General features: G+C 42.5%; 5 protein-coding genes and 1 pseudogene across 6 annotated transcripts; 3 read left to right on the forward strand and 3 right to left on the reverse strand.

Annotated features, from left to right (window-relative positions):
• Positions 1-637: 637 nt before the first annotated feature.
• On the forward strand, positions 638-106,999 carry LOC126481481 (V-type proton ATPase subunit E 1-like). The gene is made up of 4 exons (XM_050105300.1): positions 638-792; positions 50,979-51,147; positions 59,042-59,293; positions 106,862-106,999. Exons 1-4 carry the CDS (start codon positions 638-640, stop codon positions 106,997-106,999), a joined length of 714 nt encoding a protein of 237 aa, XP_049961257.1.
• Positions 107,000-151,449: 44,450 nt separating this feature from the next.
• LOC126481550 (homeobox protein Hox-B4-like) lies at positions 151,450-185,594 on the reverse strand. Its single transcript, XM_050105426.1, has 2 exons — positions 185,430-185,594; positions 151,450-151,695 (listed from the first exon to the last, which is right to left on the reverse strand). The coding sequence occupies exons 1-2, from the start codon at positions 185,592-185,594 to the stop codon at positions 151,450-151,452; spliced, it is 411 nt and encodes a 136-aa protein (XP_049961383.1).
• A 70,876-nt stretch (positions 185,595-256,470) lies between these two features.
• LOC126481620 (synaptotagmin-14) lies at positions 256,471-858,807 on the reverse strand. The gene is made up of 11 exons (XM_050105545.1): positions 858,635-858,807; positions 389,174-389,341; positions 368,551-368,664; positions 353,278-353,387; positions 353,062-353,160; positions 348,272-348,490; positions 327,002-327,110; positions 317,384-317,541; positions 297,650-297,813; positions 274,187-274,355; positions 256,471-257,871 (listed from the first exon to the last, which is right to left on the reverse strand). The coding sequence occupies exons 1-11, from the start codon at positions 858,663-858,665 to the stop codon at positions 257,674-257,676; spliced, it is 1,539 nt and encodes a 512-aa protein (XP_049961502.1). The 5' UTR covers positions 858,666-858,807; the 3' UTR covers positions 256,471-257,673.
• On the forward strand, positions 422,032-473,281 carry LOC126472580 (transcription factor Ken-like). 2 transcript variants are annotated; one of them, XM_050099943.1, is made up of 3 exons: positions 422,032-422,592; positions 424,387-425,158; positions 472,786-473,281. In XM_050099943.1, the coding sequence occupies exons 1-3, from the start codon at positions 422,106-422,108 to the stop codon at positions 472,907-472,909; spliced, it is 1,383 nt and encodes a 460-aa protein (XP_049955900.1). In that variant the 5' UTR covers positions 422,032-422,105; the 3' UTR covers positions 472,910-473,281. The 2 variants fall into 2 exon arrangements, with proteins under 2 accessions (XP_049955900.1, XP_049955901.1); XM_050099944.1 differs by lacking the exon at positions 472,786-473,281 and adding an exon at positions 428,580-428,839.
• On the reverse strand, positions 569,935-570,052 carry LOC126429029 (5S ribosomal RNA; annotated as a pseudogene).
• An 84,929-nt stretch (positions 858,808-943,736) lies between the features above and the next one.
• On the forward strand, positions 943,737-959,490 carry LOC126472606 (putative OPA3-like protein CG13603). The gene is made up of 3 exons (XM_050099945.1): positions 943,737-943,927; positions 944,337-944,578; positions 958,587-959,490. The coding sequence occupies exons 1-3, from the start codon at positions 943,786-943,788 to the stop codon at positions 958,884-958,886; spliced, it is 684 nt and encodes a 227-aa protein (XP_049955902.1). The 5' UTR covers positions 943,737-943,785; the 3' UTR covers positions 958,887-959,490.
• The last annotated feature ends 29,444 nt before the right edge of the window (positions 959,491-988,934 follow it).

Raw genomic sequence — 988,934 nt, forward strand, 5'->3', positions numbered from 1 at the left:
AAATAAAAGTTCAGTTTCATTGTACGTTAGCTTGGTCAGATTATAAAAATGCACGTGTTGGCACATCCTGCTCAGATCAAGAAAAAAAGTCAGAATTACCAAGTGCAATCTGACCATTACGAACCCGTGAATTGACAAGCAGTGGAGTATTTATGGTATAAAAATATGTTAATTTAAATGCCATGAGGTATGTCATTCTTGTATTTAAAATAAAAATCGTAACTGAAAATCAAGCTTGGTGAATAGCTGACGAAAGAATTTAGAAGAAACGGCGTCATCGACATCTATACAAACGCGACTGCAAACTGTAACATCATTCACCAAAGATAGACACCCCTCCCAAATCCTAAAAATATCAAACTACTTAAACTAAAACAAATGAAAATCACATAGTACTCGCACAACGCGGTCTATTTCTTAATGCAGCGTTCGCATAGTAGAGTCTAAGTAAGATACTGTGAATTGTATCAACAGAACATGGAGGCACAACCCGTTCGAGACATTACTTCGATATTAAGCAGAGAGAACTTAAACAAGGCTGTAAGTGATATATTGTTGCCCTGTAGATTGCAAACAGCAGACGACAGTGCCATTAAAATGAAGGTCTCTGTTTCAGATTGCCAACATATTAGCTTTTATGGAGAAAGATCTGGAGGAGACGCTAGAGGACCTCGAGGATGACATTGACGAGTCATATACACTGACGAAGAACAGCATTATATGGACTGAAGTGAATCAAATATCGCGCAGCTACACCAAGCAGGAGAAGAAAATGAAATCCAAGTTCAAACTGTGAGTACCGTTTGGATCTTCTCACAGTCGCCAAATAAATATTCCAAAAGAGATCACCGCTACAGATGAAGTTTTGTAATATCTTTGGTTAAATCGTGTCCATTACAAAATGTCATATTTATACGATGGGTTTGGGACAGATATTTACCGGTACATACATTTTTCTCCATGGAACGGTGTGAGAGAATTTAGAGCTGCGACCCAGGATGGTAAGTTACACGAAAAAAAAAAACAAAAAACAAAATACAGCTGAAGGTGCAGCCTTAAGTTGGTAGTTGGTTTAAAGGGGAAGGGACCAAACTGCTTGGTCATCGGTCCCACAGCGTTCAGTCCAGGAATGATGGCAGATCAACAAAAAATTTAAATAAGCCTCCGAAAGTTAGCGAAACGTTGAATTCAACATTTCATCAAAGAAGTTACAATTAGTTTTCACTTCTTTTGTACAGTTAGTTTAAGGTCCAAAATTTTGAATGTACATATAATTGTGCTGGAGTATCTCAAAGTGTTTGTGCGATGTTGTTGCTGTATTTTCATGATAAGCCCTGTATCAGCAGCAGAAAATGCTAGACATGTGAAAAACATTTGCGTAGATGAGCTATTTAGCGCAATGCATTCATACAAAGAGTACTAGGAAAGTTTTGCAATACAGCTTTCTTTATTTAATTTTTTCGAAGTAATTTCCGCTACACTGGATACACCTCTCCATCTTCTGAAACAAGTCCCTAAACCAGATCTTCCATACTTCTGCAGGGAGTAAGGCACACTCATAGTCCCAAGCCCCCCGCCCTCATCACTTGAAAACTGCACTCCTATCAGCTTCATTTTCACACGCAGGAACAGTGCAAAGTCACATGGAGCAAGGTCTGGACTGCACGGAGTGTGCTCAAAAAGTTTCAATCCTGTATGCCGCAAATATTCGGTGCATGCTTTGGTGTCGTGAACTTGAGCATTGTCGTGATGGAGGAACCAAGTGTCCATTCTTGACTTCAGTAGCACATTCTTCAACGATTAGATGACTGTGGCCAGGCACTGCTCAGTGTACCACTTAGCTGTGACTGTCTTCTGGGGTCAACAGAAGCGTCCGATCTTACCCGTCGGCTTTGACCCGTGACGTAAGCGTGTTGTGGTGTGTGACGTCATTACGGCGCGGAGTTTGATTTGCGATTGTGGCGTGTTTGTAGACGTCTTGTTTTTGTTTGTCGTGCTCTCTGGTGGTGTGTTCATGGTTTTCGTTTGTTTCGTTTGTTTCGTGTGGTGGGGTCAGTTTTCTGTTGCTCAGGTGTTGGATTTGAAGCGGAATTTCTATTAGTGAGTTAATGGTTAATTTAATGCTCATTGCTGTACGTCGGGTGAGTTTGTTATTGAGTGTATTTGGTTGTGGTTTTTTGTTCAGGAATGGATATGAAAGACCGCCTTAACAGTGTTCGGTTGAGGGCGATGATGGGGGAGACAGCTTTAGAGCTGATTAAATTTCTTCAGCTATTTGGCTTAATTGCCGAGGTCGTGAAGTGCGGTGTGTGCCGTAAACCTATGAAATTGGTTAAAGTTCCGGACTCTCGGACCAGGGACGGATACATGTGGTGTTGCCGGAAAGATGGCGTATGGCGTTCTGTAAGGCGTGGTACCTGGTTCGAGAAGTCTGGATTGGCCATGCGTGAGATTGTGCTTATTACGTATTATTTTTGTTATAGTTGCGGGCAGAGTTTTTGCGCGTTTGAGACTGGTGTGAGTGAGAGGACTGTTTTAGACTGGTATTCCTTTTGTCGTGAGGTGTGTTCCGAATTTATTAAGTACAGGGGTAAGTTGGGTGGGCATGGGGTGCTTGTGGAGGTGGATGAGTCGCAGTTTGGTAAAAGGAAGTATGGGAGGGGGAAGTCTGTGGCTGGTCTTTGGGTGTGGGGGGCTGTTGTTCAGGGGGGTGGGGGTACTGAATGTGTTTTTAGGGTTGTGGAGGGGAGGTCGAAGCCTGAATTAGTGGGGTTAATTGAGGAGTATGTAGAGCCGGGGTCCACAGTAGTTTCAGATGCGTTTTCTTCATATAGGGGGTTGGGTGAGAGGGGATTTAATCATTTAGTAGTGAACCACAGTCTAGAGTTTAAGAATTATGATACTGGGGCTTGCACTAACACAATTGAGGGGATGTGGGGAGCGGTTAAGTCAGTTCTTGGGAGGGGGAAGAGGCGCTCTTCCAACCTTCAGTCTCATTTAGATGAGTACTGTTGGCGGAAGAGTGTCCCAGAGGGCTATTGCATTCTTCGGGTTTTTTTAAGGGCTGTGGGTAAAATGTATAGACCGAAAGTGGTTAGTTAGGGTGGGCTGGGTAGGTGGGTGGGTGGTTTATTTTGTTGTATAGTGTTTGTGTGTTGTATTTTGGAGTTGTGGGGGAGGGGGTTGACGTTTGGGTGGGTTGGGTTTTTATTTTAGTTCAGTATTTTTTCGTTGGTGTGTGTGTGTGTGTTTTTGTATGTGTGTGTGTGTGTGTGTGTGTGTGCGTGCGTGCGTGTGTGCATTTGTGTGTGATTGTGGTGGCCAATCTAGTTTGTGGAGCTGGAACTTTTTTGAGGTAAGTTCCGTTTTTTTTTTTTTTTGGTTATTTATGTATGTTTTGTGTATTGGGTATAGGTTGGAAACATCCGATCTCACGCGTCGGCTTTGACCCGTGACGTAAGGGACCTACACACTGATCTGTAGCGTAGCCCTGAATACGAGGTTAGGTTGGGAGTTTTTTTTTGGAATGCGGCCGCGGCAGCGGCCGCCTATGATTCGAAAATATTGATTTGACACTAATGAACATGTATACGTAATATGAAGCAATTTGATGAACATATTGATCTGTAGCGTAGCCCACTTGAGGTTAGGTTGGGAGTTTTTTTTTGGAATGCGGCCGCGGCAGCGGCCGCCTATGATTCGAAAATATTGATTTGACACTAATGAAGCCTGTGGGGGGATGGGGGGGCACTGCAGACTCCCCCCACCGCATAACGACACATGATGATCAAATTTTGAAAAAAAATGAAAAATTTTTTCCGTACCTGCTAAACTGCATAAGTGCCGATGTATGTAGGTGTAAGGGAAGCTTTGGTTTCTTAGTTTTCTATTGGGGGATGTGATCGGTAGGTTCTGTTGAGCTATATAGGTTAAGGGAAGTGTCCGATTATGGATAGGAATGTGTTTTTTGGTATTTGGTCAGTTTTGTGATGTTGATTTATTTCGTTGTTTTGCGTGGTTTTGAATGGCGGTCGGTGGCTACATTTCTGTATATTTAGTTTCTCCGCACCCAAAAACCCCTAATTTCCCACGCTTGTCCCGTTACAGTCATTAGGCTTTTTGTGAAACTTGTGTATTTCAGTGTTTACAATACGTATGCGATGTTTTTATATCCGCCATATTGGAATTGTTTATAGTCGTTTCCGCGGTATTTGTGACGTCATGGGTCAAAGCCGACGGGTAAGATCGGACGCTTCTGTATTTCCGTCTTCTGTGTGTCCAAAGCAGCATACTCCACAATTCCACTCGATTAAAAAAAAAAAAGCAGCTATTATTTTTTCTTTGCTGATCGGGATTTTCTGGCAGCTACGTGTCTATCGTCATCTTCGAAGACGCAAAGGTTATTTTGAGTCTGGGTGGCAAGCACCAAAGTAGTATAAATTACTCTTGTAGTAACTTTCACTCCTTTAGTCTGAACTACTTCAGTAAATTACTTCTGTAGTAATATGCTCTTTTAGTAACTGTTGGAGAGCTCAATTTCTGTTTACTTCTTTAGTACTGATGCCTTTTTACTAAAGAAGTAAACCATTACTGCACACTGCTGGCACGTGCGTTATGTTCTCTCTCGAAGAATAGTGCCTATTGATTGTCGGCAGACATTATTGCGTCACCTTTTGCGTAATTTATGTTCATTGATATAATTTTAGAAGCCAGAAAGGTTTATTAAATTGAATTATTGTAACTGGAAAATCAAAATGCTATTGTACTAACTAATGACAAGATCTGTGTATTATGAAAAAGAAACGTGCCATTAATGGATGAATCTATTGTTAACACCGCCATCTATAGCAACCAATGCCCATTGTTGGTTGGTGAAACGTATTAATTTAAACGCCAGTTTGAGTTACAAGCTAGCAGCAACATGAAGGTAGCCAAGAAACGTTCAAAAAACATACCAGAAAATGAAAAGGGCGTTTTCCTGAAATAATGAAAAAGTACATAACTACTTTTGAATGTAAAAAGCATGATGTCAACATGCTAAAAAGGAAAAAGGATGCTTGGAAAAAAATACACGTTGAATGCAACGCAGAAGCTCTTACATAAAGATCACAAGAGCAACTGAAGGTAATTTGGAAGGACATGAAAGTAAAAACAAAGCAAATGCAAGCTAAGGGAAATCGAAAACAATTTCAAACTGTCGGTGGAGTAGGTGAGACCAAGATCGACGATATAAGCCAAATGGTTGTTGATATGATTCCACAAGTTTTCTAGAGGATAGGTGGGATTAACAACAACGACACACCTGAAGATAATGTGATACTTTCAAGCAACTTCGATGATGATAACTGCTCTGAAGGTAGCAATGAAACTGCTGAAGGTGGAACTTTATCCCATAGTCATGAACCTCTGCTTGCTTTCTCTGGTCGGAGCTTGTCAGAAGATGTGCCCAGAGAGAGAGAACATGCGGTTGTAGTGAAAAACCGAGAGTTGTCGAAAAAAAGCAGACGAGCTTCATTCCTTAAAAATGTGTTGAATACGAGAGGAATACAATGCAAAAATATTATTAATAGGAAGACAAAGAGAAATCATGGAAGAAAAGCATAACCTCGAAATGGAAATTATGAGTAAGTTCAAGAACGTAATGGGGCAAACTTCAGCTTCCAGTTCTTCAGCCAATGTGCTCGTGAAATATGTTTTTTTTTGAATGAATAAGAAAATATTCATATGCATAAAACATCTTCTATTTCCTTGATATTTTTTGAAATGGTTAATAAGTCCTTGTTTCTTGTATGGCATAATATTTGTGTTTATCATTTCAGCATTGGTACTAATTTTTGTTAAAACCATATTTTAATATGTATCTGAATTTGTTATATTATAAAAGAAGTTGTTTTAGAAATAATCGAAACATTGTATGACTTTGCATACTTAATTAAGAAATAAAATCAGAATGTTAATCTCCTAGAAAAAACATAACTATAAAATTATACATAAATAAAATAAGTAAATTTTCACTGCAGTAGTGAAAATCCGGTGGCTTTCATTTAAGAAGGATAGGTCTTTACACAAACTTCTAATTTTACTAGCAAACTAGGTACGGTTTCAATTAAAGTAACGAAGTATAATAGATCTTCTGACAGCTTGACCTGCAACATATGCATCTGGCTGAAATGCATATTGTTTGATGTCATTCACCTCCACCGCATCAGGGTGAAACACACCTCCAACTTCTATTCCAGAGTTTTCTAGAACTGTAGCAGCCAAATAATATTCCCACACTTGTTTGGTTTAAATGGCATTGATTTAGTGAGAATTTGGAAACGTTTCTTCCAAACACAGTACGCTCACTCTATTACACACCTGGTAGCAATATGGGCTACTGTAGCGCTGTTCGGCTTCTGTGTGGGCTCGGAACACAGGCATCATGAGATGTTTGGAGAGAGCATATCCACTATCTCCAACAAGCAACCCATCGTATTGTCCATTTCAAAATTCTGCAGCAACTCTACTATTGTCCCAACTGCGTGTATCATGCATGGAACCTGGCCAATGGCTTACCACGTTCAAAATCTTCATATTGGCATCACAGATCATTTGTGTATTGATAGCAAAGAAATTCTTGCGATTTCGTATAGTTGCGCTTATGCTCTGGACGGACAAAGTACCAGTATATAGGCACAATCTATGGCCCCTATGACATTTTGGAATCCACCAGTTCGATAGAATTCCCTTTTGTTCTTTGACATATTTTCTTGGCTCTGTGACATGGACACATACAGTGGCTTTAAGGCAGTTAAACTGTTTATCACACCGTTAAAAGCTCTTCAAGCACCAGTAGGATGGATATTAATGGGACCCCTCATACGATTTGATAAGTACCTGTGCGAAAGATTCGCAGTCCACAGAGAAGTTGCAGCCTAGGAGACAAAGCACAGTTCCCGACAGGATTATGGTGCAGTAATGGCTTGTTGTGACTGTAGAAACTTTTAATTTTTATTCTTGCTTTTGTGACCATAATAAGAGTCCAGGCTTCATAGGCAAACAGCCAGCCGACATTAAGAAATAGTCCACCAGGACGTAGGGACAAGATAAGCGGCGGAGGCTGCCAAGTATGGCTTGTTGATCAAATAACTTAGTGTTTGACTTCCTGCCAGAGGAAGCAGCATGAATCAAACTTGCGCAATGGAAGACGCAAACACCAGGGCGATAATACAGCAAGAGAGATTGTCAGTCATGTTGCGGAAAAGACTCGTGTGGAACCAAATTAAGTTGTGTGCAGCTAGAAACGAAAGTGTCATGTGGAACTAAGGGCATTCTCGCACAAGCCGACCAATTAGAAACGAGAGTGTTGTGTGGAACGATAGGCATTCTTGTGCAATCTGATCACTTAGAAATGAAAGGTTCATGTAAAACAAATTACCTCGTGTGCACGCAAGTACATGAGAAACGAAATAAAAGGCCAGGCAGCGGAATAGCTAGAGGCAGAGATTCAGATGCAGATTCAGAGCCAGTGCCGGCAGTTTGGAGATTCTGCAGCGAGATGCCAGCGGGGCCTAGTAGGCCCATAGCAGCCGATACAGCTGATAAAGACTTCAACTACGAGAAGACGGTGATAGACTCTGGTGGACAATCAGGAACTGCAGGTCAAGTAGGATCTTTAGAGTTTCATTGGAATAGTATTGAACAGAGGCTGTCAGTCTTTGTCTCAATTACTTAGAGAGATTTCAGTGCTAACCAATAACAAGTGATTGCTTTGTACTTGTTTCTTATATGTATCGGCAATTAGCTTTGAAGTAGCAAGTCCGAATAAATAGACTAAGTCTTACTAAGGGATTTATGGTCCAGCACCTCACATAAGTATATGTGAGAATAAACTTGATAGAAACTAACCAATCTTTTGTGCCTATTGCAATTCTGTAACCTATTTTCAGGAAACTAATTTGCTTCAAACCAAGGAGATTCTCTCCCTCTCATCTCCGATATATAGAGGTTGACAGCAACTTATAATTGACCCATTGTCATTAACGTCCCGATTGCACTACGCAGTTCGCACTTACTTCATTCTGGTATAGTGAGGCTGTGCCGGGATGCGACAGGGTCCAACATACCGAACAGCAACTCAAAATATTCCTTGCGTATCCCAAACCGCTCTTTGAAATCACTGTCGCTATACATCACAAATGGATCTCTTCTCTCCATTACAACCCTCGTTTTTGGGATGTTCACCTCTTCATCCATCTCCATATATTCTTTGTAGTCCAGGTAATCCATAGAATTCGACACATAAAACACAAAACTCAAAGATCGCACCTTACTCTTTTACTTTACTCCTGCTACTGCCTAGGAATAAATTTTGACCTTATTTCCCCCTTAAGTTACTAACGCAGTAGCGTACTCTTCAATGGTGCTCTCCGCCAGTAATACTTTGGAAGATAATGAAAACTTCATTCCCGGAGTAATGTACTCCTTTGGTTCAGTAATATTGACTGGAAGTCGCCGATTTCCTTCCCTCTTAGTAACTTACTACTGTGAGTTAACGACCATTTCGCTCTCATTTAAGTATATGACCGAAAGAGACAGCCTTGTAGGAATTGTGAAACGAATCCTGTCGTCCAGGACCATGCGTCACAAAGAGCGCAGATTCGCTACGAGATGGGGAAATTCACAGGCGTCTTTTGTGCTTAATGAGCCAGGCTGCCGCGCGGAGGGACTTGTGGTTTGGGGCGCCATGTCACGGACTGCGCGGCCCCTCCCGCCGGGGGTTCAAGTCCTCTCTTGGGCATGGGTGTGTGTGTTGTTCTTAGCATAAGTTGCTTTAAGTTAGTTTAAGTAGTGTGTAAGCCTAGGGACCGATGACCTGGGCAATTTAGTCCCTTAGGAATTCGCACACATTTGAACATTTGAGGCCAGGCTGATCAGGCCTAAGTGCTGTAGTGTGCGAGTGAGACAGACGAGAACCTACGTCGTAGGGAACCGTGTAGGAGCTGTTTGTGCTCAGGGAGGCGTAGCAATGTTAAATATAGCGGACCGAAGATCGGCCATAAAGGGAAACATTTATGAAAACTATTTAATTCTGAAGGAATTCTGGGAGTGAAGCCACAGTAAATTTAATCTTCCATCTTTTTTTAAATTTTCACGTGGTCCCAATAAAACTTGAATATTGATCATATCTATAATAGTTTAGGATTTACTGTTGAAGTGAAATTAACAAGTTTTGTAGCAAAGACCTGAATGCTAAAATATGAACGCTTTGATCGATCTTAACGATCGACATTTCACATAAAAGTGCATCATTAAAATGACAAATGTCGTAAATATCAACTCTGTAACTTTATTTGTTTAAAAGATATAGTAAATTTAAATTATCAGTATTTTCAGTTAAGCATCAAATTATCATTTTTTCCACACAAAAACATTGAACGATGACAGCTTGACTGACACCTTATTGAATTGTTAGGTAATAGAATATTTGTTGTTAAGTTTAGTGCATAATGATTACTTTTGTTCTTTATTTATTTATCAGAAAGCACACTGATGTAAGGCTACTGGCCGTGACATTCAAAATTAAGAAGGAAATTGTATTGGTTTTATGTAAAAGAATTTAACGTTTATTATATAATGGATATTATTGTTATTTTATTTAGAACGTGAAAGTGGTCAAGCCTTGATTATTTCAATACGTTGAAACATAAAATAATGTAGAATAAGATGTAGTCAATCAGACGGACGGCTTCAGGGAAGGGAACTGCACTAGTCAGTTGAGCGATGAAGCTCGGCCCGCGGGATACGTGGCCGGAGACGGGCAGAGGGACAGTGCTGGTGCAGACACGAAAGCGAACAGTTCGGCTTGAGTAGTGATGGGCTAAACTGCGATTTTCAGTATCTGTTATTCTTAACTGTGTTTTGTCGCAGTTAATAATCGCAGTTAACGAATCCAGGTCTTGTACCCATCCGCACTCTACAGCTGCTATTTCTGCGATTCCTGCGACTTCTGCTACTTCTACGATTTCTGCGATTTAGCCCCGTATGAAAAAGTTACACTTGTGCACACAGAAAATTGCATCTCAACAAAACTATTAGTAAGTATGTTTTACATTTGTTCTTCCATTGGCTTTAATTTGTATTAAAGAAACAATTGTGAAAATATTAATAGTGTAATTAATATGTAAGTATCCATACGGTACCATAGTAGTTCGTGTTTAGAAAACGAATTCTAACGTATTGTTATGTTCACTGGTATCCGAACTACATTTCAGTCACTCATATAGTGATAATTCAAAATATCATTGTCAACAAATCCGGAGAAATTGCCACTTTATCTTTAGACTGTCTTCTCAGACGAGAGGTTAGTTTCTAAGTGTTTCAATGAACTTCATTACTTAAAGTGAGATCGTTCTTGCAAATGTGAACATCCCCCATTGAGTGGCTTTCATTACAAGAAATATTAGCAATACAGCTCTGTCAATTACATTGCTTGTAATTAGTGACAGCAAAAATGTTTAATAATCCTTGTGATTTTGCAGATGCTGTTCCAACTCTGATCACTGGTTGCTGTACGTATCTATCCACATCAAGGCTCTTGAGAGAGAATAGTGAAGATTCAAGACAACTCTTACAGGATTTGCAGTTTAAAAGTACCATAATTATGAAATAGGTGTGCAGAATGAGTGATTGAACTGTGTTTAATTGAATTTATTATACGATTTTAAAGGAATGATAAGTAAATGTTAAATACAGTGAGTGAATAATGAATATCTTACTGATATAATAATTCAGTCACCGCAGTTTCTGACCAACCATTACTGGTGCTGAATGCGCATGTCATCATATAATATGCGCACACAGTACATCGATCTCATGAGGCACAAGGTTCGTATAATGAAGTACAAACGTTGGCCAACAGATGGCACTAGCAAAGAATGTTAACTGTGCTTTTTAGTTGCTACTTGCGACCTTTAGTCGCTACTTGTCACAGAAATCGCAGTTCGACTCAATAGCGAATAGCAGAGAAAGAGCGTTGTACGAACTTTGGCCAACAGATGGCACTGTTAACTGCGCTTTTTAGTTGCTACTTGCGATTTTTAGTTGCGACTTGTCACAGAAATCTCAGTTGGACTTGATAACGAATCGCAGAGAAAGAGCATAGTACGAACTTTGGCCAACCGATGGCAATGTTATCTGCGCTTTTTAGTTGCTACTTGCGACTTCTGGCCGCGACTTGTCACTGAAATCACAGTTAGACTAAATAGTGTCTCACAGTGATAAAGTGTAGTACGAATGTTGGCCAACAGATGGCACTGTTAATTGCGCTTTTTAGTTGTTACTTGCGACCTGTAGCCGCGACTTGTCACTGAAATCGCAGCTTATTCCATAGCACGACACCAGGTTTACAGAAAGCAGTACGAGATTCGGCCAACAAATGGCAGGCGGCATTGAATGTGAAATGCTACTTGCGACTGAAATCACAATTACATTCTGTAAAGTTGTTATTGTGATATCTGTGCCTTCTCAATCACAATGATTTCTAACAGATATGCGATTTCCTGCCCACCACCAGGCTGAAGACACCAAAGTGGACAGTTCTGGTCTAGACACCAAAGGGTACAGTGCTGGTGGAGATGTGAAAGCGGACGGTCAGTCTTTAGGTAGCTAAGAAGTGAAACGACTTAGAAAATTTCACGTTGTCTGGTATTGTGGGACTCAGTCTCTGAGTGGTGAGAGCTGCGCATCTGGTGTGACCTCTAACTTTTCGCACAGATAACAATGTGGAGTACTGGACTTGTATTTTGCAATGAGATTGTGAATGATCGAACTCTGTCAAATGGATATGCACTTGGGTATAACTAACTCTAAATATGGCCACTTTCGCTATTAGTTTGCTTTGTGAATAAATATTATTCTAACCAAATCGCAACTGTGTGCCCTACATCATTCATGGGTCGTTAATTTAGCTCCCGATGATATTATTACTGTTATTATATGTTATATTAGCTTCATATGTTTAATAGAATTTCGAAAATTTGTCATCAACCATACAATTTAACCAAAAGGTCACAAGTGTCTAACTTAGGGTATGTAATGCGACATGTGTGGTTCAACCCCTAGACAAGTTTTAGCCAAGACATGTCACCGAAGAGGAACTGAATGTGAGCCCGAACATCCTTGGGATGTTGGCACGCATCTTCAATGCTGCTCTCTACTTCGGAAGTAAATGAAAAATTTACTCCTGGAGTAATTTACTCCTTTAGTTCAGTAATATTGACTGGAAGTTGCCGATTTCCTTCTCTCTTAATAACTTATTACTTTATTTTCACTTACCCCTGGTTGGTGCTCGCCACCGTTGGTCGGCATGTCATAATAGCACAGCCAAGTCTCGTCACCTGTCACTATGTTATTTACATACTGAAACTGTCCATTAGATAACTTCCTTAACATTTCGCAGCACCAAGTCAAACGTCATGTCATCTGCTCTTCCATCAGTCTATGCAGCAACCAGAGAAGACAAAACCGGCCATTGTGGCTGAGCGGTTCTAGGCACTTCAGTCTGGAACCGCGCTGCTGCTACGGTCACAGGTTCGAATCCTGCTTTGGACATGGATGAGTGTGATGTCCTTAGGTTAGTTAGGTTTAAGTAGTTCTAAGTCTGGGGGACTGATGACCTCAGATGTTAAGTCCCATAGTGCTAAGAGCCATTTGAACCATTTGAGAAAACAAAGATTCTTACTTGCAAATGATCATGCAGAATCGAGCGTATTGCTGGTGCATTTAGCCCTAAGGTATCCTCTATCTGCTTATACATCACTCGCCTGTCTTAATCTAGTATTTTCCTTACAGCATCAATGTTTTCCTCTGTAACTGATGATTGTAGCCTTTCCATCCTCTCGGCGTCCTCCAGAGTGAAATTTTCTCTTTGTAGTTATCTGTACCACCTGAATGTAGGTGACCACGATGTCATAGCAAGGACTTTGAACTAAACTTGCTATCCGGAGCTACAATGCTGCGTCCACAGACATGGCATAGTGGCTACAATGCAGGTATGAAGTATTCTCAGAATACAGCGACAATCAGCCTCTTGCGACTTCCAGTCAAGTCTTATGGCAGGACTTTCCTAGTAGCCTTTGCACATCGCGATAACGATGCACAGGCAAACGGTGTAATCGACACAGGGCTTAAATTGTGTGATGGTCAGGATTCACTCCTTGGAGTGCACTGCATGGAGTTGTAGGGATATGCTTACGATTTATACTTTATGTAAGTGTAATTCTAATAATCCGCCTCTTAACTGCCCAAGATAAACCTCATGGCTATAAATATATGCTACTATGGCGCAAAACATTTGCACTGTATCGGAATCTACATACCAACCAAAATACGGTAATAGTAGTCAGATATGTAATTCCGCTGCCAAATTAATCTGAAGACAGAATTGGCCCAGTTTGACCCTTCGATATTACTGACTTTGAACCGTCATGTAATGGAGCTGTGGCATTTCTTTTATTGGACGACGGGGATGAGCGGGGGGAGTTCTGTTTCGTGCATGTCATTGATTTTTTCAAATTTTTTGTTTATTCTTTTGAAGCTGATTGTTAGTTTTTTCGTTGGAAGATTTTTTACAGTTTGTTTTTCTTTATGTTTGTGTCTCGGTCTCTCTTTCGTTGCATAATTTGTGTATGGTATGTTGGATATTCTGTTTTGTTAAACTCGATTTTATTGCGTAAGTCATTATTTTTATAGCACCCACCAGGAGGTGATAGTTTCAGCTATATTTTTATGATTGCTGGGTTTTTGTTGTTTTGTGTTGTACAGGTATACATAGTTAATGCTAAGCTTAATAATTTCCACGATTTTGGCTTTCTGTATTGGCATTGTGCCACGCGGTAATAGTGGAACAAAGCTGCTAAGAGCCCAAATAATTTATTCAAAATGGTGGTGGTCCCCCCAGCCGTCATGACATCACGCACCCCTCTTCACCCTGTGAAAATGTCGAGAAGGTCAGTTGGGCTACCTCCACCAACCTAACTTCCCTTCCCCCACCCATCCTACGACGTCACCTTGGAAAACGTCAATGGTACTAAGCTAACTTGTGGAAATGGTGGGAAACGGTAATTCCATGAGCCTTTGAGGCAGGGTATTATGTTTTTGATTTTTTATAGCTCAACTGGGCTACCTCCAGTTACCTAAATGGGATACATTCACCTTGATGTGCAGGGACTAACTGAGGTAGTTCATACAGCATCCATCAGAGGGTGCTGTTGGCGTCCCCCCTCCTCCCTCACTCCCCACTCTCCTACCCCACTTCTCCCCCCGCCCCCCTCCACTCTTCCACTTGAGTAGAAGCTTCAGGCTGTGCTGAACTCCATGATAACACAATATAAGCCTTTGCGATGTGTTCAATGGAAGATATGTTGTTGTCAGGCAAGGAGGAGTTTAAAAGCTGTATCACCTGTAAACATGCAGTTGAGGGCTATGCCCATGGCTCCCTGCATGAGAGTTAGAAGGCGAAGGAAATGGTGGAGTGTAAGAAGAATACGCTTCATTAGATAATGATAATGCAGCTGGATGGGTTGAAGTAGCATTTCACTGTTCATGCTGATAGAAACTTGCACTGGAACTGTGTACCACGAGGTAATTTATTGACCCCCTTGGGATAATCCATTCCTCTGAGAAAACACCTCACCCCTACCCCTACCTCTCCTCCTCCCCCACCCATCTCGAAAAAGAGATACTTATTCAGTTCAGAACCACTTTTCCCAATGCTGGGAAATCTCTCAGCCCTCCCCTCCTCCACTTCACCCCTCCTCTTTCCCACCTAGAAATTGGCAGAAAAAAACTCAGCTGTGGTGGAGTGGAAGGACCCCATGACACAAAATTCAAATCAATGTCGACAATATATTGCTGCACGTTCTTTATTTAATCAGTTTGTCGGAGACAAGGCTCCTCCCTGGTGGGAAATAACTCAATTGCAGTACCTCTACCCTTATGACGGCACCTCGCATTCTATTGGTATGCAGTTAGGTCAAAATCCTTACTGCACTGATCCCATGACCTATCAATTGCCCGGAAATACTGAGGCACATCTGATTGATTACTTGCATATTTGATGGGAAATATCTCATGAAATTGATTGACTGTGCAGAATATTGCAATTTGTGGTAAAAATACTTGTCATATATCAGAGATCTTGCATGTACTGACGTATGGTTACACAAGACTCTCCTCCACCACCAAAAGCTATATCCAGTGAAAAAAACCTTCTGATTGCATCTTCACAAGAACCGCCATGCCAGGAGCTGCATCCATGCTGGGCACCTCATGTATTCCTGTGTGCGAAGCTCAGGAGAGAGACCTGCACACAGAACTGACGTACGTGGCATGCGGAATAGAAGTTGCGCTAATCCCCGAACAAAGAGTCAGGTGAAGGCAACCCTTTTCATAGTTGTGCTGACGCGTAAGATGAGGTAGGAAGCATTGGCTTTCTGTTGCCACAAACATCAGGTGTGATGTCGTTTAAGATGATAAAACTGCGACCTTTTACATCGAAGGAAAAAAGAAAACATAGTTTCTTTGTGATGCATGCACTATGTAGCTTTCCGGAGGTGCATAGGGCCACTGTTCACATCTGATTATGGTTAGGAAATTATGCTATGCTTGCATCAGTGGCAGGATTTTCGAGAGAATTAGGAGAGGTCTGTGACTCGCCTGGGAGAGTTAATTCTGTCTGCTCTGGCAAACGCCAACTATTGTGCAGAAAGGTACGTACCATAAATAAAAGACGTGAGGGCCTTGTAATTGTAATTATGCCCTTTGTTTCTCAATGAATATGAGATAACTGCGGCGTAGCGGAATGGTTTTGCTACTGGGAAGGTAGGCCCTGCGAAATGATACCCATGTAGTGTGAGTGTGGAGATACCGTAATTTTTCGGACGCTATAAACTATAAATAATAATCACGCTACTTATCGGGAATGTTACGCTGTTGGAACATAAAGTTACTGTGGTTAGTGTTCCTACATATTATCAGATGTATGTGTGATGTGATCAGATTACTATTCCTGTAAAAAAAAAAAAAATGTATTTCTAGCTGTAAGCTGGGAACAGATTTGACATGGTGAGTTGTTATTTCAAGGCATTGACGGGTATATCTGACCACAGGGGGTGATAAATTCGTTTCGTAAACAGCTGCAGAATATAGCAATGCTAGGGTTCAGCTGGATCTGCTACAGTTAAAAACAGGACCTGCAATGCAACTACCACGTAATGGATGTCCAGAACGTCCTCTCATCGACTCCCCTAAGCTGATTCTCACATGTTCTTTGTCGCACTATCAACTGTGATGTCTTTCCAAAGATTTTGTCTGTGGGAGCGCTGTTCATTATCACATAGTGCTGGATGCCTGTGCTTTACAACACATGACTGAGAGAATCTTGGCGGGATGCAACTCCTTCCAGGATTGAAAATACCTGCAGTCTGTTCTCGAATCTGATTGGCTGGAAGACCTAAATGTCAAATAAATTCCTAGAGCTCAGGGCAATCGAGACAGTAGCCACTGTGAGCGTGGACATACATAAGTTTTTCGGATGCTCCACACATATCACACATATAAACGATAATTGCACTGCTTTTCTGAAATTTGTATGTGCTGGAGTATAAAGTTACTGTGGCCAGTTTCCTGACGTGTGCACGGAAAATTATGTGGGTGGGACTATGTCCAGTCATAAGGGAGGTATAGAGTTGTCATTGAAAATTGCTATTTCAATGCATCAGCAGCCGTAATGGGTATGATAGATTTTAAGTAGAAAATCAAAAGGAGAATATAGATTTCCACGGGACATTGATATTTCCAGGGCCACAGTCATCATGAGGATGTATTTCTGATTTCTTTACTCATTGTCGATTGTCACCAGATTGGTGCTGCAGTCACAATATTTAATTGTAATTAACCAGTAAATATGTGGCTGATTTCTTAGACCGACTCTGCTCGATATCTGAGTGCATGACAGAGGTAGTCAGTGGCTGGAATGAATGGATATTTCTGGCTTAAGGTGCGAGCCAACTCTTGAGTCTCCTGAAGTGGGCATGCCATGTACGAGGACACAGTTGACTTAACTGTGAGAGAGTGAATACCGAACTGTTACTCAGTATCTACTTCTTTCTACAGCTACATCTATACTCTGCAAACCATTATGAGGTGCATGGCAGAGGGTACATCCCATTGTACCAGTTATAAGTGTTTCTTCCTGTACCATTCAGGTATAGAGTGTGGGAAGAATGATTCTTTGAAAGCTTCTGTGCTTGCAGTAATTATTCTAATCTTATTCTCACAATTCCTATGTGAGCCATACATAGGAGGTTGTGGCGTATTCCTACAATAAAAATTCAAAGCTGGTTCTTGAAACGTTGTTAATAGACTTTCTCAGGATAGTTTACGTCCATCTTCAAGAGTCTGCCAATTCAGTTCCCGCAGTATGTCTGTGACACTCTCCCATGGATTAAACAAACCAGCGACAGTTTGTGCTGCCTTTCTCTGTATACATTCAATATCCCCTGTTGGTCCTATCTGGTATGGGTCCCGCACACTTGAGCAATATTCTAGTACTGGTCGCACAAGTGATCTGTAAGCAATCTCCTTTGTAGACTGATTGCACTTCCCCAGTATTCTACAAATAAACCGAAGTCTGCCCCGTCCTTTACCCACGGCTGAACCTATGTGATCATTCCATTTCATATCCCCACAAATTGTTACATCCAGTTATTTGTATGAGTGGGCCGATTCCATCAGTGTCTCACTATTAGAGTTGTAGGATACTACCTTTTTTCGTTTGGCAAGTGCAAAATTCTATATTTGTGAACATTTAGAGCAAGTTTCGAATATCTGCACCAAGTTGAATTCTTATCAACATCTGAGTGAATATTTATGCAGCTTCTTTCAGATAGTACTTCATTATAGATAACTGCATCTTCTGCAAAAAGTCTGATTCTACTATTAATGTTGTTTGAAAGGTCATTAATATACAACATGAACAGCAAGGGTCCTAACACACTTCTCTGGGACACACCCAAAGTTACTTCTACATCTGACAATGACTCTCCAACCAAGATAACAGCTCTGTCCTCTCTACAGAAAAGTCCTCAATCCAGTCACAAATTTCGCTTGATACCTCTTATGATCGTACTTTTGACAATAAGCGTAGGTCTGGTACTGAGTCAAATGCTTTTCAGAAATCAAGAAATACTGCATCTATCTGGTTGTATTGATCCAAGGCTTTCAGTATCTCATATAAGAGAAGTGCGAGTTGGGTTTCACACGATCGATGTTTTCGAAATCGACGCTGGTTGGCATTGAGGTGATCATCTTTTCAGTGGCACAAGGATTAAATTGAGGCAATCTCCTGGGATTTTCTTTGTAAAGGGACCCTTGAAAAGAGAGCTGAGCAAATCAGTTTTTGCTTTGCTACCGTCATTTTCAGTTCCTGTCTCTTTCGCTACCGATTTGACACTAACTTTGGTGACATTAACACCTTTTACACACGACCAGAATTTCTTCGTGTTCTGTGTAAGACCAATTGACAATATTCTGCTACAGTAGTCAGTGAAGGCATCATGCATTGCTCTCTAGACAGCCAAACGTGTTTCATTCAGCATCTCTATATCTATAGCACTACAACTTGTTTTACACATATGCAGTAATCTCTATTTCTTTAGAAGGTTCATTACAGTAATTGTACACAATGGGTTGGGCAGGCCTCGCGATCATGTGTGTTGTGAGTGTTGTCCGATTTTTGTGTGGGAGTTTGAGAAGATTCAATATGGCGAGTGGTTGCACTGGATTACGCGGATTATTCCCCCCTGTAAATTGACCGGTTGACTGCTCGGCGATCGCGGAAACAGCCTCTCCAGCCTCTGAGCAAGTGGTACGGCTGGAAATGTGCATGCAAGTGCCGCCATGACAGATGCCTGTGCCCACGTCTCCCGACCAGCGCGCACGTGAAGACACGATGTCATAGCCAGCGCCGCTGCGGCTCTTTGGCAGTTGGTGGACGGTGCATGATTTCGCAACCGTGAGAGTGGGCGATTGCGTTCTTTTCGCTAGATATGTCTAGTGGGAGGGTGCTTGTGTTATATAACATCGGTGCATATAACACACACAGGTATACAGGGTGTTACAAAAAGGTACGGCCAAACTTTCAGGAAACATTCCTCACACACACAAAGAAAGAAAATATGTTATGTGGACATGTGTCCGGAAACGCTTACTTTCCATGTTAGAGCTCATTTTATTACTTATCTTCAAATCACATTAATTATGGAATGGAAACACACAGCAACAGAACGTACCAGCGTGACTTCAAACACTTCGTTGCAGGAAATGTTCAAAATGTCCTCCGTTAGCGAGAATACATGCATCCACCCTCCGTCGCATGGAATCCCTGATGCGCTGATGTAGCCCTGGAGAATGGCGTATTGTATCACAGCCGTCCACAATACGAGCACGAAGAGTCTCTACATTTGGTACCGGGGTTGCGTAGACAAGAGCTTTCAAATGCCCCCATAAATGAAAGTCAAGAGGGTTGAGGAGAGCGTGGAGGCCATGGAATTCGTCCGCCTCTACCAATCGATCGGTCACCGAATCTGTTGTTGAGAAGCGTACGAACACTTCGACTGAAATGTGCAGGAGCTCCATCGTGCATGAACCACATGTTGTGTCGTACCTGTAAAGGCACATGTCCTAGCAGCACAGGTAGAGTATCCCGTATGAAATCATGATAACGTGCTCCATTGAGCGTAGGTGGAAGAACAGGGGGCCCAATCAAGACATCACCAACAATGCCTGCCCAAACGTTCACAGAAAATCTGTGTTGATGACGTGATTGCACAATTGCGTGTGGATTCTCGTCAGCCCACACATGTTGATTCAACTGGTGGTGAATCGAGGAAGTACAGTACATACTGACGAAACTAAAATGAGCTCTAACATGTAAATTAAGCGTTTCCGGACACATGTCCACATAACATCTTTTCTTTATTTGTGTGTGAGGAATGTTTCCTGAAAGTTTGGCCGTACCTTTTTGTAACACCCTGTATATTGTGCAACGATTTATTTGTGGCAGAAAATCCACAGAACAAATCTACATTTGCATAACAACAGAAGCCCTATGTCAGTTGTACCCATTTCTTCTCTGAAGACTTCCATCAGCAATCACAACAGGGATGACAGCGGATGCAGTCAATACATCTGCAATTGCCAGTCTGCGTATCATCTTAATATAAATCCAAAAATGATTAAGTAAATGAAAAATTACGATAGTGAATGCAAAATTACACTGAAAATTTAAATTTAAAACTTATAATTGAAACATTCTCGGAAGTCTTGGAATGCTCAAGCTCAATACCTCGCCAGTATCAATATTGATAACAGGTAAAATTGTCTAGATTCTCTGTTCCTGGGAAAGATGAACTATCTATATACATTAAGTTTCTGCGGAAACATCACAGTCTGAGATCTACTAGTATTTGTCTGGCTCTTCTTTTTCGTTTTAAGACGGGTATTTTTTCGGTGTCTGTAATCGTCTGTACCTATGATTTAATTACTTTTAATGTCGACCCCCTTAGCTGAGCGGTCGGCACATCTGACTGCTATGCAGCAGGCCTGGATTTGATTCCAAGCTGTGTGGGAGATTTTCTCCACTCGGGAACTCGGTCTTGTGTTGTCCTCATCACCATAAACATGAAAGTCGCCCAGTGTGTCGTCAGCTGAAAAGACTTGCAGCTCCGCACCTGAACTTCTTCCTGTGGGGACTCAGGGCCATCGAATCGATTGAACATTTCGTATGATTTTAAATTATTTCAGAGTACATTTAGTTTGGCTTTATTGTTTTGTTTCTTAACTACCAATTTTTAAGTTAATTATACACTTAGCATAGGTTCCCGATGGCAGTCAGTTGAGTACTTCTCGCAGATGATCCTTTTACCTAGTTTATTTAGAGCTCTTTTTAGCCAGCAGTGATTAATCTCAAACAATGTTGCGTGTATCACTTTTTGCAAGTGTCTTTGTTCTCACTAACAGTTCGACTGGTAATTATAATGGATCGCAATCGCAGTCGTGCTCTTTCTCAAGCTAAAGTTATAAAACCTCTTCACATATCTCCAACTCGAACCCAAACAGAAGAGTTTCAGACAGAGGACATCGAGCAATGAACACAAAACTCCTGTGCATTCAAGTAGTGATTCATCACAAAGCAGTAATGATAATGGCCAACCAAGGCTTTCTTCCAACCACAATGCCGGCCAGATGGCCGAGCGGTTCTAGGCGCTACAGTCTGGAACCGCGCGACCGCTCCGGTCGCAGGTTCGAATCCTGCCTCGGGCATGGATGTGTGTAATGTCCTTAGGTTAGTTAGGTTTAAGTAGTTCTAAGTTCTAGGGGACTGATGACCTTAGAAGTTAAGTCCCATAGTGCTCAGAGCCATTTGAACCATTTGAACCAACCACAATAATGCGGTAACTTGCGGCCCGCAAGCATTGGTACTAGTCGTAAAAGGAGAGTAAGAAGTGAGTAAAATGTTACAATTAGTATAATTGAAGATATAAATTTTGTTTTTATATTATTGACGATTATTTCTCGTCTAATCTACATTTATATAAAATTTATTTTTGAATTATTTATGTCGTTTTTTTCATAATATCTAAGTATTGCAGATGCTACCGTACAAAATGCTGAAAGGAGAGCTGGTACTGGTCATCAAGAGTTTGTTGTTGTTGTAGTCTTCATCCAGATACTGATTTGCCGCAGCTCTCCATGCTACTCTATCTAGTTTTGCTTTTGTTGATGTTCATCTTATGTCCTCCTTTCAAGACAGTGCCCATTCCGTCCAACTGCTTTTCCATTTCATCGGCAAACAGACGTTTTATTTCTTCTCCCTGGACTTTAATCCATAATCCAAATTTTTCTTTTGTTTCCTTTAACGCTTACTAAATGTACGAATTGAATAACATGGGGAATAGGCAACAACCCTGTCTCACTCCCTTCTCCACCACTGCTTCCCTTTTCTGCCCCTCGATTCTTATAACTGCCCTCTGATTTCTGTACAAATTTTAACTATCCTTCCGCTCCCTGTATTTTACCGCTGCCACCTTCAGAATTTGAAAGAGAGTATTCCAGTCAACATTATTGAAAGCTTTCTCTAAGTCTACAAATGCTATAAACGTAGGTTTGCCTTTCCTTAACCTACCCTCTGTGAGAAGTCGTAGGATCAGTATTGCTGGCGTGTTGCTATAACCAAACTGCTCTTCCCCGAGGTCGGCTTCTACCAGTTTTTCCACTCCTCTGTAGAGAATTCGTGTTAGTATTTTGCAGCCGTGACTTATTAAACTGATACTTCGATAATATTCACACCTGTCAGCACTTGCTTTCTTTGGGATTGGAATTATTATATTCTTCTTGAAGCCTGAGGCTATTTCTGCTGTCTTATACATCTTGCTCACCAGATGATAGAGTTTTGTCATGGCTGGCTCTCCCAAGGCTATTTGCAGTGTAATGCAATGTTGTCTACTCCCGGGACCTTGTTGCTCTGTCAAATTCTTCACGCTATCATATCTCCTATTTCATCTTCATTTACATTCTCTTCCATTTGTATAATATTGTCCTCAAGTATTCATACAAGTAGTTCTGTTTTATCGAAAGGTCCCTTTAATTTCCCTGTAGGCAGTTCAAATGGTTCAAATGGCTCTGAGCACAATGGGACTTAACAGCTGTGGTCATCAGTCCCCTAGAACTTAGAACTACTTAAACCTAACTAACCTAAGGACATCACACACATCCATGCCCGAGGCAGGTTCAAATGGTTCAAATGGCTCTGAGCACTATGGGACTTAACATCTGTGGTCATCAGTTCCCTAGAACTTAGAACTACTTAAACCTAACTAACCGAAGGACATCACACACATCCATGCCCGAGGCAGGATTCGAACCTGCGACCGTAGTAGTCGCGCGGTTCCGGACTGAGCGCCTGAACCGCTAGACCACCGCGGCCGGCCCCGAGGCAGGATTCGAACCTGTAGGCAGTATCTATCTTATATGCTTCTACATCCTTACATTTTTCCTCTAGCCATCCCTGCTTAGATATTTAGCACCTTCTGTCGAATTCTTTTTGGAGACGGTTGTATTCCTTTTCATCTACTTCATTTACGGTATTTTCATATTTTCTCCTTTCATCAGTTACATTCAATATCTCTTCTATTACCCAATGATTCTACTAGCCTTCGTCTTTTTACCTAGTTGATCCTTTGCTGCCTTCACTATTTCATATCTCAAAGTTACCTATTCTTCTCCTACTTTATTTCTTCATCCCGTTATTATCAATCGTTCCCTAATGATCTCTCTGAAGCTCTCTACAACCTCTTGTTCTTTCAATTTATCCTGGTCCCATATCCAGAAATTCCTACCTTTGTGCAATTTCTTCAGTTTTAGTCTACAGTTCATAACCGATACATTGTGGTCAGAGTCTACATCTGTCCCTGGAAATGTCTTACAATTTAAAACCTTGTTCCTAAACCTCTGGTTTACCATTATATAATCTATCTGAAATCTTCCAGCGTCTCCGGCCTCTTCCACGTTGTTAGCTAAGATTAAATTATGCTTTGCGCAAAATTCTACCAGGCGGCTTCCTCTTTCATTCCTTATTCCCAGTCCATATTCACCTACTACTTTTCCTTCTCTTCCTTTTCCTACTATCGAATTCCAGTCCCATATGACTATTAAATTTTCATCTCCCTTAACTATCTGAATAATTTCCTTTATTGCATCATACATTTCTTCATTCTTTTCATCGTTTGAGGAGCTAGTTGGCATACAAACTTGTTCTACTGCGGTAGGTGTGGGCTTCGTGTCTGTCTTGACTACAATAATGCGTTCACTGTGCTGTTTGTAACAGCTTATTCACGTTCTTACTTTTTATTAATTATTAAACCTACTCCTGGATTACCCCTTTTGATTTCGTATTTATAAGCCTGTATTCACCTGACCAGAGGTCCTGTTCCTCCTGCCACCGAACTTCACTAAAACCAACTATATCTAACTTTCACCTACTCATTTCCCTTTTCAAATTTTCTAACCTTCCTGATCGATTAAGGGATCTGACGTTGCACGCTCCGAACCATAGAACGCCAGTTTTGTTTCTCCTGATAACGACGTCCTCCTAAATAGTCCCCGCTCCGTGATCTGAATGGGGGACTGTTTTGCCCCCGCAATATTTTACCCAAGAGGATGCCATTATCATTGAACCATACAGTAGAGCTGTATGCTATCATGAAAAATTACGTCTGTAGTTTCCCCTTGCTTTCAGCCGTTCACAGTACTAGTACAGCGAGGCCATTTTGGTTGATGTTACAAGTCCAGATCAGTCAATTATCCAGACAGTTGCATGTAACTTCTGAAAAGGCTGCTGCCCCTCTTCAGGAACCACACGTTTGTCTGGCCTCTCACCAAATACCCCTCCGTTGTGATTGCACCTATGGTACAGCTATTTGTATCGCGAGGCACGCTAGTCTCCCCACAAGTGGTAAGGTCCATGGTTCAGGGGGGTGGGGGTGGGAGTGGGGGGAGAGGCACCAAGAATTTAGGACTGCTGAAACAGCATTGACACACATCGCACCTACAAACTTGGCAGGAAGGAAGAGTCAGAAAAATACTATTCGAGAGACTGCTGAACATACTGGTCATGGAAAATGTATCATTAGGGGGCAACATTCATTACCGCACTTCGCCCATTACTTAGTGAAAATACGTCGAACCTGGTGAGAAAATGCACTGAAACAGAAGCACATATTCTGTTCGATGATAAACTGTGGAATTCGAGTTTTGAATCTGGACTAGCTGGAAGCGTTATTACACATGAATAAAGTAATGTTAAAGATAGTAAATACGAAATATCTTTACGTTTTGTAAAAAAAGGCGTAAAATGCAATAAAATTTTCAGCAATTGTCTCCATTGGGTGTTAGGGGGGAGGCAAGGTCCATGGTTCACGGGTGATGAATTGATAATTATGTCACATAAAAAATACTTTTTTGCTATTACAAACTTAAATTACATTCTCAATCCGTAAATAAACCACAGGAACTACTGTAGGGATTTCGAGCTGATTTTTAGAAATAGTGTGGACGCACGAAGAATGTTTGTGTATATAATTCATAAATATCTCTTGTTTACTGGTTGAGCTACAATGAAGTGAAGTAGCCTGCTGGTGTGAAAACGATGCCTTTGCCATCCAGCGGTCCTAGGTAGAAGGCCACATGTCTACCGCAGCACACCAGCACTAGCATCGCACGTCCTTTACAAAGTGCTCATTTATTCTACACACAAACATTCCCTGGCAGTCTATCCCTATGACATATCCAGCAGCTGTAATGTTTCAGTACAAAGTGATACTTGTAATTCACACATTGTATGGGATGAGGTGCCGATATACTATAAAATAGTCATTGAAGTATTCCATAGAACAGTTCTACATTTCTATAACATCACAAGCCATATGGCCAACTAAAACATCTGGTTCTCTGCAGATTTCCATCAGCAATCACAACAGGGATGACAGCAGAAGCCAGTATCAATTTCCACAACAGGCAAAAATAGCCGAGATTCTCGATTCCTGCGATAGATGAAGTATCATTGTAATAGTCCATACCTCCAATTAAATGATTTTTAATTTGCACTCCCTTAGCTGAGCGGTCAGGACATGTGACAGCCATGGAGCAGCCCTGGGCTTGATTCCCGGCTGTGTGGGAGATTTTCCCCACTCGAGAACTGGGCGTTGTTCTTCCACATCATCATCATGAAAATCGCCCAGTGCGGCGTCGACTGAAAAGACTTGTAACTCGGCAGCCGAACTTCCTCCGGATGGGGATTACTGCCCATCGATGCCATTGATCATTTCATATGACTTTTATTTGTTTCAGAGGAGATTTTGTTTTTGTTTATTGTTTTGTTTCTTAACTACAAATTATTAAGGTAATTATACATTTAGCACATGTTCCCAATGGTAGTCAATTGACTATTTGTCACAAATAATCACATGACGTGATTTATTTGGTGCTCTTGTTAGCCAACAATGATTAATCTCATACAATGTTGCGTGTATCACATTTTGCACGTCTCTTTGTTCTCACTAACAGTTCGACTGGTAATTATAATGGATCACAATCGCAGTTGTGCCCTTTCTCAAGCTAAAATTGTAGAACCTCTTCACATACCTCCAATGGGAGTAGACGAGTTTCAGAGAGAGCACATCAGACAATAAACAGAAAGCTCTTTTGCATTCAAGCAGTGCTTCATCAGAAAGCAGTAATGGTAATGACTACCCAAGGCTTTCTTCCAGCCACAATAATGCTGTAACTTCGGTCTGCAAGTATTCCTACTAGCCGTAAACGGAGAGGAAGAAGTGAGTAAAATGTTACAATTAGTGTAATTGAAAATATAAAATTTATTTTATGTTGTGCTACTGTATAAAATGCTGTAAGGAGAGCTGATATTGGTCACCAAGAGTTTAGCAATGGTGAAACAGCGTTGACACATATCGCACCTACAAACTTTGCAGGAAAGAAGAGTCAGAAAAATGCTATTCGAGACACTGCGGAACATACTGGTCATGCAAAATGTATCGCTAGGGAGGCAAATCCAATGATGCATTTCACCTATTCCTTAGTGAAAATATGTTGTATTGGGTGAGAAAATGCACTGCAACAGAAGCCATATTCTATTCGATGATAATTTGTAGAACTTGGGTTTTGAATTTCGGCGAGCTGTAACCTTTATTACACATGAAAAAAAGTAGTAAAAGTAATATTAAAGATAGCAAATACGAAATATCTTTACGTTTTGTTGAAAAAGGCATAAAATTCAATAAAACCTTGGGCAATTGACCTCCATTGGGTGTTATAGGGGATAGTGAAAGCTGGGCGTTCAAGTGTTATAGGTTCTTGGGTGTTGCGTCAGACGTTGTCGTTCCTACAATACCACTCCACGCTACTCATGAGAAAATTTCAAGGATTCCGCAAAGTCTCGAACAACACAAGGTTAAGCAGTCGACTCCCGATGACTGGAATAATGAAGTATCTGGTTTAAGAAAAATTCGAATGTTCGAGGCAGAGTCAGGAAAAAGTCGAAGTAAGAGTATTCCCTACAAAAATAAATGTGATATATAGTACTGTAGTTTAAACAACACTCGTATCCATTTCCTTAGGGAAGCGGAAAGTAACAACTAGAACTTCAGTTATAAAATAGTTCATTTTGTACTTTGTTTCAATTTTTATTTGTTTTAACATTTTGTCACTCACACTTTTTTGTTGAAGTGATAGGACAATGGAAATTATATAATAGTACTCAAACATCCATGGTTAGCATCTTGCGGTATCAGAAGAGGTTTTTATTTCTGAGACCCATCCACGTTCGCTGCAAGCAACGGCATTACTCTTTTTAATTACGACTTTTTTCGTTTTCAAAAGTTAATGTCCGTCAGCAACACATTTGGAAAAACGGTCTCATTTCGTCATTTTTGAACAGGTCACGTGTATCATCATTTTTCAACAATCTTCTTAGTTCATTTTCCCACGCCGGCAGAAATGGGTCATCAATGTTTGGACTCTCTCCAAAGATATTCTAAAAAACGATTTCATTTCATTTTCAAGGTGCTCAAAAATGGTTCAAATGGCTTTAAGCACTATCGGACTTAACATCTGAGGTCATCAGTCCCCTAGACTTAGAACTACTTAAACCTAACTAACGTAAGGACATCACACACAACCCTGCCCGAGGTAGGTTTCGAACCTGTGACCTTAGCAGCATCACGGTTCCGGACTGAAGCGCCTAGAACCGCTCGGCCACAAGGTGCTAAACCCCACCTCACTAACGTCAAACGTTTCGGTGCCCAGACTAACGGCGAATGACCTGGCCACTTCGTTAAGCATATTACATCTGACATTAAGTTTCGTCCCCTGCACTGAATAAACCATTTCTGTAATCAATTCTCAAGACGTGGGAGCTGACCTTGCCGGATTTTCAGCAGTCTGATTAGTCTGCTTCACGATTGTTGATAATGTGGACGACAAAATCCCAAATTTTTTCACTGCATTATTTTCATTTATTTCTTCATTCCACAGTCCAATACAAATCAATGCAATAACCTGTTTATTTTCTCCGACAGTGAGATACTTGCACTTCTTTTGAGTAATTTTTACAGTTGATGTATACGCATTGTTGAGAGGATAAAAGGTGACGCGAAGGTTTAAATGGCGAAACATCGAGTGTTGGCCATAAGCTTTGAATCATGTGACATGAAATCGCTTTCATTAATCGACAGTACCAAAGCACATAGGATTCCTTCTATTTATCGGAGTTTTTCCAAGGGAGTAGACTACTACTTCAAATTATTGAGAAATTCGATTTATCGAGTTCCGAATTTGGAAGAATTACTATACTTTATAAAGATGAGCTCATAAGGAAAAACAAAAGCGGTTAGCCGTAATGTTTTAATTCCTGCTTCAAAGAAAATTACGCTCCGATATTAGTTTTTTTTTTCCAAAGTATGAGGGATAGTCAAATGAAAACCATTCACTCGCCACAACGGGAGCATGGAATGGTTCCATTCAAAAGTAATCACCACTTGCATTAAGAGATTTATGCACTGGGAGACGAGACGATCAATTTCTGTTTCGCAGAACACGGTCAGCTCCTAACGAATCCACCACTACACCCACTCTTGTACTTCCTCGTCCATCTGAAACCGACGTCCACCCATGTCTTTCTTCAGGTCGCCAAAGACGTGAAAATCACATTGTGCAAGATGTGGAGTGTATGGAGGATTTGGAGAGTTTCCCAACCAGATCGCCTTAGTCTGCTTGGCATTGTGCGGGTGTTCGTTATTGTGCAAAAGGATGATTCGACCGTCACCATTCCTGGGAGTTTTGACTTTATGGTGCATTGCGTCTTCTGCAAAGTTTCTTCGTAGCACTGTGCACTGATTGTGGTTCCACACACGACTAACTCGACGAGCAGAGGACCTCTGCAGTCGAACAAGGAGGTCACGATTATCTTACTGGAACTTGTATGAACAGCTCTGGGGAGATGTGGCACGTATGCACAGTTGACTTCGCAGTTTGCCATCAGGCACGAGATGGTGGAATCAATTTCCGTCCCCTGTGATGATACAGGCCGGTAATGCATGCCCTTCCTCGTGCTACTGCAGCAGATGACTCAGACTTGATGCCATTCTGCCCATTTGTATCCCTCCATCAGGTGATGGGCACCCGCGGGTCGCAAATTTCGCGGTAATGCAAGTGGTCCTTGATGATGGCATGCACAAAGCTATGGCTAATAACCTGAACACTAATTTTTGTGATTCTTTGCGCATATCAGAAGGGCCATAAATCCGTCCCATCACATCAGGGGTAACGGCTCCGTAGGCTTTTCCTAGGCGCGAATCATCTCGCAGTGATGTGTACCCTTCCTGGAATCTCCTTCCCCACTCGTGCAAACGCGTCAAACCTACAATGTTCATCATACATAGCGGACATTTGGCGCATTTCGCGTATTCTAGCACCCTTAGCCACAAGAAAGCAAACCACACCTCTCTGCTCGTCTTTATTTGCTTCCTTGCCCAACAACTGCGTCCACCTGTGCTGTGGCACTGCTCCGTCCCCCTTCCGCAGCGGTAACAGTATCGAAATGTAACAACACTGAGGTCTCCTGTCTCTCGGGCTGTGTGTTACTGCGGGTGTCCAGTTTTCATTTGACTGCCCCTCCTACATGTTTCCAGTCCTGGTTCATAGTGACATACCGTGCCATATGGTATGCGATCGTTCTTTTTTTTTTCAAATTGTCCTGTAGCTAACTAGAAAGAAGAACTGAAATGAAGTAAGAATAAATGAGTGTCTATAAACTAGTCTCCTTCAGAAAATGAAACATGAATCCGTACCAGGACTCCCAATACTTAACTATATGAATTATATTTTTCTGTGTTGACTAGCATGTTCTCAATAAGAAACCACTGGGAAAGAAGGTTGCACTTGGCTTTGGACAAGGAGACGCTGTCTGTTTGTGACCGGGGGATGTGTGCTGTTTTTGGCGGAGTCCCAGAAGAGCTGCTATTCTGGAAAGAACTGCAGAAAGTCAGAATTCGCAAAAAGAAATAAAAATGCAGGATGTTAAGATAACATCTTAGACGATGGAATGGAAACAGTAAGTTCATGGCTCCTTTGAAGATCATACGACACTGACGCTGCGATCAGACCGACCAAAACCGAATGTTTAAGGCAATGTAACAATGGATGCCTTTGGTGAAGATAAACAATATAGAAGTGGGAATATGGAGTATGGCTGTGCTTACAGAGACGTAAATTGTTGGCCAACAACAAATACAGACAAAGATAGAGGATGCATAGAACACTTTTTGGAGTGTTAAGTCTAGCGTACTTTGTAACTGGTTAACCACCTCACATATTAGTAGTTGAAGGAGACCAGTATCTTGTAAGGCAACGTCTTGCTGTTCAGCACTCACAATATTTATCATTCAGACAGCGACGCCAGGAAAACGCAGAGAATAGAGTCGACCTCCTTGGATGTGTGTTGCAGAAAGTCACTTCTTACTTCAGTGTTCTGAAGGTCATTCTTCACTTCTAGACAACGTCTCAAGGCTCGTCGGGGAAAAGAGGCTCTTATTCGGCTGAGTTGAACATAGATGCAATTTTTGGTACAGATCCAATGACTGACTTTGCAGCCACTTCAGGAATCATTTGCAGTTGTGGGTATGGTGAGATTCAGCCACAATAGCGAGATGAATTGTAGAGAAAGTCGAATAATTTTTTATGGTGTTGGGTACTACCTGTCTGCAGGCTGAGGACCTCTTTGTTGTCAGTGGTTTAACATGCTTTCAACTTCAGCAATAGATGCACATGCATATCCTTCTGTAGTTTTTCTATCTCTGTGACGTAACCTTCAGCAATCATGGTACGACTTCCGAAGTGTAGTTGTTTTATCCAGATACATGTTAATTTGAACCACATTCCAGATCCCTTCGCCAGGTTTGCCAAGGAATTTGCTTATTATTTTTAATTATTGTTAAATAATTTCTTTTGAGTTCGCATGGAATAAACTGCTTTGAGATCCTTGAATAATTTTGTAGTCAGTACTCCTTTATCATTGATAAAATGGGGTGTATCGCAGTAGGTCCTTTTCTGCAGCATTAATCCATGCTGAGTTTGAGGAACTGTACAGCAATAATGTACGATCGTATGACACAGAAATTACATTGCACAGATGCCTCCAGTAACGCAAGATAAGTGGAGGCTTTGGTGTTCTAAGATCGGCCTATCACAATCGAAGTGGTGGCGCAAAAAGTGGAAGTCAGCCATGAATCGGTTTTCAACATCTTGCATGACATGTGAACAAGGCTTGCCACCTCATCGCTTCTGAATCTGCTGACATCCAACAAAAAGCCTGCCTAACCGAAGCAGCAGCGGAAATGTTGCTTTTATCAAGTCAATCCAAATGACTTCTTTTACTTCTTTAGTCATCTCATCATCACGGGCGAGCGCTGGATCTAACGCAGTAACCACGAGACACAAGAATACAGCAAGCAGCAGTAGTATTGATTCAGCGTACACAAAAAAGATGAAGACATAACTGTCACAGGGCAAGGTGATGCTGATTGTTTTTTTGACTACCATTGCGTGGTCCTATCGGGTTATGCTCCGAAGGGGCAAACCATCTGAAGGGCATACTATCTAAATCTTCTGAGTGGGTTACAGGAGACTCTCAAGACGAAGCATCGTGGGAGGCTACGAAGGGGTTGTTTTTGCTCCACAAAACGACCCAGCTCGTTCTGCACAGGACACAATCATACATTCTAGTTCTTTGAGGTGTAAAATTTTGTCTCACATACCCATATTCTCATGACAGCAGTAAGGTGGCTCGACTTGGAAACGTGACACAATGGCAGGAAGGTGTTATTGTGTTTGGACCTGCCTATGACCATACCACCAATGACGTTACCTCGACTTGTTGAACCAGTGTGGACTGTGCAACGTGTCTCAAGGAATGGTGTGTCTCTCACAGCTATGTAACAAAGCGTAAGAACAGTAGCTGTAAAAAGATCCGAACTGATAGGGACAGGAGAGGAATGTTACACCTATTCCATGACAATCGGTTTCAAACCCGACAGGAATTGCTACTGTTAGTGTCTGTAGGTCAATCTCAATTAATTTTTGACCGAACCTTGCAGGGAATTACATGTAGTGAACTTTTAAAGTCTGGTAGCTGCAAAAGGCCATTGCTCATAGCTGTAAATAAAGCTGTATGTCTTCAATGGGAAAACATCTTCGAAACTGGACAGTAGTTGACTTGATGTTTTTGTAGTGATTTGACAAGTCGTTATTTTATTCTTTTATAATGATGCAAGGCGTCAAGTGCAGTAACGGCCCAATGGGACATTAACCCATAGAGTGTGGAGGATGTCGTTGAGCGCTGAAGTGGGTCTGTTATATTTTAGGGTGTTTCTCATACCGCGACTTGAGCCCACTTATTTAGGTTGCCAGGTACATGAACCACGTACACTTGTTTCAGTACTGTCAGTGACCAAGAGTTGCCCTTTCTTCTACATTCCAGTCTTCCAAACTGATAACAGCTGTGTTGAGAGGGATGCATACAAACATTTCTATTTTGGCAAACTCACGCACCCAGGAGGACCTTGACTATCCTGCTGAAGCACCTAATCTCATAGAACACTTTTTAGATTACATTTTCTGACAAAAACCTGAAGCACTCAAAGACGTGGTTGTATGGCAATGCAACTTTGTACAGATACACACTGTTGGTGGTTATGTAAGTAGGGTTGCTGCCAGGTCTGGTAGGTTATATAAATGGCGTTAACCGTATGAGATGTTGAGTCAGGTCAATCCTGCAATCGGCTCATCATGGAACTAGGCCACTGACCACACCAAAGGCTGACAACACATTGGTGTTACCTGCTGCGAGAATAATTTTCTCTGGAGCAACCTAAGGTAAACTCACTTCCACATCAAGAGAGGCCAATCTGGCTGTGAGAAAAATTTTCTCTGCAGCAACATAAGGCTAATCACCTCCACAATTACCAGAGATCAATTCATCTAATCAGGCAAAACATAACACTACCCTGAGAGACTCAGCATTAAAAACACTTTAATATTTAACCTGCACATATGCTGATCAAGGAATGTTCAACAGATGTAGCGACTAATGACTAATGACTAGTGACTAGTCGGATGTTGAGTGGTCATTGTGAAGGAGATGGAGATGTCACATACTCATGTGAGACTATGTTATCGATGTCTGACAGAGTCTGAAAGTGTCCTCTTTATGGGCCTCCATTTGGCCAGTTGGTCGAATCATGCAATATCCAGACTTTCGTGACATTCAAATGTGACAGTACTCTGACGGATCCAATGTTGGACTGCATAGGAATGTGATGGCAAACATGTTCATTGTCAAAGTTCCATCCAGGAGACGTGCACCAAGCACATCATAACCCCTAATCTACCATCAGAGAACAAGTAGCGGACTCCGAGCAACATTCTTTGTTGTCCGCCACCATTGGTTCGAGACTACCATCAGCTGGACTATGGAATTACCATCACCTGAGTAGGCGGCCGTCAATACCACAGCACAAATGGTTGCGTTTGCAATGGTGGTGTGATTGGCAAGGAAGGACAGCTGATGAATGGTGTCACATTGTGTTCAGAAGTGAATGGCTGTTCTGCACGATCCTGGATGACCGTCGTTGGCGAGCATGGCGGTCACCAGGGGAGAGGTATCATTCTTTCAACGTTTTGAAGAGGCATAGAGATGTTACTCCTGGCGACCTGGTGTAGAGAGCCATCAGGTATGACTTTGAGTCACAGCTGGTAGTGACTGAGAGAAACCTGATGGCATAATGGTACATCATGAACATCTTGCACATGTTACCTCTCAAGTGACAGTATCGTGATGCCATTTTTGAACAGGACATGATCGTCCATACATGGTACGTGTCTCCATGAACTGTCTGCATGACACTTAAGTACTCTTGTAGCCAGAAAGAGTCCCAGATCTGTATCCTATAGAAGATCTAAGGGACCTGCTGGGATGTCGAATCCATCCCATGCCAGTATTCAGGATATCAAGTACCAGTTACAACAGTTGTGGCCAAGTTGCCTCAGGAATGGATAGCATGGCATTATTACACCTTCCCAATCGAATCAGTGCATGCATCCAGGCCACATGGGTTGCAACGTTGTTCTGATAAATGGGCTCTTACTGGCAAGTTCTTTGTCACTTTGACTCGATTTTGTAATCACTGAAATAACATCATATACTATTTCAGCCCCTAAAGTTTCATTTCGTTTCCTTCTCCCATTATGGGTGCTTCAGTTAATTTGTCAGGCTGTGTATTTGGGACAATGCGTGAAACATAGTAATCATCATCCCTCTCAATTTGGTAGCTCTAGAGAAGTGGCTCCAGCTGGATAGGGCATACGTGGAGAAACTCGTGGGACTTCCATCCATGATCAAATCTACAGGCAGTGTAACGTCTTCTGGGGTATGACTAATTTTTTGTTCATTGTGCTTGTATAAAATATAGACCTGTTCTCACCTAAGCGAATGGTCACCAAGACTCAAGAAACAATGACCAGTGGGGTTATGCGATTTCATTAATCACCCAGAAGCAGGTACAGAATTTTTGCCGCACCTCAGAGCTTCAACTGGTGAGCGGGAACCAGTAGTATTTAAATTTAATTTATCAATAAGTGAAGTAGAGGGATCGGTCGACAAGGTGGTGAAATGGGTATGGTACAGAAAAGGGAGAAGAGAGTTGTTAGGCGCCAGATGGTTTTGAAATTCGGAAAATTTATCTACGTTTAACTGCACAACTGGAGAAAAACTCCGCCATGCTGAAGGTATGGATGAGGGTTGTTGAAACGGCAAAGCACACACGGAAACGGCCAAGTCTGGTTTAATGCCAAGCAATGCCTTTCCAGAACTGCCCGGAACAAGGGAGCGGGCCTGCTACCGGAACAAGGGGACCCGACGTCCTGCTGCCCCTGCAGTACATAGAAGGGGCTCGGCGCCAAGTTCCGTACAAAGCAAAATTCCCCGTTCTTGAAGTTCAAACGACCACCAGAAACTAGGCTGGATGTTGGCTGAAATCCCTCACCTCGTCCCAACCCAGCTCGGAGGCGGGCACGCTACCAAAGCGGGCATGCTATGGTGGCACCCGTCGATAACGTATGGGGTTGGTATGGAGTGGATCAAGGAAGCTGGGTTAGTCGTTCATATGATTTCCTGCACCTACGGCAAAGATATGCATTGTTAACCGCTCCAAGTGGAAGACATGCGTTTTTGTGCTCCATATTTTTACATCATTTTCGTGAGACATACCGACGCTGCACTGTTCATCTTTGGGACACTGGTAAAATGGAAATGTCGTGTGGCTAGGGCCTCCCGTCGGGTAGACCGTTCGCCTGGTGCAGGTCTTTCGATTTGACGCCACTTCGGCGACCTGCGCGTCGATGGGGATGAAATGATGATGATTAGGACAACACAACACCCAGTCCCTGAGCGGAGAAAATTTCCGACTCAGCCGGGAATCGAACCCGGGTCCTTAGGATTGTCAGTCTGTCACGCTGACCACTCAGCTACCAGAGCGGACTAGGGACACAGGTGGAAAAGGCGTCACGAAATCAGGTAAGTGTAAAATATGTGCAATTCCCACTTCTATTTGCTTACATTTACGTATGTAAGTCGACTTCTGGTATTTCCTTTGTGTGCCTTGTTTCAGATAAAATAGCCCCAAAAACGCAGGTCCAAGCATATGACGAAAATTTTGAGCATGTTTGTGTGTTGATTGTATAAAAACTCGTGCTCATGTCATGGTTAATTTATTATTCTAGTATGCTGTGTCGAGAGAAAACGTGCTATAGCATCAGTTATAATCAGTATTTGTGTTTTATACAATTTTAGCAGTAGTATCCCCGTTCCGAGAATTGTTCACCCTGAATTTCAGCGTATTCAATGTGAATAAACCTACATTTCGGAAATTACGAGTGTTGTTTTCAGACTCTTGCAAACGAATATTTTCGAGAATCTGTGTTACGTTACAAGTGTCGTGCATAGCCTATTATGTAGTAAATCCGCCTTTGTGATATACAGTTACTGTAAATAGCTATTAAGCTATGTCACATTAGTTTTTTCTTTTGACTGGTGTGTATATTGTCTGCATTCTACGTAAATTAACGTCACTGTTGGGTTTGTTAGCGATCACAACATGAAAACCGTTTCAGAGAAACTATAAGATTAATACCAAGTTTTTCTGTTGTAATAGATATCGCTTTTTGGCTGTAAATCACTTTAGTTCTGAAATACTACTGGTAATGCTTGGAGCAATCAGTCCTATAAATTTAAAGAGACTCAGCAGGCTTAGTTTAAAGTTATATGTTTATTGTTCTGAGAAATATTGCACCAGGCACAAGGCTGCCGAACTGTGTATGCTGTTCACAGGATGAGTTAGTTACTGTTCGTAACCAGCTAGAATCACCATGACCAATGTCAAGTAATTGACAGCTGCTGCAAACGGATGTGTTCAGAGGGCTACCAACAATCATGTACTAGATACAGCAAAGGTGCCTCAAGTACTGTCCTCTCTTGTGCATACTTTATGTTCTGCAGGAAATAGAGAATAACCAGTTACAAAATATGTTAGAGTCAACACTCCAAAAAGTGTTCTATGCATCTTCTTTCGTTGTCTATACAGGGCTATTACAAATGATTGAAGCGATTTCATAAATTCACTGTAGCTCCATTCATTGACATATGGTCACGACACACTACAGATACGTAGAAAAACTCATAAAGTTTTGTTCGGCTGAAGGCGCACATCAGGTTTCTGCTCGAGAGCGCAGTGAGACAAAATGGCGACAGGAGCCGAGAAAGCGTATGTCGTGCTTGAAATGCACTCTATCAGTCAGTCATAACAGTGCAACGACACTTCAGGACGAAGTTCAACAAAGATCCACCAACTGCTAACTCCATTCGGCGATAGTATGCGCAGTTTAAAGCTTCTGGATGCTTCTGTAAGGGGAAATCAACGGGTCGGCCTGCAATGAGCGAAGAAACGGTTGAACGCGTGCGGGCATGTCTCACGCGTAGCCCGCGGAAGTCGACGAATAAAGCAAGCAAGGAGCTAAACGTACCACAGCCGACGGTTTGGAAAATCTTACGGAAAAGGCTAAAGCAGAAGCCTTACCGTTTACAATTGCTACAAGCCCTGACACCCGATGACAAAGTCAAACGCTTTGAATTTTCGGCGCGGTTGCAACAGCTCATGGAAGAGGATGCGTTCAGTGCGAAACTTGTTTTCAGTGATGAAGCAACATTTTTTCTTAATGGTGAAGTGAACAGACACAATGTGCGAATCTGGGCGGTAGAGAATCCTCACGCATTCGTGTAGCAAATTCGCAATTCACCAAAAGTTAACGTGTTTTGTGCAATCTCACGGTTTAAAGTTTACGGTCCCTTTTTCTTCTGCGAAAAAAACGTTACAGGACACGTGTATCTGGACATGCTGGAAAATTGGCTCGTGCCACAACTGGAGACCGACAGCGCCGACTTCATCTTTCAACAGGATGGTGCTCCACCGCACTTCCATCATGATGTTCGGCATTTCTTAAACAGGAGATTGGAAAACCGATGGATCGGTCGTGGTGATCATGATCAGCAATTCGTGTCATGGCCTCCACGCTCTCCCGACTTAACCCCATGCGATTTCTTTCTGTGGGGTTATGTGAAAGATTCAGTGTTTAAACCTCCTCTACCAAGAAACGTGCCAGAACTGCGAGCTCGCATCAACGATGCTTTCGAACTCATTGATGGAGACATGCTGCGCCGAGTGTGGGAGGAACTTGATTATCGGCTTGATGTCTGCCGAATCACTAAAGGGGCACATATCAAACATTTGTGAATGCCTAAAAAAACTTTTTGAGTTTTTGTATGTCTGCGCAAAGCATTGTGAAAATATCTCAAATAATAAAGTTATTCTAGAGCTGTGAAATCGCTTCAATCATTTGTAATAACCCTGTATTTGTTGTTGGCCAACAATTTACGTCTCTGTAAGCACAGCCATACTCCATATTCCCACTTCTATACTGTTTATGTTCGCAAAAGGTAGCCATTGTTACGTTGCCTTAAACATTTAGTTTTGGTGGGTCTGAGCGAAGCGTCGGTGTCGTACAATCTTCAAAGGAGCCCTGAACTTTCTGTTTCCATTTCACCGTCTAAGATGTTATCTTAACATCCTGCTTTTTTTTTGCGAATTCTGACTTTCTGCAGTTCTTTCCAGAATAGCAGTTCTTCTGGGTCTCTGCCAAAAACAGCACACATCCCCAGATCACACACAGGTAGTTAAAAACAGCCTGTGTTGTCCCCACACATCCTGGTGATGATGTAGTCTGTGTTGTGTGACATTGGCTGACGGGAGCCCATGCGGGTCTTTTCCAAAGCAGTGACTAGACTGACTCTAATGTGGGCCTTCACACGTCTGTAGGCGACAATTCCATGAATGCCGCAGGGAACTGATTTCCTGTTCATTTTATTGCCCTATAGCGCGTCACCTTGTCCACAGCCATGTGCAACCTGCTTTCCCAGCGGTTACTTATTGAGATGAACATGCTAGTCAACACAGAAAAAAGAAATCTATATAATTAAGTATTGGTTGGGTGAAACTGGTACTGATTCATGTTTCATTTTTTGATGGATACTAGTTTATGGAGACTAATTTATTCCTACTTCATTTGAGTTCTTCTTTCTAGTTAGCTACAGGACAATTTGAAAAAAAAAGAAAAACGATCGCATACCATATGGCATGGTATGTCAATATGAATCAGGACTGGAAACATGTAGGAGGGGCAGCCAAATGAAAACTGAACACCCGTAGTAACACACAGTCATAGAGACAGGTGACCTCAGTGTTGTTACATTTCGATACTGTTACCGCTGTAGAGGGGGAATGGAGCAGTGCCACAGCACAGGTGGGCGCAGTTGTCGGGCAAGGAAGCAGATAAAGACGAGCAGAGAGGTGTGGTTTGTTTTCTTGTGGCTAAGGGTGCTAGAATACACGAAATGTGTCACATGTCCGCTGTGTATGATGAACATTGTAGGTTTGACGCGTTTGCACGAGTGGCGAAGAAGATTCCAGGAAGGATACACATCACTGCGAGATGATTCGCGCCTAGGAAAAGCCTACGGAGCCGTTACCCCTGATGTGATGGGACGGATTTATGGCCCTTCTGGAGACCGCAAAGATTTAGAAAATTTAGAAAATCTTTGGAGAGAGTCCAAACACTGATGGCACATTTCGATCGGCATGGGAAAATGAACTAAGAAGATTGTTGAAAAATGATGGTACACGTGACCTGTTCAATACTGACTAAATGGGACCGTTTTTCCAAATGTGTTGCTGACGGAACATTAACTTTTGAAGTCGAAAAAGTCATAATGAAAAAGAGTAACGCGGTTGCTTGCAGTGAACCTGGATGGTTCAAAATGGCTCTGAGCACTACGGGACTTAACATCTGAGGTCATCAGTTTCCTAGAACTTAGAACTACTTAAACCTAACTAACCTAAGGACATCACACACTTCCATGCCCGAAGCAGGATTCGAACCTGCGACTGTAGCAGTCGCGCGGTTCCGGAGAACCTGGATGGGTCTCAGAAATAAAAACCTCTTTTGATATCGAAAGATGCAAACCATGGATGTTTGAGTAGTATTGTATAATTTCCATTTCCCTATCACTTCAACAAAAAAATATGAGTGCAAAATGTTAAATAAAAATTTAAACAAAGTGCAAAATGAGCTATTATATAACTGAAGCTGTAGTTGTTATTTCCCACTTCCCTAAGGAAATAGAAACGAGTGTTGTTTAAACTGCAGTACTATATATCTCATTTATTTTTGTAGGGAATACTCTTACTTCGACTTTTTTCTGAGTCTGCCTCGAATATACGAATTTTTCTTAAACCAGACACTTAATTATTCGAGTCATCGGGAGTCGACTGCTTAACCTTGTGTTGTTCGAGAGTTTGCGGAATGCTTGAAACTTTCTCAGGAGTAGCGTGGAGTGGAACTGTAGGAACGACAACGTCTGACGCAACACCCAAGAACCTTTAACACTTGAACACCCAGCTTCCACTATCCCCCATAACACCCAATGGAGGCCAATTGCCGAAGGTTTTATAGAATTTTACGCCTTTTTCAACAAAACGTAAATATAATTGTTATTTACGATCTTTAATATTACTTTTATTACTTTTTTCAAGTGTAATAACGCTTCCAGCTCCTCCGAATTCAAGACTCAAGTTCTACAATTATCATCGAATAGAATACGGCTTCTGTTTCAGTTCATTTTCTCACCCAGCACGACATATTTCTACCAACGAGTAACTGGAGTGCACTATTAGAGTTGCCTCCCTAGCAATACATTTTGCGTGACCAGTAGGTTCCGAAGTGTCTCTAATAGCATTTTTCTCTCTTCTTTTCTGCAAAGTTTGTAGGTGCGATATGTGTCAACGCTGTTTTTCCATTGCTAAACTCTTGGTGCCCATGATCAGCTCTCCTTACAACTTTTTATACAGTAGCACAATATAAAAATAAATTTTATATTTTCCATTACACTAATTGTAGCATTTTAGTCACTTCTTTCTCTCCGTTTACGATTAGTAGGAATACTTGCAGGCTACAAGTTACAGCATTATTGTGGCTGGAAGAAAGCCTTGGGTAGTCATTACCATTACTGCTTTTTGATGAATCACTGCTTGAATTCACAAGAGCTTTGTGTTTGTTGCCTCATGTGCTCTCTCTGAAACTCTTCTACTTCCATTGGAAGTAAGTGAAGAAGTTCTACTATCTTAGCTTGAGAAAGGGCACAACTGCGATTATGATCCATTATAATTACCAGTCGAACTGTTAGTGAGAACGAAGAGACGTGCAAAGTGTGTATAACATTGTATGAGATTAATCATTGTTGGCTAACAAGAGCACAGAATAAATCGGGTAAAAAGATTATTTGTGAGAAATAGTCAATTGACTACCTTTGGGAAGCATGGCCCTGCCGCAGTGGATACACCGGTTCCCGTCAGATCACCGAAGTTAAGCGCTGGCGGACGTGGCCGGCACTTGGATGGGTGACCATCCAGGCCGCCACGCGCTGTTGCCATTTTTCGGTGTGCACTCAGTCTCGTGATGCCAACTGAGGAGCTACTCGACCGAATAGTAGCGGCTCCAGTCAAAGAAACCATCATAACGACCGGGAGAGCGGTGTGCTGACTATACGCCCCTCCTATCCGCATCCTCATCTGAGGATGACACGGCTGTCGGATGGTCCCGATGGGCCACTTGTGGCCTGAAGACGGAGTGATTTACCATTGGGAACATGTGCTAAATGCATAATTGCCTTAATAATCTGTAGTTAAGATACAAAATAATAAACACAAACAAAATCTCCTCTGAAACAAATAAAAGTCATATGAAATGATCAATGGCATCGATGGGCAGTAATCCCCATCCGGAGGAAGTTCGGCTACCGAGTTACAAGTCTTTTCAGTCGACGCCGCACTGGGCGATTTTCATGATGATGATGTGGAAGAACAACGCCCAGTTCTCGAGTGGGGAAAATCTCCCACACAGCCGGGAATCAAGCCCAGGGCTGCTCCATGGCTGTCACATGTCCTGACCGCTCAGCTAAGGGAGTGTACATAAAAAATCATTAAATTGGAGGTATGGACTATTACAATGATACTTCATCTATCCCAGGAATCGAGAATCTCTACAATTTTTGCCTGTTATGGATATTGAAACTGGCTTCTGTTGTCATCCCTGTTGTGATTGCTGATGGAAATCTACAGAGAACCAGATGTTTTAGTTGGCCATATGGCTTGTGATGTTATAGAAATGTAGAACTGTTCTATGGAATACTTCAATGATCATTTTATGGGATATCGACACCTCATCCCATACAGTGTGTGAATTACAACTATCACTTTGTACTAAAACATTACAGCTGCTGGAGATGTAATAGGGATAGACTGCCAGGGAATGTTTGTATGTAGAATAAATGAGCAGTTTGTAAAGGACGTGCAATGCAAGGGCTGGTGTGGTGAGATAGACATGTGGCCTTATACCTAGGACCGCTAGATGGAAAAGGCGTCGTTTTTACAACAGTATGTAGCTCAGTCAGTAAGCAAGAAATATTTATGAATTGTATACACAAACATTCCTCCTGCGTCAACTCTACCTATACCTGAAAATCGGATCAAATTCTGTATAGTAGTTCCTGTGATTTCTTTACGGACTGAGAATGCAATTTAAGTTTGTAATAGCAAAAACTATTTTTTATGTGACATAATTACAAATTCATCACCCGTGAACCATAGACCTTGCCATTGGTGGGGATGCTTGCACGCCTCAGCGATACAGATAGCAGTATCGTAGGTGCAACCACAACGGAGGGGTATCTGTTGAAAGGTCAGACACACATGATGTTCCTGAAGAGGAGCAGCAGCCTTTTCAGTAATTGCAGGGGCAACAGTCTGGATGATTGACCGATCTGGCCTTGTAACATCAACCAAAATGGCCTTGCTCTGCTGGTACTGTGAACGGCTGAAAGCAAGGGGAAGCTGCAGTCGTAATTTTTCTTGAGGCTCTACTGTATGATTCAATGATAATGACATCCTCTTGGGTAAAATATTGCGAGGGTAAAATAGTCCCCCATTCAGATCACGGGGCGGGGACTATTCAGGAGGACGTCGTTATCAATAGACACAAAACTGGCATTCTACAGTTCGGAGTGTGGAACGTCAGAGCCTTAATCGATCAAGATAGTTAGAAAATTTAAAAAGGGAAATGAGTATGTGAAAGTTAGATATAGTGGGATTTAGTGAAGTTCGGTGGCAGGAGGAACAGGACTTCTGGTCACATGAATACAGGCTTACAAATACAGAATCAAATAGGGGTAATCCATGAGTAGGTTTAATAATGAATAAAGAAATAGGAAAGCGGATAAGCTACTATGAAAGCTGTCTGGAAGCTGCCTAGTAGAATTTTTCACAGAGCATTGGTGTAGGCAAGGTAGACACGTAGCTCACGCCCACCAGAGTAATACGAGTTTATACGTCATCTAGCTCCGCAAATGAAGAAATTGAGGAAATGTGTGATGAGATAAAATTATTCAGATAGTTAACGGAGACGAAAATTTAATTCTCATGGGGGAATGGAATTTGACAGTTGGAAAAGGAAGAGAAGGAAATATACTAGGTGAATTTGGAATGGTGGAAAGGAATGAAAGCTGTCTGGAAGCTGCCTAGTAGAATTTTTCACAGAGCATTATCTAACCATAGTTAACACTTGGTTTAAGAATAATGAAAGAAGGTTGTACACGTGGAAGAGACCTGGAGACATCGGAAGATTCAATGTTATTACAGATATTTGGGAACCACGTTTTAAATTGTAAGAGATTTCGAGGAGCAGATGTGGTCTCTAATTTCATTTTATTGGTTATGAACTGCTGATTAAAACTGAAGAAGCTGCAAAAAGGCAGGAATTTCAGGAGATGGGACCTGTATAAACTGAAAGAACCAAAGGTTGAAGAGAATTTCAGAGGGAGCATTAGGGAGCGATTGACAAGAACAGGGGAAAGGAATTCACAGGAGAAGGGTAGGTAGCTTTTAGAGATGGGATAGTGAAGGTAGCAGTGGATCAAATAGGTAAAAAGATGGAGACTAGTAGAAGTCTTTGGGTAACACAAGAGATATTGAATTTAATGGAAGAATGCAGAAAACATAAAAATGCAATAAATGAAGCAGGCGAAAGGGAATACAAACGTCGAAAAATGAGATCGGCAGGAAGTGCAAAATGGTTAAGGAGGAATGGCTACAGGACAAAAATATAAAGATGTAGAAGCATATGTCACTAGGGGTAACATAGATACTGCCTACAGGAAAATCAGAGAGACCTTTGGAGAAAAGAAGAGAACCACCTGTATAAATATCAAGAGCTGAGATGGAAAACCAGTCCTAAGCAAAGGAGGGAAAGCAGAAACGTGGAAAGAGTATATGGAGGGTCTATACAAGGCAGACGTACTTGGGGCAATATTATGGGAATGGAAGAGGACGCAGACGAAGATGAGAAGGGAGATATAATACTGCGTGAAGAATTTGATAAAGCACTAAGAGACTTAAGTTGAAACAAAGTCCTGGGTGTAGACAACTTTCCGTTAGAGCCACTAATAACCTTGGGAGAACCTGCAATTACAAAACTCTTCTGTCGCGTAAGGAAGATGTATGTGACAGGCGAAATATCTTCAGACTTCAAGAAGAGTACAATAATAGCAATGCTAGCGAAAGAAGGTGCTGACAGGTGTGAAAATCATCAGTTTGATAAGTCATGGTTGCAAAATACTAACATGAATCCGTTACAGCTGATAGAAGCCGAACCCAGCGAAGATCACTTTGGATTCTGAAGAAATGTAGGAACATGTGAGGTAATACTGACCCTATGACTAAGTTAATTTAAGGAAAGACAAACCTACGTTTATAGCATTAGTAGACTTAGAAAAAGCTTTTGACAATGTTGACTGGAATACTTTCTTTCGAATCCTAAAGGTGGCAGGGGTAAAATAAAGGGAGTGAAAGGCTTTTTACAGTCTGTACAGAAACCAGGTGAGAGTTATAAGAGTCGAGGGCAAGAAAGGGAAGCAGTGCTTGAGGAGACAGTGAGACAGGGTTGTAGCCTATCCCCAATGTTATTCAATCTGTATACTGAGCAAGCAGTAAAGGAAAAAAAAGAAAAATTTGAAATAGGAATTAAAGTCCAGGGAGAAGAAATAAAACTCAGTTTGCAGATGACATTTTAATTATGTGGGAGACAGAAAAGGACTAGGAAGAGCAGTCAAATGGAATGGGCAGGGTCTTGATAGGAGGATATAAAGTGAACATCAACAAAAGCAAACGAGGGTAATGAAATGTAGTCGAATTAAATCAGGTGATGCTGAGGGAATTAGATTAGGAAATGAGACACTTAAAGGAATAGATGCGCTTTGCTATTAGGGAAACGAAATGACTGATGATGGTCGGACCAGGGAGTAAATAAAATGTACACTGGCAGTGACAAGAAAAGTATTTGTGAAGAAGAGAAATTTGCTATACCAAGTATAGATTAGTATTGGGGAAAAGCTTTACCACCCCAGTATCCTATGTTGCCAGATGTTTCCAAGCTAGTCGCGATTATGTCATCCAAGACGGCGGCATGTAGACTTGGCAATGGCGCATGACGTCATCCAAGATGGCGGCTATGACGTCAGCTGATGATGAAACTACCGTTATGCGGGATGGCTGTCTGCAGGGGAAAATGACTCAGCCTGTGCTGGGCTGCTGGAGAGAGGAAGGAGTATTCTTTATTTATTTTAGAACAATTTATTTAGGGAGAGTTTTTGAAAGACAATACATTTGTCAGACTGATATAAAACACACGCTCTGACATACCTGGGGTCACGCCAAACAGTCCACAGACCTGTAAACTACTCCTAAATAACACTCTGCAGACACGCAAACAACTCCTAAATTAACCAAATAATTTCAGTACAGACATGCAAACTCCTCCTAAGTGATGCAGTACACTGATGTGCAGACACAAAATCAACTCGTTAACCGTCCAAATAAAGCATAGCACAGCCTACAGACCTGCTCACAAAAGAATGCAACAGACCAACAGACACGCAATCAACGTGTGCAAGCACCGCTCACCATACTACTGTCCATTGGGTCGCACAGGAAGCTACTGAAGATGCCCCCCAGAAGTCAGGGTGCACTGGCACCCCCGCCCCCCCCTCCCCCCCACCCCCACGAAGTCCGTTTGGATCCTGCAAGCATGAGGCGGCGACATCCCTTTCATACTTGGTACCTGAGAAATTCCCCTCGAAATACATGTTTAACTAGGCACCGTTGCTGACATGACCAAACGGGAGTGAAGACCTATTTGCAGAGCACGCCGAACCACCATGAGCCACTGCTAGATGCAACCAGTGTAAGCCACCACTCTCACTCTGCTGCAGACAGTATGTGATAGTTGGGTCTATTTTTGGGTATACAGTTAAGAGTCTGGTCCCATATGCGAGACGCCTCTGGGCAGCATGTATGTTTACCATTGGTGACGCTATGATGCGTAGCTGCAGTACGGTCCAGCACTGAGAGAGATGTTCCAGTGCTTCCGAGAATAGCACAGGGTGCAGTGTTCCTAGTGATCCTTTTGCCAATGGTTTCTGCAGACGAGACTTTCAGCAGTAAATTTATTTTGCACAGATAGCTAAATTGCACCGACAGTTAAACCCTGCAAAAGTTGTCTACAGATCATCAAATACATACAGGACTCACAAAAATATTGGAAGCCTGGAACATATTTACCAGTGTAACTATAATTAATTATTATGATTGCTGCTACAGCCTGACACCAATCAATGTACAGGTAATGTCTCCTCTTGACAGCTGTGGTTCTGGAACGAATCTCAGTATCTATAGCGAAGTCTCAGAAATTGCCTAGTGTCCCAGAAATACTTAACGTGCGCTTTCGTAGGAGTTTTCGCGATTTCTCGGCTTGTATGCACCGAAATTCATGCCCTAACAGAACCTGTTTACGAAAATAGCGCAGAATAACGTCGAATGCGTTCTTCCTCACTCTGGTTACCCATCAGTGGAGGATGACTGCCTACCTCGTAGGGAAATATCTAGTGCTGTGAGTATATCTGTGGTCCTATCTGTCTTCACAGTATATGTATGAATGATGTAAAGGGGGCGATTTTTGTATGGTTTAGGATACGAATTGTATGTTTACTACATCGGCACAGTAGGCAGTGATATATTGCTGGGTTGGAGATCGGTTTAATGCTCTAATATTCAAATGCTGTCCTCAGTGGGAGACCAGTGTAATTGAGTAGGAGTCTTTCCATATTTGACGATCTGTAAGCCACTTTGCAAGGTTTAATTGTTGGTGCAATATGACGATCTGTATAAAATAGTTTTTTTTTTTTTGCCTCTGAAAGTCTTGTCTGCAGAAAGAGAAAGACAGATCGGATGGTGCTTCCACGCCAGCGACATCAGTAATCTGGCAGGTAAATTCGAAAAGAGCCAATCATAATGCCCAATTAATTCACAAGACATCCTTTGTGCTGGGTATAGGAGTCTCTACAAAGCAGAGAGAACGTTTGCATATGTTGAAAGCACGAAGGGTAACACACGATGGACAGGCTGTCATGTTAGGACCAGGAGGAAGAATGCATTCGACGTTATTCTGCGCTATTTTTGTAAACAGGTTCTGTTAGGACATGAATTTCCGTGCATACAAGCCGAGACATCACGAAAACTCCTACAAAAGCACATGTTAAGTATTTCCGGGACACTATGCAATTTCCGAGACTTCTCTATAGATACTGAGATACGCCCCAGAACCACAGACGTCAAGAGGAGACATTACCTGTACATCGATTGGTGTCAGGCTGTAGCAGCAATCATAATATTTAATTGTAGTTACACTGGTAAATATGTTCCAGGCTTCCAATATTCTTGTGAGTCTTGTGTGTGTTTGATGATCTGTAGACAACTTTTGCAGGATTTAACTGTCGGTGCAATTTAGCGATCTGTGCAAAATAATTTTACCGCTGAAAGACTCATCTGCAGAAACCAATGGCGCAAGGATCGCTAGGAACAATGCATCCTGTGCTATCTGGGAAGCATTTGAACATCTCCCTCGGCACTGGACCATACCGTAGCTATGCTGCGTCGCGTCAGCAATTGTAAACATACATGCTGCCTAGAGGCGTCTCACATATGGGACTGGACTCTAACTGAATACCCGAAAATAGACCCAACTTTCACATGCCGTCAGCAGTGGAGTGAAGGTGGCTCGCACTGACTTGCATCCGGCAGTGGCCCGCGGCGGCGGTGCGCTGTCAAATAGGTCTTCGCTCCCATCAGCAACGGTGCCTAGTTGAACACATATTTCGAGAGGAATTTCTCAGGTACGCGGTATGAAAGGGATGTCGCCGCCTATCTGAACAGATACCTGTGCGTCACTTAGTGGGGGGGGGGGGGGGGTGCCGGTGCATCTCGACTTCTGGGAACATGTGTGGTAGCCTGCTGTGGGTTCCAATGGACCGGGGGGGGGGGGGGGGGGCGTGTCTATTGCATTACTTTGCGAGCAGGTCTGCACTCTGTGCTATGCTTTATTTGGACAGTTAACAAGTTGATTTTGTGTCTGCAGATCAGTGTACATCATTACTTAGGAGGAGTTTGCATGTCTGTACTGAAATTATTTGGGTAATTTAGGAGTTGTTTGAATGTCTGCAGAGCATTATTTAGGAGTAATTTACAGGTCTGTGTGGTGTGTGGCATGACCCCAAGTCTGTCAGACCATGTGGTTTGTACAGTGTGACAAATATACGATCTTTCAAAATCCCTCCCTAGATAAATTGTTCTAAAATAAATAAAGTACACTCCTTCCTCTCTCCAGCAGCCCAACACAGGCTGAGACATTTTCTCCTCCAGACAGTCATCTTCTGTTATGTCACAGAAGGACGACAGTGTCCTCTGGTGACAGTATTGTGTACTAGGTCCAGACCTCATGGTCAACACACTGTTTCCCGCCAAAATCCGCCATCCTGTATAACGGTAGTTGCGTCATCAGCTGACATCATGGCCGTCATCTTGGATTACGTGATGGAATGGACGATAGTGCCCTCTGGTGGTGGTACTGTGTACTAGGTCAGTTGGACTCTGGACCTCGTGGCGAATACACCAGATGGCTGTAGTGCCTCAAATTGTTGAAATAAAGACTGGTGCATAATTTCGACAGGTGACGATTAGCAAGCATGCTTCCAGAGTCTTTTAGATTGTTTATTGTTTTGACAATTTACGAGTTGATTGGCTCTCTGGACATTAATGTACTGCATTATTTACGAGTGGTTTGCAGGTCTGTAGGCGTTATTTTGACAGTTGATTGGCTCTCTGGACATTAATGTACTGCATTATTTACGAGTGGTTTGTAGGTCTGTAGGCATTATTTTGACAGTTTACGATGAGCAAGCGCATGTCCATAGCATTATAGATAAGTTATTTAGGTTTGCAGGTCTGTATTCTGTGTGGGGTGACCCCAAGCACATCAGAGCTTGTGTTCTGTATCACTGCGATAAATATACTCCATCCCTAAAGAAATTGTTCCAAAATAAATAGAGTACACTCCTTCGTCTCTCCAGCACCCTGCCATTTTCCCACCAATTCCTAGGAAGGGGTGGCTGTCGGTTGACTTAGGTTAGTGGAGATAGCCCAACTGCCCTTTCTTTCCCACCATTTTCTTAGGTTAGTAGAGATAGCTCAAGTGGCCTTTCTTTACCACCAAAACTCATATTTCCCACCAATCCCTAAGAAGAGGTGGCGGTTGGGTGACTTAGGTTAGTGGATGTACCCCAATTGACCTATCTTCCCACCATCTTTCTTAGGTTAGCAGAGGCTGCATTATCCTGATGGAATTTGAACTTCCTGCCAGGGGGTCATGGTAGGGGGGGACGTGTCAATTTCCCGCCAATAGCCACCATCTCGGATAATGGTACTCGTGTCATCAGCTGACGTCGTGGTCGCCATCTCGGATGATGTCATGCGCTGTTGCCAAGTCCACACGCTGCCATCTCTGATGATGTTATCACTGCCAATTTGGATACATTGGCAACAGTGGAGAGAGGGGTGGTAAAGCTTTGCCCCAATACTTAGATTTAAGTGCTAGGAAGTCTTTTCTGAAACTATTTGTCAGGAGCTTAGCAATGTATGGAAGTGAAACAAAGGCGATAAACAGTCCAGACGAGAGGAGAATATGAGCTTTTGAAACGTGGTGCCACAGAAGAATGCTGAAGATTAGATTGGTAGACCACGCAACTAATGAGTAGGTACTGAATAGAATTGTGGAGAAGAGAAATTTGTTTCACAACCTGACTAGAAGAAGGGATCGGTTGGTAGGACACATTCTGAGGCATCAGGGGATCACCAGTTTAGTATTGGGGGGAAGTGTGTGGGGTAAAAATCGTAGAGGGAGACCAAGAGATGAATACTTTAAGCAGTTTCGGAAGGATGTAGGTTGCAGTAGTTACCTGGAGGTGAAGAACCTTGCACAGAATAGAGTAGCATTTGGGGCTGCATCAGACCAGTTTTGGACTGAAGACCATGTCAAAAATTACAAATTAAGACTGTCCCGACTTTTTGTTTTATTTGTACTGTGAAAGCTTGCTTCTTGTCAAATTTCACGACTCTAGATCAATGTGAAATTTTTGACTAACATGAAGTTTTTGAGAGTTAATTTCCATTGACCTAAAAGCCTAAAATTTGTACACCGCCAAGAGATTATAGGACTTAGTACCTGACATAAATTTCAACTTCATACCTCTACCCGTTCCTGAGAAAAAAGGGTTTATGTGTCAGACAGACAGATGGATGAACAAAAAAAAAGTGTTCTTATAAGCGTTCCGGTTTTACTACCGATTGAGGTACGGACGATTTGTTGGCCTCGGCTGGACGTTCTAGTGTCAAAGCGTTATTTGCGGTGAAAAGTTGATCGCTGCAGCGTTTACTAGCGGTAGCTGAGTGGTCAGCGCGAGAGACTTTCAATCCTAAAGGCCCGGGTTCGATTCCCGGCTGTGTCGGAGATTTTCCCCTCTCAGGGGCTGGGTGTTGTGTTTGTCCTAATCATCATCATTTTATCCCCATCGACGCGCAAGTCGCCGAAGTGGCGTCAGATCGAAAGACTAGCACCAGGCGAGCGGTCTACGCGACGGGAGGCCCTCGTCACGCGCCATTTTTACTAACAGGAGTAGTGAGTGAGGGATGTGCGTGTTGCAGCGACGAGCAGGTGTGGCTGAACCAGGGCCGGCTGTCGCTGCTGCGCGCGCGCCACCAGATCGTGCAGCAGCTGCTGGAGGAGCCCCAGCGGCTGCTGAGGCGCGCCGTGCGCTGCGAGAACCTGTACGGCGACCTGCTGCGCCGCCTGCTGCTGCAGGGGCTGCTGAGGGTGCGTCACTTGCCGAGAGGCAGCGCGTAGCACCGGGGGGTGGGCCTGAGTCTTGCTGCACGCGTGTAGTCATTGTGACGTGTGCACGCTGTATCACACACGACAGGGGCCACGTATTGACTTTTGTGATTATTACGGAGGCTAAGCTGCGGAACCGATTTTTGCAGACGACTTAAAAGAGCAGTTCATTGTATTTTCTATTGGCATATTCACAGCAATTTTGGAAGCTGTTGGTGTCTTTATTTTGTTTGCCAGCTTTTGGAAAAATAGTGAGCTCTCAATGTGCTTTGTAACTGTAAATGTAGAAATTGAAGCACCAATTCACAGTGCTGCAGTCAATTGGCCAGACCGAAGTTCGTGAAACGAATGATGCAGTTTTGTTATTGTTTATGTAGTTGTTGGAGCACCACCTGTGGGAATGTTTACTATTTACTCGCATGAAACATGTACTGTCATTTCATTGTGTGATTCAGTGGACCATAATAGAAACTTTCTGCCACAAAGGCTTACTAAACATAAAGAATATCCTTCGCTTAGAATTTGTGAGGTATCACAGAGGAAATTTCCAGAGGCCTGCTAAGTCACATTATCAGAAAGCAAAGGTCTTAGCGGTTGTGAACCGCGATACCCAAAATTTAATTATGAACTCAGCGCTGAAGTTATTGTTGTTGTTGTGGTCTTCAGTCCTGAGACTGGTTTGATGCAACTCTCCATGCTACTCTATCCTGTGCAAGCTTCTTCATCTCCCAGTACCTACTGCACCCTACATCCTTCTGAATCTGCTTAGTGTATTCATCTCTTGGTCTCCCTCTACGATTTTTACCCTCCACGCTGCCCTCAAATACTAAATTGGTGATCCATTGATGCCTCAGAATATGCCCTACCAACTGATCCTTTCTTCTAGTCAAGTTGTGCCACAAACTCCTCTTCTCCCCAATTCTATTTAATACCTCCTCATTAGTTATGTGATCTACACATCTAATCTTCAGCATTCTTCTGTAGCACCACATTTCGAAAGCTTCTATTCTCTTCTTGTCCAAACTATTTATCGTCCATATTTCACTTCCATACATAGCTACACTCCATACAAATACTTTCAGAAACGACTTCCTGACATTTAAATCTATACTCGATATTAACAAATTTCTCTTCTTCAGAAACGATTTCCTTGCCATTGCCAGTCTACGTTTTATATCCTCTCTACTTCGACCATCATCAGTTATTTTCCTCTCCTAATAGCAAAACTCATTTACTACTTTAAGTGTCTCATTTCTTAATCTGATTCCCTCAGCATTACCTGATTTAATTCGACTACATTCCATTATCCTCGTTTTGCTTTTGTTGATGTTCATCTTATATCCTCCTTTCAAGACACTGTCCATTCCGTTCAACTGCTGTTCCAAGTCCTTTGCTGTCTCTGACAGAATTACAATGTCATTGGCGAACCTCAAAGTTTTTATTTCGTCTCTATGGATTTTAATACCTACTCCGAAATTTTCTTTTGTTTCCTTTACTGCTTGCTCAATATACAGATTGAATAACATCGGGGAGAGGCTACAACCCTGTCTCACTCCCTTCCCAACCACTGCTTCCCTTTCATGTCCCTCGACTCTTATAACTGCCATCTGGTTTCTGTACAAATTGTAAATAGCATTTCGCTCCCTGTATTTTACCCCTGCCACCTTCAGAATTTGAAAGAGAGTATTCCAGTCAACATTGTCAAAAGCTTTCTCTAAGTCTACAAATGCTAGAAAAGTAGGTTTGCCTTTTCTTAATCTTTCTTCTAAGATAAGTCGTAGGGTCAGTATTGCCTCACGTGTTCCAACATTTCTACGGAATCCAAACTGATCTTCCCCGAGGTCGGCTTCTACCAGTTTTTCCATTCGTCTGTAGAGAATTCGCGTTAGTATTTTGCAGCTGTGACTTATTAAACTGATAGTTCGGTAATTTTCACATCTGTCAACACCTGCTTTCTTTGGGATTGGAATTATTATATTCTTCTTGAAGTCTGAGGGAATTTCACCTGTCTCATACATCTTGCTCACCAGATAGTAGAGCTTTGTCAGGACTGGTTCTCCCAAGGCTGTCAGTAGTTCTAATGGAATGTTGTCTACTCCCGGGGCCTTGTTTCGACTTAGGTACTGAAGTAACTTGCAGAAAACTGAATGAACTGAAATCCAAGAAAATCGAGGAAGAAAGTCCATATGAGCTGATAAAGGCAAAAGAATGCTTGCGTTGGTTTGACCAGACAGAAATGGCTGCGTTTTTTCACGCCAACCCAATAAATGGTGAAGACGAGTTCAGTGCGAGAGTCATGTTCCATAAACGCAAAGTGGCTATAAAACAGCAAGCACTAAATGTAATCAAGTATGCTTTGGAAATGTAGGATATACTGCAGTGTTGCTCCTATTTGGGTCAACAACAGCAGTAGTATTCAGACCAGAGCAGCAGCTGGCACAGCTTTTCAAAATTTCAAAACGTATCCCTCAGCTGATCCTGACGATTTGCATTGCTGAAGACAGCCTTCTCCGTAGGAATGGAATTCTTGTGTACAATAACTTGCCAAAGTTGACAACGGCTCGAGCTGGCCTTGTTACGACATTGAATTCCACTGCAAGCCAAGTCTTGAGTAACGTCACACACCATAAAGAGCACTTGTCAGCCATTTGCAGAAGCATGCAGAGCTGCTACAGAAACCAGAGGAAACCTGAGGAAGTTACGCAGATTCATTTGGACTGTAACTGCAGCTCTGTGTATTCTTCAAGCTGGCATTTGTGCAAGTGATCCATGTCAGTGAGGTATTTGTTGTGAGTGGTGAAAGAAGAAAAATGTTATTAAACACAGTTGTAAGATGTAGTGTATTGTTGTTATAGAAATTAACATGATCACTATCAAAACAATAACGGTACTTTGTGTCACATCGTTAAACTCTGTTGTGCAATAGTGCAATTTTCTGTTTTATCATTTTGCTACAGAAAAGAGAAAGAAAGAAAGAAAGAGACAGAGAGAGAGAGAGAGAGAGAGAGAGAGAGAGGGAGAGAGAGAGAGAGAGAAATGGAATTAAATGCAGTTATACGGTGACAGACACCTTGTGTTCGAAACTACTGAGAATCTGATTTTCGGTAAATGCGAAAATTACCACCAAGTAGCAGTGTGGTACGGAGTCCATGTTAAATTCGACGCAAGTAGGGAATTACCTCCCGAAATTATTCAGTTGTTAAAATTAAAGACAGAAATATCTAACGTCAAAGCATATCCTCCAAATTGTCGACCAGTTACACATTTAATATCAGTAAAACGTGTAGTTTTGTTGACAATACTCATCAAAATCCTAAAAGCTTGTGGCATGACTAATGACAATGTCTGTAAGAAAAGTAATCTGCTCTAACACATGAAACATAGATGTAGGAGGCTTAGCACCCCATGGACTATTTTTTCAGGTAGTTTAATATCTTCATCCCGTTCTGCTCGAAAATAGAATAGTTTAATTCAGTATTCATTATCATTCGGAAGCTGCAGTGAAAGTACTCCTGCAAATTTTAAAATGTGTTGAAAGTACTCGAATGTGTCTTTGGAGGTCAGATTCAATAATCCTTATTAATAAACTAACGGTTCTAGAACAAGTTCAGACACACTCGTGCAGTTCTTCAATGATATTTGTAATAGGCTGACAATAGGGAAGGTACGCTTTGGCGTTAGACATTTCATTCTTTAACTATAATAACTGAATCAGTTCTGAAGATAATTCCTTACTTGCGTCGAGTTAAACATGGACTCCGCATCGCGCTGCTACTTCGTGACAATTTTGGCATTATAAAAGTATGTAGAGTCTTAATAGTTCCTAAAACAGGATCCCTGAGATCATATTACTGTATTGCCCGCCCCGGTAGCTGAGTGGGGACGGCACGGTAGCTGAGCGTAAGCCGGCACGGTAGCTCAGCGTGTTCGGTCAGAGGGTAATGTGCCCTCTGTAATAAAAAAAAATGAGTTAACAGATCAACAACGAACTTAAATGGATGTCTTACGACGTCCGCCCCGAGCAGATGCAACGAACTAAAGCGATAAAAAAAAGAAAAAAAAGCGTGTTCGGTCAGAGCGCTGGTTGGCCTCTGTAATAAAAAAACTGAGTGAAACGATCAACAACGAACTTGAACGGATGTCATGTGACGTCCGCAACGACCAACCACAACGATCAACAACGAACAAAAAAATGGTTCAAATGGCTCTGAGCACTATGGGACTTAACATCTGTGGTCATCAGTCCCCTAGAACTTAGAACTACTTAAACCTAACTAACCTAAGGACATGACACACATCCATGCCCGAGGCAGGATTCGAACCTGCGACTGTAGCAGTCGCACGGTTCCGGACTGAGCGCCTAGAACCGCTAGACCACCGCGGCCGGCAACAACGAACAAAACGGTTAAAAAAATATGGTCAGTGCGTCGGAATGTCAGTCCTAAGGGCCCGGGTTCGGTTCCCAGCTAGGTCGGAGATTTTTTGCGCTCGGGGACTGGGTGTTGTGTTGTCCTAATCATCATCATTTCATCCTCATCGACGCGCAAGTCACTCTGAAGTGGCGTCAAATCGAAACACTTGCACCCGGCGAACGGTCTACGCGACGGGAAGCCCTAGTCACATGACATTAAAGTTTTATATCACTCTGTTTAAGTGACTGAACCACTATGACGTGATCACTGACTTTTGAAATGTATCATTTAAAAAGCACATTGGGAACTCGTTTTTTCCAAAAATAAAATAAAATCATAAATAGCTTCCAAAATTGCATTGAGTGTACCATCTGAAGAAATAAACTGTTCCTTTAATTTGTTTGTAAAAAGGCTGCCTCAGGTTAGCCTCTCAAACGATCACGAAAGTCGATAAGCGCCCTTTGTCGTCTTCGATACAGCGTGTTCACGTCATAATGACTTCACGCGTGACGGCACCGGTGTGCAATAAGACCTTCGACCATAGATCTAGTAGACTGGCCTTGCTGTGCAGAAGCTATAGGGCTGGTGTGGCTCCAACTTAAACCACATGACTGTTGGCAAAACGTGGCGGGATTTCAAATCAGCAGTCTGCCATCCTATGTTTGTATCGTATTTTCCCCACATTTCTCAATTGACTGCCAACCGCTTCCAACAAAAATTACTTTTTTATTTGCGAAAAATTATGCCAGAACTACATTTGACCTGGATTTGTTCACAGTACCATTTGTATAACCTAACAAATACATCGAACGCCACTTTGGTGGGCAGCGGGACGAAATTATTATAAACTATCAATTAAAGTAAAATGTCGTTAAAATTCTTTTAAACAGTAAGAGTGGGCTCGTGTCAAAACTTTAAACATTGGATTCGCCGCGTTTTGAGCTCTAGTAACTTATAAAAGAAAATGGGATATGGGAATTATGTCAATTATAGGTGCCAAAATTGTCGACTTTAGGAGCACGTCCATTTTAGAGTATCAATTTTAGGTGCACTTCAAAGATTCAGTTCCCACAATTTTTACAAAAGTTTAAACTATCAGTTTAAAATAAAACGTAACGTGCTACAGTTCTATTCTAATACAATATTTTACTAACTCGCAGTTATCACACACATTCTAACAACATTCAGACTTACAGGCATTGGAAGCACAGATTTCAGAAGACGAGGCATCATCTAACGAACGCCTTCAAGTGTGTGATTTACGGAGCTTAGGCCTCTTCGATTTCATATGCCCCGGAAAATCAAAAAGTGTCGGGATAGCATCACTACTTAGCCAATTCCCTCCAGTCTTAGTCCTATAAAAACATCAGGATTAAAATTGACAGGCACTGTAAATATAAATTATAAATATACATTGTAAGTAATAACGAACCTATCAAAACACTTCTCCTCGAAGTGCTTCGAACAAAGGCGCGTATGTGCAGATGGCTTAAGTTGTTCCGTTTCAGGGCTTGTATCCAAAGCTGCCTCCGGTTTTCATCCTTGGGGAATCTATGAGTAGGAACGAGAAACAGTTATACTTACTTCTGTAACCGAATTATCACAGATATTTTTCAAAATGTAATATGAGTCTGATTTTACAGGCATCACTTTCAGAACTTTAATTTACGTGATACTCTATTTCAAGTGTAAAAAACATATAAGATTGAAGAGTTCCTAGATAACAGAACGTAGCATGTCATTCTCAATGGAGAGAAGTCTTCCGAAGTAAGAGTGATTTCTGGTGTGCCGCAGGGGAGTGTCGTAGGACCGTTGCTATTCACGATATACATAAATGACCTTGTGGATGACATCGGAAGTTCACTGAGAATTTTTGCGGATGATGCTGTGGTATATCGAGAGGTTGTAATAATGGAAAATTGTACTGAAACGCAGGAGGATCTGCAGCGAATTGACGCATGGTGCAGGGAATGGCAATTGAATCTCAATGTAGACAAATGTAATGTGCTGCGAATACATAGAAAGAAAGATCCCTTACCATTTAGCTACAAAATAGCAGGTCAGCAACTGGAAGCAGTTAATTTCATAAATTATCTGGGAGTACGCATTAGGAGTGATGTAAAATGGAATGATCATATAAAGTTGATCGTCGGTAAAGCAGATGCCAGACTGAGATTCATTGGAAGAATCCTAAGGAAATGCAATCCGAAAACAAAGGAAGTAGGTTCAGTACGCTTTTTCGCCCACTGCTTGAATACTGCTCAGCAGTGTGGGATCCGTACCAGATAGGGTTGATAGAAGAGATAGAGAAGATCCAACGGAGAGCAGCGCGCTTCGTTACAGGATCATTCAGTAATCGCGAAAGCGTTACGGAGATGGTAGATAAACCCAGTGGAAGACTCTGCAGGAGAGACGCTCAGTAGCTCGGTACGGGCTTTTGTTAAAGTTTCGAGAACATACCTTCCTACGTATATCTCGCGAAGAGACCATGAGGATAAAATCAGAGAGATTAGAGTCCACACAGAAGCATACCGACAATCCTTCTTTCCACGAACAATACGAGACTGGTATAGAAGGGAGAACCGACAGAGGTACTCAAAGTACCCTCCGCCACACACCGTCAGGTGGCTTGAGGAGTATGGATGTACATGTAAAAGTCACTTCAACAGATTTCAATAAACGCATCTGCACTATCATATAAACATTTACATGTGATGTGTAATGCCATTTCCCCCGACAAAACGCTGGGTACAGCCATAAGCGCAACAGGAAACAATCATGATTTGCCAACATTTACATGACTTCGGCCCAGAGATGTTGGAGCCACGAAAATGACGTCAGGGCCAGTCTATAGTAGAACCCCTCTAATCCGACCTTGGATGGTCTGTCACTCCGGTTAGTCCGACCATGCTCAGGCTCGCGAGCCTGTGCCGACTTGTCACTGACTGGACGCCTGTCGGGCCATTGTTGCGGTGTCTGTCGCTGTGCATATTGTTATACTGTACGTTATTGTGCAGTTTTATCCTTTGTTGGGATTAAAAAACGTCGTTGTTTGCTTTGTTCCCTGTTCTCTACAATACTTATTATTGTAGATTCATTGTATGTACAGTTGTCTGTTTTTCAACATGTCTGGATTCAAACGTAAAACACGCAGCTCTTTCACTAAACGAAAAATTAGCAGTGCTACAAAGGCTGGACGAAGGAGAACGCTCTAGAAAATTGCAAAGGAACGTCTTTTAGTTCTTAAATCGTTTAATTTTTTGTACTAAATGTCTTTTTATGTTTTGTGCAATAAATATTAGATTTTTCGGATAATCCGACCTTTTTTTGTTCCGACCATGGTCCCGGTCCCGAAGGTGACGGATTAGAGGGGTTCTACTGTATTATATTTATGGTCGAAGAATAAGACTCACCCTGTAGCAGCGGAAGCAGACGGGAGCCGGCAGTAAGGAGGCATTGCGCAGCTGCTGGAGCCCAGCGTGGTGGTGGTGGCGCGCCGGCGCGACACGCAGCTGGTGGTGGGCGCGCTGGGCCGCGTGCGCGGCCAGTACCGCGCCGCCACGGGAGCCGACGTCCAGCTGAGTCTCCGCCGTGGCATCTATCTGCCCGACGACGCCATCGGCGGTGCCGTGCTCTTCGCCAGCTCCGGACTCGTCTACACGGACCTCACGCTCTCGTCGCGCCTCGCCAACGTCGTCAACTACATGCTGCCACAGGTGCGCCTTCACTTCTCTCCCGTACAGTACATTCCGATTAAAGGCTGGTTCACACTGGTCGTCAAGGTAACGGCTGGCGCCGCCATCGTCGAGTAAAGATGTGTCTACACCAGGGGTCTCCAAACTTTTTAGTCCGCGGGCCACATTGACTCCTCCACGAAGTCATAAGGGCCAAGATTAAAGCACCCTAGCACTCCATAATCATCGTAATGTAAGGCTAAAGGAAAGATGAAATCGCAAAAATCTAAGGTTATGGGAATAGCTAGCACTGAAACGAACTACAGTTTTTATTTAATTACATAATTTTGATTGGTGGACGTACCTGACCGAAATTCTATCGTATTTTATTTGGCGAATTTCACCGAAAAAAATGTATGTCACTGCACATTCTTCACGAAAGCGTCCTGCAATGTTAACGAAATCTCAAAATCATTGTTAGCAACACTATTACTGCAAGACGTAACCGAGGTGGAGTATGTCAACGCATTGTTATTTAAAGTGGCGCAACAATAAGTTTAGTTATGTAGTCTTGTAGCGAGTAGCAGAGCCAATGTCGCGGTGTATTGGTCGCGATAGGCCTCGAAACTCAGTTGTTGGCAGTATAGTTACCACCTCAAATATTTGGCGGGCCGGATACCAGGGATGTCCGGCCAGCTAACGCGGGCCGGTTTGCCGGCCCTCGTGGGCCGGTTTCAGCCCGCGGGCAGTAGTTTGGAGACCCCTGGTCTACACCAACGAGTTTAAATTTCATAGAGTGGCTGACAAGGGAACCTCTCCATCGCACCCGCCTCAGATTTAGTTACAAGTTGGCACAGTGGATAGGCCTTGAAAAACTGAACACGGATCAATCGAAAAAACAGGAAGAAGTTGTGTGGAACTATAAAAAAATAAGCAAAATATACAAACTGAGTAGTCCATGCGCAAGATAGGCAACATCAAGGATAATGTGAGCGCCGTGGTCCAGTGGTTAGCGTGAGCAGCTGCGAAACGAGAGGTCTTTGCAAATCTTCCCTCGAGTGAAAAGTTTATTTTATTTATTTCCGCAAAGTTATGATCCATCCGTTCATTCACTGACGTCTCTGTTCAGTGTAATAAGTTTAGTGTCTGTGTTTTGCGACCGCACCGCAAAACCGTGCGATTGTTATTGAAGTCGCGAGCTATATTTGCCGGATTCATATCGCCCACGGAATACATCTCACGTATTTAATGCACTCTCGTCCAAAGTAGTCCGCAGCTCGTAGTCTTGCTGTAGCGTTCTCGCTTCCCGCGCCCGGGTTCCCAGGTTCGATTCCCGGCGGGGTCAGGGATTTTCTCTTCCTCGTGATGACTGGGTGTTGTGTGATGTCCTTAGGTTAGTTAGGTTTAACTAGTTCTAAGTTCTAGGGGACTGATGACCATAGTTGTTAAGTCCCATAGTGCTCAGAGCCATTTTTTTCGTCCAAAGTAGCGAACAGTGAACTGCCAGCCAGGTAGCCTCGTTAGCAGGAATATTCTCTCTTCTGTGCGCTGTAGTCGACTGACGTCGTGTGTTTCGATGTTTGTTTGGTGTAGCGTCCCCATACTACGGCGCAGTTACCTCGCATCGGACGGACGGATGGACAGATAATAATCGTCTAAAAATAAAAAATTAAACTTTTCACTCGAAGGAAGGCTGCTAACCACGGGACCACGGCGCTCCTAAGCTCACACTATCCTTGATGTTGCATATCTTGCGCACGGACTACTCAGTTTGTATATTTTGCTTATTTTTTTCATAGTTCCACACAACTTCTTCCTGTTTTCTCGATTGATCTGTGTTCAGTTTTTCAAGGCCTATCCACTGTGCCAGCTTATAACTAAATCTGAGGGGGGAGTGCGATGGGGAGGTCCCTTGTGAGATACGAATTACAGCGCTCCTAGCGGCAATCGACGTTATCTCGGCCACCATATTGACGGTGGTCAGAATACTTGAGAGGAGCCAGTCCAGCGGCTGTCTGCGTGGAAGGCGAACTGCTTTATCTGATGAATCATTTAATTTCTCTTGGCAATTTGTTTAGCGAAATATAAATTAAATGTGCCTAAGTGTATTTAGCGTTCAGTTACTCGGATCGAAGTGACAGGAGCTAACGAAGAGAAGGGCTGCAGATATGAAACAGGACAAATTGTTTCGAACTATACCGAGCTACGTTTGCTGAAATTAATTCGAAGAGAAGTACATACTGTAACCTTTCCGGAGAATTTTTATGACAATATTATTTATGAATGTTAATGGTCATTGAGCTACGTGTAACCTCGCCACAGAAATTTTAAAAAGGACAATATTTAATAGAAATGGGAGCCAAGCGTAACCTCCCTAGCAATTGAATTTAATGACAATAAAAAAATAAGAATCGCAATCTGACTCAAAGTATAAGCTGCCACGAAAATAATGAAAAAGAATTCAGTGCTAATGAGACTTCAGTGACAATGTAAATTCAATTAAACCAAAATATCGGTCTTTGGCCCTGTGCAAAAAATCATAATTAATTTCTTACCTCATTGAAACTGCATGTCAAATTTCTGCTCTTATTGTTGGCCACGGCTTGGAGGAAATGCATTGCAAATAATATTTTTTTTTTTTGAAATTTAACTGAAACTTTACTTTAAGGGAAATGGAAGGAAATCATTGGTTCAATTAAATGTTTTTTTTTGTAAAAAATTGCTTTGAAATCAAAATTATTATTGGGGCGATTATTGCACAGATTCGTTACAGTTAATTTACATTATTAGCTGAGCGCATTTAAAAATAATATACCTCGTCCTGTATCTTGACCAGAATGGCGTGTCGACGCCCGCCGACTCCACACACACAACTGCACTCGACTGCTACTACCGACATACTGCACTGCTCACAGACTGCCCACTGACAGACTGCTCGCAACTGTACTGCACTACTACCGACCGACTACTAGACGCAACTGAACTGAGCTACTGCTACCGACAGAGTACACTGCACGACGACTACTGACCGACTACTGGACGTAACACTCGCGCGGTCAAGCGCAGACTAACCACGATAAAAGGCTCTCTGGTCAAAGATTTTATCATGCCTCACCACCGCTGCTACGTTACGCACGTGTTTCATAACCCTCCACTGGGGGGGCAAAAATTTGGCAGCGATGGTGAGTCATTTGGACTTGCCATCGCAAGAAATTTTTACAATTTACAGAATATTCAAATGTAGTACATAAATTAAATGTGGTGCACACGCACCAAGTACAAAATATATCAGACTAAGACAAAATGTGAGTACAAAACATAGTAGCAAATCAGAAAAATGTATATACAAATTATTTGACAGATAACAGAGTGCATACGCACTGAAAAAATTCTGTAGCATTTTCAGAACAAATAAACAGAATGGCAGAAAATCATGTTGACAAGTGACATGAGTGCACATGCACTGCAGTTGAGGACATATCAGCAAATGACGAAATGTATATACAATGAGTAACAAATGACATAAGTGCATATGCACTGAAGTAATGAACACATCAGGAAATCATAAAAGGTATACAGAATGAGTACAAATCATATTGAAAAATGAGAAAAATGCACAAGCACTGAAGTTCAGTAGAAAACATATTAACACATAAGTGCACATGCACTGTAGTGCAGAACATATCATCAAAATAAAAATGTATATACAATATAAAAGACAAGAGTGCACATATACTGTACTTCAGAACAAATCGAATAAAATGTCTTTAGCATTTTCACAACAAATAAACATAATGGCAAAAATCATGTCGACAAGTGCCATAAGTGTACTCGCACTGGAGTTCAGCGAATCGAAAAAAAATGTATAACCCATGAACATAAATGATGTTAGCAAAAAATGATCTTCACTATGTGACAAGAATTAGGATAGGAAAGGAAGGATTGCATCATGGTTGTAGCACTTTCGATTGCACACAGCTGTTCTGAAAGTCCATATTTTTCCACAGAAGTACAACACCAAGTGACACAATTTAAAGTTCTTTTCCCATCAGAATTTATCAGCGTACCCAAGACACTGAACTGTCGTAGTAATGTTCCATGTTTTCATTTTGGCAGTGCACTAGGTACACCAAACAGTGGGACCATAATAACGTCTTCATCGCTCACGGTGGTGGACAGCATGTCGTGTCAACACCACGCTCTTACAAGGCACACCAACGTAGAATTAGTGCAAAAACCAAATATAGTGCTCCATGATCATGAGGATGGACAGGACAAATCGACATTGCAGTAATTCAGGGTGGTTAGCTCATAAGGTGAAGGACATTAAGTCACATAATATTGAGAATTACAGTAGTAGTTTGCGGCGTTCATAGCCTAGTTATTGAACATTTCTGTACCATGTATTTAGTATTACAGAATAATGTTCATAAAATTAAATTATTGGCATCATGGGTAATCGTATTACAATAAACACTGGCAGTCCTTGGCCAGTTACAAATCATATTTAGTATGACAGAATAATGTTCATCAGAAGTCTTAATTGAAAAGGTGAGTCAATTATTGGCCTAGCATTAGCATAATACATTGAGTGATACAAATTATTGGCACTCATTGGCCATTTGCCAAAACATGAAAAGTCAACATTGAAAACAAGAGCTAATTAATGGCATAACTAATAACATAATTCATTTAGTGACATTAATTATTGGCACTCAGTGGCCAGTAATAGAACATGAAAAATCATCATTGAAAACAGGAGCTAATTAATGGCATAACTAATAACGTAATTCATTTAGTGACATTAATTATTGGCACTCAGTGGCCAGTAATAGAACATGAAAAATCATCATTGAAAACAGGAGCTAATTAATGGCATAACTAATAATGTAATTCATTTAGTGACATTAATTATTGGCACTCAGTGGCCAGTAATAGAACATGAAAAATCATCATTGAAAACAGGAGCTAATTAATGGCATAATTAATAACGTAATTCATTTAGTGACATTAATTATTGGCACTCAGTGGCCAGTAATAGAACATGAAAAATCATCATTGAAAACAGGAGCTGATTAATGGCATAATTAATAACGTAATTCATTTAGTGACATTAATTATTGGCACTCAGTGGCCAGTAATAGAACATGAAAAATCATCATTGAAAACAGGAGCTAATTAATGGCATAATTAATAACGTAATTCATTTAGTGACATTAATTATTGGCACTCAGTGGCCAGCAAGTATTGAATAGAATAAAACATTGTTCATCATTCAGTATTATTCAGATCATTAAGAAGTCCTTATTAAAATCAGTTAATTACAGTCATAGCATTAATAATCACGGGCATTATAAGTAGTCTCATTACAATAAACAGTGGCAGTTATTAGCCAGTTACAAAGCATTATTTTATATATATATATATATATGTTTTTGTCTCATTAAGAAGTCATTACTCAAGTGACATACTATTCAGAGCTAATCAGTATTATTCAGAATTATCATAAACTAGTGACATTATGTGGGACTGGTAATACTTTTTTTTTTTTTTGTTAGCAATGCATTGCGTTGGGATCGATAATTAATTGCTGAGGCATAACACTATTTGCTTTTGACCTATTGCTGCAAATGAGGATATCACAATGCAGCAGCAAAAGAAAAATGTAAAACAGTCACGATGTTGAGATATCATAGGGCAACAAAAATGTCAAAGTCAACTGGTGTGTGTTATATCTTAACCATTTCACAGTGCATACAAACAAAACTGGAATGCAATCATATATAAAAAGACAAAATGTGACGTTCGTTGTGTTCAGCTTGTATGTAGTGTAGTTAATAGAGGCGAGAATTAAAGACTTTAATGGAGAGAGAATTTGATAAAATTGATACGTCATTACATAGAATTGCATAATTATTCATAAAATACGTAAGTTCATCTGGAAAAATATGCACGGTCTGATGTGTAACGACAAGAAAAGCGACCTGCTAACCTTACCTTGCCGGGCACTTGCCAAGAAAAATACGATAATCATCAATAATTAGTCATGTGAATATAATTGCATTAGTAAATGGCATCATAGTGTGTTGAATCATACAGTGTCTTCATTCAATAAAGGGTTTAATATTTGACCAATGGTGGTTGCCTTTCGATTTTCTGGTCCTCAAAGTTTCGACGTGTACAACATTGGGATGAGGAATGCTGCGAATCCGATATGGACCTGCGTATAGAAGTTCAAATTTGCTGCACTTACCTTTTAATTTGCTGGATAAATAGTGTGTACGCACTAATATCTTCTGTCCAACGTGAAAGTCGCGGCGTGTACAAACCTGTTTTTGCTGTCTTCTCCGGCGCTCTGCGGCACGTTTGATGTTGTTCAGCGCGATGTCAATTATTTCGTGGTGTCTTAGTCGACGACATTTAGTGAAGTTTACTAATTCTTTAATTTTGTTTGGTGGTTCAACGTTTTTCAGTATAACAGACGGAGTTAGCATAGTGGATTCATTTGGAATGGAATTAATTACATCTTGGAATGAGAATATGTGTGTATCCCAATCAATATGTCTTTTGTGGCAGTATACTCGGCACAGCTTACCAATTTCTTTCATTAACCGTTCACAAGGGTTCGAAGAAGCATGGTACTTGGATATATAAATCGGAGAAATGTTTCTAGCTCGTAACATGCGTGTCCATATGGCACAACGAAATTGTGATCCATTGTCAGAAATTACTTTCATCACATGCCCTACATGAAATAGAAAATGTTTTACAAATGCTTTCGAAACAGTTTTAGCAGTAGCTTTGCGTAACGGAGTGAAAGTAACAAATTTTGAAGTGAGCTCAACAGCGACAAAGATGTAGCAAAAACCTCTGTTAGTTCTCGGAATTGGACCAAAAATGTCTACTGCGGCCATATGTCTAATTTAACAGGTACAATGGGATATAAAGGAGGAATATGTGAAGTGGTGTCTGATTTAGCTTTCTGGCAAATTTTACAAGACGCTAAAACTCGTCGTATACGTTTCTCCATGTTGGTAAAATAACAGTTCTGTCTCAGTATAAGAAAACATTTTCGTGCTCCGTAATGTGCGTAACTTAAATGAGTGTACCAGATTAATTTGTTAACCAGTTCGTCAGGAATGCATAATAACCAATTGTTGCTGTCAGGATGAGAGCGGCGAAACAGAATGTCATTGCGTACAGTGTAATGGTTTCTAATCGTAACATTATTCTTATCTTGCCAAAGGTGTTTAATTTCTTTCCACAAGTTGTCTTTATTTTGTTCTTGTGCTATGTCCTGTAATGACGATGAAATAAAGTTTTCAAATGCAACTTGCTGAATATACATGACACTGAAATTTGCTTTGCAGAAGTTGGTTGCTACGTCTTGCTGATTGTTGCCGAGAGAACGCGATAGTGCGTCTGCTATAACATTTTGTGTGCCGGGAATGTGAACTATTGTAAAATTAAATTCTTGTAAATAAAGTTTCCATCTGCTTAATCTGTCGTGAGTGAATTTAGCCGAAAGTAAAAATTGTATCGCTCTGTGGTCTGTGTAAACGGTGGTATGTCTGCCATAAAGAAAGTGCCTAAATCTCGTGAAAGCCCATACAACACATAATGTTTCCAATTCTGTAACGGAGTAATTTCGTTCAGCAGGTGACAAAATGCGGCTTGCAAATGCGATGTTTTTAATTACTGTAGAGCCATCTTCTTCTATTTCCTGGAAAATGTGTACGCCTAAAGCGGTATTGGAACTGTCGGTGGCAATGGAAAAATTTCTAGTAAGATCTGGGTGCGATATAAGTGGTGCATTCAACAGAGCATGTTTCAGGTTCATGAACTCAGAGTGTGCTTGCTTATCCCAAAACCAAATACTGTTATTACCTGTTAATTGGCATAATCTCGATGTGTCTAAAGCAGAGTGATGAATAAATTTACGAAAAAAGTTAATTAAGCCCAAAAAACTACGTAATTGTTTCTTCGTTGTAGGAACAGTAATATCACGTAGAGCTTGAAGTTTTTCCGGATCAGGCGCAATGCCTTCTGCTGAAATTACGTGTCCAAGAAATTTTATAGAAGTTTTGCCAAAGTGCGATTTACTAAGGTTAACTGTAAGTCCTTGTGCATGAAAAGTTTGTAACGGCTGTTCAAGAATCAGATTGTGTTCAGACCAGTTAGCTTCTGCAATAAGAATATCGTCTACGTACGTCGTAATTCTGTCTTTAAGTTCTGTCGGAAGTATTGTGTTCAAACCGCGAATAAAAGCTGCAGAAGAAATAGTTAAGCCGAACGGTAATTTGCAAAATTGATAACAGTCGCCAAAACAAAGAAATGCTGTGTATTTTCTGCAATTCGGATGAAGTTGAATTTGCCAAAATCCCGATTTCAAATCTAGTGTAGAATAAATAGCTGTACCGTGAAATTTCTGTAGAAGTTCCTCTAATGTCTGTGGTCGATCAGTTTCATTAATAATAATGTCATTAATGTGACGTGAATCAAGTACAAGGCGAAGTGAGTCATCTTTTTTCTTAACAATATGTAGCGGGTTTATGTACGGACTAACTGCCGGTTCTATAATTCCTTGGTCAAGCATATCCTGCAATTCTTTTTTAACTTGTTCTCTGTGAATATATGGAAGGGGATAATGCTTTGCTTTAAATGTGTCGTGCTGTTTCACTTGAAATTCATACATAAAGCCGGACATAGTACCAGGAATGTTGTCGAAAACTGGAGCTTGCTGTAAAAGAATTTTGTGTAATTGCGTTCGTTCGTCGTCTGTAGTTGCACTGCTTTGTTTAACTTTATCGGAAATCATCTGTATGACGTCGTAGTCAGCTTCGTCTGGAGTATTATAGTTGTGTACGTACGTATCCGTGAACAATGTGGGATTACAGTCTATGCTACGTGTTGCGGAAATGACCTCTGTGCGATTAATTGTTTGTTCTTCCGCAGATAGTGAGTGCTGAAATTCTAAAGCAAGTTGTACATTTTCATCCTTTAACATTAAATAAGAATTCTGAATATCAATAACTGCGTCGTGTTGTACCAGAAAATTCGTACCTAAAATAACGTCTGTTGTCAATAAAGGAACAATCCAAAAATTAGAGTGAAAAGTATGACCTCCAATACAAAATGATAAATGCGTCTGTAATTTAACGTCTACTCCTTTACTCGATACTGCTCCCTTCACTTTTGTTTTGCCTAAAGGTAATGTCGGATAGGTATTCTCTTTGTTACACTCGTTAAAAGTTTCTTCATTTATTACTGATATAGGTGATCCGGAATCAATTACTGCTGAGAATTTCGATGAACCAATTTTAATTTCGATAACAGGATGTGAAATGGTTTTCTGAACAAATGATCTTTCCTGCAAAAGAGTGTCTCTGATATCGTCAAAAGTAATTACATTTTCGTGAACAACATTTTGCGTGTCTAAGGTAGTGCTTGTTTTACTGGAAGATGCGATCTGTACAGTATCTAGTCAGATTCTATCTGATGTGTTACTATTTTCAGCTGGGTGTTGTGGCATTTCTACTATTTGAACTGTTCTATTACTTCTTCCAGACGTATTACGCTCTGGATGATACCTACTGTCGGGTTCATTCATGAGAATATGATCTTGCGTATGATTTTGCTGTTGGTGAGACCGACTGTTATTATATGTACGCTGATAATTGTCCTCCTTATTTTTACGTCTGTCGTAATAGTCATTCCTATACGGTGCAGTACGATAGGAATTGAAATACTGAGTTTTCTGTACGTAGTTATTTCCTTGCTGCCGTGCGTTACTATTTGTTGGATCTGGGACTTTACGTGCACGCGGCGAAACATTAAAGTTTGGTTGACCTTGTAGACTGCATTGTTGGTTAGGTATGCTAAGCGGCTGACTTTCATGCTATTGTAGTGAAAAACATCTATTGTTACAAAAATGTGGTTCCGATTGCTCAAAATTTTATACATACTGATGATTACGATTTTAACCTGTTATTAATATTACGGCGGTAGTTGTCATTACGGGAGTGCCTAATAAAATTGTCACATTCGGTAAAGAGTTGTCATATCCGGTTTTCATTACTTATTCTTAATACTAGATAGAGCAATAGTTAAAGAGCAGTTTTGATAGATATAAAGGATAGTAGAAGAGAAGGCAGCAGTGCAGAAAACTAAAGATGAAACAGCACTACTACAGCTCGGGGCCCTATGCACGCTACGGCACATATTCATTAAAGCGTAATGAATCCCCTGAGGTCATTTACGCACTGCAAATAAATTTTAGCTTTTGCGTTGCAAGCAATAGCGGTATAAATTCAAAAGCAAATAGTTGTATCCATGTTAATTCCAATTTCTGCATTATAGGCAATAGCGGTGAAAGCATAAAAACAAATTGTCGTATACAGCTCAAAGCGTGTACCTGTGTTCTGTCATTATTAAATTCTTTACATTTTCTTGCGGATAAAAATTGCTCATAATCTACGTTCTCGTCACTGAATTTGAGAACACGTTCGGGTTTCTGTGAGAATTTGTTTGTCTGTATCATTTCGTACTTCAAGTTACGTAGCTTTTCAGATTTTAAGTCGCGTAGCTTTTCGGATTTTAATTCGCGTAGTCTCTGTAAACTGTTCACATTATACACGCTGCGTAAGTCTGACAAATGTTCGCAAAGTAGCGGATTCTGTGACGTATTGGTGACTGAAATAGTTTTCAACTCTGTTACTGTAACACTTTCGTCAATTTGGTTGATCTGTCGTGCAAATTTCTCGTCAACTTCCGTATTCGGAGTGTGTGAAACTTCCACTGATTCTAAATTAACTTCGTCGCGAATCTGTACTGCGTTTTTAGGGCATTGTTCGGTGACTGCATTAATTTCGTGTATCAGTGTTGCGTTTGCTGAACATTGTTCAGTGACTGCATTAATGTCATCTTTATGTGATTCTGTTGTGCCTACACGTGTGCTACTTAATTCTTGTGCAACAGTGCCAACTTCTTCATTGCTGTTATTAGCACAAGCCTCAGTATCCTCACGTAATTGTTCTTTACTGTCCCGACATTGCACGGTAACAGCTGTAATCTGCTCACTAACTTGTTTGTTCTGTTCTTTAAGGTCGTCTTGTTTTTCGTTTGTGAGTTCGAAACTTTTATCAATTGCTTCGCTAAGTTGTTTGAAATGGTTGTCGAAACTTTCATCAAGTTGTTTGAAATGGTTGTCGAAACTTTCATTAAGTTGTTTGAAACATTCCCTCTGTTGTCTGAAACTATTGTCTATTTTCTCACTTTGCTGTTGTAGCAATCTTGCCATAATTCGTACCAAGTCAAAATTAGCGTTTATATTCTCTGTGCTGTTTAGTGGTGGATCTGGAATTGTCTCGTTTTCTGTAACCATTTGGTTATTCTGAGATTTACAAAAAGGTTTGCCAGTTAAACATACACCGTCAGTCCCTATTTCGGAATTAAATAAATCCGTCCTACTTTCAGTACACTGTTCATTTTCATTAGACAAATTTGTCTGTTCGTCACGTGAATTCTCCGAACCGGTTGTGTTAAGCTGGGTAGCGCTCATTACAATAGAGCGTCCCACGTCATCAATTGTCGTCAAATTAACAGAAGAGACAATTGAGTTCGTTTGTTCATCATTAAGATAAAAGTCATCATTAGTGGTTGGAATGCACTGATTGTTAGTGAACGCAGAATTGTCATCATTGCACTGCGTGTCACAATTACTATCGGTCACGTTGTTCAAATTGGTAAATTCATTCATAATACCTCGCGAAACACTATTCACAGTCTTTCGCGGCATTTTTACAATAGTCAATTATTCACAAAACAAATAAGCACAAATGCAAAAGCAACACACAAATACAACAGAGCAACGAATTGCCGTTGACCTGTAGAAAGAAAGTCACAATATTAGTAAAAGCGTTGCGCCAAATCCTAATTATATCTAAGCAATAAGAGCAGATATCTGACTGTTTTTCAAAAGACTCTCAACGAAATTCGATCCTGGCAGGGTCGCCAAGTGTAACCTTTCCGGAGAATTTTTATGACAATATTATTTATGAATGCTAATGGTCATTGAGCTAAGTGTAACCTCGCCACAGAAATTTTAAAAAGGACAATATTTAATAGAAATGGGAGCCAAGCGTAACCTCCCTAGCAATTGAATTTAATGACAATAAAAAATGAGAATCGCAATCTGACTCAAAGTATAAGCTGTCACGAAAATAATGAAAAACAATTCAGTGCTAATGAGACTTCAGTGACAACGTAAATTCAATTAAACCAAAATATCGGTCTTTGGCCCTGTGCAAAAAATCATAATTAATTTCTTAACTCATTGAAACTGCATGTCAAATTTCTGCTCTTATTGTTGGCCATGGCTTGGAGGAAATGCATTGCAAATAATATATATTTTTTTTTTTGAAATTTAACTGAAACTTTACTTTAAGGGAAATGGAAGGAAATCATTGGTTCAATTAAATGTTTTTTTTTTGTAAAAAATTGCTTTGAAATCAAAATTACTATTGGGGCGATTATTGCACAAATTCGTTACAGTTAATTTACATTATTAGCTGAGCGCATTTAAAAATAATATACCTCGTCCTGTATCTTGACCAGAATGCCGTGTCGACGCCCGCCGACTCCACACACACAACTGCACTCGACTGCTACTACCGACATACTGCACTGCTCACAGACTGCCCACTGACAGACTGCTCGCAACTGTACTGCACGACTACTACCGACCGACTACTAGACGCAACTGAACTGAGCTACTGCTACCGACAGAGTACACTGCACGACGACTACTGACCGACTACTGGACGTAACACTCGCGCGGTCAAGCGCAGACTAACCACGATAAAAGGCTCTCTGGTCAAAGATTTTATCATGCCTCACCATCGCTGCTACGTTACATACGTGTTTCAATACACGACACAAATGATCAGAGTTCTCTTTTGTCCAAGGCAATCCCAACTGTCTTTCACACCCACAACCATGGCCCGGAAAACGAATTTTCGAAAATTTTGTCAATAATAGTCTTAACGAATCAAGAAGCATATAGTAAGTCTGTAGTTTAATAATTATACTCATTTTACATATTTTCAAACAAACAAAAGTACCGTTTTCTCTTATCTACCCACAATGCATTTCGAAGTTTAGTCCATGATCTTCAGGTGGTGCCTGCTCATTTTGCATTGATTTACGTTCAGTTTGCGAGTTAGCAAGAAGTTAAGGGGGGGAGGGGGGGCGATGGGAGGACAAAAATGTTGGTAGCCGTCTTGCAGTTCTGTCTACTTTGAAATGTTTATCCATATTTGGACTAAAACTTTCTTATTTCTGCCAGTGTACACAGTAATCGCCGCTGGTATTGTTTTTTTGAGTAAAAATAAAGCTAGCATGAACTATTTTAAGTTAGTGAATTTTAAAGGGGGGTGACACAGCACACGATGCCGTCGACTACAGATGAAACGGCGATTAGGTATTCAGTTTGCCTCAGATGTGGTGGACATATAACCACTCTATCAAATTTAAACTCGCATCAACATAATATCACTTCGCTTAGCAAATGTAAGCATCCCTCATGCTTCCCAATCGCAGCAAGCCGAGAGCTCACAACAATAACTGAAGGGCTTATTTCAATAGTGGTACAAGTCCATTTTTGTTCATTCTGAGATACAGAGTCCTAAAGTTAAATGATCGCTGAAAAATCTGCAGTTGAGATACCAGAAATATTCAAGTATATGGCTTCTTGCTAGAGATGAACCTTCCTTTTTGTTTGTTTGTGGAGCAGGAAGTGATAGTTTGTGCGGATATTTGTCGCAAGCAATGTGTATCTGTTCTTGTATTGATGTGAACAGAGTAGCCATACGAATTCATTGACCATGAAACTGCAGTAAAATCGCTGTAAACCATCAACTCTTCATCTTTGTGAGAAATCGCTGTGCACAGCTGCGTGTTACTGACGACACTGAGCGACACACACGCTAGACAGTATCTTTAAGTTGTGAGCGACGTGGCGCAAAAACCTAGTTGGGCAGTGTACGTATGAATCTGGAGCATTACCTGTAGGCTGGGACAAAAATACATGTCACTAATGGTGGTGAAATTTGCGTCTTCAGTCGCCAATCGAAAGATGTAAGTCGCTCAACATCTACATATACATGGATACTTTGCAAATCACATTTAAGTGCCTGGCTGAGGGTTCACAATTCTCTGTTATTCCAATCTCGTATAGTGTAACACTCTCTCCCATATTTCGCGATAATACAAAACGTGCTGCCTTTCTTTGAACTTTTTCGATGTACTCCGTCAGTCCTACCTGGTAAGGATCCCACACCACGCAGCAGTATTCTAAAAGAGGACGGACAAGTGTAATGTAGGTCTGTTACATTTTCTAAGTGTCCTGCAAATAAATCGCAGTCTTTGGTTAGCCTTCCCCACAACATTTTCTATGTGTCCCTTCCAATTTAAGTTGCTCGTAATTGTAATGCCTAGGTATTTAGTTGAATCTACGGCTTTTAGATTAGACTGATTTATTATGTAACCGAAGTTTAATGAATTTCTTTTAGCACCCATGTGGATGACCTCACACTTTTCGTTATTTAGGGTCAACTACCACTTTTCGCACTTTTCGTACACGTTCTTGTACTCAGTACAGAAAAATGAAAGTGAGGTTGTGAGATACATCCATATACAAAAAATCATAATATATTTTCAGAACTGAAACTCTAACAACGATAGAGTTTATCAATGGCCAAAATAAAGTTCAAAACGCTTATTCATTGCAAAGTTTGTGTGATATACTCATGGAAAGTGAACCAACAAAGCAAATGTCGTCCAAACATTCCAAAAATGGTTCAAATGGCTCTGAGCACTATGGGACTTAACATCTGAGGTCATTAGTCCCCTAGAACTTAGAACTACTTAAACCTAACTAACCTAAGGACATCACACACATCCATGCCCGAGGCAGGATTCGAACCTGCGACCGTAGCGGTCACGCGGTTCCAGACTGAAGCGCCTAGAACCGCTCGGCCACACTGGCCGGCCCAAACATTCCAAAACCATTAATTTGTTGGAGAGTATATGAGTACATACATACATATAATTTTTGCAAAGCAAGTACCAAATAACTTCTAAACCAATTGTATTTTCCTCCTTCAATAAAAGTGTCTTTTTCACTTTTAAAAAAGTTATTCAGTGAAACTTGTTTCATCGATTTGTGTTCTGATTTCTATAAATAAAAGGCTTTTCCTTCATCTAGGCATTGTAAAACCTAAGTAATTTTTCGCTTGCTTTTGTGGAAAAACACATTTGGAAAAAATGTCCAAGCCATCATGAAAAGTTTGCAACGGAAACAGAGTAAACAAAAAAATAAAGTTTAAGAAAACGCAAATGCATCAAATCCTGTTCAGTTCAATAACATGGGTGTGCACAGTGAGAGAAGATTACCTTCCGATGTTAGCAGATAATGCCACTGTCACCCCACCAACATCGTCAGGACATCCTTCCCAAGAAATCCTGACACTGATGTGCCATTCAGTCTCATTCCATTCCCTTGCGTTGGGGGCCTGTGCGAACGCTGGCATTTGAAATACATTGTAGAATGTTTTGAGCTGTTTTACGTTGCGTCAAGTGTAAATCGACCTTTAAAGTACACTGCTGACCATAACAATCGCAGCGCCACTACTCAGTATGCAACAGACAGGGGCTATCAAACTGACATGAAGTGTACTACATGCCTGCATATTCCAATGGTTAGAATTTCACAGGACAGAGTAGGAAGGTGCAGTGCCCACGGGCTGCCAGTCGTAAAGATGAGCATGGGCCACCCAGGCCCTCCAGAGTCATGACAGCTAAGCACACGGCACATGCTGGTCGTCCCCTTAACGTGCACTTGGGTGCCTCAGCTAATGCTGGATGTCCTGATGCTGAGCCGCGGTGTCGTAGTCAACCCTCAGAGATAGACCAGGATGGTAGTTGAAGATGTCTAGGTAGCTAGGGAGCTGTGAGGGCAGGTTTCACCCAGCCAGATCATAGATAGCTTGCAGTCTGTCAGCCGAAGTCACTCAGAGGGCAGTTGTTGGTGTGAATACCACCTCCCTGCATCAGCGAAACTTTCCCAAGTCCCACAGCCGACACGCCACAGGTATGGCGCGCCTCATGCTAGAACTTGATGAGTTAATCAGTGGCAGGTTGCCAACTGATTTCCGTCACTATGGGTGGGTCGTGGTTTCTCTGAAACTCAAAACCCTGTCATTCTCTCAGCTTCAAGACACAGGTAGATTGGTGCCACAACTGAATGCTTTGAGCTTCTAAGCCCGATTATTTATACCTTTATAGTTATTCTTCTGACATAGTTCTACTGGATGGGGACGAATAAGTTTGCTTAAATGCACTTTTACTGTCAACTTTTCCTGCTAGGCCTTATTAAATCTGCAGTGCATGAGTTTCTCGGTAGCATATAAGTTGCAAAATACTATCTTAATCTTGGTCACACTGTATTATCTGTTTCCTGCCCTCTCCTGTTGATTGTTGTCAAAATCTCCCAGTTGCCCAGAGCGTTTTGTCATAATTTCAACATTATGTCCAGTGACTTACTCGGTTAGCATATTGGCTGGTCTGGTCTCTACTACCTGGTCACACTAGAAATAAAAAAAAAAAATACAGTTTACACAGTGAATTTTATATGGGTGCAGCACTACACAGGATCTCAACGGCTCCACGCAGGAGCACCAAAGGACTGACAGGTTCACATACCTTGAGTCAGGAAATGGGATTTTTTGCTGCAATACAAGAATACACACGCTGTGCTTCTACAGTTGGAGTAAAGCTGCGGTATGGCGGCCACTGTTGTGGCTTCCCTTGATGTGACAGCAGAAACAGGCATGATGCACCCAAAGACAACACTGGACATACGAGTAGCACTGTGTTGTATTTGCTGATGGCACCCAGACCTGCGTACAGCACCATTATGGACACATCCACTTGTAGAGGCTCTGAGGAGAAAGAATGTTGACAGATTGCATTTCTCATCATAATACGGCCTTGGATCTGACATAATGGAATGAGGTGCTGGTGGGTTCTGGTTCCTTCTGCCAGTATTTTGGCTAACAGCCATTACATCTCTCTGTAACATCTGTCAATGAGATAACACTAGACTGCAAGTTGGCTATGCTGTTCTGACCTACCTAGTTATAGAGGGTGTTCGACTATTGTTCTGGCCAGCACATTTTCCAGATCTCTTACCCACTGAAAACCTCTGGTCATGGATTGCTGAGACAGTGACACACCAGCACTCTCCAGCCACTATGACTGATGACTGGCTTAGAGTTGAATCTGGATGCAATGTGATACACATATCTGTCATCAAAGTCCAGTTCGACTCATTGTCAGGCCAGCTTAGGCCCATTGTTGATGCCAGATGTTACTACTCTGTGTACTAAATTTCGCTCCTCTATGCCCACAAATTACCTACAAATTTAATCATATGTGTCCTACTGTACTATATTTCACAACCACAGTACACAAAATATTCTTCCGCTCAAAACAGTTCAGAGTTTGACATGATATTTCATAAACTGACACATGCGATACAGAGAATGGTAATTTGTACTATGTCTATACACAGTTCTGAGTCCTACTCTGGAGCACATATAGACCTCTTAAGAGGTGATGTCCCTTCAGAAATTAAAGTATGGTAGCGGCCATTCACTGCCCAGACTCAATCATCCACTCATCTAAATCCACATGATACCACTAGCAGGTATGCCTCCTTCCAGCACTCAAGCAAAAGTACCCAGAATCACTCCCTTGAGGTCTTCCCTCGAAAAAGTTCCAGTCTTCACTTGGCTCCAATAGTGTTCCATTACTGGTCTGCTTTTCCATTGGCTGAAGGCTGTCCCCACGAAATGCACATCATTTTACTCTCTACAGACATGATCTGACACATTATGACCACTTCTCAGACTAAACTAATATGTTACAACAATACTGAAATAAAGAAATGTTATAAACATTCAGTCACACTCAGACAACTCACAGTAAATATGGATATATGTTTGTCCATAGGTAAGTATGCTAGTATTATTGTGCAAGAGTGCCCACAATAATTGTCAACAGATTGTCGTTAAATATTGTTTGAACACGTGTTTATGCCTTCTTGACTGAAGCACCTTTTGGTTCTCTTTTCAATTGTGGTGTCTGCTAACACATGCGACTGACCACTTTTAAATTGGCACAGTTTTTTAATAGCACTTGCAATCAAGATTTAAATAAAATTACTGGCAAAATAGTTAACTGTTCATTAAATAAATATACAAATGTGACAAAATTGAGGTGTTCAGATTGGATTCTGTAATGTTATGTGTGCCTCATTGCTTTTTTTTCTTTAACTAATTTGTGCCTGATTTTATTCTGAGAGGCTCAGTAATGTATGTAAATACCGTAAATGTAAATGTGATTCAAAAAGTACTTGAAGTGAAGTGAAGCGCAGCTGGACAGCAAGAAACTTTTTAGCGCGCTATCTCCGCAACGATAGTATTAGAGAATCTTTGAGTATGGATTATAAAAAAAAGACAATTGATTTTATTAAAAAAAAGACTGTTAATCTGTGTCTTGTGGATAGAGGACGTGTTGCTAGGCCGTCGCTCAGAACGTATTGTTATATTGAATGAAAATTGATATTTTAGTGATAAAACCGAGTGAAGTATGTGTAATAGTTGCCAAACATTTATGTATACAAATTTTCTGGAAGTGAAGAACAGAAATATCTTGTTTTTGGAAAAGGAGGTGAATCTCATTGTCGTTGCCGTCTATCAATCGACAGACTTTATGGTGCTGAACTCCACTGACCAATTTTTATGTAGCAGGACGTGTAGTGTGAAGGAAGTCTGTGTGCTAAGCAATCTCATTTTCTCACGAAAAGCAGATTGCTGTTTGATCTTATTTACTTACAACAGTAGTCCCTTAGGCAAGAAAAGCTACGAAAACTTGGCCTCAAAGCTATCCACAATACGGTCAAGTAACTAACAGAGTCGTATTTTAAACCATAAAGAACAATAACTTCCTCCAAATTGCAATACATCACCAACTGGTGCGGAAGCTGATCATTCAAGGAGGTAACAACCAAAATTCAGGTACCAGTTACGACTTAAAGTAAAAATCTCAATCAAAAATCAATCTCTCTCTCTCTCTCTCTCTCTCTCTCTCTCCACACACTCCACACACATATATAAATATTAATATTATTATTTAAAAAAAAAGTCATTTTTATAATTCCTTTGCATTGTGTTGCTGTGGGGAATACGATGTTCTGACAAACATTTGTGTGACAAGAAAGTTATAAAAGATGTCAAAGCCAATATATAATTCAGAAACAGATGAGCGACTCCCAGGGGTGATAGCTACTGTACAACGCTATCGTCTGAGATATCACATATTGAAATTTCATGAAGCATTTAAAGCTATTAATTCAGAGGTTCAATGTGTAAATTTGTTTACTATGAACTGTTAACTTCTGTAGTTTTAAAGATACTGAAATATTGTTGTATTATTGGATGCATTTCATTCATCTGAGATCACCAATGTATTCAGATTTGCTTTAATACTAGGCTGTGAATTATTATAGATTCTTGCAGAGCTATAAGAAGCCACCTTTCAGCATATCTGACACACTGCCATTTCTTGAAGCATTGTCTCCAGCACAAAGGCCATGCAAAAATCAGTCCTCCAAACTTACAGCTTTGGGAATTACCTATTTCCAGCGATGCACACCTTCTCTCTGCATCTGAGCTCGCCTTGGGCGGCTATGTGACGTCTCCTCCCAGCAACTCGAACCCAGCCAAGCAAGCAAATTCTCCTCAATACCAGCCCTAGATGGACGAATAACTCGCCATATACTCATAACGTTACAGTACAATAAGTAAAATCTCGTCACTTAGTATCCGTCTTGATGAAGCTTTGATGGCCAACGATGTAGTTGGCATTTACAGTGAGAGGATACTTTCCCCCAACAGTATGCCAATGCAGACGATCACTGGTGAAGTAAAAAAAAATGGTTCAAATGGCTCTGAGCACTATGGGACTTAACATATGTGGTCATCAGTCCCCTAGAACTTAGAACTACTTAAACCTAACTAACCTAAGGACATCACACACATCCATGCCCGAGGCAGGATTCGAACCTGCGACCGTAGCAGTTGCGCGGTTCCGGACTGCGCGCCTAGAACCGCTAGACCACCACGGCCGGCAGGTGAAATCAAGAAGAGATTTTTAGCACTTTAGAGACGTATGCTGTGTTTCAGTTTCAGATTTCTTATATGTTTTTTGTAGGAGATAGAAACTTTGCAGCGGTTTTCTACAGTCATGGAGAGTGGACTTATCTAGATGATGTGACTCATGGCAGAAACTGAATCCATAGAAACCGAAATATACTGATCCGTTTTGAATACTTTCAAGTTCTTACCAAATCTAGCTATCAGGCAAAATATACACGTTTTGTCCTTTATATTTTTACAATTTCAATATTTGAGTACAATGTAGGTTTTACTTGTTCACAAATTCTTTGTGTAATTCAGTGTGCTCGTGTTTTTACTTATATTAAATGGTCACATTTGTTAGGAAACACGTTGCCTGCAACAAAGATAAGGCACCCAGAAGGACAGGAGGAAATGAAATGAAATGTAACTGGTTGAGAAGGCATCTGACTTTAATTCTAATCGGATCAAATTTTTCAAGAACTAGGCAGCATAAGTCCAGGATCTACAGACCCAATATCTCGATATGTTGATGGCTTTTACGTCTACTACAGGTCTTCAGACGTCAGTATTGCAGAATCCCCAACTTCAGGAAGCCATAATGGTCACCAAATCTTGCCTCTCACCCAGTTCTTCCGCTTTACTGCTTGCAAAACATCCACTTCTGCCATTATCCAACAGACCACCTACATCCAGAGTTTTCATTTACGCAACGAGTTACTTAAGGCAGGAAAGACACGCCATTTTCCGATTATAGATTTCGGTGCGAAACTAACATGGCTGCCTCTCATAAATAGCTTAATCAGTACTGTCAGGATAAACTAACTGCTCGTTGCTACCTCAGCAACGCTTCCTGTGGCACCAATCACTCCAATTTTCTGCGACCTTAGAAAGCTCTCATATTATCCTCATATGATTATGGAAGCTTGGCCTACAGATAGGCATCCCCACTAATGCTAATACTTTTAGGCCCCATCTGATAATGTTAATTCAAATTTAATTTTGAGCTGATAAACTCGTGAAGATCGACCATATTTCATTCAGCTGGCGCCTTTCGGTCGAGTCCTGTAGACAGCCTCCTAACAGAGATGAGAGTTCGATAACTCCCACTATTACTTAACTACAATGACGTGACAAAAGTCATGGGATAGCGATTTCTACATGTAGAAATGATGGTAATACCGCGTACACAAGGTGTAAGACGGCAGTGCATTGACAGAGCAGTCATTTGTACTCAGTTGATTTCTGTGAAAAGATTTCCGTCGAGATTGTGGACACACGACAGAAATTAACAGACTTTGAACGCGAAATGGTAATCGGAACATTTCATTTCGGAAATCGTTATGTAATTAAATATTCCGACATCCACAGTGTCAAAAGTGTACCGGATTCCAGGCATTACCTCTCACTATGGACAACACAGTGGCTGACGGCCTTCACTTAACGATTGAGAGCAGCAATGTTTGCGTATAATTGTCAGTGTTCACAGACAAGCAATACTGCATGAAATAGCTACAGAAATCAACGCGCTATATGTAAGGAACGTATCCATCAGAACAGTGCGGCGAAATTTGGCGTTAATGGACAATGGCAACACGTGACTGACGCGAGTGCCTCTGCTATCAACACATCACTTGGAGCTTCACCTCTGGGCTCCTGACAATATCGGTTTGCTCCGAAATGACTGCAAAACTGTGGTCCGGTAAGATGAGTCCCTATTTCAGATGATAGGAGCCGATAAGGTTCGACTATGGCGGAGACGCCACGAAGGCATAGACCCAAGTTGTCAACAAGGCACTGTGCAAGCTGATGGTGGCTCCATAATGGTGTTATCCGTGTTTATAAGGAATGGACTGGGTCCTCTCGTCCAACACAAACAATAATTGACTGGAAATGGTTACAGTCGGCTACTTGGAGACAATTTACAGTCATTCATAGCCTTCATGTTCCCAAACAACAAAGAAATTAGTATGGATGGCAATGCACCATGTCACTGGACCACGACTGTTCGCGACTGAAGAATATTCTGGACAATTCGAGCTAATGATTTAACCACCCAGGTCACCAAGCATGGATTCCATCGAACATTTATGGGACATAATCATGAAAATCGTGCACCAGCAACACTTTCGCAATTATGGACGGCTATAGAGACAGCGTGGCTCACTATTTCTGCAAGGGACTTACAACGGCACCACACCTGGAAAAAGCAGGTCCGACATGATATTGGGAAGTATTTTGTGAGTTTTGTCACTTCAGTGTATCCTCTCTGTGTATGTAGTCCCAAAGATATCTTTCCCAGGTAAAAGACGCAACCTCTACAAAAACATCCTCGGTCTAGTGTCCTGATATCAGTCCATCTACAATCCACTCTCTACGAACTGTCTATGACGTTTTTGAAACCTTCCACAACATAGTTCTGACGAACATCCTTTGGAGTGTACCTCGCCCTAAACTTCATCTGGATCTATAGTTCAGTCCGAAAGACATAACAGACCAATATATTCTGTGAAGAGTGTTTTGTTTGGTAGTGACCAATTTTCGGAGCGTGGAAATTATCTACACTGGTGGATCAAGCACTGATGAGAAAGTGGACTACGGCTTCACACACACACACACACACACACACACACACACACAGGCGGCAGCAAATAAAATTTCATTCTACATAATTGTAGCGTCTTTATTGCAGAAATAGTAGCCTATATGCTAGCCCTTCGATACATCTGCGCCTGCTCACATAGGACTTTACAAATTGTCAGTATGTCTCAGCTTTTTGTAATCTGTAGGGTACTGCTGTCCCATACATCCGCGATGCTGTGCATTCAAAACATTTATTTTCAGCACAAGAAACCCAGAAGGTCCATCATGTTTCTCTGGACCCCAATCAACGTCAGAAACACAGAAATTTGACCAAGGAAGCTACCATAAAGGAAGCCTTTTAATTAAAGACGTAGGCTCCTGACCTACAGACGACCCTATTTCAACGGCGGCTAGAGTCAACGAACACAAAGTGATGTGCTGTAGGTGCCAGTAACAACCTGTGTATCATGAAAAATGTTACTACTTCCTGGATATCTTCATACAGAACATAGCACTAAGAATCTACAATTCTTGGCCCACACTGATTTGACTATACTAGAATGACCCACAAAACATTTTCTTCAAGAAGGTGATCACCTCATTGTGACTGTAGTACACTCCTAAAAGGGGCACACGTTTTAAGGCAGTGCCTTGCTTTTACTGTCATAAGGCGAATTCTAAAGATCACACATTAGTAGTAAGGTAAAGAGAGAATGAGCAAATTCTGTTTGAGAGGGTTGCATACATTCAGGGGCAAACAAACCTACTGTTAAGTTAATTGATTTATAACACCCTAGGTGTTGATTTATGACTCCCTCAGGATAATCTGTGCTTCTGAGAAACCCCCCCCCTCCCCTCTTCCTTCCTCTTCTAGCCATTCCTCTGGGAAATATCCAACTCTCACCCCCATCCCCCTCACCAATACAAGCACACATTTGATATCAAATTAAGTGACTAATTAAATGCATCACATAACTACACCATCCCCTCTGGGAAATCTCCCTGGCCTCACCTCTCATTCCCCACATAATTACCTTCCCCATCAGGAAATTGGTGAGAAAAAGATTTTGTCTGTGCTGAGCCATTAGAGAGGAAGGACATAGGGTAGTTTATTTTCTTTATTTTGGGTGCTACTCTGTTGGAAAGCTAGGTCTCACCCTCCCCTCTCCCCCCCACTCCCCACCCCCATCTGGAGAAATGGTGTAAATGCTTAGTCTGTGCTGAGCTATTGGACTGCAAGGTGTAGGTATTACCTTCTCCAGCAACTACATGTCCTAATAACGTTATTACACTGATGCGGATTGGAGGCATTGTCTTGTTGGAAAATTTTTGTATGTGACATCACATAGACATGCAGGGATCGACTGAGCTAGTGCACAGTGCCACCACCACATGAAACCCTGTGCCCTCCCCAACCCTCAACCCCTCCCTTCCTGCCCATTCCAGAAAAAATTCATGGGAAAATTCGCTGATTTGAGGGACTGAACGGATCTCACGACATAGTATTGAAATCAGTCTCAATACTATACTGCTGCATAATCTTTATTTAATCAGTTTGTGGAAGACAGACCTCCCCTACTTGGGTACAGCTCATGTCTGTACCCCCTACCCCGACTTCCCATGAGTTAATAACTGAAGAGCCAAAGAAACTGGTATAGGTATGCGTATTCCAACACAGGGATATGAAAACCATCAGAATACGGCACTGGGGTTAGCAAAGCATATATAACCCAACAAGTGTCTCAGGCAATTGTTAGATCAGTTACAGCTGCTACTATGGCAGGTTATCAAGATGTAAATGAGTTTGAATATGGTGTTGTATTTCCAACGCTTGAAAATCACACTCAAACATTTTGAATATCAAGTAATTAAATTTCCACCAGAAATAGATGGCAGGGTTAAATGTAGTCACGGTCTTATATGCACTGATCTTTGAAAATACAAGCACACCCCTCCACTACAACGTATCCACTAAAAATATATGGTAAAAAAAAATCCTATGGAGCATGCACAATCATGACAACAAAGAATGCACCATCCACTGACTGCTGAGATCAATAACCACCCCACCGGCTAGACCTATTGCATCGTTGCACAGGCGCTGGTCAGAAGAGACTCACACCTCATCAGCCAGCCAGCTGGATTCTCATCCCTGGGCGTCCACTCACTGGCCAAACCAAATGCTCAGAGACGGGAGAGACTGTCACCAAGTAGTCAACCAATAAATGATAATTGTCCAGTGCAAACACCTGTCGTACTGAACCTTCTCACACAACCCACACGTCCGCTTCTGTTGCCGCTCACCTAGCATACTGCTTACTTCGCTAGACAGTCATCTAGACAGCACCGCCACTGAGACTTCTCTCCACAGCAGCATGCAAGAGATGACCGTTTGGAGCATTCTTCATAACTAACCGCCCATCACAGACTAAGATAAGCTACAACTACCAAGCCTCGTGCCCTCTCGTGCCGCCAGCTGCAGCACATTGCGAGACAAGCAGGCACAGCTTGGATATATACTTCTAACTGCAATTCCACCCCGACATAGACTCACCCAGTTCAAAAAATCTATTTTACCCAATCCAACCAGGGATATTGCTAATCATCCTCCTCGAATTTCACACAGGAAATGTAGATTTCTCCCTTTTACCAGAGTTGATTTGGAAGTCAGAAGAAACTGGAGCATACACGCATTTTCACATCGCTAAAGTAGCGTTATTTGCTATGAAAATACTGTTACAGTATGACATAGGCTATATACAGCTACAGAATTTATCTCATTTTTACCCTGTGCCAAACTGTTTGCCAGTTTTAAATTCTGACAAACAGTATTTACAATATGCTTCCCTGTATTCTCTAACAGTCACAACCATGTTGTGTCAGTTAAGAAATACATTACACAACCGTTGCTGCATGGCTTTTATCAACATTCTGCTGTATGCCCATTGAGGTAATAGTGATACTTACAAGTAGTATGTTGGCATTGATGCTTTCCTATAAAAGAGAACCATCTGCCTCGAAGTTGACTAAGATCTGCGTTGAAGGATGGTAGAAAGTAGATGGAGAAATTGGTTGAGGGATTTTAACGAGGTATGATTTAATGGTAGACTGATGATGCATTCAAGAGATAGGGAGATGTTGCAACAGGTCATCCTGGCATTTATGACACATTTAATCATTTTTTCTGTTGTTGTATTGGGTGTATCGGTTGTGTGGTACAGCCTACGTTTGACTTGTATACAATAGCATATTCTGTGTGTAACTTGCAGTGCCATCTTCCTGTGATCAGTAACAGCAAATCTCTCCATACCACAATCAGCTGCGGCTCCTTCCGTGGGAGGTTCAAGTCCCCCTTGGGCATGGGTGTATGTGTGTGTTGTCCCTAGCATAAGTTAATATATGTTAGGTTAAGTAGTGTGTAAGTGTAGGGACCGATGACCTTAGCAGTTTGGTTCCATAGGACCTTACCACAAATCTCCAAAACTTTCCTCAATCAGCAGAGAATTTCCAATTCATGTGTGATGAATTATGTGTACGAAACAAATGGAAAACCTATTTTGGCACCATCCTCCAGATGAACGAAGATGTATTTGAAGTATCCAATTTCCCTGATACATCTTGGACGTAAATCGAGTATTGAGTTTCACAACTACAGTAATTCTAAGTTAGTGACAGGTGTCTGTGAGGTACTGCATTCCCTGTGTATACATTTGCTTGACATATGTAGTGTGTGGAGGAGACTGTGTTCTGTTCATGGAGTTAGAAAAGCATGGCGTGTAGTTTCAAATGTCACACCGCTGCTATGTATTTGTCTGTTTCCTCAGAAGATGTTGTTGTTGCATTCATTTTCCATTGCTGATGATATAGGACTAATGCGAGTGTAGCATAGTTTCCAAACCATAATGGGATGTGAACAGTGGGCGCTATATACCTCTGGAAAGCTATACAGTGTGTTACAAAAAGGTATGGCCAAACTTTCAGGAAACATTCCTCACACACAAAGAAAGAAAATATGTTATGTGGACATGTGTCCGGTAACGCTTACTTTCCATGTTAGAGCTCTTTTTATTACTTCTCTTCAAATCACATTAATCATGGAATGGAAACACACAGCAACAGAACGTACCAGCGTGACTTCAAACACTTTGTTACAGGAAATGTTCAAAATGTCCTCCGTTAGTGAGGATACATGCATCCACCCTCCGTCGCATGGAATCCCTGTTGCGCTGATGCAGCCTGGAGAATGGCGTATTGTATCACAGCCGTCCACAATACGAGCACGAAGAGTCTCTACATTTGGTACCGGGGTTGCGTAGACAAGAGCTTTAAAATGCCCTCATAAATGAAAGTCAAGAGGGTTGAGGTCAGGAGAGCGTGGAGGCCATGGAATTGGTCCGCCTCTACCAATCCATCGGTCACCGAATCTGTTGTTGAGAAGCGTATGAACACTTCGACTAAATGTGCAGGAGCTCCATCTTGCATGAAGCACATGTTGTGTCGTACTTGTAAAGGCACATGTTCTAGCAGCACAGGTAGAGTATCCTGTATGAAATCATGGCGGTGATTCGAGGAAGTACAGTACATACTGACGAAACTAAAATGAGCTCTAACATGGAAATTAAGCGTTTCCATACACATGTCCACATAACATCTTTTCGTTATTTGTGTGTGAGGAATGTTTCCTGAAAGTTTGGCCGTACCTTTTTGTAACACCCTGTATAGTGCATATATCACAAATAATATACACTACTGGAAATTGAAATAAGAACACCGTGAATTCATTGTCCCAGGAAGGGGAAACTTTATTGACACATTCCTAGGGTCAGATACATCACATGATCACACTGACAGAAGCACAGGCACATAGACATAGGCAACAGAGCATGCACAATGTCGGCACTAGTACAGTGTATATCCACCTTTCGCAGCAATGCAGGCTGCTATTCTCCCATGGAGACGATCGTAGAGATGCTGGATGTAGTCCTGTGGAACGGCTTGCCATGCCATTTCCACCTGGCGCCTCAGTTGGACCAGCGTTCGTGCTGGACGTGCAGACCGCGTGAGACGACGCTTCATCCCGTCCCAAACATGCTCAATGGGGGACAGATCCGGAGATCTTGCTGGCCAGGGTAGTTGACTTACACCTTCTAGAGCACGTTGGGTGGCACAGGATACATGCGGACGTGCATTGTCCTGTTGGAACTGCAAGTTCCCTTGCCGGTCTAGGAATGGTAGAACGATGGGTTCGATGACGGTTTGCATGTACCGTGCACTATTCAGTGTCCCCTCGACGATCACCAGTGGTGTACGGCCAGTGTAGGAGATCGCTCCCCACACCATGATGCTGGGTGTTGGCCCTGTGTGCCTCGGTCGTATGCAGTCCTGATTGTGGCGCTCACCTGCACGGCGCCAAACACGCATACGACCATCATTGGCACCAAGGCAGAAGCGACTCTCATCGCTGAAGACGACACGTCTCCATTCGTCCCTCCATTCACGCCTGTCGCGACACCACTGGAGGCGGGCTGCACGATGTTGGGGCGTGAGCGGAAGACGGCCTAACGGTGAGCGGGACCGTAGCCCAGCTTCATGGAGACGGTTGCGAATGGTCCTCGCCGATACCCCAGGAGCAACAGTGTCCCTAATTTGCTGGGAAGTGGCGGTGCGGTCCCCTACGGCACTGCGTAGGATCCTACGGTCTTGGCGTGCATCCGTGCGTCGCTGCGGTCCGGTCCCAGGTCGACGGGCACGTGCACCTTCCGCCGACCACTGGCGACAACATCGATGTACTGTGGAGACCTCACGCCCCACGTGTTGAGCAATTCGGCGGTACGTCCACCCGGCCTCCCGCATGCCCACTATACGCCCTTGCTCAAAGTCCGTCAACTGCACATACGGTTCACGTTTACGCTGTCGCGGCATGCTACCAGTGTTAAAGACTGCGATGGAGCTCCGTATGCCACGGCAAACTGGCTGACACTGACGGCGGCGGTGCACAAATGCTGCGCAGCTAGCGCCATTCGACGGCCAACACCGCGGTTCCTGGTGTGTCCGCTGTGCCGTGCGTGTGATCATTGCTTGTACAGCCCTCTCGCAGTGTCCGGAGCAAGTATGGTGGGTCTGACACACCGGTGTCAATGTGTTCTTTTTTCCATTTCCAGGAGTGTATGTTTTTATCCCTTTACTGTAGAAGGTAGTAGTTTTATCATCTTAAAGTTTCTCACCATATTGAGTGGCAAAAAACCTTGCAGGGTGAATGTATGTCATGTGTTACAAATATATTTCCTGCGTTGGAGTATGAACAGTGTTTCATTCCACGCAACTAACATACTGGAAACCACACTGTTTCAAAATTACAATATGGTTAAATGCAGAACTGTATAGCCTTAGGAATTTATGTTTATGTTCTAATGTGCTATGCTAATAGTTTGTTATCTCGTGACAATAGCCTCAAATGTACCGTGCTTGTATCTAGGATACACTAATAAGGAGTGCAAAACTTTTCAGCATGCAAGCATCTAGAGAGATCATGTGTAATTGGACACATGAGATGAATAAGTTTGGTATGGAACAGTCTTTGCAGAACGGCAGTTATTGAATACTGATCTGTAACTCTTGCATCGGTCAGTTCAAGTCTGAAACTCGTGTTCTACTCTTTTCGAAAGCAAAATATTGAAGTGTCTTGATTACGTGGATGTCAGCTCGTTCTGTTCCTTCACGCGGCGTCGAATGTAGCAGCTATAGTACCCTCCTGTTTCTGGTCGGTTCCGAATTAAATCGGAGATAATATTGCAGGGAGAGTTGGTGAAAGGTAGAGGAAGAGTTATGAGATGGCTGGAGAGAGGCCATCTAGAGTCTTTTCAGGGTTCTTAGCCGATGCGTTAAACGAAGGAGTAACTCGTTAAGAAATACCGGGCAAGGTGCTAGATTTTTGAATATCCGACTTTATCTTGCGAATGTGAGAATACTTCGTGACTCCCATCCACATAGGGGAGATGGCAAAACGTAAAAAAATCTTACCGAATTTAAAAAAAAGTGTTTCGGCTAAAGAACGTAGTTTTTGCATGTCCTCTCTGCTGATGGCTAATTTCTATTTGTGTAATGTGATATAGGCAGTGTAACAGGGTTCGCAATATGCCCACATGAATACAACCCTCGTAAAGTAATAGAAAGTGTGAATTACTAACGATTCAGAAAATGAGAACCGCACTTCAGTGTTTTTGGCTGATAGAGATCGACGCGATGAGGCGTTTTGTTGACATGACAACTCGTTGAGAGTGTTGTTTTGGATCTCCAGTAATTGAATAAATTGCGTTGAAATTACAGAAAACCAGGTAAAGTTACGAAAATTGATGAAACATACATAAAATTGATAAATATACGACGAAAACTATGGAGAGATGAGAGTACTTACATGCTCGTGTGGCTGTATGAAAATCATTCCATTCCTCCAGCTGTGGGATTGACGACTGATGGTGCAAATTCTCGGCGCCCTACGGGTTTAAGACCTGCAGAGTACCACCTTGTTCCACATTTGGATATGCATTGTAAGTCACAATAATTAAAGACGCAGTGGCCAAGGATTTGGAGGTTAGGCTGACTACTACCCAGGACACCGAAAATGCGATCGCACACTTGGATGCAATTTGCATCACCAATATGAGGAATCAATGCTCTGCGTTCTCTTCGGAGACAGAACACCGAGGCATCTGCCACCTCATCACTGTGGAAAAAAAAGATTAAATGTAGCTGTTTGGAAGCGCTTCATAATGCCGCAAATTCTTCCAGGTTCCATATATTGAGATATCTTTCACGTTTTTGTCAATAAGAAACACCGCCTCTGTCTTTTATTTCGACCATCCTGTGTGTTGTGGGAACTGTTCAACTTACACCACGCGAAGTCCAGCTCCTTGCGAGAGCTGATGGATCGAAAGGTGTTAATGCCTGTTAAGCATTTGACACAGACCTCAAAGTCATGGTGGAAAAGGAAAATGTGTGGCGGTGTACAACATTGTAGTTATGAAAGAACAACACAGGAAGCGTCTCTTGTGATTGATAGTCTGTAGGATATGGTCCTCCTGCAGTATGCGCAACTGAAATGTACATTTGCTACAATGGATAAATACGTGCATATTTAATAGGATCACTACAAATGCTCGATGTCAACACCCAGACACTATTTGTTTTCGGTGTATCGGAAGAGAGATGCGGTCAGCAAAGTCTCTGACACAATTATACTATCGTAATTCTAGCATAGTAATCATAGGAATACGATAACGGAGATTAGAACGTGTAGAGGGTGATATTTGTAGACAATCGTTTGCTATAGATGGATTGTAGGTGTTATGCTTCTGAATTCATGTAGATTCAGATTAGATTAGATTAGATTAGATTAATACTAGTTCCATGGATCATGAATATGATATTTTGTAATGATGTGGAACGAGTCAAATTTTCCAATACATGACATAATTAAGTTAATTTAACAACATACTCTAGTTAATTTAACAACTTTTTATTTTTTGTATTTTTTTGATTTTTTATTTTTTAATAATTTTTTGTGTGTTTTTTTCTTTTTTTCTTAATTTATATCTAAAAATTCCTCTATGGAGTAGAAGGAGTTGTCATTCAGAAATTCTTTTAATTTCTTCTTAAATACTTGTTGGTTATCTGTCAGACTTTTGATACTATTTGGTAAGTGACCAAAGTCTTTAGTGGCAGTATAATTCATCCCTTTCTGTGCCAAAGTTAGATTTAATCTTGAATAGTGAAGATCATCCTTTCTCCTAGTATTGTAGTCATGAACACTGCTATTACTTTTGAATTGGGTTTGGTTGTTAATAACAAATTTCATAAGAGAGTATATATACTGAGAAGCTACTGTGAATATCCCTAGATCCTTAAATAAATGCCTGCAGGATGATCTTGGGTGGACTCCAGCTATTATTCTGATTACACGCTTTTGTGCAATAAATTCTTTATTCCTCAGTGATGAATTACCCCAAAATATGATGCCATATGAAAGCAATGAGTGAAAATAGGCGTAGTAAGCTAATTTACTAAGATGTTTATCACCAAAATTTGCAATGACCCTTATTGCATAAGTAGCTGATCTCAACCGTTTCAGCAGATCATCAATGTGTTTCTTCCAATTTAATCTCTCATCAATGGACACACCTAAAAATTTTGAATATTCTGCCATAGCTATATGCTTCTGATCAAGGTCTATATTTATTAATGGCGTCATACCATTCACTGTACGGAACTGTATGTACTGTGTCTTATCAAAATTCAGTGAGAGTCTGTTTACAAGGAACCACTTAGTAATTTTTTGAAAGACAGTGTTGACAATTTCATCAGTTAATTCTTGTTTGTCAGATGTGATGACTATACTTGTATCATCAGCAAAGAGAACTAACTTTGCCTCTTCATGAATATAGAATGGCAAGTCATTAATATATATTAAGAACAACAAAGGACCCAAGACTGACCCTTGTGGAACCCCATTCTTGATAGTTCCCCAGTTTGAGGAATGTGCTGATCTTTGCATATTATAAGAACTGCTTATTTCAACTTTCTGCACTCTTCCAGTTAGGTACGAATTAAACCATTTGTGCACTGTCCCACTCATGCCACAATACTTGAGCTTGTCTAGCAGAATTTCACAATCAAAAGCCTTTGAGAGATCACAAAAAATCCCAATGGGTGGTGTTCGGTTATTCAGATCATTCAAAATTTGATTGGCGAAAGCATATACGGCATTTTCTGTTGAAAAACGGGATTCAGATGCTGTATATCGAAGAGTGGAAGATATGTGAGAATACGGCATGTAAGCGACACTTTGACCAAAGGGGAGTTGAAAGGTGAGCTCTGTGCCGTTTCTTGTAAGTGATGTGACCAAACATCTTACAGCTTCTCGCATATGTCTTGCAAAGTGACTGCAATGAGAAAGTTAGGAGCCAATATGAAGATTTTTACCGAGAGACAATTGGTAGCAGAAGTTCCGTCGTTTTTCTCTATAAATACGTAAGAGACAACATTTTTCTATGAGTTTCGTGTCCCTGTAAATGAATGGAATGAAATCTTGATAGGTAGACTAAATTTACATTTACAACCGTATGCTTACTTTGAAAGCCATAATACAATGTACGACGCAGGGTACCCTGTACCCTATTCCACTCACAAACATAGCGAGGAAAGAAGACTGCCTGTATGTCTCTTTGTATCTTATCTTCATGGCATTTTGAGCGAAATGTTTGTAGGCAGTGGTAGAATTCTTCTGTGATCAGCCTCAAATGTCGGTTCTTAATAGTGTTCTTCAAAAAGAACATCGTCTTTCTTCCAGAGATTTCCATTTGGGCTATCTGGCGAGTGTAACCCGACTTCTGAAAAAAAAACTACTCGCCATGCAAAGTGACTCATATGATCAATTTAATTAATTAGCCTATCAATTTGATATCAATGACGAACCGCCAGGCGGGTAAAGTGAGGGCTTGAATATGATTTAAGAGTTGGGGCGGTAATCAGCCGTTTTTTGGTTGCAGCAAGAACTTTTAACGACATTTCAATCTTCCACTAACACAGGGAGCGATAGGCATCGTAATAAAGTCAGTTATATTACCGAATTTGTAAAGTGATATGTAGTATAAAAACGATATTTACAACTTCTGTGTGGTGTTACCTAAAGAAACTTCATATGTGATGAAGCATTTGTTACATTCAGAGAGTTCGAAAGTAATGAAGCAGCCTGTGACAGAGCTTGAGCATGCTCTTAAAATTCCTCATGAGCAAAAATGATTTTAGCATTTTAGTCATGTGATGCATTAGGTAACAGATATATGCTCGAAGGATATGTTGCATGCTCAGGATGTGTTAACAATGACATTACAACACTGGCCTTACTGCGGTCAGATGGTTCAACAATTATAGCTCATATGCTATTGGGGAACAGTGATGCATTCTTCTATTTCTGGTTTTTGGTGTCTACTATGAGGCCCTCGAGGAGGGTGTTTCGTCCATTCGGTCATGGTGAGGACTGTGTGTTTACATTAGCATACAGAGGATTTATTGGTAACATAAATGTAACTTTTACCGTTTGTTAATTAATACACTCATATATAAAGCAGGTCATATACAGGGTGTTACAAAAAGGTACGGCCAAACTTTCAGGAAACATTCCTCACACACAAATAAAGAAAAGATGTTATGTGGACATGTGTCCGGAAACGCTTACTTTCCATGTTAGAGCTCATTTTAGTTTCGTCAGTATGTACTGTACTTAGTCGATTCACCGCCATGATTTCATACGGGATACTCTACCTGTGCTGCTAGAACATGTGCCTTTGCAAGTACAACACAACATGTGGTTCATGCGCGATGGAGCTCCTGCACATTTCAGTCGAAGTGATCATACGCTTCTCAACAACAGATTCGGTGACCAATGGATTGGTAGAGGCGGACCAATTCCATGGCCCCCACGCTCTCCTGACCTCAACCCTCTTGACTTCCATTTATGGGGGCATTTGAAAGCTCTTGTCTACGCAACCCCAGTACCAAATGTAGAGACTCTTCGTGCTCGTATTGTGGACGGCTGTGATACAATACACCATTCTCCAGGGCTGCATCAGCGCATCAGAGGTTCCATGCAACGGAGGGTGGATGCATGTATCCTCGCTAACGGAGGACATTTTGAACATTTCCTGTAACAAAGTGTTTGAAGTCACGCTGGTACGTTCTGTTGCTGTGTGTTTCCATTCCATGATTAATGTGATTTGAAGATAAGTAATAAAATGAGCTCTAACATGGAAAGTAAGCGTTTCCGGACATATGTCCACATAACATATTTTCTTACTTTGTGTGTGAGGAATGTTTCCTGAAAGCTTGGCCGTACCTTTTTGTAACACCCTGTATACATACTAACATACAAATGTAGTTCTTTGTCTACATCTGGCACAACTGGGTCGTACATTTCTAGAAGTATTGATGTTCAGCAGGAATCGTAATGTTGTGTGCTGGTTTCTTCTAATAATGGATGAGGAGCTTTTCATGCTAATCCATCAAATTGCTCCACGTTTTCAAATAGAATGGTTATACATGCAGCTGCCAACTTAGTTTACAACATAGAGCATGTTGGATCTCATAACTGGTGTACACTTTATTTTTAAATCTATGTTCTTGTAGATGAGTGCACTCAATCTCAATACACATTTTAATTGGTCGTCAGAAGGCCCCTGACGATATATTATGATCACTCAATATTTCTGAGAGTGAGCGAGCATTTCTAAGAACATGGCAGTGATTTGCATTGACATGTCACATAAGTGAATCCATGCATCCAGGAATAATACGACTTTTGTATCAGTATATCTCAGAGTTTCGAAAACCCCCAACAAACAGAAGCCACAGTCTGAGATCATTCCCACACTGACCTATTTACTACCATTGTTGTTAGGCTGTAGGACACATTAGACAATGTTAATTTCACACTGGGTGGCATCTCCTCACATGAGGGGTGTCTTGCAGCAAGGATTGGTTCTATGCATTTCGGCATGTTCACCCTTTGAGAGTTCGCAAATGACTGGGTGAATGATTTATCGACCTCTATAAATATATATTATATTAGCAGCTGTGGACACAAGTTTAAGAAAATGTATTTTGTATCATCATCATTATAGATGAGTGCTTGAATTAAATTGCACTGTGAGGATTGACAACACAAAAACAAAAAATCTTCCTTTCTTTAAAAAAAACGTGTGTGTAGTCATCACACCTTAGCAATTTGGTTGGATTAGTATCTGTTTCTGCATCAAAAATCGTACCCAATACACTATGCTGGCTACAAGTTTATATCAACTCTTAATTCAAGTTTCGGTAGTGACTACTACCACTGTTGGATGCAGTGCAATTGCAATCTCTCACCATAAGGTATGTGTTTGTGTAGATGACTGATAGCTCTTTGGGTTGATATGTAACTGGGAGGTGTGTAGGTGGGCACCTTGTCTCTACTGACTGCTATCTTTTACACATTTGGGTCATTAGGAGGTGGTTAGTTGTGGTAGTGCTTCTTATCTCTCTGTCAACAGCTATCTGGGATGTATCAGCTTCTGGCAGATATTGCCTGTCAGGTTATGTACATACATGCAGTTTGCTGTAACACAACATGGTGATGACAGAGGCGATGGCGGCAGTGGTGGCACCCTCTGTGCTGGGGTGCATATGTATTAATGTGTGTCTCTCTCTCCCTCCAGCGGGCTGTGGCTATAAAACATTGAGTGATAGAATGGGGAAATTAGGAACAATTTTATAGAAATTATTATTATTTATTTATATACATTTACATTGCAATCAGTCCACTCTACAATAACCTGCAAATAATTGCCTTCTATAGGTCTTAAATTTGACCTGAATCATGTTCAACCCTATATGTGTCATCACACACAAGCTATTCCATTAGTATACTCCATTACTACAGATTTCATGCTTATGGGGTTGATAGGTGTCAACTTTGGCACTGGATGAATACATGCATTTATACATTGTTGTAACTGACTCATATTTACACCATGATTGCCTAAATAGTCTACAAAGTCATGGTATGCAGCCTTAATATAAGGGCATCAGTGACAAAATCTGTCTGTCATGATCGCTACTGCACAGTATAGTTCCCACAAATTCACAAAGCTGGATTGTTTAAAGTAAATGCACGTCTCCCTTGGAGTTCATTCCAGAACTGCGTCTCCATCCATATTGATTGTAGACATCTTTCCAAACATATGCTCTTTGGTTGGTGTGTGGGATGGATTGTCCTCACTAGACTGTACTCTCAGTTTAGTCCATCATACTGCATCGGTAGTCCCATTCGTATGTATACTGCACTCTAGTACAAAGCTATTCCACATTCTTCACTTGAATTAATCTGGCAAAGGCACTGTCAGGTGCCAGGCTTATGTTCACTCATTTTGATCCGTGAGTGGCACATAATAGGTATTGCCAAATAGCAGAATTCTAGGAACACTTAACTGAGCTTGTTTCAACACCTGCTGTAGCTGTCACGATACAGATTACTCAAACAGCACATGCGATAAATCTTGTCGACTGCATGTGGGAAGTTGTGCTGCTGCAGACAGTAGTAAGTTGAACAGCTCTGTGTCCTGGTACAGCATTTCCACTAGCACTGCATGAAGCACCCACTGAGTAGTTGGAAAAAATAACGATATGTAAGTGTAAAAACACAGAATGTTAATAATAATACTAACAATGAATGCACTATTACTTTCTCTTCTTCTTGTTATGGTCAGATACCAGTCTCTGCTGTTGCTGTGATCCTCTCACTGTGGTGAACAGAACGTAAATGACCATGCTCAGGCAACTGAATTTATATTAACAAGGGGGCAACGGAGGGGGAGCCTATTTCCTCTTGTCTCAGGGTGGTGCGACCTGGTCTTAGATCCATATTTTGGCTCATATTGGTACGGTGGTTGGGTGTGCTTCAATTTTAGGTCTGACCTTGACACATGCTCAGCAAAGAAGGTCTTATCCTGTCAGTGACCTTGAGACAAGAGCATTATCTTGACTCATATTGTTACTGATACACAACTCCAAAGGTATTTTACAATTTGTACAGAAACCAGTGATAAGAGTCAAAGAACGTGAAAGGGGAAGCATTAATTTAGAAGGGAATGAGACAGGGTTGTAGCCTATCTTCAGTGTTATTCAATCTATACATTGAACAAGCCGTAAAGGAAAGCAAGCACGAATTTGTAAATAGAATTAGAATTGCCTGAGAAGAAATAAAACCATTTAGGTTTGCTGAAGACATTGAAATTATGCCAGGGAAGACAAAGCATTTGCAAGAAGAATTGAACAGAATGGCCGGCCTGAGTGGCCGAGCGGTTACAGGCGCTACAGTCTGGAACCGCGCGACTGCTACGGTCGCAGGTTCGAACACTGCCTCGGGCATGGATGTGTGTGTAGTTAGGTTTAAGTGGTTCTAAGTTCTAGGGGACTGATGACCTCAGAAGTTAAGTACCATAGTGCTCAGAGCCATTTTGAACAGAATGTATAGAGTCCTGAAAAGAGGTTATACTGACAATTGCCGAAGTAGAAAGGATATAAATTGATGAGTGGCAGTAGCAAGAAAAGTGTTTCTGAAAAAGAGGTCTTTGTTAATATCTAATACCAATTTAAATGTTAAGAATATTTTCTAGTGGTATTTGTCTGGAGTGCAGCCTTTTAAGAAAGTGAAGCGTGTACAATAAGCAGTTCAGGAAATGATAGAATAGAACCTTTTGAAATGTGGTGTTGAAGAACAATGTCGCAGACTCTGGGGAGATCCAGTAACAAAGAGGAGGTACTGAATCGAATTCAGGAAAAATAAAGTTTACGGCAAAACTTGACTAAAAGAAGGGATTTTTAACAGGAAATATCCTGAGCCATATAGGAACTATCAATTTGGTAATGGAAGGAAGTGCTGGGAGGAAAAATTGCAGAGGGAGCCCAAGGCTTGAATACACTATGCAGGTTTAAACTGATGTATACTGCAGTAGTTATGCAGAGGTTTGCAGAGGACAGACTAGCAACGAGAGTTGCATCAGACCAGTCTTCAGACTCAAGATGACGATAACAACAGCAATAACAACAACAACGACACCATTTACAGCTTTCTGGCGGCGGAGTCCCGAGGAAATAAGAATCGCTGCTTCTGTCATTCGTCATATCGCAGTAGTAGTATGTTGGAGAATAACTTTCTTCATCTCTTAGGGGAGGAGATAAGGAATTTTTCAAATTCCAGCGTAGAGGGCTTCCTGTTTGATATTAGTGTAGCAGAGAGAGAGAACGATCAGAAATGGTTGGTGTCACATAAATCACCATGCACCGTCCAATAAGTAGAAAGCTGGGGCTACTGACAGACTGAAAGCTGAGAAGGCGTTGTATGTTGGCTTAAAATGGACAGGGCCTGGAGTACAAAACACAAAGATTTAAATTAAAAAAGTATTTATTCGAATGGACTGACTAGCTGAGAAATTTTGGGAATGCATCAGATAGTGCTGTGGGCCTTAAACCACGGAAAATGAGGAGGGGTGGAGACAGTTGAAAGATCAAGTCAGTATCCTAAGGTGTGTGAGCTCATGGTACAGAAGGAGATAGATATTACGAAGCGTAAAAATTTTTCTACGACGATATACATACATCAATAACTTCAACTAAATATTGAGTAGTATCGGTTCACGGAAGCAGGTCTCGTGCACCAGTGTACAAATTTCACCCTATGTCCTTCCAAGGTAAGTTTGGTGTTGTTGTTGTGGTCTTCAGTCCTGAGACTGGTTTGATGCAGCTCTCCATGCTACTCTGTCCTGTGCAAGCTTCTTCATCTCCCAGTACTTACTGCAGCCTACATCCTTCTGAATGTGCTTAGTGTATTCATCTCTTGGTCTCCCTCTACGATTTTTACCCTCCACGCTGCCCTCCAGTGCTAAATTTGTGATCCCTTGATGCCTCAAAACATGTCCTACCAACCGGTCCATTCTTTTTGTCAAGTTGTGCCACAAACTCCTCCCTAATTCTATTCAATACCTCCTCGTTAGTTATGTGATCTACCCATCTAATCTTCAGCATTCTTCTGTAGCACCACATTTCGAAAGCTTCTATTCTCTTCTTGTCCAAACTATTTATCGTCCATGTTTCACTTCCATATATGGCTACACTCCATACAAATACTTTCAGAAACGACTTCCTGACACTTAAATCTATACCCGATGTTAACAAATTTCTCTTCTTCAGAAACGCTTTCCTTGCCATTGTCAGTCTACATTTTATATCCTCTCTACTTCGACCATCATCAATTATTTTACTCCCTAAATAGCAAAACTTCTTTACTACTTTAAGTGTCTCATTTCCTAATCTAATTCCCTCAGCATCACCCGATTTAATTTGACTACATTCCATTATCCTCGTTTTGCTTTTGTTGATGTTCATCTTATATCCTCCTTTCAAGACACTGTCCATTCCGTTCAACTGCTCTTCCAAGTCCTTTGCTGTCTCTGACAGAATTACAATGTCATCGGCGAAACTCAAAGTTTTTATTTCTTCTCCATGAATTTTAATACCTACTCCAAGTTTTTCTTTTGTTTTCCTTTACTGCTTGCTCAATATAAAGATTGAATAACATCGAGGACTGGCTACAACCCTGTCTCACTCCCTTCCCAACCACTGCTTCCCTTTCATGTCCCTCGACTCTTATAACTGCCATCTGGTTTCTGTACAAATTGTAAATAGCCTTTCGCTCCCTGTATTTTACCCCTGCCACCTTCAGAATTTGAAAGAGAGTATTCCAGTTAACAAGTTTGGTAGACTGCTGAAAATCCGGTTTCCTATAGGGCACTATCAACTTTTGGATGCAATGCTATTAACTGTTTAAATTCTGTGCTCTGGTGGTAGTAGGTATTGGAATTACGTTGGAGAGTCGTTAGCTGATCAGTGTGTGTGTGTGTGTGTGTGTGTGTGGTGATGACGGGGGGGGGGGGGGGGGGAGGGTTGAAAACTGACCTCTCCAGTTGTCAGGATGCTAGGAAATGGCTGTAGATGCGTCAGAAACGCCAAAGAAACATTAAATCTATAGGCAAGTGATGTAGTGGGCAAACATCACAGTTCAACATTACCCGACACGATCTTCTGGGTTCTTGTCACTCTGCTTAATTTCTGTAGGTGACGTGATATACGGGGCTATTTGAGTAAGCGGATCTGTCTTTACTTTTGGTTTCTTCTTTTCTTCCATTTTATTCTTTTCTTTAATGTGCCTTAGTTCGAATTGGGAATGTCTCGGCGTATTTCTGGAGAAGTAAATGAATCGACCATCTTTATGTTCCATTTCCAAATCTTTCATCAGACACTTGCTGCTGTCAAGGCGGCAGGCCGCTGGTTGTTCGTGGGGTGAATATACAGTGAAAGGTAGCCTTCCTCCAAGAGTGATCTGTCGCAGAAGATACTGCTCTCCTGTGGGAAGGGAGGCTGTGGTCGTCAGGTTAGGTACAGGAGGGCGAGAACAGTTGCTTTTTCGTGATGGGACATATTTGGGAGACCATCTGAGTCTAGTGTTGAGGGGAGGAAGTGAGCGCTTTTTTCGTCGCAGGTGGGACGCTTGTTGTTATTAGCGTGAATGTTTGGATCATCTGTACAGCATGAAACCATTCGCATATTTTTCCTAGCATCGAAGTTCGTTACTCTATCGAAGAATTTGTACTCCTTTATGAAAGATATATCAAGTTATTAAGTGACAAGAATGACCCTCGTTACATTTAATGCAAAGTTGTAGTTTTTTCAAATAATGTGTTCTCGAATGTTGATCGACAATAATCTCCACAGACTGGAGCGTCCGTACAGCGAGTCGCTTTGGTCAAAGTGCATGTATCTGAACCACCTTGTAGGAGGCAGTACATATGGTTAGACGATCATTACTTTCATCTTTTCCAGGAGTGAGTCACCTTTGGAGGTAGGGATGATTGCTTCAATTTCCGTCCTTTTATTTTTTTGGGACTTAATTTACTCCCTATCTTTCTAAATTGGCTCGTAGTTCTTAATCTGTTTGTGGTTTAAGGTCACGATGAAAAAATATCCATTACACCATGTTGAGGGTTCTATGAGATGTAATTCTGTCTGATAGGCTACGGCACCAGGTTTGTTGTGTGAGAGTGGGGCCTGTTTGAGGATGGGGATGATGTCTCGATTAATAAAAATTCAGACCTCATTGTATATTTTAAGATCTACTTTATCATGTTTGTGTCTGAATTGCTCCACTAAGCATAATGGTTTTGATTTCAACTACGATTCGGCGTTTCTTCTGGTTGTTGTTGTTGTGGTCTTCAGTCCTGAGACTGGTTTGATCAGCTCTCCATGCTACTCTATCCTGTGCAAGCCTCTTCATCTCCCAGTATCTACTGCAACCTACAGCCTTCTGAATCTGCTTAGTGTATTCATCTCTTGGTCTCCCTCTACGATTTTTACCCTCCACGCTGCCCTCCAATACTAAATTGGTGATCCCTTGATGCCTCAGAACATGTCCTACCAACCGATCCCTTCTTCTGGTCAAGTTGTGCCACAAACTTCTCTTCTCCCCAATCCTATTCAATACTTCCTCATTAGTTATGTGGTCTACCCATCTCATCTTCAGCATTCTTCTGTAGCACCACATTTCGAAAGCTTCTATTCTCTTCTTGTCCAAGCTAGTTATCATCCATGTTTCACTTCCATACATGGCTACACTCCATACAAATACTTTCAGAAATGACTTCCTGACACTTAAATCTATACTCGATGTTAACAAATTTCTCTTCTTCAGAAACGCTTTCCTTGCCATTGTCAGTCTACATTTTATATCCTCTCTACTTCGACCATCATCAGTTATTTTGCTCCCCAAATAGCAAAACTCCTTTACTACTTTAAGTGTCTCATTTCCTAATCTAACTCCCTCAGCATCACCCGACTTAATTCGACTACATTCCATTATCCTCGTTTTGCTTTTGTTGATGTTCATCTTATATCCTCCTTTCAAGACACTGTCCATTCCATTCAACTGCTCTTCCAAGTCCTTTGCTGTCTCTGACAGAATTACAATGTCATCGGCGAACCTCAAAGTTTTTATTTCTTCTCCATGGATTTTAATACCTACTCCGAATTTTTCTTTTGTTTCCTTTACTGCTTGCTCAATATACAGATTGAATAACATCGGGGAGAGACTACAACCCTGTCTTACTCCCTTCCCAACCACAGCTTCCCTTTCATGTCCCTCGACTCTTATAACTGCCATCTGGTTTCTGTACAAATTGTAAATAGCCTGCCGCTTCCTGTATTTTGCCCCTGCCACCTTTAGAGTTTGAAAGAGAGTATTCCAGTCAATATTGTCAAAAGCTTTCTCGTAGTCTACAAATGCTAGGAACGTAGGTTTGCCTTTCCTTAATCTTTCTTCTAAGATAAGTGGTAAGGTCAGTATTGCCTCACGTGTTCCAGTGTTTCTACGGAATCCAAACTGATCTTCCCCAAGGTTGGCTTCTACTAGTTTTTCCATTCGTCTGTAAAGAATTCGTGTTAGTATTTTGCAGCTGTGGCTTATTAAACTAATTGTTCGGTAATTTTCACATCTGCTTTCTTTGGGATTGGAATTATTATATTCTTCTTGAAGTCTGAGGGTATTTCACCTGTTTCATACATCTTGCTCACCAGATGGTAGAGTTTTTTCAGGACTGGCTCTCCCAAGGCCGTCAGTAGTTCCAATGGAATGTTGTCTACTCCCGGGGACTTGTTTCGACTCATGTCTTTCAGAGCTCTGTCAAACTCTTCACGCAGTATCGTATCTCCCATTTCATCTTCATCTACATCCTCTTCCATTTCCATAATATTGTCCTCAAGTACATCGCCCTTGTATAGACCCTCTATATACTCCTTCCACCTTTCTGCTTTCCCTTCTTTCCTTAGAACTGGGTTTCCATCTGAGCTCTTGATATTCATACAAGTCCTTCTCTTATCTCCAAAGGTCTCTTTAATTTTCCTGTAGGCAGTATCTATCTTACCCCTAGTGAGATAAGTCTCTACATCCTGGGTTTCCATCTGAGCTCTTGATATTCATACAAGTCCTTCTCTTATCTCCAAAGGTCTCTTTAATTTTCCTGTAGGCAGTATCTATCTTACCCCTAGTGAGATAAGTCTCTACATCCTTACATTTGTCCGCTAGCCATCCCTGCTTAGCCATTTTGCACTTCCTGTCGATCTCATTTTTGAGACGTTTGTATTCCTTTTTGCCTGCTTCATTTACTGCATTTTTATATTTTCTCCTTTCATCAATTAAATTCAATATTTCTTCTGTTACCCAAGGATTTCTACTAGTCCTCGTCTTTTTACCTACTTGATCCTCTGCCACCTTCACTACTTCATCCCTCAAAGCTACCCATTCTTCTTCTACTGTATTTCTTTCCCCCATTCCTGTCAATTGTTCCCTTATGCTCTCCCTGAAACTCTGTACAACCTCTGGTTCTTTCAGTTTATCCAGGTCCCATCTCCTTAAATTCCCACCTTTTTGCAGTTTCTTCAGTTTTAATCTACAGGTCATAACCAATAGATTGTGGTCAGAGTCCACATCTGCCCCTGGAAATGTCTTACAATTTAAAACCTGGTTCCTAAATCTCTGTCTTACCATTATATAATCTATCTGATACCTTTTAGTATCTCCAGGGTTCTTCCATGTATACAACCTTCTTTCATGGTTCTTAAACCAAGTGTTAGCTATGATTATGTTGTACTCTGTGCAAAATTCTACCAGGCGGCTTCCTCTTTCATTTCTTAGCCCCAATCCATATTCACCTACTACGTTTCCTTCTTTCCCTTTTCCTACACTCGAATTCCAGTCACCCATGACTATTAAATTTTCGTCTCCCTTCACTATCTGAATAATTTCTTTTATTTCATCATACATTTCTTCAATTTCTTCGTCATCTGCAGAGCTAGTTGGCATATAAACTTGTACTACTGTAGTAGGTGTGGGCTTCGTATCTATCTTGGCCACAATAATGCGTTCACTATGCTGTTTGTAGTAGCTTACCCGCATTCCTATTTTCCTATTCATTATTAAACCTACTCCTGCATTACCCCTATTTGATTTTGTGTTTATAACCCTGTAGTCACTTGACCAGAAGTCTTGTTCCTCCTGCCACCTAACTTCACTGATTCCCACTATATCTAACTTTAACCTATCCATTTCCCTTTTTAAATTTTCTAACCTACCTGCCCGATTAAGGGATCTGACATTCCACGCTCCGATCCGTAGAACGCCAGTTTTCTTTCTCCTGATAACGACTTCCTCTTGAGTAGTCCCCGCCCGGAGATCCGAATGGGGGACTATTTTACCTCCGGAATATTTTACCCAAGAGGACGCCATCATCATTTAATCATACATTAAAGCTGCATGCCCTCGGGAAAAATTACGGCTGTAGTTTCCCCTTGCTTTCAGCCGTTCGCAGTACCAGCACAGCAAGGCCGTTTTGGTTATTGTTACAAGGCCAGATCAGTCAATCATCCAGACTGTTGCTCTTGCAACTACTGAAAAGGCTGCTGCCCCTCTTCAGGAACCACACGTTTGTCTGGCCTCTCAACAGATACCCCTCCGTTGTGGTTGCAACTACGGTACGGCTATCTGTATCGCTGAGGCACGCAAGCCTCCCCACCAACGGCAAGGTCCATGGTTCATGGGGGGTTTCTTCTGGTGTAGACCAAATATTGTGGTGCCACTGTTTCCCCTTTGTTCTTAGATAGATTTTCCTGCTGCAGCGTAGCCAGTCAGTCCGCCTGGGGGCTTTCCCCATGCGCAGCAGCGCGTCACAGAAATGTCTACAGTCTATAATTCCTTAGGCATTTAGGGGCAGCTAACAGCTCAGATACCGACAGTGCAATGTGTGCATCGTGAAGGTACCCCAGCCCTGTGTGTATTTCACGACCTTCCGCAACGTGTTGGATTCAGTATCAGAGTTAGGGCATATGCATCTATCACAGCCACCAGATGAATAAGATGGACCTACATATTTGGGTAGAAGCGGTCCTCATTATGTGACCTTCCCTGCACATGCTGTACAAATCATGACAAAATTTGATAAATGGAGGATCAAACATGTAAAACGGACCATTCTAAATTGCTCAAACCACTGATTAGTTATTAGACACAAGTAGTAGGGTAATGGGGCTGTAACACCAATTTTGATATAAAACTGATATGCAAATTAATTAAATTGATCAATTTATTACGCCCTGCCCCCTACTCACAACCCTGCATGACATCATGTCTTTTCTTCAGCTACCACATGGGTCCCAGCCCCTCCCCCTCCTCCTCCCCCTCTTCTTCCCCATCCCCCAGCTACCCGGCGGGAATATCGGATTTTGGAAGGAATTTCGAATTTTTGGCGGGAATTTCAAATTTTGGTGGCCATTTCATTGTTCCAGGGCTGTGAAGACGTTCCACCCCAACCTCTCCCAAAGAAATTGGCAGGAAATTGAAAATGGCGGTGCCACTTCCGGGACATGAACCCCGATCCTTCCAGACAGAAAGCCCAAGTGCACTCCCCAAAAAATAGAAACTATCCCGATGAAGAAGAGGAAGGTTAAGTTAATGTAATTCATTTATTTAGATTGGGAAACTGAACTGAAGATTAAAACTTCCTGGCAGATTAAAGCTGTGTGCTGGACTGAGACTCAAACTTGGGACCTTTGCCTTCCGCGTGCAAGTGCTCTACCATCGCTTCGCAGAAGAGCTTCTGTGAGGTTTGGAAGGTAGGAGACAAGGTACTGGCAGATGTAAAGCTATGAGGACGGGGCGTCAGTCGTGCTTGGGTAGCTCAGTTGGTAGAGCACTTGCCCACAAAAGGCTAAGGTCCCTAGTTCGAGTCTCGGTACGGCACACAGTTTTAATCTGCCAGGAAGTTTCATAGCACACACTTTGCTGGAGAGTGAAAAATCTCATTCTGAGGTGAAGATTGGCCCTAAGTAACTAATTAATCAGAAGATCGGTGCTCATACAACTGCTATATGCATATTGCTACACAAGGGGTGCTTAACATTGCAATACAGCTCAAAAATTGACAATACCATACAACTGGTGTTATCCAGCTGGGAAAAAATTTCACAATACGACTCGAAACTAGTGGTAGACATACTCAAACTCGACCCTTCATCTACAGGTTGGTGGGAAAAAAGGGTGGTGTGGGAGGTACTATCTTTATTTGTTTGGTGGAATTGTGCTCAACTGATGAGATGATAGCGCTGGACAGAGAGGAGTTTAATAAGTGTTTTACCTATAAGAATATAGCTGAGGACTCTATCTGTAGTGAAGTCATCATGATGTCAACATCAACTCTGGCCAGCAAGATCAGCAGATTTCTCGTCAGTTGAACATGTATGGGACATGATAAAACTGGAACTCACTCGTTCCCGATTGTCGAATCACAACAAAAGGCGTAAGATACTTGGGATAATCTATCGCAGGGTGCTATTCGGCATCCTTATGACGTTTGCATGATAATAAACGCCTGCGTTGCCGCCAAAGGGAGGTACGCTGTGTGTTTGATGCGAATGTTTGGGCACCCTTTCCTGTGATATGTGTGTATCATTTGGTCTGAATTTATCTTCATATACTCCTACAATAATGAACTACCTGTTATCTCAGTTGTCAATAAAATGACATTGCCCCAGGTGTTGTATATTTTTGCAGTGTTCTTTCATGCCAGCTTCCAACGATCACGTGTTTCAAGCATGGAAAGAAATTTCTCAATACGACGTTCGGAGGCAGTTTGCTTCCAACTCGTATCGAATACAAACGTGTATTTGTGGCCTCATATTGATGTTGATGAGAGGAAGATTTCCGATTGGAATGAAAGTTTAATCGTGCAGTACTCGTTATGTAATGAATATATTCTCAAGTTTTGATAAAAATCAGAACTTGTACTTCATTTTATTACGTTCACAATCCGCATCAGTGTATAAACGAGCCGTAGTGTCTTCTAGACGACGAAACTGGATAGCTATGATGCGTTGAGCGCTAGGAGCACTGTCTGTTATCTTTGCCGCAGGCTACTCCGTATCAATAGCTCTTCCAGCACCATGTATCCCAATACAGTGTTCAGTTGGCTGTAACATGTAGCATGTAGCTGTGCTTACTGTTATTAGTGGAGGCTTCTTTGCAAATACTTGGTGTTGTTCGATGACGCTTACGTCGGTGCGGGTATTTCTGTGTGGGCAGATCCGGAGCGAGCTGTTCGAGGCGTGGAACCTGCGGAGGCACCAGGACACGAGGGAGAGCACTCCGCAGATAGCGTCTGTGATGCAGCTGCTCGTCCAGAACGACTCCTCCGAGTCGGAGCTCGACGACTGGCGCTGACGTTACCTGCCGTAGGACGGTCACGGCGGCGCGCGTCGTCTCGAGAAAGTGCGGAGCCGAGTGCGTTCAGTGCCACGGCCGCTTCATCAGGCGTTAATAAATCACTTAAGATGTTTACCCAGGACAAAATTCGTCCGTAAACTACAACAACGAATAACCTTAAGAACACTATAAAAATTGTTATTTATGCCTTGTTACAATGTGCTGCTTACAAATTGCATGCAAGTATTTGGGAAAGAACGGAGATACTTTTATTTTGGTGCCAACTTTTGTACTATTTTGACGGATAGCGAAGAATTTTTGGATACAGTGGTTTTGTACGTTCGTTATGAGTGAAAGCACGCAACGTTTTACATTTGTATTTCCTTTATCCCTCGGAACAGTTTTCTCATTGTGTTAGGGTATTGGTCACTGTACACAGAGCTTAAGCTATAAAAGATTTATTACAATTATCAAGGACCGTTCTCGCCGACTTATACGGTTCCCAACGATTTCGTGATTGTTATCGCTATTCATAATATAAATGCGCCTGATATCTGATACCATACCTCTTGGAGCACAACCTTGAAGATGTGATGAATTTCAAGAATGTCAACAATGCTAGCCCATTCTTTATTGTTCCTCAGAATTACGGTCCTTCATGAAAATTTCATTGTGAATGTTTTACCCTTTCGCTACTTTCTAATTTAGTAACATCTCTAACAAGCTTGCGAGGTCCTTCCTTGCCAATTTCACACGTACTTTTCGACTACTTTAAAGACAGGTTTATAAACTTTTGAACGAGATATGTCCGTCCAACAACAGAGCGTTATACTAACTGCATTAATATAATACTTCGTCCTTCGAAAGTACGGTCAGAATCTTCAGGATCGTTCAGATCGTAATAAAGGCTAGCGTTTTTATAGAGACAAATGAATATAAAAAGAAATGCACTAGATTTATGCAACCACATGTGTTTTGTCCTTGGCATCGGCATCCTTAAGAAGCCTTTTATTAATAACAAAGAGTACCAAGGTGCTCTGGAATCATTCCAAAACTTCATCAAGAGACTAAAAAATAAATTCACAAAAAATGCTGATGAACTTTTAGAATTTTTTAACTGTGTTCGCTATGCAGATACGTGATATACAAGGGTTGTCCAGAAATTTAGTTCCGATCGGTCGCGAAATGGAAATCACAGTCAAAACCAGAAACGTTTTTTGCAACAGTTAAGTACACCTTCCACCTACTTCTCTGCATAGTCGCCGCTCCAACTTCGAGTTTTGTCGTAGTGTTGTATCAACTTTGCAATATCCTCGTCATAGAAAGCGGCCGCCTGTGCTTTCGGCCAGTTATCTGCACTGCTCTGCAGCTCGTTGTCTGTGGAAAAATTTTGTCTTCACAGCCAGCGTTTCTTGTGAGCAGATATGAGACTCAGGGGGAGCCAATTACGGACTGTATTGTGGGTGATCAAACACCTCTCATCGGAAACGCTGCAGGAGCGTCTTAATTGCACCTGCAGTGTGCGGTCCAGAAATGGCATGAAGAAGGAACTGCTCGACAGTTGTGTTATGTGGGCTGCATGACACAGGCGAAATCTCTAACCAGACCCTCATACTTAGCGGGAGACGCTATTCCCTATGCATGTTTACGTGCTCACTGTTCACTCAAAACTGAAAAGAGCGGCGCGACACGATCGACGGGAATACTAGAGACACTGCCAACACATATGTGCAAAGCTTTACCTGATTTTCCCAGTGGTTTCCATCTGGCGAACGATCGGAACTTACTTTCTGGACAACCCTTGTATACTAGTGTTAACGTGGTTGTGATAGATACGTCTTTTCATCATTCTTGGAAATGTAATTTATGAGAAGCAAACAAATACTATTTTGGCGTTTTAGCGACTTTAACGTTAAAGGTTTTAGAATGGTTTTCAACCCAAACTGCATTGCTTGTTGGGAACACCGAATATTGATTTCTAAGGCAGCCGAATAATAGAAAACTTACGACGGAGATGCCCTAATGCTGTTCAAAATAGACATTAGACACAGATGGGTGATGCACGGCTCTGTTTGGAATGTTAGTTCGATATAGTCATAGATTCTATCTGTGACATATCTGCTTTCAGCTGGAATCTTTGACACTTTACTCAATTTTACCTATGCGTTGGGAAGTGATGCAAATTTAAACATTACAGATTGTAATGCAATAAATAATAATAACAAGATAAAAAGGCTGTGTTTATTCTATTTAACGAACATCAAAGGTTTTAGATTGTAATGAACTGATGGTTTATTCAATAATTTCAACACGAAAATAACAAAACAGTCGCTGTGCAAACATCATTTAACGATGAAATAAAATTGCAGTAATAATAAAACGCAGTAAAACTTGCGAGATTGCCTATTTAAAGTGGTAACTGACTGACCAATCGCTATTTAAACATCAGTAGTCTACAATAAAACAGAATACCATCCTGTTACCTAAACACAAAATTTCATCCTGGCAGAGAGCGAGGTCAATGAATGTTTCGTTATGAAACCACAAACGCCCACATTCTACACTCAACCTAAGATCCATAAGACCAGATAACCCATATATCCTGTAGTGAATTATATTGAGAGTCCTGTATATAGAATTAGTAAGAAACTTGATAATCTAGAAATAAATTACACTTTTGACGCAGTCTATGAAAGTTAAAAATGCCATTATGTAGATATCGAGATTAAAGACACAGTAATACCTATAGAAGGAAAATTTCTTTCATTTGATATAGTAAATCTGTTCACTAGCTTTCCAACAGTAGAAACCACGGACATTATAAAAAAGAACCTACTCAAACGCAAAAAAAAGAATAGTCGAAACTGAGGAAATTATTGAGTTGATGCAGTTAATCTTATCTTTCTATTATTTAAAAATGAAAAATATGGTATACTCACAACCAAATGATGTTGCAACGGGCAGTAAGTGTTACTAGCACATTGGCAGATATTTTTATAAATCATACAGAGAACCAATTCTTTGAAAAATTTGACTGATACTAGTAGTAAGATTTTTTTATTAGAAGATGTCTGGAGACAAACTTTTGTTCTCTTCAACGACACAGTAGGTGAAATCGAAAATGTGCTTTCACAGTTTAACAGTGTACATCCAAAAAAAAGTTTTTAGGTTGGAGCTAAAAAAACTACGATCATTTAATCTTTTAAATTTGATGATAAAGAATGATAATGGCGCCCTCAAATTCGGAATATTTCGGAAACCAACCTCCACTGACAGCATGATGCACAACAGTTCGTGCCTCCGGGAAATACATGAGAACGCCTTTTTTCACTGCATGATCAACAGAATCATTACCATAGATTTCAGTATACTAAAGCATATTTGAAATAAATAACAGCTACAGTGCTGTAAAGCTAGACAAAATATATACTACCAAATTACATAATAAAAGCAACAGAATAGATAAAGAAATAACATTAACAAGAGAAGCAGATCCAGAAGAAACGAAAGACATTGCTTCAACTTATTATGGAGCCATTTCAGACATAATAGCCAATAATTTTCGTAAAACCAATGCATGAGACATACAACCCACAAAACAAAACCATTTAACAATCAAGGATTTATAAAATCGAATGTGGTGAGTGTGAAAATTTCTCCGTGGGGCAGACAAGTAGATGTTTCTCCACCAGATTCAGAGAGAAAACTGCAAATCTCCATGTACTGCACATCTAAGAAACTACAATCATAACACTGACAAAAGCGAGGAATTTTTGAAGGCCGATTGGTGGACACACTAGAAGAAATTGAAATTTATAGCGCCTCAAAAGACTAACCACAATACATATTAAATGAGCAAACAGACCTCAGAAATAAAAATTTTCTCAATTGTTGCAGACATGTACGCTAATGTATTATGAGTGTAAGGTTTTAGATGTGTCATGTATACAATCCGCTCAAAGTCAAAGTGTATAAAATGGAATATTAACAAGGACTGTTGTTTAGTTGTTCTTTGATATGCGTATTACGTTGTTATCTCTGCCTGACTTAAACCTTTATATCAGACTCTTATAAGTATGGTATATGAATGTCTACAAACTACAAAATACGTCGTACCTACTATTAATCCCACTATAAATGGTTCTCGTTACGTTTTATTATGTTTAAAGATGAATGAAAATGGTTTATTGCCGAAATTAAAATCGTAAAATAAAATTATAATGGCTGAATGCAATATGAAATCATTTAAAAAAATTTATTGAAACTGTGGATGCATATTACAAGAAAGCTGCCTTCATTTCAATTGTAATGAATACTGAGCAAGCGCTGTAACAAGATTTATCAATAAATCTAAGTTGCTGTCAGTTACTGAGTCTGTTGTATTATTTAACGTTTTAGTATGTCGTTCAGTCACTGCACTTCCCTTTGACTACACTACACAGTAGTGACGTTCTGTTATCGGCTTCCAATATTGTTCATTTTCCATATGCGTCTGCAGATTTCCATGGCTCCAGCAGCCATGTACTGGGCCCATATGCCGATTTGCAACCACCGTCAGGATGAGTGTGTTTTAACTGTCGAAATGCGACTGTGGCATAGTTTTCAGTAATAAGGTGCCATAGGCAATCGCAATAGACCAGGCTGTGAACGTCTTCCCCAGGGAGATCGATACTTATACAAGACGCTTCATTAGTTGTGAGCTGGCTTCTTCATTTGTTCTGCTGTATGTTGATCGTCCTTTTTTGGTGGTCCATTTAATCGAAGGTATGCTATAGTGCCAGGAGGTAGAATTGCCAATTCCGCCAAGCATACGATTACTTATTGGTCACACAGTTGCTCGTGCAGTGTTTCTAGGAATCTGTGATCTTCTGACAGGTTGGATGGATTCCATTGCACCTCTTCACGAGTAATTATCGGATTTATCTAATTTATATTTTTTCTTGACTTTCTCGTGTACTGGTTTGGAGTGGTGACTCAACGTTGTAACAGGGCTAATTACGCGGACACTCGTAGGTTGCAATTCCGCCACAGTTCACACTGTATGGTAGTGAAACACGGACTGTGGGAAAACGGAACAGAAGAAAATCGAAGCGTTTCAGACGTGATGCTCTAGAAGAATGTTGAAAATTGGTTGGACTGATAAGGTATGGAATGCGGGGATTCTCTGCAGAACCGACGAGGAAAGGAATATATGGAGAAGATTGACGAGAAGAAGGGAAAATATGACAGGACATCTGTTAAGACATCACGGAATAACTTGCATGGTACTAGAGGCAACTGTAGAGGCTAAAAACCGTAGAGGAATACAGAGACTGCAATACGACCAACAAATAATTGAGGACGTTGCAAGTGCTACTCTGAGATCAAGAAGTTGCCACAAGGAAGGAACTCGTGGCGGGCCGCATCAAACCAATCAGAAGACTCAGAAAACAAAAGACGCCCTGAAAATACTGCACGACAGTGTATATGTCGACGGTATATAGTGTCTTCCATCACAGGTTATGTAACAAACCACTTGTACTCAAATAAGCTACCGAAAAGACTGCAGACAGGACTCACTTAACCTCACAACTAGTTCCTAGAAATATTCCCGGAGTCTCGGGAAACAGCATCTTTGCGAACAAGATTCAAAATAATATGTAATATAAAACACTTGACTTTACACAACAACAGTGAACTTTTTCACTTTAAAGGACCCTCACCAAGTTCGTTTTTCAGCCAACATATACTCGAGCTAGCTGTTTTAATATTTCTAAAATTTAAAACCTCTCTCACACCGGCCTGATTTAGCTTCACTTATCAGGATAGTAAAAACATGCGTATATTAAGGGAATTTTCATTGACAAAGCAGGCTTATCACATTCACACAGTTCATTACTGTTCTATCCTGATTAAATTGAGCTTAACTTAAATTCCATAAGGCAGTGAAGCAATTTCGAAGTCTCGGTGCGACAAAAATTGTCAGTCGATCTCCTGGAAACATTTGTAATAATTATTAACTTTCGGTGATCACATGGGGAAGACCGGAGATCTGCTGGTAAGACCGTGTTAGCCTATTTATTTGAAGTAACTGGATATCTTGAGCGTACAAAACGGCAGGTTCGTCCAGTGTAAATCAGACGTTCCCAACTGATCCCGTGCAACACAGCGTAGTAAGCAGACACTGTCAATAATAAACAGTTAAATAATACGCGAACACACTTACTTTAGTTTAGTTCATGTATTAAATTCCTTCTCATACAGAATCTCATCAAGATGGCGACTAGCTCAACAATACATACATATACATCCTCCTTTCACGACTAATCGGCAAGAAGTCCCTATTCTTTTCATAAGAGAAAACACAGATAGCAGAGAAGCTATTCCATGGAGTAAATGGACGCTCCAAGGAATAATTGGGCTTGAAACTACTTTGCATTGATAATCGGTAAGATAAGAAGAGATATTTCGAGATATGTACTGAGTTATATAATTTATAAAATTTCTGAAAATATCGCGGAGAGACCGCTGCAAGAGACATTACACTGTTAACTTAAAAATCAAGCAAAAGGCTGCTGCCGAAGAATCTTGTCCACTTAGGCCGATCACAACACTCTCCTCTGAAACTCGTAACTGCGGATAACAACTCTGTTTTGGCGAAAACGTTGGCTTTCACGAGCAGCAGTTTCCATTTGTCGCACGCGTGAGCAGAGCGAAAGCATCGTAGGAGTAGTGACTACACAACTCAAAACAGTTTAGGGCTGACTGGAAGCTATTCGTGCAGTGCCTCAAACTGCTCACCAACAGTTTATTCTGTAACTGTTCACAGCTACGTTCCATTGACCCATTACTAATAATAGTGGCAGACATGTCAATTTTCTTACAAAAATATATACGATTTTAATCAGAAGAAACATGCATTCATAATGAGTCAAACAGTAAAGGAGAAATACAAAACTATTTATTTTGCAGCTGTGCTTTGTAACACAACACAGTGTCTAACGTAAAAAAATTTCGCAGTATTAATGTTGTAATTTTGAGTAATGGAGTAATTTTTTTGTAATATATTTTTTCACTGTTTTGTAAATATTTTCTTATGAATGAATATGATTATGTAATTTAAATGCAATGTCTAGAAGAAAATTGTATAATAACATGTAGTAAAGACGCTGGACTAGTCAAGGCGATTTGCTATTCTGAATAGTCAAAGAGTATATTTGTAGTAGGGAACGCTGTCGCTGGGCGCGGACGCGCAGAGTACAGTTGAGTCTGGTGCGAACTCTTGTGCTTTAAGAGTCTGATAGAAGCGCTTAGGCCTAGTGGTTGCTAGCGGCATACAGTGCAGCGTATTATAAGGTACCAAACTGGGAGAATCGTGTGTCGTGGTCAGCCATGATTACGGTGTTAAGTGGGCACAGTGCACAGTGCAAAGAAGCATCAAGAGGAATTAATATGGAAGAGCACTGTGGATCCAGAATTATTTATTGAAAAGCGACGCTAAGTAGAGCCTGTAACCATGCATTGTCGGCAGTTATTGTCTTACGCAGCACTAGCAGTCACTCAATGAAGTAAGACCGATACCAGTTTTAATATTTAGAAGTACATCAAGGCTAGTCGGCGTAGCAGCTCAATTTTGTGAATAATTACCAACTTAACCTTAGCACTGTGTTACAAGTGCGTAAACCTGAACAGTTATCAAGTAGCGTCCTATTCTGTCATTATAAATTAAAGCCGAGTGTTACTGTTGATGATAAAAAGACTAAAATTGGTGAGCTAATTTAATTTTGACAGTGTGTTTAAAAAAAGTGAAAGTTATCAAAACATAAAAATAATAGACTGATCGTTAAAGATAATTGACTTTGTTGCTCAGCGAATTATTCACATAAAAAACTAGTAATATTCAGTGTCTATGAAAAAGTAATTTTAGTGAATTTTTAAGATTGCTGTAGATCAAAAAGTTTAATTTCTTTGTGTGATCAATAATTTCTGCTCTCATTTCCAAAACACTTAACAGTGTTATTCAAAAGTTAATCAATAGTTAATTAAAGTTATTCGCTAATAAAGCTATATTGCTTAACGAAAAATATTTATTTATGAACACTAACGATAGGAGAAATATAGTAGGCATTATAGTAGGCTGCGCGAAACTATTTATGAAGCAAACTGAGTGCCAGACAATCAGCAATCAAGTGCATATGCTAAGCGAAATTTGCTTTGGTAATTTCACAGTTAGATTTATTTCATGGTGTTAACTGTGTTTTTGAATCTGAGGACGAGTCAGTGTTATTGTGTGCGCTCCCGCGTGATTGTCTTGCATTATTTATTATGCAAATGCTTTTCTGAATTGATTAACAACTGTATAGTATTGTTCGCTGACACGTGAGCTGGCGGTCGTTTTCTATAACCATTGTAATCCAAATTAAAAAAATATTTAACTTTATTGTCTGAAATTTCACTAACTAATTTGCAGTTTTTATCATTTTTCAAAAAAATCGCGCATTAACGATTCCGTTATAGCTGAGTCTACGTATTTTTGGATTTGGTTTGTTCATCAGAAGAGTTGGTTTTCCCCAGACAACAGGGATTCTAGGAACACGCATAATAACTTATTTCAATTACCCGAAAATGTAAGTCCGTTAGAACTTGATTTGTGCAGAAATGATACATCACATTGGCAGTTAACAAGATTTTCAATTAATTCATGTGGATGACAATATTTCCTTTACCCCTTGTCAGTGTGTGATCACATGAAGAGAGGATCGAAATGTGCTTCTTGCGGGTGACATTTCTTGATGAGCGTAACGAAGTCCTCCTCCTTCCAAATTAAAATAAAACAACAAAATAATTAATTTAAATAGCAGACTATTCTTCCTTGACATGTATTGAATTGCACCATCTTGTTGAGTTGTTTTAATCACTTTAATGAATGGGAAGAATTGTACGTAAAATTTTTTGGAAGAGTTTAGTGTATCGCTCCTTTTTTGGAGCTTCTAGTGCTGATCTGTTAGGAACAATGATAAGTCGTGTTTACACCGTGACGTAGCCTTTCTGTTTTCAGACGCCACTGAGAAGTTAGATTACTTTACTCGTTTCTTTGACGATTGTATGACCCGACACATTAAAAGTGAAACGAGGCAATATGCTGGCAAAATCTCTGCAACGAAGCAACATATAGACCACCTGAAACTAACCTGCATATGGCACAAATGGTCTGCCGTAAATGTGCATAAAATTCGTTCCACATATCCACACTGTTGTTATCAGTGGAGTAGACCCTGACACATCAACAGAGGGGGGAAGAGTCTAAACTCAATTGCTCCCAAGACACTGAAGTTAAGAAAACGCTTCACATAAACGGTGAGCCCGCCCGTGTTTATACAGGTGAATCTTCGAAGAAGCCCTGTCTTCATTAAATCACGTAAAAATGGTTCAAATGGCTCTGAGCACTATGGGACTTAACATCTGAGGTCATCAGTCCCCTAGAGTTAGAACTACTTAAACCTAAATAACCTAAGGACATCACACACATCCATGCCCGAGGCAGGATTCGAACCTGCGATCGTAGCGGTCGCGCGGTTCCAGATTGTAGCGCCTAGAACCACTCGGCCACAGCGGCCGGCTAAATCACTTAAGTAACCACTGACAGTGCCCTAATCTACTATCGCAAATGTAACGTGGAACCCTTCTAATCTGGCTCCCATTGCTGTTGTTGCGAAAAACACCACATGTATAAAAATCACTAGATCATGAATTACAGTAATTCTGCCATCTGCCGCTACTGTCGATCTAACTGCTTCCGTAAATCCTGCCCAAATATCATCTTTCCTTCTAGATGCAACACTCCCAACCTGCAAGATCCTGTACAATCCTCAAGTGTAAGACTGAATTCCTTGCAACTAAAACAGACATAACACTTTCCAACATACCTACCAACATTGTTTTCTTCCTCAACAACTTCCTCAGCCCGCTTCCCGTCACTGAAAACATCATAAGATTCTTCAGAATTTATACTTAAAAATATCCACTCATTTCAAAAGCGAGACACACTACAACAAATCTCGCTTACTGTGTCTTGTGTATTCTATTTAAAATCTCAAACCACTTAATCCTGTAACCACACTCATTTTCATGTTTACGCTGCGCAAAGACTCTTCCATAAAATTTCTGGCGTGCAGCCGCACAAATTCAGCTTCTTCTTCTAATATTTCGGCTGAATACCGTCCGTCCATCTTCAGAGTGAGCCGAGGTGACTAACGCTCCAGCACTTGCTCCGTCATATTAAACCCGAGGACCGAACCACTGCGTATGCGCCAAAGATACACAAGGCGCCAGAGACGTTGATAGGCGGCAAAGAGGTGAATTTATGCGGCTGCGCAACCGAAATTTTATGGAACATGCTCATTTTATTTTCAACAGCTTCAGTTACGTCAGTACAAACCGTTCCCATGACTCCATGAATAACGCAACATCCCTAACCTTATAACATGGCTTGGTAACATTACATCACCATTTTACATAATTACCCATTTCTTATAAGGAAAAATAAACTTCATTTACGCATACCCTCTCCTAACAATAAGTTCTTATGTTTATGCAGAAAGAAACGTTCTTACAAACTCATGGCATTACCGAACCCCTCGCTACGCGTACAACACACTTTCTATGAACGGAGATCGAGTAACTGCCGGATACCGCAAGAACGTCATTGTTCAGGCACAATCCGTCTACAATACTCCTACTAAGAAGCTTGCATTTAGTTTTTCTTTTCCTCTAAAATCTTAATCGTAACCTGCGTGAGATGATATTTCAGAGCGTCGCTGATAAACTTTTAAGAGGTGACAGGTCGCACACAGTGTGTGTGTGTTGGTAAGGGTACTCAACGCTCCGTGGCCACCTCGTAGTTAATTGTTCTTAGCCTTCGATGTGCATATACGATTCTGGATCTAACATGTACTGAAAACCGAATGAACGCACTGACACTATTATGTCTTGCCGTCAATAGGTGGGCGATAGAATAGACTATTCCCATCTCCGCGAGTATCGTTTTCCTAATGAAGAGATCCACACCACAGAAACTTTACTGTATTTTATGACAACTTTGTCTTGAGCGTATTGAGAAGGGAAGGCCTGATTTGAGAACACTGGATTTTAATGATGCCGTGATAGAAAGGTTTAGTAGTGCACCTTCAGTCAGTGCACGTTGTGTGGTACGTGCAGGCGACGTAACTGTTACGGTGGAAATGAAATGAGCGTGTGGCATCGTTGACCGGGAGTCCCCTATTCAGGGAAGTTCGGCCGCCAAGTGGAAGTCTTTATTTCATTCAACGCCACATTGGGCGACTTACGCGCCGGCGCTGAGGATGAAATGATGATGAGGACAACACAACACCCAGTCCCCGAGCTGAGAAAATCTCTAACCCAGTCAGGAATCGAACCCGGGCCCGCTTGCATGGGAGGGGAGCACCTTACCACCCAGCTAAGCAAGTGGACACTGTTGCAATACTATTGCAGGACTAGGACTACCCGATGCACAAGTCATCGGCCAGGAACCGTTCTATGGTCACTACATTTGTCCGAGTAAAGGGCCATTGATTTTTTCTTGCGGGTATGTCAAGAGTTTAGTATGATTTGGTCCCATTATCACGATGAGGCACTTTAAAATTAAGTTTACGTGTGACATTACTCCCAAGGGCGGAAGAGCGCGACTTCTTGTTAGTATTATGCAGTACCCGTCGTGTATCGCAAGTGGACATGGACTTTTCAGGCACACACAGCAGAGTTCTAATTAGCACTTAACTCGAAACTTCATGCAATGTCTCTTGTCACTGTAGACAGTAGTGGTCGCCAATCGTTAATCATTCGCCTTTAACGCTAAGTTGATCTCTACAGACTAAGCGCTAGATGGCAAATGGCAATGATTCAACTAAACGTAAAGTGCCAAGACATTTGTTATTGAGTTCCACTGCAAAATGAATAAACCTATTCGCAAAGGTGTTGTGACTTACGATATACGAGTTGGACATGTACTTTCCACACTGGAAGCACCTGTGACACTCATTTGTCTTGTTCACAGATGAGCGACCGCTGTTGACGCGTCCCCACCCAGTCACCGCCAAACTTGGTCTCTCGATTTCTGATTCTTCATCTTAGCATGGGCCCCTGTTCTCCCCCAGCCAACCAGAAGTCAGGAAAAGCAACGCTTCCTTATGAAGTGACGGTCTACGTCTGCTCTCGTGGTCCCAGATCCACCAGCGGGCGACGAGGAAATACGATGTAACCTTATCAGGCAAAATCACGTGTCGCAGCACTTTTCAAGCGCTCAACTGTGAGTGCAAGTGGTTGTGCACAATACTGCCTCTTTTAGAAGCCTACTCTTAAGACAGCTACGCTGTTTTAGTACACGTGTACAGGTAAGTAGCTACTTAAGTTACAAAGAGAACTGTCCTTATTACCCGAATCAGTGACTTTCTCACGATAAGAAGCAAGACTGCGCCATAGACGACGGACTTGGAAACTCATTCCGGCGAAGGTATGAAGCATGAAACTCAGCCAATAGCAGAATATTTCAAAATCTCTTGTAAATTTATTCGTACATGGTTGTAATAAAATGTAATTTATGTAAAATTGTTGTTATCCTTGTTCTGAACTTATGGATCTCTGATGCCTTGATAGATTAAAAGCAATATCTTTCTTGACATTATTTGACAGTATGTGTGAGCACCATTTCTCAGAGGTTGTTTGTGATTTCGTGGAGCACCTTACGTAGACCAAATTTCACCAACCTATTTCTTAGAGCATCACACCTACATAGAATGATGTTACTTCACTGATTACAAAATCGATCCCAATTATCAAAGAACTTGGTAGTATGAAGTCACTTATCGATATGACCAGAAATCCTTGTCTTCTTTCCATTACACTTCACTGGCTCCGCTATTTCTAGATTGAGCCTTAGCGTTTCCCTTCTCAGATTTTCTAGCTTCCCTCACACCTTCAAACTTCTGACATTCCACGTCACGACTCGTAAAAGGTTATTCTTTCGTTGGCTATTCGATCTTTTCCTCATAGTCACCTCGTCCTTGGCAGTCCCTATACCGGAATGTTTTGCCAAAGGAGAGATCATCATGATACTTTTCCAATTACACGCCACATGTTCTGTGGATACCCGTTAAGTATCTTAAAGGCAGTGGTTTCCACTGCCTTCTGCATCCTCATGGCGTTGATCATCGCTGATTCGTCCACCTTTCCCACACCATGGGCAAGAGATTGCTCTGAACCTCTGTCCGTTCCTTCACCGTCTTTGACAAGGCCGTTGGTAGATTGAGGGTGACTTCTTGTGCCAGAAGTCTTCGCCCGCCAACGCTCATGATTTTTACTCAAAATTTAAGCAGTAGCGAGGTTCGAGCCCGCGACCGAGGACGTTTTGATTAATAATCAAAGACGCTACCTCTAGAACATGGGTGCAGGATATCTGGCGAGAAAAGGGCAAGCTGAATTTCGCACGAGCGATGTATTCTAAAGCCATGCTCATCTGTGGACAGGAGCATTTGTGACCAAAGAAAATTTATTATTTTCGAACTCGAATATGCTCAAGAATTTTACACCGAATCGATAACAAGGATATTGGTCTGTAATTTTACGGAACTGTTCTTTTACCCTTCTTATGCACATGAACCATCAGGGTTTATTTGCAGTCGCTTACAATTTTATGCTGGGCGAGAGATTTGCGATAAATGCAAAAGCAAACGTTCGACAGATTCGTATTATTACTCATCAGTTGGGGCCCTTACCAAGTACGATGAACAGAAGGGACAGAGAAGATCCAAGGAAGAGTGGCACATTGTGTCTGGAATCGTTTAGCTGTCGGTGCTAGAACGTTACGTAGATGCTCAACAAATTCTAATGGTAGTCTCTGCAAGAAAGGCGTTGCATATCACGGAGAAGATTAGCATTTACATTTCAATCTACATGGATACTCTGAAAATCACATTCAAGTGCATGGCAGAGGGTTCATCGAACCACCTTTACAATTCTCTATTACTCCAATCTCTAATGGCGCGCGGGAAGAATGAACATCTATATCTTTCCATACGAGCTCTGGTTTCCCTTATTTTATCGTGGTGATCGTTCCTCCCTATTTAGGTCAGTGTTAACAAAATATTTTCGCATTCGGAGGAGAAAGTTGGGAATTTCGTGAGAAGATCCCGTCGAAAAACACCTTTCTTTTAATGATGTCCAGCCCAAATCCTGTATCATTTCTGTGACACTCTCTCCCATATTTCGCGATAATACAAAACGTGCTGCCTTTCTTTGACCTTTTTCGATGTACTCCGTCGGTCCTATCTGGTAAGGATCCCACACCGCCCAGCAGTATTCTAAAAGAGGACGGACAAGCGTAATGTAGGCAGTCTCCTTAGTAGGTCTGTTACATTTTCTAAGTGTCCTGCCAATAAAACGCAGACTTTGGTTAGCCTTCACCACAAAATTTTCTGTGTTCCTTCCAATTAATAAAATACCTAGGTATATAGTTGAATTTACGGCTTTTAGATTAGTTTGATTTATCGTGTAACCGAAGTTTAACCAGTTCCTTTTAGCACTCATGTGGATGACCTCACACTTTTCGTTATTTACGGACAACTGCCACTTTTCGCACCATTCAGATATCTTTTCTAAATCGTTCTGCAGTTTGTTTTGATCTTCTAATGACTTTACTAGTCTATTAACGACAGCTTATCTACAAACAACGTAAGACGGCTGCTCACATTGTCTCCAAAATCATTTATATAGATAAGGAACAGCAAAGGGCCTATAACACTACCTTGGGGAACGCCAGAAATCACTTCTGTTGTACTCGATGACGTTCCGTCAATTACTACGAACTATGACCTCTCTGACAGGAAATCACAGATCCAGTCATATAACTACGATATTCCATAAGCACGCAATTTCACTACGAGCCGCTTGTGTGGTACAGTGTCAAAAGCCTTCCGGACATCCAGAAATACAGAATCGATCGGAAATCACTTGTCAATAGCACTCAACACTTCATGTGAATAAAGAGCTAGTGTTCGAACACAATATATGTTCCAAAATCGTGCTGCATATCAATGTTAACGATATGGGCCTGTAATTTAGAGGCTTAGTCCTACTACCTTTCTTGAATATTGGTATGACCTGTGCAACTTTCCAGTCTTTGGGTACGGATCTTTCGTTGAGCGAGCGGTTGTATATGATTGTTAAGTATGGAGCTAATGCATCAGCTTACTCCGAAAGGAACCTATACAGTCTGGACTAGAAGACTTGCTTTCATTAAGTGATTTAAGTTGATTCACTACTCCGAGGATATTTACTTCTACGTTACTCATGTTGGCAGCTGTTTTCGATTAGAATTCTGGGATATTTACTTCGTCTTCTTTTGTGAAGGCATTTCGGAAGGCTGTGTTTAGTAACTCTGCTTAGGCAGCACTGTCCTCGATAGTATCTCCGTTGCTATCGCGCAGAGAAGGCATTGATTGTTTCTTGCCGCTAACATACTTCACATACGACCATAATCTCTTTGGATTTTCTGCCAGGTTTCGAGACAAAGTTTCGTTGTGGAAACTGTTTCGTTGTTTCTGCAACAGTGTTCCATCCCGTTTTGTGTATCAAAGAGGATCAGCTCCGTCGTTTGTTAATTTATTTGGTATAAATCTCTCAATTGCTGCCGATACTATTTCTTTGAATTTAAGCCGCATCTGGTCTACACTTGTATTATTAATTTGGAATAAGTGGAGATTGTCTCTTAGGAAGGCGTCAAGTGAATTTTTACCTACTTTTCTGAATAGGTATATTTTTCGCGGATTTGGAGATTACAATATTCAATCTCGCTACGACAACGCTGTGTTCACTAATCCATGAATCGGTTTTGATGCTCGTTATTAACTCAGGATTATTTGTTGCTAAGAGGTCAAGTGTGTTTTCACAACCGTTTACTATTCGCGTGGGCTCATGAACTAACTGCTCCAAATAATTTTCAGAGAATGCGTTTAGCACAATTTCGGATGATATTTTATGCGTACCTCCGGAATTAAACATGTATTTTCGCCCACATATAGAGGGTAAATTAAAGTCACCACCAACTGTTATCGTATGAGTCGGGTACATGTTTGAAATCAAACTCAAGTTTACTTTGAACCTTTCAGCAACTGTATCATCTCAATTGGGAGGTCGGTAAAAAGATTCCAATTATTAGTTTATTCCGGTTGCCAACAATGACCTCTGCCCATACTAACTCACAGGAAGTATCTACTTCAATGTCCCGACAAGATAAACTACTTCTGACAGCAACAAAAACGCCAGCGCCAACTGTGTATAGCCTATTCTTTCGGAACACCGTTAGGTTCTTCGCAAAAATTTCGGCTGAGCTTATATCCGGCTATAGCCAGCTTTCAGTGCCTATAACGATTTGAGAATCAGTGCTTTCTATTAACGCTTGGAGCTCTGGTACTTTCCCAACACAACTACGACAATTTACAACTGTTATACCAATGGTTCCTGTATCTACGTCCTTCCTGTGTTCAGCCAGCACCCTTTGTGACTGAGGCCCTTCTTGTGCTTTTCCCAGACCCTATAACCTAAAAAACCGCCCAGTCCACGCCACACAGCCCCTGCTACCCGTGTAGCCGCTTCCTGCATATAATGGACACCTGACCTATTCAGCGGAATCCTACGAACGTGCGCTCGAATGAGATCTGGATAACATATTATTTTCACCACGTCGAAAAAATAAAAAGAATTAGAGATCATACGGTAGCTTACTGATAGACGTTCCCCCAACGCAGTATTCGCGAATGAAAGAATGAAGTGGGAAGATGGTAGTGGGACAAGAGGTGCCCACCACTACACACCGTAAGGCGGTTTGCCGAGTATGATGTTGATGCATTACCTCACAGCTACAGGACTACCATTGATATTTGTTCAAACACAATCAAATACTACTTAAACAGCAACTGGTATGTCTACCTAGAAGACGTATGTATTCAATGGGAAATCACCACTTCAATTTTCGACCTACAATTGGTATTTTCTACTCTGCCACCGTGTGCCTATCCTGCATCTGGAGCCTAGGATTCGGTATCTAGACAATACGTTACAGACTGTGCTTAACACACCAATTACAGTACATAAAATCCAGCAAGAACTTCATAAAAAATGCAACATGGATCCCATTCAAAACTGACGTACCTGTCGATACTTGAAAGAATCCCTTTATTATTTCCTACTAATCTTTATCGCCCTGTAGAATGTGATACTTGTTAGGCTAACATTATCGATGTTGTTGTTGTGGTCTTCAGTCCAGAAACTGGTTTGATGCAGCTCTCCATGCTACTCTATCCTGTGCAAGCTTCATCATCTCCCAGTACCTACTGCAGCCTACATCCTTCTGAATCTGTTTAGTGTATTCATCTCTTGGTCTCCATCTATGATTTTTACCCTCCACGCTGCCCTCCAATGCTGAATTTGTGATCACTTGATGCCTCAGAATATGTCCTACCAAGCGATCTCTTCTTCTAGTCAAGTTGTGCCACAAATTTCTCTTCTCCCCAATCCTATTCAATACTTCCTCATTAGTTATGTGATCTACCCATCTAATCTTCAGCATTCTTCTGTAGCACCACATTTCGAAAGCTTCTATTCTCTTCTTGTCCAAACAATTTATCGTCCATGTTTCACTTCCATACGTGGCTACACTCCATACAAATACATCTACATCTAGATCTACATGATTACTCTGCAATTCACATTTAAGTGCTTGGCAGAGGGTTCATCGAACCACAATCACACTATCTCCCTACCATTCCACTCCCGAACAGCGCACGGGAAAAACGAACACCTAAATCTTTCTGTTCGAGCTCTGATTTCTCTTATTTTATTTTGATGATCATTCCTACCTATGTAGGTTGGGCTCAACAAAATATTTTCGCATTCCGAAGAGAAGGTTGGTGACTGAAATTTCATAAATAGATCTCGCCGCGACGAAAAACGTCTTTGCTTTAGTGACTTCTATCCCAACTCGCGTATCATATCTGCCACACTCTCTCCCCTATTTCGTGATAATACAAAACGAGCTGCCCTTTTTTGCACCCTTTCGATGTCCTCCGTCAATCCCACCTGGTAAGGATCCCACACTTCGCAGCAATATTCTAACAGTGGACGAACGAGTGTAGTGTAAGCTGTCTGTTTAGTGGACTTGTTGCATCTTCTAAGTGTCCTGCCAATGAAACGCAACCTTTGGCTCGTCTTCCCCACAATATTGTCTATGTGGTCTTTCCAACTCAAGTTGTTCGTAATTTTTACACCCAGGTACTTAGTTGAATTGACAGCCTTGAGAATTGTACTATTTATCGGGTAATCGAATTCCAACGGATTTCTTTTGGAACTCATGTGGATCACCTCACACTTTTCATTATTTAGCGTCAACTGCCACCTGCCAAACCATACAGCAATCTTTTCTAAATCGCTTTGCAACTGATACTGGTCTTCGGATGACCTTACTAGACGGTAAATTACGGCATCATCTGCGAACAGCTTAAGAGAACTGCTCAGATTGTCACCCAGGTCATTTATGTAGATCAGGAACAGCAGAGGTCCCAGAACGCTTCCCTGGGGAACACCTCATATCACTTCAGTTTTACTCGATGATTTGCCGTCTATTACTACGAACTGCGACCTTCCTGACAGTAAATCACGAATCCAGTCGCACAACTGAGACGATACCCCGTAGGCCCTCAACTTGATTAGAAGTCGCTTGTGAGGAACGGTGTCAAAAGATTTCCGGAAATCTAGAAATACGGAATCAACTTGAGATCCCCTGTCGATAGCAGCCAATACTTCGTGCGAATAAAGAGCTAGCTGCGTTGCACAAGAACGATGTTTTCTGAAACCATGCTGATTACGTATCAATAGATCGTTCCCTTCGAGGTGATTCATAATGTTTGAATACAGTATATGCTCCAAAACCCTACTGCAAACCGACGTCAATGATATAGGTCTGTAGTTCAATGGATTACTCCTACTACCCTTCTTAAACACTGGTGCGACCTGCGCAATTTTCCAATCTGTAGGTACAGATCTATCGGTGAGCGAGCGGTTGTATATGATTGCTAAGTAGGGAGCTATTGTATCAGCGTAATCTGAAAGGAACCTGATCGGTATACAATCTGGACCTGAAGACTTGCCCGTATCAAGCGATTTGAGTTGTTTCGCAACCCCTAAGGTATCTACTTCTAAGAAACTCACGCTAGCAGCTGTTCGTGTTTCAAATTCTGGAATATTCCATTCGTCTTCCCTGGTGAAGGAATTTCGGAAAACTGCGTTTAATAACTCCGCTTTAGCGGCACAGTCGTCGGTAACAGTACCATCGGCACTGCGCAGCGAAGGTATTGACTGCGTCTTGCCGCTTGTGTACTTTACATACGACCAGAATTTCTTCGGATTTTCTACCAAATTTCGAGACAATGTTTCGTTGTGGAACCTATTAAAGGCATCTCGCATTGAAGTCCGTGCCAAATTTCGCACGTTTGTAAATTTTAGCCAATCTTCGGGATTTCGCGTTCTTCTGAACTTCGCATGCTTTTCCGTTGCCTCTGCAACAGCGTTCGGACCTGTTTTGTGTACCGTGGGGGACCAGTTCCATCTCTTACCAATTTATGAGGTATGAATCTCTCAATTGCTGTTGCTACTATATCTTTGAATTTGAGCCACATCTCGTCTACATTTGCATAGTCAATTTCGAAGGAATGGAGATTGTCTCTTAGGAAGGCTTCTAGTGACACTTTATCCGCTTTTTTAAATAAAATTATTTTGCGTTGTTTCTGGTGGATTTGGAAGAAACGGTATTGAGCCTAGCTACAACGACCTTGTGATCCCTAATCCCTGTATCAGTCATGATGCTCTCTATTAGCTCTGGATTGTTGTGGCTAAGAGGTCAAGTGTGTTTTCGCAACCATAGACAATTCGCGTGGGTTCGTGGACTAACTGCTCGAAATAATTTTCGGAGAAAGCATTTAGGACAATCTCGGAAGATGTTTTCTGCCTACCACCGGTTTTGAACAAGTATTTTTGCCAACATATCGAGGGAAGGTTGAAGTCCCCACCAACTATAACCGTATGAGTGGGGTATTTATTTGTTACGAGACTCAAATTTTCTCTGAACTGTTCAGCAACTATATCATCGGAGTCTGGGGGTCGGTAGAAGGAGCCAATTATTAACTTAGTATAACCTTAACTAAGTATAATCTCCACCCATACCAATTCGCACGGAAAAGACTTCCTGACACTTAAATCTATACTCGATGTTAACAAATTTATCTTCTTCAGAAACGCTTTCCTTGCCATTGCCAGTCTACATTTTATATCCTCTCTACTTCGAACATCATCAGTTATTTAGCTCCTTAAATCGCAAAACTCATGTACTACTTTAAGTGTCTCATTTCCTAATCTAATTCCCTCAGCATTACCCGACTTAATTCGACTACATTCCATTATCTTCGTTTTGCTTTTGTTGATGTTCATTTTATATCGTCCTTTCAAGACACTATCCATTCAGTTCAGCTGCGCTTCCAGGTCCTTTGCTGTCTCTGTCAGAATTACAATGTCATCGGCGAACCTCAAAGTTTTTATTTCTTCTCCATGGATTTTAATACCTACTCCGAATTTTTCTTTTGTTTCCTTTACCGCTTGCTCAATATATCGATTGAATAACATCGGGGAGAGGCTACAACCCTGTTTCACTCCCTTCCCAACCACTGCTTCCCTTTCATGCCCCTCGATTTTTATAACTGCCATCTGGTTTCTGTACAGATTGTAAACAGCCTTTGGCTCCCTGTATTTTATCCCTGCCACCTTCAGAATTTGAAAGAGAGTATTCCAGTCAACATTGTCAAGTTTGCATTTCCTTAATCTATTTTCTAAGATAAGTCGTAGGGTCAGTATGCCAAATCTTCGGGTTAGAAACTACGTGGGAGACCGTAGCGCACTATAATGTCAGTTTTAAAACTACTCGTGCATCGGCAACCCTAGCTTCGACAACAGTCGACACAAATTTGAAAAAATAAATGATCCTGTACTTACTGCAATATATAAACCCGCCAGAGTAGCCGAGAGCGCTAATTCGACGCTTCCTGGACTCGGGTAGGCACGACGGCCCCAGATCGAATCCGCCCCAGCGGATTAACGTCGAGGGATCGTATGATGGCCAGCCTGGATGTGGTTTTTAGGCGGTTTTCCACATCCTGCTAGGTGAGTACCGGGCTGGTCCCCACGTTCCACCTCAGTTACACGACTCGCAGACATTTGAAAACGTTCGCACTATTTCATGGCTTACACTAAACGCAGACAGCTGGGGTACACTAATTCCGTCCCGGGGGGTTCAGGCACCACAACTTAGAGACTCTTTCTAGGTGGTGGTGGTTCAGGGTGGCGGCAGGAAGGAATCCGGCCATCCTCTGCAACTAACACTGCCAAAGCCGTTGTAACACGGCCGACCTCGCATTGAAGCGGGACAAAGGCTGACAGGAAAGAAAGACTTATTGCAATAAGAAAGACTTATTCCAATATAAAAGTCTGGCAAGAAATCTTGAGTGTCTGGTACAGTTATACAGCAGCTAAGCAATGCAAAGTTTGGAGTAAAATATCAGGGTATCTCAACACACCATAGGAATGAAATGTGGCTGCAATGTGCTCAGTCACATAGAGGCAGAACTTCTTGCTTGTTCTCTTTTTCAAACTCAGAAGACTTCATTGCAACCAGCTGTCTTGTGGCCCTCCAGGCACAACCGGCAGCGCGGCCGCAGCGAACCAGAGGCGCCCAATTGGATGTGGAGATCGAGCCCCATCCGAAAGACGAGCCCCTGGTGGAATGCTTAGCTGAGCTCCCGCTCACCGGGGTTTTACGTGCGTTTTCCCCAGAGCCATAGGCAAACGCCAGGGGAGCAAGAGGTGTGCACCCACCATATTCGCCTGTCAGCAAGCGAGGAAGGTTTAAACCGATGAAGCCAGTTTCATCGTCCCAACCTGTGCCCCCTCCCCCGTGGCTACCCTCCCGAGGCAGGGATGCTGTGTACTTAGTCACTGGTACACAGCAGTATGCATCAGAGGGCGCCATCATGCAGCCATTCTAGTTGTGGTGCCATACAGAGCTGTCTGTTGCCACACATATGGCTCTTGTAATATGCGACGGATTTCTACTTTCGCTGCAAGACTGTCCGCAAGTGTCATAATCATAAGCTGCTAGTGATATTAGTTGCCACTGGGGGCGCTGATATTCAGAATTACTTTCCTCCTCGCAGATGCAAGACTATTCCACCAATAGCGGGATAAATAGTGACACATGACAACTCTCATCCAGTTTACACCTAGTTCCAGTTCACATCCAACGCAGTTCATGCCCAGTTCACGCGCGAGTGCCTACAGCTCTACAGTTCCAGTCGTCGACAGACAATGCTACCTTCATTCGCCATTGTAATGTTTAGCCACTATCTAAGAGTATATGTTGGACTGTTCGACACCAAGTATCCAGTGTAGTTATTAGTCACAAACAGAACAAAGAACTGTCAAACACAGCAGACCAGATAAACATCTTTAGATAAAAAGTTATTTTCAGTGTGTTTGGATAGTCAACGTGTTGGACTTTGAATACCTTTCCACGCTTCCATCACGCTGAAAGCTTTCGTATTACTTTTGATCACAAACTTAATAAATGCTTATTATTTTACTCATTTTGTGTTGCCTATCTAATGTGTGCTTTAGAACCCTTTAGTTGCGTAGTGTGCACTGCAGCCACCTTGCACATCACCTAAATATCTCTAGCTGGAAATTCACTTCCTGCTAACTGTGTTGGTGGAAATTCTGATGACTACAACAGTAAGTGCATGGGTGAGGCCCATAAGATGTTAATTCATGAGGAATGAGAGAAACAAAACTTTAAAGTAGCTACACTCGTGCTCATAAATTAAGGATAATTACGGAATGTGGTGCCACATAACGTGGCATTACACAAAACTGGCACTAATAGCATAGGCACATAGGGAACACACACGACACAGATCTGTATGTCCATGGTATTGGTGATAAGTTGAGAAAACCGTCCCTAAACACATGTGCTACAAAATGCCACTGTTTCCTGCGCAAGTACCCCGATATCAATATGAGATATGATCATCATGCACACATAAACAGGCCGCACAACAGGTTGGCATATTCTGGATCAGGTAGAGTAGCAGCTGCTGGGGTATAGCTTTCATTCTTGCACCAGTGCCTGTTGGAGCTCCTGAAGTGTCGTAGGGGTTTGAAGACGTGCAGCAATTCGTCGACCGAGAGCATCCCAGAAATATTCGAAGGGGTTTAGGTCTGGAGAACAGGCAGGCCACTCTATTCGCCTGATATCTTCTGTTTCAAGGTACTCCTCCATGATGGCAGCTCGGTGGGGCCGTGCATTATCATCCATCTGGTGGAAGGTGGGATCCACTGCACTCCTGAAAAGGCGGACATAGTGGTGCAAAATGACGTCCCGATATACCTGACCTGTTACAGTTCCTCTGTCGAAGACATCTGCGTGTACGTGCACCAATTGTAATCCCACCCTCCACCGTCAAACCACAGCCTCCACACAGGTCCCTTTCAAGGACATTAAGGCGTTGGTATCTGGTTCCTGGTTCACGCCAGATGAAAACCCGGCGAGAATCACTGTTCAGACTATACCTGGACTCGTCTGTGAACATAACCTGGGATCATTGTTCCAATGACCACGTACTGTGTTCTTGACACCAGGCTTTACGGGCTCTCCTGTGACCAGGGGTCTGTGACTGGAGACAACTGTTCCAGTGGCTGCGGTAAGGTCTCGAGCAAGGCTACCTGCAGTCCTCCGTGGCCGCCTGCGGGCACTGATGGTGAGATATCGGTCTTCTTGTGGTGTTATACACTGTGGACGTCCAGTACTATAGCGCCTGGACACGTTTCCTGTCTGCTGGAATCGTTGCCATAATCGTGAGATCACACTTTGTGTCATACGGAGGGCCTGTGCTACAACCTGCTGTATTTGACCACCCTCCAGTCGCCGTAGTATTCTATCCCTCATAACGTCATCAATGTGTGTCATTTGAGCCATTTTCAACACACAGTCACCATTAGCACGTCTGAAAACGTCTGCACACTTACTCGCAGCACCGTACTCTGACATGCTCTGTTTGTGTTGACTGCTGCCAGCGCCACCGTGCGACGCCGCAGGTCAGATGCACTGCATGGTCATACCCCCGAGGTGATTTAAACCCGCAAACCGCCCACCTAAGCGTTGTTTGACCATCAGCATTATCCTTAATTTATGAGCGTGAGTGTAGAAGGATGCTGTGGGCGCCCACTTCATACATCGTAGCGCCTACTGCATCGGCATCCCACTTCACGTCCAATCGACACGGGATGCCTGCATCACATGGCGTATATTCACCAGGAAAATCTACATCGTCTATGTTGCCAACACAAATATTTACTGACGGCCACAACACAACACCAGGTCTCCACCAACAACCTCCAGGAACCGCAACCCTTTCGCAGAGCCTACAGAACAGCTTCACCAGAGGTCACAGCTAGCACAGGAACTACTTCGATACGCCAGGCACGTGATTGCAAGTAGTTCGAGCAGATATATCCGCCAAACGGGCTTTATAGGGCGGCGCACTGCAGGCAAAGGGCAGTTCGACGCACTACTTAAAAGTATACAGAGCTGCTATCCCGACAGTCACGGCCAGACGCCTCTTCTAGCTGGCTGATCTCTTGCAGATGGACTTGGTATTGTCGACGGACATCTGGACATTGTAGAATTGTTATTGTGATCTCTCCCTGTGAAAAGTAGGGTCTTTTCTATTATTATTTGTTATCTTGTATTTGTGACGATCCGCAGTTGGGATCGAGTCTATTGTTCTTTTGGAGACCATATTATTGGTTCGTTTTGGTGAGTCAAATAAATTGTTTTCGGACTTGTGTTTCTCGTATCTCTATTCTGCTACCGCAGGTACTTCAAAGCACAGAGAAATTAAGTTGTTGAGCAGGTTGTTGAAGGAATTTTTAATGATTTATTTATGGAGATACAGCAATTCAGCATGTAAATTTCTGTAAAAATATGTACGTAATCGAAAGGGAAAGCAGGGAGGAGATTGGAGTCTATTTGCTGTAGCAAACATTGTTAAAGAGAGCACCCGTTGTTCAACTGATGCTTACAGTGGGAGCAAGGGAAGTGAAGGACATTACACTTTCACAGTTCAACGTTAACATGAATAAAATTGCAAAGGGCCCCCTAAGATCCCCCTCCCCTCCCCTCCCCTAAGTTCAGGAACACCTTCATTGCCTCACACGCAACTTTTTTGCGTACTTCTAAAATGTGCCTGTCAGAAACTTCGTCACACGTTCAGCCTCACAGCTGCTCTAGTGCCTGACTCAGATAACCCCACACAAGGGATGTCTAAGGGTTTGCCTAACGGCCGGCCAGTGTGGCCGAGCGGTTCTAGGCGCTTCACTCTGGAACCGCGCGCCGGCCGGGGTGGCCGTGCGGTTCTGGACGCTACAGTCTGGAGCCGAGCGACTGCTCCGGTCGCAGGTTCGAATCCTGCCTCGGGCATGGATGTGTGTGATGTCCTTAGGTTAGTTAGGTTTAATTAGTTCTAAGTTCTAGGCGACTGATGACCTCAGAAGTTAAGTCGCATAGTGCTCAGAGCCATTTGAACCATCTGGAACCGCGAGACCGCTATGGTCGCAGGTTCGAATCCTGCCTCGGGCACGGATGTGAGTGATGTTCTTAGGTTAGTCAGGTTTAAGTAGTTCTAAGTTCTAGGGGACTGATGACGTCAGATGTTAAGTCCCATAGTGCTCAGAGCCATTTGAACCATTTAGCTTAACCCTCAGGCGCTAGAGCAGCCATGAGGCTGAACGTTTGTCGAAGTTTCAGACAGGTATTTTTAATATGTCCATCAGAGGTGGATGAGTGGCGCCAAGGGTGTTGCCGAGCTGGTAGGTCGAACAGAATAGATACCACACATATAATTATGTACATATACGCGCCTTGATCGCGAAATGGTATCTTCTGTGGGATGCACTTACTCATCCAAACTCTTGTGAGACTCAGCGGACCAGCTGTGAGTAAATAGGGAATAATGGACTGGATATAATACATCTGTATTATCTGGCGTATGGGAATTTGTGCTAGGCGGCAAGTATGCTCAGATGGCCAAGGTGGTGCAGACAACCGTCTAGAGAAACAGATTATCTGGGTTCGGTCTCGGTCGTCGCCCTTGTAATTACTGCAATGCCCATATGCAACTAACATTTGTAAATTTCTGTATCCCTTAACCTGAGATCTGAAGACTTCTGCTGTGCGGTGTGCATCAATATCCGAATTATCGGTCACATCGACCGGCGGTCTCTGGGGCAGAGCTGTTGTGTAAATGGCATTGGAATGGCGCAGACGACTGGCTTTTGTGAGAACTGGGTAGGCATCTAGCGGACGGGTGTTACCCAATGGATCTTAACAATGAGCTCTAAGGAGAATGCTGGGACTGTGTAGAGCATGTGTGATTCTTTAAGTGGTGCCCTGTTCGGCTAAAATGGTCTCACGACGTGTTTGCAGGCTGCAGGGCAGATGCTGGTAGTAAAAAAATTGTTTTACAGTGGTTGTAAAGGTGGATAAGATCTTATTTGGCTCATTACAGTGTAAAACTCGTGTTCGGGAAATGGAACTTTTACTGTGCTACGTAAAGAGCCAGTCTGCTGACAATTTGTCACCAGACTATGGAGTTTGTTGACCCGAGCACTGCAGAAGGCAGTGGGAAAAACGGTGATTGGACAGTGCCAAAAGAGGAGTGTGAGTGGGGGATTGGACTATTTTTTCTGAGGAAAGCAGTCATGCTTTTCACATTGGTTAGCATTGAAACTTTCTCCAAGAATGGAACATTGTTACTTAACTGCTAATATATCGCCAACTTGGAAAAATAAGGAGGTTGATAAACAGTAAAAGAAACTTTGTTTGCAGAGAGAGTGCACGTTCTGCTGAGAGGTTTCCTATTGGGAGAACGACTGACAAACTTTCTGACTGGAAGACGAATGTATTTTGGCGGGTGTTCTGTGAACAACTGGGAGCAGAGAGGATTTTGGGAGGTGACACTTGAAACAGGGACTTGGACTCAAGGTTAGGAGGAATGTAGACATTTGACAGAGACACATTTGGAGGCTGCAACCTACAGATGAGGCTCGCATCCAGAATCTGATACGAGCTGTGAATAGCGAGACGACACAAGCAGGCCACGTTGCTGTCCTAATGGTGATGGATTCGGTAAGCACTCTCGTTTGCCGGCTGAGGATTACAATGACGTTGCAAGCATTCCGTCATCACATTTTTATGATGAAGCCTGGTCTTCCTCATCAATGATTTACCCGAATGTGAATGTAAATGTACATACTTATGTGTGTGTTCTGAGTAATTATTTACGTTTGTGGAAAATGTTTATAAGGTGCTTTTTCTACCTTCTAGGTGATCTGAATACTACGTGTGAGCCAGATAATAGCATACTGTCACTGCTCTTTGATGACCAAACCATGGCTTTCCTAATGGATGATTTATGGGATTTTTACCATCTGAATATTATATGTGAGCCGTCCCAACCATCAACCCAAGAACCATGGGTTTTGGTCTAATTGTGGAGAATCAGATACATTGGTATTATTTCTTCTTTTTCTTAAGATAATTTTACGCTTGTATGCAATACTTACGAGGTGTGTTGTTTTTCTGATGCACTTGACGAGAAAATAGCCACTGCTCTGAAAGCTGAGTTAGAAGAAACAATATTAGAATGTATATAATATGCCGAAATACGAAGATGATGCGTAGCTATGCTCAGTTATTGGGCAAACTAGCATGAATAAACCTCAAGTATCATAAATTACTGTAACTGATGGATGCAAATGTATATTGTGTGTTGCACACACAAGATACTTATCTACCTCGCTTCTTCCTTTGCAGAAGTATTGGTACCTTAAGGACATGGGCTTGAAAGACTACGGTCAGACCTGAATATGATATCTTCACTGACACCTCCTGCAGGTCCATTGACACCACAGCAGGATGCATCGATGATGTTTCCACTTTGGGGTGGCCCAGTTGACGATGCATTCACTGATACCACACGCAGGTCCTTCGACACTGTGTTCCAGCTTGCCAACGGTGCATGCACTGCCAGTGCATCGCACAAAAATCGACAATGTTCTGGAACTAGCAGCAGAAACCCTACAGCCCGCTATGTTATCGATCGTCAGCCGAATCACGCAGGACTGCTTTGTGGTTGCCTGTGATTGTGGGGATAATATCTTACACTCTCATACTGACAATAATAATGCAGGCTGCTGAGAACATGTTACTTTCCTCAATGTTTGCCAAGCAGTTTTGGAAAGAGAGCTCCTCGAAATCATCAATGACAAATGTTCAAATGTGTGTAAAATCTTATGGGACTTAACTGCTAAGGTCTTCAGTCCCTAAGCCTACACACTACTTAACCTAAATTATCCTAAGGACAAACACACACCCCCATGCCCGAGGGAGGACTCGAACCTCGGACAGCCGCACAGTCCATGACTGCAGCGCCTTAGACTGCTCGGCTAGTCCTCATCAATGACCCACAGTATCGTGCTGTTAGGTGCAAGGTAGTTCTGTACTGTGAGTTGATGCACCCCACCAAAGAAGGCTGTGATGCTGAAGAGTAAAGCATCGTTAAAATTTGGAGGAAACATGGCGTGATATCTCACGCTGAGTCAATTGCAGCGTGGTTTGAAACTATTCCCAAGAGTGTCACAGTGGGTCATTTTTCCAAATTGCAGGAAAGAGGGTGAGGTATGGCACGCAGCCGTATACTCCAACTCGAAGTGTACTTACATTTTTTTTTTGACACTGCTAACGGAGAGTTCAGTTTCATCTCTCGAAAAGATATTGCCGCTAAAAAAGCACTTATTAATGTCCGGAATACAGCTGAGGAAGATGAATACTGCTTTGGATGATCGCTTATGGTCTGGGATAGAAATTACCTGGATCATGCTCTGTATACAGACATATGTCGAACGTCTAATATCTGCAGGCATGATAACTTCAGGTATCTCATTCCCCATCGAAATCCAGGACCTATCAAACTTTAAAACCCAGATTAATCAGTTCACATTTATGGCCTGTATTTAGGTAAGAGGAAGCCAGAAGATTACGAAGAGCACACTGCACAGAAAGAAGCATAAAATAGTCAGATCCTACTATTTTTCCAAAGTAGGCAGTCAGTATCCCAATCACGTTGATTTGCTGCTATTCTCCAAAGGTGAGGAGCATCGCTGTGTCTGGGTCAAAAACATGTCATGCCCACTTTCCTCCTAGTTGTGGAACCATCACGGTATGAGGCATTTTTGCAATAGATGCCTCAATTCTTTCACTAAGACTGAATGTCTAGGCAGGCATTTGATCAGATTCTCAAGCCAGGAACCAGTATGTGTGGAAATGCCCACTGAGGACAAAAAATAATGAAAGTTCAGGAATGTCCACCACCAGGAATGCTGCCCTTTCATTGTGCACACTGATTGTGAGTGCTCACTAGTTCCTGTGGGGCATCGTGAAGGTGATCTCACTGCCTCTCATATGATCTTCACAGAACGAAGTGTACCATACACAGAAGCATATGAAGTTGCATGCTCATGTGATTGTAATCTCAATCAATTCAAATCATGTATCAGCGATAATCCTGTGAGATGCTAGTTCTCTGAGCTTGAAAAATACGTTTAGAAGTTTATCGCATTTATTGCAACATCATTCCCATGACCGGCTTACAAAAGAATGTGCCTTATACAAGCACGCAGGTGGCTGTCATAGTTGTGGGCTGCTGCTGGACAAGTAAGCAGAAATTCTACGTTGATACTATTGACATCTAAAAATACCAACTGCCATGACACACAGCCACCTTCTGCCATAGGTTGAGGTGCTATGATGCTCATTTTCGTGCTGAACATTTGGGTGATTTCGGCTTGAAGGATGATAATGTCAGTGTCATACTCGACAATTCAGAAAGCTACATTTCATTTTCCAAGCAAATCACTCCAAGGATAACACTTTTCCTGGGTTCATTACATTTCATGCACGTGTCTCCTTAGAAACTTGCTGAGATACTGAGTCGTGAGGGCATGTATATCACCAGAGCTGCATATCCCGGTGATGCTAATTTCAGCTTGTGATGAAGCAGGGGATACTTCCTTAAAAATAATTGGATTCGAAGAAGAGACTTAATGAAACTACGTTGCCCAACATAAGCACTTTCACCAGTAAACCTATAGTCACCGCCATAAAAGATGCAGAGTATGAGCATGCGATAAATGTTTTGCAAGAGTGCAACATCTTCGATTTAGCAGAACATACTCAATTATACATGACCAATGAGGTCCACCTACTTGTAGATATTCTTGAGAAATTTCAGAGTGTAGGCATGAACACGTACACTCTGGGTCCTGTCTTCTATCACACTGTGTCAGGGATTTTGTGAAACACTCAAAAAGAACCTGTATCAATATCGAACTATTGACTGATGTTGATATGTTGCTCCTTTTTGGTCCTGGGATTCACGCAGGACTTTGCCAGTATGTGTACATGTACATCAAGGAGAGTAAAACAAGAATGAATAATTGAAGAGGAGTACATGACATCTGACGATTTGAATTACATCCTTTACTTGGATGTAGACAATCTCTACGGCACGCCACGCAACAATCTTTCCCGTTTGGAGGGTTCTGACGTCTGTCCAAAGAGAAAATCGTCAGACTGGAGAAGCAGATCCAACACGTGGCCGCAGATGCTCGTGAGGGATATGTCTTGGAGGCAGAACTGCTATATATCACACCCGTTTGCATGGTGCTCATAGCGACATGCTGCTGGGTCCAGAGTGTCAAGTCCAACAAAAGGGTTCGACCCCAAGCTGATGACAATGCTGGGGAATAAGCAGAGTTATATTCTGCGCTACAGAGGAATTTATTGGAATCACCCACGTCATCTCCTTCAAGCTGCGTCCTTGGTTGAAGGAGAAGACAGGGGCTCTTGGAATGTGTGATTTTGAAAAGGAATAATTCTGTATTCCGGAAAACCACGCAGCAAGTTGGTAACCACTACGAAATTAATTTAGCTTACCATTGGGATTGGAGTTATGGTGCAAGACATTACATCGACAGTCCAAATTTTAAGTGGGCTACAACTTCAATGAAGGACTAGTCACTGTGGGGATGGCTAAGGTTTCAGTGGACTTTACGAAACCTCTCCATAAGGGTAAGTTTTTGGGGATCAGATCTAAAATGTGTGCATATCATATAGATGCACGAATCACCTAAAGACGGGCTAGGGGAATGCATCACGCTTCCTCGTAAGCTCTCATGATGGACGGCTACAATGAGTGCCTCTGGAATGGTGCAAATGCTTTTCTGCACATGATGCGTCATGTAGTCTTTTGGTCGCAAGATCATGAGGTGCATACTGCACTGCAGCTGAAAGCTGGCCTATCACGTCATGGCAACAAATGATTCACGTGTGGAGGCGGGATCGGGATCCTCACACTCTCACACTATTCGCTCGAATGATTCAGTATATGGATGTGTAAACAGTTTGTGTGTGTGTGTGTGTGTGTGTGTGTGTGTGTGTGTGTGTGTGTGTGTGCAAACACCCGTTTGCATGGTGCTCATAGCGACATGCTGCTGGGTCCAGAGTGTCAAGTCCAACAAAAGGGTTCGACCCCAAGCTGATGACAATGCTGGGGAATAAGCAGAGTTATATTCTGCGCTACAGAGAACTCCAGTAATGTTTCAATTTGGGGATAACATTTATTGGAATCACCCACGTCATCTCCTTCAAGCTGCGTCCTTGGTTGAAGGAGAAGACAGGGGCTCTTGGAATGTGTGATTTTGAAAAGGAATAATTCTGTATTCCGGAAAACCACGCAGCAAGTTGGTAACCACTACGAAATTAATTTAGCTTACCATTGGGATTGGAGTTATGGTGCAAGACATTACATCGACAGTCCAAATTTTAAGTGGGCTACAACTTCAATGAAGGACTAGTCACTGTGGGGATGGCTAAGGTTTCAGTGGACTTTACGAAACCTCTCCATAAGGGTAAACGTATTCAGAACCTCTCCGATTTCACTATGAGTTTGCAAAACCAAACATCAATTATGCCAATTAACTTTATGTGTATACAGACAGTTCCATCTACTAGATAAAGGCTGTGATCCAGATGAAATAATTAGGTACAGTCCTCAGGTATTCAACACGTCTGGATACACGGCTGATAATCCTTATGACATGACGCCCCAGAACTAGAAGGCTATTGGCCTGATGAAAGACGAGGTGAGAGGCTGGCGGATTGTGGAGTTTTTGGGGATCAGATCTAAAATGTGTGCATATCATATAGATGCACGAATCACCTAAAGACGGGCTAGGGGAATGCATCACGCTTCCTCGTAAGCTCTCATGATGGACGGCTACAATGAGTGCCTCTGGAATGGTGCAAATGCTTTTCTGCACATGATGCGTCATGTAGTCTTTTGGTCGCAAGATCATGAGGTGCATACTGCACTGCAGCTGAAAGCTGGCCTATCACGTCATGGCAACAAATGATTCACGTGTGGAGGCGGGATCGGGATCCTCACACTCTCACACTATTCGCTCGAATGATTCAGTATATGGATGTGTAAACAGTTTGTGTGTGTGTGTGTGTGTGTGTGTGTGTGTGTGTGTGTGTGTGTGTGTGTTTGAGAGAGAGAGAGAGAGAGATTTCTTCACCTGCTGCTGCTTCCGGTCCACCCGTTTCCCATATATTCATATTTTATATGTACAACTGACCAAACCAACCACAAAAAATGGTTACAAGTATAAATATTACATAAACTAACTAGTTTAATGAAAAAATAGATCATCCTTAAGAACAAAAAGAATTTTCGGTGTTGTGTAAATGTCATCTTTTTAAAGTACAAAAAATGATTGCACATAAAAAATTTAAGTTCGTTGTTGTGTTTAAGTCATCACAAAAAAACTCCCCAAAAAACTATTTGTAATGCTAATAAACTGTTAGTTATTTTGTTACATCTTCGTAATTATTTACAAAAGAGCCTAATCCCTTCACAAACAAATACCTCACTCACAGAGCTGCTGTGGCTGCATATCTTTATAATTGATGGGTAGCAGCAAACAATTTTGCACGAAAATACTATTATTTACTATATATTTGATAAATCAATAAAAAATTTGTACATTGTGTGCAGTAATTAATCGTCTTTAAAATAAATCCACTGATTCTTTTTTTCACCTGTGAATGATGATGTCAAGAACAGTCGTTGTGCTGCTGTGCATCCTGATCCTGTAGTTCCGCTGAATGCGTTGCACTGCTGGAAGAAAACAATAACAATAACAATAACTATAAACTAATATGTTAATAACATTAATAATAATGGAAAGAGAGCTACTTACTTTTCAAATGTGTTTAGAAGCCGCTGTCTGAGTTGCCCAGTCAGATGATGCATCTTCATGCTATACTGTTGCGTTGGCGTTATTTGCTGAACAGTATTCCTGTGTATACATCTCTTGCAGGCCGGGTAACGCGAACAAACATCATACGCTCTTCCATTATCAAGTCTGTCCATTCTTGATGTAGAAAGCTGTGAAAATATTTCTCTGGTGGGTGTTTACAACATATATAGTTTGTTCAAGTCTTCTCTGCTCGATATGAGCGTCTCACCAATTGAGCGCGTGACACCCAGAGATCCGGTACTAAGAAGAAAGACCCTGATGGCTCTTCTCTGTAACGTATAGACCTCGAACGGGAGGCTCATTAATTTCCTAGCGTTTCCATCGCGCGACAGCCTTCCATTTCACATCTGAGTCCGTGGGGAGCCATCTGCACCTCGATAGGGCTCAGTCGATACAGGTCAGAGTGGCAGCCACTTACAGGCAGCTCTCGCTGCTACCACTGGCATTCCAAACCTTGGCTTGTGCCTCGAGAGAAATGAAATATTAATGGAAAAATCACGTTATGTTCGTACATCTAGTTCAAAGCCATTTTTCCCAACCTTTGTCTCAAATAACTGATTGATACCTTTTTCAATTCTGCTTCTCTTGCCAGGTAAATCAGCTAGAAGTCGAGGCATAAACATGTCCGCAATCCTTTAAAAATCCTTAAGGATGGTACAAGACACTGCATAAATTGAATGATGTGGCTACGATGAACTTGGTCGTCATCATTCGCATCAAACCAACGACGTCATCAAATGTTTCCGGGTATTAAAAGCGTGTGTTGGCTTATAGCACGATACTTGAACTGGTTTTATAATCAATCAGTGACTTAAGACATGGTCCCACACAGGCTTATACGTGGTAGGCCTATGGCAACCCATCTAAGAATTAGAGCCAAGCAAAGCACTTCTAGTTATGGACTTATTTCACCCTTTCTAGGACTCAAAAAATGTTAAAAATGTGGCGTACAACAGTATACAGGCTAAAGTTTTAGAGTAGAACTAGTCAACTGCCTCTTAGATTTGCTTTCGTAAAGGATGCTCTGTAAAGGAAGCCACACATAATCTCGTAAAAGATCTCAACAACAAAAAATTCTCTGCTGGTGTATTCTGTGGCCTCGCCAGGTGATTACTGGAATGTCGGACATTTGCCACGCCGGACATTTGCCACACTTGCCCCTTTGCCAGGTAGCGATCCCTCAGGTAAGGGACGCCCTTCCCCGCACTACCTCTGTCCGCTTTCAAACCGCCGTCTCCATTTTATACTCGATACAACCAGTACGTAAGGGACCTTATTGTTCGATATCTTGGCCAAATACAGAGCTTCCTTTCCGAAATAGAAATATTTATAACTTTTGTGAAACGAAAGCAATACCGACGATTATGTCAGTATGTAATTAGTTCTGCCAAGTATAAATATAGATTCCTCTTTCTGTACGGAGGCTTCCTTTCACGTTTACTGATTGCGATAGAAACAGTCCATCGGCATGGGAGCAACAAGAAAGGAACGATGTAACGAGAATGTGAATGTACGCTAATCATTTCTTTTTGATGACTGCATTTGTGCCTACTTTAATTACTACAACTGCATACCCAAGCCGGCCAGAGTGGCCGAGCGGTTCTAGGCGCTACAGTCTGGAACCGCACGACCGCTACGGTCGCAGGTTCGAATCCTGCCTCGGGAATGGATGTGTGTGATGTCCTTAGGTTAGTTAGGTTTAAGTAGTTCTAAGTTCTAGGGGACTGATGACCCCAGAAATTAAGTCTCATAGTGCTCAGAGCCATTTGAACCATTTTGCATACCCAAAAGACAATAGGGAAAGAATAAATGGGTATGTGAATGTTTGAAAAGAAGAACGACACACTCCATATTAATTTACTCTCTAAAAACATTAGTTAATAAAGTGTAGCGGGACAATGTTCAAAACATAACTGAAATACGTTCACTAAATAGAGATAAGAACATCTATGATTGACATGTCATCTAAAGTCGTCTTACAATTTTAAAATGTTAGAAATAAGAAAATGAAGTAATACAGAATGCTACGCTTGTAACGTACGTTGTTGTTCTACATTGTTTAGCTCTGGTATTTACAGGTTCACAGAGAAAGCATCTTAGCTTCTGGAGGGAAAAGCCGTAATTGTAATTATCTGCACTACGACAGAAACAAGAAGGACAACTTAAGGAAAAATAATGTAAGCTCACAATCGACTTTGAAGCAGATAGTTCCTGTGACTTAGTATGGGCAGAGGTTATATTCGACAACCGGAATAAATTAATAATTGACTCCTTTTACCGATCCCCTGTCTCAGATGAAACAGTTGCTGAACAGTTAAAAGAAAACTTGAGTCTCATCACAAATAGGTACCCTACTCATACAATTAAAGTTGGCAGTGACTTCAATCTATCTTCCGCATGTTGCCAAAATACATTTTCATACCCTATTGTAAATAGAAAACAACTTCCGTAATTGTTCTAAATGCTATTTTTAAAATTATTTTTAACAGTTAGTTGACGAGGCCAGTCAAATTGTAAATGGTTACGAAAACACACTTGACTTCTTAGCCACAAATAATCCTGAGCATCACGACGGATACAGGGATGAGTGAACACGCAGTCGTAGCGAGGCTCACTTCCGTAACAAAGAAATTCACCAAAACTAAACGCGAAATATATCTATTTATAAAAGCAGCTGAAAATTCGGGTGATGTCTTTCTAAGAGATAGTCTCCAATCCTTCCAAACTATGTAAATGAAGACCATATCTGGCGTAAGTTCAGATAAATAGTATCAACAGCACTCGAAATATTCATACCAAATAAATTAATAAGAGACGGAACTGATCCCCTATGGTACACAAAACACGACAGAAAGCTGTTGCAGGAGCACCGCAAAAGGCACGTATAATTTAGACGGACGCAAAATCTCCAAGACTGGTGAAGTTTTACTGAGGCTCAAAATTTGGTGCGGATTTCAATGCGAGATGCATTTAATAGTTTCCACAACGAAACTCGCTCTAGAAATGTGGCGAAAAATCCAAAGATATACTGGTTCCATGTTAAGTAAACCAGCGGAAAGGCTCAGTAAGTAACTTTACTGCGCGACAGCGACGGTAATGTTACTGATGACAGTGCCACTAAAGTGGAGTTAGTCAATGCATTTTCCGAAATTCCTTCACCAAAGAAGACGAAGTAAATATTCCAGAATTCGAAATGAGAACAGCTGCAAACATAATTTAGAAGTAGATATCCCTGGTGTTGCAAAGCAACTGAATTTACACTGTCAGTGACAGAGGAAATGATCAAATATTTTTCAAAAAGTCTATAATGTATAAGAAAAGTAGGTCTAATACATTTGTTTCTGATGTTCTTTAGAAACAATGAATTTTCAGTAGTAAGCTTCTTGCTTTTACTGACCTGTTTAAAGATAATCAATAATTTAGCAAGAAATTTTAATTATTAGAGGACTATATCTAAATGTACTTAAGTAGATTTACATCTACTATAAATGTTTGCAGCTAAACTTAAATAAAAAATATTTGAGGTGCCAAAATTGTCAACCTTAGGATCAGATCAGTTTTGGGATGTCAATTTTAGGTGCAATTCAAAGGTTCAGTTCCCATTTTCTTTTACAAAAGCGTGTATTATCAGGGGGGGCACAAGGGACCCAACCCGCCAGAGCAGGTAAAATCGTGGCAAATGTCCGGCGTGGCAACTGTCCGGACACCGATTACTGCGTGGGCCTTAAAATTCTTCTTGGAAAACTATAATGTTAAGGCATCCAGTTGCATGGATGGAGTCTTATCTTCATTGCAGCAAGCAGACATTCATTTTGAGAAATTGCGCCACAGCAGTGAAACTAAACACAGAGTGAAGGTACATGATGATAGCAGTACAAGACGAATAGTAGCTTTTGAATATAACTGCGTAAGAAGCAGCTTTCGTTTTTTCGAAAGAACGGCTTTCCATCTAATTTTAGCAAGTTAAATTTTGGTGCTGTAAGCGCAAATAGTCTTTAATATAATGATAGTTATTAATGCAGTTACTAAAATTTTCATCTGTTTGTCATTGTATAATTTGAAGCGATCGAAGTTACTGAATATTCTTCTTCATGATATAATGAATGGAACATGATGAATTGATAAATTACAAACAGATCTTTTACAGTGTCATATCAACGATGAGGCGCAACAAATTTCCCCGAAAGTACTATGACTCATTTTACATTTGGAGGAAAAGTCATAGTTGTAGCATATCAAAATAAGCAGTTCCACTCAGTTTCTCCAGTTAAGCATAACAACTCATATATTTGCCTTCGGTATTTGCCACTAGTTTTTTCATATATGTTTCAACGCTTAGTAAATGTTGTATATCCTTAAAGTACAGACATTTTTAAACACTCCATTTTTATATTCAGTGCGGGCGAATTGTAGTGTTACGGAACGCCCAATAATTTCTAATTACCCTATATTTCAAAATGAAGTGCTTAATATCGCAGTCGTACATTACAAACTTAATGATACCCTACAGGTATCAGCCGAAGGTATAGTTCCCTTTGGAATTCAAGTAAAATACTGGTAAGGACTGATAACAAAAAACCGTGAAGGAATGAACGGAAGCGTTGACATGGAAAGCGATCAGAAGCGGTCCTACCTGGTGTTGCAAACAGTGCACCACACTAGGACACCGTTTGCAGGGGCACGCCAGAGCCTGAGCGCACCACTAGACTAGTCTACTCATGCACGTTTCGCACTCTTAATTAAAGTCACACACCTTTCTTCTTTCAAAAGAGTGGGAAGATATGTTCAGAAGACAAACAGGATATGTTCAAATTTACAAAATAAAGTGAGCACTGGCTGTACTCTGTTACTGATCAAAACGATATCTTGAGAAGAAGTTTAATTTTGCTGGGCAGGGAGGATTTCAATGTCATTTGCATAGTATGAGAACAGAGAAGCAGGTAAGAACGAGGAGAAATTTTGATAGTGGAAGTATTCTGAGTTGGGCAGCTTTTCTACACTCAAGGTAAACCATGAATTGCTTGGCTGAGTACTGGAACGTACTCTAACATGTACACTGAGATGCTAGACACAGAACTGATTAGAATGTATGAGGACCTAGGGGACGAAAGTCTAATGTTTCAACAAGATAATGCATCTGCGTATTGTCCTGCTAGAACCAAAATATGTTTTTAAGATAAAGATGTCGATGTCTTGCCCTGTTGCCCTGGTCTGTATGGAACCTGGATTTGAACTCCATAGAAAACCTTTGTGGGATATTTGGAAGGTGTGTTTATCGCAATGGAAGGCAATTTGAGGCAGTCTGTGAGCTGAAAAGCGTTATGAGAAGAGTGGGCGAAAATTTCACTGCAAGTACTACTAAACACTAGCAAAATCAACACCGAAGAGAATTTTTGAGGTAGTTAGGAAGAACGGTGTTTGAACAAAGTACTAACAATGCAATAACACAACAGGAAACTGAACGCCATTGTACACGTTTCCACCCGGGTAGTGCAAGAGCCTTATTTTGTTTCTCGTGTTATGAAAGAAACTTTTTAATTCCGCCATGATTATTTAATTCTTATATGTATCATCTACTTTCATAGTAAATTCGATACATACATGCTTCAGACGTTGATCTATTACTTTCCTGAAACCCTGCCTTTGTACTGATTTCACCACTGTACCGCTGAATATACCTGGAAAATCATATCATTTTACGACACACGGTTCAGGAAATGAAATGAAATGATTGTATGGCGATATAACGTAACAGATACTGAACTGAGTGCAAACGAAACAGCAGGCCCAAGTTCGCTAGAGATGCAGGTGAAATACATGTACAGATACATGAATAAATTATGTTAAATTTATGTGCAGCATAAGTGATGTGTGCATATGTAGGAAAAGCTGTCAATGAAAAACTCCTCCCAAACCGCTGAATCCATTTCAACCAAACTTGGTACACAAATTACTTACTGTCTGGAAAGAAATACTGTGTGGGTAAGAACCAACAACCTCCAATTAGTGTGGGGTCATAATATGGAGAGAGAATGGGAGCAGGAAGAGACGGAAAGACAGACAGGGGAAAGAGGAGATGACCAGATATATGGGGGAGGAGGAAGTAGACAGAGGGAGTGGGGAGGAGGAGATGGACAGAGAGAAGGCCAGATGGCGATGGACAGATAGCAAAGGGTGGAGGGGGTGGAAGAGAGAGGTGGAGATGGAGATGGGCAGAGAGAGGGCGAGGGAGGAGATGGACTAATAGAAATGGAACAAATACACTCCTGGAAATGGAAAAAAGAACACATTGACACCGGTGTGTCAGACCCACCATACTTGCTCCGGACACTGCGAGAGGGCTGTACAAGCAATGATCACACGCACGGCACAGCGGACACACCAGGAACCGCGGTGTTGGCCGTCGAATGGCGCTAGCTGCGCAGCATTTGTGCACCACCGCCGTCAGTGTCAGCCAGTTTGCCGTGGCATACGGAGCTCCATCGCAGTCTTTAACACTGGTAGCAAGCCGCGACAGCGTGGACGTGAATCGTATGTGCAGTTGACGGACTTTGAGCGAGGGTGTATAGTGGGCATGCGGGAGGCCGGGTGGACGTACCGCCGAATTGCTCAACACGTGGGGCGTGAGGTCTCCACAGTACATCGATGTTGTCGCCAGTGGTCGGCGGAAGGTGCACGTGCCCGTCGATCTGGGACCGGACTGCAGCGACGCACGGATGCACGCCAAGACCGTAGGATCCTACGCAGTGCCGTAGGGGACCGCACCGCCACTTCCCAGCAAATTAGGGGCACTGTTGCTCCTGGGGTATCGGCGAGGACCATTCGCAACCGTCTCCATGAAGCTGAGCTACGGTCCCGCACACCGTTAGGCCGTCTTCCGCTCACACCCCAACATCGTGCAGCCCGCCTCCAGTGGTGTCGCGACAGGCGTGAATGGAGGGACGAATGGAGACGTGTCGTCTTCAGCGATGAGAGTCGCTTCTGCCTTGGTGCCAATGATGGTCGTATGCGTGTTTGGCGCCGTGCAGGTGAGCGCCACAATCAGGACTGCATACGACCGAGGCACACAGGGCCAACATCCGGCATCATGGTGTGGGGAGCGATCTCCTACACTGGCCGTACACCACTGGTGATCGTCGAGGGGACACTGAATAGTGCACTGTACATCCAAACCGTCATCGAACCCATCGTTCTACCATTCCTAGACCGGCAAGGGAACTTGCTGTTCCAACAGGACAATGCACGTCCGCATGTATCCCGTGCCACCCAACGTGCTCTAGAAGGTGTAAGTCAACTACCCTGACCAGCAAGATCTCCGGATCTGTCCCCCATTGAGCATGTTTGGGACTGGATGAAGCGTCGTCTCACGCGGTCTGCACGTCCAGCACGAACGCTGGTCCAACTGAGGCGCCAGGTGGAAATGGCATGGCAAGCCGTTCCACAGGACTACATCCAGCATCTCTACGATCGTCTCCATGGGAGAATAGCAGCCTGCATTGCTGCGAAAGGTGGATATACACTGTACTAGTGCCGACATTGTGCATGCTCTGTTGTCTGTGTCTATGTGCCTGTGGTTCTGTCAGTGTGATCATGTGATGTATCTGACCCCAGGAATGTGTCAATAAAGTTTCCCCTTCCTGGGACAATGAATTCACGGTGTTCTTATTTCAATTTCCAGGAGTGTACATACCTGGGCGACGCTAAATACTCAGCTGGTGAAACTTAAACTGGTCGACCTACTTCACAACAGCTTCGGATCGCGTAACTTTTTTTTTGTTATTTTTGAATGACGAAAAGATTTTTCATTGTGAGCTGCTGCACCCGTTACCGTGAGGTAAATTCTTAGTGCTGTCAATGAATTAGGAGTAAATTTGTTTCAAAATAAATTATTGCGTACGTCTTTCGGCATTGTGCCATCATTAAGGAAGATTGGAAACTTGAATACTTTGAGCCCCAGTGCACCTGGGAGGAACCCACCATCTGTTTTTTAGTCGTCATTAACTCCAAGGACAGACGTACGGAGACCATCTGATTGCCGTTTTCATTACAATAACCTCAAGTGCAAGTAATTATACGCTGTTTTCTTGGACAGAGATATGATTATATTACATACCTAGGATGATGGTCATAAAACTCATTTCCTAAAACTTAAGAACCCGTTTCTATAAACTTGTCTTCCCTTCACGACGGTTAAAATGGCTCTGAGCACTATGGAACTTAACATCTGAGATCATCAGTCCCCTAGAACTTAGAACTACTTCAACCTAACTAACCTAAGGAGATCACACGCATCCATGCCCGAGGCAGGATTCGAACCTGCGACCGAAGCAGCAGCGCGGTTCCGGACTGAACCGCTCGGCTATACGAAAATCACTCATTAACTGTCGATATCAGTTACGTGTCCATCACCTTACATATAGATACATGGTCTTCCATGATCGTTATCGATTGGGAATCATATTATAGCATTAGGTACCCTCCCTTCCGACTCTTTGATACCCAAGTGCAAAGTGATACTAATAATATTATAAAAAGTAATGGACAATTCACTGCCCAAATTTGTCAGACCTGTCAGTCTCTTAGGCTTGAACCTTTTCAGTGCACTTGTGTTAGAAATTCAAGACTCCGCTTCCACAATCCCTGGGTCTAAACCATACCTCAATTTTTTTTTTCAAAATTCATATCCGTGGACACACATCTCCAGCTGCCTTTGGACAAGGAATACTAATGTATCCTAGTCATCAATACTCCATCTTGTTACAGTGCAACAGACTTCCCTTTGGTACAACCAGCGCCTCAATAGTATTTCATCGGTACCTGGAATATCTCGGTTCTTAGGCAAAATTCCCGTTGAAGGCAAAGATGCCCAAGACCTGCTAATAATTTGGATGCTCTTTTCATAGTCCTCTAAGAAGCAACCAGAAGTACTATTGTTTCATTTCAAGAAGTGAGATATTTTACTTTTTCTTTCAATTTGTGCTTGAGTATATGTGTTGTTAATCTTTGATAAATGAACTAATTCAGTCATTGGTACCTGAATATTTTTGTGCCACTGTCAGCAGACATATCAATTTCGTTTTTGCCTACACAGCGATTCCTTCCAGACTGGAGGAGATATGTATGTCAGGTTTGGTTGAAACCTTTTCAGTGGTTTAGGAGATGTGGAACATACATACATTTTTATAGTATGTATGGATTAATACTGAACTGGATATGCGTACAACAAAAAACGTCTTCCATCACCTCAGTTCCGAGAGTTCCGGAACCTGTACAGAAAATTGGAAAAGAGATCAACATAAGATCATTTCGGTCGTTTTTATTGCTCATCAAAACCACACATTGCATGTTGTATCACCATACTGCGAGACCTTCAGAGGTGGTGGCCCAGATTGCTGTACGCGCCGCTATCTCTAATACCCAGTAGCGCGTCCTCTTGCATTGATGCATGCCTGTATTCGTCTTAGCATAGTCTCCCCAAGTTCCTCAAGGCACTGTTGGCCCAGATTGTCCCACTCCTCAACGGCGATTCGGCATAGTTCCCTCAGAGTGGTTGATGGGTCATGGCGTCCATAAACAACACTTTTCAGTCTATCCTAGGCATGTTCGATAGGGTTCATGTCTGGAGAACATGCAGGCCAGTCTAGTCGAGCGATGTCATCATCCTGAAGGAAGTCATTCACAAGATGTGCACGATGGGGGAGCGAATTGTCGTTCATGTAGACAAATTCCTCACCAATATGCTGCCGATATGGTTGCACTGTCGGTCGGAAGATGGTACTCAGTATCGTACAGCCGTTACGGCGCCTTCCATGACCACCAGCGCCGTACGTCGGCCCCACATAATGCCAACCCATAACAGCAGGGAATCTCCACCTTGCTGCACTCGCTGGACAGACTGTCTAAGGCGTTCCGCCCGACGGGGTTGCCTCCAAAAACGTCTCCGACGATTGTCTGGTTGAAGGCATATGCGACACTCATCGGTGAAGAGAACGTGATGCCAATCCTGAGCGGTCCATTCGGGATGTTGTTGGGTCGATCCGTACCATGCTGCGTGGTGTCGTTTTTGCAAAGATGGACCTCGCCATGGATGTTGGGAGTGGTAGATAGCAGTCGTCCGCTGCAGTAGTACCCATTGGGCAGCCTGACAGTTCATGTCTCTCTGTATCTCCTCAAGTCTGAACAAAGTCGCTTTGGTTCACTCCGAGACGCCTGGACGCTTCCCTTGTTGAGAGCCGTTCCTGGCACAAACCTAACAATGCGGAAGCGATCGAACCACGGTACTGCCCGTTTACGCATGGTTGAACTACAGACAACACGAACCGTGTACCTCCTTCCTGATGGAATGACTGGAACTGATAGGATGTCGGACACCCTCCCCCCCCCCCCCCCCCTCCGGTCTAATAGACGCTGCTCATGCATGGTTGTTTACATCTTTGGGCGGGTTTAGTGTAGTGACATCTCTGAACAGTCAAACAGACTTGTCTGCACAATTATCCACAGTCAACGTCTATCTTCAGGAGTTCTGGGAACTGGGGTGATGCAAAACTTTTTTTGATGTGTGTATAATGAAATTAGTGTCACTGACAAGAATTCTGCGAATATTAAAGCTCAGGAAGTAGATTTTCTGTAGTTTTTTTAAAAATTGCATGGCTAGTTATATTTTATAGTACTGTATACGTCACAAAAAAGAAGATTCTGCAAAATGTGCTTTTGTATAAATTGTACGACAAAACTGATATTGCGATAAATTTTTGAATACTAGGGCTGGATTAGCTAGTGAACCATAGTTCATCATCAACTACGAGCACCAGGATAGTGCTCGTATATAGGCGATGAAGAGGCTAGGGCCGTCTCTGCAAGTGTTTCATTTAGTTTAGCTGTTAGCGGTTGCTAGGGACGGCTTGCAGTTGAGGCTGCTGCGGCTGAGCTTTCGAGGAGCAACCGGAGCGCCGCACCGCGGCAGCCGCCCTAACCACCAGCTCTTGAGCCGCCTCCGACTCGGAGGCCGCTGGCGGAGGCGGCGGAGGCGGTGGCGGTGGCGGCGGTGTCTGCGGACGGACGAGCTCCCGCCTAGGGGGCAGCCGGATAGGCGGGCGCCTGGCAGCTGCTGCAGCCACCGGCCGTTGCTGCGGGGAACACGACAGGAACGTACAAACAATCATCATATCTACTACACTCACAATGATGATGACAGTGATGGTTTTCGATTTAGGGGGCTCTACAGCAAGCGCCACTACTGGATATCAATAAAATCACCATGTTGAAGATTAGATGGGTAGATCATGTGACTAATGAGAAGGTAATGAATAGAACTGGGGAGAATAGTTAGCCTTCTGCCGCCGAGCAGTGTGTCAGCAGTGCGCAAGTAGCAGCAAGTGGCTTATTTAGCGTTCATATAAGTGTAGTAGTCAAGTTGAAAATCTGTTTGAGTGTTCTTAGCGCACTTGTTTAGTTAAATCCGTCAAATCATTGTGTAGTTTCGTAACTAGCAGGGGCAGATTTGCATTTTAATATCTGTGACGTGTGAAGTCGCGTAGTCGTCTCTGATTTGTTTATTTCTTTCAAATAGTCTTTATACGTTACTGACAGTACAGTTAGCCTTCTGCCGCCGAGCAGTGTGTCAGCGGTGCGCAAGTAGCAGCATTATTGTATTTACTAGGCAGTCTTGTATTTTAATAACCGTTTAAATTTTGTGTCGAATTGTTTGTGCTCTGTGTAGATTAGTTCAGACGTTCTTTGCACAACAGTATTTAGCATGGATAGGGAGTGCGACTGCTGTGTTCGGATGCGGGCTGAGTTGGCATCCCTTCGCTCCCAGCTTCAGGCAGTGTTGGATTCGGTCACACAGCTTGAGGCTGTTGCCAATGGGCATCACTGTGGGGTCCGGATGGGGGTTTGTCGGGGACGGCCAGCTCGTCCCACGCATCCCCCGATCGGACTACAGTTGTGGCTGCCCGGGATACTGCCCACATTGAGGCTGACCCCTCACACGTGGTAGAGTGGGAGGTCGTCTCGAGGTGTGGCAGGGGGCGAAAGACATTCCGGAGCGCTGAACGGAAGGCCTCTCCAGTTTGTCTGACGAACCGGTTTCAGGATCTGTCTCCGGCTGATACTGATCTTCGGCCGGACATGGCTGCTTGTCCTGTTCCAGAGGTTGCCCCTCAGTCTGCAAGATACGGGCGGTCGCAGAGGATGGGCTTACTGGTAGTTGGGAGCTCCAACGTCAGGCGCGTAATGGGGCCCCTTAGGGATATGGCTGCAAGGGAGGGGAAGAAAACCAATGTGTACTCCGTGTGCATACCGGGGGGAGTCATTCCAGATGTGGAAAGGGTTCTTCCGGATGCCATGAAAGGTACAAGGTGCAACCATCTGCAAGTGGTCGCTCATGTCGGCACCAATGATGTATGTCGCTATGGATCGGAGGAAATCCTCTCTGGCTTCCGGCGGCTTTCTGATTCGGTGAAGACTGGCAGTCTCGCTAGCGGGATGAAAGCAGAGCTCACCATCACCTCCTGAGACGCGCAAGGTAGCAGTAGGCAAAATGCAACAGGGAATAACAATATTAATGAGGTAATAGTAAACTGCAGTAGTGTCTATAGAAAGGTCCCAGAACTGCCCTCATTAATAAACGGTCACAATGCCCACATAGTACTAGGGACAGAAAGTTGGCTGAAACCAGATGTAAACAGTAATGAAATTCTAAACTCAGATTGGAATGTATACCGCAGAGACAGGCTGGACAGTGAAGGGGGAGGCGTGTTTATAGCAATAAGAAGTACAATAGTATCGAAGGAAATTGACGGAGATCCGAAATGTGAAATAATTTTTTGTGAAGGTCACGGTTAAAGCAGGCTCTGACATGATAATTGGATGTCTCTATAGGCCCCCTGGCTCAGCAGCTGTTGTGGCTGAGCACCTGAAGGATAATTTGGAAAACATTTCAAGTAAATTTCCCCACCATGTTACAGTTCTGGGTGGAGATTTTAATTTGCCAGATATAGACTGGGAGACTCAAACGTTCATAACGGGTGGCAGGGACAAAGAATCCAGTGAAATTTTTTTAAGTGCTTTATCTGAAAACGACCTTGAGAAGTTATGCAGAGAACCGACTCCTGGCGATAACATATTAGAAGTTCTGGTGACAAACAGATCCGAACTATTTCAAAAGGGTTGAGGCGGAGCGGGGAATCAGCGATCATAGCGTGGTTACTGCATTGATGATTTCAGCCGTAAATAGAAATATTAAAAAAGGTAGGAAGATATTTCTGTTTAGCAGAAGCGACAAAAAGCAGATTTCAGAGTACCTGACGGCTCAACAGAAAAGTTTTGTCTCAAGTACAGATAGTGTTGAGGATCAGTGGACAAAGTTCAAAACCATCGTACAATATGCGTTAGATGGGTATGTGCCAAGCAAGATCGTAAGAGATGGAGAAGGGCCACCGTGGTACAACAACCGAGTTAGAAAACTGCTGCGGAAGCAAAGGGAACTTCACAGCAAACATAAACGTAGCCAAAGCCTTGCGGACAAACAAAAATTACGTGAAGCGAAATGTAATGTGAGGAGGGCTATGCGAGAGGCGTTCAATGAATTCGAAAGTAAAGTTCTATGTACTGACTTGGCAGAAAATCGTAAGAAATTTTGGTCCTATGTCAAAGCGGTAGGTGGATCAAAACAAAATGTCCAGACACTCTGTGACCAAAATGGTACTGAAACAGAGGATGACAGACTAAAGGCCGAAATACTAAATGTCTTTTTCCAAAACTGTTTCACAGAGGAAGACTGCACTGTAGTTCCTTCTCTAGATTGTCGCACAGATGACAAAATGGTAGATATCGAAACAGACGACAGAGGGATAGAGAAACAATTAAAATCGCTCAAAAGAGGAAAGGCCGCTGGACCTGATGGGATACCAGTTTTATTTTACACAGAGTACGCGAAGGAACTTGCCCCCCTTCCTGCAGCGGTGTACCATAGGTCTCCAGAAGAGCGTAACGTTCCAAAGGATTTGGAAAAGGGCACAGGTCATCCCCGTTTTCAAGAGCGGACGTCGAACAGATGCGCGCAACTATAGACCTATATCTCTAACGTCGATCAGTTGTAGAATTTTGGAACACGTATTATGTTCGAGTATAATGACTTTTCTGGAGACTAGAAATCTACTCTGTAGGAATCAGCATGGGTTTCGAAAAAGACGATCGTGTGAAACCCAGCTCGCGCTATTCGTCCACGAGACTCAGAGGGCCATAGACACGGGTTCCCAAGTAGATGCCGTGTTTCTTGACTTCCGCAAGGCGTTCGATACAGTTCCCCACAGTTGTTTAATGAACAAAGTAAGAGCATATGGACTATCAGACCAATTGTGTGATTGGATTGAAGAGTTCCTAGATAACAGAACGCAGCATGTCATTCTCAATGGAGAGAAGTCTTCCGAAGTAAGAGTGATTTCAGGTGTGCTGCAGGGGAGTGTCGTAGGACCGTTGCTATTCACAATATACATAAATGACCTTGTGGATGACATCGGAAGTTCACTGAGGCTTTTTGCGGATGATGCTATGGTATATCGAGAGGTTGTAACAATGGAAAATTGTACTGAAATGCAGGAGGATCTGCAGCGAATTGACGCATGGTGCAGGGAATGGCAAATGAATCTCAATGTAGACAAATGTAATGTGCTGCGAATACATAGAAAGAAAGATCCCTTACCATTTAGCTACAATATAGCAGGTCAGCAACTGGAAGCAGTTAATTTCATAAATTATCTGGGAGTACGCATTAGGAGTGATTTAAAATGGAATGATCATATACAGTTGATCGTCGGTAAAGCAGATGCCAGACTGAGATTCATTAGAAGAATCCTAATGAATTGCAATCCGAAAACAAAGGAAGTAGGTTACAGTACGCTTGTTCGCCCACTGCTTGAATACTGCTCAGAAGTGTGGGATCTGTACCAGATCGGGTTGATAGAAGAGATAGAGAAGATCCAACGGAGAGCAGCGCGCTTCGTTACAGGATCATTTAGTAATCGCGAAAGCGTTACGTAGATGATAGATAAACTCCAGTGGAAGACTCTGCAGGAGAGACGCTCAGTAGCTCGGTACGGGCTTTTGTTAAAGTTTCGAGAACATACCTTCACCGAGGAGCAAGCAGTATATTGCTCCCTCCTACGTATATCTCGCGAAGAGACCATGAGGATAAAATCAGAGAGATTAGAGCCCACACAGAGGCATACCGATAATCCTTCTTTCCACGAACAATGCGAGACTGGAATAGAAGGGAGAACCGATTGAGGTACTCAAGGTACCCTCCGCCACACACCGTCAGGTGGCTTGCGAAGTAGATGTAGATGTAGATCGTCGACAGGACTGACTGCGGACCTTTGGTACAGAGCCGAGTGGAGGGTCTGACTCAGAGCCTGAGACGATTCTGCGACCTTGTGGGCTCCAGATTCCTCGACTTGCGCCATAGGGTAGTGGGATTTCGGGATCCGCTGGATAGGCCAGGAGTTCACTACACACAGCAGGCGGCTACACGGGTAGCAGGGGTTGTGTGGCGTGGACTGGGCGGTTTTTTAGGTTAGATGGCCTCGGGCAAGTACAGAAAGGGCAACACCCTCAAAGGGTGCGGGGCAAAGTCAGGACATGCGGCGACCAAGCAGCAATCGGTATTGTAATTGTAAACTGTCGAAGCTGCGTTGGTGAAGAACCAGAACTTCAAGCGCTGATAGAAAGCACCAAAGCTGAAATCGTTACAGGTACGGAAAGCTGGCTGAAGCCAGAGGTAAATTCTGCCGAAATTTGTACAAAGGTACAGACAGTGTTTAGAAAAGATAGATTGCATGCAACCGGTGGTGTCGTGTTTGTCGCTGTTAGCAGTAGTTTTTCCTGTAGTGAAGCAGAAGTGGATAGTTCCTGTGAATTATTATGGGTGGAGGTTATACTCAACAACCGAGGTAGGTTAATAATTGGCTCCTTTAACCGACCTCCCGACTCAGCAGCATTAGTGGCAGAACAACTGAGAGAAAATCTGGAATATATTTCACATAAATTCCCTCAGCATGTCTTAGGTGGAGATTTTAATTTACCAGATGTAGACTGGGACACTCAGATGTTTAGGACGAGTGGTAGGGACAGAGTATCGAGTGATATTATACTGAGTGCACTATTTGAAAATTACCTCGAGCAATTAAACAGAGAACCGACTCGTGCCGATAACATCTTGGACCTACTGATAACAAACAGACCCGAACTTTTCGACTCTGTAAACGCAGAACAGGGAATCAATGATAATAAGGCCGCTGCAGCATCCCTGAATATGGAAGTAAATAGGAACAGAAAAACGGGAGGAAGGTTTATCTGTTTAGCAAGTGTAATAGGAGGCATATTTCAGACTACCTAACAGATAAAAATGAAAATTTCTGTTCCGACACTGACAACGTTGAGCGTTTATGGAAAGAAGTTCAAGGCAATCGTAAAATGCGTTTTAGACAGTTATGTGCCGAGTAAAACTGTGAGGGACGGGAAAAACCCACCGTGGTTCAACAACAAAGTTAGGAAACTACTGCGAAAGCAAAGAGAGCTTCACTGCAAATTTCAACGCACCCAAATCCTCTCAGACAAACAGAAGCTAAACGATGTCAGAGTCAGCGTAAGGAGGGATATGCGTGAAGCTTTCAGTGAATTCGAAAGTAAAATTCTATGTACCGACTTGACAGAAAATCCTAGGAAGTTCTGGTCTTACGTTAAATCAGTAAGTGGATCGAAACAACATATTCAGACACTCTGGGATGATAATGTCATTGAAACAGAGGATGACACGCGTAAAGCTGAAATACTAAACACCTTTTTCCAAAGCTGTTTCACAGAGGAAGACCGCACTGCAGTTCCTTCTCTAAATCCTCGCACGCAAGACAAAATGGCTGTCATCGAAATAAGTGTCCAAGGAATAGAAAAGAAACTGAAATCACTCAACAGAGGAAAGTCCACTGGACCTGACGGGATACCAACTCGATTCTACACAGAGTACGCGAAAGAACTTGCCCCACTTCTAACAGCTATGTACCGCAAGTCTCCAGAGGAATGGAAGGTTCCAAATGATTGGAAAAGAGGACAGGTAGTTCCAGCTTTCAAGAAGGGTCGTCGAGCAGATGCGCAAAACTATAGGCCTATATCTCTGACATCGATCTGTTGTAGAATTTTAGAACATGTTTCTTGCTCGCGTATCATGTCATTTCTGGAAACCCAGAATGTACTCTGTAGGAATCAACATGGATTCCGGAAACGGCGATCGTGTGAGACCCAACTCGCTTTATTTGTTCATGAGACCCAGAAAATATTAGATACAGGTTTCCGGGTAGATGCCATTTTCCTTGACTTCCGGAAGGCGTTCGATACAGTTCCGCACTATCGCCTGATAAACAAAGTAAGAGCCTACGGAATATCAGACCAGCTGTGTGGCGGGATTGAATAGTTTTTATCAAACAGAGCACAGCATGATGTTCTCAATGGAGAGACGTCTACAGACGTTAAAGTAACCTCTGGCGTGAAACAGGGGACTGTATTGGGACCATTGCTTTTCACAATATATATAAATGACCTAGGAGATAGTGTCGGAAGTTCCATGCGGATTTTCGCGGATGATGCTGTAGTACACAGAGAATTTGCAGCATTAGAAAATTGCAACGAAATACAGGAAGATCTGCAGCGGATAGGCACTTGGTGCAGGGAGTGGCAACTGATCCTTAAGATAGACAAATGTAATGTATTGCGAATTCATAGAAAGAAGGATCCTTTATTGTATGATTATACGATAGCGGAACAAACACTGGTAACAGTTACTTCTATAAAATATCTGGGAGTATGCGTACGGAACGATTTGAAGTGGAATGATCATATAAAATTAATTGTTGGTAAGGCGGGTGCCAGGTTGAGATTCATTGGGAGAGTCCTTAGAAAATGTAGTCCATCAACAAAAGAGGTTGCTTACAAAACACTCTTTCGACCTATACTTGAGTATTGCTCATCAGTGTGGGATCCGTATCAGGTCGGGTTGACAGAGGAGATAGAGAAGATCCAAAGAAGAGCTGCGCGTTTCGTCACAGGGTTATTTGGTAAGCGTGATAGCGTTACGGCGATGTTTAGCAAACTCAAGTGGCAGACTCTGCAAGAGAGGCGCTCTGCATCGCGGTGTAGCTTGCTGTTCAGGTTTGGAGAGGGTGCGTTTCTGGATGAGGTATCGAATATGTTGCTTCCCCCTACTTATACCTCCCGAGGAGATCACGAATGCTAAATTAGAGAGATTCGAGCGCGCACGGAGGCTTTCCGGTAGTCGTTCTTCCCGCGAACCATAAGCGACTGGAACAGGAAAGGGAGGTAATGCAGTGGCACGTGAAGTGCCCTCCGCCACACACCGTTGGGTGGTTTGCGGAGTATAAATGTAGATGTAGGTGTTGTTACTCAGCCTCGTTAGAAGAAGAGATAGACACATTCTGAGACATCGAGGGATCAAGAATTTAGTACTGGAGAGGAAAGAGGGGAGGAGGGGGAAAATCAGAGAAGGAGACCAAGAGATGAATACAGTAAGGAGATTCAGAAGGATGTAGGTTGCAGTAGTTGTTTAGGAATGAAGTGGCCTGCACAGGATAGAGTAGCATGGAGAGCTGCACCAAACCAGTCTTTGGACTGAAGACCACAGCCACAACAACAACAACAATGTATTGAAAGATAACTATTCTCACAAAGGAAATTCCGCAAGAACAGATTTATGCAGCATTATTCAGAATATTCAGCTTTATATTATGGGCAGCTGTAGGCGTTGAAACTCATGGTAAACTGAACTTGAATAAATCGCAGACCTCTGTTGAGTGATGATTTATTAACGACTGGCTTCGCTGCGTTAGAGCAGCATCTTCAAGTTGTTCTACAGAGGAAAGAAAGAATCCTTGTAATCTATATATTAAAAAATTGTTTAAGGATGGCCAATAAAAGTAAACTTAGATAAAACTATTTACAGTAGAGTCACATAGGCAAGGACACGGAGACGCCACTAACGTTCATTGTCACATAATCCAATCCCATGAAGAGGGGAAGTCGTCAACAAATAATAAGCGACACAGCATCGGGGCGAATAGTGCAGGGGATGAGGCAGTACGCAAAAAGAACCGTAGTTAACGTAACACGAATGGTTAAAACGTAATACAAGGAGAATAAATGAGATACATAAGTGGAGCGTCTGTCTGAGAACTGTAACCCATTAGCCAGCCATGTCGCTATAAAGGTAGGAATAAAAAATCCTAAAAAGAGATAATTATGCAAGAATACAAATCAGGAAGCAGGACATTAATTAAGCTGTTGAGCGTACGTGTGAATCCTTGTCCAAATTGGATGTAGATGAAGGGGTAACCATATTAAAAACGTTGAAAGGTTATAAACTTTATTTAAGACATTTACCAAAAGCTAATAAGAACGAGAATAAATATCAGGTAACAGGGAACCCCATTCATAATGACAAATTTAGGAACCAAAAGAACAGTTTAACTTGAATTTACAAGTATACCAATACACGAAATTTACATACGCTGTAGTCGTTTATCGCAAGGGCGAAGAACAGTAGGCGGTGAGCTGTATAGTAAACTGGCGGGGGATCGCCATACGACCGGAGGCGCTAGTGTACGACGGAAGACCACAACAGATGAAAGGCGTGGTGGGATTTTGAATTCTGAAGGCTGGGGAGCGCCTTAACAGAACACTACATCTCTGCGAACCAAGGAATACACTGAAAACAAGTTGTGACTATCATCACGATAGGTCAATGTACTAGTGGGAGTGGTACAAATACACATGCTGAGGAAATAACGTAACAAAGGTGAAGGAAAACTTCATGGGACACAAGAAACTACTTTCCACTTTTCAAACAATCAAAATTACTTAGAATACAGCAGTGTATTAGCGCCATTTGGTTGTTTAAAATATACAATGGAAGTGTATTCTTACTGCAAATAACCTGAACCTCCTCGAGGAAGCTGAGAATCAGGCGTTTCTCCTGACGGTGGATAACAGACATATTGAAGTCCAAGTTTGTGACTCTATGTACCCTTTTCGCGAAGGCTGATTTCGAACTGGCCAAATTAATAAATCATCACTTAACAGCCGTTCATGATTTATTCAAGTTCAATGGACCATTTCTTCAGAATTTCTGTCTTTCTCGACACAAGTCTGACATTCTACACTCGTTAAATCAACATATGCGTAATCTTGTTGTGTATTAAATTCCACAAACTGTTTGGAAAAACATTCTTATGGCACAGTGACTCTTATATGTGAATGAGTTAGCACTTAATAAAAAACAGTGACCGAGCCATTCGCTCAGACTTTAATGACTAACTCTCCCCAATATTTTAGGTAGGAGGCACGGATACTACACAAAATTTTTAACAGTTTGTGAAACTGTTGCGATTGTCAGATAGAGCGCTGGGTAGATCTCCACTAAAGCTGAGGATTTTCTGTATCTCAGAACTCGAAACACATGTAGTCAAAAATTTGTTATAATACAAGTGGTATTCCCTATTGATGGATCATATCGATGGGGGAGGAAACTGTGTGTCAATGGGCAGTGTGCTATTAATAAAATGACGAGCATCACGTCAATCCAGTGGCCTAGTTGGCAAGAGATTCGTCACTGCTGAGTGAGCGCTTTTTGTGTGAGTCGGCACGACATACTACTGTTGGAATTTCTGTGGTGTCGTAAGCACATCACGCACCACCAGGCAGCTCCACAGGCGTCGAGAGGTCGACAACCCACTCCAGAGACGGAGTACAGCCCATTGATTGCCGCACCAAGAAGTCACAGCTGTGGCGCCACCAGAGAGGTGATACGCGCCAGTGCGACAGCAGAAGGGCCAGTTCCCAAGTCAGCTCGACTTCCGAGAAGACCACCGTCTTCTTGTGTACTTGGCGCTACATTGTCTGCACCTAGCGAGTCCGCTACAGCCCGTCTTCAGTGAACATTGTAATGGGACAAGAACTGTTTACTAACCAGTCTTAGCTTATGGAACAGCAGCTGAACTTCAGGATCTGACTCATGAGCCGATTTGTACATCAGTAAATGTGTGTGTTCTTGTCACTAGTCATTATCAGTATTTCAATATTTTCCTCCCATAGTGTTTGCCTCAGCACACTATAAATAACTGAAGGTGGCGATGAGCAAAATCTCCTTCTGCGGTTGAATCAAAACTGCAATACAATTTCTTCTCAGACAACAGCGTCACCGCAGCACTGGCAGTCACTCTTAGTATGTTGACAGCTGTGCACCAACCCGACACGCAAGATGTCGACTCAGCGCTGCATCAACATCGATACGTGATACTACCACCAGTAGCAGCGAAATCATCACGCAAGGCGCTATACTCGTATATACACATTCATTCAGCCACCAGGGCATAGACCCTGTGGCCACGGTAATTGAGGATCCATCACGTTCATTGTCTGATCGAACATTTGTCCGCTGTTCTCAGTCAGTTGCCATTCATCGTGTGATCGAGCTGAAGGCCGGGTGCTCCATGTGTTCAGCATCCTTTGCGTAACCTCTAATATGACATTTATCTATATCGTCTACTAAATATTTATTGCTTGAAATTTATTTAATCTGCTTTGGGACAATCTGGATGATGGATGTAACGCAGGCCTTGAACAATTAGGAGTATATTGCTATCAATGGTTACCTAAAGAAAATTTGTAATAAAATCCTCGGATATTGCTATAAATATTTTATTTTGCATGCAACTTGAACCTTATATTTTGCATTTAACTGTTATAGACACAGAAGTCATAAATATTCCTTGTTAATGAAATTTTTCAAATAAAAAACAAGGCGACTTCATTGGACCATGCAGTTTCCATTAACGCGTTCCAGTGTAATAGCTATTAAATACTACATACGAGTAAACAGGTGACAATACATTTCATTTTTTTATTTTAGGTGTTTTTTTGCATCTGAATCCGAGTAACATTTGTTCAAAACCAAGTTGGTTAAAAATAGAAATTCTGAGGTATAAAAAATACATTTGACTGATTATCAAAACACTTACATGTTATTAGAAAACATATGTATAAGAACTTTTTAACAATCATTCTATAACTGATACTGAAAAGATGGAGTTGTCAGGTTCTGTAGATGATGCTACGGAATACCTCAGACCAGACATTTCAAGTAACTTCCATAATATGCATTTGACCCTCACTACCCAGCAGAAAGACTGTCCAACATAAAATCTTTAAAATCAAAAACATCTCGTGGGTATGATGAAATATCAACAAAGGTAATTAAAGAATGTGATTCTGAGTTAAGTAACATATTAAGCTATCCGTGTAACCAGTCGTTTATCAGTGGAATATTTCCTGAATGGTTAAAATATGCTGAAGTTAAGCCACTGTTTAAGAAGGGAGATAAAGAAATAGCATCAAATTTCCGTCAAATTTCACTTTTGCCTGCATTCTCAAAAATTTTAGAAGAAGTAATGTACAATCGGCTTTATAACCATCTTATCTCAAATAACATACTGTCAAAGTCACCGTTCAGATTTCTAAAGGGTTCTGGTATTGAGAAGGCTATCTACACTTACAGTGCAAATGTGCTTAATTCATAAGATAAAAAAATTCCAGGCAACTGGTATATTTTGTGATCTGTCAAAGGCATTTGACTGTGTAAATCACAATATCCTTTTAAGTAAATTATAATATTATAGTGTAACAGGAAATTCTGCAGCATGGTTCAAATCTTATATCTCTGGCAGGAAACAAAGGGTGTTATTAGGAAAGAGACATGTATCAAACTATCAGGCATCATCCAACTGGGAACTAGTTACATGTGGGGTCCCACAAGGTTCCATTTGAGGGCCCTTACTTTTTCTTGTGTATATTAATGACCTTTCATCAGTAACATTACCAGATGCCAAGTTCGTTTTGTTTGCCGATGATACAAACATTGCAATAAATAGCAAATCAAGTGTAGTCTTAGAAAGATCAGCTAATAAAATATTTGTGGACATTAATCACTGGTTCCTAGCCAATTCCTTGTCACTAAACTTTGAAAAAACACACTACATGCAGTTCAGAACTCGTAAGGGGTGTCCCACGAGTGTATGCGTAACATATGATGACAAGCAGATAGAAGAAGTGGACAGCGTTAAATTCTTGGGATTACAGCTTGATAATAAATTCAACTGGGAAAAGCACACCACAGAACTGCTGAAGTGTCTTAACAAATCTCTATTTGCAGTGCGAATTGTGTCAGACATAGGGGATGTAAAAATGCTTACTTTCATTCCATAATGTCAGATGGGATTATTTTTTGGGGTAATTCATCAAGCCTAGCTAAAGTTTTCCAGGCACAAAAATGTGCAGTAGGAGTTATATGCGGTGTGAACTTAAGAACATCCTGCAGAAGCCTGTTTAGGGAACTAGGGATACTAGCTACTGCTTCCCAATATATTTATTCTTTAATGAAATTTGTCATTAAAATATATCACTTTTTCAAACCAACAGCTCAATTCATGGAATCAATACTAGAAATAAGAATAATCCTCACAAGGATTTAAAGTCACTTGGTCGTGTTCAAAAAGGTGTGCATTATTCAGGAACACACATTTTCAATAACTTGCCAGCAGCCATAAAAAGCCTAACAACCAATGAAATTCAGTTTAAGAGAAGCCTAAAGGATTTATTGGTGGCCAACTCCTTCTAATCCATTGATGAATTTCTCAGTAGAACCAATTGTTTTGTGTGTGTATATATATAAGTACAATATATCTTCTGCACCATTTCAGCGCTGTAATGTGTTCATTGTAAATAAGTATGATAGTAGTTGTATTACACATTTATTACCTTATAAATAAATAAATACTTTTTTATTTTAAATTCAATGCATTAGTATTTGTAAAATGATTCTTTCATATAGTGTTCATTAAAAAATGACGATCATTCCACTTGGGACCTGTGGAATGGTACATTAGCTTATTTGTTTGAGTTGTAAATATTTGTCATGTATTGTTGTTTTTCTGACATGTTCTGCATACTAGAGGACCTCCTCACTATGGAATGAAAGTAAATCTAATCTAATCTAATGGAAACCATTACTTAAATTTTGTTTTTGTGTCTTCGCGGAACAAAAGGTGACTGGGATGGCAAATCTTTGGCAAGATGGGGTACACTCAATGAGCCCGAGTATGCACCCATTGTCAATATCCGTAGAGAAATTGAGCTGGTCCATCGAAGGAGCTGGGCCTACATCAATGGTGTCAAGGAGTTAAACGATCTGCTGCGCTGCATGTTGTAAAAAGCGAACATTTTAAGAGACCCGATCATGAAATTAACCAACAGGTCCGTAAAGAGAAAGTCTGTCACTAGAAACCTAGGTGTCTTCCTGGACGAGCGAGAAAATTATGGCGTCAAGAAATGCAGGAACATGACAAACAAAATTATTAGCCTAGTCATTTACGATTATAAACATCCAACACAAACAATAAGAATGTATCGTAACACTACGCTAACTGATATCGTGGGATACTGTGCTTGTAACACCAGCACGGGTAGTTAACAGAGCGCAGTGCGAAATACGGGGTGGTTGTAATTAAACTTTTGCTGCTTGAGCCAGTGTAGACGTAAAACTATTTACCGTATGAGTGCCTAACTTACAGGAATGATGTTCATTCTGTGTGCTGTAGGATTTGCGTTGTTAGTAGTGTTAATGTCATGACTTGCCTTTAATCGCCGGTACTGGTACGGTGACACAAACATCAGTGCGTATTACAGTTGCAGACAGTCGACACTGCTCACAGCAACAGTGCTGTTGCTCTTCTCGAGTATCGAAGCAATTAAGGACTTTCCGCGCCGGTGTTGAAGAACATGATTGGGAAGTTCGAATTGCCTGGAGATTTGGTAATTGCTCCTGGGAGAGGCCGAGGGGCAATTGCGGTACAAATTGTTGAGGAAGTTGCTGTTACCACGGCTGAGAATGCTGGACGCACTGTGCAAGCGCTGTGCAACGGCAGCTGAATTTTCTATGGTCCACCATTCGGAAAGTGCTGAAAAAATTTCGTAAAATGGTAGCCGTACAAACTTCATATTTTCCACGTGAGACAGACATTCGTGTAGACTTTGCTCTTACGTTTCTCGCAAGGGCTGAGGTTGATGACACGTAGCCTTGCAACATTTTGTGGAGTGATGAAGCACACTTTACGCTCAAAGTTGTCGCGTTTGGGGGCATCACCGTCAAAGAACGTTCATGAAGTTTTGTTGCATAGTGAACGCATCACTGTGTGGGGTGCCTACACGGCATATTCATGATTCGTCCATACTGCTTTGAGGAATTACGACCGTACGACCAAGTACAGGCAGTGTGAACCATACACGATACAGTGATCTGCTTCACCAGTATGTGATCTCTGCAGACTCGACTGTTTTGATACACGATGGACCTTCTCCTCACACTGCTCGTGAGGTCATTCGGCTACTCCGTAACACAGTAAGGGGCAATCGAATCATTGGCCGATGGTTCCAAACTGCGGGCCACCAAGACCACCAGATTTGAATCTATGTCAATTCTAGCTGCCAGATTACCTAAAGGACAGGGTTTATCAACGGGACACTGACACACTTTAGAGGTTGAAGATGAGCATACCGAGGCAGGTAGCTAATAGCCCACCTCAGATGTTTCGGGGGCAATAAAGCAATCTCTAGTGCGGTTCCAGGCTGTCGTGGCTGCTGATGGTCATCACAATGAGCAAAGTTTATAATCTGGAACGTAAACATGGTACGCCGCGCAGGATTAGCCTAGCGGTCTAAGGCGCTGCAGTCATGGACTGTGCGGCGGATCCCGGCGGAGGTTCGAGTCCTCCCTCGGGCATGGGTGTGTGTGTTTGTCCTTAGGATAATTTAGGTTAAGTAGTGTGTAAGCTTGGGGACTGATGACCTTAGCAGTTAAGTTTCATAAGATTTCACACACATTTGAACATTTTTTGTAAACATGGTACGCAATAAGCAAAAGTTACTTTCTCATGTCGAAATAAAAATGTGTTTCTTTCAATGGTTAATTCGTTAGTTCTCTTCCGAGTGTACTTAGAAATGTTTCCGCAAACTTTCATTGTCCTACGACCCTCTCAACTAGCGAAAGTTTCTCTATAGCTACCCTGTACTTCCTTGGATGACAGGAACTTTTGGCACTCTATCAGTTGAGGCGCTGTGCCCTCTCGATCTCCAGATAGCAAAAAAAAAAAAAAAAGAAAAAAAACGGCGATGTATTCGCTGAACAAAGAACAGCATCATGAAGTGAAGAATTTAATAAGAATACGCGCCACAAGCAAGCAGCAAAGTCACAGTCAGATCTCCCATTTGTGGCAGAAACGGTGTGATGATGCCGAAACACCGAGGCGCACCAAAGGTTTCCTCTCAAATATCAAACAGAGAGTGGGAATGGGCACCTTAATCCTTCAAGAGGCCTGGCACACTCCTTGACTTCTCTGTCGGCACTAGCACACCTTCCTCGTTCTCACTGTCAGTAAAATTAATGATACTGACAGGGAGGTCTCGCAGCTTCCCATAAAGTCATTTTCCCCAGTCTGTCTTACCCACTCCCTCTGCGAGGTAACAACGTGCCCTGCTTTGAACTGGAATGTGACTATTGCTAGTAATGTGACTGAGTTAGTCCCCAGTACAGCCAGGTTATCGGTTCACTTTGGCGAGTAATACGAGCAAACGATATTTATGTTGCAATAGCAGTCAATGTCAACAGCGTTTTTAATGTAGTGTAGTTGCCGTCTCTCCCCTGTATCAATCACGCCATTTCTCTGTCGGCATACAACAATGTTTTCACTGTTCAGTGGTATAAAGATGGCCAGATGAGTTCCAAATTGTAAGTATATGTAATAAGATTATAGGCAAAACAATTACACAGCTACAAATTTCTCATCTGGGTGGATTTTCGTTTGTCATCTTTATGAGTAAAGCCTGCTTTTGATGAATATTAGGATGTATTTTCATTTGATTTTATTGAACATGTAAAACGTATGAGCCTTACCCGCTGTCTGGCGGCGAGAGCGCATAGCACTGCCGAACGGAAGCCGCATGGTTGGCATGGGGAGGCTGCGGACAGCGCGGCGGTTGGCAGCCCTGCGCAATCCAGATCGCGCACCTTTTGCAGCCACTGAGTCCGATCTGCTTCTGGTTGACTTCGGGCCTCAGGTACGCGTTGAACTGAGGGGAAGCGGCATGCTGGTCTTGTACCTGAAAGTGCCCGCAACGCATCTGTCAATAACTTTGGGCCCAAAATTTCATTTCTTTCTTTCTGGATATTAAAACTCACTGAATAAAAAAGAAAAAATATTAGTCACCCCATTAAAATAAGGCACGTGTCTCCTTGGAGCGCTGTAGATGAAGAACACCAATGAGGCGGCCGTATGACTCCCTAGCACTGTCATGTATTCACAGTGAAGTACTGTGTATGTACCAGTTAGCTGTGTGCATTCTGTAATGGCCTGGCGTTAAACCAGCCGTGACATGTTAAAATGGAATGAAAAGATGGCAGCAGACAAAGTAACTACCAAAATACAGGGTTATTCTAAATAAACAACTTGATGTAGTAATCTTTGTTAGCTGCTTGTTCTCGCTGAAGTTGACTGGACAATCTCTTTAGTATTAAGTTATCTGCCGATGGCCTATGAAGCCAAAACCCAGTTCATAACAAACTATTAAATAAATATTATTGTGGAACATTAATACTGTGTTCTCAAGTTATTAATATGTCCATGTTCCTCCAAGAACCGACGCAATATTCCATTAATATTAGAGGAAGTGGTACAAATATGGAATACCATTTTGTTCTTCATTCATAAATTTCTCACTTGTACACATTAAGCAAACAAAATAACTGCAGCGCCTACTTTGGGATATATTTTAATGCTTCCTATATTTTGGAATACATACTACATTAGGAACATTTCTAAATTGGGCATAGTACAAAGGATGACATTTTCAGCACTTCAGCTTACAGGGTACAAATATGGAATACTCAATTCGTTACACGTTTGTTAAGGTTAAAACAAATAATGGAAAATCCAATAATTCATTGTCAACGAAAACACTATAAAACATAATAACACAATGGAAAAACACACGAAATATACCATTTTCAGATATTAAAGTCCTTACTTTAAATAATTTCATTTGCAGAAGTGACACATGTATCGTCCTTTAAGGGGACATGCTCGTGAAAATGACCAAAAATTTGAAAAAATTTCTGAGTTTGTAGAAAAGAGCATTTCATGCTGATTTCAAAAATGTATAGTTTATAGGCATTATCATTTTCCGTTCGTTCTAAAATTGAGGTTGAACATAATGCTGCACAAGGTCCACACCCATCTGTCAGTTTGAAGTGCGTCAGAATACGTGAAGCTTCTTCTTCTTTCTTCTTCACGGATGTATCACTTACGACCACGCGTAATCAACATTTGGTGGCCTTCCTTTTAGCCCAGTATTTCTTCATACGCTAGTTTTCGTTGCGCTGACCATGTATGCCAGTTAGTTTTTATCTCTCTTTCCTCAAAACCCCGTGTGTTTGTGATTTTTCTGATTTCATTTCTGTCATATATATTTGGAGGCCCTAATTCTTTCAGGTCTTTTTCCATCTGTTTGTACCAGTTTGGTCTTGTAGGTTTTTTTTTTTTTTTTTTTTTTTTTTTTTTTACAAATGTATGGATTTTGTGTGTTAACCTGTCTGAATCCATTCTTTCTAAATACCCCATGAATTGTATTCTGCTCATGCGCATTGTGTCTGTTATTTTGGAGATATTTTTATATATTTCTGCATTGGGTTTTGGATAATGCACACCATCTTTAGTTCTTGGTCCTAGGATTTCCCTCATTATTTTACTTTCTTTCACTTCTAATTCCCCTTTTAGTGTTCTCTGTTGAAGATTTAGTGCCTCAGATCCATAGAGAGCATTGGGTTTAATTACTGTTGTGTAGTGTCGTATTTTGCATTTCCAAGAAAGACTCTTTTTGTTGTAAACGTTTTTTGTTAACTGAAACGCCATCTCCATTTTCTGGACTCTTGATCTGACAGATTTCTTTTCATTACAATTTTCTGCAATCCATTAACCTAAATATTTAAATTCTTTTACTCGAGAGATGTAGTTATTACCAATTTTGTGATCAAAAGGAGCATCTTTAATGTCAGTCATAAATTTTGTTTTTTCAAATAAAATTTCCGATCCTATTTTTGCTGCCTGCTCTTGTAATAATTCTAGCTGCTTTTGTGCATCGGTAATGTCTTGGGCGATCAGGGCCATGTCGTCAGCAAATCCTAAACAGTTTAATTCTATGCCCTTACGTTTTGGTCCCAGTTTGTGTGCTGGTGCACCTGCTTTTCTCCATTCTGGAACAACTTTTTCAAGAACACAATTGAAGAGCACTGGCGACAGCCCATATCCTCGTCGTACTCCTGTGTTTATTTCAAATTCTGTGCTCAATTCTCCCATAAATTTTACTTTGGATTTGGTCTCCATGAGTTTTTCTTTTATGATGTTTGTTGTCTTTTGATCTAATCCAATATCTGCTAACACTTCAAAAAGGGATTCTCAGTCTACCCGTATATTGTCATATGCTTTTCTAAAGTCGACAAACATGATTACATAGCTTTTGTTCGAAGTACTGTGCAAATATTTCATCGAGTTTTTCAAGTTAAGGATTTGTTCCACGCATGATCAACCTTTTCTGAATAAACTTTGGTATTCTCCTAGTTGTGAATCCAGCTGAGGTTCTGCTCGGTTTAGTAGAGCTTTAGACAGAATTTTTTATGTTATTGATACTAAAGAGATTCCACAATAGTTGTTGGGGTCTGTTTACTTCCTTTTTTGTACAGAGGATGTATGGTTGCTGTCTTCCAATCTGTGGATATTTGTTCAGTTTTCCAGATTTCATCTACAATTTCTTTGGGTTTTCTGTAAGATTTTCTCCTGCATTTTTCTATAATTCTGCGATGATTTGGTCTTCACCTGATGCTTTGTTATTTTTCAGTGACTGAATTATCTCTTTAAGCTCGTGTAAGTTTGGTGGCTTTGAGTCTGGGTTTCGTTGTGTATGATGGAACTCAAATTTTTCTGCAGGCTTTCCACAGTTCAGTAATTTAGAAAAGTATTTTGTAAGAATTTCAGCGTTTTCGGTATGGTATGGGCAGTTTCTCCATGTTCATTTTTGAATTGGAATGGTGGAGGAGAGTACTTTGTTAATTTTTGTTTGAATACTCTCTAGAAATTTCAGGAATTGTTTTTCTTGAAATTATCTTCAATGTCTTGCAATTTTTTGTCTTTGTGTTGTTTATGGACTGTTTGTTTTGCTTTTATGACTATTTTCCTAGTATCTTTGAGATCTTCCAGAGTCTTTTGATTTTTGCTGCACAACCAATTTTGCCACGCCTGTTGTCTGAGATTTATCACTTGCTCACACTCATCTGTCCACCATGGGTGTTTACATGTTCTTGTTTTTGGTGCTACAGTTTCTGCTGCTTTTAAAAGTCCTGCTAGCTGTTGTTGCCAATTTTGTGGTTTTAAATTTTGTGTTTCTTCTGTAAATTGTTCATTACCATTATCTTTTGTACATCATATTTACGGCGTGGAGATTTCTTACTAAATTTTCTTTTTCCGGTAATGACAGCTAGGGAGAATTTTGTTGGGTAATGGTCAGAATGTAGGTCTAGTCCGTTAAGGACTTTAAGTTTCATGATTTCTATTGTATTTATGTGGGAGATCATTACATGATCCAACTGATATTTACCTAGTGATGAATTAGGTGAGATCCAAGTTTTTTTTTGAGGCTCTTTTCTTGAAAAATGTCGATTTGAAAAATAGGGCATGGTTTTTTCAAATTTCAGTGAGTTGCATGCCATTCCGGTTGGTCTTTGTATGTCCTGACCATTTACCTACCCAATATCGATATTTCTTTTCTTTGCCAATATGTTCATTGAAATCGCCCATAAGGATTTTGATATGGTTATTTGGAATTTTTTGGAGAATATTATCTAATTTGTTCCAGAATTCTTCTACTTTGTTTTTGTTAGTGATGTTAGTTGGTGCACATCCATTGATTACAGTGTAAACCTTATTAGCTGATTTTATTGTCAGTGTGGAGAGCTGACCTGAGTAAGATTTGAAAGTCATGACTGAATCAAGTATTGATTTATCTACTAAAAATGCAGTTCCGAATTGTGGACAATTTGCCATGGCTCATTTTCCAGGATTTCCTTTGTATAACCTGTATCCTTCTAAATCAAAAGAATTTTCATCTGTATATCATGATTCCTGAAATATGATAATTTTGATTTTATGTTCTCTGGATTTGTCCGGGATGTTTTTTAGTTTTCCCATTTTTAAGACCATTATTTTGTTCTTCCGTTTTTCCCATCGTTAGTTACAGATCGTTAACACAGGTGTATTCTAGAAGGCACTGACTCCTGGAACCAAAGTACAGGCATGTCTAGAAGGCTATCGTTCGAATGTAAACAAAGATCTGAGAATATACGGTTTCGGAATGTCAAACACGTGTGGTTTTGTAGTTATTGTGTGTTGTTTTGTTTCTGTGTGTGTGTTTCTAGTGGTACAATTGCCGAGCGTAAAAAAATTTAGCCCCAAACGAAAGTTTCGTGGCAACCAGTTCCAAACACAATCAAATAATACACATCAGTTGCTTCAAAAGTCGCCTGCAGGAACTGTGTCTACAGACAGTGCTTCTAGAAATAAACATTCGCTTTCTGAATGTAATAAGAACTAGGCTAGTAGTATTGTGAGCAGCAATAACGGCGGAAATGTTATAGAGAACCTAAATATGCTGTCAAGACCTTTGAAGAATGCTGTGAAATGTATGTACTGCAATTGTGAAGATAGTATTGATGTTTCTGAGGAAATTTCAGCAAGGAAGGGTCTTTCAAGTCGGTTAGTGATTGCTTGTAATTCGTGTAAGATGCACAGTGATACTAGGACATCGCCAGTAACTGATAGTCGACATTACAGTGTAAATATTCAGCTCGCTTATGCAATGCAATGTATTGGAAGGGGAAAGAGAACCGCCCAGTCTTTTTGTGCAGTGGTAGATTTGCCTTCACCTCCACTGAGGTTTGACAGATACAATAAATTGACACATAATGCTTTATATGGTGTATGTGAACATTCAATGAAAAGAGCAGCAGAAGAAGTAGTAGCATTGTCTGAGAATACAGACATTGTAGAAGCATTTGCAGGATCTTGGCAAAGAGAGGCCATACTTCTCTGAACGGGGTTGTAACTGCGACATCTATTGAAACTGGTAAGACACTAGATTATGAATGTCTAACAAAGCATTGCTAGGATTGTTCAAGTAAATTTATTGGCACCCATGTTTGTGTAAAGAACATTGATGGCCCACGTGGAAACATCGAAACGAAAGGAGTTCTAAACATTTTTAGAAGATGAGAGGCCAGTCGTGGTGTGAGGTAGATAGGCTACCTTGTGGATGGAAACTGTAAAGGACACACTACTGTTGTTAATGACAGACTATATGGGGACACACTGATATAAAAGCTTGAATGTGTTGGGCATGTACAAAAAAGAATGGGAGCTCGGCTGAGAAAATTATGTGAAGACTTCAGTGGAAAAAAAACTGTCAGATGGAAAACACATAGGTGGTCTAGATTGTCTTACAAAAAGTGAAATTGATTCTTTGACTCAGTATTGTGTACCAGCAATAAGGAGAAACGTAGGAGATTTGGAGAACATGAGACGAGATGTTTGGGCAACATGGTTTCACAGAGTGTCAACAGATGAAACCCCACAGCATGGTTTGTGTCCAAAAAGATTCGTGGTGTAAGTACTGGTTAAGCAATGCTACAGGCATTCAATATATCCACAAGCATTCCTTACCACTTGTTGTGAAGCAAGTAATTATATATAGGGATCTGGCAAATAAAAATCTATTTAGGAAATGTATGCACGGTATCTCTCAGAATGAAAATGAAAGCTTCAACAGCTGTATATGGGAGAGAATACCCAAAACTGTATTTGTTGGGCTGACAGAGCTGAAGTTTGGTGTAATGGCTGCAATAATAACATTCAATGATGGTGCAATTTCAAGGATCAATGTTATGAAGAAATTGAACATCCAGGTGGGAAGGAATATGGCTTCAGCTCTAACTGCTATTGATAAGCGGTGGGTAACTGAAGCAGAGACAGCTGCAGAAGCTGCTACCAAGGAGTCAAGGATAAAGAAAAGAATGAAGAGAAATCGTATGGAGGATAAGGAAACAGGAGGACAACTGGGGTATGCAGCTGGAATGTTCTATACGAGCATAGTGCTAAGTTAATAAATCTGTAAATCTTCTTTTGCGATTTACTGAAATCTTGAATTTTCATAATTCAGGTACACTTTTCTCCTAAATTACTGACGTTAAACTCACAAAAATTGGTAGAGATATTTATAATGACCTCTTCTGCTTCCCTTGCCTACTATTTCCTGAAACATTTATAACATGATGATGATGTCGGTGATATTTTAGCTACATTTTTAAACATTTTAGTTGTAGTAAAATAAATTACTTGTCTTTTTCACAGATCAGCATCACGGAAGGAAATTGGAGGCATGAAACACTTATGTGAATGTTGACTATACTCTGTCTCTTTTTGCAAGCTGTGCAATCAGTGGTTCCAAAGAAAATGGTACCACAGTGAAATAGTGTTCCACAGTGAAATAGTGTTCCGTTTTTTATACTATTATAAATATTGTTGTCAGCACCAAAATATAATAAATAATTCAATGACTTTTTTGGAAATGCTTTGACTAATGACCCTAATTGTGTGTAAGGGTTTTGAGCTATCTCTCATTTATATATCAGTTGCACTGTGAGACTGAAGATAATGCTAAAAAAACAGCCCATTCAATGGCGTGTCCCCTTAACGTAATGTGCACATTCTGTGTGCGCCCACATTTAGCTCATTCTTCTGCCTCGTTCTGCGAAAATATACTGAAACAAAAGAGACAATTGCCATCTTCATTAGTTGGTACACTGTTGTCCAGAACGCTACTAATGGAGGATGAATCATCTTCCATTCTATAACCAATAACCATCATCCTCAGAACCAGATGATTCTTGATTCCTACGCTTTTGTGGCCTCTGCTTCTTTATCTCTGGTTTTTTTGTTGCAGTCGTCGGTACTTCAAAAGATCTCTTGTATGGAGACAAGGTTAGAATTGCTAAAGGACCTACTTTTCTTCCCTGCAATGGGCGATATTTGTCAAGGTGTAATTTCAGATGTAGCAGCAGATGTTCCTCCCTTGACTTCAACCTTAGCCTTTCCACTTTTACAATCCACAACTCCTGCAGATGGTTCGTTGGCTGTGTCATTAGGCAAATCCCTAATTATTCCTCCGTTGCTGGCAATGAAATCTGCATCCGTGAAAACTGGGAGTTTAAAGGGTATATTCCTGTCACCCTAAACCCATTGACTGCTACCTCCCCTGTCTAGCACTTGAGGTAGACCCTCCCATTCAGTTCGCCAATGTCCATGGAGACCTGCATTTTCCCTCGTCCACACGCTCATCAGCTTTTAAATGACTCACGAAAGTTCCACACAGCGCGTGCATCTTGTGGAAAGCATGAAGGGGCAGACACAAGCTTTTGACATGGTTTTACGTGCGAAATTTATAACATCCATATTTCTGGAGTGGCCCTCTTTCTTTTCTCTAACATTTTTAATTGCTATTCACGTAGCGGACTCATCCCACTGCTTTCGAGATTGTGAAGTCATTTATTAAGCAATTCCTATAAGTAAAACACGTTGTGAAAGTACGGTAGGAATATGGAATACTACGGTACAGATATGATCGGTTGGTTGATTTTGGAGAGAAGGGACCATCGGTCCCATCGTATCTGGGAAGGATGGGGAAGGAAATCGGCCGTGCCCTTTCAAAGAAACCATCCGGCCATTTGGCTGAAGCGATTTTAGGGAGAGCACAGAAAACCTAAATCAGGATGGCCAGACTCGGATTTGAACCGTCGTCCTCCCGAATGCGAGTCCAATGTGCTAACCACTGCGCCACTTCGTTCGGTGGTACAAATAAGGAATACTAGCATCCATGTTAGATACACAGCCCTCTTGAAATTCAGAAACGCAAATGAAAGAGAAAATTAAATTTAAATAGGCCATTTTACGGCTTAATCTATTAGCTAGACGTCTGTTAACAAAACTTATTAACAACTTATGTATTATGACAAGAGTGAAAATGAAAACCAGCATTCTGCAACAATTATGTCTCCTAGTAAATCCGTTAAAATGGCTTCACTCATTCGCAATGCCTGCCAACTGTAAGACGAATGCATCCCAAAGCAGTCTATAGTTGCTGAACGTAGTTTTTAAACATCTAACCAAAGCAGAGCACTTACAAGGCGAGAAATCATAGTATTTCACATTAATAATGCTATTCTAGATTTGCACCTCTTCCTCTACTCTCAATTAGGTACCTAATCGTGCAGAAGATTTAGTTACTTGATCCAATTTATTCTCATTTCTGAAACTGAAAGAGCATCATGCATCTTTCTACAAATGTTCCATGTGGCTTTCACTTCTCACACACCAGATATCCCATTTGTGCGAGAGTTATTCGCACATGTGCCGGAGCCTGCTACCCGTGGGCGACCTTGGCCTTTCTCTCGATATGCTACACAACCTCTTACCACAAACTATGCTTTTACAGTATTTGCCTATGGCGGAGCTTTGTGATACTCCGTTCCTAAGCGTCTTCTTATAACTGGCGACTGCGTTTTGTGGTACCAAAAGCAACTCTTAGCAGATCCCGCGCCGCTGTATGTCTGCATTGGTGGTGCGATCATGCACTGCTTCCGCATAAAGAGCGAATGGAGTCACATTCAGAAGCGTAGGACTGAAACTTGAGGAAACGGCGAGAGGTTTGAAGAACTCCCGGATAATAATCAGTCAGCGGTTTTGAAATTATATACCATTTCATTTAGATTGCTAATTTGGAATAGCCCTGTAGTTTAAATCTCAGATGCTCCTGGTGAAGGCGGGGAGGGGGCTACATAGAAAGATTTATAGTATAAAAATCCTCTTCTGTTGCTGATAATTTTCTAAATTTATTCAACAAGTTTCACCAGATAATTATGGAAATGTAAATGTGTGGCAGTCGATCCAGTCAGTCATTGGGAATCTCACCCACGTGAAACAAATGCATGGGAGCGTAGGACCAGCAACCACAGTGCCCCCTGGTAAGCACTACACGGAAATGACTAGTGCACACGGCCCAGAAACCAGCTGACCGCTGTGGCGGAAGCGACTGGCATAGGAGACGGTGAGTTGCGGAAACGAAGTAATAGAGAGAGAAGGCCAACGGCACTGACCGATCGCCGTGTCATCCGAAAGGCGTCAGTGGATGCGGATGAGTGGCATGTGGTCAGCACACCGCTCTACCGGCCGTTGTCAGTTTTTGTAACCGGAGCCGCTGCTTCTCAATCAAGTAGCTCCCAGTTCGCCTCACAAGGACTGAGTACACCCAATTTGCAAACACCGCTCGGCAGCGCGGACGCTCTTCCATCCAAGCCCGACAGCACTTCCCTAAGTGATCTGATGGGAACCAGTGTTGCCACAGCGGCAAGGCCGTGGGCAGAAGCAGAGAGAGAAAGGTGGGTTGTTAACTGGGCATGAAAGTGCTACAGGTATGTTGCAGGGAACAGCATGCGCCATAATAGCGCTTAACAGCTTAGCGACAGGATGTGGGTGCCCAGCAGGCGTGAATGGCCTCCGTACTGGTGTCTCTCTATTCCATATTCCTCTGACACGACGGAAGTAAAAGCCGGAGCGGACTCTACACGTCTGACGCCAGGGTAATGGAGATCAGTCTGCTGGGACGCGGTACACGTTAGCAGAGAACGAATAAGCCACGGTAAATGAATGAGGAAAAGTGAGACACGGCTGAGCAAGAAATGAGAGGAATGAGGTGGAGTGCAATGTCTCCGGCCATTTTATAGCATGGGTAGTGTGTATCCACGGATAAAAGTATAATCCGCATTTAGAAGGAAGCTGCACCAACCCATTCCGGTTAGATGTCTGGGATGGGGACGAGGATTTTCCTAACTTTAAGTTTTTCATCCCAACGTGGCGCCAATGCGAGGACAGTAGATACGCTACTCGCTCCACGACCGCAGTGCGCCATGAAGAAAATTTGAACGGAAACAGCTTCTCCTAACGGAGAACGAGTAGTTTTAATAAGATTGATTGTTAGTAAACACTTGATTATTCCGACATCACTGTCAGATAGTCCTGTCCTTACACAAGGCCGCCCGCTGGTGGCAGAGCGGTTCTAGGCGCTTCAGTTTGGAACCGCGCGACCGCTACGGTCGCAGTTTCGAATCCTGCCTCGGGCGTGGATGTGTGTGATGTTCTTAGGTTAGTTAGGTTTAAGTAGTTCTAAGTTCTACGGGACTGATGACCACAGATGTTAAGTCCCATAGTGCTCAGGGCCATTTTTGAACCTTACACAAGACATTGGCAGTTTCAGAATTTCGTGCATAATTAATTTACTGGGAGAGACTTGCATGCCAAGTTTATCTACAGACATACACCGCAAACCACCGTACAGTGCTTAGCAGAGGGTACCTTATGGCACTACTAGTCGTTTCCTTTCCTGTTCCACTCGCAAACAGGGCGACGGAAAAACGACTATCTATATGCCTCTGAACGAGCCCTAATCTCTCGCATCTTATATTCATGTTTCTCAGGCAAAATGTACGTTGGCGACAACAGAATCGTTCTACAGTCGGTCTCAATGCCGGTTCTCCAAATTTGGGCAATAGTGCCTTACAGAAATGGTATCGTCTTCCCTCCAGGGATTCCCTTTTGATTTCACGAAGCATCTCCGTAGTACTTACGTGCTGATCGAACTCACCGGTAACGAAGCTAGCAGCACGCCTCCGAATTGCTTCGATGTCTTCCCTTAGGCCGTGTTCTACGTGAGCGACAGCTTCAGACGACAAAACACAACCGCAAGTGTAGTTACGGAAGTGTCCTACGTGAGCGACATCTGTGTCGCTGCCTTTCTTCCGCTGCAACTGGCGACGTTTGAATTCAAACGCGTTTGAATCTTGTCGCTGTAGCACGCGCGACACAGAGCGACAGCCACGTGTCTTCTTGGCAAAGCAGCGGAGTGGACGCGACGGCAGCTATGAATTTGTTAACATCCGATTTTAAGAAAACTATTCGGTGAAAAAAATTCGATTCTTACGCAACCTATGGCTTCATATCCTTAAATGATAAAGGTCAGAATTTATTTTCGTTATTCGTCATAGTTACTGTGCTGCACAAAATTGAGTACATGGCTGCACGAAATTTTTAAGAATTTGCAGAGGTAAAATCACATTGTGTAGACTTTCCGTATAGTTCATTTAAGGCCATACATTACTGCGTATGAAATGTAACCAATATATCTAAATTGTATCTAAAGTTGAGGCCGGAGTGATATCTCTTTTCATTCTTGAGATATTGGTTGTTATATCCACGGACGGGTCGCTCGCGGCGCGTTCGAACCTTTCCTGCGCTTCAGGAGTCAAGTGGTCGTAAAAATCGTCGTATCTCATAAAAGGTTCAAGATAACGAAACGACGAATTTTGGAAATGACTATTTTATCATATGATTAACACTCGATACGTTTGTGTAAACGCGTGCACAGAGAGAAAACAAGACTCCCTATAACTTACACCATGAGGTTCTGTCCAAATTTTCATAACCAAACAAAGGGAGAGAAACAGGTAAACGGGGTATCAAAGTGACCCCAGCATGAGGTCTAGTTTGGCATGAAAATATTAAAATGCTTGAAAGTAATGGCATGAAAATATTAAAATGCTTGAAAGTAATAAGGGTAATGAACGACAACTTAATTAATAAACTGAGGAACAATTGAAATATTTCACGAAAAGCTGCTGTAAATGAAGTGTCAAAAATGTAATCTGTTCAAGACCTAGCTATATTGCACATAGAAAGATACATTGGTGCGGTATTTAAATGTCAAGAAGGCTTCCTTCGAATCAAGTATGATAGGAAGGCAAACGAGGAGTCAGTAAGATCTGAATAAAACTTGAAATTAAAAATGAAAGAAATCAGTCAAATATTTCATGAAATGATTTGTGTAAAAGGAATAAATAGATCAGGGAAATGTTCTACATGCCTTTGAATGATGCTCGAAATCATGAACAGAAAATGAGATGCACCAAACGTTTCCCTAATATTTTGTATTTCATACTTTTAGACAAATCATTACAAAAAACGTTTGACTTTCCTTTCAAAAATTTTGTAAGCTTTAATTTTACAGACTATTTAGAGTAACTGAAATGCTTGGTCTTAACACTGACTGCTGATAAATTACGTTCGCAACATCAAATATCTGTTAAATTTCATCGTTCATTGTAATTTATTAGGAATTAAATGTGTGTGATATACTGGGATAGGTGTGAAGATCAAGTTCTTTGGCAAGAGCTTAAAAATATACTTAGCGATGCAGTGAAACGGTATACATAAAACTTACTCTACAGAATCGTAACTGAGTCAGTAAAAAATGTAAGAACGGCTGGGAATCGAACCCAAGACCCTTTCCTCAACCATAATTATGAACTGTATCGAACCCCCTCTACCACAGCTAACTATTGATAGTTGGTATTAATCTGTGTGCTTATGTTCGTATTTAGCGTAATTAGTCATGTAGTAGTCATTCTTCCGCATTTATTGGCTGTTAAAAACTCTTGATAATGTAAAAAAACATTCGTATTTAATTTATTGATGAGACAGACGAATGTTCCTCTGCTCATTCACATGTATTCGAAGAACTTGTCTGGTGATCTTCGTAGATGACGATACTTATGAAATTCTCCATGGAGATTCCTCCCTTTGTAAATTTCATGCACAGCATTCCTTTTCGCTTTATTTCCTTAAGTAAACCTAATTCTGTAGCCTTACTCTCCAGCCACAGTATTTTACAGGTTCAGGACGCCGTTTTATAGAAACAGCTGGTTGGCTCTAAGCAGCCATCTTGTAGCGCGAAATGGTGGCTCGCACGCAGGACACCCAAGGTTTTCGCCCAATGTTGTTGCTTGTCGCTGGAGTGTCGCGTATCCAGAAGTCGCTCGCTTCTGTCGCTTGCATAGAACACGGCCTTAATCTGACGTGGTGGGGATTCCAAACACTCGAGCAGTATTCGAGAGTGGGACAGACTAGCGTTCTATACGCCGTCTCCATGGATGAGCTACATTTTCCCAAAATTCTTGCAATAAAACGAAGCCGTGCGTTCGTCTTCCCTACTACAGTCCTGATGTGCTCATTCCATTCTATATCGCTGTGTAACATTCGGGCTAGGTATTTAATCGAAGTGACTGTGTCAAGCTGCCACCTACTAATGATGCATTCTAACGTTACAGAACTGTCCTTCCTATACATCCGCATTAACTTGCGTCTTTCCACATTTAGACCAAGCTGCCACTCATCACAGCAACTAAAAATTTTGTCTAAGCCGTCTTGCATACTCCTACAGTCATTCAACGATGGCAGCTTCAAATGGTTCAAATGGCTCTGAGCACTATGGGACTCAACTGCTGTGGTCATCAGTTCCCTAGAACTTAGAACTACTTAAACCTAACTAACCTAAGGACATCACACACATCCATGCCCGAGGCAGGATTCGAACCTGCGACTGTAGCAGTCGCACGGTTCCGGACTGCGCGGCTAGAACCGCGAGACCACCGCGGCCGGCACGGCAGCTTCCCGCACACCACAGCGTCATCAGCAGACAACCGTAAATTACTGCTCACTCTGTACATCAGGTCATTTATGTATACAGAGAACAAAAATGATCCCATCGCAGTTCCCTGGGGCACTCCTGACGGTACCCCTGTCTCTGACGAACACCCGCCGTCGAGGACCACGTACTGTGTCCTAGGTAGTTACTTAACATAGAGGGGTGGAAAAAATATATACAAACACCAAAAGCACGACACTTTCGATGTGCAATATGGTGTAGAAAAACTGTTGGCATTCAAGGCAGCTTCCATTCGTCTCGGAATGGATAAATATAGGACCCGTATGGTTTTCAAGGGGATCTTATACCATTCTTCCGGCAAAAAGGTGGCGAAATGGAGGTGGATAGCGATCATGCACCATTATCTCCAAAGTAGACCACAAAGTCTCAATAACGTTGAGATCTGGTGACTGTGGTGGCCACGGGACATCCGACAATTCATCCTCATGCACACGAACCAGTCCTGGGCGATGTGGGCTGTTTGAACCGGGACCCTCTCGTCTTGGAATACGGCTTCGCTATTCGAGAACCAACATTGTGCCATGGGATACAACTGATCGGCTGAAGTAGTCATATGATGCTTGGAAGTAAAATGACCTCGCAAGTTACCACGGGGCGCATGGAATACCACTATATACCTGCGCGAATCAACACCGAACCCGCGCCCTGTTTCAATCTTGGGACATGAGCTCAAGCCAGAATCGGAAACAATGTGGAACAAGATTCATCCTACGAAATGAGTTTCCATTGCTCCATAGTCCATGTTTTAAGGCTCTGGCACCATGTTTTCCTGTTACGGGTATTCGCATCACTAATGAGTGGTTTTGGAATTTCAATTGCCCTGAAATTCCCTGCTTAAGGAGATCCCTTTGTGTTCTTTTGGTACTGACAGGATTCGCGAGTGCGACATAAAGTTTTTCAGTGACTTTTGCTGCTTTCGCCCTCTTATTTTTCGCCACAATCCGCTTCAGTACCACCTGCCACAATCAGTCACCACACACTTTTATCCGCATTTTGACTTACATGTCTTTCCGCTTTCCAGGCATACAGTGTAAGTGTTTGACACGATGCCTCTTGAAACACCATACACTTCAACTCTCTTGGGTACGGAAGCACCCTCCATGCGAGCATCAACAATTTAGCCACGTTCGAATTCACTTGGTTCCGACATAATGCACTCACAGTTACACAGAACACTGTTCTATTCACGACGGGCACTTGCAACGTATCGAACAGGTACCGTTCGCGGTGAAATACAACAGCGCAACCTGCAGACTTGGTTAGCATCAACACATATGCTCAAGCATGCATTTCCAGTGGTATTCCCACATTTCTGTCAAACCCTTGTATGTACAATCGTCCCCTGGTTCCGGTCATTGGATTCGTGAATTCATCAGCCGTCCGAATCTGTGAGTATAGTTTAGTTATACTGATTTATAACATTCTCGACTTTGTGTGGACAGGATGGAATAGTTGAGCTGCCGTGAGTGTGAGTCACTCTGTAAAAGTCTGTATGCACTGTAGATAAGATGTTGGCCAACTGAAAAAAATATACGGAGATACTCATTAGATTCTCATCTGATCACTGCAATTTCAAACCGAATAAAACTGTTATGGGCCCAGATGTTGTCAGCAATAATAACAATAATAATAATAATAAAATTCTGTTCGCAGTTGCATCCGCCATCAAAGAAGCAGGTCTGAAGACTGGGAGAAAGCGACAGCATATTTCATATCGCTATTCGTCTTTCTTACAAACTCCTAAGTTTCCGTTTCTATATTACTCATCATAACGTTCTTGTTATGCCAGAAAAATTTAGAAGTTTCATCTGGAAACGTAATAGTAGGTTTATTACAAACCGATCGTTGTGTTTCTCGTAGTGAAAGCGAACGGGTGGCCCCTCAGCTTTTGACGTGCGAGTGGATGTACTACGAAGAAATTATCCGTGTGGGACGCAAACCAGTAGATGTAACGTTCGTCCAGAGACAAACAAATCACTGCAATTTCAGAAAAATTGCATGATCTATTCAAGAGAAACAGCTACACAAATTCAATAATTCAATAACGCATTGGTCGACCTCTGGCCCTTGTGCAAGCAGTTGTTCGGCCTGGCATTGACGGACAGAGTAGCTGGATGTCCTCCTGAGGGATAACGTGGCAAGTTCTGTCCAATTGCCGCATTAGATCGTCAAAGTCCGCACATGGTTGCAGAGCCCTGTGCATAATGCTCCAAACCTTCTCAACTGGGGAGAGATCTGGCGACCTAGCTGGCCAAGGTGTGGTTGTTATGGACGGGGCCCTCCAACTATCTCGTGATTTTGACGATCTAACGCGGCAACTGGACATAATTTGGCCCGATCTCTCTCAGGTGGTCAATTCAAGAACAGTATCAATGAATGCAAAGCTGCATAACTGCTTGCGTAAGCGGTGGACCAACGCGTTATTGGCTCGCTCAATATGTGAAGCTCTTGCTCTTGAATAAATCCTCCAGCTTTTCTGAAATCGTAATACTTCGTTTGTCGTTACATGTCCATTACATCTAAATATTTTCGTTGCATTCGGATAATTTATTCGCGGCGCTTCTTTTTTAGTCTTAGAGTGTATTTAACTCAAATTATCTCTTGTTGGAGATGTGTGATAGAGTTCCAATTTGGAGGACATGGAAATATGATGCAGTCCTAAGATTTGCTTCGTTTAATCTATTCATTTAAACGGAGCGTCAAAAAAGTTTCTCTCTTGTCGAACACTGGTAACGTCATCTTCATCTACATCTACATACATACTCCGCAATCCACCATACGGTGCTTGGCGGAGGGTACCTCGTACCACAATTAGCATCTTCTCTCCCTCTTCCACTCCCAAACAGAATGAGGGAAAAATGGCTACCTGTATGCCTCTGTACGAGCCCTAATGTCTCTTATCTTATCTTTGTGGTCTTTCCGCGAAATATAAGTTGGCGGCAGTAAAATTGTACTGCAGTCAGCCTCAAATGCTAGTTCTCTAAATTTCCTCAGAAGCTGTTCACGAAAAGAACGCCTCCTTTCGTCTAGAGACTCCCACCCGAGTTCCTGAAGCATTTCCGTAGCACTCGCTTGATGATCAAACCTTCCAGTAACAAATCTAGCAGCCCGCCTCTGAATTGCTTCTACGTCCTCCCTCAATCCGCCCTGATAGGGATCCCAAATGCTCGAGCAGTACTCAAGAATAGGTCGCACCAGCGTGCTATAAGCGGTCTCCTTTACAGATGAACCACATCTTCCCAAAATTCTACCAATGAACCGAAGACGACCATCCGCCTTCCCCTGCCATTACATGCCATTACATGCTTGTCCCACTTCATATCGCTCTGCAATGTTACGCCCAAATATTTAATCGACGTGACTGTGTCAAGCGCTACACTACTAATGGAGTATTCAAACATTACAGGATTCTTTTTCCCATTCATCTGCATTAATTTACATTTATCTATATTTAGAGTTAGCTGCCATTCTTTACACCAATCAAATATCCTGTCCAAGTCATCTTGTATCCTCCTACAGTCACTCGACGACGCCACCTTCCCGTACACCGCAGCATCATCAGCAAACAGCCGCACATTGCTATCCACTCTATCCAAAAGATCATTTATGTAGATAGAAAACAACAGCGGACCTACCACACTTCCCTGGGGCACTCCAGATGATACCCTCACCTCCGCTAAACACTCACCATCGAGGACATCAAGAAATAGAATCTCGTGAACTTTTCGTACATCGTCACGAGAATTTGGTGACGTAACTAAAGATGAAACGAAGCATAGCACAGCTTTTCCCAAACTTTCTGATGGCACGTCCAACTCGGTAAGTGGAATAGTCGGAGACTCTGAGTGCGGCGAGCGGCCGCGTGCTGACCGGGCCTGGCGGCGGCCGGCGGGGGCAGCAGGTGCGGCGGCAGCCGGCAGAAGAGGCTGCAGCGCGCCGCGTCCGTGCCGCCCGCCTCGCGCCCGAAGTCCAGCACCAGCGCCGTGCGCCGGCGCGCCCGCTCCTCCGGCGGAGGCACGTCGCACTCGTCGCTGTCGCTGCTCAGCCAGTCCTCGTCGTCCACCAGCTCCACTGGCTTCAGCCTCTGCAACCCGGACAGGCACAGGGATGTCGTCCACCGACTCGCTGACAGTATAAACATCGCGACTGCGTGGTGGAATACACTGAGGTGAAAAAAAGTCACGCGATACTTGTGAATATCGTGTCGGACCTCCGTGTGCCCAGCGTTCTGCAGCGACTCGACGTGGCACGGACTCAAGTGGTTCAAATGGCTCTGAGCACTATGGGACTTAACAGCTGTCATCAGTCCCCTAGAACTTAGAAATACTTAAACCTAACTAACCTAAGGACATCACACACATCCATACCTTTCAATACCGGCTCCTTGACCAGTGTTCAAGGTTTACAGCTGAGCTTTTTGCTCTCTATCAGGATGTTCAGTATATCCGCCGCCATCGTCATTCTCCCTATGCCATCTGCTCTGATTCTTTGAGTCTCCGTGACCCATATTCGGACCACCCTCTCGAGCAACGAATTCAACGGTCCCTTCAGTCGCTAGCTGATACTGCCGCTCGTGTCCTTTTTTGGGGATTCCTGGCCACGTTGGTGTGCCCGGGAACGAAGCTGCTGATGCTGTGGCCAAGGCTGCTGTCCTCCTGCCTCGGACAGCTTCCTTTTGTGTCCCATCAACTAATGTTCGTGGGGTTCTTTGTCGCTGCGTTTCATCATTGTGCGATGAGGCTTGGTCCTCTCTCCATGAAAATAAGCTTAGGGCCATCAAACCGATCCCGACGGCTCGGACGACCTCCTCACGCCCTTCCTGGCGAGAGCAAGTCATTTTGGCCAGGTTGCGGATTGGGCATTGGCGATTTAGCCACCGCTACCTGTTGTCTGGTGACCCCGCCCCGCAGTGCCCCTGTGGTCATCCATTGATGGTGCACCATGTTTTATTGTCCTGTCCCCGTTTCATACACCCTCATATTGTCCTGTGTCTACCTTCTACCTTACAGGACCTTTTAGCTGATGACGCTCGAGCAGCTGCTTGTGTCCTTCGTTTTATTACACTGACGGACTTGTCCAAAGAGATCTAACTCTTTTATTTTGTTTCTCTGTGTCCTTCTAAGTACTTTCTGATGTTGCCCTCTTGCGTTTTCCTACGCTATTAGTGCACTAACGTTTGTGACTGGGCGCTAATGACCTTAGTAGTTGAGCGCCCTAAACACAAATGAAAAAAAGAAAAAGAAGAGGAAAAAAAGAAGGAAAGGACCTGCGACCGTAGCGGTAGCGCGGTTCCCGACTGTAGCGCCTAGAACCGCTCGGCCACCCCGGCTGGCGCATGGACTCAACGAGTCGCTGGAAGCCCCCTGCACAAATATTGAGCCGTGCTGCCTCTATAGCCGTCCGCAATAGCGAAGGTGTTGTCAGTGCAAGATTTTGTGCACGAACTGATCTCTCGATTATGACCCATAAATGTTCGATGGGATTCGTGTCGGGCGATCTGAGTGACCAAATCATTCGCTCGAATTGTCCAGAATCTTCTTCAAACCAATCACGAACAATTCTGGTCTGGTGACATGGAGCATTGTCACCCAAAAAAATTCCGTCGTCGCTTGGGAACGTCAAGTCCATGAACGGCTGTAAATTGTCTCAACGTAGCCTAACACAACCAGGACCCCGCCCATTCCACGTAAACACAACGTACACCATTACAGAACTACCACCAGCTTGCAAAATGCCTTGTTGACGACCTGGGTCCATGACTTCGTGGGGCCTGCGTCACACTCGAACCATTCCACCAGCCCTTACCAACTGAAATCAGGACGGTTTTCCAGTCGTCTAAGCGACCAACCGATATGGTCAACAGACCAAGAGAGACGCTGCAGCCGATATTGTGTTGCTACCGAGGGCATTCGTATCAGTCATCTGCTGCCGTATCTCATTAACGCTGAATTTCACTGCAATGTCCTAGTAACGGATACGTTCGTCGCACGTCCCGCATTCATTTCTACGGTTGTTTCACGCAGTGTTGCTTGTCCGTTTGCGCTGACAACACTACGCAAATGCCGCTACTCTCCGTCATTACGTGAAGGCCATCGATCACTGCATTGCCATGGTGAGAGCTATCGCCGAAATTTGGTATCCTCGGCACACTCTTGACACTTTGGATCTCGGAATATTTGAATTCCCTAAATAATTCCGAAATAGAATGTCCAATTTCAACTCGAACTACCATGCCGCTTTCAAAGTCTGTTAATTCCCGTCGTGCGGCCATAATCACGTCGGAAAGCTTCTCATATGAATCACCTGAGTACAAATGACAGCTCCGCCAATGCGCTGCCCTTTTATACCTCGTGTACGCGATACTACCGCCATCTGTATATGTGTATATCGCTATCCCATGATTTTTGTCGCCTCATTATATAAATAATGCAAGGCCACACACACACACACAGTTACAGACAGATGTACGCTCTCACAGATACACTGTAGTGCCTGACTATTCTATGGGCACTACAGGCCGACTGAGTTGAAGGCTTATATCGGGTGAAATGGGATACTGGATATATAAGGCAGGGAGTGTGAGGGAGGGCTGTAGAAAAAGTTGCTGACCTATGCGTGGGTATCAAGGAATTTCGAGACTAGCTCTGTAACACGCCAACAGGTGCAGCTTGTGCACGAGGATCAGCACAGGACAATCCAATCATCGCTGACATTGCCAGTGTGTCATGTGGACCACGACAGGCATTCCTTATACGTGGTTTCAGCGAGCAGTGTGAAGCAGCCACGTTCATCTACATCTACATCTACATGGATGATCTGCGAATCACATTCAAGTGCCTGGCAGAGGGCTCACGGAACCACTTTCACAATTCTTTATTATTCCAATCTCGTATAGCGCGCGGAAAGAATGAACACCTATATCTTTCCGTACCAGGTTCTGATTTCCCTTATTTTATCGTGGTGGGCCAAGTCTTACTACCTTTCTTGAATATTGGTGTGACCTGTGCAACTTTCCAGTCTTTGGGTACGGATCTTTCGTCGAGCGAACGGCTATATATGATTGTTAAGATTGGAGCTAATGCATCAGCATACTCCGAAAGGAACCTAATTAGTATATATTCTGGACCAGAAGACTTTCTTTTATTAGGTGATTTAAGTTGCTTCACTACTCCGAGGATATTTACTTCTACGTTACTCATGTTGGCAGCTGTTCTCGATTCGAATTCTGGAATATTTACTTCGTCGTTTTCTGTGAAGGTATTTCGGAAGGCTGTGTTTAGTAACTCTGCTTTGGCAGCACTGTCTTCGATAGTATCTCCATTGTTATCGCGCAGAGAAGGCATTGATTGTTCCTTGCCGCTAACATACTTCACATGCGACCATAATCTCTTTGGATTTTCTGCCAGGTTTCGAGACAAAGTTTCGTTGTGGAAACTGTTATAGCCGTCTCACATTGAACTCCTCGCTAAGTTTCGAGCTTCTGTAAAAGATCGCCAATCATGGGGATTTTGCGTCTGTTTAAATTTGGCATGTTTGTTTCGTTGTTTCTGCAACAGTGTTCTAACCCGTTTTGTGTACCAAGGAGGATCAGCTCCGTCGTTTGTTAGTTTACTTGGTATAAACCTCTCAACTGCTGCCGATACTATTTCTTTGAATTTAAGCCGCATCTGGTCTACACTTATATTATTAATTTGGAATAAGTGGAGATTGTCTCCCAGGAAGGCGTCAAGTGAATTTTTATCTGCTTTTCTGAATAGGTATATTTTTCGCTTATTTTTCGAGGATTTGGGGATTACGATATTCAATCTTGCTACGACAACCATGTGTTCACTAATCCCTATATCGGTTTTGATGCTGGTTATTAACTCAAGATTATTTGTTGCTAAGAGGTCAAGTGTGTTTTCACAACCGTTTACTATTCGCTTGGGCTCATGAACAAACTGCTCCAAATAATTTTCAGAGAATGCGTTTAGCACAATTTCGGATGATATTTTATGCGTACCTCCGGAATTACACATGTATTTCCGCCAACATATCGAGGGTAAATTAAAGTCACCACCAACAATTATCGTATGTGTCGGGTACGTGTTTGAAATCAAATTCAAGTTTTCTTTGAACCTTTCAGCAACTGTATCATCTGAACTGGGAGGTCGGTAAAAGGATCCAATTATTATTTTATTCCGTTTGCCAACAATGAACTCTGCCCATACTAACTCACAGGAAGTATCTACTTCAATTTCGCGACAAGTTAAACTACTTGTAACAGCAACAAACACGCCACCGCCAACCGTGTTTAGCCATCTTTTCGGAACACCGATAGGTTCTTCGCAAAAATTTCGGCTGAGGTTATATCCGGCTTTAGCCAGCTTTCAGTGCCTATAACGATTTGAGCATCAGTGCTTTCTATTAGCGCTTGGAGCTCTGATACTTTCCCAACACAGCTGCGACAATTTACAACTGTTATACCAATGGTTCCTGTATCAATGTTCTTCCTGTGTTCAGCCTGCACCCTTTGTGACTGAAGCCCATCTTGTGTTTTCCCGAGACCCTCTAACCTAAAAAACCGCCCAGTCCACGCCACACAGTCCCTGCTACCCGTGTAGCCGCCTCCTGCGTATAGTGGACACCTGACCTATTCAATGGAACCCGAAACCCAACAACACTTTGGCACAAGACGAGGAATCTGCACCCTACACGGTCGCAGAACCGTCTCAGCCTCTGATTCAGACCCTCCACTCGACTCTGTACCAGAGGTCCGCAATCGGTCTTGTCGACTATGCTGCAAATGGTCAGCTCTGCTTTCATATTGCAACCAAGACTGGCAGCCTTTACCACTTCTGTTAGCCGCTCGAAACCAGAGAGAATCTCTTCTGATCCAAAGCAACACACATCATTGGTACCGACGTGAGCAACCACATGCAGCTGGCTGAACCCTGTGCTCTTCATGGCATCCGGGAGGACCCTTTCCACATCTGGAATGACTCCTCCCGGTATGCGCACGGAGAGTACATTGGTTCGTCCCAAAGATGATGACCCAGGAGCAGCACCGCGTTGAAGTCTGCACAAACCTTCGTCAGAGTGCCATGGATAACACATTCTTTATCCCGGGAATCATTATGGGAGGCGAAACGTGGATATACACGTCCGAACTAGAGACAAAACAATAGTCTTTCCAATGGAAGGCTTATCATCTCAACGGCTGAAATAGGCAAGGCAGGCCACAGTGCACCCGAATGCATGCATGCTCGTCGTATTGATCTATTTTCGTTGTGTTGTGCATTAGGAATACTTTGCCATCTTCTCGAAGCTGAAGATTCAACACAAAGGCGTCTGTTTAGTCATCACTGCAGAGATCCAAAGCGAATCGCAGAAGGTGCTTGACACACTTCCAAAAGAAGACTTCCTGGACAGATTTCAGCAGCGGCAGAAGCACTAGGTAGGCTGTCTTGTTACTTTGAAGGTGACAGTGCCTAAACATAGATGTTGTGCATAAAGTTCTTTCTTCTAAAGAGAGGTAGTCTGAAAACCATTCTTTGTGCTCACTTAAAGAAAATGTTCCTACCTGTTGCTAACTCTGGAGAATCAGGAATTATGACTATAAATAAAACTTTTGAGTTCTAACTGATTGATGTATTCCTTAAAAGTTCACACACAGAAAATACAATATTATCCCTAGTAATGATAACAACAACAACAACAACAACAATAATAATAATAATAATATATCTCGTGGAGGCCTGGGAAAAGAATAGGCCTTCGGTATGTTCTGCCAGTCGTAAAGGGCGACGACAGGAACAAACCACTAATAGGGCTAACCCCCCTTTTAGTGTGATTAGTTGGTTCAGGACAGAACTAAAGAAGCCTCGGACAAGCGTCGTCATGGTCGGGGACGACGCTTGATCCCTATGCCCGCCCACAATGGTAACGACACTGCTAGCCAGCTGGAAAATGATTTAAATCCAAATAGAGGTGTTTTGCAGGATATGCTACCCCAACCACCCTAGAAGGAAAACAAAGACAGAGGATGAGATGGTCAGATGAAGTTAACCGACACCTCATGTTCTGTTATTACCGAGCAACAAACCTAGGAACCAACACAACTGGATACAGATCACAAGTATACACAACATTTATTACCAGATACCCAGAATTAAAATTTTTAACAGAATAACGACTAGCTGATCAGATCCGTGTAATAATCAAAAATAACAGGATACCCCAGTCAGAATTAGAAAACATCAAACAACAAGTACAACAAATACTAGAACAAAATAATGTGCAATCAGAAGAAGAAGAAAATACAGTAATGGACTCAAACATCCCAGAGCAAACAAACAAAGAACAACACGCATCAATTAAACAATCAGAGGAAAACGAAATCTTAAGACAGCCACCAGAACAAGCACAAATAGAACACAAAGTGACACACATGTAAGATATAGAAGAAAAATTTCAGCTGACATATATAGAATACAAAGACACAAATACAGACATTAGACCATTCTTGCATAGACCACCAAATAACCCACAAGTCTAAACAACAATAACAACTATCAACACAATCATACACAACAAAATAAATGAAAATACAACTATGGAAGAGTTACAACAACTGGTTTATATAGGCGCACTCGCTACACTAAATATACACACTAGGCAGAGATCAGAACCAACCAACACACAGAAGAAACCCACAAAACCAGCATGGCAACACAGGCTACAGATCAGAATAGAGAAACTGAGAAAAGACATCGGACAGCTAACACAATTTTTAAGAAATGAAATGTGAGAAAAAAAACGAAAAATCTTAGGTAAAATCTCACAACAAGAAGCGATAGAGAAATTAGATGAAAAGAAGCAGAAATTACAAGCATTGGCCAAACGGCTTAGAAGATACAAAAAAGTGAAAATAGAAGGAAACAAAACCAATCATTCAACACAAACCAAAAGAGATTTTACCAGACAATAGATAACACACACATTAAAACAGACAATCCACCAAACATAACAGACATGGAACACTTCTGGAGCAACATATGGTCAAACCCGGTACAACATAACAGACATGCACGGTGGATACAAGCAGAAACAGACACATACAAGATGATACCACAAATGCCTGAAGTGGTAATTTTGCAACATGAAGTCACCCGAGCAGTTAATTCTATGCACAATTGGAAAGCCCCTGGAAAAGATAAAATAGCAAATTTCTGGATAAAGAAGTTCACCTCAACACATTCACATCTAACTAAATTATTTAACAGTTACATTGCAGACCCATACACATTCCCTGATACACTTACACATGGAATAACTTATCTGAAACCTAAAGATCAAGCAGACACAGCAAACCCAGCTAAATATCGCCCCATAACATGCCTACCAACAATATACAAAATATTAACTTCAGTCATTACTCAGAAATTAATGACACATACAACACAGAACAAAATTATAAATGACGAACAAAAAGGCTGTTGCAAAGGAGCATGAGGATGTAAAGAGCAACAGATAATAGATGCAGAGGTGAGATATCAAGCTAAAACTAAACAAAGGTCGCTACACTACGCATACATTGATTACCAAAAAGCTTTTGATAGTGTATCCCACTCATAGTTACAACAAATATTGGAAATATACAAAGTAGATCCTAAATTTATACAGTTCCTAAACATAGTAATGAAAAATTGGAAAACCACACTTAATACCCAAACAAATTCAAATAATATCACATCACAGCCAATACAGATTAAGCGTGGAATATACCAAGGAGACTCATTACGTCCTTTCTGGTTCTGCCGTGCTCTGAACCCACTATCCAACATGCTAAATAATACAAATTATGGATACAATATTACTGGAACATACCCACAAAAAATCACACATTTGCTATACATGGATGATCTAAACATACTGGAATAACAGAAGTATTCAGCAATGATATAAATATGGCTTTTGGAACAGACAAACGTAAGAAAAATAGCATAGTCAAGGGAAAACACACTAAACAGGAAGATTAAATATTGGATAACCACAGCGACTGCATAGAAGCGATGGAAAAAACAGATGCCTATAAATATCTAGGATACAGACAAAAAATAGGAATAGATAATAGAAATATTAAAGACGAACTAAAAGAAAAATATAGACAAAGACTAACAAAAATACTGAAAACAGAATTGACAGCAAGAAACAAGACAAAAGCTATAAATACTTATGTTATACCAATATTGACCTACTCATTTGGAGTAGTGAAATGGAGTAACACAGACCTAGAAGCACTCAATACACTTACACGATAACAATGCCACAAATATGGAAAACATCACATACATTCAGCAACAGAAAGATTCACATTAAGCAGAAAGGAAGGAGGAAGGGGATTTATCGACATAAAAACCTACGTTATGGACAGGTAGACAATTTAAGAAAATTCTTTCTAGAACGAGCAGAAACTAGCAAAATACACAAGCAGTCACTCATATAAATACATCGGCTACACCATTGCAATTTCATAACCACTTCTACAACCCTTTAGATCACATAACATCAACAGATACGAAGAAAGTAAATTGGAAAAAGAAAACACTACATGGCAAGCACCCGTATCATCTAACACAGCCACACATCGATCAAGAAGCATCCAACACATGGCTAAGAAAAGGCAATATATACAGTGAGACGGAAGGATTCATGATTGCAATACAGAATCAAACAATAAACACCAGATATTACAGCAAGCATATTATTAAAGATCCCAATACCATAACAGATAAATGCAGACTTTGCAAACAACAAGTAGAAACAGTAGATCACATCACAAGCGGATGTACAATACTAGCAAATTCAGAATACCCCAGAAGACATGACAATGTAGCAAAAATAATACATCAACAGCTTGCCTTACAACATAAACTTATAAAACAACACGTTCCCACATACAAGTATGCACCACAAAATGTACTGGAGAATGATGAATAAAAATTATACTGGAACAGAACCATTATAACAGATAAAACAACACCACATAACAAACCTGACATCATACTCACCGATAAAAAGAAGAAATTAACACAACTAATCGAAATATCCATACCCAATACAACAAATATACAAAAGAAAACAGGAGAAAAAATTGAAAAATACATCCAACTAGCTGAGGAAGTCAAGGACCTGTGGCATCAGGATAAAGTAGACATTATACCAATTATACTATCAACTACAGGAGTCATACCACACAATATCCACCAGTACATCAACGCAATACAGCTACATCCAAACTTATATATACAACTACAGAAATCTGTAATTATTGATACATGTTCAATTACCCGAAAGTTCCTAAATGCAATGTAACATATACCGTACAGTTAAAAGGAAGTCATGCTTTTCAAAGTCCGCGTCAATTTCCATTTTTGACCAGACATAACGTCTGAGAAAAGAAAGAATAATAATAATAATAATAATATCCCTATCAGAAACAACACCATTAACAGTTCACACGTGATCTCTACGGTAAATTTCAAATAGAAGGTTCTATCGCTCTGACTTATAATAACCAAAAGTTAATTGCTCGCCACTCTGCACGCGAGTTTGTATACACTTACTCTACATACGAACAGTGAAATCTAAGCGGTACAGGACGGTGTTCAGTCCTCGCGAGTTCACTTCCTGCTTTTACAGAAAACGCATTCAAGTCTGCCGAGCTCTGACGTCATCCGAGGCACACTGCACACAGGCGTTTGACTGACGCGCACAGTTTGATTCTCGGTGCGAAGTGTCTCTCTTGCTGCCTCTCTGGCCGTATTTATATATGGGCGCAACGGACTGCGAAACGAAATATCAGCTATCAACTACCCTAGGCACAGTTAGCAGCATCTAAATGGTCCCTTTCTCATGCCCATATTCATTAACGTCTCTGTTGTTTTATAATTTACAACCGTCTTAATTTTTATATAAATAGAGTTAAGTTTGCTTTAGTTACTGCAAAAGTTTTAGCTCGATTGCATTCAAACCTTGTCGGCTAGAATTTTTAGAACGAAACCGACATACACGACCTCTGAACTGCCTCTTTAAGATTCCTTGTAACCGTAGTTATTTATTATACAGTCTGGAAACTTGATACATCTTTATTACAAAATGAACGTAATCGATTGTTGTAAGTAGAACTTTTATTACAAATACAAATGATACTTCATCTATTATGAATAAGGAGGTTTTTGTTCCAATTTTGGTTTGTAGTAAGTAACTTGTAAACTAATAGAAATAGTTTGTTGGTGTCACATACACAAGGTTTTTTTACATGTAACTGAGGTTACATACGAATTTTTATCTTTTGAGTCTAATACTTAGCGCCTTCAATGTTTCCTAATAACGCCGATTTTTCCTGTCATATTCATTTGATCATTCTGGGACTTAACAATGTTGACATTAATATATTAAGGCATATTCTGGCCATGTTTGGAAAAGCTATTTTAATTTTACTCTTAGATTATGGTGCAATTGTTTGTATGTTTAGCACTGACGCGTTAGTAGAAGTGAACTGCGGTAAGCCCCGGCACACACTCACTCACTTCTGTACCTCTTACAATGACAAAGCGCTTGTTTGTCCTCACTCTACTGTGATTCCTGCACAATCCTTTTTTACGTGAACATGGCGACAAACAAGACGTCCTCTCAAATGAATGGCCACTTGCAAAATGTGGCCTAGAGCGAAGTTGACTAGCCAGTCTCAGAAAATTCTGCCGAGGACATGTTCACCGTCACTAGCTGCTGCTTCACAGCGCATGGAAACCACGTCTCTCACCCCCCGCCCCTGCCCCCTCCCCACCCAGTGTCTCCACAATACCAACTTCTCTGATCTACATAAACAGAAAGAAGAAGAGAAACAGACAACGATCGTCGTCAAAGAATGTGCAACACATCATTCTATCCAAAAGTGCTCCTGGCCTCATTCTCCGCTAGCCCTGGTCTCACAGTCACCTCCGCGTTATGCATTTCACGAATTCTACACTTAACCCTCTTTTCCTTCTTCCCTTGTTCCAGCCATTCTCCAAGTCCACTCCCTCACGACACAGTGATCTACCAGCAAGTTTACTAAGACCATTTTAAAATCTGATCGTAACATCTAAGACATTCATGACACCTAAGCAGCTATAAGATTTTCCTCCAGACACCATTCCCAGCATCCTTTCTGGCTTCTGTACAACAGAATGAAATAAGAGTATTGCTCTGATTCAGTAACTCAAAAAGCATACATACAGCTCTTCCACTACATTCTCATATTCCAGCGTTTCACTGTCAGGCCACAATTAAGCCATACTCCTAAAGTGGTAAGTCAGGTAAGCAAATCATTTTTAAATAACATGCTACCTCAAAAGATAATATCAGCATTGAAGTCACGCCAAATAATCCCACTATTGTGTCTGGTACATCACTGTACTATACCACGTGACTGAGGGCCTGTACTCCTCCGTTCGAGTATCATGTCTGAGTATACTGCCGTACTATTCGATCTTGTTAACGCACTATCCTATCCCACATGGGTATCACCTCCGGGTACAGCACTAAACCGCACCGTTCGGATAATGTGCTGTACTGCACTGTATCTAAGACTGCAACTAATGTGCTTTACGCTCCTGTATATACGGCTGATACTCAGGGGGACAATCTCCCTCCCACAGACATATTTTGTAGTTCACCTGTACATGCTTTTAATTCTAACGTGTTCAGATCTTATAATTCCAGTCGTGTATGACTGTGTCTCATCTTGCCATATGATACAGGGCACACACTGGGTGAATATAAAGGGCCTTTCAGCACATTGGTTACAAACTTTCAGGAGAGGTAGAGTACACCTAGACGATGGAAAATCACACAGCAACGCATGGTCGTATACACTTTCCTGGCGAAGTAGTGACGACACAAAACAAAAAAATGGCTCTGAGCACTATGGGACTTAACATCTATGGTCATCAGTCCCCTAGAACTTAGAACTACTTAAACCTAACTAACCTAAGGACAGCACACAACACCCAGTCACCACGAGGCAGAGAAAATCCCTGACCCCGCCGGGAATCGAACCCGGGCGCGGGAAGCGAGAACGCTACCGCACGACCACGCGCTGCGGACCACAAAACACAGTAAAGGGATTACACATACAGGGTGAGAAAACATGTGTATCATGCTTAGTACAGAAGAAACCTAGAAATAAGAAGAAAAGCAGACAACGGTCGTCATCAAAGAATGTGCTCCAAATTACGACCCAGGACCGTGATGCAGGCCCCACATCTCTGGGGCTTGGAGATCAACAGATCTCACTTGCCTTGACTATTTCCTCTGGGGACCTTTCAAGACACTGGTGTATGGGGACATTGTTAAGAGTGCTGAGGAACTCGTTGCGCGCTTTAGTAGCAGCTGCAGGGTAAGTCCGGGACGGGCCTGGTATTTTCCAGAACATGAGGTCTTCCATGCGCTGTACATGTGAGGCCTGCATCAAGGTGTGGGGTCGTAATTTCGAGCACCTTCTTTGATGACGATTGTTGTCGTTTTTGATCTTATTTCTTGGTTTCTGCTGTACTAAGCGTGATACACACGTTTTCTCACCCTGCTCATGTCCTTCCTATCTTGTATGTTCTGCCGTTACTACCATGCCAGGAAAGCGTTTCCGACTGTGCACTGTTATATAATTTTTCACCGTCTAGGTGTACTCAATCTCTCCTGAAAGTTTGTAACGGGTGAGCTGAAATACGCGGTGTATAGGATCAACCATCTATCACCGGAGGTGTTCCTATCTTGGATTCTGTTTCGTCCAATAATAAGAAGAAAGTGCCGCTCGCAGAAAAAAAACTACTGGGTGAGTTCACAAGGTAATTGCTTGAGATTTTGCCTGTCGTGCCGCATGTGAACGGGAGCCTGTGATTGTAGTTGCTTCCATAGATGTATCGGAGACTTGTCCAAAATTTTGTCAACTTGACTGAATGAATACCATATAAGTCATACGTGGAGGAAATTTCATGAAAAATAATCTCTGAATAAAGACGTGTTAGGTGATGCAACTAATATTAAACTCCTGGAAACTGTGACAGTTTTCAATCTTAAAACATCAAGTGCAGCGGCATCAGAACAACTTTTGACTATGAGGGTTATCAACAACGTTCAAATGCGTAAAATTTGTTTCCTTGAAGAGACAAGTGCGCTGTCTCTTCCCATGTAGATGTATTGTGGTAATCTCTTAGATTTTCCCGGAGATTCGTTGTCACGTCGTTGAGATCAGGTGTTCTACCAATATCTCGCGTCTTTCCGACATGATATTTCGACGCCGTAACTCGACGTCTTCATCAGATGTTCCCTGAGACCGGCTACGTGGCTTTTTCTCTCTTTTTCTCTTTTCATTTCCAATCCTTATGGGTTTGGTCGGGCCACTCGAGAGGATCTCGCCCCATTCGGTGTTAGGCTATACAATTCTGTTTTGGCACTGTTTATTTTGGTATGAGGAGGCCTTGTATCTCCCAATTGGGAATTTATTTGCAGGAAATTTGGGGTAGCTCCGGTATTCATCTTACGGCCTAAGGAAAACGTGCAAAACCGTGCCATAACTGCTGGTGGTTTACCACTTTTTTGGTTGCACACTATTTTCGTGCATTATTGTCCGATCTCGTTATTCTTCTGCCTCCGAATTCTGCTCTCTTCTTGTATTGCCAGAGGGACCCATTGGGTGGCCTCCTCGGGTATTCTTCTCGGTTCTAATTCTCTCCAAGAAGACTGCGTCGGAATGAAACTGCCATGTTGCTTTTTCTTCTTGAAATTTTTTCTTCTGCAGGCGTTGTCCTCCAGCATCAGAAGCTTATTCGAGAAGTCGAGGACCTCTTCAGTCATGATGGTTTGGTCGACCATCACCAGCTGGGGTGCTCGTTTTTCAGATTCTTTGATGGTCTGGACGGCTCGGCTGGTAGCCATCCTCGGATGGAGTCTTGTTTCAGCCGTCTGCATTTCTGCTGGAGCGGCGAAGCTTCCTCTGTTTGGGAGGATGTCGCCGTGCTGGTGTGCAGATTTCTCTGGGCTACTCTAGATTCAGACTGATGCCGCCTTTTTTTCTTACTATATGATCCACGTTTCTTTGAATATTGTTACAAGATTACAACTTACTTGGTGATTTTACAAAAATACAATAGTTTACATAAATTAATTAGAAGGTTGGTTGATTTGGGGGAAGGGGACCAAACAGCGATGTCATGTGTTCCATCGGATTAGGGAAGCATGGGGAAGGAAACCGGCTCCGCTCTTTCAAACAAACTATCCCGGCGTTTGCCTGAAGAGATTTAAGGAAGCCACGGAAAACCCTAATCAGGATGACCAGACGCGGGTTTGAACCGTCCTGCTCCCGAATGCGAGTCCGGTGTGCTAACCACGGCGCCACCTCGCTTGGTAACAATTAGAAAATGAAGATACAATATACAATGGTATGGTTTCTTTTTACGTTTGTTGCATTTATGCACATATACATTAAAGTTATAACTTACGTTTACAATTATTCATTAAGTTATAACTTATGTTTACAATTATTCATTGAGGTTTATCGCCGGCCGGTGTGGCCGTGCGGTTCTAGGCGATTCAGTCTGGAACCGCGTGACCGCTACGGTCGCAGGTTCAAATCCTGCCTCGGGCATGGATGTGTGTGATGTCCTTAGGTTAGTTAGGTTTAAGTAGTTCTAAGTTCTGGGGGACTGATGACCATAGATGTTAAGTCCCATAGTGCTCAGAGCCATTAGAACCATTAAGGTCTATCAGATATTTTGCGTTGGTAGCGAGCGAAGGGGGTGTGGGGGGGGGGGGGAGTGTAGGGGAGGTAGGATATTTCTGCGTGTGGGTTCAAATGGCTCTGAGCACTATGGGACTTAACTTCTGAGGTCATCAGTCCCCTAGAACTTAGAACTACTTAAACCTAATTAACCTAAGGACATCACACACATCCATGCCCGAGGCAGGATTCGAACCTGCGACCGTAGCGGTCGCGCAGTTCCCGACTGTAGCGCCTAGAACCGCTCGGCCACAATGGACGGCCTGGGTGTGGTATTCCCGAGTTCCTTGAGTGGGTCGTGTTCCTGTGGGATGGTAGTTGTATTGTTAGTGTGTGTGTGTGTGTGTGTGTGTGTGTGTGTGTGTGTGTGTGTGTGGTTGTAGATGTGGGTGTGTTTTATTCATTTGTTGTTTCATCTAGGTGTGGAGGAATGGTGGTTTTTGTCATCAGAGCGATTCCAGATTGAGAGCCAGATCTGGATATATTTTGGTGGTGTTATGGGCAACTGTGTGGGTAGGTGTCGAGTACTTGAATTCTAGCCTTCCGTTTGCTCTAAGATTTTTTGTAATTATGTCTTCCATATCTAGCCTTTTGTTTAGTATATGGCTGTCATATCTAGTTCTCAGGCTGACTAGCCTGGTTTGGAGGGGTTCTGCTCTTGCTGTTTCACAGACTTCGCCATTGGATGTTATGTATGGTAAGTTGGATATACTGCAGAGGAATCCTCGTTCAGTGCTGAAAAGTCTTTTAGCTGTTGGTGCGTGTACGCCTCCCAGGGGGGCCGCTGCGTATTCTAGGTCACGTCGCATGAAAGTTTTGTATGTGTGTAGTGCAGTTTGTGTACCGCATCCGTCGATGCACCTTGCACCTGTTGTATTAGGACGGCGAATTTCACCATTTCCTACGAGAAGAAGCAATAGATGCCTGCTTGATGAGCGAACACACCTGATGCCCGGAGTACGTGTGTGGGCTACCGCAGTGATCGCGACACAGCGGGAGGCGGCACTGCCGTCTGGTCAAAACAAGACTGAGATACTACGAGGGTTATTCCAAAAGTAAGGTCCGATTCGCCGTAACTATTGAAATTTGGCGCCAATGACAAAACACGCATGCGCGCCGACTCCCGGCAAGCCTTGCGCGTCAAACGCCGCCATTCGCTTTGTTACTGTTGCTGAGTGTAGTTCACAGTGTCACTTTACAATGTTTAAGACAATTGATCAGCCCGCCGATTGTGAAGTAAGGGCAGTGATACGGTTTTTGTCTGCAAGAAACAATTCAGCGGCGGAAATCCATCGGCAGATTACTGAAGTGTACGGTCCTAACATAATGAGCGACAGTAAAGTGCGCAAGTGGGTGCGAGCTTTTAATGAAGGACGGGATAATGTGCACGATGAACCATGGTGTGGCCGACCATCAGTGATTTCAGACGATTTGGTCAATGCGGTTGACAAAAAAATTCGTGAAGATCGCCGATTCACTATTACAGACGTAGACATGCATTTTCCGAATGTGAGTAGAACAACTTTGTACAGAATTGTGTCTGAACATTTGAAGTTTCACAAATTGTGTGCCCGTTGGGTTCCCAGGCTGCTTACTGAGCCCCAACGAATGAAAAGAATGGCTTTTGCTCTTGATTTTTTGGAGCGATATCATAAGGAAGGTGACAGTCTTTTAGACAATGTTGTCACAGGGGATGAGACATGGGTTTCTCACATCACTCCAGAGTCTAAACGTCAGTCAATGCAATGGCGCCACACGTCATCGCCAGGCAAGGTCAAGGCAAAGCAGACAATCTCAACACGTAAGGTTATGGCGACTGTGTTCTGGGATAGACGTGGAGTATTGTTAGTCGACTTTATGGAGAGAGGAACAACGATTAATAAAGCCGCCTACTGCGCTACCCTGACTAAACTTCGACGTGCAATCCAGAATAAGCGACGTGGTCTTTTGTCGTCTGGAATCTTGTTGTTGCATGACAATGCCAGACCCCACACTGCAAATGAAACGCAAGCTCTGATCAAGAAATTTGGATGGGAACAGATGGACCATCCTCCTTACAGTCCGGACCTGGCGCCAAGTGATTTCCACCTGTTCCGTTACTTAAAGGAGTTTCTCGGCGGCAAGCGCTTCGACACAGATGATGAAGTGAAAGAAGCAGTTAAGGACTGGTTATCGTCACAGGCGGCCGATTTCTATAACATGGGCATTCAAAAGCTTGTTGAACGATATGACAAATGTTTAAATAAGTATGGAAGTTATGTAGAAAAATAGATAAAGATGTAAGGAATGTAAATAAAACAATTGTTTTGAAAAAACATTTTAGTTTTGATTTTTTTTTTATAACCGGACCTTACTTTTGGAATAACCCTCGTATTTAGTTCAGCTTCCTGAGCTGAAAGGTGTTGAAGCAAGAGGTATCTCAGTCAGCATGTCGATGGGTCAAGTAAAGTTTATAGCGACATATCGTCCACCTAGATGGAACGTGATACCACGAATGTCGATAAGCTCCCCTCTATGCGCGGCAGAATATTCATAGGCGCTGAATTGAACTCGAAACTCGCCGAGTGGAACCCGCTCATTACCAGGCTTAGCCGACATCGTCTCTTGTGCGTAGCTGAGTCGCACGCTGCGATAATAGTGGGGCCTTACGACCCAACTATTTATCCACATCGAGGCCACCATGATGTCCTAGACTTCGCCATCCTTTACCAGACATACGCATCCACTAGGTGTGCACTTTCGTCGGATGATGTGCCAGTTATCTTCGACCTTTACCTGGACGGAAATTCCCCAGTGAATGACCAAAGACAGCCAAGGGAAATCGACTGGGATCACTTAAAAGTGCACCTGGCTGATACCTTGCTGCTGTTCCTAACCGTGATGAAGCCGGCGTGGAGTAGGCGCCCACGGTATTCACGCACCTCTCGCTGTAAGCCGCTGCTGCAGCCACTGCACGGCACCCTCAACAACAGCCAGAACTCTCCCGACAGCTTCCGCCAAACATCTTGGAATTGATCACGGACAAAAACCGTAACACGGAAACCCTCGACGAATCGGCGATTAAATCGCCTTCGCCGTGAAATAGAAATCGTTGTCGACCAGCACAGAAATCTGGACTGGGAGGGCAAAATAGCCAACCATCGAATTGATGATAACAGCGCATGGCGCATCACCAGACAGTTTCTGCGGAAGAAACATCGCATTCTGCTGCTACTTGTCGGGCGTGAGATTGTTTGCGACCCGGAAGCCAAGGCAAAGCCTTGGCCTGCGCGTTCGCGGAGAATTGCGCACCTATCGACGACGTTGTTGATGCAACCAGATAAGGTTAGTGGAAGAGCGTTTACCTGTTTTGTTGGGAAACCTCTTTAACACTATCGCTCTCTTCGTAATATGATCGAAATCTGGTGCAGTAACAGAACCACATTTCACAATTAAAAATGACGAAACGTTAGATTTCCTGCCTACATGCGAGAGACAGTGTTTTTGTTTCCCACACATAGATGAAATTAAATTTGGTTTGTTACATCATACAGCGGAATTTCTGTCGCCAACATACATCAGCTCCAGCAGTCACGTGACCACGGTGCGACGTTAAGTCCGCCCCAAGTGCTCTGCAGATTCTGAATGTTAGCACGCAGTTGGTATAGATTGATCCCTTTCGAAAGTACTGTGGGTTTCTTACATGTGGTTCATCAGTATCTAAACAAGTTGCATTCGATATCTGAAATGAACTTGACTTAAACATTTAAAGAGATAAATGAAAGGGGATTTCACTGGTTTCCGACTAGCATCACAGCCCCGGTGCAGTGTTTTCTTTTTCTTGTTATACGAAAAGAAGGAATAGCCACCACTCTTTGATTTGTCTCTGTACTGCACCTAATCGTTTTCCGATTCTTTGTCTTAATGTATTATGCTGCGGCTTCCTGGTACGCCGATGTGAAAGTGTCCCGACAAACATCGAATTTGGAGCTACGGCATGCAGCAAACTAGCGATATACTTAACACTTTGAAATTTTTTAGGAACCAAATTCTGCCGATTGTGCTCTCTCGTTCAATGTTTTTAGTCTTTGTTCATTCTTAGGGGAACTAAGGTGTTAATTGCACACAGTTATTCACCATGTCGCAGGAACTTTATGACTACTGTAAAATAAGTACGGTTGTTTGAAAACTGTATAACAAGGAGAAAGTTAGTCATATTGTCATATATAAATATTATCTGCATACAGACATTGCTCACAGTGTGTATACTTTCAGTCGATGGACTTGCGCCGCACTGACACACTAGCGACTTTATTTGTCTCGTAAGAATATTGCGGTACAGTCATGATTTTATGTCTCCATTGCACTGTGTTTCCATACTTATCAAAGGTAAAGCGTCATTTACTAGTGTGATAACTATCAATACATCTTTGCGGTAATTACTTGCGAATTACTTAGTAACGTTTCCGCGTTTACTGATTTTAGATTTGTATCTGTATCAGCAACAATCCAACGACGATGTTATTACTAAATGCGTGAAAACAGAGAAAATGTGGGTAATATTAATGTGTCGCTCTTAGCGCAAAATATCAACAACAGCAACATGCGAGTACGCTGTGCTTTATCCATAGATATTCCTACTCTGTGCTCTAAATCAACGAGAATATGACACCAGATAACACTATAACGAAATTCAATTCAAAATACCTTAGACCACAGATGGTATACACCACGCACCATGTTGTTATAGATGTGGCCGAGCGGTTCTAGACGCTTCAGTCTGGAACCGCGCGACCGCAACGGTCGCAGGTTCGAATCCTGCCTCGGTAATGGATGTGTGTGATGTCCTTAGATTAGTTAGGTTTAAGTAGTTCTAAGTTCTAGTGGACTGATGACCTGAGGTGTTAAGTCCCATAGAGCTCAGAGCCATTAGAACCATTTGTTATTACACTGAAACCATCTTGATCAGGTGATGGAGTGGAATCCGTCTGCAGGCAACTTATTGAGTACACGGTAATTTCTTTTTAGTAAGAGTTGAGTTGGTACTGGTTTTTTTATTATTATGGTAAAATGTTGTGGTGCAGTGATTGGGACGAAAACTATGTAAAAGGAAGTATTATTTCGTTGCACAGATAAGTTTTTAATTACAGAAATTTTACTAAAACTGTTTTTAGTTCTGTGATTTATAGGCTGAAGCGAAGGAATGATGTCATTAGTGAGCAGATAAGAATGATATTATTTTCCGGATGTTTATGAATAAATGTTACGCATTTTAAGGCGGTGTTCGCTGTACTTCCGTCTCGTAAGAGTATGTGCGGAAATTTATAAAATATTAAGTACCTGGTTTTTCTTTTTCTATGTTCATGATACAAACTTCAAAACTTCTTTTTACATTAAGTTCACATGTAGTAACAGTTTTCCCACCGATAAAGTATGAAAGAATGTTTATGCCCTTACTTTCAAAAGGGGAGTATTTTAAGCAAACCGACCACACAAAGTATTGCAGGAAACATTTTATACGCCTCAAAGATTTGTTATCAGAAAGAACCCTTAACCACGTGCTGTGCCATTGTCTTTTTTTAGTTCTTTCTGTATTTGACACCAAAGGCAAAGAAAATAACTGGAAATCATTAATTCCAAGAAATACGCTACTAGCGTCACTTTCTTGGGCACACGTAAGATCATTTATTCGTACCTTTATCGGTATGGCGTGATCAATAAAATCGAATGTCATTTGTTGAAACACGGTAACATTATAACATTTCTCCTGTTTTTTATACAAATTAACTAATGCCAAACTAATGTTTTGCGTTCTAGTTCTGCGGAACGGGAGCCAAATCACGCACAGTAGAGCAAAAACTGCAATACACCGATGGACATGTAATTCCGAAGCTTGTTAAACTTATACGGAGGAATATTAGTGTTTCTAACCTTGGAACAAATTCACCCGTCGGAAACATCTCAATAATATTAAAAGTTCCGCAGATATTACGTTAACTGTTGTGTAAAACATATAATACTATACAGCAGTTCACTCAGTTCTTAAAGTCAAATCTGGGTTTCAGTTAGTAATTAGAAAAACTCCGTCAGATCCACTTTGCATAGCGCGTAATGACAATGACAACTTTATTTCACCCCTCACATGAATTATTATATACTGGTTTCAAACCGCAACACGACAGAGGTAGACGCGTAAGCAGTCTAAGCAAAATACGGGTAATTTCCAAGAATGATTGCCTATTGCAATCGCGGGATCGAAACGATACATATCGAACGTACGATCGTAAATCGATCATGCGACTCCGGTGGCGGGTGTTGTGACAAATTCTTTGAGATCGTCATTTTTAACTGTAATCTGTCGTTCTCTTACTTGCTCTAAATTACATACCTCCGCGAATTGTTTGTGAGTTTCTAGGGAAACCGAGACAATTTATGTCGTTAGTGAGAGGGATGTCTTATGTTCTTGATGTTTCTTCGACGAATTCTCTCACATGAATAAATCTAATTCCATGTTTATCAAGCGTAGAAAATTGTTCGACTTTTTGTCGCAAATAAGGAGTACTACCAGAGTGAGGAAAGAAGGGACTGTGGTGGTGCGAAGTGTGTAAAACTTCCTAAAAACAGTTTCGATGTTGAAATGCCGTTAAAATTTCATTGCGTTGAGTGCGGAAAACGAACGAGTATCAGGAAGAATACATGGTTCGACTCTTCCAAATTATCCATCCAGACCACCGTAATGGACTTTCACATGACGACAACACCGACTACGAGCAAAGTAAGTCGTCTCCTTTGCAATTAAAAGTATTTTTTTTAACACTCTTCTTTTGTCGTTGCTGCAGTGACCATTGTTAACATACTCCAACACCCGCATGATCATTTTACGATCGCACGTTCGATATGTATCGTTTCTATCACGCGACTTCGATAGGCAATCATTCTTGGAAATTACCAAAATACGCATCAAGAAATGACGTCACAGCAGCCAACTGATGTTATGGCAGTTGTCAAAGCGGACGGCTATAATCGCCAATCCGGCTTCGGCCGTGCCACGTGAGCTGCGTGCTCGGTTACCTCCACGTCAGTTACTCACGTCGCTGCGTGCCACTGATCCGCTGCTGACGGAGTTCAGCAACCAGGCAGATGGCGCTCGGGCGCTGTAGAGGCGCGCTGCCTCCGCCACGCGCCGAGCAAAAGGCGCTATCACATCGCTCTTACGCGCGAGGTCCATCTTTTCACCGCCTTCTCCCATCTGGAACCTGGTATATTGCAGCTCGTCGTTATTCCAAAGGGTTTACACGTAGAAATCAATCAGAGATCATGTATGTAGTTTTCAAATGTTTCTTTAGGAAGAAAGCAGTCGACAAGTTACACCGCAGAACATACGATTTGTGAGGTGGTGGTCATGATGGCACCTAATGGCTGAGTTTAAATTATACAGACAGTGAAACAAATACCAACTAATTTTATAGTATGGCGCATGATGAAGTCGTAACATTGTGAAAAGTCGTTAATTTTTAATAATTATTATTGAACCTAGCGGTGTTAGTACACAAGTAACGAAAATTCACAAAAAAATAGGGTCTAAAGAATACTGGAATCGGTAACTAGAATTACGCTATATAGGTCAATTCTAATTACCGATTCCACCCATTTCGTGGTACATTATGGTTCTTCCAGTAGGTGTGTGCACTGAAGTATAATAGAATTTCAGCATTTGTATATGCTTTTTGAAGTTCTGTGGAAAAATGACTAATATTGGAATCGGTAACTAGAATTGATCTATATAGGATAATTCTAGTTACCGATTCCAACTATTCCACGGATCATTATTTAGACCGTTTTAACAACAAGTGTGTGCACAACAGTGTTACAGGATTTCTACATTTGGTATTACTCTTTCCACTACTACGAAAAAAAAAATTGGAGACTGTACCTACAATATTTGTCTCTTTTTAGAATAACTTCTGAGATCAATAAGAAATGCAGAAATCCTACAAAAACTTAACCCACAGATTTACGCAAAAATATCCAAAATTATAACCATCGAACAGTTGGATACAGTAACTAGAACTGTTCTCCTATATAGGTCAATTCTGGTTACCAGTTCCATCCATTCGATCGTTCACTAACTAGATCGTTTTATCAGCATGTGTGTGCACTAAAATGTAGTCTGGTAGGATTTATGCACTTGTAACTGCTCTCTGAACTACTGCGAAAAAGTTATTACTATTGGAATCGGTAACTAGAATTGACCTAAAAGAGCATTTCTGGTTACCGATTCCAATTTTTGTTATATCACCGCAAGAGCTTTAGAGAGCAATAAAAAATAAAGAAATGCTATTACGTTTCAGAGTATTCAACTCCTGCAAATATAATTTACATACGAATCATGGAACGGTTAGTTTGGTAACTGGAATTTACCTGTATAGGTTAAATCCAATTATCGATTCCAATATTCGTTCCTTTTTGTGGATTTTCGTTAGTTGTGTGCTGGCTTTTCTTCTACAATTTAGCGTGTCGGGTCGTTCCACATTTCATGCTGCTGTTTCGTATTTATTGTCATTCATTTCATTTTCCTGTTGTTCTGTTACATTTTAGTTTCTCCCTGTCCAAAACCACAACTTTTCTGCGCTTCACCCGCTGGAATCAATAATAAAAGTAAAATGAACTCTACAATGAGATTTTCACTCTACAGCGGAGTGTGCGCTGATATGAAACTTCCTGGCAGATTAAAACTGTGTGCCGGACCGAGACTCGAACTCGGGACCTTTGCCTTTCGCGGGCGAGTGCTCTACCAACTGAGAGAACCTCGTCTCCTACCTTCCAAACTTTTCAGAAGCTCACCTGCGAACCTTTTTAAAATGAACTCTATTTGATAATAGTATGACTTCACCATTTCGTTACTGTAATGCAATTTAAATGTTCTCTGTGCTTTTCTACACGCGTAAACTACGAGAATAATTCTTATCAGACATGAAAATCTGTTTTTAATTCTTCTTCTTATTTATTTTCGTTATCTGCAATTCGTTTAGATATAATTCATAATAAATAACTGCGTAAAATTTTGTGATTTTATCACATGCTAAATTCGTTTGCTTACGAGTGTGATCCGCTGCATGCATTGACTGCCTATACGTAGCGTCTTTACCTTTGATATGACGTCATTGCTGTAAGCCGACGAATGGAATCGGACACTAGAATTTATCCCATTTTTTTCGCTGCCTTTATCCATCTGCAAGCTGTTACATCGCAGCTTGTTGTTATTCCAAAGAAATCAACCAGAGATCATGTGTAGAGTATTCAAGTGTTTATTCAGGAAGAAAGCCGTCGACAAATTACAGCTATTTTTCGTAATACATCACGACGTGTGAGATGGTGGTCATGATGGGACCTAATCGCTGAGTTTAAATTGCTGAGAGTGGAACAAATACCGTCTAATTTTATTTACAGAGCACGGAAAATTATGAACGAGCAACATGATTGGCTAATCACGCCCGACTCATGATTCGTCGTGTTTACTTCCCATCACTCATCTCGCGGACAGCATGGCGCAAAAGGAAAACCTTGACACCGTAAGTACACTTTTACCAAGAATTGAGCCAACATGACAAAAAACTGTGTCTGATTATAATGTACTCATGTATCCAACAACATATTCTTTCACCCTCTCATTATTCGTGCAAGTTAGCGAATGATATATGCACTACAGAAAAGACATAGGGCTGCGTTTTCTTGTAGAGTGATCGCGCAGTTTCGCCAAAACGTTCACGGAGAAACTGAAAGCCAGCAATTTGGTGTACGATCTTTAACGGGACCGAGCGAGGTGGCGCAGTGGTTAGCACACTGGACTCGCATTCGGGAGGACGACGGTTCAATCCCGCGTCCGGCCATCCTGATTTAGGTTTTCCGTGATTTCCCTAGATCACTCCAGGCGAATGCCGGGATGGTTCCTTTGAAAGGGCACGGCCGCCTTCCTTCCCCATCCTTCCCTAATCCGAGCTTGTGCTCCGTCTCTAATGACCTCGTTGTCGACGGGTCGTTAAACACCAATATCCTCCTCCTCCTCCTTTAACGGGAGCCGCGCTCCAATTGTTACGCCGCGCTCCAATAGTTACGCCGGTTCTTCCGCCTTCTTGGTGATGAGGCGATGGAGTGAAGCTGCAATCCCTTCAAGCTGAAATGGGTTGAATCTTATAGTACTCATAGCGGGCTGCGAGACTCGTCGGCAGCCGTTTAGCTATAACGGCTCGATTCTGTAATGTTCGGATCCTCTTGACAGGCTTTTCAGCGGCGTTGTCCCATACGACCGCGTTGTGTTCAAGTACGAGGCGGAGCAGCGCCTTGCACAGTATCACGCCGAGATGTGGGGCAATCTAGAGTTTGGATTTAGCACCGGGTATAAAGTGTTGAGTTTCCCATTAGCCTTTCTTTTGATGTCGCCGACATGCTGACGCAGTGTTTTACACTCGTCCAACGTGCCTCCGTCGCGCTAGAAAAATGCACTGCCGACTAACCTGGTGGGCCGAAGGTCTCCCGGAAAGGTCGGTGAGTGAAAATTATGGACTGGGTTTTGCAGAGTTGAAACTTAGCCTCTACTTGACGGCCCTGGCGGAGAGAGAATCACAGCTGCTCTGTGGTCGGCGGTGGAGAATTAATGAACCCATACTGGGAGCGAACACCGCCATATCACCTGTATACAGTGCCAACTTACCGTAGTCAGTCCTGGGTGAGTCACCGGCGTTCAGCCTGTAAAGGACAGGAACGAGAACTGATTCGTATGGTACACCTGCAAGATATGGCGTTTGGTGCACGAGCTATTTTATGCAAGATATCGTAACTTTGGAGCAGAAGAACGTGTGGTGCCAGGGCGCCATACAGAAGAAGTTGGTACACAAGTCTGTGATGCCACAGGCTGTCGAAGGCTTTGGAGATGTCCAGGAAGACGGTTCAAATGTATTCGTGCCGATCCATATCGTCAAAAACTTCCTCTAACAACCGCCGATTGATCTCATCGAAACCCGAACTGATCTTCGGGTAGGTGGGCCTAGGTTTCGATGCGACGTCGAAGGCGATAGAGGCACCTGAAAATTTCAGTAAAAATATCCGTCAGCTGGGCTATGGCTATAGTTACAGCTGCTACAAGGACAGTGTTAGAAATGCCGCCCGGTTCTTCTGCCTTCTTGGTGATGAGACGATGTGCAACCCCTTCACCTGAAATGGGTTGAATCTCGTCGTCCTCATAGCGGGCTGCGAGACTCGTCGGCAGCCGTTTAGCTATCACGGCGATGGTATTGTCGTCCACAGAATCTTCAGTGGATCGAAAATTGGCAGGAAGTGTGTGCAGGGATGTTGACTCTCTCATCAGGATCACAAATAACTTACTGGCCATCTTGAAGTCGAGGAAGTCGTCATATGCTTCGTAGGAATCTTTTTGTTGTCTTCCAAACAGACTGATCTTCAAGTTGGATCCAGGCGACTTACTGGCCCAATCTCTGTGCTTCTGTGCTTCGAACGGCGCCTTTATTAAATTGGGAAACCGGATTAGCAGCCTCTTCATCTTAGATTGTCTCATGAGCTGTCATTGCCTGCAGGTACAGTTCTTCTCGCTAGTACTGCCGGGATGTCAGGCGGCAGCTGTGAAAGAGTTGTCTCTTGTTCTGCACGGCGGACATTGCGTGGCTGAGTCTTGCTCTCAGTGCTGCCACCGTGATGTGTTCAATGGCTGCTTCGACGCCTGCGTCAACTGGATGAGGTTCTCACGTCGCGGTTTCAGCAACTGTTGCCAGTTGATGTTTTTAAGTTTTCTACCTCGGTTGGGCTCTGCAATGGTGTCTGTATCATTGCCGTAAACCGCAGTCAAGTTGTCAGGTGACAAAACCTTGCCCGTCGAAACATAAACACGCCCTCCTAAGCTCTTCATGACTACATCTTCCCCGATTTATGGATTATTGTCGTGTCATAGAGCCCCATAGTAATTGCCCCGTAGCATTCAGCTACGCAAGGTAGCCACCGGCTACTGTTGTTGCCCAGCCTGGAGTTCTAAGCGGAATGTTTGGGCTGAAATTTCCAACCAGAGAGTTTTATCGCAGTGTGATAGCAGAGCGACAAAATCAGCAGCATCCAGTGCTGCCATTTGCCGCCTGTGGACTGTAGTCAAGTGATGCGGCCCACTGAAGTACCTGCAGCAACTCCAGTAGCATCCAGTGACGTTAACCCTGGTAAGGCATCGGGAAGTGTGTGTTGATGTAGACATCAAGAGTCAGTCTGTCTGTGCGGTATCGCGTGTAGTTTGGCGCGTAACATATACGACTGGTTTGAGATGCGTTTCACACACCAGATAGTGCTGTCCTCTCTTATAAATAGACTAAGTTCTTCAGTGTGCTACTGTTATTAATCAGCTACGACAGTCACCCCATACTTGCGTGGTCCATGTCGTTTATTGAAAGTTAATGTGCGTTTTGCTGGAGCAGCAGTCTTCAGAGTAGCACTGCTTAGAGCTACAGGTCAATGGTGAAACTAGAGATGCTGGTGAGTCGCTTCTCCTCTAGGGTCATCAAACTTGTTTCTTCGCTGACGATTCCACAGCTGGTGCCACTACAAGGCGTGGGTTTGAAACGCTGCATGTTGTTATGTCTGTTCGTTCTTGAATGGCTCGCCTTTTAGCAGGATTGGGCGCTGGCTGCTCCATCGTATTACGCTGTCTCGCTTGCTTCAGGCAAGCTTTCTCTTCTTTGCAGGCGCCTAGGATGAGAGTCCAGCCGCGATGTTGCAGCATCCTGTGGTGCACGGTGTTTCGCTGATGGGGCTGCTGCATTTGCTGGCGATGAGGCGGTGGTTGTTGTTGCCTCTGGTGCGACGGATGGGGCGTATGAGATCCCAGGACGTCTGGTGGTGGCAGGTTGCTGCTGTTGGCCTCCAGGCAGGCCGCGATTGTGAGACGATAGCCTGTTTAAATGTCGCACAACCGCGACTGCTAGCAACGAGCGGGCCGTTGTAGTTAGCTTGTCCTCTTTCTTCAGTGGCCAGTCACGGCTGGGAAGGCTGCCGGTGTATTTTACGGCCTCTTTTAGCCCTGAGATTTTCTGCAGGGGTCCTCATAGCGCCGAGTTTTGAGATATAGAAGAGCTCTCGGTCCTTCAGCATATCTAGTAGGGCAACCAGGACGGATTGCGAGTCTTGGTTAAAGCTTGAAACTTTCAGTCAAACTATAGTTCGTGCGAAGAATTAAATCCCATCGAGGTCATCTTTAATAAAATCCGTGGGGAGGTTGTAAGGCGGTTTGCTGAGAACTATCTTCAGAAACTTCTCAGGCTGCGAAGCGTATGTGTGAAATGGCCAGTTGCTTCGCAGACGTTTCTTGTATCGCCCTGCGGAAGTCGGTGACGTTCTTCAGGTTTACTTCAGAGAGATCGCAACCATCATTTCTGACAGTGAAGTCGGCGGTCGTCCAACGCTTCAGTGAGTTGTACTGAAGCATTGGACGACTACCCTGCACTCATCTTTGAACTGTACCGTTTTGTGACGGGCTGTCTGTTTCTTGTTACGTGCTCGAGTTCCCCCACCTCGCCGTCTGTAACGTCTAAGCGGTGTGAATGTGGTTTGTGTGACAGGGGGTAGACTGTACGAGAATTTGGCTGCTCTTGTGGTGTTATTTGTCGCCAGTATAGTAAAATCATCACCCCCTATGAGAAGTCTGCGGGACCTATGAGAAGTCTGCGGGACCTATGAGAAGTCTGCGGGACCGGGAAGACTTTGTGGTTTTTCTTCTTGGTTTCTTCTTCGCATCTCTCGCTGGTGTATTACGCCCTTCATCAGTTCCCAATGTCTCATCTGTTTCTTTTTTTTGTGTGTGAGATCACTTCACACTGCATCGTCTCGGTGGGCTCGATAGGAATTGGTGATAGAGCTGTAGAGGTTTCTATCGAAAACTGAGTACCAATAAAGTCGCTCACGTTGGCTCCTTTCATCACGTGCACAACAGCAGGCGAAGGGATGATCCAGTCCGCCTCTGAGCACACGAGCACTCTTACATGCGTGCGAGACCTCGCAGACAGATTGTGTGTTTCCGTAATCGTCTCGGAAACCCTGTTCAGAGCGTGTTGGAGCGGGAGATGGAGCCGGCGGAGAGGCCCATCTGCTGACTCTGAAGCGGCGGAGGCGGTTGCCTCCCACTCCTTCTTCCTGCACATCACTCACTCGGATGACTATTACTATTGCGTCACCGTATCAATAGTTTCCGCTATATATTTGTTCCAAGTTGAGGAAGTGCAGGTGTTCAGATATGTAAACGATAAAAATAGTGTAGCTAAAGACGTACACAATGATATTGCAATTTGAGATTACTTTTTGGCTATATTATACTTTTTCTTTAGACTGGATTGTCAGTGCTAAGTTTGCTGTTTGGACACGTCTATGTCTGCCTCCATACTCTGGGAAACGTATGATAAAGGGCACTTTCCACTGAGCCACATATTAGGGGATTCTACTCGTTCCAATGGCGTATGGAGCTCGGGAACAATGACTGCTTAAACTTCTCTGTGCACGCTGTAATTACTGTTCTTTCACACCGTCCAGAACCAGGGCACCATAGTTCTGGAACGGCAGAAATCGGGATAAATTGAGCTGCTAATGTTTTGTATTCGGCCACTTCCAACAATGGTGGTCTAATATTACAGTACTGTAGTTGTTACAAAGTGATTGTCGAAAGTGACCTCAAAATGGCGTGTACGTGACCAGCACACGTTTTGAGCAAGTCGAACGTGACACTGACACCAGTTTCTCTGTAGGTGAGTGGACCCTCGCAAATCGCAACATCGACGTAACTTAACCACACCCTGGGTTTACAAAGTGCCAAGTTCACGCCCTGTGCTTCGAAATGTTCCATGAAGAAATTATCTACCAGTAGACTAAGTGGACTACCGACGGCGACGCCTTGCAGCTATTCATAGAAGTCACCATTCCACGTGAAATAGCTCATGGCGAGACATGCATGCAAGAGTTCGGTGACGTCTTGTGAGAAAATGGAAGCTTTAAAAACTTGGACTAAACAACATCCTAGTCAATTTTGATGCCGTTTCTGTGTTTACCGAAGTGCCATTCAGTGATTCTCTAGAATGTACCAGTTCCATTGTAAGTAGGCTGTTTGGGTTTTTTTATTGGTAACGCCACGTATGAAAATCACTGGCTGTGCTGTGAGCAGTCTGGTTGGCGTTGTTGCAATAGTCGCTATTGTAGTGTTGGGCAGTTGGCTGTTAACAGCGCGTAGCGTTGCGCAGTTGGAGGTGAGCCGCCAGCAGTGGTGGATGCGGGGAGAGAGATGGCGGAATTTTGAGAGCGGACGATCTGGACGTGTGTCCATCAGAAAGAGTAAATTTGTAATATTGGATATCATTGACTGATATATATATTATGACTTTTGAACGCTATTAAGGTAAATACATTGTTTGTTCTCTATCAAAATCTTTCATTTCCTAACTATGCCTATCAGTAGTTAGTCCCTTCAGTAGTTAGAAACTTTTATTTAGCTGGCAGTATTGGCGCTCGCTGTATTGCAGTAGTCCTAATAACGAAGATTTTTGTGAGGTAAGTGATTCATGAAAGGTATAAGTTATTGTTAGTCACGGCCATTCTTTTGTAGGGATTTTTGAAAGTCAGATTGCGTTGCGCCAAAAAATATTGTGTGTCAGTTTAAGCACAGTCATTTATAATTTTTCTAAGGGGACGTTTCACCATTTTCCCACAAGACACCACCAACCTGTTTCATGCAAGTCTCACGACGAGCTATTGCATGTGGAATGGCAACATCTATGAACAGCTTGAATGCGTCGCCATCGGTAGTCACTTAGTCCTGTGGTGATCTAACATTTCGAAGCACAGGCGCTGGACTTTGTGCCTTGTAAACCGAAGGTGAAGGACACATACGTCGATTAGAAAGATCTAAGAGAATCGTTCAACACGACTGAACTGCAACTCTTCCGCAAATTGCTGCAGATTTCAATGCTGGGCCATCACCAAATGCCAGCGTGCGAAACATTCAACGAAACATCATCGATTTGGGCTTTCGGAGCCTGAGGCCCACTCGTGTACCCTTGATGACTGCACGACACAAAGCTTTACGCTTCGCCCGGGTCCGTCAATACCGACGTTGGAATGTTGATGACTGGAAACATGTTACCTGGTCGGACGAGACTCGTTTCAAACTGTATCGAGCGGATACAGGTGTGGACGTGTACAGGTATGGAGACAACCTCCTGTATCTCTGAACCCTGCATGTCAGCAGGGGACCGTTGAAGCTGGTGGAGGCTCTGTAATGGTGTGGGGCATGTGCAGTTCGAGTGATATGGGACTCCTGATACATATACATACGACTCTGACAGGTGACACGAACGTAAGCACCCTTTCTGATCATCTGCATCCATTCATGTCCATTGTGCATTCCGACGGAATGGACAATTTCAGCAGGACAATGCGACACCCCACACGTCCAGAATTGCTACAGAGTGGCTCCAGGAACACTATTCTGAGTTTAAACTCTTCCGCTGGCCACCAAACTCCCCGGACGTGAACATTATTGACATATCTGGGATGTATTGCAACGTGCTGTTTAGAAGGAAACTTCACCCCCCCCCCCCCCCCCCCCCCGTGCTCTTACGGATTTATGGCCAATCGTGGAGGATTCATGGAGTCAATTCCCTCCAACACTACTTCAGACATTAGTCGAGTCCATGCCACGTCGTGTTGCGGCACTTCAGCGTGTTCGCGAGGGCCCCACTCGATATTAGTCAGGGGTACCAGTTTCTTTGGCTCTTCAATGTAGAAAACGTACTGCTGAGCAATGGGTACTTCACCAGTTACATAAGTGTTACAGAAACAAACGCTCGGTGAAGTGACATATCATAAGAATAATCGTATATTGCGCAAAAACGCAGTAAAGACTGGTTATAAACTGACAGCCGGCCGGAGTGGCCGTGCGGTTCTAGGCGCTACAGTCTGGAGGCGGGCGACCGCTACGGTCGCAGGTTCGAATCCTGCCTCGGGCATGGATGTGTGTGATGTCCTTAGGTTAGTTAGGTTTAATTAGTTCTAAGTTCTAGGCGACTGATAACCTCAGAAGTTAAGTCGCATAGAGTTCCGAGCCTTTTTTTTTTTGTTATAAACTGACAAAGAAGATCAAAGAGTGTTTCTGATCGGCAAAGGAGGAAATGGATCCACTTGCAATGTCGGTAATATACGACATACTATGTACATGTGGAAAAGTCGTGTTGAAATGATTGAACGATCAACCAACACCAGGATCACCAAACATAAACGGATTGCTCCGTGGCGGAGCAAGCGCTGTGTGAGACCGAACACATGATAAAATTCGCCGACACGGAAGTTCATGCTGAAGAGAAGAGCTACCACTAACGCTTGTTCAGGTAAGCTATAGAAATCCACAGACATGACAGTAGCTTCAACAAAAAATAGGAAACCCTCATGGTGAACGGATTCTGGATTCCTGTGCTGCAGCGAACGATCGTTGCAAGTAGCGGTAATGGCCACCGAAAAGCCCTCGGACTTTGACGCGCCAGGTACATATAATCTGCGGCAGCGAGCTCGACTCCATTCCGTCACTAGCTATGGAGAGTGGAGCTATGACAATGCAGCCACAGGTGCTGGCGAAACGTCAGAAAAATTATCAAACAAACATCGGCCGAAGAACCCGAGACAGAAGCTAACAGGCACTGTGTCAATATTATTATTCACTGTAGGAACTCCTGAACGCTATTGCAGCTGAAAAGTCATTAACTGACATTTAGTTATAAGAAATGACATGTTTGTGATAAGCCTTTGATGCTTCATTGACTTGTAACGGCATACTGTCATAATAAACAAGCTACACACACACACACACACACACACACACACACACACACACACACACAAAACGAAATACGACGAAATCAGTGTGGCGTCTCCAAAGCGGTAACATCAAATGATATGTTATTTTGGCATTAACTCCAAGTAAGCTGAGTGTATCACAAGCTTCTCCCTCGTCGTGTTGTGTAGTTCCAAACCAGTAAGAGTTTGTGCTCATCCATTGACAAAGAAGAATTAAAAAGGGGGGGGGGGCGGATAGAGCGATCGCCCCCTCTGAGATTTGAAACTAAATTAAAATCAAATGGTAATTCTTGTAGTCTGGGCCAAAATTAAGCACGCGAATTTACAGTCTTGGTCAGTGGGTTTAGTTATTTAACTCAGTATTCCCCAAGCCACCTTACTTTGTGTGCCCGACGTAATGTACTACCTGTACCAGTGACTTGTGCTCCTCCTCCTGTTCGAACTGTGGGTGCCAAATATTAGCGGGGCTTCCTGATTTGCTTTACAATTATAATTTGGCAAAAACATAACTGTCAACAAATGAAGAACTACAGTTTTAAAAGTATTTTATTCTAATTTCAGTTTATTTGTTTTTAATAAGCCTATTAACTCTGTTAATAAAAGGCTTATGAGCTTGTTGCCGCGTGTTAACAATTATATAAAAGAAGTTACTCAGAAAAATATTGTGAATGCTACACATTTCAAGAAATTTAAGAATTTTTTGTCCAAAATAAAACACATTTTTGCTAATGTTTGATGTTTTTAAATATCAAAACAGCTTAAAACAGTAGTTTTTGAAGATTTTCTCCTTAACTTCAAGGACAGACCCCTGGGTCTTCTTTCTCTTCCTAGGCAATCGCCCCCACCTACTAAACTTCATTAATCCGCCTCTGTCCCTTGACTGCTCATCTGGAAGTTGGTGCTTCCTCAGTTCTCCACTCCATCCATCCTCCATTTTCTCCTCCTCCTCCTACTGCCCCCCCCCCCCCCCCCCCCGCCAACAAGATCCATGAGAATTCGTTCAGGATATTGTGAAATAACAGTACAACTGTAGTCTAATCTTGCTTTTGCGATCCCTAGGGGATCAATAAATAGGGAAATGAAGTATATTGCTAGATTGTTCACTTAATACTGGTTACTGAAACTTTGTAAGTGAGTCAAAAATGATTCAAATGGCCCTGAGCACTACGGTACTTAACATCGCAGGTCATCAGTCCCCTAGAACCTAGAACTACTTAAACCTAACTAAACTAAGGAAATCACACACATCCATGCCCGAGGCAGGATTCGAACCTGCGACCGTAGCAGTCGCGCGGTTCCGGACTGAAGCGCCTAGAACAGCTCGACCACCGCGGCCGGCTGTGAGTGAGTCGATGTCTATTTTCAGGTACCTGCCAGTTCAGATTTTTCAGCATTTGCAGCTGCCAGAGAGCGTCAGAAAACAGGCGTTATTGTGCCTGCACGTCAATAAACATAATGTCTAGCTGCTGGAACTTTTCTCACTGCTCCAACGGTTCTCTTGAGTGCTTAGTTACTAGTCACCTGTAGAGCTAATTGTCGAACTTAAATTTATTTTTACTTCATGTTGAATTCCGTTCTTCCATACTTAAAATGCCATTCTGACAGATTTTGTATTACAGTTTTCGTACTAAGAAAACCTCTATAATAGACATAAAATACCTCCAGAAAACCCTTAGAACAAGTGCACTGTTGTAGCAGAGCGGAACAGTGTTGCTTGTGTTGTATCTGTGTTGGCAAGTTTTACATTTGAATTCCTTGATTAAAAGGGCTATACTTGGAATGTCTGACAATTGCTAAGGAACGTAGACATTGACACATGAAACACAGTACATACATAACAGAGGTGAAGTAGTATATTTATAACAAAAAACTGTACAGATTTCACCACGTGGGAAAGCAGCATAACAGACATAGGTAACGTTCATGTTTGACACAGGTCAAACTCCCAACGTAAAGATCGATATCGCACTTTCAGCAAGGAATATGCACTCCTCGGGTACTAATGCACATTTTGCGTCTATTATTCATGCTGGATACCAGCCTGTTGAAAAGTCCTTGGGGGATATTGTCCCATCCCTCTCTCAAGGTGGTTATCATTTCTTGCACGGTTCGGGAAGGGGTTGTTCATTGAGAAACGAAAGACATCTGGCAAGAGTATCGAAGGCATGCTCTGTAGGGTTTAGGTACACACGCCATTCCACACGTTCAATATCTTCACTTTCCTGTGTGTCCGACACCTCTGCTGTCCTGTGTGGGCAGGCACTGTAGCCCATAAACAGAGAATCAGGACTTATCTCACTCCTAAAAAGACTGACGTGATCCAGAATAATCTCCCTGTATACCCCTGTGTTATAATGGTAACTCGCGCAGAGACATGCGACTGTGTTCAGTCATTGTGCATAATGCATGCCCACACCATAACGCCTAGGCCGTACCGATGACGTTCATCGACTTTCATCGGTGTGTAACGTGTTCCCCTCTCTCTCTCCACACTAAATGGTGGCTAGAATCACTTGACAGTGAAGCAGCATTCGTCGGAAATCATCACTCTGGAGCGCTGTTGGTAACCCCAGTCAACAGGTTCCGTACACCAACGAACTCTTTATCGATGATGGCGTGGTAGAAGTGGTATGCATTTGACAGACTACCGAGCATAAAAACTAGCCAGATTTAATCGCCGCTAAATGGTTCTGGCAGAGAGACGTGTACCGCTAGTGGTTGCAAGATCTGTAACGACATGCCTAGGAGTGAGAAGTCTGTTCCTAATGGCCACTGGGGCTACGTATCGATCCTTTTGCAATGTGGTGGTCCATCTGAGACCAGGGGCACGCTTTCGCATAGCATTTCCACCGTCAGCGGCCTTCTATAACCGTGAGACGACACTTTTGGACACACGCATTACTGAGGCATTAGTAGTGACACTCTGACCGGCTTCGAGCCTTCCAACTGGTCGTCCAAATTGCAAGCAATCACGACATGTACACCGAGGTGACAAAAGTCATGGGATACCTCCTGAAATCGTGTCGGGCCTCCTTTTGCCTGGCTTAGTGCAGCAGCTCAATGTGGCATCAACTTAAGAAGTCGTTAAAGGTCCCCTGCAGAATTATTGAGCCATCTGCCTCTACAGCCGTCCACAATTGTGAAAGTGTTGTCGGTGCAGGATTTTCTGCACAAACTAACAACTCGATTATGTTCCATAAATGTTCGGTGAGACTCATGTCGGACTATCTGGGTGGCCAAATCATGCGCTCGAATTGTGCAGAATGTTCTTCAAACCAATCGCGAACAATTGTAGCCTGGTGAACATGATACATTGTCATTCATAAAACTTCCTTCGTTTAATGGCTGCAAATGGTCTCCAAGTAGCCGAACATAACCTTCCAGTCAACGATCGGTTCAGTCTGACCAAAGGACCCAGTCCATTCCATGTAAACACAGCCTACACCGTAATGGAGCCACCAACAGCTTGCACAGTGACCAGTTGACGACCTGGGCCGATGGTTTCGTGGGCTCTGTGGCATACTCGAACCCTACAATCAATTCTTACCAACTGAAATCGGGACTCATCTGATCAGGCCACAGTCTTCCAGTCGTGTAGGGTCCAGTCGTCACGAGCCCGTGAGACCAGCTGCAGTCAATGTCGCGCTGTTAGCAAAAACACTCGCGTCGTCTTCTGCAGCCATAGCCCATTAACGACAAATTTCCTAGTAACGGATACGTTCGTCGTACGTCCCACATTGATTTCTGCGGTTATTTCACACCGTGTCGCTTGCCTGTTAGCACTGACAACTCTGCGCAAACGCCGCTGCTCTCGGTCATTAAATGAAGGCAATCAGCCACTGCATTGTCAGTGGTGAGAGGTAACACTGAAATTTGGTGTTCTCGGCACACTCTTGACGCTGTGGATATCGCAATACGGAATTCGCAATACGGAATTGCCTAACGATTTCCAAAATAGAATCTTCCATTCTAGCTCGAACTACCATTCCGCTTTCAAAGTCAAGTCTCCAGCTCACGTACCGATCCAGGGTCAGGCCGACGTATTTCCCGGTTCGTGACCCTGGGATGAAGCCTCCCATGATGCGAAGCGGTACTAAATCTGTAGGAAGGATTTTGCTGGTAATGACCAGGGCTTGGCTTTTAGCCACATTCATCTTGAGTCGCCATTTGGTCGCTCAAGGTTATCCCATGCTTCGTGCAGACGACGCCTCATTATGTGCGCACTGAGACTGCTCACAAAGAGCGCTGTGTCGTCTGCGTGAAGCGCAAGCTCGACCCTGCGAATTTTTGGCACGTCAGACGAATGTAGTGTGTACAGCAGGGGATGGAGAACAGACCCCTGCGGCACTCCCGCCCGGATTCTTCTTGCCGTGGATTTGAATCGGTGGGCTCGAACGTGGAAATTAGATAAGATTTGAGCAGTCAGACGTGTGACACCTGCACCCCCTGTACAAGAAGCCTGCACAGGAGGCCGTTATGCCACGCGCTGTGGAATGCGTTGGACACGTCAAGGAGTACCGTGCCAAGGTACGCTCTACGGTGCAGTGTTGTCATTGCCTGCTCGACCAGCTTAAGGAGCTGTTGCTGGGTGGAGTGCCCCCTCCGGAAAGCGAACCGCTCATCTGGAAGCAGGCGCTCATCCTTCACGTGTTTGGCGTAAAGCCTTTCGAAAGCCTTAGTAGGCTTATCGGCCTATAATTGTGCGCGAGTCTTGTACCCTTACCGGGTTTGAGAATGGCAACGACCTCTGCGTGTTTCTACACAGAAGGGAAGCTGCCAGTTCGTAAGATATTGTTAGAGATATCGCTCAGAATGTGGACTGCGCTTTGCGGCATTTGGCGGAGGATGGTGTTTTTTTCATCTGATCGGCATCGCCTGCTGTACGGTGGTTGAGGTGGAAGCGTTGTACTAGCAGTTCTTCCTCAGTTACTGCGTCAATGACGTCGTCCTCGTCCCAAGTTCCCAGGAGAACGCTCTTCCAATAATCTTGTCATCAGTTACGTCGTCGATAGGCGTAAAATCCTCCGCGAACGTGTCCGCCAATGCATTTTCCTTGGCTTCCGGCTCGCAAGCAATCTCATACCCGACTTGTAGCGGCAGAATGCGATGTTTCTTCCACAGAAACTGTTTGGAAGGGCTTCCTCGTGGGGAAAGGTCCACAAAATACGGTGTAGAGGCAGCGGAGGTTCCGAATCAGAGATTAAATGTCCTTTGTCATATTGCTATGACGGATAGAAAAAAAAGGCGGTCGACAGCCCTCGCATCCTTTGCTGAAACAGCCAAATAACTCAGTTGGCAAACACATGAGAAAGTAAACGGTTAAAAAAAGGACAATCGGTCAGGAAATCACGAACCGTCAAAGGTTGACGACAATGGCGAGGGACCACCACTTAACAAATAGCGATGGCTAAAACGACAACGCCCAACACGCAACGTAGCTACCTACAGTGGTCTCCTCACGGCGACAGCGCCGAGATGAGGTTGGCCAAGCCGCAGGGCGACGTTTAAGTGCCCAGAGCTTGTTCCCGTGAAGAGAAGAATATTGATGATGCCAAAGTGACACCACCTGCCGACAGAGGGCAACACGGAAATAATCCGAAGGATGGAAGAGCTAGCGGACGGAGGTAGGAGGACTGTAGTCTTCGAAGCAGCGTCAGCAGCATCATTTCCCATCAGACCGACGTGACCAGGAATCTACATGAATATCACAGTGGCCAGATAGGAAGAAATCATCCTATTATTTCTTGTTTGTACTCGTGTGAGACGCTTTTCGTGATATAATTAGTTGCGTTCTACTTGTGTGAAACCATGCATCTTTTACAGCGCTGTGAGAAGTTCCTTTGGTTGCTTACTTTCAGGACGAAAAAGAACAAGGGATGAGTAGTTACGTATCACAGCCACTCTGAATGTCTCAGTATTATTTAGTGAAAGTACAACGAAGCGAATTAGAAGATAAAACAGAGAAACTTCATACCTTATATCGCCAAAAAACAGTACTGGCAGGAGAAAGAAGTTGGCACTGGGCGAGTTTACACAAGAGGAAAATTCATGAGATTGGTATGGAAAAGCAGTTTCCAAGAGTAACAGTATTTAAAAATTTTAAAGACTGAAGTGGAACAGTTTTCTGAGATGATCGATACAGCACTTTGGCATGCTACTCGTAAACTGGGATTCAGATACAAAAAGTTCAACAAGAAATCCGTGCTGATGGAAAACCGAATAACAGGAGAACGCAACGAGTATTTGCCACAAATAAGCCACCCTGGATGGACTATTTATTACACAAATGATAATTGGTATGATGGAAATCGTTCCAAAAAAAAGTGTACATTGCAGGAATAAAATGCCTTATGCACTAGAAAATGTATACTACTATCGCAAAGGAGGTGTTCAAGAGTGGAAGACTGGAAGGGAAGGATTCAATCTCCACCCATCTCAGGAAAAAAGGATTATAATGTGACACATTCGGAATTAAGATGGGTTCATGCAAAATGTCTGCTTATATTTTACAGAGAGAAAAGATGGGTTGAAAGCCAGACACTACGAAGGTAGATTTAGGAGCATTCTTGAAAAATTACCGAAGAGATCTGCGATTGTTGTAGGTCAGGTTTCGGGTTCTATTATTGAATGGAAGAAAAGCAATAACGTAGTGCTTCCATCTAGTGCCACATTATGCAAGGAAGTTGCTATAGCAGGTCTACTAGAACATGTGCGATCATACTCCTGGTCACAAGAATACCATTTGGAAAATATATTACACTCAACAGACAAGGAAATTAAACTTCTGTGGTTGCCTGTGGCGGGCTGCAAATTCAACGCCTTGGGCTTATGTGGACCTGTATTAAGAATATGGATTTAAGAAAATTAAGAAAAATGATATTTTACGGTTGTGTCTCTCCACTCTGGAAAGTGCTCCCACAAGTGTCCAGAGAAATTCAGGGAGCCATGTGCACAAACCTGAAAACGGATATGCACAAAATGTCCACCATCTTGGCATTGCAATAGAACTATTGCCTGTCCAAGTAGACGACTGCAGTAGCAGTGGAGAAACCTCAGATAGCGGTGAAAGCGATGAAGACGGGTTTTATTTCATTTATCATTTTTTTCTAAAAAATTTATTCGAGATAGTCGATTTTCAAATCACTGTAAAAATTTATTATTTATGGTGAATCTGCAAAGGGGTACAACTAATGGGAGTGGTACTGGGGTAGACAGGGCAATTACTGCGCCGAGTTGTTAAATTATTTTTTTGACTGTGTTTTATAATTACATTTTGCTATCCAGTGGGGTGTCTGTTAGCCCTAGCCGCACAGGGAGAGGGCTGTCATGTAGCGGACACTGTGGACTGTTGAAGATTGCCCTATGTTGGTAATATTGAACGAGCAGTGAATCTAAACGCTGTTCAAGTACTGGATTTGTGAAGGCAACTTGTTGTAATTATCTTGGATTTATTTTGTATTTATAAATGTTTATCATTATACATATTCAGAGTTCTGGGCACAAATTATAATTTATTGCCGCTATTTTTGATTATTTCTTGGGCTTGAGTGTTGTAATCTTATTTAAGTGTATGTATTTAAAAAAAGAAGGAAAGAGGGATTAAATGTGCGGAACGTTCTAGTGGTGAATTATTCTTGTCCTTTGCGTAGTTACTAAGGTGATCTAACACTTATAACAGTATTGGATGCTGACCCAGCTGCTGGTTGTCCTACCGGACCGAACTGTGCCGGTGTACCCCACCAGCCGGCAGCCTTTACGGTGAGGGAGGGAGCGGGAGTGGTTCAGGGCGGAGGCCGCTACTGGCACCTCATTCAGACCGCTATTCCATGCCGGGTTGCCGTTGCGGGTCGTCCATCACTTACGTTCTTATGCTTATTGTGACGATCTGTCCTGGGGATCTTCTGAATTTTCCATTCCTTGTTAAATTTGCCCTTGCCTGCCTTCCTCCCCCGAAATGAAGCCTCAAAATTGTGCAAATAGGAACGTTTCAAGCCATCAGACAGTTACTAAATTTCACCCAAGTTAAACTCTATTGCAGGTTTGTATATATATATATAATGTTAACGGCCAGACTCGATTTTAGGATGAACTAGTTTCGCCTAGGTCAAACTCGTTCATCCTGTTACTGATGGGATAAAACAGTTTAGTCTAGGTCGAATTGGTTAGAATTTACATGCTTTGGGATAAACTGGTACGTCCTAGTCTGAACTAATTTCACCATGTTTGTATCTTCTATCAGCTTTTCAAAGTAAACTGAATAAAGGAGTAGAAATAAAATAGTCAATATGATTCATTAAAGTTATTTATTAACTAATCAGTATTTTCACATCTATCACTAGATCAACTTACATCAATCCATCCACAGAAATCACCTTATCTGCAATTTGCTTATTTACTTATTTTTGCAAGGTTTACTTTGGTGGCACTTAGAATTGCAGAGTACTTTATTTTTCTTACAATTGCATTTGTTTGTTGTACAATTTTTCATGCAACTGCATTTCACGGAGCCCTGCCCTGAACCAACAGAATGATTTGTGGCTGCAGTCCTTTAAGATATTTCAATATCCTCATCAATATTTCCCTCATTTAAAAACTTCTGAATGCAGACATCGAAATCAGTTCTAAAAAAATAAAAAAAGAAGTTAAAACAAATGTTTTTAAGAATTTATTACAAAATTTTTGGAAAATTTTAATAAAATTATACCTGAAATAATGTTTCTGAAGTACGCCATGTTTGGTGCCAACTTTGTAGAGGCCCTCATCAGTCTTTTGAAGTATTACTCCAATTATGTTTCGAAGGTCACCTCTGCCTTTATCTACATCTGGAATAGGTGTGGTTACGTTGTCTCCAACGTTATCAGAGGAAGCTTTCATTATTTTAGCATGTTTTTTTTTTTTAAATTTTCTGTCGCAATTTTTCTAACATTTTGAATGTCGCTTGTGTCAATTTTCACAATGTTATCATCACTGTCTTCGTAGTGTTCAGTATTGCTGTCATCTTCGGTTGCCTTCTTTAGGTCATCTTCATCCTGAATATCATTTATGATTTCTTGAGGCAACGAGGAAGTGGAAAGTCCTACTCTAGGTTCGATTCCGAATAATGCTTTGTAAGGTGATTGTTTTATGCCAGAATTTTTCATGAATTGGACTATCTTAATCCTTCCGACCAGTTTGTCGAATTGTTGTCCTTTAACTAACAACTTATATTTTTAATGTCTTGGCTGGCACGTTCAACAGAACCCTGACTTTGGCTGTGCCTTGGTCTTCCGTGCACAATTTTCAGTTCTGACTAAAGTTTTGCAAGTTTGCTTATAACATTATTGACAAATTCTCTGCCATTATCAGACTGAACAATGCACGGCGCCCCTACTGTTAGGAATATGTCACTCAAATGATAAGCCACTTCTTCAACTCTCCTTGATGTTAACACACGAAGGAGAATAAATGTTGTGAGACGATTTTGGTAAACTAGAATGAATTTTAAATTCCCGTCCGGCTGTGTTTGGAAATCAGTCAAATCGACTTGGCATCTGCTATTCATTTCCGAATGGAGAATTGCCTTTGAAACTAGCCCTCTTTGCTTTTTTGTCTTATTTTGTTGACAAACAGACCACCATGACCCAAAGCTACTTGAGCTGCGTCAATCACATCATAAAGTTCATCAGCTGGAACAAAGTATTTTATATGCCCTTCACACTGTGCAATGAGGTTTATCACATCACCAATTTCCAAACAGCAAATCGTTTCAGTCTTCTTTTTTGTAATAATGTTTTTTTTTTTTTTCAACTTTTCCGCATCTTCTACTTGTTAAACCAAATCCACATATTCGCCTACCTTTAACACATTATAATGAGAAGACTTTTGTTTTCACTCTGCAAAATTTCCTCCAGAAACATTTCTCTCCAGAGCTTTTAATTGGCTTGTCTACCACAAGAAGGCTCATCCGTGATGAAACGACTCGCAATAATTATACTAGGATTATAATAAAATCTTTTAAATGCAACCAGTAACTTAACAAGCGCACTCGTCGATGCAAAATACCGTTCGAAACAGAACAGTTGAAATGTCTGCTTTGAAAAATTATAAATGATTGCTTAAACTGACACACAATATTTTTAGCGCAACGCAATCTGACTTTCAATAATCGCTACAAAAGAATGGCCCTGACTAACAATAATCTATGCCTTTCATGAATCACTTACCTCACAAAAATCTTCGTTACTCGAACTACTGCAATACAGCGAGCGCCAATACTGCCAGCTAAATAAAAGTTTCTGACTACTGAAGGCACTAACTACTGATAGGCATACTTGGCAAATGAAAGATTTTGATAGAGATCAAACAATGTATTTACCTTAATAGTGTTCAAATGATATCCAATATTACAAATTTACTCTTTCTGACGAACACACTTCCAGTTCGTCCGTTCTCAAAACTCAGCCATCTCTCTCCCCACATCCATCACTGCTGGCGGATCACCTCCAACTGCGCCACGCTATGCACTGTTAACAGCCATCTGCCCAACACTACAATAGCAAATTCCAACAATGCAAACCAGCCACAGACTGCACACAGCACAGTCAGTGATTTTCATATAGAGCGCTACATGGCGTTACCAACATAAAAACCTAAACAGCCTACTTACATAGCCCCCATGCTCTCCACAAAAAATTTTACAAATTGTTTTGGACAGTGGCCAATAATGATTTGATGAAATTTTTCATAATTACAATAACATTGAAATCAAATGCACGCACTTATTGATGCAATGTTGGTTAAAAGGAAAGATTTTCTCACAGTCCATAAAGACAGTCCTGATCATTCATCAAAGTAAAATTGCAGTGTTGTTTTTCTCAAAGTCTGAGCAGTAAAAGAAAATGCACATGGAAGTAGTGGATTTCCATGCAGTCTTGAAGAAGTAGTGTTGTCCTTCCAATGGGAAGACAGTGCTGACTCTTGACATGCAGACAGGTAATGGGCCACAACAGAGCAAACCCACAGCAGAGTCAGTGGAAGTTTTGAAGAATATTGGTAGGTAGGTCATCACAGAGCAGACCCACTGTAGTCCTGGTAGAGATTATGGTACTGGTGGGCCACCAGAGGTGCAGACCCACTGCAGTCCTTGTAGAGATGACCAGCAGCCATCTGTTGTGACTGTGCAGGTGCACAATCACCATCGAAGGGTCTTGCGGACAATATAGCAAGTCCATGAACCACCACTTGTGCAATCACAAAAATTTTTTTTGAAATGTCCTTAGAATCAGCAATGCTGTTAACCAGTCCCTTCTGAATTATCAACACACGTGCGAGCACTAACAGTCCTCTTTCTTTAACATATTGTGCATATAGTATGACCAACAGAAACATCTGCAGTGAAATGAAACTTAATTTGAAGAACTGGTGTCTATACAATTACAAATTTACGACATGAGAATACAATTACAAAAGTACAAAATACATCATTGAAGAACATAATAATAGAGATAACATTTGTAGTAACACAGGCTTTACAAAAGAATAGAAATAGGCACAAACATCAGTATTACAGGAATTGTGACATAAGTAAATACATAAAAGATCAGAATAGCTTTCGAAAATAATGTCTAAACATCTTTACAAAGTAAATGACATATTATTAATGCAAATTATATTTGAGGATAACAGTATCCCTCATTATAGTGAATGTAGCTTAGTATTAGAAAAATTCTACTACATAAATCTTATTAGCTAAACACATAAAGACAGGAAAAACACAAATACACATAGCGGAATAACACAAAAGGAAAGGACAGGGTTTGTTTTACTGCAGTATTTTGCAAACAGAACTTTCTTTACTTCTTGGAGATCTCCCTTTGTTAATCATTATTCCCAAAAAGTCCTATCTATACCTGCTTTCTTTAATCTATTCATATCCTCTTCCAAAATAGTTAATGTTCACTGGTCACTACTTTTTTTTGGCCATACCATTTTCTTATAGCTTCTCAATGCATTTCTTCCAATTCATCACAACTCGTTCTCTCATATAGCCTACCTCATCTTAAGGTAACTTAAAACTACTGAGCTCAGATGCATAAACTAAGGTATGAGGCAATGCAGCAGCACAAAACAATTAACACAAACAGCAATGACAAAAAATGCAAATTGGCAAAGCAAGCAGCAGTATATCTAAATTAGCAAAGCAAATGCAACATTACAACTAATATGAGCTAATGTGCAGCAAGAAGAAAAATAAATCAGTAGTAAAACTGCCTTAACAGAGTAATACAAAGTGAAATTCAGTAGCACTATACCTGGCAAACAACAGCAACAAATGCTATAACTTATACCTAAACATGACAAAGCTCAAGCAGAAAAAATATTACAGTAAAGATAGGAAATGTCTAATAACTATGTCACATCTTAACACTAGAGTGATGCATCACCTTGACTTACTCTACGAAACAAGTTACCCAGTCATTGACAAAAAGTATGTATGCAATTCCTGTGAAGGGAAATGTCTTTTTTTAAGTAGATCATAAAGTTATTATTTACATGGAAATCCACTACTTCTGTGTGCATTTTCTTTTACTGCTCAGACTTTGAGAAAAACAACACTGCAATTTTACTGTGATGAATTATCAGGACTGTCTTTATGGACTGTGAGAAAATCTTTCCTTTTGACCAACATTGTATCAATAAGTGTGTGCATTTGATTTCTTTGTTATTGTAATTATGAAAAATTTTATCAAATCGTTATTGGCCACTCCCCAAAACAATTTGTAAAATTTTTTGTGGAGAGCATGGGGGCTATGTAAGTAGGCTGTTTAGATTTTTATGTTGGTAACGCCATGTAGCGCTCTATATGAAAATCACTGACTGTGCTGTGTGCAGTCTGTGGCTGGTTTACATTGTTGGAATTTGCTATTGTAGTGTTGGACACTTAGCCGTGAACAGCGCATAGCGTTGTGCAGTTGGAGGTGAGCTGCCAGCAGTGGTGGATGTGGGGAGAGAGATGGCAGAATTTTAAGAGCAGACGATCTGGACGTGTGTCCGCCAGAAAAAGTAAATTTGTAATACTGGATATTATGAACTTATATATATATATATATATATAATGACTTTTGAACACTATTAAGGTAAATACCTTGTTTGATCTCTATCAAAATATTTCATTTGCTAAGTATGCCTATCAGTAGTAGCACCTTCAGTAGTTAGAATCTTTTATTTAGCTGGCAGTATTGGCTCTCGCTGTATTGCAGTAGTTTGAGTAACGAAGATTTTTGTGAGGTGAGTCATTCATGAAAGGTATAGATTATTATTAGTCAGGGCCATTCTTTTGCAGGGATTTTTGAAAGTCAGATTGCGTTGTGCTAAAAATATTGTGTGTCAGTTTAAGCACAGTCATTTACAATTTTTCTAAGGGGACATTTCATATGTCAGTTTAGTGTTGATCAGAATAAGTAAAGAGCAAAATGTCAGTGCACATACAGTTTTGTTCAGCTGTGTAGAAATCAAATAATGTAAGGGGTTTATCAGCACAGTAATTCATTAATTTTTGTAAGCGGATGTGTCATATGTTATCAGCACAGTAATTCACTAATTTTTCTAGGGGGACGTTTCACAGTGTGAGCGAAGAGTGGTTGAGAGACACGAGAGGTGAGTCAGAGATGATTTGGGGATTCCCTGTTCATACAGGCAGCGACATGCATTCCGGCTAGGCAAAATTAGTTAACACCAGGACGTACCAGCTTCTTCTAAAGCATGTAAATTCTAACTAGGATAAATTGATTCGACCTAGGCTAAACTGTTTTATCCTGTTGGTAACAGAATAAACGAATTTGACCTAGGAGAAACTAGTTTATCCTAAAGTCGGGTTTGGCCCGTAAAACCTAGGGATTGATTGATGAGAGGATACGACACAGAAAAGGTCTAATGAACTTATGTCAGGAAATGGTTGGTTTCCATGCTGGAGACCATGTATCCAATCATAAGTTGTTACTGACACTGCAGTCTAATAGGCCTACGTGCTGCATCATGCAGCCACAGTTACAGTATGTGTTGAAAATGGTTTTGGTTCAAATGGCTCACATGGCTCTGAGCACTATGGGACTTAACATCTGAGGTCATCAGTCCGCTAGAACTTAGAACTACTTAAACCTAACCAATCTAAGGACATCACACACACCCATGCCCGAAGCAGGATTCAAACCTGCGACCGTAGCGGTCGCACGGTACCAGACTGAAGCGCCTAGAACCGCTCGGTCACTCCGGTCTGCAAAATGGTTTTCCTGAGCCTCAATGCATGGGTGTATGCGCCGTAGCATGTTCTGTCTCACCCGTTCACATCGGCCAGATTGCATCCGAACAGCGTCAAAGGCAGCATGAATACACTGCTCCAGAGTCTCCAAATCTGGAATGGGCTCTTTACACACGACATGGCCCCATAACCAGAAATCACATGGGTTGAGATCCGGTGAACGGGCAGGCCATGCAAATGGACCCACTTGTCAGGTCTGTCGATCAGGGAAGACACAATTGAGATGGGTGCGGACGTTAACAGCAAAGTGGGCTGGAGCACCATCATGTAGCAACCACATAGTCTTTCGAATCATCAGTGGCACTTCTTCCAGCAGGGGAGGCAAAGTTCCCTGCAAGAAATGATGATAGTTCCGGCTTGTTAGGCGACACAGAAGAAAGACCGGTCCCAAAGTACGGTCGCCAATTATCCTGGCCCACACAACCTGGTTGCACCAAAGCTGATGAATCGCTGTCTCCATATCATGGGGGTTATGCATACTGTCCCACAGATGACTGTTATGAAAGATAAAGATACCACTCAGCATAAAGGTGACCTCATCTGCGAATAGTATGGAATTGTGGTTGCCTGGTGAAGAAATCAGTGGCAAAAGCGTTCGTGATGTGGAAAGTCTGTCACTAATAAGTCCTGCACTCGCTGTAAGTTACAAGGGTAGTAAGAATTGTCATGGAGAATGTTCCACATGGTCCTCTGGCATACCCTGTACTGGCCCCACTAGAAAAGGTATCCTGACGAAATGTCTTTAACGTAAAGTCGTCCACAATTAACCGGTCGTTCCCTGACAGAATGGAGCACTGGGGGTTGCCTGTCATGTTGTGCACTGGAGGCAGCACTCGGACCTACCTGTGATTGGCGTTTGGGAAGCAGCAGTGTGGTCTGCAGTTCACCAAACAATATGGGTATTGCGGTTGCATTTCCTGTGGAAAGTTTGTTGCCAGAGGCGGTGGTTGAGGTTCGGTGGCCGCAGCCAGTTCAGTTGCAGGAGGGGGCAGGACCGAGGGCGGAGCCGGTGACGTCCCAGCTGTTTGTATACCATGTCCCGGAGCGAGCGGAACAGTCGGTACAGTGTGGCCCCGGCCGCGTCTGGCCGTGGGACGAAGACCCTGAACCTGAGACTTGCCAGCAATTGAGCTTCCATGTGTTTACCTCCCCCTACCCCTCACAACTGTGCTATCAAGACTGACATAACGTGTACTGACAGATCCGCAGGGCCACACCCCCTAACGCAGCAGTGTTTGACACTCAGCCGGACACAAGTGTGCATGCGCGACGAGCGTCACGTGTTCCCGAACTGACGGCTCCTACCCCACCCCTCAAGGACAGCACCTCAAACAATCCGACTTCGGCTCCTGCGCGCCGCCGTGCGACCGCCCCTGACAACACAAGCAGTGCACTCGCGCCAAGCGTTTCACACGTGACTGTGCTGCCACAGGCCGCGCCCTCTGACAATGGACTCACTAACGCTTCACGAGCTCTACTGAGCTCTCCCGAACACGGTGCCACTGCTTTGTGCCGGCGGCCATTTTGTCACGTTGACTCCTGGGACACTCCATTGCCTTGGCTCCCGACGGACCTGTCGAGTGGCTCCGAACACCACGATCTCGCCTCGCCTGATCCGCCCACCACACATTGTAAACAAACCGCCTCCCGTGCTGCCTGCAACATTTCCGTCGTCACCAACGGCATGGTTCACAGGCTTCGCCTCATGTCAGGCCCCCCGATCTCCAGTAAACTGCGTCGACTTTATCCCAAGCGCCTCTCCGACCTTAAAAAGCAGATTTCTGAACTTCTAAGCTCTGGCGTCATTGAACCCTCTGCCAGTAGCTGGTCTGCGCCCATTCATATGGCACCCAAGAAAGACGGATCCTGGCGCATGTGCGGAGACTACCGTCGACTAAACACAGGAACAATTATGGACACCTACCCTATACCCAACATTGCCGACTTAACCAGTTCCCTCGCAGGTGCGACCACGTTCTCTGTCATTGATTTCAAACGGGCCTGCGACCAGATCTCCATGGCTCCTGAAGACATCGAGAAGACAGCAATCACCACCCCAATTGGGTTATTTCAGTTTCGATTCACGCCCTTTGGTCTGAAAAACGCAACCCAGACCTGGCAACGCTTCATCAACGAAGTGCTATTCGAACTAAAATTCTGCTTTGCATATCTTGATGACATTCTTGTGTTCAGCTCCTCCGTCGAGGACAACCTTCGTCATGTGCAAACTGTTATGAACACTCTCACGGCAGCAGGCATCGAGACCAACCATGACAAATCGCAGCTACATCAACCTGCTGTCACTTTTCTTGGTTTTCAGGTTTCTGCTGATGGCATTTCACCGCCCCCTGAGAAAGTACAAACAAAACTAAACCTACCCAGACCTTCGTCATTCAAAGAGCTCCAGTGCTTTCTGGGGACGGTTAATTATTATTGCCGTTATCTACCTCAGGCTGCGGAGATTCAGGTTCCACTGATGGATGCTTTGGCAGGCAGCAAGACTTCCGGAGTTTGGCCCGTTCCATGGACCCCGGCTATGACTGCCTCTTTCACTGCCCTCAAAAATCTTCTTGCCGAGGCCTGCACCATCGCGCATCCTCATCCCAATGTGCAGCTTTTCATCACCACAGATGTGAGCAATACTGCCATCAGCGCTGTCCTTAGCCAGACAGTCGACGGCCAGACTTCACCTCTACAGTTCTTCTCGCGCAAGCTCACCAATGCACAACGGAAATATTCCGCATTTGACAAGGTAGTTGCTCGTGGTCTATGAAGCGATCAAGCATTTTAAGTCTGACATTTCTATGTTTTAACAGACCACAAACCCCTGGCTGCGGCCATTAAAAACCCGCCAGCTGACCCGCCTCCTCGCCGCTTCAGACACATGGACTTCATATCTCAGTTCACCACCGATGTCAGACACATAAAGGGTGCTGACAATATAGTTGCTGATTTCCTTTCACGAGTCGACACTGTTCATTCACTGTTAGACCTCTCTGAACTGCCTAATCTCCAACCCAACGATGAGGACACGCAAAACTTGATTTCAGACTCTACCTCTTCACTGCACTTCGTCTGCACCACCTTCCCTGGCATTTCTGGTGAGATCTGGTGTGACGACAGTATGGGCACGTTATGCCTCCTCATCCCAACCGCGCTCCATCAAGCTGTCTTCAACGCACTGCATAATTTAGCCCGCCCCAGTGTTCGTGCGTCCGCCCGTCTCGTAGCAGAGTGCTTTGTGTGGAGAAATGTCAACAAGGACTACCAGCAATGGGCATGCTCCTGCATTGCATGCCAACGCTGCAAAGTACACAAGCACAATTCACCCCCCCCCCCCTCCCCCACCCTTGGCGCCTTTTCGATCCCTCCTGGGCGTTTCCAGCATATTCATATTGACATTGTCGGCCCTCTCCGAACAACTCGCTGGATCGAGGCAGTCTCACCTTCCCAATATCACGGCAGAAATTGTTGCTCGAGCTTTCGTCGAGTCATGAGTATCGCGTTTCGGATGTCCAGCTATCATCATGACTGACCAGGGCAGACAATTTGAGTCGGCCCTGTTCAACGAGATTTGTAACATTTGCGGCATCTGGCGCATCCGTACCACAGCATATCACCCGCAAAGTAGTTGAGCGCTGGCACCACACTTTCAAGGCAGCTCCTCAGTGCCACGAATCTCTATGGACGGAGGCCCTTCCCCTTGTGCTACTCGACATTCGTGCGATCTATAAGGAAGGCCTCAAAGGCACAACAGCCGAATTCATATATGGCCAGAACATTGTTCTCCCTGGCGAACTTGTGAGTCCTTCTGCTTCTCTCCCTCAGTCTGACTTACCTTCCTTCGTGGACCGCGTCAGACGCCACTTCATCATACACCACATCCCTCTGCACACCAGCCATTCCCACCCTAAGGTTCATGTCCCGAAATCTCTGAACAATTGTGAGTATGTCATGCTCCAAGATGACACTGTCTGTGCTCCGCTCCAACCTCCATATACCGGCCTGTACCGAGTTCTCCGGCGCTCAGCCAACACCTATGACATCCAGATAAAAGATTCAGCTGTTACAGTCTCTCTCAACAGACTTAAGCCTGCTCATGTCAAGCCCACTTCTACCCCCCTTCAGGCCACGACCACGCCACTCACTGTCGTGGCTCACAACGCTCCGACCACTCCCTCCACGTTGGACTTACACACTCGGTCGAGTGACTTCCGGCTCCAATCGTTGAGCTCTTCTCTGACCTCGCCCTCTACTCCGGTCTCACGCACTCCATCAAGTGATCATATGCTCCCCACGTTGAGCTTACCTACGATAACGCCCTCGCCGCCAGGCCCTTCTCCGGTCTCTTCGAACTCTCTCCCGTCGCCTGCCTCGCCCTGTCGAGGTTTCTCAGGCCCCCCCATCCTGAACGTGCCCTCACTCGAGGTGTTTGTGCCTGTCCCCCTGGACATTATCCATGACATCTCTACAATACTACACGATGACACACTGTTCATCATGTGTTTCCCTTCATCCAGTGCTCATGAAACAACCTCCGCCATTCCCTGCCACCTGGTGAAATGTGTTGCCCTCTCGCCTGACGTCGACCTGGACATGCTTCGTGTATTTGCCACGCCCACCGGAGACATCATTGTCATCGCTCCGTTCCTCCCACAAACCACCAGCCTACCTGTCGCCGCACGACCAGCACGCCCAGTACGACGCCCGGTGCACTTCAGCGACTTCCAGGTTCGGTGGCCGGACCATCCTTCACAACATCTACCCACACAGCTCCCTGACGACGCTGTCCAAGCTGACCATGGTCCAGCTCCCTGCTGAAGCCATAGTCTACCCCCCCCCCCCCCCCCCCCGGCCACTCAAGAGTACTCCATACTGCGGCGAGGGGTGGGGGGGCTATGTGGCGCCGATAAGGTCGACACCAGTATCGATCTGAGTATCGTCTTTGAACTAAGCTAAACATTATCTTTGTGCAGTTCCGCTATCCAGTTCTTTGTAAGCGTTACTTGTGTAAAGAGGTGAATAGATGAACTCCTGATTAAAAGGTGTTGTTTGGTGTAACTGAGCCGAGCATCCACCTCACATTATTTTCAACACGTCAGGCTACACTGCTGGTCATTAAAATTTGAACAACAAGAAAAATAGTGAACACTTAATTTTACTTATTGTGATAATATATTACAGTACATAGCATACATGATTAAATTTGTAGGTGATCTGGGAGTATACAGGGTAGGGAACTTAGTATACAGAGCTGCCATCTCTGGAATCAACAATGGTCGAATTCTGCTGGGCACCAAGCTAAACTGATTTTGAGCGACAAATATAGGAATAACATTCCATACTGTTTTAATTCTATGCCAGATATCATTAATCATAATAGCTGGCAAATGGTGGCACACCAATCTTGTGGCAGGCAATATCCTGAACGTGTGAGAGGTCTGGAGAACATGCTGACCAGGCCAACAGTCAACCACTCTCTGTATCAAAGCATTGGAAACATGTGAAGCAACATATGATCTTGCATTATCTTGTTGAAAGATACCATTGAGAAGGGTTCAAAGATAAGGTACAGCCACTGGCCTTCACATGTCACAAATGGTACACCTGATGTCCAAGTTACTGACTATACAAATCAAAGATGATCTAGTTGTGTGTCCAGTGGCACCCCATTTTGTAATGCCATGTGTTGGGGCCATGTGACCGTGACAAATACACCAAAGAAACTGCTACATCTGCCTAATATTGTAGAGGTCTGCCCGAGTACACAGAAGTGCCACAACATGGTGTGGCATGGACGTGACTAGTGTCTGAAGTAGTATTGGAGGGAATTGACACCATGAATCCTGCAAGGCTGCACATAAATCTGTAAGAGTATGAGGGGCTGGAGAGTTCTTCTGAACAGCACACTGCACCGCAAACCAGATATGCTCAATAATGTTCATGCCTGGGGAGTCTGGTGGCTAGCAGAACTGTTTAATCTCAGAATAGTGTTCCTGGAGCCACTCTATAGCAGTTCTGGACCTGTGGGGTATCACATTGTCCTGTTGGAATTGCCCAAGTCTGTTGCAATGCACAATGGACATGAATGTATATATGTGATCAGACAGGATGCATACGTACATGTCACCTATCAGAGTCGTATCTATACATATCAGGGGATCCATATCATTCCAACTGCACCCATCCCACACCATTGCAGAGTCTCCACCAGCTTGAACAGTCCCCTGCTGACATGGAGGGTCCATGGATTCATGAGGTTGTCTCCATACCCGTACACATCCATCTGCTCATTACACTTTGAAATGAGAGTCGTCCAACCAGGCAACATGTTTCCAGGCATCAACAGTCCAATGTCAATGTTGACAGGCCCAGGCGAGGCATAAAGCTTTGTGTTGTGCAGTCATCAAGGGTACATGAGTGGGCCTTCAGCTCTGAAAGCTGATATTGATGATGTTTCGTTGAATGGTCTGCACAGTGATACTTGTTGATGGCCCAGCATTGAAATCTGCAGCAATTTGCACAAGGTTCCCACTTCTGTCATATGGAAAGATTCTCTTCAGTTGTCATTGGTCCTGTTCTTTCAGGATCTTTTTCTGGCCACAGTGATGTCAGAGATTTGATGTTTCAGCAAATTCCTGATATTCACAGTACACTCATGAAATGGCTTGTACGGGAAAATCCCCACTTGATCACTATGTCCGAGATGCTGTGTCCCATCTCTCATGCACCAACTATAACACCACATTCAAACTCACTTAAATCTTGATAACCTGCCACTGTAGCAGCTGTAACCGATGTAAGAAATGTGCCAGACACTAGTTGTCTTATATAGGCATTGCCGACCGCAGTGCCGTACATATCTCTGTATTTGAATATGCATGCCTACACCAGTTTCTTTCATGCTTCAATGTATGATCTAGTAAAGATCATTATCATTGGAGCCTACAAACTTGAACATGTCCAATTTGATACTGTACACAGAAAAGTCATGGTGCCACTCGTGTTCAGTGCTGTTATTGGGTGTAGCACAGTCACGCACCTCTTTACTGCCACATAGAGGGAAGAGGCAACAATGAGAGCTTTCTTGATGCCTGTGGTGTTCCAGACTCATTCACACTGTTCATGAGAATATTTGTCTTTCCGCAAACAAGCCCATTTCCTGACTCAAGGTACATAAGTGCCCACCACAACACCTACTTTGAGCCTGAGCATTTGATGACAGCTACTTCACAAGATTCTTTCTTACATTCTTATTGTAGTGGCAAAAATCTGAGGTTTAAATATTTGGCAGATAGTCATAACATAATGTAGTTGTAGTCACTGTATGTCCAATTTCCTTATCACAATGTTTAGTTAATACCATGTCTTTCAATTACTTTTGAAATGATGTATCAGGCGTACATAACTGGTCACAATATGAGCCAAAATTGTTACATGATGGTAACTTTTCTTCATTCTTTCATTTAAGAAATTTGCGCCTGCATACTTGCAAACTGCTTTTGACACCATCTTGCAAATTTTTAGAAAAACAGTTTTGGAAATTAATTAATTTTGGATGTGTTTTTTATATAAAAAGTCTTGAAAAGGTAATTGTTAAGTGCAGTTTCAAGTTCAGAGCTGAAATTTGCAAGGCAGCGGAAAATTCCTGAATTTGATGAATCAGTGTCCTACCCCCATACATATTGCAAAGAGGAAGTGGAGGACCCTTACCCCCTCCTGGAATGGTGAATCCAGAATTTTTATTCACTGCAAAATTCTCATAAATTTCTTGAAATTATGTCTGTCATTCTCATAAATTGCACATTTTGTCTATTATGGCATTTCATTACCAAGCATGACCAGAAACACTGTGGTAATTGCAATCACTACAAAATATAGGTTTGTTTGCTTGCCATGCTATCTGCAGCAAATGATGCCACTTTATTAAGCTCAGTAGTGATTCAGTGTCATCTTACAGTGAAGACTGATGTGAAAATTTGCAGTATGATGCCAATCAGTCCCTAAATTTCTCTTTGTCTCTTTCTGATGCATGCCCTTATCAAGCCTCTCCTCCTCTCCCCTCCTCCATCTTGCATAATTTAATCAGTGCAGTACCAAATGTTTCCTTTGTGAACAACAGAGAGCCTAGATCTGCTGTGGCTTACTGGAGCAGCATTACATTCTGTGTGGCAGAGTGATTGAAATAAGCACTGTAAGACACGGCTGTGAGAATGTTAGCATTGCTGACCAGAGAAAATGGCTCATGTTCTTATCACTGATGGTTGATGGGAGCAGTGCAGTTTGCTCTGTGACTAGAGTGTGTTACGTCATGTATTCTTGTGTTATTTTATTATTGTATGTATCGAGTTTCTATAAAATAAAGTGTGTTGTGTAATCTGTACCACTGTGTGTCTATCATTCGCTATTACTATTTGCTGGAGTCCATCATCAGTGACCCCCCAGTTACCATGTCATACTGTATTTTATCAGTTTACTACTTAGACAGTTACTGTACAACAACAATGCAGCCATTATTGCTCTCTGTCGCTACGTATGTCATGCGAACTGACACTAATTTTCCTGCACCCTCATTTTACATGTCACACTATTGACATGGAACGTTTGCATGCAATGTGTCAAACTCTGTTGGAATACGTAGAGTACTGACTGTCCAGTGCATCAAAGGTACTCTGCCCTCCATTGGTGCACGAGAAATGGCTCATTTTGGCATGGAAGATATAATTGCCGTGTTTGGTGCTCCACAGTGTCACATCCGATGGTCGCCAATGGTCTACACATGGACCTTCTCCCGTTGCTTCCAGTTTTCTCCCTCCAAAACATGGGTTATTGAGGCAACCAATGCCTTGATGTTGTAGCACAGTCCCATTGCTCGGGTCTTATTTTTGATAAAAAGTGCTGCTACATATTCACCACCTGAAGACTATCTGAATGCAGAAGCTTAATGCTGTCTGCCTCCTGGCCCATACATCTTGGGGTGCAGACTGTGCTACTCTTCTCCATCTTTATCACGCTCTGGTTTTGTCCAGGCTAGATTATGGTTGTAAGGTTTATGGTTTGATGGCTTGGCAGCTCTTTTTACTCTGAAACTACTAGACCCTGTTCATAATTATGGGGTGTGTCTGACTATCAGTGCCTTTTGTACTAGTCCTATCAACAGTCCCCTCGCAGAAGGGAGGTATCCCCCTCTACAAATACGATGGAGCCAACTTCTGGTTTCTTATGCAACCACCATTTGATGGTTCCCTGACCACCATATGTAGCCTGTCCTCTTTGCAAACGAGGGAAGTCTCCATCCTGATACTATCCCTTGGGTGCCAATGTATTTCCTCCTACAGCACCCCCCCCTCTCCCCTGCCCCCCCCCCTCCACGCGCTTGTCTGATGCCTCGAACGTAATTAGGAATGACCTGTTCCAGGGTCCTAAGGTCTCTGTCGCTCCTATGATATTCCTGTGTCTTATACACTCCATTCTTGAAGTGTTCCAGGATGCTACAATCTTCCACACTGATGGCTTTAAAATGATAGATAAGGCGGGATGCTCTTTTACAGCCCCTACTGGAATGAAACGCCATTTACTGCCAGAATCATGTAATATATTCACAGCAGAGTTGCTAGCCTTTAACAGGTCTCCCCATTTTGTTTCTCAGATCTCCTTCAACAGTGTTTTAATATGAACCAATTCAGTTAGTAGTTTGCAGCTATAGTCCGATGCTACTCTTTTCACACTTTGGTCTCTGCTATCCATGACCTTGGCATGACCCCTGGCTGTACACCTGCTCTGTTGTCTTCCTCTGGGTCCCAAATAATGTAGGAATCCCAGGAAATGAACTGGTTGGCTGTTTGGCTACAGAAGCAGATACTTAGTCCCCATTCTCCTTCATGATTCCAGGTGCGGAATGTGGATACACATCAAATCTCTATTTGCTCAAAAGAGGAATTAAACCTGGTGGGCTACTGCTCTCAATAATAAACTCTGCACAATCCAGGAGACTTTTGCATCTTGGCACTCTTTCTTACACTTCTCTTGGAAGGAGTCCCATGCCTTATACCGCCTATGCATTGGTCGCACTAGGTTCACCCATTGTTTCCTCTTGCATAACGAGCCGCGCCCACAATGAGGTTGTAGAGCCAGACTGATGGTAGCCCATATATTAGTGCAATGTCCCCTTCTTTTGGCCTTTCATACTAAGTATAGCCTTCCAAATTCTCTGTCAACATTAACAGATGATTCACAGATAGTTGAGCTGGTTCTCACTTTCCTACATGAAAGTGGTTTTTATTTTCAGTTATAAGGTTTTGCTTTGCTCTGGAGCTGGGGTAGGATGATTGTAGTTGGTGCCTCACTTCATGTTTTCTAGGTCTGCGACCCATGACCAGTTCCCTGTGCAGAGACTGCTCTATTATCCCTCTGTTTTTCCAGTTTCAGGTTTTCAGGTTTGGCCTTTCCTTTTTGCCTTCTAATCCTCTATCTCATCCAGGCAACTTTTGAATTGCAGGACTGATGACTTCGCCATTTAGTCCCAGAACTCCTCTCAATCAATCAATCAATCAGTTATTTGCTTCACTGCTTATTAGAGTTCCACATGGCCATTTTCGGCAGTAGATTTGCCTTTCTAGTCTTCACCTTCAGATCCAGAAATAAAAAAGTCATTTCCAGTGCTAGAAATGGAAACGAAAACAGCACAAAATGTTGATCATATTACAAAAACAGTGTCAGGCTCTAGAGATGACACCTTCTCTAGCATAAAATGGTGGTAACATGACAAAAAAGCATTACACCAAAAGAAGGAAATAATGGCCATAATGCTGTGTCAATTAATTCTGCATTTGTATATAATGAAGTAACATTTTTCAAAGTACAAGTTACAAATGCCCAAAATACCCTTTGCTTATGTATATAAATGCATGAACTCATCAGTTCTTTCAAATGTTTTGCAGGTTTCTACAAGACTCTGATGCAGTATTATTGTTGTATGTTGTATATACTAATTGTTTTAGGTGGTCCCAAAGGACTCAATTTGGGGGGGAATGTTCAGAGCATGGAACTGGTTCTCCCCAATGTATAGACCTGTCATCAGTTCAATGCATATCCAGCAGTGTGACTGAAGTATGCTTGTTTCCTCTTATTTTCAGGAACTAATCTTAGCTGACATTTCGTTGTTCTATATAAAACAAACAGTGCTAACTTTTCTGCTGCACAAGCAGCATGACTCTGCGATCTTTAACGGCAGTCAGATGATGTCACAATTTCTCCATTGTGTAGTCTCCAGTAAAGAGGTTTTGCAGTTTCAGCTAGCTAAACAAGTTTTAACAACTAGGGAAATTCTTGGCTGGATTAATATACACAGGTGTACACACACAAACACATAGACACTCAAATTCACACACCCATGGTGAGATTGACTGTTGGTTATCGATAGCAGTTGCCTGGGGACGGTAAGGGGGTAGGTAAGGACACACAAGCTGAGGAGGGGGTGGGGGGATAGTGTGAGGCAGGTGTATCAACAGATGATTCAGCGGGTGTACAACACGACTAAAGGAATTCAAAGGGTAGAGTGTAGAACAGGTAGCGAGAGTGAGGGAGAAGGATAAGAGGCAGTGGAGGAGAGGAAGGGAAGGTGGAGATGAAGAGGAAAACAGGGAGAGAAGAGAGAAAGAGGGACGGGTGGAAAAGAGGGGTGTGTGTGTGGGGGGGGGAGAGGTGGGGGGGGGGGTGGAAGAGAGAGAGAGAGAGAGAGAGAGAGAGAGGGCGCGGGGGGGGGGGGGAGGGGGGGAAGAGAAAATGCCCATTTGGGGGGAAGGGGAAAGAGTGGTGAGAGAAGGTAGTACACAATCTGGATGGAGAAGGAGAGGTGTCAACACAAGAGAGAAGGAAACAGGTTAGTTTAGGCCAGGGGGATTGCAAGGATGTGGAGATAATTCTTACCTGTCGAGTTCAGAGAAGGTAGTGCTCAAAGAAAATATCTGAATAGGTGTGAAGCAGCAGTTAAGTCAATTTGTGTTGTGGTGCATAATATGTTCGACAACTGGATGGTCAAGTTTGAGGGTCATCACAGATTGGCAGTGGCCATTCATGTGAACAGAAAGTTGGTTACTTGACATGTCCACATAGAATGCTGCACAGCAGTCGCAGCTTAGCTGATACATAATATGGCTGCTTTTACAAATGGCCCTGCCTTTTATGGGGTAGGAAATGTCAGTGACAGGAATGTGGTAGGAGATGATGGGCGGGCACGTGAGACAGGTCTTGCACCTGGGTCAAGCACAAGGGAATGTCCTATGAGGTGCAGGATTGTGAACAGGATTGGAATAGGAGTGGACAGAATATTCTGTAGGTTGGGTGGGCAACAGAACACAACTTTGGATGATGTGAGTTGGATTTTAGGTAGGATATCTCTCATTTCAGGACATGGCAAGACATAGTCAAAACTCTGGTGAAGGATGTGGTTGAGATTTTCAAGGCCAGGTTGATACACAGTGATCAGAAGAGTGCTGGTCAGGGGCTAGTAAACAACGTTACTGGTGTCAGAGGAGGAGACACCACAGGAGATCTTTTGATGGATGAGCTAGATAAGATACCATCTGTCAATAAACATTCTGTCAATGTCATTGGTATATTTTGACAACTCCCTCTTGCACTGCAGATGCAGCATCCATTGGATGGTGAGGCTGTAAGAAAGAGACTTTTTGACATGGAACAAGTGACAGCTGTCAAGGTGGAGGTACTGTTGATGGTTAGTGCACTTGATATGAAAAGACATATTTATGGAGCCATCTGAGAAGTGGAGATCGGACATCTAGTTAGGTGGCTCATTGAGTTGAGATGGATAAAGTGAAGCAGATCCGGGAGTACGTAGTGAGGTTATGGAAGACTGAGGAAACCCTGTCCTTGCCATGAGTCCAGACCATAAAAATGACCTCAAGGACTCTAAACCACACAAGAGATTTTGAGTAGTGACTGGTCGAGAAGCAGTTTTCTAGATGGGTCATGAGTAAGTCATCAAAAGATGGTGCCATGTGAGTACCCATGGCAGTAGTGTGGATTTGTTTATAGATTTGACCTTAGAAAGTGAAATAATTGTGGCTCAGGATGTGGTTGGCTAGCAGAATTAGGAGAGAGTTGGTGGGCTTGGTACAAGGACATTGGGAAAGGAATTGTTCCAAGGCTGCAAGGCAAGTTTCAAGTCTGAAAATTAACCAGCTACATTCTTCTAGCCTTTGAAGATGTTTCCTGCAGTACTAGATGAAATGTTAGGTGCAGAAACATGCCCTTGACCACGCACACTGATATTGATAAAACGAATACCTTCAGTGATAGAATATCTGCATGCAGTATTGGTAACTTAACTGCAGCAAGTAAGAGATTTCTCTTGTCTGTCATTGCTGACTAGATTCTTGTTGTTTCAGTTTCAGAAAAATAATAGTGCAGATACGAATTAATTTAGAAGTATGCCATTGTGTCACATTGTCAGAAAGGGTGATCGAGGATGGGAGATCTCACTATAGTGAGGTTCATCAGAGTATGTGTAGTTAGTGAGTGGATGCACACTGGAACATTACTCCAATGCATAAAATAAGATAAATTTTCTGCCTCTGTTCCTTCCATCACACCTTCACAGTTGACTCAAATAAGTCTGAAGTGGACTACAGGAGTTCATAAATGATGTTTTTCTGCCTTGTATATGATGTTTTTTTGTATATGAGGAACAACCAATCAAGACATATATTGTCCACCTGTGGACAAAATTGTGTTTGAAACAGTTTCCAGGAGTATTTTATGTGCTCTACATGACCCACCAATCAGATTGCGTCTATCTGTATACTGTAACACCACACACACAGACACATATGCAAATGCAACTCACACACACACAACTGCACTCAGGCAACTGAAACCACATCATCAAGTTTCAGTTGCCTGAGACTGCAGCAGTTGTGTGCAAGAGTTTCGTTTGCGCGCGCGCGCGCGCGCGCGCGCGTGTGTGTGTGTGTGTGTGTGTGTGTGTGTGTGTGTGTGTGTGTGTGTGTGTGTGTGTGTGTGTGTGCGTGTGTGTGGGTGTGTGTATTGTTGATGAAGGCCTTAATGGCCAAAAGCTTCAATTGTGAGCTATATGGTGAGCAACAACTTTCCTTCTCATAATATTGTTACATTCCATCCTGGATTTTCCATTTTTTGGTTTTATAGCTTCTGTGTAACAAATATTGGAACCACATACCCTGATTTCTATGTACAGAATGAAGCTGAAGCTGGAAGAGGGTCACAAGAAATTGCATCAGCCACCACAGATTTTCTTTCTGAAACATCCTTTGACTGGACTACCACATCTGTCAGAGCCTTTTGCTGATGAGTGTGATGGCCAGAATGCTATTGCATTCTGGCTACTGAAAAGTTATCCATTACATATGAAGGATTTGTGCCTGTATTTTCCAGTTTGAGGGCATTCCTTTTTACCTGCAGACAGGGTCTTTGGATGAGTTGAGAGAATACTGCACCAAATTCCAGAAATTTTGAATCCACTGGTGTATGTACAGATATATAATGAAGTTGGGGAAATAGAGATAACTTGAAAAGACTGGGAGCTAAAAGAACTGTAAAGAACTCACAAAGGAATGGAAAAAATAGATGGTATCAGTGAAGTAGAAAGAACAGTTTTGTAAAAATCAAAACTGAAGAGTGTCAGTGATCAGGATATAACATTTGAAACAGAAATACATTATTACTTCAGTGGTCCTTCTAAATGATTCAGCATTGGCAAAAAGTGGACATAAGATGTTCTCTGCTACTGAAAGACCTACACCAGCATTGTCAAACATTATAAAGGAAGAGAAAAGGGAAGATGTGAAGAAACAGCTCACTTTAAGATTCATCACACAATGTAAAGAAGAAGAACAACCTAATTTTTTTTTCACAAGGTTTAGAAGTTCATGCAGCAGCTTCACTCCAGAATATATTGAATGTGATTGTTTTCAAGAAGAACCAGGAATGGACAAAATTTAGGTAATTCTGCCTGTAGCAAATTATTGTGTTGCACAAATTTTTTTATGTAATTTAAGGCTTTGTATCATTCCTTCAAGTAAATATTAATGTTACATTGTTCTAATAATTATTTCAGGTATTAAAGTTTGTGTGAATTAATGAAGAGTTAATACTAAAATCGCATCAAAATATGTAACGTCATAGGTGACTGATCAAAACATGTATTGTCCAAAACATAAATTCATTTTATAGCCATCCTAACCAAATTTTGATCTGTTGTAAAGTGGGATCAAATCCAATATCCCAACATGGAATTAACTGTGCAAATAGCATTATGTTCCATTGAATAGTTTAGCAAGTATCAGTTTGTCACTTTTCCTGAAAAATTTGAATCAATGGACATTATACATTTTGATTAGTTTCTCCTCAAATGATGTTGCATTAAATGGGCCTCACTACTAAACCTGAGAGTGGAGATTTAAGTGGTGTTCACTTAGACTACTAAAAACACATCAGGCATAAAGCATAGTAATAAACATATTATATATTCACAAGAGTGTTAGGAGACACCTATGATTAATGGGTATGGCTACATTGTGATGTGTGACATTCACACTTACAGCCCAGTTTACTTGCCATAGGGTCTCATATTATGTCAGAAGAGATAAAAGAAATTCTGAACAACATAAAGGAATACAGACAAATAACTGAAAATTACTTAGCTTTTCTGATAAAACCTTCTTCAGAGGAAGTATACATTTGAATAAGGAACTGGGTAATAAAGGAAGGGGAAAAACTTAGGAGGATACATTTAAAATGAAGCAGTTTTTCATCTTTTCTAACTGCTGTCGGCCAACATCTCTTCTGTTGTGTGGGTAGACAGCAGTTCTCATTTACACATCATACATACATATCATGTATTTTTTTACCATAACCTTGTGCCTTCTCTTATATTCTGTAAGCTAGCACCATTTATCCTTTGATATATTATTTTGGTCTTTTATCTTCCTTTCTTGATATCCATCTGTACACTTCCTCTGCATCTTTCATTATCATTATTGCCCATCTATTTGTTTAAATAAAGTCTTTCTTTCAAATTTCTCATATCATCTATATCTCTGTTTGGCTGGTCAGTGCCACTCTACTTTTTTGACAAAGTGTTTGACAATACATAGATTTATTTTTCTTGCACTTTGGAATGATATCTCTAAATACTGCAGACAGAGTAATTTTCGTACTCATGAATAAAGTTTTTACTGAGCTAAACAGGAAACATAATATCATTTTTTGTGACCTGTCCAAGTACATATATGACAGGTTTGTATTTTTATGTCAGTGAAATATTTACGTACAGTATTATGGAAAGAACAGATTTCTACTCACCATACAAAGGAGATACTGAGTCACAGACAGGCACAACAAAAAGACTGCTAGACATTTCAGCTTTCAGTCAAAATGTCTTCTTCCAAAGTAGAAAACACATGCATACAAACACAATCACAACTTGCACACACATTAGCATTGTCTCTAGCTGCTGTGGCCAGAGACAGTGGTCATGAGTGAGCTGTGCCTGTGTCAATGTGTGTGTGTTTTCTACTTCAGAAGAAGCCTTTTGGTCGACAGCTTGAATGTATAGCAGTCTTCTGATTGTGCCTGTCTGCAGCTGAGTGTCTCCTCCACATGATGAGTAGCAATCTATCCTTTTCATAATAATGTTGTTATTTGATACTGAACCTTCCAGAATTGAAAAACAGCAACAAAGCAGATACAGGTGGAAATTTAAAAATGTGTTCTCTTTTCAAGCTTTTGAAATATTCTAACATTTTACCATCAGAGTAAAGGAAGCTGAATGTCCTGTGTGGTGAATCAGTTTCCCACATTGATGTAAATGACTCAGACAGTGAGATGGAGGTATCACAACTGTTCAAAATTGATCCATACTTGCCACCTGCACTGTAAATGGCACTGCAAGCTGTGAGAGGCCAGAACAAGCCAAATGCCCAAAAAAAAGCAAGCCCCTCACAGTGATCACTGCATCACCTGGCAGGATCCTGTGGCTGAACTGCTTTGTATAATTTTGGTTGCTGGTGCTTGTTGATGCTCCATATGGTCTGCATAATACATCAGCTGCTTTGTGATGACAACTGCAGCTGAGACACAGACTACTTTTGGACTGTGTAATTCTGTACTTGTTCACCATTTGTGTATCCAATAAACACAGGATAAAAAGTGTTGGTAAGTGGGAACCTCAAAACATGTCTTTGCTGTTTATTCCTCAAGATGCTCTTCGCAAAATTCTGGACACAACCTAACGTATTTGCTGGAAGATCATAACTTGCACTGTTCACTCACCCATTGATATCATATATTTCACCAGTGGTGGGGTTGACATGGCTGATACTTACTGTGTGTATCATGAAAGTTTTATGACGTGGCTACTCATGTCATCATATCATCGAACATGATATGTATATTATAGAAGTTGGGTGGAAGTAATTTAAGCAGTGTTTCCCTTGTTTTAGGTCATCATAACTTAAGAAAGCCATACTTTTGTAGTGGAAATCAATTTATAGATTTCAAATTCTGCATGAAAGCATGTGATAAATGAAGATACTTTTCTTGTTTTGAAACAGTATCATTCTTTTTCATGTGTTACAAAAGCCTGATGAATTTGCATTTCATCAGGCAGACCAAAATTTCTTGTACACCCTCTGAGAGAGTCTGAATCAGAATGGATTTCACATTAAAGCCTAAGTTGTAAGGCAGGGAGAGAGAGAGAGAGAGAGAGAGAGAGAGAGAGAGAGAGAGAGAGAGAGAGAGAGAGAGAGAGAGTTAAGAAATGAAACTTTTTAGTCATGATGGTTGTTTATATTCATAATACACATATCACACCAAGTATGTTCTGGTGACATTTTGGTTGTTAAGTTTTGCATTATAAAGCTGAAACAATAAAGGGTTTTTTGTATATGAGCAATTTTCCTTTACAAAATTAATACTTTCATAGCTAATACTGCTTAGCAAACAACAGAAATACAGTAACAGAAGTGAGTTCCACTTGTTAATTAACAAGAAATTATAATTATGCTATGTCTTGTCTTAATCACTGGAAGGATAAAATCACATTGCACTTTTGTTGTTCTTATCTCACATGACTCTGCATAAAACTAATGTATCATGTGCACAAAAAATACTAAGTATACTAAAATAGTATAAAAACTCAATTGTAAAATACACACAGAAATAAAAGATTTAAATTTGAAACAATAGAAGACTGCATGGTCCTATTTGAATAAAGGTATGTACATGCACATAGGGAAAGTTTATGGTTTTTCAACTTCTCACATTCTGAAAATTGTGCAATAGATAATGGGTGCAGTTTATCCACTATCAAACCCCTAGAACCCATGAAACACCAACTACAGGATACTTACATTTTTAAATACAGTTATAGCTCTCCCAAAATTTCTGTTGAGAAAATTTCAAACAATAACAAATTATTTATCATTATCATCTGAAAAGTCACTCATCAAGCTCTGTAGCAGTTGCACATCATAACTGCTTTGATGAAGACATTAGATGTCTTTTTTCTGTGAAACTTAACTTCAAGCATTGTGACCAAATCATTTTTCGAATGAGTATCAGATGCATATGGGATATGAGAATGAGAGTATGGAGCCTATCATTCAAACAATGGAAAACTATCTACATTGTGCTTTGTCTTTCTTTTTCCTGCAACTTTTGATGTCTGTTTGCACAAATCAGACAGATATATTGTGGAGTATGTACTAAACTGAACTCATACAGATACTTTCCTATCAGCTAGATGTAGCTAAACAAGATTTCTCACTGCTGTACAAAAATATTATTTTAAGCCCAATATAAATTTTCAATTCCCTTTAAGTAAATTTAATAAACTGTATGAAAATGTTACTATTTCTGTGGATTCTTATATCATGGGGCAAATATTTCTGCCTGCAGAGACATATGACTTTGCAAGTGCCACTACCTATTGCATTTCTATGACCACATCACTTAAACAGTAAAATCACAGAAGAAAATAATACTATGGTAGCACTCTCATTACTACCACTGACATCTGAAAGACAGCAAGTCTTGACACTCAATGTACATACAAAATTGGCACACAAAGGTGAAATATACATATATATTCAAACTGTATAATCTGCAAACATGTTTCAGTTACATTAGTTTCAGATGCAGGCTTGCAAAAGTCAGATGTCCTGTTACATTTGCCATTAAGTGCCACAAAACAAGTCACATTCATAATACATCTTTCATAACACACACACACGTGAGAACATGCATTATTATAACATTCAGATTACATATAATGTCTATTAACCTTATGAAGGAAAGATTTCTTGTTTTCTTGTTGAACACTTATTGTAGTTTAGAAGAACAGACAATGAGATAAATACATATTTTATTTTTAGGTGTGCAAAAATATATACATTCATTCAGAAATACCCAATGTACTCAGCCTCATTCTATTAAATTACCTACACGCACAAACATAAATAAATATAGTCAAGAAAGGCTATACTCAAAAAAGTACAATTTATTACTCTTCCAGCAGATCATAAAATTAGTTACTGAAAATTGTACATTCATGACTTCTTTTCATAACTAATGAGCAAAAAAGTGTAGAAAGACATTCACTGTGAGGAGCTTGTAGCAAAAACTGCAAGTAATCAAATAGATAAAAAGCAATTGCAAAGTAAATTACAAGAAACATTCAGTTGTTTACTGGCCAAAGAGCTCCAGTCTGTTGGTAGAGCAGAACATCAAAAGAAATCGTGCATTATTTATTTGCACGCCGAACATTAAGTGTATCATTCACTCGTAAGTCCTGGTTATGAACTGACTACATCCATACAATATATATTGTTAACATGTGAATATAGAGACTAAAGATTTCTGTCAATTCTCTGCCTCCCCACCCCACCCCCACCACCATCACTCCCCTTTTGCTGTGTTTGCCACAGTCCTTTCCCAATACATACATCTATTCCTCCTCTCACCTTCCAAGCCCCAAAGATGCTCGCAAATAAGTTTTTGATTCGAAAAACCTGTGGAGCTAACATTTACACCATGAGTTAACCAAAGACAGTAAGTAATAAGTATAAATGACCAGTTCAGAATTGTCTGAATCACAGTGAGTTAATTCTCAAAGGATAATAAATTTAGTAATGAAATGATACATTCAGATAAAAGAGACTTATAGACACTCTCAATTATAGATGTTTATATATAAAATATAGACGCTTTTTTGCATAAAAATTGTAATTGGTTTTTAAATGCAAACCAAGTCACAGTTTTGTTGTGACATGATATTTAAATATATAATGTTCTCACGATTTTCTAAAATGTTCTCTGTTCTAGATGAAGCAACATATTCTTTCCATAACTTAGCTAAAATTTTGAGAATTATTCTTCATATGTAATCACCTTATGCAATAAATATGTATACCACAACTCCAGAGCAACAAATGAATGATTTGAATGGTTTATTATGAGGTAATGGCACTAAAACCTTGGTGCAGAGGTTCTTTTGGTTCAATATTAGTTTCTATAACTAATGAGTACAGCCTCTCTTTACTGTGTATCTATTTATATTTGTAAGTATAAGTCACTTCGTTATTAACAGTTATAAAGTACCACTTCAGTTTGGATGATACAACTTCCATAGATACATGCATGCATCAAGTAGAAGCTCAGCAGCTAAATTAATGTGTACAATACCATCTTTGCTGGCAATAAAGTAAAGAAAAATATTTTTATTTCATAGAATGAAAATTCCAGGTGTCCGTTACATTTATATACCAGTGACTATCACTGAAGACACAGAATCTTAGTTGCATGAATTTAAATATTTAATCTTAACAATTACAAGTAAAAAATTATGTTGTATACCTATTTACAATACCATTTGCTACACATGGATTAAAGTAGCAGATGAATATTACAAGTGAGAAAATATAGTTCAATGTATATTTCACATTATTCATCTCTAGTAATACTGAAATAGCTACAGCAGTGTTACAGTAAGTTCCAGAAGTTCTCAAACACTGTACACTTAAATGGGATTTGGACACATCTAAAATAAATAGAAATTAATGATAAATGATAGTGACAATGAAAAAAAATATTAAAGGAAATGATATACGGAGAAGGTGGAGGAATTTAAGTATTCTGGATGCCAAACATAAATTCCTCAAAATTTTTCTACACTTTCTATTACAGTTAGTCTTTAGTGACAGCATCAAAGTGCTATTCAGACAAAACTACTTAAAATTGTACAGTTTTTCTATATACTATATGACATTCCAGAAATTTTAGTATTAAAGTATTGTTTTACTTCAAACATAGAACAAGAGGGCAAAATCATTCAATTTACTTTTTCATGATTTACAGTGACTCTGATGAGCTACAATGGTCAGACCCTCATAATTCTCTGAAATGTTTATACAGTAAAATCAGGGTATCATCTAGAAAAATATCACTAACTCAGTGCAGTAACCTTAAAAAAATTATTTCCCTGTACAACAGGGTATTCAATGCACATGTAGCCACAGATAACTGGAGTGGCTATGAGAACATGTTCTTCATGACAAAGAATTACACTTCTCATGTCCAAGTCCGTGAATATTTTGTCAGTAACAACAAAGCTAAAACTTTGTGTTGGACAGTTGTTGATTATTCTAGCAGCAATATTTGTGATAATGACACACTAAAATACATCATTATTTCATACAATTTGAAATGTCTGTAAATCACATTGACTTCATAACCCAATAATTACCTTTCTATTCAAGTTATTTTCATTATTATACAAACTGAAACAGAGTGATGCTACATTTCATTAAATAAAATAAATATGGTAACTCATGAAAGAAGATGTCGGGTGGTTCTGTTCAGAGCATTACCTGTAAATTGGAAAACAAACTTACAGGGACTTTTGTGTATAGCATTGATACATTTTCCATGTTCATGACTCAGCTACAATAAAAGCCATTACATAAATAGCATTAGATTTATCAAAGGGGTGTACTAGAGTAAGTATTATAATAAATTTTGGCAATTAGTGAGCAATTTATAAGTGAAACTTTGAAACCATATCAAACAATTATGGGAAAGGAAATATAATAGCATAAGTAATAAATGTCATGCAAAACTGTTTCAGGTAACATACAAATGGCACACCCAAATCCTTCTTTCTAAATCCCCACCAAATCAAGCCAAAAATCCTTATGAGGTAAAGCATAATAAGATACAACAGTTCAAAAAAGCCATATTGTTTGATTTCATTCAATGACATTGATTACTCACAGTGTGTCCCATGAGAAAAACTATAATTAAGATGAGATTAATATAACACAGAAGTATGAGATACTGTCAATGAGTTGTACATATGTCTATAGCTTTACGTATTTGTTAGTAAGAAATTGTTATGCTTCAAGAATTTAATCCTCCCTCAGAACTCTGAACTATTTTCTCATTCTTCAAATAATAAAAGACATTTTATATAACACACTTCTTTGAACTAATGTAAACTGAATGCATTCTTTGATGATGTTGGCCTACTCAGTTGGATATAATGGGGATACACTGTAATTTGTAAACAACCTGTGGTTTATAAATATGCATTAGAGATCATGTGTCAAAAAGGAAGGTAACAAGAAACATCCAACCATACTACCTCTTCTGATTTTTTAAAAATCCAGAACTAGTCAAATTTCCTAAAAAAGGCATTTTTTAAATTATGCTGGACAAATATGGTATTTACTTCCCATAATTTAACAATTTAATGTGCAACATATTTCTTATCTGGTCCTCTACTTAGCAGTTTAATTCTGTATAAAAGCTAAATCATGTTGTAGCTTAGTAATGCAAGAGGCCACAAGTAGCATATGAGAGTCCAGGTATAGGCACCAAGATACTATTTCATTGCTTTAGAAACAAAAACCTTAAGTACTGAATAATAAATGTTTAAAAGTGCAGCTATATAATTTAACTACAGTTAAATTATATGCTGTGGTGAATTAAGCAGTCAGAACTAATAATGAAAACAGCTGAACAACAGTGAAAATTATTAATCCCAACAGTTTTAAAACTTCCATTTAAATTCTGTTAATTTCTATGAGTGGGACTGTATCGTGAAACACAGTCATCAAGTGAAGACTGTGTGTTCTTAGTATTGTTTTTTGTAGTATTGTGTAACTGCTGTTTTGTTACTTCTGCAAAAGAATATTACAATTACATGACAATACTCAGTGAGAAGTAGTCATTGTTACTAAATGCACTTTCCCTGTGCACTTGTCACTTATTATTTTCTATCATGAGACGGCAACAGACAACATTATCAGCTCACAATCTGAAGTTTGACATGGGACTTAAAGCGTCTTTTGTGCCAGTTATAATCAGCATTAGAAAAGAAAAGTTCTGTGGTCCCCCTGTCTGAACAAACCATTCACATTATTATATTTAAATATTTGAATAATAGTCAAAAGAAATCATTATTGCATTGTAATGAATTAATACACTTCAGATATGATATATAACTTGAGTCGAACTTTGATTTGAAAGAAAGATGTGTCATATTTCATGTTCATGGAAAAATAATTTTTCGAGCAAGAATATTATTCTTTTAGCATTCCTCTAAAAGATAAAATATCCTCAGATTAATCTGCATTAAGGTAGTTTTACACGCCAAATGATACAAGATTATTTTAATAACAGTCTATATAGTTTTGATATGTATGTTGTCCTTACTTTTCCATTTTTTTATTATACCTTTGCATATTGTTTCTGCACTTTTTACAGTGCTAACTACTGTAATACTTTGCATGTGCTTTGTAATCAATCATCATATAAAATTCATTTCATATACTCACAAAAAGCAGTAACTTCAGATACCCTAATGTACTGTATACAAGAAATGTTAAGTTCAGCCTACACTTCTTCGATAAATATATACTTAAAATAAAATGCATAAAACTTATACATATTTATTGTATATTTGCTTTCAATAATGATAGTAAAACATTCAATTATGAACAGTTATGAAATAAAATTACTCTCTTCTTTACAAATTTGTCCAAAGAAATCTGGTAAGTCATACATTTTTCATGTAAAACGTAGTAAAGTGCAAAATGTACCAAAGACAAACAGGGTGCACAGACACAGAGAAATAATGTCTGCCAGTAAAGAAAAAAAATATTTTAACGACTATGTGCTGCAAAACAAAGAAATGCACAAGCAAAATACGTACAAATTTTGCTGAATATACAACACCATATCAGGACCTGAAAATACTGCTTCACCTGTCTAATCCTCAAAAATTGACAATATTTTGTGCATAATTTTGGTCATATGACCAGAATTTCTAGTATAAAAAATACATAGTTTCTTTTAACCAATACAAATCTGGTACATTGAGTCAAATGTCACATTGTGTAAAATATTACTTACACTGTGGTTAACATGGGGTTTAGATACTAAATTATGTGTTATATTAGCATGCTAATGTAATTCCATACAGTACAAAACACTTAGATACAATTTTTGGGAAATTCTTCACCACAATTACAAATATTACATTTCCAAATATAGGGAATGTCAATAGCAACAATGCTTAAAGTTTCTGATCTAGTCAGATACCTTCCTATCAACAAACAGGCCAGGCAAAAGGAACAAGAAAATGTGTGGAGACGCTGTCAGCCTCAGAAATGGGGAACAACCACAGATGTAATGTCATTTGAAATATAGAATAATCAAGGAGACAAACAGTGGTTAGACTGACTAATATAAAACTGCAGCAAGAAGTAAAAAGTTAACAAATTACGAGTTATAATGGGAATACATAAATTATGAAAACAAATGCTATTATTGAAAGAGCAGTCTTACATAAACTGGTATGGAGGACAAGTTCCCAGGTGACTGGCCAAGAAAAAAGATAATTGTACAAAAGGCAAGACAAAAAATCAGAAATCTTGCACCTGGGTTAAATGCCATATCCAGTTAAACAGCCATATGTAGGCATGAAAAATTCATCCATCCTGCTGCCTGAATCAATGACAGGATAAGCGCATTACCAATGTGCTACCAGCATTACTCCTGCCCAAGAACATTAATTTTATCATTAAACAAAGTTTACAAATGTTCAAAATTTTTTTTTTTTCATTTGCTTGGAAACCTGACTGCTTGGGGCTGAGCCCAAGTGAAAATTTTAATGCATTCATCAAATTTCAGTCAGTCATACGATGATTAAGATTCAACAAGTACATGCCAACGACAAATCTGCTCTCCATGTACACCACGCATGTCATTCCAGTGAGCTAATTCCTCCTCTCCAGAGCTATTTAAACCCAAAGAAAACCATCCGATCATCTCCTTCCGCTTCATGCTGCGCTTGCTGTATACTGATACCATGAGTGTTACATCTGGCAACTGGAACAGTGCTACCTAAAAGAAGAAGAAGAGTTTTTCTGCTGCAAGGCGAACTTCCAGATAAAAGCCTTAACTTTATATACATACGTTCATTTGTTTAATACAAGTAAAAGGAAAAATGCATCAATGCATTATACATTGATAAGCCTTAATGCAGACAGGCACCGTATAACAGAATTCAGTGTTGCTTAAGAGTAAACATTCCAGATTCTGATATACGAGATACACAGTAGCAACCAGTTGTATAGTAGAAAAAGAAATAAATTCACAGTTATACTTTATTTCCAATTTAATATATATTATCAGTTTTTAAACAGCAGTAACTTGTTCGTATGTACTTGTATGAAATGAAAATAAATGCTATAAAGCGCAGCTTCTGCATATGGTTAGTGGAGGGCAGATCATATGATCATGCAAGCAAGTGGAGTTATTGAATGTTTTTAAATACCATTAAGTGTTTCAAGAGCCAATGGCCTTGCCGCAGTGGTAAAACCAGTTCCTGTCAGATCACCAAAGTTAAGCGCTGTCGGGCTGGCCTAGCACTTGGATGGGTGACCATCCGGTCTGGCGAGCGCTATTGGCAATTGGCGTGCACTCAGCCCTTGTGAGGCGACGAACTGAGGATCTACTTGATTGAGAAGTAGTGGCTCCGGTCTGATAAACTGACATACAGCTGGAAGAGCTGACCACATGCCCCTCCATATCCTCATCCAGTGACGCCTATGGGCTGAGAATGACACGGCAGCGAGTAGGTACTATTGGTCCTTCTAAGGTCTGTTTGGATGGAGTTGAGTTAAGTGATACAAGAAGTGTGTGCCAGTTTGACTTGTCCTGATTTATGCATCAGTCTCTGTGAGATCAACAATGGTGCTTGTCTTCAGATACATATCTGTATGCCTGTGCTGCTTGAAATCAGGATAAAAGGCATGTGAACATTCCTAGTATTAGTAGTATTAGCACTCATAACATTTGACATTTCTCCTCCAGCATGTTGGTCAGTCCTTTGGAAGAACCATCCTGTTTCCTACAGGCCCATAACACAGCCTGGTTGAATTGCAGTTAACTATACAAATTGTGGTTGTTGGTGACATTCTGACATGTTTACAATGATTACTAGCATGGTACAATGCTCATAACAACAGACAGTTCTTCCAGCAAATCAAAAACAGCTGTTACATTCTAAGCATCATGATACACAAATTTTGCTACATCTATAGCACAATGCTTTGAGTCAGTACTTTTACTAAGGGTAGATTAAAGGGAGGGAGGGGGGGGGGGGCAGAGGGAGCGGAGGCTAAGGGGGAGAGGGCAGAGGCAGTGATTGCCCCCCCCGTCCCCCCAATGGGGGTTTTGGACTAAACCAAGATCAAATAGTATTTGTTGTAATATGCACTAAAGTTAAGTATGCAAATCTAGTGTCTTGATCAGTGGATTTAGCCATTTAATTCAGTATTTCCCAAGTCCCCTTTCTCTATGTGCCTGACAGAATGTACTACTTGTACCAGCAACTTGTGCTCCCATTCTGTTGTGGGGAAAAATTGCTGAACAGGGCTTGTTTTTGTATGTCCACAGAGACATCATTACTAACAAAGAAAAAGTTATTAATATGTATATTGAGGAGAGCAGAAAGAACAGAACAGATACTTTTTCTTATGTACAGATAATATTTAATATAATGACAGTCACTATTCTGTGATGTAAAAAGACTGAATAATTGGCATTTAAACACATAGATAATAATTTTGTATAAAGACTGAAAATGTGTGAATCAGATGCTAATATGCATGAAGCATGTCAAAAAGACACATCAAAAAAAGTTTTGCATCACCTCAGTTCTGAGAGTTCTGGAACCTGTACAGAAAATTGGAACATGAGATCAACATAAACATCATTTCTGTCCTTTTTATTGCTCACAAAAACCACACATTGCATGTTATACCAACATACAGCAAGACCTTCAGAGGTGGTGGTCCAGATTGCTGTACACATTGGTACCTCTAATACCCAGTAGCACATCCTCTTGCGTTGATGCATGCCTGTATTTGTCCTGGCATACTATCCACAAGTTCATCATGGCGCTGTTGGTCCAGATTGTCCCACTCCTCAATGGCGATTCGGCATAGATCCCTCAGAGTGGTTGGTGAGCCATGTCGTCCATAAACAGCTCTTTTCAGTCTATCCCAGGCATGTTGAATAGGGTTCACGTCTGGAGAACATGCTGGCCACTCTAGTTGAGCAATGTCATTATCCTAAAGGAAGTCATTCAGAAGATGTGCATGATGGGGGCATGAATTGTCGTCCATGAAGATGAATGCGTTGCCAATATGCTGCTGATAGGGTTGCACTATTGGTCAGAGGATGGCATTCATGTATCGTCCAGCCATTACAGCACCTTCCATGACCACCAGCACCATACGTCGGCCCCACATAATGCTACCCCAAAACAGGAAGGGAACCTCCACCTTGCTGCACTCACTGGACAGTGTGTCTAAGGCATTCAGTCTGACTGGGTTGCCTCCAAACACGTCTCTGACGATTGTCTGGTTGAAGGAATATGCAACACTAATCGGTGAAGAGAATGTGATGCCAATCCTGAGTGGTCCATTCAGCATGTCGTTGGGTCCATCTGTAATGCACTGCATGGTGTCACGATTGCAAAGATGGACCTCGCCGTAACACGACGTCCTGTGGCTGCACGAAAAGCATTATTCAACATGGTGGCATTGCTGTCAGGGTTCCTATGAGCCACAATCCGTATGTAGTGGTTATCCACTTCAGTAGTAGCCCTTGGACAGCCTGAGCGAGGCACATCATTGACAGTTCCTCTCTCTCTGTATGTCCTCCATGTCCGAACAGCATCTCTTTGGTTCACTTCGAGATGCCTGGACACTTCCCCTGTTGAGAACCCTTCCTGGCACAAAGTGACAATGTGGACATGACTGAACCACAGTATTGACCATCTAGGCATGGTTGAACTACAGACAACATGAGCCGTGTTCCTCCTCCCTGGTGGAATGACTGAAACTGATCGGCTGTCGGATCCCCTCCATCTAATAGGTGCTGCTCATGCCTGGTTGTTTACATCTTTGGGTGGGTTTAGTGACATCTCTGAACCATCAAAGGGACTGTGTCTGTGATACAATGTTCACAGTCAACACCTATCTTCAGAAGCTTTGGGAACCGGGATGATGCAAAACTTTTTTGATGTGTGTATGTACTGTATGTGTACAGAACTAAAATGAAAGCTATAAACATGATTGCTTTTTGTAAAAAGATCTTCTTTGTCAGATTTTAACCATCAGTGCGCCAAAGAAAGACAATATTAAATTCAAAAATCTGGCTTTATGTAGCTGCAAGTAAGCTTTGAGCTACCGTAACAATGTAATGTCATTCTCACTGTTTACATTGTACTTCTTTGGAGGTATTAGTTTCAAATACATTTTGATAACCTAATGAATATGGATATTGCATTTTTGTTCCCACTACATTTGTTTGAAAACGAGTATCATTGTTGAATTCTATTGATAATAATAATAAAAAAATTGAATATCTTTTCAAGACTGAAGAATTATTATTTTCAAAATGTAAGTATTTATATAATTATGAACTAAACTGGCAAAAATATAACTGTCAAGAAGAACTACGGTTTTAACAGTCTTATATTCTAATTTCAGTTTCTTTGTTTTTAATTTGCTTATTATCTCTGTTAACAACAGGCTTATGAGGTTGTTGCTGTGTGTTAGCAATTATACAAAAGACGTTACTTGGAAAAAGGTTGTGAATGCTACACAATTCAAGAAATTAAAAAAAAATTTTTGTCTAAAATAAAAACAAATTTTTGCAGTTGTTTGATATTGTAAGTACCAAAACAGCTTAAAGCACTAGGTTTTGAAGGTTTTTTCCCCTAACTTTCAAGGGGAGGACCCCTGAGACTTCATTCACTTCTTGGTAGCCACCCCCACCCATAAAATGTCATTAACCTGTTCTTGGCATCTACTGCCATCTAACAGTGCCCTATTGGAACATAGTGGTTCTCTCTTTCATCATTAGATGGGTTCATTTTTGTTTTGGACTTCTTTGTGTATTGCAAGTTTTTTGCTTCTGAAATACAAAAATATATTTTATAACACTGATAATAATCAATTATTGATAATATAATAAAAATGGATAGATCAAAAAATCTACTCACCAAGTGGTGACAGGGTAACACACACACAAAAGAATTAAAATTTTTACAAGCTTTTCGAGCCAGTGGCTACTTCTCCTGGCAGAAGAGTTGAAGGGGAGGGAAGAGGGGTGAACCAAAAAGAACTGGAGAGGTTTAGGGAAAAGAGTACAGTTCAGAAAAGGCACCCAGAACCCCAGGTCAGGGGAGATGAGAGTTGAAGAACAATCAGTCTTTCGTTCTCATCCAGAATAGTAAGTCTCCTCTGAACTAGGGTCCTGGGTGACTTTCTCAACTGTACCCTGTTCCCTTAACCTATCCAGTCCTTTTCCATCACCCCTCTCCCTTCCTCTTCAACTCTTCTGCCAGAAGAAGGAGCCACTGGGTCTGAAAGCTTGTAAAAATTTAAATCCTTTTGTGTATGTGTGTCACTCTTCCACTGCTTGGTGAGTAGATTTTTTTATCTATCAATTTTTAAAATATATTTTATGATTGATCATATTGCTTATGGCAAATAAGACCTGTAAAATGTGACAAAATTTTGAGAGGTGTAAGAAGCCTTATAAATTAGAAGAAAGTCTAATAAATATGGATCCAAAAGTGCATATTTCCTGAGATCCAAATACTTGTACATAGAAGGATTTCAACATTATGTCCATTCATGACACTTTTCTCATATGAGGTGCTCAGTATGTTATTCATCCATGATAATGCATCCCTATACCCTCCAGCATAACAGATCATACATTTTTTGAAGCTGACTAAACTGGTGTTGTACATACTGATATGATTTTAAAACACAACATGGTCTTGCAGTGCTTGCATATCATTGACTGGAATGGTGTGACCAATTCCTTAAAGTGCCCACATAACCAGAAGTCTAGGGAATTGACATCTGTGTAATGAGAATGCAAAAGTATGGGACTTCACCAGCCATTGCAATATTCCTGATATGCCAGCTCAGACATTCACACCATTTACTGCTAAATTATTGGAAGTAATGATATCCGCCTTATCACTTGTGTAGCAGTAGGCTTCCATTGCTAACAACTGGTTGAAAAGAGAAAAGAAAATGTACTTAACAGAACATACATACAAACAACACAGTGTAATGGGAAACACAAGTTTTATGTAAATAGGGAAGATGCCATAATACATTTCCACAGTTGTGAGTAATTTACTACACAATAACGCACACTAACATTTGATTTGATTTATATTAATCCCAGAAATCTTGCAGTGTATTGTTCCACATGGATATGGGAAAAGTCACAATCACAATTTGTATAAATATTATAAACCAGCTTAGTGATTGCTACTTCACTTGCGTACACTGTATGGCCCGCAGTGATTTTTTTGTTTTTATTTAATCGAATTTTTATGTTGTTTGCCAACTGTGACACCATGTAAGCTTTACACACTAATTAAAGCCATATAAGCATGGTATTTACTGAACGTATTTCAGACCAAAAAGCAATTTGGAAGTTGGAGTCCAGAGTTTTAGTTAATCACGCTTTTTGCATTCTTGTGGAGTATTTCCATAGCAACTTTCATCCCCTGACAAATATTTCTTTATACCTAACCAAGAAGGGAAATCCAATTTTCATAAATTTAACTGTAAAATTTTTTAGTGTAGGAAAATATTTTCTTAAAACTTTTCATCTGCTACTGCACTCCCTTGGGGGTTGAATTTCCAGAAACACTCAAACACGTATTTTTTTATTTTTTTTTTTATTTCCAACCAAGGAGTCAAATACCAACTATCATAAATATAGCTTTAAAAATCCTTCAGTAGTCCTTTAGCAATTATTTATTTTCAAAACATTTCATTCTCTATTTTACCCCCTTAGTGGCTCAGTTTTTGAAAATGCTGGAACACATAATTTTATTTTCTGTCTGAGAAACCAAATACCAGCTTTTGTAGTTCTAGCTTCAAAATTCCCTTAATAGCAACATACCTTCAAAAAGCCTTTCATCCCCTATTTCAGCTTCTTATGAGTGGAATCTCAGATGATCCCTTGTCAAACAAAGTCTGCATTATATGATCTATACCCCCTCCAAACTTCAAGTTTCTGTACTTAGCAGTTTGGGTTGAGCAAATATGAGTCAGCGAATCAGTCTGACCATATTTCACCCCTTTAGGGGCTGAATTTACAAAAATAGTGGAGCACGGATCTTTCATCTCTAGCTGAGAAGCAAAACACCAATTTTCAAAGATTTAGCTTTAAAAATGCTTTTGCAGTGAAATATTTTTACAAAACATTTCACCCCTTAAGGGTTGAATGTTCAAAAACAGTCAGATGTGTACGTTATTTCTAACGCAGAAGCCAAATACAAATTTTCATAGATTTAGTTTTTGAAAATGCTTGCACAATGAAATATTTTCATAAGAATTTTCATCTCCCATTTCACCCCCATAGTGGCTAAATTTCCAAAAATAGTGAAACATGTATTTTTTTATTTCTAACTGAGAAGCCAAATTAAAATTTTCATTGATTTAACTTTAAAAATTTTCTCATGACAAAATATTTTATTAAAAAAATCTCATCCCCTATTTAACTCCCTTAGAGCTCAACCAAGATGTAACCATGAAGTCAAACACCAATGTTCGTACATGTAGATTACCAAGAAATTCCCTTCTTAAACAACACCTACAGTATAAGATCCACATCTTCTCCAAATTTCAAGTTTCTATACTTAGCGATTTGGGCTGGGTGATGATAAATCAATTAGTTAGTCAGCCAGGAAATTTCCTTTTATACATACAGATACCTCATAATATGAGGAAACATTGGATATGAGGCAAGTTTCAATGACATTATAATACACTCATGATAAGAAAAATAGCAGTTACGTCTGCAGAATGGAATAAATCAGCTAAAAACCGATGACATTTAAAATATTCAATTTGGTTATTTCAGTTTCATAATAAGAAAAATAACAGTAACATACCTAGAATAAACTTATCAGCTGCAGAGTTGTGATATAAAGATAATATTCAACTTGAAAATTTTAGACTGGCAGCCATAAATTCTTCTACTCTGTAGAAGCAGTTCCTCTGAAGTAATGGTTTTACTTTTGCTCTGAATCCTTCTCTATTTCCCTTTTGAACATTGGACTAGCTTTTTGTATACAAGACTTTCCATGTGCCTTACACTCCTGTGTCCTTTGTATAGCCGTGGACTCACTATAGATACATCTATTGAATGATGAGTCTGATCTTTTATGAAAGATAAAGACGGGAGGGGGGAGGTGGGGGGGGGGGGGGGGTGGAAGACATTCCTGTTGGTAAGTGCCCACTATGGTGTTGTGGATGCTTTGGAGAGCATGTAGGTACTACTGTGAGGGAGATGGGAGACTTTTCTTCTAGGGCAGAAAGTGAGACTCACAAAATTTTATAATTTAGAAATGCATCATACAGTCCCCCTGTGCCCACCTCCCCCTACGAGAGGAAAATTTTAGGGTAACTGATTGCACCTTCAGGCCATCTAATGCTGGGGTGTGGATGCCTCAGCAATGAGATCATTGACAGTGGCAGAGTGTGGAGGTATCAGTCAAGCCGTGGAGGCAGGTGACAGGTGACATCCATGGTACGCGATAGCCACCATATTGGCAGTTGGGCATGGTGCCAAAGTTTTGATGGGGGGAAATTATATGGCTGCTGCTGGTAGCCAGAGTGGTGCAGTGACAGTGGCAGTGTATGATAGCAGTGGGCAGGTGATGGGTGATGTCCACAGCACCTGCCTCCTGCTGTGTTGACAGCAGGGCAAGCCAGTTCAGCGTGCATTGGAGGAAAACAAATTATCCCTGCCAGGGTGGTGAAGTGGTGATGGTAGCTTGTGAAAGTGGTGGGCAGCTCCTGCATGTAATCTGCACCCTTCTCTAACATTACCTTTCTTTAACAGAATTTATTGATACCAAAAATACTTTCTACCTTTTAAACAGGTTAATATTATCTCAGCTGTTTAACTAAATGAATTTCATATGATTTTGTATATGATGTATTATATTTCAGGCTAAAATGTACAAAAAAAAATCACTTTATTACAATTGATATGAATTAACTCTGTATGTACAGTTAAAATTACTTTTCTTATGGAAATGTTTGAAACTATGAAACATTTGGCACACTTAAAACTCCTATTGTTAATAGCACAATCTAATGCTAATTATTAAATTTATTTCTGGATTCATTTACAAAATAATGATATAATTTGGTGAAGATTCTTCCTTTGTCAAGGAAGTTTGTAAACTTTTTTATTTTGTAAAATCTTTGGAATATTGTTAGTACTGCAGAATGAGCTAGTAGTGGGCATGCCTTTGATGTGATTGGATGTGTTTTTTATGTTTGACAATAACAATGTAAATTTCTGTTTTAAAGTGAAGATTGTGAAGACAGTGTGACATAGAAAAATGAGATAAAATAAAAACGTCATAGAAACAGAAATTACACAGCAGGCTTACTTAATCAGTTATCATGTCACATGGAACCTACAAAGTCAAAAATTTAGCCTCAAGAATCTACCCCTAGATGTGCCGAACTGCAGCCAACAACGAGGAAATGAAGAGAAGCAAATAGTTATTTGTACATGTTACTCCTCTTGAAGCTTATGAAACGAATCAATTATTATGAAGAGAGTGAAAATCTACTGGTGAAGTGTGGGAGGGTAAGATTACAACTATGAGCATCATCCGGGATGATGTTTTGTCTTTTGCAGAAGAAGAAAGAACAGTGATTTGTGTCAATTGCAGTTTATATGAAATTCCAGTCGCTCAAAGAAAGAAGACTGAGAGCTGCCCAACAAAGTCGTATCAACAGTGACAGGATACTGCCTACATGATGGACTGGATCAATTAAGAGGACTTTACAACTATGACGAGGGATGTCACAAAGGAAAGATAAGTAAAAACTATTTGTGAAATTAATTATTTTTTGTGTGGACTCTTGTGATTGCTAGCAAAATGAATAGAGATGAGGATAGTAGTGATGCGGAAGTGAAAGCTGTGAGACCCAGTCAGGACATGTTTGAACTGAGTGAAAGAGTAGTCAGCAAAGAAACAGTAAAAACTAATATTTTGCAGTTAATTTTGGCAAAACTAGAGGAAGTAACAAATTTAGTGCAGTTAACGAACAGTTAACTGAAATATGGATGGACAATGATAGCAAAGTTACTTCATTACAAGGAAAATTAAATGACCTAAACACTTAAAACAATAGTAAAATGGACAGGGTACAATACTAAATAGACCAGCTTAGTAATCAGGTTTCGGAGCTAAAAGTGGGTTGTCAGATGAAATAAAAAGTGTGAATGAAAACGATGATGTCTTGGAAAATAAATTTATTGTTTTGGAAAATGAGCTAGTAAGTGAATCGGTGAGACAATCAAAGAATGTTAATGATGCCATAGTTGATCAGAAGGCTGTAGTAGAAAAAATGGAACAGAACTTTAGTGGTTTAGATCAAAAAATTTTAAATGCTGAAAACAATATGCAAACTAATGCAAATGTTCTACACAAAAAAATTCAACAGCTCAGGAAAATTATATTCATAAAAATCTGTATTCAAACAATGGTATTGTGTGGTACAACATTCTAAACAAAAGGTTTCCATCAGACAATTTACACCCAGTGGACTTTCTGCACCACTATATACATAATTTTGTGTCAGGTATGAGTGATGATCAAAACATTAAACTTGTTTGGAGGTGAAGCTCTGTCTTGGGTAAATTTAAATTTAAGTCAATGGGAAACATATCAAAGTTTTGAAAAAAGTTTCTTAAATAAGTTTTGGTTAGAAGCTGACCAGGGAGAATTAAAAGTGAATTTCTGAATGGGAATAGGGATGGTACTGTGAAAGAGTTTTGTAAGAATCAACTTAAGAAACTAACACACCTTGACAAACCGTTTGACATTGATTGATGCACCAAAAAAGGAGATTACCAGAAAGGTTGCAGTGGGATTTAGTACACAGACCTGATGATGGCCTTGAAATTTTTTTACAATATGTTGATAGCCCGGATAGGGCACTAGAAAGAAGCATGTACCATAATAACTGAAATGACAGAGATCACAATGGTAATAACTACAGAAACAGAGATAACGGTAACTTCTATCACGGTCAAAATCGTAATAAGGACAGAAATTTTGAACGTCAGCAAAATAGGAATAATGGGGATAGCCATGGGTGATTTAATAGAAGAAACAATCATAGAGGTAACTACATGGGAAACAGCAGTCTGCCTCAGTGAAGGTCCACAGTTTTGGGGCGAGGAAATGCAACAAGCACAGGACCACCAATTTACACTTGCAATTAGATAATAATAATAGTCTTAATAATGTGGCACAGGTATCTAAAGTTGAACAGAAGGAATATCAGATTTCTCATTTATGTTTTGATCAAAAGTTTAGGGAAACTATGTTTAATAATAGTGTTGTAGGCGCTAATCACAAACCAGAATGTGAGAGTAATGAAAATTTTGATGTAGTGTGTAATAATCATTTCTTCTCTTGGTCAGAAAACAGTGTTATTGACGTACATAAATCAGGTGTTGACTTTATTGGATCTGAATTAGGTGGTATTTTTGATATAGATGTGAATGAGAGCTGTGAAATAAGTGAGGTTGGTAAGTCTGAGACTGATAGGTTATTGCAAATGATGTAGATGAAGGGTGTGACTATGATGAAGATGAGACCTGAGTTGTTTATGATGTTGATGAAGTACTTTTGGAAGAATATTACAATGATGATGATGATGATGACATTGAGTATCAGTTGTTTGTGGAGTTTAAGAGTAATGAAGTTTCACAGTTATTTGTGAATACAGGTAAGGTAAGTAATGTATGTGTTGGTGTAAGTGAGAGTTATGGAATACCAGTCCACTCAAAGCAGTTTTTCCTTAACGTCAAGCAGAGTGATGATACAAACAATAAAGGTGAGTAATCTGTAAGCCAAGTGAATAAAGGTGAAAACTTTTTGAAGTTTGTTTGGGACCAGATTGATAATAACAAAGATAAATGTGCATTCTGGAATAAGTTAGTTGTGGTTAGTCAAAATTTGTATCCGAATTAGTGGAATGAAGTGAAAGAAGATCTAACTAGGAAATGTAATTTTTACAGTAATAAATTTTGTGTTTCTTCTGTAATAAATGATGGAATCCATTCAGTGTGTTCAATCTTTACGTGTCAGCATGAGTAAACAAAGTAATGCTACGATAACAGTAAAGTTGATAAAACCCTGCAAAACCAGTGTGGATGTAGCTTTTGACAAAATAGAAAGTGATGTTTTACATGAATTGCTAGTAACAGAGATGATGACTCAGATTTTGGGTGTCCTTACATTAAGAATACGATAATCAGTGAGAAGGGAACTGTTTGATTGATACAGGTAGCCCAATTTGTGGCATATTTAAACAATTTAGAGAGAAGATACAGTATAGAAAGAATGTTATGGAAATGTCCATTGCACATGTAAAGATAAGAAGAACAACTGGTAAGCAAAGCAAGTATGTAAAATGTCTAATACTGTTAACATTTAGTACATAGGACAAGACCTATGAACATGGATACAGAATAATACCTAGTCTAGAAGAAAATATACACTATGTTTGTAGGTTTATAAGACTATAGAATTGTGTTTTTTGTTTGTCATGAATGAAGTATGTAAGATGATGTGGCTTCTAAAGTTTTGTCTTACCTATTGAGTGACTTAAAATCTATGATATGCTATATAATTATGTCCTGTAACGGATCTGTGCTTTAGAATTTGATACATGTATGTTATGAGACTAAATGAGTAGATCCTTTTGCAATTTTGAAATGGGACAATGTTCATAATTTGTACTGTAAAAAATAGGAATAGTATATTAGTAAATCTGTGTGTATCACCTTGTTAGTTCATTTTTTTCATTGCATTTAGCTCTGATTATTAGTGTTTCATATGTGAACACTTTTTAATCGCACCTGACATAAATCCTAAATATCTATCTTTTGGCATCATTTTGTACACCACTTGGCAAACCTTATAGTCTGTTACAATATATTGTAAACACATTGTCTCCAAATTTTGTCTGGGGGATATTGTAATGGGATACCCTCCTCTAACATTACCTTTCTTTAACAGAAGTTACCGATATGAAAAATACTATCTGTCTTTTAAACAGATTAATATTGTCTCAGCTGTTAAACTAAATGAATTTCATATGATTTTGTTTATGATGTATTACATTTCTGACTTGAATGTACAAAAAGAAATTACTTTATTACAGTCAATACGTATTAACTCTGTATGTACAGTTAAAACTACTTTCCTTTTGGAAACATTTGAAATTACTCTAATGCTAATTATTAAATTTATTTCTGTATTCATTCACAAAATAATGATACAATTTGGTGAAGATTCTTCTTTTGTCAAGAAAGTTTGTAAACTTTTTTATTTTGTAAAATCTTTGGAATATTGTTAGTACTGCAGAATGAGTTAGTAGTGGGCATACCTTTGATGTGATTGGATGTGTTTTTTATATTTGACAATAACAGTGTAAATTTCTGTGTTAAAGTGGAGATTGTAAAGACATGTGGCATAAAAAATGGAATAAAATAAAAAACTCATAGAAACAGAAAATACACAGCAGGCTTACTTCCTTAGTTATCATGTCACCTGGAACCTACAAAGTCAAAAATTTCAGCCTGAAGAATCTATCCCTAGATGTGACAAACTGCAGCCAACAACGAGAAAATGAAGATAAGTAAAAATGTTATTTGTACATGTTACTTCTCTTGAAGCTTATGAAATGAATCAATTATGAAGAGAGTGAATATCTATTGGTGATGTATGGGAGTGTAAGATCACATGCAGCACCTAGATGGACAGGGTGTGGTGGAAGATGAGCTAGGCAGTTTGCTGTGTGTGGTGGTGGGCAGTGGTTCAGGACATTCAATGCAGGATTGCATGCTGGACCACACTGCTGAAAGTGCACCTGATGAGTTATTATGTGGCTGCAGCTGCAACTCAGAAAAAAAGGTGCTGTGTGATAGAGCAGTGGGTATGGAGAGGTTTTTGGACTGCATGAGATGCTATGATGTGACACAGTCTCACTGAATGCAGGATGTGGGGGTGGGCACTCAGGCAGGTGGGTCACAGATGTCTACGCACAGTGTGGCTGGCATGTGTGAAGCAGCATGGGCCAGAGGGCACAGGGACTGGTGAGCACTACTGTTGTTGTTGCTGCCATATGCCAATGAGATGCTGGTGCAGCAGTGAGGAACGGTGTTGACTCCAGGGTGTTGGAGACTATATTTACAGATAGAAAGGGGGTTGTGGGGCTGCTGGAGGAGTGGTGTCTGTGACTCCATTGGTGGCAGCCATGAAGTGTCATGTGCTCTGTCCTTGATGTCTGACTCATTGTGCGGATAAGTTGGAGTAGGAAGAAAGGTGAAGGGAAGCGAGGTGGGTGTGTCTGGGCCCAGGCTTCAGCCAGTGGATCAGCAGTGTTGATGGGGGCAGTGTCAAGAGCAGCACTGTTGGTGTCAGGGGTGGCACCACTGCCGGCATCTGTGGCATCAGTGGTGGGTGGGGAGAGCTGAACTGTTGGTGGAGTACAGCTGTCATCGAGGGCAAGGATGTAAGTCAGCTCTAATCTGTAAATGGACGCAACTGAAGGGGCACCGTGGAGATGCTCAGTAAATGTTTCGTCACTATATTGAAAAACGAAGTGAGGATATAAGTATTGTCGGCAGGCCAGGGGCTGATAGCTGCCAAAGCATAGCATCACATGAGTGTTCAACACAAGGTTGCGATACACAAAGCTCTTGTGCTTACCACGGCACTGTGGAGGTGTCAGTCATAGCCATAGAATTTAGAGAGGTGCCATTAACATTATTGCTTTCTTCTTTCCTAAAGAGAGGAGCTACTTTTGGTGCCTTGAAAAGTTTAGGGAATCTGTTCTACAGCAAGGAACAGTTAATTATATCTATAAGACACATGATGGCAGATTTATTTGAGAAGGTAATCAGATATGCCATCAAAATGTATGTCAGTTTGGTTTCTTGATCACAGATTTTGTGTGGTGTGAATGGATAAAGAAACAATCTTTTGGGAAATATCTTTAGGTCTGAACAGAAAGAGAGCACTGGAGCACCAATTTGAGGAGAAAATTTGTTGCCAGTGTTTATCAAGTCATTCTTGAATAGCTCATATATTTCTTTAGGGTCAGAGATAACACTAACCTCATTTTTTATGAATGCTATTGAGTGTGCCTTGTTTTTCTTCTCAACCATCTCATTGATAACTTCCTACCTGGCTTTAGATTTATTCTTAGAGTTGATTATAAACTGCCAGTTGTGCAGTTTCTCGGTTTCATGAATATTATGTAGATGAATAAATAGATTATTGTCCATAGTTCTGCTGTATAAAAGCAATTGCTTTTCAGTTTTGCAAGATATTCGTATTCTTAAACAGGAGAATTCTACTTACTTAATTTTTTTCAATCAGTATTGCATAGCTGTAAACCTGACTGAAAATGCTGTATCATATCAGCAGGCTACTGCAGAGTACTCATTAATTCAGCTACCTCACTGTCAACATCACAAGCACTATAAACAACTCCCACCTCTCCTCCAGTAATCTTTATGAAGCAAATGTATGAAAGTTAAAGCAAATATATGAAAGTTGCCACAAAGTTGTTTTTGTCCACTGATGATTGCTTGTATACATGTTGATATGTTTCTGTATTGTTATCTGTTTATGGCACAGCTCTATATTCAGTATCAAACAGTCGTGTCTGGATATATCATTAACAATATAGTGTAATGTTGGTTTTGACAAGAAAGCTGTCAATAGGATAGGAACTAGTAGCTGTTTTCTTGACAGTCTGTGGTCCATGTTTTTCATATTTTAACATTTTAACACATTCACTAGTTTTTAACAAGCTGAAGACTCTTTTAAAACAACTAAGTTAAGGTCACCACATAACAAAATATTAGGGCAATTTGAGATGTAGAGTTGTCTAGTTTTATAATGAATATTGATATGCTACCACTAGGCAGTCAGAGGAAGCATTTAAGTAAATTCATGAATATAATCTCTGCTGCTACATGTTCAAAATATTTTTTGACTTAAAACATTCAGTTTTAAGTAACAGATTACAGTTTGCACTGTTCTGGTAAGAAACAGCCAGCCATTCCCATTTTTGTCAGTTCTGCAAAAATGATTAATGCAGTGGTGCCTTGAAGGGAAATATTGACAACTTTATAATCTTTGAGACGATGCTGAACTACACGAAGCAGATCTACAATTTATGAGTGATTTTCTAAGAGTATTTATAGGTCTAAATTTTTGTTTCTTATGCTTTGTAGATTTTGGAAGAAAACACAAAATTATAATTTCTTCTTTTTGTATGAGTGCATTGCTGTTTGTTGATGTTTCTCCTGTCCACAAAACATGACAGCACAATACAACCTGAATCACACTACTAACTGTAGACTACATAATATTCAGAACAATTGGCACCTTCTGTGACACAGAACAACATCAAAACACTTTGTTCACTCTGTGTATTGAGTGCCAACACAATGACTGTGCTCATTTGAACAAGTGTTCTTGGATGTGTTTTTGTCATTAAATTATTACTTTCATTCCTTAAAATAATTTATGCTTTTTTTTCACCCTGCATATTTGGGATGTAATAGCCACAGATATTTATGAAAGCTATTCCAATTTTTTCCTTAGAAGCACAGTGCTTTAGTAAGTTATGTTTCCTTGTAATTAAGTAATAATATCCAGAGATTCATGTATTGTTATTTTTGTTAGTTTCCAAGCAATGAAGTAGTTAGTAACAATATAATGTAACATCCATTCATAGTATGATCAAATTTTTCAATGAAATTATCAAAACTGTTTTCACAAATCGAATCAAATTGTGATTCTGTATTATTATTTTGATGAATGTTAATATATGCTCTACTTCACACATCTTTTTTCACTAACATAATACTATTTCAGACTTTTTCATTTATGTCATGTTCTACAGTTGCTATCATAAAGTTGTTCTTTGAAATATTTGTATTCCATTATGAGGTTGTATTCTACAACCTGTCATCAGTAGTTTCAGCTAAGATAGCAAAAATTACTCATAGCACACATTCCTAACAATACTTAGATGTTAAGACAAACCTGGAACATGAATGTCTCTTTAAACAATGGATTAGGCTGGCCTCGCCGAATAGATGTCTTGCTCCTTGCCATCTCCTGACCAGTGCTGCTGACCAGACAAAGCTTCACAAAGGTATCAGGTGCGCGTGTCATGGCCATATTTCGACAGTGACGTGGATAATTTAACAAACTGTAAAATGAAACAACATTTTTCTTATTCATCAGGAAGACTAGTAATAAGGCAAGAGTTAGATTTTATCTGCCTCTTTCAAGAGTGCCTCATGTAGCTTACAAGCAACACCAGAACTAATATGTTTATGACATGCTGTACACATGACCATCATATGAAATATATATTCGACTCCTGAAATTTTCATTTGCTGTGTTTGTCGTGGATAGAAGTTTGATGCTATGACGTTATTTGACTGTGACATCATCAGTGGGTTAGATAACAGCCATCTGTCAGCAAGTGTCTGTTAAAAGCCTTATACTGAAGTTCAGTAGCTAAGTGACAGCTCTGAACATCATGACAATTTCTTTACTACAAATGCTCTGATTATTTTTGATCCAGTGACAGCCAATGAAGTTAATAATGAAAATTTTACAGGCTGCAATAATAATAATAACAACAACAACAACAATAATAATAATAATAATAATAATAATAAATCCCGTGGAGGCCCGGGAAAAGAATAGGCCTCCGGTATGTTCTGCCAGTCGTAAAAGGTGACGAAAAGAACAAACCACTAATAGGGCTAACCCCCCTTTTAGTGTGATTACTTGGTTCAGGACAGAACTAAAGAAGCCTCAGACAAGCGCCGTCATGGTCGGGGACGACGCTTGAACCCTATGCCCGTCCACAATGGTAACGACACTGCTAGCCAGCTGGAAAATGATTTAAATCCAAATAGAGGTGTTTTGCAGGATATGCTTCCTGCAACCACCCTAGAAGGAAAACAAAGACAGAGGATGAGATGGTCAGATGTAGTTAATCGACACCTCATGTTCTGTTATTACCAAGCAACAAACCTAGGAACCAACACAACTGGATACAGATCACAAGTATACACAACATTTATTACCAGATACCCAGAATTAAAATTTTTAACAGAACAACGACTAGCTGATCAGATCCGTGTGATAATCAAAAATAACAGGATATCCCAGTCAGAATTAGAAAACATCAAACAACAAGTACAACAAATACTGGAACAAAATAATGTGCAATCAGAAGAAGAAGAAAATACAGTAATGGACTCAAACATCCCAGAGCAAATAAACAAAGAACAACACGCATCAATTAAACAATCAGAGGAAAACGAAATCTTAAGACAGCCACCAGAACAAGCACAAACAGAACACGAAGTGACACACATGTTAGATATAGAAGAGAAATTTCAGCTGACATATATAGAATACAAAGACACAAATACGGACATTAGACCATTCTTGCATAGACCACCAAATAACCCACAAGTCGAAACAACAATAACAACTATCAACACAATCATACACAACAAAATAAATGAAAACACAACTATGGAAGAGTTACAACTACTGGTTTATATAGGAGCACTCACTACACTAAATATACACACTAGGCAGAGATCAGAACCAACCAACACACAGAAGAAACCCACAAAACCAGCATGGCAACACAGGCTACAGATCAGAATAGAAAAACTGAGAAAAGACATTGGACAGCTAACACAATTTATAAGAAATGAAATGTCAGAAAAAAAAAAAAAAAAAAACGAAAAAGGTTAGGTAAAATCTCACAGCAAGAAGCGATAGAGAAATTAGATGAAAAGAAGCAGAAATTACAAGCATTGGCCAAACGACTTAGAAGATACAAGAAAAGTGAAAATAGAAGGAAACAAAACCAACCATTCAACACAAACCAAAAGAGATTTTACCAGACAATAGATAACACACACATTAAAATAGACAATCCACCAAACATAACAGACAAAGAACACTTCTGGAGCAACATATGGTCAAACACGGTACAACATAACAGACATGCACGGTGGATACAAGCAGAAACAGACACATACAAGATGATACCAAAAATGCCTGAAGTGATAATTTTGCAACCTGAAGTCACCTAAGCAATTAATTCTATGCACAATTGGAAAGCCCCTGGAAAAGATAAAATAGCAAATTTCTGGTTAAAGAAGTTCACCTCAACACATTCACATCTAACTAAATTATTTAACAAACGTAATTGTTGGGTTCAAATTAAAGATATGAATTAATAGAGGGAAACATTCCACATGGGAAAAATATATCTAAAAACAAAGATGATGTGACTTACCAAACGAAAGCGCAGGCACATCGATAGACACACAAACAAACACAAACATACACACAAAATTCAAGCTTTCGCAACAAACTGTTGCCTCATCAGGAAAGAGGGAAGGAGAGGGAAAGACGAAAGGAAGTGGGTTTTAAGGGAGAGGGTAAGGAGTCATTCCAATCCCGGGAGTGGAAAGACTTACCTTAGGGGGGAAAAAGGACGGGTATACACTCGCACACAGACACATATCCATCCACACATATACAGACACAAGCAGACATATTTAAAGACAAAGAGTTTGGGCAGAGATGTCAGTTGAGGCGGAAGTGCAGAGGCAAAGATGATGTTGAATGACAGGTGAGGTGTGAGTGGCGGAAACTTGAAATTAGCGGAGATGGAGGCCTGGTGGGTAATGGGAAGAGAGGATGTATTGAAGAGCAAGTTCCCATCTCCGGAGTTCGGATAGGTTGGTGTTGGTGGGAAGTATCCAGATAACCCAGACGGTGTAACACTGTGGCAAGATGTGCTGGCTGTGCATCAAGGCATGTTTAGCCACAGGGTGATCCTCATTACCAACAAACACTGTCTGCCTGTGTCCATTCACGAGAATGGACAGTTTGTTGCTGGTCATTCCCACATAGAATGCATCACAGTGTAGGCAGGTCAGTTGGTAAATCACGTGGGTGCTTTCACACGTGGCTCTGCCTTTGATCGTGTACACCTTCCAGGTTACAGGACTGGAGTAGGTGGTGGTAGGAGGGTGCATGGGACAGGTTTTACACCGGGGGCGGTTACAAGGATAGGAGCCAGAGGGTAGGGAAGCTGGTTTGGGGATTTCATAGGGATGAACTAACAGATTACGAAGGTTAGGTGGACGGCAGAAAGACACTCTTGGTGGAGTGGGCAGGATTTCATGAAGGATGGATCTCATTTCAGGGCAGGATTTGAGGAAGTCGTATCCCTGCTGGAGAGCCACATTCAGAGTCTGGACCAGTCCCGGAAAGTATCCTGTCACAAGTGGGGCACTTTGTGGTTCTTCTGTGGGGGATTCTGGGTTTGAGGGGATGAGGAAGTGGCTCTGGTTATTTGCTTCTGTACCAGGTCAGAAGGGTAGTTGCGGGATGCGAAAGCTGTTGTCAGGTTGTTGGTGTAATGGTTCAGGGATTCCGGACTGGAGCAGATTCGTTTGCCACAAAGACCTAGGCTGTAGGGAAGGGACCGTTTGATGTGTAATGGGTGGTAGCTGTCATAATGGAGGTACTGTTGCTTGTTGGTGGGTTTGATGTGGACGGACGTGTGAAGCTGGCCATTGGACAGGTGGAGGTCAACATCAAGGAAAGTGGCATGGGATTTGGAGTAGGACCAGGGGAATCTGATGGAACCAAAGGAGTTGAGTTTGGAGAGGAAAATCTGGAGTTCTTCTTCACTGTGTGTTCAGATCATTGATGACATCTTCATGATCTGAACACACAGTGAAGAAGGACTCCAGATTTTCCTCTCCAACCTCAACTCCTTTGGTTCCATCAGATTCACCTGGTCCTACTCCAAATCCCATACCACTTTCCTTGATGTTGACCTCCACCTGTCCAATGGCCAGCTTCACACGTCCGTCCACATCAAACCCACCAACAAGCAACAGTACCTCCATTATGACAGCTGCCACCCATTACACATCAAACGGTCCCTTCCCTACAGCCTAGGTCTTCGTGGTAAATGAATCTGCTCCAGTCCGGAATCCCTGAACCATTACACCAACAACCTGACAACAGCTTTCGCATCCCGCAACTACCCTTCTGACCTGGTACAGAAGCAAATAACCAGAGCCACTTCCTCATCCCCTCAAACCCAGAATCCCCCACAGAAGAACCACAAAGTGCTCCACTTGTGACAGGATACTTTCCGGGACTGGACCCGACTTTGAATGTGGCTCTCCAGCAGGGATACGACTTCCTCAAATCCTGCCCTGAAATGAGATCCATCCTTCATGAAATCCTGCCCACTCCACCAAGAGTGTCTTTCCGCCGTCCACCTAACCTTCGTAACCTGTTAGTTCATCCCTATGAAATCCCCAAACCAGCTTCCCTACCCTCTGGCTCCTATCCTTGTAACCGCCCCCGGTGTAAAACCTGTCCCATGCACCCTCCTACCACCACCTACTCCAGTCCTGTAACCCGGAAGGTGTACACGATCAAAGGCAGAGCCACGTGTGAAAGCACCCACGTGATTTACCAACTGACCTGCCTACACTGTGATGCATTCTATGTGGGAATGACCAGCAACAAACTGTCCATTCGCATGAATGGACACAGGCAGACAGTGTTTGTTGGTAATGAGGATCACCCTGTGGCTAAACATGCCTTGGTGCACAGCCAGCACATCTTGGCACAGTGTTACACCGTCCGGGTTATCTGGATACTTCCCACCAACACCAACCTATCCGAACTCCGGAGATGGGAACTTGCTCTTCAGTATATCCTCTCTTCCCGTTACCCACCAGGCCTCCATCTCCGCTAATTTCAAGTTTCCGCCACTCACACCTCACCTGTCATTCAACATCATCTTTGCCTCTGCACTTCCACCTCAACTGACATCTCTGCCCAAACTCTTTGTCTTTAAATATGTCTGCTTGTGTCTGTATATGTGTGGATGGATATGTGTGTGTGTGCGAGTGTATACCCGTCCTTTTTTCCCCCTAAGGTAAGTCTTTCCGCTCCCGGGATTCGAATGACTCCTTATCCTCTCCCTTAAAACCCACTTCCTTTCGTCTTTTCCTCTCCTTCCCTCTTTCCTGATGAGGCAACAGTTTGTTGCGAAAGCTTGAATTTTGTGTGTATGTTTGTGTTTGTTTGTGTATCTATCGATGTGCCAGCGCTTTCGTTTGGTAAGTCACATCATCTTTGTTTTTAGATAAATTATTTAACAGTTACATTGCAGACCCATACACATTCCCTGATACACTTACACATGGAATAACTTATCTGAAACCTAAAGATCAAGCAGACACAGCAAACCCAGTTAAATATCGCCCCATAACATGCCTACCAACAATATACAAAATATTAACTTCAGTCATTACACAGAAATTAATGACACATACAACACAGAACAAAATTATAAATGAAGTACAAAAAGGCTGTTGCAAAGGAGCACGAGGATGTAAAGAGCAACTGATAATAGATGCAGAGGTGACATATCAAGCTAAAACTAAACAAATGTTGCTACACTACGCATACATTGATTACGAAAAAGCTTATGATAGTGTACCCCACTCATGGTTACTACAAATATTGGAAATATACAAAGTAGATCCTAAATTGATACAGTTCCTAAACATAGTAATGAAATATTGGAAAACCACACATAATATACAAACAAATTCAAATAATATCACATCACAGCCAATACAGATTAAATGTGGAATATACCAAGGAGACTCATTAAGTCCTTTCTGGTTCTGCTTTGCTCTGAACCCACTATCCAACATGCTAAATAATACAAATTATGGATACAATATTACTGGAACATACCAACACAAAATCACACATTTGCTATACATTGATGATCTAAAACTACTGGCAGCAACAAATCAACAACTCAACCAATTACTAAAGATAACAGAAGTATTCAGCAATGATATAAATATGGCTTTTGGAACAGACAAATATAAGAAAAATAGCATAGTCAAGGGAAAACACACCAAACAAGAAGATTACATATTGGATATCCACAGCGACTGCATAGAAGCGATGGAAAAAACAGATGCCTATAAATATCTAGGATACAGACAAAAAATAGGAATAGATAATACAAATATTAAAGAAGAGCTAAAAGAAAAATATAGACAAAGACTAACAAAAATACTGAAAACAGAATTGACAGCAAGAAACAAGACAAAAGCTATAAATACTTATGCTATACCAATATTGACCTACTCATTTGGAGTAGTGAAATGGAGTAGCACAGACCTAGAAGCGCTCAATACACTTACACGATCACAATGCCACAAATATGGAAAACATCACATACATTCAGCAACAGAAAGATTCACATTAAGCAGAAAGGAAGGAGGAAGGGGATTTACCGACATAAAAACCTACGTTATGGACAGGTAGACAATTTAAGAAAATTCTTTCAAGAACGAGCAGAAACTAGCAAAATACACAAAGCAATCACTCATATAAATACATCAGCTACACCACTACAATTTCATAACCACTCCTACAACCCTCTAGATCACATAACATCAACAGATATGAAGAAAGTAAACTGGAAAAAGAAAACACTACATGGCAAGCAGCCGTATCATCTAACACAGCCACACATTGATCAAGACGCATCCAACACATGGCTAAGAAAAGGCAATATATACAGTGGGATGGGAGGATTCATGATTGCAATACAGGATCAAACAATAAACACCAGATATTACAGCAAGCATATTATTAAACATCCCAATACCACAACAGATAAATACAGACTTTGCAAACAACAAATAGAAACAGTAGATCACACCACAAGCGGATGTACAATACTAGCAAATACAGAATACCCCAGAAGACATGACAATGTAGCAAAAATAATACATCAACAGCTTGCCTTACAACATAAACTTACAAAACAACACGTTCCCACATACAAGTATGCACCACAAAATGTACTGGAGAATGATGAATACAAATTATAGTGGAACAGAACCATTATAACAGATAAAACAACACTACATAACAAACCTGACATCATACTCACCAACAAAAAGAAGAAATTAACACAACTAATCGAAATATCCATACCCAATACAACAAATATACAAAAGAAAACAGGAGAAAAAATTGAAAAATACATCCAACTGGCTGAGGAAGTCAAGGACATGTGGCATCAGGATAAAGTTGACATTATATCAATTGTACTGTCTACTACAGGAGTCATACCACACAATATCTACCAGTACATCAATGCAATACAGCTACATCCAAACTTATATATACAACTACAGAAATCCGTGATTATTGATACATGTTCAATCACCCGAAAGTTCCTAAATGCAATATAACTTATACCGTACAGTTAAAAGGAAGTCACGCTTGATCAAGGTCCGCGTCACTTTCCATTTTTGACCAGACATAATGTCTGAGAAAAGAAAGAATAATAATAATAACAAATCCTTTGACTACAGGCAGGAAAGAAAGTCATTAAATGCTCATTATCTAATGATGAAAGCATATGGAAGGCTGGAATATGCTCTCTGAAATCTTAAAGGTAGTAAGGAGGGAAAACAAGGAGTGCAGAGTTATCTGAACCAAAATGCAGTTCTAAGAGTTGAAGGACATGAAAAGGAAGCAATAGTTGAGAAGCGAACAAGACAGGGTTGTAACCTATCCTAAGTACTATCCAAAGTGTATGTTCAGGTATCAGATAACTCTAAAGGCTGCAACACTATTATGAAAGGTATGGATTACTAAACACCATACAGATGAGATGTTGAGTTCTAGAAAGGCACAATAACAAGACAGCTATACATTTAAGCTTTTGGCCAACAGGCCATCTTATGGAGTAGAAAACACACACACATTCATGCAAGCAGAACTCACACACATATGACAACTCTTCCTGGTCACTGAGGGCACTGCACCTGATGGAAGAAGCAATCCATCAGCAGTCGTGTTGAAGAGAAGGCTGGGGGCAGGGATGGTAGGGATTACAAGGTAAGGGTAGTGGAGGGTGTTGGGAGCCTGCAGAGATGTGCGTGTGTGGGGGGGGGGGGGGGGGGGGGAGAGGGGGAAGAAAAAGAGAGAAGTATAGGAGGGGAAAGAGTCTAGTGTGTGGGTTGGTGGAACTGAGGGCTGCATAGTGCTGGAATGGGGGCAGGGAAAGGGATAGGCGAATGAAGGACAAGGAATAGCGAAATTTAAGGCCAGGTGGGTTATGGGGATGTAGGCATAATTCAGAAAATCTGGTGTTGGCAGGAAAGAACCAGATGGCACAGTCTGTGAAGCAGTAAAACCATAATCTGAACCATTCAGCTGCACCTAGCAGCCCTAACTTGTCCCCACCACATCTCTGCATGTTCCCGCAAGCAGCACTACACCCTCCATTATCCCTATCCTGCCATCACTCCCCCCTCCCTGGCCCCAGTCTCCTCCTTAACATCCCTGTCCCTGGATTGCTTGTCCCATGAAGCCGGATTGCTTGCAGTCTAGCGTCACTTGCCAGAGAGAGTGGTCATGTGTGTATGAGTTGTGCTTGCATGAATGTATTTGTCTTTTCTATTCCAGAAGATGGTTTTTTGGCTGAAAGATTAAATGTATAGCAGCCTTGTTGTTGTGTCTGCTTGTGATTCGACATCTCCTCTGAATCTATCCTTTTCATAATACTGTCATTATTCCATCCTGGATTTTCCATTGCTTGATTAAATTTAAAGGCTATCAGTTCAACTAAATTCATGGAGATAACAATCACAAACAACTTAAAATGGAATGGTCTCACAGCTGATGTTTGGGGAAGGCGATTGTAGACTGCATTTTATTGACAAAACATCTAGAAGATGCAACAAATCCACTAAAGAGACTACCTATACTATGTTTGTTCTCTGGTAGAGTTTTGTTGTGTGCTATGGGATCCTTACCAGGTAGGAGTGACCCAGGACATGAAAAAAGTTCAAAGAATGGCAGCTCATTTTTTATTATCACAAAGTAGGAAAGAGAATGTCACTGATATAATAAGTGAATCTGTGTGGTAATGACTGAAACAGAGGCATTCTTTGTTCTAGTGAGATCTTGTCATGAAATATCAATCTCCAACTTTCTCTCAAAATGAAAAAAATATTTTGTTGACATCCACCTACATAGGGATAAAGGATCATTGCAATAAAATAAGAGAAATCAGTGCTGGCAGGGAAAGATTTAAGTATTGCTTTTTCCTGCATTCTATTCGAAAGTGGAACAGAAGAGAAATAGCCTGACTATGGTTTGATGAACTTTCTGCCAGACATTTAAGTGTGAACTGAAGAGTAATCATGTAGATGTATATAAAATACAGGCTGACAGTGGCAAGAAAAGCATTTCCGAAAAAGAGAAGTTTTCTAACATCAAATATAAATTTAAGTTTTAGCAAGTCTTTCCAGAATATATTTTCCTGGAGTATAGCATTATATGACAGTGGAACCTTGATAACAACCAGTTCAAACAGAAAGGGAACAGAGGCTCTTGAAAATCATGGTTACAGCAGTATGATGGAGATTAGATTGATATATCAGGCAACTAATGAGGAGATATGGAATCAAATTGGGAAAAAAGAAATTTATGACATAATTTGACTAAATGAAGGCATCGGTTGATAAGGCACATCATGAAGCATAAAGGAATAGTCAGTTAGATAATGGAGGGGGTAAAAATTGTAGAGGGAGACCAAGGCTAGAGTACAGCATGCAGTTTCAAATGGATGCAAGTTGCAGTTGTTGGACAGAGCTAAGGAGGCTTGAACAAAATAGCCTAGCATCAAGCGGTGTTCCAAAATAATCTCCAAAATGAAGCCCATTACAACAATAGGAAAGAAAACTCTCATTACAGCATTACCTGGAGACGCAAATAAGAAAAAAGTGGTATTTATTGAAGTTCATATAAGAACAGTTTAACCACAGAATCTGTGACAAAAGGAAACTAAAAGGAAGATTTTAAGATAAACATCTGACAAAACGTTCTGAAAGGAAGGGCTTAACATCTCAACAATAAAGAAGTCGTTACGGACAAATGTTCAGAAACATCAAATTATCTGATTTTTGTGGCTTAGTGAGTGAGCAGTTGTCTAGAGGATAATTTTTTGTTCACATTAGGTTAAGCATTTAAATTTTATTTCCAGATACTAATTAGTGTGAAAGGCGTTCAAAGAGGTGTTTTCTGAGATCTCAAATGAGAAGAGAAATGAAAGTTGGGAATTGATGAAAATAACAACAGTAGGTGGTGAGAGAAGACCATGAAAGTGTTAGCCAAATTAGCATGAGATTCAGAATTAATGATTACAATCAACCCTGTGTACATTATATCCAACATAAGAGATAATGTTTTATTACCTGGAATGAGTCATACTATATTTTACCACAGAAATGAAGCAAGAAAATCTAACAAGTTTTTCTGGTACCATGTTAGGCTTCGCTAATCTACACTAACAAATGACAGTTATGATATGATAGATGTCTTCCTCATGTCCAACCTCTTGTCCACATGCTGTAGGGGATTACCTATAGGGGAAAAATACAGTGGGGACTGCCAGTGTGCCCTGAGACTGCCATGGTAGCTATGAACATCTCACAGCATGTGAGCTAACATCCCAAAGGTGTTCAGGCTCACATGCGGTTCCTCTTCATTGAAATGTCTTGGCTCAAACTTGTCTAGGGATTGAACTGCAAGTGTCAGAAATTAGAAATTTAAACCACAAAGTAAGAATACAAATAGTTTTGAGAGTGGAAATCGTAACTACTGTCCAAGTAAATACTATGAAAGACATTCAGAAAGTTCTCAACAGAACACAAACAACAGGTTTGATAAGGGAATTGGTAAGAGGAACACATCCAATGATAAATTTCAAAGAGGTAATGGGAACGGATACTTCGTGACAGGGACAGACACCAAGAACATAGATTTGAGGGACCAGCACCTGGCGAAATGAACCAGCATAAAGGGAGATCGGTGAACTAAGTTTCACTGCATCTCAGGTTCGGAGATGGCAAAATAAACCGGCAATGAATAGGATGCGAGTAAACGGAAATGTGATGGGTGTTAATAAATTGGCAGAAAGGCTTCAGAATATTGAACTGAAATTAGCAAGAGATGAGAATCAAACAGGTAAATTTCCCAATCATATCATAAATAAAAGGCATAATCCTAAGATAATGAAAGATAATGATAAAGATGATGATGACTATTTTTGGGCTAAATGATTTGTTTTATGAATGAAAGACAAAAGAATGTGTGAATGTTAATACAATGAAAGATTCTATGTGCCAAAAGGAGGCTGGGGTGGAGCTGAATTTGGTGGAGTTAGATGAGATAGAACATTCTAAAGAGGTACTAACCAGCGGTAATGATTATAGTGATGAAGGTGATGAAGTTTCAGGTGAAAGTTGTTAAGGAGGTTAATAAGTGCGGTGTAGCATTAGTCTCATGAGCTGTTGATGAATTTGTGTATGTATTGGCAGATACTGGTGAATTATTTTTGAAGGGAGGTAGTAATGATATTTTATGTGCTGAAGTTACGAAAGTTGAAGCTGCTGGTATTGATACTTCAGAGGAAGAAATCTGTCCATATCTTTCTACTAATGGGGGTGAACCCGAAATTCTGGATGGATCTCTGGATCTTGAATGTTTGTTTGAGAATGAATTTGGATCTGAATTTGATATGTGATCTGCAATTAATGTGGCACAGGAGCATGTAGGAAAGGATAAGGTATTATGCTCAGGTTTAAATCAAAATGCAGCGGAATTTAATGGTACTGTTGATTCTGAAATTGCACAATGCTGTAGCTATAATTTATGAGATGTAATGGCAGAGGCTGGTGAAACTGTGAGTCATTTTTATATTGGTGATTTGTCAACAGAGGTAAATGAGGTTTTATGTAGTGAGTTGTATGATGTATCAGCGGCTGTTGAAAGTGCTGTTCATGAAGGTGTTTGTAATGACGTGGAAGTGAAAAGCAATGCATTATTTCATGATAATGATATTGTAGCTACTAATATCGATAATTTTAAAGGAGAATACAGTGAATTTGATTGTAATATAAAAAGTGATATTTGGGCAGAATGGTATCTTAAGGAGAAATGTGATTTTACTGTAACTGATTGACGATGGTACAGTAGAACATTATGATCATTATTGCCTCATTTGTGGACTCGAGAGAAGTTTAAGATAGCAAGGGGTCTAGAAGGGAGAAAAATGAAATTGGGGTAAAAGAAGCATTTGATGAATAATTCTGGGACAAGTACAAAATTGAGGCATGTATCGAACAGGATTTGTGTACTCTAGACATGGAAGAGAAGGGGAAAATAGGTTAAGAAATAAGTGTATCTGTGTTTAGATTAAAAGATTATTTGGAGAGGTAATTTGCAATGTTTTATTTCAGGATTTGTTGTGGCTTCTTTGTTGTTTTGTCACATAATGATTTTTTTGGGCACAAGTTCTGTGGAATTATAAAGAGATAGTTTAGATGCACATTTGGGTGCGAGGAGGTCACAGAACTCAATTATTTGGTGAATGGTATCAAGTCAAAAATCATTGTACTATTCACATATAAATTGAGTTTTTGGGGGTATATAAGGGATTTATTTATGTGTATGTATGTGTTAGACTGTAAAGGAAACAAAAGAAAAATTCAGAGTAGGTATTAAAATCCATGGAGAAGAAATAAAAACTTTGAGGTTCGCCGATGACATTGTAATTCTGTCAGAGACAGCAAAGGACTTGGAAGAGCAGTTGAATGGAATGGACAGTGTCTTGAAAGGAGGATATAGGATGAACATCAACAAAAGCAAAACGAGGATAATGGAATGTAGTCGAATTAAGTTGGGTGATGCTGAGGGAATTAGATTAGGAAATGAGACACTTAAAGTAGTAAAGGAGTTTTGCTATTTGGGGAGCAAAATAACTGATGATGGTCGAAGTAGAGAGGATATAAAATCTAGACTGGCAATGGCAAGGAAAGCGTTTCTGAAGAAGAGAAATTTGTTAACATCGAGTATAGATTTAAGTGTCAGGAAGTCATTTCTGAAAGTATTTGTATGGAGTGTAGCCATGTATGGAAGTGAAACATGGATGATAAATAGTTTGGACAAGAAGAGAATAGAAGCTTTCGAAATATGGTGCTACAGAAGAATGCTGAAGATTAGATGGGTAGATCACATAACTAATGAGGAAGTATTGAATAGGATTGGGGAGAAGAGAAGTTTGCGGCACAACTTGACCAGAAGAAGGGATCGGTTGGTAGGACATGTTCTGAGGCATCAAGGGATCACCAATTTAGTATTGGAGGGCAGCGTGGAGGGTAAAAATCGTAGGGGGAGACCAAGAGGTGAATACACTAAGCAGATTCAGAAGGATGTAGGTTGCATTAGGTACTGGGAGATGAAGAGGCTTGCACAGGATAGAGTAGCATTGAGAGCTGCATCAAACTAGTCTCAGGACTGAAGACCGCAACAACATGTGTTAGACTTGAGTTTTTAGATGGTTTTATGTTTATTGTAATTTCCAAATTATAAATTATGGTATAGCCAATTTGAGTGCATGGAGGTCAGAGAAATTTGGAAAATGAAAATTCATAATGCTTACCTAGGAAGACAAATGTATGTTTATCTACTTCACTGCACAAAATTAAACAAGGTCTGAGATTTGTTCATATTTGTTGTTAGTTTTGAGTTGAAGGGAGTTATTTAAATTAAAAGAAGATATTAATTTGCCAATGAAGTCGAATGAACATCTGTCATGAGACGCAAGTCTCTATTGGCACTTGAATAACGTGTCACAATCAGTGAAGAATTTATGAGCATCTTGCAAATGTTGTAAATCAATTGTTTACTGTGTAGTTTAGATCTGTTTGTATCGATTCCATTGGGGGAAATGTTCAGTGCAGATCTTGGGTGGTTTCGGAAAGTGTTTATTTTCTGGTATCTACACCCAATTCAAAACTCAAAAGATCTGTTTCCAAAAAATGATGGCAATGGAATGCAGAGCCATAAAGAAATTCACCAGTGTACTCAGCTCCAAATCTGTGGAGCACTGCTGGAGACTTCATTCTGACAAGAAATTTCTGTGAAAGTGAGTGCAGTGGTGCTGATATTTCTGTGACATTTCAGTACATAGTCAATTTTGATAAATATATAGTTTTATTTGGCATTTAATTAATATGCCATAATTCATGATTTATGTTATATATAAGTTTCTTTAAATATAAAGCATGCTGCATCAACACCACTACAAATAATTACACTATTGATCAGGTGCTTAGGATAGTTATGTTATTGTATTAAGAATTTGTGTCTTATAAATTTGGGTGCTACTTCATAACTTATGTGGCACAGCAACATGGTATGAAATGGAGGTGTGTGAGTTAACAAGCATTGCACTCTCATTTAAATATATGGCTGAAAGAGTCGGCCTACATGAATTGTGAAATGAACCCTGTCATTCAGGACTGTGTGCCACAAAGGGCGCAGATTCACCACAGGGTGGGGTAACTCACAGGCAACTATTGTCTATTGAGGCCCAAGCGATGTAGTGTGAGAGTGAGACAGATGAGAACCTACAGCATCGGGAAACCTAATAGAAGGGCCAGGGAGACATAACAGTGTTAAATAAGGCGGACCTAAGATCGGCCATAAAGGAAAACATTTATGAAAACTATTTAATTCTGTAGTAATACAGAGAACAAAGCCACAGCAATTTTAATCTACCATCCTTCATAAATTTTCATAGTAATCCCAATAACAGTTGAATGTTGTTCATATCTATAATAGTTTAGTATTTACTGTTAAAGTCAAATTAACAAGTTTTTAACAAAGACCTGAATGCTTAGGTCGATTTTAATGATTGATATTTCATATACAAGCGCATGGTTAAAATGACAAATCTTGTAAATATCAACTCTGTAACATTATTTGTCTAAAAGCTATAGTAAATTTAAATTATCAGTATTTTCAGATAAGCATTAGATCATAATTTCCTCCACACAAAACACATCAAATGATAACAGCATGACATCTCATTGAGTCATTAGGTAATAGAATATTTGTTGTAAAGTTTAGTGCATAATAGTTACTTTTGTTATTTATTTATTTATCAGAAAGCACTTTGGTGCAAGGCTACTGGCCATGGCATGAAAGCTAAGAAGGAGACTGTATTGGTTTTATGTAAAAGAATTTAACTTTTATTATGTAATGGATATTATTGTTACTTCATTTAGAATGTGAAAGTGGTCAAGCTTTGATTATTTAAATATGTTTGGCATCTGGGGAAACACGGCTGAGGGCAGGCAGAGGGACAGTTCTGGTCAAGACACCAAAGGGGTAGTTTGACTGGAGACACCAAAGGGTATAGTTCGGATTGAGACACAAAAGCAGACAGTCAGTTATTAGGCAGCTAGGAAGTGAAACGACTTAGAAAATTTCTAATTTTTCTATGAAGTCCAAAAATTTGTCTATTGAGTTGCTAGGACTGTGCACTAGACCCCACAGCAACTTTTCCGGTAACCACTTTTTCAACATCGTAATTTCAGTAAGCACTCCCAATGGATGTTTCACATGCATTAATCTCACAAGTTCACATTTGCAAAATTTTCACATTGACCCAATCCCATATCTAAATGTAGGCCCATTCAGAAGCTCATTTTGAAGTCGCATTTGCTTCGTTTCATCTCAGAACTTGTTCAGAGAACTGCTTTCAAATATTTCATAGGTAGTGAACGTATCACTGTGTATATTTGCCCAGGATTGGGGCTCACCTTCTAAATGTCTTTTCATGAATTTTATCTTTGCCTCGTTGGTCATTCCCCTTGTAAAACCATTCCTGCATGCTGCTAGAAAATTTTCTGGGTGATATTTCCCATCGTCTCCAAAACATTTGACCATTCCTGAGTTCATCCATGCAACACTGATCACTGTAGAGGTTTGATGTACAGCTAAAGAATTCAACTCGCTTTTTGTTTCATTGATTTGCTTTTTAACTTCATCATTTTCAATTTTAATGCCAGCTTCTACACTACTGGCCATTAAAATTGCTATACTAAGAAGAAATGAGATGATAAATGGGTATTCATTGGACAAATATATTATTCTAGAACTGACATGTGATTACATTTTCATGCCATTTGGGTGCATTGATCCTGAGAAATCAGTACCCAGAACAACCACCTCTGGCCCTAATAACGGCCTTGATATGCCTGGGCGAGTCAAACAGAGCTTGGATGGCGTGTACAGGTACAGCTGCCCATGCAGCTTCAACACAATACCACAGTTCATCAAGAGTAGTGACTGGCGTATTGTGACGAGCCAGTTGCTCGGCCACCATTGATCAGACGTTTTCAATTGGTGAGAGATCTGGAGAATGTGCTGGCCGGGGCAGCAGTCGAACATTTTCTGTATCCAGATAGCCCTGTACAGGACCTGCTACATGCGGTCGTGCATTATCCTGCTGAAATGAAGGGTTTCACAGGGATCGAATGAAGGGTAGAGCCACGGGTCGTAACACATCTCAAATGTAACATACACTGTTCAAAGTGCCATCAATGTGAACAAGAGGTGACCAAGACGTGTAACCAATGGCGCCCCATACCATCACGCCGAGTGATATGCCAGTATGGCGATGACGAATACACGCTTCCAATGTGCGTTCACTGCGATGTCACCAGACATGGATGCGACTATCATAATGCTGTAAACAGAACCTGGATTCATCCAAAAAAATTACATTTTGCCATTCGTGCACCCAGGTTCGTTGTTGAGTACACCACACAGGTGCTCCTGTCTGTGATGCAGCACCAAAGGTAACTGCAGCCATGGTCTCCGAGCTGATAGTCCATGCTGCTGCAAATGTTGTCAAACTGTTCGTGCAGATGGTTGTTGTCTTGCAAACATCCCCATCTGTTGACTCAGGGATTGAGACATGGCTGCACGATCCGTTACAGCCATTTTGATAAGATGCCTGTCATCTTGACTGCTAGTGATACAAGGCTGCTGGGATCCAGCACGGCATTCCATATTACCCTCCTGAACCCACCAATTCCATATTGGATCTCGACTAACCCAAGCAGCAATGTCACAATACGATAAACTGCAATCACGATAGGCTACAATCTGACCTTTATCAAAGTCGGAAACTTGATGGTATGTATTTCTCCTCCTTACACGAGGCATCACAACAATGTTTCACCAGGCAACGCCGGTCAACTGCTGTTTGTGTATGAGAAATTGGTTGGAAACTTTCCTCATGTCAGCACATTGTAAGTGTCGCCACTGGCGCCAACCTTGTGTGAATGCTCTGAAAAGCTAATCATTTGCATATCACAGCATCTTGTTCCTGTCGGTTAAATTTCATGTCTGTATTATGTCATCTTCGTTGTGTAGCAATTTTAATGGCCAGTAGTGTACTTGTTTCTTTATTTTATCTGCTTCTTTCCCCCTTCCCCTATTCAAATGGATAAGTTACTAATAGCCTCTGTCATTTCAGCCATTAGAGCATCTTGCCTACTCGTACAATTTTTTACCTTGCCTCCCAGATCTGTCTGCAACTTCTCCACCTTACCACTGAAATTCTTCTTGGCTTGATCTACCTTAGAGTCAAGTATTCCAACTTCATCAGTAATTTTGCCCATTTCATCCTGAACTGTTTTAAATTTTCCATCCATCAATTACTCAATTCCAGTAGCCATTTTACCTACTTCATCTTTCACAACCAAATCTATTTTGGATTGAAGCGAACCATTTTTTAAATTTGCATCACCCATATCAGTTTTAACAGAATCAATTTTGGATCCCAATTCTCTTACCATTTGCATTAATTGCCACATTATGTCTCCCCCAAAGGCATCTCCCTTGCCTGATTTCGGACTGTTTGCCCTACAAAATTCACCACTGTTCACACTCTCCTGATCTGACTTCAGGCTAAGCAGCTAGCTAGTATTTTTGGACCCATGCGAACTGGCTGACTGCTTAATATTAGTGACGTCTATTATTGGTGACTGAACTACAGAATGATACATAATCTCGCTATCAATGCAGGTATTTAGCTTTGTCGTGCTGGATCCTGCTGCCATGGTATTGCTGCCTATGTTGCAGTTGAAGCCAATGCTGAAGATCTCGTAGCCTCTGCTGTGATACTGCAACCACCGCTGCATGATGAATCGCCATTGAAGATGCCACTGCTGGCTAGCACCACATGCTTTCGATGTTGCCTCTTCTTCCACGTTACTTTTTTATCACTCCTAACCAATAATAAAACTCAGTGCACACAACTGTTGCAAAACTCGTAGCTCAGAGCCCCCACACAAACTGCCTACACTGCCACAGACTTGGGACTCAGATCACAGAATATTGTTAACTGTGAAAATTACTATTGTAATTTCACAACTATTAAAGAAACCTAATATTCAGTCCTGAACCGATCTCACATTTAACTTTTGCTAGAGGTCCTGCCTATCGAAGTTCAGATAATACTTTTGTAAACATTTTGCAGAATTCAAATCCAATTCTAAACTTTCCAGAGTTCATATTTCACAACTAACACTTTCCAAAATACAGTCCTGTTCCAACACTTTGCAAGATTCTTATCCCTCAACATACCCTTTTCAGATTCCTGTGCAAGCTAACCTCCCAAAGATGTTCAGGCTCACATGTGGATCCTCTTTGTTGAAATTTGCTTGGCTCAAACTCGTCTAGGGGTTGAACCGCACCTGTTACATTACACATCCTAAATTAGTGACTTGTGACTCTTTGGTTAAACTGTCTGGCTGATGGCAAGTTTGTGAGATACAAAGTTAACTTAACATATAATAACAGTAATAATAATATCAGGAACTAATTAATGACCCATAAATGATACAGGCAGCACAGTTGCAATTTGGTTAGAATAATGTTTATTCAGAAAGCAAACTAACAGTGAAAGTGGTTGTATTTAGAGTTACTATTACACTCAAGCACATATCCATTTGACACAGTTTGATCATTGAGAATCTCATCGCAAATTACAAGTCCAATATTTCACACAATAATTTAGAGTTCACACCAAGCACACGGCTGCTCACCACTCAGAGACTAAGTCCTGCGATACCACACAAAGTGAAGCTGTTTCATTTCTTAGCTGCCTAATGACCTACTGTCCGACTTTGTGTTTCAATCCGAACTGTACCCTTTGGTGTCTCCAGCTGCACTGTTCCCTTTGATGTATCAACCAGAACTATCCCTCTGCCCATCCCCAGCTGGCTTTTCCCGCACGCTGAACATTGTTGCTCAACTCACTAGGGCAGTTCCGTTTTCCTGAAGCCATCCATCTGATAGGCTACAGTTTATGCTACATTATTTTACATTTTAACATATTTAAATAATCAAAGCTTGACCACTTTCACATTCTAAATGAAGTAATAATAATATCCATTACATAATAAAAGTTAAATTCTTTTACATAAAACCAATACAGTTTCCTTCTTAGCTTTGAATGCCATGGCCAGTAGCCTTGCACCAAAGTACTTTCTGATAAATAAGTAAAGTACAAAAGTAACCATTATGGGCTAAACTTTACAACAAATATTCTACTACCTAATGATTCAATGTGATTGCCTTGCTGGCATCATTCAATGTGTTTTGTGTTGAAGAAATGATGATCTGATGCTTTCTGAAAGTACTGATAATTTAAATTTGCTACATCTTTTAAACAAATAATGTTACAGTATTGATATTTACAAGATTTGTCATTTTAATGAAGTGCTTCTATAAGAAATGTTGATCATTAAGATTGACCTAAGTGTTCAGATTTTAGCATTCAGGTCTTTGTTACAAAACTTGTTAATTTGACTTAAACAGTAAATCCTAAACTATTATAGACACCATCAGCATTCAAGTTTTATTGGGATCACCATGAAAATTTATGAAGGATGGTAGATTAAAATAAGTGTGGCTTCATTCCCTGTATTACTACAGAATTAAATAGTTTTCATAAATATTTCCCTTTATGGCCGATCTTAGGTCTGCCATATTTAACACTGCTATGTCTCCTTGACCAAAAATGCCTTCTACTGGGTTTCCCCATGACATAGGTTCTTGTCTGTCTCACTCGCACACTACGTCACTTAGGCCTCAATAGACATTAGACTCCTGTGAGTTTCCCCACCTCAAGGTGAATCGGCATCTTTTGCGGCACATTTTCCTGAATGACAGGATTCATATCACAATTCCTATAGGCTGACTCTTTCGGGCATGTATTTAAATGAGAGCACAATGCTCATTAACTCACAAGGAACCCTGGAAACTGACAGCCAATGGGGCTATTGTGAAGTTATGAAGGGGCAGCAAGCCAGCTCATTTGCCTCCAACAATAAAAAATGCCTCAGATCAAAACCAGTACCAGAAGTGACAAAGACTTTTAGTAGATGTGTCACATATGACAACTAACATGGCCCCAATGAAAGACAGATTTGTCCAAACAAATATATAGGAATTGGGACTGTCAATGGTGTATCCCTAGAAAAGAATGGAACAATCCAGGAAATCACATGGACAGTGACAGAGAGGAACAATGACAGACTGTGGGAGAAAAGAGAAATTAGGAAGAGGCTCTGTGGATGACCTGCTTTGGCAGAAATGAAGAAGAAGAAAGAAGAGGGGGAGGAGAAGGAGGAGGAGGAAAAGGAGGAAAAGAAGTACAGGCAGGTAGTACTCAATCCTGCCACAGTTACACAACCCTCAAAATTTAGAAAATATTCATACACTATCATATGGTTAACAACACACACAGATAGTTTGGGGTAGAAGTATTCCTTCCTGGAAGGTAATGGAGTGGCTGCATGAAGGGCATCCAGCCAGTCCTTAAATTAATCATGCCAAATCCAATAGTTACCATGCTGACTCCATGTTGTTGTGGGACAAAGTTACAAGGAAAAAAAAAGAAGAAGAGTTATTATGCTATGTACGAAAGGGGAGCTATTTAGACTACCAATTATTTCCTACTACATTAACAAGGATTTGAAACCACAGAATGTAATTAATAAGAACTGGTAAAACAGATACAATTATAATTTACTTGTGCTTTTCTGATGATCTCTAATTTCCAGTCTTAGTTTTGTAGAAATCCTGTCAATAGTTACCACACAAATATAAAGAATCACACTGGCAACCCTAGAAAGGGATGAAAGTATTCATATAACAAATGTTGTCACAGTATATACTGTGTTTGGCTGCAACATAGTTACTAGAAGTGATGCAAAAAAATAATATTACTGATGCCAAAGGAATCTCAGACAGAATGGCCAGACTTGTTTTAAAAATAAATGATAGCTATTCCAAGTAAATCACGTAAATCAATACACCAAGAAGCTCATTTTCCAATGAGGAGGTATAAGACCTCTAGGAAGAGTCAAAAAGTTGATAAGTAACAGCAACTCTCAAAACAAGATGATAGTGAGAGGTCTGAATGCAAAAGTAGGTCAAAAACTAAAGAATGAGGCATCAGTGGAAACTTATATCTAATGCCATAAAAACAGAGAGCATGTGCTAACAGAATTTGGTGATAACAGTATGTTTGTTCTTAATACATTATCCAGAAGAAAACAAATTAGAAAATGTATTTAGAAAGACCAAATGAAGCTAGACATGGAACTGACTATATTTTTAACACATAATTAAGGAATGATCCAGGATAAAATGCTCCTAAATGCTTTTCAAAATCAACATTAACTCATAAGATGAAGAGAAAAAATAGATGAAATGCTAAAACAGAAACAGACTTCTCTGTCATTAGGTCTGAAATGTAGAGTATGATAATTTATTTACAGTTTTGTGTGATACAAGATTTGGCTGAAAAAATCTGATTATTTAAATAGACAAACAGTATGGATTTCAGTGTCAACCACTAGACTGCTGATATCTGATCCTCCTCTCACCATTCCCACTACCCATTCATGGCTCCCAGACTTGCAGTTGGGCCGTGACCTATGTGTGTGAGACAATGTGTCTGCAGCCTGTCAAAAAAATTCGTAGTGTTTCGGAAGAGCAATAATTAATGTGAAATTTTTAGTGAAACTTGGGAAGTCCACCACACAGGTCCATTATTTATTAAACACAGGTACAGTGATGAATGTCTTTCATGAACTCAAGTTTTTGACAGGTTTAAGTGGTACAAAGAGGCCTGAGAAGACATACATGAGTCATGCCTAGGGCAACACTCAACATCAACAATAGATGAAGACAATGAGAAAATGGAGGTTTAACCTGAAAAGACCATTGATTGAGTAATCATGTCATTGCTGATATTGTAAACATTGGCAGATTTTACATGAACATATTCAAATGTGGAAAGTGTGTTCAAAAATGGTGTGCAGGAAGCTAATGCCTGTCAAGTTTTAGTTGGCTAAACCTAAGATCCACCTTACTCACCAGATCTTGCTCCATATGACTTTTTTTCTGTCCCTGAAAGCAAAATCTGCAAAAAGGAACAAGATTTGAGACAGTTGAAGGCATGGTAGAAAAATTCTGTGAACATGTTTTCAGGAGATAACTTCAAACACTGTTTTGAGCATTGGAAAATTTGCATGGAGCCATGTGGAGAGGACTATATTGAAGGTTATAAACTGAAAGTTGTGAAGAAGTAAAAATGAAGAATGTTATATCCTTAATATGGTTACTTTTTAGTCAAACATTGTATTAAAGGTGAAATTATGCAGTTAGATGAGATTTTAGAAAATAAAGGGAATACCAGCACAAAAAAGAGCACAGGTATTTGTGTCAACAGCAAAAAATGTTGCAGGTATAAACATCTGCATCTGTACTCTGCAGACCATTGTGAAGTGCACAGTAGATGGTACTTCCTATTGCACTACATTATCAGGGTTTCTGCACAGTACATTTGTGTTCTTTGTGCTACGTAATGTGAGTGTAATCAACAGAACTGACACATATAGCTAACTACTGCTCACTTGAAATAGAAATTAACTTATATGGTTTTATATTTGTTGCCTATACTTAACAACAAAAGTTATTCCTGAAAATTACATAAAGTAAAATTAGATGGATAAAAAATTTACTCATTGAGTGGCAGCTAGAGAAACACTGATTGTTGGCAGGCCCCAGAAATCAATCTGTCTTTGTTTGTCATTCCATCTGGTAACTTTCCCCTAACCTGGATTTCTTGGTGACTTTTTCATAACCTTTGCATTTCCTAAACTTTGCCAATTCTTTTCCTTCATCCCTCTTCCTTTCCCTTCAACCTTTCTACCAGAAGAAGGAGCCACTGACTCTGAAAACTGACACATTTTCATAACTTTTGTGTGTGTTTTTTCATTTGTGTTTTTAGTGGATTATCCAATGCATGAAAGAAATTTTGATTGAATTTTTCTATCACTTAATTATATTGGATAGCTGTACTTACAGAAAAGCAAGGAGAGGATAGAAAAGAAAAAAAAATGTTGATTTTTTTGTGTCTTCAAGCATATTGTGAATTACCTGAAATGACTTCCTTTGACAACTTCAACAGACAGCCGTCCAGTAGTCCCATTGTATGCTAGACCAAGGAGGAGCTCTGGGACTCCTCCATGCTGCATCGAATGTGTTGATCCTGTGCTGTCACTTCTAGCCAGGCTCAGGAGGTCTGAGGCTGATGAGTTTAGCTGTAAACAAAAATGAAAAAAAATTATAAATAATAAAAAAAATCAATGAGAAGCAATTGGACAGAACATGTGAATAGTTCTGTACTCTTATAAAGTTTGTAGACAATGTAGAAAATTAGCTGTAGGGGGAAAAAAACACCCACACACATCTTCTCAAGAAATGAAGTGAACACTGTTCAAAGGAGAAAGCATGGTACAAGGTCCAGGCAACATACAGCGCCCAATATAATATTGCCTGGCAAAGTAAATAAGGAAAACTCACTGCAGTTTTTTGAATAAAATATGGAACAACTGAACTGATATTCCTGATACAAGATAGTGAGAGTAGTTTTATTAAAAATAAGAAGTACAGACACCAAGTTCCAAATTGCTTTACAAAAACTCTGCTAGAAGTGCTCTTCCCTAGATCACTGACCATAAAAAAGTCTGTGGTAAAGGTGAATGAGTAAAAGTCCATAGTTCTGGCACTGGTGCAAAGGAACTGAAATGAAATACATAGTTCTACCTTCTTATGATCTATCATGTGACTATAGCAAATCATTAAAGAGAGGTGGAGACTCATGAATTTACGTTAAGGAAGGACTTCAGTTCAAAGTTAGGAATTATATAATATGATTCATTTAAGTAAAGAAAAACATTGTAAATAATCACTGATAGAAATAAAAGAACAAAATTCATTAAAAAACTAATTCTACTTTGTTTACTTAGGTCTCCAAAGGTAGTGTTGACATATTTTTCACAAAATTAATGGCAGTGCTACATGAGATGTGTACTCCTAAATAATATAATTTTATTTAGAGAAACTTAAATATTAATATAATGAAAGTGGTTAAAGTCAGCAACAGGATATTCAATACACTGTACAGTTATGGTATATCACAACTGATGACTAATGAAACAAGATGAAACAAATACTTATCTTTCATTGTTGACAACATACTAACAAATGTTAACCAAAGTAATGGCTACAAACCTTGGGTTCAGACCATTTTGGTCACATTGCAAAACTTAAAATATCTGCAGCAAACCAAACAAAAGTAGTTAGTTACAGAAGCTGCAGTGTATCAAAAAGGTGTGAGTTTGCATTGTAAGATGGCCAACTGGACATTTCCTAAAATATTATATTCAGAAATCAGCTTTCAAGAACTGGGTAACAAAAAGTATCAGAAAATTCTCTGAAACATTCAACTTCCTCAGCTTTATCAAAGATAATGAGTGTGTGGCGGAACTGTGGTCACAGCAGACACAAATAGTACCCAGCATTCACCAGCCCATGTATGTAGATTTACTGTTACACCAAATTTTGGCAATGGTGTGATGCACACTGGACCAAACGAAACAAAGCAAGTAGTCAGTGCTAGATGGATAATGCAATGCGACACACGTCTCTAATCTTTCTCACTGCAGACCATGTGGGTCGAGTTAACGTGACTCCCCACAAAAGTGTACAAGAATTCTTGCCTAGTCATTCATTTTGCAGTGTCTTTCATACATCTGCAAAATACATGAGACTCTGCGAGCTGCACTGGAAACAACCATTTGGAGAAATGACCTTTGTTTTGTTTGGTTCACAGGCCATGGAACATGCTTATTGCCAGAGTGTGTGCCCTCTAGGATCAGTGGTTGAGCCACACCAGCAGAGCAATGCCCCAGTACAGATATTAAGGATAAGAGTTTACTCATAACATCTAGCAAGGTATAGCAAAATAAAAGTGTGTCACCGACAGAACAACCCTTGTCAATTCCCATCCCATTCCTGTCACCAAGCCTCTTCCTTGCATATACTGCATGGATGTGTCAGAAAAGCCAGGTCACTGCACATCTAGGACTGTAAGTGGTGATAACACATGTCCATACTTCACTGGTAACCCCAACATGACCTGAGGCTAACACGTTGTGATGAATATTCATCAGAACAAATGTCGTGGAACCACGAGTAGACTGGTGCTTATCATACCACGTCTGAACATTGCTCTGTAGAGATAAATGATCAACTTTTTTGGGCGAACATATATACATATATATATTCCATTTTTTGTGTGTATGCTTCATTTGAGAACCTTCTGGTGAGTGTGTGTGTTTTTTGTTTTGTCATGTTATTTCCTTTGTGTGCTTTTTCCTTGTACAAAAACTTGACTCAAAGCCAGGATGTTGAATTTAGGAGAAGTACAAAAGCCTATAGAAGATTGTCTTGCATGCAACCAGAGGCTGGAGAGTGAATTACAGACATGCCTTGCATGCACGGTATAAGTGCACCCACAGACAGCTCAGGAAGGTTTCGGCATGCAAAGCCCCACCACACCAACTCTCCTACTGTTGCTGAAGTGGGGGCTAGCATTGGATGGTTGTTGTCGAGTCTGCCTCCTTTTTGCCCTTGTGACCCAGTCAAGTGGTTAAGCCAAGTGGAGGTGGTCTTCATGAGCAATAATGTAACTTGTGACCTCATTAAATTCAGGCATGTAGTGAGCCAGCTTGACCAAAACCACACGACCAAAGTATGGGACTTAATCACCATCCGACCAATACAGTCCTCTTACAAATGACTGAATGAACAACTGATCCATCAGATCTTGTTTTCAGAGCAAAAACGAGTGCATGAATTGCTGTGCCAAGAGGAATGCAGCCATTGGAGATCTTCTATGTTCCTGCACCACTTGCAGAGCCTCACACTGTCTGATGTGGTACCAGACTCAGTTTAACACACTATCTGGGTGTGCAGTCTCCCCACTCAGGTGGAGGCAGTAATAGCACTGCAGAGAGAGATGCAGGTGGACACCACTGCATACTTGGCTGACGGGATGCACAAGGTGCTGGCGACAGCACCTAGCACTGTGGCAGCTTATGACACCATCTCTACAGTAGCACACACCTCCTGCAGCCTCTGCCAACCTGCCTCAGCTAGTTCACAACAGTTAGCAGATCTTACCACACAGGTCAACCAGTTGGCACATTCATGGACAGAGGGCAGCAGGCATCATAGTAGCAGTCATTCCCGCCACCACTGAACTGGCTTGTACTAATGGCAATGCAGCTCCAGTCATTTTAACAATACTCTATTGACAGTAGAGCAGCCACCGAGCAACTTCTTCTGGTACAACGCATACTTTGTCAATGAAGTAACAAAATGTTATCCTCCCTGCACCTACCCAAATGCCAGCTGCAACTGAGTTTCTTGTGGTACACGCGGCTGTGAAACATTACCACACATCAGCGGAAGCCTGACAATTTTTCATTTTCACCGACCATAAACCGATAACTCATGCGTTTCGAAACAATCACTCCAAGTGTTAACTGTGCCAACTCCGGCAAGTAGAATATGTGTCACAATTTACAACAAACAATCGCCATATTTCCAGGACAGACAGTATAGTTGCTGATTGCTTGTCCCGAACGTGTGCCGTTATCTCAGCCCCCTGTGAACTTTGACAACGTGATGAAGAACTGCGTAGTTTCCATCACGACATCTCCATTTGTCTGCAACTGGAGCTAGTGCCTGTCCCTGGCTCTTCAAGGAAGATTTGGTGCGACATTTCAACTGGCACACACCGCTCATTCCAGAGAAATTCCAGTGCAGTACCTTTGACCGTGTCCATGGATTATCATACCTTGGCACCAACGCCACTGCAATGCTTGTGGCTGCACATTTCATGTGGCCTGTGCTCTGGAAGGACTACCATGAATGGACGTGCACTTATACCACATGCCAGCAGGCCAAAGTACAGAAGCACATCCACGCACGTGTGGGCGTCTTTACTGGCGTGACACTTTCAATTTGCACATGTCCATGTGGACCTCATTGGTCCACTCCCTCTCTTCTGAGGCAATTGGAATCTACTAACTATGGTGGACCACTTCACACACCAGCCAGAGGCAATGCCCATCATGGACATCATTGCTAAGACCATTGCCATCCCCTTTGTCAACACCTGGCAACAGACTGTGGCCGCCAGTTTGAGTGTGCATTGTTCACACACATCGCCAGACTGTGTCACGTCTGATTACACAGAGCCATGGCTACCACCCAGCATCAAATAGCATGGTCAAATGGCCCCTTGGGACTCCAAAAGCCACCCTCACATGCCACAACACCACCTGGACAGACACACTCCCACTGGTGCTGGTGGTCCTGCGAGTAATGCTGAATGAGGAGATCAACATGTTGTCTGTTGACTTCATTTACGAGCAACCTTTCGCAATCCCAGGTAGTTTTGTAGAGGAAGTACCAGCCTCCTGCTCTGTCAGAACATCTGTGCACTGACATGGACAGTCTCTGAGCCCACATACTGATGTGGCATGGCACCGGAAAAGTATTCGTGCACTCCAAGCTGCAGCACAGCATGCATGACATGTTGTGTACCAATGTGGTACAGCCACATTTGTAGGCACCCTATCCCAGATCACACCACATGATCGCCTGTTGAGAAAAAACATTGGACACTGAGTGCAATGGGGAGCTGTTTACAGCCTCAGTTGACAATGCCAAGCTGGTCTGTGTCTTGCTGCTCCAGCAGCCAACCACTTCTTCAAAACGGCAGAAGATTTGAAAATAGATGGCACTCCATCCATCAGCAATAAGACAGAACCAGCACCTGTAGCCAACAAAGACACACACCTGCAGCCAGCTATCATCGCACTGACACATACACCTCCCAGCAACTTGCCCAGGAAGCTAGTACTGCAACCTGGACCATCCCCACCACAGATCCATGGGTCACCCCCACCACAGCTGCCAGCACACTACCTCACACACACCAGCTGCCACATCTGCTTCAAACACCCGTGCTGCATCGTCAGAATGCCACATCGTTCAATACAGCAAGCATGTGCCACAGTCGCCACACATTTTTAGAATCTGGTGCCCCTCAGCCGCAGTCTGCTGTAGAGACATTGTTTCCAGCTTGTTGTGCCTGTAGCCGGTATCTACAGTTACGTATGGGACACCATCTTCCATGTCAATGGCTACTTGTCTATCATAGTTCCTAGACTTGCATTCACATCCCTAGGCTTCCACCATGTTTGACATTGAGGCAGGATAAAAGTCCATGCCAGTTTTCATACTCAACATTCCTGTTGAGATCCAGACATCACCCTCTGCACCACCAGTCTTGTCTGTCAGAGCTCCGGGACTAACATTCAAGTCACAGTGACACTGTACTCATGCATGTTTATACTTAAAGTGCAATATCTGTACCTCTACTGTCTCAAGCATTGAGACTGGACCAAGTGCAGCGCTGTGCTTCCACAACTGAGTCCGTTGGTGAACTTGTGGGGCAGTGCGACTCATGAACCTTGGATTTGTCATTCTGGTTGTCATTCTGAATTATTAAAATAGTGAGCTTCATTCTACTGTAGTGCATTAGCTGTAATACAAGTGAATGCTCTGTGTCATTATTAAGCTATCAGTGGATCAGCCTTTGAAACGTCTTTCCAAGTGACTCACAGCCCCACTTCTACACTGCAGACTGCTACAGGCACTTCTTAGCCAGCACCGGTTGCCACTGCTGTCACTAGCCGACTGCGCGAGAACATGTCCACTGCATGGTCACCAGCCCCGCGTGTTTACGCCATGAGCTGCCGCCCTTCCACCACTGACTGACACCTCACTAGCATGCTCACACTGATGTCACCACACAGCATGTGAACTCTAAACACACACATGACACAGACTGATGACCACTTTCTATTGAGCTATGGAAGTCCCCTCTCCAAGGGGGGATCTGTGTGGTGGCCACTCCGCAGAAACATATGAATGGTGGAACAGTAGTCACAGCCACCAACACAAGCACACAGTGCCCAGCATTCAGCAGCCTGTGTGTGCAGATGTACCCTTAGCCAAATTTCGGCAATGGTGTGACACACACTGGCCCATATGGGACAAAGCAGGCAGTCAGTGTGAGCTGGACATGTATCCGATCTTTCTAGCCTTGGACCATGTGGGTCAATTTAATGCAACTCCCCACACACATGCATGTAAAGTTTTGCTCATTTGTTAATTTTGCCATACTTTTCATACATTCGTGAAAGACATTATGCTCTATGGGTCACGTTAGAAACTGACCATTTGGAGATGCAACATTTGTTTTGTGCAGTTGACATGATAGCACAAGATGCTTATCACCAGGATCAGTGATCCAGCCATACTACCAGAGCAACAGACCAGTATGGACATTAGAGATAAATGTTTGTTTGTAACATCTAGCGAGGTACGGCAAGAAAAAAGTATGTCACTGACAAAAAAACTCTTGTCAATTCCCCTCACAATCCCACCACCAAGCCTCTTCCTGACCATAGCACTTGGGTGTGGCAGTAAAGCAGAATCACTGCACATCTATGACCATAAGTGGCAATAACACATGTTCACATGTCAAGTGTGACTGAAACATCTTACACTTTTTTCTCAGATACAAAAAAGCTGCAAGAACTTACTATAGAATGCAAAATGAATTCAAAGTGATAAGGCAATACAGAACCATTATGGTAACAACAAAGCAATTTTAAAGACAGTAAAACAAGTAACTGGTAGCACAAAGCTGATAAAGATAAAGAGAGAAGTTAGAAATAAGGATCGTTTAATTGAAAAGCATAAGGTTCTTCACAATCTCGTGGACAATTAATTAAGTCACATAGCAATGAAACTCAAAGCACAGTTTCTTACAATACACCATACAGTTACAAATACCCATGTTGCTACCTGCTACTGAAAAGAAAATCAGTGAAAATGTGTATAGAGTTAAAACTAAAATGTCCATAGGCTACATTTCATTTTGCCTACTAAAAGACTGCAGTATCAACACTAAAGCACTTATAAAAGGAATTCTAAATGAGTCTTTCAGATCTGACTGTTTCTGATTACCTGGAGCAGGTATAAATTCTTCCCATCCACATTCATTCATTCCTTTCATTCATTCATTCATCATGTTCTGTAGATCCCATCAGTTAGGAGGAACTTCAAGGACATACAGTAAGATAACACAAAGATATGACAGAAACTTAAATTAACAGTAATCTGTCATTGCACTGATTAATACTATTCACACTTATGCCATTTATATTAAAATGAATAAATTAGTAAGGAAGCTGCTACTCCTCAGTTTTCCTATGTATCTGCTACTCGTGGCTTAATACTTACTTGATTAGAATGGTGTTTTTGAAAGGAAATATTTTTACATCTATAAATGCTGAGTCCTATTTGTAATATACACTGATCAGCCAGAACATTGTGTCGACTGACCTACTATCAATATAAAACCATCCAGTGTCACCTGACAAAGAATGACTGCTAGTGATACACAGGCATGGAGCCTGTAGTATCAGTGAGCACACTATCCTTGTGTGGAATGAGAAAGGCGCACAATCTATTTGCATTTGAGCGAGGGCAGATTGTGAGCATTTCCAAAACTGCACAACTTTTAGGGTGTTCAAATAGTGCTGGGGTGAGTGTCTTCAACACATGGCAAAACCAAGGTGAAACCATGTCCAGATGTCTTGAGTTTGGTGGCCACCCCCATCGGACGTCGCAAGCTTGGCAGACTAGTAAAACAGGACAAGCAGTGAACTGTGGTGGAACTAACATCAGACTTTAATGCTGAGCAGAGCACAAGTGTATCTGAAAACACAGTGCACTAGACACTCTTAACTCTGCAGCCGACAACCCATATATGTGCCAATGTTAACACCATGATATTGGCAACTCTGACTGAAATGGTCAGATGACCACTAGCTCTGGACATTGGCATAGTGGTCTGATGAATTCTGATACCTTCTTCATCATTCTGATGGGAAGGTGCAAATCCATTGTCTTAAAGGGGAACAACTCCCTGACACCTGTACTGCGGGAAAGAGACAAGCTGGCAGTGGCTCCATTATGCTCTGGGGAACATTCATGTGGGCATCCATGGGTCCAGTGGAGCTCGTGCAAGACACCATGAGAGCCGAGGTGTATCATACACTGGTTGCAGATTACTTACAACTCTTGATGATGATCATGCTTTCTGACAGCAGTAGCATTTTTCAACAAGATAATGTGACATGTCACAAGGCTAGAAGTGCGATGGAGTGGTTCAAGGAACACAGTGGTGAATTCCAGTTGATGTTCTGGTTCCCAGATCACCAGGTTTGAACCCAGTTGAACACATCTGGTATGTGATTGAATGTGCATCAAAGCTCACGGCCCTCCTCCCCAGGAATTGGGGACTTCTGTGTGTAGCTGCTTTCTGACAGCAGTAGCATTTTTCAACAAGATAATGTGACATGTCACAAGGCTAGAAGTGCGATGGAGTGGTTCAAGGAACACAGTGGTGAATTCCAGTTGATGTTCTGGTTCCCAGATCACCAGGTTTGAACCCAGTCGAACACATCTGGTATGTGATTGAATGTGCATCAAAGCTCACGGCCCTCCTCCCCAGGAATTGGGGACTTCTGTGTGTAGCTGTAGTGACAACCCCCTCCAGTGACCTACCAAGGCCTGATTGCTTCCCTGTGCTTAACTGGATGTCCATACTTCCACTGTGCCTAGGTGTCATCCTCTACCTCACACTGGTGCGACCTGTGCTGGAACACACCACAGTAGTGTTGTGTAATGTTACAGTAGTGTTGGGTAACGCTGCCTAAGGCATCTAAAGAGTCTACAGGTTGTGCGGAACTGCTTGCTCAAGTTGCCCTGCTCCTACTACTAAACAGAAGGACAAGCCACATGCCTAGTACCTCACAAGTCACCAAGAACAGCAACGAAGATGATGTCCTATACATGAACTGCAATGGTGTGTCAAAATGTAACAATCAACCAATCACGTGCAGTTTTATAAGTAGTGCCAACACGTGATGCAAGCGTATTTTTATGGCTATGGAACAATTAAATTAAGATAGTAGTGTCACGGGTTTTGTACTCAAAATGTTATGTATTTTGTATAACTAATATCGACAATATTATTTTGAAATAAGATCGACTTTTCTTCATTCATGATCAGAGATCTCTAATCACTCTTGCATTTTACTATAGGTAACCCGCATGTGTTTTGTACATATACTATTACTCTCCACCCCAAAATACCTACTTAGGGAGGAAATTTAGCTCTGTACATTTATTATTCTAGCATGTGTCACTATAATGTATGGCTAACTTTGATATCGGTTTTAGCAGAACAAGACGATTTTTTTGACAAAATAGTGCAGACAGTGTCCTCTTAGATGCGGTAATAATATTGTTTACTCTGGTACAACGATCGAATGAATTTTTCTTTAGTGATTAGAGATCTGTAATCATAATCATATACTGTGATAGTCAACCTGCTTATGTATAAATAACATCTGTACATACAGGATAGAGAGTGTCATGGGATACATTCTATAAAACGATGCGGCACTATCCTATATGAGGGGAAATGGTCATGATAACAGAATAAGAGAAATCAATGCCTGTATAGAAAGATTTAGAGATATTCTGTTTTTTCCATCCACACAGGTCTACATACCAGTCAGACGACGATTTGCTTGATCGCACTGTGCTGTTTAGTTAAGAAATGTTTGGATGAGGATTATTGATAGGGTATGAAATAGATGTTAGAAATTCTAATACAAATCAGTGTATTTTGTGTCAAAATTGATGACTTTGCATTGAATGCAACACATTTTGAATAAAGATTCATTCATATAAACGATTTTTTTAATATTTCTGATAGTGTTTCAGTTACAGACAAACAAACAAAGTTTTTACACCCACCTGGCTAGCCGCGCAGTCTAACACGCTGCTTCCCGAGCGGAAAGGCATGCTAGTCCACTGGGGGCCAAAACGCACAACCATGTGGAGTGGCTGCAAGGTCAGTGGACTGTTTTGGCCTGCTGTGGGGTTGTGAACTACTGAGGGCTATGGCGGGACTAAGCATCTCTGTCGTTTCTAGGTCCCCGGTTCAATACTCAATACACACACAAGTTTTGACAGTTTGCTCCATACCGCGTATTACATACAACAAAACTGTAACAAACTACTCTACAGTTCTCATCCAAGTGCTTGGCATAGGTTTCAGAGATTACTTCTCGACCATTCCACTTTCGAATAGCACCTGGGGAAAAAATGTATGAAGATTTTATTAGACACCCAAATTTTTCCATGTTAATTAATTACATCTGTTGACTTTTTCCACGTATTGGAGTTCGATCTACTTGAAACCTGCTGAATACAGTCACAAATCTGACACCAGAATCGAATTTTTTTGTTTGCTAAATGACTCAGTGTAATCAAACAAATCATTTTGTGAATAGTATACAGGTTCACATTGGGGAAAAATCTGAATCTTTCCATGTCAACTCTGGTTTTTCTTATTCTATTACATTGGTCATCTCTCTCTATGTAGGAGGGCGTTCCCAAAATATTTTAGCATCTTTTACTGATTGCGATTCCATGGCAGTCTGTCCCCTGTATGTATAGATTTTATTTTTATGTGAGTCAGTTGTTTATCATAATATGGAAGTATGATTACAGATTTCCGATCATAAGAAATTCATTTGATCTTTGTAATAAAGTAAACAATGACATTTCCAGGTCTAGCTTCCCTGTATTATTTTGTAAGAAAACTCGTCTTGGTTCTGCTAAAGCAATATCAGATTTATTCATACATTATAGTGACTCCTGCTAGGGTACCTTCCAACATTAACAGGTGGTTGGCTTTACCTTCTTCTTTATTTTGGTTGTTCTATACAGTTGCCTGAATGGGATGTAATGTTCACTTGGGAATGACATATCACATATAAAAATACACTCTTGGAAATTGAAATAAGAACACCGTGAATTCATTGTCCCAGGAAGGGGAAACTTTATTGACACATTCTTGGGGTCAGATACATCACATGATCACACTGACAGAACCACAGGCACATAGACACAGGCAACAGAGCATGCACAATATCGGCACTAGTACAGTGTATATCCACCTTTCGCAGCAATGCAGGCCGCTATTCTCCAATGGAGACGATCGTAGAGATGCTGGATGTAGTCCTGTGGAACGGCTTGCCATGCCATTTCCACCTGGCGCCTCAGTTGGACCAGCGTTCGTGCTGGACGTGCAGACCGCGTGAGACGACGCTTCATCCAGTCCCAAACATGCTCAATGGGGGACAGATCCGGAGATCTTGCTGGCCAGGGTAGTTGACTTACACCTTCTAGAGCACATTGGGTGGCACGGGATACATGCGGACGTGCATTGTCCTGTTGGAACAGCAAGTTCCCTTGCCGGTCTAGGAATGGTAGAACGATGGGTTCGATGACGGTTTGGATGTACCGTGCACTATTCAGTGTCCCCTCGACGATCACCAGTGGTGTACGGCCAGTGTAGGAGATCGCTCCCCACACCATGATGCCGGGTGTTGGCCCTGTGTGCCTCGGTCGTATGCAATCCTGATTGTGGCCCTCACCTGCACGGCGCCAAACACGCATACGACCATCATTGGCACCAAGGCAGAAGCGACTCTCATCGCTGAAGACGACACATCTCCATTCGTCCCTCCATTCACACCTGTCGCGACACCACTGGAGGCGGGCTGCACGATGTTGGGGCGTGAGCGGAAGACGGCCTAACGGTGTGCGGGACTGTAGCCCAGCTTCATGGAGACGGTTGCGAATGGTCTTCGCCGATACCCCAGGAGCAACAGTGTCCCTAATTTGCTGGGAAGTGGCGGTGCGGTCCCCTACAGCACTGCGTAGGATCCTACGGTCTTGGCGTGCATCCGTGCGTCGCTGCGGTCCGGTCCCAGGTCGACGGGCACGTGCACCTTCCGCCGACCACTGGCGACAACATCGATGTACTGTGGAGACCTCATGCCCCACGTGTTGAGCAATTCGGCGGTACGTCCACCCGGCCTCCCGCATGCCCACTATATGCCCTCGCTCAAAGTCCGTCAACTGCACATACGGTTCACGTCCACGCTGTCGCGGCATGCTACCAGTGTTAAAGACTGCGATGGAGCTCCGTATGCCACGGCAAACTGGCTGACACTGACGGCGGCGGTGCACAAATGCTGCGCAGCTAGCGCCATTCGACGGCCAACACCGCGGTTCCTGGTGTGTCCGCTGTGCCGTGCATGTGATCATTGCTTGTACAGCCCTCTCGCAGTGTCCGGAGCAAGTATGGTGGGTCTGACACACCGGTGTCAATGTGTTCTTTTTTCCATTTCCAGCAGTGTACTATGAGGCTGCTATTTTCATAAAATTTCCCGCTTAAGTAACTGTTTTGGAGTAACATTGTGTGTATAAAAACACATCATGCTGCTTGTTGTAGTACACCTGTACAATTACACTGGAACCTTACAGTTTGTATGGCATTACCACAAAAGGATGCAAGCTAGCTGTCATGCGACAATGTAAGTGGGAGGGGGGCGGTAATGAACGCAGCTAAATTTCCTCCATAAGTAGGTGTTTTGGGGTGGAGAGTAGCGGTATGTGTACGACACACATGCAGGTTGCCTATTATATTATGCAAGTGTGATTACAGATCACTGAACATAAATCAAAAATATGTTATTTATTAGTATTCAAAATGGCTCTAAGCACTATGGGACTTAACATCTAAGGTCATCAGTCCCCTATACTTAGAACTACGTAAATATAATTAACCTAGGGACATCACACACATCCACGCCCGAGGCAGGATTCAAACCCGCGACCGCAGCAGCCGCGTGGTTCCGGACTGAAGTGCCTAGAACCGCTCGGCCACCATGGCCGGCATTTATTAGTATTAATTATTTATCAAAATACACAATATTTCAAGTACCAAATACATGTGACACTACAGTTGTAATTTACTTGTTCTATAGCCATCAAAAATACACATACGTAACATATTGGTACTACTGATAAAATCGCATTACATTATTGATTGGTCGTGGCATACCCATGAAGCAGCAACAATATAGATGATCCAGCGTTTAATGTCAGAAGTCCATGAGGCTGTTCACAGAAGATGCGGTTGAGAACAAGAAGACAGCAACAACAGAAAACGGTAGGAAATTGCAGGAAGACCTAAGATGATTGCTGATTGGTGCAGGTCCTGGGAGATGACACCAAATGTAACCAAACATAATTTAGGGCACAAAAATTGGCCTACAAATCCAATACTGTACAATTACAATAGGTCTACTGATGTCAAATCACTACAAACAGAAACTAACGTAAAACACCTGGAAGCATCCATCCAGAGCAACTTAAAGTGGAATGACCACATAAAACAAAACGTGAGAAATAGTAGGTGCCACGTTGAGATGCTTTGGAGAAATCCTAGGAAAACATAATCCATTTACGAAAGAAGTGGTTTACAAAACATTTGTAACGTTGGAATGTACTGTTGGAACTTCAACTTTTATCCTAGTACACTATAGTGCTTTGTGTAATAAAAAGTAGTAACATTTCATAGCAGTGTTTACTTTCGTTCTAGAGGCATTAAATAAATTATTTTTTATCACCAGCCTCTGGTCACCATAACTATTTAGTGATTAACTTCAGGTTAGAACACTTTGTCTATTTACAATTATTAGGCACTCTGCCTCAGCTACTATTTTGTCTTAAAACCAGAAGGATTTATTTCGTTCATGACTATTTCAAGACTTGTTTCCAAGAAGGAAATTTAAGTTCCTTTAATTCAATAAAACTTTTTGACCACCTATGGCAGATACTTTAACTGGTAATGAAGTGTTTGTTGTTTTTCCAAATCAGTGCTTACATTTGCCCTTCTAGCCCAGGTGCATAGTGCTTTGCTTGTTCTTTCGTTTCTTCCTGTGGCTTTTGTGGTTCCTGTGCCACCTTTGTACTTCTTGTCCCACAGCTGTTGGCATCATGATAGTTGTCGGTCTTTATTTTTCGCACACAGTGAAAGTTTTGTTGTTTCTCTTCTGGTCTATGTGACTTTTGGTCTGCTTGGTATACACTAGTTTCTGTTACCAGTTTTCCGTGTTTGTGCCCAATTCATTTCCACTACATATTTTGAGATGGTGTATGTTGCGCCTGCTCCAGTGTCTAGTGCAGGGCTACCTTCTATCTACTCGTTACTTTGAGACTACTGGCAGATGCAACGCTGTCTTCTGGAACTGCTGGCGTGCATTCCATGACGTCAGAGTTGCCCTTTGGGGTTCCTGGCCTTCAGACTCCGCCACAGTCTCAGGCACAGCATCCAATCCTGGAGTAAGCATCTTCACAGCTCTGGAGGTACCTAGCCATTGCACCTCTATGCTCCCAGGCCCATCACCTCTGGACACCACTGGTGCTGCACCATACTCCTGGCACACCAGACCCCATGGCCACCATTATCATGACACCACACGCTTCCTGTCTTCGTCCCCAGCGCTCCACAAGGGTCTACGACTGGACTACATCGCTACAGCTTCCTCCTCCAAACACAGCAGCTGCACAGTCTTCTACTTTGATCCTCCATGGTTCTTCCTCTGATGACTCCATCATTGTGCCTCCTCTTCTCTGCCTGTCCTAGCCCGTTCCTACCTCATGAACGCACTTTCTGCTGCTTTTTGTACCTCATCCTTGCACGTGTTTTAGACATTCCCTTTACATGCCTAATTCAAGCACGCAACACCCTAATTTCTCCCAAGTGCATCTGTACACCAGAGATTTACCCCAAGTGCATCCTCACACCAAACATTTGTTCCAACTGCTTCTGCACAGCAACTATTCATCCCAAGTACTTCTGCACAATACTTTGCCCTCCAAAGCGCTTCTGTACACCAAATTACTCTCCCTAGTGCTTCCACACAACACTTTCTTATCCTATGAGCTTCCACACAACATACTTTTTTTCCCTGATGCTTTGGCACAACATTACATCCCTAGTGCTTTCATGTGGCCAGTTTTCCTCTCAGGTGCTCCTGCGTGGCACCTTTCCCTCCCGAGTACTTCTACGCAACAATTTTTTATCCTACATAATCTCACACAACAACTTTGATTCTATGTGCTTTTGCACAAGGAAATCTCATCACTAGTGCTTCTGCACACTCAGTTTTCTACCTCATTTTCCATGTTTTTTGGCGCACTGTTTTCTGTCTATGACTTACATTATGTGGGCTCCTTACAGACTGGCTCCAGACAATCCGCTCATTGGCAACTGCCAATGTTACCGACCACTCGAGGCCTGCCCACACCAGTCCCGCAGAAATGGGCGCTGGATGTGCTGGATGCTGCCAGCTAGGCTCAGCTCTCATTTACTGTCGACTACTGGGGAGGAGGGGGCGACCTCTCAGGGACTCCATGTACTGTCGACTGGGATTCTGCTTTTCTATGATCCCCGACATGGGTCCCCGTCTTTCCTCCCTTTCCAGAGGGAAGGTGGTGCTGAATCACAGTACCTAGAGAGGTTTTCAAGAAGACACATCAGGACTGCTAGCTACAGTGCCCATGGAAGTGAATTTCGCAATCCCCACCTTCTTTGTAATCAGCTCGAACACAACACTGCTTGAGGTAGTTGCATGGGTGTCCAATCTCTCAGCCTGGTGATGAGGTGGGACTTCTTCAACTCTCTCTGCAACTCACACTACATCCAAGCTACGCAGGCAGCCCGCTTCCCCACAGATGAAACTCGAGGGGCTGCCGTGCTACACACGGCCATCAGCGAGCGCCCAGTGCGTCAGCAGAGGTCACTGCTCGGGACCCACGGATCTCTTTTCTACGTCAGACATGTGACGAAGCAACACCGACTGTATTGTGGAGCCAAGTGCTGTACTTAGGTCGACGTGGGCGCCTTAGGAGGCCAGTTCACTCTCAGTGTGCTTCCAAGCCAGACACTACATGTTCATGCATTTCTTCAATCAGGAACTCACTTTGGAGCCACCGCGACGACAAAGCAAAGCTTCATGTTAGTGTTTCTGTGAGTGGGCTTGTATGAATTCTGGACTTTACTGTGTTTTCGTCATACTGGAACCTTAATAGTGGGCTATTCTTCGGTGACTATCTCAAACTTAGAGTTCTCAACATGGTAGCTTTGGACTGCTCCGTCGGGACGTGAATTTTTGCTAATGTGGTATTTTGTATAATAAATAGTTAGTAACATTTTGTAACAGTGTTTGCTTGCATTCTAGATGCAGTCTACCTTCGATTATATTTATCTTAATTCTTTCCTATTACTGGCCTTTGTCTGCCGTAATCATTTAGTAATTAACTTCAGTTTAGAGCACTTTATCTATTTGCAATTACTAGGCACTCTGACTCAAGTAGTGTTTTAAGTGTAACCAGAAGGATTTATTTCGTTCATGGCTACTTCAAGACTTGTTTTCAAGAAGGAAAATTAAGTTCCCTGAATTCAATAAAACTTATTCATGAGTCTTTAGTTTTTGACCACTTTTGGTGGATACTTTAGTTCCAATGCCGAACGGCACGCAAAAGATCATTTAGACAGTGCAAGAACTTTGTGGGGATGCTAAACAAACTCCAGTGGTGGATGCTACAAAAGAAATGTGGTGCATCACAGAGAGGTTTACTGTTCAAAAACAGAGAGAGCACGTTCTGCGACAGAGATGGGCAACATATTGCTAGCTCCCATGTACATCATGCGAAATCACCACAATGAGAAAAACTAAATAATTAGAGCTGGTACTGACGCTTTCCGAAATCATTCTTTCGACAGAGTTTCACAAATTGAACGGGGATTGGGCTAAAGGATGGATGTACCAGACAATCTGTATCGCATGCCATATGATGGCGTGCCAGTGTTATGGATCTGATTTTCGGTACAGTCTTCACAAAGACAATATCATCATCTGGGCAAAGCTTTATGGACTGTACAGTGTTATCTATTGTAAACAGCAGAGGGTACACAAGTGCGGATTAGGTAAGGATGGGAAGCTAAATCGATTGTATCCTTCTCTAAAGAACCATCAGTCCTTTCTGGTAAGGATTTCAGAATACACAACAATATTCTGGAGATGGTATAATGGCTCTGAGCACTATGGGACTTAACAGCTGAGGTCATCAGTCCCCTAGAACTTAGAACTACTTAAACCTAACTAACCTAAGGACATCACACACATCCATGCCCGAGGCAGGATTCGAAACTGCGACCGCAGCGGTCGCGCGGTACCAGACCGAAGCGCCTAGAACGGCTCGGCCACTCCGGCCGGCTCTGGAGACGGCTCGACACGCGCAGTGTATGCAGTCTCTTGGATTTGCTTCATCTTCAAAGTGTACTGGCAACGAATTGCATTGTCTGACTCACCCTTCCACATGACCTAAACACTATTGTAGAGGATAATAAAAGTAGTCTGACCCACTTGTGTGCATGTACAATGTTACTTGGACCATGAAACCGCTAAACAACGCATAACAGTAATTTAAACGGGAGAAGTTACTATATAATATACTGTTTAAAGGTTGTACTCCTAATGGAATGGAAGAAAACTGTGTTATGTGTACTGTACAATGATTCATTCGACCTTGGCTTCATCCTAGAGTGTCTAACTTACAATTCTTTAACCAGGGAGACATTGTCCCATCTTTGGAACGAAATGTAAGTAATGAGTTTGTTTGTAAAAAAAAAAAAAAACTGTTTCTCTATCACGAGTCACGATAATCTTTTTAAATATATTGTGTGTTCCGAATGGTGGACACAGCTCATATAAATGTCAACTAGTTGGTGTCCGGTTAGTTTTTATCTGATATTCTATGCATAGTGTAGAGGACAAAGCACTCTACAAGCAACTAAGGGGGAGGGGGGGGGGGGGAAGCAATTTTATGCATGTGCACTGTCCAAGCGGCAGGAGGTACATACAACTCCTCACCGAAAACCGACATATACAGCTCCTAACCGAAAATCGACATTAAAGTAAACCATGTCGACTATCTAGCCTCAAATGGCAAGTGGAAAAAGTGGAGGTCGCTTACATTAAACATCTAAACCTTCCATTACTCTTAAAGTAGCTCTGCAATGTGCTTTTGCCTCACAGGGCAATTGTTGGTCCAAGGTACGTGAGATGACAGAGGAAGGGGTGTTGGTTGAAATGGGTTATACTGAATGAGACAGGCATCTGTCGTGCCTGTCTTCCGTCCCACGCAAAGTGGCAGGCTAAACGCTGTATCTGGCGCCTCCAGCAGTCTCTGTGCTGTGTAGCGATAGATTCTGAAGTGTTGAAACACCCACTTAAGTGTTTTACCATTAAATAAAGCGTCCCTGCAACTCCCCTGGTCCCAATAATGTTACCTGCACATAATGTATTATCCTAATTGGATAATAAACATGAGTGACAAGGATCCTAAAGAAACATCCTTCTCCACCAACACAATAATAGTTTCCCCTAATCGGCTGATAAATGACAGTGACAAGGCAAAGGGCAAGTATCTCAGGGTAATAAATTCTAGTGATAAGGATAATAAATTGGGTAATAAACTGTGGCGATAAGAAAAAGGGTAAGAATCCTGGGATAGTAAATTATGGCTACAGGATAATAAACTTTTATAGCGACAAAGATAATTAATTGGGCAAAAATTATCTGATAAAGCACTGGAAATCTGACAATGGAGGAAGCTGCATTTGTATTCCCTATCAGTAGGCTAACAGACACAATTTTATATATTACGTGTTTGATGTAGATGGGTGAGGGAGGAGTTGGCTAGGAGGGGCAAGGAGTGTGGGTGAGAGATCTGACAACAACGCAGTAGCGCTCGCACTGGCTTAGCCTTCATACTGACATCACATTACATGATTGTTTGCTTATTTCTCTCTTATAAAATACTGGCAGTTACTGAAGATTAAAGACTTCATGCACTTGCAAGATAACATGAATATTTGCTCACTACACTTTGAACCAAATCACTTTATGAGTGCCATCAAACTCGTTGCTGAAGAGAGAACTGCAACTCAGTCATGATAATAAAATAACAAAAGCAGTGAAACATAACACATAGAGGAACGAAGTTCCACAACTACTGCTGTATCAGAGCCAGAAACATCATACCAATAAACATCATAATTTTGAATGCAAACGTCTTCTGAAGATGAAGTGATTAAATACAATTATATTTGTATGGTGGAAAATCTAATGAAGTGTAAGAAAGCACAAATCATCAGACTCCGTGAAAAACTATTATGGAATGTGACAAAGTGCCTTTCATAATAGTAACATATAGTCATCGAAATATCATAGAAACAAAGGAAAAAACGCAAGCACGTATTAAAAGAATTGGATACAAAAAAGATGACCTCGATGTATTGTGAAGACAGATCGGAATACCATTGAAGTGAAAATGTGGGATAAGATGGAAAGATGAAAATGAGTTCGAAAATACCTATTCATGAATGAGTGGTAGTTCACTTCTTTTTATTTATGAGCTTTGGTTCTGTTTGCATTTATTGTACGATCATTCACATCTCTTGGTATTTAAGTAATTTTTCAGGTGTAATAATATAATAAATATTTCATAAATGAAGTAGAAAAAGAAATAAAAACAAATATTATTCTTGCGGCGCATGCTATGTTAAGAAATGGCCGGCTTTCTCTGCTCTTGGAGCGTTAGTCTCACGCCAGCATCTCAATGTCATGTATGTAGGACTGAGCTACAGTCAAGATGCCCTGGTAGGGAATGGTGGCTCACCGTGAGGTTGGCACGAGGCTCCAGCGCCAGCCAGAGAACGGTTTCCAGTTCCAGGTTGACGGACGCGAAGCTGACGACGCACTCGCCGATCATGCGCTCGCGCCGCATGCGTTCGCAGCCGTACAGCCGGAAGCGGACGCCCATGCTGTTCACATCCTCTGCAAAACATACAATCAGCTGGCCACGCCTGTCTCACACTCAACCTATCAGTAATGGCGGCGAACGGGGCGCAGAAACGTGCACGAAACTACAGGCTGGCGCAAATTAAGTAGCTGTAAGTGTAAAGGAAATGCAGTGAAACTACAGAAACGAAGAGCTGACATGGACTTACCATTTATTTACAATGATAAATGCACTTATACAAAATGATAAAAGTGACCCCTTGCAACATCAATACATAGCTGTGCACATCTAAGCATATTCAGATATACTCGGCATTATTCAAAAGCCACGTACAGTATTCTACACGCTCCTGTCATCCTCCCATAATTGCTACGCAACGGTCACACAATATGGCTTAAAATCAAGACTTTTCAATCTCCGCTGGCAACTCCTCTTCCTTACATGTATGTGTTGGACCAATTTATGTGTAGACTTCTTTGGGCTCTGAATAATTCCTCGCCAAATGTCTCCGTTAACTTCTGCTGTGCGAACTGAAGGAATTCTCTGTCATTTCACATTTCACACAGATTCGTAGGTGCGCCAATTTTTATGCAGACTTTGTATTGCCCTCTTTGCTGGTAGTCCTCTGTCCGGATATTTGACTCCGAAAATTTCGTAAGTCTCCTTAATAAAACTGTTTTCACATATGCTACCATAATTTCAGTTCTTTCTTCTATTGAGAAAGTCATTTTGCGGACCGCAAAGAAGAACGTCTAACTGACGAAATACACTGAAATGCTGATAGAAGAATGCTAACAATCGATTATTGCAGAAAACTGTCCATTGTCGTAGCTGTTTATTTCAGAAGTCGAAATACTGCACTCGCATTCAAAGGGAAGGTGGGCTACTTCTAACTACGCCGCCCTGTTCATTGCTATCGCTGATCATACGTCATAAGCTAAAAACTGTGACTCAAACGTTGACACCTTGCTATCATATGAGCCATGGATATGAGCTGCACTTCTTATAAGAGCCTCTGAACATGTCTTTCAGACTGCCTGAAAAATTAACATTGAACGTAGAAGTCAAATGTTCAACTTCGAGGCCTTCCCCAGAAAACATTGAAACGTGTGATAACGACCAAGAGTTTCGTATTATTTGTCATAAAATAATATCTTCTTGATTTAAATAATAGAAATTGCGCCTTTTACCTATTTTTTGCTGCTTAGCACTACGCGTTTCGAGAATTTATTCTCATTTTGAAGTGAATTTGTGTGTCTGTTTACTTGAATATGCTGTTGGCATGTGTGATTTTGTGCCTCTCTTGCGTCTTTTCGAAGTTACACTGCAATCGGAAAATCGGACAAAATGAATTTTTCACAGTTTTTAAATGCTGACATTAGCGTTTGCTCTCTTCGCTGGTAGTCCTTTTCCGATTACAGTGTAACTTCGAAAAGACGCAAGACAGGCAGAAAATCCTACATGCCAACGTCACCAAACATATTCTTGTAAACTGCCTTGTGCGAGATCTCTAATTGCATTTGAAGCATGTAAATTTCCAGAAGCGCGGAGACTCATTTGTGTAGCGTAAGCCAGTTCGTGGACGATATGGTCTTTTCGAACCTTCACCGTCCTCCTTCGTTTAGACCGATCACTCAAATAGTTCCAGCTTGTGGGAGGAAGCCCCGGCGTGTCTGTCTCGCGGGGTAGCCGCGCGGTCTAGGGCGTCTTTTCACGGTTCGCGCGGCTCCCCCCGTCGGAGGTTCGAGTCCTCTCTCGGGCATGGGTGTGTGTGTGTTGTCCTTAGTGTATGTTAGTTTAAGTTAGATTAAATAGTGTGTAAGCTTAGGGATCGATGTCTTCAGCTGTTTGGTCTCATAAGACCTTACCACAAATTTCCAAATATTGCGTGTCGATGGGAATGAAATGATGGTGATAAGGACAACACAACGCCCAGTCCCTAAGCGGAGTAATTCTCCGACCCAGCTGGGAATCGAACCCGGGCTGTTAGGCACCACACCCGAGGCTATGGCCATGCGCTATGCAGAGTTGTGGCACGTTCTTTTTTATACGGTTTATGAAGTCAGTTGCAGTCACACGCAAGGTTAACATTGCATTAACAGTTATTTTCATTTCAAAGCCACAAACAGGTGATTACAGACGCAATGACAGTTAGCTATATGCTATAAGCATCCTTTAGAAGCACTTCCTTAAGCTTTCACCATGAAGAGAACTCAATATCGCGAATTGATGCTGTACCCAAATAAACCACATCTTTCTGTCTGAGAGTGTAAAGCTTCCAGCCAGCCCTAAAACGCTCTGACATTCGAATAATAGTTCCTTAAACCAACATAAGAATGCTTAGCCCCAAATAACAGCGACAAAATATTCCCTTTATTTGCGGCTCAAAGGGCACGGCGACATTATAGCCTACGCCAAATGTGGAGGTAATATTTCGATTGCACTTCGAGCCTCCCTTAAGATCCAGCCTGCGGCTTTCAACAGGCTGTTCCAGTGCGTTTACTGCCTATAGTGTTTTATGTGCCAACATCTTGCTGGTAACTTTCAGTGTGTGGGGTCAGAAGCACTATGGACTTCTGTCCCCAAGAATATCGCTGCAAAAACAGTATCTCTGGGTCTTGGACAACGTGTTCTGAGACGCTAAATGTTCAAGTTGTATCTGTCCATGTAATGTGTATGAATAAACGTTGTGTATGTGAATTGGTAACGTTGACAGTCATTACGCACCATGAACATCGTGTTCGTTACCCAAATCCTTCAAGCTCGGCAGACTACATAACGATGGGACAACGACGATCGGCGGTAATGAACAATGGCGCTACCCTGCCGTCCCCGCCATTCTCGAGTGCAATATTCCAATTGATATACATTCGGCTAGTACTAATGCTGCTCGCAAATTTCCCTATCAACGGGGTGACTCTACCGTTATTGAGATGTCAGACATTGCCAGGCTAATTACAGGCACCAACCACAGTGACGCAACAAACGCCGAACATTCAGTCACAACAAACAAACATGCAGGTCAGTGTATTTGGTGGTCTCAGGGACAGATAGTGCCAGTTAACAGTAATTTGAACTGAATGGCATATTTCGGCAAACAGCTTGCGCTCTCATACGTCACGCGGGTGACGTCACGGCAGCCGCTCCGCGTACCATGGTACACCTCGGGCGTGACGTGACAGCCCCGCAGACCGCAACACTCCCCACACCCCTGCTCGCACCGGGATACGCTGATGCCCGCCGCGTGCTGGTACGGACGCACGACTCGACCGTTTTACCACGACCACACAGGAACAGCTACCAGGATGCCACAACAGACGCATCGACAGCACAACGACCACAAGATGGATATTAGAATTACAACCTGACTGCTACGCAGCCCACACTGACAACGAAGGGCGTCAAAAGTTCGAGCCAGACATCACCGCTACGCCGACAGTGAACACCATGCCACGTGGGCCGACGATCTACCACGAATTTATCCAGCCGACGATGATTACGCGACACGCCGCCGATCCTGTGGGCACACCGCACGGATCTCCCACGCCGCGATGGCCTCCGACCGACCGTGAATTCACTCCACCTACCACGACGCGCGTTACGACCCAGGGGTGCTACACCACCCGCGCCGCGCGCTACGTTCCGTTCACCGACGCCACCAAAGCAACCGCGACGCACAGTGTGCACGGTGGACACACGGACAAACACCGCCACAAAACTGTGATATCCGACAGGACTATATTTCTCCGCAGTCCGCCGATGCTTCTATACCGCACGGCCACTTCGGCCGGCCCAGATCAAGTTGTTAACACTTCTCAACCATCTCGGTGAACAACCGGATCTCGTCAGCGATCTGCTGATAAATACTCCGACTGAGACTCGTACGAGATGGTGTAGTCACTTAACAGTACAACGTTTACCACGCACGCCGGAGCAACAACTGCACGTCGCCATAAACGAGACGATGCTGGGCAACGACACATCATCGGCGTTATGGGGCAAACTGCGCTTGAAAATTGGTAACGACCTACTACCAGACCGCGCCCTATGGTCATTATGGTTACTCAAGCTCCCAGAGCAAATACAGACAGCACTTCTAGTACATTGCGGACACGCCATTGGAAACGCGATTACAACTTGCCGGTATGATGGTGGCGCTCGCTCGCCACCGGACACTGATCAGTGCCAGGACAGCTATCTACGACCGCGACGCCAGCGACGGATACGGTGCACATCAGACAAGGACAGCAGCAGCGGCAGATACAGCGCAATACAATGTGCGCAAACCCCGGGCAACCTCCTCCCCCCCCACTCCCCGCCTGCAACTACACCCCAGCCGCGACTGCCGCAGCGCCGCAACAATCACGGCGCACGGACCGAGCTCCTACAGGAAATAAACAAACAAGAGTGACGGCCAACGGCCGGGCAGCCACAACACAGCCCAGCCAAAACAAAGCGAGAAGCGGCTACTGCTGGTTTCACTCGCGATTCGGCGCCGACGCACGCCGCTACCACAGCGGCAACCCAAACAACACCGGCGGAACGGCAAGCGCACCAGCCCGCCTCCCTACAACAAGCCGCTTTTCTGCTGGAGACACCAAAGCACATAACACGCCACACACACGAACAGACGGCGCGCGACTTTTTATTTATGACCGCGGGCCACACCAGTTCCTGTTGGTCGACACGGGAGCGGACATGAGCACGCTATCGCCACATCTCACCACAGGAGATTACAAGCCCTCAACCCTACAACCCCGAGAGGCAAATCATTCAATTGTTCCGGTAATGCGGACAACCTCCGCGACGCTCTGGTTAGACGACCACATATCACGTCCATGGACTTTATTTGTGACCGGAAAGGTGGAACCGGTGCTCGAAGCGAACTTCCTCCGTCATTACCGCCTCATCCCGGATCTCAGAAGGGCTCTGTTATTACAAGGTAATGGACTACATCCAACAGCGGGCGCCTGAGTGACAGTCCTCGATCCACTGTAGACTCTCCCCCTTCACCGCTAGACATGGAGACCGCAGCCTATCTGGCATTACTACGCGCAAACACTGTGTGACGAACTCCACGAAATGATCACGGCCTTCGAGAACATCTGGAAAGAGAACAACAGAACATGTGAAACTTAATACTGACAAATGTCAACTGCGACAGCCTTGCGTCACGTTTGTTGGCCCCTTAGTCGACGCAACAGGCATATGACCCAAACAGGACAAAATTGAGAAGGTTACTAACTGGTCCTCTGCCACAAATTATCAACAACTACGTAAATTTCTCGGCGTTGTCAGTTTCTACCGACGACACCTACCCCATGCAGCTGAAACTCTACTTTTCATCACAGTAGCTCTACGGGGAAAAATACATCGGGAAAGAGGAAGCTAACATGGGCAGCCGAGATGCAAACTGCATACGACAACGTTAAAGCTCAACTAGCCCACACCGTCACAGTCGTACTACCTTCACCGGATGCTATATTATCATTACATCAGACGCAAGCGACCGAATGATAGGCGCTGTATTACAGCAGGAAGTGCCAGGGATGGCAAAACCTCCCCGTTTTTTTCTTAAGGAAACTGACAGACTCTCAAAGGAAGTAGTCGACCTTTGACCGCGAACTACTGGCCATGTACGAAGTGGTAGCTACTTCGGCGACGATATTGAAGGGAGAACACTTATTATTTATACAGACCATCGACCACTATCTGACACAGTAAAGAATCCATCTGCCAACGCCACACCACGCAGCGCAGGTTTAGGCACTTGGGCCACAACAGACGTTGACCACATGCGCGGAGCGGTCAGTATGATTGCGGTCTACCTGTCCCGCCTAGCCGCCGTGACCACTCAACTGGATTTCGATAACCTCGCGGACGCACATGCAACAGATACGGCCTTGGAACGATTCTTGTCAGGCGGCGACACGGGATTACACTACGACAATGCCCAGTGCCCGGAACCAACAAACTAGTTTGGTGCGACGAGTCAATGGGGAGGCAACGACCTTTCGTCCCTGCCAACTATCGCCGAACAATATTCGACTTGCTCCATAACTTAGCTCACCCAGGAGTGCGCTCCACGAGAAACTACACTCCTGGAAATTGAAATAAGAACACCGTGAATTCATTGTCCCAGGAAGGGGAAACTTTATTGACACATTCCTGGGGTCAGATACATCACATGATCACACTGACAGAACCACAGGCACATAGACACAGGCAACAGAGCATGCACAATGTCGGAACTAGTACAGTGTATATCCACCTTTCGCAGCAATGCAGGTTGCTATTCTCCCATGGAGACGATCGTAGAGATGCTGGATGTAGTCCTGTGGAACGGCTTGCCATGCCATTTCCACCTGGCGCCTCAGTTGGACCAGCGTTCGTGCTGGACGTGCAGACCGCGTGAGACGACGCTTCATCCAGTCCCAAACATGCTCAATGGGGGACAGATCCGGAGATCTTGCTGGCCAGGGTAGTTGACTTACACCTTCTAGAGCACGTTGGGTGGCACGGGATACATGCGGACGTGCATTGTCCTGTTGGAACAGCAAGTTCCCTTGCCGGTCTAGGAATGGTAGAACGATGGGTTCGATGACGATTTGGATGTACCGTGCACTATTCAGTGTCCCCTCGACGATCACCAGTGGTGTACGGCCAGTGTAGGAGATCACTCCCCACACCATGATGCCGGGTGTTGGCCCTGTGTGCCTCGGTCGTATGCAGTCCTGATTGTGGCGCTCACCTGCACGGCACCAAACACGCATACGACCATCATTGGCACCAAGGCAGAAGCGACTCTCATCGCTGAAGACGACACGTCTCCATTCGTCCCTCCATTCACGCCTGTCGCGACACCACTGGAGGCGAGTTGCACGATGTTGGGGCGTGAGCGAAAGACGGCCTAACGGTGTGCGGGACCGTAGCCCGGCTTCATGGAGACGGTTGCGAATGGTCCTCGCCGATACCCCAGGAGCAACAGTGTCACTAATTTGCTGGGAAGTGGCGGTGCGGTCCCCTACGGCACTGCGTAGGATCCTACGGTCTTGGCGTGCATCCGTGCGTCGCTGCGGTCCGGTCCCAGGTCGACGGGCACGTGCACCTTCCGCCGACCACTGGCGACAACATCGATGTACTGTGGAGACCTCACGCCCCACGTGTTGAGCAATTCGGCGGTACGTCCACCCGGCCTCCCGCATGCCCACTATATGCCCTCGCTCAAAGTCCGTCAACTGCACATACGGTTCACGTCCACGCTGTCGCGGCATGCTACCAGTGTTAAAGACTGCGATGGAGCTCCGTATGCCACGGCAAACTGGCTGACACTGACGGCGGCGGTGCACAAATGCTGCGCAGCTAGCGCCATTCGACGGCCAACACCGCGGTTCCTGGTGTGTCCGCTGTGCCGTGCGTGTGATCATTGCTTGTACAGCCCTCTCGCAGTGTCCGGAGCAAGTATGGTGGGTCTGACACACCGGTGTCAATGTGTTCTTTTTTCCATTTCCAGGAGTGTAGTTTCGGAGCGTTATGTGTGGCCGAATATGAAGAGGGATTGTGCCACATGGACACGAACGTGCATTCCTTGCCAGAAGACGAAGACAGGACGACACAACCAGCCGCCGTTACGGAGCTTCCCTGCCTCGAAGGGCCGTTTTTGCCACTCGCATATAGATTTAGTGGAGCCACTACCAGAATCTAACGGATTTCGTTATATCCTATCGGTCATCGACCGAACGACTCGGTGGGTGGAGGCCGCTCAGGGACATATCAGCAGAGACAGTGACGAGTTCGTTCATCTACCTATGGATAGCGAGATTTGGCTGCTCTGAGTCGTTAACAACCGATCAGGGCAGACAATTCGAATTGACTCTGTTCACGGAACCCGCCTCTGCAGCTGCTACCGATTGCATACCGCAGCCTACCATCCACAGTCAAACGGACTAGTGGAACGGTGGCACCGCATGTTGAAAACAGCACTGGTCTGCCACGATAACGAATGGTCAGAAGCCCTACCCTTGGTGCTTGCGGGTGTCAGAACGACCTACAAAGAGCACCTGGATGCTTCAGTAGTGGATCCTCCACGGCGAAGCGATTACCTGCCCGACGGAATTTGTCACACAGACAACGGACGAAGGCAACGATGATCTCCCAGCCCTTGTACGACGGGTCAGAGGATGGATAGGTAGCATCAGAACCCGACCGTCGTCGCGCCACACAACACCCACCGTATTTGTGCACAAAAACCTACAGAGTTGCACTCACGTAATGCTGCGCTCTGACAACATCAAGCCAGCGCTGCACCCAGCCTACAGTGGGCCGAACAAAGTACTAAAACGGGGACCCAACACATTCGAAATCATGCTAGCCGGAAAACCCACTACTGTGTCCGTCAATAGACTGAAGCCAGCACGGACTTTGACGGAGACACCGGAGAACAATACCGCCCCTTTGACCTCACGCCATGACCCAACTCCATTTTCTGTCACAGTCAGTGTCAAGCACTTCCAGAAGATATCACAGTGTCTCTACACGACACGATGATCGTGGTACCTGCCACAGGTCGGCAACAGCGCGGTGTCGCGATCATTGTACCACTCCACACCGATACCACAGTCGGTCGATACAACTGCATTGTTATCTATGCTATCCAGGGATGGCATCCTAAATGTGTCAGCCCCAGACCACAATACGGAAAACTGGACGCAGGATCAGCCTACACCCCCATCACAGGGTCACGTACATCCAACGGCGGACGATGTAATGATGACACCTCCAGCGCCACCTACACAGCCAGTACCGACGTCACGAGCAGGCAGACTGCTGCGCCGACCAAGACGTCTAGACGAGAAAGAGCTAGACAGCATAGCATCTCCAGAAACGACCTGCACTACACTGCAACACAACTTAAGCACTCCATGCTCCTGGAGGGGCGGGGGGGCGGGGGCAGGGGGGGAGGAGAGCCCTGTGTGGGGCACAAGCTCTTATGGACTTCCACCCGCAAGAATATCGCTGCAAAAACATTATCTCTGGACCTTGGACAGTGTGTTCTGAGACGCCAAGTGTTTAAGTTGCATCTGTCCAAATAATGTGTATAAATAAATATTGCGTATGTGAATTGGTAACGTTGACAGTCATTACACATCATGAACATCGTGTTCGTCACCCAAATCCTCCAAGTGTAAAGACTGTGCTAAGTCGCTGCAGGCACCTGGAAACAACAAAGAGTGATACATAAAACATGCAACACATCACCAAAAGCATCCTAAACGTTGTTTCATGCGTCTCTTGCGTGGGCTGTTTATTCTATACATTTGTAGAACTGTTTTTTTTTCTTTTCTTTTCACTGCCTCCCTCTCCCTCATTCTTTCCATATTTCCAGAAACGTGTAGATATTTCGATGATGCGATTTTCCCTATTAAACGGCATATCAGAGAGAACTATTCGTGTTACACAATCTAACACAGGAAAAAAAGATTGACTGATACATACCCGGGTTGACTCTGTGCAACAAGAAACTCTCCAGAAATTGTGGGTTTTCACCCTGGCGAATCTTGGTCTTGTGTTTTTGCTTCTTGCTCGGCAGCATGACTAGGCGAACCTGTGTGAGATAGAAGCAGTGAAACAATTAAAACGGAATGAGAATGGTTAATGCCTGAGTAATGTTTGTATCATTTTTTTTACTTTGTATAAATTTTTTTATTACTCTGTGTTGCATAAGCAACGAAGCGGAGAAGTGTGTGAGATGACATTTATTTGTCCTGTTTTTACACATTTATTATTATAAAAGTTACAGGAAAGTACCACTAAGGTCTAATTATAGTTATTACACTAGTAAGAGGCACTTTATGTGTTGGTTAGTATCGAGACACAGTATTATAAAGGGTTAATATCGTAGGGATAATTTACGTGACTGTATGGCCATATATTTTGCAGACATGTGCTAGACGAATTGAGTAAAGTGGGAATGTGATGCGAATGAATCCGTTGAAGAAATACAAATTTCGAGCAGTTTTCACATGCAGACAAGATTTATTGACAGTATGTGTCATTACCTCCGGATCATTCACTATTACAAACCATTCAGCTTATTTTAAAGCAGGCATAACAGGAACTATAGTAGTTCACTAGTTCAGATATCCGGGAGAATTAGAGTGCCATTACTAATTAAGTCCTCCAAAAAGAAACGAAGATTAAACATACGGCAACAGAAAGGAAGAACAGAAAACGAAAGAAATCGTCAGTAAAAATATTTCAGTGTGTGACATATCCGTAATTTACTGAATGTCATATCTCCAAATTACATGTTTTTTTCGGGATGCTTTCACTTTGGTGTACTAGTAAGCCATTTCGCCGTGCCGATGCAACACAATGCATTACAACACAGACGCGGCTGTGCGAACAGGTGCATTACAAAACCTAAGAAACAGAATAATTTAAGCGCCAGACGTTTTTTGGATGGCGGTAAGTCAGGAACTTTGTTGCAAATGCTTCGGCAATTTACTGTTAAAATTGTAGTGTCGCGGAATAGTAAAGAGATGGAAACGTGGAATATTGTCAAAGTTTCGTTGCCTATGCCGAGAGCCAGAGGCAGTACGTTAGCCAAAAGGTAGGAGGGATTGCACATGAATGGAATGTGTCGTCACGTAGGGGCAATGGCCTGGTTACACACAACAGGCGAGAGAGAATTGCTTAGCACGCGGGTTTGTGTTAGACGGAGACTTTCGTAGAGCGCAAGACAAAGGTATAGCGTCAGCTGTACCGCATTTCACAACTTCGCGTAAGTCTGCCGCAACAACACGTAACTCTGTCGCAAGAACACCTAAGGGGCGAGTCCGACAGATGAATCAGCAGTATAAGTGGAACGAATGCGTTGATTACAAACGAGCATGACGTCAGGACGTCGCTCGTGCTTGCTTTACATACACCAGCTTTGATAGCAACAAGGCACTCGCAGTTAGACTTGCAGTTAGATGTGTACTGGGTCGCTGCATAGCGCTCAGCTCGGTGATCGACATGTTAATCTTTATTAAGGAGATGTTGCAGTAAGGGCGGCCCATCCAGCAGCAGACGTGAGGGGACAGTCCCAGCTCTGGTCCTCTCTGCTGCCGCCGTCAATCATCAACCCAGGATTAGCAGACATCGCGGCAGACTCGCTCGCCGCCAATGCTGACCACATCAGTGAGCCGTCGTCGAGATCGCGCGGGGCCTAGGCCCTGTGCATCCACCGTCACAACCGGTTGAGCCGACGACGGTGGGGGACTGCAGCCCGTTCCGCCCGTCCACTGCGGACGAGCCACCAGGAGGAGCAGGGAAGAAGACGGGGTGGGATAGAGTACACTCCGCACTACGAGAACGCTTCTGGTGCCGACAGCGCCGGGGACTCCAACCCGGAGCCTTAACGCGCAGCAGCCTGCTGTCCGCAGCCGAGCCGCCGCCCCGCCGGGCGCCGCCAGCCACGCGCGACCGATGTACGAGGTGCATTCAAGTTCTAAGGCCTCCGATTTTTTTTCTAATTAACTACTCACCCGAAATCGATGAAACTGGCGTTACTTCTCGACGTAATCGCCCTGCAGACGTACACATTTTTCACAACGCTGACGCCATGATTCCATGGCAGCGGCGAAGCCTTCTTTAGGAGTCTGTTTTGACCACTGGAAAATCGCTGAGGCAATAGCAGCATGGCTGGTGAATGTGCGGCCACGGAGAGTGTCTTTCATTGTTGGAAAAAGCCAAAAGTCACTAGGAACCAGGTCAGGTGAGTAGGGAGCATGAGGAATCACTTCAAAGTTGTTATCACGAAGAAACTGTTGCGTAACGTTAGCTCGATGTGCGGGTGCGTTGTCTTGGTGAAACAGCACACGCACAGCCGTTCCTGGACGTTTTTGTTGCAGTGCAGGAAGGAATTTGTTCTTCAAAACATTTTCGTAGGATGCACCTGTTTCCGTAGTGGCCTTTGGAACGCAGTGGCTAAGGATTACGCCCTCGCTGTCCCAGAACATGGACACAATCATTTTTTCAGCACTGGCGGTTACCCGAAATTTCTTTGGTGGCGGTGAATCTGTGTGCTTCCATTGAGCTGACTGGCGCTTTGTTTCTGGATTGAAAAATGGCATCCACGTCTCATCCATTGTCACAACCGACGAAAAGAAAGTCCCATTCATGCTGTCGTTGCGCGTCAACATTTCTTGGCAACATGCCACACGGGCAGCCATGTGGTCGTCCGTCAGCATTCGTGGCACCCACCTGGATGTCACTTTTCGCATTTTCAGGTCGTCATGCAGGATTGTGTGCACAGAACCCACAGAAATGCCAACTCTGGAGGTGATCTGTTCAACAGTCATTCGGCGATCCCCCAAAACCATTCTCTCCACTTTCTCGATCATGTCGTCAGACCGGCTTGTGCGAGCCCGAGGTTGTTTCAGTTTGTTGTCACACGATGTTCTGCCTTCATTAAACTGTTGCACCCACGAACGCACTTTCAACACATCCATAGCTCCATCACCACATGTCTCCTTCAACTGTTGATGAATTTCAATTGGTTTCACACCAAACAAATTCAGAAAATGGCTCTGAGCACTATGGGACTCAACTTCTGAGGTCTTTAGTCCCCTAGAACTTAGAACTAGTTAAACCTAACTAACCTAAGGACATCACACACATCCATGCTCGAGGCAGGATTCGAACCTGCGACCGTAGTGGTCTCGCGGTTCCAGACCGCAGCGCCTAGAACCACACGGCCACTTCGGCCAGCCCAGAAAACGAATGATTGCACACTGTTCAAGTAAGGAAAATGTCGCCATTTTAAGTATTTAAAACAGTTCTCATTCTCGCCGCTGGCAGTGAAATTCCATCTGCCATACGGTGCTGCCATCTCTGGGACGTATTGACAATGAACGCGGCCTCATTTTAAAACAATGCGCATATTTCTATCTCTTTCCAGTTCGGAGAAAAAAAATTGGAGGCCTTAGAACTTGAATGCACCTCGTAAGGACATTCCTCCGCTACGTCACAGCACGCGGTGCTGCGCTAGCAAGACTGTGTGGCTCGAATCTGGTGTCATCACTATGAGTCAGCGAGGACTCGGGGAAGGTCGTTGATATCACCAAGCCACATTGTACTCGGCAGGAATAAAGATGTTATGAGTTAATAACGTTTCTTTGGCGTTTCTGACGCTTCTACAGCCATTTCCTAGCATTCTGACAACTGGAGAGGTCACTGCTCGGCCATCCAGTCCACTGTAGGCGACCGGGAACACTGGGGTGCCTAAAAAATTTTGGCAGCTATCTAATTTCGCTATCTGTGTATGGACTGGCGACCGTTTGTTGGAGGTTGAAACTTCTGCCTAGCCTAAAAAATCCACTTTCGCATTCCACTTGTGCGCTCTACAACTGGAGTAGCTGATTCTTCTGTGAAGTGCATCCATGATCTGTCACATGGAGTCGTACAATTCTCCACCTGACGGCGAAGGTCCAGGAATCTGCAGCCAAGACCATCATCGAACTGACGGATCCTCTGGTTGAGACCTTCCAATCGGCTCCATACCTAAGGATCTCGATCAATTACGGGTATGATACTGCAAATTGTGAGCTCTGCTTGCAGCCCACGAGCCAGGCCAGCAGTTTTTACCTCTCCCACCAGTGTGAACTGAGGATGGCTTCAGAACCCAAGAGACAGGCGTCATGGATGGCGACACGAGCCTCAACTTGAAGATGACAGCACCCTGCATCTTCGCTTGCTGCAGGCTGGGCCTCCTTCATATCTCAAATAAGGCCACCTGACAGACATATTGAGCGCAAATTCGGCTTATTTCCACCCTGGGACGCTATTTCCCTAGGAGGCTCATAATGTGGCTAAAATTGAAGCTCCCATGGCTAGCAAAAACCCTTGCCTCTTGCGCCTGGCTGGACTCTGCTGAAATGGCACACACTTGTCCATTCGCACGGTGAACGGGGCGAGGCCAGACGGCCAGTCCCCACATTGGCTCTCAGCCTCCAGCAATGCAGTGTTTTGACCTCCCACTAACAGTACAGTGAGTGCGATGCCTATACGTCAGGTAAGCTGGTAGGTTCCTCGGCAGAAGAGCCCATGGATGAAATAAGCGACACTTGAATTTGTCCCAATCAACAGTTTTTCTGCTACCTCTACACATCGAGGCAGTAGCCTCGAGATGACTGGCCGCAGTCAAGAGCGTCTCCAGCCGTTTGTGAAATGCGCCCGGCTCCTCCTATGTCTGGTCGCACACGTTTGCTATCCATCGTACCACTAAAATTAGAGTGAAAACAATAGGTAAAAAAACGATTAAAAGGAGCCTGCTTGTCATTTAGATAAGGATTCGCACTACCACACTTACTAAAAAGACAAGCGCATAGTGCCAGAAGACACTGCCACTGCCTCTAGTTCACACCATGCTGGCAGAAACAATCCAAAGATCTACTCTTTTGATGGTTCACGAACGGAGCCTGGCGCCTGAGTGAGCTGTCTACAACGGATGCTGACTTTCAAAACACAACAAATTATACCGGCGATGCATACGCCGTAAATATGTACTACAAAGTTACGAAAACGCAAGACAATGCCTCTTAAATACATAAACTTGCAAGAAATTTAAGAATTAAACTACAGCTGAATTTGGTGTCCATAACACCAACGCGAGTTATCTGCCATGCTCCTCACAAAACTGTGGTACGATTCTGGCCTTGTGACAGGGACAGTCTTCCAGCTGGAAGATGCCGTAGTGGCCAGGGAAGACATTAAGCAGGAAGGAACGTATGTGGCTTTTAACAATGTTCAGTAGTCCACATTTGTCATGGTGCTCTTGATTACTATCATAACTCCCATGCAAGCCAAGGAGAATCTCCACCACAGCACAACACTGGCTCCACTGGCCCGCGTCCATGACTCGGTACATATTTTGACCGTCCGTTTCGGTCCATTTCGATGTGCTGAGCCCACTGAAATCCAAACTGGGCCAATATGGCAACACGTAGCAGTCATTTACTGAAGAGCCCTATATGTAACAATGAGCACTGAACGATGTGCTCCGAAAAAACCATTTACGCCTGCACCAGCATTGTACTCCGTCGTCATATCTCTCACACATCCCCGTCTATCCTGCTTTGAAGAGCGGTCATTTTTCTGACGTTCACGTGGACGTCCTTTTCCTGAGTGAACAATGATGGGCTCAACCCAAAGCAGCCTCTGCCCCCCGCCCAGAAGCTCACGCCGGCGTCATTCGTGGTTTACGAGAACGACCGCGAGGACTGGAGTACATATGCAGTCCGCTTGCAGCAACACCTGGCTGCAAACGACACCGAAGATGTGGACCAATGCCACGAATACTTCTTCACATGGTGTGAACCGGAAGTATAATGGTTACTTAAAAAAATCCTATTGCAACAGAACAGTGGCACTTATTTTGTAAGAGCTAATGCATAAGTTTCTCCTTCTTTTTCGTCCTTGCCCTTTTCCCGTTTCTCTACGGGCTCGGCATTGTAGTGAATAATTTTAGCGTTGTTACTGACAGCTGGTGGCCGGATGCACTTCCTGACACAACCACTCCACCTGGGATGGAACCTGTCTGCTGTCTGCGTCTAGTGTGAATCTCACGCTTAAGTGTGAGAACGTTTTCTAAATGTTTGCTTAGCGTGTCTATGTAGCTACTAGCCCAGTATTTACCTAGCTGGATGTGGGAATCCACCTAAAACCCTCATCGAGGTTTGCTGGCTCACCAGCACTCGTTGTTCACCCGCGGATTCGATCCAGGACAAACTTGTTTTGGATCCGCCTTCCCAAATCCAAAAAAGCGTCGCGTTAACGCTTTTTTTGTAGTTGGCAAGTGCTCTACCATCTTTCCATATCCTTAGTGCTTGAAATGAGGGGAAAATTTTTAATTTTTAATTATTTTTTCTTTCTTTCTTTCTTTATTTTTTTTTTTTTTTTTGTGCTTGCGATTTGTTAGGGCCACAGTCAGCTATAGGTTGGAGGAGACAAGGTGGGCAGAAGTCGAATCACGAAGCCTGGCCACGATGCTTCCACCTTCCCGCCACCATGCTGCCCTCTCACACTGCTCACAGTAATTTTACTTATTTATTTATTTCATTTTTGTGCACATACATACACAGGAAAACGAATTAAAATAAGCCCACCCATTCGGAACCATGGAAATCCCGCAAGGTAATACGGGATGGCAGGCGGGCCGAGTCCAAGGTGTAGGCACGTCATATTTCAGTCCGAGTCGGGAGGGCACTTGCCAAGCTGGGAACAGGTCAACTTAGTGGAGGCGTAGTAAAAACGCTGTTAAGATAATTGAAGAAATAAGCGCGATAAAGGGAACTGAGCGCAACTGCTACATGTGCAGTCTGCAGGCATTGCCAAAATTCAAGGCGCGTGTGAGGAGCATCTCTATATAGATATGACACACAGCAGGCGGCTACACGGGTAGCAGGGGTTGTGTGGCGTGGACTGGGCGGTTTTTTTAGGTTAGATGGCCTCGGGCAAGTACAGAAAGGGCAACAGCCTCGAAGGGTGTGGGGAAAAGTCAGGACATGCGGGGACCAAGCAGCAGTCGGTATTGTAATTGTAAACTATCGAAGCTACGTTGGTAAAGTATCAGAACTTCAAGCGCTGATAGAAAGCACCGAAGCTGAAATCGTTACAGGTACGGAAAGCTGGCTGAAGCCAGAGATAAATTCTGCCAAAATTTTTACAAAGGCACAGACGGTGTTTAGAAAGGATAGATTGCATGCAACCGGTGGTGGCGTCTTTGTCGCTGTTAGTAGTAGTTTATCCTGTAGTGACGTAGAAGTGGATAGTTCCTGTGAATTATTATGGGTGGAGGTTACACTCAACAACCGAGCTAGGTTAATAATTGGCTCCTTTTACCGATCTCCCGACTGCATTAGTGGCAGAACAACTCAGAGAAAATCTGGAATACATTTCACATAAATTTCCTCAGCATGTTATAGTTTTAGGTGGAGATTTCAATTTACCAGATGTAGACTGGGACACTTAGATGTTTAGGACGGGCGGTAAGGACACAGCATCGGGTGACATTATACTGAGTGCACTATCCGAAAATTACCTCGAGCAATTAAACAGAGAACCGACTCGTGGAGATAACATCTTGGACCTACTGATGACAAACAGACCCGAACTTTTCGACTCTGTAAGCGCAGAACAGGGAATCAGTGATCATAAGGCCGTTGCAGCATCCCTGAATATGGAAGTAGATAGGATTATAAAAAAAAGGGAGGAAGGTTTATTTGTTTAGCAAGAGTAATAGGAGGCATATTTCAGATTACCTAACAGATCAAAACGAAAATTTCTGTTCCGACACTGACAATGTTGAGTGTTTATGGAAAAAGTTCAAGGCAATCGTGAAATGCGTTTTAGACAGGTACGTGCCGAGTAAAACTGTGAGGGACGGGTAAACCCACCGTGGTTCAACAACAAAATTAGGGAACTACTGCGAAAGCAAAGAGAGCTTCACTGCAAGTTTAAACGCAGCCAAAACCTCTCAGACAAACAGAAGTTAAACGATGTCAAAGTTAGCGTAAAGAGGGCTATGCGTGAAGCGTTCAGTGAATTCGAAAGTAAAATTCTAAGTACCGACTTGACAGAAAATCCTAGGAAGTTCTGGTCTTACGTTAAATCAGTAAGTGGATCGAAACAGCATATCCAGACACTCTGGGATGATGATGGCATTGAAACAGAAGATGACACGCGTAAAGCGTCATTTCTGGAAACCCAGTATCTACTCTGTAGGAATCAACATGGATTCAGGAAACAGCGATCGTGTGAGACCCAACTAACTCGCTTTATTTGTTCATGAGACCCAGAAAATATTAGATACAGGCTCCCAGGTAGATGCCATTTTCCCTTACTTCCGGAAGGCGTTCGATACAGTTCCGTACTGCCGCCTGATAAACAAAGTAAGAGCCTACGGAATATCAGACCAGCTGTGTGGCTAGATTGAAGAGTTTTTAGCAAACAGAACACAGCATGTTGTCCTCAATGGAGAGACGTCTACAGATGTTAAAGTAACCTCTGGCGTGCCACAGGGGAGTGTTATGGGACCATTGCTTTTCACAATATATGTAAATGATCTAGTAGATAGTGTCGGAAGTTCCATGCGGCTTTTCGCGGATGATGCTGTAGTGCACAGAGAAGGTTCAGCATTAGAAAATTGCAGCGAAATGCAGGAAGATCTGCAGCGGATAGGCACGTGGTTCAGGGAGTGGCAGCTGACCCTTAAAATAGACAAATGTAATGTATTGCGAATACATAGAAAGAAGGATCCTTTATTGTATGACTATATGATAGTGGAACAATCACTGGTAGCAGTTACTTCTGTAAAATATCTGGGAGTATGCGTACGGAACGATTTGAAGTGGAATGATCATATAAAATTAATTGTTAGTAAGGCGGGTGCCAGGTTGAGATTCATTGGGAGAGTCCTTATAAAATGTAGTCCATCAACAAAGGAGGTGGCTTACAAAACACTCGTTCGACCTAAACCTGAGTATTGCTCATCATTGTGAGATCTGTACCAGATCGGGTAGACAGAGGAGGTAGAGAAGATCCAAAGAAGAGCGGTGCGTTTCGTCACAGGGTTATTTGGTAAGCGTGATAGCGTTACGGAGATGTTTAGCAAACTCAAGTGGCAGAATCTGCAAGAGAGGCGCTCTGCATCGCCGTGTAGTTTGCTGTCCAGGTTTCGAGAGGGTGCGTTTCTGGATGAGGTATCGAATATATTGCTTCCTCCTACTTATACCTCCCGAGGAGATCACGAATGTAAAATTAGAGAGATTCGAGCCCGCACGGGGGCTTTCCGGCAATCGTTCTTCCCGCAAACCATACGCGACTGGATCAGGGAAGGAAGGTAATGACAGTGGCACGTAAAGTGCCCCAGTAACCTGACATCCGCAACGACTACGCAGTTGAATCGGTGATCATCGTTGACATTACGACAGACGGCGCAGAAGGAAGAGTCCGCCAGTCCTATGGCATAATACCGTTTCGATCTGATGTGCGTCGGAAAAAAGTTGTGACGAATGTGCAGCCAAATCACAGTCCACCTCTACAATGGGAACTTGAGTTCTACGACGTTACAGGCGACACCATGCCAGAAAAGGATGTAGAAATCCTTCGCCAGCAGTAGGTTCGTTCGCGGGACTTCGGCGCGAGTATAACTGATTTCCACTATGAAGGTCGCGATGTGTGCTAACGCGGGTCTGATGCTACTGACCAGGACCGGCGGAGAGAGGGATACTGGCACAAGAACGGCAAGTACATAGTGCGTAATGGAGGCCTCGACACTGCGCTATTGTTTGTGCATCGTGGCCATGTAAAGTGCTGCGCAGGGGGCGAGTGAGTGTGTCACAAGACACTTTGAAGATGGACCCATCGATATGAACCATTCTGGATGCTAGATAGGCATTCAGGTAGGCAACTCGCTGTAGAGGATTGAGTGGCGTAGTGAGCCGTGACTGAACATCATGCGGGTTGACGAAAGTTGACCGCCGCTGTACGGCGCGTTGACGACGCAAAGGTGATCCCAAGATGGGGGACATGTTGCACACAGGGCAGGGGCGCCTCATCATCTGGGAGTAGCCCGCGACCAATAATCAGCGCCGTGGGTTTGCACACATTCATCACACTTCCAACCGCTCTCCCACAAACCGTGATGTTGTCGAGGATCCGTGCGACCTCCTCCCGGAAATAAACCGGCAGTAGGAGGTCAACTGCGTGTGCACGACATCTGAAGGTGTAACTGCGTAAGGAGAGTCCAGACAGCTGCGTCATCAGCAGGCTTATGAGCGGCTGCAGCGCCTGTGCACAAAGGTACATGGACAGGGGGCAGCCTTGTCGGACCGACCGGTGAATCTGTATCGGGCGGGGCACACACCCATTGACCAGCACCAACGAACGTGCTCTGCTAAAGAGTAGCCCAAGAACACTGATGAACCGGGCAGGGAAGCCCATACTTTGTATAGGAAGACATGGCGCACCCTGTCAAACGCTCTGTCAAACTCTACAGCAACAATCGCCGCACGAAGTCTGCACCGCCTTGCCAGCTCAATCACGTCGCGACCGTCTTGCGTTGCTGTCTGGACGTTAGCAGTGCCACCTGGCTTAGTTTGCTCGATAGAGAGGACACGAGTTAAGAGGCGTCTACAACTCGCTGCCAACAGCCGCGCAAAGATCTTGTAATCAGTATTTAATTAGGTGATAGAGTGGTAGTGGCCGGTAGCAATTCTAGGCGTCGTTTTATGGAAATTGGAAATTTGTGGTAAGGTCTTATGGGATCAAACTGCTGAGCTCATCGGTCCCTAAGCCTAGACACTACTTAATCTAACTTAAACTAACTTACGGTATGGACAACACACATGCCCATGCCCGAGGGAGGACTCGTACCTCCGACTGGAGGAGCCACACGCACCGTGAGAAGGCGCCTCAGACCGCACGGCTACCTCTCGCGGCTTCAGTTTATGAATAGGAATAATAATGCCCTCAACAAAAGCTGGCGGAATCACAGCTGCAGACGCGATCAATTCCTTATACATCTCCACCCACCGTGTAGACATGAGACCACAAAACGTACGATAGAATTTCGTAGGGACTCCGTCGATGCCTGGTGACTTGCACAGTGCACCACTGAAGATAGCGATAGTGACATCCTCGGTGGTGAAAGGTTCCATTAACCCCCTCCTCAAGTGTGAGGGTACGTGGACCATCGACAGCGATAGGATCGTAATCCGGGACGTCCCCATCATCGGCACGGTAGACCCGGCGATAATGTTCGACAGAGCTATCGGCTATGTCCGCTTGGCAGGTGACCCGCAACGCACGATGCCTACGAGTTCGGTGACTAAGTTTTTTCTGCGGTGTCTGCGATCGTGCACAATATGATGCATGGAGGGATCCTCCCGTCACACAACATCAGGTCTGCGGGCATGCACCACAGCCCCCTGTAGTTTCTAGCGAGTAATTGCTGGTAGCTAGGCATAGTCATGCTGCGCTCAGTTTGTACTTCCAGGGAACATGGCTGGCCATGAAGGTCGTGGAGGGCCCTGAAGTAGAAGTCTGTAGTGCGCCTGTGCCATGTGACCACCTCCCTCCTGCAAGTGATGAATGTGCGCCGAAGTATCGGTTTGGCACGTTTCAGCCACCAGTCCACGATGGATACGTAGGATCGGAGATGCTGTTCGCATTTTGTCCACGTCTCAGTGATACGTTGGTGACAACCAGGATCCTGCAGATGCTGGGTGTTGAGATTCCATGGTGCTCGACTCTTACAAACCTCCTACAGGGAAGGAGCTATGTACACGTGTACGTGTACGTGTGTGTGTATGTGTGTGTGTGTGTGTACGCACGTACAGTATACCCAAGATAAGTTGAGTATCATTCCAAAGTTGTGATCGGTTCATATCGGCTTTTGTTTACGACTGCCAACAACCTCAGCGATGCAGTAGCAAGGCGACGTCTCATGTTATGTGTGTCAATGAGAAATAAATAACGTACGCCGTGTTTGAATGTGAACGTCTACATAATGTGCTTACACGAAATCATTTTTTTCCGTCTCGTAATTTATGTCACAGCTACTAAGCAAATGTGCGTATGGAGCACGCATGACTAAAAGTTGGCAGCCTTTCGAGCCGATACTTCCCTTTGTCCACGGCACTCTTGACCTTTCAATCTTTATCTGCCCGCACCCTTGTTAGAACATGGTTGACGTTATACAGTAGAGGGGAGCCTCCACAGGGGGCAAATTTGAACTCTCAATGCAAAACGGAGGTGTATATGTTTGACCCGTAAGTCTGTCTGTCTGTCTGCCCCAACAGAGTTCTCAAACGAAAGTTTCAATTTTAAAGCCCTTTTTTTTATTTGAAAGCTGGTTTAATCGAGACTGTTCTTAGCTATATTTCTGAAAGTCTGTTCAGTCGTTTCAATTTCACAGGTTTCGTGAAGACGTGGGAAATCGGAATTGTACGAGACCGAGATGGAGCAGGAATATCTTCATCGTCATTAACCGCTAAATCCTTGTTGATTAATACTGAACACACGTTCATAGAGCAGCTACAAAGCAACTGTTCGAACGTTGCGGCTGGCAGCATTTGAAAACATGATGTCATAGTCACGAAGACTGCCAATACGTATGAAGCAGAACTATGGAGCAAAGTGACACTGGTACGACGGCAGGCGGTGGCAGCTGTTGTTTATATTGGAACCTTGTGGTGTTATGTTTTTGATTATAAGATATTATGGTTTAAAAACCTGAATTTCAGAACGGTATTTTCTAAAAAATGATTGCATCTAAAAGTTTAGAAATTAAGCACTGGTGGTATCCACATGTTTAACGGCTGAGGACACCGCCAGATCGACTGGTATCGTTCCTTCTTCGGTAGGGGCTTCAGAACAGGAAATTCTGTTCCGTCGATGTGAGATGTAGTGAGGCCGCCGTTGCACAGACGCGCTAACGACGCCGTCGTTCACGGTCTCAGACGCTGAAACGGTGATTTCGTCAACAGGTAGTGTATCACGTGGGCAGGGCGAAGAGTCCCGTTCCGATGTCGCTTAGGAGATGATTCTTTACACAATCGTCCTTCCGTGTCCAAAAGACGGGAGCGAGTCACGCCGGTCTGGCAGAAAGGCCGCCGTCGGGACAACCAGAGAGTCGACCAAGGAGTCATTTTCGACATCAGCGTCGGCCACAGCCGGAAGTGAGAGCATGGCTGAAGTCACATCGTCAGTCACCTCGTACGCAACAGAAAGAAGTAGGCTACCACTTCTCCAATTGGTAGCTGCGTTATCCGTCGCTGCAGTCATTCAGATATGAAGTGTCCCTATTTTCCACACCCAGAATAAGTACGCGGCTTCCGTCGTACATGGTTACAACCCGACATCCGCTGATGGTCAGGTAAGACGGAACACGACTGCGCAGATCAATTGTGATCTGACGCACCCCGTTAAGAACAGGGCATGTGCGGAAGTGAGCTCAGCGTTCTGCCTTACGATCATCAACAGGGCCGTCCTCTGCAGGAACCTCGATGGCAGTTCTAAGCCTAATCCCGCATGTTCGACTTTGATCAAGCCGACGTTACCGTCAACGTGACGGAAACGATGTCCCCGTTTGGTCGCGTTCAAAATGCGCTCGTACGCAGCCTCATTGACAATTTTAACGCAAACGGTGTTGCTGAGAATCGAGAGATGAATACCCAGAAGTTCCGATGGTGGGACCTTCGCCTCCTCACGGAGGAAACGTTCCACATCTAAGGCTTTCGGTCGTGCAAATTCCGTCCAAAAGTTGAAACTTGAACTCGATTTCCTGAACTTATTTGCCGTGATATCAGTAAGTCGCAATGTAAACTAACACGAGCTCATATGCTCCGCAGACAGAAATACGGCACTACACTCCGGGCGGCCGCTAAAGCCAGACTGGCGCGTTCGACTATGCGGGTGGGTAACTAATTGCCAAGCTGAGGGGATGTTACAATCAACGGCTTCACGTGGTACTCAGTAGATTGCACTTCTTCAACCAAGCCAAACAACCTGGTCAGTCTTATTTATCATGGGCTGTTGAACTTCAAGGTAACAGCGAGATTGCAAATTCAGTAAAAGTCGTACACAGGTGTTCTCATTTGGGAAGGGCTTGTACAAGGAGCACCTGAACACTAGGTCAGGTCAGAAGCAATGAAACTAGCCATCGCTAGTTCAGATGGCACCCTAGCAACAGTACAATCCTTTGAACTGGCACAGGAGGCTAAACAGCTGCAGAGTCTCACAACTAATATAGCGTTGCGAGCAAGACGCCCCAAGATCTTCATCCAACTCCACGGACTAGCGGACCATACAGGCACCAAAGGAGAGCTCTTTTTCTGCCCAGATTATTTCCAACGCCACTCTCGTAAGGAATGTCCCAACCGCCAAACGTCTAGCACAAATTTCAGTTGGTGGGGCCACCTGGCATCTGTGTGTCATTTCACTAAGAGGCGAGTCCCGAGAGCTACATCGCTTATGTAAGTCGAAGCTGTTCACACAATGCAAGAGAAGACGCAACAGAGGCGCCTGTGAATACATCTACAGAGATCTGTGAATCGAGTTCAAATCCAGATCGACACAGGTGCAGCAGTTACTCTGCTATCAGCCGAAACCTAAGTCCAATTGGAGCCCCTCCGCTTCAATACCTCAGTGAGATTTGGCAGAACCCCATTTTCTCGCAACATACAAACAGCTCACTAGAATTCTGAGTAAGAAGACGTCCGAACCATCTTCGGAACTGACGTTTTTATCACATTCTGGTTTGCCATAGTGGATCAGCTCATGAGATTATCATGCCACATCGGTAAATTGGTGAAGCCTGTGCCTTATTTCGCGACTATTTGAACAAGAATTGGGATGTGCAAAAGAAGTTTCAGCACAAATTGCACTCAGAGCCGATGACCGTCCCTGATTTTTGAAAGCACAACCGATTTCATATGCACTCAGAGATCAAGTTCGACAATAACAGTTAGTAGACCGCGACGTGCTATATGGCATCCCAAACGGTTATAGTTCACAAACCAGATGAGTCCCATCGAATCTGTAGGGATTTCCAGGTTACGGTAAATGCCCAAGCCTTAAAAACCTTATAACACAGGACGGAAGAGTTATTTCCAAAACTAACGGGGACCCATCACAATTCCAAGATCAGATTATCAGAAGCATATTTCTAGCTGCCTCTGGCTCAGGAATTACAGGAGTTCATGGCAACAAAGACGCCATTGGACTTGTACCGATACCAGAGGTTGCCATTTGGCGTGTCTAGTGCCTCAGCCAATTCAAAAGATACGTAGAACAATTACCGTAACATTCCACAATGCTCCAGTTACCATGATGGCATTACTGTGACAGGATCAAAGCAGTAACAGCACTTGGCAAATATGAAACGAATATACATTCGCTGCTGAAGCAAGAAGGCCAGCATTGCAATCTTCAAAAGTGTTCTTTCTTTCAGGAAGAAGTCGAGTATTTGGGCCATGTAATAGGCGAGGATGAAATGTGATCGACAGAAGCCTATCTCCAAGCCATTAGGTACCTTACAGGACATAGGAATCTGAAAGAATTACAGGCAGTACCGGGCAGACTTGAGTATTATAGATGCTTCATAACTCAGGCAGCAGCCACAGTAGTGCCATCTTTAAACCATCTCCGTAAGGCAGGTGTACCATTCACTTGATCAGAAGAATGAGAAAAAGCTTCCACATACTTAAAAATGTGCCTTATGTGAGCAGCCCGCCTTGGACGTTAACTATTCTGAGACAACCCATTGCAATGGACACATCTCAATAGGGAGTGGGTGCAGGTCTATCCCACCAAGCAGAAGATGGATCAGAATATCCAATCGAGTACAATCAAAAACATTATTGTCAGATAAATTGCAGTACTCAAAAATCGGAAAAGAGGCAGTGGCCATCATCTTCAGTGTCCAGAAGTTTCATGGGTATATATTTGGTACTACCTTTGATCTTGTTGCTGACCACAAAGCACTGCTCGGTATTTTTGCCCTAGATCAAAATATTCCCCCACGAACAGCGTAGTATCTACAAATATGAGATTTTTATTAAGCAGTTTTCGTTCTACAGCCTCCCATGTCAACGCAGACGTTCGTAACATGGATTCCAGAGTGACACGATGAGAAGTTCGATGCATCAAGACAAATCTGATGTCAGTTGGAAGATGACAACCAGCCATGCTCACAGATTTCCCACAAACAGGGATTTGTTAGATTCCTTGAAGTTCCCGTAGTGAGGAGAACAAGAAGAGAACAATAGCATTCCAGGGGAGAGAGAGAGAAACAACATTAAAACGATCTATTTAAGATGGCTTATGAGGAGGTGCCTACCTTTAGTTATCTCTGGGAAAAATTACGAAGTAGTGAAATCCATCCAATGTAAGTTGACCTAAAGGTAGATCTAATTGCCGAAAGAAACAAAATCGTTTCCGAAATTTTGCAACAGATTCTGCAGCAAAAGCGCCGGAGAGGTTTCGGACGTCTTCTCCAATCATTTACGACTCACAAAGCCCTTTCTGGATTCCACAGAATTGTCTTTATACGAATATATGGCTGCAATGAATAAACTAACATTGCACCTCCCTCCCTACACGCTAAATATAAGTGTGATCAAAGTTGTTCTAAATAATATTAAGTATCCATTATAAAGTGGCAGTCAAAGACGTGTACATACCTACTGAGATTCACAAGAAATGGAGTCCTTCACAAATTATGGGAAGGTGTAAATACGATCTGTCGAGATAGTAAATATTTTTATTGAAAATGTTTTAAGGTTCTTCTGGTACTCGTGAACAAGTAAAAAACATGGGAGTCTAACACACCACTGACGCACAGGTCATTAGGGAGAGGACTTTATTTGGACAAGAACGCGGAAGGCAACGAGTTGAGGCTTTTCTGGGGAAATCACGTCAGTATTCGCTTAAAGTAGCTTAGGAGAATCCAGGGAGAACTAAATCATGATGGGGGGTATACGAAGTAAGCTCGTAAGGAATACAAGTCTATTCTTATTTTGGTCGGCTTTGGATCCGTCTGACTGAGCGGTTGACAGATGTTTATGAATTAGGCAATGCCTTCTCGCCAGTTACACTTTGTTTTAGTGGAATACACGCTTTCGCTTATGATGTGGGTAACATGCCACTATGATGACTACAAAATCAACGCTTTAGAATGCTGACTGTGTAGCTACAAGCAACTCAATCACACAGATGATTAATGATGATACAAATAATCAACGTTTCAGACTGTTACAACTAATGAAAAAGAAGCGTTTGATACTTGTCTGCCATATTCCTTGGGTTTGAGTCCGTAGTTACCGATACTGACCTTACTTCATACTTTCAGATCTACAAGAATACACTTTTTATCATGATGATAATGATGAGAATATAATTTATTTAGTTCTCTGATATGGTTCGGAGAAACTACAAATTTGTCGAGATGAAGTGAAAAAGTGTTATCGTGATGAAATGTAGCCCCTGGACTGGACGGTGCTGGTAGAAACGTGTGGCTCTTCAAGCTTCACTAAAGCAGCAGCTGATACTTTGAACAGTCGCACCTCGTAGTGGACAGGATTATCAGAAATAAATGAGTCAGACTGCATAATCATATCTAACATTCAGTGAACTCCAGAGTGTTCACAATTAAGTATTCTCAGCATATCTTTCTTTGAGCCGCCGTATCCCTAGTCCACAACCAATTGCAAGATTTCTGAGCAGGTGTAGTGCGTTTTATCTACTGTGATAAAATAGTACTTAGAGCAGTGGTAGCCACTTCTTAGTTTTATTTCTTTGTGTACTTTGAACGTCTCAAAGTGTAATATGATATCAATATCTTTTTGAGGAACATTCAGGCGTTCGATTTGTTTCTGTGACACCTTTACCTTTGTAGTTTTCTGGTACAAGCACAAAGTGGAAAACAGCGTAGGTGGCGTTTATCATGTGGCTGCCTACACGCAGAATGTGAAGATTACTCACATTTCACCGTTCCTCTCCCCAGGGTAGCAACATTAAACGTTTGATTATATACTATTTGACATTTGGGGTAAAGATTTCACTCTCCCATGATAATACCTTGATAACATTTCTATTATTGTGTTGTGTAGTGTAGTTAAGATAAAGTCTTCTATTTAAATGCAGTGAAAATAGTTTTTCATATATATACATTGTCGATTTCGACTTAGATTTTGATCTTAAAATGTGTTTCCTACTACATAGGACATAAAAGTTGCAATAATAATAGTTTTAACAAGTAACAATATGAAGATAATTAACCTAAGCCGAAACAGGTAAAGTTTATGCGGCAAAAATCATTTGAACTGTATTTAACGCAAATAAAACAATGCTGGCAGCTTATGTCTTTATGTATAGTTTTATTTTTTTCATCATTACGTCTGTACTTACTTGAAAGTTTTTGTAGATGCTATAATGCCTCATTGTGCATCTTTTTATTTGTTGGTAGCCTTAAAAAAACTAAACGCCATTTTATTGTTGCAATACTATTATATAATTTTGTACGCGTTTCTCCTCTTCAATCAATTTTTAATAAATTTTCCTTTTCCTGAGAGTTTCTATACTTTTTCTCAATTTTTTTCTCAATTTCACATAGGTTGAAAAACGCGCTTCCACTTCACTTACGAAAATCTGATTCCGACACCTACTCATGTCTGTATTTTCGATTTGCTTGTTTTCCTTTTTTCTGCGCACTACTTTACTACTCCTACATAACATGAAACACTTAGCCACTCTGACAATCATTTAAGAATAATAAAATGAATCCTGTGATGATTTTGGTCGAAGTGTTTGTTTACTTGTCGTCTTTCAACCTATGATTACATGAGAGGAAATGCAGAAACTGTCACGACGGATGAAAGAAAAACATTTATTATGCACTGGGGTGACAAACGTCATGGAATAACGACATGTACATGTACAGAGGGCGTTATTATCGCCCAAAGAAGGCATAAAGGGGCATTGGCGGAGCAGTCATTTGTACTCAAATAATTTATGTGAAACGTTTTCCCACGTGATTATAGCCGCTCGCCGGGAATTAACGGAGTTTGAATGCGAATGGTAGTTGGAGCTGGACCCATTCCCATGGGACATTCCATCTCGGAAATCGTTAGGGAATTCAGTATTACGAGATGCACAGGATCAAGACTGTGCCGAGAGTATCAGATTGCAAAGCATTACCTCTCACCAAGGACAACGCAGTTGCCGACGGCCTTCAAACGACCAAGAGTAGCGGCGTTTGCGAAAAGTTGTGGTAAAAGACAAGTAACACTGTGTGAAATTACCACAGAAATCAATGTGGGACGTACGACGAATGTATCCGTTAGGACAGTGCTGCGAAATTTGACGTTAGTGGGCTATAGCGGTAGACGACCGACGCGAGTGGCTTTGCTAACAGCACGACATCGCCTGCAGTGCCTCTCCTGGTCTCGTTACCATACCGGTTGGACGCTAGAAGACTGGAAAACCGTGGCCTGGTCAGATGAGTCCCGATTTCAGCTGGTAAGGGCTGATGGAAAGGTTCTAGGGTGACGCAGATCCCACGAAGCCATGGAGTCAGGTTGTCAGCAAGACACTGTGCAAACTGGTGGTGGCTCCGTAATGGTGTGGTCTGTGCTTACATAGAATGGACTGTGTCCTCTGATCCAACTGGACCGATAACTGATTGGAAATGATCATGTCTAGCTACTTGGAGACCATTTGCAGTCATTCATGAACTTCATGTTCCCAAACAACGATGGAATTTTTATGGATGACAATGCGCCGTGTCACCGGACCATAATTGTTCGCGATTGGTTTGAACAACATTCTGAACAATTCCAGCGAATTATTTGGCCAGTCAGATCTCCGGATGATTTATGGGGTGTAATCGAGAGGTCAGTTCGTGCACAACACCCTGCACTGGCCTCACTTTCGCTATTATAGACGGCTATGGAGGCAGCATGGCTCAATATTTCTGCGAGAACTTCGAGCAACTTGTTGAGTACATTCCACATCGAATTGCTGCACTATGCAAAAGAAGATCCGACAAGATATTAGGAAGTATCCAATGCCTCATGTCACCTCAATGTATTTTTCGTTATTTCTGCTACATACTGGCAGGAAGTCTTTCAACATATATGTGATCTTGAGGAGTAAGTTATAAGGTTAGTGTTTATGATTAAACCGTTTCATTTGGTTGCATGGCTAAAAATTTATTTGGTTATCAAAATGTACGTTCAGTTATTTGTATTTGTGTGCACTCTTTTACTCTTCGAATTTTGTTGCGGATTCGAAGCGGATAGTGGGGAAGGGTGAACAAAGAAAGTGAAATCTTTCTAAAATGACTAAATATTTTGATGTAATTCAGAACAAGATGATGCGTTGGAAGAAGGCCACAAAACAGTTTAACGTTGCCAAACAACACTTATGAGGTTGTGCAGCATGATATTTCATGCTTCCATGTACATACATCAGAGGATGCCGAAAAAATAGGCAGAGCTAGAATTTGGGGTAAAAACCTGGAAGAGAACCCAGTTTGCTGTTGTCTTGCTACGGAAGCTTTTTTCTTTGCGCTTACTCGTCATGTCTTGGGAAAAACGGCCGTGTAATTAGCAGAGAGAAACAACAGTGAACACCCTTTGAAAGACGGAGTAGTTGGCGAAAAAATGGGTCACTGTTTGTCTTAAAAACGACAAAACCAAACTATCAGGAAGAAAACATGCAGGAGCATTCTACAGCAGTGCTCTTTGGCTCGGCAAAGGAAATAGCGAATCCCTATAATCTTCTGGGAGGTATTACATTATACCTGTTTTGACGCTAGGGTATATTGTCTGTGATTTAATACCTTTTTCTCATTTTCTTTAAAGCTATAGTAGCAACTACCTTTCAAATTCGCCAAGTTTTAGGTTTTTGAAAATAGTCATTTCATAGTAAGTTTGAATGGTATTTTCTAAGAGTAAAATAATGTTAATAATAACTGTGTATGGTATTTTCTAAGAGTAAAATGTAAATGGTGCGTGGTACTATGAAGTAAATATTGCAACCTCTTAAAATACAATTTTATTATTTTCTATTTCTTAAGATATGTAAAAAACTAAAGGGGTCTGGTTTTGGACACTTGTCTCTATTACTGCAGAAAGAAAAAGTCTTTACATTTTTGCAAATTGGAGTTTCCGTCGGCCTCGTACTGTATAGGGGCGCAGCTGTGGCGAGACTGACCTGCGAGTGCGTGGGGCCGCCGCGGTCCCTGGCGGGGATGTCGCGCGCCTGCAGCACGCGCACCGTCATCTTGCGCATCGGCGCGTCGTACGCGAACGCCACCTCGAGGTGTCCGCACTTGGACACCAGCTGGCTCTGCTGCTCGGCCAGCGTCAGCTCCGACACGTCGAACACCTGGTCGTGGTCGTGCTCGTTCTCCTGTGGCAGCACCACGATACACTACCATCAGAAGTGCCACCTGTCCTCTGTTCACCGACAATGTTGACCATGCAAGTCGCACAGTCTGTGGTCGTGTGGCTGAGAATGCAACACGTTTATGAAATGAGCATTCGCGAACACTGATAATTTGTGTCTTAAATCGGGGACCTAGAAACGACAGAGAGGCTTCGTCCCGCCGTAGCCCTCAGTGATTCACAACCTCACAACAGGACACAGCAGTCCACTCACCGCACCATCGCCCCATACTGAACCCAGGGTTACTGTGCATTCGGGCCCCATTGGACAGCCCCCCCCCCCCCCTCGGGAACTTCTCATACCAGACGAGTGTAACCCCAAATGTTTGCTTCGTAGAGTAGTTATGGTGTACGCGAACCTGGGGACAGAGTTTGTGCAGCAATCGCCAACATAGTGTAACTGAGGCAGAATAAGGGGAACCAGCCCGCATCCACCGAGGCACATGGAAAACCACCTTAAAAACCATGCATGTACAACGTAGCCAGCGCACCGGACTTCGACACTAACCCGCTGGGAGGATTCGTGCCAGGTACCGGTATGTCTTCCCGCTCGGCCACTGATAATTTACTCGAACATCTTCACATATTCTATATGTACAGGAAACTCGAAGATCAGAATCCTATTGTCTCTCAAATTCCAGGGTGCTGCCCTGCCTGTACCAAATGTCCCTCTCACAGCCCCCTACCCCCCCTAATTAAACACTCGCCATATCCTATGAAAAGGAAACTCCAACTGCCGGCCGGGGTGGCCGAGCGGTTCTAGGCGCTACAGACTGGCACCGCGAGATTCCTACGGTCGCAGGCTCGAATCCTGCCTCGGGCATAGATGTGTGTGATGTCCTTAGGTTAGTTAAGTTTAAGTAGTTCTAAGTTCTAGGGGTCTGATGACCTCAGAAGTTAGGTCCCATAGTGCTCAGTGCCATTTTTTGAAACTTCAACAGGTTCTCTTCTTGATCAGAAATCTGCCCTGGCATCTACTTAACCTAACAGCTATAGCCCAAGTCCCGATATCCTTTTTTAGATCAAAGCCTCAATGCTCCTTCCAACGTCCTGATTATTACAAATTCACGCCTAGTTTCCTTCTGTCGTACAGACAACTTCTCCTCATCCATCACACTCCACAGCCCAACATCACCATCCTCGTCCTTAGACATAGCAGTCCCTTCAACCTCACTGCTCCTCACCGTTCCATAATCCTTTTCTACTATCACTGCATTTATCGCGAGCTGATCTCGAAGGACATGTTAGAAGCATCAACGACTATATCTACCATCGTCATCTGAAGTCATGTAACTGTATTTTAATCTAATTATTTTAATCGTTTGAACTATCAAAAACTACATGGTTGTTTCAACGTAGTTTGAATGAAGAGTAGAAGTAAGTCTGCTACCAGCCCACCATCCACGTTGGGAAAATGAAGTGACCAATGACGAAAGAAAAGGCCATTTTGGAAAACCGTCAATAGCTCTGTTTCTTGAAACAATTAATGATTTGTTGATGAAAACATAGTCTATTAAGTTCATGGGAATGGGTTTGGAATTAGTTTAGGTTATCCAACTTCTTGAGAACTGCTGTGGAGTAGTGTCCGCCGGCACTAAGCAGCGAAAGACAGGGGACACTGACGACCGTTCTGTCCCAGAGTTACACGTATCAGCACTTTCAGCGCTCACAGTTCAGTGGGGAAAGACAGAGAGCCATCTGTTGAGCGGTTGTGAACTTGGATTGCTGTTTGGATTCCACTGGATAAAAGTATCACCACTGACGCTAACGAGAAACAAGTGTCAAAATGTGTGATCTCAAGTGACCCCAAAGAATCTTCAGTGGTTACAAGGCTGCTTGTCACGCTCTGGAAGGAAACCTAAGGAGCAAGGACATTCTGCGCCAAGGAAAATTGCCAGTACGGTATGAAATGAATTGTGGCATCTGCAAGGGAGAACGCCTTTTGCCATCTGACTGTAAAATATTTGGAGGCGTATGCAAGCACGTGGTTGTTCCAGGAGAGGAAATAGCTTTACTTTTCTGTGGACGCTACACAGAAGCGTAAGAGGTCTGGAGGAGAAAGTAGTCTTCATTTTCGTTGATGAAAAAGGTAATCTCTGACCTTGTCAAGCAAGACATGATGCTGAGGAAGTCAGGGACAAGGATGATGAACTGTGTGTTGTCCTTAGTGTAAGTTAATTTAAGTTAGATTAAGTAGTGCGTAAGCTTAGGGACCGATGACCTCAGCAGTTTGGCTCCATAAAACCTTACCACAAATTTCCAATTTTTATCAGTCGACAAGCCCTGTCACAAAACACGAGAAGATGAGAAAGAACATGCACTCTCTAGGTAACCAAATATTACACGACGCTGTACATGCCGGGTATAAGCTCCGTTCATTTTATGATCAGCTGCTTGGCCATTGGAATACGGAGACAGAACCTATTCTTCAGACTCTAGCGGAAGGTGCTGATATTTCGGCGACTGGCCGTCCCCAGTAGCAGTACCCAAGGGGGCAACACAAAACAGCCTTCAGTCGCCAGCAGGAAGTGTCAGGAGTATACGAGTCATTGACTGATTTCAGGAGATGCGTGGCGGGGGAAGCAGAGGAGCCAGCCTGCTCAGCGATTACCAGGAAGGGAGCGGAAGGGCGGGACTAGCAGAAGCACAATAAATCTAAAGCTGAAAGCTTCCCCCAATGATGTTTCTTCTCATACTGCTCAACGGCATGAATGAGGCGCTACACAGGGCGCGAATGGCGATGGCTTGTACAGGCTGTCATATAATTATGACAATAAATATATGCTCAACTGAAAGTCTTATTTTTTTTCATAGTTCCACACAACTTCTTCCTGTTTTCTCGATTGATCTGTGTTCAGTGTTTCAAGGCCTATCCACTGTTCCAACTTATAACTAAATCTGAGGGGGGTGCGATGGGGAGGTCCCCTTGTAAGTGACTTCTTCCTGTTACATAACTTGAAACTTCGGCTTGCTGGAAAGAAATTTTCATCAAATGAGGAGTGATAGTTGGAGTAAACGAGTATTTTGTCGATTTTGACAAAACCTATTTTTCCGATGGAACGAAAAAGCTGGAGGACAAAGTGTACATTCAAAAGAGACTATGTTGATATGCAAGGTGCGTTGTTTACGAAACAAGCATTTTCCTAAGTTTTTCTTAGCACAATTATCAAGCCAATCTCGTATAAACTGAAGGAGAAAAAATCGCCACACCAAGCAAGAGTTGTTCGACATAAACGAAAGCTGCCAGGCATTTTTCCTACATCTGAAAGATGATGTCTATTCAGATTTCACGCCAGTCGCATAAGAGTGGCGCTATTGTTTGAAGTTAATCAAGAATGCCTTTAAGGCGACAAAGACGTCATCGTCGACACGCCGTTAGGATTGAACGAGTTCTTGTAACAAGGCTACGAGAAGCTACATATTCCTTCTGCAGCATTGAAGAAAGACTTGGCAGGAAAGTAACCACTGTACATGATTGTTGGCAGCTGTTGTCACGAGAGTGTTTGGTCGCCAGAAGATCGGGCTCTGGACGTCCACATGACACTACCGAGAGAGAAGACCATCGTGTTCGGCGTGTGGCTCTGGCGCGTCGTACTACATCTGAAGCAGCAGTTCGATCGGCAGTTGGCATCATAGTGACACAACGAACTGTTATAAATCGGTTACTTCTAGGACAGTTCCGAGACAGAAGCCATGCAACGTGCATTCTACTGACCCCAAACCACCACCATTTGCGACTTCAGTGGTGTCAAGCGAGAGCTCGTTGGTTGGCAGGATGGGGGTCTGTTAAGTTTTCTGATGAAAGCTGGAACTGCCTCAGTGCCAGTGATGGCCGTGTACTGGTTAGAAGGAGGCCAGTTGAGGGCCTGATCTGGGGTGCGATTTGGTATGACAGCAGTAACACTCTCGTGGTTATCCCACGCACACCATGACTGCAAATTTGTACGCCAATCGGGTGATTCGATCTGTCGTGCTGCCACTGACAAACAACACTCCAGGGGCTGGTTTTCAACAGGATAACACTCACCCACATACCCTGTTGTAACCGAACATGCTCTAAAGAGTGTCGATGGCCTGATAGATCGCCAGATCTGTCTCGAATCGATCACATATGGGACATTCCCGGATGACAACACCAACTTCATCCACAAACAACTTTAACCGTCTCTGTACTGACCGACCAAGTACAATAGGCATGGAACTCCATACCACGAATTGGCACCTGGCATCTGTACAACACAGTGCACGCACGTTTGCATGTCTGCATTCGACATTCTGGCGGTTACACCGATTATCGATGTACCAGGGTTTCAAATTTGCAATGATTTCTCTCGCGCTTATATTAACCTGTGGTCTTATAATTTTAATCACTTAAATATGTTACTCAGACAAATGTATTCCAGAAATTTTATTACTGTACATTAATTATCTTTTAGTGCTGCGATTTTTCTTCCCGTCAGTGTATGTATGATTTAAACAGCACAGCGTTCGGCCTCGTTGCAACACTGTGTCTGGAGGAAGCTGCCAGCGTGGGCTGCTGCCCGGGAGGCGACTCACGTCTTGGTTGGCGGCGGGGTCCGGCTGCGGCTGCGGCAGGCGCCGGTAGCCGCCGTGGCGCGGGTCTCTGTGGCGCAGCTCCGCCGCGGCCGCCGCCGCCTCCTCCTCGGCGCTGGTGCTGCTGGAGGCGCTGCTGCTGACGCTGCCCGCCGGCGCGCCGCCCCCGCCGCTCCCGCCCCCGGCCGCGCCGCTGCCGCTGCCGCCGGCTCCCGCGCGGCCCTTCTCCGCCAGCGACGCGGGGTCTCCGGAAGGCCCCGCACATGCCACCATCGCGCCGCCTCCGCCGCCTCCACCGCTGCCGCCAACGCCGACGCTCGAGCAACCCGCTGCCCAAAACACACAAACACACATATACCTATAGCGCTGTCGAGGCAATCTCTTCACTGGTACAGTGTGCTGACGTCAAGGTCAGGACGGTCCAAAAAGATGCATCCCATCACACAACTATATCTTCTACATAGATGTAGGTGGAAACTTTGGGTAAATTTGAGCTTGTGGACGGAAACCAAAAGTTTACCTTGGCAGTGGTTGACAGGTGCCCTTCGCGTGACTGCTAGCAGGAGTCTCCATGACCTAGTTACCTGGCTCGCTCGTTCGCTATTCATTGTGCGTCAGATGGACATGTCTACAACACAGCAATAAAAGCCGTTTTACGTTCCCCTTTCCAACAGCTGCAAGTCAGTGACAGCTGTGCGGCGTTAATGTCGCTGAGAGTGCGGCGCTGTACCTCCTACAGCATGCGAAACTGACGTCTTCCAATAAACTTTACACTACCATCGTACGTCTGGTTAGTGGTCACTGTATCCGATTACGACAGTCCTTTTTTACTTCTGATTTATTGGTAGTAAAAAAAATCACTAAGACGCCACGGTTGCCTCATATTTTAGAGCAGACCACCACTGGAAGTATTTCTCTAACAAAAATGTTTACCCTTTGTAGTTGGTTCTTCCTGTGTGCACTGGTTATCAGTGTAACCGTATCTCAGTTCGCCACCATCTACGTGCGGAAAGTAAACAATGATCCTCATTACACTGAGGTGAAAGAAGTCATGGGATGACGATACGCACATATATGGATGGCGGTAGTATCGCGCGCCTGCCGGAGTGGCCGAGCGGTTCTAGGCGCTTCAGTCTGCAACCGCGCTGCTGCTACGGTCGCATGTTCGAGTCCTACCTCGGGCATGGATGTGTGTGGTGTCCTTAGGTTAGTTAGGTTTAAGTAGTTCTAAGTTCTAGGGGACTGATGACCTCCGATGTTAAGTCCCATAGTGCTCAGAGCCATGTGAACCATTTTTTGGTAGTATCGTGTACACAATGTATAAGAGGCCAGTGCATTATCACTCAAGTCATTCATGTCAAAATTTACCCGACGTTATTATGGACGCACGAGGGGAATTAACAGTCTTTGAACGCCAAATGCTAGTTAGAGCTAGACGCATGGGACATTCGTTCTGGAAATCGTTAGGAAGTTCAATATTCCGATATCCACACTGTCAAAAATTCTCATACCAGATTTCAGGCCTTACCTCTCATCACGGGCAGAGCAGTGGCCGACAGTCTTCACTTGAAGACCGAGAACAGCAGCGTTTGCGCAGAGTTGCCATGCTAACGACAAGCAACACTGTGTGAAATAATTGGAGAAATCTATGTGGGGCGTGCGACGAACGTATCCCTTAGGACAGTGCGGCGAAATTTGGCGTAATGGGCTATTGTGGCAGACGGCTGACGCGAGTGCATTTGCTAACAGCACGACATCGTCTGTGGCACCTCTCCCGGGCTCGTGAACATATCGGTTGGACCGTAGACGACTGGAAAACCCTGGCCTCGTCAGATGAGTCCTGACTTGAGCTAGTAAGAGCTGATGGTATGGTTCGAGTGTAGCGCAGATCCCATGAAGCCAAGGACCCATCTAGTCAATGAGACACTGTGCAAGCTGGTGGTGGCTCCATAATAGTATGGTCTGTCTCTACATTGAATGGACTGTGTCTTCTGATTCAACTGAACCGATCATTAGCTCGAAATGATTATGTTCGGCTGCCTGGAGACCAATTTCAGCCGTTCCTGGACATCCTCATCCTAAACAACGATGCGCCATGTCACCGGGTCACAACTATTCGTGATTGGTTTGAAGAATATTCTGGACAGTTCGAGCGAATGATTTGGCCACTCAGGTCACCCAAAATCAATCGCATCGAACATTTATGGGACATAATCGAGATGTCAGTTCTTGCACAAATCATGCACTGACAATACTTTCGCAGCTAAAGACGGCTATAATTCCCCAGGGGACTTGCAACGACTTGTTGAATCCACGGTACGTCAAGTTGCTGCACTACACTGGGCAAAATGAGGTCTCTCGCGATATTAGGAGGTATCCAATGACCTTTGTGAGCTCAGTGTAAAAGCCAAATACCACCGCCGTCGTCTCACAGTGTGGTAGATTGTTTCAAAAAATGGTTCAAATGGCTCTGAACACTATGGAACTTAACTTCTAAGGTCATCAGTCCCCTAGAACTTAGAACTACTTAAACCTAACTAACCTAAGGACATCACACACATCCATGCCCGAGGCAGGATTCGAACCTGCCACCGTAGCGGCCGTGCGGTTCCAGACTGTAGCGCCTCGAACCGCTCGGCCACCGCGGCCGGAGAGTGCTTCTTTCCGAGTAACAATAGGGATGAGGGAGTTCCTCCGTCAACGAAGTCAAACATTCTAGAGTGATTGTATCAACAAACTGGTCTCTCCTTTGGAGAAATATGTTCTTCGCCAGGATGACTATGTTGACACATAAATACGTAGACATGAAAAATGAAGACGTAGATGTTAATTACGTTCGTTTTATTTAAAAAGCTTTAACCGCTTTCACATAAAAAATTCGGAGCCGTAGGTTTTCAGCACGAGCTCGTACATTTAGAATGGATACCTGTTCCCCTAAAACAGTCACAAATTTACTGCCGAGACCAAAATTACAAGATTTGGGGCTTATGCAAGCTACGTGAGATCTGACTGCCTATCCAAGGCATTTAAACTCCTCAGTTGCTGATTCAGTTATTCAGTTAATATTACACCAATGCTACAAGCAGCTTCCCAGGACTCTGTTTTTAATGTAGTACTCTGCAGCAGTTACTAATATTTCTAACTGGTTTTTAAATCGCCAGCAACTTTTCAAAACACCTTCATACTTTGTTGAAAACGAGTATTCCTCCTGTGCTGTTCAGAAAACAGCGCAAGACTTGAAGTTACATAAGAGGAAGTGCAACCATTGAAAGACGACGGATAGTCTCCACGCTTATCGGGCACGCAGCCATAATTGCCACTGGTAGGCAGGAGTGATATGGTTAAAATAGCATACAACGCATACGAATCGCACACAAGCATTCATCGCCAGTTCTAATCTATTTGTATCAAACTTTGACATGGAATTATTTGGGGATGAAATTCGTGAAGCTGAACATCTGACAGCATTATATGGAAGTGAAATGTAATAATGAGGAGAACACGCTGGTGCTGTACATATTCAGGAATGAAGAGTTCGTCACGATATCTAAATCATTTATGTATTATGCAAAATATCAGAGAGCCGCCTCGCGAGGGGGAAAAAGCTTTACAAATCCTTTTATTAACTCCTATAGAATATTTAACAAATAGAAAGATATTAAAAACAATGTTTGAAGCATGTAATCGAATTTCCCCCTACAGTCCACGTTCAGTTCGACTGCTTACGAATCTTGCATCCTTATTCTGAGCAATAACTTTCGAGAACCACATGAAAGTTCAGTAACGTTTAATAGACAGGCAGTGGGACGAAACCTCTTTAGCTTTATAATCAAGAACCTTTTACCGCCGCAAACTCCTGTGGAGCCGGAAAATATCAGTGGAGCCTTTCTGAAAGCGGGGACTATATTTAATGACCCCAATACGAAACTCGGTTGCGAACTTTAATGACAATACGAAAGCTCGATACCACATACATCCGATTCCTCTCGTTCCTAAACATAAGAAACCCTTTGTTGTCGCGGACTAGGTGGAAGGTCAAGAGTCAGCTGCATAGGCGACTGGCCTGTCAGTGACAGGTCGGAAATTACACGACTGACTGGCGGTCGGCGTTCATTACATCTTGACAAAAGACTTTTATGCGGGACCGCATCAACCGACTCGAACATTGCGTCATTATCTGTCGGACGGACGTCTTCATCAAAGTGTGTACCACACGCGATAGGGATTATCGTGGCGAAGACGAGCAAAATATGTGAAAACATTCCTTGCCAAAAAAAAAAAAAAAAAGTTTTTTGAGAGGAAAACGCATGAAGCATACAATATTTACGATGGTTTTACAGAGAAATCTCGGATCTGTTAGAGCCGTTACGTATGAGCAGTATTTAGAGACGAAGGCTACCTCAAGCTGCTGGTATGAAAGGCAGCTTAAAAAAAACTTAAGATCCTGGCCTGGAATCCACGGAATATTTGAAAAGGCATCACGAGGTCGCCAAAATAAACCACCAGAAGTTTGGAAAGTGGTATCAGTTAATGAAAGACTATCCTCGATAGAACACATACAATCCTATTAGTATTGTACAGAACCTAAAAGATCAAAATCTACTGGAACTGCAGCTTCATAATCGATAAAACAATCGGTTGTAAGAGACCTGACATAATAGTGATCAACAAAGCTCAGCACGTCACTTTCACGACAGACACTGCTGTATCGTGTGCCAATACCTGGTAGATTAGGTGAAAGCCATGTGGAAATAGAAATCTGTATACATCGTCTCTGTGGTAATATCAGATGCTGTCGCTGTCCCAAAACGGACAGTGAACAGCCTACAGGACATGCAATGCATACTTCGCTATGTTGGCAGCAGTGTAAGGAAGCTGTACTGAACACTTCCAGAATACTTCGTCGGTTTCTAGGAGAACGCAGTTAACTTACTGACAGTTTGTCGTTAAAACCATTACCATTATATCAATACCTTGTAAAAATGAGTGAGCCAATAAATCATAATAATAATAATAATAATAATTGTTATTATTATTATTATTTATTGTCTCACTCTTTTTAAAAGGTACTGATATGATAACAGTTTGATAACATATTGACATTAAGATAATTATGTATAATACTTTCACATTATTATTTATGTACACGCTCTGTAATTAAATGAGTTGTTCATCACATATTCACAACACTGAAAAGAAAGCATTGGAAATCTGGCTACAAAATGAAAGAGACTATAATACTAATCAAATACAATAATTATTGAAACATATAGTATATTATACAATTTTTAAATTTCAATTTTATTAATTAATGACTATTGAGAAACGCATCATTGGTATAGACGGTTCATGTAATTTGGACGTCTGTGCATTTTCGTTCATGAGATGAAAACAGTTTTTACAGGAACAGATATCACGCAAAGGACTGATTATTTTGACGTTTGCTAAGTAGTCTTAACTTTATCCATCGAGATCTTGATGTAAGCATGTTTTCTTAACCAAAGATGATACTTCATTATATGCACAGGGCTTTAAAAAGAAAATCAAAACTATAATGATCCTTAATGCTTGCATTGAATGTCTTTGGAACAGTAAGAAGCAGATTTTGTATACATCAGGCCAACGATCACTTAGAGCTCGTTATGCTATGTTTATGTGTCAATGGGGATGAAATTCCACTGTTACAGAAGCTCTGCTCTTCACATGTAGCACATGTTATACATACTTCTGGGTGAAGTTTCGCTGCGAACATATCACGGATTACATCACTGTACTTCTCTTTTTACGATGTATCGAGTGAAATTAAAAGTACACCATTTCTATAAGAAACACTTGGTTTAGTATCTTTCTGTCTGTAATGACGTGGTTATTGCAGATGGGACATTAACCCTAGTTCTCTTTGTGCCTTTTGCTTCAGTATCGCAGTGGAGGAAAAAATGACACATATAATAACTGCTCAGCTTAAAGTTCGTCTTTTTGTGAAAAAATTGAGGTGTTCTTGGTTACGTTTGGCACCACTAAATACAGGAAGTCGTAATATTCTGAGATTAGCTAGGATTAGATCCATAGTTTGCTGCTTCCATTCATGAAGATAACCAGGAGAGTTACGGGCTTTCTTTATTGAACACTGTTTGTACTCGGTGTTGGTCTCGCCTCACATTGTATAAGCCAACAATATGGTATCAAGGCGAGATGACCTATATGACAGCTTTATAAGAGCAAAAACGTTCTATCACATGTAACGTTGGCTGCCATAACTGATTCCTCGACTTGCGCCATTGAGTGGTTCGATTTCGGGTTCCACTGAATAGGTTAGGTGTCCACTACACACAGGAGGTGGCTACACGGGTAGCAGGGGATGTGTGGCGTGGACTGGGCAGCTTTTTAGGTTAGAGGTTCTCGGGAAAACACCAAAAGGGCTTTACTCTCGAAGGGTGCAGGCCGAACACAGGAATAACGTACGAGCACCAAGCGTTAATAGAAAGCATTGATCCTCAAATCATTACAGGCACTGAAAGCTGGCTAAGGCCGGAGACAAGCTCAGCCGAAATTTTTTCGAAAAACCTAACGGTGTTCCGAAAGGATAGGCTAAACACAATTGGCGCTGGCGTGTTTGTTGCTGTTAGAAGTAGTTTATCAAGGTCGCGAAATTGAAATAGATAGTTCCCGTGAGTTAGTATATGGGCAGAGGTCACTTTTGGCAACTGGAATAAAATAATAATTGGATAATTTTACCGACCTCCCAATTGAGATGATACAATTGCCGAAAAATTCAAAGAAAACTTGAGTTCAATTTCAAACACGTTCCCGACTCATACAATTATAGTTGGTGGTGACTTTAATTTACCGTCGATATGTTGGCGAAAACATGTTCAAATCCGGAGGTACGCATAAAACATCATTCGAAATTGTGCTAAAAGGATTCTCTGAAAATTATTTCGAGCAGTTAGTTCATGGGCCCAAGCGAATAGTAAATGGTTGCGAAAACACACTTGCCTTCTTAGCAAAAAATAATCCTGAGCTAGTAATAAGCATCAAAACGGATACAGGGATTAGTGAACACAGGGTTGTCATAGCGAGATTGAATATTGTAAACCCCAAACCCTCCAAAAACAAACGAAAAATATACCTATTCAAAAAAGTAGACAAAAGTTCACCTGACACCTTTCTGAGAGACAATCTCCACTCCTTCCAAATTAACAATGTAACTGTAGACCAGATATGGCCTGAATTCAAAGAAATAGTATCGGCAGCAATTGGGAGATTTATACCACATAAATCAACAAACGACGGAGCTCACCCTCCTTGGTACACAAAAGGTTCAAAACAGTGTTGCAGAAACAACGAAAAAACATGCCAAATTTAAACGGAACTCAAAATCTCCAAGATTGGCGATCTTTTACAAAAGCTCAAAATTTAGCACGGACTTGAATGCGAAATGCTTATAACAGTTTCCTCAACGAATCTTTGTCTCGAAACCTGGCAGAAAAGCTAAAGAGATCTGGTCGTATGTGAAGTATGCTAGCAACAAGACACAATCAATGCCTTCTCTGCGCGATAGCAATGGAGATACTACCGAAGACAGCGCTGCCAAAGCAGAGTTACTAAACACAGCCTTCCGAAATTCTTTCGCCAAAGAAGACGAAGTAAATATTTCAGAATTCGATTCTAGAACAGCTGCCAACGTGAGTAACATATAAGTAGATATCCTCGGAATAGTGAAGCAACTTAAGTCACTTAACAAAAGTAAGTCTTCCCGTCCAGAGCGTATATTAATTAGGTTCCTTTCAGTACGCTGATACAATATCTCCGTACTTAACAATCATATATAACCGTTCGCTCGACGAAAGATCCCTGCCCAAACACTGGAAAGTTGCACAGGTCACACCAATATTCAAGGCCCATATCATTAACGTTGATAAGCAGCAGGATTTTGGAACATAAATTGTGTTCGAACATTATGAATTACTTCTAAGACAATGGTCTACTGATACAGAGTCAACACGGATTTAGAAAGCATCGTTCTTGGTGAACACAATTAGTTCTTTACTCACATGAAGTGTTAAACCCTATTGACAGGGGATTTCAAATTGATTCCGTATTTCTAGATTTCCAGACGGCTTTTGACACTGCACCACACAAGCGGCTTATAGTGAAATTCCACGCTTATGGAATATCGTCTAAGTTATGTGACTGGATTCGTGATTTCCTGTCAGAGAGGTCACAGATCGTAGTAACTGACGGAAAGTGATCGATTAAAACAGATGTGATTTCTAGCGTTCCCCAAGGTAGTGTTATAAGGCCTTTGCTGTTCCTTGTCTACGAGGGTCATTCAATAATTAAAGAGACAAATTACTCTGGAGAAAAAAGCGTTTATTTTTACAGAACAATTCTTTTTCTACTTTTCGACATAATCCCCTTGAACATTTATGCACTTGTTCCAACGGGCTACAAGCTTTTTTATTTCGGCTGGAAAGAAATCTTTATCTTAATGTTTGAACCAATTTCCCCCAAAATTTTTCACGTCCTCGTTATCCTGGAACCTCTTCCCACGTAATGCCTCCTTCAGTGCACCAAACAAATGGAAATCACTAGGTGCTAAATCAGGACTGTAAGGGGGATGGGGCAGTACTTCCCAGCCAATTTTGTCGATGGTTTCACGGGTTGGTTGAGCAATATGAGGACGGACGTTGTCTTGCTGGAGAATCACACCTCTCTTTCTCTTTCTCTCATGGCTGGCCTCACCTTGTTTAAAAGCAAATCCAAGTAGTATTGACTGTAAATTGTACGCTGCTCTTCGAGATAATCACAAAAAACTGGACCTTCAGCATCCCAAAACACCGTGAACATGACTTTTCCTGCTAATGCTTGGGTTTTGAATTTTTTCTTGAGAGGTGAGTTGGTGTGCTTCCACTCCACGCTTTGTCTTTTTAATTCTGGTTTATAATAGTGAACCCAAATCCCATCACAAGTTAAAATTTTGTTGAGGAAGTGCTCATCTTCTCTTTCATAACGTTCCTTTAGCTCTGTGCACACTCTCAACCTTGTTTCCTTGGGTAGCCGCGTCAACTTCTTTGGGACCCAAGTTGCACATGTGTTGCTGTACTTCAGCTTGTTACAGATATTGTTGTGAACTGTACCAGTACTAACTTGAACCTCATCAACTATTATTTGCACAGTCACACGGCCGTCGACACGAATAATGTCACCAATTCGACTTTCAAGTGAGGGTGTTGAAACTGCAACTGGTCGGCCAGAACGGTGTGCGTCAGTCACCATTTTTGAACTGCTCTACCCACTTGCAAAAATTTTCAAGATTCATACAACCTTCACCATAAACTTAAGACATTCTACTGTACGTATTCACTGCTTTCTCGCCTTCAGCAAGTAAAAAACGAGTAACAGAACGTCGTTCAACTAATGTGGACGTTTCAAGCGGACTCGCCATCTCGAAAAGCATTTTTGAGGTTATAAACAAAACAATGTTGACACATCAGCCGATCAGCGCTCATCCTAGTGATACCAACTTAAAGCTACAAGAGAACCAAACTTACCCTACTAACAGTTTTCCCCCCAGATCAATTTGGCTCTTTAATTATTGAATGACCCTCGTATATGAACAATTTAGGAGACAATCTGAGCAGTCGTCTCAGGTTTTTTTGCAGACGATGCTATCGTTTATCGTCTAGAAAAAGTTATCACGAGGTTAAAATAAACTGCAAAACTATTTAGAAATGATATCTGTATGGTGCAAAAATTGGCCTAAATAATGAAAAGTGTGAGGTCATCCACATGAGTGCTAAAAGGAATCCGTTAAACTTCGGTTACGCGATAAATCAGACAAATCTAAAGGCCCTAAATTCAACTAAATATCTGGGAATTACAATTATGAACAAATTAAATTGGAAGGAACGTATAGAAAATGTTGTGGGGAAGGCTACCCAAAGACTGCGTTTTTTTTTTTTTTTTTTTTTTTTTTTTTTTTTTTTTTTTTTTTTGTCAGGACACTTAGAAAATTAACGCATCTACTAAAGAGAGTGCCTACACTATGCTTGCCCGTCCTCTTCTAGAATGCTGTTGCGCGATGTGGGATCCTTACCAAATATGACTGACAGAGTACACCGAGAAAAGTTCAAAGAAGGGCAGCACGTTTTCTATTATCGCGAAATAGAGGAGAGAGTGTAACTGAAATGATTCAGGATTTGGGGTGGACATCATCAAAAAACAGGCGTTTTTCGTTGCAGAAGAATTTTCTCTCGAAATTTCAATCACCAATTTTCTTCTCCGAATGCGAAATTATTTTGTTGAAGCCGAACTACAGTGTGAGAAACGATCATCATACTAAAATAGGGAAATCCGAGCTCACACGGATAGATATAGGTGTTCGTTTTTTCTGCATGCTGTGCGAGGTTGGAATAATAGAGAATTATTGTGAAGGTGGTTCTATGAACCCTCCGCCAGACACTTAAATGTGATTTGCAGAGTATCCATGTAGGTAGATCGTGCATTTATTTGGCTCAGTCTGCTGCGTGGAGTATAAATAACTGCAACAGTGAGCAAATAAGAAGGCGGGTGCGTGATGTGTTCTACAGACAGACCCAGGAGGAACAGTCAGTATTCAAGGACATGACATGAACAATCACTCGAAGCAAAAAGTGCGAGTATGCACGGGCTCGAAAATATATGCTTTAGAAGCTATGAGCACCCCTTAATCTGCGGTCTATGAATCAAATCACTTGTACTGCAGTCTCTTTGCGTTCCATATTTTGAGAGGTTGTAGTATGGACCAAAACAAACTAAAAAAAGTATGCAGGAAAGATGGGCTCTAAAGCGAATACTTTAAGAACTAAGAGCACTTGTTCAGTGGAAGGGATGTGTTTCATAGTAGCGAAGCTGAGCAAGTGTTCATAGCTTTTAACACGTTCACTTTAAGGTCCATGTTTACGGGACATTACTTTGTGTTCTGGTTCATACCTCTACCTCTCAAAACATGTAAAGCAAACAGCTTGCAGTAGAAGAGATCTGTTTCACAGTACCGAAGATGAAGGGGTGCTCATAGCTCCTAAAATACGTAGTTTAGAGCGCATCTTCGCAAGACTCTTTTGCTTCCAATGATGGTTCCTCTCATATCTCTGAATATTTGCCTTCCTGTGTACATGGAGGGACAGAGCATACTCTACGGTGTCGCCACTGGGATGTCTCTCTGTGTCTGTCTCACGCCACACCCTTCCAGCCGTTGCCTATCATAGTAACTGGCGACGCTAGATTAGTGCCACATTGGACAACTGTTTATGCTTGTGACTCTCGCTGGATAAATTTACATGTTCGGTAAACTATCGCTGTCGCTTCATAAGCTAATAATTGCCATTTTTTCTTCATGCCTCACATAAAGCTCACTACAGTGACTGAGTACCTTCAGCATTCAGAAACTAAAATGAAAATGAAAGCTAAATGTCTTACGTGCACCACGAAGCGAAAGCTACAGACAGACGTGGCAGAATGACATCATAGGCTGGAGGGCCACATGGTACAACGCTCCTTGCCTCTGCGCATCACCCCACCACCCCCCTTCTTAACACGCACATCACTTGGTTCATTTCACCCTGTAAAAGTCAGCTACATGATGTCCAGGCGCCATGAAGTCGAACGACATCATAAGGCCCAAAACATTGGCCAGGGGCGAGTAAGACTCCTGCGCGAGGGCACCGTACGAACTTAATTGTTTATTCAGACAGTTCGTCCTTTTCTGGAATCGAGGACTTCGACGATTTTTGACTGACATTAATACTTCAAGATATCGGTCCCAGGGATTCCAAGTCTTTTGAGAACATTTTAAGTTTGATGTCGGATAAACGTCTGATATAATTACAGATTAATAATTTTCGTTTCTTTCCCTTTACTTGCACTGTGAAACGTTACTTCTTTCCAAATTTCGTGATTCTATGCCAAGCGAAAGTTCCCTATAGATCTGTAATGAGTGACTTTGCGCGTATCAAAATATGTGGCATACGTGACCGTATCTTTTGACTGCTTTGACTTAGATGCTACTGTTAATCGTACTGCCAAGGGACGATAGGCCTTACTACGTGACACAAATTTCAACTTGATACGCCTACCCTTTCCTGAGAAAAAGTCGTATGAGCGCACGGACGTACAGAAAGACAGTCGGATAACAAACGACAAAAAAAGGTTTTTCGACTGGCATAATTAAAAATTAACAATTTCGGATTTGTTCCTTTATCTGTACCGTGAAACATTACTTCTTGCCAAATAACTTGATTCTAGGCCAACGGGAAGTACCGTATGGGTTTTGATAAGTGAGCTTGCTGGGATCAAAATATGTGACGTAAATGACCGTAACTTTTGGTTTCATTGACTTATATGTTTACATTTATTACATCGTCAAGTGACTATAGACCTTAGTATGTGGCACATATTTTAGTTTAATATGTCCACCTGTTCCTGAGAGAAAGGGGCCTTAACAAATGGACGACGGATAGGCAGCCTGATAACAAACGACAATTTTCTTCTTGAGATATAACTACAGATCCACAATTTTCGGATTTTTTTCCATTGGGAATAGTGTTAAACCTTGCTTCTTAGCAGATTTCATGACTCTAGGTCAACGGGCAGTATCCTGCAGGTTTTGATGACTGAGTTTTGAGAGTATCAAAACACGTGACACAATTGGTCGTATCTTTTGATTGACTTAGATGCTTCACATTTTACATCGCCAAGGGACCGTAGACCTCAATATATGACATGAATTTCATCTTAATACGTCTCCCTATCTGTGGGAAAAAGGGTTTTGAACAGTCGGCAGACAGACAGACAAGCAGACGGAAAACAAAGTGATCCTATAAGGGTTCCGGTTTTACCTTTTGTGGTATGGAATCCTAAAAAGCCGTATGTAGCATTGGCTACGAGACTAGGCGATCTATCAGACTGTTTGCTTTGTGCGGTACGCACGCTAAACTCCGCGTGAGCGTACTTAGTAGGGTTGTAGGTAAAATACCGATATATCGACATTTTTCCAAAAAATATCGATATACAACTGCGATAAACTTTTCACCGATATATCGATGTCAAAAGGCAATATAGAGAGCCGATAGTTTTATTTTATATATATTTTTTCGAAATTTTCTGTAAATATTTGAAACTGTTCTTTTGAAATTGTAGTGTAAAATCGTTTTACTTTCATTGTATGAAGGGATCTTACTACTTTTTGAGCTTTCATCACGTCCAGCAAGTCTAGATGGCACAAAGAAGTAGCACTGGGTAGTGGAGGTGTTAATGGAATAACATGATTTCCGATGTGAAAAAATACGAGGGGCGTTTGGAAAGTCCGTGCAAAGTCCGAGAGATAGCACCACCGGCGCGTATCGAGGTCATGTTTAGTTAGTAGCATGTTTGGAAAGAACGCACACCAAGTTTCAGCCATATTGGTCTATTTCTTTGTGTTTAGCATTCGTGTGAATCAAGGAAGTCGAGCGATTGTCAGAAAATGAACGAAAAAGAATTTCGTGTGGTGATTAAACATTACTTTATGAAAGGCAAAACGCCTCAGGAGACTAAAGAGAAGCTTGATAAACATTAGGGTGACTCTGCACCTTCGATTAGAACAGTTTATAAGTGGTTTCAAAATTTTCGGAGTGTCCATATGGACACAAGTGATGCTGACGTTCTGGACGCCCTGTGGAGGTCACGACTCCAGAAATCATTGATAAAATCCATGATATGGTGATGGATAACAGAAGAGTTAAGGTGTGTGACATTGCTAGTCCTCTGGGCATCTCCAATGAACGTGTACATAAAATTTTGCTTAAACATTTGGACATGAGAAAGCTATCGGGAAGATAGATTCCATGATTGCCCATGCTTGACCAGAAACGGATTCGTGTGAAGTGTTGTAAGGATGGTTTGCAGTTGTTCAGGAAGAGTCTACAGGACTTTAAGCATAGTTTCGTCACTGCGCATGAAACATGGATACATTACTATACTCCTGAGACCAAACAACAATCTAAACAATGGGTTACCAAGGAAGAATCTGTACCAAAAAAGGCGAAGGCCATTCCTTCGGTAGGAAAGGTTATGGCAACCGTCTTTTGGGATTCGCGAAGGATAATCCGCATCGACTATCTGTAAAATGGTAAAACTATTACAGGTGCATATTATTCATCGTTATTGGACCGTTTGAAAACCGGGCTGCAAGAAAAACGCCGACGACTGGACCGCAAAAAAGTCCTTTTCCATCACGACAACGCACCAGCACACACCTCAGCAGTTGTGGTCGCAAAATTAATGAAAATAGGGTTCTAACTCGTTTCACATCCCCCTTATTCTCCAGATTTGGCTCCCTCGGACTTCTATTTGTTCCCCAATTTGAAGAAATGGCTGGTGGGACAATGATTTTATTCAAACGAGGAGATGATTACAGGAACTGATAGCTATATTGCAGACTTGGACAATTCCTATTATTCGGAAGGGATCAACAAATTAGAACAGAGTTGGATGAAGTGTATAAGTCTAAAATGAGACTATGTCGAAAAATAAAAAAGGCTTACACCAAACACAAAAGTAGTTTGTATTTTTGCACGGACTTTTCAAACGCCCCTAGTAGCACACCAGTTGCTATTTCTTCACATCGGCATTGTTCAGAAACAGTTGTCGGAACCGATGAACAAAAATCTAAATGACAAGATTGGTATTTTCGGTGGTCGGAGACATGTGAGGGGAAATGCTGACGTAAACTGCGCTCGGCTCTACCAACAGAGATTGCAACATTCTTCACCACGCAATTTTGATATTACGACTGCTAGTTCGCTGGCGTTTGCAGAAATGGAAAGCAGGGAAGTCGACATGAAGTGTTCGAGACAAATCCGATACGCGACGAAACCGAACGACGGTCCCATTGGACACCTTTTATTACGTCACTAACATACAGTCACCATTGAAACTTCCTGGCAGATTAAAACTGTGTGCCGGACCGAGACTCGAACTCGGGACCTTTGCCTTTCGTGGGCAAGTGCTCTACCATCTGAGCTACCCAAGCACGACTCACCCCCCGTCCTCACAGCTTTACTTCCGGCAGTTCCACGTCTCCTACCTTCCAAACTTCACAGAAACTCTCCTGCGAAACTGTTCGCAATGTGGTTATCGCCAAGCGTGAACGTGCATCGTTTTCCTTTCAGTTCTTGCTCTAATGGAGATATGCAGGCTGCTAGCTTGTTAATGTATAAATATCTAATAACAAATCAATACTTGCACATCTCTCAGACTGGAAGTTTATTTACAACGTACAGCCGATATTTCTTTTGGCCGGTACGTCGATATTTTTTCCCTCGATATATCGATATAATGTTAATATTTTCAGATATATTGAGGGCCGATAATGGCATTTCTTTAAATATCGATATGTTGTATTTATTTTTGAAAATATCGGCAGTGCTAGTAGGTAGGTCCGCAGCAGGAGGTGGGAGTGGGTGTACTCACGTGAGGAGGCGCCGTGCACGACGGAGTGGAGGCTGGCGGAGCGCTGCAGCCGCCGCAGCACGTCCTCCTCGCTGTCCGAGCTCGACTCCGGCTCCTCGTACGAGTACGCCTTCCCTGCAAAGCACAGAAACACGCACCATCACTCTAAGTTCGCCGGACAAAATGTTAGACTCCCTTCCAAAGAGCGCACTGGTCGCTTTGGAGCGCCATATTAATGACTTACCATTCTATATTCACGAAGATGCAAAGCTGCTACTTTTTGCCGATGATACAAGTATAGCTATCACACCCAACAGACAAGAATTAACTGATGAAATTGTAAACGATGTTTTTCAGAAAATCATTAAGTGGTTATCTGCAAATGGGCTATCATTAAACTTTGACAAAACACTGTATATACAGTTCCACACAGTAAATGGAATGACCCCATTAATAAATATAGGCTTCGATCAGAAATCGGTATCTAAGGTAGAATATTCAAAATTTCTAGGTGTATACATTGATGAGGGGTTGAACTGGAAAAAACACACTGAGGATCTGCTGAAACGTTTGAGTTCAACTACTTATGCTATTAGGGTCATTGCAAATTTTGGCGATATACATCTGAGTAAATAGCTCACCACTCCAATTTTCATTCTCTGCTTTCTTATGGCATCATATTCTGGGGTAACTCATCATTGGGTAAAAGAGTGATAATTGCACAAAAGCGTGTAATCAAAATAATTGCTGGAGCTCATCCAAGATCATCCTGCAGACACTTATTTAAAGAGCTAGGGATCTTCACTGTAGCCTCACAATATATATATGTATTCACTGATGAAATTTGTTATTAACAATCCGAACGAATTCAAAAGCAATAGCAGTGTACACGGCTACGACACTAGGAGAAAGAATGATCTTCACTGCTCAAGGTTAAATCTAACTTTGGTTCAGAAGGGGGTAAATTATGCTGCCGGAAAAGTCTTTGGTTACTTACCTAATAGCATCAAAAGTCTGACAGATAGCCATTTAGCATTTAAAAGTAAATTAAAAGAATTTCTGAATGGCAACTCCTTCTACTTATTAGCTGAATTTTTGGATATAGTAAGTGGGTAATTTCTCCACCTCCCAACAAAAAAATTGAAAATATTAATTGTCATGTAATATTTTGTGTAATGTAATATCTTGCACAGACACCTTTTATTAACCTGACACGTTCCACATCATTACGAAGTGTCGTTTTCATGATCTATGGAACAAGTACTAATCTAACCTAATCAAAGATCGTGTAGAACTGGTACTACCACGCGATCACGTGACCCACCACCGATGGCGGTAGTCGCGGCAGTGAAGTGCTTTGTACACCATCCGATTTAATGTGCGTGCAAACCAGTAATTGGACATTAATATGGGGTGAGTCTGTACACAGAAAAATTTAAGTTAATGTGGATGAGAAGGAGAAACAAACCCGTAATGTTCGGGTACAGCATTAGTAGTGTCCTGCTTGACACATCACGTCGTTTTAATATCTGTGCGTAACGCATCAAAGCGATATTAAATGGAATGAGCATGTGAGCATTGTGGTAGGAAAGGCAAATGATCGACTCCAGTTTATCGGGATAATTCTAGAAAAGTGTGCTTCATTTGTAAAGGAGACCGCATATAGGACGCTAATGCGACCTATTCTTGAGTATTGCTCGAGTATTTGGGCACCGTACCAGGTCGGATTAAAGGAAGACATCGCAGAAATTGAGAGACACGTTGCTAGATTTGTTACAGGTAGGTTCGAACAACGCGCAGGTATTACGCAGATGCTTCAGGAACTCAAATCGGAATCCCTGGAGGGAAGGCGATGTTCTTTCCGAAGAACACTATCGAGAAAATTCCGAGAACCGCCACTTGAACTGATTGCAGAACCGTTCTGTTGTCTCCAGCCTATGTTGCGCGTAGGGACCACGAAGATAAGATACGAGAAGTTAGGGCTCATACGGAGGCATGTAGATAGTCGTTTTCCCTCGTTCTACACTCCTGGAAATTGAAATAAGAACACCGTGAATTCATTGTCCCAGGAAGGGGAAACTTTATTGACACATTCCTGGGGTCAGATACATCACATGATCACACTGACAGAACCACAGGCACATAGACACAGGCAACAGAGCATGCACAATGTCGGCACTAGTACAGTGTATATCCACCTTTCGCAGCAATGCAGGCTGCTATTCTCCCATGGAGACGATCGTAGAGATGCTGGATGTAGTCCTGTGGAACGGCTTGCCATGCCATTTCCACCTGGCGCCTCAGTTGGACCAGCGTTCGTGCTGGACGTGCAGACCGCGTGAGACGACGCTTCATCCAGTCCCAAACATGCTCAATGGGGGACAGATCCGGAGATCTTGCTGGCCAGGGTAGTTGACTTACACCTTCTAGAGCACGTTGGGTGGCACGGGATACATGCGGACGTACATTGTCCTGTTGGAACAGCAAGTTCCCTTGCCGGTCTAGGAATGGTAGAACGATGGGTTCGATGACGGTTTGGATGTACCGTGCACTATTCAGTGTCCCCTCGACGATCACCAGTGGTGTACGGCCAGTGTAGGAGATCGCTCCCCACACCATGATGCCGGGTGTTGGCCCTGTGTGCCTCGGTCGTATGCAGTCCTGATTGTGGCGCTCACCTGCACGGCGCCAAACACGCATACGATCATCATTGGCACCAAGGCAGAAGCGACTCTCATCGCTGAAGATGACACGTCTCCATTCGTCCCTCCATTCACGCCTGTCGCGACACCACTGGAGGCGGGCTGCACGATGTTGGGGCGTGAGCGGAAGACGGCCTAACGGTGTGCGGGACCGTAGCCCAGCTTCATGGAGACGGTTGCGAATGGTCCTCGCCGATACCCCAGGAGCAACAGTGTCCCTAATTTGCTGGGAAGTGGCGGTGCGGTCCCCTACGGCACTGCGTAGGATCCTACGGTCTTGGCGTGCATCCGTGCGTCGCTGCGGTCCGGTCCCAGGTCGACGGGCACGTGCACCTTCCGCCGACCACTGGCGACAACATCGATGTACTGTGGAGACCTCACGCCCCACGTGTTGAGCAATTCGGCGGTACGTCCACCCGGCCTCCCGCATGCCCACTATACGCCCTCGCTCAAAGTCCGTCAACTGCACATACGGTTCACGTCCACGCTGTCGCAGCATGCTACCAGTGTTAAAGACTGCGATGGAGCTCCGTATGCCACGGCAAACTGGCTGACACTGACGGCGGCGGTGCACAAATGCTGCGCAGCTAGCGCCATTCGACGGCCAACACCGCGGTTCCTGGTGTGTCCGCTGTGCCGTGCGTGTGATCATTGCTTGTACAGCCCTCTCGCAGTGTCCGGAGCAAGTATGGTGGGTCTGACACACCGGTGTCAATGTGTTCTTTTTTCCATTTCCAGGAGTGTATTTATGAGTGGAATAGGAAAGGAAATGGCTAGTAGTGGTACTGGGTACCTTCCGCCACACGCCGTGAAGTGGATTGCGGGTGGTCCATTGATCGTGACCGGGCCAAATATCTCACGAATTAAGCATCAAACGAAAAAACTACAAAGAACGAAATTCGTCTAGCTTGAAGGGGGAAACCAGATGGCGCTATGGGTGGCCCGCTAGATGGCGCCGCCGTAGGTCAAACGGATATCAACTGCGTTTTTTTTTAAATAGGAACCCCCATTTTTTATTACATATTCGTGTAGTACGTAAAGAAATATGAATGTTTTAGTTGGACCACTTTTTTCGCTTTGTGATAGATGGCGCTGTAATAGTCACAAACATATGGCCTACAGTTTTAGACGAACAGTTGGTAACAGGTAGGTTTTTTAAATTAAAATACAGAACGTAGATACGTTTGAACATTTTATTTCGGTTGTTCCAATGTAATACATACACCTTTGTGAACTTATCATTTCTGAGAAGGCGCATGCTATTACAGCGTGATTACCTGTAAATACCACATTAATGCAATAAATGCTCGAAATGACGTCCGTCAGCCTCAATGCATTTGGCAATACGTGTAACGACATTCCTCTCAACAGCGAGTAGTTCGCCTTCCGTAATGTTCGCATATGCATTGACAAAGCGCTGACGCATGTTGTCAGGCGTTGTCGGTGGACCACGATAGCAAATATCCTTCAACTTTCCCCACAGAAAGAAATCCGGGGACGTCAGATCCGGGAACGTGCGGGTAATGGTATGGTGCTTCGACGACCAATCCATCTGCCATGAAATACGCTATTCAATACCGCTTCAACCGCACGCGAGCTATGTGCCAGACATCCATCATGTTGGAAGTACATCGCCATTCTGTCATGCAGTGAAACATCTTGTAATAACATCGGTAGAACATTACGTAGGAAATCAGCATACATTGCAACATTTAGATTGCCATCGATAAAATCGGGACCAATTATCCTTCCTCCCATAATGCCGCAATATACATTAACACGCCAAGGTCGCTGATGTTCCACTTGTCGCAGCCATCGCGGATTTTCCGTTGCCCAATAGTGCATATTGTGCCGGTTTACGTTACCGCTGTTGGTGAATGACGCTTCATCGCTAACTAGCACGCGTGCAAAAAATCTGTCATCGTCCCGTAATTTCTCTTGTGCCCAGTGGCAAAACTGTACACGACGTTCAAAGTCGTCGCCATGCAATTCCTGGTGCATAGAAATATGGTACGGGTGCAATCGATGTTGATGTAGCATTCTCAACACCGGCGTTTTTGAGATTCTCGATTCTCGCGCAATTTGTCTGCTACTGATGTGCGGATTAGCCGCGACAGCTGCTAGAACACCTACTTGGGCATCATCATTTGTTGCAGGTCGTGGTTGACGTTTCACAGGTGGCTGAACACTTCCTGTTTCCTTAAATAACCTAACTACCCGGCGAACGGTCCGGACACTTGGATGATGTCGTCCAGGATACCGAGCAGCATACATAGCACACGCCCGTTGGGAATTTTGATCACAATAGCCATTCATCAACGCGATATCGAAATTTTCCGCAATTGGAAAACGGTCCGTTTTAACACGGGTAATGTATCACGAAGCAAATACCGTCCGCACTGGCTGAATGTTACGTGATACCACGTGCTTATACGTCTGTGACTATTACAGCGCCATCTATCACAAAGCGAAAAAAGCGGTCCAACCAAAACATTCATATTTCTTTACGTACCACACGAATATGTAATAAATAATGGGGGTTCCTATTTTAAAAAACGCAGTTGATATCCGTTTGACCTACGGCAGCGCCATCTAGCGGGCCAACCATAGCGCCATCTGGTTTTCCCCTTCAAGCTAGAAGAATTTCGTTCTTTGTAGTTTTTTCGTTTGATGTTTATTTCGTGAGATATTTGGCCCAGTGACTATCGATGGATCACCCTGTACATGTAGATGTAGGTGTAGACGTCTGAATGTCTGTAGAGGTATGGCAACCCATTCTTTCTCAGGAGTCTAACCCAGACAAGGCACTGCTGTTGGACACTGGGATCCGGAGCGAAGTTGACATTTTAACTCATGTAAGATGTTCCACTGGGTTCGTGTCGCGATTCTGCGTTGGCCAATCTTTTGCAGGAATCTTATTATCCACAAACCATTGCCTCACAGATGGTGCCTTATGACAGGGTGCACTGTCATGCTCATGCAAGCAATCCGAACTCTTTCTGTACTCTATGCAGCACACGATGTTGTAAAATGTGTTCATATCCCAATGCATTTACCGTTTTGTTAAGCGCAGTAAGAGAACCACACCCTAACCACGAAAAAACCCCGTACCAAGGTACCTCTGTACTTCACTGTAGGCGCTACGCATGACGGCAGGTAACGTTCTCCAGGGATTCGCCAACCCAAAGCCTTCCATCGGATTGCCACAAGATATAGCGCGATTCATCATTCCAGACCACTCGTTTCGAGTCATCCACTGCCCAGTGGCGCCGCCCTTACGCCGCATCAAGCGTCGCTAGCTTTGAGAAATGTGCCGCTTACGAAGAGCTGTTCAACGATTGTATCCCATTCTATTTACCCTCATACGCGCTGTGATTGTACCAGCTGGACTGCATGTAGAACTTTGGAACTCACAGGTGATTCCTTCCGCTGATTTCATCCGATGTTCTACAACCACCCTCCGCAATGGTCGATGGTCCTGTTCGTCAGTACGTGAGGTATCACTGGTCTTGGTTTAGATGTGGTTGTTCCTTTGCACTTGCACTCCTCAGTCACATCACCAACAAATGGTTGAAATGGCTCTAAGCACTATGGGACTTAACATCTGAGGTCATCAGTCCCCTAGACGTAGAACTACTTAAACCTAACTAACCTAAGGACATGACACACATCCATACCCGAAGCAGGATTCGAACCTGCGACCGTAGCAGCAGCGCGGGTCCGGATTGAAGCGTCTAGAACCGCTCGGCCACAGCGGCCGCCCGTCACCAACAGTTAACTTCGGTGGCCTTAGAAATGTAAAAATGTCCCTGATGGGTTTATTACTCAGGTGATATCCAATGACTGGTTCACATTCAAAGTCACTGACTGTGAGTTTCCTGACCAGTATATTCTGCTTCTCTACTGACAACACAATGTAGCATCTTCCATGTATACTCGTGGGCTTGCCTCTCATGACAGCTGGAGGTCAGTCCCACATTACATAAGGGTGTCCGGATACTTATGATCAGGTAGTGTATGTTCCAGTCGGTTGCATACAATTAGCGAAATGAGGTGGGTCGACGAGGAAGCGCAACGGGTTGATATAAAGTAGCTACCGTGTTTCGACGTGCCTGCAACCGCACTGTGAATGCAGTTGGCCGATTTGTTCGTGTATCAGTGTCGACTACCCGACGTATCTACAACGAATGGTGTATAGCTCCCAGTTATGTAACAAGTCGTAAGAACAATACTGGTAAAAAAATCCTAGGCGACATGGATTAGAGACATCGGATTATTAGGATAAATGGGAACGTTGAAACGCTGAGGGCATCAACACAACATCTTCACGGCGTTAATGCTACTGTCATTTGTATCTGTGATCGATTTGACAAGAATGCTACAGTCGGTCTTTGGAATACAACCACACTGTATGATGTAAACTTTATTTTTTTTATATAAAAAAAGGTTCCTTTGCGTATCTTGCCTGGTCCGACATAGCAGAATCTCGCTGGAGTTTTTTTGGGTATTAGCTGTATCTTCAGATCTGAATACACTACTACATGACCTAAGAAATGAAATGAAATGATATTGTGGCATTGATGGCCGGGAGGCTCCAACCGCGAAAGTTCGGCCGCCAAGTTGCAAGTCTTATTTCAGTCGACGCCACATTGGGCGAGTTGGGCGCCAGTCATGGTGACGAAAGGATGAGAAGAACAACATAAGACCCAGTCCTCCAGCGGAGAAAATCTACAACCCGGTCTCGAATCGTACCCGGGACCGCTGCATGGCAGGCAAACACTTTACCACTATTAAAAAATTGTCACTTTAGCTTGTTTGTCACCACGGAGTACAAAATGGTGCCACGTATTACAAAACTTTCAGCAGTCCAAAACATTCAAATAAACTGTATCGTGGCCAGAATACAACTGATTGCAATATTAATATTCAGTTATTCATACATTACTCATTTTGTCTCAGCTACGCAGGCGGACACATAACATAAAGTTTATACTGTGATCGAAGACGGACAACCATTCCTTTCAATACAACGGGGCCTCTACGCTCACTTTTCATTACTCACACACGATTTTGTGAGAAATGCTCACCAGTCATCGAACTGGTTGTGTGGTATCTAAGTTTTACCAATCTAATGACCTATCACGATTCTGTGTAATTTTTTTCCCTTGCAGATTCCTTGTAACTAATGTCGACGACAGTCACGCTGATACTACTGGACGGTTAAGGAAACAAATACAGCCAGACGAAGACGCCATTCTGCCCGCGATGACCCGTAGAGTCATAAATACTACAAATTGCGGCATTGGTTTTACAGTCTGGGGACGCTGTGACTGTTAAAGTAGAGAATTACTTGTACTTTTCCGACAGTCATAGCCGTCTTCAGATAGTTGCTGTGCTGAAGGACCACGTGTTGTCACTCCTGTGCGGCGACTGGATCTGAAGATAGCCATTTGAGACGGACGAAAGCGGCCACGCGTAAAGATAACTGGGACTGTGTAGTAAAGAAAAATATTTTAAGTTTCGGGTAGCTCCTGTGAATGGCTTCAAAAGTGTGTGATCAATTATGGATGGTAATTGACCGATAATATTGTTCAAAGAGACCGTTAAAATAATTGTTTCTTTATAGACTAAGGAATATTTGCATTCTTTGTAATGTCTGATACTTATAATCTTCAGAAAGTGGGATTTTTTAGTGAATTGTCCTGTAATTTATGTTACGTACGCTGCGCAGAACTAAGATTCTCATGTGTCTATGCACGCACCGGGAAGCGCTGTACTAAATGCCGAGTGTGCACACTGCTGCAGGATGAGGTTTGCTAGCGTGGCCACGAATGCCGCTGAGCGGGCACGGCTCTCCACTCGTGCTGCCAACTTCGCATTGCCGCAAGCGCCTTCTCTGTACTTAGTCTTTGCTGCTGCCGAGGCTGTCGAAGCTGAAAGGTTCACGATGCCCTCGAACCTACTGCTTTATTCGGCGTTGCAGGGCCGCCTTTGTTGGAAGTACGCCTCATAAGTCTCTTACTTCGCATTCCAACACGAATAACACTTTTACTAAGCTTACTTCGTGATCTAGCTTGCTGGATTCTTTCTGTACCAAGACCACTGATAAAACGTGGTCTGTTTCTCGCGTTTAAGCTGTCTTGCCAGACGACATTAACTCAGTACAAGTAAAACTGAAATATGTACATTTATCTGAACAACAAACTAGCTAACGTGGACCTCAGGGTGAAACTTAACGTAAACACTCTTTGCCATAGCAAGACCCTAAGTATCCTGGAGACACCCTTGACCCCACCCTTTCACATAGAAAACATCTTCAAATTACTGCTGCCAATATAAAAAATCTTAACAATATTATTCAAAAATTGTGTGGAACGACATGGGGATCTTCAGCAGCTATCTTGCGCACATCATCCACTGTGCTGGTCTTCTCAGCAGCCGAGTATTGTGCCCCGGTGTGGCTAAACAGCTACCCTACCAAGTCGAACGACGTCCAGTTGAACCACACCATACTGTTAGTAACTGGGACAATCCGACCAATACCGATTTATTGACTTCCTCTACTGAGCAACATCTATCCACTCGCAATCCGTAGAAGCTGGGCCTTGCTTAGGGAATATCGCAAGCTACAGGGAAATCTGCAATAATAGTCCATACAGGAAGACGTACCAAGTCTACGACGAAATAGACTCCATTCAAGAAACCCACCATTATTGCAAGCAGAACAGCTGGATGCCAGTAACATCGGGTTGAGAGAGCTGTGGGATCAGAACTGTCAACTTATTGAAAATCCTAAAGACCATAAGTAGTTCCGAAAGTGTAACTGTGATACTGCTGGCACAGAACTAGACAGGAAACTATGGGTCAAACTGAACACAGCTCGCACGGGGCATGGACGATGCGCCGACTGTCCTTACGAATGAGGTGCTACAGAGTTCCAGGAAGGTGACAGCGGGGCTCCGAACCAGACAGCCTAACACATTAGAGATGAATGCCCCTAGCGTTCCTATCAGGGGAATTGGAACGACCTCATAAAAGCTGATGACACAGCTCTTGTATGGACTAGGAATTTATAAATTGACATTTAGCTTTCTATTTTCGCATTCTTGTTATGTACATATACTGTTATATACCGGTATTTCCAAAGTGAATGTGAACCATACGAATAAATAAAATAAAAAACCTCACGTATCAAAATCCTGCCCCTATTATGCAGGGTGTAAATTTTAAGTTGTCAAACCAGAATAACTCGAAAAATAAGCTTCACACGAAAAAATGTTGACCCAAATAATAATTTTTTCCGCAAATTTCAACATTTGTAAAATTCTAATTCCTCTCTCTCAAACCCCACCCTATGGGGAGTTTTAGTTTTAGCGAATCAAAATTTACGAAGTAAATAAGTATTTTTCATCTATCTCCAAACATTTTCCACGAAAAAATGAGAACATGGATTTTCTTGAATTACAGCGCCAACTACCAAGAATCAAAACAAATGTTTAAGACGTACGTAGTTTTTTATGTAGAATCTGATTCTGCAATAAAAAAAGGGGGTTCCCATTTGAAATTTTAAAGTTGCCTCCCGCCCCACCCCCAGGAGGCTGGGGTGGCGGGCTACTTTTAGCACCAGCAGATGTGCCCCTCTAAAGTAATCAACTTTGGATTCTACACTTTTTTTCGTGTGAAGCTTATTTTTCCAGTTATTTTGGTTTGTCAACTTAACATTTACACCCTGTACATCGCTTGGAACACAATATCTATCAGATATTATCGCACCATCACTCACCTATTCTTGCCGAATGTTGTTTGTCGACGGTCGTGTGGAAATCTCTTGACATCCCACAAAATATGCGCTGATATCAAGAAATTATGTTTTTATTGTGTTAGTACATCTTTCGCAATAGTGGAAGTCAAGTGTCGAATTGAATATTTAACGCTTATTGGGTTTTAAAGCAGACATGTAATGTGAGTTTTGTTCAAATAGACCGACTCAAAGCATACCATATCTGCATTTCAACAGTTATAGCCAGGTATCCACAAACATGAATTACTTATACGTGAATGTCCCCACCACCAGTTGCGCAAGTCAGCTGGCGTAAGGAAACACGCAGCTTGCACACTGTCAAGCCAACCAACGTATAAGTAAGGAAAGTTAAAAGGATTTTAACTTTCTTGCACGAAACCACTGCCATTGCCTACGAACTTCAGCAACTGTCGGTGGGTAGATCTGCTCTCATTCTGCATTTGTTCGTTCGAATGTACAGGCGATGAATCATTTATTTACATACGTGAGCATTTGACAAGGTAAAATAATGGACTCACTCTTCGCCTAAATAAATGGAAACTTTGCAAAGTGCAATACGTATTATACTGTGAAAGCAATATGTATTTTTCTGTGAAGGCAATATGTACCCAAATCATGCGACAGGTATGTCGTTCTATCATTATCAATTCCTTATAAACACTTATATGCAACGAAGTAACACTGTATCATTTAAAGCGACGAAACGAATTCGAAAAGTGTTACACGTGAGAGCGTGGACTTGCTGAGATTCTTACCACTGCAGAACAGTCAGTACTATAAAGGTAGTCTTTATTTCAGTGTAATGACAATAACGTTTCCCTGTAGTCATTGAGTGTAAATATTACAATGAAATGGAAACACAAAATTTATTTGTGTCTTTAGAAATTTAAAGCAATTTTTTGCTCTAATTAGAAGTGTATGTGAGTAACCAACAGTGTTCGTATTGATGCAGTCACTTAGTAATGGCTTTTCTGCATACCAGTACAAAGTTTGGCTACGAAGCTAAGTGCCGTTAATGAGCAAAGGATATGTTATGTTTGCAGCATCTGTGACCTATGTAAACCTGGACTAACTTTAAAAATAAAAACGAAACAGAATTATTGAGACAAAAATCTTACTTTCAGCATGTTGTAGATAGAACCCAGTACTTCAAATAAAAATGTATTGTTATTGCTCTTCGGAATGCGTTACGTGTGTTGCATTGATGACAAAGTGTGTCTAGTAACCAGATATCGCATTGTTACTTTATTTTAGTGCCAGCTGACACAGCACCTCTCGTATGAGTACGGATAGATGCAGAAAAGAGAATTCAAAATTTATTTTGGTCATTCGAAAATGATTTTCAAACGAAACTTCGTTCTCAGCAAATAGCTCCCTTATTATCGTGTTGCATGTCCCATAACAATTCCTAGCAGATATTCCTTTCCATAACCAACATGTATAGGACAGTTTTCTCTTCGTCAGCGTCACTATAATCTCTTTTGCTAAAAGCTCAGACCAAATTAAATTCTCAACGAATAAATTCACTTGTCGTCACCTTGAAATTCGTGGAAGTAGTTTTTCCAGCTTAGAGCAGTAGAAACGCTAACTTGCATGTGAAGATAGTGGTGCGAGGATGGTATTTCATGCCATTGGTAACCCCGCTTAAGAAATGGGTGGCTGAATTCAGCAGTATTATACTTCTCTTGAAGATTGTCCACGTTCCAGAATTGCTGTACTACACGCAGTCAATAAAAAAATACAGCAGTTTGGAATTGAGTTCCAATCTTTGAATTGCACAGTAGTTTGCGTCACTGAATTTTATTATAGAGACACACAAATCCATCATTTAGTTTTATAGACGTATGAGAGAAAAAATACTTCCTGTAGAACTTCCTCAAAGGGCGGAAGACCACCTATACATGTCATAAATTAGCGTCGGTCGCTGCGTTTGTCTGTATGTGAAGGCCAATCTTGTGAACTGCTGTCGGGATTTTGATGCGGTTTTCTCCAATATGTAGACTGAGCCACGAGAAAGATTTGTGTATAAAATTTACTACCGCTACGCCAGAGAACTCGTCTGACCGTAGACATACAGTATCACCCATGAAATGAGCGGATGGGTCGCTAGTACAGTTGAAGTCGAGACATGACCTTAGCACGAAACACTTTGAAATATCAGTCATTGAATTACCAGGCTTTGACATCAACCATTTAGTGTACGTATCTAGTGGTGGCATGGACAATTTTTTTTAATAAATCAACAGATACTCCAGATAAAGCATTAATCACAAAATTTAACTTAATTTTGTGTAGAGATATAAATATAAAAAATCGCAGATTCAACTATCAGTACCCTCACAGATGTCCTTAGCAATTTCAGTATGTCACTGTTAATCAACAGTGCAACGGTGGCATCGGTAATTTATCATGTAGCCCCAAACATGGACAGGGAAAAGTATAATGTGACTACAAAAGATCTTGGCCTCTTAGGCCACTTCTGCCAAATAATAACCGTAAAATCGGATGTGGGAGAAACACTTGAACTGTAGGACTACAAAAGACTTTTATCGTAACTCGAAATGCAGGAGTTTTCAAGAGAATTAGCTAACCAAAGTTGGACTGAAGTGTTAGAGAAACCTATACAAATACAAAATGTTCTGTATATTATTTAAACTGAACTTTGAGAAGACATTTCTAAGGGTTGCCACGTCAGTAGGAATTCCTAATAAAAACAAAAGGACAGCAGGCATTAGAAAGTCCTCCCGGAGCCTTAAGTTCCTAAGTTCCATGAAACAGAGCCACAATGAGCCAGATTTTTTGAATTACTACCGTGTTCAACAAAAGATGTATAGGAGGGTGCTGCAAAAAAAATATTTAATGACAAAATAATACGTAATGCAGAGAATAAAAGCAGAGAAGTCTGGAAAAACAATAAACAGGAAATGGGGAGAAACAAACAAAAACATAAAAACATACTGGCAAAGAACGGTGTTAATGTAATAAATGATCCACACTAGCAAACTCTGTCAGTGATGATTTTTCAAATGTTTCAGAGAAATTAAATAAAAGTTCCAAAAAACAAATATACTATCTCCTTAACAAACATAATCACTGACTCATTCGAATAAGCGAACTTTCCAGATTATTAAAAATAGGTAAGGTCTGTGCCTCGTGAGAGTGTACGTCAGGGATCTTCGCCAAAACCCCTAGATCGATTTCAACCAAATTTGGCACACAAACAATCAGTTAGCTATATAAAGCTATATTCTTCGATTACTATAAGGTTTTTCATAGTACTGAATACTAACCAAAAGATTCTATTGAATAAACTAGAATTGTTAGGAATAAGAGGCATAACTAATGACTGGTTCCAATCATACCTAGCCGATAGGGCACAAGGAGTAGAGATATCACAAACGTCAAATGAGGACAAAACCTTACTGATACGCTTGTCAAAACCAAAATACATTAATATAGGAGTTTCTCAGAGTAGCATGTTAAGACTAACACTGTTCCCCATTTACTTCAATGACTTTCCGAATAATGTTAATCATGGGGAAAAAGTTTTCTTCCTTGATGACAGCAATAGAACAGTCAATGAGAAAACAGTAAATTTATACACTGAAAAGCCAAAGAAACTGGTGCACCTGCCTAATATCGTGTAGGGCCCCCGCGAGCACGCACGACGTGCCATGTCTGAAGTGGTGCTGCAGGAAATGACACCATGAATCCTGCAGGGCTGTCCATAAATCCGCAAGAGTACGAAGGGGTGAAGATGTGCTCAATAATGTTCATGTCTGATAAGTTTCGTGGCAAACGGAAGTGTTTAAACTCAGAAGAGTGTTCCTGGAGCCACTCTGTAGCAATTCTCTGGTCGTTTGGGGTGTCGCATTGCCCTGTTGGAATTGCCCAAGTCCATCGGAATGCACAATCGGCGTGAATGGATGGATGCAGGTGATCAGAAAGGATGCTTACATACATGTTGCCAGACAGAGTCGTATCTAGACGTATAGTGTTCCATATTACTCCAACTGCACACGCCCCACACCATTACAGAGATTCCACAGCTTGAACAGTTCATTGCTCACATGCCATGAATTCATGAGGTTGTCTCCATGCGTGTGCACGTACTCGATACGATTTGAAAGGAGACTCGTCCGACCAGGCAACATGATTCCAGTCATCAACAGTCCAATGTCGGTATTGATGGGCACAAGACTTTGTGTCGTGCAGTCATCAAGGGTATACGTGTGGGCCTTCGGCTCCGAAAGCCCATATCGACAATGGTTCGCATGCTGACACTTGTTGATGGCCCGGCATTGAAATCTGCAGCAATTTGCGAAAGGCTTGCACTTCTGTCACGTTAAACGATTCGCTTCAGTCGTCGTTGGTCCCGTTCTTGCAGGATCTTTTTCCGGCTGCAGCGATGTCTGACGTTTGATGTTTCACCGGCTTCCTGATATTCACGGTACACTCGTGAAATGGTCGTACGGCAAAATAACCGCTTCATCGCTATCTTGGGGATGCTGTGTCCCATCGCTTGTACGCCGACTGTAAAACGACCTTCAAATTCACTTAAATCTTAATAACCTACCATTGCAGCAGCAGTAATCGATCTAACAACTGCACCAGATACTTGTTGTCTTATATACGCGTTGCCAACCGCTGTACCGTGTTCTTCCTGTTTACATATCTCTGTATTTCGATACGCATGCCTATACCAGTTTCTTTGGCGCTTCAGTGTAATGAATATAAAGAAATCAACTGAGATAAATATCAGTTTTAAAAAGGAAGACGACAGTGTTAAATTAAATGCACATATTACAGATTGTATAGCTAATACAAGTGGTGTGGACAAAAGTACTTGCAACAAAATGTTATCAGCATGATATTCCTTTAAAAACCTCTCATTAGTGTTTAATAGCGAGTGTCTTTTACACACTATTCATATGTACACTCAGTTCTTAGCAGCAAAATTCTTTTCTGTGGAACTAATGTACAAAATATGAACACTGTTTTCAAACTTTGGTGATGGGTCATAAAACAATAGCGACAAATAGTAATAGGGCTCTTTGTAAATTTTTGTTCAAAACATTGATGATTTTAACTAAGCCATCTCATTATATACACCTATGTGTTACGTACATCAATAATAACCTCTACAGTTACTGCACAAACATTCGTCCGTGATGAGGAAACTAGATATAGACAAAACTTAAATTGACAAATAGCGAATAGAAATGAAACTCAAAGAGCATTTTCTATAAAGAAATTGTACAGTAATTTTCCCAGAGAGATTATAGGATTAGTAAAAAACTTATTTAAAAAGGCAGTTAAAATATTAGTTAAGCAATACATTATATGCCCTGAAGGATTACATAGACAATACATAGTAAGAGTTTGTCAGAAAATGTGCGTGAAGTAAATAATAACAATGAAACATCCCTGTCACTTGACAAAAGGCTTTTGCATTACACTTTTTTTTCCTGTTTTTGGAAAAAATTTTCTTCCAAAGCTCTACAATGTATAATACTAACACCTTATCCTTTGTGTGAGCTCAACAACTCACTTTTTGTAAAGGGATGCTGACTAAGTTCTTCATGCAAGCAAATGAAATCGAAACATCGTCGCTATAGTCCTGACGTCAGATGATAGCTTGCGTAATGCTGTGCAATACTGTGTGTGTATTGTGTGTAACGTGTGCAGTGATTAGTAGTGAGAAATAATTGGAGAATGTAGCACTAGCTTCTTATATTATTAATTAACTAACTTGAAAAATGGTACTTTACATTCAGGAATGACGTAGCATTAGTTTAATCAGAGTCACCTTGTGTTAGGCAGGATGCAGGCTACAAATATTCATCTGGCCGTTCTCATTTAGATTTCCTGTGGTTCACTTAAATTACTTCAAGCAAATGCTATTATGGCTCCTATTGTAAGCTCACGACCGACTACCTGGCCCGTCTTTCTCAAACTAGACTTTTTAGTATGTAAATACGTGTATGTAACCGTTATGTCTTTATTTGTTTGTTCTTAAACTATAATATCATGACATGTCCAGTGTCACAAGTGATCCACAGATGAATAAAACTTAGAGAGTTTCTCATTACGAAATCGGATTTGAAAGTTGATTGTTTGTGAGATGATTGTGCTGTATCTCGTATAAAAAGGAGGAATGTCTCCCAGCTTATATTGGAAACCGACAATGGAAGAACCGTGGCCTATCGAGACTGTGGTTTATCGTTCCATGATCTTTCTGTTCGCGTTGGTCGAGATCCCATGAGAGTCATGCAAATATGGAATCGATGGGATCTCAACAACCCCACATGACTTGCGCCTGAGAGGACAGACACTGTTCACTCGGTCATGCAGGATCATACAGCCAAGTCACGTATGTTAAGTGAGGAAATGAGTTTATCTGAAGCATGACAATACTGGAGTGTGGCTGCGGTTTTCATCATACTGCATTACACTTGTTACGTGAGCTTACAATATGCTTTAAATTTAAGCAACGTTTATCAGTCGCATCTGACTACATTTACGTTGACGTGTTAGTTTTTCGAGATTAGCACAAAAAAACCTCTCGTGCAGTGTGCTTGTTCAAATTGCAATGGAACTTCGCCTTCCTTTGTGATCAGTTCAGAATCTCTCCAAAAGAACAGACACCATCTTCATATAGATAAGGCTTACTGGCCAAAGATCTTCTTCAGTGCAGATGCACTCACATTGCCCGAACTGGGAATCGGTACATTGACTGCCGCGAGTAATGAGTATAGTGGGCAGGGGCACTACAAATGTAGTGTGTGGACAGAAAGTTGGAAGTGTGGGTCTCACAGGGAGCGTGCCAGAGATAAAACCCTGCAGTCGCACCATGCTGTGTGTCCTCGGTGGCTCAGTCGGATAGAGCGTCTGCCCATGTAAGCAGGAGATCCCGGGTTCGAGTCCTGGTAGGGGCACACATTTTCAACAGACCGCGTCGATATTTATCAACGCCTGTAAGCAGCTAAAGGTCTGAATTTCTCTGTAATTTCGTTCTTTGGGAGCTGCGAGATCACTAATGGTATCTGTCCTTTCGAACATGTCCAAAAAAACATGCACCTTTTTCATATAGATCTTCAGGTATGTTGGGGAAAGATATTAATATCAAGATTCACTCGAGAAATTATAAAAATCAGAAATGCAGAACACAAATGAAGGTAAAGCAAGTAAAAAAATTTTCAGAAGGAAAGTAAAAAAAATATGATTCCAAGACAGGTGGTCTTAGAGGGCCGGTGCTAAAAATGGACATAGAGAGAGGAGAAGTAGATATGGACATAGAGAGGTGAGAGGACGAGATGGACAGAGAGAAGGGGGAGAAGTATTGGATTGGTTTGGATTGTTTGGAGGGGGGGAGAGACCAAACAGTGAGGTCATCGGTCTCATCGGATTAGGGAAGGATGAGAAGGAATTCGGCCGTGCCCTATCAAAGGAACCATCCCGGCATTTGCCTGGAGCGATTTAGGGAAATCACAGAAAACCTAAATCAGGATGGCCGGATGCGGAATTGAACCGACGTACTCCCAAATGCGATTCCAGTGTGCTAACCACTGTGCCACCGTTCTCGGTAAGGGGGAGAAGGTGATGGACTTAGAGAGAGGAGAGGAAGAGATAGATAGAAACAGAGGGTGGAGGGGATGGAGACATAGACGGAGAAGAAATGGATGGATAGAGGAAGGGAAGGAGGAGAGTGGCAGAGGGAAGGGGAGTGGGACTGAGACAAGCGTGAGGACGAGATGGAGAAGGGAAGTAGGATATACATAGAGAGAGTGGGAAGACAAGATGGATAGAGAGAGGGCGCAGGACGAGATGTAAAGAGAGATAGGGAGGTGAAGATTAACAGAGAAAGGCGAGAGGAGAAGATGGTTACCGAGAGGGAGGAGGAGGAAATGGACAGAGAATCGGTAGAGGAGATGAAAAGAGAGAGGGGGTGAAGGAGATGTGTGTCTCACATAACACTGCCATCTCATATATGTGAAAAATGTAATTGGCCAGGGATACACCTATGTGAGGGGCTCGCACAATAAGCAGGAATGTACAGTCCATAAACGTAAACATACATTACTTTCTACACAAGATTACGTTTTTTTAAACTACACATATAAGTTTTTTCTTCGGAAGACTCAGAATTAATGACGGCAGACTTATTTTCACTGCTCTAAACTTTGTATCTACTGAAATACATTTTACAGGAGGGCAAAAGTTCCACAGTTTCTGCCTTAATATGCAGACCATGGGATGTCTACAGCAGGCTTCAGGATGGTGAAGGTGGGCCACATTACAACAATACAGCGAAACTGTGACACCGTTACCGCTATTTAAAGTTTAAATAATCGAAAAGGTATAAGGTTTCGAGCAGTGAAACCAAGTCTGCCATCAATAATTGTACCTTTGGTTTTCACTTCCATAGCAAAAATATACATGTGCCATTGCAAAAAAACGTAACTATATGTTGAAATTGATGTTTGTTTAGCCGACCGTGGTCGCCACGCGGTTCTAGGCGCTGCAGTCCGGAACCGCGCGACTGATACGGTCGCAGGTTCGAATCCTGCCACGGGCATGGATGTGTGTGATGTCCTTAGGTTAGTTAGGTTTAAGTAGTTCTAAGTTCTAGGGGACTGATGACCTCAGCTGTTAAGTCCCATAGCGCTCAGAGCCATTTGCCATTTGATGTTTGTTTACTTTTATGGTCTGGGTCATCCTGCCCGTTGTGTGGGTCCCTACACAGATACATCCCCGGTGTACCGCATTTTTCACTTTTCGTTTCTCTCGGAAATATGTGAACTGGCAAAGATATGTGGGACACCCTGTATATATTCCTTTTCTTTACGGCAAGTATGATGATCACACGAACTTCAATTCCTTTTATTGTTCTTTTCCTTCAGTTTCTTTGATCACCATTTCTCGTTTTTCTTTCCTCTTCCTTTCCCTTTCTCTCTGCTGATCTACTTCTGCCCCTCTCTCTTTCCACGTCTTCCTATTCCCTCTTTCTGTTCACATCCTTATCTCTGCTATCACTATCCATTTCCTCCTCCCTTCTCTTTTTACTCAGCCCGGTCGCTCCACATGTATACTGTCTATAATGCATTCTGACTACACACACTGGACTCGCATTCGGGAGGACGACGGTTCAATCCCGTCTCCGGCCATCCTGATTTAGGTTTTCCGTGATTTCCCTAAATCGCTTCAGGCATATGCCGGGATGGTTCCTTTGAAAGGGCACGGCCGAATTCCTTCTCATCCTTCCCTAATCCGATGAGACCGATGACCTCACTGTTTGGTCTCTCCCCCCCTCCAAACAATCCAAACCAATCCAATACTTCTCCCCCTTCTCTCTGTCCATCTCGTCCTCTCACCTCTCTATGTCCATATCTACTTCCCCTCTCTCTATGTCCATTTTTAGCACCGGCCCTCTAAGACCAACTGTCTTGGAATCATATTTTTCCTTCCCCCTCCTTCCCTCACCCGAGCTTGTGCTCCGTCTCTAATGACCTCGTTGTCGATGGGACGTTAAACACTAATCTACTACTACTACTACTACTACTACTGACTACACACACAACATGCTAGTCATGCAGGGCAGCCGAGTTGTCAGGCATTACCAACCCTTTTCAAGGCCATCCCCACACCTAAGGGTGCTGGGTGGACCTGTGTACCAGCTTTGGTTGATACCTATCGAATGGTTTACAAGGAGATATGGAACACACATACAAACACACATGTTTTTGTAATATATGAGATGTATATGTATTTTATGTCACACATGTTTCCTTTTTTATTTGCAAGACTCGTTCTAATGATCCATGAAAACATTTCGGTAGTTTATAGTATTTTGTAATTTCTTAGACTTTTTTTCATAAAACGCAGCGGTGTTGCATTGAATGAATTTATGCAAGCGAAGGCTTTTGTAGTCATTGTCATGGTCAATCAAATTCTTCTGGATCTGTGACCACATGTGTAAACTTCCAAGGTTTAGGCCACTAATGCAAGTGTATTTATTTATCTCCTTTTTTTGCTAGCAGAAAACTTTTATTCACTACGAATGAATTTATCTTTAAAAGACAATCAGCAGGTGTAAGAGATTTATAAGCTGATTTTTCGGCTGTGTGTATGTGTTACTCACCGAGGTGGTGGCTGGCACGTCCTGTACGGGTGCCAAGCGGCTCGTCACAGCAAGGAAAGCCGCCCACGCCATAGAAGCACCACTTCTTGTTGAGGTACAGGAAGAACACCAGCAGCAGCACGACGAAGGCTGCCACAGCGCCCAGGAACGCCGTCGCCTCCACCGGAACTGCCGACAGAAACCGACACCACCTTTCAGCAACACTATCGTGGCGGTAGGCTAATAAGTCTACAACTGTGTGTAACTGTTTAACACAGCTACGTCAGTGAATAATCACGAGATTAAGAAATTATAGTAAGACTAAAAGTGAAACATTTAAATCAAACTTTAGTTCAGTTGACCCTGGACATTTATAACCACAGTGCATGTGTTGCCATACAGCAGGTATATGGGCTGTGGCACATGTGAGCAACATGTATGGTAACAGTCAAACTCTCAATTCCCATGACCATAATAATTCAATGTGTGGTACAATCACAAGACATTATTTCATAAGTTATCACATATCAAAATCTGTGCTAACGATATGTAATTATCTTCAACATAAGCAGACAGACTCCAAGCTCTGTTAATATAAATTATACTACCGACCATTAAAACTGCAACACAATGAAGCCAGTATGCAACGAACGTAAAATTGAGTTTCACTGAACTATAGCTTCGATATGAAAATGATCAGCACTGTAACACAGCTGCACAATGTAGGTGGGGGATAGCCTCATGCACTTCGTACACAAGCAAAGATTATACGGCGGATTTCTCATTCCGAAATTGCATTTGAATGTTCGTTATTTGGGAGAAGATCATGTTATGCCTTATGTAAGAGAAACGTGGACTGTCAAGACTGCAGTTTAACGTTCTACAGTAATTGCTGTGCAATGACGAGTCAAACAGAACCAATAAGCTGTGGGAGGAGGGGGGGGGGGGGGGATGCTCAATGTCATGCAGGATGTCAATGACCAAACGTGACTAGCATCCAAAAGGACGGACATATTATTCACTCATCCATCCAGGATCGTACACCTACATCACGTACCTTGTCTGCAGCAAGGTAAGTAGCCACACAAACAATTCGAAACATCTGGAACCCAATGTGCTGGCAGCACAGTGACCAACGTTCCCGTGACTTGGCTGTGAAGAAAGCCTCGCTGAGAAAGGTATGCCCAACGACAGTGTTGGACGCAAGAATGGCACCACGTTGTGCTTCCAGACGAGTTCTGTTTACAGCCTTATGACCGGCTTTCCACGAACGAGGGCTCCGAGGAGAACGGACATTGCCATATTTGCATTCTTCATCATCATATGAGCCCAGCACATGGTGGTGTGATACGGTGTGGCACGGTGAACACAACAGTATCACCTTTGGTTCCCGTCGCTGGTAATTTAGATTGCATCTGCCACATTTCTGTTGCACTAAGACCGCTGGCTGTATTATACTTTCGAGGTCTCCAAGAAAAAATAGAAAAATAAGATAATGCAAGACTCCATTTTCCCTACTGTCGTAACAAACATGAATGCAGATGGTTACCAGCGCGCCCGCCAGATCTCTGATCCACTGAAAACATCTGGTCGTGGGATGCCAAGAGGTTGCCACGCCACCAGTAGCCAGCCACTGCGACTGATGGGTATTGTTACAGAACTGAAGCAGCACTGAGTGGCACACACGTATCTTTCATTAGAGGTCTGGTCGACTCGATGTCCCGCTTCGTTAGAGCAATAGATGCTGCCAGACATTTTTAGCTGTCGTTAGTAATTTTGGCATGCATTATCAGGTACTTTTTGTACTGTTATGTGCACGGACAATAAGTAAAATTTCATTATTTGTCGAGATCGTATTTAATACCTGAAGTGGCAGCAGTAATGTTCTTAGGACCGGCATTTGAATACATCTGGCTATTATCATCCTATTCATTATCTGGCGAAAGTACCCGGACACCCCTATATAACACGGAATTAACCTCTACACATCATAAGAGGCAGACGCGCCAGTATAAAAGGTGGTAGTGAATACTGTGTTGTCAGCAGCCAAACAGTAACGACACAATGGGTCGTTGAGGAGAGTTCAGTGACTTCCAACGGGGACTAGTCTTTGCATGCCATCAGTGTAAAAAATCCACGAGCGCCATTTCAACGTTTCTAAAGGTACCAAAGTTGACTGTTGGTGATGTGATTGTGAAGTGGAAACGCGAAGCAAGAAACAGTGCTAAACCAAGACCAGCAGACCTCACGTACAGATGAAGCACGTACAGATGAAGCAATTGGGGGGGGATATCGCTTTAAACCAGTGAAGGAATCACTCGTGATTTCCGGAGTGTTGCCAGCGCTGCAACTAGCACAATGACTGTGAGTGGCGAGCTGAAAAGAATGGAGTGCCGTATAATGGTCGAGCAGCTCCTCATAAGACACACGTTTAAAAGTCAGTGCTAAGCGATTCTTGATGTGAGTTAAAGAACGACGCCACTGGACAGCGGACGATTGGAAACGAGTTATCTGGAGCGGTGAGACACGCTATATTCTGTGGCAGTCCTATGGAACGTTATCTGCCACCATGTACAGAGCCAACGGTGAAATATGAGGAAGCGTTGTTACAGTATCGAGGTGTTTTACGGTGATTGGGGTGTGGTGTCCTTACTTCGCTCAAGAAACGGATGAACGCGGAAAGGTATGAACACATCTTACAAAAATCGTGTACTGCGTATTGTAGAGAAAAAAATCGGAGACGATGATTCTTTGAACCAGCACAAGAATGCGTCCTGTCATAAAGCAGCATCTGTGAGGCAATTGTGGACAATTACATTCCAGAAGTGAACTTGCCTGCCCAGAGGGTCGACCTGTATCGAATGGAAAACTTTTGGGATGAGTCGACTTCGCTCCAGACCCCAGCGTTCAGCATTGCCACCCTCTCTGGTTTCAACTTTTCATGAATAATGGACTGCCATTACTCTGCAGACATTCAGACAAGTCACTGAAAGTGTCCCCAGCAGAGTTCAAGCCGTCATAAACCAATGACTGGGCACACCCTTTATTAACGTTCTCTAATAGCTGTCCGGATGCTCCTGCTAAGACTTTAGAGTGAAATACAGATTAAATATCACTGATATACAGCGAGGAAAGTAGTGGACCCAGGGACATTGGACACACTTCACTGATTATCTTCTGTTACAACAGACGAAGGGCACTGTAATGTTCCCCAAGTGTTAGTGGATTTCGTGACTGCGTGTTTTCGCGCAGTAGCGCTGAGACGATTTTTTCGCTGCTTAACAGACACTACGATTACAATAAAACCTATCTGCAATTTCATTATTTATGTTAAATGAACCAGGCCGGCAACTTTTTGTTCTCTCTCTGCTTGATCAGCCATTGTCCGGTACGGTCGCAATAATATGTGTTACGTAGAGATTCTGTTTTCTTGTGCTCATTTTGCGTAATGACAACTATTTAATTCCAGTGTGTTTTTCATAACGTCTAATCATACCTTTTTTCCTCAGCTTTTTTTTCATGAATTTGTAAGTAAATTTGGCTTACTTTGACTGGGGGTGTCTGTTGGTGAATGACCGCATATTAACGGCACCAATAAGTGTAATACGTTTGGTTTGCTTTCAAAATAGAACCTGCATCTAAAATTTCACTTATATCAAAACGAAATCCAATAGCTTTTAGGCGTAAATCACGTCCCAAAATTATACTCGCCAACAGACAATATCGGTAGAGAAGCCTAGCTAAAAAATATGGTGGCAATTAAATTCGTAAATTTCAATACTTAATTTAAAAAAATAATAATTCCAAAACAAAATAAAAATAACAAAATTTAAAAACCACCACAGCATGACGATCCCTAACTTCCTGATGTTGCAGTTTTAATGCCCAGCAGTATATACATAGTTAGAGAAATTAGGTGTACAGTGACAGCCTTTCGGTGGTACGGCTAAAAGTAATTCTCAAGAAATGAAACAGAAAGCAGGAGTGGAGCAGGCAGAAGGTGCCTGGTGAACAGCGCTTGACTTGCCTGGCACAATGTGTGGCGTCCCGAACCGTCGGGAGTTCACCGGCGTCGCCTGCGCAGCCCCGGATACCGTACTCGCTACGCAAAACAGAACACAACCTGCATGCAAACAGAAAATAAGGGCAGCGAAACAGAACAAAAAGAAAACAAAGAGGGCCGAAACAAAAAGCCTCACGTCGGGAAGCCCGCAGTCTTTGTCACCACACAGCACTGAGCGAACGGGAACAACAAGCCCGGCTTCAGTTTTGTTTTCAATCTGATATTTGGACGAAAAGTTAGTACCGATTTAAAAACGTCTTTAACAGAAACGATAAATTACGAAAATCGTACAGTCAAAACTTAAATGGAAGTATGCCAGCATTGGAGTAGAGTATTAGTCTAACACCAGGGCAATGTTCAACAAACGTATACCATTCTTAGTTTACTCTTTCCTTAAATAAAAATAAAGTGCCAACAATATTCGCTTTTGTATGTAAAATTAGCAGTATTCGACAGTTGGCCAGTAAAAGATCAAGTAGAAAAAAAAATTGCGGCTTGTTGTGCTAGCGTACATTGAATTTTCGAGATCAGAAAGTTGTTTTTCCCACTACAGCAGCACACGAATTCCATTGTTTTCCTGGTGTTTATGCGAGAGGGTGGTCCCATTTTCCTGCACAATACTTCGATGACTCGTTGGCCTCCGGACAGTGAACACATCAGAAATATCGCTTTTATCCTGATGGAGACGCCAAAATATTGCTCAGTTAAGTGGAACTGCCAATCCGGTGAACACCCTTAAACGTATATTTTGACGTTATATACAACAAAATCATTATAATTTAATGTATCTTTAAAAAAAGTGGTATACATTCCACTCCAATCAAAATGGGAATGCCATACTAGTTTCTTTCGTTGCACGTAATTCAAATTTTAACTGTACATTATCGAATGCGAGAAATGACATCAATTGGATAAATAATATCTACTCAATTTATGTAACATCATTGAAAGATTGTTATAAGCGAAACCAGGATGATGTTTTACCAATGTGTATGTCTATGCTTTTTTATCACCTTCGTCTTTCCCAATTAGTTCATCGAAATCTGTGAAAAGTTCTCGTACTAACTCTCATTCCACGTTTGCGTAGAATAGAGTAAAACATACATTTTCAACTTTTTCGAATTCCCAATTTCTGAAAAGATAAGTATTAACGACGATTCGCTTTCTGCTCCGGTTTTTGTGCAATGATCTATCCGAACGCAAGGATATGTTTCTGAAAGCCATAATCAAAAAAAGTAATAGTAAGATAAACTACCTCAAACAGACTTACCTTGCGATCAGAGGAAGCACAACCTTTCGCATAGTCTTCCATGTTTTTATTGATATCATTATTTGACAGACATGATTATAACCTTGCACAAATATGATCAAGGAAAACAGAGGAACACGATGCTGACTGCGTTAAGTAACAAGTAAATGAGAAGAAAAGTTGTTTTAACGACTGCAAAGTCATTGAAGACGAAGCACAAGGTCGCCTTCGTCGAAAATGAGTCAAGAAACAACACGTGAGCTCTTCAGCCATGGATTTACTCTTTTTCCTACTGAATGCTCTCCAATATTTTAACACTGTATTCCTCACTTAACAGTTGCAATTGAGTGGGCCGAATAAAAAGTTAAATAAAAAACAATCTGATCTTTCGGCAAAGAAGCTTCGGTCCACAATGGCCATGTTTTCTAACACCTCCACATTTCTGAATATCAGCTGCTGAAGTTGAATACACTTGATTGTTGCAGTATTTGCTGTTAACAATGTCAATTTTCTATGTACCTTTTCCAACCTTTAATAATTTGCTATCTTAATTTTGCTCTTTCTAGTGTGCGAATAAAGCAAATGTCAATCAGCGCTAAATAAACGCTATTTCTACCAGTCTGACACCAAAAATTGCATTACATTAAGAAAAAGGCCAACTGGCATAGATAAGTGAATGACGACCTAGAAGAACTTGATATAAATAAGCAAGAAGTTGGGGACAGAATAAAATGCTGAAAAAATTATGAAGTGGGAAAGTGTCTAAGACAAAACAGTACGAAGACGGCAGCGAAGAACACGCACAGCAGCCAAAAGGAACAAAACAGTGAAAAGATGAACATTACAATATACTTTCACATATTATTTAAAAAAGCAGTTTTATCGCATTTAGTGTATGAAATTTTTCTCCAGGCGCACCAGACTCACACATAAATTAATCTAAAGATTTATTAATGTCTTAGAAACATCTAAAAATTTCGGAGGATATTTGATTCATCACAAATCATCAGATGCTACTTCAAAGGGCTTGATCGACATCTCCTAGTAAATTTGGTAAGAGATGTGAATTTAATAGCGCATTTAAATCTTAATTGTAAGAATTAAGCACCTTATCTCGACGAGCCTATCGTTTCGATCTACTCTGAAATAAAATATTGAAATGTTAACAACGCTTATATGGGAGAGTGTAATAGAAGGTGATTATTCTCTTTCTTTCTTTCTTTTTTCCCTCATAAACTGTTAGTAGCCTATTAAGTTTAATAATGGCTGCGCTATTGCCAGTCTCCCATTGGAGGCTGCACAGAAGTTGAAGCAAGAACTTCATTCAACGGTGTTCACATAAAAGGCAAGTATAGACAATATGTTACGGCAGCTACTTTAATCACTATTTAAAATATACTGAAAACAAAAAAACCATGCATTTTAGAAATAATGCTCTTGCGTTTTTGAAAGGCGAGCTGGGTAGCTCAGTATGTGTCAGACTATAAGTCGAGAGATCTCGGATCCAGTCCACATTGGTGAAAAAAAATTTCGGTCATTTACCATTCTTCTCGCCTCTGGCTATGATTTGTGTAAGCGAATAATTCTGAGTTCGACTGTGCTCCGGAATCCACATTATTACACAACTGGTCCTCCTATAACTAGCTGGGTAAGTCAGCTTAAAAGTTAGTGAAAGGCGAAGGCATACCATCTCCTTATGGCTATTCCAATGAAATGTTGCGGGGTTGAAACAAGTCTTCGGGTTGAGGACAGCTTTATCATTTTACCTTAGATTGATTTAAAAGACTTACACCTTGTAGCGTATTACACAGTACCTAATGAAACAATTTTAAAGGCACTCCGAAAGCAACAGTGTCAGAGATTAATACGGAAGGGGTCATGTTCCAGATGAGCAACACTCAAATCCAAATCTGGCCATTCTGAAGCAGAAAAATTTAATGAATAGTATCATACAGCAACAAAAAATTGAGATCATAACAAAATATTTTCATTCGCCTTGAAAACAATATTTACTGGCCACAATACGTTTCTACGAGGTTTATAAATCTGTTTAAACTACTATAAAGTCTTCTTTTCATTTTCTGTTAGATTGTTCTCGTTTATTTCAGAATCCTCATATGTTGGATATTTCTAGACAATGCAACTGAAATGCATCATACTTACTGTATTGAATTTCATTAAACTTTCTGAAAGCGATTCAATAGGCTTGAACTTCAACATGGGAGAGTGAATAGTAGATGCGCCAGTTATTAGCTGTAAAGCACATTATCTGATTCTTAAATCGCAAAGTAAATATTGTGAATGCTGTAAGTTTCACCAACAACGAACTTAGCTGTTGATGTAATTGATTCCAGACATTCAGCCATTGTCACTGAATGAATATCTTTATTTTCCTGCAAGTCCAGAAAGTTTAACAAGCTTTCGGCATTGCCCACTCTTAAGCTTTGGGACATCTACATTGCAAGCTTGAAATGTGCGATGGCACTAGTGAAAAGAAACTTTTGAGAAGCTCTAAGACGTCAAAAGTAATTAAACAAAAACGTTGTACTAACTAAAATGGAACAACTAAACTTTATTTCGAAGAGGAAATAATTCAGATTCTTAATTTTTAAAAATTGTGCCTGGTAGATGACACGTATTCATCCACACAATCGTCTGTTGATGTTCCCCATCATTCACTCCAATATTTTGGAGAGAGTTATACGAAATTCATCTAAAATCATTACTTTAATTCATCAGTTGTTCTTGGATGAATCTTTTATACAAGACACTTCAGACATCCATATTAAAACCAACGTCTGAAGAAGACTAATCGATGATCTAAAACAGGGAATGGGGAATGACACAGGTAGCTGCTGGAACCCCCCTCCTCTTCCCACAAACACACACACACACACACACACACACACACACACACACACACACACACTCACTCACACACACACACAGAAAGAGAGAGAGAGAGAGAGAGAGAGAGGAGGGGGCGGCGGCGGGGGGAGCTGTGTTGTATGCCTTGCAAGCGCTTCCTTGCAATCTGAACGCTGACGATCCCGTTAAGACTACGATGCATACAGCTTCAATACTCCGTAGACTACTGACGCTTGCAGATCTTCCAGCTCGTCCTGCTAGTTGCTTTTTCACAATAGACCCAGGTCGCTCAAAATTTTTGAGGCGTTTATTCATCCGTTATCTCGAAGGCCATCGACTTTAACGCCCTAATTGGAAGAAACTTCGGAACTTCCTCTATGTGACTTCCAAACTGACACTGTTTTTGTTAAACGTGTTTATTGATACGCTGTTATTTGACGAGGATGAAGCTCAAGATCATTATTCCGCAGTGGAATCAACTAAACGAGTCAGGCACGATATATGTCAGAAATTCTCATTGTTTTGAGTGCATTTACTGCCAAATATACATCTATACTACGGACATCGCTGTGAAGGGAGTAACAGTGGCTAATTTCGATCGCACTAATATATAATTAGGGATTCTACCTGTTACATTCGCATATGGAGCGCAGGAAAAATGATTCTTAAAGACGTCTTTGAGTGCTGTAATTAGTCAGTTACTTCACAGTCCGTGCAGGAAGCATACCTAGGGGGTTGTAGTACGTTCCTATATTCCTCATTTAATACCGCTCCTTAAAACATTTCAAGCAACATTTCGCAACTGATGTATGTCGTTAAGTGTCTGCCAGTTCGTGTTTTTCAGCATCTCCATGGCTCTCTCCCGTAAGTCAAACGAACCTGAGACAATTCGAGCTGTCTTTCATTGTATACGCTCAATATCCACTCTTAGTCTTCTTTGGCGTGGGTCCCATACACTTGAGTATTACTTAAAATACGTTCAGCACAGTAGTGTTTTGTAAGCAGTATCGTTTCCAGACTGACTCCACTTTTCCAGTTTCTTACGAATGAAGTGAAGTTTCATTTAGACTTAGCTTACTTGATCAATCTATTTCATATTCCTAGAAATTGTTACTACCAAGTATTTATATGAATTGAGTCATCCCAGTCGTGACATATCATATTGTCATAGTATACTACGGTTTTCATTATATGAAGTGCACAGTTTTACTCTTCTAAACTTTTAAAGAACGTTTCCAATCTTTGCATCTCGTTGAAATCTTATCAAGATTTGACTGAATATTTGTTCAGAAGTTTTCAGACGGTATTTCATTATAGAGAGCTGTACCATCTGCAAAAAAACTGAGGTTACTGTTAATAAATGTAAAAGAATAATCATTATTACAAATTACAGAATAGAGGGCGACCGTTAAAGTTGGTTCAGAATCTGTAATAAATATAATGAAGCAGTACTACATCGGAAATTTTGTCAACTAAGGGATTGTGCACTGGTATGAATATTATCGACTCGCTGCAGATTGGTCCCGATCCTAGAATCTAAATCAGATCTCTTCCTTTCAATGGCACTGGTATACAAATGGAGCTATTTGCTCACGCCGCGCCGCCCGGTCTGAGGCTGCAGGTCGCTTCCGCTTCTCTCGGTGAGCGCTCAGTTTAGTCAACACGAGGTGTCAAGCACCGGTAGTCTTTTTTTCTGATTTTTAACCTTTAATCTGTGACGTGTGATGTCCCACACCGATCGATAGTTCTGAAGTTTTACGTTGGCGCCTTGTTTTGCGTTTGCTGCCCCTCACTTCTGTCTGCCTTATGCACTAACGTCCTTGAGCATTGCTGAGGTTTCAATTTCTCTCCATCTGTTACCGAATGAGAACTGTAGAATTATTATCAGCACATGCGGTCTCCGTGACACCTGTGCGTAGCAGCGTTCGTCCAAGTGATCCAGGCTTCAATACTGTACTACAATCCTAGCTAAATGACGCAAGTGATGTTGACGAGTGTGTGGAATACTTCTGAATGGAGGTATATGATGGTAATTCAGATTCTAAAGTTTCTGGCGATGAAACGGATGAGTCTGTAGTAAGAAATGTGCATAGTAAGGTGTGTCCGCGGCTTGTGGTCTCGCGGTAGCGGTTTCGCTTCCCGCGCACCGGGTTCCCGGGTTCGATTCCCGGCGGGGTCAGGGATTTTCTCTGCCTCGAGATGACTGGGTGTTATGTGTCTTTCGTCATCATTTCATCCTCATTCACTCGCAAGTCACCGTAGTGGCGTTAAAGAACTTGTGGAGCGGCGGCGGAACCGCCCCGCGAGGGGTCTCCTGGCCACCAGTGCCATACGCTCATTATTATCATTATTTATAGTAAGGTGTAGTGTGAAAAAAAAAGTGTTCAAAAGGTCTTCTGATAAGTGAACTTTCGTGTTTTCTTTATAATATAATGATGCTGAGAGTATTAAATACGTGTTTTTCTTCTTCTTTACAAAACATTGATGTTGTGGATCATATGTAACAGGTGCTTGCAATAGTGTAAAAAATGTAAAAAACGGAATACATTACCATGTATCCAGTTTTCAATTGTTCAGTTGCATCCATTCATCTTTCAGTTTGCAATCAGTTACTTAATATTTATACTAATCCACCCAATACAAAGGTTGAAATCAATTCTCTCTTAATTTTTTTAAATTGAATTAAAGCACATTGTATAAAGCATACATACGCAGAGTTTCGTCAACAAATAGTATTATTTCAGTTGCTGTTAGTCACCAAATACTGTTCTGTACGATCAGGATATCAGATACGAGATTTCTATAACTTTCAAAAAAAATAAATAAATAAATAAATAAATAAATAAATAAATAAAGCAAAGAGGTCTGGCAGACCTCATGTCACAGGTTATGTCCCAATATAAATACCTCACAACTTACGGGTTAATGAACTGGAGGAATTGGAGGCAGCACTACAGAACATTGAAAAGGAAGAGTCAGTACATAGCCATAACCTAAAACTCCTCACTGATGAAGAGGGAGATCTGAATTTTAAGATTTTAGACATAACCAGTAAACTTAATGAGAAGAAGACGACCTCAGAGATGCGCAAAAATACGATAAATTTTTTGAGTAAAAAGCTAAAGTCATTAAAGCCGCAAGTTATCCCTGGTATAGAGGTCAAAGAGGAATTTAGCCTTCTTATGTCAGATGAATAATAAAGCAAAGAGGTCTGGTAGACCTCATGTCACAGGTTATGTCCCAATATAAATACCTCACAAGTTACGGGTTAAGACTATTATGGTGCTTCAAATAGCTCTTTATTTTAAACAAGTTAACGTGAAACGCAATACTCTGTAGTCATTTACGAGTGGAAGAGTAAAGGTAACTCTCCCTCTGAGCTGGGAACTGAATGTAGACGAGGAAAAGTGCGAGAGCTGTGGAAGCCACGAGGGAGAGGCGCGCCTGAGGACGTGCGGGGCGTCCGGCGAGCAGTGGCGCCGCTGGCCGCTATCGACCGGCGCCAGCCACGCCTGCCCTGTTGCTAGGCAGCCGCTCCTCCGCCACAGCAGCCAGCAAACAACAGGCGGCAGCCGGCACATGTGCTCACACTTCCCGCTCGCACCCCTCACCAGGGACGGTGCTCTCGCGAAAGCAAAGTGCCTCTCGCGTTTGGACGTAGACCCTACAAATGCGAAGGCCTGCCTGTAAGATCTGTTGCATCTTGGAATAATAAATATTATTCATCAGTCAAGGGCCAAAATATTCGGTCGGTGCACAAATTAGCAGCGTTTTCGCATAAGTCTAACAAACACAACAGATACACGTAAGAGACTTCAGTCGTCAATAATACACTAAAGCGCCAAGGAAACTGGTACAGGCATGCGTATTCGAATACAGAGATATGTAAACAGGCAGAATACGGCGCTGCGGTCGGCAACGCCTTTATAAGATAACACGATTCTGGCGCAGTTGTTAGATCGGTTACTGCTGCTTCACTGGCAGGTTATCAAAATTTAAGTGAACGTAGTGTTACAGTCCGTGTTACGGGCGATGGGACACAGCATCTCCGAAGTATGAAGTGGGGATTTTCACGTATACGTATACTCATTTCACGAGTGTACCGTGAATATCAGGAGTCCATTAAGACATCAAATCTCCGACTGCGCCGCGGTCGGAAAAAGATCCTGCAAGAACGGGACCATCGATGACTAAAGAGAATCGTTCAACGTGATAGAAGTGCAATTCTTCCTCAAATTGCTGCAGATTTCAGTGCTGGGCCATCAACAAGTGTCAGCGTCCAAACCATTGAGCGAAACGTCATCTATATGGGCTTTCAGACTCGAAGGCCCACTCGTGCAACCTTGATAACTGCGCGACACAAAGATTTCGCCTCGCTTGGGCCGGTCAATACCGACATTGGACTGTTGATGACTGAAAATATGTTGCCTAGTCGGACGAGTCTTGTTTCCAATTGTATCGAGCGGATGGACGTTATGGGTATGGAGACAACCTCATGAATCCATGGACCCTGTATGTCAGCAGGGGACTGTTCAAGCTGGTGGAGACTCCGTAATGGTTTGGGACGTTTGCAGTTGGAGTGATATGGGACCCCTGATACGTCTAGATACGATTCTGACAGGTGACACGTACGTAAGCATCCTGTCTGATGATCGTGTCCATTTTGCATTCCGGGCGATTCCAACAGGACAACGCAACACCTCACACGTCTAGAATTGCTACAGAGTGGTTCCAGGAACATTCTTCAGAGTTTAAATACTTCCTCTGGCCACCAAACTCTCCAGACATGAACATTATTGAGCATATCTGGGATGACTTACAACGTGCTGTTCAGAAGAGGTCTCCATCCCCCCCCCCCCCCCTCCCGTTCTCATACGGATTTATGGACAGCCAGCAGCATTCATGGTGTCAATCCCCTCCAGCATTACTTCAGACATTAGTCGAGTCCATGCCAAGTCGTGTTGCGGCAACGCTGCGTGCTCACGGGGGCCCTGCATGATATTAGGCAGGTATACCGGCTTCTTTGGCTCTTCAGTGTATATTCTCCTTCACTGTTTACAACAGTCCGCCAACTCTGGAGTAACTTTTCGATTCGGCTTCTGTAGAAATTACGTACTTTTGGAGCAAAGAACTCGTCGAGCCACGTTCGGATCGCATTTTCATCTGGAAAGGAAGTCCCTTGAAGGTTGTTTGACAGAGACCGGAAAAGGTTAGTGTCTGAGGACGCAAGATGAAGTAAATAAGGTGGGTGCGGAATTACTTCCCAACCTAACTCCTATATAGTTTTTTTAATTTTTTGTCAGTTTAGCTGAATACGGACCGGTGTTATCGTGGAGTAGCATCACTTCAAGTAGTCTTCCTGATCTTTTTTCTTGGACTGCGTCTACGTGATGTCTCAGTTGTTGACAACAAATGTCACCAGTGGTGGTTACACCTCGGGGAAATAACTTGTAGTAAACCACGCCGTCGTTGTTCCACCAGATGCATAGCATTGTCTTTTGCGACAGTGTACAGGTCTTTGTATGGGAAGTTGCTGCTTTGTTTGGGCTCAATCATTCATTTCTTTTCATTATGTTAGCGTAAAAACACCATTTCTTGGCACCAATAACGATACAGGATAGGAATGCTCGGTGTTTTTTAAGAGCCAATTGATGACGAGTATACGGATATGCACATATACCCACCTGCTAATTATTATGATTTTGTCTTATAGAATGGGGCTCTCGTACACCCGATTTTTGTACCTTTCCCAGTGCATGCAAATGTTGCACGATGATGCAATGAACACAGTTCATCACATTTGCCAGTTCTCAAGTACACTGATGTGGATTATTGTGGATTAATGCGTTTAAACAACCTTCATCAAATGCCGAAAATCTTCCTGAAAGTGGCGAGTCACTAATTTCAAAACGACCCTCCTTAAAACGCGAAAACTCTTTTCTTGCTGAACTCTGTCCAACGGCGTTGTTCCCATACACGGCGCAAACGGCTGCCTCCACTGCTGTCACCCATATACTGAAATCAGTCGGTCCCCAAAATCGATATTTTAAATAAACTAACCCCTGAAATGATTAAAACAATAGTTACATGACGGAAAGGTTCCGATTTCTCCACTTGGCACTCCATTTTCTAGCGTCCACAGTTCCGCTCAGTATCTCCAAATGACAAAAGACAATATGTAAACTCAAGTAGCAACAGTGAACTACAAATAAAAAGTGACAATCGCTAAATAAACTCGTAGCAGCCCTAGTGCCAACATGCAAAACAAAATCGCTGCAACTTATGCACCAAGCTAATATTAGTCATCCCTTTCACTGCAGACGACAGTTGCTTTGGAGCGTTCTAGATGGTATAGAACTCTAACTAGGAGGTCATGTGACCTCCACTGGTGACAAGGAAGTAGTGTGTATGTGCGAGTAGCTTTTATGTAGCCAGTACAGAAAGACGGGCAGGCGTCTAGACGTGGCAGAATGGCCCATAACACCAGTTCATGAGTGAAGCTGCCCAACAGTCTATTAACACGGATAGTCCACTGTGTCTACAAGGAATTGTGTACACCTACTATTGCAATCGTGCAACACAGACGAGCGTCTTGCCTTTTCGACAGTCGGTTTCAAAACATAAAGGAATGGCTGTTGTAAGTGACTGTAGGTTCATCTCAACCAGTTTCCAAGAAAACATTCTCAATAAAACTGCACGCAATGGACTTTCCGAATCAGATAAGTGTGTGGAGAGCAACATGGGTGACTTAAGTGCGGTAGCATCTACCCTACCGGGTGGTAATGCGTGTTGTGTTGAAGCCAGAGAGCTCGGGGTCGGATGCACAGAGAAGTGCATGTGCCGGTGATTTTTGCGTCGTGCCGAGTGGAGCTGCAATGGATGTCGCTTTAGCTACAGGGAATGTGCGAGAAGTTCTTGATCGTTGTGTTGCAAATGCTGTGGCAGAAACGGTACAGGCACATATATCTCGACAGAAGCAGGGTGAACTGAGGAAAAGGAAGAGGAAACGAGTTCGCGGAATGGACGGTCAAGTCGACAGGGCTGTATATGTCGAAGAATGTACGCCAGAGGTTCGGAATGCAGCGCGAGCGAAAGTGGTGGTCACAGCCTTGCAGGGCAAGCAGCTGACGTGCGCAGGGAGCTGTTTACAGCACAACCACACTCTGACGTACGCGACGAGTACGAAGTGCATGAAGTATGCAACGCGAGCTTGAATGCGCACGGGAGTAGTTCGCCACCAGTAACCAGCAAGTTGCTTCACTTAAGCAGGAGGACTAGGAAATCAAGCATTTCGGGGAGTATTCAGTCTAAATTGAGCGCTGCAGTGGGAAGAATACGAGGGACTATTTGTCGAAGTGTTGTAAAAGATAGTTCCGTACGTGGTAGACAGTTTCGGGGATAGGTTTTCTGGGAAAGCGTAAGTCACAAGGACAAAGTTCCGAAACTTGTTTCAAAACAAAGCGCTTAAAAAATGAGAGGAAAGACAGACAGGATGCCAAGAGGAAGAGTTTAATGGACCAGGCCTTGTATCGTTAAAGATGACATGTTAAGAATAAGTTATTAAGAAAGAAAGAATGTCATTTCTAATTTGTAAGTGTGGAACGGAGATTGGGAAGCCATGTGTACATAAGCAAGGCAACAGGCGTAGCAGTGAAATATGTTTCGTATTATTTGAGATAATGAGCAAGGCAAGGGACCCTTGAGAGATGTTGTGAGATTAAGCAACACGAGGAGAGATTCCAAGATGATGATAACCATAGAAAGTGTACGAGAAATATTGTAGTATCAGAGAGAAATGTATATGTTAGACCTTTGCCAGAAGCACAAAAAAGTGTTAAAGATAGACTCGTAAGCAAATAGCATATTAATTAAGGCTGGACTTGGTGTCTCCGCATGTGGGCAATTTTGTACAAATATATAGCTTTGTACGCAGCTGGTTTTGAGGTTGACCAAAGGGACTGGGTCTTGCTCACAGAGAGCGTAACGCAGCGTAAGGACGATATATGGGCATATTAGAGTATGTCTCAGCTGTGTATTGCAGCAGCGCTAATAGCAGGCTAGCGCAACATGTTGTCACTGCAATAACTGAACAAGCCGAGAGGAGTATTGCTATGCCCGTTAGCTTCCTGAAATAGCGAACTCAGCAGTTCTGAAGAGGATAGTGCAGCAAGCGGCATGGCAGATTTCCACGCTGACAGTGGCAGAAGTGTTTTAGTATACGTGACTGGTAGTGGCGCATAACAAGCACGATGCTGCCGCCTGTTAGAACTGATCATTTTTTTAGTGGAATTATTCTGAGTCTCGCAGCCCAACCAGGACGGCGGAGCTGTGCTGGAGGAGGACACCACTTGGAGCTGCCAGTAGAAGTCGCCGGTTCGAGGTCATGGCAGGGCAACAGCTCTTCGCACTGAGTCCTTCCCTGTACTTAGTGCCACAGCACAGCTTGATATCCCAGGTCATCTCCAGCAGCAGGGAGCGGCCGGTTGCTCCTCATGTACACCAACCGTCATTCGCCATCGCAGGACGACGTGATAGGGGCATCCCCTGCCGTGACGCAGCCGGGTGGCGTCTGGGGCCGTAGCGGATGTAGCGTCGCCGTGAAACGCCACTGCCGCGGGATCTGTACAGCTGGCTCACGTAATGAGGCCACCGGCGCGCTGGAGTACCACGTCAGCATCGAGGGGCGTGCAGACTGCCAGTCCAGCAGAATCTAGCAGCCGGCCCGCCACTGGCTCGGTTTATCACGCAGCACCACTGCGTCAATAAAAGAACTTATTACATTTTCAACTGTCTTTCTCTGGAGCCATCTGTGCTGCCACCTCGCCTCCAGCACCCACTCGCACCATTCTAGCTCATATCTGCCCCACTCTGCGTTAGCGGACGCTATAATGTGATTAGGAAAATCGGAAACTGGAATGTTGAAAGAGGCCTCACCACGAGCGACCACAGCGTTATAATATTTATAGTTGACTCCTGCATAAATAAACTTAGAGATGTCGTTACATCGAATAAGTTAAAGACACTGTTCGGAATAAGGAAAGGCGACTGGGACCGTCTTAGAAGTATTTTCCGCTGTCTGGACCCGTGGAAAAATAGGACAGTATGGGCGCAAGAGCTGAAGAACTCGTCACCGCAGTACAAGAGCTCATGTAAGGTGCAACACCAGCCCAACCGGCTAGCCGCGCGGTCTAATGCGCTGCTTCCCGAGCGGGCAGGTGTGCCGGTCCCCAGCACGAATCCACCCGCCGGAACAGTGTCGATGTCCGGAGTGCCGGCCAGCCTGTAGATGGTTTTTAAAGTGGTTTTCCATCTGCCTTGGCGGATATGGGCTGGTTCCCCTTATCCCGCCTCAGTTACACTGTGTTGGCGATTGCTGCGCAAACGCTGTGTCCATGTACACGCACACCATAATTACTCAACCACGCAAACATTTGGGGTTACACTCGTCTGGCATGAGAAGTTCTTGGGGGAGGGGTCCGCTGGGGGCCGAACTGCACAATAACCCTGGGTTTGGTGTGGGGTGGCGATGGGGCAGGTGGACTGCTGTAGCCTGTTGTGTGGTTGTGAACCACTGAAGGCCACGGTGGGACGAAGCCTCTCCATCGTTTCTAGGTCCCCAGTTCAATACACAATACACAAGGTGCAACACCAGTCATAAGGCAGACGGGCTAGGGCTCACAAGTACAGTGGAATGAATGCCTCCAAAGTTTGATAATAGAAGCCAGAAGGACAGGAAGATTCTACTAGGAAGCCCACACTGGAGAAGAAAGATCTCACAGAGTGGACAGATACGGAGACTTAAGCAGCAGTTTAGAGACGATCTGCAGCAGGCAGGTATAGACAATCGGAAACAATTTGTGAGATAGAACCGACATCTTGACCCACGGGGTACGCTGTATCAAATCGTCTCTCAAAAGATAAAATCTCTGACAATGTTATCAACTCTAAAACGAGCAGACGGTCGATTAACGTTGGGGAATCTCCAAAACGAGTTGTGAAGTGAAGATTTAAAGCAAGTACATCGATGTTTTGTCACACAAGTAGGTAATGTTTATGTCCTAGAATGTAACTAGTTTGTATTACAGACGTGTTTCCGTACAAGTGTAACCTCTCCGCTAAATAAAACTGGTAGTAAGACGAGCTGCTCCGAAATTTGAGTCTTATTCACTAATACATCTCGTTAATGTTAAGACCAGAGAGTGACGACAGTAGAAGTGTTGGGAAACTGATCGGTCTATAAGGGAGGATAATATTAAGCAGTCAGCTTATTTATTTTATAGGTTAAAAGGAGGAAAGGAGGAAAGGAGAAATAGAAAAATCCAGCTAATGAAGCAGGGCGAAAGGGAATACAAACGTGTAAAAAATGATTTTGACAGGATCTGAAAAATGGCTAAACAGGAGTGGCTAGAAGACAAATGTAAAGATTTAGAAGAATATTTCACTAAGGGAAAGACAGATACCACCTGCAGGAAAATTAAAGAGGCCTTTGGGGAAAAGAGAAGCAGATGTATGAACATCAAAAGCTCAGATGGAAAACCGGTACTAAGCAAAGGAGGGAAAGCTGAGAGGTTGAAGGAGTATATATAGGGTACATACAAGAGAAATGAACTTGAAGGCAATGCTATACAAATGGAAGAGGACAGAGATTAATATGAGATGGGAGATATGATACTGCAAGAAATTGACAAAGCACTGAAAAACCTATTTCCAGTTCAAAAGAAAGCAGTTGCTGATAGGTGTGCAAATTACCGGACTATCAGTTTAATAAGTCGTGGCTGCAAAATACTAACACAAATTCCTCACAGAAAAATGTAAAAGCTGGTACAAACCGACCTCGGGGAAGAGCAATTTGGATTTCGGAAAAATGTAGGAACAAGAGAGGCAATACTGACCCTAAGACTTATCTTATAAGGTAGGTTAAGGAAGGGCAAACCTACGCTTATAGTATTAGTATAATAAGGGGAAGCTTTTGACAATGATGACGGGAATACTATCTTTGAAATTCTGAAGGTAGCAGGGATAAAATAGGGGACCGAAAGGCTAGTTACAACTTCTAAATAAACCAGATGGCTGTTGCAAGAGTCGAATGGCATCAAAGGGAAGCAGTGGTTGAGAAGGGATTGAGACAGGGTTGTAGCCTATCCCTGATGTTATTCAGTCTGTATATTGAGCAAGCAGTAAAGGAAACAAAAGAAAAATTTGGAGTATGAATTAAAGTTCAGGGAGAAGAAATAAAAACTTTGAGGTTTGCCAATGACTTCGTAATTTTGTCAGAGCGCCCAAAGGACTTGAAAGAGCAGTTGAACGGAATGGACAGGTTCTTGAAAGGAGGACAATGGGATGTAGTCCAGTCAAATTTTTTTTGGTTTCCTTTATTCCAATGCTCGACATACGAATTGAATAATCTCAGGGATAAGTTACAACCTTGTCTCAATCCATTGTCAACCACCGTTTTTCTTTCATACCCCTCGACTATTATAATTACTGCCTGGGTTCTGTACAAGTTGTAGACAGCCTCTCTATTCCTGTACTTCACCCTGCTTCCTTTATAGTTTCAAATAGTGTATTCCAGTCAACTTTTTCAAAATCTTTCGCTTTGTCTAAAAATGCTATAAACGTAAGTTTGCTTTGCCCTAATTTATGTTCTATCAGTATTGCCTCGCGTGTTCCTAAATTTCTCCAAAGTGCAAACTGATGTTCCCCAATGTCAACTTATACCAGTTTATCCATTCTTCTGTATAAAATTCGTGTTAGTACTTCGAACCCATGACTTATCAAACTGATTGTTTGGTAATATTCACACCTGTCAGTCCCTGCTTTCTTTGTAATTCTTACATTTCACTTGCCTCACACTTTTTGCATACCAGGTCGGACATTTTGTCGTGGTTGGTTCTCATAAGAATATTAGTACTCCTGACTAAATGCCATCTACTCCAGGGGCCTTATTTCGACTTAGCTCTTACAGCATTGTGTCAAATTCTTCTAGCTTTGTAATATCTCCTGTTTGCTCTTCAACTGCGTCCTCTTCTCTTTCTAAAATATTGCCTTGAAGTCCATTTTCCTTGTCCAGCCCCTCTATATACTCCTTCCACCATTCAGCTTCCCCTTATTTGCTAGTACTGATTTTCTAGCTGTGTTCTTGATATTCATACAGCTGCTTCTCTTTTGTACAAAGACCTCTTTAATTTTTCCTGTAGGCGATATCTATCTTTTCTCTAGTTATGCATGCGTCTAAATTCTTTCATTTGTTCTCTAACTCTCCCTGATTATTTATTTTGCACTTCCCATCAGTCTTACTTGTATACGTTTGTATTTCTTTTCACCTATTACATTTGCTGCGTTCTTGTATTTTCTCCTTTCATCAGTTAAATTCAGTATATCTTGACTTGTGTACGGATTTCTACTAGGCCTTGTCTTTTTAGCTATTTGATCCTCTGCTGCCTTCACTATTTCACCTTTGAAAGCTACCTATTCGTCTTCTACTATATTCCTTTCCTCCGTTTCAATCAATCATTGCCTAACTCTCTCTCTGAAACTCTCAATAGCTTCTCGTTCTTTCAATTTATGCAGGTCTCAGCTCCTTAATTTCCTATCGTTTTTCAAATTCTTAACTTTTAATTTACCGTTCATAATCAATAAATTCAGGCCAGATTTCACATCTGCTGCTGGAAGTATCTTACAGTTTAAAATCTGGTTCAGAAATTTCTGCCTTACTGTTATATAATCAACATGAAATCTTCCTGTGTCTCCACGTATCTTCCATGTATACAGCCTTCTTTCATGCTTCTTAACCAAGTGTTAGCGATGATAAAATTATCCTCCGTGCGTAATTCTAGCAGGTAGCTTCCTCTTTCATTCTTTTCCACTAGGCCATATACACCTGCTATTTTTCCTTTTCTTCCATTTCCTATTATTGAACTCCAGTTCTTCATCACAGTTCAGTTAAATTTTCCTCCCCTTTAACTATATAAATAATTTCTTTTGTATCATCATGCAGTTTTTCATTCTCTTCATCATTTGAGGAGCTAAGCAGTACATAAACGTGTACAATTGTGGTGAGTGTCAGGTTCATTTTTATCTTGGTTACAATAATGCATTCGCTGTGCTGTTCACAGTAGCTTACGTGCGTTCCTATTTTCTTATTCATTATTAGACCTACTCTTGCAATACCCCTATTTTAATTTGTAATTGTAGCCGTTCACCTACCTGACCAGAAGTCTTGTTCCTCCTGGCATCGAACTTCACTAACTGCCACTACATCTGACATCAACCTATCCATTTCCCTTTTTGAATTTTCTAAACTACCTGCCCGATGAAGGTATCTTACATTCCATGTGACGATCAGTGGAAAGCCAAATTTGTTTCGTCGTGAGTAGTCCCCGCCCATAGATATGAATGAAGGGCTCTTTTAACCCCAAAATATTTTACCCAAGATGATGCCATCGTTGTGTAACCATACAGTAAAACTGCATCACCCCAGGAAAAATAATGGCTGTAATTTCCTCTCGCTTTCATCTGGTTGCAGTATCAGCACAGCAAGACAATTTTGATTGATATTACAAGGCCAGATCAGTCAATCATTCAGACTGTTGCTCCTGCAACTACTGAAAAGACTGCTGCCCTTCTTCAGGGATGACACATTTGTCTGGACTCTCAGAAAATACGCCTCCATTATAGTTGCATCTAAGGTTCAGATATCTGTATTGCTGAGGCACTCGAAGCCAACCACAATGGCAAGGTTCATGGTTCATTGGGTGTGGGGGACAAGGGGGGGGGGGGGGTAAAATTAGGTGTAATAATTGGGAATAATATTGCATTGGATGTATTGATGTATATTGTACAATCAGTCGCCGATTGTAGAAAAAAATTGTTGTTGATAATAATACTTTGCACAAGAATGAATAAAACCTGTATTTAAATTATAGGTTACAGACATTATTGGCTCTGAGCACTATGGGACCTAACATCTGAGGTCATCAGTCCCCTAGAACTTAGAACTACTTAAACCTAACTAACCTAAGGACATCATACACATCCATGCCTGAGGCAGGATTCGAACCTGCGACCGTAGTGGTCGCCCAGTTCCAGACTGAAGCGCCTAGAACCGCTCGGCCACTACGGCTGGCTACAGGCAATATTGTATTAAATAAATAAATAAATACTATATTTCTTAGAAGTCTTACATTCAATGTTGGAAAATCTTTTTGCTTTTGATAATTAAGGATATTCATTTCTCAGTCAATCAATAGGTTAATTGGTGTGTACCTACAGGAAACACCGCATGAGTTCACATATCTACGAGGTGACTTCAAAAAGTAAGTTACACGTTATTATGGCAGGCCCACTAATTTTGTTGAATACTGCGCTGCAGTTAATAGTGACACAAATATGTGAATATTTTTCAGAATAGTAATCATGTCTCTCTATACAATGAGCGGCACGTTCTAGCAGTTATTCAGTTACTTGACGACATAAACCTGCTCCTTGATCACAGAGCCATTCAAGAACCATTGTGTGAATCTTCTTTGGTGGCAAATCTGTTACTGTTGGCAGTCAGTTCCTCGACTGCCTGGACACAGTCGTCTATGGTCCCTGTTGATGGCCTCCTTTGCTACTCAGCATCACCCATGTCAGTTTGGCCTTGGTCAGTTGTGGGCATGATTTCACAATGGTTAGATGCAATATTGCATTTGGTCCATGTATCGGCATAATTTAGCGGTGAATCACATGCAGTTTAGATGCACTACCCACAAGAATTATACAGTCCCACGTACTTCAACTGTGGAATTTGTTTCAAATTGTTGCACCATTTCATTCCCACAATTGATGCACCTGTCACCTGTACCGCAGCAGAACTGTCTCTATAGAAAACCCGTAACATGTAATCTCTTCTCACAACGCACCTCTCCTGTTGCACAACGGTATTAGGGTGTTTTTTTGTGACTGCCCCATCGCCTTTACACTGAGATGTGTAGTAAAAACGAAAATAGATTAACTGGTCACTCTAGAAGTACTTCAATCTCTCTCGTTTAGCTCTTGGGTTACTCCTGTTGTAATAATAGGAGACCAATGGAACATTACAGTTGAGTGTTGAGTTCAGACTGTATTAGTGCTCAAACAGATATTGATTCCAACTCTATTCCACAGCTGGATGCATTATTTTATAAAGTAAATAGAGAAGAATGCTCTTCGAGGAACGATTTGTCTGATGCCTGTCTACTGCAGATTCTTAGATAGCCCAAACATAGAATGAAATTTTCACTCTAGAGCGGAGTGTGCGCTGATATGAAACTTCCTGGCAGAATAAAACTGTGTGTCGGACCGAGACTCAAACTCAGGACCTTTGCCTTTCACAGGCAACTGCTCTACCAACTGAGCTACCCAAGCACGACTCACGACCAGTCCTCACAGCCTTAATTCCGCCAGTACCTCGTCTCCTACCTTCCAAACTTCGCAGAAGCTCTCCTGCATACCTTGAAGAACTAGCACTCCTGGAAGAAAGGATACTGGCGAAATTAAAGCTGTGAGGATGGGGCGCGAGTCGTGCTTGGATAGCTCAGTTGGTAGAGCACTTGCTGGCGAAAGGCAAAGGTCCTGAGTTCGAGTCTCAGTCCGGCGCACAGTTTTAATCTGCCAGGAAGTTTCAAACCAAACATATTTTGGTATGTACTATACCAGTTTACATCTATCTGTATGTTATGAAAAGTACGATACCAGGTCGAAATTTTTCGAGATATCTAAACAATTATTTCTTGTGTTTCGTCACTATAGATGTAAAAGTATGCTGTTTGGACTAGCTAGTACACCCGCCATATCTGAGCGCATTTTACTGATAGAACAACCCGCTCAACACAGCTGATGCACACAATTTACTTAAATTGCATCACCACAGAAAGTCACACCAAGAATTGGGAATTTGGGACTGCTCCTCTCACGTCTTCCCTGCCGCTAAAAAACTTCAAAGTATTGGGTTGGTGCGTAAGTTCGTAGTGTTTACCACAGTTTTTCAAAAACAACAGATACACATAATGGAGACTTTGTTCATCAAAATGGACTTTACAACTTCGGAATGATATCGAAATTTATTGAGATAACATGCAGAATCGGCAGAGGTATCATTTTATAGGAAATAACCTCAAGTTTCATATTAAAGTGTCAAATTTCGGTTCGATTTAACTACCATTTATGATGCGCCAAACATCCCACCGGTAATCAATTTCTTCCCAAACTCGTTGTAGCAAATCTGGTGTAACTTGAGCAATGGCAGCGTAAATTCAGTTTTCAGGTCTGCTACATTTGGAGTAGGGAAGGAACATATGCACGGCCTTCAATGAAACGCCACAGAAAGAAATCCAGTGTTGTCAAGTCTGAGGAGCGAAGTGGCGATGTGACTGGTCCTTCATGGCCAATCCACTGACCTGAGAAGTTATTATCGAGGAAACTTCGAACTTCCACGAGGAAATAAGGTGGTGTATCGTCTTGCTAGTAGTAAACCGTCCCGTCTTGGGCATCATCATAGATCTGTGTAAGTAAAAAGTTTACAGGAGTATGCAGATACACAATACCAGTGACAGTTTTCTCCACGAAGAAGAAAGAGCAGTACACTTTCAATTTGATTAGGACAAAGAACACGTTAACTATGCGGCAGTCACGAACGTGATCCAGGGTTTCATTTGTGTTTACACCGAACGGTTGTGCACGGTTCGTTTCATGAAACCAAAATACACAGCGAGTACACTCCTCACTGGCGAAAGTTGCCATTTTAACTGTGGACTATGCTGGCGCTCCTGGTGGCGGGATGAAGTACTGATGCACTAGATGAACGAAACTTGAGGTTGCTTACTACAAAATGACACATCCACCGATTCTGAAAGTTATCTCAATAAATTTCTGTATCATTCGAAAGTTGTAAAGTCATTTCTGTCTCATCCTGTATAATCTCCTTCACTACTTGTCAGAGACTGCTAGCTCTGGGTAAGTGTTCTACTCCACGACTATAGAAATCGCGCGTTTTGAGGCGAAGAACTCATCGAGCAATGTTCGAAGCGCATTTTCATCCGGAAAGGAAGTGCCTTAAAGATTCTTCGATAGAGAGTGCAAAAGGTGAGAATCTGAGGCCGCAATATCAAGTGAATAAGGTGTGTGAGGAACGAATTCCCAACCCAACTCCTGTATAATGTTTCTTGTCAGTCTAGCAGAATGCTCGGTAGGCGTTATCGCGGAGCAGCATCACTTCACACAGTCTTCCTGGTCGTTGTTCTTGGAGTGTGTCTGCAAGACGTCTCAGTTGTCGACAATAAATGTCAGCAGTAGTGGTTACACCTTGGGGAAATCATTCGTTGTTCACCACACCATCGTTGTTTCACCAGATGCATAACATTATCTCTTGTGGATGTGCACATGTGTTTGTACAGGGAGTTGCTGCTTTGTTTGGGCTCAACCATTCCTTTCTTTTCCTTGTGTTAGCATAAGGACACCATTTCCTGTCACCAGTAACGATACAGGATAAGAATGGTTGATGTTGTTCATGAGCCAATTGATGATGCGCAAGCAGAGATGGACATATGGCCACAGCCCAGTTGTTATGGTTTTGGCTTATAGCATGTGGTACCATTACACCCGATTTTTGAACCTTCCCCATTACATGCAAATGTCGCACAATGGTGGAACGATTACAGTTTACCACTTCTGCCAGTTCTCGAGTTCACTGATGTGGTGCATTGTGGAGTAATACGTTTAAAGATCTACACCATACTCCAAAGGTCTTACCGGATGTGTGGAGTCCCTAATGTCCTTAGCGCGAGAAAATCCTTTTCTTACCGTACTGTGTCCAATCGCATTATCCCCTTACACAGCACAAAAGTTTCTGGCTGCCCCTGCTGCTGTCACCCCTCTATTCAACACAGGAATAAGAATGCGTCGGAAATGTCCCGATTTCTCCAATTGGCACTCCATTTTCTAGTTTCCATGACACCACTCACTATCTCTAAATCACAATATGTAAACTCAGATAACGACAGTAACTACAAATGATAAATATTGATCGTTAAATGAACCCAAAACGACTGTAATACCAACACAGAAAACAAAACCACTATGGGCTTGTACATAAACTTCATAGTTAAACCATTTTTACGAAAAAGGAGTTATTACACATGATTTCTTGTGCGCGAAGTGGAAATCTCACAGTCCCTAAATTTGTTGCGTACGAAGGAGGTCTCATTAAATTGGACATATGCATGTTACTAGGGGTTTTGATACAGAAAAACTAAGATTCCTACATTACTTGGCTAGATACACACCATGCAAACTTTTGCCCTTGCTTTTGGAGCCTTACATCTTGAAGTTCAGGCGCTACTGCTCCATGGAGATTCAATCTGAATCAAGGATCCGACTGCTAACAAACCACAACGTCTGGCCCCTGCATATAAAAACTACTTGCTGATAAAACGTGAGGCACTGGACATTATACATAGCCACAGAAGGAATACATTTTCTTTGTATGGAATGAAATATCATATTGTTACTAATTATAAATAAAACCTTATCGATATCAAAGCCCATTTGCCAGAAAAATCTCAAATTTGATAATGTTAAGAAATACTTGTTAAGAAATATAAATAAGGCAAATAATCTTGAAAACGATGTTGTAGAAAGAGAAGGAGAAGTAAATGATGATGGTATAGGAGATATGATATAGTGAGAAGTATGTGACACAACTCTGAAACACCTAAGTCAGAACAAGGCTCTTGGAGTGGATGACATTTCTTTAGAATTATTGAAAGTGGTGGAGAATCAACCACAACAAAACTATTTCATCTGTTATCCAAGGTATATGAACCATCAGTTTAGTGAGTCATGGTTCCAAAATACTGGCTTGAATTCTAGAAGAACATTTTGGATTCCAGAGAAATACCGGGTGACTCCGTAATTGTGTTACAGACATTCAAAGATGATGGAGAAGGGTAAATGTATGAATCTGAGGTAAAGGATCCTAGCATGGATACGACTGACTCGAATGGTAAGATCGAAAATCTACTCAAGCGCAGCCTTAGCAGTATTCAAAGTAAGGGCCTCAACTTCCAAACCCTGATGATAACCTACCGAATTCCCAATAAATACTTCTTAAAAGCCTTTGATAATTTCCCCTGTTGATGGACTAGTAAGTGACTTGATGTCAGAGAGACCAAAAATCCTAAGTCTACAGTGCAGCAATAATGATTTCCATGTACCTGCACAACCTGCAACATTTATTACAAGTGTTCAAAATTGCGTCCCCCATCATATCCCTCAGTCGTATAAATCTCTGTCATAACTGATCTAGTAGATCAACAGTGTCGCAGGCAGTGAGCATTCTTGCCAGGAGATCCTACTCAGTTTACACAGGTGTCTCATACGCAAGACTTTTCATATTACCCTACAAGAAGAAGTCAGTTATGATGAGATCAAGTGAATGTGCTGGCCATGAACCAGGACCTCCTTTGCCTATCCACTTTTCAGGGAAGGTTTGGTCCATGTGTTCACAAACCCTCAGTCCAAAGTGAGGTGGGTCTCCATCATGTTCAAACCACATGGGTATATGAATAGCAAAGGGGTGTGTTCCAGGAACATGGGTACTTGTATGTGATAAACATTGTGTACACTGATGCATTTAAGTGGGAAGAAGAAGAAATGGGCCTAGTACTTAGCCAATGAATATGACTGCAACCCTTGTACTGATAATCTGTATCGATGACTCTTGACAATTGTAGCATACAGATTCTCATCAGCCCAAATATGACTATTGCGCCAAATTAGCATTCTGTCTCTGGTAAAACAGGCTTCATCCATGAAAAGCACATAGTCAAGAAAGCAGGGATCGACTGTAAGGCACTGCAAGAACCATTGGCTGAAAACGACATTAGATCAGAAGTCAGCAGGAGTCAAAGCATGCACATTCTGTGGGTGATAGAGGTGTAGCCATGATTCCATAAATCTCGCCTCGCAGTGATCTGCAAAACATTCATTTCACATGCAGCCGATCGACTGCTGATTGTTGGAGCCTCATCCAAGTGAGCAAGCACTGTGTCTTTCAATTCAGGAGTCTGCATAGTTCGTCATTCTTCTTGGTTGTTGTACTGTAGTACCAAATGCCTTGTTTCATTTAATTGCTGGAATATTCTTGGAAATGTGATGAATGTTGGATCTGTTGTATGCAGGTATTTAGTTCCATACAACCTTTCCATTTCTCTACTGCTGCCAGTTTCTTGTCCATACACAAAAATCATGTCTGTGACCTCTATCACCGTGTGTGTTAGTACTTTAACTTGTAAACACAGAGTGCAGTCTGCTACAGTACAGACATTGTGCACCAGAATTACACATACCAGTACACAGTATATCATCTGCATTGCATTAGTTGAGTTATTATCCCAACCTCTACATGTAAGTGCTCGTTGGGACTGCTAGCCTACAATCTTGGCAACAACAGCACCAGTACATGTATTCAAATGCCAGGGACATCAAAACAGTTTTCACCTTTCGAATTGCACTTTTCCTTTCCAGGGTTCCTTACTTCAGACTGATATATTTTCCATTCTCCATCATCCCTAACAGTTTGTAACTCCAACACAGTATCAACCAGTACAGTAACACTTGGTGCAATACTGACTCTATGGCTAGACTGTAGAACGACAAACCTACATTTATAGCACTTGTAGATTTAGACAAGGCTTTTGACAGTGTTGGCTGGAATACAGTCTTTGAAATTCTGAACCTAATAGTGATAAAATACGGAGAGTGGAAGGTATCAGACTGCAATTATAAGAATTGAAGGTCATGAAACAGGAACAGTAGTTAGAAAAGTCTGACATGAAGTTTTAGCCTACCCTCATTATTATGGTATGCAGTCTGAACATCGAGCAATCAGAAAATTAAATCAAGGAGACATTTGGAAAAGAGAATTAAAGTTCAGGGAGAATAAATAAAAACAATGAGGATTGATGGTGAAACTAAAACTTTGTCAGAAATGGCAAATAGCTAGGAAGATCAACTGAACAGAATGGATATTACTTTGAAAAGAGATTGTAAGATGAAGGCAAACAAAAGTAGAACAAGGGTAATTGAATGTAGTCGAATAAAATCAGGCATTGTTGAGAGAATTGGAGTAGAAAATTAAACACTAAGACTTTTGCTATTTGGGCAGCCATGTAACTGTTAACAACTGACAAAGGCAGGATATAAAATGCAGACTGGCAGTAGCAGGAAAAGCGTTTCTGAAAAACAGAAATTTGTTAACATGACTACAAATTTAAATGCTTGGAAGTCCTATATGAAGGTATTCACTCGAGTATGGCCTGGTACAAAAGTGAAATGCGGATGATAAACAGTTCAGGCATGAAGAAATTTGAAGCTTTTGAAATGTGTTGCTACAGAAGCATATTGAAGATTAGATGTGTAGATCAATAACTAATAAAATGGTACTTAAATTTACTGGAGAAAAAAAGAAGGGATCAGTTAATAGGACACACCTTGAAGCATCAAGAAATCATCAATTTTTTAATGGAAATAAGTGTGCAGGTAGAAATTGTAGAGACAGACTAGCAGGTTCATAATGGACATTGGTTGCTGTAGTTGCAGAGCAGTTAAAAGACTTGCACTGTATAAACTAGCATAAAGAGTGCTGCATCAAGTAAATCATTGAACTGAACACCACATCAACAACTACTACAATTATAAGGTCTATGTTATATCAATGTCTCAACATATTGCAGGTAACAAATGTTTTAGCACTGCTCCATTATGACCATTAGAAGACGCCGCAAATGAATGTCTTCATCTGCATTCTGAGAGTCCTTATGTACATACCATGGGGATCATTGCGGTGAATGCACCTTCCACATTTCCCATTTGTAGTTTGCTTTGAATTCTCTACTACGGAAACAACAATGAAGCCTATGTAACAATTTTTTACACTTGGAAGATTCCAACATGCATTTCCATAGACAATGGTCTACAATTTATCTCTCACCCATCTTCTGCATTTTGTATGAAGAAAATATAGATCTTTATACAAAGTTTCAACAATACACCAATGAGAATGGTATGAGAATCATGTGAAACTCAAAAAACAACAGTGCTGTAATCGACAAGAAGGTCAACCTTTGGATACTCCCATTACATTGTTCTTCACGTCAGACAGGTCAACACTGAGAAATTATAATGGCAAAAATATTTCATGAATGGCCCTACATCATTACCTACATCTGTTACAGTCAAGACTTCGAGCACAGGGTCATGCTCTTTATGTCCCTGGTGTGTGTGTATGTGTGCATGTGTGTTAACTTGCACAATTGGACAGACACTGAGGTACAATTCTTCATTTGTGTGGCCATATTGTCCATAAAAGCTTTGTAATCATTGAAGGTATTTTAAAAACTGTCTTTGTAGCTACAAATTACGAGTTTTCTTGTACACTGCCCAAAAAAGAAAAAAAAATTAGTACACCTGGAAAGATTACATCAATTTTGATCTGATGATAGCATATGCCACCTGGAGGATAGTAATTGTACTGATAATGTTTTCACAGTTCTGCCAGCAGATGCCATTGTTACCTGAGCGCCATCTGTGTCTACCATTTATTAGGGAATGCTCACAGCCAGAACATTCAGTGTGGTGTAAATTTGTCAAGCAAGCAGGAAACTATGCCCCAGAGATGAACTCCTACAGCCAACTGAATGAGTTTGATTGGATCAGATTGTGGCCCCACAGGTGGCGGAATGGTCATTTTGGAGAAATGCCACACCAGTTGGATGTGCTGTGTCTGATGTACAATGATGCTGGAATGGTCTGAGATGCAATAAGTTACAACTCTCATTCACCTTTGGTGCTTATGGAGGATATGTTAACCAGCGCTCAGTACATGCAGAATGTTATTAGACCCATTCTTTTGCCATTCTTGCAACAGCAAAGTGATGTGTTGTTCCATCAGGATACTGTTCATCTACACTCAGCCTGTGCAACTCTGAGCCCACTGCAAGACCTACAACAACTTCCCTGGTCAGCACAATCCCCGAATTTGTCACTTATCGCACACATGAGGATATGATGGGACAAGAAGTAACTCATACGACTCCTCAGCCAATATTTCATACAGAAATGAGCGAACAGGTCTAGCTGGCATGGCATAAAGTATCCCAGGATATTATACATCATCTATTCAATCAAATGGATTCCAGAACCAGCGCCTGCTATGTCGCCTGTGGAGGGTATACCATGCACTAAAATGGATTTTTCAGCATGGGTCAACACCTGGTACCTCAGAATTGCGTATTCTACTGACCTGTAACAAATTATTTGATGTACTCCATATATACTGTTGCAACAATAAATTGTGAGTGAACTGGAAACCTCTAAAAGGGTGTATTAATAGCTTTCGGCAGTGTAGACGCGAAGACAAATTTAAAATAACTCCAAGAACACAGATACAAGTCTGCAAACACTATTTGTCAGCTGTCATATTTCTCTCCTCAATAAAATTTCTTGTTGGCCTTGACAGTCGCTCGTTAATCGACGGCAGTTTTCACATACTGTAACTGTAACAATTTTGTGTAACAAATGAGATATCTTCAACTTGTTTCACAGTATACTGAGATTTTCAGTTCCCTGCCTGAAGTTTATCAGCTACCTGTTATAAAATTTTGCAACACAATACAAAATTCCATTCTGAATTCGAGACAGGGATACGTAGTCTGCTGAAATGTCTGAATACTGTGATAGTGAACTGTACAGTTTATCCTAAAACCCACTCTAGTTATGAACCACATAGGCCTATTGCATTAGCGAGTAAATGTACTGACAGACAAGTGTAAGAATCCCTATATCCCTGACAATGTTGCAAGGTGATCCCTCATCAAATTGACAAAATATTCTGACTTCATTCATCTGAAGAATAAATATTTTTATTTTACCTACACTACGGTACCACATAAGATTATGGCATAGTACAGCACCGAGTCAACAATAATTTTGTTTAAGTCTATTGTGTCTCTTTTAATAACAATTTCGTTTGAAAAATTTTTTCTCTGCAGCAGAGTGTGCTGATATGAAACTTCCTGGCAGATTAAAACTGTATGCTGGACAGGGAAATCGAACTCGGGATCTATGTGTTTTGCAAGCAAGTGCTCCGCTGACTGAGCTACTCAAGCACAACTCAGGACCCTTCCTCACCGCTTCCTTCTGCCACAGTGAGTCGAGCTTGGGTAGCTCAGGCGATAGAGCTCTTGCACGCGAAAGGCAAAGGTCCCGAATTCAAGTCTCGGTCTAGCACAGAGTTTTATCTGCCAGGAAGTTTCAGCAATTTTCTTGTTTATGGTGGGGTCAGCTGCTCTTGTATTCTCTATTAAAAAATAACAAGCAGCTGCTTTCTTATGTCGATAGCTGCAATCCTTGGTCTTAATTCTCCACAAACATGTGTGACTACTTTACATTGCATTAAAAAAGAAAGTTACTCATGCGCAGGTCTCCCGCCCTTCCGCTACGATCTGTCTGCGCAGAAGTGATGTGCGCAGACTATCGTGCAGACAGATCGTTGCATGTGGGCCTGCCTTCATGCATGCCGCAGTAAACATGATGTGTAGCCATCTTCGCAGTGTAACTTCTTTGGCGGCAGCGTAGCGTTTTATCTGCGCCAAAGTGATTATTATAGGTCGCCTGTCGGTGAACGCGGCAAATTGTATTGAAATTAGAAGGCAGGGGCCGAAGCGCTCGGTATTGAAGACGAGATAACTTCTGCCATGGCTTGGCAATTTTACTGCCCCAGACACTATGGGTTAACCATGAACGCAGTTAATGATTTTGTGCAACAACTTTCGTTTGTGGATGTGAAACTTGTATGCAAGAACAAAAAGACTGTGTATTCCCACAAGTTAATACTGGCTTCAGCTAGCCCATTTCTAAAGGCTGTTATTGAAGAAATGAACAATTCCGATGATATGGCTACCTTGTTTTTACCTGATTTCGATTATAATATTGTTTCTCTGTTGCTGACGTTCCTCTGCGAAGGTATTATGAAACTTACATGGGAAGAACTAGGAGAATTCCGGGAGCTTTGTAATGGGCTAGGTATGAATTTCCCTGGTGCCGACGTGGTAAAGGTATTAAATGAGTCTCATTACTCGCAAACGTCGCAAGCAACTGACATCGAAGCAAACCCAATCGCAAATACAGAACGGGGAATACGTACTTCGTCTTCGCTCGTGTCTTCCAGAGAAGCTTTCCATAGTGAGTATTACCAATAATTCCATAATTACCGAACTGCCCATTCACGACAGAAAATCAAACTTAGATGTTTTTGTCCATTTAACATTGGAGTGACACACACAATTAGCAATCATTTAAAAATGTGACCTACTTAATTTATTTAAAAAAAAAAACAACATATCAGAGCATAAAATGCTAACATCGCGCGCTGCAACATCTTTATGAGAAGTCATGGACTTCCAATTTATTTTGAAAGCCGCCGAAGTACTAAACTCTCGTGTATGTATGTCTGAAGTATTTAACAAATGCTGCATGATTCGGTGATAAATTATAAGTTTGATGTGGATAACGCATCGAACACAGTCTCGGTTTTCTACAGAAACACTTGTGATTTACATATTGTATTTGGGGGTGTAGTGAATAGCACTATAGCGGCGTAAACTCTTACCTTTTTTCATTTTCAAGGACTGTAGCTCCCATACAACTCAACAACTGCAAATGTTTTTATTCATAGTTTGTGACAGCAATTGTTTTGATCGAGATACAGTTTTAACGTAAGCACATTTTGTTCTAATCTGTAACAGTACTATAGATAAGTACACATTCGCTCATGAAGCAGAATGCAACAGAAAGTCTTTCATTTGTCTTAGTGGTCTTTATTTAATGGTAAGAAACTTCGAATGAGTTTCTTGTAATCTGCCAGGTTCATCTGTAGGGATGCATATGGTTTACATAATATTCCAACTGTATTGACTTGCAGTGTGTTGAAACAGCTCCAGAATAAATGCTGTGCACAGAGGTATGTATGTTTATATTTAAGTGGAATTACTAAACAAAAGTTGCCCTGTCATTCGTATATCTTGGCTCAAATGTATAGGAACAAACTTGGGGTCCAGTGATGACACATGGTTTGTAGTGCTCTATGTACTTGTTGCTACAGATTGTACTAAATCATCGTAAATTTTACTACTCTAAATTTCATTCAGAGGCAGTGATAAATTATAGTTTATGCACTAGTTAATTACATTAAGAGGTCTTCAGTGTTATGTCACATACAAAACAAGAACAAAATGCCCTCTTTTTCACCCTATATTGGCAATACCAGATTGGTACGAATCACAAATTGGTACTAACTGCAATAGTAAATTTTACAAGGGTCTATTAATCTAGAGTTATGGACCAAGCAACATAAATATTAAAAAGTTGGGGGAGTAACTATTTTATTCCTATACAAATCAATTAAACAGAGTTGAATTTCAGCTTTATAGGGCTTGTAAATAGAACATTGGGTGCAACAAAAAACTATACACCTGTACATTGCCAGAATGACTTTATTGGTTTTTATATTGAAAAGGGTGCTCGAAGAAAAAAATCTTAAAAACATATTTCACTGTTGTAATATTTTTTTGTCTCGTAATGAATGATAATTTGGAGAATTCTGCTTGACATACATATTCCTACTCCATTTATAGGTGTTGCTTATAAAATCACAGAGAATAATTTGACACAATGTGTAAGGTTATTTTCACTTTCATGGGTTGGCTCTGTCAAGATTAACATGATTTCTTTTTTCTGGTAATTTTTAATGATTTATTTATGTAGTGATGGACTATATTTTTATTTATTATTCTAATGTAGTTTAACATGACACAGCAACTGCAAATATTTGATCAACATTAATCTGAAAAAAAAAGCAATAGAAAGAAAACATATGGATAATCTTTCCTCTCTGTCTGTAAGTTTGTATTGCACTTTCCTAATTTTGACTCTGTGCTACTGCTTGAGAGACTGTTAAGTGAAATCTGTATGTTCCAGCACCAGCAAAGATACCTGATACAAGCAGTGCCTTTGCATCCATAGTACCAAAGATAGAAGACTGTGAAGACTGTCAAAATATTCAACTGACGCAGCCTGTACCTAGTAATGATTGTCAAAACGCAGTGCAGAATCTGGATGTTAGGAATATACAGCATAGTCTTACTGACAGTGATTATTCTCAAACAGAGGAACATACACAGATGAGTTTGGAGACTAGTGAAAGTGTTATGTATTCTAATGCCACAAGTAGTGGTGGCTCTTGGAGAAAAGTGATGTGCTCACACAGTGATACTCATACAGATTTAAATGTGTGCCATGCTAAAAGTTCAGTGCGAAAATCATCACAAAGTAATGAAACATCTCGCATGCATTCCTTGCCTTCAGTGCCAATGTCTGTTGAACAAGATAATTTTCATAGCAGCAACTCTCACTTTACTCATCAAAAATCAAGTACTCGCCAAATTGTGAAACAGTCAAAAGCCACAGAACAAAGTGCATATCACCAAATAAAGAAACAGTCAAAAGCAAAAACGAAAAAACTCCATAGTGAGGCAGGTGTACAAAAGACGCATTTAACACAGATTTTGAATTCATCTTCTGTTCACAAGAAGCTGCCAGAACTACCAGGTGCCACTTCTCATAACATAAAACTATCACCACATGTGAAAAGTAGCAGTAGACCGAGTAACTCAAAAGGCCATAGTAAAACACAATCAGTTCAAAAATCTGTACGCTTGAAGAAGAGAAAAAATAGTGAGGGAACTGGGAGGTAAGTTTCATTCAGGAGCGGATATGCACGAAAGTGTTACCTGTAACTTCCACAAAGTGAATTTTGTTAATAATGTTTTATCTCAATATTCATTGATAATTTCTTACCATTAGACATTAGCATTTTTACTTTCTACGAAATTTTGGTCATGTAATAAAGCACACACTCATTCAGTCAACCATTCTTTTGGTTTGCGATGTACTGGATTTTTAATGCTAAAACTTATTTTATGTTGGTAATTATTCTTATCGATAGCCTCTTAATTATACTGGGATTGCAACTACAGGAATGTCACATTGGGGACATACAGAGCACCTAACGATGGGGGTGTGTTTCGTGGCCAAAATTTCCTGTGTGTGCACTGTTATGTCATTACTTGAGGTAGCCAGCTGTCTAAAATAAAGCATAGGGCACAAATACATTCCCCATTTCCATTTTGAAAAATCACATTTCCCTTAGCCTTTGCAGTGAATCTCAGATCTGATTTCCTTACTACTAGTTTTATGTGGTTATTCCACTCTTGCTGGGTATACTAGTTGTTGATTCTAAGAAGGCTCGGTGGAGGGTCAGACACAGAGTATATTTATAGCTGTTTTTGAGATACCCACAGCTTTATTAGTGAGCTAACTGACTCTGCCTTTGTTAACAGATAACTATACTGTGTGTGGCTAAATACTTGAAAATGAAACTATATTATTAAAATTTAATACTGACAAGGGGATATCCTCTGTATGTGGCTGTAATCACAAGGCAAAGTTAACATGGAAACAGTTACATTACAATGTCAATGTGCTAGCACACAGTATTGAAGATTAACAACTGGAAACAAGTGAATATTGATCTGAAGTCACAGACACAATCTTCTGACTTCTATTGAAATGGTTACGCCTATCAGCCGCCCCCACCTCCTCATCGAGTCATTTTAGAGTGAACAGTCAATATTGTGTTAAATTTTTTGTGGCTCTTACAGTTTCCAATGTTCTCCTGTCATGTAACTGAACAATAGTGTGTCTGTCTATGTTCAGCTTATTGCTTTTATTTATATAAACTTTAACTGCCAGTCTTTACAGTGTTTATCCTTTACAAGTTCACCTGCATTATGCTGTTTTTCTAACATTGCAACATTCCTATACGCAAAAGAATTTTCTGCAAACAGCCTCCTGGAGTTTCTGACACTGTACACTTTAAACTCTAGGTCTCCACATTAGTGATAGCTAATGTTCCAGTCAGAGGATGGTCATTATGTCCAGCAGTGCTGTGCCCAGTGAATCACTCTTGTCCTCATTGCCCATGTTATTGATGATTAGAATACATTTTATTTCAACACTGTAGACACGGCTGTTTTTATCCACACATACAGTGCAGTGATTGTGTAGATAATGATTGTCATTATGGATATAAGCCTTAATCATCTTACTGGATTGCAGTTTCAAATTCTCTGTCTGTGCCTGGGTTTCTCAGCTAGTGACAAATTGGTGCAAGAAGTTTGGTTGATCTGTTACTTCTAGCTCCTTGGTCTTGGGTTGTTATTTATGCTCACACATCTACATTGAAAATTGTTTAAGTCCTCATAATCCTTACAGTTTCCATTTCAAGCATGCATTAGTTGTGAACAGTGGCTACTGACAGTGAAAGGAAACATCTGGCTTTTTCCTTGTACCCATAACTATGAAGTACATAATTTCACCATTTTTGTGCCACCTGAGTATTAAATAGACAGTCTCTCTGTTATTTATGAAATATTTCACATGTTAGATGTTTGATGGGGAAATCAAGTACTAACTAATGGGTATTACCCATCTCCAGACAATGTAGCCACCTTCGCCATAGTCTTATCTTTTACAGTCTAATGATTTTTTTCCTTTTTTTAAAGAGAATGTTGGCTGTCAACTTTTCATGTAATTTATTTTCATCAGGTCCTTTTTTTTTACCATTCATGTTTTCGTTTCTTATTGTTATTTTATTGTAGGCATTGTTGTTGTTGTGTGTGTGTTTTAACCTTATTTGGCATGTGATCCCTGTTCATTATAAGAAAATACCACAATTTCTTTTTGTGAAAAATTATTTGGCACAAGACTCGTAAATAAATAGCAAAATATGTCCACAGGGAGACTTCATGTAGACCCTGTAACATACTGAGTCTGTAAAAATTAGGGAAACATACAAAAGTGGATTTACATGTGATTAATTTTCAGGGGATAAAGGGAAATTTTATTATGTGTTGGTAAGAGTGATCTTTGTGTTTTATTCAAACATAAAGATGTTTACTGGCAAATATTTTAAGTGACAGTAGTCATATGTCTTGTAGCAAAGCAAGAAAGGTCTCTTGCAATGACAAAATATTTGTATTAAAAACTGAATTCCGCAAATTATAACCTGAGTTGAGAACAGTTCCAGTATTTTTTTAAGTGTTAATTAGTGGCCACATTAATTTAAATTTGATAATGTAAACATTACTGATTTGCCAGTGACAGTGGAACACTCACATTAAGATTCATGAATAGTTTAAAGTGTCTCAGATGAGTACATTCTGCATATGTAGCAGCAGAGTCTTAGGATGAATGTTATACTTGTTTCTGATAGAGGATTATTATGGAAATTTGGAAAGAAGTTTCTTTTCTTTGTGGATAAGGGAACAGGGCTCTTCACTATATGAGGTGCTCTGAACTCAGAGGACAGTTTGTTAATGAATAAATTGCAGTTGTTGCAAAAGTTATTACTGCGTGTTTTACTTATCCTTCTATCCTCGGAAATTTTAAAATAGTTTTTTTTCTCATTGACAATATGGTTGTTCATAGTACTTTCAGCAGAATATTTTTCCCCTTGTATTAAAATGTGGAGAGTATACTCATATACACCAAGCTGTTTGATGTATTACATTTAGTTTCATTACAGTGCCCCAGAGTAAGTGGAATAAATTGTAAAAAAACTCGAGTTGATGACAATATGTGTGAGAAGTGTGACAGTTTGTCTTGTGAAAGTTGTGTTGTATATTGTTGTGAAGAACTACAAACTATGGGGGAGGAGAAATTGTAAGAGAATAGTGTACGTTCAGGTAAGAAAATTTGTTATGTGAGGTTATAGATTAGGCAACACGAATTAGTTTGGGATGAGGTAACTAATTGGAATTGGACATACATTTTTCACTACCTTAAATAAAATAAAATAAAATTAAAATTTGTAATTTTTCATGTCAATGGTTCACAACTGAATGCTTATAGATAACAGATATAAGTGGGTCTCAGATACAAAGCTTGTCATTTTATCACACTTTTTTCTTTTTTTTTTTTTCGTATTTCGTATTCCATGGATCATTTTTGCAACAACCCACAATGATGTGTGATGTCAGTAGATTGACAAATAATATACATTTTCTCTGGCTAAATGTTTCCATTTACATTACTGATTTTTTTGTTTTCAGTCTGCAACAAAATTTGCTAAATGTGCCACACTCACATTCGTAGTTGCTGTATTTACATGAGAGAGAACTGCTGGAAGATGGAAACTGAACTTTGGAAATATTTTTGACTGGCATGTTTAAATGTTAAGACCAGAAGCTGCTGTTCTAGGCCAGTCAAATATTGATTTCCTGATTCTCAGTTTTTTTGACACCAGTGACCTCTGGAAATCACCTATTCTGGTTTTTATGTAGTCAGAACAGTAGTTTTTTTTAGTTATATACCCAAGCACATTTCAAAAACATTTGTACGTTTACAATGGAGCAAAAATTGATTGTAGCAAAAAAAATCCAGAATCTAGAACTACATGTCCAAGGGTCAATAATGGAGTGTTTACATGACCAACCAGATGTGGTATTGGGAAACTGGTTTATGAAATCGGGTTTTGGGAACCCCTTGTTGATGTAGTGAGTATCTACTCAGAAAGTCATCAGTGGAGCAGGAGGAGTTGTCAAGTTTCGAATGTTTCGTATATTGCTCCTATTGTTGTTGCAGCTCTGTTGGGCTTATAGTGCTTACACCAACAACACAACTCTGTTTGTGCTTTGAATGAGTGTAAGATGGGACATATTAGAACATTAGCAAGCCAAGAATTTACCACTGTGAAAATCTGGAACTAATATGTCCACACTCGAAAGATTCAGCATGAGAGCTACTTGTGTTCGGCTAGTTGGTACCTTTATGTGTGTTCTTGGTGCTGGCAGCGTGAATGAGCGAGTCAGCTAGTGTGCTCATTTGTAATATGGTAAACTCATTTTATATCACTGTCATACAAATTCAGTTGCTTGTACAGTTATCAATCTTAGTGTTACAGACATGGAAGTTTTAAGTGCTGTAAGCTAAATAAGTGTTTTTAGTGATTTAAAACTGGTTGGCATGGCCCCCTGGAGTAGTTAGTTTAGCCAGATTATGGAGATCCATAGTTTAAATCCCCATTCACTTAGTGTTGTTAAGAATTTTGTTGCTTCCGTAGATCGCTGTGAATGCATAGGTAGTTTCTTTAACACGTCTTGAGCATTTGTCCATTTCAGCTGCTCTTGAAGTGAATCTCAACACTTTGTCCCTGATTTGTCATACATTTACTTGTCCTTCTGTATTGACATTTTCCCCATTCCACTTGGAGAAGAGGTATGGAAAAATGATTGTTAGTTTCTCTTTGTGTAAGCTCCTTGTCTAATATATTCATGGATTCAATTTTCAGAATCTTGACAATATATTAAGATGTTGTTGCCAAATTTTACCTCGTTCCATTGGTCAAGATTAGATTGATATTGGGTACAATTTTGATCAGAGACCACCCACAGCTGTAAGAGGTCTTTGATTGAAACTAACACAATATATGTAGTTACTAGTGTACTGTTCTGTGCCACCAAGAAATTGCCAGTTCAGTTGCAAACCTGGCTACATACTGTTTTACGAAGTAAATGATTTTTGATGGAATTAATTTTGTATTTTGTAAGCCCAAAAGCACCTAATCCTGTCAACCTATGTTCCCCTGTGGCCTCTTAGGTTATTGTGTGTGAAGAACCCATTTATTTTTAACATTACATGTGTGTTCAGAATCACAGTTGATTGTCACATCTGATGATTGGTTCTCTGTAGGTCATTGTGTTGTTTGTGTTGTGCTCGTAGCACTGGTGTACAGATTTTGTACATTTGGAATAATCATACTTTGCCTAGATGAACATAGCAAATTTTAGACGTACTATTCATTATTTTTGCAGAGGAAAGCCATGCTTCATGCAAATGAAATATTAATTATGCTGTTGAAAGTATCTGCTGTAGGAAATATGTTTCTCAGCTTTAAATGTAAGTGTGGAACAAAATAAGGAACCACACTGAAACAGTGTTCAAATCACAATCAGAGAAAGGGGAGGAATATCACCATTGAAGTAATTTTTAAGCGTAATACTCATATTGGAAGGAAGAACAATAGAAAATGAAGGTATCTTATTTGTATTTTCAGTCTTAGATAAAGGTATTGGTAATATGAGGTGCTAGAAGACATTCAAAGTACTGCATGGGTCACACATGTCTACAGGCAGGGCACCAGAAATAATAATAATAATAATAATAAATCTACAATCTGATATTATTGACATCCACCTGTTATATAATCTTAGGACATTTCAGATGTAATGAGATGTATTGAACTAAAGATGTCCTCCATGCCATCCAGCACAGATTCCGAAAACATTGCTATGCAAAACCCGACTTGCACTTTTGTATCGTGGTATCCTGAAAGCTATGGATCAAGGCAATCGCCCGGGACAGTATTTCTTGACTTCTGAAAAGTGCTCCACCCATACATTGTTGCTTATTAATGAAAGTATGATCATATAGACTATGAAACAAAATTTGTGACTGGAATGAAGATTTTGTGGCAGGGAAGGCAAAATATTCTCTTTGAGGAGTGTCATTGACAGGTGTAGAAATGCAGGCATGACCTGAGGAAGGATGTCCTTGCTTTTCATGTTGTATATTAATGATCCAACACACAGTGTTAATGGCAAGCTCAGAACTTTTGCAGATGCAGTTATCTGTAATGAAGTACCGTCTGGAAAAAGCTGCACAAATATCTAGTGAAATCTTGGTAGTATTTCAAAGTGGTGTGGAGATTTGCTGCTAGCTTTGAATTTTCAGAAATGTAAAATTGTGCACTTCACAAAATGCAGAAATGAAAAGGATGGTTTCTACTCACCATTTCAGTGAGATGTTTAGTGGCAGCATACCAAAAAGACTGCTAAACATGTGGGCTTTCGACCAAAAGGCTTACACACACACACACACACACACACACACACACACACACACACTCTCTCTCTCTCTCTCTCTCTCTCTCTCTCTCTCTCTCTCTCTCTCTCTCTGCCTAATGCATGTATCTGCACCAGGAAGCCTGTGTTAGGTTTCTACCTGGACAGGAGTTACCAGAATGGCCTGTCTCACTCAGTGCTTAATATTTCTTGAATGCATTTAGAAATATTTAATTCTGATGCGTAATATTTGTCATCCTCAGGGTGAACATTATTGGAGATGTAAAAATTTGTTTCTGACTTTGAAGCTTCTTTGTGAATTTATGGTTGTTACAGATCTGCAGAGATATAAAGATCTTTCTTTCAATAATTCTTGATCAGATTTTTGTAACACATTCAGAAAATAACTATTGCTTTCAGATTTTTTATACTCTGAAGATCGATCAAATACATCTCTTGCTGAAACATAAAGACTGTACATCGAATGATGTAGAGGGCTTTTCAGAATCTGTGGAGAAGTTGTTACTTACTCTGACACTTAATAATTTGTCACTGGCACTCTTTAAGAGTATTATCATGCTCTCTTACTCAGTGGAACCACATTACCTTATCATTTTCTTTGTAGAATAAATAACTAGAAAAATATGACATCACAAAAGAGAAAAGTCCTAAATACAACTTAGAGGTCACAACAGTGAAAAACTAGTGAGTTTTGGGGGAAATACCCTAGCAAACCTAAAAACATGTCAACATCACTCAGATAACCAACGGCTGGCATGTCTGTACTCGACACTAGTGCTCAGGGGTTGGCAAGGAGGCCTAAATTACGTTGTCAATACCATTGAAGGAAAATTCAGAGGCAGCATCTGGGGAGTGGCGGAGCAAGACAAATTAACTTGTTCGGCAATCAAAGGATTAACTTGTATGACAAATGAGTTACATGGAAAGTAATCACACAATTACAGTACAGGAATAGATCTGCAAGTAGGGAAAGTAACAAATCTAAGATTTGAGTTTTATGGTCATTCTGGCTGAAGAAATTAAAACTTATGAGCATAGAGAAATGCAGTGGATGGCAGACTTAGCCCTTAGTTTCAATCAACAATTAGCAGAGCAAATTCTAGCCATGACTGGTTGAAAAGAGAATAAGAGACTGGACAAAAAATAATAGTGATGATGACTCAGTTGTAGACATACTGGTGACATTATCTGCTGCATAGCTGGAGATGCTCAAAACCGATATCAGACGTAGACTGGCACAAGAAAATTATACTATCTTCAACAAAAGCCCTGCCCTCTGAAAGTGTGTTTCTTAAGCACAGAATTTCATAGAAAAGGAATGTGGATTGTGGGGAAAAGAAGGCAATCAATCGTATGCAATTGGAATTTGGTTTTACAGAATTTTGTAAATATTTCAGTATACAAATACAGAATAAAATTAGTAGAAAAATAGATGATGATACGGGAATATTGAAGGGACGGTATGATAGGACACTAGCTAAGGCCAGTTGTGGATTTAAATGTTCTTTGAAGGGAAGAACAGTCATCTTTCTTTAATCTTTTTTGGCACTTGTTTCTTTCGATTAATGCATACTCTTTATGAGTGCATTCCCTAATAATAGGGTTTATTCTTGAGTTTGATTTAGTCTGACAGTTGAACTAATGCACAAGTTATGACAGTGTTGACTAACAGTACTTGAGAAACTATAATTGTATGAAATCTTCTGACTGAGCATTCTCTAACATATCTATGTACAAAATTAATAGATTGTTCCATTCTCGCTTGGCAGAAATGTAAGGTATATCACTGAAGATGCAATGCAGTGCAGAAAATCCACTGTTTTTATTTTCAGTTGTAACACTATTTCTGTAGGTGCTTCACTAGTTACACTTTTTTTAGATTTATGTAGTTTTTCTCTGCACTAGACCAGATGTCCTCCCAAAAGTTGCCACGCATATTTCCTCCGGCGTTTCAGCAGATATTTGCAATTTGGTTTCACAATGTATAGTTGGTGTCATCCGAGATAAATAGTGCTAGTCACATCTTTCATGCAATGCCCAGTGTTAGTGGAAAGTCAGTTTGTTTTCCACTACAAACAAAATTATTTTTAAAGTGAAATTTTACATGCCCTTTTGATAGAGCGGTCTCAGATTAGTATGATGTGATTCTTGTTTTATTGATGCGTATTAACAGTGACATTAAAACAGGAAGAAAAACCAGCACATCACCATCAAATGAGCACCTCTTTAGCTTAGTGATAGCAGTCAGGACAGGCCAGGGCAATGCTATTGCTGCTGGAATACTGGCCCTTCTTCGTGTTATTAGATGTCCCTGTTAATAAATCTCAATAAAACAAAAATCACACTAGAGTAATTTGGGCCACTCTATTGATTGGTTGCATAAAATTCCACTTTAAAAATAATGTTGTTTGTAATGAGAAGCAAACGAATGATTTCCACCAGCCATGGGCATTGCATGGAAGATGTGATGAGCTGTATTTGTTTGGGAAGACTCCAGCTACTCATTGTGCCGGCCATGGTGGCCGAGCGGTTCTAGGTGCTTCAGTCTGGAACCGTGTGACTGCTACGGTCGCAGGTTTGAATCCTGCCTCGGGCATGGATGTGTGTGATGTCCTTAGGTTAGTTAAGTTTAAGTAGTTCTAAGTTCTAGGGGACTTATGACCTCAGCTGTTGAGTCCCATAGTGCTCAGAGCCATTTGAACCATTTTGAGCTACTCATTGCAAATATTTGCCGAAACACCAGAGAAAGTACACCTGATGACTTTTAAGCAGGACACCGTGTATAATTTGGAAATATAATAGAGTTTCATATGTTGCATCACACTAGAGTAAGGGAATACACACAATGCTGTAATCACCATAATATCTAATGCAGAAGGCTGTAAAGCAGGGTGTCCAAACCACAGATTGCATGCAGCCCAAAGCAAGTGTTAGTGCAGCCCAATAAGTGAGCACCTATCACAAAATCAACAAAAAAGAAAAAATCCATGAAATCCCTGCTGTAAAGCATATGAAATGTATTTATCATCTCGGCTTGCTCTTCATGGTGTGGAGCAAAACACCAGAGGCATTTTTGATGGTAGGAGTATGCTTTGTTAGCTTTACTGCAAATTGGGTTCTTCACACAGAGAATTGTGCTCAAATATGTTTTGAGAATGATGAGTTTTTTGAGTTCTCAGACATGTAATACTCAATGCACACAGAGTGGTACTCTGTAATACACGAATTAATGCTGTAGTATGGCAAGTGCAACATCTGAGGTACAACTGAATAACAATTCATCAGATATGAATTCCTTTCCACTACTGTCAATGTGTGCAGAACAAATAAATGTTCCTCGGTAACTATGCTGGATCTGTTTATCAATCATGTACAGGGCTATTACAAATGATTGAAGCGATTTCATAAATTCACTGTAGCTCCATTCATTGACATATGGTCACGACACACTACAGACGTAGAAAAACTCATAAAGTTTTGTTCGGCTGAAGTCGCACTTCAGGTTTCTGCCGCCAGAGCGCTCGAGAGTGCAGTGAGACAAAATGGCGACAGGAGCCGAGAAAGTGTATGTCGTGCTTGAAATGCACTCACATCAGTCAGTCATAACAGTGCAACGACACTTCAGGACGAAGTTCAACAAATATCCACCAACTGCTGACTCCATGCGGCGATGGTATGCGCAGTTTAAAGCTTCTGGATGCCTCTGTAAGGGGAAATCAATGGGTCGGCCTGCAGTGAGCGAAGAAACGGTTGAACGCGTGCGGGCAAGTTTCATGTGTAGCCCGCGGAAGTCGACGAATAACGCAAGCAGTGAGCTAAACATACCACAGCCAACGGTTTGGAAAATCTTACGGAAAAGGCTAAAGCAGAAGCCTTGCCGTTTACAATTGCTACAAGCCCTGACACCCGATGACAAAGTCAAACGCTTTGAATTTTCAGCGTGGTTGCAACAGCTCATGGAAGAGGATGCCTTCAGTGCGAAACTTGTTTTCAGTGATGAAGCAACATTTTTTCTTAATGGTGAAGTGAACAGACACAATGTGCAAATCTGGGCAGTAGAGAATCCTCACGCATTTGTGCAGCAAATTCGCAATTCACCAAAAGTTAACGTGTTTTGTGCAATCTCACGGTTTAAAGTTTACGGCCCCTTTTTCTTATGCGAAAAAAACGTTACAGGACACGTGTATCTGGACATGCTGGAAAATTGGCTCATGCCACAACTCGAGACCGACAGCGCCGGCTTCATCTTTCAACAGGATGGTGCTCCACCGCACTTCCATCATGATGTTTGGCATTTCTTAAACAGGAGTTTGGAAAACCGATGGATCGGTCGTGGTGGAGATCATGATCAGCAATTCATGTCATGGCCTCCACGCTCTCCTGACTTAACCCCATGCGATTTCTTTCTGTGGGGTTATGTGAAAGATTCAGTGTTAAACCTCCTCTACCAAGAAACGTGCCAGAACTCCGTGCTCGCACCATCGATGCTTTCGAACTCATTGATGGGGTCATGCTGCGCCGAGTGTGGGAGGAACTTGATTATCGGCTTGATGTCTGCCGAATCGCTAAAGGGGCACATATCGAACATTTGTGAATGCCAAAAAAAGCTTTTTGAGTTTTTGTATGTGTGTGCCAAGCATTGTGAAAATATCTCAAATAATAAAGTTATTGTAGAGCTGTGAAATCGCTTCAATCATTTGTAATAACCCTGTATGTATTGACAAATAATCTGTCAAATACCATAATGAAAACTTTTTCACAATGGTGCAGGTGTGGAAGAGGAGCATTTAATAGGCCAATAGATTCTGAATTCATCCTCTGTTCACAAGAAACTATCAAAAAAATAGGTGCCTTTTTCACGCAATGAAACAGTCACGTATTTTGAAAATTAACAGTACATCAAGCGAGAGACCACCAGTTCAGAAGTTTTAATCTGGGGGAAAAAAAATGCAAAAGATCAATCATATATGTTTCCTTCATAAATCAGAATGTACAAAAGTTTTCATGAAATTTCTGCAAAACAAATTGTACATAGTTACTTATCTTTTATGTGAATATACACTGATAATGTCACTTTACCACCACATTGCAGCATTTTTCAAGTTCATTTTTATCACAGACATTAGTATTGTACGTCATCGTTTCTTCCCTTTCTATTCCTGTAGTTCAGTACATGAGCCTCCTTAAGATTAAAAGTTTTCTTCTCATTGCATGTTGTTTTTTCTTATAGTTGATAACAAGATTGGGGTTTCAGAACAAATGTAAATTAGTTGTACCCTTCAGTTTTTGCACTGAATAAAGATTTGCAGGGATGGGGAATGGCTAATTTTGAGATTGGTACAAATCATTAGAGACTCATTTTCAGTCCAGAAATTCCTTTTCATATATTGTTCGGTATATTGGTGGATCCTTCAGATGTGGTGACTTGATGCCTGACAGGGTGTACACCAAAACATTTTTCTTCCTTTTCCCCCTAGCCAAAACAGCATTTTTCACAATTTTCAGTTAAAAGCGCATGGAATAGTCTGTCAGTGACTCATGGCCAGCACTTCCACTACTTTGCTAGAATGCACTGACACTACTCCGGTTTTTTTAGTTATTTTTGACATTGGCCTTAAGTCAGGAGGCCTAAATAATTGTTTGGTAGTGTAATATTTTCTTCATGTATACTGTTACTATGTCTGGCAGCCATATGAGAAAATGATTGTAAACAAATTATAACCAACCCCATATTCTGAACTTTTATTTTTATGGCTCTTACGTATCTGTGTGTCATTACCTTGTGGAAATTGAAGATCTGATGAATAACTGTTTAGTGCTAATATAAATGACTGAATGACTTTAATATTGATGAATGATTCCTCTTTTAACATTGTATAATTCTGCCATTATATTTGCAGTCAAATAAACTTTCTTCTTTTTATATAGTTTTATTTTTAAAAGTACATTTGTTAAGAGGACATGGACAAAGGGCATCTTCAGCAGTTTGTAAATTGTTTCAAAATCACAATTATAATATATGTGTGTACATAATAAATAGCTACCCATGCATGTGGCTAATTTGAACAGAAAATAAAAAATAGATTGCTATAAAATGTAACATGTGCACCTAAAATCCAATTGTTCTTGAATTATGGTCTATAGACATCATTTTGGCACCTGACCCGTACTTTTAGTAATACTCGTGAATGTGGTAAGTTATCAGCCACACTGTGGTTCATATTCTTCCTTGCACTATACGTCCCCACATATGTGCTGTGAGTTTGTGAGAGGATGATTAGGACCATGCCTAATAAAACTTATACTACCTTGATGCTGGTGACTGAATTTACATCTTATCTCATTCACAGTGTTGATATTTTACTTTTTTTCAAACACATTCACAACTGTGTAGCCTTTACTATGCTTAGCATTGCAAGAAGGAAAAGGGGTTCAGCAAATAGTTGCAAATCTAATCTGTCCTTTTTTTTTTTAAAAAAAAAAAAAAAAAAAAAAAAAAAAAAAAAAAAAAAAAAGCTGTAGATCTAGATTTCAGCAACCATATAGATATCTTCATCGCAAAGAAAATAGAAAGCAATTATATGGAAATCAATACCTAAAAGATGTAAATTAAAACTACATTGTACACTAGTATTGGTGAAGTTTGATAACATACCATTTAAATTGAGTCATATATGCTTGTTAAGACTTTGACAACATTTTATTATATGACCTTAGGTCGTACATGGCCAGATTCTGAGGCTGTTGTTTATAGAGAAGTACAAGCAGCCTTAGCTTACATCATACATGTAGAACAACCCTCTGTTCCACTAACATCAACTCTTGTTACCAGTACAATGTGTTTTACATAAAATTGATAATAAACTTAAAAAATTAAAACCCAATAACCTTTATTAAAATTAAATAGTTTTGGCATAAAGCAAATACCGTGTCAAAAGTTTTGAGTCATTGAGTTTGTGGACAAGTAACCACATAATAAATGTGGAATAAAATTCAAAATATTGTCAGACTTTTTATAAAAATTATACATTGATAAAAGCCTAGAGTAACCGTTCATACTCAATAATTGTAATTACATTGCTTCCTATTAATGTAATATGCCCATCAATAGTAACATAAAAACATCATTTGAATTGAAATGCATTAAAGTATATAAACTGCCTTATAGTTTAACTACCAGCATATCAATTTATACAGATTTTGATGCAATTGAAGCTAACAATGTTAATAAGCAAGATAAAAGTGAAAAATCGTAGTAACAAGATTTGTTCTCACACTGTGCATTGCCAAGTGTTGTCATATACAGAGGGGAAATTGTTAGGCATGCTACGTCTCTCCTCAGTTGTGAACATCTTCTGTCCTGAAGTAGGTGGCCACTGAAAATCTCCCAAAAAATGGTTGCTTTTCACCACCGAGGGCAGAAGACTGTGTCCACTCTCAATTAGCTAGGCAGCGAAGTCAGATTTTTTTCAGCTATGTTGCGCTTATCCATGCCACATGTTCACCAAGCCCAGTTTCTAGTCTTCTTCGTGTCTGCCCCCACATAACAGGTGTCACAGTGTGAACATTTAATTTTATACACTCCTGATTGGTGACAAATACTTCTGTCAACACTTTTAGTTAATATACACCCTAGGCTATTTGTAGTTGACAATGACACCATTACCTTATGTTTCTTAAAGACTGATGCTATTCTTGTACTAATTTTGCAGTAGTGTGGCAAATATATATACAGTATTTATTTTTGCTACCTTCCATCTTGTTGTATTCAGTAGCAGTTGTACAATAAATTTTATTTACATAATGTGGAGTATATTCTTTCTCTTTACCAATGTATTTAATGGTATCTAGCTCTTACTTCTTACCCAGCTTGTGAGAGTGGGTGGTAGAAAGATAGGCAACTTGCTTTATATGTTCATAAATGTAAAATTGTGCACTTCACAAAACAAAGAAATATCCTATCAGTGAGTCACTGCTGGAATCGGCCAGCTCATACAAATACCTGCGTGTAAAACTTTGTGGGAATATGAAATGTTATGATCACATAGCCTCTGTTGTGCGTAAAGCAGGTGATAGACATTGGTTTATTGGTAGAATACTGGGTTAGCGAAATCATTCTAAAAAAGAGATTGCTTGAAAATCACTTGTGTGACCAAGTTTAGAACATTGCTCAAGTGTTCAGGACTCATACCAAAGAGGACTAATAGGTGATAATGGGCATACACAGAGGGGGCCAGCAGGAATGGTCAGAGATGTATTTGGTCCATGTGGGGGTGTCACAGAGATACTGAAGAAACTGAAATGGCAGACTCTTGAAGGTAGACATAAACTGTCTTGAGAAAGTCCATTAACAAAGTTTCATGACCTGGCTTTAAATGATGACTCAAGACTACAACTCCCTATGTATCGCTCATATAGGGATCATTAGGATAAGGTACAATAATTACAGCATACACCGAGGCATTGAATCAATCATTCCTCCTGCCCTCCATACTTGAATGGAAAGGGAAGAAACCCTAATAACTGGTACAATGTGATGTACCCTTTTCCTTGCACTTCATGGTGGTTTGTGGAGCATATATCTAGATATAGTGGGAGACTGAATAGGCAATTAATAGCAAGACTGAAAAAGCATTTTTATGTTGACTTGGATGGTTGGAATCATATTTTGCAATAGCATCAGTGCAAGTATTTTTCCTGAAAAATCCCTAAACTGTGGTTTTCCATTTTCATCTAAAAAAATTAATGGAACCATTGATTTCCACTTCACATGTAAAATTGATTTTCTTATGTAAATCATTCATTAATAATGTGATTATTACTGTTGACTAAGAAAGCTTGTCATCATGTATCCAAAGTAGTGCAGCATCTTTTCTGTTAAAGTGGGATTTTCAGTGAAAAACTTTTACAAGTTAGTTGACAAAAATATCAGCCAAAACAAGAAATAGAGCTCCCTATGTTAAGTCCATTGTTTTGAAGGTATATTTCATAATTTAGATTTAAAATAATTAGACTTCAAGGTTAATGAAAATACATTGATGAACTAATGAATTTCATATCTAGAAATCATTTCCTGACTGGTTAGATTCTTCCTAATAATTTCAATGGTGTTATTAACTGGTATATTAGTGTAAAGTTTACTATATGTTAGGACATAAATGTCATGTCTGCTGCTATTGGTATGTTGTAAATGTTACTGGCCAAATCACAAATATTTTTCTGTAAAAAACTGAGTCATTTCCTGGCATCTCTACTGAAAGGACCACCTGTTCCATCAGCAATCTGTCTTAGAATCATATGTTCTTATGGAACTTAAACTGTGCCCTAAGCATAGGTGTTTGTGGATTCATGGCCTTAAGCTTCTGTACTTCTGTTTGAAAATAGTTCTCTACGTGTTTTTAGCTTTTTATTCAGTTTTTTCCATGCTTCAGAGGTTAGGTCTCTATCGATCCTTTTAATATTATTTTCATAAAAAATCTTTTAGCCTTAGTTACATATTCAACATTTCCCACAACCACCACTGAGTTTACCATATCCACCTTCATAATGATGGCACCTTCAACAGTGATTCTGCTACTCATCCCATCCACAGTTGATTTTTCAATACTTCTATTATTGCAGAACATATTAGATTCATTCTTAACAATTTTGTTTACAGCTACTGCAGTCATACTTCACCCAGTCTTTGAAGTCTTTAAATAGTCAATAGCATATTTCACATTCAAGGTAATGTATTTAATGGTTGTGCCACTAATTTTAGTATTCACTTTATATTTCAAGTATCTGCTTAACATTACCTCCTTGTGTTCATTGAAGTTAATGTAATATAATGTGAGTACTATGATTAGTGATAGAGCTATTAAAGATGCTTTTTATATGTGAAATATATATGCGTATATTGATGCTCTAGCAAGTTCAAAGATTCAGCAAAATAGGGTTGCAGTAGCTGTAAACAAAATCATTAATGTTGTTGATATTGCTGCAGTCTTCAGTCTGAAGACTGGTTTGGTGCAGCTCTCCATGCTGCTCTATCCTGGTCAAGCCTCATCATCTCCTAATAACTACTGTAACTTACATCCTTCTGAATCTGCTTACTGTATTCATCTCTTGGTCTCCCTCTATGATTTTTACCCTCCCCCCTCCCCCCCCCCCCCCCCCCCACACACACACACTCTCCTCCAGTACTAAATTGGAGATCCTGTGATGTCTCAGAATGTGTCCTATCTAGCAATCCCTTCTTCTAGTCTGATTATGCCACAAATTTCTTTTCTCCCCATTCTATTCATTGCCTTATCATTAATTACGTGTTCTTCCCCTTCTCCCATCTAATCTTCAGCATCCTTCTGTAGCACCACATTTCAAAAGTTTCTATTCTCTTCTTGACTAAACTGTTTACTGTCCATGTTTCACTCCCATACTTGGCTACACTCCATACAAATATGTTCGGAGAGGAATGGCCACCAACAAACTGCGACCAAGAAACAACACACCACCCTGTTGCTGAGCACACTGCCCAATATGATGTCCTTCATTTCAGTGACTGCTTCACAGCCTGTGCCATGTGCATCCTTTCAACCAACACCAATCTTTCTGTATCGTGCAGGAGGGAACTCTCCCTGCAATATATCCTACATTCCCTTAACCCTAATGCCCTCAACCTTCATTAGCCATTGTCCTTACCCATCTAGCCCCTTCCTACACAGCTCTCATTCCACCAAAGCAACTAATCTTTTTACTTCTCCCCATTTCCACTACCCCTCCTTTCTCCCCCACCCACCATCTAATCTCCTGATTGCACCTAGCTACCGTACTCTCCACCCTATCCCTGCAAGCTCTCAGCAGCACTTTACCATCCCCCACCCCTACCCTGCCATCTCTCGCCCTCCCTATCCCAGCCCCCACCCCCTTCCCCCACCCAGCTGCCTCTCCTATAATGTGCACCTGCTCGCGGTCTGGCTCCAGCTGCCAGAAACTGTGACCATGTGCTTGTGAGCTGCATTTGTGTGTGTGTGTGTGTGTGTGTGTGTGTGTGTGTGTGTGTGTGTGTGTGAGAGAGAGAGAGAGAGAGAGAGAGAGAGAGAGTGAGTGAGTGAGTTTGTGCATGCGTGCGTATATTTTTGACAGAGGGCTTGTTAACCGAAAGCTTAGAATCTCTGGTGTGTGGTGACTAGCAATGATCTTTTTCATTACATTGTTACATTCCATCCAGAATTCTGGATTTCCCTTTTTAAATTTTCGAGCCTACCTGCGTGATTAAGGGATTTAACATTCCAAGCCCTGATCCGTAGAATGCCAGTTTGATTTCTCCTGATGACATCATCCTTCGGAGTTGTCCCATCCAGAGATCCGAACGGGGGACTAATTTACCTCTGAAATATTTTACCCAAGAGGATGCCGTCATTATTTAACCCTAAAGAAGAGCTGCATGCCCATGGGAAAAATTATGGCTGTAGTTTTCCCTTGCTTTCATCTGTTTGCTGGCCATTTTGATGAATGTTACAAAGCTAGTTTGCTGTCCTGCAACTACTGAAAAGGCAACTGTCCCTCTTCAGGTACCAGAGATTTGTCAGGCCACTCAACAGATGCCCCTCCATTGTGCTATCTTTATTGCAGAGGCTAGCGAGCCAACCCACCAGTGCAAGGAATAATGAACCTAAAATATCCTATAATAATAACAATAATGAAGGATCTGTTGTGGATCGGATCAGCACCATGATTATGAACGCGAACAAAGGAAACTCGGTGGTGATAGGGGGGAAAGCTGAATATATACCTATGATTAAAGCTTTATCAATGAAAATAATAATAAAAGGATCGATAGGGACCTAACCTCTGAACACAGAAAAATTGCGTGAAAAACTATTATATACTTGGTACTATTTTCAACCAGAGAAATACAGCAGCTTAAGGACATGGATCCATGTACACCTACTATTAGGGCACAGGTTGTCCATAAGGAACATATGCCTGACAGTTGACAGCAGTGGTCCTTTCAGTAAAGATGCCAGGAAATATCTCACGTTTTTGAAGAAACATGTTTCACTACGATAGACAATATTCAGTCAAAAATACACTCCTGGAAATTGAAATAAGAACACCGTGAATTCATTGTCCCAGGAAGGGGAAACTTTATTGACACATTCCTGGGGTCAGATACATCACATGATCACACTGACAGAACCACAGGCACATAGACACAGGCAACAGAGCATGCACAATGTCGGCACTAGTACAGTGTATATCCACCTTTCGCAGCAATGCAGGCTGCTATTCTCCCATGGAGACGATCGTAGAGATGCTGGATGTAGTCCTGTGGAACGGCTTGCCATGCCATTTCCATCTGGCGCCTCAGTTGGACCAGCGTTCGTGCTGGACGTGCAGACCGCGTGAGACGACGCTTCATCCAGTCCCAAACATGCTCAATGGGGGACAGATCCGGAGATCTTGCTGGCCAGGGTAGTTGACTTACACCTTCTAGAGCACGTTGGGTGGCACGGGATACATGCGGACGTGCATTGTCCTGTTGGAACAGCAAGTTCCCTTGCCGGTCTAGGAATGGTAGAACGATGGGTTCGATGACGGTTTGGATGTACCGTGCACTATTCAGTGTCCCCTCGACGATCACCAGTGGTGTACGGCCAGTGTAGGAGATCGCTCCCCACACCATGATGCCGGGTGTTGGCCCTGTGTGCCTCGGTTGTATGCAGTCCTGATTGTGGCGCTCACCTGCACGGCGCCAAACACGCATACGACCATCACTGGCACCAAGGCAGAAGCGACTCTCAACGCTGAAGACGACACGTCTCCATTCGTCCCTCCATTCACGCCTGTCGCGACACCACTGGAGGCGGGCTGCACGATGTTGGGGCGTGAGCGGAAGACGGCCTAACGGTGTGCGGGACCGTAGCCCAGCTTCATGGAGACGGTTGCGAATGGTCCTCGCCGATACCCCAGGAGCAACAGTGTCCCTAATTTGCTGGGAAGTGGCGGTGCGGTCCCCTACGGCACTGCGTAGGATCCTACGGTCTTGGCGTGCATCCGTGCGTCGCTGTGGTCCAGTCCCAGGTCGACGGGCACGTGCACCTTCCTCCGACCACTGGCGACAACATCGATGTACTGTGGAGACCTCACGCCCCACGTGTTGAGCAATTCGGCGGTACGTCCACCCGGCCTCCCGCATGCCCACTATACGCCCTCGCTCAAAGTCCGTCAACTGCACATACGGTTCACGTCCACGCTGTCGCGGCATGCTACCAGTGTTAAAGACTGCGATGGAGCTCCGTATGCCACGGCAAACTGGCTGACACTGACGGCGGCGGCGCACAAATGCTGCGCAGCTAGCGCCATTCGACGGCCAACACCGCGGTTCCTGGTGTGTCCGCTGTGCCGTGCGTGTGATCATTGCTTGTACAGCCCTCTCGCAGTGTCCGGAGCAAGTATGGTGGGTCTGACACACCGGTGTCAATGTGTTCTTTTTTCAATTTCCAGGAGTGTAGTTGTGATTTGGCCAGTAACATTTATAACCTAACAGTAGCAGCAGACATGAAATTTGTGTCCTTAGATGTAGAAAAGTTATACCTCAATATACCAGTTAACAGAACCATTGAAATTATCAAGAAGAAACTAATCAATCTGAACAGGCTCTCTAGATATGAAATTAATTTGTTCATCAAAGTGGCTAAGGAGGAGTGACTAGAGGAGAGATATAGGGATTTAGAAGCAAATTTCTCTAGTGGAAAGATAGTTGCCACCTACAGGAAAATTAAAGAGGCCTGTGGGAAAAAGAGAAGCCGTGTATGAATATCAAGAGCTCAGGTGGAAAACCAGACCAAGCAAAGAAGGGAAAGATGAGAGGTGGATGGTGTATATAGAGGGCCCTTACGAGGGAGATGAACTTGAATGCAATATTATAGAAAGAGAAGTGTTCTTAGATGAAGATGAGATCAGAGATACGATACTGCTTGAAGTGTCCTGCAGCAGCTGTAGTAAGCGTGTGTATCTTCGGTGTTCACGCACCTCTCAAGAACAGTCCGTGTTGACTGATCTATATATGACTTACCCCAATTTCCACAAAAAATCTGATATACATCCGCCATACTAAGCAATAAATCATTCTTCACAGAACAGATTAAGGCTACAATCTTCATAGGAAGCTGGTGTTTCTGAGGTACACATGTTGTGCTGTGGGACGATCGGTAAGATTGAAAAAGAACACACTGCATACGCAGTCGCAGTCTAGACACTTCTATTGCTCCCAGATGACCGGACTCTGCAGTCTTACGCTGCCATCATCTGATCTTCTGGAACTTATAAAATTGTCGTGTTACATTCACATGCAGTCAGAGCATACCAGGCACTCCCCACGTATACATGTCTTGATAAAAATGGTAAAATGCAAACAAATGATAAAAAGCACACAGTTAAAATCTTAGTGGTGCTGTGTGGCAAGCTTGTGAGAACAATGTTCGCCACCAGTTTACATGGACAATACGAAAAAGGTGAATGAGACTGGATATGATTCTTTTACCGTGTTACTCATTTGCATTTTGTGCAAGATTAATAGGATCGATAAGCCTACAAAGACGCGTTTGGGTACTCTATCAAGTTTCTATGTAGATCAGGCGTTGCACTAAACATTATTTACATTTTAAAAGAAAGCGCTTCACAAAAACAGTTGAGTACACGCGACGATGGTTATTAGACGAATGTGGTGATAGTCTCATTAAATTTATTTGAATATCGAAGCGAGATGGAAAATAAATTTCGCTATTAGCCGCAACAGTTCCATTAAACGTTGTCTTGTTTGGCGGTATGTCTTTCTTGTTAAACAAAACATCGTAGTTTACGGTTGGATGTTTGCAGTTACTCTTAAACTACTGTAGCACACCACTAAGAAGCATGAAAATGTAAACGAAAAATTAATTCAATGGGCGACCGTTTACGCTATTCAATGCTCACTTCTGCGGTACTTCCAAATATTGAGAAAGTGCTCCTTCGCCATTTGTTTAATGATTTGCTAGGCTAACTATACCTCGATTAGTTGGACTAAACACTACGCAGAAGCTTCACTGGTAAATGATCCACAGTTGTCCTTCGACCAAACAAAGTATCGAAGCCTTATTTGTCTGTTCACCGACGAATAGGCAGCATAATCTTGCATTTTTGCATTATTGCTCCGAATCGTGTCTAGATACTTGCCTGGAATATACGATTGCCTGTGTTGGGGCACGTATACAATAACTGAAAACTTACTTTGTTTAATAAACTAATGAAAAAGAATCATACAAGAAAAACGAATCGCATTTCCCTCACGCTAATGCATCTGCTCACAAAAATGCTTTGGCGGAGAGAAAACTGAAGAATCTGAAGCGTGAATTGCTGGAACATCCACCTTATTCACCACGTCCGTGATCTTGCGGTACGAATTCGATCTCCTTACATTTCTGAAGAATTTGTGACTGGAAAATATTTTGAGCCTAATTAAGGGATTGTTGTTGTTGTGGTCTTCAGTCCTGAGTCTGGTTTGATGCAGCTCTCCATGCTAATCTATCCTGTGCAAGCTCCTTCATCTCCCAGTACCTACTGCAACCTACATCCTTCTGAATCTGCTTAGTGTATTCATCTCTTGGTCTCCCTCTACGATTTTTACCCTCCACGCTGCCCTCCAATGCTAAATTTGTGATCCCTTGATGCCTCAGGACATATCCTACCAGCCGATCCCTTCTTCTAGTCAAGTTGTGCCACAAATTTCTCTTCTCCCCAATCCTATTCAACACCTCCTCATTAGTTACGTGATCTACCCACCTAATCTTCAACATTCTTCTATAGCACCACATTTCGAAAGCTTCTATTCTCTTCTTGTCCAAACTGGTTATCGTCCATGTTTCACTTCCATACATGGGTACACCCCACACAAATACTTTCAGAAACGACTTCCTGACACTTAAATCTATACTCAGTGTTAACAAATTTCTCTTGTTCAGAAACGCTTTCCTTCCCATTGCCAGTCTACATTTTATATCGTCTCTACTTCGACCATCATCAGTTATTTTGCTCCCCAAATAGCAAAACTCCTTTACTACTTTAAGTGTCTCATTTCCTAATCTAATTCCCTCAGCATCACCCGACTTAATTCGACTACATTCCATTATCCTTGTTTTGCTTTTGTTGATGTTCATCTTATATTCTCCTTTCAAGACACTGTCCATTCCATTCAACTGCTCTTCCAAGTCCTTTGCTGTCTCTGACGGAATTACAATGTCATCGGCGAACCTCAAAGTTTTTATTTCTTCACCCTGGATTTTAATACCTGCTCCAAATTTTTCTTTTGTTTCCTTTACTGCTTGCTCAATATACAGATTGAATAACATCGGGGAGAGGCTACAACCCTGTCTCACTCCCTTCCCAACCGCTGCTTCCCTTTCATGCCTCTCGACTCTTATAACTGCCATCTGGTTTCTGTACAAATTGTAAATAGCCTTTCGCTCCCTGTATTTTACCCCTGCCACCTTCAGAATTTGAAAGAGAGTATTCCAGTCAACATTGTCAAAAGCTTTCTCTAAGTCTACAAATGCTAGAAACGTAGGTTTGTCTTTCCTTAATCTTTCTTCTAAGATAAGTCGTAGTGTCAGTATTGCCTCACGTGTTCCAACATTTCTACGGAATCCAAACTGCTCTTCCCCGAGGTCGGCTTCTATCGGTTTTTCCATTCATCTGTAAATAATTCGCGTTAGTATTTTGCAGCTGTGACTTATTAAACTGATAGTTCGGTAATTTTCACATCTGTCAACACCTGCTTTCTTTGGGATTGGAATTATTATATTCTTCTTGAAGTCTGAGGGTATTTCGCCTGTCTCGTACATCTTGCTCACCAGATGGAAGAGTTTTGTCAGGACTGGCTCTCCCAAGGCCGTCAGTAGTTCTAATGGAATGTTGTCTACTCCCGGGGCCTTGTTTCGACTCAGGTCTTTCAGTGCTCTGTCAAACTCTTCACGCAGTATCGTATCTCCCATTTCATCTTCATCTACATCCTCTTCCATTTCCATAATATTGTCCTCAAGTACATCACCCTTGTATAGACCCTCTATATACTCCTTCCACCTTTCTGCTTTCCCATCTTTGCTTAGAACTGGGTTTCCATCTGAGCTCTTGATATTCATACAAGTGGCTCTCTTTTCTCCAAAGGTCTCTTTAATTTTCCTGTAGGCTGTATCTATCTTACCCCTAGTGAGATAAGCCCCCACATCCTTACATTTGTCCTCCAGCCATGCCTGCTTAGCCATTTTGCACTTCCTGTCGATCTCCTTTTTGAGACGTTTGTATTCCTTTTTGCCTGCTTCATTTACTGCATTTTTATATTTTCTCCTTTCATCAATTAAATTCAATATTTCTTCTGTTACCCAAGGATTTCTACTAGCCCTCGTCTTTTTACCTACTTGATCCTCTGCTGCCTTCACTACTTCATCCCTCAGAGCTACCCATTCGTCTTCTACTGTATTTCTTTCCCCCATTCCTGTCAATTGTTCCTTTATGCTCTCCCTGAAACTCTGTACAATTTCTGGTTCTTTCAGTTTATCCAGGTCCCATCTCCTTAAATTCCCACCTTTTTGCAATTTCTTCAGTTTTAATCTACAGTTCATAACCAATCATAGTAATAGATTGATGTTCCGCAGGCTTAGCAGCTTAGCAGTTCAGGGATGGGATATGCTGTCTAGAAATGCAGGAGACAAAGTACCTCAAAAGGGCCGGGGACCACACCGACAGTAAGTACATGTCTCGACAAGACTAGAACGTTACGCCACTCGAACGGGTTCGTGGTTGCTTTAGTTTAGACGACTGAAGAGTACGTGCGCAATGTTGCGCCGTGTTCGTATTGTGACTGGTTGCGACGGTTTGCCCTGCGGGTATTCCTAGCAGCAGCTGCAGTATCTCTGTTGGGCCCAGCCCGTCGTTCTACCGCTGTCAGGCCGAGTGGCCTGCACCAGCAGCAGCAGCGCCAGCAGAAGACCCCTGCTAATTAGCCCTGCTTAATTGCGACACGTGCCGACTGCTTGCGACATCTACAGTCGAACACAGCACAAATGCATCCTGTAAGGTAAATAAATCCACTCATGTACATACCGCAAAGGAACAGGAAGAAATAGTGTCTATGGCGTAGCTCGTTCACATTCGTAAAGGGTAAACGTCACGGAGCAAGCACAGGCAAACGTGTCGCATGTGTGCAGCAAGACATGCGCGGAAGGGGTTGAAAGCATTCAACGTCGCTAGCAGTCGCTGTCTTGAAAGAGTACACAACCAGAGGTTCCCTTTGTGCAAAATTCCACGGGTTGCTTAGTGTGAATATGATTCTCGAAAAGTGAGTATTCTCGTCTGCTTACCTGTATACTGTTCTATTGTCTCGCTGTTATAATACCAAAACAATGAAGAGTGCAGTGCTATAATTATTTCACAGTAGTTTAGCGTCCACTACTTCGCTTGCGCGGACTAATAGAATTTTTATGTTCAGAAATTGCAAGACATTATAAACTTTTCACGCTAATTAAGGCCAATGAAGCATGGTCTTTTTCGAATGTACTTCTGACTAAAAAGCGCTTCTGGTAGCTGGAGTCCAAGGATTTTGTTAATCATACCTTTTGCTTTCTTGTTGAGATACTTCCGTAGAAACTTTCATTCCCTAACACGTATTTCTTTGTGTCTAACCGAGAAGTGAAAAACCAGTTTTCATTGAAATAGTTTTCAGAATTTTTTAATGTAACGAAAAATATTCTTAAAAATTTATCACCCCTTAGGGAACTGAATTTCCAAAAACGCTGAACACGTATTTTTTATTTCTAGACGATGAGTCAAAGACCAGTTTCATACATGTAGCTTTAAAAATGCTTTAGTAGTTCTTTAATAGTGATTTATTTTCAAAAAGTCTTTCATCCAATATTTTAACCCCCTAGTGATTGAATTTCCGAAAATACTGAAAAATGTATTTTTTTATTTATGACTGAGGAACCAAATAAGTTTTCGTAGTTCTAGCTTCAAAATTGCCTTAATAGCGACATATTTTCACAAATCCTCTCATCCCCTATTTTACTCCCTTAGGAGTGGAATTGCGAGCAATACAATCTTAAACGACACCTACAGTGTGAGCTCCACACCCTCTCCAAATTTCAAGTTTCTGTTCTTAGCGGGGTGGTCTGAGCGATGATGAGTCAGGGAATCAGTCTGGTCCTTTAACCCGCTTAGAGGTCAACAATTTAGCTTAAAAATGCTTGCCCAATGAAATATTTCCATAAAAACTTTCGTCCTCTATTGCACTCCCTTAGGAACTGAATTTCCAAAAACAATGAAACAAACATTTTTTTTTTAAATTTATAACCGAGAAGTCGAATACCAATTCATAGAGGCAGTTTTAAAAATCCTTTAGTAGTTCTTTACTAATTGTTTACATTCAAAAAACTTTCATCTACACTCCTGGAAATTGAAATAAGAACACCGTGAATTCATTGTCCCAGGAAGGGGAAACTTTATTGACACATTCCTGGGGTCAGATACATCACATGATCACACTGACAGAACCACAGGCACATAGACACAGGCAACAGAGCATGCACAATGTCGGCACTAGTACAGTGTATATCCACCTTTCGCAGCAATGCAGGCTGCTATTCTCCCATGGAGACGATCGTACAGATGCTGGATGTAGTCCTGTGGAACGGCTTGCCATGCCATTTCCACCTGGCGCCTCAGTTGGACCAGCGTTCGTGCTGGACGTGCAGACCGCGTGAGACGACGCTTCATCCAGTCCCAAACATGCTCAATGGGGGACAGATCCGGAGATCTTGCTGGCCAGGGTAGTTGACTTACACCTTCTAGAGCACGTTGGGTGGCACGGGATACATGCGGACGTGCCTTGTCCTGTTGGAACAGCAAGTTCCCTTGCCGGTCTAGGAATGGTAGAACGATGGGTTCGATGACGGTTTGGATGTACCGTGCACTATTCAGTGTCCCCTCGACGATCACCAGTGGTGTACGGCCAGTGTAGGAGATCGCTCCCCACACCATGATGCCGGGTGTTGGCCCTGTGTGCCTCGGTCGTATGCAGTCCTGATTGTGGCGCTCACCTGCACGGCGCCAAACACGCATACGACCATCATTGGCACCAAGGCAGAAGCGAATCTCATCGCTGAAGACGACACGTCTCCATTCGTCCCTCCATTCACGCCTGTCGCGACACCACTGGAGGCGGGCTGCACGATGTTGGGGCGTGAGCGGAAGACGGCCTAACGGTGTGCGGGACCGTAGCCCAGCTTCATGGAGACGGTTGCGAATGGTCCTCGCCGATACCCCAGGAGCAACAGTGTCCCTAATTTGCTGGGAAGTGGCGGTGCGGTCCCCTACGGCACTGCGTAGGATCCTACGGTCTTGGCGTGCACCCGTGCGTCGCTGCGGTCCGGTCCCAGGTCGACGGGCACGTGCACCTTCCGCCGACCACTGGCGACAACATCGATGTACTGTGGAGACCTCACGCCCCACGTGTTGAGCAATTCGGCGGTACGTCCACCCGGCCTCCCGCATGCCCACTACATGCCCTCGCTCAAAGTCCGTCAACTGCACATACGGTTCACGTCCACGCTGTCGCGGCATGCTACCAGTGTTAAAGACTGCGATGGAGCTCCGTATGCCACGGCAAACTGGCTGACACTGACGGCGGCGGTGCACAAATGCTGCGCAGCTAGCGCCATTCGACGGCCAACACCGCGGTTCCTGGTGTGTCCGCTGTGCCGTGCGTGTGATCATTGCTTGTACAGCCCTCTCGCAGTGTCCGGAGCAAGTATGGTCGGTCTGACACACCGGTGTCAATGTGTTCTGTTTTCCATTTCCAGGAGTGTATTATTTCACCCTCAGAAGAGTTAAACTTACAAAAATGCTGAAACACACGTTTCTTTATTTCTGACCGAGAAACCAAATACCAGTTTTCGTGGGTCTGGATTTAAAATTGCCTTAATAGCAATATATTTTCAAAAACTTTTCATTCCCTATTTCACCCAATTAGGGGTGCAATTTGGAAAAATCCTTTCTTAAACGATGCCTACAGTATAAGATCAACACCCTCACCAAATTTCAAGTTCCCATTTTTGCGGCTTGGGCTGGGCAGCCAGTCAGGCATTGCCTTTTGTATACTATATAGATAAGCAGCTATCAAGTAATTGGCGCAGTAGGATTGGTCGACGTCGTTATGTGGGTGCATGGGACTATCGTATTTAGACTTCCTATGAACTATATTGTGAAAGAAGTTGCGTGATTTCTTAGTAGTTCAACACGCAACGTGTCTACACCGAATGTTGTACCATTCGCACCCACGCATCATGACGTGAGAACAGTGGCCGCAAAATGGTCCTACCTAACAGGCACTGGAGATGAGCATCACGCCCTGTCTACGACAGACAGGAATTGTTGCGGTCAGTGAATGTAAGTCAACCCGTTTCCGAGCGAGCACTGAAGGGAGCTACATACCGTTGCCTCTTTTCAAATGATACTAGGCATCGAGTGCACTGACAGCCCAATGAGGTGCTTAATCTACAGTGTGCGAGGGGTGCAATTCTTTCTAGAGTTGCTTCTGTAATGTTTTGGAGATGTTTTCCATACCCCGACTTGGTTCCATTCATTAACATTGTCCTGAATATCAACCAAAACGTTTATTTCAACATTCTCAGTAACCAAGTGCTGGCTTTTCTTCTGATCTTCATGACTACTATGCTGTGGTTTCTCCCGTATTCCGAGAAGACAACATATGTATTCACGGGGTTTCGCTTACACGCTCCTGGTTTGACAAAGACTTATACACGCTGTCGCAGCTGATCTTAGTACCATATGAAATGAGACTACTTCGAATAACGGGTGAATCGTAGCAATCAACATAATGGCAATTCTGTATCTGTGCGGAATGTCATCATCTATGAATGGCTTCAACTGGCTGAAGGCGTGAACTGCAGCTTGTGTCAGGAAGGGCACTGGACTAGGATAGTCCATGCAGGTGTGTTAGCTATTCTGCTGTGGTGCCGTAATGGCTAGCACACCTGCCTAGCAAGCAAGAAGACTCAGTTTTAAGTCCTGGACATTACATAAATTTTAATTCATTTCCTCAGCTTCTAGAAGTGTTATTCGCTATTCCCATGACGTCAAGTTTGATTGCCTGGCCATCCTCCGCAGGAAGCAGAAAAATCTTTGTTTTGTAAATAAAATTGCCTTTTATTGCTGCAACTGTAATTTTTTTTCTCAGACGCGTTTCGCTTTTTTCTTACTCAGGCATCTTCGGGGGGAGAGTTTGTTGGCATCTGTGTTTACTCTCAGCTGGTCTGGAGGTCGCACTACCACTTCATTCTCGAAACATAAGCACAATTTTTTATTCCTAACTTTTTCTTTCACACTGTTACTATGTTTCTCCTCCTCCATTGGCCGGCCGATGTGGCCGTGCAGTTAAAGGCGCTTCAGTCTGGAACCGCGTGACCGCTACGGTCGCAGGTTCGAATCCTGCCTCGGGCATGGACGTGTGTGATGTCCTTAGGTTTAATTAGTTCTAAGTTCTAGGCGACTGATGACCTCAGAAGTTAAGTCGCATAGTGCTCAGAGCCATTTAGCCTCCTCCATTGTGGCGCACTATTACTCTTTTTCCGCTGGTTACAGTTGTTTGTTCGAACTGAATTTTTAAAGACGTGACTGTTATGGGGAGGAAACACATAATAAACTCACAATAGTTACGTCTTTAAAAGCAGTTTTCGAACAAATAGCTATAACTAGTGGCAAAAGAGTAATAATGCACCACGAAGAAGAAGGAGAAACATGGTGAAGAGTGTGAAAGAAAAAGTTCAGAATATAAAATTGTGCCTATGTTTCGGAAATGAAGTCGTAGTGCGACCTCCAAACCAGATGGGAGGAAACGCAGATGCCAAAATACTATCCCACTGAAGAAGCATTAGAGTAAGAAAAAGACGAAACGCGTCTGGGAAAAACAAATTACAGTTGCAGTATGAAAAGGCGGTTTTATTTACAAAACAGATATTCCCTTTATGTCTTCTGAGGATGACTGTATATTGTCCGGTGTGTTTATTGCTGTTAAAGGAAAGAAGGACATTTCAGTTTTAAAATCCTGCCAAGGACGTAACATCTGCGACGGAACACAAGCATAGAAAGTGGCAGGAAATCGATCGTCCTTTTCCAACAAGAATTACGATTGATTCATTTAGGGACTCGATGGAAGATTCAGACCAGGATGGCTGGACAACTATTTGAAGTTTATTCTTTGCGAATGTGAGATCAGTGCCGTACCTACCGTGACATCGCTCTCAGCCCTACTGTTGTTCTAGACGCGGTTTGCTCGAAGCACCGTCCGGCTCTTAATGGTTCTCTCAAAAAGTTCCGCCATGAATGTAAATAATTTGTAAGCTATGAATCGAAATATATTATTAGCTGTGTACTGTTCTCTGAAGAATTTAAATGAAATGCAGCAAAACTACTGTCTAGATAGATCAACTTTGTTGCTGTGCCTATCTAAATTCATTTACCGATTTCCCTTCATAAAACCTTTACAGGGTGTATACGTTACAGATTCGTAACTACTTTTTAGGTGAGAAATGTATATTACAAACGCAGAATTAGTGGACATTATATCTTTTTTAGAGAACATCATTTAAATGTACAGAGAGCAGTAGAAGTGTACGCATATCGATTTCCCCTCACACACTGTCCGACCAACAATATCTGCATCAGTCCCCTCAAAGTGATTCGTGAGACTAGAACTTACTGGTGAAATATACGCATGTGAAATAATACTGTTTACAGTGCAGCAGTAATATTTCACGATTCTGGTGCAATAAAGCAGAAAGTGAAATAAGTATTATTGGTATTATTGTGTATTCGGCACAGAAACAAAATCAATACTTCTATACCTGTCTGCAATATGAATAAGACGCAAATGATTTTGAACTTCGTTTGAAGCACTGTCAAAGGGTTCTCTAGCAAATCAGTTATTTCGGGGAGAACATACTGTATATGACTCCGGAATGCCTCACGACAGTCTTGATCTGCGTAGACAGCGATTCCATTGCAGTTCATTGGCGTATATAACTGTTCAAGTCTCTCATATCCCGGCTAGACATTTTTCCGTTGAGTGTCGCATCTTCCCTTAGATGCGTGATTCAGTTTGCTAGAAGACTTACAGAAGAAATCAATTTTAAATACGTTTTTACTTCATATTACCTGTCACCATTATGACACATTTCCAACGCCGTATTTATCCAATGAAGAACTGCTATATTCGTGGCAAGAAAGAATATAGCTCCACTGACAAAAGTCGAGTTGATGCATTTATGTCCTATATGCTAAAATACGTTTACCATCATTTTATGAACCAATTTCATCTACTCCAGGTGCCTTTGGTATTTCAGTGCTCTTTCAAATTCATTTCGCAATATGACATCACCCCTCTCGTCTTCATTCACCTAATCTTGTCTTACCATAATATTGCCATCACATTTCTTTCCTTTATATTGTCCTTTTATATATTCCATCTATCTTCTCATCTTGCCATCGGAGCTCTTGACTAGGTATTCCTGCTTTGCGACTTCGCACTTCCTGTCAATCTCATTTTGCCTCGTTTATTTACTGTGTTTGAATATTTTCGCCTTTCATCACAGCAACGAAAAAGTGACACGAGGGAATTTGAATTTATTTTATAAGTATCGCTTACAAAATGACCTCCTCCAGGTGAACAGCATGGGTTTCGTAAACAATAGGAAACCCAGCTTGCACTTCTCAGACGACACACCTGAAAGCCATGGATCAAGGCAGTCAGGTAGATGCAGTGTTTCTTGGCTTCCGATAAGCGTTTGTCCGAGTATCGTATAAACATTTACTATCGAAAGTACGATTATACGGCGTATCAAACAACAGTTGTGGCTGAACAGAGGATTTTTTGGTGGAATGTGTTATCTTGGATAGAGTGTCATCAACAGAAGTAGGAATCACATCAGGCGTGCCCAATTGGGTTGTAACAGGACACTGTTCGTGTCGTGTTTTACTGACACTCTTAATACTGACTCGATAATGAAGTAGCAACTAATAAAACTGCAAAAATATCCGACCAGATTTTGATACGCTTTCGAAGTGATACAGAGATTGGCAACTTACTTTAAGTGTAAGAAAATATAAAATGGGGCATTTCATATGTAATCAGTCGAAACAAACAAATAACCGGGTTAAACAGTTTGCGGGGATATGAAATGTAATGATCACATAGGTCTACAAGAGGAAGGCCTTAGACACGACTAACCGATTCGGTTCATGTCTGGCAAGTCGCTTGTGTATAACATAAAATGAAAGACTAAGATATTTCGGATCAACGCAACCCCGTTTTTAAGAAAAATACCCCCAAGTTCATGACGCGCAATCGTATCAGAGTTGGCGGGGACGATACGTAGTTGAAAATTGAGCATTTTTCATCAACATATGATTGGCTCCGTAAATATACTTTCCTAACAAACATTTTAGACTGCTTTTTACGTACCTATAACATACGCCTGTTAAACGAAGCGTCGCTGGTGTAACGACCAAGGCACCTGGCTGGGAAGCAGAGAAATTGTGTTCGTCTCCCAGTTGCGCTCTGCAGGTTTTTTTCATATGTATTTTTTCTGCATCGAAACTGGGAGGAACAGAAGGTTCAAATGGCTCTGAGCACTATGGGACTTAACAGCTGTGGTCATCAGTCCCCTAGAACTTAGAACTACTTAAACCTAACTAACCTAAGGACATCACACACATCCATGCCCGAGGCAGGATTCGAACCTGCGACCGTAGCGGTCGCGCGGTTCCGGACTGCGCGCCTAGAACCGCGGCCGGCAGGAACAGAAGGGCTAATAAGGTAAGTATGATAACAAAGTAGGCAAATAATTTCTCAAACGACTTGGATTAGTAAATAATTAAAATTTAAAGCCTCGTTCTATGAAAACAATTCCGAGTAAGATTGTTGCGAAGACGAGCTTTCGACGCACGTCATCGCATAAGGGAGAAAAACTAACCCTTTTTGTAGTTGGTAGTGTACACAAAATAGCGCATTCGCACACGGCGTAATATTCCATCAAATTATCTGCAAAACTGTTGCCTAAAGTTTTCCCGTGCTTATAACAACCTAACGATTAATTTGGTCCTCAGGGTATATAAGAGGTCAGACGTTTAACTGACTCGTTAAAAATGTTTACTTCACTTGCTCCAAATACGGGAAGTAGAAGAATTCAATTTACAAAACCTATATGTAAGCAATTTAAAACACTACGTTGCTGATAACAAGTCTTTTCTTCCTGGGGTGAACAAATTAACACCGTCATGTGTGATAGTATGCTTATATATGACGAGGCATGATCGACTAACACTGTAGAGGTAACACCGCTAAACTGCACATCTGTGTGCCACCTATGTGATGTTTATTTTTGTCGCCAAGGTTAAAACTTTATTTCGAGGCTTCAAAATTACACCCCGCTTCTGGAAACCCAGCGGGAATTCCACAAGGAGCAGATGCAATAATGATTCACAGCATAATTCATGATCAGCTTTCAGCACCGATTTTTCTAGCGATGCATCGAAATTGAGACCCGAAAAAGAAATATTTTTAAATACAGTATACTGTAAACCAAGTTTATTTTCTTTCGAGTCTTCGTAAGTTGTTTTTCTCCGAGCCTTCATAAGTAACGGCGTAGCTACGCGAAGATTGCTTTAATTAGACATTCTTGGTGCCACAAGTATATTCGTTTCGAATGTTTGTATAACAAGTGTGATTCATCTATTTGTTCGAAGGAAACTGAGGACATTTAATGGAATGAGTGAAAGAGACATTGTAAATGGACCAGGATTAAATTTTTAATTATTTACTAATACAAAATTTTTGAGAAATTTATTTGCCTAACTTGTTATTATTTCCTATTGACTTATTTATCTTGTTAACCCTCCCATACCTACTAACTTCAAAACGGTAAAAACAAAAACAAAAAAACAACTGCAGAATGCAACTGGGTTTTGAACACAGGTTCTCCGCTCTGCAACCAGACGACTTGGTAGTCACACCAGCGACGCTTTCGTTGAACAGAGTGAGTACATAAGCGCCAGTAAAAAAGTTTGTTTCTCCAATTTCTAGGAAAATATGCGTTTGCGGCCACCATATGTGTTAGTGAAAAATGCCCGGTTTCCAGTTATTTATCGATCTCGTCATTTGTGAGTCGATTGCGCGTCATGAACTTTAGGGATAGTTTTCTCAACAATGGGGGGTTGTTGATCCAAAATATCCGAGACTTTTTCATTTTAGGTTGCACACAAGCGACCTGCCAAATGTGAGCCGAATCGGTTGGCCATGTCTGAGGCCTTTCCTTTTTCAGTCGTGCGGCAGCCGTGCTTTGTTGGCTCAAATTGCTGTGAGCACTATGCGACTTAACTTCTGAGGTCATCAGTCGCCTAGAACTTAGAACTAATTAAACCTAACTAACCTAAGGACATCACACACATCCATGCCCGAGGTAGGATTCGAACCTGCGTCCGTAGCGGTCGTTCGGCTCCAGACTGTAGCGCCTAGAACCACACGGCCACTCCGGCCGGCGCTTTGTTGGCGCTCCGCAGTTGTTGCAATTTCGAATGTGATAAACTGACGCTGCAGTGTTAATCTTTGGCATATCAATATAGAAGGAGCTTGAAAAAAAAAAAGAAAGAAAAGAAAAGAAAAAAAACCGTGTAATTTTACTTACATACACAAGCCACCTGACGAATTATCTCACATTAATCGTGTCAATACTCGAGTGCATCGTGATATATTGTGTATATTTGAACATTCGCACGTGTCGCGAAACACTAGTACTATATCGTGAACTGTAAATTTAATCTGTGCTTTCTAGAAGTTTTGACTATAGTATCCATGTTCCATAATTTTATTGTATACAAGGTGGTCCATTGATCGTGACCGGGCCAAATATCTCACGAAATAATCGTCAAACAAAAAAAACTACGAAGAACGAAACTTGTCTAGCTTGAAGGGGTAAACCAGATCGCGCTATGGTTGGCCCGCTAGATGGCGCTGCCATAGGTCAAACGGATGTCAACTGCGTTTTTTAAAAATAGGAACCCCATTTTTTATTACATATTCGTGTAGTACGTAAAGAAATATGAATGTTTAAGTTGTAACACTTTTTTCACTTTGTGATAAATGGCTCTGTAATAGGCACAAACGTATAAGTACGTGGTATCACGTAACATTAAGCCTGTGCGGACGGTATTTGCTTCGTGATACATTACCCGTGTTAAAATGGACCGTTTACCAATTGCCGAAAAAGGTCGATATCGTGTTGATGTATGGCTGTTGTGATCAAAATGTCCAACGGGCGTGTGCTATGTATGCTGCACGGTATCTTGGACGACATCATCCAAGTGTCCGGACCGTTCGCCGGATAGTTCGGGTTGATGTATGGTGCGGCATTATGGGAGGAAGGATAATAGGCCCCAATTTTATCGATGGCAATGTAAATGGTGCAATGTATGCTGATTTCCTACGTAATGTTCTACCGATGTTACTACAAAATGTTTCACTGCATGACTGAATGGCGATGAACTTCCAACATAATGGATGGTTCAAAATGGCTCTGAGCACTATGGGACTGAACATCTGAGGTCATCAGCCCCCTAGAACTTAGAACTACTTAAACCTAACTAACCTAAGGACATCACACACATCCATGCCCGAGGCAGGATTCGAACCTGCTACCGTAGCGGTCGCTCGGTTCACGACTGAAGCGCCTAGAACCGCTCGGCCACATCGGCCGGCCATGATGGATGTCCGTCACATAGCTCGCGTGCGGTTGAAGCGGTATTGAATAGCGTATTTCATGACAGGTGGATTGGTCGTCGAAGCACCATACCATTACCCGCACGTTCACCGGATCTGACGCCCCAGGATTTCTTTCTGTGGGGAAAGTTGAAGGATATTTGCTATCGTGATCCACCGACAACGCCTGACAACATGCGTCAGCGCATTGTCAATGCATGTGCGAACATTGCGGAAGGCGAATTACTCGCTGTTGAGAGGAATGTCGTTACACGTATTGCCAAATGCATTGAGGTTGACAGACATAATTCTGATCATTTATTGCATTAATGTGGTATTTACAGGTAATCACGCTGTAACAGCATGCGTTCTCAGAAATGATAAGTTCACAAAGATACATGTATCACATTGGAACAACCGAAATGAAATGTTCAAACGTACCTACGTTCTGTATTTTAATTAATAAAAAAAAAAACTATACCTGTTACCAGCTGTTCGTCTAAAATTGTGAGCCATATGTTTGTGACTATTACCGCGCCATCTATCACAAAGCGAAAAAAGTGGACCAACTAAAACATTCACATTTCTTTACGTACTACACGAATATGTAATAAAAATGGGGGTTCCTATTTTAAAAAAACGAAGTTGATATCCGTTTGACCTACGGCAGCGCCATCTGGCGGGCCAACCATAGAGCCATCTGATTTCCCCTTTCAAGCTAGACAACTTTCGTTCTTTGTAGTTTTTTCGTTTGACGCTTATATCGTGAGATATTTGGCCCGGTCACGATCAATGGACCACAATGTTTATGAGTGCGTACCTACATGAACAAACGTATACCGGTATTTTTGAGTATTTTCTTAAGTTATGACGTTGTACATAAGGTATTCCGATGTAAATCGGTGTTTGTGATTTACAGTTACTGTAAATAACTAACATATCGTGTAACACTAGTTTTCTCTTTTAACAAGAGTGCTTATTGTTTGTATTTATCATTAATTAACGTTAGTGTCGCGAATTTGTTAGCAACAATAACCTCAAAAATCACATCAGTTCTTAAAGGTAACTTGTATTCTTGTAGGATATCAGATCCATAAATTAAAAGAGAATCAGCAAGCTTAGATTAAACATATCGGTTTATTTTTTTGTTTCTTTTCGTTGTGGTTTCCCTGTATAGAGTGGGATCCAGTGTACTCAACTTCTGGAAAATCTGTTTAATTTTGTTGATAGAATCCCTTCCTGTCTCCGCAGCCGTCAGCTACCCTAGGGAGAGAAGTAATCTGCTCCACCTGTCTGAGAACCGTGTAAACTTTCTTCTCTGTTTGATCGTATTTTAACTGTTTGTGTATAGTAGAGAGGGACAGAAAGTGGGGACGAACTCAGCGTTTGCCTGAGCGCTGGTGGAAAACCGCCTAAACACCACACTCAGGCTGGTCGAGTCACCAGAGACGGCTTTGGCTCTGAGCGCTATTGGACACAACTGCTGAGGTCATTAGTCCCCTAGAACTTAGAACTACTTAAACCTAACTAACCTAAGGACATCACACACATCCATGCCCGAGGCAGGATTCGAACCTGCTACCGCAGCGGTCGCGCGGTTCACGACTGAAGCGCCTAGAACCGCTCGGCCACATCGGCCGGCCATGATGGATGTCCGTCACATAGCTCGCGTGCGGTTGAAGCGGTATTGAATAGCGTATTTCATGACAGGTGGATTGGTCGTCGAAGCACCATACCATTACCCGCACGTTCACCGGATCTGACGCCCCCGGATTTCTTTCTGTGGGGAAAGTTGAAGGATATTTGCTATCGTGATCCACCGACAACGCCTGACAACATGCGTCAGCGCATTGTCAATGCATGTGCGAACATTGCGGAAGGCGAATTACTCGCTGTTGAGAGGAATGTCGTTACACGTATTGCCAAATGCATTGAGGTTGACAGACATAATTCTGATCATTTATTGCATTAATGTGGTATTTACAGGTAATCACGCTGTAACAGCATGCGTTCTCAGAAATGATAAGTTCACAAAGATACATGTATCACATTGGAACAACCGAAATGAAATGTTCAAACGTACCTACGTTCTGTATTTTAATTAATAAAAAAAAAAACTATACCTGTTACCAGCTGTTCGTCTAAAATTGTGAGCCATATGTTTGTGACTATTACCGCGCCATCTATCACAAAGCGAAAAAAGTGGACCAACTAAAACATTCACATTTCTTTACGTACTACACGAATATGTAATAAAAATGGGGGTTCCTATTTTAAAAAAACGAAGTTGATATCCGTTTGACCTACGGCAGCGGCATCTGGCGGGCCAACCATAGAGCCATCTGATTTCCCCTTTCAAGCTAGACAACTTTCGTTCTTTGTAGTTTTTTCGTTTGACGCTTATATCGTGAGATATTTGGCCCGGTCACGATCAATGGACCACAATGTTTATGAGTGCGTACCTTCATGAACAAACGTATACCGGTATTTTTGAGTATTTTCTTAAGTTATGACGTTGTACATAAGGTATTCCGATGTAAATCGGTGTTTGTGATTTACAGTTACTGTAAATAACTAACATATCGTGTAACACTAGTTTTCTCTTTTAACAAGAGTGCTTATTGTTTGTATTTATCGTTAATTAACGTTATTGTCGCGAATTTGTTAGCAACAATAACCTCAAAAATCACATCAGTTCTTAAAGGTAACTTGTATTCTTGTAGGATATCAGATCCATAAATTAAAAGAGAATCAGCAAGCTTAGATTAAACATATCGGTTTATTTTTTTTGTTTCTTTTCGTTGTGGTTTCCCTGTATAGAGTGGGATCCAGTGTACTCAACTTCTGGAAAATCTGTTTAATTTTGTTGATAGAATCCCTTCCTGTCACCGCAGCCGTCAGCTACCCTAGGGAGAGAAGTAATCTGCTCCACCTGTCTGAGAACCGTGTAAACTTTCTTCTCTGTTTGATCGTATTTTAACTGTTTGTGTATAGTAGAGAGGGACAGAAAGTGGGGACGAACTCAGCGTTTGCCTGAGCGCTGGTGGAAAACCGCCTAAACACCACACTCAGGCTGGTCGAGTCACCAGAGACGGCTTTGGCTCTGAGCACTATGGGACTCAACTGCTGAGGTCATTAGTCCCCTAGAACTTAGAACTTGTTAAACCTAACTAACCTAAGGACATCACAAACATCCATGCCCGAGGCAGGATTCGAACCTGCGACCGTAGCGGTCTTGCTGTTCCAGACTGCAGCGCCTTTAACCGCACGGCCACTTCGGCCGGCGAGACGGTTTTGATTCGCGTCTAGATCACCTTATTGTCTCGAAAGTGCGCTGCGCCTTGCGCTACACCAAGAGGTTAAGATCAATTGTTTACTGTGTTGCAAAACATTGCATCAGCCACACTGCGTCCCACTGTGTATGCTGTTCCTGAGCACGAGGTTGTGACGCACGAGGACCAAACAGTGCCTATGGCCTGGGCTCTGAAGTCATATTTGAATCATTCCAGCTATTGTCAAAGGAGATTGAGAATACTACCCTTGTTCATGGAGTTTTGACGAAGCTCACAATCTGCGGCGTTATCCCCAGAACAGGCCCCCCTGGTCCTGAGTTGAGTGGGAGGCTTGAGCCAGAGACTGCGAAAGTTCTGTGACAAGCTAGGCTATGATATCCTAGAATTGCGCACTAGTTTTGAGAACTGTAGGGTCCTCCCAAATTGACCAGATGTGCACTACGGCCGGCCAGCGTGGCCGAGCGGTTCTAGGCGCTTGTCTGGAACCGCGGGACTGCTACGGCCGCAGGTTCGAATCCTGCCTCGGGCATGGATGTGTGTGTGATGTCCTAAGGTTAGTTAGGTTTAAGTAGATCTAAGTTCTGGGGACTAATGACCTCAGATGTTGAGTCTCATAGTGCTCAGAGCCATTTGAACCATTTTGTGCACTACGCATCAAAGGCTGCAACCAATGTAGCCGATTGTGTGTGGGATGCACACAAGGGCTTTCTAAAGCAGGCTACTCTCCATCCAGTCCAGAAAACGATAGCTGTAAGAGACCTGGAAGTAAGAGTATCAGAGTAAGATGCAGAGAAATACTCTCCACATGTGAGTGTATTGGGATCCTAATGGTTAACCACCGAAGCATTCGCAACAAAAGCCAGAGATTGGAGTGGTCCTAAAAAGCATTCAAGCTCATATAATACTAGAAACAGAAAACTGTTTAAAACCCAAAACTAACAGCAGTGAGATTTTTGGGAAAGATTTATGCTCATATTAAAAGGATAGCCTAATGGGAAATGGCGGTGGTGCATTCGTCGCGGTATACAAGAAACAGAAATCAACTTAGGTAGAAACTGAAGTTGCATGTGAGACTGTTTGGGCAAGAGTTAGTATGAGTGAGGGCATAAAATTATAGTTGGATGTTTCTACCGACCACCTGACTTAGCACTTGATGTAACCGAAATCTTTAGAGGAAACCTGAGTTCGCTAGTACATAATTTCGCCAGTAATTCTGTTATCACCGTTGTATACTTTAAGAATTCAATAACAACTGTGATAATTATAATTTTGTTAGTGGTAGGCGCGACAAGACATCGTGTGAAACATTACTAAATACGAGGGTCGGTCAAAAAGTAATGCCTCCCATTTTTTTTCTACTTAAAGAAATTAAGTTAAGTGAAAAATTTGAATTTGGCGCCATTCCTCAAACCTTCTTCTGCAATCCACTGCAGTAGTAACTTTCTGTGTCAACAGGTGGCAGCACAGCAGAAGTTTGTAAGATGGCCGACATCGATGTTCGTTTGAGACAGCGTTGTGTGATTGAATTCTTGAATGCAGAAGGTGAAACGCCCATACGCATTCATGAAAGACTGAAGAAGGTGTATGGTGTTGTGACAGTGGATGTCAGCACTGTTAGACGATGGGTTCGTCGTTGTAAGGAAGCTGAAGGGCAAACACCGTTGACTGACGAAAAGCGGAGCGGCAGGCCGGTGAGTGCAGTGACTCCACACAACATTCAGCAAGTTGATGACATCATTCGTGGTGACCGTCGGGTGACTGCAGATGAAGTGTGTCGCATTATTTCTCTTAGTAAAGGCAGTGTGATCACGATTATTAAACAATTGGGGTACTCAAAAGTTTGTGCACGGTGGGTTCCAAGAATGTTAACCGATCAGAATAAAGAGGCAAGGAAAACAATAGCCTCCCAACACTTGCAGCGCTTCCGTTTGGAGGGAGATGAGTTTCTGAAAAAAATTGTGACCGGGGACGAAACATGGGTGCATTTTTTTGAACCCGAATCAAAGAGTCAGTCAATGGAGTGGCGTCACACAAGCTCGCCGAGGAAGAAAAAATTCAAAACTGTGCGATCGGCAGGGAAAGTTATGGCAACAGTTTTCTGGGATACAGAGGGTGTGATTCTGGTTGATTTTTTGGAGCAGGGATGCACAATAAATTCTGTTCAATATGTCACAACCCTCAACAAACTTAAAGCACGTCTTCAGCGAGTTCGCCCAACAAAATCAATGGCAGATGTTCTTCTTTTGCATGACAATGCAAGACCACACACCAGTCGTCACACCTCTGACGAGATTGTCAAAATTGGATGGGAAGTTTTGCCTCATCCCCCATACAGCCCTGACCTGGCACCATCAGACTTCCATCTGTTCGGGCCACTAAAAGAAGCTCATCGTGGGATTCATTTTGAAGATGAGGAGGCCGTCAAAACATCCGTGCGTCAATGGCTTAGGAAGCAGAGCTGTGATTTTTACCGTGCTGGGATACATGCCCTTGTTCAAAGACGGACCAAAACTGTAGAGATGGGCGGAGATTACATTGAAAAATGACAAAATGATCCTCAATGTTGTGGTTTTCAACCTATGTAATTGCATTTAAATTTCCTGACAATTAAACGTAGAAAAAAAAAATAGGAGGCATTACTTTTTGACTGACCCTCGTACGTTCTCCGAGAACCATCTAGAACAGATAGTTCGGAATCCCACTCACAGTGAAAGTATATTGGATCAAATGACATCTAATAGACCTGACCCCTTTGAAGATGTCCATATTTGAAACTGGTGTCAGTGACCACGAGATAGTTGTAGTAACAAAGATTACCGAAGTATAAAGGGCAGAGAAGACGAGGGAAAAATAATTATATGTTCACTTAATTAGGTAAAGAAGCGGAAGGGTCATACTTCAATGAGAAACTTGGAACCTTAAGCACAGGACAGGAGCACGCAGAGGAACTATGACTCAAGTTTGGAAGAACAGTTGACCATTAACTGGATAGCTATGTACCTAGCAGAACAGTTAATGATGGGAAGGACCGTTTATGGTCAACATTCACTGTAAGGAAACTTCTAAAGAAACAGACTAGAGCATAGTAGGAGTAAAACATAGCATATGGCTACACATGGAGATATACTGAATGAACCGCGTTTGGGAGTCAAGAGGGAAATGCGCATGGCCTTCAGTGACTACCGTAACAGAGTATTATCGAAAGATATTTCACAAAATCCGAAGAAATTCTGGTGGTATGTAATGGCTGTCAGTGATATCAAAGTTAATGTCCAGACACTCATGGACGAGGCAGGAACTGAAAGTGAGCGTAGCAAGGCAAAAGCAGAAATACTCTGTTTCTTTTAAAAAGGAAAACCCAGGAGTAATGTTCCGATACAATTCCCGCACTACTGCAAAAATGAGTGAAATAGATATTAGTGTTAGTGGCGTTGTGAAACGTCTGAAGTCGTTAAAATTAAATAAAGCTCCAGGGCCTGATCGAAACTCTATCAAATTCAGTACAGAATTTGCCGATGAGTTAGCCCTCTTTTCATGATATGTATCGAAGATATGAAGGTAAGTCAATTATTATCCGCAAAATAGTTATAAAATTTTATTGTAATCTAATAGGAAACTTACAAGAACATCATTTTGCGACATAGTCTCCTTGCGTATCAACGCACTAGGTCCATTCTTGTACAAGCTTCCTGATGCCCTCATAAAAGAAGGTTCTCGGTTGAGCTGCGTGCCAGGAATGCACCGCTTCTTTCACTACTTCGTCCGAGGCATATCGACGGCCCCTTAATGGCTGTTTGAGTGGACCAAACAAGTGATAGTCAGAAGGGGCAAGATGAAGACTATATGGAGGATGATCCAGTACTTCAAATTTGAGTTTTTGGAGCGTTTCAACAGTGTGGGCAGCAGTATGCGGACGGGCATTGTCGTGCAACAACACAACACCTTTTGACAGCATTCCTCGGCGTTTCCTTCGAATTGCAGGCTTTAGCCTGGCAGTAAGCATCTCACTGTAACGTACACTGTTGATTGTTGTGCTCACTTCCCCATAATGTTCCAGTACTGGACCTTGTGCGTTTCAAAAAAATCATAAGCATCAGTTTTCCTGCGGACGTCCGGGTCTTGAACTTTTTCTTGCACGGTGAATTTGGATGTTTCCATTCCACACTGTTTACTCTCCGGCTCGTAATGATAGATCCATGTTTCGTCACCGGTAATGATCCTGTCTAAGAAGTTGTCCCCTTCGTTACCATGGCGATCCAAATGTTTCTTGCAGATGTCCAAGCGCGTTTGTTTATGCAGCTGTGTGAGTTGTTTTGGAATTCATCTTGCACAAACTTTATGAAACCCAAGGCTGCTGTGGATGCTTTCGTAGGCAGAACCGTGACTAATTTGCAGACGATGTGCCACTTTGTCAATAGTTAATCGTCTGTCTAATAGAATCATTTCACGTGAACGCTCAATGGTTTCTTCATTTGTGGCGGTAAACGGTCGTCCAGCTCCATCGTGCGTAACACTTGTGCGACCATTTCGGAATCATTGTGGCAAAACACTGTTCCCGTACTGTACCGAAAGTCTTCGATGAATTTCGGCCCCTGATACGCCTACCGTCCACAAAAAACGGGTCATTGAACGTTGCTCTTCTTTGATGCAAATAGACAGTGGAGCAGCCATGATTAACAGCACGGCAGCGATAACGATACTAAACTAGCAGCTTGAAAATTGCAAAGATATAACAACAAGTAAACAAAGAACGCATCATCAACGTAAAACGACAGTACTACCAAAATAAACAAAAATATAACTAAACTGCGGATAATAATTGACCCAGGTACATCTAACAGCAAACTGTGACCAATGGCTGGAGTAGAACACAGGTCACATCCATTAGGAGAACGGCAGCACAAGTGAACCACAAGACTACTGTCCGATATCTTTGACATCAATTTGTTGTAGAATATTAGAAATTATCCTGAGCTCAAATGTAATGATGTATCTCGAATAGAATGACCTCCTCCATACCAACCTACATGATGTGAAACTCAACTCGCGCTTTTCGCACATGACATCTTGGAAAGCCGTGGATGAAGGCCGCCAGATAGATGTGGTGTTCCTTGACTACATAAAACATTTTATTCGGTATCAAACGTACGCCTTGTATCGAAAGCAAGATCATATGGGGCATCACTCGAAATTTATGACTGGGTTGAGGATGTCTTGGTGGGGGCGGGCTGACACAGCACGTTGTCTTGGATGGAGAGTCACCGGCAGATGTAGCACTAACCACGGGCGTTCCCCAGGGATGTGTCTTGGGACTCTTGTTCATGTTGTATACTGATGCCCTCGCAGACTACATTAAGGGTAATCTCAGATTTTGTACCGATGATACTAGTATTTCTAAAGAAGTAATGTATGAGAAAAAGCAGCACAAATATTCAGTCACATCTTGATAAGATTTCAGAGTAGCTGAAAGATTGGCAGCTTGCTTTAAATGTTCGGAAATGTAAACTTTTGTACTTTACAAAATGAAAAACGGTAGTGTATTATAACTGCAACATAACAGTCACAGTTGAGATCGGTCAACTCATCCAAGTACCTGATTGTAGCATTATTTAGGGATGTGAAACGGATCGATCACCTAAGCTCAGTCATAGGTAAAGCAGATAGCAGAGTGCGGCCCACTGGTAGAATACTAGGGACAGGCAGTCAGTCTACGAACGACTGCTTAAAAATCACTCGGGTATGACCCATCTTAAAACACTGTTCAGATGTGTAGGACCCACAACAACTAGAACTAACGGGGGATATAGAATGTATACAAAAAATGGCAGCACGAATGTTCATCGGTTTGTCTGACCTGTGGGAGAGCGTCACGGATATGGGGAAAGGACCGCAGTGGCAGACGCTTGAAGATAGACGCAAACTATTCCGTCAAAGCCTACTTGCGTTGTTTCAAGAACCAACTTTGAGTAAAGAATCTAGGAATATGCTACAGCCCCGGTAGGTATCGCCCCTATAGAGATTGTGAAGGCAAAATTAAGTTTATTGCAACGAGCACAGAGGAAATTGAGCATTCATTGTCATCGTGCTCAGTACACGATTAAAGCGGGAAGGAACCTAATGTTTGGTACAGTGGCAAGTAAGAGCGTTGTTCAATGAGTAATACAATGCTTTTTTGCTCGGCGAATTTCCGCAGAAAAAATGCAGAATTTGTTGTGGGAGTTCGTGGAATATTTTCGCTTCAGCCCCTATAGTTTCGTGATGTTCAGATAAGATAGCGGCGCGACACGTAGCCTTCAAAATGGCGTCTGTAACGAAGGTGCGTTCCGAGCACAGAGCCGTCATTGAGTTTCTTTGGGAGGAAAAGCAGAGCATTGCTGATATTCAGTGCCGCCTGCAGAGTGTCTGTAGAGATCCAGCAGTATACAAAAGCACCGTGAGTCGTTGGGCAAGGCGTCTCTCATCATCGCAACGAGGTCGCGCAAACCTGTGCGATCTCCCGCGTACCGCCCAGCCGCACACGGCTGTGACTCCTGCAACATTGGAACGTGCGACTTTAACGACGGATGAAAATTAACTCTTTCTCCATGGCAACACAAGGCCTCACGTAAGTCTGCTCATCCGAGAGGGGCTAACAAAACTTCATTGGACTGTTCCTCCTCATCCACTTTACAGTTCGGACCACGCAGCCTCTGACTTCCAGCTGTTCGGCCCAAATGAGGGATACAGTCCAAGAGAAGTAGTACGTGGATTATGGAGAGGCTACTGATGCAGCAAGATGTTGGCTCCAACACTGATCCGTAGAGTGGTACCGTGCGGCCATACAGTCCCTCCCAGTAAGGTGGAGGAAGGCCGTTGCGTTGAACGGAGTTTACGTTAAAAAATAGGGTTTTGTAGCCAAAAGAGTGGGGAATAATATGATGTATTGGAATCCTGAATACAACCAACCTGCTTTCACAAAAAAAATCTTGCGTTACTAACTGAACGCCCCTCGTACTCTCTGCCATACTCTTCACAGTTATTATTATTTTATTTATCGTACGGTTTTACCAGTGCAAGTGCGGTATTGACATCGTAAATTTACATAACATAACATATAAATACAAATATACATATACACGCATACATAATAATATAAACAGAACAAACACCAGTTGTTATTAAATCTGAGCAGAGTTGAAATATAATCACAGCTACAATTCGTCAAAAAGTTATGTCCAAATGTGACAGCCATTTAATGGCAGCAGGGCTGGCCTCATCGAAGTAACTCCAGTCACTACAGAATCTTCGCAGTGGGCAATCTTGCACTAGGTGTTGTAATGTTTGTTCATCAGTTTCACAGTCACACATTGGGTTATCATTGGCGCCCCATTTGTACAGCATGGATTTAGTTCTCGCGTGTCCAGTTCTCACACGGTTAAGCTGGCACCAGATTTTATGAGGAAGCTGCATTCCTGGGAGTTGTTGACTGGGGTCCTCTATATTGTGTCGGTTAATGTCACTATTGTTCCACTTGGTTTTATAGGATTTGTGGCAGTCATAGGTATTTCCTTGGCCAAGTGTTCTTTCTTCCCATATTGGCGCTCTTGATTTAAGGCGTTATCAATAGCGGTCATCTAGTACTTGGTGTATCGGTAGTACTCTTGCGTTATCTGCATGATTTATTTTTTGCCATTCCTGAATTGTTGCCTGCTGTCTACAGATTTCAGGCGGAGTGATGTTTGAGAGGACATGAAGCCATTCTAGAGGTGTTGACTTTAGTGTCCCTGTTATTGTCCTCATGGCTTCATTGATCTGGGCGTCAATCTTCTTTACATGGGCACTCCTACTCCACACAGGGGCTCAGTACTCTGCCACGGAATAGACGTGTGATATTGCTGCAGCACGTTGTATATTTGCATCCGCTCCCCATGTGGTACCTGCAAATGGTTCAAATGGCTCTGAGCACTACGGGACTTAACATCTGAGGTCATCAGTCCCCTAGAACTTAGAACTACTTAAACCTAACTAACCTAAGGACATCACACACATCCATGCCCGAGGCAGGATTCGAACCTGCGACCGTAGCGGTCGATCGGTTCCAGACTGAAGCGCCTAGAACCGCTCGGCCACTCCGGCCAGCACCTGCTAATCTCTGGATGATGTTATTTCGGGTTTTCAATTTCTGGCTAGTTAGTTCCAGGTGTTTCTTGAAAATAAGTGACCTGTCAAGAGTTATGCCTAAATATTTAGCAAATTTGTTATGTTTAATACGTTTTCCGCAGAAAGTAATATTTAGTTCTCTGTCTGCTAGTCTGCAGACTATGGATGCAGGTCTAGACGACACGAACTTGTGAATAAGCACAGACGTCGCGTGAAGCGTGTTGGGCAGCGCGAAGCGGCCTGTGGCCATGGCAGTGGGTGTGGGTGTGGGCGTGGGTGGGTGCTGGCGTGGGTACGGGTGCGCGTCGCTGTGAGCCTGCGAGTGTGAGCTTCCGCGCCGGCGGTCACAGGAGAGGCGGAGGCGGCGCGGCGCGGCGGCACGTGTGCCCTTGCTCTCTGCGCCATTCACACCCGCTGCCGGGCTCTGCCGCTTTCACTGCCTCGACTGGCGCTGCCGAGGGACTCAGCGCACCCAATATTTACTCGTCACCATGACTGTTACCACTGTGAATAATTATGGAGAAGTCTAGGCCGGCCGTAGTGGCAGAGCGGTTCTAGGCGCTATAGTCTGGAACCGCGCGACCGCTACGGTCGTAGGCTCGAATCCTGCCTCGAGCATGAATTTGTGTTATGTCCTTAGGTTAGTTAGGTTTAAGTACTTCTAAGTTCTTGGGGACTGATGACCTCAGAAGTTAAGTCCCATAGTGGTCAGAGCCATTTGAACAATTTTTTTTTTTTTTTTTTTTTTTTTTTTTTTTTTTTTTTTTTTTTTTTTGGGAAGTCTATTCCTTGCTTCACATCTAGTGCACCAGCCATTTCTTGATGAAATTAAGACAGACAGTAAGTCACCATTGCTTACTACGAGGTTTAGGCGTCCACAAGGGAGAGGCGAGAGGAGTGGACAGTGGGGTGGGGGAACTGCTACATCTCGGATTTTGGCATTCTTTATTGCAAAATTATCGTGCATTTCCAGCAGTGACTGTCTGCAATGTTTCTAAATCGATTTAGCATTGCCGAACACACGGAGAAGTGCCGTGGTATCTTTTTTTTAAAATGTTATTTCTGTTCTTTTAGTGTGATGACTATAATATTCGCGTTTTTCCTGATTATTTTGGCGCAGCCGGCGGCACCTCTCTCACCAGCCCAGCCAGCGCCTTGGTCAGCAGAGGGCGGCAGCCACCGACCGGCCAGCACACTTCGACGCCCACGCATCACCTTCCAGCCGCCGACACAAGAGCAGCTAACCAGAAACGCAGTATCACTGCGCTGCCCACTACTCGAGTCGTCGCCGTCGCTTTCGGCGCCAGTTACATCGCAGTCTACAACCGTGGAATCCTCACCACCATTACGTTGAGAAATCGTGGCTGCGACCTGCAGCTCGCCGGATGGGACTTCACTTCAGTGCACTGGGTGACTCCCAGGACAGCATATTTTGTTTATTGTACCAATGTCCGTCAAAACTGGACTGTATCTAACTTAGAGTGCTTAGAGTGTGGCCGCTTGCCGGAGTTAGAATTTTTCCGGTTGTTTATCTAGTCGGATATTAACTTTTCGCTGTCGACTTATGATATCTTCTTACTGTGCCCGTTCTGAGGCCGCCTAGCCGAGTCATACTGCGGAATGAAACTTTATTTCATCAAGTCGGGATATTAATACATTTTCTTCGATGAAGAAGTGACCGCTCATTTTGCCTAGTCATCATCAAGAACTTCTGCATGTATTGGCGTGTTCATTTTATTTTATTTTTTTATTTAATTGACTACGAACTGTGAACCGTTCACTGCGATGTCATTCCAACTATTCTGTGTATACTGACGCATGAATCATTCAGTTATCAGTGCTTTATTATTAAATGTATTGAAGGCCAGCCTGTCTGACTCTGGTTACATCCGAGCCCGGATATGACAATTAAACAGGATTTTCTGCCAGTTCTATTCTTCTTTCTACTTCATACACTACTGGCCATTAAAATTGCTACACCACGAAGATGACGTGCTACAGACGCGAAATTTAACCGACAGGAGGAAGATGCTGTGATATGCAAATGATTAGCTTTTCAGAGCATTCACACAAGGTTGACGCCGGTGGCGACACCTACAACGTGCTGACATGAGGAGAGTTTCCAACCGATTTCTCATACACAAACAGCAGTTGACCGGCGTTGCATGGTGAAACGTTGTTGTGATGCCTCGTGTAAGGAGGAGGTATCCGTACCATTATGTTTACGACTTTGATAAAGGTCGGATTGTAGCCTGTCGCGATTGCGGTTTATCGTATCGCGACATTGCTGCTCGCGTTGGTCGAGATCCAATTACTGTTAGCAGAATACGGAATCGGTGGGTTCAGGAGGGTAATACGGAACGCCGTGCTGGATCCCAACGGCCTCGTCTCACTAGCAGTCCAGATGACATTCATCTTACACGCATGGCTGTAACAGATCGTGCAGCCACGTCTCGATCCCCGAGTCAACAGATGGGGACGTTTGCAAGACAGCAACCATCTGCACGAACAGTTCGACGACGTTTGCAGGCAGCATGGACTATCAGCTCGGAGACCATGGCTGCGGTTACCCTTGACGCTGCATCACAGACAAGGCGCCTGCGATGGTGTACTCAACGACGAACCTGGGTGCACGAATGGCAAAACGTCATTTTTTCGGATGAATCCAGATTCTGTTTACAGCATCATGATGGTCGCATCCGTGTTTGGCGACATCGCGGTGAACGCACATTGGAAGCGTGTATTCGTCATCACCATACTGGAGTATCACCCGGCGTGATGGTATGGGGTGCCATTGGTTACACGCCTCGGTCACCTCTTGTTCACATTGACGGCACTTTGAACAGTGGACGTTACATTTCAGACGTGTTACGACCCGTGGTTCTACGCGTCATTAGATCCCTGCGAAACCCTACGTTTCAGCAGGATAATGCACGACCGCACGCTGCAGGTCCTGTACGGACCTTTCCGGATACAGGAAATGTTCGACTGCTGCCCTGGCCAGCACAATCTCCAGATCTCTCACCAATTGAAAACGTCTGGTCAATGGTGGCCGAGCAACTGGCTCGTCACAATACGCCAGTCACTACTTTTGATGAACTGTGGTATCGTGTTGAAGCTGCATGGGCAGCTGTACCTGTACACGCCATCCAAGCTCTGTTTGACTCAATGCCTAGGCGTATGAAGGCCGTTATTACGGCCAGAGGTGGTTGTTCTGGGTACTGATTTCTCAGGATCTATGCACCCAAATTGGTGAAAATGTAAGCACATGTCAGTTCTAGTATAATATATTTGTCCAATGAATACCCATTTATCATCTGCATTTCTTCTTGGTGTAGCAATTTTAATGGCCAGTAGTGTATCTTCTTACTGTGGCCGTTGTGATACCACCTAGCCGAGTGATACTGCGGAATGAAACTTTATTTCATCAAATTGGGATATTAATACATTTTCTTCGATGAAGAAGTGACCGCTCATTTTGCCTAGTCATCATCAAGAACTTCTGCAATTATTCGCGTGTTCTTTTTATTTATTTTTTATTTAACTGACTACGAACTGTGAACCGTTCACTGCGATGTCATTCCAACTATTCTGTGTGTACTGACGCATGAATCGTTCAGTTATCAGTGCTTTATTAATAAATGTATTGAAGGCCAGCCTGTCTGACTCTGGTTACATCCGAGCCCGGATATGACAATTAAACAGGATTTTCTTCCAGTTCTATTCTTCTTTCTGCTTCATGTATTTAGTTTCCAGTGACAACATTGATCTGCCCGGACATGCGCGCCGTCTGCACGTCGTTTCCGAGATGCGGGGAGGTCCGGCCCCGGATCGAATCTGCCCGGCAGATTCCCGACGAGGACCTCTCTGCCGGACATCATGGATGCGGTTTCCAGCAGTTTTACACATTCGACTAGGTGAATACCGTGCTGGTACTCATGTCCAGCCTAAGATACAGGATTCGCATGCATTTCGAAAACATTCTCGAACTTTCACAAGGGATAACACCAGACGCAGACTGATGGGGTACACAAATAGCGTCCCGGAGACGAGGAGCAGAAGGTGGAGGGGAGGCAGGGGTGGCGACGGGAAGGGTATCCAGCCGCCCCTTCTGCTGGATCCTCTGAAGAATCGGGATTAGACTAAGGAGTGAAAACCTAACGTTATTGATATATGAATAAAAAATATTTCTTGAGAAAACTCGTTGAAAATTCTGGATTTGATCATAGGAAGATGTGGTTTCAGAACAGAATCAAAACTGTGTCATTCACACTCATATTAATAATATACACGTACATTTTTCATGTTGTTGTGGTCTTCAGTCCTGAGACTGGTTTGATGCAGCTCTCCATGTTACGCTATCGTGTGCAAGCTTCTTCATCTCCCAGTACCTACTGCAGTACCTCCTTCTGAATCTGCTTAGTGTATTCATCTCTTGGTCTCCCTCTACGATTTTTACCCTCCACGCTGCCCTCCAGTACTAAATTAGTGATCCCTTGATGCCTCAGAACATGTCCTACCAACCGATCGCTTCTTCTAGTCAAGTTGTGCCACAAACTCCTCCCCAATTCTATTCAATACCTCCTCATTAGTCATGTGATCTACCCATCTAATCTTCAGCATTCTTCTGTAGCACCACATTTCGATAGCTTCTATTCTCTTCTTGTCCAAACTATTTATCGTCCTTTTTTCACTTCCATACATGGCTACACTCCATACAAATACTTTCAGAAACGACTTCCTGACACTTAAATCTATACTCGATGTTAACAAATTTCTCTTCTTCGGAAACGCTTTCCTTGCCATTGTCAGTCTACATTTTATATCCTCTCTACTTCGACCATCATCAGTTATTTTTCTCCCCAAATAGCAAAACTCCTTTACTACTTTAAGTGTCTCATTTCCTAATCTAATTCCCTCAGCATCACCTGACTTAATACGACTACATTACATTATCCTCGTTTTGCTTTTGTTGATGTTCATCTTATATCCTCCTTTCAAGACACTATCCATTCCGTTCAATTGCTCTTCCAAGTCCTTTGCTGTCTCTGACAGAATTACAATGTCATCGGCGAACCTTAAAGTTTGTATTTCCTCTCCATGGATTTTAACATCTACTCCGAACTTTTCTTTTGTTTCCTTTACTGCTTGCTCAATGTACAGATTGAATAACATCGGGGAGAGGCTACAACCCTGTCTCACTCCCTTCCCAACCGCTGCTTCCCTTTCATGCCCCTCGACTCTTATAACTGCCATCTGGTTTCTGTACAAATTGTAAATAGCCTTTCGCTCCCTGTATTTTACCCCTGCCACCTTCAGAATTTGAAAGAGAGTATTCCAGTCAACATTGTCATAAGCTTTCTCTAAATCTACAAATGCTAGAAACGTAGGTTTCCCTTTCCTTAATCTATGTTCTAAGATAAGTCTTAAGGTCAGTATTGCCTCACGTGTTCTCATATTTCTACGGAATCCAAACTGATCTTCCCCGAGGTCGGCTTCTACCAGTTTTTCCATTCGTCTGTAAAGAATTCGCGTTAGTATTTTGCAGCCGTGGCTTATTAAACCGATAGTTCGGTAATTTTCACATCTGTCAACATCTGCTTTCTTTGGGATTGGAATTATTATATTCTTCTTGAAGTCTGAGGGTATTTCGCCTGTCTCATACATCTTGCTCACCAGATGGTAGAGTTTTGTCAGGACTGGCTCTCCCAAGCCCGTCAATAGTTCTGATGGAATGTTGTCTACTTCCGGGGCCTTGTTTCGACTTAGGTCTTTCAGTGCTCTGTTAAACTCTTCACTCAGTATCATATCTCCCATTCCAACTTCATCTACATCCTCTTCCAATTGATTGGTACGGTACTTCACGCAATAGGTTAGTGTGCTCGGAGCTGTCACAGCGAGAAAACCACGCTGTTGAGAGTTCGCCTACACTAGGCGTTGAAAATCAGCTCCAATTGAGAATTCAGTCAAATTTTAAATGCGTTCTGTTATATGGGATTTTAGTGGCAGAAACGTGATAGCTGATAACGTTTATCGGGAAATTTAGTTGTTTAGCAAACGAATGTGATGAGTGAATGTGTTACGGAATATTTTCATCTTTTTAAGAGTGACAATGACAGAAGTGGCTTTCAGAGAAAGAAATTTGTACAGAAAACTGACGAAACAACTTCCCGTAGTTTCCTCGGAGTTTTTCGCGTGAAACCGTTCCTATAAAGGTGGAGGAAAACTCCTCAGCGTTTAGGGTTACAAATCTCCTTTCTGAGAACCACAAAACTCAACGCATGACTGTTCTGTAGATTGCTTTAGTTCTGATAGGGAATTCCACCCCCTGCCCTCCCCCCTCACAGCATCAAATAAGGCGAGTGTGTGATGTTCCTCTCCACGAGATGTCGCGGCAGTCAGTCGACTCGAAGCGCTACACAAGCACGTTTATAGGACTGGCGCTCCGTAAAATATTGAAAATAATAATAAAAAATTAGAATACTGCACACCGCATGGTTGCTGAAATTGGAAATAAGAATGCCGGGACTCGAACCCCCAAGCTTGTTACCAGAACCTTCTTCCTGGAACAACTCAGAGAGATGAGTGGACAGATGAGAAGGGGAGGCCATGGGTCCTCTTGACTCAGACGTCGATGGCCTCTCAGCTGAGCTTCAGACGGGAGTCTTCCTGTACTGGCAGCGACCGCTTTGGTTGTAGTAACAACTGCGTTGTTAGAAGAAGCGTCAGCAGCCAATGAGAGATGAGGCCACCGTCGGAGGCTTCCTCACGCCATACAGGAAGCACCGTACTGTTGCTGCCAAGGTCTGTCTATTCAGAGGATGTTCTTGATACTTCTGTCTACCTCGAGACCAATACCATGTTCGGCTACGCGGTCTCCAATGGTACCGGGGCATGACGGAATCAGCTCGATCTCCCATCCCGAACTCTATAGAGCATGGTTTGGCACTCGCTTTCAATCGAGCTCATACACACGACCATTAAAAATATTACACATTTCTCTACCCGTTGTATTGTTGCAACTGGTAAACACTTCCCATACAGAAGTTTTTTTCTATACCTAACTGAAACACCCATTGTGTAGATTTCTAACATTTAATAGGTTAGGTAAAAATATGAATTCTTTGTTTGAAATGGCGTTAGGTATATTATTTCATCCTGTCACGTGTTACGCATCTGACAGATTGCACCATATTCAACTCAATTTCTGACATCGTTATTACTATGACGTCTCCTTATTTATGAATTAAGTGTACAATCTCTTCCACATTCTTTTGTTAATAATGGCCGGCCGCGGTGGCCGTGCGGTTCTAGGCCCTCCAGTCCGGAGCCGCGCTGCTGTTACGGTCGCAAGTTCGAATCCTGCCTCGGGCATGGGTGTGTGTGATGTCCTTAGGTTAGTTAGGTTTAAGTAGCTCTAAGTTATAGGGGACTGATGACCTCAGCAGTTGAGTCCCATAGTGCTCAGAGCCATTTGTTAATAATGGAATGTCAGTTCATGCTGGCAGTTTCGTGTTGCTGCGGGGTAAAATTATGTTGCGTTTTTGAGTCATGGAAAGATCTGTGAACGTTTTGAAGCACAAACGCATGGCGTTAAATTTTATATCTTACGAACTTCCAACATCCTGGAATAGTTACAGGTCAGCAACTTCTGGTAATCTGTACACCGTAAAGCCAGCGAATTTCATTTCTTGCAATTAGTCGAGGACTAGTTTCGGATCGGGTCCCCATTGTCAAATCAACCTCCAGGACAGAAAAACAAATTTAAAGTCGTGTACAACACAAGTATTACCATATTTTTAGATACATGTCAAAAATGCAAAACCGTTTCCATCTTACACAATACAGAAAAAATTCTTTCAATGGGGTTTTTGAAGTAGGCACAGTGCAAACAGGATAAATCTCTCCAGACAACGACCCCTGGTAACTGGTCACAGTGTTAGCTTTAGTAAGAAGGTAAATGAATCTCTGCACTATGACAGCTTCATAATTTGAAATATAAAAAAAGTTTCGGAAAATCGAAATGGTGTTTCCCCAGTCGTAAGGGTTCCAAAATGTCATCTACACACTGTACAGTGCATGGTGGAGCGTAAATCGTTCCAGTCTTTCCTTTTTCATTCGTGTATTGAGCGAGGGAAATATGGCTGTCTGCAAGCCTCCGTATGCGCACCAACCTGGTCTTCTCTTACTCTCACCTGCTGCAGAATGAGCATGCAGTCTTTCTCAAATACAGGTTCGCTAAATTTACCCAACAGTGTTTCGTCAGAACTACGTCGCGTGTCTTCAAACATTCCCATTCGAATTTCCCAAGCAGTTCTGTTACAATTTCATACACACCATATCAGGCTGTTACGATCCCAGCAGCGCGTCTCTGAATTTATTCGATATCTCATGAACGCATACTTGATAAGGACTAAACGCTGAAACAATACCTTTACAGATGAAGTGCACTTTCCCACCCTTCCAACAAATCCAAATTTTTCTATTCGTCTTTCCTAATTCTGATTGCAGGTGATCGTCCCATTTCATATCGCCTCTTACCATCACTTCTAAATACTAATATGATGTATCATGCTCAAAATATTCTGTATTAAGGTTGTAAGCGAATGTTATCGGGTTCTTTCTTCTTGTTACTAGGTGACAGAAACCGGAAAAATCATTATAACTCTCCAGAATCATTAATGTAACTGGTTTGTAAGTCCAGTCTTATTAAAAATGCAAATTTTAGAAGAAAGGCGATTAGGGCTCTACCAGTAAACACCTACACCTGATTCTTTACAGACTCGAACTACCATATATAAAAAGTAATATTTTCTGATCTATGTACCATAAAATAACAATTTTGTAGGTATTTTCACTGATAAAAGTGGATACTGCCAGCAAAGTATGTTGCGAATAGAATTAGTAGTAAATAACTAATGAATTAAAACTTCGCGCCTGATGTTGCAGTTTTACTGCATGAACAGCGAAAATGTAGTAAGCGATAAACTTTTTTCTTTTGTTCATTTTGTACATTAGTGTCAGAGAGAAAAGTTTCATGAAGGTTTGTTGGAAGTTGCTAAGCGCTGTCATTCTCAAATATTGGATGTATATAGCCTGCGTAATTTGCGCGTCGCTGGTTATGTTGCCTGAAGATATGTATAGAGTTTCCAACTGTAATACGTGACATGGTATGTTAAACCTAGATTATAGCCTTTAGTGAGTAGATTCTCCCTCTCCATAAACTGTGGACCTTGCCGTTGGTGGGAAGGCAGCATTACAGATAGCCACACCGTAGGTGCAACCACAACGGAGGGGCATCTGTTGAGAAACCAGACAAACGTGTGATGCTCAAAGAGGGGCAACGGTCTGGATGATTGGCTAATCTGACCTTGTAACATCAACCAAAAGGGGGGAACTTCAGCCGTAATTTTTCCCCAGGCTCTGCAGCTTTACTGTATGATTAAATGATGACGTCATCCTCTTGGGTAAGCTATTCCGGGCGGGGACTACTCGGCAGGACGTCTTTATCAGGAGAAACAAAACTGGCGTTCTACGGATCGGAGCGTGGAATGTCATATCCCTTAATCGGGCAAGCAAGTTAGAAAATTTAAACCGGGAAATGGATGGGTTATATTTAGATATAGTGGGAGTTAGTGAAATTGGGTGGCAGGAGGAACAGACTTCTTGTCAGGAGAATACAGGATTATAACTACAAAATCAAATAGGGATGATTCACGAATAGAGTTGATAATGAATAAAAAATAAGAACGCGGATAAGCTATGAACAGTATAGTGAACGCGTTATTGTAGCCAAGATAGACACGAAACCGACATCCACCAAAGTAGTTCAAGTTTATATGCCAACTAGGAATGTATAATGAGATAAAAGAAATTATTCACATAGTTAAGGGAGACGAAAATTTCATTGTGGTGGGGACAGGAATTTAATAGTAGAAAAAGGAAGAGAAGGAAAAGCAGTAAGTGAATATTGACTGGGAAAAGGAATGAAAAAGGAGGCCGCTTGGTAGAATTTTGCAGAGAGCATAATTTAATCATCTCTAACACTTGGTTTAAGAATCATGAAAGAACGTTGTTTACATGGAGGAGACCTGGAGACACCAGAAGGTTTCAAATTGGTTATATAATGGTAACACAGAGATTTCTTAACCAGTCTTTAAATTTTAAGACATTTCCAGGGACAGAGGCGGACTCTGACCACAATTTATTGGTTGTGAACTGTAGTTTAAAATTGAAGAAACTTCAAAAAGGTAGGAATATAAGACAAATGGACCTGGATAAACTGAAAGAAAAAGGTGGTGTAGAGAGTTTCAGAGGGAAAATTAGGGAACGATTGAAAAGATAAGAGGAAAAGAATACAGTAGAAGAAGAATGGGTAGATTTGAGATATGAAACAGAGAAGGCAACAGAGGATCAAGTAGGTAAAAAGACGAGGGCTAGTTTAAATCCTTGGGAGCACAAGATATATTGAATCTAACTGACGAAAGGAGAAAATATAAAAATGCAGTAAATGACGCAGGCGAAAGGGATTACAAACGTCTAAAAAATGAGAGTGACATGAAGTGCAAATTGACTAAACAGGAATGGCCAAGGACAAATGTAAGGATTTAGAACCACATATCACTAGGGGAAAGATAGATGCCGCCTATAGGAAAATGGAGAAAAGAGAACCATCTTTATGAATATCAAGAGGTCAGATGGAAAACCAATCCTAAGCAAAGAAGGGAAAGCAGAAAGGCGCAAGCAGTATGTAGAGGGTCTACACAAGGGAGAGGTACTTGAGAGTAATATTTTGGAAACAGAAGAAGACGCAGATGAAGATGAGATGGGAGATACGATACTGCATGAAGAATTTGACAGAGCACTGAAGACCTAACTCGAAACAAGGCCACGGGAGTAGACAACATTATGTTAGAACTACTAATAGCCTTGGGAGAGCCAGCCATGTCAAAACTCTTCCATCTGCTGATCAAGATGTGTGAGAAAGGCGAAATACTCTCAACTTCAGGAAAACTGTAATAATTACAGTTCCAAAGAATCAGGTGCGCTGCCAGACTTGAAAATTACCGAACTGTCAGTTTATAAATCACGGTTGCAAAATACTAACACGAGTTCTTTACAAAAGAACGGAAAAATCTGGCAGAAACCGAAATCGGGAAAGATTAATTTGGATTCCGGAGAAATGCAGGAACACGGGAAGCACTATTGTCCCTGCGACTTCTCATAGAAGGAATGTTGAGGAAAGACAAACGCACGTTCAAAGCATTTGTAGACGTAGAGAAAGCTTTTGACGATTGGGACTGGAACACTCTCTTTCAGATTCTAAAGGTGGCTGGGGTAAAGAGAGCAAAAGACTTTACAACGTGTTCCGTAACCAGATGTCGGTTATGAGAGTCGAGGGGCATGAAAGGGAAGCAGTGGTTGAAAAGAGAGTAGACAGTGCTATAGATATCCCCGATGTTATCCAGTCTGTAAACTGAACAAGCTGTGGTGTAAACCAAAGAAAAATTTGGATTAAGGATTAAAGTTCAGGGAGAAGGAAGAAAAACTTTGTGATTTGCCGATGACATTGTAATTCTGCGAGAGACGGCAGAGGTCCTGGAAGGGTAACTGAACGGAATGGACAGCGTCTTGAAAGGAGGATATAAGATGAACACCAACAAAAGCAAAACGACGATAATGGAACGTGATCGCATCAAATCAAGTGATGCTTAGGGAATTAAATTAGGTAATTAGACACTTAAAGTAGTAAATGAGTTTTGCTACTTAGGCGGCAAAATAATTGATGGTCGAAGTAAAGGGGATATAAAATGTAGACTGGCAATGGCAAGAAAAGCATTTCTGAAGAAGAGAAATTTGTTAACATCGAGTATAGATTTAAGTATCAGGAAGTCTTTTCTGAAGGTATTTTTATGATGGTCGATAATTGATGGTCGAAGTAAAGGGGATATAAAATGTAGACTGGCAATGGCAAGAAAAGCATTTCTGAAGAAGAGAAATTTGTTAACATCGAGTATAGATTTAAGTATCAGGAAGTCTTTTCTGAAGGTATTTTTATGGGGTATAGGCATGTACGGAAATGAAACAGACGATGAACAGTTTAGACAAGAAGAAAATAGAAAGTTTTGAAATGTGGCACTACAAAAGAATGCTGGAGACTAGATGGGTAAATCACGTAACTGATGAAGTACTGAATAGAACTGGGAAGAAAAATTTGTGGCACACTCTGACTAGAAGAAGGGATCATTTGGTGGGACATTCTGAGACATCAAGGGATCACTAATTTAGTACTCGACGGAATCGTGGGGGGGTAAAGAGCATAGAGGGAGACCAAGAGATGAATGCAGTAAGGAGATTCAGAAGGATATAGGTTGCTGTAGTTATTCGGACATGAACAGGGTTGCACAGTATAGAGTATCACGGACAGCTGCATCGAAATGGCTCTGAGCACTATGGGACTTAACTTCTGAGGTCATCAGTCCCCTAGAACTACTTAAATCTAACTAACCTAAGGACATCACACACATCCATGCCCGAGGCAGGATTCGAACCTGCGACCGTAGCGGTCGCGCGGTTCCAGACTGTAGCGCCTAGAACCGCTCGGCCACTTCGGCCGGCTGCATCAAACCAGTCTTCGGAATAAAGACCGCAACAACAAAAACAACAGTGAGTAGATTATCACAGCACTTTAAATTTTTAAATTCGGCCAGTAACTGTATGAAAAATTTTAAGTCAAGTTTTTGTTGCCCCCTGGAAGCGGTTAGATAGACAACCTGCTACTAAAACCGTGCCTCGAGTTCGCCGTATAGTAATACCGATTTCCCGTCGATGACAAGATTATTAGAGACGGAGAACAAGCTCTGATTGCCCGCGTGTGGCGAAGGAAATAGGCTGTATCTTTTCAAGGGGACAGTCATGGCATTAGCTTTACGAGATGTAAGAAAATCAAGGAAACACTAAAACCGAATGGCTTAACTGTGTTCTGAACGACTTTCCTCGTGAATACAAATCCAGTGTCGTAACTATAACAATCTTGTTGCTCACTGATTGTGCAAGATGCCGAGTCCCATCGTAAATGCGCCTCCCGGCAACAGCCGGGTGTCTGCAAGCACATTTCCAGAGAGAAATAGCAAGAGAGTCATACATTGTCTAACTGAAAGATCAACTCCAATATTCCATTCAGTAATTTAAGGACATACGGAAATTAAATCAGTTTAGCAGTACAGGAAGTTGCATCAGACACCTTTTCAATATGGATTCTTATAAGACTTTATCATCCACTGTTTCGCTCAGCGACAATTCCGCTGTCATGTTTGCAGCTTAATTTATATGGTCAAACTTGACGCTGTATAATCATATTTTAAGCGCATTTCCAGTATATATAACGTCAAGATTCACAATTAATTATCCCTTGATTCACAAGGCGACTTTACTTTTTAAAATAGAGCCATATTTCATTTCAGGACCATAATCGGCGTAATGACCAGAAGTGATTTGCATACTGATGAATACGAAATTAATTCGCGTTCAACTAACGAAGACATTCCACGAATGTGACCAAAACTTATTTTGCTGCATATAGAAAAATGTGTTCTTTCACCACGAAATGTTGTTAAATCGTGAATCATTAAAAGTCTGTAGATGCTGTTAGATGCACAGAGACTGTCAGAATGAGATAACGAAAATGTTTGATTCCACGTTGGAGAAGAGCCGGAAGTAAAATTCTTTACGTGCTTCGTTTACAGTTGTATTTCCTATTTATGCTTATACTACGTTTTGATTTTTGTGGACTTTGGTTGATTTAGAGTGTAGACTGTCACACAGATTACGGCGATGTTTATCTGGACCCAGAGGAAGTAAAATAATATACGTGTATTGGGCTTACATGAAGGTCGGTATAAGCTGTGAGAAGCATAATCATGAATTTCTCACACTAGACGCAGACCAACAACACTCTTCCTTTTTCATTCTCCCTTCTCTCCTCTCAAGTTTGAAGCACTTATCTATTTTCCTTCCTTCCTGTTGTTAAATTTTTTCATCTGACAGTAACTGTCTCCTGCGTAGCATATATTAAAATTTTATTTATTAAGTTCCCTCTCAAAACCTTAGAAGCCTGTAATAGGAATTGTTAGACGCCCTGTGTAATTCACAATATGACCAGTTTCGGCTTTCTGTCCACATAAGATCTGTTAAAACAGGAAAGGAAAGAACTAAAGCTATAGTGACGAGGAAAGGTTCAGTTGGCTGAAGGCCAAGTCTAGAATAACATTTAAGAGTACGTAACAAAAATAACGATCCAGGAAAGATAGTAAACTCAAGCGTTTCTCCTTACAACTGAAGACATGGAAAACCAAAAACAAAAGAAAGTCTAATAACGAAAGCTGAACGATTAGCTCCCATAATCAAAGCTAAAAAATGCTTCAAAAGAATCAAAAACCCAATGGTGTTTCAGAATACCGAAGACTTCATTAAAAACAACACAAGGCTTTTTTATAATACTTTTAAGTAAAAAGTAATGAAAAATAGTGCCCAACCTAACAACTCCAAGTCAAAAACGGCAATACTGCCACAATAACATGGATATTTGCAAAATACTGCCAAAATATATAAGAAAGCTCAACCGTGAAGGACTATAGAAATTAAATTGACTTTTGCACTTCAGCAACAACCAACCTCAGCTCAGAACCACCCACCACTGAGGAACTGCAAACGTATTGGTTGGTTGGTTTGTGGGATTGAAGGGACCAGACTACTAGGGCCATCGGTCCCTTTTTCCATGAACTTGCAAACGTATTGAATCACAAAAACTGTAAGGCCACGAGAAAATCGAATCGGAAGTGAAGTTTGGAAAACTGTAGAAATAAGTGGTATACAGACACTACAAAACATGGGAATATTGCTCACAACAGGGATATATGCAAAATACTTCATAAACCTCAACTGTGAAGAACTATAGGAAAATTTAATTAGCACCTCAACAACAACCAACCTCAACTCGGAAACTCCCACCACTGAGGGATTGGAAATAATCATATCGAAGCTCAAAAACTGTAACGCTTCCAGAGAAAATCAAATCACAGTTAACTTTGGAAAAAGTCAAGAAAATACCATACTGTCACTCCAAAACATCTTTGAAGAAATCTGAATAAATGAAAAAATCCCAGATGAACGGAAGACGGCCCTCATCCACGAACTCCATAAGACGGGGTCTGAAACAGACCCCAACTACTACAGAGCGATCTCACTCCTAGACGTAACATGCAACATAGTCCCTAAAGTCCTTCTAAACAAAGCAGATACCCAACTAGATCATCTACTTAGAGAACACCAAGCGGTTTTCAGGAAAGGAAGATCCTGCCTTCAACATAGCCTACATTTTAAGTTGCACATGACCTACGAAAAAGCAGGAGCAAAATCATATACGATCACTTTCATTGAATTAAAAAACATGCAATTCATTTGATCTGAAAGCCCTCATTTCTGCACTAAAGGAAGTAAATCTGGACGATAAAACCAGAAACCTAATCATAGAGACCTTTACTACACAGACTCCAAAGTTAAATTGATGGGAGAACTCTCCGACTCTTTTGAGATAAAAACTGGTGTACAGCAAGAAGACAGACACGAAGACAAATAGTGGATCCTTACTAGGAACAAAAAGAAAGGCATCAAAGTCAGTTCCCTAAGTTGGGCAGGTTATATGACTCCATTAGTTGAGAACGGACTCTCGAACAACAAAAATAAGCGTAAAAATTGGTCTCAAAATCTCCTTCAAAGGGAGCAAAATAATGACAAACTTAAAAAACACACGGAAACCTATTAAACTTGGAGATCAAAAAACAGAAATCGTCAAGGAATTCAAATATTTTGGAGAATGGATCACCTGGAATGCTGTCGAAAAAAACTAGTAAAATCTAGAAGAAATAAAGTTGAACTAGCCTTCCAACTCATCAAAAACACATATAAGAAAATGGAATGCAAAAATGAGATGCTATTGCATGGCAACCAAACTGGAAGACCCATATGCCGCCGAAACACTGTCCACCACCAGACATGGCCCAATTGAAAGGCTGGAGATCAAAGAAAGGAAGGTACAGTATTAAGAAAAGTCTTAGGCAATCCAGTCCATGACAACAGATTAATCCACGTCAGAAGTGAGACACTTTACCAAATAACCGGAAAATGAGGAGGAGAAGAATAATTGATTTTTGTGGACATATCCTCAGAATGAATTCAAGTTGGCTAACCCAAAAAACTGTTGACTTCCTCCGCAACAACAAAAACCGTGCCAAATTGGTTAAATCACAGAAAATATGCTCGAAGATAATAATAATAATAAAAAAAAAGAAACCAAAGACAATAAAGAAATGTCCCAAGTCAAAATCATAACCAAACGAAATATTCAAATCCCTGAATAAGAAACGAAAAGAAGGTCAGAAAGAATGAAACAATACTGAACTAAATGAGAGGCACAAAACATTAAAAAGTTATTGATCTAACTTACTCCAAACTTGGGTGAATCAAAAGAAGAAGAAGAAGAAAGGGGATAATATGGCTGACGCACGTAACACAGCATTAAGAGTATTCTGACACGAGGTGAAATCACGTCAAGACGTCGTGGGATTGAGCGGCTACCCCCTATTACATGTCGGCCGTCGTAGGCTGAGCAGAATGGTAAAACAGGACAAGCGGAGAGCTGTGGCGGAACCAGCAACAAACTTTAACCCTGGCCAGAGTGCAAGTGTATCTGAACACACAGTGCACCGAACTCTCCTAACGATGTACAGTCGTGGACAAAACGAGCGAGACCCCTCGCCTTTTCGTTATGCTGATCCGCATAGCTTTAAAGTCTGCTACACAGCATAACAGGCAAGGCGACGAAGTGATACCAACATACTATGCACAGGCGTGAAATTGACAAACTATCCGAACTTTGTCAGACTGTTTTCAATCATGTGTAAGACTATATTAATGCTGATTAGCGTGTTAAACACAACACGTAAATATAAGATATAAATGAAAGAAGAAACGCTAACTAGTATGAACTGTACTAATAAAAATGAATTTCAGCTTATCGAGATAACACAACTGTTCTAGTAAGACAAAGTGCCCCAGACCGTTACCAGTTAGCAAAATATTTTGCGCATTCGGCCGCGAAACGGTTTGTGTCAACTTTCAGACCAATCATAGTGGATTACCGTTGCTGACCTACCATGAAAGTGTGCAAATTTAGCAATGCCCGAAGATTCAGAACGAAATTCAGTCAAAAATCATTCAGTTCCACACGTAAGTCAATCCCATTATTGACAGAAGCGGAAAAAGGAAGGCAGTAACAAGTATGAAATTCTACAAGACTTTCATATTGACATCCACAGGGTGCCAGTACAGAATAAATGTAGCAATAAAACGTATTGGGGGCGCGAGAATTTCTTAAAATTGCTTTACTGATAGTCTATCTGCCTCCGTCAAGATTAGAACCGAAAACAAACCAGACCTCCCTTGCAGTAGCAAACACCTTTCACTACCCTAGCAGACAACCCAGGCAAACAGCCCTCTATTACTACACTCCTGGAAATGGAAAATAGAACACATTGACACCGGTGTGTCAGACCCACCATACTTGCTCCGGACACTGCGAGAGGGCTGTACAAGCAATGATCACACGCACGGCACAGCGGACACACCAGGAACCGCGGTGTTGGCCGTCGAATGGCGCTAGCTGCGCAGCATTTGTGCACCGCCGCCGTCAGTGTCAGCCAGTTTGCCGTGGCATACGGAGCTCCATCGCAGTCTTTAACACTGGTAGCATGCCGCGACAGCGTGGACGTGAACCGTATGTGCAGTTGACGGACTTTGAGCGAGGGCGTATAGTGGGCATGCGGGAGGCCGGGTGGACGTACCGTCGAATAGCTCAACACGTGGGGCGTGAGGTCTCCACAGTACATCGATGTTGTCGCCAGTGGTCGGCGGAAGGTGCACGTGCCCGTCGACCTGGGACCGGACCGCAGCTACGCACGGATGCACGCCAAGACCGTAGGATCCTACGCAGTGCCGTAGGGGACCGCACCGCCACTTCCCAGCAAATTAGGGACACTGTTGCTCCTGGGGTATCGGCGAGGACCATTCGCAACCGTCTCCATGAAGCTGGGCTACGGTCCCGCACACCGTTAGGCCGTCTTCCGCTCACGCCCCAACATCGTGCAGCCCGCCTCCAGTGGTGTCGCGACAGGCGTGAATGGAGGGACGAATGGAGACGTGTCGTCTTCAGCGATGAGAGTCGCTTCTGCCTTGGTGCCAATGATGGTCGTATGCGTGTTTGGCGCCGTGCAGGTGAGCGCCACAATCAGGACTGCATACGACCGAGGCACACAGGGCCAACACCCGGCATCATGGTGTGGGGAGCGATCTCCCACACTGGCCGTACACCACTGGTGATCGTCGAGAGGACACTGAATAGTGCACGGTACATCCAAACCGTCATCGAACCCATCGTTCTACCATTCCTAGACCGGCAAGGGAACTTGCTGTTCCAACAGGACAATGCGCGCCCGCCTGTATCCCGTGCCACCCAACGTGCTCTAGAAGGTGTAAGTCAACTACCCTGGCCAGCAAGATCTCCGGATCTGTCCCCCATTGAGCATGTTTGGGACTGGATGAAGCGTCGTCTCACGCGGTCTGCACGTCCAGCACGAACGCTGGTCCAACTGAGGCGCCAGGTGGAAATGGTATGGCAAGCCGTTCCACAGGACTACAGCCAGCATCTCTACGATCGTCTCCATGGGAGAATAGCAGCCTGCATTGGTGCGAAAGGTGGATATACACTGTACTAGTGCCGACATTGTGCATGCTCTGTTGCCTGTGTCTATGTGCCTGTGGTTCTGTCAGTGTGATCATGTGATGTATCTGACCCCAGTAATGTGTCAATAAAGTTCCCCCTTCCTGGGACAATGAATTCACGGTGTTCTTATTTCAATTTCCAGGAGTGTACATCAGACATGAATAAGCCGGCAATTTCGCAATTAAAATGGCAAAATGATTTGCAGTTTCTGTTGCATAGAGCTTTCTGGACTCTAAAATTTGGATTTTCTACCTTTATGTCACCGCTTATGTGAATCATTCGGGATGTTTATCGAAATAACAAAATACTATTATTAGCGAGTAACGGCAACGGGTTCTACACAACGCTGGTGACTACTTTCAAGGACAGTAACAGGTGCAAACATGTAAATCTTTTGTATCGGTTGTGAATAAATAGTTGCCAGTATTTAAGTTCCAACCCTCGTATAATCTTACATATGATTGAAAACAGTCTGACAAAGTTTGGATAGTTCGTCAATTTCACGCCTGTGCATAGTATGTTGGTAGCACTTCGTCGCCTTGCCTGTTATGCTGTGTAGCAGACTTTAAAGCTGTGCGGATCAGCATAACGAAAAGGCGAGGGGTCTCGCTCGTTTTGTCCACGACTGTACCTCCACAGCCGAAGATCCATGCATGTGCCAATTTTAACATCACGACATCGGCAAGCACGACTGAAATGGGCACGTGACGGTCGGCACTGGACCTTGGTGCAGTGGCAGAACCACGAGACCTTCTTTGTCATGACGATGGGAGGGCGCCAATCCGTCGTCTTCCAGGGGAACAGCTCCTCGACACCTGTACTGCGAGATGGAGACACGATGGCGGCGGCTCCATTGTGCTCTGGGGAACATTCAGTTGGGCATCCATGGGTCCAGTGGAACTCCTGCAACGCACCACGATGGTCAAAGAGTATCGTACACTGCCTGCAGACCATGTACACCTCTTCGTGACGGTCATGTTTTCCGATGGCAACGTCGTTTTCAGCAAGATAACGCGCCTTGTTACATGGCCTGGAGTGTGATGAAGTGGTTCGAAGAACACAGTGGCGAGTTCCAGTTGATGTGTTGGCCCCACAACTCGCCAGATCTGAGCCCAATCGAACACGTCTCGGATGTCATTGAACTTGGCGTCAGAGCTCATCGCCATCCTCTCCGGAATTTACGGGAATTAGGTGACTGTGTGTGCAGATTTGGTGCCATCTCCCTCCAGCGACCTACCAAAGCTTCATTGCTTCCATTCCGCTACGCGTCGCCGCTGTTACCCGTGCCAAAGGTGGACGTATCCTCTGTTAGATAGGTGTTCATAATGTTCTGGCTGATCAGAGTACTATCTAATTATAGAAAACCGTTTAGCAGGACAAAATACATGAAAAAAAGACGTCGAGTGAAAAGTAATTAAATGAAACAGTAACTGTTTAATTAAAAGTCTCGATGGTCGATGGCGCATTTAGAGAACAGAACAGTCCAGGCGACGCCGTCTCGCTGCCTGTCCTGCGACGGTGCTTTCGGGAGGAGACCCACGCTCGATGACGCCGGTGGCCCAGTGTAGGCGGCCGCAAGCCGAGCTGCCATGTTACCTCATCGCTTGCGCTCTCTACCCGGTACAACTCGTGTTTGCCTAAGTGTAAGACGCACTCTGGCCATCACTAACACTTGTCTATGTATCTGCGTGTACAAGCATTGCATACTGTCAGTAGTGTGTTATAGCCGTCAGACAAGCTATCTTTCTTACGTACACTTAAGACTGCAGAATGTGACTTTCACTCTGCAGCCTAGTGTGCGCTGATATGAAACTTCCTGGCAGATTAAAACGAGGTAGTGGCAGAAGTAAAGCTGTGAGGACGGGGCGTGAGTCGTGCTTAAGTAGCTCAGATGGCAGACGCCGGTACGCTAGCTCAGCATGTTCGGTCAGAGGGTTAGCTACCCTCTGTAATAAAAAAAAAAAACTGAGTGAATGGATCAACGAATAACGTGAACGGGTGTCATGAGACGTCCGCCCCGAACATATACAACGAACAAAATAGAACAAAATGAGAACAACAAAGAATTAAAAAAAAAAAAGGATGACAGAGCACTTGCCCTCGAAAGGCAAAGTTCCCGAGTTCGAGTCTCGGTCCGGCACACAGTTTTAATCTGCCAGGAAGTTTCATATCAGCGCACACTACGCTGCAGAGTGAAAATCTTATTCTGGAAACATCCCCCAGGGTGTGGCTAAGCCACGTCTCCGCAATGTCCTTTCTTCCAGGGGTGCTAGTTCTGTAAGGTTCGCAGAAGAGCTTCTGTGAAGTTGGAAGGTAGGAGACGAGGTATATATATATATATATATTAAAAAAAAGTTTCAAATGGTTCTGAGCACTATGGGACTTAACTTCTGAGGTCATCAGTCGCCTATAACTTAGAACTACTTAAACCTAACTAACCTAAGGACATCACACACATCGCCGGCCGCGGTGGTCTAGTGGTTCTAGGCGCGCACTCCGGAACCGTGGGACTGCTACGGTCGCAGGTTCGAATCCTGCCTCTGGCATGGATGTGTATGATGTCCTTAAGTTAGTTAGGTTTAAGTAGTTCTAAGTTCTAGGGGACTGATGACCACAGAAGTTAAGTCCCATAGTGCTCAGAGCCATTTGAACCATCACACACATCCATGCCCGAGGCAGGATTCGAACCTGCGACCGTAGCGGTCGCGCGGCTCCAGACTGCAGCGCCTAGAGCCGCTTGGCCATCCCGGACAGCAGGTATTTACTCTTAGATTGTTTGTGTAGTTTTGTTCTTCAGCTAGTTGAATCTATTATTGTTACATTGGTGTCTCTTCTATTTTATTTTAAAATATCTGGTGATGATAGCAAGCCGAATCCGATCATATCTACATTTACATCTACATCTACATGACTACTCTGCAATTCACATTTAAGTGCTTGGCAGAGGGTTCGTCGAACCACAATCATACTATCTCTCTACCATTCCACTCCCGAACAGCGCGCGGGAAAAACGAACACCTAAACCTTTCTGTTCGAGCTCTGATATCTCTTATTTTATTTTGATGATCATTCCTACCTATGTAGGTTGGGCTCAACAAAATATTTTCGCATTCGGAAGAGAAAGTTGGTGACTGAAATTTCGTAAATAGATTTCACCGCGACGATAAACGTCTTTGCTGTAATGACTTCCATCCCAATTCGCGTATCATATCTGCCACACTCTCTCCCCTACTTCGTGATAATACAAAACGAGCTGCCCTTTTTTGCACCCTTTATAAAAATGAATATTGTGAATTATGTAATAATGTGCGATCAAGATATAAAATTATAAATGTGTTGGTCCTAGAATATTTTACTTGAAACTGACCTCGACTTCCATCTCTGACAATTTTTTGTGACTGTGAGAAATAACAAATCTTGCTTTTCGGTCTGCTCCCACTGTAATATCTACGGCACATGTGGACAACAGCGTGAGCAAGCTTTCAGGACCGCCTGGGCGAAACAGCGCAACGATCAAACGCTGAACTCCTTTCGGGTAATCGTTGGTTCAGATCGTCGTCCGGTCATAGGTTTACCATCGTTTCCATGATTCGTTTCTGCAGGGTGGCAGGGTGTGACGAACAAAATTGGTACATAGAAACACAGCAGAGGAAAGGAAATACAGTACTAAACTGACTATAGAAGATGTTGAAAATGACCACCTTTTACCTCTTGGGACTTTTGGGCGCTGGTCTGCAAGTCGCTGAAGGCGGATGGAAGATGAACTGCTAGAATTGCTGCAGTCTCATCCGAAATGTTCTTCTGCAGCTCTTGAAGAATATGAGGGTTGTTGCGATACATCTTAGACTTGGTGGGTATTGTGTTAGCAGAAGAGCCAACACCATGTTACGAATGGAGGCCGAAATGCACGCGTTTTAGCTCACGCAGCCTGGCGTGAGGAGGGAAGAACTATACTTACGTGAGGTCTGGAACATGACAAGGAATGCGAATTCAGAAAGCGGACGTAATTAGTTTGATACTTAACTTTAATCCATTAATGATGAACGTCGCTCTTGACGGTACATGATTCACAATATTATCTGTTCAGAATACATTCATAGTAACTGAATATGTCGCCTTGCTAAGTCGTAGCAAATGACGTAGCTGAAGGCTATGCTAAACTGTCCTCTCTGCAAATGAGAGCGTATGTAGACAGTGACCCATCGCTAGCAAAGTCGGCTGTACAACTGGAGCGAGTGCTAGGGAGTCTCTCTAGAGTAGACCTGCCGTGTGGCGGCGCTCGGTCTGTAATCACTGATAGTGGCGACACGCGGGTCCGACGTATACTAACGGACCGCGGCCGATTTAAAGGCTACCACCTAGTAAGTGTGGTGTCTGGCGGTGACACCACAGTGGGTACTCACACAAAGTAATCAGACACTGACAGATCATGTGACCTGGGTGGCCAGCTATGGCCGCGACAAGACTGACCTCTGATAATAATTCTGTCAGGCGTGAAAATTGTACAATGTCCTCCAAGGTTCGGCTGACTCTATGGGCAGTTGTTACATACTGGTGGAAGTGACTGTAGTTCTTTTCCCTCTCTGTTAATGCTGCCACAAATGGTATTCACTCGTCCAGGCCACTTATATTTGCCCCACCCTGCACATATACATCTAAATACTACTTGGCAAGCCGCAGTATGGTGCATGGCGAGGGTTCCATGTGTCACTACTATCTGTTTGTTTTCCTGTTCCAATCGCGAATGCAGCGGGCTAAAAACAACTGTTTGGATGCCCCCGTGCGAGCCCTAACTTGTCTTGGCGATCCTTACGCGAAATCCACGTTAGCGGCAGTAGAATCGTTCTACAGTCAGCTTCAAATCCGGTTCTCTAAATTTTCTCAATAGTGTTTTGCGAAAATAACGTTGTCTTCCTTCCAGGGATTCGCATTTGAGTTCACTGAACATCTTCGTAGTACTCGCGAGTTTATCGGACCTACCAATAACAAATCTAGCAGCACGTCTCTGAAGTGTCTCAATCTCTTCCTTTAATATGACATGGTAGGAATCCCAAACAGCCTAGCACTACTCAAGAACTCTTCTCTAAACAGTTTCCTTTTTCGTGAACTACTCTTTCCTAAAATTCTTCCAATAAATCGACCATTCACCTTCCATACTATCGCCCTTAAGTGCTAGTTCGATTCCAATCTATCTTTAATTGGTTTGATTGTGTCAAGCAACACACTACTGTATTCGAACGTTGTAGGATGGTTTTACTACTCATCTACTTCCCTGTGTATTACAGATTCACCAGCAAACACTTGCAGATTGCTGCTCACCATATCAGTCAAATCATTTATGTATATAGAGGACACGAGGGGTCCTATCACACTGTAGCCCTCCTGACGATAGCCTTGTTTCTGATCGTCGTCGAGGACAACGTACTGGTTTCTATTACTTAAGCAGTCTTCGAGTCACTCACACATCTGAGAACCTATTCTGTGTGGGCGGACCATCGATAACAGTCAGCGGTGGGGCACTGTGTCAAACGCTTTCCGGAAATCTAGGAACATGGAATCTGTCTACTACGCTTTAGCCACGGTTAGCAGGATATTGTGTGAGACAAGGGCAAGCTGAGTTTCGCACGAGCGATTTCTGGACGGAAGCTTTTCTGTCTCAGGTAAACTTATTGTATTCGTACTTACAATATGTTCAAGAATTCTGCAGCAAACCGATGTTGAGGATACTGGCATACTAGAAGTGTAATCCTCCCTCCTTTCAGGTCTATAATTGTGCCAAGAAAATTTATACCCAGTGACGTTCATACCAACATTTAAGTTGTTGACTACTTCAGTCTTTACGACAGTTAACTATCTTTTCATTCAGGATATTGTTACATTAATAGAAGCTACTGGCTGCATTACTATTGAAAAATATGATTTCTTTATTCAGAGAGATCCACATCCACCGGTTTTCCAAATCTAAATTTCCAGGATAAACAAATGCGTATTGATGATGTCAAAACTGTAGTGTAACATGTTTGGATCAGTACGTGATCCCTCTTAATCATTATATTTTGAGCGAATCCTGGTATTGAAGACTGAGAGGAAACTGCAGTGTGATGGCTTACATCGTTAAGTTGCTGTTTCCTTTTGTGTATTGACACCGTACTAAAATATTATATCAAGAGCTATTTACTATTTGTGCGTCTTTCTTAGACTTACCCACCAGTGTATTTTAGTTAATTGCAATTGTACCTTCAGTTTCGCCAGCTCGAGGTCACTGCAGGTTTCTGTGTTTGAAAAATTTGGTCTGTGTCAAGCCACTGGTAGAATACGAAATTTGAGATGTAACTAACAGTGCACTATTGAGTTGAAGACCTTGAAGCAGCTCGTTCAAGTCTGGAAAGCTACCCAAATAGCTGCTCGTCTCTCCACATACCAGATAAGCGCATTAACTCGGTGCTGCTGTTTCCGTACGGATACGTGCCTCAGTGGCCTGGGGAGTCCTGAGGCCGGCCATTCTGAGGTTACGAGCGTCGAAGGAGTCCCGCGGGGCGCCGGGCCGACCCTCCTGCACTCACACAGCCTGCGTGCCATTCTGCTCAACGACCCTCCCAGCTTCTTGATAGCGGCAGGTTCTGCAACGGCCAGATTTCAGCTACAGCTATTTGCTCAGGCTGCCACTTCAATGGATCCTGGTTTATCCACTGCATTACCCCTCGGCATAGCGAACTAGAATATAACACCTCTGTCTCAGGAAAGCCGCGTAGCCTTATTTTTGCTACGTCAGGTGACGACAACTATGCTATCACCTCGTATCGCTTTAGATTAACGTCTGGGTGGTGGTATAAAAATTTCAGCTTTGGGAGAAAAAGCGAAAACGATGTACGGGCGCCCATAAAGATTTGTAGATGAGCTGTTAAGTTCGACTGACGATTTTAGGACAATTAGCTGGATTTCGCGCTAATCACATAAGCGAATCATTGCAATATATTTCGCAAAAAATTGTCGGAGAAAAGTACTACCAGATTTCGAAGAGGGTAACGCCGTTGAATTCGTCTCTTTTTAAAACACGACAAAAGCAACAAAAATTAGGCTACTATTGTTCCATCTGAAAAGCGAAGGTAATACCGACAGCTCTATAATCAATATGCCTACGAAAAGAGACTATAAACAATTTAGTGAGAACTTTTCCCAGTTCGTCTGGGCGGAAGTATTACAGAATTACGATATCTTCAACGGTATAGGAAATATCTGAGGTGAACAGCTTTGCTGAATCACTATACACAATAACTAACCTGGCTCCAGGGAGGTAGGGTCTCCATTCCTATTCCTCCACCGGGGTAATTCCTGTCTGGCGCGCCCACGTCGCGGGGGTGGGCATCCTACACTTCAGTAGGCCGAAGTGATAGGATGGCTGAGTTCAGGCAGGGACCCAATCCCGTGGAGTATAACATGGAACCCATGCCCAGGGTTACGGGTGAAAACCTTAATGGCAGCGACGGCGGAGAAGGAATACTTGGGAACGGCGTAGCTGACAGATGAGGCAACCCTCCTTTCTGGGGATTAAATGAGAAGGGAACCACTGCCTTGTGGTGGAAGAGAAACTCCAAAGGCTAAGAGAGACAACTCCAACAGAAAATCCTTTCTTGCGTTAGGCCTAGCAAACCAGTAGGAAAGTCTTCTTATATTGCTTTCAAAACACAGACGAGCCTCGGAACGAACCACTAAGGATTTGACCCCACTGCTTTTTCAAGTATTGGTGTGAATGATGGGAGACCTGATGATATTCATCAGTACAAGAAGATGAAACCAACTGGACTAAAAGATAACCTGAATATTGGCACCCTTACTAAATTAACCCTCAATGGAAAAACGGAAGAAATGACAGATGTACTATATAGATCATGGGATAGTGATATGCACTTATATAGATATTACTCAGGTGAATCACGTCAAAAGATTTCCGAATTGAAAATAGCCGTACGACGGGAATTAAGAGACTTTGAACGCAGAATGGTAGCTGGAGCAAGACACATGGTACAATCCATTTCGGAAATCGTCAGGGAATTCGCTATTCCGAGATCCACAGTGTCAAGAGTGTGCCGAGAACACCACATCTCAGGCATTACCTCTCACCACGGATAATGCACTTGCCGACGGCCTCTACTTAACGACCGAGTATAGCGACGTTTGCGCTGAGTTATCAGTGCTAACAGACAAGCAACACTGCGCGAACCAACCGCAAAAATCATTGTGGGACGTACGACGAAGGTATCCGTCAGGACATCGCGTCGAACTTTCGCGTTACATCTACATCTACATGACTACTCTGCAATTCACATTTAAGTGCTTGGCAGAGGGTTCGTCGAACCACAGTCATACTATCTCTCTACCATTCCACTCCCGAACAGCGCGCGGGAAAAACGAACACCTAAACCTTTCTGTTCGAGCTCTGATTTCTCTTATTTTATTTTGATGATCCTTCCTACCTATGTAGGCTGGGCTCAGCAAAATATTTTCGCATTCGGAAGAGTAAGTTGGTGACTGAAATTTCGTAAATAGATCTCGCCGCGACGAAAAACGTCTTTGCTGTAATGAGTTCCATCCCAATTCGCGTATCATATCTGCCACACTCTCTCCCCTACTACGTGATAATACAAAACGAGCTGCCGGCCGAAGTGGCCGTGCGGTTAAAGGCGCTGCAGTCTGGAACCGCAAGACCGCTACGGTCGCAGGTTCGAATCCTGCCTCGGGCGTGGATGTTTGTGATGTCCTTAGGTTAGTTAGGTTTAACTAGTTCTAAGTTCTAGGGGACTAATGACCTCAGCAGTTGAGTCCCATAGTGCTCAGAACCATTTGAACCATTTGAACAAAACGAGCTGCCCTTTCTTGCACCCTTTTGATGTCCTCCGTCAATCCCACCTGGTAAGGATCCCACACCGCGCAGCAATATTCTAACAGAGGATGAACGAGTGTAGTGTAAGCTGTCTCTTTAGTGGACTTGTTGCATCTTCTAAGTGTCCTGCCAATGAAACGCAACCTCTGGCTCGCTTTCCCCACAATATTATCTATGTGGTCTTTCCAACTGAAGTTGTTCGTAATTTTAACAAAAAAATGGTTCAAATGGCTCTGAGCACTATGCGACGTAACTTCTGAGGTCATCAGTCGCCTAGAACTGAGAACTAATTAAACCTAACTAACCTAAGGACATCACACACATCCATGCCCGAGGCAGGATTCGAACCTGCGACCGGAGCGGTCGCTCGGCTCCGGACTGTAGCGCCTAGACCCGCACGGCCAATCCGGCCGGCTAATTTTAACACCCAGGTACTTAGTTGAATTGACAGCCTTGAGAATTGTACTATTTATCGAGTAATCGAATTCCAACGGATTTCTTTTGGAACTCATGTGGATCACCTCACACTCTTCGTTATTTAGCATCAACTGCCACCTGACACACCATACAGCAATCTTTTCTAAATCGCTTTGCAACTGATACTAGTTTTCGGATGACCTTACTAGACGGTAAATTACAGTATCATCTGCGAACAACCTAAGAGAACTGCTCAGATTGTCACCCAGGTCATTTATATAGATCAGGAACAGCAGAGGTCCCAGGACGCTTCCCTGGGGAACACCTGATATTATTTCAGTTTTACTCGATGATTTGCCGTCTATTACTACGAACTGCGACCTCCCTGACAGGAAATCGTGAATCCAGTCGCACAACTGAGACGATACCCCATAGGCCCGCAGCTTAATTAGAAGTCGCTTGTGAGGAACGGTGTCAAAAGCTTTCCGGAAATCTAGAAATACGGAATCAACTTGAGATCCTCTGTCGATAGCGGCCATTACTTCGTGCGAATAAAGAGCTAGCTGCGTTGCACAAGAACGATGTTTTCTGAAACCATGCTGATTACGTATCAATAGACCGTTCCCTTCGAGGTGATTCATAATGTTTGAATACAGTATATGCTCCAAAACCCTACTGCAAACCGACGTCAATGATATAGGTCTGTAGTTAGATGGATTACTCCTACTACCCTTCTTAAACACTGGTGCGACCCGCGCAATTTTCCAGTCTATAGGTACAGATCTATCGGTGAGCGAGCGGTTGTATATGTTAGGGGGCTAAGGTAGAAAACGACCTACACTGGTGCCTCTGCTAACAGCAAGACATTGCCAGCAGTGCCTCTCCGGGGCTCGTGACCATACCGATTGGACTCTAGAGAATGGAAAACCATGGCCTGGTCAGATGAGTCCCGACTTCAGCTGGCAAGTGTTGACTGACTGTAGTGTTCGATTGTGGCGCAGACCCCACTCGTGTAAGTTGGTGATGACTCCATAATCGCGTGAGCTGTGTTTACTTGCAGTGGACTGGGTCTTCTGGTCCCTCTGAACGAATCATTGTCTGGAAATGGTTCGTACGGCTACTTGGAGACCATCTGCAGCCATTTGCTATGTAATTTTTGTGGATGACAATGCACCACGTCATGGGGCTTCAGCTATTCGCGATTATTTGACGAACATTCTGGATAATTCGAGCGAATGGTCTGGCCACCCAAATCGCTTGACATGGATCCCATCGAACATTTATGGGACATAATTCAGAGGTCAGCTGGTGCACAAAATTCTGCACCGGCAACACTTTCTCAATTATGAACGCTTACAGAGGCAGTATGGCTCAGTATTTCTGCAGGGGACTTCCATCGACTTCGACTTGGTGAGTCCATGCCATGACGAGCTGTTGCACTTCGCCGGGCAAAAGGATGTCAGACACGATATTAGAAGGTATCCACATCATTTGTCACTTCAGTGTTCAAATGGTTCTGAGCACTATGGGACTTAACATCTGATGTCATCAGTCCCCCAGAACTCAGAACTACTTAAACCTAACTAACATAAGGACATCACACATATCCATGCCCAAAGCAGGATTCGAACCTGCGTCCGTAGCAGTCGCGCTGTTCCGAACTGAAGGGCCTAGAACCGCTCAGCCACCGCAACCAGCTCACTTCAATGTAGTTACGTTAAACACCACCAGTTACTCGCTACAGTTCGGAGCCCTCTAGCGGCAGAGGGCTGCAGATATGTAGACACGAAGAATGAAGATGCAAAATTTTAATAAAGTTTGTTTTATTTCAAAAGCATTAATAATTTTCACAGGAAAATTCGGAGGGATTACTTTTCAGCACGCACTAGCATTTTTGCTTTCGCTTCGGAGTCTAAGTGCAGACACATATTGGTAGGGTAGATACAGAAAATCGTTCTTTTTATATTAGGCGGTGTACTACTTCTACATTTGCTCAGTTTTGCAATTTATTAATACGTTACTTACGAGGTGTGATGCTACATTTTCAACGGATGGCAATATAAAGAAACAATTTATAGCCTCTTACATTTAGAAAATGAATTGCTTGACGCCAAAAATTAATTCAGAAATGTTGGTTACTAATGACTACGCAAAGGTGCGTTATTTTATGCATAATGTGTGTGCCGCGTGGAGTGGCCGCGCGGTTTGAGGCGTCATGTCACGGACTGCGCGGCACTTCCCGCCGGAGGTTCGAGTCCTCCCTCGGGCATGGGTGTGTCTGTATTGTGCTCAGCATAAGTTAGTTTAAGCAGTGTGTAAGTCTAGGGACCGATGACCTCAGCAGTTTGATCCCTTAGGAATTCACACACATTTGAACATTTTTATGTATGATGTGGGGACAGGCCTGATGAACGGATGATGGTACATGAGTATAGAGGTATTTTTCCCTGATTTTTACGAGTCAATACCTAGCTGCTTGAAAAATTATTAGCCTAATTATCTCCGCGATGGTGGTTGCCGTTGAAAAAAAGTCTTGTGTAGATTTCACTGCTGTCACGTTCAGAAATATACGTGCCAGCTCAAGTGGATCGTTAGAAGAGCGTATTGGCCAGTAACTTTAAGGTTCAGAGTGATCATTACACAACTAATGCAAAAGACACAGGTACTTTTGTACTGCAACTTTGGTCTGTCGACTGTTTTATTTCGGACCAAAGCAACTAAGGCGGGCTCTCACTGTTTGCTCCGCTGTGGAGTAGTCAAGACACATTTCTGGGACAATCATTCAGCCTGCAGCCCACATGAATCAGTCATCAGTCATCTGACAGAACCCTTCTCTTGCTCGCCAATATTTTCTGGTCTATTTCTGTAATTACTGAGTGTGATTTTCTCCTGTTCGCTGTCCGCCTGCTTAGCTGAGTGGTAACGTGCTTGCCTCCAATGCAGCGGGTCCGGGTTCGATTTCCAACCAGGTTGGAGATTTTTCTCCGCTCGTGGACTGCGTGTTTTGTTGCTCTCATCATCATTTTAGCCTCATCACCGGCACGCAAGTCGCCCAATGTGGCGTCGACTGAAATAAGACTTGCACTCGGCGGCCGAACTTCGCCGGATGGGGCCTCCCGGTCAAGAATGCCATACGATCATTTCATTTCCTGTTTGCTGGTCCAAGATCCTATAAAAGTTGAGCAGTTTAAGCACACGTTGCCACTTAACTCAGTCCCATCACATTAAAAAATTCAGAGACATTAGCTTGAGAGTGGGCTGTCTTTTTTCATACTAATTCCTCTCTTAAGACCGATATGCTCATTTGGGAACTAATTAACTCGTACCTATGGTTAAAGGGATTCGCAGAGACCGATGAGTGGTTACGTGGGCCCTCTGCCGTTTCACTTCATCTCTTTCTTCAAACTGCCTTTAGACCAAGTGCGTATAGTGCATATTTTAAGTAACGTCACCTGCGTGCTATGTTTGGAGACTCTATGCGAGCTCTGGGGATCAGTGGAAGGAGGAAGTCAGTCTCCAATTCCTTGGAAGCTGCGTTAAAGGTGAAGCTACAAACGCCCTGAGAGCCAGCGACCACGGCACGACAGGTACTGGCCGGCTGGCGTGTTGCCTGGTGTGAGAGCGAACGCTGTCGGCTGGACGCCCTGGTCGTATACGGGTATTTCTGCTTCTGTGGAGATGGCGGACTCACCAGAAACGCAGAGGGGAATAATGACTGCCTTTCAATTGCCTGTTTAATGCTTTTCAGAGGTCAGGTTCCAGGCCACAGACATGCGAAGGCAGTCATTTGCTAAGAGGGTTTAATCCTGGAGGAATGGCTGAAATACGACTTATTGGGATTACATATTTCTACGTTGCATGAAAAGTCACTTTGGGTGATGCCTCGGTTTCTGCTCTGTGGGCGCTAAAAGCCTTATCTGAAAATTATTTCGAGCAATCAGTTCATGAGCCCACTCGAATAGTAAGCGGCTGTGAACTCACACTTGACGCCTTAGCAACAAATAAGCCTGAGCTAATAAGGAGCATCAAAACGCACACAGGGGTTAGTGAACACAGGGTTGTTGTAGGGAGACTGAATACAGTAACTCCCAAATCTACCAAAAACAAACGAAAAATACATCCATTGAAGAAAGCAGATAAAAATTCGCTTGCCGCCTTCATGAGATACAATCTCCAGTCCTTCCAAAATAACAGTGTAAGCGTAGATCAGATGTGGCTTGAATCCAAAGAAATAAAATCGACAGCAATTGAGAGATTTATACCAAATAAATTAACAAACGACGGAGCTGATACCCCATGGTACACAAAACAGGTCAGAAAACTGTTGCAGGAACAATGAAAAAAGCATGGCAAATTTGAACGAACGCAAAATCTTCAGGATTGGCGACGTTTCACAGAAGCTCTAAATTTAGCGCGGACTTTAATGCGAGATGCTTATAATAGTTTCCACAACAAAACTTAACACAGCGTTCCGAAATTCCTTTATCAAAGAAGAAGAAGTAAATATCCCAGAATTCGAGTCATGAGCAGCTGCCAACATGGTTAACTTAGAAGTAGATATCCTCGGAATAGCGAAGCAACTTAAATCACTTACTAAAAGCAATTATTCCGGTCCAGACTGCTGAGCAATTAGATTTCTTTCAGAGTATGTTGATGCAATAGCTCCATACTTAACAATCATATACAGGGTGTTACAAAAAGGTATGGCCAAACTTTCAGGAAACATTCCTCACACACAAAGATATTATGTGGACATGTGTCCGGAAACGCTTACTTTCCATGTTAGAGCTCATTTTATTACTTCTCTTCAAATCACATTAATCATGGAATGGAAACACACAGCAACAGAACGTACCAGCGTGACTTCAAACACTTTGTTACAGGAAATGTTCAAAATGTCCTCAGTTACCGAGAATACTTGCATCAACCCTCCATCGCATGAAATCCCTGATGCGCTGATGCAGCCCTGGAGATTGGCGTATTGTATCACAGCCGTTCACAATACGAGCACGAAGAGTCTCTACATTTGGTACCGGGGTTGCGTAGACAAGAGCTTTCAAATGCCCCCATAAATGAAAGTCAAGAGGGTTGAGGTCAGGAAAGCGTGGAGGCCATGGAATTGGTCCGCCTCTACGAATCCATCGGTCACCGAATCTGTTGTTGAGGAGCGTACGAACACTTCGACTGAAATGTGCAGGAGTTCCATCGTGCATGAACCAACATGTTGTGTCGTACTTGTAAAGGCACATGTTGTAGCACCACAGGTAGAGTATCCCGTATGAAATCATGATAACGTGCTCCATTGAGCGTAGGTGGAAGAACATGGGGACCAATCAAGACATCACCAACAATGCCTGCCCAAACGTTCACAGAAAATCTGTGTTGATGACGTAATTGCACAATTGCGTGCGGATTCTCGTCAGACCACACATGTTGATTGTGAAAATTTACAATTTGATCACGTTGGAATGAAGCCACATCCGTTAAGAGAACATTTGCGCTGAAATGAAGATTGACACATTGATGGATGAACCATTCGCAGAAGTGTACCCGCGGAGGCCAATCAGCTGCTGATAGTGCCTGCACACGCTGTACATGGTACGGAAACAGCTGGTTCTCCCGTAGCACTCTCCATGCAGTGACGTGGTCAACGTTACCTTGTACAACAGCAACTTCTCTGACGCTGACATTAGGGTTATAGTCAACTGCACGAAGAATTGCCTCGTCCATTGCAGGTGTCCTCGTCGTTCTAGGTCTTCCCCAGTCGCGAGTCATAGTCTGGAATGTTCCGTGCTCCCTAAGACGCCGATCAATTGCTTCGAACGTCTTCCTGTCGGGACACCTTCGTTCTGGAAATCTGTCACGATACAAACGAACCGCGCCACGGCTATTGCCCCGTGCTAATCCATACATCAAATAGGCATCTGCCAACTCCGCATTTGTAAACATTGCACTGACTGCAAAACCACGTTCGTGATGAACACTAACCTGTTGATGCTACGTACTGATGTGCTTGATGCTAGTACTTTAGAGCAATGAGTCGCATGTCAACACAAGCACCGAAGTCAACATTACCTTCTTTCAATTGGGCCAACTGACGGTGAATCGAAGTACAGTACATACTGACGAAACTAAAATGAGCTCTAACATTTAAATTAAGCGTTTCCGGACACATGTCCACATAACATCTTTTCTTTATTTGAGTGTGAGGAATGTTTCCTGAAGGTTTGGCCGTACCTTTTTGTAACACCCTTTGTAACTGCCCGCCAGACGAAAGATCCGTACCCAAAGACTGGAAAGTTGCACAGGTCACACTAATATTAAAGAAAGGCAACAGGATTAATCCACTAAACTACAGGCCTATATCATTAACGTCGATATGCAGCAGGATATTGGAACATACATTATGTTCGAACATTATGAATTACCTCGAAGGTAAGAGTCTATTAACACAGAGTCAACAAGGATTTAGAAAACTTCGTTCTGTGAAACATGACTAGCACCTTGCTCACACGAAGTGGTGAGTACTATCGGCAAAGAATTTTAAAGTGGTTCCCTATTTCCAGATTTCCGGAAGGCTTTTGACACCGTACGTCACAAGTGGCTTGTAATCATATTGCGTGGTTATGGAATATCGCCTCAATTGTACGACTGGATACGTGATTTCCTGTGAGAGACGTCACAGTTCGTACTAATTAACGGAAAGTCATTGAGTAAAACAGAAATGAGTTTTGGCGTCGCCTATGGCCCTTCGCTGTTCCTTATCTATATAAATGGTTTAGGAGACAATTTGAGCAGCCGTCTTAGGTTGTTTGCAAATGATGCTGTCGCTTATCATCTAGTTAAGTCATCAGAAGATAAAAAAATATTGCTAAACCATTTAGAAAAGATATCTGTATGTTGCGAAAATTGGCAGTTGATCGTAAATAATGAAAAGTATGAGGACATGCACATGAGTGCTGAAAGGAATTTCGGTTACATGATAAATCAATCAAATCTAAAGACAAAATAAATTCAACTAAATACCTAGGACTTACAATTGCGAACAACTTAAATTGGAAAGAACAAATAGAAAATGTTGTGGAGAAGGAGAACCAAAGACCGCGCTTGTTCTTTATTGGCAGAATACTTATAAGATGCAACAGATCTACTAAAGAGACTGCCTACACTACGCTTTCCCGTTCTCTTTTGGAGTACTGCTCCGCGGTGTGGGATCCTTACCACATAGGGTTAATGGGGTTCATCGAGAAAGTTCAAAGAAGGGCAACACCTTTTGTGTTATCGAGGAGTAGGAAGAGAGTGTCACGGACATGATGCAGGATTCGGGGTGGACCGTCGTTAAAACAAAGGCGTTTCTCGTTTCGACGGAATCTTCTCACGGAATTTCAGTCACCAACTTTCTCCTCCGAATGCGAAAACATTTAAGAGAGTGTCACGGACATGATGCAGGATTCGGGGTGGACCGTCGTCAAAACAAAGGTGTTTCTCGTTGCGACGGAATCTTCTCACGGAATTTCAGTCACCAACTTTCTCCTCCGAATGCGAAAACATTTTGTTGACGCCGACCAACACAGGGAGAAACGGTCATCATAATAAAATGAGCGAAATCAGAGCTCGCACTTAAAGATATAGGCGTTCGAATTTTCCGCTCCCTGTTCGATAATGGAATAATAGAGAATCAGCGTGAAGGTGTTTCGAACAACTCTCTGCCAGGCACTTAACTATAATTTGCAGTGTAGCCATGTATATGTTGATGTGGATGTAGAAGGCGACGTTTTGGCTCTAGGCCTGGGAAAAGTTTGGACGTCCATCTCTTGACGCGTCAGCATCATGAATTAGTTCATTCTAACAAATTACGGTAGATTGTAGAGGTAACGTTGTTATTACCTTCATTCGATGGAAGCTTTGGCGTGAGCTCTCCGATTGGCGGAGTACGTGATTAGTATCGTAACACCGAGCTATGGAGCGAAGGGGCGTGGAGAGCTTCGGGGATTACACAGTAGTCACTCTTGGAGCGAAGTTGTCTCGAGTCTTGTCTTTGATTGAGAACCTTTCGCACACTCTCCGGGGATAGAAACATATCCCGCTGACGAGCGGCAGAGGCAGACGTCGCAGACGAGGCGTGTCTGGTTGCCTCGCAGCAGACGGCAGCGACTGCGCCGGCGGCTGCGACGCAGCTGGCTCTATCAGCGGCTCAGGGCTTCGGAGACCTTGCTGAAGTTTAGGTACGACTGCAACATGGACGGTACTCTAAGTCAGTAATGTCCATTCCAAATCTGTAAATGGTGGTGCAGCTCGCCAGAGACCTACTGGGATAAACATCCTGTCATGGACTTGTATAACACAATGGTATAACCACTAACGCGGCTAGCCACAGACTGTAAATTCCGTGATTGTCTTTCAAATTCATTGTGTTTTCATCTATTTGTTCACCTCCTAATAGTTCGGTCTTGCCACCCTTGTTGTATATTAAGTAATTGTATCGATGTCAAATGATTGTTCTCTGTTACCCTCATGTGAATTTTAATAATAGATGTAATCCTCCAAGTGGACCTCGTTTTGAATTTTAATTCTCGTGTTAAGTATTGTATATGCAGCGACAAAAACCGTAACGCAGTTACGCGGGGCTCATTTAAACAATTAGTCTCCACTACAATAATTAGGATTTCCTTCGCATAACACATCTGACAGGCGGTTTGGTTCATGGAAGCTGTCTGCCTCATGCAGTCCATGTAATGCTGACTCTTTAGTCCGGCGTTTGTTTGTAGCTCGGTTGGTACGTTGTAAAGTGAGTTTCTTCTGTCTGTAACTGAGGGCTTTAATCATGATATTTTTGTTTGAGTCACTTTACGACTGTTATTTACACATCGTTGTAATATACTCACTTGTCCCTATTTCTGTTTATGAACCCCCAGAATGCTGGAGTTGCTTGGGTCAGCAGCTTCTGTTAATCCGTAGAACGAAAAACCAGGAAAAGTTGAAAATTTTTGCTTTTTGTTCATTCGATAACTAGTTTCGGGCCGAGACCCATTTTCGAATCATTATAACATAGTCTACAATAGCATTTCCGAAGATTCAAAAATGTGCAATGAACGTTTACAATACTGTCAGATAATTGTATACACTGTAAATGTTCCTTGCACATTTTTGACATCTTCGGAAGTGCAATTTTAGACTATGTTATAATGATTCGAAAATGGGTCTCGGCCCGAAACTAGTCATCGAATGAATAAAAAGTAAAAATTTTCAACTTTGGACTAGTTTTTCGAACTACATTTTTTCTGTTGGTAGCTTGATCGTAACCGCAGTAACTAAGCAATAGGCCAAGGTTAACTACGCCCAGTTCAGTAAGTACGGATACCAGTGGGACGGAAGTGATTGCTGAGGCTAATTTCCTCTAGAAGCGAGTTATGTCAGCAGCTAAGAAGAATGTGCACTTTAGGTCTGCGTCAGTAGATCGTGTCGTAATTTATGGCTGAATATTACGTTCTAAAAATACCGTTAATGTAAGGTCGAACAATTAAACACACCACAGCAAGGCTACTGAAGTCTGCCGATACAGGAATACTTTTCGGACTCCCAAAACCACTGCCCATTAGGCAGCCGCAATGCAGAAGGGCGTGAGGCCGAGAACTACGAGAACTATGTACCCGCTCTCCGCCTCGTCCCTCACTTGCGTGCTGCACACGGATTACCAATTGCAGTGAGCATTTTATTACGCAAAAATTTAATTCTTAGCATTAGCAAAGTAATTGGTGAAAGTTTTGAAATGTTATGTTTGTTTCTTTTTCTTTTTTTATGTGCGTGTTCACAGCTGCTATAAACTTCTTAAAGTAAGTCCTTCTCTCACGTAGGTTCTTCTTTCAGAATCAAATAAACGCTTTATTTCATTATTGTGTCCGTACTTACATGGCTGTGCGAATCCCTGTCAGGGGCGCCTCAACATGTTGCTTTCCCTGCATACCAGTTTCTTGTGATATAATTTGATAACGTACAGCCGCGCGGGATTAGCCGAGCGGTCTGCGGCGCTGCAGTCATGGACTGTGCGGCTGGTCCCGGCGGTGGTTCGAGTCCTCCTTCGGGCATGGGTGTGTCTGTTTGTCCTTAGGATAATTTAGGTTAAGTAGTGTATAAGCTTAGGGACTGATGACCTTAGCAGTTAAGTCCCATAAGATTTCACACACATTTGAACAATTTTTTCATAACGTACAAGGGGGTGAAATTAGTTGATTTCTAAATAAAGTAATGACGCGTTTATTTCAAAATACAAGAACGGCTTATGCCGGGAAATGGCTTCTTGTAAGCCACTAACATGTATTTGAAGATATACAGCTATAAAGGGCACTCAAATGAAAACGAGACAAACGAGGAAAAGTAAGTAAACCGTTTATTTTTCAAAAGTAATCGCCATAGCTGTTGCCTGCGAAACCATGGTTGTACCTAAGCATGCACCTCTTCGTCCGAGGCAAGTCGACGGCCACAAATGTCTTTCTTCAGGGCTACAAAAGTATGGCAGTCGCTTGGGGAGAAATTGGGACTATATGGAGAACGTGTAAGGGCTTCCCAGCGAAAATTCTGTGGCTGCTTCACATGTTGTCACGTTTGATTCGAATACGTTGCTGAGGTTCCCATGGGAAGCCCTTACAATCTCACCATACAGTCCCCATGCGATTTCCATATTTTTGGAGCCCCGAAGAGAAACATTCGTGGTCGTCGATTTGCTTCGGACAAAGAGGTGCAAACCTTTGTACAATCACGGTTCCATAGGCGACCGCAAACATTTTTTCCGCCATTCAGGCATTAATCGTCTAGTCTTGCAGGAGAATAAATATAGCAATGCCTCTTTTTCTTTCTAAGTAGGTAGACATTTACAGATCAGACACATTTACTTGTACAAAATAAATGAAAGACGTTGCGTGCAATATAACTTAAGAATGAAAGTAAGTTTTGTATGATGTGTCACTACCAAGTAACGTAGCTCGATGAAACTTGTTGCATACATAGAAAGATTTGCTACAGTACAGTATGGTAGTATAGTACTGAAGGTAACTGAAAGGTATAGCCCAGAGATATTCAAAGGCTATAATTACACTGAAGTCATCATGGTTTATGGGGGTCCTCTAGGGTTTACAAAAGGCGGGACATAATTTGTAGGAGGATGTATGTTCACCACGAACGTCAATGTGTGCATCTGCAACGCGCTCGCATGCTGGCCACAAGGTAGGTAAGAAATTCTTAGGGTAGCTCGATGGGTTATACGCCGGGAGAACGGGTAGGTCACTCCGGTAGAGGGCCATCCTCTCGTTCCAAGAGCTGCTCTACCTACGCTTTCCGGTGCGGTCGCAGATTGTCTTCCATAACAATGAGGTCAAGGCCAATGAAAAGACGCACATGGGGAAGGAGAACAGTGCCATAATAAAGTTGACAGTACGCCCATGCAACATTAAGTCTCGGCACGTAGTAAAACACATGGACCACCAAAACCATGTTCGACAACATTTGCAGGTGCGTATGTGTTCACACCTATCGCCACGTAAGGGTACGTCCAGAATTTAGCATTGATGACAGATTCCATTCTGGCAGGCACATGTCCAGTCAAATACTGGAAGATTTCTTGGAGAATGGCAGCCCATTCTTCACGGATTGCTGCACGAAAGCCTTCTAGATACAAGGCCTACGCTCTGCGGCCATATTGGCACGTGACGTGAAAAATTGTTGGTCATCTTATCTGTAGTCGGCAGTCCTGTTGGCGTGTATGTTGTGTTGAAAGTGTCTGCCACGGGAAAGTGATATATATTTCATAAAGTATTCGCCTACAGTTCTTCTAAGTATGGGATACAAGTGTTGCGTTCCCTTTTGCCAGGAAAATTATAAATCCCAAAAAGGCATGAAAGTGCACATGTTTCGATTTCCCAAATGTGTGAAGTTGAGAAATCGCTGGATTGCAGCTATTCCCACACAGGAATTTGTGTCTACGCATCATTCAAGGACAAGTAAATGACAAAAAATTTTAACGTGTTATTTGTTTCCATTGCACCACATTTGCCAATTGTTTTTAAAAGCAGTTATGTATCTTGTACCAGTATAATTTGTTTCTTAATTATGGACCATTGCTGCGACTTTAATACGAAGCAACTATTGTCACACAGAATAGTTATATTAATTAATGTGGCTCGAAAATGCTCGAAAATGTTTAGTATTCCTTATCATTCATACCAGATTATTGAGTTTCCAAAACTTTTATTTGGAAGAGCTACAGAATGATCTTGTTCAGTTTTACTTATACAGCTATTCGGAAATAATTTCAATTAGAATAGAAAATTGCTTTAATGAATTCAGTGTTCGACAGATTAAGCAGTATAGAAAGCAGAATTTCGATGTAAGTGCATTGTGATTAAATTAACAGCACTCTGTGACACGAATTTCAGTCAAGGATATAGGGGAAACAATCTTTTCATGTTTAAGATTCTAAAGTTCTGGAGGAACAGGGAAATAAAATATTTTTTCGGGTTTTTTTGAATTATTAAACATTACGTCAAGAGGTGCTCCATTTCGTCGAATGATTTGAGTTTCGTGTGAGGTCAGTAAATTTTGAAGAGGAGAGGAAAATTTAGGAAAATAACCAGGGAAACAAACTCTTAAATTCTGTTGGAGCTCCAGCTGCTTTATTTAAAACCGAAAACGTCTGCTTGTTATTGCGTAGTGCCGATTTTTTACTGCAAGAAAACATAGCTCCTGAGGTAAAAGACAGAATTTAAAATTACAGTTTGTATTCGAGCCTAGAAACACGTATTTAAGGCAAATCGTCAAAATAATTTTACATCTTGAAATAACACAGGGCAGTTTTGTTTAGTTATTTTACGCAATGATATAAATTTCCATACTTTCATTACAAGGCCATGTAGCAGAGGAAAGCGCGAGAAACCCTATGCGGTCTCAGCTCTAAAACTCGCAAAGTTCGTATAGCTGCACAGTGCTTAACGGAGCGTTCCGATACAGACCCGGCCATCAGTATGTGACGTCACAAGTGTGCGCGCAGGCCTGTAGTTTAGGTGGTGTTGGCTGCTCTGAGGAGAGGTATCGATGTCGGTCAGTGAGGCCTAGCACGAAGTCGACGTTCCGAATCATCCCAAAGGTGTTCTATAGGATTCAGGTCATCCTGAATTCCAGTACTATCGATGGAGGGCGCCACGAACTTGTAAGTCATTTTCAGCCAGGTGTCGGGATACTTTTGATCACATAGCGTATACACAAAATTTGGTTGAAATTGGTGCAGAATTTCTCGAGTTATGTTCCTATGTCACCGCCATTTGACCTCCATTCCTACAGGAAGTATTTGGTTCGTACCTCATTAGAAACCTTCGCGGGCGTGCACACAACAACTCAGTATAGTTTTATCGCAGTTGGATGAATGGCAAAGTAACGCACAGAAACGAACAAACAGATATTCGTTTTTATATATTAGATTTTGGTGAACCGCTTTCCTGGAAGGAAAAGCGTTTCTACTAAATAACTATGGGAATTTTATACGAATATGAATCAGTGGCTATTGCTTTTCTATAGAAGTTATTACTTCACGTATATTTTTGAATTTTTTCTTCGAAAAAATCTTTTTGTTGCGGACTTCAGTCCAAAAAACTGGTCCGGATGCAACTCCCCACGCTGAAAGCTTGAGGGTTCTGATCAACCATTTTGAAGATGATCGAAGGACTTCTTAGTCACTGTATGTACAAAGATTGTTAAAGCATCAGTGTGTTGGATTTCAGTAGTAAAATGATATTGAATTCAAAGATAACTTGTTTACAGACTTTCATTGTGACATCTCGTCGTAAAATAGAAAAAAATGGTTCAAATGGCTCTGAGCACTATGGGACTTAACATCTGAGGTCATCAGTCCCCTAGAACTTAGAACTACTTAAACCTAACTAACCTAAGGACATCACATACATGCCCGAGGCTGGATTCGAACCTGCGACCGTAGCAGTCGCGCGCTTCCGGACTGAAGCGCCTGGAACCGCTCTGCGGCGTAAAATAGAAGAATTTTTCAGATGCAGTTCATATATTGCTGCAAAATAATGTCGTATGGCGTTCAACAGTCGCTAGAGACATACTGTCGCAACGAACTGCTGTCGGCTACGCACGCCATCCGGCGTGTTTTATTTTTCTTTTTTTGTTTTGTTTCTTTTTTGCTGATTTCGTGGGCTAGTGACGCTGCCGAAAGAATTATTCCGAGGGGAAGCTTGATATGAACGTACGTACAAGAGGAAAACGCATCCAAATTAGTATTGCTTCAAATTAAAAAAAATGCTTAAATACTGTTTCTTTACCCTCCAGTTACATGTTACACTTAATGTATTACTTCCTTTCCTCCGTCGGCCCTTTTTAGACGATAACGTTATATAGTAAAAATGAATTAAATTTGAAATTGTCATTTGTGCATTGATAAAACTTTTTTTTTAAACTTCACACTTGTGTTGATTACGGCACTGCTGCTATATACGACGTATCATGCCTTGCATGAGTTGTAATTACGTTAATACTCATTGCAGCATGTTTCACAAATATATCTACGGTACCAGTTGCTTAAAAAAAAGGATTGGTGTCACATGACAAAATACTATTTTTAAAGTTATTGCGAGAAAATAATTAATAAATCTGCTCTTCTGTTACTATGATAAGCAGCCACGCGGAACAGCTGAATTTTTGTAGATGGAATCTTTGAAGCGGATCCGATTCGAACACTTCCTTCTAAAGGATCCCCTCTTCCTGCGAATCATCAGCGTGGCCTTTTACGATTTGCAGAAATCCAGAAGTTCTTATACGTATTGGCTTACCGAGAGAGGAAGTGCAATCGTTAAGACACTAGACTCGCATACTAGAGGTTTGCTCACCTAGCTAAAGTTTTCTGCTTATTCCAAAAAAATGACCGAGGGCGATACCAGGATGGCTGATGTGAAACCCATGCAGCTGAATAACTTCTCCACCCTTGTCCAGTGCTAGCTTGTCTTCTTTCTCTAACGACGGGACCCTTTTCCTTGCTTCCGTTTCCCTTCGTTTTCTGTACGCACGTACGTTTCACAGACACTACAACATTGCTGAACAGCATTAAAGGACTACGAAATCACAGAAGCACTGTCTTGAGACGAGGTCCTTATTGAAACGGAAGGGGAAAAAGGTAATGGAATAACGAAAGGTAAGCAAAATATTTTCCGCTTCTATTGCTTGTCGTATATCTGTTTTTCAGTTGCGTGTTTCAATAGTTCTCTCTCATCATCATGATTCTGCGTTAAATGTGATTGTTTTCGTGACCTTTGCAGTCAGCCATCTAAACTGCTTTGTTTGTTATGTACACATTCAGCATATGAGTTAACTGAGTAAGACGGTTCAGTGGTTAAGCTACAGGACACATCTTTTAGAGAAACAGTGTTAAAACCCTTCTGACCATTACGGCTTGAGTTCCATGGTTTTCCTAAACCATTTAATGGGAATGACAGGATGGTTCATACGCTTTCCGTGCTCAATCGACGTTAATTCTCCAAATAGTAAAAACCTCCTCAGCGACGTTGCGATGAATCCTAATGCTGTCGTCCTTTCTTTTCCTCTCAACACCAGCCTGATATCCCATTGCTGTCGTTAATTCCCACTTTATTACTAATTTGCAGTCTCAACATACGACTAAATGTGGTACAGATGGCCAACGAGATGCTGTAGTATCGTTCGCATGTTGCGAAATTGTGAGCGAAACTTGTAAAAACAAAATATTTGTTCGAGAAAAATTTGTGGCAAAACATTCCCTAGCGCAGCGCTCAAAACCACAACGCGAGATTTCTTCTTCTCCGTCTCGCTGCTCTCCTCCTACGACGCTGCCGCTAGTTTTCCCTTCTCCAGCGCACCCACCGCTGACAGAGGGTGTTAATGCGCCAACCGCGACTACAGAACTCCATCGCCACTGAAGCGAGCCTCTCTGTCCGTCTGACCTTTCAGCAACAGGTGTGAATGCACCGCGGCGTTCCATCAAAGGCACGGCCAAGTATTTCTTTTTGTCGATAAATTCACGCTGCCCAGTTTATTCTCCCTGTAATCACATGGTAAATCGCAAAGCCGTGCGAGGAACACTGGTTTGAACCAAGCCAGTAATGCATCACGCAGCGCAACGCAACTGAACATATGTAGTGCGTTCAGAACGAGTGTCGTAGCGCAGTGGTTTGCCACTGGATGAGTGATCGGAAGTTATTGGATGAAAGCTCATTCCGCAGATAATGAAATCATATATCTAACTGTAGAATGGTATCTTCAACAAAGCGGCACAAACCCCCGACTATCCCTGTGATATGTTACATAGTGACAAAACTCGCTTACGACTAGCCGACAAGCTACAAAAAAGAAAGAAACATCTTTACATTTTCTCACGTGGTACATTAATCATGCTGGTGCTTTAGGTAAACTACCAACAGTGAAGGAGAAGGGTTATCTTCCAGGCTTTGTAAGAGAAAAACGAGGCTGACTTCTTCCTCAGAAAAGAAGAGAGTGATGGTGGCTGGTGGCTGGTGGAGAAATGGAAGCTATTTGCGGGAAGGTGACCCTAACGCCGAATCTCTGTCCAGTCTGACACTGCTGCAGGGCCGAGATAGACCAGCTCGATTTTCGATGGCAGTCTCGAATCTTTCTTTTCCTTTACGCTGGTGAAACTTATAAAAATTCTTCATTCAAGAGTAAACTTTTAGCACTGGTCGACTCACTGCCTTTCACATTTACTATTCCAGAGGTGCTAGTTACTTGCGAAGTTTGGAAGCCTGGGAGGAAACGGAAGGAGCAGCTTCCAAGTACGGGGACTGGTGTGGTGTGCTACTCGGCGCCGAGGAGTAAAACTTTGTCAGGGGTCAGTGTTCCACAGTTGTAAAGCGCCGCGAGGCGTTGGCGTCTGCGTGTGCTACGAGCGCGTGCTGACATGTTTGGTAACAACTCCATCGTTTGTGAAAATTAAAACTTTTCTAAAGTACAGCTCGAATGAATCCTAAATCGAAGAATAGAGTACCAGCAAAAAATGATTAATCTTGCACAGAAACAATAGAAACGTAGGCTTAATAGTGGCCGTTTCTTAAGGCTAGAAAAGTGAATGTTATGCAAAGCCCATTCAGTGAAAAGTCGTCAAACGAACAGTATCGTGAAAACAACGATCCCTTCTACATCAAAAGGCGTAATAACAGTATGTGAGAGAGTCTGAAGGGGTAAGATTAAACAGCTTTAGGAAAATGGGTCTGTCATAAAGTGAAACTTCGCCTCGTACAGGGTGTGCAGCAACGACAGTGGTGCGTTTGTCTGTGGACGCATTCGGGTAGCGTAAACAGCTAGAGCGCTCTCCGTGTGGATTTTGCAGGACAAGAAGGGCGTTTTAACACATATGTTTACGTCAGTAAATGCCTGGCATTTTCTCACTGTCATATTTTGAGTGACTTGAAGAAATTCTATTTACAAAATCCCAATTCGATTCTCTTCTCTCCACAGCTAAGTGTCAAAGCGTTAGTTATATGTCGATGATCAACGGTTACGATTTATATGTTCGTCACAGCGGTAGCCTTGTTGATAACCTATAGCTGTTAATGATGTCATGATTTCGCAACGGAAGTGGACCTTCGTTTTTTTTTATTTTTGATGGAACATTGAAGTAATTCATTTCAAGTGTGCGGTGGCGAAATACCTCGTTTATTTAATTTAATTATTAATAGTAGATTAATAGCAGAAAAGAAAGAACTTATAAATGATCAAAAAAAGCTGGTAAGCCACACACATTTTAAACTAACAGACCACGCTGCGCAATATTAACACGTTGACCGCCGCGCACATAGTCATGGATGTTTCACCGCCATTAATTATAAAACATTTTATAGAGGAAAGGCACGAATTTATACAGAAAAGCATACAGCTTTCATAGAGCATGTAAAAGTCTTCGATCGTGTAAATATGCTGGCGTGTGGCTATGCTGTGGCTGTCGGGGTCTCGTGGCAGTCAACGTGTTAAATAATTAAATATCTCTGTTACCCACCATCCTCCCTCCTCCCCCCCTCCCCCTAAACTCATAAACTCAGCTCCCATTCATTGCACACCGCCTCCTACCAGCTACTTTCCTTAAAATCCCTGTTTACCCCACCGCCAAATTTAACTACCTGTCCTGGCCGCCCCCGTCCTCATTCCACTTGCATTTTGCTGAACATCTAACATCTCTGATTTACAGTCATTATAAGACAGATAATAGAGAAAAGATGCGAATTTAATACGGAAGCGCGTACAGCTTTTGTAGATTACGTAAAAACTTTCGATTGTGTAAACAGCCAAATATCGTAGAGCATACTAGCGAGGCGAGGTTATCCTAAACACATTAAGAGGATAAAGGATTTTAGCCACTAAGACTGAAGAAAGTTATCTGCTACAGAATAATTAAACATGTCAACAGTTTTAATTATAAAGGAAACCAAATAAGTTACATCGTAAGAGGGCTGTGGCGCTATTAACAGAACTTTAAAGAGAGCGGAGTTAGTAAGGAAACAAAAATAAAGTTTTACAAAACGATGGCTGTGGCACTTCTGCCGTCAGGGACTGAAACCTGGCGAAACTTGATTTTCTACAAATAGGGATAAGAGCTAAATACAGGCAGCTGAAATGAAATTTCTAAGAATAGTGACTCGTTGCATAAGCCAAGACGGGAATAGAAACTGAAAAGTTAGAGAAGAACTAAATGTAGGAATAATCAACGCAATAGAGAAATATATAAACAGCACGTGAGTACAAACTGACGAAACAAGTGCGGAGATTCGATCCGAGAGGAAGAAGAAACCAAAAAAATCCAGTGAACATCGGCTCTGAAATGCATACTTTAAAACTTTAAGAACTATGAGCACTTCTTCATCTTCGATACTGTGACTCAGGTCCCTTCTGCTGAACAAATGCTCATAGCTCTTAAGCTATGTATTTTACAAGCGAATGGTCCAACCTGACATATCTAAGCCTGCCTTGAAATTTTTTATAGAGAAAAATACACAGAAAGAAACACACTGTCAAAAATTTAGCTGCTAAAACAGATTGCAAGTATTTTTAAAAAAATACTGAAACTTTCCAAATTCGTAGCTCGCCAGGTGGCCTACCGTAGTTGTAGCGCACAGCGCACGCGCAACATGGCAGGCGTATTCCTTGGGCGTTGGCACATCGGCAAACAGATAACACGGCACGACACCATCGTAATTACTAGAGCGAATTTCAACTTTCGTTGATAATTTGTCACAATTGTTTACAGTTACTATTCACTAGAATTTACAACTCACTCAATATCCATAGTAATTAACAGCTCCCTTTGCAGTAACGCTAAGTGTTAACAATGGAGATGAAAATGAATTAATTTTCTTTTTCTTTTCTTCGTATATGCTTGCTAACAGCCTCTGTCTATGTGCACGTTCCAGAGCTCCACAGAATGTGGAATCTAGCAGTGTTTTAAACCTCGCAAAGACGAAATCTGAAGAACGTGGTATGCAATCAAAATAACCTACTTCTCCTGACGACCTACATATATGTTATATTTATTAGTCAATTTCTTGGAAATTGATTCGGATGATGTAGGCATTTCGCTAGCAATTGTGGTAACTTTAAAAGAAATAGGTAATAACTCTGACGATTCTGTGAATTGTGGTTCGAACGATGATTGCTGTGCTAATTAAAGTACAGAACAAAAAAACTTATATTTTACATGTTTTCTTTGGACCTGGGAGGTATTCAGCCCAAAGAAAACATGTACAGTAGTAGCTTTCAGTGACAAAGAAAAGGCTGTAAGTTTTTTGGTTCAACGAAGGAGAGGCTAGCAGTGGCTAGCACACTGGACTCGCATTCGGGAGGACGACGGTTCAATCCCGCGTCCGACCATCCTGATCTAGGTTTTCCGTGATTTCCCTAAATCGCTCCAGGCTAATGCCGGGATGGTTCCTTTGAAAGGGCACGGCCGACTTCCTTTCCCGTCCTTCTCTAATCCGATGAGACCGATGACCTCTCTGTCTGGTCTCCTCCCCGAAAACAACCCAACCCAACCCAAAGCGCTTAAAATTAAGCAGTGGCAAATCCGGTTTCGTTTCAGAAAATCTGTATAAATGGAAGAAAGATTTACACGAAGAACGAAGTATGCATGAAAATAAAATTCACAGAAGTGTGAAAGAAAACCTGTTCGAAGGATTTAGAACTGCTCGTGATAGTCAGTGCACTGTTACCGAGGGGAATCTACGGGACCGTGTCCTCTAGTTACATAGATTCAGGAAATTGTATGGGGAAGGAAGTCGCGAAATTACAGCGGTATCGTTAGTAGTTAATTCTATAGAGAAATTCGTAGCTGAAATGAAGACGAAGCTTCTTGTAATCCCTTAACGTGCTGTACATAAAGGCAATCACTCAGACTGTGCAAGGTGTACAAGGAAATCTCTGGGAGGGAATAATTTTCAACATTATAGTCTAAAATTTGTCTTCTTGCCAGTTGTAGAAATTAATTCAGTGTTTTTATTGGACTCCGGGCTGGACATAACGACATCCCTATCTTTAGGACGACGACGAAAAGATTGTTAATATATTACAGATTCCACTCGGAAATAATAGTGTACTTCAGCTAGCTGATGAAGAAATTTTTTCCATTGTATAGAAAGTTAGAAAGTTGTTGGACAAATAAAATTTCCGATAGTATTGTTAAACCTGTCATTTGTGCATTATTAGTTTGCATCATCATGTTTCACGCATTTCATCATGCATATCTGGTTCGCAGAACTATATGCAGAATGGCCATGACCATTTCTTACTCCATTGCAGTTCTGTCTAAATAAAACTAATAATTACAGTGAAGTGTCTCAATACATTAATTTTTCTTTTATCTAATGTGCCTGTTGTAAGGAAATTATTATTTTTTCGTCATCCAATAGATACTTCGCATTTTTGTGAGACTACTACTAATAATCAATGAACTGTTTCATTGTTAGTAAAATGTGCATTGTTCAAAAATTATAATAAGAACTGTGTTCGAAAATTATCATAGGAACTGGTCTACAGGAAATATTATAAAATACTTCACGTCACCAAACTAAAATCCTCATTGATGAAAATCGTCTGTAATGTAACATCATACACTGCCTTGATTTTCTAGTCGTTTTTGTAACTATTACATTTGCAATAGTTTAGCTGTCAATATGAACTGCAAGTTATTCAAAAAATTAATAATTCTGACATTTTTGGTATTATTTAAGTTCTTAAAATTCAGGTGTGTGCTCGCACAGTTTATTTACTTTATTTCCAAAGGTCTTCATTTCCTTTCACTCCCCCTTATATTTCTGTTACATTTTAGAGCCCCCTAGTCTTTTTGCTTCGTATGATCGTTCCCGTCATATCCCTGACCATTGACCATGATTGTACCTAGGCGTGCAGCTCTTAATCTGAAGCAAATCGACGGCAAACGCGAACGTTTTCCTTGAAGGCCTTTACCGGTTTGTCTCGGAGTGGGATAAATGTTTTAACAGTGATGGCGATTACTTTGAAATAATTAACAGTTTGCAAGCCGTCGCTTGCTTTAATCACAAATATATCTCCGAGTGATGCTAAATGTTATTGACTTTACAAAAAGAAAAGTATTGTCTCATCAGTAAACTTCAAATCATGAGCTACATTTTTAATATTTTATTTATGAAGTTAGAGAATTTACTCACGGCACTTTTGTTGCCTATGTCTACAGTCACTATCAGAACTCAAATTAATAATCAAATTAACTAATTTAATAATATAGAACCTTGAATTGCTGATGTACTCAAGTATTACCACAAAAAAGGTGAATAGTTGAAGGAGTATGAATGAGATCAGTGGCGTATTTAAGTTTACAAAGATAAGGACAAGTTTTATTTGTCCGTTTGTACTACAATGAGCTGACAAATCCTAAAAAAAAAGATGACGAACATAAACCAGGAAAGGGATAATGCTTGATTGGCAAAGCATTCATTGGGATGGAAAGTATACACATTCTCCCCCGAATTAATAGCTTTTACGACGCAATCTGACTTTGTTTACACGAATCCACTGTGAGGCCCAATTCTATTGAAATGGAATCAGCTACGACCAGGTACACCTCAAACTATGGTTCACTGGAGAACAGGGAGCTGTGAGTATCACTGAACAACCCTACTCTGGTGCAGCGATATCTTACCCTATTACCTCCATTCAGGCGGCAGCAGAAAACGGCGCGCTGTGGGCGAGGAGCGGCCCGCTGCGGCAGCTGTCACGAAAATTTGCAAACTACGCGGACTGGCGTTCTGATTATTAGAACGCGGCAGAGCCATGAAATCCCGGCAGACTGCCTCCACGTTAAAAAAAAACCAATAGAACTGTCCTCTACTCACTGAATCTCCCCTCTTGACTGTTCTGTTGGCGTGGTAGCCAATCCAGACACAGCACCGTGGTTTCCCCGCTGGGGGAGCAAGCCTCTGCTTTCTGTATCCTGAGAGGAGCCAATCAGCGATTCAAAATCTCTTTTGTCTGAAAAAAGAAGATTTTAGACTAGAGAGGTGTCATTCTCACGGTACGCATGGTCATGTTTCGTCTACCTAGATGGGACCACAGTCCCTCACTTACGGAGAGATCTAATCTTTCCAGGCCGACCATTTCCAATTTCTTAAAGAAGGCAGTTAAGCTTCCCAGACAGTCGTGCCTATAAAACATATGTTTTTGCCGCTCGAACATGGCGACTTTCTGGAGCCAGGGGTGTTACAGTCTTGCTTCCACTAAACACGTGCACGAGCCGCCCTGTCCACATTGTTCCAGCCTTTAACTCGAGAATGCTTGGAGTTTTATGACCGTCTCACCATTTGAACACACGCTGATACTGCGGCAGTCTCTCTTATTCGTTTCCTCCACCCGTTTTGCACCAACTGGCCACCTTCGCAACTGTCTGTCGCCTGGCCCAGGTAAAATGTTTTGCGAACCGGCGCTCTCTTGCTCTGACCCTAAGTGGGACGAGTGGAGTGCGACAAGTCCATTTGCAGTTACAATCCGCAGAGCGCTGCTTTCCAGAATCACTCGCACGGCCACGTCGCTGGACGTAGCATTTATGGCCCGCAATCCCCTGTTCTCCGTTGCCTCTATTACGGCCCCTTGGGTACAAGTTCTCTACAGGCTACACATGAAGATTTTGTCCGCAATTTCCTCATGTAAAAAGTCATAAAACACACATACCAAATGTAGTATTGGAGAGCACCGAGATCATGACCTAGAATATGAATATTAATCTGATTGACAGTGTTGTTAAAGTGAGAGCGGCGTGACACCTCTCAAGTGTACTTACTTTTTTTACACCTGTCTCATTTTCATTTGACTGCCCCTTACAACTTTCCAAAATTCAGCCCCTCTGTAATAATTCTACGCGTTATTGCCTGCTTCCAACGAGTAAATATAAGACTACAATTTTTAAGACTTTTTTTCATTCATGCTTTTAGTAAAGTGATCTGCTGTCCCCTTTCTATGCACATTCTTCCTGGGACTCCCTGTATCCCTCACGTTAACTGGGGACACTTTCAGTGATGTGTCTTAATTCTTTGCAGGACTGGCAGACCATCCTTCCTTAAGAGTGGAAACCCGATTAGGTAATGGTCTCTGATGCTAGGTTCCGGAGCAAAGTCGACGTTCTAATTCATCCTGAAGGCGTTGCATTGGATTCAGATTTGGCTTCTGCGCAGACCAATCCACTTCAGGACTGATTTCGTCCACAAAACATTGCATCACATATGCTACTTTATGACAGGATTTTTAGTCACTCTGATAACAACAATCATAGCCTCCGAACTCAAATGGTTCAAATGGCTCTGAGCACTATGGGACTTAACAGCAGTGGTCATCAGTCCCCTAGAACTTAGAACTACTTAAACCTAACTAACCTAAGGACATCACACAGATGCATGCCCGAGGCAGGATTCGAACCTGCGACCGTAGCAGTCGCGCGGTTCCGGACTGCGCGCCTAGAACCGCGAGACCACCGCGGCCGGCAGCCTCCGAACTGTTCCTCTAGTATACACAGCACACAGCGATGTAAAATGTGTTCATACGCTTTCGCATGTAGCATTTCCTTTGGCACAGTAAGTGGACCACAGTCTAGCCACGAAAAACATCCACGTACAGTAACACCTCCTCCTCCGTGCTTCACTGTTAGCGCTAGCATTTTTTAAAACGAAACTCTTCCATCGGACTGCCGCATGTTAAAGCGTGATTCATCACTGCAAAACACTCGCTGCCAAGTAGTATCGCTCTTTACATCTTCTCATGAGACGCTCAGCCCTACATACAGCAATTTTTGGCTTAAGAGTTGCTGTTCGATAATTGTACTCCATTCTTTGTAACTCCTTAGGCAGCGTCATTGTTCTACACTCATGCTCATGAATTAAGGATAATTGCAGAATGTGGTGCCACACAACGTGTCACTATACAAAACTGGTGCTAATATCATAGGCACATAAGGAACACACACGACACAGATCTGAAAGTCCACGGTACTGGTCATAAGTCGAGAAAACCGTCCCGAAACATATGTTCTACAAAACGCCAATGTTTCCTGCGCATGCACCCCGACATTAGTATGGGATATGATCACCATGCACACGTACACAGGCCGCACAACGGGTTGGCATACTCTGGATCTGGTGGTCGAGCAGCTGCTGGGGTATAGCCTCCCACTCTTGCACCAGTGCCTGTCGGAGCTCCTGAAGTGTCGTAGGGGTTTGAAGACGTGCAGCGATACGTCGACCGACAGCATCCCAGACGTGCTAGATGGGATTTAGGTCTGGAGAACAGGCAGGCCACTCCACTAGTCTGATATCTTCTGTTTCAAGGTACTCTTCCACGACGGCAGCTCGGTGGGGCCATGCGTTATCATCCATCAGGAGGAAGATGGGACCCACTGCACCCCTGAAAAGGCGGACATTCTGGTGCAAAATGACGTCCCGATACACCTGACCTGTTACAGTTCCTCTGTCAAAGTCATGCAGGGATGCAGGGTTGTACGTGCACCAATCATAATCCCACGCCACACCATCAAACCACGACCTCCATACAGGTCCCTTTCAAGAACATTAAGGCGTTGTTATCTGGTTCCTGGTTCACGACAGATGAAAACCCAGCGACAATCACTGTTCAGACTATACCTGGACTTGTCCGTGAACATAATCTGGGACCACTGTTCCAATGACCATGTACTGTGTTCTTGACACCAGGCTTTACGGGCTCTCCTGTGACCAGGGGTCAGTGAAATGCGCCTTGCAGGTCTCCGGGCGAATAAACCATGTCTGTTCAGTCGTCTATAGACTGTATACCTGGAGACAACTGTTCCAGTGGCTGCGGTAAGGTCTCGAGAAAGGCTACCTGCAGTACTCCGAGGCCGTCTGCGGGCACTGATGGTGAGATATTGGTCTTCTTGTGGTGTTGTACACTGTGGACGTCCGTACTGTAGCGCCTGGACACGTTTCCTATCTGCTGGAATCGTTACCATAATCTTGAGATCACACTTTGTGGTACACAGAGGGCCCGTGCAACGACCTGCTGTGTTTGACCAGTCTCCAGTCGCCCTTGTATTCTACCCCTCATAACGTCATCAATATGTGTTCTTTGAGCCATTTTCAACACACTGTCACCATTACCACATCTGAAAACGTATTTACACTTACTCGCTGCACCGTACTCTGACATGCACCAACACACCTCTGTGTATGTGGACTGCTGCCAGCGCCACCGTGCGACGACTGCAGGTCAAATGCACCGCATGGCCATATCCCGAGGTGATTTAAACCCGCAAACTGTCCACCAGAGCGTTGTTTCACCATGTATCAGCATTCTCCTTAATTTATGAGAATGAGTGTAGTTGAACTGTTGGAAGCACTTTCGAAGTCACGAGTGAATCATTCTGCTGATATCACGTAACGCTTGACAGTCCGTATGCGTCAGTACATGAGGTCTGAGTGGTCTTGGTTTTGCTGTCTAGTCCGTGTTATATGACACTGATGTCTCCTGAACGGCCCATTCTCCCGATGCTACTTCTCTGCTGACAACATAACACTCCCCGCCTCTTTTTATACTGGCGTGTACGCCTCTTGTGACGTCTAGTGGTCAGTTCTACGTTACACAGAGATGGGCGGAAACTTTTGAGCAGACAGTGACTTTTTGTAAAGCTGCCACGCAGAGTCTACGCTGTGTTGGGTTGCGAGTGTCAGCCACGAGACACTATTAAATTGCAACTAAAGATTTTATTTTTATTACGTCGCTATGCCCAGTTATTGACTGTGGTTGACATATTTTACTGATGTGCTTGCTTTCTTCTTCTCCCGTAAGATCTTCATCTGCTCACTGTCGTTTTTATTACGTTCTTCTGTTCTCTTAGATGTAGCACTTGGTTTGCTTTAAACTGATACTGTAATTATAGTTTTGAATTCAGGTTCGTCCTGTAGAATTTTGTTTGTAATGCCTGTTTCTTAAGATCTTTGTCAATTTCAAGTATCTATTTTTTTAAACTTTCATTGAGAGGGCGAGGTAGAGAATCGTTTTGGTCAGACTGTATCGTTCATTCTGACATTGTGACCATTAAATTCCAATCTTATTTTTCTGAAAGTGTTCGTTATTTTCTCCAAAGTTTAATATGTTGTAAGACTTCTGCGTATCCATGTTCCCTCAACACAAACCGGATAGAAAATTTTCCTTAGTATTTTGCTTACTTCTTTTCTATGTTTTTAACGATCTACCTCGAATGATTACAGGGTCATACGCATCTAACGGCTTATGTTTGACTACTGTGATGTAATGTTTTAACTTTGCATTACGAGGTATCGTTTTTTGTTACTTCTATCACATGTATTTCCATAAGCTTTTCGTAATTTAGTGATACTGTCTTTGGATGCTTCACGATCTAATCCAGAGGGATTTCTCCTTGATATTTAAACCGCAGCCATGGTCTCCGAGCTGATAGTCCATGCTGCTGCAAACGTCATGGAACTGTTCGTGCAGATGGTTATTGTCTTGCAAACGTCCCCACCTGTTGACTCAGGAATCGAGACGTGGCTGCACGATCCGTTACAGCCATACGGATAAGATGCCTGTCATCTCGACTGCTAGTGATACAAGGCCGTTGGGATCCAGCACGGCGTTCCGTATTACCCTTCTGAACCCACCGATCCCATATTCTGCTAACAGTCATTGGATCTCGACCAACGCGAGCAGCAATGTCGCGATACGAGAAACCGCAATCGTGATAGGCTACAATCCGACCTTTATGAAAGTCGGAAACGTGATGGTACGCATTTCTCCTCCTTACACAAGGCATCACATCAACGTTTCACCAGGCACCGCCGGTCAACTGTTGTTTGTGTATGAGAAATCTGTTGGAAACTTTCCTCATGTCAGCACGTTGTAGGTGTCGCCACCGGCACCATCCTTGTATGAATGCTCTGAAAATCTAATCATTTGCATATCACAGCATCTTCTTCCTGTGGGTTAAATTTCGCGTCTGTAGCACGTCATATTCCTTGTGTAACAATTTTAATGGCCAGCAGTGTATTTTCACTATTTTTGCGATGTCTTACTTACTGTTTCTAGTAAACGATTGAACAGTTAGAGAGATAACTCGTATCCTTGTCGGATCACCGTATTTATAACTTAAGAATGAGACTTTTCGACTTTGAATTTAAACTTTCAGGTGTGATCAGTTAATGTTCGTTTAATCGTAAAGTTTTGGGATAGCGATCTGCATACATGCAGCTGGCTGTCATACCGCTTACACAAGATACAGAAGCGCAGTGCATTGTCGGCGCTGTCATCCGTACTCAGGTGATTCACGTGAAGAGGTTAACCACGTGACCGTGGAAGCACGACGGGAATTCACAGACTTTGAACGCGGAATGGTAGTTGGAGCTAGGCGCATGCGACATTGCGTTTCTGAAATCGTTAGGGTATTCAATATTCTGGGATCCACAGTGTCAAGAGTGTGACAAGAATATTAAATTTCAGGTATTACATCTCACGAGGGACAACGTGCTGGCCGACGGCCTTCACTGAACGACCGGGAGCAGTGGCTTTTGCGTACAGTTGCCAACAGAGGAGCAACACTGTGTGAAATAACAGCAGAAATCAATGGGGAACGTACGACGAACGTATCCGTGAGGGTAGTCCTGCGGAGTTTGGTGTTAATGGACTACGGCAGCAGGCACCCTGCGCTCGTGACCATATCGGTTGGACCCTAGGTTGCTGGGAAACCGTGGCCTGGTCAGATGAAACCCGATTTCAGTTGGCGAGAGTTGATGGGAAGGTTTGATTGTGGCACAGACACCACGAAGCCATGGACCGAAGTTGCCAACAAAGCACTGTTGGCTGGCGATGGCTCTGTAATAGTGTGGGCTGTGTTTACATGGAAAGGACTGCGTCCTCTGGTCCAACTGAACCGATCACTGAGTGAAAATGGCTATGTTCGCCTACTTGGAGACCGTTTCCAGCCATTCATTGGCTTGCTGTTCCAAACAGCGTCACCGAGACACAATTGGTTCAAATGGCTCTGAGCACTATGGGACTTAATATCTGAGGTCATCAGTCCCCTAGAACTTAGAACTACTTAAACCTAACTAACCTAAGGACATCACACACATCCATGCCCGAGGCACGATTCGAACCTGCGACCTTAGCGGTCGCGCGGTTCCAGACTGAAGCGCCTAGAACCGCTCGGCCACACTGGACGAGCCACAATTGTTCGCGATTGTTTTGAAGAACATTCTGGACAGTTGGAGGGAATTATTTGACCACCCAGATCGGCCGACATGAGGTCCATCTAACATTTATGGGACATAGTCGAGAGGTCAGTTGGTGCACGAAATCCTGCACCGCCAACACTTTAGCAATTATGAATTCCTATAGAGACAGGATGGTTCAGTATTCCTATAGAGTATTTCCAACGACTTCTTGAGTTGATGCCACGTCGAGTTGCTGCACTACGCCGGGAAAAGGAGGTCGGACACGATATTAGGTGGTAGCTCATGACTTTTGTCACCCCAGTGTATTACACAGTGTAGGCCGTTTTGAGATTTAGAAATTTTAACACGCAGAGTGTATTATTGTAAAAGCTATTAATATTAAAATCGTGTTTATCTGTGGCGCACTTAACGTGGGGGCGACTGCGGTTTATGTTAGGTGAGGGGGGTTGGCGAGACGACAGTTAGTAATTCCGACCCTCCCCCTCCCCTCGGCCCCGTGGCTGAGAGCGGCAGTGCTGTGGGTGCGGCCGTCCTCCGGAGCCTGCTGCCCGCTGCCCGCTGCCCGCTTCCCTCCGAGAGGGACGAGTCCACGGCGCCGCATCAATACGGCCGGCGATGGCCGCCAGGCGCCGCCAGGCACTGCCAGCTCTCTGCCGGCTCTTCGCTCTGCCGGCGCCGGCGCCGACGCCACAGGTCGCGACGCAGCAACACTGCACACCTCCCTGCTCACACTCTACGCGCCGGTCACGAGAGCCGCGAATGACGTGTCAACCCGAACGAGCGAACTGTGGTATCTGCTGATTTCAGTAGGCGCTACCACCAAACAGGAAATCAATACGCCTAGATCTGCACCCCGCAGCCCATCTAGGCGCAGCGCACGCTGCACACAGCAGAGGCAGAGCGGAGGCGGGCGGCGCAGCCTTGGTAAAGCGCGCTTTCCAGTGATCCACCGCGCACTGCAGGTAGGGCACTGGCTGGCGCAGCCATCTGTCGCGCTGTCCGAGCCGAACAGTATGCCTCTACCTGCGCCGACCTGCTTCGCCCACTTGTGTGTAGGGCTAGAAAAAACCGGTACCGGTATTTTACACTCAAGAGCCAAAGTAACTGATACACTTGCCTAATAACGTGTAGGGCCCCGGCGAGCACGCAGAAGTGCCACAACACGACGTGGCATGGACTCGACTAATGTCTGAAGTAGTGCTGGAGAGAATTGACACCATGAATCCTGCAGGGCTGTCCCTAAATCCGTAAGTGCACGACGGGGTGGAGGTCTCTTCTGACCAGCACGTTACAAGGCATCTCAGACAAGCTCAGTAATATTCATATCGGGAAATTTGGTGGCCAGTGAAGTGTTTAAACTCAGAAGAGTGTTCCTAGAGCCACTCTGTAGCAGCTCTGAACGTGTGGAGTGTTGCATTGTCCTGCTGGAAAACAGAGCCTCCATCAGCTTGAACAGTCCCCTGCTGACATGCAGGGTCCATGGATTCGTGAGATTGTCTCCATTTCCATACACCTCGATCCGCTGGATACAATTTCAAACGAGACTCACCCGACCGGGCAACATGTTTCCAATCATCAACAGTCCAATGTCGATGTTGACGGGCTCATGCGAGGCGTAAAGCTTTGTGTCGTGCAGTCATCAAGGGTACAAGGGTCGGCCTTCGACTCCGAAAGGCCAGCCGGTCGCAGGTTCGAATCCTGCCTCAGGCAGGTTAGTTAGGTTTGAGTAGTTCTGAGTTCTAGGGGACTGATGACCTCAGATTTTTAGTCCCTTAGTGCTCAGAGCCATTTGAATCATTTGAATCTGAGTTCAGAACATGGCAAACAGAAAAAAAGACAGAAACTATTAAAAGTAGTAGAAACGAGATTAACAATAAACCTAAGGTCAAAATTTGGGACCACAAAGTAGACAATGTCAATGCAGGAAAAGTAGACAATCTCAATGCAGGCAAAGTAGTAGTACTCAGAGCCATTTGAACCATTTTTTGGACTCCAAAACCCCATATCGATGATGTTCCGTTGAATGCTTCCCCACACTTCTTGGTGGCCCAGCATTGATATCTCCAGCAATTTTCAGAACGGTTGTACTTCTGTAACTTTCAACAATTCTCTTCAGTCGTCGTTGGGCACGTTCTTGCAGGATCTTTTTCCGGCCGCGGCGATGTCTGAGAGTTGATGTTTTACCGGATTTCTGATATTCACGGTACACTCGTGAAATGGTCGTACGAAAAAATCCCCACTTCATCGCTACCTCGGAGATTCTGTGTCCCATCGGTCGTGCGCCGATTATAACACCACGTTCGGACTCATTTAAATCTTGATAATCTGACCTTGTAGCAGCAGTGACCGATTTAACAACTGCGCCAATAGGCGTTGCCGACCTCAGCGCCGTATTCTGCCTGTTTACATATTTCTGTACTTGAATACGCATACCTATACCAGTTTCTCTGTCGCTTTACTGTAGTTCTGAATAACCGGTATTTTTCGGTATTTGGCTTGGATTATAACAGGTTGTTTCCATTATTTGCTTATAACCGTGTAAAACAACCAGCACATGAGTTTGCCAGAACCGCAGTGCTTAAATTTTTAGTTTTCAAACAATTTTTTTTAAACAACGAGTAATGTTTCCTCAAAAAATTTTCACTGATTTGAGATTTTTGTAGAGAAGTGGAAAAGTGAGAAGTGCTGTTTTAATAACAACGCCGACCGTTAGATACTAGCAACCAACACATGACAAAAATCGATAAAGCACTGCTACGACAATAACGTATCTATTGCCGTGTGGCATGATGTGGCGTGTTAGATGGTATGGGAGTACTTGCACCGTGCGAGACATGCCCCCACCTGGTCTATACATTAGTTGCTCGCTGTCGTCCTCGGACGTCGGTCGGCTAATGGCAACATCCCTAGTTTGTAAATAATTCACAAAGTTCGGTAGCAATGAAGCACAATGCTTCATTTGCTTTAAAAGACTAAGACGGGAGGAGACTCAACAAACTTGCTACATCATACAATGAGAAAACATCGACAGTGTTCCTTGGGAAGGAGGTAAATTTGATTAATATACTTATAATTTTATTGACGTGCACTTAACTTGGGATAACAACTGAACCCTTAATTTTGTGGTTGTTTCAGGGTGAAAAATTGATACCATCCAAACCTGACGATGCAGGAAAGTCATCATTTCTGGTCTTTCGCTCTCGCCGTCAGCGCGCCCATCTCTTTCACCTTCGCCATCTTTGCTGGGGACAATGAGATGGAGTTCTGTAATTATCTCAACCCCATATTGATTGCGGTCTCCTACTCCTTCAACTTCATCAGAATTTTTCAACCTTTCTTCGAAGTCTTCTTCGTTACAGGAAGTACTAGCAATAAAAAACGAAAATCGTTTATTTCAGGAACCGGGTATTTTGACCTGTTTTAACAGTCAGTCCAGTATAACCTAAAACCGTCGTTTCAGTGATAACTCGAGACCCACTGATATGGCGCGGTTGTTGGCAGCCTCACTTCACTTCATTGACGGCAAGGAGCGCAAGCTGGCCCATCTGCACTCCTTCTCAAGCGATTGTAAAGAAACTATTCGGTAAAATAATTTGATTCTCTCAGCTTCATGACGAGCTGACTATCACTTCGTTAATGGTCATCATTACTGTGATATTTTGAAATTTGGTAAACTACTAGAAGACATTCCTGAAGTTTACATTGAAAAATGGCGCTCGTTAATTATTTGTGTTTGGTGCATGTTAGATAGTACGTTGTCGCATGTGAAATGTAGGCATCGTACTGAATTATTCTTTAAACTTAGAAATATATCACTATCTATCTCCAATCTTGAGAAAAGGGACTGTATGTGCAGAACTCCGTCCTGACCGCTCGGGCAAGCGAAATCGCCGGAATGAAATATTCATAAATTCCTTGTATCTCATAAACAGTTCAAGCCATCAATGCAAGATTTTAGCAAACGATAGCACACAGAGAGGAAAGTATTTTGCCAAAAGATTAATATGCGAAATTCCCATATCTACTTTCGGTATGTCCATCCTTGTGAAATATTAGAAGATGATACCATCCGATAGGAATATACGAGGGTTGTCCAGAAATTAAGTTCCGATCGGTCACGAAATGGAAAACACAGTGAAAACCAGAAACGTTTAATTTGCAACAGTTAGGTACACCTTCCATCTACTTCTCTACATAGTCGCCGCACCAATTTCAAGTTTTGTCGTAGTGTTGTATCAACTTTCCAATATCCTCGTCATAGAAAGAAGCCGCCAGTGCTTTCGGCCAGTTATCTGCACTGGTCTGCAGCTCGTTGTTTGTGGAAAAATTTTGTCTTCATAGCCAGCGTTTCTTGTGACCAGAGATGGGACTCAGGGGGAGCCAATTACGGACTGTATTGTGGGTGATCAAACACTTCTCATCGGAAACGCTGCAGGAGCGTCTTCATTGCCCCTGCAGTGTGCGGCCGAGAATTGGCATGAAGAAGGAACTGTTCGACAGTTCTGTTATGTGGGCTGCATGACACAGGCGAAATCTCTAACCAGGCCCTCCTACTTGGCCGGAGACGCTATTCCTTATGCATATTTACGGGCTCACTGTTCACTAGAAACTTAAAAGAGCGACGCGACACTATCGACGGGAATACTAGAGACACTGCCCAACACATCAGTGCAAAGCATTACCGGATTTTACCAGTGGTTTCCTTTTCGCGACCGATCGGAACTTACTTTCTGGACAACCCTCGTATCAATTTTCAACACTTCCGTCGGCTGTAATTTCATTGCCAATGTTTTGGCAACCAGTTTCGACGATACACTTCGCCATCATCAGGTCCTCTAAATATACAGTGGCGAAAGACATGAGGCACGTGAAAATAACCGCTTTCTACATCTGCTCTTGTAAGGAAGTACACACGGTGGGACTGCAGTCTGAGGCATGCCTTATGGGATGTGGCAGACGGTACTTCGTGGACCACTGACATCTCGTGCAGGCGCGGTCGTATCTCTGTATCTTGCCTTTGTGATAGTTTCATGAAATGTACGTTCGACCAAGAAGAATTTTCAACAATGTAAACAGCTGCGAAATGTTCGAAATTCTCAGAAAAATAAAGATAAGCTATAGGAACATGTGGGAAACATACAATATGTGCAAGAACCAAGAACAAACAATAAGAATGAAAGATCAAGAGCGAGGTACTCTTCCTAAAAAAGGGTGCAACACAGGGACACAATTTTTCTCCGCTGCCGTTAAGTCTGTACTTCGAAGCAACAGTGACGGAAATAAAAGATATGTTCAGCACTGGAATTAAAATTCATGGTGATACAATATCGGTGACCACATTCGTTGATGACATTGCTATCCTAAGTGAAAGCAAAGAAGAATTCCACGACATACTGAATGAAATGAACGCATACTGAGTTCAGAACATGGATTCAGAGCAAACAGAAAAAAGACAGAAGCTATTAAAAGTAGTAGAAACGAGATTAACAATAAACCTAAGGTCAAAATTTGAGGCCACGAAGTAGACAAAGATTTCTGCTGACCTGTCGGCAAAGAAGCACATGAAGGACCAAGTAAGGAAGACTGAAAAAACAGACTCGCACAGGCACACAGGACATTTCCGGTCAATAGGGGTCTACTACTATTACATAGGCTGTAATTTTAGGTAGAAATTTCTGACACTATAAGTTTGCAGCGTAGCATTGTATGGAAGTGAATTATGGGTAGCTTGGAAACCGGGAATCAAGAGAACTGAAATGTACGTGATAAAATGGAACACCTCTAGTTGCTGTTAAGATGTTATTTATTATGTGGTTTCCGGTTTCGATGCTTCAGTACATCATCTACAGGCCTCAACTGACGCTGAGGTGGTTGACTCCAATCGTATACAAGATTCATCCGTGGCAAATACCTGTGAACTGGTTTTCACAGACTATCTGTAACAACGACACTGTGTATCCAGCCATCAAACCAACTGTTTCTCCAGTTCGTTGGTAGTTGATAGTTGGAGTCACAACATCGTTGTTACAGGTAATCTGCGAAAACCAGTTCATAGATGTTGGTCACTGGTAAATCGTCTATACCAAGGGTCTCCAAACTTTTTAGTCCGCGGGCCACATTGACTCCTCCACGAAGTCATAAGGGCCAAGATCTACATAGTGGGATTAAAGCACCCTAGCACTCCATGATCATCGTAATGTAAGGCTAAGGGGAAGATGAAATCACAAAAATCTAATGTTGTGGGAATAGCTAGCACTGAAACGAACTACGATTTTTATTTAATTACATAATTTTGTTTGGTGGACGTACCTTTTCTCCAAAATGAATCATGCAAAAAGTATTTACAGATCAAAATTAAGTGATGAGCATTTGAAGTCGCTGATGATTATCTCTACCAGTAAACTTGATCCACAACTGGAGGTAATTATGAAAGGAAAGCTACAGCTACATAAAAGTCACTAATTATCACTGAGATGTTAAATTTCTTTACGTGAATACTCTAGCACAGTGAGTTTTCAAGATATAAATTAATTACAGTTATTTTCATACATCAGTTACAACTAAAATACCCAATATTATTATGTACACCAGGTATTTTATTTTCTTTAAATTGCCTTTAAATAAAAATATTTTATATGATTTACTTGCTATGTGTATTTTACATCTACATCTACATCTATACTCCGCGAGCCACCTTACGGTGTGTGGCGGAGGGTACTTATTGTACCACTATCTGATCCCCCCTTCCCTGTTCCATTCACGAATTGTGCGTGGGAAGAACGACTGCTTGTAAGTCTCCGTATTTGCTCTAATTTCTCGGATCTTTTCGTTGTGATCATTACGCGAGATATATGTGGGCGGTAGTAATATGTTGCCCATCTCTTCCCGGAATGTGCTCTCTCGTAATTTCGATAATAAACCTCTCCGTATTGCGTAACGCCTTTCTTGAAGTGTCCGCCACTGGAGCTTGTTAAGCATCTCCGTAACGCTCTCGCGCTGACTAAATGTCCCCATGACGAATCGCGCTGCTTTTCGCTGGATACAACGTAATCAAAAGGAAGTGAAACCTCGCTTAAGAAGCATCTTCCATAATGATTGATTACTAAGGCTAGTCGCCGAAGTGGCGTCCATTTGAAACACTTGCACCAGTCTCATGAGTAGAATAAAATGCAAAGAATTTTTGTACTTAAAAGTTTAACCATGACCTTCCGCTTTGTAAAGATAGAGCTCCGACAATGTCGCGGTGTATTGGTCGCGACAGGTCTCAAAACTTGGCAGTATAGGCATCACCTCAAATATTTGGCGGGCCGGATACCAGGGATGTCCGGCCAGCTAACGCGGGCCGGTTTGCCGGAACTCGCGGCCAGTTTCGGCCCGCGGGCCGTAGTTTGGAGACCCCTGGTGTATACGATTGGAATTAACCCCCTCAGCGTCGGTTAAGGCCTGTAGATAGTGTACTGAATCAACGAAACTGGTAGCCATACAGTAAATAACATCGTAAGGACGGCTGTAGGTCTTCTATTTTATTTTATTACATAAGTGTACTGCCGAAGTTTGTCACACGTCCAATCGGAGGATAGACACACAGAAAATGAGAACTGAACCGTTTGAAATGTAGTGCTATACAAGAATGTTAAAAATCAATTGAACTGATAAGACAAAACACGGGAAGATCCAGCGCAGAATCGGCGGCCAAAGAAATATGTGTGAAAATATGGCCAATAAGAAGGGGCAGGATGATAAGGCAAGTGTTACAACATCCGGGAATTACTTCTGTAGGGTGTAAGTGCTATTCTGAGGTGAAGAGAATGATACAATATAAAATTTGTGGCGGGACACATCAAACTAATCAGTGGACTGATGACTACGCTTCGGTTATGTAGTGTGTCAACTGCCAGTCTCTGTGCCGAGCGTCGATTCTTTGTAGATCTTCCACGATTCCGCAAGCTTTTCTCACGCTGCCACTTCTGTATATACAACGGCACCATCCAAAAAGTCTCGAGGAGATTTCGACGTCATCTTCTACGCGATTTGTGTATACCTGGCTGGCAAAAAAAAGAAAAAAAAGTGAAGCACCCAGAAGGCTAGGCCGGCCGTTGTGGCCGAGCGGTTCTAGGCACTTCAGTCCAGAACCGCGCTGCTGCTACGGTCGCAGGTTCGAATCCTGCCTCGGGCAGGTCCTTCGGTTAGTTAGGTTTAAATAGTTCTAAGTCTACGGGACTGATGGCCTCAGATGTTAAGTCCCATAGTGCTCAGAGCATTTGAACCAGAAGGTAAGGAAGACACGAAACGAAACTTCACAGCTTGCGAAGGTATGAAATTCTACTTCAGTGATTAAAAAAAGCAGTGAGCCCAGTTGGCAACATGACGTTGTACCCTCTCTGGCCTGGATGCACGCAGTGATTCGGTTGGGAGGGGGTCATAAGGCCGCTGAATGTTCTCCTCGAGCAAATTGGCGCAAACCCGCTATAAGTGGTCCTTGTAACCCTTGATATTGGCATGGGACGGGGTCGACGATCCATCTGATCCCGTGTATGATCTACCTGGAATATATCTGGGATGTTGCTCTCCCTGGAGTACCTCAACGTCACGCAGACAGTAGAAAGAGAGACGTGCAATACGTGAACGAGTACTGTCCTAGTGAAAAACGACACCACTATAGTGTCTCATGAGAGATAACACATAGCGATGCAGGATGTAGTGCCATTGAGCCGTCACAGTTGCATCAATCACCATCAGCCGTGCCCTGAAGTCTCCACACAGCCATGACTGCACAAAACCATGGTACGAGGAATAACACTGCTACGGCTTTCCAGAACATTGGAAGGATGTGATCTCTCTCCAGCTCGCCACCATACTTGCTGATGATGGTCATCCAGGGCAGTGTAAAACAGCGATCCATCGCTCTACACAATGCAACACCATTCATCACCAGTCCATGCTTTCCGGTCACGGCACTTCTCCGAACACAGCCGTTTGTGTTGTGTAAACGGCAGCCTACAAACGGCAAGGTAATTTCCTAGTCTGACCACTGCTGCAAGATGCCGCAGAATGTTGCAGCAAGTGCATTACTTGTTCTTGGATGGCAGACGCAGTTGTGCAGGGGTTACAATGTGCTCGGTGCATAGTACTGTGATCCTTCCTTGTGGGGGTCAGACGCGGTCGAGCGAAACTATGACAACGAACATGCCTGCCCACACGTTACCACGCAATCCATATATCGGGCTGTCACATCTGACTGCCCCAAAAATCTGGGTATTGCATGCTTCGAGCAGCTATCAAAATGGAGCCCACACTGAGGCCCCTATCAAATTCTGTCAGGCGCTGATAATGCTGTCACACCTTCGCAATGAACATTCTATATCTGACGCTGTCCATGCCCTTTATACAGGGTGTCCCAGAATTGTTGCAACAGACATTGAGGGGCTGTAGAGGATGCCTTGAGGAACAAATAGGCGATAGGAACCCTCATCTAGAAACGTCATCCTACGACCCTACAGTGCATCGAACTTACAGGCGCTGGCGCCTGCCGTAAGGCCACCCCTTCGGCAGCAAATGTGACTTTTTACGCTGACGGAATGTAGGCGGAACGTCTCGCAATGTTGTTTGTTATTCGTTGATCGCGATTGATTGCCACGATCGCCGGTGGAGAAGATGGCGCTAGATGCTGCACAGAGGGGCCTTATCTCTGTGTCCTTGGTGGACGACAGTTTTGGAGACAGGTTTCCAACCCGCAATTGATTTTTCTCCTGTATACCGAAAAGCACTGGAGATTTAGAGGGTTCTGGGAGAAAAATAAACTGCAGTTGTAAACCCATGCCTGAGGCCATCATCCACAGATGCAAGAGAGCGTCAAATGCATAGGAGACAAGACCTCTCCACGCAGCAACTAGCTCCATATTCTGCACTGGCGATCGTGGCAATCAGTCGCGGTCACTGAAAAACAAAGAACATTGCGGGATATTCCGCCTACGGTTCTCTGGCCTACAAACTCACGTTTGCTGAAGGAGGGGTGGCCCAGTCGCAGGTGCCGGCGCCTTTAGGTTCGACACTCTAATAACACCGTTGGATGACGTTTCCGGACACGGGTTCCTATCCTCGGTTTTTTCAAGACACCCTCCACAACCCCTCAAAGTTTGTCGCAACATTTCTGGGACACCCTATATACTGTACCATGCCTGATAACAACACTGAACTCGTACATACTCGCCAACAGTTCGTACCTGTACGAAGGTACTTTGATTTTTGGTCGTGTCTTCTGAATGCTTCACTTTTTATGTCAGACAGTTTATGTTACTTCCAGTAATGGTCCTGTAACATTTTCTTGGGGTAGCCTACACAGATTTACAAACTGGACTGGGAGGAGAGGATGGATACTGAACGATTTAAATCTTCCGAAATCATTTCAGGAAAAAGCCAGCATAGTTCTTTGTGCAAGGCCAAGTCCGACCACATGCCCCGTCCTCGTAAAATCTGTGTATCTAAATATAGGGCTATTGTAGGTGCATGTATACTACTGTGAGCTCTATCTGACAAAAATCTGAAGCACCAAGAATACACCGTTGGATTCCAATGTAACTTCGTATTTGTACATACCATCAGCACGCATGTAAATGTTTAGATTTCCAATTCTCTGTAACAGGTAGTAAGCCGTCAGAATACGTTAGCGTTGTTCGTGATTAGTGTTGTTAGGAGGTCTGAAAGTGTATTTACAAGGCGTGAACAGTGTCAGCTATTGACCGACCACTGTGGAGGACGTGGAAATACCGGCTAGCCGTGTATCAGAGCATTGTCAGTTTCATGGAGTTTGAAAGCGCCCTCATTGTGAATCTCCATTTGGCCGGCTGGTCAAATCGTGTAGATTTCTGGGACATTTGGATGTGACAGCTGCCCTATGTTGGGCTGCATGGGAGTGTCGGGTCCCGCATACTCGATGCCAAGGTTCTGGTCGACCACGTTCCTCAATCACAGGGAAATATAGCTGTGCGGTGCACCAAGCACGTCGTAACCCGTTTACATCTGCGCCTGCCGTCAGAGAACCAGTAATGGACTCCCTGCAACATTCTGTGTCATCCCTTACCGCTGGACGGAGGGCTGCCACGCCCCCTACTAGGGTATTACCATCCAACGCATAGGCTGCCATTAATACCACAACGAAAACGGCTGTGTTTGGAGTGGTGCCACGACTGGGAAGCACCGACTGCTGATCGATGGCGTCGCATTGAGTTCAGCAGTGAATCTCAGTTCTGCACTAACACGGTCAGCAAGTGCTGCAGCAACCTGGTGTGAAGTCCCATACTTCCAGTGTTTTGAAGAGGCGCAGGTTTGTTACGCCTGACGTCATGCTATGAAGAACAGTTGGGTCACGACTGGTAGTAATTGAGGGAACTCTGACAGCACAACGGCAATACACGGACATCCTGTGTCTTCATGTGTTGCCTGTTATGCGACAGTATCGTGGTGGTGTCAAATGGACGGTGCTCGTCCACAAACGGTCTTGTGTCTATGAATTGTTTGCTTGATGATGAGGTACCACCTTTGCCAGCAAGATACGAAGGTGTGTCCCCTATGGAAGATGTAAGGGACCAACTCGAAGGTAGACTCTGGCACAGTTACCAGTTATCAATTACCAGTCGTGGGCCAGCTTGCCTCAGGAGAGAATGCAACGTCATTACGGCATCCTCCAGGCCAGAGCAAGCGCAACATCATATTGATAAGAGGGTTCATACTGCCAAGTTCTTTATAAATTTGACTCAATTTTGTAATCACTGAATTAACATCTCATACCAGTTCAACCTTTGGAGCTCTATTTCGTGGTGGTGGTAAATTCCTATGGGACCAAACTGTTGAGGTCATCGGTCCCTAGGCTTACACACTACTTAATCTAACTAAAACTAACTTAAACTAACCTACGCTAAGGACAACACACACACCCATGCCCGAGCTCTATTTAGTTTCTTATGTCATTGTGAGATAATTGCTGAGTGGATGGATGGGTAAATAAATGTAGAAGGCATACTCCAGACTCAATCTCTCAGAGTTGCTAAAGGATAAATGCCGTTGAATGTGAAGAAATAAAAGTTTTTTTTCCCAGTTAGACGGCTGAGCCTACCGTAGGGGTCTCTTAGTCTGCTTATTTTTACTTGTAGCGAAAGACTGCCGTGAACGCACAGAGCCGCTGCCACCTCTGGAGCGCGTCGCGGCACTAGCCAGGTGCCGGGGGACCCGCGCAGAGTGGCGTCCTTTGGCAGCGCTCGCGGTGACCCGTGTCGCGTTTCCACTCCGGCGGTCAGACACGACCACAGTTGCCGCCAGTACCGGCGTCGCACCGAGGGGTGCTGAAAATCCGCTGCAACTAGCTTGTACCACACCAGCCTACGTTACCGCATAGAGCTTGCGACGTGTTACAGTAAGTAGACTACAAAAATTTATACTTGCAGATTAATTGTGCATTCCGTTTCTTCCTCATCTGTCTTGACGTATTCCGTACGTAACACAAGTTTGGTGTTCGACACACACAAATACTAAATTCTACTTACTTTACTTTATGTGAAACACAGCACTGGATTTCGGAAAAGGAAGCTTCGCTGAATTTTACTTTTTTCTTTTTTAGTTTACTGACTACTTCCCAGATTGCACTGTATTGATTTTATTATTTATCCAGCTCTAAAATATAAGCACCTCATGCGACATACCCGGGATGTACCTAACTACACTATTGGCAATTAAAATTGCTACACCACGAAGATGACGTGCTACAGACGCGAAATTTAACAGACAGGAAGAAGATGCTGTGCTATGCAAATGATTTAGCTTTTCAGACCATTCACACAAGGTTGGCGCCGGTGGCGACACCTACAACGTGCTGACATGAGGAAAGTTTCCAACCGATTTCTCGTACACAAAGAGCAGATGACCGACGTTGCCTGGTGAAACGTTGTTGTGATGCCTCGTGTAAGGAGGAGAAATGCGTGCCATCACGTTTCCGGCTTTGATAAAGGTCGGATTGTAGCCTATCGTGATTGCGGTTTATCGTATCGCGACATTGCTGCTCGTGTTGGTCGAGATCCAGTGACTGTTAGCAGAATATGAAATCGGTGGGTTCAGGAGGATAGTACGGAACGCCGTGCCGTATCCCAACGGCCTCGTATCACTAGCAGTCGAGATGACAGGCAACTTATCCCTGGCTGTAACGGATCGTGCAGCCACGTTTCGATCCCTGAGTCAACAGATGGGGACGTTTGCAAGACAGCAACCATCTGCACGAACAGTTCGACGACGTTTGCAGCAGCATGGACTATCAGCTAGGAGACCATGGCTGCGGTTACCCATGATGCTGCATCACAGACAGGAGCGCCTGCGATGGTGTACTCAACGACGAACCTGGGTGCACGAATGGCAAAACGCCATTTTTTCGGATGAATCCAGGTTCTGTTTACAGCATCATGATAGTCGCATCCGTGTTTGGCGACATCGTGATGAACGCACAATGGAAGCGTGTATTCGTCATCGCCATACTGGCGTATCACCCTGCGTGATGGTATCGGGTGCCATTGGTTACACGTCTCGGTCACCTCTTGTTCGCATTGACGGCACTTCGAACAGTCGACGTTACATTTCAGATGTGTTAAGACCCGTGGCTCTACCATGCATTCGATCCCTTCGAAACCCTACATTTCAGCACGATAATGCACGACCGCATGTTGCAGGTACTGTACGGGCCTTTCTGGATACAGAAAATGTTCGACTGCTGCCCTGACCAGCACATTCTCCAGATCTCTCACCAACTGAAAACGTCTGGTCAAAGGTGGCCGAGCAACTGGCTCGTCACAATACGCCAGTCACTACTCTTGATGAACTGTGGTATGGTGTTGAAGCTGTACCTGTACACGCCATCCAAGCTCTGTTTGACTCACTGCCCAGGCATATCAAGGCCGTTATTACGGCCAGAGGTGGTTGTTCTGGGTACTGATTTCTTCATAAATTGCGTGAAAATGTAATCACAAATCAGTTTTAGTATAATATATTTGTCCAATGAATATCCGTTTATCATCTCCATTTATTCTTGGTGTAGCAATTTTAATGGCCAGTAGTGTATCTTACAAATTGTAAATGATGTAACCATCAAATAATGTCAAACACCTTGCATAAATTAATAAAATAACTCTTAGTCACTAAAATTATTCTGGATGTGTGGCTCCATTGTCAGTGTGTAAAACTTCCGACGTTTTGGCCTTTATTGCAAATAGCCTTCCTCAGGGTGTTTTTAGGAAAACAAAAAGACACCCTAAGGAAAGCCATTTACAATAGAGGCCGAAACGTCGATTACACACTGACAATGCAGTCACACATCCAGAAAAATTTTATTGGCTGTGACCTTGGCCGCGGAAGCCTACGCTTACACAAACAAAAACTTCCTTAATATCGGCGTCATATCATGCATATATCAGTAAGGGTGGCTTCCATGCAAGGAATCCGGGTTCGAGTACCGGTACTGCCAAGGATTTTTCTTTGAAGGAGGCGACAGAGTATTAGCGGTTCCCGGTCACTATATATCTGACAACGGTCGGAAGACTGGTACGCTGACCTAACGCTCCTCCGTACCGCATCTATTGACGTCATTCACAGAGGATGGCAAGGCGGTCGGTCGGTGCCGATGGGTACGCCATGGTCTGTGAACGGTGTTTATTTTTATCAAGCGTATGTGCACATTGTCATTTCGTCTCGCAATCCCACTCAAACGGTACCTTTCGAGAACCTTCGGAACTGATTGTAAAGTCGAATAGAAGAAATGAAATTCAGGTGGTATATCTATCTCTCTGATGGGACGTTAGATACAGAAAATGCAACAAACAGGGCATAGTTTAAGAAAAGTGCATAGGTCCTGTGATTGAAAAGGAGGCTAGATTGCCACATACTTCACTACATCTCAAAAACGTTTACCCTGTATAAGACGTCAATTCTCAAGTTCATTACATGTTATTCCCCAATTCCGACGAAACGAACATTTGTTCCCTCTCATGCTTCTAGTTTTCAGTATCAGGCAATATATTACGAACTTAACATACCAATTACAGCACAACCTGTATAATAAATACTTCACAAAAATCGATACACCTGAAAGAATTCCTTTATTCCTTCCAAATAAACTTGCTAGCCTGTATACAGGCTACTATTCTGAGCCTTGCAAAACATTCTGTGTCCTACTCTTTCTTAAACCCAACAATCCTGCCAGTAAAACTATCTGCCTCACCTCATTGTTAAACAAGATCTGAGAATGTATCTTCTGCCAGCGCAAACTATACTTAAGTAAACTCGTACCATTTCTTGTTAACCATAAAGGCTTCAGTCCTAACTTCTCCCCCTGCGATCAGCTCCTCTGCTTTACCGTCCTCACAATCGACCAACTCAATAACCTTAAGTCTCCCACTGTATTCCTCGACTTTGACAAAGCAAACGATTGTGTAAGAGAATCCAGTCTTCTTTTCAAATCCCACACCTCTGCATTTCCGATAAAATATGAATGTGCGCTTACTCCATCTATTCTAACTAACCACCCAAGTTACGTAAGCATTAACAATACCAATTCCGTACAATACACTAAAGGTGCGCCACAATAGTTGACCTTTATCCACTTATGCACAACTGGATCGTCAAGATCACCTCCTCCAAGACGAAAGCAATAATAGTTGCACGAATCATCCATAACATCTGCACCCCTCACCCTTTACGACCGTGCTATCCAATTAGCTAATACCCTAAACTGCCTTGGATTATCCCTTGACTATAAATTAAGAAACTTAGTCAACTAACCATACAGCAGAAAGCTCAACAGAGATTAAAACTACTGTTCTGCAGAGTGTGGTGATTACGTCCGCTCGTACTCAACGCTTAGAACGCCTGTAGCAGTGTCTCGTGGATTTGCACTCCACAAAACTTCTATTACCCTCTAACGTCGTGCATTCATTCTCGCCCTCCGTAGCTACCCAGCCTCCACAATTTGAATTATGTATCAATTTATTAATTACCCCATCCCGTCACCTCTATTGCACTGAACTTGGGATATCGCCTTTCCCAGAAAGCTTGATACCAATAACTAAATCATTTCGTGCCTTATTATCAACTCTCGTATTCTACCACCCTTATATCAGCACATTCCTCAACATTATATCTACATGGTTTCACATCCTGTCCCAACGATAATGTTGGGAGATTCGAGCCTAGACGGAAGCTCACCAACAATTATTTTTGCCACTCGCCATTCGCGATTTGAACGGATAAGGTGGGCAGTGACGGTGATACACAATGTACCCTCCGGCACACATAAGGTAGTCTGCGGGAGGAGAATAGGTGTAAATGTAGATGCGACGTGCGCCAGTAGTCCAAGTCCTTCTGTATTTCCTTATAATCAACTCTCGATGATACATTTCTCCAGAGAGCGTCGTCGTCACCTAAGGGTTTGATGGATACTTTTTATTTTATCTAAAAATTCTTATGCAACTTAATAAACATAACAGTTATTTGGTTCAACACAATTTTGTAATGTTTACGACTGCCCGTAGCGGATGTTGCAACGTATGTTGGCCGACGATAAAGTGCAGAGATGATCACAATCGATTAATCGTACTCAAAATGATACCAAACTGGCTCAGTTCGTTTGAAAAGAACGCCATCCATTTCCTTCCTCATTCCTCCTAAGTCCGAGACTGTGTTCCGTTTCTGTTAACCCTTTTGTCGGGTGGCCGTTTAAAAACACTCTTACATCCCCTTTTCGTTATCATATATAAAAAATAATGTAGTTATTGCTTAGCTTAAAAAATCAAAGGAACAGTTAGAATTTACACATGCTCTGTTCTTCTCTGAATGTAAGCTGTATAAACTGTTGCTTCTTGTCCATTTCTATATCTGTACCCCAAAGAAGATGAAGGACGATACTCAGAAGTGCTCAACTATCGTCGTTATCTGACTTTAGCAGGGAGTCAGTGGTTGTACGGTCAAGTCTCCCTTTCACGGTCATCTAGAGTGTAGAGTGCATAGTGTAGAGGTAGGTCACGTGTCGTCCCGCATGACCGCCAGCCGACCGTAAAAGGAGGATGTAGAGATCGAGTCACTACTTGGATACATCGTGGATTAGTGTCTGCTTATTCACCGAGTCAGGTTTCACCGTGTGAATGCTTTGCATTGTCCTTTCTCAGACACTTTAATTCTTGTGACAGTGCACATACTTGATACCTACAATAACGGACTAGTACTTGCTGAGAACGTTCCGGTAAAAGGTTTACACGTTGATGAAAATAGCGCACTGTGACGAAGTTGTAAATCTGAAACTTTATTACACTGAATTCAGAAACGGGTCTGCACAAACAGTCCTAGTTCCGGTACACGGCTCGTGTATACAGTAAGCCTAGTGACCTCTGCAGCGCATTTGGCAAACTACAAAACTATTGTATTTCAAAAAACAGTAGCAGTAAGTAAGTGTGTCTGTTAACGTAACCAAATAAGAATAATTTGGTAACAACAACGTTCACTTAAGAAATAAATAATTGGTAACAGAAACAGTCAAACAACAGTTAAAACTGGGTGTCGTATATGAATAGTTTCATTGCGATCAAAGTTTCTGGACGAGTAAGTTTAATAGCCGGCGTCTCTGGACTCAAGGCAGTAGCGAGCCACAGCTGACACCTATACTGCAACTGTGGCGAGTCACTGTACTCGACATAAAGTTTCGGACTGCTGGTCAGCATGAAAGTCCATGACAGTATTAATTAAGCCCCTGACTGACGAAGAAAGATCAATCTTAAATGATAGGAGAGAAAAGAAGATAAATTAACACCAACTCTACATCCATAAATTCATTACTGTTTGTTGCTACTGGTGTTCAGTGTTGCTAATGAGTTTTAGGAACCTGTACAACTCATGTATAATAAGTCTAAATTTGGTGAATTCATCTCGGTCCGTTACAAATGCCGTACGAATTTTCGTTGTCCTACGTTCCCATTCCTCTCTTGTTCGATTAAACACAATATTTAACATTCTGAGTTCAATTAGTTAAATTTACCTAGCAGCACGTTTCTAAATGACAGGAAGCAGGAAGCGCTGTAGTTTCACTGCTCGTAAGCAGCCTGATTTTAATAGTCCGTTCATAATTAAAGCTGACAAGATATACAGCTGCGGGTAATTCATATTTAGTAACATAAAAGTTCTCTGTGTGGATCGTAAAGTATTTCTATTAACACATGACCAATTTCAGTGCTTTATACAACTTCATCAGTTATAAAATTCTTGGACACTGATAGCACACTAATGTAAACTGCAGTATCATAAGCAGCGGACCACTTGTTTATTGCTATGTAGTCACATGTACGTGAAGGTTATTGAATGAATTTGGTGATCTGGTCACGCAACTTAATGTGCAGTGTCACTGGCGTTTCTAAACTTGGCCCTTGTTTTTTAGATGTGACAATGGTGTTGTGAAGTCGGTGTCGTGATTACTGCATCACCGTTTTTGGTGCTTAGTTACGTCCCCAAGGCTCATTTGCACGATTTTAATAAAAACTACGTGGTATTATTTGTTTTCTTGGTTGCATATTGGTCATATATGCAGACTGTTAAGTAGTATACTGGCGTAAGTTTAACGAAAAGGGAAGTACTGATCTTTGATGTTACTCATGCGACTAGTAGCACACTTTTAAAGTAAACAAGCAACCAATTGGTAAGAACTGAAGGTATGGTTCGAGTGTGGCCCAGACCCCGCGAGGCCATGGACCCAAGTTGTCAATAAAGCACTATGCGAACTGGTGGCGACTCCATAATGGTGTGGGCTGTGTTGACATGGAATGGATTGGGTTCTCTGGTCCAACTGAACCGATCATTGTTTGAAATTTGTTATATTCGGCTAAATGGAGATCGAACAACGAAGGAATTTTAATTGATGACAATGCGCCATGTCACTGGGCCACAGTTGTTCGTGATTGATGTAAAGAACATTCTGGACAGTTGGAGCGATTGATTTGGCCACCCATATCGCCCGACATGAAGCCCATCGAACATTTATGGGACATAGTCGAGAGGTCAGTCCGTGCACAATATCCTGCATCGGCAACACTTCTGCAATTATGGAGGGATGTAGAGACAGCATGGCTCAATACTTCTGCAGGGGACTTCCAGGGACTTGTTAAGTCCATGCCACGTAGAGCTGGTGCACTACGCCGGAGAAAGGGAGGTCCGACACGATATTAGGAGGTTTCCTATAAGTTTTGTCACCTCAGTGTATTACATGACACACTTTATTGGGCGATATTATTATGACGACCTTCTACTGCGCTTAGTTCACGAGTTACGACGCGTGTCACATTATTTATTGTGATGAAGTGGATATCAAAAAGGACTAATACTCTGAAAGTTCGTAGCATTCCATAGCCGGTGTCAATTCGGACAAAATCAACAGTCGCAGTAGAGAGTACCGTTGCAAAGACGATCGAAACGTCTGTCATACAGTTGTTTAAGTGTTTTCTAAAGACGTATCCTAACATCCAAAATGATTTCATCCAAACAGGTTGATGCGCTGTCTGTACATATTTCGCTCACTCGTGCTCTGAGAAAGGTAGCAGTTTATTCGAGTGACATAGAACCAGGATCGTCAGCTTCCAGGAGAAGAGTCCCATTATTTCTGAAACGATGAAGTTCGTGAACTCTTCGCTTGCCTACATGGCGAAAGTGTGTCGTCGATGGAGAGTGGAGTAATGACACTATTGTGTAAAACCGACAAGGGAATTCCGGACTCCCATATCCCAGTGAGGTCCGAGAAAAAACTGCAGACTGTCAAGATGTTAGAAGGCCGACTCACAAACTGAAGTGAAACATACTACAAATAAACCACGGAGTAAGCAGATTCGTATCTTCATTATCAATTTAGAGCTAACTACCACATTTGTGATACTTCGAACAGATAACTGTCTTTAGACTACCCACACTAAGGACGTTGCATCATCATGAACACATCGACAGGATAGAATGGCGGCGCAAATGGCTAATAGTGTTTCAAGTAAACTGTTAAGTTTCCACATCAGTACGATCCCTTTACTGTCACATAACTGGCATTTTGTGGAATTTGTAATGAGAATGAGCAATGCTTCACGCTCATATCTTAATAAACACCATAACATTACGTTATGGTAATATTTCGTTATTACGTTAAGGTAATATTTCGCATACGACGTATTGGGTTTGTGGTTTGTTGCTTATAATTTTCAAGTAATTTGTAGCAGATACGCATATGCATCGACACGAAATGTTATTCTGATCTGCACCTGCACCCAAATGATACTGATGCAAGAATATTTCGTATACTTCGTCATTCTTTTCATATATTTACGTAATTAATACACTACTGGCCATTAAAATTGCTACACCAAGAAGAAATGCAGAAGATAAACGGGTACTCATTGGACAAATATATTATACCAGAACTGACATGTGATTAAATTTTCACGCAATTTGGGTGCATATATCCTAAGAAATCAGTACCCAGAATAACCACTTCTAGCCGTAATAACGGCCTTGATATGCCTGGGCATTGAGTCAATCAGAGCTTGGATGACGTGTACAGGTACAGCTGCCCATGCTGCTTCCACACGATACCACAGTTCATCAAGAGTAATGACTGGCGTATTTTGACGAGTCAGTTGCTCGGCCACCATTGACCAGACGTTTTCAATTGGTGAGAGATCTGGAGAATGTGCTGCCCAGGACAGCAGTCGAACATTTTCTGTATCCAGAAAGGCCCGCACAGGACCTGCAACATTCGTTCGTGCATTATCCTGCTGAAATGTAGAGTTTCGCAGGGATCGAATGGAGGGTAGAACCACGGGTCGTAACACATCTGAAATGCAACGTCCATTGTTCAAAGTGCCGTCAATGCGTACAAGAGGTGACCGACACGTGTAAGCAATGGCACCCCATACCATCACGCCGGGTGATACACCAGTATGGCGATGACGAATACACACTTCAATCGTGCGTTTACCACGATGTCGCCAAACACGGATGCGACCATATGTAAACAGAACCTGAATTCATCCGAAAAAATGACATTTTGCCATTCGTGCACCCAGGTTCGTCGTTGAGTACACCATCGCAGGCGCTCCTGTCTGTGATGCAGCGTCAAGGTAACCGCAGCCATGGTCTCCGAGCTGATAGTCCATGCTGCTGCAAACGTCGTCGAACTGTTCGTGCAGATGGTTGTTGTCTCGCAAACGTCCCCATCTGTTGACTCGCGGATCGAGTCGTGGCTGCACGATCCGTTACAGCCATGCGGATAAGATGCCTGTCATCTCGACTGCTAGTGAGACGAGGCCGTTGGGATCCAGCACGGCGTTCCGTATTACCCTCCTGAACCCACCGATTCCATATTCTGCTAACAGTCACTGGATCTCGACCAACGCGAGCAGCAATGTCGTGATACGATAAACCGCAATCGCGATAGGCTACAATCCGACCTTTATCAAAGTCGGAAACGTGATGGTACGCATTTCTCCTCCTTACACGAGGCATCACCACAACGTTTCACCAGGCAACGCCGGTCAATTGCTGTTTGTGTATGAGAAATCGGTTGGCAACTTTCCTCATGTCAGCAAGTTGTCGGTGTCGCCACCGGCGCCAACCTTGTGTGAACGCTCTGAAAAGCTAATCATTTGCATATCATAGCATCTTCTTCCTGTCGGTTAAATTTTGCGTCTGTAGCACGTCATCTTCGTGATGTAGCAATTTTAATGGTCAGCAGTGTATTAATGTCTATCGAAATTTATATAAAATATAATCACAAAAATATATAACGAAAGTGCAATTCTTTTATTTCTGTTAGAATTTTGATACTAAGAGTACTCGCATAACTTAACTAAAATCACTTTGGCGAAGACCTTATTGGTGGTGATTTGCAAGTTACACTCGTGTCGTTTGGATGGGTTAATAAAGAATTGTGAAGATTTGAAAGGGTGCAAAATACTGAGTCAAAACTGGAAATTCAAATTAAAAGCCTGTGACGTTTAATTTAGTAATATGTCTGAAATTAATCGGAACCCAGAAATCCAGATTGGAAGCAGGAATTATTAAATAGAGAACTGTGTCAACAACGAGAATGATCCGAGACGGGTAATCAACTCTAGATAAGTAGAAGGAATGTTCATTTCTAATAATTTCAGTATACAGATAATCTAACTTTTCCTCTCATTTCGTCTCAAGACGTGAGAAAATGTGCTGCAAACAAAGTGGTTCAACAGAATTAAATTTCACGTTCAAGAAATCGGTCACACAGGAGAATCGTACAAACATACCGTTGTTTCCCATCCATATAGACGACATACTAATTAAGAATCCCTGGCGCAGAGAAACAGCTGAATAAGTAGAAAACAAATAAGTCATCAGATCTGAATGGAATACCAATTCGATTTTTCGAACAGTACTGTGCGGCATTGGCCCCTTACTTAGCTTGCACTTATCACGAATCTCTCGCCCAGCGCAAAGCCCCATGCGACTGGAAAAAAGCGCTTCTGCGTATACGAAGGGTAAAAGGTGGGACCTGCAAAATTACAAACCAATATCACTAACATCGGTTTGCAGGAGAATCCTTGAACATATTCTCAGTTCGAATCTAATATTTTCTTGAGACCGAGAAGCTCACGTCCACGAATCGGCATGGTTTTATAAACCATCGCTCGTGTGAATCTCAGTTTGCCCTTTTCTCACGTGATATACTGCGAACTATGGATGAGGGGCAACGTTCCCCATTGTAGGCTGTTAAATAACATACGATTGGCTCAAATGGCTCTGAGGACTTTGGGACTTAACATCTGAGGTCATCAGTCCCCTAGAACTTAGAACTACGTAAACCTAACTAACCTAAGGACATCACACACATCCATGCCCGAGGCAGGATTCGAACCTGCGACCGTAGCGATCGCGCGGTTCCGGGCTGAAGCGCCTAGAACCGCTCGGTCACAACGGCCGGCCAAAGAACATACGAGCACAGAGAATAGCTTCACATTGGCTCTAAGGCTTCTTAAGTTTCAGAAGCCTGTATGCTTTCCTTGACAGCGAATGTTCATCAGGGACAAGGGTATCGTCAGGAGACCCGCAGGGAAGTGTCTTAGAACCGCTGTTATTCCCTACGTACATCAGTGATTTGGCGGACAGGTGTGCAGCAGTCTGCCGTCCTTTGATGCTGGTGCTGTGGAAAATGGTAAGGTGTCGTCGTTGAGTGACTGCAGGAGGATATGAGATGACTCAGGAAAAAAAAATTGTTGGTGTGATGAATGGCAGTGGCTGGAGGAGGATACAAGATGACTCAGACAAAATTTTTAGTTGGTGTGATGAATGGCAGCTAGTTCTAAATGTAGAACAATGTAAGTTAATGCAGATGAGTAGGAAAAACAGCCACTAATGTTCTGAAACAGTATCAGTAGTAGCCTCGACGTTTAAATATCTGGTGTAATGTTGTAAAGCGACGTGAAATGGATCGAATACGTGAGGATTGTAGTAAGAAAGGCGAATGGTTGACGTCGGTTATTGGGAGAATTCTAGGAAAGTGGGGTTCATCTGTAAAGCAGATCGCATATAGGACGCTAGTGCGACCTATACTTGAGTATTGCTCGAGTGTTTGGGATCTGTACCAGCGAAGCAATTCAGAGACGCGCTGCTACATTTTTTTTTCTGGTGGGTTCTGGTAGGTTCTTCCTGGAAGGAAGATCACATTCATCTCGAGGAACACAGTTAAGAAAATTTAGAAGACCAGCATTTGAAGCTGACTGCAGAACGATTCTGGTGGTGCCGGCCAGTGTGGCCGAGCGGTTCTAGGCGCTTCAGTCTGGAACCACGCGACCGCTACGGTCGCAGGTTCGAATCCTGCCTCGGGCATGGATGTGTGTGATGTCCTTAGGTTAGTTAGGTGTAAGTAGTTCTAAGTTCTAGGGGACTGATGACCTCAGATGTTAAGTCCCATAGTGCACAGAGCCATTTGATTCTGGTGTTCCCAACGTACATTTCACATAAGGATCACGAAAATAAGATACGAGAAATTGGGGCTCGTACGGAGGCATAAGGACAGTCGTTCTTCTCTTGTTCTGTTTGCGAGTGCAACAGGAAAGGAAAAGACTAGTAGTGGTACGGGGCACCCTCCGCCACGAGCTGGAAGGTGGATTGCGTAGTATCTACACTCCTGGAAATGGAAAAAAGAACACATTGACACCGGTGTGTCAGACCCACCATACTTGCTCCGGACACTGCGAGAGGGCTGTACAAGCAATGATCACACGCACGGCACAGCGGACACACCAGGAACCGCGGTGTTGGCCGTCGAATGGCGCTAGCTGCGCAGCATTTGTGCACCGCCGCCGTCAGTGTCAGCCAGTTTGCCGTGGCATACGGAGCTCCATCGCAGTTTTTAACACTGGTAGCATGCCGCGACAGCGTGGACGTGAACCGTATGTGCAGTTGACGGACTTTGAGCGAAGGCGTATAGTGGGCATGCGGGAGGCCGGGTGGACGTACCGCCGAATTGCTCAACACGTGGGGCGTGAGGTCTCCACAGTACATCGATGTTGTCGCCAGTGGTCGGCGGAAGGTGCATGTGCCCGTCGACCTGGGACCGGACCGCAGCGACGCACGGATGCACGCCAAGACCGTAGGATCCTACGCAGTGCCGTAGGGGACCGCACCGCCACTTCCCAGCAAATTAGGGACACTGTTGCTCCTGGGGTATCGGCGAGGACCATTCGCAACCGTCTCCATGAAGCTGGGCTACGGTCCCGCACACCGTTAGGTCGTCTTCCGCTCACGCCCCAACATCGTGCAGCCCGCCTCCAGTGGTGTCGCGACAGGCGTGAATGGAGGGACGAATGGAGACGTGTCGTCTTCAGCGATGAGAGTCGCTTCTGCCTTGGTGCCAATGATGGTCGTATGCGTGTTTGGCGCCGTGCAGGTGAGCGCCACAATCAGGACTGCATACGACCGAGGCACACAGGGCCTACACCCGGCATCATGGTGTGGGGAGCGATCTCCTACACTGGCCGTACACCACTGGTGATCGTCGAGGGGACACTGAATAGTGCACGGTACATCCAAACCGTCATCGAACCCATCGTTCTACCATTCCTAGACCGGCAAGGGAACTTGCTGTTCCAACAGGACAATGCACGTCCGCATGTATCCCGTGCCACCCAACGTGCTCTAGAAGGTGTAAATCAGCTACCCTGGCCAGCAAGATCTCCGGATCTGTCCCCCATTGAGCATGTTTGGGACTGGATGAAGCGTCGTCTCACGCGGTCTGCACGTCCAGCACGAACGCTGGTCCAACTGAGGCGCCAGGTGGAAATGGTATGGCAAGCCGTTCCACAGGACTACATCCAGCATCTCTACGATCGTCTCCATGGGAGAATAGCAGCCTGCATTGCTGCGAAAGGTGGATATACACTGTACTAGTGCCGACATTGTGCATGCTCTGTTGCCTGTGTCTATGTGCCTGTGGTTCTGTCAGTGTGATCATGTGATGTATCTGACCCCAGGAATGTGTCAATAAAGTTTCCCCATCCTGGGACAATGAATTCACGGTGTTCTTATTTCATTTTCCAGGAGTGTATGTAGATGTAGAAGACGCAGCAGATAATTATGCGGTTCGTGATTTTAATTAGGCTATATTAAACAATTATTCAACGTAACTGTGTAGGAAGGAGGTTAGAAGTTGAAGTAAAAGCCCTTATGCGAGAAGGCTTACTCAAAGGCACACGCTGCATGCGTCTTGCTTCGCGTTGTCAGCACTAATGAAAGGAACAGCAGGTACAGGTCGAAGTTTGGTGCCCATATTTGCAAAAAGAATGTCTGCGTCATCAAATTTTGTACTTACTCATTCTAGTAATGTGTTGTAAACCTTTTGAAACAATTTTTAAAAACTTATAAAAAGTATTGTTGACTGTACAACCAAAGATACTTGTAGAATATCCTTTTGGATATGATTCTGAGACATGAAGATAGTTACTTATATATAGCACTCCGTCTTCAGGCCACAAGTGGCCCATCGGGACCATCCGACCGCCGTGTCATCCACAGTGGGAATGTGGATAGGCGGGGCGTGTGGTCAGCACACCGCTCTCCCGGTCATAATGATGGTTTTCTTTGACCGGAGCCGCTACTATTCGGTCGAGTAGCTCCTGAATTGGCATCACGAGGCTAAGTGCATACCGAAAAATGTCAACAGCGCAAGGCCGCCCGGATAGTTACCCATACAAGTACCGGCACGCCCGACAGCGCTTAACTTCGGTGATCTGACGGGAACTGGTGTATCCACTGCGGCAAGGCCGTTGCCCAAAATAGTTACTTGGTAAATTTAAAAGATTCTGTAATGACTCTGGGTTTCCTCTTTTTATCTCTTGACTGTCTGAAGGGGACCACTGACTAGTCAAAACTGATTAAGCCGTTGTGAAATGTTCGTGTGACTGTTACGGAAAAGTATTAAAAAGTAAAGGAACAAAAATCAACGAATTAGAGAGAAATATTGATAATGGGAGACATTGATAGGGTGAATCATTTTTGCGTTCTGTCCCAGGAGGTAAGACGTTCGGAGCTGATCTACGCAAATTTAACACTTCTACAACGTCATACCTCGCTAGTTCTTTTAAATACACTTTTCATTAGTTGGACAAAAATACAATGGGAGCTGTTCAGACTATTTTAGAATTCGGTTCTTTTGTGCCAAAATCTTAGTGATTTAGGAACAAGACAATGGATTCTAGTTCGGATTTCTTTGTTGTGGGGGACGGGAAGAGGGTCAGCATTAGTCTTCTTACTGGTTTGATGTGACCCACGACTGTTTTCTCTTCTGTGTCAATCTCCTAATCTCAGCAAAGCACCTACGCCGTACGTCCTCAATTATAATACGCCATCTGATCAAAAATTTCCGTAAAGCTATATACAAGGGCTATTCTAAAAGTAAGGTCCGATCGATCGCAAAATGTAAACCACTGTAAAAATCAAAAATGTTTTATTTGCAACAGTTTGCTACATCTTCCAGCTACTTATCTACATAGTCGTCGTTTCGACTTAGACGTTCGTGCATCAACTTTCCAATACCATCGTCATAGATGGCAGCCGCCTGTACTTCCCACCAATTCTCTACGCTGGTCTACAGCTCGTTATCTGTGCCAGAAGGCTGCCGTCGTAGCCAGCGGTTCATGTGAGCAGAGATGAACCTCAGGAGGAGTCAATTATGGGCTGTTTTGTGGGTGATCAAACACTTCCCATCGAAAACGCTGCAGGAGCATCTTCACTGCCCCTGCAGATTGCGGCCGAGAATTGTAGTGTAGAACGAAACGGATGAAAGTTATGTTATGTGGGTTGCGTAGTTTCAGGCGAAATCTTTCTCCAGGCCCTCATACTTGGTGGGAGATTACTTTCTAGCCATCTTTACGTTCTCATTGAGAGCTCAGAAGTGAAAAGAGTGACGTGCTGTGATCGACAGGTCTACTAGAGACACTGCTCAACACATCTGTGCAAAGCTTCATCAGATTTTCACTGTGGTCTTTATTTCGCGCCCGATCGGACCCTGAGTGGTCTAAGGCGCTGCAGTCATGGACTGTGCGGCTGGTCCCGGCGGAGGTTCAAGTCCTCTCTCGGGCATGGGTGTGTGTGTTTGTCCTTAGGATAATTTAGGTTAAGTAGTGTGTAAGCTTAGGGACTGATGACCTTAGCAGTTAAGTCCCATAAGATTTCACACACAGTTGAACATTTTTTGAACCGATTGGACCCTGCTTTCCGAATACGACTCGTAATGCTGAATTGACCACTAGAGATCACAAGGGGCTGTCACGTCAGAATAAAAAGAGGCAGGCATTATTGTGTTGTAGGAGAGAAGCACTAGCAGCAAAATATGTCGGTCATGAGAGCGCAGTGAATTCGGACATGGACTGGTTATTTGATATCACCTGAGTGACAGATCCATCAGGGGCCATTCAACCCTTCTAAAATTATAGAAGCCCGAGTTGATAGCTTAGCTGGCGAGGTGGGGACGCGAAGAAACAAACGCAGCTAGACGAAGAGCAGGTAGACCTTATTTATTGACGGACAGGGACTATCGAGCATTGTGGAGGGCGGTCATAAAAAATCGCACGAAGTCAGCGGCAGGAATCAGCTGTCAGTTCCAAAGTACTACCAGGGATCCAGCTAGCACACTGACTATTCCTAGACAGTTAAAAAGAAAAGAGTACAAAGGTCGAGCAGCTTCTCACAAGCCACAAATTTCTGTAGTCAGTGCTACACGACACTTGAGGAGGTGTAAAGCGCGACGTGAGTGGACAATTGGTGCCTGGAAATGAATGATTTGGATTGATGAATCGCGTTGTATCATGTGGCAGTTCAATGCAAAGGCTTGGGTTTGGTGACTGCCAGGAGAACGTTGCCAGCCATGATGTGTAGTGCAAAGATTGAAGTATTGGAGGAGGTGGTGCCACGGTATGAGGGTGTTTCTCGTGGTTAGTTTGTGGTAACCGTATTGGGCCTAAGAAAATGCTAAATGAGCAACGATATCAATTCATTTTAGAGCACTGTGTACTTCAAACAGTAGAGGGAGAGTTCCATGATGATTGTTTGTTCGAGCATCAGCCTGACAATGTACCCTGTCAAAAAGAGCTAGCTGTGAGGGAGTTACTTGTGGACAATAAAATTCTTGAAATAGACTGGCCTGTCCAAAGTCCTGAGACGAGCCCAGTGGAACACCTTTGGGAAGAATTCGAGCTTTGATTTCGCTCCACACCCCAGCATCGAACATTACTGTCTTCCCTGGTTTCGGCTCTCGGAGAAGAATGGGCTGTCATTCCTTCACAGACATTCAGGCATCTCGTTGACAGTGTTCCCAGTGGGGTTCAAACCGTCATAAATGTGAATGATGACACACCCCATATTAATTTCCACAAACAGGTGTCCGGATACTTTTCAGCAGATGGTATGTACCTGCTGATTTGCATCTTCCTTTGCTATTTTTTTTTACGATTCCCTCTATAGAATTTATACACTGATGTGTTTATATATGTTCCATCACACCATCGCTTCTTTTATTTAAAGTGTTACCCGGGAATGTATGGGATGGTGTTACAATTCCGGCAGTTGCCTTACATCCAATAGTACCCTCCCAGTATAAAGAAATAAAATTCCGTGGAGAGTACGTCATATTTCGTTGATATTTGGTAGAGTTTCCAATCGATCGTCGTATAGGAACACAACGGTCACTAAAGTGAAGGAGAAACGGTTGCACGATTACATTTACGCACGAGGCTCGCTTTGATAGTGGCGAGTTGTTTGTGTTTGGGATGGTGTCGGCGGTGGGCGGTGGGCAGTGTTTGACAGCCGTTTCCTTCGGGTGCGGAGCCGGTGAAGCGCGATGCGGGTCACGCCGCCCCGCCCCGCCCCGCCTCTCCTGCAGTCGATAGGCTGCTCTGCTCCGCTCCGCTCTGCTGTGCTGCGCGCGGCGGCCGCTTTGTGCGGAGCCCACAGGCCAGAGGCGGCCGGCGCTCAAATGGAGGCGAGACCGCGCAGCCAGGCCACTCGCCTGCACTTTGGCTCTCCAACGCTAAAACACGAATCAAACCCACGCGAGGCAACCTACTCTAGTCAGCTTCATAACAGCAGAAAATGTAACCAGTTCTGTCAGCAGAGCGCACCCTCAAGCGGATAGGACCATATATCTTATATGGAGAAGAATTCCTGAAGTTTTTCTAATGCGCTTTTCCGAGGGCGTTCAATAAGTAATGCAACACTTTTTTCCCGCGACAGTTTCGTCTGAACGAATGCAGAATTTGTTGTGGAATGTCATTTGAGCCTGCTTCAGCTTCTATAAATGGCTCAAATGGCTCTGAGCACTATGGGACTTTATAGAAACTGAAGCAGGCTCAAATGGCTCTGAGCACTATGGGACTTAACATCTGAGGTCATCAGTCCCCTAGAACTTAGAACTACTTAAACCTGACTAACCTAAGGACATCACACACATCCACGCCCCAGGCAGGATTCGAACCTGCGACCGTAGCAGTCGCGCGGTTCCGGACTGAAGCGCCTAGAACCGCTCTGCCACTGCGGCCGGCTCAGCTTCTATAGTTTCATAAAGTTACGACTGGTGTCAGTGCTATATGGAGCCTTCAAAATGGCGTCTGTAACGGAGGTTCAAAGCAGAGAGTTGTCATTGTGTTTCTTTTGGCGGTATTTGTGGTGTCACCGCCAGACACCACACTTGCTAGGTGGTAGCTTAAATCGGCCGCGGTCCATGTAGTACATGTCGGACCCGCGTGTCGCCACTGTGATCGCAGACCTAACGCCACCACCAAGGCAGGTCTCGTGATACGAGAGAGCACTCGCCCCAGTTGTACGAGAACCTAGCTATCGCCCAGTTGTACGAGAACCTAGCTACCGCCCAGTTGTACGAGAACCTAGCTACAGCCCAGTTGTACGAGAACCAAGCTACCGACCAGTTGTACGGACAACATAGCTAGCGATTGCACGTGCTAAGCCTTGCTCTCATTTGCCGAGAGATAGACAGTGGAATAGCCCTCTGCTAAGTTAAATAGCGACCACCTAGCACGGCGCCATTTGTATCAGTGCCTATAGCTTACGAGTATTCAAGAGAGATGTATTCCAAGGACTAATAAAAAGATAGGTAATAAGCATCTACATACTTTTCTTCTTATTCATTTATAAGTTCTCATGTTCCAGACTTCACGCCCGTCTGCTTTAGCCGTGCGTGCCCTATCGGCTACAGCGTTAGTCTAGAGTTCATTTTCAGCCCTCTCAACTTCACGGTGTCGGCCCAGCTACCGACACAACAGTATTCACAGACGCTTGCAGAGTGTCTACAGAGGCCTGGCGGTGAACGTAAGGACGATGAGTCGTTGGGCGACGCGACTGTCACCATCTCAACAAGGTCGCGCAAACACGTCCGATTTACCGCGTGCCGGCTGACCGCACACAGATGCGGCTCCAGCAACGCTGGAACGTGCGGACACTCTCATTCGAGATGATCGATGGGTCACAATCAGACTCCTCACTATTCAACTGGACGTATCTGTTGGTAGTGCTGACTCACTGGTCCATCAATTTGGGTACTAATGGCGTGTGTCTGCTGGGTTCCTCCCCGCCTAACAGAAGAGCAGCGAAGGACCGTCTGTGAGGAATTGCTTGTGCTTTACGAGGAAGACTGTGACAGCTGTCTATAGAACATCGTCACAAATCACGGAGTGGCGCTACACCACCTCTCCTCCGAAGAAAAAGTTCAAAGCCGCACTATCAGCCAGTGAAGTCATGGCGACGGTCTTCTGGAACACTGAAGAGGTTACTCAGTTTGATGTCCTTCTTCATGTTGCAACGATCAACTCTGAAGTGTATTGTGATAGTCGCAGGAAATTGAAGAAACGACTTCGTTATGCTCGCCGCCAAAAAGACAGAAACGGACGTCTGCTTCTCCGAGAGAACTCAAGGCCTTACACAAGTCTGCGCACCCGAGAAGAGCTATAAAAACTCCATCGGACTGTTCTTTCTTGTCCACCCTGCAGCTTTGGTCTCGCACCTTCCGACTTCCACCTGTTGGGCCCAATGAAGCACGCACTCGGCGATTAGCAGTACTTGGAAGACTGTGTTACTGATGCAGCAAGAAGTTGGCGGCCACATCAACCAGTGGAGTGGTGCTATGAGAGCATACAGTTTCTCCCAGTTAATCAGGCGTAAAGCTGTCGCATTGAACGGACATTATGTAAAAATATTGTCTGTAGCCAAAAGACTAGAGAATAATATGGTGTACTCGAATCCTGAAAAAAACTTGCTATCAGTAGAAGAAATGTGTCTGAATTACTTATTTAAGCCCCTCGTGTTAGGTCGCTTTCTCGTCTGTGTGTGTCGTACAAATTTCGCAATTGATGCGCTACAGGCTTTAAGTTTTCAGCATTGCTCAAATCTGCATGACCGTGCAATATTCTAATCTGTGTGAAATCGTATGGGACTTAACAGCTAAGGTCATCAGTCCCTAAGCTTCCACACTATCCTAAGGACAAACACACACACCCATGCCCGAGGGAGGACTCGAACCTCCGCCGGGAGCAGCCGTACAGTCCTTGACTGCAGCGCCCTAGACCGCTCGGCTAATCCCGCGCGGCGCAATATTCTAGGGTGTAAGAACCACCGTCCTGAGAGTACAGGCGAGCGGCTGGTGGTGAAAATGAAGTGACAAAGAAGCGTAAGACAAAGCACCGCCTGTCCCATTGAAGTTCCTTCAGAATGGCTATGCACAGCAGATTGCGTCAAAGACCCTAGAGGCGTAATGTGCGCAATTACCTGCTGCGGGAAGAATTTGCTCGACAGCCTTATTCCTATATAACGCATGAAGCAATTTGTGGGACACTGGCAGACATATCACATATTACTGTATCAGTAAGACAACCCTTCCCCCAGCACCCCTGAGGCTCAGGATGCGAATGAAAAGGAGTGCCATACCATGGGCGTTCAGTAAGTAAGGGAACCATTTTTTTCCGAAAGCAGGTTGGTTTTATTCATGGTTCCAATACACCGTATTATTGTCCACTCTTTTGGCTACAAATTCCTGTTTTTCAGCATAATCCCCGTTCAATGCAACGACCTTGCGCCACGTCGCTTGGAGATCCTGTATGCCCGCATGGTTCTGCTCTACTGGTCGACATCGTAGCTAACGTCGTTCTGCATCAATTAACTCCCCATCATGCACGTAATGCTTCCTACGAAGTGCGTACTTCACTGTGTTAAATGATGGAAGCTGGAAGTTGTGATGTCCGAGCTGTATGGTGGATGAGGAAGAACAATTCAATGAAGTTTTGTGAGCTACTCTCGAGTGTGCCAGTACTATCAACAGGGACGTCCAACTGAGCAACGAGGTATTTGATGGTGGTCCGCCGGTCACTTCCAATGAGAGTGTCCGCACGTTCTGAGATCTCAGGAGTTACAGCTGCTTGGAGCCGACAGGCATGCGGGAGGTCGGACAGGTTTGCGCGACCCTGTGGCGAGGACGGCAGCCGCCTCGACCAACGACTCACCGTGCCTTTGTTCACTGTCAGGTCTCTGCAGAAGTTCTGCTAGCGTCTACGAATATCTACGATGCTCTGGTTTTCCACCAAAAGAAACTCAACGACAGCTCTCTGCTTGGAAAGCACCTCCGTTGGAGACGTCATTTTGAAGGCTACGCATAGCTCGTCACATATCGGAACTCCATCAAAATACAGGGGCTGAAGCGGGATGCACCATCTCCCATAACGAATTCCGCATTTTTTCAATCGAAATTGGCTGAGAAGAGAATGTGTTGCATTATTTATTGAACGGCCCTCATAGAAACGCAACTCATGGACATCTGGAGGAACTTCAGTCAAATTTGGTATATACATAATACATTTTACTACATTTCTATTAACTAGTGCTCTGCTCTGTTTGTTGGGTACAAATTTTGCAATTGATTATTAACTAACTTCCAGATGAGCCAGAGACATGAAATTTTCAATATAGCTCAAATACGAACGATAATGCAATATTCGCTCGCTTTCTTGTCTGGTGGGTGGCGGAGGGCGCTTTGTGTGCCACTGTCATTTCTCCGTTTTCCTGTTCCAGGCGCGAGTACTTCACAAGAGGAACAGTTGCTGGTAATCTTCGATGTGAGGTCGAATCTCTCTAATTTTTACCTTCAAGGTCTTTTCACGACAGATACGTAAGGGGCAAGCAAATACTAGTTGACTCACGTGAAGAGAATCTGAAATAATCCTGAAATTTACCACGTGTCTCTGGTGTAATCTCATTAAGCTGTTTGGAATGGACTGAAAAATTTCAACACAGAAGATTAAAAGACAAAACGTTATTTAAATATTAATTTATAATATAACACGTTTTTATTCGAAATTAAAAGTACAGAATAATTTCTCCTAGCACCATGCAGGCTCCTAAACCCATACAGATAGTTCCGAAAATATGTGATTTTGAATTTCTAATAGCTATCAAAATAGTTTTGAGACTTATAACGAAAAACGTGGTTCGTATGCAACAGATAAAAGTTAGGAGGTGAAGTATTCCTGCACCAGTTATGTACTGATGTCACCTATGTCTTTCATTACAAATATTACAATTACTTTCATAGCAATTAAAAATTCAAAACCACAAATTTTATGAAATATTTGTAATCTTTCTTCTTAATATTGCTAATATTGACAGTTATACTCTGGAGTATTAAAATTTGGTGTGGAAACACACAAAGAAGATAGAAAGCTGACGATGCTGTAAATCCAGGGAGAATGTTTTCTAGAGACTTCATGCTCAAAAATTTCGAAAACGTCAGATTACGTTCAGGAAATAGGTAAGTTGTAGAATTTCTTGTATTGCTTTTGCATGCAGACTAGTTGTTAATTAGCCACGTACATCATTGATACAAATATACCGTACAAGCTCCTATCTCTACCGTACTCATCTCAAAACCATCATTTCAGTAAAGTGACGTCTGGGATAAGAACCGGTTCTCGACATTATGCGCTGTGTGAAGTAGAATTAACAGCACAGCTGACAACAAGCACAGAATTTAACATATGAGCGATCCACAATTGCAGCAATACATATTTAGCATTGCAATTAAAAAAATTTTTGCGAAATTCTTAAGATTATTGTGATCATTATCATTTAACTATCGGTCAGATAAAAGTCTAACAAAGTCTGAAACATTGTGCTCACAGTTCTTTATATACACTCCTGGAAATGGAAAAAAGAACACATTGACACCGGTGTGTCAGACCCACCATACTTGCTCCGGACACTGCGAGAGGGCTGTACAAGCAATGATCACACGCACGGCACAGCGGACACACCAGGAACCGCGGTGTTGGCCGTCGAATGGCGCTAGCTGCGCAGCATTTGTGCACCGCCGCCGTCAGTGTCAGCCAGTTTGCCGTGGCATACGGAGCTCCATCGCAGTTTTTAACACTGGTAGCATGCCGCGACAGCGTGGACGTGAACCGTATGTGCAGTTGACGGACTTTGAGCGAGGGCGTATAGTGGGCATGCGGGAGGCCGGGTGGACGTACCGCCGAATTGCTCAACACGTGGGGCGTGAGGTCTCCACAGTACATCGATGTTGTCGCCAGTGGTCGGCGGAAGGTGCACGTGCCCGTCGACCTGGGACCGGACCGCAGCGACGCACGGATGCACGCCAAGACCGTAGGATCCTACGCAGTGCCTTAGGGGACCGCACCGCCACTTCCCAGCAAATTAGGGACACTGTTGCTCCTGGGGTATCGGCGAGGACCATTCGCAACCGTCTCCATGAAGCTGGGCTACGGTCCCGCACACCGTTAGGCCGTCTTCCGCTCACGCCCCAACATCGTGCAGCCCGCCTCCAGTGGTGTCGGGACAGGCGTGAATGGAGGGACGAATGGAGACGTGTCGTCTTCAGCGATGAGAGTCGCTTCTGCCTTGGTGCCAATGATGGTCGTATGCGTGTTTGGTGCCGTGCAGGTGACCGCCACAATCAGGACTGCATACGACCGAGGCACACAGGGCCAACACCCGGCATCATGGTGTGGGGAGCGATCTCCTACACTGGCCGTATACCACTGGTGATCGTCAAGGGGACACTGAATAGTGCACGGTACATCCAAACCGTCATCGAACCCATCGTTCTACCATTCCAAGACCGGCAAGGGAACTTGTTGTTCCAACAGGACAATGCACGTCCGCATGTATCCCGTGCCACCCAACGTGCTCTAGAAGGTGTAAGTCAACTACCCTGGCCAGCAAGATCTCCGGATCTGTCCCCCATTGAGCATGTTTGGGACTGGATGAAGCGTCGTCTCACGCGGTCTGCACGTCCAGCACGAACGCTGGTCCAACTGAGGCGCCAGGTGGAAATGGCATGGCAAGCCGTTCCACAGGACTACATCCAGCATCTGTACGATCGTCTCCATGGGAGAATAGCAGCCTGCATTGCTGCGAAATGTGGAAATACACTGTACTAGTGCCGACATTGTGCATGCTCTGTTGCCTGTGTCTATGTGCCTGTGGTTCTGTCAGTGTGATCATGTGATGTATCTGACCCCAGGAATGTGTCAATAAAGTTTCCCCTTCCTGGGACAATGAATTCACGGTGTTCTTATTTCAATTTCCAGGAGTGTACATACTCTTAGAAGCGCCGGAATTACCTCTTACGCAGTAAATTCCCATTTTCTGCTACGCCGTGGATCATGAGGTTCACCTTTCACACATGACTGGAAGACAACGTTACCATTTTGGCAGGAATTATTTTGATTTCAGATCATAGCTCAAAAACTAAGTATAATGTTTTCTGCGCTGTTATCATAAATAATAAATACTTTTACCCATCGCATTCTGTTGATATCCAAAATAGGGGTTTACGTGTTATGACCGTCTCTGACGGCAGTGGAGGTATTGAAACAATATTAAGACACCAACAGAATTAATCGTAAAACATTGATTATTAAGAAAACTATTGTAGTTTTTCAGATAGTCTTTTCGTTTCATCGATTTATGAAACTGATTGTGAGATTCAAAATAAATTCCAGGCATCTGCACTGACTCTGTATAGAAACTGAAAAGATTTTGCTGCTAACATATGCAGATGTACTCACATCAGCATTCTGACTATTAATGCTCTGATAACAAACACCTGCTCTAATTCAACAACACTCGTCAAACCCCATTAACGGTGTCGGCAGCTTTCACATGACTTGCAGCTGTTGGTAACGGCGCGATGACTGACGGGAAATGAAGTCGATCAATCATGAGTGAGATGTTAATAGCCAATAAGAATGTCGTTCTTCATTTGTTTCGCTTCGTAAATAAAGTAAATTGATATTTTATTTCTCTCGTAGGAATTTAAGTTATGATATTTTCAATATGCATCGTAACTAAAACGTCAAAAATCCTACAGGTCTGAAAGTGAGGGTCAACTGTATCTAAGGCCAACGAATTAATACGAGGAATCGAGATTCATTTTTCGGCAGTGGTGAAAGTACACTTGCAGCGCGAACGGCTTTTTCGAGGCATAATAGTGCGCGACTTCGTAAGCGCACTTTTACGGAAAAAGTCTGCTCGTTTCACTCTCGACAGTTAAATTATGCTCTTAGGTTCCTGCGTAAGAATACTTTCGGAAACCGTGACGTATTCGTTGTGCACAACAATTTTTTTACAATAATAGCGATAATATTACGGATAGAATGCTGTTACATCTCACGGTCCGATGCGGATGACACTTCTTGTGTATTTGCTTTGAATGCTTCCCTGCTTTCTAATTTTTCCATTTGCTGGTAAATGCGGAGGAAAAAAATTGATTGGATGTCAGTTGACTAGTTCTCCTGCGACAGCATAGGCCTCAGGGACAAAATATTCAGGCGTCAGATGTTTAGTATGTAGCTTTGTGTGGTCGTTTTACTTACAAAAATTCCTTTTTCAGCCGAGGAACAGTCCTTCTTACTTTATTAGTGACAGAATTGATACCAGTACTGATGTTTACAAAAATATTATGAAATCCGTATAGTGCGAAAAATAACAAAGTTATTCATGTTTAATAAATTTACGCTCGTCTCTCCATGAGAGAGATGTACGAGGGTCATTCAATAATTAAAGAGACAAATTGGTCTGGGGAAAAAACTGTTACTAGGGCAAGTTTGGTACTTTTATGGCTTTAAGTTGGTATCCTGCGATGAGTGCTGATCAGTTGGTGTATCAACATTGTTTAGTTTATAACCACAAAAATAGATTTCAAGATGGTGAGTCCGCTTGAAACGTCCACATTAGTTGACCAACGTTCTCTTATTCGTTTTTTACTTGCTGAAAGCGAGAGACCAGTGAATATATACTGTAGAATGTCTTAAGCTTATGGTGAAGGTTGTACGAATCGTGCAAATTTTTACAAGTGGGTAGAGCAGTTCAAAAACTGTCGCGACTCAGTGACTGACGAAGACCGTCCTGGCCGACCAGTTGCAGTTTCAGTTCCCTCACTTGAAAGTCGAATTGATGACATCATTCGTGCCGACCGCCGAGTGACTGTCGAAATGGTAGCTGATAAGGTTCAAGTTAGTACTGGTACAGTCCATAACATTACCTGTAAAAAGCTGAAGTAACGCAAAACATGTGCGAGAAGGGTCCTAAAGGAGTTGACGTGGCTGCACAAGGAAACAAGGTTGAGAGAGTGCACAGAGCTAAAGGAACGTTGTGAAAGAGAAGGTGAGCACTTCCTCAACAAAATTTTAACTTATGATGAAACTCGGGCTCACTATTATGAGCGAGAATCAAAAAGATAAAGCATGGCGTGGAAGCATACCAACTCATCTTTCAAGAAAAAATTCAAAACCCAAGCATCATCAGGAAAAGTCATGTTGACGGTGTTGGATGCTGAAGGTCCGATTTTTTGTGATTATCTCGAAGAGCAGCGCGCAATGAACATCCAATACTGCTCGGATTTGCTTTTAAACCAGGCTAAGGCAGCCATGAGAGAGAGTCGCCATGGATCTGAGAGGAGAGGTGTGATTCTCCAGCAAGACAATGCATGTCCTCATATTGCTCAACTAACCCGTAAAACCGTCGACAAAATGGGCTGGGAGGTGCTGCCTCAGCCCCCTTACAGTCCTGATTTAGCACCTAGTGATTTCCATTTTGCCGGCCGATGTGGTCGAGCAGTTCTAGGCGCTTCAGTCCGGAACCACGCGACTTCTTCGGTCGCAGGTTCAAGTAGTTCTAAGTCTAGGGGACTGATGACCTCAGATGTTAAGTCCCTTAGTGCGTAGAGCCATATTTTCTAAAAGCAGGTTATTTTTTCGGTATTCGAGTACACCGTATTATTCTCTAGTCTTTTGGCTACAGAACAATATTTTTAACATAATGTCCGTTCAATGCGACACCCTTACGCCGGCTTAACTGGGAGAAACTGTATGGCCTCATAGCACCACTCCACTGGTTGACGTGGCAGCCAACTTCTTGCTGCATCAATAACCTCCCCGTCATCCGAGTACTGCTTCTCGCAGAGTACATGCTTCATTGGAGCCAACAGGTGGAAATCGGAAGGTGCGAGACCAAAGGTACAGGGTGGACAAGAAAGAACAGTCCAATGGAGTTTTGTGAGCTCTTGAGTTTTGAGCCATTTAAACCAATTTTGATTTCCATTTGTTTGGTGGGCTGAAGGAGGCATTACGTGGGAAGAGGTTCCAGGACGAGGACGTAAAAAAAATTGTGGGAAGTGGTTCAAACATCAAGATAAAGAGCTCTTTGCAGCCGGAATAAAAAAGCTTGTAGCTCTTTGGAACAAGTGCATAAATGTTCAAGGGAATTATGTTGAAAAGTGGAAAAAGTATTGTTTTGTAAAAATAAACTCTTTCTCCACACCAATTTGTCTGTTTAATTGCCGGCCGCGGTGGTCTCGCGGTTCCAGGCGCGCAGTCCGGAACCGTGCGACTGCTACGGTCTACGGTTAAGTAGATCTAAGTTCTAGGGAACTGATGACCTCAGATGTTAAGTTCCATAGGGCTTAGAGCCATTTGAACCAGTTTGAAACAAATATATATCGTAAACAGGGCATCATTTACATATGCTAGGTAAGGATATCACCCTCTGCTTTCGTCTTGTAATTTAATTAGACGGTTCGGACACCATATTGTAAGCTAGGTATCGTAATCAACAGCCGCGTCAGCGCCCTTAACGTTGAATTTGTTTCCCTTGGTGCAAGCGGTGACTGTTGGCGTGCAAAATTAGTGGGCTGAGATTCACAGAGACAGCGTAGCAATAGCTGGATCGTCCGTTGGAGCATGAAGAGCGGGATGTGAATGCAGTAAACTTGATTTATATGGTACGTGTACGAATGTGTGCCGTGTACTAATGTCGATGACACGTTTAGTGCAAAAGTTAAGCCAAATCGTTCGCGATACCAACTTACGTCCATGTACAACTGCCGCACCACTGAACCAGGAAGACGGTAATTATGATCAAGAATACACTTCAGTAGTTTGACTGTAAAGTGATAAATGAAGCCCTGAGAATGAACCACTGAAAACAGAGTTGAAGTTCATTAGAACTGTGTTACCTTCATCGGTATTATCACTCCCTCATTCCCTCTGTGTTATATTTCATATTGCGTGAAATATTTCAGTATAGCTACAGGGACAGTGCAGTGGCACAGAGAAGAGAACAACCATGGTCCTTTAGAGGATACAGGAGCAAGGAACAGATGAGGTTCGTGGGCAGAGAATTCAGAATTTAAGTTTATTCTACATCTGATCTGAAATGGTAAAAGTAATACGTAACTTTGATTGCTGTAGTTGCAGCGTCAGTAGCTCACAGTAGATTTGAAAATTGAAATACATACAGATACAAAGGTTTATAATGCAGTCAGTCTTCAGTACAATGAATATCGTAATGACGAGCTACAATGACTATTCCGTAGATGACGAGCCCTGACCACTATGAAATTGAAAATTTAAGAAATGACACACACACAAAAATGAGGCTCTCTGCGTCGCTGTTCTGATTTAAGTACACCCTCCGCTGGAGCTTTCACATCATTGGCAGCGACGTAAACGTTCGTGGCAGCCATCATGCGACTGGACTCACGCGTACGGCGGCCCGGGCGGCGGCCGATAATGCATGTTGCAGCCGCAGGTAGGTGGTCAAGGCCACGGGTGAAAGGCGTATAAACTCTTTTGATCCCTACCGACATTATTACAGCCGGGCCGCTTACAATGTGGCATATGCCTATGGAGCTTCGCAACTGAAAATAATTGTACTATCGATATTGGCTAAAGCTGGTTTAAATAAATAGAAAGACATAGTTTTGGCGATAATACTGCCGTCTTTCTTTAATTAATTTGGTATTTTGAAAACACGTTTACTTGTAGAAAGAAATATTTGTTCCTCTCTCATATTTTTGAGTGTAGAGAATCGCTGCTTGAGGCACCACTATTCCTGTTTTTTTCTTTTTTCTTTTTAATCTATACCGAAAATGGTTTAAAATGTAGTAGAAATGAAACGAGACACATGAAAAAAATTAAATACTGTTTATTTTTATATCAAAGCAATCGCCACAACTGTTAATACATTTTTCCCACTGTGAGACAAGTTTTTCAACTCCTCCCGCACAGGCCATGAAGGTCCAAAGGTACCGACTGGCCGCCGTGTCATCCTCAGCCCACAGGCGTCACTGGATGCGGATACGGAGGGGCATGTGGTCAGCACACCGCTCTCCCGGCCGTATGTGAGTTTACGAGACCGGAGCCGCTATTTTCAATCAAGTAGTTCCTCAGTTTGCCTCACAAGGGGTGAGTGCACCCCGCTTGCCAACAGCACTCGGCAGACAGGATGGTCACCCATCCAAGTGCTACCCCATCCCGACAGCGCTTAACTTCGGTGATCTGACGAGAACCGGTGTTACCACTGCAGCAAGGCCGTTGGCCTCAACGCCATCATGGAAAAATGTTTACGGTTGCCTACGGAACCATGTTCGTACCCAGGTGTGCACCTGTTCGTCCGGAGAAGATCGACAGCCACGAGTATCTTTCTTCAGGGCTCCAAAAATACGGCAGTCGCATGGGGAGGGATCGCGACTGTAAGGAATATTTGTAAGAGCTTCCCAGCGAAACTCCAGCAGCGTTGTCGAAACAACTTTGGAACATGTGGACGGGCATTGTCCTGCAGTAAATGATGCCATTTCTACTAGGCTGCAGTAGTTTCGTTGGGAAGGTCTTACACATCTTCCATACGTTCCCGACCTCTCTACATACGATTTCCATATTTTCGGAACCCTGAAGAGAGACATTCGTAGTCTTCGTTTTGTTTCGGACGAAGAGGTGCACGCCTGGGTGCAATGGTACTTCCATGAAGGCATTAACCGTCTTGTCTCAAAGTGCGATAAATGTACTAACAGTTATGACAATACAAGTTTACCCACTGTTTTCCCATGTGCCTCGTTTTCATTGGCTTGGCCCGTGTACAATACAGATAAAAATGGAAATGTCGTGTGGCTAGGGCCTCCCGTGAGTGGACCGTTCGCCTGGTGAATTTCGAGTTGATGCCACTTCGGTGACTTGCGTGCCGATGGGGATGAGATGATGATAAGGACAACACAACACCCAGTCCCTGAGAGGAGAAAATCTCCGACCCAGCCGGGAATCGAACCCGGGCTGTTAGGTATGACATTCCGTCGCACTGACCACTCAGCTACCAGGGGCGGACACAGAAGAAAAAACTGACCGCAACACGGTGGCTGGCTAGGGCGAGGATCTTCGGCCGGCCCACCTCAGGCAGCTACAGTTTAGGTGGATATCAGTGATTGTGGTGAAAGGCCTGACCAGTCGGTTACGTGTGGAGTTCTCCTACCGACAGAGGCTGGCTTTTGTGGGGCAGCGAGCAGTCAGCCAGCCAGCCGGCCGTGCTGCGAGGCGGCGCCGACCCTGGCCGTGGGCAATTTATAGCCCCGCGCCCACCGCGCCGTGTTTTAATCCCGAGGGCGGAGACCCAAGTGGCGGCGCGGTCCAGCGCTCCTCTCCATTCACCCCGTCCAGTCCACGGCAACGGCTGCCCACGTCTACATCTACCGGGTGTAAAAGCGATGACAGGTACGGGTGAAAGAATAACAGAAGCAAAAACATTCCGCTGAACACTGGTCTGCAAAAGTTAACTTTGAGAGGGAGTTGTGAACGTGTTGTTACGAGGCGGGACTAACTTCAGTATGAAACATTATCCTACTGAGTGCAAATGTATTTGAGATGTAAACTTTTCGAACAGATTTTCATCTATCTGTGTTCAAATTGCATCAATGGGCTACCCAATAATACATGTTACTGTTGTTGTTGTTGTGGTCTTCAGTCCAGAGACTGGTTTGATGCAGCTCTCCATGCTACTCTATCCTGTGCAAGCTTCATCATCTCCCAGTACCTACTGCAATCCACATCCTTCTGAATCTGTTTAGCGTATTCATCTCTTGGTCTCCCTCTACGATTTTTACCCTCCACGCTGCCCTCCAATACTAAATTGGTGATCCCTTGATGCCTCAGAATATGCCCTACCAACCGATCCCTTCTTCTAGTCAAGTTGTGCCACAAATATCTCTTCTCCCCAATTCTATTCGAAACCTCCTCATTAGTTACCCGATCTATCCATCTAATCTTCAGCATTCTTCTGTAGCACAACATTTCGAAAGCTTCTATTCTCTTCTTGTCTAAACTATTTATCGTCCACGTTTCACTTCCATACATGGCTACACTCCATACAAATACTTTCAGAAATGACTTCCTGACACTTAAATCTATACTCGATGTTAACAAATTTCTCTTCTTCAGAAACGCTTTCCTTGCCATTGCCAGTCTACATTTTATATCCTCTCTACTTAGACCATCATCAGTTATTTTGCTCCCCAAATAGCAAAACTCATTTACTACTTTAAGTGTCTCATTTCCTAATCTAATTCCCGCAGCATCATCCGATTTAATTCGACTACATTCCATTATCTTCGTTTTGCTTTTGTTGATGTTCGTCTTATATCCTCCTTTCAAGGTACTGCCCATTCCGTTCAGCTGCTCTTCCAGGTCCTTTGCTGTCTCTGACAGAATTACAATGTCATCGGCGAACCTCAAAGTTTTTATTTCTTCTTCATGGATTTTAATTCCTACTTCGAATTTTTCTTTTGTTTCTATTTACTGTAAAGTCTACCTGTCGTCGTCGTATTTGGATGCAATACTACATTTGTCTCTGCAGTTCGTTAGGAATTCTTTCAAATGTCCCCAGATCATCTCATGAAGCTTGACAAGACTGTAAAATTCGCTGCCCCATTTCTTCAACCACATCGACAGGAGTCCTGTACTATTATCTTATGAGATCGCCGCAGAAAGAAAACTCTAGAGTACTGATGCCAGGTGATCTTGCAGGTCAAGCTATCCACGCATCTTGGAATATACTACATCGTTAGATGTCCCCATACGACAGAAGATAAATGTGCGCAACCACACCTAGTGTAGGCTGCATACATCGTAGGACGCTGAAACATTGTACATATGTTAATTAATCGGCACGCCCGCTGAGTATCCTAAAAAAATAATAGTTTCACTTTCTGCCACCAGGTGAAGAGATAGCTCGGTAAGCAGTCAGAATGCGGTGTCAGTGCAGTAAAACGGCAGAAACGATCAAACACGTGGGTCTGGCACGTCTATTAGGGTAGGTTCACAAACTACAACATGTGTTTAGTATGATCTCTCGATTCAGCAACATGTTGCATCCGTAACGTTCGTAACACGGCATGGTGGACAGTTGCCGACAGTATATCCGGTGTAATTAGAGTCATATGTCGTCCGCTATCCTTCAATCAGTAAGAGCCCAGATAAATTCGTGATAGACACGATCTTTCACGTATTCCCAAAACCCGAAGTCACATTTATTTAGGTCGGAGGATCTGGAAGGTCATACATCTTGAAATTCACTAGAGGTGATTTAATCATCACCAAAGCTTTCTCGAACAAATCTTTCACCTGATAAGCGACATGTGGTACCACCCCATCTTGCATGAAAATAGTGGTGTGGACACAGTTGCAGTCTTGCAAAGCTGGAATTACATGTTGCACAAGGACGTCCTTATTAGCATTGTACACCGACAGACCCGCGAGGTGTCATCTCCTCGAGGAAAAACGGAACGAGAATGAAGGAGGTTGTGAAATCACATCACACAGTCACATAAGTTGCAGTGGATGTTCCTGCACAACATGTGGCTGGTTGGAACCCTATATGAGAAATTTCTGTTCATTCACGGCTCCGTGCAGAGTAAAATGTGTCTCGTCCTTCCAAAGAATACTCCCCAGTTACATGTCATCCATTTCCACTCGTACCATAAAACGAAGGGCAAAGTCACGGCGTTGTATCTTATCTTGGGGCTTCATTTCATGCAAATTCTGAATATTGTAGGGGTACCTGTGTAAAATTCGCCATAAAATCTTTTGAACTGTTGACCAGGCGACAAACAGTTCGCGTGACACAGCTCGAGCACTGGCTGCAGAATTTGGGGCGTGTGCTGCACGATCGGCTGCAGCTACGGAACTTCAACAACTGCCATGGGAATGGGCCACCTCCCTCTCCCTGCTGCACCACCCAATTCTCTCGTTTCTTCAGATTTCCTGGTCATAATGATGTTCTTTGGCCCACTTACTCACATGGGACCTAATCTAAGTCCTCGCTCCAGTAGGGCGATATTCTCGCAATGCAGCACTACTATTGCAGCCGTTCCGAGAAAACAACTTTATCGGCAGTGCACCCTATTTCTTCTCAACAGCCGTTGCGTTTTGTACGGAAAACTTCAATCTTCTTAATCTTTTACACCAACAGTCACTTCACAAGGTGAATCGGCACCCCCATCGTTTTCATTCATGGCTATAGTGGCGGAAGAATAACCATTTGTGCACCTCTGTGAGCGTTGTTGTTTGTCTAATCTTTTCTGAACGATTTCACGGTGTAGACACGTATCCCTAAATTCTGTCCTGAGAGACGATTCACGCTGTTTTCTAGGCAGATCCTCGCAAGATGTACGTCCTCGTTCCTCCAGTGTCCGCCAGCTAAGGTATTTCTACATTTCTGTTGCACTCCGTCGTCAGTCAATCAAGCCATCGACCGTTCGCACAGCACTTCTTTTTAGTAGCTAGATCTTCCTGTAAGTCGGACCTGCTTTGGGTCCCATTTCCTTAGGTAATACTGAAGCAGAGACCGCACAAGTGTTTCCAATTAACCTAACAATCAACCGTAGCCTGTCACTTGCTTGACCTCCTACATCGTTGTTCCATTTCATGACTCTATACAATGTTAATGCCAGATACCTGTATGTTCTTATTACGAATATCATCTTGGAGATATGGCACGTCTATGCAACTAAATAAATATTTGTTTCTCTTTATGTTATACGTGTTTCACTTCTTTTTATTTTTAAAGCATCCTCAGTGGCCTGCAATACACATTTATTGAATGCATGCAATAAATGTCCGAGGCAAGTTTGTATTTCGTAACAAAAAGTTTTTTTACAGGATTGGTTTGTTAGCCCGATGCCCAACCCTCCTTCTTTATCCGGGCTTGGGACCGGCAGTGGCTGTTGCAAGGCAACTGACCCCGGTCCCAGTTCAAATACTTGGGATCTTGGTTTACCACAGACAACAGCATAAAAATGGACATCAAGGAAAGAATAGCAGTGGGAATGAAATGCATGGATTCTCTCAGAGAGACGCTCGGCTCTAAATCGATCTCAGTGAACACTAAGATGAAAGTCTACAACACAGTGATACGCCCAGCAGTAATGTACGGTTCAGAAACATGGAGCATGACCGAGCGAGAAAGGGTAAAACTATTAATATTTGAAAAAAAGAGTAATGAGGAAGATATGGGAACCAGTTTTAGATAACGGAGAATAGAAGTGGAGGAAAAACGAGGAAATCTACCTTCTGATGTGACAACCAACTATCCTACAGAAGATAAAGATCAAAAGAATACAATGGATGGGCCATGTAGCCCGTATGCCAGATGGAAGACAGCCGAAGATGGCACTAGCGGGGAAACGAAACACCAAACGCTCCATTGGACGGCCAAGGCAGCGCTGGATGGACGACCTGGCGGAGGACCTAGCAGCCCCGGGAACTGAAGACACCTGGAGGAACCGGGCACAAAACAAGAAGGAATGGAGGCAGTTTGTGGAACCTGCGCGTGGTCTGCAGGGCCTGTGATCACTGAATGTCTATCTATCTATCTATCTATACAATAAATGCAATCCAGACATATTACTACACTGTCTGTAAAGAAGTGGAACATCCAGAACAGACTGTCGGCTGTCAATGTAACTTCGTACACGTGCACACCGTCGGCGAGTATGTAAATGGTTAGAAGCGCAATTCTTTGTGGAAGGTAGGACGGCCAGCTGAGTGCATTAGTGTTGCTCCTATTCAGTACTGGCAGGGTTTGTAAAGAGTGAACAAAGTCGTATGTTGAGCGATCACTGTCAAGGACACGCAGATGCTGCGTAATTCTGTGAAACAGCGTTATCAGCACCTGTCCGAGTTTTGAAGGGATCTCATTGTGGGTCTCCATTAGCCGGCTGGTGGAATCGTGCAATTTCCACATTTTCGAGAGAATCGGGTATGACAGTTGTCCCCCGACTTCGTATGGCCACACAACTTGATAACTTTTACACACGGAATACAGTTTTCACTATTTTATCATTTGTCCCGTAATAGTATATGCCAAATACAAGTATGTCTGAGAGGTATAATATAAATAATTATTTAGTCTTAAGTTAGGTCAGCGAATGAATAACATTAATAATCATTTTATGCATGGAATTTTTCAATTTTATCTTTAATTCAGTAACTTGAGCATGCATACAAAAATAATATAATATTGTTCAATCATTCATTGTTTTCTTCAGATTTTCGAGGTATTTGGCGGTGCTTAATTAGTGTAATTATCGTTTCAGCAGATCATATTTTTTGTAATAATGCCTTGTATAACATAAGCATGACTGCAAGTCCCAATTGTACTCGTATCATTAACACACTTTTAGTACTTCGGTAGAGTTTCTCGTAGAATTTCGTCAGGCTTTGCAGAGTTTCTCACGAAATAAAATTTCTGGAGCAGTATTGCCAATAAAGCCAACGTCACAGTAGTCGTGGTTTAGCTTTGATGCTTCCACAGTTGTCGAAACCAGTAACGTGAAAACGTACAAACTCAACTTCATGTTTAAAAATCCGACAAAAATTCGTAATATTTCATGTTGTCACTCATAGAACACGTCTCGGCCGACATAAACCGTCACTTCTTTCCTGTGTTGACGGTGATGACGATAATTCAGCCATAGAAAGAACGCCTTGGTGGCTGAGTTATTTCCGATACTCCCATTTCAAAGGCATGTTACCGCTGGAGGTGGCTTATGCTAGACACGTAATACGAAGAAGCTGGTTTCAGATCATCCATCATTCAGCGTCGAACTATTTCGCAGTTTCCTTAAACTATTGGAAACAAATGTTAGATAGGTGCTTCGATTAGGCGGTGACAGACACTATTAGGACCGATCACTGAGCAAATTTTCATGAATCTCTCATAGCTGACGGGAGCTTAGAGTAAAAAAGGGGCGTAGTGCACTTTTATTATTTCCCAGCATCAGCTATTTCGTGTCTGGGGTTGCTATAATGCTTGTATGGAGAGCCCACAATACATAAATTGGTATGTATAGAGCACTGGCATGTTCTAAACATGAACGGATAAAGTATCAAGTTTCATGATGATGTGTATTCCTTGTTGCACGTGCCAATAATAAAAATACAACATAGAAATGTCGTGATGTATCTATTTTAGTGCTGTAAAGGCGGTATAGCAACAATCCGACTAAAATTTTCGTGTATCATTGATACAAATGAGGTAACCTTCATGTTAAACTTTATTTTTTAAAACATCAAATTGATTTTTCTAATGAATAGTGATATTTTTTCCAGGGGCGTGAGCAGTCACCCATGAATGTCAATAAATTGATGGTTTGTTAACAACGTTTCTCTTTTTGTTCTTGTCCAGGAGATGGAACGGTAGCTAATGGAAGACGCATGATTGTAAAAAAGACCGGTCGCACCTTGGTTTAACTTGCAGAGCCATTAGATAACCCCGCAGGTTGCTTACGCACTTAGGAGAGGCTGGAGTGGATATTAGGATTCTGTCTGTGGCGCTGTGGGCTTCGATAATTACTGAGAGACAAAGTCCCGTTGTAATATATCGTACGTTGCCTTTGCAAAACGGCTGTTGATTTCTTGCCTAGTCCTTGTCCAACGCAGGCGTAAGCTCCATCTCTAAAGACTTCCATGAGGACGAAACAGTAAATCTCTCGGATAAGGACTGACAAAATTTTGTGAATCGTGGCTCGACTTTAAAAACCAAAATTTAACAGATATGAGTCGATGTTTAAAAATACTAGGGGATTCCATTTCAACACACAATTTCATGCGGCTCTGTCGGCTGTGAAAAAAGAGGCAAACGTCTTTTGCCTTTTTTAGGTAGAAAACGTAATTTGGTACATGCAATACTTCTCAAATCTGGCGTCATGTTTTGTATTCGCTGCAAAAATCAGCTTTGTTTTTATTTCACCAGAAGATAACGTATTAAAAAAGTAGCATGCTGGAGGCTACCGAGCAGATGTCGTGCGAATATTGGTTCAGTTTGTAAGAGATCCTTTTCGGGTTGAATGCGAGGGCTGCATCCTTGGTTACTGTGAACTCCAGAGCCCATTCGCAGTATTCGGGGGGAAGAAGCTTTGTCCAAGATACAGGTGATGAGTCGGTCTTTCTGTAGCCCTCCTAAATGTTCGGGGCCTACTATGCTGATTCCTGGGGCCAATGATTTTTCCTTGATTTAAAATGTTTCCCAGCACTTTCTTGGAAGTAAACTTTTGAAAAGTCCTACAGGAAGCAGCACTGTACAAAGCAGGGTCAACAGCGTGAGCCGGAAGTGATCAATGACTCTGCCTGCATTCTGCTCAACAGTTTCGAGAAGCTGCTTGGAGTTCGCGAAATGGAGAAGGTGAGCAGCCCTGGGCAGTGCTGGAATCAAGTCGTTAGAGGTGTAACAAGTGAGTAGAGCATCCTGTGGGGTGGGGGTGGTATTTTAAGTGTTGCGTGTGTGACGTCTATAGAAAGTGACCATTTAAGTTATTCTGCTGGCAAGAAAGCCTACAGGAATTTGAAAGTACTCTCCCAGACATGGGACTAGTCGCTTTCCGGTGTTTTCGTTGCGGTTTACTGAGCGAATACGTACTCGATAAACACAAGCGTCATATTAGAATGTAGGGCCAGTGGCTAAATGGAGATGCATTTGATTAAAGCGATAGACTTTGCGATGGCTTCCTGGATTGCATTTGGTCCAGTGGAGAGTTCAAGAGGGGGGCTTTCATAGGTCTTTTTCAGTTTTTTACTTTAAGCAGTAATCTTGAGCCGGCCACTGTGGTCGAGCGGTTCTGCTACGGTAGCAGTTTCGAATCCTACCTCGGGCATGGATGTGTGGCATGTCCGTAGGTCAGTTAGGTTTAAGTAGTTCTAAGTCTAGGGGACTGATGACCTCAGATGTTAAGTCCCATAGTGCCTAGAGCCATTTGAACCATTTTTTAGTAATCTTGATTTGTTTACAGAGGAGATCACCGGGGGAATTGCTGGAAACCATATGGAAACGGAGCAGTGACTACGCGCTGTATGTTTTTTAATCTGATAGTCGGCTCTGAGAGTCTTTTTAGAAATAATAGGATTGCCATAGGGCACTTGGTAGGGATATCGGAGTAGTGGCAATTCTAATTCCGCCTTGCGGTTCAAAGTGAGGCTGGCGAACCTTAGTTATAGTGATTTATGGTTCGGCAACGCAGAGGATCAATCAGGGTCCGCCAGTGAATGTTTCCGAGTAAATCTGCCGACCCGTATGTCGCATGATTTGTCCCGCACTCTGCCCTTCGCTAAGAGTTCATGCATTCTGGCTCCGCCGCCAGCGGTACTCTGCGCGACGACACGGAAGCTCCGAAACTCCGAAGAAGTGACGGTAGAATGTTACGCATTTACCACATTAAAAAAAAAAGACCAGCAAGTCGCCTATCAATTTGAACACTTCATTGCTTCAATAGGCATCGTTATACTGAATGTACTATGCCCTTATTTTTCTATGACTGAAGATCCGGCTCATCCTAGTAGTTAATAGGGAACCTGCAGTCTAGCCATAGAACAACACAAATTTGACGTGAAGACGTTTATTCGCTCGTCGGTCGAACTTCTCTGTGAGACAAAATACTGTCAGAACTGAGACGCTAATAACTGCGGCACTATTAACGCATAAACAACGGTTGTGCCCACAACGAATAGACGATGACATTATGTGTTTTCGAGCAGTATTTGTTTCGCCTTCGACGTCATAGTATCAGCGTAGGTGCGTGTTCGTGGTTGTTACGAATTACCTTTGTGTAAATTTATAAGCTTGTGTAGCGTGGAAACGTTTTTAGCGGGGTCAATGCTTCGGGTGTCATTGTGATGAGCTTGTGGAACACCACTACGAACCAAGGCAATAAAAATAATCAGTGAAAATCGGTATTAAATTGAAAATTACAAAATAATGAAAGATTTCATCTCATATAACTCGTAAACATGCACGTCTGATGAAATCTCGCGTTGGAAAGATTCTAAGAAGCCTAGAAAGTCCAGTGCCGAGTGAATGCGAGAGGTACGGCAAGGTATGGCAGCGTCGAAAAGGAAATGAAGAAACGGCGCACATCGGGCAAAACAAAAAAAAAACAAAAAAAAAACAACAACTTAACTCCTCCCGAACAGGCCATGAAGGCCCAAAGGTACCGATCGGCCGCCGCGTCATCCTCAGCCCACAGGCGTCACAGGATGCGGATATGGAGGGGCATGTGGTCAGCACACCGCTCTCCCAGCCGAATGTCGGTACTTCTCCACCAAGTAGCTCCTCAGATTGCCTCACATGGGGTGAGTGCACCCCGCTTGCCAACAGCGCTCAGCAGACCGGATGGTCACCCAGCCAAGTGCTAGCCCAGCCCGACAGCGCTTAACTTCGGTGATCTGACGGGAACCGATGATACCATTGCGGCAAGGCCGTTGGCATACAGTCAAAACTTGTGATTTATGTGTTATGTAACCATTACACTAATTCTTTATAATCATTGTTTGAAAGGAATTGATAACTAGGTTACGTATTAATACGAAACACTTATTACGATTTTATCCTATAGTTTTTACGAAAAATCTACGTCACTTACCCGAACTGTGCATACAGATTTTCTTCCCACGTGCACAGAAATTTTCCAGTGGTGAAAGTAACAAAAGAAGTTCAGGCTTTAACCTTTCGTCGAGGATGCGATACGTAGAAAGAATCCATAAGCCTGTATTTATAAGGATGGAGTAGGTAATCAGCTGCCTTTCTCCGAAAATACGAACAATTTGATTCTGTGACGCTTTTCTTTAGAATTTTTCAGTTCAAATGGCAACGTGATTTGGCTTTGTAATCATCGAAATTCCTTATTCTTATCCTGCGTATTATTTTGATTCTGCTTGTAGGGCTCTATTTACGAACATTTGATCTACTTATCCCATGTCTATATTACATAAAGTATTATATTTTTTATCCACGCCTGGTGTTTTGTGTAGTCGTTTGGAGTTTGTATTTCGCAATTACACTTAGAAGTCCTCAATTCCGTCATAGTTATGGCTGCAGCATTTAACGTCGTCTCGTAATTCCTTACATTTAAGTAACTGACGTATGAATTCTAATGCAGACTGATTTTTGCCCTGAGTAACGGAGATAAAGGATTCTTAGGTCTTTACCTCTTAATGATTTACAAAATCAACTTTGTTTTAACAACTGGAAAGAGTTCATTTGACTGACCTATTGAAATGATTTTTCTTCTTTTTGTTTCAATTTCAACCGTAAATAACTTTTCTTTTCGAACGCCAGAGACTACTCATACTGGAGGGGACCAGGGTCAATGTCGTGGTTCCCTCAGCCTAGTTACGCCCTCGCATAACAGCGTAAGCGAATTTTCAATCGTCCACCTTAAGGACAGGCGTACTTTAACATATACACTGAAGAGCCAAAGAAACTGTTACACCTGCCTAATATCGTGTAGAGCCCCCGCGAGCACCCAGAAGTGCCGCAACACGACGTGACATGGACGCGATTAATGTCTAAAATAGTGTTGGATGGAATAGACACCATGAATCCTGCAGGGCTGTCCGTAAATCCGTAAGGGTACGAGAGGGTGGAGATATCTTCTGAACAGAACTTTGCAAGGCATCGCAGATATGCTCAACAACGTTCATGTCTGGGGAGGTTGGTGCCAGCGGAAGTGTTTAAACTCAGAAGAGTGTTCCTGGAGTCCCTCTGTAGCAATTTCGGATGTGGCGCACTGTCCTACTGGTGGCGCACTGTTCTGCTGGAGTTGCCCAAGTCCGGCGGAATGCACGATGGACATGAATGGATGCAGGTGATCAGAGACCATGCTTACGTACGTGTCGCTGTCAGAGTCGCATCTAGACATATCAGGGTTCCCATATCCCTCCAACTGCACACGCCCTACACCATTACAGAGCCTCAACCAGCTTGAACAGTTTTCTGCTGACATGCAGGGTCCATGGACTCGTGAGATTGTCTCCATACCCGTACACGTCCATCCGATCCATACAATTTGAAACGAGACTCATCCGACCAAGCAACATGTTTCGAGTCATCAACAGTCCAATGTCGGTGTTGACGGGCCCAGGCAAGACGTAAAGCTTAGTGTCGTGCAGTCATCAAAGGTACACGATTGGGCCTTCGGCTGCAAAAGCCCATATCGATGTTGTTTCGCTGAATGGTTCGCACGCTGACATTTTTTGATGGCCGAGCATTGAAATCTGCAGCAATCTGCGGAAGGATTGCACTTCTGTCACGTTGAACGATTCTCCTCAATAGTAGTTGGTCCCGTTGTTACAGGATCTTTTTCCGGCCGCAGCGATGTCAGAGATTTGATGTTTTAGCGGATTCCTGATATTCATGGTACACTCGTGAAATGATCGTACGAGAAAATCCCCACTTCATTGCTACCTCGGAGATGCTGTGTCACGTCGCTCGTGCGCCTACTATAACACCACGTTCAAACTCATTGAAATCTTGATAACCTGCCATTGTAGCAGCAGTAACCGATCTAATAAATGTGCCGGACACTCGATGTCTTATATAGGCGTTTGCCGACCGCAGCGACGTATTCTGCCTGTTTACATATCTCTGTATTTGAATACGCTTGCCTATTCCAGTTTCTTTGGCGCTTCCATGTATAGCTCCAGAAATATTACAGCTAAAATAATGAAATGTGCGATAGTATGTACAACGTAATGCTTGATATTCTGTGCAATTTTTATCTGAAAATGCACATCGAAATACATTTTATAAGGATCTGAATTTTTAATTGCCATTGTTACTATAATGTACCTTTTCTCGTGAACGAATCAAACAATAAAACTGGAATTTCGAAGCTTACATCTGCATAAGAGACTAATAAAACGCGTGGAACAGATTTTTATTTAAAGTAATAGTTGCTTTGAAGTTAATTTTCCAGTTTTGTACTACTCGGGACTGCTACCGAGTGAAGTCGCGCAGTGTTTAGCACACTGGACTCGCATTCGGCAGGACGACAGTTCAATCCCGCGTCCTGCCATCCTGATTTAGGTTTTCCGTGATTTCCCTAAATCTCTCCAGGCAAATGCTGGGCTGGTTCCTTTGAAAGGGCGCGGACAACTGCCTTACCCATCCTTCCCTAATCCCATGAGACCGATGACATCACTGTTTGGTCTCTTCCCCCAAACAACTCCTCCCTTCCTGGGACTGCTCTATTTTTCTAAAATTTTAAAGGAAAACTTTTCTCAGAGAAAGGATAATAGAAAAGTGCTGCATAGGTTTATTGAGTAAGTAATTCTTAAAAACGATGCCAAACTTGCGGATGTTAGCTTTGGTAGTTCCTGAGAAAAGATACATTATAGCTCAAAAAAGTCAATTTATGCCTATTCACAATATTGCTATACCTATAGTGACTAATGCTGTCCATATCCGTAATCTTTATTCTCTTCCTCGGCTTCCTGGAATAATATCTTCCCATGGTTCCTTTGCCTAACCGACTTCTGCATTGTTTCTCCTGCGGTCTGAGCTTCCTCGAGTCACGCTTCATGAAAGCTTCTGAGTATCTTCAGCGTTAATGTACCGGGATGGAAGCCTAGTCGCTGCTACCTACATTTCCACTACTGAACCCTCGACAGGCATCGCATGCAGCTATCTATACAACAACTGAGGACACAAAATCTGTTTTTGGACAATGCAGCCATATAAGGTGACTGCAGCTCTCATTTGTATTCTGTGAAGCAAAATACCACAGGGCAGGTAAAGAAATGAGGAACAGAATAGCGCAGGCAAAGAAGGTATTAAATCCATTGGAAAACTCGTCTTTGGCGCTGTAAACAGCGTCATTAATTCCTTCACTAATTTTCTTCTTTAGCGGACGCAATGGCTTTGTCGAAAATTGTTTTTCACACTTAGGAGCAGCATCTGTACCACTGTGATTTAAGTTTACTGTTCCTTTACACGTGAAATTCGACATTTCCTCGTTCTTTTGAAAATACGCCCAATTTTATGATCTATTTTGAGCAAAAGAGATTGATATATGCAAAACTAAAAACAGCAATAAGTTTGTTGCACGTTCCACCAAAAAAAGAAACCATGTTGTAAACAATGGAAGAAGCGAAGGTAATCTTTTCTCACAGCCTTCTAGACTCATCTGCAGTGTGAACGAAAAATGTGTGCGGAAAAAATTTCTAGCGTAGAGAAAGTGTGGATCACAGCATTAGAGGAAGGCACCCAAACAAACTTTTTTAAAACATATTTCTAGCCAGAATTCGATTATGAAACATTGTCTAATACTTCTTAAAGGATCAATCTAATAAATAATGCAATAAAATTTTTTGAATGTTTCGCAATTTTTGCCCTATATCTGCCCGTAAATTATATTTTTTTTAATTTTTATTATTATTTTATTTTATTTTATTTATTTATTTATTTATTTTGCTCTAATGCTTTTACCATTTATGTGACGTACAGGAAGGTGCACGATTGAGTCGAAAAAATATGTATGGATAGTAAGGGCATCAGGGTCGAATTTTCCGTGACAATAGTGTTGGCATCCAGTTACAGGTTCGTTATACGATACGTGGGTCGTATTTCGTCATCAGAGTGAAAGCCGTTATATAAATGGGGAAATAAATCAATAGCAACGGTACGCGAGAGCAGCGCCCAGGCGGACTCTGTACTCTGGGAAAAAGCAGGATGGAGGGAGAGGGGCGATTCCAAGCGTAGAGGAGGAGGAGGCGGCGGGGGTGGCGGTGGCGGCGGCGCGGGGCGGCGCCCACCCCCGCAGCGCGGGCGGTTCCAAAGAGGCGGCGGCGCCACGCCCCGCGCTGTCGTAGCCGGCGGCCGGCGTATCTCTGCACACACGTCCGTGCTCTGCAAACTACCCTGAAGTGCGTGGCAAGGGGTGCTTGCTACTGCACCACCTAATAAGGGCTCCGTTTCCATCCATTCACATAAGGAACGCGGGATGAATGATTCATTAAATGTTTCTTAGATTCCTTACTTAACACTTGTTCTTGAAACTTTGTACACTTGCTGATATGTATCCAGACATCACTACACGCTTACAGAGAGATACTCAGACTGAATTTCGCCCATCAAATCTTTTGGGTAGCTTTGATCTTTTTCTTTCTCTCTGTACTACTTCTCTCGTGAGCCACTGAGCAAACTGGATGCAGTTAGACACCTTAGCTCGAGTTGCCCACTTAATATAATTGACGTACAGAATATAATAATGTACCACTTATCAGGACAAGTAGCAGATGCTGATATACACTACTTGGCATTAAAATTGCTACACCACGAAGATGTCGTGCTACAGACGCGAAATTTAACCGACAGGAAGAAGATGCTGTGATATGCAAATTATTAGCTTTTCAGAGCATTCACACAAGCTTGGCGCCGGTGGCGACACCTAGAACGTGCTGACATGAGAAAAGTTTCCAACCGATTTCTCATTCACAAACAGCAGTCGACCGGCGTTGCCTGGTGAAACGTTGTTATGATGCCTCGTGTAAGGAGGAGAAATGCGTACCATCACGTTTCCGACTTTGATAAAGGTCAGATTGTAGCCTAGCGCGATTGCGGTTTATCGTATCGCGACATTGCTGCTCGCGTTGGTCGAGATCCAATGACTGTTAGCAGAATAAGGAATCGGTGGGTTCAGGAGGGTAATACGGAAGGCCGTGCTGGATCCCAACGGCCTCGTATCACTAGCAGTCGAGATGACAGGCATCTTATCCCTGGCTGTAACGGATCGTGCAGCCACGTGTCGATCCCTGAGTCAACAGATGGGAACGTTTGCAAGACAACAACCATCTGCACGAACAGTTCGACGACGTTTGCAGCAGCATGGACTATCAGCTCGAAGACCATGGCTGCGGTTACCCTTGACGCTGCATCACAGACAAGAGCGCCTGCGATGGTGTAATCAACGACGAACCTGGGTGCACGAATGGCAAAACGTCATTTTTTTCGGATGAATCCAGGTTCTGTTTCAGCATCATGATGGTCGCATCCGTGTTTGGCGACATCGCGGTGAACGCACATTGGAAGCGTGTATTCGTCATCGCCATACTGGCGTATCACCCGGCGTGATGGTATGGGGTGCCATTGGTTACACGTCTCGTCAGCTCTTGTTAGCATTGACGGAACTTTGAACAGTGGACGTTACATTTCAGATGTGTTACGACCCGTGGCTCTACCCTACATTCGATCCCTGCGAAACTCTACATTTCAGCAGGATAATGCACGACCGCTTGTTGCAGGTCCTGTACGGACCTTTCTGGATACAGAAAATGTTCGACTGCTGCCCTGGCCAGCACATTCTCCAGATCTCTCACCAACTGAAAACGTCTGGTCAATGGTGGCCGAGCAACTGGCTCTTCAAAATACGCCAGTCACTACTCTTGATGAACTGTGGTATCGTGTTGAAGCTGCATGGGCCGCTGTACCTGTACACGCCATCCAAGCTCTGTTTGACTCAATGCCCAGGCGGATCAAGATCGTTATTACTGCGAGAGGTGGTTGTTCTGGGTACTGATTTCTCAGGATCTATACACCCAAATTGCGTGAAAATGTAAGCACATGTCACTTCTAGTATAATATATTTGTGCAATGAATACCCGTTTATCATCTGCATTTTTTCCTTGTGTAGCAATTTTAATGGCCAGTAGTGTAAATTTTTACTTTAAAGGGAATTAATAATGAAAAGGTTAAAGAATCATGTATTGCTTGCTTGTAACCTTGCTTGTAACCCTGATCATTGTCTAAGCACTCACTCACGTTTTATTCTTGCAAAAATGTTCTTTAAAGTACGTTATGTAGCAGCGTGTACTCATAATGAGGCAGCTTACGACATCTGTTAAGAAAGCACGCCTCTCAGCAAAGGTAATGCCATTTAGATATTGTTTGAGGGGACCTGCAGTTAATTTTTACACGAAGTCCTCTACACGGATCACAAACTTAGAGATCAATGTTTCAGCTGATATATTTAATTAATCATATGATTATATTTTTATTTCTCTCTTTGCACGCTGTATGCTTCACCGACACTCTTAATGCGATAGTGTAGGTCGGCTTTTCGGGATAGTTGGCATCGATCTGACACTTGAGGTGTCGAAGATTTTTCGTCCAAGACAACATACTGCATCCTCTCTACCAAGAAATCCTCACACCAATCACAAAAGTTGTTCTATAGTGCATGTACCTCTATTAATGTACTTTGGTGTGCTATCGAGTCACATGCTTTGCGGAGGTCAGGAAGGACTGCAGCTACCTTAATGCCTCGATCTGAGGCTTTCAGGATGACAAGTCAGCAAAAAGTCAGTTGGCTTTCTCAACACTGATGTTTTCTATGTATGTGCTGACTGGCATGGAGGAGGTTATTCGGTTGGAGGACAGTATGTCTGCTAAGATTTTACAATATATGAATGTCAAGTAGACTGGAGCGTAGTCTCGTGAATCACTTCTACTACCCTTCTTGTATACGTATGTGACCTGTGCTTCCTTCCTATCACTAATCACGGTTATTTGTTCGAGAGATTTACGATATATTATGGTTAAAAGAGGGACTGACTCAGCAGCTAATTCTATGTACTCTCTGTTAGGGATTCCGCAGGAACCTGGAGCAACGTTCAGTTTTAGCGATTTCAACCGCCACTCGACGCCACACTTACGTATATCGTTCATCTCTGCAGTGGTATGAGGATTAAACTGTGACAACACTCGCAGATTTTCCTTTTTAAAGAAACATTTGTAAACGGTGTTCAGTATTTCTACTTTTGCTTTGGTGCCCTGAACTTCAGTTGGCGTTTCATCCATGAGTATGTGGACATTAACTCTGATGCCAATAACAGGCTGTACTTATAAACGAAGTTTATTTTTGCGTTTTGTTAGAACTCTTCCGCTTTCTGTTAAAGAAGTCGTTGAAGGCTCCTTACTCTGCACTTCGATAGGCAAACACATTGCATTTATCACTTTTCTGTCTGTAGCTCTGTGTGTTTTGCATATACTGTCCAGTAGTCGCCCTTTCTTTAGAATTTTCCTTTCAGTGTCGGTGTACCATGGAGAGTACCTCCCATTATGAATTTTTCTATTAGGTATTTACTCTGCGAAGACAGCAAAGGACTTGGAAGAGCAGTTGAACGGAATGGACAATGTCTTGAAAGGAGGGTATAAGATGAACATCAACAAAACCAAAACAAGGATAATGGAATGTAGTCGAATTAAGTCGGGTGATGCTGCGGGAATTAGATTAGGAAATGAGACACGTAAAGTAGTGAGTTTTGCTACTTGGGGAGCAAAATAACTGATGATGGTCGAAGTAGAGAGGATATAAAATGTAGACTGGCAATGGCAAGGAAAGCGTTTCTGAAGAAGAGAAATTTGTTAACATCGAGTATTGATTTAAGTGTCAGGAAGTCGTTTCTGAAAGTATTTGTATGGAGTGTAGCCATGTATGGAATTGAAACATGGACGATAAATAGTTTAGACAAGAAGAGAATAGAAGCTTTCGAAATTTGCTGCTACAGAAGAATGCTGAAGATTAGATGGGTAGATCATATAACTAATGAGGAGGTATTGAATAGAATTGGGGAGAAGAGGAGTTTGTGACACAACTTGACCAGAAGAAGGGATCGGTTGGTAGGACATGTTCTGAGGCATCAAGGGATCACCAATTTAGTACTGGATGGCAGCGTGGAGGGTAAAAATCGTAGAGGGAGACCAAGAGATGAATACACTAAGCAGATTCAGAAGGATGTAGGCTGCAGTAGGTACTGGGAGATGAAGAGGCTTGCACAGGATAGAGTAGCATGGAGAGCTGCATCAAACCAGTTTCAGGACTGAAGACCACAACAACAACAACATATGTACTTAACAAGCAGTTTCAGTGTTCAAATAACTGAAACGTTTGCGCTGTCAGCTGGTCGAGCATATGGATGACATTTCGTCGATAGATATTCAGCTTTCTTTTATTCCAAGAAATGTTTATTCTTAGACACTCAGTTGCACATATATCGTTCATTAATCATCTTAAAATTCATAACTGGAAATAAAATCACTACACATATCTATTTAAGTAGATAACTAAAAGAAGAAACATGTAAAGACATTTAAAATTGTAATTTTACCTAAATTCTGACGAAATATGATCAGTGGAAATCTTGTAAATAAAAATCTCTAAGTTTGTGATCCGTGTAGAGGACTTCGTGTAAAAATTAACTGCAGGTCCTCTCAAACAATATCTAATTAAAAGAAAAACACATGTCAGATGCCATCTAGGAGAAGGTACACAGACTCCAATGTTCAAGAATAATTTTCTAATTTATTTAAGTAGTGGGTAGTACAATCACAGGAGCGCTGTGGGAAGAGACCAGTGAGATCCTAGAATGGAAAAACACCATAGACGCTCGAAGGTACAGTGTATTTACGCGAAGGTACGCAAAATGAAGTTCTGCACCCATAAGCGGATCTTTCATAGGTATAATTGTTTGAGAGTACTTCTTCATAGACAGTAACGTATCGAGTTGCTACTGTGAATGTATTTCACTCAGGCGAAGACATCCACCAAGTACATAGGCCAGAGAGGTCTGCGGATCTGATGCAAAGAGTATATTCGTGACGTAGTGGGACGACGAACTGCAGTCGCTCACCGACGACTCTTTCCGACTTGCAACATTTGTTTCTCAGGACAGGTACTTACTGTCAGTAGAGCTCTTGGGCACGTCATGCCACACCAACTCTACGTGGCCGTTAACGGCAGTTACTAACTGTGTTGGTGTTGTGGAATAAATACTCCGTGCTTGTCACTCTTTCTCGCAGTGAGTATCCACGGTTCCAGAATTTTTCTAATCACGTATGTTTGGGGCTAATGCAAGATGAATGTCTCATTTCTACGTTTTATCTAGTCCTCTAAGCCTTCCTACATCCAGTTCAGGAAATATACTACCATTTTTTGTTAGGGACACGTTTTGAACATTACTCGTAATGTACAATTTGTTGTTCCCGATGTGAACTGAACTTTGTTAGAAATGTACCTAAGCATCACAGTCTACGAATCTCCATGTCAAATATGAAAAAATAACGACACCCAAACGAAGCGAAGAAGAATAGTATCAGCACCCTAACAACAAAACATAGAAACACTCCTTAACCCCTATGTTGTGTTAATAATAACTGGCGATTGTTTGATAAATGCGCACGAAGTTTTCGTATCTGTATGGAATAACTAAAAACAAAATTATTAATTCTATAAAATAAGTAAAATATAAATTGGAGTGGGTCATTCGGTTCGAGATACCTCAATAACGTGTTTGAAGTCAGAACATGTTCTAAGATTTTACAATAGATGAATGTCAATGATACTGGACCGTAGTTTTGTGGATCACTTCTGCTACCCTTCTCATAGACGGATTTGGCCTGTGCTTCCTTCCTGTAACTGAGCAAGGTTTTTTGTTTGAAGGATCTACGGTATCTAATAACATGTATATGACTAATGGACACTCATTCAACGACACAAGAAAAGAGAATAAGGTGGAGGGGCAATAGAGAGAAAAGAGTTTTTGACATGCTTTACTTGGTAGGAAAATAAGCACAACAGAAACGGACTCAAGTTATATAATTTGATTCAAGTAAAAAGAACGTGAAACAAGACTGGCGATGACACCACTAACTACAAAGTAAAACAAGCACCAAAGAGGACAGGGATGACCGTAGAAGTGTTTGTGAGATGATTTGGGACAGCGACGTGGAAGATGATAAAGGACGAACGTAATTCATACTTTTATGTGGGTGACAGATGATCTCCAGGAAATTGCAGCTCATAACAACGGTTAAATGCGCTGAAAAGCCATAATATTATGATCGCCTGCTAACAGCGCGCGGCCCACCTTTTGGAAAGAAACACAGTAAAGATTCTGCGTAGCATGAATTCGACAAGCGCATGATAGGTGTCCGGAGGTTCAGTTTGTAGCACTGGATGTTTACGTAAAGGTTACGCTGTTCCCGTACTTGACAGACCGGTTATTTGTAGGAGCGGAGCTGGAGCCCGACTGCATCTCAGATGTACTCCATCCGAGTTCCGATCAGGCAAATTTGAAGATCATCACATAAAAATGAGTTCACCATCATGCTCCTCAACCACAGCAGCACGGTCCTGGCCCTGTGACACGGACGGTCATCGTCGCCATCGGAGAATACGTCAAGCAAATGCTGCAATTATGTTCACGTACTCCACAGCTGTTTGCTTCCTTCCGTTACTAACGCAAGTTCCACAGAAGTTCAGTTGAGTGTCAGCCATAGTGTAATATTTCTCCCACCGACCAGAGCTAGTTCATATTTCTAGTAGCTATCTGCCTGGATGACGGTGCATTTGGACACGACCATCGACCTGGTGCAACAAGAAACGTGCCTCACCGACCAGACGACACGCTTAGAGTGATCCACAGTCCAATCTCGACAGTCCCGTGTCCACTGCCATAGTAACTGACAATATTGTTTGGTCGTCATGGGAACACGTAGGGCACGTCTGCTGCAGAGCCCAGTGTTCAACATTGTGCGCTTAACGGTGTGCTCTGAAGCATTTCTGCCTATACCTGGATTGTACTCTGCTCCATATTGTCATCTATCCGACTTTACAGATCGCGAAATCCTCGGAGCTGGAAATTCTGTGATGAGGCGTCGATGTCCAACACCTTATCTCCTGCTCGTCGTTTCACTGTCCTTCAACATAAATCCATAGACATACACAATAGGAGGACAGGAACAGCCGACAAGCTTCGCCGTTTCCGAAATGTTCGTTCCCAGGTGCAAGGCCATAACAATCTGCCCTGTGTCTAAGTCGCTTATGTCAGTAGATTTCACCACCTGCATCAGGTATCGCTGCCAGTGTGATTCTCCTTTTTTTTCCTTTACTGTAATTTCATGCCTCGTACGAGGCGAGCCGGCAGCGGCCTACATACGTCGCTCTTCGGCCAAAAGAAAAACAGATAGTAAACATGGAGATAGAAAAACATACATACATGAATGGTAAAACAGAAGACATACATAAGAAATGAAATGAAGGCGTTCGCTGAAGGCACTGGTTTTACAAGCAAGTTCAAGAGTGCACGCAAACATAGACAAACAGTTTTACACGCGAACGAAGGAGCACACTGAAGAAAACACTGATGCACATAGACAAAGAGAACACTATAGCACATTGGCGACCATCTTTGCACACTGAACACACTGATGAGATGGGTGGGAAGAGGTCTGCCACTGAGTGCAGGAGACAGGCAGGGGGGAAGGAGGGGGGGAGGGTCCACTGGGAGATAGGAAGGGTGAGGGGAGGGGAGAGGGTAGGGTTGGGTGTGGAAGCCCAGGCATGTGGGGGGGGGAAGGGGGATAACTGGGAGAGAGGAGGGGGGAAGGGAGAAAGAGAGGTGATGAAGGAGAGAGGGAGCCCTGCAGGAAAAGGGGGAAGGATTAGAGCTGATAGCAGGGGTATATGGAAGGAATGTTGGCATCATCAAGAAGGGAGAGTTAGCGGAAGCCATCTTGGGCAACGGTGTGGCGAGTGTGAAGATGGAGAGCAGGTGGAATGCAAGAGTATAGGTGCGGCAGCGGGATGGGGTGGGAGAGGACAAGAGAGACAAGCGGGTAGGGAAGATCGAGTTTTCGGGAGGTGTAGAGGCTCTGTATCTGTTCGAGGAAAAGGAGGAGGTGTGGGAAAGGAATCAAGTCATAAAGGATCTGTGTGGGGGATGGGGGACGGATATGATAGGCAAGGCGGAGCGCATGGCGTTCAAGTATTTGAAGGGACTTATAATAGGTGGGAGGGACGGATATTCAGGCGCGGTGGGTGTAACAAAGGATTGGGTGGGTGAAGGACTTATAAGTGTTGAGGATTGTCGAGGGGTCCAGACCCCACATTTGGTCGGAGAGGACTTTCAGGAGGCAGACAGGTTTGTGCATTGGCTTGGACTGTCCAGAGAAGGGGGGTCCAGGAAAGGTGGCGGTCTAAGATGACGCCAAGGTACTTGAGGGTGGAAGTGAAGTTGATGGGGTGGCCATCGATGGTAAGGTAGAAATCCAGGAGACAAAAGGAAGGGGTAGTGTTGCCTACGATGATTACCTGGGATTTCGATGGATTGACCTTGAGCAGCCACTGGTTACACCAAATGATGAACAGGTCAAGATGGGATCGGAGAATTCGTTGGGAGTGTTGAAAGGTGGGAACGAGGGCAAGGAAGGCGGTGTCATCGGCATATTGGAGGAGGTGGATGGGGGGTTGGGGCGACAGCATGTCCGCCGTATAGAGAAGGTAGAGAAGAGTGAAGGGGATGGAACCTTTGGGCACACTGGCGGAGGAGTGGAAGGTGTAGGAAGGGCGATGAGAGAGGAAGGAGGCGATCAGACGGACGTAATTAATAGGAAGGGCGAAGGTTTGGAGCTTGAAGTGGAGACCAGAATTCTCCTTTCGTCTCCGTTTCACTTATATACTTTCCTTACTGTGTCACATGCCCGCAGCGCTACCTGGTGACGTTCCATCTCGCTATCTCGCTGTAGGTAGCGGTGATAGTGGTTTGGTCCTTCAGTGTATACAATATTAGCACGTCGAAGAGTGGGAACAATTTCGAACTGCGTAGAGTGTTAAACTTCTTGGAAGTATAACAACAAATACTGTAAGTGGTGACATACCGGATGATCGGAGCACCACTGTACTTCATGAACCACGCCCCTGTTAGAGATAGCATGCCACTGTATTCCTGCAGCAGATTAACTAGCGCATTCAGAGAGTTGTAGGGGAACCTAATGTTCAACATGGAATTCCAATTACTATGCAGCTTGCATCTGTCACATACATCACACAGTCCCAGAGGTGAAGTCGAGTTGTGTCATTAATGATGATAGGACGGACTTGGATCTAACTACGAGCCTTTGAATTCGTACTCTGCCATCCGTCATTTGTCCATGCTCTCCTTTCGTGAACTGTCTGAAAACAGATGATATCCAGTAAAGTATTTGGCAGCACAAGAAAATCTATAGTAACGAGCGCACTATTTTTTCGGGTTACAAGTTTAACAGTGAGACAGCCTGTGTTTGTGGCTTCGTTGCTAACTAGGTATTTGACCAGGGTAGATGACTTCATTGGGGCACTGCAAAATATACACTGAAGCGCCAAAGGAACTGGCATGAAATGGAAAAATGGAAATGAAGTCCCATGCTTCTTTTACAGAGCGTAGGGGAACGATGCGGGAGACCCGCACCGCCTTACTGGGCAAGGTCCTAATGGAGGTGGTTTGCCGTTGCCTTCCTCCGACCGTAATGGGGATGAATGATGATGATGAAGACGACACCACAACACCCAGTCACCTCGAGGCAGGAAAAATCCCTGACCCCGCCGGGAATCGAACCCGGGACCCCGTGATCGGGAAGCGAGAACGCTATCGCGAGACCACATGGGGCGGACAAAGGAACTGGCATACGCATGCTTATTCAAGTACAGAGCTATGTAAACATGCAGTATTCGGCGCTGCGGTCGGCGACGCGTATATAAGACACAAAGTGTCTGGTGCAGTTGTTGGCTCGGTTACTGCTGCTACAAAGACAGGTTATCAAGATTTAAGAGAGTTTGAATGTGGTGTCACAGTCGGCGCACGAGAGATGGGGCACAGCATCTCCGAGGCAGCGATGAAGTGGTTATTTTCCCGTACGACAATTTCGCTAGTGTACCGTGAATATCAGGAATCCGCTAAAATATCAAGTCGCCGACATCGCTGCGGCCGGAAAAACATCCCGCAAGAACGGGACCAACGACGACTGAAGAGAATCGTTCAACGTGACACAAGTGCAACCCTTCCTCAAATTGCTGCAGATTTCAATGCTGTGCCACCACCAAGTGTCAGCGTGAGAAACATTTAACAAAACATCATCGATATGGGCTTTCGGAGCCGAAGACCCACTCGTGTACCCTTGATGACTGCATGACAAAGCTTTACGCCTTTCCTGGGCCCGTCAACGACGGGATTGGACTGTTGACGACTCGAAACATGTTGCCTGGTCGGATGAGTCTCGTTTCAAATTGTATCGAGCGAATGGACGTGTACGGGTATGGGGACAACCTCATGAATCCACGGAACCTGCATGTCAGCAAGGGACTATTCAAGCTGGTGGAGGCTCTGTAATAGTGTGGGGCGTGTGCAGCTGGAGTGATATGGAAGCTCTGACACGTCTAGATACGACTCCGACAGGTGACGGACTGGGGCAATTCCAGCAGGACAATGCGATACCCCACACGTCCAGAATTTGTGGTGTAACAGACAACAAGTAGTCTGTTGCATGCGCCATATATCGCCCCTGGCCTAGCACAAATTCTAATTAAATGACAAAATTGAGTTGTGGGTTAGGATTCGTTAGTTATGTGCATAAATACTGCGGAAGTATTTGGTTTTTATATGTGCAGATAACTCAAACAGCGAGCCAGCAACCGGCGCGGACTTTCGTTGACGCGGCAAGTAGCGGGGCGCCATGGAGCAAACACAGTGAGGCTGATGACTTCGCTCCATGGAGGTCCAGAGTCGCGGCGGCGGTATACTCCGAGGCGGTTGTTTGGACTTCGGAGAAAAAAAACGAAGTATGTAGAATGAGGAACTTTGTGTATGACAGCGAAAGTAGGAAGAAGCAATTTAACGGCCGGTAACGCAGTAGGTGGTACCTCAAGAGCCGACTGTACATAGGTATCAGAAATAAATCGCTGTAACTGTTGTAAAAAAGGAGTTCTGAATAAGAGTTATTACGAGAAGCAGTCAGACAGCGTCAGTTACTGGTGAATGATCGCCATAGGCGACATTTTCTTCATCAGCTGCGCCGTCCCCTCTTTCACTCGACGAATTTAGTCAACATTAAGACAGAGCCGAACTACGCAAATAATAAAACTCATCAGTGGAGCGCGGACAGCGCAAAATGCTACAGAGTGACTCCAGGAACACTCTTCTGCGTTTAAGCACTTCCAGTGACCACCAAATTCCCCATACATACTGAACATATCTGGAATGCCGTCAACCTGCTATTTAGAAGAGATCTCCACACACTCGTACTCTTGCTGATTTATGGACAGCCCTACATGATTCATGGTGTCAGTTCCCTCCAGCACTACTTCAGATATTAGTCGAGTCCATGCCACGTAGTGTTGCGGTACTTCTGCGTGTTCTCGGGAGCCCTACACGATATTAGGCAGATGTACCAGTTTCTTTCGCTCTTCAACGTAGAAGGACTTTGATACGTTGCAATTGTGTAAACTGTGGGAAGGAATGAGCATGATTGAGTGCCAAATTTAACTTAAAACCTGCAGAATGGGCATACGTTTCCCTCAGTTGTAAAAATGAACTATTGTTTTATGTAGTTTGCTGTATTTGTAACGCCCAGGCCATAAATACCAATTCTTACACATTTTCTTTACGTAGGTACATTTTATGTGAGACACGTAATGGTATACAGAACGCGCTAACGACCAGAGACATCTCAGTCGGATAAGCTTTGAGCTGCATACGACGTTAGTGAGAACGAGGCATGTTATAAGCGCTGTTGAGTATGACGCCGTACAAGAGTGTAGTGATTGTTACTGGTAGGTCTCCGGAAAAAGTTCTGCTACTTCTTTGTTAAAAGCCAAAATAGTCCACGGCCTTCCAGGATAACCCTGTGGGCCTGTGGGGGTCACTGAGGATAAGACATACTCAACGTTGTAATCCATTCTACAGGCGCATGATGAGATGGCAACAGAATTTCGAACAAATTTTCTTACAGAGAGATCTACTGAATTGCATAATTAAGTACAAATTCAGATCTGTGGATGATGTGCTGTGTTTATGGCCGGTTTCACTAGACACCCACACAGCCATAAACATGCAGCTTGCAATTCGATGATACATCGCTTCATATATATTTCATTATCGGGATCTGCCTTTCAGACAGAACTACAGAACATCAGACATATCGTTTCTAGTAACGGCTTATAGCCCTGCTTGATAAAATCCCACGTAAAAAGAAAATGCGTAAAACTACACCTATCATATAGTCTAGCCAGTAGGAACTAGCAAGCAGTTACAAAAACCGGTGCGTCATCCAATACATTGGTAAAAAAAGTTAGGGCCTAGGAACTACAGATCTGCGTTTTACAATATCAACCGCATATCAAATTTTTATTCAATAGGAAAGAGAAACTACAACCCTTCGCACAAAGTAGTGTGAATAAAATCACGTACAAACAAGACGGAAAAGTATATATAGGTCACTCAGGTAAAGCTGTGGCAATTAGGTTATCTGAATATGAGAGAATATGAGAGATTATGGAGATTAAGAAAGAAACATTTATCCTTTGCCCTCATCTTTTAACAGAAAACTACTCATATGGTACAGCATGCGAAATTTTACATCCTGTTAAGAAAATCGGGAAGATGACCCTACTAGAAATACCGGAAATCAACAAACATATGACACAGAATGCCAGCTTAATATTAAATGATCAAACTCAATTTCTTTTTCCCCTCTGTCAAAATTAAGTTTCACTTACAAATAATAGATTACAACTGTATGTTCAACTTCATTATTTATCGCTTGTTAAGTATATCACCACGCAAAAAACTGTATGTTTCGTTCTTAAGTTGATATAATACAGGGCTGTTACAAATGATTGAAGCGATTTCATAAATTCACTGTAGCTCCATTCATTGACATATGGTCACGACACACTACAGATACGTAGAAAAACTCATAAAGTTTTGTTCGGCTGAAACCGCATTTCAGGTCTCTCCCGCCAGAGCGCTCGAGAGCGCAGTGAGACAAAATGGCGACAGGAGCCGAGAAAGCGTATGTCGTGCTTGAAATGCACTCACATCAGTCAGTCATAACAGTGCAACGACACTTCACGACGAAGTTCAACAAAGATCCACCAACTGCTAACTCCATTCGGCGATGGTATGCGCAGTTTAAAGCTTCTGGATGCCTCTGTAAGGGGAAATCAACGGGTCGGCCTGCAGTGAGCGAAGAAACGGTTGAACGCGTGCGGGCAAGTTTCACGCGTAGCCCGCGGAAGTCGACTTAACCCCATGCGATTTCTTTCTGTGGGGTTATGTGAAAAATTCAGTGTTTCAACCTCCTCTACCAAGAAACGTGCCAGAACTGCGAGCTCGCATCAACGATGCTTGCGAACTCATTGATGGGGACATGCTGCGCCGAGTGTGGGAGGAACTTGATTATCGGCTTGATGTCTGCCGAATCACTAAAGGGGCACATATCGAACATTTGTGAATGCCTAAAAAAACTTTTTGAGTTTTTGTATGTGTGTGCAAAGCATTGTGAAAATATCTCAAATAATAAAATTATTGTAGAGCTGTGAAATCGCTTCAATCATTTGTAATAACCCTGTATTTCTGTCTGACAAAAATGTAATGCTTTCCTATTTAAGCACTCTGTGTGTCATCATTTGTATATCTTTTGTATCTTCTGTATAAATAATGTCTGTGAAAGTCGCATGTCATTTTATTTGTGTCCACCCCATTCAGTTATTACCTGAAGATCGCCTAAGAAGCCGAAAGACAGTTCGTAACCAAATAAATATAATTTTGCAGAACATTAGGAAGTGCTTCCAGTTTAATATTATTATCGTGTCCTGTCAAGCACCTGTGGAAAATTCAGCTAACATCACTGTAGGTTAGTTACTGTTCACTGCACTAATACTATCGGTTCCATTTAAAAGTTATTTCGTCTTCTTAAGCACGATTATATGAGTATTTTATCCTGTACTCAATATCACCAGTTAAATATTTTACGTGCCATTTGCATATTTCATTATCTCTTGTTACTATATGCCTGAGCGTTAATTATGTTTTGCATACAATATTGCTAATTAATACTTTGGGTGTCATTTGATTTTTTCCTGGCCCTTGAAACGTTTTATTGTGTTTTTTTATATTCCTTGAGTTTTGTCTTGATTTCGAAGTTGCTCTGATTACTAACAATACGTTAATAACTCGGTGGCTTCTGACGATGTTGAACTTCGGCGCTCGTGCAGGGAGATTTTGCTGTGTATGTAAACCACTGTAAAACGACACCTTATATTCATGAGGAAACATACAATTAACAAGGTGGCTCATTATTGCCACGTAATTAATCGTGTTGAGAAAATTTAAAATCCAATTTGTTTCAAATATGTTACGCCGTAATCGAAGTGGTGGTGTTGTCCAGTTGCCGAAATGTGGTATCCTAATGGATAAAACTTACTGTGGAAGAAGTCACAGTCTGTCGTCTGAAATATTTTGTGTAGTGGAAGCAAGAACAATCCCCGTGCATAGTATCGTATATAATTTTATCAGAGGCATATTGTAAAAATAAAAATAAGTACTATTGTGTAGTGCAAGATGACGTTCGTAGCCCATCATTTTATCATTTATTATTCAACAGATGACAGACCCTACTGGCATGTTTCATGATTTTGCACAGTAATGATTCGAACATTCTCCATTTATGTAGATAGTAAAAATCCTTACAAGAAAACCATGCACGTTGGAAGCCCTTGAAGTGGCAGCCCCACTATCCAACTATACCTGCGCAGCCCCCGTAAGGCGGCCAGCGAAATAAAAAGTTACTGGCAAGCTACACAGGGAAAGCCGGACGGAAAACCATACGACGAACCGGAAAAGGAAAAAGGTTAAAGATTTTGGTATAGCGGAACATGTAAACTTAATAACATGGAACGTAAGGGTGATATCGACAAAGGAAGGAGAATTACACAAAATAATATAAGAGAGAAGTTTTGATATAGCATTTATCACATAAACTAAAAAGAAAATAAAAGGAACTAAAGATATACTATGATATACAGTGGAGTAGAACAAAGCAAAAGAGCACAAGCTGAGTTTGCCATAATAATAAATAAAAAATGGACAAACAGATTGATAAGCTATGCTTGAATAAACGAGTGGATATGCAGCATAAGATGTAAGATTTCTAGAGGATATCTAACCTGTATAGCAGTGTATGCCCCAGAGGAAGGGAGAACGAAGGAAAGAGGGAAGTTCTATGAAGATCTACAGGAAACACTAGATAGGATAAATAAAAATGACTATATTGTAATTGGCGGAGACTATAATACAAAAATAGGAGGGGAAAGAATAGATAATATAGTTGGCTATGCTGAAGAGACTACAGTAAACAGCAATGGAACCACGTTAAGAGATTTTGCAACTTTCAACAACTTCAGAATATAAAACTCTTTCTTTAAACGCAAAGACATACACAAAAACACATGGTCCGCCAGAGGATTTAGAACCATAATTGACTACTTCGTAGCAAACCAAAAAACAGCTGATCTGTTTCAAGATGTTCGTGTGTATAGAGGGTACGACATTAACACAGACCACTTCCAGCTACAAGCAAAAGTTGCCCTAAAGCAGAGATGGCATAAAACACTTAAAAGGTACCCAGAGCAACCAAGGGAGGTATATAAAGTCTACTTACTAGAAAAAGAGTCAGTCAAGAATCTTTATCAAAGACGCTTAGACACAATAATCGGCACAGTTCCAGAATCAGAGAGTATTGAAAATGAGTAGGAACAGATTAAGAACATATTGAGAACTACAGACAGTGAAGCGTTAGGTAAAACGAAACACAGGAAGAAGAAAAAAGGCCACGTGATTTACACAGAAGAAATTGAAGAGGCTGTTGAAATGCAGAGAAAATTATATAAAAAATATCACCCAACTCAGGAGAATAATGAAGCATACAAGAAGCGGACAGCGGAAGTGAAAAAACTAAGCAGGAAGCTCCATGAAGACGGTTGGGATAACTTTGTTGCCAGGATCGTAAACGATGTCCATGAGAGACAAATACTTGCGTATAAAATGGTAAGACACTTGTATAACAGCGAAAAGGATGTGGCAGATATCAAAGTTATAAAGAACGAAGAGTGGCTGCATAATTACAAGGAAATGTGGACTGATGAAATGAACACAGAAAATGATGAAGATCTTGAAACAAACCCAGATCATCTTGAATTCCAAGAATTAGAACATGCTCTCAGATATACAAAGAACCGAAAGGCAGCAGGAAGTGATGGCATTAACAGCGAACTAATAAAACATTCTTCAGTAACATTTAAAAAAGGTTCCTCAGATTTTAGAATATTTTCTGGATAACGAATAAAATACCAAAAGAATGGAAGACTCACTTATAAAACCATTATTTAAAAAAGAAGACAGATCAAAACCCGAAAATTATAGAGGCATATCACTAGTAAATACAGCGTATAGGATCTATGCTAGAATAATAACCGAAAGACTAAAACCCATAACGGAGGGCCTGCTGTCAGAAAAATAAAATGGATTCAAAAAGGAGAGAAGCTGTACAGACAACATATTTATGCTACAGCAAATCGTAGAAAAACATAAGGAATTCAAAGAAACAAGCATCCTTTTCGTCGATTATGTAAAGGCTCTCCCCATGAACCACAGACCTTGCCGTTGGTGGGTATGGAGGTGCAACCACAACGGAGGGGTATCTGTTGAGAGGCCAGACAAACGTGTGGTTCCTGAAGAGGGGCAGCAGCCTTTTCAGTAGTTGCAGTGGCAACAGTCTGGATGATTGATTGATCTGGCCTTGTAACACTAACCAAAATGGCCTTGCTGTTCTGGTTCTGCGAACGGCTGAAAGCAAGTGGAAACTACAGCTGTAATTTTTCCCGAGGGCATGCAGCTTTACTGTGTGATTAAATGATGATGGCGTCCTCTTGGGTAAAATATTCCAGAGGTAAAATAGTCCCCCATTCGGACCTCCGGGCGGGGACTACTCAAGAGGATGTCGTTATCAGAAGAAAGAAAACTGGCGTTCTACGGATCGGAGCATGGAGTGTCAGATCCCTTAATCGGGAAGGTAGGTTAGAAAATTTAAAACGGGAAATGGATGGGTTAAAGTTAGATATAGTGGGAATTAGTGAAGTTCGATGGCAGGACGAACAAGACTTCTGGTCAGGTGACTACAGGGCTATAAATACAAAATCAAATAGGGGTAATGCAGGAGTAGGTTTAATAATAAATAAAAAAATAGCAGTGCGGGTAAGCTACTACCAACAGCAGAGTGAACACATTATTGTGGCCAAGATAGACACAAAGCCCACGCCTACTACAGTAGTACAAGTTTATATGCAACTAGCTCTGCAGATGACGAAGAAATTGATGAAATGTATGATGAGATAAAAGAAATTATTCAGGTAGTGGAGGGAGACGAAAATTAAATACTCATGGGTGACTGGAATTCGAGAGTAGGAAAAGGGAGAGAAGGAAACATAGTAGGTGAATATGGATTGGGGCTAAGAAATGAAAGAGGAAGCCGTCTGGTAGAATTTTGCGCAGAGCATAACTTAATAATAGCTAACACTTGGTTCAAGAATCATGAAAGAAGGTTGTATACATGGAAGAACTCTGGAGATACTAAAAGGTATCAGATAGATTATATAATGATAAGACAGAGATTTAGGAACCAAGTTTTAAATTGTAAGACATTTCCAGGGGCAGAAGAAGAATGGGTAGCTTTGAGGGATTAAATAGTGAAGGCAGCAGAGGATCAAATAGGTACAAAGACGAGGGCTGTAGAAACCCTTGAGTATCAGAAGAAATATTGAATTTAATTGATGAAAGGAGAAAATATAAAAATGCAGTAAATGAAGCAGGCAAAAAGGAATATAAACGTCTCAAAAATGATACCGACAGGAAGTGCAAAATGGCTAAGCAGGGATGGCTAGAGGACAAATGTAAGGATGTAGAGGCTTATCTCACTAGGGGTAAGATAGATACTGCCTACAGGAAAATTAAAGAGACCTATGGAGAAAAGAGAACCACTTGCACGAATATCAAGAGCTTTGATGGAAACCAAGTTCTAAGCAAAGAAGGGAAAGCAGAAAGGTGGAAGGAGTATATAGAGGGTCTATATAAGGGCGATGTTCTTGAGGACAATGTTATGGAAATGGAAGAGGATGTAGATGAAGATGAAATGGGAGATATGATACTGCGTGAAGAGTTTGACAGATCAGTGAAAGACCTGTGTCGAAACAAGGCCCCGAGAGTAGACAACATTGCATTAGAACTACTGACAGCCTTGTGAGAGCCAGTCCTGACAAAACTCTACCATCTGGTGAGCAAGATGTATGAGACAGGCGAAATACCCTCAGACTTCAAGAAGAATATAATAATTCCAATCCCAAAGAAAGCAGGTGTTGACAGATGTGAAAATTACCGAACTATCAGTTTAATAAGTCACAGCTGCAAACTACTAACGCGAATTCTTTACAGACGAATGGAAAAATTGATAGAAGCCGACCTCGGGGAAGATCAGTTTGGATTCCGTAGAAATATGAGAACACGTGAGGGAATACTGACACTACGACTTATCTTAGAAGAAAGATTAAGGAAAGGCAAACCTACGTTTCTAGCATTTGTAGACTTAGAGAAAGCTTTTGACAATGTTGACTGGAATACTCTCTTTCAAATTCTAAAGGTGGCAGGGGTAAAATACAGGGAGCGAAAGGCTATTTACAATTTGTACAGAAAGCAGATGGCAGTTATAAGAGTGGAGGGACATGAAAGGGAAGCAGTGGTTGGGAAGGGAGTGAGACAGGGTTGTAGCCTATCCCCGATGTTATTCAATCTGTATATTGAGGAAGCAGTAAAGGAAACAAAAGAAAAGTTCGAAGTAGGTATTAAAATCCATGGAGAAGAAATAAAAACTTTGAGGTTCGCCGATGACATTATAATTCTGTCAGAGACAGCAAAGGACTTGGAAGAGCAGCTGAACGGAATGGACAGTGTTTTGAGAGTAGGGTATAAGATGAACATCAACAAAAGCAAAACGAGGATAATGGAATGTAGTTGAATTAAGTCGGGTGATGCTGAGGGAATTAGATTAGGAAATGAGACACTGAAAGTAGTAAAGGAGTTTTGCTATTTGGGGGAGCAAAATAACTGATGATGGTCGAAGTAGAGAGGATATAAAATGTAGACTGGCGTTGGCAAGGAAAGCGTTTCTGAAGAAGAGAAATTTGTTAACATCGAGTATAGATTTAAATGTCAGGAAGTCGTTTCTGAAAGTATTTGTAAAGTGTAGCCATGTATGGAAGTGAAACATGGACAATAAATAGTTTGGACAAGAAGAGAATAGAAGCTTTCGAAATTTGGTGCTACAAAAGAATGCTGAAGATTAGATGGGTAGATCACATAACTAATGAGGAGGTATTGAATAGAATTGGGGAGAAGACGAGCTTGTGGCACAACTTGACTAGAAGACTAGAGACCAAGAGATGAATACACTAAGCAGATTCAGAAGGATGTAGGTTGCAGTAGGTATTGGGAGATGAAGAAGCTTCCACAGGATAGAGTAGCATGGAGAGTTGCATCAAACCAGTCTCAGGACTGAGGACCACAACAACAACAACATGCAAAGGCTTTTGATAAAGTAAATAGACAGCTATTGTGGGAAATTTAAATAAGAAGAGGTATACCAATAATGCTAATACAAGAATCCAAATAATCGGGAATAATGATGAAACAACAAAGGTTATTAATTTAGGGGTTCGACAAGGTTGCAGCCTCTCTCTTCTGATTTTTAATATATACATCGACGGCATTATATGGCAATGGGGAATGAAACTGAAGAACTATGCACATAACTTCAACCAAAATTATTACATTATGACTCTGTTATTCGCAGATGACCAAGTGTTAATTTCTAATAACGAAGATGGACTGCAGAGATCTGCCTACGAACTATACCAAACATGCCAGATATATAACACGTCAATATCAATACAAAAAACAAAAGCCATGGCTTTCTGTGGAAAAATCCAGTAAGACAAGAATAATTACAGACAATAAGATTATAGAGCAAGTAGATAGATTCAAATTTCTAAGAAACATGCTAACGTACATGGGAGACATAGATCAAAAAGATAAAATAGAGAAATGTAACTGCTGAAGTGACACTATCAGAAGAGCCCTCGAACGTAAAGTAAGAACAGAAACATATCTAAAATTTTATAAAGTCATGTCAGTACCAATATTACTATATAGAAGTGAATCTTGGGTAATGGAAAAGAAAGATAAAATAAGATTACAAGCCAACGAAATGAAATTCCACAAGAACATAGCAGGATACACCAAGCTAGACTACAAAAGTAATACAGATATCAAGAAGTAATTAAATATTATCGATATAAACAGTAAGGTTGACGAATACCGACAAAAATGGATATCCCATCTGTTACGAATGAACAAATCAAGATTACCGCTACATTTTTGGTGATATACTCCGGAAAGTAAAAGATGCACTCGGAGAACTCCAAAACGATGGAAGGGCCAGGTGTAGTTCCAACAGGCTGAGGGAAAGCGTAATGCATGACGGAAGAAGAAGAAGAAGAAGAAAAAGAAGAAGAAGTAAAAACATCATTAAGTGCGAACACGGACGTTACGTTGGGGGGATTCGAAGTAAAACGAAACTTTTCCGTAGCCTAAACAAGATGAAGAAAATGTTGAGCATATTCACCCACCAAAGATATACACATTTGAAATTCTGTTTCTTTCCAAAACTGATATGCTAGGTTTCGAATATTCTCGGCAACGAGGTATATTGAATACCCACCCAAGCAATAGTATTAGCGTTTGAAAACATAATTATTCAGTGCAACATTAATGTCATTTAGGTAACAAAAAGAAAGTCACATCTGTTTCTTTATATCAGAGTAATTCACTTGTGACTGATCGGAAAGTTTCGATTTTCTGTTTAATTTGGCGTAGGAGCATAATATTCTGCGACGCCATGGAAGATACGAGAGCTATTCGGAAAATAAGGTCCGGTCAGAGGCGAAATGGAAACCACAGTGAAAATCCGATAAAGCTTGCCACAGATGTGTTGGGCAGTGCCTCTAGAATGTCTGTCGATCGCAACACGTTGCTCGTTTCAGCTCTGACCGCACAGTGAACACGTAAAGATGCCTAGCTAAATAGTGTCTCCTGCAAAGTATGAGGGCCAAGTGAGAGATTTCTCCTGATGTCATGCAGCCCACGTAACACAATTTCGTGCGGTTCCTCCTTCATGACAATCCTCGGCCGCACTCTGCAGGGCCGCAGCTCGTCGTCTAGTGACTAGCGTTGGTGCCTCTGAATCACGGGTTCCCAGCTTCGGTTCCCGTCCGAGTTGGGAATTTTCTCTGTCCGTGAACTGAGTGTTCGTGTTGCTGCTGCTGCTGCCTTCTATGGCGAGGGTACTGGGAAGGTGGTACAATCCTGGGACAAATGAGTTGATGGCGTTTGGCTAGTTCGTCTCACAGATGCACACATTAATATTTATGTTTCCTCGCATTTCCTATTACCGCAAATAACTCAACTTTCTTGGAATTTTGTTATTTACGAAGATGGCCCACCACCATTTTTCATTCCCCTTACGTTGAACCAGATCACGACAGACAATTAAGTTAATCTACTGCCATAAGTCTTGTAATTATGAGCAAAATGTTGTCATTTTGTTTTGCAGATCGGATGCTAGAGGTAGTCTGTTGTTCCAAACATGAAAACTGTAAGTTTTGATACTTTTTTTGGATTAACTAATCCTTTTGTTATGGTAGCATTATTTGTTGCAGCGAAAGAAAAAAAAAACATTTACGTAAGGGAGAACTCTGGAAAGCATTGTCCTATTTACTTGTAATACAATGTATTTATTTTAGTACTATTAGGGCATCGGCGGGATAGTTGCCATTCGTAAAAGTCAATGGCAAAATGAATTGGCGTAATTAAACAACAAGTGACAAATTCTAGTTATTGATCATGCAGGACGAGGGATCGTCCATGAATATTATGGACGGCTACATGTCTAACAATGCGTAATGAAAGACGCGTTACTAAGGACGTCTTTCAGAACCTCAACGACCATGCCTTTATGGCTGTTAGTGGCGTGTTTCTGTCAGAATGTTACGATCTCGTGTTCGACAGAATGCTTGTGACTTTACTGTGGTGTCGCCTACTGCTGTTGCTAGAACAGCGCACGACAGTAGTTTGGGATGCCTACTATCAGGGGTCTGCTATACGCATGGCTTGTGACACCCCTTTCGGCAAGAGCCAGATGTGTACAAATTCTCGTTCAGCCTGTCTGCACCTATGTCGGCCGCTGCCATTAAAGCAGCCCAGACACAAGAGTACATGTGTACTGAAGCACAGCCTGACAAGCTTCACGGGACCCATCCAGCCTGCTGCACCTGACAACAGGTCGTGCTGTCGATCCAATGTGGATAGCCAAGTATATGTTTGCATAGGTAGTTTAACTGCAGCTCATTTATCATAACGGTGGGAGCATCAAAATGAACAAATCAAACATAAAGGAGACTGAGGAGAAATTAAGAATTGGGGAACATATATCAGTTATGAAACAGAGCCCAAGTCCAGCAGCGGAAAAGTTGTCGCATGTATATTTGACAGCTTCAAACAAATTGGTAGGTGTCCGGCAATGCAAATTGTCTGATAAGTTACTAAACACTTATTTCAGAACCTCGGGGATGTTATGAAATGTCTGAAAATTTAACCAGCCGTTTCCTCACTCCATAAACATTTTGAAAGAGGACAAAGACTGAGTGGCTGATAACTGAGTGGAAATGTATGCTTGAGGCTTTTTAGCAGTACACGGGCTTCTGAATTTAGGGCAAAGATTGATTGAAACCAGAAAAAATGTGCCTCAGTGGATATTAAAAACTGCATTCTGGTGGTATGCAACGTAGAGCGAAGAAAGCTTAGTATGAAAGAAAAGTTTCTTGTTTCAGACGTGTACTTTTAGATCAACATAATATGAAAAACGAACTTCGTGTTTGATAAAATACATTTCGGGAATTTAGGGAATTTAGAATAATCTACATTGGTGACCTAGAATAAAATCAGCAAACCCTCAATACAAATTCTGGAAACAGTAATTAAAATTGGTGTATCTGGGCTCATATTTTGTTGGAACACAGTAAGATTACATAGACTGTACTTCTAAAACCTTACTACAGTCGGCGTTGCGGTATAATAGACATCTTCAGGTTCTTAGGTGCAAAGTATCTCGATTTTCAGAGATGGTTCTCATCACCACAGAAACCATGTATTAGAGGTGATCTGACGATGGTTTGAATTGAGAATAGCCAGTACTAGTCGAAAGAGGGTGGAGTTGCAGAGAAAACCGTTCATATCTAAATAAATAAATGAGCCCGAAATACGCCGAAATGGAAAAAAAGGACAAAGAAAATCTGGCCTACAATGACCTAAACTGAATATATATGACAGTGAGCCTAGTCTAGCGATTCTCGGGTATTTTCATCAACTTCAGAACTCTACTAACAACACTACAATGAAAGCCGCAGAATAAACTGCTACGTAGACTTACACAATCGGAAGATGGATAGGCAAGCAAGACTCCCTAACCTGCTTGGATTGGGCATAGCTTGGTTTGGATGGGAGTAAAGCAGCCTACCCGTTCTGCTGATAACGTGCGCAGCTGGCTTGCCTGGCTAACAGGCAAGCGTGGACAGATTAAAAGCGGAATGTGTACACCTCTGGCAAGAGCGCACTCAGAACCTGAGCTAGTATCGAGGGAAAGGAGTGGGAGGGGTAAATTAAGCACGATTGATTAAAAAATAAAGCACATATTTGTTGAAAAACTTTGCTATTTTACTACACACATAAAAAGTTTTGCATCACCCAGATTCCAAGAACTCCTGAAGATAGACGTTGACTGTGGATACTGTATCACAGACACAGTCCCTTTGACTGTTCGGAGATGTCAGCAAACCTGCCCAAAGATGTAAACAACCATGCATGAGCAACGCCTATTAGACGGAGGGGGTCCGACAGCCGATTAGCTCCAGTCATTCCACCAGGAAGGAGGTACACGGCTCGTGTTGCCTGTAGTACAATCATGCCTAGACGGTCATTACCGCGGTTTGATCGCGACCGCATTATTACTTTGTGCCAAGAAGAGCTCTCAACCAGGGGAATGTCCAGGCGTCTCGGAGTGAACCAAAGGGATGTTGATTGGACATGGAGGAGATACAGAGAGACAGTAAGCGTCGATGACAAGCCTCGCTCAGTCCGCCCGAGACCTACTACTGCAATGGATGACCGCTACCTACGGATTACGGCTCGGAGGAACCCTGACAGCAACGCCACCATGTTGAATAATGCTTTTCGTGCAGCCACAGGACGTCATGTTCCGAGTCAAACTGTGTGCGTGATGAGCAACTTCATTCCCGAAGTCCATGGCGAGGTCCATCTTTGCAACCACGACACCATGCATTGCGGTACAGACGGGCCCAACAACATGCCGAATAGACCGCCCAGGATTGGCATCGCATTCTCTTCACTGATGAGTGTCGCATATGCCTTTAATCAGACAATCGTCGGAGACGTGTTTGGAGGCGACCCGGTCAGGCTGAACGCCTTGGACACACTGTTCAGCGAGTGCAGCCAGGTGGAGGTTCCCTGATGTTTTGGGGTGGCATTATGTGGGGTCGAAGTACGCCGCTGGTGGTCACGGAAGGCGCCGTAACGGCTGTGCGATACGTGAATGCCATCCTCCGACCGATAGCGCAACCATATCGGCAGCACATTGGCGAGGTATTCGTCTTCATGGACGACAAATGGCACCCCCATCGTGCACATTTTATGAATGACTTCCTTCATGACAACGACATCGCTCGACTAGTGTGGCTAGCATGTTCTCCAGACATGAACCCTATCGAAGATGCCTAGGACAGATTGAAAAGGGCTGTTTATGGACAACGTGACCCACCAACCATTCTGAGGGATCTACGCCAAATCGCCGTTGAGGAGTGGGACACTCTGGACCAACAGTGCCTTGATGAACTTGTGCATAGTATGCCACGACGAATACAGGCATGCATCAATGCAAAATGACGTTCTACTGGGTATTAGAGGATCGATGTGTACAGCGATCTGGACCACCAGCCCTGGAGGTCTGGCTGTATGGTGGTAGAACATGCAATGTGTGGTTTTCACGAGCAATAAAAAGGGCGGAAATGATGTTTATGTTCATCTCTGTTCCAATTTTCCGTACAGGTTCCGGAACTCTCGGAACCGAGGTGATGCAAAACTTTTTTTGATGTGTGTAATACTACCAATTTATAACAGACACAGTGGGTGGAGAAAAATATGAAAACAGCAAAAACAGAACACATTATCACGCGAAATAAGATGTAGGAAACCCGCTGGCATTCAAAACAACTTCCAGTCGTCTCGGATTGGATAAATAAAGGTCCTGTATGATTTTCAAGGCAGTATTATAATATTCTTCCTCCAGACTAGTTGTAGGTTCAGGCAACGATCATTGAATTGGATAGTGATCACTCACGCTTCTCTCCAAAACAGACCACAATGGCTCAATAATACTGAGGTCCGGTGACTTTGGTAGCCAGAGAAGACACGACAATTCATCCTCGCTAACAAAGTAAGTCGTGGGCGATGCGAGCTGTGTGAACAGGGGCCCTGTCGTCTTCCAACACAGCATCACCACTGGGGAACAAACATTGTGTCATGGGATGGAACTGATCAGCCAAAACGGTCACAATCTCCCACAGTGCAGTATTATGGCTTCGGCATGGCGTTTTCCTGCTAGGGGCATTTGCATCACTGTTGAGTGGTTTTGGAATTCCAGCTTTCCTTGGAATTCCCAGCTTACGGTGTTCTTCCCTTCGTGTTATTTTGATGCTGACAGGCTTCGCGAGAAAGAAGTTCGGTTCTCGAGTTTTTCAGCTTTCGTTCCTTACCTTTCGTCACAATCCTCTTCAATGACATTCTGTCACGATAACTCAACATACACTGTCCACTGCGTGGTGACTTAGTGGATGATGTTTTTCACTTCCCCCGTATGTGGTATAGATCTCCGATATGGTACCCCGTGAAACATCAAACACTTCGGCCACCTTGGTTACGGAAGCACCCACCGTACGAAGTCCAACAATTATCCCGCATTCGAAGTCACTTTGCTCCATATTATCCACTGACAACTACACAGAACTCTGTCCTTACCGTGACTGACACTTGCAGCGTGCTGAGGAAGTTGCACACCTGTCGTTCGCTGTCAAATACAACAGCGCAACGTGCTGGCTCGCCTTGAGCTTGACTAGCATGTGCGTTAATGTTCAAGCTTGTATTTCCCTCTAAATTTCCATATTTTTGTCCATCACTTGTATCTGTTATATCAAGTAGTTAGCAGAAACAGCTCGGTTTGTATGACATTTGTACATATTATTGTACTGGCAGGTAGGTAAATTCACGATATAACGGAATACTTTCTATATTCAGATTTTGTTGGTTTTAACATTGGCTTTATTATGAGAAGAAGCATCGCGGTTTGATGGGCAAAAACGCTGCTGGAAGCTTTTAGGACCGTGCACCGTTTGGAGTTTTCATTTGCAAACAGAACAGTGGAGACCGGTGAAATAAACTTTACGACGAATGATTCTGGGTAGACGTGCTACTAATCACTATTCATTACATGGTTTGGCTTTCTGCAAGCTGGTAATGAGCTGATAGCTCTGTCCATCTGGCAGGGCAATATGCTATTTCGGTTTGCGACGATCATAATTATTTTTTGCTCCAACGACTGCAGCTGCCCCCACCTTTGGCTCTGACCATCAACTACTGGTCAACCTGCTAAAAGCGCAATAATTCCAAAACATTTATTTCGAATCTTCTGATTTCTTAATGTTGTCAGTGCGCCTCAACCTGCACTGGACACACAAAAAATAGTCATATCCCTCTATGGAATATAGCTCGTTACTGCACTCGGAAAGAACAGCAATTTTAACTTAATATGAACTACAGCGTGTGTAAAGGTGAGACATGTTGACGAATTTACTTTACCGTCTACGCCTGCCCTTCTATTCATAAGTGAGCGAGAAACCGCCCCCATAAACAATTAAATAATTTCTCTTGGAAATAATGGTAAAAGCTTTCGTGTGTTACATAAGTCGAAGGACCTAGGCGGAATTGAGTCGAGTAAATTACTATCAATCAGTCTACCATTTTCATGTTCATTTCCTCTTATGTGGATTTATTGACTGATTAACTGCTTCATGTCTACACCTCTTTATTACCTCTTTTCCATGTGAAAATCAATTAGTAATTTCATCTGGAAACATTTTTGGTGCAACAGACAACTGTCATTGTCTTGGATTTGGTATTAAAGGGCTATGTTCTTTTGTGAAAATGTCGATAAATTTGATTGCAGGTAACTGAGACGTCTGATCTGACAAAAGACAAGCTTCATACGCAGCGGGAAGAGGAGAAATCCCTTAGTAATGTGCCCATTCCCACTGACAAGGAGAGTACTACTAACGACTAGCCTTGGAAAGTAAAAATTACTTCCTCGCGAGCCAATATCGGTGGTCAGATACTGTCTAGTTAAGAAGCCTTACTAGAACACTTCCGGCAGACTTGTTATTCGCTACACGCTCTGCCAGTACATTACTTCAGTATCAGCATTGTATTGCCCATGTTAATGTACAGAAGTAAAGCCAATAAAATGAAGTTCCCCAGTGGATATTAGCAGATCTTTACGAAATCTTTTATGATTCGTAAGAATTCTGTTGCATACGCTCAATGTTTGCACTTGCCATTACATGGCAGCCAAACTCAATTGTAATTGCAGAATTACTCAGACAGCACAATGAGCAGTCTGTTTTGTTGCGAAACAAAGAGGCATGAACGACCCTTCCAAACATAGGGAAGTTATTTAAGAAAGATGCTTATGTAAACAGCAAAAAATGTTGCATTATGAAGAAAACAAAAGTAAAAAATATCTCTAACTGAACGAAGCAGCTATGCAAGTGAAGGCGAAATTTTCAAATAAAGGATTCAAACAAACTTTGGTAAAGCAAACGACTGAAAACAGTAAAAGTCTCAAGAAAACAAAAACAGAACCTTATAATGAGCAGACATCGCGTTTCTTCGGATAAGATCGCACAGTAACCATAGAGTGCGTCACATCTAAAGGCGGCTGAACCGCTCTGAACGTCCCCCCCTCCACCCCTTTCCCACCCTGTCGCATTTTCTGCCTCCGAAAGCCTTATCCTGAATAGCACACATACTGCTTCAGCCCATTTTCTAATACTATATGCTCATCTTCCATTACGTCGTGTGTACCTTTTCTCATCTCTCGGAATCCAGCAACGATCCTCCTTGGTCCAATTAATACCTGTCTGCCAAGCTATATATGTCCTCACCCATTTCATTTTAATTGCGCTTAAAATTGCGTCTTCAATTGTACTCTGTCATTGAGCCGTTTGTCTGTTTTCATCTGTCTCCTACTAATGTCTTAGGGCCATAACTCAAAACTAATCAAAATGTATTGTATTGTGATTATGGGCATTCTTTTTAAACGTAAGGTATAATTTACAATAAATATCTTGAGACAATGCACAATTTACTCTTACTGCTCTCATTTGTGCAATGCAATGAGAACATTATTTCCCGCTTGCAAGCAGTATTAAAGATATCGACGTTAAACACAGTCGATCTATGCTATGTGTTATTTGTTACACTCTCATGGACGTCTTTGTGGAACGTTGCAGGTAAGTGAATCATGAAATAAACCTAAGTCTTCGCAGACTCCAATGCATTTTGATCTTCGAAACTAATTTTTATGTCCATACGCGGTCATCTTTGATTCCAAAATACCTGCTTCGTTAGTCTCAAGTGGTCGTCTGGAACTCGCTGCGTTGGTTCTCCAGTGCTGTACAGTGACATGAAGATTGCCGTTTCAGACTGTCGAAAACAAAGGGAATTTTGTATGGAAATAGAAAATACTTAAGAAATACAGCAATCATGATCGTTTCGAAACAACGGAAATCTGGGAGGTCTCAGAATATCTTGGCTTGGACATAAACAGTTTTAGCAGACTGTATACGTGATTGTATGTTTAAAATTCGGATAAAAACTCAACGTAATTAAAGATTAAATCTTTTAAGGTTTTTATTTGCGGAGTGTTTCGCAGACGTTGCTCCATCATCAGGTAGTAGCTCCGGTATTGTGCTCAGTGCTTTGCTCCGGAAAGCCCACGATGGCAAAATATCGAGAATGTCTTAAGTTCATCACTTTGACTGCAGAATGTCCGCCCCTGGTAGCTGAGTGGCCAGCGCGACGGAATGTCAATCCGAAGGGCCCGGGGTCGGTTCCCGGCTGGGTCGGAGATTTTCTCCGCTCTGGGTCTGGGTGTTGTGTTGTGTTGTGCTAATCATCATCGTTTCATCCCCATCGACGCGAAAGTCGCCGAAGTGGCGTCAAATCGAAAGACTTGCACCCGGCGAACGGTCTACCCGACGGGAGGCCCTAGTCACACGACATTGATTGATTGATTGACTGTAGAACACTTTTGTTGGAATATTAAGAAGAAATATTTTGTAACTTATCTCTCATCCACGAAAAGCATTCTCGAACTAAAGCGATAAACCTAAAAGATTCTCGATATTTCGCTATTGTTGGTTTGTCTGAATCAATGCACCTGATGATATAAACAGTTGAACTGCTACCTGTTTTTACACATACGAAGTGCTGAGTGCTGTTGACAAGGGATCTCATATTGATTCCGTATTTCTAGATTTCCAGAAGGCTTTTGATACTGTACCTCGCAAGCAGCTTGTAATCAGATTGCATATTTATGGAATATCCTCACAGTTATGCGACTATATTCGTGATTTCCTCTCAGAGAAGTCACAGGTCGTACTAGTGTATGGAAAGTCACAGAGTAAAACAGAAGTGATTTGTGGCGTTCCCCAAGGTAATGTTACAGGCTCTCCGCTGTTCCTTATCTGTCTAAACGATATAGGAGACAATCTGAGCAGCCGTCTCAGGTTGTTGGCAATTGACCCTAAATAATGAAAAGTGTGAGGTCATGCACACGAATGCTAAAAGGAATCCGTTAAACTTCGGTTACACGATAAATCAGTCTAATCTAAAAACTGTAAATTCAACTAAATACCTAGGAATTACAATTACGGACAACTTAAATTGGAAAGAAAACATAGAAAATGTTGTGGGGAAGGCGAACCAAAGACTGCGTTTTGTTGGCAGAAAACTTAGAAGATGCAACAGATATACTAAAGAGACTGCCTACAGTGCTCTTGTCCATCCTCTTTTGGAGTACTGCTGCGCGATCTGGGATCCTTACCAGGATTAACGGAATACATCGAGAACGTTCAAAGAAGAGCAGCACATTTTGTATTATCGAGAAATAGAACAGAGACTGTCACGGACTTGGTACAGGATTTAGTGTGGACATGATCAAAACAAAGGCGCTTCTCGTTGCGGCGGGATCTTCTCACGAAAGTTCAGTCACCAACTTTTTGCTCCGAATGCGAAATCGTTTTGTTGACGCCGACTTACATAGGAAGAAACGATTATCATAATAAAGTAAGGGAAATCAGAGCTCGCACGGAAAGATACAGGTGTTCGTTTCTACCGCGCGCTGTTCGAGAGTGGAATAATAGAGAATTACTGTGAAGGTGGTTCGATTAATCCTCTGCCAGGCACTTAAATGTGATTTGCAGAGTTTCTTGTAGATATGAATGACCGTGATGGTGGCAGCAAGTTCCTATGGGACCAAACTGCTGAGGTCTTCGGTTGCACACTACTTAATCTAATTTAAACTAACTTATGCTAAGGACAACACACACACCCATGTCCGAGGGAGGGGTCGAACCTCCGACGGGAGGAGTCGCGCGAACCGTGGCAAGGCGCCCGAGACCACGAGACTACCCCGCGCTTCGTAGATGCAGATGAAGGTGTTGTAAATTAAAAACTTAAAAATTTAGTGACTTACTTCGGTTACATTGTTTGAGCATATTACCATATTGACTTTAAAGCTGACCTGATATCTTAAAAAGAGCAACTACGCGTAAGACGCATGGTTGTGTGTATTTAAGAGCGTCCCTCCGGTGCGTCGTTGCTCTTTTTAAGATCTCGTAATGTCTGTGAAGCCGGAACCGGTACTCCAATTGAGTAAATCAAAGTATATCCAACATTGTAAATTCTTGAGTTTGTTTCCATGCGACTGTCACATAGACCCAAGCGACCTCACATAACGGACATATTGTGGGGCCTCTTTTGTAAATATAAGTTAGTTTTCATATTTTTATTCATGTTTCCTTTCTTTCGAATAATAAATCGTAATTCATAAAGATGCAGGGTGCCTAAGATAATAGAGCAAAGGACTATAAATTAATCAGAGAAATGACGCAGAATGTGTCATAATGCGCTTAAATTATCTCCTTTGTAAAAGTATAAATGTGAGGAAACAATGTAAATTGGTTCACGTCTCTTCTAGCGATTTCGGACAAAACTGCTTTTCCTACTGTTCGTTGTTGATTCGTGAAAGTGTATTCAAGTTGAAAACATAGTATCAAAGCAAAGTATAATTACAATCGTGTGCATTATTTAGATATCCTGAATTATATTCCACTTTCAAATAAGTAGTATACGTGGCTTTAAGCATTGTAATAACTGAAGCTATCGTGGGAGAAATTTTTGGTCGACTTCACCGACAATTAGTTAGTCAAATTTATCTGCAAAACGGAATCTGTATCTTTTTCAAATTACCGGCGGCACGGCGATTACTCCTTTCGTAATTTCAAAAGTAATCCCACAAGCCGAGTTTAGTCGAACTTCGGCTTGGAGTGGATCTGTTAAGCGCAAAAGACAGTAACTTTCAAAATGCAATATAATGGCTCTGAGCACTATGGGACTTAATATCTATGGTCATCAGTCCCCTACAACTTAGAGCTACTTAACCCTAACTAACCTAAGGACATCACACAACACCCAGTCGTCACGAGGCAGAGAAAATCCCTGACCCCGCCGGGAATCGAACCCGGGAACCCGGGCGCGCGAAGCGAGAACGCTACCGCACGACCACGAGCTGCGGACTGCAATATAATAAAGTACACTAATCAGCCAAACATTATTAGCACTGATTAATATGTTGTTTGCCCGTCTCTGGAACGAAATACGTCACTGATTCAGTGTATCAGGGATCCGACAGTTTGTTGGTACGTTTGTGGAGGTATGTGACATAAGGTGTCTACGCACAGGCCATGTAATTCGCGTAAATAAAGGGCCACTGATTTGCGTACGCGGTGATGGCACCCGATAGCGACCCAGATGAATTCCATAGCATTTACGACAGGCGTTTTTGGTCGCCGAGACATGAGCGTAAGTTTACTGTAATGCTTCTCAGACCACTGTAGCACGTTTCTGGTTCCGAGACACGGACAATTATTCTGCTGAAAGATGGCATCGCCATCAGAGAAGGCATCAAGCGTGAAGGGATGCACGTGGTCCGCAGCTGTCAGCGTGTCTCCGATTATTACCACAGGAGAACGTCTCACATAGCATAACACTGCTCCCACCAACCTCCGACCGTAGCTCGCTGCACGTTTCGAGGTGCCGTTCATATCGACGACGGCGTTTACGGAGAAGTCCAACGACCTAGTCGTGCAAAAACGTGATTCACTAGAAGATCCGACACGTTTCAGTTGACCGATAGTCGAATCTCGATGTTCCAGTGACCACTACAATCGTAACTGATGATGTGAACACGTAGGGGTGGTCTGCTGCGGAGATCAATGTTCAATAGTGTACGACGAACGGTGTGCTCCGAAACACTTATGCGTGCACCGGCATTGTGCTCTTTCGGCAGAGATGCCACAGATCACCACCGACACTGCTTTACAGAGCAGACAAGCCTACGAACCCCACGTTCTGTGAAGGATCGTGGACAATCGACCGTTTAGCGCCTAGTGGTAGTTTCACTCTCCTCCTACCTCTGACCACAGATGCTCACGACAATAGCACGTGAACATTCGACCAGTTCCGATGTTTTTGAGATACTCATTCACGGTCTATGGGTACTAATAACTGCCCTGTGTCAAAGTCGCTTATCTCAATCAATTTCCCCGTTTGCAGCCAGTATCTTCGCTAGTGTGATACCCTGTTCGTGTCTGCTCCGCTTGTATACTTTTGTTACCGCGTTACGTGCCTTTAACGCCACCAGGCGGTGGGCAGTGGTTATGACGTTTTGGCTTATCAGTGTATAGGGTGAAAGTGTTTAATAGTATTCAGACTTAAGAAACATTTTTACTTCATCGAATCTTAAAATATCTAAACATCATAGTTAGACGTAAAACAGCTGCGCGTTTCACCTAGGAAATTGAATAATTAAATAAAATACCTACAGTCCCCAACACGTGAAATACTTAAGTACCGATGGTTCCATTTAAGTATCAATAGCACCACATTTGTAGTTTTAATTTCATTTAGTTATAATACTGGCCATTAAAATTGTTACACCAAGAAGAAATGCAGATGATAAACAGGTATTCAAATGGTTCAAATGGCTCTGAGCACTATGGGACTTAACATCTTAGGTCATCAGTCCCCTAGAACTTAGAACTACTTAAACCTAACTAACCTAAGGACATCACACACATCCATGCCCGAGGCAGGATTCGAACCTGCGACCGTAGCAGTCCCGCGGTTCCGGACTGCAGCGCCTAGAACCGCACGGCCACCACGGCCGGCCAAACTGGTATTCATTGGACAAATATATTATACTAGAACTGACATGTGATTACATTTTCACGAAATTTGGGTGCATAGATCCTGAGAAATCAGTACCCAGAACAACCACCTCTGGCCGTAATAACGGTCTTGATACGCCTGGGCATTAAGTCAAACAGAGCTTGGGTGGCGTATACGGGTACAGCTGCCCATGCAGCTTCAACACGATACCACAGTTCATCAAGACTAGTGAAAGGTGGCTACACTGAGCCACTGCGCCAGAGATTGCGCCAAAGAGTATTATTCAGCCGCCTCCACTGGCAGTGCTTGGGGCGAACTCGTAGTAGTCTGTGCTGAGATGTCGTAGTGAAGAGTGCTTGTTGAGAACTCGTGGTAGTAAGTGCTTGCTGAGATGTCGTAGTGGCGAGTCGGTGTGGAGAGATTGTAATGTTTAGAGTGCCTTTCATCAACATAAATGAAGGTAAAAAAAAATTTTCTTTTCTCTCTCATTATTTCAGTGTCCTAAATAATGTGTCATTACAGGTTCAGTCAACAAAGCATCTGGCTTGTGTTCTTGTATTAGAGTGTAATTCTGGTTTTCTTGCGCAATTATAGTATTTCTAATGTTTCTTATCACGTCAGTATAAATGGTATTTGAAATTTCTTGTCTTATTGAAGAAGAACCATGCCAGATGTGTACGTTGAGTCATACTTCCACACACACAACAGTTACACTTGTGTTTTGGTTTTGTAGGTTTTATAGTTGCTGGGGACTTAATTAATTAATTGTGTTAACGAAAATTTTCTTCATTCTTTGTTGTTATTCCATGCAGTCAGATTGCGGACAAAAACTAGTCAGGGCCAACCGTTTACGAAACAGAGTAATCGGACTTACAGCTACTAAAAATATTTGCATTTTATTTAAATAAGCCCCCATGCACGTGGCGACCCTGCCAGGATCGTCCCTTGGAATTCTTCTGATTGTAAAAATAGTAGACAGTAGTATTGTTGTAGTAATTTGTAGTTTAGTAATTGTTGTCTATATTGCATGTGTAGATTTGGTAATTGTCATTCTTCTAATGGTATTTCACAATTTCATTTTATTGTCTTGTATACGCGTTTGACAATTTAGGGCAATTATTTCAATTGTTTGATTAATCGTGTTTGAGGGAAGCATTTCGTGTGAATGATATTGTTGATGATAAAGAGTCATTGTGTGTAATTTTCGTACAGTGACGAGTTTTGTATGATTTGTAAATGATTACGCGATCGATGAAAAAGGCAAAAATGATGAATAGCCAGAATAACGAAATTGTTGACATGGCGAACTCGCCAACACAGGAGAACAGTATGATGAATAATGAAGTGGAAAACAATGTAATAAGTCGGGAAAATAGTCCTGAACCATTTCAAAATTTTTCTCAATCAGAAAATTCACAGAATACGAGATTAACGATAGAAGATTCTGAAATAGTATCGAACACAGATAGCTTTATGGCTATGCAGAAGGAAGTTAGTTTTGCAGGAAATGTTAGGGGCGAAAAGAATTTCGAACCGGGTAATATGGAGCAGTTGATGGGTGCTATATTACATTTGGGATCACAGATGGGAAATTTGAGATCACAAATAGGAACAATTAAAACTGAGATGGGAACTTTGAGATCTGAATTAAAAACAGATAGGGGAACAATGGAGCAGTTTCGATCTGAATTTAAAACAGAGATAGGAACAATTAAAACAGAGATGGGAACTTTATGATCTGAATTAAAAACTGATATGGGAACAATGGAAACACGGTTTGGATCTGAATTAAAAACAGAGATGGGAACTTTGGAAACACGGTTAGATTCACGAATAGGGACATGTTTCAAAAATATGAAAGATGAATTAAAGAAAGAAATCAGAGAAGAAGTACAACCGATTTTGAATGCTCACAATAATAGATTAATTGCAGTAGAAATCAGACAAAAGGAACAGGATAGAGAACAGGAGGAAAGAGATCGCGTGATAGTACAGAAATTTTCAGAGTTAAATTTACAACGCGCACGCGATAAGGAAGAAATATTTCAGAGAATCGAGGAATCCGTACCAAATGACAGAATAAATAACCTAACACAACAATATGAACAGTTAACTACCAAATGTGTTAATACTGAAACCCGAGTCGTGACACTTACGGAAGACGTAAATAAACAGAAAGAAAAAATAGGTGACTTATCGGAAAGAGTTGAGGATATTTCAGATAAATTGACAAATCTTAGTTTACATGGGGACAGAGATTCGGATGATACAGCTCCATCACCATTTGCAGAAACCGAAGAGTACCAGAACATAAATAAGCATGTTGAAAATCAAGGAAAATTTAACGAACGCGTGAAAAGGGAATTTGAGGCATTAAAAAAGCAAGTCAAACAAATTGAAGGCGAAATCGTAGGAAAAGACGGCAAAAGAAATTTAGAATCACAGATAGCAGAGGGGTTTGAAGAAAGTAATTTATTTCATTTACGAGAAGCAACAAGAGAGCGCCAGGCGCGCGAACTTGACAATAATCGACATTCGGACAGGGACAGGCGCGGTAGGTCTTTGTCGCCACGAAGCGAAAACTTTGACTATAAACACTTCTTAACTGTTCGGAAATTTAAGATCTTTCGCAATTCTAAGAACGAAATACATTCATGTTCATGGTCAGATCAATTTGCGTACGCACTTCCGCCAAATTTGCCACTAAGTCACAAACTTGAAATTATGTGCGGCTATTAAAGTCCTCAGGGGATTCACTACACTAAGTGAATATGTGCCGTAGCGTGCATAGGGCCCCGAGCTGTAGTGGTGCTCTTTCCCTTTTAGTTTTCTGCACCGCTGCCTACTCTTTTACTATTCTTTGCATCTGTCAAAACAACTCTTCGACTACCAATCTATCTAGACAGTAGTTAAACAATAACCGGATATGACTATTTTACCTAAAAGTGATTTCGGAAATTACCGTTTGGACTTACTGTACCTTCAGCAGCATTCATTCCTAGTTTAAACGAAATTTTACCTGTTTCTCTTCGTGACAATATTACTTCATATGTTGACGATATTCTTATTGCTAAACGTTCTTGGAGTGAGCACAACAAAATTTTGGATTCATTATTACTTATTTTTGCAAGAGTTGGCATTACAGTGAACTTAGAAAAATCTGAATTTGGTCGTTATCAGGTGAAATTTCTCGGTCACATTATTTCTACAGAAGGTATTCTTCCTGATCCAGAGAAACTAGACGCTATTTGTAATTATGCTGTTCCTACCACAAAACGTGATGTTCGTAGTTTCCTTGGTGTCTGTAATTTTCTTAGACGCTTTGTTAGATTGGACGATTTGGCCACACCTCGTTTTTGCGATCTATCTGGAAAGTTCTTTTTAAATGAAAATCGGTCGACAACTCTGTTTGGTTAGTTTGTATTCCTGATGAGTGGGTTAATAAGCTGATTTGGTATACGCATTTCAGTTTTGCACACTTTGGTCCCAGAAAATGCTTTCATAAATTACGGGAAAATTGCTACTTCAGTAAATGGAAAAAAGTATTCGATCTGTTCTGGCCAAATGCAAATTATGTCAAAAGGCTAAGCCGCCAACAATTTCTCACAGGGCACCGTTGTTTCCTATCATTCCAGCGAAATTAAAGGGGATGGCTGCAGTTGATTTGTTCAGTCCAGTGGTTCGATCTACTAATGGTTTTGCGTACATTTTCGTAGCAGTGGAACTGACGTCAAAATATGTTTGTTTTACACCGTTACGCAAAGCAACAGCTCGTTCAGTATCTAATGCTTTCATTAACCATTTTCTTAAAGAAGTGGGTCATGTTGATAAGGTTATATCAGATAATGGATCACAGTTTCGTTCTAAAATTTGGCTTCGTACTCTACGGCGTCGTAAGATTAAACCAATTTTCATTTCACTTTTTCACCCTCAATCTAATGCTTCAGAGAGATGGATGAAGGAAATCAATAAATTGTGTCGTCTTTATTGTCGTCAGAATCACAGAACTTGGGATCAGTATCTTCATATTTTTCAAAACATTCTGAATGAACTCTCTAATGATTCAACTTCTTTACCACCTATACTGATATTAAAAAACAAAGCACCGACAAATCGCATATCTGAAATCGTTCCTTTTCCGCCTTCACGGAAACTGCGGCATTCTGAAGTTGTCAACCTGGCTCTACAAAATATTGCATCTGCGGCTGCTAGAAGAGAGAAATCAGCTAAGCGTCCTGGTCGTTTAAAAATCTTGTCAGTTGGTCAGAAGGTGTTAATTAAGTCTCATCGTTTGTCTCACAAAGGAAAAGGCTTGTGTCGCAAATTTTTTCTGCTTTATAACGGTCCATATAGAATTCGCAAAATTATTCATGATAACACTGTTGAAGTAGAAACTCTTAAATCACGACGCTCTAAGGGAATACATCATATATCTAACGTTAAAATTTTTGTGGAATGACATACTTTAGAGAAACTAACAGCTACATGTAAACATGCAGAGAATAGAAGGATACCGCGCTGTGTTTTGGCGGCGGCACATACTCAAAGCAAAAGTCAAGTCTGCGCGCCGCACAAGGCAGTCGTTGACCGCAAACAATTACTTCCTACGTCACGCGCCTACAGCTGATCGAGCGCTCAGTGCGAATGCACTGACAGCCGTAGACAAATACACATTTTAATTTCTCCGATTAAATTCAGTATAAAGCTATAGCGACTTGATGAATTACGTTATTAACATTCAGTATTTTTCAGGATACGGTTCTATAAAATATTTAAGAACTTCAGGTAAATTCTGTGTGTCTCCGACGTTAAGACGACTTGCTATCGAGAAATTTTCAGGAAGAATGTAATTTCGAAGAAAAAACTAATAAACTAAAAAAGGTAACTATTAATTGAGTTCATTTTTCACGTAACATATTTCCACTTAGGTACGTACTTTAGACGTAATTTGCTGCTCGCAATTACGTGATTCAGACTTTGTGCTAATTTTATGTTCTATGAATTTACTTGTGAAGCGACGTGCTTGCGAACATTTGCTGATTTTTGTCAATGTTTTATTAATGAACAGGATTGTTATTTGTATATATTATGCATCGCTTGGCTGCACTGCTTTTTCACTGATATCATATTTTTTTTATTATGTGCCTGCTGTGCTTATTTATTTAAATTATAATTGTAACCTGATTAATTGTGCTGATGTGGTTAGGTCTGTAAGTTATACTTTGTGATTTATCTGCTTGCGCCTTCATGTTTACTTATTAAGATTACATATGAACATTTATTTGCTTATGCTGATATGATGCTAATGACCTGTTTATTATGTTAGATAACATATTTGCTGCCTTGCTTATGGATTGCATATTTACACATTTCTGTTTTTTTGTCATAACTACTCTTTAATTTGGTATATAGAAATGCTGATATACTGTGAATGAACATAGAGTTTAGGTCACACTATTGTATTAATTATAGATTGTTTGCTTGGCAGAGCCTCGTTGTAAGAATTGTGCTGCATCCACTTGTTGACATTCTGTTCTCTACTGGTATATTTAATCGTTATTGCATGTTTTGCTTACGCTCAGTGCCTTATATTTTTAAGATAGGAAAATAAACTGCTATAATTCGACATAAACGACATTAGTACAAGAAACTTCATAGAAGTCACATGAGCTGAGGTTTTATGGAAGCTGTATAAATGTATGCTAATAGGAAGGAAGCTAACGACATGACATACCAAAACTAGGTTTAGACCATTGACAGTTATTACACTGCATTTTTCGTGAGCAATTGAAATAGGAAGTGACACTTGACACAAGAAATACTCCACATGTTTGCTTCTGTTTGCCATAATTCTTGAAGTGGTGTACACACTGTGAAATATTATGATCATTCACACTCCGTAATCGTACTTAATTACTGAGAGTTATTCGAACTAAGTCTGTTAGAGGTCATGTATGCATTTCTTTGTTTATAATTCATAATGAGTAGAAGATTTGGGTCAGATGGATTACACAGAGGATGTGTGTTGACAGTATGTCTTCGGATTGTATGGGATGATGAGGTTTGCATTAGGATTTTATCTGTACTTGTTCGAGGAGACTGACTAGAGGAAAGAGTTGTTATGGAAGTGAAATGATATTGGCGATAAGGTTTATATGTGTCGACGTATTGAAGAGATATTATTGAGGTATTGAGATTATATGAAGTTGATGATTATTGGAGTTTTTGAGGACAAGAGGTAAGGTAAATGATATTGATGATAAGATTTATATGTATCGACGTAAGAGGTATCATTGAAGTATTGAGATTATGTGATGCTGATGATTATTGGAGTTTTGGTGGATAAGAGGTAAAGTAAGTGAGGTGCATTTTTTTTGTTGGTCTATATGGAACAAGGAGGATGAAGATAGCAGACTAGAACACTCAAGTAGAAGGAAGATTGTCTACACACACTTTGTTAAATCAATAAGCAGTACATATTTATTTATTTATTTATTTTTGGAGAGAGGAAGTAATTGCACGTCTTGGCTCACTGACAGTTGTTCAGCAACCGTACATTTTGATCTGGCTTGGCATACACTGGTCTTGACATGATGACTATGACGTTGACTTAACTATTATTGGCTGTTATACATTGCTGCCACTACTACTTGATACACATGATGAACATCAAATTTTGACAGAATTGCATTTACACAGTTAACACTATTCAATTACACAGTAGTACTTAATGTGGATGAAAGATGAGTGAGTGTGTTTTGTGTGTTTTCCTTTCCTAATCCCAAATAATTAGTCCCAAACTATCTCCTAAATATTATTTTATTTGTTTGCAGTGGCTTGCACTGACACCCATAAATATTATAGGTTTACTGATGTTTGTGTATTTGTAATAGTTAATATGACAATTATCTGACATCATTTGTGTGTTTGTTATGATTTGTATGTTTAGTGTAAAAGCATTTGTATGTGGATTCAAACTATTGTTCATGCCTGAACTGTCTGATTAGTGATGGTGAATATTATGAACTGTTACCTGCACTTTTTCAACATAATGTGTGCCACTTATAAATGTTTAATTTCTGCTGATGAACTGTCTGATTAGTGATAGTGAATATTATGGACTGTTACCTGCACTTGTTCAACATTGATGTGTGACACTTAGAAATGTTTAATTTCTGCTGATGAACTGTGTGATTAGGATAGTGAATATTATGGACTGTTACTTGTACTTTTTCTACATGATTGGTGCCACTAGGACATGTTTAATTTCTGCTTATAAACTCTGATGAACAGTTTGATCAGTGATAGTGAATATTATGGACTGCTCTCTGGACCTGCTCATCATTGCTAGGTGCAACTGATGGACTGCTTCTACTGAAATGAAGTCACTTGTTGGTGTCTGCACCTGCTCAACATTACTGGGTGCCACTAATGGAACTGCTTCTGCTGAGAAATGTGACTTGTTGCTGTGTGCACCTGTTCAACATTGCTGGGTGCCACTGATGAACTGCTTCTACTGAGATAATGTCACTTGTTGGTGTCTGCACCTACTCAACATTGCTGGGTGCCACTGATGGACTGTTTTTTACTGAAATAATGTGACTTGTTGCTGTGTGTACCTTTTCAACATTACTGGGTGCCACTGATGAACTGCTTCTACTGAAATGATGTCACTTGTTGGTGTCTGCACCTGCTCAACATTGCTGGGTGCCACTGATGGATTGCTTCTACTGAAATAATGTTACTTGTTGGGGTCTGCACCTGTTCAACATTACTGGGTGCCACTGATGAACTGCTTCTACTGAAATAATGTCACTTGTTGGTGTCTGCACCTGTTCAACAATGCTGGATGTCACTAATGGAACCGCTTCTGCTGAGTAATGTGACTTGTTGCTGTGTGTACCTGTTCAACATTGCTGGGTGCCACAGATGGAGCTGCTTCTACTGAAATGATGTTGATTCTTGCTGTCTGCACCTGCTCAACATTACTGGGCGCCACTGATGAACTGCTTCTACTGAAATAATGTCACTTGTTTCTGTCTGCACCTGCTCAACATTGCTGGGTGCCACTGATGGACTGCTTCTACTGAAATGATGTTGCTTCTTGCTGTCTGCACCTGTTCAACATTGCTGGGTGCCACAGGTGGAACTGCTTTTATTAAAATGATGTCACTTGTTGGTGTTTGCACCTGTTGACCATTGCTGGGTGCTACTGCTGGAACTATCAATTACTTGTTTTTTTTTTTTTTTAATCATGGAAAGCATGTTATGTGAACATTTGTATAAACTGATTTTTTGTGTATTGTGTAAACTATTATGTAAATTCACATGTATGAAAGAATTTGTATTGCTTACTGTATTTTATATATTAGGTTATTGAAAGGTCAGTGCAAAGCCAAAATTTTAACTAATTATGTGATATTTAGCTATTAATATTATCTTTTATTTTTGTCTGTATTTTGTGGACGAATTTGGTGGTATTTTCACCACCAATGCTGGCAAAAATACCATCAAATTCTGGCCCGTGGAGGAGGGGCATATGAAAGGTGGCTACACTGAGCCACTGCGCCAGAGATTGCGCCAAAGAGTATTATTCAGCCGCCTCCACTGGCAGTGCTTGGGGAGAACTCATAGTAGTCTGTGCTGAGATGTCGTAGTGAAGAGTGCTTGTTGAGAACTCGTGGTAGTAAGTGCTTGCTGAGATGTCGTAGTGGCGAGTCGGTGTGGAGAGATTGTAATGTTTAGAGTGCCTTTCATAAACATAAACGAAGGTAAAAAAAAAAAAAATTTCTTTTCTCTCTCATTATTTCAGTGTCCTAAATAATGTGTCATTACAGGTTCAGTCAACAAAGCATCTGGCTTGTGTTCTTGTATTAGAGTGTAATTCTGGTTTTCTTGCGCAATTATAGTATTTCTAATGTTTTTTTATCACGTCAGTATAAATGGTATTTGAAATTTCTTGTCTTATTGTAGAAGAACCGTGCCAGATGTGTACGTTGAGTCATACTTCCACACACACACAACAGTTACACTTGTGTTTTAGTTTCGTAGGTTTTATAGTTGCTGGGGACTTAATTAATTAATTGTGTTAACGAAAATTTTCTTCATTCTTTGTTGTTATTACATGCGGTCAGATTGCGGACAAAAGCTAGTCAGGGCCAACCGTTTACGAAACAGCATAATCGGACTTACAGCTACTAAAAATATTTGCATTTTATTTAAATAAGCCCCCATGCACTAGTGACTGGCGCATTGTGGCGAGCCAGTTTCTCGGCCACCATTGACCAGACGTTTTCAATTGGTGAGAGATCTGGAGAATGTGCTGGCCAGGGCAGCAATCGAATATTTTCTGTACCCAGAAAGGCCCATACAGGACCTGCAACATGCGATCGTGCATTATCCTGCTGAAATGTAGGGTTTCGCAGGGATCGAATGAAGGGTAGAGCCACGGGTCGTAACACATCTGGAATGCAACGTCCACTATTCAAAGTGCCGTCAGTGCGAATAAGAGGTGACCGAGACGTGTAACCAATGGCACCCCATACCATCACGCCGGGTTATACGCCAGTATGGCGTTGACGAATACACACTTCCAATGTGCGTTCACCGCGATGTCGCCAAACACGGATGCAACCATCATGATACTGCAAACATAACATGGATTCATCCAAAACAATGACGTTTTGCCATTCGTGCACACAGGTTCGTCGTTGAGTACACCATCGCAAGCGCTCTTGTCTGCGATGCAGCATCAAGGGTAACCGCAACCATGGTCTCCGAGCTGATAGTCCATGCTGCTGCAAACGTCGTCGAACGGTTCGTGCAGCTGGTTGTTGTCTTGCAAACGTCCTCATATGTTGACTCAGGGAGCGAGACGTGGGTGCACGATCCGTTACAGCCATGCGGATAAGATGAATGTCATCTCGACTGCTAGTGGTACGAGGCCGTTGGAATCCAGCACGGCGTTCCGTATTACCCTCCTGAACCCACCGATTCCATATTCTGCTAACAGTCATTGGATCTCGACCAACGCGAGCAGCAATGTCGCGATACGATAAACCGCAATCCCGATAGGCTACAATCCGACCTTTATCAAAATAGGAAACGTGATGGTACGCATTTCTCTTCCTTACACGAGGCATCACAACAACGTTTCACCAGGCAACGCCGGTCAACTGCTGTTTGTGAATGAGAAATCGGTTGGAAACTTTCCTCATGTCAGCACGTTGTAGGTGTCGCCACCGGCGCCAACCTTCTGTGAATGCTCTGAAAAGCTAATAATTTGCGTATCACAGCATCTGCTTCCTGTCGGTTAATTTTCGCGTCTGTAGCACGTCATCTTCGTGGTGTAGCAATTTTAATGGCCAGTAGTGTATGAAAGGCCACTGAAGTCAGCAGAAAAAGAAGTAAAATCGATCCTCCAGGAGGAAAGAAATGGCGGAGAGCGTGTCCGGCTTTCCTCGACGTGTCCGGATGACCGCGCCGTGTTGTGTCCCACGCGTGACAGCGGCAGCGCCAGCGCACCCCGCGGCTTGGACCCTTCCGGCGCGGTGTGGCGCGCCTCTGCGCTCTCCGTCGTAATGTGAACCATTCCTGGCAGCAGCAGCAGCGGCAGCAGCCGATTTATTGATTGACTGGCTACTCGATAGCGGCCGCTGCGTGCACTCGTGGCCCTACGAACAGCATCTTTACCCGCCCATCAGTCGTCACGTCGGTAGACACCTCCAGCGACGCGCTGAAAGTGACAATACGGAAACGGGAATCCGTGACAAAAGAAGACACAGACAGAAAGAGTAATGGGTGAAGGAACTGAACTTTTTTCGATACATGGAATTTTTCTCGCGGCGTGTTTACGAGCGAAAAGGTTCCATGAATGACGCAGGTTTTTTTCTTTTCAGCAGTAAACCCTTGATGTAGCTTGTTATCTTCTTATGTGTACGCTTCCCAGCATAGTGGTTTCATTAGACCAACACCAGTAACTTGACAAGGTGACGAGGATAAGGCGGGAGGAAGCAGAGAAGAGATGGTAAGGAATCTTGATGCAGCAATTTTCAGAGACGTATCAGAAGCACCATGGTTTGACTTTAACAGAAACCTTGCCAAGTTCAATAAGAAAATTGCAAGCAAATTCTCTTAATTGCCCGACATAATTTATCGGAGATTCCTTATTCGCGGACCGATGTTCAGAGATCGGTAAAGAGTACAGGGTACGCACCTTAAAAAAAAATAAAAAAGCGCAGCAGAGATGATTCAGCCGGTCGCGGTGGCCGAGCGGTTCTAGGCGCTTCAATTTGGAACCGCGTGACTGCTACGGTCGCAGGTTCGATTCCTGCCTCGGGCATGGATGTGTGTGATGTCCTTAGGTTAGTTAGGTTTAAGTAGTTCTAAGTTCTAGGGGACTGATGACCTCAGATGTTGAGTCCCATAGTGCTCAGAGCCATTTGAGCCAGAGATGATTCACACAACAAGAGTTTTGCATCACTTATTAGTTTGGTTGCAGGATTCCAGAACCATGCACAGTTCAAAAATAATGATCCATCTGCTGCAGTATGGACTAGCACGGGTTTCCTTCGGGGACCCGTGGAGTCGAAATGTAGAATGTACAATATCCAGAACACGAAATGCAGATCGTGCCCTTCACAGATATCCTACCCAAGGACGAGTCCAGCAACGTGGTTTTAGTGTTTCTAGAGTTTCAAAAGGTCCTTTTGAAAAATGAAAAAGCTCTCTGTAGAAATCAGCATGGTTTCTGCTAATAGAGATCTTGTAAACGCAGAGAGCGCCTGAAACAACGGATCCTAGGAAGGTGCTGCGCTCCTTGACTTTCCGAAGTATTCGACAGAGTTCCACACTGTCACTTTGTGAACAAAATGTGAAATTCTCAAATATCGCGCCCGATTTGGAATGGATCCAGGAGTTACTAGGATATAGAACACTACATGTCGTTTTTAATTGGATAAAATCAAAAGATGTGAAAGTAATTTCGGGAATACTTCATGAGAATATACAGGCTACAGTGCGTAAAAATGTTCATGTTTCTATTACTGACTGAGGACGGTGTACTAAACAGAATTACATCAGTATTAACGTCATCTGCAGAGTAGTAGCTATAACTATTACAAGTCATATGTTTTTAGGTTGGGTAGTACCCCCAACTAAATGTGGCAATAGGAAGACATTAATGCTTATTCTGCCCTGAGCAGCAGGTCTGTACTGACAGGTGCAGTCCACTTACTGGTGCAGTGACGGTCGTTCAGTTTGTGAGAAGATTGCTCGACGTAGGGGGAACACAACCAACAAGCTAATGTCTGTACACATTAAGATACCACAGATAAAACGATCCGCACTTTTACCATTTACATCCTGTATAAATGATCTGGTGGACATGTGACAAAAAAGTATTCCATAATTCTGCAGCAGCTTACCCTTAGCGATATACTCCGATCTTCCAAAAGTTCCAGCAGTTTGAACTAACAACTATAAGCAACAGATGTGCATTCGACCAATCAGTTGTGAGCAGTCATTGTTAGGCAGAGGACGTGCGACCATAGTCTGCCAACGGCTTTGTGTCAAAAATCGCAATGGAGCAACATCTCTAAATCAAGTGTTCACGACATTCTCCATAAAGTTTTGAAGAAAAAAGTGTGTACAAAGTTTGTTTCGCACACTTTGACTCACGAGCAATAACAACCACTGTATTAACGGTTCTCTGTTAATCCAGCTTCGGAACTTTTTGATCTGATGCGGTAGGCCCTTAATTATGAACATCCGCCCGATGACATTTCTTGAAAACTGTAATAGCCTGTGATTTTCTCCAACCACATGGTATCCTTCGTGGAACCAATAACCTGCTACTGCTAGAAGGGAACAATTCCTTTCGCATTATCTGTATGGAGTTACATGTTCCTGACATAGCGCCCACTGCGTCCAACACAATCAGAAAATAAATTTTTTGCTTTAGACTAGTCACACTTCTATTTTATCAAATAACTGTCTGTTTAGGTACCAAGAAATATACGTCCGGGGTGAACCTCTGTTTGCACATCACCAGGAGCATGTATCTATTGTTTGCGCATTATAATTATTATGAGCTTCTAAGTAAAAGCGAGTTATTTCTTTAGTTTTTCCAGGGTGCTTTTGTAGTTCAAAGTTAAATTTTTTGCGAGTAGTTGTATTTGCGAGGTACAGGTTCGCATTTTAGTAACTGTGAGTGCAGTTTTAAACCGTCTGTAGCAGAGCTGAATTTTGTTTTGAACAGGCCATCGGCTACCGTAGACAACTCAGTCAGGTGTCAACCTCCTACGAATGTTAGCCGTTTGTCTGTGCGTTGTATTACTAGCTTCTATGCAGAAGTGAGTTCGTCATTTAGCATTGTCTGTGTGCTTTTGCAATTTACTCTTAATGGTAACTACTAGTGGGGCCAAACGTGGCGATCCAAGGGACGTCCAGCACGTCCATCTTGTGTACCCCCCTTCCCGCCCTCCCCATCGGTTCTCTGCTCTGTTCGGCTCAGTTACTACCCACACTGCAGTTGACCACCTGCGGTCGAGTGGTGGGTCGTTTCAAGGTTTGCCAGGCAGCAAAGGACTTTCCAGGGGACTGACCTATAGGCCTCCTCAGTTCGTATGACAGACAGATTTCATGTGCTATCTGTGGCTGATAAAGATCCAAAGATGCCTGCACTCGTTTGCAGAAGTTTCTCGACGTGCGAGATCCGGACATTCGCAGAGGGTGGGATTGTTGGTAGTTGGCAGCCCCAATGTTAGGAACATGATGGAGCCCCTTAGGGATAATGCTGTCAAGAAGGGAAGAAAACGGATGTGCACTCTGTGTGCTTACCGGAAGGTTTCGTTCCAAATGTGGTGAAACCTCCCCTCAGAAAAATTTGTGAATTACTGTGCTGGTAAACCCCTTACGTTATTTGATTTTTAAACAGCTGAGCAGAACTGAACGTACTCAGACATTTCTCTCTTTACTTATTCTTATCAACACTAAACTGGCACGCAATATTTTTAGCGCAACGCAGTCTGACTTTCAATAATTCCTACAAAAGAATGGCCCTGAGTAACAATAACCTATACCTTTCATGAATCACTTACCTCACAAAAATCTTCGTTGCTCGAACTACTGCAATAAAGCGAGCGCCAATACTACCAGCTAAATAAAAGATTCTAACTACTGAAGGCACTAACTACTACTACTACTACTAATAATAATAATAATAATAATAATGGCGTGTGACGAGGGCCTCCCGTCGGGTAGACCGCTCGCCTGGTGCAAGTCTTTCGATTTGACGCCAATTCGGCGACTTGCGCGTTGATGGGGATGAAATGATGATGATTAGGACAACACAACACTCAGTCCCTGATCGCAGAAAATCTCCGACTACTCAGCTACCAGGGGCGGACTAACTACTGATAGGCATAGTTAGCAAATGAAAGACTTTGATAGAGAACAAACAATGTATTTACCTCAATAGTGCTCCAAAGTCATAATATATATATCACTCCATGACATCCAGTCTTACAAATTTCGTTTTTCTGACGGACACACGTCCAGGTCGTCCGCTCTCAAAACTCTGCCGTCTCTCTTCCCACATCCACCACTGCTCGCGGCTCACCTCCAACTGCCCAACACTACAATAGCAAATATTCCAACAATGCAAACCAGCCACAGACTTCACACAGCACAGTCAGTGATTTTCATATATAGAGCTACGTGGCGTTACTAATATAAAAACCTAAACAGCCTACTTACAGTGGAACGAATCCACTTTTGTATGCCATGAAGAGCACAGGGTGCAACCAAATGCAACTGGTGGCTCATGTCAGTACTAATGACGTGCGTCGTTTTGTTAGAAACAGATGCTCTCTGGTTTCCGGTGGCTATCTGAAGTGATGATTGCTGCTAGTCTTGCTTACGAGATGAAAGGCGGAACTCACCGTCTCTGGCATCGTTGAAAGGACCGACTGCGGACTTTTGATATAGAGCCATGCGGAGGGACTGAATCAGTGGCACATATGGTTCTGCGACCATATATGTTGTGTCATGTGGTGGAAAGGTTTTGAGGTTCGCTTTGTTTTGGACAGCACTTTTCTTCTAAATTTTACATTTTACTGAGACCCTGCAGCTGGTAGAGTACATTAGCACCAAGTGAGAAGCTGGTTCTCGCGTAAGCATTGGTGGTAAATGAACCATATGGTGCAGTAGTGATTCATTGGAATGGGTACACGTGCGCGAAATTATGCTCAACGATAGTACTTAACGGAACTACATGATTTCCAGCATGAAACTGAAAATTTTCTTTATTACGTATTAATCACCAAAGCTCATTTTTGGCACAGCAAATTCTAGAAGGAGCCTACAGGTCATTAGAGCTTTAATACAACAATACCATTATGCAGTAAACCAGTTAAATCAGTAGACAAATGACAGCTGAATGTTGTTAAGCTACCAGTGATGTACCAATAACTACGAAGTTTTACGAAGCTTCAAGAGATTTCGGCTGTGCGCCTGTCTCGCCAGTCGGCGATAGCACGTACTCAGAGGCCGCTCTTTTGTGACAGTTGGTTTTACCATCCACTGATTTCATTTAGTTTTTGAAATGAAGCGTTTCAGGCGATTTAAGTGTATCTGTTTTAATGCATCGTAATGACATCCAGGGAATGATTTCATGTAAGGTAGCTATCAGAACATCGACTTATAATAACAGGTCCTCTGATAGCTTCCTCTGCAGAATCCAATGCGTTACGAGAGCTGCTTTGCGGGACAACATCAACTAGACGCCCGCAGGAAACGGGTAGGAGGAAATCCTACGCGTTGCTTCATTAAGACAATCCAGAGAAGATCTAGCTTAATTAGCGCAGTCTCGGCAGAAGCCTTGACCAGTTATTATGTACGTCACCTATACCACTTTCAACGGACTCGTGACTAAACTGAGAAACATTCATGGTGGTGTCGTACCGAGAGGGAATCTTGCAAGGGGTCAGGATCCGCTTAATAGATCAGATGTCGATTACTTACACAACGCACCTATACTGCTGCCAGAGGCTGCATGGAGTCGACTGGACTATTTTTGGGGTTAGAGGTTTCAGAAAAGTACAAATAAAGGTTAAGTTTCAGATGCTGCAGGTTAAACATAAGACTAAGGCAGACCCAGGAAACATCGGTATTACGCATGGCTGTAAATTGTCTTAGCTGTATTGGGAAAGAACCCGATCTCCAAGTGCTCACAGAGAGCACTGAAGCAGAAATCCTTATAGGCACTGAAATCTGGCTAAAGCAGGAAATATGTTCAGTCGAAATTTTACCAAGGATCTTGCGTTGTTCAGAAAGACAGATTAGATTCAGTTGACCATAGCGCGTTTGTTGCTGTTAGAAGCGGTTTACCTCATAATGAAGCTAAAGCAGGTAGTTGCTGTGAGCTAGTATGGGTAGAAGTTATACTCAACAATCGGAGATAACAATTTATTCCTTTTACCAGCTATGTGATTCAGATGATGTGGTTGGTGAAAGGTTCAAAGAAAAACTGAGCATCATTTCGCATAGTTACCTGACTTATACACTTATAATTGGCCATCTTCGATATGTCGGTGAAAATATATGTTTAAATTGAGTGTTAGGCATAAAAGGTCGTCGAAAACTATGCTAAATGATATCTCTGAAAACATTTTGAGCAATTAGTTCGTGAACCCACGCGAATTGTTAATGGTTGCGATAACACACTAGACCTCTCAGTAACAAACAATGCTGAGCGGGAGCGTCGTGTCGGATGCAGGAATTAATAACTACAAGATCGTTGTTGCAAGACTGTATACCATAACATCCTAAACCGCAAAATAAATATATTTAAAAAACAGATAAAAGTACGATGAATCCCTTCCTAAGAGACTGTTTTCTTCCTTCCATACTATGTAAGCGTAGACCAGATGCGGCTTCGACTCGAAGAAATAGTATCGCAGGCAACTGAAAGGTAAATACCAAATAAATTATTAAGAGACGATTGAGATCCCACATGCTACACAAAACAGGTCAGAACACCGTTGCTGCAGGAACGAAGGTACCACGACAGATATAAGACGAGGCAAAATCTTCAAGATTGGCGAAGTTTTACAAAATTCTAAGCAGTACGGACTTCAGTGCGAGATGCTTTTAACAGTTCCACAACGAAACTCTGTCTCGAAATCTGGCAGAAAATCTAAAAGATTCTGGCCATATTGAAAGTATACCATCGGCCAGCCAAAAACAGACACAATCAATACTCTCACTGCGTGATAGCAATGATAATGTTACCGGCGACAGTAAGGCGGAGTTACTAAACACGATTTTCCGAAATTCCTTCACCAAAGAAGATGCAGTAAATGTTTCATAATACTAATCTCGAACAACTGGCAACATATGTAATTCAGAAGTAGCGAACCATCTTAATTTACACGATGAAAGCAGGTCTCCTGGAGTATATTGTATACTAAACAGGTTCCTTTTAGACCATGCTGTCGAAATAGCCCCGTTTTTAACAATAATATTTAACAGCTCCTCGAAAAATCCATATCTAAGGACTGGAAGGTTGCACAGGTCACACGCATACATAAAAAAGGTAATAGAAGTAATCTGCTGAATTGTAGACCCATATCACTCACATAGGATTTTGGAATATATATTGTGTCCGAAGATCATGAAATCCTACAATAATACGATCGGTTGTGAGATAACCAACACGAATTCAGAAAATATCGTGCTTGTGAAACACACCTAACTATTCATTCGCGGAACCGGGAAATTAGAACTAATGCAATTTATTTTTGGGACATTGTTATCGATTGTCCTAGACAAAAGTTAAAGTTTATTTCATGTGTGTGTGTGTGTGTGTGTGTGTGTGTGTGTGTGTGTGTGTGTGTGTGTGTGTGTGTAGCCCATAATAACGAAACACAGTGTATATAAATCTAATTTGGTGGTTCACCCTCAATCCATCAAAAATACAACTGAAAGCAATCCATCTGTGAAATGAGGAAACTGTACGAAACTACACATCATCTTAAATAGATTCATATTATCAAATGCACATGCATCACCCTAATTAGGTATCATCTTCGATAGATCCATGGCATTCCAAAATCACTTTGAGAAACTGAAGCATAATATCCAATAGTGAAAAAATTTAACTCGTAAATTTCTCAATTCCTCATGGTCAGCAAGGCCCACAAACTTGTAACTTGACATTATGCTTGCCTCGAGTGGGCTCGTTCGGTCTACGTGAAGAAGGTTGACATTGCAGTAAATGACACTTATAAGGTCAAGGATGGGCTTTGTAAATAGTGGTTAAGAATTTGTCTGATCGCCAGAGAAAGCTCGTATGGATCAACGGAGTGCAATTTTCAACAACATGAAGTAGATGAAACCTGCTCACTAAATTGCTCCAGAACACCAGTACGGTTGCATGGTCTGCAGAAACCCTAACAGACTGAGGACTGAAATGGACAGATGAAAGACATTTCCATTAAATAAGGTATACGAGAAAATGAGGATTACTTGTGTGAATAAGGAGAGACGCAATCAAGGCCCTATATTTAGAGATGCCCTCAGAATCCAAGATAGTACGTCATGACGGACTTAATGCAAGTGAGGGACAGGGCACTAACACTGGCAGTGCACCACTGCAATGAAACTATTTGCTGTTTTTAAAAATATCTTAAAGGGCTCCGCAAAGCCCTGTAGGGGTTTAGGCAAAGTAATGTGAACACCTGTACTTTCTTGGGAATGGTTTGTTAATCAGGGGTTGGACCCTCCATTTACCCGTAACACAGCTGCGATTCTTCTTGGAATACTGCCATATAATGATTATATAGTCTCCGGTGGAATGTTATGCCACTCTTCGATCAGAACCTCTTCCAACTCCTGTAGCGACGGCCGCGCGGGATCAGCCGACCGTTCTGAGGCACTGCAGTCATGGACTGTGCGGCCGGTCCCGGCGGAGGCTCGATTCCTCCCTCAGGCATGGGTGTGTGTGTTTGTCCTTAGGATAATTTGGGTTAAGTAGTATGAACGCCTAGAGACTGATGACCTTAGAAGTTAAGTCCCATAAGATTTCACATACATTTGTCTGTAGCGACGATGGAGGCGGAAATCTGCTCCGAAGTCTGCACTCCAGTACCGCCCAAAAGGGTTCAATAACATTCAAGTTTGGGGACTGTGCTGGCCAGGGAAGACGCTGCAGTTCAATTGCATGCTTCTCATACCACGATTGTACTGTCCTGGTTGTGTCGATTAGTTCATTATCACCCTGAAACATGGTATCATTTTTGGAGAACACTTGATCACATAAAATGTTCACATGATCGTTGGCTGTAACACGGCCTTTGAGAGTAATGCTGGGACCTGTAGAATACCATGAGATGGCTGCCCATACTATCACACTTCCACCTCCATGCTTAACCGTTAGAACCAAGCAATGAGGTTTGGAGGCTTCTTTTGGCGTTCTCCAGACGTAAACCTGGCCCGATGTGGGAAATAACGAAAACGTTCATGCGTCGGACCATAAGACGTGTTTCCACAGATCAGCCGTCCAGTATTTATGCTCCTGACACCGTGTTTTACGCTTCTTAGCGCTGGTTGTCGTCACCAATGGTTTCGGTATAGCAGCTCGTCCATGAATATTCGCTTTATGGAGTTCTCGGAGGACAGTGTCGATAGAGAACGGGCTCCAAGATAGCTATTGAGCTCTGCAGACACTTTAGCCGCCGTAGTTTTGTGTTGTTTTTACACAATTCGTGTTAGCGTACGACGATCTGTGACATTTAGTTTTGATTTGCGCCCACTGTTGCTTTTACACAATGATGTCTTCCATGTTTTGTGTAGGCTGTCATGAGTGTTGAAACAGTTGCTTTTGAAGCATTCACTAAGTTGGCTGTCTTGGTTACTGATGCTCCAGCTAATCGAGCCCCCACAATCTGCCCTCTTTGGAACTCTGCTAGGTTTCTCATTGCACGTCGACCTCGGCCTTTGAAAGCAAATACGCACTACTCGTCAACAATGTGCACTGATGCGTAGTCCGTACGGGACACGTACAGTCCAGCGCGGCACCTGCCTTACCTGCGTAGCTGACCGTCAAACGCAACCTTCCCATTACTACCACTGTTCACATTATTTTGCCTACCCCCTGTATATTTCCAGAGATAACTAGCGCTTATAAATTACATGTTTTCTCAGAAAGTATTTGAGTTAAGAATTTTACATTTTTACGGGTTATTTATTGGAGTACTGGCTACAACTTAAAACAGGGATTTTTTAAAAAATTGAATCCAGTTGTTAGAGATTAGTTTTTTCTATTGAAATGAAAACTTACTACTTTTTTGTGGCATTTGTTGTTCATAAATTGAGGAACATGCATGTTTTTGGAGAAAGGCTGTGTGAAGTTACGCAGAAGAGATTGTATAACATTCCCTGAAAATTCGATGCAAATTGATTTGGTAGATCCTGAGGAAACATGTAATTTGTATGAAAAAATAGAACTTTTAGGAATCGAGCGACAAAATATGGATAACCTTTCTAATGCATTTCAGGTCCATGAGATGGATTATTTTCATCTTTTGCTAATTCCTCCTCCAGCTTCCTCTTTGTCCTCGTCGTGTTTACTCTGGCTTGCATTTCTAGGCTGTTTACAGCCCTGTCAGCAGTCCGAAGACGGTCCTTATCTAAAGCAAGCACCGTTCGTACCATGGTGGAACCTATCCTCATTCCCATATTTCGAAATACATTACCATCATTGAAAGTAGCAACAGCATCATACACACCAAAGTGAAGTGCTTCTATTCCATCAAGCACAGTCTTGGCGATTCTTGAGCATATAACACTACTTACACTCTCATTGGGGTTCTGAGTTTCCCACGAACATACTTTTTCAACAGTTCAGCTGCTGCTAAGTCTCTTAAAATAGGTTTTATTACCTATCAAACCGCAACACGCACTCTATGTTTATGAGTGTACACTTCACCAGTTAGCAATCCCTTGTTGCACTTACACCAACTGTTCTCTTCTCTGGGACTCACGTAATTATGGAGACTTCCATCGGTTGAAAAAGTATGAAAAAAGGGCCCAAACAGCCTTCTTCATTTCATCGACACTGTGTGTGTTTTGCCTAATAGCCATTTCGTAATAGTTGTGTATTTTGTCAATTACACTGTCAGTCAACCTTCCCTTCCCATCCAACCCTTTACCATCACTGAGTTTTTGCTTTTTGTACGAAATTTTCAGTCACCAAAGTCTTGATCCGATTCGTTTCTGTACGAGAAAAATACACTAAAATTTCTGCACCACAACATCATCACCATAGGGTTTCAGTTCTTGAATGTGTTTGAATCTTTTAGAACCACCGTCACGGTCACACGCAACAGAACGTTGAAAGATATAGTAACACCAGCCAATTCCATTCTTCCACTACTGCCACTATGGTTAGCTGTGCAATTATTTTTATGTGTACCTTTATTTCTTTGTGGACACCTATAACATTTAGACATTACTGCTACATCTAAAACTTAAACTGTACAAGTTGCAGATACTACATCATGAAGAGATTTGTGTCCCCGTTCACGCCAGGTACCATCGAATGCTGCAGTTAAGTCTCTGTTACCATTGTTTCTATTACTGCTTCTTCCAAAGCTTTCTTCATAGGTTCTATACAGACATCTTCTACTTTAGATCCTATAAATCTATTATAGTTCGTACATTTGGTTTGGGTATTTTGAAGATTCATCACGTCACAGAAAACTGCACCTGCAGTAGCATCCTTACCAATTATACGCAAGGCATAAACAAATCTAATGTTGTGTTCATAGATTTTGCTACCATTTTCTTCATTTGGAGTTTCTGCAACACTGTTCCATAAGGAGTTCACGTATCAACACTTACCACACTTCAGTTCCACTTCAGTGGCAAGTCCTACGTGAATTTTTATAGGCACTTCCAGGCCGCCTCCACTACACTGAATACATCTTACACAGTTCGCAAAAATTCCGTTGAGGACTGACACATCAAATATTTCACTCACATCCGATTCGCCCATAAAAATACTTTTCACTAACTGAGCCAAACTTCCTCTGCGAAGTACTCTTTTATTGCAATGGGCAGGTGTACCTGTAAGATTAGGTTCACACACGTGATTATCGTCTTTATTGTTTATGGTAATAACACCTACCTTTGCCTTTCCAACATTTCTCCTTTTCTTAAAAGTCTTCAGAGAATTTCTAGTCACTTTACGTTTACCTATGATTACCCTTCAATAAAACAGAGACTTCAATGAACAGAATCCACTACGAATATTTTTCAGGATTACAAAAGAGTAAATAAACATGAAACACGACAATCGAGCGAGCGGAATATATCGAAATATCACAGGTTAGCCACAACACTTATTTTCTCTCACATTACTAAAATGCACATGATGAGCATGTAGATTCATGAGTACAACATTTGACAGCAGTTTAACAGCGTCACACTGGGTCACGCCCATGCAGAACATACTTCAAAAACATTTTAAAAATAGTTTTTGTCTTCTGAACTGAATAAATTATATATCAACTGAAATGGGAAAGTCTCCAAAAAAAGTAAAAATGAACATTTCTTGATTTTCAACCTTTCTCGAGCCCCTTAAATATATTCCAATGCCAGTGACAAACAAGTAAGTAATACAGTCAGAACATTACCACAAAAACAGCAGAGGACATCGAAATATTTTTCAGTGGTGTTGAAGAAACTAGAAAATATGCGCCATAAGAATTTCAAAGGGACAGTAACATTTAGCTTAGTTGATGTTACTGGAGAAAATTGATTAGATTCAGAATCTGGTCATTTTTAGCTGGATCCTATAGTAAAATACTCTCCATTGAAAACAAAACTGGAAATACTTATAGCTGACACAAATTAAAACGGAATAGAATCAAAAGTATGATTTTAAGAGATACGAGTGGCTATGCAGTTTCGGTTGAAAGATTTCGTATGGAACGGATTATCTGAGCGGATGTGTTAAATAAGTTGCTTCCTCATTTCTCAAGCACAAGGATCACATTACGTATCACTCTAAAAGTTATTCAGAGGTAGTGACAACTTGCAGCAAGTGGCTCAGTAATTGGTGGCTCATTAATACAATGCTAATTGAGTTGGCAAATAAAGTGATCATTGTGCACAAAACCAAAAGCAATCATCTTCCTATACCCTTCAAACAGCTTCTCACAGAGGAACAAACGGTAATACTTAGACTGTAGAGCACGGTACAAAAGGTAATTGCATATTTGATGTACCCTTAATAAGCACTAACCAGTTTGTCTTGTCCTTGGGTTATAATTGTCGCAATTCACGTTCCTTTTTCATGTGGCCCGCTTTGCTGCAATTCAAACACCTCAGTTTCGAGACCCTTTCCCAGCTGACCTCGTTTCCCATTACTTCCTGGTTGCCGCCCCCCCCCCCCCCCCCCCCCGTGTGAAACCTTCTCCCTTCCATGCTCTGCTATCAAAGTGTTGCAGCGCATTGGGTTATCAGTGTTAAAAGAGTGGAGCGATTGATTAAGCTTGCGTCATACATTTTTGTACGTAAAACATTTATTGAAACTTTCATTAAATTTATCTTTAACTCAGTTCGACATACTAAGCCAACGTGGACACACAGCTCAAAGAAATGTAAAAATTAAGAACAAGCCAAAATTACTTAGAAGACTAAACTTAGCAAAACAGTTCAACAAATAACCTCTCATCAAGACAGCTTTAACCAAAATGCCTTTCAATTACTTAAACAGGTTTGACAGTAACAGTAATTTCAGAAAACAATATTAGAGAAAGAGAGGCCGGCACGTAACGCAGAAGACAAAAACTCTTATCTGAAGAAAGAATTAATGCTTTAGTTATTAACAAATGACAATTAATACCAAACTGTGCCGTATGAACCGCAATGTCCTTGAGGGAAACATACTTCAGTGAAGACGGGCCGGTAAGTGAGGTTTAAATGTAAAAGATTACTTTCAAACCCAGGCAATGCACACATACGTCCATAACTACCAAAGGAATCTCTTCATCATATGGTTCTCTTCGGCATATTATTACGCAAAAATAGGAAATGAAACTGCATAGAGACTGTTACGCCAATCATATGGAGAAATATCTCTCAACACATCCAGTTAATATTATACACTCCTGGAAATTGAAATAAGAACACCGTGAATTCATTGTCCCAGGAAGGGGAAACTTTATTGTCACATTCCTGGGGTCAGATACATCACATGATCACACTGACAGAACCACAGGCACATAGACACAGGCAACAGAGCATGCACAATGTCGGCACTAGTACAGTGTATATCCACCTTTCGCAGCAATGCAGGCTGCTATTCTCCCATGGAGACGATCGTAGAGATGCTGGATGTAGTCCTGTGGAACGGCTTGCCATGCCATTTCCACCTGGCGCCTCAGTTGGACCAGCGTTCGTGCTGGACGTGCAGACCGCGTGAGACGACGCTTCATCCAGTCCCAAACATGCTCAATGGGGGACAGATCCGGAGATCTTGCTGGCCAGGGTAGTTGACTTACACCTTCTAGAGCACGTTGGGTGGCACGGGATACATGCGGACGTGCATTGTCCTGTTGGAACAGCAAGTTCCCTTGCCGGTCTAGGAATGGTAGAACGATGGGTTCGATGACGGTTTGGATGTACCGTGCACTATTCAGTGTCCCCTCGACGATCACCAGTGGTGTACGGCCAGTGTAGGAGATCGCTCCCCACACCATGATGCCGGGTGTTGGCCCTGTGTGCCTCGATCGTATGCAGTCCTGATTGTGGCGCTCACCTGCACGGCGCCAAACACGCATACGACCATCATTGGCACCAAGGCAGAAGCGACTCTCATCGCTGAAGACGACATGTCTCCAATCGTCCCTCCATTCACGCCTGTCGCGACACCACTGGAGGCGGGCTGCACGATGTTGGGGCGTGAGCGGAAGACGGCCTAACGGTGTGCGGGACCGTAGTCCAGCTTCATGGAGACGGTTGCGAACGGTCCTCGCCGATACCCCAGGAGCAACAGTGTCCCTAATTTGCTGGGAAGTGGCGGTGCGGTCCCCTACGGCACTGCGTAGGATCCTACGGTCTTGGCGTGCATCCGTGCGTCGCTGCGGTCCGGTCCCAGGTCGACGGGCACGTGCACCTTCCGCCGACCACTGGCGACAACATCGATGTACTGTGGAGACCTCACGCCCCACGTGTTGAGCAATTCGGCGGTACGTCCACCCGGCCTCCCGCATGCCCACTATACGCCCTCGCTCAAAGTCCGTCAACTGCACATACGGTTCACGTCCACGCTGTCGCGGCATGCTACCAGTGTTGAAGACTGCGCTGGAGCTCCGTATGCCACGGCAAACTGGCTGACACTGACGGCGGCGGTGCACAAATGCTGCGCAGCTAGCGCCATTCGACGGCCAACACCGCGGTTCCTGGTGTGTCCGCTGTGCCGTGCGTGTGATCATTGCTTGTACAGCCCTCTCGCAGTGTCCGGAGCAAGTATGGTGGGTCTGACACACCGGTGTCAATGTGTTCTTTTTGCCATTTCCAGGAGTGTAAAAAGGTATTATACCAGATACAGTACATTCGTTGTAATACACTGAAGAGACAAAGAAACTGGTACACCTGCCTATTGTCGTGTAAGGCACACGCGAGCACGTAGAAGTGCCGCAACACGACCTGGCATGGACTCGACTAATGTCTGAACTAGTGCTGGAGGGAGCTGACACCATGAATCCTGTAAGGCTGTCCAGCAAGGATTCCCATCTATGATCAATAATGTTCGTGTCTGGGCAGTCGGGTGGCCAGCGGAAGTGTTTAAACTCAAGAGAGTATTCCTGGAGCAACTCTGTAGCAATTCTGGAATTGCCCAAGTCCGTAGGAATCTACAATAGACATTAATGGATGTAGGTGATCAGAAAGGACGCTTACGTACATGTCATCCGACAGAGTCGTATCTAGACTTATCAGGGGTCCCATATCACTCCAACTGCACACACCCCACACCATTACAGTGCCTCCAGAAGCTTGAACAGTCCCCTGTTGACATGCACGGTCCATGGATTCCGCTCGATTCAGTTTGAAACGAGACTCGTTCGATCAGGCAACTTGTTTCCAGTCATCAATCGTGCAATGTAGGTGTTGACGGGCCCGGGCAAGGCGTAAAGCTTTGTGTCGTGCAGTCATCAAGGGTACACGAGTGGGCCTTCGGCTCCGAAAGCCCATATCGATTATGTTTCGTTGAATGGTTCGCATGCTGACACTTGTTGATGGTCCAGCACTGAAATATGCAGCAATTTGCGGAAGGGTTGCACTTCTGTCACGTTGAACGATTCTCTTCAGTCGGCGTTGGTCCCGTTCTTGCTGGATCTTTTTCCAGACGCAGTGATGTCGGCGACTTGATATTTTAGCGGATTCCTAATATTAACGGTACACTCGTGAAATGGTCGTACGAGAAAATCCCCACTTCATCGCTACCTCGGAGGTGCTGTGTCCCATTGCTCGTGCGCCGACTATAACACCACGTTCAAACTCATTTCAATCTAGATAAGCTACCATTGTAGCAGCAGTAAGCGATCTAACAACCGCGCCAGATACTATACGTGATTCTTATATAGGCGTTGCCGACAGCAGCGACGTATTCTGCATGTATTTGAATACGCATGTATATATCGGTTCCTTTGGCGCTTCAGCGTCTAGGGCATAAACAACGTTAACTTCCATTGTTCACTGCTTGCTATAATGGCGCCACTCTCATTCCACCTGTGTGGGGTACTTAGTGCATCGATTTTTTAAGTAATGTGTGTAAATGTAATCGAACCTGAAACAGACTATAATTAATAACCGGTAATCACGTTTCTTAAAATCAAGGCAGTTCAGAAATTCTTCCTTTCACTACAACTGCTCGCGAGTATACTTCCCAGTAACTACTAATGAATGACGTGGGTGTAGCTCGGATTCAGAAAAAAGCAAGCAGATATGTTAGTGCCTCAAGGAATACTCTGTGTGCTTAGTGCCGGAACACAGTCTGTCGGTGGACTCAGTACAGCTGACGTTGTTGTTTTGCGCGACACTACCACAGCACAGGCCTACATTGATGTTTTAAGCACCTTCTTGGTTCCCACTGTTGAAGAGCAATTCGGGGATGACGATTGCATCTTTCAACACCATCAAGCACCTGTTCATAATGTGCGGCCTGTGGAGGAGTGGTTACAAGACAATAACATCCCTGTAGTGGACCGGCCTGCACAGAGTCCTGAAATGAATCCTGTAGAACACCTTTGGGATGCTTTGTAACGCCGACTTCGTGCCAGGCCTCACCAATCGACATCGATACTTCTCCTCAGTGCAGCACTCCGTGAAGAATGTACTGCCATTCCCCAAAAAATCTTCCAGCATCTGACTGAACGTATGCCTGCGAGAGTGGAAGCTATCATCAAGGCTAAGGGTGGGCCAACACCACACTGAATTCCGGCATTACCGATGAAGGGCAGCACGAACTTGTAAGCCATTTTCAGCCATGTATCCGCATACCTTTGATCACATAGTGTTTGTTGAAACACTTCCAACCATGGCACAATCTCCGCGCATATGCGCAAATGCTTGATAATTGGGAATGTGAAAGTCTCTTGAACTGAGAAACATAATTTATGTAAACGTGTGGACCGTGTAAAGTGCGGTGTATAGCCAAAGCAGAGTGTTCAATACGTTGTCAGGTACGTCTCGTCCACTCAGTGGATGAGAGTTGTGGAAAATAGGAAGCTGAACAGAGATGCCCCTTCAGCTTTTAGTTCTGGTTGTAATGCTGTCGTAGTGCAGGCACAGAAACTGCGCAGCCTGTTGTGTGCTACGCTTGTAATGCAGCGGAGACCTCATCAGCAGCGCACACCCCCTACATGCGCAGCACGCTGAGTTGCGGCGGCCACTCCCCTGCGGACAATGGCCACCTTGTGGCGCCGCCACTCTGCTTGCAGACGGCGAGCGCTGCTGCTTCCAATCTGCGGCTCGCTGCAGCCTCTGTCTGCCACCGACAAAAGGGACGAGTCTGTTTCCGTGAGTCGTGAATGTGCATCGAAGTCTGTGCTGGCATTTAAATTCTGAGTAAGTGGGAAACTGCCCCTACGAACTGTTAACTGTTTAGATAGAACAATTGGAACAGCGCAAAATGCTCCTATCGAACCTTAAAAAATGCGAACATGTTCCTGTTTATTTGATAGATTCTGCCTGAGAAGTGAGGTACTAGCTACCTTATTATACCTTCCTCAGCACCTTTGAAAATTTTCCCCAAAATTTTGTCACGGGAACATATTTGCGCTTTTTTATATATGCAACTCACCTAAAGCTCTCTCAAGCTCCCCTGAAAAAAACGATCGAATGGCGTCAGTGGCCGAGAGTTCCCAGGCGGGAAGTTCGGCCGCCAAGTGCAAGTCTTATCGAGTGCGACGCCACACTGGGCGACTCGCGCGTCGACAATGGGGATAAAATGATGATGAGGACAGCACAACACCCAGTCCCTGAAGGGAGGAAATCTCCCACCCCAGACGAGAATCGAACCCGGGTCGAGGCGCGGGATTAGCCGAGTGGTCTGAGGCGCTACAGTCATGGACTGTGCGACTGGTTCCGACGGAGGTTCGAGTCCTCCCTCGGGCATGGGTGTGTGTGTGTTTGTCCTTAGGATAATTAAGGTTAAGTAGTGTTGAAGCTTAGGGGCTGATGACTTTAGCAGTGAAGTCCCATAAGATTTCACACAAATTTGAACATTTGCCCCCGTGCGTGGCATTCCAATGCGCTGACCTTTCAGCTATTGGGGCGGACTCAAACTCCCCCCACTGTAACTGGCTCACACCCACTTGTCCATCGCCGTAAGACGCTCGTATCCATCCGCTGCCAGTTGTCCTTTCTCACTCACTCATTCAGCCCAAACCATTGCATTATCTCTTAGTGTCTCTTTGTCAATGTCTCCTGTGTCACAGCCACAGTCTCCTTCGTTCTGTCCTACTATTACTGTCCTCTCATTGTCACTGTCTTCCTCTTGCTCTCTCTCACTGCTGGTATCTCATTCCTTCCTTCCTTCCTACTGCTGCTGTCTCTTCTCGTGTCACTATCCCTCTCTTCCTCATTATCACTGTCATATACTCTGTTCCTCATCATCACTGGCTCTCACCCACTTCCACTTTATCTTTATTCCCCGCCCCCTGGTAGTGTGTCCATCACTCTTTTCATAGCACTGCTCTGTCACTGTCAACTATCTTCCGCTGCCACTGTGTCTCTCTCTTTCTCTCACACCGACATAGTCTCCTTCACTCTTTCTATAACACTATCACTGTTTACTATCTTCCAGTATTTATTACTTTTCCACCTCCTTTCAACTGCCACTGTCTTCTTTTCTCTCTGCATAAAAAAACCCGAATATATTTGCATGCCCAATGTTTTGGGAAAAATTTTAAAGGTGCCGAGGAAGGTAGAATGAGGCAGCTGATACCCCACTTTTCAGTCATATTCTTTAAAATAAACAGGAACATATTCACATTTTTTGTGATCCGCTTTGAAGCATTTTTCCGCTGGGTATGTAACTCATATGAAAAGAAATGGTCAGTAACATTGAGATAGTGTACTTATGTGAGACTGAAATAACGAAAAAATAATTTTACACTTCAGTCTCGATTTTATGTGCAAAAAAAGCAAAAAAAGAAAAATCTTCATCTGTTTCACTACTACTGGGTTCCCAGATGAAAACGGAGAAACTTTAAAGCGTATTTGTCTGTCCTACGCCACTTTTTGGACAATGTTTTCGTCTGTCAGCGGAATTTATGTGCATATTTTACGTGTGCAAACGGGGTAATTTGAACCTTTGTATCTCTGAAACGAATGAAAATAAGAATAAAACTTCCAAATTTCTTCGAGATCGGGATGTTATGAATACATCTTTAAAGTTACGGCCATTTGCAGTGCATAGCCCTCTCGGAATCCATGGTTGGTTTTGGTACGTAAAAAATAAGTTTTTGGGTTGTTTCTCGATGAGGGATAAAGATTTTTGAAAACGAAGAGAATATACTACTATAATTTGAGCAATTTGCTCCTGTTATCTATTATTTAGATTTTGTCTCATACCGCATTTTACATGTAGAAGTAGGCTAACTTTGAACCCCTTTATCTTGGAAACAGAGAAAGATATCAAGAAAATTTTCAAATTTATTCGGGATCGGGATCATAGGAACATGTCGCAAGAATTTCAGCCGTTTGCTATGTATAGCCGTCTTGGAATCCTTGGCTTTGGTCTGCTGATGACGGAGAAAATATTGTAAAAAGCCATTTCTGTGGGGTTTTCCGAGAAACCACCCATGAACTAATGGTGTCTCTAGAAGTCCCATCAAAACCACCATAGACCACTTCAAACGCAAAAAGGACGAACGGATTTGCTCCATTTGCCTAAGCAGGGAGAAGTGTGTAATACTTGTACTTTGAACCTTTACTGGGTAAACAAATGGCCCCTAGCCGAAGAGCTCCAGAAACACTTGACCTTACCTTTTTATCACCAATAGGTATGAGCACCGGAAAAATCCCGTTTTTATGGGCGGTGTTTTGGAACATACTGGTAAGCATGCTGTACCATGCGTACCGATATTGCGATAATAACAAACTTTACACCACTGGATTCGAAATAGCTCTGCGTGCAGCCTCAAACCATGTGTGCCTTGTAGGAAACCTAGATTAATTTCTCATATAACCTTGTCAACCTTTACAGGTTGTTATCCCGCTTCCGCAGCCAAGCTTCCACGGTGATAGGTTCGGAGGTAGCCGAATAGAATCCCGATGTTTGAAGAAATTTTCATCATCAGTACGAAGGACACTCCAAGAAAATGCACAATATTTTTTCCAAACACCCAATTTATTTTCCACACCTCTGGTGTTTTTACCGAGTGCTGAAACGTTCTTGAGAGGCAAAATGTCATTTTTTTCATATAATCTCGTTGATTGTTATCCGTTTGTCAACCAAAATCAGGTTGTGATTACACTTCACATTGTCGTGTTCTTGAACTGTTCGGTTTGCCGCTGCGTGTGAGGTCCCGAGTATAAGCGTGCCCATTTTGACCATTCAACAGCGTAATTTCCTTACACCCTCTTCAATCTCTTTTCTGAGTTTGTTACTGTCTCATTCTTACAACACAGTAACTTTACAGCAACATGTTGACTCAGACGACCAATGGCAGCCAACGCGACTTGCGAAAACACGTTCAATTAAATTTGAATTCAAGATGGAATACTTTTTCTATGACCTCAGTGAATAACTAAGATGCTGAACGAAAGATGGGTTTTTGAAATAATGTTGCTCATTTGTTTTAGAGTGACCCTCGTATTCAGCTGGCAATGGGAGGAGCGGTGTTAGCGTACAGTTCTTCAACGGATAGTTTCCATCTTCTTGATTATATTCCAATGCTCTCTGCAATGTTTCGTGGACTGAGAGCATGTGGCCCTGTTGAGTTTATCCGTTGGCCGGATGGCGGCCCCCTTAGCGCCGCATGAGGGGAGTAGGCTTTGTGCCAGCACCGGGTTTCCCCTCTCCCTTCTCTGTCATTCTCATCAGCAACACTGACATAACACTAAAAGTTGCACACACTCATCAGTCATCACACAACAGAGACACAGGGACACCTAATACATAACATTCTCAATTTATCGTCTGTTGTGTAGTAGAACAACAGTAATTAACTGACTCCCGGGTAATTATTTCTTTTATTACGAACTAATGAAAGATGATGGTGGTCTAAATGTCTTTAGTGCGATAAATATGTGTAGCAGCATAAAATAGGGGGTGTTTCGAAAAAAATATACGAATTACAAAGTATTATTTTGTCAAAACTATGGATCGCTGCGCCACAGCTCGGGTATTAGAGGAACGGACAAGTGTCTAGTTTGTATTCATTGCCATTAGATGTCAATTGTCTTCTGCCTGCTTGGTTACCGTAACATGCTGAAAAACGAGTTCTCCCCAACGAAAATCACTTTGTGTTCTCGAGGTTGCAATGCAAATCCGGCGATTACAGTGTAAAGACGTTTCAGGTTGAGGTTCCAAATTGATCCTCCGAATAGATGGACATTCGCGGATGGTATCGATAGTTTGTAGAGGCAGGATGTGTATGTAAAGGAAAGTGTCCTGGCCGCCGTCATGTTTCCGACGAACCGCTTTCTAACGTAGCCCATCAAAATCAGCTAGTCGTGCCAGTCGGGGGTTACAACTGCCTACAACAATTTGGCGTGTTTTGAGGCGTCGGTTGATTATCAAGCCATACAAATTACAGCTGTCACAGGCTGTCCGCATGAAAACAAATACAAATGTGTGTAGTTAGTAATGCTGTTGACTACGATAACACTTGTGGACAAGGAATTGTGTCCGCAGCTCGTGGTCTAGTGGCGAGCGTAGCTCCCTCTGGATCACGGGCTCCCGGGTTCGATCCTCGGCCAGGTTGGAGATTTTCTCTGCCCGGGGACTGAGTGTTTCTGCTGTCCTCCTCCTCCTCACTATCTCCATCATGATTCGTGACAGTTGCTGGATTGGATTGAGTAAAGAAATTGGACTAGGTAAAAATTGGGACTTTGTACGGGCGCTGATGACCGCGCAGTTGAGCGCACCACAAAGCAAACATCATCATCACAACACATCGTATACAATGATGAAGCAACTTTTCACCTTATTGGAAGAGTAAAAAAACACAGTGTTCGGATTTGGGGCCTACAGAACCCACATGCACTCGTTCAACATGTATGATATTTACTCGAAGTCATTGTGTTTTACGTGATATCTCACTCATCTGAATATGGCCCATTCTTCTTTGGTGAGAACACGGTTGACGGTCAGCAGTATATTGCTACATTACAAAACTGGTTGTTTTCGAGGCTCAACGAGAACAACTTTATTTTTCAACAAGACTAGAGTCCCGTGCATATCTGTAAGAAACTCTGTCTAGCAGTTGGATTGATCGTCAAACAGCTGGCGACTTCTCAGTTGGCCTCCGTGGTCACCGGATTTGGCACCCTGTGACATGGTTCAGAAGGCTCTGAGCACTATGGGACTTAACATCTGAGGTCATCAGTCCTCTAGAACTTAGAACTACTTAAACCTAACTAACCTACGGACATCACACACATCCATGCCCGAGGCAGGATTCGAACCTGCGATCGTAGCGGTCGTGCGGTTCCAGACTGAAGCGCCTAGAACTGCTCAGCCACACCAGCCGGCGCCCTGTGACGTCTTGCTGTGGGTCTTAATTAAGGACAATGTTTATAAAGCAACACTACTACAGAACCTAGAAGGTTTGAAGAACAGAATCCGCACTGTCATAACATCAGTGACAATGGACGTGCCTTCACGAGTGTGGGAGGAATTCGAGTATCGATGTGACATTGTTCATATCGGCGGTGGAGGACATACTGAACGCTATAATCCAAAATGGAGAGATTCGTTAATATATGTCCCAACTTTCACAGTTGTATGTCTTACAGTTTAATGAATATATGCATTCGGAATACGTATGTTATTTCTAAGACACCCTGTATTATTCAGCAGACTTCATCTGTGTAGCATTGAACTTGTAGAAGGAATGAATGGTAGAGACGCGCCGGCCGCTGTGGCCGAGCGGTTCTAGGCACTTCATTCCGGAACCGAGCGACTGCTACGGTCGCAGGTTCGAATCCTGCCTCGGGCGTGGATGTGTGTGATGTCCTTAGGTTAGTTAGGTTTAAGTAGTTCTAAGTTCTAGGGGACTGATGACCTCAGATGTTAAGTCCCATAGTGCTCAGAGCCATTTGAACCAATGGTAGAGACGAGTTCTGGGTCCTTACAGTGTCCAGTGCGTACCACTGTTGTAGCAGCCGAATGGTATACAGCCCATCAGTGGTAGAAGAGACTCCGAATGTGAGATGGTACCGTGTTGCTCCAGTGTTTATTTTGTTACAGTTGTAATGCTATAGTTTAGAAGCATGTTACTGTTGCACGGAAATCGTCGGGCACGGATTCCCATTCAAACCTCTATATACCAGCACCGTTTATTCCCAATATAAATGTATAAGGAGAATTTTGAAATTCTATGTATGTTGTTTAGTGCACTGCAGCAAGTAGTCCTCATATCGATTTAATTATTCTTGTACCTTATTGGCTATGAATGAGACTGATTACGTGAACTTAATAAAACAGAGATGTACCTTTTCGGTACAGTATTTTTCGAGTGACTGGCAGGAATGTGTAGAATCTATAGGAAAGGAAGCAGCTACTGTCTAGCATTCCAGCTGAGGACAAGGAATAGCTGCGCAGAACGATGTTCAGCTATTGACAGCATTATGTACAATACACGAGGCGTGAATTTTCTGTATCAGTCGACGAATAGAAAATTATTGTAGGCAGTTTTTCAAAGCAAGCATCGAAAACAGAAGACTATCTGGTAACGTCTTGAGAGTAGCCTACATTTCTTCAATCTTGTGCCATACTATTCTTCAGTACAATTGTCAGTGTACCTTTGACCTTGTAGAAGGGAGCTACGAATGTTAGGCTAACGTCTCGCCTAGTTCGAAGTCCTTACAAACGAAACGCAGGCTCTGAAGGCAAAAATGGAGAATGAAACGGGGTGTGACCTGGTTTAAAGAACTATGACAGCGTTTTCTCCTGTGATTTAGGGAAACAGCAGAAAACCTAAATTTAGATGGTTGCACCGAGCTTTGGAGAACGCTTCCTCCGAAACAGAAGCCGAGTGTTTAGCAGATGTGAAATCTCGCTTAGGTGTCACCCAACAGAAGATAATTATGGGACGTATTACCTTATTAGTGTCGTTGGTTTACCGACTTTACCGTCACTGACAGCAAAGATGCTCATAAGTAAATGTGTTTCTCAGCGACTGTCGATGCGCCACAAATATTCAAACCTTTTGTTACTCCAACTGGTCCTCTGATTTTACTGCAAGACAGCATCATAGAAAAATCCCTAATACATGTTGCACTCCGCCTTCACCGTCTTGAGTACTTCTACTGTGCATAACAAAGTCACTGTGCTACTACTAACACGGGCGTACGCAGCTAGTGGTCGTGCGGTAGCGTTCTCGCTTCCCACGCCCGGGTTTCCGCGTTCAATTCGCGGCGGGGTCAGAGATTTTCTCTGCCTCGTGATGACTGGGCGTCGTGTGATGTCCTTAGGTTAGTTAAGTTTAAGTAGTTCTACGTTCTAGGGGACTGATGACCATAGATGTTAAGTCCCATAGTGCTCAGAGCCATTTGAACCATTTTGAACTAACACGGCCGTTTTCGTGGCCTAAATTAATTAAAAAGCCATAGCATAACAGAACCAAGCTACATGTGACAGAAAAGATGTAAACTTCTATTCAGCACTGTGCTTGATTATAGAAATGATAGAGATTATATAAATAAAAAAGAAATGAAAGCGAAGTGAAGAAGACAGTTTAAGATGGATCGCGGTTATGCGGCAGTGGGAGTTTAAGTTTCAGAAGACAGACATACCAAGATTCATCTGGCCGAATTCACAATTAATCATTGATAAGAAAAAATTTAAACTTTCTCAGCAATTAATAACATTCCGTCTGTTATAAGAAGGAGTACATTCGCTCAATGATGGACGTAGGCTAGCATACAATGGTGTCCAGTAGACTTACAGTAATGGCTACGCGATGCAGACAACTGTATTAGGCTGGAGTTTATATAACAGATTCCCAAAAAAATGAAATAAATAATAGGCTGCAATTACAAAAAGTGCAGACAACCAAGAAGAGCACATTTCTTTTAATTCAAATTATGTATTTTGAAATGAGAAAAAAATTGATTAGGTGAGTTTGTGTGTGTTTCAGGTCATAGGTGCAAATCATTAATTCCGGTCACATATGAGGCTTCAGAAAACGCTGCGATATACTGGCATGACAAGACTACATGTTATTATTTCAAGGCACCCAAGATGTACGCCAAGATTATCGTTGAATCATTTTTAAATAAAATTCTTAGCTAATTCGTGATTCAACTTAAAAATTTGGAAATACAAGTGTGTGGTGTTGAACATAAATATTACTTTTAGAATATTTATTTTTCCAATGGCAAATGGCGTCAGCTGGCATTCTCTTTATCACTCTCTTAAACATAACTCACAGGGTTAGCACATTAGGTAATCATTCAGTGATAGGCCGGCCACAGTGGCCGAGCTGTTCTAGGCTCTACAGTCTGGAACCGCGCGACCGCTACTGTCGCAGGTTCGAATCCTGCCTCGGGCATGGATGTGTGTGACGTCCTTAGGTTAGTCAGGTTTAAGTAGTTTTAAGTTCTAGGGGACTGATGACCTCAGCAGTTAAGTCCCATAGTGCTCAGAGCCATTTGAACCATTTGACCCATTCAGTGATAATGGCTTCGAATTTTACCTCCGAAGTACATGCCGTGTGCAGCACTGTTGCTCTACGTTTGGATCTCTTGTTAAGTAATGACAAGAACGTTGTCTAGTAGCAGACTTTTTTTTCAGAAGATGTTAAGATCGGTTCCGAGAAGGCCCCGGCTATAGCAGAACCGTGGCGCCCACTGGGCCATCGACCATCCATCAGGCGGCAGCCGCTTGCTATCGGATGGCGTTAGACTAAGAGTTCGCCCCACCTGTCCGCAGATTTCCGCCTTTCCGACCTGACACCTTAACAGCAGCATCAGTCACCGCTCGTCTTCTCGCAAAAAACCATCAGTTCTGGTCGTTCGATACCCTGAGTTAGACAGCTGTTCATTTTCATTTTTGAGATTCAGCCCCGTCACCCTATTCTTCTTTATTCTCATGTTTTCCAACTTGGTAGGATTTACTATTTCGTACCTTAGTATGTCGCTTTACCCAGTGTGTTGTCTTCTCTCGACAGACCGAGCGTGGTGTAACGGTGACTGAGGTGCTGTAAACAGTATTCAAATCCCTGTCCCGCTATCCGGAATTTAGGTTTCCGGTGATTTTTTCTGAATCGCTTTAGACGAATGGTGGGATGGTTCCTTTCAAAAAGACGTTGCCGAATTCCTTATTCATTTTTATCTTATTCGAGCCTGCTCTCTCGTCTCTAACGGTCTCGCCGTCAATGGGACGTTAACTCTGATCTTCCTTTCTTCTTGGAGGAGACCAAAGTTCTTCATGCCGTGCAAGCGCACGCTCTCGCAGCCAATATTACGTTCAATAAAAGAGTTCCGGTGTGTTCACATTCACCTTGTTAATAAAACTAATGCTTCAATGATGATGGCTTCTTACAAAAGTCACTGGAACGTTGGTTTTATAAACAATAGTAGCTGACAGTACCAACATTTCCCGGGTATTCATTTTGTCAATTTTCGATTAGAAACGAAAATAAGAAATGAACTGCTTTTGTAGTGAAGTATAGAAAAAATTTCCTTCCATGTATTCGTGAACACACCTTTGCAATTATGAGACAGTCCTGGAAAGAAATACGGATAATGTACAACTGTATAAGTACAGTATCCAAATTAAGAAACATGATTCCGGACAGTTTCTGCACGCTGAGCGTAACTTTTTCGTGTGTCTATAGCTCGATTTTGTAAACGTCTCGATAGTAACTCCTTTTCATGACTCTATAAACGGCTATTGTTTTTATCTACAACCGTTTGCACTTCGCATTTGAAAACTGACGAAAGCGCTGCCAAGAGTCAGGGATTTACCTGAGTTGACCAAATTAGTTGATATTTGCTGTGACACTGTGGAACTCACTCAGCCAGGATATCACTTAATGCTCAAGAACTTCAAGTTCCAAATATCCAAGGATATGTAATCAAGTTCAAGCACCTTCAACTTCTTAATGCTGTTTAACGTACTAAATATTTCTGTACCACTGGTGGATGTAAACTTAACAAGTTCTTTTACTGAAACTTCCTCGCAGATAAAAACTGTGTGCCGGACCGAGACTCGAACTCGAGACCTTTGCCTTTCGCGGGCAAGTGCTCTTGGTAGCTTCAATCTGCCAGGAAGTTTCATATCAGCGCACACTCCGCTGCAGAGTGAAAAACTCATTTCCAAGTTCTTTTACTGCTGCTCGAATCTCCTTGCCACCCAATTCCCTGATGTACGTATAATTTTCGACTTCATGTCTAATATATATTGATAGCCAGTTGACCTCTTTCATCCTGATAACATTGATTAATTGTAGAATATAATTGTCAAACACACACGCGATGTTATTTCATATCAGCCGTCCGCAATTTTCTGAGCCTGGCTGGATCACGTTTTAAGACGTGCTCATACGTCTCGACAGTGTGCCATATGTGTACAGCAGGACCGGAAGCAAATGGCGACTATATCGAGCATGGTATTGCTGACAATACAGGTAAAATGGGACGCTGCTGGCGAATAACAAAGTGCACGTCATTTACCAATAGTTCCACGTAACACCCATATGTGAAGGACTATGACAGATATACCAAGTTTCTTAACTGTTCCCATGTAAATCTTCCACAGGAGGCGTCAATTGTACTCGCTGCTAAGAGCGATTCTTATTTTCTTCAACGCATTCATACAACAATGAAGGCGACTTACCAGTATGGGTGGCCTTGTCCCATATTCCTGGCATCCAGATCCATTGTCCCAAGACCATTCTAATTTCTGTGGCCATAACATTTAGTTAATAGACTGGCACGGATGGGACGATGACCTCTGTCTCCCGGATCTGGATTATGTGGCCGCTCAAAGACTGTTGCTTTCAAACGGAAATGAAAGAATGTGATATGCTGCAATCCTCTCGCGAGGCGGCAGGACCAAACTTCTGGTCAATACTGATTCCGACATCTTCATGAAGATGTCAGTTCACATCCTTTGAAAATGGCAATAAATTGTTCAACCATGCTATCCCACATAAAAAAAGTAAAATGAATTTGAATCTATAATATCCCTTATAATTTTCACAGCCTTTCGTTCTAAGGTATGCTTTTGCTCGGAACTTGTTGGTCTTGGTACATTAAGGTACAAATGAAAAGCTCTAATAAAGATCCTGTGCTGTGGCACTGTAAAGCATACAAATAAAAATCAGTACTAAAGCATACACAACATTCATTTTATGCTGGGACTGAACAAAGGCTTAATAAATTATAACATAGGGACCTCCGACAGCGACCTAAATCAGACAATTGATACATTTAAATACGTTCAGCACAGTATGCGCTTTTGTCTTTAGTCCATTGACGAAGTACATACATGCAAATTTTTTACTATGTTTAAAGATAACATACTCATCAAGGCTACAAGACATTACTTCATCATGTAAGATGATCTGTAATCAAATGTAGACTAAATATTTTTTTAGGAATTATTAAAATTAGTATTACAAGAAAAACAGAAAAATGACACATTATGAAGGAATTGTCCGAATGAGAGGGAAATAGGTAGATGTAATGTACATACACAAACAAATAACTGAATTCAGTTTCAGAAAAATTGGATGATTTATTTAAGAGAAATAGATTCACAAACTGAGCAATTCAATAGCGCGTTGGTACACCTCTGGCCCTTATGCAAGCAGTTGTTTAGTCTGGCACTGGTTGACAGAGTTGTTGTATGTCCTTCTGGGAAATATCGAGCCAAGCTCTGTCTAATTAGGCGGTCAGATTGTCAAAATCTCGAGCTGGTTGGAGAGCCATGCCCATAAAGTTACAAAGGTTTTCAGTTGCGGAGAGATCCGGCGACCTTTCTGGCCACGATAAGGTTTGTCAAGCACAGAGACAAGCAGTTGATACTTAACGCCGTGTACGGAGGGGCATTATCTTACTGAAATGTAAACCAAGGATGGCTTCCCTTGAAGGGCAACAAAACGAGGCGTAGAGTATCATCGACGTGCCTGTGTGCTGTAAGGGTGGCGCGGATGACAACCAAAGGGTTCCTGCTATGAACAGAAATTTCACCCCAGACTATCACTCCTTATTGTCGGGGAGTATGGCGTGCGACAGACAGGCTGGTATCTCACAGGTGTCTTGTGCCTCTCCAGTTATGTCTTCGGCCTGGAACCTCATTGACTGGAGTGGAATTATCTTGAGTGATGAGTTGTGCTTTGAACTGAGCCCCAATGACCAGTGAAACTGTGCCTAGAGACGCCCCAGACAGCTGTGGGATACCAACCTGTCTGTCGCCCGCGATACGGCCCGATGACCGAGAGTGGTTGTCTGGGGTGACATTTATTTTCGTAAAAGGAACTCTTTGCTTGTCATCCGTGGCACCATTACAGCACAGCGGTACGTCGCCGGTGTTCTGCACTGCGTTTTGTTGCACTTCATGACAAACCATACTGGGCTTAAAATGGCTCTGAGCACTATGGGACTTAACTTCTATGGTCATCAGTCCCCTAGAACTTAGAACTACTTAAACCTAACTAACCTAAGGACATCACACAACACCCAGCCATCACGAGGCAGAGAAAATCCCTGACCTCGCCGGGAATCGAACCCGGGAACCCGGGCGTGGGATGCGAGAACGCTACCGCACGACCACGAGATGCGGGCTACTGGGCTTACATTTCAGCAAGATAATGCCCACCCGCACGCGGTGGAAGCTTGTACTGCTTATCTTCTTGCTTGACAAACCCCGCCTTGGCCAGCAAAGTTGCCGAATCTCTCACCAGTTGAGAACGTTTGGAGCATTATAGACAAGGCCCACCAACCAGCTCGGAGTCTGGACTATCTAACGGGCCAATCAGAGAGAATTTGGCACGATCTCCCTCAGGAGAACATCCAACAACTCTAACAATCAACGCTAAGCCGACTAACTGCCTGCGAAAGGGCCAGATGTGGAGCAACGCATTACTTACTTGCTCGGTTTGTGAAAATCTTTCTCCTGAGTAAATCCCCCTTTTTTACTGAAGTTGTAGTTATTCGTTTGTCTATACATGAACATCACATCTATCGAGTTCCGTCTCATTCGAATAGCTCCTTCTTGGTGCGCCACTTCTTTTTCCTTTATTTGTCGTAGACTGTATTTTCCCGTGCATCCAACAATAGCGTCATCTTTTGATTGTGCAGCTGGGTGATGAGTAAAGTTTGTAATAAGTGTCCAAAAAAAAAAAAAAAAGAATAATCGGAATCAAGAATCTATAATACCTAGTCATCATTTAAAATGTTAAAAGCGTTATGAATAGTACATATTAATATAGTAGCATGATAAAGAATACACCTGCAGTACACTGATGAGCCAAAACTTTATAACCACTACCGATCACGAGGTTGAATGCAGGCACTTTGCACTATAACTTAAGTATGTAAGAGGAGTAGAGACTAATGGGGAATCGTTCTAGAGAGGACGTAGGGCGCAGACGGGTAAATTCATTGACATAAGTGGTTTTGACAGAGGGTAGATTGATAAGGCCCGGCACCCGTGAAAGAGCATATCGGAAACGGCGATGCTGGCCGGCATTTCGCGTACTGCTGTCGTGAGCGGCTGGAGAACTGTGAAACCGCGAGTAGGCAACAAGATGTTGGGTGTCCGCATCTTCTCGCAGAGCGTCTGTCGAAGGCCTGCCTGATCTGTACAGAAACGTAGGCGGCGATCTATGGCATATTTGATAACGGAATACAATTCTGTTGCAGGCCCTAGTGTTTCCTTGTAAATCGTTCAGCGTTTCGTAGTTGGATATGAGGCTCTGCAGCAGACGGTCCCTACGTATTCCCATGGCGCACAACATCGTCAACAATTACAATTGCAGTGGGCACGGGACCTTCTAGCTTAGACAGTGGTTCAATGGAAACGTGTCACCTGGTTGGATGAATCGCGTTTCTTGGTGCATCAGGTCGATGGCCGTGTCCGGATACGCGAACGGCTGCTCGAAACTGCGCAACGCACACAGACTGATATGGGCGGTATTATTCTTCGCGGAAGGGGATCTGGGATTCCATGAGACATGTGGTAATCGAAGTCACCATGAGACAGATGTGGACTATGCGACTATTATTGCGCACCACCTGCATCTCTTCATACTTGTTGTTCTCCTCCGACGGCGATGGCTTCTTCGAACAGGATAGGATAACTGTGTCATAAGGCCAGAATCGTACTTCAGCGGTTTGGATAGCATAACAGGGAATTCACGTTGACGTCTTGGCCACCACATTCGCGTTATCTGCACCCGATGGAACGCATCTTGGGCTCTATCGGGTGCTAGCTACCCGCCCACAAACCAATGGCCCGTAATTTGCGGGAGTCGCGTGATATATGCGTAGACTGAAAGTCCCCTTTAAACAATTTATACAAGACTGTGCTTAACCTGACACACAATATTTTGTTAGCGCAACGCAATCTGACTTTCAAAATTCCCTACAAAATAATGGCCCTGACTAACATTAAACTATACCTTTCTCAAATCACTTACCTCACAAAAATCTCCGCTGCTCAAGCTACTGCAGTACAGCGAGCGCCACTACTGCCAGCTAAATAAAAGATTCAAACTACTGAAGGCACTAACTACTGATAGGGATAGTTAGCAAATGAAAGATATTAATAGAGAACAAACAATGTATTTACCTTGATATCATCATATATAAATATATCAGTTCATGAAAAATTACAAAACTCCGCCATCTCTCTCCCCACATCCACCACTGCTGGCGGCTCACCTCCAACTGCGCAACGCTACGCGCTGTTCACATCCAGCTGCCGCTGCCCAACACTACAATGGCAGACAACAATGCAAACTAGCGACAGACTGCACACAGCACAGCCAGTGATTTTCATATTGAGCGCTACGTAACGTTGCCAATAAGAAAACATAAACAGCCTACTTACAAGACATGTGATGCCACATACCTCTGAAAATCTACAAACGACTCGTCGAATTTATATCACGCAGATGGCTGCTGTACTGCTTTCCAAAGGTGAGTCAACACGTTATTAACCAGATCGTCATAACTTTTTGGCTTCATAATGTTAATATACACGCATCAAAAAAAGTTTTCTATCACCTCGGTTCCGAGAGTTCCGTAACCTGTCCAGAAAATTGAAATAGAGATCAACATAAAGACAGCCGCTGTGCCAAGCGGTTCTAGGCGCTTCAGTCCGGAACCTCGCAGCTGCTACGATCGCAGGTTCGAATCCTGCCTCGGGCATGGATGTGTGTGATGTCCTTAGGTTAGTTAGGTTTAATTAGTTCTAAGTATAGGGGACTGATGACCTCAGATGTTAAGTCCCATAGTGCTTAGAGCAATTTGAACCATTTGAAGATCAACATAAACATCATTTCCGCCTTTTTTACTGCTTATGAAAACCATGTAACTAACCTGTTACTACGGGTTATTCCTTATTATTGGGAATGGAAATACTTATTGCTTACGAAATCAACGCGAGAAGAATAGGGTCGTCACCGACTCAAACCATACAACTAATCAAAGATTTGGTCGAGTCGGAAAATAAATTAATTTGATCACAGACCAAAAACTCACAAAAATGCATACGTTGTGAGGTCGCTCACAGCGGATACGATGTAATTAATAGTATTGCCCGTGCGCTGTTCACGACAATCAAACATTTAAAATAAAATAGAAAATGCATGAACACTGCATAAGATCAGCTCCCAGCAACACACCTGAAAATATGACTTAATCTAAAGCATTTGTTATAAAATACAAGAGGAGACTAATCACTGGACCTGTGCATAAGGAAACGCATTGGATGTACTAATGGGAAAGCTACGAGGTGAGTGGCTTAGGCGCAAAAACGTAATCTCGGAACACAAGAGAAAATTGTAGATAAAATCATTTATTCCTAAACTAAGGATGTGAGGCATGTACACGATTCCTGATAACACGTGGTTTGTGGAGGCACAATTTCTAGGTACAGTGCCAAATTCCAACAATATCACATCATACAATCATGTTAACATTTTCTAAAACAAACATGCGATCGGACAGTTAGTGATGCCGGTAGCCCAACAACTATAATGTTCTACCACGTGGTTGGCTCCCCACGGACGAAAGACACGGAAAGTAAGGAAAATTTACGAGAAGGCAAGGCTCTAAATATTTAGAAAGGTGAAAGCTTATACAGGCACAGCTGAAGGCAAACAGACATTCATACAGAAGCGAGTGCTCACTTCTTATCGACACCTTTGTGTGTCGCTCTTCCGGCGGATCCAAGTCTGCTACAGAAATTTGCTAAAAGAAAAATCTGCCAAAGTTTTGCATTCCTTGCTGCGACAAGGCAAAGCAATCTTCCAGATTTGAAAAGCGAGACCAAAGGCTAACAGCTCTCCCCTCGCCAAGTAACAACGCGCCACGCGGTCAGTCTAACTCACCCTTCTTCGACTGGAGCACAGCTGTGGACGCTTCCCGTACCGGCGGCAGACTGCCTCCCGCTTCTCCAGCCTCTTCCACGCTCCGCGTTGACCGGAAAACCCCAAGATGCCATTTCCGCCACCAACCTAACGCATGTGGATTTCTCACACGTAGCGGAAACCTCTTTGCCGACTTGACCACTACAAGAGTTGGCTATTCTGTGCAACTGCTGCTGAATCTGTACGACTATCGCAGACTTTCTGCAGCAGACTACGCCACCGTCTAGCAACGTGATACACAACCACATTCATTCAATCACACTACTATGAGAGTAAAGAGAATAGAGAAACAAGGAAAAGAAAGAGAAATGGTAATGAAAATGGGCTACCGGACTAATGAAAGGAGGCTACAGGACCCTTTCAACCACACATTGCATCTTGTACCACCACACAGCGAGACCTTCAGAAGTGGTGTTCCAGATTGCTGTACACACCGGTATCTCTAATACCCAGTAGCACGTCCTCTTGCATTGATGCATCCCTGTATTCGTGGCATACTATCCACAAGTTCATAAAGGCACTGTTGGTCAAGATTGTCTCACTCCTCAATGGCGATTCGGCGTATATCCCTCAGAGTGGTTGGTGGGTCACGTCGTGCATAAACAGCCCTTTTCAGTATATCCCAGGCATGGTCTATAGGGCTCATGTCCGAAGCATTCGCCTTCATGGACGACAATTCGCGCCCCCATCCTGCACACCTTGTGGATGACTTCTTTCGCGATAGCGAAATCACTCGACTAGAGTGGCCAGAAGGGGGCGCGAATTGTCGTCCATGAAGACGAATGCCTCGCCAATATGCTGCCGATATGATTGCACTATCGGTCGGAGGATGGCATTCACGTATCGTGCAGCCGTTACGACGCCTTCCATGACCACCAGTGGCGTACGTCCGCCCCACATAATGCCACCCCAAAACGGTAGGAAACCTCCACCTCGTTGAACTCGCTGGACAATGTGTCTAAGGCGTTCAGCCTGACCGCGTTACCTCCACCACGTCTCCGGAGATTGCCTGGTTGAAGCTATATGCGACATTCATCGGTGAAGAGAACATGATGCCAAACCTGAGCGTCCATTCGGCATGTTGTTGGGCCCATCTGTACCGCGCCCCATGGCGTCGTGGTTGCAACGATTGACCTCGTCTGGACATCAGGAGTGAAGTTGCGCATCATGCAGCCTATTGCACCCAGTTTGAATCTTAACACGACGTCCTGTGACTACACGAAAAGCAGTATTCAACATGGTGGCGTTGCTGTCGGGGTTCCTCCGAGCTATATTCCGTAGGTAGCGGTCATCCACTGCAGTAGTAGCCTTGGGCGGCCTCAGCAAGGCATGTCATCGACAGTTCCCGTCTGTGTGTATCTCGTCCATGTCCGACAATATCGCTTTAGTTCACTTCGAGACGCCTGGACACTTCCCTTGTTGAGAGCCCTTCCTGGCACAGAGTAACAATGTCGACGCGACCGGACCGTGGCTTTGCCCGTCTAGGCATGGTTGAATACAGACAACATGAGCCGTGTACCTTCTTCCTGGTGGAATGACTGGAAGTGATCGGCTGTCGGATCCCCACCATTTGGCTCTCTGAGCACTATGGGACTTAACTGCTGAGGTCATCTGTCCCCTAGAACTTAGAACTACTTAAACCTAACTAACCTAAGGACATCACACACATCCATGCCAGAGGCAGGATTCGAACCTGCGACCGTAGCGGTCGAGCGGTTCCAGACTGTAGCGCCTAGAACCGCTCGGCCACCCCGGCCGGCTCCCCACCATTTAATAGGCGCTGCTCATTCGTGGTTGTTTACATCTTTGGGCCGGTTTACTGACATCTCCGAACAGTCAAAGGGACTGTGCCTGTGATACAATATCCACAGTTAACGTCTATCTTCAGGAGTCTGGGATCTGAGGTGATGCAAAACTCCTTGTGAAGTGTGTATTAGGAACTAATGGACTATTAGTACGGTGTCTACCGTACAATCATTTTATATTATAAAACTGTTTGTCTGGTTTCTTGTTTACAGTTTTTAATTCTTAAAAATTTTAATGGAATCATATGAGCAGAGTGGGATAATTTTTCAAAGATCCTCAGGGATATGCAGTTGTCGCCAGACAGTGATTATGGATAATTCAGTTCCTCATAGCCGTAGTGTGATTATGGTTATTTATAGGCTGACAAATACAATATTATTTTTCATAGTATGGTGTATATTGTTACAAATTTAATTACTGAGAGATTTGCGAAGGAAGAAATAATAAAAGTGCTCCATCTACCGCACTATTATGGTGGTATCACCACCGTCGCATGCTTTTCCGTCTTCCCGAAGGGATAAGGAGCTGTACGCTCTTAGACGGTTTCCAGCGTGCAGGTTTGCAATATTTACGTCAATGCAGTAGAACAACTGGAAGATAGAATCTTATTTTTCCAGACACACTCTTTATCATCTCAACACGACAAATATCCTCATCAAAGATATATCTGAACTCAAAGTTACGACATGTTAATGTACAACAATTTTTGTTCAATAATTCCCTTTTAGCTACTTCATTTGCCAACCTGTTACCGCAGATTTGGACGTTTCTTGGCTCCTAATAGAATGATATCTCTTTGTCCTAATTTTGCAAAGGGAAGAAGATGCCTTAAACATCTTGCTCAGTTTTTCTCCTGGGTAAATTTAATAGCTAGTATAATGAGACCTCAACGATTCCCACAAGAGGACGAACACCAGTACATTATCATACACAGTCTGGTTGAGAGCCGTGTGAATCGCATACGACTCACCATCTTGTATGCCTTTGGTAGGTATTTTCTGAAGACTTAGTGTGGCGAAGAAACAGAGCAGCAATCCCCCCTCGGTTGGAGATTCAGTGTATACCACCGATCAGTAAATGTGCTTATTGAAACTATTTCGGAATACATTTGCTGGTAAATAAAACTTTCAATACTCATCTAATTGTATGAACGTGACTTAAGAATTATGATGGTTCTCGGGTTCAACCACGGCGAGTACTTTGTCTATTAAAGCGGGAAAAGCATGAGCGGTTTATTCGTAATCCTGGCTGCATTGTGGCTCGTGAGCGAACGATAAATACCCACTGATTCAGGATGATCCAGGGTCGACTGCTATATGACGCTCTGTGCTTGATCTGATCTGAAAACAGTAGCTCCTGCACTAGTGCTAGGAATGCGGATTGTCTAATAACCTACAGTCGCAAGTGTAGCTCGCACGACGTGTGCTATATTCAAGATTTTTGAATAAAGTCGAGTTGATCCGCAGTTACTACACTCACATTTAAAACTGGAACCGAAGGAGCACCATATAAAACTGTGGGACAAGTAACCTGTCATCATTATAGATTCCTTCTTTGTCGCCAGATACGCTATGGGCAAGTACGTTGCTTATGCATCTTGTCATGTCTCTTAAGGAAGTTTTGATACTGACACGCCACAGTTCAGCACGTACCTGTGACTAAGATGGTTGACTGGACAGCATTTATCTTTGAACGACGAAACAACACTGTGGAGGATATCATTAAACAAACTCTGATAAGGCACACTGTGACCCGTTCTGAGCAGACTACAAATGAGGTCAGTCGCGTTACTCTTCAGAGAGATTGTGGCTACTTCTGTGCAACTGTATTTATGCTGTATTGCTAGCAGGGATATGAGCCAGAAGGGTGTTGAATTTCTGTTAGCTATATTATTCGACACAGGCTACCCCGAATTGCAGTTATTCTCAACATCTACCACTTTATATGGGGGAGACTGTAGAGCACGAAATGCTATCCTCTCTTAGGCGTATTCCAACACGAAAATAATCGTCCAGACTTGTTTTGCACGATGATGCAGTTGTCGTGAACTGCGCGTTCTACAGACGTGTTACGGATTTCCTTCAGCGACAATTTAGAGCGTGGATAGGTCGAATGTAAAGCATGAACCAAAAATAGGGTAGCGCAGCAAAATCAGTAGTGCTGAACTCCGTTTTCAAATGTTCTTTTACAAAGGAAAATACGGCAGGACTGCGCCAGTTTAATGATGGTGATGATGATAATGGTTAGTGATTTAGGGCGCTTGTTTGAAATAAATACAGACAAAGTTGTGAAAAACTATTAAAAACTAACAACAAATTTTAAAAACCAGTTGTATCCTCACACAAGGTGTTGAAAATAGAACTCTTAATTGTGAGAGTCACAAAAGACCAACCATAAAAGTTGGACAAACCACAGCAGAACAGGTGCACGGTTCAGTTAAATTAATGTGACCTCCACTTATGTTCGACGTCAACGTGCAATAACTACTCACAGACGACAGGTGGCAGCACTAGCAGTGAAGGTGTATAAAGTTTGTTGGAGAGCGCGGAAAATAGTGCAGTTTTTGTCGTAATGCAGAAACGGAGCGATTTATCTGATGTCTCAGAAGGGCATGATCAGTGGTTTTCGTGCCTGCCAGTGGCCGGCAGAAGCAGAAGTAACTGTAGATGTGCCCCCCAGGGAAGTGGATTAAGATCCTGGTTGTTGATGTGTGTAATGACGGAAATGAAAAGTGTTACGTCACTAACACACTGGCTGAACGCTACCAAGCATTTCCAAAACGGTTAAGTTTGTTCAAAAATGGTTCAAATGGCTCTGAGCACTATGGAACTTAACTTCTGAGGTCATCAGTCCCCTAGAACACAGAACTACTTAAACCTAACTAACCTAAGGACATCACACACATCCATGCCCGAGGCAGGATTCGAACCTGCGACCGTTGCGGTCGCGCGGTTCCAGACTGTGGCGCCTAGAACCGCTCGGCCACTCCAGCCGGCGGTTAAGTTTGTAAACTGTTCATGTGCCGCTGTGGTTTAAGTATACCGTGCATGGCAAAATGCTGCTATCCACAACCGGCGCGAGGCAACTATGGTGCACCACGGACAATAGATGACTGGCCTGAACGACGGTTGCGGGGATGCGTACTGCGAATAGGCGTGCAACTGTTGAGCAACTGATCGCCCAGATGAACCAAGGGGTTACCAACAGTGCCTCCTCAACGAGCGTTCAGTGAACCTTGCTGCATATGAGCCTCCGCAGCAGACACCTGGTTGACGTACCCATCCTGACTGCTGCTCATCGGCGATGAGGGCTGGAATTTACACTCCAGTACCGCAACTGAAGCTCCACTGATTGGCGACAGGTGGCCTTTCCAGAAGAATAACATTTTTTGGTTCACCGGATAGATGATCGTTCGCGTGTACGGCGTGAAACGTCTGAAAGCAAACTCTCTAGATGCGTTATAGTCTGGGGAAAGTTTTCGTGACATTCCCTAAGTGTTTTCGTCAATGTGGAAGGCATAATGTGTCAACACAAGTGTGCACCTATCCTTGAAGACTACGTCCAGCCCTAAATGGGGTCTACCAGCAGGACGCTGCAACGCATCACGCAGCTCGCAGTGTACGTGCGTGGTTTGGGGAGCAGCGGGATGAGTTTACTGTACCCCCCTGGTCGACAAACTCTCTGGGTTTAAAACCAACCGAGAATCCATGGAACAGCTCGATCGGGCCATCTGCACCATGTATTCTCGACCGAGAAACCTAACGCAGCTGGCCATGGCAATGAAACTGGGATGGCACCACATCCCTGTCGGTATCTTCCAGAACCTCAATGACTCTCTTCCTGCACGTGTCCCAGTGGTCTACGCTGTAAAATATGATTATGGAGGCTTCTTTTGACAGGTGGTCACACTTATGTTACTGGACGGTGTAGGTAAAAATAAAGATAAAATACCAGTACAGACACAGTTAAAAAAAGGGACAGATGACTGTGGGCTGGATGACTACTTAGATGTAATGGGTGACCCAGGCAGACTGCAAACTTAAAATGTCACAGCCAATATTTTGAGAAGAGGTCTGGACATCACAAAAAGTCTTAAACCGAGAAACAAACTCGGCTCGTTATCAGATAAAATAGAGGACAGGTGCCACACTACTTCTAAGATGGATGATATCTGTAGATATTAGTGTCAGTGGCATTGTGAAACTTCTGATATTGTTGTAATTAATCAAGGCTGCAGAGTTGCTTGAGATCTGTGTCACAGGGCAACCTCAAAGCCATGGACCAAAGCAATCAGTATAGGCAGTATTTATTGACGACCAAAAAGAATTTTACTCACTACGACATGAGTGAGTATCAACAAAAGTATGATCATATGGGGTATCAAGCGTAATCTGTGAATTGAATGAAGATGTCTTGGCAGCGAGGACGCAAATGTTATCTTAGATGAAAAGTGTTCGGCAGAAGCAGAAGTAACTGTAGATGTGCCCCCCAGGGAAGTGGATTAAGATCCTGGTTGTTGATGTGAGTAATGACGGAAATGAAAAGTGTTACGTCATTAACACACTGGCTGAACGCTACCAAACTCATAGTCTTTTATTTCTATCCCCGTGGAATAGGTTGATTAAAATTTCATCCTTACGTAAGCTTATTTTTGAGACTGAAAGAAAGCCGTTCCTAGAGATGAAGAATGGTAATTGGACTTGTCTAATTTTATTGTAACTTTTCAGGTTGGAGATGGCAACACAGGATGTCCTAAGCACTTACTGTCATCTTGCAGATTCTGAGAACGATCTAATCATTTGTATGAGGAACGGGAGAGTATCATACAGTCGTATCACCCACAGAGTAGGCTGTAATGTAAAGCCCGTAAAACGACCGGTCACGAAACGGACTCGGGACAACAGTGTGGCAAAAAGATTAGAGACGGGTCGTTTCAGAAGGTGTACACCACGAGGAGATCGTAGGGTTGCTCGACTGGCTCTGGCGAAAAGACCGATAAAAACAGCTGAAACTGAGGCAGAGGTTAAAGACAGAGGGTCAACACGAGCCGTCGGAAACATTACAGGGGGCTGGGTTCTGATCTCGAGTTGCCATGATTCGTTTTCCACTGTCTCCACATCACAGGCAACAGAGACTTATATAGTGTAGAGCAAGAGTGAACTGGGACACTGAGTGGCGTTCCTTTGCGTAAAGTAAAGAGCCTTATTTCTGTTTTTTGCTATCAGAGCTGTAGACGATCTTGTGGAAGATCACAGGACGTAACGTTTCTCCAGAGCATTACTTTTCCAATTCTTGGAGTCATGGCAGAGTATTGAATGTGACAACATGACTGACTTGTTAACTGTAGAAGCGAGGCTAAATACGTGTCATATGTAACTAGAGTGAAGCCTGTTGCCATACCCTTCACGGCCGGAGCACAAAATAGCTTATTCTAGCAGGATATGGTAAGACCCCACGCTGAATTTCATGCAGCTAACGCCTCGAGAAATGTACAGACCCTTGACTGGCCTGCCTGGTCCCTTGTTTTGTCATCCATAGATCGCGCCTGGAATCCCAGCCTCGAGCCAGCAATCTTCGTGAAACAACACTGCACGTATTTCATGTAGGCCTATAGCAAGAAATTGCTCAACATGACATTCAGCAACTGTTTGCTTCCATCGCACAAAGTATACAAGAGTATATCCATAGAATGGGTGTCACGTCTCATACTGATATTGGTAATAGAGACCAGTTCCAATTGTAATGAAAGCCTAATCATTTAATACCCGTTATGAGACGATCATTTTCGCACAAAGTTTGATAAATATCGGATTGGTGCATCATGGTATAACAAGTTGCGTTTCCGCCAGAATATTAGCGACCTGGAAGACAGCTGGGACTTGCTGCAGACCATGCAGCTGTCTTCAATTGAGGTCTGTATATAAGTAAAAGTTCTGAAGAAATATCATGGCAGATCGTGACAAAATTAGAAACTAGCAAAGATTGGCAACTTGTTTTAAATGAACAGAAATGTGAAACTGTGCACTTCACAAAAACCAATAACGTAATATACTATGACTAAAATAGCGATGAGTCACCGTTGGAATCGGTCAACTCATACATATACCTGAGTGTAACAATTTGTATGGGTATGAAATGACGTAATCGACCTGCTCGTATAGAGGAAGGCGCAAGGCGCTAGCTTGCTACACAAGGAGATGAGCTATGTCAGGCTCGAATCCACGCGGCGATTTAACGACCGTGGCTGGTGCACAGTTTAGCCCGATGGTTGTTTCTAGACGGTTTGTCACCCACGTTTAGGCGAGCGCTGGCTGGTCCCCGATTTCTGTCTCAGAGAATAAGATAAACATACAGTTGAAGTACTCTAACACAGATAACAAAGTTTACACGGCTCAGTCATGGGAAGACAAGTGGCTTAGTCCGTTTCAGTGGTAGGTTACTGCTAAAATATGTTCAGTCTACAACGGGGACTGCTTACGAATCACTCGTACGTCCCTTGTTAGAACATTGCTGAAATGTGTGTGAATCCTAGCAAATAGGACTAACAGAGGATAGTGACCGTATACTAAGAGAAGCAGAAGGAATTCTCAAGGCTCCTTAACTCACGGGAGATCGTCGCGGAAATACTGAAAAACTGGAATTTGCAGACGTTGGAAGACGGATCCTAAATAACCCGCGAGAACTTACTTACAGTCAAGAACCAGTATTAAGTGAAGGATCTAGGAATTTACTTCACCACCCTACGTATAGCTTCCGTAAGGACGTCGAAACGTGATTAGACTAATTACATCACGCACAGAAGGGTTCTGTCAGTCATTTCTTCCGTGCTGCACACGCGAATAAAAGTGGAAACTAACATGTTACACAATTCTAAGTACTCTGTACTATGCACTTCATAGTGATTTTCAGACTATTTATTTAGATACAGAAGAGGTATATGAGGATACTGTGCTCGTGTTATTGCTCCACATAAGTAACAGTTTTTTGTGTGTTACCGAATTCCATGTGGATTAAACTGCATTTATCCGTTATCACTCATAAATAGTGTTACAGTTTACACAAACAGTAGTGTATATTAGTTAAGTACATGAGTATGCAGCATATACACTGAGGCGCCAAAGAAACTGGTATAGCCATGCTTATTCAAATACGCAAACAGGCAGAATACGGCGCTGCGATCAGCAACATCTATACAAGACAGCATGTGTCTGGCGCAATTATTAGATCGGTTACTGCTGCTACAATGGCAGGTTATCAAGATTTAAGTGAGTTTGAACGTGGTGTTATAGTCGGGGCACGAGCGATGAGATACAGCATCTCCGAGGTAGCGATGAAGTGGGGACTTTCTCGTATGACCATTTCACGAGTGTGCCGTGAATATCAGGAATCCGGTAAAGCACAAAATCTTCGACTTCGCTGCGGCCGGAAAAAGATCCTGCAAGGACGGGATCAACGACGACTGAAGAGAATCGTTCAACGTGACAGAAGTGCAACCCTGCCGCAAATTGCTGCAGATTTCTATGTTCGGCAATCAACAAGTGTCAGCGTGCGAAGCATTAAACGAAACAACATCCGTATTGGCTTTCGGAGCTGAAGCCCCATTCATCTTCCCTTGATAACTGCACGACACAAAGCTTTACGCTTCGCCTGGGCCCGTCAACACCGACATTGGACTGTTGATGACTGGAAACATGTTTCCTGGTAAGACGAGTCTTCTTTCAAATTGTGTCGAGCAGATATACGTGTACGGGTATGTAGACAACCTTATGAACTCACTGATACTGCATGTCAGCAAGGAATTGTTCAAGCTGGTGGACGCTATGTAGTAGTGTGGAGCGTGTGCAGTCGGAGTGATGTGGGCCTCCTGATACATCTAGATACGACTCTGAATGCTGACAAGTACGTAAGCATCCTGTCTGATCACTTGCATCCATTCATGTCCACTGTGCATTCCGACGGACTTGGGAACTCCAGCAGGACAATGCGACACCGCACACGCCCAAAACTGCTACAGAGTGGCTCCAGGAACACTCTTCTGAGTCTAAATACTTCAGCTGTCCACCATACTCCCCAGACAAGAACATTATGGGCATATCTGGGATGCCTTGCAACGAGCTGTTCAGAAGAGATCTCCAAACCCTCGTACTCTTACGGATTTATGGACAGCCCAGCAGGATTCACGGTGTCAGTTCCCTCCAGCACTACATTAGACATTAATCAAGTACACGCCTCGTCGTGTCGCGGCAATCCTGCGTGCTCACGGGTGCCCAATACGATATTATGCAGGTGTACCAGTCTCTTTGGCTCTTCAGTTCATAACCATATGGTTTGTACTGAAAGGTGTGTGTGTTTTTTTTTTACTCTGCTACTGTAAATCAGGCTGTTCATTGCTGTGAAGAATAACTTCAAGCGACAGCCCAGGCGTACCCTAAAAACATTTGCCATTTTTTCCCTTCAATTTTGCCGAAATGACGTCTACCTCAGTACTGAGTATAGCAAGAAAATTCCAATAAGATCCATTATAAACCTCAACTGAGATCCGAAACTCTACGATCATCTCTGTTTGAATCAATGTCTTAAAAGATGTTTAGGCTCCTTCTTTTGAAACATCTGGCGAATTTAACTATATGTCACGAAATATTTTACTCGTCGCGTTATAGATTACATGATTCTGTCAGTGTATTGGTCTGAAAAGTAATTGTCCACAACAACGACAATAAAATACACTTTTTGGTATAATAATGCTTGAAATTCCAAATGTTGTAAACAAGAAAAGTCGTCCTGGATAGGCAGTTACTTAATCTCGTCTGTAAGTAGTCCATTTGCCCTGCATGACTACATGACTGCAAGACTGCAGGCTGAGCTCATTATTGATGAGCAGTAAATACACTCCTGGAAATTGAAATAAGAACATCGTGAATTCATTGTCCCAGGAAGGGGAAACTTTATTGACACATTCCTTGGGTCAGATACATCACATGATCACACTGACAGAACCACAGGCACATAGACACAGGCAACAGAGCATGCACAATGTCGCCACTAGTACAGTGTATATCCACCTTTCGCAGCAATGCAGGCTGCTATTCTCCCATGGAGACGATTGTAGAGATGCTGGATGTAGTCATGTGGAACGGCTTGCCATGCCATTTCCACCTGGCGCCTCAGTTGGACCAGCGTTCGTGCTGGACGTGCAGACCACGTGAGACGACGCTTCATCCAGTCCCAAACATGCTCAATGGGGGACAGATCCGAAGATCTTGCTGGCCAGGGTAGTTGAGTTACACCTTCTAGAGCACGTTGGGTGGCACGGGATACATGCGGACTTGCATCGTCCTGTGGGAATAGCAAGTTCCCTTGCCGGTCTAGGAATGGTAGAACGATGGGTTCGATGACGGTTTGGATGTACCGTGCACTATTCAGTGTCCCCTCGACGATCACCAGTGGTGTACGGCCAGTGTAGGAGATCGCTCCCCACACCATGATGCCGGGTGTTGGCCCTGTGTGCCTCGGTCGTATGCAGTCCTGATTGTGGCGCTCACCTGCACGGCGCCAAACACGCATACGACCATCATTGGCACCAAGGCAGAAGCGACTCTCATCGCTGAAGACGACGTCTCCATTCGTCCCTCCATTCACGCCTGTCGCGACACCACTGGAGGCGGGCTGCACGATGTTGGGGCGTGAGCGGAAGACGGCCTAACGGTGTGCGGGACCGTAGCCCAGCTTCATGGAGAGGGTTGCGAATGGTCCTCGCCGATACCCCAGGAGCAACAGTGTCCCTAATTTGCTGGGAAGTGGCGGTGCGGTCCCCTACGGCACTGCGTAGGATCCTACGGTCTTGGCGTGCATCCGTGCGTCGCTGCGGTCCGATCCCAGGTCGACGGGTACGTGCACCTTCCGCCGACCACTGGCGACAACATCGATGTACTGTGGAGACCTCACGCCCCACGTGTTGAGCAATTCGGCGGTACGTCCACCCGGCCTCCCGCATGCCCACTATACGCCCTCGCTCAAAGTCCGTCAACTGCACATACGGTTCACGTCCACGCTGTCGCGGCATGCTACCAGTGTTAAAGACTGCGATGGAGCTCCGTATGCCACGGCAAACTGGCTGACACTGACGGCGGCGGTGCACAAATGCTGCGCAGCTAGCGCCATTCGACGGCCAACACCGCGGTTCCTGGTGTGTCCGCTGTGCCGTGCGTGTGATCATTGCTTGTACAGCCCTCTGGCAGTGTCCGGAGCAAGTATGGTGGGTCTGACACACCGGTGTCAATGTGTTCTTTTTTCCATTTGCAGGAGTGTATAAAGGGCAGTCAAGCGAAAACGAAACAGATGGAAAAATTAAGTAAATTGTTGATTTTTTCAAAAGTAATAGCCATAACTGTTAACACAGATATGCCACTGCCATACAAGACAGTCAATACATTCACGCAGAAATGTTGTCGGTTACCTACGGAACCAGGCGTGCACCTCTTCGACCGAAGCAAATCGACAGAGGCGAATGTCTTTTTTTCTGGGCTCACACGTTGCCAAGGCTGTTACGAGTACGCTGCAGAAGTTTCGCTAGGAAGCCCTTACACATTCTCCACACAGTTCCGATCTCTCTCAGTATGGTTTCCATATTTTTGGAGCCCTGAAGTAAGACATTCGCTGCCGTCAATTTGTTTCGGATGATGAGGGGCACGTCTAGGTACAATCATGGTTCCATAGACAGCCAGAAACATTTTTAGTTTTGTCTCCTAGTGGGATAAATTTATTTCGATTAATTTTGAATTGATAAGCAGTTTATTTACTTTTTCCATCTGTCTTACATTAGATGAATATTTCATTGTTAGTAAGACGAATTCCGTATTAATCAAAATTTCCAGAGCCGGATTTGTCCACATTCCAGTTGATATCCGAGGGAAGAAGGTCCTGATGGCAGCCCCCATTAAGTGAGTTTTTCTGGCTCAAATTGGTTCCCGACGTTTGCCATTTGTAGTTTATCTGTATCACCGACATGTGGAGGGAGCTTTTCCAGATTTGAGTCTTCCATGCGCAGGCCGATATCCAACAGTAGGTCGGTAATATTCAAATTTACATTTGTCCTTATAAATCTAGCAGATGGCTCACGTTTTATAAATGAAAATTTAATAGCAGCCACACTCCTCTTTTACGCCATTGTTGTCTGGATTTCCGCTCCACTCAAGTTCTATCACTCCCTCCAAATCATTGAGCGCCATGCACTACGTCTTGCTTTCATCGTCGTTTTATCTTCCCCCACTTGGACCCTCTATCCTGTCATCATCTTCCTACCCCTCCTCACAGTCACTGGACGCCTCTGCATATCCTACTCTAACCGCAAACTAGATTTCAGTAGCCTCATTTTTCCCCTCTGATCACCAGTCACGGTTTGCTACCGCGGCTACACCAGCACGTCCCATCGTCCTACACCTACATACGTTCCATATCATATACCAACGTAACTTCAACCGAATCTCACTTCCAGACAATGAAATTCGCCTCGATCCTGCCAGCTATAACTCCACCCTTCTTATCCTACTTCGTATCAAGATTCCGCTTTCCCTCTCCACCTCTCCCATCCCTTCTCCTCTTGACGCCGTGGCCCTGTCGACACGCTGGACTTCTATTCACTTACTGTCTTCCCACTACCTACCTCAATACTTACATTCGTCTCTATAGGTACTATACAGGGTGAGTCACCTAACATTACCGCTGGATATATTTCGTAAACCACATCAAATACTGACGAATCGATTCCACAGACCGAACGTGAGGGGAGGGGCTAGTGTAATTGGTTAATACAAACCACAAAAAAATGCACGGAAGTATGTTTTTTAACACAAACCTACGTTTTTTAAATGGAACCCCGTTAGTTTTATCAGCACATCTGAACATCAAATACGTAATCAGTGCCGTTTGTTGCATTGTAAAATGTTAATTACATCCGGAGATATTGTAACCTAAAGTTGACGCTTGAATACCACTCCTCCGCTGTTCGATCGTGTGTATCGGAGAGCACCGAATTACGTAGGGATCCAAAGGGAACGGTGATGGACCTTAGGTACAGAAGAGACTGGAACAGCACATTACGTTCACATGCTAACACCTTTTTATTGGTGGTGGCCATCATTTGCTGCACACAATTGCAATCTCTGGAGTAATGAATGTCGTACACGCCGCAGTACATCTGGTGTAATTTCGCCGCAGGCTGCCACAATACGTTGTTTCATATCCTCTGGGGTTGTAGGCAAATCACGGTACACATTCTCCTTTAACGTACCCCACAGAAAGAAGTCCAGAGGTGTAAGATCAGGAGAACGGGTTGGCCAATTTATGCGTCCTCCACGTCCTATGAAACGCCCGTCGAACATCCTGTCAAGGGTCAGCCTAGTGTTAATTGCGGAATGTGCAGGTGCACCATCATGCTGAAACCACATTCCTCGACGCGTTTCCAGTGGGACATTTTCGAGCAACGTTGGCAGATCATTCTGTAGAAACGCGATGTATGTTGCAGCTGTTTGGGCCCCTGCAATGAAGTGAGGATCAATGAGGTGGTCGCCAATGATTCCGCACCATACATTTACAGTCCACGGTCGCTGTCGCTATACCTGTCTGAGCCAACGAGGATTGTCCACGGACCAGTAATGCATGTTCCGTCGATTCACTGCCCCGTGGTTTGTGAAACCCGCTTCATCGGTAAACAGGTAGAACTGCAACGCATTCTCTGTTAATGCCCATTGACAGAATTGCACTCGATGATTAAAGTCATCACCATGTAATTGCTGATGTAGCGACACATGAAAGGGGTGAAAGCGGTGACGATGCAGTATGCGCATGACACTACTTTGACTCAGTCCACCGGCTCTCGCAATGTCCCGTGTACTCATGTGTGGGTTCATGGCAACAGCAGCTAACACCAACTGCACCCGCTTCTCCTGTGACGGGCCTGTTACGGACCCGTTTGCGTGCTACGACCATACCTGTTGCATACAGTTGGCGGTAGATGTTTTGCGATGTGCAGCACGTTGGATGCTCTCTGTCCGGGTACCGTTCTGCATACACCCTGCAGGCTTCAGCAGCATTTCGTCGACACTCGCCTTAGATGAGTATCATCTCCGCCTTTTCAGAGTTCGAATACACCATGGTCACAGTTCCTACAACACTACACTATCACAGACGTCTGGTAACACGGTGTACTACAGTTGGTCTGCGTGCGGAGACGAATGCAGAATGACAATAGCAGCAAGCGCTACATGCGCACACTGCGACAGCTAGACCAAACCATAACAGTGCACTACAGCCACACTCGTAAACACGGTCGTCATCGTAAACATGTCCCTGCAGATGCTGCTCGCCGACCGTGGCCCGTGTTTGTTACAACACGCAACTGAACGTCGGAGGTTTCAAGCGTCAACTTTAGGTTACAATGTCTCCGGATGTAATTAACATTTTACAATGCAACAAACGGCACTGATCACGTATTTGTTTATGTGTTCAGATGTGCTAACAAAACTAACGTGGTTCCATTTAAAAAAACGTAGGTTTGTGTTAAAAAACATACTTCCGTGCATTTTTTTATGGTTTGTATTGAACAATTACACTAGCCCCTCTCCTCACGTTCGGTCTGTGGAATCGGTTCGTCAGTATTTGATGTGGTTTACGAAATACATCCAGCGGTAACGTTAGGTGACTCACCCTGTATAACGACCACTATACCCACATCATTCAACCCTACAATACACTTTTTCGCCTACCAATATAAATATAAATATAAATATATATATATATATATATATATATATATATATATAGTGCAAGTTCTTTAGTTATTTAATGAAAGTGCAATGTTCCTTTTAAATTAAACTACACCGTTTCTGCAATGTGTTTTAAACATACAGGGTGAGCAAGGAGGAAAGGTACGTGCTTTTAGGGGTGACAGTATTAGTGATTCTGAAGAAAAAAAAATTCACATGGACATATGACATGATTTCCACGATAAAACATATTTAATGTATTTTCTTATTAATTTTCTGTATTACTGATACATTGTCATTGTTTACAATGCACCACAGTAGTGTAGAGGAAGTTGAGATGAACAATTTGAAACGGGACACAAATGGCCTAAGAAGTTGTGAAACTACCTCAGATTAGCCTCCAAAAACTACCTAAGCAACGGCGCAAGCTCGTTGCACGAGGTTTCCAGTACGCTCGCCTTCAGTTCGCGCCAGCTATTAGAAGAAATGAATTCGACGTTTTTTGCAGGAAATTTAATGTAGATTATTTTTTATTGGAACACGTTTTTGCTGGAGGATATGGTTTTCGAGCCATTCAAGAAAAATGTGGCAAAGTGATGCTGAATGTATTCTGCCTCGGAAACCATTTGGAATAGTGCATGTCTCCATGTGAACTTTTCGTCCAAAATCACTGATGTTATCATCCCTCAAATCATGTACCTTTCGTTCTGAGTCATCCTGTGTATGTTTCTGTCCTTATCTTTGAGTCCTTCGTATTTAATTTAATAACGAAGAGAATATAACAAAGAGAATCAATAGCTTAATGTTATGTAAACGCCAAGAAAATCGTATTTCTATTTATTGTAGAACCATCTGTGAAATTTTTCACCTTGTAATCATATTTGTTACATATTTATTTATATTTTTAAAGCTTTGGTTGAAGAACGGAATATTGTACCGTGTGCGGCCCTTATGGAGCGAGGAGCGATGAATAACAATAAAAAAGAAAGAAAAGCAACTACACAGTAAAGGTTTTAGATGAGTGTGCGTTCAGTCACCTGGTAACAACTGCGTACGTTACGTTATCGGCTGTGCCAGACAGAATTTATGGTTCGGATCGAACCACACAAGGCTCTAACAACCTTCCACAGAGAAATAGAGCAATTATGAGATTCTTTACACATCTGTATGTACATCCTTACTCTGCAAACCAAGGAAGAAGTGGATAGCAGACGGTATCTGAACTTGTATATTACGGCTTCTTCTGATACTGTCTTGGTATAGAGTGAGGGGCAGCTTAAAAGCCTCTGCGCGTGCTGTAATTAGTATGATGTTGTGTTTGCAACCCTACGGGAGCGATATGTAGGGGGCAAAGCAGGCTCTCCACTTGCAAGAGATGAGATTCCTGGAACATTGCGAGCTGTGACAATCTGTCCGATGTTGATGTGACTTTCTCGTGCAGCCGAATCCAAGTGCTCAAACTAGCTGCCAGAAGAAAAAGACGGTACAAATGAAAAAAATAATTAATAAATAAAATAAAAAATAAAATAATTTGTGGGACACTCACAACTATACAGCAACATGTTCACGGTAAACAAATCCGCTACAGCTGTAAATCGCTTTTATTGACCGAAGTGTTACACAACAGAGGTAGCTACAAATTAGCACCGTTTCGGAGTCTTAGCCCTATCATCAGGTATATATGAAATCTAGGAGTAGTAGGACTTCATGTCCATGCCCAGGTAACTATTAGGTAAACATGTAACGTTGCTGGAGCGTCATAATAGCAGCCACAATTTCGGATGCTATTATGAGGGCCAACCTACAATAGATGTTTACCTGCTAGTTGTTTGGGCATGGGCATGACGTCCTGGGATTTCAATTACATGTGATGATGGGGCCAACACCTCGAAACCGTGGTAGTGTATAGAGACTTCTGTCGTGTAACACGTCGGTCCATAAAGGCAATTTACAGCCTAGCGGATTTTTTTGCCAGGAAGATGTAAAGAAATAACTCTTACCGGGAATAGAGTCCGAAACTTCATTTTACAAATATCGAAATTCTTCCAGTCCATATGTGGCATAAGAGCAAACCAGTGCTTAACAGTATCGGTGAAAAACAGTCTTAGTTGCAATTTTAGTTTTTTTTATTTTTCAACTACGCGTTTCGCCTTATTTAGGCATCTTCAGGTTATCTTTTCTAGATGGACTCGAGGGGCACCAAGATCTGCATAACGAGTTCCCGTTCACAGGAGCGAGTAACAGTAAGATATGCAGATCTTGGTGCCTCTCGCGTCCATCTAGAAAAGATAACCTGAAGGTGCCTAAATAAGGCGAAACGCGTCGTTGAAAAATAAAAAAAACTAAAATTGCAACCAAGACTGTTTTTAACCAATACTATTTACAAATATCTGTAACTGGTACCCACTTAGTCAGCTTAGAATACAAGTATTAAATATAGCACGCGCCAAAATCGTCAGTAACAACTGATGTTTTAAGCTCTGTATAGTTTTCAAGAACCGAGGGGCAGCGTTTACCTGCGCCCTGTCTCGTCACTATAGAGACCGTGTGTGGAAGTTTCCCAGTGTCCTGATTCCCACTGCTGCCGCTTCGTCGCCTGTTTACGAGCTACTTTGATAGAGGAGAACAACAGTGGTGGGGCGCTAAAGCTAATAACGACACGAGGACGGCGCGTCCGATGTACGAGCAGTGGCGGCCGCTTCGGGCCGAGGAAAGTCAATACGGCGTGCGGCGTGCGCGGCGGCGAGTCACGGCAAAGCACGGCGGGCCTCGGCGGGCCTCGTCAGCCGCCGCCTGTCCAGACACACCTGCGCGCCGGCCGGCTCAGTCGGCGTCGGCGCTACTGTGGCGTCCCGTGACCGACGATACGCAGATGCGCTGTATCTGCGATAGAGTAGCGAAACACGCCCGTATTCAGCCCCAAACGAATTTGTTCGTGTTTCGACGAGCACTTGTTAAAAACGCAACGCAGCTTGCTCAGTGTTATTGTAGAAACAGTATTCGGAGAAAACGATTTTCCTAGTACATGAACTGGACAACCCAATCCCAGTATTCCGTATACCAAACCCAGTTTCCCTGCCACGTTATTGACACTTTCCGAGCACCGTTATTCCTCATCTACCCTCTCCTGCCCTGACTTCAATCAACTAATATTCCCTGATGTCAATATTGTAACGGAATGTTGTTATTAATTCAGTCCAAACATCCATAGCAGCAGAAAATTGCTACAGCTCATTTAAAGACGCAGCTGTATGTGATAATTATTAGGTGAACACTTGCTTTGACAGGGCAGCCCCGTAACAGAAATCTGGCAGCACAATACGAAATAACCAATAACATCTATTTAGAGTATGTTACAAATGGTACTTAACCTCGATACAGTTTGCTGCATGGTACTTGATGTCTTAGACCCAATGAAATCAAAATAACTTTGCTGTCGTAAATAGTTTTCACGGATTTGCCGCAGAATGACGTTGTGCAAATTCTACAAGATTTCCTCGGAGTTAACTGTACGACATTTTCAGGTGGTTCAACATTGCTGGTGGCTAGGTACGACTGACGGTATCGGCACGTCGACGCCTCGTATACAGAACACGTGCGCGAAGAATACGCAGGAGTGGAAATCACGCATGCACAATGATTTGCAGATAGAAGGCTCCGTACTCAAATGTCCTCTGCCGAAAATCGCAGAGCGGCCTTCCCGAGCGTGCATTTTACGCTGCGTTTACTAACAGTGCCGTCAGACGTTACTCATTAAAAAAAAAAGACATACTAGACCAATGTCTTGACGGGTCTGTTACCGAAAAATCTTGATTTTCTAGTCGTGATTGAATGGCAGCCAATGTAGAGTTCCAGACTGTTCTCAGTTGGAATCACGCGTGCCTGTTGACGAGATTTATCACCTGTAATTGGAAATTTTGGAAATTTGTGGTAAGTTCTATCGGACCAAACTGCTGAGTCCATCGGTCCATAAGCTTACACACTACTTTAATGTAACTTACACTAACTTACGCTAAGGACAACACAAACACACACATGCCCGAGGGAGGACACGAACCTCCGACGGGGGAAACCGCGCGGACCGTGGCAAGGCGCCTCAAACCGTTCGGCCATCACCTGTACAGATATGTATTACTTCCTTAGTGACGCAATCCCAAGAAGATGACGCCTGGGGTAAAACTTCCGTCTTTTCATAAATCATGCGATGTCCTGTACTCAGACGTCTTCTGCAATTGCCGACTTCTCCAGTTGGCGTAGACGTGTATGACGCTGATGTGCAACGCAGCACTCTTGTACTGGGCGACATGTTTGGCCTATATATGCCGCCCCACACTGACAAGGAATCCTATATACACACCACGTTTCCTCAGGCCAGATCATCCTTAAGGAAACCCAACAGGTTCCTCAGTTTTGCAGATGGTAAAAAACACATTGAATGTCGTATCCTCCGAGAACTCATCCGATTATTGACGACATGACACCAGAATATGGCAAAAAGTGTTTTTCGACCATCTGCAAAACTCAGGAACCTGTTGGATTCCGTTAAGGATGATCTTCGCCTGGGGAAACGTGGTGTATATATGATTCCTTGTAAGTGTGGGGCGGCATATATAGGCCAGACATGTCGGACAGTATAAGAACGCTGCGATGAACGTCAGCGTCATACAAGCCTACGCCAACCGGAGTAGTCGGCAATAGCAGAACTCTGTCTGAATACAGGACATCGCATGATGTATGAAAAAAACGGAAGTTTTATCCCCGGAATCATCTCCCTGGGATTGCGTCATTAAGGAACCAGTAAATATCCGTACAGCTGATAATCTGTTCAGCGGGGATGCGGGATTTCAACTGAGCACAGTCTGGGACACTGGATTGGTTGCTATTCAACCACGATGAGAAAATCGAGATTTTTCATCGCGCATGCGTAATTTCCACGCCTGCGTATTCTTCGCGCGCGTATTCTACATACGAGACGCCGACGTGCGGATACCGTCAGCAAGAGCCAACCACCTGAAGATGTCGGACAGCTGCTCCGAGGAGATATTGTGAAATTTGCACAACTTCATTTGGCGGCAAACCCATGAAGACTATTTGCAACATGTCCTCCGGGAAAGCTTGAAAAGTCAAAACTTTGCTGTCCCTTGGCAACCTATTATATTGTGTCACTATATCTGATAGTAGGCTAACAATTACAGATATTCTTGATAGTCCAATTACACCGTAAATAACGACTGTTAAATAGGAAGGTAGTCTTCCGAATACTGTACTGAGTTTAAAGCGGGCACTGAACTGAACTGCGTAACTTCTGGTTCGGAACAGTCTGCAGTGTGTAGAGTTTTGAGCCTGTCGGCGGGGGGCTCTCCCTGTCCACCAGTACAAGCCGGAAGCAATGCAGTCCACAGCTGACAGCATTCTTTTTGGCTGCGTCCACACTGTTGCCGGACGTATACGACACTACAGGAAATGGCGCAGAAGCAGGAGAGGTGGGCGCCATCTTGAGGCTGCTTCATGGTACTGGGAAGTGTCAGGCGAGTAGTTGTGCCTGTGTGGTGACGGCCCCTCGCGGTATTTGTTGTGTACCTCTTAGTACACAACACTCCCCAACAGTCAAATCCCACCTGACATACACCTGTCCTACAAACCACAACCTGTAACAGTACATCTCATCCGTGTTATAACGTTTCATATTATTTCACTTTCGTTCTCCCTACTGCTCATTCAGTATTACAGACCACTTCCAGTTCCTCATGCTTTCATTACTGTAAACATCTTTCCATCTCCATCGTGTACATACATGTTTCCACTCACCATAAGGGCAACCATTACATCATAGAATCACTGACCTCACCTTATCTATGGCAGTCAAATGAAAACCAGACAAACGGACAAAAAAAGTAAAGTGTTAATTATTTCAAAAGTAATCGCCATAGCTATTAGTACATTTATCCCACAGTGAGACAAAATGGTCAATATCTTCATGGAAAAATGTTAGCGGATGCTTACGGAACCACAGGTCCGACCACATGTTGACAAAGCTGTTTCGACTACGCTGCAGAAGTTCGGCTGGGAACTTGTTACACATTCTCCGTGCAGTCGTAATCTCCCCCCCTCCCCCCCCCCCCCACCCCACCCCATGTGATTTCCATATATTTGGAGCCCTGAGGGATGAGATTCGTGACCATCGATTTGCTTCGGATGAAGAGGTGCACGCCTGGGTATAATCATGGCTAAGTAGGCAACTGTAAACAGTTTTCCACGAAGACACAGACCGTCTTGGCCCACAGTGGGATAAACGTATTAACAGTTACGGCAATTACTTTGGAAGTAATAAACAGTTTACTCACTTTATTTCCATCTGTCTCATTTTCATTTGATTGCCCTCATATTTTAAGTGAGACAGAAATCGTTTGGCTACAATGAAACTCGTCAAAATGTCATCTATGTTTAGTTTTTACAAACAAAATTGTGTATTATTTGCTTTGTATTACGCACCTGTGTAAAATTTATTACCTGATTTATCCGCTGCCAAGTCGCCGTTTCGTGGACAACTAAATAAAAAAAGGTTTTGTCAGAGTAGATTTCATTTAACTCCTTTCAATTTAAGCACAAGTAATTCCTGTGACAAGTCATTTTCTAGTTAAAATACATGCTGTTGTATGTAAGGTCACTTTTATTTTAAATGGGTCTGAGCACTATGGGACTTAACTGCTAAGGTCATTAGTCCCCTAGAATTAGAACTACTTAAACCTAACTAATCTAAGGACATCACACACATCCATGCCCGAGGTAGGATTCGAACCTGCGACCGTAGCGGTCGCGCGGTTCCAGACTATAGCGCCTAGAACCGCTCGGCCACTCCGCCTGGCACTAGCACCTATAGCAGTGTTGTCATTCGAAGTTAAACTGAGAATTACGTACTGCTGCGTGAATATGGGGGTTCCTTGCTCTTTGTTTCCGGTGTGAAGAACACGCCTGTCCCGGCGGGCGCCAGTTTGCAGCGAGCCGCTGTTCCCGGCAGGCAGCTCTGGTCTGGCGCGTTTATTGGATAGTAGAGCCTATAGTTTTCAGTGGTAAGACCGGTTCCCGTCAGATCACCGAAGTTAAGCGCTGTCGGGCTGGGCTAGCACTTGGATGAGTGACCATCCGGTCTGCCGTGCGCTGTTGCAAGCGGGGTGCACTCAGCCCTTGTGAGGCAAACTGAGGAGCTACTTGATTGACAAGTAGCGGCTCTGGTCTCGTAAACTGACATACGGCCGAGAGACCGGTGTGCTGACCACATGCTCCTCCATACCCGCATCCATTGACACCTGGGGGCTGAGGATGACACGGCGGCCGGTCGATACCTTTGGGTCTTCATGGCCTGTTCGGACGGAGTTTAGTTTAAGGGGCATATGGTTTACGAGCAGGGGCTGCTTGTACGGTAGAAACTATTAACTGTCTTCGTAGATATTTTGTGGAACCGATAAAATAAACACAAGCTTTGTTCCGTATTTGATGATTTATGGGTTAACTTGAAACCGTCAGAAATATTTCCTAACCCCGGTAGCACAGTGTCCTACCAACAAAATTTGTAAGCTCGCTAGGTATTCGCCGCGCAGAGTGGCCGCGGGGTTTGAGGCGCCATGTCACGGATTGCGCGTCCTCTCCCGCCGGAGGTTCGTGTCCTCCCTCGGACATGTGTGTGTGTGTGTGTCGTTCTTAGCATAAGTTAGTTTAAGTTACTTTAAGTAGTATGTAAGTCTAGGAACCGATGACCTCTGCAGTTTGGTCCCTTAGGAATTCACACAAATTTGAACATATCGCTAGGTATGCAGCCGGACGAGGACGAGGACTAAAATAGGACGAGGACTAAAATAATCCCTAGCAAGTGGATAATAGGGGAGTACCTTACAAAGTGAATGCTGAGGTACTTCCTTTCTATAAATAGTATTTTTTTCCTACATCGCCTTTGTTCAGGGGAGCTAGTGCTGTTATCTATGAGACGTTGCCCATGACCTACTTTTTTTCGAAAATACGAATGGCAGCTTTTGAGAGGTGGGACATTGAGTTCCATGATCCTGCACCCACCACATCGTCCAAATTATTTTTTATAGTATATGTCCCACATGTAATTGGCTTTCCTGGGGCGCTCGGATTGCATATTGCAATATTTCATGCTATCGAGGGTGGATCTCATGTTGAGTCAATAATGAAACAGAAAAAAAAACTAACTGGTTCCCGTATGGATTGATTTAAAATGATGAAACATTTGAGTCAGTTGCAGTCTTTCCCCATCATCCGATCCACACCGTGGATAATGAAGCACCGCGCGGGATTAGCCGAGCAGTCTAGGGCGTTGCAGTCATGGACTGCGCGGCTGGTCCCGGCGGAGGTTCGAGTCCTCCCTCGGTCATGGGTGTGTGTGTGTGTGTGTGTGTGTGTGTGTGTGTGTGTGTGTGTGTGTTTGTCCTTAGGATAATTTAGGTTAAGTAGTGTGTTAGCTTAGGGACTGATGACCTTAGCAGTTACGTCCCATAACATTTCAAACACATTTGAACATTTTGATAATGAAGTGAAATCGGTTCATAGGCAGAATCGATTTTGAGGAGGTGGAAAATTTGGATGTAGGCAGATAATAAATGTATTGCAATAGTGGAATAAGGGAACACTGTAGTCTTCCACAGACAAAGTGCCAAGTATTACGGACAAAAGCAGCTAACACTCTCCATAAGCAAAGGGCGTATACGTCATCCCCATCTTTAGATTAATGACGTGTTTCGGTTTTCAGAAAAGTACAAGGCCATAGAAACAAAAGCCAAGTATACGACGTGCAAAGACACCACTGAGTGGATCTTGAAAACGAAAAATTGTCTTTGCTCATTTCGGAGAACTGGAAATGTGCTGCCTGAAAAAGCAAGATACTCAGCTTAGGGACTGCTGCGATAGAACGGAAGTGGGGAGGAAGGTCATCTAGCACAGACGGCATAGTTCCCGCTATCACAGTAATCACCCTTTGCGGTCGAACACCAAGAGATAAGGAGCGTACAATGGCCCCCGGCGAGCCGGTTTGATTGTGATGGGGCGAGAACCTGAGCTGGTGATCTCTTTTGCGCGATATCCCTCGGGAGCGGCCGCCTCGGAAAGAACTCTAGGCGCGGCCGCGGCTGCGCCAAGGGCGGGGTGGGGGCTGGCCGGCCGTGGTGGGGGTGGGCGCGTGTCCGCCAGGTATCGACCCGCCCACGCTGCTGTGCCGGGTCACGGCCTGCGCCGCCGCCGCCGCTGACGCCGACACCGACGACGACGTCGCGACGCCCGGGTTCGCCTCCCGACGCCCGCCAAAAGTCTCTGCTTCAGTGAGACACCGTGGCCGACAAGCCGCGACGAGAACTCTCCCTGAAATCAGTCCTCGTACAAGTAAGGTGTTACTAGGTCAGTTCGTGTCTCTGAAACACTTCGTTAACTTCTTTGCAGGAGCGACAGCGATGGCTTGCCGTTACGTATTTTAAAGCGCTTCTCGCAACAAGATCCGCAACGAAGAAACACACAGTGAATAAAATCTCCTTCATTTGATAAATGAATATATGATGTTCCACCAGATTATCAGAACCCCTTACTTTCTGTTTCTCGAAAGAAAAATTTTATCGTTTTGAATTAACGTGAATTATGGGAGAGAGTGGCACGAAAGTGATACGCGAGTTGAGGTGGCATTCGCTACAACACTGGCGTTTTCGTTGCGGCGAGTTTTTTTTCATAAAACTGCAGTCAGTAACTTTCTCCTCCTAGTGTGAAAATACACTCTAAGACAGAAAAGCCGACGCACGATGAAGGAATTATCCGAATGGGACGGAAACTGGTAGATGTGATGGACATGTACAGACAAACAAATTATTAGACTTTCAGAAAAATTTAATTCGGCTTGGCATTGATTGACAGGATTATTAGAAGTCGTCCTAAGGGATATTGTGCCAAATTCTGTCCGGTTGGCGCTTTAGATTGTCAAAATCCCACTCCAAACGTCCTAAATTGGGGAAAGATCCGGTGACCTCGCTGGCCAACGTAGGGTTTGGCAGGCGCGAAGACAAATAGTAGAAACAATGGGCATTACCTTGCCGAAATTTAATCGCTGAATGACTTTCCATGGAGGGCACTAAAACAGGAACTGGAATATCGTCGACGTACCACTGTGCTGTAAGGGTGCCGCGCATGACGACCAAAGTGGTCCTGCTCTGACAAGAAACGGCATCCCAGACCATCACTGTTGTCCAGGGCGTCTCCAGACACCTCTTCTCTGGTCATCGGGGCCCATTTCAAAACTGGACTCACCATTGAAGACAATTGTAATCCAGTCAACGAGATTCCAGGCCGAACACGTGTCTGGAAACTCCCAAGACCGTAATGGGATACCAACGTGGTTGTTGCCCGCCATACGGCCTGACAACTAGGAGTGATGGTCTGGGTGCCATTTCATTTCATACCAGTACCCCTTTGGTTGTCATCCACAGCACCTTTTCAGCACAGCGGTACGTCGACGATATTCTACGCTCCGTTTTGCTGACCTTCATGGCAAACCATCCTGGGCTTAAATTTCTGCAAGATAACAACCGCCCACACACGGCAAGAGTTTCTACTGTGTCGCTGGTTCTCTTCACAACTGAGGACATTTGGAGCATTATGGGCAGGGCCGTCGAACCAACTCGAGATTTTGTTGAACTAAAGCGCCAGTCGGGCAGAATCTGGTACGATATACCTCAGGAGGACATCCAACAATTCTATCAATCAATTCCAAACCTAATAACTGCCTGCATATCAGCCAGAGGTGGACCAACGCATTATTGATTTTCTCAAAATGGTAAGCTCTTTCTCCTGAATAAATCATCCAGTTTTTCTGAAACTACTCATTTTCAACTGTCTTCCTCAGTTGCGTGTAATATTACGGTATACTGATAATTTTTACTTTATGGATCGTCTGACGTCATTTGTTTGTCTGTACATGTACATCAGATCTACCGATTTCTGTCCCATTTGAATAATTGTTTAGGTGTGCGTCGCTTTTTTTTGTTTTTTTTTTGTTTTCTTAGAGTGTGTTTTGATTAATCTCACCTACATAAAGAGAAATGACGCTCGTAATAAAATATGGGACATCAGTACTTTGTCAAGTTGAAGAGGGGGAGGAAACGAAATGTAACTTGGCTGGTTGAGAGGGTATGTAATGATAGTTTAGTGATTACAAAATACAGTAGCATAGACCAAAAATTGGGCAGTTTGAGCCCATTTACCAATATGATGTTACACTCCCTCTGGCCTGGATGCATGCGTCGATTCGTTTGATAAGTGTATCATAGAGTCGTTCTGTCCTCTGATAAGTGAAGCTAGCCTACAACTGTTGCAACCAGTCGTTAATATCCTGGATACTAACACTGGGACAGATTCGGCGTCCGAGCTGGTTCCGCACATGTTCTGTCGCGAAGAGATTTGCAGATGTTCGTGGCTATGGAAGTACCTCAACAACAAGTGGAAAGTTCGCAGATACACGTGCCATGTGTAGACGAACGTTGTCCACTTGAAGGATGGCACCATGATACTGTCGAGTGAGAGGATGAGGACACAGGATGTTAGCGACATACCGTTGTGCTGTCTGAGTTTCTTCAATTACTAGCAACCGTGGCCCTGTGTATTATGTGAGTACTCCCACACCGTGACACCAGGAGTAACACCTCTGTGCCTCTCCAGAGGATTGGAAGAATGGGACTTTTTCCCTGATCGCCACGTTACTCTCCGACGATGGTCGTTCTGTGTAGTGGCGAACCGTGATTCATCGCTAAACACAATGTGATGCCTCCCATCAGCAGTCCATGTTTTCAGGTCACGGCAATACTCTAAATGCAGGCGTTTGTGTTGTGGTGTTAACAGCGCCCTACACGTGAATGCCCATCTGGTTGCTGCTAGTCTCTGGCCAGTGGTGCGAGATGACAGAGAGTATTGTAGAGAGTCCAAAACGTGTCCTCGAATATCAGGCGCAGATGTGAGGGGGTTAATAAGTGGTTGGTGCAACATCGAGCCACTGTCACTTCCGAATCCCCAACAGATCTAGATATTGTACGATTCGACAAGCAGACCAAATGGTAATTCACAATGAGGCCCCTTCCAAACCTTAACAGGTGCTGATAACGCTGTCTCATACAAATACGTCACATCTTCGTGTCTTTCACGGTGATCACACAATAGCTGACTCTGTTCATGGAACTTTTTATACCCAGCGATGTTCAGTAACAACACCAAACACGAACAAAACTAACACACACTGGTGACAGTAGTTCTTTCAGTTACAGAGAACTGCAGTTCTAAACATTTACACACGCCTATACTACGTACTTGTACGTAGTTACATTTTTGGGTGCCTTTTTTGTCAGGTAGTGTAGAAACGGGAAGAAACGTATTGTAGTACAGCATTCTCAGTCTGGTTTTGGATCGGTGGTGATGTAGGTCGTATGTTTGGTAGAGAAGTCACCACTGAAGAGTAAAGAAATGATGGAACAAGGAGGTACACATGTGGAATAGTAGTAATATGCAGTTACAGGAAAGGACTCAGCAGAACGAATTAGAGAATTCGTTAGAAGAAAATGTTCAAATGTGTGTGAAATCTTATGAGACTTAACTGCGAAGGTCACGAGTCCATAAGCTTACACACTACGTAACCTAAATTATCCTATGGACAAACACACACACCCATGCCCGAGGGAGGACTCGAACCTCCGCCGGGATCACCCGCACAGTCCATGATTGCAGCGCCTTAGACCGCTTCTTTTTTTTTTTTTTTCGCTCGTTGCATCTGATCGGGGCGGACGTCGCAAGACACCCTTTTAGGTTCGTCGTTGATCTATTAACTCAGTTTTTTTTATTACAGAGGGCAGCTATCCCTCTGACCGAACACGCTGATCTACCGTTCCGGCTATCCGCTCGGCTAATCCCGCGCGGCAGAATTCGTTTGAAGCTACACTGGCTATACTCAGCAGAACGAATTAGAGAATTCGTTAGAAGCTATACTTGCTATATTGGTTATGGATTAAGTGTAATAATGCGATCAGACGAAACTATTAATGAACTCACCAGTCAGATGAACTCCCCCTTGGTTAAATACGTCATTATGTTAATCCTAAAGCGAAACATTCTGGTCGTTTGCTGCCTACATCTAATCCAGTGAAACGAGCCACTCAGAAAACTTTGAGGACGTTCATTTTCCCAGGAAGTCGCGATAGTGCAGATGTATTACTGAAGGTTGTTTAGAGATTAGTTGTGAGAAGTTGCTACAACTGTCAGTCTTCAAAAGAATTTTGCATATGAAGAGGAGCATGTACACAGGACTTTGCCACGTCCCTAGCCGCATTTTTGCGTCAGCATGAAGCAGGGAGTTATTTAACAGTCAGAACTTGATAGCCACCTCTGCTGCCGGAATAAGGGCGCCCACCGGACTCGCAGAATACACGGGATAATTCTGAAGGTATGCAACAGGTTCGTAAGCTACAAAGGAATCAACCCGTCGACACTGCCACAGCTAGATCGGAGGGCTGCTGATTTCGTGAGTTCTGCCAAAAGAGGATTATCTCATCATTTTCGGCTAGGTGTGCCACAAAAGGCAGAGCTTATCGAATGTTTACGTAGCGTATCTGTCGAAAGTGAACGAATGTAAAAGGGTTGGACGTCCATACCAGGTCCAATAATGTGGACGTTGGAGGGCAGATCGTTCTGTGAAGTAAAATAAGTGTAATGGCACAACTGACAGAAAAATACAATTCTAGGAGAGGCACAAGTGTTTTGGAGCATACTACGCGCCAACGGCATTGCCGCAGTGGTAACGTCGGTTCTCGTCATATCATCAAAGTTAAGCGCTCTCGTACTTGGTTTAAACACTTGGTTGGAAGACCGTTCGGGTCTGCCGAGTGCTGTTGGCAAGCGGGGTGTACTCACCCCCGTGAGGCCAAGTGAGGAGCTACTTGACTGAGAAGTAGCAGCACCGATCATGTAAACTGACAACGTCCGGCAGAGCGGTGTGCTGACCACATTCCCCTCGGTATCCGCCAGCATCCGGGGACGCCTAAGGGCTGGGGATGACGCGGCCGGTCGGAACCCTCGGTCCTTCAAGGCCTGTTCTTCGGACGGTGTTCCTTTCCTTTTCTTTTTTTACTAATCACTCATTGTTGTAATTGGGATTCCGCATTAAACAACCTGCACGCAAGTCCTTACTGGCCCAACTACGACAATTTTATTTCTGATCACTTACGTTTAGTCAAGGCTGAAGTCTTTCCCAGGAGCAGGAATAAAGACATTTTCCAGCAGGACACAACTCTGGCTAATCCGCTCATCTCCTTATAAGATACGCTTTACGAATTTTCAGGTAATCGTGAGCAAACAAGCATCATCAGCAGTTGGTTGCAGCGATGAAGTGATCAGCATTTCCTACGCACGAACAGCAAATGTTTGCGTGCTCCTCCGCACTCTCATCTGACTTACTTTCAACGTGTTTGCTGGTTTTTTGATTGCTTAGCAGGCCTGAGTATCTGGCTAATACGTTGTCAAATGTCACAACATCAATACCACGGATCAAATCGAAGATGCCATCGAGCGACACCTGCGAGTTCACGACGCAGGACGTGGTAATGAACAAGTAGTGTGTGATTTACGGATCGGTGTCTGTGCCATCATGTTATTAAAGAGGCTAGAGGGGAGGGGTATGTGGAGTCACAATATTCAGGCTGGTCAGTCTATTCACAATCCGACTTCGTGGCTGCAGTCACTTGACACCCACTTGGATGTGGCGCTCGTCAAGGAGGTAACCGATTCAAGTCATGGAGAATATCTCCAGCTCCACTACTTGGCTGTAGAGAGAAGGAGTGTTAGTTGCTTAAGGTTCCTAGTCCTGGAATTCGTCCAGTGTCTAGGGTCGAATTCCAGACTTCTCCACAGAGTCTCATGGCTTGAAGGCACACTTACGTTTTTGGTGGGTCATTAGAATTGGAACGTAAAGTTCCGTGATTCTCCCTTGCGGCTATTCGAAAGGCGTACTTTTTGTAGCGGTACCCTAAATAGAAGATAGCAGCGCTCGCAAAGCGTACAAATTATCGAGAATCACACCAAAAATTTCGAGTCAAATGTTCATCATGGAATAAAGAGAGCTTTTCAGGTTCACCCACCTATATACTACAAAATGTTTGAAGAGGACTCCCCTGGTCACAAAACCGTTAAAGTTACAGTAAATCTAGTGTGTCATCACCTTATCTCCGTTCTCCAGTGAAATGGCGATGATGAATATACACTCCTGGAAATTGAAATAAGAACACCATGAATTCATTGTCCCAGGAAGGGGAAACTTTATTGACACATTCCTGGGGTCAGATACATCACATGATCACACTGACAGAACCACAGACACATAGACACAGGCAACAGAGCATGCACAATATCGACACTAGTACAGTGTATATCCACCTTTCGCAGCAATGCAGGCTGCTATTGTCCCATGGAGACGATAGAAGAGATGCTGGATGTAGTCCTGTGGAACGGCTTGCCATGCCATTTCCACCTGGCGCCTCAGTTGGACCAGCGTTCGTGCTGGACGTGCAGACCGCGTGAGACGACGCTTCATCCAGTCCCAAACATGCTCAATGGGGGACAGATCCGGAGATCTTGCTGGCCAGGGTAGCTGACTTACACCTTCTAGAGCACGTTGGGTGGCACGGGATACAAGCGGACGTGCATTGTCCTGTTGGAACAGCAAGTTCCCTTGCCGGTCTAGGAATGGTAGAACGATGGGTTCGATGACGGTTTGAATGTACCGTGTACTATTCAGTGTCCCCTCGACGATCACCAGTGGTGTACGGTCAGTGTAGGAGATCGCTCCCCACACCATGATGCCGGGTGTTGGCCTTGTGTGCCTCGGTCGTATGCAGTCCTGATTGTGGCGCTCACCTGCACGGCGCCAAACACGCATACGACCATCATTGGCACCAAGGCAGAAGCGACTCTCATCGCTGAAGACGACACGTCTCCATTCGTCCCTCCATTCACGCCTGTCGCGACACCACTGGAGGCTGGCTGCACGATGTTGGGGCGTGAGCGGAAGACGGCCTAACGGTGTGCGGGACCGTAGCCCAACTTCATGGAGACGGTTGCGAATGGTCCTCGCCGATACCCCAGGAGCAACAGTGTCCCTAATTTGCTGGGAAGTGGCGGTGCGGTCCCCTACGGCACTGCGTAGGATCCTACGGTCTTGGCGTGCATCCGTGCGTCGCTGCGGTCCGGTCCCAGGTCGACGGGCACGTGCACCTTCCGCCGACCACTGGCGACAACATCGATGTACTGTGGAGACCTCACGCCCCACGTGTTGAGCAATTCGGCGGTACGTCCACCCGGCCTCCCGCATGCCCACTATACGACCTCGCTCAAAGTCCGTCAACTGCACATACGGTTCACGTCCACGCTGTCGCGGCATGCTACCAGTGTTAAAGACTGCGATGGAGCTCCGTATGCCACGGCAAACTGGCTGACACTGACGGTGGCGGTGTACAAATGCTGCGCAGCTAGCGCCATTCGACGGCCAACACCGCGGTTCCTGGTGTGTCCGCTGTGCCGTGCGTGTGATCATTGCTTGTACAGCCCTCTCGCAGTGTCCGAAGCAAGTATGGTGGGTCTGACACACCGGTGTCAATGTGTTCTTTTTTCCATTTCCAGGAGTGTATCTTCTACCTCTCCAGATTCCAACTAGAGACGAAATGTGTCTGACGCCTCACTTTCGTTAACTTGGCGCGGTTGTGCGAAAATTGATGTACAAACATTTCGTTGAGGACTAATCAGCTCACTCACTTTTTGCTGCTTTTTTTAATAGAAAAATACCCAACTTGCAACACATTTATAAAGCAAAATTTGTGTTAAATATGACAAGAGCACATGATAAAATCTTCTCGGGTTGACAGCCAAGTCAGTGAGTCGTTCTCCGGAAACGTTTCAGCAAGTTTCTTACTTGCCATCTTCAAGCGAAGTGTCGGGTTCACTATCGCTGTCGCCCTACTAGTGAGTTTTCCTTGCTCGGCTGTTGAGGAATGTAAGCATAAAATGCTGTTCCTGTGGCGAAGAAAAGAAAAGCACCTTATGTATACGAATTGTCCTTGGGTGATATGGTGTTGATATCCTGTGTATGCTGCGAGAAAATTATTCTCGCAGCAGGTCTGGCCAACTTGATTTCCTGTGGCGTGGTTGGCGGCCGAGGTCACGGACAAGCCGGTGAGGGGATAACCCTGCCTTCTCATAGAAGGATTTCGCCATGCTCCTGAATCTGTCCGTCACGAGCGGAATGCTTGTGTCTTCGTGCAGCAGGCGAGTGGAATATTCCCTCGGAATACGAAGACCCATCTGCAGGGCTCGATTTTGGAGCCTTTACAGGGTTGCGATAAGCGAATCTGCGGCCTTTCCCCACAACACAGCTGCGTATTCTAACACTGGTCGGACCAATGGATACAACGTGATGCCGTGTTGCGGCGGCAGTATCGACTGCGTGTTCAGCAGCGGGTAGAGAGCGCGAAGGCGCCCTAGGGCTCAGTTTCTGACCTCTCGGATATGAGGTGCCCCAAGGGATTCAATGGCAAACACCTAGATGCTTCGCCGTCTTGCTCCATGGGATAGGTGCTCCCAGGATTTCGAAGCGCACGAGGTCTAGCGGCAGCAGTCTTCGGGTGAAGATCACAGCCTGACTCTTCGCTGCTTTGAATTTCAGCCGCCATTTCATTGTCCACGAATCCAGGGTGCCGCACCCGCGTTGGAGACGGCGTTGCATTGTGTGCGCACTCATGCTGCGGGTGTACAGGGCTATATCGTCGGCGTAGGGAACCAATTCGACGCGCGATATGTCGGCAGTGTAGAGTCAGTACAGCAAGGGGCCGAGCACTGACCCCTGCGGCACCCCAGCACGTATCTGTCGGTCTGTGCACGTACCATCGTCTGCCCTGACGTGTAACGTCGCTCCACTAGGTAGGATCTGAGGAGGGCTGCGTGTGATGATGTATCCCGAGTACAAGGAGTTTGTACACGTGACCGTCGTGTCATTTGCAATCGAACGCTCTGTACATGTCAAGGAACACTGCCCCAAGGTGTTCTCTTGTTTCCAGCGCTCTCATCACCGACTCTACCAATCTCAGAAGCTGGTAAGAGGTAGAATAACCGCTACGAAAACCAAACTGCTCATCTGGAATAACAACCTCCTGGATGACGTGTTCCATCAGCCTTTTCGGGTACAGCCTCTCGAAAACTTTTGAGAGGGACGGGGGAGGCTGATGAGTCGGTAGCTGGTTCTTTGTCGGTCTTTGGCATGGCCATAACGTCAGCATGTTTCCACGCTGCCGGGTAGCTGCCTGTGCAGAGTATCTCGTTGAACACGTCAGCTAAATGCTGGTGTGCTGCTGGTGGGAGATTCGTGAGCAGTTGGCTGTTTATATCGGTGCCTCCTGCTTTCCGGGTGTCCAGGAAACGAAGTTGCACCGCAACTGGATGGCCACCGTTGCTGCTTCAACGAGTGCTGGAATTTGGCGCATAAGGTGGCTCAGTGTTCGCAGGAGCGTATTGAGTTAGCTGGAGTCCGTTCCGGCGGCTGCGACGTTCTTCGTCGCCGGGGAGCTGTCCGCTGGCTGCTGTGTGTGCTGTACACTGTGCGGGTTGGCGCGTTGATGTCCGCAACCCCCTCCCTGTGTCCTGTGGCGCAGTTGGCGGCGCAGATGTGTCATTCGCGGGTGGCGCTTTCCCCCTGGCGTCTGCAAAACCGCGTCCTGTTCGACATGTCTGGCGGCTGCCACGCGGTGGAAGGCATTGCAGCCCAAGTAGCTTGCCACATTTGGCTCGCCACAGTTGCAGCAAGTCGGGGGTCTTCCTTTTTCTTGCCGCACTCCCTGGTCTGGTGTGCAGTGGGCTGGAATGTGGCAGTAACGACCCGCATGGCCCATGCCTAGGCAGGAGTAGCCCTGGGTTTTCCTGCCTTTTGCACGAAGGGGCTCAACCTTCACTGAAATTCCCGCGACCTTTTCCACCTCTAAAATTTTTCGATGTTGTCGGCCAGGACAACTACGATCAGAGGCACGTACCTGTGTGTCCTAAGCGTCTTCATCAGGCCTGCGGAGCGGACTGGAAAACCCTGAGCAGCGAGCTGCTGCTTCACGAGCTCCGGTTCCATCTTCATTGGAAGGTACCAGAAGACCACCTTCAGCTGCTTCTGCCGCTCGGCATTGTGTGTAAAACAACGCCACTTTTCTACTCCCACAAGCTTCATGAGCTTGCAGTAGTCAAGCTTGTACTGGTCGGAGCCTCCCCTGCAAACACCACGGGGTTTGGCGACGGAGTGTATCTTCTTGTGGATGAGCACGTAGCCTCCTAACCACCAGATGGTGATCGCTGGTGGGCGAGGCGGTTTCTTCAGCTGGGGCAGCGGTGTCCCGTTCTCTTCGGCTGCCTCCAGCATGTTACCATACCGGTTCGCAGACTCCACACCAGTAAGTCGCACTTACTGAAGCTCAACGGCTGTGGCAGTATGCTTCCGATCGGGAACGATGAAGTCGTCTTCATCAGGTTGACGCGGGCATACGAAGCCTCTCCTTTTCGCGCTCTTCTTCTGCTGCTTCGGCCTGCTGGGCTGGGTGGGGGAGGATTGCTCTATGGCTGCGGCACTGCGTTTCCGCGACGTTTGGAACACCTGCATGTCCTCACCCGGAACTGGCGGATACGTCCCACCTTCCATCCGCGCGGCTGCCTCTGCCGCATCGGTAGCGGTAAGTTTCCGCTAAGTGACGGTCCCCCACACCCCTATGTGGCAAACGCGACGTTCTGCTTCTGGCATCTCAGGCGCGGGTTCGGGTCATCTCTCGAACATCACACTTTGCTTTCCTTGAAAGCACAGCACTTCTACTCTTTTGTGAAAAAGAACTACATGCCCACGTCGTTCAAACCGTTCGGCGTTCTTGATCTCCATGCACTCTCTAAATGATTCAAATGGCTCTGAGCACTATGGAACTTAACATTTGAGGTCATCAGTCCCCTAGACTTAGAACTACTTAAGCCTAACTAACCTAAGGACATCACACACATCCATGCCCGACGCAGGATTCGAACCTGCGACCGTAGCGGTAGCGCGGTTACAGACTGAAGCGCCTAGAACAGCTCGGCCACAACGGACGGCGCACTATCTACACACAGAGGTGGTAGCCAGGACGAGGTGTCTTCTTCCTGCAAAGAGAGAAAAAAGCGGCGGCTGCCTACACTCGGGGAGTTTTCGGGGGAAACGGCAGCAAGCACTCGCGAGCGCGTCCAGATATTACCCCTATCGCGGCGCAGCGCTATACGAATCACAGCTTATTCGCGACTATCGCAGAGCGAATATCTTCTGAGAGCTACCCTGATAAGATCCGCAGCGCTAATGAGTTCACCAATTTTTTACTGATTTTTTAAATTGAAAAATACCCAGCTTGCAACGTATTTATAAAGCAAAATTTGTGTTAAATATTACAAGAGCTTATGATGATCTTCTCGGGTTGACAGCCGAGTCAATGCATCGTCCTCCGGCAACGTTTCAGCAAGTTTCTTACTCGCCATCTTCAGGCGAAGTGTCGGGTTCACGTCTCGTCCGGGTCTCTATAGCCGCTGGGCCACGAGCTTCTCTGCATCCACGGCGCTAGTCGAGTCAATCAGACGGGAGCGGAATCAGCGCGGCGATGCGGGTGGGGGTGGTGGAGGGGAGGAGGTGTAACGGAGGGGGGTCCCGGCATGTCGTCTCGGCGCAGCCTGTTTATTCCATCAGCTACCACCGTCCAGCCTCACTCTGTGCGCTCTCGTCGTGTTCTTGCTATGTTGTGATCCTGCAGCTCCTCCTTCTTCTTCTTGCCCATCTTGAGAGCGCTCTGAGCATTTGATATGCGTTTCAGTGTAGCCATTCTTCTGGAAGGTTTTCTTCAGGTGCTGCATTTCACCAGGTAGACTATCCTTGTTGCATACGTCATGAGCTTTGCGGACAAGGGTAGTGAGCACGGATTTCCGTTGTGACGGGTGATGGCAGCTGCTGGCGTCGAGGTATAGGTCCGTGTGTGTTTTCCTTCGGTAGATCGAGTGTCCCAGTGTGCCGTCCGTTTTCGTCTTTATTAGAATCTCGAGGAAGGGTAGGCACCCATTTTCTTCTAGTTCCGTTGTGAACTAGATGTTCTCGTATATGCTGTTCAAATGGTTGAGATTTTCTTTTAGGGTGTCCTCGCCGTGCAGCCAGACCGCGAAAGTATCGTCCACGTACCGATAGAAAACCTTGGATTTAAGGCGTGCTGTTTCCAAGGCGATATTCTTGAAGCATTCCATGTACACACTGACGATGCATGGTGCCAGTGGGGATCCCATTATGACTCCGTCCACTTGCTGATGAAGCTTGCCCACACACTGGAAATACGTAGTTGTGAGCGCATGGCGGAATAATTGCACTGCGTCTCCGTCGAAAGGATTCTGAAGTATTTTCAAGGAATCCTCTAGCGGTACCCTCGTGAAGAGGGATGTGACGTCAAAACTGACCATAACATCATTTTTGTCAAGACGCTGCTCTTTGAGTGTCTCAACAAACTCTGTGGAATTCTTGATGTGGTGGGGACATTTACCCACGAGAGGCTTCAGGAGTTGTGCCAGATGTTTGGCTGTACCATAGGTAGGAGAATTATTCGTGTTTACTATATGGGGGTAGTGTTACCCTCCTCTTGTGTATCTTGGGGAGCCCATATAACCGTGGAGGAACCGGAGCTCCGGGGTTAAGTCTTTTTACCGGTTCCTGGTCCAGACCTGAGTTGTTGAGAAGACCGATGCTCTTTGGCCTGTGCTGGCCTGTTACAAGAAAAGAGATTAGATGATGGACAAGCAAAGTTAAAGTTTCAGTCAGAATTATAGAAATTCCTGTGAACTGCACCGTACGCTGCTCTAGAAGGAAATTATTGTCCGTCATCCATATGGTTTACGTCCATGTCGCTACAATTCATTTATGTAAATTCATTTGTCTTATGAAATGCTATGTTACGTCGCCCCTTTGAAAACCTTTCAATTGAATATCTCATTGCAAGGCTGAAGATAGCGCCATAAAAGAAGATAGCATGCAATCACAGTGGCTTAAGCATGTCAGTGATGTATAGGAACGCGAACCTACATATTACCACCATGCTTTCAACTGAGGGAAGGCCTAGAATAACTGTCAGACAGAGGTGGTATGAAGTGATATCCCACGTGATATCTGTAATATAATACTAGTGTATTCTGTGGTTGACAACACTGAGCCTGGCATGGAAATGTATCGCAAACAAAGGTAATTCTTAAAATTTCGATTCTTCATTTTACGGCTTCCTGTAGTTTATGCAAGCTTCTTTTCGTGAGAGGAATGGCAGAGTTCGTGATCGCGCAGTTGTTAAAATTTCGATCTCTTTAAGTACGCGCAGTTAGACCTAATACGCTCTTTCTTGCCAGTAAACAGACTTTAACAGATATATGTGTTGGGAAAAGACTCATAACAACAGGTATTTGCTAAGTGATGTCAACGTCATTTACTTACAGCGCCTATTCAATTCCGAATTATTTCAATTACAGCTAGAAGTAAATAAGTAATGGCAAGAAATGTGCATTACAAATTCAATTAATGCAAGCCAAGCAAGTGATTTTACATGTATTGCCACTTTTTTAAATTACTTTACTACTGGTGAACCAATCAAAGCTACAACAAACATAGAAAAATTATGTTGTTGTTGTTGTGGTCTTCAGTCCTGAGACTGGTATGATTCAGCTCTCCATGCCACTTTATCCTGTGCAAGCTTCTTCATCTCCCAGTACCTACTGCAACCTATATCCTTCTCCATCTGATTAGTGTTTTCATCTCTTGGTCTCCCTCTACGATTTTTACCCCCCCGCGCTGCCCTCCAATACTAAATTGGTGATCCCTTGATGCTTCAGAACCTGTCCTACCAACCAATCCCTTCTTCTAGTCAAGTTGTGCCACAAATTTCTCTTCTCCCCAATTCTATTCAATACCTCCTCATTAGTTATGTGATCTACCCGTCTAATCTTCAGCATTCTTCTGTAGCACCACATTTCGAAAGCGTCTATTCTCTTTTTGTCTTAACTATTTATCGTCCACGTTTCACTTCCAAACATGGCTACACTCCATACAAATACTTCAGAAAAGACTTCCTGAGACTTAAATCTACACTCGATGTTAACAAATTTTTCTTCTTCAAAAATATGATAAAGGGAACTTTTCGTCCATGTTAACTGTCATGCTTAGTTTGGTACTGCACGTCAACTAACATATCTCAAATACGACAACAACTACATCGTTCAGAAACAGAATTGTGCTCGATACGTCGCGCAACTGAGCACATGTATAAATAAAGATGACTTGTAAGCAATGCCTATAATATACCAGTTGTGGCGCTGTAATCTTTATCATACTTAATTGTTAAATATTAATAGATGTATTTCGAGGGATTGGGTTGTTTTGTAGTTGTTCTTGGTGTTACAGTCAGACTTGTCCAAAAAAACCGTGAGGAACTCACGGCTTTGTTACAGAGAAGTTACAGATGATTTTAAAACTGGAGCAACCACAGCTAAAATAGTTCTACATAATTGATTCAAAATTCATAAATTCCAGCAGGTGTTTAAATACAGGTGTTAAATATTAACATATAAAACTGAATGAAAAGTCCAATAGTCCGCTGTGGCTGTATTTATTTACGTTGGTTAAAGATCCGCACAACCGGTTTCGTAATTTGGAAGTTACATATAAATGTTATCTCATATGGTACAGAGAGTTTTTACAGAATGCCGCAGGGTAACAGCTGACGTAGCTAAGCGAGTTCCTCAGTCGTCCTCAATTGGTAAAAGCCATCATCTATGATGAATGCCCAGTCTGTCTTAAAATCACGAAGTGTCATCATATTACCGATTACGATATGTTCCTCCCGACCTGTGTCAAGCAACAGACAGTACCACTCGTGAATGTTATCCAGGGAAGTATTGGGTCCGATTCAATGGAATGGAATTTTCATTCAGGTCTATGTTTTAATAGTTTTAACATCTTTGCTTAAACACCTATTGTACTTTGGGAATGGTCAGTCAGTTATGTGTTACAGAGAAGTATCTGTAACGTGTGTCGTTCTCTGGCAACGTTTCAGCAAGTTTCTTACTTGCCATCTTGAAGCGAAGTGTCAGGATTCACGTGTCTCTCTCTCTCTCTCTTTCATCGAGTACTTTCCCCTCTTTGGAGAAGTGTTTAGCGGCGTGTGTAGCATGTTGGCTTTTATTCCACTTGTTTACTTGATTGTGGGTTTTTTCCGTTATTTTAGGATGTCTGTGTATTGTCATGAATGTCTGGTACTTGCCTGAGGTTGGCGAGGTGTTCATTTTTTAAGGATGAAGGGACAGAATTGGGGACTGGAGATCGGAATTTTTCCCTTCGGCTTAGTCATCGAAAATCGTCATCGGGCGTTTGTGCTTGTCGCGGGCCATGTCGTACCGACCTAGGGAGTGGATGGGGTTGTTTCCAGATCTGGATGAGCTCTCATAGAAAGCCCTTGCCAGATCTTGGAGACGCTCTTTAAGGAATAGGATTTCAGCAGCCTCGTGCAGATCGTCTGTGGGAAATCCAAAAGTCAGATGCAGAGCCCTCCCAAGGGCATGGTTCTGCAGCCTCTGGAGTTTGTCTAGATGCTGCTTGGCCTTGTATCCCCAAACAGGGCACGCATATTCCATTATTGGTCGTATAAGTGCCTGGTAGACGTTTACCCCTAAAGAGCAGGGAAGGGAACTGTTTGAGTTGAAGAAAGGGTAGAGGATGGACGTTCTGGCACAGACCTCCCTGTGGACTCATCTATGTGGGGCTTCCACTTAAGACGAGAATACAAGGTTACGCCAAGGTACTTGGCGGCTCTGCGCCTGAGGAGTTGGGTTCGGTGCAGGTGAAGGTGGAGATGGGTAGCGGAGCGGATTTTAGGGGGTCCGCATCTCCTGAGCCTTTGGGTGATCAGCATAGTCTGTACCTTTTCAGAATTGATGGTGACGGGCCCAAGTTTCCGTGTCATCTGAAACCCTTTGTAGCCTACGGATGACCAGGGCCTTGTTTGCATTACATGTGTAGAAGTCTGTGTCATTGGCATACTGTACGATGTGCACCAGTGGAGCCGTGGGGGTGTCCACAAAGTATGAACTATACAATACAGGTCCCAGAACTGATCCCCGTGGCACCCCAGCACTGATGCCCCTTTTGGTAGAGTTGGCTATTTCTACTTCAACAGAAAAAGGTTCAGTTTGTGAGATAGCTTTGGATTAACTAACTATGCTCCTGGGATACTCCGGGTTCACGCTGATGCTGATGCTAAAATGATGGGCCTTATCCTTGGCTCGAGTTGTAGGAATTTCAGCTGTGAAAGCTGTTCCTCCTCTATTCCTAGCTGGTTGGGTCGTTTTTCCTCTGGTTCTGGTTGGGCCTCTAGGTTATCTGGAACAAAGAATTAATGGCCAGATTTCTCTGGTGGCTTCTTATTCTTCTTCTTCTTCTTGTTTCCTGGCTGTCCAAACTCTGTTTTGGTCAGACGGGAGTAGGCCACTGGCAGCGAGTTCTGTTTGATGTACAGGACGGCTTGTTCCATCAGGTACTTCCAGTCCGCATCGGTGAAGATCAGGTATCAGTTTATTAGCTCCATATCCGCACGCTGGACGAGTTCCCTTTGATCTTCTGGTTTAGGGTTTTGCACCCCTAGTGGAATGAATAGGGTTTATGTGGGAGGGAGGGGAGGGATATCAGTTACTGTGAAGGGTTACGGATATCCATGGTGGGTATAGCTGCCATCGTGTAGGGAGTCTGCAATCTTGGTGAGTACCTCCCTCACACAATTCTTGTTGGGGAGGGTCAGTCACTCGAACGACTCGTCTTCTTCACCCTCGGTGTCCATGGGCGTTTCTTCCGCCATATGCGTATCTGCAGACGCAGAGGGGGCGGCTGTTTCTAAAGGGGCCGTCTTCTTGCTGTCAGCGGGTGTCCCAGACTCCATGACCACCTCCTTAGCAACCTGCGTTGCTGCACCGGCCAGGGAGACGGTCGTTTGCGTTTCCACGTCAACCCCCATACTGGTGGGGGTCGACGCCCCTTCAGGTATCGTGCGAGATGCGAGGTACAGGGCTACCCTCAATTGTGTCACCTCGCAACGCATCTCGTCGAGTTTCGCTCTCAGGGCCGCCCTCTCCTCCGCCATGACGGATTTCGTCTCGTCCGGGTCTTTATAGCTGCTCGACGACGGGCTTCTCTGCATCCTGGGCGCTGATCGGGCCAATCAGGCGCGAGCGGAATCGGCGCAGTGGTGCATGGTGGGGAGGGAGTTAGTAGGAAGTGGAGGGGGGAACCGCAGCTGCTAAGAGCGGCTGACTACTGGGACGAGATTAATTCACTGCTGCAGGACCAGGCCTACAAACAAGTGAAGAAGGACCCTGTAACAGCCGTGACTACAAATCGGTCTCCTCAACAACTCAGGTCTGGACCAGGAACCGGTAAAAAGCCTTAAACCCAGAGCTATGGTTCCACCACGGTTATATGGGCTCCCCAAGATACACAAGAGGAAGGGACCACTATGCCCAATAGTAAACACAATCCAGTAGCTGTCATTGATCGACAGCACTAACCTAACAAAGCCACAACTCTCACAATTAAATTTCACCTACAGCAAGGGAAATGATCGGATAAAATATCTCAGAGGGACTGAAAAGCAATTAACGAAAAAACAAGAATAGCATTCGATCGTTTGCTCCCCAAACAATACACCGCCAACCTCTCCTATTTTGCCGCTGCAGCAAATGCAAATACAATACAAATTATATAGTCTAAATGATAAGGAGACAGGGCGTTAGTTCTTGTTAAATAATGAACTCGACTAATTATAGTGAAATAGATAATTACTAAGCCAGAAAATTGCAATCGAATCGACTCAGATGTTATCAATACAAGGTCTCATTACACAAAGTCGAATCGACTCAGATGTTAACAATACAAGTTCTCATTACACAAAGACAGAACGGTTGGCAGAAGACAAGTGATGCAGCCCCAATCATTTTTTCTCAGCGACTTTACGTTAACTTCCTCCGCAGATATAGAGGTTTCTCTAACCATTGTTCATTGGGCTTACAAAAGTGTTCGCTGGCTTATTGACAACTTCGTATTTTATCCAAAATTTTGTACATGGCTGCACGTTCAGAGAACGTGAATAGTTACAATTGAAAGAAAACAGCCTTCGGTCACTATTTTTAACGAATTAACCGGGTTGCAACACTGCTAGGAGTGTCTTCCGCAGAATTTAAATCAAAGAATGGTCTATAACATGGTCACAGAATTGTGACTAAAAACGCATGATATAAAGTATAAGTACGGAATCAACGTGAAAGACTGGCAGTACTTATATATCATTTATAAAATAGTAAATATTCCAAAAGGGCATTAGTGACAAAGATATTTAAGATAAAGAAAACTGTGATGGCGAGCCACTAAGGGCTGCTCGTTACTTGCGTGGTGGAGGTTGCAAAACGGAGAAGGACACTCTTAGCATTGTTGAAACCCGGTTAATTCGTTAAAAATAGTGACCGAGGGCTGTTTTCTTTAAATTGGCATATTTTATCAGATTTATTTGGGACTGCACTGCTTTTTTTTCTCATAATGGATAATTTCAAACAAAAAATAATACGAAACGCTTCCTCTGGCATTTTTCGCTCGCTATTAACTGATTTCGTGTTGGAGACTATTGTCTGGCCGTCGTACCCTCGGCACCTTTGTTACTCTCTAGGCTAATGGCCAGCCAGCACCGTGAAGCTGTTGTGCCAGCCGAACGAGGTAGTCATAATGCACCCTTTCCCGCTAACGACATCATAATCAATACAGGCTTTCACATTGTGCAAGAATTACCATAGCGAATAAAGATTACTTTTGCCCTTCGTATATAGGCTTCTGTCGATACATTAGTGCATGTAAAAACAGTAAGTTTTTCAGATTATATGTTTGAAATAGTCGACAGCAAGGTATTGTCACAAGTCTCTTAACACTATTTCCTTTATTGTACGTTATTGATACGTAGTTTCTATAATTTTCAAGCAAAACGAAGCTAGCAATCTGTTTTCAGTGTACATTACATACATTGTTTACGATTATGGGTGGTTAAAACGATCTGCGGGCCACTAGAATTTGCAGCAGGATCTCTGCCTTTCGTGGATAGGATTCTACCAGATGACCCACTTCATCGCAACTTTGAATAATGCGGGAGATAATCAACAGCCTTGTTTCAATATTTTATGTAGTTTAAACTATATAGAGATGATATATCCTACACTCTTTCTTCCGTGTACATCTTTATATACGTTATATGTACTTCTTATACATAACGGCTCAAAGCCATATAGTTCCAGTGCTTCGAACAGTTTGGTTGTGGGACTTCGTCAAATGCTTTTTCGAGATCTATGAACACTAAATGTGTTTCCAAATTTCTCTCAGATCTTACGTTCTATCAATTAGCGTTGGTCGAATACATCATCAGCACACGATCTGCCTGCTCTAAATGCACTCCGTTCTTCGATATCTACAGTTCCTGCTTGGATTTTGTTTCTCAAAATCCGACCACACAACATTCCTATCGATCTGGTTATACTGATACCGCTGTAATTATTACTACCCTAACTGTTTCCTTTTTCGTAAATGGAACTTATTACAGAAACATTAAAATCCTGTGATATCTCTTTACCTTGAAGTTACCTGGTTGATATTGCAAAAAGGTAGAAATCAGGGAGAAAACGTTCCATCCTCATTACAGCAATAAAGAGGAGGTTTTAAGCACATCCCTAGTTCCACAAAGTTTCTGCCTTTTCAAACCACTAATTCGAAAGTGCCAAGAAACGTTTGCAAGTTTTATCTATCGACGCAACAAACCGAAAAAGCTTCTATGGAGGAAGAAGGTAAACAACCTTCCAATTCCGAACTTGTGGAGCTACATCCGTTTTCTAGGGGTAATTTGAGATTAATCACTCAGTTCGTCTTCATAAATATGTCCTAAACTCTTGTAACCCGAGAAAACATAGACAAAATGTTCTTAAGACCTGTGCGAAGATTTGGTGGCCGTTGGTCTTATACTCTGGCTAGTCTGAGTGTGTGTTATAGGCGGTTTTCCACGTACGATTAACCAAATGCTTCATTGACACCCGATCTCCTCCTCAGAACATACGGTACCGAAACAGTTAAAATATGATAAACCGCGGAATAAAATTTTAATTAACCGGCACGGATTCAGAAAACATTGTTCTTGCGAAAAGCAACTGGTTCTTTATTCAACGAATTAATGAGTGCTCTGAGCAGGGGCTCTCAAGTTGATTCCATAGTAACAGGTTTTCAGGCCTTTGACACCGTTTCTCACAAGCGGCTTCTAATCCGATTGAATGCATATGGATACAGTCTCTGGGTTCGACTGTCAGAAGGGCACAGTTCGTTGTTTCTAAACGATTTAGGAGACAATATGAGCAGCTCTCTTAGATTTTTTCCAGTTGATGTTATCGTTTACCGTCCAGTAAAGTCATCAGAAAATTAAACCGAAATGAAAAATGATTGAGAAAAGTGTCAACTGACCCACAACAATAAGGAATGTGAGGTTCTAGACATGAGTACAAAAAAAAGGTTAAATTTTGATTACATAATAAATGACACAAATTAAAGGCTGCCGATTCAGCCAAATATACAATTACGAATAACTTAAACTGAAATCATTACACAGAAAATGTCGAGGGGAAGGCAAACCATAGACTGCGTTTTCTTGACAGAACAGTTAGCAGAAGCAAGAAATCTAATCTGCTAAGAGAGTGATTACATTATGCTTGTTCGTCCTCTTCTACACTAATGCTGCGCGGTATGATTCAAATGGCTCTGAGCACAATGGGGCTTAACTGCTGAGGTTATCAGTCCCCTAGAACTTAGAACTACTTAACCTAACTAAACTAAGGACATCACACACATCCGTGCCCGAGGCAGTATTCGAACCTGCGACCGTAGCGGTCCCGCGGCTCTAAACTAAAGCGCCTAGAAACGCTCGGCCCCTCTGTCCGGCGCTGCGCAGTATTGGTTCCTTTCCAAACAGCAATGGTGAAGAACTCTGAAAAAGTTGTAAGGAGTGTAGTTCGTTTTGTACGGTCATGAAATGGAGAGAGAAAATTGGAAATTTGTGGTAAGGACTATGGGACAAAACTGCCGAGGTCATCGGGCCCTAGGCTTACACACTAATTATTGTAACCTAAACTAACGTACGCTAGGGACAACACACACACACCCATACCCGAGGGAGAACTCGAACCTCCGATGGGGGGAGCCACGCGAACCGTGACATGGCGCCCTAGACCGCACGGGTACCCCGTGAGGCGAAATGGGGATAGAGTCATGGATATTATACGAGAGGCGGGTGGGCGGGAATCATCAAAACAAAGGCGTTTTATTGTTAAGGCGAGATATTTTCACGAAATTTTAAACTCCACCTTTCTCCTCCGAACTGCTTAATATATTGTTGACTTGCATCTACTTAGAGAGAAATGAGCGTAGTAGTAATATAATGAGAGAAATCAGACCTCACGTAGAAATATTTAGGCGTTCGTTTTCCCCAGGTGTTATTCGAGAGTGTAAAGGCCGAGAAATAGTCTGAAAGTGGATATACCGACCTTCTGTCAACCACTTAATGTGTCATATAAATGTAGATGTAGTTTCACAGGCAAATGGCGCACAGAATTTCCCTTCCTCAGGTTAATTGACGGCTGCAGATACAGAAAGGGATTCCGCTCAAAAAGTTAAATTCTTTTTTTTTTTTTTAAGACTGAGGGGAAGAGACCCAATGGAAAGTACAAGCGAAATTGTAATATGAACCTGGCACAACTGAATCTGTGATGCGGTGAGAGAGCCACAAAGAGCAGTAAGGCCGCCTAACAAATAACAGGAAAAATTGCTTTTTACTTTCGGTACGTACAGGAATTCAGTTTTTAAGTAAAGTTTGAGAAATTTAACAATATAAATTCTTTTATATCTTGTTAACACATACTGTGGTTTCTGTAGCTCTCTGTTTTTTGCTATATTTCTATTATTCTTGTACAGTTCTTCATCTGCAACCTTGGAGAATTTAATGTGCAAAACTTATTCAAATATAAAATTACAGCTAGAATGTTAGACTTCTGTGATTTATATTATTTTATTCTATGTGGAATACTGTGTGTGTGTGTGTGTGTGTCTGTGTCTATTTACAATATCTTTAGACTTACTTTTACACGCTTCCACATTGTCTTCAATAGGAAACTGCACTTGTAAGTTGCGCTGTCTTAATGTCTGCGAGATACGAAAACAAAGTTGCGAACTTATGGCGTTTTCAATCTAGTTTTGAAATTATGCTTTGAGAGCTCTCTCTCTCTCTCTCTCTGTCTGTATGTATGTGTGTGTGTGTGTGTGTGTGTGTGTGTGTGTGTGTATGTAGATTTAGCACGTTTGACAGTACTATGACAACAGAGTTCCACTGCAGAGATCTGCCTATTTGTTTATTACTTCTTTGCCTTGTACTATATCTTTCTGTATTTGGTAGCCATAGTCGAAGAAAAAGAAAAACTAAATCACAGATCTCGGCAATGGAACACTGTTGTTTGTCCTCAAAGAACTCTCAGACGACCAAAAAATCTCTCTCTCCTTGTGTCACATACGCGTGCACACAAACAAACACACACACACACACACACAAACACACACACACAAAACACTATCAACCATTTGTCTCCCTGTCTCTCTCTCTCCCCCCCCCCCTTTCTCTCCAAACAGTCATTCTCATGTAATTCACGCAGACTACAAACTGTAATCAACAGCAGCACTCCAAAGAACAGAAAGCTACAGAAACCTCAGCATGTGTTAACAAGGTACTCGTATAAAAGAATTCTGCTTTTCAGTTTGTAAAAACTTTAATTAAGAACTGAAATTCTGTACGTTCGGACAGCAAAAAGCAGTTTTGCCTTTTGTTTGACGGAAAGCAAATATAAGATGTCCCACTAAGGACTGTGTAACTTCAGGTAAACGGGTCTGGGTAAGAAACAAGAAAAGGTTGTAATTGCTCAAGAAGAAACCTATCCAAAAAAGAAAAAAACACGAATGTATTTGTAAACAAACACAAACAGAAAATGAATTCCAGCCTCAAGACGAACAGCAGGAAAGGTAGTTGTTTCGTGAATGCGGTGTTGTCCTTGTGCGGTACGAATATTTCTGTCATACGGGCTCTATGCTTGCTCGCTGTTTCTCAGCTACCGTGCTCCGTACCAGTTTCAGTGGTCGCTCTCCCTGTCTCTCTCTCTTTCCGTTGACTGGCACAGTGTGTGCCCGCCTGTTTGTGGCCCGGTGGGACGGAAGGAGACGGCTGTGTTGTTTTGGTAGGTACGGACGTTTCGCGGTTTGGTTGGCAACCGCAGAGGAGATCACGGGCCGAGAGGTGCGCCGGAAGTGGCCCGATAGGCGGCGGACGATATGCGGCTGGCAGCGTAGGCCTACAGCCAGCCACTTCCGGCGCCTCGTATCAGGCAGCGCGAGCCGGGCTGGGCTTCCCACTCCTCACGGCTGGTGCTGGCTGCAGACTCGGCTGAATACCGCCAGTCTGCAGTTTTCCCTGACTGCCTGCAACCCATCTATGCTGTCTTATCTTTTCCCCTTGTGTCACGGTACCTCGGGAAATGTTCCAAATACCAGTTACTTCCGCACTGTTCTACCGTGATGTCGGGTCTTACAAAAGTCATCGGATAGCGATGTGCACATATTCAGATGGCGCTAGAATCGCATACACGAGGTATAGAAGACAGCGCATTGGGGGAGCTGTCACTTGAACGACGAACGACGGACGTAACTGACAGGACAGTGCGGTGAAATTTGGCGTTAATGGACTGTGGCAGCAGACGACTGACGCAAGTGGCTTTGCTATCGGCACGACGTCGCCTGCAGAGCGTCTCCTGTGCCTGTGGCCCTATCGGTGAGACCTAAACGACTGGAAAACCGAGGCCTGGTTCGATGAGTCCAAATATCAGTTGGAAAGAGCTCATGATAAGGTTCGAATGCGTCGCAGACCCACGAAGCCGCGTATCCGGGCTGTCAGCAATGCACTATGCCAGTGGTGGTGGCTCAATAACGGTGTTGGCCGTCTTTACATGGAACGTACTGGGTCCTCTGGTCCAGCTGAACCGTTCATTCACTGGAAACGGTTATGTTCGTCTACTTGCAGTACTGATTTGCAACCATTCATGTATTGATGACAATGCGTCATTTCACTAGGCCACAATTGTTCGCGACAGGTTTGAAGAACACTCTGGATATTTCAAGCAAATAATTTTACCACCCAGATCGCCCGACGTGAATCCCATAGAACATTTCTGGGAATAACCGAGAGATCAGTTCGTGCACAAAATCCTGCACCTGTAACTCTTTCGCAATTACGGACGGCCATAGAGGCAGGGTGGCTCATTACTTCTGTTGAGACCGTGACACGTGGAGATAATGCACTATGCCGAGCAAGAAGAGGTCCGACACGATACTAGGAGGTATCCCATCACTTTTGTCACCTCTCTGCACCTCACAATAGGCGCGGTGCCCTGATATTACACAGGGTGTCCCATGAGAAATGGTAAATATTCATGGATATGACAGGAATGATCACTCGAAAGATAAAATTCTAGGGCTCTAAAATGTATACCTCCAAAACTATGGGCACTTGTCGGTAGAAGAGAAGCTTTTCACAACAGTGAGTGTGAACAAGTGCACTTAAATAGGCACAAATTTTAGAGCCAATGTTTTCGTAACTTTTTTTCTTGTTTTGGATTACCACCTCCGAAAAAATGGAAACCAAGGAGCTTGCAGTAAAAGGGATTTGTTTCACAGTGAAAAAGATGAAGAAGTGGTCCTAGCTCATAAGGTATGCATTTTTGAGCCCATGTTTACTACACGTTTTCGCTTAGAATGATCGGTCCTGTCATATTCGTGAATACAGACCATTCCTCCTGAAACACCGTGTATAGAACTATCAAGAGATACTCCCCCCCCCCTTTTTGTTACAGTCATCAGATGTCTAACCCTCCCCGCTAAAATATCCTCTCCTGTGTCGTGTCTTCATCTCGGAGCTTCACTTATTCAGTCATTGTACATATTTGAAATAAAAAGCCTCTGCGCAGAATCGGCGAACATAGACATGTTTGGAATTGACGAAACTGACGGTCAGAGTGATTGGACGTATGTTAATTTCCGTCCTCCCCTGCAGTTTTTGCTCTCGATGGCTCTCTTTATCACCAAGGAATCTATTTCCATATGTCTCGACACGGGAGCGGCGACCTCCGACCGTTTAGCTGGTGAGTATTTTACACATATTGATTTTCTCACCTACTCTTTAAGAGCCTCCTGATTTCTTGTTTTACCGGCCCACATAATTTTCAGTATAATTCTGTAACCCCGCTTCCCAAACCCTTCGATTCTCTTCTTTTCCGATTTTACCATAGAGGATTGGGCGATGACAAGACACCAAAACAAAACTTAACTTATTTATAACAACCACAGGGGATGTCAAACAGTACTGCTATCTCTAATCAGAAGACCACCGCCACGAAAGCGTCTACAGAGCTTAATATATAAAGTCTCACAACCAAGAGGAAAGAGACTGTTAGCGTTGGTAAGGAGCTATATGACGAAGCGTAATAGAGCTGAACTGTTGTCCGACCTTCAGCTGTGAAGAGTTTCAGTACTCAGTGGCAGTGGCCGAGAAGTTCACTACAAACGCGTCCTTCCCCTCCAATGGAAAATGTGGAGTGCGAGGTCAGAAAGAAAATAAAATAATCGAGATTAATTCTCAAAATCTGTTTGCTTACCAACTAAATTCAATTATGACAATTACCTTCAAAGTCACTCACGTCTGTATTCGTAACATCCATTGCTCAAAACATTTCTGCATGTCGTTTCCCTGGAGGCTCCGCAGTATTTGCATCTTTTCATTTTCCGGTCGAGCCCTACAACAAGCCTCTAACAATGTGCTCGTAGGATGCCACTGAGTACTTCGATTTAGATGAACTTTGTCAGTGAGTAAGGATACAGTTCAGTTTCCAACAACGGTCGCACACATATATGCCATGAAGTTCTTCAAAATTCGATCAATCTTGATTTCTTCTTGCTAGCCCTGACACACTTAGAAAATGCAGAGTCGTCGATAAACGGCCTAGCAGAAACTACATTCATGGTGTGAAAGGTATATCTCCAGATTTCGGTTACAGATGCTCCCAAAGATTCTTTAATTTATCACGAAAGTAGAACAGAGTGCAGTGAGTCCCGTGAGGACAATTAAGCAAACACTTGAAACAACGCTAGTCGTCCAGTGTTCGAGAGGTTTCATTAATGACCTGAGAGCAGCTGTTTTTACCATGTTTTTATAAGATCACTTTCTAGTCTGTTTATTCAGTACAGTTTTTGAAATTGATTTTAAACCTAATTCCTGATGAGCTAGAGACTTGGAATAGCTCAGAACTGTCTGACAACGCAATGTTAACCCGTTTACTTGTCTGATGTGTGGCAAAGTGTATTTTGTGTGCAGCTGCCATTACCTCCTTTTCCTGTTGCAATGGTGAATGGTTTGGGGGAGGGACGGTTGCTCGAACCCTCCAAATTTTCATTTCACTGTATTTTCACGAGATATCCGTATGGGAAAGCGATATAATGGTTTAGTCGGGTGAGGAAAAACTGAAATAAATCTGAAATTTCCCTCATGTTTCTGCTGTAACCTCATCAAAATATTTGAAATCGATTGAAAAATTTCACACACAAAGGACGAAAACATACAAAAATAATTATCTAAATAAAAGTTTATTTTTAATGTACCACTTTTTTAAATCAGCGTAAATTATTTAAAATAATATGCCTAGCCCCACATAAATTCTTAACCCCTTTTACAGACAGTCATGACAATTTGTGAGTGGGAATTTTTAATATCTTTGAAAATACTTCTAAGATTTAAAACGAAAATCGTGATACAGATGAAGTGTGTAATTCATCCATGAATAGTTCACCTCCTTGTTATTCTCTACTGCACGTGTCACACTTTTTCGTTTTAAATCTTATAAGTACTTTCATAACTGTTAAAAATTCACAGTCATAAATTTTCAGGAGTAAAGCAATACTCCTTTTTCTCGGTCAATTTCGGTTGAAAAAATATGCTGAATGTGTTGTGGGATCTCGTGGAATATTCTCGCTTCAACCCCTTATAGTTTTATGAATCTCCCATAGGCGGCAGCACTACACGTTGCCTTCCGTCTGTACCGGAGGTGCGTTCCAAGCAGAGAGTTTCTTTTGGCGGAAAACCGGAGCATCGAAGATATTCATAGGCGCTTGCCGAATGTCTACGTAAACGTGGCGGTGAACAAAAGCAAGGTGAATCGTTGAACGAGGCATGTCACCATCGTAAAAAAGGTCGTGCAAACATATCCGATCTCCGGCGTGCCGGCCGGCTGCACGCAGCTGCGGTTCCTGCAGTGTTGAGAAGTGCGGACTCTCAATTTGAGGTGCTCACAGCCCAACACCTCCATGCACAACTGTACTTCTCTGTTGGTAGCGCTGACACACTCGTCCACCAGTTGAGATACTCGAAGGTGTGGACCCACTAGATTCCTCACCACCTAACGGAAGACGATAAGGAGCAATAACGGATTATCTCTGCCGAGCTGATTTCGCCTTACGAGGCTGATCGTGACAATTTTTCGTAGAACATCGCCACAGACGACGAAACATGAGTTCATCACTTCGAACCTGAAAAAATCGCAATCCACAGAGTGACGCCACAGCACCTCTTCTACGAAGAAAAAGTTCAAAGCCGCATCCTCAGGCATTAAAGTCATAGCGACGGCCTTCTGGGACTCTGCAAGGGTTACACTGTTTGATGTATTCTCTCAATGCCCAACGATCGACTGGTAAGTGTGTTGTGTTTCCTTAGGAAATTGAAAAAACCATTTCATTGTGTTCGTCACCACAAAAAAGCAAACGGACTTCTGCTTCTCCATAAAAATGCATGGCCTCACACAAGTCGGCGCACCCAAAAAGAGCTCACAGAGCTCCACTGGACTGTTCTTCCTCGTCCACCCTGCAGCTCGGATCTCGCACCTTCCGACCTCCGTTTGTCTGGCTCAATGAAGGGTGCACTTCAAGGTAAGCAGTACTTGTATTATGTGGAGGTTCAAATGGTGCAAATGGCTCTGAGCACTATGAGACTTACAATCTGAGGTCATCAGTCCCCTAGAACTTAGAACTACTTAAACCTAACTAACCTCAGGACATCACACACATCCATGCCCGAGGCAGGATTCGAATCTGCGACCGTAGCGGTCGCGCGGTTCCAGACTGTAGCGCCTAGAACCTCTCGGCCACTTCGGCCGGCTATGTCGCTGATGCAGCAAGATGTTGGCTCCGACATCGACCAGTGGAGTGGTACCATGTGGGGGTACAACCCTTCCCAATAGGGTGGGTGTAAGGCCGTCGCATTGAACCGGTCAAGTTGAAAAATAGGGTTTTGTAGCCAAAAGAGTGGGGAATAATATAGTGTACTGAAATCCTGAATAAAACCAACATGCTTTCAGAAAAAAGTGTTACGTCACTTATTTAACGCCCCTCGTACATTTTTAGTCTGGTGTGAAAACCTTGATATTTTAAACATTTTGTGGCCGTGCGCTCAGCAATTGTGTATGCAATTATATAAAATGTATTAGTTAGCAACCGGTTGCACACAATTTTTTTAAAAAACACATCAACCAGGTTTCGATAGCTCTAAGACTATCTTCATCAGAATGGTAATAGTTACCTAGAATAAGGTTCAGGTAATATTCATCAAATAATTATATATGTGAAAATTCTCAAATAAAAACCAGAAAACTGTACTTACATGAACCCACATAACAACATTTAAATTTTCAGCAACAGTGCTATCGTCAAATGACATGATTTTATTCATGAGTCAAAAATATAGATCAAAATAAGAAACAGACAGTGATCACAGAGTAATAGAATCATAGTTGCTTGCAGCAACACTAGTTAACTGCAGTAGCCGGCTAAGACCAGCACATACACACCGCAAGAGCCATCAGACAGAACGGCACGTAGGCCGACGCTGCCGTGAGATGGACAAGAGGATTCGTAGTGCCATCTACGAGGGTTGAATGAAAAGTAATGTCTCCACCTTCGTTAATTGGGTTTGGATGGGAATATTTTAATAAATCAAACGCAGAAATAATCCTTTGAATGTGATCTTTAAATTACCAATATTCACTTTTCCATATAATCACCAGCCAATTGGATACATTTCTACCAACGATGAACAAGTTTTCTGAAGCCGTCACGGAACAAATCGACACTCTGTTCCCGCAATCGCAGTCTCACAGTTCTCTCAACGTCTTCATCAGAAGCATAATGATGTCCCCGCAGATCGTCTTTCATTACCGGGAACAGATGGAAGTCAGACGGTGCTAAATCTGAACTGTATGGAGGATGCCGTACGGTGGCGAGATTCAGTCTCTGAAGTTCTGCTGTGGTGGCACGTTAAGTGTGTGGTTTGGCATTGTCATGCTGCAGGAAAACGTTTGCCTTTTCCTTTCGGATCATTGTTAGCCGTCGTTTCACAGTTCGCAGCGTTGTGATGTAATGCTCTGAATTTATTGTTGTTCCACGATCAAGGAAACTTGGTGGTTGGTGTCACAGGACGTCCAACTCTTTGTTTGTGTCACAGGTCAGATCTTCCCCCCTCCACATCTTTCAACGTACTCGCCCAACGACGCACAGTATTCACATCTACACAATCACCATAAACTGCTTTCATTCTCTGGCGGATCTCCTTTGGGGTCACACCTTCTGCTGTCAAGAATTCAATGACTGCACGTTGCTTAAATCGCATTGTCGTTCCGTCTGCGCAGGGTTCCACGCTTTACACTGCAGGAAGACAACCGTTCAATACCAAGGCTTCCCGCCAACTGGAGCTGTAGAGAAGAGGCTACGGAACAAGCCAGTACCTGCCGCATACCAGTGCTGCCAACTGTTGAAGAGTTACGAAGGTGGAGGCATTATTTTTCAGTCAATCCTCGTAGTAACGAAACGGCAAGCTTATAAACATCTACGTTAAGAGCGAAATTACATAGCTGTAGGTACACATTAGTAATACATAGTATCCAGAAATTAGGCAATATGAAAGTTTGCAAAAATAGTAAACAAGCCTTTTTACACGTAGTTTTATATTAAGTAGAAGACTGACAATGACGGCTGAATAAAGGAAACCGACATTCCCGAAGCTACTGTGAAGAAAATTCCAAAAATCAGAATGTTCTAAGTAACGGCGCTAAACCTTGAAAGAATTTTTTATTACGCAACTGCAATTGTTCGTTAAGAATAAAACCGTCTTTAAGCGACAGGTATTTGAAAATTTCTAGTTCTTCAAGGATACTGAGTCGCAGACCTTTTTTTTCCGGAGTGTAGGATACTGACATCTTGCACTTCATTGGGTTTGTGCCCTGTGATTAACAAGTGGTTGGCAAAGGATGAATTATGAGTATTTGTACCCATTTTTCCTAGAAGATGTTCTATAAATCTTACAGATATGGCTCGCCCTGTTTGTCCTATGTAACAGGTCGGACAAGAGTCACAGACGATTTTATGAACTCCTGAGTTTTGCAAATGAAACCGTGTTGAATCCAGATTATGAATAACATTATTTTTTAAAGAATTATTGGTGGAAAAAACTACTTTGCAATCATATTTGTTTTGCAAAAGACGCTGTATTCTTTAAGAGACAGGTCCAAGAAATGGTATAGAAATAAAATTTTTCTTTTCATTTCGGTCAGTAATGGAAACGCCCAGAGTGGTGGTCCTATTCTTCGTTTTATTATTAAAAATGTTACTTACTATGTTGAGTTCATAGCCATTATTAACTGCAATACTTTTGATCAAATTTATTTCTACTTCAAGATTTTCATTGAATACGGGAATGGAAGTAGCTCTATGGACAGCTGAATGAAAAAAGGCTTTTTTATGAGACTGGGGGTGTGTTGAAGTAAAAGGTACTATGTTATCAGTGCTAGTTTGTTTGTGGAAGATATTAAAGGAAATTTTGTCATCTACTATTGTCAGAGTGAGTTCTAAGTTGTGTGCAGCCGGTTGGCTGACTGTTATATTTTATATGCTGTAAAAACGTGGTACATTAAAAATTCATTTTTATTTAAATAATGTTTAATGTTTAGGACGAAGCTGCAGGACAGCGTAGTGTAGACGTTAATGCTCTTACGATACGAGTTACAATGAATGTGAACTGGGATGTTCACTTCAATATTATCAGTGGTCTTTCTTCTACATCATCATGATAAGCATTCTGCGGACACTTCAATCTTGCTAGAGGATAATAACCTGCTATGCCACACTTTGGTGACATTAAAAGCATTTTCTCTCTGCCTCGTGATGGCTGGGTGTTGTGTGCTGTCCTTAGGTTAGTTAGGTTTAAGTAGTTCTAAGTTCTAGGAGACTGATGACCATCGATGTTAAGTCCCATAGTGCTCAGAGCCATTTGAACCATTTGAACATTAAAAGCAACGGTGGTAACAAAGGCAGAAGGGATAGATAACATTCCATCAGAATTTCTAAAATCATTGGGGGAAGTGGCAACAAAACGACTATTCACGTTGGTGTGTAGAATATATGAGTCTGGCCACATACCATCTGACTTTCGGAAAAGCATCATCCACACAATTCCGAAGACGGCAAGAGCTGACAAGTGCGAGAATTATCGCACAATCAGCTTAACAGCTCATGCATCGAAGCTGCTTACAAGAATAATATAGAGAAGAATGGAAAAGAAAATTGAGAATGCGCTAAGTGACGATCTGTTTGGCTTTAGGAAAAGTAAAGGGACGAGAGAGGCATTTCTGACGTTACGGCTACTAATGGAAGCAAAGCTAAAGAAAAATCAAGACACTTTCACAGGATTTGTCGACCTGGAAAAAGCGTTCGACAATATAAAATGGTGCAAGCTGTTCGAAATTCTGAAAAAAAGTAGGGGTAAGCTATAGGGAGAGACGGGTCATATACAATATGTACAACAACCAAGAGGGAATAATAAGAGTGGACGATCAAGAACGAAGTACTCGTCTTAAGAAGGGTGTAAGACAAGGCTGTAGCCTTTCGCCCCTACTCTTCAATCTGTACATCGGGGAAGCAATGATGGAAATAAAAGAAAGGTTCAGGAGTGGAATTAAAATACAAGGTGAAAGGATATCAATGATACGATTCGCTGATGACATTGCAATCCTGAGTGAAAGTGAAGAAGAATTAAATGATCTGCTGAACGGAATGAACAGTCTAATGAGTACACAGTATGGTTTGAGAGTAAATCGGAGAAAGACGAAGGTAATGAGAAGTAGTAGAAATGAGAAAAGCGAGAAACTTAACATCTGGATTGATGGTCACGAAGTCATTGAAGTTAAAGAATTCTGCTACCTAGGCAGTAAAATAACCAATGACGGACGGAGCAAGGAGGACATCAAAAGCAGACTCGCTATGGCAAAAAAGGCATTTCTGGCCAAGAGAAGTCTACTAATATCAAATACCGGCCTTAATTTGAGGAAGAAATTTCTGAGGATGTACGTCTGGAGTACAGCATTGTAATGGCTCGTTCAAATGGCTCTGAGCACTATGGGACTTAACATCTATGGTCATCAGTCCCCTAGAACTTAGAACTACTTAAACCTAACTAACCTAAGGACATCACACACATCCATGCCCGAGGCAAGATTCGAACCTGCGACCGTAGCAGTAGCTCCGGACTGACCGCCTAGAACCGCTAGACCACCGCGGCCGGCCAGCATTGTATGGTAGTGAAACATGGACTGTGGGAAAACCGGAACAGAAGAGAATCGAAGCATTTGAGATGTGGTGCTATAGACGAATGCTGAAAATTAGGTGGACTGATAAGGTAAGGAATGAGGAGGTTCTACGCAGAATCGGAGAGGAAAGGAATATGTGGAAAACACTGATAAGGAGAAGGGACAGGATGATAGGACATCTGCTAAGACATGAGGGAATGAGTTCCATGATACTAGAGGGAGCTGTAGAGGGCAAAACCTGTAGAGGAAGACAGAGATTGGAATACGTCAAGCAAATAATTGAGGACGTAGGTTGCAAGTGCTACTCTGAGATGAAGAGGTTAGCACAGGAAAGGAATTCGTGGCGGGCCGCATCAAACCAGTCAGTAGACTGATGACCAAAAAAAAAAAAAATGCCACACTATTGTCGTCGTATTAGACTTAGGTTACAACAGCTATTTGGAAAGAAAGGTGTGACAGGTTCCTAAAAGGAAACGAGAGTGAAAATCCGGTGAAGCTTCTGCACGCGTGTGTTGCGCAGTGTGCCTAGTACGCCTAGCGCTCGCCTCATGTTACTCTTTACAGTTAGGAGCACACAGCAAGCACTTAAAGACGCCTAGAACAGCAGTGTCTCCCACCATGTATAGGTGCCCGCTGCGAGGATTCGCCTGATTTCTTGCAACCCCACATAAACTAACTGTCATAAATTTCGTTTTTCATGTCAGTTCTTGGTCGCACACTGCAGGGGCAATGAGAACGTCCCTGCAGCCTTTGCGATGCGAAGTGTTTGCTCAACCACCATACAATCCGGACTTGAGTTCCTCTGATGTCCATCTCTGTCACGTGAAGCGCTGGTTATCAAGACAACATTTTGGAACAGACAACGAGCTGCAGACCAGCGTAGAGAATCAGCGGAAAGTACAGGCGGGTGCCTTCTATGATGAGCGTCTTGTAAAGTTGGTACAAGGCTACGACAAATGTCTAAGTCGGAGCAGCGACCATGTAGAGAAGTAGCTGGATGGTGTAGCAAACTGCTGCCAATAAAATATTTGTGATTTGCCACAGTGGGTTCCATTTCGCGACCGATCGAGCCTTACTTTTCGAACAGCCCTCGTAATTAGACGTTAACAAGCCTTCGAGTGTAGGAATGATATTCCTTCATGAAGCAATTAATTTTGACTATAATTTGATTAGTGATTTCGTGTGTGTTGCAAAGGCGGACGATAGAGCTCAAATATACAGATAATGGCCTTGTGTATAACTTTTGCTGGCCGTAATTGCAATTAATTCAGAATGGCATTTTCTTTCTAAGGGGGACCTTTGTGCTACGTTTGAAAGATCCCCCACGCATGTTTGCACCAGAGAGTGTCAGAGAAGCAGTTGTGGGCAGTAGCGGAAGGAAGCCAGGGCCTGAAAACCTAATGTAACCGAGAGGCTTACGCAAAACTGGCAAATGTGCACAGTCAAGCTGGCTAAGAAAAGTAAAGCCCTCCAAGAAGTCGGCCGTTTTTTTCGATATGCGTAAAAAAGGACACACACATACACACACACACACACATACACACACACACACACACACACACACACACGCACAGTAAAAACCCTACCTCACGTTCTTCTACGGTCAAGTCGCGTTTCCTATGCAGGTTCAGCCAGTCTGAGACAGATTGACTGAGCGCTACAGTCAGCAGAAGGTCGATAACAGATTACCGGTTAGTCGGGGAAACAGTTAGGTGAGACACTCAAAGGATCCGGAATTACGATGACAACGTGTAATTACGATGGCGCCCAACCACCTACACTTCTATGCCGCCGTTAATATAATATGCCATGTTCTACTGTCATTTGCTATCATTTGACAGTATCTCTGTCGCACGTCCTAAATTATGTGTTTCGTGTTTTCAACTTTTATGTGCCCTTTGGTTAGTTACGTGTGTGGTTTTTCTAGACTCCCGGCCGAGTAATAACTACCTTGTATCAGGATACTTTTGCTACGTATTTCAGCGCCTTTTTATCTTGTTTCTATTGAAGGGCTTTATTATTAACGTATTTGTGAGTCTTGTACCAAAATGTACATATTTAATTCAGTCTATTGTCGACTCTTATTTAAGTAGAGTTGTGCTTCTACCCTTCTGTTCTGAATGTATCTTCTCATCTGATATACTTCACTGTGATTATGAAGACACGGTCGAATTCCTCCTGTACTAGGATATTATGTGCCTTGTGCACAGTCAAAGCAGGGAGTAGGGCAGTGGGTGCCAGTTTGCAAGTCACACACGTGGGGAAGCACTTCGCCCTCTCACGTCACTGCGCGCTCACGTTCCTGCCTTGACGGACACTCACAAGGAAACCTCCCCATTCGCACCCCCCCTCCCACCCCTCAGATTTAGTTATAAGTTGGCACAGTGGATAGGCCTTGAAAAACTGAATACATATCAGTGGAGAAAACAGGAAGAAGTTGTGTGGAACTATGAAAAAAATAAGCAAAATATACAAACTGAGTAGGCCATGCGCAAGATAGGCAACACCAAGGATAATTTGAGCTGAGGAGCGCCGTAGTCCCGTGGTTAGCGTGAGCAGCTGCGAAACGAGAGGTCCTTGGTTCAAGTCTTCCCTCGAGTGAATAGTTTGATTTTTTATTTTCAGACAATTATCAAAGTTCAGGCACTCACACACAATCAACTTCGCTCTCCAAAATTCCAGGACATGTTCAGATTTGCTTGGACATATGCAGGATTTGACGGTCTACACACGCAAAAATTTGAAAACGTTAAAAACATATGTTTTGACAGAGCACAGGGAAAACTGTGCGACTGTGAAACTGTTGCATTCATTTGTTGCAGTTTATGTGACAAACTCTTATGTTTTTATCACTTTTTTGGGAGTGATTATCACATCCACAAGAAAACCTAAATCGGGCAAGGTAGAAGAATCTTTTTACCCATTCGCCAAGTGTACAAGTTAGGTGCGTTGACAACATATTTCTGTCATGTGACGCAGATTCCGTCACCAGTGTCGTATAGAATATATTAGACGTGTTTTCCTGTGGAGGAATCGGTTGACCTATGACCTTGCGATCAAATGTTTTCGGTTCCCATTGGAGAGGCACGTCCTTTCGTCTACTAATCGCACGGTTTTGCGGTGCGGTCGCAAAACACAGACACTAAACTTATTACAGTGAACAGAGACGTCAATGAACGAACGGACAGATCATAACTTTGCGAAAATAAAGAAAGTAAACTTTTCACTCGAGGGAAGACTTGAACCAAGGGCCTCTCGTTCCACAGCTGCTCACGCTAACCACGGGACCACGGCGCTCCTGAGCTCACATTATCTTTGATGTTGCCTATGTTGCGCATGGACTACTCAGTTTGTATATTTTGCTTATTTTTTTCATAGTTCCACACAACTTCTTCCGGTTTTCTCGATTGATCTGTGTTCAGTTTTTCAAGGCCTATCCACTGTGCTAACTTATAACTAAATCTGAGAGGGGTGGGATGGGGAGGTTCCCTTGTCAGAAGATACCGTGTCGCATCTCGAGCAATCTGTTAAATCACTCAGTGCCGAAGAACATGTCTAAAACTACATACATCAAAATAAAGTTTTGCGTCACCTCGGTTCCGAGTGTTCCGGAACCTGTACAGAAAATTTTAACAGAGATCAACATAACCATCATCTTTTCTATGCTTACATGATCAGATCGGAATGTGTGGAGACTGTCTCTTAAAAAGGCTTTAAGAGTGTTTTTGTCAACTCTTTTAAAATATTACTTTGCGTTTGTGACGGGTAGTTAAGTAAATGTTTTGATCATCATACAGCAGGAGAGAAGAATATAATAATTCCAATCCCAAAGAAAGCAGGTGTTGACAGATGTGAAAATTACCGAACTATCAGTTTAATAAGTCACAGCTGCAAAATACTAACGCGAATTCTTTACAGACGAATGGAAAAACTAGTAGAAGCCGACCTCGGGGAAGATCAGTTTGGGTTCCGTAGAAATGTTGGGACACGTGAGGCAATACTGACCCTACGACGTATCTTAGAAGCTAGATTAAGGAAAGGCAAACCTAGGTTTCTAGCATTTGTAGACTTAGAGAAAGCTTTTGACAATGTTGACTGGAATACTGTCTTTCAAATTCTGAAGGTGGCAGGGGTAAAATACAGGGAGCGAAAGGCTATTTGCAATTTGTACAGAAACCAGATGGCAGTTATAAGAGTCGAGGGACACGAAAGGGAAGCAGTGGTTGGGAAGGAAGTGAGACAGGGTTGTAGCCTCTCCTCGATGTTATTCAATCTGTATATTGAGCAAGCAGTGAAGGAAACAAAAGAAAAAATCCGAGTAGGTATAAAAATCCATGGAGAAGAAATAAAAACTTTGAGGTTCGCCGATGACATTGTAATTCTGTCAGAGACAGCAAAGGACTTGGAAGAGCAGTTGAGCGGAATGGATAGTGTCTTGAAAGGAGGATATAAGATGAACATCAACAAAAGCAAAACAAGGATAATGTAATGTAGTCGAATTAAGTCAGGCGACGCTGAGTGAATTAGATTAGGAAATGAGACACTTAAAGTAGTAAAGGAGTTTTTGTGGTGTCACCGCCAGACACCACACTTGCTAGGTGGTAGCTTAAATCGGCCGCGGTCCATTTAGTACACGTCGGACCCGCGTGTCGCCACTGTATGATCGCAGACCGAGCGCCACCACAAGGCAGGTCTCGAGATACGGACTAGCACTCGCCCCAGTTGTACGGACGACTTTGCTAGCGACTACACGGACGAAGCATCGCTCATTAGCCGAGCAGATAGTTAGAATAGCCTTCAGCTAAGTTCATGGCTACGACCTAGCAAGGCGCCATTAGCTAACATAGTTTGATAGTTATCGTATGAAATGTCTCATCAAGAACGATGTATACAACAAGGATTAAAAGTTAAGTATAAAAGCAGCTACGTACTTTTCTTGCTACCATTCATTACGTATCCTGTTTCAGACCTCTATCTAGCCTACGTGAGATTACGCGTGCCTTTCGGTACTTCAGCGTGGCGTAGCTGTCTTGTTACGCCACAACAGTTTTGCTATTTGGGGAGCAAAATAACTGATGATGGTCGAAGTAGAGAGGATATAAAATGTAGACTGGCGATGGCAAGGAAAGCATTTCTGAAGAAGAGAAATTTGTTAACATCGAGTATAGATTTCAATGTCAGGAAGTCGTTTCGGAAAGTATTTGTATGGAGTGTAGCCATGTATGAAAGTGAAACATGGACGATAAATAGTTTGGACAAGAAGAGAATAGAAGCTTTCGAAATGTGGTGCTACGGAAGAATGCTGAAGATTAGGTGGGTAAATTACATAACTAATGAGGAATTATTGAATAAGATTGGGGAGAAGAGAAGTTTGTGGCACAACTTGAAGAAGGGATCGGTTGGTAGGACATGTTCTGAGGCATCAAGGGATCACCAATTTAGTATTGGAGTGCAGCGTGGAGGGTAAAAATCGTAGAGGGAGACCAAGAGATGAATACACTAAGCAGATTCAGAAGGATGTAGGTTGCAGTAGGTACTGGGTGATGAAGAAGGTTGCACAGGATAGAGTAGCACGGAGAGCTGCATCAAACCAGTCTGAGCACTGAAGACCAAAACAACAACAACAATTGCAGGAGACAGCTAGAGCGTGGATGTTCAGGAATGTATGCAGTGTGTAGAATAGAAAGGAGAGGGTAGCATCAGTGTCTTCCTGCTGGACACAGATTTGCTTCGTAGCGACACGTGTGCGAGTCTGTATGCACAACGAAGGCATGAGACAAGGAGGGGATGCCAGCGGAGGCAGCGGCCAGCGGTGGGGGCGCTCGATGTTGGCGCTGTGTGGGTCGCGCTTGCAAAAACTGGGCCAGGGGCGGCGGGGGCGGTGGGGGCGGTGGGGGCGGCAGCGGGTGGTGGCCGGCTTTTGTGACGCCCTGCCTCCGCCTCCGCCTCCACCTGTCGGCTGCTGCCGGCGTCTCCGGCGAGGTCAAGCGGCCGGCCTTCGCCGCTCCCGCAAATTCACGGGGGACAGGCGAGAGAGGGCCTGCACTTAAGCACCGAGCACAGCAGCTGCGAGGGAAAAAGCTTTCCTCTTTCCATCTCCATACGTCTCTGCTTGCGTCCGTGAACTCTCGGGAGTGTTATGGAGGAATAACACAACACAAATATACCACCTGTCAGAGCTGGGACTTACTATTTACTTTCCTTCTATCTTTTTTCATTAGTTGGCAATACATCGCATTAGAATCTAAAATAGGATGCTCTTTACTGAATGCCTGCATTTACAGGGCCGCGCGGGGGCCTTGTCACGGTTCGCGCGGCTCCCCCGTAGGAGGTTCGAGTCCTCTCTCGGGCATGGGTGTGTGTGTACTGTCCTTAGCGTAAGTTAGTTCAAGTAGTGCGTAAGCCTAGGGACCGATGACCTCAGCACTTTGGTCCCGTAGCCCTTACCACAATTTTCCAGTCTTTTGCATTTACAGGGTGGCCCACGCGAAGTCGTACGTTTTCAGTTGGCTAAACTGCTAAGATGTAGATGTGCTCGCGTAATCTATCGCATTTAATATGACGCACATACGCTACCGGAAAAAAATGCAAAAACTTCAAAGTCAAGGTCACTTGATTAAGGAGTGAGGTCACAAGTAATTCATCATTGTAGGAGTGTATGATAACAAATCCAGACCAAATGAAACATACATGTCACAGTAAAGATTACTCAAACATTCGCATCAACACACAGGGTAACCACCTCTGGCGGCAACACAGGCATGTAATCTCACATGTAGCCGATCGTAAACGTGCCGAACTTCATCCTGCAATAGATTGTCCCCAGCACCTTTCACACTTTATTGCAACATGGGAATGATTCTTTAGGCTCTCGAGAATGAGTAAGTTCTTGCTTCACCGTGCCCAATAGGTGTTCAATTGGCGACGCATATGGCGATCTTGCTAGCCAGGGCAGGTTTTGTACAGCATGTAGAGCGTGTTCCGTCGGAGGAGGCTATGTGGACATGGATTGTCTCGCTGAAACAGCACATCAGCTTGCTTTCGAAGTAATGGCAATAACACGGGGTGAGAACCTGTGCAATGCAGTGGAAAATGTTCAAATGTGTGTGAAATCTTATGAGACTTAACTGCTAAGGTCATCAGTCCCTAAGCTTACACACTACTTAACCTAAATTATCCGAAGGACAAACACACCCACCCATGCCCGAGGGAGGGCTCGAACCTCCGCCGGTACCAGCCGCACAGTCCACGACAGCAGCGCCTTAGACAGCTCGGCTAATCCCACGCGGCAATGCAGTGGACACGCTGGTTGCATAGCCCGAAGAAATAGCACATGTGACCGTGAATTGTAAAATATGGCCTCCCAGACCACGAACCCGGGAGTAGGACCTGTGTGTCGTGAGCGAATGTACTCCGGAACAGGCAGCTCGCCAGGACCATGCAAGTATACATCCTTCATTCGCAGATAGACTGGACCTTCTGTCATCGCTGCCGACAGCAGAGTCAACAGAGTTCCATTGCATTCTCCAGTCGACGATTTCACGACACTAGAGCATTGACGGTGTCGTGTTGTCGGTGTTAACCTGGCAAGAGCCGCACAAAATCTTAGTCCTGCTGCAAGCGGACGGTTCCTGGTTTTTCTTTGGTGACGTACCAAGTGTAACATGTGCCAAGATTTGTTCCTTGCATGGTGTTCGATCGGCCACTCCCCCTCTCACAAAGCGTCGATCTTGATGTCCGTACTACGGTGACGTCCAGAATCTGGTCTACGGTTTTGAGAGTGTTCCACAGACCATTGCTGACACACCACCAATACACTGCGCCAAACATGTGCAGAAATCCGCCGAAACGACCATCCAGATTCCCGCAGGTACAAATGGTTCAAATGGCTCTAAGCACTATGGGACTTAACATCTGAGGTCATCAGTCCTCTAGACTTAGAACTACGTAAGCCTAACTTAACCTAAGGACATCACACACATCCACGCCCGAGGCAAGATTCGAACCTGCGACTGTAGCAGCAAAGCGGTTCCGGACTGAAGCGCCTAGAACCGCTCGGCCACAGTGGCCGGCCTCCCGCAGGTACATAATGTGACCCTGTTCAAATGGCTGTAGTTGTTCAACAGAGTATGAACGCGTCGGCGTGGCGTGGTTGCACCCTGTAATGACTATTACATACATCCTTCACCGCTTAACTCTAGTCAGTTACTGCATGCATAGTCAAAACACAGGGCTCCCGGACAAGCCTCTAGAGCGCCATCTGATCGTCAATGACCGCTACAAATGACTCACTAACACGAGAACCCTAATGCCACTGGACACAGTCCTTGAGACTGCCGCTGTCGGCAGTGTAATACGCCATTCTTTTTAGTATGAGACGTTAGGAAGTGCAGTGGAGGAGCTCTGTCGTGTGTAGACCGTTGCGGCCGTCGACGCGCAACGCTCCTTGGAAGAGACCGCCATTCCCTTTTTCCGGACAGAAGGAAAATGTCCAGGTGGATAAGACAGTGGCGTCAGATGGGTTCTGTAACCAACGCCAAGCGCAAGGGGCAGCTCGAACGCCGGAAAATGTCCGACGAATTGGTGCAGCTCTGCAACGAAGCCCACAGCCATCTGTTCATCGCCATTCCAGAACATTACAAATCGCTCGCACGTCTTTGCAGAGGACTGTGAAACATGGTTTAAAGTTTCATACTTATAAGTTGCAAGTAGGCCAATGTTATGGCCGGGAAATATAGTTCAAATGGTTCAAATGGCTCTGAGCACTATGCGACTTAATTTCTGAGGTCATCAGTCGCCTAGAACTTAGAACTAATTAAACCTAACTAACCTAAGGACATCACACACATCCATGACAGAGGCAGGATTCGAACCTGCGACCGTAGTGGTCGCTCGGCTCCAAACTGTAGCGCCTAGAACCACGCGTCCACTCAGGCCGGCTAAATATAGTGATTAGGCACAATTTCTCCACAACATTAGTGGACAGAATTGATCAGGATGACGTATTTCTGACAAATCTTGATATCTGATGAGGAAAAGTTCCATCTGAATGGTTTTGCTAATGAACGAAACTTACGATATTACTCGGAGACAAACCCGCAGCTCACTCAAGAAAAGGTGGATGGACTTCACCATGGCCGTTACAAGTACTGTTGTACAGTCAATTTCATCTTTGGCGCTGGCGATGGCGATGTCATCGTTTATCACTGTACTTAAAGTGTAGTTTAAAGCACAAGTGTAAGTACTATAGTACTGCCAGATTAATCTTTAGAGCTGTCAGCCCACTTTTAAAGGCAATCTTTAATGCTGTCAACCAACATTAAACGTAAGTCACCATACTCGAAGTAGAATATGTATTTTACGTAATGTCAATGTAGGTTTCCTGTAGTGTCTCAATTTGTATCTTTTACAGTGTATATTCTTACATGATCTTGTTCATTTGAAGAACGAAACCGGTCAATAAAAAATACAAAGTGACTTGTAGCTGTTCCCGAAAACTTAGCTTTAACAGTCGCTCTCCCCGGAGGCAACGCCTGCTCTTGGCAATAGTTAAAGACATCGCATTTAACATGAGAGACGTTTCAAATAAGAAATGTGTTTGTTTAATGAAACGAGAATCTGAAATACTATTTAAAAGATGGAGAGAGCGAGATTTAAAACGATGAAAATGCGCAACTTCATGTCATGCGTGTTGTTCGGTCTCAGAAATGAATTACGACTGTACTGCTTCATAAATGAGACTGTTTTAACGGAGTATTCGTTTTAACAAAACAACGAAATACACTACTGACCATTAAAATTGCTACACCACGAAAGTAACGTGCTACAGACGCGAAATTTAACCGACAGGAAGAAGATGCTGTGATATGCAAATGATCAGCTTTTCAGAGCATTCACACAAGGTTGGCGTCGGTGGCGACACCTACAACGTGCTGACATGAGGAAAGTTTCCAACCGATTTCTCATACACAAAGAGCAGCTGACCGGCGTTGCCTGGTGCAACATTGTTGTGATGCCTCGTGTAAGGAGGAGAAATGCGTACCATCACGTTTCCGACTTTGATAAAGGTCGGATTGTAGCCTATCGTGATTGCGGTTTATCGTATCGCGACATTGCTGCTCGCGTTGGTCGAGATCCAGTGACTGTTGGCAGAATATGGAATCGGTGGGTTCAGGAGGGTAATACGGAACGCCGTGCTGGATCCCAACGGCCTCGTATCACTAGCAGTCGAGATGACAGGCATCTTATCCCTGGCTGTAACGGATCGTGCACCCACGTGTCGATCCCTGAGTCAACAGATGGGGACGTTTGCAAGACAACAACCATCTGCACTAACAGTTCGACGACGTTTGCAGCAGCATGGACTATCAGCTCGGAGACCATGGCTGCGGTTACCCTTGACGCTGCATCACAGACAGGAGCGCCTGCGATGGTGTACTCAACGACGAACCTGGGTGCACGAATATCAAAACGTCATTTTTTCGGATGAATCCAGGTTCTGTTTACAGCATCATGATGGTCGCATCCGTGTTTGGCGACATCGCAGTGAACACACGTGGGAAGCGTGCATTTGTCATCGCCACACTGGCGTGTCACCGGGCGTGATGGAATGGGGTGCCATTGGTTACACGTCTCGGTCACCTCCTGTTCGCATTGACGTCACTTTGAACAGTGGACGTTATATTTCAGATGTGTTACGACCCGTGGCTCTACCCTTCATTCGATCTCTGCAAAACCCTCCATTTCAACAGGATAATGCACGAACGCATGTTGCAGGTCCTGTACGGGCCTTTCTGGATACAGAAATTGTCGACTGCTGCCCTGGGCAGCACATTCTCCAGATTTCTCACCAATTGAAAACGTATGGTCAATGGTTGCCGAGCAACTGGCTCATCACAATACGCCAGTCACTACTCTTGATGGGGGACTGATGACCTTCGCTGTTTAGTCCCCCTTAAACATACCAACAACCACCACCACCACTACTCTTGATGAACTGTGGTATCGAGTTGAAGCTGCATGGGCAGCTGTACCTGTACACGCCATCCAAGCTCTGTTTGCCTCAATGCTCAGGCGTATCAAGGTCATTATTACGGCCAGAGGTGGTTGTCCTGGGTACTGATTTCTCAGGATCTATGCACCCAAATTGTGTGAAAATGTAATCACATGTCAGTTATAGTATAATATATTTGTCCAATGAATGCCCGTTTATCATCTGCATTTCTTCTTGGTGTAGCAATTTTAATGGCCAGTAGTGTATTAACTTAAGTCTGATGTTCTATAACTACATTGAATTATAATAACAACCAAATCTCACTAAGTTTTGTGAATGCGATGACTGATAATTATTGAGAACTCAACATCTTTTCCCCAAATTCAGCTTTAGAAATAGTTCCAAGGAATCCTATAGGCGGTTGAACACTTGACCCAAAAGCACAATAATGAAGGGAGAAGAAACAAATATGATTAGGACTTCGTTATTTCGTTAACGCCGAGGCCTTACAGACAAAGACTAAAACCAAGGTCCAGAAATCATCTGTGGCTCCTCTGTAGCAACCATCCTATCAATCGTGTGACGCAACTGGGCTTGAACAAGGACCAAACTGACTGGTCTCAGTATTTGTAAAATCGTTCTTATCCGCCCTCATGTGGTCTCAAGCCAGGAGAACATGGATGGGCACGACAGTGCCACCATCTGACACATAGGGTACAAGACGGTTTACAATGTCAGAATAATGAAAGGGCTGCACATCGCTGCTTCAAGAGCAAACATAGAGATAACAATGTCAAACGAAAGAAATATTAAAATTATGATTCTACGGGGTTATTCAGATTAATGAGATCACACGTCGAAAGTGCATTAAACCAACCGTCGATACCGCAATCACAGATTACTAATGACTGGCTTCTACTGGCAGGCAGGCGTTGCTCATTTTCTGAAGATGACTTCTATATGAAATAGAAGCCGGTCATTAATAAAATATGATTGCGATCTAGACTGTTGTTTTAATCCAGTTGTATCACCCGGTCGCTGTAACTCGTCTGGTCCATGTTGTCCAAATTTATCACTTTCAGAAGTCCGTCCCCGGTAGTTGAGTGATCAGCGCGACAGAATGTCAATCCTAAGGGCCAGGGTTCGATTCTCGGCTGGGTTGGAGATTTTCTCCGCTCAGGAACTGGGTGTTATGTTGTCCTAATCATCATCATTTTCATCCCCATCGACACGCAAGTCTCCGAAGTGGCGTCCAATCGAAAGACTTGCAACAGGGGAACGGTCTACCCGATGGGAGGCCCTAGTCACACGACATTTAAATTTACTTATCAGAAGCCTGAATAACTACATTTTGAGCACAGACGTAGAAGAAGAGAGTGAATGAGGCCCTGAGGTACTGACGGGAATGTGGAGCCATGATGACTCCAGTGCAGAGGCCAGTTGCGCTGTAGTTTCTCGACTGAGGACCTGTAGCACGAAAAGTCCGATCGAGGTGGTCCCACAGATTGGGTTTAAATCCGGGGAGTTTGGTCGTTAGGGGAGTACTGTAAATTCATCCTGGTTCTGTTCAAATCACGCACATACAATGCGAGCTGTGTCACACGTTGAATTGTCCTGGTCGCAGAGGCCATCGTACCGAGAGGAAGACAAACTGCACGTAAGGGTAGACATGGACGCCAACGGTAGATGCTTACTTGTGCTGATCCATTGCGCCGTCCATAACGGCGAGATCAGCTAGAGAATGCCACGAAAACTTACTCCAGATGATAACGCTTCCTTCTGCGGGCTGGACCCTTCCGAAAATTGTTGCAAGGCCGTACACGCCAACGGCCATCTGTCCGACGGAGCATAAAACGTGATTCACCTGAAAAGACCACCTTTCTCTACTCTGTGTACGTGCAGTTGCGATACAGGCGAGCAAATTCCAGGTCTCATCGACGATGAGTAGCAGTTGGCTTGGGGCAGAACCAGGCGCTTGCTGCGGAGGCCCATACGCAGTAACATACGCTGAACGGTCGTTGAGAAGACGCTATTGGTAAGTCTCTTGGTTCATCTGAGCGGTCAGTTGCTCAACTGTCGCACGTCTGTTCGCCCACGCACATCTCCGGAGCCGTCGTTCGCACCTTTCATCTATGGTCCATGGTGTACCACCGCCGGCTTTGGATAGTATCATTTTGCCATGCGCGATGTGCTTAAACCACGTCGGCATACAAATATTTTACAGACTTAGCCGCTTCTGAAATGCTTCCACACCTGGCCCAAAAGCCAATGATCATCCCCTTTCGAACTTCAGATAAATTGCTCTGTTTCCGCATTATGACAACGACTGTACTGTTTTCAGCGTCCCCCGACAAGCTTTACATACCACTGCTAATGCCGCCATCTGCCATCTGTGAGTGCTTAATGCACGTTGACGTCGAACACAGGTGGTGGTCACATTAATGTGACTGGAACTTGTCATGAACAATTGCCATCTTAGATGGTATGTCAATAATTTCACGGGATGGCTAAAATATAAATCACCCCAAGCAAGCTATTCTGGCACTAAGTACGCCTGCAACTCTTATTCAAAAATCTCTTTGGCACCGCACGTGTGCTCATGTTGTTCTCACACTAAAAACTCTGTCTTACCTGATTCCTCATGAGCTCGTTACTATTTCGACTACATTGTAACAAAATGCGGAAATTCTTTTTTTGGCTAGTTATATTTGTCATCCTGTACTAATAGATATGGCACTACCGGTAGTAGAAGTAAAAATGGCGGTAGTATTGGTGGTGGTGGTTAGTGTTTAACGTCCTGTCGACAACGAGGTCATTAGAGGCGGAACGTAAGCTCGGGTTAGGGAAGGATTGGGAAGGAAATCGGCCGTGCCCTTTTCAAAGGAACCATCCCGGCATTTGCCTGAAACGATTTAGGGAAATCACGGAAAACCTAAATCAGAATGGCTGGAGACGGGATTGAGCCGTCGTCCTCCCGAATGCGTGTCCAGTGTGCTAACGGCGGTAGTATTGCTCAGTTTTATTAGTAGCAGACGTTAATCAGTGACTGGACAATAAGCTGCAGCACACAGACAGCAGCATGCCTTAATGCGGATAGGTAACAATGTGAAAACAAAACGACAAGCTAAATTATTGTACTAATTAATAAATGTTATCTATGATGATGCGACATTATCGAGCTCAGCGTAAGATGCAATCCAACCGCCTGGCCGCCACCGTCGGTTGCCATCTACTTTGAAGAAGAAGCACTTTCACTACCAACAGCTCAGTTGTTGCACAATAAAATTTTATCGCACCTTCCCCCACACTTACCCCGCTCCCTCTCCAATCGCACTTCAGATACCGTGACTGGCAAGTATACCTGGGAACGGATATGGGCGACGATCTGTTGAACATTCCTCCCACGCGACCACGTTCAACCTGGTTTGACTTCGTCATGGAGACAAACACCAAACTTTTTGAAAAAAAAAATTGCAGCTGACTTGCTAATCAAAAGATAGCATCACATGGAAACGCTAGCACATAAGTTCGTAAGCTGGAATCAAAATTAGCTCTGAACATGGCTTCGGAAGAACTGGCAATAATCGACTGAACCAGCTGCGGCTTTATTACTGTAAAAGACATCTTATACCCCCAAAGGATTTTATACCTAGCGACCAAACACGACCCCTGTACTTGGTTCGCTGCAAACCTGTTCTACTCCCGCGACATCTCTCCCGAACCTTCAGGACTTCTGCAATAATACAAAGTTACAGTTTACAATTCAGTAAATAAACCAGGATCATTAGGAATAAGAGGTATTCCCTAATGACTGGGTCTGATCACACAAGAGCAGAGACAACAAAAGCCTCAACTAAGTCTAAAATCTCATTGAATCACTTCACATGTCCAAAATAAAATAATATCGGAGTTTCTCAGTGTACCGTACTAGGACCAATACAGTTCCTGACAGACATAAATTGCCTTTTCAGTAGCGTTATCATGAGAAAAAAAATTTTCGCTGATCATAGCAATATTATAGTTCATGAGGAAACCATAGTTACATTGAACATGAGCAAAACTAGAGTCATGTACTTCAGTTTGAAGAGGGAAAATGACACCACTGAAGTAAACATAGATTATAGATTGCGTACCAAACACAGAATGTGCAGGAATGAATACTGATTCTCAGTTGAAATGGTGTGAACGCACAAAAATGTTTGTAAACAAAATGCAATCCGTATAACGTGCTCTTAAAGTCCTGTCGCCTATGTGAAACAGCCAGGCTCTTTTAGAAAGGGTAAGCCTGGCAGAGTTCGACCACTTTTTTCTTCAGCATAAAATTTGTGTGTTTTTCAGCTTTATTGACTTCTGGAAACAGATTCGTATAGAGAGTCAAATAAAGTTAAGTACGATGAATTATAGAGGCACTACCGCTTAAAATACAAAAGATATGATAAAATGAAAATGTACATGAGTGGTCCATCCCATCCGTAGGTGTACAGGTGAGAAGGATCAGTGAACTGGGAGTGATGGGTCATATAAAATGGCTACACATGACGAAAAGAGTTAATTAAAATTTCATATTTTTATTTGGAATATGGTGTAATGAATATGGTACTATACTATTAGATACTCCATAGTCAAAACCAATTTTATTGATTTATTATAAATCTTGATTAAACATTGGCTTTTCTAATGAGGTGTTCGTATTAGACTGAATTTCTCTTACCACAACAATTACATTTAATTCCTGGGCAACATTCATATGACCATCGTGAACAGGAAATATATTGAATCCATCTCATTAACGCGGTGAGCTATTTGTAGTATTTTTCTTTTTTAGCTCCCTTAGTCTGTTCCTCTTTTCACTAGTATTTCCTTTTGGTGATCTTTATTGCCTTTTATGTGTTTCCTTTCTTTTCTTATCCCTCTTTTTCTTTAGAGTTTCAATATTTTCAGTAGAGTTTAACCATTTGGATACAGTTACTGCATTCCTATTAAAATTCATGGTCTTACCAACAGCAGGAATAAGTAATATTTCTGCTAAAAGTTTTGTCTTTGTTGGCTTAGAAGTAGACAGTTTTGAGGTGATAATGTCGGAATTTTTATGTTTAATGGAAGCAGAATCCGAAGTTGTATCATTGAAGGAATTTGACTTGTGCAGATAACCCTGCTCCTTTGATGTTCTTGGCATCAGTAGGCCTTTCTATGTGCTTTGAAGTCATTCGTTGGCCTGTATGTGAGATTCTGCTCTTCCACTTGTTCGCACACAAGTATCTTCCAACAATTAAGCATAGTCTGAGACTGCAGTCATCCGGGGATTATACAACAACCTTGTAGATAAGTTTAATCGTGCTCCAATTCTCTCTCATTAAAACAAGTGGCCCATCACTCCCAAATAACAATGGTCCATCTGTTCCGATTGTCAGGGAGAGATGGATCACCACAGCTTTTATCTGTAGGTAGCGAATGGTTCAAATGGCTCTGAGCACTATGGGACTTAACATCTGAGGTCATCAGTCCCCTAGAACTTAGAACTACTTAAACTTAACTAACCTAAGGACATCACACACATCCATGCCCGAGGCAGGATTCGAACCTGTGACCGTAGCAGTCGCGCGGTTCCGGACTGAGCGCCTAGAACCCCTCGGCCACCATGGCCGGCCTCCGTAAATAGAGAACTCGGTAGTCATTTTGTTAGTTTCGTGCCTACACATTTGTCAAGTTCGCAGTGAAGAAGCTACAACGATATTGTAAAAAGTCTTAATACTAAAATTGTGTAACTACCAGAAAAAACGCTTCGGCTTTCCAGAACAGAAAAAATGTGATTTTTCTCCAGAACTATCTCGAAAATGACAGCAATATTTTTTCAACATGTTTGTTGACAAAACAGCTTCCTCGGAAGGAGTGGAAGCTGCTCTCATGTGGCGCGTTTGTAAATATGTCCCACTGGTCTTTCTCACCCAGTGGTCGAACTTTCCCAGATTTACCCTCCATATTATTCATATGTACTTTCAGTGCATAACTATGGAATTCTTTTCTGCTTAGCAAATACAAGAAATTAGAACTATGGAAAAGTGACGTTACGAAAATAACCAAAAATACCAACACGACTCATTTTAAAGATATGTTCAAGACACTGGGTATTTTGATTGTACCATGTGATTATAACCTGCGCAACACCATTAAAGGGTCACGTTTTCGAAGCCCCGTAATTATCTTCTACTGCCACGCAGATGTTTGAAATTTGAGTCAAAGACGCCTGCTACCTTCTTCCACACCGGTGCAAACGTCCGGCGGCCTGCAACGTCACACTTGAGCTCGGCGAAGCTTCAAACAGAAAGCTGTCCACACGCGCGAATAAAGGCCAGAGCTCAGAAATTCGTGTGAAGTGTAACGTGCTTTAATTTGTCACATTGGCACGAAATTTCATCAAAATTCTTCCCAACGTCACAGTTGACAAATCATATGATGAGAAGGTCGTCACATATCCTCTTACCCACATCTCACCCATTATCTTGAGGCGTCTGCTATGGAGGTCAGAATAACGGCGCCCACCATTGAAATCACGCGGTTTTCTTATGTGTGGTTAAGGCATGCACCGCCGCTCAGAATCGACACGAAAATACCTTAGGAGGAGGGTTAGAAGCTGTCAATAAAACAAGTCCTTTCCTTCGAGCGTTCATTTACGCAAATTTCGCGGTCTAAAACGGCAGTTTGCAATGCTATGTGCCACAGAAAGACGTACTCGACAACGTTCAACACTGCTGACAGCCTTCAGACGACTCAGCCCTTCCCTAAGAATATAGTGGGCTGCAATCGAATTGACCGTGATCTGAGACCCCTTTGTAGCGTAGCGCGAACACAATTTTCGTCCTGGTACACGGGGCGGGACCACTAGGGACCGTTCAAAACCATTCGATGAAATCTGAACGTTATCCGAAACAGCAAAGGGTGCTTAAGCTTTTTCAGCCCTCCTGTTTCGCTCCCTCCATTGGCATGATCGTGGAGGAGTCCACCATCGACGTATAAGTGACTAAAATGGTAAAGAATCCTTCTACGAATCCCCCCCAACCTCTCCCACTTCGGCAGCACCCTCTTTGCAACTCGCGCACATTTTTTGAGCACTTTTAAATTGTACCTATACAGAGAAACGTGTTCACCGATGACTATGGTTCGCTGGGATAGTGAACTTTAAGGACACAGCCTCATCTGAATGTCGCTTTATATAACTGCATTAGCGCCTGGTGGCTGTATGCCAAATCTTAGGGATGTCGGAAGTGTTGCCTATCCTGCTGACACATAGTTATCGGTGAGTGCATGTTTCTCGATAGGTACATTTTTAAAGTGCTCGACAAAAGTGTATGGGTGGCACTGAGAGTATTGCTGAAGTGGGGTTTCTTAGAGGCACTCTTTACTGTTTCATTCAAGCACGAGTCAATGTCACACTCCCCTGTGATCATGCCACAGGAGGGCGGGAAACAGGAGGGCTGAAGAAGCATAAACACCCTTTACTGTTTCGCATGACGTTTAAATTTCGTCGAATGAGATCGCATCACAAGGACTGAATCGTCCGGGGGGGAGGTTGTCAGCAGCGTCGAAAGTTGTCAAGAAAGTCGTTCGCTACAGTCGCAGGTTCGAATCCTGCCTCAGGCATGGATGTACGTGATGTCCTTAGGTTAGTTAGGTTTAAGTAGTTCTAAGTCTAGGGGACTGATGACCTTAGATGTTCAGTCGACTTCCAACGTGAACTAATCATTCGATGTCGAACAAGTATCAAATCCATCAGTAACATTTCAACCTTTCTAAAGCTGTCCAAGTCGATTGTGGTGATTTGACAGTGAAGTGGAAGCACTAAGGACCAAGTCCAGGCATAGTTATTGTACTGCTGGACAAGGTGTGGTGTCACCGCCAGACACCACACTTGCTAGGTGGTAGCTTTAAATCGGCCGCGGTCCGCTAGTATACGACGGACCCGCATGTCGCCACTATCAGTGATTGCAGACCGAGCGCCGCCACACGGCAGGTCTAGAGAGACTTACTAGCACAGTTGTACGGACGACTTTGCTAGCGACTACACGGACGGAGATTCTCTCATTTGCCGAGAATATAGATAGCATAGCCTTCAGCTAAGTCAATGGCTACGACCTAGCAAGGCGCCATTAACAGTATATTGCATGTATCTAAAGAGTCTAACTTGTATCACCAAGAGCGATGTACACCAATGATGGATTAAAGTTAAGTATTCCAGCAGCTACGTACTTTTCTTTATAGCATTCATTACGTATCCTGTTTCAGACCTCACGCCAGCCTGCGTGAGCTTATAGCGCGCATTTCGGCTTCCTCAAACAAAACGATGTTGGCACTTCTGCCGACACTTCACAAGGACTGTCGAACATTGCCGAAGGTAATTGTAAAATATCGAATGAAATCAGCGGAAGGAATCACACGTGAGTTCCAAGGTGCTACCTGCAGTCCAGTTCGCACAGTGACTGTGCGTGTGGAGTTAAAAAGGATGGGGTACAATGGTCGAACAGCTTTACACTAGCAACACCTTGCTGTACTCAATGTTAAGCGACGCTTGAAGTGGGTAAAGATCGGCGCAGCTGGACAGTGGAACAGTTGACCTGGAGTGATGAGTTGCGCTGTTCACTGTAACAGTCCGATGGAAGGGTTTGGATTAAACGAGTGCCTGGAGAACGTTACGTGTCATTATGTGTAATTCCAACAGTGAAATAAGGATGAGGTAATGCTATGGTACGGGAGTAATTTTCGTTCAAATGGTTCAAATGGTTCTGAGCACTATAGGACTTAACATCTGAGGTCATCAGTCCCCTAGAACTTAGAACCACCTAAACCTAACTAACCTAAGGACATTACACACATCCATACCCGAGGCAGGATTCGAACCTGCGACCGTATCGGTCGCGCCGTTCCAGACTGAAGCGCCTAGAACCTCTCGGCCTCACCGGCCGGCAGTAATTTTCGTGGTTAGGTTGCAGTTTCCATACTGCTCTTAAGAAAACCCTAAATGTAGAAGAATACTAACTCGTTTTACGGTATTGTGGACCGCGCACATTAGAGGAACAGTTCGGAGTCGATGACGTTTGTATCACTGTGACAACGCACGCTGTCATAAAGCAGCATCCGAGATGCAACGGTTTGTGGACAATAACGTTTCTGAAATGGACCGGCTTGCCCAGAGTCCCTACATGAGATCAACAGAATAACTCTGGGTTGAGTTAGAAAGTCGACTTCGCTCCAGACCCAAGCGACCAACATTTTTACCTTCTCTGGTTTGGCTCTTGAGCAAGATTGGGTTGTGTTTCCCCCACAGACATTCAGAGACTTCGTCGTAAGTGTCCCCAGTACATTTCAGGCCGTCACGAATATGAAGAGTGGACACTCCCAATATTAATGTCCACTTATAGGTGTTATGTACATTTGATGAGCTAGTGCACAAGAGACACTCTCTTCAACCTTAAAGGGGAGAGATAACAACTGTTACGGAAGCGTATCTGATAGAATACTGCTACTACTACTAGTACTACTTCCACTACTACTACTACTAATAATAATAATAATAATAAAACTGTTATATCATAGCCAGTAATGCCACCCGAGCCCGCTGCCAAAAGGTTGGCAGCATCAAAGTCCGGACGCCGTCCGCATAAGCAGCGCCAGCGAGACAGGAAATCGCCGCAAGTCTGCGCGCGCCACCGCTGGCTTCTGGGTTCTTAAGCGCTGGAGTCGCGAGCGCTAGGACAGTTCTGTATTCGCCGCTCAGTTGTATACTCGCCACCGAATTGTGTACTTGCTAGTCAGTCGTGTGTTCATCGCAGCAGAGTTGTTGTTTGTCGTCAGCCGACGCTGACCTAGCCGCTCCGACTCGAACTAGACAGATTTCTGTAGACACGGAGTTCACGACCTTGTTTCTGTATCTTCGTTAATAAAGATAAGTACCGACTTTTATTTAATCTGAGTGTTTGGGCTTTCATCTTTCTGTTCACTGTTCCAGCGGAGCGGTCGGCCCGCTATTAAAAGTGTGGCGGTGATTTCGTAAGCCGTTTCTACAGCGAATTGCTTGTCGCTACGAACACCGCCACAAAACTGGCGACGAGGACTTCCGAACTCGTGTGCAGGGCTGGTTCAACTTGTTCTTGTTCTACTAATTATAGAGATAAAATTTTGTGGGCTGGTTTAATTTGTGTTCACTATGTCTGCCGAATTACAACAGTTGATCTTGTTACAGAGTCAGCAAATACAAAGTCTGGTGGAAGCAATCGCCAAACAAGCGGCTAATCCTCCAACACAAAAGGAACAAGCACAGGCAGCACCACCTTTCCGTGCTTTTGATGCATCACGAGAAGAATGGCGAGAATATTTCGCGCAGTTGCAGGCGCACATGACAGTCTACAAAATCACAGGTACTGAGCGGCAGCTTTATTTAATTTCCACTGCAGGCGTGGAAGTCTATCGACTACTTTGTAAGTTGTTCCCGGAATCCCAGCCAGAAGCTTTAGACTATGACGTTGTTGTTAACAAGCTTGCTGAGTATTTCGAGTCGCGAGTTCATGTGGCAGCAGCCCGATTCAAGTTCTTCAGATTAAAGAAACTGCCACATCAATCTAATAAACAGTGGTTAACAGATTTACGGGGCCTCACCCGTCAGTGCCGATTTAATTGTGTGTGTGGAGCTTCCTACAGTGATGTCATGTTACGAGACGCTATTACTCAAAACATTGCAGATTCTCGTATTCGTGCTGCTATCTTAAAGTTGCCTGACCCGTCATTAGAGACTGTGATGAACATCATTGAAGCCCAAGATACTTTTGACTATGCTGAGTGTGAGTTAGATCAGCCATGTATTTCTCAAATTGCCTGTGCTAAGCAAGTTATGTCACGCCCGCGGCCCCACCGGCAGAGTCAGACTGTAAACACTAGCCGGCCGCGTCATGTTAAACACATTCGTCAGCCGCGTGTGAAAAATGATAGAGTTAAGTCTTGCCCTAAGTGTGTTCTTGCTCATCCTCGTGAACGTTGCCCGTTAAGAAACGCGGTTTGTCACTTTTGTCAAAGGAAAGGACACATCCAGACTGTTTGTTTGCGTAAACGCAAGAACAATTCTAGTGCTGCCCAGCCCATGGATATTCATGTTCTTCAAAGCCAGCCCGCCCAGAAGGTCGCGTTTAAAGACTCTTCCACGGTTCGTGTGGGTAATAAACTTGTTCGCAATAAGCCACCCACCCAGCCCTCTGCTATGCGACCCAGGCGTAATTCAAACGCTGTAAAATGTAATGTACAGACTGCAAGTGAAGCGGGAGTTGTTGTTCCACCCGCCCAACCCACGGGTTGTCGTAAGCAGCGAACACGCGCTAAACGCGCTGCTTTTGTGTCTTCCGCCTCCACTGCACCGATCCAGAGACAGTGTAATAAACTATTTGTGAAGCTACGCATCCAGGATAAGACCTTCAATTTTCAATTAGACACTGGTGCGTCTGTGACTCTCATAAATAGTGCTACGTATGCGGCTATCGGTCGCCCTAAACTTTCAGCGGCAAAACATTCTTTGGCTACTTACAGTGGCGAACAAATTCCTGTGTTAGGTGTATGTAGCGTGCCAGCCACATTCCGTGGCAATACAAAAACAGTTTCATTCACAGTGCTCCGCGCTACAGACAGTGTAAACATTTTCGGATTAGACTGTTTTGACTTGTTTGGCCTGTCTATCCAAGACAATGTGTTGCAAATTAATTCTGTTGTTGTTCCTCAAGACAGCATAACCGATTTGTGTAAACGATACAGTGACATATTTAAAGACGAACTAGGTTGTGCTGCGAACTTTGCCGCTCATATTACATTAAAAGATAATGCTCAGCCTCGGTTTTGTCGTGCTCGTCCAGTGCCTCCCGCCCTCCGGGCACCTGTAGAAGATGAACTTCGTCGTTGGCAAAACAACGGTGTTATTCAACCCGTTTCAGCGAGCCAGTGGGCTTCTCCCTTAGTTATTATAAAGAAACCGTCTGGCAAGTTACGTTTGTGTGCTGATTTTAAGTCGACAGTTAATCCTCAGACTGTCATTGATTCTTTTCCTTTGCCTAGACCGGACGAGCTGATGGATAAGTTAGGGGAAGCTCGTTTCTTTTCCAAAATTGATCTCCGTGAAGCATATTTGCAATTGCCCCTCGACGAGCAATCACAACAGTATTTTGTCATAAACACGTCGTTGGGGTTGTTCCGTTTTCTGCGTTTGCCTTTTGGTTGTGCGTCAGCTCCAGCTGTTTTTCAGCGTTTTTTGTCACAACTTCTGGCTAATGTGCTATCGTGTTGCAACTATTTAGACGATATTGTTGTGTCCGGTCGGACGCTTGCTGAACATTTCCGTAATTTGGAGTGTTTGATTAAAGTTGCAACATCGATAAATGTTCATTTTTCCTTACGGAGATGGAGTATCTGGGACATGTTATTAATGCTCAAGGCATTCATCCCTCCCAGTCACATTTAGCAGCTATTCGGGATTTGCCCGCCCCTCGCAATCTGCATGAATTGCAAGCAGTTCTTGGCAAATTGACGTATTATATTAGGTTTATACCTAATGCATCACAGATTGCTGCACCGTTGCATCGTCTCCGCCGTAAGAATGTTCCGTTTGTGTGGTCAGCTGATTGCCAATCAGCCTTTCAGCAGCTTAAAGAGGCTTTATTGAATGATCGTTGTCTGGTCCACTACGACCCTAACAAGCCTCTGGTGTTAGCTTGTGATGCCTCTTCTTTCGGCCTCGGTGCTGTGTTGTCTCACCGAGTCGGTAACACCGAACGTCCTATTGCGTTCGCATCTAAATTGCTAAACAAAGCTCAGTGTAATTATAGCCCATTGGACAAGGAAGCGTTGGCTATTGTGTTCGGTGTCACAAAATTCCATCACTACCTCTATGGTAGACCATTCTATTTAGTAACAGATCACAAGCCCCTGACGTCACTGTTTCATCCGTCTAAACCAGTTCCTCAGCGGACAGCCCAGAGACTACAACGTTGGGCTCTTTTGTTATCACAATACCAGTATGAGATACTGTATCGCCCTACAGCTCAGTATGCAAACGCTGACGCGCTTTCTAGATTGCCGATTGCTGCGGATGATGTCTTCGATTCCTCTGACGACTCTTGCCATCAGATTGACGCCGATGAGCATCAATCCCTCCGGGATTTTCCGATTGATTATCGTCAGGTGGCACGTGAGACAGCTACGGATCCTCATCTGAGTTTACTATTACATTTTGTTCAACGTGGTTGGCCGTCCAAGGAAAAGGACATATCGGATCCTGTGGTTCGTCGCTATTATCCGCAACGTCATCTGTTGTCTGTTTCGCACGGAGTTTTGCTGTTACGCACCGAGAATGACCAGCTTCGTGTAGTGGTTCCCCAAGTGCTCCAATCCAAGGTCCTCGACTTGTTGCATCAAGGTCATTGGGGAGTGGTCCGCACCAAGCAGCTTGCCCGCTGTCATTGTACATGGATCGGCATTGATAAGCAGATTACGCAGATGTCTACAGATTGTTCGACGTGTGCCGAACACCAAGCTGTTCCGCCTCAACGCTATTTTGAGTGGGCACGCCCTGCCGGTCCCTGGCAGCGAGTACATATTGATTTCGCTGGTCCATATTGGAATTCTCGTTGGCTCATCGTGATAGATGCATTTAGTAATTTTCCGTTTGTTGTGCCCATGCAGTCTACAACGTCTGCACAAACTATACAGGCGTTGACTTCAATTTTTTGTATTGAGGGTCTTCCAGAAGTTTTAGTGTCTGACAATGGTCCACAATTTACCTCTGCTGAATTTGAAAGTTTTTGTTCTGCCAATGGCATTCGCCATGTTCTTACTCCGCCGTTCCACCCTCAATCGAATGGTGCAGCGGAACGTTTTGTACGCACATTCAAGGATCATATGGACCGCCTTCGTGCTACGCACTCTCGTCTGCAGGCCCTCATCACGTTCCTGTCGTCGTACCGGACCACGCCACGCGACGGCCCTTCGCCTGCGGAGCTTCTCCATGGCCGTCGTCATCGCACCCTACTACGGTTGTTGCACCCCCCGGATCGACCCGCCGCTTCTGAGCATCGCACGCGTTTTCAGCGCAACGACGCCGTTTTTTTCAGAGTTTATCACGGTCGCCGTCGTTGGGAACGTGGTACCGTGATAAGTGTCCAGGGTCGCGGTTTTTATACTGTTCAAGGTGCTACTGGGGTGCACAGGAGGCATCAGAACCAGTTGCGCCGCGCTGGCCGCCCGGATTCTGCCGCTCGTTCTTTGTCCACAGATGTGGTCCGCGGCGGGTTCCAGCCGCGCCTTCCGACTTCGCTGCCGCCCCCAGGGCGGCAGCAGCAGCAGCAGCCGTCGCCGCTACCACACCGACAGTCCGTCCCGTTGATGCCTCCCGCGCAGCTTCATTCGGGATCGCCCCAGGTGGTCGCTCCGGCGCCTGCGGTCCCTCTTCAGTCGCCACCGCCTTCGGAGCTGCTGAACGTCGACCCCTCAGCCGGGCCGCCTTCCCACGCGGTGGCTGTGCAGCCTGTCCTGCAGCCGCTTTCCTTGGGCACCCCCAAGGAGTCTGACCCCGCAGCGCCTTGTCCGGCGCCCACTCAGCAGCCGTCGACGCAGCGTCAGGAGACGCTGCCTCTCTTCGTGGGTCCCGACGCCTCGTCGCGTCCAGTACCAGAAGCTGCGCCCGTGGTCACAGGCGTGCACCCTGACCTCGGTTTTCAGTCGGTGTTTCCCGAGGCCCCACGCAGCCAATGCTGGGGTGCGGACCGGGGACTGCCACCGACAACAGTCTCCGCCCCGGTCTCTTCTGCTACGCCTGCGGCCAGACCCCTCCCCCGCCGTCGACGCTCGCCACGTCATTATTCAACGACGGTGCGGCGATTTGGGGGGGAGGAGTGTTATATCCTAGCCAGTAGTGCCACCCGAGCCCGCTGCCAAAAGGTTGGCAGCATCAAAGTCCGGACGCCGTCCGCATAAGCAGCGCCAGCGAGACAGGAAATCGCCGCAAGTCTGCGCGCGCCACCGCTGGCTTCTGGGTTCTTAAGCGCTGGAGTCGCGAGCGCTAGGACAGTTCTGTATTCGCCGCTCAGTTGTATACTCGCCACCGAATTGTGTACTTGCTAGTCAGTCGTGTGTTCATCGCAACAGAGTTGTTGTTTGTCGTCAGCCGACGCTGACCTAGCCGCTCCGACTCGAACTAGACAGATTTCTGTAGACACGGAGTTCACGACCTTGTTTCTGTATCTTCGTTAATAAAGATAAGTACCGACTTTTATTTAATCTGAGTGTTTGGGCTTTCATCTTTCTGTTCACTGTTCCAGCGGACCGGTCGGCCCGCTATTAAAAGTGTGGCGGTGATTTCGTAAGCCGTTTCTACAGCGAATTGCTTGTCGCTACGAACACCGCCACAAAAAAAACTGCAGAAATAATGATAATGGGTGTAATACCACAGTATGAAATAAGTAAAAATTAATATTGTGAGACGACAGTAAGCAGCACCAGTTTGTCGTAGATCGCAGGAGCAATGAAGGTTACCTAGCGACTGGAAAGAAGCGCAGGTCATCCCCGTTTTCTAGAAGAGTCGTAGGACAACTGCACATAACTATAAGGCGTATATCGTTGAGGTCAATCAGTTGTAGAATTACGGGACATGTTTTACGCTCACGTATTATGTCGTTTGGCGGAACGAAGATCTCCTCCATGAAAATCGACATAGATTCTGCAAATAGAGATCTTGCTAAACTCAACTCGCTCTGTTCCTTCATGAGATCCATGGTGCTGAAGACACCAGCACTCCGGCTGATGCTGTGTTCTTGTACTTCAGAAAGGCATTTGACACCGTCTCGCACTGCCGTTTAGTGAAAAAATGTCTTTAGCGAATATCGTAGCGGATTTTCGACTGGATTCAAGTCATCCTTGCATAGCGAACTCAAAGCGTAGCTCTTAACGGAATAAAATTGACAGACTTTAAGATAATTTTCGGAGTACTCCAAGGAGGTGTGATAAGACCGTTACTGTTTATTATATGTATAGGAGATCTAGAAAAATGTGGCCCAAACTCTTTAAAGCTGTTTGCAGGTAACGCGGTTGTTTACACTTAACACCGAACGACAGCAACGACTTGCAAAGGACTTAGAGAGGATTGATGAATGGTGCACCGATTGGCACTTGACCCTGAACGTAAATACGAGTAAATGTAACATATTGCGCATACGTAGGAAAAGAAATGCACCACTGTCCAACTACACTATTGATGACGAATTTCTGGAAACAGTATCTACCGTAAACTCTCTAGATGTAATCATTCGGAGCGATCTTAAGTGGGATGACCACATAAAACAAGTAATAGCAAAAACCGATCTAGACTGAAATTCAGACGAAATGTAACTCATCCACTTAAGAACTGGCTTACTGAACGCCTGTTCGACCAATTCCTGAGTACTGCTCATCGCTCTGGAAGTCTTACAGGGTATGAATAATACAAGAGGTAGAAAAGGTCCAACGAATGGCAGTGTGTTTCGTCGCGGGGTCATTTAGTCGGCGCGAGAGTGTTACGGAAATGCTCAACAAACTCCAGTGGTAGGCGCTACACGATAGACGTCATGCATCGCGAAGTGGTTTACTGTTGAAATTCAGAGAGAGTACGTTCCGGGAAGAGCCGGACAACATATTGTTTCCTCCCACATACATTTCGCGAAATGACCACAACGAGAAAATTCGAGAAATTAGAGTGACAGTGGTAGCAGAAATAGCTTTCCTCATACCCCGCTAGGTGACTTGGGGAGTACTTATGTAGATTTATACCACCGGTCAAGTTTTCGATCACCTGTCACAGCTATGGGTTTGTGGTTAAAACAGGGATTTCATTTTGAATATTCTATCATATACCCATTCTTATAATAAAATAAGTATAAACATTTAAAGATTAAGTACCTCTATTGTGTGTGTGGTCGCTCACCTAGAGGGGCGCTGATGAGTATCCAAAACAACACTGACGTGCCTCTACCTGAGTCGGTTCCATTCAAATAGGCACAATTCAAAAATGGTTCAAATGGCTCTGAGCACTATGGGACTTAACATCTGTGATCATCAGTCCCCTAGAACTTAGAACTACTTAAACCTAACTAACCGAAGGACATCACACACATCCATGCCCGAGGCAGGATTCGAACCTGCGACCGTAGCAGTCGCGCGGTTCCGGACTGAGCGCCTAGAACCGCGAGACCACCGCGGCCGGCCAGGCATAATTCCTTCGGCTGTCTAAGTAGCAATGAGTTAGTGTTAGATTACAGTACATTGCGTGGATCTAGCAATGTGATTGTATAGCTAATCAGATTCGTAACGTATTACCTTCTAATGGGACGGAAGCAGGAGACTGGAATTGAAAAACTTACTGTTATTGTAGGTCTGTATCAGGAAGGCTATTCTAGTAAGACGGTAACAACAAAATCTGGCGTAGTCCAGTATACAGTGGTGAATACACTGCAGTGATTCAAGCAAACTGGTGCCAATGCAAGTGTTTCCGGACCTGAAAGGATCCTAGTAACATCATACAGGGCAGATCAGCTCATACACTGTGTGATTAAAAGTATACGGACACCTCCAAAAACATACGTTTTTCATATTAATTGCATTATCCTGCCAAATACTGCCAGGTACTTCATATCAGTGACCTCAGTAGTCATTAGACAACGTGAGAGAGCAGAATGGGGTGCTCCGCGGAACTCACGGACTTCGGACGTGGTCAGGTGATTGGATGTCACTTGTGTCATACATCTGTACGTGAGATTTCCACACTGATAAACATCCCTAGGTCCACTGTATCCGATTTGATAGTGAAGTGGGAACATGAAGGGACACGTAGAGCACAAGAGCGTACAGGCCGACCTCGTCTGTTGACTGACAGAGACTGCCGACAGTTGAAGAGGGTCGTAATGTGTAATAGGCAGGCATCTATCCAGACCATCACACAGGAATTCCAAACTGCATCAGGATTCACTGCAAGTACTGTGACACTTTGGCGTGAGGAGAGAAAACTTGGATTTCATGGTCGAGCGGCTGCTCATAAGGGTTGGGTTGTTTGGGGGAAGAGACCAGACAGCAAGGTCATCGGTCTCATCGGATTAGGGAAGGACGAGGAAGGAAGTTGGCCGTGCCCTTCCAAAGGAACCATCCCGGCATTTGCCTGGAGCGATTTAGGGAAATCACAGAAAATCTGAATCAGGATGGCCGGACACGGGACTGAACCGTCGTCCTCCCGAATGCGAGTCCAGCGTGCTAGCCACTGCGCCACTTCGCTCGGTAAGGCTGCTCATAAGCCACACATCACGCCGGTAAATGCAAAATGACGCCTCGCTTGGTGTAAGGCGTGTTAACACTGGACGATTGAACAGTGGGAAAACGTTATGTGGGGTAACGAACGACGCTACACAACGTGGCGATCTGGTGGCAGGGTGTGGGTATGGCGAATGCTCGGAGAACGTCAACTGCCAGCGTGTGTAGTGCCAACAGTAAAATTTGGAGGCGGTGGTGTTATGGTGTGGTCGTGTTTTTGATGGAGGGTGCTTGCATCCCTTGTTGTTTTGCGTGGCACTATCACAGCACAGGCCTACAGTGACGTTTTAAGCACCTTCTTGCTTCCCACAGTTAAAGAGCAATTCGGGATGGCCATTGCATCTTTCAGCACGATCGAGCACCTGTTCATAATGCACGGCGGCGGAGTGGTTACACGACGATAACATCCCTGTAATGGACTGGCCTGCACAGAGTCCTGACCTGAATTCTGTAGAACACCTTTGGGATGTTTTGGAACCCTGACTTTGTGCCAGGCCTCACCGACCGACATCGATACCTCACCTCAGTGCAGCACTCCGTGAAGAATGGGCTGCCATTCCCCAGGAAACCTTCCAGCACCAGATTGAACGTCTGCCTGCGAGAGTGGAAGCTGTCATCAAGGCTAAGGGCGGGCCAACACCATATTGAATTCCAGCATTACCGAAGGAGGGCGCTACGAACTTGTAAGACATTCTCAGCCAGGTGTCCGGATAGTTTTGATCACATAGTGTATGTGCACAGATAAACGCCAGAGTACCCCACACTGCACCCGAAATTCGAAGGAAATAAATAATATGCGAGCAGCTCAACTCTATGTCTCAACAATGCAACCTCGTATCGGTGAACGAGCTTCAAAAAGTATTTAAGAGGTGTATAGCGGCCAGAAGACCTAGAAAAATGCATTGATCGACATGGTCACTATGTGGAAAAATAGGAAAATGTTCATGCTGCAAAACTATGTTCAATTTATTGTAATCAAACGTGTTTTTATATTTAAAAAATGTAGATCTTACTTTTGGGATCACCCTCGTATAATACGCAAACAAAAGAAGGTGAAGGGATTGCAATGGTCACAACAACATAAAAACTGGAGCGTGCAGCAATAATCATGACGAATCTAAGTTTGAAGTACCTGGAATCCATCACCGAATTTTTTTTCATCGACGTCTTGGAGAACGAATGAAGCGTCAGTGTGAGACGCCAACGATGAAGCATTGTAGAGGATCGGTTATGGTGAGAAGATGCTTTGTGAATGATAAAGTCATTAATCTAATGAGAATTGATGGAACATTAGAGAAGGAAGGATACCACAGGATACTGATAAGCAATGCAACTGTTGGGGGCAAGAGACTTATTAGTCGTGGGTTTGTTTTGCAGGAGGACAATGAACCGAAATATGCTTCTACCTAAACTGTGCAGAGAGTATATGAATAGAAAAGAGAAGTGTGGGGAATTGAGAATATGACTGTGCCAAGTCAGTCACGTGACTTAGAACCCGTTGAACTCTTAGGGGATGAACTTGACAGGGAGGCTAGAAAACTGAGGCCACCTAATGTTGAGGATAATTTACAGTAGTGTTGGACTGCGATATCTACAAAAACACTACAAAAACTTATCTTCAGAATGCCAAGAGTTTGTGCAGGCGTTTTGAGGGAAATAATTGTAAGAGGCTAAAATCTGAACGATCATGTATTGTACATAATGATAGAGAGAGAAAAAATAATTATTTTGTTGGTCTGTTAGTTTGTACGGAGTGTTTGTACACCGAAATAAAATACGTAACTTCCTTTATGGGCGACCAAAAACTTTGGATCGGTAGTTTATATGTTATAATAAAAAAGCACTCCGTCTTAAGGCCACAAGCGGCCCATTGGGACCATCCGACCGCCGTGTCATCCTCAGATGCGGATGCGGATAGGAAGTGTTTGTGGTCAGCACACCGCTCTCCCGATCGTTATGATGGTTTTCTTTGACCGGAGCCGCTACTATTCGGTCGAGTAGCTCCTCAATTGGCGTAACGAGGCTGAGTGCACCCCGAAAAATGGAAACAGCGCATGACGGTCCGGATGGTCACCCATCCAAGTGCCGGCCACGTCCGACAGCGCTTAACTTCGGTGATCTGACGGGAACCGGTGTATCCACCACGGCAAGGCCGTTGGCTATATGTCATAATACAGTTTAGAAATTGAAACAAGTTGCTTAAGACAGTATAAGTAATATATGTTGATAAAGTCACGTTATCCAGAGAAATATCTACAGCACCTCACACATGAATAACTCATAGTTAAAAGATGAAAATTATGTAATGTAATCTGCAGTCGAAAGAGAGGAGAAAAACTAGGTCTTTTAGAGAACAAGCACTGATTTGTTAAGGATTGAGAAAGAAATCGACTTTATCTTCTTCGAACGAACCAACTTAAGTGGTTTACGGGTCCCGTGGGAACGACGAGAGTAGGATAGGGCAGTGCGGAGCAGAGTTGATGGCAGAGATTCGAAACAGGTGAGTGCGACGTCACTATAGAGACGTAACCGTGTACGTCAGCATTGGCGGAGCTGCGTGGTGTAAAGGTCGACGTTAAAAAAGGGAGCGTCCTGGTGGTGAAGGCCAGGCCAGGCGGCGGACCACCTGTTGCGAGACGAGAGCGCGGGCTGCGTGGGCGGCGCCGCTCTGCGCCCGCTCCCGCTGCGGTCCGGCGCCTCTGCGGCTGCGGACAGCTCCGGGCCCGTCCCCACCCCCGCCCGCAGCAATCCATTCAGGGCGTCTCCGGCTGATACCGAGGGCTCTCTTGCACCCATCCTACCCGACTTCTTATCACCAAACTAAAAGAAATTCTGTCATGAAACCAGCGCTTTACAAAGAGTGGATTTCTACAAATAAACAATGACGGAAAAAACCGCAACACCAACAAATAATGTAGAGTAATGAAATTTCGGGAATACATTTGTCTAGGTAACATATTTAAGTGATTAACATTCCAAGATCACAGGTTAATGTAAGAGCGAGATAAGCCATTGCAAATGTGAAATCCTGGTACATTAATTACAACGGGAGTAATCGCCAGGATGCCGACGTTCACGCATTGTGTCGTACTGGTGTCAGATGTCAGATCTGGGATGATTTCCATGGCTATCGCACGTGGTCAGTCAGTACAGGGATGGCTAATGCTGTTTGTGGATGACACGGGCGTCGTCGTCTTGTGATATCCCATATGTACTCGATTGGAGACAGATCTGGTGATGGGGCAGGCCGAGGCAATATGTCGACACTCTGTAGAGCATGTTGGGTTACAAGGAGAAGTGTATGGTCGAGCGTTATCCTGTTAGAAAGCACACCATGGAATGCGGTTCACAAGATTAGTATACAAATTTGCAATCGGAGTGAGTGGAATAACCACGAGAGTGCTCCTGCTGTCTTACGAAATATCACCCCAGACCATAACTCAAGGTGCCTACATGCAGACAGGTTGGGTACAGGACTTCAAGTGGCCTCCTTCTAGCCAACACACAGTTGTCACTGGCACCGAGGCAGAACCGGCTTTCATCAAGAACACAACAGATCTTCAGTCCGCCCTGCAATGAGCTGTCACTTGGCACCATCGAAGTTGCAAACGGTGGTGGTTTGGGGTCAGTGGAATACACACTTCAGATCGTCTGGCTCGGAACTTTTCTTGAAATTACCGATTTGTAGAATTTCATTGTGTCACTGTGGTGCCAGCTGCTGCTCAAATTGCTGCTGCAGACGCAAGACGATAAACGAGACCCACATGTCTAACAGGATGGTGTTCCCTCTCAGAGGTTTCAGGTGGCAGTCCGGAGCGCCGTCTTTTTGCGATGGTATCTTCTCGTGTCCACTGCTGCCAGCAGTCATGTACAGAGACTACATTCCTGTCACGTCTTTCTGAAACATGGTATGAGGAGCAGTCAGCTTCTCGTAGCCTCATTACACGACTGCGTTCAAACTCAGTGAGCTGTTGATAATGGCGTCTTCGTCGTCTTAAAGACATACTTGACTGACATCAACTCAGTGCGTAACTAACCTTCACGACCATTACAGCGCGCCTTTAAAGCATAACTGATTTGCGTCCTCATAGTTGCGCTTCTAGCGTCTTTTAAGCGACGGGCTTGAAATCTGAATAGACGTTATCTTTCAGATGCAGAAACACGCCTGCCAATTTTCGTTTATCTCGTACAACTTCTTCTTGGTGTTGTGATTCTTTTCCGTCTATGTAACTCCTATCTATCAAGTACCTAAAGATCATAGTGTGAAGCAAATGATGAAGTTTGCAGCTTTGTATTATCGTACGGATATATCTACAGTGAGAGACGGTCTGCAACTCTTGCGCGTAATGGCGGCCAAAATACTATACTGACGGAATGGGAACTCTGGCACGTCTCTTAGAGGGTGAAAATTGCTTCGCTACGCTAGACTAGTTTAATGAAGGGGCCGGGAGGAAGACTTAGTATCTGTACTAGGAGTACTGTTTTGAGGCAAGAACCCTTGCTCGCTCCTCCTGATGGAGTACTCGACATGTAGTGGTGGACAGACGTCAACGTGCACCGTCAAGACGGGGAACATTCTCTGCTCAGATGAATCTCGTGTATACCAGTGTCTGGATGGTGCACGCTCGAGCGTTTATTGACACTTCAGGTGTGTCTCTGGGATGAAGTGTAAAATGTGTAATTATTTTATTGATATCTGTTATTTTTCAGCAACTGTTGCATATATTTCAGAGTAAAATTCAGTCGTCGTTGCAAGTATATTTTTATTTCGCTATTCCGATTTCGACAGATTGTAATTTTCAGAAGCCTACAAATTTAGAGGTACTAGAAATCTTGTAACCTTGGCTATAATTTATGAAAAATGTAAGAAGTCTATTACAGAAACTTACTTTGTATTGGTTTAGTAGATGTCAGCATCTTCGTCATAGAAACGTAATGTCATGATATGTCCAAAACGTACATATTGTGTGTGGTTACAGTAACAGAATCACATCTATGTGCATGTAAAGCTGTTGTATCAGCAGCAAGGAACATGTATAAAAGCATATCAAAAGTATAACTAAGGTATACAAAGAAGTTACATGTAATACATTTGGAAAAACATGACACAGGGTTCTAATATGTAAGAGCTGCAATGGAATCAAAATAGTGTCTATTGATTAACGCAAGTTGATCATTCAACAAATCTTTTTAATTTAATTGAGGCTGTTTATGTATTTAAAATTATTCTAAAAGATTCATTTTGATCCCGTTGCCAACCATATGCAAAATTTCCACTTTAAGCTTGACATGTATATAGATGTGATTTAGTTGCCGTAAATTAGCAATCTGTCAATCTGCGTTTACAGTAATCACACAACATTACAATTTTGGACATAAGATGGCATTATGTTTCTATGAAGAAGATACTGGCCCAGCTAAACGTAAGTTTCTGTAATACGTTTCTTATCCTATTTGCGTAAAGCAAATGAACAGCCGCAGTCTAAAGATTTATATTATCCCTAATTTTATAGACTTCCGAAGATTTCAAATTAATTTATCCAAACCGTTAAAGCGAAATAAACGTATAGTTGCAGCTGACGACTGAAATTTATTCTGAAAAATGAGGAATTCTAACTCGAGGAGGTTCCTTGATATTGCGGCGAAATTTTAAATACGCTGAAATCGATTATTTCGTCCTCAGCAGTGGCTTTTCCACATTTCTGAGTTTCATTAATGACGAAAGCATTATATATCAAGTTTTACCAAAAGACAGTTCTCAAACTGGCAATTGTGATGTTCGGCATAAGAAATATTCAGAAGCATACATGCGGCTGGAGCGGTCAGCTAAGCCCACAAGGGAAAAACTCACTTGTGAGCTACTGAATGAGAGGACCTGCCCAGTAGAGCAGGATCGGCCACGGTGTTCAGGATGCTACGCGTGACGTCAGAGGCCCGGCCTTTTTTCAGCACCACTTGGTACATCTCGGCTTTGCTCGATCGTTCTCGGTACAGCGCGACATTTCAGATAGCAGTGCGATGCGAAACTTTCTTCCGACATTGTTGTAGCTTATTTCGCTCGGCACGACTTCCTTCAGCTCAGCAGGATCGTCGCTTAAGCCCTGTCTATCCTTCCGTATTTGTTCGTGGTATAAGAGAAGTTCATAGGTCCGGTGGCTGCGCCAAAAGAGGCAGTCCAAAGATCTATCGTCGCTATCCTTTAAAAATAAGTGGGAATCACAGAGGAGAAGGATAAGAACTCTCAAAATCTATTAAGCAGTCCTATAACCGACGGGCATCGCAAATTTGCTTTGAGGCGGTATTACAACGCCACGCAGAAAGAATTTAAAGATTTAGTTGACGACGAAAGAACTAAAAATTATAACGATCGATAGACTGTTTGTACGGGATTCATTTTTCTGTACGTCAAGAAGCACTCCCTGTAAACAAAAAATCGCGCGTGGAACTCCTGAGACAATTGGTGGTGCGAATAGTAAATTTTCTGAAGTCACAGGCGTTATTACTTCATTAGTCTCAACGGCTTTTGATGGTATTGAACGAAAATAATGAGACGTTATATATTACCGCGTAGTACGTACGTTGGTTCACTCAAAGAATACGCGTGAAACGAATTTTCGATTTAAGACCCGCTATTGTTGAAGTCCTGAAGGAAAAAGGAAAGAAAGAACGAAAATTAGAAGATCTGGAATGAATTGCAGACTCGGATCCTACAGAGATTTGACTGCAGCTTGCCCTCAGTAAGACATTGCAAGGTGAGAAGCAAATTATTTCTGATTTTATGGGGAAGTGGTTGCATTTCAAAAGAAAATCGTGTAGTGGTTCACAAATGGTTCAAATGGCCCTGAGCACTATGGGACTTAACTTCTGAGGTCATCAGTGCCCTAGAACTTAGAACTACTTAAACCTAACTAACCTAAGGACATCACACACATCCATGACCGAGGCAGGATTCGAAACTGCGACCGTAGCGGTCGCGCGGTTCCAGACTGTAGCGCCCAGAACCGCTCGGCTACTCCGGCCGGCTCGTGTAGTGGAAGGGACAAATTCTCACAAAGAAACTGAGAAACTGTCCATTTTCGTAAGCTCACTGGCGTTAAAGAAAACGCGAATTGTGACAATACTAGGAATGGCTTTCTAAACCGTTGGAACAATCTTAAATCTGTCTTTGCGATGTCTTCGAGACTGTTTGCCACTTCAGTTGAAAGTGCCCCACGTGCATCTGCAGATGGAATCGGTCGACCTGAAATGTAACACTCGTTAAAGACACAAAGTCTTTTACTTTAAAACTCTACAGAAGTTATACGTTATTTTTCTTGGGAGGTTTCAATTTCTCCATAATAAGGTTGCAAATGTGATATCAATCTTTCGATCAACACATGTGCGATTATGAAAATAAATAAGTCAGGCTTACGTGGCGATCAGAGCGGCGAAAGCCTGTGAAACTGTCTGCGTCTGTCTACATGCTGTCAGTTTGTGCCAAATATAAATTTTATTATATCTCCAGCGCACCAAAATTAATTAAATAATACTAAAAGTTTGTTTTGTTTGTCATCTGTGTTGGTGAGAAATATAGCCGCATCCCGCATATGGCGCTTTTGCATTTTTCCGCTCTGCCCGCTCAGACAACGTGGCGTCGTAGAGGGGAGGCGTGCATCCGGGTCAGTGAGACTGGCACGTGTGCAAGAGCACCACAGGCAAGAAGAGTTCTTAGCCATGTCTATAGTACAGGGCTACACGAAAATCACGGAATTTTGTCTCACTCTCCATGTCACACACATTCTAATCAACACTCAGGTCATGAGGTCACGTGATCTGAGCAAAGGGGAATGTGGGTGAAAGTCAAAATAGCCTTCTGCTATCAGTTAGTGAATTGCCTTACTGAAGGTACAAGCCACTTGAGAGACGTGAGACCTTAACTTTTCCGGCGAACTGAATGTTCAAACAACTTACGGGTTTGCTGCCGGGTACCGTCGTCGACCACCGCCGAATCCCTTGCACATTGCTTCCTCCTTGTAGTTGTGCCTTGAGAATGGCAGGGTGTGCTCCTGTCGAAATATCGGCGATGGTCGACGACGTTACCCGGCAGCAAACCCGTAAGTTATTTGAACACTTGAGGGGTGCTGCAAATGAAGAAATGGCTGCACACGATTGATCAACAGTGTCCCATATTATTCGCTGGTGTTGGACAGTGGTAGATTTATCAGGGTCCTATGTCATTTCATGTAAGCGTTCCCCACCTGAGAGTAGAATACATGCAAAACAACTTGGCCCATACCTGGGCAAATGGCGGGGTGGGGGAGAGGATAACGGTAGTGGTAAGCCTGTAAGGGACTCTAATGTAAATGGCTACAGCGAGGTATGGCAGGTGAATTTCAACAGCTTAATTCTACGCATAAATGCCTATCTTGCACACCACGAGTGCTACAGCTGTAGAATCTACATATGATCATATGTACAGGTTATATCAGTGTGAGCAGCAATGCGACGAACATAGAGAACATACAGAACCGAAAACGAAATTATCACATAAACAAAGCATTAACCAAACCAAAATAAATCCTACCATGCTTAGCCAGAAAGAAACATTGGAAATGTATGTCAGTCTCCTGACAACTTATTCGCAAATATTATACAAGTATAGAATTTTCTTCTCTTTCTTCCACATCTTTCTTGAAGTAGTGAAGTCTTGGGAGGTACTTGTAGCTATGTTTTGCCTCTTGTTGTTTATTCCTTTTATTATGTGATTGGGAAAGCTAACAGTTCCTCAAAATCACATAAGTAAAGTTTTTACTGAGGTGTTTACTTCCTCGTTTGCGTGATGGTATTGCATATAATCACACATTCTGATTATGAGGAACTTTTCCTGCAGCTATATTGTGTTAACACATTTCTGGATTGCCTCTTCTGGCATACGTTTAATGGCACTCCGTATAATCGCGCATGCCTGATTATGATGAAGTTTTCCTGCGCCTACTATGTGTGAAGGCTGCTATGCAACACTGTGTGGTACAGAGACAGTAGCGAGAACACTTAAAGTGCGCCTGTCGGCAGCTGCCAGTCAATGACGCGGCCACCCCTTCGCAACAGAGGGATGCATTCCCGCAATGCTCATGACGAGACTGCGTAGCCTCATGTGATTATCGACGCACCCGCATCATTGCCTCAGCCTCCACCAATGTGTAAAACGACTCATCAGTCCTGATGGCCCTTCTCCGCAATTCGCTTGTTTAATGGTGATGTTCTTGCAGCCGTAAAGATCCCAGTGCCCTATGACGTGTGCACGTGTGGTGCGATTCGTTCTACACCCCATAGTGAGAAGATGGTTCTGGATGCTATGTTCGCTAACCAGTAGTTGTTGCCTATCGGTGAATTTAGAAGTGATTATCTGCACCGCATCCCTACCGTCCACTGTTAGTCGACGGCAGCCCCATTCATTAATACGAGGTTATCGGAGCAATTGACCGGCGGTGATCGTTTCCCGCTAACCGAAGTACAAACAGCACGTTTAGTAAGAGTAAAAGTGTAATGAGGATAATCGTCCAAATCCAGTGGCAGACACTGCAGGAGAGGCTTTATGCATCACGGTTTGGTTTGCTGTTGTGGTACAGTAAAAATGGAACTTGCAAGAAGAAAGGGGTAAACACGCCACTGTTAATACTTTATTAATCACACAAATATCAAAATATAGACTGGATATTATCTAACTCTGCTCTCGCTTTCATAGTAGATGTTATTCAACAGAAAACTAAATTTTATTTGTGTACCTACACAATTTATAAAATTACAAAAAGACTTTTTAATAAACAATTTTTATAATTTAACGTGAAATGTTTGCTACATTTACGAGTGAGCTAAGAATTTTTAGCATATTGCAGCCCCGGCAGCAACTGTGATAGACTAAGATATTGCAAAATCCGCCTCAGTTGCGCAAATTTTCTGGTCTTTACCCAGGTTTCGGCTAGAATAATCTAGCCTTCTTCAGAAGCATAAAATTTCTACAACATGCCAGAATAACACACAGTCAACATTAAAAATTGAAACCTGTAGTACCGTGGTACCATGTCGAATGAAAACTACTTAACTGAAGTCCAGCCCCGGCACCACCTCACCAGTGTCAATGCCGCGTGCAACGGTCAGTGCCCACGTAGTTGCTGCTGCCAACCGACCGCGTGGTGAAGTGATGCCGGAGTTAAGTAGTTTTAATTCGACATGGTACCACGGTACGGTTTTAATTTTTAATGTTGACTGTGCCTTACTCTGGCATGTTATAGTAACTTTATGCTTCTGAAGAAGGCTAGATTATTCTAGCCGAAACCTGGGTGAAGACCAGAAAATTTGCGCAACTGAGGCGGATCTTGCAATATCTTATTTTATGAGGGACGTTCAATAAGTAATGAACCAATTTTTTTCGGAAAGCAGGTTAGCTTTACTAACGATTCCCATTCACCATATTATTCTCTACTCTTTTGGTTACGAAACCTTGTTTTTCAACATAATCTCCTTAGGCCACCTTGCAGGGAGGGCCTGTATGCCCGCATGGTAGCACTCTCCTGCTCGACGCCGAAGTCAAAGTCTTGCTGCATTAGTAACCTCAATATCATGTACGTTCTACTTCTCCCGGAGTTCATCCTTCAACGGGCCAAACAGACTGAAGTCGCGAGATGAGAGTTCCAGGCTGTAGGGTAGATTTATTTATTTATTTATACGTGTCCAGAACATAACATATTAAATATAATTTATCATACATAGCATATCATACATATATATTACAAGTATTACAGAGAATATGTGCATATTTATATTCCATGTGCTGCCCAGAATTCCTCTGGACAGCCTCCCTTATTATCGGCGATAATCAGAACGTCCGTGGACACAGGTTTCTACAGTTTCCTGCAGTTGAGTAGGTGCTGATGGTCTTGGGGTTCACCACACTCACATAGTTCGTCCCCTGAGACGTATCCCCATTTCTTCATGTTCTCCGTGCACCGAGATACTCCAGTTCTCATTCAACTGAGTACCTTCCACGTCGTATATGGGAGATGATGACTACAGCAAGTTCTTCCTTGGGGTTGTGCCAATATTTCTCTGATGATGAGCTACGCCAGAGTTGTATCCTATGGTCTACAGGTGATTGGTTGCGTTGTCCGGAGAAAACTTTTTCTCGACTTGAGTTTTGGTGTTTGATGTTCGCATCCAAACAGGGGGTGTCTCTGATCCGTCTCCTGCTTCTTTCTTTCCACTTCAGCTGCTGTTCTCCTTCGGATGTCTGGAGGTGCTACACCCATGAGGTGGTAGATTTTGTCAACAGGGGTTCCCGGCAAGCAACCGGTTACAATTCGTACTGTTTCATTTAGGGCAATATTTACCTGTTTGCGTGGCTGGAGTTCTGCCATACAGGTGGTGCATATTCAGCAGCGGAGAAACTGATGAGGGTAGATGAGGAAGGACAGTACAATGAAGTTTTGTGACTTCCTCTCGGGTGCGTAGACTTACGTGAGGTGTAGCGTTGTCATGGAGAAGGAGAACTTCGTTTGTATTTTTGTGGCACGAACACGCTGAAGTCGTTTCTTCAGTTTCTTGAGGGAAGCACAATACAATTCCGAGTTGATCGTTGCAGCATGAGGGAGGACATCAAACAGAATAATCCCTTAAGAGTCCCAGAAGGTCGTCGCTAAGACTTTACCGGCTGAGGCTGCGGCTCTGAACTTTTTATTCGCAGGAGAGGTGGTGTGGCGCCACTCCATGACCAGCCGTTTTTTTCCGGTTCGAAGTGATGAACCCATTTCTCATCGCCCATGACAATATTCGACGAAAATTGTCACGATCAGCCTCATAACGCGCTAGCAGTTCCGCATAAATGATTCTCCGTTGCTCCCTATGGTTAGGCGGCGAGAGACCCAGAGGACACACATATTTGATTACCCCAACTGGCACTACCAACAGTTGAGCATCGAGGTGTTTGACTGTTTTCTGTCGATGACCTCGAATGAGAGTGTCCGACATTCAAACCTTACAGGAGTCACAGCTGTGTGCGGCCGGGCGGCGCACGGGAGATCGGATAGGTTTGCGCGATCTTGTTGGGATGTGATACGCGCCTCGCCCAACGGCTTATCGTGCTTTTGTTCACTGCCATAGACATCGTGCAAGTGACTATGAGTATCTGTGACGCTCTGGTTTTCCGCCAAAAGGAACTTATTGACAGCTTCCTGCTTGGAACGCACCTCCTTTACGGAGCGACGCCACCTATCGGAACTTCATGAAACTGTAGGGGCTGAAGCATGAATATTCTCCGATGTCCCATAGCAAATTCATTCTTTTTTCAACCGAAATTGGCAGAGAAAAACAAATATGTTGCTTTACTTATTGAACGCCCGTCGTGCTTCACACAAATAAGCAAACCATAACAAACAAGCCTAGATTTAGAGATTTGAATAAATAAGATTATGTCGAACAGCGCTCAGGCCAAGAGTCTTGTACAAGCGGCCACTGAATACTTCTATACATTTAAGTGTATTGACAACAATATCTATAAAAACAGTGCCTACTAAGCCTTATTTTACGCTCAGAGCGATACCCTAAACCGTGTTCCTGGCGTGGAAAACTGCTTACGAAAACGGGAAAACATGCAGTGTTCTAAGGAGAAATATTATGCAAGTTGCAAACAGAGTAATGGATGTGCGGCCACGTCCAGCAGCAAGGCCATGTTATACTGTCCGAAATTCCGCCTGCCTGCTCTTCAAAAAAGCCTCTGCAATCAGTTTTGCAATTCGCGACCAGATGGCGATCTTCCTACAGCAGTTTGCTGTGTCACAGCGGAGAAATACCTGTTACGACTGGACTGATGCCCAAGCGGAGGCGCTATTGCGGAACCACGAAATTGGCACGAGGCTACATTGCTTAAAAGGCCCTGCTGCAGTCAGCTGAATGTCCTTAGCATCCCACTGAACAATGAATGTGCAATAAATGTCTGTGAGGTGGTATTGCTAATGCTACTCAATTCTAGTCCTAATTTCACTACAGTTAGACACGTTACTGATGGCGGGACAAAGATAGTTAAGCCTCCAGTCTCATTAGAGAACGACAAACACACTGGACGTTTGCCAGACACACAGTCATTACTGGCAATAGGCATGCTGTTACGTGCAACTGTATTTCCCGCTTTGGCGCACGTTGTAGGCTGCCGAGAGACACTCGACGGCCATAATATGCAACTGCCAACTGTAGTATTCTCGTAATGAGGGGTGATCGAAAGCCGCGCGGAGTGGCCGCGTGGTTGGAGGCACCATGAGCCGCCATGTCACAGATTGCGCGGCCTCTCCCGTCGGAGGTTCGACTCCTCCTTCGGGCATGTGTGTGTGTGTGTGTGTGTTGTTCCTGCCATAAGTTAGTTTAAGTAGTGTGTAAGTCTAGGGACCGATGACCTCAGCAGTTTGGTCTCTTACGAATTCACACTCATTTGAACATTTTTGAGTGATCGAAGAATTTTTAAAAGAGTAAATGTTTATTAAGGAAATCAAAACTCAGTTCATGGATGAATATCCCCACAACTACATACATAAGAAATGTCTCTCCTGTGACGTTTTCTGTGTTGTGCCTACAAGACGAATCCTAGACTAGTGGTAGGCGGCGGCATGAAGAGCTGGGACGCAAAGGAGACGGTGCTGCCAATGCGAGACGGCTGAAGTGCTGCTTGTGACAGGGTCCGTTGGTGTGGAGTGCTGAGACGAAACTGCAGCTGCTGCCAACTTGTAGCTCTGGGACCAGACAACTGGTGCAGCTGGGCGGAACTACTGGTACTGCCGTCTCGAGCTGTATGGCGTAACTGACTTTGCACGGTCCGTCTGTGGCCAAAATTGTCGGGGGCAGACGGATATCTGCGTGGCGCTGCGAGGGCACGTGACTTGGCGCACCAAAACAGTACCCGCCAACAGCGCTCTCTACTGTGACAGACACGCTGCCTGTCGGCGATGTTGCCACCTCCAGATGCTGTGTGGGTCCAAGGTAGTGAACTGAAGGCAAATTTTGTGTCCTTGAACCATTCCTGGAGTCCCCACGTAGAGAATACAAGCTGGGTAGATACACAATGAAAGGACGTTTTGCTAGGATACCTCTTTGGAAGGGAGAGATCATCTTATGTCTAGAAATGCCGGTACATATTTGTTTTAATTAGCATGAGCTCGTTTTGGACAATAAAGTGTTTGTTGCACTGTAAAAGATCATGTCCATTAGGAACAGATTATGTATCCCTATATCTGGAAACGGGATGATCTTGGCAGAAAGAACCTTCAGTATCTACCTCTTCAGCCTGTATCTTCTACACGGGGTCTCCAGGTGAGCTTCAGGGACTCTAAACTCGCCTTCAAATCACTTTGTTGATCCTTCGTTCACCTGACCTTTCCTACGATGTTTGAACTTGGTCAATAAAAACACGTATGAACGTCTCCACACAATCCACAAAGTTGCAATTGAAATTTACAGTAGACCTTATATTTCAATGATTTATTTGGAAGTTAAAAATATTAAAAATTTGATTAAACAGGCTGCTGCTAGATTGCACACTAGGGACTAATGAGGCCTCCCACATGCAGACGGAGTGAGAACAAACCAGAGTTGGAGCCTATCGCAGTTGCTGACTTCACTACGAACGTGTGATAAACTGCTTTCTTGCTCGTTTACCTTACAGATCAAGTTTCACGTAGTAACTTGACACCTGCGTTACTGAAATAATGGGCCCTGAAATTCGTGTGTAAGTGGGAGTGCTCAGGTGAAGGCTAGAATTTCTTACTCATAGTTTCTGACGTAATTTCAACTAAATCAGAGTGACAGCTACTTAATGAAAGGACGCCCTGACGAATGCGTAAAAACTCTCTTTCCGAACCAGATTGGCATGAGTTCTCTTTGCAATAACGTTAGTATTCGTACTTAAAAGGCTACAGTGAAGCTCTTTGCCGCAGTACCATACTTTTAAGAAGTCATATCTGGAGATTGTACTAGTTTTGTTTTAAGGTATGACTAGTACCGGCAGACGCGGTGTCCATTGCGATCCACCGCCGGTGCATGATAGGTCAAGAACGGTAAGCTGCGAGTCGAGACGAAACGCAGTAGAAGCAATACTACCTCACTTGCAGCGATCCACCGACTCAGCAGCAATCTGCTACACGTCCCCAGAGATTTGCAGGCTGACCAGTACTTCGTAGTCTAAAGGAAATTTTCACAACACACGTCCTGAAAAACAAGTGAAGCACACGTAAGACATGGTCATATGTCAATGTAACTTCGTACACGTGCTCAACATCGGCGAATATATAAGTTATTACAGTTCCAATTCTCTGTGACATGTAGAGCGACCACCGTTAGTATGGTTCGTGTTTAGTGTTGTTACGAGGCCTGTTGAGATGCACAGGTGGTGAGAAAAAGACTGCAAAGTTTGTAAAAGTGTTGCATGGTAGATTGAGCTTAGACGTAATTGTTAAGATAAAAATTCTATACGTTGCGCCGTTTCCGAGTTAATCAGGTCTGAAGTTAACCTGTGAGGCCGTTGCGATCGCAAATTCAAGCAAGCCGCCAGAGATAGTATCTCCAGATGTGGTCTTCGTTTGGATTCCTAAAACCGAACAAGAGTGCGACACAAAAATTGGACATGAGGCGGTAGTAAGGATCGAACGCGAGCCAAAGGTTGAGCAGTCTCTTGCGCTATCTTCTACGTTATGACAACAACTGACGCTTGAATTTGCGGGCGCACCGTCAATACCAATTAACCCGGAAAAGGCTCAACATATAGATTTCTTTCTTAACAATTATATCTCGGCTCGTCCTATCCTGCAACATTCTTACAAGCTTTTCAGACTGTTTCTGCGCATCTTTATAACGGGCATGAACAAAGTCATATGTTGATTGGAGGAGACAAGGGGCCGGCCGTATTGGCCGTGCGGTTCTAGGCGCTACAATCTGAAACCGAGCGACCGCTACGGCCGCAGGCTCGAATCCTGCCTCGGGCATGGATGTGTGTGATGTCCTTAGGTTAGTTAGGTTTAATTAGTTCTACGTTCTAGGCGACTGATGACCTCAGAAGTTAAGTCGCATAGTGCTCAGAGCCATTTGAACCATTTTTGAGGAGACAAGGATGCTGCTTACTCGTGTGAGACGGCTTATCAGCACCTGACAGATTATGAAAGGGGGTCATTGTTGGTCTCCATTACGTCAGCTGGTTGAATCATAGGATATCCAGGCTTGTGAAGCGTTTCTATTTGATGGCGGTCCGATGTTGGACTTCATGTGAATGTGAGGGCCGGCATACTCTTCGGAAAAATTCCTGTCGACCCCATCTGACCCTCACAAAGAGGGATCGCGGTATGTGAACCAAGCTCGTCGTAAACCCTTCACTTTTGCGCCTGCCAACCGTTAACAAGTGATGGACTCCCTACACTTCGTTTGGGTCCCCTGGGCTTTTGTGGAGGCATGCTTCAGTAAAATTAACTCGGTTTACAAGCTGCGTCACTTCGAATAAAACACTTCTGATGATGAAGGCGGAGACAGATGTCGAAAGCTTGAGTGCATTATTCAATGTGGCGCGATTTGTAAACCGAGAAGATAATTCTGAAACATTTTGCTTCATCCCACTCCATTGGTCAGAGACTAGCAACAGGACTAGGAAATTTCCGTCCTATGCACAGGCTGCCATTAACACTATAAGACAAACGGCTGCGCCTGGAGTGATGTTGTAACCAGGAAGCACGGATTGCTGATCAGTGGTGTCGCACTGTATTCAGCAATCAATCGCGATTCTCCACTACCCTGGATGACCATCGTCGGCGAGAATGGCGGCGACCTGGTGAGAAGCCGCATTCTTCCAGTGTTGTGGAGAGTCACAGCGATGCCACTCCCAGCGTCATGTTGTGGAGGGAATCATCGGGTATGACTTCGGGCTACGGCTGATGGTGGTTGCGGCAGCTCTGATGGCAAAACGGTACGTCACGGACACCCTGCGTCCCCTCCTGCTACCTCTCATGCGACGGTATCGTGGTGCCATTTGTCAACAGACAATTCTTGTCTATGTGTGGCAAGTGTCTGTGGGATGTTGAGGCACTCCCGTGGCTGACAACATCCCCAAATCTGTCCCTGATAGAACGTGTGTGGGACCAGCTCAGACGTCAGCTCCGTCCCAGTGACTGAGTCCAGGATATCGAGGACCTGTTAACAACAGTTGTGGGAACATCTTGCCTCAGAAGGGGATCAACGACTTTATAACACCCTTAGCCGGCCGGTGTGGCCGTGCGGTTCTAGGCGCTTCAGTCTGGAACAGCGTGACCGCTACGGTCGCAGCTTGGACTCCTGCCTCGGGCATGGACGTGTGTGATGTCGTTAGGTTAGTTAGGTTTAAGTAGTTCTAAGTTCTAGGGGACTGATGACCACAGATGTTAAGTCCCATAGTGCTCAGAGCCATTTCAACCATATAACACCTTTCGTAACCAAATCAGTGGATACATGCAGGCCAGAGGGGGTGCAACATGGTAGTGGTAAGTGTGCTCATACAGCCGCCCTCTCTGTGATTTTCTACTCACTAAAGTAGCATCTCATAGGCTCACCAACCCTGAAGTTTCGTTTCGTTTCCTCCTCGCCTTCTCACGTTTTAATTTTTTTTTTCAGTTAGAGTAACTCGGCCTGCCATTCATGCTTTCCTCCAGAGAGCCCAAGCAATGAGCGAAGGCGCAGGTACGTGCCGGCGCTGGCCTGACCTCTGCACGTGCGGGCCACGTTGAGGGCCACGCGTGGACAGGTCAGTGACCCCGCGGCCCGCTCGATACACGCACCGCGTGACGCCGGGACGCACCCCCGCCCGCCCTGACACACTTACCGCCGCCTCGGTCCACTTGTCCCATTTTCCCACACGTGGCCTCTCATCTCCCTCCTACAGGTCGCAGCTTCACACAGTATCAGGCGGAAAATAAATACGGTATTTCATGCATGATTAGCTTTGGAACAAAAAAGGAAATCTATGACAGAGAGTCATAAATTTTCAATTCTCGCCTCAAAAAACCGTCCTGTGACTTGTCTTATGGTGATATTGGCCCTTCTCTACATGGTCACCCTATAATGTGGCACATTTTTCCGAATGACGGTGTAATATCTCTTCATATTCTACTAATTATCCCTGCACAATTCCATGAGTCAATTACGTTTCCTACTTGACAATCTATATACTCGCAGAATCGATGCGCAAAGTAGTACAGTACTATTACTATTCCATGAGCGCATAATTACTCTTTGTAATCCTGTGTTCGATTCCCGGCAGGGTCAGGGATTTTCTCTGCCTCGTGATGACTGGGTGTTGTGTGATGTCCTTAGGTTAGTTAGGTTTAAGTAGTTCTAAGTTCTAGCGGACTGATGACCATAGATGCTCAGAGCCAGCCACTCTTTGTAATATTGTCTCTGGTGTGTGTTGAGAGGACTTCCAGGATTTTCTCCGTGCCGAATAGCCGCACTGAATAATTGTAATTTTGCTATCGAGATTACTGCAAGAAAGAGATTGGAAATATATTGTATGCTAATCAAGAGAATATATACTGAGCATTTACATCAAAGGTCTGTAACGAATTTCATTATATATGTATTCTCTACCTGGGCCCGCTGTATGGCAGTCAGATGCCCTGACCACTCAACTAAGAGGACAGACTACGTATCCTGAAGATTATTCCAATGAATCTCAGTCTGGCATATTACTTACTCTCCATTAGTTTTACGTAGTCGTTCCATTTCAAATTACTTCGTATGCATACTCTACGAATTTTATAAAGGTAACTGCCTCCAGTGATGTGCTGCGGTCGAGTAATCACACGATAGATGGCCTTTTTGCCTATGTATAAGCAGTACGTTGCATTTGCTTATGTTAGTGGTGAATTACCTATCCCTGCACAAAGAGCCGATCCTCCGCAGCTCTTCCTGCACTTCGCTAGCATTTTAAAACATCCCTGCACAAAGAGCCGATCCTCCGCAGCTCTTCCTGCACTTCGCTAGCATTTTAAAACATATATATATATATATATATATATATATATATATATATATATATATATATATATATATATATATGTTGTTGTTGTTGTGGTCTTCAGTCCTGAGACTGGTTTGATGCAGCTCTCCATGCTACCCTATCCTGTGCAAGCTTCTTCATCTCCCAGTACCTACTGCAACCTACATCCTTCTGAATCTGCTTAGTGATTGATCTCTTGGTCTCCCTCTACGATTTTTACCCTCCACGCTGCCCTCCAATGCTAAATTTGTGATCCCTTGATGCCTCAAAACATGTCCTACCAACCGATCCCTTCTTCTAGTCAAGTTGTGCCACAAACTTCTCCCCAATCCTATTCAATACCTCCTCATTAGTTACGTGATCTACCCACCTTATCTTCAGCATTCTTCTGTAGCACCACATTTCGAAAGCTTCTATTCTCTTCTTGTCCAAACTGGTTATCGTCCTTGTTTCACTTCCATACATGGCTACACTCCATACAAATACTTTCAGAAACTACTTCCTGACACTTAAATCTATACTCGATGTTAACAAATTTCTCTTCTTCAGAAACGATTTCCTTGCCATTGCCAGTCTACATTTTATATCCTCTCTACTTCGACCATCATCAGTTATTTTACTCCCTAAATAGCAAAACTCCTTTACTACTTTAAGTGTCTCATTTCCTAATCTAATCCCCTCAGAATCACCCGATTTAATTTGACTACATTCCATTATCCTCGTTTTGCTTTTGTTGATGTTCATCTTATATCCTCCTTTCAAGACACTGTCCATTCCGTTCAACTGCTCTTCCAAGTCCTTTGCTGTCTCTGACAGAATTACAATGTCATCGGCGAACCTCAAAGTTTTTACTTCTTCTCCATGAATTTTAATACCTACTCCGAATTTTTCTTTTGTTTCCTTTACTGCTTGCTCAATATACAGATTGAATAACATCGGGGAGAGGCTACAACCCTGTCTCACTCCTTTCCCAACCACTGCTTCCCTTTCGTGCCCCTCGACTCTTATAACTGCCATCTGGTTTCTGTACAAATTGTAAATAGCCTTTCGCTCCCTGTATTTTACCCCTGCCACCTTCAGAATTTGAAAGAGAGTATTCCAGTTAACGTTGTCAATAGCTTTCTCTAAGTCTACAAATGCTAGAAACGTAGGTTTGCCTTTTCTTAATCTTTCTTCTAAGATAAGTCGTAAGGTTAGTATTGCCTCACATGTTCCAACATTTCTACGGAATCCAAACTGATCTTCCCCGAGGTCCGCTTCTACCAGTTTTTCCATTCGTCTGTAAAGAATTCGCGTTAGTATTTTGCAGCTGTGACTTATTAAACTGATAGTTCGGTAATTTTCACATCTGTCAACACCTGCTTTCTTTGGGATTGGAATAATTATATTCTTCTTGAAGTCTGTGGGTATTTCGCCTGTCTCATACATCTTGCTCACCAGATGGTAAGTTTTGTCATGACTGGCTCTCCCAAGGCCATCAGTAGTGCTAATGGAATGTTGTCTACTCCCGGGGCATTGCTTCGACTCAGGTCTTTCAGTGCTCTGTCAAACTCTTCACGCAGTATCTTATCTCCCATTTCTTCTTCATCTACATCCTCTTCCATTTCCATAATATTGTCCTCAAGTACATCGCCCTTGTATAAACCCTCTATATACTCCTTTCACCTTTCTGCCATCCCTTCTTTGCTTAGAACTGGGTTGCCATCTGAGCTCATGATATTCATACAAGTGGTTCTCTTCTCTCCAAAGGTCTCTTTAATTTTCCTGTAGGCAGTATCTATCTTACCCCTAGTGAGACAAGCCTCCACATCCTTACATTTGTCCTCTAGCCATCCCTGCTTAGCCATTTTGCACTTCCTGTCGATCTCATTTTTGAGACGTTTGTATTCCTTTTTGCCTGCTTCATTTACTGCATTTTTATATATTCTCCTTTCGTCAATTAAATTCAATATTTCTTCTGTTACCCAAGGATTTTTATTAGCCCTCGTCTTTTTACCTACTTGATCCTCTGCTGCCTTCACTACTTCATCCCTCAAAGCTACCCATTCTTCTTCTACTGTATTTCTTTCCCCCATTCCTGTCAATTGTTCCCTTATGCTCTCCCTGAAACTCTCTACAACCTCTGGTTCTTTCAGTTTATCCAGGTCCCATCTCCTTAAATTCCCGCCTTTTTGCAGTTTCTTCAGTTTCAATCTGCAGTTCATAACCAATAGATTGTGGTCAGAATCCACATCTGCCCCTGGAAATGTCTTACAATTTAAAACCTGGTTCCTAAATCTCTGTCTTACCATTATGTAATCTATCTGATACCTTTTAGTATCTCCAGGATTCTTCCAGGTATACAACCTTCTTTCATGATTCTTGAACCAAGTGTTAGCTATGATTAAGTTATGCTCTGTGCAAAATTCTACAAGGCGGCTTCCTCTTTCATTTCTTCCCCCCAATCCATATTCACCTACTATGTTTCCTTCTCTCCCTTTTCCTACTGACGAATTCCAGTCACCCATGACTATTAAATTTTCGTCTCCCTTCACTACCTGAACAATTTCTTTTATCTCATCATACATTTCATCTATTTCTTCATCATCTGCAGAGCTAGTTGGCATATAAACTTGTACTACTGTAGTAGGCATGGGCTTTGTGTCTATCTTGGCCACAATAATGCGTTCACTATGCTGTTTGTAGTAGCTTACCCGCACTCCTATTTTTTTATTCATTATTAAACCTACTCCTGCATTACCCCTATTTGATTTTGTATTTATAACCCTGTAATCACCTGACCAAAAGTCTTGTTCCTCCTGCCACCGAACTTCACTAATTCCCACTATATCTAACTTTAACCTATCCATTTCCCTTTTTAAATTTTCTAATCTACCTGCGCGATTAAGGGATCTGACATTCCACGCTCCGATCCGTAGAATGCCAATTTTCTTTCTCCTGATAACGACGTCCTCTTGAGTAGTCCCCGCCCGGAGATACGAATGGGGGACTATTCTACCTCCGGAATATTTTACCCAAGAGGACGCCATCACCATTTAATCATACAGTAAAGCTGCATGTCCTCGGGAAAAATTACGGCTGTAGTTTCCCCTTGCTTTCAGCCGTTCGCAGTACCACCACAGCAAGGCCGTTTCGGTTAATGTTACAAGGCCAGATCAGTCAATTATCCAGACTGTTGCCCCTGCAACTACTGAAAAGGCTGCTGCCCCTCTTCAGGAACCACATGTTTGTCTGGCCTCTCAACAGATACCCCTCCGTTGTGGGTGCACCTACGGTACGGCCATCTGTATCATTCTCAATGGAGAGTAATTTATATATATATATATATATATATATATATATATATATATATATATATATATATATATATCGTTCCTGAGGCAGGTGGTCTGTAAAACCCTCAGACAACCATGTTTGATCTACCCGTAACACTTTTCTTCACCCAAATTACTTCACGTTGGAATCTATACTAACCTCACCAGGTATTATCCTCTTTTTTTATGACTATAAACACGTCTCCATCAACAGCGTTGAACCTCTCCTTGCGATGTACGTTCTAATCGGAATTTAGAGTTTAGTTGCTGTTAACACCTGGCTTCAGCCAACATTCTGTCCCTAGTATTATGTGGGCATTGTTATTGTTTGAAAGAGAGACTAGTTCCGGGACGTTTCCATATACTTTTCTGCAGTTAATTAATACTATAGTAACATTTTCTTTTTTAGAACTGCTATGACGAATACAAGCCTATCTAAAATCAGATCGAATCTCAAGGGGCAGTGGATGGACTTATCCCTCCTAAGAAACCCACATGTGCAAGCCACACGTTCTCCGCTACCCAACTAATCGTTCCCTCGGTGAAGTGCAAGCGTGACCCATTAAGGGTGGCTCTACAAGTCACCACTCGATAGCGGAGATCGAGAAATCCGCATCCACGGTCGTCACAGAATCGTTTGTGCCTCTAATTTAACACTCTGTTCTCTATTGCATGACTTTTTTTTAGGAAATCAGTTTCAGTGAAAAAACATCTGGGGATAGAGTCTGATCACAAACTACTGTGTAAAAAGTTGAACCTAGCAATTTCGATACCGAAAATAATTATTAATCGTCCGGTTATAGGGACATGCAAACATACTCTGTGCTATAATTAAGCATCATTTTACATACCTTAAAAATCTAACGACATGTGATCTAAGGGGCAGAAATAATCCACACTTTCAGCTGTTTTCGCGTGTGTTTGAGTGCACCCTACCTTCAGAATAGATGATCGATTTTCAACTGTTTCTGACAACATAGTGATGCTAAACTCAATCTATCTCTGTACAGTCAGACTGTTTGTGTTGCCAGACGTCAACATAATGTATACTGTGGTTATACCTAAATTTACGGTTTGTTGCCAAATGAAAACACCATGCTTCTTGAGGGTTAAGCCTTCCACTACTCTCCGGGTTAGAGGATGGCGATCGTTACTGGGAATAATGTTGCAAAATCATAGCTCTGCTTTCACCCCGCAAATGAGGCCAACTGTCTTTACTAAACCGGCCAGCCGCCTGTAGGAACCGAGAATCACTTCTGACCCCAGGCGTCATTCGTATCTACGTGAGCCACGATTTGCAGCCGGGTGCTCCAGTCACTACTGGCAGAAGCTCCCCACATATCAGAAACAGAGAGAGTCAACACTGGTCTTCTTTTCCGATCTACCCAATGTTTCCCTAAGCGGCTCCATTACCTGTCTAACATTGGAGCTCCCAATCACAAGCAATCTCACCCTCTACACTCACCTTGACCTCTTAGGAAAATCTGCCACAGTCCCAACAGACAAGGTGTCCCATGCCAGCTCAGGTGTACTTTCACCTGTATGCAACACCTTAGACCTGTTTTTAAGACATAAGGTTGCAGACGAGCAACCTTTTCCAGTTTTCACCTTCCAGAGATTCACGACCACGCCACTGTTCGCCAGTCACCGTCGACTGGATCGAGGGACTCGGAAGGTGCAGTGGCATGAGGGATCACAGAGGACAGTGTAGATCCAATAGATGGCAAAGCATTCACTTCAGGATCCCCAACACCAACACCACCACAGCTCAGGGCGAGAGCCTCAGGTCTGTCGACCTTGGCAAACAAAGCTTCCAGCTATTTACGGACAGTAGCCAGTTTCCCCTGTATCAGTACACAATATGCGCAGTTCTACATTGAGAACACCTCACGTTTCTCACATGTGAACAGTCATGTCTGCTGCCTGCTGACCGGATACACTTCGTCACTGACATTTGTTTGATCACAGTAGAAGTGTCTACGGCACCTAACCACTGTGCCAAATGGTGGTGCATTGCTGCAATACATTTTCACCAGCTGAGCGTGGATTACGTAAGTGTGCAGATTTTCGCGGCCGCTGTCAAAGATCTTAGCGAGTTGCTTCTGACTGAAACAAAGTCACATATCTACGCCATGCCTGTTGCTGAGACTAGGAGATGGGGATCCATTAATCGTGGCCTGCACCTTAATAGGAGGTGGAAGGAAAGATTAGCTGAGCACCTTGCAGAAAGTGTAAGTGGCACCACAACCACAAATGACAAAATCCCTGTGATTACTGATATCGAAGGGGCATATTTTTTAGGTTAAAGTAAGGTTAAAACAGAGAGTATTGAAACAATTTAGAGCAGTACTAGGCAAAATATGTGTAACAGTTTCCAGAAAAATGAAATTAATTTGCTTCATCAGAACATTAGAGGGTCCAAAAACAAGATCGATGAACTTATTGTATGGCTATAAGATGTGGAAAGCTCGGAATGGATAGATGTTCTGTGCCTCTCCGAACAGAACGTAACCACAGGGTTGGAGAAGTTAAACATCAAGGATTATAGACTTGCATCATTTTCATGTAAAGTTAACGTGGAAAACGGAGGAGTTGCAAATTATGTAAAAGTTGGACACAGTTTTTCTGTTGATCAGAATCTAGAAGCATGTACTCGTGAGTTACTGTTACTGCAGAATACTTCTCTGTTAACTGTAACAGTCTACAGCTCCCCTCCAGGAAACTTCCAGCTATTTATGAGAAACCTAGATGCGTTATTGAGCTACATGTCGGAGAAGACGAGACAGTTATCAGTTGTCGGAGATTCCAATGTATGTTTCCTAAAAAGACAGAAAAAATGAATTAGGATTATTATTTGGGTTTTTAATCTAATTTCAGGGCTCAATTTTCCAACTTGTGTGCAGCAAAATGGTACGCCACTGATTGATAACATTTTTATAGAAACTGCTCATGCTGACGTAATTAATGTGTATCAAATTGCTAATGATGCACAATTAATGGAAATAAACATAATGATACCTTACAACCTAAGGCAAGTTCACACAAAGATGAGGCTTGTTTGTGAGAAAAGGATGCAGTGTTTTAAGAGTAATCTAAAAGGGGTTGTATGGGATAAAGTATATGTATAAAGAGATGATAATGTCATGTTCAATTTATTCCATAGTAAATTTGTGTCAGTATTTGAAAACTGATTGGCTAAAAAATTATACAAAAGGTCGATTAAAAAAAATTAAGCTATGCATAACTAAGGGAACACTCACGTAAGAGGAAAAGGGAAATTTATGAAAAGGTTGGAGTAAGTCAAGATCCGACATTACTTAAATACATACAAAAAATATTGTGATATTTTAAGGAAAGTCATTAAAATTCCAGAAGTATGCATATCCTAATGGAAATAAATAATGCAGATAATAAGATCAAAACTATATGAGACATTGTCATATGGGAGACAGGGCAGTCAGAAAGTGTACCGAATTTCACAACAATTAAACTAAATGACAGTGTTGTGACTGATAACTCACAAGTTGCAAAATCCTTTAACGGTCAATTTCTAAACGTAGCAGAAAATAAAGGATTAAATGGTGCAGTTCAAGAAGCAAGAGAATATATTAAAAATATCATTTCACAAAACGTTAAGCAACTAGAAGTAGCAACAGTATTCTTCACTGACGTAAATACAGTTATAAAAATTCTAGGAACAGAAGCTCTTCTGAGGTTGATGGAATTTCAAACATAATTCTGAAAAGTTGTTCCGACCCAATAAACAACGCCCTTAGTGATATATGCAATGTATCACTGGCACAGGGAATTTTTCCAGACAAGTTGAAATATGCAGTTATTAACTGCCCCATAAGAAAGGTGACAAGACAGACCTTTAACAATTGTTCAGTTTCCTTACCGACATCTTTTTCTAAAACATTAAAAAAGTAATGTAGTCAACAGTAGTCGCACTCCTAAGTGGACACAGTTTTCTTGTCATATCACAGTTTGGATTCCAGAAAGTCTGTTCAACTCAGAATGCTACAAGCCCTAAATAATAATATGTCAGCAGGTGATATCTTTCGTGATCTCTCCAAGTCCTTCGATTGTGTAGATCATGAAACTTTCCCAGAAAAACTCAAGTTTTATGTAACTGGTGGATTTTCACAGAGTTGGTCTGAATCATACTTGACAAACAGAATGAGAAAGGTTTTGCTGAATAATTCAGACAATGTCAGAAAGATAGAAATTTTTAGGTACTGGGGTAAAACCACAAAGGGAGTCCCTCAGGATTCGACCACTTGTATACCTTATTACCTTATATATGTGAATGACCTTCCACTTAACATTCAACAGGAAAGATTGGTACTTTATGTAGATAATAACTGCGTTATTATAAATACCATCAGAGAGATAGCAACAGAAGAGTTATTAAATGATATTTCCCAACGAACTGTTGTGGTTCTCTGAAAATGGACTCTCCCTAAATTTTGAAAAACACGGTACGTTCAGTTCTCTGCAAACAGAGTCATACCAACAATTTATGTAGTACATGAGTAGCACGCTCCAAATTTTTGGATGCGTATATTGACGTAAACTTGAACTGGAAGAAGCATATTACTGAGCTGCTCAAACAGTTAAGCTAAGCTGCGTTTGCTCATCGTATAATTGCTAATACTGGAAACAAATGTATCAACCACTTAACATATATTGCATATTTCCACTCAATAATGTGGTACGGAATAATTTGCTTGGTAACTTATCATTTAGAAAGTATTAACTGCACAAAAGCGAGAGTGAGAATAATATTGTGTTCACTCATGAACGTCTTGTAGATACCCCTTCCAGGAGCTAGGCATTTTAACTACGCTGTCACAGTACGAATGTTCGCTAATGAAAGTGGTCGTAAATAATCCATCACATTCTGAGTAGAACAGTGACGTACATACCTACAACGCTAGAGGGAAAAATGACCTTTTCTAACCATTGTTAAAGCTGTCAGTGGCTCAGAGAGGAGATCAATATGCAGCAATAAAATTTTCTGGTCGTTTGCCAAATAACATAAAATGTCTGAAAGGCAGTGAAACAAGTTTAAATCTAATTTAAAATCGTTTCTACTGGACAACGCCTCCTACTTCATTGACCAGTTTCTATTTAAAAACTGATAGCCAGTGAAAACAGAAACATTGCTCTTAAGTGGCGTTGCATAAGTAAGAATAAAATGACCGTGTTCACTAATATTAACACTAATCATGTGTACGTATCCTGTAAAATGACTTCTTCCACGTCCTTTCGATTAACGAATCGTGCAAATGAACTATGGAACACGTAACTAACTAACTAACTACCTAACTAACCACTGAAGGTAAAATCTTGGAGGATGCTAGTCGGCGCCTCGTTCCTCTTCATATTTCTGCTTACACAAGCGCCGCTGAAGAATCTATGAAGCTTGGTCCTTTTAAGGTATGTTAGTCACTGAGACTTGTTTGACCACACTGTAGGTGTCTGTCGCACTCAACCACTGTGCCAAATTGCGGTGCACTGCTGCTGTACACTTCTAGCAGCTGAGAGCGGATTATGTAAGTCTGCAGGACTCCGTCACCGTTGCCGCTGAAGGTAAAATCTTCGAGGCTGTTAGTCGGTACCACATACCTCTTTAAATTTCTTCTTATACAAACGACGTATAGATTCTGGTAGAGCGATCTTCATCAACTTCTTGCGATCCGAGCTCAGAAGAGCAGTTTATGTTCATTTACTGCGCTCCAAAGTTCGGATGCCAGAAGATGCAGAAGAATTTATGAATCGTGATAACCATTGAAATAATGAAAAAGAGCACCCTATACTGAGAGTACCACACATTGCAAAGGTATGAACAGGGTAGTCTGCTGCCAGCTGACCGCCTATGATTTCTCACTGAGACTTGTTTGACTACACTGAAAGCTGAAAGTGTCTGCACAATCTCAGTTGTCTCTGAGTCATTCTTGAGCTTGCTTCAAAGTAACAATTTCAGCTCAGCCAGTGTACGATTATTGCTTTCACCATGGGGGGGTTACCCCAGTGGGTTGTGTACAGTGTCTCTCCTAAGAGTCTTCAGGTGCATTTTTTTCTGGTGTTTTGTCACATATTTCCAATTTCGTTTTAGCAGTTTATGGTTGTTGTCCGGAGAGTGGGGTGCCCAAGCAAGGTTGGTACCTCGCAATGAAATCACAGAAAAGTACCCAGATATGATAAAAGTCGTGGGAAAGCGATATGTACGTATACAGAGGGCGGTATTATCACGTACACAAGGTGCAAAAGGGCAGTGTGTTGGCAGAGCATTCATTTGTGCTTAGGGGCTTAAGTGAAGAGGTTTCTGAGGTGATTGTGGCCGCGCAACGGGAATTAACAGACTTTGAACACAGAATAGTAGTTGGAGCTAGCTGCGTGGGAGATTACATTTAGGAAATCGTAAAGGGAATTTAATATTCCGAGATCGACAGTGTCAAGAGTGTGCCGAGAATACCAAATTTCAGGTATCGCTTCTCACTACGGCCAACGCACTGGCAAACGGCCTTCAGTTAATGACTGACAACATCGCATTTATGCACAGTTGCCCGTGCTAATAGGCAAGCAGCACTGAGTGGAACAACCACAGAAATCAAAGTGGGACATACGCCGAACGTATCAGTTAGGACAATGTAGCGAAATTTTGCGTTAATGGGCTACGGAAGCAGGCAACTGACGCGAGTGTCTTTGCTAACGGCACGAAATTACATGCAGCGCCCCTCTCGGCTCCTGATCCTAGACGACTGGTAAATCGTGACCTGGCCAGTGAGTGCCGATTTCAGTTGGTAAGAGCTGATGGTAGGGTCCGACTGTGGCGTAGACCCCCTGAAACCGTGACCCAATTTGCAACAAGGCAATGTGTAAGCTGGTGGTGGTTACAAAATGATGTGTGCTGTATTGACATAGAATGGTCTGGGTGCTCTGGGCCAACTAAACTGATCACTGACTGGAAATGGTTATTCTCGGCTACTTGGACATCATTTGCAGTCGCTAATGGTCCTCATGTTCGCAAGCAACGATGGTATTTTTATGGATGAGAATGCTACAGGCCGCAACTGTTAGCGATTGGTTTGAAGGACATTCAGGACACTTCGAGTGAATGATTCTGCCAGCCAGATGAGTCGACATAAATCCCATCAAACATATAAGGGACACAATCTAGAGGTCAGTTCTCGCACGAAATCCTGCACTGGCAATACTTTCGTAATTATGGATGGCCATAGGGACAGCACGGTTGAATACTTCTGCAGGTGAATTCCAATGACTTCTGCAGTCCACACCACGTCTAAGGCACAGGAATGGGCATCGTTTTCGTTGTAAATATCTATTACCATCGTGTCATACCGTTCATTACCTTGAATATTTGCTACACGGTATTGATGTACTTCTATTTTGTCATACGACTTAACATTTGAATTACCCGCCCTGATAGCAGCGTGTGTTAAAGCACCGCTTTCGGGAGGGGGAGTTGCGCCGATAACGGACCGAATGCGAGGGTCGGTGTGACGGCCAGCCTGGACGTGGTTTTTAGGTGGCTCCACAACCAAATAGATGAAGACCTGGCTGGCACCCAAGTCCCGCAAACATTTAGTAAACTTTCGCCCACTCTCACATGACGCTGAGGAGGGATCAGTACACGTGACGCAGAGTTTCCCAGGACATCTTCGGTGTGCGCTTATTTATGGTTTTTCTGTCCATCTATAGAGGGTTCATAATCGTTCTGTACCAGGTGGGCAGTGGAGCGTGTTGTCAAAAGGCAGACTAACACCATTAAATATTTATTAAAACAAAACATTAATTATGTTTTTCCAAATTTGTACGTCCAAGCGGACGAATTAAGAAACCATAAAATTAAAATCTTTCACAAGAACTGTGACATTCAGTTTAAAAATACAACATTAAAAATCATTCATAAGAACCATATATTTACACGACAATAACTTCTTGTCACGACAGTAACTTCTTGTTAAATTTCTAAATTTTTGCCATACTCTGGTGAAGACACCGCCTTCTTCTCTGAATCAAAATCAAATCATTTACAGTCCGCAGCTCGTGGTCGTGCGGTAGCGTTCTCGCTTCCCGCGCCCGGGTTCCCGGGTTCGATTCCCGGCGGGGTCAGGGATTTTCTCTGCCTCGTGATGACTGGGTGTTGTGTGATGTCGTTAGGTTAGTTAGGTTTAAGTAGTTCTAAGTTCTAGGGGACTGATGACCATAGATGTTAAGTCCCATAGTGCTCAGAGCCATTTGAATCATTTGAAATTGTGGTGTCACCGCCAGACACCACACTTGCTAGGTGGTAGCCTTTAAATCGGCCGCGGTCCGTTAGTATACGTCGGACCCGCGTGTAGCCACTATCAGTGATTGCAGACCAAGCGCCGCCACACGGCAAGTCTAGAGAGACTTCCTAGCACTCGCCCAGTTGTACAGCCGACTTTGCTAGCGATGGTTCACTGACAAATTACGCTCTCATTTGCCGAGACGATAGTTAGCATAGCCTTCAGCTACGTAATTTGCTACGACCTAGCAAGGGGCCATTACCAGTTACTATTGATGCTGTAAAACATGTACCGTCAAGAGCGATGTTCACCAATTATGGATTAAAGTTAAGTATTCCAGCAGCTACGTACGTTTTTTGCTAGTCTAATTTCCTTGACCTGTTCCAGACCTCACGCCAGCCTGCGTGAGATGAAACGCGTGCCTTTCGGCTTCCTCTCATAGTGGGTTGGCTCTCTTGACAATCCACAACAGAAATCATTTAAATAGACTCCATGAGTAATACATAAATATTGAACAATTAATTTTTAAGAGACCATTGAGGCCCTACGATCCTTGACAGCAAGTAAATTTTCAAAACTTATGAGACAATGAAATGCAATGACAATGGTTTAAACTATTATAAAATGCTAGGTTCCACCAAAGTAAGATTTTTCCTACGGCCGAACCTCGGTCCACACAATTAATCATCCCCAGTCCGCTGCGGACCCGATATAGCCAACAGCTGTGGCATTTCAAAACCAAACATTTGCTGGACCTCCAATGTCCATCCAACACCTCGCAAGTCAGTTTCTTTACACATCCCGCAGAAAACAATAGTTAACGCTTGAATAGCAGAAGGCTGACAACTGATAGCCCCTACGAGCCCCAAGTTACTAAATAATTACAGTGACAGCGCTAACAACGATTTCCTCATTCTCGATTTCACTCATCACAGTAATCACACAACGGTGTTCATGATCAGTTTAACACACAATATTAGCACATTTAAATAAGCCTGTACTTACATAATATGCAGTATTAAATCAAACCCCTCGGCTGCTAGTAGCAATCATTTACAAATTTCTGTGTCCTTATGCCATCAAGCAGTGCAAGTTTTCGGAATCACAATAGCTTTTCCCCCCGCAGTAGCACATGTCGTACCAGACCAACAAACGTAGGTAACAGTGTAAAATTCAGAAAGGCTGTGGCGAGATGAGATCAGTATTAGGCGTCACGGAATAACATCACTTAGTGTCAGTTACTTGATACCACCACGCCCCTCGGCACTTCTGAAATTCGTGTGGCTAGGGCCTCCTGTCGGGTACACCAGTCGCCTGGTGCAGGTCTTTTTAGTTGACGCCACTTGGGCGACTTGCGTGTCGATGGGGATGAGATGATGATGAAGTCAACACAACACCCAGTCCCTGAGCGGTGAAAATCTCTGGCCCAGACGGGAATCGAACCCGGGCCCCTATGCATGGCATTCTGCCGAGCTGACCACTCAGCTATCGAGGCGGACATCGGTACTTTTAATACACCAGCAAATCAAGCCATCCAATTCTGGACGTTTATTAACACAGAAGTATTGGATGTACGAGTGTTCAAGTTAACGTACCAAATCGTATTACTGCTGTAAGGAAACTCAATAATCTTCACCGTCTCAGTTTCAAAAGCATAAGACATTTCCACACGCAGATTAAGCCACCAATGCAAGTAAGCACTGATGTAGTCCGAAACCGAAACCAGCGCTATTCGCCGCACAATTACTTTAACAAGCCAGCATTGCTGGTATACCAGTACATCTCTGTGTTGCCGCACCGACCTCCTTCACTCGACTTCGCAATGCTGCGCACTCCTTCCCCCTACGACTCCCGATGGCAGCACCAGCAAGGATCAAGGAAGGGATAATTCGTAGATGTGTCATTCATCGTCACAAGCCGTACTCCTACCATAAAGGTACAGCTCTGCACGCAGACAGCTGTGGTACACATACATCGTCCTGGGGGCTAGGGTAGGGGCAATGGCATGGCGACAGGAAGAGCATCCTACCACTCCTTAAACAAACCATGCTAAATCCGTTCTTATCCATGTCGACCCTGCACCGATACGGGACAAAGACACAAGAAAAAAAAGAAGTTGTAACTTCTGAAGACGAAATATAATAGTGTTACATTACAATTACAATCGACGGCAGGAGTACGAACAGTGTTAGTGATTCACTGCTGGCCATTAAATTAACAACACCACGAAACGTAGCAAACAACGTGACGAAACATTTATTGCGTGTGTACAATATAGAAGGGAGAATACATTATTGGATTTTTAGGTCAAATGGTGGTATACAACAGGGCGCAGAATTTCCTACATTTAGGTGCCACCGTTGGTGAAAACAATGGCACTAATTCGGCTGAGCATCCAGTCGAATTGAGCTTGGATGAAAGATACGGCTACGTCATACAATGGTGGTTCAACACTGTACCAGAGTTCATCAATCATACTGAGTGCAACTGTTGGTTTTCCAGTCTCTCGGCAATCCAAGATCAGATATTTTTAATGAGTGAGACATCTCTGGAACGTGCTAGCCAGACCAACAGTCGGAGACACTCTGTATTGAGGTAGATAGGAACAACAACGGAAACATGCGGTCATGCATTATTTTGTCGAAAGATGACGTCACTAAGACCTCGAAGATAGGGCACATACGCCAATCTTACAACGTCAACAATGAAAAGGCTGCGGTCCAAATTACCGGCTATGGGAACAAAAGGTAACCGTGTTGTCCATCCAGTGGCATCCCATACGATCACTCCAGGCGTTGGATCCGTATGACTACGAATACAGTCCAGTAACCTTCGTTCTCCTCGGAGCCTCCACGCATGGGTACGTCCTTCGCGCTGCCTTACGCAGCATCGGGAGTCGTCTGGAACGACGACTTGGTGCCGCTCCTATGTCCCGTGTTTTCGGTGGACGCGTCTCTCTCTGCTGCTGCAATAATAGTCGCCGTGCTGGAAGTCCCCGTTTCTCCAGACGTCGTCACACCGTCCACGTGGGTAACTTTCTTGCTACAAACAAATCCATTCCCCGTACGTGGTAGGTTACGCGGGTATACACTGAGGTGACAAAAGTCTCAGGATAGCAAAGTGCATGTATATAGATGGCGGTAGTATTGCGTACAGAAGGTATAAAAGGGCAGTGCATTGGCAGAGCTGTCATTTGCACACGGATATTTCATGTGAAAAGCTTTCCGATATGATTATGACCGCACGATAGGAATAAACGGACTTTGATCGGGGAATAGTGCGTGAAGGTACAGGCATGGGACATTCTATTTCGGAAATCATTTGGGAATTAATATTCTGAGATCCACAGTGTCAAGAGTGTACCGAGAATACCAAATTTCAGGCAGTACCCCTCACCACGGACAAGACACTGGCCGATGGCCTTCGCTTAACGATCGAGAGCAGTGACGTTTGCGAGAGTTGACAGTGCTAACCCAAAATTGCATGAAGTGGCCTCAAAAATCTATGTGTGACGTACGACGAACATATCTGTTATGCCAGTGCGGCTAAATTTGGCGTAATGGGCTATAGCAGCAGACGTCCCACGCTAGTGCCTTTGCTAACAGCACGACATCGCTTTCAGTGTCCCTCCTAGGCTAGTGACAATATCGGTTGGACCCTAGAAGACTGGAAAACCGTACCCTAGTTAGATGAGTCTCATTTCAGTTGGTAAGAGCTGATGACTTCATTTTGGCAAACGACGTTGGAATTTTTATGGATGACAATGTGGCACATCACCGGGCCGCAGCTGTTCACGATTGGTCTGATGAACATCCTAGACAACTCAAGCGAACGGTCTGGCCCTCGGGACCGCCCGGCATGAATACCATCGAACATTTATGAGACATGATCGAGATGTCAGTTCGTGAACAAAATCCCGTACCGGCAACACATTTCCAATTGTGGACGGCTCTATAGGCACCGTGGCTCAGTATTTCTGCAGAGGACTTGCAACGTCTTGTTGAGTCCCTGACACGGCGTTAGGAGATATCCTACGATTTTTGTACGATCAACTATATATCCGAGTGAATGTTGTTTCTGTACTCTCGGAAGCCGTAGAGTCCCTGCATGGCAATGTGTACGATCCTCCAGAACCCATCGATTCCACACTCACACTATTGTTGTGGAATCCCGAGGAATGTGAGCAGTAACATCGCAGAACGACAAGCCACAATTTCGACAGGCCACGATCCTGACGCTATCGCACTCATACACGTGTTGGCTGACAATTCTCATCGAAACATAACACAATCCTCTCTCAAACAACCAATTCACACAACAGCGTAATATTTCATTATATACTGAATGTAGATGACGTTGCTCCTATCTGCTTTGTACGGTTACGCTGAAGTACTAATCATTTGCGTATCTAAACATGTACTACGTTTCATAGTAATTTAACGTTTGTTTAGGGATGCCAGGTCCGAAACCAGAAAATCCGGATTTGGTATTAAATTTAACCGGATATTTTGCCGTGAAAGCCCGACTACCTATTTTAAATAGAAATAAAATCAGTTGAGTATTTTCAGCAGTTTATTACAATCAGTTACAATCATTTTTTGCAAGATCAACCTTACACGTTCTTAAACAGAAAGGATTAGAGAACATCCGTATAATTTGGTAGTTACGGTAGCATCTAAGTGGTCAGTCCTCTTAATCGTTCAGTCGTCTTTCTAAGATAATCTTATGCCAACATGAACACGACCGTGGTCGGTCGGGGTGGGTCGGGTTGGCATCGGCTGGTCGCCACAGTCTACTTTGTCTCGCTTGCTGTGCGTGTAACGCTGTACGTCCTAAAGTATACGCTGTATGTATCCCAACCTCTGTCTTTCTCTGCAGTTTCTACCGTCTCTAGTACCACAAAAGTTATTTCCTGATATTCTAACGCGTGTCTTATCACTCTGACCCTTCTGCTTGTCAGTGTTTTCCTGTTTTTATATATTCCTTTCCTCTCCGAATCTGCGCAGAACCTCCTCATTTCTTACCTTATAAGTTCACCTAATTTGCAACATTCGTCTGTAGCACTACATCTCAAATGCTTCGATTCTCCTCTCTTCCTGTTTTCCCAAAGTCCATGTCTCACTGCCATACAATGCTGTGCTCCAAATACACATTTCAGAAATTTCTTCCTCAAATTAAGATCTACGTTTGATACTAACATACTTCTCTTGACGAGGAATCTCCTTTTTGTCAGTGCTAGATTGCTTTTTTATGTCCTTGCCCCGTCCGTCATGGGTTATTTTACTGCCTAGGTAGCAGAATTCCTTAACTTCATCTACTTCATGATGACCAATCTTAATGACAAGTTTCTTGCTGTTCTGATTTCTGCTACATCTCATTACTTTCGTCTTTCTTCGATTTTCCATATTCTATATTCATTAGACTATTCATTCCATTCAATAGATTCTGTAATTCTTCTTCTTTTTTACAGAGGATAGCAACGTCATCAGCGGGTCTTATCAATGATATCCTTTCAGCTTATATTTTAATCACTCTTTTATTACCGTCATTACTTCTTCGATGTCTAGATTGAACAGCAGGGGCAAAAGAATACATCTCTGTGTTACACCCATTTTAATCGGTACACTTTGTTGTTGGTCTTCTGCTCTTAGTGTTCCCTCTTGGCTCTTGTACACATTGAACATTGCCCCTCTTTCTCTATAGCTTACCCCTATTATTCTCAGAATTTCGAACATGTTGCACCATTTAGATTGTCGAAAGCTTTTCATAAGTCGACATCAAATCCTATGAACGTGTCTTGATTTTCTTCAGTCTTCTTCCATTATTAACCGCAGCGTGAGAACTCCCTCTCTTGTGCCTCTACCTTTCTTACAGCCAAACCGATCGTCACCAAACACACCCTTAATTTTCTTTTCCATTCTTCTGTATACGAGGCGTGTTTTTTTAAGTAAGTACCGTTTTGAAATTAAAAAAAAGACGTGCTAAGATATCTCAATAATTTTATTTCTACATGAAAACCTGTACCTTAATCTACTTTTCTACATAATTTTCATCAATATTGAGGCACTTGTCATGACGTTGTACGAGTTTTTGAATACCCTCCTCATAGAAGTCTGCCATCTGACTTGTTAACCACTGCATCACCACTGATTTGACTTCGTCATCGTCTTGAAGATGCTGACCGCTCAGGTGGTTCTTCAAGTGCAGGAACAGATGGTAGCCACTGGGTGCAAGATCGGGGCTGTACGGAGGATGATCTAGAGTTTCCCATCGAAAAGATGTGATGAGATCTTTGGTCTGATTCACCACATGCGGATGGGCATTGTCTTGCAGCAAAACGATGCCCTTGCTCAACTTGCCACGTCTTTTGTTCTGAATTGAACGGCGCAGATTGTGCAATGTCTTATAGTAAGCTGCTGCATTGATTGTTTCATTACGAGGCAGAAATTCCACAAGCAATGCTCTTTTTCTGTCCCAAAAAACTGTGCACATGATTTTCCGGGCAGAAATTGTTTGCTTAAACTTCACTTTTCTGGGTGAATCTGAATGCCCCCATTCCACGGACTGTTGCTTTGATTCTGGTGTGACGTAGGCCACCCATGTTTCATCGCCCGTAACAATTTGATTTAAGAAATGATCACCATCGTTGTGGTACCGCTCAAGGAAAGTCAATGCACTGTCTAAAAGTTTGGGTTTGTGCACATCCGTCAACATTTTCGGTACACAACGTGCGCACAGATTTCGATAATTCAAGTGCTCGGTCACAATGCCATACAAAACACTACGAGAAACATTAGGAAAGTCATCCTGCAAGGAGGAAATCGTAAAGCGTCTGTTTTCTCTCACCTTATTGTCCACTTCCTGCACCAATCTTTCATTAACGACCGAAGGACGCCCATTCCGTTGTTCATCATGCACATTTGTGCAGCCATCTTTAAATGCTCTCACCCACTTCCTTACATTCCATCACTCATAATGTTTTCTCCGTAAACTGCACAGATCTCACGATGAATATCGATCGCTTTTAGGCCTTTAGCACTAAGAAATCTTATAACAGCCCGTACTTCACTGTCCGCGGGACTGACGATTATCGGAGGCATCTTAAACACTCAGTACACAACGTAAACAAGGAAGAATCAGACTGTAATGGCGTCAGTGCGTAGACAACAGATGTAGGTACCCAGTGTGCATGCGCAGAACGCCGACCGCAGCGCTGCGGCCGCGATGTAGCAAAACGGTACTTACTTAAAAAAACACGCCTCATATTATTCTTATCAGCAACTAGGTTGCATGAGCTGTTAAGCACTGCATAATTCTAGCACTTGTTGGCTCTCATAATGTTGGGAATTGTATGGACGATGTTTTTCCGAAAGTCCGGTAGTATATCATCAGTTTCTTACGTTCTACACACACATATTACTCGTTTTTATCTTGGAACGGGCCTTAGTTCTGCGTTCTCTACTTCACCCCTAAGAAACCTAACAAAAGCCAGACAGGCCGGACTTGTATATATCTGGCCGGACACGACCGTGAAAACCCGGACTTGTCCGGCTAAAGCCACACATCTGGCAACCATATATTTGCTCCATGCTGTCTCTATGGTGCTGCAGTTTTGAAGTCCAGCAGTGAAATTATAATAAGCGCTCAAATGCCGGCGTTTATACCCTTTTGCTCGTTTATTTATAAGCTCGACTTCACGTAAAACAGATTCGGCATTCCATGAGATGTCTACATTACTATTAATTTTTGGTCAACTAGAACAATTTCTGGACGGCAGCTAAACAAGCTCACAGTTGGTCCTCTTTTCAAACACCGAACGTTGGCGGAGCACCCTGTAGCAAGTTGAGCTGTCGGAGGGCTCAGTTAATGCTGGGAGCAGGGCGCGGCTAACCGCACTGGTTACGCGAGAGCGACCAGATGCTACCCGAGGAGCCAGCTGGTGCCACCGCGCTCAATACTCACTGCCTTCTATTCTGTCTCCTCCCGTCGCCAGTGTAAGTCCCAACGATATTCCGTGCACAGACGTTAGTGTGTCCCGTGAACTGTAGTGACAGAAACAAGCTCGGAATATTCATTAACGGAAAGATGTTAGGTGGCAATAATGACCCATTTATGGCAAGACAAGACTGTTTATGCAAGCAGCTGAGATTGACAGTGAAATTCCAACATTGTAATTGGAAAATTGGAAATTTGTAGTAAGTCCTATGGGACCAAACTGCTGAGGTCATCGGTCCCTGAGTTTATACACTACTTAATCTAACTTAAACTAACTTAAGCTAAGGACAACAAACACACACCCATCCCCGAGGAAGGACTCGAACCTCCGACGGGAGCAGCCGCGCGAATCGTGACAATGCGCCCCAGACCACACGGCTACCACGCGCGGCCAGACTGTAATCAAGTGACATATGAAAAACAGGCGAAAGTGGTTAAGGCAAAATACAAGATGTTCAAAAAGTAACGTAACCTCAAAGGTTTTAAGTGTCCTCTACTATGCGATTCGCATAATAGAGTATGACGTTGTGTTCTGTTAAACAGGTGTTGTAATATTCCACAAGATTTCGGGATTGCAGCCGGATCTCATCTACTTCTTTCCACAATATTTCGGCTGACAACCTTACAGCCATCTTCAGGCGAGTGTTTGACACTGGAGATTGCTAGTGCAAGTCGCTCTATTTATACGTAAAAGTGCCGCAGGCGCGCATGCGCAAGTAGCATGCGCGCCACCTGTCGATTCCAAGGCCTTCTGCAATATTACTGCATCTATGGAGCGCCAACGAATGCGTGAAAAAAGTAAAACATGCACGCAGACGTGTCCAAAACAATAAAATGCAAAATTTAAGTCCAGAGCATTTCTCCCATATGTCGGGAACATTTCATCGAAAGTAGGCAGAATTTTAAAGAAACATCGTGTGAAAGCAATCTTCCGGCCACCTACAAAGACTCGTGCTCTTCTGGGCTCAGCCAAGGATGATCTGGGATTACGGAAGGCTGGAATTTATAAAATACCTTACGAGTGTGGGAAGGCCTACATTGGTCTTTAATTTCAACCAAAAGAAAACGTTTTATGGCTTCTGACATGTCGAGCGACAAGTAATTTTAATTTTAATATTGAAATTTTGCATTTTATTGTTTTGGACACGTCTGCGTGCATGTTTTACTTTTTTCACGCATCCGTTGGCGCTCCATAGATGCAGTAATATTGTAGAGGGCCTTGGAATCGGCCGCTGCGTTGAACATGAGCGCCACACTCGCCTTTTACAGCCCAGTAAGTCGGCCATAGCCGAACATTGTATTTCCACAGGACATACTATGGATTATTCGGCCACGAAAATCTTGGCCCCATCGAGATCCTTCTGGGATTCAGTTGTGAAGGAATCCGTGGAAATACGTTTAGCGGAAAATCTCATTAATCGTGATGGCGGCTTTTTATTGAATAAGGCCTGGGACCCGTTGATTTCTTTAATTTCAACCAAAAGAAAACGTTTTATGGCTTCTGACATGTCGAGCGACAAGTACTTTTAATTTTAATATTGAAATTTTGCATTTTATTGTTTTGAACACGTCTGCGTGCATGTTTTACTTTTTTCACGCATTCGTTGGCGCTCCATAGATGCAGTAATATTGTAGAGGGCCTTGGAATCGACAGGTGGCGCGCATGCTACGGTAACTTGCGCATGCGCGCCTGCGGTACTTTTACGTATAAATAGAGCTACTTGCACTAGCAAGCTCCAGTGTCAAACACTCGCCTGAAGATGGCTATAAGGTTGTCAGCCGAAATATCGTGGAAAGAAGTCGATGAGATCCGGCTGCAATCCCGAAATCTTGTGGAATATTCGATACGCCGGGAAAATTTCAAGAGTCACAGGTGTTGTAATGTTTATTAGTGAATTTCAGGAATACTTGGCTCAATTTCTTTTTTAAATTCAGGAGAAGTGTGAAGGCTTGTGAGCAACAGTGAGAAGCCTAGAGAACCACAACCGCTTTTTTAATTAGTTAGTTACTTGTTCCATAGATCATTTGAACTATTCTTTTATCGAAATGATGTGGAACGTGTCAGTTTAGAGGACAGGTTTATATGATTAGTGTTGACATAAATGGACACATTATTATTTTTAGTCTTAGTACTGCAAAGTCGTGGAGTCGTTTGCTGCAAAGCCACAGCATTCTCCTACTTAAAACAAGTGCACAGCTATCAGACTTCGGGTATGATGTTTATAAATTTGGGCAACCTGTATGCTCTGCTCACTGCTCTCTGAACCACGAAAGAATTTGGTGAAGATTCGTCAACCCGCCACTACACATCAAACACCCTCTTTTTTTTGCGTAAGCGGAGACGTCTTCTGCAACTGATTTATATTTCGCGCAATCCAAAATGTATGAGTTCTGGTCATTCAAAATACCGTAAAGGTGGAACCAAGTTTCGTCAGACCAAATGCTCACTGCTCTCTGAACCACGAAAGAATTTGGTGAAGATTCGTCAACCCGACACTACACATCAAACACCATCTTTTTTTTGCGTAAGCGGAGACGTCTTCTGCAACTGATTTATATTTCGCGCAATCCAAAATGTATGAGTTCTGGTCATTCAAAATACCGTAAAGGTGGAACCAAGTTTCGTCAGACCAAATGAGTCATCGAGTTCTTCCCATCTGGCGATTCAGATGTCATTAACAGCCGACGGAAACAGCAGGAGTTCTGTACAGATGCGACTTTAAACACTTGGGCAATGGCGTATGGACACTACCAATGGAGAGACCAGGTAGCGCAGCGGCTTGATGGTAGATTTGTTTGATGCGTCCTTACCATACGTTTTTGTGAAGGAATTCTGAGTCACAGCGTAACTATATAGAACACCTAACGCTCTCAAAATGAAATTTTCAAAAAATGGTTCAAATGGCTCTGAGCACTATGGGACTTAACATCTGAGGTCATCAGTCCCCTAGAACTTTTAACTACTTAAACCTAACTAACCTAAGGACATCACACACACCCATGCCCGAGGCAGGATTCGAACCTGCGACCGTAGCGGTCGCGCGGTTCCGGACTGAAGCGCCTAGAACCGCATGGTCACACCGGCCGGCTGAAATATTCACTCTGCAGCGGAGTGTGCGCTAATGTGAAACTTCCTGGTAGATTAAAACTATGTGCCGGACCGAGACTCGAACTCGGGACCTTTGCCTTTGGCGGGCAAGTGCTCTACCAACTGAGGAGAGCTTCTGCGAAGTTTGGAAGGTAGGAGACGAGGTACTGGCGGAATTAAAGCTGTGAGTACGGGTCATGAGTCGTGCTTGGGTAGCTCAGTTGGTAGAGCACACGAAAGGCAAAGGTCCCGAGTTCGAGTCTCGGTCCGGCACACAGTATTAATCTGCCAGGAAGTTTGCCCGCATCTCGTGGTCGTGCGGTAGCGTTCTCGCTTCCCACGCCCGGGTTACCGGTTTCGATTCCCGGCGGGGTCAGGGATTTTCTGTGCCTCGTGATGGCTGGGTGTTGTGTGCTGTCCTTAGGTTAGTTAGGTTTAAGTAGTTCTAAGTTCTAGGGGACTGATGACCATAGATGTTAAGTCCCATAGTGCTCAGAGCCATTTTGCCAGGAAGTTTCACCTAATGCTCTGAGTGAAGATAAATACTCTGTGCTACAATGCTCAAACCATTTCCTTCTCGGTTAAAGAAGGATCATAATTGCACTAAACAGAAATTTCTGCCACAAAAGTACGTCATTTTTTAACACGCACCTTCCTTTTTCCCTTTGGGGGAACGATTTCACCTTTGTAGTATTAATTTGTTCGTAACAAGATGTAAGAGAATTGTGATATTTTTTTATCTTATTCTTACAGATCATTCACAAGAGTCTGCAAAATGGTCCATCTCATGCTTCAACCTGACTACACAGTAGACGTCACCAGTGTTGGAATTCGGCGCTGAGGCAACCTCTTGGAATAAAGGATGGAGTCAGTGCAGGAGCCACTGTTGATGGCGATCTGTCCGTCATATCGAGATATTAAGCTTGTTTACTTCCATGGAGTTATTGCAGAGGAGAGTGTCACCCAGCCTCAGATTTCACTCTGTTCCTTCGCCATCAACGACCACCACACTAGACGAGCGATCACCACTGCCATCTTCATGAAACAGATGCAACACTTGATGTTTCTATGTAGCGATACCAATGTGCGCGAAGAAACAGGACATTTTCAATTAGACGGCTGTAACAACCCTTCGCTGTCTTCCAGATGACAATGTCATGCGAATCTGATTTCTCAAGTTGATAACTGCTTCACGCCTTAGAGAAGTTATCAATCGTTACCTGTCTCTCATTCTTCAGCGATTGGTGACTATATATCCTGTTACAATTTGATTTCATTAGTTCACCGAAATCAAATGTCAACAGGTTGCAGTGAAGTAACGACTTCTAAAATTGTTCGAGGATGATAGTTACGATTTATTAGGTTGGCTTCAGCATTCTTCATATGCCACGGGATGACAGAAAAGTGAGTGTTACGAATCATATAGACTAAGGAACTACCAACCAGCCTGCTCAATTGGTAAGGGACGTTGTCAAAAAAATTACCGTATATACTGCCGTGCCCCGGTGAGGTTTAAACAACAATTAGCAAAAAGGAACACACATAAATTATGACAGTATATGCGATAGCTGGTCTCCACGAATTATGTCAAGAAAAGAACCATTATAACTTAAATTTGTGATAATCTTTCTATTATGAAACTTGTTTGAAGATGGAGTAAGGGATCCAGAAAGTGAAATGAAAGGATTATGGACATTTTGCAAAAGTGCTCTACACAGTTCACTGAAGGCACCGAGAAATGGACGAGTATCTTCTCAGAAAATGAGATGGTGTCATAAAGATTAAACTAGGACATCCCTCCTAAGAGTCGTCAGACACATTTCTCTGATGTTTCAGCAAATACTAGTAATTTGGTTTTTCCATTATGTAGCTGGAATTTTACGCTCCCATTCGATAGAGCGGTCCAAAACTTGTATAGAGCGATTTTTGTTTTATAGACATAAATGAACAGGGAGAGTAAAATAAGGGACTGAGCAACGTTACTGAATGGTGGTAGCAGTCGGTGTGGCCCAGGGCGATGCTGTCACTGCTGGGTACCGGCTATCCTTCATGTTTTAGTGTCCCTTTCAACACACATCGCCAAAACGAATATCGCAGAAAATTGGATTGGATTGTTTGGGGGAAGAGACCAAACAGCGAGTTATCGGTCTCATCGGATTGGGGAAGGACGGGGAAGATAATCGGCCGTGCCCTTTCAAAGGAACCATTCCGGCACTTGCCTGGAGCGATTTAGGGAAATCACGGAAAACCCAAATCAGGGTGGCCGGATGCGAGTCCAGTGTACTAACTACTGCGCCACCTCGCTCGGTTCGCAAAAGACTGTATGGTACCGTTCCATCGAACAGGCTTAAAAAATAATTGTATTTGTGACAGATAACCAACCGATAGTTTTTGTTGACACAGGGGTGTCAATGAAAGACGTGATGAACAGTATTTCTTTTGGGCAAACTCCAGCTACACACCGCAAAAATGAAATTGCAACTATCTGCCGAATCACAAGAGAAAGTGTGCCTGGTGACTCATAGGAGAGGCACGCAGGGTTAACACTAACAAAACCGACAAACTGGAGGGGCAGATTCCTAACAGGAAATAAAGGAGAAAAGGTCCTATGAACATGTGTCCGGAAATGCATCATTGTCACGACAGACGTCGCTAACGGATGACGGTTTCTATGACTGCGTGCCGTGTGTTCCCTGTGCGTTGCAGATGATAGCGGTTGTCATACAGGACACACATAATCGTACTTTGGCATACTTGGTGGGCCACTTGCCTGGAGCTTGTACTAGAGTTCGTCTCGATATCCTGTAGAAACGGATCCTCCAAACCTGGTGTACGCTCAGCCCGTCGCCTCCCTGCACGTTCGACTGTGTGCATGGACCCATAGTCACACAAACGCCCAAAAAGGGCTTGAAATGCTGTGTGATGTGGTTGGTGTCTGTGAGGGTACTTGTTTTGGTATAGCTGTGCTACCTCTCGACAATTTCCATCTGCTTGGCCGTACACAAACACCATCTCGGCTTGCTCCCGACATGAGTACCGGAGCATTCTGCTGCTTACAGTACGCTGCGTCGATCATACAGCCTGAAACACACGAGGAACATATGGCACGTCATTTGTCAGTGCCGTCTACCGTGAAAACGATGCATTTCTGGACGCAGGTGCACAGGATCCTTTCTCCTCCATTTCCAGTCAGGAATCCGTCCCTGCAGTTTGTCGGTTTTATTAACGTTCACTCTCTAGTGAGACGAAAAAAGTCGTGGGATAGCGATATGCATATATATGGATGGCGTGGTACGGGTAAACAAAGTGTAAAAGTGCAGTGCGTTGGCTCAGGTGATTCATGTGAACAGCTTTCCGACGTGATTATGGCTGCACGACGGGAATCAACAGACTATGAAATTTTGTTAGATGGAGGTGGACGCATGGGACCTTCCATTTCGGAAAACGGTAGGAAATCCAATAATCCGAGATTCGCAGTGTGAAGAGTGTACCGAGAATACCACATTTCAGACATTACCTCTCAACACAGACAACTCATTGGCCGACGGCCTTCACTTGACGAACGATAGCAGCGACTTTAAAGTAAGTACCGCCATTAGACTGTTGTTTATTTACAGTGCTACATTTACACGTACACAATCATGATATCGGCTTCAAAGTTCCAATATCAAGTGTTTTCTGAAAGCAAGGTTCGACAATAACAGTGAAATACATAACAAGATGTATAAACGTGTAACAATCCATATTTGTAACGCTTACTTACAAGGTTTATACATTGCCTAAGATGGCATAGTGTCGCATCCATTAATATAAAAAATATATTAATGGATGCAGCGAATGTTATCGAGAGGTTTGTTGCTGTTTATGTTTATAAGTAGGCAACTTCATTGTATACTAAGATAAACAGGTACTGCAAAGATGTAACAACTACCAAAGAAAATAAATTGCTCCTAACCTTTCCTATCCTGCCGGACACTGAGTCCAAAGACTAAAAAAGGTCACCTGTTGGTAACAGGAATTTCTTTGACCAAGACAATTTGATACTTAGCCAACTGTCATTCAGTCAAAATGGTGTACTCAGTAACGAAACAAAACAGTAGGCTCTGCCAGAAATATCGACTCTTAGACAATGTGTCTAATAGCGTATTTTAATGCGACAATATGCCATGTTAGGCAATTTACAACCCTTGTAAGTAAGCATTACAAATATGGATTGCTATACGTTTATATCTCTTGTCATGTATTTCACTGTTATTGTCTAACCTGCTTTCAGAAAACAGTTGATAATGACACTTTGAAGCCGATATCATGATTCAAAAAAATGGTTCAAATGGCTCTGAGCACTATGGGACTTATCATCTATGGTCATCAGTCCCCTAGAACTTAGAACTACTTAAACCTAACTAACCTAAGGACAGCACACAACACCCAGCCATCACGAGACAGAGAAAAATCCCTGACCCCGCGGGGAATCGAACCCGGGAACCCGGGCGTGGGAAGCGAGAACGCTACCGCACGATCACGAGATGCGGGCGATATCATGATTGTGTAAGCGTAAATGTAACACTGTAAATAAACAACAGTCTAATGGCGGTACTGACTTTAAAGAAATGTATTACGACTGTGGCCCCGCATTATGAAAAAATTATTAGATAGCAGCGACGTTTGTGTAGAGTTGTCACTGTTAACAGACAAGCAACACTGCGTGAAATAACCACAGAAATCAATGTAGGACGTATGACAAATGTATCCATTAGGACAGTGTGGCGATATCAGGCGTTTATGGGCTATGGCAGCAGAAACCCGACGTGAGTGCCTTTGCTAACAGCACGACATCGCCTGCAGCTCGTGATCATATCGACTGGACCATAGACGAACGGAAAACCGTGGCCTAGTACGATGAGTCTCTATTTCAGCTGGTAAGAGCTGATCGTAGAGTTCGAGTGTAGCGCAGACCCCACGAAGTCATGGACCCAAGTACTCATCAAGGCGCTTTGCAAGCTGGTGGTGACTCCGAAATGTTGTGTGCTGTGTTTATGTAGAAGGACTGGGTTCTCTGGTCCAACTGAACCGATCGTTGAGCCCTTCATGGACTTCATCTTCCGATAAGATGCGCCATGTCACAGCGTCACAACTGTTCGAGATTGGTTTGAAGAACATTCTGGACAGTTCGAGCGAATGATTTGGCCACGCAGATCGCCCGACATTAATCCCCTCGGATATTTATGGGGCACAGTCGAGAGGTCAGATGTGTAGAAAATACTGCGCCGGCAAAACTTTCGCAATCATGGACGGCTATAGAGGCAGCATGTCTCAATATTTCTGCAGAGGTCTTCCAACGACTTATTGAGTGTATCCCACGGCGAGTTGCTGCACTGCGACGTGCAGTAGGAAGACCGAGGCGATATTAGGAGGTGTCCCATGACTATTGCTACCACGGAAGTTCCATGAGTTTGTTCGCATGTAATGATGCTCAATACAGAGTAATACAACGCTAGACAACTGTATCGAAATGCAGGAACATCTGCAAGGGATCGACGCTTGGGGAAGAAATTGGCAGCTGATCCTCAAAATAAACAAATCCAACAAAGCGTAAGCAATAAGGTGGACAGTCACGTTATTGTTTGATTACGCGATTTCAGAAAAATCACTGGACACAGTCACAACCATTAAACATCTGTAAGTACGGAGAGGGGGCGATTTATAGTGGCGTGACCATACAAAGGTTAATCGTAGGAACGACAGATTCCTGACTGAGATTCATCAGAGGAATCCTTAGTAAGTGTAGTCCACTGGGGAAAGATACGGCTGAAAGAACCCTTATTAGACCTATAATTGAGTACTAATCCTCAGTCTGGGCCCCTTACCAAGTACAACTGCTAGCAGAAACAGAGGAAGTCCAAAGAAGAGCGGTGCGGTTCGTCGCGGGAAAGTGCGAAAGTATCACATCCGACTCCAGTGGCAGACGCTTCGGGAGAGGTTTACTACATTTGATAGATGTACTATTAAAATTCCAAGAGCGTACATTCCTCGAGGAGTTAGTGTATACAGAATGTAGACAACAATTGTTTACAACGTACCATAGTGGTATCGGGGCAGTTGAGACGAACAATGTGGTGCAAGATACTTTGTCCAGCCGGGAGACAGACAAACTACAGTGCATGCGTGCCGTGAAAGGTTTTTAATATCCTTCCTCCCTCTTACGCAACCGGATTAGTCGTGCACCTAAAAATTGTAAAACTGTCTTTAGTGTGAGTTTTAACTCACAGTTTTGCCACATTAATAGCTTAAAATTGACAGTTAAATTGTTTTGTTTCTCTGCTCTTCTTAGTACCAGACAATCAAACTTAATTAGTTATCTCGTAGCTAGCTTAAAAGCCTTTTCCTTCGTTACCCTCACATGAAAGCTTAACTTACTAACGGTAATGAAAGCCGATAGAATAAGAGGGCGAGAAGGTATTAAACATAACGCGTAGTGCTCATGCGCTGTAGCTTAAGTGGCTTTTGTAGGCCAATCTGAGGCTGTCTCCCTGCTTGAAAGACCACAAGTATCTTTTAGATAATTGTTCGTTTCGACTTCCCCTATACTAGTGCGGTACGTTGTAAACGTTCATCGTTTACACCCTGCATGCAGGTATGCCAAGAGGAACGGTCGATGTTCAAGAACATGGCATGGACGCTCATTCGAAGCAGAATGCGTCACAGGGACGTGCACGCTTTTCCGAATGGGTTCCGGGACAGGCCAATTTTAATGTATATTTGTTTGTGACCTAGTGGCGCGCACTTGTTTGTCTTACCCACTCAACCTCTTTGATATTTTATTTTATCCCAACCTGTCTCGTTGCTTTCAATTACTTTGCTCTGGATGTTTTTTCTGGCATTAAGCTAGCGCGTCTAACGCATAGTTGTCAACGGTATGTCGCGAGTAAAGTAGAGCGAGGACTTGAGAGCGTATCAGAGAGAAGAATCGGTTAACTGTGCTTGCCTCGTACACGCGCTGGCTAAAGTACGGCGAATCTACAGTAATTAAGAATATGCAAACATGGTGTACGTTTACGGATCTGCGACGGTAGTTCTCCCGGTGCTGTCGAAGAATACCGTCGGCGATTTCCCAAACGTCGAATTCCTGGATGTAGAGTGTTCCCCAGAGTTTTCAGCACATTGTGCGAAACAGATATTCTTCCAGGTTCATATTCTTTTTTTCTGATAGTGTAGTTCAACAACCTGTGTAGGAACAGCTACACATGGTGTACGTAGTTCTATCTCCAGCATACGGTGATTTTCTGCGCGTATCAGCGCGTATCAGTGTCCCACGAACACGTTTATGGCGAACGTTACATGCGGAAAACTTGTACCCATTTCGCAGTATGTCCACAATATTTACCTTGGCGAGAATGCTACAGGACTTGAATTTTGTCGCTGGTTAAATGACAGTCGTCATTTGCTCCTATTAATACTATTCACTTTTGATGCCACGTTTACACGGAATGTAATCACAAGACACGTAATAATCGTTGATGGTCGGAGGAAAATTTACGTGCTACGGCGGAAACCCATTTCCAAGTTCGTTTATCAATCAATATTTGGTGCAGCATGATAGGTAACATGTTGATAAGTCCAGTAATTTAGGACTGCGAATGATGGGACAAAATTACATGCCTTTTTTAGGAAAATTTGTTTCGTGAACTCCTTAGGACATTCCTTTGGGCGCACAGAATGCAATTTACTTCCAGTATGACAGGGAGCTCCTCCACATTTTGCCAACCGTACTCAACCAAACTGCTGGATTGGTCGTGGTAGTACCACTGGTCACCAAGACCGCCAGCCCTTACCCCATTACATTTTTGCTTATGGTTTCGCCTGCTTAGCTGGGTGGTTACGTGCTTGCCTCCCAATCAGGGGGCCCGGGTTCGATTCCCAGTAGGGTTGTGGATTTTCTCCGCTCCTGGACTGGGTGTTGTGTTGACCTCATCATCATTTCATCCTCATTACCGGCACGCAAGTCATCCAATGTGGCGTCAACTGAAATAAGACTTGCACTCGGCGGCCAAACTTTCCCGGATGGTGTCTCCCGGCCAATAACGCCATACGTTGATTTCATTTCATTTTGCGTATGGCGTTGGATGATGGCTGTGGTGTACAAACGAAAAGTGAATACGCCAGATGAAGTGCTTGGTTGCATCATAGACTCTGCTGCCCTCATTTGGCAACGGACAAGCAACACTATATGTTCTTCCAAGATTGTACAAATGCACTAAAGTTGACGGTGGAATATTCGAACACTTATTGTGAATGTATAACAGCTGTAATGTGGAGTGTATGACAACGCTCTAAAGAAAATGTGATAAAAATACGTATTTTTCAATTGACACATTGTAAAATGAATGTTGTTTGTGTGTAAAAGCGACAATGTACTGAATAATACAGAAGATAAATAACAATGTAAGTAAAATGTGTTCTGTCTCGAAAACAGTTCGGAAAAGGGAATATGTTGAAGTACTGTTTTTGCTTCAAACGTTGCTGTCATATTTTGAATATTGATCATTCCTCCTGGGACACTCCGGATCGCTTCCTCCTACGTATATCTCACGAAAAGTCCATGAAGATTAAATTAGAGAGATTCGAGAACATACGGAAGCCTGCTAACAGTGATGCTACTGTAACAGGAATGGGGTAAAGTATGATACTACATGAGGAATCATCCGCCACACACGGCTAGGTGGTTTGTGCAGTATAAGTTCAGACGTAGGAGAGGCGAGCCCACATGTACCGCATCTCCGATGGGGAGCCTAGCCGGCTTCAGTTGTACTGCGGGTCGCCGTACCTCGCTCCGACGCAGGGGCCTTCACAAGTCCTCAGTGAGGTGCGGCGGAAAGATAAAATTAACCTCCATTCCCTTCCGACAAAACACCCTTAATTCGTGTCTGTTTTGAAGGATCAAACTGCAACAGAAGGTTCGGAATCGCTTACATCAATCAACAACATTAGTATATTCTCTAACACGCAACAAAAAAACCTTACACTTTTGCCGAATATTGTTAGAAATACGGGGTCCAACGGGGGTAATTGCAGGTATTTCCATTGGTGAGTGAGGACGGTGTACTGAACAACATTACATCAGTATTCACGTCATTCTGAAACTAATAATTGTGACCTTTACAAGTCGTATGACTTTTAGTTGGCTAGTATCTCAAAGTATATGTGATAAGTTCAAGCCATTAATATTTATTTTCCCCTGGCAGTAGGTCAGGTATCGAAGTTTGGATGTCTGGACGCAAAACCGTTGGTCTGTACTGCCAGACGTAGTCCACTTAACGTTTGTTCTTTGGGGCCCACAGAACAAAATATCTCTTTTAATGACATGATTATTTATGAGTAATAGCCAGCTACGCTGCTGTGTAAGTTGTTTACGTTTTATCTCATTCACAATGAGCCCATTTCGGGAAATTTCCGTCGTCAGGTGCTTTGTAAATACATAGATAAGCGATGGTCTTAATATAATGGTTTTGTAACTATGACTAGAAATTTATATCATTAGGTGTTTTACCTTACACGTAACATCGTTGCTGTCATGTCCTATCTGTTTTGGAATTATTATTTTCTCCCAGGTGTATAGTGGAGCTGTATATCGGATGTTACTTGGTTTCCTTATATGCTACGTTTCTGGCAGCTTGGATATAAGTAGTCCACTTAATGGTGCAGTACAACCGATCCGAAAACACCAGGTCGTAATGTATGTAACGTGTTGACGTGTTGCTGGGAAGACTGTTAAACGCAGAGAAAAAACTACCAACACACTCAGGTGTGTACTTATAAAGGTACCACATGCAAAATTATCTGCACTAATACCTTTTACATCATCCTGTATTTCATGGGGAATAGATTAATAGTGAAACCCCTTTCGCAGACCGCATTGAAGTACAGAAAGGGAATTAACGACTGAAAGAAAAGTGCACCTTGTCAAAAATCTCTGTAAATTCGCCAGGTTCTCTTAACTGCGTATTTTCACCGTGGGAAAAAACTGGGCAAACCAGCGCAGGTGACTTATGTGGAATTACTCATTCTGTACACTCCACTTACCAATTTCACGTAAGAATTTCCAGTCTTGATAATCTGGTTAGCCTTGTTTCTTAGAATGATACTAACCATAGCGACAAACGTCATTTACCCACTACTGCGTAATGAATTAACTCATAGAAAAACCTCATGACTTAGTCACTTATGAGGAAATCGTCTTCTTGTTATTGTTATGGTATTCAGTCAGAAAACTTATTTGAGGCAGCTCTCCATTCTAGACAGTCCTGTACTAGTTGTAGCCAAGCCTTGATCACCTGTTACAACTCCCCCACTTTCCTACATTACCCTATTAACTACCTCTTGAAATCTTGGGAAGTGTCCTGTCAATCAAACCCAAGTTTTATCAAGTTGTGCCATAAATTTTGTTTTGTCCAGGATTCTATTCAGTACTTCTTCATTGCTTATCCAGTATAATTACCTAATCTTCTAACCGAGCGAGGTGGTGCAGTGGTTAGCAGAGTAGACCCGCAGTCGGGAGAACGCCATTCAAATCCCCATCCCGTCAAACAGATTGAGGTTTTCTGTGATTTGCCTTAATATCTCCAGGAAAATGCCGGAATGGTTCCTTTGGAAAGCCTTTCGTAATGCGAGACTGTTCTCCATCTCTAACGACTGCAGTTTCTACAGGACATTAAGGTTATTCTTCAGTCCTTTCTTCTTCTCGATTTCAGCGTTTTGGTGTAGTACTGCAGTTGAAAGGCTTCTATTCACTTGTTGTCTATACTGCTTACGCCCACGTTTCCCTTGCATATAACGCTACACTTCAGAAAAGAGTTACTAGCTCTTAAACTTATATAAGCCTAGAGACCCGTCCCGCGGTTTTGCATGGATAGTGGTCTAAGTACCTACGGCAGGCAGTAATAAATTATGTACATAAATCTTCCTCGAGTATCAGCCTATCCGTTAGTGAAAACCGTATCAAAATGCCTTCAGTAATTCCTGAGATTAGCCTTCACATACAGACAGAATAAAGGCGGTGACGGACTTTGTAATATATGTAAAAGAAGAAGATATGCTTCGACGTGGTATTAACAATTTCGTGTTTGTTAAAGGATTATTTTTCAACTCGACTCCACTTCGGCGACTTGTGGGTTCCTAGCATACCCTAGTTATCCAATTGGTGAAAGGGAACCTATGGTTTCACGTGGCATCTGAAGCACGTTTCGTTTCTGACGACATCCACATCACTGATAGGTGAATGCTAGGTTAAAAGATGGACTGAAAAATTCGTGGGTTCGCTGGGGTTCGATTCTACGACCTTCCACTTTACAAGCATGCGCTTTACCGCTAGATTACCTTTTTTTCAGGCCTCCTATCAACCCCTTCAGCCCGTCCTTATGTTCCCCAATATTCTGGCTTTATTGCCTTTAATGTTCTCCTCTAGAACTGTGAAATAATAGGCAAAATCTTCCAATCTTGAAATTGAAAATAAATAAATAACACAATCTTCTCTGTCAATAAAGAATACAATACTCTTAAGGCAAAATAAATCGAACACTTTTTTTAAAAAGGTTTGTTTCTCATCGTTTTTATTCTTTCATGTTGTGGCTTCTGCCGAAATTAGAGTTCTACTGAGGCACCATGACTTGTCAGTAACATAAATTTTTGTGTCAGATTAATAAAAATTATGCACACTTTGTAGGAACTCTCTTATCCGAAGTGCGCCAACCGAGGTCCACATATAGTCTTTTCAAGCATCGTTGCTTTCTGGAGTTGTGACGGCTATGGAACAGAAAACAATATGTGTATTGCACACTCATCACTACTTACCAGTGATAAATTTTGTACACAGCGATTCGACGTGAATCAGTCAACCTAGCAGTGAAAACGGTAATAAAATCTCTACAGTAGTTTCTAAGATTAGCCTGAACGTACTGAAAGAAATAGTAGTGGTGAACATTATAATATGTAAAAATAATTAACAAATTCCTCGATTTCTTAAAAGTTTTCCGTGTTGTTGCAAGTTTACATTTTATATTCTCTTTCCTTATATCATCATCAGTTATTTTTCCCCCGGAATATCAAAATTAGTCTACTACTTAGTGTGCTTCGTTTCCTAATGCAATTCGCACAGCATCATTTGACTCAGTTCGGCTACATTCAATTGTCGTTATTTTACTTTTGTTGTTGTTTATCTTATAACCTCTTTTCAAAACACTGTACAGTCGGTTTAACAGATCTCCGAATTCCTTTGCTTTCTCTGACAGAAGTCAAATTTAACTGTCAAAGCTTAAAGTTTTTACTTCTCTGAACATCATGTATCTTCCCAAATTTATCACTTACTGCTTGCTCACTTATCAGATTTAGTTATGTGAAGCGTAGGACAAACTTGATTCACTCTCTTCTAAACATTTCCCTTTCATCTTCTTCGACTGTTATAATTACAGTCCTGTTTCAGTGGAATTAGTGTATAGCCTTTCATTCCCTGTGTTTTGTGCTTGTTATCTTCAGAATTACAATGGGTGCATTTCAGTCAGCATTGTCAAAAGATTTATCTAAATCTACGAATGCCATTAATGTATGAGTAAGTTAATTTTTGTCTAATCTTATACCATCAGTTATCGCGTCCCTCACGAACCGTGGACCTTACGGAGGCGGAGTGGCATGTGTGCCTCAACTAAACATCTTGCAGTACGTATGTGCAATCACAAAAGATCTGCTGAGATGCCAGACTAGCGCCTTCTTAGTAAATGCAGGGGCAGCATCTGGGTGACTGACTGATCTGGCCTTCGGATAATATTTTTACATATTATAATGTTCACCACTACAATTTCTTTCAGTACGTTCAGGCTAATCTTAGAAACTACTGTAGAGATTTTATTACCGTTTTCACTGCTAGGTTGACTGATTCACGTCGAATCGCTGTGTATAAGGCCAACATGGCCTTGCTGTGCTCGTCCTACGAACAGCTGAAATCAAGACGAAATTACAGTCGATTTTGTTTCTCGATAGCATGCAGCTCCATGGTATGGAAATAGTCCCCCATTCGGACCTCCAGGGAGGAACTACTCAGGAGGATGTTGTCATCAGAAATACCAAAAGTGGCACTTTACGGATTGGAGCGTGCTATGTTAGATTCTTTAACTGCGTAGGTAGGTTAGAGAATATCAAAGGGGATATCGACAGGTTAATGACAGATATAGTGGGAGTTGGTGAAGCACGGTGACAGAAAGAACAGAACTTCTGATCCGGTCAGTACAAGATTATGAACACAAAATTAAACAGAGCTAATGCAGCAGTAGGTTTAATAATAAATAAAAAATAGGTATACCTATAAGCTACTAAGACCAGAAAAATTAACGCATTATCGCAACAAAGATAGAACACACACCAAATTAGTACAAGTTCCTATGCCAACTAGCTCCGCAAATGATGAATAGATTAAAACACAATGAAGAGAGATGAAACTTCCTGGCAGATTAAAACTGTGAACTGGAGTTCGAGTCTCGGTCGGGCACACAGTTTTAATCTGCCAGGAAGTGTCATATCAGCGCACACTCCGCTGCAGAGTGAAAATCTCATTCTGGAAGACAGATGAATATTTCGTTGTGACGAGGGACTTTAACTCGGTAGCAGGAAAGGTAAGAGAAGAAAAAAAATGTAAAGGCACATGGACTGAGGGAAAGGAACGAGAGAGGAAGCTGCCTGACAGTTTGCAAAGAGCATAATTTAACTATCGCTAACATTTGGTTTAAGCATCATGTAAGGGAAGTGTACACTCAGAAGAGACCTGGGAACACTCGAAGGTCTCAGATTGATTATAAAATGGCAAGACATTGATTGTGAAGCCAGATTTTAAAACGTTTTCAGGGACAGATGTGGACTCTGTCCATACTTCGTTGGTTATGAACTGCACAAAATACAAAAAGCGAGGAAATTAAGGAGATGAGACCTAGATCAATTGAAAGAACCGGATGTTCTTGAGCGTTCCATATGGATCGTTAGGCAACTTTGGACAGGAACAGGGGAAATGAAAACGATGGAAGACGGATGGATAGCTTTGAGGAATGAAATTTGGAAGGCAGCAGAGGGTCCCATGGGTTTAAAACACAAGGGCAAGTAGGTATCCCTGGGTAACACAGGAGATATTGAATTTATTTGATAAAAAGAGAAAATATAAAAATACAGCAACTGAAGCACGATAGAAAAGAGAATACCGAAGAGAATAGATGTAGATAATACAAATATAGATGCGGCAAGTTACAGTCTTCGTAACACCCAGTTCGGGGACAATGACAGCTCCTTATGGCCTGCTAGTTGGAAACTTGTATCTATAGTACAGGCCTGAGAAACCTGCACATGGTCATCGTGATAAGCGACAATTGTGTGCAGTTTTCCTCATATGTATGTTGAAAGGTAGAAAACTATGCAGAGGTCATGAGGGGAACACAAAATTGACACTAAATATAATCATTAAATTTTAATATCAATTCAGTCAGATCACTCGCACAGAATAACTATTTTGGGGAGTCACCATGTGCTAAAAATAACACTTCATTAGTTGGCGACAAGAAATCGGCTTGCTTCTAAGCGCAATGCAGATGAAATTGTTTATTCGTAAACATTATTCTGTCGTTGTGCTTGTCGTCCTAGAACTGGTGTGTACAGAAACTTGTACAGCATGGGAGGACTATATCGCAAATACGACGGCTATTCGCAGCACTGATTAGCTTTTGCGCCGTCGTTGGCCGCGTCCGTATTTTAAGGGAATTATTGCGTAATTGCATCCGCTAAGTAAATAGGGCATGTCAGCACAATTTCAACCTTAAAGTGGATATGAGAGCCAACTGAGTTGTTCAGTTTCATACTACTACATCACAATGAACGACATTTTTACTAGCGGTGGATAGGATGTGCGGTAGACTGAAACAGAAATACTTAATAATATCGGGGTCGTAAAGCAGTCCACAAAAATAAAGAAACGATAACATTCTACAAAATAATTCTTTCATGTGAGAGGCTTATTAGTCTGTGAAAGAATTAAACCACACTAATAAGAAGACTGGACAAAAAAAATTAATCACACCAAGGACGAATTGTGCATACACCGATTAACATCACCTCTAGCCTTGATAACGGCGTTAATTCGGCGAGGGAGACTGTCCACAGGCTTCTTCAAGTATGCCGTATCCAGCTGAAGATACTTATTAATGCTTATTAAGCATTAAATCCCATACAGTTATCAAATTGCGGGAATGAGATGCCTACGCTGCAGCTGCTACTCCAAGTAGCCCCGGACACCTTCTATGGTATTCAGATAGGGTGATTTGCCGGGCCGGCCTTTCAGGGGGAATAACTTACGGACTGCACTGACCAGATCAGTTTTCTTCATACTGATAAGGTTTGAGGTCAGCGGTAAAACAACATAAGTCGAAAATGTCGCCGATTGGAAGACTTCCAAGCGCTATTAACTACAAAACATTTTTATGTTATTAACTTAAACACTGGTAGCTGTGTGCGAAACGTACAAGTCGCTCCAGAATGAACTTTTCACTCTGCTGCGGAATGTGCGCTAGTATGAAGCTCCCCAGCGGATTAAAACTGTGCATCGGACGAGCCTAGAACACAGGATTTTGGCCTTTCGCGGGAAAATACTGTAATATACCGCTGCAGAGTGATAAATTCATTCTGCAAACATCCCCCGGACTGTGGCTAAGCCATGTCTCCGCAACATCCTTTCTTCCAAGAGTGCTAGTCCTGCAAGTATAACACGAGAACATGTGTGAAGTTTGGAAGATAGGAGATGGGTCGTCATTCTCCATCGTGTAGCTCTGTTGGTAGAGCACTTGCCTGTGAAAGACAAAGGTCCTGAAATCGAGTCTCGGTCCAGCACACAATTTTAATCTACCAGCAAGTTTCATGATGTCGCTCGGTCGACTCTCCTTAACAAGAACTCGTTTCGTAAGTTTTATTAAAACTATATATTTATTATCAAATGCAAATGTTAACTAACAATTATTAAATCACATTTTAAATAATAATGTTATATTTTATTTCTAACTACAGATCGTATAAGAGCAGAGTAAAATTTGATACAGTCAGGCGAAATGCACTATTTTTAAATGAGGGAGAAAATTAATTTGTTGTAAATTACGAGAAAAACTCTTTTGCATGCTGCACATTAATTTTTTGCTTTATGTATGCACCCTGTCGAGTTTCGCCTTTTTAAGAAAGCATCTTCAATAGGTGTCCTGGAAAATTAAGTTACATAACTTTTTCTCCGCCACGTATTAGTTGTAGATTTAAACCAGTTCATTGAAGTATTTGTAATGAAATGGAAATTTACTTACAGTAAGGCATCTAGTTCCCCATGTGAAAATTATATTCATATGGAAAACCGGTCAAGAGCCTCCACTTTTCCGTGTAGTCATTGTGGTTTCGTAATATAATATTTCAACTGCCGATTCCGGTGTTAGAGTGTCATTTTTCTTAGGTCGTACTTGGGAGAGGAACTGGATATCTGATTATTTATTGGGATGTTTGTCTACTACGATTTAGTGTGAACAGTCAGTGTTTGTCATATTTGCTTGGTCGTTTAGTAGTAGTTTCCTTTCAGCCTTTTTTGTATATGCGATAATTACGATAATTTTCTTATAAAGTTACCAATTGTCTTTCATTATTTATTCTGCCTACTCTCATTTCTTTATTGAAGTAGGTTTGTGATCCATTGCTCTTAAATGTTCTGCAAAAGTTGAGTTATTCATTTGAAGTCTGATGTGTGATTATATCAGTTGTTGGAAGTTTACAGTCAATTTCAAAATTATGCTGTTTTTTTTAACCGTTTTCATCTGAGAAATTTATTTGATTGTCACGTTCGTTTTCAATTTTTTTGTTTTCCTGTAAATTATTTCAATTTATATACACCAGGTATGAAAAATAGCCAACACAAGGAACTTAAAAAAAAAAGTATACGTCTCGCTAATGATCTTGAACCTCTAGATTTTTATTTTCTATTTGATATTTCACATTATTGTACCAAAGTGTAATTTATTGTGAATACTAGCACTTGAATGCAATTAGCAATTAAAAATAAAAGATTTATCTTCTAGAAAAATTATGGTTCAATATTTGTTAGTTAATATTTCTTTTTGTTAATAAATATGGAAACTAAATTAAAGGAGAAAAATCTGCCAGTGAAAATCGAAACAGCAGCTTTACCATCGCAAGACTGTTACGATATGAACTAACGCACCGGCAACTACGTTAGTGAGCAACAAATGTAGTGATATCTGGATACTGACTTGCAAATGTTATAAATACGAAGAAAATCAAAGAGAGCTATCCAACACAGCTTCAATCTGTCCGTGACACGACGCTCTAAATTCACCAATTGTTTATTTGACTAAAATGAACCACAGAAGGCACTATTTGTGCTATCAATACGAAACTGAATTTAGTTTGAGTTCGATGCCAGATTGCACAGACTAGTAATAAAATAGTTGTAATCGCAATGTGTAAAGGAATATCGTACGCCGCCACGATGTGCTACCTACTGCTCAGTAGTTGACAAAGGGTGCGCGCCGAGGCACTCGAGGACGACCTTGTAAGAGCAGACAGGGGGCTCAGATGAGCGCACGGCGGCGCATCAGACAGGCTAACGACGCGAGGCAAGGCTGCCCGCATACGTAAATGGGCCGAGCCACGGCAGCAAAGGCGGCCGACCTGCAGCTTCTAACGTTCTCTCCGAGCACAGGAAAGACCATGCGCTGTTCTGCACCTGCTGCAATCTACACTACTGGCCATTAAAATTGCTACACCACGAAGATGACGTGCTACACACGCGAAATTTAACCAACAGGAAGAAGATGCTGTGATATGCAAATGATTAGTTTTTCAGAGCATTCACGCGAGGTTCGCGTCGGTAGCGACACCTACAACGTGCTGACATGACGAAAGTTTCCAATCGATTTATCATACACAAACAGCAGTTGACCGGCGTTGCCTGGTGAAACGTTGTTGTGATGCCTCGTGTAAGGAGGAGAAATGCGTATCATCACGTTTCCGACTTTGATAAAGGACGCGATCGGGCAGCCACGTCTAGATCCTTGAGTCATTATCTGGGGACGTTTGCAGGACAACAACCATCTGCACGTACAGTTCGACGACGTTTGCAGCATCGTGGACTATTAGAGACCATGGTTGCGGTTACCCTTGACGCTGCATCACAGACAGGAACGCCTGGGATGGTGTACTCAACGACGAACCTGGGTGCACGAATGGCAAAAACGTCATTTTTTCGGATGAATCCAGGTTCTGTTTCCAGCATCATGATGGTCGCATCCGTGTTTGGCGACATCGCGATTGCGGTTTATCATATCACGACATTGCTGCTCGCGTTGGTCGAGATCCAATGACTGTTAGCAGAATATGGAATCGGTGGGTTCAGGAGGGTAATACGGAACGCCGTGCTGGATCCCAACGGCCTCGTATCACTAGCAGTTGAGATGACAGGCATCTTATACGCATGGCTGTAACGGATCGGGCAGCCACGTCTAGATCCTTGAGTCATTATCTGGGGACGTTTGCAGGACAACAATCATCTGCACGAACAGTTCGACGACGTTTGCAGCATCGTTGACTATTAGAGACCATGGTTGCGGTTACCCTTGACGCTGCATCACAGACAGGAGCGCCTGCGATGGTGTACTCAACGACGAACCTGGGTGCACGAATGGCAAAAACGTCATTTTTTCGGATGAATCCAGCTTCTGTTTCCAGCATCATGATGGTCGCATCCGTGTTTGGTGACATCGCGGTGAACGCACATTGGAAGCGTGTATTCGTCATCGCCATGCTGGCGTATCACCCGGCGTGATGGTATGGGGTGCCATTGGTTACACGTCTCGGTCACCTCTTGTTCGTATTGACGGCACTTTGAACAGTGGACGTTACATTTCAGATGTGTTACGACCCGTGGCTCTACCCTTCATTCGATTCCTGCGAAACCCTACTTTTCTGCAGGATAATGCACGTGCGCATGTTGCAGGTCTCGTACTGGGCTTTCTGGATACAGAAAATGTTCGACTGCTGCCCTGGCCAGCTCTTTCTCCAGATCTCTCACCAATTGATAACGTCTGGTCAATGGTGGCCAGGCAACTGGCTCGTCACAATACGCCACTCACTACTCTTGATGAACTGTGGGTTCGTGTTGAAGCTGCATGGGCAGCTGTACCTGTACACGCCATCAAAGGTCTGTTTGACTCAATGCCCAGGCGTATCAAGGCTGTTATTACGGCCAGAGGTGGTTGTTCTGGGTACTGATTTCTGAGGATCTATGCACCCAAATTGCGTGAAAATGTAATCACATGTCAGTTCTAGTATAATATATTTCTCCAATGAATACCCGTTTAACATCTGCTTTTCTTCTTGGTGTAGCAATTTTAATGTCCAGTAGTGCAGTAGTTCCCAATTGCTTCTGTTCCTCTGTGGTGTTCGTCCCGCAGTGGCGCGGTTCACTAACGACAGGCCAACGTTGCTCTCGATGCCGTCACTGCAGTCAGAAAGGAAAGGTACGGTGTATCCATCTGTGAATGGTGTAAGCTGTGTTTTGTTAGTATTTGTATTTAAACTTCGCGTTACGCATTCCTAAGTCGGGTACCAGAAACGATGCTTTGAAGCCGGCAGAAGTGGCCGTGCGGTTAAAGGCGCTGCAGTCTGGAACCGCAAGACCGCTACGGTCGCAGGTTCGAATCCTGCCTCGGGCATGGATGTTTGTGATGTCCTTACGTTAGTTAGGTTTAACTAGTTCTAAGTTCTAGAGGACTAATGACCTCAGCAGTTGAGTCCCATAGTGCTCAGAGCCATTTGAACCATTTTTTGAATGCTTTGAAGTATGTGAAAAATGCTTATAGACCGGAGACTGGCTGACTGGTATTTGGCACTAACTGTCGTTAACAGATACAATAACGGTCTGGAAACTTTGTCAAGCAAATATAAGTTCATGGTAAGAATGTTTGAAAACAGGAATAACAGTGTAAGATAGTGGAAAGATTAGAAATCTCTCGCTACAGTTAAAAAGCAAATGGTACATGACCTGCTGAATGGATTATTGCGTATGTTTCATAGTATCTGAATAATATTTAAAATTGTGGTTTCATGTATCGATAGCACCCCAAGGGCGTGGTCGCGTTGGTAACTGAACAGCAAGTTTCCGCTCGACGGCGATAGCGGTCGCGCAGGATTTGCCGGACCCAGTGGTGCGCGCCCACTGAGCCACACCTCCGGCGCCCTCTGCCGCTGCAACATACGACGGCTGACTGCAGCCGCTCCGCCCACTCTCCTGGAGCCTCATCGCACTGATGCTGTAGTTCATGCCTAGTATAGTGAGTTTCATCCTTGTTGACATGGTGATAGCTGGTCTCTACTGCTTGATGTGCTATTTTGTATTGAGTCTTCATGCATTTGGAGAAATATAAGTTAAGTAAATCTTCTGTTTATTGTGTTAACTTGTTCGCTAAGCACTTCTGATCCTTTCCAGCCTCCCTAAGACGACATTTACCACACTACTCTGAAGCCCACCTCTCCTTATCGTTGTATATGAAGTCCTACACAACAAAAATGACGCACGACATCTAACTGTATAGTGAACATGTTGCATTGAGCTTTAAAGAAAACGCCTGCAGACGATTTAGAAACAGTTACACTACTTGCAAATTACTGTAAGGAATGCGTTCTAAATTAAAACTGTAGTAATTTAATGGTCAAGTGGGCTGGCAGTGTGTATGGAAGATAGATTTTCTTAAAGCACATTTTTATTCATTATTGGGAGTAACTAATTTTCTTGTGAGCTGTGGCAGTATGTGGGCTGGCTGGCACCGGATAGCAACCGGGTCCCAGCACCAACCCATGGCCTGTTCACACGCCGCTGGGCAAATTCCACTCTCATGGTCAGCAGTGCTGACAAGGTGACGCTTTGACTCGGCTTCGCTGGCGACGTAACGCTTCCAGAACTGCGTCGGTGGAAGCAGATCGCCAATCAAGGGGCTGGAAATGGCCACGTGACAGCCGACTGCGCACTGGGGAGTGCGGTGGCGCAAAGATCTCTACCTCCCCCGCCTGCTAGCTCTCGATCCGAGCAGACATACCTTTCCCATGCTCTTGGACACCATGTCAACCCTGTCGGTGGCCTCCCCAGCCACTCACGTACCCTTTAGTCTTTAGCAATAAAGCTGGAGACTCGGCCAGTTTTACAGCATAAAAGCTTTCGTTCTTATTCCATGCAGCCTTTTAAATGGATTCCCTCTCATTCATGAACGCATTTCAACAGCCAACATGCAGATTTTCTTAAGTTAAGTTCTCGTTCTTCATCTCCACCGTTTCTTGACGTGGATGATTTTTTGTTCTTGGAAAATCCGTTGACAAAACTGTGGGACTACAGGATGAGTCGGCATAGCGTAAACCCGCTATCGGAAGGCATGGAAGCGACCTGCAGCATACATGTTACAGGTTCACTGCTGGTCTCCAACTATTGACGCTTCAGTTTCCAGCAATTCGCATCAACCTCTGTCGCTATCCTAAGTGTATTATGCACTTGATTAACAGAAAATATAATGATACTAAACGGATAATGCAGCCAACTCATAGATTTTCGCGTAAGAGACCACAACGTGGACAGGATGACATTTATTTTTAAATTATTTATTTTCTTTTCACAATTTCCGTTTGTGTATGTGTTACTTCTGTCACAAAACTCCATAGTCAACATGCACATTGTACTCAGCAAATCAAACTTTGGTCGGTGTAAATGTTGGTGACACTGTCACGGCATCCCATCCTATTAAAACGCCTTCTTCGTCTAATATCAAACTGAGATGAACTTCAGCAGTTCTGGTATCGCACCTTCCAGAAATAAGAAGTACCGGTGTCCAGCATTTATGTATGCCTAGGACAACGGTGAGCATGAAACGACGGCGATCGGTTCTTGATGATCGTGCGTCAGTGTACCTCTTGAAGTACAACCTGCTGCAACGTGCCCTTTGTGTACGCAACCCTCCTTGAGACCACCCGCCTAGCCAGCACAGCGGCAAAGTGATACAGGTACGTCGCCACCGAAGCTGACATCAGCGAACACAAGCAAACGAGCCAGAAGATTATGGTCACCCATTTAATAGCATGTTGGAACGCAGTAGAGCAGCAGTTATGTGTGGCAAGAGTTCGACAAGCCTTTGGTATGATTCCGGAGGTTTGCGGTGCCAGGTGTCTACGCACAGGTCACGCAACTACCGTAAATTACGCGTTGGTGATTTGTGGGCTAGAAGCTGGCGCCCGATAGGGTCCCTTTCTGTTCCACCAGGTTCATATCAAACAAATTTGGCGCTCAATACATAAACGTGAGTTCACTACCATGTTCTTCAAACCATTGTAGCAGCGTTCTAGTCTTGTGACTCAGGATGTTATCCTGTTGTCAGTTGGCAATATTGTCGGAGATGACATCAAGCATGAAGGGATGCAGCTGTCCGGAATAACGTTAACGTTTTTACCAAAACTCACCAGACAGTCGTATGTTTTCAGAAATTGTTTTATTTAGACGACCAGTTTCTGCATCTCATTAATGCTACCTTCAGGCCCCTGCATGTTAAAAACAAGTGTACGTGTAGTGTACATCAAGATATACAACAGTTGACTTTACTGAAAAGGAGCATAATAATAAAATTCCTTAAAACCTGCAGAACGCAGTTTGCAGCATTAAGAAAAGTACTTGTGCACGTAAGGCAGAACAAAGCTGAATATGTACACATACTGGTTAGCACTGAAACTAACTACGAGTATATTGACATCACAGAATTGTAATAGAACATACCAAACACTACAAAAAACCAATAAGCACACAATATACGAAACCAAGAGCACAAATGAACGAGACGAAATAAATCTCGAGTGAACAGCCTGGTGTGAGTGTACAAAGGTCACAATATTTCGGCAATCGACCTTGTTGCCACCGTCAGGTGTGCCGATGTACTCAGCACGCCTGAAGTCGATTGCCGAAATATTGTGTCCTTTGTACACTCACAACAGGCTGTTCACCCGAGATTTATTTCGTCATGAAATACGCCTGAAGAAATTGAAGAATCACAAATGAACAGGCCTTATACAGGGTTTCCTTTTTATTTCCTTTTTTATATAAATTGTTTTTATTATTTTTACTATTTTTCGTAGAGTTGTTGTTATCATTTTATATAAAAGACTTGATAATTCTTATCAGTTAGAAACACACTAGTTCTTACGAAAACATATCCGCATTCAAACAAAAACGTCGCAATGTAACCTATGGTCTACACAATAGTGTGAATATCTGTCACCTAAATTGTCACCCCAAGTGATCTATCAGAATTAGTTTCCACAACTTCAAAAAACGTGACCAGATGCAACTCCCAAAGACCGACAAATTATTAAGTTAATAACGGCAAGCAAAGAACTTACGAGGAATACTGATAATACACCTATATGGCATACTCCCCAAAAATCTCACTGACATGTAATTTTTATTTCCTTGTGGATATGAGGTATCATACAATCGACCTATTTACAAAGTGACAAAACCCATCCACATAGCAACCGACACATAGCAAGCTGTGCTGCAGTAGATAGTGTGGGATGGAACAGGTTAAAAGTAATGTGGGTGTGCGAAAACCAAACCAAAGTATTAGCCCACTAATTAATGAATATACAGGCACAAAATGGGGCAACATTTGTGAGCGAAAAAGAAGTTTTTAAACAGCCTCATACTATAAGCCAGTCATGGAATGGAACAATACTAAACAAAGCCTTCTAAAAACTGAGGAAAACCAAGTCGATATAAGAACTAATTTGATAGTGTAAGCCTACACATGCCAGGAGTCTCAAACCACACAGCAAAACTTGTGATCCACAACAGTAGCGCATAACATACTCGAAACCTACAGCTATCATCAGATCAACATCAATCCAGAATCCTTAATAATAGTAAAATTCGGGTATTTGATAAGAACATCAAGAATTCCCCATTAGGTGTATGATGAAATAAAGTCACAAAGCTATTAAACCAACAAAAACACAACTCATGAGATTTAGTCAAGAAACACCGAACATCCAACATGTGACTCAGGGAATATGTCAATTTGAGTCTAAAAATGTAGCCAGCTAAAAATGGTATGCAAACTAATTGTTTAAAACAAATCAAACCATAGCGTAACAGCAAAATCCTCATCGTCCAAAATAACAAGCAGACATCACCATCATCAGGCAAATCCCATCATAGAGGGGTATAAGCTTACAAAATATGAAAACATGGTAAATAATAAAAACGTGCTGAGTACCAATAGTATGGGGCGTTATAAAGTGAGATTCGGGGAGTTGCAGAATCATCAAAGTACTCATAAAAAGGAGCCTCTCATACGTCACAGCCAGACAAACCAATGCATAAGAGTAACATTGCGTATGCGTACTAAGAAGCAAAGTCAAATAGACTACAGATAAAGTGTAGAACATCGAAAACACAGTGGTCAAAAACATAAGAAGTTGCGTTAATAAGAAAGTACACAAATATAGGTAAACCAAGATAAACTATGAGCCAAAGAAATACAACAAAGTAACAAAGTAAAATATACTATAATAAAACCCATAAATGATCTATAGTGTCCAGACACTAAAGATCCCCATATCAGTGTAAAAAATTGAACCTAAAAATGCAGTGTGCCAAGTTCAAATGGATTATTATAGCCAGATGAAATAGGTAGTATAATGTCAAGGACAAAGATCACTTCAGGTGAATCCTTTTGGACAGGTGTCGTTATTTTAGAAGTAGGTCAATAGTATGTTACCTTACACTCCCAATGGAGGGAATAAATTACATGTCAACTGAGATTTTCAGAGAACCCTCCTTGGTTAGTATGGTATCTGGAGTCCACCCTAGTATTTTCCCGCCGATTAATTGATGTCTAAGGGACACTAAGTCATATCTTTTTATTTTTGGATTTGGTAGACAGCATTAAGCCCTCTAAATATCTTACGAGAACACTTCGCAAGTTCTTTGCTCGCCGTGATTAACTTAATAATTTGGCGGCCTTTTGTGTTTTGTGCCTCTGGTTGCGTTTTTCGACGCTGTGGCAACTAATCCTGACATATCACTGGGGATGATAATACTTAGACGATAGATACGCACACTATTCTGTACTCCAATTATTACATCGTCACATTTTAGTTTGAATGAGGATAGGTTTTCCAAAGAACAATGGTGTTCATCACTTGTAAGAATTTTCAAGGTTGTATACAAAACTTGAAATAAAAAAATAAATACGTAAAAATAATAAATAAAAATAATAAACATGAAAATGGAAAGAAAGAGGGAACCACTGGATAAGCTTTATTCGTTTGTGCTTATGATTTCGTATATTGTATAGTTTCTGTTTTTTTGTAATTTTTGGTACGTTCTATTACAACTCTGTGATATCACAGAGCGGTATATGTACATATTTTCCTTTGTTGTGCTTTATGTGCACAGGTGCCTTTCGTAACGCCCTTGACCGCATCTAAGCAAGCCTTTTATCCAAATCCAAAAATATTAAATTTTCTAAACCAATTAACACCTTAGGTATGTTTAGGCTCTGGCAGTAACCTTGCGCAAGATCTAAAATTTCTTCTTCTGAAATCGGAGCCTGTAATTTACATTCCATAGACTAAGAAGATACAGGCCTATCACTATTTAAGCACATTACAGCCTGTAGTACCGTTAAAACGGATTTCTTATAATATTCCGCAGAAGATTTCAGCAACATTGTGAAGTCAAATGAAGTTGTATTAGAAGTTGTCGTTACAACTTTCCTACTCTTTGAAGTTAGTCATATTGTTCGTTTATCAAATGGACGTTAATTCATCAGAGTGTCACATTATGTCAAACCAGCCGACTTCTCATCGTAGCAAGCACTGCATTCTGTACTTTTAAGCAGACTAAACTCATACGAAGTTTTAGCGACTGCCTCTCTTCCCATTTGCCGTTTGTGAAAGAAACAAGGAAGGGGCCGAGAGAAAGAGAGAAAGTGTACCAGAGGTCCATCTGCCACCCACCGTAACATGTAAATGTACTTAACAGACACTTTCATAGATTCGTAGAAAATATATGGAACATCATTTGTGTCGTACATAAAACAAACACAAGAGTTAGGGAACAGAAAGAAGGCACCGATAGATGGCGTATCCTAGAACGCACTTTATGGACCTTTGTGAAGGTTGCGGTAGCTGTGTAACTGAGCATTGTCACCGCAAAGAAACAGGAGTCATCCACGCGTGAGGCACACCAATACGGCGGAAATAAGAAGCATGTGTAAAAGTTGAGGAAAATAAGGAAGCCGGCAGCTGTGGCCGAGCGGTTCTAGGCGCTTCAGTCCGTAACCGCTCTGAAGGTTCGAATCCTGCCTCGGGCATGGATGTGTGTGATGTCCTTAGGTTAGTTACGTTTAAGTAGTTCTACGTCTTGGGGGCTGATGATCTCAGATGTTAAGTCCCATAGTGCTTAGAACCATTTGAACCATTTGAATTTGAAAGTCAGGAAGGAGAACATGTCGCCATTGTTAGCCGTTGCAGATGTCAATGAAACATGTGTTCTCTCTACGACACTGCTTATTCTAGTCAGTACAGTGGAAATGCATCAGACGGAAATCAAGGCAAAACAAATTTTAACTATTTCTTTAAAGTCAGTACCGCCATTAGACTTTTGTTTATTTACAGTGCTACATTGACACTTACACAATCATGATTTCGGCTTCAAAGTGCCATCATCAAGTGTTTTAAGCATTATAAATTGCCTAAGATGGCATACTGTCGTTTTAAAATACACTATTAGGCCCACTGGCTACGAGTCGATATTTCTGGCAGAGCCTACTGCTTTGTTTCATTTCTGAGTACACCATCTTGAGTCAAGATGGTGTACTCAAACAAAACAGTAGCCTCTGCCAGAAATATCGACTCTTATTTAGACAATGGGTCTAATAGTGTATTTTAATCGCCGGCCGGTGTGGCCGTGCGGTTCTAGGCGCTACAGTCTGGAGCCGAGCGACCGCTACGGTCGCAGGTTCGAATCCTGCCTCGGGCATGGATGTGTGTGATGTCCTTAGGTTAGTTAGGTTTAAGTAGTTCTAAGTTCTAGGGGACTGATGACCATAGATGTTAAGTCCTATAGTGCTCAGAGCCATTTTTTGTAGACAAGGGGGAGGTTGAGTCAATAATTAAATCACTGAAGACTAAGGACTCTCACGGTTATGATGAAGTGGCTAGCAGAATATTAAAGTACTGTGCTCCACATGTTAGCCCTGCATTTAGCCATATTTGTAATTTTTCTTGAGAAATGGTCAGTTTCCTGAACGATTAAAGTACTCTGTAGTAAAGCCGCTTGATAAAAAGGGAGAAAGGGATAATGCAGACAATGTTAGACCTATTTCTATGCTATAAGTGTTTGCTAAAGTTATTGAAAAAGCTGTATATTTAAGGATAATTGATCATTTTGTACCACACTATTTGCTATCAAATGTACATTCCGGCTTTAGAAGTCGTTCAAGAACTGAAAATGCTATATCCTCAATTCTCTGTGAGGTACTGGATGGGTTAAACAAAAGGTTTCGAACTCCAGGCATTTTTTTTATTTAACTAAGGCGTTTGATTGTGTTGATCACAAAACATTGCTCCAGAAGTTGGACCATTGCGGAATACGGGGAGTAGCTCACAATTGGTTCACCTCTTAGTTTATCAACAGACAGCAAAAGGTCATTATTCACTATGTTGAGAATGGCTATGATGGGGGTCTGAGCGGGGTACGGTCAAGTGGGGGTTGCCCCAGTGATCAGTGGTGGGGCCACTCCTGTTCCTTATTTATGTAAGTGACATGCCCTCTAGTATTATGGGTAACTAAAATATTGCTGATGATACTGCTTGGTAGTAAAGGATGTTGTGTGCAACATTGACTCCGTTTCAAATAGTGCAGTTCATGACCTAAGTCCATGGCTTGTAGAAAATAAACTAACGCTAGATCACAGTAAGACTCAGTTTTTACAGTTTCTAACACACAATTCAACAAAACCTGACGTTTTAATTTCACAGAATGTGCATATGATTAGTGAAACTGAACAGTTCAAATTTCTAGGTGTTCAGATAGATAGTAAACTGACATGGGAAGTCCAAGTTCAGGATCTTGTTCAAAGACTTAATGCTGCCAGTTTTGCTATTCGAACTGTATCTTAAGTGAATGATCGTTCGACACGAAAATTAGACTATTTTTCTTATTTTCATACGCTTATATCGTATGGTATTATATTTTGGGGTAACTCTTCCCATTCTGAAAGGATATTTTTGGCTCAGAAATGGGCGGTTCGGGCAATAAGTGGTGTAAGTTCACGAACCTTTTGCCGACCCCTGTTCACGAGTCTGGATATTTTGACATTGGCCTCTCAATATATATATTCCTATATTCCTTACTGTCATTTCTTGGCAACAATATTAGCTTATTCACAAAAATAAGCAGCTTTCACTCAGTTAATACTCGGCAGAAATCAAACCTGCATTTGGATCGGACGTCCTTCACTCTTGTGCAGAAAGGTGTGCAGTATACAGCTGCATCCATTTTCAATAAGTTACCACTCGAATTCAAATATCTTAGCAGTAATCCACGCGCTTTCAAATCTAAACTGAAATGACTGGAAAAGAGCACAGGTAGTCCCAGTCTTCAAGAAGGGTCGTCGAGCAGATGCGCAAAACTATAGACCTATATCTCTGACGTCGATCTGTTGTAGAATTTTAGAACATGTTTTTTGCTCGCTTATCATGTCGTTTTTGGAAACCCAGAATCTACTCTGTAGGAATCAATATGGATTCCGGAAACAGCGATCGTGTGAGACCCAACTCGCTTTATTTGTTCACGAGACCCAGAAAATACTAGATACAGGCTCCCAGGTGGACGCCATTTTCCCTGACTTCCGGAAGGCGTTCGATACAGTCCCGCACTGTCGCCTGAAAAACAAAGTAAGAGCCTACGGAATATCAGACCGGCTGTGTGGCTGGATTGAAGAGTTTTTAGCAAACACAACACAGCATGTTGTTATCAATGGAGAGACGTCTACAGACGTTAAAGTAACCTCTGGCGTGCCACAGGGGTGTGTTATGGGACCATTGCTTTTCACAATATATATAAATGACCTAGTAGATAGTGTCGGAAGTTCCATGCAGCTTTTCGCGGATGATGCTGTAGTATACAGAGAAGTTGCAGCATTAGAAAATTGTAGCGAAATGCAGGAAGATCTGCAGCGGATAGGCACTTGGTGCAGGAAGTGGCAACTGGCCCTTAACATAGACAAATGTAATGTATTGCGAATACATAGAAAAAAGGGTCCTTTATTGTATGATTATATGATAGCGGAACAAACACTGGTAGCAGTTACTTCTGTAAAATATCTGGGAGTATGCGTGCGGAACGATTTGAAGTGGAATGATCATATAAAATTAATTGTTGGTAAGGCGGGTACCAGGTTGAGATTCATTGGGAGAGTCCTTAGAAAATGTAGTCTATCAACAAAGGAGGTGGCTTACAAAACACTCGTTCGACCTATACTTGAGTATTGCTCATCAGTGTGGGATCCATACCAGATAGGGTTGACGGAGGAGATAGAGAAGATCCAAAGAAGAGCGGCGCGTTTCGTCACAGGGTTATTTGGTAAGCGTGATAGCGTTACGGAGATGTTTAGCAAACTCAAGTGGCAGACTCTGCAAGAGAGGCGCTCTGAATCGCGGTGTAGCTTGCTCGCCAGGTTTCGAGAGGGTGCGTTTCTGGATGAGCTATCGAATATATTGCTTCCCCCTACTTATACCTCCCGAGGAGATCACGAATGTAAAATTAGAGAGATTCGAGCGCGCACAGAGGCTTTCAGACAGTCGTTCTTCCCGCGAACCATACGCAACTGGAACAGAAAAGGGTGGTAATGACAGTGGCACGTAAAGTGCTCTCCGCCACACACCGTTGGGTGGCTTTTGGAGTATAATTGCAGATGTAGATGTAGAATAGTTTTCTCATGGGTCACTCCTTCTATTCTGCCTAGGAGTTCCTTGACAAATTAAGCTGATTCTTGTTGTATTATTGATTGATTTCACTTAAACTTATTGATTGACTTTTTTCGGGATTATAAACATTTTATTTTTATCTGTTATTACTTTTATGTTGTAATTTCATGTACTGACACGTTCCATTGCCTTGGAGAATTGAATCTTAATTTTGTCCTACGGAACTTGACCTGTAAATAAATAAATAAAACAAGCCACTATGCAAGCTGGTGGTGGCTCCATAATGGTGTGGGCTGTTTTTATATGGAATGGATTGGGTCTTCTGTTCAAATGAACCGATCGTAGACTGGAATTGGTTATGTTCGGCTGCTTGTAGACCATTTGGAGCCATTCATGGACTTCGTATTCCCAAACAACCAAGTCATGTAACCAAACCACAATTGTTCGCGATTAGTTTGAAGACATTCTGGACAATTCGAGCGAATGATCTGGCCACTCAAATCACCCGGCATGACTCCCACCGAACATTTATGGTACTTAATCGAGACTTCAGTTCGTTCACAAAGACGTGCACCGGCAACACTTTCACAGTTATGGACAGCATGTCTCAGTATTTCTGAAGAGGACTTCCAATGACGTGTTGAGTCCAGGCCACGTCGAAGTGCTGCACTACGCCGGGCGAAACGAGGTCTGGCACTACTGTACTTAGAGGTATCCAATGACTTTTGTCACCTCACATGTAACACAGTGTTTAGACGGCGTAGACGGAAGAACGAAGTGACAGACTATCCTTCTGTGAAGAAATGGCATCGCAAGAAAAGTGGAGGCCCTGTGCTCGGATATCGGCGTATCACAATCAAAGGGATAATATAAAAAGTGAAAATAAATCGTGAATAAGTTTTCAACGTGTTCCAGCCGCCTTCTGGGATCCGCGATTGCTCACTGACATTCAAAAACCTTCCAAACAGATGCAGCAGAAACGTCACAGCTGTTTAGGTATTCAATCAGAATGTATCGCTGTGATCCCGAAACACTGGAGCAAAGAAATTTGTGGAAACCTGTGGATTCACCGCAGTGGAAATGGCCAACGCAAGGTGATGTGGAGTGTTGCTTGGGACTGCCGTGCCGTGGTCCTAACAGACTAGGATTGTGAGGGGCAAACCTTCACAGCAATATAATACTTAAATCTCCTGAAGAGATTATGGGAGTGTGTCAAGACGAAGCTTGTCGGAGACGAACTTTCTCGGAAATCTGTTCAAGAGGGATGTTTCCACTCCAGCAGAACGCCCCAGCTCACTCTGCACATTACACAATCGCACATGCTACTTTCCTGCGGTATCGAATTTTGCCTTGCCCCGTGTTCTTATGACATGGCACTCATTCTGTCTCGTAATTACTATCAATCGCATGTAATGCAAAAGACAAAAGTCGTAATAGTGACACTGTCGTTTAACTTTTAACCAAAAAGTAATTGTTATTGCGAATATCTGCAGATGCATCCGCGGGAATTCGCAGTGCTGCAGGTTTTTATCCGCAAAATAAATATAATTGCAGACTTCTGTGACAGAGTGTCACCACCATGAAGATATATTCGTAGTTTTGCCTATCCAGGCACGCAGCTTTTTTCTGCACCGAAAATACTGGTAATGAGCTTCCATATGGATGAAGCTTTAATCAGCATTTTGCGCAGTAGGCAACTGTTTAAAAAAATTGGACTGACTAACAACAGTATCACAATACATTGACTCACTAATGAGTTCTGTTGCGAAAAATCAAGAAAATTAGGGCAACAGTCATAAATGTAACACCAGGAATAAAAAAGTAGCCTCCATTGTCCGCAGCGTAACCTTGCTCTTGCGCAGAAAACAGCATGTATGCAACGATAAAAATATTTAGCCACCTTTCTTGTGAATTAAAGATGCTGGGAGATAGTAGAAGTTTTAAAACTAATTTAAATCCTTTCTACTTGATCAAATGGTTCAAATGGCTCTAAACACTATGGGACTTACAGCTGAGGTCATCACTCCCCTATACTTAGAACTACTTAAACCTAACTAACCTAAGGACATCACACACATCCATGCCCGAGGCAGGATTCGAACCTGCGACCGTAGCAGCTTCGTGGTTCCGGACTGAAGCGCCTAGAACCGCTCGGCCACAGCGGCCGGCCTCTACTTGATTACTGCTTCTACTCCATATATGAATTTTTGAATAGATAATATATAGGTGGTTACTTAAATGAATTTCTGAACAGAAAGTATATAGGTGGTTATTTTAGATTCATCAAATTTTGTTCTAGGTTAAGATAAAAACAAAAACTCAAATTACCTAATTGCCAGCATGTACCCATGTATCTAATTCGTAAATCTACTTACACATTCCACATCATGGTGACTTGTTATGAATATTACACGATGCAGGGCTCCACCCACAGTATCCAATGACACCCGACAGCTTACATGTACAAACAGAAACAATGCCGACAGCATAGGTAATACTCGACAAAGCGAACCGTGAACCTGCCCGTAGTGGGAAATATCTCGGCCACCTCACTATAGACGTCGCTTTCCACTTCATAGTAGTGCGCCATGCTATCTCGGAGTGCAAAAAAGCAAAGTGAAGGCATAAAATGTCCTCGGGGATAGGCGCAATCTTACTGCTGACGTGATTAAATTTATTGACAATGATAACTAGAAAGGAGTGACGTTGTTGACGGAACTGGTGACGGAATGTGCCAGCAAAATGTTATAAGTTAATTCGGTTGTACGCAAATTACGGCGGGAGAGACACGATGCTGCGTAGTGTGAGTTTCAAGATTGTACATTTAGAATAAGAAGCCAAGCACACACAGCACATATACCATTGATGGTATGGGTAAATTTGTTATTAGACAGCACTGTCTGTGGTGTTAGGAATAACGCAACTAAATACGAACCTAGCAAAAGCTTCACAATATTTGTCACACAGAACTGGACTTCAAGGCTAGCAAGAAAAATTGCTCTACCTTTGGGATTTGGTCTTAAAATTTGTCATAATATATGCGTAAACCCAAGTGCAAATGTAATAACATATTTTCATAATTTTTCCTAATTTTTTTACTAAAAAATGAAACATCAAAATGAAAGTAGCCAACAGTTTATTCATAACCAAACATAGCTTAATACTCACTGATGTATGAAGCATCGTTGGGATAGTGAGAGTGCGGTAAGAGGATTGTCAAACTAAAGTGAAGGTCAATGGTGGATTGTTGATCTACGCTGGTCAATGGCGTATAGAAGTGTAGCGTGTAGCAGCACTCCACTTTTTAAAAAACTGGAGCGCTCGCTATTACTTCCTACCCTCCATGTTCCTCGCGCGTAAATACGGCAGTGCTGCGATGCTGGCCACGGCTTTGGTTTGTGAATTTGAGACTTTCCCCCGAAGTATCGCTCACGATTGGAGGAGCCTCAGCAGTTGCACAACCCAGTCACATAAAAATAAAGGGTATTTCATTTTATCCATATTTTGCAGCTTCAAACGTGACTGTATTCGATACACTGGAAGTATCAATTAAAAAATGCCTCCAGTCACAAATTTTCGCATTTTATTAAATAAACGATGCATTTCGGACTCTGTGGGTCCATCATCAGGTGTACCTTATCTTAATACATGATTTTTTTTCGTTAAATAAACAAACAAATTTCGCAAGCCACAGTTATTTCTGTAATTTGAAAGACCAATTCTAAAGTTATTCCCTGCATGTATCAATTGTTTAATAATTAGATCTCTGGCACTACGAATAAATTCATCTTGGTGACACCATGTACAAGAATATCAGTGAAGTGTTTGTAAACATGTGTATGCAAATGTGGTTCAAATGGCTCTGAGCACTATGGGACTTAACATCTTAGGTCATCAGTCCCCTAGAACTTAGAACTACTTAAACCTAACTAACCTAAGCACATCACACACATCCATGCCCGAAGCAGGATTCGAACCTGCGACCGCAGCAGTCACGCGGTTCCGGACTGGAGCACCTAGAACCGCACGGCCACCGAGGCCGGCAATGCAAATGTGCCTCTTGAGTGAAGTGATATATATGAACAGGATGGAGAAACGAATGTATGATGGTGTTAAAAAGTTAAAATTGCTTTTCTTGGATTATCTCATAAGTTTACAATGTTCATTTTTTCCACTATTTCGCGCACATTTTCCGCGTTTGACTTACGAATTTCATAACCTAGCATCATATCTTTTCATGACAGAAATATCCATTTCACCTCATCCAATAGCAAAAATAAATCATGTATTACGACAAGTTACACCCGATGATGGACCCACGGGACTGAAATTCATCGGGTATTTATTAAAACACGAAAATTTGTCAGTGAAGGCGCTTTTTAATTCATACTTCCAGTGTAAATTAAAAAAGAGTTTAATTACGAAACAATCACGTTTCCAATCACAGCTTAGTACAGTATACTCAATTATGATTCCAGTGACAGTAATTACATGCCTAAAACTTAGTTAGCTGACAAGTCAATAAACTAATGACGAAATTTATACAGTGACATCAGATTTCTTCAGCCATCTGGGTCCAGTGATGTGTTGTCCCGGTACAGGACCATGGGATGGTCATTTTTAATAGTTTTCGATCAGATACGTTAAGAAAGACACAAAATGGCGTAAAACGGTACGGTTCGGAACCTCTGCATCCTAATTTGAACCGAGAGAGACGCGTTTCTAGCGCGGTTGTCCTCCTGGGGCTAACACAAGTTAGCCAACCTCAAAGCCACGAGCCTTGCCACGCCGCTGGCCAAAGGCGTCTACGCTGCCCCGCTCCTTCAAAAAAAAAAAAATTGTTCAAATGGCTCTAAGCACTATGGGACTTAACATCTGAGGACACTTAGAACTACTTTAACCTAAGGACATCACACACATCCATACCTGAGGCAGGATTCGAACCTGCGACCGTAGCAGCAGCGCGGTTCCGGACTGAAGCTCCTAGAACCGCTCGGCCCCAGCGGCCGGCCCCGCTCCTTCTCCGGCAGAGTTGGCTGTACGAACTACGTTCTCTCTGAGTGGGCATACCACTGTGCTGACTCCGTGTCCGTAATACCACAGCGGGATACCATCCGAGCGTCATTGCGCTGCGGATTTGTGACGGTCACCCCACTTCTTTGCAGACCTCAGAAAGTATCAATTCGTCACAGCTCTAACCACGATAGCACAGAAGTTTCCCCCAATTTTATAACTGGCTTTCATAATCATGGAATCACTGCAGTAAAAACTGAGATTAGTAGCAGGTGCGACGTGTCGCGATAGTATGATCACGTCTACTCCCGCCCTTATTACGCGAGTAGACAGCTTGCGGTTTGAGCTGCCGGTACCGCGCACTCACCAATGCCGAAGTGGTAGCAACTGTCGCGCTTGTCGCCGGATCCTCTACTTCTCATGGTCAGCCTCGACCTCTCTTGTTAATTACTCCCAGTAGATCACCTTCTTTCACTGAATAAACTCTATAGGGATTAGACGTCGTATTTTTCCTACTGGGGAGCCGGTTACTGATGAGTAATCAAGCATTGTGTCGTTCCATACTATAACAAGGCTACTTCGCATTTGTTGTTGATTAATATACATTAGAAGCACCTCGGCCGTAAGTCGCGGTTTGATGCCGAAGTCTTGCTGCGAGCTTAGCAATGGGCGATCAATTCGACGGCACTTGGCAGACAGCGTACGTAATCTCAGCAACAACAAGACCTCCCTTGTCTTCCATCAAAAGTGGACCTTCTAGCCAGGCTGATCATGTGGAGACAGGCAGGCGTGTCTGCTGTGTGACGGCAGCCGCCATGAGCCCTCCAAAATTCGCCCTGCTGCCGCCGAGGGTCGAATCAACGTCTCCCCAGTCACCGATCCGCGAGCGCCAACGAGCGGCCGACATGCGCTTCAGGTGGATGGGACACGGCCCGCCCGCCAGAAACGTAACAACATAAACGCACCACGTCTGACGCAGCACTGCCGAGGTACGCCGATCAAGCGAGGCCTTGGCACTATTGTGGCAGCTGCTACAGTCGTCCTCGTGACACTTCTTCTCAACACCGTGGGCTGCGAGATCGAACCTGTTGGAGTTTACATGCACACAGTCTGTCTTACTACAGGTATGTTAGCTTCCAACGGACTCCCGTAGGCCTCCAAAACCCTTCGAACTCACAGTTCCCAGCTGGGAGAGCTGTCGCCGGCCTGATTGTTGAGTACGACTTCACACACAATGGTAAGGAGAAGTGGGCTACAGAGACGTACGGCAACTGTCGTTTTTGGAAATCTGTACAGGAGCAGAAAACACAATAAGCAGAAGATTTACTTAACTTGCACACCACTGGCCATTAAAATTGCCACACCACGAAGATGACGTACTACATACGCGAAATTTAACCGACAGGAAGAACATGCTGTGATATGCAAATGATATTTTTTCAGAGCATTCACACAGGCTTGGCGCCGGTGGCGACACCTACAACGTGCTGACATGAGGAAAGTTTCCAATCGATTTCTCATATACAAACAGCAGTTGACCGGCGTTGCCTGGTGAAACGTTGCTGTGATGCTTCGTGTAGGGAGGAGAAATGCGTACCATCACGTTTTCGACTTTGATAAAGGTCGGATTGAAGCCAAACGTGATTGCGGTTTATCGTATCGCGACATTGCTGCTCGCTCGCTTTGGTCGAGATCCAATGATTGTTAGCAGAATATGGAATCGGTTGGTTCAGGAGGATAATACGGAACGCCGTGCTGGATCCCGACGGCCTCGTATCGCTAGCAGTCGAGATGACAGGTATCTTATCCGCATGGCTGTAACGGATCGTGCAGCCACGTCTCGATCCCTGAGTCAACAGATGGGGACGTTTCTCAAGACGACACCCATCTGCACGAACAGTTCGACGATGTTTGCAGCAGCATGGACTCTCAGCTCGGAGACTGTGGCTGCGCTGCATCACAGACAGGAGCGCCTGGGATGGTGTACCCAACGACGAACCTGGGTGCACGAATGGCAAAACGTCATTTTTTCGGATGAATGCAGGTTCTGTTTACAGCATCATGATGGTCGCATCCGTGTTTGGCGACATCGCGGTGAAAGCACATTGGAAGCGTCTATCTGTCATGGCGATACTGTCGTATCACCCGGCGTGATGGTATGGGGTGTCATTGGTTACACGTCTCGGACACCTCTTGTTCGCATTGACGGCACTTTGAATAGTCGACGTTACATTTCAGATGTGTTACGACCCGTGGCCCTACCCTTCATTCGATCCCTGCGAAACCATACATTTCAGCAGGATAATGCACGACTGCATGTTGCAGGTCCTGTACGGACCTTTCTGGATACAGAAAATGCTCGACTGCTGCCCTGGCCAGCACATTCTCCAGATGTCTCACCAACTGAAAAAGTCTGGTCAGTGGTTGCCGAGCAACTGGCTCGTCACAATACGCCAGTGACTACTCTTGATGAACTGTGGTATAGTGCTGAAGCTGCATGGGCAGCTGTACCTGTACACTCCATGCAAGCTCTGTTTTACTCAATGCCCAGGCGTATCATTGCCGTTATTACGGCCAGGGTGGTTCTTCTGGGTACTGATTTCTGAGGATCTATGCACCCAAACTGCGTGAAAACGTAATCACATGTGAGTTCTAGTATAATATATTTGTCCAATGAATACCCGTTTATCATCTGCATTTCTTCTTGGTGTAGCAATTTCAATGGCCAGTAGTGTATTTCTCAAAAATGCCTCTGAGCACTATGGGACTCAACTGCTGAGGTCATTAGTCTCCTAGAACTTAGAACTAGTTAAACCTAACTAACCTAAGGACATCACAAACATCCATGCCCGAGGCAGGATTCAAACCTGCGACCGTAGCGGTCTTGCGGTTCCAGACTGCAGCGCCTTTAACCGGACGGCCACTTCGGCCGGCGTGTATTTCTCAGAGCGTACAAAGACCTATTATAAATAAAGCAGCAAGGAATAAGTCCAGTTAGTTCAATGTCAACAACGATGAGGGTCGCTGTACTAAGCCCAAACGATGGTGCGTACTGAGGAGGCTCCGAGTCCCAGTGGGCTGAGTGGCTGCCGCCGGGCGTCCTGTAATGCTGCGGCAGAGGTCGATCGTAGTCCAGAGTTGGCGGAGACGTGGCTCAGGGCGCGCTCCGTTTTGTCCGCCAGGGGTCACGTGACTACCGTCGGCTTCGGACAGAAATTTGCTGTGACGCGCTTGGGGTGGTACCGATACGTGACACCACACTGACCACTAGAAGAACTGTTCTACCACCCCTCCACAGTGGACACTGCACCTCCGATCCGTTAAATTTTGGCCTCCAACTTGCTGCACAGGTGACGACCGGTGATACGCATGCGACCGTCTATCTTGCTACACATCATTTATTCTGGCAACAGAAACACCTGTAGTCGAAAAATTAGTCCGGTGTCTCCAAGTCAGCGGGTAGGATATCTTTAACCTGCTAACAGGGCAGTTGTATCAGTCAGGACAGATGGTTCACCAACGCCACTAGATCGCTTTGTCGGGTGATGACATGCGACGTCACACTTCAATTAATACACAGGTGGCTGGCATAAGGCAGAGCCTAGCGTGTTTCTAGAGACCGGCGGCCAGCGGCCATCGGCGCGCGGCTGATGTATCGGTCGGTTGCGAGCGCAGGCGGGCCTCCTGCTTCCGGCCGGCTGGGCGGCGGGCGGCGCGGCGCGCGGCTCGCCCACCGAATGCAGCGGCGCCTGTCATCCGCTTACTTCCGGGCCCACAGCCGCGGCCGTGGCCGGTCGATCGGTCAGTTGCCTCGCTGCACTTCTAGCTAGGAATAGATTGCAAATTTGATGGCACTGGCCGTAACTCTGCATCTCTCGTCCCAACTTCCATTTTCCTAGTTAAGTCTTCGAAGGGAGACCTTTTCAAAATTTACACCTCTAACAGGCCTCGAACTTCTCTATTGCAAAATGTTTTTCCGTAACCAAAAAAAAGTTATAAATGGAATTATAATTTTATTTGACAGCCACATACACTACTGGCCATTAAAATTGCTGCACCAAGAAGAAATGCAGATGATAAACGGGTATTCATTGGACAAATATATTATACTAGAACTGACATGTGATTACATTTTCACTCAATTTGGGTGCATACATCCTGAGAAATCAGTACCCAGAACAACCACCTCTGGCCGTAATAACGGCCTTGATACGCCTGGGCATTGAGTCAAACAGAGCTTGGATGGCGTGTACAGGTACAGCTTCCCATGCAGCTTCAACTCAATACCACAGTTCATCAATAGTAGTGACTGACGTATTGTGACGAGCCAGTTGGTGGGCCACCATTGACCAGACGTTTTCAATTGGTGAGAGATCTGGAGAATGTGCTGGCCAAAGCAGTAGTCGAACATTTTCTGTATCCAGAAAGGATCGCACAGGACCTGCAACATACGGTCGTGCATTATCCTGCTGAAATGTAGGGTTTCGCAGCGATAGAAGGAAGGGTAGAGCCAAGGGTCATAACACATCTGAAATGTAACGTCCACTGTTCAAAGTGCCGTCAATGCGAACAAGACGTGTAACCAATGGCACCCCATACCATCACGAAGGGTGATACGCCAGTATGGCGATGACGAATACACGCTTCCAATGTGCGTTCACCGCGATGTCGCCAAACACGGATGCGACCATCATGATGCTGTAAACAGAACCCGGATTCATCCGAAAAAATGACGTTTTGCCATTCGTGCACCCAGGTTCGTCGTTGAGTACACCATCGCAGGCGCCCCTGTCTGGGATGCAGCATCAAGGGTAACCGCAGCCATTGTGTCCGAGCTGATAGTCCATGCTGCTGCAAACGTCGTCGAACTGTTCGCGCAGATGGTTGTTGTCTTGCAAACGTCCCCATCTGTTGACTCAGGGATCGAGACGTGGCTGCTCGATCCGTTACAGCTATGCGGATAAGATGCCTGTCAACTCGACTGCTAGTGATACGAGGCTGTTGGAATCCAGCACAGCGTTCCGTATTACCGTCCTGAACCCTCCGATTCCATATTCTGCTAACAGTCAAGGATCTCGACCAACGCGAGCAGCAATGTCGTGATACGATAAACTGCAATCGCGATAGGCTACAATCCGACTTTTATCAAAGTCGGAAACGTGATGGGTCGCATTTCTCCTCCTTACACGAGGCATCACAACAACGTTTCATCAGGCAACGCCGGTCAGCTGCTGTTTGTGTGTGTAAAATCGGTTGGAAACTTACCTCATGTCAGTACGTTGTAGGTGTCGCCACCGGCGCCAACCTTGTGTGAATGCTCTGAAAAGGTAATCATTTGCATGTCAGAGCATCTTCTTCCTGTCGGTTAAATTTCGCGTCTGTAGAACGTCATCTTCGTGGTGTAGCAATTTTAATGGCAAATACTGTAATATTGCTGCCTCGCAGAACATAAATGTGATGTTAACTCGGTCTTACCTGTGATTTAAAGAAATCCGAATAGTTATATAAATCATCATACACCTTCTATCTTGCTGAGAGAAACTGAGAACAGCTGATACACGCTTGTTGCGGAGATTATTGATGTATTTATTCTATTACAACATGCACTTCACACAGAAGCATTTAATGTTCTTTACTAACCGCTATCGATTTCTATGCGGTCATGGCTTCGTGATCTGGCATTTAGGATTAAAAAAAAGATATAGTATGTGGCGCAAGCCTGTGATCGGAACACTGGCCTAAATGTAGCTACAGTACAGCCATTTTTCGCTGCGGCTCTGGGAGGGGCGAAGGTTGGTGGCCCATCGCTCCAGCCGCCGTTTAGAAAAAGGAAAGATCCACTGTGCTCATTTGATAGGAAGCTCAATGGACTGTGGTCCTTCTTGGTGGTAATGGAATGAACGAAAATGCCCGTCATAACCGGCATTGAACCCGGGACCACCAAAACAGGAGTGTAGTGCATTACTCGCTAGACTGCTACCGCCACTGGCAGGTACGCTATTAACACAAAATATGTATAGTATTGTTACCGGTCAGAATGGTCCTACCCTTCTAGATCCCGCAACATGGCAAGATTATCTGGGAGTAGGCATTTGGAGTGATCTAAAATGGAATGACCATATAAAATTAATCGCCGGTAAAGCAGATGCCAGACTGAGATTCATTGGAAGAACCCTAAGGAAATGCAATCTGAAAACAAAGGAAGTAGGTTACAGTACACTTGTTCGCCCACTGCTTGAATATTGCTCACCAGTGTGGGATCCGTGCCAGATAGCGTTGATAGAAGAGATAGAGAAGGTCAAACGGAGAGCAACGCTCTTCGTTACAGGACCCACAGAGGCATGCCGACAATCTTTCTTTCGATGAACAATACGAAACTGGAATAGAAGGGAGAACCGATAGAGGCACTCAAAGTGCCCTCCTCCGCACACCGTCAGGTGGCGTGCGCTGTATGGATGTAGATGTGGATGGCGTTCCGGGGTGGCTGTCTGGGCAGCAGGTACAAAAAATAAATTCTGTGATCTACTCGGAATCACAAATGCAGTGGTAACAAGAACATGTTCATTCAGCAGAATCCATACACTCGATCCAGTCGGTATCCCAGATGAGCCTGTGTGCCCTTGCCCAGCAAGGCATGAGACGACAACAAGGACGCCAGGCTAGAGAGGCGGCCACGGGTGAAGAGATGCGTCAGGGCCTCGGCGCCCGCGCAGCTACGTCACGCCTGCAGACGTCAGGCGTGCAGCGGCAGCCGAACTGCATGTGGACCGGACTGTTAGCGATAAATGCAGTGACCAGCGACCACACTGCAGTGGCTATACTCTGAATTCTATAATTACTAGTATTATATTCTTTCAGTGAACGTATTCCATTCTGGTGACAGATTAGAATCAGAAAATCTAAATAAAGTGTCAGTTGCGTCGCTGTTTGTGAGTGCAGGGCTTTAACTACCGGGTTATTACTGCTAATAGGCTGGTTCTGCCACACTCGCATTTTGGTAGACAGCAAGGCGCCTCGTCTGTGCTATTGTTTTTCCAGGAATAGCACTGCATCACTTTTCGTACGTAGTGCATCTAAAAGTAGGCTCTTCATTCGGAAAGTGGAAGATGGCTGGTTTTTATTTCGTGACAGAAGCTCTAAGAAAACGCCTTTACAGACAAGGCGTTAGCGTAGGAATTATAAATTAACAGTAGCTGCAAATATTACACATATGTTGCCCAAACTGAATCCCATCCTTCAGCCAGATAAGAGCCAAATTACTGTAGACACTATTTGCGGGAACTTAGGAGTAATGCCCGACGAGAAAGAAACTATTCAGCACACGTAGGCACACAGACACAATATGAGTGAAGGCAGCTAAAATCAAAACTGCCAACGCAGGCACTGTCAGCTACAAGTAATCACTGTAGACGGTGAAACTACACCAAAAAGCATTCGTGATTTGCAGCAAATGCGTCGCTTCACCTGCCATATCATACAGCCACCTTAAAACGACTGCAGCGAAGACTTTTCCTAAGGTTAGAACTGAATACAAATTATTTTAAAATACGGAAATCTGGTTGTTGTACGTCCTACCAATCTCATTTTCTATAACACTCTGCATCTGTGTAAAATCGGAGTCTGAAGGTTAACGAATCTTAAACCTACAAAAGACCAATCATATCACTGAAAAAAGAAAAGCGTGTAACAGATAATTATGACCAGAAGATTGACAAGAATCACCAAGGAAACTGAGTAATTGGGACAGTACACAGCGGAATCAACACATGACGAGGGCAACACGGGACATTGTTTTCGGTGCATCCCTACTGAGCAGTCCTCTATTAGAAACGACAGCGATCACATTATTCAGATCTTTGCCAAGAGCTTTATTTAACCACCTCATTGAAACTCATATTTGAACTTCGACTACGAAAGTGTAACAACGCAAACCAGAGCCCCAACTTGTGTTTAGGGAATTATGACTCTGTGAGTACCGTACGTGTTAATGTAAACTGTTTCCAACAGATATTAGCTTTTTGGTGAATAATACCTCATTTAGGACTCTTGTAAATCTGCTGATCGCAATTCTTTGTTATACGGTACTCTTTCCCCAGTGCTTTTGTAGTCTTTACGTTGTTGTTCATCATCATCATCATCTTCTTCTTCTTCTTCTGCAGTCATCAATCCAGGGGTTGGTTGGCAACAGTTAAGATGGCAGCAGCTCTCCACTCTTCACTTCCTTCTGACTTCCTCTTCATTTCTCTGTGGGTCTTACATTCCACATCCTTGAAAATCTTGTCTATGTGTCTTTATCTAGGTTTCTTACCATTAATATACCCCTCTATTATTGTGTCTAGGTAACGGCGTTGCCGCAGTGGATACATCGATTCCTGTCAGATCACCGAAGTTAAGCGCTGTCGGGCGTGGCCGGCATTTGGATGGGTGACCATCCGGGCCGCCATGCGCTGTTGCCAATTTTCGGCGTGCACTCAGCCTCGTGATGCCAATTGAGCAGCTACTCGACCGAATAGTAGCGGCTCCGGTCAAAGAAAACCATCATAACGACCGGGAGAGCGGTGTGCTGACCACATGCCCCTCCTATCCGCATCCTCACCTGAGGATGATACGGCGGTCGGATGGTCCCGATGGGCCACTTGTGGCCTGAAGACGGAGTCCTATTATTGTGTCTAGGTGTCCCTCATATCTCATTAGATGACCAGTAAGTTACAATCTTATTTTTACAACTGATTTCCACAGACTTCTCTTTGTAACTACGTCTACATCTGCGTCCATACCCCGAAAGCCTCCTTACGGTCAGTGGCGGAGGATACTTTATGGAGCATTGTCACTTACCCCTTTCCCCGTTCCAGTCGCGAATGACTGGCAGGAATAACGAGTATTGTTAAGTCTCCGTGCCATCTCTTATCTCCCTAATTTTACCTCCATGGCCTTTCCACGAGGTATACGGAGGAAGAAGAAATATAATGTTCGAGTCTTCTAGGAACGTATGCTCTCGGAACTTCAGCTATAAATCCAAACAGTGGCAGCGTCTACCGCTAGAATCGGCCAACCATCTCCGTAACGCTTCCGAGCTATCTAAATGAATCCGTAACGAAACGTGCTGCTCTTCTTTGGATTCTCTCTTTTAAGGACTTCTTCGTTTGCAACTTAAATTATACTTAAATGACGAGTTCTACCGATAAATGACCTTGATGGATGTTGAACAGGCAAATCTCTGCGTGTTAAAATACTTTTTTTTTACCTTTTACCTGTTCGAAATGGAGTGCTCCCTTCGTAAAGATGAGGCAGTCTTGACTGTTGCACAGAGGCTTTCCTCGTCCTTATAGGATGTACCCCACTGCCATCACAGCAACATGTGTTGCCGTATCGTTACTGGTTCCTCCGGGATAACTTAAATGAAGTACGAAAGATTACTGGTTTCAGGAAAATTAAAAGTCATAGTGAATGCCAGATGGGTTGGGACAGAGAAAATAAATGTAAAAAAGGACCCCCCTTCACAACGTCAGAAAGAGAGAAAAAACGAGTCGCATCAACCCCATTCAGGAGCGTGGCTCATTTTATGACAGAATCATTTTATGAAAGGACTCTGCCAATACTCCCAACAATTAAAGAAAATAGGAAAGATATCCTCAGCGTCTGCTTTTCAGACGCCCATCACCAAGTGGAAGAGCGCAAGAATCCTCGAAGGATGACACAAAAAGGAATACCTTTCCTTCATTCAACCTTGTAACAACAAACGTATCTGGGAATGAACAAAAATACTTTTGAACAGACATGAACAACAGTGACAGTCATATCTTATAGATGTTAATGAAAGTGACATGGTGACTGATAACGTAAATGAGAGTGGCGGGAAGGGAGCGATTGTGTGATGAGTTAAAGTAGTAAGAAAAATACGAGTGACAACCGACAGTGAAGATATCAAGGTGGGACAGTAATTAGTGTGATTTGACCAGCAAGCGACGATGACTAAATATAGGTAACTAGCTTTAATAACAGCAGAAGACTCTGTAAAACGAAATCATCACTAAGTTTCTGGTGAGCTTAAGGCTCTTGCAAGAGAAGTTGTCTTTAAACTCATTATCACTTAGTAAGACAATGGCTCATGAAAATAAATTCGTTATTATTTGAAGGGGAGCTGATGGCTCTTTATTATACTATATTTACTATATTTATTATATTTGTAGACGAGCTAATGGCTCGTTTTGCGTGAATAGATGTGGTGCAAACAAGACATGGGCACTACGTGATCAGTGAAGTGTTGTGTGTGTGTGTGTGTTGTTCAAATTACCTTTAGCATTCATAATTGTAATTTAATGCAACATAAATATATTTCTCACGAGTCACAGGACAGTGTATTTAACCTGCTTGGAGTTGTGGCCGAAGTTTTGCCGAGTCACACAGTAACTGGAAGATTGATTACAACTTCATATTACATTTAACACACAATCGGTTTAATATTCGACAATGGTTAAGACTCTCCGCCCAGCCCGAGTATCGATATGTGGGGAAGGTCGCGGACACTCGGGCTTGACAGCTCGGCCGCAGCTCGCTCCCGCGGAGGGCCTGTCCACTGTGGCGAGGGCACGCGTCAGCTCCGCCTGGCCGCTGTCGCTGTTTTCTAAGGCTGTCGCTAAAAGCCACTTAAGTACAAAGACAAATGTTCTCGGGTGTGTTGACAAAGTTCGCTAAATGTCCAGCACATTCCTCCTCCTGCAGCCTTATTGTGTCCGAGATCCTTTCCACGTTCCTGGTAAGCCCGTTTCTAACTCCATAGTTTCTATCTACTTTCTAAACTGCGTTCATGACTTTACCGTATGGTCTGCGTTCCAGGGCTTCAAGGGTTACCGTGTTCTGACTGACCATCATGTCAAAATTCTTTGTTTCTGTGTTCCTGCGAATTTCATTTCTTAACGTAGAGGTTTCTTGTTTGTAAACGTCTTCAGTCTCCATTTCTGAGATTCAGTCATAAGTCGTGACTTTTTCCCGCCTTTTCTCCTATATATTGATACAAACTTATCATGTTACGTGAATGAATGCACCCTTTCAGTGCATCCTGTTTGGTGAGTAATTTTTGTTCCTATTTTTTATTGTCGGTGCCCGCATCTCGTGGTCGTGCGGTAGCGTTCTCGCTTCCCACGCCCGGGTTCCCGGGTTCGATTCCCGGCGGGGTCAGGGATTTTCTCTGCCTCGTGATGGCTGGGTGTTGTGTGATGTCCTTAGGTTAGTTAGGTTTAAGTAGTTCTAAGTTCTAGGGGACTGATGACCATAGATGTTAAGTCCCATAGTGCTCAGAGCCATTTGAACCATTTTTTTATTGTCGGATTGTCCCTTTTATAGAGATACTGAGCCCTGTTTAGTTGGAAATCTTTGCGAGGAGGTTCCTCTTTCTGTCATTATTTCCTTCCACACTTCGCGATAGTGTTACAGCTCGAAGTCATTCCCAAATTCTAAAATCTAATTTAAGTCCACATTTTTTGTGTATTTTAATTCAGATTTCTTAGGATCTTCTATAGCACACAGTTGAGTTAGAATAACAACAATACGACTGTTTTTCCCCTTTTCTCTCGACTGACTTGAAATCAAATGAGTCACTACCAAAGAAACGACATACGAATGAAAACGGCACAAAATAGTGTGGCATGACCATTGTGAAAGGCATTAACCTGCCGAAATTGAACTGTCGCTGCTTTTGTTTATAAACAGAGTCGGCGAGACATGCGTCATGTTGCCATTTGCATGAATTGGTGCTGAGAATCAATCAAACAAACACAAATAAATTGCAACGCGGAAAGACGTTTTCGTAAGGCGCCTTTAATAAATATGACTATGTTTGTTGCTGACATGTTAGCACAACTCAGAACTGCTTTTGGTAAATTAAATAGGGTACTAAAGATAAGTTTATGGTGCGACTTGGAAGGAAAGCTTACAGTCAATATGTTTCGACTTACGACTGTAACAGATTGATATTTAGAGAGAGAACCATTTAATAAGTGAGGGTTTCTTAGTGAGCAATGGAAAGATGCGTGCTGAGAATTACTGCTGGACTCACGAAATCATGCCAACAGGTCAGGGAACAGACCGCAATGCAATGCTTAATTACGGCTGTAATAAAAGTGGAGGAGGGCAGCCAAGTGGATGGCTGGTAGGCTGGCGAAAGAAGTTCTGTGCTGAATTCAAGTAAATAAGAAAAGACCGAGACAACGCATTAACGGGAGGTAGATAAGTGACATCAGAAGGTATGCAGCGGCGCCAAGCTTATAGCTGAAGCCCATAATGCCCAGAGGGGACATGTCGAAGAGCTGATAATATTTAATGTAAATAAATGATAAAATCTTCTTAAAATCGAAGGTTTACAACTTTCATAAAGGACATTTTGCTCTAAATATCCGCCGCAAACTGGTTATGGCTTTTTTATTATTTTTCAACTAGTTTCAGCCTTGAAGCCATCAACTGGCCGAGCTTGTATGCATACAGAACAAGATCATACAGTTTTTACTAGCATAAGAAACATATTCTATTATAATATTCAGGTAAAACTTCTTATTACTTAATTTTAAATTTTTTCTTCGTGAGTACCACATGTCTACGAAGTTAAAATGTAATCCACAACTAATTATGATTGTGCTAATATACATATATCAGACCTGTATTTGATCATACAATGTATGCTTTCACGGCCGGTAATGACTTCACTTAAAACTTACGGGGTAACAGGCCATGGTCGATGTATATATCTCTCCCTTACATTTCTCCCGCAGTCGGAGACGATACGCGAGGGGAGAGTTTTATACATCGACCACGGCCTATTAGCCTGGAAGTTTTAAGTGAAAACCTGTATTTATAGCCACATGTACTCACTTCCTCAGGAAGTGTAGTCCTTTCACGAAAGAGGTGGCTTACAAAACCCTCCTTCGACCAGTGCTTGAATATTGTTCTTCAGTGGGCGATCCACATCAGGTAGGGTACACTGCCAAACATAATTAAAGGATCGATGTTTGAAATCCTGTAACTGTCTCCCACAGCGACGCCTGTGTGAAATTTGATTCAAAGATGCTTACAAAATTCCGCTGCAACGGTGCAAAATCGTGGCGCCCTGCAAAGTAACCTCGAGCTCGGCGTCGCTTCAAACAGCAAGGTGTCGACACGTGGGGAAAAGGCCAGAACTAAGAAGTTAGTGTGAGGTGTGCGATGGGTTAATGATGTCACATTGGCCCCGCATTTCAGTACAGTTCCACCCAACCAGGCCTGTTGCTCATCGTACTGCAAACTGTCCTTTTCTACCGCGAAATGTGTGGGAGTCAATGCCCCGATGAAAGGGGATATTTCATTGATGCGCTTAATGTCACCCCCTGGGGGTTTGTCGTATCGACTCTGACCAGAGGTATATCTGGAATGTCTTACTTGTCCACCCATAACAAAACAGCGTAATTTCAAAACTGGGCATCGCGGTTCTGGCCTCCATCGTAGAGGCTTTAAAAACGCAGGTGGAGTATGGGCAAGAGGGGAGTGACGATTTTCCCATCGTGTGACGCGTCCACTGTGGCGTTGTGTAGAAAGATAGTGAAATATATCCCAATGTGACATCACTAACCTTCCTTACACCTCACACGAACTTCTTAGCTCTAACTCTTTTTTTTCCTTTTTTTTCTTTTTTTCAGAATGTGTCGACACCTTGCTGTATGTTCTAGGTACCTACCAGCCAAAATTCAAACTTCTATTCTGCAATGAAGGACAACTACGGGCTTTAGAAAAACTGATCCTTTAATTATGTTGCACAGTGTAGATGAACATATTAGGGAAGATTCGAAGTAGAGCAGCGCGTTTCGTTACAGGTTCAGTTCATTTTGTAAACGCGAAAGCATGAGATGCTCAGTCTAGACCGGTGGCAGACCCTGAGAGGGAGGCGTTCTGCTTTACGGTGTGGTTTCCTTTTACAGTTCCGAGAATGTACGTTCACAGAGGAGCCAACCAATACATACTTCTTCCTTCTCCGTACATTTCGCGAGAAGACCGTGAAGATAAAATTAGAGAGATTCGAGGTAGTTCGTACGGAGGCTTACCAGAAATACACTCCTGGAAATGGAAAAAAGAACACATTGACACCGGTGTGTCAGACCCACCATACTTGCTCCGGACACTGCGAGAGGGCTGTACAAGCAATGATCACACGCACGGCACAGCGGACACACCAGGAACCGCGGTGTTGGTCGTCGAATGGCGCTAGCTGCGCAGCATTTGTGCACCGCCGCCGTCAGTGTCAGCCAGTTTGCCGTGGCAGACGGAGCTCCATCGCAGTCTTTAACACTGGTAGCATGCCGCGACAGCGTGGACATGAACCGTATGTGCAGTTGACGGACTTTGAGCGAGGGCGTATAGTGGGCATGCGGGAGGCCGGGTGGACGTACCGCCGAATTGCTCAACACGTGGGGCGTGAGGTCTCCACAGTACATCGATGTTGTCGCCAGTGGTCGGCGGAAGGTGCACGTGCCCGTCGACCTGGGACCGGACCGCAGCGACGCACGGATGCACGCCAAGACCGTAGGATCCTACGCAGTGCCGTAGGGGACCGCACCGCCACTTCCCAGCAAATTAGGGACACTGTTGCTCCTGGGGTATCGGCGAGGACCATTCGCAACCGTCTCCATGAAGCTGGGCTACGGTCCCGCACACCGTTAGGCCGTCTTCCGCTCACGCCCCAACATCGTGCAGCCCGCCTCCAGTGGTGTCGCGACAGGCGTGAATGGAGGGACGAATGGAGACGTGTCGTCTTCAGCGATGAGAGTCGCTTCTGCCTTGGTGCCAATGATGGTCGTATGCGTGTTTGGCGCCGTGCAGGTGAGCGCCACAATCAGGACTGCATACGACCGAGGCACACAGGGCCAACACCCGGCATCATGGTGTGGGGAGCGATCTCCTACACTGGCCGCACACCACTGGTGATCGTCGAGGGGACACTGAATAGTGCACGGTACATCCAAACCGTCATCGAACCCATCGTTCTACCATTCCTAGACCGGCAAAGGAACTTGCTGTTCCAACAGGACAATGCACGTCCGCATGCATCCCGTGCCACCCAACGTGCTCTAGAAGGTGTAAGTCAACTACCCTGGCCAGCAAGATCTCCGGATCTGTCCCCCATTGAGCATGTTTGGGACTGGATGAAGCGTCGTCTCACGCGGTCTGCACGTCCAGCACGAACGCTGGTCCAACTGAGGCGCCAGGTGGAAATGGCATGGCAAGCCGTTCCACAGGACTACATCCAGCATCTCTACGATCGTCTCCATGGGAGAATAGCAGCCTGCATTGCTGCGAAAGGTGGATATACACTGTACTAGTGCCGACATTGTGCATGCTCTGTTGCCTGTGTCTATGTGCCTGTGGTTCTGTCAGTGTGATCATGTGATGTATCTGACCCCAGGAATGTGTCAATAAAGTTTCCCCTTCCTGGGACAATGAATTCACGGTGTTCTTATTTCAATTTCCAGGAGTGTAGTTCTTCCCGACAACTATTCATGACTGAATCGGGAAACGTGAGAAATGACAGTGGTACACAAGTCCCCTTCTGAGGATCCTACATACCCCAACGTCAATACATTTGTCATCTTTGTAACATTCGATCGCAAACTTGTCGATCTGCTTCGTCGCAGGGTATATATTATGTTGCTATAGCCGCCACTGAAGAGAGATTCGAACTCACAAGGAAACATACCAACAATCGTTTGTACCACGGTACCACGAACCATTCACGACTGGAACAGGAAAAGGGGGCAAGCTACAATGGTACACCTTCCTCCCCCACCCACCCACCCCCCACCCCACCCCACCCCTCCGCTACCCATCGTAAAGTGGCTTGTGGAATATAGATGTAGAATTATAACAGGCCACCATCATGCCGATGTCGAATACCACTAATTTCTGGTAGGGGTTTCCTCTAGGCATAACACAATCTTCTTATAAACAAACGACATTTAAATGCGATTACTGAATGAAAAAAGCGCTATGTAATCTTTTTAGATAGAGAAAATGTATATATAATATTAATGCTACCTATTTTGTGTAGTTGCTTTGCAATAACTAATTATCTCCCTATCCAGGCTTGCAGTACAGATCATGTCAATATGACATTAGTGCATAACACCATCATGGAGCTGAAATTGTAACGGCTAGCGGTGTGCGAAGTAAAAAAGTATTATTAGACGCGCATGGTACAAGTGCATGAGCTTGAAATTCAGCATTCAGTCAGTATACCGATCTGATTGTGGAACTTTCTTACATTCTCAGTGATGAATGTCTCTAATTGCAGCGACGTCTCGTGTAGGCTTTTAGCAAAATCGGCTAGTGACGTTAAGTTTCCAAAGACAATAACTTCGAAGAAGAGATTATTACCGGCGAAGAAGCATGTATGTCTTCTGTGTAGATACCTCTTCAGCTCATTAGTAGCAATCCCTGCTTGCAGTAATCTTAAGCAACAAATGGTTTACGCGTTCTTTTCAGCCCTCTCCCGCCCGACACTTCTTTTTTCGGAATATAAATGATGCGCCGGCCACCTGAACGGTGTGATTGCTGACGGAAGACAGACGCATTTAGAAGCTAAGGCGCCACTCTGGTCACAAGTTCTCCTTTTTTTAGAAAATGTCCACAAATAGCCGTGGGCTGCTTCTCAGGAAGCGGCCCCGTAACTATTGATCACGCCGCCCGACAAGTTGGACTCTTCCTGGGTAGGCCGCGCTTTCGCCAAACCCAATAGCGGTCACCACATCCGCCGACGCTCCGGGAAATGCGAGCTGTCAGACCTCGGGGGAGGACCGTAAAACTAGCTAAACGACCACACACCGCAGCCACGCACTGGTTCCACTGGCAAGCGAGTCAGCGCCTACACCACTTAAACAGGCGGGCGGGGAAAGGTACATGTAAGAGTGCTTCCATATCTCTTTCTTCATATTTAATACGTTAAGAACAAAATGCTCGATAAAACAGGATTTAAAATTCCATAAATTGTTTCGGAGAAGATGGAAGACGTGTAAAATAATAGCCGATAACAAGGAGCCGTTGAACAGCAGTTCAAATTAACTCAGTATGTCCTGTCAATCACTTTTTTCTTTTCTTTTTTTTTTTTTACTAGGCTTTTACGTAACTGCCATGGAATTGGGCAAGTAACGCGTTAGGAAAAAAGAGTTCCGGTGCCTTGTTGGCAGCATCTACAGGCTCCTATACACGAAACTAGATAACTTATATCGTCGTTTGTGCTATTATAAGGACTACTGTCTCCGTAGACTTCTAAAAACTTCTCGGTCGACGTGGACCCTTCATGCCTCTAACGACAACTGTCGACTTGAAGTATGTTTAGTTTAATAACTTAGAGTATCGAGTATGTTGACTTTAGTTTAATTATTTATGTCTTCCAAGAGCCATTTCTACGGTACATCGTAATGCGCAGAAGGGGCCGGTTTATGGTCAGCTTAATGTGATCTGAGTCTAAATATATGCGAATGCTGGTGATATGCAGCTGACTTTATTTTTAAAAAATTAGCTTAGTAACAAAAGTAAAAGTGGATTTAGGAAAGGATAATATTTTTAACATCAAGAGAATTTTAGAAAAACGACGAGAAATCATTTTAGAAACACGTGTTGATTTCATTTACTTCGAAAAAGCCTTTGACTCGGTCATTAGAAATAGCCTACTGGCAGTAATGGGCAAGCAAGGATACTCCATGCAACTTATGCGGATAATCACAAGCATATGTGAGGACATCATCACAGTTGTAAATACAGGCACTTCAGAAACAGGTAAGATAGTAACAAATGTTTCTTACAGGGCTGTAGCGCGTCACCGACTGTTTTTAACATCTGTATTGAAGACATCAGAAGAAACTGGAAGAGGGATGTCCCGGCAGGTGTAAAGGTGAGAAGGAACTACCATCTAGCCGCTGTGCTGTATGCAGATCATGTAAATTTATTACAGAATACAGTCGTAGACTCACGTATCTGCAGACACGAGATTTTTAAGAACCGTCAAAGCCTGCTCAAGACAAGGCCCCATAAAAATGATGACATCCACGCAAAATTACGATTTTATAATTTAAACTAGAAGATTGTAGAATACAGGTAAGAATGGTGACATCTTCCCAAGCGGATGGATGAAGACAGAATTCCAGTCGTTGTGAACAATTACAAACCCTCAGGATGAAGAGTTGTGCGACGACCGAGAACGAGACGAAATTAATTATTTGAAGTCGGAACAGGCATGCTGCCTAAGCCTTGAAGTGCAGAATAAGAAGAGGACAAAAAAATAATTTCCTAATTCGTTGTGTTACGGAAAATATAAATTTCCAAATAAAAACTCTTATCTGAATTACAATCAGTTTAACAGATGAAATTTTTTTGGCTTGCTTTCAAATTTAACTTTGTTATCTGTCATTACGTAAATAGTGATTCAGTTACCATCCCTCTCCGAGCTCAGGTTAGTTTTAATGAATATTAGGTGGCCATTTCTGTTTTAGTATTGCAATCGTTGACGTTATAGTTCTTTCTAATGAGCAATGGATTAATTGCAACACATTTTTTGAGAGAATACAGTACTTTGAGACTCTTCCATACATCGACTGAAATCCTTCACTGATACGGTTTTGAGTCTCTAGAAGCTGCACCTTCCCAGGAGGATGAGTAAGCGATTGGAATGGAAAACAGGAAGGAAAATTAACTTTTAATCTCCTGTCGACAACGTGATCCTTAGAGGTGGACCACAATCTCGGATCAGCGAGGGGTGGGGAAGCAAATCGGCCATGCCCATTCACTGGAACCACATCGGCATTTGGCTTAAGCGATTTAGGGAAATCGTGAAATCCTAAATTTTGATGGGCGGACGATTTGAACCATCTTTCTCCAGAGTCTTAATAGTACGCCACCTCCCTCAGTTTCTTGGTCCAGCAAGGAAAATTCCTCGTTGATAATATTGGACTAAATCTTTCCATCTATTTCTGCAGGATATGTCTCTTAGGAAGAGTACAATTAAAAGAGAAGAACAATTAAAACAAACATTCCACTTACATATTACGAAAGAATATCCATGGATAGCCGTTATATAGGCAAGAATAAGTTATGTATATATGATTTTTCGTTTGAATTTATTTTTATCATCTTTTAGCCTCTTCCCACCATTGAGAAAATGGTCGAAGATTTTTGTGGCCGACTAATTCACTCGGTACCACAATATGCCTCACAAACTACACCTCATGTTAAAAGGAGGAAAAAACTACACTAGAAAGATATCAGTCTCATAAATCGATCACGCTAGAAAATTTGAGTCATAATTCTAGTAGTACGCAGTTATGACCTTTTGAATGTACAGCTTTTAAATTTTCGAGCGCACCGTTTATTTGTCATTCGTTCCGCACTACTGCAGCCGCCTAACGCCCGAGCGCGAAGTTGTGCACAGCAGCAGGGCGAGTGACAAACAACGAGTACGCGCGAAAGTTTAAAAGCTGTACATTCAGCAGGTCATAACTGCATACTAATAGAATTATGGTCCAGATTTTACGTGAGATAGACTGCAGCGGCTGACATTGTTGCCTTGTTAGTAATGTACAGTGTAAGTAATTTATGCAGTAGTCTACGCACTCCTGTTTGAAGTGGTTAACAGAGCGGACAGCACTAATAGTACCTCACTCCATATAGTGGCAACGAGGGAGTGGATGAAGGAAAAGGAAATATGATTGGTTCTGAGCACTATGGGACTTAACTTCTGAGGTCATCAGTCCCCTAGAACTTAGAACTACTTAAACCTAACTAACCTAAGGACATCACACACATCCATGCCCGAGGCAGGATTTGAACCTGCGACCGTAGCGGTCACGCGGTTCCAGACTGTAGCGCCTAGAACCGCTCGGCCACTCCGGCCGGCGGAAATATGATTAAGCTATAACGCTCCGTCGCCGATGAGATCAGTAGAGAAGGAGCACACGCTCAGAATGGGGAGGGATGGGATATGAAATCAGCCGTGACCTGTCAGTAAACCATACCAGCTTTTGTCTTTCACTATTAAGGGAAATCACTGAAAACCTAAGTCTGGATGACCAGACGGGGAACTGAGCCGCTGTCTTCCCGGAAGTGAGTCGACTGCCTTACCGTTGCGCCATCTCTCACATTGGGAGTGACGAGTGTTGGGGTGAGTGTATTAGACCGGGGACCTAGAAACGAGCCGGCCGCGGTGGTCTCGTGGTTCTAGGAGCGCAGTCCGGAACCGTGCGACTGCTACGGTCGCAGGTTCGAATCCTGCCTCGGGCATGGATGTGTGTGATGTTCTTAGGTTAGTTAGGTTTAAGTAGTTCTAAGTTCTAGGGGACTGATAACCACAGCAGTTGAGTCCCATAGTGCTCAGAGCCATTTGAACCATTTTGAACCTAGAAACGACGGAGAGGCTTCGTCCCGCCGTAGCCCTCAGCGGTTCACAACCCCAAAACAGGCCACAGCAGTCCACCCACCCCACCGCCGCCCCATACCGAACCCAGGGCTATTGTGCGGTTCGGCCCCCAGTGAGGCCCCCCCCCCCCCCACCTCCTCACCCGGGGAAAGTCTCATACCCGACGAGTGTAACCCCAAATGTTTGCGTAGTAGAGTATTTATGGTGTACGCGTACGTGGAGACTGTTTACGCAACAATCGCCGACATATGTAGCTGACGCGGAATAGGGGGAACCAGACCGCATTCGCCGAGGTAGATGCAAAATCGCCTTGCAAACCGTCCACAGGACTGGACATCGACACTAATCCGCCGGGCGAATTGGTGCCGCAGCCCCGCACGCCTTCCCGCGCATCAGACCGCGCGGCTAGCCGGGCGGGCAGTGTTGGGGTGGTACGGCCTTGCACAAGGCATATCGAGGAATAGAAAAACCGAAATCAAGAAGGAGGGCCGAGATCCGAAGTCATTTAGACCCCAATATAAGTCCTCGTGCTTCAGCGAATTTTCAATTTCCACTCTTCACAGTTGTTTTCCTCTGATAAACACATAAGCGCATATGGTATTTGATCTTTAACAGAAGGGGCCAGCAACGCACTACTACCAATATAACATGTGCGTGTTGAAATCTCTTCCAAAATATTTTCCTTAAGTTTTATGTAGACTCACAATTTTTCTGACAAAGAGACTGCGCCTGCAGGCAGCAGTCGGCACAGCAGAGAGAGTACGGAACGTTAGTCGGAGGACCATGGGATCGAGTCGTGATGCGAAAACTTTTTTAATTCCATTTTTTATGTTACTTACACTAGAAATAAACCGATAAAATATTGAGTGTATTGCATTTACTAATATTTTCGTAAAAGGCATGAAAAGGATGCAAAGGAAAATTCTTGATTGTAAATAAATTTAGAAGAAGGGATGGGTTGTAAGACATACAACTTCGTATTTAAAAATGGATAGTTTTAGAGTTGATGATTTACACGTATGAGGGTCGTATTCATCGCAAAAACAGGGGAAGCAGTATTTTCTCGGTATTTGGCACACGTTGTAAGCGTGGTATTTTCTTATTTACATGGTTGTTTTAAGCTTTCTGTCGAGAAACATACTTTGTTTACACTCATAAAAGGTTCTTTCTCATGATACAGTTCAGCAGAAAACCACGCATAAGTATCATTTCGCTAAATATTGGTGACGGTAGCTGGTGATGTACAGTGGAATCTGTTTCGATTCATTCTTCTTGAGGTGCTACTTTTTTTCTCTCTCGATGAGATAAGATAGTTTTCACGCTTTACGATCAAATTCTTTGCCCGACGATAAAAACAGACATCGCAGGGATGCAGTAGAAGATTGCATTTGGGGGCAATCTTTTCGATACTGCAAGAGGCAGTTCAACAAAAATAATAAGAGAATTTAATTTTATTACGAAGTATTCGTTACGCCTTATAATCCCTTTCTGGAAATTTGTTTAGAATCCCAAATTTTCTTTTGCCTTTTCTTGTCACGCCTTTTACGAAAGTATTAATATATGCAACATACTGAGCATTACTTCGTTTTATCTGCAGTGTAAATAACAAAACTGCAAATAAAAACAGTTTTCGCACAGGGACTCGACCCCACGACCCTCGGTTATCTTTCTGGAGTCTTTCCGCAGAGCCAGCTGCTGCCAGAAAACTATGATGGCATAATTGACTCGTGCATCGATGACCTGCGCCGAAACTGCTATTTTTTTCTAATCCCTTCGTCATCTGAAGCCCCCACTCCTGTCACTCTCATTTCTGGCCAAGTCCTGCGTACACTGTAAATTTGGACAAAATCGGTGATGACGGGTAGACGTGGTCCCTTCGTAAACTAGATTCTTACAAATACAGTGACAGCGCGCAGATCGACGGAGTTGTAACATACACAAAGTAACGTTTTGTTTCAAAAACCAAGCTTTTTGAAAACCCCGGTCTGTGATCTAGTGGAAAAGATGTCCGAAGTTCTTGATACAACCCCACAAGCGAAGCTGAAATTAGCATTACTGGAAAATTGTGACTAAAATTACAGCAAAGGGCTCAATAGTACAAAACGGAAGGCAGTTTAATGACTCGTCGATGATGAGGTCATTAGAGACGGAGTTTAAGCTCGACACAACAGGAACCGAGCAGGAAATCGATCGTGTCATTTTCAAAAGTAATAATGTCGGTATCCACCTTAAGCGATTTACGGAAATCACAGAAGATGGACAAACAGGGATTTGAAGTCTTCTTCTACTAAATACAAGTGCAGACTGTGCAATGCTTTATTAGGCTAGATCCTACTCGGTGTGTTACGCCGTTGCTTTCTTCCGACCTCTGCACTGAATTACCCACTCAGTTAGTGCGGAACATACAGTTTAAAGTGGTGTCGTAACCACGGTGGAACTCGAAGTTTTTCATACAAAGGGTGAACATTATTAAAATCGAGAAACTTCAGGGACTGATTCCCGACTGGCAATAGAGGAAAAAGGTCCTATGAGCATGTGTTCCGAAATGGACGGGGTGCGTGCAACGATAACAAATTGTTCCGGAACGTAACAAAGAGCTGCATCGCATCCGCGTCACAACAGATGTCCAAAGTGGTCTACATAAGAAACAATGCACGCGTTCACACATATCTGCCATGCGGGATACACATAATCGTTCTTTGACTTGCACCATGTTGGCGGGTCACTTGCCTAGAACTTGTACTATGGTTCGTCTCAATATCCTGCAGAACCCGGTCCTCCTAATCTGGTTTACGTCCAGTCCGTCTCCTCCCTGCACGTTCGCCTGTCTGAAAGGACCCCTAGTCACACAAACGCCCAAAAAGGACTTGAAATGCTGTGTAATGTGGTTGGTGTCTGTGAGGGTACTTGTTTTGGTATAGCTGTGCTACCTCTCGACAGTTTCCGTCTGCTTGGCCGCACAAAAAACACCATCTCGGCTTGTTCGCGACACGAATACTGGACCATTCCGCTGCTTACAGTACGCTGCGCCAGTCACACAGCCTGCAACACGCAAGGAACACACGGTACGTGGTCAGAGGAACTTTCATTCGTCAGCGACATCTACCGCGGCAACGATGTATTTCCGGACACATGTTCATGGGACCTTTTTACTTTCATTTTCAGTCAGGAATCCGTGCCTGCAGTCTGTCAGTTTTATTTATGTTCGCTCTGTATAAAAGGGGGTGGAACCGGAAAACTTTCGATCCTTAGTGTGGCACTTAAGTACTAAGCCACCGAGCGTGGCAGTTCCTTGTGACGGACGTCTAGGGGTGGTAGATCACTTCATGGGGAACAACTTTTGTTCGAAACAAAATGTTCGCTGACGCTTTCCGGCGATACTAGGATTTGTTTAAGACTTGTGTCCGTTAGAGGTGGCAGAGTTCGTATGCAGAGTGTGTTACGTATCACCCACTCATCTGTTTGGCAAGATAGGGGATAGGCCAAGTTGCTTCTCCATATGTCCTCACACTGACTCCAATTCTTGTGGTTTTCTTGTTGAAAATCATTCTATCAGTTTACTGAGTTTGGCAGTGGTGCACACAAAATACGCCATGTGACTGTGTAAGAGACTCTGAATTACGAGAAAAGTTCAGCATTTGCGAAGGTGGTTTATCGTATTTTGAAATCATTCTCTGTACAGGGCATAATTGTATATGGCGATGCTCCTTTGCACAACAGCCGCTAGGAGAATCAAAGAAGGCATTCACCTGACAACCGAACACAAAATCTATTGTTAATAAGGGACTTAATAAGGTAGTAAGCTTACTACTTGAGTCCCAATCTTACTCTGTTACTCGCTCCTGTGAACGTGAACGCGTTATGCAGATCTTGGTGCCTCTCGCGTCCATCTAGGAAAGATAACCTGAAGATGCCTAAATAAGGCGAAACGCGTCGTTGGAAAATAAAAAACTAAAATTGCAACCAAGACTGTTTTTAACCAATACTGTTAAGCACTGGTTTGCTGTATGCCGCATATGGATTGGAAGAATTTGGTTTTCCACTTTTTATCGGACTGCTTTAAATAATCTGTGCCGGCGAACACTCATGTCGTGAATCTGGAGTGTCCTCCATTGCTCTTTGTAGCCGTTCGTAAGTCACAGTAGCGGTTTCATCACAAAGTGTGATCGTGCAATGTTGGTCGTACCTTTGTCGGTCACTGTGTGAAGGGTACACAGCGTTTCCACACTCATTACATTTCTCACACACGTCGTAGAACCGAAGCACACCAGCATGAACGATGACGCCAATCGTTCCAAGATGCTTTCTTTCACTGGTACCGAACCTGTAAGCTTCCGTATTCCAGAGAGGAATCTAAACGACAACTTTTACTTTGTAATAGTCACTGTAGCGAATTACTTTCATTTTTTTTCTAAGCGTTCAGTATGTGTTTTAGACCAAAGAATAGAACTGTCACCATTATACAACGGAATTTTCGAGCCATGTACGCTAGAAGAACCTTAACTGAGTTACGAAAATAATGACGGAAAACCAAAATCTGGATGACCAGACGACAGACTGCGAGTGTCTTCTCACTGTACCAGCCATCTCTCCACGGAACCTGAGCGTCGTCTGCAGGCAGGGCCGCGGCACTGGTGCTACAGAGCTGCAGGCACGTCCTTAATGGAGAGGACGCCAATAGGACGAAAGAAACTTTCGGATGGTGTGGCGCTGCCACGTAACATAGCTTGATCAAACTAGGATCATATACAGAAAGAACTACTGCAGTATTGTACAGAAGGTAACTGAAAGAAATACGGAATGAGACTGACAGAAATGGCACTTTTAGTCAAAGACAATAATTACGCTGAAGTCACGACGGATTTTGACAATCCCCTGGGCATTACAAAAGCAGGACGTGGTTCTTGATAGTGTGTGTTTGTGATCATCACGCCATGGTTCAAAAATGGTTCAAATGGCTCTGAACACTATGGAAGTTAACTTCTGAGGTCATCAGTCCCCTAGGACTTAGAACTACTTAAACCTAACTAACCTAGGGACATCACACACATCCATGCCCGTGGCAGGATTCGAACCTGCGACCGTAGCAGTCGCGCGGTTCCGGACTGAGGCGCCTAGAACCGCTCGGCCACCGCGGCCGGCCGTCCTTAAGTGCTGCACACCACTTGTGTATAACAATTGGCAGCGAAAACTGACACGGGTGAAAGTATACGACAATAACAGGAAATATGTTCCAGGAAACATTAAAGTATGTGTCTGCTTATTTTACCAACGGAATGTGGAATTGAAATACTCCGCCCGTCTTATCTGGTGCTCACAGTAAATGTTCAACAGTACTACGACCGTGGCTATGGACTAAAATCAAAACGAAATAAGTGAGCTCTAGCTATGTCACTAATTATTACGTACACTAGAGTTCATTACTGGGATTCACACCTGACAAAATGGTAAACAGTACATACTTTAATACTTATCTATCACAGAGAGAGACAAGAAATGGTTCAAATCGCTCTGAGCACTATGGGACTTAACTTCTGAGGTCTTCAGTCCCCTAGAACGTAGAACTACTTAAATCTAACTAAGCTAAAGACATCACACACATCCATGCCCGAGGCAGGATTTGAACCTGCGACCGTAGCGGCCGCGCAGTTCCAGACCGTAGCGCCTAGAACCGCTCGGCCACGCCGGCCAGCACAGAGAGAGACAGTTTCAGTCTTTGACACGTATAGTAATGAAAATGGCTATTTGCCATAAATAATTCATTATCACCATTTCCAAGGATGCTTCACGTTCTACTCGAATGAAAGCAGAAATTATGTAATACTCACTTTATTACAGGGATCAGACATCATAACTTTCATAACGATCATCAGAACAAGAGTATGCAATTATAGTACAAATCATTATGTTATATCTTACGACAACCATCCAAAAAAAATTGATAGAAGGAGTTAATGCAGGGTCACAGCTATGCGTTCCATGACAGTTCGTCATATGTGACAAAGATAATAATTACTGCGCACAGCACGTCAGTGTGAGAAATATTGAATTTTCTTACAGTATAGCAAAAGCTCCTATAAAACGTGGAGAGTCCACGAGTTTCTTCAGGTATGCTTTATCCAGCTGAAGCCACTGGCTGAAGACTGTAAGGGACAGTCGAATGAAAACCAAGCACGCGCCACAACTTTGAAGGTAACGCCTACCCCATAATGCCAACTGGACGAAGTCAACGCTTCAGCGATTTCGTTCGGAAACACTGCAACGTCCTCCGTACGGCCAGGATCTCTCACTGTGTGATTTCCACATCTTTGGCGACCTGAAGAAAGACATGTGTGGATGCCAGTTTTAGTTGGACGAGGAAATGCAAGAGTGTGTGCGGTTCTAGGTCAGTCAGCGACCGATCGCTTTCTATGAAACAGGGATTGATCGTCTCTCTCCCAGTGGGATAAATGCCTTGGCATATGTGCTGATTACTTTCGTATGGAACCGTTCCATGGTCCTATTGTTGGAGGCGTTCGGTTTTTATCTGACCGCCCCTCATACATCCCGTAGAGCATCCAAATTTCGGGAATGTTGATTGTTACGTTTTCCTCGCTGTTCCAAACGGTCCTAGACATTTGATTTGAAGTTAAGATCGGATAATTTAGCAAGGCAGATGAGGTGCGATATGTCACGAGTTCGAGTCTGGGTCCAGCACACAGTTTTAATCTGCCAGGAAGTTTAATGTTTTTATGTCATCCTCAGGCCAGAAAAGGATGCATGCGACTCTCTGAAAACGGGAATATCCACAGCATAATCATCGTGAAGATGTAGAAAGAGAGCAACACTTGAGCCACCGAGAATGTTGAAATAAACATCCTAGTTCTTGTTCGTGGTTATCTGAATGGTTGTGACCAACTCATACTACGAAAAACATCCCCAAAACATCACAGAATCACCTCCGGCCTGAACTATAGCCTCCATACACTAGGTTGAACGTCGCATTGATACACCAACAAATCGGGCAACTTCATGGTCATTTCCACACATGATGCCTTATTTCTTTAATTCTGTCACGTCATCTTAAGACGCTGATTCCACACAGCCGACTGGTATATACAAATCACTTCATCGCCGTGACTAACGCCAGCTGGGGCCGGTCACACTGCTTCCGCTTCATGTACAGCGCCCCAAAGCAACCAGTGTGCTCTTGAAGGGGGCGATTGATTTTGTTGATGAGCTTATTTCTTGTGTGTTTTCAACCTGATTAGCGTCTTCCACATGACGAATTATATTAACGCTGAAACAAAACTGATATTCCTTTTCGCACTGAATAATTTAGTTTCTAGTAAATCTGGTAATCACTGAAGTGATGTAATTAAATATATTTTGCTGATGTACAAAACGAATAAGATGAAGAATAGAAGTAGTATGTGTCATTAGCAGCCAACTTGCAGATAGCTACCAACAGTACGGAGGAGAAAGTTGACAAACTTCACGATGGGTTTCGTACATTAAATTTGCACCACACATTAAGGACCAAATAAGATAAGCAGAGAAGAATCTGACCGGCAATCCATCCCATAGTGCTTCAAGTGCTTTTCAGTCTTCCCAATGTTTCCTCATATTTGACTGAGAGTCTAGCTCTGTGCTTTCAGTACCTCTTCGCTACCTAGCATCGCGAGTACTTTACAGATCCATTTTGAACTAGATCTATTTTCTCATTTGCCTTCGATGTAACTCCACTATTTATGGTGACTCGGCTATCCCCGATCTGGTCATTACTTATTTACATTCCTGACAACTAATGGAAGAATTCGTATGGGCAATCTGTGAACCGTGCAAACTGTTTTGTGTGTGACCTCTCAGGAATTCTCGGCGTGACTGATTAATGATGTACTTCCGGTTGTTCTGCCAAATCGCTGTTTTACATTTTATGTACAATATTTCGACAATCAACCCAGCTGCCTTCTTCACGTCTGCGAGTTTTGCTGATATGCCTACTCACTGCCTGGACTCCAACCAGACTGTGAGCTATTGTTAGTTGGCGCCACTATTTCTAGCTGATTACACCACTTGATACATTCTTGTGTTTCAGACCGCGCGGTGACATTCCGTAAAACGCACATTTTCTCAACGTTTCAAAGCTCTAGTGAATGCCGATGAGATCCTAATACGAAAAGCGTTCGATAAGCAAGTGTTTTTTCGGCCAGTCTTCGTCGAAAAAATGCGGAATTTGTTATGGGACATCGTGGAATAGTCCCGCCTCAGCCATTGTAGTTTCATCCTATTAGGATGAATCACGTTTCTTATTACTCTAGGTCGATGATCGTGTCCAGTTACATCATCCAAGCTCGAAACATTCACCGCGCCGTCTGGGCGTCCGTGGGACCTTTGGTAGTAATGGAAGTCATCATGTGAGCTGTGGACTACGTGAACACTATTGGCGGACCATCTGCATACCTTCATCCTTGATATCATACTAGCTGGTTTGAGGAGCATAATGGTGAACTCGCGTTGATATCTTGGCCACTAAATTCGCCCGATCTGAAGCCAATGGCACATGTCTGGGACGCTATCTGGCTCCAGCTGCGCGTCCACAGTCCACCGCCACGTAATTATCGGGAATTGCGTGACCTGCATACAGCCACCGAAAGTTACCAAGCAGTTATAGAATCTGTACCACGCGGGATAGCTGCTGCATTGCGTTCCAAATGTGGGCCAACAAGCTGTTTAGCAGGTGGTCATAATGTTTTGGCTCATCAGAGTTCGTCTCGTTTCTTTTACACTGTATCATTATGAAAATTGTGATGAGAGTAATGATAAATCCGCTTTGATTCCCGTAGTGAACTGACGGTGAGGCAACTTAGACTTGCATTCAATCCAGTTGTAATGAGAGTAACTATATGTCTGTTCTGATTCCCGTAGGTAACTGCCGGTGAGACACGCAGACATAAATTCTATTGTACATAAATTAAATATCAAAATAAATCGTGCGATACAGCTGTAGGGAGCTTGTCATCGTTACTGGAATAAATGAAAACACAGCTGACAAAAGACCCATCTGGCTTTCCTCCCAACAACAGATTTTCATCGTCATCTAGACAGATTGGGCAAATTGATGCCATGGGTGATTAACTATCGGAAGAGCAAATAACAGGCTCATAATGCGGTCCCATCTTGGCCGTTGAGCCTTCCTTAATATTTAATGCAAAGCTTTGCGTTTCGTAAATCGATGGCGAGTCTTAATTCGGATTTCATGATGAACGATGGTATAGCGGCCCGCCGTATGTGCTGGTTCCCAGTGTGTAACACACGTGCTAGACGCGCAGAGAGATTTTATGTGTTAAAATGTCTATTGCTGAAAGGACATGTTGCTCTAGGAAGAGAAAAGCATACATTAGATGGAAAACTCTGTTGATATTATTATGAAGTCCATGTGCTAAAATCTGTACAAAAATCAGTAACAATTCACAATGCGTGTACATGTATCTGTGTAAGGATGCAGTTAGCTTATCTTACAGTACGCGAACGACAGTAAAAGCTGTAAGTCAAATATTAAACATGATTTTAGAAGTATGAAACTATCAATTTCTTTCACCAACAGCAAAACTAAATCTGAATGTGCCGCTGAAACCGTGTGTTCGGGACTGGGCGCGTATCCGTATCCTCGTCTTCCGTACGGGTTCGAGTCACGGACCAGCACACAGTCCACCTTCTATGAAAAATTCATTATTGCAGACACTATGTCGTAAGATGAAAGAGACAGTTTCGGAACGCTGTTGCTGCTGTGCTCCAGTTCCGAAGACTGGTATATTGTGGCTCTGCTCGAAAGTCTCTCCTGTGCAAGGTTCTTCACCTCTGCATAAAATGTAGATGTAGATGAGCTGTAAATGTAGATAACTACCGCCTCCTTCACGCACTTGACAGTGCTTGCTGCAGTCACGCCTTGATGTACGTCTACAATTTTTACCTCTCGCACTTCCCTCCATTGCGAAATAAACTGTTCCTAGCTGCCTCAGAATACGTTCAATCATCATATCCCTTCTTTTAGTCATGTTGCGCCATAAAGAGAAGATTACAATTTTCCATTCGGAAAATTCTGCACAGGTTCTGCTCAGGTTCTTCTAAACCCTTAGCAAAAGCCGCAAACTATCTCAAAGAAATGTAGGAAAATAAACGCCATTGCTGAGAGTCTCTAATGACTCAGTTTCTGAGCGAGCACTAAATACGAAAGTGGAGAAGTAGACGCAAATCCTTTTCGGTCGTGTTATGAATAAAGCGAATAATGCAGTGGGTGTTCCTTTCAGTTGCCTTTCACAATGTTTTACACATACTAATATTAGTCATCTTTAAGGATAAGAAGCCTAATCGAAGTGAGACGTTGTTGACAAATTTGCTGACAATGTTACGCCGGAATATTCAAAACAGATTACATCGACTATCACGAGGATTCATATTTATTAACGTTTGAATACAAAGATATTACCTAAACTTTACGCAATGAAATGTGTGCTTGCACTTCTGTACGCAATCACGAATACATGCAACATGCTTTGGGTCATTGCCATTTGATTCAGTGCCACCAATTACTCGCGGTATCAGTTTACGAGAAGCATACCGTCAGTTTTGGTGGGCAACAAGTCGATTATCAAGCAACGTGTCGCGCTGTTTTCAAATTATAGAAAGTTCTAGATGGACAGACACTTTAGTCGTATGTTGTACACGTAGCTCTTCAGACGTCCGGTGGATTGCGCTCCATATGAGCTTGTCCTGAGAACGTGAAATAGCAGCTGTGTAATTCGACAGATGATGATAAAAGTTTGTGACTTTGTAGTGTCTGCCTAAGAAGTTTCACCTCTGTGTGTACAGTTTCTTATTAGAGGGGAGCAATATTATCACAACGAAAATGGAGTACCGTTGTTATAACCCTTAACACTTGCGGTGTTTTGTAGGCACAATGCTATTTGCAAAATTATTTGGCTCTGCTGCACAGAAACTTTATACTCACCTCATATGCATCACGCGCACTATAATATATTTTCTTCCCACGGTTTTGGTTTCTGCTGCGCTGCTTGCTGCTTTTACTAAGCTTTTAACAGATGCAGAACTTCGTGGTGGGTCCTTTAAATGATGTAGGCAGTCCAAATATGATGAAACTCATCATATATGCTTCAAGACCCTGTACAATTAAGAATGCACCTTCAGATTTGCTTCCGCTCTAGAAGACTGCCATGGAATCTGGGAGACTGTCCTATTAATCTTTCGTTTCTTTCTTTTTTTTTTATATCAACTTTCGTGGGTGCCAAGTGAAAATTTCTCAGCAGCAGGGATGTATTTTGGGCGTTTAAGTGTGAGCGCCTAATCGAATACAAAAGATATGAAACGAAAATAAAGTATGGAACTACTTTAAAGCAAGAGGCTGAATGGGGAAACGTGTGATGTGACACCCTACAAGAATTATGTGATCACCAGCAAAGGTGTAGACCAGGCTTCATTACGCAAAATATGTCGTTCGTTTTAACAGTTAAGTACGAATTTAAGCCGCCACCCGCACACACCATAATAGAGTTTAGCTATTTTTAATGCCTGCTTACAGATGTTAACAAGTAGTCGATATCACGTGCCCGACCCGCAGGCCGCGCCGCGCTCTGCGAATGACAACAAGCTCTGTGGTGGGGGTAGGGGTAGGGGGTAGGGTGGGGCGGGGAGCAGCGAACACTCACCGTTCATGAGGCTGTCCGACCCGGCGATCATCGCGGCTGGTGCAGGTGCGTGCGCCTATCCCATGAGCATGAGCGAGCGTCCGCCGCGGTAGCGACTGCCTTGCGCTGCTGCTTCTCTTGCTGCTGCTGCTGCTGCTGTTCGTATCGCCGGTTCCGACTCGCGGTCGCACATGTGCCCCTGACGGCGTCGCACTGTAGACTGCCCGCAACAACAGGCTGCCCTGCCAGCGCCGCGCCGCCAGTGCGCATGCGTCGTCGCTGCGCGGAGCCAACAAGACGCGCCGCCGCCACACGACTCGCTCTATTATTTACCCTCGCGTTACAACACCAGGTCCAAAGGCGTATAACTTGCCGGTGTCATCGCTCTTCCGGCACGCAGTGTCACGGATGCATACAGTGCAGAGTGGCGTTGTTCCCAGCGTGCACTATGTCTTGTTGCCTTGTACGGGGTGAAATCTGTAACAATTACCAATTGCTCCTGCATAAATTGAGATACCAAATCTTAAAACAGCCCGCAAATCTTAAAACGTTTCGTATGCAAACATAAAGGTGCCGAATGACGTCCCAAGCATCTTGCGCCTTTTTTCGCAGCCCCTGGAGAACGAGTAAGTTCCTGCTTCATCATGTCCCATATGTGTTGACCTGGCGAGAGATATGGTGATCTTAGTGGCCAAGGCAGTTGTTGTACACTACGAAGAGCAGAGAAGAAGCCGTATGTAGACAGCGCTGTCTTACTGAATAAGCGCATTACCTTCCTGTCGAAGAAATTGTAGTGTTACGGGGATAAAAGCTGGTACAATGTAGCGCCACTGGTTACTTTACCCTGCAGAAACACCAAATACAACCGCGAGTTGTAACTGATGCCCCCCTCCCCCCCCCCCCCCCCCACTCCATGAAGCTTGGAATGGCACCTGTTTATCATTGGCGAATGCACTCAGGAATGGACAGCTCACCAGATCCGTGCCATACACCTGTATGGCCATCACTCGCAAACAGGCACAACCTACTGTCGTCATTGAAGACAACACTCCACTCTACAGACAACTCTTTCACGACACAAGAGCAACTATGCTTGGTGTTGTCAGTGGCAGCTTGACCAGAGGCACACGCGATCTTAAGTCCTGCTGCAAGCAGACGGTTCCCAGTGGTCCGTTACGACACAGGAAGTGCAACGAGACCCCGGCCTTTGTCCCGGGGTAATATTCAATTGGCCACTGCTGCTCGCATAATACATTGATCTTGACGCACACCTCTATTGCGAGGACGTCCAGAAACTGTTCTACGAGTGTAGGTATGTTTCGCAGACCACTGTGGAAAGCTGCGCACTCCAACGATAAATTGCGTCCAACAAGTGTAGCAGTCCGTAAATATGTCCATTCAATTTGCCACCGGCCCCAATTTAACCCCGTTCAAATGGCTGAAGCTGTTCAGAAGGGACAAATAACCTTCGGTGGGGCATGGTTACCCCTGAAATCAATGTTGCAAACACTGTTCACCTCTGAACTCAGCACAGTTACTGTGTACAGTGTCAAAACCGACGGCGCACGGACAGACTACGGAGCGACATCTAGTGGCAAATGAACCAATAACACTACAACCCCTCAGTATGTATTATTCCCTGGTGTAACTGAACACTGTCCTTGACGGTGTTACATTTTTTTCCTAGATGTGTATGATACAATGTATCCTGAAAATGTGCATTCAATTTTATAGTCAATATCTTTGGAATAAAATGAAAATTTAAATCGCATTCTCGATTTTCACCGTCACATGTAGACTGCACACGTCGAGTACCTCCTATACTTCACTTTCCTACACAAACATCTATTAGGCATCCTTATTTAAGGCTGGGACACATCCAGACCAATATTTTCGGAAAATTTACGTTGGTCGTATCGTAAATGCTCTCATCGCAAATGCCAGAACTGAAAATACTGCGGCCACTGTGGCCGTGCGGTTCTAGGCGCTACAGTCCGGAACCGCGGGACTGCTACGGTCACAGGTTCGAATCCTGCCTCGGGCATGGATGTGTGTGTTGTCCTTAGGTTAGTTAGGTTTAAGTAGTTCTAAGTCTAGGGGACTGATGACAAAGATGTTAAGTCCCATAGTGCACAGAGCCATTTTTTTGAAAATACTGTTCTAAATATTGCCACTTGGTTTCTCTTCTGCTCACTACCAGCTCGCCAGATATTTGGCTAAAGTGAGCCGCTCTCTACAGTGGATTCAAACTACATAAGTCTGCATCCTTTGATGCACGCAGGATACACTTAATAATTGTTTACGAAGATTCAGAATGGTGAACGGGAAGTCGAGGCAAATAATTTGATAAAGAAGATTGTGGTCTATCAATCTGGAAGAGGGCCTCAAATTGGCCTACAAAAACCACCCAAGCTATAGCGCATGCGCGCCGCGCCAGATTTTTAGTAGTCTCGTCCTCTTATGCCACGTGCTTTCTTTAATATTAGTAAGTTGAACTCTTCTTTGCGAGTATTGAGGAAGAGACCTTTGAAAAAGTTATAGAAAAACTAATTATTGTTACAACTCGATCTAAACCTTACATGCGCAGTTGTCCCTGAGTAAGAAGACCAGAGAATTAAAACTATTTAATTATCATTTTTACACTGTTAAAATTTATAAAATTATGGGATAAAATTTACGCAAACGTCAGTTTTATTATTTGTTAAAGTACACGAATGTGCCGGAGGTGCCGCTCGAAGTGGCCGAGCGATATGAGGCGCCTTGTCACGGGTTGCGCGGCTCCTCCGGTCGGAGGTTCGACTCCACCCTCAGGCCATGGGTGTGTGTGTGTTGTTCTTAGCATAAATTAGTTTAAGTAGTGTGTAAGTCTAGGGACCGCTGATCTCAGCAGTTTGGTCCCTTAGGAATTCCCACATTTGAGCCGGCGGTGTAAGAGTGCGAGGGGATATTCCGGAAACTCTCGTTGTGCGCATGCGCTGTAGCTTAGGTGGCTTTTGTGGACCAATTCTAAGTTATTTCCAGGCTGAACAGACCACAAGCGTCGTGTCAAATTGTTCTTACAGCCGGCCGCTGTGGCCGAGCGGTTCTAGGTTCTATGCGCTTCAGTCCGGAACCGCGCTGCTCCTAGGGTCGCAGGTTCGAATCCTGCCTTGGGCATGGATGTGTGTGATGTCCTTAGGTTAGTTAGGTTTAAGTAGTTCTAAGTCTAGGGGACTGATGACCTCAGATGTTAAGTACCATAGTGCTTAGAGCCATCTGAACCATTTGTTCTTACACCACGGTGGTACCATGTAAATAGTTACCCCTTAACCCTGTAGAATGATAAGTGTATAAGAAAAGTTCTTCAGTCAACAGCTTAACAATTACTGTCCTTCAGAACATACTTCTTTGTAAATATCACCACATCCTGTCCCACATAGCACCACCTGAATGGACAAATTTCATTTATCGTCATAAATAGAGCTGCAACCAGAAGGACAAGGTGGACTGCGATCATTGTTGACGGGTAGGTAGATGGTATCAAACATTTGGTAGATAGCATAAATATGAAACGATTACAAGGTCTGGGCTGTAGTCCTGTGATACTCCATCTGATGCCGCTTGCACCTGAGCGCGCAGATTTTACAGATTGGTGGGTGGAGCATAGAGATGGCGGTTATGGCTGAAACAGTCGGTGTTCGGTTATATCGGTTTTCTACCACTCCAGTTTATCCTGACTGTTAAAATCGCTTAGAATAACGGGTTTCTGAAACATCCGATTTTCGGTCTCCTATTCTTGTTATTTCCGGCAAACGTAGAAATCGAACAAAAATTGAAAAATTTAATCTCTCAGTTTCAAGATACATATAAAAACATGAAATATTAAAATATAAAATATTAATTAAATATGCAGATGAAAGAAAAGTTAGTCCTTCCACCGTTCGCTGCTTTCCTCGAAAAGCGGTAAGTGGTTGAATACTACTAAAATCACCAGTATTCTCCTGTCATTTCTAATTTTTTTCAAACTCTGCTTAGATATCATGTTTTAATTGGGAATCATACCATTATTTGGGAATTACGAATAGCCAGTGCCAAAGGGTGAATACTGAATTTGAAGAACTCTATTTTTTGCATTAATTTGGTCGTTTCAAGGGCTATTAGCCGATGAAGTCATATTACGTAGTCACAGCCCAGCTACTTTCTATTTTTATTGGATACTACGAATGAATTGTTAAGTTTTTAATTTATCACTGTTACCATAATTTCATTCCTCTGTTATTATTTTGCAGAAATGGCAGACAAATGTTAAACCTTGTAAAGCAGATGATGCATTGTACCTCATTGCTAGGTCTCTTCGTAAACGTATTTCCAGACTAGGGTTGGTACCATTGTGCAGCACACAAGATGTCAGGCGACGACAGCGAGAAACTAGCATGTAGACCTGACGGGGGCAGGCCTTGCACTGCACTGCACGTACACGCATGCCTTAAGCCACGACACACGTTATTATCTCAACAGTGCTGTACCAATTCTTGCGCCTTGTGTTTGCTGCGCGTTTCTTTTGGCATTGTTATTAAACTATCACTGGCCGGTTTCCCCCACATTCTACAATGACGCAATATTGCAAACCAATGCAAATTTTACAAATAAGAATAACTCCTTCTTTAAAAGTCGGTTTATTTGAAAACGAAAAATTTTTGAACTACCCTATGGCAAACTGGTATTTCGGGTTTTTTCCTAGGCTATTAGTAAAAACAAAAAACTCTGTTATAACCGAGACCAAATACGAGGGTGAGTCAAATGAAAACCTTAAATTTGTAATAACAAATCGAAATTTCGCTCCGTTATCCTGTAGGCGGAAGAGCCACATGATGGCCAACGGCATAGAATGAAGAAGGCAAGGAGAAACCACTTCATTAAAGATCTAATTAGATTTCTCAAGTATCAGCAGCCATAATATGAATATGAAACAAGCTCTAGTAAAAATGCAATCCGGAGTAATAGCCCCTCATTCGGTTCTCCGGGAGGGGACTACCAGAAATCTCGTTTCAACAGTTCATAGGAAGACAGGAAATAAAAAGAGCTATAGTAGAATTGGAACGTGGAACGTCCGCACCTTACTGCAGATGGGGAAGCTCGAAAACCTTAAGCAAGAAATGAAGAAAATGAAGTTGGATATACTAGGAGTGTCTGAAATGAGATGGCCTAACTGCGGAGATTTCTGGAGTGATGAGTACAGGATAATTCACACAGGAACGATAGAAGATAGACCTGGAGCAGGTGGGGTTGGAGTAGTTATGAGTCGAAAATTGGGGCAGAGAGTGAAGGGATATATACAATATGGAGGAAGGATAATACTTGTCAGTCTGGATACCAAACCTACAGAGACGGTTGTGATACAGGTCTATATGCGTACCACAGACCAGGAGGATGAGGAAGTTGAAGCTGTATATGAAGAGTTAAATGGAGCCTTGAGAGGAATCAAAGGAGAAACAAATTTAATAATCATGGGAGACTGGAACGCAATAGTAGGAGATAAAGAGGTACAGCCAGCTGTTGGCCGCTACGGCCTTGGTAAAAGGAATGATAGAGGAGACCGACTTATAGAATTTTGTAACAGGAATCAACTGATAATATCGAACACGTGGTTTCAACATCACCCCCGTAGAAGATACACCTGGAAGTCACCAGGGGATAGAGAACGATACCAAATTGATTACATTCTAGTCAAAAATAGATTTAGAAATCAACTAAAAGACTCTAGAGCATACGCAAGCCCAGATATTGTGAGTGATCACAACATGGTTGTTGCGGAATGCCGACTCAAGTTCAAATGCATAAGGAAGAAAATAGGAAATGGAAAACTGGATATAGGGAAGCTTGGAAACCGTGAGACGCAGAAGGAGTTCCAAGAAAGGGCTAAGGATCTAATTCAACAGCATCCTATAGAGAATGTAGAACAACATTGGGAAAATATGAGAGATGGCCTAATAAAAGCAGCTGAAGAGATAATTGGAAAACAAAAACCTGAAAAGAGGAAGGAGTGGATAACTGATGAAATAATACTTATGTTTGAGGAAAGAAGGAAGCTCAAAAATAATGAAGCGGAAGAAGGGAAAACGGCATACCGAGTGCTTAGGAACAAAATCAACAGGAAGTTGAAGCAAGTAAAAGAAAGATTCCTTGAAGACAGATGCAAAGAAGTTGAAGACCTTCTGAAGAAAGGGAACCTTGAATTAGCATACAAAACAGTGAAACGCTTCTTCTCAGGAGGACAAAGGATTAGATGTAATGCCCTAATAAGAGAGGATAATAAGATGGTGTATAATCATGAAGATATAGCACTTACGTGGAAGGAATACCTAGAGAAATTATATGGAGGCAACGTACAAGATGACATGATTGAAAGTGAGGACGAAGTAGATAAAGATGAACTAGGAGACAGCATACTAAGGTCTGAATTTGATCAGGCACTACAGGCACTTAAGCACGGTAAAGCACCAGGAATTGACTCATTGCCTGCAGAAATCATCAAAGCAGCTGGAACAGAAATAAAAGATAAATTGTATAAATTAATCTGCCAAATAAATGATACTGGAGAGCTGCCTGAGGACTTCAAAAAGTGTATTATTGTTCCATTACCAAAGAAAATGCCAGCAAAATCGTGTGCACAATACAGAACCATCAGCCTAACATCACATGCATCAAAAATTTTGACGACCATCCTCCTCAGAAGAATTGAAGTGAACGTGGAATGCATGCTCACAGAAGACCAGTTTGGCTTTAGAAGAGGGAGAGGTATGCGAGAAGCCATTATGGCCCTAAGGCTCATAATAGAAAAAAGAATGGAAAAAGGAAAGGACACCTACATAGCATTTATTGACCTCGAAAAAGCCTTTGATAAGGTTGAATGGAAAAAACTATTCCAGATATTGAGGGAAACTGGAGCTAAATACAAGGACAGGAGAACGATATGGAACATATACAAAGAAGTGGTGGCAATAGTGAGATGTGGGGAACATCAACAACAAGCAAAAATTAAACAGGGTGTGAGACAGGGATGTGCACTCTCCCCTGTCCTCTTTAATATGTACATACAGAAAGCAATGGACGAGGTCAGAGAAAAGTTAGGACAAGCTAATGGAATCAGGATCCAGGGAAAAATAGTTGATATGCTGCGTTTTGCGGATGACATTGCTGTCCTAGCGGAAAATGAGGAAGAATTACAAGTAGTGTTGGAGGAAATGGAAAACACTCTTGCTACACGGTACAACATGAAAATTAATAAGTCAAAAACAAAAATCTTAGTTGCAAGCAAACAAAATAATCAAGCAATTACGAATATAAGGCTGAATGGAGAGAAGCTGAAAGAAATACAAGACTTGGTCTACTTGGGAAGCAGAATAACATCAGATGGTCGTAGTAGGAAAGATGTAATAAGTAGAATAAATCAGGCAAAGATTGCATTCTATAAAAGGAAAGGACTCCTCACATCAAATATGATAAGTCTGTCGTTAAGGAAGCGGTTAATAAAGACCTTTGTTGGGAGTGTGCTTCTCTACGGCAGCGAAACCTGGACACTTGGAGAGGACGAAAGAAGAAGGATTGAAGGATTCGAAATGTGGTGTCTGCGAAGGATGTTAAAAATTCCATGGACGGCCAGGATGACAAATGAAGAAGTCCTGCAGAGAGCGGAGGAAGTTCCAGTTCTTTGGAAGACGGTCAAGAAGAGGAGAGATATATGGATGGGACACATTCTGAGACATGAAAGTCTTCTCCACACTATAACGGAAGGCCTTGTGGAGGGCAAAAGAGCAAGAGGCAGACCTAGAAGAAAGTACATAAGCCAGATAATGCAGGACCTAGGATGCGGAAGTTTCACGGAATTGAAGAGGCTGGCCGACAATCGCACTGAATGGAGAGCTGCTGCAAATCAATCTTAGGATTGGCAACTTAAGAAGAAGATCCTGTAGGGTGGTAAGCGTGCTATAAATAGTGTGCACAATGGCCTCTACGTGGCAGAATAGTGCAAATGCACACATACCGTCGCAGTATCAGTAAAAGGATGGCCGCCCGACTTGCGACTTGCACCAGGGAAGAACAGCGTTCTGTTATTCGGTTTTCGCGTAGTGAAGGTGTGAAACCTATTGAAATTCATTGACGAATGAAGGTTCAGTACGGTGATGCATGTTTGTCACAGCAGCAAGTCTAAGAATGTAGTAGGAAGTTCGCAGATGGTGTGACTTCAGTGGAAGATATTCTTCGTCCAGGTCAGGCACAACGAGCTATGACTCCACAGAACATTTCAGCAGTTGAAGCCATAGTGAAGGAAAACCGCCGAGTGACACTGAATGACACTGCAGCAATGGGTCAGCACACCACATTGTGCATGATGTGCTCCACTTTCACAAAGTGTCTGCAAGATGGGTGCCACGGCAGCTGAGTGCTGAAATGAGAGAACGACGTGTTGTTGCTTGTGAAGAACTTCTTCGGCGCTTTGAACGAGAAGCTGATGGCTTCCTTGCAAGAATCGTTACTGGGGACGAAACCTGGGTTCACTTCCACCAACCGGAAACGAAGAGAGCGAGCAAGGAATGACGCCATTCCTCATCACTAAAACCAAAGAAGTTTCGAACAGAACCATCAGCAGGGAAGGTTATGCTGACTCTCTTTTGGGACGAAAAAGGCGTCATTTTGGAGGGGGAACACTGTCACCAGTGCATCACACACAGATCTCCTAAAAAATCATCTGCTGCCCGCAATCAAATCAAAGCGACGTGGATTGCTGTCAGCAGGTGTCCTTTTGCAACATGACAATGCAAGGCCCCTCACTGCCCGTACAACAGTTGCAACAATCACAGACCTGCGTTTGCTTGCTGCGTCTTGCTCATCCACCATACTCACCAGACCTTGCCCCAAGTGATTTCCATATGTCTGGACCACTCAAAGACGCAATGGGAGGAAAGAAGTTCCGTTCTGATGAGGTTCGCCACGCGGTGCATGAGTGTTTGCGCGGACTATGAAAAGAACTTTTTCGAAAGCAATTTATGCACTTTGTAAGCTCTGGAGGACTTGAATGGAGCGTGGGGGAGATTATGTTGAAAAGTGACACAGTATTGTACCACTTCCTTACAATATATAATATTTAAAAAATATTTAAGGTTTTCATTTGACTCACCCTCATACATAGCGAAAAATACAGGTTATTCAGAAATAAAGTACAGGTATCGGTTTTAACAGATTAGTTTTTCCCATCACTAGGTGGAGGTGAAGTGCTGATGACAACCTCCCACGGTGCCCCACACATTCTAGGTCGGGGAGACATCAGGCGGTGGGTTGGCCATGGCAGAGCATCCACAGCTGCAGGCCACTCTCGGGAAGTGTCGGCTGTGTGAGGACGAGAGCAGTCCTCTAGAAATAGGACATGGCTTGAAGCGTTAGTGTATCGTACACTAAAGCTGAACAGGCACTGTTCCCCACGCCACATTACCAGGTTGGCGGCATGTGTAATGGGAGCCTACAAACCGCTCTTAGTAGCGTTCTCCATTGGGCCTCCAGACATCACCCGGCGGTTGTCGCTCTTGTATCCCGCCTGGAAGGCGGCCCGTGGATCTGCACCTGCAAACTGAAGGGTAGGCCGAATGTGGGAAGGTAGTAGGAGCAGGAAGGGACAAGCACTTCGGTACTGCAATTAAAACATTAGATGTTTACTATAGGCAAAAACAAGTTAATAAATGGTTACATAACTTTGCGTACATCCCGTCGTGAGTAGTACAATAGCAAGTGAACACACACTGTAGTTTAAGCGATGTTCCAGGCCGTCTGCTCTCGATGAAATGGGCTGAATCTACAGTGGCGCTCGTAGAACTGAACAGCGCCTGCTAGAGGGCGCTGTCATCGTTGTCTGTCGTAGTGCCAACTTAACTGGCAGCTACGCCGTGGCATCCTAGCTATCGATACCACAGTCGCCTCGTCCGAAAGATGACCGGCTGCCAGCCTGCCAGTATGCAGAGCCCCGTGTCCGTCGTTTGGTGATACCCGGCGAGTCGGGCGCGACGCTGCGGGGGTGTGAGTGGTAGTCGTCGTAAGGGTCGGCGTGCGGCTAGTGGCACTCACAGGATGTCGCATAGAAGGCAGGACAGCCAACTGAAAGACCTCTATCGTTGCCGTCGAACCTGTTCGCTTGTGGCGAACAGCCCGACGCTGCTCCCTCCTTGTGGTGTATGTCGAATGTCCTGGTCCTACACGTCGTGCATGCGTGCCATCCTGTATCTACAGAGTGTTTCCGTTAGAGCACGCAAAAATTTAACAGGACGTACGGGATGCTCCACTAAATAATTTGAGATAGTGAACATGGGGTCGGAGAAGTCAGCTTAAGGAGCTATGGAAGAGAACTTGTCTACTGCTTTATCTAGCATTACTATCTTATTTACAACGAACATGCATACAAGTTTACACGTACTGTGCTATTTACTTACATGTACTTTCTTTATATCCTGCCAGGAAACAAGGAGGACGAGCCATATCTTCTACCTAGCCGTTTGAATGGCCGTCTGTATTTGAGGTTCGTGGAAAGAGTTCTACATAAGTTGTTGGAGAACGTGGTCTTGGCTGTTCGGGAGAGGACTGAACACAACATGACTGTGCACCGCCTCACTTCAGTGTGGATGTCCGCAGCGATCTCATTACTGTATTTCCTGGTCGATGAATTGGAAGGGGAGGCTCTACACCATGGCCTGCGAGGTCACCTGACCTGAATCCCCTCAATTATTTCCTATGGGGATATCTACAGTCACTTGTGTATGAGACCCCAGTGGATACGAGATGGAATTAGTAACCACAATCGTAGCCGCCTGTGATGTGATTCGAAATACACCAGGGATATTTGTCAGGGTGGATCACAACTTGATCGCCGATATCATGCTGGAATTCAGTTTGATGGCCGTCAGTTTAGGTACATATTGTAAGATACAGTACAAATGGTACCTTCACTGTGTCTATGACGATATTTGCAATTAACTGTAACTAATGAAACTAAAAAGTATACAGTAATGTGATTTTATTCCTATTACCTCCTAAGTTGGCACCTCCGACCCCAAGTTCAAAAATGTGTGTGAAATCTTACGGGACTTAACTGCTGAGGTCATCAGTTCCTAAGCTTACACACTACTGAACCTAAATTATCCTAAGGACGAACACACACACCCATGCCCGAGGGAGGACTCGAACCTCCGCCGGGACCAGCCGCACAGTCCACGACTGCAGCGCCCCAGACCACTCGGCTAATCCCGCGCGGCTGACCCCAGGTTCCCTACCTCGAATTTTTTAGTGGAGCATCCTCTATCTCCTGTTAGATTTTTTGCAGCTCTGGAAATACCCCGTATAGCCGCCAGCAACGGGTAATGGCGGTGTCCACACGAAGGGTGTGGCGCGTAGTACGACGACAGCAGCGACCAGTATCCCGCAGCCCCACGATGCGGCCACTCTCGACTCGCCCATGTGGCGAAACTACTGTGGAACGTATCGCCCGGTCATAGTGCTCGTTCAGCTGATGCTCCAGTGACAGCACCTTCTGTCGTACTGGCCGGCAAGGCCGTTTGAGGCCCCGCTATATCAACCGCTGAGCACGAGGTAACGGCCCCACTCCCGCTCTGCGAGTGAGCAGCCGAAGCTGGAAAGTAATTACTGGCATAGCTGATAGTGTGCAGTGGATCAGTAAGAGTAAGGTACTTTTGTGTGCAGCTCTTCTTATCATGGTCAGGGTACGTTTCGCTAGTGGCTTCCTCTCCACATTCCGTCAGTATCACCGCCACTTCTTTACCCAGTTTCACTCATCCAAATGAGTAAGAACTGTTCATTTGCAACCACTGACGCTTCGTGCACGACAGCATCGACCAGAGTACCCATAGCAGCACTATTAGAATCACTAATACGACAAAAACAACATATATTTGTGCCGATAGTAACCTACTTTTAAAATGGCTCTGAGCACTGTGGGACTTAACATCTGAGGTCATCAGTCCCCTAGAACTTAGAACAACGTAAACCTAACTAACCCAAGGACATCACACACATCCGTGCCCGAGGCAGGATTCGAACCTGCGACCGCAGCAGTCGCGCGATTCCGGACTGAAGCGTCTAGAACAACTCGACCACTGCGGCCGGCTCCTACTTTTAAAAAGCATTATCAGATCTATTTACTGTAAACATAGAATTTGTGCCGTATGGTCTGTAACTTGAATTGATCAATGTATAATGCAACAGTAAGTTGAGCAATTCCGTTAACTTAGAACATGTCGTTGACCCCCCACTCCACAGGAAAAAAAAATCATCTTCGGAAGCCGGCCGGTGTGGCCGAGCGGTTCTAGGCGCTTCAGCCTGGAACCGCGCGACCGCTACGGTCGCAGGTTCGAATCCTGCATCGGGCATGGATGTGTATGATGTCCTTAGGTTAGTTAGGTTTAACTAGTTCTAAGTTCTAGGGGACTGATGACCTCAGCAGTTGAGTCCCATAGTGCTCAGAGCCATTTGAACCCATAGTGCTCAGAGCCATTTGAACCATCTTCGCAAATCTAACTCACCGTGTACCGCCAGGTATCTTGGCTACATCAGTTCAGTATCGCTCTAAAGCGAGTCAGAACATGTGAATGATACTAAGTACTGGCGAGGGGACCCAAAGTCACTTCTCGCGAAATCTCAAAACTATTTCGCCGTCCGTCGCACGTCGTTGCACGTGAATATGCTGGGTGTCAAAAGCTTTCTGCAGCATGTTAACTTCAATTCGCGATGGGTTTTCTTCCCTCCTGTAACCAGCCAAAACAGAAAAGTCTAAAATGTGATACTCTGTATATATATAAATATATTCTCTAAGACCAGAATCAGAACATTGCTGATAGTAGAGACTAATTATGAAGTGATAACATTAGAACGTCTGATGATTAATATCATAGCTTTTCAATGGTTTTGAGTCTTGCTAAATACACGACTGTCTTCATTTCCTCTACTCCTCTCCTTTCATAACATGTTTCGTGTCGTCATTCACGCCTTCGCCCCTTACCACCCAGCAAACCCCCCCCCCCCCCCCCGCCCCCTCTCCACACCACATAACCAGCCACCTCAGCTACTGAATACGCTCTTGCTTCGAAGTGTAAGCGATGTTGGCTATTGCTAACATAATGGTGGTGAAAAGATTTTTCGTTCATGAAGCTTAGAAAGCGTAACTTGAATTTGTGTGGAATGAACTATTATTTAGCTTCGGCTCTTCGAATTGCCTAATTTTGAATCGTGAGCTAACTTAAATAGCACACCGAATTCGGTGAGAGAGCACCATCATTTCCTCGGTTTGCCCCTCCTCTCTCCCCCCCCCCCCCCCTCCTCTCCATCTTCTTCTAAGCTAGCTGCAGCTTTCCTAAAAGCCCAAATTTGAGTTTTCATGAACTACCGTAATAAGAAATAGGAGTCTTCAACCACAGCTCTTATCTCTATGCACTTTCCCCTCCCTCCCTTGACGGCTTATTAAATTACTGAATTTTGACCGTGGTTATGTATGAATATTTAATTTGGAACTGTAATGAAGTAACAATTAGTGACTTGAGAGCTGGAAGAACTTGTTTCGATATCAAAGTTATTGTAAAAGTTAAGATAGCAATTAGTAAATAAAATCCCACAAAAATATAAAATGCGAAAATCCCGTGAATACCTTTCTGAAACAGCCAAACAAACTGTGACATTCCGCAAATCGTAGCTGCAAAAGTAAGCTTAGTCACCATTCCGAGAATGTCGCAATATGACAAGTTCCAGAATGTAAACATGAATTAGTTTCTTCGTACAGCTCTAGGTCGGAGACAGAAACATAAAGGAGTACCCCACAGCTCGCACATAGCTTACAAAACATAACAGTTGGCTGCGCATCTACATCTACATGGATACTCTGCCTGGCAGAAGGGTTCATCGAACCATCTTCACAATTCTCCATCATTCCAAACTCGTATTGCGCGCGGAAAGAATGAACACCTATTCTTTCCGTAGCTTCGAGCTCTGATTTCCCTTATTTTATCGTGGTGATGGTTTCTCCCTATGTAGGTCAGTGTCAAAAAAATATTTTCGCATTACGAGGAGAAAGTTGGTGATTGGAATTTCGTGAGAAGATTCCGTCGCAACGAAAAACGCCTTTGTTTTAATTATGTCCAGCCCAAACCCTGTATCGTTTCAGTGACACTCTCTCCCATATTTCGCGATAATACAAAACGTGCTGCCCTTCTTTGAACTTTTTCGATGTACTCCGTCAATCCTATCTAGTAATGGTTGGGTTGTTTGGGGAAGGAGACCAGACAGCGAGGTCATCGGTCTCATCGGATTAAGGAAGGATGGGGAAGGATGTCAGCCGTGCCCTTTCAAAGGAACCATCCCGGCATTTGCCTGGAGCGATTTAGGTAAATCACGGAAAACCTAAATCAGGATGGTCGGACGCGGGATTAAACCGTCGTCCTCCCGAATGCGAGTCCAGTGTATCTGGTAAGGATCCAACACCACGATGCAGTATTCTAAAAGAGGACGGACAAGCGTAGTGTAGACTGTCTCCTTAGTTGATCTGTTACATTTTCTAAGTGTCCTGCCAATGAAACGCAGTCTTTGGTTAGCCTTCCCCACAACATTTTCTATGTGTTCCTCTCAATTTAAGTTATTCGTAACTGTAATTCCTAGGTATTTAGTTGAATTTGCGGCCTTTAGATTTGACTGATTCATCGTGTAACCGAAGTTTAACGGAATCCTTTTAGCACTTAAGTGGATGACATCACACTTTTCGTTATTTAGGGTTAAAGAATTCAAATGTGTGTGAAATCTTATGGGACTTAACTGCTAAGGTTATCAGTCCCTAAGCTTACACACTACTTGACCTAAATTATCCTAAGGACAAACACACACACCCAGGACCGAGGGAGGACTCGAACCTCCGCCGGGACCAGCCGCACAGTCCATGACTGCACCGCCTGAGACCGCTCGGCTAATCCCGCGCGGCATTTAGGGTTAACTGCCAATTTTCGCACCATTCAGATATCTCTTCTAAACCGTTTTGCAATTTGTTTTGATCTTCTGATGACTTTACTAGTCGATAAACGACAGCGTCATCTGCAAACAACCTACACGGGTGCTCAGATTGTCTCCCAAATCATTTATATAGATAAGGAAGAGCAAAGGGCCTATAACACTCCCTTGGGGAACGCCAGAACTCACTTCTCTGACAAACTGACTCAGCAAGACACATATGACGAAGCACATCCTCCAGTTGAAACATACAGGGTGGTCAAAAACAGTCTGAAAACCTTTTAAGTGCTTGCAAGGTAGGTTGCACTGAGAAATAATTGTTAAGAAAAAAATGCGATACATTTCGCAGCTTGCGTATTAATTAGCATTTAACTTAGCCAATCAGGCCGTTGCGTGTGAAAATTCCAGTGGCCGGCCCCACCCAACAAATTTGTGTTAGTTGTTCGCGTAGTGCAAATGATAGAGCACGAAACCGCTCAGCCTTTGACTCCGGCTCAATCCTTACTACCGAACCAAGTCCAAGTTTTGAATCGCGATCTTGTTTGGTATAAGGAAAAATGGTTCAAATGGCTCTGGGCACTATGGGACTTAACTTCTGAGGTCATCAGTCCCCTAGAACTTAGAACTACTTAAACCTAACTAACCTAAGTACGTCACACACCTCTATGCCCGAGGCAGGATTCGAACCTGCGATCGTAGCAGCAGCGCGATTCCGGACTGAAGCGCCTAGAACCGCTCGGCCACAACGGCCGGCGGTATAAGGAAACCAACCGAATAACATGTTCGGCAACACCGTATCTGGCACAGCACTTCAATTAGCGCGCAACAGGCTGATTGGCTAACTTAAATGCTAATTAATTCAGAAACGACGCAACGTATTAGAATTTTTCCGAGCACAGCTTACCCTGCAACACCCTTACAGCCTTTCCCCACTGTTTCTGACCAACTTCTATAACAGCAAACAAAAGCAAAAAAAAAAAAAAGACAGAGTCGGGAAACAGTAGTGGGGGGAAATAATATGGCTCAAATTGAGCATAGAACTTAAATTCAGTTGCTATAGATCTACATGTATTGAAAAAGAAACAATATTTGATAAGGCCAAGTAAAAATTTAGTTAGGTTAGAAATTTCTTGGACTGCTTTCAGTGTCTTTACAGAGAGATGCGGAATTCTAAATTCCTTACCTGTGCTTGTGGGATGACTTTCGATAACATCAGCAGCTATAGTAGAGTCAGCGAAGGAAGCTTTCTGACAGCTGACAGCGCAGTTGCGACTCCAGATCCGAAGCGCAAACGGCTGCAGGCGAAAACTACGCGTCGCAGAGAGCTGCTGCAACACTGAGGCGTTGCTACAGAGTCGTGTACAAAATCGCGTCACGTGACTGGTTGTCGTGCACACGCAAAGCAGCCGCGACAAGTCCACTGCAACTGTCACAGGCCCCTCCTTCCGCTGACTATACTAAAGGCGAGAGTGACGGCGAAATTGTAGCAGGTCCGTCAATATTAAAATGCAGCTGTTAAATTCTCTCGCCGTGTGCGTCAAATTTGCCGACGATATAAAAATTTTCTGTCGACTTCCACTGCATATGGGCTGGTGAGGGAGAACTAATATTGTATTACTGACGGTCTTATATACACGATGATAGCGTTTCTACCACGTAATACAGTGATTATTGCTGTCAAGCTCGCAGTTATTAAACTGTACAAAATCACGTCAGCTCACGGAATGTATACTGCAGCAATGCAAAGAGAGAATAGAAGAGAAAAAGTGATACCACGCAGAATCAGCAATGTCTTCACATACCTTCGAAGCCATAAACTTCGCCGGCTGGAGTGGCCGTGCGGTTCTAGGCGCTACAGTCTGGAACCGCGAGACCGCTACGGTCGCAGGTTCGAATCCTGCCTCGGGCATGGATGTGTGTGATGTCCTTAGGTTGGTTAGGTTTAAGTAGTTCTAAGTTCTAGGGGACTGATGACCTCAGATGTAAAGTCCCATAGTGCTCAGAGCCATTTCAACCATTTTTGAACCATAATCTTCAGTTTCTTACCCTGCCTGTCTACAGTGTAGATCCCAGGTATGCCGGCCTGGCACAGAGAAACAGAAACTACCACGTGGTATGAAACGAACACATAGCGGACCTTGTGAACTTAGGTCTAGGGATACATAACAGAGCATCGTGTAATATGTTTTTAACTTTGCGTTACGTTAACTAGGAAAACATTATTTTTTGTTTGATTTAACGTGTCTCATTTTCTTTCGAGAAACACTTTGATCCTAAGGAGGGAGGATATTCGTTATATTTCCATTTCTTAGGTGGAGTCGACGATTCAAAAACATGTTTATAGACGTTTCTGCTCAGGCCACCGTAGAGGGAATCCTAGCGGACATATGGAATAAATAACAGGAATTGAAGCTTTGCTACAAGAAACTAGGGATTCAGTTACAATAAGTGATAGGCGTAATTCCGGAGTCACTAGTGTAAAAGAAGAGAGGTAGATTAGACGCTGTGTATTGTGTATTAAGCCGGGGACCTAGAAACGACGGAGAGGCTTCGTCCCGCCGTATCCCTCAGCGGTTCACAACCTCACAACAGGCCATAGCAGTCCACCTACCCTACCGCCTCCCACACCGAACCCAGGATTATTGAGGTTAGACGCTGGTGGAAAGCTGCTTAAAACAGCGTTTGGGATGCTAGATACCGAGGACATCACGAAATTAGATAATACAATAGGAATGGTGCAAGAAACAGCCTTGAACACAGAAACAACTATTAGCTTTTAACAGGTAATATTGAACATTACTAAAACAATGCAAAAAGTATCAACGGAATTACAGCAATATACGACAGAAACTATGGATACGCTAAGCAAAGATCTGAAGGAGATAGAAAATCACTTGAGTATACTAATTGAGAGATTAGTAATAGCCACATTGCTCCGAGAACTAACTAATAACTTGAGAAATCCCATAACAGAAATCGAGAGGATACATGATCCAGTTCAACATGCCCCACATGGACAGCTAACTATAACGGCGTTAACTCCACGACGATTTCTATTAGGACTACTGCAAAAGGAAAAAGAATTTCCAACAGGGTTACGACATGTCGTACCTCTAACAAAAAGTAATACTGCATTTTTCTATCAAAGTTCCACGGTTAAGATCTACAGGGTGTTACAAAAAGGTACGGCCAAACTTTCAGGAAACATTCCTCACACACAAATAAAGAAAAGATGTTATGTGGACATGTATCCGGAAACGCTTAATTTCCATGTTAGAGCTCATTTTAGTTTCGTCAGTATGTACTGCACTTCCTCGATTCACCGCCAGTTGGCCCAATTGAAGGAAGGTAATGTTGACTTCGGTGCTTGTGTTGACATGCGACTCATTGCTCTACAGTACTAGCATCAAGCACATCAGTACGTAGCTTCAATAGGTTAGTGTTCATCACGGACGTGGTTTTGCAGTCAGTGCAATGTTTACAAATGCGGAGTTGGCAGATGCCCATTTGATGTATGGATTAGCACGGGGCAATAGCCGTGGCGCGGTACGTTTGTATCGAGACAGATTTCCAGAACGAAGGTGTCCCGACAAGAAGACGTTCGAAGCAATTGATCGGCGTCTTAGGGAGCACGGAACATTCCAGCCTATGACTCGCGACTGGGGAAGACCTAGAACGACGAGGACACCTGCAATGGACGAGGCAATTCTTCGTGCAGTTGACGATAACGCTAATGTCAGTGTCAGAGAAGTTGCTGCTGTACAAGGTAACGTTCACCACGTCACTGTATGGAGACTGCTACGGGAGAACCAGTTGTTTCCGTACCATGTACAGCGTGTGCAGGCACTATCAGCTGCGGATTGGCCCCCACGGGTACAATTCTGCGAATGGTTCATCCAACAATGTGTCAATCCTCATTTCAGTGCAAATGTTCTCTTTACGCATGGGGCTTCATTCCAACGTGATCAAATTGTAAATTTTCACAATCAACATGTGTGGGCTGACGAGAATCCGCACGTAATTGTGCAATCACGTCATCAACACAGATTTTCTGTGAACGTTTGGGCAGGCATTGTTGGTGATGTCTTGATTGGCCCCATGTTCTTCCACCTACGCTCAGTGGAGCACGTTATCATGATTTCATACGGGATACTCTACCTGTGCTGCTAGAACATGTTCCTTTACAAGTACGACACAAAATGTGGTTCATGCACAATGGAGCTCCTGCACATTTCAGTCAAAGTGTTCGTACGCTTCTCAACAACAGATTCGGTGACCGATGGATTGGTAGAGGCGGACCAATTCCATGGCCTCCATGCTCTCCTGACCTCGACCCTCTTGACTTTCATTTATGGGGGCATTTGAAAGCTCTTGTCTACGCAACCCCGGTACCAAATGTAGAGACTCTTCGTGCTCGTATTGTGGACGGCTGTGATACAATACGCCATTCTCCAGGGCTGCATCAGCGCATCAGGCATTCCATGCGGCGGAGGGTGGATGCATGTATCCTCGCTAACGGAGGACATTTTGAACATTTCCTGTAACAAAGTGTTTGAAGTCAGGCTGGTACGTTCTGTTGCTGTGTGTTTCCATTCCATGATTAATGTGATTTGAAGAGAAGTAATAAAATGAGCTCTAACATGGAAAGTAAGCGTTTCCGGACACATGCCCACATAACATATTTTCTTTCTTTGTGTGTGTGAGGAATGTTTCCTGAAAGTTTGGCCGTACCTTTTTGCAACACCCTGTATACACATCAGGCTAGGACAAATACTGATATACGGTTTCCAATAGCAGGTTTAAATGCTCGATACCAGTATTTTACGATCCGTTCGTCTCTAGTCAAATGGCAACTTATTAATAAATGGGGGCAGGCTCAAACTCACAAGGTAGTAATGGCTTCGGAGCAAAGGTATACTCACGTTGTAACGGACTGACAAGTGTTCGTGTGAAATCTAGCTATTGCAAAAAAAGCACCAGAATGTCAATCTCAAACCTCACTTTCAGCGCATTGGCAGTCATTGGATTTATTTCATTTGCTCGCGAGAAGCGGTATTAGTTAATTGCTGTGGTAACAGAACATTTATTTACAAACTAAACTAGAGTAAAGTAAGTCCGAACAGGCCTCGGAAGGCTCAGGGGTATCGACCGACTGCCGTGTTATCCTCAGCTGACAGGCGTCACTGGATGGAGATATGGAGGGGCATTTGGTTAGCACACCGCTCTCCCGGTCGCTGAGAGCTTTCGTGACTACTTCCCAACCAAGCAGCTCCGCAGTTGGCCTCACGAGAGCTGAGCGAAAACGTTGCGCGGCAGACCCGGTGTTACTACGGCGGCAAGGCCGCTGGCACAACATTTACAGGTTTGATGAAATTAGAACTACCGCGTTATTGACTAATGGAACCAAGTGTGGGATAGCCGGAACTCAATTTCATCTTCCTGTTACGAGTACAGGAACCACTGTAGTTACAGGCACTTGACCAATCGTGTATCGCCTGAAGAAACGTCTAAGCGCAGCACCCATACAAAACCTAGCCTTCATGAACAGCACCTTGCAACAATAGATAAATTAATTACTTCGGAAAAAGGGCAAATTTCGATACATAAAATGCTACAGCATGTACAGAAGTATCAAGAGAAACGTAGACGCAATATCGTTACGATCAGTGTATCAACTACTGGCGTTTTCGTGATATTACAGGGTGCAGTTTATTTTTGTCTAAAAAGGGAAATTACTCAGCTGAGTGAAGCAACCGTTCACGAAACACCGAAGGCAGTAAGAAATTCCACATAAAACGTATTAAGGAACAGACTACACAAAATAATGTAAAACTAGATTAAGGTTTTATTGTTGGTTTAACGAATCAATATCCAGGCTAAAAGAAATTGTAAAGATATAAGATATTAAACTAGTAAACTACGGAAAAAGTAAAATTAGAGATGAAATTTATTGAAGAGGAGGGAGTGTTACGCACCGAGATAATACGAAAACAGAACAGTAAGGATGTTGCGAGTCCCCACAGTCCAGCAGCATTGGTTCAATGCAGGGATGTGTCAACACAGGCCACCTGCAAGGAGTAAATATTTCGACACAGTTAGTCAGTTACCAAGAGTACGACAGTAACACTTACGTGTATCAATGCAAGTGAGCCCAGTGGAAAAGTATAAGTCAAGCGCACATTGAACTGCCTTTGTTGCTCTCGGAACATTAAGTAAGTTGCACTAGATAGGAATCAACAATGGCTATCAGGGATCTAACGGACCAGAGATCCTACCTACAGGCGGCCCAGGTTCATCTTCCGTTGTGACATCAGACTTCGTGGCACCCAAAACTGCGATCCAACTGACAGGACAATGTGGGCAGTGACCAGAGAGGGAGCAAGCGCTCTCGTGTGCATCAATTACACAGACGCATCACGGTCACGCCTTCTTCATAGCGGGAAGCGCCTATGGGTAGGTGTGCCGGCAACCCGCCAGACCCCGAGGCGCCGGCCGATGCTTCGGCTGACACTGACCCCCGGCACCGTGAATCTGCCGCTGATAACAGCACATTCCGCTACAGCGTACGCAGCAATCGGCTGTCGCTGAGGCTACAGCTACGAGCCTTATGATGAACAACAAATTGAGTAACGGTTAATCTTGTTTTATTGGCTTCTAGTGACACCCAACAGCTCCTTAGGCCCACAGGAGTTCCAGTTCAGGAGTGGATGAAACCTCAGATCATTTTCAAAAAATTGTTGATATACATAATTTCGAGATATTTCTGGACAAAACTTTTATTATGGTAGACATTATTGCAAACTGTACTTTTTAAATATTAAAGGTTTGTAAACTTCTGCATTCGCAAGGGAACTGCTGTTTTTGTTGAAAATTCATCTTGCAGTATTTTATAGAAATATGAGGTGTGTATTCGCTCGTATCGCAGGCGTAGCTGATGGAGAAAATGATTGCAGTTGCCTAAGTGCCTCCTCTAGTGATGCTAATCATGATTATAATTATGTACCAACATAACTGGTAAGGTTTCAGCTTTTTTGTCTCGGTTGCACTGCTTCGTTATTTATAACAGTTTTTACACTAAAAAGCTTCAAAATGTTACAAGCTGTTGACCATTTTTGTCACTATCAATGCCGGGACGATGTAGGACGTTTGCTATTTGTGTCTGAGAAGAGAGGCGGATGCAAAACGGTGAATTCAACCACCTGCGAAAAGCGTAATGTTCTTTTGTGCAAAGAGAAGAAAAAGAACTGTTCTCTGGACTTCCACAATGAATAAGAACCGGATAGATCAGCCGGCCGGAATGGCCGAGCGGTTCTAGGCGCTACAGTCTGGAACCGCGAGACCGCTACGGTGCAGGTTCGATTCCTGCCTCGGGCATGGATGTGTGTCTTGTTCTTAGGTTAGTTAGGATTAAGTAGTTCTAAGTTCTAGGGGACTGATGACCTCAGAAGTTAAGTGCCAAAGTGCTCAGAGCCATTTGAACCATTTATATAGATCAAAAGTATCAAACTGTCATGTAATTATTCAGGAGCCAACATTTAATTCATCTCTATTTTTCCTGTACAACTGCTAGTATAAGAGATATTTAATGCTACCACATAGTTACGTAAACGTGACTTATATATTGCCGGCCGCGGTGGTCTCGTGGTTCTAGGCGCGCAGTCCGGAACCGCGCGACTGCTACGGTCGCAGGTTCGAATCCTGCCTCGGGCATGGATGTGTGTGATGTCCTTAGGTTAGTTAGGTTTAAGTAGTTCTAAGTTCTAGGGGACTGATGACCACAGCTGTTAAGTCCCATAGTGCTCAGAGCCACTTATACATTTTTTTTTATCAAAACGTGTTTATTGTATCTCTCAAATAATACCTATATACAGTACTTACAATTGATTATCTTTATTGCTGAGAATTCGCTTTATCAATTATTAACACAAACGGTTAGGGTCGAATAAATGTTTTTGTTCTTTGTTTTGCATCTGATTGGCTGATAAGGGGTGTTTTCGCGTACAAATGAAAACTGGCAGTCAAGGCTGCAGTGGTGCAAGCGTTGTAGATACGGGGAGGCGCTGCTGCGGCATACGGTCTTAAAGCATCTTCTCAGGCGAGTCGGCACGAGACGAGGTGTTCAGGTAGTCGCCAAGGTGTCTGCGTCCGCACCTTGCTAGTCTATCGGAAGGCAGAAATATTTCCGTGGGTTGTTAAAAATCCTCACTTAAAGCTGCACACCACGGTATTGAATATAGTTGTGCCTCTTAACAGTCATCAAGAGCATTTTCTCTGATTTTTCGGCAGATATTTGCAATTTCGTTTTTACGACGCTGCTTATCACGGCTTTTATGCGATACCCAGCGCCGATGGAAAGCAGCGGTTTGTTTCTCGTTAGAAACAAAACGACTTTAACAGTGGAATTTTACGCGCTCGTTCAACAGAGCGGTCCGAAATTAGTCTAGTGCGATATTCGTTTCTCCCGTATGTATTAACAATGCCGGCCGGGGTGACCGAGCGGTTCTCGGCACTTCAGTCTGGAACCGCGCGACCGCTACGGTCGCAGGTTCGAATCCTGCTTCGGGCATGGATGCGTGTGATGTCCTTAGGTTAGTTAGGTTTAAGTAGTTCTAAGTTGTAGGGAACTGATGACCTCAGAAGTTAAGTCCCATAGTGCTCAGAGCCATCTGAACCATTTTTTTTGTATTAACAATGGCAGTGAAACGCGAAGAATAACAAGTGCTCCGGCAGTGTCAGCACTGCTGACTGCTACCGCCATGCACAAGCGCACTGCTGCAGTACTCGTTATTCTTCGTGTTTCAGTGTCCCTGCTGATACACGTCGGGATACGTATCGCACTACAGAGTAATATGGGACCGCTCAACAGAACGCACAAGTAAAATTACAATTTAAAAATAATTTTGTGTGGTATGGGATATAAATCGACGTTTACCCTTGACACTGGATTTCATATGTGGGACTTCATGAGCAGGCTTTAATTCGACTGACTCGAGCTACACGTCTCACAAAAAAAATGGCAAATGTCTGCTGAAACACCAGAGGAAATGTGCCCGACGACCCATAGAAGAGAGACTCTGTATACAGGGTGTTACAAAAAGGTACGGCCAAACTTTCAGGAAACATTCCTCACAAACAAATAAAGAAAAGATATTATGTGAACATGTGTCCGGAAACGCTTACTTCCCATGTTAGAGCTCATTGTATTACTTCTCTTCAAATCACATTAATCATGGAATGGAAACACACAGCAACAGAACGTACCAGCCTGACTTCAAACACTTTGTCACAGGAAATGTTCAAAATGTCCTCCGTTAGGGAGGATACATGCATCCACCCTCCGTCGCATGGAATCCCTGATGCGCTGATGCAGCCCTGGAGGATGGCGTATTGTATCACAGCCGTCCACAATACGAGCAAGAAGAGTCTCTACATTTGGTACCGGGGTTGCGTAGACAAGAGCTTTCAAATGCCCCCATAAATGAAAGTCAAGAGGGTTGAGGTCAGGAGAGCGTGGAGGCCATGGAATTGGTCCGCCTCTACCAATCCATCGGTCACCGAATCTGTTGTTGAGAAGCGTACGAACACTTCGACTGAAATGTGCAGGAGTTCCATCGTGCATGAACCACATGTTGTGTCGTACTTGTAAAGGCACATGATCTAGCAGCATAGGTAGAATAGCCCGTATGAAATCATGGCGGTGAATTGAGGAAGTACAGTACATACTGACGAAACTAAAATGAGCTCTAACATGGAAATTAAGCGTTTCCAGACACATGTCCACATAACATCTTTTATTTATTTGTGTGTGAGGAATGTTTCCTGAAAGTTTGGCCGTACGTTTTTGTAACACCCTGTATACAGCGTGGTAAGAAACAATCTAAAAAGCTTGTAAGGGTGTTAGAAGATAGGTTGTGCTGAGAAATAATTGTTGTGAAAAAAGTTCGATGCGGTAAACCGTTTCCGAGTTAATTAACATTGAAGTTAGCCAATCAAGCCGTTGCGAGCGCAAATTCAATCGGTCCGCCGGCTTCAATATGTCTTAGTTGTTCTCATTACGTAGATGATAGCGCACCAATCTGCTGAGCCTTTGGCTGAGTTTTGCAGAAGTTCGAAATATAGTGCGTACTCCAATACTGGATGCTTTTAATAATTTCCACAACGAAACTCTGTCTCGGAATCTGGCAAAAAACCCAAAAAGATTCTGGTCATACACACCAGTGGCAAGACGCAGTCAATACCTTCACTGCACGATAACTATGGTAAAGTCACTGATGACAGTGCCACTAAAGCAAAGTTATTAAACACGGTTTTCCGAAACTCCTTCTCCAAAGAAGACGAAACGAATATTCCTGAACTCCAATCAAGAACAACTGCGAAGATGAGAAACATAGAAGCAGATATCCTCGGTGCAACAAAGCAGCTTAAATCACTTAATAAAGGCAAGGCCTCCGATCCAGATTGTACACCGGTCAGTTTCCTTTCAGATTATGCTGGTGTGATAGCTCCATATTTAGCAATTATATACAACCGTTCGCTCACGGAAAGTTTCGTACTTAAAGACTGGAAAATTGCTCAGGTCACACCAACACCCAAAAAGGGAAATAGGATGGCAAATGGCTCTGAGCTCTATGCGACTTAACTTCTGAGGTCATCAGTCGCCTAGAACTTAGAACTAATTAAACCTAACTAACCTTAGGACATCACACACATCCATGCCCGAGGCAGGATTCGAACCTGCGACCGTAGCGGTCGCTCGGCTCCAGACTGTAGTGCCTAGAACCGCACGGCCACTGATGAATTACAGGCCCACATCAATAACGTCGATTTGCAGTAGGGTTTTAGAACATGTACTGTATTCGAACATTATGAATTACCTCGAAGAAAATGATTTATTGACGCATAGTCAGCACGGATTCAGGAAACATCGTTCTTGTGAAACACTAGCTCTTTGTACTCATGAAATAATGAGTGCTATCGACAGGGGATGTCGAACTGATACCATATTTTTAGATTTCCAGAAGGCTTTCGACACCGTTCCTCACATGCGTCTTCTAACCAAACTGCGTGCATATGGAATATCGCCTCAGTTGTGCGACTGGATTCGTGATATCCTGTCAGAAAGGTCACAGTTCGTAGTAATAGACGGAAAGTCATTGAGTAGAACGTAAGTATATTCCGGCGTTCCCCAAGGAAGAGCGCTAGGCCCTCGATTGTTCCTGATCTATATTAACGACATAGGTGACAATCTGAGTAGCCGTCTTAGATTGTTTGCAGATGATGGTGTCACGTTCCGTGTTGCAAAGTCATCAGATGACCCAAACGAATTGCAAAATGATTTAGATAAGATATGGTTCAAAAAATGGTTCAAATGGCTCTGAGCACTATGGGACTTAACATCTATGGTCATCAGTCCCCTAGAACTTAGAACTACTTAAACCTAACTAACCTAAGGAAATCACACACATCCACGCCCGAGGCAGGATTCGAACCTGCGACCGTAGCAGTCGCGCGGCTCCGGACTGAGCGCCTAGAACCGCTAGACCACCGCGGCCGGCTTTAGATAAGATATCTGTGTGTGCGAAAAGTGGAAATTGACCCTGAATAAAGAAAAATGTGAAATTGTTCACATGAGTACTAAAAGAAATACGCTAAACATCGATTACGCGATACGTCACACAGATCAAAAGACTGTAAATTCAACTAGATACTTAGGGATTTAAATTACAGTAACCTAAACTGGGACGATTACATAGATAATGTTGTGGGTAGAGCAAATCAAAGACTGCGATTCATTGGCAGAACAATTAGAAGGTGTAACAGAGCTACTAAAGAGACTGCTTACACCACACTTGTCCGCCCTATTCTGGAGTACTGCTGTGCGGTCTGGGTTCCGCATCAGGTGAGACTGACGGACGACATCGGAAAAGTTCAAAGAAGGGCAGCTCGTTTTGTATTATCGCGAAATAGGGGAGATAGTGCCATAGACATGATACGTGAATTGGAGTGGCAATCATTAAAACAAAGGAGATTTTCGTTGCGACGGGCTCTTCTCATGAAATTTGAATCACCAATTTTCTCCTTCGAATGCGAAAACATTCTGTTGGCACCCACCTGCATAGGCAGAAATGATCATCACGATAAAATAAGAGAAATCAGGGCTCCCACAGAAAAATTTAATAGCTCGTTTTTCCCGCGCTTCGTTTGAGAGTGGAACGCTAGAAACAGCTTGAAGGTAGTTCATTGAACCCTCTGCTTAATTGTGAATCGAGGACTAATCACGTAGATGTAGATGTAGATGTAGATGGCTCGGATTCGATCCTTACTACCGTTCTATGTCCAATTTTTGTATCGCTTTCTTGTTCGGCTTTAGGAAACCAAGCGAAGAACACGTTAGGCGACGCTGTCTGTGGAGTGTCGCTTGGATTTGCGCGATAAACGGCCTGACTCGCTAACTTCAATGGTAATTAACTCGGAAACGGTGCAACGTTTGAGAATTTTCTCCTGAACAATTATTCTTCAGCACAACCTGTCCTGCAGTACCCCAGGCTGTTTCTGACCACCCAGCATTTATAATTCTTTAACAGTACACGCGACTAACCAGCTGTGGTTTAAATTAGTTAAGAAGAAATTAGTTAAGAAGGAATACTCAGATCTGCCTACCCAAGCGTTCAGCTGTACAAAAACACACACACACACACACACACACACACACACACACACACACACACACACACACAGACACACGGGAGGTTTGATTATTCGATGTATGGACGAGGGCTTCCATTGATTGCCTGTACGAAACAGAAGACTTCTAGTAATGAGTGCAAACGATAGTTGTACACGATGCAAAAATCTTTATAAGAATCACATAAAAACATTATTGGAAAAGGTTATTTCTCAGCTGTTATGCGTAGACATCATTCAAGTGTGTTAGTGCACTTGCCCGCGAGAGGCAAAGGTCCCGAGTTAGCCGGCCAGAGTGGCCATGCGGTTCTAGGCGCTACAGTCTGGAACTGCGTGACCGCTACGGTCGCAGGTTCGAATCCTGCCTCGGGCATGGATGTGTGTAATGTCCTTAGGTTAGTTAAGTTTAAGTAGTTCTAAGTTCTAGAGGATTGATGACCTCAGATGTTAAGTCCCATAGTGCTCAGAGCCAATTTGGTCCCGAGTTCGAGTCTCGGTCCGACACACAGTTTTAATCTGCCAGGAAGTTTCATATCAGCGCACACTTCACTGCAGAGTGAAAATCTCATTCTGGATACATCCCCCAGGCTGTGGCTAAGCCATGTCTCCGCAATATCCTTTCTTTCAGGAGTGCTAGTTCTGCAAGGTTCGCAGGAGAGCTTCTGTAAAGATTGGAAGGTAGGAGACGAGGTACTGGCAGAAGTAAAGCTGTGAGGACGGAGCCTGAGTCGTGCTTGGGTAGCTCAGTTGGTAGAGCACTTGCCCGCGAAAGGGAAAGGTCCCGAGTTCGAGTCTCGGTCTGGCACACAGTTTTAATCTGCCAGGAATTTTCATATCAGCGCACACTCCGCTGCAGAGTGAATATCTCATTCTGGATCATTCAGGTGTATTGTCTGTGTTGGAAGAGCATTTTAGACATGCCTATTTTCTTCATTGTCAAGCCCATTCGCTGAATCTGGCCCAAGCAACAAGTTAATACACGGACTTAAGCTTTTTTAATGTCCGTAGAGAGATTCCTACTTCCTTTCGTAATTCTTCCCAGCGAACAGCAATGATGGTGAGAAATTTCCTTGTGTTTTCACTCGTGATGAAACTTTTTAATCGATAACTATGTAAGTCGTAAACGGAAATGAAGAGTCGCTTGTAGAATGTCTGGAGAAAATTCAGCTCCATCTCGGCAAAGTACTACAATTATGCAAGCAAGAGGGCTCCGTCTGACGTTAGAGCACCCGGCAATTACACTCTGACTGTCTGTATTTTATCATATGATGTCACAAGTTGACGTATTGTACAGTCGATCACAAAAACGAGGGATTGGTCCACTGACTGCACAACAAGGAGCAGAACATTTCAAAATTACCATGCAGAGATTCCGAGGTAGCATCACTGACAGAGAGATGCGGCATCCTGGAAGGAGATAAAGACAGGAAGCTGAAATTCTAAAAGCTGTCCAGAAAAATAACTGTATTGCAGACTTGTAGCCCGAGTTTTTAAACACTTTTACGACATGAAGCAACTTGTCACTCTTAATTCTGAAAAGTTTGTTACATATGGAAGTCAGATCCTGCTCACGTGGCAGCAAAATTCTTGCGGAATACATCCCTATTTGGAACGCTGTAAGCTGAGAAGAGCGATTCATATATTCTACACTAGAAAAGAATTCAGAGTTCTCACAGGTGCTGTTCCTCTTATGCAGTTACTGATCGAAAATACTTTGCAGGAGGTTTTTAGCGAAACTATTAAACTTCTCAAAATGCGTCTTACCATACCAATGATGACGTCTAAGGCGGAGTAATCTCTCTATACATCAAAGAGGATGAAACCGTTTCTGGCATATATCGTGAGTCAAGAGCGGCTAACAGTATTAAAAGTGCTTTCTATCGAGAAACGCTCCATATGCAGCGTCGCTTACATAGTGAATGTATCACAGAGAGATCCTCTGCTCTTGAGGAGAGGATGATATCAACTCTCACCCATATTATAGCGCCGTTTGTGATCTTTGTTTGTGACTGGTGAACAATTTTTACCGGTAGAGCCAGAGCCAGATTCCAGTTCGGCAGCCGCGATTTTGCAATATTGCTACAGAATGCAGTGTATCCTCAGACAGTTGGGGAATCGTTATCAGTGAAATATGTTTCCGGGAGAGGAATACAGATCGCAGAGTTGAATGACACTGTAAGGTGATGAAACTCCAGTGCGGTAACCACATAGGGACTGGAACGACCACGCACTTTTTTCATAGGTAACAGTATTATTCTTTAACTAACACTTGATGTATACTGTCGGCATGCTTTGATGTGACAGAAATTTGTCAATAGTCATATCTGAGCAGAGTTGTAATTTCACAGTATGTATAGCGCAAATGAAGACATGGAGAGTTGACCAGAAATTGCATGTCTGTCCATGTCGTACTGTGCTGTATTGTCACATTCTTCGAGAGTCAATAACATGTTCGAACATCAGAGCAAAGACATCTTCTAAAGTGTTCTAGCGCCTGAGTTTTATAACAGCTTTATCAAACAATTCGTTAAAATCTGTACATGTAAGGACATCACACGCTGGATGGCTTTCGTAGCATACATCAGGTTACTGAATGTGGATTTCTGAAAGAGAGTATACCGCATGCTATTCTTGTTGTTGTACATTTTCACAGTTCTTGGGTAGCCCCCTTTACATATTGTACGTCAAACTAGTAACACTGTGAGAATTTGAGAGTTGAATATTGTAGTTCCAAAAATCGATAATTCAGTTTTGAGAGTTCTCTATGCATAGCTATACAACATTTATGTAAACTGAGAGGCATTTTGTTATAATTTGAATGAAACATGATGGCAAGTTGGTACAAGTATGCTGTAACATGGAGCCCTTTTTAAAATTCTATTGTATGGTGTTGTGTTTTGTTACAACTTTGCTGTAACATGAAGCGTTCTGTTACATTTTTTGCTGAGGCAAGGGGTAATTTGGCATGCAGTTTCCTACAAACACGCTGTAACGTGTTTATGTATAGGATAATGCATCATGTAGTTTCCACAATACAAAAGCATTCTTAATCCACAACATTTATTAGTTCCATAAGACGCTCACACGATGCAAGTTTAACTATACCGAAACATGTCACAACCTAGCAACTTGTAGAAGTTCTCAGAGGCGGATTTGTCGTTGTTTTGCACATCTCTCACCATGCTACAGTGGTTTAAGCACCACTCATGCTTGTGTCCTCGGCATCAAATTCGTCTGATTTGAACGCATCTGGGACGCTATTGAACGTCACCTCTGCACCCTTAATTTATGGGAATTGTGTAAACATGTGATGCCACGTATGCCAGATACCTGGAAGAATCTGCTGTAGTATTGCTTCACTATCGTGCGTGATCCGCCAACAATCCTACGCCACCATGTGGAGTGCAGTGTAAGTGATAACAGCAGACGTTCTCTATCATGACCATCCACATTATTGATCAGTAAAGGACTTCCCTTACCATTTCCCTTACCAATAGTAGGAACTGCATTTATCAGAGCTGGTACTGATTCTTGTGCAAACATGCTATGTCTATGCCTGATAATTAACTAACTGCATATCTTCTGCAACGCTTCCAAATGGGCGTACGTCACCATCATTTATCTTCGATCATAAACATGTGATAATTATCATCGTATATCAGACTTCTCCCAATCAAAAGGGCTATTCTACCATATTTAGAGCTATTTGTATCACTTGTAGGTAAAAGGCATTCACGCTACTTCTATCAATCTAAAAACTATTACTGGAAAATACTGTTCAATACAGGATGGATTCTGTGTTTTCTGACATAATCGAACTGTGCAGAAAGGTGGATCAATATGCTCTTAGTAATCATCCCCATTTTCGTGCACTGGCAACGAGATGATGCACACAACTACAGGCTCTCAGGTATTGTTTGTATGGTTTAAAAGTGATAGAAAAACTACATTTGATTCTTCCGTGTGTAGCTCAACAATAGAGGAGTAGGTTTGACGCAACATTCCTCGAGTTATGTACAAAATTTAGTGATTTCAGTTCAATATTCACTGATTTCGGCATAAAATTTCAAATTCATTGATTTCGATGTAAATATTGAAAAAAATTTGTACCTTTCCCGTTAATATTAGGATCTGTCAAACAAAGAACAGAACTACATCATTTCTGTGTTGCATCTGGTATATTTGCAAGCAGCTTGGAGAGAAACATAATCATTCATCACAGTTTATGTGGGGAATCACTTAAAAATGCAGTGTTCTCTCAAACACTAGATTGCCTTCTGTTTATAGGAGCGAAGATTGGAGATCAACGTATGTGTACTTTGAGACCATTAGAGACAAAGCACTAACTCACACTAAAGAGGGTATAAATCGGTAGTGACCTTACTAAACGAAACACACATGCATTTGTCAGAAATGACATAGAAAGCCTCTGGGAGCGTTCGAGATGACATACTTCCCCTGGAAGTACAAATTTGAGTTCTCAGAACAACTCTGTTACACTTTCATATGGGCATATTGACCAGTTATGATCCTAGTACCCACTCTCTAAATTCGTTTGATAAATGCTATTATATCTACTTGATAATGATACCAAACCAGTGGGTGAGCCTCTAGAATTGAGTGTACCGCAATGACCACACGGCCTTATAAACCTTTACGAACATGTTTTCAGTATGTGACTACTGTACTGGAAATTCATCCCTCTAAAGTTTCCTTCTGTTCTGCTACTTGTGTTGCTCTCCAAGAAACACATTTCACAACGATCATTTTCCGACTTTCCAAATTTACTGTGCGTTCTGTCGGAAGGGTGGGTAATCGCAACTGCCGAACCGAAATCTGGAAGGAACATTTGACGCCATGTACTTTAAAGCTTGTGTCACAAAGAAACGTCAGTGTATCTGCAGGAAGTATACACAAATGCTATTAACTGCTCAGTTGCAGGCAATACACATATGTGCATTCAGCTCTTTACGTAATATTCTACGCGGTTATCGCACTGGATATAATTTCTGGGTTGTTTGTACGTCTGAAGTCGCTATTCTCCCATCAAACCTAAACTGTTTTTCTGTGACATCGGAAGTCTCTATTTTCAAGCAGAACTTTTTCTGTTGTTCTGGAACATGGAGATTCGCATTTTACACATTCTCAAATCTCACCCACACATTAATACGTATACCTTCTCATGCCAACAGTTTCGTAACCATTTCCGCGAGCTTGTGTTTGGAGCCCCTTCAAGGTGTACCACATTCAGAAAAATTATCAATAATTTTCTCCTGTGTTTATAGCGTTGAATGCGAGTTTCGCATTTCTGGAATTGTAAATCACTTCTGAATTCAGTTTCTGTTTTTTTGCCATATTTCTTTAATACAATCTTTGTTACTGTTCTAATTATCAGAACAAAATTGGCGCACTATTTTATGCAGAAAATCACCTGCAGTTGGAGGGTTAAATATGTCTTTATCTGCGCTTCTCATACTGTACAATTAGATCTCTGCTTGGATATGACGTCTTCATTTGCTCTACTAATACTGTGCAATTAGAACTCTGCTCGTATATGACTATTGGCAAATTTCTGTCACATCAGAGCATACCTACAGGTACATCAATTTTATTTAAGGAATAATATTGTTACCTACCAAAGAAGAGCGTGGTGGTTTCAGTCCCTATGCGATTATTCCACAGGAGTTTCATCGTCTTAGAGTTTCAGTCAGCTGTGCGATCTGTATTGCTCTCCGGGAAACACATTTCACTGATGATCATTCCGCAGCTGTTTGAGGATACATTGCATTCTGTCGGAATAATAGAAAATCGCAATTGTCGAACTGGAACTTGTCTCTGGCTTTACCTGTAACAATTTTTAACCAGACGCTTTGGAAAGTTCACAAATGGTGCTAGAATATAGGCTAGAGATGACAAATAACATTCGTTTATTTGAAAAGATGAGTAGATGATCTGTTTGATTTTGTGGAAGACTGGACTCGAGAAAAGCTATGATTCTGCATATATGAAATACTTCACATCTGAGCGGGTCGACAGCAGTCTGCAAAAACGTTGTGCCTGGGTATAAATAACACAGCTTTCCCCCATTCCTGACAGAACGACTAACAGTTAGTCAGAGGAGCCCTGGTGTCAGTTTGGTGGTGTGTATTGCTGTGAACAGCAGCGCTATGTTTCTCCACAAAGTTGAATGTTTGTACTTTGTGAGGGTAGCTTGAAGCTGCATGTTGCAGGAAATATCTCCTATGGCCACTATAGACAGACGCTGTCGCATAATGCACGTCTGCATTGCTGTATTCATGACTAATGAAAATGACTTCATATCCAGATGTAACAGAGAGATGTATACTCTCGAGAAGTGTTGGTAGGCGTGCATCTTATGACATAGCTGTTGTCAGTTCTAAAATTGGAATGTGATTAAGGCCTTAGGACTAAGTCTTTGTAAGTGCCTATTAAGTTGGTCCCTAAGATGGAATGTTGTGCATGTCCCTACATTCCACAGATAGACACTGCACTGTACTGGGTGAATTCAGGCAGAGACGGGACGAAATGGTGTCATGTGAAACACAGACTTCCTTCACGCCATTAGAGTTACACCATGCTAGCCCATCGAGTATGTAGGATGTGATGGTAAAGGGGTACAGCTCTTAGGATGTCCAGCAAACTGCCTGTCAGCAGTCTGCTGTTAGCATAGAGCCCACATTGTACCACATTCCAAACTAGATGACATCTAAATAGTCTGTTGGTGCATTAAATGACCACACTCTGAATTGGGCAATGGCAGAGCTGGTTGACAGTTAGTGACCACAATGGACCGAGGAGTGTGCACTGTACGTCAGCTGGTACTTGGTGACAACTGTGACTTGACCAGGCAGCAGCATTGGGAGGCAAGTGGCTAGCTGCATAGCAGTGGAGTCGATGCTGTGTGAGTGAATAACTGATGTGTGACTCATAGTGTTTAAACAAATAAAACACAAGTGTACAGCTCCCCTATTCCTATCCTACTACACATGGCAGTGGCAGTTGTTTGACAACCATGCAGGCTGCATCAGTGAACTATGCAGTTTTAAATTTAGGACCAGTGGCCTAGTTCTGACAACAATTTAGGTCGGACCAGAGCGATTCTCGCCGTTTTAAACTTAGGATATGTGGATTTTAGAATTTCTCGCCATTTTGAATTTATGACAAGTGAATTTTTTGAATTTCCCTTCATTTTAAACTTAGGTCATGTGTTTCTTTAATATCTTCCAATTTCAAACTTAGTGCATGGAGCTCTTAGTACAAGTGAACTGTAATATCAGTGGAAAACCAACGACTTTGAGTTTCCTAAAATTTTAACCTTATCACAAGCGATTTTATAACTATGCAAGCTGACCCAGTATCCACAAAATCCGCCATCTTAGATTCTGACCTCATAGGGCTGGGGAAATCTGAATCTCTTGCAGGCTGTTGCAGCAACTGCTGGTCAGCCATCTTGGAATCTATACATAGCATGAGTGACCTACTTGGATTTCCCAGCAGCAGGATAATTTGCCATCTTTGAATTTCCTGTCAATTCACACTTAGGACAACTGGGCCCTAGGTCTCAGAGACAGGGGAGGGGGGGGGGGGGGAGGACCAGAAATCTGGCAGCAGCGGATGGTGGCATCATCGATGATATCACTGGAAATTTTGCAAAAATGTAAGCTTCCCTGAAATGCACCCAGCCCCACTACACAGTATCCCTGCACCTGTTTCCCTGGGCTCATTCCCTGAGTGTGTGACTCCGCTGACTTTTGACTCTGAAACAGCTCTCTGTTTTCTAGTTGATTAATGCACTGTGACGGAAATCTCACAGCATCTTCAACTGTACCTATGACTGATCTGAAACGAAAATGTGCATCGATGAATATTTTCTTCTCCTGAAAGCAATCCGCAATTTGTTTGTTCAGAGCGGCTCCTTGTACTTAACATCAGTTCATTTGCAAACATTTAAACTGGATTATTGTCTCGATGCTGCTATCACCCCCCCCCCCCTTAGTACAATGCACCAGCCAAGGTAGACGCAGCAGAGACTCAAACTCCATGTTTACATGCGACAAAACTTCTGGATGACAACAACCGAATTTCGGAAACCGTATTTCGATGTCGTGTCTACATGTAAAGGGCTGTAGTAGTTTTGCTAGAGCGGTCAAACATCGATTTTCCGATCGTCAGTTATTTCACACAAATGGCCCCTGGAAATCAGATGTTCTAGTTTCTGATTCAGCCAGCACAATGGCTGTTTCTCTTCAGTCAAATACTAGAGGTAGGTTCATTCTCAGTCTTCACTTCTCTTCTCCTTTACTGCACAAAATGTCAGTCCTTTCAAATAATGTAAAAAATTACTTTATGAAACAAGACATTACCTGATAACCCAAGCATGTTTCAAAAACGTTTGTGTGTTTACAGGGTAGCGAAAATCGACTGTGGAAGTAGAAATGTGGCAGCTATAATCGCATATCCAGAATCGATTTTCAGGTGTTTACACGACCCACCGGTATTAGAAGGAAATCAGTTTAAAAATTTTATTTGGGAACCCCATGTAAATATGGTAATTAGAACCAGCTTCTCGCTGTCCATCCTTTATGCTCCTGCCATTCACAGTTGCAGCGTACCAAGAAAATTTCATTCTGACTAAATCTGTTCTCCTGGTCCACTCTGTTTAAGTAATGGCCGATCTCTCGGAAAAAAAGTAAGTTTTTATGTCCGATTAACAATCAGGTCATTGGAGATACAGGATAAGCTCAGTTTGGACAAGGATGGGAAGCTAATTACGGATTTAGAATTTAGAAAAATTATGGGCAACTTAAATCTGTATCGACATATACATGGCCACTTTAAGACCCAAGCAACACAAGCGTCTGCATGGGGCTACAAGCTGAGAAGCACGCCCGGAACCCCATATTGCAAAATTTGTATACAGCTTGAATCATAATTAGTAGTGAAATCTGACACAGGTGATATTATATAATAATAGAAGCAAAAACATTCCCGTAAACATGGCTTCACAAACGGGTTGTTTGCAAAATACTTGCGAATGTGTTTTTACGAACAGCCAATGACTTCATATCACACATTGTCCCATTTATAGTATAAGTGTATTTGAAATGTAAACTTTCCAATTAAGTCCCCAAATAACTGGCCTCAAAATTCTTTCAGACAACCCCAGTTCATCTGATAAATCTCGACAAGACTATACAATTTGCTGAATCTGTTCTTACAATGAGTCAACAGGTGTTTTGTGCACTTATGACTTAAGCAGAGACAAAAAAGTCCAGATGGCCTTGGGGGCTGTGTTCGACCAATCCAGCGGTGCATTAGATGTCGTCTTTTACTGGCAGCAAAATCTATCTGTGTCCCATCATGCATGTACCACATTCTCCTATGCTGCACAAGGTAAAGTAGACCATGGGTGAATTTTGACCTCATTTAGAAAGTTAATCGAAAAGTATACATCTGATATATATTTGCACTATACAGCTGATATACGAATATATGATCCGCACATTTAAATGTATTTTCAGTAACGTTTTCCTTCACATTTTTCTCAATCCTGACAATGGAAGTCAACGAGACTGTTGACGATACCCTGTTTCTAAGAAACTAACCTGCAGGGAGGACGACCAGGCAGTCATGATTGATTTTAAATAAATAATACGAGTATTTAATGGTACAGATGGAACAGGAAGCCACCAATTACAGAACTTCCATATATTCTAACTTTTTTTATTCAGCCTGCCTTTCTGCCAAATCGTCGAAAGTCCACTCTGCACTGTTTTTGAATCATAAAAAATATTTTTCGCATGTCGTAGTATTTATCATTTCCGAAGTATAGTTAATAGTGTTACTAGCTGATTACCCGGCACTGCCCATTGATGTATTTATTCTGATTCCATTAGTCCATCTCCTCCTTCCCTCTTTCTCTGTCCATCTCCTCTCCACCCTCCTCTCTGTCCATCTCCTTCCCCCTCTTCTCTCCATCCCTCTCCTTCCCCCCCCCCCCCCCACCCACTGTCTGTCTCCTCATGGCCCTCCTTTCTAGTCATCTCCTTATCTCCTTCTGTCTCCTCCTCACTCTCTTTGCCTCATCTTCCCCCTCTCTATCTCCTCCTCTCCCTCTCTCTGTCGATCTTCTCGTCACCCTCTCTCTGTCTGTCTCTACCTTCCCACTCTGTCAATCTCCTCCTCTCCATCTCCTCTTCCCTTTCTCTGTCCATTCCCTCCTCCCTGTCTCTCTCTGTCCATCTCCTCCTCTCCTCTCTCTCTGCCCATCTCCTCTTCCCTCTCTCTGTCACATTTGTGTCCATCTCCTCTTTCCTCTTCTCTGTCTGACTATCCCTTTCTGCCACCCCTTCTCTCTCCATGTTAACACTCATCCCAACAAGAGGTTTCTGGTTTGAACTCCGACAGTTTATGGCAAATACGTGTATCTAGTTTGGACTAAATATTTCCAGGCATTTATGTGGAGTTTCTGCATGCAGCTTTACCTGCATATGCACATGTTGCATTTATTTCCCATATATTAAGTGTATTTCATCCATATTTGTATACGCATTTCACCTGTATCTCTAGCGAATTTCGCCCTGCAGTATCGTTCTCCAAAAGCTCAATGTTTATGAGGTCATACATCCTGAACTATGTGTCGTACAGTGATACAATTTTCTATGTATGTTTAGTGGCATATGTGGATACTGTCTGCTAAATGTGTTTGGAATAGAGTTAGTAGCAAAGAAGCAATAAATTGAAACGTCACGAACCATGCGGCGGTTTTTCATGCATCTCAGTGTTTATCATATCATATCTCCCGATTATGTGCTGTATAATGACATAATTTGGCAGGAACATTCAGTGGTATATGTTGGAATATGTGCCTACTATCTGCAAATACTGTCAGTACTAAAGAAGTAATAAATTAAGCCCGCATGCCAGTAGTTAGTTAGTTACATGTTCCATTAATCATCTCATAGTGGCCGTTATGATGCGGAACGTGTCAGGTGTATAAGAAACGCACACATGAATCAAGCTTTTATTTAAAAAAAGCTTAAAATTTTTATTACCTACCCCATTCCCTTAAATACTACAAAATGCATAAATTATACCTATAAATTCATTTATTCTTATTCGAGAATTCATCTATGGTATAGAAGGAGTTGTGAAGGACACACGATTTCAATTTATTTTTGAAACTATCACTATTGTCTGTCAGATATTTTATTTCATCTGGTAATTTATCGATAAGTTTTACAGCGGCGTATTTTACTCTTTCTGTGACAAAGACAGGATAAGTAGAGGATAGTGCAAGTCTTTCTTTCTTCTGGTATTGTAACCATGAATGTCACTGTTATTTTTAGACTGGTCCATGTTGTTAAGAACAAATTTCATTACTGAGTAAATGTGCTGTGAGGCTGTTGTAAAAATTCATACCCTTTTAAACAGATGTCTATAAGATGTGTGACTATGAGCCTCACACATTATGCTAACCACTTTCTTTTGAGCCGAGAATACTTTTTGTCTAAGTGTTAAGTTACCCCAAAAACTTCATTCCATATGACATTATAGAGTGAAACTATACAAATATGTTAGCTTACTAATTTCTGTATCCGCAGAATTGGCAATTATTCTGATTGCAAAAGTCGCTGACCCTAGTCGCTTTAGGAGATCCAAAATATTAATTTTCCAATTAAGATTCTCCTCTACATGTACACCCAAAAAACGTAAAATGCTCTACCCTAGCTACTGACTTCCGTTGATATGTTGTATTTATTGCAGGAACTGTACTCGTTGCAGTAGAAAATTGGGTGCACTGTGTTGTTTCAAAGTTCGTGGCAAGCCCATTCGCAGAAAACCAATCAACAACTTTCCCGAAGACATTATCTGTAACATTTTCTATTGAAGTTTCTTTTACTGGATTAATAATGATACTTGTGTCATCAGCAAACAGTGTCAGTTTAGTATCTTGTTTCAGATAAGAAGGGAGCTCATTCCCATATATCAAGAACAGAAGGCAATCCATGATCAAACCCTGTGGAATAGCTGATGTTATTTCACTCCAGCCGTTAAATCACTTAAGCAATATAGAGAAACGTTTTGCTTCCCTTCTGTAGATATGACTTAAACCACTCATTTGCTGGTCCTTTTATACCATAGAATTATAATTTCTGTGACATAATGTCATGGTTCACACAATCAAATGTTTTGGATAAGTCACAGAAGGTATCTATAGGTGACACTGTCCTATTTAAAGACACTATTATGTGGGCAGTGAAACTATATATTGCTGCCTCAGTGGAACAGTATTTTTGAAATCTGTACTGTGATTTACTAAGTATCCAACTACGGTTGAGATGGCTAACTACTCTTGAGTACGCTACTTTCTCGAAGATTTTTGAAAATGTGGTAAGCAAGGATACTGGGTGGGAATTATTGACATCGGTGGTGTCCCCTTTTTTGTAGAGATTCTTGACAATGGCATATTTTAACCTGTTAGTTAGTGATGCATTATATATGTGACTCAGAATATCATCTGTAACTACTCCACATTGTTTTAATATCTTGTTAGAGATGTCATCTACTCCCACAGAACATTTATTTTTCAAAGATTTAATGATTCTCCTTATTTCACAAGAGGTTGTTAAATGAATATTAATCTGACTAGGATTTCTCAAAACGGACTCTTCCATATACTGCTTGGCTTTTCCTTTTGAACTACTTTCTCCAATTTTTTCACCTATGCTTAAGAAATGGTTGTTACATACATTAGCTAGTAATGTACTATTGGTTAATATGGCTCATTCTCTTTAATAGTAATACTACCTATCCCAGTGCTTACTTTTTCCAATCGCCCTTTCCAACAACATTCATACTAGTTTGATTATATTGCCCAAGCTGTTAATTTCATCTGTAATATACATAATTCTTTATTTTCTCGCAACTTTTCTCAGTATATTACAATAATTTTTATAGTGTAAAATTACTTCTGGGCCTTTACTAATTATTGCTGTGTCATACAGTTTTTTTTTCTTTCTGAAGACACTTTAATACCTGTAGTAATCCAAGGTGTCATTGAAAACTGTTTGGTATTACATTTAGTATCTTTTAGGAAACAATGTTAAACAAGGGATATTAATTTATCAAGAAATATGTTGCATTTAACATTAGCATTGTCTCGTTATCTACATCTCTCCCAATTAACATTTCTTAAACTTACTCTGAAGTGCTCTATAGATCCCAGGTTGAGCAACCTTACACTTTTACTTAATGGCTTCTGAACTGCACACTCTACTACATTTTGTAAGTTAATCAATTGTGCATCATGGTCTGATAATCCATTTATCATAGGGAAAGCATATGTTAGTTTTACATCCTATTGCTCTACAAATAAATTATCTATTGGAGTGCTACTGTCTTGAGCTATATGTGTAGGGAAATTGAGCACTGATTCTAAATTATATGTCATTAGTAACACTTTTAGTGCGCTTTTACTATCACAATTGCTTAGAAAGTTTACATTGAAATCACTGCAGATTAATAACTTCTTTTTTGTTTGACAGACAGCATAATAGGGACTCAAACTTTTTTATACATAGCTCCCAATCTCCTAACAGGAACGTGTACATTGTTTATAATAACAACTCTACATTATTCACGTTTAGTTAACATGCTCAAACTTCAAAGTGCTAATTGACATAAAATTTGCTTACTTCTACAGTTTTGTATTTATACCTTTGTTTTGTGGAAATGGCAACTCCTCCTTCATCGATGCTAGATTAACAAGTGTAAGATCCTAATTTATACCCATTTATACTGTCACTTTTCAACTCCACACTTACATGGCTTTCAGACAGACAAAGTATATCGATCTCATTCTTATTTTTGATATCATCTAAACACACTAACAGTACATTTACTTTATTTTTTATTCCACTTATATTTTTATGAAGTAAATTGATACTACCATTAGCTTTATTCCTATTTACTGTACATGAAGTTTCTTTCATTCTATTTTTCTTTCTGTACTGTGGCTTTAACCTTAACCTGTCTGCCTCTTCTCATCAGCCACAGGGATCATCGCTTGTTTGACTGTGACCCCTCTGACAATATCTGCTAATAGTGAAGCTAACTTATCTTTCCTTTTCCTATTTAGGTGCAGGCCATGTATAATGTATCCCCACTTACTAATAGCATCAACGTGAACAACACTTATGAGAGATTTTGCTGGTACCTGGAGCATTCTGTTCAGCTCAGTGTTAACATGCCTTTCAGCAGTGTTTACCCATGGCCCATCATAGCGCTGGAAGACCTCCACAAACACCACATTTGTGTGCCCAGTTTCTGCCCCTACTTTATCCAGATCACTCCTAATACTATACTATACTATTCATACCCACGCTGTGTCCTGCTCCCTCAATTATAATTGCCTGATCTTCCTTCTGAGCGTCCCTGCATAGCTGGCCTAAGTTTTCTGTAACCTGGGTATGGCTATCAGTTGGTTTCATAAAACTTTTTATCTGGTACCCTGCATCCAATTTCTCCTGAAGCTGCTGACCTACATCCCTCCCATGACCGCTACCTAGAAGCTCAACTTTTTTTCGTATTCTGATTTGATGCAGACCTGTCTTTTTTCTTTATGCTAATATTCTGCTTCAACCTACATTCAGCTACATCTGTATGGTGATCTATGTCCACTCCTTCACATAGCAAGCCAAACTGATTTACTAACTGAATTTCGAAAGTTTTTTCAACAGTTTCCCTTTTTCGCCCTTTGCTTGCTACCTTTTCCCAGCACCCCGTCTCTTTTTCCTCCCTTAACCTACGTAATTCCAAATTCGCGTTTTCTGATACAGCTTTAAGGACACTAATTTTTTACTCCTGTTCAGCGATTTTTGTGTCCTTTCTACATAACCTACATTGCCATGGGAGAGCCTCATTATCTATCCCCAGTTTCGTCGCCCCAGTGAAACCATAGCCTACAGTCTTCACAGAACACCTCGTTCTTCAGATTTCTATGGCAACCACCACGTTTGTCACACAAAATCAGAGAATAATTTGGCACAAGAGCACTGAATTTTCATAACCTGTAGAAATACGTAACTAAACGCTAATGTAAACAAACTTTGAAACTAACTTTCGAAAGTTTTAATTAACTACCCTAAACTCCATATGACAGAAATGAATTAATTTAACTTTGAACCTCTAAGTCTAGTCAAAAAATAAAGATCTACACCCACATGAAATTTACGCACAAAATGTAAACAAAATTGTCGACTACAGGCCTTTAGGAAATACTTCCTTTTCGAACTAAATACGCTCATAAATGCGAAGCCTTCAATAGATAGCCTAGCGAAGAAGTAAGAGCACTAATCTAAAATGCAATATTTACTAAATTAGCTCTATTTCAATATTAATTACTTAACTTAGCGAGAGCTTAGTGGACGCGAGTATCTTTTTCGGCGTCCCACGTCACTGTAGTTGCAGTTTTACTGCTTGAACACTGTTAATGTTGTAAGAAATAAAAGTTTTTCCTTTCATCGTTTAGTGGAAGTTGTCAGCAGAAAACGTTTCGTAAAAGTTTGAATTATGTGTAGAGTTTGTTATAAGTCACTAAGTGTTCTCATTCTCAAATACTGGATGAGTAAAGTCTGGTTGTTAAACAGTCATGGGCTAGGGCTACACCCCTTTGATAGGTAGGCGATTCTTATCCTCACAGCGACTGTTTCCAGACAGTAAGTGATATGTGCATTAAGTTTGGTTCAAATCGATCCAGTGATTTATGAGGAGGTATGGAACATCCATATGTGCATGCATATATACTTACGCAAATACAGCCTTTATTTTTATAATTGTATGGTTATACATAAGTTTCATACGAAAAACATGATACAATTAATTAGTTTTTTTACTCTGATCACTTGGTAATGTGTCATCATATGTCATGTTTGGAACAATGTAGCAAGCTTTTTTCAAGAATCTGTCTGGCTCAGCAGTGTACGGACATACGGGCCGGCACAGCTGCATCTCATGAGCTACAACACCATATCACACAGTGGATGCAGATGATGTTTAGGAAGAAAGTCTACGGGAATCATTCAAACATTTTCTTTGGTTTTGACAAACGAAGTTTCTGTAGCGTAAATTGACCTAAGAAATTATATCCACACTAGTGACCCACCCCGAATTTACACAGGTAAAACTAAGTACACACAGTCAGATGACTTGTAGGGCCTAACACTAATAAATTATTTACATACACTTTTCTTGTGAATCAGTCTGAGAGTGAAAATTGCATCAAAATCCCTACAGTAGTTCCTGAGATTAGACATCATAAATAGACAGAAAACCCGATGGGGAACTTTAATTTCAAATATATAGTGATGCATCTAGATTCTAGACAAGCTTCGCTGCTCTCTCGAGTTAGGTCGGATGTTTACTTAACTGCTTTTCTCGGAAGATACCACCTCCTATGTAGCTGACCAAGTCGTTGCTCCCATCATTATCACAAGATGTCAGTACAGGCGCCAGTTATATATGGAACAGATAACAATACATATATTACAAACTCATAGTTACTATTTATAAATTACATACACAAACCTACTTCATGAATCCATCTATCTACTAGTGAAAACGTATCAAAACCCCTACAGTAGTACCTGAGATTAACCTTCACATGCAGACAGAAACATGAGCCCAGATACTTTAGTTTACAGTATGTGTCGATCAAAGGGAAAAAAATTCATATAGCTTTGACAGGTGGTACTAGCAAGCACCTTTTTTATTAGGCTGTTGCATACATGGCACTGCGGTGACTCAGTTGTCACAAGGCAGCACAGCACATCACCTTATTGTCAGTTTCCAGTTTTAACTGTCACCATTATGAGTGATTATTCGTACATATGTTCTGCTGTCTTGATAGAGATGCATGATGAATTACCTCTCATCACACTTGCTCTGGACACTAGTCCAAGATACATATGAGTGTTCATGCCCTATGGAGAATAGCTGGAGCTGCCTGCAATGCATTCTCTACAAACCATCTATAAACCATCAATGTCACTTTAACCTCTTGAGAGATTTAGCAAACAACGTGCAAGTGTACAATCTGAGGATGACAAACATTACTTCATTTAGGGAAAAGGTCTCTTCATGCCGTGCCTTTGTATTACCCTGACTTGACCTTCTTTTATTTTGTTGAAAAGTGAAAACATCTACTAATATAAACTACGTATTTCTTGAATTGGCTCCAGCGTTGTGTATAAGGAATCGAATATTAACATGTTGGTCCCATCCAACGAATGGTTAAAATTAAAGACTGAAAGCCTGCAGAAAACGCATTACACTTTTGGGGTCAGGAGGCGACCCCAACAGTGTCAGAGGATATGACTGTATGAAGGTCAGGATGAGCACAACTTCCTTTTTTCTGGACATGGGTTGAGAATGGTGGTGGTGACTGGAATTGAATGCCCCACCCTTAGTAAGACACCCCTGAATAAATCAGACTTTTATTCACGTTACATACAAAGGTGTAGTCGCCGCTGCAGCAGAGACTGTTGGTTCCACACGATGTAATGAGCTGCAGAAGCTCAGCAAACTGCCGACAGCAAGACCACCAGGGGCAGTGGCATACACGGAAAGCTTCACCCACTGATGTCAGCAGGACAGCAGTAGCTGGTAGACACCACACGCTAGTGCCAATGAATGGCAGCCACGTCCAGGGTGCCTGCTCACTTTGAGGTGCAGAATACAGTATGGAAATGACAGTACTCAAACTGTAGCCCCCTGCATGATCAATGTCGACGATGTGTACCTGCACTGGGTGGTGAACAGCAACAAGACAGTCCACAAGGAACAGAGTGCACCAACAAGATAGCCACACAGCCAGACTCGAATATACTTTTCACCAGTAAGCTGAAATTCTCAAAGATTTTAGGCCCTGGCATCAACATGTCCTCTTTTTACTATCCTTGCAAGCTGCACAGTGAAATTGCTCTTCAGCATTACAAATTCACCCATCAGCTGCCAAGTTTACCCTTTTCTGTTGATACCAGTATGAATATCAGTTTGTGACCAGTTTTCTTAATTCCTTCATGGTGTGCCTTTTCTTTATCTTAGAGTATATTTTAAAAAAATGATCACCGTAACTGTTAATACATTTACCCACTGTGAGACAAAATGGTCTATGCTTTCATGTATTAACAATTATGACAATTGCTTTTGATGTAATAAATAGTTTACTCACTTTTCGCCCATCTGTCTCGTTTTCATTTGATTGCCCTTTATACTTCTCTCTACAGTTCCCTCTAAAACTCAAAAAGTCTGCAGGTCCCTTTGGTTTCTCAAACTACACCCATAAATTCATATCCACCTCAGTCCTATCCATCAAGGCCACACCCAAGAACAACACAAAAAGGCCACCAAATTCATACCTCTGAAACCGCAAGCCAGAGCTGGCAGTGGCATTGCAGCTGGGACGTTCTCTTGACGGATGACAGCAGCTGACTTTGCAATAGACGCTTCCAGTACCAGATTCTCGGGGTGTAAGGTGATCCCTCCAGCGGTCGAGGAATCAGCAGTGCAAAAGTCAGGATGACACACCACTTCCTTTGTTTGGACATGCGTTAGGAGCAGTGTTGGTGACTGGAACTGAGCGATAGCCTAATAGTAAACATTCCTCAGTAATTTCTACTTTTATTCGAGTTAGGTGCAGAGTTGTCGTAGCCGCTGCAGTGGGGGCTGTTTGCCTTGTGATAACATACTGAGCTGCAGAATCTCACTGAGTCACTGCCAGCAGAAACCCAGCAGCAGCGTGCATGGGCAGCATCTCCCTCTAATGTCATCAAGGTGACAGAAGCTGACAGGAACTGTACACTGTGCCTCATGAATGGCAGCCATGTCCAGGTTGCTAGCCCATCTCAGACAACAAAATAGAACACAGTAAAAGATGGTTCCCAAACCATACCTCCCAGCATGATGTACATCGAAGACGTGAGCCCACCCTGGGTGGTGGTCAGTGACAAAGTGGTCCACAAGGACCACATTGCAGCATCAGTGTAGCCATGCAGCAACCATTCTGGAATCAAATACATGTCCCACTAGGGAGATAGATGCTCTTAGGAAGGAATCACCCAGTAGGTGACTTGGCAGCGTGAAGACTCCAGGGAGTCCATTTACAATCTTCTGCTCAGGTGGATACCCATAGCTTCTGTAGCCTAAGTTCAGAGTAAGTGACTGGCTGCATCAATGCGTACTCCAAATGGCCCTCATCTTGAAGTTAGAGGCTAGCACTGATGGCGTAGAAGGGTATCACATATGCATCTTGTTACTGACTGAGAACTTGTGAGCCTACTGAAGGAGAGGGTCTGATTCAAATAGTATTTATGTGTAGCAGGCTGGCTAATGTTTTCCTCTCACCGGCACTTTAGCTCAGAAACAGAAACAAGTTAGCTCACTCACTCACACTGTGAAGCTCTAATTGCTTTACTTCACCTGCTTTTCTCATCCACTAAGCTCTTCTGGACGCCCTGTCACAGCTGAAAGATGTCTCAATTTTCTTTTCAGAAGTGGTGCTGGCACATGTAGCACCCTCAGCATGCTGAATAGGTACTCTTGTACTCTGAACATGTTTTCTTTCTTCATAGGGTGTTGTCACCATAATGGTAGCACCTCTCTACCTATAAATCGTATTGCTGCATTGGCACCAGGCAGTTCAATGCTCCACACTAGATCGCAGAGCAGCATTCCTCTCTCCTTTGAAGACATCCAACATCCAGATTTCGAGCAGAACAGATACTAGACAAAAAACGTCTAACACATGTTTTACTAGTTGACATAATACACAGTCCACACACTGTAATGTGATCACTATCTATCTTCGACATCAGTGTGCAATAATCATTCACAGAGTAGCAGCACAAAGCAGTGGAGGGAATGGAAAGTGTGCCAGGGAAATGCAGGAAACGTTGTAGTTGTTGTCGTAAGTCACAAACGGAGCGATTTCTACGACGTCCACAATAATCGTTATTCCCTTTCCCACAAGGCATATCATTGACTAATAGTCCATTATCCTGTAATTCCGACCTGGTCATTCCTCCTTCATAACAAACCACTACCACTACCTCCCAAGTAAACCAATGCATCTCCACCCTCTGAAGTTATAGCTGTGGTTTCAGAATATATCTTTGGCATCCTGCGGCTGCTTCTTTACCCAAGAATAACTGCATTTCACATGCTCATATGCCAGCCTGAACCAGCTGTGCCAGTTGCACCCGAACTTAGTCTGGATCAGTGAAATGGCAACCACCAAAGCAGCAAAACGACGTCATAGGAAGCGAGGTGCTGTCATTATGATGACCAAGCACTATGAAGTAAGAACATATACTCGGAGCTCAAGAGGACTTATTTAATTTTCCAATCCCGCAAAATGCGTCTGCCGCCATTTCTGAAAATCGAAGCTGAGGCACTTTTCAGTTTTGACAGGGTGTCCAGCAAAGCTGACCAGACGAGAAAAGCAGGTCAAGTGAAACCACCATTGCTCTAAGATGGTGAGCAAACTTGCTTTCAGTTCCAAGCTAAAGTATTGGTGGCAGGAAAACACTAGGTGGCCTGGTTCATATAAATAGTACTTGAATCAGACCCTCTCCCTCATTCTGCATGGACGTTCTCGCCAGTCACCTACTGTGGGCTTCAGCTCCAGAAACTACAGGGATCCACTTGAGAAAAAGATTGTTGCGGGCTATTAGGCGTCCTCACACTCCTGAGACACCTACTGGGTGGCTATCTTGTGAGGACATCCACCTCCCTAGTGGAACATGTGTTTGAACCCAGACTGGTAGTTGCCAGGCTACCTAGTTGCTGCACTTTGGTCCTTGTCACTGATCACTTTGATCACCAATGCCTTTGACATCGATCATGCTGCATCTGCTGTATGAGTAGCACCTTTCCCTGCACTGTATTTCATGGTCCGAGGTGGGTGGACAGCCTCGACATCACTGCCATTCCTGGCGCCTGGTGCTCATTACCTGTCAAATATTGCCTTCCTGCCGGCAACAGCGTGTGATGTTGACTCTGCATGCTGCTACCCAGGCAGTCCCACTGACGACAGGGCTCACTGATCTTTTTGCAGCTCACTATTCATCCCTAGGCCAACAGCCTCCAATGTGGTGCCGACCATGTGTCTGCCCCTAACATGAGTAAAAGTCTAATTTATGCAGAGATATCTTACTAACAGTCCACTGCTCATATACAGCTATACAAGTATCCGGATGTCTGTCGCCAGCCTTGGCTGATGGTTTCAATAATATGAGTTTGGTGAGTGGGCTTCATATTTTTGGTGTTCTGTTTGTGTTGTTCTTGTATATGGTCATGGTGTATAGGATTGAGGAGCATAGGAATTGGTCGGCACAGTTTGAGAAACCAGAGGGTACTGCGGACTTGTCACAATTTAGAGGGAGTAGTAGAGAGTTTTATTAGTGGCCAGCGAGGTGTCAATATTGTCATTTCATAGATCATAAGTGTCCATGTATGCAGGCAGTAAAAGCCAAATGTGAGGTCTGCCAACTTTAAAGGCATAAGGCACAGAAAAGTATGGAAGCAGAATCCAAATGATTTGGCTACTGTCACAAAGGATGCTATGCAATTAGAGGAAGTAGACATAGCGACTTGGGTGCAGGGTCAGTGGAGTGTATTTTCCTCAGAAGTGAAGTGCTGTAGGTGTGGATGTGATGGCCACATTCAGAAGCAATGCCACCAACCACAATGCTACGACTGTTGCATAGTGGGGCATCAGATTGTAAGAGGTGAGGTATGCACTATATGCACTGCCTGCAATAGGAAAGACTTAGGAGAGTCTCTGACCAGAGAGCAATATGTCGTTAGTTGTTGCTTGTCGCCAGTCTGCGCTTGTCTGCGCGTGTCGACAGTAGTCTTGAGTAGCCTGCGTGAGTCGGCGGTAGTTGGCGCTTGTCGGCTGTCTGCTCTGCTCGGGACTCTGGTCAGGACTTTGGAGGATGAGTATTGTTGTAGAAGGTAAAGAAGCAGCCTTGCGCATATCTAGTAATGTATATTAATTGTCATTTAATTTCTTTCAAAAAAATGCGCCAATAATAATTTGTATAATATAAAGTAATTTTTTTAAAAAAAGCATTCATTTCAATTTAAAGATTTTATCCAATGAATAATTAATTCCTTTCACGAGTCATAAAGCGTAGGCCAGCATTGCACGGAGCTGTGTCGAAAAATTTTTATGTAAGAGCAGATATATTTGCAGTTTTTATTGAGGTAAGGCGCAGCGCTGCTGTCGTCATAAAATTTACCAGGTTACTAAATTTTTTTTATTATTTTGGTGTTTAGGAATTTTTCTGTTTCGAACTTATCATTAAATGAGAAAAGAATTTTGTGGGAACATTAAATGTGAATGAATTTCTGCACACAGATTATAAATGGGAGCCAATTTTGTTCAGAGGTTACAATATTTAAAAATTCATTTAATTTAATATTTTCTGTGGGGAGGTTACACTTGGCGACATCCGGCCAGGATCGTGTTTCTTTGTGAATCTTCTGAGAAGTAGTCATATATCTGCTCTTATTTACTTAAACGTAGTTTGCATCTGGCGCAACGCATTTACTAATTTGTCACTCTTGCTTTCACAAATCATCGGCAATTTTTTGCTCTCTGTTGTAATTGTGTTTGTTGCATTTTTGCATTGTCTTTGTTTCATTTGTGCTTAATTTTGATTAGTGAAAATGCCGCGAAAAACTGTTAACAGTACATCGCGATGTGTAATGAGCGAAATAGCCGACTCTAATAATTTGACTGATAATATTTGCGACACTCAGTGTAATGATGACAATCCTCCATTTACAGACAATCAGTGCGTACTGACCACTAGTAATGATTTTGACCCTAATGATGAACAAATAAATTCAATTGTGTCCTCTGTTAATTTAACGACAATTGATGACGTGGGACGTTCTGTTACAATGAACGCTGCCCAGTTTAACACACCTGATTTGCAAAATTTGAATTGTGAACAGATAAATTTTTCTAACGAAAATGAATAGTGTAATCAGAGTACGACAGATTTATTTAATTCTGGTGTAGTGATCAACAGTGCACATCCGAGTGGCAAACCTTTTCAAAAATTACAGAATTACCAAATGGTTACAGAAAACGTGATAATTGCATATACACCATCACACAGCACAGAGAATGCAGCAGCTACTTTTGGCTTGGATCAAATTAGGGCAGTATTGCTACAGTTTAAAAAAGAACAGGACAGCAATAACAAACAACTTAGTGAAAAACTAGACAACAATTCCAAACAGTTGAATGAAAAACATGACAACCTTAATGAAAAATTAGACAACAATTCCAGACAGCTTAGTGAACAGATTACAGCCATTGCTGCGCAATGTCATGATACTAAAGAACAATTATGTGAGGAAATTAAGGCTTGTGCTAGGAAAAGTAGTGAAGAAATTAGATCTGTGGCACAAGAATTAAATAATAGACTTGCAGATACAAGTAAATTACTTAGAGACGAAATTAGTGCAGTCGGTAAACAATGCTCTAAAAACGCAACACAGTTACGCGATGTCAGCAGAACTTTCACGCACACTGGACGCGAAATTCGACCAACAGAACAGCCAAATTGACGAACGTTTTAATTACCATCAACAAAACAGTGAAACGCGTTACCGTAAATTCATACAGGAACAAAGTAAAGTAAAACGACAAGTTATGGAAACAATTACCGCACAGAGACAGGAAGATAAACATAAATTGTTTACGAAAGCAAAAACATACGTAGACAACAATATTGCTACAGTATCAGACGAACTTAATACTATCAGACAGTTGAACACCGAATTGCGTGATGAACTTTCCGATCTTAAATCAAAAACAGATACACACATAGTAGACTTTCAGACAGTGACCGACAGACTCGAACAATTAGAACTAATACAGGATTCCGATGTCATGAAAGCTGACACTAAAAAATTGAACGAAACCACACGTAAAATACAAAAACAAATTAATGCTTGTGACACTAAAAACGATGATCAGGTAAAAATACTGACTGAAAAATATGATGAATTGGTCAGTCGTATTTATGATATTGAAAGTAATAATGACAGCAAATCAGACGATACTTCACCGATTTCGTTTAATCAAACACCCGAATTCCAAAATTTACAGCAGACAATCAGTGAGATAGATTCATCCAATAATACATTACGTAGAATCTTGTCAACTTTACAGCAAGAAGTGACAGAGATGAAAAATGTTTCAGTCAATAACATGTCACAGCATACGGCACATTCCGAACATTTGTCACACTCACACAGCCAGTATAATTTAGGTAATTTACAGAGAGTACGTGACTTAGATTCCGAACAATCACAGACGAATAGATTCTCATACAATCCTGAACCTGTTCAGACGTACAGAGACGATAATTTTGATTATAAACATTTTCTATCAGTGAGAAAATTTAAAGTATTTAAAAATGACAGAACACAGATTCACCCATTGGATTGGATACAACAATTTAGCTTTGCTTTTCCACCGGCTTGGCCTGTAACACATAAACTTGAATTTATTTGCAGTTTTTTGGAAGGCGAACCGGCAACTCGTATGAGGCCGATCGCGAGACAATGTTACTCGATAGAAGAATTTCAGAATGCTTTTCTGTCAGCGTATTGGTCGAAGACGACACAGCGTGGAATTAAGGATCAATTAATTAGTTTACCGAATTATGAGAACTCGAATTTTCCCAGTGTCACACAATTTTTTGAACACATGGTACAACAAAACCAATACTTAAGTGAACCATACAGTGAATCTGCACTTATTCCATTATGTATTTCTAAAAGAGTGTCACTTTTAACGGGTCAGCAGAAAGAAAATATTTCGACATTCAGAGATGTTACAGCTTTTGGAAGTGCAGCAATCGGATTATTCCTTTATAAACAAAAATTTTTCATATAATAACCATGGTCAACAAGCATACAGCAATTACAATCAGTCACGCAATTTCAATAGCAAAGCTAATAGACGCTTCAGGAACGACAACCACCAGAACTTTAATAACACACAAAATTTTAATTATCAGTACCGACAAGATTATCAGCAACAGCGAACGCATTTTGGTAACAATAGAGGTTTTTCACAACAACAGCATGAAAGCCAACCGGTTAGCATACCTAACCAACAATGTAATGTACAAGGTCAACCAAGCTTTAATGCTTTGCCGCCTACACGTATAGCGTCAGCTTCAACAAATAGTAACGCACAGCAACAAGGAAGTAACTACATACAGAAAACACACTATTTCAATTCCTATCGCAGTGCACCGTATAGAAATGACTATCATGACAGACGTAAAAGTAATGAGCACAATTTTCAGCGTGCGTTTAATAACAGTCGGTCTTACCAGCAGCAAAATCATCCGCAACAACATATTATCATGAATGAACCAGACAGTAGATATCATCCCGAACGTAATACGTCAGGAAGAAATAACAGAACAGTACAAATAGTGGAAATGCCACAGCATCCTCCCGAAAATAATAGCACGTCAGATAGAATTTGACTAAATTCAGTACAGGTTGCATCTTCCAGTAACGCAAGCAATATTTTTGACACAGAGAATCTTGTTCACGAAAATGTTATTACTTTTGACGACATCCGAGACACTCTTTTGCAGGAAAGATCAGTTATTCAAAAAACCATTTCACACCCTGTCATCGAAGTGAAAATTGGATCATCCAAATTTTCAGCAGTAATCGATTCTGGATCACCTATGTCAGTTATAAATGAGGAAACTTTCAACGAATGTAACAAAGAGAATAGCTATCCTACCTTACCATTAGGCAAAACGAAAGTAAAAGGAGCAGTATCTAGTAAAGGAATAGATGTAAAATTACAGACACATTTATCATTTTGTATTGCAGGTCATACATTTCACTCAAATTTTTGGATTGTTCCCTTATTGACGACAGTCGTTATTTTAGGTACGAATTTTCTGGTACAACACGACGCAATTTTTGACTTTCAAAACTCCTATTTAATGTTAAAGGATGAAAATGTACAACTGGCTTTAGAATTTCAGCACTCTTTATCTGCAGAAGGACAAACAATTAATCGTACAGAAGTCATTTCCGCATCATGTAACATAGACTGTCATTCCACATTGTTCACAGATACGTACGTACACAACTATAATACTCCAGACGAAGCCGACTATGACGTTATACAGATGATTTCTGATAAGTTAAACAGAGCAGTGCAAATACATACGACGAACGCACACAACTACGCAAAATTCTTTTACAGCAAGCTCCAGTTTTTGACAACGTTCCTGGTACTGTGTCCGGTTTTATGTATGAATTTCAAGTTAAACAGCACGACACATATAAAGCCAAACATTATCCCATTCCGTATATTCATAGAGAACAAGTTAAGAAAGAATTGCAAGCTATGCTTGACCAAGGAATTATTGAACAGGCAGTTAGTCCGTACATAAATCCACTCCATATTGTTAAGAAGACGGATGGTTCACTTCGCCTCGTACTTGATTCGCGTCTCATCAACGACATTATAATTAATGAAACAGATCGCCCACGGACAGAAATTTCGTGGTACTGCTATTTATTCGACATTAGATCTGAAATCGGGATATTGGCAAATTCAACTCCATCCGGACTGCAGAAAGTACTCGGCTTTTCTCTGTTTTGGTGGCTGTTATCAATTTTGTAAATTACCGTTCGGTTTAACTATTTCTTCAGCAGCATTTATTCGCGGTTTGAATACAATACTTCCGACAGAACTTAAAGACAGAATCACAACGTATGTAGACGACATTCTTATTGCAGAAGCTAACTGGTCTGAACACAATCTAATTCTTGAACAACTGTTACGAACTTTTCGTGCACAAGGACTCCCAGTTAATCTCAGTAAATCGCAATTTGGCAAAACTTCTATAAAATTTCTTGGACATGTAATTTCAGCAGAGGGCATTGCGCCTGACCCGGAAAAACTTCAAGCTTTACGTGACATTACTGTTCCTACGACGAAGAAACAACTACGTAGTTTTTTGGGTTTAATTAACTTTTTTCGTAAATTTATTCATTACTCTGCTTTAGACACCCCTAGATTATGTCAATTGACATTCGGATAAGCTAGCACATTTTGAATTTGTGAACCTGAAACAGGCTTTGTTGAATGCACCACTTTTGTCGCACCCAGATCTTACCAGAAATTTTTCCATTGCCACCGACAGTTCTAACACCGCTTTAGGCGTACACATTTTTCAGGAAATTGAAGAAGATGGCACTACAGTAATTAAAAATATAGCCTTTGCGAGTCGCATTCTGTCACCTGCTGAACGCAATTATTCTGTTACAGAACTTGAAACATTATGTGTTGTTTGGGCATTTACTAGATTTCGGCATTTTCTTTATGGAAGACACACTACCGTCTACACAGATCATAGAGCGATACAGTTTTTTCCTTTCGGCTAAATTTACACACGACAGATTAAGCAGATGGAAACTTTATTTACAGGAATTTAATTTTACAATTGTTCACATTCCCGGTACACAAAATATTGTAGCAGACGCACTATCTCGTTCTCTCAGCAACAATCAGCAAGACATCGCAACCAACTTCTGCAAAGCAGATTTCAGCGTCATGTACATTCAACAAGTTGCATTTGAAAATTTCATTTCGTCGTCATTACAAGACATAGCACAAGAGCAAAGTAAAGACAACGTATGGAAAGAAATTAAACACCTTTGGCAAGATAGGAATAATGTTACCATTAGAAACCATTACACTGTATGCAATAATATTCTGTTTCGCCGCTCTCACCCTGACAGCAACAATTGGTTATTATGCATTCCTGACGAACTTGTTAACAAATTAATCTGGTATACTCATTTAAGTTACGCACATTACGGAGCCAGAAAATGTTTTCTTATACGGAGACAGAACTGTTATTTTACCAACATGGAGAAACGTATTCGACGAGTTTTAGCGTCATGTAACATCTGCCATAAAGCTAAGTCAGATACGACTTCACATATTCCTCCATTACATCCCATTGTACCTGTTAAATTGAGACACATGGCCGCTGTAGTCATTTTTGGTCCGATTCCCAGAACTAATAGAGGTTTTTGCTACATCTTTGTCGCTGTTGAACTCACTTCAAAATTTGTTACCTTCACTCCGTTACGCAAAGCTACTGCTAAAACTGTTTCGAAAGCATTTGTAAAACATTTTCTGTTTCATGTAGGACATGTATTGAAAGTAATTTCCGACAATGGATCACAGTTTCGATCTGCTATATGGGCACGTATGTTACGAGCTAGAAACATTTCTCTGATCTATATATCCAGGTACCATGCTTCTTCGAACCCTTGTGAACGATTAATGAAAGAAATTGGTAAACTATGTAGAATACACTGCCATAAAAAACATATTGATTGGGACACACACATACTCTCATTCCAGGATATAATTAATTTCATACGAAATGAATCTACTATGCTATCTCCGTCTGTTATACTGAAAAATGTTGAACCACCTAACAAAATTAAAGAATTAGTAACCTTTCCTACATCTCGTCGACTACGACACCACGAAATAATTGACATTGCGCTGAACAACATCAAACGTGCCACAGAGCGCCGGAGAAGACAGCAAAAACAGGTTTGTACACGCCATGACTTTCACATTGGACAGAAGATATTAGTACGCACACATTATTTATGTAATAGAGGAAAAGGTAGGTGTAGTAAATTTGAGCTTCTATATGCAGGTCCATATCGAATTCGCAGCATTCCTCACCCAAATGTAGTACACGTCGAAACTTTGAGAACCAGAAAAACCAAAGGGAAACACCACATCTCCAACGTCAAACCTTTTATTGAATGAATTTACTTTATGATTTATCACACTGTAATGCCATTTGCTGATTTTTTTTTATGACCACTTATGCAATTATATTCACATGAACACTTACTGATGATTATCGTATTTTTTCTTGGCAAGTGCCCGGCAAGGTAAGGTTAGCAGGTCGCTTTTCTTGTCGTTACACATTAGACCGTGTACATTTTTCCAAATAAAATTACACATTTTATGACCACTTATGCAATTATATTTATGTGATTACTAACTGATGATTATCGTATTTTTTCTTGGCAAGGTCCCGGCAAGGTAAGGTTAGCAGGTCGCTTTTCTTGTCGTTACACATTAGACCGTGCACATTTTTCCAAATGAACTTACACATTTTATGACCAATTATGCGATTCTATCTAGTGACATATTAACTTTATCAAATTCTTTCTCGATTAAAGTCTTCAACTCTCGCCTCTACCAACTACACAACATACAAGCTGAACAGAGTGAGGCATTTCTTGTCATTACACATCAGACCGTGCACATTTTCCATTTTTTATGTATGTATGATTGTTTTACTGTTTTGTTTCTATGCACTATGAAATATTTAAGATATAACAAACACCAGTTGACTTTGACATTTTGCCTTATGATATCTCAACATCGTGACTATTTTTTTTACGTTTTTTTTGCTGCTGCATTGTGATATTCTGTGTACATTTTTGCATCTGAACACTGTCTATATTTTTTGACATATTACGTTTTCTGTCATGCTACGCTGTATGCTCAATTATATCACTAGAAACCAGCTTTTATTTAATGGGTATATGATTTAAATGCAAGACATTAATCATTGTTCATTATTTTCAGAAAGAAATAACGTGTAAATGAAATACATTAAACAGAAATGGGAATTTCACCTTCGGAATAACCGAAAGAAGATGCAATACCTCGTCACGAAGAGTAAATGGATCAGAATTAACAAGAATATACTATACACATCATATGATAGCAGTCTTAACTAATTTTTTCTTTCAGAATACAAGGCGATTGATGCAGACTGTCAGACAGAACTACACATCTTAGTTTTAGTGATGAAATATGCTAGAAATAAGGAACTCTATACTATGAATAGCTGTATGATGAAGTGTCTTTTTTGCAGATGATAATGAATAGTGATGAATAATGATGAAGAATATAGTGATATGGATAATGAAGTTTTTCTTTACAGGTGATGATAATAATTGCAGTTGATGATAGTAATGATAATGAAGTTTTTCTTTGCAGATGAGGATAATGTTGAAGTTTATGTATTTATGCTATGTAGTTATATAGGTATTTGTTGCAGTTCGTTTTGACAGTATGTCTTGTGTCGCATGGTATGATGACTGATGGCTTTGGAAAGGACAGCTAGAGAACATATATTTTTTTATACATTTCATTACCTGTTAATTCGAAGTTCACTACTTTTCAGCATAATATGCGTTTCTCCTTTCAGTTTAATAATCCATTTTGTATTTTTTCCAGGAGAAGCTATTCATGAAATTAATGTGCTATAAGCAGTTAGTCATTAAACCTGTTCTAATACTTGCATTTTTTTTACCCAGTTGTGTCTATCATTTATAAATGTGATCAGATATACTGCCTTTGTTTCATACCCTTGCTACAGCTGACTCATGACGAATGATGTTATTAATCCTTATTTCCAGCACTAAGTCAAAAGGAAAACTATTTTAATGCCCCAGCCATTAATTATCGATCCCAACACAATGCATTGCTATCAAAAAAAAATTATTACCAGTCCCAACTATTACCAGCATACAACAAAATAATGCTACCAGTTTAAGATATATTTCTAGTTCTAAATATAATACAAATTTCTCTGTTGTATTGAATCCATTATGTCTATGTATTAGTCGACTACAGACCTTGAGTAATGGTTACAATGTGTTACATTTTAAATATCTCCTATGTCACTTGAATGATGAGTTCTGAGTAATACTGAATGATGACTTATGCATTAATGCTATTCCAATAATTAACTCTTGTTTTGAATGATGACTTCTGAATAATACTGAATAATGTTTTGTAAAACTATATGAATACTTTGTAACTGGCCAATGAGTACCAATAATTACTGCAATCATATGAGTTATGAATAGTGTTTTGTAATATTCAATACTTGCTACATGTTTAGTAACTGGCCAATGAGTGCCAATAATTATTTTTAAATATGTCATATGTCACTTGAATGATGAAAAATGTTTTGTAATAATCAATACTTGCTGACCAACGAATGCCACTGTTTCTTATACTTTAAATTTATATTATGTCACTTTTATGTTATATATATGAATTAGCTCCCGTTTTGAATGATGACTTCTGATGATTTGTAACTGGCCAATGAGTGCCAATGTTCTCTGTAAACAGATAAGTTATGAACATTATTCTGTAATACTTCATACATGGTACAGAAATGTTCAGTAACTGGGTGATGAGTGCCACAAATTACTTAAAAATCAGTTAATAGACTAGTGTAATTATCGATGATGACTGGCATAAGATTTAATGTCCTTCACCTTCTGACCTAATTACCACAAACTACTGCAATATCCGTTTGTCCTGTCTATCCTCATGCTCATGGAGCACTATATTTGGTTTCTGCACTAATTCTACGTTGGTGTACCTTACAAGAACGTGGTGTTGACACGACATGCTGTCCACCACCTTGAGCGATGGAGATATTATTATGGTCCCACTGTTTGGTGTACCTAATGTACTACCAAAATGATAACGTGGAATATTAATACGACATTTCAGTGTCTTGGCTACACTGATTAATACTTCAGGGAAGAGAACCTCAGATTGTCTTACTTGGTGTTGTGCTTCTGTAGAAAGATATGGACTTTCAGTGCAGCTGTGTGCAACCTAATGTGCTGCAACCATGACGCAATCCTTCTCATTCCTTTCCTAGTTCTTGTAAAATGGTAAACACTTATACAGAGCGTTTAAATTCTTGTAAAATGATAAAGACATATACAGTGCGTGTGCACTTCATTTCATTTGTTAATAAGATTAGTTGTCCTAAATATGCTAAAGACTTCTACAGTGCGTGTGCACTTTATTTCACTCCATGATATGTTATGTAAATATGCTAAAGACTTTTACAGTCCATGTGCACTTTATTTCACTCCTTGATATGTTTATTTGTTGTAAAAATGCTGAAGAGTTTTACAGTGCGTGTGCACTTTATGTCATTTGTTAATATGATTTGTACTCATTGCCTACACTTTTGTGATTTCCTGATATGTTCTGTACTACAGTGCGTGTGCACTTTTTGTCATTTGTTAATATGTTTTGTACTCATCGCGTATACATTTTGTCATTGCTTGATATGTTCCATACTATAGTGCATGTGCACTTTTGCCATTTGTTAATATGTTTTGTACTCATTGTGTACAAATTTTGTCTTTGCTTGATATGTTCTGTACTCAGTGCATGTGCACTATATTTTATTTCATGTTCTGCACTTATATATATGTATATATTCTGTGATTGTAAACTTAGTTAATCAGGGAAAATTTGTTGCTCATGGCAAGTCCAATTGACTCACCATCGCTGCCAAATTTTTGACCCCCCCAGTGGAGGGTTATGTAAGAGGTGAGGTATGCGCTATATGCGCTGCCTGCAATAGGCAAGACTTAGGAGAGTCTCCGACCAGAGAGCAGTATGTAGTTAGTTGTTGCTTGTCGCCAGTCTGCGCTTGTCTGCGCGTGTCGACAGTAGTCTTGAGTAGCCTGCGTGAGTCGGCGGTAGTCGGCGCGTGTCGGCTGTCTGCTCTGCTCGGGACTCTGGTCAGGACCCTGGAGGATGAGTATTGTTGTAGAAGGTAAAGAAGCAGCCTTGCACATATCTAGTAATGTATATTAATTGTCATTTAATTTCTTTCAAAAAAATGCGCAAATAATAATTTTTATAATATAAAGTAATTTTTCTTTAAAAGAAAAGCATTTATTTCAATTTAAAGATTTTATCCAATGAATAATTAATTCCTTTCACGAGTCATAAAGCATAGGCCAGCATTGCATGGAGCTGTGTCGAAAAATTTTTATGCAAGAGCAGATATATTTGCAGTTTTTATTGAGGTAAGAATTTTTGCTTTTTTTAAATTCAGAATACAGGGCCGAGGCGCAGCGCTGCTGTCGTCATAAAATTTACCAGGTTACTAAATTTTTTATTATTTTGGTGTTTAGGAATTTTTCTGTCTCGAACTTATCATTAAATGAGAAAAGAATTTTGTGGGAACATTAAATGTGAATGAATTTCTGCACACAGATTATAAATGGGAGCCAATTTTGTTCTGAGGTTACAATATTTAAAAATTCATTTAATTTAATACTTTTGTGGGGAGGTTACACTTGGTCCAAATTCAATTATTAATTTCTGTGGGGAGGTTACACTTGGTTCATTTTATTATTTTCTGTGGGGAGGTTACAAGATATAAAATTCTCCATACAGAAAGCAAAGTGTAAGGCAGCATGGTAAGGATTAGTTAAAACACCAATGGGAATTCATCAACCACTGGATGGCATTCCCAGTGAGCTGTGATGCTAAAAAAAGTGTTTGCAGAGGCAGAGTACTGATTGATGGGCTTGGTAAACAGAACAGAGAACAGGTTTCTAGTGGACATATGGTTCATGTGTCAGCAACTAGCCTGAGCTTCCTGGGTAGCAAGAGACTGAATTTTCTGTGAACCGATTATGGATCTAAAACCATTTTAGCTGAAAGGCTACACTGGCTCTTCTGCTAGTCCCAAGGACCAACACCTAACTAGAGTCTCTCTAAGTTTTCTTGAGGCTTGATACCCTAGTACTGTTCGGAACTTTTTGGTACAATTCAAAATATTTAGTGATGCTTACCACTGCTGTCAATCATTACGAGCTGACACAGAATGGAACTATAGTAGTCATTATGCAGTGAGCTGTTTTTTGTTTGACCTTGAACTGTGGCCTTAATTACATTTCACATACATTGCTACAAATAAGTACTGCTCATGAAGGTCCCTGTAACGTGGTTTTACTAAACCTTGTTACTACCGTGCCTCATAGCGGCAGGTGGTCAGAATGTAGCACAAGCTGCTTACGGTATCAGCATGTGGGATATCTTTCCATCGCAATATTTCTCGCCATGCAGAGGCAATAGTAGTTACCTCTTCGTTCCCCACAGTCACTGCTGGCATAGCTCAAGAAAAGTTGGGCAGACTATAGTTCATCATACCAACATACACTCCTGGAAATGGAAAAAAGAACAAATTGACACCGGTGTGTCAGACCCACCATACTTGCTCCAGACACTGCGAGAGGGCTGTACAAGCAATGATCACACGCACGGCACAGCGGACACACCAGGAACCGCGGTGTTGGCCGTCGAATGGCGCTAGCTGCGCAGCATTTGTGCACCGCCGCCGTCAGTGTCAGCCAGTTTGCCGTGGCATACGGAGCTCCATCGCAGTCTTTAACACTGGTAGCATGCCGCGACAGCGTGGACGTGAACCGTATGTGCAGTTGACGGACTTTGAGCGAGGGCGTATAGTGGGCATGAGGGAGACCGGGTGGACGTACCGCCGAATTGCTCAACACCTGGGGCGTGAGGTCTCCACAGTATATCGATGTTGTCGCCAGTGGTCGGCGGAAGGTGCACGTGCCCGTCGACCTGGGACCGGACCGCAGCGACGCACGGATGCACGCCAAGACCGTAGGATCCTACGCAGTGCCGTAGGGGACCGCACCGCCACTTCCCAGCAAATTGGGGACACTGTTGCTCTTGGGATATCGGCGAGGACCATTCGCAACCGTCTCCATGAAGCTGGGCTACGGTCCCGCACACCGTTAGGCCGTCTTCCACTCACGCCCCAACATCGTGCAGCCCGCCTCCAGTGGTATCGCGACAGGCGTGAATGGAGGGACGAATGGAGACGTGTCGTCTTCAGCGATGAGAGTCGCTTCTGCCTTGGTGCCAATGATGGTCGTATGCGTGTTTGGCGCCGTGCAGCTGAGCGCCACAATCAGGACTGCATACGACCGAGGCACACAGGGCCAACACCCGGCATCATGGTGTGGGGAGCGATCTCCTACACTGGCCGTACGCCACTGGTGATCGTCGAGGGGACACTGAATAGTGCACGGTACAGCCAAACCGTCATCGAACCCATCGTTCTACCATTCCTAGACCGGCAAGGGAACTTGCTGTTCCAACAGGACAATGCACGTCCGCATGTATCCCGTGCCACCCAACGTGCTCTAGAAGGTGTAAGTCAACTACCCTGGCCAGCAAGATCTCCGGATCTGTCCCCCATTGAGCATGTTTGGGACTGGATGAAGCGTCGTCTCACGCGGTCTGCACGTCCAGCACGAACGCTGGTCCAACTGAGGCGCCAGGTGGAAATGGCATGGCAAGCCGTTCCACAGGACTACATCCAGCATCTCTACGATCGTCTCCATGGGAGAATAGCAGCCTGCATTGCTGCGAAAGGTGGATATACACTGTACTAGTGCCGACATTGTGCATGCTCTGTTGCCTGTGTCTATGTGCCTGTGGTTCTGTCAGTGTAATCATGTGATGTATCTGACCCCAGGAATGTGTCAATAAAGTTTCCCCTTCCTGGGACAATGAATTCACGGTGTTCTTATTTCAATTTCCAGGAGTGTAGTATAAAGTTGGATTAGGCGCCAATTTTCGTTTCAGGACTGGACGGTGACTGAGATATCTATAGCATAAGGACTGGAGGATGATTCCACTCTGCAATTTCTTTTGGCACTTAAACAGGCGAGTGTCCAGGTCATTTCAGTGCCACGATGATAGCCAATGCACGCGTGTTGCTTTAGATATTTTTACGACTACTTCCGACAATGCTAAGTCTTCCAGAGAGTAGAGAAGTTAAGTACAGCATTATCACGTTGGTAGCGGCAACGTGTACGATCTGAAAAGCAAAATATAGTGGGACTAGTGTGTTTTGTGATTACAGTTTCTTAGTGAAGATACAGTGTGTTTAACATTCAGTATTTAATTTAATTAAAATTGCCTTAGACATAAACCTATAGTAGTTCTTTACTCAGCACCTTTGCTCTTAATACTATTAATTGGCATCATTTTGATTTATAGCGACGTCCTTTTGGTGTGAATTTGTGTAAATATGGAAAAGAAACCGAAGATCGAGTGCGAGTACAAACATTTTGAAGTGCAGTGTGGACGCCAATGATTCGTGGCTGTGTCAAGTAATAAGCCAATGTGCATAATTTGCAATAAAATGATATCAGTGCTCAAAGGATGCAATATAGAACGTTATTATGTCGCTAAACTTTATCTGAGTTATCTCAAATTAACCGGACGCCAACGATTAGAAATATATCTGTCTTTGAAATGCCGTTTGAAATCTCAGCAAACGCTGTTTAAGAAAGTAAATGTTAAACAAGAGACAGCAACTCGTGCTAGTTTCCACATGGCTCACTCAATAGGAAAACATGGAAACCACTCACTGATGGCGAATTAATAAAGCATTGCATGATTGCAGTAGTTGAATAAATATGTCCAGAAAAAGCTTATTCAAGAACTTGAGTTTATCAGCGAACCCTATGGCTCAAAGAGTAGATGATACTGCTGAAACTATATTAACTCACTTGTCTGAGAAACTCGACACTTAGGGTGGTGCTCTTTGGCTGTGGATGGATCAACAGAATTTTCAGTTACTGCTTAGGTGTTAATTATTACATGTATGAAGTGTTTCTTGACATTCATTCACAAAAAGGCCTTGGGAGACAATATTTTTGAAGGAGTAGAAAATGCTATTCAGAAATAAATCTTCAATGGAAAAACTTAAGGTGTATCACAACTGATGGTGGCAAAAACATGGGTGGAAAAAATAAAAGTGCCATTGCTCGTACGTCAAAGGCAGTAGAAAATGACGGTGGATCGAAATCATTAATTGTACATTTCACCATCCATCAACAGTCTTTGTGCAGTAAATACTTGGACATGTCGGCAGTTTTAAAGGCAGTCATGTTAACTGTTAATTATATAAGATCACATGCTTTCAGTCATTGTCAGTTCTGTGACTTTCTTAAGAAACTTAAGGGAGTGACTTAATGTATTATACATCAGTACACTGGCTTAGCTGTTGAAAAATTCTGATGCAACCAAACAGCAATCAAAATTTTATTGAATAAAAGAGAGTTACAAAACAGTGAGTGGTTATGGAAGTTATCACTTTATAGAGATTTAACTGAACATATGAACCACCTTAACTCAAAATTATAAGGAGAAAACCAGCTACTGCCTGATTTATACACTCTTATCAAATCATTTGACAAACACGTTTTCGTTTCAATCTCATCTGAACAAAAAATGTTTCATATATTTTAATACATGCCAACATTCAGTCAGCAATCAGAGACTATATTTCCAGTAGATGTCACAATTGTAACTTTGAATGCTATAAAAATAAATGTTGAGTTTCTTTTTTTACATTTTGATGAAACTTCAAATGATATCGAGATTTTTTAAAAAATCCTGTTAACGCCAGTACACAAACTCTTGTCTCAGAATTCCAAATCGAAATGATTGATTCGCAATGTAGTGATTTTTGTAAAGGTAAATATTTGAATTTAGTTCTTGGTTTCTAAAAAAAAAAAGTTCCAGTAAATGGTCTTTGGGGTGGGGGTTGAAAATTAGACCTATTAAAAAGTAATTATAACGCTTTTCTGCACATTTTAAAAGTGTGATTACAAAAATTTTAATGATAAAAAAGTTCTATCACACTGCATCTAAAAATTTGCGGTTCTGAAATCAAACATTGTTTAAACTCATTATTGCAAATATTTTATAAAAGTCGTCCACTCAGTTGCATAAGTTCGCTTATGGCTTTTTCCCACTTTTGTCACTACTTATCTCTGTGAGAACTTTCTCCAAAATGAAAGACACAAAAAAACGCTTACACATCTAAACTAACTGATGAGCATCTAAAGTCACTGCTGATAATTTTCAATAGTAAATGTGATCCACAACAGCAAACACTTATAAGTGGGAAGTTAAAGTGGCATAAATTTCATTAATCGTAATTACAGTGCTCAATTTCATTATGTGAATTACCTACATATATCATTTAGGCATGCTAAATTTCCAGGAAGTCTCATATAATTAATGGCAGTTAAAATGTTCAAATATATTTTTTTCAGTTACGATAGTCTTAGTTGGTCACAGTGTAAGAAACAACAAATTATTGTACATATGTTATATGATTTATTTGCATTATAAATTTTACACTGTACGTATTACTTCAGTTAATGACGAAGATTCCTTCCTGAACCTTACTTATAATTTACACTCATTAAGTGAAACACTTTTTTCCAGAGGAATCTTTATAGAACAGGTCAATGTGTTCCATTATGACAAAATAGAGGCACAAACAGATTTATGATACAACAGTACATCCTGTTTTAGAAGAAAGTTGTCTGAATATAATTGTTTACGTCTGTACTTCAAACTTTGCCGAAAAAGAGACACAGCATTATCGTTAATTAAATTCTTAGTACCCCTACCTACTGCCTTACAAGTATCTTTAATGAATTTATGTCGTTTAACAAAGACAAATCAGAATTGGATTCAGAAACAGAGACTGCAAGGGCAAGGATTACAATGAACCAGCGAAAAAAAAGATCATGCAACATCACTGCAGAGAATTTTCTACATGACTGCAAAAGAACGAGCAGCTGTATGAGTAGAACAATTGTGGCACAAGGTGCACTGCGATCAGAACAACTGACTGAATATAGCAGTGTCAGAACTTCTACTAAACAGACAGGTAGTTTATAGAACTTATGACTTAGGATTAGTTTATGATGGCCAAAGAGATCGATACAGTGCAGAAGGTGATTTTTCAAATGGTTTTTAAAGACTGAAAAATAACACTAAACAGACTTCTTAAGCAAAACATCATTCATTAAGTAAGTCAGTTTGTTACATTTTCTTCCACTCATTGTGTCAGTCACTTGTTTTGGGAGGTGCTCAATAATCAGTGTTTGATGTGATAACAAAAAAATTATTGTAGCCCGAACACCATCCATGTCTGACCCATTGTCATGGACCAGATCGATGTTGTTCACGGGGTATTTTTTCCCACATGCCATAATTTGTAGATCCTGATATAGATTATGTGGAGCAGCGGACAGTGATGATTCATCTTTGGGATCAATACTGCTCATTTTCTGTTTTGGAGCAAGAAATTTTAGGGAATAAACGGAAATATTTCCCATGTCAGTGAGGGGTATTGCGTGATTGTAAAGCACGATTTTCTTAATAATTGTCACAAAGAAACTTATCTTTCACAGCCCACTATTGAACTCATGGGGACATAGCTTCCACTATGAATGACCACTGTAAATAATACACTGTCACAAGATTCGACAGTCATGAAGGTGGAGTTGAATACACTGCAGACACACTCATTAAAGTTCAGTCTACATGATGAAGTACCGAGTAGTGTGGGAAAGCTACAGTGGATAAGTGGGGATTACAGGGTTCCAGTGAGTGTGAATGATTTTGGTTCTGACAAAGTGGAGGCACTTAATAGGTTATTATTTGTCAATTTGGCTGTCCTATATGAGGATGACTTAGATAGGCTAAATGTAAGCCTTCACTGGAGGCAAGCCATTGATGCTTCTGCATTATGTGAGAAAGAACAGCATTTAAAAGGAAACAGTAGGCAGTTAGGGATTTCTCTTCACATGATTTGCGGATTTATTCAGTCCTAGTGGACCAGTGAGAAGTATAAAATTCATGGGCAATAACTCTCCGGTCAACAGAAAGCCATTTACCATTCAGAACGCCTTGGTAGTTGCAACCATTAGTTGCAATAAGTAGTTGAAGAATCTTATTGAGGAGAGTAATAGTCCATCAGAAGCACCCATTGTCACTGCCCCAAGTCAATCAACGGATTGAATGACGCAATACAGGTGTTGTGATAACTGATATGTGAATGGTGATAGATGCATACTCTATACCGAATCTAACAGAAATGCTGGACAACCTAGGTCACTGTAAATACTTCTCTGTGATGGATTTGAAGAGAGGATATCACTGGTTAGAAGTGGTTCCAGAAGATCAGCCAAAGAGAGAATTCATTCCATGGAGACACTACCAATATTGACAGGTGCTGTTTGGACATCACAATGCATCAGCCATAGTTCATAAGTTATTGGATCCAGTGCTATGGGGATTAAAACCACATCAGCGTATGGTCTATTTAGACGATATCATTGTGTTTTCTTAAGATCTAGAGGAGCATGTGGAGGAAGTGTTTAAAAGGTTTCATTTGGGACATAAAAAGATATGTATTGAAAAGTGTCATTTTATCCCACAGGGTTAAACTATCTAGGTCATGTAACTAGCCAAGACAGTATGAAGACTGACCCAAGATAGACATGTGCTGTCTGTGATGACTTACTATCAAAAACGATGAAACAGCTTCAATCATTTTAGGCCTACATAATTATTACACAAAATTTGTCAAAGGGTTTGCTGAAAGCGTCAAACCATTAATTCATTTGTTTAAAAGAGGTGAGAAATTCCTGTGGACAATCGACTGCCAAACTACATTCGAGAATTTGAAAGAAGCTCTAACAACTAGTCCAGTATTAATACATGGATCGGCAAATCTTGAGGACAAAAGTAACTTTCCCACTATGGGTCAATGCCAAGTAACACAGCTTTATGAAACTTGTACCATACGTAGGAAAAATTGCTACAGTATAGTACAGAAAACAAATGAAATAAACAGAAGTGATATTTTTCTTTAAAGACAATAATTATGCTGAAGGCATCACAATTTATGAAGGTCGCCCAGACATTAAAAATCGTGGGACATGGCTCTTAATAGGATGTGTGATCACCATGGACAGCAATGCATGCTTTACAACATGCACCCATGCTGCCCACAATGATAGGAATCGGTTCTTACGGTAGGACATTCTATCCCCTCACCATTGCAGCTGACAACTGCTGGATGGTCATTGATGCATTTGATGTGCTGCAATACATATCCCCAATGCAGCCCACATATACTTAATGATATTTAAATTATGAGAAAGGGCAGGTCAGTCCATTAGTTAAATATCTTCTCATTCCAAAAGCTCCTCCACCTGCACTGTTCGATGCAATCGCACATTTTCATCCATAAAAATGAAGTCAGGGCCAAAGGTATCCCTGAAAAAATGCATGTGATGTGAATGTCCTTACAATGATTAGGAAGTCTGTGCAACCATACAGCATTATGCCTGCTCACATCATAACACCTCAGCCACCAAGACGATCATGTCCGGCAATGTTCCTGGGTGCATTACATTTCCCACCTCTCGCTATATGAGGTTATGTCCAGATTCACTAATGAGACTGAATTTTCTAATCCAAGAAGAGTAAGATACCCTATTCTTTGTTGCTCCAGTTTCTATACCCTTGGCATAATCACATTTAGTGTTACCAATGCACGGGCATCAATGGAACACAACATACAGGTTGTGGGCAAAGATAGCCCTCAAATGCAGTCGCTGTGCCACTGTGGAACTTGAGATTGCGTGCCTTGGAGTTCAGTTAAATATGGTTGCAATTGCACCTACTGTTTGATGCAGGTCCTTTCTCGCCTTTTACACAATGTAGCAGTCATCTGCTGTTGTAGTTGAGCATGGCCGACCACTTCCTCTCCTTTGGGCAGTAGTGCCTGTAGTTCAGAAAGATCCCCCTGCACGTGAGACAGTACTGTGAGCAATACCAAAGTCCTTCACTTCATCCTTCTTCGTTTCTCAATGATCGTTCTCCGTGTGAAATCATCCATATGCTGTCTCTGGGCCACGTTGTAATGAAGAGCACTACCACAGTGCACCGTAATTGTTCGCTGGTTAATGCACACTGTCTTTTCCCGTCCATTCAAGTGCCTTGTGTTGTCGGGCCAGCGCCATGTGGCGCTATAGTCACGCTGATCTCACGCCATATACAGTGTCCAGATTGCTGTGCAGGACTGGAAGACCTCTGGCATCATATTCCCACAAACATTCATTTCCAACTAGTTGCTAATAGTTTGTTACTATTTCTATCTTGTTCTTAAATTTTACAGAGGAGTTTATTTCCATATCACGGAAATGAATTTGTCCTATCTTGTGACGCAGGTAATCTAACGATTGGATAAATTCTGAGTCAGCATATAAATGGCACAGAACATCCACTAGTTGAATAAACCTGATCAGAATTATTCTACCATAAAGAAAGAGATGTTGTGTTTCATATGTGGTGTTACCAATTTCCGTTATGAAATGTACAGTAGGAAATTCAAAGCTGTGATGGACCATGTGGCGTTAAAGTGGTTATTAGAATTGGAGGATCGTTTGAGCAGATCAACTCGTTGGAAATAAAGCTGGATGAATTCGATTACGAGGTAGTACCAAAACCTGTCAGGAAATATGGTAATACCGTTGGCTTGAGCAGAACGACTAGGAAAGTGTGAGAGCTTGTTAGAAGCCTTGTAGAGTGGCAAGAGGTGCATACCACTAACGCAGTTTGCGATGCACTTCATGATGCATGATGACTGTTGTGTAGGATGACGAAGTTCAAGCCACTCTTTTTGGTATGTGCAGCTCATTGGGAGCGCCAGCAACATCAATTGTAATGGCTTTCAGGCTTCTGTAAACAGGAAAATAAGATCCATGTCTTCTATGATGGTGTGCTGAAAAGTAATGCCTCCGAATTTTGTATGTGAAAACTCTTATAATTTTTTTAGTATAACAAACTTTATTAACATTCTACATATTTATTCTTCGTGTCTACATATCTGTTTCTCAAAATAGTTGTCCTGGTGACGAACGCATTTCTCCCAACAAAAGGCCAGTTTTTTTGATACCATCACTGCAAAACATTTGCCTTTGTTGACGGAGCTGCAAACTAACTTCTGCTTGCACAACTGCATACTATCAAAATGCCTGTCTACAAACATATTATTAGCCTCGAGAATAAACTTGGAGGAAATGGAACAGCCCAAGCAGTCATATACAAAAATTTATTTCTATTCTGTGACAACCGTAGTGTATGAATTTGTAGAAAGACAGGAAGTACTGACTTTTTGATTGCCTTGTTCTCAAACATTAAGTTGTGTGTAGACTACTAATTTTTCACTTGTTTGATGAGGGCATGAGCTATGTACCGTTTTATTTAACATTTTCAAAATGCATTTTTAACTTACTAGATGACTGTGGGCAATGGCTAGGTAAAATAACTGATGGCATACAAAGTCACACAGAATGAGGACCTTTTCAAGCACTTGATGTTAGCTTTCCTGCTGATAGGAGAGATAGAAGCTTTACCCCTGCAAACCACAAAAGAAAATTGTCTAATGGCTAAGGCATCTGTTTTAAGCAACAATAGATAATCTCTTCAAAGGAAACAAAAGAAATTTCTCGAAATGTATAGAACACACTGCAAATTTGAAGTTGTGTTGAAAGAGCATTTACAAAGAATAAGTTCTCATAATACAAATTTCCACTATTTCAGCAAAGATATACAAACTCAATTAATTTATCACTCTGGTAACAACATGTATTCAAGAATAATTTGGCGAGAAACACAAAACGTAATGTACCTCAACAGGCAGATAGTTATGTACTTAGCATTTTGAGATTACATTAGGATCTAGATGGTAGCCTAAGTATATTTCAATCGTACACTGAATAGTGTCAGAGGATTGGGGGGGGGGCTATAAAATGTAATATATAATGGAAACTGATTAAAAATTGCTACTTAAATAATTAAAATGGAAATTTTGAAAGAATAATTGAAAGAAATAGGAAGGTACACATATCCTGAGTGAACTTTAACTGACATTAATCTCAACAGACCCTCAATATTCAATACATATATTCAGCATTTAAATTTACATACTTCCTTTCTCGTTAGCGCCATTGTGCATAGAGCTTGTTATGACAATACTAATTCTGGATCGCACCTCTTCTGCTCATGTAAATTACTCTCGTTTGCTTCGATCCTCCTGATGCAGGATTCTCGGTGCGTCACGGAATGATGAACAGTCAGGTATGGTTGTCGTGAAGGTACGAATAAAGTTTTCTATCTCGATCAGTTTCTATTACACCTTTTAATGCATTATTGTAATACACATTTCTTTTAACAATATTAACTCGGTGGAACTCGTCATACATCCACCTGCTACCACTTACAGACACAGACAGATGAATATTAAGAAATTAAAAAATTGAAGAGTGTATCTCTACTTGTTTTGTTTGTGACCTAATAATATTGCTGGTACAAAATAACTTCTTATATATATATATATATATATATATATATATATATATATATATATATATATATATATATAGAAAAGAACGAAGGAGAAAAGAAAAAGAATAATAATAATATGTTATATTACAATTGTCCCCCACTGTGCACTGATGTCATACGTAGGTGCACAGTGTCAGAGCTTATTTCTCTTTTTGTGGACTGATAACCTTGGTCGATATGGGCATAGTCTATAGTTATCCTATAGGGTTACCATTTTATATAGGTATGTTATCTACCATAACGCATATATACATAGGTTTTCCTTCATAACAAAGTGCTTGCTGTACGTGCATAGTCCCATTATTGTCAGTCAGTATGTAACTAGTGCTTAGCTTGCGAAGCATGTGCGTGCAGGGTCCATTCCCATACCTGCTCGCTTTCAGGTGTTTAATATATAGCCAGAGTGCTCTTGTTGTGCGTTCACATATCCTTCACTGCACAAATTCGTGAAGCTCGTGTTAAGCAGAGTGATCCTTTATGAAATCTTCAGTGTGGTGAAAACTGGTTTCCATATCAGCGGCCCAAGGAATGTATTTCAACTCGTCGCTTGCACTAATTCAGTAGGGACACCAGTCGTACGTTCGACATCCGCCGACAATAAGTTTCTTGACGCTTCTACGACGTTGTCTCGCACAGAAAATTCATGTTACACGAAGTATTGTCATTTTTAGCTCATCACATGCACACCCACATATTTCACGCACACACTTAATACTTTGCAGGCAGCTTTCGTATGTCTGAGTGCTTTGTTTTTGAGCGTCTGGGTGTTATTCAGCATATGTATGTTACTTTTCTGGTCGAATTCCGCTGTCTATGGGTTATTCAGTTGTCTGTTAGTGTTTTGCGTTTGCCAAGCGATCGGCTGACTATTGCCGGTAGCTTGTGTCTGCCCATATTGTACAGGCTGGCCATATGCTACTCGCCCATTGTATCGGTTGCACTTGTCTCTCTTCGTGTATTAAATCTATTGAGTCCAATACAGATAGAAAGTATTTAGTGTCATGTTCCGGGATGGTAATGACTTTTTCCCTAACGTTGGCAGGAAGACGGCTCTTTAAAATTTTCAGCACATCTATTTGAGATACTAGGTTCGTCCAGTATCTGGTTTGTTCAAATATTTTCCAAAATAGCCCCTTAAGCTTCCATACTTGCTATTGAAAGGAGCTGGGTTCAATACTTCAAGTCTGAGCGTCTCTCGTACGGTCTCAGGCCAATACTCATCCAGAAATACTCTATCAAACTGTTCATAATAGTGGCAATGTTCCGCCATGTCCATAGCCCATAGCAGAACGTCACCCTGTGTCTATCCAACAACAAATCTAATTTTCTGGGGTTCAGTCCAGGTACGAGGGGAAACATTTCCAATTGCTCTGTTAAAGACCACAGGGTGCATTCTTTTCTCTTCATAAGTAAATATTGGGAATTGTTGATGCCTAAGTAATCCATCATCTACAAGTAATGTTGACAACCACGGCGCGCTGTCAGTGACAGGCGTGTTTATGTTCGCTCATGAGGTGACGCATGGCAACTGCGCTTGCTCCACAGGTGTAGCTGCTGGCAAGTGTTGTTGCATTGTGTAGCCTTCGCTATTGTCCTTCGACGGGCTAGCCCCATACTGTGCATAACCAGTGAAGGTATTTAACTTCTCTAAAAGCATATGTTGTTTTGCAATGTCAGTAGTTTTAGCAACACCGCCTCGTAAGCTTTCCTCTACTTCCTTAAAACCTGAGTCTACTTTAGCTAGAAGTTGATGTTCTTTCTCTTTTAGAGCTGCTTCTACAGTACCCATATAAATTTTGCATTTCGACACTACCTTTTCAGCAAGGATGCTGCCCTTATCCAGCATCCCTGCTTCAGCGTTTTCAGTTATCTCCTTTACATCTGCACATAGTTTAGCTCTCTGTTTTTGGGCAAATTCTGACTCTAAACCTAAGTGATCTACCCTTAGACTCAACTCGTGTATTTCTGTAGGTAGTTTGTTGCATACATTTTGAAGCTCACTGACTGCATTCGTTACATTTTTTACCGACACATCCACTTGGGATTGCGTCTCCTGAATATGAGAATATGCTTCACTGAGGTTTCGCAATTCACATGCAAGTTGTTCCTGTTTACAATCTACGTATGTTACCTTTTCCGTAAATGCATTTATACTGTGGGATATGTCTGTAATTATTTCTTGTTTTAGTTGTTTACAGAGCTCTGTCAACTTCCTGGATAGTTCATCTGATAATTCAGTGCGTATATTTTGCTCACCTCACTGAACTGTTGACTAAGACTTTTCTTGAAATCGTTAAATGCCTGATTTTGCTGTGTAAGCTGTTGCCTATATTTTCCTGATGTCTTGTGAACTGCTGTGTTACACTCTTAAGCTGTTGTGTTACACTTTCTTGATATTCCTGTTGTCTTGTAAGCTGTTGTGTTACTAGTTGCATGAGTTGAGTCAAATTGTGGGTGTCACTAGTGTTTATATTGCTTTTCCCAGCTGTTTCCTGCTCTTGCGTTCACGACATTGTGAGCGAATGGTCAAAGGAATTTTCGCTGTCACGAGCTTGAGTTTCACTATTTGAAAAAATGTTTCCTTGTGAGAACTGAGAAATTGTCTCATCGATCGTCAAAAAAGTGACAAAATGATTAGTTATGTCATCAGTACCATCATTTTTTAATAGTGGGACTCCAACCTGGTTGATTTGGTAGCCATCAGAGAGTTCACGAGTTTGCACGTTACTTTCAACTGTTCACAAGCTCGGATTTCCGACATCGTGGCATATTGCATTTTGTAATGAGTTTTCAGCAATGGCCATTTCCTTTGATTCCATTGCGAACAGTGTTTAACAAAATTGTGAAAATAAAAAAAATTGATTTTCAAAAACGAAATTTTGTTTGTGTTGGTACTTTTCAATTAAAGCAGTTTTATATGGATATTCATTAATGAACCTGATATTCTCTGATACAGTCTTACAAAATCTGAATGAATTATATTGCACTTTAATGCTGACTTCATATAAATTTTCTTCTTTGCTATAGAAATGCACTTTCCATAAAGGATATTAATTATAAAGAAAAGAGATTATTTACTGTGAGAGAGGCAGCGCCAAGTGCAGCCATATAACCGTACAGCGTAGCATCTTCCTGCCTCAACTGCTGAAATCTGCATTCCAGGCGCATCTCGTTTGTAGGCAGAATTTAATTTTAATTTGCTCCTTCAAGTTTTTATTAGTCCCAATCTCACGGACATGTAACAAATGCAACAAAGGCCTAATTCGTTTCTTGTAACGTTAAAATGGATCATTTATCTCAAAAAAAATTATCTCAACAATTGAAAGGTCTGTTCATATTCTGCTCAGCACCGTCTTGTCACATTCGCCATTGAATAGTGGAGGGGGGAATAAAATGTAATATATAATGGAAACCGATTAAAAATTGCTGCTTAAATTATTAAAAGGTAAATTTTGAAAGAATGATTGAAAGAAATTGGAAGGTACATATATCTTGAGTGAACTGTAACTGGCATTAACATCAACAGACCCTCAATTTTCAAAACATAAGTTCAGCATTTAAATTTACGTACTTCTTTTTCTTGTTACCACCATTGTGCATAGAGCTTGTTATGACAATACTGGTTCCGGATCACCCCTCTTCCGCACATGTAAATTATTCTTGTTTGCTTTGATCCTCTTGATAAAGGATTTTCGGTGCGTCGGGGAATGATGAGCAATTGGGCATGGTTGTCGTGAATGTACGAATAAACTTTTCTGTCTCGATCAGTTTCTATTACACCTTTCAATGCACAATAGGAATACACATTTTACAACAATATTAACTCAGTGAAACTCGTCATATGTCCACCTGCTACCACTTATAGACACAGGCAAGGTGAGCATTAAGAAATTAAAACATTGAAGAGTGTATCTCTACTTGTTTTGTTTGTGACCCAGTAGTATCACTGGAATAAAATAATTTATTATTATAAAACATATGTCTTATACATATAAAAAGAAAAGTACGAGGAAGAAAAGTAAATAAAAAGAAAAATAACAATAAAAATTATCCTTTATTAATATGAATATGTACGCCGGCTTCTTGTTTCAATGATTTGAAATGATATCCACATATGATTAAGTCCATTGTACCCAACGAGTTATGGAATACAGCTAGGAAATATTCACAAAAAATTATCTCCATTCCCATAATGTTAGGCTGAAACTGAAAAAAACATCAATACGATTATGAAATGCCACATTGTCGATGAAAGAGTTCACAAGACTTAACAGACTTCAAAACTGATCATGTTGATTTATTTATGCTATTACTTTCACCCTTTATAATTTTTATTGAAAGAATCATAACTAAAGTCTAACAGAAAATATTTTGCAAGCCAGTATATAAAATGAAGAATGTGGAAATCTCGCAAAACCACTCTCGAACTGCCCTCCAAAATCTACTTTTAGCAGTCTAGGACTGAACCAACACAATCCTCCTCTCTCATGTTCATCACATTCTTGTGCAACCATACAAACTGGAATGTAGAATTCATTGCTCTGTGGCTGCATTTGGTGCTGTTTTGCAGACACAGACTTCGAGAGGACATCTTTTTGACCTTAAAATTTTTACAATTTTACCGTTGTGAAGACAATGGTATTTTATTTTTTCGACTGATGTACACTGCCAGAAAAAACTAGTACACCAGTAAAGATGACATCGATTTTGATCCAGTGACAGCGTATGCCAATTGGAGTATAGTAGATTTACTGGTAATGTTTGAACATCGTACGCCAACAGATAGTGTAGTGAAATAGCATTCAGAGTGCCATCTGTGTCTACTTTTTCTAGGGTATGCTCACAGCCAGAAGGCTTAGAGTGGTGCAAACGTGTGAAGCAAGTGGACAACCATGCCATAGAGACCACTCATGCCTCCTGCAGCCAACTGAGCTAGTCTGACTGGGCTCAAATTGTGGCTTTCTGAAGGTGGAAGGATGGTGTTTTCAGAGAATTACCATGCAGATTGGATGTGCTACGTCGGTTGTGCAATGATGCTGGTATCAGTGGTCACATTCTCACATCCATAGATGAGGTTATGTACATACATGCGGATCCATGTGGCAAAGACGCCCACCACAATCATGCCTCCTGCAGTCAACTGAGCTAGTCTGACTGGGGCGAAATTGTGGCTTTCTAAAGGTGGAAGGATGGTGTTTTCAGAGAATTATCACGTAAATTGGATATGACACGTCGGCTGTGCAATGATTTTGGTATCAGTGGTCACATTCTCACATCCATAGATGAGGTTATGTACATCCATACAGATCCATGTGGCATAGACGCCCACCACAATCGTCGTACTTCAAGGGCAGCAGTGGCACATCAAACAGCTACTATAGCACAGATAAGGAGGCTTTTGAGCTCAGACAATGAAAATCACGGTACATTGACCGAACTCAGCAGAGAATATAATCATTGACTGTTATGGTGAAATTCAGCAAAATGAGGAAAAGAATTTAGGAAATTGTTGATCTGATAGACATAGCATCTTCTACACGGCAACTGAATGTTTTAAAGCGCCAAATGTCAGTCATGAAAGCGAGATTAGCTGATGTTAACTCGAGTACAGATCATGAACAGATTGGCCCCTACATTCCTGAAAAGGAAGAGGAGAAAATTAGTGTAGCATAAACACTTTGATGTACTATTCTGTAACGTTTCGTAATGTTTGGCACTTCATATTGTGAATCTATTCCTGCTGTTATACATCACTCTCTGAAACAAAAGGTTACTTTTTCCTTTGATGAGTTAGAGGGCTTGGGGCAAAAACATGGTAACCTACAAAAACCAAGTTCCAAGACAACTGAGCTTTTCTTGCACTGAAATGTATATTACATATTGTAAGCTGGAAAATTCAGAGATATCGTACTTCAGTGTAGAGGAGCAATTTATCAAATCAGGATAATCTCTTTTAATATTTTCTAACCATTTTGTGTGGCCTACGATATTTTTCGTGGGAAAATTCTTTTAAAATATTGGTTATCATGCTTTTTTTAATACTAATAATTACTGTATATAATTTCAGTATAAAGGCTCATTTATATTAATTATTTAATTCCTGAGAAAACTGTACTGTGTCATAATATGTAACATATAGCTGTATTATTCAAACAGACTTATAGAAATAATATTCTTATAATGGAAAGTTATTTCTAATAATGTAGAACCATTTGTTTATTGTTCAGTAAACACCAACTGAAAACAAAATTATCTCACACAAACAGATACACATATAAAAATAATCGTAATAGCAGGCAAATGATTGTATGTTTAACATCATATAACTCTTAAGGAATAAGTATCAAATAACAACTGTTTAAAACATTATAACATAACACAAACAATATACTTATGACAATGAACGAGGTGTGATTGGAAAGTTTTACGAATGGGCTTGTAATTGTACAATGGTGGTACTTACATCCTACTGTGATGCATCTCCTTCAAAATAGTCCCCTTCTGACTGAACATACCGACTCCAATGGTGTTTCCACTTTTGGAAACATTCCTCGAAATTTATTTCCTGAGCTGTGTTAAACACGCTCTGCATATTTGCCTGGATGTCTTCAATCGAGTCAAATCGCTTCCCTTTCAGTGAAAATTTCAGTTAAGGAAATAAGTAGTAGACCGCAGAAGCCAAAGCAGGGGAATATGGCGGTTGTGGAAGCACAGGAATTTTGAATTTGGTCAAAAATTCAACGATGGAGAAGGCAAGATGAACCGTAGCATTGTCATGGTGTAGCACCCAACTCCTGCCTTTCCACAATGCAGGCCTTTTCTTTCACACCTTTTCGCACAAACGCTCAAGGACATGTTTGTAGTATTCCTGGTTACTTGTCTGTCCTCCAGCGGTAAATTCATGATGCACAATACAGGTAGAATCGAAAAACGTCACCAACATTGTCTTCACCTTCGACCGACTTTGCTGTGCTTTTTTCTGCCGTGGTGAATCTGGTGTCTTCCACTGTGAAGACTGCACTTTTGTTTCAGGATCGTATCCATATGCCCTCGATTCGTCACCTGTAGTTACCCTATTTAACAAATCTGGGTCATTTTTAGTCCAATTAATCAGTTCATGGAACGCTTCAACTCGGTATTGTCTCTGGTCACTTGACAACACTTTAGGAATGAATTTTGCAGGCACTCGACACATGTTCAGATCTTCAGTTAAAATTGACTGAACTGCATAGAAACTTAAATTAAGTTCATCAGCCATCTCCCTAATTGTTGGTCTACGATCAGAGCACACTAAGTCGCTAACTTTCACAACATTTTCATTCGTTTTTGAGCTGGAAGGATGGTCAGACAGTGGTTCATATTAAAATGATTCACGGCCCATTTTAAATCTGTTGAACCAGACAAAAACATTTGACTGGTTCATACAATTATCTCCAAAAGCTGTTTTTAATAGCTTATAAGTCACAGATGTAGAGGAAAATGAAATGGGAGATATGATACTGCGTGAAGAGTTTGACAGAGCACTGAAAGACCTAAGTCGAAACAAGGCCCTGGGAGTAGACAACATTCCATTAGAACTACTGATAGCCTTGGGAGAGCCAGCCCTGACAAAACTCTACTATTTGGTGAGCAAGATGTATGGGGCAGGCAAAATACAGTCATACTTCAAGAAGAATATAATAATTGCAATCCCAAAGAAAGCAGGTGTTGACAGATGTGAAAAATACGTAACTATCAGTTTAACAATCCGCAGCTGCAAAATACTAACATGAATTCTTTACAGACGAATGTAAAAACTGTTAGAAGTCGACCTCAGGCCAGATCAGTTTGGATTCCATAGAAATGTTGGGACATGTGAGGCAATACTGACCCTACAACTTATCTTAGAAAATAGATTAAGGAAAGGTTCAAAAATGGTTCAAATGGCTCTGAGCACTATGGGACTCAACTGCTGAGGTCATTAGTCCCCTAGAACTTAGAACTAGTTAAACCTAACTAACCTAAGGACATCACAAACATCCATGCCTCAGGCAGGATTCGAACCTGCGACCGTAGCGGTCCTGCAGTTCCAGACTGCAGCGCCTTTAACCGCACGGCCACTTCGGCTGGCAGATCAAGGAAAGGCAAACCTACGTTTCCAGCATTTGTAGACTTAGAGAAAGTTTTTGACAATGTTGACTAGAATACTCTATTTCAAATTCTGAAGATGGCAGGGGTAAAATACAGGGAGCGAAAGGCTATTTACAATTTGTACAAAAACCAGATGGCAGTTATAAGAGTCGAGGGGCATGAAAGGGAAGCAGTGGTTGGGAAGGGAGTGAGGCACGGCTGCAGCCTATCCCCGATTTTATTCACTCTGTATATTGAGCAAGCAGTAAAGGAAACAAAAGAAAAATTCGGAGTAGGAATTAAAATCCATGGAGAAGAAATAAAAACTTTAGGGTTCGCCGATGACATTGTAATTCTGTCAGAGACAGCAAAGAACTTGGAAGAGCAGCTGAACGGAATGGACAGTGTATTGAAAGGAGGATATAAGATGAACATCAACAAAAGGAAAATGAGAATAATGGAATGTAGTGGAATTAAATCTGGTGACGCTGAGGGAATTAGATTAGGAAATGAGACACTAAAGTAGTAAAGGAGTTTTGCTATTTGGGGAGCAAAATAACTGATGGGGGTCGAAGTAGAGAGGATATAAAATGTAGACTGGCAATGGCAAGGAAAGCGTTTCTGAAGAATAGAAAATTGTTAACATCGAGTATAGATTTAAGCATCAGGAAGTCATTTCTGAAAGTATTTGTATGGAGTGTAGCTATGTATGGAAGTTAAATGTGGGCGATAGATAGTTTAGACAAGAAGATCATAGAAGCATTCGAAATGTGGTGCTACAGAAGAATATTGAAGATTAGATGGTTAGATCACATAACTAATGAGGAGGTATTGAATAGAATTAGGGAGAAGGTAAATTTGTGGCACAACTTAACTAGAAGAAGGGATCGGTTGGTAGGACATATTCTGATGCATCAAGGGATCACCAATTTAGTATTGGTGGGCAGCTTGGAGCGCAAAAATTGTAGAGGGAGACCAAGAGGTGATTACACTAAACAGATTCAGAAGGATGTGGGTTGCAGTAGATACTGGGAGATGAAGAAGTTTGCACAGGTTGAGTAGCATGGAGAGCTGTATCAAACCAGTCTTTGGGCTGAAGGCCACAACGACAACAATAAGTTTGAGAATTTGGTTTACCGGTTTTAAAACAAAATTTCACACAAATTCGTTGCTCCGCTTTTATGCCCATTTTCACACAGACAGAATATGGAAACAAGCCCTAACAGACCCGCACTCAACCAGCTGCCACAATGAACTGAATAAAGGAAACGCATTTTCCTGTCAGAGGGCATTCAAGGACAAGGCAATGACTCACTCCCCACCCATAGTGTACCTGCCCACCAAACCAGTAAGCAGTAGCGAGTCCATTCTTAAAACTTTCCATTCACACGTTGTATTAAAACGGGTATGAAAGATATGCTGAATATTTAAGAGTGTATGTATTTTTCTCTTCTAAGAACTTATTGATACAAGATATGAACCTTAATGAATGCTAATGAATATATTTAGTCTAATAATATTTCGTGAATTTGAGTTCATAATACAGTGTGACATTTTTCACACCCTTTTACATTGAAAAATGTAGTGAACATTGCTAATGAGGTACACAGAAATTTTCTGTATTTATGTATCTTGCAGAACAGTTTTCTTTGTCTAACTCTTCTGCACTGTGCCCTATCTTCACTTTATTGTAATATTGAAAAGGAATGGTTTGTGATGTAATCTTTCAGGATTAAAATGTCTTTTGTTTTTAATGGAGCTACTCTTCTTGGTCCATTGCACTTTAATGGAAAGACTGCCACTGATGGTTATCCAACTTGACCTATCAGACGAAGATTTACTGTTCATCCAGGCTATTATATTGGTACTTAATCTTTGATTTCATTAGGTCATCCATTGAACATGAGAAGGTAACTTCATCTTTGAATTTGTTGGACTCCTCTTGGTCAGACTTTGTTCTGAAGGTAAAAATATTCCCTGAAGTTCTCCAGACTTACAAAATCCTTCTGCAACATTCTCATTACTATGAACTTCTTTCTTTGAGAAGATGTTTCTATAGTCTCTACCGATTCTTGTGGAACATATACAACCTATACAATCCTTCTTACCTAGCTTTCTACATGTCTAAAGGAAGCATTGTATGGTTTGAAATAGGGAAATCATGTTCTACATGTCTAAAGGAAGCATCGTATGGTTTGAAATAGGGAAATCGTGTTCTACATGTTCAAAGCGACCAGAAGCAATGAAATATGATTAAAAAAGCTACCACAGACCAATTTTTGTTTTGGCCACCACAGTTATCACTCACCAAAACAAGTTCCTTTCCTCTCACATTAAATTTTTAGATATGCTTCTTTAAACAGCTTATGATCTCCTCTGATCCACAGCCAGCAGTTGGTTCATCTCAAACTTAGAAGTAACCTAGTTCAGACTTGCAGTTATCTACACTAAAATATTAGCACCACAATTTCCTGAAATAAAACGCTGGGCCAGTACTCAGAAAGAGGCAGTGCTTGTTGAAGGTCAAATGTGAACGTTTAAGTATCTTCTTGAGCTTTGGCTAAATCTATGTTTTCTTTTATTTTTGTAAATCCAGCTTGTGCTCTTCTATAGTGCAATTCTAGTTGAACTTCTAACTCATGGAGTAACTGAGTATCATTTTTTAATTTGTAGTCTTTAATTTTCAGGGGAAGTGTGTCACATGTTTTACATGTGTCAGTCTTTGGATACTTGAAATGTGTATTCAGTGTTCTGAAGATTTTTGTGTACTTGTCGAAGGAAACAGGCTTTAGTACATTTTCTTTGCAGAAATTATTGACTTAATCTAAAAGTAATCCATGCACTTTCAAATCGAAACTGAAGAGTTTTCTCACGGGTCACTCATTCTATTCTGTTAAGGAGTTAGTCGAAAATTAATCTGATTCTTATGTTATATTGTTGACTGCATCTACTTAAACTGATAGCTTGACTTTTTTGGGTTCATAAACATTTTATTTTATTTGTTATTACTTTTATGTTGTAGTTTCATGTACTTTCATGTTCCATGACCCTGGCGATTTGCTGCTGAATTTGGTCCTACATAACTAGATGTGCAAATAAATAAATACTTCTAATGGAGTTTTCATGTCCGGTACAAACCCTTTCTGGGTTATCTTTCCAGCTGTAATGACTCCTGCATTTCAGAATTTTGTTAATGTGGTCAATTACATACTTTCTCTCATCGTCACTAAAAGCATTATTTTTAATACCATAAAGGCCTCTCTGGCCCAAAGAGTGGGTGTTCTGACCTAGAGCTAATTTTTTAACCATAATATCAACCCCCCTTCTCGATTTTTGAAGTCCACATATGTTTAGAAATGCTACTTTACGAACTACTGCTTCAAAATCATATAAACCACACTATTAGATCTTCTGTTTCCATCACCATTCTTCGTGTATCTGCCTTTGATAGGGATGACTTTGGTTCATCCAAGAAAATACGAGTTTTGGAGATCATAGTTTTTCGTGTCCCAGAATTCTGAAAATATTTTTCCCAAGTTCTCGTGGAAGCTTACAAAACACTGTTTCTTGCACTCACAGTCATGACCTATTTCCCGTTTTCCCATACTCATTTCTTTGTTAACCACTGCGTATTCAAGGCCAGCGTTCCTCTTAGGTTTCCTTCCTTTGGTTAATTTTATATTTTTTAAAGGAACATTTTCATTTCCGCTCTCCTGCACCTCAAATGGTTCTGTCATGGTTTGTGTACTTTCAAGATTCGCCTGTGTTTTCATTCTTTTTCCAGCGAACTGAAAACACTGCAGTTAGCCTATTAGCTTCAGAACTGTAACTTTTGCAAGTGTTCATTTCACAAACAAGTGCAAAAGGTGGTAAGCCAAATAAATACGTGCAGACGACTGCAGAAAGTAGTTCTATTAGAAGTGATGACCTCACTTTTTGGTCCCATCCCCCCCAAATCAACCAACCAATGTAGTTCAACAGTTTATAATGCATAAAAGGTAGTCTAATAATGTTTTAAATTACACTTGTTTATTCATAATATGCACAAAGAAATGTGATTAGTTTTCCAAGATCAAAACATGTTAACCAACATAAGCTAAATGTATGCTGAGCCAAGTACTTACATTGGTGATATTACGATCTTCATCGCTTTCTTCGTCATTGGATGAAGTATACTCACTGCCAGATTCTTCAAACAATATATTACTATAATTAAGATCTTCATAATTCAATTACATTCTCGGTTTCCTTTGCCTTTTAAAGGTACAAATCCCACTCGACCCTCCCATTGCGTCTGTGGGATGCCAACGTCTTTTTTCTTGTTCTGTGGCCACCGTATGAATTTTAGATGCTGCAATTGTGGCTCAGAAAAATATGTATTACTCTGCCATCTGTTGAGTTTTTGCTGGAACTACTGGGTATCCTGGTGGCTTATCACATGGACAGTCTCAGATTTATCATAGCTCAATTTTTAACAAAGTGTGGGGTACCATGTTTTTGCTCCCAGCTCTTCAATTTGAAGAAGTTGAATTTGTGCTTAGGACTCCGTTACAGCGTTGTATTTTCTTCTGTTTTTATAAGTTGTATTTTCTGTTAACTCATAATTAAAACGGTTACAAATTATGTCAAGCGGCGTCAGTGCGAGTGATGTGCAACAACTTGTCCTATATCATGATGTGCTTTGCTGTACAAATTGTATGATCTACAGGACCAATAATAAATCAAATCAAATCAAACAAGAAGCGACTTACCATATCGCGATTTTGGAATCAGTTAAGAACGAATATATGTCATGCAGTAGGTGCACTTTAAGAATTGCACTTAATTTCACCTTATTCATGTATTTTTCAATGATAATACAATATAGTGAGCAGCTATACAAATCAGACTGTCTTCGTGTTGAACGGCGCGTAAAATCATGGAAATTCGAACGTCCCGCCAAAACTGTAGCCGTAGCTGCACTTCAGGGACTTTGCATATCTTCCAAAAGTTTCAGTTGGGTTGGCGAGCCTGGCGGCTAGTATGCCGAACTGAACTTGCACGCGTAGAAATGGTAGTCGGTGCTTTTCCAATAGCCAAACTCGGCTCTTTACTGTTGCGACAAATAAGTAAACCAATAGCAAATGCTGTCAAAGAGCGCGCGAAGGCTAGCCCTTTTTTTCGCACTTACATATGTATGCCACCAGCACAGTGTAAGTAAATTAGTTTCCTAATTGGAATGTAAACAGAGCAGATTACACATCCTTAGTTGTCACTAATAAACTGAAAATTGCAATTTGTGTTTAAGGACAGTTGTAAGGTACCTAAATGCGAAGTTCCTCCAGCTATAAAAAAATATTGTTTTCACAGCGTTGTCAAAATTTTATTCCCATTTAAGTGTGTGTTTTTATTCCATGGTTTACTAAGGCTGTCATTTTTGTTCATTTTCACGGAGAAGATGTGTGTAACTGTGTAATTAAACCACAGATGATTTTCTTGTGTATCCATGTTAATACTGCCCTGTTTAGAAGCCGTGAAAAAACCCTAAACCTTCTCTTATAGTGTGCAAATAATATAAACATTTTGTCCATTCTAATAGCCATCTCTGTACCTGACCTGCAGTCTACAATTGGTGCGAGGTGAAAGCAAAGATGTGGATAATGAACCTGGGTAAACCTGTGAACATTCCAAGCCTGAATGAAGCAATGGCCATAGAGCTAGGTGCCAACCTGGTGGGAGAAGGAATTATATTTGGAGTTGCTGCTGGAGTACTGTACATAGAGTATAATAGACAGACGAGGAAGGAAACTGCAAAGGAACAGGCTCGTAAAGAGGAGCTTGATACACTTCACTATACAATACAGGTGGTGTACATTTTTTTTATCTATCATGTAACAATAGAGTTAAATTAAGGCATCATATAAATGTTATTGATTGCAATGAATCTTGTATTGATTTTGTGCCCATAAAGAAAACCATTTTGTGAAATACATTCATGCTTAGTACTTCAGAAAACCAAATGTGTCTACATAACTAAAATAAACTTGTCTGGTATATTATGCGTGCAATGCCAAACATGACTACCAATCCTGCTACAAGCTTTTCATTTTTCATTTGTTGATTTCAGTTTACAGTGCACTAATTTTGACTACTGCTATATTTCTAATAAATTAGACAGCAAAACAAATATATATATATATATATATATATATATATATATATATATATATATATATATATATATAGACACACACACACACACACACACACGCACACACACACGAGAGAGAGAGAGAGAGAGAGAGAGAGAGAGTTCTGCATGCTAGTTATAAAAAATGCTAATACTTTAATTATGAAAACTCCTGACAGTAATAACAAATGAGTAGGATACTATTTTTCAATCAAAACAATCACTCTTTAAATGATGTACATTGGCTTACAAAAAAAGTGAAGCACACAGAAGGCATGGTCGAATGTGCCACTTTGTACACGGGTACACCATCAGATGATACATAAATGATTATAGTTACGATTGTCTATGATAGGTGGAATGGCCACCATGGTGCATTAGTGTTGTTCGTATTTAATGTTGTTACTATGCTTCCTAGTGTGTACAAAGGGTGTGAGAAGTGTCAGTAGTTGAATGTTCACTATGAGGAACATGGAGGTGCAGTGTACTCACACGAGACAACATTTTCAGCACCTGACAGTTTGAAAGGAGCCAATTGCAGGTCTCTATTTGACTGACTGGTTGAATCCTACAATGTCCAGATTTGTGGGGAATTTAATTGTGACAGTGGGTCCTATGTTGGACTGTATTGAAACCTGAGGACAGGTTCTGGTTGGCCACATCTGACCACAAGTAAGGACCATCATATTGTGCACTAAGCAAATCATCAGCCTTTCAAATTTGCACCTGCCACTGAAGAACAAGTAATGGACTCCTTGCAATATTCTTTGCCCTCCTGCACCATTGGTCAGAGACTAGTATCAGCCAAGCAAGGAAATTGCTGTGCCATGCATAGACTACCATTGACACCACAACACAAATGGCTCTGTCCAGTGGTGCTACTGTGATGAGGAAGCATGGATTACTGTTGAATGGTGTCACATTGTGTTCAGTGATGAATCACTCTGTTGGGCTACACTGGGTCATCCCAGTCAGTGAGAATGGCAATAGTATGCGGAGGTCTCATTATTCCAGTGTTTTGGAGAGGCATTGTGGTGTTACTGCTGGTGTCAGGGTGTGGGGAGCCATTAGGTATGACTTAAGGTCACAGCTAGTAAGGACTGAGGGAAGAGCATGTCATGAACATCCTGCCCCACATATGTGATCACTTTTGTGACAGTATCTTGGTGACATTTTTCAACAGGACAATGCTGGTCCACACGACAGGTGTCTCCATGAACGGTGTTCGTGATGTTGAGGTACTCCCATAGTCAGTGTGTTCTCCAGGTCTGTCCCAATAGAATGTATGAACCATCTCAGACATCAACTCCATCCCAGTGCCAGTATCCAGGATATCAAGGGCCCATTGTAACAGTTGTGGTCAGTTTGCCCCAGGAGTGAATACAACAGCTTTGACACCCTTCCCAACTGGGGCATACATCCAATCCAAAGGGGGTGCAATACCATAATGATAACTGGGTACATAACACAGAGTCCTTTGTAAATCTGACTTGATTTTATAATCACAGAAATAACATAACACATCCTCTCAACTTGTGAAGGTTCATTTTGTTTCCTCCTCCCCTTCTGGGTGCTTTAGTTGTTTAGTCAAACGGTGTAAGCATTTTTGTGTAGTATACTACCTTGTTAATACCTTTTTTGTATAACCATTCTGAACAGAAAAATTCCGAAAGACCATTACACCAAGCATACCCACTGCTGTAGCTGAGGTCATTAACTCATGCCTGTGTAATGGTGGTCTCAGCTCAGTTCAAATCCTGGTGGTGAATGAGATCTTCACCACCAGTATTTGACCTGCCAGTAGAGGAGAGATGGCGGTGTACATTGTCTGATCATCAGTCTTTGTGCCAATGTCCTGGTTTAAATTTCAAATCTCTGATGAGCATCTCACACTGTTGAAGTTGACCTGTCACTGAGATGGGGATGTCAAGCTTCCCACATGGATCTGTACTGAATGCCACATCCTCTGTAATTGCAGCGAGTGATGTTATAACCATTGTGGGTCCTACTGTTTCATCGCCATTACAAATGGATGACTTTTGTGTGTATTACCTTAGCTCTCCGTCACACTGTGCTGCAGAATGCCATCTTGAGAATGCTATAAGGAGGATACAAGATTAGGCCAAGGAACATGGGTACTGTTTTTCACCTATGAAATATCATGTCCTGCATTTTTGCAGACTTCAGTCAGTACATCCGTACCTGGAACTGTACTTAGACCAGCTACTAGAAGTAGTTCTCCAATGTTGATTTTTAGGATTATCATTGTATAGTAAAGTAACATTGTCATCAGACATACAAATCAAGGATAATGGCTTGAGGTAACTAAATGCTTTGTTTCTGCTGTGACACCTTGTGGGGCCTTGTGGGGAACAGATTGAATGGATTTATTAAGTTTTTATCAGACAATAATTTTATCTCACTTAAGGTTAGGGATGTGTTCCTTGTTGTTCAGCAGTGCCACTTGTACTCTGTTTATTAGGCCCTGTCCACAATAACAGAGTACATCTAGCAACTGGAGCCTTTCATATGACCCTTGTAGTTAGCCTTTTTGTGGAACCTGTTATCCCATATTTGAAAGTATGACACCAGCTGCTCCTGATCTACTATGCAATCACTATCAACTAGACCACCGTTATTCCAGTCTTTTCCATAATGAAAGAATCTAGCTGCTTATGAATTGTCTGCAGACAGGCAGACCAGCTGAGGTATGGCTTGAGGACGTATGTGGAGAACTCAGATTCCCCCATTTGCTTGTATCCAAAAAACCATGTCTTGGACTTCTCCATGGTATGTCACTAGGCCACAGCACTGTAGCACAGAGGGAACTCTACAGGTTCCACTACTTACAAACAGATATTTAACTCTTGTATACCATGATTATCCACTTAACAAAATTGTTTATACAGATGATTTTAAAGTCAGTAACTTTTTTGTATTTTTCCTTTTTCTCAGTTCAGTTCCCAATTGGTGTTTTCAGTCACGTACTAAATATGTTAAAATGCAGCTTTCCTTTTTCAGATTAAATCCTTCTGGAGTTGTTCATCTAGTATAATGTCCTTAACAATTGTGCAACTATTCTTTTTACTATATAAGACTTAAAATTTTTGGACATGTTACAATGGATACTTCTTAACAGATAATACTCTTTCTTCACAATACTAATGGGAATTTGTAAATGTGGAGTTTGTGTTCAGTTACTTTGTAGCATGGATAATAGAAAAAACTTACAATTTGGCTGTCTTTAAAGATTGCGTTTCCTACTGATATTAGAATACTGAGGGGGAGAGCTCAGTGGTCATGACTCTGGACTCCGTTCAAGAGGACTATTCTTGAAGAAGACACGGACTTAAATTCCTGTTCTGCTGCCCAGATTTAAATTTTCTATGCTTTCACTAAATATTCAGCCCTTGGGATATTCCATGTAAAGTAGGACACATGATATTTAAAAGTTTAAAATTAGGTACTTTTATATAGTTTTTTTGAAATGGCTGGACTTACTACTGTATGGCAAGAATGATTTGAGAACATTATTGCTTTCCCTCCATAATTTGTAGCCATTTATATGATGCCATATGTTGTTTCATATGATGCGAGTGGGAATTATTGGCGATTTTGGACCTTCATTTCAACTAATTGGCAGGTAAGAGTTAGCATATCATTATTTATATTACTGTTACATACCCTAATGTACTGCATAAAAAGTAGAAAACTGAAGAACGTAAATTATATGTTGGGGTAAATAATATAATACAACAGCATGAACTTTCATGTAACATGAGCCACTTTCATGTAATAAGTTTTTATACCAAGAGAGATATAAGAGATAAATTTATCTTGTTCAGTAATTTACTTTGTAGTGTGAAAACAGTTGTATTACTTTTTAGGTTAGAAGAGGAGGATACCTGCAGCAGCAGAAAGACAGAGTAGGAGGAGGGGGGGGGGGGGGGGGGAGTGAGTTAAAGAGTAAAGGAAAATGTGAAGAATTTAAGAAGCAGCATCTGGAAGAAGCTCAAAAGACATAGCAAGTCAACATAAGCAAGAACTGTTAGTAGAAGAAAGAAGAGCCAAAAATAGGGAGAGGGTTAGAAAACATAGGCAGCATAAGATGCAAGATCAGCCAGCTAGTAAAGCAAGTTTGTCGCCATTTAAGTCACATAGTGCTCCGGATAAAGCCATGGCTAGAGTGCTGCAGTTGCTTACATTAGCAAGTTACTGTCAAATATACCTGAAAATGTGAAGGTAGTTTCAATCTGGTCAGATCGACCTGACTCGCAGTTTAAAAACAAGTATATTACTGCTGTTGTACCTCAATTTCAATAATTTCATAATGTGGAAGTCTATTGGAACTTGTTTGCTACATGCCATGGTAAAGGAGCCATAGATGGAATTGATGCAGTTGCGGAATGGCTATTGAGGAATGCTGTAAAAAAGCAAAAATTCATTTTAGGTGATGCATCAGCTTCCACTCAGGTGGCTGCAAGTACCACAACTATGCAGGTTTTTCATGTGTCTGCTGATGAAATTCAAGGAATCAATGTGAAACTTAATGTGGCTCAAATATTTTCTTTGGCACCATCAGTACCAAACATAAAAAGCATTCACTGCTTTCACTACAAGAAAGGAGTACTACAAACAGTCTCCAAAGAATTTTGCTGCTGCAGATCATCCTATTGGAGAAACTATAGAAAGTGTGAAAATTGGAGACTGGTACAAAGTGGAATACGAAAGTAAATACAGTGCTGGAGAAATACATGCAGTTTTTGGAAATTCTTACATAATCAGTGTGATGGAGTGTGCTGGCCTCTATTGGAAATGGCCAGTAAAACATTATGAAATTACAAAGAATATTAATCCACATGATGTTGTCAGTGCAAGGGGATATTTTCAGTTCTGACTTTTAATTGAATTTACAGTTCATTTTCCCACATGTCATGCTCTTATTATTTTTCATAGTGTTTGAAAAGTGGAAGGTTGTTGTTGTTGTTGTTGTTGTTGTTGTTGTTGTTGTTGTGGTCTTCAGTCCTGAGACTGATTTGATGCAGCTCTCCATGCTACTCTATCCTGTGCAAGCCTCTTCATCTCCCAGTACTTACTGCAACCTACATACTTCTGAATCTGCTTAGTGTATTCATCTCTTGGTCTCCCTCTACGATTTTTACCCTCCACGCTGCCCCCCAATGCTAAATTTGTGATCCCTTGATGCCTCGAAACATGTCCTACCAACCGGTCTCTTCTTTTTGTCAAGTTGTGCCACAAACTCCTCTTCTCCCCAATTCTATTCAATACCTCCTCATTAGTTATGTGATCTACCCATCTAATCTTCAGCATTCTTCTGTAGCACCACATTTCAAAAGCTTCTATTCTCTTCTTGTCCAAACTATTTATCGTCCATATTTCACTTCCACACATGGCTACACTCCATACAAATAATTTCAGAAACGACTTCCTGATGCTTAAATCTATACTCAATGTTAACAAATTTCTCTTCTTCAGAAACGCTTAACTTGCCATTGCCAGTCTACATTTTATATCCTCTCTACTTCGACCATTATCAGTTATTTTACTCCCCAAATAGCAAAACTCCTTTACTACATTAAGTGTCTCATTTCCTAATCTAATTCCCTCAGCATCACCTGATTTAATTTGACTACATTCCATTATCCTCGTTTTGCTTTTGTTGATGTTCATCTTATATCCTCCTTTCAAGACACTATCCATTCCGTTCAGCTGCTCTTCCAAGTTCTTTGCTGCCTCTGACAGAATGCAATGCCATTGGCGAACCTCAAAGTTTTTATTTCTTCTCCATGAATTTTAATACCTACTCCGAATTTTTCTTTTGTTTCCTTTACTGCTTCCTCAATATACAGATTGAATAACATTGGGGATAGGCTACAACCCTGTCTCACTCCCTTCCCAACCACTGCTTCCCTTTCATACCCCTCGACTCTTATAACTGGTTTCTGTACAAATTGTAAATAGCCTTTCGCTCCCTGTATTTTACCCCTGCCACCTTCAGAATTTGAAAGAGAGTATTCCAGTCAACATTGTCAAAAGCTTTCTCTAAGTCTACAAATGCTAGAAACGTAGGTTTGCCTTTTCTTAATCTGGCTTCTAAGATAAGTCGTAGGGTCAGTATTGCCTCACGTGTTCCAACATTTCTACGGAATCCAAACTGATCTTCGCCGAGGTCGGCTTCTTCTAGTTTTTTCATTCGTCTGTAAAGAATTCGCGTTAGTATTTTGCAGCTGTGACTTATTAAACTGATAATTCGGTAATTTTCACATCTGTCAACACCTGCTTTCTTTGGGATTGGAATTATTGTATTCTTCTTGAAGTCTGACTGTATTTCGCCTGTATCATACATCTTGCTCACCAGATAGTAGAGTTTTGTCATGACTGGCTCTCCCAAGGCCGTCAGTAGTTCTAATGGAATGTTGTCTACTCCCGGGGCCTTGTTTCGACTTAGGTCTTTCAGTACTCTGTCAAACTCTTCACGCAGTATCTTATCTCCCATTTCGTCCTCATCTACATTCTCTTCCATTTCCATAATATTGTCCTCAAGTACATCGCCCTTGTATAAGCCCTCTATATACTCCTTCCACCTTTGCCTTCCCTTCTTTGCTTAGAACTGGGTTTCCATCTGAGATCTTGATATTCATATAAGTGGTTCTCTTCTCTCCAGAGGTATCTTTAATTCTCCTGTAGGCAGTATCTATCTTACCCCTAGTGAGATAAGCCTCTACACCCTTACATTTGTCCTCTAGCCATCCCTGCTTAGCCATTTTGCACTTCCTGTCGATCTCATTTTTGAGACGTTTGTATTCCTTTTTGCCTGCTTCATTTACTGCATTTTTATATTTTCTCCTTTCATCAATTAAATTCAATATTTCTTCTGTTACCCAAGGATTTCTTTTAGCCCTTGTCTTTTTACCTACTTGATCGTCTGTTGCCTTCACTACTTCATCCCTCAGAGCTACCCATTCTTCTTCTACTGTATTTCTTTCCCCCATTCCTGTCAGTTGTTCCCTTATGCTCTCTCTGAAACTCTGTACAACCTCTGGTTCTTTGAGTTTATCCAGGTCCCATCTCCTTAATTTCCCACCTGTTTGCAATTTCTTCAGTTTTAATCTACAGTTCATAACCAATAGATTGTGGTCAGAGTCCACATCTGCCCCTGGAAATGTCTTACAATTTAAAACCTGGTTCCTAAATCTCTGTCTTACCATTATATAATCTATCTGATACCTTTTAGTATCTCCAGGATTCTTCCATATATACAACATTCTTTCATGATTCTTGAACCAAGTGTTGGCTATGATTAAGTTATGCTCTGTGAAAAATTCTACCAGACGGTTTCCTCTTTCATTTTTCCCCCCATCCATATTCACCCACTACGTTTCCTTCTCTCCCTTTTCCTACTCTCGAATTCCAGTCACCCATGACTATTAAATTTTCATCACCCTTCACTATCTGAATAATTTCTTTTATCTCATCATACATTTCTTCAATTTCTTCGTCATCTGCAGAGCTAGTTGGCACATAAACTTGTACTACTGTAGTAGGTGTGGGCTTCGTATCTATCTTGGCCACAATAATGCGTTCACTATGCTGTTTGTAGTAGCTTACCCGCATTCCTATTTTCCTATTCATTATTAAACCTACTCCTGCATTACCCCTATTTGATTTTGTGTTTATAACCCCGGTAGTCACCTGACCAGAAGTCTTGTTCCTCCTGCCACCGAACTTCACTATTCCCACTATATTTAACTTTAACCTATTCATTTCCCTTTTTACATTTTCTAACCTACCTGCCCGATTAATGGATCTGACATTCCACGCTCCGATCCGTAGAACGCCAGTTTTCTTTCTCCTAATAATGACATCCTCTTGAGTAGTCCCCACCCGGAGATCCGAATAGGGGACTATTTTACCTCCGGAATATTTTACCCAAGAGGACGCCATCATCATTTAATCATACAGTAAAGCTGCATGCCCTCAGGAAAAATTACGGCCATGGTTTCCCCTTGCTTTCAGCCGTTCGCAGTACCAGCACAGCAAGGCCGTTTTGGTTAATGTTACAAGGCCAGATCAAGTCAATCATCCAGACTGTTGCCCTTGCAACTACTGAAAAGGCTGCTGCCCCTCTTCAGGAACCACATGTTTGTCTGGCCTCTCAACAGATAACCCTCTGTTGTGGTTGCACCTATGGTACGCCTATCTGTATCGCTGAGGCACGCAAGCTTCCCCACCAACGGCAAGGTCCATGGTTCATGGGGGGATGTATTTGGCGTATAATGTCATATTTTCATTTTTCTGGTTGCAGCAAAAAAGCTTTTCAAACAAGACGTAGCAAGTAACATGAGTCATGTAACATTGTCACGTGCCTTTTTCGGTATATTACAATATTTCAAATGGTATAAATAATTTTAAAAATGTGTAACTCTCTCTTGTTTGAATGCCAACCTAATATGCATTTTCTGTGAAAAAAACCAGATCCATACTAATAGTTTGAGGACAGTTTTGACATAAAGTGCACGATGTCCCAAATTTATATCATGAGTCACAACATGAATTACATATTTGTTCTTTAATTTTAATGCTCTTCCCTGCATAAATAACACTTCAAGATTTTTGCCTGAATAACACAATTTATAATGATGATCTATAAAAGAAAATGTCGGTTTGTAGATTGATATCAAGTGAACATAATAAAACACTGATTTCAAAATGTAACATGAGTCACCATGGAATCTCCCCTCTTTGAAATGGGGACACCTGCTTTCCTGCCTCATTCTTATCCAATTCAAACTTGCGTCTGTCCCGAATCAGCCCGATGTCAAGCCATGTGCATCACAGTTCCTTTGTAATCACAGTTCATTTGTGACTGGTTTTTATTTCCCATGAATAGCATTAATCTGAACATGGACTGCCACTTACATATTAAGATTTTTACTGAACTTGCTGTCAGAGTAGTGGACAGATTAAACATGTATACAGGCATAATACCAATTTATTGTGGCTACGTAATGTAGCTGAAACTGATAACAGGTGAAGTACACATTTATGGTTATGTCTCTGATAATTTTTACATGTTCGTTAATTCCCCTTGCATGGTACACAGGTGAGAAAGTTTTTGTGGTTTTCCATATATATATATATATATATATATATATATATATAGAGGGAAACATTCCACGCGGGAAAAATATATCTAAAAACAAAGATGATGTGACTTACCAAACGAAAGCGCTGGCACGTCGATACACACACACAAACATACACACAAAATTCTAGCTTTCGCAACCAACGGTTGCTTCATCAGGAAAGAGGGAAAGACGAAAGGATGTGGGTTTTAAGGGAGAGGGTAAGGAGTCATTCCAATCCCGGGAGCGGAAAGACTTACCTTAGGGGGAAAAAAGGACGGGTATACACTCGCGCGCGCACACACACACATATCCATCCACACATATACAGACACAAGCAGACATATTCAAAGGCATAGAGATTGGGCAGAGATGTCAGTTGAGGCAGAAGTGCAGAGGCAAAGATGTTGTTGAATGACAGGTGAGGTATGAGTGGCAGCAACTTGACATTAGCGGAGATTGAGGACTGGTGGATAACAGGAAGAGAGGATATATTCAAGAGCAAGTTCCCATCTCCAGAGTTCGGATAGGTTGGTGTTAGTGGGAAGTATCCAGATAACCCGGTCAGTGTAAAACCGTGCCAAGATGTGCTGGCTGTGCACCAAGGCATGTTTAGCCACAGGGTGATCCTCATTACCAACAAACACTGTCTGCCTATGTCCATTCATGCAAATGAACAGTTTGTTGCTGGTCATTCCCACATAGAATGTGTCACAGTGTAGGCAGGTCAGTTGGTAAATCACGTGGGTGCTTTCACACGTGGCTCTGCCTTTGATCGTGTACACCTTCTGGGTTACAGGACTGGAGTAGGTGGTGGTGGTGGTGGTGGTGGTGGTGGTGGTGCATGGGACAGGTTTTACACCGGGGCAGTTACAAGGGTAGGAGCCAGAGGGTAGGGAAGGTGGTTTGGGGATTTCATAGGGATGAACTAAGAGGTTACGCAGCTATCTTGTCCACCCAAATTATCTCTGGAACAATAACAGCTATTGGAAAATGACTTTCACCGGTATCAATGTAGGGCTGGGGCCCATGAATGTACATATTTGGAAACATTCTAAAACGAAAGCATATGTGTTTTTTAACATGCTTATGTTTTTTAAATGGACCTCCTATATTTTTTCTTCAGCAATCCATAGCATGACAAAGCACATACACTATGGCGTTGATTACATCGCAATATTCCCATTACATCCCAAGATATTGAGACGCGAAGTTGACGCTTGAAACACCCGACACGCGCTGCTAGCGCACGTCCTGAGGCTCAGGCGTGAACCCCATGCTGCCCGTAATCGCAATGTGATTAACATGCGTAATCACACTTCGATACTTATCAAGAGGTCCGAAACGAATAATACGGTCTGCTGCCATCCTGCTGCGATTACGGGCAGCATGGGGTTCACGCCTGAGCCTCAGGACATGCACTAGCAGCGCATGTCAGGTGTTTCAAGCGTCAACTTCGCATCTCAATATCTCGGGATGTAATGGGAATATTGCGATGCAATCAATGCCATTGTGTATGTGCTTTGTCATGCTATGGATTGCTGAAGAAAAAATATAGGAGGTCCATTTAAAAAAACATAAGTTTGTGTTAAAAAACACATATGCTTTCGTTTTAGAATGTTTCCAAATATGTAAATTCCTGGGCCTCAGCCCTACATTGATACCGGTGAAGTTGTTTTCCCTGTGTGTGTGTGTGTGTGTGTGTGTGTGTGTGTGTGTGTGTGTGTGTGTGTCTCTCTCTCTCTCTCTCTCTCTCTCTCTCTCTCTCTCTCTCTCTCTCTCTCTCTCTATAAACATTCCACGTGGGAAAAATTATATATAAAAAACAAGATGAGGTGACTTACCGAACGAAAGCGCTGGCAGGTCGATAGACACACAAACAAACACAAACATACACACAAAATTCAAGCTTTCGCAACAAACTGTTGCCTCATCAGGAAAGAGGGAAGGAGAGGGAAAGACGGAAGGAAGTGGGCTTTAAGGGTGAGGGTAAGGAGTCATTCCAATCCCGGGAGCGGAAAGACTTACCTTAGGGGGAAAAAAGGACAGGTATACACTCGCGTACACACACACATATCCATGTCTGTATGTGTGGATGGATATGTGTGTGTGTGTGTGCGAGTGTATACCTGTCCTTTTTTCCCCCTAAGGTAAGTCTTTCCGCTCCCAGGATTGGAATGACTCCTTACCCTCACCCTTAAAACCCACTTCCTTCCGTCTTTCCCTCTCCTTCCCTCTTTCCTGATGAGGCAACAGTTTGTTGCGAAAGCTTGAATTTTGTGTGTATGTTTGTGTTTGTTTGTGTGTCTATCGACCTGCCAGCGCTTTCGTTTGGTAAGTCACCTCATCTTTGTTTTTTTATATATATAGACACAACAGCAAGACTCTGTACCGCCAACTGAAGAAGAAATTATCAAACACATAAACAAACTCAAAAATAACAAAGCATCAGGAGAAGATGGAATTGTAGCCGAATTTCTCAAAAGTCTAGGGTCTAACTCAAGAAATGAGCTAGTTAAAATTATTCAAAACATATGGGTTACTGAAGAAATACCAGAAGATTGGAAATGTGCCCTAATACATCCGTTACATAAAAAAGGGGATAAATCGGATGTGAACAACTATAGAGGAATCTCCTTACTTGCCGTCACATACAAGATATTATCAGCTTGTCTTCTTGAAAGAACACAAAAACTGCTAGAACCCAAAATCTCAGATTTCCAAGCTGGTTTCAGACCAAACAGATCATGTCCAGAACAAATTTTAAACTTGAAATTGATTACAAGGATGAGACAAATGCGAAGGAAGCCTACAGTATATGTCTTTGTCGACTTTAAAAAGGCATATGATTCAATTCACAGACCCACACTATTTAAAATTCTTAAAGAACAAGGACTGGATAAGAAGACACGGAACATCATAGAGCAGACATTAACAAATACAAAATGCAAAGTGAAATTCATGGGAAAACTTTCAAAATCATTTGAGATAAAAACTGGGGTTAGACAAGGTGATGGATTATCACCTCTGTTATTTAACTTAGTTCTGGATAGAGTCATGGCAGAATGGGAAAAAGAACTCAAAAAAGAAAAGTACTGGAAACCAATATCACTGGGAACCAAAAAAGATGACCTACAAATCCCCTACTTAGCCTACACAGACGATCTTGCAATAATGGCAGATTCTAGTGAAATGGCAGTCAAACAGATAGAAACCTTAAAAGAGTGTGCAGGAAAAGTTGGCCTACAAATATCTTTTGAGAAAACGGTGTTTACAACAACAAATCTAGAAATTTCTAAGTTACAAACCAAATATGGAGAAATTAAGAGGGTACTATACTTTAAATATTTAGGAGAGATAATTTCTGAAAAATACTCACAACAAGAAAGAATATTAAAAGCTCGTAGGGGTCTAGGGCTGGTCCAAAACATTTACAATAAAAAATGTCTATCTATAAATACAAAAATGAAACATTATAAGTCGGTAATTAAACCAATAATGCTATAGGCCAGCGAAACCTTGACACTTAAAAGGAAAACAGATATGGAAAACCTGAAGAAAGAGGAAAGGAAAATCATTAGGAAAATTCTGGGACCAAGGTGGACCAAAGAGGGGTATAGATTACAGAAAAATTCTAAAATTGAAGAATATTCTAACATAGAGATAGACATGAGGAAGAGGCGTCTAAAATTCTATGGCCACATAATGAGACTTCCCGATCGCAGACTTACAAAAAAAATAGTAAGATACATAGCATCCCTTGTTAATGGAGGAGAATGGATCAAAAATGTAAAGAAAGATCTGGAATTAGCCAACATTACTACTGAAGACATGAACAAAAGAAACAATTTCAAACTTAAAGTTGACAAATGGGAGGTCAAACCAGAGACAAAAGCGCCGAGAACTGGAACAAAATGGAGCGAAGAAAGAAAAGCTGAATTCTCGCAAAGAATGAAGACCTGGTGGGCAAACAAGAATAATAAGAAGCCCCAGAAGTGAACCATCTTTACTTAGCGTCTTCCATGTTGGGAGCTTTACGACTAATAATAATAATAATAATAATATAAACAATGTGACTTACCAAACAAAAGCGCTGGCAGGTCGATAGACACGCAAACATACACACAAAATTCAAGCTTTCGCAACCAGCAGTTGCTTCATCAGGAAAGAGGGAAGGAGAGGGAAAGACAAAAGGATGTGGGTTTTAAGGTAGAGGGTAAGGAGTCATTCCAATCCTGGGAGTGGAAAGACTTACCTTAGGGGGAAAAAGGACAGGTATACACTCGCGCACACACACACACATATCCATCCGCACCTACACAGACACAAGCAGACATTTGTAAATATATTTTAGATATATTTTTCCCACGTGGAATGTTTCCCTCCCTTTTTTGTATGGTTTTTGTATCCAAGTTGGGATAGGAAAACTCCACATTTCTTCCCCATTACCTGTGTTGTATTTGTAGAGAGTTTGCAGTTCTGAATTACTGTTGAATTGATTGTTCTTCATGTATTAGTAACATTTCCACTTTACAGGAACTCTACTTTACTACAGAGCGTCAGGATGCACAGATACGTGAACTGACACGCATGATTGTGGACTTGGAATGTGAAGTAAGCCACAAATCTTGGCTTGGACGGATTAAGCATCCAAAGCATGCACATCACCCTGCTCCGGATACTGAGATGCATATAGTACCTGACCGACATCATCATAGTAATGAGACCAACCATGCAAGTTCAGGAAAAATGGCAGAGAAAGACAATGAAAGTGAAACCAGTTTTGTTATGCGTGCACTTGAAATGCTTCGTGCTGATATGGAAGGTCGTCGATAGTGTATAAATCTTTTATGTTAAACATGCCATGAATGGCAGATGTAGCAAATATGTAAAAAGAGAAGACTGTCTTTTGACAACTGTTGCATCATTCATATGAAATTATTTAAGAAGTAAATGGGATGCTGCTGTATTTGGCCAGTTGTTACATAAATAACAATTTTCTGTATAGTGAGAATTAAGAGAAGCAATGTTGTGTTTGCTGCACATTCACAGTGCAATATATTGTAGTAATCTGCCGTACGGTGCCTTCTTTAAGTTGACATTTTATGTAATAGGCAAACAAGTGTGGGAATAAGTCTTCTTAGACATTTACACTAAAACATAAACAAGCTTCAATTAATATTTGATGTCCCACATACCTGATTTATTCATTCTTTTGGGGGTACTGTAATATTCCACTCATAGCTGGCAATGAGGGATCAAATTAGTTTTGCATGTTTATATTGATTAGGAGGGAGTTTTGATCTAAATTGGTGTGTGGCTTGTTACCTATGTGATAAGGAAGGTCCGGTGGGAATGGATACCATATGTAGTTCTTGTGCAGTGAGAGAGGAAAAAAAAAATTAAAAATCATTGTGGTTAAAAGACTGTTATGCACCAATAGAGACCAGAACTCTCCTCCGTCTGCTGCAAAATGTCAGATCACACACCAGAGTCCAGATTTGCAATTCCATCACACACAAAACATGAAAATGCATTCTGGATAAATTTACCTATGTAATTTGTAGAGGTTGAAAAGGAAGTAGTGTCAGGATCCGTTAAGTGTCCGAGCCAATAATGAAGCCTGCAACATTGTTTGTGAAATAAAATCCCCATAAACGTCATCTACTGATATGAGCAAAACCTGTCTTTAGTGTTTTTGGGTGGTATGTGGCTGCAAGGACAGAGAGAAACAGTTCCAATTTATGGAGATATAGCTTGGTCCAAAAGGAGAGCAGCTGGTATCTGCTAGTCCCAGAAGAGCAGGGCTGACACTGGCAGAGTGCCAGGTAATTCCTTTTTTATATTGAGTTATTTAAGATCTGTTACTGTTGTATGATATCTAAAGTAATTTTGTTCACTACACAAAAATACTGATCAGAAAGAAGCACACAAGTGGGCATACATTAGTGTCATTTATTTTTTTAGAATTTTTCTAGCAGTTTGGATAAATATTGTGAACTATGTATCTTTTGCACTGTAATGTTGAAAGTGCTGTTCTGTTTTATTTTAGTTCATCTATGTTCTCATTTTCCATTTCTTGTTTCTTTTGATATTAAAATTTAAGGAAGTGGAAAAAAAAATGGCAGTTTGTGCTAAGTGTTGTGAAGTTACAGCTTTTCCTTCTCCAACATTTGTCGTTAGATCAATTATAGGACCTGGAGTTAGTGACATAATTTATTATATTGTTGACTTTGTCATGCAATGAAATTCAGTTAATTCTACGATTTACATGTATGAAAAAGAAACTTCCATTTTATTCTTCAAATGGCAAAATTCTCATTTGTTTGAAGCACTTTACTAAATAAATGTTATTGATAGATTGGGTAACAAACTGTTCGTATGATCAGTATGCATTAAAAATTAAAGCAATCAGTATTGTAATTTTTATGTTTGTAATGAATACATTTCTCAATGGATTTCCCTATGTTAACAGATGAAATCAAACAAAAAAAAAAGTGAACAATCTTGAAATCAGTGAACTTTTTATTTTTACAATTTATTTAATTCATGCTATGATAAGTTGATTGGTTTCATATGTAGCATACAAATGTTAACTTTCCGAATTGTTATGGAGACAAACTATCTGGCTTGCATGTATCTCAAAAATATTTATTAAAAATATATTTTATGAAATCTTCAGCTTGTTGAATGAACAGACATAAATTTACATCTAATCATGCAGAGGGCAGTGTGTTTCATAAATGTCTAATGTAAGTGCAAACAGATGCTGTTGACAAGTGATGTACCCTAATGACCCTTGAATTTACAGCTCTCTCTTGTCCTGAGGCTGAGTTCATGGATGAATGTCATTGAAGATCAACTACATTAAAGATCCTTAATGATATCTTCACTTCTGTAGACAGAAAAAAGAAAAGAAATAGATTCAATGATATTGAGAATTGGAGCCCAGATTCCAACAGAGGAAGGACTAGATTCTTCTCTTTGTCATTCAGCAAAATCATTGTAAAAAAGCAATGGAACTATGGGATAAGATAAAAGCTCAAAGAATTAAACAAAATCACAAAACAAGCAGAAGTGAATGTTGAAAACTAGATGAGCAAAAGAGACTTTTGCTAGGAAAGCAGTATCTGGATCAAATGGGGTAATAATACTTTTAAGCAGAAAATGGAAGAATAGTGTGATTAATAACCACCACTTACCGTCAGAAGAACGATAAAATTAAAGGCTCCTTCAGTAGATGGGTGCATAACAGACTTACTTCCCAGTGACAAATAGTAAAATTGAAGAAATCAAAGTTACCTACTGGAATTTTCTGAGAATTAGGGATTTGTCTTAAGGTGCGAGTGTTATGATGCGGCAGCAGTTGTCGCAATTTAAGTGATGTTCACGGGAGGTGTAATGAGTCTCACAAAGCAGCTGTGACCAATAACAGTACATGAGAAAAATGAGTTTTCAGATTTTCTTGCAGTAAAAAATACTGTTTCTACAGAGTGAGCAAAATGAAACTGAACAGGAAAATATTTCATGCTTCTTAAGACCAGCAGGAAACTGCTTATCTCGGAGCACAAAGACAAATATGATCCTTTTTATTAAAAGACACTGAGCAGCATGGTACCAGCTGACTCCTCCTACCTTCCTCAGCATCTTTAAAAATTTTGTCACACAAACATATTAACACTATTTTTAATGGGCAACTCGCTTCCACAAACTCCTTTAACTATAACTCTCTTGCACCCACTAGTCCATTGCTGTGTTGCTCATACCCATCCACTCCCACTTGCCCATTCTCACTCGCTCATTCAGCCCACCTCATTCTCATTAACTATTTGTGTGTCTGTAGCACTGTTCCCACTCTCATAGCCACAGTCTCATTTGTTCTGTCCTAGTAAATACTGTCTCTTCCTCCTGTCACCATCTCCCTCTTACTCTCTCCTACAGCTAGTATCTCATTCATTCCTTCCCACTGTCATTATTCTCCTTTCCTCATTGTTGTTTTCATAGGCACTCACCCACTTCCACTTTCTTCTTCTCTTTTATCCCTCTCCCTCTGGCACTGCCTCCTTCACTCTCAGCAAGAAAAAAACATAAATATGTTCGCATGCCAAAATTTTTGGGGAAATTTTTAAAGGTGCTGGAGGAAGTATAACAAGTCAGCTGGTAACCCACATTTCAGTCAGTCTTTTAATAAGCAGGGGTAGACTCACCTTTTTTTGTGCTCTGATAGGAGCATTTTTTCCCTGGTTACCTCCTTTTTCCTGCTACATCGGGGTATGTCATATAAAAGAACTTTAAGGGCCAGTAACACTTTGACAGTTAACTTATTTGAAATGGAAATAGTGCAAAACTAATTTTACACCTCCGACCAGATTTTAGGCACATAAAAATTTTGCATGTGCTTTAATACTACAACAGGGGTTCCCGCAACTCTTCTGATGATAAAAAAGACTCTTTACAGCATATTTCTCCATCCCACATTGCTTTATAAACAATTTTTTTCTTCCCCCCTCTCTCTGGATTTTACATGCACATGTTACATGTAGAAGTAGGGTAACTTTGAACCTCTGTATCTCAGGTACATATAAAAAAATAATCAAGAAAATTTTCAAGGTGGTTTGGGATTTGCGTCTTAGGAATCTTTCATAAAAATTTCAGCCACTGTGGAATCCACAACTCAGTTTTGATACCCAAAAAACATGTTTTTCATCTTTTCCTAGGACTATCCATAAACTAGATGGTGCCCCCATAATCCCCTTAAGTTGCACCATAAATTACATCTAATGCAAAAATAACCAAGCAATTTGCCTAAGCTAGAGGAAGTGTGTAATATTCACATACAGTAAGATGACCCTTCTGTTGAGTATACAGATGGCCCTAGCCCAAAACACACAACCCTACCTTTCTGTTACCAACAAAACCCAAGGTATGAGTCCTGGAAAAGTCACATTTTTATACGTGGCATTCTGGAACAATTGCGTTGGGAATGCTATCGCATGCGTACTGATAGGCAACCTGACTTACATCATCTGCACATGGAATGATGATGTAAATTGGGTTGCCTATTTTAAGGTGCATGAAATATTTTCCAAGCCAGTTTCATGTTGCATATCCCATAAATGAAGCAACTCCTGGAGTTAGTGTTTTTTAGATGTTCTGTTTCCTTTAAAAAGTTCACATTTCCAGATTTTTTTTTCCTTCACTATAAATACATTTTATACGATGTTGAGGAAACTGATGACATACAAAACATTTTTTTTTTTTGTCTTATAGTTTCACATCACTATTTTTTTCATTATTTATTGTGATACTTGGAAACTCAGTAATCCATCACATAAAATTCGAAGGGTTTGCAACAAAATATAATTAACATGTCAGTGTTTTTAAAAATGGTATGAAAGCCAACCTACCCCCATGAACCATGGATCTTGCCGTTGATGGGTAGGCTTGCGTGCCTCAACGATACAGATGGCCGTACCGTAGGTGCAACCACAACGGAGGGGTATCTGTTGAGAGGCCAGACAAACGTGTCGTTCCCGAAGAGATGCAGCAGCCTTTTCAGTAGTTGCAGGGGCAACAGTCTGGATGATTGACTGATCTGGCCTTGTAACATTAACCAAAACGGCCTTGCTGTGCTGGTACTGCGAACGGCTGAAAGCAAGGGGAAACTACAGCCGTAATTTTTCCCGAGGGCATGCAGCTTTACTGTATGGTTAAATAATGATGGCATCCTCTTGGGTAAAATAGTCCCCCATTCGGATCTCCGGGTGGGGACTACTCAAGAGGACGTCATTATCAGGAGAAAGAAAACTGGCATTCTACGGATCGGAGCGTGGAATGTCAGATCCCTTAATCGGGCAGGTAGGTTAGAAAATTTAAAAAGGGAAATGGATAGTTTAAGGTTAGATATAGTGGGAATTAGTGAAGTTCGGTGGCAGGAGGAACAAGACTTCTGGTCAGGTGACTACAGGGTTATAAACACAAAATCAAATAGGGGTAATGCAGGAGTAGGTTTAATAATGAATAGGAAAATAGGAATGCGGGTAAGCTACTACAAACAGCATAGTGAATGCATTATTGTGGCAAAGATAGATACGAAGCCCACGCCTACTACAGTAGTTCAAGTTTATATGCCAACTGGCTCTGCAGATGATGAAGAAATTGATGAAATGTATGATGAGATGAAAGAAATTATTCAGGTAGTGAAGGGAGACGAAAATTTAATAGTCATGGGTGACTGGAATTCGACTGTAGGAAAAGGAAGAGAAGGAAACGTAGTAGGTGAATATGGATTGGGACCAAGAAATGCAAGAGGAAGCCGCCTGGTGGAATTTTGCACGGAGCATAACTTAATCATAGCTAACACTTGGTTCAAGAATCATGAAAGAATGTTGTATACATGGAAGAACCCTGGAGATTCTAGAAGTTTCAGATAGATTATACAATGGTAACACAGAGATTTAGGAACCAGGATTTAAATTGTAAGACATTTCCAGGGGCAGATGTGGACTCTGACCACAATCTATTGGTTATGAACTGTAGATTAAAACTGAAGAAACTGCAAAAAGGTGGGAATTTAAGGAGATGGGAGAGTTTCAGGGATAGCATAAGGGAACAATTGACAGGAATGGGGGAAAGAAATACAGTAGAAGAAGAATGGGTAGCTCTGAGGGATGAAGTAGTGAAGGCAGCAGAAGATCAAGTAGGTAAAAAGACAAGGGCTAGTAGAAATCCTTGGGTAACAGAAGAAATATTGAATTTAATTGATGAAAGGAGAAAATATAAAAATGCAGTAAATGAAGCAGGCAAAAAGGAATACAAACGTCTCAAAAATGAAATCAATAGGAAGTGCAAAATGGCTAAGCACGGATGGCTAGAGGACAAATGTAAGGATGTAGAGGCTTATCTCACGAGGGGTAAGATAGATACTGCCTACAGGAAAATTAAAGAGACCTTTGGAGAAAAGAGAACCACTTGTATGAATATCAAGAGCTCAGACGGAAACCCAGTTCTAAGCAAAGAAGGGAAAGCAGAAAGGTGGAAGGAGTATATAGAGAGTCTATACAAGGGCGATGTACTTGAGGACAATGTTATAAACAAGGATAATGGAATGTAGTCTAATTAAGTCGGGTGATGCTGAGGGAATTAGATTAGGAAATGAGACACTTAAAGTGGTAAAGGAGTTTTGCTATTTGGGAAGCAAAATAACTGATGATGGTCGAAGTAGAGAGGATATAAAATGTAGACTGGTGATGGCAAGGAAAGCGTTTCTGAAGAAGAGAAATTTGTTAACATCGAGTATAGATTTAAGTGTCAGGAAGTTGTTTCTGAAAGTATTTGTATGGAGTGTAGCCATGTATGGAAGTGAAACATGGATGACAAATAGTTTGGACCAGAAGAGAATAGAAGCTTTTGAAATGTGGTGCTACAAAAGAATGCTGAAGATTGGATGGGTAGATCACATAAATAATGAGGAGGTTTTGAACAGAATTGGGGAGAAGATGAGTTTGTGGCACAACTTGACAAGAAGAAGGGACCGGTTGGTAGGACATGTTCTGAGGCATGAAGGGATCACAAATTTAGCATTGGAGGGTAAAAATCATACAGGGAGACCAAGAGATGAATACACTAAGCAGATTCAGAAGGATGTAGGTTGCAGTAAGTACTGGGAGATGAAGAAGCTTGCACAGGATAGAGTAGCATGGAGAGCTGCATCAAACCAGTCTCAGGACTGAAGACAACAACAACAACAACAACAACAACAACATGAAAGCCAAAGCTCACTACAGTATGGACGAAATAGAAGTTAAAATATTTCATTTGAAGACACTGCAGTGAAGTGCAGTGCCTGTTCATGCCACACACAAATTGCCTTCTGCTCAGTTCTGTGATTCAGTTCAGTCATGAGCAGTTCATGGAAGAAGGCACTTGTATGTCAAAATGAGTGCTCACAATTTATTACTGTACTTACTGCTGGAAGAATTGAAGAAGATATTCTACTCGAACAGTTACATAACGGAAAAGCTGAAACAGATCCCGTCCTTAGCACAAGAGTTTCTTTATGACACTCATCAACTGCCATTTATTAAAGGACAGCAAAAAGTTCTTTTAGGGAGGGGGTCCAAATACTCCTTTCCACAGAGCTATGAATGGCAGTTGTTAGTTGTAATGAATAAGGGATTATGCTTTGCCTTATGAACACTTACAGTAGCTGTTAGATTGCAAAGTTTGCAGCAGCAAGAAGTGGCACGATATCTATAAGTTGAGGTTTGGCCCCCTACTTGTTGCCAGTCCATGTTGGTACATTTTGTGTCAACTGTCTTATGTTTATGACTGCTCGGAACTTCATAGATCTAACAGTGACAGCAGTGTAGTAACATGGTGAAGCTTTATTGTGAGCGTGAACTGAAAAATAAATAGCATAATGAGTGTGTCTGAACACGAAAAGCTGTACAATATTGTTTCATATAACCTTGTTACTTCCATGTGTAATTTACACCTTGGCTGCTGATTATCAGTGCATAAAGTGCCATCAGTGTGTAGCAGACAGATAACATGCTCCCTCTTTCGTCCCTGCTCAACACTGTGTCAAAGTTCTCCTTCCTGCTTTCTCTGCACCTCACATTCCACTGTGGCCAAATGTTAATTTAGCACTGAAAACTTATATCAGTATCTATGGAGTGGAAGTATGGTGTCTGAGATCACTAAAACTTGAAGTAAGAGAATCATGGCTTAAACAGTATAGTCATTGCCAAAAACTTGAATGCTTTTAAAACTGTAGACTGTCTCAAAGTTTCATTTGTACTGATGTAACAATAGTATGTAGTAGTAGTAGTAGTAGTAGTAGTAGTTGTTGTTGTTGTTGTTGTTGTTGTTGTTGTTGTTGTTGTTGTTGTTTGCGTCTTCGGTTGTGAGACTGGTTTGATTCAGCTCTCCATGCTACTCTATCCCGTGCAAGCTTCTTCATCTCTAAGAAACTACGGCAATCTACATCCTTTTGAATCTGTGCCGTGTATTTATGCCCTGGTCTCCTTATACAATTTTTACCATCTGTGCTTTCCTCCAATACTGAATTGATGATTCCTTGATGCCTCAGAATGTGTCCTACCAACTGATCTCTTCTAGTCAAGTTGTGACACAAATTTATCTTTTCTCCAATTCTATTCAGTACCTCCTCATTAGTTATGTGATCTACCCATCTAATCTTCACCATTCTTCTGTAGCACCACATTTCGAAAGCATCTATTCTCTTTTTGTCTAAACTATTTTTTGTCCATGTTTCACTTCCATACATGGCTACACTCCATACAAATACTTTCAGAAACGATTTCCTGATACTTAAATCTATACTCGATGTTAACAAATTTCTCTTCTTCAGAAACGCTTTCCTTCCCATTGCCAGTCTACATTTTATATCCTCTCTGCTTCTGCTTCAACCGTCATCAGTTATTTTGCTCCCCAAATAGCAAAACTAACTCACTACTTTAAGCATCTCATTTCCTAATCTAATTCCCCCAGCATCACCCAATGTAATTCGATTACATTCCATTATCCTCGTTTTGCTTTTTTTATGTTCATCTTATATCCTCCTTTCAAGACACTGTCTGTTCCATTCAATTGCTCTTCCAGGTCCTTTCCTGTGTCTGACAGAATTACAATGTCATCGGTGGACCCTAAAGTTTTTATTTCTTCTCCATGGATTCTAATTCCTACTACGAATTTTTCTTTTGTTTCCTTTACTGCTTGCTCAATATACAGGTTGAATAACATCAGTGATAGGCTACAGCTCTGTCTCACTCCTTTCCCGACCACTGCTTCCCTTTCATGCCCCTCGACTCTTATAACTGCCATCTGGTTTCTGTACAAATTGTAAATAGCCTTTTGCTCCCTGCCATCTTTAGAATTTGAAAGAGAGTATTCCAGTCAACATTGTTGAAAGCTTTCTGTAAGTCTACAAATGCTACAAACGTAGGTTTGCCTTTCCTTAATCTATTGTCTAAGATAAGTTGTAGGGTCAGTATTGCCTCATGTGTTCCAAGATTTTTGCGGAATCCAAACTGATCCTCCCTGAGATTGGCTTCTACCAATTTTTTCATTCATCTGTAAAGAATTCGTGTTATTATTTTGCATCCATGGCTTATTAAACTGATAGTTCAGTAATTTTCACATCTGTCAACACCTACTTTCCTTGGGATTGCCATTATTATATTCTTCTTGAAGTCTGAGGGTATTTCGCCTGTCTCATACATCTTGCTCACTAAATGGTAGAGTTTTGTTAGGCCTGGCTCTCCCAAGGCTGTCAGTAGTTCTAATGGAATGTAGTCTACTCCCAGAGCCTTGTTTCGACTTAGGTCTTTCAGTGCTCTGTCAAACTCTTCACACAGTATCATATCTCCTATTTCATCTTCATCTACATTCTCTTCCATTTCCATAATGTTATCCTCAAGAACATCGCCCTTGTATAGATCCTCTATATACTCCTTCCACCTTTCTGCTTACCCTTCTTTGCTTAGAACTGGGTTTCCATCTGAGATCTTGATATTCATGCAAGAGGTTCTCTTTTCTCCAAAGTTCTCTTTAATTTTCCTGTACGCAGTATCTATGTTACCCCTAGTGATATGCGCCTCTACATCCTTACATTTGTCCTCTAGCCGCCCTGCTTAGCCGTTGTGCACTTCCTGTCGAGAAGTGAGACGTTTGTATTCCTTTTTGCGTACTTCATTTACTGCATTGTTGTATTTTCTCCTTTCATCAGTTAAATTCAATATGTCTTCTGTCACCCAAGGATTTCTATGAGCCCTCGTTTTTTTACCTACTTGCCCAATAAGTTTCTTTATTTATATTTTGGAAGAGTGAAGTGTTACTGAGCCAGTGGAAAAAAAGGCAAATTTTTATTTTATTTTTATTTTTTTATTTATTTATGTATTTTTCTGGGGAGGGGGGAGGTTCTGGACCCCTACAGACTAGTGAATATTAACACGCATGTATATGGTAGAGCGCATTTTTTACCGAAATTTTAAACATGTGCTTACAGGGCACAGTTGGACCATCCAGAATTTTTGAGCTGCTGAGGTGTGGTGGAAACAGTGGCAGTGTTAAAGAAAGACAAACGGACGCATTATAAGTGAGAGAAGAGACAATGGCTGCTGGATGTAAATTGTCCAATGTAGACTGATAATTTTTTTAATTGAATCATGCTAACATTACTTGGCAGTGAGTGTAACTTTTGTATCATCCATTCAATATTAAGGTTAGGAGGTTATAACTGAAATAAACAAATTAAATAAATAATAATGCTTTAAATAAAAAAATAGCAGTAGCCTGTTCCTAGTGATCTTTTAAATGCATTAAAAAATAAGGGTCAAAAGATAGATCCGTTGGGGTAATAACACTTTAAGAACAGGAATGTGACTTTACACGTACTGTAAAGCATAGAATAATGCTCACAAACAAACAGAAAATATTTCATTACTCACTTAATTACATGGATGTAATTACCAGAGGAGAGGCCACAAAGCCATCCTATAGTTTGGTATACCTAAATAAGCAATTTTGCTTTCAATTCATATTTCATTTTAGTGATGATTCTAAATGGCTGCCAACACTTTCCTGACATGTGACATCTACACATTATGCTTCAGTGCATGCTGTGTTGAAAGTACTTTCAATGTACAGTCATCTGGATAACAGCAAAAGCTGAGAACATGATGAAAAAAAAGTGAAAACTGTTCAATACAGCGAAATCACATAGATCCAGTATGCTGGATCTTAATTTTTCTGCCATAAGCCAACAGCAGAGAGCTTGTTCAATTTTTCTTGCATCATTTCAGCGGACGGTGTGGGGAACAAACTAGTAAGCACCATGGCCCATCGCAGTGAGAGGAATGCTACGGATAGAAATCTCCCAAAGTGTTGACAACATTTGCAGCTTGCACTGCACTCCGGCTAACAGCTGTGATGGAGATGATGCAAGAAAGTAACCAGGTCACAAAAATGAGCATCACAGTGCTGTTCATGTTCATATGTGGCATTTGGTTGTGGCTATGAATGTGAAATGCAATTAAATAAATGATGTAACACAAGGTCAAGCAGTACACTGTTTAACAGTTAGTGCAGTGCCACTCAGTGCCAGCTCATACATATTGGCAAGCACCATGCTAACCATCAAGAAAACTTCCATAGTGTATCAACAGATACCAAGCAGTAGTAGGGATAGCATCTTCGACCAATAATTAAAACATTCTAGGTCCCATGGTCAAGCCAGCCACTGCTGAGATAAGGTGATGGAACTCAATGCATTAAAGACACAAAATGTACAGGGTGATTATAATTAAACTTTCAAACCATTGTAAAAATAATACCACTGGTCAGAATGATGTCAAATTGCAACGGAATATTATCAGAGAAGGGAAAGACATATGGCAAAAGAAAAATAGTTACAAAATGTAGAAATAGATGGCACTGTAAGCCTCATAATTTAATACTGGTCGACTACAAATGACAAATGAATCATACAACAATGCCTAAGGTGTACGTTTGATGTTAAACAAACTGTTCTGCTCAGTGCGCATGGGTGTACAGGTGAGATACTGATAGTTACGTAAGCCCTTCCACCACAGCAAGGTCATATCACATCGGATAGGAAAAATTGGTTTTTAATTGTCCTGAGGCCAAAAACTGCATATTAAGCATCAGTCAAAATCAAATTCGAATATTAATTTCCGTGTGACAAGTGAAAACATGTTCAATATGGTGTCCACCATTTTCTGCAACAAGTTGAAATTGAGAAACAGCATGTTTCACAACTGATCGAAGTGTTTCCGGGGTCACATTCAGAATGTGTTGTGAAATGCATGCCTTGAATGCAGCTAGGTTTGCAATAGGAACACTGAAAACATCATCATTCAGATAGCCCTAGAGCCAGAAGTCACACAGATTAAGATCAGGGAAATGGTGGCTGGTATTTCTAGCTATGGTACTTCAGCAGCTGCATAACTGCATTTGCAATGTGCGGAGGTGCGCCATCTTATATAAAAATGATCTCATCCACACATACTGTTGGAAAGCAGGAATGATGTGGTTGCGAAAAAGACACTCGTAGTGCTTACCAGCGACAGTACAGTTAACAGAACCAGAAGCACCTGTCTCTTCAAAAAAATTTGGCCCTGTGATAAGTGACTGTTTCAGGATGAAGTGGTAATGGTTGATTTGCGTGTGGATTTTCTGTTGCCCATATTCAACAGTTCTGTGTATTGACATATCCTGTCAGATGGAAGTGGGCTTCATCTGACCACAAAATCTTCCTTGGGCAATCATTGTCCACTTCCACACAAGCAAGAAATTATAAAGCAAAGGTCTCTCTTCCTGGCAGGTCAACAGGAAGCAACTCGTGCACATGGGTAATTTCGAATGGATAGCAAAGAAGGATGTTTTGTAGGATTTTATGTGCTATGCTCACGGGTATGTCCAATGTTCGGGCAATTCTCCATGTAGTACATGCTTGCACACCACCATTCGTCTCCTCCTACATTGCTGTGGCCACTGCTTCCACTGACATTGAATCAATTTGTTTTCTCCCTCTAGCAGGTTGCAAACCAAAAGAAAAGGACCTGTCTTTCCAAATTTCCGAATCATTTTTATCAGACTTTTTTCAAATCCTTCAGAGTCCAGAACTTCTGCAGAGTGACTTGTGCACAGTCATCATTCTTGTAACAAGGCTTTACAAGCAGAGCACAATCCTGCACTGAGACAGTCATGGCGAATGTTGCAGATGTGAAAGAAGGAAAAGCTGCGTACCCAGCATGTTTATACCAACTTCAATGGGTCGTGCACATGACAGGTGTTTTAATTTATTTATTCTGACACATACAGTGCCATCTATTGATCGATTTTCACAGTATTTTTTTCTTTTGCCATACATTTCCCCCCTCCTCCGATAATATTCCATTACAATTTGACGTCATTCTGTCCAGTGGTGTTATTTCTACAGTGTTTTGAAAGTTTAATTATAATCACCCTGTAGATCCACAGGACAAATGGCCTGTCAACTGCAAAAGTGTCATGATGATCCTTCCATTGGCAAAAGATTCCAGATCAGTGCCCCATTCAGATCTCCAGGACGAGCCTGCCAAGAGGGAGGTGACCATGAGAAAAAGATGGAATAGCCAATAATGGGATGGAACGTCAGAAGTTTCAACACTGCGTGAAAGCTAGAAAATCTGAAAAGGGAATTACAAAGACTCAGTCTAGGTGTAGTAAAGTGCAGTGGAGTGAAATGGAAAGAAAATAATCATTTCTGGTCAGACAAATATAGGGTGATATCAGCAGCTGCAGAAAATGGTATAACAGAAGTGGATTTGTTATGAATAGGAAAGTACAGCAGAGAGTGAGCTACTGTGAACAGTTCATTGACAGGCTTGTTCTCATCAGATTCAACAGAAAACCAAATTTGACAACTACAGTTCAGGTATATATACTGATGTTGCAAGCAACATATGAAGACAGAGACAGTATATGAGGATACTGAACAGGTAATTCAATATGTAACAGAAAATGAAAATAGTCATGGGGGATTGGAATGCAGTTCTGGGGAAGGAAAAGAAGAAGAGGATATGGGAGAATATGGGTTTGGTACTTGGAATGAGAGAGTTCTGCAATAAATTTCAGATAGTACTAGTAAATACTCTGTTCAGGAATCACAGTCACTGGACACGGGAAGGTTCCAGTTGGATTACATCATGGTCAGAGATTCAGGAATCGGATACTGGATTGTAAGGCATACTCAGGTGCAGATATAGATTCAGACCTCAATTTAGTAATGATGAAGAGCAGACTGAAGTTTAAGACAGTTGTCCAGGAGAATCAGTGTGGAAGGAAGTGTAAAACAGAAGTACTGAGGAATGATGAGACCCATTTGAAGTATGCCAAGGATCTGGATGCTGCAATAAGGAATACCAGAGTAGACAGTTCAGTTGTGGAGTTGGGGACACCTCTAAAAAGGGCAATCAGAGATGATGGAGAGACAAACATTAAGTACAAGGAGGGTAACTGTGAAGAAATCTTGGATAACAGATGAAATACCTCACCTGATCAACAAAAGAAGGACAAAAATGTTCAGGGAAATACAGCAATATGAATCCATTAGGAATGAAATAAATAGCAAGTGCAGGGCAGCCAAGGCATAATGGCTGTGGGGAAGATGTGAAGAAATCAAAGAAGAAATTATTGTTGAAAGGAATGAATTAGCATATACAAAAGACTAAACACACTGGTGGATTTAAGAACAAGTATGGTAACATTAAAAGTGCAGTGGGAATACCACTGTTAGACGCAGAAGAAAAAGCAGATAGGTGCAAAGAATACATTGACAGCCTCTATGAGGGGGAGGATTTGTCTGATGATGTGAAAGAAAAAGAAATCGAATTGATAGAGATGACATAGAGGATCCAGTGCTAGAATCAGGATATAAAAGAGCTCTGGAACACCTGACATCAAACAATGCGCAAAGAATAAATAACATTCCATCAAAATTTCTAAAATAATCGGGAGAAGTGGTAACCAAACGACTATTCAAGTTGTTGTGTAGAATCTATCAGATAGGCAACATTCCATCAGACTTTTGGAAAAAAACATCACCCCCACAATTACAAAGACAGCAAGGGCAGATATGTGCTAAAAACAATTGCACAATCAGCTTAACAGCTCATGCATCCCAGTTCTGACAAGACTAATACACAGAAGAATGGAAAAGAAAATTGAGGATCTATTAATTTGGCTTTAGGAATGGTAAAGGCACCAGAGAGGTGGTCCTGACTTTGGGTTTGATAATGGAAGCATGGTTGAAGAAAAGTTTAGAGACACTCATATGATTCACTGTCATAGAAAAATGGTTTGGCAATGTAAAATGGTGCAAGATGTTCAAAATCCTAAGAAAAAAAAAAGGAGTAAGCTATAAAGAAATACAGGTAATATACACTATGTGATCAAAAGTATCCAGACACACCCAAAAACATATGTTTTTCATATTAGGTGGATTGTGCTGCCACCTACTGCCAGGTACTCCATATCAGCTACCTCGGTAGTCATTAGACATCGTGACAGAGCAGAATGGGGTGCTCCGAGGAACTCACGGACTTCGAATGTGGTCAGTTGATTGGGTGTCACTTGGGTCATACGTCTGTTGGGGGTTGTTTTGGGGAAGGAGACCAGACAGCGAGGTCATCAGTCTCATCGGATTAGGGAAGGAAGTCGGCCGTGCCCTTTGAAAGGAACCATCCCGGCATTTGCCTGGAGCGATTTAGGGAAATCACGGAAAACCTAAATCAGGATGGCCGGAAGCGGGATTGAACCGTCGTCCTCCCGAATGCGAGTCCAGTGTTTAACCACTGCGCCACCTCGCTCGGTCATACGTCTGTACGAGAGATTTCCACACTCCTAAACATCCCTAGGTCCACTGTTTCTGATGTGATAGTGAAATGGAAATGTGAAGGGACACATACAGCACAAAATCATACAGGTTAACCCCATCTGTTGACTGACAGAGGCTGACGATGGTTGAAGGGGGTCGCAGACATCTATTCAGGACATCACACAGGAATTCCAAACTGCATCAGGATCCACTGCAAGTACTACGACAGGCAGGAGGTGAAAAAACTTGTATTTCATGGTCGAGCGGGTGCTCATAAGCCACACATCACATCGGTAAATGCCAAACGACGCCTTGCTTGGCGCAAGGAGCGTAAATATTGGACGACTGAACAGTGGTAAAACGTTGTGTCGAGTGATGAATCATGGTATACAATGTGGCAATCCGATGGCAGGACATGAGTAAGGTGAATGCTCGGTGAACCTCATCTGCCAGCATAAATAGTGCCAACAGTAAAATTTGGAGGCGGTAGTGTTATGGTGTGGTCATGTTTTTCATGGAGGGTGCTTGCACCCCTTGTTGTTTTGCATGGCACTATCACAGCACAGGTCTACAGTGATGTTTTAAGCACCTTCTTGCTCTCCACTGTTGAAGAGCAATTTGGGGGTGGTGATTGCATCTTTCAACATGATCGAGTACCTGTTCATAATGCACCGCCTGTGGCAGAATGGTTACATGACAATAACATCCCTGTAATGGACTGGCCTGCACAGAGTCCTGACTTTAATCCTAGAAAACACCTTTCAGATGTTTTGGAACGCTGACTTCATGCCAGGCCTCACTGACCAACATCAATACCTCTCCTCAGTGCAGCACTCTGTGAAGAATGGGCTGCCATTCCATAAGAAACCTTCCAGCACCTGACTGAATGTATGCCTGTGAGAGTGGAAGCTGTCATCAAGGCTAAGGGTGGGCCGACACCATACTGAATTCCAGCATTACCGATGGAGGGCGCCACGAACTTGTAAGTCATTTTCAGCCAGGTGTCCGGATACTTTTGATCACATATTGTGCAATATGTACAACAACCAAGCGGGAACAATAAGACTAGAAGATCAAAAACAGAGAGTTTGGATTAAAAAGGGTGTAAGACAGGGATGCAGTCTTTTGTCCTTACTGTTCAGTATGAACATTGAAGAAGCAAAGACAGAAACCAGAAAGGTTTAAGAGGGGGATTAAAATTGAGGGTGAAAGGATATCAATGGTAAGATTCACGATGACATTGCTATCCTCAGCAAATGTGAAGAAAAAATTACAGAATCTGTTGAATGGAATGGACAGTCTAATAAGTACAAAATAAGGATTGAGAGTAAACACGAAAAAGACAAAGATAATGAGAAGTAGCAGAAATGGGAATAGTGAGAAACATAAAAAGTTTGTGATCATGAAATTGACAAAATTAAGGAATTCTGCTACATTGGCAGCAAAGTAACCCATGGCGGTTGAAGCAAGGAGAGCTTGAAAAGCAGACTAGCACAGGTGGGGAAGTCTGCTGGTATCAAACATAGTCCTTAATTTGAGGAAGAAGTTCCTGAGAATGTGCATTTGGAGCACAGCATTGTATAATAGTGAATCATGGACTGTGGGAAAACTGGAACAGAAAAGAATCGAAGTGTTTGAGAGGTGGTGCCACATAAGAATGTTGAAAATTACAAAGGAAATTCCACACTGGAATGTCAATCGTATAAGGAAAAGGACAGATTGCAACTCACTGTAAAGATGACACTCTGGATTGCAGAAAGGCACAGCAAAAAGACTATTAAAGTTTGGCCTCTGACCAAAGCCTTTTTCAAAAAACAAAACACGCACTCATTCATTCATGCAAGGAAGCTCAGCTTGTGAGTGCATGACCGCCATTTCTGGTCTGAGCTGCCAGAGATGGCGGTCTTGTCAGCATAAGGTGTGCTTGCTTGTGTGAATGAATGTGTGTGTTTTCTTTTCTAAAGCAGATTTTATCCAAAGGTGAAATTGTAATAGTCTTTTCAGTGTACCTGTTTGCAACTCAAATTGTCATCTTCATGGTGAGTAGCAAACTATCATTTTCCTTAGATTGTTAATGTTGAAAATTAAGTGGACCGGTAAGATAAGGAATGTGGAGGTTCTATGCAGAATCAGCAAACATAGGAACATACGGAAGAAAACGCTGACAAGAGGAAGGGACAGGGTGACATGACATTTTGCACCAGAGAATAGCCTCACTCATACTAGAGGGAGTTGTAAAAGGTAAAAACTGTAGGGGAAGACAGTGATTAGAATAAATCTAATATTTAATTAGGGATGGAGAGGGTGCAAGTGCTACTCTCAGATGAAGAGGTTACTGCAGGAGAGGAATTCCTGGCAGGCCGCATCAAACCAGTCAGAATAATGATGACTCAAAAAAAGAAATCTACAGGACATTGTTCAAGGAAAGTTGGACAAGCTATATATCTTCTTTTCCTCTGTCCTCCTTTTCCACTTACCCACTAGTCCCATACACCTTCCAACTTCATCCTGCATCCCCTCCCTTCTCTATGCATTTCCTCCCCCTCTCCAGGTGCATCTCTCAACTCCTCCTATCTCAGTCTATCCCCTCCGCACCCCTCTCTCTGTTTATCTGCTCCATCCTCCTCTCTCTGTTGAATTCATCCCCCTCCACATTCTCCCTGTCTATATCCTCCTCCCCCCCTCAGTTGATGCCCTTTCCCCCTCTCTTTTCATCACCTCATCCCACTCTCTGTCTATCTCCTCTTCCCCCCCCCCCCCCCCTCTTCTCTGTCCACCTCATCCTTGCCCCTCTCTAAAAATACATCTTCCCCCTCCCCACTATGCCCAACTGTGCTTACCCACACATGTAGACCCTGCAAGGCATACTGATACTACCCACACAACATACCTGTTGTGGAGGGCAGCCAGCATGTCAGAGATGGACAACACTTCTTTTAGCCCATATCTTCGCTCCTGTAGCAACTTGGAGATTCTAACGCCTACAGTGCTGTTTCTCTTATAACTAGTATTATATGTATCATTTGGTTTAAAACGATCCAATGGTTTAGGTCCATATACTAATCATTTACCACCACTTCACCCTCAAATGCTTTTGACACATACATAGCACACACTTCCTCCTTCTAACTCTCTGTGTTAACCTCATTCTCCCAACTCTGTTTGTATATCTGCTCCTCCATAATCTCTCTGTCTCTTCAGTTGTTTCTAATCCCTCTATTTCTCCACTTCCTCTGACCCCTCTCGCTGACCACACCCTGCCCCCCCCCCCCCCCCAACTCTGTTCATCATCTCCCTCTTCCTTTCTCATTTGCTCACTACTCCACTACATCTTCCCCTCCTCCTCCCCTTTGCTCAGAGCATTTCTTCCTCATCCTCTCTCAGACCATCCCCTCCTTGCACCTCTGTCTATATCCTCTTTCTCCTGCTATGTCCATCCCCTTGTCCTCCACACTCTCTGTATCCATCTCCTATTCCACCTCTCTCTGTCCCTCCTATCCTCCCCCACTATCTCTATCCATCTCCTCCTGACCCCCTCTATCTCCCTACTACTTTCTGCCCCCTCTCTCTCTATCCATCCACTCCTGTCCCCCCCCCTCTCTCTCTCTCTCTGTCCAACCCTAACTCTATCTATATCACTCTTCTTCCAGCCTTGCCCAACTGCACATACAGCCCCTGCAAAACAGGTTGATAAAGCAGGCCATTACTACTCTCACAACAACATTGTCAGGGCAGCCTACACATCAGGAGCTTGAAACCTGTTCATCCCCTGATGTATAGGCTTCCATACAAAGCAAGTCAATGAAGCATGCCGATACTACTGCAATACAACACACTTGTTATGCTACGCTGCCGAAACATCAGGGACTGGAAAGCCGTTTCTTGTTACCGACGTGTAGGATGCCCTGAATACCAGTTTGATAAGGCAGGCCAATATCATAGACTCACTACTCAGCTGTCATACAGGACAGCAGGGGTGAAAAGAAAACTCATTTTTGCAATTATCTTTGCCCCTACTTGAGTTAGATGGTTAAAGACCTCATGGTGCTGATACTCACAAAATTTGCTGTCTGTGTACCAAATTTGGTTGAAATCAATTCATGGGCTTTGAAAGAGATTCCAAACATACAAATTAATCAGTAGAACAATATGCTTGGTACGAATGTCACAAAATACTTCGTACAATGCTTCTTATATTTAGCCCTAAAACACTTCAACCTTTTCAGAAACAGTTCTCTGCCTGACTAATGATTTGTCCATTTCTTCAGATTTGTGCTGACTTTTGTAAAGTGCTTTCTTTCCAGATCTGCTATGCTGAGAAAGAGAGCATCTGAAACCGATAGCCACATAACATGCAATTTATAGACACTAAATACTCACAATTCAGGAAGCGATTCATGTCAACATCAATACATGTCACATTTTTTCTACTCCAGTGCTTTAATTTCCATTCACTTGTATTATGATTTTCACTAGATGCAATCGGTATTCCAATTCTAAATGCTGAAATAGTTTACGACAGTTCAGTTGTTAATATCTTGAGATACTGATCTGAATGAAAATCTTGTAGATAAACAAAAGCAAACCCTCCCCTCCCACAAGCCCCCTCCCCCTAAGAAGCAAAAATCATCAATCCTCCTGTTTCAGGTCTTTAGACTGATTATTGGCCAATATAACTGTGTCCTAGATCTGGTCAAAGAAGATATCAGGAAGGATTCAGTAGAAACTTTCAAATGCCAAGAACAGTAGATTTAGATAACTGGTATCAGCAAGACTGTTGCCATCTTCAGACCTTATGCTTTATAACGTTACATCATCTTTTTCATCAGTATTGTAAGTGGTGTTACAAGATGTATATACATTGAGGTGACAAAAGTCATGAGACACCCCGTAATATCATGTTGGACCTCCTTTTGCCTGGAGTAGTGCAGCATGTGGCATGAAGTCAAGCCATTGGAAGTCCCTTGCAAAATATTGAGTCATGCTGCCTATATAGCAGTCCATAATTGCAGAAGTGTTGCTGGTGCAGGATTTTGTGCACAAACTGATCTCTCAATTATATCCCATAAATGTTCAATGGAATTCATGTCAGGCGATCTGGGTGGCGAAATAATTTGCTCAAATTGTCCAGAATGTTCTTCAAATAAATCACAAACAACTGCGGCCCGGTGACATGGTGCATTGACATCCATAATAATTCTATCATTGTTTGCTGCAAATGGTCTCAAAGTACCTGAACATGACCATTTACAGTCAATGATCAGTTCAACTGAGCCAGAGAACTCAGTTCATTCTTTGTAAACAAAACCCAACACCATCACCTTGCTGAAAACTTGAATCCAGGGCTTTGCGGGGTCTGCACCACACTTGAAACCTACCATCAGCTTCTACCAACAGAAATTAGGACTCATGTGACCAGGCCACAGTTTTCCAACCGATAAGGTAATGAGCCCAGGAGAGGCACTGCATATGATGTCATGATGTTAGCAAAGGCACTTGGGCCAGTTGTCTGCTGCCATAGCCCCTCAACGCCTGATTTTTCCACACTGTCCTAATGGATACAATCACCATATGTTTCATATTGATTTCTATGGTTATTTCTTGCAGTGTTGCTTGTCTGTTAGCAATGACAACTCGACACAAATGTTGTTGCTCTTGGTCATTAAGTGAAGGCCATTGGCCAATGCATCGTCCGTGGTGAGAGGTAATTGTGGATCTTGGAATACTGAATTTCCTAAAGGTTTCTGAAATGGAATGTCCCATGCATATAGCTCCAACTGCCAATGCACATTCAAGGTCTGTTAATTCCTATCATACAGCCATAATCATATTGGAAACCTTTTCACGTGAATCACCTGAGTACAAATGACAGCTCTGTCAATGCACTGCCCTTTTATACATTGTGTAAGCAGTACCTCTGCTTTTGCTATCCCATGACTTTTGTCACCACAGTGTATACGTCAGTGTTGTGAAATTCACTGGAAATAGGCATGTCAAACATAAAAGAAATACTATGTACAGACATATACTAATGCACGGACTATGAGTGCTCACACTCATTAACATTGACTGCTGTCTGAATTTGTCAATGTATTGAGTACAACTGAAAATGGAGAAAACAGAGTTTCATGCTGTTATTAAACATTTTCATTTGAAAGGTTTAACTGCTGCACAAATCAAAACAGAATTGGATGAAGTTTATATGGGCTCTGCACCATTATTTAAGACCTTTACTTTTGGATCAATGAATTTAAACATTGTTGGACAAGGACCAAAGATGAAGTGCACACAGGTCATCCAATGTCCCGAGAGGAAACCATTGACAAAATCCATGATAGTGTAATGTAAGACCACTGAACAAAAATTTCGTGGGATTTTTGAAACTGCAGGCATCTCATCTGAGTGAGCACATAATATCCTGCAAGGAGAATTGGCTATGAAGGTGATTTATGCGAGGTGGGTGCCGCAACTGCTCAACAGCTGGCCAAAGGCACATCTGGTACAGCATTTCAACACAATATCTGGCGATATTTAATCACAATCTGCAAGACTTTTTGCAACAGTTTGTGACTGTTGATGAAACATGGATCCATCATTATGCAACAGAGTCAAAAGGGCACTCAAAAGAAAGGGAAAAGGCTGGTGAAGGTGCACTGAAGAGGGAAAAGGCTATTTTGTCAGCTAGTAAGGCGATGGCCACTACTAGTATGGATTCCCAAGGAACCATCCTCATAGGTTACTTGGAAAAAGGCAGAGCCATAACTGGACCCTATTCTGCTTCATTGTTGGTTCATTTGAAATATGCATTGGCTGAAAAAAACACTAAGGTTGGCATGCAAAAAAGTGCTCTTTCACCATGATAAAGCACCAGTGATAACAATGACGAAAGAGCCTGAACTGGGTTCTGCACTGGTTCCTTACCCACCAGACTTAGCCCCAAGTAACTTCTTCCTGTTCCCTAACTTGAAACATTGGCTTGCTAGGAAGAAATTTTCATTAAATGAGGGAGTGATAATTGCAGTCAACAAGTATTTTGCAGAGTTTGACAGAACCTATTTTTCTGATGGGAAGAAAAAGCAGGAGGATCACTGGACCATGTATATGCCCCTCAAAGGAGACTATGTTGAGAAGTAACATTAGTTATTTACGAGACAAACATGTTTTCCTGGCTTTTTAGCAGACTTATCAAAAACCACTCTTGTATGTAAGTGGGGTAACACAACTTACAGTACTGACGAAAAAGATGATGTAATGTCATAAAGTATAAGACCTGAAGATGGCAACATAGTCTTGTGAAAACCAGTTATTTAAATTTAGCGATCTTGGCACTTGAAAGTTTCTTCAGAGTCTGCACTACTGGAGATCAACCCTCGGATGATACAATGTCTGGAATATGTGTCAGTAAGGGTTCATCAAATCGCTATTTGTCTCCAGTAATACCTGACAAAAATTAACCATAGCGCTATCGTAAGGTAAGAAATGTCTAAATACTACGTAGACTAGAGTGCTTTATCTAACATTTCTCTTGTTGTGGAACAATGAACACCATTAACAACAATATTAAATTTGTTATTCTATCCAATTGTGCATGATCAGTTATCTTCAGCTGCATTGTTGTTAATAAAGTTTGCATTCAATAGCGATGGAGATGTGTCAGTATTTATAGTTGGGTATGCCAGACATGGTAATTGATAATGCTGAAATTTGTTAGACTTTCCCAGATCAAAAATTATCGGCAATTACATCAAGTTTGCATATTTGATAAAGTCTGGTCCCAGTTTTTTTGGATAGAATGGAATACAATATTATTCTTAGTTGATATCTGGACAAAACCTCCCACCTCCTTTCTTTCAAGTTGTTATCTTAATTCACAGAATCAACTGCATCAAAAATGCACAGAAACTTCCACACTATTTCCCCATTAGATTTTTCATCATCTCCAGCCATACATAAAAGATACTTTTGTAGTAGACATTGCCAGTAACTAGCTCAATAATACACCATTCTGTACTGTAAACCAAGCGGCAAGGTCATACGGCTAATTTGGCTCACCTGTTGTTACAGCATGCAGACACTGCTAAAAAAACTGCTCACGACACTTTCCAACAGCGAAAGGCTGGTCAGCTGCCACAAACACCAGCTGCATGATAGGAACTGCACTTTTAACAAGCGCTTTGTTCAAAAGTCTTAGCAGAAGGTGTACCCTGAAAGCACCGGTAGATTGTAGTCAAGTGCAGTATTATATTTGAGTACAATTGAGAGTAAGTGGTGAGTCCAAAAACTAAAAACTGAGTTTAGAGCTCACACAGAAGCCAGGAAACTGTAGGCTGAGAGGGGAAAACAAAGTGTTATTTGATCATTTCATCCATTCATTCATTCACTGTGTTTCACAGAGGCCATGAAAGATAACTAGGAACAAGGAAACTTAAACAAAGGTCCCAAAAGTGTGACACAAGAAAAGATGTTTAGAAAGAGATGATTCAAAGTAACTGAAAACCAAATGACCCAACAGTTTTGCATAAAAAAATGTGACAAATTGCTGAGACAGAACCTGTTTAAGAAAAGGCAAATCACAATTATACTCAAAATTAAATCACAATAATTCAGATATAGGAATCATGGCAAAATATTTAGATATGAAAAAAGGCAGTGTTCACTTTCAGTCTCTCAGTGAACAGAATGCATTAAACTACATAATGCAGAAGATATCAGGAATGTTACAAAGTACGTAATTGTGGTACAAATTGTAATGAATTTATGGGAGACAGTAACACTGCTTAGTCAATAAGAATGTGGACAACAAAGTGAATGAATAGTACAATGTTCTCTCTATGCTATGAGAATGACCACTACAATTGTAATTTACAAAAAGTAAAACCAATACCATACAGAAGAAAAGAAATATCTATGAGAGTATTCAAATCTAGTAACTTGGTATTGCAATCCCATGCTTTAATAATGTTACTATATACTGAAGATAGGTTAAAAGCTAGAATTGATCAGTATTTAAGAGAGGATCAGTTGTCACTTAGGAAAGTAAAATGATTAAGAGAAGCTATGTTGGGATTATGAGTTATTTTAGGAAGAATTCAGATAAATAAGAAAACATATACAGCATTTGTTGACTTAGTACAGACGTTTGACAAAGTGGACAGGGTTACTGTTGGATAAGTTGGAAAAAAAATAGGGCCATGGTTGGAGGAAGGAGGAGGAGAATGATTTTAAATTAAAATAACATCCATGACATTCAACAAAGATTAGAATGAAAGCAGTGGGTGAGAAATCTGTCCTCTCCCTACTTATTTTATTTGCTAATTGAAAGTGGAATGAGCACAATGAAAAATTGGTGGTGAATAAATGTATTGGATCAGATTTCCAGGTGATATAGTAAACTAGAAGATTCAAAGGCAAACACGAGTCAGCGTTAGGAGTTTTAGCTGAGGCTCTTGATAATGAAGAACTAAAGACAAAAAGAAACAAAACTGTAGCATAGAGAAAGTGGAACAATGAGATGCACTTGCCACAGTGGCTGCGATTGTTAAGATTAAATTATTCTTTCGTTTCATAGTGTTGATTACTATGTAGTTTTGGCTGTGTAGCCATTTCAGAGTATAAACCATTAAACCATATACCTGGGTTACAAACAATGTATTTGTCTGTGTCACATAAGTACTTCCATGTGTAAAATTATGTTCTGCTCCCATCCATGTTCCCTGATGCATGGAAAATATTTACCAATGACTTTTGTGCTTCCCTTTTCTTTTTGCACTGAAGCATTCACTTTGGTTTTATTCTTTTACTTTTTTGAGTTTTGTATCAATTCTATGAAAATGAACCACATTAAATTTCAAGTAATGAGGATGGAATAATAAATGAACACAGCAGCTAGCAAACTTTGTGAATGAGAGTTTTTCAAGTACTGCACAGATATTACTCCAAAAATAGTAAAACCATTTATAACGCCTTTAAATAATGATGCACGAAGTACAAAGATGTTATTGTAAAACACCATGGAGATATAATAAGGGGAGTTGTCACAATGTCACAAACTTGAAACTGAAGTCCATCATGTTAGTGGGGCCAAACATTAGTTTTTGGTGAAAGCGTTTTGCAAAAATATGTGAGCTTGCACCATTTGCAGGTGTGCTATGTGATATGATTACACTCCAAAGTGTAAAGGAAACACATTTCATTCGTAGGTGGACTTGTTCGTGTGGTATTTATTTTCCTGTACATGAATTTTAGTTGTGCAGGTTACTTTTACTGTAGCAGTTTTATTTCTGTCCTTTGATTTTAGATTTCCTATCTGTACAACTCAAAGAGCGCTCAGGTTGAATGCTGTGAGAAGGAAATATTGCAAACTGTTTTCATGTAGCAAAATATGTTCTCAGCATTTTCGGGAAGAGGACATAGACAGAACAGCAGTTTTCCAAATTAAGGTAACACAGGATTATGAAAGCAGCATTTTAATATCACGTACTTTGCTTCTTGGTTATTCAAAACATGTGACCAAAAAAAAAAAAAGTAATATCAGCAAGGTCAAATGTGTCATATTACTAGATCAAATATGCCTTTAAGACCAGAAAAAAACTTCTGAAAATACCTTTCTGACACTGTTATTCATAAAAGCATGCTGTGTGGTTTGAAGCATCATGTCATGGACTGTGCGGCCCCTCCCGCCGGAGATTCGAGTCCTCCCTCGGGCATGGGTGTGTGTGTTGTTCTTAGTATAAGTTAGTTTAAGTGGTGTGTAAGTCTTGGGACTGATGACCTAAGCAGTTTGCTCCTTTAGGAATTCACACACATTTGAACTTAAAATCACTGTAATATTTACTGCTTAAAACAACTATGACGTGGACATGACAGAAATTAAGAACTGGAAGCAATTGTAAATAGTCGTCTTCTAATGTTTGGCCCTACTAACATGGCGGCACCAGCTTCAAAGCAAAATACAGAATAAGATTGTAGCGCCCTCTACCCTTCTTATCTCTCAATGTAGACCGCAAAGCATGAAGGCAATAAAAATGTTGTTGCTCTCTTCAGTTCAAAGACTTGTGCAATGCAGCACTCCATGCCTGTCTATCCCATGCAAGATTCGTCATCTTTGAATAACTACAAGTTTCACTCATTTGAACCTGATTATTGGTTTCAAGCTTTGACTTTCCTCTACAATTTTCCCCTCTACACCTCCCTTCATTGACAAATTAACAATTCCTTGATGCCACAGGATGTTATATATACCATGTCTCTTCTTTTGATAAAGTTATGTCGTAATAAATTTCTTACAGAACCTAAAAATAAAAAGTTTACAGGCCTAGATGAAGAACTAATCTGTGTGTTGAAACAATGCATTTGGAATTAACAAGCTGCCTTAACAAACATTACCGAATTATTCACATCATGGAACTTTCCAGAGTTTTCAGGCAAGTGTTGTGGCTCTACTAAAGGAAGACAATGCAGAAAACATAGAAAACAGCAAGCCCATTTCACTTTCATCACTCTCAAAAATAGCAGAATCAATTACCAATAACACATTAAGAAATAACTGAATCTACAGGGTGGTAAAAACATTCTGAAAACCTTTTAATATTTTGAAGAGGAGGTTGTGTTGAGAAATAATGGTTAAGGAAAGAACTTAAATACACTATACCATTTCCCAGTTATTTAGCACTGAGGTTAGCCAATCAGTTCATCACACATGTAGATTCAAAAAGCCTGCTAGAGACAGTGTCACAGAACTTATTTTCATGTGGTTTCCTCAAACCACACAAATGTAGATTTTGCTCACCTAGCTCATTTGCGAAAAACGCATATTTTAATTGGTAATGAGCACTGGAATAAGTGGTAACCCATAGACTTGCAGATGTATGCGCATTGCCATATTTTAGCAAATGTGAGTGTGTGAATTTGCATGCACAGCTACCTTATTGGCTAACTTCAATGCTCCATTACTCGGAAATGGCACAATGTATCAGATTTTCTTCTTAACAGTTATTTATCAGCACAACCTTCTCTGCAACACCCTTACAAGCTTTTCAGATTGTTTCTGAACGCCCTGTAAACAGTGTTCAAAGAGCATCATAGTTTGGGTTCCAAAGTGTATAAGTACAAAAAAGCAGACGAAGAGGTTTTACAAAAATTGTACTCTATGCTCTCAACAAAGCTTCTAAGGCTTTTGGTACTGCTGAAAGTAAATTTATACTAAATAAGTTACAAGAGTTAAGAGTATGGAGTGTGGTTGATGTCAGTTTCTGATCACACTTAACTGTAATGAAAAAAGATCAGAGATAATCCAAACTAAGGCTAAACTTTTAGTGAGACACTTCTCAGGACAAAAATTCATTGATACAAGAGTTCCTCATATTAGAACCAACACTGTACCTCATACCCATCAAAGGCTTTTCCAGTAGTTAACCATGGGGAAAACATTCTCTTTGCTGATCACAGCAACATTAAATCCGCTCGGAAAAAAGTTGCAATGAAATTACACTGAACATAAAGAAAACAAGTGTCATGAATTTCAGTTCAAAAAAGGAATACAACAAAGTAAAATTAAATGTAGATGATACATCTACAGAACTGTGTAACAAGTACAGAAAGTCTAGGAACTGATTCGCAGTTGAAGTAGTATATACATACTATGATACTATCATTAGTGTTTTACACCTAATTCCCTTTAATTACACACATTTCATAAAAACACTCGTTCTTACCCATGGGACTCTATTCTGAGGAACAACTGCACCAAATGTGAACTATAGTAATGTACCATAACACTTACAACAAAAAATAGTAAACGGGCTCATTGTAAAGATCTGTTCAAAATTTTGGGTATTGTAACTGCTCCAAGTGAGTACATTTACCGACCAGCTATGAACATTAAAACTAATCTTTTAAGTTACTACACAAACAACTCTGTCCATTACCATGGAACAAAATCTGGACAGAATTTACGTCTACTAAGAGAGAACAAACATGAAGCTAAAAACAGCATCCCAACCAAAAAATAATTGCACAACAAATTGCCCACGGAAATTAGAGATTATTAAAATAAACTTACTTAAAAAGATAGTTAAACAGGCCCATTTAGCAATACAGTCTGTATGGTGGAGGATTAATTAGGTAACACAGATTAGAGATCACTAAAAATGTAACACTGTAAGTCATAATAAAATGGTCCAGTTATTTCACCACCCAACCACCCACACGCTACAAGCAGTTCTCCTGACAACGACCCCTGCCCCCCCCCCCCCCCTCCTTTTGAAAATCTTCCACTATAGCTCTCCACTAAATAACAAAAACATATTGACATATTTCTGAGCACAACATGCTGAACCAATTTATCAGGCAAGGAAATGGGAAGTTGCAGTATATGAAAAGGAAACCAGACATTTTCATGGTTCCAGTGTCACCTGATAGTGTGTGCAGTTTTACTGTCACAAATTCAGGTATGCAGTGCTTGGTGGAACTGAGAAATGCAAGTTGTAGCACTAACTTTTTATATCATTTAAGAACTTCTTTTCAAGAATGTGAGAACAGAACACTATTGTGATATTTTATGTTTCCCATTATTCCTTAGTTCACTTTATATTCTTGGAAAACAAATGAGGTTTTTCTGCTTTAAACGGACTACCCTTGAACTAGGGTGGAGGCTCTAATACCCATCCAGCCATCCTGATTTAGTTTTCATGGGGTTCCCTAAATTACTTGAAGCAAATGATGGGATGGCTCCTACTATGCGGCCACGGCCAACTGTTTGTCCCATCCTCATCAAACTAGGCTCGTAATTAGGTAAACACATACAACTTCTTTTGTTATTACACTGTAGTAATACGTGTCCAATATTCTTAAAAGATCAGATCCTACATAAGCGAAAGAAATGACCAACAGTGTGCAACAGTTTCAGGCAATATAAAATTACTGCAGATATAGCTACAGAGGTGTCCTAACTTGGCGATATCCATGCCATAAATGGATGAAGCTTGAATTCAAACATGTCTGACTCCTGTCACCGTAGCATGCGCAACAGTAACCATGATGGCTGAGTCTTCTTGGTGAAATGTTGGAGCACATGCACTGGCTGCTATGAAATACTTATCATCCGATTTTAAGAAAACTATTTGGTGAAAAAAATTCGATAATTTTTCATCTTACAGCTTGATATCTTTGGTAGATAAAGGACTGAATTTCTTTTTGTTATTTGCCATAGTTAATGTGCTACAGGAAACAAAGTAAATGACTGCACAAAAATTTTGAGAGTTTACAGAGGTAAAAATGCATTGCCTAGATTTTGCATATAATTCATTATAGGTTATACATTTTTATGTATGAAATGTAGCCAATATATCAAAATTATCTTTAAGTTGAGAACAGAATGTTGTGTGTTCTTAGTTTCAGATTTTGGATTGTATGAGGTGTGTTAAAAAAGAAACCCAAGTTTTGAAATAGTATGCCAACCAGCAGAGAAAGAACACTACAGC

Source organism: Schistocerca serialis, chromosome 1 (genome assembly GCF_023864345.2).
Source record: "Schistocerca serialis cubense isolate TAMUIC-IGC-003099 chromosome 1, iqSchSeri2.2, whole genome shotgun sequence".
Lineage (NCBI taxonomy): Eukaryota > Metazoa > Arthropoda > Insecta > Orthoptera > Acrididae > Schistocerca > Schistocerca serialis.

Excerpts from the sequence above, each read along its gene's own strand:
- LOC126472580 (XM_050099943.1), top strand. The coding sequence starts at position 422,106 with ATGGCTTGGCAATTTTACTGCCCCAGACACTATGGGTTAACCATGAAC. Across the intron at positions 422,593-424,386 it reads TTCCAGAGAAGCTTTCCATA|CACCAGCAAAGATACCTGAT; the intron begins GTGAGTATTACC and ends TGTATGTTCCAG. Across the intron at positions 425,159-472,785 it reads AATAGTGAGGGAACTGGGAG|CCGGCGGCACCTCTCTCACC; the intron begins GTAAGTTTCATT and ends ATTTTGGCGCAG.
- LOC126481550 (XM_050105426.1), bottom strand. The coding sequence starts at position 185,594 with ATGTTTATACTGTCAGCGAGTCGGTGGACGACATCCCTGTGCCTGTCC. Across the intron at positions 151,696-185,429 it reads CGCGCCGGCGCACGGCGCTG|CAACGGCCGGTGGCTGCAGC; the intron begins GTGCTGGACTTC and ends TGTTCCCCGCAG.
- LOC126481620 (XM_050105545.1), bottom strand. The coding sequence starts at position 858,665 with ATGATCGCCGGGTCGGACAGCCTCATGAACG. Across the intron at positions 389,342-858,634 it reads GTCGGACAGCCTCATGAACG|TTCCGGTGGAGGCGACGGCG; the intron begins GTGAGTGTTCGC and ends TTCTGTCGGCAG. Across the intron at positions 368,665-389,173 it reads ACGTGCCAGCCACCACCTCG|GGAAGGCGTACTCGTACGAG; the intron begins GTGAGTAACACA and ends TGTGCTTTGCAG.
- LOC126481481 (XM_050105300.1), top strand. The coding sequence starts at position 638 with ATGGAGAAAGATCTGGAGGAGACGCTAGAGGACCTCGAGGATGACATT. Across the intron at positions 793-50,978 it reads ATGAAATCCAAGTTCAAACT|CGACGAGCAGGTGTGGCTGA; the intron begins GTGAGTACCGTT and ends TGCGTGTTGCAG. Across the intron at positions 59,294-106,861 it reads TCAACTACATGCTGCCACAG|ATCCGGAGCGAGCTGTTCGA; the intron begins GTGCGCCTTCAC and ends CTGTGTGGGCAG.
- LOC126472606 (XM_050099945.1), top strand. The coding sequence starts at position 943,786 with ATGGTAGTCGGTGCTTTTCCAATAGCCAAACTCGGCTCTTTACTGTTG. Across the intron at positions 943,928-944,336 it reads ATGTATGCCACCAGCACAGT|TCTACAATTGGTGCGAGGTG; the intron begins GTAAGTAAATTA and ends CCTGACCTGCAG. Across the intron at positions 944,579-958,586 it reads CACTTCACTATACAATACAG|GAACTCTACTTTACTACAGA; the intron begins GTGGTGTACATT and ends TCCACTTTACAG.